Here is a 940114-nt window from a genome sequence, read left to right as displayed (position 1 = left end):
ACAAAAGAAGCTCAGAGACAGAGCCCAGTCCCAGAGTTTAAGCCCCAGGATCACAAAAAGAAAAAAATAAAATATGAGAGGATGTGAGTAGATTACATTTGAATACTATGTCATTTAATATAAAGGACTTATAGTGTCCCCTTTCCGAAACTTGTACGTCTCCTAAAACTAATCCCCTGTTCATGTCAAAGGACCACTATACTTAACTATAGTTTGTTTTGTAATATTAGTATCTGAAGTTTAATTTTTCTGTGATTTCTTTTGGCTTGCTCATAAGTGTGGTTTTCTTGTTTACTTGATTTTAAAATATGTTAACTCACATTTTCTAGATTGTAATTGCTGAGTTTCCCTGAGAGTCCAGATTGAGGCTGTGTTTGGATTTGTTTTTACTTCCTCTAGGCATCCTAAATGCCACTAACCCAATCACTCTAAATTTTTTTGTCTTAGGGCTTTCCAAGACTAAGGAGCTATTGCAAATTCAAATGCTAAACTCTTCAGAGGGGAAGTATGACATTGCAGTTTCAAGGGGAAATTTCCCTTTGTTCTCTTCTGAAGAAGTACCAGTCTTTCTAGGTCTAGTCTTGACTAGAATAGTAATCTCTTAGTTTGTTCTTAAGCTTCTTCCATTGGAATTAGATTTGATGTTTCCAGAATCCTTATTTCCTTGAAAAATTTCCTTTTTTCCCCTGATGGTTCTTTTAGGAGTCTACCAATTTCTAAAAATTTGCCAATCCTGCCAAAATAATATTAATGTGCTTGAACATCTTTGAAGGTGTTTATATATATTTTCCTTAATAAGACTTCTCATTTGCTGCTGTTGCCAGAGGAGTTTTATTGTTTTAATTTATATATTTAGAATTTTGACCCATTGTAAGTTTTCAGCATTTTTCTTTTGTGTGTGTAATCCCATTATCATTTTCCAGACTGTTCTTTCTCAGTTGAATGATTAGTACTCTGTTGAAAGTCAGTTTATTATAAATTAATTAGAGTTAAAGAACTCCAATTATATTGCCTCATTTTCTTTCTTTTACTTTTTTTTTTTGTTGTTGTTGTTTTGGTCATGGACCGACTCAAGGCTAGAACTCTACCACTTTGAGCCACAGTGCCACTTCCAGTTTTTGAGTGATTAATTGGAGGAAAGACTCTCACAGGGACTTTTCTGCCTGGGCTGGCCTCAAACTGAAATCCTCAGATCTCAGCCTCTTGAGTAGCTAGGATTATAGGCATAAAACACTGGCACCTGGCCTAGTGCATCATTTTCTGTCCATTCCTATTTTAGTAACACATCATCTTTGTGCGGGTGCATGTGCATTTGTGTGGTACTGGTGCTTGAATTCAAAGTCCTCATGCTTGCTTGCTCACTCACTCATAGCTGGCATGCTACTGTTTGAGCCAAGCCTCTAACCCAGCTTTTTGATGAATATTCTGGAGACAGAGACTTTTGGCCTTATCTATTGTGGCTGGCTTCCAACTGCAATTCTCTACATGTCAGCCTTATGAGAAGCTACGATTTTTTTTCTTATTGTGAAAATACTGTACAGGGGGGTATGGTTATAGACATGAGCCACTGATGCCTGGCTAATACACTGTCTTGATTGTAGATTTGTAATAAGTATAATAATTGGGAATTGTGGATCTTCTCATTTTGTCTTTCAAGATTACTTGTTAAGTCTGGAACTTGGCATTTTCATAGGAAATTTTAAGAATGATTGGTCAATTTCTTCAAAGATATTTATATTCAAAACCTATCACCTGATGTGGAAGAAATAGCTTTATTGTCAAAGCTCATAGAATTCACAAACTTTATAGACCACGATAATGACAATTTGCCCCTGAAGGTTATCTCACAATACTATAAAATTTGAGAAATTTATGTAATCACTTAATCACAGTAAAAAAGATATTTATAGTCAATATGCAGATTAATTGGGACTTATTGCTGTCTTAACTATTGATTCTCCAATTCATGAAATTAGACATGCTTTTATTTAGGTGGCATTTAATTTCAACAATGTTGAAAATGTTAAACTTATTTCTAAGTACTTTTTTCCTTTTGATGTAATTGTGAATGTAATTTTTCCTTAATATCATTTGCCTCATTCTTTTTGGTATAGTTGTAATTGTATATATGTTTTGACCTATTATAATGTAGTTGACAAATTTGGTACATATTGATGGACATTTGGGTTCTAGTACATTGCTATTTATAGACAAAGTAAGTATATACTTTATATAGCCAGAGTAAGTGTGTGTGTGTGTGTGTGTGTGTGTGTGTGTGTGTGTGTGTGTGTGTGTGTGTGTGTGTGTAAGGTAAATTTCAATAAAGAAATGTGCCGAGCCAGAGTGCTCAAATATTGTAATTATCCATTTAATTGGAAATTATTATATCCTATTTAAAAAATAATTTTACTGTTACTTAAAGGTGTATAGAAAAGTGTTTTAAATGCTCTTTATAGTTATTAATATAAGTAATGATATGCTGGATGAGGCTCAAAGCAGTGCTTTCCAGTATAACTTTCTCTGGTTACAGAAATGTTCTGCTCTGCCCCTTCTGTGCAGTTACCACCAGTGACTCTTGAGCACTTGAATTGAGGAAAAAAAACTAGATTGTTTATTTTACTAATTTTTATGTGGTTATTAGCTTCTACATTGTGTAACACTTTTTATTTATTTCCTGTAAATTACTTCCAGGGGATAGACTGTTGATTTACACTTGAATTTTAGTAATTGTAGATGCCATTAGATTTAGGGTTTGAAATTTTGTTCAAACTGATATATTTTCCATAATTTCCTATGAGAAGCATGAAACAATCAGTGGCTATTGCAGATTTCACCAGTGTATATCTTATTAAATGCTTCATTTTTGGCAGCATTTTGGTAGCCTTCTGTACCCAGCCTTCACATTGCTTACAAGCTTTTAAATAGAAAAGCATATGAGGTTTTTAGTTTTCTAGTTCTTACTTCATACAGTTTTTATCCTAATATAAAAGATACGCTTACCTGGGGTTAAGGTTTTTTTTCTCTGAAATACCTGCTTTATTGTAGCTAGAGAAAAAAACAACAACTTAGGGCTTTGTGAATGCCAAATAAGCATATGCTCTAGCACTGGGCTACCTCCCTATCCCCTGAAGTCTGTATTTGAATGTTATAAAATTACATTGATGTTTATAATAAAGGTCATTGCCTATAGATCAGGAGTCAGGAATCTAGACCCTTGGTGACTTGAATCTTGTATTTTGGCTCTGAACTAGGTTGTACCCTTTGCCCCTTTATTCTTCAGTTTCTTTTGAGAGTCTGACCTGCTTGGAAAGCCTTTAGGCTGATGTGTTGATGGTCTCTGCTTTTATTTGAATTACAGCAGAGACCATCAACATATAGCTAGTATTATTTTTTAATATTATACCTTCTATTAACCAATCTCCCTTGTATTCTGTGCTGCTGAGGCTTCTATTTGCTGCTCAGACTCAGATGAATAAAAGCAGAAGTTATTTTTCTTGTTTTCTTTTGTTCTTTTTTCTTTTTTCAGTACTGGGGTTTGAACTGAGGAACTGTGCATGTGTGGCAGGCTCTCTACCCTTGAACCATGCCCCCAGCCCAAAAGTTACTTTTCTCTTTATCTTCTTTGAGCCCCTCTTTTCTGTTGTCTATTCATGTGAATGGTAGCACCATTTCCCCTTCCCCACATATTGGGGTTTGATCTCAGAACCCTGAACTTCCTAAGCAGGTGTCTATAATTCTCCTAGCCTAGTGTACTATTTCACTAGTAGGAGAGCAGGACACTGGTGGCTTGTGCTTATTATAATCCTAGCTACTCAGGAGGCTGAAATCTCAGGATCCAGATTTAAAGCCAGCCAAGGACAGAGGCACAACCTCAGCCTCTTTGCATTGATTTTTTTTTTTTTTTTTTGGAGGGGGGTGGGCGAGGGCTTGAACTCAAGGCCAGGCACTGTCCCTAAGCTTTTTTGCTCAAGGTTAGTGTTCTATCACTTGAGACACAGTTCCACTTCCAGCTTTTCAATTCTTATTTTTATTTTTGGTTAATTGAAGAGTTTTATGAACTTTCTTGCTTAGGTTAGCTTTAAACCGTGATCCTTAGCTCTCATGTTCTTCAGTAGCTAGGATTACAAGCATGAGCCATCAGCACCTGGCTCCTACTTTTCCATTTTGAGATCATTTTGAAAAAAGGTCTTGCTTCCTATTTGAGTTAAGTGCCTGGATAGAGATTCTTATGTTCATTTGTGTCCCACCATACCTAGGATGACAAATGTACCCTACTATGCTAGTTTCTTCTATTGAAATGATGTCTTAGGGACTTTTCTTCCCTAATTGGCCTGGAAACTGGAGCCTCATGATCTTATCCTTCCATGTAGATAGGATGACAGACATGAGCCACCTGGCTCTACATCTTACCCTTGAGATCATAATTAATTCTACATTATCTATTCACCCATCCATCCAGCTATCTAACGAATTGCTATTGAAGCATCTACTTCCAGGTTGTTTTTTGTTGTTGTTATTGATGATGTTAATTTTTGAGATGGGAAGCTCACATTTATGCCTGGGCTAAAAAAGACCTTTCTGGCCTGACTAGTTTTTTAAACTATGATCCTCTAGGTCTTAGCCTTACAGGCGTGAGTCATCAGCATCCAGGTAACTCAGCATAATGTTTTTAAGAGTCACACATATTGCAATATGTATCAATATTTTATTATTATTTTAAGGATAATACGTTTTATATGGCTGCTTATGTTCTTTCTGTCTTTTGTTTATTATGACTAAAGTGCTACTAAGAAATCTCATGGATAAGATCTAGAAATAGAATTTCTGGGTCATATGGTAGCTCTGTATTTAACTTGTAGAGGAGTTCCAGACTCTTGCAAAATAGCTGCTCAATACTTCATATTCCAACAGCAGTGTATGAGGAGTCCAGTTTCTTCATCCTCCCCAATATTTGTTATTTTCTGGCTTTTTGATTATAGGCAAGTATGAAATGGTATCTCATTTTGGTTTTGATTTCCTTTTCCCTAGTGAGTTGAATCTTTTGTGTTTTGATCATTTATATATCCTGTATATGAAATTTCGGTCACTTACTTTTTTGTTTTGTTTTATAGTTCTAAGGACTGAAACCATTTCCTTGAGCATGATAGGAAAGTGTTCTATCATTGAGCTACATTCCCAGCCTTTTTGTACGTTTTCAATTTTATTTGTCTTTGTATTTTTTTAATTGTACCAAGAATATATATAAAGGATACAAGTCCCTTCTTAGTTTCCTTCTGTTCAGTAGACTTTTTATTTTCTTGATGGTGTTTTTTGAAATATAAAAGTTTTTGCAATGAAGTCCCAATTTATTTTTTATTGTTTATGCTTTTGATATTGTATATAAGAAGCATCCCCTAACTTAAGATCATGAAAATTATTTCATTTTTTTCCTCTGAGAGTTTTTAAGTCCTTCATCCACTTTCAGCTAATATTTATATATGTATGTGAGAAGATGCCTACCTTCATTTTTTGGCAATATTAAGATTTGAACTCTGGGTCTTGTCCCTTGTTAGGACAGGTGCTTTATCATTTGAGTTATGCCACTAGTTCTTTTGATGAGATTTTTCTGTTGGGGCTTTTGTCTTTTCAGGGCCAGACTGCACCATGATTCTCCTACTTACTCCTCCCATGTAGTTGCCTGATTTAATAGTTGAGATATGGAGTCTTGTTAACTTTTTGTTTCACTGTCTTGAAACTTAAATCCCCCCAAGATCTGCCTTCTGAATAGTTGCAGGCATGTGCCACAGTGGCTGGCCCCTGAAATAGCTTTTTGAAGGTTTTCTTTAAGATAATTGGAAGTTAATACCTTTTTGAAATCTGTTGATGTTTGATTCATGATTATGTATATAGTGAGGTAACTTGTTGCTTCTTGACCCTTTAGAGTCTAAAATTCAGTTGAGCTTTTTTTTTTTTTTTTTTTTTTTTGAGTCCGGTTGTGGCCTGAACTCTGGGCCTGGGTGCTGTCCCTCAGCTCTTCAGCTCAAGGCTAGCATTCTACCACTTGAGCCACAGTGTCACTTCCGGCTTTTTTCTTTTTGCTTATGTGATGCTGAGGAATCGAACCCAGGGCCTCATGCATGCAAGGCAAGTGCTCTACCACTGAGCCACCTTCCCAGCCCTCAGTTGAGCTTTAACAAGGCTTTGTAGTACTTTAGAAGAAGCTATCTTCTAACAAAGGAGGAGGCTACAATGCTTGATAAGAAATGTACTCATAGACAGCTCTGGTGGCTCATGCCTGTAATCCTAGCTACTCAGGAGGCTGAGCTCTGAGGATCGAAGTTCAAAGCCAACTCTGGCAGGAAAGTCCGTGAAACTCTTATCTCCAATAAAACACCAGAAAAACAGAAGTGGCTTTGTAGTTCAAGTGGTAGAGCACTAGCCTGGAGCTGAAGAGCTGAGGGACAGCGTTCAGGCCCAGAGTTCAAGCCGCAGGACCGACAAAAACAAAAAACAAAAACAAAAAAAAGAAATGTACTCATTATCTTGCCAATGTAATTGTAACCCCTCTGTACAGTATTTTCACAATAAAAAATAAATAAAAAAGAAGAAGCTATCTTCCAGGAGAGGCTAGCACAGATCTATATGCCTGCCCCTAAGAGAAACTTATGCTTTTCTACATTTTAGGTCATAACAGGATTTGAATGGCTTGAAAAAGAGTCATATCTACAGTTACTTGCTATAAAGAGCATAATGATTTGAGGATTGGTATCAATTGTTATGAAGTAAGTCATTTAAGATATATTAGAAAAAACAATATGCATTCATAGGAATATGATTTTGTGTGAACATGAGGGACTTTGAATATGAGGCCAAATTGCTACCCCATATAGTTCATAATAGCATTTTTCTCCTAAGGCAGTCACATAGATCTGCACCATATTTCCCAGAAGGTCTAAAGTAATACTGTTCAGTAGAAATACAGCTTAAGTCTTCTTAAAAGTAGCCACATTTAAAAAAAGGTAAAAAGAGTTAAAGAGAAATTAAGGTCGGTAATATACTTTAACTCATGTATAAAAACGAACCTGATAAATGCAAGATTATTAATATTTTTACCATTTTTTTGTATTAAGCCTTGGAAATCAAGTATAAAATCAAATATTTTAAATGTAAAACACATGTCTCTTTGAACTTGCCACATTTTATGTGTTCAGTACCTTTCTGTGTCCTATAACCACTGTATTGTTCAGCACAGTACATGTTGTTTAGATAAAGTAGATGTTGAACTATTACATTAACTTAACTATACCTTTCTGTGCATTGTGGTATCCTTACTTAACCTTTTAACTTGGTAGAACTGGTGTGTGTGTGTGTGTGTGTGTGTGTGTGTGTGTGTGTGGTGTGGTGTGTGTGTGTGTGTGTGTGTGTGTGTGTGTGTGTGTGTGTGTGTGTGTGTGTGTCCTGGGACTTGAGCTCTGGACGCTATTCCTTAGCTCCTCAGCTCAAGGCAAGCACTCTACCACTTGAGCCACAGCACCACTTCCGGTTTTCTGATGATTTACTAGGAATGAGAGTCTCACGGACTTTACTGCTAGCTTTGAACTGCAATTCTCAGATCTCAGCGTCCTGAGTAGCTAGGATTACAGGAATGAAACACCAGTGCCTGAAACACTGGCTAAAAGTGACTTTTGAGAAGCTTTCTACTTGCCTGTTCACTGTAGTCCTCACTGGAAGATGCAAAGTATCTAGGAATTTTGTTATATGATGTGGGCAGATCAGTGGTTGGGTAAAAAATAAATGAAAGCCCAAATTATAACGAAGGTACCTGAGTGCCTCAAATTGAGAGAAAATGGACAGTGAAAATTGGTTTGTTGTTCCTATTCACAGATACAAACCATTCATCAAGCTGCTATATAGAAAATACTAGTAGTGGGGGCGGGGGGATGGGAAGGAATGGGAAAGGGAAACAAAGGAGGAGGCAACAATGCTTGATAAGAAATGTACTCATTACCTTCCCCATGTAATTGTAACCCCTCTGTACGGTGTTTTTACAATTTAAAAAAAAGGAAAAAAAAAAAAAAAGAAAATACTAGTAGTGCAGTAATTCCCTAGGAAATAATTTGCATTTTTTGTCTTTTAGATCACAACTTGAGGGGAGGGTGCTACTGACACACAGTAGCTAAAGGCCAAGGATGTATTGGCTAAATGCCAAGTATTCTACAGTACACCAAGTAGTCCCTATAGCAATGAATTACTTGGCTTAAGTGTTAGTAATACCAAGCATTATACTCTAGAGCAACCACCGTCTCCCTCCCCCCCCCCCCCCCCCCCCCCCATTAGCAGGTTTCTATAATGAATGAAGAATGTTTTAAATTTAGATTTTTGTTTTGTTTTGTTTTTTTGTCTTTTGGTCGGTTGTAGGGCTTGAACTCTGGGCTTGGGTGCTGTCCCTCAGCTCTTCAGCTCAAGGCGAGCGCTCTACTGCTTGAGCCACACAGCACCACTTCCAGTTTTCTGGTGGTTTATTGGACTTTCCTGCCTGGGCTGGCTTTGAACCACGATCCTCAGATCTCAGCCTCCTGAGTAGCTGGGATTACAGGCGTGAGCCACTGGCGCCCGGCTGTTGTTGTTTTTTTTAATGGAAAATTTCTGGGTTAGGAAGAAATAGCCAGATTTCAAAGTATCTCTGAGCAAAGTTATTGTGTAGACTTTGGTTACACACATAAAGAATGGTAACGCATGCTTTTCAGACCCATCTCTCTTTACTCAGGGGAAGATTGAGTCGGCAGTTCCTCTCGTGTCTACTCTGCAAAACTCCCTTATAACCTGGCCACTGTTCGACTTCTGTCAGGTCATATCTGTTTAAAGGAAAATGATCATATACCTGCCAGATTGTTGCCCTTCTCGTAATTCCTGTTGGGATTTTTTAATGTCTTATGGAAGTGATGTGTCTTTGTGCTTATTTTACCCTTTTAGTGTGCAGTTATGACTGATGCTATCTCAGAATGCTATCCATATCACACTCTTAATGTCTATTACCTAGGGAGCTGTGACTTTGAGATCAATATAAGTCATTGTTTTACTTCTAACTATTGTTTATTCCTGCTAGAATTTGCCTTTCAGTTTTCATGTTATGGGAATTCGTCCTCTTTTCTTATAGCTTAGTATTTTTGTACCTTTCAACTTTCTCCTCTTTCTTCAATTTTGTCAGTTTGGGTTTCTGATGGCTTGCCACCTACTTTAGCTGCAGTTAACACATACTAAAATCAGCATAATAATGGCTATTGAGAATTTCAAATTTGGTAAGGGTTTTGAGCTCCAATTTAGGGCAGTGGTCAGGGAAGTTCCTCTGGTCCTTCAGAGTAGCCAAGCATGAGCATATATCCCCTCCTCTGCCAGCCAACCTTGTCAGGGTTTTAAGGCTGGTAAGCAAGCTTTGGCTGTGTGCTCTATACTGTGCTGCACTGAAGAGAAGAAAGATGGGCACTCATATTTCCATTGCACAAGAAGCAGTTCTGACTTCAAAGGAAATTTAGATGCTTTTAGAAAATATATCTGAGCAGGCAAAATGTGGCACATGATCTCTATATTGATGCCACTTGGAATCTCCTTGCTTCCTGCAACTACGGAACCCCCCATTTCGTCCTACTAATACTGCCTCCTCAAAACAACCTCATCAGCCCAATGTCCTTGCCCCGTCACAACTTATTTTTTCCTGCTTCACTTTTTACCTATACTGCTGGCGCTGGTGCAGGGAGAGCAGTAGTGGTACCATCAGGAAGTGCTGCTTTTGAGCCAGATGGGCTTCTGGCATCCAAGTTGAGACACTAGGTTTATGTTTTCCCGATGGAGTCATAGTTAGAAATAGTAATTAACTTTTATAGTAAATGCAAGCTTGATTCTATAGCATCCCATTGTCTGAATAGGAACCCATGCAATTGTAGTTAGTATGTATGTGGGTTATTACATACCATGAAATTTGCATCTTTGATCCTCCAAGTGCTTTTTTTCTGATGGCGTAGATTTTTCTGTCCTTTGCAAAGGAGTACACTAAACACCATTTAATCTTTTTTTTTTTTTTTTTTAGGACAGATTGTAATGACCTTTGCAAATCATGTGGAGTGCATAGATTGTATTTGTGTTTGATTGACAGTTGCTTTTGTCCTCAATTTCTTGTTTTGGCAGTGTTCATATTTTCTTTTTTTTTTTTTTTTGGGTCCGGTTGTGGGGCCTGAACTCTGGGCCTGGACACTGTCCCTCAGCTCTTCAGCTCAAGGCTAGCACTCTACCACTTGAGCCACAGCGCCACTTCCGGCTTTTTCTTTTTGCTTATATGGTGCTGAGGAATCGAACCCAGGGCCTCATGCATGCAAGGCAAGCATTCTACCACTGAGCCACCTTCCCAGCCCCAGTGTTCATATTTTCTTAATTTGTGTTTTTGTTTTGTTTTCTTGAAGTGCTGGGAATCAAACCCACTGTTTTGCACATGCTAGGCAAATGCTTTACAACTGAGTTGTATCCCCAGCCTTCAGGCAGTGTTTTTGAAGCAAGGTTGATACATAGCTGAATTATTAAATTAAAATACTACACATTAGGTACAATATATGTTAATCACTTTTTCCGAGTTATTAGAAACCTAATCTCCTACTTTTTGTTTGGGAAGGAAATGCTAATTTTTCAAACAAGAGAAGGCATACCTCTTTATAAGTTGAGGGAAGTTTGGGCTTTTTCTAATTCCTATGGGATGCTTTCTAACTAATAGAGCTGTACATTTTGGCATAGTCTTTCATTTCACTAAAGTCTCATAGTATTGTTAGGGCTTAAGAAATATTGTAGCTCTGAGTGAAAAGATGACTATAAACCTATGCCATAGTTAATAAGACTAGTTTTCCCCCTCTGACTTGTATGATAAAACATGATTTGAATTCAGGTAGAATGGGTGGAATGAGATTAATTAGCATTTGTTGTTTGTGTTTGGTAAATTTAATTTTTTCCCATATTAAAAAACACTCAGATGTGTTTGTAATCCGATATTTATGAGTAAGTAGAAATTTTCTTGCCATTTCAGGCCGGAGCCTCAACAGAAAGCTCCTTTAGTTCCTCCTCCTCCACCACCACCACCGCCACCACCACCTCCGCTGCCAGACCCAACACCCCCAGAGCCAGAGGAGGAGATCCTGGGATCAGATGATGAGGAACAGGAGGACCCTGTGGATTACTGCAAAGGTGATAATCATTGTGTGGCAGTGTGAGATTCCTGTTCTCATGGGGTCACTCAATAATTTTTGTGGAGAATGGACAAGGAGAGCTTATTATTAAATTTAATAATGATTTAATAAATTAAGATAATTAAATTAAAATTTTAATAAATAAAGGGAGTGTTTATTAAATTAGCCTACTTGTTCATTGACTATAAAATGATATCAGAAAATGTAGGAAATGGAAAATTGAGATAGGAAATATGTACACATGTACCTACATACCCTGGATATTTTCAAAACAATTTAATCTGGTATAATTAAAGATAAGGAACATAATAAACCACCTCAGAAGGTTCTAGGAACAAAAAGGTACCAAACTCCAAACCAAGGTGGGATCCTGTTATATCTTGTATTCGACTTTGACCTTTCTGGCAATGGCTAAATTCAATTACATAGTACTAATTGCCTGTGGAAAGAAAGCATCTACATTTGTTTGCAGAGAGACTTTTCCTGGTATTATACTTCATGAAAAAGAAATTTTCTGTGGCTTCTGCTATTGTGTGGCATAGTTACTTGCTTACAGCTGTGATATTACAGAAGTCAGAGATTATTCAAGTGGAATATTCTTGATTCTTTTTTTCTTTTAAAAAATTGTTAATAAAGGTGAGGGGTTACAGTTACTTAAATCAGGTAATGAGTCTTGTATTGATTCTTTAAGACCAAAAAATAGGGGCTGGGAATATGGTTGTATTGATTCTTTAAGACCAAAAAATAGGGGCTGGGAATATGGCTTAGTCATAGAGTGCTTGCCTAGCATGCCTGAAGCCTGGGTTCGATCCTCAGTACCATATAAACAGAAAAAGCCAGAAGTGGTGCTGTGGCTCAAGTGGTAGAGTGCTAGCCTTGAGCAAAAGAAGCTCAGAAACAGTGCCAAGGTCCTGAGTTCAAACCCCAGGACTGGCAAAAAAAAAAAAAAGAAAAAAGAAAAAAAAAAGACCAAAAAAATATATTGTTAAACTCCTGAAGGACAAACATATGTTGTATGATGAATATTGACGATGGTGTAAATTGATGCCACACTTTTAGAGAGTCCAGTCTCTACTGAGAAAGAAAGTCTATACTACTTATACTAAGTCTAGTCTAAGATAAGAGAGAGTTGCTATGTTCATTTGGCTGCCTCTGTTATTCATCCATTTGGATTTTTAATTACCTGGATTTTTGAACTTCTGACTAGTTTATTTGCTACAAAATTTAAAACATATGAATCAGATTTCTTGTAGTATAAAGAGTAGATGGAAGCAAATGCATATATAAATAAACCTTAAAGCAATGATGAATCTTTGGGTCTGAAGTTTCTTGGTAATTTATCACTTACTTATCTAATGCCTATAGCTCTTTCATGTCTTGCTTAAGGAATAATGTAAAATTGATTATCTGCTAAGAAGAAAAGGAAGTTACTTCATTAAGGAAGTGTAAGAACTAAGCTAGTATTCTAACCTAATCTTCCCATAGGTGGAAGTACCTACACAGAATCATTGCCCTCCTTAGAAGAAGAGTAGGTCATCCCATAGCATTTTGCCTAGCTAGGGTTATGAACCTAGTAATTTATGCTCCTTTTTTTTTTTTTTGTCAGTCCTGGGGCTTAAATTCAGGGCCTAAGCACTGTCTCTGAGCTTCTTTTGCTCAAAGCTACCGCTTGAACCACAGCACCACTTCCAGCTTTTTCTGTTTATGTGGTACTTAGGAATTGAACCCAGGACTTCATGCATGCTAGGCAAGCACTCTATGACTAAGCCATATTCCCAGCCCAATTTATGCTTAAAAAAAAAAGTTACAGGGACAGTTTAGAAAGGTAAGATACACATATTCCCCAAGCTCCACTTAATTTGCATTTCTTGGCTTGGAAAGACACATGTTAAATGACAAAATATTTTACTCTTTTGATTTTTGTTGCTGTAACTAGGATATTAGGTTGACATATAGGAAGCACTCTTCAGGAATCCCACCTTCAGCAAATATCCTCCACCACACGGTCTACTCTCCATCTGAATCTCTAGTACATGGGTTAAGAGGTATAGACTGGTTATTTTCATCTGGCATAGATTATGAGCTCTTAGTATGTCAAAATTGTTCTTTTAGGGTGCAGACACAGGTATATATACAAGTTGATCATTCATTTGAGTTTTTGATGATGTTTAAACTGGAAAGCACTAATTAGTCTTAGAGTATAGAAGTAGGTGAGGCTTAAGGATGAGGCTAAAAATGAGTTTTATTTTTCACCTTTTACTCATTCATTTCTAATGATTTGTCTCTAAGATCTTTGTCTTTTCTCATGCTTAGAATATCTGAGGGTTTCTTTATATGATAGTTTAGAATATAGTATTTTTTTTTTTGTTGGTCATGGGGCTTGAACTCAGGGCCTGGGACCTGTCCTTAAGCTTTTTTGCTCAAGGCTAGTACTCTGCCACTTGAGCCACAGCTCTACTTCTGGCTTTTTGGTAGTTAATTGGAGATGATTCTGTTTCTTGCTCAGGCTAGCTTCAAACCTTAAACCTCAGATCTCACCTTCCTAAATAGCATCATATACATGAACCACCAGTTCCCAGCTTGCAACTTAATTTTTTATTTTCATTTTTTGATCTTGCTGATTTCAGTCTTCCAAGTAGCCATAGCTTTCAAAGTGGCACATATGCAGGTCATATTTAGAGTTAGGGAAAAGGAAATATAAAACAAGTTTTGATTGGATATATATGGTCATGTTCTGATAGCTTTAGGCCTTTAATTGACTAAGACTCAGATGCTTGGTTACTATGTATGGGGTCTACTTTGGGAAGAATGAAAGCTGCTTTTGGTTCAATAAGTCAAGTAAATGTCTAGATGAGGTCACTTAAAAACAACCATTAGTCATTTATGATCTGATGTTAGCTACTGTGTCCCTCTTACCCTTTCCCCATTTAAAATATATTCTAAAGCACTTTATGGAATTGAGAAATAATCTTGGTGTGTTGTAGGCTCTAAAATGTAGATTAAGATTTTAGATAATAGTTTGCTTTACAATGTAGCTCTTATTTCTTTTGTGGGGAATCTATCATTTTTGAGAGACTTTAGAAAACGAAATGACTATATCAGTATAATTTAGGAATTTTTTTCTGCAACTATGAAATAGCACTGTAATGACGTGATAGATTATTGATTATAAAAGCAAAAGAAACCTTATATTTATTTAACTTTGTGTTGAATCTGAGCCTAACTTTGTAAAAATATGGAGCTGTTTAATGCACTTTAACCTTTAATTGTTTGTAAATGCCATAGTAGCTTTGTCCAGGATCCTACAGATACCTTTTCCAATTATGTAGTTCTTTTGTGGTATTATTTAATTGTATTCTTTGGGATATACTTAGATTATTAGCTTATTTTTTCTTGTCTGATCACAACAAAAATAGAGGAAAATCTTCTAAGAATATACTTTGTTAAATTTATTACACAAATAGCAACATTCAAACTTGCCCCATTCTCAGAGCTTTTTACAGTCTGATCCCTGTGTAACATTCTTATTTTCTTTCTTAGTATCAAATAACATCATGTATTTTACTGTAAGCATGTTTTCTTTTTTTGGTTCCAGTCTTGGGCCAGAACTCATTGTTTAGACACTGTCCCTGAGCTTTTGTGCTCAAGGATAGCACTCTTATCATTTGAGCGGTAGCTCTACTTCCAGCCTTTTGGTGGTTAATTGGAGATAAAATTTCATTGACTTTTCTGCCCAGGCTGATTTTTGAACTATGATCCTTAGCTCTCAGCTTCCTGGGTAGGTAGCTAGGATTACAGGTGTTGAGCCATCAGTGTGCCTGGCATGAATATGTTTTCTATTATAAAACTGTTTTCATATGCATTTAAAAATTAATACATATAATAGGGCTGGGAAGGTGGCTCAGTGGTAGAGCGCTTGCCTTGCATGCATGAGGCCCTGGGTTTGATTCCTCAGCACCACATAAGCAAAAAGAAAAAAGCCGGAAGTGGCGCTGTGGCTCAAGTGGTAGAGCACTAGCCTTGAGCTGAAGAGCTGAGGGACAGCGCCCAGGCCCAGAGTTCAGTCCCCACAACCGGACCCCCCCCAAAAAAATTAATGCATATAATAGGTAAATAGATAAAGAAGGTGAGGTAAAGGGTAATGCATAAGGGTTTATTAGTGATCTGTACAGTTTAAGAGAATGTTACTAATTTGCTTTTGGGATTCTTAGTAATTAATGAAGAAAGGAAATGTAGATGTTTTGGGACAGTCATGAAAATCTCATTAGTAATTTTTGTAAGACAAAGAAAAAGTTTTTTTTTTTGTTTTGTTTTGGTACCAAAGATAGGTTTATCAAGAATCAAGAACTTCTTAGATTTTACCCTCTTTGCCATGTAGTGTTAATTTGCCACAGTATTCTTTATAGATGTTTGTAGAAGCCATGAGATTCCTGGGTTAGAGAAAAGGACTCTTATTCAGAACACTTCATGCAGCTTGATCTTCATGGTTTTATTAGTACCCTTGCATAATTAATCTAATAAGGATGTTTGTACAGTGGTTTGTGTCACATCTGAAGAACTCTTATAAAACCCTGATTTTTAAAATTAGGACCTACAAGAGAGATACTTCAGGAGCTGCTTGGGAAAGTTTCTTTCTTTTTTTTTTTTTTTCAAAACAGTAGATCATCCTGTCCACCTGAGATTGATGGGCCACCTCCCCCACCCCATGGCCCCCTGAGCCATAGGACTGCTGAAAACCACTGAAAGGCCCCTGGGAGAGGTGCTGCTTTTGTTTGGTGCTGTGGGGGGTGGGAGAGATGAGACTGAGGGACTGCCACCCCACATAGACATGTGTTCCTTGGGGTGGAGGGGCTGAGGAGGGCTTGCCTCCCTCTCCAACCCCAGCCATGCCCCCTCTTCCTTCCTCACCCCTATCCGTTTTGTAAGTCCAGCTCACCTTTGCTTTCAATATGTAACCAAAGGAAAACTCAAAAAACAAACAAACAAACAAAAAACCACAGAGAAAGATCCTGCTTCTTCCCCAGAGAAAGATGTTTCTCCAAGGTTGTTCACTAGAAAAGTCTTTCAAAGATAACGTAGATCAGTGCCTTTGTTCAAAGTATGCACAGAAATAAAATCATATTCTTGCTGCCCAGGTGTGTGTATTTGTGTGTGAGTGTGTGTGTGTGTGTGTGTGTGAGAGAGAGAGAGAGAGAGAGAGAGAGAGAGAGAGAGAGAGAGAGAGAGATATTAAACTGGCTAGAACTTTCTGTACAATGTTGGCTAACAGTCCTGGGATCAGGCACCCTCATCTTATTTCTGCTCATAAGGTAAGAATTGAATTTTTCATCAAGTCTACTGTTATCCATAGGTTTCCCCTGAATGTTCTTCCCTTCCTGTCTTTTTGTTTTTTTTTTTTTTTGAGAACTGTGATCAGCAGTAAGTGTTTGATACCATTATTTTTTCATGTATCTCCTGAGCTGATCATAGGATTTAAAAATATTAATTATGGTGAATTAATAATGATTGGGTTTTGAATATTAAGCCAAGTTCACATTCCTGGAATAAACCTCATTTGATGATGTGTTATCCTGTCTTAGCTGGGATTTCAGGTGTGAGCCACTATGAGTGTGTTAAAAGTTTTGTATTTACATCTTGGTTTGTAGATTTTTTGGTTTTTGTTTTTGTTAAGATGTTGTACGGAGGGGTTACAGTTACATGAGTAAGGCAATGAGTACATTACTTGTCCATTATTGTTACTCCTTCCTGTCGCATCCACCTCGACCAGCAAGGAAGACACGACCCGGGATTCTTCTCAAAGCAGTTTATTCAGGAACCTTGATTATTAGCTTCTCTCTCGCCCCGCACCCGCACTCCGGTTATAAGCCTCCTGGATGGCCAATCCCGAGGTGCCACGTGGCATATACCAATAGGGTCGCAAACACGGAAGCAAGCCAGCAGCCAAGCCATAGCCATATAAGGAGTTGTTTTTCACAGAGAGCACTCGCCATCGGGAAGGCAGAAGGCGGAAGCCAGCGCCATCTTTGGTCGTGGCCGCGCCATGTGGCCGCGCCATCTTTGGTCGGCTCCCGCAGCTCTCCACACTTCCCATTCTTGTTGTCCCACTATCCCTTCCCTCCCCTAGCTCCCACACTCTCCCCCCCCCCACCCCCCTCACTGGCCAAAGTTGTAAAGTTCGTTTCCAATATACTGTCCTGTGGGTATCTTTGTTGCAATGAGTCATCCTGTGTCCTTGTTCCAGTGTTTTGTAATTTCCCTTCCCCTTCCCAGATTAGACATATGTATATACAAGATGCAGGGTATCAAAATCAAGTACAGTGACAACAGGGGATATGCCATAGGGGAAAGAACATACAAAAGAAACAACAACAACAACAAAAAATCACATGATACATTTAAATAAACACAACAATAAATACATTTAAATAAATATAACAATAAGGACATGGTATGTAGTTTTTATGTCTGTCTAATTGGAATGAAGTAATGCTTCTGACTTCATCATAGGATAAGATCACAGAATTTTCCCTTGTGCTTTTTAGGAATAGTTTGTGTAGAATTGATCATATTCCTTTCATAATAATAATGTTTTGGGGGCTACTCTTCAGTACTTGCCCTTTTTCTTTTTTTTAGAGAGGATCTTGGACTTGTGAATTTACTGTCAAGCCTCCTGAGTGCTAGGACTATAGGAATGCATTACCATACAATTTTTTGAAAAGGTTTTGTTTTTTTTCCCTTAAGTGTTGGTGTTGGGGCTTGAACTTGGGGCCTGTTGTTGTCTTTGAGCTGCTGCTACCTTTTTCCCCCCCTCAAGGCTAGCACTTTACCACTTGAACCACAGCTTGCTCTACTTCTAGCCTTTTGGTGATGAATTGAAGGAAGAGTCTCATGGTCTTCCCTGCCTGGGCTGGCTTTGAATCATGATCCTCGATCTTAGCTTCTTGTGTAGGTAGGATTACAGGTGCGAGCCTCTGATGTCTGGCTTGTGAAAAGGATTTTTAACAATATATAATTTTAACAATAAATGGATACATAATTATACAGGTGTGTATTTTAGTTTTGGGGGCTTTTTGTTTGAAAGTATTCATATATAAGTAAAATATGTAGTGATAAGAACTCTCATCAGTTTTTATGTTGGTAATTTGTGTTTCCTTCTTTTTTCTTTTTGTCCTGATTAGCCTGATCAGAAATGTATTATTTTTTATTTTCTCAAAAAAAAACCACCGTTTGGCCGGGTGCTGGTGGCTCACGCCAGTAATCCTAGCTACTCAGGAGGCTAACGATCATGGTTCAAAGCCAGCCCGGGCAGGAAAGTCTGTGAGACTCCTATTTCCAATAAACCACTAGAAAACTGGAAGTGGCACTGTGGCTCAAGCGGTAGAGTGCTGACCTTGAGCTGAAGAGCACAGGGACAGTGCCCAAGCCCAGAGTTCAAGTTCCACGACCGACCACAAAAAAAAAAGTCACCGTTTGAATTGACCATTTTTTGTTGTTGTTGTTTTTATCATTTTTTAATTTTTCAATGATTCCAGTTAATGTCGTTGTTTCTTTCATTAGTGCTCTTTAGGTTACATTTGCTTTTCTTTTTCTAGTTTCTTTAGTTGGAAACTGATTTGAGATATTTTCTCATATAGGTATTCAAAATTTTCCTGTAAGTACTGCTTTAAAAGCATTTCACAGATTGGTAGGACAAATTTTCATTTTCATCTGGTGAAAAATATTCTCTATTTCTTGTTATTTTTTAATTCTGAAAGATATGCCCTGTTTCAAAATTTGGATCTGTTTTGGTTTGTTTTGTGCTTGCTAAGCCGGAACTTTACTACTTGAGCCATGGCCCCAGCTTTTTTTTGCTTTAGTATTCTTCAGATAGGAGTCAGCCTCAGACCGCCTTGCTCCTAATTATGCTTCCATGCATAGCTAAGAGGTGTAGATCACAGTACCTTGCCAAAATTTGGGTTTAACTATTAATGGTTTCTAATTTAATTCTATGTTGTCTAAGAACATTGTTTGTATGACTTGTCTTTTTCTGTTGAAATTTGTTTTTTGTGTATATTTACATGTTATTTTTGGTGAACCATCTGTGTGCACTTAAAAGAGTATTATTGAGTTCAGTGTTCTGAAAATGTCAGTTAGGTTAAATGTGCTCAAATCCTCATATCCATCCTGGATTTTATGCATTAGTTCTGTTAATTTGGGTGATAAGGAATATCATAATCTTCACTAAGATATAATGTATCTGTTACTTTACTGTAGCAAATTTATTTTTACCACCCCTTTCTTTTCTAACTAGTATGTTATGGATGAGTCTCAAATCTTTCCTTAATTCTTTGATAGCTTTCAGTGTTTATGTAAAGAAACCCTACTCTCAGAGTATGAGAGATTAATATCAGTATAAGGAGTATTTACTATATTTTAGCAGTAAATAAAGAGAATTGGCTGAAAAATCCTTCCAAACAATTGTCTACCATGGAGATCTGCCCCCATCCCCCATTAGTTCTAGGGTTTGAACCCTAGTCCTCAAACTAGGTAACTACTGTACCACTTAAACCATGTCCCAGTCCAAGTTCTGAACTTTTGATTTACTCTTACAACAATATCTTTTGCTAGGCAAGGAAGAGAGAGTCATATTTATTTTTTGGCCAAAGAAGGAAAACTTGATTAGTCTTACTTGGAGTCTTGCTACCAGTAGTAGAGCTTTAGTTGTAGTTTTCTTTGGAAGGATAGAAATAGGAGAAACTATGCAGTGAAATTAACAATTGCTTGCCTGTCCATTCTGTTCTCTTTATAGTCCAACCTAAGGGGTGTGTGTGTGTGTGTGTGTGTATGCATATGCATATGGATATGCATGCGCACGCATACTTGCTTCTATGCTGGTTTTGGGATTGAATTTAGGGTCTGAGCTCTGTCCTGAGCTTTTTGTTTAAGATTTGTGCTCTGCCACTTGAACTATATCACCACAGTTTTTCTGACTAGTTAACTGGAAATAAGAGTCTCATGGATGCTGGATGCCAGTGGTTTCACAGCTGTAATCCTAGCTACTCAGGAGACTGAGATCTGAGGATCACAATTCAAAGCCAGCCCAGGCAGGAAAGTCCATGAGATTCTTTTTTTTTTTTTTTTAATATTATTGTGAAAATACTGTCCAGAGGGGTTACAATTACATGAGCAAGGAGTACATTTCTTATCAAGCATTGTTGCCTCCCCTACCAACCCTTCCCGTCTTCACACTCATCCCCCCCTCCCGTCCCCCCTCCGCCTAAATTGTTTTTCCACGTAGCATCTTGTACTTCTCATTGTTGCAATGAGTCAGCCTGTATCCCTATTTAAACAATTTGTTTTTTCCCTTCCGCTCCTCAAATTATACCAACATCAAATACAGTGAAAATAGGGGTTATACCATGGGGGGAGGGACATACCAAGCAACAAAAAAAAAAACACATGGTACCTTATAAATATGTTAGAAACAATAGCAAGAAAGAAAAAAAAACCACTTGTGTCCTTATCTTGGGGTTCATTTTGCTTAACATCATCTTATCTGACCTTTTCTGCTTTTCAGATGTATATTAGTTATTGCAAATAAGGGAAACCATGGGACCTATGTTTCTTTAGGCCTGGCTTACTTCACTTAATATAATTTTTTTCTATTTCCTAACAAATGGGGCAATGTCATTCTTTCTGATGGAGGCATACTACTGTGTATATATACCACATTTTCTTGATCCATTCATTTACTGAGGGGCATCTTGGTTGGTTCCATATCTTAGCTATGGTAAATAATGCTGCAATAAACATAGTTGTGCTAGTAGCTTTAGTATGGTCTTGTTTGTGATCGTTTGGGTAAATGCCCAAAAGTGGGATTGCTGGGTCATAGGGGAGCTCTATGTGGAGTCTTTTGCGGAACCTCCATACTACTTTCCAAAGTGGTTGTTAGCTAGCAAGATCAGTAAAAAGTCCATGAGACTCTTATCTCCAATTAACCACCAGAAAACTGGAAGTGGCTCTGTGGCTTAAGTGATAGAGCACTCACCTTGAGCTGAAGAGCTCAGGGACATCTGGGGTACCATTGTTAATATCTCATCCTCCTATACCATTTCTTTTTTTTTTTTTGGGGGGGGGGTCCAGTTGTGGGGCCTGAACTCTGGGCCTGAGTGCTGTCCCTCAGCTCTTCAGCTCAAGGCTAGCACTCTACTACTTGAGCCACAGCGCCACTTCTGGCGTTTTTCTTTTTGCTTATGTGGTGCTAAGTAATCGAACCCAGGACCTCAGGCATGCAAGGCAAGCACTCTACCACTGAGCCACCTTCCCAGCCCCCTCCTGCATTTCTTGTATGTTTCAAAAGAATGATATCAAATGACTTTCGTAGCTTATTTATTTTATTAAAAATGTGAAGTGAAGCCTGACACTGGTGGCACGTCTGTAATCCTAGCTACTCAGGAGGGCAAGATCTGAATATTACCGTTCAAAGTCATTCCAGGCAGGAAAGTCTCTGAGATGTTATCTCCAATTCACTATCAGAAAACTCAAAGTAGAACTGTGGCTCAACGTGGTAGAGCGCTAGCCTTAAGTAAAAGAGCTCAGGGGCAGTGCACAAGTCTGGGTTCAAGCCCCATGACTGACACCCCCCCCCCCCAAAAAAAAAAGGCAAAATGAAGGCCTTTTCACACCAAATGTCCATGAGTTGTCATTTTGCTCTTTCTTTACAGGATATTCCTATAGTCACTTTCCCATTGATTTCTTCATTTCCAAAGAATGAAGGAGTTTCTGATTGGTGAAAGAGTGATGTAGGCCATGTTGGAGAGTAAATATTATACAATTCCCTATTGGCTGTACATAAACTGCTAGTGTATGAAAAGTTAATTATATATTGTAAACATTAAAACTTGATATGTAAGCACTGTATATTTTTAACCTTTCACTTGGTTAGTTTACTTGTACAGAGCACAAAGATGCATTTTATTATTACTTGGGAAAATACAGTTTGTAAAAGTTAAAAGTTGTAATGTATATGTACATATCTTAGTTTAAAAACAAAACATCAAATTAAGTCATTATTGTGACACATGTTCATAATCTCAGCCCTTGCGAGACTGGAGAAGGAGGATCACATAGTGAGGCCCTGTCTCCCAAAAACAACTCCAACAATATCAATTTACAAAAAGACTTCAAATTATTATACATGCATGGTTTTTTGAACTTTTTAAAGTTAAACAGAAACACAGGAATTCACAGAGTATTTTTCTTTCACTGAAATGTCATGAAAAATGTTATTTTTAAGCATTGTAATTTGATACTGTTATTTAAAGTGTTGTTTAATGACATCAAGAAATATCAGAAAAGACTATCAGATGCTAGTGACCTGTAATCCTAGCTACTTTGGAGGCTGAGAATGATATGTATGATAGTTTGCCCCAGGCAGGGGGGAAAATATTGTAAGAGCCCTTTCTCACCTTGAAGGCTGAGTACAGTAGTGTATAACTGTTTTCCTAGCTCCAACTCATGAAGCCTTCAATAGTGGGATCACAGCCCAGGTGTACTTCTCTGAAGGAAGTGAGACCTATCTCAAAAACAACTTCCTTAGGAAAGGATTGGAGCTATAGCTCAGCAGCAAAGAATAGGCCTAGAAAGTAAAAGGCCCTGAGTAATGTAAAAAAGGAAACAAAAAAAAAGAGGAAGGAAGGAAGAGAGAGAAAGGGAGAAAGAATGAAAGAAAAAGAAAAGAAGAGAACAACTTGCAAAGGAAGAGAAGAAATGACTTTGATTTTGATTTTTTTTTTAAGGTGGCTATCATCCAGTGAAAATTGGAGACCTCTTCAATGGTCGCTATCATGTCATTAGAAAGCTAGGATGGGGGCACTTCTCTACTGTCTGGCTGTGCTGGGATATGCAGTAAGTGTTTCTTTGTTGTTTGTACACATTTCTGGTCTGGTTCAACATCTGTTTTCTAGGACGTTATGGCTGAGGGTTATTCTTACTTCGTTGTGGCATGTGAAGTTCTGCCTATAATAGAAAGGTTGCCCTAAGATTTATCTCCACTAATTTCTTACATTCTTTAAAAAAAAATTACTAACTTCTGAATTTTTTTCCTGAATCTTACTTGCTTTTGAAATTGCTTTTCATTAGGGTCATATTAATTTTCTAGTCCCAGAATAACAGAGAAATAGAAATTAAAAATACATAGCTCTTCCTTTTTTCGTGACATTTTGTGGTATTTTAAGGCCATGGTATTTAATATTAAGCTTCACTGCTGCTCAGTCCAGATATACTTGTACATTGTTTATGTGCATATAAACTAAAAATATGTTGCAAAGAGCACTTTACCTTACTGTATGTGGTAACTTGCATTTTTCTAGTCTACATTAATACGAAAAATAAATATAGAATGGAAAAGGTTAATCCATGCAACTATTATTTAATTGGGGGCCCCCAAATGTGTAAATAATATTTTAAGGAAAAACTTAAAGTTCTTACTTACTGGCTAGATACTATCATAACAGTTACTTCTTCTGCTGATAACATAATTCTACATTTTTTTTTTTTAAAGGGGGAAAAGATTTGTTGCAATGAAGGTTGTAAAAAGTGCCCAACATTATACAGAGACAGCCTTGGATGAAATAAAATTGCTCAAATGTGTAAGTATTGCAAAAATATATATAATGTGAAAAAAGTAAATTACTAATTTCACGAAAGGCTTTTTTATTTTTTGTCGGTCATGTGGCTTGAACTTTGGGCCTGGGCGCTATCAGCTAAAAGGTTCTTTTGATGATGTAAATTAAATTAGAATTTATTTTTTACAAGTTCATTTTATAAGTTTATATGAAAAGTATTTCATGGGTTGTTGTAATTGCAAAGAATCTCCCTTAATTTCCTTTGTTTTTGTTTTTGCATAGGTTCGAGAAAGTGATCCTAGTGATCCAAACAAAGACATGGTGGTCCAGCTCATTGATGACTTCAAGATTTCAGGCATGAATGGAATACGTATCCTTTGCTGCTGGTTGTTTGTTTGTTTGTTTTGTTTGTTTAGTAAGGATTTATTTTTGTATAATAAAGAAGGGAGAAATATAAAAAGGAGAACATTTGCTGCTTCCCATGCAGGAAATTAAGACATGATGGTTGAATTGTACTACAGCATACGTTTTAGTAATGTATATAATCATACCTTTTTAATTATTATTTTTTAGGAACTGTACAAAAGAGTCACACTTCATTAAGTCAGGGTATGAGTACAGTGCATCTTAGGCAATGTCATTTTTTTCTTCACTTTCAGTTCAGTTCAGGCCTGAACTCTGGGCCTGGGTGCTCTTCAACTTAAGGCTAGAGCTCTACCACTTGAGCCACAGTGCCACTTCCTTCTTTTTCTGCTTCTGTGGTGCTGAGGAATTGAACACAGGGCCTCATGCATTCAAGGCAAGCACTCTACCACTGAGCCACCTTCCCAGCCCTCACCATACATTTTTATGAGAAGTGATGTTGGTGTGTGTGCATATGTGCATATCCTAGGGGACTGTTCCTGAGCTGTTGTGCTGAAGGATAATGCTCTACCACTTGAGCCACAGCACCAATTGGAGATAAGAATCTCACAGGACTTTCCTGCCCAGGTTGATTTTGAACAGAGCTCCTCAGATCTTAATATCTTTTTTATTGTTACCTTCAAATTGTTGTACAAGGGGAGGGTTCATTTCACCAATTATGTATGTATATTTACCAGAGTCACATTGTTCTCCCCCTCATTTATCTTGCCCCACCTGTCTCATCAAGCTTCCTAGTTCCATTTTCAAGCATGTACATTGAGTGTTATGACTCTTTCAATCTTCTACCCTCCTCTTCTGACATCCCTCCCCCCAAGTCAAGATATATTTCAAGTTTCTGATATTTTGTTAATGTTTGAAGTGGTTAGTTACACCATGAAATCTCATTCCTGTATATATCATTCTTCAGTCAGTTTGAGTGTGTGTATCATATATTCCTATGGTTTTGTAAGCATTTCGTTCATGTTTATAATTTATAATTATAATTAAATTATAAGTATAAAATAATATAGACAATTATAATATAGTATGTATACTATTTGTATATTGTTATATACAAATACATATTATGTATATTACATATAAGTATGTATAACAATATATAAAATACATATAGTAAATTATAATTTAGGTCTAACAACTACAAGCGAGAGAAAACACATACCCTTTATCTTTGTGAGCCTTGTTCCTCCTAGAGAATGAATACAATTCCATTGAGTGTGTGTGTACACATGCATGTGTGAACACACGCATACATGCACACACGCCCACTTGATTTATTTCTCAGTTGTAGAACATCTGGGCTGTTTCCATAACTTGGATATCCTGAATAGTCCTGCAATTAACATGGATGTATAGGCGTTTTATTGTAGCCTGACTTAAATTCCTTCTTGTAAATGCCCAAAGAATGTTATTCCTGAATCATAGATTGGTTGTTTTCTTTTCTGTTGTGAATAATCTCCATACTACCTCCATAGTGATTGAACTAATTTATATTCCCACCAAAAGTGTATTGATTCCTTTTTCTCCATATTTTCACCATCACTTGTTGGTGTTCTTAATAATGGCCTTTCTGACTGGATTGACATGCAATCTCAATGCTGTTTTGATTTGAATTTCCTTTATGTCCAGGGGATGTTAACATTTCTTCATTGGCCACTTTTACTTCTTCTGAGAATTGTCTGTATTTCCTTTGTGCATTTATGGCTTTGGTTATTGAATCTTTGGAGTTCAGATTTTGAAGCTGCCGGTATATTTCTGGTTATTAGGCCCTTGTTAGAGGTATAGCTGGAGCAGATCTTCTCCCATTCTATAGGCTGTCTTTTTCAGCTTAGTGACTGTATCCTAAAATAGTTTGGAATATACATTAAATAATGCATGATACATAATAAGTGCTTAGTAAAATAGTGTTTAAAAATTTAGGTGAGAGGGGCTGGGAAGGTGGCTCAGTGGTAGAACGCTTGCCTTGCATGCCTGAGGCCCTGGGTTCGATTCCTCAGCACCATATGAGCAAAAAGAAAAAAGCCGGAAGTGGCACTGTGGCTCAAGTGGTAGAGCGCTAGCCTTGAGCTGAAGAGCTGAGGGACAGCGCCCAGGCCCAGAGTTCAGGCCCACGACCGGACCAAAAAAAAAAAAAAGAATTTAGGTGAGAAACAGCAACTTACTGCTTTGATATTTATTAATAGTATTATTATGTAATTTATAAAGAAGGAAATATTTTGCAAGAGACCCTTGTTAGCGGAATAGCTTGAGCAGCTCTTCTCCCATTCTATAGGCTGTCATTTTCAGCTTAGTCACTGTATCCTAAAATAGTTTGCAGTATACATTAAATAATGCATGATACATAATAAGTGTTTAGTAAAATAGTGTTTAAAAATTTAGGTGTGAAACAGCTACTGACTGCTTTGATATTTATTAATAGTATTATTATGTAATTTATAAAGAAGGAAATGTTTTGCAAGAGACACAGTGATGCTGCTTTCCGTAAATGCCTTACTCCAGAAAATATACCCTCAAATGATCCTTAACTACTTCCTAGATGTATGCATGGTCTTTGAAGTGCTTGGCCACCATCTCCTCAAGTGGATCATCAAGTCTAACTACCAAGGCCTCCCAGTTCGTTGTGTGAAGAGTATCATTCGACAGGTGAGGCTTCTGAGAGGGTCCCATACATTCTATCCAATTGGCTAGCTTTCAGCCTGGGCTGTTGTGGCCTTTTTTATATTTCTTTTTTTTTTTTTTCCTTATTTTTTATTTTTATTTTTTCTCCTTATTTTTGCCTGTGCAGTCCAAGGTAGCCTAAAACTCATGATCCTTTTTCCTCAGCCTCCTGAAGAAGGAGGCCTGATTTTCTGCTCTTAATAAAATAATGGATGAGGGCTGGGAAGTTGGCTCAGTGGTAGAGCGCTTGCCTTGCATGCATGAGGCCCTGGGTTCGATCCCTCAGCACCACATAAGCAAAAAGAAAAAAGCTGGAAGTGGCGCTGTGGCTCAAGTGGTAGAGCGCTAGCCTTGAGCTGAAGTGCTGAGGGACAGTGCCCAGGCCCAGAGTTCAGGCTCCACAACCAGACCCCCAAAAAAATGAAATGAAATAAAATAATGGATGAATGACATTTTGGACTCAATCCAGTTTAATTTTTCTATTCTTCACATCTAACTCAAAAAGTTCCATAATGATTTTTTTTCTTTTCTTTTTCTTACATTTATTTTTTTCTCCTGACTTCAAAAGGATGTACCAAAGAGGTTACAATTTAATGTGTCCATCAAGGTGTCTAGTGCACTGTCAGAGTCACCCTTCTATCATTTTTCTCTATCTGTTCCCTCTTCCTAGATTTATTTCACATTTCCCACTTCCTTTCTCATGTATTACATTGAGTATTTTTTGCCATATTTGTCCTATTTCCATTTTTAATTAATCTTCTCTTGCTACCTTTCCCCCCTTATAATCTGGTTTCGCTTTTAGTATTCATTTTCTTAAATTGTTAATTGTATTCCTGTATATACTTTAGTCAACTAAATTTTGTATTTAAGAATATGATTCTATGTGTGATTATATGGGAGGCTGCATCTATGATCTACATAGGAGAGAAAACTCCTTTGTCTTTCTGGGTCTAGCCTTTCTCATTACAATATTTTCCAGATTCATAATTTCATTCTTCCTGATGACTGCATGAAATTCCACTTTGTATGTGTGTATATATGTATATCATATCACATTTTTTGATCCATTCATCCATTGTGGGGTATCTGTGCTGAGTCTATAACTTGGCAATTGTGGACTGTGCTGTGATGAACCTAGGTGTGCTATTGCTTTAGTTGTATCCTGACATGTAGTCTTTCAGATAAATGCCCAAGAGTGTTATTTATTTAATGATAAGCTGTATAAAGTAAGCCATACATGAGTGTCAGGCATACATTGCTTTTGGCATATCAATCTTTTTTAAGGTTTGTGATATGTCATAAGTAGAAATTGTTGTATCTAGCCTACTTAGTATAAAACACTGAACTTAACTTCTACAATAATAATTGTTGTGGTTATTTCCTTTGTTGAGGGGCAGTACTGGGGATTTAACCCAGCCTGTTTTCTAGGCAGGTGCTCTACCATTTGAACCACACTTCCAGCCTTGTATTTATTATTTCTAATTATTCTTGGGTAGAGTGAAAAATCTTAAGATAGCATGAGTTGTTTATAGATTCTTAATTACTAAGGGACTAAATTCTGGGGAATCTAATTTATAACATGGAGATTTTAGTTAACAATACGTGAAATTTTCAAAAAGGAGATCTTACGTGTTTTCACCACACACAAAAAGGTAATGTGACATAATTAATAGGTAAATTTGTTTGTGATCATTAAACAATGTGTACATGTATCAAAACATGACATTACACAGTAAATACATTCAGTAGGTTTTGCTTTGGGTGCCAGTTCTGGGGTTTGAACTTAGGGTCTGGGTGTTTTGTTGTCTCTGAACTTTTTTTGCTCAAGGCCAGCACTCTTCTCCAGTTCTGGCTTTTTGGTGGTTAATCAGAGATAAAAGTTTCATGGACTTTGCTGCCCAAGCTAGCTTTGAACTGTGATCCTCAGATCTCAGTAACTAGGATGATAGTTGTAAACCAGCAGCAGCTGGCCTGCATTCACTTTTTTTTGTTGTTGTTGTTTTGTTTTCAGTTGTAGACCTGGGGCTTGAATTCAGGACCTGGGCATTGTATCTGTGCTTTTTTACTTTAGGCTAGTATTTTACCATGTGAGGCACACCTCCATTTCCTGTTTTATAATTTTTTTGTTTCTGTTTTTTTTTTTATTTATTTCTTTTTTTTTTTTGATGGCTAATTAGAGATAAACATCTCCTTTGAACTACAATCCTCATATCTCAGACTTCTGAGTTGCTAGGATTGCAGTTGAGAGCCATTAGCTTCTGGTGCATTCAGTTTTTATTGTCATCTATACCCGTTATCCCTTGATGTTTGGGAAAAGAGTACTTGGGTCTAGAGAAGGGAAAGACAGTACATATTGGCTTTTTTTTTTTTTTTCTAAATTTTTACTTTATTCAGTTACCTTACCAAAAGAGACCCTCAACTAGGGATTTATTTAGTGAAGATGCTGCAGTAAATATCTGTGGAGTGGAAGTAATGCATAGATGGAAGATATCCTTCTTATTAGCAATGTTTATTAGATTCAGGTTTTTGTTGTTGTTTTGTACAGACTGTTTAAATCTGCTTTCTACTCATTACCCATACTGCCAAAATTAGGAAAGTTGCCACTATGACTTACCCTGAATTACCTGTTACTGTGTAATGGATAATTGCCATGGAACACAATTCTGCAGAATGAGGAATATATCAAGGAGATTGATTGATTTTCTTGAGAAGTGATTAAGAATTTCTCCCCAGTCTCCACAGTCTTAAAGTGCTCTTATATAAATATAAACACTTGTTTGTTTTCTAAAAGTAATGATAAAATTAAATCAACTCTTCTTCAAGGTTTCCTAAATACTATTGCCCATCTTGTGATCAGTTTTTACTTTTTCTCATTTAGCCATAGCAAAAAAAAAAAAAGGCCATCCTGGTGGTTTGAGTAGCTGTAGGGATATTCTGCAGCTCGCCTCTAGGAATTCTGTAGGGCTCAATCTTAGGACTTTGTCTCCTATCTTCTATTTTTTTTTTTTACTTTATAAATCATGAAGTCTATTTTATGTCCACTTTTTCTTTCTTACTGTGGTTTTTGTTTAAATCGTTTTGAGTTTCTCACATAATTTAAATAGAACTTGGCAAGTCCTGGGAAAAATACTGTGTGTATTTAATTAGATTAATTTGTGTATTATGCCAGTTCTGAGGTTTGAACTCAGGGCCACTCAAGTACCACTTGAGCCATGTCTCCAGCCTAGATTTTTGGTGATTGATTAGACTTTTCTTCAAATTACAAATTTCTTCAAATTCTTGAAATTACAACCCTCAGATCTCAGCCATCTAAGTAGGCACTGGCATCTGTCACATTAAAAAATGTTTTTTTTACATTACTGGGACTCAAACTTAGGTTTGTGATTGTGCTAGAGACAATAGGTGTGCTTCCTGCTATTCACCCAGTTTTTCAGTCCTAGCTTTTGCTTTTTATTTTTGCTTCCTTCTTTTGGCATACACCTGGGTGCAGTCCACCTGTTACATGTCCTGGCAGCTAGGATAACAGATGTGCACCATTATGTCTACTTCTTCACTGAGAAAAGGGGTCTATGAATTTCTGACTGGGCTGGCCTTGAACCTCATTCTCTACAGTCTTAGCATCCAAAGTAGCTAAGATTACAGTTGTGGGCCACTAGTCTGGTTTTTGTGGTTATTTTTTTTTTTTTTTTGGAGTCCGGTCGTGGGGTCTGAACTCTGGGCCTGAGCACTGTCCCTCAGCTCTTCAGCTCAAGGCTAGCGCTCTACCACTTGAGCCACAGCGCCACTTCCGGCTTTTTTCTTTTTGCTTATGTGGTGCTGAGGAATCGAACCCAGGGCCTCAGGCATGCAAGGCAAGTGCTCTACCACTGAGCCACCTTCCTAGCCCCTTTGTGGTTAATTTTAAGATAATGTTTCACTTTCTGTCTAGGCACATGCCTGGACTGTGGTCTACCTATTTTTCAGCTTCCTGTAGTTGCTATAATGACAGGCATTCACTACTGTGTCCAGTTTCATTCCATGGAGATGGGAGTCTCACAGACTTTTCTGCCTGGGTTAGCCTGAAACTTGATCCCTCTGATCTCAGCCTTTCACATAGCTTGGGATGATAGGCACCATGCCATTTCATCCAGCTATGGGGTGAGAAACGGTCTTGCAAACTATTCTTCCTGGGCTGAACTTGAACCGCATTTTTCCTATTCTTAGCCTCTTAGGTAGTTAAATTATAGGCATAAGTCACTGGTGTCCTGCAAAGCACAGTTATAGCTCTGGATTTTAAAATTCATCTTTCTCTTGTCATAATTATAAATGAATTTTCATTATCAGATGTGTATTAATTTGTATGTTTTATGTATTATGCCATCTAGTCTTCAGGATGCCACACAGAGGATAAAATTTTCCCCTAAATCTCAGTTACTGTAGTGGTTCTAGAATTTGAATTTAGATGATGCCATTCCAGAATGCATTCTGTTAACTGTGGGGCAGTGTGAAATGTCCTATAGAAAAAGAATTGGAGTTATTTCAAAGCATTTTGTGTATGTGTGAAAAGTGTATTTTTAAGTTTGTGGTAAATGGCTTTTTGATGGCTCAATAATAAAGCAGATAATCTATTTAAAAGTTAATTAGGATTTTTTTTTTGGGTCAGTCATGGGGCCTGAACTCTGGGCCTGGGTGCTGTCCCTCAGCTCTTCAGCTCAAGGCTAGTGCTCTAGCACTTGAGACACAGTGCCACTTCTGGCTTTTTCTGCTTATGTGGTGCTGGGGAATCGAACCCAGGGCTTCATGAATGCAAGGCAAGCACTCTACCACTGAGCTACCTTCCAGCCCATTAATTAGGACTTTATGAAATGGGTAATATTGAAATGTTATGTACTTTGTACTGAGATCTCTAAAACCAGTGTTTTTCCAATCTGCCCTGTATGGTGTAGGCTACCACAGCAAGCTGTCTTGTTTCTTTTCACCATCTGAGTTTGTCTACACTTGGTATTTATTTACCATTGTTACTGTTTCATATATCCTAGTTTTCAGTGAATTCATTATGATTGAACCAATGGACTAGAAGCTTTAATTTTAACTAAGCAGACATTTAAGTACTATTGGGTTTGTTTGGTACATATGTAATTTGGTATTAATTTGAAGTTATCCTCAGAGTGTTGGATCCCTCAGGTCAGAAATCTGGGAAGGAGCTCTCTTTTAAGAGAGATCAGCCTCCTCTTCCAGCACATGCTAGGTAGAGACCAGGTTCAGAGCACAGATGCCTCCATAACTCCTTTCAGCAGTACAGATGCAGGATTTTCTCACCTATTCTTATAAGTTATATGAGCTCTTAAAACACTAGCTTAGTACAATACTTACTGAGGTTTTTTCATTTTCTTCTGTTTTTTTTTTTTCTCAGTCTGAGCATGTCCCTTGTTTTTGTATTTTCAGTATCTCTCCATCCAGTTTAACATAATAGCTTTTTCAGCCAGTTTGTAGAATTTGTCTCATATCTGTTATAATGAAGAAATGAAGATGAGTCAGTGGAAGCCTGAGCTTTATTTTATTTTATTTTTTGTCAGTCATGGGGCTTGAACTCTGGGCCTGGGTGCTGTCCCTCAGCTCTTCAGCTCAATGCTAGTGCTCTACCACTTGAGCCACAGTGCCACTTCCCGTTTTCTGGTGGTTTATTGGAGATAAGAGTTTCACAGACTTTCCTGCCCCCGCTGGCTTTGAACTGGGATCTTTGGATCTCAGCCTTCTGAGTAGTAGGATTACAGGCATGAGCCTGTAAAATATAGGATTATAAGCGTGAGCCACTGGCGCCTGGCTGAGCTTGAGCTTTTGTAGTAGGCACTTTTCTTGGTTTGAGGAAAGCCCCTCTGATGTTACCCTGCATATCCACAAGGAAATAATATCTAAATTAAGGGCCTGTGTGAGGCCAGCCTTCTGCCCTCTGCCTACACATCTAGATGCCTAGTTTGGGTTCCCTCGTTGTTTCATTAGCTCATTACCAACACTGTTGGAGGCAGGCGGAGTCTTCTCCTCTGGTGTCTTATGTTCAGGTTTGGGAAGAAGAAAAATCTCCAAATTGTTACCAGAGTCAGAGCCTAACCTGGAAAATGGTTTTCATTCCGTTATTGTCTATAGTCTACAGTTTGGTGGGGGGGAAAGCTTCACTCTGTGGATAGAGCAAGACTAGGAAGACAGCTTTCTTAGAGGTCGCCACATCACTCTGGATTTACTCCTCCTATTATCAATAATATTTTAGAACTTTGAAGCAACTGATGTTAAGATAGGTAGCAGATGATAGATACCTGGACCAGAAACTTACAGACCTTTTTGACTAGGTATCCTATAGGAGAATTTGAGATTCAGAGACCGGAAAGGACTTTATTTACTAAACCAGAAACTAACTAGGAAGCTTTTAGCTTTCAAGCTTGGACTCTACCTTCACTTCTGCACTTGGGCCACTTAGTTACAGCTGGCTTCTATCTGTTCCTGACCCATGTGATTTGGTTCCTCTGGTGGACGAGGACAACCCTGGATATCTCAGTTGGATGTCTGAGTTCACTCAGCTTTCTTGGAAGCCACGGGGTATTTGTAGCCTCTGCTGCCTCCTACTGCTCACAACAAGTATGTGTTTTTTAGGCAAGCAAGGCAAACATGATGATATGACAAGTGAAGACAGTAAAAGTAAAGACTCATTTTGAGTGTGTGTGTGTGTGTGTGTGTGCATGTGTGCATGCATGCATGCGTGTATCTCTCCTGGAGCTTGAACTTAGGGCCTGGGTGCTGTCCCTGAGCTTTCTTGCTCAAGTCTAGCGCTCTACCACTTGAGCCAGAGTCCCACTTCTGGCCTTTTTGGTAGTTGAGTCTCACAGAATTTCTTGCCCAGACTGACTTTGAACCATGAGCCTCAGATCTCAACCTCCTGAGTAGCTAGGGTTACAGGCATGAGCCACTGATGCCCGGCTAGCAAAGATTCTTTTTAATGCTGTCAGGTCTTGCAAAGGGAGATCTTATCCTTAGCATTAAACTTTATTGTTTTTATTTTTCCATCATTATAGTTATTTTGCATAAACAGTTATAAGATGCCTATCAGCATTGACCTGAGGTGTATTGTTACTGAACTTTATATACTTATCTAGTTGCTTCAGTGCATACCTTCAGTTCTACCCTGTGTTTTGACCTTCCAGTGTGCCAGACCTTGTTTTTATGAGTTTTCCATGTTATTTGGAATTCTTAACTACATAGTAGATCCCCCTGCCCCCTCTTACAGGAATGAAAAGTGAAGTTCAATGAATCTAAGTGCTTTGCCTGGCCTAGTAAATGAAAGTTAAGTAGCAATTTAAGAGTAGCTGGAGTCCCCAGGTTAGGCCTTTCACGTTCCTTGTTAATGCAGTCCCATCCTGCTGGTGCTCACTGCCCTGCTCCACCCTAACAGAACCTGTTTTGCTTTCCTGTCTTTATTTTTTAACTAATTAATTTTTGTTTTGGTGTGTATTGATTGCACCAAGGGGTTTCACTATAGTATTTATACGTGCAAATGTTATTTTGTTCAGAATAACCCTCTTTCCTTGCCCACACAATCTTCTCTTGATCAATAGCTTTCATTAAGTTTCTTGTCTTTATACATAGTTGAAATTTGAAAATTAATTTGAAAATTAATTATTGTCTATAATTCTTTATCTTCCTCTTCTCTTCCCCTCATATTCCTAAATAGTCACACATTTAGAATCAGGTTCTCTATGTCTTTCTGTATATATGTATATTTGTTGTATATATATATATTTATGTATGTACATGCCCATGATATGTTTATTTTTTAGGTTTAGATCCTACATATGAGCAAAAATAGAAGATATTTGGCTTTTTGAGTTTGGATTATCTCAAGATTAAGTTCTCCAATTCTAGTTCATTTTCCTGCTGATGATAATTTCCTTTTTATTTGCTTTGCAGTATTCTACAATGTATATATATTGTGTTGTCTTTATCCACTTATCTGTTGGGCACCTTGACTGATTCCACCATTTGACTGTTATGAATAGCTATGCAGGCATCTTTCTTATATATTGATTTACTCTCCTTTAGATATATACCCAGTAGTGGTATGGTGGGACAGTGAGGTAGGTCTATTTTTAGTTTAAGAATCCTTCATACTGATTTCCATTGTGGTTGCATTGGTTTATATTCCCACCAGCAATGTACGAGAGTTCCTTTTCCTCCTAAAGGTCCAGCATTTGTTGTTTGTTTTCTTGATGGACATGAGTGGAATCTTAGTGTAATTTTGATTTGTATTTCTCTTATGGCTAAAGATGTTGACTATTTTTTCATGAATTATTAACAGTTTATACTTCTTGTGAGAACTGTTCAATTGTTTTTTGCCCGTTTATTTATTTGATTTGTTCTTTTGCCATTTAATACTTTGAGCTCTTTGTATATTCTGGATATTAATCCTTTATCTTTTGAATAGCTGCTAAAGATTTTCTACATTCTGTGGATTGTCTCTTGGTTTTGGTCATTTCTTTTTGGTAATTTCTTTTGCTGTGCAGAAACTGATTAATTTGATTTAATGCCATTTGTCAATTCTTAGTTTCTCTACCATTCTTTACCAGAAAGTACCTATGCCTATAATGTCAAGGTTTTTGCTGTATTTTCTGATAGTAGATTTAAAGTTCCACATTTTGCTTTGCTCTTTGATCCATTTAGAGTTGATTTTTGTGAAAAATGAAAGATAAGAGCCCAGTTTTAGTTTTCCTACCACCATTTATTAAAGAGTCTCTCTTTTCTCCAGTGTATATTTTTGGCTCCTTCATCAAAAATTTGATGGCTGTAACTGTATGCTTTTTATTTCTGAATCCTCTGTGATGTTCCATTGATCTTTGAGATTGTTGTGCCAGTACCAAGCTAATTTTGTCAGTATGACTCTAGTATAATTTGTGATACCTCTAGAGATGTTCTTTTTACTCAGAATTCCTTTTGCTATACAGATTCCTTTATACTTCTATATGAACTTTTGGACTGACTTTTCTATTTCTGTGAAGAATGATATTGGTACATTGGTGGTCATTGCCTTAAATGTGTAGATTGCTTTTGGCATTGTGGCCATTTTCATAATAATGATTCTGCCAATTCATGAGAATGGGATGTCTTGCATTTTTTAATGACTTCTAAAGATTTCTTCCTTCAATTTCTTCACTGTTTTGCAGTTTTCATTGTAGATGTCTTTTACTTCATTGGTTAAATTAATACTTATATTTTGTTTTTGAGGCTGTTGTAAATGGAATTGCTTTCCTGTGTAGAAAGGCTACTGATTTTTGAGTGTTAATTTTATGTCCTACTATGTTTCCAAAGTAGTTTGTCAAATCTAAAGATTTTTTAGAGTAGAGTCTGTAGGATCTTTTAAGTATTGGATCATATCATTTGCAAACAGGCATAATTTGACTTCTTTCTTCTCTATTTGAATCCATTTTATTTCTCCTGCCTTATTGCACTGGCTAGGAATTCTAAGTATTATATTAGTAAGAGTGGGAAGAGCGAATATTCTTGTTCCAAAGTTGAGGGTTTGTGCACTAGTCCTGGGGCTTGAACTCAGGGCCTGAGCACTATCCCTGAGTTTGTTTGTTTGTTTTTTTTTGCTCAAGGTTAGTGTTCTGCCACTTGAGCCATATCTCCACTTCGGTCTTTTTTGGTGGTTAATTGGAGATAACTCTTAAGGAGTTTTCTGTCTGGGCTGGCTTCAAACAGTCATCCCCAGACCTCTGCTTCCAAGTAGTAGAATTACAAGTTGAACCACTGGCACCCAGCTCCAAGTTGAGTTTTAATGGTGCCCTGTGCAACATCCATGTAATGATTTTCTTCTCCCTTCCTTCCTTCCTTCCTTCCTTCCTTCCTTCCTTCCTTCCTTCCTTCCTTCCTTCCTTCCTTCCTTCCTTCCTTCCTTCCTTCTTCTCTTTCTTTCTTTCTTTCTTTCTTTCTTTCTTTCTTTCTTTCTTTCTTTCTTTCTTTCTTTCTTTCTTTCTTTCTTGTTGGAGAGCTTGAACTCTGGGCCTGGGCACTGTTCTGAGCTCTTCAGCTCAAGGCTAGCCCTCTACCATTGAGCCATAGCACCCACTTCCAGCTTTTTCTGTGTATATGGTGCTGAGGAATCGAACCCAGGGCCTCATGCATGCAAGGCAAGCACTCTACCACTGAGCCACCTTCCCAGCCCCATGATTTACTTTTCTTTTTTCTTTTTTTGGTCTGGTCGTGGGCCTGAACTCTAGGCCTGGGCGCTGTCCCTCAGCTCTTCAGCTCAAGGCTAGCACTCTTACCACTTGAGCCACAGCGCCACTTCTGGCTTTTTTCTTTTTGCTTATGTGGTGCTGAGGAATCGAACCCAGGGCCTCAGGCATGCAAGGCAAGCGCTATACCACTGAGCCATCTTCCCAGCCCCATGATTTTCTTTTCTTACTTAATATTTCCTAGTGATAAATTTCTTTCTATGTTCATTTCCAGACATGTGATCAGTGCTTCTTAAGGAAAATTAGCTATCTGAATGTAATAGGCATTATTTTAAGAAATCTGGAGCCTTACTGCTTTTACATACTTTGTTTATTCAATATTTTTTAATTTAATTTTAATTTTTTGTGCCAGTACTAAGGCTTGAACTCAGGGCCTGGGCACTGTGCCTAATCTTTTTTTTTTTTTGCTCAAGGCTAGTACTCTACCACATTAGCCACAACTCCTCTTCCAGCTTTTTTTGGTAGTTCATTGGATATAAAGTCTCACAGGGTTTTCTGCCCACGTTGGCTTCAATCCATGATCTTTTTATCTCAGGCCCCTAAATAGCTAGCAGTACAAGCGTGAACCACTAGTGCCCAGCTTTATTTATTTGGATTCAGTATTTCTTGGTATAGTGAATATTTGGATTTAGTATTTCATGGAATAGTGTTGTCTAGATATTGGGCCTTTTAAAAACTCCAGTAAATCTTTTTCTGCAATATTAAAAATGTCTGCACATTATAATACAGTAGTGAAATAAATGTCTGAACTAAACTAAAACAAACAAGTGTGGCTAACACAGCAGGCTTGCATGATTGAGCCCTGGTGTCCCAGGCTAACCTGAGCAACGAAGTGAGATCCTATCCAAAAAGTAGAGCAAAGACCCCAATTACCAACAACAAGACAACAACAAAAATGAGATAAGACTTCTTACCTACTACTGTAACTGAAATCATTAAAAATTGTTGATCAGGATGAAGAAATTGGAAGAAGCATGTATTGCTGGCAGGAGTGTAAATTACTATAGCCACTGTGGAAAACAGTTTGGCAATATGACCCGACAATTTTCCTCTAACTGTATAACTGGAAAAATAAACATACATGGTCATACAAAATCTTGTGTATGAATGTACATAGAGTATCTTTAAAAGCCAAAAGTGGAAACATTCTAAATGTACTATGAAATGACTGGATTAAAAAAAATGCCCTAAGTTCATTCAGCAGTAAAAGGAAATAAAATACTGATACATAGTATATAAAAGTAAGTCTTGAGCATTATAAGAGACCATTATAAGAGACCAATTATAAGAGACCATTGGGGGTGATGAAAATGTTGTATATTAGATAGGACTTATGATTGCACATCTTTAAAAACATAACTATATCTACCTAAAAGTGTGACTATATGATAATGAGAATTCTTTTCCAGCAAAGTTATTGAGTAATTGCAAGTAGATGTACATTTGTTCCTATGAGCATGAGTGATCTCTAGATGGTACACTGGCTTTTTGGGGGAAGGAAGCTGGATTCCTATATGGGAGCAGGGAGGAAGATTTTTACTAAATACATTTTTATGTCTTATCAAATTTTTACCATGTGATTATTATATTACCTATTTGGCAAATAAAAGTTAAATAATGAAGGTATTAACAGTGCCTCCTCTCTCTTGATTTTCTTATGACCAGGTCCTTCAAGGTTTAGATTATCTACACAGTAAGTGCAAGATCATTCATACTGACATAAAGCCGGAAAACATCTTAATGTGTGTGGATGATGCATATGTGAGAAGAATGGCTGCTGAGGCCACTGAGTGGCAGAAAGCAGGTGCTCCTCCTCCCTCTGGATCTGCAGGTAAGGAAGTTGAGCCTTCATATCCATATGCTTGGGACATTGTAAACTTTCAAATGGGATACTGAACATTGGAGTTGCACATTGGAGGCAATTGAGTCAACATGTGCATACTTGTTAAGAATTTTTTTTTGGTACGAGCTTGATGCTGTGAATTTTTTCTTGAGAAGAGATCTCAATTATATTTCGATATTTAATTTACTTTATTCATTAAAAAACCTATCTAAATTCTTACATAGCTTCTTCTACATATGAGCATTTTCTTCTGTTTCCCACATTTTTACAGAATTTTTTTAGATCTGTAGTTCTCAGGATTTTTTCCTAGCTTCAGGTTTTTGAGAATCCTCCCTTCTCAGCTAATGTAACTATATTAGACTGTGATATAGTACTGGTACTTTAGAATTAGTTAGGAAAGACCTCAATTGGTGGAAAACATAAAGTAGCTTGAATATTAGCATTTACACTTTTACTTCTGAATTTTGCAGAAAATTCAGAAAAGGCTGTGGTAGTGAAGGATTGACGATTTATTCCTATGCTCTTCACATTATGGTCTGGAGTATTGTCATGCAAGCTTATAGACTGATGGATTAAATCTCTTTTGACTGAATGGGACTGCAGAGAAATACCTCATTTCTTTATCTCATTACCATGATCAGGGAGTTGTTTAGATCATGGAAGCAGTCTACCATATCAAACTTTGCCCCACTGGTGGGGTTTTAATATAATGTCTGGAATCATTGCTGCAATTTGTTGTATTGTTTGATTTAGCTTACTTGTATAAAGCTTGCCAAATAGATTCAAACGTGGATGTTTGTCTTCTCATCTAAATTATTATTTCATTTTCAGTAAACCAAATTTGGTTGGAAGACTGACTATATGATTTCTGCACTCTTCCCCTGTTGGTGGAGCTTTGCAAATGACTATTTTTGAAATATATTAGTATCTAACTTTAAATACATATATTCAAAAATTGCTCAGTATGTACAAGATTATGCTGTGCTCATCAGCATTTGTGCTAGGTACAGCGACTCAAGCCTGTAGTTCTAGCTACTTATAGGGAAAGATGAGAGGATCATGGTTTAAGGTCATCCTGGACAAAAAGTAGTTTGTGAGACTCCCATCTCATCTCACTGGGTCCACTGGCAAGTACCTGTCATTGAAGCTGGGAAGGAAAGCACAAATGGAAAGATTACAATTAAGGCTAACCCAAGAATAAATTGAAATCCTGTCTCAAGAACAGCATATGCAGAGTTGGCTAAGGTCATGGCTCAAGTGCTAGAGTGCCCAAGTACTGACTGAAGAAACAAAAAGCCTGTAATCCTAACTCCACTGGAGTCTGAGATCTGAGGCTGAAGGTTCAAAGCCAGTTCAAACAGACAAATCCTCAAGACCATTATCTACAAGTAAACATCAAAAAGCTGGAAGTGGAGACCATAGCTCAAGTGGTAGAACAACAGTCATGAGACACAAAGCCAAGTGAGACTAGGAGGCATATAGTTCAAACCCCGGTAGAAGTTGGATAGCCATTAAAATTCATTTTGAATTCAGATTGCCTATAACTTTATTTTTTCTCTAAGCATCTGTTTTGTTTTATTTTAGTGAGTACGGCTCCACAGCAAAAACCTGTAAGTACTTATTATATATACTTCTATTCAGCATGTCAAAAGAGGCTATTCACTGTTGAGCTTTTCAAATTATAGTGGATGTTCTAGTGTATATTCAAAAGTTACACACATTTATAAAAATGTTTTATATTCTAAATAATGATTTCTACAAAATAGAAACAATCAAAGGTCATGCACAACGAATCTTTCTTATTTTCTGGGGTTCTATTGTCAAAGTATGGTGACTTGTGAGATGATGAGAGGGTTTGAAGGGTGATACTTTCAAAACCACTTTACTTCTGGTTGGCGCGCATATATATATATATATACACAGACACACACTTTTTTTTTCTTTTTTATGTTTTTTATTGTAAAAATAGAGTACAGAGGGGTTACAGTTACATGAGAAAGGTAATGAGTACATACATACTTTTTTTTTGTTATATAGCTTAGTGACTTATAGAGAGTAGGATTGGAGAGAGATCTCAGTGGTAGAGTGCTTGTCTACCATGCAGCCCTGGGTTCAATCGCCAGCACTAAAGGAAAAACAAATATGACAGTATTACGTATTATTATGTGAAAATAGTTCTAATGAAACCAGTCTCTGGAATGGAAATTCCAGTGTTAAAGAGATCTTTGAATATTAGGAATTAGTTTGTGAGCACTAATCCTGTGAAACATTTTAGTCACTCATTGCCAGATGAGCGGCTTAAGTTGGAGGCGGACAGAAAGTGACTTTTTCTTTTATTTGCCCTTTGATATCATATATTCTCATTTCTTTTATCTCATTTGTTGATTGCAGCTCAGTATGAGAGCTAAGCTCAAATGAAGTGCTACTGTTGACAACCTGTTTTGGCAAGCATTTCTTTTATGTCAGTAAGGAAGTTACAATAATACTTTTTCTGTTTAGGCAGCAGCAAGTTAAAATTTCAAGACAAGCTACTTGTTTAAGGACAAGTATTTCCAGATATTCAGTTTCTGATAAAAGCTATATTCCTCTGAATAGAAGGTCATGATAGTAGCTAGAAGTGCTTTCTCTTTTACCATAACCCTAGGAGGATCTTCTGTTTGGCCTTATGAATTTAATTAAATATGGCATGAAAAAGCAGTTTGCTGGTATTGGCTATGCTTCCAGCATTTGCACTGTTACATAGTGCTTTAAAATGAAGCAATCTGACTTTGGAAATTTCTTAACATCTCATAGGTAGGAAAAATATCTAAAAACAAGAAGAAAAAACTGAAAAAGAAACAGAAGAGACAGGCTGAGTTACTGGAAAAACGCCTACAGGAGATAGAGGAATTGGAGCGAGAAGCAGAGAGAAAAATAATAGAAGAAAATATCACTTCCACTTTACCATCCAACGAGCAAGATGATGACTACCACCCAGAGGTGAAACTAAAAGAAGCAGAAACACAGGAGGCAGCTGAGGAGGAGACTGTGAAAGATAATGGTTAGTGGAAGCTGGAGGAGGAGTTGATTGGGTTCCAAGAGCTTCAGGGAACAGGGACCAGCCCAGCCACTATCTATGTTCATTGGCTTTGTGCTGCTGTTTCGGATAATTAAGGATAATTCTCTCTAACTCCTTTTTGGGAAATTTGAGAAACAGCCTATATTTCATGCCAGTGACTTGTATTAACATTTCAAACTGATTTGTGTGTGTGTGTGTGTGTGTGTGTGTGTGTGTGTGTGTGTGTCTGTTGTGCGCACATGCACATGTGTGCATGCATGCCTGCCCACATGCATGCATATACCAGTACTAGGGCTTGAACTCAGAGCCTGGGTACTGTCTCTTAGCTTTCTTACTCAAGGCTAGTGATCACATACTTTCCTGCCCAGACTGGCTTTGAACCTTGATCATCAGATCTCAGCTCCCTGTGAAGGTAGTATTATAGGTGTGAACCCTGGTACCCTGCATTTCAAACTAGCTTTTAAACAGTGGAAAATGTTTGAGAAATAGTGTACCTCTATAATAATGATGGCCCTTCCTTTATTTCATAATTATTTTTTGGCCTAATTGTAATGCACTACAAATCTTTTTCTGAAGATTATGGGAGAACAGGATGAAAGTGAAGTCCAACTTTATAAACTTTTTTCCCCCAACACTGTCTTGTTTTGAGAAGATTAGGCTTATTACTAAATAAATGAATACATTTAGAAAACAGATTTTTTCTCCATATCAATAAGTGTGAATTGTGTGCTATATTTTATTTATATATATATATGTATAAATATAAAGCACATTAAAAAGTATATCTTGGCTAGCATGTTCAGTGCCCCATGTTTAATCCCTGTTATTCACAAACACACACACACACACACACACACAGTTTTTTTTTTTTTTTGGGTCCGGTCGTGGGGTCTGAACTCTTGGGCTTGGGCGCTGTCCCTCAGCTCTTCACCTCAAGGCTAGCGCTCTACCACTTGAGCCATAGCACCACTTCCGGCTTTTTTCTTTTTGCTTATGTGGTGCTGAGGAATCGAACCCAGGGCCTCATGCATGCAAAGCAAGCAGTCTACCACTGAGCCACCTTCCCAGCCCCAGTGTATATTCTTAAAGGAGAAAAATTCCCAGTGCTTCTATTCTCTTGAGTGCTACTATCTTATCTTAATCCATCAACTCTTCAAGGTGAAGTTGAGGACCAGGAAGAGAAAGAAGATGCTGAGAAAGAAAACGTTGAGAAAGATGAAGATGATGTTGAACAGGAACTTGCAAACATAGACCCTACATGGATGGAGTCCCCCAAAACCAATGGCCATATTGAGAATGACCCATTCTTACTGGAACAGCAACTGGAAGATGAAGAGGATGATGAAGATGACTGCCCAAATCCAGAGGAATATAACCTTGATGAGCCAAATGCAGAAAGTGATTACACATATAGCAGTTCCTATGAACAATTCAATGGCGAATTGCCAAATGGACAACATAAGATTCCAGAGTCACAGTTTGAAGAGTTTTCCACATCCTTGTTCTCTGGGCCATTAGAACCTGTGGCGTGCAGCTCTACAATTTCAGAGGGATCACAACTTACTGAGCAAGAGGAAAGCAGTCCATCCCATGACAGGAGCAGGACGGTTTCAGCCTCCAGTACTGGGGATTTGCCAAAAAGTAAGTTCCCTTTCCCATCCACCATCTGCTCTCACCAGCACAGGATCAGGCTTTTGACCAATACTACGGAAAAATTGGCTGAAGGTAGAAAAGCTATGCATGTCTACGTAGGAACCATTTTTATTTTATTTTTGAGTGCAAGTAATGCACTTTAAGTTGTGTGGGTACACTAGGCTTTCTGAATTTTTCTCATTCTGTCAGTGACATCAAACATTTGTAAAAAGCTTCCAGCTCTAGCAACTTTGTAAGCTTCTATAACTTGTAGTTTTTCGTTTGTATTTTATAACCCCTATTATATGATAGAAATTTATTTCATTGCTTGTTGTTGTTTGGTTTTGATTTTTTACTTTGTGCTGGTACTGGGACTTGAACTCAGGGCTTAGATGTTGTTTCTTAGCTTTTTCACTCAAGGCTGACATTCTATCACTTAAACCACATACAGCTCTGTTTCTGGCTTTTTGGTGTTTAATTGGGGAAAAGAGATTCATTGACTGACTTCGAACCTTGATCCTCACAGCTCAACCTCCTGACTAGGATTACAGACATGAGCCCCTGGAGCCTGACTTTTATTTTTTGTTTCTATTCAAGAAAACATCTGCCTGCTCTTTGGCCATATTGAGAAAGAAGGGTCATGATTTTAACTGTCATGCTTTTGATAATTGTCCCTGATTATGGAACCATGTTAGAGAACAAATTATAGTCTAAAGATTATAATTTGAAAAGAGGTGGCATGGATTTAAACATGATGGCAGGCTGTAGTTTGGATCTTTTGTTTTTATCTACCTGAGGCCCTGACTTTACTCTTACTTTGGGAACAGATGCCCAAGGTAATTGCTAATGACTTACTAGGAGGAAACAGCATCACAGTTAGACAGCGAAAAAGCTCAGAAACATCCTCTGTTCTTGTACTGACAAGCACATTTAAGACATGGTAAATTATGTCTTTCCTGTAAATCGACCAAAAAATTCTTCAGCCCCCTTCATTTCAGTAGGCCTTGCAAAGTCAGCTGCCTGTTACTACCTATAACTATTGTCCTAGCATGTATTTTCTTTGCTTGGCAAAACAGGATTAACTTTTAGTCATTCTTTCTCTGGCCACATAGTGAAAGGAAAGTTTCATATAGAATGAAGGTTCCTTTCTTGGAAAGGATAGCCATGACTTTTCCATATTTATTGTTGTTGCAGCTTAATTTTCATGGTGCTTACACATTCATTTAGCAACTACTTATACAGCAGTCATTATTTTGTAGGTGGCATCTAGAGGCCTGGCTTCAAATATAAAATTAAATCCTAGCTCAAAGTTTAATTGCTATATGAGATTTTGCCTTTTTAACATCCCAAAGCTTCTGCTTGTTCTTGTATCAAAGGAAATCAGCGACTATCTCTAGGATTAACAACAATCAATCAAATAATTCAATAATATATAGCAAGCATAAATAAAACTATATAACAATTTTCACATGTGTGTACCTTGGTCTTAATGAGCACTGGCAGGACCACATGTGGGCAGTATCTGAGGCCAGGCAAGGAGTCTGGTTCAGCACAGTCAATTGCCAGTGACTTGTAGATTCTGGTCTCAGGCCTCCCCTAATGCTTGGTCCCACTCTTGTTCACTACATCATTACTCTTTCTGGGAGTGGAATAGGTAGGTAAGTATAGTTTAGGCCTGAAAAGGGAAGGAGGGCAATTCCCCTGACAAAAGAGAAGTAGAAAAAAAATTAAATTGTAGTAAATGAGTGCCTTCATTAGAAATGTAAAAATCCCACTGGATACAGATTATTTAACTCAGAACCTGTTGATTAGATTTAAAGAATACTCAGAATCTCAATGCTCAGGAGTTATAAGCAGGAAGGTTAAGAGTTTGAGGCCAGCCTTGGTTGACCTGGGACTGCAAGACACTCTCTCGGGAAAACAAAACAAAACAAGAGATACCCATGCCCCCCATCCCTGAGCTGTTTACATATTTTGATTGGCAGAAGGCTGTGTTGTTAGCCCTGCCCAAGTTGTTTAAGGGGGTAAGCATCACTAGCAGTTTTAGGTTAGTTAGAAGAGGGTATGATTCACACCTTGGTTCCACTCCACTGTCTGTCCCATGCTTCACCTCAACCTCAGCAATCCTTTGTTCTGCTGCTCTCTGGGGAAGTTTCCTAGTCTTTAGGCTTTTTAAGTGTTAGTGACATCTTGTTCTTAGCCTATTCTGCTGATGTTCCAGTATTTCCCCAACTGACCTGAGCCTGTAGCATAGATGAGCTAATCTCTATTCTTCTACTTGGTAACTATTGAGTCTCAGGAGTGTGTTAAATAGGCCCTGTTGAGGCTACTGAAGATAAAGTAATGTATTTAACATAGTACTTGTAGCCAGCAAGAGCTAACTCTATAGGAACTGCTATCCAGTGAAGCCATGTAGAAAGCCATTCTGTACCTATTGAGAGTCTGTGTGACAAGACATTGTTCAGAGACTGAAGGAGTAAACAAGTCTAGGATACAAGGCATTACTATCTTGGCAGAGGAATGAGAACTTTATCTCTGAAGTCATAAAATAACTTCAAACTTACCATATAGAAAACTGAATACAACTTTCCCTGCCAGCTAGCCAAAAACAGTGGATTTCCTTATTATCTTCCATATTCTCTCTTCTTTCTCTAATAACTAGTATGTAATGCATCCAGTTATAGCTTCTAAATAGGGTTCTCCTTGCCCTAGCCCTAAGTGAGTATGGTCATTGCTTGCCTGCACTAATGCAGAGACTCCTAACTGGTCTTTGTGTTCTCTGTAGCTACAATTTCCATCTCTATCGGCCTTTCGAATTGCTCTCCTAGTTGGCTGTTTGTTTTGTTTGTGTGTGTGTGTGTGTGTGTGTGTGTGTGTGTGTGTTTATAATAATACTAATCAGGTAACTTTTTAAAATAATAATACTAATCAGGTAACTTATTCTTCTGCTCATGATTTTTCAGTTTCCATCATCTTGAGCAGTCTACACAATGGGTGTCTGCATCCATGAGTAAGGCACAGGAAAGGATTGTTAGAACACCTCTATAAAGTATATATCTATAAAGTATATATCTTCCACCTAGACTCAAACTGAACATTTTGCTATGTGTGCTATAGATACTAGGATACTTTATTCCTAAACTACTTGAGTATTTATCTTCTCAGAGATAAATTAGATGTTTTCTGTTATGACAATATTATCCCCACCCCCGCTATTGATCCCAGTCTCTTGCCACACAGTCCTTTTCAGTATCATTGAATTTTAGGGTTGCAGCAGGGCAGGGGTACTTGTTTGAGAGTTATTATTTGATAACCATGGGTAGTTCTCCCCCTACTCTTGATCCCATGAAGGAGGTTGGTGGTTTTATTTTTCTGATGGCTCCCAGGCCAACTTACTGAAAGAGTCAAATGTAACACATTAGAGAATAGCACAAGAAAGATTGGGGCCAGATTTAGATGTCTGAAAAATGAACTTAATGGCAGGTTGAAGAATGTAGGTTTTTTTTTTCCTTTTCCTCCAAGAGTAATCTGAAGCTGTGTGTTGGTGTTTTATGCCTATAATCCTAGCTACTCAGGAGGCTGAGATCTGAGGATCATGGTTTAGAGCCACCCCAGGCAAGAAAGTTTGTGAGATTCTTATCTCCAATTAACCACCAAAAAGCCAGAAAGGGAGCTATGGTGGAGCACAGCTTTTGGGTAAAAAAGTTCAGGGACACTAGGATTAGCACCAAAACCGGGGAGTGGCAACAACAGAAGAAGAGACAGCTTCCTTGTAGGTTGTCAGCTATTACAGCCATAGCACTTGCCTTGGCTTCTCACATATGACAGACACTCTCAGTGAAGCAGAGAGGTATGTATTTTATTTTGGCTGCAGGTCTACATGGAGGAGGAGTAGCAATATCTTTAGTACTTGTCCAAGTTGGCCTACTGATAGATACCGTGTGTGTGTATGTGTGTGTGTGTGTGTGTGCATGCGTGTGCGTGTGTGTGTGCGTGCGTGCGCGCGCACCCAAGCACATGCATGCTCATCCTGGGGCTTGAACTCTGCGCTTGGGCACCATCCAGGCTTGGTCTATACCATTCATGATGTCTTCTTCCTAAATTTTCTTAGAATTTTGAGCCTGATTGTGCCTCAAGACCTTTGCACTTCCTCTCTCCTTTGCCTAGAATTTTTCTCTCCTGTCACCCTTAAATGTCACCGTCACTGCAAAGACCTCTCCTGAACAGTGCCTGCCTTGATATTCATTCTTGTGCTTTGCTTTGTTTTTGTTGGTTACATATAATACCTGATATGATACATGAATTACTCATTCCTTCAAGTTAACTGACGATATATATATTTATTTTTAATTTTTTTTATTTTTTGTCGGTCAGAGGCCTTAAACTCTGGGCTTGAGTGCTGTCCCTCAGCTCTTCAGCTCAAGGTTAGCATTCTACCACTTGAGCTACAGTACCACTTCTGGTTTTCTGGTGGTTTATTGGGGATAAGAGTTTCATGGACTTTCCTGCCTGGGCTGCTCTGAACTGTTATCCTCAGATCTCAGCCTCCTGAGTAGCTAGGATTACAGGCATGAGCCACCTGCGCCTGGCCTGACCATATTTTTAACAAGTACGTGAGTCTCTTAATTATGATTGTATCTATCCCTAGTAAGGCTCAGGTTGGCATTAAATAAGCTACTTCTGTCATTCCTTGGGCTGGTTACTGATGCATACCCAGATAGAGGATGTGCATACTTTCCTTTAAGAGTGTTCTTAAAATTTGGAGTTGATGTTCTGTACACATGTGATGACAGTTGTACCACCATGCTGGAGCAATGCTGACGCACTGTCTTACTAGTTGCTAGAATAGACTGACATGGAAAGAATTACCACAGGTTTGCTAGAGTCCAGTTTATCAAAAAGTGACTCATCTTTTCCCTCTGAATCTTCCTACTAACTTCTCCTCAGTAGAAGCAGATAACAGTTGCAGACTTTTTATTTTAGAAGGGACCACCACCAGGTGGTCAGTTGTGCTAGTGTCCTCAGAAGAAAAAGCTATGACAGGTCACCAAAGGGGTGATTTTATCAGAAGAGATGAGGTGATTCCTAGCAAAGCAGAAAGGGAATGATTGTGCAGCAGGAGTCAGCATGCCTGTGTCCATGAGGATTTGTGTCGGGTTGCAGATAGGTCCTTAGCACAGACACTGATCACACTGAGAAGGAAATCAGAAATACACTCCTTTTCATCTCCTGTTGTGTTCTTAAATAATTAAATTATAGAGAGATTACTTAGTATTATTTAGGGCACATTGTAAGCTGGATAATTAATTTGCAAACTTGAACCAGAGAATAATAGCATCAAAGAGATATTGTTTAGTGAGCATAAATGAGGGATATTACAAATAAACTGTATTCAAATGTGTGGTGTTGGTGTCTCCAAAAGTAGATTTCTTCCAGTGTAATTGGATATATAGATACAAAGAGGTATCTTTAGTTAGGTGGCAATATCTGTAATCTTGAATGTACTCAGGAGGCTGAGATCTGAGGATCATGGTTTGAAGCCAATCGGGGCAAGAAGATCTGTGAGAGTCTTATCTCCAATTAAGCACCAAAAAAAGCTGAAAGTAGAGCTTGTAGCTCAAATGATAGAACACTAACCATGAGCAAAAAAAGCTCAGGGACACGCCCAGGCCCCGAGTTAGAGCCCCAGAACTGGCACCAACAAAACAAACCAAAGCACCAATTAAGAGGAAGTAAGAGATCAAATCATTTCATTCTAAGATTACCTGCCAACTCAGTTACTTGATCTTTCAGAGAATAAATCAATCCTTCCTGCCGTGAATGAGGACTACAGAATGTGTTGTAGTATGCTCCTTGTCCTACATTGTTTGGAGAGGGGAAACTCACCCTTGGCTATCCTCACTGCTCACACACTGGTCCTTCACTGATTCTAGAGGGAAGCTGAGCTGAATGCTGTCCTGACTCTCCTGTTTTGTTTTTTGTTGTTGTTGTTTCTTTGGGAGACAATGGTCCTCCCTCTTCAGATTCTTGCTGGTTCTCCTTCTTGTATCCATTAGATTAGTCCATTAGCATAGTCCTGTTTATGCTAGGTCATTGTTTCAACCCTTTACATATTCTGCTTTCTCTTGGGTCCCTCTGCTACTCTTTCTCATTTTCCGAGTTCCTTTATTTCTTTTATTACTTGGCCATTGGTGGAGGCCCTTGTGAATTAGCACTCCTGTGAAGAAGGATATGGGCATAGAATTGGTGTGGAGAAGAGACCCTCTGTGTCTATATAGTCTACTATATTGACCCACAAGTTAAGGAACAGACCTTATGAGTTCAAATATTGGCTAAAAGTCTCCTCTGGAGACTTAGGAGTATAATAGGTGCTGTAGTCTCTGAGGACTTTGCTACTGTCTGCTCTGTTGTTAGCAAGGCTAGTTTTTCGGCCTGTGTGGAGTTTGCTGAGGAATTGAAATTGCTTGAGCACCATCGTTCCATAGCTCAGTGTACTCTAAGAGCGGTTTAGCTTATACTATCAGTGCTCAGCTTTAGGTGAGCAAACATGTTATCTGAGATACGAGTTTAATGCTTTGTATTAATACCATTTCAAAGTGACTTCTAAAATAAAATCCAATTACATTTCATCCTTACCAGAAATCTTGAGTTTGTTGGCCAGCCGACTCATTTCAGGATTCTTTTTCTTGGGTCTTACCAAGTTATTTTTCTTTGCCATCTGCTCCTGGTTAACAGTACTTAACATACAGCACAGTTGTGCCTTAGCTGAGAAGCTCCCCTGGACCTAGAAAACCCAGGAAACCTGATTTTATGCCTGCTATCCAGATCCCTCAGGTTATCTTGGAACTGACTGTGACCTCAGTAGGTAACAAATTCGTAAGTAACCGCAGAGGTTGTCTTTTTGGCACAGGCCAACTCAGGAGACTGCTGATCCTGGAGTCTTGCCTGCACAAAACTCTGCCTTTAATCTTGGTTTATGAATCAACTCTCATCTAAACTCTTGACACATGTATGTGTTGTAGCTATAGAGGTTGCTTGTGTGTTGAGATGCAGATACCTGTGGCCTGACAGTTTTGCTGGGTCAGGTGAACTACATGCTACTGTGAAACATTTGGTCACCTGCAACAGTATTCTTGTTTGTCCTTGTGTTCCTTTAAAAATCCATTGGTAAGCTCAGTATGATCCATGAGAGAAGGGCACTGTGATCAGATGGAGCAGCCACAAAGACATAGACTGGGAAAACAGCAGTGCTGATTGCCCTGAGATAAAGCAACCAGAGATAGTGAGGAGAAAGGATGAGATAATGTTCATGAAGTCCTCTGGCAGCCCACATTATTCTCTTTTTGTGGAATATTTTTCAGAGGTAAGGACAGAGATTTAATTAGGATTAAAAACAGGATTCTAGGATTTTTTAAAAAGAGAGAGAGAGAGAGAGAGAGACAGACAGACAAACATTATGCTCATACACCTAAACCACTTGTCCCAGTCACTAACTGCTCTTCTATTTGCCCATGCCAGCAAAAACCCGGGCAGCCGACTTGTTGGTGAACCCTCTGGATCCACGCAATGCAGATAAAATTAGAGTAAAAATTGCTGACCTGGGAAATGCTTGTTGGGTGGTAAGTAGTTTTTTCTATTCTTTGGTCATGATTCTTTTTTAATGTCTGTGTTCCTCCATGGTAATATATCTGTTCCTTTCCAGCATAAACACTTCACAGAAGATATCCAGACGCGTCAGTATAGATCCATAGAGGTTTTGATAGGAGCAGGCTACAGTACGCCTGCAGACATTTGGAGTACAGCCTGCATGGTAAGAATAGCTTTTGCCATTTTCTTCTGGGAATTGGCTTTTCCCTTTAATGTGCTTGGTGGGGTAGCATTTCCTGTAGCACTTGGGCTTAGTTTTTCTAAATTCAAGGGTGAGATAAGAGAGGGGAAGATTACAACCATGGCTGTCTTGAAAACTGTAAGAATTCTGCTTAGCTGTGCCCAAGAGTTTGGGCTTGTGAAAGATGGCCTCTTCTTCAGGTCTTGCACAGCCCATTACCCCAAGAATCGGACTCATTTGTGGTGACCCAGTGACTATAAGGAATTGTTTTTGATCCCTGGAAACACTGCTTGTGCAGGCTTCTCCACACAGACTTTTCTGTGACTTAAGTCATGGAAAAAGAACAGTCTTCAAGAAGATTGTCTGAGTCTGGAAGGTTAGAGTCCTTGCCCCAGGTAGTGTCTGCGAGGTTAACCTGAGTTTCTGACTTCCTTATTCCTTGTTGGTGAAAAAGGGAGTTTTTACATGTCAATGTGCAATCACATTTTCTTTCTAAAGAAAAATCTAGAGAGTCTTCTGGCTTAATGTGATATATGTAGTCATTTCTGAGACAACAGTGGTGGCATACACTCCTTTAGATCAAGTCTGTTCCCTAGAGAACTGAGATGCTTTTCTTGGAAGTAAGAGGCAGCCTTTCACCTAGATCCCATGAGTTTAGGTATGTCTACACCAAACCCAGTCCCAGCTGAGCACTGGTGGCTGACGCTTGTAACCCTAGCTACTTAGGAGGCTGAGAGCTGAGGATCATGATTCGAAGTCACCCCAGGCAGAAAAGTCTCTGTGACAGACTTTTATTCCAGTTAACCACTCAAAAACTAGAAGTGGTACTGTTGCTCAAAGTGGTAGAATGCTAGCCTTGAGCAAAAGAGCTCAGTGACAACACCAAGGCCCTAAGTTCAAGCCCATGACTGACAAAAACAAAAAAACCAGTCCCAGCAGTTCATCTTTTGTCATTTGTTCTAAACCTATGGACTGACAAGCACAAATAGTCCCTCACCTATGAGATGATTTCCATTTGTCTCTTGCCCTGTTTCCTGGCCAATGAGCACCTTTCTCTCAATGGCCTTTATCACTACTTTGTTAGGAAATGTGGTGTGTATACATGTGACTTAGTATAGTCTTATTGTATTTGATATATTTTTTCCCCAGTGTCAGAGATTGACCCTCGGACATTGTACATGGTAGGCAAGCACTCTACCAACTTAGCTACCCCACTTGGCTCTCATTATTATTATTTTTTTATTGTGAAAATACCATATAGAGGGGTTACAATTACATGGGCAAGATAATGAGTACATTTCTTATCAAGCATTGTTGCCTCCTCCTTTATTTCCCCTTCTCACCCCTCATCCCCACCAAAGTTGTAAAGTTTGTTTTTTGGCATAATGACTTGTACATCTCATTGTTGCAAATGGGTCCACCTGTATCCCTGTTTATTTAAACAATTTGTTTTTTCCCTTCCCCTCCATAAATTATACCAACATCAAATACAGTGAAAGTGGGGGTTATACTGTGGGGGAGGGACATACAAAGCTACAAAGAAATCAACTCTCATATTATTTTTATCTATATTTTCAGTTATCTAAATGAAAGGACTCCCATGTAAGGTGTAATGCTTGTCTTCTCCTTAAAAAAGCAATGCAGAATAAACAAGGTGCTCTTATTATCTGAAGACTTACTTAATCTTTTAAACTTACTGCAATTTTTATTCTCTAATAGTAAAGTGAAAGCATTGTGTTAAGCAGATAATGCCTTATGATATGAGAAAAGTGTAGATGATTTACATCTTTAAAGTTAACATGACTGAGGTGACAAATATGGCCAAAGAAATTTGAAGCACAGTGCCTTTGTATTTCCTTATTCATCTGATGGATAATACCTATTCATAAGTTTAGAGTTATTAAAATCTTTAATTTTTCAGGTATTATCCAAAACCGTATTCCGGTTCTAGGAAAGTATGGACAAGAAAATAGTTGAAAGAAGTGGCAGACATGGTACTTTGAATTCAGAGACTGCTGTGTGCAGAGGCATTTGCTTTCCATTATGAGGGCAGAGGAAAGCTGGATGCAGCTGTCACCAGTGGCCAAGTCAGTGGGGAGGAAACACTTGAATAGTTTGTCTTTAGGGGGGAGCAAGGCCCATTTCAGGAGGTGGTGAGGCCAAGCTGCCTTTATCCTACTGCACAGAAGAGCCATATGGTAGTGCTGCCCTGAATTAGGCTTAAAGAATTCTTTCAACTCTGAAGTTCTCTGCTTCTAATTTTGGATATTAAGTTTGCTGATATAACCAGAAAAATAGGACAGAATCACACGTATGGGTGATGGTGGAGCTGTCAGTATAATCCTTTGTCACGTTGCCTGTTTTGCCTCTTACTAGACTAGGGTTTGTCCCTGCATACCTTGTCTATTTCTATCCTCTTAAGTTGCTGTTGAAATGAAATATATTTATAAGAAAATATGTCACAGGACCCCAAGGAAAAGCAGGCTTGCTCCTTTCATGTACCCACTTCCTGGGATTGTCCCAGGCCCCTCCCAGGGCAATATGTCAGAGGCTGTTAGAGGGTAGTTTTTTTAAAAATTGCTTTATTGTTGTTTTAGAGGTGATATACAGTGGGATTATCTTTACATACATCAGATAATAAGTATAGTACCTTCCTTTTGCATAGTATCATCTGTACTAGAGGGTAGTTTTTTTTTCTTTCTTTTTTTTTTTTTTTTTGTGGGTCGTGAACTCTCGGCCTAGGCGCTGTCCCTCAGCTCTTCAGCTCAAGGCGAGCGCTCTACCACTTGAGCTACAGAGCTACTTCCGGTTTTCTGGTGGTTTATTGGAGATAGGAGTCTCACGGTCTCTCCTGCCCGGGCTGGCTTTGAACCGCGATCCTCAGATCTCAGCTTCCTGATTAGCTAGGATTACAGGCATGAGCCACCAGCGCCCTGCTAGAGGGTAGTTTTTAAAGGGGGTTCACCTTCATTTTCTGTCCTGAAGGTCAGGGCTAAGAGGTCCCTTTTTCCCCCTTGAGAATATGACAGCGAGGAGGCAGTGTTCACTCACTGATGAAGTTTAGAAGTATCCCAATATTTTGTTATACCCCATGATTTTAAGGGTGTTTTTTTATGGTTTTTTTTTTTTTTTTTTTTTTTTTGGTTGGTCATGGGGCTTGAGCTCAGGGACAGCATTCAGGCTAAGGCTAGTTAGCGTTCTACCACAGTGCCACAGTGCCACTTCCGGTTTTCTGGTGGTTAATTGGAGATAAGAGTCTCTTGGACTTTGCTGCCCTGGTTAGCATTGAATTGCAATCCTCAGATCTCAGCCTCCTGAGTAGCTAGGATTACAGGTGTGAGTTACTGGTGCCTAGCTGATATTAAGTTTAATAAGGCCATACATTAATCTTGCTAGTAAAGCTCATAATCCTACAGTTTTCTAAATGACATCATATCTAACAGAGGTTCCACTGAAAACAAGGTCTAATGGATGGTAGTGGAGGCCTGACTGCTGTCAGGGAGGAAAATGTAGTGTTCTGTAGCTGGAGAAACACAATAAAATGAGGCATAGTAGCCTGGTTATATCACTTGTTTTCTTGAGCTTTGGGGTCCCTTCCATATGTATGACATAAAAATTCCGTGTGGGCAAAGGCATTGCTGCTCTGTATTCTAGTGTCCTAGTTCCTTAATAGCTGACTTTTTATAGACTAGATGGTGAATCTTGGTCTACTGAATTGAAGAGGGCAACTCTGACAAAATTCAGAGTTAGCACTGGCACATCATGGAACAAATATTTATTTAGAACCAGGTATTTTGACATGGGAACACATTCAGGAAAGAGGTACCTGATTTCTCCAGAACCCAAGAACAGAGGTAAGTTTAGGGGAATACTCGCTGAAGTGACTGGACCAAGAACAAAAGGAAGAACCCTAAATTCCCAAGTGTTAAGTAATAAAGGTTATACTGGGAGTAGCTTGCTGAGTCGAAGGCAGTGTTTCAAGTTCTCCCATAGCTGCCAGCATAAAAACATTTTGTGGTACACAGAAACCTATGTTTTCATTGTAATGTTGTTTTTTCCCATTTGTATGTCATGTTCGTTAAGAAAATCTAATCCCTTTAGACAACTTTAGATATTATAAGAGAGCTGCCATTCCCCCACTTGCTCTTTAAAAAAATCACCTTATTGACATTTCTTTAAGTATTTCATTGGAAATACATACACACTAATCAAAATGATAGTCTTTTATAGAACACTTAGCTGACATATTTCAACATTAGACAGTAGAAGTAGATACAACCTGACTAGAGTGTTGTTGAGACTAAATTAAAAGAGTGAGCCCAGGAGAAAGGAGGAGGGTCTAAATAAAGCACAGTGAGTACCGTCCTGGAACTGCCATTCATGGGCTTCTCATCCCTTCGTTCCACGTTTTCCTCCTGGCTTAACAGTTATGCCAGGTAGAAAGACTTTTCTGACTTATGTAATGGAAGTATACCATTTGGATTTGGGGACAAATGGAAAGTTTTCTTTCCCCCATTGAAGATTGGCCTAGCTGTTATGATTGTTTACCCAGTGAGGAGAGGCCTCATGAGGAGACTTCCCAGGCACTCTGGGGGTGCCATCCGGTGTCTACAGCCCTGGGAAGGGTAGTACTCTCCCTGCTGATACTGGCAAGGCCATATCCTGTTTTATCCAAGGGTAGTTCAGGGCAGGATCCCATGTTTATGACCTAGTGCTAATCTCAGTGGCAACTAGCAGCAGCCTTGGCACCCTGATTATCTCCTTCAGCAAGATAGGATTCATGACATCTTCTCTTAAAAAAATAAAAAAGCATATGAGAGAAAAGATGTGGTGCTGATCTAATTGTACCAGTCCTGGTCTGTCAAATACAAGTCCTCTCTTAAGGGGCCTTCCCAACCCAGCACTCACGTCATTGAAAGGAAGGAAGAGAATTGAGTGCATACATGTATACCCTTCAGGGATGGCTCCTCATAAAAGTGCGGAGGGCAGTCCTTTGAGAAAGTAGGGCATTTGGCCTGTCATCTATCCACTAACATCACTGAAGGGAGGAGAGCAACCAGAGTAGCAATAAGTATAAGATAAATTAGAAATGGGATTTAACATATTCTTTGTTTAAACATTAAAAAAAATCCTTGTATTTGATTAGCAGAGCAATAGCAATTGCTATCTTTTGCACATTGCTGCAGAATGCAACTCAGTATTTTGAGCTTTTTCTCAGAGCAGGGATATGAAAAGATTGGGAGAATGAGGGAAAATGTGAAAAGGTGACATCAATCAAGATGCAGTATATTCATAAATAGCTTTGTACAATACAATAAACAGTTCCTTTGTACAACTACTGATGATGATGGTGATGATGATGATATAATAAAGAATGAACATGGTCTTCTCTACTTACTGGTGTGCTAAGGGTTGGCAAGTGGAACTTGGGTGCAGTTGTCCTTGATATCTTCAAGAGGTGCTGCAGGATGGTTTGCTTCATCTGACCCTAGAGCCAGAGGAACAGTGTCTGTTTGGGTCTAAATTTTCTTTTGCTAGAGTCAGAAATGAAGATGAGGATGAAGTAGATGATATGATGCTAAAAATAGTCCTTGATCACTAATAGCCAAAGCCTTTGCTTAAAGAAAGCAGCAATATTGCTGTTGCAGGGGTCAAGTAAGCTGGATGATGAAGGCAGGTCCTGAACTCAGATAGTCCTGGTTAAATCCTGGGTTGAACCCTTATTCTACCACTTACAGAATGTGTTAACATTGAGCCCCTGGCCTGCACATGGTGCTTCTGAGTCAGTGGGTGGCTTTATTCTGCTTCTTGCAAAAGAACACATAGCCCTTACATCTTCCACTAAAAGAGATGTAAAAATATTCCTGCAGCTTCTTTCAAGTTGATGAAAGAAAAAAAATAGGGAACTGAGCTGTTTTAGGGTTTTTTTTTTTTGCTTTGATTAAGAGCCTCATGAAATGTAGGTCTAAGGAGAATATCTATTGGCTTGGGGACTATTTCTGAAGTATTCAGCATGTTGTCCATTGTATCCTAGGCATTTGAGCTGGCAACAGGAGATTATTTGTTTGAACCACATTCTGGGGAAGACTATTCCAGAGATGAAGGTGAGTGTTGCTGCCTACTGAATACTTCAGTCAAAGTCTATTCCTCCTGAAGTTCTAGAGAATTATATATTCAGTATATATGTTATATACTGAAACAGAGCCATGTTTTGGTTTTCCAACACCAATTCAGATGATATCCTCACAGTTTGAAGCCCTTCAGTTTCAGTGAATGGGCAGTGTGTACCAGACATAGGCAGCCCTCAGAAAGCCCTTGGGAGTTCAGGCTACTTCTCCTGCCCTTCAGGACAGACTGAACAAATCCAAGGCCTTTCCATTGTCCTTTTATCCATGGCTCTGCTGCTCACTTTGTTCTGTTTGAGAGCTGAGTTAAAAATCAGGGAATTCTGGCCAGGCACCAGTAAGTAGTTATACCTGTAATCCTAGCTTCTCAGGAGGCTGAGATCTGACGATCATGGTTCAAAGCCACCCCAGGCAAGAATGTCTGTGAGACCCTTATGTCTAGTTAACCACCAGAAAAACAGAAGTAGGGCTGTGGCTCAAGTGGTAGAGTGCTAGCCTTGAGCTGAGGAGCTGAGGGACAGTACCCAGGCCAAGCCACAGGGTTCAAGCTACAGGGCCAACAAAAACAAAAAACAAAACAAAACGCAGGGAATTCTGGCTTAAATTCCTTCTGTAATCTGACCATCTCCATGTTTACTTGCTTGTGATACTTGGGTGGCCTGGGGTGAACTGGCATCAGTCACTGATGGTTCTCTAAATGGTACCTAAGGTGTGCCAGTCTCAAGAACCTCTGCATGGATGTGCTGCAAACACTGTTGATTTGAATCTGTTTCTGATTTTTTTTTACTAATTTCACTTTTTCCCTCTTTTATCCCGTCTTTCCCTTGCCCTTCCCATTCCTGTATCTTTTTATCTTTCCTTCCTAGATCACATAGCCCACATCATAGAGCTGCTAGGCAGTATCCCAAGGCACTTTGCTCTATCTGGAAAATATTCTCGGGAATTCTTCAATCGCAGAGGTAGTACCTTTTCTTTTTGAAAAGCGCCACGATGCAGACAGAAACGGAACAGCAGCTGCTGATGGCAGCATTAATGGTGACAAAGGCATTTCTTCTAAATTCCAAAAGCAGCACAACAGAGTTCCAGTTCTGATTTAAATACTGATGGAAGACCAAGTTTGACCTGCGCTGTGATCACCTTGTGCTTTGGCTCCCCCTTGGTGCCCAGCACACATGGTTACCCTCCAGCTTTGGGTCTTGAAGTCCAGCCACATGAGGAAAGCCTGTGCTATTGATCATTCCAATCGCGCTCAGTTTCTGTCTGCGCGGGCGGTGGTAGTGTCTGCATGCAGTGTACTGATTAAACTGTCGTGTGTTTCTGTTTTGCTGGCAATGTTTCCCAATGCAGATCACATAGCATTGATCATTGAACTGCTGGGGAAAGTCCCTCGAAAATACGCTATGTTGGGGCAATATTCCAAGGAGTTTTTCACCAGAAAAGGTAACGGTATTTATGCAACACTAATTTTCAGCATAACCCTCTCCCCAAAAGGAGAAATTGTGCGTTTATGTTTGAGCAATGGAGAAAGATCTGGATTTTTACAGCTGAGGAATTATGCTGAAGAGAGTTCTCAAGTAATCCTAAACCATCTGGTGTCGTGGAATAAAAATTTTGCTAGAGAACAAACTTCCTAAAATCTTAAAATCCTTTATCTCCTTCACCTTTTTCTTCTCCAACAACCATTCTCTGTGTATTCAGATTTGTGTTTGTTTTTTTTTTTTGAATATGAGGGTTTGAATTCAGAGCATTACACTTGCCAGGCAAAAACTGTACCACATGAGCCCCATACATTAACCCTTTTTTTGCCTTAATTATTTTATGTCCTGCACCCTCTTACCTAGCCCTCCCATGTCTAGAATTGCAGACATGATCTGTGACACTCAGCTTATTTGTTAAGATGGGATCTCCATAACTTTCTTCGTGGGCTAGCCTTGAACCTTGATCCTCCTGATGTTCTGCTCCCAAGTTACTGTAGTTATTACATGCCACCACACATGGCCTCTGGGAATTCTTAAAAGGAATTTTAAAAACAACAAAAACCTGCTAGACTTGTTTCTTTTCATTCCCCATGTGTATGGGCCTTGTGCAGTGGGAATAGGGATCTTCTGTGATCTGCCTGGATCTGTGTATAGTGTGGATTTACACCCTTTTAAATAGTGTATATGTCATGTTCTCATAAGCCACATCTCTTTTCCTTGAGTTACCGGTGATTCATTTTAATGTTGCAGTTCTTACTGGCCTTTCCTTAACATCATTGAACAGCTATTTATTTGGCATTTCCAGTTTAAAAAATATATCCCAAAGCCCTAGAGAATGTTTTTGTTATTATTTTAAAAGAATCTCTCTCAAATACCATATTCTTTTGTGGTGAGCATAATTGTTGCTCTTAATGCTTATCTTTCTAGCTTAGATTTGTTTTTGGTTGCAACATTGTTTAATAATGAACATTTAAGCCAGGTACTGCTTATGGCTCATACCTGTAATCCTAGCTATCAGGAGGCTGAGATCTGAGGATCACAGTTTCAATCAATCTAACCTGAGGAGGCAAAAATCTCAGAAGAGATTTTTGGAAGAGCTTCATGTGAAACAGCTAAGGGATAGTGCCCAGGCACTGAATTAAAGCCCTAATACTGCCACCAAAATAAACAAGCAATTAAACAGTAAATTAATAAAATATATTACAGCATAGTTAAATTTTATTTGAGAAGGACATGGATATGCTAGGTGTGTGTGTGTGTGTTTAGACTAATTATGACTTTGTGATCCTCCTGTATGGACACCTGAGTGCTAGAATTACAGTGGGATGCCCTGACTGGCTAAAAATATTAGAAGTCTCAGATATTCTATTTTCTCTGTCTTAGCCAAATTTCAAGTTACAGTTAGTAACTGTATTTGTATTAGACTGTATTCAATGATATCACTACTGAGATTAAGTATCATATAGTCTTCAAACTTAAGTTTCCTTACCTCTGGAAGTAGAATTATTTCAGGTTTGGGTGCTATTGTAAGAAGGTACAGGAGGATGTCTATGTATGTAGCACACCAGTAGCTATTTCTGCTAAAGGCATAAACAAAAAAGCCATACAGGAACAGTGCTGCAGCCTAGTGTTATTACACTAGCCTAGCATGCACAGGGTCCAGAGTTTAATCTCCAGCTCACCCCCTCATAAAAACAAAACACACACCCATAGACAACACACACAAAAAAACACTAGGTAACAGTAATGAGAGAACAATTACAATTTCCCTGGGAATCTTCTAAAAAATGTTATATGGAAAGTAATTGACCCAGGTGCTGGCAGTTTATTCTTGTAGTCTAGCTACTAAAGAGGCTCAGATCTGAGGACTCAGAAGTTCAAAGCCAGCCCAGGCAGGAAAGTCCATGTATTTATTTCCAGTAACTTATTCCAAAAGCTGGAAGTAGAGGCATATCTCAAATGGTAGAGCACTAGTCTTACATGAAAAATGCCAAGCAAGAAAACAGGCCTGAGTTTCAGCCCAGTACCGGTACCTTCCCCTCCCAGCGGGCCCCCCGCGAAAAAAAAAGTGAACAAGGAAAGTTCATGGGAGTCAACCCAGAACCTGCAGTAGCAGTGGCACTTTTTCCTCACCCATTTGGCACTTAATATGATGCCTGCTGAACCAGGGCTGGGTGAATAGTTGTTTTGTGTTCTGACATGCTGGAGGATGAGGTCCATGCTGCTTCTAATCTTGATCCCCTTGTTCACAAGACAGCCTGTATGCTTGGTTACAAGTTATCGTCACATGTGCTTTAGGGACTGTGTGCTTGGGTTCTTTTTGAGCAACTTGTTGGAAGGTTACCCACAGAGTTAAAATTCATGTTCTGGCATCTCTCTTTTTCCTTTTTTGGGGGGATAGATGGGGAAGAATGGTCTTCTCATGTAGCCCAGGCACACCTCAAGCTCAGAGTCCTCCAGCCTAAATCTCCTGACTCCTGGCATTACAGGTATCTGTCATCATGCACATCTATTGGTGACCTTTTTTTGGGAGGGGGGATAGAAGACGGTAGTAGGGTTTGAACCCAGGACCTCATGCTTGCTAGTCAGGCACTTTACTGTCTATTCATGGCCTCGGCCTAGCCACCTTGGGACTGTTTTAAGATAGGGTCTTCCTTCCTACAGAAGGGTACTTCTGGATTGCAGTCAGGCTGTTTAAGACTCCTGGAATAGCTGGGATAACAGTCACACACCTCATAGTCTAGTTTTTTGTTTGTTTTTCCTTGAGATTGTTTTTCCTTGTTTTTCCTTTTCTGCCTAGGTTGGTTTGCAGCTGTAATCCTCCTAAAAATTAGCTTCCCATGTAGCTGAGATGATAGGCACTGCTATGGTACCTAGCTACTAGTGGAGAAGTGGTCTTTTGTGTATGACTAAACTAGTCACAAGCTGCTATTCTCCTGGTTTCAACTTCTGATAAAGCTAGGATTACAAGCATCAGGCAGTGGTATCTGGTTTGACTTTGTGTATGTGTTTGTGTGTGTATGTATGTATGTATGATGAAGCTTGAACTCAGCCTGTATGCTGTATGCTGTCGCTGACACTCAAGGCTAGTGCTGTATCACTTTGAACCACAGCTCCACTTCTAGTTTTCTGGTGGTGAATTGAAGATAAGTATCATGGACTTTCCTGCGCTGATTGGCTTTGAATTGTGATCCTCAGATCTCAGGCTCTTGAGATTCTGTCAAGCGAAGTTGGGCTTGACATATATTTTTTGTTGTTGTTGGTCATGGGGCTTGAACTTTAGGCCTGGGCACTGCCCTTCATCTCTTCCACCCAAGGCTAGCACTCTACCACTTGAGTCACAGTGCCAGTTTCAGCCTTTTCTGTTTATGTGGTGCTGAGGAATCGAACCCAGGGCCTCATGCATGCAAGGCAAGTACTGTACTGCTAAGCCACCTTCCTAGCGCCTTAACATACTTTTTAATAGCAAACCAAACACTATTTTCATTTGATGTTAGTCTTTTTCTCTTGTCCTTCCTTTGAATGTAAGAGAGATCTATGATAAGGTGAGAAATGCCCTAAGGAGCCAGGTGCTAGTGGCTCATGACTGTAATCCTAGTTACTCAGGAGGTCATGAGACTCTCATCAGAAAGCCAGAAGTGGAGCTCTGTCTCAAGTGATAGAGCACTATCATTATGCACAAAAGCCCAGGCCCTGGGTTTAAGCCCCAGGACCAGAACAAAAAAAACAAAACCCCTCAAGCCAAAGGTGACAAAAAGTTTAGAATTAAGTTCTCCCCCCTCTCTTCTGTCTTTATTTATTTATTTATATTTTTATTGCAAGGGATCTAGGATTTGAACTCAAGGCCTTGAACTTGATCAATTTACTTGCTCAGCTGGTGCTTTAACACTTGAGCCATACTTCCAGCCCAGCTTTTTGCTGGTAATTTTGGAGATAGAATCTTGTAGATCTTTGAGCCTAGACTGACTTGTAATTGCTGTCTTCTAAATATCAGCCTCCTAAGTAGCTAGGATTCCTAGGATGCCCTGTTCTGTTAATTATTTATTCATAATGGTTGTACCAATCAGAAGGAGTTTGAGACTTGATATTGAAGCTTTAGAAATAATAATAAGAGAAATAAGGGCTTGTCATGAAATGAGATTTCAACATGTTGCTGCGGTTGATATAATGGTTTTTTGAAAGTTGTGTTTTGCATGTCCTCCATATAATGTGTATGCATTTTGGAGATAGTGGAATGTGAAAACATTTATTTTTTTCCCAAAATACCATTGTGCTAGAAATGAAAACTGCTATTAATTTAAGTCACTTTGCAAGCCAAGTATGGATCGCAATGATTTACCAGGAACCTTTACTGCTCTTTGTCTGCCTGGGAAGATTTTCACTCCTATCACAGGTCTGAAGTGAAGAATGGGATCCCAGTTAAAACTAAGCATCGAAAGCTGGGTGCCAGTGGCTTACGCCTGTAATTGGCTACTCAGGAAGCTGAGATCTGAGGATCGAGGTTCCAAGCCAGCCCAGGCAGAAAAGTCCATGAAACTCTTATCTTTAATTATCCACCAAAAAGCTGGAAGTGGAGCTACAAGTGGTAGAATACCAGCCTTGAGTGAAAAAAGCTAAGAGACAGTGCCTAGACCTTGAGTTCAAGCCCCAGTACTGGCATGTGTGTGCATGCACGCACACACACACACACACCTAAGCTTCAGATGCACCTAATAATTCAAGAGGTAAGAACCAATACGAATTTGAATAATTTCTTGATCAAGAAGTTAATTGAACTGGATTTTTCATGGAAATAATTACAGAGATATTATTTGAGATTGCATTAAATTTAGGAGTAATTTGAGGACTGGCATCTTTACAAGGTTGGGTCTGGTGATTTAAAAAAAAAAACATGATATTTATCTCCTTTTAAAGCATAAATTAGTTTCTGAGGGGTTTCATTGCAACAGTTACACACATGTATAAATGAATCTCAATCATACCCCATCTATTATGGTCCCTTAACCTCCTACCTTCTTCTTCAAACAATTTCAACAGGTTTCATTGTTTGAATTATATTATTTCATGCAAATGAAACAACTTCAGCTATCTTCAGCCTCATTTGCCTTTCCCCTTGCTAGCCCAACCCCATTCCACTGGTACTCATCTGCCCCCTAACAGAACCTACTGAAATGGACTTTTGAGCAGGAAATATAATTACTATTGTTACCCTACTAAAAATTTGCAGGTTATTCTTTTGAATGTGAGCAGTTACCTCCAAAGACCATAAGCAATCAAGGTAGTGAGATGTGACTCAAAAGAAATCAGCTTCTCTATGGATTATGGCCCTATCCTACCCCAAAGAAGTGAGTGTATTCCCACAGAAATGTCCCAGGTCTGAGGTGATTGTGGGTAAATATAGCCTCAATAGACTCACTCATTCTTTTGACCCATTATTTTAGTAAGAACTGCTGAATTGAGAATGAAAGTATCAAAGGAGAAAGTTCTTAAAGTAGCAAACTTATTCTTGGACCAGCATCAAGTTGTTTTTTCTTTTTTCTTTTTTTGTCAGCTATGGGCTTGAACTCAGGGCCTGGGCACTGTCCTTGAGCTCTTTTGCTCAAGACTAGTGCTTTACCACTTTGAGCCACATTGCCACTTCCAGTTTTTCATTGACTAATTGAAGATAAGAGTCTCATGGACTTTCCTGCCCTGGCTGGCTTTGAACCAAGATCCTCAGATCTTGGCTTCTTTGAGTAGTTAGGATTACAGGCATGAGCCACCAGCTCCTGGTAAGGGCATCAAATTTATGGGAATCCATACATAAAAGATTATGTGCAAAGGTGTAAATGTGAGACTTGAAAATGTCAGTGTGATATGCAAGACACTTCTGTTTAAACAGTATAAAATATACATTTCTTTATGATATAGTATTAGAAATTCTCTGAAGTAGAATAGAGAGGAGACTCTGAGAACTGAGGATGAAAACTTCAAAGGTGAGTTTTAAAAAGAGATACTCCATTCTGTATTTGTAATACTTAATATTTGACCTGAACAGTATTAGAATATTTTAAACCTAGCTCTATATTTGCCTGAAAAACAACAGGTTCCTTAAGACCTGTAAGAAGCAAAGCTCTTTCATGTTTGTGTGGCATACTTACCAGATGGACAGTGCCCTTTTTAGTTTTCCAGGCTTCAAGTTTGTTGTTTGTTTGTACTACTAGAGTTTGAACCAGGTTCCCAGCTTGCTAGGCAGAGAGGTTGCTACTTTAGCCACATTTCTAGACCCTTTTTGCTTTAAGCTAGTTTTCAGGTAGGGTCACTCATTTTTGTCATAGTTGGCTTCGGATGCTGATCCTGTGGCCTCTTGTAAAACCTGGGCTGGCCTGGAATTGCGGTCCTTCCAATCTCTGCCTCCCAAGTAGCTACAATTACATACATATATGGCCTGAGTTAGATTTTATCTGTGATGTAAGGTAAGATTTATACAAACTTTGAACTTAAATACTAGCTATAATGACATTTAGGTATTTGTATAGGAATTTGTTCCCATTTCTTAAATTTTGTCTCTTGATTGGTCTCAGTATTTATTGATAAGTTTCCTTTGTATGTGTATACTACTAAAATTTATCATAATCCTGTGTGCGGTCTGGAACTTCATATGCTTTTTAATTCTGGAATATTATAATTTTGCGGGCAAAATGTTTTTTCCCACAAATTGCTTACCATTTGAGAAGGAGTGTAATTCTTTCCTAGAACGCATACTTGAAATCTGAGACTATCAAATACAGTTATTGTCACAAAGCCTCTGCTTCGAAGAAGGAAGCCTTCATACTTTCTGCTTACTATCATTCTTCCTTGGGCCTCAGAAGCTGGATTCTTTTTTCTTTTCTTTTTCTTTTTTTATTTTTTGGGGGGGTCCGGTCGTGGGGCCTGAACTCTGGGCCTGGGCACTGTCCCTCAGCTCTTAGGCTCAAGGCTAGCACTCTACCACTTGAGCCACAGTGCCACTTCCGGCTTTTTTCTTTTTGCTTATGTGGTGCTGAGGAATCAAAAGCAGGGCCTCAGGCATGCAAGGCAAGCGCTCTACCACTGAGCCACCTTCCCAGCCCCGATCATTTTATTTTAATTGATTAATTAAGTCTACTCTGGGGCTTGACCTCAGTGCGTGGGTGCTGTCTCTTAGCTTTTTCCCTTGAACTTAGTGTGTGGGTGCTGTCTCTTAGCTTTGTCCTTTGAGGCTGCCACTCTACCACTCCTTTGGTGATTAATTGGGAATAAGAGTTTGTCATGGAATTTCCTACCCAGGCTGGCTTTGAACCATGATCCTCATAATCATCCTTCTGAGCAATTAGGATTACAGTCATGAGCCACCAGTGTCTGGCTAAAGATGTAATTTTAAAGGAGAACTTTATTACTTGTTTACAGGACAGTATTTTGTCTTTCTTTATCTAGCGTACAGTCCATATTATCATAGGTTTAAGATGTTTCTTTTTGTATTGTCTAGTTTTTCCATGTATCTACCTAACAGTCCTTTAAGAGAATTCAATATTCTATTATATCGAAGTACTCCTATATATTCAGTATATGGAAGTGTTTAGGATTAATTTCCATTTGTATGTTCTGTTTTATACATCTTTGCCCACAGGTTTTTTTTTCTTTTTTCTTTTGAGTCCGGTCATGGGGCCTGAACTCTGGGCCTGGGTGCTGTCCTTCAGCTCTTCAGCTCAAGGCTAGCGCTCTACCACTTGAGCCACAGCACCACTTCCGGCTTTTTTCTTTTTGCTTATGTGGTGCTGAGGAATCGAACCCAGGGCCTCAGGCATGCAAGGCAAGCGCTCTACCACTGAGCCATCTTCCCAGCCCCAAGGTTTTTTATTTTTTCCTCAGTACTAAGGTTTTTGAACTCCTCGTGTTGAGACTACTAAGCAAGCACTTTAACTATACCTCTGGCCCTTCTTTTGGTTCCAGATTATTTTTCAGATCAAGGTTTCATGCTTTTGCCTAGGACAACCTAGGACCACAATATTCCTGCCTATGCCATCCATGTAGTTGGGATTACAGGTGTGCCACATCATGGCCTAGTTCCTTCTTTTAGAAAGAGTTTTTGCTTTTGTCTGTGCTTCCCCTGAACTTCCCAGTCTTCAATTACAGCTGAAATTACAGGCTTGAGTCACCACAGCTGACCCACGTGACCATTTTTATGTAGGATTACTTGCCCACAAGTCCGTTAGATATTTTGTTGCTCTGTGAAAATACTTTTATCAGTTTAAAGTATTGCTAGTTCTGCATGAATAGTTTTCCATAACTCCAGTGATTGTGTTGTTTTCATCACTTACTATGCAGTAAGAGATAGAGCTTGCTTTTTGGTGGAAGTTGCACTGTTGGTCCTTAGTATCCATAGTTCCAAATCCATGGAGTCAGACAACCACAGAACCCTGGAGGCAGGGGCAGGCACTTGGCTGATAGGTTATTGAATCTGTCAGTCCAGTGCCTGGGACTGGAAATTTCCTGTGGACCTGCCCCCTGTGCTGACCCTGTTTAGGTCTAGACCAGCAGAGGCGCCATTACACTATGTCACATGTGTCTTCATGTTCATGTCCTGTCTCCTGGCTCATCTCCAGTCATCTTGGTGTCCCAATTAAGCTCTCCATTGGAGCTGAATTGGCTTGTTAGTATTGTTTTTGTTCTTTCTTCCCTCTGTAGCTTGATTCCTAGCTGTGTTATGTGTTTTCAGGGGCTGCAGACCTTGGTAACAATGGGCTGCCTGCAGACTGCTAGTGTTGTAATATAGATTCCAGTATTCCATCTTCAAAAAAAGGAATTGTGTATTAAACACATACAGGATTTCCTTGTCATCAGCCCCTAAACAATATAGTTTGCAAAGTATTACAATAACCTACAAAAAATTCAAATAAATGACTCAGGAGGCTGAGTCAGGACAATGGAAAGCTTGGCTACATAGTGAGAGAGAGAGAATGTATGATATGTACAGGTTAGAGAGAAATACTACGTTAGACACTTACGTATCTTTGGCTTTTTGTGGTATGTGTGTGCTCACATGTGTATGTGGCAGGGGAAGAGTGTGTTTTCTGGAACCAATTTCTGTGATACAGAAAGTATGCAAGTAACTGGGATTACATGTATGAGCTACCACTCCTGTCCTTAGTGGTTTTCTTAACCACCATTTTTTTGTCAAATTATTGGGCTCATTTTGAGATATAATAGGATGGTAGGGTTTCTCTCTTTAGGTTGAAATTCGAGAACTAGAGTTTCTGAGTCTGAGGATTAAGTCTTCAGTGATTATACAGATTTTATTCCACAGGCTCTAGTTCCTTTCACAGCTGTCTTCTGCTAAAACTGCAGATGTGTATCCTCATTAAACATAGACCTGACCTCCAGTCTGGAAGCAATGTTAATAATGCTTCTGTTTTTGTGTATTTTAACTCAGGCCCTGGACAGACTATGTGCCTTAGCTTTACTCAAGGCTAGCAACTCTACCACTTGAGCCACAGCTCCACTTCTACCTTTTGGTGGTTAATTGATTGTAAGAGTCTCAGGGACTTTTCTGCCTGGGCTGGCTTTAAACCATGATCCTCAGAGCTCAGTCTTCTGACTACCTAGGATAACAGGCATTGCCTGACAGCAATGCTTAACTCTTATCTCCTGGCCCTACACTGGTCCCTTTTAACAAGAACCTGGTTTCTTTATTCAGAGACTTATGCACAATTGATCATAATTCTGTTCACATACCTGTCTGTAAGAATGGGCAATGTGAGAATATAGGCAAAAGAAGAGCCACTGTGGGGTAGGTGATTTCTTCTTTGTTTTTATAACATTAGGTAATATGCTTATTTTTGTTATAGCCCAGGCTTCACTTTCTAAGAAAACTTGTATGAATATAGCACTGATTCTCCTCTGAGCATATCATGGAAAAATGTTCCTTCATATATTAGGCTATAGCAGGTGAAAGAAAAGAATGATTTCAGCCCCTGCATGAAGTATTTGGGTGCCAAATGCCTGTATCTGCCCTTCTGAGACCTGGCTTCAGGCCCTGCGGTTGCTGGGGGGCATCATTAGTGCCGCATGGTGCTCTCTCTTCAGGCAGAGGCTTCTCTATGGATATGGGTGGGTATTTTGTGAAAAGTTGGAATAGCAGAGAAATGAGTTGTTTGTAATGAAAGTTAATTCTGATCTTTTGGGAGTTTGACTTAAAAATAACTTTTATCCTATTTTGAAAGATGGTTACAGTTCTAAGGCATTTACTGCTTGTTAATCATTGTTATGTCAGTTACCTATAACCAAGTTTTTTTGGATAGTGTTTTTTGTGTTCCAGCTAGCACATTTTGCAAATTATAACTTCAAGCTTTGTAAGGCAGTGTTCTTGGACAGTATTACATTTTATAACAAATGTGAAGATACGAATTGTATCTGGTTGGATTACCATTAGCTGCTGTAGCTATTTAGGCAAATTCATTAACACTCCTGGCTTGGCTTGCTCTACATCAGGCACACCTCTAGTTCTCTTTTGGCTGGTTAATTGATATTTTGTTTCAAGGAATTGTCTGCCTGAGCTGGCTTAGGACCTCATTCCTCAGATCTCAGTCTCCCAAGTCACTATGATTATGTGTGAGCCAGAGGCTCATAGCTATTACTTAGCTTTCTTTGTGTACATCTGGCACTCTACCAGTTGAGCCCTACTTTCCATCCATAATACATTGCTTCTTTAGCTGCCTTAGCCACAATTTTATCAACTCATTAGCCATATGTAGCCATCGGCTGCCATATTGGACAGCAAAAAAAAAAAAAGGTTAGCACTATTCTAATGCTATGATCTTTTCATGATAAAATGCAGAAGTAATGAGTTTAAATGTGTGTCTTACAGATTTTTCTAAGGAAGTTTAAGAAGATCATAAAAGATCTCAAGTTGGAATGAGAATTGCCTTGGCTTTTAGAAATGTGCCCTTAATATGGAAGTGATATGAATGAACCATCAAATCATTTATACTCACTGACATTAATTGACATAATGATTATTGCTTAGAAGAAGTTAGCTAGTTTTCTTTGTTGTTGCCATAAAGTTTTGACCAGGTCGGTTGTCTGCTTCACTGAAAAGAACCTGGCTGGATCAACTGTGGAAAATGTACATTTAGAGCCTTCTTGATACTGGTGTTTTGTTTTTCCTGCAGGAGAACTGCGGCACATCACCAAGCTGAAGCCCTGGAGCCTCTTTGATGTACTTGTGGAAAAGTATGGCTGGCCCCATGAAGATGCTGCACAGTTTACAGATTTCCTGATCCCAATGTTAGAGATGGTTCCAGAAAAACGAGCATCAGCTGGCGAATGCCTTCGACATCCTTGGTTGAATTCTTAGCAAATTCTACAAATATAGCATTCTGAGCTAGCAAATGTTTTCCAGTACATTGGACCTAAACGGTGACTCTCATTCTTTAACAGGATTACAAGCAAGCTGGCTTCACCCTCAGACCTTTATTTTGCTTTGAGGTACTGTTGTTTTGACATTTTGCTTTTTGTGCGCTGTGGTCCTGGGGAAGGTTAGTCTCTTGTCTTCAACTAAGTAGTTTACTGACCATTTTCTTCTGGAAACAATAACATGTCTCTAAGCATTGTTTTTTTGTGTTGTGTGACATTCAAATGTCATTTTTTTTTGAATGAAAAATACTTTCCCCTTTGTGTTTTGGCAGGTTTTGTAACTATTTATGAAGAAATATTTTAGCTGAGTACTATATAATTTACAATCTTAAGAAATTATCAAGTTGGAGCCACGAAATAGCAAGGAAATGTACACTTTTATCTTCTGGCAAAGGGACATCATTCCTGTATTATAGTGTATGTAAATGCACCCTTGTAAATGTTAATTTCCATGAAATATGGGATGGGGACTCAAAGTTCAGAAACGCTACCAAGTCCTGAGCGCTTTATAGCCTAAGTTGCATGTAGCAGACTTTCTGCTGCTCCAAGGAGTTGTACAAACTTTTCATTCCATAACAATCCATTTACATTGGATTTCAAATGAGGTGGCTCTGGATTATAAGATATCATTCCTTATATGGCACATTAAAGGAAGACAAGAGAATGCTTCTCATTCTAAAATATTCATTATAATTTAGTAGTCCCATTAGTATTTTTGCCTATTTTTAGAAGTGATTTTCCTTTAAAATTGTGATGGCCCAGTACCATGTAGTGTTGCTTCCTCCAAGCACTGTAATGTTAAATATGTAGAGTAAATGGGTCAAGAGAAAAGTGTTCAGTGTGTGGGATAAAAATACATATATTTTGGGAGAAGCATGGTTGAGTTTGTGTAAAGTTATGGTTTATACAATTTACAGTGCAGTGGGCCAAAAACTCCTCACAGCTGAAAGGTAATGGTGATCATGTTCATTCCATAGACAGCTTTCTGTGTTGGCTATAGCAAATTTTACTCACTTTTTCAGTCTCTCCTTGAATGAGAAAATGGTTTCCCTTTGCAGGATGCACACAGTTCTTGTTCATGCATTTCCTTAAAATTGTAGAACCCAGGACACAACCCATTAGTAGGCAATACAAGTTTAGAATGTAATATATAGAGGTATACTTAGCCTCATCTAGAAGTCAGTGGATTGAATGTCTTTTTATTTAAAATTTTACATTTATTAAGGTGCCTCATTTTTCTTGACTTTGTCCATTAACATTTATCCATATGCCTTTGCAATAACTAGATTGTGAAAAGCTTAAAAAGTGTTGTAACAATAATCCATTGTTTGGGGTGCTTGCAGTTGTCTCAAAAATTAAAGTGTTTTGGTTTTTTTTTCCAGACATTGCCTTGGTCATTGCCCTGTATTTGAAGTGATACAACCAATGAACATTTGCTATCAGTTTAGTGTCACTAAAACTAAAGGAAATACCAACATTCCTGATGCAGCAAATGTAGTTGTATAACATACATTAATGCCTATGGAGTCATTTATGGTTTTTTTTTTTTAAGGCCAGAGAGATTTAGGAAAGATATGCTACATTATAATTCATTATATGCAATATCAGTGGTCCTTTTTTTATGTTTCATCATGCCACATACTTCTCTGTGAGTTAGCATTGTATCACATATTGCTGTGAGGTAGAATGTACCTTGTGCTCATTTATGAGATGTGCATGAAGTGTTTCTAATGAAATTATAGGTTTCCAGGTAGATTATACAGCAGATGGTGGCTGTAGACCAGTTTTACTATTCATAGTTTCCATAGGAAACATTCTTATAAGAACCACTGAGTAAATTTATGTCTTCCTTATAAGGATTTTTACCAGGGTAATAGTATACTTGAATGAAATTTGCAGGTTTGGGCCATGATGGAAAATAAAGTAAATTGAGTTTTACAAAGATGGTTATCATTATGATATAAATAGCTTAGAAACAGGTCTTCTAGAAGGAATATGCATTTGTAGTAAGTACCATATAGTTTCAGCAGATTTTTGGTGGCTTGTTAAAAAATATATATAATTTAAAGGAGAAAAATTGGTTATGCCAAACTTTATATTTCTCCAGCTCAGCAATTTTAGTTGAATATCCTATCTTTCCCTTTCTGTGATCCATGTGCTTCTTCATGGAAAATTACAAGATTTAGGTCATATATTTGATTGAAACAGATTCAGAAGCCTGATATCTGAAAACTGGCAGATAGAACTGTCCCCCAAACAGAGACAGTGGATATGAAGAGCTTCATAAAAACTACTTGCTCCTTCTTGTACCTGGACCACATAGGACTTAACAGGATAAAGTAAGGAAACTTTTCCCTTGGAGTAGAGAACTTGTTTCTATACATGAAATTATTAAGTTACTCTTTTTCTCTTATTGTTTTATAATGCAAGTTTGGTAGAGGACAGTATTTGAGTAAAAATTAGTTATTTAATATGCATTTTACACAAAAGTTTCTGTATACAATCCTTGTGTAGTATGCCTATTTGAAACTGAGGAATTAAAAAATTTTAAAGTGTAGTCCTTTTAAAGAGAGGAATGTTGATATTTCATATATACTAGTTAACCTTGTTCTATGTTTCGATCAGGGGTTGAATGATGTAAAGCCATTTTTTTCTCAGACAAATACTTCTTTAGTGAATATAGTAAGTAGAATTGTGTTTGATAAGTCTAGGATGGCTTGACTTATGTTCTTTTAAAGAAAACATGAAGCTGATTAGGATTAAACCCTAAATGAGTTGTAATAACATACCATCATTAGCTAATGAAAATGAAAATTAAAATGATAAAACATGACTTAAAATACTACCAAATCTCATTCAGTCATTTTTTAAGTCTTGTTTACTTTTTCCTGATGCACAAGATTTGCATACTGTGCCCAACTTATGTCAAGTATTTGGATGATAAAAAATTATGTTAACAAACAGTGTCACTGCTATTGGATTTGACTATTACTCCTGAGAGATAGATAGAAGGCAAAGGCTGGGAATTTTTATTGTTGTTTTTTTTTTTTAATAGACCTATCATTTTGTATTTCAGCAATAAAATAACTTCCTTGAGAGGTCATCTTTATTTTACTTGAGAGATCTAAGGATGTCTTTTTCCTTTAATTGTATATACTCAAACTAAATTTAAAGAAATAATTTCCCATGACTTAAAAAGTCTCAGTTATATATTAAACATTAAAGTTTTCAGATCAGTTTTGATTTCAGTCATGTTCTAAAATGTACAAATTAAGATATTCCTATGTATTGCAAACTACTTTTTAAACAACTGTTGTAAATTGCAGTTTTGTTACTATCATGTGTTATGCATTAGTGGTTTGGTTTCAATTTATATAATGTATATACTTAAGTAAATTTACATAGCATGACTGTTTTAAGTAATTTCCAGTGGCTTTTGCTCCTGAAAAAAAAACTAAGTAGGAACCATTTTAGAAAGTAATCAATGGTAGCCTCTAGCTACCATTCAACTTGAGGTAGTAGTTGCTAAAGAAAATTGAAGGTTCCTTCTTCACATTATTCCTTAAGTTTTGTAAAAAACATTTAAGCTGTCCCCAATCTTAGAAGTTGTACAGCACAATTTGGTAAAACTGACATAATTGTGATTTATTAACATGAATTAAAATGCCCAACCAGTGCTTCAATGTGACAGTATATTTAAAATAAAAAAGGAAAGTAAAGGCCATATACTGTACTACTTTTCACAAAGATCACACAGTTTTGCAAAAGACTTGTCATATGTACAATGCTATATATCAAATGAAAAAAGCGTAAGCAATTATATACGCAAAAGAAATGCAGTATTTACAGTTTGCCAGGAGACATTAGAAATCATCTATACATTAAATTACATTTTGCTTGCAAATAACTGATAAAAACAAAATGAGCCATGTCCACACCAAACTATAAAAATCTGTATTGCATTTTATACCTAAGATGCACTCACAGAACTGACCCCCCCCCAAAGAAAAGGAAATCCTCATAGTGCTATTATTAGCTGTGTACTTAATGTATAAAATAATACAGAAAACATTCACTAAATGAATTCAACTGCAACAATAAAATTTAAAGATCATGTAGCATCAGATCTACTGCCAGAAAAACAGCTGGAATGTTCACTTACAAAATAAAGATACCTAATACTGGCTTAACAGCACATTTCTTAAGGAATTTTAAAAAGCAAAAATGGGAAAAATACAATGGAAGAGCACTGGTTTTTGTTGTTTTGTTTTTGTTTTTTTATACAAATTTTCATGTACAAGTTTTAAAAAGTACCTTAATAGGTACATATGAAATATACACTTTATCTTACAGAACATTTAAAAAAATGTTATTGGAGTCCATTTTAATGCCACCCTGAACCATGGTAATTGTTCTGAAATGTTGGTGGCACCTGTGCTCTGTGAATTGGAATCTGTCCAGGCACTGGAGATGCCTGCTGAGGTCCTTGCACCCCATGTGGTAGGGCCACAGAGCCAGGATGAGGACAGAACCCTGAAGCAGTAGGTGTTGGAATACTGTTTGGTCCTTGGGGCTGGAGATGAGGACCTGCAACTGGTAATGGACAATGTGGCCCTGTTCCAGACGGCTGGTGCTGGGGTCCCGGTCCCAGAGTGGTGTGATGTGTAGCTTGTGAGGGATACGGTGGTACAGCTGGATGAGCAGTTGAAGGAAAAAGTGGAGGTCCTTGATGAGGTGGGTGGTGTAAGGCTTGACTTGATGTCGTATGATGCCCAGAAGTCAGAACACTGGAAGGTGGAGGTGGAGGTGGAGGTGGGGGTGCTGAATTTACAACATGCTGGTGTTGTGCTTGTAGACCTTGGAGTCCTGTGGTAGGATGGGGTGGTGGATGGTGATGTGGGGCAGGACCAGGAGGTGGAGGGGGTGGTGGTAAATGATGTCCAGCAGTTTGAGAATGAATATGTGAACCAGGGGTGACAGCATGAACTGGCCCTACTACATGTGCTACAGAGTGTTGCTGATGGGAATTTGGCTGTTGTACAAGGTGCGGTCCTGGAGCAGGTGGTGGTGGAGGCGGGGGTGGGACCACAGCAGCAGCAGTTTGATGGTGAATGGTAGGGTTCTGAGAGGGCAAAAAATGCCCCGGAGTAACATGGTGTCCTGGAACTGATTGCTGGCTTGTGCTGCCAGGAAGTGCTTGATTTGGTCCAGATGTAAACACAGTTTGTTGGGAAAGACTACCTTTAAGCTGATTATAATTCTGAAAATTTGCAGAGGGCTGCTGGTTTTGATAATAAGATGAGGAAGAAGGAGGCGGAGGGGGCGGAGGGGGAGGTGCCGCGCTGCTCAGACTCTGTTGGTTAAACTGACTGTATGCTGCTGAAGATTGTCCTGAGGGTGTCTGTGTAAATAATGCTCCGGAAGTTGGCTGCTGAGTATTGGCTTGATGATTCTGTGTTGCTGGATAAAAATTTCTCTGAGGCTCTCGCTGAGGGGTTCCCACTTGAGGTGACTGTGAATGATGAGGCCTGAAGGGAGATCCTAACTGCTGTGAAGGAGGCTTTGGTGAGAGATAACCATGCTGCACAGGTGTGTGAGGCGTGGAGGACTTAGGAGGGTTTTCTATGTGAGGTGACAGAGGACAGTGCAACTTCGTTGGTACAGAAGGCAGCTTTTGGGGAAGTTGCTCAGTTGTACTGCGAGCATGGGGCTGAGGAGGAGGATGGTTCTTTGAAAGTGCTGGGGTGTTATTTGATAGTTGTTTTTGTTGGAGCTCTGTTTTTAGGTGAACATTCTCAGCTTCTGATACAATAACTGTTGTCTCCCAGTGGGGATCTGATTTTGTGAGTGTTTTCCCATGTGGTTGAGCAGGAATTACAGGTCCCGGTGAACCAGGCTGTGAAGAGAAAACAAATTGGATAATAAGCTTAAGAAACACACTATTTGAGATTTATTATTTTTGGTAGTTATGATTTTTAAGTATTAACTTTAAAAGGGACAGGAATAGTATAGGTTTGAGAGAAGTTAATTATTGAGGCTTCAGGCTTTGAAAGGTTATTGAACAAGTTCTGGACCAGTGAGTTTAAACTGAATTCTATAGAAGAAAATTTGAGGAAATAATGGTCTTTAAATTTAATCTGCCTTTTCCTACAAAGTAAAAAGAAATGTCCTGGGGCCTTACTCTAAAAGAACTTTAATAATCTTATCCTTATATTTGGTATAGAGATTTCAGTTACAGAATTGAAAATTTTACTAAAAACGTAACTGAAATTTCTATATCCAATATAAGGATAAATTGACTTTGGGTACACATATTTGCCTCCCTCAAACCAGTTTTTATTTTCCTTGGAAGGGACTCTCTATATATAAAGTATTCGATTGCTTTAAAATATTACATGCCATATCATATCTTCATAGGCCAGAATGGACAGTCCTGTTAAATGAATGTCACTGATGTTTTGTTTTTAGAGAATTGACTGGTTAAGTATTTCATGAAAAGAAGAATGATCTTCTAAAGAGGTGGAACTTTAAATACAGAAGATCACTGAATTTTAGTAAGTTATTTGTGTCACACTTCAGTGTGAGTGGTGACAGAATAAATAAAACTATACACAATTGACAAGAAGTGTCCCGAAATCACAAACTGATACTTGATATGGTAGAAAAATGTGCTTGTCATGTTAACAAAATTATCTTTTCTAAATGACAACATTTAAGAGTCAATGTTATTACCTTGCTCATTTTTGAAGGGCTTTTACAAATAATTTGCGAAGTGTCTGGGGATGGACATTCATTTGTAGCTGTGGGTTCTGGATTTTCAGGATCAGGGTCTATAAAGCAGAAAAAACCTACAGTAAATGTTAAATAACATGACACATACTTTCTTTATTGACATCACAAAGCAATGTATATTCTGTCAAACTTTTCAAAACAAGGACTCGTTTTTTCTGATTTTAAAAAGGTATTTAAAATAACAAGTCATGATAGGTCATCTGCTTACTGACCTTCTATAAGTTCACTGAAAGAAGGTACTAGGCCCTTAGTGTGCAGCTGGGGAATGTGATTTGAATGAGATGAAGGTGAAGACTGAACATGACTCGGTGAACATGAGACACATGGTGATTCTCCCCCTAGAGATGAAGCAAGCAGACCCAAGAGAACATTAGCACTTACAGAGAACAAGAGCGCAATGATTAGCCAGCTCCACTTTTTAACAACAAGCTTACTTACCACAGTCTTTATCTTTTCTATGATCACTGAGAAGTAAAGCTCTCTGATAACTCCTTTCTCTCACTTGTTCCACTGAAGTGGAGGCAGTCCTACAAGATAAAATCCTAAAGTCAAAGAAGCTTCTGCCAGCTAGATTATATTCTTTGTTCTTTGATGAGCAACACATCCTATCAGACCAACGGTTTTCCTCTACTGGGAAAATATTGTGCTTTTGGTGTTAAGCTTTGAAAATAATGAACTTTCTCTTAGTTTGCTAAGTGAAATTTTTATTCATACTAATCTTAAAAATATATTTATTATCTTTAAATAGTTGTATTCAGGAATTTAACAAAGAATTTTATGAATATAGTGTATCTTGATCAATGTCACCTCTTTCAACATTCTCACCCATCCCTTACCCCCCCCCCCCCCCCCCCCCCCCCGTTTATCCCTGTTTATGAGAAGAACTCATACTAAACTACTTTGTCTTCAGACGTTCCTTAGTATTAAGGAGGAGTGAGTTGAAGATAGTGTATTAGGTCACTTCTGGTTACTAAAGTTAACAAAACATGCCCAAGAAAAATTGCTTGAGGGCTGTAACCTCTCAGGGAACACACAGCCTTCTGCTATTTTGCTAATACCCACCATAAGAGCAGCTGCTTCTCTATTCCTATTGAAGAAATACTAGACTGACTTACTTCTTTCAAGACTAACTGGTAGGGCTTCGTAAAGAAATCATAGGAAGTTGCCTGTCATAAATGTCCTTTAGAGAGGAATATTTGCATGAAAAGCATAAAAAAAGGAGTAAACACAGTAGACTTTTAATGCATAAATATATAGCTGACTTAAAACCTTGTTAGCAAAGATCTTTCAAAATTATAAATGTCCTTGAGAGAGGAATTTGCATGAAAAGCATAAAAAAGGAGTAAACAGTAGACTTTTAACAGCATAAACAAACATACATACAAAATTATAATCACAAATCACTATCTGCTTACCCTTGGGAGAGCAACAAACAGGAAGAACAGTTACTAACAAAAGTCTTTTCTTTTGAGTGTAATACTTCAAAAACAGGCTTACCATTGAACTTCTGGTTCATTCTTCTCATTGGCAGAAGCTTCTTTAATAGGACAGTTATTGCTGGTTTCTTCAGTGGTATTATAAATTGCAGCCGGTATTGGTAAAGGCAGGCTAGCAGTGTTTTCTGCCTGCTCCCCATTTTCACTACTGTGGACACAGCCATCACCACTGCTGCTCAGGTTCCCACTTGCATGAGGTGATACACTAACCAGAGGAAAGTTTTCTGACTTAGAGCCACTTTTTCTAGCTTCACGTTGTCTTTTACGGTACTCTAATAGAGACACCTTAAACAAAATAGAAAAAGCAAACCTTTTATTCTTGTCTCAAATGTCAGAATGAATTCATTCTTTTTATCTAAGGAGAATTATATTTATAATAGGAAAATTATATTAAATAATCAGATTTTTAATAAATAATTAACAATTACCAAATGCCTACATGTGCTAGGCATTGTACTTAGATGATTTACATATATTATTTCATTTAATCCTCACAACAACCCTATGAAATAGGTATATTATAATCCCCATTTTACAGATGAGGAAATTGAGTAACTCACTCACTCAAGGTCACACAGCTGGTGAGTGTTGGAGCCGGGATTCGAACCTAGGTCTTACTTGAAAGCCCGTGCTCTTTCCACTATACTACATTGCTTCCCAAAAGTTGCCAACTGGACTCTGTTATAAAAATTAAAAGCACACATCACTAAAATTCTTTGACTTATAAAGCAATAAGCCTATTAACAAATTAAGTAAGTGTTGTAGTTTCTCCCATTCCTGTGAAATAGGCATTCTAATTGTCTCAAGAAGGGAACTTATATATTCACGTATAATATTTATATTAGTATATACTTTCCAAAATAATCTTACATCCATACCCTACATAATATAGGTATTATGATGACAAGAGGCATTTCTTCTATACATGGATGCCTGTTCAATGTAAGAGAAATAAAAATATAAATATTGTTATTCTGGTTTTTTTCTGGTTTAAGAGTCGTTCTTCTGAAAGGTTCATTAAGAATTTTTCAAAATGCATTTAGAACTTTGTCATATCACTAGAATTTTGTACTCTGTTGTAAACATTTTCTAATTAATGAACATTTACAAAATTCAAGTGTACATATAAAATTTTTAGTGTGAACAAATTAAGAATGCCTTATACATAACTACCAATGACACTTAAGAGCAGTATGAAAACAATGACAATTAAAATGACTATAAATTGTTAAAATGTAACCTTTTTCTTCTGTGGTGGATTCTGGGGTGTACAACTCCCGTCGATCAAATTGTCATTAACAGTCCGTCCGAAACCAGAGACAAGCCCATCTTCAGAAGTACAAAACACAGCTGTTTCCATAAACATGCCTCTAGTATCATCCTGCATCAGGCACTTTGACTCACTAATTCGGAAGCCTCCTCCAACTTCCAACTGATGTGAGGGTGTCAAGTCCCTCAAGTTGGAGTTCACTGAGAAGTTAACTCCTGTTCTGTCAGGACTCTTTACCCAGGAAGAATATAATGTCCCCCGTCCAGGGTGAGTAGAGTCCAGTTGGTTGTTAGGCTCAGTCCTGTCATGTGCAGGTGTTTCCATGGTTTTATGTAAGGCAGTTGGCTCGACTGCATCGAGTCCCAGTTGAAGGTCTGACACAGGTTCCTTTTCTGCAGGACACTGCCTGTTGACTTCAGTCCTATTTCTAGGACTGGTATAACCAATAGTCTTTATTTCTTGCAGACCCAGCTCAGTTAAATTGGAATTTCTAAAAGGCCCCAATGTCAGTATTGTTGAAGATCTATCATATCCCTGTTCATAGAATTTAAAAAAAATAACATTTTAGGATTATTTACTTTAAAATCTACCAATAATTTAAGCAAAATTAGGGAAAAATAAGTTTTTTTTTAAAGTAACTTCTTACCTCTTGATTATAAGTGCGTCTCTTTATTTCTGGAGAACTTTCTGGGGAAGAAATATTCTATACAAAAGGAATAATCAGAATTGAACATTAAATTACATTACTAAATCTATTATTTTATAGAAATTAACATTTAAAATAGAAAACTACAGAGACTTTGTTTTTAGATATTGTTAAAATCTGCTTAATTTCCATTCCCCCCAAAAGATACATTTAGTCTGCTGTGTGATGCTTTTATCAGTACAAATAAAAGTGTCTAAATTTATATAGACCTAAGTTCCCAGTATTCTCTTTTAGTTAAGAGGGGGGGAAGGTTAATTAAAAGTAAAAATCTCTTAAACCCTATCTCCTGGGGTTAATTTTTTTTCTTACCTCAAAGTGCATGGTGTTTCCTGGTGTGCCAGGAGTTACTGGGGTAACTGGTGAATATATGGGTTTATAACCATTTCTGTATGTTTCATCATCTGATTTTATCCGCGGAGGAGTGGCAAATGATGGATCCGTAGGAGTGATATCTGCATGAGTTGGTGTAGCATATGGTGAAGGAGTAGGTGTTGAAGTTTCTGAGTAAACAGAATCTAGCAACTGATAAAGTCTTCGTTTTTTTAGTGGTGTGGTTAAATCTGTTGGTGAAATAATAATCTATAAGAAACAAAACTGCTGATGTTGGCTAAAGTCTGTAATACGTTATATTCCAGGAAACATAAAACATCAATAGTAATTATGATGAATTTTACACTAAAACTATATTACAGGGTTTTAGAAAATAGTACTAATACAAAATCACCTTCCTCAAAATTAATCATATAGCTCTGAAATTAATTCCACTGTTAGCAAGCATTGCTTTGCCCAAAGACATACATAAAGAAATATTATAGGTATTAATGTTAGTTTAACATCTGTCCCTTTTTTCATCTGTTTGAAAACAACTAGCACCAAAGCCAAAACTAAACCTTTACAAATTCAATCCTAATCCCAGCACGGTCTTACGGCATGGAGGTTTTGAGTCTGGCTTTAATGAAAAAGTTTGAAGAACTGAAATGAGAAAATGTAACAATATGCTTGTAAATGTATGTACAAAGTAGTAACTATACCATGCCTATTATAAAACTATGATATATCCTGTCACATTGTTAACACTAAAACAATACTGAAAGAAATTCTACCTTGAAGTGAACAGCTATCATTTAGTAGTAGTGGACTTATATTTTCACCATTGACTATAGGACTTCTGGATCTTTCTTGACAGGGTGAATTAAATCTACGTAAAACTGCTGAATTTTCTTCTTCCAAAGCTTGTTTCAGCCATCGCTAAACAAAACAAAAATTTAAACAGGGATCAGTTTGTACCTCTTTATATAACCTATAAAGGCAGTACTGATTCTCAAAGCATTTCATAGTCATGAATAGTAATAAAGAATGAGAATTTGCCTCAGCATAGATTTTTATATGCAAAGAGAAGTTTACCTTTTTGCATGAGCCAGAAATATTTTCAGTGGGTTCTTTTCTTCTCCTTTTTTCTGAAAGGAATGGTGAAGTAAATCTAATATAATGTTTAGGAGTAGAGTATACGTGGGGACTGTATGTGAGACCTGGCAAAGAATTGAGCTGTGTAGCTAACACTTCTGGATCTGTAGTTATGCGTAGAGGCCTTTCTGAAAGGCTTTCTGAAGGTTTTCCTGTCTTCTCATTCTTCTCACTTAACCATTCATTGACCAAGTGCTGGAGAAAAGAAAATATTTGGATCACTATATGTTACTGCACAGAATCTCCTTACGGAATCAAATTAGAAATTCTTATACCATCCAAAAAATTAGGCAGTTTTAAAATCATATTGTCCAAAGAAATCTATGTTATTTTACATTTCCTTACTTATACTATTTTTTCTGAGATTTTTCTATACAATATTTTATAGGAACAAAAGATAGTTACTTTCGTAAAAATTACATTAATAAGACACTAATCCATTTTAACATGGTAAAATCTAGGAGATATCAGTCAGTACCTCAAACCCTGTTAGAATTATTATTGCTCCTACTATATGTATAAAATGTTTAGTTCATTAGAAAAAGTTTAATGTTAGCAGTGCTTTTCTACTGAAAGTGCTCATCCGTCTTCTGGAGATAAGGTCAGTACACACACGCATACACACTCTCACACACAAGAGCCCTGTCAGCACCGACAGTTACACACACACATACACACACACACACACACACACACACAAACCCCCCCTGTCAGCACTAACAACTCCTGATTTAAAGGTTTTGAAATACGTCTTAAACTTAGGATTTGGAAATTTACATTTTTTTTTTTTTTGTCGGTTGTGGGGCTTGAACTCTGGGCCTGGGCGCTGTCCCTCAGCTCTTCAGCTCAAGGCGAGCGCTCTACCACTTGAGCCACAGCGCCACTTCCGGTTTTCTGGTGGTTTATTGGAGATAGGAGTCTCACGGTCTCTCCTGCCCGGGCTGGCTTTGAACCGTGATCCTCAGATCTCAGCCTCCTGAGTAGCTAGGATTACAGGCGTGAGCCACCAGCGCCTGGCTACATTTATTTTTAATTGTTTATTCTTTGATTTACAACTTATGTCTTCACTAGTTGTATGAATGTACTTGGTCCTAACATATAACATTTTCTTTGCTTTTAGCATGTACATGTTTCTCTAGTTACCAAATAATACTAGTAACCTCATATTTTAAATGCAAGTTGTAGAGAAAGTAGTATATATGTGAATAAGTATCTTCACACACAAAATATATATACATAGGCCCATACCATTCTGTCTTTCAGAGGAAACTGCTATAAACATGTTTGCATTTTTTCTTCTACCTTTGGCAGGACAAGCCATGGAATGTAGTGGTGAAGATAGGGAATCTAGAACCAGGCTGCTAGGGGTAGAGTCCTGGTTTTGCTACTTCCATTGTGACCATGAGCAAGTTAAGTCACTTTTCTACTGTCTCACTCTTAATCTACAAATGAAGAATCCTAACGGAAGTCCACTCTACAAATAATGTTGTGAGAATTAGGAGTTAAAAAAAACACATAAAGCTTTGATAATAGTATCTGACATTGAGTAAGTGCTATGCTTTGTTAAACCAAATGTAGCCTTTGGCACTATTTGACAAAACTCTGTATTGTGTTGTTTAAAATCAGAATAGTGTAAGCAAAACCTGCAAGCAAAAGAGTATTTTTAAAGGGAATCAGGTATGATTCTGAGACTGTCAGTTTAAACAAACACATAGTAGTATCACAACAATTGAGTCATTTAATGATTAAAAAGCAAAGTTTATGTAATATTACATATTACATTTCTCATTGACAAAGTTTTGCTTTTTAAAAACTAGAGTGTTTTGTCTTTTCACTTTTCAAACAAAAGTTAATCTTTCTAAGGTGAGCAAAAATAAACTTCATTGTTAAAGCTATTGGTTTGCTTGCATAAGCTACCTGGTATAGTCAGAAGATCACAGACTTTGAATCAAATATTAGAAAGCTCCTAAACCCATGACACTGGCAAAGAAACCAATCTCTGCCACAAAGGTATAATTCTGGGCTTACAGTAGAAATATATTAAACATACTTTCCATGGTATAACAGTCTGGCTATAAAACCTGTATGGAATTCAATAAGAATAAGTACTTTGCTAAAAAAAAATTTGGGAGAAAGGTAATATGTATGATCTACCTTCTCCTCAGATAGCTTAAGGTTCACAACTTGGATCTCTCTAGTCATAGTGCTGTACTTTAATCAGAGTGGAAGTAAAACAGTAGCTTTATAAGACTGCTGTTATTTCTGGGCTAAAAGATCAGGTTGGTTTAATTCAGTGAAGTTTACCATAAACTGCTTCATTAAATATGACAGTAGCTTTCCAAAAGATCCTTATCAATTTCATCTAAAACTAATCTTACACTGTTATAATATTCCATAGAAATCAACAATTTCTTCATATTCAGTTCTTATAAATCTACTTGCACAATGAAATTTGTAAAAAAAATACTAACAATAAAAGAAAGGCTTAGTGGTAAAGTACCTGCGTACTAATCAAAGGGCATTTTTGGATTTGATTCCCTGTACCAGGGAAAAGGGCACGGATTGATATACAGCACATCACAAATCAGTTTCAGAGGAATGTAACTTTTGTACATAAGGTAGGTATAAAGAAATAATAAAATGTAGCCAGGTTCTGGTATCTCATACCTATAATGCTACTCAGGAGGCTGAGACAATGAGTTTTCAATTTAAAGTCAACCTGGGAAGGAAAGTCTGTGAGACTCTTATTAACTCCAATTAACCAGCAATTCAAAGTAGAGCTGTGGCTCAAGTAGTAGAGTGCTAGCCTTGAGCAAAAAATTCAGGGACAGTGCCTAGGCCCTGAGGTCAAGCCCCAAGACTGGCACACAAAAAAAAAAAAATCATGAGTTTGTAATACTGAAATGTTGAATCTTCATAATAAACGAATTTATAGTTTTGAATTTGTCATTCTTAAGTAAAAAAAAAAATCTGCCAACATAAAAATGCCTTTCAGCCAGGCATGGGTGGCTCACGCCTATAATCATTGCTACTCTGAAGGCTGAGATCTGAGGATCGTGGTTCAACGCCAGCCTGGGAAGGAAAGTCCATGAGACTCTTAGCTCCAATTAACCACCAAAACAAGAAGATGGAAGTGGAGCTGTGTCTCAAGCTCAGGGACAGTGTTCAGGCCCTGAGTGTAAGCCCCAAAACAACAACAACAACAACAAAGATTGCTTTTAATTTGGTTGATTATAAAATGTTAGTAGACTGAATAATAATAATAATAATTACTATTATTTGTCAGTCGTGGGGCTTAAACTCTGGCCCTGGGCACTGTTCCTCAGCTCTTAAGCTCAAGGCTAGTGCTCCACCACTTGAGCCACAGCGCCACTTCCAGGTTTTCTGGTGGTTAATTTGTTACGGACTTTCCTTTGCAGGCTGGCTATGAACCTTGGTCCTCAGATCTCAGTCTCCTGAGTGGCTAGGATTACAGGCATGAGCAACTGCCGTCTGGCTTGAATTATTAATTTTTAATTTTTTTTCCCCCGTATGAGGATGAGGCTTGAACTCCAGACTGCTTATGATACTCTACCACTTGAGCCATACCTCCACTTCCAGCTTTCTTATTGATAAACTGGAAAGAATCTTAAGGCTGGTTTTATTTAACCAGGCTGGTTTGGAAAATCGATCCTCAGATCTTATCCTCCTGAATAGCTAGGATAAGATGTTTAATCCATCATGTCCAGCTATACTGAAGTTTTAAAACATCGATTTAATATCACAAAATACTTGTAAATCAGTTCTTAAATTTATTAAGAAGCATACCTTCTTTGTTTTGGGGTACCTAGTAGGACATTTATTAAGTGCTGGAACTTCAGTTTCAGTAATTATTTCTGCTATTGCAGTTTCGGTTTCGGGTTCTATTGCAAGTACAGTATTTTCAATATCATTTTGTTGTGATGTGACTTCAATATCAGGAGAAGATGGCTGGATATCTGAACACATACTGACAGTTCTATGTCTCCGACGCTGCTGTCCAATGTGAGTCCTACTTCGAGAGAAACTTTTTCTCTGTTTAGTTCTATTCACTTTGGCAGGTGTTGGTTTGTTAGCAGTTTCTTCTTTTGCTTGTTCCTAATTCAAAATACAATACAATGGAACTTCTGATATTTATCATATGTCTCTTTTTTTTTTTTTTTTGCCGGTTGTGGGCCTGAACTCTGGGCCTGGGCACTGTCCCTCAGCTCTTCAGCTCAAGGCTAGCACTCTACCACTTGAGACATAGCACCACTTCCGGCTTTTTCTGCTTATGTAGTGCTGAGGAATCAAACCCCAGGGCTCATGTATGCAAGGCAAGCACTCTTATCACTGAACCACCTTCCCAGCCCTCATATGTTTCTTTGAGTAGAACAGTATTAGTCTACTTCAGAAGCAATGACTTAAAGATTTTTGTACGCCACAACTAAGCAAGTATAGTCTTAGGTTTCAAATGTTAAGTTCCCCAGAAGACTGGAAAAATGCTAACGTCAGGCTTCATTAAACATTCTTTATAGCTGCAGTAACTGAACTGTTTAGGGAAATTTTATTTGATAATGTTTAGGGTGAAAATATTTAATTCTAGAAATAAATATAGACCTGAATAATAATAATAATGATAATACCTGAATAACTTCAGCATCACTGACATTTTGTGCCTCTTTACATTCACTTTTAACTTCAGTTTTGGCTGTGCTGATCCTTTCCAAAGCTTGTTCTCTTCTTTTCTCTCTCTTTTCAAGTCTGGCAAAAGCTTGCAAAATTGCTTCCATTTTCCTTTCTTCTCTTGTCTATGAAATTTAAATTTTAAGTTAGACAATATCATTTCTTTCAAGTAAAAGTTCTAAACTCGAAATGTTCATGACAAATTTAAGAAACATTTACTGTGACTTAGCAAACAAGTCTTTGTTGGTAGAAATGGTGGGAAGCAATACTCATTCAACATTGCAAATATCTTGGTAAGACCTGCTATTATACAAGATATATTTCATGAAATAAACACTTGTGTAATTGAGTATTAATGATAAGGCTAAAACCAGACAAAAAAAGCCTAAAAAACTATCTCACTTTTCCAAACTGGAAATTCACCTTTATTAATATAGAAGCCAGCCTTCAAAAAAAAAAATAGATTCAAAATCTGTAAAGTTGAAACGGTAAAATTCAACTTGAAGAATAAATATATTATCACTATATTGTGGTATAAAATCTTGGGTTCAAATCATGCCTCTACCAGTCATATGAGAATTATCTCTGTGACGCTAAGCAAGTTAGCTTTAATTTTCTGCAACTACAAAATGTGGATAACAATACTTACACTTCACTGAATTGTTACTGAATTCAAAGAGAAAGTATATCTGATGTTTTCACATAGTACTTGAAAAATGGTGAGCACTCCATAAGTGTTAATTTTTCTATTTTAGCCCTCTAGCCCTCCATTACAATTCTTTTAAGGTATTTCTCTACCTTCCGCGCTTCCTTTCTTACACTGACACTTCAAGACAGGGACTGAGGGAACAGCAAGAGTTCTTTTGAGCATCAGTTCTCTTGGATAGAGAACATTAAGAGCAAGACTCAGAGCCTTGACCAGAGGGTCTGGCAAATGCTTCAGCTCAACCAGAACCAGGAAGCACGTCCATCAACTGTCCAGTTCTCCAAATGAAAAGAACCAGGTCCTGAGGCTCAGATCCACTGTTCTTTCCTCCTTCATTGTCATCGATGTGGGGAAGAAAGAAAGAAAGATCAGAACTCAAGGTCTGGCTTCCATAATCTCCACATTGGGAGTTTTAGTTTCAGTAGCTATCAGCAGAGATTCAAACACACCTATATTCTTGGAATTACTGATTAATTCTTCTTTCTTTAGTACAAATTAAACAAGGGAACAAAATAAGAGCCAATAAAATTCAGCAAAGATACTTCCAAAGTTTCTCATTTTTACAGAAAAGTGCTATACTGCAAATTTGACAAAATGTTATCCTCACCCTCTTTATTTTACAGGCAAGGAAACTGAGGTCCAAAGAGGTAAAATTACTTGTTCATGGATACACAATCTGCATCTTAGCTCTCCTGATCTGGGGCAGGTAATCAAACCCTGAAAAAGTAGCATAGCAAAAGATGATCTTATTTGTTCACTGAAACTTAAAAATTTAAAGCTGAATCCTTCATTAGATAATTTCATGTCTGATCTATTTTTTGAGTGTCTATATGTATGTGCTGGTCCTGGGGCTTGAACTCAGGATCTAGGTGCTGTCTTTAAGCATTTTTCACAAGGCTGCTGCTCTACTACTTGGGTCATAGCTCCACTTCCGCTTTTCTGTGTGTGGCTACTTGGAGAGAAGAGTCTAATAGACTTTGCTGGCTCAGCTGTATTCAAGCTTCAGTTCTTAGATCTCAGCCTTCTGAGCAACTAGGATTATAAGCCTGAGCCAATGGTGTCTGGTTCTAATCTTTTAAATTACCTTACTTGACCCCCTTTTGTTATATGGCTAGCTCTAAAAACTTTGTCTATGTCAGGGCTTCACTAAACTCAATGTCTCATCTGTTGCACCTGATCGAGGAAGAAGTTATTTACTGTAGGCTTTGTTTAAAACTTGGGGAAGGTGCTGGGAAGGTGGCTCAGTGGTAGAGCGCTTGCCTTGCATGCCTGAGACCCTGGGTTCGATTCCTCAGCACCACATAAGCAAAAAAGAAAAAAGCCGGAAGTGGCGCTGTGGCTCAACTGGTAGAGCGCTAGCCTTGAGCTGAAGAGCTGAGGGACAGTGCCCAGGCCCAGAGTTCAGGCCCCACGACCAGACACCAAAAAAAAACAAACTTGGGGAAGGTGTATTTTCCTAGAAGAAATAAAACTCAGAGCAAGAATCATTTACAACATAGACCAAAACAAAGAAGATATTATCTATATTGTGATTATTTTGAATTTCCATATAAGGAATTCCGTAATAAAGACCAAGAGTAAAGTGTTATATATAGTATACCAACCAGGGAATGGGGAGAACTTCACTGAAAAAATTGATATCTCAGAAAATATCATCTTATAAAGTGTTTCGTAATTTGAATCAAAACTAAGCCTTCAAATTTGTGAATATCTTTCAAGGAAAGTTTTGCCGTTAATAGGATCTAAGAATTTAGGTGGTGAGGACTGATAAACATAAGGCAGGCATCTAGGGACTTCTGGTTTTTTTGTTTTGTTTTGTTTTTTGTTTTTTTTGATCCGTTATGGGGCTTAATCTGGCCCTGGATGCTGTCCCTTCAGCTCAAAGGCTAGCGCTCTACCACTTGAGCCACAGTGCCACTTCCGGTTTTTCTGGTAGTTAATTGGAGATAAGAGTCTCACAGACTTTCCTGCCCTAGCTGGCTTTGACCTTCCATCCTTACATCTCAGCCTCCTGAGTAGCTAGGATTACAGGTGTGAGCCACCAGCGCCCAGCTGATTTGGTTATTTACCTTGCTACCAGATAAGCAGCTGCTCTCTTTCTTTTTCTCTTTCTCTCTTTCCTTTCTTTCTTTCTTTCTAAATAAGTTTTTTAAAAAGGCCATGTGAGGTCTTGGGGAGTGTCCCCTGGGCCTGTAGTAGGTAAAATGCAGGGTGTGAAATCTGGTCACCAGAGAGAAACCACCTTGCAGTCTTCCAATTCTAGAAACAATTCCTAAATTTTCACTTGGGGGATGGGACAAGGACCACAAAACTGCCTTGAAGGTAAAGAGAAGTCAGAGCTAAACTACTTAATTACCCTATCCTACGGTCTTGAAATGGAGAAATTTCCTTACGCTGAGAAACTGGAAGTGATTTATGTCTATAATCGTAGCTATTCAAGAGAATCAGATCTCAGCCTCTTGAGTAGCTAGGGTTATCTTCAAGCCACAGGTTTCCAAGAGCACACTAAAATATACAGCAGTTAGACAACTTTGCATGAGTCATACAGCCTAGCTATTAAGTGGCAGCGCTACTAGGATGTGTTGTGGAGCTATACCATCATGTATTATTCAGGCTTCCCCTCTTTTGTTTTTTTTTTTTCCTTTGACCAGCATTGGTGCTTTAACTCGGCATAGAGGCTGTCCCTTAGCTTTCTGACTCAATAGTGCTCTACCACTTGATCCACAGCTCTACTTCTGGCTTTTTGCTGGTTAATTGGAGATGAGTCTCAAGTGCTTTTCTGGCATCCAACTGGGATCATCAGATCTTAGCCTCCTGAGTAGCTAGGATTAACAGGTGTGAGCCAATGGCACTCAGCCTACTTTGACATTCTTGGTTGCCTGCACACCCTCTTTTGAGAAAGCTTCTCTAAAGCAGTACCCTTGTATTCTTTGTTCATCAGTATACTAAATGGTTCTTACCACTCAGATTTTTATTACATGTAAAATTGGGTATGTATTATAGAATGCATGTGTCATTATGTGAAGATTATCTGAACAGAACACCAGTCCAGTTTTTAATCCAGTACTGCCATATCATTAATTACTTATTAATCAATGGTGAGAAAAGGTGAATTTTTTGATGAACTAAGTTTATGGGGCTACAGCAGGGGAGGGGAGCAGTGAACTCAGGACATACTAAGCAACACACTTAGCCCTTGAGCCATTCCTGAAGTCCTCTTAATTTTTTTCAGATTGAATCTCATATTTTTACCCCTGCAGGCTTTGTACTAGCTCTTTCCATGTATCTCAGATAATAGGTACATGCTACCACACCTAACTATTGCCTGACACAAAGTCTTCCAAACTTTTTTCCTGGGCTAGCCTTGAACCAGTCTTCCTAATTTCCACTTTTTGAGTTGCTGGAATTAGAGAAGTAAGCTACTGTGTCAAGTTGTAGTCTATGGGTTGTTTATTGCAGTAGTAGGGTTTGAATTCACAGACTTGAGGCTTGCTAGACAAGTGCTCCACAACTTGAATCATATCCTAGTCCTTTTCGCTTGTTTGTTTTCCAAGTAAGTTCCAGGCTTTTGTATGTGTATTTGTGTTAGAGAAGCAGACAGTGGTCTGCTTACCTCCATCCTGATCAGCTGTGATTACAAATGTGTGTCACTGTGTCCAGCCTGATTTTTAAAATAATATCTTTCTAACTTTGCCCCCATCAGTCTTGAATGATGATTCTCCTATCTCCACCTCTCAGGTAATTGAGTTCACAGGTATACAAGACCATGCCTAGCAAAACTGGTTACTTTTGTAAGTACCTCTCTGAAGACAGAGACACTGTCCTATCATTCTTATTAAAAAGAATGAAGCCAACAAACAAAACACACAAATCTACCAATACAACTAAAAATAAGCAAAAAACTTATGTAGATAAAAGTCAACAAGATAAAACCAACAAGGACCTACTGTTCAAGCTAAACTACAAAAGGACAAATATATTTGAATTTCCTGCTTTTATCTGGAAAGAAGAGGATATTAATGATTCTTCTTAGGCATATCTGTTAAATATTCATGTGGTTAATATTACCTAGTCTTGTAACAGGAGATAGTTTAAATCAGTTTGGACATGTTTCTCAAGAATAGTGGAGTTTTGTGTAGTTTTAGTCGGATTTTTTTTAAGTTTCTGATTCCAACTAGTGATGTTCATCTGGCCAGAATAGATGGCAAAAACTAAAAAAACTAAAGGCTTACTCATAGAAAAAAAATTTCAAGACAATATATTAATGCTTTGGGAGGGGAAAAAATCATACTAATGCCTTAAGAATCCTAGGATATGGTCTGGGAATGTGGCTTAGCGGTGAAGTGCTTGCCTAGCCTAGCTTGCATGAAGCTCTGGGTTTGATTCCTTAGTACCATATAAACAAAAACAAACAAATCCACCTAGGATGTATGCTTCTGCATTCTGTCTGCTTGATTATATGCAAAAATTTTATAATTCAAACATCAAGTCAAGGGCTGGAAAATGTGCCTTCGTGGTAGAGTGCTTGCCTAACATGCACAAAGTCCTGAGTTGAATTCCTCAGTACCACATACACAGAAAAGGCCAGGATTGGCATTGTGGCTCAAGTGGTAGAGCACTAGCCTTGAGCACAGACAGGGACAGAGCTCAGGCTCGGAGTTCAAGCCCCAGGACTGGCAAAACAACAACAAAAATTCAGGTCAAATGTAACAATATTAAATAGTAAGACTGAAGCCACTTAGCAATATATATTTGTGTGTGAAAATCTTTTAGATTTTTAAAGTTTTATTTCCTATTCTTTCAAAATACAAAATATGTTTACAGTTCTCAAATTTTCTACATTTTATTCCCTACTCAGAACCTTAGTGTCAGATAGTAGTATGAGTATGCTGAAATGGATGTAAAAACTTATTACATATTACATAAGTAGAATCAGAACCAAAATGGAACCACAAGTATGCTTAGAAAATATGAAAATATTTTCTCTATGAGGTTTTAACATCAACAAAAGGGTGTCCAATTTTCTGGGATCTGGACATAAGGGCCTCCATCTTTACCATCTATCGATGCTGAAGAACTTTGGAATTTGGACTAGAGGTATGGCTTAAGTAGGGAGAGCACCTGTGTCTGCCTAGCAAGCATGAGGCCCTGAATTCAAAAGCCCTGTATTGTAAAAAAAAGAAATAAGTAGCCCTAACAAAACTTTTAAATGGAATGCAATCTTAATTTCACAAAGAAGTTCTTTTTTCAAAGCCAGTTGTAAAAGAGGTTCCTCCTCCCAGACATGCGTCCCATTTGAAACCAATGACATACTAAATTGGTGGTCTAAAAGTTCCTACAGGGGTAATTATAAATAAGGTGGAACAAATAGAACATTATTGAAAATCAGTAGTCAAGAAAAGATCATAGGTAATTTGAGAAGAAACAGTAATTTAGGTATAATTCAGTCTTAAAAAGATTGAAGATAATTCTTTTAGATACAGGAACCAACCTCCTCCTCTGTAACAAAAAAAAAAAATCACTGTTCACCTTTATTTGTTATTGTCATCCCTATCCTCTCTCAAAAGACCAGTGTTTCTGAAATCCTGAGGCTAAGAAACAGTCCTATATTCCTTTTACAATTGTGAACACTGGGATGGGAAGGTGGCTCAGTGGTAGAGCGCTTGCCTTGCATGCATGAGGCCCTGGGTTCAATTCCTCAGCACCACATAAGCAAAAAGAAAAAAGCTGGAAGTGGCACTGTGGCTCAAGTGGTAGAGCGCCAGCCTTGAGCTGAAGAGTTGAGGGACAGCGCCCAGGCCCAGAGTTCAGGCCCCATGACCGGACCCAAACAAACAAACAAACAAACAATTGTGAACACTAACAATATTGAAAGGATTACCATCATAGCAGGGATGAAGACTCAAGTTCAGTAAGCCTACAAAGCAAACTTATAAAGATCCCACCCCTAAGTATATGACATATGAAATTACATGGAATACAGCATGCAAACATAGGAAACAAGCATAAAAGCAAAGGGAATGAGGAAAATCTACAGTTTGTAAAGACCTTTTCAAATCTTAGGGGCATACTTAATTGTATCAATGTTAATGGATCCTTTTTATAATTTTTTTTTCTTTTTTGCAGTGCTGGAGATAGAACCCAGCACTGTCTGTATGTGAGGCAATTTCTTTACCAGTGAGAAGGTACTCAGCCATACCACTGATTCTGATGAAATAGCTGTCTAGATTTCACAGACAGAATATTTGCATGTAAATGCAAGGGTTAGAGATCCTAAATTTATTTTTATGAAAACCTTATTTTATGATAACATAGTACTAGCCTACAAATAGGAGCTTCTAAGCCATATAGGTTGTTTTGGTTTTGCTGGAATTATAAGGCTTAATAGTTTTGCTTTTTTCTACACATCAGCTCATGAAAGGAAGGATACATTTAGCTAATGAAAGACATACTGAGCAATAATTGTGGTATTAAAATTTATTAATATATCTCAGCTTCAAAAGTTAATGATTTTTAAATGTTACATATTGTCTACACCAATAACAATTTTAAAAACATTAGTGGAATTTGTTTAAATGGTTAATGACAAAGCAAAGTTAAAATGCTCACTGTCATACTTCCATGTGAAAGCCCATTTAAAGGCAGCCACAATTAACCCTGGGAAGAGCAGCTATCATTAAGCTCAAAGGCTTGGTTGCAAAAAGCAACTACTGGCTTCCCAACTTACCATCTTCCTTTTCCTTTCTGCAATCTGCTCCTCTGATTCCATTTCTACTTCATTACTAACAGGAGTTTTTTCTTCTATATCATCAATAAAATCTGGCTCCTAAAAGATGAAAATTACTTTAGGAACATCAAACTATTAAAACATCCTTTAACCACAAGTAATTCAACATAAATTACTACTTAAAACTGATTTACTAATTAAAAAATTTTCAAAATCGTAATTTAGTCAAATATGCTTTAAAAAGTTCTAGTCCAGGCAGGCACCAGTGGCTCATACCCACAATCCTAGCTACTCAGCAGGCTGAATTCTGAAGATCAAGGTTCAGAGCCAGGTTGGGCCAACAACTCTTCTACCTAGCAAAAAGCCAGCAGTGGAGCTGTGGCTCAAGTGATGAGTGCCAGCTGTGAACAAAAAAGCAAGAGTGTGGGGCCCTGAATTCAAGCCCTAATACTAGCACCAAAACAAAGCCCAATAGTTCTAATTTTAATTAATAAAGATCCATTATTCTTAAATATGTACCATGACCTTATGTTTCTATTTGTCCCACATCAAAACATTCACCGATGGGCTGGGAATGTGGCTTAGTGGTAGAGTGCTCTCCTTGTATACATGAAGCCCTGGGTTTGATTCCTCAGTACCACATAAACACAAAAAGCCAGAAGTGATGCTGTGGCTCAAGTGGAAGAGTGCTAGCTTTAAACAAAAAGAAGCCTAGGGACAGTGGCCAGGTTCTGAGTTCAAGCCCCAAGAATGGCCAAAAAAAAAAAAATTGACTGAACTTGGATATATGAAGTGGTTCAGTTTAAAACTTAGAAAACATTCCTAGAAGATAGGCCCCTTATTTAATGAGCAAATCCTTAATTTCCACATTTTAATGGTATGCCTTCTGTCTGCTTAGAGGGTATATAAAATGTCCTTCTGGAATAGCAGTTTATAGGCCAAACTCCAATACCTTAAGTATTAGCAAATTTTCTTTCAAAAATCTTATTTGCATTGATTGGATTGATATGACTACTTATGTTCAGATATTTAAGCAAAAGAAATTTTTGCTGAGACTTTTAAAAAGATTTACAAATGTTTAAGTGCTTTACAATTACCCAGACTTAGGAAAATCTTTCCTTCGATTCTTCAAGGATTCGTTGGCCAAGCTGTGCCTGCTGAACTTGTATTTAAACCTTAAGGTACTTCATTAAGAATGGGCGTGGGGGGCTGGGAAGGTGGCTCAGTGGTAGAGCGCTTGCCTTGCATGCCTGAGCCCTGGGTTCGATTCCTCAGCATCACATACGCAAAAAGAAAAAAGCCAGAAGTGGCGCTGTGGCTCAAGTGGTAGAGCAATAGCCTTGAGCTGAAGAGCTGAGGGACAGTGCCCAGGCCCAGAGTTCAAGCCCCATGACCGGGCCCCCCCCCCCCCCAAAAAAAAAAAAAAAAAGAATGGAGGTGGGAGCCGGGCGCTGGTGGCTCACGCCTGTAATCCTAGCTACTCAGGAGGCTGAGATCTGAGGATTGCAGTTCAAAGCCAGCCTGGGTAGGAAAGTCCTTGAGACTCTTATCTCCAATAAACCACTCAGAAAACCAGAAGTGGCGCTGTGGCTCAAGTGGTAGAGTGCTTGTCTTGAGCTGAAGAGATAACTCCCAGGCCCAGAGTTCAAGCCCTAAGACCAACAACAACAAAAAAAAGAATGGGGGTGGGGAGTGTTTCTCAAGTGATTAGCATGCTTGTCTGGCCAGTAGAGGACTTGTGTTTAATCTCCACTAATACACCCCAACAATTAAGAGTGGACTAAAATAGTGTTTAAATTTTTACATTAAAAGAGAGGCTAAAATATGACATCAAGAATCAGAATTAATACCTGATTATTTGACACTGATAGTCTCAGTGGAGAAAGCTTTCTCTGTTTCATTTCTGGGCTTTTAATCTTGTTGGTTGTTCCTTCACAGTCCAAAGTAATATTCTGATTTTGTGTATCTTTTTCTTTTGAAATATCTTTCTCTTTTTTTCCTTTTTTTCTTCTTGTCTCATAACCGCTATTGATGTTTTCTGTGGCTTCTGAACTTCGTTTTAGAACAGGGCACTCTGGATTTTCTTTGAGGCATGCACAGTCTACCTTGTATTTACTGGGGATTACAATCAGGTAAAAATTCAATATGTAAAATAAAACCAGGAAATTACTATCTTTTAAGATGCACACAATATTATATGTAATTTCTGATTAAACTAATCCTTAACTTTTTAATCTGCATTCCTGATAATTATCACAAAGCAACAATTATTTTCTCATGAAAGCAATCTATTAGACAGACTTTTTACCACAGACTGGGCCATAGGTATAACATGTTAGAGAAAAAAAATTAAAACATTAAATCTGTTAAGGTAAAATGCTACTACTGTATCTTATACCAAATAAACTTAAGGTAAACAGTATAATTACTTCAAAGTGTAATAAACTTCCTGAATAAAATGCTAGATTTAGCTAGCTGGTGGTTCAAACCTGTAATCCTAGCTACTTAGGAGGCTGAGATCTGAGGATCAGTTTGAAGCTAGCCGGGCAGGATAGCCCATGAGCCTTTTATAATTAACAATCAAAAAGCCAGATTGGAGCTGTGGCTCAAGAGGTAGATTGTAAGAAGGAAAAAAAAACACACACAAAAAAAGTCAGGGACAGTGCCTAGCCCCAGAGTTCAAGCCTCAGAAAACACACACACACACACACACACACACACACACACACACACACACACACACACACACACACACACACACACACACACACACACACACACACACTTTAACAAATACCAAACACACACACACTTTAACAAATACCAAACACACACACACACACACACACACACACACTTTAACAAATACCAAACACACACACTTTAACAAATACCAAACCCTAGTATTATGCTCTTAAAAGATTATTTTAATAAAGTTTTTTTTTCTTCTTTTTTATTCTTGAAGGTGATGTATAGAAGGTAAACAGATTTCTCATCTTCCCACAATAATTAGTATTACTCAGATTCTACAGATGAGATAAAGTTTGGGCCTGTATGACTCTAAAGGTTTGCTTTTAGGATTATAGAATATCAAATACTGATAACAACAATTTGTGTTTATTTAAGAAGTTATCCTTTGCCAGGAAAACTGACAGTTTACACTAAAATGTTAAAAGCATTCTTGTTCTATACTATTTGCATCCTTGAGATAATGAGGTAAAAAGGGATGAAAAAAAAATACCAGTCTAAGGTTAATAGCTAATAACAAATCTAGGATTTGAAACCAGATAAATTAGTCTGTGATCACAGCCAATCAGCAGGCTAAGCTAAGAGGATCAAAAGTTCAACTTCGGCCTTGACCACACAACAAGAACCTGTCTTAAAAACAACATTTTTTTGTTTCTTTTGTAGTACGTTCTTCCCCTTATAGTATAACCCCTGTTGTCACTGTATTTAATGTTGTTGCTCTGCATCTTGTATAGACATTTTTCTAATTTGGGGAGGGAAAGGAAATAACAAAATGCTGAAACAAGGATACAGGAGGACCCATTGAAACAATGAGATGTACAAGACACTGTTGAAAAGGTGGGGGTACTGGGTAAGGGAAAAAAAGGGAGGGGAGCAGTAAAAACTTCTCTACAGTATCTTTACAAAAATATTAAAAAACAACAAAAAGATACATGTTAAACATAAAGCAGGTTACCCCAAAGGTTTACAAAGGAAAAATTTAAATGAGTATGATAAATCTGACTTATAATAATTAAGGTGGAAAGGAATTTCACATTGAGAAAAAATAATTTGAAAAACCCTAAAACTACAGTTAAAAAGTATACCAGACAGGCTGGGAAGGTGGCTCAGTGGTAGAGTGCTTGCCTTGCATGCATGAGGCCCTGGGTTTGATTCCTCAGCACCACATAAGCAGAAAAAAATGGAAGTGGGGCTGAGGCTCAAGTGGTAGAACGCTAGCCTTGAGCTGAAGAGCTGAAGGACAGTGCCCAGGCCCAGAGTTCAGGCCCCAGGACCAACAAAAGAAAAAATATACCAGACAACTTGTTTTTGGGGATTTTTTTTTTGGTTGGTATTAGGGTTTGAACCCTCAGGGCCTGGGCACTGTCTCTCAGCTCTTTTTTTGCTCAAGGCTAGTTAGTGCTCAACCACTCTGAGCCACAGCGCCACTTCTAGTTTTCTGGTGGGTAGCGATGAGTCTCATAGGCTTTCTTACTGGGGCTGGCTTTGAACTGCCACAATCCTCAGATCTCAGCCTCCTGAGTAGCTAGGTTTACAGGTTTGAGCCACTAGTTCCCATCTTGACAAATTTCTTAATGGGGTAGGAATACAGCTCACTGGCAAGAGTGCTTGCCTAGACTGCCCAAGGCCCTGGGTTCAGTACTCAACAGCAACAACAAAAACCTACAAAAATAACATTTTCCTTGTATTAGCATAAATTTGGTAAGTTTTAACAGTATAGGGGTACGTACAACAGTGAACTAATTGCTTGAGAATATATCCTAGTAACCAGATGTTTGGGTGAGTAATTCACCTATATTTCTCAAAAAAATGAGCAATTCTACTCCTACGTCCCTACCCTGGAGAGAATGTGTACACCTGTAGACATAACCCACAAGTCATAACACTAAAGATATATCTATAATGGAATAAATGTCAATAGCAAAGAAAATAAATGAACCAGAGCTCTAACAGTGTAGTCTCAACATGCATAATGAAAAAAATGAGAGAAGCTAGATGTAGAATATTATTAACAACACATTTTTGTGTGTTATTCCTGGGGCTTAAAATTGGGACACTGGGCACTGTCCCTGAGTAAGATTACCACTGAGCCACAGGTGCACTTCCAGCTTATAGGTATTTAACTGTAGTTACAAATTTCATGGACTGTACTGCCCAGGCTGGCTTTGAACTGTGATTCTCAGATCTCAGCATCCTAAACAGTTAGTGTTACAAGCACGCGCCAATGGCACCTGTCTAAATGATTTATAAAAGAAAAAAAAAGTATAAAATTCTAGGTACTATTTATTGACATGAATGTGACAGTAAAATGTTTAATAAATGTACCAAATTAAAGGTAGCAGTACAAAGAAGAGAGAGGTGCACACACCTGGCTACTAAGGCGGCTTCAGTGGATAATGGGTTTTATTGGGAAAAGGCTTGCTGCGTGGTTATCGCTGAACTCTCATTCACATGGCTCTGCCTCCCAAATTGCGGGGTTATGGCCTGAGCCACCCCTCCCCCCAAATCTATTTTTTGGGGCTAGCTCCTTGCACATGCTAGGCAGAGTCTCTATTGCTGAGCTATGTCCTATATTATTTAGGAAACACATGAATTTTGTTTTATATTCTTTTACCAGTCCTGGGGCTTGCACTTAGCACCTGGGCACTGTTCCTGACTTTTTGTGCTCAAAACCTTTTTGTGCTCTACCACTTAAGCCACAGCTCCACTTCCTGCTTTTTAGAGTAGTCAATTCGAGATAAAACTCTCATGGACTTTCCTGCCCAGGCTGGCTTCAAATCATGATCCTCATATCAGCCTCCTGAGTTGCTAGGATTACAGGCATGAACCACCAGTGCCCAGCTGAATAGGATTAAAAAAAAGTTATATAAAGAAGTTTCAATTCAACAAGTCAGATGATGAGTAGAATGCATTTTGAATATTGTCACCCATCATTTTCCCCCAAATGATTTTTCCCAATCCCATCCACATCTTGAAGTTACAATGAATAATTATGTTTTATGTATGTCTTTAATGTGTTAGATATGCAAAGATTTTATATTCAGAATTAACATTTGGCTTTCCAAATATTTCGGAACAATAGTACCTAGAGTTTCTTTGTAGGATCTCCAACAAACCCTTTAATTACATTGCAAAGCAAATTTGGTAGTTTCTTTTGAGAAGCAAAAAAACGATTCACACTTATTAGCCAAATAAATTGTGTAACTAAAGCTCTATCCCCTAAAATATAAGAGGAAAAAATCCCACATGTTTTATGACTCACTCAAACATTTACATTACAATAAAAATGAAATAATAAGCAATAATTACATAATGAAAACTGTTAACCAACATGATTATTTTCAGTTGATTTACCTGACTCATGATAAAGAGCTATAAAAGACAAGGGCTGGGAATGTGGTTCAGTGGTAGAGTGCTTGCCTAGCATGCATGTAGCCCCAGGTTCGATTCCGCAGTACCACATAAACAGAAAAAAGCCTGACGTGGTGCTGTGGCTCAACTGGTAGAGCACTAGACAGTGCCAGGCCCCGAGTTTAAGCCCCATGACAGGCAAAAAAAACAAAAACAAAAAAACCTGACTATCAAAACATTAGAACTGTTTTCATTAGAACTGTTTTCAACAGAGACTAGAAACTTACCAATTCCCATAGTCAAAATCAAATGCAATTGTAATTTCAGTACCCTTTGGAATACTTTGTATGGAATAAATGTAAAGATGTATGGTTCCATCTTCTATTTCATGCCTCACCTGTTAAAAAAAAGCAATTTTACATTTCTATAAATTATATTTTCATAAGTCTCTAATCCTACAGTACTTAGCAAACATACCCTTTGGAAATTATCATTAATGCCAAGCCTTAGGATGCTATATCAGCAGGTATCACCTGTTCACTGCAACACCCACCACTCCAGCCTACCATGTGGCATCCAGAAAAGAAAACCTATTTTATTAGTTTAAAGATGGATATTTTTTCACCTTCTAGCATCTCTAAAATTAGAGTATTACACATGGATAGCATCTTGAGTTTGATGCAGTGCAACAGTAACAGTGTTTGTGGCCACATTATTCAAATATCACTACACTATTATAGTTCTATATAGTACAGTCTTGCAGAAAAACAGGCAAAGTTATAAAGCCATTAAATCCCTGAGAAGACTTAAGTGCCTAAGTCACTAAAAATTTATTGTGTGAATTCAAAACCTTGTATGCTTAGCTGCAACATTATATAAAGTTAAAATATTTGACATGTAAAAAGATGAATACTTTACATTCTACCCAGAATATGATTTTAAAATTTTATTTACAAAAATCTATTTTAGTTTGATAAAAATCATAGCATATAACTGGGCATTGATGGCTCATGCCTATAATCCTGGGTACTCAGGATGTTGAGATACAAAGAATTGTGGTTGTGAGGTTAGCCTAGTCAGAATACTCAACTCGATTTTAAAATAAAGCTAGCAAAAAAGCCAAGCTGGGGTGTGGTTCAAGTAAGTACTAGAGTGCCAGTTGAGAAAGCACAAGGCCCTGAGCTCAAAACCCATAAGAAGGGGGGAAAAACATAGTATATATTTAATCCACAAATACAGTTTTAATATTAATGCTAGAAGGAACTTGATTTCTACAGTATGTTAACTAAGACATCATAGTGTCACCAAAATTTTTACAACAGGAAGATGATGAGCAAAAAAAATGAATCAACAATTGAAAAGCAGATTGATTGTGCCAGTCCTGGGGCTTGAACTCAGGGTCTGGGTGCCATCCCTGAGTATTTTTACTCAATACTAGTGCTCTACCATTTGAGCCACAGGTTCCCTCCCCTCTCCCCCAACATTTTAGTGAGTAATTGGAGGTAAGAGTGTTACAGACCTTCCTGCCTGGGTTGACTTCAAACTGGAATCCTCAGACATCAGCTTTCTAAACAGCTAGGATTACAGGCATGAGCCACTGGCACCAAGCTTATAAAGTGTTTTTAAGCTACCAAATTTATATTTAATGCTCAGATCCTATAACTACTCAGCTCCCCAGTATCCCATTCAAAATATTTCAATAAGCGTACCTCTGCATTTGGTGAACAAGAACGTCTAATGAATCGAGCCTCATTCCCAAAAGTCCTTGCATCAACACACATTTCTAGTCCATGAAATTTAGAGTAGAATAAAACAAAAGGGTATGGTCTACAAACAAAGAAATATAATTTAGTGTAACAATCCCTTTTGTTGTTTTTCTGAGGTAAACGTATAAAAGAAACTTGAGAACGAGAAATTTCTTAAAAATTTAAGTAGTAAGGTGAAAATCTGATATATATATGTATATGTATACATATATTCCAGTTTCAGAAATCTTATGCTACTTCATGCTAGTGAGATTTTTTTTTTAATACCTACCTTATGTAAGTTAAAGACAATATAAGGTACAAATCCCTTAGAGAGCAAGAGAGTAACTCATTACCTTCACAGGAGGATAATTCCATGCTTTCAAAGTGCATGTTCTCTGGTGCATTTAAAACTATTTGTTTTATACCATTTTAGATCAAATTTCTTTCTTTTTTTTTTCGGTCATGGGGATGGAACTCTGGGCCTGGGTACTGTCCCTGAGCTCTTCAGCTCAAGACTAGCGCTCTGCCACTTGAGCCATAGCACCACTTCTGGTTTTCTGGTTGTTTATTGGAGATGAGTCTCACAGACTTCCCTGGCTTTAAAACATGATCCTTAGATCTCAGCCTCCTGAGGAGCTAGGATTAACAGGTGTGAGCCACCGACACCTGGCCTCGAATTTCTTATACAACAGGAAAAGAATTTATATTTTTCATAGCTTAAACACTCAAGTTATAAACAAAGAATGCTGATAATAATTGTAGGACATGCATATATTGGCAACGTTATACCTGTAAAGACAGGGAAATACATTCCTCAGAAAAGTGATAGGTAACAAGAGGATCCTATCAGTTCTTCACAAGCCATAGAAGAGGCCTCCGAACCACTCCAACACCAAAAAGTAGGAGTTGAAAGTGGTGGCAATAATATAAGAACAAAATCAACACTGTCAAAGGTGGAAAGCTTAAAAAAAAGGAGGGAGGGTGGTGGTTGATTGCCTTGTCATGGTCTTCTCAGGTTCTAGCAATGATAAGGAGTCAGCACTAATCCTAGATTGAAAGATCCTTGGTAGTCTTAGGTAATTAAGATTTCCTGACTGACATATGTACCCAAGCTATATTGCTTTTATCTTTAAATGGATTACATTAGGGTTTTCAGCAAGACAAAGAGGTGGGCAAGATACTGAGAAATATGTCTCTGCATTTTGTTTTTGGTATCACAGTCCAAAAGGTATTGTCACTGGTTATCACATTATACTTTTAAATATTGATCACATGGGAAAAACATGATCACAACATCTAGGTAAAATGTATTTTTAAGTTCAATATCTAGCTACAGGAAACAAAAAATTATACCTTTTAAAGAAATATCCATTTGCTTCAAATTGTTCTCGTAGCATAAACTTCCCTCTGTACTCAATGATAAGAGCATCAGGAGGCAAATCTTTGGCAGATTTCAGGATTTTTTTATTCTTTTGTATATGGCTCTAAAATAAAAATAAATGGTAGATTATATTTGCTTTCAGTCTAACTGAAGATACATTATAAAACATTTTGCTTTCAACTATTTTGACAAATGACTCATTTACCTCTACAGGAGGCTTGAAGAGTAAATTGTTAGTAGTATTCAATTCTGATTTATTCATCTCTTTTTTGTCATTTCCATTGCCTAATCTCAGAGCTATTCTTTGTGCCTCCCTCTGAACTCCCTCACTATACTGGTTATTATTTGCCTCTTCATAGCGATCCATCCATGCTTTGATTTTTGTCTCCCATCCAAAATTTGAACCATCAGACGAAGGATCAATTTCTGGAGCTGAACCCTACAATAAAGGGAAAGTAAAGGTTACTATGTTAACTTAAGCACTTATACACATATATAGTCATTCATACAAAAACAATTTTTATCACTATAGTAGTTTAAGGATAGCAATAAAATTACAAATTCTCAAACTTTGGATCAATATCAGGTAATTACTAAAACTGATGTGTTCACATTTCTAGAATACATCTAATTATTATGTGAACTATACATACTGTATAAGTAAATTTATTTGACTTATAAATTTAAAATGAGTTTATTATCAGTATAATTGTAAGATTTATTATAATCAACTATATCATGAATTTCATTATAAATGCTATTTTTAATTTATACAATATGGAACACCTTGATTATGTGCAGACATAAATCTTAATGACAGAATCCATAAGGACCTTTATCTTATTTGACTCAAATTGACTGTCAGTTCACCATATGAATGACCGGAATGAATGACCACCAGTGGGATGCTGGTGGCTCACACTTGTAATTTTGGCTAAGGTATGAGAAGGCCAGCCAGTGCAGAAAAGACCACATGACTACAATGTACAATTAACTTGCAAAAATCCAGGCTGAAGGGTTGGCTCATGTGGTAAGCAAACAAGCTAAGCAAATTAGTGGTGGAGCTCAAATCAAAAAATAAGGTACTGATCTATTCGAAGGGAATAAGCTTATGTACCAATAGATAACTTTGTATGTATATTTCACATTACAATAATGACTAATAAAAAATAGATTTTACAGGATACTAGATTATACTAAGGCTGACCTCTACTAAGAGAATCTGTTAACTTTTTAAATTATTTTAGTAACTCTAAGAAATTTCTCTACTGAACTGGTATGTCTTTTACAGAACGGTATCTCTTGGTCTTTATACAATTTGCTAGAGAATTGCTTATTTGAGATGTAATGTTTTTTACACAAATATCTTTGAAGTTAAAATTTAAGATGTTCAAATTTTTATTTTTTTAAAAATTTTAGATCCCTAGTGAAGCCTTTAGGTAATAAAACGTACTTTCAACTATAAGTAAAAGATGCAACTTTCTCATTCAACCTGGTATTCAAGTGCTTAAATGAGAAGAAAGGGATACTAGAACATTAATAGTTGTAGAGTTCCAACTTGAGCAAAAGAAAAGAAGCTTAGGGACATCACTCAGGTCCTGAGTTCAATCCCCAGGACCAGGGGAGCGGGGGGGGGGGGGGGGGGGCAGAGGGAGGAGTTTTGGGCCTCTTTCCTCCGTTCATGAATTTCATGAATTCAAAGTAACAAAATCTCCAACTTTAACATATAAATAACATTTTATGAAATTTCAAACTTGTCAGTATGGTAAATGATTCCATATATTAACATTTTAAAGGAGAAATTACAAAACTAAGAATAATCAGTATGCTGCAGGTTTGTTTTCTAGAAATGTGAATCAGTATTGTTTTATACTATAGGAATAAAAAAAACACAATCGTTACATCTACTTTAATATTAAACTTGACAATTTAAAAAATCTGTCATCCTTCAACACAATAGTTACCTCTGTGATCTGTTTCAGAAGTGTCAGAGGTGGAGAGCCTTGCTTATCTCAGAAATTATGCAGCTAATTAATGCAAGATACATGTACTTAGTTTATATTTACATGGTAAATCTGTTGTGGATCTTTTTTGTTGTGTTGTATTTTGGTGACGTTTTTGCTATGTATGTAGCCCATGGTGACCTCAAACCTAAATGTTTCTCCTGACTCAAACTTCCAAGTGCAGGGATTACAGATGGAGTGTATTATAGGAGCATACCACAAATCCCTGTAAGAATTCCAGTTTGCAGAAGAGCAAATTAAAATATGATTCTGCACTTATATGTATAGTATACTAATATAAGGTGGTACTACAGAAATTAGTGATAAAAAATTCTAATTAATCTCGATATAAGAAGTATAAGAAGTATAAGATTTCCATTTTAATATGTTTTGGCCTCTCTTCTCTCACCAGTACTAGGGCTTAAACTCGGCTCTCATTTGCTTGGCTTGCTGATTCACAGCTGGCACATTACCACTTGGAACATGCTTCCAACCCAGGTTTTTGATAGAGATGGAGTCTCATGGACTTTTCTGCCTAGACTGGCTTCAAACAGTGACTTTCTGGATATCACTCTTTTGAGTACCTAGGATTACACGTGTAATCCACCGGCATTCAGCTCCCTTAATGTTTTAACAAGGTTGATAAATAAGAATTGTCTATTGATCCAAGTAGAATCCTAACTTCTCATTTCTTTTAAGGATAATAACAATGAAGAGAACATAAAGTAGCCATGTGTGAGTTTCTGAATATAAGTGATTATCAACAATAATGCCTTAAATGTATTCATTTACCTTAACTCTTGATGACTTCCTAGATCCTTCACGAAAGGCCTAAAATAAGCATGGAATTATGAGTTAGTGTTGTTGTTGTTGTTGTTTTAATGGAAATAATTGACAAGAATTATTTGGTTCAGGGTGGCTCTTTACCGAAGTGAAATCATATAAAAGAAAATTGGTAATAACCAATCAAGCAAAAAGTAGGAAAAGGTTGAGGTAAATGAAGGTATCTACTAGAAAATTATTCTTTTGCAAATATAATGCAGACTTTGGAATATCAAGTATTATATGTAAAATATGATGCTAAGTAAAAAACTTCCAATGTTCTAAGTGCTCAATTTATAACCAACTATTGCATATATATAAACTATGTACTGTACAAAAACTTTGTACCCTATCCAATCATGTATTTTACAAAAGGCTAAATTTTGAAAAAAAAAAAATACTAGACTTTTTAAGTTTTCAATGCAAAGAAATGTTTGACATAGGTATGTTCAACATGATCCAAACATAAAACTTACACATATATCAAAATAATACATGAGACATAATATATACAACTTTTGTTCTCATGTATAAAATATAACCACAGAAAAACTGAGAACTGGAAAAGTATTAGAAAAAAGTATTAGAAAAAAGTGGAGAGATGTGGGGTTGTGGGGTATTATTACATTTGAACTTCTAACTGGGTTTAAGTAATAAACACTGAAGGAAACAGCTGTATTTATTCAATTAAATATTTATAGAGACCCCATTAACATGTCAGATCCTGAAAGAGTTAAGACCAAATTCCTATTCCACTTATTACACCCAAAACTATCAACTATATTTAGAGACTAAACATAAACCTGGAGATAACAGAATACATTGAAATATATTTAAGTGCCAAATTGGTGTGCAGATATGTTAGAAGGTAATAAAGCTTTAAAAAGGGGCAATGAACTTTTATGTAAAACACAGGAAACAAGCTAGGTAGAATTCAGAGAATACATATAATCAAATTTTTGAAAAAGTGAAAGAGTATGAATAACCATGTAAGGAAGAAAGAAATAGGAAGAAATTATGCCAACTTAAAAAATATGCTACTTTTACTTACTGAAAAGTGTGATACGATTTTTTTTAAAAAGACTTCATTAGTCTGACTTAAATATTGCATTGATCTTTATTATGAAGAACTAATAGAAGGAAAAGAAAGGATATGAAAATAATAGATAGGAAATCTGATAACCAAATGCAGAGTAGATAAAGGGAAAAGATGAGAAAATACTGTATTTCTACAAAGTGGGGCTAGACCAGTTTTGTAACAGCAAAAAAGAGGAAGAAGTATGAAATTTCAAAGGAAAATCAGTTGAGACAAACTCTGGATATCAAAGACTAAAGATGCCTTAAAGATTTTAGAAAATGTATAATGCTGGTACTGAGACACACATATATATAAAAGAGAGTAAAAGGATGGTCAAGAAAGATTTGAGTCTTGCGTAAACTAGAAACAAAGCAAAATTATATAAGCTGATTCCTTATCGAAAATGCGTGAGTCCAGATGTTTTCCAGACTAACTGGATTTTTTTAAAAGTTTGCTTTAGAATTTTTGCATAAACTGTACCTTGAAATTCAGGGTCCCTATCCTGGATAATCCAAAATCTGAAAGCTTTTGAATACCATTTCTGGAATATTTCAGACTTTCCGAATGGGGATATTCAACCCATAATAGGAGCATAAATATATATGCTGATAATAACATTATGAACTTAAACAACCAGAAATCAATGTCTTTTAATATTTCATTGTCTTAATGTTAATACTTCATGTCAATTATTGCTAAGGTAGCTATAATAAAGGATTTTATGAATATTATAATACAGCCATCTGTCTAGAATATTAATGGCTAACATGCACATTTTCAACAATTAGCCATAAGTTTAGGCTGAATAAAAAGCAAAAGTATAGTATTTCACTATAAACAAAAAAGCAAAGTAGGTAGGTATTGTCTAAGCTTAGTTTCTGGATTTTACTGCCCCTCCTCTAAATTCTCTGAAGTATTAATAATGTCTGACAAAGTCTATTTTCTTTTAAGTACACAACAATATTCTGAAATAATTATGACACAATCAAGACCCAGGGTTTATTCATTTTGAATACCCACAAGTCATTCCAGCCAGAGAAAATGAACAAACTGTTTTATTAAACCAAATGATGTAAAACAGAAATATACAAGATTCAAGTTTCCAGGTAACTTTTATACAATAATTAATTTCAAAACATACACAAAAAGGCAAATCAGTACCTGTACTAACCTGTAAAAAGCACATAACAATTTGTGTAAATTACAATCAAAGATGAGGAAGATAATAAAGCAATATGTGGTTAGCTGCTGGAATAAAAGCTCAAGTGCCATGACAGAATGCAAAGAAAGATCCAGTGGAGAAGAGCAAATTTCTCTGAAGAAATAGTATTTGAGATGTCTTTATATAGTAGTTTAAAAGATAAAAGGAGAAGAGAATCCTTCAAATGGAGAAAGAAACAGCATAAGCAAATATGGCTAGAAAGGAAAGGTAAAACTTGGTAACAATGAATTGTCCAGATTGGGTAAAACTTAAGTAGAAGAGTAACAAAAAAGGATATAGAGATACAAGTGAGGATCACTAGATAGCCAAGCTGATTTTAAATAGGGAGACGAAATTAGAAAATGGAAAATGCATTTTAAGTACATGTATTGTCTACTAAATATCAAGTTTATTTTGAAATCCTGATTTTTATATCTAGGTATAATTTCACTATAATAGCAATATAATCCTTGTGAAGTTTTTTAAATTGTATATAACAAAAAACATTCACTGGCAAATATACTCACACATTGCTTGACAGGGATACATTCTGACAAATGTGTTATTAAACTATTTTGTCCTTATTGCAAACATCATAGAATATACACACATAGACTATATGATAAAGCCTACTGATCTGCCACCTAGGCAGTTAGCTCCTAATGGTATTTGTGTGTCTCAACAAATCTAAACATGGGAAGGACAGAGTAGAAATACTGTGATAGAAAATACCATGATTCCTTATAATCTTATTGTATGTTGCTGAAAATTTTCAAACAATTATAATGACAAGTTACTAACAGTTTGCTGGCAAAGGATTCTAGAGAAATTTAACAAATTTAGGTGAAAAGAACTCTGGTAAGCAATTCAGTAACTAGGAAGTCTTATGCAAATGATGAAATACTGCAGCTACAAGCAATTATATCCTTTATCTACTAGTAAGTTATGAAAATTTTAGAACTATTTTTCTTTCGTAAAACACCAGCTTATTCAATTTTAGTTTAGGTTTTACATTCTATCACTAGACTCAGTAGAATGATGGTTTCAAAGGAATTTGTAGTTTCTTCATTCTACTTCAACTATTATCACACATTAAAATTTTTAAATTTATTTAAATTTTTTTATTGACTTGTTAGATCCTTCCAGTTCTTTAGTTGGTATCGATTAACTGTCACTGTCTTGCCTTATAAAATCCAGCTCATCTGTCTTATCTACTCAACTAATAAAAAGCAAAAACGTACTTTTTTACATTTTGAAAAGTTTTGTTCTTTTTCCCCACTTTTTTTCCTTCTTTTGTCATTAACCTTGGAGACTCTTGAAGCAGTTAAAGTAATTGAAGTTGGAGTATGCTGAAATGCAGTATATAATTCCACAGGAACTTCATCACCACTCTCAGTTGCACTAGTATCACCATCTTCAATATAAAACAAAATTATACATTTACTACTTCCTTTTCAAACAGTAAAGTGAAACAGCATTTCCCATGGCCAACTATTGTTATCTATTATTTCTAAAGAATAAACATTTTTTTCCACTTAGTTTACTCAGAATAAGACATTTAAATGCAAAAGTTATTTCTTAGACATTAAACTACAAAAGTATCCAAGTCTAACTAATACTGTGGGAGAGTGACTATGAGAAATAAGAACTAGCTAGCACTTGCCAGGTGAATTTAAAATTCCCTAAGGAGGATGTAGTCATTCTTAGCAAAATTATACATACACTCTCTGAATAGTCATCCCAATTTGTAAGAATTTAGATAAACATAAAATAGCAAGGTCACTAAAACCTTATGCAACAGGATTTCATTCACAGTACTTTTGAAACAACAAAATGTCCAAAAAGTAAGGATTTACTAAAGTATGATATTAAAAAACACTTGGGTTTTAAGCCAAAGTAAAAATGTCACACAGAATTTAGAAAATGCTGTCCCTAAAAAAAAAAAAAAATCTTATGTACAATAAACTAATGGATTACTATCTTTCTGAAGAGTATGTTTGAGTTGTTTAGAACAGTAAGTTGCTGGGTTGAGAAGGTGGCTCAGTGGTAGATTTCTTGTCTCGCATGCATGAGGCCCTGGGTTCGATTCCTCAGCACCACATAAGCAAAAAGAAAAAAAGCCGAAAGTGGTGCCGTGGGTCAAGTGGTAGAGCGCTAGCTAGCCTTGAGCTGAAGAGCTGAGGGACAGCGCCATGACCGACCCCCCCCCCCAAAAAAGAAAAAAAGAACAGTAAGTTGCTGACAGGCAATGTTGGCAGTATAATCTTAGCTACTTAAGAGGCCAAGATACGAGTGCTGAAGTTCGAAGCTAACCTGGCTAGAAAAGTCTGCTTATATGCAGTTAACTAGCAAAAAAGCTGGAAGTAGAGGTATGGCTCAAGTGGTAAAGTGCCAGCTTTGAGTAAAAAGCCAACTGAGTGTGAGGCACTCAGTTAAAGCCTGAATATTGGCATAAATAAATAGTAAGCTAGCTAAGTGTAGGAAAACTATGGATGACTTTTTTCTCCTGGATTGCAAGAATAATATGAAAAAGTATTTTTATACTATAACCCATGGAACAGAATTTTTAAAATCTATACCTATAATGACAAATTATACCCTCAAGCTTCATCAATAAGGTTAGCTCTTAAAAATATGGACTTACTTCCTCACACTAATTTTAATTTAGTATACGTCTTTTTCACTTACCTGACATATTTTCCCTTTTCCGGCGTTGTAGTAGCACCGCCCTCTCTTTATCCAAACTCCTACGTTAAAATAGTAACATGTTACTTATCAAACCTAGATAAACCAGATATTTTCAATCTGATGAACTTTCTCAGTTATTTAATCAATAACATAATGTATATGCAGAGTCTCTTGAGTTATAGTTTAGGCATGATATAATAATATAGGAGTGGATGCTAGTTAAGTGATACCATTTGTTTCTGTTTTGAAAATAGTTTTTGCCTAGGAAATGAGTACATTATTTTCAAATTCAATATTTAAAACGAATTTGGGAAAAGATATTAACAATGAGTTAAAATAGCAGATTTCTTAAGTAAATAAGATATGAATGAGTCCTCAAAATATTTTGACTGCTTTTTGAGACACAGTCTTGCTATTTAGCCAAGGCTGGCCTTGTGAAGTAAAATATTCCATTAACCTCCCATAACATCTATCCATATGCTATATCATCCATATTCCGTTACATTTCTTCTCAGCTTTTTCCTTACATATGTACTCATTCATCCAGACCAAGAAATACAGATTATTAAATGAGGAAATAAGGCCTCCAAAGTAACACCTTTACAACTCAGTGACAAACATGCTTTGGAGGCTAGTAGGCCATAACAATTATCCAACGATCAGAGATCATACGAGTTATCACAGAATGAAGAGCAGATCTCTCTCAACTACATTTCTAATTATTAGGTCAATTTAAACCAACTGTTACTTAAGTCACTTGAAAAAAGTAACTTTCATAAAGTAAAACCAAAAACAGAAAAATCTCAAATAGAAATTTAACATTAATTTAAACCATTTCCCAATTGAGTTGGCAAAACAAGTCTGCCAAACACTGTATTGTGAAGGTGGGGAAAATAAACAGGCTTCATCAATCTTTTATAAATAACAGACATTTAAAATTGGAATTCAAAATTGTACAGCTCCTACTGAAAAGGAATTGGGAAATAACAAAATTTTACATATACAAGTACTCATCATTTTAAAAAATCACTTCTATTTGCAATAACAAGATAACTCAATGTTCACCCAAAAAGGTCTGGCTGAATAAATCATAACCATTTGAAAATACCTTAAAGTTATAGAGAGAAATTAATCATTTCTCTATCCTGCTATGAAGTCATTTTCAGCATACATTTAAAGAAAAAAATGTAGCAAGAACTATATACAAAATGCTTCTGCTTACCTAAGGAGGATAAAACAAATACATAGGGCATGTATTTGCATATAATAAACCAAGCAACAGGAGGAAACAAAAATTTTTTTTTGGGGGGGAGAGGAGAGGTCAGTCGTGGGGCTTGAACTCAGGCCTGGGCGCTGTACCACCTAAGCCACAGCGCCACTTCCGGTTTTCTAGTAGTTAACTGGAGGTCTTGCTTTGAACCGTGTTCCTCAGATCTCAGCCTCCTGAGTAGCTAGGATTATAGGCATGAGCCAAACGTACCCAGCGGAAAAACAATTTTTTAAATGTTACTTCCAGAGTAAAAGGAAAATGGAAGGTATACTTATTCAGATATACCTTGTTCACTAGTACTTACATAATTATAAAGTAGATAATTATAAAAGTACTGGGGATTGAATTTAAGGCCTTGCAATGCTCAACATTTGAGAAAAGCTCTAATCCATTTTAGTTTTTCAGATACAATCTCTTGCTACCTTTGCCCAGGTTGGTCTAGAATCTTGATGCTCCTAAATCTGCATCCCTTATGACTGGTACACATCACCAAAACTAGCTCCAGCAATTCTTTAAAAACTGGATTACTCATATGTTTTTGGTAAGAATGTAAAACGGCATATCTATTTTGGAAAAAAGGTTGACAACTCTCATAAGACTGAGCTATCACACTTTGAGTAATGAATCCCAGAAGACCAAAAAAAACATTTACAAGAATGTTCATAGCACCTTCCTTTGTAGTAGCTAAAAAAAAAGAAACAAACCAAATATCCTTCCACAGATAAGTAGCTTAAAAAGCCATGGTACATGTGACACTATTCAGCCAAGAACAAAACAGACATCCAACAAATTGTAAGGCACCCAGGGAATATGCTAAGTAAAAATGCCGATCCTAGTAGTTTACTTATTAGATCATATACTACATGATTCTATTTATGTAATGGTTTTAAAATGACAAAATTATATGAGTACCAAAGTGTAGTAAGTACCAAAAATCAGAGAAAAGAGGTAAGAGGGAAATAAAAAAGGCAGCATGACCTAAAGTCTTATCTCATTGCCACTTTCACTACTTTAAGTCCTATTAAAAAATGCATTTGTATTTTATTTTGTAAAGTGTGACTTTTTTTGAACAATACTGTGTTCATACAATTGGACAATTTTCAGCTGATGGAATGAATAAAATGCACACTTTTACTTTAAAAGGCAGCATGAGGGTGTTACTGCATTTATGGAAATGTTCTATACCTTAACTTCTTGACTGTACCAATATGGAAAACTTAATATTATATTAAAAGTTTCATAAGGGGAAGCCAAGGTAGACAAAATCTCTACATTATTATGCAGCTGTATGTGAAACTATATAAAGCTTAACTTAGAAAAATAAAATTAATTTCAGCACCATAAGCATATATCCAGTTTGTGAAATAACCACATTGTGAAATCTCTCAAGGAACTTTTAAGTACAATTAATTGATTCTATATACTATGGACTATCTCTCAAGGGGAAGAAAGTCCTAAACTGCTTTATCTATCATATTAATGTTGGAGAGGTGGGTGGTAGTATTCTGAGATTACTGTATCTCAGATTAAGCACACTAGTAATTTTGAGACATTGTAATTACATCACTCGTCTTGAGAGCTTGAATAAAATGTAGATCCAATATTAAAAATGTACAGATGCAATGCCCGGCCCCAGTGGCTCACACCTGTAATCCTAGCTACTCAGGAGGCTGAGATCTGAGGATCAAGGTTAAAAGCCAGCATGGGCAGGAAAAGTCCATGAGGCTTTTTTTTTTTTTTAAATTTTTTTTTTGGGTCCGGTCATGGGGCATGAACTCTGGGCCTGGGTGCTGCCCTCAGCTCTTCAGCTCAAGGCTAGCACTCTACCACTTGAGCCACAGTGCCACTTCCGGCTTTTTTCTTTTTGCTTATGTTGTGCTAAGGATTCGAACCCAGGGCCTCATGCATGCAAGACAAGTGCTCTACCACTGAGCCACCTTCCCAGCCTCATGAAACTCTTATCTCCAATAATCCACTCAGAAAACCGTAGTGGTGCTGTGGCTCCAGTGGTAGAGCGCCAGCCTTGAGCTGAAGAGCTGAGGGACAACGCCCAGGCCCAGAGTTCCAGGCCCAGACTGACCAAAAAATAATAATAATAAAAAAATATACAGATGCAAAGTAAAACCTTTAATTCCTTAATCTGAAATGCAATTCAGCTATAAACTCAGATATTTTATATTTAAAAGTAATCAGACAAAAATGTAACCTTTAGTAATTATTCAAACAGGTAGAGAGACCTTGAGTACATTATGCTTCTTTTTTGAGAGGGTGGGGGGGGGGGGTCAGTTGCAGGGCTTGAACTCGGGGCCTGGGTACTGTCCCTGAGCTTTTTCCACTCCAGGCTAGTGCTCTACCACTTTGAGCCACAGCACCACTTCTGGTTTTCTGGTGGTTAATTGGAGATAAGTGTCTCACAGACTTTTCTGCCCAGGCTGGTTTTGGACCGTGATCCTCAGATCTCGTCCTCCTGAGTAACTAGGATTATATGCATGAGCCACCAGTGCCCGACTGCTTTTATACTTTTAGGTATGTTACAAACTTCCATGTAGCCTAGCTACCCAGGAAGCAGAGACTGGGAGGATTATGGTTTGAAACCAGCCAGAACAAAATGTAAGACCTGATTTCAACCACTAAAATTCTGGGTGCAGTGGTGCATGCCTGTGATCTCAGCTACGTGGGAAAGATAAATAGAAAAATCTACCCTAAACAAAGAAACTGAGACCCTATTTGAAAAATAACAAAAACAAATGGGCTAAAGCTGTGACTCAAGTGGTGCAGTGCCTGACTAGCTAACACAAGGCCCTCAGTTTAAACCACAGTACCACATAAAGAAAAAAAAAGGTTTTAAACAAAAAATTGAGGTAATAAAAAACTTCATATACTGTAAGAGGAATGACAGACATACTAAATTCTGTATATAGGGGAGAGTTTTAATAACTATTTAACATGGATGGTGTGTTTCAACGAAAAAAAACGATGGCCCAACACTTAGAAAATGCACTTTTAATGGATTACTAATAAAATCCCTAACAAAGTCAGTCATGACACACTGCTAATTAAAAGTCCTTTCTGATTTCACAGATGTCAGAATACAACAATACTAAAAAAATGGAAATGGAAATGTTAACATCTAGAATCATAAATCTCCGTTCATTTTTCCAGTAAAATCACTAGCAATCTTATCAGCTATGGTCAACTTACCTAGGCTGACAACGTTCACATAGATATGTATCAGGAATATGCTGCCTGTCAATCCCCATGCAGTCAATATGTTGCCAAACACTTGAAAAGAAAAAAACAACAGAACATATAAAACGTTAAAACCATCCTTAAATTAAAAATTGGCACTCCATTTAATTATTGCTTAATAAGCTCCTACTTTGAGCTTAGCATTCGAAAATGTGTTATAACATAGGTCCTTAGGAAGATACAATTTTTAGATATACAAACAAGAGGGCAAATATAAAATAAACCTCTAAAACAAAGATCTTAAATGTAAAAGGTAAAGGTGGTATTATTAGAAACCAGAATATATCCATATACATGGAGTTTATGGGAAAAACACTCTGGAGAATAATGGACATAAACAGAACCTCATTTTGTGAAACAGGAAGAAAAGGTTACCATTTCAGGATTTTTCAATTCACAGATATCAGAAGGTGGCCAATGTATACGAAAAGGACTGCTCATTTTGTGAAATCAGGAAGGATAAAGCTGGTTGTTTTCTCTGTGAACATTTGACAATTTTGGGGGCATACAGAATTAACTGAAAACCACTAAGAAAAGCAATGGAAAGACTTATGAGGCTTTTCCTACATTTCAGAGTTTAAAAAGGACAGAACTATAAAAATGGCAGTCATTGAATACAAGAGGCATTCCATGGGAACCAAATTAAACCTAATTACTTTTTTTTTGGTGCCAGTCCTGGGGCTTAAAACTCAGGGCCTATGTACTGTCCCTGAGTTTTTGTATTCAAGGCTAGCACTCTACAACTTGAGCCACAGCTTCTCTTCCAAGTTTTTTTTGGTGGTTAATTGGAGAGAAGAGTTTCACAGACTTTCCTGTCTGGTCTGGTTCAAACCCCAATTCTCAGATCTCAGCCTCATGAATAGTTTAGGGATTATAGGCCTGAGCTACTGGCACCTGGCTAAACCTAATTACTTTTAATGGAACACATGGAAACTTCCAAATTTGTAATTATTACTTTCTCAAGGGGAGGGGAAGGGCAGTACCAGGGTTTGAACTCCAGGCCTCAAATTTCCTTGGCTTATTGTTGAGCTGGTGTTCTACCACTTGAGCCATACCTCCAACCCGGCTTTGTTCTGGTTATTTTGGAGATGGAGTCTTGAAGACTTTTCTTGATTGGCTGCAATCCTCCAGATCTTAGCCTTCTGTGTAGCTAGGATTACATGTGTGAACCACCGGTGCCCAGCTCCTTATTTTTGCATTTTATTGCCCAAATGTCAACTGTCTAAAATTGATACATATGCTTGTTTCCAAAAGTGTTAGCTATTCCTTACATAACTAACCACTTCTAATATAATACTACTAAGGTGCAAATATGCTGTTCTTCACTTCTCAATTGAGAATGCTGGGACAAGAACTCAGAGGATGTGTAAGTATGTAATAGAAAAAACATTTTAAAGTGCAAAAATAAAGAAAGACAGAGAAAACAACACGTATTAGAATAATGTGCAATGTAAGGGGAAATAATGTCATGCAGACAATAGGAGAAAAAATAGAAAATAAATGATCAATTTATAGATGTCGCTATTGGAGGAGTATGCGCAATAGGAAGATTGAAAAAATATAGAGGCAAGGTAAATTAAGGAAGAAGAAAGATTAAGCTTAGCATCATACTAAGGTTGAACAACAGAAATATGGGAGAAGAAGGCAATAGACATTGAGAAAATGCTAACAGGAATAGTCACTGAGAAGCAAATACCTTGAATAACTCAAAGACTACAAATGTTCCTTTAAATCAGAATGGATATAATCATATGGATCTAAAAAATTCCTAAAGACAATTTCGCCATTCTCTAATAGAGACAACTATATATTATATATAAATTCTTATAACTGGATCAAAAGAAAAACATTCCTTATGATTATGCATTTAGTTAAAACATTTGCCAAATGGTACATAATTAATCACATTTGATCAGTTAAAAGAAAGCTCTTATATTTAGACAATTGTCTATAATAAGAAATGACCATTTCTAATGTAAGAAAAATAATGTCACTGAAGTTCTCTTTTAGGTTTTAATTGTACCTCCTGAATACATTTGGAGGTAATTACTCATTGTCATGATATATATCACAGGTATTAAGAATTTATTTTTAAACTTGAACAGTACCACAGTAGATTTATTTTTATACTTACATTCAAATATAGAAGGATGTAAGCCTTACTACTTCAGATAACTTGATGGGCTATGCTATGCCATAAGAACTAGACCCAGGAAATTATGCAAAGCCACCAAACATTTTTGCCTGTGTGCTGCTTACATATTCTAAGCTCCCCACCCTCGGCAAGGGCTTGACTCAGTAACTTTTAAGGTTGAAAACCTAGTGCTCCCTCTCCTCCCCACCCCTCCACAAAATAAACAGATGAAAAGAGAAAAGGAAAGACAGAGAGAGGAGGAGAGAGAGAGGGAGAGGGAGAGAGAGAGAGAGAAAGAACCCCACTTTCTGTCCCAATCACACCTTCTCTAGGGGAGGAGGCCTTTCTTGGTGGTTGAACCAGGGTTGGGGGAGGGGAGACTGTGGTTCTGGTTCTAGAAGACTCCAGAGTGCTGCAAGGTTCAAGTCAAAAGGAGGTAAGAAAGTCAGGTCAAACAAACATCAATCAAATGTTTAATTCCCCCAAACTGGAAATCACAGTTGATTACACCACACAAATAATGCTAAAAGAAATAAAAGGACTCAATTTATATATTTTCTATTACTACATATATATGTGTGTGTGTTTATATATATATATATATATATATATACATATACATATACATATACATATATACATATACATACGTACTTGTATTACTGCTGAACTAAATGCAAAGAGAGATGATTGTACATATAGTTTGGAACTATTACTCACTTCACACTGCAGAGTTCTAATAAACTCTTAGCTTTGTTTAATCGGGTGTTTTTTAAGAAACAGATTACATCAATAGAAGTCCCACTTAAAAAGTAATTAATTCCTTTAAAAATGATGCTATCTTTTTTAAATTATCAAGATTAGAAGCATTAAAAAAATTAATGGTGCAAAGTATTTTACCTGCATTTGTCACAACAGATCATGTATCCATCATCATGTGTAAAACCACATATGCACCTTGTCACATCAGTACCATAACTTCCATCCTCAGATGTGCTGATTGTAGTAGCACTGGAAGTTTCATCAAAATTAGGAGTGGTAAATATGCCTACTTCATTTTTGCTAATAAGAACTGATGGAGGAGGGGAAGCTGGAGGTGTTGGAGGAGGACGAGCACCATAATTATGGTCCTGGATAATGGAACACAAAAACAGTACTATGTTAATTTCTGACATTACCTAAGCATTTTAATAAAATGCACCCTTAATCTCAATATTTAAAACATGATACTAGCCTATTTCTTCTTTAACACCTTTAAAATAATGACTTGACAAAACCATATTATTAAACCAGTATTAAGTGAAAAAATAATTACCGATAAGATAGAGGTGGTCAATGTCAATTCTCCCTTCCCTCCAAATCAGAAACTACCTTTACAGTCTTTACTTAAAAGGTTCACTTTCAAGATAAAATAGGAGGCAAAGTGCTGGTAACTCATTCCTGTAGTCCTAGCTACTTAGGAGGCTGAGATCTGAGGATCTCAGTTCAAAGCCAGCCCAGGCAGAGAAGTCCATGAGACTGTCATCTCCAATTAATTGTGGGAGTTGGGGGGGAAGGGGGCAGGGAGCAAGCCAGAAGTGGAACTCTGGCTCAAGTGGTAGAGGACTAGCTTTGAGCAAAAAAGCTAAGAGACAGCTCCCAAACCACCAATTCAAGCCCCAGTATTGGCACCAAAAAATAAAAAAAGATGATACAGGAGCATGATGTGAAAATAAAAGGTAAAAAACAAAATAAAAATACTCAAGAATATAGTCTAAAAGTTAACAAAAACAACAGAGGATATCATTGTAGGCTATATAATATGAAATCTTTAAAATTAATTTAGACAAGCTTTCATATTCTCAGCTATGAAATGGATGAAAATTATCTCATGAAGTTGTTTTCAAAGATTAAATGAGATACAATATGTGAAGACACTTAAAGCCTGGCATATAGTTAAACACTTAATAAAGAACTATATATTTACTATACATTACTACATAACTGAAAATTAAAGTAGGCAGAACATCCAGTCTTTTTATTGAGGATAAAAAATAGTATAACATCAGTTAGGCACCAGTGGCTCATGCCTGCTTGTAATCCTAGCTACTCAGATGGCTGAGATCTGAGGATCACAGTTTAAAACCAACTCAGTCAGCAAAATCTGTGAGACTCTTATATCCACTACACCGACAAAAAAGTTGGTAGTAGAGCTGTGGCTCAAGTGGCAGAGCGCTAGCCTTGAGCAAAAGAAGGGGACAGCACCCAGGCTCTGAGTTCAAGCCCTATGACCAGCACCCTCCCCCCAAAATTAAATAAATTGCAAAACAGACCTCTGGAGAATGTCTCTTGTAGACTTGTAATCCTTTAACAATATGGTTACTTTAAACTATAAATTATATGCCCAACTGTTAAGATATGAAATAATTGTGCTTTTTAAATATCCAGTTTTAAGCACTATTCCACACATACTTTATTTAAACCGCTAACCTTAAAAAAAATATATATATATATCCTTCCAGAGAAATGTTTGACACTTACCGCATAGGGCAAACCAATGTAACTGTGTGAATGATGTGAGCTGCTGGTATATAATTGGTGGGGATAACTGTTGGATTTCTCAACTACCACAGGGCTAGCTTCTACGGATTCTGGTCTGGGGGGAAAAAGTTCCATCAATGAGAATTCCATTTTAATCATCAGTTATTGCTTTTTAAAATAAATGTTAAATTAAGTACTTATATTAATACATTAACAATAAAAATATGATGTGTATTTATTATAGTAGATTGTGGATAATGAGTATCTTATCTGGATTCTGTGTCATAAAAAAGTTTTTGTTTAATAAGTAAATTGTCTTATTCCTATTCCAAGTTCAAATGTAACCAGTAGACAAATGAAGAAAAGAGGGGAAGAATACAGTCAAAATACAAAGCATATCCTACAAAATTTCTGAGGGAAGGGCTGGGCTGGGAGGGATGGGTGAGAATATTCAAAGGAGTGTCATCAATCACAATGCATTATAAATTGCTTTGCTGAATGGCCAAACCTGTATACAGCTACTTAAAGATAATAAAAGCATTTTAATATAATTTTCCTAGAGACTAACCTTTATATATTATACCCAGTGGTATAGGGTACAAATTTCTAACAAATTCTGAATAGTCTGAAAACTAATACTCACCTAATGTCTATGCTGTGAAATGTTTCTTAGTTTTGAAATTAATACATACTCACGTATAAAATTTAAACACAAGAATACATAAGAAAGCAAAAGATCATCCAACACCAAAACATTCCCACATCAATGCCAGGTTATCCTACTCTAAATTTTATTTGTATGCAAAAAATACACCTTCACAATTTTTAAACCCTGACTATATACCACAATGTATATAAACATTTATCATTTTTGAATGTTTACATGTAACATATTCTTAGTAGTAATTTATTTCACTTTGTAAATGTACTTTAACTTATTTAACAATTTTCCTATTGATAAACTGTTTCACTATTAAAAGTATCCTGTCACTGGATCCCAGTGGCTCATGCCTGTAATCCTAGCTACTCAGGAAGCGGAGATCTGAGATCACAATCCAAAGCCACACCAGGCAGAAAAGTTCATGAGACACATCTCCAATAAACCACCAAAAGTCAGAAGTAGAGCAATGAATCAAGTGGAACAGCACCAGGCTTGAGCAAAAGGGAGCACACAGGCCCTGAGTTCAAGCCCCAGTAGCAGCACAAACAAGTATCACTGTGTGCTTGCCTGTATTTGTGAGGACCGAATTCAACTCCAGCAGAATTTTAAAAGGAAGGGGGGAAAAATCAATCTTTTAAAATTCTTTAAAAATTACATGGGAAGAAGCAGTTTTAGCAATCTACAATGCTATTTTTAGAGCAACACTTATGAATCATGGTCAAAGTAGAAAGATTTATCATGGATTTTCATCAAACTCTGTATGTTACTAAAGAGTATGGGCATAACTTTGATATTCCAGAGTAGCTAATGGTTAGGAGTAAAATCAAATTTTCAGTGCAATATAGTCTCTCTACATATACATATATAGATAAGATTGATACACTTCTAAAATTTCCTGGTTCAAATTTAAGATGCAATACTGATAAATGGGCTATGGGAATATCTATTAAGATCCTCATGCCTAATGTTGTATTTATTAAAAGTAATTTTGAAAAGTAAGTTAACTGTAAGCACCAGTAGCTCATGCCGTAATCCTAGCTACTTAGGAGGTTGAGATCTTTGGATTGTAGTTTGGAGCCAGCTTCGGCAGGAAAGTCAAAGATACGCTTATTTCTAATTAACTACCAAGAAGCTGAAAGTGGAGGTGTCACTCAAGTGGAAGAGCACTAATCTTGAGCAAAAAAGTTATAAGACAGCTCCCTGGTACTGAGTTCAAGCCCCAGTACAGGCACAAAAAAACAAATCTTAACAATTGTTTTTAAAAATTGGCTAACATATTTATATTTTAAGGATTTTCTTAAAAGGCTAAGACAGGAGGACAACGAGCTCAAAATGGCATTTAAAACCAGAAAAAAGGGGCTGGGAAGGCGACTCAGTGGTATCGTGCTTGCCTTGCATGCATGAGGCCCTCGGTTCGATTCCTCAGCACCACATAAGCAGAAAAAGCCAGAAGTGGCTCAAGTGGTAGAGTGCTTGCCTTGAGCTGAAGAGCTCAGGGACAGCGCCCAGGCTGTCACAAGTGATTAAAAAATAAACAAAAAACAAAAAACACCAAAACTAAAAATCAGCTATTTAAAGAGAAGAGGGGCTGAAATTGATTCGAGCAATTCCCACTATTTATAGTGGACTTAATAAATTAAGCCAGGGAAAGAGAAAAGGAAAGGAGGGATAGAGGGAGGGGAGAAAGAGAAAGACGGAGGGAGGAAGGGAGGAAGGAAGGAAAGAAAGAAGGAAGGAAGGAAGAAGGGAAGGAGGGAGGGAGGAAGAGAGAGAGGGAATGAGAGAGGGAGGCAGGGAGCAGGCAGGCAGGCAGGCAGAGGTCAGCCAGTTGAATGTGCTAGAACAAATAACCTTTCTATATTTACATCAAATGCTGAGAAATCTAAATAGAGTAAGACTACTTTGACAATACAGACAAGTATAGTGATGTTCTGTAGACTAACAATGAATATAACTTTGAAATATGCTACCCTAGAATAATAAAAGCAGGCAGGAAATTTGTTGTAAGTGTATGTGATTGCAATTGAATAGATAAACTAAAGGTGAAAAAATGGGATAACGTGAGCCAAAGTAAAGAGCAAAGACTTTGAAAATACATGAAATGGATTAGATCCAGAAGATAATGGGGTCCACATAATAAAACTGATGTTTTTCCACTTTACAAGAGAAAAACAGCATTTGAATACAAGATTTTAGATACTGAAGATATGTCCCTAAATACATGATTTATAACAAGCCCTCAACAGATATTACTTAATGACTGATTTGAAAGGTCTATAGTTGCTACATTAAACAAAGCCATTATCACTGAAATAGTATTATAGGTTGAGGCATCCCTAATCCAAAAATTTTAAATGCTTAAAAATTGAAACTATTTGAGTGTTCTATCAGTGCTCTAAATCCAGGATTTAAAGCACTGTTGTTGGATTAGGGATGCTCAGTTGGAAGTCTGTGAAAATATCCCCTTTAGCCCCTGCAAAATATGAAATCTATAACACTTCTTGTCTCAAGCATTTTGGATAAGAGCTCCTCAACTGTACTTACTCAAGACGATGATATCAAAGAAAAACAGAACTGATTTTTTAAAAAAACTTTTTTTATCAGTCGTGGAGCTTGAACTCAGGGCCTGGGCACTGTCCCTGAGCTCTTTCTCTCAAGGCTAGTGCTGGGAGCCACAGCACCACTTACGGAAGTGGTAAATAATTGGAGATAAGTGGCAGTTAATTGGAGATAAGAATCTCACAGACTTCCCTGACCAGGCTGGCTTTGAACTGTGATCTTCAGATCTCAGTCTCCTGAGTAGCTAGGATTACAGGTATGAGCTACCAGCTCAGAACTGTATTAGCTCAAAACTGGCTTAGAACTGATTATTGAGGGGGGAAAAACATACTTTATCAGTATTCACTTGCTCTAAACAAGCAGCTCGCTGAGCTGAATCCAGGTGCTGCCTGAATCTGTAAGTGAAGTTACTGGAACAAAGTCGTGCTCGTTTACATACTGTCTTTTTTCTAGTTACTTCAGAAGATCTGGGTAGTTACGACAGAAACCCAAGTCTTAAATACTTTCCGGTCCTTTACTGAAAAATTTTGCTGACCCCTAATGTGATTTTAAATGCCAAAACAAACAGGGAAATAGACACTTATTTTCTATAACAAACATACCTTTTATAATCAGAAACTAGATTTTTAAAAACAAGATGCATGGGAGAATAAACTGAGAAAATTATAAAATATCCAGAATTAAATGTTGCATCAACCTAAGTTATAATTTTTAAACTTTACCTTATTAAATACTCATATTTTAAATATCAGAATAGTTTTTCTAACTATCTAATCCTTCATTTGGCTAAATAAAATGGCTTATGATTTTTTTTAATTGAAAAAAAGTAAGGATTCCACGCAACTTGCCTACTACAGTTAATAAAACAGAAAACACTTTTTCTTTTTCCTAACAGCAAAGTGGTTAGTAAGGCCTCAAAATCCTCAGGGGTGTCTATGGAGGAATTAGTGGGATTAGGGGTAAAAATGCTCTGAGCGCCTCACTTTCATGTAATGAAAGCTGTTCTTTCATAGTTTTACACATTTTGTTTCTGCAGACGTATTTGAAAAGCACAGTGAGAAAATGCCTAAAATGAGTAAAAAAAATAAACCAAGAGCATCACACTGCTGTGAAACTTTATAATTTATGGCTTTAATGAGCTGATTTAACTTTTATTATTTAACTTTCATTAATCCTTCATATCTGTGACATGATATTTGGGTCACAACATAAAATTAAACATAAAGTACTTGCCTTGCACAGAAGTGTTCAACAAATTATAATGCATTACTTCTTCCTTTACTAAGTTGAACAATATGACATTACTACTGGCATTTGATCAATTTTCATCTCTTAAAATGGCATTTACAAAGCTTAAATTAAGACAGCAATGTTGCAGAAAAGAATTATCATAGAATAGGAAGACTTGCTTGCAAGGTTGTCTCTGTCTTCTTTTCTTTTGCCAGTTTTTTTGGAATTTGGCTACTAAACAGTTCCTTACACTAAGAAATTTTCCCCAAAGGTAATGGTTACAACTATCTGAATGAACAATATGATTTATGTTGAATGAAAGAGGTAAATGGTACTCACATGCTAGCCTCAATAAAGGCCTTGAGCACCAAATCTCTAAAGAGCACTCTAGGTAGACAGTATTTCATGTTTTTCACAATTCTTTAATAAAGAAAACAGGTGGCTTGTACACAACTCCATGAGAAACCCTGTACCTCTTCTCTTGTGCTGACTTGGTTTTGTATTTTTTGCTGAAGTAAATCTAAGCCATAACTCTAAGGACAACTATAGACTGAGTTCCACACAAATCAAATGTGGGGGTGGTCTTGGAGACAAATTGCACTTCAACCTTGCAAAATAACTATTTTTGTAGCAATTTACACATAGCCCAAGTTGATATGAGAATGTATTATAGAAAATCAGAGGGCAAAGTCAATTTTGAACATTTTTACACATTATCATCATCTGATACCTTCAAGGCTTAAATCCTGAAAGTCTATTTCCTCCTACAGTAAATGTCCCAAACTGCCAATGTGATGACTTCTTTTGAATAGACACAAGCTTTCAAGAATGTAATCTTGTAACATACAGCAGAAGCTTAAAAAGTAACTTGTACTTGTTGGACCTAGTAATTCCAGATCATATGTATTCTGAGTAACATTCAAAATCTTCAAAACATTATGCCAAAATAGCTTCCACTGCAATTTATGGCTAAAATAATTTACATATTTAACAATGGATGATCAAAACTTATTATGATGTATCTTGAGATTCGAATACCAAGAAACCAGAGTTTGAAAAACCTTTTCAAATTTTACAACATATTAGAGGAAAAATTACATGATAGAATACAGTATGATTTCATCTAATGTGCATATGACAAACCATCTCCAGATTATGGATGTTTATTACCTTCAGTTAATATATTTTGGGGAATGTGTATAATGACTATGTTCTACTGATATTTTACGAAGGCTGACAGTGTATAAATGACTCAACTCACATATACTTTTTGGGGGTAGGTCGGGTAGGTCATGGGGTTCAAACTTAGGGCCTTGGGCTCTGTCCCAGAACTTTTGTGCTCAAGGCTAGTGTTTTCCCGCTTGAGCCACAGCTCTACTTCTGGACCTTTGGTGGTTCACTGGAGATGAGGGTATCAAAGACTTTCCTGCCCAGGCTGACTTCAAACAGTGATCCTCATACCTCAGTCTCCTGAGTAGCTAGAATAACAGGTATGAGCCACCCGAGCCCAGCCCACATATACTTTTGGAAGATATATCAAACACTGACATGAAGTAGGTAAAGAAATATGTACATATATCTTCTATATCATGGGGAAAAATCACACTCTAAAGGACTTCTTGGGGTTGAAGAGCTCAGTGGAAGAGCACTTGCCTGCTAAGTGCAAAGCCCTGAGCTCAGTCCTCAGCTCTGGAAAAAAAAACAAAAAAAAAAAAAAGTAAATTCTTAACTCTAAAGTCCATCTGACCAGGAAAAGATAACATTCTTTGTACTGGAGTTACCACCCATAAAAGACATCTGTTCTATAACACATTCACATACCAATTTATATCTATCTATCTATCTATTATATACAGTTATTTCTATAACACACTCATTGAGCATCTTTTTAGCTAGTAAATCTAGAAGTTTCTTTTCACTAACAGGTTCAATAAATACAGTCCATATAATATGCCTACTGTTATTCTCTACCACATTGAGTTTACTGTGTATTCTACTTTTCTTGAAGACAATCTCTATATTTAATATTATATAGCAGAAAAAATGAGCAAGTAGTTTATATCCCGTAACTCTGCTGTGTAGTAAAGGAAATACTTCATTAGCATCAGGAATCACTGGCTTTGTGCTGGGGATTAAACCCAGGGCCTGAGCTACACACTCAAACCACTGTCAGTTTAACAATGCAACCAGTCCAATGTTACTCCCAGAGTTTATACAGAATTTCTATATTTCTGTATAAATATATGATTACTGAAATATGGAGAAATATAATTCTAGGCACTAGGAATACACAAAGCCAGAATGGAGCCCTGGCTCAAGTAGTAGAGTGCTAGCCTTGAGCAAAAATGCTCAAGGACACTGCCCAGGCCCTAGGTTCAAGACCCAAGACAAGCACCAAAAACAAAACAAAAATACCACTGTATTACTGAGACCTTTATACAGTATTGTAATGAAAAAAATTCTCTAAGTGTGAAACAAATGAAAACTCAGCTCAATTTCAAGAGCAGTTCTAAATAACGTTGATAGTACTTTAAGATGGGCTTTTTGAATAGTACAACAAAACCACACTTCAATGATGTACTTCCAAATTAAAATAAGCAAATCAATACTAACTGTAAGAGTTAATATTGATTAAGAGTTATTCTTGATGATTGGTTAAGTGTGAAGAAATCACAACCAAAAAAATTAAGTACTAGTGGAAAATAAAATTTAATAAAGTATTTCATTATTCACAAAATATTTTAATACTTTCAAGTGTCCAAATTCTAACTAAAAATACCCAAACACCCAAAAATTAATAAATTCTGCCAGCAGATGGCTCTAGTGACATTGAAAGAATATCACATACTATAGCAAAGTATACAAGGTAAAAAGAATCTCAGATATTTGCAGTAAGGAAAGCAAGCATATAAATATATTTAAAACTACTTTTTGCAAATGAAGATATCATGTCTAATATAAATAAGTGGCTTAAGAGCTTACTGGTATATTAGTGATAGAATAAAACAAAGAAATTATTTATTTTTATTTAATATTTTATTTAGTACTCTTAGTCAACAGCTATTTAGCAGTCACTGTGTTGCCAGGCATAAAAAATTTGGTGGCAAGCTGGGCGCTGGTGGCTCACGCCTGTAATCCTAGCTACTCAGGAGGCTGAGAGCTGAGGATCGCGGTTCAAAGCCAGCCCGGGCAGGAAAGACCGTGAGACTCCTATCTCCAATAAACCAGCAGAAAACCGGAAGTGGCGCTGTAGCTCAAGTGGTAGAGCGCTCGCCTTGAGCTGAAGAGCTGAGGGACAGCGCCCAGGCCCAGAGTTCAAGCCCCACGACCGACAAAAAAAAAAAAAAAAAAAAAAATTGGTGGCAATAAGTATTAAAAGAAATACATTATTAGTAATCATGTTTTCAGTTTTAGAAAGGGAAAATTCAAGCTTACAAATGATGTGTATTATGCCGCTATTTAGCTACTCTGGTCTACAGTTCTGACTTCCAACTATTACAGATTCCTTAAGAATAGGAATACTTCTTCCTAATGCTAGCCTATAGGAAATCATTTTCCAAGTCTATGTTTATAATAATGACACAAATGAGATGTACAAGATGCTATGTCAAAAAATGAACTTTACAACTTTGGCAGGGGGAGAGGGGGAGGGCAGGGATGGTAGGGGAGAAAAACAAGGGAGGAGGCAACAAGATAAAAAATGTACTCATTACCTTGCTCATGTAATTTTAACCCCTCTGTATGGTATTTTCACAATAAAAAAAAACATTAAAAAATAGTAATGATGCTTTTGAACTGATAGTGTTGGCTACAAAAAAATTATAAACAAGAAGCCTACTTTTTATATTACTTTACATTTATGGACAATGTGGATAATCATAGAAAAACATATAAAAACTTCTTGCCAGGTACAGGTAACTCATGTAATCCTAGCTATTCAGGAAGTGCTAGATAGCCTTGAGCAAAAAAGCTGAGGGTTGTTGGGGGCTGGTGGCTCACATCTGTAATCCTAGCTACTCAGGAGGCTGAGATCTAAGGATCACAGTTTGAAGCCAGCCCAGGAAGAAAACCTTGTGAGATTCTTATCTCCAACTAACCAACAGAAAACCAGAAGTGGTGCTGTGGCTCAAAGTGGTACAGCACTAGCCTTGTATGAAAGAGCTCAGGGACAGCTCCCAGGCCCTGAGTTCAAGCCCCAGGACCTTAAAAAATAAAAATAAAAATAAAAAGCTCAGAGACATCACCCAGTCCTTGAGTTCAAACCCTAGCAACAGCAAACACACACACAAAAAAAATTCTTATCAGTTTACTATATTTACACCTACCTAAATTTTTGCTTTAAATATCACTTTGCTATATTTTAGTGCATTAAAAATCATATCATGAACAAGAAAACAAGTCAGTTTTTATGTTAACCTGCACACTGTGATTATAATTTTGAAACCTAGGGATAATCACTGTAGGAAGATGCTAACTGCCAAGGTTCAATAGTGACTAATGGATATTTTTTTTATGGTATCTTAAGAGACACTTAACTACAAGTAGTTTGTTTCATGGTATTTACTAAAATTTAAGCAGTGGTATTTGTTAATGTTATAAATAGTAAAAGATAGTGTTTTTGTTAAAAAAGATTAAGCTCGTGAAACAAAATTTTATTCTTGTTAAAAAGCATGTTGTGGGGACTGGGAAGTTGGCTCAGTGGTAGAGTGCTTGCTTTGCATGCATGAGGCCCTGGGTTCGATTCCTCAGCAACACATAAGCAGAAAAAAAGGTGGAAGTGGTTCTATGGCTCAAGTGGTAGGGCGCTAGCCTTGAGCTGAAGTGCTGAGGGACTAGCACCAGAGTTCAGGGCCCATGACTGACAAAAAAACCCAAAAACAAATACAAATACACACACACACACACACACACACACACACGCGCGCGCGCGCACGTTGTCAATCCCCACTAATTTACAAGTGTTGTAGAAAATACAATTTTTGGCAAGATAATAGAAAATAAGAAGTAACACGCTCTCCAGGCACCAGTGGCTCACATCTGTAATTCTAACTACTCAGGAGGCTGAGATCTGAGGATCACGGTTTGAAACCAGCCTAGGCAGAAAAGTCTTTGAGACTCTTATCTCCAATAAACTACTTAGAAAAGGCTGGAAGTGGCATTGTAGCTCAAGTGGTAGAGTCTAGACTTCAGCACAAAGAGGCTCAGAGACAATCCTAGGCCCTAAGTTCAAGTCCCAGGATTGGCAAAAAAAATAAAAAAGAGAGAACATACAAAATATCTATCCTGAAGGAAAGGCAAAATGAGGTTAGAATTTTCAAAACTTAGTGAATAGAGGAAAACAAATATTCACAAAGAAAAACAGACTTGATGTAAATAATGACTTTTATTTTAGAGATAAAATAATACAAAAATAAATATTCCTGGGAATGGAAACTCAGACATTAACAAATCTTTTATTATAGATCCTAAACTTTCAACTAGATGAACATTAATTATCTATTCAACTCTATTAAGTATCTTTCTTTCTTTCTTTTTTTTTTTGGGGTCTCGTCGTGGGGCCTGAACTCTGGGACTGAGCACTGTCCCTCAGCTCTTCCGCTCAAGGCTAGCGCTCTACCACTTGAGCCACAGCGCCACTTCCGGCTTTTTTCTTTTTTTTACTTATGTGGTGCTGAGGAATTGAACCCAGGGTCTCATGCATGCAAGACAAGCAGTCTACCACTGAGCCACCTTCCCAGCCCCTCTATTAAGTATCTTTCAAACTTTAAACTATTCACATTTTTAGCAGTACAATCTTCTCTAAAAAGTAAACATAAAGCCTGGCGCCGGTGGCTCACACCTGTAATCCTACCTACTCAGGAGGCTGACATCTGAGGATCACAGTTCAAAGCCAGCCCAGGCAGGAAAGTCCATGAGACTCTTATCTCCAATAAACCACTAGAAAACCAAAGTGGTGCTGTGGCTCAAGCAGTAGAGTATTTGCCTTGAGCTGAAGAGCGCAGGGACAAGCCCAGAGTTCAAGCCCCACAACCGAACAAAAAAAAAAAAAAAAAAGTAAACATATAACTAATAAAATTATACACCTACCACGTGGCTACAATGAAATTTAATTCTTTTTAAAAAGTTGTGAAATAATTATAGATTCATAAGAACTAAACAAAAACATATACAGGAAAGTCCCATGCACCGGTCCCGTCTCTTGCTTTCTGTTTTTTGTGTTTGTTGTTCTGAGATAGGTTCCGACATAGCCCGGGTGGACTTTGAACTCCTGGTTCAAGCAATGTTCCAATCTCAGCTCCTGAGCACTGATTCAGGACTACAGGCATGTATCCCCATACCCAGATACATCTTATACAACTTTAGAATTTTCCCATTACGTATTAGAAATGAAAACAGCATTCTATTTTTAAAAAATTATTAGGAAAATAAAGCCAAAAGCTTATGTTTTTTTAGCAAAGGGGGGAAATGTGACTTAAGCATCTTCTTAAATTTCCTGGTTTTAGATAGAAAAGAACTTAAAAGTTTGAGAATTTTACCACCAAAATTCTAATGGTTCCCTAAAAACAAAAACTGCTGTCATCTATACTTCATGTTCTGAGTGGGGAAAACTATGCCTGAGGGACATATACCTTTTATGAAAGAGAAAAAAATCACTTCCTGAAACATTAGTATTTATTAAAAGATAGTCATTCTCCAATTATGTACAAGTTGAATCTTTTCCCATAATAAAATAGCCTTGCATGTAAGAAGAAATGTAAGAATCCAAATAAGCCAGAGTTTATACTATCAATACTCTACAAAAATGAATCTAGTGAAGAAAATAGGTAGATACTACTAGCTGGGCACAGTGGCTCACACTTGTATTCTTGTCATCTGGAAGAATGAGAGAAATGGATCTTGAATCTAGCTTGGGTTAACAAAGTCAATGACAGGTGAGCATGGGCCACAGAATGAGACTTTGCCTCAAAATACCAAAAGAAAACAGATTGGTACCTACTGTCTTCTTTTAGTAAACTGTTCATTCCTTTTTAACTATCTAATTAATGCAATGCTTTTTGTGAGTCATCTTATAATTTACAAAACAGACATATAAGCAAGGCAAAGATGTATTTCACATTATTTAACAGCTTAAAAAATATAGTCAATAAAGATACAGTTAAATATACTACTTAAGCTGTTCGTGGTGATGAACACCTGTAATCATAGCACTTAAGAAGCTAAGGGAAGAGGATATAGAGTTTGAGACCAGCCTAGGCTTCCAGCAAGACCTTGCCATAAATGTCTATATATGTATTATACATAATACATACAGGCTGTTTAGTACACTACAAGAATACTGAAGAGTATGTCAATGTCTTTTCCAACAGCAGTACCAGGAATTATGAAAACACTCTGGGCCACTACAAATGCCAGCAAAAGGAGGATTAATTACAGCATTTTCTTGTTCTCCATGTAAGTTTCTACAGTTCTAAAATAAACATGTTTTTTCTTTCTTTTAAAATCCCATCAAGTTTAGCTTAAATATAGATGAGAAAAGTCCCATTATGTAAGATACAATTATATACTAAAGCAAAGAACATGTATCTTTTCATCCTTCAGCTTCAATATTCTTCAATTTACAATTTCAAAAAACAATCTTTACAGCAATAACTTAAAGTGGATGGTCATTCAAAAAACAAAAGATTAATAAAGTCGGTCCAAAAAAGTGCATAGTCAAAACATGGGCAAACAGGTAAAAATCTTTCATTGAGTTCACAGAAATGGCTATTACAGTTACTTTGTAGAACTATTCAAAGATAATTTAAAAAACAAATAAATATTAGCTAAGATTAAAATTTTAAATTGCTTCCCAAAATAAACAGGACAGATTATACACTAAACATAACGATCTGCTAGCCACAGTGTCAAACCTATATTTTCAGAATTTAGGAGGCTGAGCCAGGATTAGCTTGAGTTCAAGGCCAGTTTGAACTAAGTGGTAAGTTCCAGACCACCTTGAAACACTCTCTCAAAGAAACACCAAACAAAAGAATTGTGTTATTCTTGATGCTAACAAATAGGAAGTAGAAAAGACAAAAAGAAAATTCATTAGAGGAATCTTTGTCCTTAACTTGTGGTATTTTAGCCAAGAGATAAGAAAAAACATAAATGTAAATTATGCACTGCTTATTTGTGTTAAAATAACTACAGGAGATAATTGCCTTTCTTTTTGTAAAACATCTTTAACTTAAATACTTACTCTGAGCCTGCAGCCATTTCCAAGTATGACGTTTCTGCTGTATCAACCCCCAATGGGATCACTATGCTCATGACGTTCGCCTCTGGTAAATTCGATTACTATGGAGTCCTATGCATTGGTATCCAAAACACTGGAGCATGCCAGCCACAGTGCTCATTGCAAACATCTAAGTGCATCCACAAACCCTGTTTTCAAAAAAGGAAGGGGGATGGGGGGTAGACAGTTAAGAATCATCTTAACTAGCAAGAGTCAACAATCATATAGCAGGAAGTAAAATTAGAGAAGAAAGCATTCTTCATTAAGATCACAATATAAAGGAACTTCTATCTATTTTTCTGGAATTAAGTTGCATGATTACGATCGGAAGAAGTTTATGAGGGTATAGTTCAGTGGCAGAGCAAGTTCTTAGTATACATGAAACCCTGGGTCAAATCATAGAACAAGAAAGGAAAAAAAGAAAAAAAGTTTATGAATCATAACCTACATTAGGGAATGAATCAGGATGCCATGAGGATTATGAACGCATATTGTTTTGTTATATAACCAACAAATATTCATTTAAAAATACTATATCTTGTATTATTAGTATTCACAAATAGATTTTTTCAGTTCAGTGAGTTATCTAACAATAAGCACCACAATAAGCCTTTTACATGAACAGTCCATTTAATCTTCACAATTCCAAGACAGATATCTATTTTACCATGAAAGAATATAAAATGAAAAAACACTAACTTAAATCAAGGTTGTTTAGCTTAAAAAAATGACACTAGGATCAGAACCAATTCTAGACTGTTTTATTTACACATATAAATATACATATACACATATCTAAAAAACTTTTATTTATAATGAAATCAATTGTTTCACAGGGCAGGTCACTTTTCATGATATGTAAATATCTGTCTATGAAGGTGATTCTTTATTTCTCCAGTTGGTATTGATTATCTTGTTAATTCTCCATGAAACAAATGTTTTTTAAAAGCCAACATTAAAAAAAAAAGAAATATCAAGTTTGGTGCTTTTTAAACAAACTTCAATCTTCAACATCAATTTTCCTACCTAAATCCACTCCATAAAATGTGCTATGTGGCAAAGGAGGCATGGCTCAGTTGGTAGAGTGCCAGCCAATGAGTGAAAGCATTAGGTACTGAGTTCAAGTGCCAGTCTTAAACCAAGAAAAAAAAAGGTTATTCGTGTTGTTTATAAAGTATCAAAAGTGAGATAATACAATTTAGGAACAAAATATACATAGACACTTTTATAAACTAGAAAACTACACATTCAATATTATCTCTGTCCCTGTATTGTTGTACCTAAAAAAAAGAATAGCAGTTTTTCTTCAAACAGTAGTTCTTATTTTCTACCTTTAGTTTTGACAATTAAGTTTGAGAATATCCATTCAAGTTAATTCTCATTTTATAGTTCACAGTCTGTGAGTTCATATCTCACAAGAGGGGGAAATAAAGTGTCAAAGTGGCTTCAGCCAGGCACCAGTGGCTCACACCTATAAATCCTAATTTCTCAAGAGGCTGAGATATGAGGACTGTGGTTCAAAACAGGCTCTTGCAGGAAAGACTCCAGGAGACTTTTATCTCCAATTAACTACCAAAGAAGCCAGAAATGGAGTTGTGGCAGAGTGCTGGCCTTGAGCAAAAAAATGCAGACAAGTGTCCAGGCTCTGAGTTAAGCTTCAAGACTGCAGATAGATAGATAGATAGATAGATAGATAGATAGATAGATAGATAGATAGATAGATAGATAGATAGACAGACAGACAGAGAGATGGCTAGATGACTAGATAGATAACAAAGAGCGAAAGAGCAAAATAGCAAGGGAGCAAGAAAGAGCAAGAGAGAAAAGAAACTAGAACAAACCAACTGAAATCATAATAAGGCAATTATAACTAAAAATTTTAAACATTAAACTGGGCACTGGTGGCTCACACCTACAATCCCTAGCTCCTTAGAAGGCTGATATCTGAAGTGCAGAGCCAGACTGGTAAGGAAAGTCTATTACACTCTTATCAATTAACTTCCAGAAAACCAGAAGTGGAGCTGTGGCTCAAGGTGATAGAATGCTAGCCTTGAGCAAAAAGTTCAAGGATAGTGGATAGTGCCCAGGCCCTGAGTTCAAGCCCTATAGCCGGCAAAAGAAAAGAAAAATTAAAACATCAACCTTTACATCTGCCAATGACTAAATGTAAGGTTAGAAAGTTATCAGGTTTCATGTTTATAAAATGGGAATGTATCCTCAGAGGATTTCTACAAAGAAAGTAAAGAATAACAAATGTCAAGCATTTACAAGAATGCATTTATTTAGTAATCAACACCTAAAAAAGATTGTAGGTACCTCATAAAAAAAAAAAAAAAAAAAAACCCTGAAAACCAAAATACAACAAAATATTCAGTTTTCAGATATTTTTTTAGATTGGGAATGTTTAACTTGTAGTCTATGCAAATATTTCACAATCTACAAAAACAAATTTGGTGTATCTCCAGTCCAGATAAGAGACACCAGGTATGTATGTAGTTAGGGATTAAATTATTCCTATTTCATCACAAAACAAGAGGTGTATAGAAAAGATGTTTTCAACTTTAAAAATCTTTTCAGTTATTTCATAAGCATGGTTTTCTATATGCCATGTTTTATACCAGTCTTACAAATTAAAGTGCTCCTGCAAGATAATGAAAGCAGAATGAATAAAAGGAAATGCTACCTTGCCCATTTCAGAGTACTCTGTGAATGCCATATTTATTAACCAACACAAAACTATAAAATTACAAAATTCTGTAGGACAGAATACAAACAATGTGTAAAACTAAGTTTGTGTACTTATAGGTTCATTTATTCTGTACTTCTTTAAAATACTTCAAGACCTGGACCTAATAATAACAGATAATAAATGCAGTTATATGTCTGTGTGATTTTTAAAAAATTTACATATACACATATATATGTATATACATCTAAATATATATACATACACATATGTATATGTGTACGTGTAAATGTATATATCAGCTGGGTCCTGATGACGCATGCCTATAATCTTAACTACTCAAAAGGCTAAGATCCAGAGGACCTGGTTTTAAAGACAACCTGGGCAGAAAAGTCCTTAATACTCTGTCTCCAAAACAGACAGAAAAAAAGCTAGAGGTATAGATCAAGTGGCAAAGCACAAGTCAAACTAGTGCCCTGAGTTCAAACAATTATACCAGCAAAAAATAAAATTAAAAAAAAAATCCTCCCTGTTCATAGCATCTACTTGGCTTTCTCTCTCTCTCTCTCTCTCTCCTTCTTTTTTTCCTTCCTTCCTTCCTTCTCTCCTTCCTTCCCTCTTTCCTTCTTTCCTTCTGTGCCTTTCCCTTTTCCACTCTGCCTAACTAGAACATAACAGTCATGGTGAATGAATTAAACAGCCAAACTGGACCAAACAACAGCTTTGAACTCACTTACCAAATGAACTGCCATTATATATATCAAGTGCTTAAAAAAAAACAACTGTATGATACTTCTAAATCTCTCTAAAAACACAAACTGTTTACAGGATAAAGATACATCAACTTCTGAAACATCTGAAACAGATCTACAGCATAGTAGATCTCAGTAATTTATTCACATAATGTTAAATATGATAAGGTCATATTTATTGGGACCATAAAGTGGTAAATATTTCACCGTTAACATTAGTATAAGTAATTGTAGCTGGGCACTAGTGGCTCAAAAAATCTGGGACAGAAGCTGGGCACTGGTGGGTCATACCTATAATCCTAGCTACTCAGGAGGCTGAGATCTGAGGATCACAGTTTAAAGCCAGCCTGGGCAGGAAAGTCTGTGAGATTCTTATCTCCAATAAACTGCCAGAAAACCCGAAGTGGCACTGTGGCTCAAGTGATAGAGTACTGCCTTAATAAGCTGAAGAGCTCAGGGACAGAGCCCAGGCCCAGAGTTCAAGCCCCTTGACCAATAAAAAAAAAAAAAAGTCTGGGGCAGAAAAGTCCACTAGACTATCTCCAAAATAACCAGCAAGAAAAAGTAGGGCTGGAGGAAGACTCAAGTGGTAGAGTGTTAGGCAAGCAAGTAAAGCAAGACCCTGAGTTCAAACCCTCTACACTGAGGAAAGTCATACTGTTTAAAAATCTGATTTATACTTAATGAAATCATAAGCTCTTTAGAGGAATATGATTATCTCTAAAAATGAGTAAGGCAATACTGTAAGGGGAAGAAAAGTGATTTTACATCATAGACATAAATTAAGGGAAAAATATTCAACACAATCCAAACAACTACCACAAACTTTCACATATGCAAGGCAGAAAAATGGTCATCCAACTGGCAAGTAAGATAAACACAAAATATATTGAGAATAAGTGGCAGCCATTAAAGAAATAAAATAAAAGGAAATACCATGAGATGTCTGGGAAATCTGAGGTCCAAGAAAGAATAAATGTCTTCACAAAACCTGCTATCCAGAATAGACCTAGAAACCAAGTGAACATAGGAGTGTTGAGCTATTTTTAAATGGCATAAAATTGTAGGTACTTCTGACTAACATGGTACCTAAAACCAAAGGAACTCAGAGACAACAAATTCTTAAAAAGGTTATTTTTATACAAATGAATGCAAATACAATCAAAGTTAAAGTTAAATATCATATATCAAACTGAAAAGAAACTGGAATAGAACATTAAAGTCAGATTTAGTAAAGCAAAGGCAACAATACCACAATAAAAAACAAGACAAAAGTCAACACCACCAAAAAAGCAATTAAAGTAGATAATAGTCTATTTAGACAAACTGGAAGGCAGAGGCTGAGGCTGCTTTTATGACCACATTAGAAAGCACACAGGGGGGGATATCGTTGAAAAGATGAACATGACCACAAAATACAGAAAGAAAAATGTTTTCCAAAGTCAAAAATTAAAATGTCCCACCTAACAGACTCGTTGAGCTAAGGATTACTCATCTGTTCCTTGTAAGCACCTTTCACAGTGCTCAATAAATATTAAAATTTTAATGTTTATATTTTGGGTATGTGTCATTAAGAGATCAGGCATATCAATCTAGCCAAATTACTAATGAATCTGAAATAAAACAGAAAAGAAATTGAAAAGGAACACATACCTGAAATTTCTTTTTAAATTTGAAATTAAATTTGTAAGGATTATTTTATTATAGCAAGTTGACTAAATAAAAATACTGGTAAATCAAGATCTAGTTCAAGCTAATACTCTGACTAGGGACCATTAGGCAAGTCATTTGACCACTTTCAGTTTCAACTACAAATGGAGATTGGTTAGGGTGATGATCTCATAGTTATTTATTTTCAATAATGGAGATTGAACTCTGGGCCTCCAGCATGCTAGGCTAGCACTTCCATTTGAGCCATGCCCTTAGCCCTTTTGTTTTTAAACTAGGGAATAACTTTGCCCAGAATGGTCTCCAACTCCAAGTATATATCCCTTCAACTTGGATTACTGACAAGTACCACCATGCCCAGTTTAAATCTTACAAATTATTTTTGCTAACTACAATAATACCATATCAGATTCTAAAAAGTTATCAAACATACTAGAGAATGAGATTTTTTTCAGCTAGGTTAATATTAGTATTAGACAGTGCTCCCCACAATGTTATCTGATTGATACCTAAAGCTTCCAACTAGTAGTTGTATTAATAGCAAATACTGAGTACTTACAATGTTTAGTCATTGCAAGCCTATGATATGGGTATATATATTATACGTATTTTATAGATGTGGTAGAGGTTAAACTTATCTAAAGTTCAAAACTAGCAAATAGTCAGATCAGTATGTAAATCCCAGTGTTATGATTTCAGAGCTTACACATTAGCTTGCCTGAAATTCAAATTTGTCAGATGACTGGTTAAAAAATAGAATTTATATTAAAAAAGAAAAGGGGGGCCGGGCACTGGTGGCTCACGCCTGTAATCCTAGTTACTCAGGAGGCTGAGGTCTGAGGATCTCGGTTCAAAGCCAGCCCGGGCAGGAAAGACCGTGAGACCCCTATCTCCAATAAACCACCAGAAAACTGGAAGTGGCGCTGTAGCTCAAGTGGTAGAGCGCTCGCCTTGAGCTGAAGAGCTGAGGGACAGCACTCAGGCCTAGAGTTCAAGCCCCACGACCGATAAAAAAAAAAAAAAAGAAAAAGAAAAGGGGGTAAGAACTGAAAGCTGCCTCTCTAAAAGAGAATTTATGTAAGTACAAAAATGTCTCACTCTAGAACACACAAACTATGTTTACTGGCACATTAAAGGAAAGAACTGTAATAAACACCACCTTGCTCATCTGCCAATTTAACCCAGTTATTTAACCAAATGTAAAGAAACATGAGCTCATAGTCTAAAACCTGTGTGTAAAATACTTCAGGAAAAGCATAAAGTATATAATTGATGGGTAAAGATGAAATTGTTATAATTTGTTATATTTTCAAAACTATGCACATGCTTCACTAGAGTTAAAGGTAACTAATCAATTCCTTACAGAGAAATTATTTGTTAAAGAATAACAAAACAAGCTGGATGCTGGTGACTCACGCCTATAATCCTAGCTACTCAGGAGGCTGAGAGCTGAGGATTGTGGTTCGGTCAGCCTGGGCAAGAAAGTCCATGAGACTCTTATCTCTAATAAACTACTCAGAAAAACTGGTAGTGGTGCTATAGCTCAAGTGGTAGAGTGCTAGGCTTGAGCACAAAGAGGCTCAGGAACAGTGTCCAAGCCCTGAGTTCAAGCCCCAGGACTGGGAAAAAAAAATAGCAAAGATCAACTGGTTAAATTTCCATATGAATCTCTTTAGTACCATCTGGTGCCAGAGACAAAGAATTTCATTAATTCAACTTCACTATAATACTTCTTTGGCAAATAAAATTCTATTTTAAAAAGTCTGGAACTGAAGGCCTTGGCTCAAGTGACAGAGCACCAACCATAAGCAAAAAAGGAATAGTTAGGAGTGCATATGCGAAGGTATACACATGTACACACATAGTGTTTGTACAGCATTGGTGTCTCACCCTTACAATTCCAGCTACTCAGGAGGCTGAGATCTAGAGGATTGAGATTCAAAGCCATTTGAGGCCAAAAAAAAAAATAAGTCCTCAAGTATCTATCTCTGAAATAATCATCTAAAAGCTGACTCAAGGTATATAGCTTAAGTAGTTGTAGGGCCGAGTTCAAATCCCTCAATATTGCAAAAAGAGCAGCAACAAAAGATTTTTTTGTTATGTAAGAAGTTTAGTGCTACAGTGTTTCATATCTAATTAAATTCCAATCAACTGTTACTATAAATTCAGCATCAAGTAGCAATGCTTAAACACACTCAGCCACTTATTATTAATGGTTCCTTAATCTCTTTATGAGATAGAGCCTGAAATCCTGTCTGATAAGATTAGATATTTTAAAGAAAGAACCAATGGCAACCCTTATATTACCTAGTATAAATCACCATTTCCTATAGTCAGAGAACTTTCCCAAATCAGTCATTATTTTGGTGAACTTCATAATAGCAGTTTACCATATCTTTAGCTCTAGTAAATCAAAGTAACAAGTATGAATAACACATTTTTTCACAATAAAACATGAATACAAAGAGTGAACCATACTATGGACTTTGGTAGATGATACTAATGTGTCAATGTTAACTGACAAATGTACCAACTACACTGATAAAAGATGTTGATGATAGAAGAGGCTGTGCCTATGTTGACAGAACATTTGAGAACTTTCTGCTCAATTTTTCTGTGCACCTAAAATTTGCCTAAAAAGATAGAGCAGGTATAAATATGACATAGTGAACTATTTTTTTTGCTAATATATAATGGAGAGATTCTAGGGAGCTATGATCAATGCCAACTTTGTAACTAGCCTAACTTCTGGTATGCCCCTATATTCCCAAATTCTTCAAATTAGAGCAAGTTTTATTCTATCTGGCTTTTTAATGCAACATCCTAATAATTTTAAATGATATGTTTCATCTTCCAAATGTTGGCAACCACTGAACTACAGTATAAAATCTAATAAAAAAAATGTGATCTTTTATGCAAGTAGCAATTCAGATTAAAGTTTCCAGGTATAAACATAAAATTCCTATTTCCCACACACAAACTTTAAAGAATAAGCTCTGGTCACACTCTAAGAATGTAACTAATTGCAATTTTGTTCACTATATGACCAACTTTAGATCTCAGAATGTGCTGCTCAATATGAAAATACAGAATTTTCAATCATATGAATAATCACCTAAAATTTCTTAAAATGTTACATTTGTGTACAGAAGTATTAAGTGAGTGTTAGAAAGCATAATACGTCACATTATTTAAAGGGTCACTAATTTCTCTTTCTATTAGTTCTAGGATCAAAGCCCAGGACCTCTCTATGATAGGTAAACACTTTGCTGGTCCTCCACTACTATGTGTAATCATGTGTCTCAAAGGAGTTAGAGATCCAAGACAGTAGAAAGGTCAGAAAGGTTAGCAAAGAATGTGAGAAAAAGTATACTCTATTAATTTCAAAGGAAAACTCTGAAGCTCATGTTCTCTGTGTTAACTACTATGAAAATAGCATTAAATAAATAGCAGTATTATAAAGAAGCAAACCACTGATATAAACAACAACCTGGATCAATCGCAATAGAATCATACTGCTTTCCTTTTTTAAAAACCAATCCTAAAGGTTATATACTATGATATTACATTGATTTAACATTCTAAAAACAATAAATTATAGAAATGGGAAATCGATTAGTAGCAAAAGATAAGTGAATACTTATATAATATGGAAATACCAAGAATTGATATTTTCATATTAATAACATTTCAATGTAAATTTGATTATACAAAAAGTTTTTTCTAATTTTTGTTTTTTTACTACTACCATTCTCCTCTGCTTCTCCCCACAATTCTGTAAATTTTCTGAAGTTATTCTCCTTTGTCTTTTTTTTTTTTTTTAGTATTGGGTTTTAACTCAGGATCTTGGGCTCTTTGGCCTAGGTTGCTTGGCTGGTGCTCTATCACTTGAGCTACATGTGAAGAGTTGTTTTATTCTGGTTATTTTGGAGATAAAGTTCATGGACTTTTCTGCTCAGGCTGGCTTAGAACAGAGATCCTCAAAATCTAGCCTTCTCAGTAGCTAAGATTATAGGTATAAGGCCCAGACAACTGGGTCCATTCCACTTTACATTATCTCATTCTCAGTTCTTTTTAATCCTTCTTTCCTCAATTCTAATACTAGTACACAGTAATAACATTTTTGCTGTACAGTTATAATACACCGATTGCATACTTAAATTTAAACCAAATAAACTGACCCTGGAAAAATTAGCAAAAAAATCAGTTATTTCCCTTAAGTATAAGCAAAATAAACCCTAATAGCTACTTTGATACTTTTACATAGAAAACATTTAACTATATATGCCACTAAATGAATTATTTATAAAAATATCAGAGTTCAAATGGTCTTAAAGAAGAGTATAATTTAGGTCTCATAAGGCAGTTAGGGTTATTGGCTCTTGATAAAGTCAATCTATCAGAACCACTTGAAATCTGTCATTTTTATCAACTAGAGTCACTCCCTATAAACACTATTGGACAAACTAGTGTGAGAATCTGAAAGAACATTTCTAGACTTCCAAAATACTAAATGAAAAAGTTACAAAAGATAGTAGGGATTCATTCTCTATTAAACAAATATAATTTTAATTATATAGATTATAAAACCTTTTTATTATGATCAATTAGCAAAATATGAGTTAATTATAAAACATCACTACTATTTCTTACAATAACTAGAATAGTCACATAAAGAAACAATATTCTCTCTTCCTGGCTGCATGTATCTCAACAATTTGTCTCAAAACATCAAACATTAACATGCTTAGAATAAAAGTTAAGTAAATATGATTTTACATACAAAGAGTCTAGAAGATGATGTAACATTTATAAGGGAAAATTATTTTAAAAACCTAAACATTGCCGAGCACCAGTAGTTCATACCTATAATTCTAGCTACTCAGGAGGCTGATAGCTAAGGAAGGAGCTTGGCTATAAGCCAGCCTGGGGAAGAACATCTGTGAGACTCTCATCTCCAATAAATTACCAAAAAAAGCTGGAAATGGAGCTGAAGCTCCAGTGGCAGAGCACTAGTCTTGAGCAAAGAAATTCAGGGTCAGTGCCCAGTCTCTGAGTTCAAGCCCCAAGACTGTCAGAAAAAATAAATATTGTATTTTTAATTTACAATATCAAGCTAAAGTGTATTCTTTTTTTTGGGGGGGGGGGGGGGGAGGTCCAGTCGTGAGCCTGAACTCTGGGCCTGGGCGCTGTCCTTCAGCTCTTCAGCTAGCACTCTACCACTTGTGCCACAATGCCACTTCCGGCTTTTTTTTCTGCTTATGTAGTGCTGAGGAATCAAACGCAGGGCCTCATGCATGCAAGGCAAGCACTCTACCACTGAGCCACCTTCCCAGCTCCTAAAATGTATTCTTTAGGTATGTCTTCTCTGATTAAAATTCTGGATTTTCACCTCTCAATCAAACATGAATAATGTATTATCTACAGATTTTGGTCTTATTTTATTTCAAGGCAAAACACTTAACACACTTGAGTAATGTGCCTCCAGACTTTCCTCTGGATTAATTGTCCCATAATCGTTGGTTATCTTACCCAGGCCTAACTTGAAAATTCTTTAACTGTTTATTGGCCTGTATCCAGTTTTCCAAAGTACTTTAGTTAGTTTTCATTTAAACAACTTTCTCTTTATATCCACTTATTGACTGTATAATAGTTAGTAAAATACTAATTGCAAAACAATGAAAATAGGCAATCTGGGAACAAGCATACAATCCTTATGAACATTCAGCTCAACTGGCAGACACATCACAGAGCAGTTTATATTTATTCAACTTGCTTGGATTTTTAAAAATATTTTGAAAGGAGTATTCATCTTGCAACTTGATTCAATGAAGGTCAAAGAAATTTTCTGCATTGTCTACTTAAAACACTGTAGGCAGGGGCTGGGAAGGTGGCTCAGTGGTAGAGCGCTTGCCTTCATGCATGAGGTCCTGAGTTTGATTCCTCAGCACCACATAAGCAGAAAGAAAAAAAGCCAGAAGTGGCACTGTGGCTCAAGTGGTAGAGTGCTAGCCTTGAGCTGAAGAGCTGAGGGACAGCACCCAGGCCCAGAGTTCAGGCCCCACGACCGGACCCAAAAAAAAAAAAACGCTGTAGGCAAAACAAATTACAAACAGTGATTACCTTAGAGAATCTTTTCTTTTAGAAACAAGTAATGAAACTGTAATAGAACTACAGAGGGGGGAGGAAGTATGTATTCTGGTTCTGAGGACTGAACTCAAAGCCTGTCTCTGAGCTTTTTTGCTAAAGGCTAGTGCTCTACCACTTGAGCCACAATTCCACTTCTGGCTTTTTTTGGGGGGGAGGGGGGTGCGGGAATTGTTCACTGGAAATAATGGTCTCAAGGACTTTCCTGCTGGGGCTGACTTTGAACCTTGATCCTCAGAACTCAGCCTGAGGCACTGGGGCCTGGCTGTTAAGAATTTTGTATCTCTTACTTCACTGAATTCTTAAAACAACTCCATGAGATATGCTCCACTGTCATCTCCATTTTGCAAAAAAAGGTAAATAATTTACCCAAGGCCATATAAGAGTACAACCTGAAACCAACATGGTATATAGTTCGAGAATCTCTACTCTTCTGTCTTGTGCTATATTGCCTTTAAAGAAGTATTGGGCAGTATTTTCACAATAAAAAAATAAAAATAAAAAAAGAGGCATTGGGATTTTTTTTGTTTTGCTGGCTGTAGTTTTACTTTGAAATGTTGTGTACCACGCTGAGAGCCCTGCACACTCCAGGCAAGTGATCTGCCACTCATTGATCTATATCCCTAGCCCTTGGGTTTTGTGACATGGTGCTGCAATGTATGTATCTGGGTTGGCTTTAAACTTGCAATCTTCCTGTCTCCACCTCCCTAATGCTTTATTAAAAGTATGTACCTCCTCCTCCAGCAAGTACTGTTTAATAATTGCATATTATTAGCTGGGCACCAATAGCTCACACCTATAATCCTAGCTATTCAGGAGACTGAGATCTGATGGAGCTTGAGTTGCGGCCAGTCTAAGCAGAAAAGTTCACTAGACTCCATCTACAAAATAATCAGCAAAGAAAGCTGGACTTGAGGTGTGGCACAAGTGTAGAGCACCAGCTGAGCAAGCAAGCCAAGCAATACTGAATTCAAATCTTAGTCTGGAGAAAGGAAAAAAAACAAACAAACGTATGTGTATGTATGTTACTTTTACAATCCTAAAATTTGGAGGGGGTAATTGAGCCTATCCCATTATATTATTCTCCAAATGAAATTTTTCAGTACCTTTCCCACTAAGTATATATTCTTTTATCTTGGCATTCAAGGCTTATACCACACTTGATCCCAACAGCATTGCTGTAATTTCAATCCAAGATCCTTATCTAAATAACACACAAGTCCTAAAAAACATCTTAGAGTGGGATGTACAAAAGCAATGCACCAGTGTGTCACATGGTACTGTATAAAGACCAATAATCCCTTATTCAGCAACTCAACTAATGGCCAGCCTTCTAAAGAGAGATGTCCGGCATCATTTCCCGGAAAAACCATTGAAGACTTAAGTATCAAGGCCCAGATGTTTTTCCCCCAGTTGTGGGCTTAAACTCAGGCTCTGCACACTGTTCCTGAGCTCTTTTTGCTCAAGGCTAGCACTCTATCACTTTGAGCCACAGGGCCACTTTGAGCCTCAGGGCCACTTCAGGTTTTCTGGTGGTTAACTGGAGATAAAGAGTCTCAATGGACTTTTCTGCCTGGGATGGCCCTGAACTGAAAGCCTCAATCTAGCCTCCTGAGTAGCTAGGATTATAGGACTAGCAAACGGAAAAAACACAGATTTCAATCCCTGATACTCTAACTACAAGACCTAGGGGGAAAAATTACATAACCTCTCAATGGCTCACTTTCCTTCTAAAAACAAAGAGCAAAAAGCTGTGGTAACAATTCAGCTGAAACTATTAAAATGCAGTTTCAAATGGCATAAAATGTAGGCCTAGAATGGGAAACAGAAATGTTCACTGTAATAAGCACTCCATGTGATCAATATGTAAGATATCAATGAGAAGTGTTTAACTAAAAGATATTACATATCAATTATCTAGCTTCTCACTCTATATGTGTGTAGGTATGTGTGTATATATATATATATATGTATATCCATTTCACTTATACACATATATAGATAGATCCATTTCATTTCCTATACATAGATCAACAGATTTAGAGAAAGAATAATGCAAATAGTATAAAATGTTACAAATTGATCTGATAAACAGTATATAAGAACTAGTACTCACAAAATTTTTCAGTAACTTTTAACACTATTTTATATAAAGTTAAAGCAAAACATTACCTTTATATTCAACAGATGTTTGCATTTTTAGCAATCTGATATACCAATTATTTTTGTAAGCCCTCCCACCACAGCCCCTAGAGCCACGTCAGGCACTCTAAGTGTCCTCCAGCTGTCCCCCCTCACTCCTACTCCTGGGGTCCCTACAGGGCCGCTCCCCTCCCTGTGCACTTTTGTATTCCTGTGGAGGGAGGGAAGTCTGGGGCTGGCACGGGAAGGGGTGGTCGGGTGGGGTTCACATGATGTTTTAAGGTAAATATGTGTTTTCTGCTTCTGTCCATACAAAGAAACTCTGGTCCACATACCATAAATATCTTTCCCACATTCATCTCCCAGCCAACCTGTCAGTTAAGCAAAGGAATTAACATAGAGAATAGGGAGGAGCTCGCTATCACCTTGTTAATTTCTGTGAGGATCATCTGTATTCAAACAATTTCTGTGAGATTTTCCTGTAGCCTTTTAACAAATCCTTCATTTAAGCTAGCGGTCTATCCCCCACATACAAACAAAACATAAATAAATAAACTATGAGAATAAACTTTCTCAAGGCAGTCTTATTCTCTACATATCCTTGGTGCCAGTAAAGTAGTAACTATTCAGATTCATCTTTTATCTGGTCTTCCACAATATTGTTTTCATGGAGGAATGACAATTTGAAGCTGTGTCAATCCAACCAACTACTCAGCAGCTTCACTTAATAGAGAAGCAAAAAAGCAAATAATTCCAAATGAAAGTTTTATTTTATGAATGAGCATTACTACGTATTTCTACAACCTCAGATTACTATCAATTTAAATTAGTCATGTTAAGATTTTCTTAACGAGGCACTGGTGGCTCACACCTGTAATCCTACGCAGAAGGCTGAGATTTGAGGATCACAATTCAAACCCAGTCAGGACAAGCTGGGCACCGGTTGCTCATACCTGTAATCCTAGCTATTCACGAGGCTGAGATCTGAGGATCGCAGTTCAAAGCCAGCCAGGGCAGGAAAGTCCATGAGACTCTTTTTTTTTGGGTCCGGTTGTGGGGCCTGAACTCTGGGCCTGGGCACTGTCCCTCAGCTCTTCAGCTCAAGGCTAGCGCTCTACCAGTTGAGCCACAGCGCCACTTCCGGCTTTTTTCTTTTTGCTTATGTGGTGCTGAGGAATCGAACTCAGGGCCTCAGGCATGCAAGGCAAGCGCTCTACCACTGAGCCACCTTCCCAGCTCCATGAGACTCTTTATCTCCAATAAACCACCAGGAAGAAAAAAAAAAAAAACGGAAGTGGCACTGTGGCTCAACTGGTAGAGCTGAAAAGCTGAGTGATAGTACCCAGTCTCAGCGTTCAAGCCCCACCACCAACCAAAAGCCAGTCAAGCTAGGACTACTATTGCCAATTAATCACCAGAAAACAAGAAGTGGCAAGTGGCAATGTGGCTCAAAATGGTGGCGCACTAGTCTTGAGCAAAAGAGTGCTCAGGGACAGTGTCCAAGCCTCAAGGGAGTTGAAACACCATGACCAACCAAAAAAAACCAATTCTTCTACTACTATGTAGTCATTAAGAAGAATAAAGTGGAGGACACTGGACATTGATGAAAGTGAACTATACAACTCGTGGGTGGAGATGGGAAGGAGGGAGAAGTAAACGACACTGTTTGAAAAGAAATGTACTGGGAAGGTGGCTCAGTGGTAGAGCGCTGGCCTTGCATGCATGAGGCCCTGGGTTCGATTCCTCAGCACCACATAAGCAAAAACAAAAAAGCCAGAAGTGGCGCTGTGGCTCAAGTGGTAGGGCGCTGGCCTTGAGCTGAAGAGCTGAGGGACAGCACCCAGGCCCAGAGTTCAGGCCCCACGACCGGACTCCCCCCCCCCCAAAAAAAAAGAAATGTACTTACTATCTGACTCATGTAATGCAACACCTCTGTATATCACCTCTATAATAACAATAAATTTTTTAAGCCGGGCGCAGGTGGCTCACGCCTGTAATCCTAGCTACTCAGGAGGCTGAGATCTGAGGATCTGGGTTCAAAGCCAGCCCGGGCAAGAAACTCCGTGAGACTCTTATCTCCAGTAAACCACTAGAAAACTGGAAGTGGCACTGTGGCCTCAAGCGGTAGTGCGCTGGCCTTGAGCTGAAGAGTGCAGGGAGAGCGCCTAGGCCCAGAGTTCAAGCCCCACGACTGACAAAAATAAAATAAAATAAAAAAAATAAAATAAAAATTTTAAGAAAGAATAAAGTGGAAAAATGTATTAATTTGGGGAAAAAAGATTTTCTTCTGACAAGCACCAGAGGCTCATGCCAATAATCCTAGCTATTCAAGAGTCTGAGATCTGAGGATTGCAGTTTGAAGCCATCCCAAGCAGGAAATAAAGTCCATGGGACTCTTATTTCCAATAAACTATCCAAAAAAAGCTGAAAGTCAAGCTTTGGCTCAAGTGGTAGATCACTAACCTTGAGCACAAAAACTCAAGAGACCAGCACCTAGGCCCTGAGGTTAAGTCCCAGGACTTGCATAAAAACAATAAAAATAAAAAATACATTTTTTAGTCTATGAAGAAAACAGCTATTAAAATAATGTATCTTCGTATTTCTCCTTATCTATGAGCCTTTAAAAAAACCAAAGCCTGCTGGGCACCTGTGGCTCACACCTGTAATCCTAGCTACTCAGGAGGCTGAGATCTGAGCATCATGGTTCAAAGTCAGCCTGGGTAGGAAAGTCTGTGAAACTCTTATTTCCAATGAGTCACCAGAAAACTGGAAGTGGCGCTGTGGCTCAAGTGGTAGAGCCCTAGCCTTGAGCTGAAGAGGTCAGGGACAGAGCCGAGGCCCAGAGTTCAAGCCCCACGACCAACAAAAACAAACAAAACCCAAAGCCTAATAATATTCCAAGGGGTAAGTAATATCTGCTTCTCATTTTTTTGCTATAAACCACTGATATTAGGCTTGACTTTGTTCTTAGACTAAGTGAAAAAAATGAAAAAGTTTAAATTCAAATTTAAAATAACTTATCAGGGAAGTGGTGCTGTGGCTCAAGCTGTAGAGTGCTCGCCTTGATCTGAAGAGCGCAGGGACAGTGCCCAGGCCCAGAGTTCAAGCCCCACGACCGACCAAAAAAAAAGAAAGAAAAATAACTTATCAGGATAAAAGCTTTTAGTTCTTAAATAAAAATTGTTTTAAAAATGTCATTCTAAGCCGGGCGCTGGTGGCTCACGCCTGTAATCCTAGCTACTCAGGAGGCTGAGATCTGAGGATCACGGTTCAAAGCCAGCCCGGGCAGGAAAGACCGTGAGACTCCTATCTCCAATAAACCACCAGAAAACCGGAAGTGGCGCTGTAGCTCAAGTGGTAGAGCGCTCGCCTTGAGCTGAAGAGCTGAGGGACAGCGCCCAGGCCCAGAGTTCAAGCCCCACGACCGACAAAAAAAAAATGTCATTCTAGCTACCCATGAAGCAGAGATCTGATTATCAAAGTTTACAGCCAGTCAGAGCAACAAATCTGAGAGACACTTATCTCCATTAGCCTTTAAAAAGTCAAAATTGGAGGCATTGCTCAAGTGGTAGAACACCAACCATGAGTAAAAAAAAGCCAAAAGAGTCTAAGGAGGTACTGAGTTTAAGTACTGCTATATGTACTACAAATCAAAACAACTCAATCCCATTGTTATATAGCTCAAGTTTCTGTCACAGGCTCAGACCTTTAATTCTGAAAGCAAGTTGGCAAAGCTACAGATGTGATTACTCAATATTCTTCCTCAATGATAAATGTCAGAAGCAAAAGTGCTTCTTTCTTTGGATTAACTCTAAATCAAGCAATCTAAGAGTTGGTAATTATCTTCCTTCTACAATTGTAAAAAGTGAGAAAAAAAAAAGCTACATAAATCTTTTTTTTTTTCCTTGCAGTACTAGGGATTGAACTCAAGATTTCATTCTTGCTAGGCAGTTGTTCTACCACTACAGCCATACCTCCAGTCTCTTTTTATCTTGATTACACTTTATAAAAATATTTTATGTTTTTGATACTTGCCCAATATTTTTTTATTAGTTTATGAAAGGTCTTGCTATATAGACCAAGGTAACCTCAATTTGCCAACCTTCTGAGTCTCTTCCCAGTGTTGGGATTACAGGTGACCAAAATATATTTTAAAATAAATGTAACCAATGCTAAGAAAACCGTAGACTAACCTAAGCAATTCTGAAAGTGCTTCCAAGTTCTGTTGATTTTATACATTTTAAACACTAAGATAGTACATATGTATGATCCAGTAGTAACTTTCAAGAAAGCAAATCTCTTCAAATTTATGTAATATACCCTCAAAAATAAAACTGCTATCATGCTCTGATGGCTCAAGCCTTGTAACTTTAGCTACTCAGGCAGCTGAGATTTGAGGACTGTGGTTCAAAGCCAGACTGGGTAGGAAAGCATCTGTGAGACTCTTAGCTCCAATTAATCACTAAAAGGGTGGGAAGTGGAGCTGTGGCTCAAGTGAGTGTCAGGGCACCAGCCTTGAGGGAAAAGCTAAGGAGCAGTCCCCAGGCCCTGAGTTCAAGCACCAATACTGGCACAATATAAAATAAACTACAGGTCTCAAAAAAGAAAAAAAAAAAACCTACATGCTTCTTTTAGAGATTAATTAATGAAATGACTATATTAGTCTTAGAAATTAAAATATCAGTTTAAAGTTATTTCCTCTAAGACCTCTGAGTTATATATTGAGGAAAGAAATTTCTCCTCATTTATCAATTCATTTTTCTTCCTACTTTCTAGTTTTTAAGATTCTAGAAGTGCTAGGGCTCGATATTATACATATTTTTTTACTTTCTCATTTTTAAATACTAGAAGTACTGGGCTCAATATTATATATAGAAAGAGACAGGCAGGGAGGGAGAGAGAGAGAGAGAGAGAGAGAGAATGCTACAGAGAGTTGCTAAGATTCTCTGTGGGAAGCTGTGAGGAAATCAGACAAACCAAAATTGTAGGAGGGCCATCAGTCATACAGAGTTTAAGGGAAAGACAGACCTATAAAGGTTTTAAACTTAAGAGATCATTTACACTGACAACAAAAGCTACATAAAGTCTCTACAAATAAAAATTTACTCCCAAGTTACATCAAGGTTTTCTATAAATCCACTTAGATAAATAAGTAATTCCTCATTTGACTAGTTCTTCCCAAAAGGACAAAATGTTTAAAAACTGCCCTGGAACATGAAGTACAAAAACCTTTTAATAAATTTGTCTCCACAGTCCTAACTTAACACATGTATGGTCAATTGATTTAAAAAAAATTTTTTTAAGGAATGTTAGTTATAAATACCTACTTGAAGTACAACACAGTCTATTTACAAAAATCAAAACATCAAGATAAACAGCTAAATAAAACAAAACCCAAGGCAATGAAGCAAATCAGTATGAAGAAAGAAGACTGGAGACTTTTTTTAACTTGATATTGTCTATGTGAGTCTAATTGCTTTCTGTGTCTAGACCTTATCAAGGTCACTATCAAGAAAACCAGAGGTATAGAGTTTCCTCCTATTGCTACACAAATGAAACCTATAAGAATACAATAATTTTATATACTGGATAGCAAGTTTCAATTACCAACCTCTGAACCACAAATATTAACCACGTATGTAATAAAATAATGCACAGTATTCTATATATGGCAGTGACAGATCAAAATTGTAGAGCATAATGCAAGTAAGTACTGATCTCAAATCCCTATACAATTTCTACTACCCACCAATATTTCATTACATAATAAATTATTTCAAAGATTCTAAGTGAGGCTGCAGATTCAGTCTTCAAGGATGAAACTCACTGCTATGTTTAAAAACAAAAAAACCTGTCACTTATTCCTATACTTATTTTGTAGAACAGAATCTTATTATCAACTTAGTTTAGATATTTACAATATGAAGTAAAACCCTCCCTAAAATGTTCATAATAGAATAAGAGAATAATGAAAGGATACATGGTCTCCAACCTTTATAAATACTACTGGACAGAAAGTCATCTTCCAGTTGCTCCACAATGATCATTAAATGTCATTAATGGCCCACTCACAGCTTACTGGTTAGTTTAGCCCCAAAAGATCAGTCTCCTACTATGCAAATAAATTTTTACCATTCACACTTTCAAAAATACAGTAAAATGACACCTGACACCATTTAATTTTGGTCTCAGTGTATAAGACCCTGAAAATGACACAAAATGTATTCTAGACTCTATTATGGTAATGCTTTTATTTAAGGTCTATTAAAGCAAACTAAATTCTACAATCCCATATTCGGTAAATGGGCATGTTTAGAGGTTGTGGGAGGTGGGAATCAAGAACTAAAGGCTTACTTTTTACTTACATAATGATGATATATGCTATAAGATAAATTTTAAAGGCAGCAAAGTAGAGTATCACTTTACCAAAACCACAATCTCTTGATGATTCTTAAGGAAAGCTTAAATACATGGAAAAACAAAGGTAAAATACAATAGTGGAAAGAGTAGCAGCCAGTGAAGTAACAGGTCTGGCTTGTTTTTACAGTTTCCTAAATTTACTCTCTGAAATAGAATACAAAACCCAAAATGCCCCAAATATTCTAAGAGTTAAATAAGAAATGTTTCACTCTAGATTAACATACCCAATTCTACAACCCTATTCCCCTTACACATATTTACTCTCAGATATTGAAGATGGCTGAATTAAGCACAATATCAACTGTTAGTGGCACTTAAAATTTATTTTATCAAAGAAGAGCATCCATTCTGACCAATGAAATTTCCAAGGCTACTTGGATGTTTTTATTTTTTTTTCAAAAGTGGTCTTGTTTTATTTGCCTCTCAGGACAAACCAATAAAATTAATAAACTAAAACACAATATTTTAATTTGCAATAAAATCAACACATTTTTGAAAATGGCTTGGGAAAGAAGGGGGGGGGAGTCCAGTCCTTTCATGTAAACATAATAAGCCTGTAATATGCTGCAGACAAACGCACTGCATGGGGTGTGGAGGACCCGAGCTGATTAGATTACCACAACATCAGCCTGGGGCCGCCATTTTTAGAATCTGTAAAGGACAAAAGAGGAAAATTACAGTTTTTACTCTCCATCTTAGAAATTAAGAGCTAAATGAGACTATTTTCCAGGTAGGCAGTGATGTCTCCATCGTAGAATTGAATGCACCTCACTTAATTCTCTCCGAGGTCTCCAGAACTCCAAACACCTCACACGTTATTCACATCTCTAAAAGGTGAATTAAAATAGGCAACTCCGGGATTTGCTCTGGGACTAACTCCAGGGGTTTCTCTTGGACTTTAAACCGGAATTATTCATCAGAGAGAGCCCGGCGAGGGCCGACCGAGAGGGAACTAGGACCAGCGGAGGAAGAGAGCCTTCAGCTTGCTTTCTCCCCTCCCCCGTTTAGCACAGGGAACCGTTTGTTTCTCCTCTGTGTCTGCTGTCACGGCGTTGGTGCCAATCCCAATCCTTTGGTCAAAATAAGCTTGTTCTGAAATGAGCCATATTGTGGATTCTGAGGCTCCGGGCACAGCAGAGGACAAGCCGTAATGCAAGCCGAGTGGGGGAGGAGACTGGGAAGGCTGGGCCGGGTACGGGGGTGACCACCTTAGGGGCGGGTTTACCCTCTCTCTCCGGGAGAGGATGAGGAGCGGTCGCGCTCACCCACAAAGACAAGATGCCCAGGGCGTTCTCTGAGCCCCCCTTTTCGCCTCGACGGGACCACGCCGGACCCTGGCAATCCAGAAAGCCCAGAGGGAAGCCGGGGCCTACCCGTCGCTTCTGCACCTGGACCAGACGCAGCCGAGGCGGCGGGGCTGGAGGCGCCCGGGACCCCGGGCCCACCTCAGCACTCTCCGGTCGCCCTCAAGCACCTCAGCGGCCCGGACCTGCGGCCCGGGGGACAGGCCGCCCCTCCCTAACCCCCACTCCCAAGGGGGGTCAACTGCCGGTTCCCCCTTCCACTACCCCAAAACCCGCCATAATGCTCCCTTTCTAGGCACGGGCAGGAGAAAGGATCGATTCGGTTTCTACGAGCTATGTCTTGCCCGGGCGAAGACACCTGAGGGAAACCTCGACCCTCACCCCCGGTTCCCCAAAGGCTGTAGCTGAGGACCCCCCAACACAAGCCCCCACCCCCGAAACGCAGGTCCCCCACCCTGCACACCCCCAGAACTCCCACAGAGACGACAGGCACTGACCTGTGATGTTCACACACCAGACACCCGAACCCCGTAATTTGCTCGACCCCCAAGGAGTGTCTGCACAGCTCCGCGGTCAGGCGACCCCCCGACAGCAGCCACTGCGGACCGAGGACCGGGCTCCACACACCCCCTCCCCAAACAGCAGCGCGCAGCCTCTTCCGAAGGAGCCGAGGAGTAGGGGAGGGGGCACCCGGGCAGTCGGCAGGAACGCAGAGGCGATGGCGAGGCTGCTCCGAGCGTCTATGCCCCCTCAGTGGCCGCTCCCGAACTCAGGCACCGTCTCCGACTCGGCCCCCTGCGCCCGCTCAGTGTCACTGCTTCTCGCTCTGGGAAAATGGCGGCGACGGCGGCGGCGGCCGCGGCGGCGGCGGCGGCGGCGGCGGCGGCGGCGAGTGCACGGGGCCCGCCCGCCCCGCTCCGCAGGGGCAGGGGGGAGGGGACGAAGCCGCCCGCCGCCATTTTGCTTGTGGGCTGCCGCCCGCCGACTCCCTCTCCACCGAGGCGCGCAGAGAACGCTCCGGAGGCTGTGGAAGGCCGGAATCTCCGTCTTTTTTTCCCACAACACAAGCACTCAACAAGTCACCGAAGGTTTTGGGGGAAGGCTGGGGTCGGGAGTCTCGGCGTGCGGGGGCAGGGGGAGGTTGGCTCTTTACCGGTCCTCCCCGGTCTGGAGAGAGGCGAGCTTGGGCCCAAGGCCACTAGTAGGTGGACGGAGGTCAGCAGGGCCCGGGAACGACCGACCCCCCCTTTCCCATGGCCCCCTTCAAGTGAGGCGTCCGTTCCCACCCTCGAGCAGCCTCCGTTCCGGTCGTCCCCGCCCCCGCCCCGTCCCAGGCTGGCCTCCGGCGCGGGGTGAGCCCGGCTAGGGTGTCACTCGACGCCCACTAGGGGCCGAAGGAAGCTCCAGTGCGCAGGCTCCGGGCTCCGGATAAAAGCGGGGCTGGCGCGCTCCCCGCCATCTCGATGGAGGAACGAGAAACGGAAGAAGCCGGGGGAGGGGGGGGAAGCAGCGGAACAACAACAAAAAAAAGCCGCCGCCACCAGGCACCGCCGCCTCCCTGCCACCGTTTATCGGGGTAAAAGCTGCCGTTGCCGTCGCAGGCTCCTAGGCTTGGCCCTGCTGCGGGACAATGCGGGGAGGGGAACGGGAATTCCTTTATGTGATTCCACGAGGGAGGGGGTAGAGAGCCGGTTAGTGCGGAGAGAAAAGGGAGAGGCGAGAGAGTAGGGCAAGGATTTCCACCCCCCCCCCCGAAGAATGACACGGCAGTTACGGCCTTGATATTTTTGGGGTGTGGGGGGGGTGTTATCCCCCGAAATGGCGGTTTCCTTCTTCATGCCCCAGCGCGACCCGGGGGCGCTGGGTAAGCCGAGTGGGGAGAGGCAGAGGCGGCGTCGGCAGCCAATCGGCGCCCGCTGTGTTCCGTCGGGCGCGTTGTGATTGGCTGGTGATGACCTCATGCTGCAGCAGCGGGTGGGGCCCTGGCGTCGGGGGAGGCTGTTGCAAAGGCAGTGAGGGAGAAGTGACGAAGGTGATGGTTGCCGCCGCGGCCGGTCTGGAACTCATGCAGTGGCGAAGGAGATCGCAAAGGCTTCCTCCCTGACCACTTTCTCCTGTCCCTGCGCGAGGTGAGGGCCCCCGGCTCGGCCTCTGCGAGACTTTTTGGGGCGCTGGCGCGGCTGAGGAGACACAATCTCCCCTGTGACTTTTTGTAACTGCGTCAGGGCAAGATGGCGCTGGGTCTCCTTGGGGCGCGGGGGGAGAGGCACGTCCACCGCCGCCGCAGCGCATGTGACCGGCCGCATTCCTGTGGGGTTTGGCTCCGACCCAGGCTGGGGCGGGGGAGGGGACGGGGCCGGGGCGGAGGAGACTGTGGTGCGGTCGGCGTTGGCGGCCCGAAGAGGAAGAGATGACTGTTTGGAAAGCGCTTCCCCTCCCCCGATGGCGGACCGGCCGCGCGGGGGGGGGGGGGGGGGGGGGGAGGGAAGTCCCCGGAGGAACGCTCCTTTTGGGGTGTGACGGCTGTGTGTGGGGGAGAAGAAGATTTGGCGCCCTATTTTCTTATCTGCCCTTTCTCCTCGCGAAGTGTAGTTACGTAAGGCGGCAGGTCCTTCCTCGGGGAAGGGCAGTCATTGGGTGTGAGACCCCGAGGGCCACCGGGCTGCCGGCGGGGCGGGGAGGGGGGGGGGATACAGGCCTGCGTCTCGGACTGTCTCCGGATTCCCAAAGCTTGGGAGCAAGTGTAAAGGTGTGACTAACACTCAAGGACACTATTAATTTCCCAGAAGAAATGAGCAGCCAAGATGTATGTCATCAGAACCCGAGGGCCCTCTTCAGACTTGCTATCCCTTTGGTGCTCTGCGCTTTCTTCCAGTAACTGACCCTTGTCTGTACACCCTGTAAGAATGTGTAATCTTAGCGGTGGGGTTTGCCTTTTTGTTTCCTTTTCTAAAATAGAAGCATCGTTGGTAATACGGAATAAAAGCTTGCTAGTGTTTCAGCCTGTATGAAATTGTAAGGTTTTCTTGTTACCTTTCTGACGCCCTTATGGATGTTTTGAAATAAAAGATGAACTCATGAGCATTTGTGGTAAATATTCATTAAGGTCCCTTGTACATAAAATGTTAAAGACTACCTCTTTTGTACTAGTGTGAAGACTTTACTTTTAGTACTTGTGGGGGGGAGGGATTTATAAAAGGGTCTGTGCAGCTGTGTATCTCAGTTTGGCCTTTGCCACAGGCTCCCTAATGGAATAACAGGCTTGAGCCAGCAACCCTCACTGTCTTCCTTTTTGACAAAACACGTAAGTGCTAGGAGGAAGTCCGTTACTGAGACAAACGGTGACTTTAATATGGGATCAAGGTTGGTAATTTGTTTAGTTTTATTTATGGATTCTTGTTACTTTAAAAACAAAATGTGGTTTTTGCATTCATTTGTGGAGCTTTCCGACTTTTTACTTGTTTTGAACAGTTTCTTTTCTAGATGTTAAATAATGTAAACTGAAAAAACAGTAATTGTAAATAATTAGTGTAAGGATCTAACAACTTGAGGCCTTTTTTTTCCCTTGTTCACACTACCAAAATATGTGTAAGACCGGGGAATCACTTGAAGTTACTTACTCCCTTTCTCTCATTCTTTCTTTCCTCTCTTTCTTGCCTGCCTTTCTTTCTTTCCTCCTTTCCTCTTGCCTTTCCCTCCCTCCCCTCCCTTCCTTTCCTTCTTTCCTCCTTCCTTTCCCTCCCTCCCTCTTCTCTCTCTTTTTTTCTTTCTTTCGCCAGTCTTGGGGCTTGAACTCTGGCTCTGGGTACCGTCCCTGAGCTTATTTTACTCAAGCCTAGGTCACACTATCACTTGAGCCACGGTGCTACTTCCAGCTTTTTCTGTTTATGTGATACTGAGGAGGAATTGAACCCAAGGCTTCATGCATGCTAGGCAAGCATTTTACCACTAAGCCGCTTTCCTAGCCGAGGTTACTTATTTTCTATGTGTAGCACTCTCCTCAGTGTAATTTTTCTTTCAGGACTAAAAAAGCCAGTAGATTACAATTTTCAGAATTTCCATAACTTCATTGTGTCTTAAGAAAAAGGCTATTTTCTAATCTAATTAGAAACATCCTTTAGTTTGTGCTTTTAATAAACAACAAGCTTCCTTGCTACTACTTGCCAACTCTGAAATTTAAAAGCTCTTTGTTTTTCTTGCCTTTTCTATGGCATTTAAATAATGCTTAGGATTATTTTTGTCTTCTTTCATTATATATTCTCCTTGGCCACTATCATTTGTGCCTGTTTTCCCATTAGCTCCAGTTTAACCCTCTTGCCTCAAGTACGGTATTAAGATTTGCAGTGGGGAAGGGGGGATAGGGTATGAGCTTACAAGTTCATAGAAATATCAACCTTTGGTATATGATGGGTAAGAGCTTCCCTCATTCTGTCGAAGGTTGAATAAATATACTCAATCGTTCCTTCTAATATTAAAGGAACCAACTTGCTATGGCCCAAGTTTTGGGTTTTGGTTCCCCTCCCCCCCCCCCCCCTTTGGTAGTACTAATAGTGTTTTTGTTTTTGTTCTGGTCATGGGCCTGGGCCCTGGGGGTCCCTAAGCTTTTTAGATCATAGCTAGTGCTGTATTACTGGAATCACAGATCCACTTTCAGATTTTTGTTTTGGGGCAGTTAATTGAAAATACGAGTTTTACGGGCTTTACTGCCCAGTGCCCAGGCTGACTTGAAACCATGATCTCAGCCTCCCAAATCGCTAGGATTACAGGCGTGGACACTGGTGACCAGCTCCTTGAGTTTAAACTCTGCATCAAATGTAATCAGCAGGTGCTCCCCTACTTGAGCCATGCCTCTGGCAAGTTTTGCTTTAGTTATAATATGGGTAGGGTTGGGTTTAGCTTCTCCTATTTCCTCCCTCATAGGATTACCACAAGCCACCACTCCTGTTGATTGAGAGTTTCTCCCAGCTTTGCCTAGACTCCAGTTCTCCATCTGTAGAATAACTGTTTATAGAAATGAGCCACTGCTGTGCCCTCCAAGTTTGGGCTTTGTCATTTGGTGTTAATTATTTACCATTAGGACTGTAATGTATCAGAATTGTCATTTCAATAACGGCTAATTAACGTATATATTATGAAACTGAAGTAACTACCCACAGGTGGAGTTGAAACATTGATTACCCATTGTCAGCTCCTAGAGTTTTTCTGTTTTTTAATAGTTCTGTATGTGTTTACCATTTCACATTATTTCTGAAGCTCACATTAAAGGTGAGAGAACACTCTGGCTTAACATGTGACTCATTGGATTTTGTTTTTGTATAAAATTTTCCTTTATGTTCCACCTACAACCCTGACATTTAGTGTCTTCTTGTAATTACAGAACAATGAAAAGATTCATTTCTGAGAATGGTTTGAACTGAAGTCATTAGATACACTTTAAGTTTAAATACACATGTCCTGATTAACTTCCTGGAAAATGAATTAGATGTTAGCTCCCTCGACCCCTGCCCTAGCAAAGATGTTTTCAGTGTAACTGCAGTGCATATTTGTAGATAATGCTTTAAAAATAGTATTAAAAGTTTCTGAATGCCTTGAATAGCTGGTTGTTTTTCCAAAAAACATTTTGCAAGTTTCTTGTCCTCTGCTGTTTAATTCAAATTTGAAACAGCTTTCCTCTGGAAATGAGAGGCAATAATATGCTACTTCTGCTTACTCAGGGATACAGAAACTGTTTTCTGCCAAAGACCATTTGGATTTTTATAGAGTCATTTGAGGACTATACAAAATCATTAAAACTGGTGGGGAGCTGACAAGAGGCATTGTGTGACTGTCTTGTCGTGAACTAAAAACGATTTCAAGGGCTAGATTGCACTTGCTTCTAAAAAGAAAGCAAATAGGAAAAGTAGCAAGGCACCTATATAACCCACAGTTATCTGGAGTGACTGAGATGAACTGAGTAATGCTTTAATGTCTATTAAACAATATATATTGAGTTAACCATACATGTAGTGAAGGGGGTTCCTCCGTCTCCAGTATAATTATTAGGCTGGTAGAGTAAGTGGCTCAAGTGGTAGGGCAACTGCCTGGCAAGCACTAGCCTCTGAATTGAATCCTCATTATCACCATTCCAAAAAGAAGCAAGAATTTTTTTTAAGTTCTCCTAGCAAGGCATATTGATTGGATTTTGTTTCAAGTTTAAAACTATATTCTTGTCCCCTACCATTTCTTTGATCCTGGGACAAACTGAAACTGCCCTAATTTCAGTCAGCAGATACCTGCATTCCTGTCATGTAAGATAGGAATAACCTTTATGCCTTTACATTTTTGGATTGGTATGTAAACTACTCCATAATTAGACCTTTTAAGCCTCTAGATGTTTACTTGTTGTTTTCTCACATTCTTTATTCAGTTCAAACTTAGCTTTATTTTTTGCCATTTGCACTTCTATCTACAGCTTACATAACAACATGACAACAGTATGTGTAACATTAAAGAAAGAAAAAAATCACTGGTTAATAAGTAACAGCACAGTAATTAGAAATAAGGTCTTGGAATAGCAACAGGATTGTGTTTGTGTGCACCTGTGCTGATCCTGGGGTTTGAATTCAGAGCCTGGGTGCTGTCCCTGTGCTTTTGTGCTCAAGGCTAGCCCTCTACCACTGAGCCGCAGCTCCACTTCCAGCTTATTGGCGGCTAACTGGAGATAAGTCTCATGGGTGGGACACCAGTGGCTCTCGCCTGTAATCTTAACTACTCAGGAGGCTGGGATCGCGGTTCAAAGCCAGCCCGGGCAGAAGCCAGCCTGGGCTGGAAAGTCCATGAGACTCTTATCTCCAATAAACTACTCAGAAAACCAGAAGTGGTGCAGTGGCTCAATAAAGCACTAGCCTTGAACTGAAGAGCTGAGGGACAACGTTTAGGCCCAGAGTTTAAGCCCCATGACCAACCAAAAAAAAAGTCTCATGGATTGCTGCCCAGGCTGGCTTTGAACTGTGATCCTCAGATCTCAGCCTCCTGAGTATTGAGGGTTACAAGTTGTAAGCCACTAATGCCCAGGTAAGGTGTAGGTGTGTGTGTGTGTGTGTGTACAAGATCATTCTGGATAATTATTGATAGTTTAATCCTAGTGAAGAATTATTGGCAAGTCTTAATTTTAGGCCAAATCAAAAGTCTAACTGCTAATGTATCTCTTCGCCTCCCTTCTTCCCCAAAAAAATGTTGAGTACTCCAAACTGCTGGATTCTGCTGTATGTACACTGTTTCTCAAGTAATAATTTAATCTTTGCCCTACCACTAAAATAAAAGAGGTATTTGAGACATTATAAAATATACATGTTTGTTGCCTGGGTAACTTTCAAGAAAAGTAGCTGAAGCCCCATGACCAACCCCCCAACAAAGGTATTGAGACTTAGTAGTCTTCAGAGATGAAAGTTGAACCAAGTGGATAAAATCTTAATAAGCAGACAAACCTAGCATCTATACCACATTTTATACCAAGGCAGTACTGGGGTTTGAACTCAGGACTTGGCTGAGCAGGCACTTTACCATGTAAGCCACATCTTCAGCACTCCATTTGGTTTTGTAGATAGGTAAATTATATGCTGGCATATACATATTTTTCTGAGTATGGCTAGTGATAGAATGAAAGTAACTTTCCTAAGTGGTAATTGTTACGTTATGTTCTAATGCCCCAAATCTAAATGATCCTGAGTAGAAATTTGAGTGGAGACTTTGAGAGCTTGTTTATTTTGGGTTGCTGTGAGGTTTTTTTAAGGCAGGGTCTTTCTGTGATGTTCTGAGTGGCCTTGAAGTCAATGTCCTAATACTTCCACCTTCACCTCCCAAATACTTTGATTGTAGTATATACAACCAGGCATAACCTTAAGCTTTTTAAAAAATTACCATTCTTACTAAGGTGTATACAGAAGGGTTACAATTTTATAATTCATACATACATTTTTCTCTTGGACATTGTTACCCCTTCTTTCCCCTAGTTTCCCCCTCCTATCCCTGCCCACAGTTGCACAGTTCATTTTCTACATAGTGTATACTGAATGCTATCATTCCATTTGTTTGCCCTTCTTCCCTCCATTCCCTTTTGCATACCCCCCAAAAAAAGCCAAAACTCGGGGGGAAAGGCACACAAACAGCACCACTACTCACAGAAATAACCTATTTGTCTGTTGCTTGGAATTAATTTTGATAAAGTGTATTTTACATGTTCTCTGGGTTCTTGGCCCTACTAGTATCCTCCTTTGGTCTGTTTGTGTGTAAATGCTAGAGTCCACTATAACTTGTCCCATTACATTTTAGATCTAGCTTACAATATGAGAGAAAACATGCACTATTAGTCTCTGAGCTTACTCTTTTTAATGGATAAGTTAAAATCCATTGTGTGTAAATACCACATTTTTTGGATCTACTCATCCACTGGAGGGCATCTGGGCTGTTTCCATAACTTGGCTATTGTAAATAGTACAGCAATGAACATGATGTGCACATGTTTTTATCCTATTGCGACTTGTAAAATTCTGAATAGATGCCCAAAAGTGATATGGCTGGGTCATAGGGAATTCCCATGTTTAGTTTTTTGTTTTTTTTGGGTCTGGTCGTGGGGCCTGGACTCTGGGCCTGGGCGCTGTCCCTGCACTCTCCAGCTCAAGGCAAGCACTCTACCACTTGAGCCACAGCACCACTTCCAGTTTTCTGGTAGTTAATTGGAGATAAAGAGTCTCACAGACTTTCCTGCCCAGGCTGGCTTTGAACCACGATCCTCAGATCTCAGCCTCCTGAGTGGCTAGAATTACAGGCGTAAGCCATTGGCACGCACCAAACCAAAAGTTTTTTAGTTATTTACCTACTCTTATTAAGTAAAATAATGCCATTTCTGAACAAGTGAAAACTTTGCATTGTTTAACGCTCAAAACAGACTGATTCTACCACCAATGACTTCATTACTAAAGGAAAAGCAAAATGATTAGCAAACACATTAAAAAACAACATGGTTATAGCAATGTTAATCTGTGAATTTGGGGAAGTTGCTATAATTTCTTGAACATCTGAATATTTATGTACTATAATTCAGAACTTACCAAACTAGTAGAAATTTATAAACCTCTGAATTTTACATTTAAAGAAAAAACTGAAATCTCAGTCAGGCACGGACAGCTTACACTTACAATCTTAGCAATTCTGGAGGCTCTATTTAAAGCCAGCCTGGGCTGGCCAAAACCATCTTAAGACTCCCATCTTCAAAAATAACCAGCAAAAGGCTGGATTATAATGTGGTTTAAGTGCTATAGTGCCAGCCCCAGCAAAATAAATAATCTGAGCAAGCATGAGGCCCTGAGTTGAAATACCTAGAACAAACAAAAACAAGAAATTCTTTGTACAGTCTATCTGTACCTCTCCAGTATTCACCTCTGTCCAGTGCCTGGCTTCTGTTGTATTTCTGACACACATTACTGTTGTAGATCAGAGAACCTGTTCTTCAAGTTTAAGTCTTATCTCTAGTACTTAGTTTTCTTCAATGTGGTCTGTGAAAGAAGGCTGTACATGTGTGAACTAGCATGGTCATAGACTAGAAAATGATAATAATACAGTAGAAAAATGGCAGAAAAGTAAAACAGGCTAGGTGGGTATCAGCAGGATGGGTGGGTGTGAACCAAGAGAGTGAGAGTGAATATGGATAAAATAGGTAATTGGCATATATGAGAACAGAACAGTGTATCCTATTGAAATTTTTTTGAGGAGATAAGGGTGATAGGGTGAGTTTGATTAGGATATATCATATGCATATATGGAAATATCACAATGAAATCCCCCCACCCAATACAACTGATAAGTTTTGTTTTTTTTTTTTTTAATGAGAACTGCTCATGTAATGGCTCATTCAGACAAAAGCTTGACTGGATAACAAGCATTAAATCAGGTCTTGTTTTCCACTGACAACAGAAATATTTATTCTCAAATTTCTATAATAGTAATTTCATGGTAGTCAAGGCACCTCTTATCGTAAACATTTTTCTAACCACATTTATGTGAGTAGATACTTGTGGCTTTTCCCATGCTCCCATTTTGGTTATCTTATCTTAAAAGGATAAGATGGCACCTCATGTGTTTTTGTTTTGTTTTTTGGCCAGAGCCTCCTGCATTCTAGGCAAGTCTACCATTTAGCTGTATCTCCAACCTAAACTAGGGATTTCAGTAGGAAGCCAAGGGCAATATTTTTGGGTCAACATGCAGCATGTGCAAAGGCATAGAGAAAGTGTTTGAAGTAAACTTGTTTGACTAGGCCTGTTTAACTATGTTTAGACATGAAACTGGAAAGAGGGAGTAAGTTGAGAACAAATTAGAGTCTATAACATTATCACAGTAATGACAGTGCTAAGCTTGAAACCTCCAAATAATGCTTTCCTAATTCAAATTGAAAATAGGACAATCAGCCAGCGCCTGTGACTCACGCCTGTAATCCTAGCTACTCAGGAGGCTCAGATCTGAGTTCAAAGCCAGCCCCGGCAGGAAAGTCCGTGAGACTTACCTCCAATAAAACCACTAGAAAACCGGAAATGGCACTGTGGCTCAAGTGGTAGAGTGCTCACCTTGAGCTGAAGAGCTGAGGGACAGCGCCTAGTCCACAGTTCAAGCCCCACAACTGACCAAAAAAAAAAAAGAGAACAGTCAGTAGAGTCTGTTATATATTGAGTCATAGCTTGTATTCCTAGTCTTCCTGATCTAAGCACCAAATGGAATTCGAGTTGGGAAAATTGTTTTCTTAATATGTTCCTTCACTATATAAAAAAGGAAGGATTATGCTCAAATATCCTGGCATCAGTGCTTCACACCTGTAATCCTAGCTACTCAGGAGGCTGAGATCAGAGGAAGATGATTTAAAGCCAACCAGAGCAGAAAAGTCCATGGCACTCTTTTTTTTTTTTTTTTTCTTTTGCCCGTCCTGGGTGTTGAACTCTGAGCCTGGGTATTGTCCTTGAGCATCTTTTGCTCAGACCAAGCACTCTACCACTTGTGCCACAGCAGCACTTCTGGCTTTATACTGATGCCTCGCTCATGGCACTCTTTTTATCTCCAGTTAACCCAAAAGTTGGAACTAGAGCTGTCATTCAAGTTGTAAATGCTAGCTTTGAGCAGTACCTAGGTCCTAAGTTCAAGATCCAGGATCTGCACCTCCTTTCTTCCCCCAAAAAAGTGAACATTAGCCTGGCACAAGTTTGTAATCCAGCACTAAAGAGACTATTATCAAAAGTTTGAGATCAGCCTCTCAAAAGAAAACTTTGTTTTTAGCTTTGGGATCTTTGGGACTTTGGGGCTTTCCTGTCCCAGATATGTTCACCTCTTGAAAGCTATGTGACCTCCACTATTTCCTTACCTCTTATCATGTGATTTAGTGTCTGACAGAAAGAGTTATTGGGTAATACTATTAGTAGTAGTAAACATATGACTTGGAGAGTTACGGCATTTTTAAATGGGGAGAGTCCAAAGTAACAAAGGCAACCTATGTTTTATAGCAAAAAATGAGAATTTACTATAAAGTTTGCTGCTATAGCAGAAAATTATATCAATTTTCTTAAGCTTTATTCAAGTTTTAAATTTTGGGTTAGCAGTTTTGTTCATGTTTACATCTTTTTGTTTGTATATATGTCAGTACTGGAGCTTGAACTCAGGGCTTTGCACTAGCAAGCACACTTGATCCATACCTCTGCTTCCAGCTTGCTGGTTAATTGGAAATAAGAGGCTCACTGACTTCTCTGCCCAGGCAGGCTTCTTGAACTGCAGTCTTCAGATCGCAGCCTTTTGAATTAGCTAGGATTTCTGGCAGGTGTCACCAGCACTTAGCTATTTGTTTATTTATTATTTGTTAAAGTTTTATTTTTTATTGTTATAAAAGTGATATACAGAAAAGTTATAGACAGTCAGGTAATGAGTACATTTCTTTTTGGACAATATCACCCCTTCCCTTGATCTCCCAGTTTACCCCTTCTGTTCCCACCCACAAGTTGTATAGTTCATTTTCAACATAGTGTCTAGTGTTGCATTTGCTTGCCCTTTGTCCTTCTAGTTCCGTGTTCCCCCTTACCCTCCCAAGGATCAAATTTGATCTTGTTTACTTTTTTATATTAATCTGCTGACTCAGTGAATGGTTCAATTAGTTTTTGCTCTCTGTGTTTTATATATCCAGCTTCTTGAGTTTCTTTCTAGTAATGTGATTCTTACTGTAGAGTAAGCATCTAACTTTTACTTCTCATTCCTTCCCACTTTTTCCAGTCTATACTTAATATTCTCTAAACTCCTTATGCAGTTTCTTTTAATGAATATTGTATAGCCTCCTGCAGATCTGTGTATATCAAAGGGTTCTAAATTCATTGTGCTTGGTATAAGTTTTAGATACAGAAGGAGTTTTCTATTTTGAAGAGAATTTCTTGGGTGGGAGAATGGTGCCATCATTTAGATACAGAAATAATTTTATTTACCCAACCTGAAAAGGTTGAAAGTACTTTTGCTATAATCCTTTAGCATACAATATGAAGTAGCATAGTTAAAATCAAAAGAGGATTCGGGATGAGAAGAGGAAGAGGACACTTCAGTATTGTATTCTAAAATTTCCAGTAAAAAGAATAACATCCAGAGCAGTCATAAAATTTGAAATTTATGACTCAATTACAGTCAGATCAGCTAACTTTTAAAATTTGGGTCTCTAGAATGTCCAGATAAAGATAAATATGTAGGCAGTAGGGAAGAGGTGTCCACATCACAAGCCATCCAGACTTAATGCTATAAATTTGAAAGTAGTTTGATTTCGCCCTTTGCCAAACTCTCTCTCGAACTGATTAGTAATGTAATAACGTAAAGAGAAGTATTGTTTAGAATGTTTTAAGCCATTGGGAAGGAAGGTGCTTATAATAGTAAAGTCGAGTTATGTGAGCAGCTTCTAAATATTAATAGTAGTACTTGGCTAGATAGCTTCCCCCCAAAACAGATTATTCCGTCTTGGGTCTCACAAGAGCCTTTAAAATATATAGAGAGAGAATCATGGATAAACTCTAGGAACTTTATAAATGTTACTTTGGTAAACAGAAAATATTGAACAAAGTGCTTCCTTACAAAGTGCATATATAAGGTTAGGCTCATGTTTGTAATCCTGTCAGTAGGCTGAGATCTGAGGATCGTGGTTTTAAGTCGGCCTAAGGCAGGAAAGTCTGTGAGACTTATTTCCAATTAACCACCAGAAAAGTTGGAAGTTGTGCTGGGAATGTGGCTTAGCGGTACAGTGCTTGCCTGGGTTCAATTCCTCAGTACCATATAAACAGAAAAGGCCAGAAGTGGAGATATGGCTCAAGTGGTAGAGCACTATCCTTGAGCAAAAAAGCTCAGGGACAGCACCCAGGCCTTGAGTTCAAGCCCTAGCACCTGCACCAAAGAAAAAAGGAAGTGAGGGTGGGGAATGTAGCTTAGTGGTAGAGTGCTTACCTAGCATTCCTGAAGCTAGGGTTAAATTCTTCAGTACCATATACACAAAAAGCCAGAAGTGATGCTGTGGCTCAAATGGTAGAGTGCTATCCTTGAGCAAAAGAAGATCAGGAAAGTGCCCAGGCCCTGAGTTCAAGCCCCATGACTGGCCAAAAAAAAAAGTAGAGGATTGACTAAGGAGGTAGCAAACAGTATATTTTGTGATTCTCTCCATATGTACTCCAACTAAATTAAGCTGCCATTTGAGAAACTTACCATAATTTTTTTCAAGTGCTAACTTTTCAGATGTTATAAAATAGTAATAATTTCCATTAAGGTAGAATTATAATATCATACTTTAGGAGCTGTTTGTAAAAAGTTTTACATGTTAAATATATAGTTTTTGTGCTCATGTTGTAATAAACATAAATCAGTTTCTGGGGTTTTGTTGATTTTTAACTGTATAGCTGTTAAAGCTGTTTCCCTGGAGTACCATGTAAGTATACTTTAATCCTTTTAGTAATTGATCAGTAGAAATATTTAGTAGTTTTAAAAGAGAGTTAAGAGAACAAATGGGAAAGAGGAAACAGCTGATGCTATACAAAACAAAAGAAATGCACATATCCAATGTGGAAGAAATAACTATCGCAAAGCTCATTGAACTCATAAATGTTATAGTCCATGACAGACAATTTGCTCCATGAAAGTTAGAATGTGTTTATGACTTTAACTAAGCATCACTATACCACAATACTGGGAAATTTGGGAAATTTGTAACCACTTAATCACAATAAAAAATTTGAGAAAAAAGAAAGTTAAGAAAGACTTAGTGGTGAGGTGTCAGAAAGCTCTGTGGGGAAGACTACATTGAATTAGACACTCAGCTAGCACTATGGCCCTGCATATTTGCATGAAGCTGAACTTTGTTAGCCTTATTCCCATTAAGGACTAGAAATAGGAACAAGCACACAACCAGGAATTAAGAATATTTTAAGGGCTTGATAAAAGAGGGAGAGAGATGAGGAATATGTAACAATTGTCTTAAATATTTCCTATGTGGTCCTATTCAGAAAAGGGTTGTAAAATCTAAAATAAACTTTTGAGTTTAAGATTTCTAGAACTTCGCTAGGTGCCAGTGGCTCACACCTCTACTACTAGCTACTGAGGAGGCTGAGATCTGAGGATTGAGGTTCAAAGCCAGCCCCCACAGGAAAGCCCATGAGACTCTTATCTCCAGTTAATCACCAGAAAACTGTAAGTGGTGCTGTGGCTCATGTGCTAGAGCACTCACCTTGAGCTGAAGAGCTCAGGGACAGCACCCAGGCCCAGAGTTCAAGTCCTATACCCACCTCCGCTCCTCCCCCCCCCCCCCCAAAAAAAGGAAAGATTTCTAAAACTTAGGTAATGCTCAAATGGCAATCAGAGCCAAGTGGTGGTGTCTCACATCTGTTATCCTAGCTACTATTAGTAGGCTGAGATCCCAGGATCACAGTTTGAAGCAAGCCCAGGCAGGAAAGTTCACAAGACTCTTACCTCCAGTTAAGCACCAAGAAAGTTAGAAGTGGAGCTGTGGCACAAATAGAAGAGGGCTAGCCTTGATAAGAAAGCTCAGGCTCTGAGCTCAACTCCTAAAAAAAGGGAAAAAACTCCCAAAACTAAAGCTTCTATCAAAGTATAAGTCAGTAATAGGGAAGAAGACACCCAGGAGCCAAAATACAAATATTCAAAATTGATAATGAAAAAGCAAATCATAGATATCATGTTTAGAGCATGGAGTAATATACCATCATTAAATTTAGGAATGGGATGTACATTAATATTGGAATACTTGCCTTGCCAGTAAGAGGGTTTGATTATACTTGGGTTTGATTCTCGGCACCACAAAAATGACTAAATATTTAAGGTATTATCAAACTATACGCACATCTTAGTGACATACAGGGAGAAATGTAAATTTTTGTTATTGTTGGTCATGAGGCTTGACATTATCCTCTCTAAAAAGTCATATCACAATATTACACTCATTTATGAAGCTGATCAATATTTTAAACTTCTTGGAATACAGATAGTATACTGTAGTATCAATGATAAAGAGAAGCATATTTGAGCAGACATGGGTTTTTAAAGACATTTACAGTGCAGCCCTACCAAGAAAGAGGGAAGAAATAGAATGGTGCTATTTTGAGCGGCTGCACACAGAATTGCAACACAGGTGAGATTTGATGGTCCTTTACTCTATTCCTGTTAAACAGGAGAACTACATGATTGAATGAGAGTTCATATTTTGAAAATACTCATTTCAAAATAAATATTTTGAAAATACTCATTTCCAAGGAGTAGTTGTTAGGTCTAGGAGGGTATTCACCTAGCAACACTAGCAACTTACAAAGTTTCTATCTAAAAAGAAGATGCTTGTCCAAATGGTAGAATTCCATATAAGCTAATACTGCCTCTCAAGTGACCATTTGTTCATGGGCTGCATGTCCTAATACTCCAGGCAATGTGATCTGTCCCTCTACCACTTGAGCCACATCTCCAGTTCTTGTTGATGAAGTTTTGTTTCGTTTGAATGTAGAGGGCTGGGAATTTGTCTAGTGTTAGAATACTTGCCCTGTAGCATTCATTAGGCCATGGGTTTGATTCCTGATGTTGCGGGAGAAAAAAAGAACAAATTATTTTGTACTTTGAACACCTCTATAGTTGGAAAATAGACAATGGAAATAAGGGGAATCCAGACTCAAAAACCAGATTCTTTGTACATGACAAATTAATTTTTATTTCTCTTTTATTTCTATTTTTGGTTGGTTTGGGGCCTGGACTCTGAGTCTGGGTGCTGTCCCTCAGCTCTTCAGCTGTAGATTAGCACCCTACCACTTGAGCCTCAGCCCCACTTCCGGCTTTTTCTGCTTATGTGGTGCTGAGGAATCAAACTGAGGGCCTCATGCATGCAAGGCAAACACTCTACCACTGAGCCACCTTCCCAGCCCCTAAATTAATTTTTATAACCATCCCCATCTAAGGGCTGGAGAAGTACTAAAGCCTCACATGTGGGACCCTGAGTTCAAACCTCACCACCCAAAAGTGACCAGATCCTTGTGACATTTTCATCTAGCCAAATTATCTGCCTTGAACCAAAATATCTGATGGCCAATAGAAGATAGACAACAAAAAGACAACCTGCTTTTTGTTTTCTGAGTAGTCTTTATGACCAGGATGTTAAGTTTAATTGGTTTCATATTATCCCAAGCAAGTTTAAATGACTTTAACGTGAATTGTTTTCTGAAGTGTGAGGGTGTTAAGGATACCCTTCCTGTCATCTCAGCTGACCTCACACCTCCATCTTCCTTCAAGTCTGTAGAACCTTATCTCAGAAACTTGTCAATGTGTTTTGTTTAAATTCCTAAGAATCCTTTGCTAAGTGTGTTCTGCAAGTAATGAAGTTTGGAAATAGTATTTCCACACCCTATTCAGGTTATTTTAGCTTCTAACATTACTTAGGCATCCAGTTCAGATGGCCCCTCAATTGAAAAGCTGCAGTGAAGGATTTTTTTTTAACAAGTTCAGTCCTTTTTAATATATATCTGATCAAGATGTGACAGATTCCACATCCTAGCTTAGAACGTTTATGGGCGTAGCTCTTCCTGTACCTGTGCTGCAAGTGGCATACCATAACCATGGACAGACTCGTGGAATACCCCCAGAAACCGCTCTGCACAGGGAAACATTTGTTGAATGGGTGATGTCTTAACAAACCCGTCCAGACCTTCCCTACACTCTCCCCCCCACACCGTGAGAGAGGGAGCTGTGGTGACGTGGCCGCTGGTGGGGTCGAGTTGAGACCTGGCGCGTGAGTCAGCCCTGCCTGCCGGCACAGTGAAGGGTGTGGCCGGGGCTGCTTTGCCAGTCACCGTCAGCGGCGGGGGAAGAGGGGGAGGGCGCCGGCCAAAAGCCTGCGCCTGCGCGGTTCCTAGGGCCAGCTATGCTGGCGGCCTGGAGTAACCCCATCCGCTCTGGTGGTCAGAGGAAAGTACTCTGGCCAGCTCTGGAGCTTGCCCGGCCCCTCCAGCTCAGCCGCTGTCTTCCGGAAATGCTGGTAGAGTACTGTTCCTCCATTGTCCTCTGGGCCCAGAGGAAATGACCATTTATTTTTCTTTTCCGTTGTTTGTTTGTTTATGTAGCCCAGGCTGGCCTGAAACTCCATCCTCCTGAGTGCTAGGATTACAGACTTGCACTTGCACTACCATTTTGTTAGCCATTTATTTTTCTCCATACTCAGCAAGGTGAGGCAGGAGCAGTAATGACTCTGCTGTAGGTCTGTTTGGCTTTTATATGAATTCCAGCTGCCGATGCTTATTAGCTGTGTACAGGTTGAAGAGGTTACTTAACCTCTCTGAGCCTCTCTTATTAAGTTAAATTGATGTGCCAGATAAAATAATGCTTGCAAAACCCATAGCAGAGTGCCAGGCATGCAGCAGTATCTACTTGGAAAGGTGAAGAGGACTTGGGAAGTGAAGCCCTGCAATACCTTAGTGGGCAAGATGGCCTGGATTGAATCCTCAGTACAACAGGGGCAATTATGGAAGTTCATCCAATATCTCTTTGCTCAAGATAATCAGATTTGTTAGGTACAGATAGTGTTTTTTATTCTCTTAGGTTCATGAGAAAAGACAGGAATGGCCTCTTGTTGTAATCTGGAAACAGGCATCCCACAGTTGTTTAATGTGGTTAACATGTCCCAAGCAACCTGTCAGGTTCTGAGTTCCTAAAAAGGTTTTTGCCCTTATTTAACTTGACTTACTCCTTTTTGCAAGATTTGTACTAAATGAATATACTCGAGTGATGGACAATCAAGAGTTTGGCAGTATCATCATGGTTTTTGTTTCACAGGGAAAACAAAGCAGATGATGAGCCTCTTCCTAAGTACATTTTAAGCTTGCATCACAGAGGCCACACATAATGTTTCCCAATTAATACCTTTTGCTTTTTTTTTTTTTTTTCCTGTCCTGGTGCTTAAACTCTGGGCCTGGGCACTGTCCCTGAGCTAGTTGCTCAAGACTAACACTCTCTCACTTGAGGCACAGCACCACTTCTGGCTTTTTCTGTTTATATGGCACTAAGGAGTCAAACCCAGAACTTCATGCATGCTAGGCAAGCACTCTTATCACTAATCCACATTCCCAGCCCTACCATTTGTTTTTTGACATTGTTTCATCGATAGTCGGATTTAAACCAGGCATATGGATCAGGATTGTTTCAAAAGATCACGAGAGGGTGAATAAATACAGCAGTGGTACTCAGTAGAAACAAAGTTGAAATGAACTATACTACTTGTGGGTGGAGACAGGAGTATAAAATTAGGAGGAAGCAAAGAAAGGAGTGACATTTCCCAAAAAGAAATGTACTCATTACTTGATGTATGAAACAGTAACTCTCTGTATATCACCTTTATAATAACAATGAAAAATATATACAGAAGTGGGGGCACAGAAATTGAGGGATAAAGTGAACAAATGCAGCAGTGGTACTAGACAGTATGTTAAAAATGAACTACAATGTATGCATACATACACATACATGGAGCAAGATAGCAAGGTATTGCTGAACCACATCTATAATCCTAGCTCCTCAGGAGATTGAGGATTGAGGTTTGAAACCAGCCTAGGCAGGAAAGTTGTGCTGTGGCTCAAGTGGTAGAATGCTAACTGTGAGCACAAAAGCTCAGGGACAGTGCCCAGGCCCAGAGTTTAAGCACCAGGACAGGAAAAAAAAAAAGCAAAAGGTATTAATTGGGAAACATTATGTGTGGCCTCTGTGATGCAAGCTTAAAATGTACCCCCCCCCCCCCCCCCCGAATCTGCACCAAAAAAAGGGAGGAAATGCTAGGGTTTTGGTTTGCCAGATTTTGAACTCAAGGCTTTGTTCCTGCTTAGCTGCTGTTCTGTCATTTAAGCCATGCCCCCCAGCCTGGCTTTTTGCTATGATTTTGGAGTTAAAGTCTTCCAGCCTTTTCTGCCTACACTGGTTTCAAACCATAATCCTCTGTATCCCAAGACCCTGAATATCTAGGATTACAGGATTAAGTCACTAGCTAAGTTTTAATGACTAGTAGCTGTCTGGCTTGTTATTTTTTGTAAAGTAATGATGCCAGTGCCTGTAGTCATAACTACTCAGGAGGCTGAGATCTGAGAATTATGGTACAAAGCCAGCCCATGCAGCAAAGTCCATGAAACTCTTTTTTTCAGTTAAACATACACACAAAGATAAATTCCAAACATGACACTTTCTGATCCACTGAACTTTGGACATATTGAGGGATAATTAGAACTTTTCCCATCTGTTGCTCTCACCATATCCTTGGGACTGAGATGGGAGAGGTAGTTCCAAATCCTTGTCTGTATAGACACTATTTTCAGTGTCCTCTGAAACTGGTTGTCCTGTAACTGAGACTGGAAGACACTATCAATAACCACAATTCACACAGGAGTGGAAGTATTAAATTCCTACTGGGTACAAGTGGCTTACATCTATAATCCTAGCTTATTCAGGAGGCTGAGATCTGAGGACCAAAGTATGAAGCCAGCCTAGGCAAGAAAGTCTGAGATTATTATCTCAAAAAAAAAAAAAAAAAGCCAGAAGTGGAGCTGTGGCTAAAATGGTAGCTTGCTAGCTTTGTACATCTCAGGGACACTGCCCAAGTCCTGAGTTTAAGCCCCAGGACTGGCATGAAAAATGAAAACAGATTCCCACACCAGTTAAAAGAGCTGGAAGCTGAAATGAAAGTTTATAATCTGTGGTGATTAGTAAAGAGCCCTTAAGTTGAAGGTAGCATTGATTGGGAGTAAGCATAGGATATAGTTAGACATGTCTATGTAATTTAAAAGTTCCTCAAGTACAGACAAGATTTATGTACTCTTGTTATACTACAATCAAAATATCAAAAGTGAAATGAAGCCGGAAGCCGGGTGCCAGTAGCTCACACCTGTAATCCTAGCTACTCAGGAGGCTGAGATCTGAGATCACGGTTCAAAGCCAGCCCGGGCAGGAAAGTTTGTGAGACTCTTTATCTCCAATTAACCAGCAGAAAACTGGAAGTGGTGCTGTGGCTCAAGCGGTAGAGCGCTCACCTTGAGCTGAAGAGCACAGGGACAGCGCCCAAGCCCAGAGTTCAAGCCCCACGACCGACCAAAAAAAAAAAGTGAAATGAAAACCAGGAATGTAGCTCAGTGCTTTCCTGGCAGCAGGTTTAAAAAAAAAAAAAAAAAAAAAAAGAGTTCAGGCACTGGTGGCTCACACTTGTAATTCTAGCTTCTCTCAGGAGGCCAAGATCTGAGGTTCACAGTTTGAAGCCAGCCTGTGCAGAAAGTCCATGAGACTCAACTCCAATAAACTACTCAGAAAAAGCCAGATGTGGTGCTGTGGTTCCAGCGCACTAGCCTTGAGCCTAAAGAGGCTCAGAGACAGTGCTCAGGCCCTGAGTTTAAGTCCTAGATTCGGCAAATGAAAAGAAGAAAGAAAACTCAATGAAGCAGAAAAATGAATGCCATAGTTTAATAGAATAAAATTTAAAATTAAAAATAATTTTTGCATAGTTGTGTTATGTGCATCAAAATGTTCATGTCCTAAGGCTGCTGGAATAATGAATTTTATATCTTTTTACAATGTTGTCATGATAATGCTTTTGTAATCATGGAAAACAATAAAAGTGACTTTGTAAATCTTTTCTTAGATGTGTGTTAACATCGAAATTGTCATAGAGGAGGAAATAAATGTCAGATTAATATCAAGAAATAGAAACGTTAGTTAGAAATCTGGCGTTACCTTTAGAAGATGTTGCTTCTGGAATTTGCAGTTCAGGGTAAGATCTTGTTCCTTTCCATTTTAAGTTCTTAGAAATGGTTTTCTTTATTTAAAAATAAATGCATGTTTTAACTTTGCTAAAATAAATTTTAACAGATGAAATTGTCTTGGTGCAGTTGTTTTAAAAATTATTTGTGGGGCTGGGAATTTGGTTTAGTAGTAGAGTGCTTACATTGAAGGGATGGTAATACAGCTTTCCAATTGCCATAAAATGTGTCATAGTCTGGGGGAGGGCTTTTTTGGCTCAAATCCGTTATTGATTTTATATTTTGTACCACTATGGGAACTGCATTAGCAAAACAGTTGTCACAGTTTATATATTTAGTTAGTGCCCCCTAGTGCATTATTTTTTAAACTGCAAAAGCAGTGTTAACTAGAAGAAATGTCCATTTTTAGTCTACTTTCCCAGTGTGATTCATTTTATTCTTTTACACCCAAAGAGATTGCCCTTCTCTGTATCTACACATTTTCTAAGCTAAAATATGCACTAGGCTGTGACATTGCTCTAGGCTTTAATTTCCTTATCTATGAAATGAGAATGACAGACCTAAATTACCAGATAGGGTTACTCTGAAAATCTAGTGAGCTTATACATGTAAAGTGCCTGACATGTTAGTAGGAGCTTCGTCCTTTTTTTTTCCTATGCTTGAGAACAAACCTATGGCCTTGGAAATGTTGGTCTACCACTGAGCTACCTCTTCAGCCCCCAGATACTTTTTATAAATAAATAATCCTGTTAGTACAAGATAAAAGACATAATCAGCCTTGGCTCAGGTATCATAATCAGACAATTGTGAAATATGAAGAATATTAAAGAGTAAGGAAAAAACGTTTTTTAAGTAAATATAATTTCCTTCTCTAGTCCCAACTTAAAATTCCTGCTTTTTTTAAAGTCTGGAAGCATGTTAAGTTTATTTGTATCTTCACAGTGCCTAAAATTGTACACTGAACATTTGTTTTAATGTTCAAGGTAAATGTTGATAGAATACAAGATGAAGAAAAATAGAAAGGTAATATTACAAAATTTTGAATATTTAGATTCAGCTTTTTAAAGCCAGAAGCATTTGGCTTTTTGAATATACTGTAAACACGATTTATGTTATCTGCGTGAACGTGTAAAACATAACTGCAGAACCAACAATAATTTCTAGTGTTGTTTAGGCTGTACAACTGGAATTTATTCCTTCTGTCCCTTCTTTTTCTTACTACAGCCTACAACTTTGGAGCTTAGCACTACTATGCCCTAGTTTCACACGAGATCTTCAGAGCTCCGATCTGCTTCTGGATTTTTAAGGCTTCCTTCTTTTCAAAAAAGCCCACCGGGGGCTGGGAAGGTGGCTCAGTGGTAGAGCGCTTGCCTTGTATGCCCGAGGCCCTGGGTTCGATTCTGCAGCACCACATTAGCAAAAAAGGAAAAAAGCTGGAAGTGGCGCTGTGGCTCAAGTAGTAAGAGTGCTAGCCTTGAGCTAAAGAGCTGAGAGACAGTGCCCAGGCCCAGAGTTCAGGCCCCACGACCGGACCCCAAAAAAAAAAAAAAGCCCACCACCTATCATACCCTGCTGCAATGATAATTAGAACTATGGTGGGTCCCATATACGTGGCACCTTAGTTTTCAAAGATTAGTTGGTGGAGTTTCTTGTTTTTTGTTCTAGAAAGCCTTTTTCATTTGTCATCAACTAAGACTCCAAGTTAGGGAAGCAAGTTTTTCTGGCATTAGACTGCAGCTGCTAATATTTACCCCCCAGGGGATAAACAGCAAATCCCAAGTCTTACAGCTGGGAACACTGTGGTCTGGCTGTGCCAGCATACAAGCCTATAAAAGAAAGCAAGACAAAAGCCGAGTGGGTTCACACACTGGCCATCCGGGTTACAGAGGATTGGGTAAAGTTCTCCTGTTGTCAACCCTGCCACAGAACCAAATACTGTCTTGGTGGGCAAAACCACATTCAGCAAAACTTCAATAACCTGGGAAACTTCTCTACCCAAGCACCCTTTCACTAGGCCAAACATGTGATCTCTCTTAATTGCTTTTCTTCTAACCCTCCCTCCCCAGCCCCACCTTTATCCTCTCTGAAGCTTCCTCCTAGTTTATACCTTAACCCCTTTGAAGGATTCTGAAGGTGGAGGCTCAGCTGGTTATAAATCAAAGCAGCAGACTATGTAACATAGAGGTGGAGCCACAAGAGGGTGGAAAGGCAATTTGAAAACAAATGATCCTCTCATCCCAGAGGAAATTTTATTTTAAAGGTTTACCATTTTGGCATGGCACTTATAGAGAGATCAAGCAGGAGCTAGAGTTGCCCAAGAAAGTCATGTTGTTTATTTAACAAGTCTTTTTCTGCGAGGCAATAGCTTTCACATTTTCAAAGCAGGTAAAGCATAGGATCAAGAGTCTACTCTCTATAATTCAGAAATTTCACAAAATGACTTTGTCAGGTCTGAGACATCTGACAGTATCATTTAAGGAACGTTCAGTCTGGTCAGTTTTCAATCCACTGTTATGCTAGTGGGGGGAAATTCAAAGAAGGCATTCTGAGGCAACTTTAATTCACTCTTCAATTGCAGCTGGCATTAAGAGGAATTTTAGTAATTAACATTTTAATATGGGTGTGCCTATGGTTCTGGATATTTACAACTGTTTACAGCAAATAACAAAGCTACTCATTGAAGATGCTGACAGGGCTGGAATGCTGTCAAATGACTCTTCCAGCCTCTGGACCAACTGCTTACTGAGCCCTGGAAACAAAACCACGTTTGGCTTTCACAGGGAGGTTGAAGTTCTGGTACTGCTTTGCAACTTTTCAGATTCTTCACTGTGAAAAGTAGGAAAGGTGATTACATTAAGTACCTTGACCATATAATCAGAATTGTAAGGAAATTCTCAAAGCTATAAAGTCCTCTAGCATTCGATCAGGTTTTTTTTTCCGGTATTATTTTTCATCTTTATGTAGTCCAGACAGATTGCAAACTGCCATGAATAGATTAGAACTCACTTCCTGGGTTAGGATGGCTATAAATTAATCCTTTATGACATTTGGGGTATAAATTATAGGAGGGTCCAGTCACATTGAAAAAGGTTATACTCTAGAATCAGTTGCTGAAATCTGACCAGTAAGCCAAAGAAGGTAAGCATACTTTGTGTTCCTATGAATCTTCCAAAAAGTTGAAAATTCCTATTAAGTTGCTATTCAGCAAATGACCTAAAATCCTCCAGTGGTCACTTGAAGGAGCATATAAGTATCCATGAGAAAGAAAACACCCATGAAAAGAAAATATACATGAAAAAGAAGACCTTAATTCAAGACTTTGGTTACAGTCTGGCAAGAGGTCCTGAGATACAGACACCTAGTACCCCAGATTCCTGATCAACAGAAACTGAAGTAATGATTATTGTTTTAAGCTGTTTCTTTAAAAGTTTCTACTTAATCATCTATTGTGCTAATATCTGGACAATTGCAGTTCTCACTAATTCAGTCAAATTCCTACTTTGTGTCAGATGTGGCGTTAAGGTCTCCACATTGCCCCAGAAGCTGGATAGTAAAAAGGCTCATTTGGACTGTCTTCCTATGTAAAATCTTTCATACCTCGTGCACAAATTTTCAATTGTATCTGTAGGAGGAGGGTGTGGTTCCAGTTGGGCAGAACTGGAAATTTAAGTGCCTAGGCATATATGATCTGAAAATATGAGATGAATTTCCTTTACCATTCCATTATATCACACACCTTGGCTTAAGAAGTCACTTTTAATCACTAAGGTGGAATTGGGTTATTGTCCCTATAAACGAAAGAGCTTAAACCTGGCGCTGGTGCCTGATGCCTATAATCCTAACCACTCAGGAGGCTAAGATCTGAAGACTTCAGTTCCAATCTGGTCCAGGTAAGAAATTCGGGACTCTTATCGCCAATAAACTACTAAAAAAGCAAGAAGTAGAGGAGCTGTGACTCAAGTAGTAGAGCATTATCCTTGGGCAAAAGCAGCTCAGAGACGGCACCCAGGCCCTGAGTTCAAGCTCCAGGACTTGTACATTCTTTCCAAAAAGCACATTTGTTTTCAGCTCAGGAAGATGGAGCACTGTTTTGCTAAATGTTTATATCTGGTAATACTTAGGATATTTCAAAAGCTATAACAAACAGATGCCCAAATACAGCCCTCATTCAACATTATCAAGGCCCCACCCTTAACAGCATGGCTTCCACATCATAGTCCAAGATAGCTGCCTCAGCTCCTATTCTCTAACTTCTGCATTCCAGCAGAAAGGGGGAAGATGAAGACATTCATTTTTGAAGGCAACAGTCTAGATGTCTGTCTACTCTTGTCTCTGGTTACATCTAGCTCCAAGAAAGTCTAAGAAGCCAGGAACTCATATGCTCTGCTAAAAATTCTATTATAGAAGAAAAGGACCTGGAACCATAGTCCCTGTACTCCCAAATACTTAAAGTCTTAGGAGGATCACAGAAGCCCAGGAGTTCAAGACTGACTGTGGAACATAGTCTAACCCTGGCTAAAAAGGGGTGGGGAGGAGGAGCTGATTGGAGAATAGGAGTTTCTGCTCTATGGTTTACCAGCCTAGACATAGCCTGATTAATAAATTGAAGGGCTGAGCTAAAGAGCCATAGAATTCCTTATGTGAAGAAAATGTTCAAAACTAGAAGCTATTTTACCCCCCTCCCCTCTGTTTTTTGATAGCACAGAAATCACTAAAACTTTTAAGAATTAGCATCATGAGTCAGGTACAGATAGCTCACACCTGATCTATCAGGTGAGGATCAAGTGAAGATCGAGGTTCAAAGCCAGCAAGTCAGCCTGGGCAGGAAACTGAAACACTTATCACCAATTAAACACACACACACTTAGAACTGTAGCTTGAAAGACTTAGGACTTTGATGTGATTTGCTAATACAAATGTAATCAACAGCATCTAGTGAAGATTTTCATTACATGATCGTGCTAAGGGGTCTGTATTATTGTATATGTGAAACGGAATGACTAACCTATCAAAAGTGAAGAAAAAAAAGGAGATTTGGATTTTTAGTTCCACCTAACTGATCCTGAGCAAGTAAAACTTTGATTCTTAATGTTTCTATTTCCCTATCTTTAAAATGGAAATCAATTGCTTTTTTGTTGTTGCTGCTGTTTGGGGCTTTTTTTTTTTGACAGTTTCTTGTTGGGTTCCCTAGGCTGACCTAGACCCCTGGGCTCAAGGGTCTTCCCACTCAACCTTAATGCTATGACCATAGGTACCCAGCACCATGCCCACCTTGGAAAAGTTACATTTTATCACTCCAATTGTCATCCCCTATCTTAAGATAGCAGACACCGTGTGTGTGTGTGTGTGTGTGTGTGTGTGTGTGTGTGTGTGTGTGTGTGTGTGTGTAATGAAGGATGATTGTCAAGGAATGGCTTAGTTGTTTATTGCATTCATCAGTTTTTCACACCTGCTTTCATTTCACTTCTTGGCCGGTGTAGAGTGGGGAGGAAATAGGAAACCAGATGGTCAGGGAAGGTCTACCCTAGTTGAGCTGCCAATTTACTTCCTACCTACACTCCCCAACTGGACCCTCCATAACTCTATTACTATTCCACTCAGCATCGTCTGCTTTTATGTCCTCTCTTCTATTTGTCTTCCCTTCTGACAGGAAAGTAGGAAAAGACAAATTTGCAGTAGTTTGTTAAAATCTAGTGTGAGAAGGCAGAGTTCCATTTCTAAATCCAAGAAAAACTTCCTGTTTTGTTAAGATTCTTCTTAGGAGAGGAAATGAGTTCTCTCAAAACCACAATGAATAATTTCACTGTATACTTAGTAAGCTTGAAATCCCAAGAGGAGGTTGGTGAGTAACGAGAAAACATGGGATATCAACCCCCAATTGAGCAAAGCTCCCTCTCCCCTCTAGGCCACTTCCTGAAAAAAAAGCACTGGAGACAGCCTGTCAAGGTAACATTGCTCATCCTTTCTCCAACTGGAATTTCTCTTTTCTCAGTGATAGCCTAGTCTTTGCTGTAGAAACAAAATGAACCTGAGTCCCAGTTTGTCCCAAAGCTTATTTCTTGCTTTCATTACTTAACTTGAATAATACAGATAGGTGGTAGGTTAGGAGGTAGGGACAAGAGAATTCCATTCATAATTGATAAGAAGAGTGTTAGAGCCTTAGACCTCCACCATCCTCACAATAAAAGGAAACTTGTGGAAAGTTTATCCTGCTCTTCTGTGCTTTAGCCTAGAATTGACACTTCTGACTCAGCGATTGGACAGAACAATTGACTGGGAGAGATCAGGAAGCGTAACAATATTTGATGAACAAAAATATACCTCTCATGGTAGCTTTGTAATGCTACATGTATGTGATAATATGTTAGAGCAGCTTAGTCTTCGGTAGATTATTGGTCTTAAGGTTCTTTCTTAACTGTGTTTTTAATGTCAAAACATGCAGGTCTTAGGTGAAAAGTAGCCTACCCTATTTAAGAATGGGTTCTACAGCAGGGTTTTACCCTCTGGAGTTTTTTTCCTTGAAATTTTTGGTTTTAACCTAATTAGGTAGTCCATGGGAGCTAGTAGCTCAGCAAGGCTCTGCTGTATGTTGTTGGGAGATTGATCTTAGCTTGTTAAACCTGGAAACAGACAAATCAGGCAATAGAACCAAAGTGGTGTTTGGGTTGGTTCTGTATTTTCAAATTATGGAATTTTAAACTATTCATCTTTAAATCTATCAAAGTGTCCACATAAAGACTGAAGAATTGACCAGAATTGTACAAAATTATATTATGATTCAAGTCTTCTCTTGGAGTTGATTCATGTTTGACTCTGGGTAAGAATTTCTATGACCAGGGAGGATATTGTGCGTCCATCTCTATCAATTTTTACCCATATACATAAGATGTTCTCATGAATGAACTTGTAGCCCTTGCTAGATAGGGAGGAAAGAGGATCGCTTAAGGTTATACTAACTTTAGAATAAATGATAGCTAGGTCTTACATTTTTCTTCCTCTCGTTTCTTGTCATGGGAACATTTTTATCATTTACCAAAAAGGTCGGTGAGAACAAGAGAAATACAGATGAGTTAAAAGCCGATTTACTTTCACAGTCATTTTGTTTGATTTGGCCTGTTTTAGAGCTGGTTTGGGACATAAGAGGTTCTCCAAGAGGCCCTTTCCAGACCTGATTTCCCCTTGGAATGACACATTATCCTTCCTTCACATGTGGCGATTGTAAATTCCTGTCTGGGGAGCAGCAATTGTTTTGAATTACGGACTATTTGAATAAACCCTTGAATAAACCCGTATGAGATTAGCAAGGCCTTATTGTTCTGCCATCTTTTATTGAAATGGCTATAGTAATCTCTGGTGTCATTATATTCTCCCGCCTAGCATTTGGCCATGCAAAGGAATACTTTATCTGCACTTTAATTGGTTCTTTATAGTTATATGTAATAAAAATTTACTGCCATTTTATCAACAGTGAACAGGAAGTAGTCATACTGTTGAGTTGTTTTTTTTTTTCATTTTACTTTTTTTCTCTTTTGTTGTCGACATGATTCTATGCTTTAGTGGTTTCTCAGACTTGAGGTATCCAAAATAGTATTTGATTGCCACATACATATGGAAGCCTACATACTAAATCCACACTTTAGAAAGTATGAATATGCTATTTATTCAATAGGCTTGCAAGAGGCTGGAATGAAATCAGTAATGATCCTGCTCATTTCACATTCTTGTCATTTGCTTGGCAATGCTATTTTTTAAATATGATAACTCAAACAATTTGCATTTAGTCTTTTTAAAAATTTTTTTTGTTTTGTTTCTGGTGCAATGACAGGTATCTGTAGTTACCATTACATGGAAAGCTAAAGCAGAAGGATTACTTGAGTCCAGAAGTTGTCTCTTAAACATAAAAAAATAAACACTGGTGGTGCTGTGGCTCAAGTTGTAGAGCGCTCGCCCGGAGCGGAAGAGCTGAGGGACAGTGCCCAGGCCCAGAGTTCAAGCCCCATGACCAACCAAAATAAATAAATAAATAAACACTGGACATGCAGGTAACACCTGCACTCAAAAGTCCGGAACAGGAAGATTGTGCAGGCTAGCCTGGGCACACAGAAGATTCAAGGCCAGTCCAAGCTATCTATTGAGTCCCTGCCTCAAGACAAAGCCTGGGGCTCAGTGGTAGAGTGCTTCTTAGCCTGTCCGAAGCCTTTGGTTCCACCCCAGCACCACAAAAATAAATGAAAGTAAATTTTACAAATCTTTTTGTCTTTAGTCATGTACCAACAGAACTTGACCATTAAAAATAAGCCATATTTACCCAGTATTTTCTTCCTAGCAAAAATTATTTCTAACCCAAAATGGAATCTTTTTACAATAACAAATCTTTTTTTTTTTTTGGAGGGGGGGGAGTCTAGTCATGGGGCCTGAACTCTGGGCTGGGTGCTGTCCCTCAACTCTTCAGCTCAAGGCTAGCACGATAGCACTTGAGCCACAGCACCACTTCCAGCTTTTTTTTCTGCTTATGTGGTGCTGAGGAATCAAACCCAGGGCTTCATGCATGCAAGGCAAGCGCTTTACCACTGAGCCACCGTCCCAGCCCACAATAACAAATCTTAAAGGTGGGACTAATGTTCAGATAGGGCTGGGAAGGTGGCTCAGTGGTAGAGCGCTTGCCTTGCATGCCTGAGGCCCTGGGTTCCATTCTCCAGCACCACATAAGCAAAAAGAAAAAAGGCCGGAAGTGGCGCTGTGGCTCAAGTGGTAGAGCAATAGCCTTAAGCTGAAGAGCTAAGGGACAGCGCCCAGGCCCAGAGTTCAGGCCCATGACCAGACCCCAAAAAAACAAACAGAAAAAAAGTTCAGATAAAATTTTTTGACAAGGCTTTATGTAATTTGATAGCTATAGATTGATGTTGATATACTGTTTGTTACCACTAGGTTTAAATTCAGGGCTTCATGCTTGCTAGTGACACTACCACTGAGCCACACTTCCAACCCTGTTTTCTTCTAGCTATTTTTGGGTTAGGGCCTCAGAAACTCTTCTGCCCCTGCAGACTTCCAGCTACAATCCTGCTCACAGTTTCTAAGCCACTGGCACCTGCTGTGCTTATTATTTTTAGATAGGGTTTTACATCTTGCCTTGACATGCACCTGCACTCCAATCTTGTTTATTTTAAGCTTCCCATTGCTGGCATAACAGGCATGTGCCATCACACCCAACTGCTTTCTGTTGAGATGGAATCTCTTGCCTTGGCTTACCTAGAACTGTGATACTCCCAATCTCAGCCTCCTGTTTTGTTATTTTTTTGCACAAGATTTTACTATGTTACTGAGGCTGGCAACACAAGTGCTGGAACTAAAAGCTGTACCACCATGCACAGCTAAATTTTACACACACACACACAAACACATTATTTGTACCAGTCCTGCGGCTTGAACTCAGGGACTGGGTTCCATCTCAGATTTTTTTTGTTGGCAGAGGTGGAATTGTTTAACTCAAGGCATGGGCACTGTCCCTGAGCTTTTTTGCTAACGGCTAGTGCTGTATCACTTTGAGCCATAGTGCCACTTCTGTTTTTCTGGTGGTTAACTGGAGAAAAGAGTCTCAGGGACTTTCCTGCATAGGCTAACTCTGAACCATGATCCTCAGATCTCAGTCTCCTGAGTTGCTAGGATTATAGGTGTGAGCCAGCAGCACCTGGCTTGAGATTTTTTGTTCAAGGCTTCCTCTGGAGCCACAACTCCAGTTCCAGCTTTTTGCTGGTTAATTGTAGGTAATATTCTCATGGAATTTCCTGCCCTGGCTGACTTTGAACTATAATCCTCAGATCTAGCTAGGATTATAGGCATGAGCAACTGCTACTTGGCAGTAATTATATTTTGATTTTCTAAGAGACTAGACTCTTGAAAAAGCTACTGATTCAGAGCATGTGAAACTTACCATGGATCTTTTATAATTGTTTTTATGCCTGTTAATAAAGATCATAAAGATAGAAAGCCAACTTGAAGACAAAATAGAATATTTTGTATTCCATAAATAAGTAATTAACTTAAATCTCTGTTCACTGAATAAAAATATAAATAAATTTTATTTATATAAAACTTTCAGGAAGTGGCGCTGTAGCTCAAGTGGTAGAGCACTTGCCTTGAGCTGAAGAGCTGAAGGATAGCGCCCAAGCCCAGAGTTCAAGCCCCACAACTGACCAAAAAAAAATAAAATCATAGCTAGGTGCTGGTGGCTCATGCCTGTAATCCTAGGATTACTCAAGAGACTGAGATTGAGGTTCAAAGCCAGCTGGGGCAGGAAAGTCTGTGAGACTCTCATTTCCAATAAACCACTTAGAAAATCAGAAGTAGCACTGTGGCTCAAGTGGTAGAGTGCTCACCTTGAGCTGAAGAGCTGAGGGACAGTGCCCAGGCACAGAGTTCAAGCCTCACGACCAAAAACAAAAAAAAACCCCAACAACTTTCAGCCTACATTTTTTAATCTCTCATCCAATAATAATTGCCTAATGGTGCAATGTTTTTATGAAATCCACAGAGATAATCTTAACATTTATCCCCAAGCTCTCTTCTCAGATCTTGAGACTAAGTTGAATTTTTGTGCCAAGAGAGTGTTAAGGTACAGATGAAATCTTATAACTTACCAATAAAGTTGGGTGGAGGTGGGCCTTTTATCGACACTTGACTCACAGGTAATATAGACTGAAAAAGTAATTTATGGAGCGAGAAAGAGCGTACTGAGGACTAAACGCCTCGTGCCTCATTCTTACTTGGCAGGTATTCTACCACTTGAGCCATGCTTCTGTCCCAACATAAAAAGCTGGGGCTGGGAAGTTGGCTCAGTGGTAGAATGCTTGCCTCACATGCATTAGGTCCTGGGTTCGATTCCTCAGCACCACATAAGCAGAAAAAAGCTGGAAGTGGCGCTGTGGCTCAAGTGGTAGGGCACTAGCCTTGACCTGAAGAGCTGAGGAACAGCACCCAGGCCCAGAGTTCAGCCCCCACAACCGACCACAAAAAAAAAAAAAAGCTGGCTATTTTTTAAATTAGTACCTTATTATTATTATTATTTTTTTTTTGGTCCAGTCCAGACTACTGTGCTTTTCTGAGTCATTAAGTATGACAGTCACTGCACTCAGCCACTGTACTTTCCTGGTAGCTAGGATGAAAGACCCACTACTATACCCAGCCATTTTGTGTGTGTGTGTGTGTGTGTGTGTGTGTGTGTGTGTGTGTGTGTGTGTGTGTGTGTGTGTGTGTGTGTGTGTGTGTGTGTATGTGTGTGTGTGTGTGTGTGTGTATGTTTTGGTCCATCCTGGCCTCTAATTGCAACCCCTAATCTTTGCTTCCCAAGTACCTAGGATTATTGGCTTGAACCACTAGACTTAGTTGATATTTTTTAAATCTCATGAAGAAGTAGAAAAATCTTAGAAAAATTTCCATCCATCCCAGCTGTTGTTTTCTCACCATATGAGAATTGTGGTCTCTAAACAAATGAGTAAAGAAAAAAAACTGACAGGAAATTTGAAATACAAACTTCTACAGTTCTGATAACACAATTTATAACAGGCTTCAACTCTTCAGTGTTGGTTGCTTTTTAATTAAAACAACTTTAAAAAAATCCAATTTCATCCCAAAGTTTCTCATATTTGGTAAAGTATTTGGGGAAATTCCACAAAATCAGCAGGCCAAATAATTTTATTTACTCTACCACTCCAGCCTTTTCCATTTCACTTTGCTTCAGCAGTTGTTATAAAACTGAGGTGACAGCTAGAATAAACCTAGGACTTGTTCTTTTCCAAGAACAAACTACATGTTGGTCCTAGGCAGACAATATGTCTTTTTCTTCCAAGTACAGGCCTTTGGCACTGGTAAGAAATGTTCTCCATGTTCCTGTCTGCCTTGTGGTATCCACTGGTACCTCTCAGGACACTAGATTATCATATTGTTGGGAGTTGTGCTTTGGAGCAGGACTGCTGCACTCTGAGTCACTGGTGTCCATGAATGCTGTAGAAAGGACTTGGGCTCGCCCCAGCAGGCCAATAATTTGCTTCTAGACTACAGCGAAGCTCTAAGAACCTGCAAGGTCTCCTTCATGACAGCTTTTTTTCCATTCCTGCTATTCAAACTTCCACCCTGCAGTGATGTAGTTAGTTAATTAGGCTGTTCTTGTGCCTCATTTTGCCTCATCAGAACTTGTCCCCTGCCTTTGGCTGGGGTTCTAGCCTGTCTTGCTCTTCATCAGCTACATTTTCCTGTCTATTCTTCCACACCCTCCTTTGATTAGAGTTCTAAGAGTCGCAAATTCTTCATGACAGTTTCACCGTCTAGATCACCTACCATCACTCATGTTGCTTCCTTTGCTCCCTAAAAATACTAATAATTGTCTGAATTAGATCCTACCATGTCTGATCTATTTAACCCACTTGGGTTACCTTTCTAACCAATCCAGTCTAGCCTGCCAAGTTTGTCTCTTATTTCTAACCCATTATCTGATCCTGTATCCTCCCTCCTGCTAAAATGATGCGAACAGTAAACAATGATTAATCAAGAGGCTTAGCCCATAAGGAATGATCTTGAGTGCTTGATGTATTAAGTTCACTTATTATGACTATAATGCATGGAGAAACTAAGGCTAGGAGAAGGTGAGTGTCATTTGAGCCTAGCTCTATTGCCAAGTAACTGCTTTTAACCCAGGGTTTTCAGTTTGTCTCTATATCATTTGAGGAGAGGACCCCTCTGGGACTGAGCAGAATCTCAGCTATGCTGCTTCCCGCAGGCTTTGGACACTATCCATTAGAAAAGTGATTTCTGCCACCTGACTCTTATTTATGCTTTGATTAATTGGCTTCACTGTTAATATAAATGCCTTACTGACAATGATCAATTATAATGCCTTTTTTTTTTTTTTAATGTGTGACTGTGTGCCAGTACTGGGGCTTAAACTCAATGTCTCACATACTTGATTGTTTTTCTTTGCTCAAGGCTGGCTACCATTTGAGCCACAGTGCCACTTCCTGTTTTTTTCTGGGGATAAAAGCCTCTGGATTTTTCTGCCTAGGTTGACTTCAGATCTCAGTCCTCAAATCTCAGCCTCCTGAGTAGCTAGGATTACAGACATGAGCCACCAGCTCCTGTGCAGTCATCACCCCCTGTCAGTTCTCTGAGGCAAGTGCAGGTTTCCTTGATACCTTTGAAGCCCCAAGTCACAAGGTACTCTACTGATTAAAAAAAAAAAAAGTTCAGTGAGTTAACTGCAGGGTCAGAATGAAGGTTCCAAGCCTGGTGGCTCACACTTGTAATCCTAGCTACTCAGGAAGCTGAGATCTGAGGGTTGCTGTTCAAAGCCAACACAGGCAGGAAAGTCCATGAGACTTTTTTTTTTCAGGGGGGTGGGAGGGTTGGGAGGGGGGGGGGGGACAGTCATGGGGCTTGAAATCAGGGCCTGGGCACTGTCCCTGAGCTTCTTTTGCTCAAGGCTAACACTCTGCGACTTGAGCCACAGCATCACATCCGGCCTTTTCTGTTTATGTGGTACTAAGGAATTGAACTCAGGCTTCATGCATACAAGGCAAGCACCCTACCACTAAGCCACATTCCCAGCCCCATGAGATTCTTACCTCCCATTAACCACCAGAAAACCAGAAGTGATGATGTGTCTCAAAGTGGTAGAGAGCTAGCCTTGAGCAAAAGAGCTCAAGGACAATGTCCTGGCCTGTGTTAAAGCACTGTGATGAACAAAAAGAAGAAGATGGAGACTGAGACAGAGAAGAGGAAGAAGAAGAAGGTTCCAGGGCTCCAAGGACACTTGAGTAAACTGGAAACATTTCATAGCAAGATTTATGAGAGCAAACTAAGTTGCTTTAAGCTTTGACTTCTGCCTCTTTGTTTTGACATAGAGAAGCCAAGAAGGCCTAACTAAATGGACGACAAATGCAGTTTATAAGGAGCAAATTATTCTGGAGGAATTGCTGCTACCACTCATCTTTGGCAAGGACTAGAACCTTCTGAGTCCATTCACCAGAACTAGAAGCCATTACAAATGTATGGGCATAACAGTGGTATCATTTATGTCACGAAACAAAGTGAATGTCACAGTAAGGATAGAAACTACACACAAGAACTGTAGGAAGTAGGTGCCTTATCATGCCCACTTTCCAGACTAGGAAACTGAGAACTAGAGAAGTTAAGTAATTTGCCCGAGATGATGATGCTAGGCAAGGGGGGAGCCATGGTATGGATGGATCTATCTACTTCTGTGATCTGTATCTCTCACGCTTGCACCAGAAGAGGCATTACTGGGAAATGAACAATGGAAATTTATGTTTAGAAAGACATAAGAACCTAAAACTTTGTGAAGGAAGAAGCAAAGACCAGTTATCACAAGCCTCCATTACCCCTAGGTTCAAAACTTTCCTACTAGGTAGAATCTGGGTGGCCTACAGTTAACTTTTCAGAACTCAAGGAAACTGTCATCCAGATCCATGTGGTTTCTAAGCCACTCACAGAGTACTTTTTAGTCACTTTAGTTCCTGACTTTAAAGCTTAGAGAAAATTAGGTACATAGAAATGAGCTTTGGCAAGTTTTAAATCTTATTGCATAACTCCTTGCTTGGGAAAAAATTCTCAAAAATCAACAAAAGGAGGGAAAAAAAACCCAGGATATTGAAATGAAATTTCATTATATGGTTTTTGTTTACTGCCAGACTCCAACTATTTCTGCCAAAAAAAACCCATGTATCTCTTTTCTAAACCTATACAATTATGAATTTGCTGAGAATTTGTTGGGATTTTCAGGGTGAAACCCTAAGTTCCCACCCAGCTCATTTTCAAAAATATTCCAACCATGAAAGGACCTTACACTGAAGCAGCGATCCCTTCCCTTGAGTGATGGGTCCCTTAGAACTGTCCCAGAAACTGTCATTTGCCATGTAGTGTACCATAGCTAGCAAGGATATTGATCTGAAATTTTTGTCTTGTGGGCTAGGGATGCAAAACAATACCAGATCATGAACATATGGGAAGGGTTTGGGATGGAAAGTCAAGCAAATCTTGGCTCAAATACTGGATTTCCCAGTGTTGTACCCATTCTGAGCCTCTCATCTGTCAGATAAGTACTAAAGTACCATTCTGTGGGATTGTTGTGATTAAATGAGATATTATACGTGTATTGCTCAACATAGTGACTGAAAGTAGTAGCTTAAACCCTTTCACTTGGGCCAAGAGTGGATAAACAAAGGATTGTCAGCCAAGAACAGAAGCAAGGAGCAAAAACTGACAGCAACAGAGGAGAGAGCTAGATCTGACTAAGCCCGATACTTTACAGGGCAATGCCAGTGGCCTCCTAGCTGGTGGTATCCTAGCTCCTGGTATCTGGTGAGGAGTGACACTTCAGAGCATTTTCTGACAAGCAGAAGGAAAAGTTGGTTTTCAGTATTCCCTACTTTATGTGAACAGTTTTTCCTTGCAATGTCATAAAAATGTGCATTAACCCTGACAAAGAAAGTAGAGCCTATTCCCCTTAATGATCTGGTAGGGAGGGGAAGGAGAATAAGTCTTGTCATGATCTCAAGTGGGGCTGAAGAAACCAGCACAAGATTATATAACAAGCTGGGCACCAGTGGCTCCTGTAACCCTAGCTACTCAGAAGATGAGATCTGAAGATCACAGTTTGAAGCTAGCTTAGGCAGCAGTGGAACTTATTTGATACTAATGTTGAAAATGAATTATACAGCTTGTAAAAGTGAAGGAAGGAGTGACATTATCCAAAAGGAAATATGCTTTTTACTGGACTTATGTAACTGTAACCCTTCTGCATCTCACCTTTATAACAACAACAACAACAACAATAATAATAATAAAATCTGGCTCAAGTGGTAAAGCAATAGCCTTGAGCAAAAGATCTCAGGGACTCTGTCCAGGTCCTGAGTTCAAGCCCCCAGAACTGGCACACATGAAAAAAAAATTACATAACATATCAAAACAATAAAATACCTATTGCTGTTGTGCTAAAGAACGAATACAGTTGGGTTTTGTTGTTGTTTTTAAAGGTTAGCCTATAGGATTACAGGTGGAAGCCTGTAATCCTAGCTACTGAGGAGACAGATCTGAGCATCACAATTCAAAGCCAGCCTGGGCAGGAAAGTCTGTAAAACTCTTTTCTCCAGTTAACCACCAGAAACCCAGAAGTGGTACTGTAGCTCAAAGTGGTAGAGTGATAGTCTTGAGCGAAAGAGCTCAGGGACAATGCATAGGCTTGAGTTCAAGCTCCATGACCAACAAAAATAAAGAGCAAGTCAAGCTCATGTTTGTAACCCTCATTACTGGACAGTGGTGGAAATTATTTGGAAGGATCACAGATCATGATTACAGGTCAGCCCATGCGCAAAATTTACAAGGCCCCCATTACAATCAATGAAAACCTGAGTACAGTGGCATGCCCCTGTCATTCCAGCTCCATAAGAAGCATAAGTAGGAGCACAACCCAGGCTAGCTGGACCTAAATGTGGGATCCCATTCAAAATTAGTAAAATCATATTAATTTAAAATTAATGATATATGTGGTTCAAGTGGTAGAGTATCTGTCTAGCAAGTTCAAGGCCTTGAACCAGTACCATCAAAAGAAAATTAAAAGTCTGCCTTAAAATTTAGTTGCAAAGCCAGGATAGTTGCACAAAAATGTTTACAATTTCAGAAAGTTGTGCTACGTTCCAAAGTGTGGACATGTGTCAGAGCCTCAGAGGTGAGAACATTCACCACTCTGGCTCAGGTTAGGCTTTGGGTGAATGAGTTCCTTGTTTCATTTGACTTTAGCCTTTGCCTTTTGCTCTCTGCTTTCTCACTTAGCCTCCATGCCATCTCTTACACAACTCTGTTCACAGGGAGTTTCCATCTCTTTCTCCCAAGGACTGAGAAAGCCCCCTTTCTCTTTTCATCTTTTTCCAGACTGACTCTTTTTTTTTTTCTTTTTCCTTTCTGGTGTGGGAAGAGAACCCAGGGCCTTGTGCATGCTAAGCCAGACTGACACTAGTTTCTGATAGGTTTCTCTGTATATTTTATAGTAGTTTATAGTTCCCAATAAGAATGACTGTGTGGGCATTATTTTATTTCAGCCCTGTTGACTGCGGTGAAGTATTGTATGTAAGTATGAGGGCTTTTAAGGATGGATTTGTATTTTTTTTTTTTTAGTAGAGCTTCAAGGCCCAGCTTCCACCACTTAATAAGTTGAATTTGAGCCAGTAATCCTAGCTACTCAGGAGGCTGAGATTTGAAGATTGTGATTCAAAGCCGGCCCAAGCAGGAAAGTCCATCACACACACACACACACACACACACACAACTTAATGTAGAGATGTCTTCAGCTTTCTATCTTTTATAAAGATTAGACATTTGAAATGACCCTCTCTAACCTTGGTGAGTTAGTCTGGGACTAGCTTCCTTGAGGTTTTCTCTGTCAAGACTCAGATGTTGTGGTCAGGACTTTCATGAGGAGGCCATGTTTATCCAAGCCATGATGATGGCTAGACTAGCCATCGAGGGAATGCGAGTCTTCCAACAATTCTTTTCTAGTTGAAAGACATTATGAAGGTTTCTTATACCCCTCTCAGCTCGGCTCTTGTACTCAGTCAATGCACTGAGACCTAGGCCCCTGGGCTTGGATGGCTGTCTTCTGATCTCCTTTTGCTTTCATTCTAATCATAGAGACACTCCTGGGACGTAATACAGCCTGTATTAGGGTTCCTCAGAGAAACAGAATGTTAACCCAATAGCCTCCTTTCTTATAGCTCAGCATGCTCCTTTCCTAGGCAACACTAGCTCCATTTAGTAAAGGGAGTAAATAATCAGCCTCCATCCTTGAGATGGCACTCCTTTGGGCAGCTACAGCCATACAAGCCAGTAAGATCCCCTTAGACTGGCCTTCAAATCTGGGCAACTGCAAGACCCCTTATCTACTACTTGGGCAGCAGCTTTCCATGATGAAACCCCTGGTCCACACATCCACACCAGGATCTCTTCCTCCTAACCTGTCCTAGCCCCTCCTAAACCTTGTAGGTTATATAGATCACCTCACACAATAGCCAGCACTTCTCTCTTTTGAAAAGGGGTCTTGCCAATCCCTTTGCTGGCAAATAAACCCTTCCTTTGTTCATGTCTGCATGGTTTTCTGGCAAAGTAATAAAGTCTAACAGAACCAATAAGATATATAAAAAGCAAATTTTATTTGTTCATTTGTTTTTATGTGTAGTACTTAGGCTTGAGCTCAGGGCCTTGCCCTCTTGCTTGGATTTTTCACTCAAGGCTAGCACTCTACCACTTGAGCCACACCTTCACTTCCAGCTTTTTCCTGGTTAATTGGCAATAAGAGTCTCAGATTTTTTTGCGTGGACTGGCTTTGAACAGAGATCCTCAAATCTGCTTTTCTCACAAATTCCCAGCTGACATCTGTCTCATGGTGAAGCTAGAGAACTCACATGTCCTCACAGTTAGTTCACCAGCAGCTTTCCCCCTTCCAGGACTGGGGAAGGTATTTTCCCAGTCTTTACTAGTATCTTAGTCAACCACCATCTCTCCAGTTCCTAGCACATGTCCCAAACGTCCTGAGTCCATGTGCGTGGTTAAGCTGAGCCATAGTGATGTTAGTCATGTTTATTGTTGATTGAAAACAGGGTAAGCTGTTACCAAGGCCTCACTGTGGTTTTTGACTTAACAATTGCTCATAACTATAACAAGACTATTAAAAAAGACCAAAATAGAAACTGTGTATAAAGTAAGAGTAGACAGGGTGGAAGACCAGACTCTTCCTCTTGGTTAATACATAGTGGTTGTCTCAGCTGGAACAAAGCCATGGACCTGCCCCCCCCCCCCCTCTCCTCCCTCCCGTTGCCTGCTTCGGTTTGGTTTGTGTGTGTGTGTGTGTGTGTGTGTGTGTGTGACAAGGTCTCATCATTTAGCCCAGCCTGGAATGGAATTCACTGTGTAAAGCCCAGTCTGGCCTTGAACTTTATTTCTTTTGCCTTAGCCTCACAAGTGCTTCAATTGTAGGTGTGTGCTACCACACCCAGCTCTCTCTCTCTCTCTCTCTCTCTCTCTCTTTCTCTCTCTCTTTCTCTCTCTCTCTTAAATAACAATTTTATGGAGAGACAATTCACATTCCATTTAGTTAGCCCATTTAAAATATACAATTCAATGGTTTTAGTGCAGTCATAAAATTGCACAAACACCACCATGAATAATTTTAGGACATTTTCCTCCCTCCAAATTCTCCAAGCCCTAGGCAACCGTGAATTTACTTTTTGTTTCTGGGGATTTACCCATTTTAGGCATTTTATGTAAATAAGTTGTTACAGATTTTTATTTAGGTAAACTGAGTTTAGATCTTGTAATGACAGCAAGAAAAATCCAGTGACTCACTTCATGGGGAAAGCTGGCCACATTTTATATCTTCATAGCAACAGCAAAAAGCCATCCGTGTATTAACAAATATAGCAGCTCTGGATTTCCATAAGTACTCAACAGATAGAAGTCTCAGATGCCATGTTAATTTGACTTCTAATCAAAAGAGAGCCTATCACGCCTGTAATCCTAGCTACTCAAGAGACTGAGATCTGAGGATCACGGTTCAAAGCCAGCCCACCAGGAAACTCCATTAGACTCATCTCCACTAAACCACTAGAAAACTGGAAGCAGTACTGTGGCTCAAGCGGTAGAGAGCTTGCTTTGAGCTGAAGAGCTGAGGGACAGAGCCTAGGCCCAGAGTTCAGGCCCTATGACCAACAGGAAAACAAAACAAAATAAAACAAAACAAAAAAAAGAGAGCCTAACAGGACTTTATAAGTCAAGACAAATGCTGTCACATGGAGACCCTGAACAATTAGGTCTGGAAATCCTAGGGGCAAATTTCCTACAGGCTAAAGTACCCTCTCAGGTGTGTTTCTTTGAGGGATTCATTGTCTCACTATTTTCAATTCCCCCCAAGGAGTTTTGCTAAGTATGAAACAATTTCTTTCATGTCCACATCTTGATTAGAGAAGGCACAGACCTTGTAAAATCAAGCATAAATTTTTAGAGGAATCAGGATCAGAGCTTTAACATACCATTAAGAATCCAATTTCTGCTTCCTACAATGTTGTGTGATTTAAAGATGACAAGAAAGTGCTCAAAATTAGAGTACCTACTTTGAAATGGCTAGGAAAACTTATTAGCCTGATTCTCTCTCTCTCTCTCTCTCTCTCTCTCTCTCTCTCTCTCTCTCTCTCTCTCTCTCCCCTCTCCCCCTCCCTCCCTCCCTCCTTCTTTCTCTGGATCTGGGATTATGGCTTTGCTTTCTCAGGATTTGAGAATTATACAGTGTTGCTTAAAAAAAAAAAAGAAAGAAATGTAACACCAGATTGGAAGGATCCTTTGGCAAATGCATGAAGTCAATCAAGGATTTGCATTTGCAACAAGGCTCAAGATAAACTGCAGGGTAGAGATTAGAGGAGGCTGGCTCACTGGGAAAGGTACTGCCTACATCAGTAAACTTGAACCTAAAGGGAAAAAGTGACTGAGTTTATTTATATAAGGGAAATGACTGAAATAAGAAAGGAGGGTGGAGAATATTCACAACAGTGGCTTGTTCCAAGCACTGTTAAGAGGGAAACATCTCTCTGTAAAGTGCTCTATTGATGCCAAAACGTTGTACAAGTAACTGAAGACCTTAGCTACTACCTTGTCTTTTATGGAAATTTATATAGAACTTATTTGTATTATATCCCTTCAGAAAAATGCCCCCTTGCCTTTTTAGGTAGCCCCATATTATAGGAATGACGAAAATAAATCACTTAGTTTAGCTAGCCAGTTAAACAGGTAGACAAACATATATCCTAATAAAGAGGAAAATTAAACTTTAGTAATGACTGCAAATACTGCCTCTTACTGTTACATAACCTCTCACTAGAGGAGGTTATATAACCCCACTACAGGAGGCTGGCTCACTGGAAAAAGTGGTTGCCCTATTGTTCCTCATCTCCCTATTTTGATCTGGGAGCAGGGGGAGAGAACATGTGTTTTCTTTTCCCTGTTGTTCTCCATTGCACTTGGCACAGACAAGCCAGAAGGCACTCAATCGCTGCTGGCTTGTAGGTTGAAGTTGGGAAACTGCATACAAGCAGGCAAAGAGGAGACAAGATGGAAGCAAATACCTACTAAATTTCCAAATCAGCTTGCTATTTATCAAGCACTGTAAGACCCATCCAAGACCCAAAAGTATTTTAGAAATCTCATGTAATATATTGCACATCTTAGTGCACTAAAATAAAATAAATCGAGAAAGCAAAGCCATAATCCAAGATTCTGAGAGAGAGAGAGGGAAGGGTGGGAGAGAGGGAGGGAGGCAGGGAGGGAGAGAGAGAGGAGAGAGAGAGATCAGGCTAATAAGTTTTTCAGCCATTTCAAAGCAGGTACTCTAATTTTGAGCACTTTCTTGTCATCTTTAAATCACACAACATTGTAGGAGAGCAGAAATTGGATTCTTAATGGTATGTTAAAGTTCTGATCCTAATTCTTCTAAAAATTTATGCTTGATTTTATTTATTATTATTTATTATCCTAATAAACTATGTAATTTCTTGAAACAGTTTAGAGAAGTTTCTTTTTCTTGGGTGAATACAAAGGTATCAAATTAGGTTAAATATTGTATTCGTCAGCAGTCTGTCACTATAACAAAATGCCAGCGCCAATTAATTAACTTATGAAAAGAAAATAGTTATGGTTCTGGGAATTCCAATTCATAATCAAGCGGCATTACTGCTGTGGCAAGGTAGCATATCACCAGGAGAACATATGGCAGACCCAATCTATGGGCTTCATCAATTAGGAAACAAAAAGGAAGTGACAAGGTCCACCATCCCTTTAAGGGCCTGCATCTTATAACCTTGACCCCACATGAGGCACCACCTCCTAAAAGTCTGCTGCACCTTCCAACAGACTACCCTGAGACCAACACACAGGCCTTTAGGGGAAACACTCATCAAACCTTAGTGAATACAACCACTGCATGATAACACTCACATATGGAATTTAAAAAATTTCATAGTGGTTTTTAGAGATAGGGGAGAGCAGGGAGGAAGAAGGGATGGGGAGAAGTTGATTAATGGATGCTGAGTTAGAGTTAGATATCAAAAAGATGTTCTGGCGGCTGTTGACTAGGCTGGATACAGATAAAAATTATGTATCATAGACTTCAAAGAGCTAGAAGAGCCAGGTTGCTCACAACGACAGCCTGGGAAGAAAAGTCACTGAGACTATTACCTTCACTAAACCAGCAAAAAGTCAAAAGTTAAGGTGTGGCTCAAATGGTAGAAGGCCAGCTTTAAATAAAAATCTAAAGGACAGAGCCCAGGCCCTAAGTTCAAGACCTGGTACTGGCACTAAATAAATAGATAAATAAATAATAAAATAAATGTTTGAAACATCACATCGTCTTACATTAATAAGTACAGTTTTTATACTTTTATGTTTCAATTAAAAGTAAATTAAAGCCAGGCGCTAGTGGCTCATACCTGTAATCCTAGCTACCTAAGAGGCTAAGAACTGAGGATTGTGGTTCGAAGCCAGCCTGGGCAGAAGAGTCTATGAGACTCTTATTTCTATTAAACTTAAAAAAAGCCAACAGTGGCACTGCAGCTCAAGTGGTTGAGTGCTAGCCTTGAGTACAAAGAGGCTCAGGGACAGTGCCCAGGCCCTGAGTTCAAGCCCCAGGACCAGAAAAAAAAGTAAATTAAAAATTAAAAACAGCATTTTTAAAGTAAAATAAAATTTAAAAAGAGGAATATCTAAATATATGTATCTATGTGTGAATATGACACAATTATGTAAAAATGTTAAACAATTAAGGGCAGGGGATAGAAAAAAAGCAATAGGATTATTCTGATTTAAGTACTTTCTAGGTACATGAGAAAGACTTTCGTGAAACCCCTTGGCACCAATTAATACACACTAAAAAAAAAAAAAAAATGACAGGAGAGAGAAAGCTAGGGCAGGGGGAGGTATTAGCAAGAGGAGAGAGCGTTAATGAGGATGAACACAATCAAAGTACTTTATATGTATGCATGCAAATAGAACAATGAAACCATTGTTGATATTTTTAAGAGAGGAATATAGGGAAGAGTGATAGGGTAAGGGTGATGGAGTACATTATATGAATTAAATGTCACTATATATATAAATACTCATATATATAAATATATATATACTCATTGAAAATCTTTGAGAAAGTAAATTAAACAAACAGAAAAGACCAGTGTTGACAGAGATCCTACTTTTCTTTCTTTTTCACAGACCTCCACTATTCTATTGTGTTGATGTGTTCTATAGCTGGACATTGTGTTGTTTCCAGTCTTACCATTACATAACATGTAATTGTAGCTTTCTTTGCATGAAAGAGAAAATTGGGGGTGAAATTTAATTAAATATGCCAGAGTCCTACATCCATCCCTGTCTCGAAATGGGCTATTTCTGATTTGAGGAGGGGAAGGGAGAGCACAGAAATGGTGGGACAAAGGGTGAACCAATTGAACAGTGAAATCCACTAGACACTGTGCTGAAAATATATACAACTTTGGAGAGAGGAAGGTTGGGAGGGGAAAAGCCGAGAGAGAATGAAGGGGAGGGGGTGACACTGTTCAAAAGGAAATGTACTCATTACCTGACACGTGTAGCTATAACCCCTCTAAATCACCTTTACCATAAAATTTAAAAATAAAAATACAAGACAAGTACAATGAACCAAAAAAGGAGGAGGCTATTTCTGTAGTTTACCCTGATTATTAAGGTATTGCATCTCATTTTGTGTAAGAAATATGGCATGAATAACTCAAGTTCCTATATTCAAAATAACATCTAAGGAATGAAAGCAGAAATCAATGGTTTGGAGATTATTATACAGCAACATACCTCTTTTTCCTTCCCAACAAGACTGGTCAAGGATGAGTGCTTCAGGTTCCACATTCAGTATATCTACCTACTTCAATCTACAGAAGTAGAGAGACCACTTCCTTTTGGGTACCATCTTGCACCTGGCTGTGTGGTTGGAGAGCTATCTGTCCCATGCACTTTGATTTCAATTTTTCTTTTTGTTATTTTGGTGATGTTGGGGATCAAACCTAGGATGCTGTGCATGCTAGGCTGCATCCACAGCTCTCAAGAAATCATAAATATGTATTGTGTGCCAGATACTGCCAGGTGCAACAGACAAAGCAGTGGTTATAAAAGGAAACCTGGGATCTTCTCTCCTAAGCACTGGCAGGGGTTCTAGGACCCCAAGAGCTCACAGACTCAAACATACCATCATCTTTCCAAGGTGAATACTAGACATCTCTTCGCATCATGATAGGGAAAAGCCCAGAGGGCTTAGCCACACTTACAAGGCTTTACTCCCAGGAGCAAACAGGCATAAAACCTAAGTGTCTAGACATTGCATCCACATGAAGCGATTTCTCTGATTCCCGCCTCTCCCACCACTCTCCCCCCCCCCCCCCCCAACGCTTCCTAAGCTTTTCAGCTGAAGGCAATCACTCTATCACTTGAGCCACAAGCCACTTCCAGTTTTCTGTTGATTAATTGGAGTTAAGACTCTCCTGCCTGGGCTGGCTTTGAACTGCAACCCTCAGATCTCAGCCTCCTGAGTAACTAAGATTACAGGTGTGAGCCACCAGTTCCTGGCCTTGTCCATGTCTCTTTAAATCCATCATCTCTCTTTCCTTTTGAATTTATTTTGCTCTGAATTCTCAAGGTTTTTTGTTTTGTTTTGTTATAACAGTACTTGCCATTCATTAAATATTTATTATGTTCCAGACATTGTGCTAAGCCTTTGTTTTAAATCCTTCCTATTATAGGGAGGACTTGCCCTATATTAGTATTATATAATACTTCCACATGGTCAGCGGGAAACCAAGGCTTTGGGAAGTGAAGAAACCTGCTTAGGGTTGCACACCAAATGAGGGCAGATCCAATTAGAGAAATTATACTGAATTGTGTGTGCTTTATAAGCTACAGCTAGAATAGTAATAGTAATGCTAACTTTCATGACCACTTACTATTGAGCCCGGCGCTAAGTGCTTTATGCATATTGATCAGGTTCTCTTTCAGCCCTGAGGTTTTCTTTTTCTGAGTTCTCCCTACTCTTTGACTCACTCCTCCCCAGGAAGAGGGGGCGGTGGTGAGGAGCACGGAAGGAAGTGATCTGGAGTGGGAAATGGGAATATCCGTTCATCCCTTTTCTTCATCCAGTGGCCAGCCAGCCTTTTTGACAGAACACTTGAATCTCTGTTCCCTGTGCTCTGCTGTTTAAGGACAGTTTCCAATTGAGATGATTACCCTGTCTAATTCTGGGGTTCAGTTACCCATAAACATAGACCACTAATTCCAGTGTGAGACCTATTGGTGACACAGTAGATATTTTGGTCCTAGTTGTTTTTGTTTCTTCTTTCTTGCCCCTTAATTATTCAGAATATGAGAGAATGGGCTATCTTCAGTACATTCTCCTGAATCCTAGAGCTATTAACTTTTTTAATCCTAATGAGAATTCCATTAGAAAAGAACTCTTCCTGTCTATCCTGAGCCATCCTCACTTGGTCTTTCTATTGAAGAGGGATAAATAAATATTTACTCTTAGCCCAGGATCTGATGAAATTAAAGCATGTCAAAGTGTTGACAAACAGTTGAACCTATATATACACAGAAGGCCATAGGGGTGGAGGCTCTGGCTTTGACATCCACTGGCAGTAGGACGCTGATCTTTCCAGACTTCCAGTTCCTGTGTCAGTAAAGTGAAGGGTGGGACTGACTGGTCTGTACAGATCTTTCCTGCTCTGATATTATGGCTGTGAACCATTGGTGACTAGCTATTGACTGCTTCCTCCTGGTTTCCTCTATATCACTGAGAACTCTGGATGCTGACTTTTCCCCAGCTTGAGCTAGGCCTTGTCCCTGTAGGGTACAGAAGCTCACTGGGCTCAGTGAGCTGTTTGTTGCTGCTGCTGTGTTGCCCTTGGTTGCCATAGCAACATAGAGCTGCTCCCTCCCCTCCACTCCCCCACTTCTATTTCTGAGAACCAGTGAACCTTGGCCTATCCCAGTCTGTTGGTAGGAAGACCCTCACAGGTCTAAAGGCTTTGCCTGTCCATGCTTTCTCACAAGACTCAGGTGAGGGGGGGAAAGAGCCCACTGACTGTGAGTCAATCTAGGGACTCTGGGTACTGAGGTGAATGCCACCTCATCTCCATCAGGTCAGCATTGGAGGAAAAGAAATCTCAAGAGGCTCAAGCTCAGGACTAAGAGACTGATTGAAGACAGTGAGTTCATAGTGTTTGTGACATGCATTTCTGTGTGCTGATTCAGTTGAGAAAGCCTGTCAGTTGAAAATGGTTAGCTGCATGAAATCTAGTTTAATCACTGTGTTAGATGGTTAACAAAGATCTTGGGACAGGCCTTTGATAAGTTTTATCTGATTTTGAAACTCTGTGGTTTCACACCGGAACACAGCAAAATAGGCAAGAACAAGAAGTGGAAAAAACATCATGACCTAATGGAAACTACCTTTTGTTTACCTGCATCCTTCCAAAACACCAATCAAATTAGCCCAGGTAACTTCCTTCCAGGAACTATCAGAGTTCGTAAATGAACTTGATACTCTACTCATTGGGAAGAACATTCTAAAGACACGCCGGGGATTGTGTGGATATCTCCTCACCTCCCTGGCAAAGCCCACTCTCTTTTGCATGCCTAAAAGAAGAAGCTGCATTGGTATGGGGGGGAAATTTGAGAGAAAATCTTTAAATACCTATAATTATAGTTGTTTGGAGAACAAAGATCAGGAAGATCAATGTTTAAGACCAATCTGGTCAAAATAGTTCAAGAGACTCCATCTTTTTTTTTTTTTTTTTTTATGTTTTTTTTTTTTTTATTTTATTTGAAAACATACTGTACAGAGGGGTTACAATTACATGGGCAGGAAAATGCATACATTTCTTACCAAGCATTGCAGCCTCCTCCTTTGTTTACCCTTCACAAGAGACTCCATCTTAACCAATAAAAACAAACAAAAAAAAAAGCTGGGCTTGGTGGTTTACACATGTATCTCCAAATAGGATAATCACACTCTAAGCCTTTCCAGGACAAACATGTGAGAACCTATCTTAACAGTGCCCAGGCCCTGAGTTCAAGCCCTACAACCACCACCACCACAACAAAATTATCTTAAGCTGGTGGCACACACCTATAATCCTAGCTACCCAGGAAGGCTGAGATCTGAGGATCACAGTTTGGAGACAGCCAAGGCAGGAAAGTTCTTAAGACTCTTATCTCCAATTAACAAACAAAAAGCCAAAAGTAGAGCTGTGGCTCAAATTATAAAGTGGTACCCTTGAGTTAAAAAAGACCTCAGAGATAGCATCCAGGACCTGAGTTCAAGTCCTAGGACTGGCACAGATAAAAAAAAAATTATCTTAAAGCTAAAAGAACTAGATGAATAGTTCCAGAAGTAGAGCACTTGCCTAAACAGTACAAGGAGTTGAATTTAAGCCCCAGTGATGTGCCCCTCACCCAGAAAAAAGATATCAATCTATCCGTCTGTCTGTCTATTTATATAGATGTGTGTGTGTGTGTGTGTGTGTGTGTGTGTGTGTGCGTGTGTGCGTGCGCACGCGTGCGTGTGTGTACATCCATGCAAAAATACTAGGGTTGAATTCAGGTTCTTAGAGGCAACTTTCTACTTGCAAGCTCTGGCAGAACTCTTAGGAACTCCAGAGCCCGTACTTTCAACATCTAGGTCTCAAGAAATAAGGCCTTAGTTATCCAGACCTCACTTTCCTCCTGGCCAGTCATCCTGATGGGCTTTTCCAGCTTAGATTTCTGAGTGTTTGTGGACACCATTTGATAGTAGAACCTGAGGAGGGAAGCTCTGAGGAGGAAGTCCAGAAGCCCCTTGGCCTAGAGAGCAGAATTTAAGGACTCACCAAAACATGCCGTGAACAAAATAAATGATATCTTTTTTCATGGTTGCATTAAAATATTCATCATGGCTACTGAGTCTTTTGGCCCCCTTGTGAACATTGTGCCCTGATGGAATTTTCTCCAGCTTATTCTAGTCTTAGAATTCAAAGAGCAGAATGCATTCATCTCAACTCCCAACTCTTAAGTGTGCAGGCATCAGCTCTGCCAATAACTTGTAAGAACTCTCTGGAAGAAGGTGGGTAGACTGATGTTAGGTCTGGAACATATGTAGCTTTCTTTCAGAAATCCAGGCAATCAAACAGGCAAGGGGCCAAGTCTATTGTTTCAAAGTTTCCATAGGCCTTGGACAGCCCTTGGGTTCTGTGGCTTGGTGATCAGAGGTGTAAAGGTTTCTAAACAATCGAAGGCTTTGATATGGTTGCCAGCACCTACATTTTCCCTTCCTGGAAGGATACCATCAAGGGCCACACCACCTTCCGCTATGGAAGTGAGGAAGTTGCTGATGCTGATGGGGCAGGTTCTCTGAGGCCAAAGGTCAGAAGGGCAAAGGCAGGCTTATCCAGGCTGTCTTTTCCCTTTGGTACACTGACAGTTTCTATGCCTTGTTTTTTGTTGTTGTTGTTTATGCCAATCCTGGAGCTTGAATTCAGGGTCTGGGCTTTGTCTCTGGACTTCTTTTGCTCAAGGCTAGTGTTCTATTACTTGAGCCACAGCTCTACTTCTGGCTTTTTGGTCTCATTGACTTTTCTGTTTGGACTGGCCTCAAACCTAAGATCTTCATATCTCAGCCTCCTGAATAGCTAGGATTACAGGTGTGAGCCACTGGCACCCAGCTGGCAGTTTGTACTCTTGCAACCAATATTCAGTAGTAAACTACTATCTGCAGAGATCATAGCAGAGACACACTAATTTATCCATTCAAACAAAGTTGATAGAGCACTGTGCACAGGACACTGGGACTTGCTCTACCCACTTAATGTGAATGACAGGAGGAAATATGAATTTACTGTGCTAAGGACAGGAGGCAGGATAGCAGAAGGAACCTCATTCAGTTCAGGTCTTCTTTCAAGTTCCAGACCTGCAACTGAGTGAGAGCATGACTCAGTACAGGCTGTCTCCTAGAACTGAGAGAGATGTAGGAAGACATGAAGAGGGCTCTGAAAACACTTCACTATAGGGAGGCAACAGCTGCAATCAGGTTTGATTTGCAAAGTTCTTTTTGTACCACTCCAGGGGACACCATTATTCCAGGACACAATATACTACTCAGAGGGATTGGAGAGGACTGAGAAAGTTCTGTCTTGGTCTAGTGATAATGATTTCTGAGGGTAAAAGAGAGAGAGGGGAGTATGGGGAACTTTTTTTTCTCTTCGTTTCAAAGGTCTCGGTCCATAGTCTCTTGGCTCCATTGTTTTGGGGCCTATACCAAGGCAATAGGCATACTACAGCAGAAAGCATATGGTGGAACAAAACTGCTCACCTCATGATGGCCTGCTGGAAAGCAAAGAGAAAGAGAAAGGAACTGAATTCCCAATGTACATTCCAAGGATATGCCTCCAGTAACCTAACGTCCTCTCACTAGGCTCCACCTGTTAAAGGTTCCACATATTCCAATAGCATTACGGACTTAGGTTCAAGATTTTAGCATATGGCCTTTGGGAAGACCTTTTTTTCCTTTTAAATAGTAGCTATAGCTTTTGTTTTGTGTTGTGATCAGTAGCAATGGGTTTGACAAAAGAAGGCTTTGGTTTCCCTTATTCTTTGCAGACATTGCTTTAGACGTATTTGATGTGGTAGTGATGGACCCCTCATGTCCAGCCTTGGTGCTGAAGTATTCTGAAGTATTGCAGCTCCCTGTGGTATCACAAGAGTGTGGTGCTGAGGAATTGAACCCAGGGCCTCATGCATGCAAGGCAAGCACTCTAGCACTGAGCCACCTTCCCAGCCCCTAATCAGGTTTTAATCGTGTCTTTTAACTAGGTTTTAAGTGTGTCTTGATATAAATGGATTCTTTTTTAAAACTGTATACAAATGACTTTTACTTTCTGGAATAAAATCCAGTAAAATTCAAGATAGAATGAAAGATACTTTCACATGATGTTCATTAACAAATATGTGCCTTGAGGAAAGCAGAGTGTAGAAAGACTATGTACAAGCAAAAAAGCAGAGCTGTGAGGGAGGAGGGTGAATATTCTTAACACCCCTTTTCCCTTTTTTGGTCTCATGCATAAAGATAGTATGTTATTCTGGAAGAAAGTTGGTTCATTTATGTCATTCTCTCCACTGGTGACTATCCTGGTTATACCTTCCTGGAAGGAACCATGTACATGGATTTTTGCATTCATCTTGCTGGACTTTTATAATAAAATAAAATAAATGTTGGGTTTGGTAACTGGTATTTCTTCATGTTTCTTTGACCTTAATCTCAAAACACATGACAAATATATTACCTTTTCTGAGGTTTATAATAGGCTTCTTCATTTTAGGACGAATTAGTCTACAGAAATAAATGAACTTCATAGCTGGGAATGTGGCTTAGTGGTAGAGTGTTTGCCTAGCATGCATGAAGCCCTACGTTTGATTCCTCAATACCACATAAACAGAAAAGGCTGGAAGTGGTGCTGTCGCTCAAGTGGTAGAGTGCTAGTCTTGAGCAAAAGAAGCTCAGGGACAGTGCCCAGGCCCAGAGTTCAAAGTACCCAGGCCCAGAGTTCAAGGTCCAGGACTGGCAAACAAACAACAACAACAATAAAAACTGGAAGTGGCATCATGGCTCAAGTGGGGTCAAGTGCTAGCCTTGAACACATAAAGGCTCAGTGACAACCCTGAGTTCAAGCCCCACAACCAACCAAAAAAGAAAAAAAAAAAGAACTTTATTCTATGGCATTCTTATTAAAGGTTTGCCCAGTCTGGGCTCTGGTGGCTCACGCCTGTAATCCTAGATTACTCAGGAGGCTGAGGTCTAAGGATTGTGGTTCAAAGCCAGCAGGAGAGACTCTGAGAGACTCTTACCTCCGACTGACCACAAAAAGCTGGAAATAGAGCTGTGGCTCAAGTGGTAGAGCACTAGACTGAACAAAAGAGTCCAAGGATAGTGCCCAGGCACTGAATTCAAACCCCAGTACCAGCGCGCGCACGCACACACACACACACACACACACACACACACACACACACACACATTATTCTAGACTAAGATACTAGCCTTCCAAAAATCTCCATTGTAAAGCTGGTAAGGACCCAGATTAATAGTTGTAGGGAGGACATTTAAGATTAAAATCATTACACTACCATCTATATAATTTCTGCCTCACTGGCACCATTCTAATCCAAGATATCTTCATTGCCTACCTCCTGGCAAATTTCTTTGCCTCTGTTTTCACATTCCTTGGATTTCCCTTTTATCTTTCTCTCTGTCTCTGTCTGTCTCTTGCTCTTACTCACACACTCTCTCTTGTGGTACTGAGGTTTGAACTAAGGGCCTCATGCTTGTTAGGCTGGTGTAATTTGCTTGAGCCATAGTTTTAGCTCTGATCTTATGGGTTACTTTTAGGTTAGGGTCTCACAGCTGAGCTGGGATCTTCCTTCTAGGCTTTCTGGGATCACAAGAATAGCATCCCACCTCACTTCTGTCTGTAGAGATGAACTTTACTCTTCAGGCTGGCCTTGAACAGTACTCCTGTTCTCAGCCTCCTAAGTAACAGGCATGAGCCACCTTCCCATAACTGAATTTCTCTCTCTTTTTCTTTTTTTACCACCTGAATGACACAGGCAAGTTTCTAACCCTCTTGGGGGTATGAGTGTTGTCTCTGTACTATAGAAAGAAGAATAGTATCACTTCTCAGGTTGTATCAGGAATTAGGATGACATTGCTTGTGAAAACAGCCCATGCTCTAAAATACATGAATGGATCAAAAAATGAGGAACTTATATACAATGGAATTTTATAGAGCCATTAAAAGAATAATATTGTGTCATTTGCAGGGAAATGGATGGACCTAGAACAAAGCAAGTTAAGTGAAGGAAGCCAAGCTCAGAGAGACAAATGGTGCGTGTTTTCTCTCATGAGCGAAAGCAAGATCTAACATACACTGGGACATAATGACTTATACAGGTCTCCAGGCATTCACAAACAGTGAGACCAAAGAAGGATGCTCTTAGGAGAGGAACAGAAAGGCACAATGCCAATGTGCATCTGATCATACAAAACAGTATTTATCAAAATGAACTCCAGGAAATGGAAATGAGAGGCTTTTTCTATTTTCTTTTCTTTATGTTCTGTTTGTTCATTTATATATCTGTGGAAGTGTAAGGGGAAGCACAGAAATGGAGGGACAAAGGGTGAAAAAAACGCAACAATGGTTCTCATTGGATACTATTTTGAAAGTGAATTACACAACTTGTGGGTGGAGGGTGGGAGGGAAAATCTGCGAGAGAGTGAGGGAAGCGGTGACAGTGTCCAAAAAGAAAGAATTAGAATGACAGTGGAGGGAGGAAATGTGAACAAAGGCAGTCATGATATTCAATATGCAATCTGTGGGCAGGAATGGGAGGGGGAAGCTGGGGGAAAGTGAAAGAAGGAGTAACATTGTTCAAAAAGAAATATACTCATTACCTGACCTATGAAATGATAATCCTTCTGTATAACACCTTATTAATAAAAAATTATATTTTTAGAAAAGAATTTGGATTAAGTGTAATGAGCAGGGCCATATAAACATTTCTAGAATAAAACATGGTGTCATGAGAATTATTTTGAGCTGAAGACATTTGTGTTCCTGAAATCCCTTATCCACATAAACGCTCAGCCTCCCAAAAGGACTCAATTGTTTTTCTCTTAATCTTTTCTGCTGGACAAAGAAGGAAGTTGGCAGCACATTCAAATCAGATATTGACACAGAACTATATATCTCTTATCGAGTCTGAGATCCATTTATGTTCCTAACGAATATTTGTTCTTATATAAATGCCCTTACCCACTTACCTTGTAAGAAATTAGTTATGTTCCCAGAAGTATCCCATTTACTATGAAGGTGGTATATAAGCTCCAAATCCTAACTGCCTCTCTGAGGCACATTTCTTTGAAAACTCTCATGATAAATAATTTTATTTTTTAACTCTTGCTAATTTGCCCTTTGTCAGTTTCATTTGAAGATTCCCTAAAAAAGTACGTAAGCATAGTTGGGCACTGGTAGCTCACACCTGTAATCCTAGCTATTCAGGAGGCTGAGATCTGAGGATCACGGTTCAACTACAGCCTAGGCAGGAAGGTCATGAGACTCTTATCTCCAATTAACTACCTAAAAACAGGAAGTGGAGCTGTGGCTCAAAGTGGTAGTCTTGAGCAAAAAAGTTCAGGGGCAGTGCCCAGGCCCTGAGTTTAAGCCCCACAACTGACAAAAAAAAAAAAAAAAAAAAAAAGGCAGCATATGATACAGGATACAGGTATAGCTGAGTGGTAGAACATTTGCCTGCATGAGACCCTGGCTTCAATCCCTAATATGTGTGTGTGTGTGTGTGTGTGTGTGAGAGAGAGAGAGAGAGAGAGAGAGAGAGAGGAGAGAGAGGTCTTTGTTACTGTACTGAACAACACAGGTTGGCGCAAAAGTTTGGCTTCTCAGAGTGTCTCTATGTCTCTATTAGAATGGTACTTGTTGCACAGTCTGTCAGTCTAGGCATGTGGCTCCCTTTGAACTCTTTGAACCTTTACACTCACTTTAGCTCCTCTTGTCTGTCTACTACCTTCACTATAACTTCTGTTTCCTTTCAGCCTTTCTTTCTTTCTTCTTTCTTTTCTTCCTCCTTTCCTCTCCCCTTCCCCCCTCCTCCCCCCCCCCCCCATCCTTCCTTTCTTCCATCGGTCATGGGGCCTGAACTCAGCCTGGGCGCTGTCCCTCAGCTCTTCAGCTCAAGGCTAGTGCTCTACCACTTGATCCACAGTGCCACTTCCAGGTTTTCCTGCTTATATGGTGCTGAGGAATTGAACCCAGGGCCTCATGCATGTGAGGCAAGCACTCTACCACTGAGCCACCTTCCCAGCCCCATCCTGTCAGACTTTCAGTGGAGTTCGTTGTACCTTAGTTCTCCTATTAATGGGGATCCATTAACCAACGGAGATTTTTACACTTAGCTAACCTAGTTCTACCAAATCACATCTATATGATTTGCATGTCTGTGGGGCCTAGGGATAGGACTTAGGGAAAGGTTACACATTTTGGATAAAGAGTGTTTAGGAAGTCTTTTTGAGTGAAAAGGATTTTCACATTGCTGTCCTCACCCTCCTAGAGGTGGAGGCACCAAAAGCTACAATGGAAGGAGGTGATTGAGGAGCCATTCTCAGATCAAGCTGGTAACTCTCTGGAGCATGAGGGCATCTTCCCATTTCTTTGAAGAATCTGCTTAGGGTGGAGGTGTGGCTCAAGCGGTAGAGCACCAGCTGTGAGTGAAAAACTTTGAGGTCTTGAGTTCCAGCCCCAAATGACCCCCCAAAACAGAACAATACAAAACAGAAAACTAGAGAATCTGCTCAGAGGCACCTAGGCCTGGTGGGTCTGCCTTTCAGTGGGGTTTCCTACCAAATCACTACTGCCCCTACCCCCCCTCATGTGCCAGTAAATTCTGGGGCTTGAACTCAAGGTCTGGGTGCTGTCCCTGAACTTTTGCTCAAGGCTAGTGCTCTATCACTTAGCCACAGCTTCATTTCCAGTTTTGTTTTTTATCTTGGTATTTATATTGGAGATATAAATATATTGTATTTATAATGGAGACTCATGGGCTTTCCTGCCTGGGCTGGCTTTGAACTGTAATCCTTAGATCTCAGCCTCCTGAGTAGCTAGGATTATAAGGTGTGAGCCACCAGCTCTAGACTAAAAACTCTCTTAAAAGAACTTTTCGAAATGTGTCAGGAGGGCCAAATAGGGGCCCACGCCCCTCTCAGTGGCTGACCAGCCACTTCCCCTCAGCCATCCTCAACTGTCAGCATGAGCTATTTGCAGGCTGGGTGTGGCTATTCTCTTCCTTCGTCCAGAGTCTTGCTTTGCTCTCTCAAGGACCTGCAGCCTCCGCCTTGAAATAGGCCTCATTTTAGAAGATCTTGTAGGGCCTCAGGACTCTAGATGCATTCATTTGTTGGCTGCTTTGAAAGTATCACAAACCAAGCAAGTAGTAGGCACCTGTAGTTCCAGCTGCCAGGAAGGCTGAGACAGAGGATCATTTGAGTCTGGGAGCATAGGGTTAGCCTGGGCAATATAGCAAGACCCCCATCTCTTTTAAAAACAAAAAAGCTCTGCACAAGTCTGAATGCTTAGAACAATAGAAAGCTCTTATCTCAGAGTTCCGTATGCTACATATTGGCAGGGTTGACCCCCCCCCCCCCCATTATTTTTTATGCCAATACTGGGGCTTGAACTCAGAGCCTTTTGTTCTCATTTGACTTTTTTCGTGGCTGAGACTATATCACTTAAGCCACATTTCCAATTCTGGCTTAAAAAAATTTTTTTAATCAGTTCTGAAGCTTGAATCAAGGGTCAGGGCACTGTCCCTGAGCCTTTGTGCTCAAGGCTAGTGTTCTACCACTTGAGCCACAGTTCTACTTCCAACTTTCATGGTGATTAATTGGAGATAAAAGTCTGACAGACTTTCCTGCCTGGTCTGGCTTCGAACCTTAGATCTCAGCCTCCCGAGTAGCTAGGATTATAGGTGTGAGCCACCACTGGCTGGTAGGGTTTTTCTGAGTGCTATGAGGGAGAATATGTCCAGGCTTCTCTTATAGCTTTTGGTAGCTTCTTGTACTCATTGATTTGGAGGTGTGTGAGGTGTGTGAGGTGTGTGTGTGTGTGTGTGTGTGTGTGTGTGAATTTCTCTTCCCTTTACACATGTCTGTTTCTATGCCTAAATGTCCCCTTTTTATATAGATGGCAGTCAATATGGATTAGAGCATATTCTAATGAACTCATTGTAACTTGAGTACCTTGCTAAAGACCCTATTTCCAAATAAGGTCACATTTGGAGGTGCTAGGAGTTGGCAAGAGGGCACAATTCAACTATCACAGCAGCCAACAGCAAGTATAGGCTTTAGTTATCCTGGTATAGGTGAGTATCAGAGCTTTACAGTGCCCTGGCTTTCTGTGGGTTTCAGATGGTGCTGCCATAGTAATTACGGAATAATTATCCAGCAGGGCTCATACAAACTCAGAAACTTCCTGGAGTTGCAGGCAGAACGATGCCCAACAAAACTCAGCCTTCGCCCTTCAGAAGCTATAACCCACTAGAAGAGAGAAGTCCTTAACCAGATAACAAAACACAGGTCAATGAAAGGCACAAAGAATTCCTCCATTAGAGAAAGTGAACTGGGTGCTGGTGGCTCCTGCCTGTAATTCTAGCTATTCAGGAAGCTGAGATCTGAGGATCACAGTTTGAAGCCAGCCTGGGCAGGAAAGATCATGAGACTCATCTCCAATTAAGCACCAAAAAGTCAGAAGTGGAGCTATGGTTCAAATCGTAGAGTGCTAGCCTTGAGCTAAGAAAAACTCAGGGACAGTGGCCAGGTCCGGAATTCAAGCCCCAGGATAGGCACACAAAGAAATGTTTATGGTAGCCAAACACTGGTGGCTTATGCCTGTAATCCTAGACACAGAAGGCTGAGATCTGAGGATCATGGTTTAAAGCCAGCCTGGGCAGGGATGTCCATGAGACTCTGATCTCCAATTAACCACCAGAAAACCAGAAGTGGCACTGTGGCTCAAGTGATAGAGCACTTGTCTTGAGCTGAAGAGCTCAGGGACAGCACCTAGGCCCAGGGTTCAAGCCCCATGACCAACCACAAAAAAAAAATGTTTATGGTTAGGAGAAAAGTGATGTATTCATGGAAATTAGCTTTGAACAGTCTCCATTCCCAAGGTAAGGAGGAGGAAAGTGGGCATTCTAGGAAGATTAGATCCTTGTCATCTTTGGGAGATAGGCACAAGCAGCTAGAGTGAGAAGAAGATGGGCAAGTAGGACAAAGTCTGATTGTGGTAGGATTTTCTAACAACATTGGACTTTATTTGATAGGCGAATGGGATTCATTGGGTTTCTTAGCAAGAAGGCAACAGTGGAAGTCAGCTTTGCAAGATGCATTCTGTCTGTGGATCTTGGTGAGAAGGAGGTGAGTTAGAGGGGTAAGTGAAGTCAAACTAAGAGGCAGGGCAGTTTGCAGGGGTGGGGGGGAAGGTCTGAGCCAAGGAATCTATGGAAATGGAAAGGGAAGGATGGGGAGCAGAATTTTTTGGGGGAAAAAAGACCCATAGAACTTAATAGAGCCAATGCCTAGGAGTGAGAGAAAAAGAAAGAGAAGCAAATAAGGCTTCAGATTCTCAAGTCCACGTGCCGTACAAGATGGTGGCCACACTTCAAGATGGAAGTTGGGTGTGGTTTCATACTCTGAGGAGAGAAGTGGGGACAGTAGATCCTCCCTTTTTGCCTGCTTCTCTTTAATTGCCAAAAGCTGGCCTTGCCCCTTCCCTTCTCACTTCCCCTTGCACCTTTTTATTTTCCTCCTCTGTGTCCTGTGTGTGTGTGTGTGTGTGTGTGCGCGCGCCAGTCATGGCATTGAGCAGGGCCTAGGCACTTGAACTGTTCTGCTCAGGACTAGTGTCCTACCACTTGAACCGCAACTCCACTTCCACTTCTACTTGTTGATTAATTGAAGTTAAGAAATTCATGGACTTAACTGTCCAGCTGGCTTGAACCACTAATCTTCAGATCTCTAGCTAGGATTACAGACATGAATCTAGATCTTCATCACTGCAAGACATTCTTGTCTTTGCCTGATGTTGATGCCGAAGTGAGGAAATGAGCAGAGGGAAGAACCTTAAAGCAACACGATTCTCACAGAGACTAAGGAGGAGGAGGGCTGGGGAGGATGTAGTTCAGTTAAGTACTTCCTAAGCATGCTCAAGGTCATTGTAAAAAACAAAACAAAGCAAAACAAAACTAGCTTTTGACAAGTTAATCTCATCCCACACCCAGCTCGGTACCCCCAGGAATTGTCCCTCTGACCCAGGCATGTCATGTCAAATGGGGCAACATCAACAGGTTAGGGTACAGGTCCTGACAAACTTTTTTTCTCTTTATGAATGCTTTTCATTTCCCCGGGTGCAAAGGGTGTGGAGCAGGCCTGCATGGGGTGGGTGGGAGGTGTAGAGTAGGGGGGAGGAGAGGAGAGGATGTGCAAGTATGTTCATCTACTTGCCTTCCCTTCCTTCCCATCCTTGCCCTAGCCCCTCTCACTGTGGAAGTGTTTCCATCCCCTGATAGCCAGTTCCACCACAGTCTTGTCAGGCAGAAAACTAGTGTAAGAGGTGGCCGTAGAGATTCTCAAAGTGTAATGGGGAAGTCAGTTTCCACTACTAAAATGCAACCTGCTGTAAACATGTTCTAGCTAAAGCCACCTGTTTTGCTTCAGCTGTGATCTGTTAGTTCTGAGGGTTAATAGGGGGAAACCCAAATAAGACATGTTGTGGCCCCATAACACATGTTTGTGGACAGGGCTGACACAAGAAAGCAATGGAAATCCCTGCACTCAATGAGTTTAACATTGAAGGGCAGAGAGTAGTTGAAGTGGAGAAAGATTGTGGGGGAGTGAATGAGAAAAATGGGGTTGAGGACAACGAAATAAATTGAGGTACTGTCTCCGCTAGTCTCTGCCACTTCATAAGACAATTTAAATTTGCACACAGCCACCTAAATGTATAACAATAGAAGGCTGGCTTAAAGGAAACCACTACCTGCTATATAAGCCCACCCCTACCCCCCTGTCAGTACTAGGGCTTGAATTCAGTGCCAGGGTGCTCTCCCTTGGTGTTTTTGCTCAAGGCTAGTGCTCTACCACTTGAGCCACAGCTCCACTTTCAGGATTTTGGTGATTCATTGGAGGTAAGAGTCTCATGGACTTTTCTGCCTATTCAGACTATGATCCTTAAACCGCAGCCTTCTGAGTAGCACAGATTACAGGCATGAGCTAGATGACTATGTATGTTTTTTATTAAAAAAAAAAAAAAGCCAGTTACTAGTAGCTCATGCCCGTAATCCTAGCTACTTTGGGGGATGAGATGGTGATTTGAAGGTAGCTAGGGCAGAAAAGTCTGTGAGACTTGCATCTCCAATGAACTAAGTTCCACTACTGAAAGTGGAGCTGTGGCTCAAGTGGTAGACTATTAAGGACAGTGCCTAGGCCTTTAGTTCAAGCACCAGGACAGCAGAAGGAGAAAGAAAGAAAGAAAGGAAGAAAGAAAGAAAGGAAGGGAGAAAGAAAGAAAGAAAGAAGGAAAGAGAGAGAAAGAAGAAGGAAGGAAGGAAGAGAGAGGAGGGAAAGGAAGGAAAAAGAGAGAGAAAGAAAGAAAATAAAGAGGAAGGCATGTCCATATTAAATGTTGAAAGTGATTATGTCCTAATGACCTGTCTTCTATTTTCTGTTTGCCTTATGAATATATGTGATACTACCTGTGAAATTTTAGAAAGGACAAAATGATTCAATAATAATATAAGCCTTTAGAAACATTCCTTTGACATTTAATTGGGGAGTGGAATGAGATGAAGATTATCCTTGACTGCCACAGTCAGCCCTCCCCACTTCTCCCTCCACCCTCCCTATTACTTAGCTGCCTCAAAGCCCTGTCAGCTATTGCCCTAAGCCCCTCAGGGAAGGATGGGGAAGAGGTGATAAGCATGACTGCCTTCATTAGGAGAGGGACCAGGGGGTCCCAGGCAGGCGGAGGGGCTGGCTCTGAAATCCCCAATTAATCAGGTCCTGTAGGAGGTAGGAACTGGCCTTCCTTTCTCTGTCTGTTTTCCAGCTGCCAGCTGCTCCTCTCATGAATAGGTTTTCTTCTGGTTTCAGTCCCATGACTGCTTTCCAAGTGCTATTGTGCCATGGCCAGCTGGTTAGCAGGACTGGTCTTTGGGGCTACAGAGTCTTCAGATCACACAGGGGTTAAGCACCATGAGAAAGGCAAAAGCGACATTAGAAGGTCACGAGGAAATCAGGGGGCAAGGCAAAGATGAAAGAAAGTGGGCCTCTTTGCTTGCATGGCTCTTCCTGAGGGTCGGTGAAGGAGGGGGCCACTGATTGGGACTGGCTGGCAGCAGCCTGGGAGCAGTGAGGAGAATCAGTGTTTCTCCCAGAGCTGGGCAGACTTTGGCTTCTGATTTGAAAGATTAGAGTGGGTCAGCCACTAATGTTTAGCCCTGCGGTGCCCTGCAAGGGGTAATAAACTGAAGACCAGAAACCACTTGAATTCCCAAAGTTTATGTAGCAAGGAGACCCCAGATCCTTTGTGCATTTTTATTTAGTTGTAGGACTGCTTGGCCTCTGAGTTACTATGTCAGAGCATCACTTGCCATCTTTGAATTGGACATTCTTACCTAGGGAAAAAGGGAACTCTGAGGACCCACAGGTACCCCAGGATCCTGGGGCTGCATTTTCTGAATTCTTCTGAAGATAAAGAAATTGTGACATGTCGGTGTTGAAGGTGAGACCCACAAAATACAGAGTAGTCAGTAAGAACTCTGCTCCTTTCTAGCTATATGTGGCCTGGAACACATACTTACTTTCTCAAGTCTCAGTTTCTTCCTAGGCAAAAGGAAGTATTCGTAGTGTATGAGATAATGTATCATCAAGAACTGAGATGCAGTGCTGGGGCATAAACTAGGGGTGAACTTGAAAAGCTAGTCAGGGCAGAGTCAGCTTTCCTATGTTCAGATTCCAAGTCAAGATTGTGCTGGAACAGATTCTGAGGACTATGGTGAGCCAGCCATTAACCCATTAGCTGCTGTATTGTGGGAAGTGTCCTTCCAAAGGGGGTCTGGGTAGGTGAGGGGGCACAGTTTATCAAGGCAAAAATTATGTAAGAAATGTGCTCATTATCTGACTTATGTAACTGTAACCCCTCTGTACATCACCTTTATAATAACAATAAAACAATTATATAAATATATTAATCGAAAAACTTTACAACTTTGGTGGGGGGTGGGGGAGGATCGGATGGGGGGAGGGGGTAGTATGGAAAGGGATGGGAAGAGGAAACAAAGAGGAGGCAACAATACTTGATAAGAAATGTACTGGTTATCTTGCTCATGTAATTGTAACTCCTTGGTACGGTATTCTCACAATAAAAAATATATATTAATCCAATATGGCTTCATTCATTCTGAATATCAAATCAATTTCTAGGTATTAAAGTCATTATAAATGAGTATTAGTAGAGATTAGCTATAGAGCTTCCTTCACACACACGCACACACACACACACACACACACACACACACACACACACACACACACACACACACACACCCTCTTGTTACCTTTTAAAAACAGTAAGCAGGAAGCAAAGGTAAATGGCCAACATGTTTGGGAAATGGATTCCATATATTCGTCTGTGCAGTGCTCTGGGACCCAGGAGTGTGCGCTCGTGCTTTTCAAGTCATGAAACCACTCTCGCACATGGGATCTGGGCCCATATAACAGGGTGAAGAGAATGTTTTCTCCCACCTTTTGCCATAGAGGACTCAGTAAGAAGGCCCCATTTAGGTGTCACAAACTAGCTGACTGAGGTTCTTCTGGTCTTCCCAGGTACAGGTGAGGAAAAGCTCCTTCAGTGTCTGGCCCCTTGACAGGTGTTTGCCAGTCTTGGCATTGGATGATGGTGGGCAGCAGCGGTAGGCTTGAGGCCTTTGACCACTATGGCAGTGTGGCCTGGGATGCCAAAGTATCATAGTTTCTTTGTGCCTCTAACAGGTGACCCATGCGGGGGAGGTGTCCATCCTCATTAGCCACATCAGGTGCTCTGCCGCTGCTGTCACCACCTTCACTGTCACACACCCAGTCAGCCATGCTCAATTGTGAGGTAGCTAATAACTACTATGGTTACTGCTCTGCTCTTCAAGCCATGGTTGGGTATGGCTACCTTGCCGTTGTCTTCTGCTACAGTAAGCATTGATGGGCTGCAATTGGTCCAAGCTCAATGATAATCCCACTGGCAGGATAGGCCCAGGTGGACCACTGGTGTTACTGCCATGGAAGAAGGCTATGGCTGGCTGTTGTTGGCTGGGTGCTGCTCCTGCCCACATAGCCACTACTGCAGAGAACACTTGCTGTCCTCCTGCTGCTCTCCAGGCTACTGCTGTTGCATCTGCTCTTCTTTTCATTGGGTTATCAGCTCAGTGGCTCTCCTAGGGATGAGACTCAAAAGTAGGTAATGCAGATCACTTGAGAGAAGTCTTCATCAGACCTGCAATACCAGGGAACAGCACAGGAAGGTGGCTCTTAGCTGCTCACAAACATCAACTGAACAGCCTGCTTAAAAACAAAGCAAAACAAAACAAAAAACAGCCAGAAGGGTTGTCACAAGACTATCTGCACCAATGATGGCAGTTCCCTCCTAACAACGAAGGACTGTGTTTGTATTCGTCTTGCTGGGCCACCAGAAAGTGTTCCACCACTGACCTGAGTGAAAATGGTCACCCAGAATTTGCTGAAGCTTGTGGTGGGCAAACTCTAGTGAATGTTGTTTGCTAGGGGTGGTGCCATCTAGAGCCAGAGTCGGGCTTTGAGTGATAGCAAGAGAGCAAGCAGTCCACTTGTCAGACAGTGGGGCAGAGGAAATATCTAACAGCTATAAATTAGGATGTTATGTCTCCCTAGCTAGCGATATCTCAGCGCATTTAAAAGAAAAACTAACTTCCAAAAGGATGCTTAGAACAAAGGCTTACCAGTAGCAGTGCTTTAAGAGTATTTAACAATGCTCTAATGATGCTTAACTCTTACACTAGTTTCCTTTCTTTCTCACTCTTCTATCTTTTCTTCTTTTCTCTTCCTCTCTCTTTCTCTCTCTCTTCCTTTCATTCTTCCTTCCCTTTCCTCCCTCCCTCCCTTCCTTCCTTCTTTCTCTCTTTGTACTGAGGCTTGAACTCAAGACCTGGGTGCTGACCCTGAACTTTTTTTTTTTTTAATTCAGATTAGTGCTCTACTATTTGAGCTTCACTTCTGCTTTTTTTTGCTGGTTAATTGGACAGAAGAGTTTCATGAGCTTTCCCACCCAAGATGGTTTTCTACTTCCATCCTCAGATCTTAGCCTTTTAAGTAGCTAGGATTACAGATGTAAGCCACCAGCTTTTTAAAAAAATTGTTAATCTTCTTTGAATTCCTTATTTTGAACATGCAGGGCATAAATCAACACAGCAAATTCTTCCAGGCCTTGCCCCTCTCTTTATCTTCTTTCCTTAGGAGAATTGTTTGCCCAAGGAACTTTATGGCAACTCCTTTCAGGAAGTTCCTGCTTTCTCCATCCTGGATTCAAACCTTCCTATCTTTTGAGAATGAACAGGAAGTTTGTTTCCACCTCCTTTTTTTCTTTCTTTCTTTTTGTCGGGTCGGTTGTGGGGCTTGAACTCAGAGCCTGGGCCTCTTTGTGCTCAAGGCTAGTGCTCTATCACTTGAGCGATAGCTCCACGTCTGGTTTTTGAGTAGTTAATTGGGGATAAGGCTCTTATGGGGAATTTTCTGCCTGGGCTGGCTTTGAACTGTGATACTCAGACTCCTGAGTAGCTAGGATTATAGGTTTGAGCCACTACCACCTGACTACTTTATTTTTTATTAAGGTGACCATGAGTCTTCCAGAAAATGTTCTAGTATTCTCACAAATACCTGCCAGTTTTTACGTGTTGTTAATCAAACACTGCCATGCACAGTGAGAAACCCAAAGCACTTATGACTTTCAACCTATTGAGAGTAGGATGTGTAGATATCTTCTCATTTCCTAAGGTCTCAGTATCTCTTGCTATTCAGGGGCTTAAACTCATCCTTCTTTTATTTTTTTGTTGGTTGTGGGGCTTGAACTCTGGGTCTGGGCGCTGTTTTCTGAGTGGTTTATTGGAGATAAGAGTCTCACAGACTTTCTTGCTGGGGCTGGCTTTGAACCGCGATCCTCAGATCTCAGCCTCCTGAGTAGCTAGGATTATAGTCGTGAGCCACCGGTGCCCAGCTTAAACTCATCCTTCTAAGGGAGCAATTAGTTTCAGGGGAAATTGACTGGTAGAAACACCACGAGGTCTGATCTTACCACGAGGTCTGATCTTATCAACTGCTCATTAATTATTTATGTATGCACTAGGAACTTCTTGGATTGTCTTATTTAGTTCTTACAATGAATTTGAAACATAAGCATTAGCGTCTATGTTTCCTTAGGCAGAAATCAGAGGTTCAGTGATGCTAAGTGACTTGCTCACATTTTCAGAGTTACTTGTGGTGAAGCTAGGATATGAACTTATATTTGTTCCCCAAATTTATTCTTTATTCATAAGCTCTTATTATCTATGTGTTTTTGGTTCCAGCAAAAGAAAATTAGTCAGGAGAAAAACACTGCTATTAAGCTCCGAGTGAGGGGAAGAAAACTAGATATTATGCTTTTGATTTCCCTTAATTCGTATCATGCAAGCCTGTTTGGAAATGGAACCAGACTTAGGGTAATTCTGTTTTTCCCCCCCTTAGGCTGGAACTGTCTTACTACAGCTAGAGACACTTGATGATGGTGCAGCAGCAACACCAGCTGGTTACAAAGGCTTTCTCCACAAGCCCTTCCCACAGCCACTCCTTCCCCACACACTGGCAGAGGAAAGCCTTGACATTCCCCAGCATTAATCCGTGCAGTTCACAAGGACTAAAAGTTTATTCAATAAAGTACACACAGGGGCTGAGGGTGGTGGCATGCCCTTGTAATCCAAGCACTTGGAAGGTGGCAGCTAAAGGAGCCTGGGGATCACCTGGACTACAGAGTAAGACCTTGCCTCAAAAACAAAACAGAAAGGTGCACATGGGATGGAGGCAAAGCAGTTTCCTCCTCTAGCACCCTCTGTGCCAGTGGGTGGGGAAGGTTGGGACAGAAGTTTAATTCTCAGACTATTGCAGAAGATTTTTTGGGGGGTGGGGGTCAGTCATGGGCCTTGAACTCAGGGTGCTGTCCCTGAGCTCTTTTTGCTCAAAGCTAATGCTCTACCACTTTGAGACACAGCACTACTTCCTTTTTTAAAAAATTAAAATTTATTGCCAAGGTAATATACAGAGGGGTTATAGTTACATAAGTAAGGTAATAAGTACATTTCTTGTCAAACTTGTTAATTATGCCTTCCCTGATTTTTCTACTATTTTCCCTTCCCCCACCCCCCAAGTTGTCCAGATCATTTGCAGCATATTGTCTTGTGAATATCGCTGTTGCACTGGTTCTCACCATTCTGTTGTTCCCCTTCCCTTCCCTAACTCAGATACATGTATGTACAATACCAGGGTACCCAACTCAAATACAGTGACAACAAGGGATACACCATAGGGGGAAACATAGGTTCCTTGATTTCCCTTATTTGCAATAAGTAGTACACATCTAGGACAATCTTAGCAGATGAGAATAGCTCAATAGCTATGTACATATGATCATGTAAGTGTAAGGTCTGCTCCTGGATAGCTAGCAGACTCCACCCTCCTCGCAGCAAAGTCTCCACCCAGTACCTGCATTACCTAGGCAACTGGGACACCTGGAAGAGGTCACCTCTGAATTTGATGTGGCCACACCTTTTTCCGCCCATACCCTAGATAAGGCCTAGCCCAGGCCCAGATGCCCTTTCTCTGCTCTTTTCTAGCTCTGATCTTTTCTAGCTCTTTCTCAGCTTTTTCCTTCTCTTCTCTTTCCCAGCTCTCTTCTCTTTCCCAGCTCTCTTCTCTTTCCTAGCTTGCTCTTTCCCACCTCTTTCCCAGATGCTCTCTTTTCTAGTTCTTTTCTCTCTCTTTCCCATTTCTCTCTTTCCCAGCTCTTTCTCTTTCCCAGATCTCCCAGCTCTCTTTCCCAGGCCTTTCCCCACTGCGTGGAGGACCAAGATGGCCTGGTGCCAGCTGGAACGATGAATAAACCTACCCCTTACCTGAATACCACGTGTGTGGTGCTGTTCTTACTCCGCTACCTCTTTTTAAAAACCTAACAATAAGATGATGCTAAGTGAAATGAACTCCAAGACATGGACACAGAGGTTTTTCTTTGTTGTGTTGTTTTCAATGTACTATGTGATTTATTGTTTCTTTTGTATGTTCTTCCCCCTATGGTATATGAATTTTTGAGTATTATTTCTGTGTGACAACATTTGAACACACATGTTCCTGTTAATGCAACAATCTTCCTAATGCATCTATAGAAGGAATAAAAGTGCAGCTGAAATGATAGTGCAGGAAGTTTGTAATAAGGAATGAACAAATATTTACCTCACTATCATCTCATCATCAATGATCCCTGCTTATTTTTCTCGAGTTACTAGAGCAAGAGAGAATTTTTATTTCACTCTGCTTGAAAATACTGAGAAGAGGAATATTTTCAGTTTGAACTCCTTGCTCTATATGCTTTCACAATTTTGAGAATAAGTGTTAATTGTTCCCAGTTTTACTTCTGAGGAAGATGGGTTCAGAGACCATGCTATTTACAAGGGAGGGAGAGGTGGAACCTGGATTTAAACTCTGCTTGACTCCAACTCCCCCCCCCCCCAGCTATTTCTGTTAAACATCTAATAGTCACCTCTCCTCCTCCTCCTCTTCCTCCTCCTCCTCTTGCTGCTACTACTGTTTCTCTCTCTCTCTCTCTCTCTCTCTCTCTCTCCCTCTCTCTGTATGTGTGTGAGTCTGTGAGTCCTAGAACTTGAACTCAGGGCCTGGGAACTGTTACCGGGTTTTTCTGCTCAAGGCTAGCATTCTACCAGTTGAGCCACAGCTCCAGTAATAGTTTTTTTTGATAATTTATTGGAGATAAGAGTCACACATGCCTTCCTGCTCAGGCTGGCTTGGAGCCTCAAGCCTCAGATCTCAGCCTTCTGAGTTGCTAGAATTACAGGCTTGATCCACCAGTACTCTGCTCTAATGCTCATTTTTAAATCAGTACTCTTTCTGTTATTTGTTACCATGTAACAAATGACTCCCATATGCAATAAACATTTACTCTGAGTCAAGAAGTAGCTTTGCTGGAGGTTCTGTTCAAGTCTCTCACATGCTGCTCTTGAGAGTGTCCTCTCAACATGACAGCTGGCTTCTCTTGTGAGCCATAAGAGAGAAAGAGAGAGCTGGGTGCCAGTGGCTCACGCCTGTAATCCTAGCTACTCAGGAGGCTGAGTTCTGAGGATCGCGGTTCAAAGCCAGCCCAGGCAGAAATATCCGTGAGACTCTTATCTCCAATAAACCACTAGAAAACCAGAAGTGGCGCTGTGGCTCAAGTGGTAGAGTGCTTGCCTTGAGCTGAAGAGCTGAGGGACAGTGCCCAAGCCCAGAGTTCAAGCCCCATGACCGACAAAAAAAAGAAAAAAGAAAAGAAAGAGAGGAAAAGAGAAAAAGAAAACTCTGGATAAGTTTTCATACTTTAGAACTAAATACTGGAAGTGACATACTATCGCTTGCCATGCACTGTTGGTCACATAGAGGAGCCCTGGTAGAGTACAGGAGGAGATTTCACAAGGGTGTCAAGACCAGAAGGTGAGGATCTTAGGAGGTCACCTTGGAGGTTGGCTACTTGCAGTTTTTCAGCTGATTGTATTAGGGTCAACCAGAGAAGGTTAGCTTGGTACCTGATCTTCCTATGTATGCTTCCCACAGGATTTATCCAGGTAAGTTGACAGAGGTAGCTGTTTGAATTGGTTGAGATAGGATCTCGCGAACTTTTTATCCAGGATGGCTTTGAATGGTAATTCTCTCTTTTTTTGGGGGGAGGGGGGTCCGGTTGTGGGCCTGAACTCAACTCTGGGCCTGGGCGCTGTCCCTCAGCTCTTCAGCTCAAGGCTAGTGCTCTACCACTTGAGCCACAGTGCCACTTCCGGCTCTTTCTTTTTGCTTATGTGGTGCTGAGGAATCGAACCCAGGGCCTCAGGCATGCAAGGCAAGCACTCTACCACTGAGCCACCTTCCCAGCCCCTGAATGGTGATTCTCTTGATCTCAGCCTTTTGAATAGTTATGATTAAATAAGTGTCATTTTAAGCCACAGTGATTGGGGGTGTGTGTAACTTGTTACATAATAGTTATATTCAGTATCTTCCCTAGTGCAGTGTCTGAAAATAGATGCTCAACAAATCTTGGATTATACTTTTTAAAATGTATGGTTCATGATGAAATGCTTTTGAAAAAAAGTGAGTTAATATGCTTTTCCCCCAAACTACATGTATATTTTCCATGTTATTTGGGAAAAATCACCTTTTTGATCTTGTTTTTTCCTGGCTCTTTATGCACATACAGATACTTACTTACTATAAGTGTAAAGCATGCAAGAACAGGCTTTTAGATTTCTATCTCATGGATTTCCAGCCCATTGATGGAGGCTAGAGCCTCAGCTGTTTCCTGGATTGTGCTTATTTTTGGTTTACTGGTTCATTTAAGCTGTTTCTCAGCATTAATCAATAGGCATCACAGTGTTCACATTCACTCTTTCTGCACACAAATGTAAATTAGAATCAGCTGCATTTCGCTGCTATTCTCATTCCTTTTTTTTTTAGTGTGTGTGTGTGCCAGTCTAGGGGCTTGAACTTAGGGTCTAAGCACTGTCCCTGAGTTTTGTACCACTTGAGCCATAATTCCACTTCTAGCTTTTATTGATAGTTAATTAAATATAAGAGTCTCATGGACTTTCCTGCCTGGGCTGGCTTTGAACCATGATCCTCAGATCTCAGCCTCTTGAAAAGCTAGGATTATAGGCGTGAGCCACTGGTGCCCAGCTTCATCCCTTTTAAGGTTGAATAATATCTCACTGTATGATTATATCTCATCTCATTCATTTTTCTGTCAATGTCATTTTTCTGTCAATTATTTCCATCTTTCAGTTACCATAAGTGGTATTTCTATGAATATCTTTGTATTAAAAAGTATTTGCTCCATTCCTGTTTTTAATTCCTTTAGATTCCATTTAAAAGTGGAATTTCAGTAACTGTAACCCTTCTGTACAGTATTTTTACAATAAAAATATATATTTAAAAAAGTGGAATTGCAGGATCATCTGGTAATTCTAGTGTCCAGAGACCTGACTTTGGTCTTTATTGTGTATGAAGGATCAATTTGCCAGTGGAATGGAACACAGAAATTCCTTTCCCTCTCAGTGTTCCAAGAATTATGCAATTTATGCTGTGATTCACCAATATAACACCACTTTGTATTTCAATTTAACCTTTACTTTGTATTGATCTCTGGGGGTAGTAATAGTATCTCTTAAGTTATTTTATAAAGTAGGTTTCATTGTTATCATAATTTTATAGATTAGGAATTTGAGGCATGAGTATGTTATAAAAATAGCCCAAGGGCACAGAGATTGCAAGTTCAAACAGAGGCTTTGAACACACAGAGTTATCAGACAAGCTCCTGTGTTTTGAACCTTTACACAAGCCTTTCCAGATTGCCCCTGAAATTAATCACCCAGGTTGGACTTATTTGTGTAGGATAAAGAAACTGGATATGTAGGAAAATTATAGTAAAAAACAAATGTCGAAGGAAAAGTCTAATGAAAGAAGCTGACTAGTTTCTGTGGTTTATGACAAGCTCTCTTAGGAGTCCTGGTATGTATTTATATTAAAAGTTTATCACCAGGTTCCAGGTGCTCACATCTGTAATCCTAGCTACCTGGGTGGCAGAGACTGGGACAATTATAGCTTGAGACCTGCCTGGATAGAAAAGTTCACAAAACCAAATCTCAAAAATAAAAGCAAAAAGTAGGGCTGGAGGTGTGTGGTTCAGCAGTAGAGCAAATATGAGGCCCTAAGTTCAAACTTGAGTAATGATCTCCCCCAAAGTACTTTTGCTCTGTTAAGTATATGAAGAAACTAGCCTCTATCTATTTAACGTGGTACAGCATTGCCTTTATGGGTTACCCCGTTGGCCCTATAATAATAAATATAGTGATGAAACTTTTACCCAAAGGAGTCACTAGATGGCAGTACAAATCAAATTTTTAAAAAATCCAATGACTTTAGAAATGTATATAGCAAGTTAAACTTTGGGAAAGCACCTTCATCATTTTTGACATGATCAGGGCAACTGTATTTAATTCAGCGTGGATTTTAATGACCCAGAAGAGTATTCTCAAACTTTGTTAGTTAGAAGACCTGTACTGCATGTTTTTTTTTTTTTTTTTTAATAAGAAAAGCTGACTAAAACATTTTTACAGATTTCTGTTTGAAAGGAAGGTGAAATTTTAAGTAGATGTGCTGATGGAAACTGCATCAGCAACATTATATCTTTATACTTTCAGGATTCTTTCACCAGCTTGGGTTGGCTAAGAATCAGCCTTTAGTTCAAAATTGCTAATATAGCTGCCAGTCTAGTTCTCAGGGGGAACTTTCACTTAATGGCAGAGAAAAACTAGCAATTAAGTAATTTGTGAAATGAGGATTGATTTACAGGTTGTCTTGGCATCTGAATCCTTGGACCTGTTCACTTGTGGTTGAGATAATGGAATAGATCTCAGCCATTAGAAGGGAATTCTCAGCTTTTCCTTTGAGGGGGAGTTGGGGCAACACATTTCCTTATCATCTCAGTTGCCAAGGCTTGACTTTCATGGTATGAATTTTAGTGCTCTAACTGGTGTCCTGACTAGGCAAAGTAACCTGTTCATTTTTTTATTTTTATTATTATTTATTTATTTATTGTCAGTCATGGGGGCTGAACTCTGGGTCTGGGCGCTGTCCCTCAGCTCTTCAGCTCAAGGCTAGCACCCTATCACTTGAGCCACAGTGCCACTTCTGGCTTTTTTCTGCTTATGTGGTGCTGAGGAATTGAACCCAGGGCCTCATGCATGTGAGGCAAGCGCTGTACCACTGAGCCACCTTCCCAGCCCTACCTGTTCACTTTTGAAGAAGTTGTATTTGTGCATCTGGATGATTAATGTTCTCAAAATGGAAAACTTAGAAACTTTTGGCTTTAACTGTCGTCATGAAAGTTACCAGTCTATTCTAAAAGGATCACAGATTATCATCAATGAAATGGAATTCAGTTAACTCTGTCAAGAACCTGAAGTTTCAGGACATCAGTTTTGAGAGGCACATATTGGCTAACTCCTTTATCAACCAAGAACCAAAGTGTACTGAAAGCCATTGTCCATTTCAGGGATATAAAACTGGTTTAATATATGCAAAGCAATTAATATAATTCATCCCACATCAACAAGAGCAAGGATAAGAAACACATGATTATCTCAATAGATGCAGAAAAAGCATTTGACAAGATCCAACACCCCTTTATGATGAAAGCTCTGGAAAAACTAGGAATCCATGGAACATTCCTCAATATAATAAAGGCTGTGTATGACAAACCTACAGCCAGCATTATACTTAATGGAGAAAAGCTAAAGCCATTTCCTCTAAATTCAGGAATGAGACAAGGATGTCCATTCTCTCCCCTTCTCTTCAATTTAGTATTAGAATGCCTAGCTACAGCAACAAGACAAAATGCAAATATAAAGGGGATCCAAATTGCAAAGAGGAAGTAAAACTCTCCTTCTTTGCAGATGACATGGTCTTGTATTTAAAGAACACCATGGACTCCACCCCCAAGTTACTTGAGCTGATCCGAAACTTTGGCAAAGTAGCAGGGCATAAAATTAACCCTCAAAAATCAATGGCTTTTTGGTATGCCAATAACGAGAAGAGTGCGGCTGAAATCAAGAAAGCAACTCCTTTTGTAATAGCCCCACAAAAACTAAAATACCTAGGAGTTAACTAAAGAAGTGAAGGAACTCTATGATAAAACTTTAAAAACCTGAAAAAGAAAATTAAAGCAGAACTGCCACGCTCCTGGATTGGGAGGATTAAAATTACGAAAATGGCAATATTGCCAAAGGCTATCTACAAATTCAATGTGATACCAACTATTGATATACCACCTCATTCTTCAATGAAATAGAATAAGCAATCCAAAAAGTCGTATGGAACAATAAAAGACCCCGAATAGCAAAAGCAATCCTTAGCAGAAAGAACAGTGCTAGAGGAATATCAATATCAAATTTCAAACTCTACTACAAAGCCAAAGTAATCAAAACAGCTTGGTACTGGCACAAGAATAGACCTGAGGACCAATGGAATAGAACTGAAGACCCAGAAATTAACCCCCAGACCTAGAGCCACCTATTCTTCCATAAGGGAGCTAAAAAATAGAATGGAAGAAAGACAGCCTCTTCAGTAAATGGTGCTGGCAAAATGGGTTAAACACCTGTAGAAAACTAAAGCTAGACCCTTATCTATCCCTGCACCAGAATCAACTCCAAATGGATCAAAGACCTCGAAGTTGAAGCAGACACCCTGAAAACTCCTTGGCACAGGCCAAAATTTTCCTAATAAAGACCCAGAAACACAACAAATCAAAGAAAGTTTGGACAAATGGGATTGCATGAAACTGCAGAGTTTCTACATGGCAAAGGACATAGCAAGCAAGATGAATAGAAAACCCACGGATTGGGAGAAGATCTTCACTAGCCATAAAACAGACAAGGGTCTCATAACTAAAATATACTTGGAACTCAAAAAATTAAATCCCCCAACAACAAATCTTCAAAGAAACAACTGCCCAATAAATAAGTGGGCTAAAGACTTAAAGAGAGACTTCTCTGAAGAGGATATAAGAATGGCCAATAGACACATGAAAAAATGCTCAACCTCCCTAGCCATAAAAGGAATGCAAATCAAAACAACATTGAGATTCCACCTCACCTGAGTTAGAATGGCTATAATCAAGAAATTTAATAACAACAGATGCTGGAGGGGTTGTGGCCACAAGGGAACCTACTGCATTGTTGGTAGGAATGTAAACTTGATCAACCACTTCGGAAAGCAGTATGGAGGTTCTTTAGAAGACTCCACATAGAGCTCCCCTATGACCAAGCAATCCCACTTTTAGGCATTTACCCAAATTTTCACAAACAAGAACATACTAAAGCTACCAGTACAACTATGCTTATTGTAGCATTGTTCACCATAGCTAAGATATGGAACCAGCTCAGATGCCCCTCAGTAGATGAATGGATCAAGAAAATGTTATATATATATGCCTCCATCAGAAAGAATGACCACCCCATTTGTTAGGAAATGGAAAGAATTAGAAAAAAATATATTAAGTGAAGTAAGCCAGGCCCAAAGAGACATAGGTTCCATGGTTTCCCTTATTTGCAAAAATTAGTATATGTCTAAGACAAGCAGAAAAGGGTCAAAAGCTATATATACATATGACTAGATAAGATGAAGTTAAGTGAAATAAACCCCAAGATAGGGACACAAGAGGTTTTATCTTTCCTGCTGTTGTTTTTAATGTACTTATAATATACTACGTGATTTTTTTTGTTTCCTTTGTATGTGCTTCCCCCATGGTATAATCCCTGTTTTCACTGTATTTGATTCTGGTGCCCTACATCTAGTATTTTTTTCTAGTACATTTTTCTAATTTGGGGAGGGGAAGGGAAATAACAAAATGCTGAAACAAGGATACAGGTTGGCCAATTGTAACAATGAGATTTACAAGACACTATGTTGAAAATGAACTTTACAACTTCAGGCAGTGGGGAGGCAGGAGTTGGGGAGGTGGGGAGGGAAGGGATAGTAGGGGAAAAACAGAGAAGGGGGTAACAATGCTTGTAGGAAATGTACTCATCACCTTATTCATGTAACTGTAACCCTTCTGTACAGTATCTTTACAATAAAAAGTATATGTTAAGAAAAAGCAAAACAAAAAAATAAAAAAGAAAGCCATTGTCAAGGTTAAGAGGAGAACATCTAGGGTCAAGACCTTATAACCTGTTGGGCACTATCATGTCTCTCAAGCCTCAGACTTGCAATTGTAAAATGGGCACCAAGATATTTCTCAAACTTGTTGGAAGCAAGGGAGGAAATGGATATAAAAGCATTTGAAAGTTACTTGGTGCTAACTGAACATTGACTATTTTTTTTTTGGTCCGGTCGTGGGGCCTGAACTCTGGGCCTGAACGCTGTCCCTCAGCTCTTCAGCTCAAGGCTAGCGCTCTACCACTTGAGCCATAGCACCACTTCTGGCTTTTTTCTTTTTGCTTATGTGATGCTGGGGAATCGAACCCAGGGCCTCAGGCATGCAAGGCAAGCGCTCTACCACTGAGCCACCTTCCCAGCCCCTATCATTTTTTAAAAAAATCACATTATCCCATCTGACTCCCTTATCCTCCACTCTAGTTGCCCCTTTCTCGCTCAGTATTGGTTTTTTTTCTTCTGGTATTGGGGCTTAAGCTCAGGGGCCTCAAGCTCTTTCTGCTTTTTGTCCTTGGCTGGTTCTCTGCCACTTGTGTCATGCTTCCAACTCAGCTTTTTTTCTTGGTTAACTAGAGATTCTCTCCCCATCTGCAGTCTGCTAGAGATCCAATCTCTATCTCTTCATGTATGATAGGCACTCAACCACTGAATTATACCCCCAGCCAAGAACTCTGTACCTCTATACCTAATGCCTAATGATGAATTTTTTTTCTGTGTCTCTTTTCTCTTTTCTCCTTTTCCTCTTTTTCTTCCTTCTCTTCTTTCTCCTTTCTGATAATGTTTCCCTGTGTACTCCAGGCTAGCCTCAAACTTAGGATCTTAAGATTTTCCCCTAGTCTCAGCCTCCTGAGTGGTATTCTCCTGAGCCTGGTTATGAATTGAATTTCAACTTAAATATCACAAAGGAGCATGAGTTTTCACCTCTCAGTTCCCTCCCCCACCCCCCGGGCCCTCTCCTCTTTACTTCTCAGGTACAGGCACAACCATCCTTCTACAGAGCTTCTTCTCCTCTTCCACATTGAATGGATCAAGTTCATATTCCAAAACCACATCTATGTGTAGCAGATGCTATGGTGTTTCATCCACAGCGTTCTTCAGGGCAATAGTGATTGGTAGCCTGTGTCTCATGGCTCTCTGCCCTCTCTGGGAATTACCCTCAGCTGAAAATGACCACCTCACCCAAGAGTCATACCCCACTCCTGGGGGGCAAGCAGAGGAAACACAGCAATTGATTGATGTTGGACTGTACAGGCCTGACCCCCTCACCTGACACAGCACCTCTGTGAAAGGGCACCCCGCTTCAGTGAGGCCTGAGGGGTCAGCCTGGGCCTTCCCTGAGACTGTCTCACGCCCTTTTTCCTTCTGCCTGCCCTCCTCTGTCCTTTCCCTCCCATAGGCGTTGAGCTTGTTTGTCCTGCAAAATACACATTGTGCATCAGCTTTCTGTGGCTGGGACAAATACCTGGGATAATATCAACTTAAAGGAGGAAAGATTTATTGAGATTTATAATTTCAGAGGTTTCCATTCTGTGGTTTTGGTCCTATGACAACACAAAACAATGATGGCAGGAAGCCTATGCTAGAGCAATCTGCTCACTTCCTGGTGGCCTTCCTCTAGGAAAGAGGGACAGGGAGAGCGTGGGAGAGAAGGTGCTAGGATCCCAGTATGCCTTCACAGGCATGTCACTCAGTGATATAACTTCCATCATGTCCCAACTCTTATTAAAGGGTCTACTTACTCCCAATATTGCTACAGGCTGTCCACCAAGCCTTGCAGAAGTGGCTATTGGGGGATATTTAAGACCCAAATCTTAACAGCAGCCCTAATCTTTTTTCAGTGTCAGCTTCCTATGAAATCTAATCTGCAACATAATTCCACATGTATCCACCTCTATCATCTCTATTCTAGTGTAGACCACTCCTTTCTGCAGTAGGCTCCCATCTCCCTGTTGCTTCTCTTCACCCCTACCATCCCTTTTCCTCATCATTGTCACTAATATTCAATTTGTTCAATTTCTTTCTTTTTTTATAATATTCAGTTCAATTTATTCTCTTATTTTATTTGATTAAAATGGAATATACACATTTATCTACATATTATTTATCATCTATCTATCTACCTATCTATCTTCTATGCACACATACACACATAAATGAGGAAGTATGCATAAATGAACCTGTGAATCCTGTGACCCATCCCCCAAATCTCTGGGCGAATTGAAGTAGTTTGCAGGCCTTTCTCCGATTGCCATCCCTCTCTACTTATCTTCAATGAATTCTAAACTCTCCAGAATTATATTGAATTGTGTTTTATCATTTCTGTGCTTTTTTCCTTCACTAAACAATATACAGTTTAGCTCTGCTTGTTTTTGACATTTATAAAAATAGAAACTTATTCTACTCTTTCTAACTTACTTCCCCTGTCCCGTCCCCGACTCACCACTGTATTTCTAGTGTAATCACCCTTGGTGATGCTTGTAATTGCAGTTTAGTCCTTTCCATGCTTGATGGTACTATTAATTTAATGTTTTAAATGTTATTTATTCTTTTGAACTTGGAGTCTGGGCACTGTCCCTGAGCTCTTTTGCTCAAGGCTAGTGCTCCACCACATTGAGCCTGGGCTTCACTTCCACTTTTCAGGTGGTTAATTGGAGGTAAGTCTCACGGACTTTCCTATCCAGGCTGGTTTAGAACCGCAATTCTCAGATTTCAGCTTCTGAGTAGCTAGGATTATAGGTGTGAGCCACCAGTGGCCAGCATTAATTATTTAAAAAATAAATTGTGAACAATCTATATTTTATCTCTTCATTATTGATTTATTGATAAACATGTAGGTTTTCCTTTTTGTATGTGTGTGCTTGTCTTTTGAGATAGGTCTCTAGGCTCACCTTGAATTCAATGTAGCCTGGCTGGCCTTTAACTTGGAATCCTCCTCCCTCAACCTCTTGAGAACTGGGATTACAGACATTTGCTGCCATGTCTGGCTTGGATTTTGCATTTTTTATAAATGTTTTTGGTGCTTATGTGTAAGAATTCCTACAGCATGTATACTGGGAATAAAACTAAGCAATTTACTGTATACGAATGTTAGATTTTATACAATAATTCCCAACCTCTTTGTTTTTCAAAGTGATTGTAACAAATTTTACTCTCTTCACTAATTCTAAATCTGAATGCTGTACAACCTTACCAGGGCTCATAATTGTCAAGTCTTTAGTTTATGATAATCGAATTGCCTCAGTTTATACTTTTTAATAATGAAGTTTAATATGTTTTCATGCTTGTCATTTGTTATTTCCTTTTTTGTTGGTTTCCTATTCAGCCATGGGGCTTGAACTAGGGGCCTGGGCCCTGTCCCTCAGCTCTTCACATCAAGGCTAGCGCTCTACCACTTGAGCCACAGCATCACTACCAGCTTTTCTGTTTATGTGGTACTGAGGAATCGAAACCAGGACCTCATGCAAGCCAGGTAAGCATTCTACCACTGAGCTACCTTCCCAGCCCCTTCTGTTGATATTTTTGTTGTTGAATTTTTCTTCTCTTCCTCTCTTTTGAGTTTTTAGAGAGTCATTTCTTTTTTGTTTGATGGTATTGGGGTTTGCATTCAGGGCCTTACACTTGGTAGTCAGGCACTCTAGCACTTGAGCTATACCGCCAGATCCTTTTTGCTTTGTGTGTGTGTGTGTGTGTGTGTGTGTGTGTGTGTGTGTGTGTGTGTGTGTGTGTACTGGAGCTTGAAGTAAAAGCCTCCTACTCTTGCTTAGCATTTTTGTTCAAGGCTGATGCTCTACCACTTGAGCCACACTTCTGCTTCTGGCAAGTGTCAGACTTTTCTGCCTGGGTTGGCTTCAAATCTCTAATCTCAGCTTCCTGAGTAGCTAGGATTACAGGTGTGGGCCAGCAGTGCTCTCTCTGTAGCCCATGTTGGCCTTGAATTTAGCCGCTATAGTGCTGCGATTATAGATGTGTTTCATCACTCTAAGCTCTATTAGTTTTCAGTCTCACTTTAGTGAATATATAAAAGATTGACTCAAATGTGCCTAAATGTGGCTACAAGAGGCCCTAGAGTTGTAGATCAGTTCTCCACGTGCATGTTTGGCATTAGCTGATTAGTGTCTGCTATTGACAAACTTTTTAGAATGCACTACTCAGATTTTCTGAAGACAATTACTTCAAGTGAACCATCAGCTCACATCACATCACTGGACAAACAGACCCCAAATACATGGAATATGTATGATACCACCAAGCATTCTTTTAAGTAATAAAATCTTGTTTTATTTTTATTTTTATTTTTTTACAGAAATTCAGGTATTCCAACAAATTTCTTTACATTTCCTGGACCTTAAAAAAAATTACACACAACTTTTGACAACACAACAGAACAGAATGAGAAAGGGAGTCACCTTTTAAAAAAAAGATAAAAACATACTTCATATACTTAACATTTAGTGATTTACATGTGTATTATCTATGTACAAATGGTACATCGTCAATGACTCATCTTTATAGCACTGTGGTATGCTAAATTACACTTAGGTATTATGGCAAAAACTTTTTAAACCATTAGCATGTAAATAGGAAGTACTTTACAATTTTTTTGTTATCACCACTATCAGTGATGTAGCATTCCTGATGGACTCTGTAATTTATCTGGATTGGAGAAAGGCAATACCTTCTGCTTTTGTTGTAGATAGACACCTCCCTTTAGTTAAAAAGATGAATTCTTGAAAAGTTGTGTGTAATTAAATTTATTGAGTAGGATGGTCTGAATGCAGTAGGGTAGCTAAAACTTAAAGCAGTAGATAACCACCAGGATGACCAATACTTTAGTTTATTCCCTTAATATAGTTCTTTAGAAAAGCCATATCTGTGAGTTGGGTTTTATTTATTTGAATATTCCTGTAAGGTACTTCTAGCCATCTGAAACATTATTCTGCTTATGATGAAAACATGGCTAGTACTAGAAAATTTTAGCTAAAAAATCAATGTGAGTTGTCAACTCTGAATAACACATGTGTTATTCTCCCTCAGATATTCTGGAAGGTATATGCTAATTTGATTTTACTTCTCAGCTTGTGAGTAGAGGCATTTTATAAAGACCTGTTCTTTTTTTTTTTCTCCTTAGGTATAGAATGTGGCTGGCTTCCACTGAGTATCTCTTTAGTGTGGGATGAAATGTGGGAATGCCCGGGACCAAAGATTGTTGAAGGCAACTTGATAGTTGTAACTACTTCCAAATGCCGGCAAACAAATAAAAATCAGAATTTTCCAAACCAACATTAGTAAACAAAAAGGTAACTTATTTATCCTACCAAGTTTCTTTGACCTGTATAAGTATATAGTCATTTATTTCTAAGGCTATTAAATTACTGTTTATTTTGTTAGTACCACTTACTATCATTTAGAAATAGGTTTATTGGAATAATTAAAAATAATGAATGCCTTTCAGTAAGGGAAATAAAGGGTATGGACTTCTGATGACATGTATGGCAAAGAAATGGGAAAAAAGTGAGGTGTTTTAGCTGTCTATTTATAAAGTATGTTAAATCCCTATGCATATACTAAGGAGAATTAGAAAAAAGTGTTTGATAGCAGCCTATATATTACATGAGAGCATCCAAGGTGAAAATGAGCTTTCTATTTTTTCAGAGTTCCTCGATGCTGTTTCCTGAAAGAGAGGGAAATCTAAATTCGTGGGAGCCTATGATGTAAAGATGTACTTCCTGTAATATACAGCTTGATGGAGTAATAGTATATGTCAGAAACACTTCCTCAGTAATAACTCGTACAGACAGATTAAACCGAACACAGACTTGGTTAAAAAGTTCGAAGCGTTACATCTCTTAATAACTGAGTGGTTGTAACTAATGACACAGTGAAATAAATGAACAATAGAGATGGAGAACCAAAGGTCAGAGGCATTTTCTAAGATGCTTCCTCAATCATGACACTTGATTAGCCTCTTGCCTACTGAGATAGGAATAATCTAGAACGAACTGCCCTTCTCTTTTCTTTTTTATCCTATTGAAAGATTAAAGCTTTTTGTTTTCAGTTTGATTCAAAAAGGGCAGTTTAACAAACCTCCATACTTATGTATGTTACATATGAATTCTAGCATGTTTATATCCCTCTTCCTTAAAATATTTCCTGAATATGCTTTTTCATGAATGTTATCCGATCGTATCCAATGACAGTTTCCAATGAGCTGGTGTTTAATCTCTTTCCAGAAAAATCACTCCCATCTCTGCAGATCTAGATGTAGAAGGTGCTTTGCCGAGTGGATATTTCACTCTTCCATATTCGTCTCTAGACTCTGATCTCTCCCAAGCGTCTTCCTTCTTGATGTTGATGTACAAAAGCTGTTATTCGATTTGTTTAGCTGTTATTTGATTTTTTTTTGTGCTCATTCTAGAGAATATTGGCTTAGCAGAACTGCAGAAAGGGGAGAAAAAAGGGTTGGGGGAAGAGAGAAAAAAAGATGCATTATTTTCTGTCCGAAAGATTTTTTTTTTGTCAATCGTGGGGCTTGAACTCAGGGCCTGGGCACTATTCTTGAACTTTTTTGCTTAAGGCTAGTGCTCTACCACTTTGAGCCACAGCTCCACTTCTGGTTTTCTGGTGGTTAAATGGAGATAGAAGTCTCATGGACTTTCCTGTCCAAGCTGGCTTTGAGTCATGATCCTCAAATCTTAGCCTCCTGAGTAGCTAGGATTACAGGCATGAACCACTGGTGGTGAGTTTTCAGGAAGATTTTTATGCACAATATTAATAATGGAGGAAACAACAAACGATCCAGGTTTGCATTAGATTTGTTACAAAAAAAGGGGCTGAAATGTTTGAGTATTCAGTTCCCAGCAAGAGGTCTTTCCTCAAACTCAAGCATTCCCTTCATCAGGGTCAAGCAAGATTATACAGGCTACTTTGAAGGAGCAAGGAAGAACTAAGAATGGTCTCAAGCCTCATGATCCTGCCTAGCACAGAAGGCATCTCCTTTGAGTATTTCCTTCTCCTTTCCAAGTTTTATTTATTTTATACTCAACATTATAACAGCGATGAGAGAAATGGTTACATGAATCACCCACAAATCTAATCGGCTTGACATACCAAATGTTTTCTCCCCATGTTTCTTTCTATTCTTTATGTAAATGAATACTTATCTTACACAATTGAATCAAAGTATAAATAACATTTTGATGTTTCAAATATTATGTTACACATACACATCATCAGCATCAATTAATAGTGGGCATATAACATTTCATTCTGTTCTTTTTCATTCCATGTGGATAATCCATTTTCAATTACTTCACTATTGTCAGATACATAGAGCTTTCCCTTCCCTCCCTCCCTCCCTTCCTCCCTCCCTCCCTTCCTCCCTTCTTTCCTTCCTTCCTTCCTTCCTTCCTTCCTTCCTTCCTTCCTTCCTTCCTTCCTTCCTTCCTTCCTTCCTCCCTCCCTCCCTTCCCTCATTCCTCCCTCTCTTCCTCTTCCTTTTTCTCCTCTTCCTCCATCTCTTGCTCCTGCTCCTTTTTTCTCTGTCTCTCTCTTCCTTTTTCTCTTGTTTTTTTTTTTTTTAAATTTACTTTATTGTTATTATAGCGATGATGTATAGAGGGGGGATTATATTTACATGTCTGGTAATAAGTATATTTCCTTTCATACAGTATCTCTCTTTTGGTTTTTGATACATTGTCTCACTATGTAGCTCAATCTGGTCTCAAGTTTGTGATCCTTCTGCCTGAGCCTCCCCAGTGCTGCATAGATTTGATGTCTTTGCTATTATAAACAACTAGCATCTTCATATATAAAGACCTATTTGCTCTTTAGGACAAATCTTCAGGGAATAGCGAGTTTCCCTATTCTCCAGTATCCTGCCTGCATCCCTATAATGAGACCACAAGTTGTATGCTCATCCCCATTCTATCACAGACACTGGCATGGTTAACCAGGGTTCAAGGATACCTTATATATGGTAAGGATGGGCAAATGCACCCAGTTGGCCATGGCATGGCAGATTTGGGTTAAAAGGAGACATTCTGCTTGGTTTTGCATCACAGAGCACATTGAATTACTGTAAGACTAGCTTATGGTTTCTGCGTGTGTATTAGAGAAGATTCTGTTATTTTCAATGCTTTCCCTCTTGTTTTCTATTGTACTATAAAAGGTTATTTGCACATTATGTTCTTAATGAACTTGTCTCACTAAAAGAACTCAACAGTTACTTTAATGTACCCAGACTACACAGGGGATAATTTAAATGTGATCATGTCATAATGATGATTAGTCTGTAATGATGCTTTGAGATTCATGCTGGTGGAAGGGCTATGGAAGAGAACGCTTTCTTCAGACAACATTAAAAGCAGTATCAGCAATCCTTGGATTTTTCCACAGTGTAATGGGTCAACCTTGATTGCTCTGCCCTGCTGCCTTCAAGGTCCTTCCATCTGCTGGAACCCAAAATCAGGCTTGTGAATCAACAATCCCACCATTTTAGCATTCCTCACGAGGAATATTTTTCTACTTGGCATCACACAATTGAATGTCTGCCTATTCCAGCAGGATAGTGACAGGTACTAGTTAAGGACAGGAGAAAAGGAGGCATAGAGGGCGTGTCTGTAAGCATAAGAAAGAAGAATATTAAAAAAAAACCCAAGTGAGTGTCAATAAGGGGAAAGGATAGAGTGTGGAAGTACTTGGGGCTGTCTTTTGGTGTGGCAGAAGGGAAAAGGGGGCCAAGAAGGGCATCCCCGCTGTTCTCAAACAAATGCACTTCTACTTGAACCATGCTTCCAGCATAAATGTATTCAGAATTCCACACTAGAAAAGCTTGCTTTGAAGTAAAGCATTTATTGGCACCCGTTAGCCAGAGACTCCCTGTTTCTCCTTTCACTCTAAGCTGCCAGGATTGGCTTGATGACATCATGGGATGAAGGAATAGCACGAAGTAGCAAGGTAGGAAGTGCTTGTGTTTAATGCTGGATACCAAGTAGGGTAAGACCCATCCTCAGTGGGCTGGGCTGGGAGTCTTAGATCAGCCCCCTAAAACAGTGATGCTCACATCTGGGAGGAGAAGGGAGCTTCCTGCAGGGTAGACATCTCATTGTAAAGATCCTGAACTCTCTTGCTGGAACAGAACCTCTGTGGCCAATGTCACAAGGACTGCCTGCTCTCACCTGCCAATCAAATGGACCACAGTCCAGGGCTTGACCTGGGCAGGCCACTTATCAATAACCCATCTTGGATCTGCTCTGGTTTTGGGTCATCTATGGCATCTATTTAGCCAAATCTTTCATTGGATCCCTCATTGCAATCTCATCACTGATGATTAGTCAATCCTTGGAGCTCTCTTCTTTGTGGAACAGCTATATCATAAATAGTACACTATTTATGATATAGCTGAGGCAAATGGAAAAATAACAGCATGAAGCCAGTGAGCAGGGGTTTGACTCAGGTTAAAACAACTGAGATACGTGGGGTTCAGAACCCCTCCCTCTTTATGACCCTGCCCTGAGTGCAGGCTGCTCATCCTGACGACTGGTGGGAACTTTGAGTCTGAGTGACTTAGGCCCCAAGGTATTTTTCTGCCTAGTGCACAACAACACCAGGAAATAAGAGCCTCAGGGCTTATGAGGGTTGCTGCTGCTAGGCTAAAAATAACCTGGATATTGGTTCCAGTTCAGAACACAACACTCTACATAATACTGGGAAGACACTTGGCTGGGGAGTGAAATTAGAATGCCATCATCATTACTTAGATGGCGTGCACAGTGTTAGCTTTTCAAATAGACCCATGAAGAGAGAAGATGGAAGCAAATAAAAGGCAGGATTTTCTTCTCCCCATGTTGCCATCATTCCTTTTGTTTTAAGACTACGAGGCATCAGGATAATCTGCAGAATTTGGTGGAAGCCTCAGTGTGGCTACTCTGTAATCACTGCCTTGTAAAACATTCTGCTCTTTTCAAAACTTTTGCTAACATTTTCCATGCACTATGGATATTGCTCATCAGGGAGGCAATTTAAAAGATGTCACATTTTCCCAGGTTTGAACAGAGAAGAACAGAATAAATAAGTCATTCAGAGCTGCTTTGGATCTTTGTTCAGGCAGGTTTGACCTTGTAACATGTCATGGGCTCTGAGCTGCCCATGTTCCATTTCCAGGGGGCTCTTAGCCAGTCCTTTCTGAAACTGTCATTTAAATCACTGCTCATGAGAGCAGCATTTATAATGGTTGCTTTGTCCAGACTAGCTAAATGCTACTATGTTGAATCTTCTGTGTTTGCTCATGGTGAAAGGTCTCCTGTGGCTTCGTTTCTGCTGATTATTCCTTTCTGGCCTATTTCATTATGGTCTGGAGTCTCACAGTCAAGATAGTTGTACGTGAAGGTTAAGTAGTGGGGTAGAAGGAAAAGTAGATGGGTGGCAGGCACTGTCTGAGTGAGAAGAAGGCTTGGTAGAAGCTGCTAGGTTTTTGGCAGAATGACCAGCGAATCCCTGTTCTGATCACAAATGAGGGAAGGAGTCAAGATCATTTTTTATTGGCTAAATAGGCATAGCCATTTTCTCCCATTTTGAACTTCATCCAACTATAATGGGGACTTTAGATACCCTTCATCACCTAGAAGCAGAATATGTCACCATCTATGACTCTGTGTCCTTAGGTATTCATCATGCTGTAGCATATGACAGAATTTCCTTCTTTTAAAAGGCTACATAAGAGCCCACTGCATGTAACACATTTTGTTCATACAATGAACAAACACATTTTTTCTAGCAATGAAATTTGGGTTGCTTCAGCCTATGGGCTATTGTGAATAATGCTACAGAGGTATGCAGGTATCTTGTGTGTGCGTGTGTGTGTGTGTCTGTGTTTATATGTGTGTGAAAGAGAGAGTGAGAGGAGAGAGGGAGAGAGAAAAAGAGAGAATGTGTATTTACTAGGGCTTAAACTTGCCCTTGAGCTCTGGCTTTCTTTTGCTCACAGAGGTTGCTCAATCACTTGAACTATATCTCTGCTTCCAGCTTTTTGCTGGTTGTTTGGAGATAGAGTCTCTTAGATTTTTTTTACCCCTATTGTCTTTGAACCTTGATCTTCAGAACTCAGTCTCCTGAATACCTAGGATTATATATGTGAGCTTCCAGTGCCCAGATGCTGTGCAAATATTTTTGAGATTCTGTTTTCAATTCTGTTGGATATCTATTTATCTATATTGTTGCATATATGTATATGTCATATGTTAGCCTTTTCCTGTGGTTATTGAATCATTTTGTAATTCCCACCAACAGAAAAAAAAAAGTTCTATTTCAGTAATTTTTGTTACTTTCTGGTTTCTCTAAATGGGTGTAAGGTAATATCTGTGTGTGTGTGTGTGTGTGTGTGTGTGTGTGTGTGTGTGTGTGTGTGTGTGCGTTTTGTGCTAGTCTTGGGGCTTGAACTCAGGGCCTGGTTGCTGTCCTTTAGCTTTTTTACTCAGGGCTGGCACTCTACCACTTGAGTCACAGCTCTTCTTCCTGTTTTTTGGTGGTTAATTGGAGATCCAGAATCTCATGGACTTTCCTGCCTGGCTTAGAACCACAATCCTCAGATCTCAGCCTCCTGAGCAGCTAGGATTTTAGGTATGAGCCACCAGCACCCAACTCTCTTCTTTTTAACTACTTTCCAAGATTCAGGTATATTGTGTGTACTTACCATAAAAGTACAATTCTTTAGAACTATGAACTCATTCTGTCTTCCAGGAAGCAGGGAGACTTGTTTTTCAGTGCAAAGACCTATGGTCTTGAATGAGTCCTTAGTTGACCCAGAGTTCAGTGTCATAAGGCTTTATATCTTTTTATTACCACAAATAGGCTTAGTCTTAATTACTCATATGAGTGTTTGCTGTCATTTCATGACAACAAACAAAGCCCTTCAAGTATGTGCTTCCTTTAGACTAAAGAGAACTGGGCCGAAGAGCATAGAAGGCAATTCAAAATCAAGCCCACTGGACCACACCCCCATCCTCACTTAGAGAAGTAAACAAGAATTAAGGCATACAGTAGCTGTGTAACCCATCATTGACCAGCTGACATTGCCACAAATGATATGGCAGTAATAGGAAGTACAGGTGAGAATTCTTTAGCTCAAAATGTGGAGTGACACTTTTGTTACTAAGTACATTCAGTTGCTTAGCCCAGCCCACAATGCCTGGCTTGGTCTTCTTGAATTGTGCGGACCGCCCCCTGTCCCCATCCCATCTTAGTTCCTACCTCCCACTGTGGTCTGGCCACTCAACCATGTCCTACTCTGGGCCTATGCTCCTTCTTCAAGAAATGCCTTTCTGGTTTCCTAACCAGCATACTTACATTTCACATCTTTCAAATTGCTTCTCCAGGAGCTATTTCCTGCACTGCCCACTTCCCATTCTTAGGTTTCTGCTTTGTCCCAAGTCTTCCTTATCAGTACCTGCCTCTTCTTTTTGGACAGTGAGCTCCCAACACCACAAGTGCTACACTTGATGAGACTGTGTCACCAGTATTCAGAGAGAGGCCAGTACCTGGTACCTGCTCTACAGCCTCAGGCAAGTGTATGGAAAGGAGACTTAGATATCATTGTGGACTGAATGGCGTCCCTCCAGATTCACACAGAAAACTTGACCTCCAAAGTGATCGTACTTAGAGATAGCCTTTAAGAAGGTAATTAAGGTTAATGAGGTCTTAAAGGTAGGCCCTAATCCAGAAGAAATGGTCCTTATGGGAAGAAGAGGACACTTGGGAGTGAGTGCATCAAGAAAAGGCCATGTGAGGACACAGCAAGAGAAAGACACCTGCGAGCCAAAAAAGAGGCCTTAGCAGAGACTAGTCCTGTTGGTTGATCCTGGAATTCCAGCCTCCATAACTGTAAGAAAACATATTTCTGTGTTTAGGCCACTGAGTCTGTGGTCATTTGTTAATGGCAGCTTCCAACATCTTCCCTCAAGCAATTTTCCTCAAGTCACCCAGCTAGTTAAAGAACTGGAATTAGAATCTGATCTAGATTGGTATTTCCTCTCTACTGGCTTTTCAGTTGTGTCTCTTCAGCTCCCTATAAAAGCCTTATAAAGTCAATCTAGGAAGCGCAGCTCTGGATGCTGAAGCAGAAGTGAGGGCAGTTATCTAAGCAAGGACTCATAACTTCACCTTGCCAGGCCTTTCCCTCAGCCTCTGTCCTCATCCAGTTCACATTGCTGTAGCTAAGGGCTATAGGAATCTAGTTTGGGAACTACCACTTTACCCATGCGGCCAGTACAATCACAAATGTTCTCTCACACTGATTTCAAACTTCAGACACCTGTTGGGAGGTGGGAACATCAGCTGCCTTAGTAGAGGACAAGATAAGCTGGCCTGGACATAGAGGCTTAGGGTTACAGAGAAGGAAAACTCACTTCTCTGGAGCTGATTTATCCTGGGGGTGACAGCAGAGTAGTAGAGATTTCAGGGCTAGCAGTGTAGCTCAGTGGTAGAGCACCTGTTACTGCAGAATCATCCAGAAATAGGTGTGTCCCACCACAGGTCTGGGATTCATTTTGTAAATGAGCAACTATTTGGTTTGGTACTAGTGGCTCATGCCTGTAATTGTAGCCACTCACAAGGCTGAGATTTGAGGCTCATGGTACAAAGTTAGCCAGAGCAGATAACGTCTAGAGACTTATCTTCAATTAACCAGAAAAAAAAAGCCAGAAGTAGAGATGTAGCTCAAGCGCTGGAGTACCAATCTTGAATGGATAAAACCAAAGTGATAGGTCCTAAGTTCAAGCCCCAGTACTAGCACAAAACAAAATCAAAACACAAACACCAAAACCAAAAATACACAACTCCATCTTGAGGTATACTAGAGGTTCTGAAAATTTACTTTGGTGACGACTTGGGAAACCCTGACTCAGACACTAGACTTTATAAATGCTATCAGGCTAAGATTACGTTTCTGTAATTGTGCCCACTATACTTTCTTATGTCTCAATCACCTGTATCTTGTGACTTTATGTATATATATATATTTAATACATAGCATATAACTTTATATAAATATTATATATATATGTGTACATACAGGGGGAGATATATTTCTGGGTCTCACCTGAACCTAATGGATCAGTATCAAGTGTAGTGTTCCAGGGTATGTGAACATTTACAATTTTTGGGGGAGGGGTCTGGTTGTGGGGCCTGAACTCTGGGCCTGGGCACTGTCCCTCAGCTCTTCAGCTCAAGGCTAGCGCTCTACCACTTGAGCCACAGCGCCACTTCCGGCTTTTTTCTTTTTGCTTATGTGGTGCTGAGGAATCGAACCCAGGGCCTCAGGCATGCAAGGCAAGTGCTCTCTACCACTGAGCCACCTTCCCAGCCCCGAACATTTACATTTAAAATGGCCAGTCCCTAGACTTTCAAATCAGCTGGAAGTCTAACTCTTAGACAGATTTTTTTTTTTTTTTTTTGGTCCATTGTGAGGCCAGAACTCTGGGCCTGGTGCTTTCCCTCAGCATTTCAGCTCAGGGCTAGCACTCTACCACTTGAGGCACAGTGCCACTTCTGGCTTTTTCTGCTTATGTGGTGCTGAGGAATTGAACCCAGGGCCTTATGCATGCAATGCAAGCACTTTACCCCAGAGCCACCTTCCCAGCCCTAACTCTTAGACAGATTTAGACGTGGCCATGACACTTTACTTATCTTAGCTTTTGTTCTCATCTGTGAAGTGGATCTCGAGCTATAGGATGGCTTTGAGGAATAAGCTTGGCATTTGAAACACTTTTGGGGGAGATGAAGTAAACTAGAATGAAGCAAGGCAGTTTCTCAGACCTTCCTGTGAAGTTTTTTTTTTATTTCATTGAACAATAAAGTAAGAAATCTATGTAGTTTCTTAGTGCTTATTTAGAAGGAAGTCTCTAAAGAGAACTCTTCAGGACTTTACAGGCAAGTACTAGGGATGACATCCAAGCTGGACAAACAGTTCTGCCTAGGGGGAGCCTCTGCTGGAGGTGGAGGGAAGACTCCAGCACATTTAGCTTCAGGGAGGACTGTTTCCTATCTTAAGGATGTGATTATGCTGTGAGTCTATTTATATCCTCAGTGAGGGAATCTCCCTTCAAAGCTGTCCTCCTTATTCCCTATAAAACCTTTGGGATAAATTTCTCTCTGAGGATAAGCACTACCTTACTGGGTACTGATCTTGTGCAAGGCCATGCTAAATATCTTTTATATTTCATGCTGCCCAATTCCTACAAGCGGCAGGCAACATCATTCATTCCATTTTACTTTGATCTTTATGTATTTTTTTGTGGCTCTGGGAATTAAAAATAAGGCCTAAGTTATGCCAGGCAAGAATGCTATATCTCTAGCTCCATTAAGTCCATTTTATCCATGAGAAAACCAATTTGATAATTCTGACTCTAAGAAGCATCATGCATTGATACAGAAAAGATTTGGATCTGATGTTTTCTTTAACAGCTTAATTTGATTCCCTGCCCAGACAAGTTTGGGTCCTGATTTGGTTTTCACCTACACTTTTTCTTTCTCTCTGCATAGCCGAAGAGTGGGTCTCAATACTAGGTTATGAACTTGAAGCTCCATCAATGGTATTTAATAAATGTAAGTAATACTCTGATTATGCTAACAAGGCTGTACACATGAGATTGTTTATTGCCAGAAGTAAAGTTGGAAGTAATATTCCAGATATGAAATTAGTTGTCATGGTACTTTTTATACAGCCACTTAAAATAATCTATGTTAAATGAAGTAAAACAACTTAAAACCTAAGATGATCCCATTTAAAAAAGATACATATATTTATATTTGTACATACACAAAAACATGGAAAGGTCTCCTCTATACTACAATGGTAGTTAAGTTTTAAACAGTAGATTAGGATGCTATTCACTTTTTGAAGAACATTCAGACATCCAGAAAAATGTCTGGTTTTTCTTTCTACAGTGAGAGGATTAAGTATTACTTTTATTACTAGGGAACAATGGCTACTATCATTTTGAGAATCAAATGCCTTGGAAAGAATATTAAATCTTCTACTGTCTTCAGTGTCTTCACGGATTTGTGTTTGCTTCCCTAAAAAAGCAATTAGGGAATGGCCTGAAAACTCAGAACATGCCAAAGGGCAGGCATATGTGTATTTCTAAGCATCCTGTTAGCTGTCTTCAACATGGAAGTACATCACTCAGTGCAGTTTTTTTCTCTTCTCTCTGGTTCTGAGGCTCAAACCCAGGGCCTTATGCATGCTGTGTATGCTCTCTGTCACTGGGCTACACCCTCAATCCCTCAATATGGTGTGTGTGTGTGGGGAAGAGGGTGTGCCAGTTCTGGGGGCATGAACTTAGGGCCTGGGCACTGTTTCTGAGCTTTAGTGCTCAAGAAATGGAGCCACAGCTCCATTTCTGTTTTTTTTTTTTTTTGGTGATAATTGGTGATGAAAGTCTCATGGACTTTCCTGTCTGGGCTAGCTTCAAACCATGATCCTTAGGTCTCAACCTCCTGAGTAGCTAGGATAATAGGTGTGAGCTGCTGACACCCAACTCCTCAATGTATTCTTGCTGAATTCATGAAGACACTGAAAAGAAAATGTTTGATCAATATGCAAAGTCTTGCAAAAGAAGAATGCTTTCCCAAGGACCAAAAGATGCCATAATGATAGAAACTACTAATGTCCAATTTCTTTTTCTTAGGTTCCTGGCAGCAGGATTAATTTGTGTTCAAAGTGATTCTGGGCTCAAGGTAGAGCAGAGTGGGAGTTAAGTCGCTGTGTGAGCTATCCCCCCTGCCATTTCCCATCAACCTGTCTATGCCATCTCTCTTTTCTTCATTATTGTTGCCTTTGGTGGCTGTCACAGGAGGGCTGAGTCATGCTCCCAGGAGCAGCTGACATTTCTCTCTCTCTTTGTCTTTCTCTCTCTCTCATTTATTGTCTCTGTGGCAGAAAATCCTTCTTGCACAGAGAACAGGTTTCTGGTTTTTAGAAAGGATTCCAAGTCTAACCAACCCTTGATTTTATTTGTGACTCAGTGGAATGGCTCTTGGCCAATGTGTAAAAATGCCAATTAAGAGGCCATTCAAATCTGACTGTGAATTTGGCAATTGAATACCTCTGATATGAGAAGACACTAGAGTATGAATAGGCTAGGTACCAAATATGCAGAAGAGCTTGGCAGATTTGTCTGTTCCACTGCTGTAGGTGTGTCAGGAACCATGGGAGAGACAGAAATAATGTACTATGGCAGATATATATGTATATATATATATATACACACACACACACACACACACACACACACACACACACACCTTCAAAGACACCCCCCCGCCTCCCCCCCGCCCGCCCCCCCCCCCAGCTCTACAGGGAGATGCAGGGTGCTGTAGTGCTGTGGGATTGCTGGTGCCAGGGTCCTGCCCTCCTCAGCCAATAAGGCAGAAAAACACAAGCAGCATGCCACAGGCCTGCCCCTTTCATAGCACTTTCCAGGAATAACATTCAATCATTGTATCTCAAAAAGGAAAAAAAAATGAATGAGCAAGGCACAAAGGTGGTTCACACTGTCTGCCTCTGGCTGGCATCAGCTCAGTCCCCAGAAGCCAGGCTGTCAGTTGGAGGCAGTTTTGGAGATCCTGGCCTCCCTGCATTCCTCCCTTCTGTGGTTTCTGGCCTGAAGTCATTTCCTTCTGGTTAGTTTTGTATTACAGATCTGGGCACTGAGGTTTTCACCAGGCAAGAGGTCAGAATCCACAGAGGGGGCAGGACTGAATGTCAGTACTAAAGGGACAAATACAGTCAATTTATCAGCTTAGTTTCAAGCCCACACGTAAACATTAAGCCAGGAGCTCTGGGGCTACACTGGTGCTCTGGGAAGGGATTTGCACTGCCCCCCCCCCCCCCCCCCCCAGCTCTACAGGAAGAGGAGAGGTTGAAGCAAAGATCAGGATACTGAGGCTAATGGCCTGGTGCCTACTCAGAAGGCCTCTGGTCTGTTCTGCAGGAGAGGGATGGAGGAATCTTCCTCTTAGATGTTTCCTTGTTCCACAGACTGGAAGAAGACAGAAGAAAAGAAATATAACTAAGATTGTTCCCTAGGAAAACTGCTGGAGCCGGGCACTGGTGGCTCATGCCTGTAATTCTAGCTACTAAGAAGGCTGAGATCTGAGGATCACAGTTCAAAGCCAGCCTGGGCAGGGGAGTCTATGAGATTCTTATCTCCAATTAACCACCCGAAAACCAGAAGTGGCGCTGTGGCTCAAGTGGTAGATTGCTGGCCTTGAGCTGAAGAGCTGAGGGACAGCACCCAGGCCCAGAGTTCAAGCCCCATGACTGACAAACAAAACAAAACAAAACAACAAACCAAACCAAAACAAAAAAAACAACTCCCCCACCCCCGCCAAAACATATTTTTAAGACAATGCAGTTTATCAGGAAGAGTGTGCTAGCTGGAATTTTAAAATTTCGACTTTATCAAGGTGATACATACATATGATTTAAAAATGTCACACAAGTTGGGTGCAGGGCCTAGAGTCCAAGCTACACAAGAGGCTGAAATTGAGGATCTTGGTTCAAAGACAGTCTGAGCAGAAAAGTTCCTGAGACTAGCAAACAGACAGAAGTAGCGGTGCGGTTCAAGTGTTAGAGGGCCACCCTTGAATGAAGCAAGTTCAAGGCCCTGAATTCAAGCATTGGCAAAAAAGTAAAAATAAAATAACATAAAATAAATTGCATACCACAAGCAATCTTGAGATTGAGTTACCCCACCTTATCCCTTCTCCCATACAGCCCTACTCCTGGACACCATGTCTGTCTTCTATTAATTTCCATTTTATTACATTATTACTTCATTAGTCTAAATATCCCTGTTATTTATTAATTTTATTTATTTATTTATTTATTTTTTTGGTCCGGTTGTGGGCCTGAACTCTGGGCCTGGGTGCTGTCCCTCAGTTCTTCAGCTCAAGGCTAGCGCTCTACCACTTGAGCCACAGCGCCACTTCCGGCTTTTTTCTTTTTGCTTATGTGGTGCTGAGGAATCGAACTCAGGGCCTCAGGCATGCAAGGCAAGCGCTCTACCACGGAGCCACCTTCTCAGCCCCTTAGCATTTTTTTAAATTTATTAATTTTAGACAATATCTGTTAAGTCTCCTCTACAGAAGTGAGGAGTCATTTTGGTTTCTCCTACCTTCTTTCTCCTCTGATTATGAGTTGGTTGCCTTATGAGTCTGAACAACCTTCATACTTTGCTCTTTTTCTTGTTTCCTCTCTGACTTCAGACAGACTCAATGCATCTTTATTTGAAGTTATGTTATTTTGTGACTGTTCCTTCCCTCATTCCCTTTTCACTTCGATATTTGGATGTAAGCTTAACTTGTGGGCTTGGGGATATATAGGTGTTAGAGTTACCTAGAGTTACCTAGCGCATGTGGGCCCTAGGCTTGATCCTTAGCACCATTAAAAAAAAAAGTTTAGCCAGGCACCAGTGGCTCATGCCTATAATTCTAGCTATCAGGAGGCTGAGATCCAAGGATCCTGGTTCAAAGCCAGATGGGGGAGGAGAGTCAGTGAGGCTATTCTCTCCAATTAACCACCAAAAGCCAGTAGTGGAGCTGTGGTTGAAGTGGTAGAGCACTAGTCTTGAACACAAAAGTTCAGGCATTGAGTGCAAGCCCCAGGACTGGCACACACATGTGTGTATACACACACACACACACACACACACACACACACACTTGATTTTTCACAAGTCAATATGGGAGTTTCAACAGCTTAATTAATGAAAACCATTTTGAGAGAAATGGGAGGAATCTTGCTCTTCCTTCTGGAAAACTAGACTTATCCCAAATTATTTACTCATTTCCAATTATCTTTGGAGAAACCTTTTGAAACATTATCAACAAATGATTATCAGAAGTAGTTTAAGACCCTGCTTTCTACATGCCTATCCATGGTCATTCATGCATTACAGATACAATGCTTTCCTTATAATATGATATATACTTACAAGGATATCCTCCTTACTGATGAACCAGGCCTCTTATTTCTGTATCGTTTTGACTTAACAGAGTGTCTCTCATAGAGTAGACCCTGTGCACTGTGGAATATATGTATTCCTCTATTATAAATTTTGACATAACTAGATTGTGTGTTCTTCTAATGGGTGAGGTGTCTTAAAAATATGTCTGAACATGAAAACATGTTGCTGAACATGTTACTCCCATGTCATGTGTGTGTGTGTGTGTGTGTGTGTGTGTGTGTGTGTATGGAGCCTCTTGTTGGGGAAGAATGGATTGAGTGTCTCTATGGAGAGTCTCTCCTGCAGGCATTGTACCTCTTTATTTTTCCCTGAGGACCTTCTCTGACCACCACAGTCCTCCCTGCTTATCCAGGAGCCTCACTCCCAGTTCTCCTAGGTCAATGGCTGATGAGAATTGGTGTATGATTATCATCTCTCTGGGATTAAGTTCCAACCACTCAAGTCATCACTTTTCTTGATAACTGCTTTGGTTTGAATGTGTTCCTCTAATATTCTCATGTTGGAAACTTAAACCCCAAATTGACATGCTAAAAGGTACTTTGAGGTGGAGAGTTCAGGGGGTAATTAGGATTAGGTGAGGTTGTGAAGGGGGGACTCTCATGTTGGCACTAGGGACTTCACAAGGTGATGGAGACCCCAATTCCCATGTTTGTGCTGGATCTATCTTGTGTGATGCCCTCTGGAGTGATAAATGTAATAAGAGTTTCCACTAAATGTTCCTGCCATGTTCTTGGATTTCCCAGTGAGCTAAATAAACATATTCACTTTAAATAAGTGATCTTAGCCAGTTTAGGATTACAGGTGCCTGTAATCCTAGCTAATCAGGAGGCTGAGATTTCAGGATTGTGGTTCAGAACAAGCTGGAGCAGGAAAGTCTATGAGATTCTTATCTCCAATAAACTACTCAGAAAAAGCCAGAAGTGGCGCTGTGGCTCAAGTGATAGAGCATTAACCTTGAGCACAAAGAGGCTCAGGAACAGCACACAGGCCCGGAGTTCAAGCCCCAGGACAGGCACAAAATAAGTGATCTTTTCTCAAGTGTTTTGTTATAACAACAGAAAATATTCTGAGATAATAACACACCTTTATTGGCTTCCCTCTTCCTTCCCATCTTGCTTTGCCCTCTCTCCAATTGTTTTCCAGTATCGCTTCCTGAACAAACCACTTAGAATTATATCATGGCTTAAAGGGCTACTTAGGTGCCAACCCAGTCTCTGACAATATTTTTATAGAGCGAGTTGGACAGCCATCTCCCGTTCATGTCAGTGATTTCCTAAGAAACAGTCATTTGCCTCTTGCTGTGAGGCCAATGCCAATGAATAACTGGTAGAGGTCCATGCCCATTGTTGTCGGTAACATTTATGAGGGAATGGCTGCCAGCAGAGCCAGCCATGGCATTAAACAAGAAAATACTGTGAATCTTTTAAGGTGCAGGAAGAAAGTCACAAACTGAACTGTCCCAAATCCGCAGTTACATGTTGAGAGCAAGTGAACTGCTCTGTGATGCTACCTCTCCTCCCTCAACCCCAGAGTCCCGCAGAGGACCAACAGTTCTAATGTGTTTTCTGAAATGTGCTTAACTTTCAGAGAGAGTAGCTTAGCCCCTGGGAGACTCCATTTAATATAATTTTGCAACAGAAAAGCTTCCTATTGCCTAATCTCATTAGCTCTGTTTTATGTATAGTAAATGGGTAAAAGCTGAGCTTGTGACTCAGTAATTGTGAATGCATAATTTTTTGACCACTTAGAGTGTAGAACAAAGACGAGCTGTTTTTTTTTTCTTTCATGTGTGCAAAGAGGAGGCCCAGAACTCCAGAATGAACCATTTACTGGAATAAAATATTGACATGACTTATCTTTTTTTTTTTTTTTTGGGTCCAGTCGTGAGGCCTGAACTCTGGGCCTGGGTGCTGTCCCTCAGCTCTTCAGCTCAAGGCTAGCGCTCTACCACTTGAGCCACAGCGCCACTTCCGGCTTTTTTCTTTTTGCTTATGTGGTGCTGAGGAATCGAACCCAGGGCCTCATGCATGCAAGGCAAGCGCTCTACCACTGAGCCATCTTCCCAGCCCCCTGACATAACTTATCTTGAAGCAGCTACTACAGAACAGTGTGTAAGGGGAGTGGGGCAGAAGAAAGTAACCAATAGCTTTATTTTTTCCCCTTCTTCTCTCCTAATAAGACTTTAGATGTAATCTTTATGGGTAACATCTGTAAGATATCCTTGCTCTCATGAATACTTTTTCTCAGTCTTGTTCCATTCATTCAGTAAACATTAATTGAGCATTTAAGATAGATCAGGTATTGCTATAGCAGGAGATTCAATAGTGGACAAGAGAATAAATTCTAGCTCTCAAAAAGCTCATATGCAAATGTGCCCTGGGTCATAAATAAATATGCATGTAACACATCATGTAGTTTTACATGCTACAAGAAGACAGCTGTTATTTCAGAGCAGTTGCTTGGGGAAGGTTCCCCTAGATGATATGAAGGAGCAGAGATCAAGGAGACTGTGCTTTCTAGGTGGGGGCATCAGCAAAGGCCAGAGGACCAGTGGGGAAGCCATGGGATCTGGAGATAGGAGACAGAGCTGTAATTGGGTAGGGAAATTTCTATAGGACTCACAGGATATGATAAGGCAGTTTGAATTTACTCTTTATGAAATGGGAAGTCATTAAAGCACGGGGGGAAAAAAGGAAGGGATGAATGATGATTATGGTACAAAAAGGTTCACTATATCTGTGTGGGACCAAGTTATAAGCTCAAAAATGGAGGTATGGAGGACAACTAGGAGGCAATGAAGTGATGTGAATGAGAGGTGATATTGTCAGGCTAGTACTTGTGGAGGTGGTGAGATGGTTGAGATACAAGATGCATATTAAAGGCAGAGCTATTAGGATTTAGTTGGACTGAGTGGGGAGTGTGCTTGTGGTGTGAGAGAGCAGTGAGCGCTTAGGATATCTTCAAAGTTTATGGTCCATTTGGGGGAAAGTGAGATATCTAAGCTTGGAGGGGAAAAAACAGGCCAGCAATAAAACATTCAAGATCAGGAGTCCAGGGCCAGGGATGGTGGCTCACACCTGCAATCCTGGCTATGTGTAAGATATAGTCAGGAGAGTCATGTTCACAGACCACCCTAGGCAAAAAGTGCAAGACACTATCTGAACTATAACCAAGGAAAAATGGGGTGCTGGGGTTGGAGGCAGGAAGATGTGGCTCAGTTGGTAGAGAGTCTGCCTGCCTAACAAGTACAAGTCTCTGAGTTCAAGACCTCATATTGAAAAAAGCTTTCAGGAATTCAAGGGAAATCTGGGCCTGGGGGCCTATATTTGGGAGTCATCAGTTGTGCTTATAGTATTTAAAACCATGAGTATAAGTTGGGCACTGGTGGCTCACACCTGTATTCTTAGCTACTCAGTAGGCTGATTTCTGAGAATCACAATTTGAAGCCAGGCCAGGCAGGAAAGCCCATGAGACTCTTAACTACCAAAGAAACCCCCCAAAACCTCCAATTAACTGCCAAAAAGCTGGAAGTGAAGCTGTAGCTCAAGTGGAAGCATAAAATCTCTTGGATAGTGCTGAGGCCTTGAGTTCAAGTCCCAGTACTGATGCACGCACACACACACACACACACACACACACACACACACACACACACCAGGAGTCTGGGGGAAATTCACTCATTGAGGGCTGTTAGAAAGAGGAGGGGAGAGAAGCCCAAGGACTGAATGGACCCTTGCTAACATTTGAGGGAGCAGTAAAATGGTCTGGGAAGAGCAAAGAGGAGTTCCATCCCTCCTTCATCCACTGGGAAGCACATATTCAAAACCTCCAAAAAAGCAAATAAAATCCCTGTATCATCTGTGACTCCCTGATGCAGCGGGGAAAGGACAGTGTCTGGGCTTTTTTCTCACATACAGGGCTGCATTTACAAAAACCGTGAGCACTGATGTGGCTTACTTCCTTCTTCCTCTTCCCTCTCCCCTCTCCTCTGTCCTCCTCTTTCCTTCTTCAATTCCCCACTCTTCCTCCTTGGCTCTTCATTTGCTTTTTCTCCTTTATACTGATATTCTGTGTGTGTGTGTGTGTGTGTGTGTGTGTGTGTGTGTGTGTGTGTGTGCCAGTCCTAGGGCTTGAACTCAGGGCCTGGGCACTGTATGGAGCTTTTGTGCTCAAGGCTAGCACAATATCACTTGTGCCTATTGTGCCATAACTCCATTTCCAGCTTTTTGTGCTTAACTGGAGATAAGAGTCTCATGGACCTTTCTGCCTGGGCTGGCTTCGAGTAGAGATCCTCAGATCTCAACTTCCTGAGTAGCTAAGATTACAGGTGTGAGCCACCTAGTGCACAGCAAGATCAATATCCTTCCCCTGCCTGGGTCACAAGTGACATAGTTTTTCTTTAAATATCCATCCAACACACTTCACTAATTGGAAATTTCATTAAAGCTGGCAAAATGTCAGAATGCAAATTCTCCTGAAAGAGGAATTTATTTGCTCACAGTTCAGTGTGAATTACTTTAATCAGATAATCAGCTAATTTTCATCCTAATAGTTGGTAGAGATCAGTCTGCACCATATTTTATTAAAAAAGTAAATCTCGCTAAGAATATAGCAGAGATTCTGAAGTGTTATCACCTGTCAGAGACACTCAGAAAACTCACTCAATCTAGATTCCTGCATCCTGTCTGTATAAATTCCAACTTGATAAGTCATGACTCTGATTGCAGGTGACTGGATTGAGGGAAGAGAATTGGATGGAACTTTGGGGACAGTGAGGCAATTCTGAGGAGGTCATACCTGGGAAGTTGCTAAAAAGACTTTTGAGGCAGCAGAGTGTAGGGTGTAGGGGGAAGGAGAGACCAATCCAGAGCAGAAAGCAAGAGAAGGCACTTGAGCCCACTACAACATCAGGCTTCAGAGGCATACTAAGGAACTGAGGGCTTAGCAAGCACTAGGTACGGCATTGGGTAGAGCAAAGTCTAGAACCGATCTAATTAAATGCTTCCCACTTCCTTCTCAGGGAATTCCTTAACTCTGTTTGCACCCTAAGACATCAGATCTGGAGGTAAATCCTCAGCTCAGCTTTTCTGCTGCTCAGGGGAAATTGATAGAACAAGGTGTGCAAACCCAAAGAGAAGGTTGTGATCTACTACCCAGGAAGGGGTAGTCAGGAATGAATTTTAGGACAAAGGGAGGTGCACACTTTCCTCTGGCCCCCTGGTGGCCACCAATCTGCTGTGCACGAAATCCTGGAGAGTATATCCATCTGAAGAAATGAAGTCATTGTGCAGAGGAGGAGATGGGAAAAGATTCTTAAGATATGCTTTCCACCTACTATCTGAACCATTCCAGGAAGTTCCTGGGGGAGCCCCGTCCTTCAGCTTTCACCACAATGACACATTACACACTAATTTCTTCTGTTTTTTTTTTTTTTGGGGGGGGGGTCCGGTCGTGGGGCCTGAACGCTGTCCCTCAGCTCTTCAGCTCAAGGCTAGTGCTCCACCACTTGAGCTACAGTGCCACTTCCAGCTTTTTTCTTTTTGCTTGTGTGGTGCTAGGGAATCGAACCCAGGGCCTCAGGCATGCAAGGCAAGCGCTCCACCACTGAGCCACCTTCCCAGCCCCTACACACTAATTTCTGAACTACAGGCCACAACCTTGTAACCAGAGCCACACATACCTTCCTTCTAACCCCTTAGGTTGGAAAACAGGCTTCATTTTCTTTAACCAGTAAAGGAAAGCTCTGGGGCTTCTGGACTCTACTAAGCCTGCTTCTATTTTTAACCGTCTGCCAATGCACTAGTGAGCTAAAAATAGAATTACTTGTAATACAATTCATCACATATCCAGCTGCCAGGAGGATGCTTAATTTAAGCTTCAGCCAAGATAAAATACCTTCAAGAAACACATCATTTCATGCGACTATTAATGTCAAATTTTAAAGAGTCCTCCAATAATGAGCTCTTTGATATATACCTTGGAAATGAGAGAACATCAATTCAACTGATGTAAAAAGAGACCTTGGCAAAACTATCCTGCCACAGACTTGGCCTTAGTTGGAGAATGCTTTGGGAGCTGTGTTTTTTCACTTCAGATTCCTTTGGACCCTCTTATCTTTAGTACTTTATGGATATAAAGTCTGCCTTTATCTCTGGTCCTTAGTACCTGACCATATTGGCGATCATTCAATATTTGACAATTTAACAATGAACACCAGAAAGTTGAAATACGTTTTATATGTGAGGAGTAGTAGGGCTTGAGGGTGGGGGCAGGTGAGTGGAGAGAGGAATGGTGGTTGAATATAGAGTACTCAGTGTACATAGGTGAAAATAGAACTAAATAATTTGAGGGAAGGGGTGGGATTGGGATAGATGGGAGGAAAATGATAGAAAGGTGATGCTATGCTGACCAACATGTGTTGTACTCCTAAATTGACAGGTTGAATTGAAACCCCTTGCTACAACTATTTAAAGATACTAAAAAATAAATTTAATGAACAAAAATATATTTGAAATAAAGATGGAACCACTAGTTGGCTCTGAATAATCGTCCTGCCTCTTATTGTTTTTGTGGAGTTATTCATTTATTATTATTTTTTTGTTTTTTTATGTTTTGTTGGTTGTGGAGCTTGAACTCAGGGCCTGGGCTCTATCCCTGAGCTCTATTTTGATCAAGGCTAGACTCTACCACTTTAAGCCACAGCACCACTTTTGGTTTTCTTGTGGTTAATTGGAGATAAGAGTCTCATGGACTTCCCTGCCTGGGCTGGCTTTTAACTCCAATTCTCATATCTTAGCCTCCTGAGTAGCTAGGATTACAGGTGTGAGCCACCAGTGCCCAGATTTTATTTATTTCTTATTTATCATTTATTTTAAACGATCCTAAAAGACTTGTTAAAGGCTGAAAAAAATCTCATCTCTCTGTAGCAATTAACATTTTTATCACTATTACACATATGGAAGAATTTGAAGCTCATGCTTTGAGATGATCTGTGAGGACTGTAGGAAGGTAGCATCAGCCAGGTAACATTTCTGCTATGATTTAATTCCCCCCAGTGGGTCTAATGACCAGAACTCAGGATTAAAACATTTTGAAGGAGTCAAGGAGTCAGTGGTGGTAAGAGCTTGGAACCTTGTAGCAAGTCAGAGTTGGGATTGATCTGGAAGCAGGAAAGGCACCATAGTGATTCACACTTGTAATTCTAGCTACGCAGGAGGCTGAGATCACATCCCCTTGGAAGCCAGGAAAGTCTGTGAGATATTTGTCTCCAATTGTTCACGAAGAAGCAAGAAGTGGAGCTGTGGCTCATGTAGTAGAGGGCTAGCGTTGAGTAAAAGGAGCTCAAGGACACTGACCAGGCCCAGAAGTTCAAGCTTCAGGACTGGCCAAAAAGAAAAAAGGGTGTGAGAATTTGAGGGCCTTTCCGAGAAGTACTGGGCAGGATGTGGAGGAAAGACACCCTAAAGACTAAAGACAAATGTTCATTTCACAATTATGCCTGAAGTATACCCTATGGTAGGAAATATTTTCCTTATAAACCGAGGATGATTCACACCCCTCCTCGCCACCCCCAGTTATCTTCTGATAGAGCTAGCAAACTGTTGAACTTTTATGTTGTGGAATTAGGTATGATTTTGTGTGAGTGTTGTGACTTGGAGAGCTTCTTGACATCTGATTCATGGGACAGGAGAAAGAATTATCTCCATGAAAAAAAGCGCTTCTTTTTAGGCCCAAGAATACTGTAAAGAAAAGGACACTAATCTCTCTCATCTCATTTTATATAAGTGAAACATGAATTAAAGGAAATAAATTAGATTGCAATTATGAGCCATGATGAATTGTACTATGAAGAGGAAATGCTCTTCAGTCCTGCTAATTGGCATCACTTGTGATTTGTCCAACTTAATTTCATATCTAGAGTGAAGTTAATATTTTGAACAGTCTAATAATAAAGACTTAGAGAAATGAAGCTAGAGCAGCTGACAACTAAAAATAGATGACATTTCTTGGGAGTCTCACTATATGTCTGAGTTTACTTCATATTCAGCCCAAGATCGTCTTCATGCCAATGCGGGAGGATTACCCACCACCTTCCACGAAGAATCTTCACATGCCTCCTGGACTACCCCCTGTCCCTCAACTCCCCTGGAAACCACAATCACACAAGCACTCCACAATTATACTCCGGGGACAACCAAGAATAGCTTTGTGCAACACAGGCTGCCAGCAGCCTTGCCTCTCACCCAGACATTTCCCCATCTATCAAGATGACGCTTGCTGTGTTCATGCACTCCCTTTGGAAATGTACACAGAAAGAAATAAAATACAAATAAGTATATGAACACATCCATATGCTGTTAAAACTTGGAGTTTTAAACTTACTGTACTGATTTCCATTGTTTTCCTTAGTAGGAGCTCTTGCTACAGCTTTTTTAAAAAATGTTTTCGTATTTTTTGCTATTATGTAATTTATTATAATTATTAGTGATAATAATTGTGAAAATTATGAAATTCAAAGTGCATTTCCTTACATGCTGTGCTTCACTCATAATCCCCTTTTAAATTTAATTTATCAAATTTTTTTATTGTAAAGATACTGTACAGATGGGTTATAGTTACATGAGTAAGGTAATGAGTACATTTCCTATCGAGCATTGTTAGCCCTTCCTTTATTTTTTTCCCCTACCATCCCTTCCCTCCCCACCTCCCCAATTCTACCCAAGTTGTAAAGTTCGTTTTCTACAGTGTCTTGTACATCTCATTGTTACAATGGGTCAACATGTAACCTTTTTTCAGCATAATTTTATTTTTTTTATCTTTTAAACATTTCTTTTATTATTATTTTTGTCCATTTTCGGGCTTAAATGTAGGGCCTGGGTGCTGTTCCTAAGCTCTTTCACTCAAGGCTAACACTATCATTTTGAGCCACAGCTCTACTTCTGGTTTCCTGGTGGTTCACTGGAGATACGAGTCTCATGGACATTCCCATCCGAGCTGGCTTTGAATGGTTATTCTCAGATCTAAGCCTCCTGAGTAGCTAGTATTAGAGGTGTGAAGCACTGGCACCCAGCCCTTAGTATTATTATTTTTAATCTTTAAGTAGTTGTATAAAGGAGTTGCCATTCAACAAAGTAGCATCTATACAATGATCAATCTCACTCTTTATAACATTCTACAGTTTTTCTTTTAAAACACTCTTACTAACACTGTATTTACTCAACACACACTCCTTTTAGGAAGCTGAACTGAAAACCAAATAAGCCTGACAGAAAGGTTTACATACACGCACTCATATACACACTTTGCTTTCTTCTGAAAATCTAAGCAGCCTTACTAGTGCTTCAACCAGCACTAGCTATGAAAGGATTAGAATTCTTGTTGAGTATCTGAGTGGTAAAGGGAAACAGGCTGAGCAGGAGAGGTGGTGAGATTTTTGTTAGAGAAGTCTGTTGATGTAAGAGATGGCTCTCCAAATGGTTTGAAACTATTTCTAACCTGTGTAGCCCTGGGTTAGCTACTTTTCTCTCTGTGCTCTGGGTAAAACCTGTACTTTGCAGTGGGTTTTCTTGTCTGTCTCTTCATGGTGCATGGTAGGTGATTTATGTTGTTGGGATAGCGAGGGAGATGTAACCCTATACCTTTCTTGGCTGGGCAAGAAATAAGCTAAGAAGGACAAAAATGATTCTAGACATGAGAAGGATTAAGAATGATAAAGGCTGGGAGGAAAGAATGGAGATAGGACTTTGAGAAAGAGAATATTGAGGCTAAAATCAAGAATAAAGCTAGTTTAAAAATGGGTTTCAGACTCCTTCTGCTCAGCTTCTGCGTCAGTGGCAGAGGATTCTGTAGCTGCTACAGGCCGGGAAGCATGCCACCGAGATCCGAGGTCCGCAAGTGGAAGAACCGAAGGCTGAAAGGCCAAAGAAGCAGCCCAGGCTGAGATTGAACAGTACCGCCTGCAGAGGGAGAAAGAGTTCAAGGCGAAGGAAGCTGCGGCATTGGGATCCCAGTTGAAGCAGTTGAAGCAGTGAGGTGGAGAAGGAGACCAAGGAAAAAATGACCATCCTCCAGAACTACTTCCTGCAGAACAGGGAGGAAGTTCTAGAAAACCTCTTGGCCTTGGTGTGTGACATCCAGCCAGAAATCCACGAGAATTACGGCATCAATGGATAGGACAAGAGAAGCACTTTTGCATGGGTTGGTGCGGTAGAGGCCCTCACGGACTGTGGAGGGTTAGCAAAGCTCCAGTTCTGTTCTATGAGAAACATTACATTATTTCTGTATGCTGTAGTAGGTCCCTCCACTTTTTGCAGAGTAGCCAGTCTAGCTTCTTTGTTTAAAGTTAATATTTATCCAAAGGTTCATCTTTATACCTCTGGTTTCTTAGGGGTTTAATGAGTATCTGTTGTCTGTTTTCCTATGCCTTTCAGCTGAAGCAATGTGTGAGTATCACCTTTTTCTCTTAGATCTTAATAGGATCAAACAAAAAATTATAACTCTTTGAAGAAAGAAAGGGATTAAGTAATTTTTTCCCCTTAAAGTTCAGGGGCTTTATCTATGAAAAAGTAGTATGTCGTTATTTGTAACTTGTACAAAGCAGCAGCCAGCCTTAAAAGAGTCCATTCTGCCTAAGTGCTAGAACATTGAATACTAATATACTTTTTTGGGGCTGCTGTTGGTTTACCTTAATCAAAATGACTAGATGATAGGACTTAAGAACTTACTACATGTTACTTGGTGTACTGATAATCATTTAAGAGTAAAACCTTGTCATGTAAAAAAATGGGTTTGATTTTCTTTTCTTGGGGGGAACTCCATCTGTCAGGATCAGCCCGGCTCAGCAATTGATGAGAGATGCCTGCTCCATGGCCACTTGTCTTAGCCTACTGCAATGACTGATTCAGTCATGGTGGAAAGGGAAGAAGGAGCAGGACAGAAAGGATGGGAAATTGGCTGACAGTCTAAGAACTGGGTTCAGATCCAGGTTCATCCAATGACTGTGTGTGGCTAGCCAATGAACTGTGTTCTCACCCTTACAATTCAGACAGCACACCCTACTCTGAACCATGTGGTGAGATCCAAGTGGGATAATCAGTGGAGACTCTCTGGCACGTAGCAGGAGCTCAATAAATGCAGGTTCCTTTTTGCTACATCCTGATCACAACTGTTCTGAAGCAGTTCCTGACGGAAGAGACAAGACAAAACACATATTTATAGACAGATTAATTCGTTGTTAGTAAATTAACTGTGCTCCTGTTTGCAACAGGTCAGTATTTTTTTTTTTTTTTTTTTTGTCATAGTGCTTGAATTTAGGGCCTGGGTGCTGTTTTTGTTTTTGTTTTTTTTTTTCCTCAAGATTAATGCTCTACCACTTCAAGCCACAGCATTTGGAGCCACAGCTCCACTTCTGGTTTTCTGGTGGTTAATGGGAGATAATAAGACCATATAAGAGGATGCTAAGTGAAATGAACATCAAAATATGGACACAAGAGCTTTTTCCTTGTTGTGGTGGTTTTTAATGTACCATATGATTTTTTTGTTTCTTTTGTATGTTCTTCCTCCTATGGTATATCCCCTGTTGTCACTGTATTTGAGTTTGATACCCTGTATCTTGTATATACATTTAGATATTTTGGGGAGGGGAAGGGGAATAACAAAATGCTGAAACAAGGACACAGGATGACCCATTGCAACAATGATACTCACAAGACACTAGGTTGGAAATAAACTTTACAACTTTGTTGGGGGAGGAGTAGGGGAGATGGGGGAGGGAAGGGATAGCGGGAGAAAAACAAAGAAGGGGTAACAATGTTTAACAAGAAGTGCAGTCATTATCTTACTCATATGACTGTTCTGCATCTTTACAATAAAATAAAATTTAAAAAAAAATCTCTCATGGACTTTTCTGCCTGGGCTGGCTTTGAATTGTGACCCTCATGTCTTAGCCTCTTGAGTATATAGGATTATAGGTGTGAGCCAGTGCCTGGCTTATATTTGACATTTTAAAAGATTTACTTTAAAAAATGAGTAACAGATACCAAAACACAGCTAGGTAGAAGTAGCAAGTTTTAGTGATTTCCAGCACCCTAGGGTGACAATAGTTCTCAATAATCTATTGTATAACATGAATAGCTAGAAGAGGAGTTCAAAGGCTCTAAACACAAAGGATGATGAAATAGGAATGTGATTCTGAAATATAAATATATATACATATATGTGTATAAATATGCATTTACATTTTACCACCTAAGTGTGTAAAATTACTATGTGTTGATCGAAAAATTAAAAAAAATAGCTACACATCAGTGGCTCATGACTGGAATCTCAGCTACTCAGGAAGCTGAGATCTGAGGATCATGGCTTAAGTCAGTCTAAACAGAAAAGTTTGTGAGGCATTTATCTACACCAAAAAGCCAGAAGTGGAGCTCTAGCTTAAGTGATAGAGTGCCAGCCTTTAGTGAAAGATTAAGGTAGAACATGAGACCCAGAGTTCAATCAAGTCACAGCTTTGGAATTAAAAAAAAAATCTAAAAAATGATTTAAGAAGATGCACACACAGATTACGTATAATTATGACACTGTATCTCATTTTCAGAATTGCAGTAATTAATATGAAAAATGCTGAGTGTGGTGGTAGATGCCTATAATCTCAGCAGGCAGAGACAGGAAGATCTTGAGCTTGCTACACAGTGAGGCCTTATCATTTTTTTTTCTTTTAGAAGGATTAGGATGTAGTGCAGTGGTAGAGCACTTGCCAAGAATGCATAAGGACTTGGGTTTGATTCCCAGCATAAATAAGTAAATAAATAAACACAAGACAGTCAGTTTTGTTTGGCCAGAATTAAATTCAATAGTTAAGTAACTACTGATATGTCTCCAACAGAAAATTGATCTGCACTCCCTCATTTTTTCTGGTGGTGCTCTAGCACTTGAGCCACACCTCCAGCCTTCCTCCCACTAATTTTTCATGGTTCACTTTGGGTTTTGAGATGGTAAGTCCAATGGATGTCAAGGAATGCAACTTTTAAAATATGCTTTGGAATCAATACAACAAAACCACTGCTATTCTCAATGTCTTTTGTGGGTAGAGGTTCAGACAGCATCACTAATTAGATAAAGATTTCTACACAAGTAACAGCATCCTTTCAGCTCTGTGTGCCTGGGGTCTGCACCAGTGATGGCTTAGAGTTATTTATAGACCCGACTCTCAGTTACCAGTGCCTTCCGAGGCATTCTATTCTAGACTGTGTTAAACCATGAGGGTGAATAGTCAAGAAGAGTGGGCTCTTCTCCCATTTCTGACACCAGCAGTGTGAAGTGTGTGGGTGGGTGGTTGACCTCCTGTACTTCCCTATAAAATGAATGTCAATAAGCTGATCTACTTCTCTGTGATTGTAAGGGTGTGTGGAAGGTTTTGGATACAGATCCTTGAAAAACTGACAAATGGTTGTACAGCTTTGAACTTCCCAGAGGTGAAAGGCAGCTGAGCTTTAAGGCCCGGCAAGACCAGCAGCTAGACTAGCCTTGAGGGACTTCATGTTTGAGGTCAGAGAAAGTAGAGCTCAGACTATATCAATGTAGGCTTGATCAAGTGATTGACATCTGAGAATCTCAAATCTGAAAAAGTACCTTGGAGACTGTAACCTCCCCCACCCCCAAGAAGCAGTGAAGATTATGAGACTAGTTTAAAGGTGCTTAGAAGTAGGGAAGCTCTTGATCTGAGTTCTGCAAGGTCCCTGTAGAAGTTCATTTTATAACAATTCAATTGCACACAATTTAGAGGGTCTGGGGTTTTAACTAACTTTGTTTGAAACCTCCAGCCAAATGCAAGGGGATAGTTTTTCTATCTCTGAATTAGTTTATCTCCTTTTATTTCTTGATCTGGAGATGGGAAAGAGGATTCTGCAGCTGCTCTTGCAGATGGAGCTCTAACCTGTTTCCTGAAGGAATGAGGACCTGGTTGCTTTTTTAGCAGCCAGGCAGTAAGTCCAGTCCAGAGTTCCACAAACCCCTGCAGTTCCTTCCTCAACTGTGAGGGGTGCCAGCACCCACTCTAGGCACCAATCAAAAGCCTGCCTGATTCCATATCTTAGCTATGGTAAATAATGCTGCAATAAACATAGTTGTGCTGGTAGCTTTAGTATGGTCTTGTTTGTGATCATTTGGGTAATGCCCAAAAGTGTGATTGCTGGGTCATAGGGGAGCTCTATGTGGAGTCTTTTGAGGAACCTCCATACTGCTTTCCAAAGTGGTTGAACAAGTTTACACTCCCACCAACAATGAAGTAAGGTTCTCTTCTGTCCACATCCCCTCCAGCATCTGTTGTTATTAGAGTTCTTGATTCTAGCCATTCTAACTGTGGAATCTCAATGTTGTTTTGATTTGCATTTCTTTTATGACTAGAGAGGTTGAGCATTTCTTCATGTGTCTATTGGCCATTCTTATTTCCTCTTCAGAGAAGTTTCTCTTTAAGTCTTTAGCCCACTTATTTATTGAGCAGTTGTTTCTTTGAGGATTTGTTGTTGGGGGATTTAATTTTTTTGAGTTCCAAGTATATTTTAGATATGAGACCCTTGTCTGTTGTATGGCTAGTGAAGATCTTCATCCAGTCCATGGGCTTTCTTTTGATCTTTCTAGCTATGTCCTTTGCCATGAAGAAGCTCTGAAGCTTCTTGCAGTCCCATTTGTTCAACTTTTCTTTGATTTGTTGTATTTCTGGGTCTCTATTAAGAAAATTTCAGCTGGTGCCAAGGAGACCTAGGGTTTCTCCTAGGTCCTGGAACCAACCCAGCTGCCCCTCAGTAGCTGAATGGATCAAGAAAATGTGATACACACACACACACACACACACACACACACACACACACACACACACACACACACACACACACACACACACACACACACACCGGAATCCTACATCTCCATCAGAAAGAATGACATCGCCCTATTTGTTAGGAAATGGAACAACTTGGAAAAAATTATTTTAAGTGAAGTAAGCCAGGCCCAAAGAAACATAGGTCCCATGGTTTCCCTTATTTGCAATAACTAGTATATGTCTGGGACAAGTAGAAAAGGGTCAAAAGCTATATACATATGACCAGATAAGATGAAGTTAAGTGAAATAAACCCCAAGATAGGGACACAAGTGGTCTTTTCTTTCTTGCTATTGTTTTTAATGTATTTATAAGGTACCATGTGATTTTTTTTTTTTTGCTTTGTATGTCTCTCCCCCGTGGTATAACCCCTGTTTACACTGTATTTGTTGTTGGTATAATTTGGGGAAGGAAAGGGAAAAAATTGTTTAGGTAGGGATACAAGTTGACCCATTGCAACAATGACATGTACAAGACACTATGTTGAAAAATGAACTTTAAATTTAGGGGTGCGGTGGGGTGTAGTTGTGGAGGTGGGAGGGAAGGGATGGTAGGGGAGAAACAAAGGAGGAGGCAACAATGCTTGATAAAAAATGTACTCATTACCTTGCTCGTGTAACTGTAACCCTTCTGTACAGTATTTTCACAATAAAAAACAAACAAAAAAACAAACAAACAAAAAAAGCCTGCCTGACAGAGACAGTTTGTGGGGAGATTGTCTAAAAAGGAAAGAGTTAGAGTTCTTCTCTGAGCTTCTCCAAGATCCTCTTTTACTCATGTTTGAAAACTGCGTAAGCCCAGGGTTTCTACCATTAATTTAACTTCTCTCAGAATCGCCTTTACTAAGATATGCTTGAGCATGAAGATAGGATTGTCAAGAAACAGCCATGGAAATAACATTTCTCTTTCCCTCCCTTCCTCCCTCTCTTTTTCTTTCCCTCCCTCTCTCCTTCCTTCCTTCTTACTTTTCTTTCTTTCTCTCTTACTTTCTTTCTCTTTCTTTTTTCTTTCCTTCTTTCTTTCCTTTCTTTCCTTCTTTCTTTTCCTTCCTTCCTTCCTTCTTTCTTTCTTTCTTTCTTCCTTCCTTTCTTTCTTTCTTTCTTTCTTTCTTTCTTTCTTTCTTTCTTTCTTTCTTTCTTTCTTTCTTTCTTTCTTTCTTTCTTTCTTTCTTTCTTTCTTTCTTTCTTTCTTTCTTTCTTTCTTTCCTTCCTTCATGGTGGGACTTGAACTCAGGACCTGGGCACTGTCCCTGAGGTCTTTTGCTCAAGGCTAGCACTCTACCACTTTGAGCCACAGCTCCACTTTTAAATTTTTTTTAAATTTATTTTTTGACTAGTTAATTGGAGAAAAGAGTCTTTGGGCAGAAAAGACTTTTCTGCCCAAGCTGACTGCAAAAGATGATCTTCAGATCTTTTAGCCTCCTGAGTAGCTAGGATTTCAGGTGTGAGCCACCAGCATCTGGCAACATTTCTTTTCTTTTCTTTTTTTATCAGTTACAAAAACTGTTTTCAGGGATACTGCCCATTATGCCACTTTAGCATTTTACATGAAAGGAAGTTCCTTCCAGGAGAAATTTATTTTAGTATTCATTTCTAGGAACATATCCTCTTCCTTTTTCCCTGAGAGAATAGAACATTGCTTCTTTTCCAATAATGAGAATTATATTGATGCCAAGAAGCTCAGACCCACATTTACTGTACTGTTACTAGAGTGACTTCTATGATTAGTGTATTTGAAGTATGCTTTATTCTTTGCTTTTGACTTTTCTCTGTTTTATTAACCATTTGTGTATTGTGTGTGTGTGAGTGTGCATGCATGCGCACTAGTCCTGAGGCTTGAAACCAGGGCCTGGGTACTATCCCTGAGCTTCTTTGGCTCAAGGCTAGTGCTCCACCACTTGAGCCACAGCTTTTTCTGAGTAGTTTATTGGAGATAAGAGTCTCATGGAACCAAAATCCTCAGATCTCAGCTTACTGATTAGCTAGGATTACCGACATGAGCCATCAGTGCCAGCTGTATCATTAATTTTATTAAAGATAAATACAGGAATAAACATATACATATATACTAGACATACACACACGCTTTCTTAAGGTCAGATCCTTTCCTTGGAATTACATCTTTCTGTCAGATGGTAGCATATGGATGGTAATAATATTTAAGATGTATGTTTACTCCAATGCTTTATATTTTTTAAATAAGTTTTTTATTGTGAAAATACTGTCCAGAGGGGTTACAATCACATGAGCAAAGTAATGAATACATTTCTCATCAAGCATTGTTACCTCCTTTGTTTTTCCCCTACCCAACACTTTATCTTTAAAATAATCTTTTCTAATGTCTCTCTCTGGGATATGCCTTAAATCTAAATCATATCCTTGAACCCTTTATGGTCTCTCTCAAGTTTAAGTATAATACCACCTTGCCCCATTTTTACAATCAAGGGCATCAAACAGAATAATGAATGTCCTTTGCGTTGAGACTATTGCCTATGAACTCTGGGCTTTGTATGAACTCTGGTTCAGCTTTTGGCTCACAACTGGCACTAACACTTCACCTATGCCTCAACTTCTGGCTTATTGCTGGTTATTTGGAGAAAAGAGTCTTGGATTTGACTGTCCAGGTTGGCTTTGAACCATAATCCTCAGGTCTCTGCCTCTTGAGTAGCTATTAGTGCTGGGCTACAATGAGACTCTGAAAGGGTACAAAATCTAAATTCTGCCCCCACCCCTAATTTACAAATCAGTGTTGTTGGATGATGTAGCAAGGAATAGTGTAGGAAGAGACTAAAAAAATCAAGCATTTTTGCCTGATGCTTTCTGATTGCTTCTCCTGATCTCTCACTACTCTCCTGGCTCACATCCTTCTTCATCTGTCTGTCTGCCCCAGGAGGAGACCATTTGAAACTGGATCACTTGGGCTTTTTTGCCTTCAGGCTTCAGCCAGAAGGAAACCAACAGGAAGATGGAGGAGAGAAAGAGAATGAGGTTAGAGTATTTTTTGTTCCCCAGGGCCACAGGTTAGAGGATGTATCCTTTCACAGGAATCCAGGGCTCCTGTCAGATGGCCTTTCTTCTTTCCAGTTTTTTGTGTTTTATTTTTTTATTTTTTTTTATTGTGAAAATACTGTACAGAGGGGTTACAATTACATGGGTAAGATAATGAGAGTACATTTCTTATCAAGCATTGTAGCCTCCTCCTTTGTTTGCCCTTCCCATCCCATCTTCTGGCCCCCGCCCCCCCCCCCCCCAATCCGGAAGGGAAAAAACAAAAAAACAAATCGTTTAAATAGGGATACAGGTGGACCCAATTGTAACAATGAGATGTGAAAGTTGTTATGTCGAAAAAAAACTTTTTTTGTGTTTTCTTTAGATAACCTCTTCTTCCTCTTTTCTACAGGAAGCCTCTTCATGCATGGTTCTCCTTAGTTGTGTGAATGATGTCAATAGATGTTTCACTGAATTTCCTAGGTTATTCTTTTATTTTTACTTCTGTCGGGGTCTGACAGAGACAGGCACAACCCCTACAATAACTCCATGAGGTAGATATTATTGCTCACTTTACAGATGGTGAAAATGGTTAAATATAAATAGTAAGTAATATGGCTAAGTAACAAACCCAGAACTATCTTAAGCCCCTCTGATCAGTTTTATCCTCTTAGGTAGGTAAAGTTGTTTCTCTGGTTTTTTTTTTTGTATTGGGGATTAAACTGAGGGCCTGTACTTGCTAGGTAGGTGCTCTACCACTTGTGCCACATCTCAAGTGATACTAATTTTGCTCACTTCTTTGCTCACATCCATACTAAAACACAATATAATACAACTAATATAAACTAAAATTATTTGGCTTATGCTATATTGAAATAAAACCATTATTAATAGTGGGGTGTAATGACTGTAAAAGGGGTGCTATTTTAGGGGAGAATCAGTAGGAGAGTGAAAGAAGAAGGTGAGTATGATTGAAGTACATTACAGATGTTGAAAATAACATAATGAAATCCATTTAAAATGGTAAATTTTACGAGGTTACATTGTAAAGAAATACGTATATGTCAAAATGAAATCTCCCTGTACACTATCAAATGCAAGTAGAAAAAAGCCCCATGAGATGTAGGATTTATCTACTATATCCTTCCTATCATTTCCCTTTTCTTTTTATACAGCAACAAATATCTATAAATAGCACCGAATTGCATGTGACAGGGGAAAGTACAAGATTGTCAGAGAAAAGCCTGAGCCAGCATTGCCTTTGGTAATTATGTAGATAACACTGTCCAGAAAAGAATTTAAAATGAAGAAGATTAAATTTTCCTGTCAGCTTCATCTGGATTCTTAGAATACTATATGTGTCTCTGTTGGACCTGGAGACAGAGGAGATTCAGGGTTATTTAAATATTTGATTTAATTTTTCTAGTTCTTAGCAGGAACAAAGTGAAATTCCAGAAGAGAGCATCATTCACTGGCAGAGCTTGGAACATTTCTCAATATTTTACATCCTAGGCATCAATTATACCTCTTAATACTTGTGATACATGTAGCTACCATTTAACGTATTTGGAATGGGCTATATTGCTCACTCAGAGTGAGTAGTCAAAAAATACCTGATGCTTGTATGAAGAGGCAGTCAGAGGAAGGGGTTAATTTTGTGTGTGTGTGTGTGTGTGTGTGTGTGTGTGTGTGTGTGTGTGTGTCCACCCTGGGGCTTGGCCACTGTCCTTGAGCTTTTGTGCCAGTGTTCTACCACTTGAGCCATAGCTCCACTTCTGACATTTTGGTGGTTAATTGGAGATAAGTCTCATGGACTTTCCTGCCTCGGCTGGTTTCAAACCACGATCCTCAGATCTCAGCCTCCTGAGTAGATAGGATTACTAGTTTGAGCAACTGGCACCCATGATCTCCCCCACCCCCAAAGTCCCTACTTTCTCTTTAAAGTAATTTCAGCATTGAGAAGAAAGAACAGAAAGTTGCATAAACCTGTCCTCATACTTACATAGCTTCCTCTACCACCAGCCTTCCTTGCCAGTGCACCAGAGGTGTTATATGTGACAAAGTTCCACTGTCAGCCAGAGCTCACACTCCTAACATTGTCTACTGTATAGGTTTGGGCACATTTATAGCGATGTGTTTCTCATCATTACAGTACAGTAAGGGTTTCACTGCCCTAGAAATGTGTTCTGTCCATTAATCTGATTTATATATTTTCAATGCAGAAAATACAATCACTTTAAAAAGAAGATAAACAAGAAGCACAGAAGTAGAAGGGTGAGGAACAGATCTTGTTTTAGTCAGGGTCTTACTTATATAGTTCAGGATAGCCTTAAACTCACTATGTAGTTCAGACTGGACTTGAACTCATGACCCTCTTGCTTTAGTCTTCTGAGTGCTGGGATTAGGGGCATGTGTCACCATACCTGGCATTAAAAAAATAAAATTTTGGAGAAAAGTTAACAATCAAAAAATAAAATAAATCTTGGTAGTGAATATGTGAGAAAAGAAGGATAGAAATGGAGGGTGCAGGTAATAGCTTGGGGGCACATTTATAGGCAGAAGGAACAGAGCAATGAAAACTCTTTGGTGTGGAGGAAAAAGAAAGTAATTGATGGACTCTAATTTCCAGAGATAGCAGACTATGGAGGAAGAGGAGACTGTGAGATAGAAAAAGAATATGGACAGAAAGGAGACGATTCAAGTTGAAAACAAAAGGGTTTGAAGTGAGAGAAATAAACTTGGAGCTGTTATTGGATAGACTTTGCTTCTGCAGAGGTTTTGGTGGGATACGTAGGTGTGGATGAAAAGGAGGCTTGCAGCCCCTTCTTGAAGGGACATGAAATAGCTGAATAAATGACCAGAGTGTGCTGTGGAGTGTGTTAGAGGCATGAAGGTATGGCAGATACATCACTGTGTTAGGATCTCTGTGTAGCCATGTTCAGCTGCTAGGAAGGAAAGTGGAAAGCAGACAGAGTGTTTGTTGGTGGTAGTTCCTGGACCAAGGGTTTTTCATGGTGGGAAAACGGTTTGGGGTGCTGACAAATTGAGGATCTAAGAGGAAGGGGCCGAGAGGCCTGTCAATTGCAGTTTGCTGTAAGAGCCTAGCCTGTCCCACACACTAGAGACTGCAACTGAGCCCTAGGCTTCCCAAGGAAGCCCTGCAACACCTCAATGTTTGAGGTGCTGAGGGAAACTCCTACAGGTAGATTGATTGTGTGGGAGGAGTCTAGTCTGCACCGCTTCCATCAGGGGAACTCTCAAGGATCCTCAGGATGTCTTTATTTTTTTATCTTTTGGTATTGGTCCTGGGGCTTGAACTCAGGAGGTAGGTGCTGTCACAGAGCTGTTTTTTTGTTTTTGTTTTTAAGGCTAGCACTCTGCTACTTGAGCCACAGTGCTACTTCTGGCTCCTCCTCCCTTTTTCCATGTATATATTTTTATTGTAAAAGTACTGTACAGAGGGGTTACAGTTACATGAGTAGGGTAATGAGTACATTTCCTACTGAGCATTGTTACCGCCTCCTTTGTTTTTCTCCTACATCCCTTCCCTCCACACCTCCCCAATTCCTCCCTCCCCTCCCAAAGTTGTAAAGTTTGTTTTCAACATTCTCTTGCATGTCTCATTGTTACAATGGGTTAACCTATATCCTTATTTTAGCATTTTGTTATTTCCCTTCCCTTCCCCAAATTAGAAAAATGTATATATAAGATACAGGACACAGGAATCAGGTACAGTGAAAACAGGGATTATACTGTGGGGGAAGAACATAAAAAAGAAACAAAAAAATCACATAGTGCATTATAAGTATCTTAACAACAATAGCAAGAAAGAAAAAACCCCTTGTGTCCCTGTCTTGGGGTTCATTTTGCTTAACATCATCTTATATGATCATATGTACATATGACCTCTTTTGCTTGTCCTAAACATGTACTAGTTATTGCAAATAAGGGAAACCACCATGGGACCTATGTTTCTTTGGGCCTGGTTTATTTCACTTAATATAATTTTTTCTAAGTCTTTCCATTTCCTAACAAACGGGGTGATGTCATTCTTTCTGACAGAAGCATAGAATTCCATTGGTATCTCTATCTATCTATCTATATATGGATTTGCATTTCTTTTATGGCTAGAGAAGATAAGCATTTCTTCATGTATCTAATGGCCATTCTTATTTCCTCTTCAGAGAAGTCTCTCTTTAAGTTTAGCCCACTTATTTATTGAGCAGTTGTTTCTTATTGTTGGGGGATTTAATTTTGTGAGTTCTAAGTACTTTTAGATATGAGACCCTTGTCTGTTGTATGGCTAGTGAAGATCTTCTCCCAATCCGTGGGCTTTCTATTGATTTTGATAGCTATGTCCTTTGCCATTGTGTTTCTGGGTCTCTATTAAGAAAATTTCCGAGCTGAGAAGATGGTTCAGTGGTAGAGTGCTTGCCTTGCATGCATGAGGCCCTGGGTTCGATTCTTCAGCACCACATAAGCAGAAAAAAGCCAGAAGTGGCGCAGTGGCTCAAGTGGTAGATTACTAGCCTTGAGCTGAAGAGCTGAGGGACAGTGCCCAGGCCCAGAGTTTAGGCCCCACAACTGGCAAAAAAAAAAAAAAAAAATTAAAAAAAAAGAAAATTTCAGCCTGTGCTAAGGAGCCCTAGAGTTTCTCCTATTCCTTCCTGTAATGTTTTCAGGGTATCTGCTTTTATTTCGAGGCCTTTGATACATTTGGAATTGATTCTGGTGCAGGCTGATAAATACGGATCTAGCTTCAGTTTTCTACAGGTATTTAACCAATTGTGCCAGCACCATTTACTGAAAGGGCTGTCTTTCTTCCATTCTATTTTTTAAGCTCCCTTGTCAAAGATTGGGTGACTATAGATCTGTGGGTTCATTTCTGGGTCTTCAGTCCTATTCCATAGTTCCTCAGGTCTGTTCTTGTGCCAATACCAAGCTGTTTTTATTACTATGGCTTTGTAATAGAGTTTGAAATTTGGAATTGATATCCCTCCAGTGCAGTTCTTTCTGCTAAGAATTGTGTTTGTTATTCGGGGTCTTTTATTGTTCCATCGAGACAAGGATGTACACTCTCTCCACTTCTCTTCAGCTTAGTATGAGAATGGCTAGCTACAGCCATAAGACAAGATGCAAACATAAAGGGGATCCAAATTGGGAAAGATGAAGTAAAACTCTCCCTCTTTGCAGATGACATGATCTTGTATTTAAAGAACTTCCACTCCCAAGTTACTTGAGCTGATCAGAAACGTTGACAAAGTAGCAGAGTATAAAATTAACCCTGAGAAATCATTGGCTTTCCTGTGTGCCAATAACAAGAAGAGTGTGGCTGAAATTAGGAAAGCAACCCCTTTTGTAATAGCTCCACAAAAAATAAAATACCTAGGAGTTAACTAAAGTGGTGAAGGACCTCTATGATGAAAAGTTAAAAACCTGAAAAAGGAAATTAAAACAGAACTAACGAAGTGGAAAAACCTCCCATGCTCCTGGATTGGGAGGATTAACATTGTGATAATGGCAATACTGCCAAAGGCTATAAACGAATTCAGTGCAATACCTATCAATATCCCACCTCATTCTTCAATGAAATAGAAGCAGAAATCTGGCTTTTTTTTTTGGAGTAATTTATTGGAGATAAGAGTCTCACAGACTTTCTTGCCCAGCCTGGCTTTGAACTGCAATCCTCAAATCTCAGCCTCTGTAGTAGCTAAGATTACAGGCATGAACAACTGGCACCTGGCTTGTCAGCATGTCTTTACACAGTTTTCATGCTAACAGGGAGATATCCTGGTTTGGATTCATTAGTGGGCTGTAGTCTGGACACAGCTAGAATTGACCATCTTCATTTTCATTGACTTTGCTGTAGGAGCAGCTGTGGTTAATGATGGCAAACCACATGCCTTAGCTCTAGCCTGCAGAATTTTCAGTGGGACACTTCCTGCTGCTTCCATGTGGGGGTTCACTCTTTGTTTATTAGGAAGATTATATTGAGGGACACATGCATGAAGCCCTGGGTTCAATTCCTCAGTACCATATACACAGAAAAAGCCAGAAGTGATGCTGTGGCTCAAGTGATGGAGTGCTAGCCTTGAACAAAAAGAAGCTCAGGGACACTGCCCAGACTCTGAGTTCAAGTGCCAGGATTGGAAAAAAATAAAATAAAAATTCTAGCATCCATCAAAAAGGAAAAAGACTGATTTTAATGCACTGAAATATGTTTTAAAAATTATAATCCCCCCAATTTATGACAAAGGGAATTTAGTTCCAAAGTCATTAACCTCAGGAGAGGTCTTGCTTGAGTCAGAACAGTTGAACTGGCCAAGTTATTCTGACATCACAATAACATATTGTGGTAGGAAAGGCATACTCCTGGGACTTAAAAAAATTTTTGACAGGCAGGCCAGCAGCTGGCTAAACAGCCTCAAGAATGATAATAGGGAAGTTGGGGGTTCCAAGTTCTACTGGACTGACTAAATGTCTTAGTAATTGGGATCCTGGCATGTATTGTATACTGTTAGTACAGAAATGAGATGCCACTGGAATAGGAATGAGAAAGCTGCACAATGCTCCAAAATATTCACATTCACTAGCATCAGCTCCCAACTCTGCCTTGTTAGGGAAGGGAAGACTATGGTGACCTTTGGGGCAGTGATGAATAAGAGCCTGAGTTTCAGAAGCAGGTGTCTATGAGGGAGCTCCAATTCCATTGCCTATGAGTCAGATAGCCTCACTGAGGTCTGGGGCCCTCTTCTGTAAAGCGGGCCCAGCATACCTGAACCTATCTTATAGATTGTTGCTTGGGTAAATTTCAGTACCATAGGCCAAGTCTCTGGTGTACATCACCAACATAACACCAGCGAGCCAGGATGATTGTTTCCTTTTATTATTATTATAACCTAGTCTTCCTAGAGATTCAATTTTCTGGTGTGTGCCAACATGTACGAAGCACACAAGGATGCATGGGGACCAGCTAATTCGCGGAACCCAGGATACTCATAGGACATCCTCTTGTGACTCAAAGGAGGAATGTTGAAAGAAATTTGCTCTCAATTTCTGGGAATGATAAGTCATACATATTAGTCTTATGCAGGAAATGACTTAAAGATTCTCACATGTTTGAGGGAATGTGTGCATCTATAGATTTTGCAAATATAATTATTAACTGTCTGGAGGTTAGTTGGATTATGCTACGTACTCAAGATTTTCCAGAGTCCCAGTGGCAGCTCTGGGCAGGATGCAGGCAGCAGCATTTAAGCTAGTTCCCTGGGTGATTCTAGTACCAACTTTAGGGAATCCTCAAGACCGCCTAAAAAAATGTAATGGAGACTCATCTAAATAAAAGATTTTTTTTAAAGCCAATGGCTCCTGCCTGTAATCCTAGCTACTGGGGAGGCTAAATTTTGAGGACTGGGTCTGAAGCTAGCCTCCACAGACAAATCCATGAATCTCTTATTTTCAATTAACCAACAAAAAGCAGGGAGTGGAGGATTTGGCTCAAGTGTTAGAGTACCAGTCTTGAGTATAAAAATTAAGCAAGAGCGTGAGGCCTTGAGTTCAAGCCCTAGGATCAACACACACACATACACGAAAAGAAAAAAGATGAAAAAAAACCAACAACTGTGACTCAGACTTGGTATATGATGTTTTCCCTCCTTGATTGGCACTACACTACCCGAGCCATGCCCCAAATCCTGAAAAAGGAATTAAAAAATTATTTTACTTTTGTTGCTCCCCCCATAAGTACAAGACTAACAGGATTGCAATGGCCAATGGTCATTGCTGGAAGAGCTCAGGCAAATTCTGGTGTAGAGTAAGGATGGGTACACTTAAAAGATTCACCATAAAAATCTAGAACTATTTGGATATTGGCCTGTCTGAAACACATCCAAAAGGACTAGTTCCTTTGCATTGTTAAACACAGAGTCTCTGTTTCCTAGTCTGACATTTTAGGAGGACTGTATTTTCTTCTTCAGGATTAGAGGAAGAAATATTTTGCAATGCCATCATAAATAATTCAGAATCCAAGAGAGCTTAATGCAAACCATGAGAATGTACACGAAGAATGCATCTAGGTCAGTGTTAAAATTTTATTGCTCAGAACTAAATGGAAGGCCCGCCGGTCTGCAGGGGAGTTGTGTTATTTTTTTATGACAGGTTTTCTAAGGCTTTAAGCTCTCCCAAAGTCTGGCTTCTTCCTTTAACTTCCACTTGAGGTCATTATTCTGCTCCATGAGGACTGAGCTGCAGCATGGTTCTCTCTCCCCTCCTGACTAAGCTGTCCTAAATGTTGTCTTGAAAGGGTCTTAAGATTCAATTATTAATCAGAACCCATTTAACAGGCAGTTGATGCCAGGAATGAACTTTTTTTTTTTTTTTTTCAATTTGCAAAGCTGGGATAAGCTGATCAAGGAGAATGGTACAATTTCACAGGAAGTACATTAAGCCGCCCACGCTTGCCTAAAGAGCTTACCCAAGCTCAAGAGAGTTCAAGGGAAGGTGTTTGGGTGGATCCATTATTAGTCAATGGAGGGTGATTAAAGGGAATTTATAACCCATAGCAAGCCTCACTTTAAATAAAGTTTTCTTGACCTGAAAGGAAGGGACAAATTGCTTTACTTACTCTCTTTAAAAAAAATTTGTATCCCTTCTCCTTCCCTCCCGATTTCCCTCCTTCCCTCCTTCCTTTCTTCCTTCTTTCCTTTCTTCCTCCTTCCCTCCCTTCCTTCTCATGCCCCTTCTCTTGTCTCCTTTCTTTTAGAGTGAAGAAGCTCTGGATTTTAATTATATTTTACAGTAACTAAAACAGCATCCCTGCCTGGCAAGATGCATGGGGCCTCAGCAGTTACTACTGGAGACTCTGAGCTCGTGTGTGTGTGTGTGTGTGTGTGTGTGTGTGTGTGTGTGTGTGTGTGTGTGTGTATGTGTGTGTGTGTGTTCATGTTTCAAGATTGTGGAAGGAAGAGAAGGAGATGGAGAAAAGCTGGTGAATGGAACAGGAAAATGAAAAATGGGTAAGGGGAAAGATAGAAGACAGGAGAGAAGGGAGGAATGCAGGAATGGGGGGAGGAAAGAAGGAGGGGAGGGAGGAAAAGAAGAGGGAAGGGAAGAAAGCTAGGGAGAAAGTAAGGGAGGGGAGAGAGAAGGGAGAGAGGAAAGGGAAGAGAAGGGAAGGAAGGGAGAAGGAAGTGAAGGGAGGAAGGAGGAAAGGCAGGCAGCTTTCTGCTGGCTCTTCTCACAAGAGTTGAAAAGATCAGAGGCAGCTGCCTGCTGAAGCTACTGTCCCAACAGAGGGGATCCTGTCAGAGCTGATGTTGGTCAAAGTGTGAGCTTTCCAGGTGCCAGTGATAAGGAGTGTCAGCCCTAGGAATCGTGCTCTGTTCCGGGAAGGTTCTGGAAAATGTGATTACATACAATGCACACAAGTCATCTTGCAGCACCTTCCAATAAATCAGTGTTCTCAGAAGATGTGGGTGCCTTAGGAAGTGTGTGTGTGTGTGTGTATGTGTGTGTGTGTGTATGTGTGTGTGTGTGTGTGTGTGTGTGTGTGTGTGTGTGTGTGTGTAGGAGTGTTAGGCGGTGGGGTAAAATGGGGAAGAAGACCAATGACATCTCTTCTGGCTGTCAGTAGACCCAGAGCTGAAACAAGGAAAGTTGGAAGTTGACCTTTCACAAGAATCTTCACACATGTGAACTAATTGATGCAAGGGCTGTAAAAGCCACGTGACTCATGACCTCAATGTTTTTGTAGTACTGGGTTTTGGACTGAGAACTTGCTAGGTAGGCACTCTTTTCCACTTGAGCCATACTTCAGCCCCTTTTTGATTTAGTTCTTTTTCAGATAAGGTCTTGAGGTTTTGTTTGTGACCAGCCTCTCACCATGATCCTTTTCCCTGTAGACTCCACTGGAGCTGAGATTACAGAGTGGGTAGCACATCCTATTTGTTATTTGAAATAGGGGCTCATTAACTTTTTTTTCCCCTGAGATTGACTTTGAACTGTGATCCTCTCAGCTTTTGCCTCCCAAGTAGCTGGGATTACAGTTGTGAGTCGCTACACTCTGACTAACCTCAGATCTTTTTTAAAAAATGTATTTTTTAATATATATTTTACGGTAAAGACTGTACAGAGGGGTTACAGTTACATGAGTAAGGTAATGAGTACATTTCCTATTGATTATTGTAACCCCTCTTTTGTTTTTCCCCTACCATCCCTTTCCTCCCCACCTCCTCAATTCCTCCCTCTCCACTACAAAGTTGTAAAGTTTGGTTTCAACATAGTGTCTTGTATGTCTCATTGTTACAATGGGTTAACCTATATCCTTATTTCAGCATTTTGTTATTTCCCTTCCCCTCCCCAAATTAGAAAAAATGTATATGCAAGATGCAGGGCACTGGAATCTAATACAGTAAAAACATGGGTTATATCATGGGGGAAAAACATACAAAAGAAACAAAAAAAATCACATATTATAAGTACATTAAAAACATAAGCAAGAAAGAGAAAACCTCTTGTGTCCCTATCTTGGGGTTTATTTTGCTTAGCATCACCTTATATCTAACTTCAAATCTTGAAAGTCATTTTCTCCTAGTTGTATGACTATCAACACTCCTCTTGAGTCATACTGGGAAAGCACCACTAAGCATCTGAGAAGGAAGAAGAAAGGGCAATGCGCTACTTAACAGACTCACAGCCCAAAGATAGCTCACTGCTTCTGATAAGCCTGGCCCACCAGCCCAGAGAGCCAGGCTCACAAGGACAAATCACTACACTCAGAAAACTCACAGCCACAGGCCCTCCAGTTCTTTGTGTCAGGAATAAATACACATCTTCTTCACTTCTGGAGTACGAGGTAGACTTGACTGTGGTGGTGTGATTTTCCTTACAGAGACAGCAAAAACTAATTCGTACAAAAGATCCCATGTACAGTTTTGGAGGACCTGGGATACTGAGATCTTCTCATGTCTGGTGAGATACAGGAACAATATTTGTGTCCACCTCAAGAGAAAATGGCAAATCCTGGTAGGGACCAGGATTTGTCAGTATGGAGGCCCACTTAGCTAGAACAACTGGAAGCATAAAAGAAGGCAGCATCTAAGGGAAACCATGGGACCTATGTTTCTTTGGGCCTGGCTTACTTCACTTAATATAATTTTTTCCAAGCCTTTCCATTTCCTAACAAATGGGGCAATGTCATTCTTTCTGATGGAGGCATAGAATTCCATTGTGTATATATACCACATCTTCTTGATCCATTCATCTACTGAGGGGCATCTGGGTTGGTTCCATGTCTTAGCTATGGTAAATAATGCTGCAATAAACATAGTTGTGCTGGTAGCTTTAGTGTGGCCTTGTTTGTGATCATTTGGGTAAATGCCCAAAAGTGGGATTGCTGGGTCGTTGGGGAGCTCTATGTGGAGTCTTTTGAGGAACCTCCATACTGCTTTCCAAAGTGGTTGAACAAGTTTACATTCCCACCAACAATGAAGTAAGGTTCCTTTCTGTCCACATCCCCTCCAGCATCTGTTGTTGTTAGAGTTCTTGATTTTTGCTGTTCTAACTGGAGTGAGGTGATATCTCAATGTTGTTTTGATTTGCATTTCTTTTATGGCTAGGGATGTTGAACATTTCTTCATGTGTCTATTGGCCATCCTTCTTTCTTCTTCAGAGAAGCTTCTCTTTAAGTCTTTCGCCCACTTACTTATTGGGCAGTTGTTTCTTTGAGGATTTGTTGTTGGGTGGTTTAATTTTTTGAGTTCCAAGTATATTTTAGATATGAGACCCTTGTCCGTTGTATGGCTAGTAAAGATCTTCTCCCAGTCCGTGGGCTTTCTATTGATCTTGCTAGCTATGTCATTTGCCCTGCAGAAGCTCTGCAACCTTATACAATCCCATTTGTCCAGCCTTTCTTTGATTTGTTGTGTTTCCGGGTCTCTATTCAGAAAATTTCGGCCTGAGCCAAGGAGACCCAGGGTTTCTCCTATTCCATCCTGTAATGTTTTCAGAGTGTCTGCTTTGAGTTCAAGGTCTTTGATCCATTTGTATGAGTCAAGCGGAAAAAGTCAGATAATGTGATGTTAGGAAAACAAAACCTCAAATATGTATTTTAATGTTTTTGTTTCTTTCATGCATGTGTTTCTAATGCATTTATAAGATTATTTCTTTGTTGCTTTGTATGTCCCTCCCCCACAGTGTAACCCCTGCTTTCACTATATTTGATGTCAGTATAACATGTGGAGGAGACGGGGACAAACAAGTCGTTTAAGGATTCAGGTGGACCTGTTGCAACAATGAGAAGTACAAAATGTCATGTCAAAACCAGCTTTACAATGTCGGTGGGGGGGGGGGGAGGGGGGTATGATTGGGTGGGAGGGAGGGGGGAGGCTGGGAAGGGAGGTGAAGGGTAAACAAAGGAGGAGGATGCAATGCTTGGTAAGAAATGTATGCATTATCCTGCCCATGTAATTGTAACCCCTCTGTACAGTATGTTCTCAAATAAAATAAAATAAAATTTAAAAAAAAAAAAAAAAAAAAAAAAAAAAAAAAAAAAGAAGGCAGCATCAGCCTCACCATGGATAAACCATCTTTGAAATGGCCGCGGGTATATTTGCATGGCCATAGGCCACTGAGCCTCTGCCTGATATTTCCAGTGCTTCCCTCCTTCCATCTGGGAACAATTTCAGGCTGAGGCTTCCAAAGATCATGGACACACAGGGTTCCCACAAGATTTCCTTCTTTCCCCAGACACATGCAGTTCCAAATTTGGTCACTAGAGGTCTCATCAGGACAACAATTATCTTAAGCCTTAAGGAAACAGGATGGGCCTGGAAGAAGCTTGGAAGCTCATCCTCATTCCACCCTCAAGTTGATTTGCTCAAGCGGCTCACTGGCAATGGGGGTGGGGAGAGTGGGGGGTGGTGGAGGGAAGAAGCAGGGGAGAAGCTTATATCCCCAGCTAGACTGCTTAGCACCTTCAGTGGGAGGACTGCCTGGTCTTGCCCGATTGCCCAAGAGTGCCATTCTCCTCCTCAAATAGAGCTCCAGTTGGACTGGTAACATCAGAGCAATACTAATTGTTAAGAAGGGTCGTGGTCCCTTTGTAGTAGGATGAGTTGAACTTTCCTACTGTGTGTGTGTGTATACTGAGGTTTGAACTCAGGGCCTGGGTTCTGTCCCTTAGGTTTTGTTGCTCAAGGCTGATTCTACCACTTAAGCCACAACTCCACTTCCAGCTTTCTGGTGGTTAATTGGAGATAAGAGTTTTTCCTATGTTGGCTGTCTTCAAATTGCAATCCTCAGATTTCAGCCTCCTGAATCCCTAGGAGTACAGGTGTGGCCTTTCCTACTCTTTTGGGATGTAGGCAAATGTCGCTATTTCCTACCAGATATGCTATCTCTAAGGCCCTTCTTGGTCAAAATTCTGCAGCTAAAATTCTATCCAGGTAATACTTTTTGAGGCCAGTTTTTGCAATGTTAAATTTTGCCTAGTAGCATTAGAACCTGAGAATACACATGAAACTATCCACTCCTGGGACATTCTTCATCTCGACACATTCTGTTCTGCTCCTCCCACCCAACTTCAAACCAGAGTCAGATCTGGAAAATAGTGTTTCAGCATTTCTGAAATACTTTGGAACATGCTGCATGTTGACTTGAATTTGATGTATGGGAAAACTCTAATGGACTAAAAAACACCCCCCCCCCCAACCCAAGGATGATTCTTTGTCCTCTGAAAAAAAATTCATCCCCAAAATATTATGCATTTGCCATTGAGAAAAGGAAGTTTTGCTGAACGGACAGTGCACATTTGGTAATTATCTGTGTTTCCATAACTCTGCATAAACAAAGGATGTATCTTCAAACTGTGCTCAACAGGAACATGTGTGAGTTTCTATTCCTGCCTAAATAGCTTCCAGATTATTCTCTTAACTGTTTCAGAGACTTCCTTGGCCTTATTTACTTGGTTATCAACAACACGGATAGAGCCGAGCCTCTAATTCCAGCTCCAATAGCTGGAATATGGGGAGGGAGAGAAGTAGTTATTAGCCAGATGAAACAAACTGAAGAAAGCAGTGTAATTGGAGGTTCAGAGCTGCCATGTGCCAGGTCTACTTGAGTTCTGGTGGGTCTATGCAGGGGAAGACTATTTACTTCTCATCTGTACCTCATTCTGCTTTGCCCTTCATATTTAGTTAGAAGGAGACTCACAGGGCTATCTCCATTTATACAGCCTGACCAGAACACTTCCCAGAGCCTTACAGTGGAAAATTACATATGGCTGGGAGAAAACCACATTAAAAATAACCCAAGGTTAACGAGCAAACTCAACAGCATGTTTTGCTTGAAATCAGCAGTTTGAGAATTCATCTTACAATTGAGGAACTGATTGTCCAGAGAAACATGCTAACTTTCTCTGGTCCGCCCAGTTCTTCCATAGAAGAGCCAGGAATGGGGTCTGGGGTCCTTTCTTGAGATATACATGCCTTGATTCCCTTTAATTTCTAGAAGGCATTCCTGGTGTGTGCAGGGTTGTATATCAGAGAGAAAAGGGCTGGGACACTACATTGTGAGATGCTTCGATACAGGAAGATTTTAATTCAGGCTCTGTCCAATGTGGGCCAACTTATTCTATCTCTAATTACTTTTTGGCTTCAGAATTGGGCAGATCTCAGCCCCATTATGTGAGGTCCTCTCATTTTAAATCATCTATGGCAAGGAACTTGGGAAATCCCCTCCCAACTCCCTTTATTCAACACACACTCAAACCTTCAGTGGAACTGAGGACACAATGTATTGCCAGCCCCTCAAATCACAGCCTGGTGTCAGGAGGCTGGGCAGTAAGACAGGATTATATTTCAAATGTTCCAGATATACTGTTTAGGTACAAATAATTTCCTTCATAATTTACCATAGAGTCACTCAAAGTGAAAATATGGTTTGTGTCAAATCAAATCCTAATGCTAAAGGGAAATTGTGGGGTGTGTGTGTGTGTAATGAACGATCAGTATAGCCTATACCTGGTGTGAAGCTAATTATCCTTTCTCTTTCAGAATATATTCATCTATCTATCTATCTATCTATCTATCTATCTATCTATCTATCTATCTATCTATCTATCTATCTATCTATCTATCTATCTATCTATCTATCTATCTATCTATCTATCTATCTATCTATCTATCTCAGACATACACACAGAAAGGAAAAGCTCAGGTTATAGCTCTGCAATGTGCAGAGTGTTTATATTGACAAAGCCACTCCTATGGAGGATGGCGGGGCAACAATCCATTTCAGACCACGGCCTTGCAGCGGGCTGCACAGCCTGGGGACCGCTCTGCACGGAGAAGCCCGCAGGTCACAGGGAGAAGAGCGTGGACTCCTGCCTGGAACCCTGGGAGCTGACCATCTGAGGGCTCATTGTCAGAGAACAATAACCCAGGACTCCCCTGCTCTCCCGGAGAGCCGCCATCCTGGCAGCTGGTCTGGCTCTTCCCCTTGGGCTGGGGGATTGTGTGCGCAGGGGAGAAGCACAAATAGAAAAATCAGGAACAAAGACACAGCTTCCAAGTGACGGTTCATGCGGGCCCAAGCGCCAAGTGCCCAAAGCTGAAAGCGGGAGCAGAGAAGAGTGGAGAAAAACAACAACAACAACAAAAGCCCCCCAACAACCCAGCAACCCCCAAACATGCGGGATCAGAAGGCGGAAGCGCACACAACACAGCTGAACCCACAATGAGCCATGCTCACACTTACATGGTGTGGTCTCACACTACCTCAGTTTGCTTTAAGCATTTCCATCATCTGAGAGTGTAGGAGGGAAAAACAGAATGGTTAAAGGTAAACCGTAAGTCCGGAGCACACGCTTTGTTATTCATACAGACAGAAACCTAAATGAAACAAAACAAAAAAGCAAACCATGCCTTCCGTGGGTGTCTCCTTCACAGAGCACAGAGGGATGGGCTATCTAGGCTTCAGAGCGCTGGAGGCCCCGTTCACAGCGCCAATCTGGCTTCATACCTTGGTTGAGCCCCTTGTGAGGGGGTAGTACACTTTCTGTGCCTCCATTTTCTAATCTGTACAATGGGTCTGACAGTAGCACTTACCTCACACGTTTGTGGTGATGACATTATGAACTAATAATACACGTGAATTACTTGGAATCGTAATCTCAGCAGTCACTATGGTTATCCCATTGCTATTTTTGTTAATTCTCTCTCTGACTTCCTCAGACACTGTCAGTGGGATCAGAATGATAAAAATAACATAGAAAGCCAAGAACTCAAAGAGAAACTAGTCAATAAGAAAACCAATTCAGGGGGCTGGGAAGGTGGCTCAGTGGTAGAGCGCTTGCCTTGCATGCATGAGGCCCTGGGTTCGATTCCTCAGCACCACTTAAGCAAAAAGAAAAAAGCCGGAAGTGGTGCTGTGGCTCAAGTGGTAGAGCGCTAGCCTTGAGGTGAAGAGCTGAGGGACAGCGCCCAGGCCCAGAGTTCAGGCCCCACGACTGGACCCCCCCCCACAAAAAAAAAAAAAAGAAAAAAAAGAAAACCAATTCAGGAAAGAGACCAAGTTAGACATGTTTGGGCTGAACAATAGTTGCATGAGTCGCTTGAATTCTTTGAGAGGATCATTTCAAACTCTGGACATTCCAAAGCAATTCAGAGTAGCTTCTGAAGAGTGACAAGTAATCCATGGTACGCACGCAGATCAATTAGCACCCTAAAGCCTGGTTTGCACGGAGCAATTCAAGGCTCTGCCAGCATCCTCAAGTGCTGCTGTCTTCTACTTTGCCAATTGTTCCCACCCAGTGCCTCCCAGAGAACTTCTGCAAAGTGCCAGTGGGGGAGGGGCAGAAGGAGGGAGAGGTGAGTACCACTCATCCAGGACAGTCTGCTTTCCTCTATTCTTTTCTAGAACCATCTAATCAGCTTTAGCCTCACCTGTCTGGATATTGCAGTCCAATCAGAAAGAATGGGGGAAATTGGTGGGAATGACTTCTTAGCTTAAGGGAAACTTGCGTGTGAGATGCTCCATAGGTGACTTAGGTGTGAATGTCCCTTTGCTGACCACCCGTTACATCCCCGGACCAGTGCCTTTCCCTTTAAACAGATGTTACTCTCTCACCTGCCAGTGCTGGGCCACCCGTGGGTGGGTCTCTAGGAACAGGTTTTATTTCAAACATGCAGGGGTCTCTAAGTGACAAGCTATTTCTCTTTGATCCAAGGATACTCAATTCCTTCCTCTTCAATGCATCTTAGCTGATTTTACAGTCTGCCATTTCTGTTTCCTATATAGCTTTCTTCTTGTTTTTTTTTTTTCTTTTGACTATTACCTAGTTCATTTATTGATTGGTTTGTTTATTTATTTGGTTGGTACTAGAGTCTGAACTCTGGGCCTTGTGCTTGCTCAGCTTGCTTGATTGCCTGGTGCCACTACCATTGGAACCACACCTTCAGCTTGCCTTTTTGCTGAGTATTTGGGAGTTTCAAAGACTATACTGCCCAGGCTGGCTTCAGACTGATCCTCTGGCTTTCAGCCTCTTGAGTAGCTAGGATTACAGGCATGAGCCACCAGCAGCCTGCTACCTAGTTTACTTTTTATGCATCACTGGCCTGAGGAAGTTTTCAGGAGAGAAGGTCTAGGTGTCTTCATTAACTTTCCTCATGTTTCTCGTCGGTTGCTCAAAGGCATTGAACAATTGTGTTGATTCTTTTTGGGACATGAGAATCTGGAGGAAGCGGCTTGGTGCACTCACCTGTAGTCTCAGCACTTGGGAGGCAGGGGCAGGAGAATGGAGAGTCTGAGGCCAGCTTGGGCTACCTAGTGAGACCTTGTCTCTGAAAACCATGAATAAAAATGTTGGGTGCCAAAAACAATATTTCAGATGAAAAGCAAAGGACCGCACGGGAAGTTTCTGTCTGGTAGACAGTGGGAGGTAAGGCTGAGGAGGAGAATAGGAGAAGTGAGTTAGCAGCGTGGGCAACTCCCACTGGCCAGGGAAGGTGAGGTACAGGCTGCTCTCCAGGGAGAGTGCACAACTCCCTTAGACTCTGGGTATGTGTGAGTGTGTGTGCATGTCTGTGGTCACACTGTTCTGCTCAGGACATTTTAAACATACTCTCATCCTCTGAGTTGAATTGTCCAAGCTTAGTAGCTGCCAGTTGGACTAAAGGCTCCTTAAATCTGGGCCTGGGCTTTTCTTGATCATGCAGCATGCCCCACACTGCAGGAGAGGTGTGGGGCTGCCAGTGAGCACAGCTTCATTTGTCTGGCAGGGAAGCTGGCTTTTAACAGACACAGTTTTCCATCTTTTCAATCATAGGTACTATTTCAAGAACATGGATTACATTTCTCTGGCTCCAGAACACAGAGAGACACCTTGACCTGCTCAACACCCTTTAGAAGAGATGCTATTTATGTCATTAGCACATTGCTTAGGTAAAAGTGCAAATGGAGACAGAGGCAGAGGAGACTTAGAAAAGCAAAGGGATTTTTTTTCAACCAGAAAAAGTAGATCTAATGAATTGATGTTTGCAGAAATGGTGACATTTAAACAGAATTATTAAGTAATTAACCAAATTATAGCTAGGATGGGAAATACAAGATGATTTCAAAGGGAATCATTTCAAATAAGCCATTATCTAGCTTTGCAGTTATTATCTTGCATTATCATCTTGCATTTGGTTCCACATCAAGTGAAGAAGAGGTCATTCTTTTAACAGAAGAAATGGAGGCAAAGATGCAAGCAATGCCCGATCTCCAGGGTGGGGCAGGGCCCATCAGTGAGCTCCTAGCCTGCAGGAAAAGGTCGGGAGGGCTGGAGGCCTCGATGAAGTGGCATCATTATCTTGCACAGGAGGAATTTTAGTAAAGAGTGCAGTGTCAGTAACTTCTGAGGCCCAATATCCTCCCAAGGCAGATCACAGCTACTCCCCAGGTTTAGGTGAAATTATAGTGGGAAGCCTATGGAGGAAAAAGGAGTAAAAGCACAGGCTCCACCATTCAGGGAGTGGTGAAAGCTTGAGTAACCTTGATTCACCTTGGGAATAATGCAGTGTCCTGTGCCCAACTCATCATGATTGTGTGTGATCAGTGCGGATTGTTGGTTAGTTAAGGAACCTGTCAAAGTATACTTTGGGAGATGTGGCAAGTATTCCTGGTAGGGGAAGGGCAGAAAGTTTAGGGAGACAGGAGAGAAGGGCAGGATGAATTCGGGGAGTTCAGGACAGGGAATCTCTCCCTCTGGATATGTGAGGGATGGTGTGAGGGATGGAGAAAAGTCTTCGCTAGAGATCCAATGGTCTTAGGGATGGGGACAGAGGATCTCATCAGCAGAATGTTATTCTTTTAAGGGATAGTAAAATACCCTGTGTATATCCTTTTTGAAATAGTTAAGAGAGGAATGAAGCTTGAACTAGTTCTAATAGTCACTTTAGACATCCCCCTACTTTTATAACTAGCAAAATAGTTGTGAGAGTGAGAGTCACAGATGAGGCAAAGAAGAGATAAAAGTGAAAGATCTGTACACAAAAGATGGGTGGGAAAGGAGAGAAGGAAAGGAGAGAGCTTACGGTCAGCACTACACAGATACCCCACCACCACACACAGCATGTAATCCACAGACACCCCACTACCACACACAGCAGACACCCCACTACCACACACAGCATGTAATCCACAGACACCCCACTACCACACACAGCATGTAATCCACAGACACCCCACTACCACACACAGCATGTAATCCACAGACACCCCATTACCACACACAGCATGTAATCCACAGACACCCCACCACCACACAGAGCATGTAATCCACAGATACCCCATTACCACAAACAGCAGACACTCCACTACCACACACAGCATGTAATCCACAGACACCCCACTACCACACACAGCATGTAATCCACAGATACCCCATTACCACACACACAGCATGTAATCCACAGACACCCCACTACCACACACAGCATGTAATCCACAGACACCCTACTACCACACACAGCATGTAATCCACAGACACCCTACTACCACACACAGCATGTAATCCACAGACACCCCATTACCACACACAGCATGTAATCCACAGACACCCCACTACCACACACAGCAGACACCCCACTACCACACACAGCATGTAATCCACAGACAACCCACTACCACACACAGCATGTAATCCACAGATACCCCACCACCACACACAGCAGACACCCCACTACCACACACAGCATGTAATCCACAGACACCCCATTACCACACACAGCATGTAATCCACAGACACCCCACTACCACACACAGCATGTAATCCACAGACACCCTACTACCACACACAGCATGTAATCCACAGACATCCCATTACCACACACAGCATGTAATCCACAGACACCCCATTACCACACACAGCACGTAATCCACAGACACCCCACTACCACACACAGCAGACACCCCACTACCACACACAGCATGTAATCCACAGACACACCACCACCACACACAGCATGTAATCCACAGACACCCTACTACCACACACAGCATGTAATCCACAGACACCCCATTACCACACACAGCATGTAATCCACAGACACCCCACTACCACACACAGCAGACACCCCACTACCACACACAGCATGTAATCCACAGACACCCCACTACCACACACAGCATGTAATCCATAGACACCCCACCACCACACACAGCATGTAATCCACAGACACCCCACCACCACACACAGCAGACACCCCACTACCACACACAGCATGTAATCCACAGACACCCCACCACCACACACAGCATGTAATCCATAGACACCCCACTACCACACACAGCATGTAATCCACAGACACCCCACCACCACACACAGCATGTAATCCACAGACACCCCACCACCACACACAGCATGTAATCCACAGATACCACATTACCACACACAGCAGACACCCCACCACACACAGCATGTAATCCACAGACACCCCATTACCACACACAGCATGTAATCCACAGACACCCCACTACCACACACAGCATGTAATCCACAGACACCCCACCACCACACACAGCATGTAATCCATATTAGACTTCAAAACCATTCTTTGGTCTCATTCCATTTTTACAATTTCTTTTAAAATTCTCAGCTGCTCGTTTACAAGAAGAGCCACAAACAAGGAGGCAATATCTTTTTTTTTTTTGGGTCCGGTCATAGGGCCTGAACTCTGGGCCTGGGCACTGTCCCTCAGCTCTTCAGCTCAAGGCTAGGGCCCTACCACTTGAGCCACAGCGCCACTTCCGGCTTTTTTTTCTGCTTATGTGGTGCTGAGGAATCGAACCCAGGGCCTCATGCATGCAAGGCAAGCACTCTACCACTGAGCCACCTTCCCAGCCCTGAAGATAGTCTTTATACAGAATGTGAACAGTGGGCTACCGAGGCATATTCTGCCTTAGCTATCAAGTCAGGTCTCAGGCTGAAACTCTTCTTGACCCCTCTGAGCCCAGAGTGTGGTCCTTCAGACTAGAGTGTTCATATCCCAATTAAGGCTGAGACAATGACACGGTTTTGGTCCATCTTCCTGTAAGGGGGGAGGAGGGAGGCCCTTTCTTAGCACCTGCATCTCTCTTTGCTGTGAGCCCTGCATCCTCCCCTCCTCCCCTCCGTCTGCCATCACCACACATGCTGGAGAGCATTGTTCAGAAGATTCACTAAATATTGAAATTACTCTTGCTATCGTGGATCAATGAACAGACTGAGCTTTCATTCATTCAATAACATGATTTATACTACTCAAAAAAATGTAAGGAAAAGACAGTTGTTATGTTTCCATTGGTTTACTCAAAATCCAGGGAAACAGCTGTCTCATTCATTTGAAACTTTAGAAAAACTTCCAAAATGTCCCTCTGAGTATTTCTTTTATATGTGGGTGATTTGCAGGAAGCCCTGGGAGTTTGGGTTCTATAGTTTAATTTCCCACTTCGTAGGAGGTAGTGGATAATAGGTTGGATGCTGAGTGTTGACTGATTTTTCCTTCACAGGCATCGCCTCCCGGGCCTTTGGTGCTCAGTGGTGGAGAGTAGCAATGAAAAGAACAGACATGAAATGAAGTCCTAGTGCAAATGATTTTCAGTTGAGAGGCCCTTCAGGGGAAAAAATACAAGTTGGCATTGTGATTCATTGTTAGAACCCAAAAGATCCAGGATCAGACATGACTTCATCCATGAATTATCCAGTCAACTTGCTTCATTGTATCGGTTAGAAAACAAAAACTGTGATAGGACAAGTAACCCTAGATGCTTCTCATTTTCAGTAGAAGAATAACATTTTAAAGGCAATGAATCTGGATGTGGTGGTTTACATGTATAATCCTCTAGCACCGGGATGGCTAAGACAGGAAGATTACCAGTTCAAGGCAGCCAGAGCTACACAGTAAGACTTTGTCATAAAACAAAAACAAAACCCAATAAGGGCAATGATGCATATTAGATAAACACAGGTTGGTTGAATAGCCCTCACTCAAAGTTCTTGAGTTCAGAAGTGTTTCAGAGTTCAAACTTCTTCTGGATTTTGGAATATTCATATATACATAATGAGATAGGTTGGGTTGGATCTAAGTCTATACATGAAATTCACTTAATTTCATACAAATGATAGCCTGAAGATAATTTTACACAGGTGTTTCAAGTTGCCTGCGTTTTACTTGTGACTTGTCAAGTGAGGAAATCGTCCACTTGTTGGCACATGTTGGCACTTAGGAAGTGACAGATTTTGGAATATTACAAATATGAGATTTTCAGGTTAAAGATGTTCAACCTTGCTCACCAAACTTGGTTTCTAATGTGCTTGGTTTTTTTGTGGGTGTCAGGGAAATATGTCCTCTCTGCAGAGTATGACTGCCTTCTGAGATTAGCAGGGTTTTATCTCTTCATTAGCAAGCTCAAGGCAAAATCAGCATCATGCTTCAACCCTCCAATAAAGGAAAAATCAAATGGCATGTGTAGCCTACCTCTATCTTGCTCATGTCTCTTTAAATTGGAATGAACTATGGGCTCTTAGAATCTTCTAAAGGATTCCTTACACCTGTATTTGAGAAACGTTTACATAAGAAATCTAAAATGTTATTTATCAAACATGACTTTTTAAATTCTCTCTGTCTCTCTCTCATACTGGGGATTGAGTTCAGGGGCCTGAATTATGACTTTCAGTGGATAAGTCTCACTGAAAAGTCACAAGTTTTATTTTGATAATTGGTAATGTGAAAATACAAAACATGAAAATACGAAACATCCTTATTGAATCTAAAGAGTCCTTGAGACATGTCCTTGAAATCAAGTTAGAGAAAGCTTTTCCTAGCTCAGATTTATCTCTGATGTCTTTTCTGGGGTCCATTTATGAATTTCTTTCATAGTTTGGATCTTTTTCCACCTCTACTCTTTCAGTAGCTATCTTTCTTTCAGCAGATGGATTTCCCCCCCTCTTACATTTCATAATACAGCCCGTTGCCATAATGTTGCCACACCCCACCCTTGGGCTTTTGAAATCTCTTGGATCACTTTGTGGTTTTCCTAACCTCTGATTACGGAAAAGCTCAGCATAGTCCTGTTTTTGTATGTGTGTGTGTGTGTGTATGTGTGTGTGTGTGTGTGTGTGTGTGTGTGTGTTTTCAAATGAAAATAATAGAAAAAAAGATTCAGGCTTGAATCTGCGATCCAGGCAGATGGTACATGTCAGTTGCCCTCTGGATTTCAGGAATAAAGTTCTGTCAGCTAAAATGTACTTTACACACCTCACCAGGCCTTGTAGGTTAGTTAGTTCTCCGTTTTACAATCTCACCAATTTAACACTGTCGTCCTGTCCTCCCTCTGGGGTGACAGGTGGCTAAAAACACACTTAGACTTTTCTCTGAGGGGAAATGTCTCTCTCCTTGACAGCCTCCCTTGGTTCTGTGTCATACAGACAACTAGGAATCTGCCCACAGCTGTCCTTGGAAGTGGCCCTTTCACTGCCGACCTGAGTCAGATCTTCCTTTGCTTTAAAGACCCATTCCTTGGGGGGAAATGTGTGCTGGAATTTCCTCTTGGCTTTTGTGGCTTTGTTGTTGCTGTTTTAGGTATAATGTAATTTAAAAACACAGAATGCTAAGCAAAATGAGCTCCAAGACATGGACACAAGGGTTTTGTCTTTGTTGTTGTTTTTTAATGTATTATGTGATTTTTTTTGTTTCTTTTGTATGTTCTTCCCCCTATGGTATATCCTCTGTTGATATTGTATTTTATTTTGGTACTCTGGTATTGTATATACGTTTATTTGAATTAGGGAAGAGAAGGGGAACAACAGAATCATAAGACAAAGGATAAGGGAGGACCAATGCAACAGTGATCTTCACAAGACAATATGTTGGAAATGATCTGTACAACTTGGGGGGTATTAAGGGGAAGGGAAAGTAGGAGAAAATTGAGGAAAAGGGTAACAAGGTTGACAAGAAATGTACTTATTACCTTACTTATGTAACTGAAACCCCTCTGTACATCACCGTGACAATAAAAAAATTCTAAAAAACCCCACACAGAATGACTCTTAGTACTAAATTGTTTGCTGCAGAAAACATGAAAAGAAGCCCAAGCACCAGTGGTTCCGCCTATAATCTTACTTAGGAAGCTGAGATCTGAGGATCACAGTTCGTAAGCCAGCCAAGGCAAGAAAGTCTGTGAGACTCTTATCTGCAATTAGCCACCAAAAAATCTGGAAGTGGGGCTGTGGCTCAAGTGGTAGAGCAATAACATTGGTCAAAAACAAAAACAACTGAGGGACAGTTCCTAGGTTCTGAGTTCAAGCCTGGGACTTGCGCACGTGAGCACGCGTGCGTGCACGCGCGCGCACACACACACACACACACACACACACACACACAATTAAAACCCACGAAAAGATGTTTCTCTGTATCTGCCCTTTCCATAGCTACATGTGACTATTTAAATTGGTTGATATTAAATACAATTAGAAACTTAAATATAGAACATTTGTTGTACTTTAATGAAATTTGAATGTAAGCTGCTTATTATTCCCTGAAGGTTGGAAAAGATCCCTAAACCTTAAACATGTTGCTAGGTTCTGATGGCTCTATAACTCTAGCTACTCAGGAGATGAATATGTGAGACTCTTACCTCCAGTTAACCAGTTTAAAGCTACAAGTGGAAGTATGGCTCAAGTGCTAGAGTGTTATGAAAAAGCTAAGGGAGAATATGTATACCTAATACTAGTTCAAGACCTAGTACTAGCACAAAACAAAACAAAAGAATACAAACAAACAAACCTATAATCTTGCCAGTCAGTTTTACTCAAAACCTATCTGTAAGTTGAGTGTCTGTGGCTCATGCCTATCATCTTTGCTGCTCAGGAGATGAAGACCTAGAAGGTCATTGTTAGAAGCAGCCTGGGAAGAAAAGTCCTTGAGACTTTTTTCTCCAATTTAACAGCAAAAATGCTGGATTGAAGGCATGCTCTAATAGTAGAGTGCCAGCCATGAGCAAACAAACCCAGAGAAGATAGGCCTTGAGTTCAAGCCCCCATATGGACACAAAAGCAAAACAAAATGAAATGTACAGGATAATTATTTAATAAGCAATACAGTTGGAACTCTGGGTGTCTTGTGTTAAAGTCAGCTATATGGAGCCTTATTACTTCATTTAGATTTTAGGTGAACAGATTTTACTTAAACAAAAAGAAGAACCAGTGATTCTTCCCAGTGGAGTTGAGACACCTGGGATTTTTGTTTTAAACTAGACATTCTCCTCTACCCAGCTGGGATTGGAATTCACTGGGGAGGAAGGTATTGCTTAAAGAATTTCCATGGTTTGAAAAAGCTCCTCTCGTGGTTCCTTTGTGTTATTTCCATCTTGGTGGAGAGCCAATAAGATGGTTAATTGTATAATGACCATAAAGGGACATTTATGTAGTTAAAAGACTAAGCCTTTCTATGGATTAAGCTCTGATTACTGGGACTGGTTCTAGGAGCAATTCTGTACCAAGTCTAAGTAGAGTGGATAAGACTTCTGGTTAGCAAGGCTATATGGCCTCTCCAAAGCAGAGTGAGTGTATTGAAGACAAATTAGCATGAAATGTTTATTTATTCAAATACCACTTAGAAGCAGGAGGATCATGAGACCAGCCAGGACTACATGACGAGACCCTGCCTCAAGAAATCCACTTGTTTATCATTAAACAATGTCTGTCAAACACAAGATAGATAATATGGATGTGGCAGCTAAATTCCTATATGGTTTTTTTAGTCAATCCACGTTTAAATTTGGTACTTTGTCTGTCTGTCTCAGGCCGGATGACTTAGTATCTTTAAAGTTCAGTTTATTGCATTAAATTGGGGCAAATGCTAGCCTCTGTTTCACAGAATCATTATGAGGTAGAATGATAAAAGACTCGTAGTAAAAATCAAGTTAAATTTAGTGTCTACAAAACTTTACTGGAGTGACTAGGGGTGTATTTCAGAGCTTATCTATCATGTATGAAATGTGATACACACACACACATATACACAAAACATGTAATGGTGCTGCTTGTCACTGCCGATAGGGCTGCTTCAACTGGTAAGGAAATGGTGCTACAGGAAGCTGAAGGGTACAGAATGATCTCTGGGAGGTTCCATCACCTCCGTGGATCAGATGCACTGCTCTTATTCCTACCATATTATAAATATTGGTCACTAGGAAATCAGGATGATGGTACAGAGATCATCAAGTAGGAGAGCTTAAAATGACCCAAAATAAAGTCATTCAAGTTTCTTTCTTCAGAGATGAGAGTAAGCTGCAAAGTGCAAGTACTTTGTCAGACTTTAAACACAATTAGCTGGTTGCAGAACTGAAACCATAGGCTAGAGTTCCTGAGTTTATTGTATACACATCAACTGTTTCCTAATAGGACTGAAATCCTCACCACCATGGAATATTAGAAGGATGCTTTTCTTACTGTCATTGAGCAATAGGATTATTTCTAAACACATTTTCAGGCTGGGTGACAGTTTTCTTTTGTCCTCTAAGGGGGACTGACATTCTGTCAGACACAGCTCCTACGAGGAAGTCTAGACAGACTAACAAACCATCATAGCCAAGTGTTCTTGGAATCTAAGCTAAACTTTCACTTGGCTCATTGTAGTCAGCAGGAGGTAATCCTTTGACCCTTTCTAGAATAGCAGAGTCACTTAGGGGAACACAGTACATTCCTGAAACACTGGGTGTCAGCATGTGAGACCCAACCTTCATGTTCACCAGTCTTGACACTTGCGTGTTTACTGTGTGGGTAGATGGTTAAATCCTGTTGTCACACTGTGTTTACCCTGTCATTTCCTAAAAGCACTCATTGTGAAAGAATACAAGCTTTGCCTATTAGCAGGTAATGGCCTCCATGGTTTGAGCCATTCTTCTCATGTGTCTGTGTGGGATACTGCTTCTGAAGACAGTAAGTGCTTCAGGATGTGGGGTTGACATGCCCAGTGACACTGTAGGACAGGGACAAGCACCCAGGGAGAGACTCTAAAAACTCAAATCAGGTTGGATGCTGGTGGCTCATGCCTGGAAATGCTACCTTCTCAGGAGGCTGAGATTTGAGGATCGTGGTTCAGGGTCAGCCTAGGCAGGAAAGTCTGTAAGACACATCTCTAATTCATCACCAAAAGCCTGAAGTGGAGCTGTGGCTCAAGTGGTAGAGTGATAGCCTTGAATGAAAAAGGGATAGAGACCAGGCCCTGAGTTCAAGCCCCAAGACTGGCACAGAAACAAAACAACAACAATAATAACAAAACCAACAGGAATCTAATTCTGTCATTCCCGTCACAGCTAGAGAAGCCCAAGTTCCTTTCTCTTGTATTCAGCTTACAATACATGTCCATCCTTGTCCAACTCTCCACCTGGGCTTCACACTAATCTCTCCCAACTCATTACCAGCTCATTCAAAATGGTTTGTTGTTTAGGATCTTTGCACGATCTCTTTCCTTTGTCTGGGTCTGGATATTGCCTGCCTAAAGCAATGTATGTGGCAACAAAGAGAACAAACCTAGAAGTCACTTTTACTGGCAGAACACACAGCAGATATTGGTTAATGAAGCAATACCTCCTGAGTGGTAAGGTTATGCCTGATCCATCCTAAACTCTGTTTGAGGAGGAGCCCATTTAATTTCAATAAATCAATCCAAAAGGCAATATTCTCATTCTTAGTCCAGGTAAGTAAGTTGAGGTCTGAATAGTTAAATGTATCAGTTAAGACAGATGGTAAGTTAAAGGGTCAAGGTCTGAGCCCAGGACCTCTGGCTCCAGAGATTACACAATTAGCCAACTAGAAATTACAATGGAATATATACTAGTGGAGAGAATGTGTGGTAGGAAGTGATTTCCACTTACACCAAATCCAAAGATATTTAAGTTGGGCACCAAAGGAATCAATGGCTGACATGTATAATCTCAGCTACTTGGGGAGCTGAGATCTCAGGATCTCATTTGAAGCCAAATGGAGCAGGAAAACCCATGACTCTTATCTCCAATTAACTATCAAAGAAGCCAGAAGTGGAGCTGTGGCTTAAGTGGTAGAGCACTACCCTTGAGTTAAAAAAAAATCAGGGACAGTACCCAGGCCCTGAGTTCAAGCTCCAGAACCAGCATGCACAAAAAAGATACCCATCTACTCAAGGCTATAATGGCCCTAAGTGACTTGAGAACAGCACTACAGTGCTCTAGTTCTAATAACTAGAACTTGGGCATGTTCCACCCAAGGCATCATGAAGCTGAAGCTGTCCTCTCTGTTGCAAGATGGAGCAGACCATGGCCAAAGGATTGTGCCAACATGACTCATCTGACAAGTCCATAGGATAGTGGAAGCTGGTCAGCTCCCTTTTGGTCATAGGCCTTCCTTTTGTCCTTCTCCCATCTGTGCAAGTGTTTGCCACTTAACAGTGGCAACTGCCACACCTTATCTGGCAGCTAAACTTGCTTTCTTGGTTCCTGCTATTCTAGATAGCATTGATGCCAAATAAGCCTACACAAATACTTCTAGGAAACAAGTGATATATATATATATATATATATATATATATATATATATATATATATATATATATATATATATCTCAATACACACACACACACACACACACACACACACACACACACACACACACACACATATATCAGGGTCTAAAAACTGGGAAACACAAAAGAGAGGTTGGTGATTCAGAAGGAGCTTGAGGCTGGGCTGTGATGGAGTCCAAAGTTGCAGAAGCCCTCTTGAATGAGTCATTTTAGTCATCTGGTTAAAATCAAGAAGACACACTCAACAGAAAGATTCTAAGACAAGATGGTGAGCCAAGGCAGGGAAAGAGCTTTATGAGGTGGATAAAAGAATCCTCTAAGTGAGAAGTAACGGAGTAAAAGTAGTACTTTAGGATTCAATTTGCTAGGTTAAATATGCCTTACAGGAGTCTTGCACTGTGACATATTTTGGACAAAATGACCTTGGTTGTGAAGAAAACTCATCTGGTGTGTGCACTGAAGCTGTATAGGTCAAAGTCATTGAATGTGTATCTAAGAGCATAATTTGGCCATTCATAGTTGCCTACTTTCTTTGTGCTCAGTGGAGGGTATAATGCTATGGGTATCAATATCACCTGATAGAATGATGGACAATAATCCAACATTAGATTTTTCTTTTTACCACAAAGCCAGTGACAACTATGTGGTATTCTTAAACCCTCAGTATTTCAAATATTCAAGTAGGAATTTTCTGCATCAAGCCCTTTCACCAGAGTTGAGAATAATAAAGGACAATACCAATTTCTATGAGTTTCATTCCATTCTAAGCTTTCTCAGTATTCCAGCTTGGTTTTTATCAGTAAAAAATAAAATAGCAAAAGGCAGGGAAATAAAAGGATTAGAAAAATGTACATCCCATGATATCATTAGTCTCCAGATAACAGAATGGCTAATCAGGAGAGGATCTGGAGTATGGCTACAGTATGACAGGTTTTTTCCCAACTTTCTGGAAGGCAGATATGATGAATCCTCCATCGACAGATGAAGACAGTGTGTCCAAAAGATTTCCAATCCAGTCCAATCAATTAACCAAAGTCATCTAACTAGTAAGTGGTCATGGAAGTTTGGTGGAGATTCACATTGAGATCAAGCTGCTTCAAAAGCTATACTGTAGGACTTCACCTGTTGTAAGTATTATGAAGCATCTTCTTTCCTTAATGTATTTAAGTTGTTCTATGGGACATTACTCCATCAAAATCATGTGTGTGTGTGTGTGTGTGTGTGTGTGTGTGTGTGTGTGTGTGTGTGTGTCTTGAATGCAATGCCTGGGTGCTGTTAGCTTTGTTTTTGCTCTGGGTTGGTATTCAACCACTAGAGCTACAGCTCTACTTCTGGCTTTTTGATGGTTACTTGGAGGTAAGAATCTTATTGACTTTCCTGAAAGGGGTGGCTATGAGCCATGATCCTTAGATCTCAGCCTCCCAAGTAGCTAATATTACAGGTGTGAGCCACCTGTGCCTGGCAAGAATGTAGAAATTTTATTGGAGTGTCTGGTGATTTGGTGTATGGAGGATGGATGTTTGATTATAAGTGAGAAAGGGGTGATCAAGGTTACTCTAGAGGAGAGGGGCTGCACCCCACCATGGACAGGAGTTACCTTCTATTTTCTCTCTTGACACAGGATGTAGTTTACACCTAAGTGTACATTCAGCTTCAGGCTCTAAATGGTGTTCTTAGCTTGGATTTCCATTTTTTTTTTTTTTACTTTTTCTTTCAAAATAAACTCAATTTTTCTTAAAAACATACTTTCAAGTACAGAAAAGTTTTGAGTAAACAATGACATTCTTTCCAAGCTCTTTACATAGGGTAGAATTGCTTGGATTAAGGTTTCCAGTAATTGGTGAAATGAAGAATTGCATAGACTGTCTTTTCATCAAAAGTATCTTGGGTTAATTTTAGTATCACATTATGCATGAATAATACTTAAAAAATTTTAAGAATACATGTATAGTTTGATGATATATATGTGTGTGTGCATGCTTGAAATGGATAAGCTATATACCACCTGAGTCATAGAGCTTGAATAATTCTAAGAAAGTAATTCATAAACTAGGCCCTGTGCTCTTTGTGCTCCTAAAATTTGTGTGGATAGTTTATTAGATATATTGCAGTCTCTCTCCCCCTCTCTCCCTCTCTCCTTCTCTCCATCTATCCCTCCCTCCTTCCCTCCCTCCCTCCCTCTCTCTCTTTCTCTCTTTCTCTCCTCCCTCCCCTTCCCCCCTTTTTTTGTTTTAGCTTAGTGGCCACATCAGCAAATGTGGAGGTTGATTTACAGTTTGTACTTGTGCTTTCTGAAATAGAGCGAGAAATTGAAAGGCTTATGTCAAGCCCATTCATTCACAAACACATTCAAGATCAAATTAATTTCAAAGCACTTATGGGCTCTTTAATGTTTCTGAGTTTTGCCTTACAAATCTATAGTGACCTTTATGATATAATATCTACTTCAAAGCTGTTACAAACTTGGAGATAAAAATTTTTACACAAAATTCTGGGACTGAATAGGTCATAGGATAAGAAATGAGGCTGGAGAGATCTCAAACTGCTTAATACATTAAATGCAATCATCTGTAAGACAATTAGCCAAAAAGCACTCAGAGTAACTGAAGGTTGTAGCTGGAAGGGCCTTAGAGATCACCTAGTCCAGCACTCTCATTTTAGAGATGGAAACACTGAGGCTGAGAGCAGTTTAGTGAATGTTATGAGTCACATAGCTAATGAAGGTAAGGCAAGGCCTACGTCCTGAACTATCAGAACTCTTTATTAGGATTTACTCTAAGGTTAAACATCTAGTAATAAAAAAAAACTTTGCAATGACCTTATTTGTTCTCTCACCTCTTCGTTCTTACTTTTGTTCTCCTCTTTCTGGTATTACTGGGGACTGAATTCAGGGCTTTGGGCTTGCTTAGGCAGGTGCTCTACCAATGAGCCACATGGTCAATTCTTATTTGCACTGGTTATTTTGGAGATAGGTTCTTGCTTTATGCTGGATTGGCCTAGATTGTGATCCTTCTATTTGCGTTTCTCCATGTCTCTGGGATAGGAAATGTGTGCTCACACCCAGCCAGTAGTTGAAGTCTTGGGCACTTTTTTTTTTCTTTTGCCCTGGCTAGCCTTGAACCATGGTCTTCTAATTTCTGCTTCCCAACTAGCAACAATTACAGGCTTGGGTCGCTGTGCCAATTATCTGAACTTATTTGTTAGTTTTGGGTCCCACTGATAACATTTTCCGTAGTGTGCAGTGGTGTCATCCCTCTGCCCCAGAACATATACCATCATGCACCACGGCTTCTGTGCAGTGCATGTTGTTACAGACTGTAGCTCCAGTGATGGGTCTGTGATCACTTCCTCATGCAGACTGCATGGTCCTAGAGGTCTGGGACTCTATGTCATTTTTGTTTTGTGCTCTTTACAGGGTGTAGCTCAAAGCCAGTTGATGATAGATCATCATGAGCACATGTTGGTAGACTGAATAGTAAAAATGAAACATTGTCTTTTTTCCTGACCATCATGTTTTAATTCTTCATTATGGTGACCTTCCCGCTCACATCCATTCTCTTTTTACTAACCCTTTGCTGAAGATAATAGTTATTTTGAACCATAGTCCACCTAGGATTTCCCTAGACTTACATGGCTTACTTGGTCTTAGGGTGTTAGAGGGGAGATTGACAACCCTCCACATATGCATGGGGGTGGGCATCTATGTGTGAATTAGAAAACATCACTTCTTTAATCTATGTTGCTTCTCACCGGGGAGGAATTTTAGTTGTCAAGGACCACTGGGCAATGAATGGAGACATTTGGGTTGTTATAGCGAGAATTGCTACTGGTTTCTAGTGCACAGGACAGGAATATTCCCAAACACCATACATTACTTAGGAAAGTCTTCTCCCACTTAAGAATTAGCTGCTCCAAAATGTCAGTCATAGTAGGGCGAGAGGCCTTGCAGCAGAAGAGAAACTCAGATTTAGACTTTAAGCATTCTGCTGATAACTCATAAACACATCATAATAATAAGTTCATACGTCCTGTATCAAAAATCTACTTGGACTTGTATCAAAAATCTACTCAGGGGCTGGGAAGATAGCTAGCTCAGTGGTAGAGCGCTTGCCTTGCATGCATGAGGCCCTGGGTTGGATTCCTCAGCACCACATAAGCAGAAAATAAAAAAACCCATAAGTGGTGCTATGGCTCAAGTGGTAGTGCATTAACCTTGAGCTGAAGAGCTGAGGGACAGTGCCCAGGCCCAGAGTTCAGGCCCCAAGACCAGACCCCCCCCCCAAAAAAAAAAAAATCTACTCACTACTTCTAGATCTTTGTATATAGAAACATCATGACTCACTGCAATGATCAAATAGCTCTGTTTTCCACCTATGAGAGAGATCTTCAGCAAAAATCATTGTGGAACACAGCATGAGCCTGAGATTATTGGAACCAGTCTCCAGGACTAGTTCAGTCTCCAGTCTTCCAGGAAATCCCCTCAAGGGAATAACTGAGCATACTGTGGTTAGGTACTGAGTCACCTAAACCTCCTCCCCTCTCCATTTCTTCCTGCAGGTAACGTTGTCATCAAATTCCAAGTCAAAGCTCTGAGTGCCTTACTAAAAGTCCCATTTCTGGGGCTGGGAAGGTGGCTCAGTGGTAGAGCGCTTGCCTTGCATGCATGAGGCCCTGGGTTCGATTCCTCAGCACCACATAAACAAAAAAAGAAAAAAGCCAGAAGTGGCGCTGTGGCTCAAGAGGTAGAGCACTAGCCTTGAGCTGAAGAGCTAAGGGACAGTGCCCAGGCCCAGAGTTCAGGCCCCACGACCGGGCCCCCCCCCCCAAAAAAAAGTCCCATTTCTCTCCCTGTTGTTGATTATTTTCTTAAATCTATGTAGGCTGCTATTATTTGCTACTCACTAACCCTGACAGCTCAGTAGCTATTTAATACTCCTGGTAAATTTACCAACTTTTGATTACAGTACTTAATCTGTGTTTGCAAAGGATTCACCTATGTTCTTATTTGTGCAGCTTACTGTATTTAAATGAGGTTTCACTTGGACATAGTGATTTCACTCATTTCTCTGTACGTTGATGCTTTCCCAACTCAAGAAGAAGGCTGGACTACTTTGGGCCTTCAAAGATGGTAAGTTGAGGTTAGAGGTCAGTGGAGTGTGACTGTCTTACTAAAGGTCACAGCATATTCCCCAGTCAGCATCCTAGCTCACTCCCATCACTTGGGATACATTTTAAAGGACCCAGACTCTATTGTGTGGAACTTTTGGGCCTACTCAGTTCTACCTCCTGGAACTTGAAGATATGTTTCCCCCCTGTGGAGTGGTAGAGGCAGAAAAATATACTTAAGGGCTCATTTCAACATTGCATTTTCAGCGTCAAGAGAATATTCTGTACCTCAGCCCTCTCTTCAGTGTAAATCTGCATTAAATTGTCTCTTGTCCACAGCTGCAAGTGCTTCTGAATCAGAACTCTTCACTTCCTGCCTCTCCTCCTCCTCAGCACAAACCACCCCACTCCCTGCAGAGGAGGAAGCTTCCAGTGTCTTGTGCCACCCTAGAGTGACCCCCAGAGTCTGCCTGAGAGCAAACTATGAGGCAGCCCACCCAACCTCACTATACCCATGTCCTTGTCACCTGTAGACACTTGCTAAACTCACAGAACTGATTTTTGTCTGGCAGTCATTCCCTGTCATATTTATTTCAAAAATGAACATCACATGATGGTACTTCTTCAAGGCAGAAAATATGCAATAATGCTTATCCTAATAGTGGAGAGACTTCGCAGGTTTCAGACAGAGTTTCTATAGAAAGGCAGACACACAGCAAGCTGTGGAGTTTCCAGGGGAAAAGGAGACCATCCATGTTTAAGAGGGGAGATGCTCAGGGCATCTTTTTAGGCCCCTATTTGGTACCAGATCCTGGAAAATCTGAAAACCAATGTCAGCCTAAACTAATAGAGAAGTTAACTGTATTTGCTTCCCTTGGCACTGGGGCTTATTCCATAGGAGCAGAAGACACCCTCTCCTCTGGATGGTTGCAGTCAGCAGCTTATAGTCTGGGAGTTTCTGTTTCTTTGGTCTTGGGGAGAAGTTTTCTCCTCAAGTCTGTGCTCACAGAGACAACAAGGGTTAGGCTGACTAAGTGTGAGGAAAGATGCTTGTCTGGAGGTGGAGAAAACTCTCCATGATACTGGAAGGGTGTTATATTGCAGATCTATACATGGTGGGTGTCTGAGCCCAGCTTATAAACTGAAGAAAGCTGGGCATGATGCTGGAGGACCCGGGCAAAGATCCCTGGAAATACTAGTTCATCTGCTCATGGATGTTGCCAAAGGCTTCAGTCAGGCCTGTAACCTTTGCCAACATAATCTCAGCTTCTGATTTGACAAGGCGTGGTTGGATGGCTTATGAAAAAGTATCCTGGTCATGCAGCTCACGTTTCTTGGAGTATCTTCCTTTCCCTAATCAAAATCCAAAGAAGCATTTCAGCTGCTTAGAGGCCGAGCAGAAGCACTGACACTTTAATCTAGAGCCATGGTACATTATTAGCACTCTGCTCACCCTTTCATTCATTTGCTTCTCTTGCAGAAGAAGCTGCCTGTACAATTTTTTTCCACTGAGAATGATAAATGGGTTTGGCGTTTCCCACTCTCATTTTTTTGCATGGTCTGTGAATGCACTTTCATTTTCCAATTTTCAGACATAACATGTCCAGATGTGTGTGAGTGAGAAGGTGCAAATGTCCTGATGAGATCAATTTTTTTTTCTGGGAGAAAATTTGGCAATAAGTATGGAGTCCAAATTGAAAAAAAAAATAAGAACTAGAACAGAGACAGAGTATTTTTTTCTCTCATTAAAAATTAGTCACAAGCAGATCATTTTGTCCATTGCGGCGATCCTAGCTTTTCTTTTACCAGTAGTGACAATCTGGGTCTCTCTGTAATATTTAAAACCCATGTGTTTCTGGCAGAGGTACACTGTCTATGTGCTTTCAAGAATACAGGCTTTGGAGATGGATCTGTAAATATGGCCTGGAATTCTTATTAAAGTATGCAAATATCAGTGAGCACCAATATAAAGTGACTGACATCCTGAATGGTTGTGATTACTTTCCAGCAAAGGGTTTCTCTGTGAATAGCATTTCAAGTGATTAATTTGACTCCTGTGACTTGGGGGAGGGGGATGTTAGTGCTGAGGCACATATACTTTATATTTTAACAATGACATAACAGTTTTTTTTTTTGGTGAGGGAGAGAGGGAACTTCCCAGATTTGTTTCTGCAAAGACTTCTTTGCTGGTATACTGAGAGAAGCAAGGGTCAGAGTTTGTGTGTATAATCGCATAGGAGTCTCCTGGGCAAAGCTGAATGTTAAGAGCCTGAGGGAGGTGTTTTTTTTTTTTTTTTTTTCCCAGCTCTAAACAGACAAGAGGACATGGAGATGGATAAAGGCTAGGAGAAGATGTTTACCTGCAACTGAACTGTGCTGAGTCTAGATAAAGTCCGGGTGGTGATAGGCTCATTGGGATGATTGTAAATAGGGACCATCTATTTAGCATTATTATTAGAAAAGCAAGCACATTCCTTATCATTCACGTGATTTACTATTTTCTTAGAAGGATAAAGATGAAAGATATTCAAATTAAGACTTATCTTAAATTAAGCCTGATGTTAAACCCATTTAGTAATGTGAAGAATGGTTTGGGGCTTTGCCTAAGGCTTGAAGTTATGCAAAATATTATGAATACTGATATAGGGGTCATGACACATTTTCTCTCATAGTTCTTCATAACTATGCAGCAGTTTCTTCTGTGTAGTAGATATACAATGAGAGAAAGATTTCTCAAAGTTGGTGATGGTATCACTAGAGATTGTAAAAGAGGCAACAAATAAATAAGCAGTTGAAGATGAATTTCAAAGATCTTGACTTTATGTAAGAGCTCCTTTTTTTTCTCTTTTCTTTTTTAGGATTGGAGTATGTATGTGGTATGAAAGAGAGACAGAGAGAGAAGATAGAATGAGAGGAGAACTAAAAGAAACAAAAACAAACAAACAAACCATAAAACCTCTAAAGGACTCTAAACACTCACACACAGTAAGACCAAAGGGGTATACTCTCAGGAGAAGAACACAAAGGCACAATGCCTATTTGGCTGTAGTCATAAAAAATGATATTCATTGAAATGAACTCCAGGAAATGGAAATAAGTTGTTTTTCTTTTTGTCCTGTTTGTTTATCTGTCTTTGGGAAGGTAAGGGGGAACACAGAAATGGAGGGACAAAGGGTGAACAAATGCATCAGTGGTACTCACTGGACACCATGTTAAAAATGAACTATACAACTTGTAAATGGGATAGGAGAGAAAAACCGAGAGAAAGGGAGAGAAGGGGTGACATTATCCAAGAGGAAATGTACTCATTACCTGACTTATGTAATTGCAACCTCTCTGTACATCACCTTTATTATAATAATAGTTTAAAAAAAGGAAGCCTCTCAAACACAGCAGATGTAAAAAGAATACATTATAGGAAAAGTAAAACGTCTCTCTTTTTCTGGCTTTGGTCCAGTTTTCCCTCTGGATACTTTTGAACATCCAAAGTTTAGGTTATTGATTATATTACTGATAAACTTGAGTCTATAATGATACCTTGGCTTTAGGCTCAAGTATGAAAAAATCTTGTAAAGCGATTACTGGCATGAAAGCAATCAAGATGAGGAAAGATGCACAGATCTTGGTTTGCCCAGGTTAGTTGGTTTATGTAGACATGAAATTCCACAAACAAGATCAGCAGAATTCAAGGACAACTTCATGCCAGCGTTGACAGTGACAGTTCTAGTAGGTTATCTCCAAGGTGGTGAATCTTCCTGCACTTGGTAGAACATGACACAGAAAAGGAAAATGAGCTACCTTGCTTCTCAGAAGACTTGAGACAGGTACATTCCTAAGAGCTTTGAACTGAACTAGGTATCTGTTTGGCTCCATAAGTCCTCCCTCCAGTTCCTCGTTATTTTCCTTGCTCACTCTGTGACCACACAGTCCAATAATCCTTTCTGCAGTGTTGGAAATGCTCTCTAGCTTTTGAAAAATTAAATAAAGCAATTGACATGTAATTATTTGGCACTGCCCAGTATAGTAGCCACTAGTCTCATGTGTCTATTGAGTTCCTGAAATGTAGCTAGTATGACTGCATTGGATGAATTGGATTTTGCTTTAACTAATTTAAATGTAAATAGCCAACTCTAGGTGCTTGGTATTGGGATAACGTTTCAACTGAAGACTTTTATGATGAGGTGTAACTAGGAGGACAGTTGGTGATGTGCACTAAGGTAGGACTGTGTAGAGGAGGGTGTAACAGTGTGACTCAGAAGGTCTGTATGGGATTAGGATGAGTGCCATGACCCTGACTCAAGTAGGAGGCTTTTGTGGTCTGGACCAGAGACCACCAGTCAGAGAGTTCCATGGGATGTGAGGGTCTTGGGACTGTAATGAAGCATGCACATTGTTTTTATCCTCAGGGATATTCCAGTCTAATGACAGAGTTGAACAAGACAGGCAAGAGATTGGGGAAAAAGATGGTTCCTAGAGATTGTATTGTCTAAAAAGATGATGTTTATATGAGAATTCTTCCCATGGAACAAGAATGTCCAGCTCTTATTAAATTAAGTGAAGTAAGCCAAGCCCAAAGAAACATAAGTCCCATGGTTTCCCTTATTTGCAATATCTAGTATATGTATGAGTCAAGCAGAAAAGGTCAGATAAGGTGATGTTAGGAAAATGAACCCTAAGATATGTATTCAAATGTTTTTTTTCTTTCATGCATTTGTTTCTAACTATTTATAAGATTATTTCTTTGTTGCTTGGTATGTCCCTCCCCCACAGTGTAACCCCTGCTTTCACTATATTTGATGTCGGTATAATTTGTGGAGGGAAAGGGGAAAAACAAGTCATTTAAATAAGGATACAGGTGGACCCGTGGCAACAATGAGAAGTACAAGTTGTCATGTCAAAAACAAACTTTACAACTTTGGTGGGGGCGGGGGGGGGGGGGAGGATTAGGTGGGAGGTGTGGGGAGGCTGGGAAGGGATAGGAAGGGGAAACAAAGGAAGAGGCTACAATGCTTGATCAGAAATGTACTCATTATCTTGCCCATCTAATTGTAACCCCTCTGTACAGTATTTTCACAATTAAAAAAAAAAAAGAATGTCCAGCTCTTTTGTGATTCAGGGAGGGGCAGGGTCAAGTCAGCATTTAAGTAAGGTGAACCGGGTAAGAAGGAAAGGCCCTTTGGGGCTGAATGGTTTCAACAGGCTGTTTAGACCTGAATTGTTGCCACATGAAGTGGCCTAGAAATGAAATCACTCAGTTCTAACAGCTTCTCTGTGCCTTTGAAAGCGAGGAGTGGCATTTATTTTATAAGTGAGTTGCCACCCAGACCAGCACAAAAATTTCAGATGAAGCTCAAAAGATTAAACCCAACAATCTTTTTAATGCAATCACTCATAGTAATTGAAAGAAGGATTTGGAAACCATGGTTACCATAGAGGACTAAAATTAAGATCAAAGGTGATGATTTCAGGAAATAGAATGGGTTCAAACTAGAGCTCACATTTATGCTTCCAACAGACTATCTGTGTATCTCTGGCAAATGCCTCCTTTCATGGATCTATCTCAGGAGACAACGTAGTAGTTTCTGTAGCCTTGAAGCTTATGCAGACCTCAAGCCCTGGGTAGCAGGATGGAATCCTGCTAGGCTGAAAGGAAACTAGGTTGTTATAGGCACGAAATTTTCAAATGTGGCTCTCATCCAGGCTGATAATTCTTGTTCTTCTGGGCCCAAGTGTAGGGGGAAGGGAGAGGAGGGGGGAATCTTGGACTTTACTAGCAAACATAATAAAAAAACAAACAATTTCTCCAAAAGGCATAAGGATAAATATTTCCTATAAAAATCTAGTTCTTTTGGGCAGAGAGTTCCATTTTGTATGCATAGCAAGATTCAAGGCTGTTATGTTCTAGAATAGGTGTTAGAAAGAACCCAAGGGATTGATTCTCCTTGTGCAAGGGGGTGCTGTCCTGCTGGAATGCAGTGGTTAGTTACAGAAAAAGGGATCTGGCCACTCCATTTTGATTGAGCTAAGCAGTTCCATGCCTGAGTCCCCTCATTCTTTGAGGGTAGGGAATGGGAGGGGTGTACCACTGAAAGTTCCCACCACCAAAGCCTCTTTTCCCAAAACTGACATGAAGGAGTGCCAGCATTCCTGCATTCCCTGCAAACCTGCCTGAAACCTCCTACAAGGTGATCTCTTATGTATCAGAAGCCAGATACAAAAGAGAGCCCAGGACATGAAACTCTATTGTGGAATGAATGAGAGAGGAGGGTTGAGCTGAATGAAAACATAACACCATCTTAGAGAGAAGTGGCATTTGGTAGGAAAGAGCCTCTGAGCAGAAGCAGGAAAGGTAGAACGAGAGGAGATCTTTGCCTTTGTTGGAGAAATCATTGTAATTACAACTGTAACATCACAGATTTAGTTTCCCCCATATCACTAATCATGTGGTCTCCTTATAAATTTAAAAAGTGTGCATAGTTGTATGTAAAAAGCATTCACAAAAGTGCATAGAATACAAGTATCTAGTCTGTATATAGTTTGACAAACAGTTATAAAGTGAGAAATTGCATAGCCATCAGTCAGGTCAAAAATAGACTGGGTATGGTGGCTGCATGCCTTGTAATTCAAGCACTTGAGAGATGGAGGATAATTGTGAGTTTGAGGCCAGTGTGGGCTATTTACTGAGCCCCTGCCTCAATAAATGAACAAACAGACTAGGACATTGCCAGCATCCTAGAAACCCCAACTTTCTCTTCCAATTGTAGGCTTTCTCTTCCCCTTAGGGTAAATACTTTCTTGACTTTTTTTTTTTTTGGGTCCAGTCATGGGGCCTGAACTCTGGGTCTAGGCACTGTCCCTCAGCTCTTCAGCTCAAGGCAAGTGCTCTACCACTTGAGCCACAGCACCACTTCTGGCTTTTTTCTTTTTGCTTATGTGGTGCTGAGGAATCGAACCCAGGGCCTCATGCATGCAAGGCAAGCGCTCTACCACTGAGCCACCTTCCCAGCCCAACTTTCTTGACTTTGATGACACTCTCTTCCTGTGTTTTCTTGTAAAGTTACTATGTCCATACCCCAACAATATATCAACAATTCAAATGGGGATCACAGAACATTGTTTATTATTAACAGTAGTATTAGTATTTTCATTCTTTTACTTATTATTGCACCCATTCATGTTATTGTGGACATCTGTGTTTTTTTTTTTTTTTTTTTTTTTTTTGCAATTTCCATTTCTGTATAGCACTTGTGCCATGTGGGAATAGGATATATTTTACTCAGTTCTCTGATGAGGCATGGCCACTTGGGTTCTTCAACCTTTTTTTTTTGGGTCCGGTCATGGGGCCTGAACTCTGGGCCTGGGCACTGTCCCTCAGCTCTTCAGCTCAAGGCTAGCGCTCTACCACTTGAGCCACAGCACCACTTCTGGCTTTTTTCCTTTTGCTTATATGGTGCTGAGGAATCGAACCCAGGGCCTCGTGTATGCAAGGCAAGCGCTCTACTACTGAGCCACCTTCCCAGCCCCTTCTTCAACTTTCTTGTTGAGATCATTGTATACTTAGCAGCTGCTGACTGCCAGCAGTTGTCAGTCCAACAAAATAATGGATGGAAATTCAAATGGACACTGTCTAGATTGTAATGATTAGTTAGTGAGAAAGTGTTATTGATCCTTTTCCATGTAAGAGAGCATCTACAACAGACAGTAGGGCTCTGACAGCTAAAACATTGAGAGACCAGTTGTTATGCTGATCACTCTCTGATTTCTTATTGCCATTTTGTCTACCTTTGGGAAGCAATTATTTACATTTTGCTTAACAAATTACTAAGTAGCACTTTTAATATTCCTCATTGGTGGGGCATATTAATTCTGCAAACCCACAAATCTTTCATTTTGGTATGCATTTCCTAAAGTAGCTTTCTTTCATGATGATATAATCAGCTAGGAGGTGACAGCAATGAATATGCTGTGTTATTTCAGGTTTGGCTTTCAACATGAGAATGAACTCATTTTCATTTCGGCTAGCATTGACAGAGATTGATGCATAGCATCAGCAAAGCATCTGTCATAATAATAATGATAATTGTTAATGATGATAACAATGTCAGCAACAATGTGCTGTCATCTGGATATGAAATGATGACATTAATTTGGAAGCAGTATATAATCTTTTCTGAACTTTCATTTTTTTCCCCCCTCAGGACTGGGAATATATGTATACTTATTCATACTTTCTCTTTTTATTAGGCCTCCATTATTAGGATGCAAATGGTCTTAACTAGGTTTCACCCTGACTTCAAGATATAATATTTCTCTTGGACACACCCAGGAGTATTCATGGACCACCTTTTATTATGTAAGACCAATCATTAGCTGGCAGTTCGTTTGGGCATCTATAGTAGCCACAGCTGTAAACTGTACCTTAAATAAACATTATAAAGCAAATGGAAAAAAAAACATTTTCCTTAAAATGTGTTTGTGACTTTAACTAAGTATCACTATCTCACAATACTGTGAAATTTGTGAAATTTATGTAATCACTTAATATCAATAAAAATTATTTTAAAATAAAAAAGTTTTCATAATTGAAAACATTTCAGTTAATAGTTTCTCCTCAAACTTAATCCCTATATTTTCTGTCTACTCGACATCTTCAGTGTCTTCAGCTGCAATACATCCCAAACTAGAATGACTATATGCCTGGATTGCCAGATATGGTCTCTGTTTATGTTGTCTTCATAATACTGAAGCTGCTTTTTTAAAATTTATGAATGTGTTCCAGTTTGGACATAAATGATGGAGTCACCCAAAGAGAACTCATGGTTTTCCTCCACTTCCTCCAATTTACTATTCTACTGATGATTCTTTGCTCATTTACTGGCACCACTGAATTTCTAGTGACTCAACATAGAGCAGAATGACACTCTCTCGCCACACCATGTAGATTTTGTTTCAGACCTCTTTCCTACACAGCTAATCTCTCCAGTATATCTCTCCATTCACCATCCTTTATTTTATTAGTAAGTTTTTTATTGTGAAAATACTGTACAGAGGGGTTATAATTACTTGAGCAACGTAATGAGTACATTTCTTATCAAGCATTGTTGCCTTGCCTCTTCCTTTGTTTTTCCCTTACCATCCCTGCCCTCCCATCTCCACGACTACACTCCTCCCTCCCCCAAAGTTGTAACGTTTGTTTTTTGATAAAATGTCTTGTATATTTCATTGTTGCAATGGGTCCACCTGTATCTCTAAACAATTTGTTTTCTTCCCCTCCCCAAATTATACCAACATCAAATACAGTGAAAACAGGGGTTATACCGTGGGAGAGGGACATACAAAGCAACAAAAAAATCACTTTATAAATATGTTAGAAACAATAGCAAGAAAGAAAAACCACTTGAGTCCTTATCTTGGGGTTCATTTTGCCCAACATCAACTTATCTGACTGTTTCTGCTTATCTCAGACATATACTAGTCATTGCAGATAAGGGAAACCATGGGACCTATGTTTCTTTGGGCTTAGCTTACTTCACTTAATATAATTTTTTCCAAGTCTTTCCATTTTGCACCATCCTTTCTTAGCTGGAAATTTCCATGCAGCCTCTCAACTGGACCTTCTGCATCTAGTATTGCTTCTCTGCAAATGGATTTCTACTTTTCAGATCCATAGTCTGATCAGTCCATCCCTGCTTAAATACTTGGAATGAATTTTTTTTTGCCATTAGATGAAGTCTTCTGCCTCTGATGACTTCATGACACTCCTCATTTTATTATTTCCCCTCCTTTCCTGGGTACCTTAGGAAGCACTGCACCCTTCTCTCTTTGAGTTGCTGCAATATAGTTCCCTTATTCCAGTCTACTCCTTTCAGCTGCTTGCTCTGCCACACTTCAGTTGAATGGATGCTTCATCCAAGAAGTTTTCTGTGAACCATGTAGTATTACCACCAGGTACTTCCTGCATCTTTCACACCAGCATTCATTAAAGCTTGTTCTCATTGCTGTCCTATGCACTCTACATTCTAAGTGGGCCAGAACGATGTCTACTTCCTCCTCATTAAATCGCAGCATCTGACTCAGGGCGCAGCATATTGTTGGTGCTCAGAAAAGACGTATTAGGCAGGGCGCCGGTGGCTCATGCCTGTAATCCTAGCTACTCAGGAGGCTGAGATCTGAGGATCACAGTTCAAAGCCAGCCCAGGCAGAAGGAAAGTCCATGACTCATATATATGTATATATATAATTTTTATTTATTATTATTATTATTATTGGTCAGTTATGGGGCCTGAACCCTAGGCCTGGGCACTGTCTCTCAGCTCTTCAGCTGAAGGCTAATGCTCCACCATTTGAGCCACAGTGCCACTTCTGGCTTTTTCTGCTAATGTGGTGCTGAGGAATTGAACCCAGGGCCTCATGCATGCAAGGCAAGCACTCTACCACTGAGCTACTTTCCCAGCCCCTCCATGAGACTCTTATTTTCCATAAACCACTCAGAAAACTGGAAGTGGCTCAAGTGGTAGAGCGCTAGCCTTGAGCTGAAGAGCTGAGGGACAGCACCCAGTCCCAGAGTTCAAGCCCTACAACTGACAAAAGAATAAAGAAAAACAAAAAAACTTATCAGCGAAATAGCTAACATTCAATCCAGGGTATCTGTGCCATAGAATAATGAACTTCCTTTGTGCTGTTTGGGTCAGACTCTAAGTTTTTCATTCAGAACAGTATGCTGTGAATGTCATTGTTATGTAAGATTAGTAATAAGAAATATTCTGTATCAATAACTCAAAGTTAAAAGTGTCATGCAGAGTGTTGTACTGTAGTGAAAGAGTGAAAATGAATCATAAATTAGTGAACTCAGTTGTCCCTGAGCCTTCAGGTTTTTGTTAATGAAAACCAATTCTGTCTCCAGGCTCAGCTTCTCAAAGGCAAGATGTAGTCACTCAGTACCCACAGTAACATTAACCAATCTGGCGACTAGTGCAAACTAGAAAGCACTTTTCACTCTTTTCAGTACTTGTACTAAGAAAAGACTTTCAAGGCTTGTGTATCTCTTCTGCCTGTCTGAAGACTTGACATTTAAGAAAAGTATTTTAAACTATTTATGCTCCTGGATTGCTTCAGGCCGAAGGATCTGTTCTTTGTACTTGCTAAACTCTTGCCAGAATGTTCTGGAATCAATGAAGATTTTACAAGAGGACAGAAAATGACTGAATGGTGATTAATGAAAAAAATGCCTTGCAGGATGACCCTAACATCAAGAGATGGTTGTAATTTGATGATAACCTCTGCTGATGTTATTGACCTGCTCCTGAGACACACTGCTTTGTTGATATCTAATAAGCACTGCTTGGCATGTGTAGACAAATGATTGTTACTTGGTAGAATTAGCCTTCAATAAAATAAAAAGAGGGAAAATTTATCTTTCAATATCCTGTCATTCAGAGCTTTGGCCTTGAGTTTCCATTTTACCTCATTTCTTCTAGTTATACAGCGTTTTTACCAGCAAGAAGAAAGCAGTCTTTGGAGTCATTCATGTCACAAAATACTTACTGAATACCTACTACACACCAGGCACCATTCCAGATGTTGGGCTCTAAGAGGCCAGTCATAGATAAAAAAATCCCAACTCTTACTTTGTGGCTGGATTGTCTGCCCAATGTCAGTTGGTCAAACCTATCTCCTTAGCTACCTATGAAGTAGATGGTGATTTTTGAATGAGAATACTTCTGCCATGCTAGAAATGGGGTTGATGAGATCAAGTAAGAATCTGACAGTATTTTGACACATGTAGGCGGTCCTTGATGAACAATACTTTCTCAAATAACTTGGGCACTCCAGTTCCTACAAGCAGTTGACAGAGTTTGCTGTTCTGTACTTCATCATCTTCATTAGAGAAAGAGCATGATGAAGGAGAAATACAGGCTGAGAGTCAGAGTGCTGTGACCTAAATCCCAGACATGGTCTTCACGTGAACACATCATGCCATCTCTTCTTCTTAGACTAAGATGAAGTCCAGTGTGCCTAAGGAAGCAGTGTTTCAATTGCCTCACTGCTAATAACTTGTTCCGCTAAATGCATAAAAAGAGCAAGCAGTATAATTTTTGTGATTAAATGCCAGTTGTCCACCAATGTATTTAGCAAGGACAAATAATACCCACCCATCTTGAGACTCGTGAGTGGGTAGGTGGGTGGGTGGATGGAGGAAGTGCAAATATAGATCTTGCTGAGAGGGGTTCTATCCTTTGTGTATCGTGGAGGGGAGCCAGGACATTTAATTCATTCTCTTCTGCTTTTTCTTTTGTTGTTAGTGTTTTTCTTCCTCCTCCTTCTGCCTCCTCAAAATCATCAGCATCAGCATCATCTCTATCCTCATCAACAGCAGCACTACTAACTCTCATTATGAGCTTGTTATGGGCCAGATGTTGGACCAAACAAGCTCTTTCACAACTTGGAGAGGCCTGTGTGTCTCTGGTCAATCAGGCAGTTTGGAAGGGAATTTTGAATCGGAAATAATAATTTGAAAGCTGAGGCTACACTAGTTTTCTAAGGCTGCTTTAACACCGAATCATACACTGAGTGGTTGAAACAATATACACGCATTGTTTCATAGTCCTGGAAGTTAGAAGCCCAGGACTAAAGTGTCAGCAGGGTCAATTCTTTCCAAAGGTTGTGAGGCAGAACCTTTCCATTCCTCTCCCTAGCATCTGGGAGTTTGCTGGAAATTATTGGCATCCCTTGGCTTGTAGAAACATAGTTCTCATCTGTGTGTTCCTTTTCACACAGTGTTCTTCCTGTGCTTGTCTGTCTGTGTCCATATCCTTTCTGCTCATGTTAGATTACAACTCACCCTATTGGCCCCATGCTAACTCTGTAAAGACTTCATATCTAAATCAGGCTGTATTCGGGACCCCAATATATGCATAATTGTAATTTAGTTTTTGCCAGGACTAGAGTTTGAACTCAAGAGCCTTGCATTTGCTTAGCAGTGCTCTACCACTTGAGTCATACCTCCAACCTGGCTTTTGCTGACTCTTTTGGATATGGAGTTTCTTGGACTTTTTTTAAATGTTTGATCTGGCTTCAAACTGAAGTTTGAAGTTCTGGGTCTTAGCTTCCTGAATAGCTAGGATTACAGGTGTGAGCCAATGGCAACTTGACTCATAATCTTTTATTTTTTTTTGAAAGGCTCAATTCAACTCAGAACAAGGTCATAGGAACAAATGAAATTATTAATAAGAACACGTAGAAAGAGGAAAGAATTAAGAAAAAGATTAAGAAATGTCCAAAATAGTGTTTAATGCCCATGCCACATCATGAAGAAAATGAGATGGGGTGGGGTGGGGGGGAAGTCTTGGCAGTTCGAGGAGCAAAAAAGAATGCTTGGCCTATTTCAAGGTTTTGTTGGGTGCATTTTTGTTATCTGATGGCCCAATCCTGTGCGTACTTTCTAAGTTTTTTTTTTTTTTTTTAACATCTGAACAAAAGCAAAAGACTTCCTCACACTAACAAATAATTAACCTTCATTCTGGGAGTGTCAACAGAATTTAATCTATTTGATTCCTTTTTCATATTGAAAACACTCAGATGATGTTATGATCAAAGAATATAATGGACATGCAGCCTAAAAAATGCTAAGGGTTCTTCATTTTCATAGACTGAAAAGAAAATGATCACAGTTACCAAGACATCATGTGCTATATTGCTAGAGAGAATTTGGCTGTTTTTCAGTATCAGGAAATTGTATATGTTTTAAATATAACTTTTGGGGGTCATTGCTATCTTGTCACCAGTTTAGGAATATAAAAAAAAATCAAGGACCATTTGAGGCAGGGCACTAGTGGTTCATTCCTATAATCCTATAAAACTGAGATCCAGAGACTCTCAGTTTGAAGCCAGCTGGAGCAGAAAAGTCTGGGAGACTCCATATCCAAAATAACCAGGAAAAAGTCAGGCTAGCGACATGGTTCAAGTGGTAGAACATGAGTCTAGCAAGCAAGCTTAATGAGCAAGCTTAATGAGTACAAACCCCAGTACCAGTAAACAAACAAATGAAATATGAGTTGAGGATTCTTGGCATAAACTGAAGCAAAAGATTTTCCATAGCTGACTCAACAATTTAAAGAAACAATGCATCTCTTTAAGCAATCTATAAATAACTTACTCCTAAACTAACTGAACTTTAACTATGAATGATATCATGTTTTGTGACTTCTATATATCCAAGTGACCTAAATTTAACTTAGCAAAAATTTAAATTAGTGAGCTTTCCCCCAAATCTTGTTCTCCATCTAAAAACCCATGCGCAATAGCTATGTGACAGGCAGAGCTGTTTCTTTGCCAAGGTCTGCTGTAATTCCTGCATTGTCTGTCTTATGCATTTTAACACATCCTGCAGCAGGCTTTAATTACCCATAAATGCACCACCTGTCTCTTTTTTCGTGCTTCATCACGAAACATATCATGGTTTACTGTGCAGTGTGACTGAAATACTACACTGAATTACAGAGTCACAGAAGCTATAGGAAAGACATGGCTAGGATACAGGGGTAAATTTGGTTCCCTTCGAGTTCTGTGACAGTGATCCACTCTAAATAACTGTGGATTGTATCAGTGAGGAGATGGGTGAGAGAAAAGAGATAGAGAGGGTTTGGGGGTCAGCCTAAAAAGCCTCATAGAAAGAGAACAGAGCGCCCATGTACGTTTATAGCTTTATTAAGAGCTGGGAAAGCGTGGGGCCTGACTGAAGGAAAGGCTTTGTGCTTTGGTGTCTGGAAGCTTTTGTGCAGCCATGTGAAGCCTCCTTCAGTGCAGCTGCAGCTGTGCATCTCTGGAAGGACAGAGGAGGAAGAAGAAGGAACTGTAGAGAGGGGAGAAGGCTGGTATGGGATCATTGAGATCAACCCATTCATGCAACTTCCAGATGGGAGAGGACCTCAAAAGGTGTGACAGGTGATGGCAGGTCTTTTTTATCCTGGGCTGTGTAACCTTGCCATTAATAAGGACAACATTTTCATCCAAGTCATTATCTCTCAAGCAGCAAGTATTTTGATGCTTTCATATCCTTTATGTTCACACCTCCACAATACATGGTCAAGCACACCCCTTTGGGGGTGAACTTAAGGAATGCCAGAAGGGTCTTGAAGTCATCCATGTGAAAATACCACTAATATGCCTTTCCTTGGGTAAGATGTTTTCTCTGAACGACAAATTGAGGAATGAGGGGAATATCTCAAGAGCAGGAGTTCAAGACCTTTCTCAGGGCCCTGAACCCTGACCACTCTGGCAGCTCAAGAATGGCACTAGGTGTTGGATGGTGGTGATTATCAAATCACATCTGGGAGAGATTCCCAATGGGGGAAAGGAGCAGAAAAAGATGTACACTCGATAGGGTACTGTGTAACAACGTGACTATACACCTAGTAGTTTAAGACAGCGTGAATTTGCTATCTTCATTTCTGTAGGTCAGGAGATGGTTGTGGATTTTCTATTGACCATTTTCTCAGTATCTATTGTCCATGTCCTGGCAGAATACAGCAGGATGGGATGAAATTTCATCACATTTATTAAGAAAGGTGAACAGTTTCAAACTTATGTATTATTTGTTCCTGAAAATTTCCACTTAACATTTTTGGACCTCAGTTGATCATGGGTAACTGTATTTTCAGACAGACAAACTTCAGATAAGGAACACTACTATATTCCAAGCTCTCTTGTACTTGGTAGTTGGAAATAATCTTAGAGATCGAGGCTGGCTCTGGCTAGAGTTGCTGGTTTCAGGTGGTTAAAACAATGGGGAGAAGAGGAGAGAAGAAAAGAGAGATTGGAGGAAGAAGAGCTCAAATGAAATTGGAGTAAGCAGAAGACACAGAGATTTCACTATCTCTCTAGAAGGAAGTCCTAGCCTCAGTCACAAACAGCATTTGAGACTTCCCAAAAAGCTCACAAAAAAACCTCAGGGATGCAGCAGTCCTTAAAGTTTATCCTTCCTTTGAAACAAGACACAAATGTACTAGACAACCTGAGATGTAGACTCAGATGTTGATGCAATAGATTTTCATCAGTCTTAGGTTTAAGGACATCTTTGGTTTAGGGACAGTGAATCCTTCTTCAGTTTGTCCTTGGAACTATTTTTAGTTTCAGCAGGGAAGAACAAAGCTTAGGCCCGGTACCTTTCTTGTGCAAAAAGGAAAGTCACCTAGAAGGGCAAAACAGGAATGTCTGCTACCCTCTGGCAAGGGTCAGGGGGAAGAAGGCTGGGGCACAGTTGTCGTGAAGGAAGATGGAAAACAATTCTCAGAGATCAGGAGAGCTGAGCACACGCCTGAGCAGCAACCAAATGATGAAACTGTGGGAAGGCAAAGGTAGGAAGGACATTAATCAAGGTAAAAGCAAAAGGAAAATGAGGTGCTTTGGGACACAATGTATGGGAAGCACCAGCGTGATGAAAACCATCAGAGAGATGTCCACAGCAGCCCTGTCCAGCAGGTTTCCTAAGCAGGGTCTCTGCTTCTAGCTCCTGTGGTGCAGGCAGAGAGGCCATATGCTAGGATTGTTAGTGCCCAGAGTGATCCTGGGAGAGTCCTCCCTTCCCCAACTGTGCCATAAAGTAGAAGGGGGCAGGGTGTGGAGTCTTGGGAAATTTTTTTCTCCTTAGGCTGACCAGGAAAGGACTAGGCAGGGCATGGAAAATGTTGGCGTTTCCCTTTCTACATCCAGCCAGGTCCAGGAGGGTCAACGGTGCCTAGTGGTTCACACCTGTAATTCCAGATTCTCTGGGAGACGAGATCTGAGGATCATGGTTTGAAGTTTGCCTGGACAGGAAAGTCCATGAGACTATTATCTCCATTTAAAAGCAAAAAGCCGGAAGTAGAGTTGTGGCTCAAGAGGAAGGCACAAACCTTGAGTGAAAAAGCTAAGGGACAGCATCTAGGCCCTGATTTCAAGCTGAAGGGAATCTGTTCCTGAGGCAAGGTAGATGTCTATGAGAACATGGATGTGAAAGGCGAATGCTACACACCTTTCCCATCACAGTCTTGGCATCTACCTATTAGACAAGAACCCAAAGCCCAGGTCTGCTGGCTTCTATGCCAGTCCATTTGCACAAGCCAGCACACAACCTTATAATTTTATGCCTTTGTATTTTTACCTCTGAAAGGAAGATAGTAAAAATAGCACTCAAGTAGGGAATTATGATTGCATTAGAGAACAGGGCAGGAAAAAAATCTGAAAATTGAGCATCTTGTCACTAGGCAATCATAACATGTTTTGAAGATTATGACCTAATAAAAATTATCCAAGTATTCTGCTTTGGCAGCACTCAACAGCCAGAAAGGATGTTTTTGAATGCATTAGTTAAAAAAATCTATTGGACAAAAATCATTAATTCTATACTGGGGGAGAGGCCCAAAATGCTTGACATCATTCTTAGGCTTCAGCAAGGAAGGTCACACAATTCATTCCAGTTCACAGTAGCACTATAATATACCCAAGTCAGAGCCAATCCCAAAGCAGATATAAATTGCCTTTTATTTATATTTCTTTTATTTTTTTAACTTGTATTTTGACTCTGCTGGAGTTGAACTCAGAGACTTGAACTTGCTAGGCAGATGCTCTACTACTTGAGTCATACTCCCACCCCTTCTGTAGTTTGTTTTTGGAGAGATCTCATGTTACCATTGCCGGGGCTGGCTTAGAACTCTTGATGGCCCTGCCTCTGTTTCTTAGTAGCTGGGATTACAGGCATGTGTCATCAGGTCTGGATAAGAACATTTTTTTGAAAAGAAAATAGGGATGACTATATGGAACAAGTAGTTATTCTCTTAAAAAACCCTGAATTTTTCTCTTTTATTTCTCTTAAGAATTAGGCTCTCACAATATGGAGCTTCCTCAAAAGACTACACATAGAGCTCCCCTATGACCCAGTAATCCCATTTTTGGGCATTTACCCAAACAATCAAGCAAAGACATACTAAAACTACCAGCACAACTATATTTATCGCAGCATTACTCACCATAGCTAAGATATGGAACCAACCCAGATGCCCCTCAGTAGATGAATGAATGATTGAGATATATATATGCATATATATATATATATATATATATGAATTCTATGCTTCCATCAGAAAGAATGACACCACCCCATTTGTTAGGGAATGGAAAGACTTGGAAAAAAGAATATTAAGTGAAGTAAGCCAGACCCAAAGGAACATAGGTCCCATGGTTTCTCTTATTTGCAATAACTACTATATGTCTAGGATAATCTTACCAGACAAGCAGAAAAGGTCAAGAGCTATGTACATAGGACCATATAAGATGATGCTAAGTGAAATGAACCCCAAGATAGGGACACAAGAGGTTTTATCTTTGTTGCTGCTGTTTTTAATGTACTATGTGTTTTTTTTTTGTTTCCTTTGTATGTTCTTCCCCCATGGTATAACCCCTGTTTTCACTGTGATTCAGGTGCCCTGCAATTTGTATATACATTTTTTCTAATTTGGGAAGGGGAGGGGAAATAACAAAATGCTGAAACAAGGATACAGGTTGACCAATTGTAACAATGAGACCTATGTTGAAAACAAGACACTATGTTGAAAACCAACTTGCGGGGGTGGGGGGGGGTGGGGGGTGGGGGGGGGGAGTTGGGGAAGTGGGGAGGGAAGGGATGGTAGGGGAAAAACAAAGGAGTGGGTAACAGTGCTTGATAGGAAATGTACTCATTATATTACTCATGTAACTGTAACTCTTCTGTACAGTATCTTTACAATAAAAATATATTAAAAATAAAGTAAAAAAGAATTAGCTTTTCAAATATAAAATTTATCTTCTTGGTATTAGAATAATTTATCTCATACCATATTTGTTTACACTTTTTAGAATACTGTCCTTTAGGAAAAAAGGGCAATCAAAATATAGAATTTTATCAACTTAAAAGTGTTTTTTAGACTAGATGCCACAGCAATAAACATTTCATACTTGTATATGCTCACATTAGTGACAACTTTTACATTTTAAGCATTTCTAAACTAAAATATATTTCAACAGGCTTATGCCTATAATCCTAGCTACTCAGGAGGCTGAGATCTGAGGATCACAGTTCAAAGCCAGCCCTGATAAGAAAGTCTGTGGGACTCTTATCTCCAACTAACCACCAGAAAACCAGAAGTGGCATGGTGGATCAAAGTGGTAGAGCAATATCCTTGAGTGAAAAAGCTCAGGGACAGTGGCCTGAGATCAAGCCCCACGACACTCTCTGTCTCTGTCTCTGTCTCTGTCTCTCTCTCTCTCTCTCTCACACACACACACACACAATCATTTGTGTTCTGAGCCAGGTATTGGTGGCTTACTCCTGTAATCCTAGCTACCAAGAACCTGAGATCTGGAGGATAAAAGTTCAAAGACAGTTCAGAAAAGTTTTCAGGATTCCAACTCCAGCAAAACACCAGACTAGAGGTATTGCTCAAGTGGAGAGCACCAGCTGAGCAAGCTGAGTGTGATGAAGGTCTGAATTCAAACCCTGGTTATAAACAAAAACAACTGTGTTCTACTTGAATATTTGGCCCACTGGTAGCATGTGTTGCTTCTGCTCACTACTCATTATCCAAAACAAGTCTCACAGTCCCACTAGATGATTAGGAGCCAGGAGGCATGATGCTATCAAGTGCCAGGAAGGTAGGAAGCCAGAAATGATTGTTGAATAACATTAATGAATATCACAGTTGCCCATACAACACATATGACTGTAATCTTTCTTCTCCCAAGAAGATCTTTGACTTTGGGTAGTTATTAATTTGGGTATTAGTTTAGGTAAAATTGACCCCATTTTTTGTTTCAGGAATGGATTTTGATGCATTTAAGTCAATAAAATTATCAAATTCTGATTGTGCCTCTTAGGAAAACCTCCCTGCATTTTCCAAATTGGGGTGAGAAAACATAGAATCTCAATTGCTTCTGGGAGCCATTTTCCATTTTCTGATCCTGATCAAGAAGAGCACTAGTCACACAATAGAGGAAGGAGGGAGGAAAGGGAAGAAGAGCAAGGAAGGAGAGATGTCTAGATTCCTGACTTGATTGGCTTTTAGATCAGCCAAACCAAAAAAATTGCTCACCTGTGGACACAAGTTCTCCTGCGCAAAAATCCAGTGTCCTTATTGTTTCAGCTACTTTGTACTGAGTTTTCTGTAACTTGCAGCCAAAAGCATCAACACTGGTATTCCCTCTTAAGTAGATTTTCTATTATATCCTTCCTACTTGGTTTGTAGCTTCTGCCTTCAACTTGGCCTCATTTTTCATACTTTACTGGCTGCTTTTTCCTGTCACAGTTCACTTGGAAACAGAATATGGATTTACTTCAAAGGCCTGGTAGCATATGCATTCCTCCTTTTGCTTCATGACCTTCAAATACAGTCTGATAATCATTTACTCTCTGTCAGCATTTTCCAACTACATTTGGCCCACTCCTGGCCCTCCTGGATGCGCAGCCTTTTCTTAATGCTGCTATCAAGGACAATTGTTTCTTAAGGATCCATCTACCAGCTGTCTGTCTGTCTGTTTATCTGTCTGTCTATTGTCTATATAACTACCCCCCACCCCATTTGCCTCTGGAATACATGCCCTTTGTCTTGCAGAATGTTATCTTGCCTATACACTGGGTGAATTTAAAGCAGCCCACACAGTGGCTGCTAAAAAACACAAAAGGTTGGTGGCAGAGATCCTTCAGGGTATAGGCTGCACATACTGTCACAGCTGTGAGTGTCCTGATTTAATGACTTGGTTACTTGAATCCTAACTTGTGGTTGTACTATGGAGGCCTCAGAGAAACTGATTGAAAGCTACCATTGGAACACACATGAACTGAAGGGTGACAGGAGAGCCAATTTTAATGTCACAGTCACAGCCACAGACAGAATTGTGGCACTAATGTGGGCAGGGGTGCACATTTTTAGATCCAGATTTTAATGGGCATATTTTAGGTAAACTCTAATAGGCATGCAGTTAACAAATGTTGTGTCTCCCAGCCTGGCTCATTTACTACCATAAATGTAAGAAGCTATGCCAGGTCAACTTACCTCAGGTAGTTTGGGGGAGTCAGGGACAAGGTAAACTGTGAGTAATCTAGGCAAAAGAGCCATCATTGGAGTTGTGTGGGTCAGAGGGGATGATGCTATCACTGGGACTGGACATGTGGAATTTAAATGACCCTGTTCTAAATCACACCACGGAAGACTTGGGACTTTTAGATCTACTGTCCTTGTATCCAACAGGGATGAGCCTAGAGAGGTTTCTGGCAGGCTCTATGAAAATATTCTGAGACTGACAGTTGCTTTGGGGAATAGAGACAGCATGTGTCTGCTTTTTTTCCCTTCTTTTCTTTCTCCTTTCACTTTCCTTTAGCTCATTTGATCAAGTCACTGCAAAGTTTTTGCTCACACAATTGAGGCTTACGAAGTGTTGGGCAAATCACTGTCTTAATGAACATCATTTAAGGAACAGAGGCAAGGATGAGGAGAGAGAACAGAAGGCTGTTATCTTCTCAGTTTGGCTTCCTCTCATCCAGAAGGCTGACTTTCCGGCAATGGGAAGGAGGATGGGTCAAATTATGGTAATTAGGATCTTCTGTGGCAGCTCATGATTTGCATTTCCTTCATTTCATTGTTTCCCTTCGTGTTTGCTGGAAGACTAAATAATACACTTCTATGTTTATACCAAAGGATTATTCTTGGGATTCAGAAGAGGAATGGTCAGACAGCATGTCTGGTCTGGCTTTTGTCAGAATTGTTTTCAGTGAGAAGAAGGCAGGTGGCTTAGTAAAATCAGGTGACTTGTTTCCAGGGGACTTTAGACACTTTAGGAAAAGATTGCAAAACTTCCAGAACTTCCCTGTGGATCTATTATCCAGGTGCTGTCTACCTCATTTGTACAGTGGATTATTGCCATCATTTATTTTCCTTTTTGCCTCCTATTAAATGTATTTTCTATTCTAAGAGACTCACATGTTAGGAAAAACTCACACAGAGAGGGTACAGCTCACTTTCTTATCAAATAGAGGTCACAATAATTTCTATCACTTCAACAAACACCCTTTAGCCCAGCTCTGGTCTTTGCTTATTCATTGTGAGATGTGACTGGCAATGTCTCACAGATGGTAGAGATGCTGGACTCTCCTGAACTGCCAATCATTGTGCAGGTCACCTTTAACATCACTTTTTTTTATTAGACATTAAAGGGAAAGAACTGCCCTAGACACGGAGCTACAGGATTGGTTTGAAGTTCTTGTAGCCTATTTTAACAGAATTGTAAGTCCCAGCAGCTATTTTTGAGAGAAAAAAACTTATTAGAGAAACACTGGCTCTTGAATTTAATGTAATCGCACACATCACTAGCTGGGTGATGAACATCTGCTTTCCAAGGGGGGCCCACACTGACAGCGCCTTAATTCTACTTCTTTGCTATCAGTGTGAACCCTGTAGTTGCAATTATTCTACATCATTCCTTATGTGACAAATTTACACGGCCTTCAGTTCATTGCTTTTTCTTGAAGGCCTGTGGCAACCAGGCCCATGTTCTGATTAGTATGCAAGTCATCAATAATAAGAATAACACCATGTATCAATGATTGGCACTGAGGGTTGGGGGTCATCTGGCCTACCCTCTCATTTTGTAAAACAATTTAGGATTCCTTAAGTCTGCTGAGTAGAGACTACTTGGCAAGAGAATACATAGAGTATTTTATTTTTATTTTTTTAAACTGGTGGGATAGGGGTTTGGACTCAGAATCTCAATCTGACTAGACAGAGGCGCTACTGTTTGAGCCACATACTCAGTCCTCTTTTGTTTCAGTCATTTTTTAAAGACAGGATCTCATGCTGTTTACCTTTTTGGTATGGAGATGACATTACACAACAACCTTCTTATCTATATATCTTAGGTAGCTGGAAATATAGGCAGATACCATCATACCAGGCCTAATTGTTATACAAGGGTCTTTCTGCCTGAGTTAAACTCAAACTGTTATCCTCCAGATCTCTGTCTCCTGAGTAGTGGAATTTCAGACATAAGCTACACTCTGGCCTCTGAAGGTTTTTTTTTAAATGTAAATGTTTTATCAAAGTAGTATAATGTATGTGCTTAGTGAGTCTATGTGTATTCCTGAAGTAAATTCACAAAGTAGAAACACCTGCCTTACCAGCACCCAGCTCAAGAAACAGAGCCAGTAGCTTTATGCTTCCTTCCCTGCCATGCAAGCCCCTCGCAGGGTCACTAAAGAAGATAGCACCAAAGAGTTAAGGAGTTTCAAAATGAGAATGGCAAGAGACAAATAGAGTTTCCCTCATATTCAAGCTGGCAGCTGTACAATTTTTTGCAGTTAGAGACGTGGCCATTTCATTAGAGCAAACCAAACTCAGCTCTTGCCTGGCCAGGTCCAGCTGATTGCTACTTGGTTGTTCCGATGACAGTTCTAATTCTATAAATGTGAGACCAAAACATTCTTTAGAAAAATTTATTACTGTTGCGTGGCTGCTATTGATTTTTACCCTGACATCTTACTTATTCTTGACAATATTGCTTTTTCACTACTGACATCTTTGTAGATCCGGAGACAGAAGTATCATTGGATTGCTTTCAAAACTTCTCTGCAATGAATAGCCAACATTCTACATCTTATTCCCTATATTGTGATGCTAGCCATCCCGTGTGCTTGCTTTTCATTTTGATTTAAACACTTAGTTTTATATTACATTGCTCACCTCTCTGTTCCCCCTTTCTCCAGGAGATAACATAAATCCACATGCTTTATTTACTGCCTAGTTGTGCAGTAGCTGTGACTGCATCTTACAGGTGCTAGCAAATAGCAGGATCAAGCGCAGACCAATGGTCAAACTAGAGCGTATCTGACAGACGCACATCTTTTGGCCAGACAGCTCTCTGTGCAGTCAACTACTTCCCCAAACAGATTCACCCTCCCCACTAAGGTATTTATTTATTTTTAGAATGTCATTTTTGTCTTAAAACAGAGAAGCAGCAGAAGTAACAGAGACATTATTTACAGCTGCAGAGCTTCTAAACCTTTTCCTCTGCTGTGTGCATCATGGGTTCTCACACATTCTCTGCTCTCTTTGCTGTGCTCAGGGCAATTACCTGCAGTATAGGAATACTTTCACTTCCTTTGTACTTGAGAAAGTGCTATCTATCTATCGGAATGCAAGTGAGGGAGGGTGATGGTATGTGCATATATCATGAGCTCCTCATAACACCAAAAAAAAAAAAAAGGTCAGCTTCACTATTCCAAAACCAGTAGTTTAAGCCATTTGCTCTATACTTCATAGACAGTGATTCCAAGCCTGGTGTGGCCCACGGGGAAGCAGGTACTATCCAAATAGTAGAGGAGTAATAAAATTTTTGAGTGAGAGTTGGAACTACTTTAACAGTCCCCACCTTCCCAGTGTTCCTCAAATTATACAAAAGTTGTTCTTTGGTTTGGTTTGGTTTTTAATGCTGGTACTGGGGCTTTTTGCTTGACTTTTCACTTATGGCTGTCATTGTACTACTTCAGCCATAGATCCATTTACGGCTTTTTGCTAGCTAGCTGAAGATGAGTCTCTTGGATTTATCTGCCTGATATGGCTTTGAACCTGTATCTTCAGATCTCAACTTTCTGAGTAGCTGGAATTACAGGTGTGAGCCACCAGTGCTGGGCTATACTAAAGCAGTTTTAAGAAATGTACTAAAGTTGGGTGCCACTATCTCCTACCTGCAATCCTAGTTACTCATAGGGCTGAGATCTGGAAAATTACGTCTCAAAGCTACTCCAGGCAGAAAAGTCCCTGGGAACTCATCTCCAAAATAAGCAAAAGGCCAGGCTGGAGGTGTGGTTCAAGTAAGAGAGCACTAGCTGAACAAACACAGACAGACCATATTTAAAACTAAGCACTGGCCAAAACCAAACAAGAAAAGACTGCACTTAAGAATCTCACCATCTAGGACTGTAAGCATGGCTTAAGTGGTAGAGCACCTGCCTAGCAAAGAACAAAGCTGAGCTCAAACCCTCCTACTGAAAAAAAAAAAAAAAAAGAAACAGAAGAAGTTCATAGTCTAGTAGTACATAAGAGACTTGTAAAGTCATACCTCACTATAAGAAAGTCAAAATAAGAAGTCTGGTGCCAGTGGCTAAAGCCTGTAATTCTAGCTACTTAGGAGGCTGAGATCTGAGGATTGGGGATTGAAGCAAGCTAAGGCAGTAAAGTCTGTGGGACTCTTAGCTCTAATCAATTACCAAAAACCTGGGATTGGAGCTGTGGCTCTAGGGATAGAATACTAATTTTGAACACAAAAGCTCAGGGGCAGTGCATAGGCCCTGAATTCAAGTCCCAGGACTCTCTCTCTCTCTCTCTCTCTCTCTCTCTCTCTCTCTCTCACACACACACACACACAGACACACACACACACATACACACAACGATGTACTAAGAGCCAGGTGGCTACAGGATTGGATTTACCAGCTGTTAGAACTTCTGACATATCTGAGGATCATCTCCTGTTTTTACTTTCCAAGATGCTGAGCATGAGGAAACAGAATAGATCCTCCAAGTCATTGAATAAAGAAGTGAAACTTCAAGGTAGTGAGTAGAGCTGCTCCAGAGTAATTTCACACCATAATTTCTTTCTTATAGCAGCAGAACTTGAGTCTTGAGGGACTGTAAGAGTCAGCAGTGAAAAGAGAAGTCATGGGTAGTTCCACGTCAAATTCAACTAAAATAAATAACTGTGAAGGGCGCAATTAAGGCATCCATAATTGAGTTGGGGCTCACAGAATTCCAGCAGTGTTTGGATTCAAATGGGAGAGAGGCATGTAGCTTGTAGTCTAGAAAACGGACCAGAAACTAGCTAGTATTGCAGCTAATGAGAAGACTGGAACATACTTTTCCATTCTCCTCAGAACAGCTTCCTGAGCGTCCTTCTTTCCATTGGATGGTTGGAGACAGCCATCCTCCCTGTCTTCATGGGAGGGCATAGGGGGAAAAAAGAGAAAAGAAGTGGGAAAGAAATCAGAGCCAATGCAGGTGGGGGGAAACTCTGTCCTTTTGACTTTGAAAGAAAATAGCTTGGCAGATTCCGGGAGCATTATATGTCAAGAAAGAAAATTCTGAAATTGTCCTGCAGCATCAGCTCTCTTAAGAGCTGCCAGTCAGATACAGTTGTCCCAGTGAATCAAGATATGCCGGTGGATCAACACACAGTCACCTTGGAATCTGAGAATACAGAGGCCCTGAACTGCCAGGGAAACACTGTTTGCAAACAGGGTCTTTGAAAATTTGAACCAATCTTTATTAGTGGCACTGGCCTGAAGAAGCTGAGCTTCCTAACTATGGCAAGGCAACCAGCAATTCCAGCCATGGTTCCAAATATGCAGAGGAATAGGTTGGTGGCAAGGCTCTTGAACTACTGAGACCACACGGTTGGAGGCTAAAAATATCAAGAACTTTGGGATGCTCAAAGCAAATTGGCTTCTGCAGGGGACTAATAATTTCACCCTAAGAATGTAAGGCTGCCAGGAAGCTTTTCTCTATACTTAACTCCATGATTAATTAAACTCGTTTTAATTATGCCAGAATTAGCTCTGTCAATAGAAATGTTGCCCACAGGCTCAGTTCCCAGCCTTTTGAATTTTCCTTTGTACTTTGGTGTTTGTTTTGTGAGCAATCAGAAAGTTTCCTTGAAGCCAAGAAAGTCTGAGCCAATGACCACTCCCACCCCCCCCCCCCCCCCCCCCCCCAGACCAGAGCACACAGTGGTGATTGCTTGGTTGGTTATTGTAGAGAAATCAACTCAGCAAAACAGTTCCAATTATACCACCAAGCGGCCCAAAGGAAAAAGGAGCAGATTATAGAACTAACAGTAGAGTATTAACCAGGAAAATAAGAACAAAGTATAAAATTTGTGGAAGATCTCCCAGAAAATCCATACTGGTCTACCCATGGGTTTTATTTGTGGTAACAACATGGGGAAAGAGCAAATGGCCAATATAACACTGTAGCCATACATTTGAATAGTATTTTACAGGTACAAATTGCTTTTTCTTGTCTTATCTTGTTTGATGTCTTTATATGAACCTGGGAATGAGAAGAATGGATGATACATCCCTGCTCATTTTGTATACCAGGGAAATGAAACTTGACAGCTTATATGATTTATTCCAATTCACAAATGAATAGATGTGTTTTTTTAACAGACAAATATAACTTTCAGTGCACTAGGATTTCTTTCTGAGGATAGATTCTTGAACAAGGGCTTGGAAATCCTAACATAAATCAAATAATAATAAAGGCATCTGTACTATAGTCTTTCTTTAGAGCTTATGGTCAAAGAGAGTAGAATATGATAATGTACATGGGTAGTTTATGATGTTGACAGGAAATGTGACTCTAAACAAGGTCATATAAAACTAGGTGTCAGGATGGAGAAAGGGAAAGAGAGAGAAGGAGAGAGATAAAAAAGGAAAGGAGAGAGGAAGATTCAAAAGAGATATAAGGGTAGCCAGGCAATTCTAGGAAGTTCACCTATAAACTATATTCTGTCTATGGGGGGGAGCAGTGGGCTGCATGGATCTTTATCTAAGGAGCAAAAGGCAATGGTAGAAATGTCTTGATTTCAGTTCCCTATAGGGAGATTTGGGAGTTTGTATGAATTGCCTTGAGCAGTTAGCAGGTCAGGCAATGAGGACCCAGACCATCTCAAGCTTCACAATGGAGCTGGATTTAGAAGCAATTAGGTAGCCAGGCTGCCCATTGTTGAGCCCTAGGAAATTAATATGGGTTGTCTTAATCCAGCAGTGTGCCACCACTGACTTTCTTCTGCTCCTGCAAGGCAGTTAGGAATAGTTACTTAGCAGGGAATCAGAAAATCTAGAAATCCAGAGACAGATGTGTCTCTTGTCTGGCAAACTCTATAGTATATGTTAATTTATGTCTTCATTGTAGAGTGGAAGGGAGTAGGGAGTAAAACTCCTAGAAGAGGTTACAGTTCATAATCACTTGACTATTGACAAGAATCTTCTCCTCCACTGAGATGTACATGGGGAGAATTCTCTTGAAGAACTTCTGAGTTAGTCACAACCACCTGAACACCAGGGCTGGCAATAATCAAGGTTGAAGATTGACATTGAAAGGAAAGATGCAGTTTACAAATAGATGGCTACATTAGGTGAAATTTCTCTGTTTCCTATTATCCTTTTGGTTGGCCAAACCCACTTTAAGGGAGACATAGGTCTAATGCTCAAGTGTTGGTGGTGGTGATAAGTGATTGATTCTTGAAAATAGAAGCCCAAGTTTCTTACTAGTGGTAGACTGAGTAGTGGGACAGTAAGGTAGAGTTTATGTTGTTGTTTTAATTTTGTTTTCTAAAGGATGGCTTCCAATTCAGAGAGCTAAAGGTTGGTTAGAACATGGAAAGTTCCAAAAATCTGATGATGATAGTCCATTGGCATTCTTTCTGTTGGGAATTGAGTCCTTACAATTTATTTATCTTCTGACTTCTGGCACAAATAATAAGCTAAGTTTTCTTTGTGCATTTACCAAGAATACCAAGCACTTACCAAGAAGGGGGAGGAGGGAGAGAGAGGGAAGGAAGGAGGGAGGGAGAGAGAGAATATGAGTTTAAGTAGTTCAAGCTGGTTAAGGGTTGTCTACTTAAGAAAGGTAAGCTATAAGTGAGCAGAAAGTATGTGACCTGAGCTATGAATTTATTTCCACATATATCTTGCTGTGATGTGTTAAATGATATGAATTAATTTACTTCCAATGTTTGGAAACAAATTTTCTGTGTTGGACTCAGAAAAATGGCATTACCTTTTTCTCTTTCACCCCCACTCCCATCCCTGATTCTTCTTCTCTTCCCCTCCCTCCCTCTCTCCCTCTCTCCCTCCATCCCTCTCTCCCTCCCTCCCTTCTTTCTTTCTTTCTGTTTCTCTTTGTTCCTTCCTTCCTTCCCTTTCCTTGCTTCCTTGCTTCCTTGCTTGCTTGCTTCCTTCCTTGCTTGCTTGCTTGCTTGCTTGCTTCCTTCCTTCCTTCCTGTACCAGAGTTTGAACACAGGGGCTCACATTTACTTGGCTTGCTTGCTCAGCTGGTGCTTTCCACTTGAGTGTGGTTTTTTTTGAGTCTCATGTTTTTTTCTATTTGAACTATCTTCCAATCTCAGTCCTCTGAATCTCAACTTCTTGAGTAGCTAGGATTACAAGAATGAGACACAACTGTTCAGCTGATTTCTTAAAGGGATTTTAAAGTATTTTAACCTATCTCCTTTGGTTTACAACTCTTTTTTCCCTGTATCTGCCTGTTCACAACTCTTGAATAGAGGTTTTGTTTTTTGTTTTGGTTTTTGTTTTGGTTGTGGAGATTGAACTCTGGGCCTGGGCGCTGTCCCTCAGCTCTTTAGCTCAAGACTACTACTACTACTACTACTACTACTACTACTACCACTTTAGCTCTACCACTTGAGCCACATCACCACTTCTGGTTTTCTGATGGTTTATTGGAGATAAGAATCTCATGGACTTTCCTGCCTGGGCTGTCTTTGAACCATGATCGTCAGATCTCAGCCTCCTGAGTAGCTAGGATTACAGGTGTGAGCCACTGGTACCCAGCTTTGAATAGAGTTTTGTTGAGGAATAAGAAGAATGTGGAAATACATTCTTGCTCACAAATGGCCATATACTCCAATGGCTGATGCAAACTCTTTAGGACTTGAGTGAGTTTCACAACCATTCACATGAAGAAGGTAGGGAGAAGACAGCTTTATTCTCATTAAGGAATGGAAGTCATGGTACTGAATGGCCCTAGTCAGGAAGGGAGCATAAGACTTTAAACTCCAGGCTCAGTTTATTTGCTCACATATATAATTTAAATTCTTATAGTTCTACTGGATGGAGCCCTACAATAGACTGAGAAGACAGGGTATGAAATGATGTGTGGAGAAAAATGAGCTAAGTTAATGGAGGAGTCAGTGTAGGAGGCTGTAGCTGGTAGGATTTGAGATGGTGAATCAGTGATGTCTTCTGGAGAGCTGCATGGAGCAACACATTAAGATCTCTTGATACACATGTGGTGCCATAGGTGATTGTGTTCTGCTCAGACTATAAATTAGCTGATCTAAATAATGACAGATATTATAGGAGCAGAACCAAAACATCTGCTGAGAATCCTTTTTGTTTTTTAATAAAGAAATTGCATTTCTTTATGGAATCTCATTTCTGCCTGTACCATATGAGTTAGTTTGGTCATTTATGTACACATATAACCTTGTAAAACCTAAACATGTATATCTTAGGTCTAAAATCCACATCTGAGCAGAAAACACGTTATTTGTCTTTCTGAATCTAGCTTACTTAGTTCAATAAGAGTTTTTTTCTTCCAGATCCATCCACTTCCTTGCAAATGACATTATTTTCATTCCTTCTGATGGATGATCAAGATTTGATTGTACATTTATACCAGATGTTCTTGCTCTATTCATTGGCTATAAGGGCATCTGGGCTAAATGTATAAGTTGGATTTTGTGACTAGTGTCTCAATAAATATGGGTGTGCAAGTGTCATTATTATATTCTGATGAACAGAAGGAGGAATGATAGGCAGTCATAGGCTCAATGTGCACATGTGAACATGGAACTAAGAAACTTGGTGAAGCTGTTAGGAGAAGGGATAGGTAGGAGGGGAAGAAATGATAGAATTGGTGGCTGATCAAGATGCATGGTACACATAAATGGACTTGTCAAGTTGTAACCCTCTTGTACAACTATGTGAAGATAACAGTAAATTAAATAGTATATTTCCCCATAAGTAATAGTTTCTATTCTTACTATGATAATATTGCCTTCAGTTTGTATAAGGATCACTATGGATAGAATTTATAAAGTTAACTAGAAAGAATTCAAGAGGAGCCCGTGGCTCACGCCTATAATCCTAGCTACTCAGGAGGCTGAGATCTGAATATCGTGGTTCAAAGCCAGTCTGGGCATGAAAGTCCATGAGACTCTTATCTCCAATAAACCACTAGAAAACCGGAAGTGGTGCTGTGGCTCAAGCAGTAGAGAGCTCACCTTGAGCTGAAGAGCACAGGGACAGCGCCCAGGCCTAGAGTTCAAGCATTACGACTGGCAGCCGCCCTCCCCCCTCCCCCCACCAAAAAAAAAGAGTTCAAGGCTTGGGTATAGAAGTTCATGCTCATAATTCTGGCTACTCAAGAGGTTGAGATTGGTTTGAGGCTGGCCTGGGAAGAAAGGTTTAGGAGACCTCCATCTTAACAATAACAAAAAGCTGGTGTAGTAGCTGTCATTGCATGTCTGTCTTGCTATGTGAGAGGAGTAAATAGTCCAGATGAGCTGAGCAAGAAAAGTGAGAACTAACCTGAAAAATAACTAAAGCAAAAAAAGGCTTAGGCTAAAGTAGTAAAGCATCTATCTAGCAAACACAATTCGAAGTTCAATCTCCAGTACTTCCAAAAAAGGAAGAAGAAAGAATTCTGGGAAGATTACTGACTGTTTATTTCCACCCAAATGGATTTGTTGAAATCCCAAGCCTCAAGGTGGTATTAGGAGGTTGACACTTGGCCAGTGATTTGATCACGAGAATGGAGCCCTTGTGAATGGGATTCATGTCCTGTACAAGAGACTCCAGAGACACTCTCACTCCTTGTGCCATGTAGACTTGCTATGAGAAAACAGTCATCTGTGAATCAGGAGACAGGTCCTCAGAACGTGGCACAGAGTGGCACCATAATTTTAAGATTTCCCAGCCCTCTAGAACTATAGGAAACACATTTTTCTTACTTTTTTTTTTTTTTGTTGGTCGTGGGCCTGAACTCTGGGCCTGGGCTCTGTCCCTCAGCTCTTTAGCTCAAGGCTAGTGCTCTACCACTTGAGCCACAGCACCACTTCTGGCTTTTTCTGCTTATGTGGTGCTGAGGAATCGAACATGCAAGGCAAGCATTCTTCCTCTGAGCCACCTTCCCAGCCCATTTCTGTCATCTATAAGCCATTTTATCTATGGTATTATTTTACAGCAGCTTGAACTAGGACAATAACTATACAAATCTGTTGTTTTCATGTGTGCTGTAGTTTTAGGACATCTGATTGCATGAGCAAACATTAATTTAAGCAGGTGTGTTTCCACAACTCATCCAAATTATAATGAAAACAATTATAAGACTTTTCCTGTATGAGAAGGGCAGACAGCAGAGCTAAAGAACAGAGAGGAAGAGAGCATATGCTGACTAATGGTTTCAGTGCTGATGCTGAGTTGCTCTGAAAGGTTTCCAATGCCACTGTTTATTTTGGAACAGTTCATTTTGGAAATGGGACATTTCCAAATACCTGCTGCAATACCGAGTGATGGAGACACTTCAAAACAACAAAAAATAAAGACAAATAGCTTGCAGTTTGATAAGAGAATTTCAAATTGCAAAGAATCTGAAAATATGAGAAAATATTCTAGAGCTGTCTTGTTGGTTCAGAACATCAGTGAGTATTATGTCACTTTGTTTCTTTAAAAGTCACTTTCCTAAAAATGTAAATGCATTCGTATGACCTGAGTAATTAAATTTAATTGTATGGCTGGGAAATATGATCAGAATTAGATTACACTAACTATATATATATTTATAATGACATTATTAGATAAATAAAACTTATTTTAGTTTAATATGAAACTCAGATAGATATACAGCCTAGGACCTGTCTTAACCTCATAGCACATGAACCTTCTTCTTAATGTGTTTAAGAACTTATTATTTCCATCCTTCCTACTCCTTTATCTAGAGCGATTCTATTGAGACACTACAGATGATAATGAGATCTATTACTGATAATACTTCCTAAATAGTAGATTGGGAAGGTGGATTCTATGACAATAATGATAACCTCCATTTATGAAGCATTGCATTATTCCTGGTATTGAGTTAATCACTTAATATACAGCCTCATCTGAAGCTCAGCAACTCTGTGAAGTAGGTGTTATTCATATCAGACAGATGTGGAAACAGAGCAAACAGCCATCTAGCTACACATGCTTCCAAACCTCTGGCTCCTGACCATTATGCTACTTTGATGCAGTTAACTATCACATTTATACATAGTGCCAATTCACACCTCTACTCCTTACTCTTTTATTTTTCGATCAGTAGCCAGTAGCTGATTGGACCACTGTGCTGAGTTGAGAAAAATTTCCAGATGACACTGTTTCTGTTATAGCTTAATAGCTCCTTGGGAAGTGTTTATGAAATAACAAGGAGGTCAGGTGGTGGTGGACTGTCTGTCCCCCTAGGGAGTCTGACATGGACACAGTGCATATGAAATTACAGGAAATCTATCTTCCATGTGGGAGAGTTGATGTTAGGCAGGAAGGACTGTCAGAACAGGTGAGAGCTAGAGTACAGGGGCTCTTTAAGCCCCACTATATGTGGAACCGACTCAGTGAACCTAAGTGTATATGATGGTGCCAGTAGATAGTTACCCAAAAAAGTCAATCCTTTCAAAAAATGTGGCATGAGCATGCAGAATGAACTTGTCAGAGGAGGAAACAGAGATGAAGGAGAAAGCTACTGTAATTGCCCAATGGAGAAAGAGGTGATGAGTCCCGGCAGAAAGGAGAGAAGTACCAGATTGTACCAGATTCTCAGGACATTTCTAGGCTAAGAGCAACAGGGTTTGAGCACCAGGAAAAGCAGGTTGAGAACAATATGAACTAAGATCTAGTGAGGCACCTCCTTTTACTTCAAAGATATTAAATTTGAAGGACCTATGGAACAGTCAGCAAGTGTCCAGAAAGGAGCTGGAAATTCTGGAGCAGAATTGGATTCTGCAGCAAAATTGGATAGTGCTTGGCGGTCTGGGGATTCACTTACTAAACAGATGGGCAAGTCTAAAATAAGACAGGGTGAATACTAGTCCTGTGTGTGTTAACTAGCTTCTAGGAGTTTGACAACTTTAGATACTTCATATAAATGGATTTATGTGGGTTTTTTGGTGACTTTTCTTTTTACTTAATGTATGTACTCAAAGGTCATCCATGTTGTAGCATGTGACATTATTTTCCTATTCTAAAGGTTGAATAATGTTCTATTGTATGTATACACCACATTCTATGTATACATTCATCTGTCAGTGGACATTTGCTTTTACCTGTTGGCTATTGGGAATAGCACTATATTGGTCACTGGTGTGCTTGGGTCTCTTTGAGATCCTTCTTTTAAGCTTATTTATTTATTTATTTACTTAGTTATTTACTTAGTTAGTTGGTCACTGGGCTTGAACTCAGGTCCTGGGAGAAGTCCCTGAGCTTTGTCACTCAATGCTAGTACTTTATCACTTTGAGCCACAACTCTAGTTCCTGTTTTCTGGTGGTTAATTGGAAATAAGAGTCTCAAACTTTCCATGCAGCTGGGCTGGCTTCCAACTGTGATCTTCAGATCTTAGTCCCTTGAGTAGCTAGGATTACAGGCATGAGCCACCAGTGCCCAGCCTGAATTTTTTCACATATGTATTAAGAAAGGAGACTGTTGAACCACATGGTCATTCTATTTAATTGTTTATGGGGCTGTCATCCTGTTTACCATAGCCCACTTGGATTTTGCTGTCATTATCTAATTCTGCCCAGGAAAAATAGAAATGATAGTTATTTTGCATATTAGATCTATGCTGGCATGCAATATCTTCTAAAGGCAACATTCTGAAGAGGTATTATTACCACATCTTGCAATTGAAGTCCAGAAATGTTAACTAGACAGAGTTATAATCAGGGACCTGATTTTTCAGATGTTGCAATTTATTATGTTTTATTTCTAATCAAGAAGGGGTCTTTTTTCCAAGTTCCCAAGCAATTCATTCAGTGTGGTTTTTTTTAATTGGAGGAGTATTTGTGAATAATAAGGTTATATTTAAAAGCATCACGAGTCAGTAATTATATCACCACTCTTTGATAATTCTAGCCCCAAATTCTTAAATAGTCATGTCTCTCTAAGCAGAAAACAGCAGCAGTTCAATCCTTCATGTCATTAACCACAGTCTGAGTTAGCAAAAGGCTGAGCCTCTTTTCTTCAGCTTGTCTGTATTGTACCCAGTTGCTGTTATTGTGTAGAATTAATGAGTAGTTTGCAAACTAGCATCATTTCTGTGAAAGTTGATGGACATGTAAATTATACCTTACTTAGATTTCACAGTTGTGTGACCCAGATTCTTCTTTTCTGCCAAATTTCTAAAGATTCAGTGGTATTTTAGAAACTCAAGTAAACATAGTTAGTGTATTAAAATACAAGCAATGAGGGAAATTAGTGTGGTTTAACTGTCTTAGGAGTCTACTCAGGTGGTACATATTCAGAGACTTAGGTACAGTCATCAGCACATGTCTTCCATTCTTTTATAATTAGGTATCTTGTACCTACTTAGTGTCGCCTTTCAATTTTGCGTCAATAAAATAAAATAATATTAAAGAAGACCAAAAACCCCTCGCATCCTGATCACAGATGCCAATTATAAATATCCTCAGGGTATTAAATCTCTTGTTAGTGTTTGTTTTGTACCTTTGTCCCAAGTTTTGAATTGAATTTTGGTCTCATAACACCTTATTGAGTGAATACTGCAATATACACTATGTAGATGTTGAAGACATAGCAGAAAATAGAGAAGGAGGGGGGAGAGACCACTGGAGTGAAACAAGCAGCAATTATACTACCCTATAGTAAAAGGATGAGGACTGTGGAAACATACAGGCGAGAGCTCTATTCTTTGGTGAAGACTGAGGTTAGAGAAAGCTACCCAGAAGAAGTGTGATTCATGCTAGTTATTCCCAGACTTTAGAGTGCAGTAGTCTAATAGTAGGGGGATAGTTAAAATAGAGATGTCTAGCCTACTGGTAAAGTTTCTGACTCAGTAAGTGTAGAGTAGAGCCTGAAAGTAGTAACATGTTCCCAATGCTTGTTTTGGAACCATATAAGTAATAACATGGCTCACTTGTTGGAACCATATAAGTAATAACATGGCTCACTTGTTGGAACCATATAAGTAATAACATGGCTCACTTGTTCAAGCCATGATTTGAAAATAAGGGGCCAATGCAGCATGCATATTAAGTGTGCTTGTGTGTGTGTGAATGCATGAGCACACAGACTTGTACTTGTCCCTGGGAGGCAGTAGGGCATGGGAGGTTCTGAGTAGAGGACTATTCCAAAGAGAACAGAATGACAGGACGCCTAACAGCCTGAATGTGAAAGAAAGCATGGTAAGTTCGGTGTGAAGGGGAAACGAGGTAGGTAAGGCGGGGCTATGGAGTCACATCACAAAGGCTCTTGCTATCTGAGCAGTGTTTGGATTGTCCTTAAAAACAATGAGAAGCTTGGTCAGTGGGTTGTAGTATAATATGTACTATAGAGAGTTTTCCCTGGTCTTACTTGGGGATTGTGGGATAGAAGGGGCCACATGGAGCAGTAAGACCGGTTTCAACAGCAGGGCATGCAATCCAAAAGAAAGATGATAGTGGTTGGGCACTGGTGTTTACAACTGTAATCCTAGCTACTCAGGAGGCTAAGATCTGAGTATTGTGGTGTGAAGCCAACCCCAAGCAGGAAAAAATCTGTGAGACTCTTATCTCTAATTAACCACCAGAAAGTGGTAGAGTGCTAGCCTTCAGCAGAAAAGCTCAGGGATGGCACCCAGGCCCTGAGTTCAAGCCCCATGACTGACAAAAAGAAAAAAAAAGAAAAAGAAAAGATAACAGCAACTGTAGAAGGAAGCTATACTGGCTTAACAATGGCTACAAACTCGTGGACCTACTCCCTCCCCTCCATGGAGAATTTCTGTTTCCTCCACTTGAATCTGGATGGGCTTATGGCTAATTGACCAAAGGATATTGCAGAGGTGATGCCAGAACAGATTCCAGGCACCAACCCGAAGATTCTTTCAGCTTCTCTTTTTTACCTCTCAGGTAATTTGTTCTTGGCTCCTGAATTACCTTGTGAGAAGGCTGACAATCTTGCTGGAGAGGCCATGTGGAAACATGGGAGAGAAATGGATTTCTGGCTTTCTGGTCAGCTCTGCCTAGGTGTCAAACATGTGAATGAGACCATTCTAGAGCTACAAGTCATCCCATCCACTAGTTGAATACTATGTATGACCCTAGTTGATTAGTTGATGCCATGTGAAGCAGAAAAATTGTCCTACAGAGTCCTGCCTAATTTCCTGATGATATGTATATGTATAATGTACACACACACACACACTTATTTTTGCCTTGGTTAGCTCTGAATTACACTCCTCATATCTATACCACCATGCCTGACTTATTGTTGAGGTGGGATGTTGCTTATATTTTTGCCTGGGCTGGTATAAAACGGTAATCCTTCTAATGTATCTAGAATGACAGGTGGGTACCACTGTGCTGGGGCTGGCCAGTGTTACATTAAGTTAGAAGTTTGGTAGTAGGTAATGGGAACAAGTTTTAATAATTGAATCAAAGTGAACTTCAACATTTAAGTGGCAGACAGAAAAAGTAAGGCTATATTTGGTGTGTGGAATGAAGTATCGGTACCATTTTTGTGGTACTAGGGATTGAACCCAAGCCTGTGTTTGCTGGGCAGTAGCTTTACCACTTGAAGTATGTCCTCAGTCTAAGTATAAAAATGAAGAATCCAATTCTCTTTTCCAAATGAGCCAGACATTGAGTGTGTGTGTGTGTGTGTGTGTGTATATATCTGTGTGCGTCTGTGTATGACATTCACACACACACACACACACACACACACACACACACACTAGGTGAACATACATAAATGACCCACAGCCAAAGTGTTTTATGTAGGTGACATGCTTAATCCGTGCATCTACTTGATGGTGTAAGTACAATAATTATTCCTATTCTATAGGAAAAGAAACAGACATCATAATAGCTATTAAGTGGCAGAGCCAAGGCTTGCAACCAGGTGGTCAGGATTTGTGCTCCATATCACAAAGACACCAGAAATGATAATTCATGCAATGACACTTGCAGAAGGCTCATGTGCAGGGAACAGAAGATGGAGGAAGAGATCCTAGAGGATACATGTGGCATTTAAACTTGATCAAGAAGAGTAATAATAGCTTGCATTGATTTAATCAGACGTTTTGCAAGTACTCTCCATAAAAGAATTTGAATTGAACCTTCCTGATGTCCTCTGACATTAACTCTGTTCTATCATCCCTATTTTCGAAAAGGGAATGCTGACACTGCAAAAGTTAGCCCACTTCAAATATGACTGAACATTAGAGCTTGAATTTTAATCAAGGCAGCCTGGTGAAGAGCCAGGACCACCCACCTCTGCCTAGGAGCTCCAGGGATAGAGGAGTGTGCAGTGGTGGTGGAAAGGGAAATGGGATCTTGGCAGAGTGGCTGGGTGGCCAAGGAAGAAGGAGGTCATGCAGGATACGGAGTGACTATTAGTGGACTTGGGAAATCCTGTGATCTGTATATATACAGGAGAAGTAGAAAAATGGGGTAAAAGCTCTTTAGGGCTCTTGGGATGTGGGAGGATTCTGCCTTCCATGGCAATATCTGATGGTCAAAGTGCTCTTTGGTGAGTCTGTGGAGAGTTTGAGTTTGTGGTTGGTGTCTTCCTGCCTCCCCTGTTCCCACACCAATCACACATTCCAAACGCCATGCTGCCCAACCATGCCAAGTATCAACTGATTCTGGCTCAATGAAACTAGGGCTGGCCAGGCATCTAAGGCAAGGGAGAAACCATTATCATCCCTGGAGAAAGTTGCAAGAGAATGATCACCTTCATAGTAGAAGTGGGATTTAGATGACTCAAGAAGGTCGAGGACCACTGAGAGCCAATGATAATGACAAATCTCAGTCTCCCTTGATAGTCAGAAAGCATGTGGAGAATATTGTAAATATTTGGGGCTGAGGTTCTCTTGTGTCGTAGGCCTGATAAGCCCACAGACTCTGTCTTTCTTCCTACAAAGCAGTCCTCTCATTCCAGGAAGTTGAGCCCAGGTTGCCACAGAAGGAGTTGGAGTGTATGCAGTTTGGAGAAGAAAGACAGATCAAATACATCCCAGATGTGTCTCATAAACATCAAACCCCACATAGGACAGTAAACAGCTGATGAGGTAATGCTTTGGAAGTGACTTACTTGTATCATAAAGGACCCCCAGGCCCCACTTATTTCCCTCCACTTATTAAGTATTTTTCAAAGAATCTAATTTTTTTCAACATTGCCACTTCAACTCCATCTTCAGGTCAGTCACTCAGATAAGCAAAGAAAGAAAACAATGGGTTTAGTGGATAGCAATTGAGCCAAATACAGGAGAGCCAAGAAGATGGGGAAAAGGTCTGCCCTGCTTTCTTCAGAGTTGTTAAAAAGATAAGCAATTTTTTTGGATCATGTTACCAAGCGGGAGCTAGAGATTTCTGGGAAGGTGGCCTTCGGGGTTTGGATCAATCAGGGAATTTAATCTACAAATAAAAATGAGAAATTAGAACAACCAAAAAGTGTCCTGAAGAAAAACCTCCTGGCTGCTGTTCCCATCAGACTCCACGCTGTGGCACTGTCTGGCTGCTGGGTATCTTGGCAGCATGAGTCATGGCTGATGGGGCCACAGGGAGGCATCTGCCAAATGGTCTCAGGGATAATTAAAGTGCAATTCCCTGCTAACCTCTTGAACCTTGTTTTCTAGGAGCTCTGTGAAAGTGTTCAGGCCTGAGGGCTCATTTCTAAACCTGTCAACCAATATACAGGGACCCATTAAAAACCATGCAGAGGACACTGTCCTTTGAGAAGGATAAGACCACAATATTTTTATATTTTGAGGCAGAAAACAAAGGCAAGAAAAGAAACTTCTTTCTCCCAAGGCCAAATGGTAATCTCCAAAGCCACATAATAGTCTGTGGGGCTACCCTCTAGCTTTTTCTCTCTGTTCCTTGTAGCCCAGATACTTTGAAACTCAAGGAAGCTATGGCACTTAGAGAGCTCTGTGCCCTCTGGATGATACCGAAACACAATGTTTGTTTGGAGTGAGCCAGCCTCAGGAGAGAGTTCACTAAATTGAGCATCATTTCAGTTTTCCAAAAAGAACACGATGATGCTTTTCATAGTTGAGCTTGTTGAAGGGTTTTCAGTCATAAACAGGTACATTTGGTCCCCTTGTTGTAAACGTCTGTCATGGATTGTATAATATAGAATTGATTACCCATCAATATAGCTGCTCTAATGATCCAGTCTGGATCCTCATAGTCCCATAAAAGAGGAAACCAGATACAGCAAACATATGTCAGGAAAGCAAAACATCTACATATCAGGCAGAGTAGGTTGGAGATTAAATTTCTTAGTTTCCCAAGTTATGGTCTTGAGACCAGCAGACTCCTATCAGCTAGGAGCTTGTTAGAAATATGTAATGCTGGGCCTCACTCAGACCTGCAGATTCAGAGCCTCGTGGAGGATGCCCCATGCAGGTGGGTGCCTCCAAGCCTCCAGGTTTCAGACACAGCATATCTTCCACAGTGATTGAGAGGAAGGCACCTGCAATTCTACTGTGATCTTTTTAAATGCCTGTATCTCACATTATAATCCAAAGTACATTTTCCAAATACAGGCTAAAGTATATATCTAAATTCATTTTTTCTTATCAGTGTAGTGTAAATAATTTCAAATGTAGCTTAGACAACTTTGGACTCACATATTGACTTGCTTCCAGAATCTATGATGCTCTTCAGAATAAGCTAGATTAAAACCCATTGGATTTATGAATCTCTTTGGCTTTGGTCTGGTACAAACCAGTTTACCTGTTATACTCAAACCAGGAGATATGGACATAGACTATTTTTTTGGAATTAGGTTCTACATTTTTTTCTAAACACTGCATTTCATGATTCTGATACAAATCCAATGCCTTTTAGAATTACACATGGAAAATCAATATTTAAGAAGAATGTAGGCATGCATTTTTTATGTTTCTATACGCTGAGGAAAAAGATATGAAAGTTCAGAGGATCTAGAAGAAACCCTACAGAATAAGCCTTTTAAAAGATTGCCAGTTGTTGCCTTTATTAAGATTTGCATTTTAGAAGTTAGCTATTACAGTGGATGCTTGCTTTAAGGAAAGCAAAAAAATCTTTGAGGTTTAAAAATCACATTCTTGAGTGTGGCATGAAATGGTTTTTTACTACTGGGGTTTTTTTTTTTGGGTCCGGTTGTGGGGCTTGAACTCTGGGCCTGGGTGCTGTCCCTCAGCTCTTCAGCTCAAGGCTAGCACTCTACCACTTGAGCCACAGCACCACTTCCTGAAATGGTTTTTTAAACTGCAAACAATTTCTAGCACTATATAACATCATAGAGCATTATAATGTGCTATAGCTTTGCTCTACCCAGTCCCTAATTCCAAGCCACCTCGCGGGAAATATGTTTTGTACAACAACGTGTTGGTATTTGGGCACACCTGGAATTTGTGAGAGATGAGGTTCCCTTAACATATCTTTTTTGGGTTAATAGTCTACAAAAATTAGTAGATGTATTTAATTGCATGAATCACACCATGTTATAGTTCTATTTTTCAGCCTTGGTGTGATTCAGCCTCTGATATGTGTGCTGGCCTTGGACAGAGCTCTTGAAATCAAACCTGCCCCAGAAACGCCAGCAGTTTGCTGGGACTATAACTCCAGTGTGGGGGCTCTGTGTCTGCCTCACCTCAAAGAGGAGGGCAAGTGGAAGTTTTATGCCATGGATCTGCTCTTACGGATAAAGATGCTAAGACTCATATATTTTGCTTCCTGAATGAGGCCTTTAATCCAGCATGCTGTTTGTACTGCAAACAGAGATCCTCAGAGTAAACTCCATAAAAGCAACACCATCAGAAAGAACTGAGTATCTAAAAATACTTGAAGAAAATTGGACCCCATCTTGATACCCAGAATATAAATAATCAAAGCTCTCCTTTTCAACAAGTCTACAGTGACAAGCGTTTGTTTAGAGATTTTGCTGGGGTTTAGCCATTGGAAACCCCTGGGGGCTTTATTTGACTCAGTTTGCAAAGGCCCTTTTGTAGCCTCTTCCTAGCAAAGGCATATAGCAGAGTACTTCAAATTAGATGCTCAAGATTGACATCTAATTTGCCTGGGGCAAAATTTTAGTCCTCTGTCTTATTAGCTGAGTTCCTTGGACAAGTAAACTAAATGCTTGTCTGTATATGGGGAACAACAGTAGTATCTAAGTCACAGTTAGGGCCAGGTGCTGTGTCTCCAGGTTCACAGGGTATTCTCCCTATCTAGGTCCTGACCATCTGTCTACACTTCCTCTTTGCAACCTTTTAACTCATTTCAGGCTTGCCAGCTTTATTTCCAGATAAGGATGTATGAAGGGGCTGGATTTCAACATATAGGTGCTTTTTCTTTTACTTTTTTCTTTTTTAAAAAATTATTTTATTGTAATGATGCTGTGTAGAGGGGTTACAGTTACATGAGTAAGGTAGTGAGTACATTTCTTTTTTTTTTTTGGGGGGGGGGGGGTCCGGTCGTGGGGCCTGAACTCTGGGCCTGGGTGCTGTCCCTCAGCTCTTCAGCTCAAGGCTAGCGCTCTACTACTTGAGCCACAGCGCCACTTCTGGCTTTTTTCTTTTTGCTTATGTGGTGCTGAGGAATCGAATCCAGGGCCTCATGCATGCAAGGCAAGCCTCTACCTCTGAGCCACCTTCCCAGCCCATTTCTTCCCAGCCTAGTACATTTCTTGTTGAGCATTGTTACCTGCTCTTTTGTTTTTCTCCTATCTCTTCCCTCCCCCGCGACCCCTCCCCCAAGTTGTAAAGTTCATTTCCAGCATAGTGTCTTGTGAGTCTCATTGTTGCAATGGGTCATCCTGTGTCCTTGTTTCAGCATTTTGTTATTCCCCTTCCCCTCCCCAAATGTATATAAATGTATATACAAGATAAATGTATATACAAGATACAGGGCACCAAAATCAAATACAGTGACCTTCCCCATAGGGGGAAGGACAAAGGTCCTATGGTTTCTCTTATTTGCAATAACTGGTATATGTCTGAGACAAGCAGAAAAGGTCAGATAAGTTGATGTTAGTGAAATGAATCCCAAGATAAGTATTCAAATGTTTTTTTCTTTCTTGAGATTATTTCTAACATATTTATAAGATGATTTCTTTGTTGCTTTGTATGTCCCTCCCCCAAGGTTTAACCCCTGCTTTCATTGTATTTGAAGTTGATATAATTTGTGGAGGGGAAGGGCAAAAACAACCTGTTTAAATAGGGATACAGGTGGACCCATTGCAACAATGAGATGTACAAGTCGTTATGTCGAAACGAACTTTACAACTTTGGTGGTGGTGGGGGGAAGTAGAGAGGATGATTGGGTGGGGGGGTGGGGGAGGCTGGGAAGGGATGGGAAGGGGAAACAAAGGAGGAGGCTACAATGCTTGATAAGAAATGTACTGATTATCTTGTCCATGTAACTGTAACCCCTCTGTATAGTATTTTCATAATAAAAAAACGAAATTTAAAACAATCACATAGTACATTAAAAACAACCAAAACAAAGGAAAATCTCTTTTGTTCATATCTTGGGGTTCATTTGGCTTAGCATCATCTTTTATGGTCATATGTACCTAGGTTTTTTTTCTTTGTTTTTGCTTTTTTAATTTTTTGTCGGTTGTGGAGCCTGAACTCTGGGCCTGGGCACTGTCCTCAGCTCTTCAGCTCAAGGCTAGCACTCTACCACTTGTGCCACAGTGCCACTTCTGACTTTTTCTGCTTATGTGGTACTGAGGAATCGAACCCAAGGCCTCATACATGCAAGGCAAGCACTCTACCACTGAGCCACCTTCCCAGACCTGTTTTTGCTTTTTGTATGTCTGAAGAACAGTTCAAACTACAGAACTAGGGACAAGTCTTAAAATCTTTGGGATGTGACTCCGCTCTACAATTCTCTAAGAGAGATGTACAGTATATATGGTGTTCCTTAAATTTCCCTAATTGAAGGACATATTTGCTTAACTGTAGAAGATCACAAGGGCCTCATGCTGGGATGGTGTCCTCTTGGGGACATCATCATTTCCCCATCACGAACATGGATGCTCATGCTGACTGTAACCAGGAGTCCTGCCTGCATCTCAGCAAAGTTTCCCCCTTCTCCTCGGCTGCCCCCGATTAGTTTGCATGGAAGGTGGGTAAAGTCACTGCAGGGACCTTTCCTTGCCCTGGAAGTTCCTGCATGGGTAAGAACACTCTCAAGGCGGATGACACTGGACAACTGCACTTGCATTCAAGCAGCTATGATCCCACATGGGCTATAAGAGAAAGACCAAGAGGGAGAAAATGACTTACTCATAAAATGCTAATAAAGAAGGTTAAAAGAAAAGCTGGCCTCAGCTTCTCTTTGTGTTGCTGTCAGCCAACACATCTCTTGTGGCAGGCTGACATTCTTGTCAACAACGCTGTTAACAGCACTCCAAATAAGGTAATTACCCAATAAAGTTAATGTTAGTCAAATTGTACCAAAGTTGAATTAAAATATATGTCTGATGCAGCATCAAATCCTGAGCTTTACCCCCACTGAATGTGTCATTTGCCTGCCTGAGAGTGGAAACTGTCCAGAGCAAGGGGGCTGCCATTTATATTCTAGAGATGAATCCAGGCTCTGAAGGAGGAGCTTCAAGGATGTTTTCTTCTTTACCTGAAGCAGCAGGGGAATGAGATTCTTTATCTCCTGTGATGTTTCCATTCACTGTTTAGGGCAGCTGAGCAGTCTAGCACAGCCCACCCTTTTCCAGGAGGGCGAGCAGAGCAGTATGGGGTGGAGAAAGGGCTCTGCTGTGTGGGACCAGTGTCCTTGTAAGAGCAGTGTGAGGAAGCAGTCTGAGCTCACTTTCTGAGCACACCTTTAGGGCTTTGTGGCTTTTAACAAGACAGCTCACACATAGGCCAAAATTAGGCTAAAGCAGAAAGAACATAGAAAGTTACCATCCAGGGTCAAAAGAATTGAGTTCTACTAGTGACTGAGTTGTTAACTAATTGATATATTATTTCCCTTCTTGGCTTTCCTTTTTCTCATCTGTCTAATAAGAGTAACAGAATACGGTCCTTCTCTTCAGTTGAAAGAAGGTGGCTCAGTGGTAGAGTGCTTTCCTTGCATGCATGAGGCCCTAGGTTTGATTCCTCAGCACCACATAAGCAGAAAAATCTGGAAGTGGTGCTGTGGCTCAAGTGGTAGAGTGCTAGCCTTGAGCTGAAGAACTGAGGGACAGCGCCCAGGCCCAGAGTTCAGGCCCCATGACTGACCAAAAAAAAAAAAAAAAAAAATAGAATAAAAAGAATAGATAAAGAAATGCTGTAACTATAAAAGTAGTTATTCATACGGGCAAATGAAACCAAGATTAGTCATCCAACACTAAGAAATACTGCAAACCAATAGAAAATATTAAAAACCATATTATTTTCTATAATCAATATTGAAATAAAATGAAAGGTAAATTCTGGGGTCAAGGTGAAAAAACCCACAGCCTCTCATTTTCTTCAATTATGTAATTAGTCTATTACTTTTAAAACCTATAAACTATGACATACTACCAGAGAAGGCAAACAATATTATCCAGTGAAAAGAGCACTGGACAATGCCGACTCAGACATGTGCAAATCAAGAGACCTGTGCCCCTTTGCTGCCTTTTCCAGAAATGGAGATGGTGATTCTTGTCCTACCCAAATTGCAGGACTGAGTGAAATTAAGTACATATCTGAACAGTTAATGCTATACCTTTGTGAATACCATTATCTTAATTATTGGCCAGGTCTCTATTTTTAAAAATTTATTGTAAAGGTGATGTACAGAGGGGTTAGAGTTACATAAGTCAGGCAATGAGTACATTTCCTTTTGTTTGAACAGTGTCACCCACTCCCTTGTTCTCTCCCAGTTTTTCCTTTCCCGTCTCCCCTCCCAGTTGTGTAGTTCATTTCCAACATAGTGTCTAGCAAATATTATTGATAAATAGGTTCACCCCACTGTTCCACCATTTCTTTGCTTCCCCTTCCCCTTCCCAAATCAGATGGACAAAGGGCTACAAATAAACTCAATAATTACACTTGGATGTGATTAATTAAACAGCACTCTAAACATTCACACCGTGTGACCAAAGGAGGATATTCTTAGGAGAGGATCACAAGAGCTTAATAACTATGTACATATGACCATAGAAAAAGATGCTTACAAATAAAAAGATGCTTATCAAAATGAACCCCAAGAAATGGAAATAAGAAGTTTTTGTATTGTTTGTACTGTTTGTACTGTGTGCAGGTCTCTATTCTTATTCTACTTCATTTCAACAAATACTAATTGAGGATCTGTGGGTAGAGCACGGTAAGTTGCGTAAAGAAGTTTCCTAGGTCATGTGGCTATGTGAAGCAAGAGAAGAAAGAGGTGGCTTCTGATGGGAAGGGCTGGCAAGAGTTCATTATAGAAATGATGAATGAGCTGCCCCTGAAAAGTCTGGATAAGCAAAAGATTGAAAATGTATTGGAAAGTATTTATTTGCTCCATGAATATTTCATTCCATAAATATTTATATTATTATTTACCAATATTATTCCATTATATGCCAAGAACTGTTCTAGGGCGTTGGGGCTCATCAGTGAAGAGAAATAAAACAGTTTTTGCACTTAAGGAGCTTGGGTGCTAGAGATGGAGGGAGCAGGTAAGATGGGAGCAGAGACACAAGTTGCCAGAAAAAACAGATCACTGAGGACAGCAGCATTAACAAAGGATCAGAAGGGATACTGGTAAGCAGCTATGGAAAATAGGCATCATCATCTTTGCTTTTACTTCAGATTTTATGATAGTGACTGCCTAGAATCTGTGTTGAAGAAGATTCTGAGACTTACCTGGATCAGGTGGAAGACTTCTAGGATTGATTAATGATGTCTGTAATGGCTGTGGAATGGGAGATGGAGCATGTATATCAGATATTTGCCATTCCCAGAGAGTGCCTATGTGACTAGATTCTATCTATGCCATTCTGGTGTGTTCTCTTCCAGTCTCTTGAGAATGTTATAAAGCTCAATAGCAAATATTTATAAGTTTAGCGTTTCAGTGTATGTAAAATTATAAGTATATTCTGAGTGCCAATGTTATTGATCTGTTTCTTCAATCTTTTATTGTCACATTGAGACCAGTAGGCAATTAATTCAGCTATTTTAATTATTAATAAGTTTTTTTTATTGTGAAAATACCATACAGTGGGGTTACAATTACATGAGTAAGGTAATGAGTACATTTCGTATCAAGGATTGTTGCCTCCCCCATTGTTTCCCTTACCATCCCTGTCCTCTCATTCACCCCCCCAACCCCCCTCTCTCCTCCTCTCCTCCCCCCAAACCCCCACCACTAAAGTTGTAAAGTTTGTTTTTCAATATAATGTCTTGTACATCTCATTGTTGTAATGGGAGATAGGTTCTCACACTGGCCTCTAACTCACAATCCTTCTTCAGCTTCTTAAGTGCTGAGAGTATAAGAATGTACCATGGTGCCCAGCTTTAGCTATGTTTTGGATAAGATTTATTACAATAAAAATATACAAAGTAAAACCAGAAATAAAGGGAACATGGCACAAAGTCTGCAGGACACCAAACACCAACTTTCAAGAGTTCTGCATTATCAGCTGTGCTTTACAGGCTCTACTTGTTTGCCTTCCTAGATTCCAACCTCAAAACCAGTGTCAGCCTCTTTGACTTACAGAATTGTTCGCTGTCTCTTGTTTGCTATTCCTGTCTCTTGTTTGGATTTAATTACCCTCTCCCCCTTGCCCTAGCAGTTTAGGTTTCTTAAGGAAGCCATGTAGCCCTACTTGCGTATTATCTTCTTTACCTCTTATCTTCTATAGTGTTTTTTGCATTTTTTGTTTGGGCGCTGTCCCATCAGCTCAAGGTGAACACTCTACTACTTGAGCCACAGCATCACTTCCAGTTTTCTGGTGGTTTATTGGAGATAAGAGTCTCACAAACTTTCCTGCCCAGGCTGGCTTTGAACTGCAATCCTCAGATCTCAGCCTCCTGTATAGCTAGGATTATAGGCGTGAGCCACTAGCACCTGGCTCAATAGTGTTTGTGGTTCCAGAACATCTCATTTCAGGTTGACCTCAGTTAGCTGGCTAGGCCTTAAAGGTCAACTGGAATTTGAAAGAAAACTTTCTTTTTTGGTTTTTGGCTTTTGTTTTTTGGTCATGGGGCCTGAACTCTGGGCCTGGGTGCTATCCCTCAGCTCTTCATCTCAAGGCTAGCACACTACCACTTGAGACACAGTGCCACTTCCAGATTTTTCTGCTTATGTGGTGCTGAGGAATCAAACCTAGGGCCTCATGCATGCAAGGCAAGCACTCTACTACTGAGCTACCTTCCCAGCCTGAGAGAAGATTTTTTACTTAGCCCCTGATATATCAAATGAATAAATTTAGAGAATTCATTCTCTGTTTAGATTGCCTTTCTTTGAAGCCATTGTCTTGGAGAAAAATTCTTTGAATGTGAAAAATAGAATATCATCATTTTTCCTTTACATTGAGATACATGGAATAGCTGCTTATTTTTGGGTCTGAAAAGATTAACTGTTCCAAATTTCCTAGTACATCTTCTTTAATTATATCCTTTCTTGAACAATTCCAATCTTGAGTCTTTGGGATTTAGGCTGTTTACAGAGAATGTCTTATTCTTAGAAAAATAAAAGAGAAATAAAAATTATTTTGTTTAAATATTATTTTCTGAGTCAGAAGTGATGGAGTATATATGTGATTTCAGCTACTTGGGAGGCTGAGGTAGTGAAGTAGGGATGTCGGATCTGGCCAGCGCCATCTTGGCTACATGGTGGATGGTAGGGAGTTGAATCTGGTTGGTGCCATCTTGTCTTCATGGTAGGGGCAGGGAAGTCCCACCTCCTGCATGCCTGAATTCCTAGAAACAGGGGTGAGGACTTGGACAATGGGTTACTGGACTTGCCAGTCTTGGGTTGTGAACTCTCAAGCTCCCTGAGACCCTGCTTTCTGACCTGACCTTATTTAGACCTGGACCAGCCTTTCCATTACACCAAGCCTCATGTCCTCACGTTCGTGTTCATGTCTTATGGCTCTCCTCTGGTCAACATGGGGTCCCACTTCAGCTCCCCATTGGAGTTGATCTGGTTTGTTGGTAATGTATTTTTGCTCTTTCTTTCCTTTCTGGCTCTCATGGCTGTTTTCTAAAAGTGTTAAGTGTATTCACTGGGCTGCGGATCTTTGTGACAGGAGTCCATCTGCAGACCACTGACACCCCAATAAAGGCTCCAAATTCTACCTTAGTACCATAAAAACAAACAAACAAACAACAACAAAAACTTTCTGGGACTTAATCTTCCGTGTCCCATTTTAAGGACAGTAAGAATAACCACTCACGGACCTCTCCCTGCCCCAGATTTGAAGAGCATTCTTGGACTCCCTTCAACTTGGCTTTTGTAGGAAACATAAAACCAGAGCATGGTTGGATGGATAGAAAAGTATTTAATAAAAAAAATCCTGAAATGTTTTAAATGATATCCATGTCTCTATTTCTTCCCCAAGTGGCTGAGGACAATTGAGTTTCTCGGTTAACTGTGGACTAGATTCTCTATTTGATGGCTGAGGGGATCTTGCAGGAAGAGTAGGCTTATGTTCAGAAATGTTTTGTCTAGTCTTTCTATGGAATATCACTCATGTAATCCAATGCTTTGTGTGTATGTGGGTATGGAATTACCCGAATGTATGAATTCACATTTGTATGAATGTATGAATTCACATTTGGAGAGAAAACTGTTTTAACTTAATAGAAGATACAAAACATGTCTTATAAAAGGAGGATTCTGGAAATAGTGTTCTGTTTCTATAGAAAAAAATATCAGCCAGGAGCTAGAGGCTCATGCCTGTAATCCTAATTCTCAGGAGGCAAAGATCTGAGGATCAAGGTTTGAAGCCAGCCTAGACAGAAATCTCAAGGACTCCTACTTCCAATTGATCACCAAAAAGCCAGAAGTGGAACTGTGGCTCTAGTTGTAGAGCACTAGATCTGAGCATAACAGCTCAGGGGTAGTGTCTAGGTCCTGAGTTTAAGCCTCAGGACTGGTGTGCGCACACACACGTGCACGCGCGGGCGCACACACACACACACACACACACACACACACACACACACACACACACACACACACCACCAACCAACCCAATCTCTCTGTGCCAGGGCCTTTGCTTACTGGACTTATGATCTCATTGTGTGAAAACTGCTAGTCATAGAAATAATGCAGCCAATAGACGAACAGCAGAGCTTCTGCCAGTGTAGGTGACAAAAGGATACTAAGGGCCCTTACATCTTCCCTGCTTTGCCATTTTGTACCTTTTAGTCATAGATCATACCTCAAAGAAGACTCAAGCCCAACCCTGTGGATTTCACTAATAAAAACAGACGTACTAAGAGTTGTTTTTACTCTGAAGAGATGAGAGTGGGAAGGAGTGTGATGTCACTTCAAATGAGTCCAAAGAGATGTCTTCTCATGTGAACTTTCTCACTGAGCCAAGAAAAGTGTTCCCAGCAACTTGCAAGACTCCCTCAGCCAACTCACCAGGCCATTGCATGTAACAACATGGAAAATAAAGGTCAAAACTAGGAATCAGACCAATTTTAATCAGAGGAAGGTAAGCAGAGGCCATATTCATGCCCTTAATTTCTTTTTTTTTTCCATCAGAAGAATCACAAAGGTGTTTGGATGTTTCGTTCAGTCTTTCATTAGTAATTTCCTTGGAGGTTGGTGGAGAGAAGTGAGCTACTTTTCCTTTGCTGAAAGAGTCATAATCTCAGAGATTAGGGAATAGAAAATAGGTGCCACATGGTGAAAATAGAAGACAGAATCTAGAAGTATTTGTTTTTAGGCACTATTCGGTCACATGTAGATGATGTATAGAAAAGTTACAGATGTAAGGGGAAAAGAAACCGTGAGCCCCGTCTGACAGTGTATTTGTTAAGGTTTTTGATTTGTCTTTCCCTCTTTTTTCTTCTTGTACTGCTGGGATCAAACAAGGCCTTGTGCATGTGAGGCCATCACTGCCACTGGCTGTCCCAGCCTGATGACGAATTGTTAAAAGAGAGAACTGGAAGCCACTCATCTTCTAATTTTTATTTTCAAAGCCAACACTTTATACGTTGGTCACTTTATTTAACCTATGTGTCTTTTCTTTGACAAAATCGTTCTGTATCTCATGAGGAAGTGGTAAGGTTGATTTAATTACTGTTTGTATTTTGAAAGGCTCAAAGGGAAGTACTCAGACATATAAGATAGTATAAAAAAGGAAGCTGAGAACATTTTATAGCAAAGATGAAAAATAGACAGAGTACTTAAAACGCATTTCACAGGAGCCAAATGCAAATTTTACCCAGACCCTATATAAATAACACTCAAAATTTGGAGATATTAAGTGATTCTGTTTAGGTTTTAAAGAAGAAACTCTGAATTTCTCAATAATGACAAGCAATTGCATGGCTTCTTAGGATTATAAGCTTTGATAACTGCAAATAATAATGGCATACAAGCCAAAGCTAAGCTATTTTGGATTTGGTGCTAATCAGGGATGTTCACTAATGCCCCTTTACGTGAGTTTTTTTCCCCCCAAAGTATCATTTTATGTGTTTTCTGTATGATTTTCTGAGACTATTATGGTTATCTAAATGCATTTATTTTTGTTGTTGTTGTTGTTGGTGGTCATGGAGCTTGAACTCTGGGCCTGAGCGCTGTCCCTCAGCAATTCAGCTCAAGACTAGCACTACCACTTGAGTCACACCGCCACCTCTGGCTTTCTGGTTGTTTATTGGAGATAAGAGTCTCATGTGCTTTCCTGCCCGGGCTGGCTTTGAACCACAATCCTCAAATCTCAGCATCCTGATAGCCAGGATTACAGGAGAGAGCCACTGATGCCCGGCTTCTAAATGCACATCTTAAACTTTGCCGCACCCTAGTAGAATGGTAAAGGAGAAAAATAAGGAAGAAAGGAAATTAGGGGGGAAAGAGGCGTAGGAAGTAGGAGAGCGAATGTAAACAGAAAGAAATGTTCCATCTCTTTCACATCTTCTAATGTGCAATTAGAAAGCCAGCATTTTCAAACTGTGTACCAAGGAACCCTGGATGAATTGGCTCATACATGAGGAGGGAGGGAAAAAGAGGATGGAATCTTAGTAGGAGAGACAAGAAGAGCTTTTTGTAGGTGATAATTAATATATTTAGCATTTTAGGTTTAAAGTTAGCATGATTATAAAACATACAGTGTGGGAGGAATCAGTCTAGATAGAAACATATTATATTCTAGAGGATGTAAGGATCTTGTCAACAAAGACCTGCTTGTTCACCTTGGCCTCTGTCAACACATTGGTTCTGTAGTATATTCACACTTTTAAGAGAAGACAGGTTAGTCTTTGACTATCCATTCTTTACTCTTCAGTCTCTCATGTCTCCTATTTTTCTTTTCTCTAGAAATCCAAAATACCAAAACAACTTAGTTTTACTATCCACAGAATTTATGTATGTATGTATGTATGTATGTATGTATGTATGTATGTATGTATGTGTGTGTGTGTGTATGTATGTATTTGCTGGTCTAGGAGCTTAAACTCAGGGCCTGGGCACTGTCTCTGAGCTTCTATTTGCTCAAGGCGAGTGCTCTACCACTTGAGCCACAACACCACTTCCAGCTTTCTCTGAGTAGTTTATTGGAGATAAGAGTCTCACAGACTTTCCTGCCTGCCCAGGCTGGCTTTGAATTATGATCATCAGATCTCAGCCTCTTGAGATTACAGGCTTGAACCACTGGTGTCTAGCTATTTTTTATTTTTGAGTATTTGAGAGAATTATAGTAGATTTCTAAGCTAACTCAAGAACAAAGGATGTTGTTATACAGTAATGATATAACAGAAAAGAGGTTGAAGGAAGTTACAGAGTGGCTTGAGAGTGCTTACTGCTGAATACAGAACAACATATTGGAGTTTTAAACAATTCCCTGGGAATTTTCGGAAGAGCAGTGATTGGATGAGTTTGATAGCAACCATGAAAGAGCTGCCAGAACTTGGTTTTGCCAAGAAGATGGCATGAGATCTAGGCCCTGGATGTCCTTCAGTAAGCTCAAGGTAATCAGCATTTGCAGCTCACATAGATGATTGGGGGGAGACAATGCCTGCTGCAGGCCCTGCTAGGCAAGAATTATAGTAACCCATCTTGTATCATGGCTCTACCCTACTGCCGCAAGGTCATCACAGGAGAAGTAACAGAGCAACTTGCAAAAGCTTGGAAGGGTTTGATTCTTTGCACACTTGATATTGCACTTTGTAATGCTAGCTGCTCAATAACTATTAAAGATGAGGCAGAAAATTCCTTTGTAATTTCTCTTGGGAAATGGCTTTTCTTGTAAAAGTTCAGTTGAAAGGAAAGCATAGTTACTTCCGAAAGTGATGACAAGAAGGCAAGGATGAGTGGTTTATGCTAATGCTGCTCCTGCCCAAGTACTTTGCAAGGATTAAGATTGGGAGGGCAACTAGACAGCTCTTTAAGAATTAGCAAAACTCTATCACAAAGTCCTAGGCCAAATACTGAACCACTAGTATTCTGCAGCCCATGCTGATCTTTAAACTATGAAGGAAGTTATTGGTTCCTATTTCAGATGTGCTTTATCAGCTTTTTATTAACCTGCTAGAGCCATAACCTTTCTTGATACGTTGAAGACAGAATAAATGAAAATCTTGTAGCTAGGGAGGCTCCCTATGCTATTTACTTAGGTGTATTGGCATTCCAGTGTCGAAAAGAATTTTTCCTAACCACTTCAAAGCAATGCTATCTGTTTTCTTCTCCTAGAGCTTGTGATTAGGTATGGACTTGAAGTATCAGTTCTGATATCATAGGAGATTTAGCTCCATTCACATTTTGGCTTCTCCACCCATGCTCCAAATAGTAAGCCCTCTAAGAACCAGAAGATGGACATGTAAACCTCAGCAAAATCTCTAATGAAGTATATGACCTTGAATAAGTCACCTAGAGGATGTAAAATCATATTGTAGACTCTGATGCATTTAACAGACAAAATTATAAACACTAGGAGGGTAGAATGGAACGAGTATTAAATTTGAGTTTGGGTAACTGTAAAAATCTGAAATTGTCTGCTTGACAGTTTGCCTGATTCTAGACAAGTAACATAAATTTTATAACATTCAGTTATCTTACCTGTAAATGTGGATTATTTAGCTACTAAAAAAACTTCATGAGGTTTTTGCAACTGAAATAATGGCCAATTGAAACAGAGTGGGCACTTAGTCCAAAGAAATTGTCTCCTATGGGGCTGAGACTAAAGGATTGTTGTCATTTCTGAGCAAGCATGTGTCAGAGAGAGGAGAATGCAAAGTGCATTGGGTAAAGGACTGATTGGTGGAGAAAGCAAAGACTGCTCTTGAGAAGGAAGAATGAAATGGATTAAAGGGAAATAGCAACACATGCTTGCAAATTGTGAGAGAAACAGTGATCATCAGTTTCTTTAGGAAAGTTCTATTGCTAGGTGCCAACCCCACACAGCCTATTGCAAATGCCTTCTGGATTAGTCAGGGTTCAGTTGCAGATAAGAGAAACCACTCTAACTTGTTTGAGCAGAAAAGGATTTAATGAAGAAATTAGACCCTTACAAAGTTGTTGGAGGGAGAGGAGAAGGCTTGAGGCCAAGTTTTTAGGGAAAATCCCCAAACAACCTACAAAATTGGTCCAGTGAGGGAATTACTGCTTGTCCTGGGAAATGGGATGGAGCAAGAAACTGCTCCATCAACGGCAGGCTTTAGAATTGGATGACTTTTGGCAGCATCCACACCAGGAAGCATCTTGGATTCTCGGGAAGCTAAGAAACAGCCACTGAGCTTTCTGCAACTACTCCCTGCTTCCATATACTCTCACCAAATGGTGGGCCTGGCATTTACCTCTTTTAGCAACTTTGGTTGGTGGAGGCTAGGAGAGGTCAGACTATAGTACAAGGAGTCAGGAAGCAGCCTGAGGTATGCGTTAGACTCAGAGGGGGTCTGCACATTCTGTCATATCCACCTTGCGGACCAAGTTCCACTCAATTCACTGTAATTAAATGGCATTCCTTAACACACCTACCCCACTGACAGGCTCTTGGATAGGTTGCAACATCACCATTTGGTTTCTTGGAATGAGTGTCTACCTCAGAGACTAACAGAGAAATAGAGTCAAGTATGGCCTAGGTTGGGACATCGTGACCTTGACAATCTTTCTTCTTCTCTTTCAACACTTTTTGTGCCAATTACTTGTTGCTAAGCCTAGAGCTTATGATATGGAAATTTCCTATATCAAATAACTGTGTGGTGATTCACACAGAGATCCTTTTTATTGTGGTTGTTTCTTCACACTTCTTCTTATACACTTCAATTCTGAAGAATAGCCTTAGTAAACAGCAGGGTTTGTTTGTTTGTTTGTTTTTAACATGTTATACCCCTCAACCTATCCTATCTTTAGTGCAGATCTCCTGTCTCACTGAAGGCCCAGACTACTTGATTCTGGAGCAGATTAAAGGAACCCCAGGCCAGAATCCAGTGGCTGTTAGGCTTAAAAAGGGGTCTTGAAAAGGGCTAGAACTAGAGTCACTTGTTAGTGAGGGATTTTAGATAATCTATGGAATCTTTCTACACTTCAGATACTTCTTTAAAATGGAATACTAATGTCCATCACATTAGTTTCTAAAAGTTATTAGAGATGAGGCTTTGCCACAAGGTTTTGCAACCATACTTAGCAAGATAGATCAGTCATATTGAATGCAATCTTCTTCAGTGCTGAGTTTCATAGTTTTGGGCCCAACCACATTCCTGAAGCTCCACTTTCAGTAAATGAATTCTATCTAGTTACCTTGGCTTGAACTATGTCTGTTCTGTACTATCCTCTTGTCCTGGCCAGGATCCATAGTTCCCTTCCTTTCCTCCCTTTTCTTCTGTGTTTAGTTCCATGGTTGGTCAATTACTACTCTCAGGCAGATTTCTCAGCTGTTTTCCCACATAGCTAGGGAATAGATGAGATTCTACTGCATATAATATTCTTTCAACAATTGATCACGATGTTTAAATTTCTACTGCTTTCCTGATCTCCCATTTCATATTGGTGCATTATTGTCCAGATGTCTACTGTCTTTCTCTGTGGCAGGGGTCTTTACATTTTCTCCTTGTGACCTGTCTCTTCCATCATCCCTTTCCACTCCACCAACCATAACAAGTCTCTCGACCCTCACATGGTAGTGTTTTCAGATATGAAACAGAATTCTTTATGTCCCTGTTCCTCAAAGCATGATGATTTGATATCCTCAGGAGCTCATTAGACATGTAGAGTGCACTGACGTGGATTCTGCATTTTAGCTAGATCCCCAGAGCGATCCATAGGCACGTGGCAGTTTGAGAAGCACTGCTCTGCAAGCAAGGAAAGGTAGCTCTGCTAGAAAATACTTTGGTGGAGTCTGGCAAAATGTATTAACCTTCCTCTCTGGAGAAGATGGCTGCTACCAAACATGGCTATTGGTACTTGTATCAAAAGGACTGCAATGTGGTATTCAGTGCCTTTTCATCCCCATCATGGGCTTTGAGCGCTGACGATGAAGTCTAAGCTAGTGGCAAGATGAAATTAAATGAAAATTCTGGCAGGCTATGGATTTGAGGACATTCTCTCTAAGGCTATTCTGCCTGCCTCTGAATCACACACAAAAAAGAGATCCTGCATTTATGAATGGCACAATAATGAGGAAGAAATAAGTCCATTTTCAATTTATTCTTTTCCCCCAAACTCCAGCCTTTTCAAACTTTCCTTCCATCAGTTTCTGGAATCAGCATCTGAGCCTGAAGAATATGGTCAGAGAGGAGAGGAGGGAGAATGCTTTGAGTAATGGCAGGTATTTGAGGTAACATGACTGAACTGCTAGCCTTTCCTATTGATTTTATTAAAAAATGCGTTCTTATGGTCGGGTGAACCGGTGGCTCACATCTGTAATTCTAGTTACCCAGGAAACACATCTGAAGATTGAGGTTCAAATCCAACCCAGGCACACAAACCAGAGAGATTCTTATCTTCAATTAACCAGCAAAATGCTAGAAATGGAGCTGTGGCTCAAGTGATAGAGTGCTAACCTTGAGTGAAAAACCTAAGCAAGAACACAGGCCCTGAATTCAAGTGTCAAAAATTGAAAAAAAAGGTTACACGGGCATTATTATTCTCATTTAACCACTTATTTAAATAGATTAAAACTCTGTCTTCTCCCCCCCCCCCCCCATTACAAAGATAAACTGCGGCATCAATCTCACCCCTCCAAATAATCAACCCATATTCATTTATATGAAGAAAGAGGCTCAAAACATTTGTTATGAAAGATAGGTTTGGCTGTGAGTGATGCTGAAGGACCTAGGTTGTCTTTGAAGCTGACTGCTTATACCACTGTGCTTTTGTTTATGTTGACATCACAGGGCAGAAGGATGAAGAGGAGGAGGAGGAGAAGGAGGATTAGAAGAGGAAGAAGAGGAGGAAGAGGAAGAAGAGGAGGAAGAAGAGAAGAGGAAGGAGAAGAGAGAAAGAGGACAGGAGGAGGAGAACAAGAAAGAGAAACACAGCCTGCTCTTTTTAGTTTTGAACACACAGATGTTCCCCACATTGAATGAAGAGGACTCTGCTGTTCTTTGTACCGATATTAGTTTGACCTGATCCTGTCCCAGCAGCACACCTGGGTCCTCTGTCATCTTGTAACTGTGATGAGTTCCCTGATATACTCAAGGCAATCTGTTGTTTTTCTTCACATGTGACAGGGCTTGAGAGTTAGGGTAGAAGGGTAGGCTTAAAGGCATTAAAAATAAATCAGAAGAATGGAAAGTATCTCCCTCTCCAGAATGAAAAGGGCTAGAGGTCAATGGCTAGGAAGATTGAAAGTGTCCCCAAGCCATTTAATAAATCAGGAGGTGGGGGAACTTGAAGTTATGTAGAAAGGTAAATAATTTCTTGCTTCTTGAGCACAGCAGTGCTTGTGTTTAAATGCAATACATTAAATTTCAGATTCAGGATTTTTCTAAACTGTGGTGAATGTACAATGACTATATCTTGACTGGAAAGCATTCCACCAAGAAAAGATTTGTGATGTGGTTACACCTTACTTGTTCAACCACTTTGGAAAGTAGTACGGAGATTCCTCAAAAGACTCCACATAGAGCTCCCCTATGACCCAGCAATCCCACTTTGGGGCATTTACCGAAATGATCACAAACAAGATCATACTAAAGCTACCAGTACAACCATGCTTAATGCAGCATTATTTACCATAGCTAGGATATGGAACCAACCCAGATGCTCCTCAGTAGATGAATGGATCAAGAAAATGTATATATATATATATATATATATGTATATATATATAATATATATATATTCTCTCTCTATATATATTCTCTCTCTCTCTCTCTCTCTATATATATATTCTATGCCTCCATCAGAAAGAATGACATTGCCCCATTTGTTAGGAAATGGAAAGACTTGGAAAAAATTATATTAAGTACAGTAAGCCAGGCCCCCCAAAACATAGGTCCCATGGTTTCCCTTATTTGCAATAACTAGTATATGTCTGAGACAAGCAGAAACGGTCAGATAAGTTGATGTTAGGCTAAATGAACCTCAAGATAAAGACTCAAATGTTTTTTCTTTCTTGCTATTGTTTCTAACATATTTATAAGATATTTCTTTGTTACTTTTTATGCCCCTCCCTCCATGGTATAACCTGTTTTCACTGTATTTGATGTTGGTATACTTTGTGGAGGGGAAGGGAAAAAGCAAATTGTTTAAATAGGGATACAGGTGGACCCATTGCAACAATGAGATGTGCAAGACCTTATGCTGAAAAACGAACTTTACAACTTTGACCAGGGAGTGGAGGTGCGGGGGAGGGGGGAAGGGATGGGAAGGGGAAATAAAGGAGGAGGCAACAATGCTTGATAAGAAATGTACTCATTATCTTGCCCATGTAATTGGAACCCCTCTGTATGGTATTTTCACAATAAAAAAATACTACATGAAACTTTCAAAAGTAGTGATGATATAAAAGTGCATGCAGTCTGGAAAAGACTACACCACGCTTCCATGATAAAAGACATTCACATATGTCATTCTTCTTCCTTGCATGTATTGAGGGAAGAAAGGAATCCTTCCTTATTACAGTAAAGCACTTACACTATGGTTAATTATAAATGAAAAAAGGAAAAGATCCATAATGGCTGGGCTAATCCCAGATCTATTATGTAGCAGCCAGCTTTAGCTGAGTAAGGAAACAACAACAGAAAAAACTTGGCTTTTGGCAACTAAAGACATGAGTGATGTGAGAGGCGGGGACATGATACGCTGGGAAGCACCTGGGCTTTGGAGTCCGGCCTGGGCTGCCTTCCAATTTATCATCGTTTGCTGCATATTTCAAACAAATCCTTGGTTTCCCTAAACCTTAACTTTCTCATCTGGAAAACGAGGGCCATCACCTGTCCTTCTAGGTCTGATGTAAGACAAGTGAGATGATGCCCTCATTCACACACTAGTTACTCAGAATACATCGCTGCTTTTCTTTTCTGCTGAGAAATCTAGGAGGCAAGAGCCATCAATATCTGGAAAATGAAGAGCTCTTTCATGCACTTGTGGACATTACTTCATGAAAACTGGATGACTTGTATTAAAAGGGCTATTGGCTTATTCTGTGTGTGCTGTTCTATATAGCAGCTACTGGCCACATCTGAACTCAATGGAAATAAACTCCAAAATATGCTTTGGATTTTTAAGACAATGTGAAAAAAATTAAATAAGTTTTTAATATTGACTAAATAGCAAAATAAGTTTTTGGATATAATTGGTTATACATTCATTGATTAGAAACTAATTTTATGTTCTTGTAACTTTATTTTTATTTTACTTATATTTTAGGTAGAACTGGGTTTAATTGTTCTAGGCTTTATGCTTGCTAGGTAAGCACTCTACCACTTAAGCCATGCTACTTATCCTATGGCTTTAAGTTTGTTTTTCAGATAGAGTCTTGTGCTTTTGCCCAGCTGGCCTTAGACCATGGGAATACAGGTGTGTACTACCATAAACCATCTTCTTTTAATTTAAAAACATATGGTTACAAGGAAATGTAAACATGCATAAGTGGCTCTCCTGCGTCCTGTTAGATAGCACTGGTCTACATATCCTAGAGATCATTACCATCCAGTGCCAGGACCTAGGGACAATAGAAAGGCCTACAGATAGCAATTGTTAGGGTTTTTTTTTTTTTAAGGTTACAGAATGTATCGTTTCTGTGCAAGTGTTCCTCATGATCATTTTTGCAGCGTTTTGTAGCTGCAAAGGACTCCAGACTCTTTCCATCAGGGATTCTTCACAACAAAGTCTGTAAGGCAGGTCATGAAACTAGGAGCCTTATTAAAGAGACCATCATTGCTCAAAGGCCAATAGATGCTTCCACAGACACATCCGTACGTGGAGGGGAAATTAGATTACAAAAGGGTGAAAATGTCTCTGAAAAGAACCATAAACCACAGGCTAGGGAAGGAGGGAAGGAAATGCAAACACAGAGTAAACCTTGAGCATTTGAGACTTGTTACTACTATCTACTAATAAAATTCACTAAGTGATGAACCTGTTTCCAGCCTGGCATCATGCCCCTCCTCCAACCCATATGGTTTTTCTTACAGGCAGAAGCTAGAGACTTGAGTAACCCCTCCGACATTTAGTAAAGCCAGTTTTTGGGAAATGAGAGCTTTTTAATCATCCCTCTCTCTCTTCTCTTGCCTAACAAAAGGCAAATCAAAGGCAGTTGCCTAAGATGTCAATTTGTCCTTGGCAAAATTAGACTTAAAAAAATTGGCTTTGGAAATCACTTGTCAATCAAGCATATTAGAGAGAGAAACATTTATGGAATTACCTGACTTGAGATGTCTCAAATGGCAATTTCTTATTTTTACTTCTTAAATTATTCAAGACAACATAAACCTGCTGTGATCTTTAAAGAGATTTTTAGGATTGTGGGAACTCGTGCCCGGTGTTTAAACTGTTTAGTCTTATTTTAAGGCTCTAACTTCGTACAGGAGTCTCAGAACATTCTAATAACAGAAAGGAGCTCCTCGGTGAGAGTATGCAGGGCGGATTGCATGCATCTGTCTTATGGCTTGCTCGGGTGATAATATCCTGTGAAAAAGCAACTGTTACATGAGCAACAAACCAGATGGCAAAGACAGATGATTCCAGGCCTGGAAAAGTGCATGAGAAATGCCTTATCACTCTTTCCTTTTAGTCTTTTTTTTTTGGGGTGGTACAGAGTTTGCTGTTAATTAAGTTCAAATAAACAAAGGGCACCTGGTTCAATGCTAGGCACTAGGCCAAGCCCCGTGGGTAAAGAACTGCCAGATATAGGCCTGCTCCAGCTTGTATTGAGATTGAAGTAAATGTCAGTCTCTGCTCCAGAGCTGTGATTGGGACTTCATTGATTTTCATGTGAAGGGCTCATTGCTTTCTTCTTTTTCATTTACAGGGCACTATTTCTAGGTATAGACCTTTGCTATAGCCATGCTACATTAAAAAAACCAACAACCATGTGTAAATTAAATTTTAGCAGCAGAGAGAGCTCGTACATGGTAGAGAAAAAAAGTCATTACAATCTGGAATTGGCATTCAGAGTAATACTTTTTTTTTTTTGCTAGTCCTGGGACTTACACTCAAGGCCTGGGTGCTGTCCCTGAGCTTTTGTGCACAAGGCTAGCTTTCTACTACTTTAGCTACAGTTCCACTTTCAGATTTTTTTGGTAGTTAATTAGAGATAAGATTTTCATTGGCTTCCCTGCTCAGCCTGGCTTTAAACCATGATCCTTAAATCTCAGTGTCCTGAGTAGCTAAGATTATAGGTGTGAGCCACCAGCACCAGATTCAATAATGCTTTTTTTGAATGACTAGATGCTTTTTTTTCTTGTGCTGGTTCTGGGGCTTCAACTCGAGACCTAAGAATTGTCCCTGAGCCTTGTTGCTCAAGCGTAACACTCTACCATTTGAGCCACAACTCCACTTCTAACTTTTTTGGTGATTGATTGGAGATAGAGTCTCATTGACTTTTTGTCCAGGTGGCTTTGAACCATGATCCTCAGATCTCTGCCTCCTGAATAGTTAGGATTACAACTGTGAGCCATGGACACCGGGCTATGGATGCTTCTTTGATTAGCAGAGTGTGGTATTTATAGCTTTTCTACCCTTGGGATAAAGAATTCTTTTTGAAAAAAGAATTGTGAATACTCATTATTTCACTGATACCTGACAATCTTGTATTGTATTGTATTTATATGTATTTATAGTGTATTTATATGAACTGTTGCTGTTGCTATTTATATGAACATCAGCATTAAGCTCTGAGTGAGGCTATGGAAGAATCAGTGTGAGGGCTGGTCAGTTAAAGATTAAGAACAAAGTTTATGGGTACTTGTAACTCTCTCTTGGTCCTTAGATTCTCCACATTTGTTCTGGATTCCAGAAAGTTGCTTGGTTTTCTCTGTCTACCCAAACAGAACAGTGTATCCACTTTCTATTTCCTCAATATCTTCACCCCTATGCCAATTCTTGGCCCCACAGCAAGACTCATTTTTCTTTGAGTAACCGTGCTAATAGCACAGTGAACCCTGGCACTTCTGTCATTACATGTGTGGGTATTTCCGTCTGTGTCCCTCAGAGGATGGTTTAGGAGCAGGATCAGCATAGTGACAAGAAGGAACTAATTTTTGGCATCATCTTAGTCTTTTCTCTACATTTATTCTTTCCCTTTATTTCTCTTCTAGCTATAGAAGATCTTATTTTGTGCCACCAGCTGCTAAGGCACATAAGTTTAGGTGGGAAAACAATCTAATTAGTGGAGATTAGTGTGAAGAGTTTGTAGAGACTGTGGATACACTGTCTCAACACTCAGTGGTTTATGAAGGCAACCATTTACTAGTCCTCACAAGTCTTACTTCCTACCCTTAATTTTGTAAGGTTCCCATTATTCATCTAAATGAGGCTGGGATTGTATTATAATTGTTACTAATATTTAGTAAGTGTTAACTTTATGTTAAGCACTGATCTAAGTGCTTTACTTGGATTATGTCTTTTAAGCCTCACTATTCTCCTCTCCTCCTACTTCACTAAGTACTTTGTTTTAAAACATCCTTCCATGCTGCTCTCTATGGTCATTTAATTTGTTGTCACTTAATTGCTACACCACACTGCATGGTTTCCCACCCCAATTCTTATTCCTGCTTCTGTGATGAATTACTAGAGTTCCTTTTACTTCCTACTATAAATAATGCTTTAATGAGCATCCTCATGCAGTTTATTGTGGTTCTAGTGAGAAACTTCCAGATATAAATTTAGGAAATGTATTAGTAGGTCAGAGGAAATGTTTTATCAGTTAGACTATATTGTTCTTCACAATGGTCTACAATCCACTAGCAGTACAAAAGGCAAGTCATCTACTATCCTTCTAAGTTCTGACAACCTAAGGTATAAATTGATGACTCGTTCTAATTTGCATTTCTGTAATTTTGAGTGATTTGGGACAATTTTATACTGGTTCTGTTTTTGAGAGTTTTCTCTTCTACAAAATTTTCCCCTTCATAATCTGCCCACTTTATAATTTATAAATGGGTTTTCTTTCTCTTTTTTTATTTGGTTATTTATTTTGCCAATCCTGAGGCTTGAACTCAGGGCCTGGGCACTGTCCTTAAGCTTTTTTTGTTCCCAGTTAGCACTCTACTACTTGAGCTACAGCTCTACTTCTGACTTTTTGGTAGTTAATTAGAAATAAAAGTCTCTTGGACTTGCTGTCTGGGCTGGCTTCAAGCTATAATCTTCAGATCTCAGCCTCTTGAGTAGCTAAGATTTCAAACATGAGCCATGGGCTACCAGCTTACTTTTCTTATTGGTTTGGAGGAACCTCTTGCTTATTCTAGGCATTTATTGGTGTGGAACATTCCAAATAGCTTCTCCTAATCTATCATCTGGTCTTTGTTGTTTTTCACCTACAGAAGTCCCATTTTCATGTAACTCAGTTAATACTTTTTTTTTTTTTTGGGTCCGGTCATGGGGCCTGAACTCTGGGCCTGGGCACTGTCCCTCAGCTCTTCAGCTCAAGGCTAGCACTCTACCACTTGAGCCACAGCGCCACTTCCGGCTTTTTTCTTATGTGGTGCTGAGGAATCGAACCCAGGGCCTCAAGCATGCAAGGCAAGTGCTCTACCACTGAGCCACCTTCCCAGCCCCTTAATACATATTTTTGAACTTATGATTTGTGTCTTTGAAGTTTTAAGTCTTTCCTCTCCCAGTTCTCAAGTGAAACAACAACAACAGTTACAACAATGAAACCAAAAGCAATGATGCTTTTGCCTTTAAATGTTGGTTTACATTTCTCTTGCTTTTGCCTTGAGATACAATTGCTAAAATAACCTTATTCTTATAATGATGTGAGTGATATAAACCTTCAAGAGGTTCAATAATGCCTTCAGTAAGTTTCATCAATTGTTTCTAAGAAAAACGTGATCTGAGTTCCAAAGCATCAATTTAGAAGTGAAATTTGGAATATAGCCTAGTTATACATTGATATAGATAAAAAGGAATTCTAAGGAGCTGGAAATGTGGCTTAGTGGTAGAGTGCTTGCCTTGCATGCAGGAAGCCCTAGGTTTGATTCCTCAGTACCACACAAACAGAAAAGGCCAGAAGTAGCTTTGTGGCTCAATTGGTAGAGTGCTAGCCTTGAGCAAAAGAAGCTCAGGGATAGTGCCCAGGTCCTGATTTCAAGTCTCAGCATTGGCCAAAAAAAAAGAAAAGGAACTCTAAAGTGATAGTACCAGTCTGGCTATAGTAATGGGACTCAATACGATTATATTATAGACAATCTTAATTCTATTAAAAATGTTGCTTAAGAATGTGATCCTCAAATCGACTGCATCATATTTACTTAATTACACGTAGCTATTACAAATAAAACTTCATTTATCAAAACTGCTAAGTGATCTGGGCATGGTAGCATACACCTATAATCTACCACTCAGGAAGACAGAGGCAGGTCATGAGTTTGAGGCTAACCTAGGCTACATAGACAATTCCAGGCAGCTTGGGCCACAAAGCAAGTTCTCAGGCAGCCTGGGCTGCATAGCGACACTCTACTTACCAAGAATCCCCTACCTTAAAAAAAGGCAATCCATACAAATCCCACCCCTCCAAATAAACAAACAAACACAGAATGTAAAACACAAAAAATGAATCTTGGTGTAACTTGGATTTTGGCTGATTATGATGTGTCAATATTGGTCTTCAATTGTAACAAATGGGTCACACTAATGAGGATACTAATGGTAGAGGCTGTGTGAAAGTGAGGGAGTTGTGCAAACTCTCTATACTTTCTACTCAGCTTTGCTGAAAACCTAAAACTGTTCTACAGAAAGCAAAGTTCATTATTTACAAGAGTCCAGATCTAGTCCTTAGAACTACTGTAGCCAGAATTTGCATTTCAAAGTAAGCATCCTGGATAAGTATTCTGCTTGTAGAAGTTTAATAAGTATTTCCTGAAAATTATTAACTGAATGCTGAATAATAATGATGGTATAGTTTGCTGTATAGATAGAATTAGGTGGCAAAGAACTGGTTATCTTAGATTGCATCTTGAGAGAGAGTGACACAGGAATAGGTTTTTAGATGGAGAATAGTTCCCTAGGATTTATTTTAACTTCTAATAAAATTTTTATTAGTTATATTTGTTTTTATGTGGCTTTTATTTGCCATGTTTATGGTGACGAAAATAAAGATGTGTTTTGACCAGGAACATGGAGACCTACCAGGCTAGTAGGCACTAAAATTTTTATCACCATGTGGATGAACTAAAGTGATTGCATTCTCTTACATTCAGGGCATTCTTACCTTTACAGCTTCTCTTGCCTGGGCAGACGCTTTTCCTTCCATTACTTCTGAAGGACACCTCTCATGACATTTTTAAGGCTTGGGTTTGTCCCTCATCTGTCTAGCAATATAGCGAAGGAATTCTCAACAGGTGCCAAATGGGGGATATTGTTAGGGGCCCCACCAGGGGAACAAGGAATCTCCGTGGTGACTACCACTGAACTTACAGAAATAGCTATATAGTGGAGTTCTGTTTAGCATAGGCTGTAGAGGAATAAATACTGTAAAGGAATAATCATTTAATCCCTCTTCCCCCAAGAAATGAGCATATGTGAGATTATTTGAGAAAGCAAAAAAAGAACCTAACCAACAAACTTACCAGTATTAACTTAAAAACATTCACAAAGCTACCAGATAAGTCATATTTATGCACATGGAGGAAGCAATCTCCAGATCTTAATGATGTCATTGTTAAGAATGTGGCTGGGTTCATAGAGATTTAGCAGGCCAAGTTAGCTCAAGACATGGGCTTTGTACCAGCCACATTAAGCACTGTTTAACTACAATTAAAACACTAAAAGTAATAGCAGTTGATATGTGTTAGAGCATTGTGACAGTTTACATACAATGTCTCATTTTATTTTCACAAGCTTTTGTGATAAATATATATGTATAAGTATAGATAATATAAATAGAAATATATATAAGTATGTATCTCTATATGTGAGTATATATAGCTACACACACACACACACACACACACATATATCCAAGTATATGTGTGGGTATATGCAAGTATACACACACACACACACACACACACACACACACACACTTCTTTTTTGAGTGCAGGTACTAGGGCTTGAACTCAGGGCCTGGGTCCCTTACAGATGCTGTCCCTTAGCTCTACTATTTGACTCACAGCTCCACTGGCTTTTGTGTGTGTGTGTGTGTGTGTGTGTGTGTGTGTGTGTGTGTGTGTGTGTATGTGGTTAATTGGAGATGGAGGTAAGAATATCATGGACTTTCCTGCTCAGAGTGTCTTGGAATTGTGATTCTCAGAACTCAGCCTATTGAGTAGCTAGGATTATGAATATGAGCCATTGGTGCCTGGTTGAGGCATATTCTTTTAATGCACATATTTGAGAACAGTTAGATATGTCCAAATTCGCAGAGCTAGCTGGTGATACAAATCAGTTCCCCAAGGCTGGCTGAGAGCTCTTTTCCAAAGAGGCAGCAATGAGACTGTATCAGAGGTTAATATTTAGTTAATTATTGAATAACACAACTATATGTCACAGGTCTACTGAGCTCAACAATAATTCATACTGGTGAGATGCTCTCTTTTTTCCCTCTGTGCTTCAGTGGCTTCATCTTTAAAGGAGAAGTGGATGAATCCATTGGTTCTTAGTCCTAAAATCTTCTGAGGAATTTCTACACGTGGATCTACTTCATGCTGGTGTTATGAGAATTCTGGGATGATTTCTGGAAGCTCCTTGGGTCATTGTAAAGAGCCAAAGGTTTCCTATCTCCAAATGCCTTCACTTTTGTCATCAAACTTCAACATCCTTTTAATTTGACCCCCAATAGATAAATGAGAGGAAAATTGGATTTAGCAACCCACATCTTGAAAGGTTTTTAAATTCACAAAGGAAATGAGTTTGAAACTCTCCCAGGTTGACCATCAAGAATACAATTGTTCATGCTTCCAGATTTCCTTGAAAAAGGGAAAAGACCACTTCATCAAGCTACATAGCATCTCTGATTTTCAGCTATGTCCTCGCCCCATTCCCTTCCCCCAGATAGTCAGAGCCTGTCTGGTTCATTTTGTATGTAGGTACCAAAAGGCCAGAAGATAGGAATTTGCTTATGTAACTTCTTCTGGGCTTGTCACTTTCTCTGGAGCAAGAGACAGTTACGTTAGGCTTTTTTTGGAGAAGATTCTCTCTTGCAGTGGCTTGGGGTCAGAGCCTCACTCATCTGGGCTTCTCTCCTGTGACCTACCTACCTAGAAACTCTGTCAGAACATGTATTGGAGTGGCTGACATCTACTTCACAGTTGCTTTGTCCCTGGGCCTGGGATGGATTCTGCCATCCTGGTCTTTTGACAGGGTCTTACTTCGCTTTTGTGGGCTTTGACAGCACATCAACTTACAGACACATGGTAGTTGCCAGAATTCTCCTCTTCCCTCTTGATTATTCCACATACTTCACCAAAGGTGACATGGTCAAGTTACCATAGGAAGAGCTATTTACTCAGGCCAAACTGATTTTTTTGTCCCTGACAAATTTGATGCCCCTTTAAAAAATATGTACAGTAAAGCAGGAAAGAAAACATCAGTGAAATACATAAATAGAGCATCTGCTGAATACTGGCCACTAACTATAAAAGGAGGATCAAGGGTGGTTGTCTAGTCAGTGATGAGCAATTTTTTCCAAGGAAGTTTCTAGAGAGAGATATGTTTAAGTAGGCAGCTTTTCAATTAAAGCTTTAAACAGTAAGACTCCCCACCTCTCCCATCATCCTTATTTGTCTCTGTTCTACAACACATCTATCATATTTTCCATTTCTTCTTAGTGGTGTCGTCCTTTGCTTTATTTAATAGTAATAAACTCTGATGTTTTCCCACAAGCCGATTTTTCAGATGCCTCCCAGCAGATGAAACCTTTTATGTCCAATTGTCCTTGGGAAGCAGTCTCTGCTTATTATAGCATCATTTTTCACTGGTGCTGGAGTAAGTCAACTGTCAGGGAAGGGCATTTACTCATTTTCTACCGAGGCAGCACCAACAAGGTGTCCTCATGGAGCTGTGAATGTTAGGGCAGGCCTGGCCCTCAGAAATATAACTCAGTACCTATGGCTACATGTCCTTCTCAGGGAGACTTAGGACGAACCTTGTCATTCCCTTTCCCTAGGCATGGTATGCATTAGACATACAAAAATGTTTGAGTGCTATAGATTTTCCATTGCTGGGCACACAGCAAGTGTACAGTGCATTTTTGTAACCTCAGAGGTAACTTATCTGAGGTGCCAGACTGTAGTATATTATTCTAATACATTATTTCTGATTTTTTCCAAAATATACACCTCTATCACAGAATTAATTTCCTTTGCAATTAATGAAGCCAAAGGATCAAGTGTCTCCCATACAGAAGACATGCTAAGTGGACACATGAACTATTTACATGATGGTTTTCTTAAACAGATTCAATAACAGGGATGGAAAGCACTTTACTGTGACCTCAGAACTCTAACACTGGAGACACCAGATGAATGAGACATAGTTCTTATTCTCCAGAATTCAGAGTAAATGTGTGTGTGTTTCTGTTTTTTTGTGGGGGGAGTCATCATATTTTGTGAAGTATGGGTAGAAACAACACATATTTCTGCATGTAGCTTCAGCATTTATTTATCAGAATTAGTCTGTCTAGCCCTGTGTCATGCAGGGTCAAGTGAAGTGACAGGTTACATTTCCCTTGTATTCTTTGACCTCACAATGGAAACACTGAGCATGTAGCAAGAGTGTAAATACCTGTTTGGCAAAAAAACCTTTTAGGTATACTAAAAAAAATGTGAGGACTGGTCACTGGTGACTCACACCTGTAATCCTAGCTATTCAGGTGAAGGCCTTGTAGATCAGGGTTCAAAGGCAACCTGGGCAGAAAAGTCTATGAGCCTTCATCTTGAATTAGCCAGTAAAAACGGTGTACTGAAGGTGTGGCTCAAGTGGTAAACTGCCAGCCATGAACAAGCCAGCTGAACAAGCAAGAGAAGCTGGGTCATAATTAAACTCAAGAAGATGAAGGTTTCACTTTGTAATATCCTTCTCTCCATGGGGCATGCAGAAAAGAAACAGAGGTGACAGGATGAGTAAGAGAAGCTGGTGGGTGGGTGGGTAGATAATAAAATAGATCAAACAGCAAGAAAGAAACACACACACACACACACACACACACTTTGGCTATATTTATAATGGGGAAAAAACTTGAAGAGATATAGTTGTAGTCTGAAAAGCTAAATACTGTTGTATATTGAAAGACTAGATATGGATTTGCTCTGAAACTGAAGCAGTTCCTCTGTGTGTGTGTGTGTGTGTGTGTGTGTGTGAGAGAGAGAGAGAGAGAGAGAGAGAGAGAGAGAGAGAGAGAGAGAGAGAGAGAGAATGTTTGTGTCTGTGTGTCTGTCAGTGTATGCTGCTTGAACTCAGGGCCTGGGCACTGTCCATGAGTCTTATTTTAGTCAAAGCTATCCCTCTACCAGTTGGACTACACCTTTACTTGTGACTTTTTTGGTGGTTAATTGGAGATAATAGTCCTATAGACTTTCCTTCTTGGGCTGGCTTTGAACTGTGATTCTCAGATTTCTGCCTCCAGAGTAGCTGGGATTACAGGTGTGAGTCACCAGTGCTCAGCGAAAGAAGTTATATTAATGAATGAATTTGTATTACATAGTGGAATCAAAGCAGAAATTTATAACTAGAAAATGTGTCACTGGTAAATTTTATATACTGAAGTACCTACCCAAGCTTTGTGGAGTTTCCCTGTCTTAGGAAAGAAAAAAAAGTGGCTGTAGATCAGTAATGAAGAGAATTAAACAGAAACAAAAAAACCTTAGAAATAATCAGAACTCATGAACCACTGTTTTCAGTCCTCACAACCATTTTGCATAGAAGGAAAAGGGAGGTGTGGAGGGAAAGTTGATAAGTTTTAACCTAGCTAAAAGATTTTACTTAAAAGTCATGTTGTAAAGTTGATTGGACACTGTTGTTAGGGAAATATCTTAGCTATTATGACTTGGTGTAATAGGTGTATTTTCTTCGACTTCTTTTTTTCTCCATCCCTATCTCCTTTCCTTTCCTTTTCTTCTAGAGGGCTTGATATTTACCTAGAGATCCTTGGCTCTGAAGTCTTCATTTCAGGTTTAAAAAGATCACTGAAATGTCAAACAGTAGAAGAGAATGAATAGCTGAGGTGTGGAGGACAGCCGCTTTAACCCTGTTCTTCCCTCACCCTGAGATCCTAAGCTGCTTCAACGAATCCAGAAGACAGAGAGTAAAATCTCTTCTTTTGGGATACCACTGGAGGTTGGGATCTGGTTAAAGAGGGAGCTTTCTCTTTGAGCAACATCAATTATGATTTCAACATGTGTTTTTTTGAATGGATTACTGCCAAACCCCCAAGTTGTGTTTTATCAAATTACTTATAGGTGTGGAGGGCAAATTGAAGAAGATAATCTCTAGTTACACATCATCAGTCAATACCTATCTTTACAGCTGCTGTGAAGTTCTCTTCCTTTTGTGACTCTTTATCTGTCTTCCCTGTCCCCTCATTTTCACCAGGGCTGGTGCTCTTTCCTGGCTCCTTTCATGGAGAGTGGACCCCAACTACATGATGCCCAGGAAACCAGCACTTGGTGAATGTGTGATTCTAACCATCACCAACACAGTAACTGTTTCTAAGTGAGTCCACAGCTTAATGCAGAAGAGGGAGTAGCAATGGGTGGACATTACAAAGAGGCACATCTCCACTTAACCAAAAGAAACACTTCCCAAGGTTATGATATGTGCAACCATGACATAATCTTATTATGAAATGGAGCATAGAAAACAATTTTTGTTCATCTAATAATTTTTACATCATGTTTTAGCACCTATGTCCTATTATTTATGTACTGAAGATACAGTAGTGAAAAAAGAGGGAAAAAATCCTGCTCTTATCTTCCTTGGGGAAGAAAAGGAAGTAAAATATGTCTGTGTTCCTCAAAGAAAACCGGACGTTTGGGCTAAATGTGAGGGAGGGAGCCAGGAGGGTTGGGGGAGGCAGAGTAAACAGCAAGTGCAAAGGCCCTGCAGAGGGAATGTCCAAGGTATCTCTGAGGGACAGGAAAGCCTGAGTAATGGGGGTAAGAGGGTAGGATCACTAAGTGGCAAAGACTGAGGCAGATTTGCATGTCCTCAAAGACTATAGACAATGACTTGGCTTTTCCTAAGTGAGATCATCTGACACCATTGGAGAGTGTTGGGTTGAGAAATGATGCCATCCTGTTTACCTGTAACAGGATCACACCAGTGGCTCTGCTGACATTAGACTAGGTAGAACCAGTAAACCCATGCTGGCTCTCTGGCAGGGACATCAGGGAAAGAGAAGGATGGCCTGGACCAAGATGATAGCAAGAATAGGGGTGAGTACTGGTAAAAGTCTGGACATATTTTGAAGGTATAGTTGGCAAGAGTTTTTTTTTTTTTTCTGGTTCTAGGTCTTGAACTCTAGGCCTGGGCGCTGTTCCTGAGCTTCATTTTGCTCAAGGCTAGCACTCTACCACTTGAGCCACTGCATCACTTCTGGCTTTTTTAAGTAGTTTATTGGAGAGAAGAGTCTCATGGACTTTCCTGCCTGGGTTGACTTTGAACTGTGATCCTCAGATCTCTGTCTCCTGAGTAGTTAGGATTACAGGTGTGAGCCACTGGTGCCAGGGAAGATTTTAATTTTTTTATAGTTAGATGATAGTTGTGGTAGGAAGAGAAGAAACTGATTAGTTAGTCTGAGAAGTCGGAGAAATAAAGTTGACACGAAGTAAGAGGAAGAGGTTTTGTGAGAAGTATGAGAAGCTCAGTTTTGTCAATGGACTTTTGTGACTGGGCTGGCTTCAAATAGTGAGCCTCAGGTCTCAGCCTCACGTGCAGCTAAGATTATAGGCATGAGCCACTGGTGCTCAGCTATCTGCAGTTTTTGATGCCCATTCTGAAGTTCTTTGAAGACCACCGGACCTTGTTTAACCCAAATCCCAACAGAAAACAGGCAATATTCTATGCCCTTATCAGTTGTAACTCAAAGCACATGAAGATGCTTTCATTTCTTGGGTTTCCTGATCTTATTTCACTGTTTTTTTAAAGTAAAATTTGATAGCTAAAAAAGAACAAGTATTTAAAAGCTATTCTCAAATGAATTAAACTTTTGGTTACATAACCTTATTTAAAAGCTACCAAATGAAAACAAGACTAACCTTTTACACTGGGCTGACTGGTCAGGCTGAGATCAACAGAAGCAGCATCTCTTAAGAAATAATTACATAATGTACAAAACTGAGAGCTTGAGTTTGAGTAAACAATTTGTGTTTGAGTTCAAATCCATTTCTTCTTAGTTGTGAAGATTTAGACAAAATACTGTACTTCTTGCCCCTTAAAATGAGGGTGATGTTAACTATGGTGAGGTGTTGTTTCAAATAGCAAGTAAAAATTTCCTATAGGAAAAGTGCTAGTAATAGGTAAAAACTATATATACACTGTTGGCTATAACTGACTTCCACCCATTTGCTTTTATTTTGGATTCTTCCAACCAATAGAGGAGGTGTCATTTTACAAAGGTTGAAGCTGAATTTCGAAGATGCTCATGGCCTAGTCTAAATCACAGAGTCAATACCTGCTGGTTGTGAGAAGGGAAATGTGTTTTATCTCTGAATTGGGACTCCATCTACCATCTAGGTATCGAAATGGACTCTACGTATTATCAGAACCTACTTAGGTGAGAAGGCCCATTTTTCTAGGGGCTAGAGTTTCTAAACTGGATTCATTGATGTTATGAATGGGCCTGGGAAGCATGGGCAGTGGGGATGTGTAGGCTAGTACAGATCACTGGCAGAAAACAGCCAAGGTATCTTATAACTTCTTCTCTAAGACATTTGTATTTCTTGATTCCTAGTCATCCTTAAAATATTTAGTGTGTTCACTGCTCTGAGGGCAGAAGCTTTTACCTTCCCCAGATCTTCTTTTTAAAGGATACCTCTGAAGGTGTCCTCGAATCAGAATATTTTAGCTAGGAAGAACTTCAGATGCCATTTAGACAAGCCTTGCATTTTATAAACAGAAGCTTAATTCAGGAATGGTTAAGATGTTGGTCTCAGCTGGTGGCAAGGACAGCAATAGCATAGGGCAGCCTGGCTCTGAGTGCATGCTTTCTTTGTACTGTGCAACACTGTTACTCACAATGTGGCCAGGGCCTGATGTGATTCCTTGAAAGTGAAATTCCAAAGAATTTGTCAATTAGTTAAATGAAATAAATTCATTCTAACTTCCCCTATTATAGCGTTCAGACATGCTTAAACCACTTAATAAATAAACGGAGCTTGAGTCACCTCTTGACGGATAATCATGTTTTCTCATTTGCAGTTTAAGTGCTTCAAGACAAAGTGACTTTAAAACTGCTCATGAGAAGACCCAATTATCTGATAAGCAATTCTAAAGACCACACACAAATGTAGAAACAGACTTCTTTATAAATGATGTCTGACAAGGAAAGAGATATTTGTGGCATAGGAATCTGGAAAATGTAATTATTTATCCTTTCACAATTAATGAAAGAAATTGAAATTGAAGCTTTCATTTCAAATCCTTTTTTATCTGGATGAAACTTTAATTTTACATAATTAAATTGACTTCACAGTTCAATGTGTTAAAATATGCAATTAAGCAGCATATCGAGGTTAAATGCCTACTGTTGTTGGCTCATTTAGAAGTCATGCTGAACTGCTAAACAAGAATGAATACTTGCCAGGCGCTTGTGACTCATGCTTGTAGTCTTAGCTACTCAGGAGGCTGAGATTGGAGGACTGAGGTTCAAAGCCTACCCAGGCAGGAACATTTGTGAGACTCATTGCCAATTAACTAGCAAAAGCTGGAAGTGGAGCTGTGGCTCAAGTGTAAGAACCAACTTTGAGTGAAAAAGCTAAGGGATGGCAAGCCCTGAGTTCAAGACTAATACTGGCACCAAAAAAAAAAAAAAAAAAAAAGGAATCCTGGGTATCTTGCCCATTATTTTCAGGCTAGGGAGGCCCACAGATTGCAAGGTGGGCAGTTTTTGCCAGTTCTGAGCAGCCTACTCTGTACAAAGTTAGTTGGATTAAAATAGTTTTTATTTCTATGAAGAAATACTCTAGCATTTTGATAGAGCTCCATAGATAATTTTCTTCACCTCTAATAGAAGTTCTTTTTAAAGATAACATTTGCATCTTCTAAATTATTTTCTCTTTCTTGAAGGTATCTTAAAAGTCTCAATTTTTCCCTTTCACAACATATGCTAAGGAGACTTCTTTGAAAAGGAGAGGCATAAGAAACACTTTAATGGGGGCTGAGGTGAAAGGTCACTGCAGGTGCATCTTAAGAGGTGGCAGCTTGGAGAGGAAGGGACTTTCCCTTATGCACCCCTCCCCCCCATCTCCTTGACTAGCACCACTGTGAGGATCAACTTCTAGCTGTGTAATATCTTCTATTCCCTTTCATCTTGAGACTCTATGAGTGAAGCATACTTCAACAAGTAGCACTGAGCTCTCTCCTTCTCCCTGATATGTTCTAGCATTCTTGTTGCAGAGAGTCTGTCTTATCTATGAGTGGTTGTCAAGAAGGATTTGTAGATCGCAGCAATGTTCTTGCTGTAAAGATACATAGAAACCCCGAATCTCTCAGTGGCTCTTCCACAGGTATATTGCTGAGCTGATGACTGTAGCCAAAGAATACGTGACCATGACATGAGGCTGACCACCAGACAGTATGCCAAATAGGACAGGAATGGAGGACTGATTTAGTCCTTCAAGCCCAGGCTTGAGATCAGACATTGCACCAGAGGCATCATAAGGTTGGTAGATTCTTCTAAAATTCTGAGCTAGGACTGGATTTGCCTCTGTTTTGTTGCATTATCCTGGGACCCAAATAAGGACATCTTGTTTTTTTTAGCAGAAAAAAATAATAGTGAAAAAGTTCAGCTATTAATACCTCAATGCAAACTGTAAAAGTATCCATTTACATGGAATCAATTGACAATATTCAGAATGCACTAGCACTGGAAAGAGGAGGCGGCTATGGTGTGAGCACCTCTGTGTGTGCGTGCGTGTGTGTGTGTGTGTGTGAGAGAGAGAGAGAGATGAAGGCATCCAGTAAAAATTCCCAAGCAATCTTCTTACCTTTGTTTTCTGCCTTCAGTTCCTCTGCCATCAAGCTGTCTTGTCGATTACCAAGCACGAATGCTAGAAACGAGAGGATCAGGGCATCCAAAATTCCAATAATAGCCAGGATATATGCCCAGCGGACTGAACAAGCTCCGAGGGTGTACTTGTCTGTCTTTTCTCCACACATCCGTTTCACTTCATCTGAATCCCAGCCATCGGGGAAAATCATACAGCCAAGCACAAGGCAGGCAGCTTAGAGAGAGGAAGAGAGGAAAACAAGAGGAAAAAAGAAATTAACAGATTTTATTGTAACAAGCACGTCTATTATTCATCAAATAATCGTTTCAAATTATTGATTTGCAGTACAGCAAATCTCACCATGGTTCTACTGTGTGTATCTGTGTGTGTGTGTGTGTGTGTGTGTGTGTGTGTGTGTGTATGTGTGTGTGGGCGCACGTGCAAGCACGTGCATGTGTGCATGTTTTCCCGAGTAATTTAAAGGCAGTCCTGTCTCTACAGTGGAAAGACTCCTGGGAAGGCACTGTAAAATAAGTCCAGACATTCTGCGAGAGAGGTTAAAGTAAATTGATCTATGAGAAAATACTAAGAAATTCAATGTGTGTGTGCATTTGTGGGAAGGATTTCATTGCAACTAGGCCTATGTGGAATTATAACACTGCGGAATGACAATTCAAGGCTGTCTTTGAAGAGCTATGACAGCAGTCAGATAAGGGATTAGGGTAACATGGAAAACAGCAGAGTGAATATTGACTTTCAATCATTGTGAAAAATAATTTTACATTGTGATCCCTGCCCCCGACACAAAGAAGACTTTCTTGAAACTGTCCTAACACATGCAATGCATGGTGATATTTTACATTCTACTCTCCAATCTGTTTCATTTTGAAAAAAAAAGGCTAAAAAACACCCAAGACACATGACACCACAAAGCTTTTATGGAAATGAAGGAATTAAGATTATTTATATTCTATTTCTCACATATCACTATGGTACTCATATGACTATTTTTTTAAATTTTGAAACAAGATCTTGCTATGTAGCCCACTGATCTTGAACTCTTGGTCTTCCTGCCTCAGTCTTCTAAGAGCTGGGATTACACATGTCTACCACCACATTCTGCCTCATATAAACACTTTTGGTAGGGATATATTACTCTGAAAATTATAGAAGATAATTGTTATTGCTGATACTTTTTTATATTTAATTGGATTATTAATGGCAAATGATTATATTTTTAGGGTGTGTAAAACCTTCTGAACAGGTGTGTTTATTAATTTACTAATTTATTCATTCAATGATTGCATATAGTATATCTCCAGTAGAATGCCCGGTAGTGTTCTTAGTGTGATGGTACAGTGCTCAAGAAAAGAGATATTGCCCCATTTGTTAGGAAATGGAAAGACTTGGATCAAGAAAATGTCATATATATACAGAATGGAATTCTATGCCTCCATCAGAAAGAATGACATTGCCCCATTTGTTAGGAAATGGAAAGACTTGGAAAAAATTATATTAAGTGAAGTAAGCCAGGCCCAAAGAAACATAGGTCCCATGGTTTCCCTTATTTGCAATAACTAGTATACATCTAGGACAAGCAGAAAAGGTCAAAAGCTATGTACATATGACCACATAAGATGATGTTAAGGAAAATGAACCGCAAGATAGGGACTCAAGTGGTTTTTTCCTTTCTTGCTATTGTTTTTAACATACTTATAATGTACTATTTTTTTTTTTTTGTTGTTTCTTTGGTATGTTCCGCCCCCACAGTATAACCCCTGTTTTCACTATATTTGATGCCAGTGACCTGCATCTTGTATATACACTTTTCTAATTTGGGGAGGGGAAGGGAAAAACTCTGTTTTAGTGTTATATGTTGATTTACAAATTGGCAATTAAAAACTGTGGATCAGAGCTGGGCACTAGTGGCTCACACCTGTAATTCTAGTGGATCAGGAGGCTGAAATGTGAGAATCGCAGTTCAAAGCCAGCCTAAGCAGGAAAGTCCATGAGACTCTTCTCTCCAATTAACCATCAGAAAACTGGAAATGGAGCTGTGGCTCAATGGTATAGCATTAGCCTTGAGCAAGAGAGCTCAGGGACAGTATCTAAGCCATGAGTTCAAGCCCCATGACCACCACACCAACACCAATACCCCATCCTTATAGCCATATGTCTCTGCTGTGGTGTAACATCTCTACAAATAGTTATCATTAACACTTCTCTACTTTAAGACTTGTCTCTCAAAGAAGACCTTGACTTCTAATGAGATTAAATATTACTATCATTATGCAAAAGCTGTTGAATTGACAAATAACCATGTACTGTAGATATTTAAAAGTTTCACAAGTATTTAAAAATCCCTGTGTATAAAGCTTAAAGCTCTACTTGGTGTGGGTCAAGCTACATCTGACTCCAAGTTCTTGGAGCTCTCTGTTTTCTGTCTCAAATATTTGCTAGGATTGTCCCTAAATTTTCCACTCTTCACTATCTCCTACCACTCAAACAAAGTGCAACACCTTCTGTAGAGCAAACTACCTCAGATTATCCTGGACATAGAACATTGTCCTCTCAACTTTCCTACATGTTGGCTTAGCCCAGCTTTACATACCTGGTGCTTTATATGTTGTTAAAGATTCATAAGTATCTCAGTGAACAGACCCTAAGCTTTCTGGGCCATTGTCTTATCTAAAACATTGTCTTTCACAAAGCAGGTACTAAAATACATTTAAACAAGCAAGTGCATGAATGAATAAATAGTTGTGATAACTGCCACAAGGCTACGAATGGTTCATGGAAGGTCAATACCAGTTTCCCAAGGCACAGATCTAAGTTAAAGAAGGATTCAAATTTAGGTGACACTTAACAGAGACAATCATACTGTTCCTAGATAACAGATGACAAGTACTTGGGATAAATCATCAACAAAGTGAAGTTAGTGATTTGACAACCTTCCCACAGTCTTGTCCTTTCTGTATCTCTCAGCATGCAGTATCCAAATGTACCCTCCATGATATTGTCTGGTGGAAATGATCTGTGTATTTTTTTTAAAAAAAGATGTAGTTTCCATCAACCATGTTTATTTTATTTAGGACAATGCCGAAGACTTTGGAATGCAAATGATATATAGAAAAACACTTCTTAATTACTTGGAATGTTTCTAAAATAGTCTAACTGCTTTTCTTTCCCCCCTTGCATTAAATAGTCTTTATCTGCAAGGCAATCTCTTTCTTGTAGAGAGAAAGGAAAAGAATGCTTTTCCTTTTACAAATGGGAACTTGAGAGAGATCTTACATTTCAGTTTAGCTGAACTTAATAGCAATTACCAAGTGACACAAGCCCAGGCAGACTCCTGGCCATTGGAGGACAGTTCCCTGGCTGGGAGCCTGTGGGGCAGAGGAATCAACAAAGACATCTTTGCTCAAGACCTTTCTGTTTTGAGGGTAGACTGAAACCACTAGGAAGCAGGCATAGCAACATATTGTTCTGTTTTCAAAGTATAAGACTTCCTAAATAAAGTTTATAGTATCAAGATTGTGTGAAAATAGACAAAACAATAGGCAACTTATGGAATGTGTTTTTGCTGAAAGCTGTGAAAACAGAATAAGTGGGAAAAGTGTGTGTGTGTGTGTGTGTGTGTGTGTGTGTGTGTGTGTGTGTGTGTGTGTGTGTGTGTGTAAGCATGCGTGTGTGCCTGGTATTAGGGCTTGAACTCAAGGTCTGAGCATTGTCCCTTAGCTGCTTTGCTCAAGGCTGATGCTCTACCATGTGATCCATACCTCTACTTCTGTTTTGTTTGTACCTAATTGGAGATAAGAGTCTCATGGACTTTCTTGCCCCAAGGCTTCAAAACTCAATCCTCAGATAGATCTCAGCCTTCTGAGTAGCTAGGATTATAGGTGTGAGCCATGGATGCCTGACTTTGAAACACAATTTTTATTTTCAACAGTGTGAGGGAGTTAGGTGTTCAGAGAAATCCTAAAGCCTGACTTAGGTCAGGGTCCTGGGGTCTTGGAGAAAAGTATCTAGTTAGACCCACACAGCCAAGACGCTGCAGGCCTTTCTCAGGCTACAGGGCGATGTATTATAACTGGTTCTGCTCATTGTCAATCTTTTCTTAGCTTGAAGGATCTGATCCCTTTCCAATTTATCTATTTTTATCCTTTTTGACTTGTCTCTTGTGTAGCAGGATGAAAAAGAAAACCTCACAAATGCATTTAAAAGCTTTAATAGATGTCTATTGCATAACAAAAGAGTGGTTGTTTTCTCCTAGTAACATATTATCAAAGCATACAGTGTTTCCCCTCATTGACTCCCCTCCTCCAATGTGAGAATATTTTATTGAAGCCATTAAAATAGTGTAGTCTCTGTTACTGTCTTTGGGATGGATGACTATTATGTTCTGCACTAATGCTTGAGTGCTATACTTAATTCTGGTTTTTGGCATTCTATTAACCAGAATCTCCTTAATCTGCATGGTTTGTTCAGCCACTGGCAAGCACCAGCTGTTTCAGCTCTAATGTGTACCTGCAGGATCCCAGGCTGTCTCAGTCAATAAAAGATGAAACAATATTCCTCTTATCTTTATAATTAATTATTTCCAGTTACTTACAAGTTGATCAACCCTAAGCTGCAACACCATCCTTTCAATAAACAGAGGACAAGGCACCAGGACATTTCATTAATTCACACATGCTATTTCCTCACCACAAGGGACAGTGGAGAATTAGTTCCAATTGAGCTATTATCCCCAAATGGGTTTCTTATTAGACTGTCACCTAGGAAATGACTAACTTCCTTGCAGCTATGTATTCCTTTTTTCTGGCAGCAGGGTTTTTTGGAAGAGTGTCAGAGAACATTCTTGAATGTTAAGGAGGAAATGAGAGTTCACTCGCTGGAGGTAAGCAAAGAGGAATGGGAAAAAGAAACCCATGGCCCCATTACAGGCTGCCATGATATCTTTGAATGTAGAATACAGGACAGGGATGTCCTTGTGAGACTGTCTATTTCCATTCTAAGCACATGCCAAGTGGTTAGGATGCGAGCACCTTCCAAAAGGAAGCTTATCTCAGAGTGGCTTCTTCTGAAATAGCTCACAAATGGCTAATGGTTCCCCAGAGCCACTAATTGCATTGGCATTTTTCTTGCTAAAGAGCTGAATGTAACCTCGACAGAGGAAACATCCTCAGAAAAACCCACACGCCTTTGTAATTGGGTCTTTCTCCAAAGGAAAATAAAGCAAGATGAAAAAAGCAACAGGGGGTCTAGGACTAGAATTAGTTGGGCCTGTTCATATTGCTGGTCTAACTGTCCCAATCAGGGCTTTCTGTGTTGTGGACCTGAGAACTGCTTATTTCTGAACAGGAAGAGAAAGCTTGTGTTCAGTCTTTAAAAAGTCTATGCACTGTTGCACAAAGAGCATGATAAATGGCTTTGGGTTGCTGGAGCAGTCAAGGGAAACTTGGTGTAAAAAAGAAACCCACATTCACTTAACTCTATCAATTATTCAGGCATACAGTAAGCTGAAGACATTGATGCCAGCAGAGGCTTCCAGGCTGGATGGGGGAAACTTTCACATGAGGTTTCTCATTCTAAACATTTGGCAAGAGAGATAGAAGATTTACTCTTATAGCTTCCTTAGCGGCTTATGGTCAATAAACTTGGTCTATAATATTTGTATCTCTGGGAAAGGCCTAACATTTATATTTCAGTTTACTTCTGGAAAATGGGATCACTAGGTAACCCAGGACATAAATACTGTGGTTTTGGTTTCCTACCTTACATTAGTGCTTCTTTGCCTACACCAAGCATGTGTTAACGTCCCTGGTGCAAATCCTGCTTTGCTAGTGCTGTCTGTACTAGTTAGCATTGGCATGTCTATAACAAAATACCTGAGGCAGGCTACTCAGGAAGCTTTCACAGTTTTCAGTGGCTTTGTTAGTTAAGCCTCTGGGGAGGACCTAAGAGTAGATAGCATCATGGAAGGCACATGTGTATAGGCACATCTTAAAAACAGGAAACTAGAAAGAGATTCAGAGGTCAAACTCAGGCTTTCTAACAAGTTGCTTTTGGAGAGTGTACTTGAGGAGACCAGCACTCCCTTTTGCAGGAGCTTTATTAGTGGCCTATGACTCTCCCAGTAGGCTTCACCTCTTATAGATTCTTCCACCTCCTCTTTGGGGCCAAGCCTCCCATGCCTGGAGCCAATCACATGCAAAAACCAAAGCACAGTCATGATGAGAAGATGAGTGTGCCCTATTCTCTGGGTACAGATAGAGAAGTCGTAACAGATGCAAGTGTATACACCCTTCCTTAGCACAAATATGGCATCTTAGCCTGTGCTAGCTCTTCATTATCATTCATTTAGTTCAGAGCTTAGCTGGGGAAATAGAGATTTGGCCCTTATTTACATATGAGTAAATGGAAGCATAGAGAGTCAAAATATCTTGCTCAAGGTCATATAAAGCCCACAAGTATAATTGTTCCCCCAACTCTATTTCCTTTCGAATGGGGTGATATCATTCTTTCTGAGGAAAGCATAGAATTCCATTGTGTGTGTGTGTGTGTGTGTGTGTGTGTGTGTGTGTGTGTATTATATATTCCAGTTTCTTGATCCATTCATCTACTGAGGGGCATCTGGGTTGGTTCCATATCTTAGCTATGGTAAATAATGCTGCAATAAACATGGTTGTGCTGGTAGCTTTAGTATGGCCTTCTTTGCAGTCGTTTGGGTAAATGCCCAGAAGTTGGATTGCTAGGTCACAGGGAAGGTCCATGTTTAGTCTTTTTTTTTTTTTTGGGTCCGGTCGTGGGGCCTGAACTCTGGGTCTGGGTGCTGTCCCTCAGCTCTTCAGCTCAAGGATAGTACTCTACCACTTGAGCCACAGAGCCACTTCTGGCTGTTTTCTTTTTGCTTATGTGGTGCTGAGAAATCGAACCCAGGGCCTCATGCATGCAAGGCAAGTGCTCTACCACTAAGCCACCTTCCCAGCCCCCATGTTTAGTCTTTTGAGGAACTTCCACACTGCTTTCTAGAGTGGTTGAACAAGTGTAGCAGTGTTCCCTTTCAGACATATTCCCTCCAGAATCCATTAGATTTCTTGATAATGGAAATTCTAAGTAGGGTGAGGTGGAATCTCATTGCTGTTTTGATTTGCATTTCTTTTATGGCCAGAGATGTTAAGCATTTCTTCATGTGTCTATTGGCCATTCTTATTTCCTCTTCAAAGAAGTCTCTCTCTAAGTCTTTAGCCCACTTATTAGTGGGGTGGTTGTTTCTTTGAGGATTTGTTTTTGAGGGGCTTAATTTTTTGAGTTCTAAGTATATTTTAGATATGAGGCCCTTGTCTGTTGTATGGCTATTGAAGATCTTCTCCCTATCCATGGTCTATTGATCTTGCTAGCTATGTCCTTTGCCATGCAGAAGCTCTGCAGTTTAATGCAATCCGATTTGTCCAACCTTTCTTTGATTTGTTGTGTTTCTGGGTCTTTATTAAGAAAATTTTGACCTGTGCCAAGGAGCCCTAGTGTTTCTCCTATGTCTTCCTAATGTTTTCAAGGTAACTATTTTTATCTAGAGGTCTTTGATCCATTTGGGATTGATTCTGATGCAGGGTGATGTATAAGGTTCCCATGGTTTCCTTCATTTGTGATAACTAGTATATGCCTAGTCCTAGCAGATGAACAGAATAGCTCAATCGCTATGCACATATGACCATATAAGATGGTGCTAAGTGAAATGAACTCCAAGACATGGAAACAAGAGGTTTTTCTTTGTTATTGTTGTTTTTAATGCACTATGTGATTTCTATTTTCTTTTGTGTTTTTTCTCCTATAATTTATTCCCTGTTGTCATTGTATTTGATTCTGGTACCCTGGATATCGTATATATGTTTTTCTGAAATAAGAAGGGAAGGGGAACAACAAAATGATATGACAAAGGACAAAGGGTGATCCAATGCAACAGCGATACTTATAAGACAATATGTTGGAAATAAACTACAACTTAGGGGGGATAGTGGGGAGGGAAAGTGAGAGAAAAATGAGGGAGGGATAATAAATTCAATAAGAAATGTACTCACTACCTTACATATGTAACTGTAACCCCTCTGTATATCACTTTGTCAGTATAATTAAATTTTAAAAAGAAATGTAAAACAAAGCCTACAAGTAGCAGAAGTAGGACTTGAGCCCATATAATCCACAGATACCCAAGAATGACATGTGTGAAATCACTTTAGGATTGACTTTAGCACTAAGAACATATAAAGTCTTGACAGGGTTTAACATGTTATACAGAATTAGCCATTAAATCTTAGTTACAGAACTGCTAAAATGACACTTAAAATTAGTTTTTCTATGGAAAAATATTTTGTTTACCTTAGTATTCTAGCTAACTGGAATTTCATCTATATGTAATGTCAAGAACATTAGATTAATTATAAACTCAATGGGTAGAATAGGAAATAAAGAGATTTGATTATAGAAATATATGTCTAAACATATAGTTGGTTTTATTCACAATAAAACAAATAACTTTTTGCTTTATTTATTTATTTATTTTTGGCTTGATTCTTAAATTCACTATGTGTTAGCTGAACATTTTAAATACTTAAAATGCTAAATCTTAAATATTTTTAAGATTATGTGTATGCCTTACTAATTTATATATAGGCCACCTGCATGCTGGATAATTTGTTTTAGAGAAAAATAAATATATGAATCCATTAGATTCTAGTTAAATTTTTAATGAAACTATTTCTTTAAGGAACTTCTTGGGTTTGGAAACCCAAACATGCTATTTTAATGAAAATTTCAATAAACAGCTGGTAAAATACTAACACACTAAAATATGTGACTTTTGCAGGAGAGGGTTGACTCAGTCATAGTTTCATGGGCTAAAATCTCTATAGTATTCTAGGGAAATGAGTTTTAAAATACAAATTTTCTTGTGATATTTAAGATACACAAACAATGTTAGAAGATACTCATGTGTAGTAAAATGTTACTTTAGTGGAACACAGGCATGCCTGTTATTTCATGCATGTATTAACCCATTTGTCCCCTTCCCCTCCATGCAAGAGCAGCTATAATCGCTCAGAAGCCAAAGACTCTGAATTCAATGACGATGTCTGACTAAAGTCCTCAGGTTGTACATTACATCTTTTGACTCTTTCATACTCAGTATTTTGTAACCTTTGACCTACATTTTTTTCATTTTCTTCCCAGCCCCAACCCAGGAAGCTTCTGTTTTATTTTCTAACTCTATCTGCATGTGTGGTTTCAAAAAGAATACACATAGAAGAGCATGTGAGTCAGATGTGGCACATACCTATAAATCACAGCATGAGGCTCAGGGACAGCGCCCAGGCCCAGAGTTCAATTCCTGGGACTGTTTAAAAAAAAATCAAAGCACTTGGAAGGCTGAGGCAGGTGAACTCAAGTTTGAGGTCAGCCTGGAATGTATAATAAATAAATAATATATAATATATAAATAAAATAAATAAAAAGAAACCGATGAAAGCAAAAAATAAAAAAGAGACCATATAATATTTTTCTTTCCGTGGTTAGATTATTTTTGCTTAACATCATGTCATCCAAGTCTATTCATACTGAAACAAATGGCAGGATCTCTCTGCCTTTTTAAGACTGAGTAATATTTCATTGTATAATAAATGTTTCTTTATTCACTCACATAGTGATGGACACCTAGAGTATTTCCATATAATGGCTGCTATGAATAGTGCTGTCATGAATATGGTAGTGCAAATATCTTTACACAGTGTTGCTTTCCTCTCCTTTGAGTTTACTCCCAGAAGAGGAATTGCTGGATCATTAGCTGTACTACTCTACATTTCCATCAACAACATACAAGGGTTCTTTTTTCTTCACACCCTCATCAACAATTGTTGTTGTCTCTTATCTGGATTTATTTATTTATTTATTGGTTCTGTTGGAGATTGAACCTAGAGTCTTGTACATGGTAGAAAACTGTTCTGCCATCGAGTTACATTCCCAACATCTCTTCAGATAGGTGTCCTAATAGTCTCATAGTACTTTGATTTGCCTTTCTCTGACTATTCGTGATGTTGGGTATCTTTTTATGTACTTGTTCATCATTCTTGGAAAAATGCCTATTCAAGTACTTTGTCATTTTTTTAATTGGGCTATGTGTTCTTGTTGACTTGTACGAGTTATTTATAAATCTTGGCTAGTAAATATATCTGATCTATCATTTGCCAAAAGTCCCTCAATCTGTAGGTTGTCTTTGCATTTTTTTCATTTGCTGGACAGAAGCTTTTCAGTTTGACATTGTCCTAGTTTCATCTTTGCTTTTGCAGCATCAGCTTTCAGTGTTATATCCAAGAATCATCACCAAGGCCAATAACTAGGAGCTTTCCTCCTATGTTTTCTGCATGTAGGCTTTCTTTCTTTCTTTGGTGCTGGTTTTGGGTCTTCCACTAAGGGCCTGGGTGCTGTCATTAAGCTTTTGCACTCAAGGCTAGACCTCTACCATTTGAGCTACAGCCTCTTGGTGATTAATTGGAGATAAGAGTCCCACAGACTTTCTTGCCTGGACTAGCTTAGATCCACAATCCTCAGATCTCAGCCTCCCAAGTAGTTATATTTACAGGCATGAGCCACTGGCACCTGGCCCTCATTGTAATTTTTATTTGCATTTCTATGAAGATTAGTGTCACAAGAGGTTATTTTCATATACTTGTTAGTCACTTAAAGTGTATCTTCTTTTGAGGAAGTGTATTCAAGTCTTTATCTCATTTAAAAATTAGTCATATTAGTTCAGTTTTGTTTTCTGTTAAGTAGTAGAAGGTCCTTACATAGTTTAGAAATTAACCCAGTATCTAATACTTTGGTTAAAAACATTTTCTCTTGTTCTGTAGGCTGCCTTTTCAGCCTATTTTTTTCTTTGCTGTACAGAATCCTTTTAGTTTGACATAGTCCCAGTTGTCTATTTTGCTTTTGTTGTTGGTGATTTTAGGATCATATCCATAAAATCATTGCCAAGATTAATGCTATATATTTTCCCATTAAATTTTCTTCTAGAAATGTTATGATTTTAGGTCAATCCAGTTTGACTTCATTCTTATATATGGTATTGGATATGGATCAAATGTCATTCTTTCACATGTGCATATTCAGTTTTTCTAGGGTCATCTGTTGAAGAGCCTGTCCTTTGTCCAATGTGTATACTTGGTACTCTTGTGGAAGTTTAGTTGACTCTACATGTGTGAATTTGTTTCTTGGCTCTCTATTCTTTTTCATTGGTGTATGTCTATCTTTTTGCCACTACAATTATTGTGGCTTTGCAATATATATTGAAATCAGGACGTATGACTCATTAGTTTTTCTTTCTCAAGATTAATTTAGCTATGTAAGGTCATTTGTAGTTTCATATGTTGGTTTCTCCCTCAATTTTAATAAAATATTCCATTTGGGTTTTAGTAGGAATTGAATCTGAGGATTGCTTTCAGTCCAGTGGACATTTTCTCAATATTAAGTCTTCAAATTTATGAACATGGAATGTCTTTCCATTTATCCCCAATCGTTAATTTCTTTCATCAGTGTTTTGTGGTTAGTATACACACTACCACTTTGTTAGGGTTATCCCTAAAACAACTTTTTGATGCTATTAGAAACAGGTTTGATTTCTTACTTTCCTTTTCATATAGTTCATTGCTAGTGTGTAGAAACACAAATGATTTTTGTATCTTGATTTTTTTTTGGGGGGGGGGTCCGGTCGTAGGGCCTGAACTCTGCGCGTGGGCGCTGTCCCTCAGCTCTTCAGCTCAAGGCTAACACTCTACCACTTGAGCCACAGAGCCATTTCCGGCTTTTTTCTTATGTGGTGCTGAGGAATCGAACCCAGGGCCTCAAGCATGCAAGGCAAGTGCTCTACCACTGAGCCACCTTCCCAGCCCTGTACCTTGATTTTAATGCTAAAACTTTACTGAATTTGTTAGTTTTAAGAGTTTTTTTTTAAAGTATGATCACATCATCTAAAAAAGTACTTCTTTTTTAGTTAGGTGATTTTCTTTTCTCCTCCTCCTCCTCTTCCTCTTCTTTTTCCTTCTTTATTATTTCCTCTGGCTAAGAGTCCCAGTACACTGGTGAATTCTACTAAACACTTAGAGAAAAATTAATGCCTAGTTCATCTCAAACTAATTCAACCCCTCCACACACAAAAAAGAAAAACAAGTAAGGAAGATTACTTCTAGGCTCATTTTATAAGGTCAGCAGTACTCTCTTATCAAAAGTAGCCCAAGACATCACAAGATATGAAAAATAGAGACTAATACTCATGATTATTATAGATGCAAAAATCCTCAACACAAAACTGACAAATTGAGTACATGAGTTATTGAAAGGACAGCAGCACGCAGAATTTACCTCTGAGATGAAAGGATAACTCAACATAGAAACATGAATTAATATGATACACCATCAATAAACACAATGATGAACAGAATCACATAGTCATTCCAATATGCATAGAAAATGCATTTGACAAAATGGCAAAAACCCTCACCAAATTAGAAACAGAAGGAAATTACCTAAATATAATAAATGTTCCACAGGAAAAGCTCACAGCCAACATGACTTTTTCTTTTTCAATTTAACATGTCAATTTACCAACATTACACTTAATGCTAAAAAGCTAAAAGCTTTCCTTTGAAGATTAGGAACAAAGCAAGGATGTCCATTCCTGCAATTCCAATCCAGCAGCGTATGTAGAAATACTTGGAAGTTCAGTGCTCTTAAACCTTGGAAGCTCAAATATTGTTTAAAGAAAACACACAGGAAAAATTGGTTAATCACTTGTAAAAAACTAAATCTAGATCCTTTTATATCATCCTGCACCAGAATCAAGTCCAAATGGATCAAAGACCTCAGAGTCAAAGCAGACACTCTGAAAACATTACAAGATGGAATAGGAGAAACCCTAGGTCTCCATGGCGCAGGCTGAAATTTTCTTTCTTTTTTTTTTGGGTCCGGTCGTGGGGCCTGAACTCTGGGCCTGGGCGCTGTCCCTCAGCTCTTCAGCTCAAGGCTAGTGCTCTACCACTTGAGCCAAAGCGCCACTTCTGGCTTTTTTCTTTTTGCTTATGTGGTGCTGAGGAATCAAACCCAGGGCCTCGAGCATGCAAGGCAAGCGCTCTACCACTGAGCCACCTTCTCAGCCCCTGAAATTTTCTTAATAGAGACCCAGAATAGGAGAAATGCTAGGTCTCCTTGGCACAGGTCAAAATTTTCTTAATAGAGATCCAGAAACACAACAAATCAAAGAAAGGTTGGACAAATGAGATTGCATAAAATTGCAGAGCTTCTGCATGGCAAAGGACATAGCTAGCAAGATCAATAGAAAGCCCACAGATTGGGAGAAGATCTTCACTAGCCATACAACAGACAAGGGTCTCATATCTAAAATATACCTGGAACTCAAAAATTTAAATCCCCCAACAACAAATCCTCAAAGAAACAACTGCCTAATAAATAAGTGGGATAAAGACTTAAAGAGAAGCTTCTCTGAAGAGGAAAGAATGATGGCCAATAGACACATGAAGAAATGCTCAACCTCCCTAGCCATAAAAGAAATGCAAATCAAAACAACATTGCGATACCACCTCACCCCAGTTAGAATGGCTATAATCAAGAACTCTAATAACAACAGATGCTGGAGGGGATGTGGCTAGAAGGGAACCCTACTGCATTGTTGGTGGGAGTGTAAACTTGTTCAACCACTTTGGAAAGTAGTACAGAGGTTCCTCAAAAGACTCCACATAGAGCTCCCCTATGACCCAGCAATCCCACTTTTGGGTATTTACCCAAATGATCACAAACAAGACCATACTAAAGCTACCAGCACAACTGTGTTTATTGCAGCATTATTTACCATAGCTAAGATGTGGAACCAACCCAGATGCCCCACAGTAGATGAATGGATCAAGAAAATGTCATATATATACAGAATGGAATTCTATGCCTCCATTAGAAAGAATGACATTGCCCCATTTGTTAGGAAATGGAAAGACTTGGAAAAAATTATATTAAGTGAAGTAAGCCAAGCCCAAAGAAACATAGGTCCCATGTTTCTCTTATTTGCAATAACTAGTATATGGCTGAGACAAGCAGAAAAGGTCAGATAAGTTGATGTTAGGCGTAATGAACCCCAAGATAAGGACTCAAATGTTTTTCTTTCTTGCTATTGTGTCTAACATATTTATAAGATTATTTCTTTGTTGCTTTGTATGTCCCTCCCCCACGGTATAACCTCTGTTTTCTCTGTATTTGACGTCAGCATAATTCGTGGAGGGGAAGGGAAAAAACAAATTGTTTAAATAGGGATACAGGTGGACCCATTGCAACAATGAGATGTACAAGACGTTACGTCAAAAAACAAACTTTACAACTTTGGTGCGGGGGAAGATGGGGGGACGTGGTAGGGGAGATGGGAAGGGATGTTAACAAAGGAAGAGGCAACAATGCTTAAGAAATGTACTCATTACCTTGTCTATGTAATTGTAACCCCTCTGTACGGTATTTTCACAATTAAAAAACACACACAGGACCATTAATGACATTAATATTTTATATTAAGAACATTAGCAGTGGTCCAAACTTGAGTAGTGGGGGATTCTTCTTCATAAAGAAAGACACTATATCACACTCACAGAACATAACAGGCACCCACATTATACTTTTTCTCTTTCCTCACAAATGCATTTATGCATCTCTGTTTGTGTATCTATTAGCAATCTTCTTGCAGAAAGTGTGTATGACATTATTCAGCCTACACGTAATCCACACCTAATGCAGTTCAGACACTGAACTACTTTATTTTCCATGTTGAAAGGGATAAACAGCAACGTGTGTTCTGTATAACAAAATCTTGAAGCTATTAAGCCTGTCATTCTCTTCAATGTTATTTTCTCCTTCCAATTCTCTCTTTCCGCCAATGTTTAAGATCAAGGGTATAGGCACCCTGAGAATCTGACTTATTGCAATGAACTATAAAAGAGAAGATAATTGTGGCAAATCGTTTGAGTTTTCACTATCTGTCTGTCTGTCTGTTTATCTATCTATCTACCTACCTACCTATCATATCTAGTTCCTGTTTAGATGTGCCTTAAAACTTTTATGCCATCCATAGTTTTTGCCATGTCTTTGAACTGATTTATGGAGACATTAAAAATGAATAATTTCATTTTTAGGTGGCTCAGTGGTAGAGCGCTTGGCTTGCATGCATGAGGCCCTGGGTTCGATTCCCCAGCACCACATAAGCAAAAAGGAAAAAAGCCGGAAGTGGTGCTGTGGCTCAAGTGGTAGAGCGCTAGGCTTGAGCTGAAGAGCTGAGGGACAGCGTCCAGGCCCAGAGTTCAGGCCCACTACCGGACCCCCCAAAAATGAATAATTTCAGATAGGTTATGCTATGACCAATCTATGGTAAGATCTTCTGATAACTTACATACTTATTGAGAATGCTGCTGCTTTAGAATAGGAAGTGATCCCTGGAGAAAGTGATTTGGAAAAAGGTAATAGAATCAAATAAAGGGTCCTCTAAGAAAAGGGTAAAGGAAGTCAGCATGCGAAACATTCTGTCAAAAGATTTTCACTTCTTTTAACTTCAAATTCTAACAGCAGTAGCCAAAGTTTATAGATAGAAACTGGACCACTATGACATTTGAAGAACAATGCCTGAATCAGAACAATGAATTCCTTTGACTTAAAAAGGATTTGACTCAGTCTGAGGCTGCCAGCTAAATGTCCAGAAGGTGACTCTGCTTTGAACATGGGTTCCAGAGTGGCACCAGACAGGCTGACAGTGGGGCTTTCGATGAGATTTACCTTCTGCTCTTCTTCATGATCTCTCTAGGGGATCTCGGGGAGATCTCGCTTCCACTAGGGGATCTTGGTTTCTGTCATTTAACTATGGGCTCCAGGTTCCTCTGTGGCATTTGAAACTCGATTGTGATTCATCCCTTCATCACTTTTCTAAGCGAAGGAAGTGCAGATAGATTTATATACACTGATGATCTAAAATATTTCAAATTCTGGGATGTTAATTATTGTTGGAGAGCGACATAGGAACATGAGCAGAGCTTAGAATTTTTGAATGAAAATTTGAGAACTTTTAGAGGGTAATGATTAGCTCCAATCTTTCACTTTACTTGGCCACAATCCATGAATAAAAACAAAAAACTTGCATTCTCCAGTCTCTATATTTCCCAAGACCCTTTCCAAAGTATTGTTTACATTTTTCAAAACAGTTGATTAAACATGTTTTTTGTTAGCATGTGTTAAGTTGTAGGAGGGGGAATTCATTGTGACAGTTCTACACTTATGTGTAATGTGTTCCCTCACAACCTTACCCCCCCACTCTTCCTCTCCTCCTTCTCCCGTTCTTAAAACTTCTTCCCTCCCGCTTCTTCCATTTTTAAACTTTCATCCATGCATATAAAATACTTCGGCCATATTCACCTTTGTTTACATTCTCTTTTGGCCTTCTTCCTCTACTAGAACCCATTCCTCAACGGAGCTGGTTTTACTTTCCTGTTATTTATTTTTCAGTGTATATTAATTGTACAAAGAGGGTTCACCATGGTATTTTGTGCATATATTATATTTTCACCAGATGAGCCCCTCTATTGATCTCTTTTTACCTATCCCCCCCAACCCACAAATAAACAGCTTGATAGCTCTCATTGATTTTCCATCTTCATACATAGTTGCAATGTATTTTGATGTTATTCATCCTCCATTCATCTCTTCACCTCTATCCCCTTTCCCTGGCCTTTCTAAACAGTCTCACTGTTTTAATCATGTTGTATCTCTCTTTCTCTCTGTCTTTCTCTCTCTCATATATATATATCTATATATATTTATATATATAGATATATATAGATATATATCTATATATATCTACAAAAGAAATACCTTTTGAGATGAACTGTGGTTTTGTTGATTGTAGAATCAGATACAATCTATAATAAACATTTCCTCAATTGCAATGTATATTAATTTTTGTTTCTGCAGTAACATACCATCACACACTCAGTGGCTAAAAATAACACATACTTATTATCATATTGTTCTGTAAATCAGATTCCTCACATGTGTTTCAGGTGCTAAAGTAAAGTAGCCCCTTTCTAGAGGCTCTCGGGAACAGCTTTCTTTCCTTGTCTTTTCTCATCTCTGGACATGAATGACATTGCCATTGAGATTAGTAGGTTGAGCAAGTGTTGAAAAGAAAAAATACTAAAACTGTTAAAGCTAGTAGGATCTTTGTTCCTTTATTTTCCTTTTTTTTTTAATGGTTCTGGGAATCAAATTTAGTCTTCACACAAACTAAGGAAGTATTCTTAACACTAAGCTACATCCCTAGTTTCTCCTGAAGTATTTTGATAATGCAAAAATAATCACTAAAATTGTGTTCGCTTCGGCAACACATATACTAAAATTGGAACGATACAGAGAAGATTAGCATGGCCCCTGCGCAAGGATGACACGCAAATTCGTGAAGCGTTCCATATTTTTCCTCCATCAGAAAGAATGACATTGCCCCATTTGTTAGGAAATGGAAAAACTTGGAAAAAATTATATTAAGTGAAGTAAGCCAGGCCCAAAGAAAAGTAGGTCCCATGGTTTCCCTTATTTGTAATATCTAGTATATGTATGAGTCAAGCGGAAAAGGTCAGATAATGTGATGTCAGGAAAATGAACCCTTAGATGTGTATTTTAATGTTTTTTTCTTTCATGCATGTGTTTCTAACACATTTATAAGATTATCTCTTTGTTGCTTTGTATGTCCCTCCCCCACAGTATAACCCTTGCTTTCACTATATTTGATGTCAGTATAACTTGTGGAGGAGATGGGGAAAAACCAGTTGTTTAAGGATACAGGTGGACCTGTTGCAACAATGAGAAGTACAAGTTGTCATGTCCAAAATGAACTTTACAACGTTGGTGCGGGGGGGGGGGGGGAGGCTGGGGGGGAGGAAGGAGAAGGATTGGGATTAGGGGGGGAGGGGGGAGGCTGGGAAGGGATGTGAAGGGTAAACAAAGGAGGAGGCTGCAATGCTTGGTAAGAAATGTACACATTATCCTGCCCATGTAACTGTAACTCCTCTGTACAGTATGTTCACAAATAAAATTAAATTAAAAAAATCACTAAAATTTACTGAGAATTTATTATCTATAAGGTACTCTTCAAAGTGTTGTCCATGAGTCAATTCATTTAAATTTCTTTACCATTCTATGAGGTGGGCATTATCATTACTCCATTTCATAGACAAAGAAGCAAAAGCAGAGAGCTTTAAGTGACTTTTACAATGTCAGAGTTAGTGGGGGAAGTGCCAGGACTAAAAATGTGGCTAGTCTGGCTGCTGTTTTATCTTTTGAATATTATTCAACTGTAGAATTTAATTTTTTTACTATTTCAGGATATTACAGAGCTTTCTCCTGGCAGTAAAATTAAACTACCAAGCAAAGAAGGGATTCATCTAAGAACTGGTAAGACTGACATGAGTGATCTGAGACAAAGGACTGGGCTGTGACTTTACTAATTACACAGTGATTATGAGCAAAGCAAGGTAGAAAAAGTGGAACAGTTCAACTCACCCACAAATACTTGTTGTTTTGCAGTACATGGCTAAGAGCATATTACTGAGAAATGGTCTAGTAGTTGAACAATGCTTGCATCCCATAAAGTCTAAGAAATGTACCAACTTGTTTCAAAGTATTGGCATTCTGAATTGTCAAAATGACATCTCTAAAAATAACTGGCAGCAAAATCCCAATATACTAAAATGTAAAAACGCCATTGATTTTCGTTGTTGTTGTTGAACCTTAAAGTAGTATGTTCTCAGTACAGGGAATTCTTGTCAGTGGCTGAAGAGAATCTTAATAGGTTCCATGCTTCTAGTTTCCAAAGTGATTTTACATATCCTTGGCAAATAGCCTCTTCAGTCAGGCAACCATTACTAATATTCTGGGGATACTTGTGATTAAGACAGATCTAATTCCTTCTCTCAAGGGACTTAAGAGACTAAAAGGTACCCAGTTTAATTGTTAATAAGTAAGTTTGTGAACTAAAAGAAGAGATAAAGGCTATTGAGTATACTAGAACGTATTATCTTAAATATTTAACACATGTTGTGGAATCTCAAAATCTACTGAAAGGGAAAATGTAGCCATTTTGGTCCTAGATCATTATTCTTTCAATCATATAGAGCCTAGAGCTGGAAGAGGACTGTGGCAGTATAGGGACAGACAGGAAGGAAAGTAAAACAGTGTGTGTGTGTGTGTGTGTGTGTGTGTGTGTGTGTGTGTGTGTGTGTGTGTGTGTGTGTGTGTATCACAAAAGCTGGAAGAATCATGCTGGCAGGCCTTTCTGTATGGCAGTGAGTGTTCAGTTGTTTCTATTAGCCCTGGAAGCTTGCCCTTGAGGCCAAGAGAAACCACCAGCAGGAACTCAGACTCTTGCTCCTTCCTCTTCCACCCTTTTCTCTGTTGCATTCTAATTCTTGGCCTCTCTGACATGACTTCTGCATTTCTCTCAGCATTTTTGTAATTAAGCACCATTTTATGAGGTTTTTTTTTTGCTTCTCAGCCTTGGTGAGGCTTCACTTATTATAGAAGTATCATGGCTGAATATTTACTCCAGTTCTCCAAATATCACTTTTCTTCTTATGCTTCCCCTTCCAGCACTGAGTAGACAATCACATTAGTTCCTTGCAATTCTGCAGAAAAGTGTAGTCTCTCAAATACAATCAGTGGAGAATGGAGTATGGCCTTCATGACCAGAATGAGACCAGTATAGAGAAAAATCTGAAAAACTACTTGAGAAAACAGAAAAGACATAACTCTACACAGAGCTTCGTATGTGTGTGTGTGTGTGTGTGTGTGTGTGTGTGTGTGTGTGTGTGTGTGTGTGTGTGATAGAGAGAGAGAGAGAGAGAGAGAGAGAGAGAGAGAGAAGGAACACCTTCCTTTGAGTGTCTCTATGAGATCACTGGTGTTGTATTAAGATAATAGAGTCTTCTTAAGATAACCGAGGCTCCCTGGGTTTTAATGGACATATGGCTATCACAGTCTAGTTTCCTCAGGATTCAAATTGCTGTAATATGACTGATTATGATTTGATGGGTAGCCAGTGTCGCCTGGTAGTTTCTTAAAGGCCCCAATTTTGCAGTCAAACTTGATCAGGGAATTTCCAAACATGGTTGAGTGTAGAGGGACTTATATAATTCGTCTTCGACTGGCAGTCTTACATTTGACAAAATATATTTTTCAGTGAACTGGCTGAAACTTAAGACCTGGTTCTTACCTGACTGAACACTACATACCGGGGGAAATGGTGAGCTCTGGAGTGAATTAAGTCTAATGGAGCATGAACCTAGGTCTCCATTTATCAGCTGCCAGGCACATTCATAGATTGGGTTTGACTTGAGGTGGTGCTTCAGCGTGAATGATGATTCAACTGCTCTTCTGGAGAGTGGTTAGCACTAGTCTGGCTGGACAACATAGCTTGTGAATGTCATTCCCTTTCTCTCCTGCACTGTCACAGTTACAACTACAACTATGAGCGCGCGTGTGTGTGTGTGTGTGTGTGTGTGTGTGTGTGTGTGGTCATCCCAGGGCTGGGACTGAAGGCCTGTGTGCTGTCCCTGAGATTCCTTTTTGCACAAAGCTATAGAGCTCTAGCACTTGAGCCACATCTCCACTTCTGGCTTTTTGGTAGTTTATTGGAGATAAGAGGCTCACAGACTTCTCTGCCTGGGTGGCATCAAATCAGCATCCTCAGAGCCAGCCTCTTTTTTTTTTTTTGGTCGGTCCTGGGGGCTGAACGCTGATCCTGGGCGCTGTTCCTGAGCAATTCAGCTCCAGGCTAGCACCTACCCCTTGAGCCACAGCGCCACTTCTGGCTTTTTCTGCTTATGTGGTGGCTGAGGAATGGAACCCAGGGTCTCATGCCTGCAAGGCAAGAGCCATCAACACCCAGCTTTAGAGTGTGTGTGTATGTGTGTGTGTGTGTTAAAGAGATATTGTCAAGAGTGGAATGCAGCTGGGCTGCCTATTCTGGAATGATCTTAGCATCAGTGTTGACCAGTGAAGTGTAATCACAGAAACAAATATCACCCAAACTACTGACCAACGAATATCTTTTTTTCCCATCTAAAGGTTGGTCAAAAAGGAAGCTGTTAGATGCTTTGTCAAATATGCAACCTTACCCTGGAAACTTCCAGTGTATACTTGTATTAACTTCCAGTTAATATCTTCATTAAAAAAAATAAACACCTGGGTACTGGTGGCTCACGCCTGTACTCCTAGCTACTTAAGAGGCTGAGATCCGAGGATCACAGTTTAAAGCCCAGAAAGGAAAGTTCATGAGACTCTTATCTTCAATAAATGAATCAGAAAAAGCTGAAGGGGATGCTATGGCCCAAGTGGTAGTGCTCTAGCCGTTAGTACAAAGAGGCTCAGGAACAGTACACAGGCCCAGAGCTCAAGCTGCAGGATGAGCAAAAAAAAAAAATCCACAAAAAACAAAAACAAAAAACCTAAACAATAACAACAAATCATTTCAATCTAATTAAGTTCTGCTATTCCAGGGAAGGGGAATTGGATGTATATATTTTTTTAAATGTGTTCTTGGATACGATTATTATTGAATTTGAATTTGAGCTCTACTTCAACCTAGGGTAAAAATCTTCATCATAAGCGATGACTGTCTTGTATGTGAGACTTAATGGCCAGGAAATTGAGAGTTATGCTCATTTTACTCATATGTCTAGCTCTGACAACATGCTTGAGAACTCCAGGTAAGAGGATGACCAATACCGTTTAGTCAGTGTCTTCCTCAGAGGTCTGTTTCTGACTGAATGATTCCCATCTGGTTTGCCTGCCAGTGATATTTCTGGCTGGCAGTAGGAAATGTCATGCCATATTTGAGGTGACAAGTACCATGCCTGTCATTGTTTTGGTCTGAGGGTGCTGAGGAGTTACAATAACCATAAAACAGCATCAGACGGTGGGTCCCAAACATAGTCAATTACTTTGCCATCAAAAATTGGATTTGAAGATGGAGGTCTTAGTACATGTGCCCAACTCATTCCTCCAATTTCCTCCTCTGAAAGGACAGCAAACAAGGCTATAGCTGCTAATGAAGCCTAATGGCATGGGCCAACCTGAGAATTCAGGTCTTTGCTCCCTGTGTTTTAGAGAATTGTGAGAAGGACTAGAGGCAAAAGGTCCAAATTTCCTATTCCTAGAGAAAACAGACAAGCAGAAACCTGTCTGTGTGTAACATGCTCCTGGGGGGAGCTTCCAGACTTCACAGGCCTGGAAGAGAGATAATATAGTAGACTGAGTTGCTTCCAGTTCTTGAAGTGGAAGAGAATTACTGCTTGTTCCCCAGGGAAGCTCCTGTTTGGTCTCAGTGTAGGGACTGTCATTGAAATTGCTTATAAATTGATGTATGTGGACATTTTCATGCAGCACATCATGATCTGGAGAACCCAAGTCCTGACTGCATGTGTGCTGAAGGGATCTAGACCGCAGAGTGGCCTGGAATGACAATTCCTTAAGTTAATTGTAGGCATCAGGACCAAAGGAAGAATTCCAAGTGGAACTGGACCCTTGTGGGCTCTTGCTGCTGCTAGAACTGAGGAAAGAAGAAGAGAAGACTTAAACAAAGCATTCATGCACCTCAAAGAAATATAGTTAAAATACACAAAACTTCCTAAAGCTAAGCATTACCTTCAGTTTAAAAAGTCTAAATATGAAGATGATTGCTCTGAGAAGTAACTGTTAGAAGAACCTGGTAAAACAAATGGACAAAATTCCAAGAATGTGAGGGAAAAGTCAAGAAATTTAGAGGTTAGAGACTCAAGTAACTATTAAAGACTCTGGGAAGAAAAAAAGGAATAGGAGGTCAATTTTGTTTGTTTGGGATTTAGATTTCTTTTTTATTATTATGTTTAGATAGTAGTGCAAGAGGTTTCATGATTGATTGGACATGTCCATTTCTTTGTGCAATGTGTCTTGATCAAAGTCACTCCTTCATCATTTCCCCCTTCCATCTAAGCCTTCCCTCAAAAGTCTCATCAAGTTTTCTAGTTCCATTTTCACACATGTACATTGAGTATTAGGACTGTAATCTTCTACTTTTCCTCTCCCCATTGGCTCTGGTCCTGTTTAGTCATCCCTACCCCCAGTTAATATGTGTTTCAGCTTCCTGATGTTTATGTTGTTAAAATGTTTGTTAATTATTCAAAGGCATTACACCATGGAATCTCACTCATGTAGGTACCCTACTTTAGTCAGTTTGATTGGCACTGTGTTTAAGTATATGTTTATATTTTAGGTCAAATATCCACACATGAAAGAAAACATGAGAAGTAACTTCCTTAAAAATAAAATTTATCTGGAGAGAGACTTAAGTTTTTATATTGATAATGGTTTCCATGACTCAAATGGCATTATTGAAAAAAAATTACACATCTGTTTACATTTTGAAGTTTATAAATTCCTTGGATATAAGAGTTATTCCAAATTCCAATATATAAAATAATGACAACAACAATAAAATAGATGAAAGTAGAAGAAATGTGATTAAAAACAAACACCTACTCTTTTAGCCAGGCACTAATGGCTCACACTTGTAATCTAGCGACTCAGGAGGCTGAGATCTAAGGACCATGGTGCAAAGCAAGCCTGGGCTAGAAAAATTGTGAGACTCTTATATCCAATTCAACAACAAAAAGCAGGAAGAAAGCTGTGGCTTAATTGGTAGAACACTAGCCTTGAACAAAAAAAGCACAGGGACAATGTCCAGGACTTGAGTTCAATCACATAAAACAAAAACAAAAACAAACCCCCAAATAAGATTAGCACAACCTTCTCCCACCCCCCACCAAAAAAAATCATAGTATTTTGATGCTAGTGAGGAGAGAAGCAGAACACTATCTACAGACAGCTCAGAGGAGATCTTAGGAATTCTGGCTAAAGTATCATTTACCTGCCAGTGTAAGGAAGATACTTGCAAGTTTCATGCTTGTTTTATTTGTGAGGGAGATTCTAAAAAGTTCTGAGTCATAACAAAAATGAATTGAGAAGGGATTTTAAAATCTAGAAAACCAAAAGTATAAAATTATCAGTCATAAATAATAAATAATTTACAATTTTTGGTTAGTTCTGAAAGGACTCATATGACCAGGGACAGTTGGTGCACATAATTGAAACAAAGCACATGTGAAAAAATGAATAGAATATCTCTGAACTAAAATTTTTAAGTGGTCTAAGAGAAACTTACAAAATTTAGTGGAAATAGGAAGCCAATGGTATACTGGTGACTAAGAACTGGTTCTATGGAAAAAATAAATTTAAAAGGCTTACTTTGTCCTGTATGACAATTACCACCATGTAAACATTTCTATCATGGTCAATTTCAAGCTATCAAGGTGAAAACATAAAGTTCACAAGAGCTAAAAATATAAACTAGCTTTAGCATGTCACTGTAGAGAGTGAAAATAGAGATAAAAGAAATTATAACAGCTTAAAGTTTTTATGTAGGTGGAAGGTGGATGAGTAGACAATTAAAATATCTTGGTGGGAGGACATTGTTAGCTTTTATACATTAGTAGAGAAACATAGGTAATTACCACTGTGGGGCAAAGAGATGAATCTGGAAAGACTTGAAAGCAATTAATTAGAATTTCCAAATTAATAGTCAATTGCAATGACTTCCAAATTAATAGCCAAATCTCTTTTTATAAAAAAAAAGAAAAAAATAAGTGTGCTAAACAATCAATCTAAAAATGTTGAAAAGAATATGCTCATGATAAAAGCCTGAATTTCTCTTAAAGTAGTTGTCATATTGAGCTGGATATGGTAGCTCACAGCTATAATTCTAATTACTCAGGAGGTAGAGACTGTGAGGGTCTACAATGAGTAAAAGCTCACAAGACCTCATCTCAATCAACAGCTGTGCCTTTCATCCCAACGACAGCAGAAAGTGTAAATGGGTGGATCTTGATCCAGACTGGCTCAGAAAGTAATGCAAGAATCTATTAAAAAAACAGAAGCAAAAAGGAATGTGAGCATGGCTCAAGTTGTAAGAGTGCCTTTCAAACAAGTATGAGAACCTGAGTTCAACCCCAAGTACTACAAAATATGTATGTATGTGTGTGTGGACATATATATATATATATATATATATATACATATATATATATATGTATATATATATATATATACACACACACACACATATGCTATATTCAGTTAAATAAGCTCTATATATTAAATAAGTTAGAATTAAAATAGTGATAAAATAAAATTGACAGACAAAGATAAATCTAGTAAATGGGAATAACTGAAGCCTGAGTAATGGAATTCAAAGTTGAAAGCAACACTGGGACAAAGCTCTTTCAGTATTAAAAAAAAAAAGATATCCATTAGATAAATCCCACATACTTTGAGCACCAGATTATGTACAAACACAGCAGACCAAAATATAGGATAAATTTCCTAAAAAGTTTGAGGAGAAATTGCTATAATCACAGTTGAAAATTTTAATAACTTCTTCCAGAACTTGGCAAAATAGTCTATAAATAAGCATGCTAAAGGATTTTGAATAACACAATCAACAAGGTCAAGCCAATTGCATTGATAGAATTTGTATCTTACACACAGAATAGATGATTGAAGTCTGTAGAACACTTACAAACATCAATTTGGTGATAAAGAGCCTCAATAAATTCATCACAGTTGGGAATTTTGAAAGCTACATCTTGATTTGAAAAGACCAGAAACTGACAATAAAAGATGACTAAAAAACAACTTGGAAATTAAATAGATACTTGAAGTTAAAATGAAATAGAAGAAATGGAAATGTTTATTTCATTGTTCTCTTGATATACTAATTATATTGACAATACGAAAGAAAGGATACACTCTCACAGCAAACAGGAGTGTTCGTAGGAAGGGAGGGATGTTACTGGAAGCTAAGAATTTTCAGAAGCAGATATGGTAATGACAAATGGTGAAGCAAGGAAAGTAGAAGAGAACAAACTTAGAATATAGATCCAGGGAGAGGAGAGACCTTTTCTCAGATCACGAAGGAAGATAGGCTGAATTGAAGGTGAGATAAGGAGAAATTAAAACTTACCCAATGTTGTCTTTATGAGACAGCCCATTACCTTCCCAGGTACATGATACCAATATGTCAGGAGTTTATGTTCTGGGCCAAATAATTGGAGTTTTCTCTTAAGAAAGTAAATTCTAGCAAGGTACTGGTGGGATAAGCTTGTAATCTTAGTTACTCAGGAGGTTGAGTTCCAAGGATCATGGTTGGAAGCTAGCCCAGGCAGGAAAGTCCATGAGTTACAAAAAACTTGGAAGTAGAGCTGTGGTAGAGCACTAACCTTGAGCAAAAGAAGATTAGGGACAGTACCCAGTCCAGACCCTGAGTTCAAGCCCACACACACCAACACACACACACACACACACACACAAAATGAAAGAAAAAAAGAGAGAAAGAAGAGTGAATTCTTCAGGAAGAAGTAAGCAAGCAGGAAGAGAACAAGCCTTTAAGAAAAAAGGTTTCCCTGAATTAGTGCATTTGTTTCTTAGCCTAAGGTGCAGTGTACTGCTTTCTCATCTACAGCAAAGATCCTCAGTTCAGAAATGCTATTCAGACATGCATGCACATCAGATTATTTTTGTCTCCTTCTGAATAGTGAAGGTAAAATGAAATATTAGTAGATATTTGAGAAAAGCTTGTAGCACCAGGATGAACAAGAAAAACAAACAGAAAAAATGACATTGAAAGAACCGGAAATAATAAAAGGAACAGAAAAGAATCATGAAACAAAAGAAAACCAACCCTACCTGTCCCCTGAAAGAATTCCAATGAATATTCTACAGTCAAAGATGCCATAAAAAAGAATCAGCACAAAAAAGTTTCCAGAAATATAGAATTTCCAGAAGGTAAAAGAAATTTTTGGGTTGAAAAAACTCATCCATTAGATGCTGGAACAAAATGAGTGAAAATCAACAACAGGTAGACTCCTGAACTAGTAAATGAGTAGAGGATTATTAGTTGACCCCAGGGATCTGAAGATACCCTGCCTGAAGATGGTGAGCTCCCTGGGAGCAATCCCTTAGAGAAAAGACTTCAGATAGCATAATGCTGGAGGCATTGTATAAGAACAGAGCCTCCGGAAGCCAAAGTCTTCCAGCTGACATCAGCCTAAAGCAAGGCTAGCACTAGTGGGTATGAAGATATTCAAGTTCTTTCCTGCAAGGGCTTCTGGGAATAAATAAGTACCAGGAGAAGCCGGGAAAGTGGGGGGAAATGCTCTTCCAGAGTGGTTTATGTGGTAAATAAATAACACTTATCTTTTAAGCCCTTTTAATGTATATAGTTCTATGGCAATAAGCACATGCGCATTGTTGTGTAGTCATCACAACCAGAACTTTATTTTCCCCAACTGGAACTCTCCACCATTTATTTATTAATTTACTTACTTCTTCCCTCTAAGCACTCTCATTTTCCCCAGTCCTTGGTAACCATCCTTTTATTTCCTGTCTCTGAGTTTGACCATGGCCAGGGGCCTTATGTAATAGGAATCATGGTATTTGCTCTTCCATGTCTGGTTTATTTCCCTTAGCATAAAACCTCCGAAGTTATGGTTCATCCCTGTTTAGCCTATTTTCAATGTTTTCTCAGGTTGAATGATATTCCATTGTATGTAAATACTGCATTTTGCTCATCCATTCATCCTTTGATGGACTCTGAGTTGCTTTCACCTTTTGGATATTGAGGATAATGCTGCTAGGAACACCATTGTTCAAGTCTCTGTTTTTCCTTTCTTTGAGCATTTAGCCAGAAGTGAGATTGCTAGATCATGTAGCAACTCTAGATTTAACTTCCTCTTCTTTTTTTTTTTTTTTTTGTTGGTCATGTGGTTTGAACTCTGGGCCTGAATATTATCCCTCAGCTCTTTAGCTCAAGGCTAGCGCTCTACCATTTGAGCCACTGTGCCACTTCTGGTTTTCTGAGTGGATTGTTGGAGATAAGAGTCTCACGGACTTTCCTACCCAGGCTGGCTTTGAACTGCAATCCTGAGATCTCAGCCTTCTGAGTAGCTGGGATTACAGGTGTGCACACAAGTGCCTGACTCTATGTTTAACTGCTTAAGGAACCTCCATGCCATTTTTAATAGAGGTTCCACCATTTTACAATATCACCAGCAATATACAAGAGCCCTACTTTCTGTATATCCTGTGAAAATATATACTTAAAATATAGGGCAAAGGGTGAACCAATTCAGCAGTGATACTCACTAGACACTACTGAAAATAAACTATACAACTTAGTGGCAGAGGTTGGGAGGGGAACAACTGGGAAGAAATGAGGAAGAGGGTGATGCTGTTCAAAAAGAAATGTACTCATTACCTGACTTATGTTACTACTGTAACCCCTCTGTACATCACCTTTACAATAAAATTTTTAAAAAATATATAGTCATCCTACTGAGGGTGTAGTACTATCTTAGCATTGTTTTAATTTACATTTGCCTAATGACTAGTAATGTTGGTCACTTTTTCATATGTTTACTGGCTAACTGTATGTTTTAGGAGAAATGTCTATTCAAATCATTTCTCATTAAAAAAATCAGGTTTTTGTTGTTGTTGAACTATAGATTCAATAACAGACTCTGGATATCAATCCCTTATCAAATATAGTAACAAGAAGTTAAAGTTTCCTCTGTGTTTTCTCATGGCTTGGTAGATCATTTCTTCTGAGTGTTGAATATCAATCCATTGTCTAGATATACCACAGTATATCTATCCATACACTTAATAAAGGGCAACTTGCTTGCTTCTTTTCAGTTTTAGTAATTAGGAAAAAAGCTGCTATACATGCAACCTGCTTTATGCAGGTTGTTGTCGACATTGGGTTGCAACTCTCTTATCAGATAAGCAATTTGCAAACTGGCCTTTTATTTATGATTATTTATTTTTAATACGTTTTTTATTGTGGAAATATTGTACAGAGGGGTTACAGTTACATGAGTAAGATAATGAGTACATCTCTCTCTCTCTTTTTCCTTCTTTTTTTGATCAGTCATGGACCTTGAACTCTGGGCCTGGGTGCTGTCCCTCAGCTCTTCAGCTCAAGGTGAGCGCTCAACCTCTTGAGCCACAGCGCCACTTCCGGTTTTTGGTGGTTTTTTGGACATAAGAGTCTCATAGACTTTCCTGACCGAGCTGGCTTTGAGCCACGATCATCAGATCTCAGCCTCCTGAGTAGCTAGGATTACAGGCTTGAGACACCAACGCCCGGCAGGAGTACATTTCTTATCAAGCATGGTTGCCTTCTCCTTTGTTTTTCCCCTACCATCCCTTCTCTCCCACCTCCACAACTACACTCCCCCCCAGCCCCGCCCGCCCCTCACCTGCCTAAATTGTAAAGTTCGTTTTTCTTTTTTTTTAATTGTGAAAATACCATACAGAGGGGTTCCAATTACATGGGCAAGATAATGAGTACATTTCTTATCAAGCATTGTAGCCTCTTCCTTTGTTTCCCCTTCCCATCCCTTCCCATCCTCCCCCAATCCCCTAGCGCCCCCCCTCCACCCCAAAGTTGTAAAGTTCGTTTTTCGACATAACGACTTGTACATCTCATTGTTGCACTGGGTCCACCTGTATCCCTATTTAAACGATTTGTTTTTTCCCTTCCCCTCCACAAATTATACCAACATCAAATATAGTGAAATCAGGGGTTATACCGTGGGGGAGGGGCATACAAAGCAGCAAAAAATCATATGGTACCTTATAAATACGTTAGAAACAATAGCAAGAAAGAAAAAACACTTGCTTCCCTATCTTGGTGTTCATTTCGCTTAACTTCATCTTAGCTGGTCCTATGTACATAGCTTTTGCCCTTTTCTATTTGTCGCAGACATATATTGGTTATTGCAAATAAGGGAAAAACCATGGGACTTAGGTTTTTTTGGGCTTGGCTTACTTCACTTAATATAATTTTTCTAGGTCTTTCCATTTCCTAACAAATGGGGCAGTGTCATTCTTTCTGATGGAGGCATAGAATTCCATTATGTATATATATGACATTTTCTTGATCCATTCATCTACTGAGGGGCATCCGGGTTGGTTCCATAACTTAGCTATGATAAATAATGCTGCAATAAACACAGTTGTGCTGGTAGCTTTAGTATGGTCTTGTGATCATTTGGGTAAATGCCCAAAAGTGGGATTGCTGGGTCATAGGGGAGCTCTATGTGGAGTCTTTTGAGGAACCTCCATACTACTTTCCAAAGTGGTTGAACAAGTTTACACTCCCACCAACAATGCAGTAGGGTTCCCTTCTAGCCACATCCCCTCCAGCATCTGTTATTATTAGAGTTCTTGATTATAGCCATTCTAACTGGGGTGAGGTGGTATCTCAATGTTGTTTTGATTTGCATTTCTTTTATGGCTAGGGAGGTTGAGCATTTCTTCATGTGTCTATTGGCCATCCTTCTTTCCTCTTCAGAGAAGCTTCTCTTTAAGTCTTTAGCCCACTTATTTATTGGGCAGCTGTTTCTTTGGGGATTTGTTGTTGGGGGATTTAATTTTTTGAGTTCCAGGTATATTTTAGATATGAGACCCTTGTCTGTTGTATGGCTAGTGAAGATCTTCTCCCAATCTGTGGGCTTTCTATTGATCTTGCTAGCTATGTCCTTTGTCATGCAGAAGCTCTGCAATTTTATGCAATCTCATTTGTCCAACCTTTCTTTGATTTGTTGTGTTTCTGGATCTCTATTAAGAAAAATTTGACCTGTGCCAAGGAGACTTAGCATTTTTCCTATTCCTTCCTGTAATGTTTTCAGGGTGTTTGCTTTGACTTCTATGTCTTTGAAGCGTTTGGAGTTGATTCTGGTGCAGGGTGATATATAAGGATCTAGCTTTAGTTTTCTACAGGTGATTAACCAATTTTGCCAGCACTATTTACTGAAGAAGCTGTCTTTCTTCCATTCTATTTTTTTAGCTCCCTTATCGAAGATTAGGTGGCTGTAGGTCTGTGGGTTCATTTCTGGGTTTTCAATTCTATTCCATTGGTCCTCAGGTCTGTTCTTGTGCCACTACCAAGCTGTTTTGATTACTATGGCTTTATAGTAGAGTTTGAAATTTGGTATTGATATTCCTCCAGCACTGTTCTTTCTGTTAAGGATAGTTTTTGCTATTTGGGGTCTTTTATTGTTCCATATGAACTTTTTTTTTGGGGTCTGGTCGTGGGGCCTGAACTCTGGGCCTGGGCGCTGCCCCTCAGCTCTTCAGCTCAAGGCTAGCACTCTACCACTTGAGCCACAGTGCCACTTCCGGCTTTTTTTTTTGTTCCTTATGTGGTGCTGAGGAATCGAACCCAGGGCCTCGTGCATGCAAGGCAAGCACTCTACCACTGAGCCACCTTCCCAGCCTCCATATGAACTTTTGATTGCCTCTTCTATTTCCTTGAAGAATGAGGTTAGCATATTTGATAGGTATCGCATTGAATGTGTAGATAGCCTTGGGAAGTATTGCCATTTTCACGATGTTGATCCTTCCAATCCAGGAGCATGGGAGGTTTTTCCACTTTCTAAGTTCTGTTTTGATTTCCTTTTTCAGGTTTTTAAAGTCTTCATTGTAGAGGTCTTTCACTTCTTTGGTTAAGTTAATTGCTACGTATTTTATTTTTTGTGGGGCTATTACAAAAGGAATTGCTTTCCTGATTTCAGCGGAGCTCTTCTCATTGTTAGCATACAGAAAAACCATTGAATTTTGAAGGTTAACTTTATATCTTGCTACTTTGCCAAAGTTTCGAATCAGCTTGAGTAATTTGGGAGTGGAGTCCATCAGAGTCTTTAAATACAAGATCATGTCATCTGCAAAGAGGGAGAGTTTTACTTCATCTTTCCCTATTTGGATCCCTTTTATTGCTGTAGCTAGGCATTCTAATACTAAACTGAAGAGGAGTGGAGAGAGTAGACATCCTTGTCTCGTTCCTGAGTTTAGAGGAAATGGCTTTAGTTTTTCTCCATTAAGTATAATGCCGGCTGTAGGTTTGTCATATACAGCCTTTATTGTATTGAGGAATATTCCATGAGTTCCTAATTTTTCCAGAGCCTTCATCATAAAGGGGTGTTGGATGTTGTCATATGCTTTTTCTATTGAGATAACCATGTTGTTCTTATCCTTGCTCTTGTTGATGTGATGAATTATATTAATTTATTTGCATATATTGAACCAGCTTTTTTTATTGTGAAAACACCATACAGAGGGGTTACAATTGCATGGACACGATAATGAGTACATTTCTTATCAGGTATTGTTGCCTCCTCCTTTGTTTCCCCTTCCCATCCCTTCCCATCTCTCCCCCAACCCCTGCAGCCAAAGTTGTAAAGTTCGTTTTTCGACATAATGTCTTGTACATCTCATTGTTGCAATGGGTCTGCCTGTATCTCTATTTAAACAATTTTTTTTCCTTTCCCTCCACAAAGTATACCAACATCAAATACACTGAAAACAGGGGTTATACCGTGGGGGAGGGACATACAAAGCAACAAAGAAATCATCTTATAATAGGTTAGAAACAATCACAAGAAAGAAAAAAAAATTTGAATCCTTATCTTGGGATTATTGAACCAGCTTTGCATGCCTGAAATGAATCCTGTTTGATCATGGTGTATGATTTTTTTTGGCTGAATTGTTGAAGTCAATTGGCCAAAATTTTGTTGAGAGTTTTGCATTGATGTTCATCAAAGAAATGGGTCTATAGTTTTGGGATGAGGGTTATGGTGGCTTCACATTAAGAGCTCGGTAGTGAACTTTCTCTTTCAATTTCACTGAAGAGTTGGAGGAGTATTGGTGTGAGTTCTGCTTAAACCAGAATAGCAAAAACAATCTTTAACAGGAAAAACAGTGATAGAGGAATATCAATACCAAACTCCAGAATCTGTTATAAAGCTTTGTAAAGCTCGGTACTGGCACAGGGCTAGGTCTGAGGACAGTAGAATAGAATTGAAGAACCAGAAATGATCCCACAGACTTATGGCCACCTACTCTTCGATAAGGGAGCCAAAATCATCAGATGGAAGAAATACAGCGTTTTCAACAAATGTTGCTGGCAGAATTGGCTATACGTGTGTAGAAAACTGAAGTTAGATCCTTATATATCACCCTACACCAGAATCAATTCCAACTGGATCAAAGACCTCGAGATAAGAGCAGATACCCTGAAAATATTACAGGAAGAAATAGAGGAAACACTAGGCCTCCTTGACACAGGTCGAAACTTCCTAAATAAAGATCTGAAAACACACAAATCAAAGAAAGATTGGATAAATAGGATCAAATTAAACTGCAGAGCTTATGCATGGCAAAGGACACAGCAAGATTAAATAGAAAGCCTACTGATTGGGAGATCTTACTAGTTATACAACAGATTAATTAAAAAAATTAATCTCCCTAATAACAAACCCTCAAAGAAACAACCACCCCATTAAAAAGCAGGCTAAAGAATTAAAAAGAGACATCTCTGAAGAGGAAATAAGAATAGCCAATAGACACATGAAGAAATGTTCAACATCTCTGGCCATAAAAGAAATGCAAATCAAAACTACATTGAGATTCTATCTCATCCCAGTTAGAATGGTCATTATCAAGAAAACAAATAATAGCAGATGCTGGTGGGGATGTGGCCAAAAGGGAAGGCTACTATGCTGTTGGTGGGGATGTAAACTGGTTCAACCACATTAGAATGCAGTATGGAGGTTCCTCAAAAGACTACACATAGAACTCCCCTATGACTCAGCAATTCCACTTTTGGGCATTTACCCAAATGATCACAAACAAGGCCACACTAAAGCTACCAGCACAACTGTGTTAATTGCAGCATTATTTGCCATCACTATGATATGGAATCAACCCAGATGCCTCTCAGGAGATGAATGGATCCAGAAAATGTGGTATATATACACAATGGAATGCTGTGCTTCCATCAGAAAGAATGATATCACTCCCATTCCTAAGGAAATGAAAAAACTTGGAAAAAATCATATTAAGTGAAGTAAGCCAGACCCAAAGAAACATAGGCTCCATGGTTTCCCTCATTTGTAATAATCAGTATATGTCTGGGATAGTCCTAGCAGAGGCTCACAATAGCCCAATAGCTATGTACATATGACCATATAAAATGATACTAATTGAAATGATCTCCATGGTATGGTAACAAGAGGTTTTGTTTTGTGATTGTTTTTTCTTTTCTCTCTTCCTCTCTCTCTTTTTTAGTGTACCGTTTGCAGTTATTTCTGTTGTTTTTCTGTATTTTTCTCCTCTGGTTTATTTCCCATGGTCACCAGTTTTGATTTAGGTACCTTTTGTCTTGTATGTAAGTTTATCCGATTTAGGGAAGAGAAGGGGAGTCACAGAAATGGTGGGACAAAAGGAGGCACTAATGCAGATACTATACTGGAAATGAACTTTACAACTTCAGGGGAGTGGAGGAAGGAAAGTGGGAGAAAATGAGGGAGGGTTTAACACTGTTCAACAAGAAATGTACTCATTACTTGAATTATGTAACTGTAACCCCTCTGTACATCACCTTTACAATACAATAAAATAAATAATAAAATAAAATAAATAATAAAATAAAATAAATAACAAATGATATTTATCAACATTCATATGTTTTTAAGCTTTGAATGGAGACCCAACAGAAACTAAGACAACTTCTAAGATTAATAAACAGAAAGAGAAATGGTAAAAATTGCTTGGTAAATTAATAACTTGATTTTGCCTAATGCAAGATAGGTGACACTGACTGAGATGTATTGTACACATAAATGGACACGTTGAATTGAAAACCTTTTTGTATAACTATTTTATTGTCCTTGCACATTTGAATTTTAGTGTATGAATTTTTGGCTCTTGACTAAAAGCCTTTTGAGTAAAAGGATGGTAGAAAATTGAGAGGCAATATGTAATAAAACCCCAGGAAAACATTGAAGGGACACAGTTCCATATTAAAAGCCTGCAGTGGGCCCCTGCTCTGGCATATCAGAGAGTTATACACAAAGGCTGAGTGATATTGGATGAGGATTTGGGACTTATTTAGGTTAGTTTGTTTTTCCTTGAAGAGATCACGAAGACCATCACACCGGGAATAAGAAGCCCATAATATAACTATGGTAAAGATGAAAATTTAAATTGAAAGTCATAAAAGACAGCACAGAGTTTCAGAGGGAATCAATGTTGCCTTCCCACTAGATCCTGTGGATGCAGATTCATTAACTGAGCGTTCTCAGAGCTTATGGTCCACAAGAGCTGGGTAAAGCACTGACAAAACCGGCTCTTTCCCTCTTATATCTAAGGACATAAATATTGCATCAGCACTAAGGTAAAAATCACAAAGACAAGTTAGGAGAAAATCTTCAAATAAAAACTTTGCTCTGTGGTTTTGTTATACTTTTGTAATTGAATATGGAACAACTCTTTCAATCTGCAAAGCATAGTACTTTTTATTTTTTTGACTTAATGTAACATTTTATTTCTGTTCTATTGGTATTTCTAGGAAAGCTATAAGAGTCCTTTTTGCAGGTAACATCACTGTATATTTTATGTATTTTTAAATCATATGTGATTAATACACTCAGGCAGCATGTTGCCCAATCCTTGTGTCTGGATGCTGGGACATATAAATTATGGGATAGTACTTATCTATCTGTCACTTTAAAATAGATTGCAGGCTCTCACATAAATCCTTATAGCACTCAGGTTGTATAATGAGTCTTTGTTCAGAAATTACCTCTCATTATTTGTGATATTTGGCTTTACATATGGAGAGAGGCTATTTGCTCTCGATAAAATATTTGTATCTCACAAAAATTCAGATGTTGAAATCCTAACTCTCCATGTGATAGTAAGAGGCTAGGTTTAGTAGGTGATTAGGTTATGAGAACACAGTCTTTGAATGGATTTACCACCCTTATAAAAAAGAAGTCTCAGCTGGGTGCTGGTGGCTTATACCTGTAACCCTAGCTACTCAGGAGGCTGAGATCTGAGGATGGAGGTTTAAAGCCAGCCCGATGACCAAAAAAAGAAAAGAAAAGAAAAGAAAAGAAAAGTCTCCAAAGAACTCTCTTGCTCCTTTTTCATACAAGGACGTAATTAGAAAACAGTCATCATAGATGGTTCATAGAACAAGAAGAAAGGAACCCTTCCCAGACATTAACATACTGGTACTTTGATCTTGAACTTCTGTGTGTAGAACTAGGTGAAATAAATTACTGTTGTTTTAAGCAGCCAAAAGACTAAGTGGCTTATAAACAACAGTAAGCCTATGTTTCTTTGGATCTGGCTTACTTCACTTAATATGATTTTTTCCAAGTTTTTCCATTTCCTTAGGAATGGGGTGATGTCATTCTTTCTGATGGAAGCATAGCATTCCATTGTGTATATATACCACAATTTCTGGATCCATTCATCTCCTGAGGGGCATCTGGGTTGATTCCATATCTTAGTGATGGCAAATAATGCTGCAATTAACACAGTTGTGCTGGTAGCTTTAGTGTGGCCTTGTTTGTGATCATTTGGGTAAATGCCCAAAAGTGGAATTGCTGAGTCATAGGGGAGTTCTATGTGTAGTCTTCTGAGGAACCTCCATACTGCATTCTAATGTGGTTGAACCAGTTTACATCCCCACCAACAGCATAGTAGCCTTCCCTTTTGGCCACATTCCCACCAGCATCTGTTATTATATGTTTTCTTGATAATAACTGGGGTGAGATAGAATCTCAATGTAGTTTTGATTTGCATTTCTTTTATGGCCAGAGATGTTGAACATTTCTTCATGTGTTGATTAGTCATTCTTAATTCACAATAAATCAAAGAAAAGCTAGATAAATGGCATTACATTAAACTGCTGGGCTTCTGCATGGCAAAAGACATAGCTAGCAAGATAAATAGAAAGCCCACAGACTGGGAGAAGATTTTCACTAGTTATACAACAGAGAAGGGGCCTTATATCAAATATATATAGAGAGCTCAAAAAATCCCCCCAAAACAAATCCTCAAAGAAACAACCACCCTATTAATAAATAGGCTAAAGAATTAAAAAGAGACTTCTCTGGACAGGAAATAAGAATGGAAGATTGCATACTCTTTCTTAATCCTCAGAATTCAAGTCATCTGGAAAAAGGCATGCCCAATTAGAGAGTGGGGGAGGGGATCAAGGATACAAGCTCAACTCTGCTTTCTCTTTCTGCTACAGCTATTTGCTTATGTGCTAGGTATTCAGTAGTTTCTAGATCTTTTGCTATGGCTTGTTATATATACGGGGTACAGACTATATTTAATAAGTGTATTGCTACTGCCTGTAGGTCCCTTGAGGAGGTGGTGATTTTCCTCTGGACTCTCCATTCCTCCATCCCCTTACTGCAGCAGCATGGAACTCATCCAGCAGAAACAGTTATAATTCTCTAATCAGAGGCACTTAGGCTTTGATTTGCTTAGTTTCAGCAGCCTCATGGCCTTGTTTACAGATCAGGATGTTTGTTTCTACTCATTGACATTTTTTAAACCAACTATTTATTCTTACCAGAAGAGCATCAGGGATCCAAATAACTAGTAGATATGACACATAAAGTTTCCTCTTCTTGATAAGGAACTTGTGTACTTTATTGCTTTACATTTATTTGTATCTCTCTTAGCTCTGGTTAAATAATGATGGTTTTATACTGAATATTGTTAATACAATATGTTTATTCACTTGCTTGATTAAAAACTGAATGATTTATTTCCATTTTCTTTTTTGGGGAAGTAAGGATGGTGTCAGCCATCCTATAACTCTTAATTTTCACTCTACTTGGACACTAGATACAAAACTTAAAAAAAATAGACTTTTAAAAGAAAACCAAACCCTTTTCATATTTCATGTAAATTAATTGCTAATTCACTGTTATAGCCTCTTTGCTGTTAATAACCGATCATTTGGGCACATTCAGGTTAAGACTATCAAACTTGTTTCCAAATCTTCTTTATTGAAATAAACTCATGCTTCTCAACCTTTGTCTTTTTGTTATTTCCCTCTAGGTACATTTTCAGCATATTTATTTATTCCTGTTTTTCCAGGAAATTTTTAATACTAAAATAAACTTCATGTCTATGTAACTGTAGCCTTTAACAAGGGGTTGCAAACCACTGTAAACTAATATGGCCCCATTGAGAATGCATACATAGGATATCAAGGTAATTATTTGATACTAGAGCTTGAAGAATTCTAGAATGCGGCTAGTCTTTGCTGTGTCTGAATAAGAAAAAAGAGGCAAGCATTGATCATATCTCCTTCCACTTTAGACCCTGTCAATAGACCAAGCCACGTCCTAGGTTACACATAACACAAAGTAATTCCTAAGTATCTGGGCAGTTATCGGGAAATCCAAGTCAGAAATTAGATAAGTAAGACACTTAATTGTCTATGTCATTTTTTTTCTCCAATAGAACTTTATTTCTCTCTGATTCTGCTGGATGGTAGAAATTTAATATCGGGCAATTAAAGGTTCTATGTCTTCTTTTCTCTGGAGATTTATTTAAACCTCACACAGGCTTACTGACCCTCTGATGTTCTGAGATTCCTATCAATGCCAATGTTTGTTGAGATGTGCTGACTGGCCCATGTAGCATGCTATTCTACTCTGTTTCAAGCCAATCTGGGAGAATATGAAATAAATATTTGATTTTCAGCAGTTTCCTGGCTTACAGATACTAAAACCCTTGGGATCTTCTGAGTGACAAGAATGTCACTTGGATGCTAATGTGATGACTAGTTAGTTTTAGGATGAGGATGGTCACCAGAAACACAAAGGCATGATTGAGAGTTGAGACCTCCAATGAAGATTGTCAATCCCCAGTGAGCAATGATGTGTAAGCAATGAGACTTGGCACTAGAACACAACAGGACAGGGTTCAGAAGCTTTTCTGGTAGCTGAGCATGTGGAAGTGTCTGAAGGACAGTGAATCAAGAGAAGGCATAAAAGCTCTCTACCCTTCTCTTTATACCTTGCCCTGTGATCTCTTTCAACTACTCACATATTTGTATTCTTTGTAACAAATGGATAAATGTGAGTCCTTTTAGAAGCTCATATTACACATGAGAAGAACAGTATCAAATACTCTTTAACTTGACAAACCCTGTTTTTTGAGGAAATACTAATACTAATACTTCAGCCACAGACAGAAATGCTTAAAAAAGAGAGGCTGAATACAGTGGTGCATGTCTGTAATCCCAGCTACTTGGGAGGCAGAGGAAGGTAGATTATGGTCCAAAGCTCACCCATCATAAGCATCAGACTATATCAGAAAGGCAAACTAAAAGCAAATAGGTCTTGGGTGTGGTTCAAATGGGAGAGCATTTGCCTGGCAAGTGGGATGCTCTGACTGCAATCTCCATCTCTCTCTCTCCCCTGCCCTCTCTCACATACACACACACTGTTCATCACCATAGGATTTAAACAGTTACATAGGGAACAAAATTAGAAACCATATGTTCTTTCAATTAGTAGTGGTTAAATTTTGATAGAGTCACAAAGCAGAATAATAGAGATCTATCTAATTATCTCCAAATGATATAAAGTTGGCAAGTGTTACAAAACTCACAAGTATAATTTCACTTTTGCTTCAAAGACTGCCAAGAAACACACTAATGTTAGCAGATGTGATTTGTGTTTCCTAACTTGCCCATAATAGACATGTATTACCTATATAGTTGGATATAAACAAGCAACATAAAATCAATGTCAAAACACTTGGCACAATCGAATTCTAACTATGGCTCAGCACTTTGAAAGGATAAAAATAAAATTGCAAATACACATCAGAGGAGGGGATGGGGCCACATTTTTCCTAAAGATAATTTTTTTTTCAGTTAGCACAGCCCCTTTCTAGAGACCTGGGAGGCCAGACACTCATTTGGCCAGAGGTTTCCAGGTGACTGTGATTACACGGGTGGCTGAAGGTGCAAGAAGCACATTCTACTGAGCTCTGTCAGGTGCTGTGTCAGGCTCTGTAGCTCTCACATTCTACCTGAAGAAGTAATCGAGGCATGGAGCCACACTTCCCAACGTTCAGCCTGCTTGTGCATTGAAAACATGGGGTGGGCTGGGAGGTTTTCTCAGTTTTGTACTGGCTCAGCCACTTGACCCATGTCTCTTGTTCTTTTTGTTCCGGTTATTTTTTGAGATAGGATTTCACTTTTTGCTACAGGCAGGCCTGGATTTTGATTCTCCTATCCTCTCTGCCTTACCTGGGATGACATATAGATGTAATCATACCCAGCCTTTTCTGTTCAGATGGTGCCTCACAAAAATTTTTTTTTGACTGGACTGGCCTGAACTGCTATCATCCCAATCTCCGCTTTCTAAGCAGCTATGATTGATGACAAGGGCATGCCACCATCACTTGGCTCTTTTCCTTCTTTGCTCTTCTCCTTTCTTCCTTTTTCTTTCTTTCAGAGGAAAGATTTACTTTAGCTCACAATTTCATAGGGTTCAGTCCATGGTTACTTGGCTCCATGTTTGTGGGCAGCATTTCATGGTGGCAGGAAGGTATGTGATAGAATGGAGTTGCATCATGGTAGACAGGAATGGAGAGAGGAAGGAGGGCATAATCTTGAAAGGCATGCCCTCAATGACCTATTCCTCCGTCTCCTAAAGTTTATGCCACTCACCAGAATAGAGCCATTATCTGGGAGCCAAACTTTCAAAATATGAGCCTGTGAGTGACATTTCCTGTTCATACCATATTATTCTGCCTCTGGCCCCTAAAGGCTCATGGCCATCCAAATGCAAAATGCATTTAGGTCATCTCCAAGAGTCCACAAAGTTGTAACAGTTCCAACGTTGTCCCAAAGTCCAAGTTCAAACTCTTATCTGTGGACCCTGTAAAAAATAAACTACCTACTCCCCAGCTAGATGTCACAGAGCAAGCACTTCCATCCCAGAAGGGAGGATGGGAGAAGAGCAGGAAACGTCAGACAAAAGCAAGACTAAAGCAGAGAAAAGCAATAAACACTAAAATACTAAACCCTGTAACTGCAGGTCTGGTGTCTGGGACTTATGGTGTTGTAATGTGAACTCCAGTGGCTTGGGCAGCTCTGCCACTATGGTCTTGCCAGTTGCAGCCCACATGGCCTCTCTCTTGGGCTGGCTCCACTTATTACCAACAGTTTTCCATAGCAGACATTTCACCTTCTGGGTACCTCCAACATCCTGTGGTCTCCATGACAGCATAGGAGGTTCTGTGTTTCTAACAAGCTCCCAGGTAAGGCCTGTACCACTGCCCCACAGATGATACTCTGAGAAACAAAGGCTTACAGAGGGCAGGTCTCTTGCTAACTGGCATACAGGTTGTAAAAATATATGGGCGTGGGTGTTGTTATCTATGTTTTTGCTGGTTGTTAAATAAAGCAAAATGACTTTGGAAAAGAGAAATGTGAAAAAAAAAAACACATCAGCTCCCTCAGGATGCCTATGCAACAGTACTTGCTATAACTGTTAACAACAATGGTTGGCAATTATATGGCTCATTATACTTTTTAGGCTTCTTTGGTAACTACTAATTTGCTAATGCATCGATTTCTCTTCAAGAGAGGTAACAATTACCATCTTTGCATTATGGTCCAGTTAATTGTCCACAGTGTCTCCAAATCTATTTCAATATGCTGATGGCATAATATAGATTTAGCTCAAGGCATCTCACAAGTGGTATGAGAATATTAAACCAGGACCTTGTGTCAGGGATCTGGCCTCTGTGTAGCCATACTATTGTCTTTTTACGGTTTAGGAGAGTTTTGGTTGGATAAATACGTGCAATCTGCAAAACACAGAGCATGTATTGTTACATTTCTCTCCCCTTTTGCTTCAGAATGGAGAGATTAATAAATTTTCTTGGGCTCTTCTTTTACAAAACTCTTCTAGAAATCATCCAATACAGTGACTTTTGATCAAAGATACAGAAAGGTAGAAAAATAGACAATATTACAATTATAGCCTCACAAAACTACAAAAAATGTAGAAAAGGATAAATACCAATTCCTAAATATGGCTTCTAACAGAAGTTTCATGTAGGTTCTAAGCATAGCTTTTCTTTTCCCTTGCCTGGATATAGGAAAATAAACATTAGTCCATCAAGCTAGTAAACAACCTAACGCATTTTATGTATTTATTTTTATTGTTGTAATTTGTATTATCTTTAAGAGCTCAAAAATGGGTTCCAGTTCAACTTGTTAGGGTATGAGTACAACGAATTTTGATTGATATCATCCCTTTCATGTATTGATACATAGTTCTTGATGCAATCTTCAGGAAGTGGAATCAAACTCTTGCCATTATAACAAGGTGGGCTGGAGTGGTGATTCCCAAGGCAGAAGCATGGATTTTTTATAACAGAATCACAGAAAGTATGGACGTTTCAGATTCTCCAGGGGAAATCAACTGCCATGTTAGTGAGCCAGCAGGCCTGTGTTCAACCTGCACACTGAGCATTCCAGTTCCATCCACACCCCCTGAAGAAATGAATTTTTGTGCCAATAGTCAAAATGAATATGAAAGCCGTGCTTACATGCTCAGGGCCAGACTTCAGAGGACTCAGCCATTGCTGATAGACTGTCTGAGGTCTCATGAATGACCTTGAGTCTCAACCACCCAACTAAGCTGCAGAAGGATTCACAACCTTCAGAAATGATGTGGCTGATATATGCTTTAAGCAATAAAGTTCTGAATTTATTTGCCACATAACAACAGATAACTACAACAATGCACAATTTGGAGATAACAATTTGAAGTACATTTTCAGATTTTAATTTAATTTTCTAGGTACCTTCTCAGACTAATGTGAACAAAAAGAAAAAAACCAATTCTGTGACTTTTAAAAAGCAAGAAATAAGCAAAACCTATAGCCACACTAATATTAGTGTTCAAATGCAGAGTTAATTGCAATATAATGAAAGCCTAATTGAAAATTTTATTATGGCTATATAATTATATCTAAATGCTTCTGCCATAACTTCATTATTTTTAATACATTATTCTCCCATTAGAGTATAATAGTTACATTACCTTAAGTGCTATAAAATTTAATAATCCTGGTTAAGAAGAATTAAGAATTGTGCTTTTTTTCTTCTAGTGAAAAAAAGACAGTAGGTTGTTTTGAAGTTTTTAAACACATTGTTTAACCTGGAGAAAGTAGGCTTAGAAAAGTTGTCACTGCATTAATTATATAGGGGAGAATTCCATTGTTACATCTCCATATATATTTACATAATATCTCAGTCAATTTTGTCCCCTCTGTCACACTGCCTTCCCCAATCCCATAAAAAATAGTGTCCTCAACAGGATACTGTTTTCATAGTTGCAAATAAGCTTCATTGACAGTATTCAACCTCCTTTCTCCTCCCTGCCAGTACATCCCTCTGGTTTTAAAGCTTCACCCACCAAACAACGTACCAAGAGAAAGGAGGGATGTTTCTTTTTCTTTTAAGTGGTCCCTATCATATGTAGTTCTAATATTCAGCTCATGGAGACCCAAATGAAGCTACTGAAAAAGCAATGTTTGGGGGCAGAAGGAGCTGTGCTGGAGTTTGAACTCAGCACCTTGCACTTGCAGAAAGTCACCTTACTTCTTGACCCATTGACTCCCACCATTTTAGTTTTTGCTTTATTTTTTAAAAAGAGGCTCTTTTTTTTTTTGCCTAGGCCAGCCTGGATTGCAATCCTTCTATTTATGCTTCCTGCTAAAAGTGGCAGGATAGCCATGTACTACCATGCGCTTCAAAACAAGCATTTGAAAAGAGTGATAGTCATTTACTTGATGCATCAGAATTTTGCCTGTCATATTTAAGTAACATGCGCTTTCTCCAGACTTTTCTCTTACTTGTAAGAGTTCTTTAATTATAAATTTTATGACACCAGCAAATAAATACATTGGGAAAACATATCCACAGTATGGATTAAAAGTTCTATGTGGTTTATCACATTGATAATCTATACCTGAATTACATATGTCTATGATTTTACATCCTAGAGTTTGGATATAAACTAGTGAAGTGTCCTTAGAAAAAGAGAACACTAAAAGCATAAACAACCAGGGGAGCATAAAAGCAATGGGGCAGGTCATGAAGCCCAAAATAGATGTATTTGATTGCACAAAACTTTCTTTGCTGCTCAGTTTCCATTGCTGGTTCCTCCTCCTCATCTGACCTCTCTGTGTGGACAGCTTTTCCACTATCTAGTCATGACTTAGCCAGAGATCATCTCATCTGCTTCCAGGCTTGAACGTGTCTACAAGCTGCTAAGATTCCTGTTGTTTATCTCTAGCCCCGTCCTTGGCCCTCCGCTCCACATTGGCAGAGCTAAACCTGGAAGGGCACCGCAGTGGTAACCTGTCTACACAGGAACTCCTGAGTTTTCCTCACGCATGAATGAAAACCATTGATCTGCCCATCTAGCCGCTCAGGTAAAAAACTCCAGGTGTTGTGTGAGAATCCTCCTTCTCACACCCCACCTCTGAGCCTTTAATAATACCAGTTTACGCTGCCTATAAAAGGTATCTAAAGTTCGATTGTTTCTCCTTACCTTCTGTTAACAACTACCCGGATGGTTGTAATTGCCTCCTGACTGCTTTTTCTGCTCCAGCCTTGGTCCCCTGCACCCATATTTACCCAGCAACCAAAATAATGATCCTTTGAAGCTTTAAGCCACATTGTGTCAGTCTTCTGCTGAAAAATTCTCTTTCAGAGCTAAGGCCAAAGTCTTCAGAGTGGCAAGGAAGGTCCTGCATGATCTGATCCCACTGCTGCCTTTCTCACCTTGCTGTCTACCGTTTTGCGCTTTCCCACTCTGCCAGACTAGCAACTCTGGTGGCTCTTGTTTTGATGAAAGTGCATACACTCTGTGCCCCCAGCCAGGGCATTTGCATCTGCTATTTCTTCTTTTAGAAAACTCTTTTCTTTGATATACTAATAAGCAACATCTCTTCCCTCTGCTCAAATGTCATCTTCTTAGAGAAGTACACAGCCTCTTCCTCCTCTCCTCAGGCTCCCTTCCTGTTCTGTTTAATATTTCTCCCAATTATTTATCATTCTCTGACACATTACATACTTACTTACTTGTAAAAATGTGCTAATTGCCCTTGTTTTTACATCAAAAATGTTTCCCCCATGTAAACAGTCTTCTCTTTACTGCAACATCCCATGAGCTAGTACCTTTTCCTTCAGCAAACTGATGTTTGTTCTGTGAATACTTCTGTACAGCTGTTTTACCTGTGGAGGGCTCAGGTCTTTCATACTTCTTTCTTTTGAGTTTGCAATGTTCCTCTTAAAGATTATAAAAGTTGTTTATATTTTGAATATATTAACTTTATTAGAAAGTTGGATCTAATTGTCTGGCCTTGGTCTTCACGTTGGTGTTATTGGGAGGTGGTACAACTTTAAGAGGTGGAGCCTAGTGGGAGGTCCTTAGGCTACTGAGAATATATCCTGAAGAAGACCTTGACATCTGGACCTCTTTCTTACACACACACTCTCTCTCTGTCTCTCTCTCTCTGCCTCTCTCTGCCTCTTTCTCTGTCTCTGTCTGTCTGTCTGTCTGTCTGTCTGTCTTTGCTCCCCAGCTCTCAGCTCTGCCACACACTTCCACCATGATATGCTGCCTCCAGAGCAACAAGGACTGACTGATGGCGGACTAGAGCTTGCAACATAGTGACCCAAAATAAAGAGTTTTCTCTTTATCAGTTAATTCCCTTAGGTAGTTGGTATAGTGACAGAAAACTATTGCACAGAAACTTTTTACATTTTTTTTCTAGTTTTGGTTTGCATTCAAATTTTATGATAGTTGTCAGGAGTATTCAAATTCTAAAGTTTTTTTTTCCCACCCACTTTCCTCTGATTCTGTGCCCTCCTCCTAGCTTTCCTCTTCTGTGCACATGTATATACCATATGTGGAGTCAAGAACATAGAGTTATCTAAAAACGATGCGACTAATTAACGAGAGGGCCTTTGTTTCTTGAGTCCTGTTACTTTGTCATATCTTGTGTTTTGAATTTAACAACTGCATATCATGGAGATATGTTTTATATTGTCAATTGGGTCAATTAATTTCCTCCCTATAGTTTATCCCTATGATGCTTATGGCTTACAAAGTCCTCTCTCCTTTTGTGACTTAACCAATTCGATATATTTTCCTAAGAGGTGTGTTTAGAATTTTGCACTTCTTAATCAGTTTGGGATCCCTTTTGCTGTATGGTGTGAGAATGGATCACAGTAAGAAAGGAAAGCTGGAGCTTCCAGAACATATGACTGGTGCCCTAGTCTTTGCTGCTGGGCTCTCCTGTGTCTAAGCTGGTCCTGGAAAAGCCTTGGTATGGCAAGAAGGCCCTGCTGAAGAAATGAACGTACACACTGGTTTCTTCTCAGCAGATTATGAATAGTCCTGCAGTGTTCCTCCTCAGCAGCCCAGTTTCTTCCTTGCTTGGATGGGCCGGGCAGCATTCTCTGGTGGACTACACAGAGCGGGTAATAAGAACTGCACAGATACAGTTCCAAACCAAGTGGCTAAAGGCCCTATGCTTTTATTCCACTCCCAGGTCCAATTAAAAGTCTAACTTCGCAAGAAAAATGGTTGTCTTTATGGTTCTCTTTCAGTTCAGAGCTCTAGCCACTAATTGACAATTGCCCTGACTTCAACCCAAAAGACCCATTGTGTTTTATGGGCAATGTTTTCTAGACCCATGTGGCATTCCATCCCTAGCAGGCAATATGTTGTCAACTCTTCTAGACTAGAGTCTCATTGTTCCACACATGCACATCTGTTTCCCTAAACAAAACCAAAACTCTTACCATCCAATCTAACACACACTGCTTTTGGAAACATCAGAATGGATCAAATCTGGCTGCATTAGGGCTCTGATTTCCTGTGGTGCACATGGCAAAGGTGCAAAGATGTTTAGTAACTACCAGCCAGAAGCTTCCAGAAGGGCTCCCTGCGTGTTGCCGTTGATTAGAAAGCTCTCTGAACATGCACCAGCCACTTTAATCAGAAGATTACATAAAATCAATGGCCCACCAGAAAGTGTTAGGTGAAAACACATAGCAGAGATGAAAGCGAATTATTTTATATTTACTATTCCATCTTGGGAATTTCTTGAGAAAAGCCAACAAAGCAATACCCATTTTATGTTTCCCAAGACCTTCATACTACATTTGGCCAATTTACTCTGGACCTATGTATAACCATTTTTCTTATTTTTCTCATGTTAAAAAATACAACTTACTTTGTATTTCAAGGTATTCTCAGCCCTTTAAACTATAAAGCTTGTGTGGAGCATGAGCTATGAACTTGCAGGGCACTCTGGGATGTCATAATGAAATTCATGCATAAATGAACATTAATTAGCCAGGGAGCTATAGCTGCAAAGGGTAAGTATCAAAGGTTAAGTGAAAGGGGGAGATGCTATTTAATTCAGATTAGAAATAAACATTAGTCTTGGGAGAGTCATGTGAGAAATGACCATCTGTTTTCGTGACTGATCGGGTCAAGAAAAAGACAGGCAATTTTGAGTGCAGGAATGGTCCCAGGAGTAGGGCAGCTATAGGAAGGCATTCATATGTACATGTGAAGCCGTCAACAAAATGGTGAAGGGTGAACCAAGATTAAAATGAGGAAGACAGTGGGAACTCTGAGGGATCATGATGAACTATCAAAGGGTCTACAAATAGCAAGGAAGATTAAGTTGTGATTCAAAAATAGAAGTTCAGGATTGGCATACCTAACTATGCTTGAGCAGAGGAAGAGAAGACACTACATGTTAAGTATATCCATAACCTGTTTTTTCCAGTGATGGTGATTGAACCCAAGGCCTTATGCATGCTAGTCAAGAGCTCCATCACTGAACTACATCCCAACCCTGTATCCATGATCTCCTGAAGCCACTTACCTCATGACCTGTTCAAGATGCCAGAAAAGAGTCTGAGCTAGCGTTGCCCTCAAAGAGATGATTCAATTCTCTGAGTCTAGGTTTCATGTTACTTACTCTTTAGCCACTTATTCATTTATCCAAGCATTTAAGCTGAGCATACAACAATGAATGCACTAGGATGTGAACTCTCTGGCCTCAAAAATCTTCTTAGTCCATCCATAACTTATCCAGCAGCCAGATTAGTAAACAAGATGGCTAGTTTATTTCAAAGAGAAGAGAGATTAACCAAATCATTTTATCCTGGGATGATATTAAAAATACCTGACATCTGCATGGTACTGGTGAGTCAGAAGGAATGCAGCTGTTAAAAAAACCCAAACCATTCACTCACCAGATTGGTCCTTCCTGTGCCTATTCCCTAGCTGAATATCATCTCTGCACATGTCTTATTACACAGAAAATTTGATTAAATAACTATCACATCCTCTCACCTGGAAACAAAAACTTTACAACTTTGGTTCGGGTGGGGAGGGAATGGGGGGGCAGGGGAGATGGGAAGGGATGGTAAGGGGAAACAAAGGAGGAGGCAACAATGCTTGATAAGAAATGTAATGTACTCATTACCTTGCTAATGTAATTGTAACCCCTCTGTACGGTATTTTCACAATAATAATAATAATAATAAAGAACAGATTTTAGAAGACCATTCTTCTACTTGCTTTCTTCATCATCTTAATGCTCCCATGGTAAACTCTAAAGGTAAAGGAAGTAGAGGACAATTTGAAATAAGAATTAAGACACATACTAGCAGAGAAAAAAATTCAACTAAATTATAAAATGAGTATAATACTACCTTGCTGGATTGTTTGAAATAAGTTAAATAATGAATAAGAAAGCAGTTATTTCAGTGCATAATTTCTCAAAGGTCCTGAATACATAGGGACTATGTCTTTTTTCCAGATAAGAAAAATCAAAGTTGAAGAGGTTTTTTTTTTTTTTTTCTGGTTCTAAATATTTATTTATTTTTTAACTTTTAATTTTTTTATTGTGAAAATACTGTACAGAGGAGTTACAATTACATGGGCAAGATAATGAGTACGTTTCTTATCAAGCATTATAGCCTCCTCCTTTGTTTCCCCTTCCCATCCCTTCCCATCCTCTCCCACCCCCCCACCCAATCCTCCTCCTCCCTTCCTCCCCACCAAAGTTGTAAAGTTCATTTTTGACATAATGACTTGTACATCTCATTGTTGCAATGGGTCCACCTGTATCCCTATTTAAACAATTTGTTTTTTCCCTTCCCCTCCACAAATTACACCAATATCAAATACAGTGAAAGCAGGGATTATACTGTAGGGGAGGGACATACAAAGCAACAAAGAAATAATCTTATAAATATGTTAGAAACAATTGCATGAAAGAAAAAAAAACATTTGAATACATATCTTAGGGTTCATTTCCCTAACATCAAAAGTTGAGAGGTTTAAGGAGTTTGTTCAAGTTTTCTATACCTAGCAAGATCTTGAAATCACTATGTGATAGTAGAAAAGTCCACATTTCCCCCTTCTGTTTCTTAACATTTTTTTCTGTCACCAAGGCTGGAACTCAGGACCTCTAAATTGCCTGGCTTGGGCTCTACCACTTGAGTCATGCCCCCAGCCTGACCTTTTGCTAGTTGATTGGCGATGCAATCTTAGACTTTTCTGCCTATTGTTGGCTTTAAACTATGACCTTCCAGATCTCAGCTTCCTGTGTAGCTAGGATGAGATGTGTGAATCACTGACACCTGACTCCTTGTATTTAAGTTATAAATTGCAAATATAATGGCATGTTAACCTTAGTTACTATTTACCCTGTTTTGACGGTTCAATGATGCACACTAACTGGATAACAAATATTAGTTATTCCAACAGTCGATCCAATTATGGAGGCTTTACAGGGAGATTGGCTAATCTGACCACAAGTTCATCACTCAGACAACATTGATCCTGCTGAGGCAGATAATCTAAATTACAAGCATAAACACCCAGGAGGATGGAAGCAGCCTCTGGGATGTGAGCCTTGAAAAGTCAAATCTATAAAGTGGTAGCAATGGCCCATAGCATGTGATGTTTAATACAGGCAGGGAGCGTGAAAATGATTTGTGATGACAAGAATGTGGGCACAACTACCATAAAACACTTTTGTGCACTCGTATGTAACAGGTGCTGTGCAAGCCAATTAAGGATTTTCCCTCTATGAAACGGATAATTACAGGAAAAGATCTATGGCGAGGAATTTGCACCTTTAAAAAAGTTTCATCGCAGGCTGAGTCAAGCTTTTAATCAAATTTGTAAAGGTAAAGCAATGTAAAGCAATGGAGTCTGGGATTTTTAATGCCTGAAGGTGAACTCTGTGCAGGAGACAGAAGAGGTGAGCAGCAGGAGAAATCACCATTTTACTCTGAGTCAGGAAGACTTCTCTGCTAGTTCAAAGATTATGAAGACATTTGCAAGGCACTGGCAAAAGACAGAAACAATGCGTATTATTTTTTCCCTTTGCTCACAAGTCCCTTAGAAGGAAGTCACTCTTTCTTCATGCATATGAAACAACTCACTTTTGAGTAGAAATAAAACACATGTAAATTCTCATTGAAAGATCAGATTTTCTTTTAGCTAAGTTATGATCAAGGACTGTATGTGAACTGGGGTGTTGATAACCATAGCTCTTAAGCTATGCACACATCTTGGATCTTGATGTAATTGTTTTGTAGCCATGACTTATACTTACAGAGGAGTCATAAGTGTAGTCATAATGAGTCTTGTGGAGGCTATAGCTTAACAAATTTTTGGATTTTTTTCAATAAAAGCCCTCCCCCCACCCTCTGCCAATACAAAGACTTGAACTTAGGGTCTGTTGCCCTCATTTGGCTTTTTTTTGCTCAAGTCTGGCATTCTACCACTCAAACTACACCTCTGCTCTTACTCCTGGCTTTTTCACTGGTTAAATGGAGATAAAATCTCACAGTCTTTTCTGCCTGAGTTGACTTTGAATTGGTCCTCACATCTCAGCATATTGAGCAGCTAGGATTAGAGGCATGAGCCACCAGCACCCAGCTGAATAACAATCCTTAATGTGTTTGTATTTTTAATACTTAATGGTTTATAAGAATGTGATTTTTAATCACAGAGTGCTAGTTCTTTCTTCTGAAGAAAGAACTTTACTGAAACAGGTCATGGAAATACTACCTGTCAAACATTCTGGTAAAAACTAAACAGAAGAGCCAACAAATAATTGTAGACATACAAACCACTACTTTTCATTAAATGGTACATTTGTAGATAACAATAGTCTTTCAATAAAAACACGACTTATTATTTCCAACATGGAATGAGTTATTGCTTTTAAAAGCTAGTTCCATTAGTAGCAGTTATACATCTGGATGAAGAAATTCATAATCAACAAACTAGCAATTAAGTGCTAAGCAGTATGGTGCTGTTTTAAAGAAATTCAATGTGCATTCCTTTTATAGGAATAATTGCCATGTCTGTGATATGCCAATGACTGAGATGGCTAAATGTCTATCTGTGTTTCTCTTCTATGATGTATAGTTGATTCTGGGAAGAGGTTTTCCAGCCAGAGACTACATTTCCCAGGCACCAATGGGTCTAGGTGAAGCCTTGAGTCAGTGCCCACCAATAAAATGTTATGTGACCCTTTCAGAGAAAGATGACTTGGTAAGGAGTGTGCATTCTCTATTCTCTCTTCTTGTTTTACAAATGGAATTCAGAGATTAGAAAGGCAGGGGTAAGTAAACTATATGTGGATTGAATCTATCCTGCTACTTATTTTTTTTTAAATAAAGTTTTATTGGAACACAGTTCTGCTCAATATTTCTGTGGTATTTTTTCAGGAGGTAACTACAGAGTTGAGAAGTCGCAAGGGACCTATACTTTTAAAGAAAAAAAATTGCCAACTCTTGCCATAGGGACTATAGAGGCATCATAATCCTTATGATGATAAAAGGTGCCTAAGCAAAACATATAGTTGGGGGAGGGAGGGAAGAGAAGAGGGAGAGGAAAGTAGGGAGGGAGGGAGAGAGTGAGAAAGAGAGAGAAAAGAGAGAGATCCCTGTTAAAGGCATCTTAAAGTTTCTCATTTAAGGTTTTATTTCTGCTTTTGCATTGCTTTAGCATTGATTCATAAAGGATTGGAGGATCAAAGTTTTCATAGAAGCTGAAAGAATGTGCAAGTAAAATTAGCATGAGAACAAAACTGGGTAATGCTCTAGGACATTTTAATGTCTTTTTCCATGGCACAGACAACAAGACAGCAGTTATTTCTACTGCAATTTTATCAGGCAAGAGTCATTTTTATAACAATCGGTTTTCTAAATGGCAGTATCTGTCTGCTAATCTACTATAAAAGACAAATGAAACAAAGGACTACACTCCCAGAGAATTTGATCATTTCATGGCACCAAACACTGAAAACACATGAAATAAAGTATTTTAAATAATCTGAAGTTTGGATGGATTATGGGTAAGTCCATGGAACTGAATACATAGATTAGTTCATCAGAACCATAGGTGAGTGACTGACCGCAAGAACTCAACTCCAAAGACCTCTGTTTTACATGAACCTAATTCTAGAATAATGGAATTCTGTGACTGTAAGTAATTTGTATTTTGCTACTACAAGATATCTATGATCTTTAAGTTTTCAGATGTTTTTCTCCATGAAAAAAAATTTGGCTCAAATTCCATTTATTTGTTTGTTTATATAGCGCTAGAAGAATGAGCTTTGATTTGGCACTTTGTGTCTTTTATATACATTTACCTGATTTGGGGAAGAGAAGGGGAGTAGGAAAATGGTGAGACAAAGGACAAAGGGTGAACCAATATAACAGCGATACTCACAAGACACTATGTTGGAAATGAACTGTACAACTTAGGGGGGGGAGTGGGGAGAAGGGAAAGCGGGAGGGGGTTACACTATTTGACAAGAAATGTACTCATTACCTAACATGTAACTATAACCCCTCTGTCCACCACCTTTACAATAAAATTAAATTAAATTTAAAAAGAATGAGGAAGAGATAGTAGGAAAAAAACAAAGGAGGGGATAATCATGCTCAACAAGAAATGTACTCATCACCTTACTCATGTAACTGTAACCCCTCTGTACAGTATCTTTACAATAAAATAAAATCTTAAAAATGAATGAGTTTGAATGTTTTTACTATAAGGCAATGATAAATGTTTGAAGAGGTAGATTTGTTTATTGTGATTCAAACATGACACAATTTGTATCATACGATACTCTACTAATGAATAATTTTTATGTGTTAGTTAAAAGTAAATCTAATTTAAGTTAAATATGAAGCAACAATACCCACATACACACTAACCATGAAGATATGCTATTTCCTAAATTTGCTCTCCACATGGTACTTTGGGAAATTTTGGCATGTACATTAATTCTCTTTGGCTTACTGATGTTGGTAAAGGCTGCTAGCAGGGCATATGGCTCTTTTACAACTCTCTCTCTCTCTGTGTATGTATATGTATATATAGATATATACACATATATATGTGTGTATGTATATATATGTATATGTATATATATATAGATGTGTATATATGTATATGTATGTACATATACATACACACACATTTTGTATGTTTTTTTATTCGTTCCAAGTGGGGTTTTTGACTTTCACTGTCCCACATTCTGGATCACTTCTGATCCCACTATAAGGAGTCCTGGACTTGGCTAATCTGAGAAATCAGGATGAAGACTCCTCACACTGCCACCTTGCCAGGGAGTCTTGTAGAATGGTTATTGCATGACATTTCTACCTATTGTCTATGAAGTCTTCAGTCAGATGGAGCAGCCATGTTCCATTTGCAATCAATAGTCTGGATCAGTGCTCAATGAAGGATAGAGAACCATGACTCCTCCTGAGACTGTGCCATTCCAAGCAGAACTGAGACCTATCTTCAGCCAAATGCCTTCAGATGAAAGCTTACTTTCTCCCAGGTTGAAATGCTAATATCATCTTCCTAAAGATGTTGAGAAGGGAGATGAATCCACACAGAATTTCTTGACTGTGTTGGCTGTTACTTCTGCTGTCTGTGTTTTCTCCTCTAAATGTGTGATAGGGTCTTGTATATTGCATGTGGTTAAAGTGGGTACCTAAAAAACCCCCAAAACTCACAAAGCATTTCAGATTCCAATTCACATGTACCCTAAGCATGTTCAATCAGAAAGGATGAACCAGAAAATGTTCAATTTATTGTATTTAAGGTTATGATGTTATCTACTAAAGCTTAAGTTGGCAGAATAGGCATTCAAACAAACACTGTTTGAAAACAGTGCCAATTCTGGTTGCATTGGAGAGAGATGGCATAAGGAATTGGGTCTTAACTAAACCATGGCAAAGAGGAAAGTATGTTAAGCACAGATGGTTGTGACATTTGAGATAACTGTGACAGTATCATTTCCAAATGTTTACTAGAGTGTTTATGGAAAATTATATTTTTTATTCACACTTAAAAAGTTCATGATCCAATAGCAGCCATACAAAGATTTTTCTGTCTTTAATTATTTAAAGCCAACATTTGGGAAGAACCCTTTTGCAAATTCAGAAGGGATGAATGGAAATACCTCCGGGAGCAAAGATAGTTCCAAAGTCAATAAGTATGCCAATCACCCATTCCATTCATTTGTTTGATCATTATTTGTGTTTATTATCTATTCAAAAAATATTCTATCAAGTACCCATAAAGCCTGAATGTTGCTCTGGGAGCTGAGTGTTGCCTATCACACCTCATGAGTCGCATAGTTATCTCCAAAGCTACACTTCCTAAATTTAACTCTAGACATTCCCATTTGTTAGCTTTGTAACCTTGGGTTATCAAAGAGCATTGTGCTCAGAGCCTTCATGTAAATATGGAAATGAATAGTAGAATCTATGTCATTGGGCCCTCAGCAGGATCAAATGAGTTAATCTCTGAAAAAAAGTCTGTATTACTGAAAGGTATAATGTGAGTACCAATGAAATTCTGCTACAATTATTATCTGCAACCTGATTCATTTTGAGTGGAGTGTATCACTGTAACAGAACTATAAAACACATGCAAAAGCTATGTCCTGCTTCTCAAGTTATGAATCTGTTATGAAGGAAACATACCTTGGCTTTACCAATTACTTTTCTTTGTCCCTGTCTTAAAATAACATAGGCATAGTGCCGGGCGCTGGTGGCTCACGCCTGTAATCCTAGCTACTGAGGAGGCTGAGATCTGAGGATCGCGGTTCAAAGCCAGCCCGGGCAGGAGAGACCGTGAGACTCCTATCTCCAATAAACCACCAGAAAAACGGAAGTGGAGCTGTAGCTCAAGTGGTAGAGCACTTGCCTTGAGCTGAAGAGCTGAGGGACAGCGCCCAGGCCCAGAGTTCAAGCCCCACGACCGACAAAAAAAAAAAAAAATAACATAGGCATATATTTTCCTCTCTTCTCACCCAGGATTTGGGGACAGCAGCATCAGAACGTAGGCAGTTTTGCTTCCTAATTTAACTGTTGATAGTTTGGAGAAACAGCCCAGGCAGGGATAATTTGGTGGCCTCTCTCCAGTAGTGGTCTAAAATGGTAGCCAGTTCACTGGCAACAAGGCTGTGGCTGTTGTAACTATTGGGAAGATGGCTCCAAGAAGGACTAAAAGACTTTGAGAAAGGTGGAACAAGTAGAGCAGCTACTTTCCCACTCCTGAGCTAGGGGATAGTATTTCTGGAGATCAACAGGTTTCTCTGTGTGGCTGACATCCACAATACCACTTGCCATTACCACCTCACGGAAGTGCCAGTTTCCTTTAACCTCATCTTAATTCTCACTGTGGCATGGGTCCAAAAACCGTATAGGACATTACTGTAGTGTATCCCTAAGCCTCCCTAACATCAATGCTCATGCAATCCCATACTGAGACATCCATCACATTAAGAAAGTTAGCTGTGCTACTCATAGACATATGATGTATTCATGATTATTTTACCAGGAAGCTGCAGCAGTGTTTTTTAAGATTCAGATGACCTATGCTTACATTCTGTGTTCTTGTGGGAGAGGGATGTACTGGGTTTGAACTCAGGGCCTTTTGCTTGCTAGATAGGCATCCTACCAATTTAGCTATGCCTCTAGCTGCCACCAACATCTCCTCCTCCACTTCTTCTGCAGTACTGGGGCTTGAACTCAGGGCTTGGACACTGTTCCTTAGCATTTTTACTCACTCTACCACTTGAACCAAAGCTCCATTTCTAGTTTTTTGGTAGTTAACTGGAAATAAGAGTCTCATAACTGCTTGGGCTGGCTTTGAACATTAATCATCAGATCTCAGCCTCCTGAGTAACTAGGATTATAGGCATGAGCCACTGGCACCCAGTTTACAGCACTTTTTGTGTTGATTATTTGGGGATCATGGGTCTTGCTTTATGCTTGAGCTGGCTTAGGCTGCAACCCTCCTGCTGTGCTTCCTTGTATTGCTGGGGATGACAGGCATGCATCATTGTTACCATTGGTTCAGATGGAGTCTTGTGAACTTTATGTTTGGGCTGGCCTCACACTGAGGTCCACTGATTTCTGCCTCCAAAGTAGCTAGGATCATAGGTTGGAGCCACAAGGCCTGGTTGTACCTACATTGTGAAAATGTGTGGCTTCTACTTCTTGGAAAATACCTAGGGTAATAAAAAGAGGTCCAAACAAAATGGTGAATATGGAGTATGAGATGTTGGGAAACTCATTTGACTTCTATGCATCATGTGAATTGAGATAAATATGGAGGCCTGAAGGGCTATGATGTGAAGCCAAATGTGGAAGGTTTTGGAAAAAAATACTATGCAAATGTTGCTATAAACATAACCTTCAAGTCAAAGATGAAAGTCTTCAAGGATGATCTAATTAACATTGACTAGAGAATAACCTATTTTCTCATGCCTTCACATACAGCAGAAAGTGAATAGAAAGTTAACACTGGGTTGTTTGTGTAGCAACTTTCTAACCCACTTTGACACACAGATCATGCACATTCTGCTAAATCTGCATCAAGTTGATAGAAATAGACAACTTGGCTTAGTACAAACAGGCAGCACAGCATGACTAATATTCTCGCCCACACTGGTGAAGGAAAAGAATCCATTACTTGTCCAAGCCAAGATTGACTGGAAAGAGATCTCAGCCTGGAATTGGAGACGGGTAAAACTAGGTGCTGACAAAGCAGATGGTGAACTAGTTACTTGCTGTATATCAGTCACAAACACATGGGTGGGAAATAAAAGGACTAGAAGGGAATCAACTTGAAACATGTCAAAACAAGTAGGAAAAAAATGGCCTTGTGCTCTTCTCTAAGGCAAAGGCCAGCAGACACACTAAGGAGCTTCTTCTGAACTCTCACTTCTTAAGGTCAAAGTATACACAGCTTGGAAATAGGATCTGTGTCTAAACCAGACCAAAGGATGGCAGCTTTCACCCTGATTTCACTGTCTGCTGTTTTGACAAGCAGCAAATGTTTTCCAATATCCAGTTCTATTACTTACTTAAAGCACTCTAGTAGGATATCCAGCTTACTAGATATTATGTGGAATTTTTTATATGGAAAACTAACCTCTTAAGTTTAGGGACTCTAAATCATTCCCATAATCTTTTCTAAGAATTCCATCACCATTGCATTTTTAAATCACCAGAAAACACCCATGAAATGCAACTGACTACACTGTGTTTCAAGCATGCTCTTAGAAGGCAACTAACACCCTGCTATGGCAGCATGGGGTTTTCTAGTGTCAAGGAAAGAACACTGAATGGCTGAAAGGTGAGGGCCAGATCCTGGCTCCACTATCTGGGTACTATCTTTGGGAAGCACTTTCAAAGTTCCAGATACTGGAGGAAGCACTGGGTATAAGAGTTGAAGCTTGCTGTGGAGGAGCCAGTGTTCCCTACAGATAGGTATAGAACCAGCCATCTTTGACAGAACACATGCCAACTATCAGTATAAGCCAAGGGTGCTTTGAGCAAGGGGAGGATGGTATACACTGCTTACCCCAAAAGCTTGCCATGGCTGATGAAAATTCCAAAGGAAAACAGACATGGGAAGGTCATAAGCAAAGGTTCAGAAATCTGTAACTATATGCTGTGCTCAGGAAACCTGGTGGTGTGGAGATGGGGCTTCGCAGAGTTTCAGCAAATTTCTATCTTACATGCCAGCCTTTGGGCTCCAATAAGGACATGTTTGTTGTGAGTACTCTTATCTCATTCAACTTTATGGACTCTACCAAGAGACCACCTTGTGAGAATTATCTAGGGCTACTTATTAGAAGCTCCAGATGCCTGGGTGCAATGTAGACACGTTGAATTTGAATCTGGTAGTGCAACCCAAGAAGACAACTTTTTATTTATTTATTTATTTTTTAATTTAATTTTATTTTATTTGTGAACATACTGTACAGAGGGGTTACAATTACATGGGCAGGATAATGCATACATTTCTTACCAAGCATTGCAGCCTCCTCCTTTGTTTGCCCTTCACATCCCTTCCCAGCCTCCCCCCTCCCCCCCACCCAATCCTTCCCCCCCCCCACACCGACATTGTAAAGCTCGTTTCTGACATGACATTTTGTACTTCTCATTGTTGCAACAGGTCCATCTGAATCCTTAAACGACTTGTTTGTCCCCATCTCCTCCACAAGTTATACTGACATCAAATATAGTGAAAGCGGGGGTTATACTGTGGGGGAGGGACATACAAAGCAACAAAGAAATAATCTTATAAATGCGTTAGAAACACATGCATGAAAGAAACAAAAACATTAAAATACATACTTGAGGGTTCGTTTTCCTAACATCACATTATCTGACCTTTTCCGCTTGACTCATACATATACTAGATATTGCAAATAAGGGAAACCATGGGACCTATGTTTCTTTGGGCCTGGCTTACTTCACTTAATATAATTTTTTCCAAGCCTTTCCATTTCCTAACAAATGGGGAAATGTCATTCTTTCTGATGGAGGCATAGAATTCCATTGTGTATATATACCATATTTTCTTGATCCATTCATCTACTGAGGGGCATCTGGGTTGGTTCCATATCTTAGCTATGGTAAATAATGCTGCAATAAACATAGTTGTGCTGGTAGCTTTAGTGTGGTCTTGTTTGTAAACATTTGGGTAAATGCCCAAAAGTGGGATTGCTGGGTCATAGGGGAGTTCTATGTGAAGTCTTTTGAGGAACCTCCATACTGCTTTCCAAAGTGGTTGAACAAGTTTACATTCCCACCAACAATGAAGTAAGGTTCCTTTCTGTTCACATCCCCTCCAGCATCTGTTGTTGTTAGAGTTCTTGATTTTTGCCGTTCTAACTGGAGTGAGGTGATATCTCAATGTTGTTTTAATTTGCATTTCTTTTATGGCTAGGGATGTTGAACATTTCTTCATGTGTCTATTGGCCATCCTTCTTTCTTCCTCAGAGAAGTTTCTCTTTAAGTCTTTCGCCCACTTATTTATTGGGCAGTTGTTTCTTTGAGGATTTGTTGTTGGGGGGTTTAATTTTTTGAGTTCCAGGTATATTTTAGATATGAGACCCTTGTCCGTTGTATGGTTAGTAAAGATCTTCTCCCAATCTGTGGGCTTTCTATTGATCTTGCTAGCTATGTCATTTGCCCTGCAGAAGAAGCTCTGCAACTTTATGCAATCCCATTTGTCCAACCTTTCTTTGATTTGTTGTGTTTCCGGGTCTCTATTCAGAAAATTTCGGCCTGAGCCAAGGAGACCTAGGGTTTCTCCTATTCCATCCTGTAATGTTTTCAGAGTGTCTGCTTTGACTTCGAGGTCTTTGATCCATTTGGAGTTGATTCTGGTGCAGGGTGATATATAAGGATCTAGCTTTAGTTTTCTACATGTAGTTAACCAATTTTGCCAGCACCATTTACTGAAGAGGCTGTCTTTCTTCCATTGTATTGTTTTAGCTCCCTTATCGAAGATTAGATGGCTATAGGTCTGTAGGTTCATTTCTGGGTTTTCAATTCTATTCCATTGGTCCTGAGCTCTGTTCTTTTGCCAATATGAAGCTGTTTTGATTACTATGGCTTTATAGTAGAGTTTGAAATTTGGTATTGATATTCCTCCAGCAGTGTTCTTTCCGTTGAGGAGCGTTTTTGCTATTCGGGGTCTTTTATTGTTCCATATGAATTTTTGGATTGCCTCTTCTATTTCCTTGAAGAATGAGGGTGGAATTTTGATAGGTATTGCATTGAATTTGTAGATAGCCTTGGGAAGTATTGCCATTTTCACGATGTTAATCTTTCCAATCCAGGAGCATGGGAGGCTTTGCCATTTTTTTAGTTCTGTGTTGATTTCCTTTTTCAAGATTTTAAAGTTTTCATCATAGAGGTCTTTAACTTCTTTAGTTAAGTTAATTCCTAGGTATTTTATTTTTTGTGGGGCTATTACAAATGGAGTTGCTTTCCTAATTTCAGCCACACTTTTCTCATTGTTGGCATACAGAAAAGCCATTGATTTTTGGGGGTTAATTTTATAACCTGCTACTTTGCCAAAGTTTTGAATCTGCTTGAGTAATTTGGGAGTGGAGTCTATGGGATTCTTTAAATACAAGATCATGTCATCTGCAAAGAGGGAGAGTTTTATTTCTTCTTTCCCTATTTGGATCCCCTTTATGTCTGCATCTTGGAAGACAACTTTTTAATAAGTACTCCAGGTACTGCAGATGGAGAACCACTGATGCCATCCACAGAGAGTTTAAGGAATTCAAGATGAACTAAATTGATCTTACAGACTCACTGTGTAGCTAAAGGACTAGGTCAGCATATTTTCATTGTTGGACTGGTATAAAAATACAGAAAGATGTATGTGTATAATATTGTGGAAAGGTATTTCCCCTGAGTATTTCTTTTTGGTCTATCTAAAAATGAACTTTATATTTAAAAGAAGTCAGAACTGAGCTTTTGCAATACATATATATATGCATATATATTTAATGGTGCATAAAGTGTTGTATGAATATTATTTGTCCAAGTCTGCATTAAATACTCAGCAATTCTAAGAGCAAGGCAGCAAGAAATTTGAAAGCTCTCCATAATTTTACTTGGAATCACATATTATTTTCTTCCAACGAACACTTTGTGATTTAATGTTATCACCTCATTTTTTTCTGCCAAAGTTTTAGCATTGAAAATAATTATACTGGTATCTCTGGAAAAAAATCTTTGATTAAGTGAGCTCACATTTTACCATAATTGCTTCCTACTGGCAAGTTAGTAGCTAAATAAAATGAGATATTATTCAATTGTTGGATCAGAGGATTTACTATTACAACAGTTCAAACTTAATGTGATTGTGAACATCTTCAATATAGTGTGAAGACAGCATTTAATGCTGTGTCCTCTGAGCTGGAAAAAGGGAAATGTGTAGTAGGTTGAGAAGGAAACTCCAGAGAAGGAAAATGTAGGTGTAGAGATGGGTGAAAATGAAATGCAAAAAGGGAATGGGAGAGGGAAGTAGGCAGAAATGGAAAGGAGAGGGTTCCGGGAAGATGGCGGAGGAGAAGCTGGAGTCTAAACAAGCTGTCACATAGAAAGCAGTTTTAGAGTTCCAGTGAATAGTCCTAAGCCAGAGAATCACACCAAGTGTGCCATCACAGGCCAGAGAGTCAGGCCAGAGAGGGAAAATCCAGGCAAGGAGACACATCTGAGTTCTTGCCAGCAGCCGTGGCGGCAGCAGCAGCGGTGGTGGTGGCGGCCGCGGCCGTACCTGAGCCACAGAGAGTCCGGGACGAAGGAGCCAGATACAGCGGGCGAGCGGATTCTACTCAACACCAGCAAGAACCGACAAGGAGCGGACATCTTCATCCTGCAGTTCGCAGACCAGAGACGACCCAGGAACCAAGACTCGGCATGAGTAGAAGCCTGACGTCCTCACTCCTTCTCAAGGAGCAGAGGTGGGAAGGCCACCCCTCCCCTCCCCCCCCCCCCCCCCCCAGTACCGGAGATCTCCATGTTGGATACCAATAAAGCTCGGTGGAGCTGCTAGCTCCAACTCAAGCCTTGGAATAAAACGAGTCATTTAGCAGGTCACAAGAACTTAACGGCATGACCTGCCAGACTCAGCTCCACCCAGGGAAAAGTCACCCAGCTCAGGCGCCAGCCCTAGGAGTGGCTTTCTTCACTGGGTAATCAGAGCCAGAGGCTCCCCCCCCCCCCCACCCCAGCAGCCTCGACAATCAATTGAAATTCAGTAAACAGAAACCCTGAGAATGGCTCCAGGCTGGGATCTGTGAGTTTTTCACAAACTAGCCCCCTGGAAAAGCTACTGTTTGTTGAAAGGCCTCAACTCTACCCAGAACCTAGCCTCATCACTGCATCCCCCTCTTTTGTGATTCTCAAAGCAGATCTGCCTCCCATTGAACTAGCCTGGGAGGAGGATCGCAAAATCCTGGGTAAAGCAGAGCATTTTTCTGCCTGTTCAAACAAACTGACTTAAGAAACCAACCAAGCCACAGGACCACAGCAGACCAGAGACTCCAATAAGAGGCTGATTACGGACACAAGGGAGATACAGGATTTTTCCCACTCTTCCCAAAAAAATCAAAGAACTTTTTTTTTCTTCTTCTTTTTTTTTTTTTTTGGTACCTTATATAAAAAATTTTTTTTTCTTTTCTAAAACTTTTTTTAATCTTTAATTTTTGCCTTTTTTGAAAAAAAATTGTTTTCCAGTAACTTTTTTTTCCTCTTATAATTTTTATTTTAGGGATACGTGAGTGTGCGTTTTTCTTTCTTTTTTTGTTTTCTTTCTCTTTTTTTTTCTTTTTTAATTATCTTTTTGTTTTTTGTTTAGCTCTACTGAACTTCTGATCTTTTTTTTCCTTTCTTATCCTTTTCACCTTTTCCTCTCCTTCGTTCTTCTTTATGTGACTTAAATCTGGTCCTGCACATCCTCAGATAAACCCGTACTTGACTATTAGACCCTATCCCCCATTGTGTACACACTTAATCCACAAATTTATTACTCAATTCAAAACGCCTGAGACTTAAATTCCTTAATTACAGTACTACCTCTTTATACCTATATAATATTTTAAGCATTTTTATTTTTAAGTTTTTCACATCTCCTTTATATCCCTCCCCTTCACTCAATATATTCACATTCTTCTCTTAATAGATTGTTTTCGCTTCTGCATAATATTATTAATTTTTACTTTTCTATTTTTTCTGGTCTCTTTTCTTTTTCCTTTCCCTTTCTTCTTTTTTTCTCTCTCTCTATTTTCATCCTATCCAACCTATTTCCTGCTTTGAGATTAGGACTTAGTTAACTCTCCCTGTGCCTCCTCACATCAATCTATTCCTATTTTTTACCCACATATCTCCCTAACCCTAATAATTTCTGGTTTTCCAAATTCTTCCTTGTGGTTCGTAACCCATTAACATATAGTTGTTTGATGTTGAATAGATGTATCTGTTGAACTAGATTGTATCTGTAGACTATTGACTGTGCAAATTCAGACTTTGGTTGATGCTTGCCTTAAGATAGTGTTCTAGCACAAAACTGGTGCTATTTTCATCTCAAATGGGCAGAGTAAGATGGAAAAACACAAGAAAAATGGCAAATCCGGGTATCTCAATTCCCAATCTTGATAATCAGGGGACAGAACAGATAATGAATAATCCAGAGGAGAGTTCCCAAATAGCTCTACAAACACTGCTGGCAAACATGATAAATGAAAAGATTGAAAACATACAAAGGACTCTGTATGACCGTGATAGGGAGAGAGAGGAGGCAATCCAAAAGTTTATACAGGAGTATCATAAGCGTGAGGAAGCTACTCAAAAACTGATACAGGATTTGTGTGAGCAGTTTGAGAATACTCAAAGAGAAAGGCAGGAATGGCATGAGCAGGTTGAGAACATTCAAAGAGAACTACAGGAATCCCATGAACGGGAGGAAGCTAATCAAAGACTAATACAGGAATTGAGAGAGCAGGAAGAGAATACACAAAGATCACTAAAGGCATTCATGGAATCCATTAACAAAGAGCTGAAGGAAGTCAGGGAGACCACAAAGGGAATGCTGAATGGAACCCAACAGAAGGAATGGGAGTCCAAGGAAACCATAACCAATCAACTAAGTGATTTGAGAATAAACACTGAACACCAAATTAAGGAAGTAAAAAAGTTCATAGAAGATCTAAAAAAAAGCTTCAACAAAGAATTTGAAGCCATCAAAGCTGACCAATTAGAAGGAAAAGAAATAAAAAACAAAGTAGAAAGTCTTGATAGCAGGTTAGACCATGCAGAAGATCGAATCTCAGGGATTGAAGACAGCCTAGATATTATAGAGAAAGAACATACAACCATCCAAGACAAGTCCAAGAAATATGATAGATCTACCCAACACTTGGAAGACACCATCAGAAGGCCTAAGCTAAGGATAATGGGTGTAGAGGAGCACCTAGAAACAGAAGTTAATGGTCTAGGAAATTTGTTTAACAGGATCCTAGCAGAGAACTTCCCAAACATACAAAAAGATAGGCCTATTCAGATACAAGAAGCTTTAAGAACCCCAAATAGACCAGACCAGAATAGGACATCCCACTGTCACATTATAATCCACACAGGATCAACTCAGACTAAGGAAAAGATCCTTAAAGCTGTCAAGGAGAAAAGATTAATCACCTATAAAGGGAAACCAATTAGAATCACCTCAGATTTCTCAGCAGAGACAATCAAAGCAAGAAGAGCCTGGAATAATGTATGCCATGCCCTAAAACAAACAACTATCAACCAAGAATACTGTACCCAGCTAAACTCTCCTTCATAACTGAAGGCCAAATAAAAACCTTCCATAACAAAGAAAAATTGAAACAATACATCTCCACCAAACCAGCCCTACAAAAGATTCTTAAAGATGTCCTACACATAGAAAACCAACAAGACCACAATAAAGGTCAAGAAACTGCACCCAAACTGAGAATCCAAGAACCATAGGAAGAACCCAGTTTTCGCAGCCCCCAAGAAGGTGGATAACATGGCAGGAACTCCCAAATACCTCTCAGTCCTATCTCTTAACGTTAACGGACTTAACTCTCCAATTAAGCGACATAGACTGTCTAGTTGGATTAAAAAACAAGACCCTTCTATCTGCTGCCTTCAGGAGTCACATCTTGCCCATAAAAACAAACACATTTTCAATGTTAAAGGCTGGAACAAAATCTACCAAGCAAATGGCCCCCATAAACAGGCGGGAGTTGCAATCCTAATATCAGATAAAATAAACTTCAAATTAAAATTCGTGAGAAGAGATAAAGAGGGTCGCTACATACTAATTAAGGGATCTCTCCTTCAGGAGGATATTACAATTCTAAATATCTATTCGCCAAACAATGGAGCACCCAAATTTATCCAAGAAACACTACTTTCCCTCAAATCCCATATAGACCCAAAGACATTAATTGTTGGAGATTTTAACACACCACTCTCCCCACTAGATAGATCAACTCAGCAAAAACTCAACAGAGAAACCGCAGATCTAAACAGCGGCATAGATCAACTAGATTTAACAGACATCTACCGAACATTTCACCCAGCAGCATCAAAATACATGTTTTTCTCAGCAGCACATGGAACATTTTCTAAAATAGACCACATTTTAGGCTACAAAGCAAACTTGTATAAATTCAGAAACATTGAAGTTATACCTTGCATTCTCTCTGACCACAAGGGAATAAAATTAGAACTCAACACCAAAAGACACCAAAGAAAGTCTGGTATCACATGGAGGCTGAACAACACACTGCTGAATCATGAGTGGGTCATGGAAGAGATTAGAAAGGAAATTCAAATGTTCATGCTATTCAACAAAAATGAACACACAAATTACCAGCTCCTCTGGGACACAGCAAAGGCAGTACTCAGAGGCAAGTTTATAGCTCTGAGCTCCTACATCAACAAATTGGAGAGATCTGAAACCAACAATTTAATGACACATCTAAACCTCCTTGAAAAAGAGCAGCAAGATAAACCCCAATCCAGTAGATGGAAAGAAATAATTAAAATTAAATCAGAATTAAATTAGAATCCAAAAAAACTATAGAAAGAATCAACAAAACAAAGAGTTGGTTCTTTGAAAAAATTAACAAAATTGACAGACCCTTAGCAAATCTTATCAGAAAAAGAAGAGAACACATCCAAATAAATAAACTCAGAGATGAGAATGGAAACATCACCACGGAAACAACCAAGATTCAGAACATTATAAGGGAATACTTCTCAAAACTTTATGCTAATAAGTTTGAGAACTTGACAGAAATGGACCTCTTCCTAGCAAATATTGACTTGCCAAAACTAAACCAAGATGAGTTAAACCATCTTAACAGGCCCATATCAAGCATTGAAATAGAAACAGCAATAAGAGACCTCCAAGGTAAGAAAAGTCCAGGACCAGATGGTTTTACAGCGGAATTTTACAAGGCCTTCAAAGCAGAGCTCACACCAATACTCCTCCAACTCTTCAATGAAATTGAAAGAGAAAGTTCACTACCGAGCACATTCTATGAAGCCATCATAACCCTCATCCCAAAACCAGGCAGGGACACATCAAAGAAAGAGAACTATAGACCCATTTCTTTGATGAACATTGATGCAAAACTTCTCAACAAAATTTTGGCCAATCGACTTCAACAATTCATTCAAAAAATCATACGCCACGATCAAACAGGATTCATTTCAGGGATGCAAAGCTGGTTCAATATACGCAAATCAATTAATATTATTCATCACATCAACAGGAGCAAGAATAAGAACCACATGGTTATCTCAATAGATGCACAAAAAGCGTTTGACAAGATCCAACACCCCTTTATGATGAAGGTTTTGGAAAAATTAGGAATCCATGGAACATTCCTCAATACAATAAAGGCTGTATATGACAAACCTACAGCCAGCATTATACTCAATGGTGAAAAACTAAAGCCATTTCCTCTTAACTCAGGAACAAGACAAGGATGCCCACTCTCTCCACTTCTCTTCAATCTAGTATTAGAATGCCTAGCTACAGCAATAAGACAAGATGCAGACATAAAGGGGATCCAAATAGGGAAAGAAGAAATAAAACTCTCCCTCTTTGCAGATGACATGATCTTGTATTTAAAGAATCCCATAGACTCCACTCCCAAATTACTCAAGCGGATTCAAATCTTTGGCAAAGTAGCAGGTTATAAAATTAACCCCCCAAAATCAATGGCTTTTCTGTATGCCAACAATGAGAAAAGTGTGGCTGAAATTAGGAAAGCAACCCCATTTGTAATAGCCCCACAAAAAATAAAATACCTAGGAATTAACTTAACTAAAGAAGTGAAGGACCTCTATGATGAAAACTTTAAAATCTTGAAAAAGGAAATCAAAACAGAGCTTAGAAAATGGCAAAACCTCTCGTGTTCCTGGATTGGAAAGATTAACATTGTGAAAATGGCAATACTTCCCAAGGCTATCTACAAACTCAACACGATACCTATCAAAATTCCAACCTCATTCTTCAAGGAAATAGAAGAGGCAATCCAAAAATTCATATGGAACAATAAAAGAACCGGAATAGCAAAAACACACCTCAACAGAAAGAACACTGCTGGAAGAATATCAATACCAAATTTCAAACTCTACTATAAAGCTATAGTAATCAAAACAGCTTCGTATTGGCATAAGAACAGACCTCAGGACCAATGGAATAGAATTGAAAACCCAGAAATGAACCTACAGACCTATAGCCATCTAATCTTCGATAAGGGAGCTAAAACAACAGAATGGAAGAAAGACAGCCTCTTCAGTAAATGGTGCTGGCAAAATTGGTTAACTACATGTAGAAAACTAAAGCTAGATCCTTATATATCACCCTGCACCAGAATCAACTCCAAATGCTTCAAAGACCTCGAAGTTAAAGCAGACACTCTGAAAACACTACAGGATGCAATAGGAGAAACCCTAGGTCTCCTTGGCTCAGGCCGAAATTTTCTGAATAGAGACCCGGAAACACAACAAATCAAAGAAAGGTTGGACAAATGGGATTGCAAGAAGTTGCAGAGCTTCTGCATGGCAAAGGACATAGCTAGCAAGATCAATAGAAAGCCCATGGATTGGGAGAAGATCTTCACTAGCCATACAACAGACAAGGATCTCATATCTAAAATATACTTGGAACTCAAAAAATTAAATCCCCAACACGAAATCCTCAAAGAAACAACTGCCCAATAAATAAGTCGGCTAAAGACTTAAAGAGAAACTTCTCTGAAGAAGAAAGAAGGATGGCCAATAGACACATGAAGAAATGCTCAACCTCCCTAGCCATAAAAGAAATGCAAATCAAAACAACATTGAGATACCACCTCACTCCAGTTAGAACGGCAAAAATTAAAAAACTCTGACAACAACAGATGCTGGAGGGGATGTGAACAGAAGGGAACCTTACTTCATTGTTGGTGGGAATGTAAACTTGTTCAACCACTTTGGAAAGTAGTATGGAGGTTCCTCAAAAGACTTCACATAGAACTCCCCTATGACCCAGCAATCCCACTTTTGGGCATTTACCCAAATGTTTACAAACAAGACCACACTAAAGCTACCAGCACAACTATGTTCACTGCAGCATTATTTACCATAGCTTAGATATGGAACCAATCCAGATAGCCCTCAGTAGATGAATGGATCAAGAAAATGTGGTATATATACATAATGGATTCTATGCCTCCATCAGAAAGAATGACATTGCCCCATTTGTTAGGAAATGGAAAGACTTGGAAAAAATTATATTAAGTGAAGTAAGCCAGGCCCAAAGAAACATAGGTCCCATGGTTTTCTTTATTTGCAAAATCTAGTATATGTCTGAGTCAAGCGGAAAAGGTCAGATAATGTGATGTTAGGAAAATGAATCCTTAGATATGTATTTTAATGTTTTTTTCTTTCATGCATTTGTTTCTAATGCATTTATAAGATTATCTCTTTGTTGCTTTGTATGTCCCTCCCCCACACTATAACCCCTGCTTTCACTCTATTTGATGTCGGTATAACTTGTGGAGGAGATGGGGAAAAACAAGTCGTTTAAATAAGGATACAGGTGGACCTGTCGCATCAATGAGAAGTACAAGTTGTTATGTGGAAAACGAGCTTTACAACATTGGTGGGTGGGGGGGAGGGGGGGGCGGAGCGTTGGGTGGGGTGATAGGGGGGAGGCTTGGAAGGGATGTGAAGGGGAAACAAAGGAGGAGGCTGCAATGCTTGATAAGAAATGTACGCATTATCCTGCCCATGTAATTGTAACCCCTCTGTACAGTATGTTCACAAAAAAAAAATAAAATTAAATTAAAAAAAAAGAAATGGAAAGGAGAGAGGGCAGAGGGAGAAAGAGTGAGGGAATAAGGGAGAGAGACAAAAAAAGGGAAAAAGAGAGAACAAGCCAGTTACACTGTAAAAAAATGATGAGATTTAGAGGCTCAGTAGTGTTTGTGTCCAAGCATTTTCAATGTTTGGGAAAAAAAGTAAGCTACATAATCCTCACTTTGTTTTTCAGTGAAATGGAATATTGAGTGCTTCCCAGGGCTGCTACGGGCATTCAATTTATATAATCTATATATACTAGACAATAAAAGAAAGCTAATTGTTAAACGTAAATTCTATATAGCCAACAGAACCTTTTCAAACCTAGATTTTATTTTAATTCCTCGCAATGAATTTCAACTAGTGACTTACTGCCTAAAGAATCAAACTTGAACTTTGCTGTCTCAATGCCATTGGCTACATACCACTTAGAACAGTAGATTTTGTTGATAGGCATACAAGAGGTTTTTTTTTTTTTTTTAAGCAAAGTTCTTTGGGCAGCATTTCATTTTATTATGAATTCCTTAAAGATAAGTTGTACAACCCACTACTGGTTTTAAAGCAAACAAGATTGAAAAGCACATTGGTGACAGAATATTTCTATGCTTAAGAACCACCTGGAGATGTTAGTAATATCAATTAGTATGCATGTAAGAGTGTTTGACATGTATTATGTTTTGTTAGACTGGGCGTTGGTAAAAAAATAAATTAAAAAGGGTATGTGGGGAAACTGAGCAATCAAAATCAGCCAGACTAGGCATGGTGGTACGTACCTGTAATCTGAACACTCTGCAGGCTGAGGAAGCAGAAGAGCAAGACCAGTCTAGACTAAAAAATGAGAACTTGTCTCAAAAAAAAAAAAGCAACCCCAAAGCAAAACAACAACAAATGCATACCCAAACATATTCCTAATAATGCCCTTTAAAAAGGCAAATAAGCCACAATTAATGCCATGAGGTTAATACTTTAATGAATATTTGAGGACAGAGAAGCTTTTCCCTTAGATTCTCCTAAGCAGGACACATCTCTTTTCTTCAATACCTTATGATTTGTATTCTTTTGTGATAACACAGCTATCATTATAATTACAGACCCTTATCGAGTTCTGTGAGTGGTTCCAGTGAATGATCAAATCTGAAGGAGTCCATAATGAGTCTAAATTTGTAGCAGGTTAGTCTGAAACGAACTTGTGACTGGGGTTAGAAATCTTGGGCTAACTTGACAGTCTGGAGGATTGAGCTCTTAAATCAAACGTCAGCTCACTCTGGGTAGGGGCACTTTGTAATATTTGAATAGAGGGAACTTTTGAATGAGACTTAAGAAGAAGAGTAGGGATACAACTGTTTCATGGAAGGTTTTGCAGCAGGAATAGAAACAAAGGTCATTATATGGACATATGCCTGAGTTTTCTAAGTAAATCAGGTACGAAGTAAAAGGCAAAGAAAAGATCAGAGTTCCTTTGAAACTGGGCATTTTTGTTGTGGCGGTTGTTTTGTTTTTGTTTCCAGCAATGGACTTGTGGACAGCCAGAAGTGTAGAAAATGTAAGGAACTTGGGCTCCAAAGGGGCATGATACATATTGTGACACCTCTCTTCTCTTCTCTGCCCGCACCCTTTCTTTCCTTCCCAGCAAGAGCCATTCCAATTCCTATTTCCCCATTCTCTGCCCATACCAGGCATGAATTTACCTGCCTGGTAAACCTGCCATGACACAGAACAGCACATGCAAAATAAATACATAAATGAAGGAACGAATAAATAAATAAATAAATGCAAGCCTCCTCATAGCAGGCTTTCCACCTGCTCACCCTGTTCCCAGCGCACCTATTTTCTCTGGAATTACAGAAGGTACATTTAGTCCATTCATGTTGGATGAAATAACAAAATTAATCAGCAGTAATCCTGTTTATTTTATTTAGGCAGAAAAACAGACATTATTTTTTTGTATAGCTCCATTGATTATATAGAGTTTTAAATCAAATGTCAAAATTCGGAAATACATGACAAGAGAAATAAAACCTCTCTAGTAAAGCAAACCTCTGTGAGTCTTTTTCTATTCTTTTCTTACTGTGGTAATTTGATTGAAAAAAAATGAAATGCTTTTGCTGGAGACAAAAGCACAATCACTAGTTCTAACCTTTATCAATGGGACGCAAAAGCAGAGAGATATTTTGTTTAACACCAGAAACCCATAAATGAAAACCAGAAAGTCATTGGTAACCAAGGAAACTAACCGTGAATGGTTGCAAGTCACTGGAACTCTTTCCTAGTAAGACAAGAAGAAGAAGGAGAACGATAATGCAACACAGGTTAAAATGCCACTGCAAGAAAAGCTACACCTTGATGAAATACTCTGTAACTACATTACTGTCTGCATTTTTCCTAATTTTTGCAAGAACATTATTTGCTGCAAATGATTCAATACAACCAATACTTGTGTTTAACCATGGTCCACAGAAGAATTATGTTTTATAATAAAGCCAACTTGCTATTTCATTTTGTCTGTGACCCTTTATGGATCCCCATTTTTGCCCTAAAGGACTGTTGGCTCCAATGTGCATACCAAATGCAATTTCCTGCTAAAATATTTATTTGCTTTTATGATAACCAACTTATCATTCTTGGAGTGTAGCATTGTCAATTGCATGATTCACGATGTCAACCCAGATATCTGCCTACACGGCCTCGTCCATTTTTAGTCACCAATTAAAAGCATTCACAGAGTGGAAAGATACCGTGGAAGCAGAGGAGATGTTATACAGAATTTTGAGCCAAGACACAGAGAACCCAAAAAAGAGAGAAAATATATGGAATGAAAACCATAAAAGATATTTAACTGAGGGGGAAAAACAGAAGAGAAAACGTAGGAATTGTGTTATGCCACAGCTAGACACCCAGAACTGCATGTGGTGTGGATAAATGAGTGGAATAAGGGTATTGCCCCTAGGGGCAGCCTTCTGGGCCAGCTGAAGGAGGTGGGAAGAAGGCAAGAATGAAAAGAGACACAAGAGTGTCTGGGTAGACAGAATGTTGGATGTGAATGCTTGATGTCGGAATGCACAATTTGTTCTTGAAGTAAGGGAACAAGTGTGCATGTGGTCTATGCATGTGTTTAAAAGGGTTTGTTTAGCTCACACATGAGGTGTAACCAGCAGTATGGGAAGGGGTTCAGTAAAGAGACACATGAGTAAGAGTCTGGAGTTTGTAGGGTTAGAACGGAAAGAGATCGTGGAAAAAAAAAATACCATTCAGCTTTTCATTTTCTGGTAGATGGCTGTCCAAAGCACCTGGATTATATCATTTCTTTTTATATTTTCTGAAGTGATATTCTATGACCTTATAAATATTATTATTATACAACCATTTGCTGGGGGCTTTTTAGATGCCAGATACCTCTTTCAAAAGGTTACAAATAGCATTTCTAATATCTATTCCCCCAGAAGCTAGGTTCAATCATCCTCATCCAACAACTGCCATTCAAAAAAAGTTAGATATCTTGCCCAGGGTCACACGGGTATGAATCTGGGATTCAGATCTAACTCTGATTCCCAAATTAGAACATTCCCATTAGGAGACACTTCTTTTCTTAGAGACATACTTTGGAGGGTACTGGCATCAAAATGTCATTACTTACAGCAGCCCACCCCCCTCTCTTTGGCCCTGAAAACATATCTCAGTATTTAAAAACAAACAAAAGTTTCAGACATTATGATCATCTGAAAGGAGCAAGTGCCCCTGGCCAACCCTCGAGTGTCTGCTAATGATACAGGAAAGCAGAGCCAGCATGATGCCATGAGCAGATATCATGCCAGCTTTCCTGCTTCTGTTCTTAGATAATGCAACTGACCAAGAAACCCATTAATTACATTGCATGTGGAGATGCGACCAAAAGGGACCTGGAGCTGCCTACTTGTAGTTTCTGTTTGGAAGTGAGTCAGGAATTACTTGGCACTGACTGAATGAGCAGGCCTTAGGTGCCATCCTAAGATATTTTTAATGTGGGCATTGTCATGCAGGAAGTTGCTCCCAATTAAGCTTAAGTAGTGGGCAAAAAAAAAGTGCTGTCTCTTGGGAAGCACATCACCTGGCTCTGAATGGAGACTGCTGGCACGCTGCTTGGCAGAATGAATTGAGCCCCTGGTCTTGGGCGAATGCCAAGTAACAAATTAGTTCTGCATCTAGTAGATGAGGCTGTAATTTCTTTTTCTTGGCTGAGAGGGAGGTGGGGGGGTGAACTTTCACAGGTGAACATTCGGAGGAATCTGCACAGGCAGGTGGAATCTCCAAGCATTCTGTGCAAACTATAGGGGTGAGTAGGGTAAACCCCTCACACACAGGTCAGTTTAAAGCAAGCATTTGCAAATAGTGGCTGTTAAGTCCATCCTGTAGTCTGTTTTGGTATGGCCTGCACTCTCAGAATGATTTACCTTTCCCCCACCCTTGGTTCTGAGGCTTGAACTCTGGTCTTGGATGCTGTCCCTGAGCTCCTTTTGCTCAAAGCTAGCACTCTACTACTTGAGCAACAGTACGACTTCTGGCTTTTCTATGATTTAATTGGGGGTAAGAGTCTCACAGAATTTCCTGACTGGACTGGCTTTGAACTGCAATCCTCTGATCTCAGCCACCTGAGTAGCTAGGATTACAGGCATCGGCCATCAGTACCTGGCAATGATTTACAAAGATGCATCAGAAACAAAGGTGCATCAGAACCTTATATAGCTTACAAAGCCTAGAAAATATTTACTATCTGGCCCTTTACAAAGAAATGCTGCTCATTGCCAGTTTTAGAAATTACTTCTGTGAGGCCCGCTGTACCCACTGTTTTACCCTGAGTATCTGATCATTGGTACTTTACTCTGATCTTAATCTTCAATCTTTCTACTCTCCTTGAACCTTAATTCAACTTAAAAATATCCTTACATTTCTATGAGCCTGCCTCTTACGACAAACGCTTCTTGGTCAAATTCAGGCTTGTCCAAGACCTCTTCTTCTCTAGGCCTTAGCCTTGGCACTTAAGAACCATAGACCCTGAGCACAAACAGTTCCATCTTTCCCCCTATGGCTGCACTAACTCTTGAACTCAACACTTTGAAGCTGTGTTCTTGAGACCCTTCAAGATCATATCTGGGAAAGCTTCATGCAGTCATACAAATTGACTGGTCTAGCCCAAACCTGATAATAGAAGTCCTGCTTCTGTGGGAAGATAGGTGCTTGACAGTAGATGGCCAATCCAAGATAGGTGCTTGACAGTAGATGGCCAATCTCTTTGACTAACCCCTCTCCTTGGTTGTTGTAGTTTTACTTGCATTGCTTTGGCTCAGGTCTCTGCTTTTGTCCTTGGAACCTACTTCCTTTCAAAATGTCCCATGAAACCAAGCTTAATTTTCTTCTGAACTTTGTTCCCTATGTTACTACATAGTAACTACTGTTACTAAGTTAAATTTAACTAGGGTCTGACCTTATTTCTCTCTGACATGATTCTTGCAGCTATAGATTCTTAGAGTAGTTATCATTCACCACTTCCAAGCTCTTACCTTGCATCTACCCCTTAATCTCTAGAATCTCTAGAGTGCCATCTTGAGAAGCCTTCTTACCCTTAGTGGTTTCCATTTGACTCTATGCTCACACCTTCTTTTCTAAACTTTAGCGTAAACCAGCTGATGGTAGTGTCCAAGTATGCAGCTGGTTCACCGTCAGCTGGTTTACTCCTCTGATTACTTTGTTCTTTTCTCAACCAACCCTTCAATGTTGCTGCTGCCTGGGGCTATTCCTTATTCTTTGTTTCACTCTTCATACCCTCAGTAATGCCTTCCGCAGCATCTCTTACAGCTCCAGGTTACCAATACAACCTTCCAACTGTCTCTGGATATCCCATCATTTCAAACTCAGCCTGTATCACCCCAAATCCTTCTTGACCCCCAAATCTCCTCCCAGTAATCTAGTGGCCAAGAACATTCAGCCACATACTCAAACTGTCTTCCCCCTCTCCCACATCTTATCATGATAGTATCCTGGTCCATTGGGAGACAGATGTAAGACAATCGATACTTATAGAGTACTTCCTGTGGATCAAACAACCATGCTAGACCCCCACCACCCAGCCCCATGTATGTAACAACACTGGTGGGTCTGACATTATGATCACGTTATCAATCAGTAAGTTGAGTCACAGAAAAACTAGTAGCCTTCCCAAAGTCTCACTTTCTAATGAGAGGCAGAGGCTGAATCCAGAGCCTTGCTCCAATGTGCTTCCTTCCTTGGCAAGGTTGAAGTAGTGTGTATGCTGGAGGCACTTAAGGTAGAAAGCAGAAATGCATCACTACAACCCTTGGCTTGGAGACAGACACAGCAATACTTGACCTGAGTCACTGTTGCCTCTTTTGTACAAGTCTATGAAATAATCATGATGCTGATCTCTGGTATGTAACTCAGTCCTGCCTGCCTGAAACACACAGGAGGCTCCTCACTTCCCTTCTCCTCACACTTGGCAAGTCTGAAGGCATATGTCAGGGTGCACATTTGATCCACTGCCAGCTGCAGAGACACCACAGAACAGGTGCCAAGACCCCAAGGCATAGGGCTGCCCAAATGTGTTTTCTTGAGGACTGTTAATCTTTTCAGCATGTTAGCTTCACACAGCTCAAAAGCCCATTCCACTTAGCTATCCTATGCTTAAAAAAAATCTTCATTTTAGAATACTGGCAATAAGCAGTCCAGACAAACTGTAGTTCAAATTTCTACCAGTTTTTGAGCTTAAGGAGGTTTGGGGTTTTTTTAGCTCATGGAAGAGAAACGGCATCACCAGGGAATGTGCTCCTCCGTGTGCTCCATTGAACTGCAGCCTGGTTCCTACTTGTTCAGAGATCTGATAAACTTCCCTGGGTGGCTTGGCTCAAGTTCACTCATTCTTTACCCCCTGCAGTGTTACACAGTCTGACTTACTCTTGCTGTGACTGCTCCCTCACCCCACTGCCACACTCAGAGGTGACCCTACTGTCACATGAACATAGTTAGACTGTTAGACATCCTTTTTTTGGTACATTTTTATTGTAAAAATGCTGTACAGAGGGGTTACAGTTCCATGAAGACAGACTCATACTGAAGCAAGTCACTCCAGTCTGATTTTTTTTTAAACCAGCTCTCTGACAACATGAATCATTCATTTTACAAGTCTCATTATGATACGCTACAGAAATTTCTAGTCACCTAAAGTGGCTGTCCACTTAAAAGAAAACAAAAAACACCTTATCCCCTTCTCCTGACATTGACTTCTTTTGCACCACCTTACGGTGCCTAGAACAGCATGCGTGCTTTTCACACAGTGGATTGTGTCTGCCCATGAAATTGTGTTCTTGCACAGGATACTCAACAACTTAGAGCATTAACATTCTTCCAGCTAAAACTTCTTCCAGATGTAATGAAAACAATGCTTTCAACAAGCAAGTTACTAGTCAAAGTGGACTAATTTAATTTGGCTTTTGTTTAGTCGTGGTTGGCCTTTTATGAACTCTTTCCCAAATATTCCAGATCTGTTAAGCCTTGAAGCCACTGAAAGAGTTGACCCATGCTAATATGCACTGTCCATTAAGCAGGAGAAAGAAACAAGGAACAAAGCTTTCTGTGGGAGGTGTTTGTCAACATGCCTGCTCCTTGCTTCATGTCCCTGGCTCTCCAGCATCTTCTGAAGCTGCAGGGGAAGTGTGCTCCCATCCCTGAGCACTGTGCTCTCTGTCCCTAGGGAAGCCATACACTCACTTCATGGTGATTAATGGTAGCCCCTCATTACAAACCACATCTACAGTTCATTGCTTCACAGCCCATTAGGCCCCCTTTCTCCACTTATTTGGGCAACTGCACATCTGTATTCTCATTTCCTATCTTTCCTCATGATGTATGTCTTCTCTTGGGACTCACTGTGTGATGAGATTTAAACAAGTCTTGTGATAAAGTTCTCTTACTTGCTCTTGAGAGATAAGTATTTGACCCCAGTTAGGTAGTTAGGGATAGAAGGTAACTGGGACAAACAAAGGCCCACATGGTGAGAAAGGAAGAAAGTACATACATCACCTTTCCAGTTCCTGCTGAGGCAGCAGGTTTCAAGTGCTGGCACATATGGTTAGACAAGATGCAAAAGCAGAAGGCAGCTTTCTCACTTTTGCCCAGATTGGGAAAGGTCCAACCAGACAGAAACTTACATCTAATCGGAAAGGCCTTGGACAGTGAGTGATTACCACTTAGCAAATCAAATCACAGGTACTTCTATTAAATGGAAGGGAACTAGAGACTAAATATCTAGTAAGATCAAACAAACTTTGGATTCCCTTCCCACTTGGTGAATCTGCTAATTCTTTCCTTCTACTTTCTTTACGGTTTTGCTTTTCTTTTCAAATGAACTTACTCTGTTTACCTTAAACACTTTCCTGCCTTGTTATTCTTTAACAAGCAGAAAAAAAGGACCCGAAAAGCCCCTAGACCATATTACTCTGATCAATGGGTTGTCAACAGGGTTTGCTGTAGGCTTCCTAGGAAACTTACTTTCTTGTTTCAAATGCTGCCCATTTCTGTTTCTCCTTCTTCCTAAAGAACTTAAAAAAAGGTGGCAAGAAGGTTAGTAGTCACTAAATGACTTTAAGAAAAAGAAGAGAATCTAGGAGACTTGTCCACTGATTTTGGAAATTATTGAGACAAATCCTAGAAATTTTATGTGGAAAAAAGTAAGACTTCCTTTGCTTTTAAGCCACTCTAGTTGACTGTGCTGCTATTTGTAGGAGAACACATTCCTAACTAATACAATATAATACAAAAATAAATATGAGTTGTGGTAAAACACTGTAAAAGTGTGCTGAGAACTAGAGCATCAAATAGACAAATTATTCAAAACTTCCTGGCTGCCCCGTTCCAGCCCCATTCATTGTATTTCCATGGAGCGGGATGAGTATTTTTCTCAGGCAGAAATCATTAGTTCAAGCTAAATTCAGCTTCCAGACATCTAGAGATATAAAGAGTGGAAAGCTCACAGACCTGCTTTATTTTAGATTATTTCACTTGATGTGCTGTTGGTCGTGAGCCTCCAGAACAAAGTAGGAGGCTTTCTAGAGTTGGCCCTTACAGAATTTCTTCTTTTTGACAACTCAGGTCAACAAACCATGTGCTTCATCTAGTATATTCCCACTAATAAGCCCGGGAAGATTGGTACTTTCCTTAGGCTAAATAAAAAGCACTTAGAGGGTTCCCGAGAAGTTTTACAGGCTGTCCTGAGGTACCCCACTTATTTCTCACACTTTTCAGTGGGCACAGGATATGGGACCATGATTCTGAGACAAGCAATGCCTGTTTATAATGATCACAGTACTCCATGGGCTAAATTGAGATACTCACGTTCAGGGTTCCACAAGTGCCTGCGGGGGAGGGTGGGTGGGTGAGATGGGGGCTGGCATTGTGCTTATTCATCCTTATATTCCAGAACTCAAACAGGCAATTTGGTATTTTGCTGAATACTGAATAAAAGAAACAGTTTCTATTAACAGTGAGTTTCTAATTCAAGTTTCATTGCTGTGCTCTAAGTATATTATGCTTGTGGAAAATCAACTTAGTGACTAATGATTTAGGTTACATAAACATTCAATAGCACAGTCCCCTATAATTATGTTTATGTTTGATTAGGACAACTATAATTCGTGCCTGCCCATTTAATTTGTTTTAGTACAGTGTGCATTACAAGTTAACTTGGAGAGTGTTCCCAGTTAAAAAAATTTCCTTATTGAGTTTAACATCTATTTCCCCCCAAGGAAACTAGATAATGTACCCAGAAAGGTTTCAGATCACTTTTTCCTCCATTCACCAATTCTTATTGGTGAATAAGAAATAAAACTCTGAACCTCAATTCCTCAGAGTATAGACTTACTATTGTCTCTGCTTATAGTGATGTTAATGAGAATTTAAAGACTGTTAGTGGCACATGGGGTGAACTATAAGAAAAAAATAGCTGACTCATTGAGAGTGAATAGCTGATTTATCGACCTACTAACAATACATTTGGGCTTGTGATTGTTGCTGTGCATGACTTACTTAGGCATAATCTCAGGATTATTACTTTTATTTTATGTTACCAGGGAAACAAGCATTAGAGAGACAAAATATCCCATTCTTGCTTAGCAAGAGGCTGTGCCTAGAGTCAAACTCTGGCTTGTTTGAGAATCAAGTCTCCTGTTGCTCCCACTAAGTCATTGCTTGGAGAGCTGTGAAGAAATCTTTCCATTCAGATTAAAATCCTAAGAGATCATGCTCAACCTCCCTAGCCATAAAAGAAATGCAAATCAAAACAACATTGAGATACCACCTCACCCCAGTTAGAATGGCAAAAATCAAGAACTCTAATAACAACAGATGCTGGAGGGGATGTGGACAGAAGGCAACCTTACTTCATTGGTGGGAGTGTAAACTTGTTCAACCACTTTGGAAAGCAGTATGGAGGTTCCTCAAAAGACTCCACATAGAGCTCCCCTATGACCCAGCAGTCCCACTTTTGGGCATTTACCCAAATGCTTACAAACAAGACCACACTAAAGCTACCAGCACAATTATGTTTATTGCAGCATTATTTACCATAGCTAAGATATGGAACCAACCCAGATGGCCCTCAGTAGATGAATGGATCAAGAAAATGTGGTATATATACACAATGGAATTCTATGCCTCCATCAGAAAGAATGACATTGCCCATTTGTTAGGAAATGGAAAGACTTGGAAAAAATTATATTAAGTGAAGTAAGCCAAGCCCAAAGAAACATAGGTCCCATGATTTCCCTTATTTGCAATATCTAGTATATGTATGAGTCAAGGTCAGATAAGGTGATGTTAGGAAAATGAACCCTAAGATATGCATTTTAAATGTTTTTTTTTCTTTCATGCATTTGTTTCTAACGCAATTATAAGATTATTTCTTTGTTGCTTTGTATGTCCCTCCCCCACAGTATAACCCCTGCTTTCACTGTATTTGATGTTGGTATAATTTGTGGAGGGGAAGGGGAAAAACAAGTCGTTTAAATAAGGATACAGGTGGACCTGTCGCATCAATGAGAAGTACAAGTTGTCATGTCAAAAACGAACTTTACCACTTGGGGAGGGGGTCGATTGGGTGGGAGAGGGAGGGAGGATGGGAAGGGATGGGAAGGGTAAACAAAGGAGGAGGCTACAATGCTTGATAAGAAATGTACTCACTATCTTGCCCATGTAATTGTAACCACTCTGTACAGTATTTTCACAATAAAAAAAATCCTAAGAGATCACTATTAAAATCTCCAAGAGATCACTATGGGTGTATTCTGCCTTGAGAACACCTACCCCATAGAGCAGAAGTCTCAGCAGAATTCTCTCACTTCACAACAGGATTTAGACAGGCCCTTAGGAACATTTTGCTGTATTTATTAATGATTTCCTTCTAGAAATAACTTACATTCTCTTTGTCAGAGACACAATTATTATAGAATATTCTTTGGGGGTATAGTATCATCAAGGAATATAAAAAATCTTTTTACTAGGTAATTATATTTCATGTGATAAGGCTTGTTATTACACAATTTAATTTACTACTAAATATAATCATGCAAAGTTTGGTATTCATAATTTGACTTTGCTGAGGGTGATTTATTTTCAGTTAGAAGTTTTTTGAGTTTCATATATTTGAAGCTACCAATATTTGATTTTATTACTTATTGCTTCCATCTCACAACTGAAAAGGCTAGTTTTTTTACTGACATCATAGATGATTTGTTTTATTTCCTTCTAAATTTTCATGACCTCACTCTTTGACTAATTTTTAACTTACCAATACACATATTATGACATTTTAGTTGAATGCAGTTGCTCTAATACCATTAAAAGTCTGGATGCTGGAGACAACATTGCACTGGAGAACTATTAATTCAGAATGGGTTTAAGTTTTCAAAGGAGCCACATGAAGGGAAAAATGATTCCAAACTACAATTAAATGTAGAATTTATGCTATTGGGTCTATTTATGCTTTCTGGGGTCTACTTGCCATTCAGATAAGTATCTGATTCTATTATTTCATATATATATGCACAAGAGTTGGTATGGAACAGGTTTAATTCATAAAACATGTTAACTTTTGTTGAAAAATAAGCATTTTGGAAACGGAGCCTTTGTTATATCTTTGTGACTTCTCAACCATGAAGCTTGCTGACACATTGCTCATGCTATTCAGTACCTGTAGGCTGAAGGATTGCTTCTGTGCTCTTATTTGTTTGTAGAATGCATTAATTATACATCACATCGCCATACATGTGTATGATGTATTTTGATTATCTGGACAAGTAATTCCTCCCCCCCTACCCCAGATTACTTTTTCCTTTCTCATGGGTCCCCTTCCTCTTACTGAATAGTCTCCTTTTTCATGTATATGAAAAAAGCCAAATTTCAGCAGATGAAAGAAAAAAGTGTAGTCCCTTTGTAAGTCTAACTTATTTTAATATGATGATCTCCAGTTCCATTCATTTTCCTTAAAATGAGGTAATTTCATTCTCCTTTATGGCTAAGAATACACTGTGAATATATGCCACTTCTCTGTTGATGTCTGCACCCTTATTTTTTGCTTCCAATGCTAGTTGTATTCACTAAGGTCTGGATCACATACATGCTATCCACCTATGCTCCAGTTTTGTTTGTAATTTTTTTGTCCTCCACTTGCCTTTTTGAAAATAACAATAAGTAGAGGGAATAGTAAACTAATCAAGAGATTGATTTGCTAGGCAAAATTAATCTTTGCCAATCAAAATAAAGCAGTGTAGAAGAAACAAGCGCTGGATAAATACATCATGATAGAACTGTATTGTATCCCCATCAGTAAAGATCCCACTCAGCTGGTAATGAGTACCTGGGGCTGCTCTGCAGACGTGCAGTAAACAAAGTATAGGTTATAGGTCCACAGACAAAGCAACATGGAGAATCTAGGCAATCATGTGTAACATTCAACCGAAAACCTAGATGACTACCTCTTTGGTATGGTTTAGAATATTTTCACAGAGCTGTCAGAGTAGAAGCAGGGTTTGGCAACTACGGAGGAGATGTGAGGTAGGATGATGGAGAAGAAATCAAGCTCAGCCTCAACACTGAATATATTTCAAAATCACACGACAGCTTTTTTTTTTTTCAGGTATCAATTGCTAAAATGTCTTATTCTATTGATTTAGCCTAAAGCTTGGGTGTCCTATAGTTTAAAAAGCTCCTTCAGCTGATGTTTATACACATTCACCTGGGGCTGGTAAACCACTGGGATAGATGATAGATAACCTGGGTAGTAAGGAATGAGAGAGAGGAAGAATGTCCCTAGCCAAAGCAGGTTCTGCGGGGAGGGCAGAGTGTACCTCCAGGCTTCCCTCACAGCTCTTAGCAGGGATCCAGCAGCTTAGGATAAAGCTATCACTCCTGGATGTCGTACCACACTGCTGGATATCAAGAAGTATTTCCACCAAAAAAAAAACCCAAAAAAGCAAAAAAAATTTCAAACTTTGTTATCATGAAATGCTCAGCTTGGCACATGAAGAAAATGTTACTTATCTGGTGTTACTTGTTACTTAAGAACAGACTCTAGATGTTGATTTCCCACGAACAGAGCTGGATGATATCACTTTATTCTTGCTTCTTTTGTGTCAGCTTCCTTGTAATCAACCCATGCTCTTTATGTGTCAGTGTTGCTGGCAATGTGTGAGAAGGAGGTTTCTTGGGGGTTGTTGGGTTGAGAAGAGCTAGTAAAGAACGTCTGCAGCAAAGGCAAGGTGCGCTTGGGCTAATGTTTGAATGAAATGTCTGGGTGTGGGCATGTGGACAAGAAGTTGTAACTACTACCACGATAGTAATCATCTTTAGATAATGGTCTCAGAACCTGTTAGAAAGATTCCAAAACTGTGGTTCTACTTTATAACTACATCAGTGAAATATTTGTCTGGTGGTGAAGGAGAAATTCGATAATTAGTATTTTGACTAATGTGTAAAAATCAATGACAGGCTATTTTGACTACTGTCAATTTAGAAATGAGAAATGTTTTATCAGTCTTCTAAGTATAGGTAACTCAGCAAAGATCTAGTAGATGATATCCACTAGTCCCTGATGTTTATACTTGAACTACACTAGTTTACCAGATCATTAAGAGTTTTCTCAAAGAGTTTCTCATTGATAAGTTCATATTCAATACCATTCCCACTCAGACACTTCAATTCTTTCCACAAAGGATGAGGGATTCCTTTGTGAACTGGCTAGGCACTGCTATTTTCAGAAACTCTATCTTTAGGATAGAACCTCTTGTTAGTTTTTTGTTAAACAACAGGTTTCAACCATACTTGCTAACTAGAATTGTCCAAGGAGATTTTTCAAAGGCCTGGGTATATTCCGGACCAAATATTAATACCTTTAGGAGTGGATTCCAGGCATCGGTAATTTACAAAGCTCCCAGGTGATTCCAAGGTGTGAACAGGGTTAAGATAGACCCTTCATGCATGGCACATTCAATTTATTTGCTGTTGTTTTACTCTGGAGGTTGAAAAATCATGCTAATATTTCAAGAAAATTTTAAAGGAATCTATACAAAAAATTGTCCTGTAGGCATAACAGACTCTGAAATAGCAGTAGCTGTTCAACATCCCATCCAAGGTACATAACACAGATAATAATAGCTTCATCAATGTCTATAACTATTAGGATTTTAATTTTCAATGCATTCCAAGAATATCTGAAACGCAATTCTAGATGGGGGATTCCAAGCCACGTTGTCTTTTTCTTAGTGACTAACACTCAAGTACAGTAGACTGGAGATACTCTACTCACTTCCCCTCGCCCCCAAACAATTCCTTCTGCATGCAGAGGTGGCACCACCCGACCTTTCACTAGGGACTCCCCCTATTCTCTGGAGGATTGAGCAACCAGCACGCAACAGAAGAAACCTGTTTCTTAGATAAAAGTATTGAGAACAACAATACTAATATAATGGATCATATCATTCATCATAAGAATGTGAGACATGTACAATTATTACCTCTATTTTAAAAATGAGAAGCTAGGTGTGATTGCAAACACCTGTAATCCTAGCACTTGGAAGGCTGATCATAAGAGGATCATAATTTCTAGGCCAGCCTGAGCTATACATAGTAAGACTCTCTTTAGGAAAAAAAAAAAAAAAAAAAACAACGAACAGACCCACAAAACCAAAAACAAATTTAAAAAGTTAGAAAACTATAGGTATTTATAAGAATATAGGCTATAGGTATTTATAAGAATACTCAGAGCACCCTCTATTTACCATGTTCATTTCTAAATTTCTATATTGGCCAAGGAGTCAAAAGGAAACAAAACCAGAAGAGCTGTGGAGAGAGCTAGATTAACAAATAGAAGATTTAGCAACAGGAGAGATTTAGAGAGATTCGGTAGTTCAATGCCTCCCCAATGAGAAAATCTTCTCCTCAGATTCTTACAGGTATTCATGCCTCCTCCACAGGATAGATACAAAACTGGTTATTTGAAAAATGACATCGTGAACGAAAGAATAAGCAAGAAGGAAAAAAATATTTGGTTAACTATTGTTGAATTTAAGGCTAAAAAGGGAATAGATTTTGAACTTCACAAAATGGAAGAGAACTGAGAAAAATCATGATGTATTATGAGATTAAAAGCAACTACAGCACAAAAGCAGGTGCTGGGTTATAGTTGGATTATCTTCTGACATCCAGAATGCCAGCTGGCAGAGGGGGGTCCTTCAGCAGCAGACAACCCCTGCCCAGCTGTCTTGTAATCGGATCTGCAGCAGGTTGAAGCTGGATGCTCTCCTCTTTCCTCCTGCCACACTCTGTGTGACTGTGAGGGCCCAGATAATTGGAAGGAATGGGAGCGGACAATGAGAAGTAAATTTTTATTTCTACAGGTAAAGACAAAAAGTTCTCTACCTGTCATAAGTAAGGAGGGCAAAGAAAAGAGAAAACTCACAAGAGGTTTCCTGTTGTACACCTGAGCCATAATGGGCTCTGGAAACTGATATGCCGATAAACAAAAAGTTTGGGTTGGCTAACATTCTTGATTTTCTTTGTTTTCTATCATAGTTACTTCAGGAAAACCAGATTTGTCTAGAGAATAAATAAGTCAAGTTGTGAAATTTGGAAGTGATAGGCCAGTAGAAAAATCCCAAGCCACAGCAATTTAAACACTGCTCTAAGGAAACTGTGAAGACCAACGACTAAACTTTTTATTTTTACTATCTGTTTTGTTCTGTCTGGAAACTAAACTTGGATTACTCTTAATGTTTTCTTCAAAACATTAGCTAACATAATGAAGGCCTAGTGGAAGTTACCTACTGAAGTCATGAGGAAGTCTTTTTAAGCTATGTCTGCAAAAATCCAAGTTCTGATAAAACCGAATCTTCTGAGGATGAGTGGGCAGTCTTAGAAACACTTTATCCTGGAACTTTTTGATCTTACTATTTATTTCTTTACTTCCTACCAAGCACTCTTTGCTTATTTTAAGAAGGAATATGTTGGGCTGGGAAGGTAGCTCAGTGGTAGAGCGCTTGCCTTGCATGCCTGAGGCCCTGGGTTCGATTCCTCAGCACCACATAAGCAAAAAGAAAAAAGCCGGAAGTGGCGCGGTGGCTCAAGTGGTAGAGCACTAGCCTTGAGCTGAAGAGCTGAGGGACAGTGCCCAGGCCCAGAGTTCAGGCCCCACGACCGGACCCCCCCCCCAAAAAAAAGAAGGAATATGTTACTAAGCTATAGGTTGAAGTGCATCATCAAAGAGTGGTTTAAGTAGCAGGTTATAAAATTAACCCCCCAAAATCAATGGCATTTCTGTATGCCAACAATGAGAAAAGTGTGGCTGAAATTAGGAAATAAACTCCATTTGTAATAGCCCCACAAAAAATAAAATACCTAGGAATTAACTTAACTAAAGAAGTGAAGGACCTCTATGATGAAAACTTTAAAATCTTGAAAAAGGAAATCAACACAGAACTAAAAAAATGGCAAAACCTCCCATGCTCCTGGATTGAAAAGATTAACATTGTGAAAATGGCAATACTTCCCAAGGCTATCTACAAATTCAACGCAATACCTATCCAAATTCCAGCCTCATTCTTCAAGGAAATAGAAGAGGCAATCCAAAAATTCATATGGAACAATAAAAGACCCCGAATAGCAAAAACGCTCCTCAACGGAAAGAACACTGCTGGAGGAATATCAATACCAAATTTCAAACTCTACTATAAAGCCATAGTAATCAAAACAGCTTCGTATTGGCATAAGAACAGACCTCAGGACCAATGGAATAGAATTGAAAACCCAGAAATGAACCTACAGACCTATAGCCATCTAATCTTCGATAAGGGAGCTAAAACAATAGAATGGAAGAAAGACAGCCTCTTCAGTAAATGGTGCTGGCAAAATTGGTTAACTACATGTAGAAAACTAAATCTAGATCCTTATATATCACCCTGCACCAGAATCAACTCCAAATGGATCAAAGACCTTGAACTCAAAGCAGACACTCTGAAAACATTACAGGATGGAATAGGAGAAACCCTAGGTCTCCTTGGCTCAGGCCGAAATTTTCTGAATAGAGACCCAGAAACACAACAAATCAAAGAAAGGTTGGACAAATGGGATTGCAAGAAGTTGCAGAGCTTCTGCAGGGCAAATGACATAGCTAGCAAGATCAATAGAAAGCCCACGGATTGGGAGAAGATCTTTACTAACCATACAATGGACAAGGGTCTCATATCTAAAATATACTTGGAACTCAAAAAATTAAACCCCCCAACAACAAATCCTCAAAGAAACAACTGCCCAATAAATAAGTGGGCGAAAGACTTAAAGAGAAACTTCTCTGAAGAAGAAAGAAGGATGGCCAATAGACACATGAAGAAATGTTCAACATCCCTAGCCATAAAAGAAATGCAAATCAAAACAACATTGAGATATCACCTCACTCTAGTTAGAACGGCAAAAATCAAGAACTCTAGCAACAACAGATGCTGGAGGGGATGTGAACAGAAAGGAACCTTACTTCATTGTTGGTGGGAATGTAAACCTGTTCAACCACTTTGGAAAGCAGTATGGAGGTTCCTCAAAAGACTTCACATAGAACTCCCCTATGACCCAGCAATCCTACTTTTGGGCATTTACCCAAATGTTTACAAACAAGACCACACTAAAGCTACCAGCACAACTATGTTTATTGCAGCATTATTTACCATAGCTAAGATATGGAACCAACCCAGATGCCCCTCAGTAGATGAATGGATCAAGAAAATATGGTATATATACACAATGGAATTCTATGCCTCCATCAGAAAGAATGACATTTCCCCATTTGTTAGGAAATGGAAAGGCTTGGAAAAAATTATATTAAGTGAAGTAAGCCAGGCCCAAAGAAACATAGGTCCCATGGTTTCCCTTATTTGCAATATCTAGTATATGTCTGAGTCAAGCGGAAAAGGTCAGATAATGTGATGTTAGGAAAACGAACCCTTAAATATGTATTTTAATGTTTTTTTTTCTTTCATGCATGTGTTTCTAACGCATTTATAAGATTATTTCTTTGTTGCTTTGTATGTCCCTCCCCCACAGTGTAACCCCCGCTTTCACTATATTTGATGTCAGTATAACTTGTGGAGGAGATGGGGACAAACAAATCGTTTAAGGATTCAGGTGGACCTGTTGCAACAATGAGAAGTACAAAATGTCATGTCAAAAACGAGCTTTACAATGTCGGTGTGGGGGGGGGAGGGGGGAAGGATTGGGTGGGGGGGAGGGGGGAGGCTGGGAAGGGAGGTGAAGGGTAAACAAAGGAGGAGGCTGCAATGCTTGGTAAGAAATGTATGCATTATCCTGCCCATGTAATTGTAACCCCTCTGTACAGTATGTTCTCAAATAAAATTAAAAAAAAAAAAAAGAGTGGTTTGCCATGTACAGCTGGGAGTGTGGCTCGAGTGGTTCAGAATCTGCCTAGCATGCACATGACCCTGATTCAATCCCCAGTAAAACACACACACACACACACACACACACACACACACACACACACACACACACACACACACACACACACAGCCACCAGAAAATCCCTTTCAGTTAGTAATATTCCAAAAAAGAAAATTTATCTACATGGATGCTATCCTTTCTCCAGAAAAAAATCCGTTCTGATTCTTAAGTTTATCTCCAATAAAAATGGAAAACCAAAAAGGCTATTTAGTGTGAGATTTGTTACTATATATTTGTTACTTATAAGCAATACCTAGGCTTTTTTTTTGTCGGTCCTGGGGCCTGAACTCTGGGCCTGGGCACTTTCCCTCAGCTCTTCAGCTCAAAGCTAGTGCTTTTTTGTCACAGTGCCACTTATGTGGTGCTGAGGAATTGAACCCAGGGTCTCATGCATGCGGGGCAAGCACTCTACCACCAACTTCCCAGCCCCTAGCTAGGTCTTTTTAAATAACAAAACCAGCTTGTTTTTACATCCTGTCTACAAGTACTGAGCATGTTATGTTCTTTATGCAGCACTAAGCTGCATAAAGAGAGGTAAGAACTTAGCCCTGTTCAAGTGAGAAGACTTCCAGTATTCTAATTTGGTTCTAATTGGTTGATGACCTAAGTCTGCTCTTACCAGCTTCCTTTAGCAAGTGTGTTGCTTATGATGAAAAGACTGCCACATGTAGTTGCACATTAAAACTTTTAGTTTTCTGAATTTTCAAAAATTATTTGGCATCCTACTTGGAAAGAAAATAGGCAGACCAAAAGTACACAGCACCCAAACACACACACACACACACACACACACACACACACACACACACACACACACACACACTTATTTAGTGTTGTATTTTCAACCCAATTGCCTTATTCTTGTTGGTTGGTTGGTTCTTCCAGTTGGTTCTATTCACTGAAGAAAAAAAGTGTCTCTAATATGAAACATCATGAGGGCAAACACACCTCTCATATGATTTGATATGTCTAATGTTTTAAATGATCTATACAGTTCCTTTCTTTTTAAAAAATTTAAGTAGTTGTATCACAAGGTAACCATTCAATATGTCAGTTTTTAAGTACAATGCATCTTGATGACTATCACCCCATTTCCATCTTCCCTCTCACCCCTCCACCACTTTACTAGTTTCATAGGACATGCATTGAACATTTCGACTGCATTCCCCTTCCTTCCCATAGTTTCCATCTTTAGCAATGTTAATCAAGAGTTAGCGGTCAAGTGCCCAAGATAATTGCTCAAACTATATTCATATAGGGAATAAGGCCAAACTTTTCTCTGGAATTCACGTAGACTCCAAAAAATGCACAATTCTCAAGAACTCTAGTTCTCCAGAAAACCCTGTGTTGTTTGTGAATGGCAGCTTTCCAGCTATGCTAGAGAAGAAAGAAGGAAAATCTGTATGACACACAATGGTATTTGGTACTCTAAAGGAACCTTATTGTGCATCAGTCTGATTATACTTTAAGATATTTCCCTAGCACTTTAAAACTATAAAAACAATCACAGATTAATTAAGGAGTTGTAACATATGGAAAATTTAAATATGCTTCCAAATGTAGAATTTAGAGTAATTATTTAATGTCAATGGTTTTACATAGCAGATTCAAATGATCAACCTGCTTAAATCTGGCATACACATAAGGAAATATTGATCATTTATGTTTGTGGCTTTTGGTTTTCTTCCAAAAACCAATACATAGTCTGATTGCATTTGCTTTAAAAATATTCCTATTCCTCAAATACTTTGCTGAAAATGAAAGATACTAACTTCTTTTATTTTAAACAACCAACTATTACTTTAAAATATCTGACACACATAGTTTAAATTCAAATAGCACAAAAATCTTACAATTTTCTTGTATCCTACTTCATCCTACTTCGTCTTTCCTCCTTCCTCAGAGATTAGCAACAAGCATTATATTGTATATACATGCTGCTACTTCTGAATGCATCTACAGTAGACACTGCCTGTTGTAAAAAGCTCTTAACTTCCTTTGTAGAAGGTGAATATGCTTTTCCTCCTCCTAATATAAGTATGATCCAATTTGGCGTTAAGTCCCTACATATTCAATGTTTTCATTATAATGTCTATGTAAAGATTGTTCACTGCTGAATTATAAAGTTGGTATGATTCCGTTTCCTGGTCTTGAATTATATTTCCTTGTTCCTCCAGTTAATTGTCAGTTTGATTTACTTGGTTATTTGGAAGAATATCTAATTTAGTCTTTCCCATAACCTTCATAAGCTCTATAGAATACCTCTCAGTATGTTTTCACATGGTCAAATCTGCTAAGTTATTGGCCCACTTCCCCCTAGAGATTTCTAGAGTCTTCTAGTCTCTTTAGCTGTGTCTTGGCTGACTTGTGCTCTGCTGGGGGCAGAGCTATCCTCCTGCTGGGACTTCCCTTACTCTCTTCATAGAACTTTGGTGAACCGGGCCCCTTTTGTCCTTTTTCTCTTTTATTCACTATCTTTGGTTTTGTAGAACAAATTTTTATTCCCTTCCTGGGAAATGGCACACAGAGGTAAATTCTTTGACTGTATGCATGCCAGGAAAGGAGTTTTTCACCTTATTATCTGCAAGATAGTCCAATGGAGAATAGAATTCTAGGTTAAAGGTCATGTTCTGTCAGTATTTTGAAGGCATTAACCTTTAAGATAACTCAGTTTCCAGCGGTTTTGCTGACAAGTCTAACATGTTTTTTTATGTCTAATATTTTTTTCCACAGGTCTTTTCTTTTATATTTTACCCATCTATTTTCTCCACAAGCTCTTAGACTCCCTCCTCTCTTGGTGTTTTGAAACCGTCACAACGCTATGTGGAGTATACACATTTCTTCATTCATTGTGCTGCATTCTTAGAAGTCTTTTAAAACTGAACATTAATGTCATCCAGTCCCAGAAATTCTTTCATTTTTTTAAAAATTTTATTTCTTATAGTCTTTTAAATGTCCTTTTTGGTAACTCTTGACTATTACTTAGATATTGGGCATTTTTAGTGGATAGTTGGTCCCCCCCCATTTCTGTGCCCTCCCTACACTGTACCATTTATCTTCTTTTTCTTCTTTATTGGGAAGTCTTTTTATTGAGAAAAATATTCAGCTATATAATTTTAAATGTTGATGTATTTTTAATAAGCTTTTTATTGTGAAAATACTGCAGAGAGAGGTTACAGTTACATGAACAAGGTAATGAGTACATTTCTTATCAAGCATTGTTGTCTCCTCCTTTGTTTTCCCCTACCATCCCTTCCCTTCCACCTCCTCAACTACAATCCTCCCCCACCTCCCCAACCTTGCCTAAATTTTAAAGTTCATCTTTCAACATAGCATCTTGTTCATCTCATTGTTGCAATGGGTCCACCTGTATAACTATTTAAACAATTTGTTTTTTCTCTTCCCCTCCCCAAATTATGCCAACATCAAATACAGTGAAGACAGGGGTTATACTGTGGGGGAGGGACATACAAAGCAACAAAAAAATCACATGGTACCTTATAAATACATTCAAAACAATAACAAGAAAGAAAAAAACCACTTGTGTCCCTATCTTGGCGTTCATTTGATGTATTTTAAAATTTATTCTTTCATCAGTTAGATATGTATTTACATATACATACACATACATAGATGTATGTATCTACATATACATAGCCACCTTTTTCTTAGTGGCATTGGGGTTTGACTTTGGGGCCTCCTGCTTATTAGGCACGTGCTCTACCACTTGAGTCATACTTCTGCATGTGTAAATACAAAATCAGATTACTTCAATTTCTTCTCTTAGTTTTTTGAACATTTAAATTATAATCTCTTTGACATTTGATTCTGTTTGGGGTATTATTTGTTTCCTCTGGGCTCTTTCTCCTATTTGTTTTCATTTCTGTACCTCACATTGAAGACTTTCTTTAAATGTCATATAATCCTTTTTTGTTCATGTTCATCTATAGTTAAGAATAAGAAATGGAAAAGATGACTAGAAGTTCTCTGGATAAATTACAGTTGGACTACATTGTAATGTAACTAGATGACCAACTGTCACCTTGGAATTTTTCAGTTTTGTATGTTTTATTGTGGTTCAGTTTTTTTGATGCTTTATAGTTTATAGCACAATAATGTAATCATATTGGAAGAGAAAATTACCAACAGAAGAAAAAAATACTGGGTTTAGTAATAAAAAATATGATTGGGGTTACACCATGGGGAAGGGACATACAAAGCAACAAAAAATCATTTGGTACTTTATAAATACATTAGAAACAATAGCAAGAAAGAAAAAAAACCACTTGTGTCCTTTTCTTGGGGTTCATTTCACTTAACGTCATTTTATCTGACCTTTTCTGCTTGTCTCAGACATATACCATGGGACCTATGTTTCTTTAATTTGGGGAGGTGAAGGGAAAAAATGAAGTGTTTAAATAGGGATACAGGTTGACCCATTGCAACAATGAGATGTATAAGATGCTATATTGAAAAATGAACTTTACAGTTGGGGGGGCAGGAGTGGGGGGAGTGTAGTTGTGGAGATGGGAGGGAAGGGATGGTAGGGGAAAAACAAAGGAGGAGGCAACAATGCTTGATAAGAAATGTACTCATTACCAGGGCTGAGAATGTGGCTTAGTGGTAAAGTGCTTGCCTAGCATGCATGAAGCCCTGAGTTCAATTCCTCAGCACCACATAAACAGAAAAAGCTGGAAATGGCACTGTGGCTCAAGTGATAGAGTGCTAGCCTTGAGCAAAAAGAAGCTCAGGGACAGTGCCCAGGCCCTGAGTTCAAGCCCCACGGCTGGAAAAAAAAATCACCGAAAGAAATGTACTCATTACCTTGCTCATGCAACTGTAACCCCTCTGTACAGTATTTTCACAATAAAAACCTTATTTAAAAATGATTGGTTAATGATTCTTATTTTTATTTTAATCCTCATTAACTATAGGTCACATTTAACTTTTCAAATGCACAATTTATTATATTGTTTAATAGCTCAATGGAAAGCCTTATACCTTTCTAAATGTAACTTAGTACCAATAAGTATACCTTTCCTTCTTCCCCATGACTCCTTCCATGGTGCGGTTCAAGTTCTTTATAAAAGGATCCTACAAAAAAAAAAAAAAAAAAAAAGGATCCTACAGTCTTCTCCTGAGGAGGCAGGCTTCCGGATACTAGTTTGTTAGAGCTGATGAATGACTTAGAAAATCTCACTGTTTACTCTGTAGATTTTAACTTAATGTCCTCATTTTAAATCTAACACTCTTTTCTCTTTGGTGCCTTAAGCCTTTGAATCCTAAATTCACATGTTGTTGCCTGAACATCCAATGTGACTATTTTGGAAAAAAGAGCCTGTAACCAAGGGAATAATTAAGGCCATTTGAGGTTCTAAAAGTAGGGTCCTAATCCAATAGGACTGGTACCTCTATAAGAAAAGCAAAAGCCATCAGTGCTCCATGTCATGTGAGAACACAATGAACGGGGTAAGAAGAGAGCTCTCAGCAACAATGCTGGCACCTATGTTTAGATTTTCAGCCCCCAGAACTGTGAGAATGAATTTCTGTTTAAGCCAACCAGTTTCTGGTATCTGTTACCATGGCTTAATCTAGCTTATACAGATACTGATTATATTTTATGGAAAATGCTACTAGGTATTGGGATTTTACATATCTTGTATAAGATGAAGAAGATACTAGTGGGAAATAAAGATATTCACATACCAGTTTCAGATAATAGTCCTTCACCACTGTGTAGTAGACTCACTGAAATAGGCAGATGAATAGACAGGGGTAGATGACACTACTGAAACAGTCTTTGTATCAAATAATAGATGTGAGATGTCACAGGTTAAGGTTGGAGAAATGGGCTGGAAGAAAGTAGGAAGAAAAGCAGGTACTCCACATTGAAAGAAATTAGTTTAATGTTCACAACTTTAGTAGTTACTTTAGTAGAGGCGAACGTGTACAGATGGCAAACTCTTCTCAAATGAGAATTTCTTTTAGGACAGTTTAAAATGAAATTAAATAGTTTCTACTAATGTCTTTATTGAATCTAAAAGGCCATTGTACTTGTCTAAAAAATGATCCTTCATTGCCATAATAAAACACAAAAGTAGGCATTCCATCTTCAGTCAAGCGGTAAAAGGTGACAGCCCCCAGGTGGTTTTTCATGGAGACTTCATAGAAAGAAAATTATTCCTGGTTCATTACAGCTGTAACATTCAGCCAAACGGATGAAACTGGAGGCATTGTAGGCCACACTGCTCTTCAGGGAGGACCCAAGCAGATTTGGTTAGTCCTAACGTATAGTTAGATGTATGTAGCTTACTAGTAATTTTTCCTGCCACTTGAGTAAAAACAGGCAAATATGCCTGTCATCAAGTACCTTCTCAATTACTGGTTGTGGACAGGAATAAATGTTCTTTCACTAGAAAGCTGTACTTGCTGAATTCAGAATGGAAGACAAATCACTATGTTTTCAAATGTTTAACTGGTATACAGGATGGGCTGATGATTTCCAGAAGGTATCTGACATTGAGAAATTGAATAACATACAGACAATTAAAGTAGAAATAAAGAGTAAAAAGGTTTCAAAAGCCTTTTATGACACTAACAGTCATCTCTAAGACTTCTTTATCATCATCATCATCATCATCATCATCCTTTGTACTTCTTGAAAGAAACCCTACTTATTTTAAAATACTCAAAGCAACACTGAGGCTAACCATACTATTCATAACTTTCATATCTATTCTCTTCTCCTTTAACACCAAAGCAGATACAACAGACAATATACACCCGACTCAATTTAAAAAGCATTATCTGGAAAAATAGAAGGACTGAATCACATTTCTTAGTCATTGTTATATATAGTCATTGTTCACCTTTAAAATGTAATCAGGTCATTTTATAATAGTTACATATTAGAAATTGCTTCACATTGTAGGAATATAAGTCTTTAAGCTAAAAATTCACATAATTGTTTACAAACTACCATTTTTTCCTTTTATTATAATAATGCCTATATCCTGAAGGGCGTACTCACATAGTAGTATTAGTAATGGTCCTATGCAATTTAATTATATACTGAAATTTAATTATTTGGGTCTTTGGGAAAGGGATGATTACAAGTCTTGTTGCTGCCTAAAAATGAAAAAAAAAAAAAAAGATTTTTAAGCCAGGTGCCAGGGCTCATGCCTGTAACTAGCTATGCAGGAGGCTGAGATTTGATGATCATTGTTCAAAGGGAGTGGAGGCAGAAACTTACAGGAGACTCTTATTTCCAGTTAACCACAAAAAGTGGAAGTGGATCTGTATCTTAAGTGACAGAGTGCTAGCTTGAGCAAAAAGAGCTCAGGGACAGTGCCCAAGCCCAAAGTTCAAGCCACAGGATCAGAAAAAGGCCCACCAAAAACAAACAAAAACCCAGCTGATTTTAGAGGTTCCTTCATTATTTTCTTCCTGAAAGACAAGGTGGTCTCTCTAGTTATAAACAGGTTAGAAGATGGGCTCATCTTTAAGGTTTAAGATTTGTCTTCTGCAGTAATGTTGGGATAGACAGGGTTACATTGGCCTGCTTAGATAATTTCCTAAATGACCAGAGAAAGAAAAAACTCAAATTTGTGCTAGCTCTATCCAAGAGAAGTGCCCCATGCCTTGATTTTTCCCAGTACTGCTGAGGTTGAGTATCGTTTTTCTTTTTTATAGTCTTCCTACAATTCCTCTTCTTCTGCCCTCTGTAACATTAGAGAACACATTAAAATTACCTTCCAAGGCAAAACATTAAGAAAACTTGTAACCATGCCTTGTCTATGACTTCTTTTTCTTAGCCTAACACCCTCAGATCCTTTCAATACTCTCAGCCTCCTCTTCATGCTGTTTTGGAAGTGCTGTGGTTCTTCCTTGTCTTTTATTCAAAAGAGGATTCTAGACTCCAGTGCAATATTTAGGACATGGCGAAAACTCTGCTACTGCAATCCAGGCCAATGTGTCTCTTGTTATGAGCACACCATCAGATTCAATTTACTTTTTAAGGAATCACACCAAACTGTAAGCTCGTAGTGTACTTACTGTGCCAACCCCACAGAATAAGTGTATGTGTGGGTTCTTTCAATAACTGCCATTTTGTCATTTTCATGAGCACTGATAAACCTGGTCTTTTTCCATCTTTTGTATCTAGGGATAATCAACAGTCTTACTAAATCTCATTAGCTTAGACTACTAATACTTAGTCATGGGTCATGCTTCTTTAAAGGCCAATCAGGATTTCTGGAGGAGGTGAAGCTGGGTGGGCAGAACCTATCTGAGTAGTTCAAGAAGCATATTCTGAAATGAGAGAGGATATTGGCAATTCCCAGGAAATGAGAAGGCAAGCAGTTCCAGCTATCAATTTATTACCTCAGCTATAAATTCACACTTCATTGCCTATCTGCAAAAGTTTAGCTGGGCTTTTAAAGGATCTCCCATTTAAAGTTCAGCTTTGACAATAAAGACTATTGCTGAGACATTGTGGGAAATGAGGCACTTCATTGTCAATAACTTTTCCTGGAATCTAATGAAAAATTTCTAGCGTGGCACCATATGTCTGCCAGTCCGTGAGTTAAAGTTCTTCACTCTCCTGTGATCTAGATCTGAATTCTAAGAGATTGAATTGCTTTCCCTTGGATTCTCAGAGAGCTAAGGATAGTAGCTGCTTCTTATTTCTGGTACTTTTATTCTCTAGGGATTTTAATCTTTTTGTATCATCTCTAGTCCTTATTATAAATGATAATTCTTTTTCCCCTTATAAGGAATTAAACCTAGGATTTTGTGCATGCTAGGTAAACATTTCACCATTAGATTATAGAATGGGCCCTAATAATAATTCTTTTTTTGTATTCTGAGACAGGATATTGCTACATACAGCCTAGGGTGGTCTATAACTCTCCATCTTCCTGCCTTAACTTCCTGAGTGCTAAGATTACAGCCCTGTGCTACTATAATTGGCTTTAATAATAATTCTTTATGTCAACCCTTTTCCTACTGAAGTCAGTGTGTGGCTTTTCATCTTAGACCTTGAGTAATATATAAGGGCCATGAAAAAGAACCTATTCTATCTTATAAAGATCAAGTTAGTAAGCATAACACTTTGAAAATCAAACTATTGTAGTTGTTTCCTGCCTTGGATTGTCTGTGCTACTACATGTGTCAACCCGTGTCTGATTACCAGGACCTTTAAAATCTCTCTCAATGAACCGTATCACACTATTTTCTTACTTGCTCCTGGTGCTTCTGTGGCCTGAATACATACTTGTGTGCTAGTTAATATTAGCTGTCATCTGGTTTTTAACAGAGAGCTGTGGCTTCTTCATGGTCTCTATCACAATGTTAATACAAGAATATCAGTGACACCAGAACTTTCCTTCTCTGAATATAAAGAGTAGAAGATGAGAGAGGACAAAATGTCAGAAGAAATAAAGGTGAACATGGACACTGTGAAGGAAAGTATGAGTCATCAGCTGGTAACATGTATAAGAGGTGTTGGCTATTTACACATACCCCAAAAGAATAAAACACAAACAAAATGCATTTGACAGAAAGCAAGATAATAGTTTCAGAATAATATTTACAGCATATTCTAAGTTAATGTTTGAAATAGTCACTAGGAAGAGCAGCCATTAATCTTTTGGATTTGAGAAGCTGCTTCATATCTGCCATCAGGAAATCTTTTAAGGCATAGCTTCCAAAATTCAAGGCCTACATATTCCTAAGTACCATCATTAATTAAGGAGAGTACAAGGGTCAGTGCTTACTTTCTTTAAAAAGACAAGTAATCTTTAGTTAAAATTACACAGCAAAATGCTATAAACACAGTACATATAATTTGAATCAGAAAAGTACAAGTCTTGCAGTAGAAATCTCAGTAAAATCTCTTTCTTTCTCAGACACAATCTTGTTACTTATTTGTAATGCTCAGAATATATGGCTACTGTTAATATATTGCTGCAGATAATCTAGCAATTCTACACACACAACATTTCCATGGCAATTTTATCTGACAACTTTAAAAAGGAAGATTTATTAACCAAATGTAATGTTCTGACAACACTGAGTCAATGTAAATATTACTTATGTCACTACGGGTATATCTTCAAGATAGTTAATAGATATAGAAAGATCCTTGTTAACATCATCAGATAAAAAATAATCAATGATCATCTGACCTTTTGTCACTTGTCAAATTCTACAACTCGATTTGTCAGTATCTGGAGATTATGTATGCCAGGGCAATGCTATGCTTTGATTCATGGTACTTAATCTTACCTGAATATGGCAGCGAATTAGGGTAATAACTGCAGTAATAAAGTACTATTATATTTAAGGATTGCCTGGTAAAATACCTACTACACATTACCTCCAATGAGATTAAATATCCATATGCAATGACTAGCCCTGATGTAAAGCAGGAATGGGCCACATGTGTCTGGTTTCAGTGAACATGAGAACAGCTATCACTGCCATGTACTTCAGACTTGTGTTCCCCCCTGCCTGCTTTCTAAGACCTTCTATCCACGGTTACCTGGGGCCATTGTTACCCCAACCTCAGAGGAATTTTACATACTCCATTTTCCTTGGTGCTTCCAGACAAAAAGGGCCATGAAACATCTTTAATAGAGTATAACCAGCTGGTTTGGATAATTCATGGCTACCATTATTCCTTCATTTCTTTTATAGCAAGAGCAACAGTCAATGCAACAGAGTGTCAGATTTTTCAATAGCTCTCTCTCTCTATAGTATCCCCAAATATAGCCAATGTGCTCAAGATTTTACTTTGGGGAAGTATAGGTTGACAGTTTTGCCCACGGGGGACCCAGGTTTCTAGATAGAAAATCACAGAAGTGAAGAATGGAGCAGAGTAAGAATCTTAAAGCATTTCAGCAAGAGAACAACAATATTAAAAAAGATAACGCTGGGGCTGGGAAGGTGGCTCAATTGTAGAGTGCTTGCCTTGCATTCATGAGGCCCTGAGTTCGATTCCTCAGCACCACATAAGCAGATAAAGCCAGAAGTGGTGTTGTGGCTCAAGTGGTAGAGTAGTAGCCTTGAGCTGAAATGCTGAGGGACAGAGCCCAGACCCAGAGTTCAGGTTCCACGACCGACAAAAAAAAGAAAAAGAAAAAGAAACAAAAGAGATAACACCAACCAGAACAATCCAGATTATTTGTAGATCTCACTTTGAGAAAGTGAAAATACACAAAGCAAGTTTTAAAGCCTTCTGGCATTTGCACTTGGAACTGGAGGCAGGAAGGCTGATGCTCAGAGCACCACCATTAAGTGTCTTTGGCATAAGCATCTACTTCTCTGGTAAGCAATCTTGTAAGAAAGCAGGCTCTTGTGTCTAAACTGTTAGGCCCTACAGCTAGTACATACTTATATTAAAATGAAAAAACTTACATGAACTCAGAGATGGGTTCCCCGCAACACTACTGTCTTGTTGGTAGGGAAGAGGCGACTACATACACAGTGCTATTTATTCTTCCTGAGTATATGCAAAGTCTGGCAGCAAAACCTAGTAAGACCTATCAGGCACAGTGGCTGTTGCAGGGCCACCAGAGTAAATAACAGCTGCCTGGATGAAGTGCTATTTGGAAATGTTGAAGAAGTTTCACCATGTAGTGCCATGGGAACATGGCCTCATTATCTTTGTGTGGTAACCTTGATTGCATTTGGTTGGTTAGGTCATATTCAGTGAATGACAGATTAATACAAAATTACTCTCAAAGTTTTAACTTCATCTTTTTTTTTTTTTTTTTGGGTCCGATCATGGGGCCTGAACTCTGGGCCTGGGCACTGTCTCTCAGCTCTTCAGCTCAAGGCTAGTGCTCTACTGCTTGAGCCACAGTGCCACTTCCGGCATTTTTCTTTTTGCTTATGTGGTGCTGAGGAATCAAACCCAGGCCTCATGCATGCAAGGCAAGCGCTCTACCACTGAGCCACCTTCCCAGTCCCCTTAAGTTCATCTTTTATTGATTGCAAGGTGTGTGTGTGTGTGTGTGTGTGTGTGTGTGTGTGTGTGTGTGTGTGTGTGTGTGTGATTTGAAGGCAGAGGTCTGCCAGTGAAAATAAGGATTGATGTTTGTAGTGATTGCTTCACAAATGGCATTACAAATGATGGTGATGTTTGTCTCAAAGGAAGAGTAAAGAGTAAAAGAATAATATGGATGGTCCCATTCTTCCTTTATGGCTAAAATCTAGAGGTTAAAAAAAAATCAAGAGACATATGGGAGACATCCTGAAGATAGAAAATTCCAAGAATTTCTCTCTGCTGCTGTGGTCTCTTTATTACTGCTGTTGAGCTTGAGCTTGTGAATGGGAAGAATTTTGTCTCCAGTACTGTGGAACACATGGCAGTTTACTCATAGAACAAAAAGACAAAACTGTTGTTTAAGCTGCTGTTTTCTGTGATAGGCCCCCAAATGCCAAATGTAATTACAGTCATTGTTCTCAAAAGAATGTCATAATTAGTTCAGGATGAAGGGACTCCTTTTTACACATTCTGCATTGAAGATGAAGTATTCCACATAATTAATGTCTTTTCAATAAATGTAGGACATTCAAAACTATCCAGGCAGGGACTTCATGTAAGGACAATGTTAGTGAAGAGTTCAGCTAAGTGTCCATGATGTGCAGGAATGTTTAAATACATTGGAACTAGGAAGGATCCTCTACAGATAACTTATAAGCTTCATAATATGTAAGGAGATGAAAACAAAATATGTATCATTCTCTATAAGCCATCCCAGTGATTCATACCCATATGACCAGAAAGTTCATTTAAAAATCTGTACAGTGTTTTATTCACTTTTTGCTTTTTAATGATTTCTCTGGAAACAAATACCTCTTACATACGATAAAAAATTTAAACCCTATGTTTCCACTAGGGAAAGATGAAGAACATCTAACCTCAACTTTTAAAGTTAAACACATAGCATTAAGTGGTCCCTGAAAGAAATTTTCCTTCCATCCATCATTTTCTTTCTTCAAAGTAATAATAACTCTAATAAGCCCCTCTCCTTAATATGTAAATAGGAGAAAGCTAAACTGCTTTCAAGAGATGCAAGTGGGGAGGCCTACCTTCCCATCTTGTCCTCTGCTCCTTTCCCCACAAGGACACAGCTGAGATACCCTACCTTACCCGACATACCCTTCAAGACTCTGAGGCTCAGGAAGAATATGAGTTACAAGGCGATGAAGTGACTTATCCCTGAGTAACTGAAATTCTATAGGGGTTCCCAGATCTCAGTAGATCCTTCTTTCTTTATTTATAAAAGCACAGGAAGTAGAGAAAGCCTCTGATTCTCAATATTTACAAATCACATATAGATCTGTATATAGAATATAAGAAAAACTCTTACAGTTCAATAGTAAAGAGCAGATATCACAATTAAAAATGGGCAAAGGATTTGGAAACACATCCAAATTCATGAAAAGACAATCACCATCATTAGCCACCAGGAAAATGCAAATGAAAGCTACAAAAAATCATCTCTAATCTTCCCAGGAAGGTTATAATAAAAAGGTTGGCAATAACAAGTGTTGGTAGGAATGAAGAAACTGGAATCCCCATTCACTGTTAGTGGAAATATAAAATGCTGTAGATGAATGTAAGAGTTACCATAATAAGTATGATTACTTGGAAATTACACTTCTAGATAAATACTCAAGAGAAATAAAAACAAACTTCCACACAAAAACTTGTAAATGAATGTTCACAGCTCCAAAGAAGAAGCAACCTAAATGCTCACTGTTAAGTGGATAAGTAAAGTACTTGATAATAAAAGTAAATGAAATACAGATCTGTGCCATAATATGGGTAACTCTGTATTTATTTTATGTATATTAGAGATAATTGCTATCATTTATCTATCCAATGACTCCTACTAAATACTATTTTAACAGTTTCTTCCATATTAATAATAAAATAAATTACAAAATGAAAATAAATAAAAATATTAACTTTACTTCTCTTAAAAGAAAGTCACTTATCAGAAAGAGAGAAAAAAATAAACCGTGCCATGTAAAAGGAGCCAGTCACTAAAGACCATATATTATATGATCCAATTTATATGAAATATCCAGAATAGACTAATCGAGACACAGAAAGTGTTATAGCTAATGGTTGCTTATGGCTGTGGGGTAGAGAGAAGAGGGTGGAAAATCTGTATGAAGATTTTTTGAAAAGGGAAGGGGCTAATGAAAATATTCCAAATGAAAATCAGCTATGGTAGTGACTCTCCAACCTATGATTGTGCAATGTATAGTCAAGTACATCAAACTAAAAGGGTGAGTTTCATACTATGTGAATTGTATCTCATTTAAGATGTTATTTAAAAGAAAAAGAGCAAAGATAGGAAGGAGTTATTGTCACAGCCATCCCTGGAAACACAAGTACATAAGGATATTTGGGGGGTTGTGTTATGCTAAGTAGAAATAAATAGAATTTAATAAATTACAAGCAAATATGTTCTATCCTTGGGTATTTTTTGTTAAGTGGAAGATTATGTTTTCTGTGTCAGTATGAGTTAGTAAAAAGGTCAGAAAATGGGGCATGCAAGGTCTATTTTTATTTTTACTTTAGTGGGAACGTTGAGATCAAAGTTGCTATAACGTTAGGGTTTTGAACCTTCTACTCATCAGTGGAAAAGTCATTCCCTACTGCCCTTGCTTTTAACATTTTTATGATATAATAAAAGGAATGAAGTTGGGGTGCACATATGGCCAACTCCTTTCCTAGTTCCAGGTACAACTAAAAAGCCAGTGACAGCTCTCTCTGGAGATAGATAATAATTCCCTAGCATGTTATTATCTCCACTGATGGCAAAAGATGAAGTGATCTGTCAACTCCTTTGAGGGAAAGGTGGCAACGTCATGGCTCCAGTGGACATTCTGGTGCCCCTCCTGCTGAGCAGTCTTCAGTGAAAAATGTATGAACAAATGTCTTTGTCATTCATTATAGTACCAGCTGATTTTTTCCCTTGTAAATAATGGAGTGGGCAATATTTCAGTTTGCAAATGTGTTAGCTCTGGGAGGTCCCATATAATAATTGTGCTTTTCAGAATGTGCATGCTGAAAACAGCACAGGTATGCTTGTTTCTGAAGTAGCCAACTCTTGCAGTGAAACTTCTCAGAGATTGTTAGGGTTTTCTGCTAATGGAGTTTTCCATAAAGCCCAAATCACTAATGCAGATAAACCTCAGGACCTACAAAGTTAATTTTTAGGATCATATCTAACTAAATTTTTGAAATGGCAGAAGACAGTTCAAGGGCTGTGGGTAGAGTTGGAGATTTGGTTCCAGAGACCTGGAAATAGGCTCAAAGAATTAGAAGTTGAAAAAAAAAACTCTGTATTTTTCCCGATGGATTGCCTGGGTAGAGATGTGTGCAACAAAAGCTAGTACAAAGTTAACTGTTGTAAGCAGAGGATGGAAGCTTTCGTAAAAGGAGTAAGAGATGTATAACAGAGCTATGAGGATTTAAATAGGACAGGCTTCTCTGTCTCCAGCTTTAGTGGTGGTCTCTTGACACAGTTGCATTAGCACTCCAGCTGTCAATACAGCTGCCAAGAAAGAATGGGGTATTTCATTCAGTCTTCTCTGTACTCATAACCCCCCAAACTGGGCTCCTATGACACTGAAATTACTGCTATTTCAAGACCTTCAATGATGAGTTAGAAGAAATCTCAGGGCCATTATGTACGGAGAAGCAGAAAATCACTAGAGGCAAAAAGTGTGACCCTAAGATGAAAAAGAAATTTATTCGGTTAGAGGTGGCATGTGTAACAAAGGGCCAAGTTGGAAGCTACAGAAGGCATGAAACAGGTTAAAACTGATAGGTACCTGCTAGAATGAAATGGTGTTGATTTATGAAGGTATTCAAAGAGTCATAGACTTTAAATGAAAAAGAATTTGCCACTCCAAGCCTGTCATGCAGTGATAAATGGTTGAAGTGGAAGCAAAGGTTGTACAATTTGACAATGAAGGAAGAGGTAAGAGAGCAGTAAAAATGTGGAGTATGGTCTACACAGGCAGAAGAGTTTCTGCACCATTATTCCATATAAAACTCTCAACACTGTTCAGTCTTAAAGTCTATAGTAAACTTAAAAAAATCTTTAAGTAACTGTCCAAAAGAGTTTCATATAGCATGTCAAATTACGACATCTCGATCAATGTCACCCCTTCCCTCATTCTCCCTCCCCATCTATTTCTATGACAAATCTAAAACACAAGTAGACCTCCAAGTGTTCTCTTAATTGCCCAAGATCAAATTAAATTTTTCCTGCCTCTCTGATATGCTAATCCTGGTTTACTGGCTTGTCAGATCTTCCTCTGACCACATAATCCTTCCTATATCAGAATTCCTGTCTAGCTCCCAATATGTGCCATAAACTCCCCAAGGACCCAAAGCATGCCAATGCTCTTCATCACCCCCTCATCCTCTAGAAGACTGCCTGAATTAGCCAAGAAATATATGTTTTTGGTTAAAGGCATAAATTAATGAACATTAAATGATAAATATATTTTGCTCACTTGAATTTTTGAAAATGAATGCCTTAGTATATTGACTTAATAAATACACAGTATTTTACCAGCTAGAATAAATGTACTATTGTTAACCAGAAAATATCTCGTTCTAATTATTTGTGATAGTAAAAACTTTAATTGCATTACTTAAAATAGATATAGCTGGGAGTTGGTGGCTCACACCTATAAGCCTTGCTACTCAGAGGAGGTTGAGTTCTGAGGGTCATGGTTCAAATCCAGTCCAGGTAGAAGAGTCTGTAAAACTCTTATTGCTAATTAACCAGCAGAAAGCCAGAAAGTGGGTCTGTGGCTTAAGTGTCAGAACCACTTGTCTTAAGTGAGAATGCTAACGAACAGCACTCAGGCCCTGAGTTCAAGTTCTAGTATTCACATGCGCACATGTGCATGTGCACACATGTTCACATACACACAAAGAAATACAATGAACATTGGCAATGAAAATTCTGAAACAAGAAAAAGGATTATAGTTTCAAGCGGATATGTAACATATTGTTGACATTATATTAGAAGTTTGATAATATAGTAAAAAAGATATGTGAAAAACAACAGAAGGGTTAAAGAAAGTGATGGGATTAATGACAGGGTACTTTACACTGTGGCCTAAACATAGTAAAAATGGGAGACATTATCAGTGACCAGTACTGGAGACTTTAAAACTGTTTGTTACTATAAGAAACTGCACGTTATCCTTACTAATGCTGTTTATAGTTAAGCAAATCTATTTGTACCATTCTAAAAAGCCTTCCTCCCTTCCCACTCTCCACAATACAGACACATGTGTCTCATTTCTCAGGGAGAACCTAGGAACAGTGTTAAGCCTGAGCAATTCTCCTGATAAAATCACAACGAATGGTTTTGTTACCTCATGGAGTGAAAAATTATTGGGTGAGGAACAGATAGAGAAGCCAGCAAGGGGCTTGCTCTTCCGCTGCCCCACCTCCAGTGATTGACTGTAGTGCACCAAGGACTCATCATTTTGAACTTGATTAAAATATATGGCAGGATATATGAATCCTAGGCCCAGCTATCCCTTTAAGGGGAGGTGGGAACCTTGGTCGAGCCACATGATCTTTTTGGATGCTAGGGCTTCCTCATTGGGACTCTATTCTGTGAATCCGGTGTTTTATTTATTACTTTTTCTTTTTAGAATTCCAGTATAGGGCTTCTTTCTCTGAAAACGAAAACCGATTTGTAAAGACCCAATACATTTCTTTGGATTGTTGAGGTCTATAACATAGTTCAAGTAAAGTTTGGTGTGTGTGTGTGTGTGTGTGTGTGTGTGTTTGTGTGTGTGTGTGTGTGTGTGTGTTTGTGTGTGTGTGTGTGTGTGTGTTTTGTCAAGAAATGGGAAGGAATTGCTAACATGATCAAACTATGCATGACGCATTAGAAGAAGTAGAAAAGGAGGAAGAGAAAGCAAAGCTTAAGCATTTCTATATTGATTGTAAATAAGGCTTATTTCACATTCAATTCATAATCATTCCTATTTAATGGAAAAGGCAGCTGAGTCATGAAATTTAGGGGAAATATCCATATTTAGAAGCTCCTGTTCTGAAAATATTTCAACTCTCTTACTAGAACTGTTTTTTCTTATCCAAGGCTAGATTTGAGTGATGATTTAAAATGTTTATAGAAATATGAGGACTACTTCTGAGAAAGACTGATCAGTGGAGTGATTGATGAAATTTTCCCTTGTGCAGGGAAATATTTTGAGGAGAAAAATGACATTTGCACAAATGTTTCCAAATAACATTTTAAAGAGATGCCTGCCATTCATTTTCTTTAAGTCAACTTTGTAAATTTGAAGGGGATATACAAGAGGTTTTTTTTTTACATTTATTAGAGCTGATCTAAAGAAAATGTTTTCTACGTCTTGTGTGGAGACTTTTAGTATATTACGTTCATTTGGGCAATCAAAGAGAAACCAGATGAAAGATATACTAGTTGGCAGGATTATGCTCTACCTACTGTTATAAAAACTTACTTACTTGTGATATAAGTGAATAAAATCTTCTTTCCATTCATGCAACAGCCAAATGGATCTTGAAGCATATAACATCAACGAGGGAGGGGATTATGAAGAAAATGAGTTCCTTCAGAATTTTCTCTTCTCTCTACAGAACTGAGAATGCCTTCTATGTGCTTGTTACTCTACACATACTCTGTACTGGTGATACAGTGATTAACAAAATGAGGCCATTATGTCTGCCCAAATGAACACATGTTCCACAGATCAGTAATTGATACTTCTGGCATGCTTAGCAAGAGCTCATAAATTCACAAACAAATAATTACAATTGGAACAACCATTACAAAAGTGTCAGCAGCCATGAAAAGGCTTGATTGAGGGTCATTTGTAAAGGAAAGTAATTCTAAGACTCAAAATAATATTCTCATCCTTAAAATTCTTAAACAGCTGCCCTAAGCTGATCTGTGCAATTCTCACCTGGAGACTGAGCTTTAAGAGCTCAGCATCTTGGCATCATTTGTGAATTATTCTGTGTATGTGTGCATGTGAGCCAATGCTGGGGCTTGAATTTGAGGCCTGATTGCTATCTCTTAGCTTTTTTGCTCAAGACTAGCACTCTACCACTTGGGCTACAGCTCTACTTCTGGCTTTTGTGGTGGTTAACTGGAGATAGGAGTCTCATGGACTTTTCTGCTTGGGCTGGTTTTGAACTGAAATTCTCATATTGCAGCCTTCTGAGTAGCTAAGATTACAGGTGTGAGCCACCAGCACCTGGCTACTGATTCCTTATACATAACTTGGATGTCATCTTTGAAAACACCACCAAAGAGAATGCTTCTGCAATGGAAACCTTTGGTGATCATTTTTACTTCCAGAGAAAATACATGATCATGCTTTTGAAGACACTAAAAACATATCCAGTACACAAGAGTTAGCTCCTAAGTTATTAAGCTTCTTGCATTCAGGAGGGACTTTCATTACAAGTGCTGTGATTGTTAAATACAATTATTTGCATATTTGTTTCCAAATGAATTACTTCAATTCCACCTCTCAGTCATAAACACAAGAGCTGAGTATAGCATGGGAAAAGACTGATATGAAAAATTTCTGAACTAAGCAAGCTATGATTAATGCCGTAGGCTAATTCATAACATATGAATTCTCAAAGATAGTTGTCTGTGTTGGGAGAGACAGAGAATCATGTGGCAATGCAGGTAGAAGAGGAAATGTCAGTGGCTGTAGGCTGGGAAGCATGCCTTTGTGCACTGCCCAACAATTCCACACCTAATTAACTTGCAAAGATCATACGTCACAAAACAGGTGCCTTCGGAGCTTTCCTTGAGAGTTCTTTGTAAGACTTTAAGTTCACAGTTACATTTCTAGAAGCATAGCTAGCCTATCATTAGAAATATGACTAGTACCTAACAGAAAGTGATGATATTCCCTAAATTTTCATTTGATTCTTCTTCATCCCAAATTTTGATTGTTAAGTCCATTTATTCCTTTTTGAGATTTTCAGTATTTTAGTTCTCCCTTCCTTCCTTCCTTCCTTCCTTCCTTCCTTCCTTCCTTCCTTCCTTCCTTCCTTCCTTCCTTCCTTCCTTCCTTCCTTCCTTCCTTCCTCCTTTCTTCCTTTCTCTCTCTCTCTCTTTCTTTCTTTCTTTCCCTCTCTCTTTCTTTCTTTCTTTTCTTTGTTATTTCTTTTTTTCATTCTTTTTTTTCCAGTCTCCGGTCTTGAACTTGGGGCCTGAGCTTCTTTTGATTGAGGCTTTTGGTCACAGGGCCACTTCTGTCTTATTCTGAGTAGTTTATTGGAGATAAGAGCCTCATGGACTTTCTTGCTCAGGCAGGTTTCAAACCATGATCTTCGGATCGCAGCCTCCTGAGTAGGAGGCTGACCAGTAGGCATGAGCCACTGGTTCCACAAGTATTTTAATTTTGTTTACCACTCATCTACTCAGTTATCCCTGACCTCTAGTTCCTGAGGAATAAGGATAATACCTGATTTATCTATGTTATTCCATCCTCACAACAACCTGGGAGGCAGCTATGAACAGTACTGGCTTACAAATTTGGATCCTGTCTAGTGAATGCTTAGTTTATTTTTGAGGCAGCATCTTGTGCTGTATTTGCTCCACTGTTCATATATAAAATAGTTGGGATTATAGGCATTTGATGCCATACTGGCTTCTAAACTGCTTTAAATTACACCATCTTAATACAAATTCGTGTTTGTTTAGATCAATTTAAAAAATCTGGATAATTTAATCAAAGAGGTCTGGTTATTTAGTGAATATTTAAGGTACAGAGATGATTTTTATTTACAACTAAGAAGTTTTAATTTAGTGTACTGAATCTTTAGTCACAGAAAAAAATATGAAAGCCAACTTTAGTCAATGCTAGAATGATGTTCAGCTATACACAGTAATTGAATGATTTTGTTTTTTAGCAATAATAGTGATTAAGGTACAATGCTGATGTCTATTCTTAGTGGTGAGAAAAAGGTATCTTATTTTTGCAAGTTTGGATATTTCATAATTAAAAATTAAGAAAGAAATAATTATTCTTCCCCCTATAAGTCCCGAATGTTTTCACTAAAATGTCTGAGAATGTAATAATTGTGTCTCCCAAGAATACGTGCTTCCTTTTATTCTCACAGAATTGCATTATTTAATTACTGTACTTTTAACCAAAATATTTTTAAACTAATTAGACACTGTTTTATTTTAACCATTTTTCCAGATGCCTTCTTTGCTTACCAGCCAAATTTAGGAGGTGATGGCAAACAAGCCTGGCAGGAACTCTGTGTGTGTGGCTGTTTTATGGGCACTGTGTGATACCCATATTGTCATTTTAGATGTGTTTTACTACTCTCCTGGGATTACACATTCTCTGCATCATTTTCATTCCTAGTGAAGCTTGCCTTTCCCTGTTCTATAAGAGGCCTCTTACAGTGTCAAGTCTCTTTGATACAAAACAGTGCTCCTCTGGAATAGAATTTGATGCAAGATAAAATATATCTGTATATGTATCTCAAGAAGAATTTCATGACAGAAAAGAAAAACAAACCAATCTCTCCTTCCAGGAAATGAGTAGCTGCTTACATTCATATGGATAGATAGGCAAATGGAAGTCTAAGAGTTTAAGATAAAAGCTAATTAGGAGACTAAAAAATAACATGTTAGCTAATTGTAGCTAACATTGTTTTTCTATTGCAAGCATTCCTTGGTGTTTTATGATGTTGCTTAATCTTTTTAACAACCTCGTTGGATGTGCATTACAAATATTTTTTTTTTTTTTCTTGCAAAGGATAGGATGGAAACATAAAGGTCAGTGAACTTGTTCTCATGTAGGCAAAATTTAAGCTTTAAACTCTCTACTTGTCTAACTGCAGCACTGATATAATTTGCTCTTCATTCACACATGCAGGAGACAAGAGTGTGCTGCTAACTGCCAGAGCCTTTGGTCTCAGGCTGGGCATCCTGTTGGTACCAATCTTCTTCAAAGAGTCCTGAAATTTCACTCATGGTGGACTCAGCCGCGTGATGTTGTGTAGGGAGACTATCATAGAGGATGCTCTGCAAAGCCATTGGCGGACATACAAGTGACTCTGATCTGAACACATGGTTCTGCATGTAGCTAAGGTTTCAGCATTGCTTGATGTGTTTCCAGGCAGAAAACTTCTGAGAGCATGGGGATGAGACTACATTTGTGCAGGGCTTTGTGGTTTTTCAAAGCCCTTTATCATGTCGAATCTCTCTTGACCTTCCTCAAAATCCTCTGAGGCTGGCGGGTGCAGAGCTATCATTATCTCCACTCTTTACATTTTTATAGAACCCTAAAGTTCAAAGAGATAAGTGATTTCCAAGCTTACAAAAGATGTAGTATTTCAAAAAGAGTCAGCCCTGAGATTCCCTGGTAGGTTGTTGAAAACAACCAAGCTAGAAGTGGCCAAGAGACAAATGTACAGAAAAATGACCATAGCAATAGTAGCTTCTGATTTCCCTGTTTATTTTACAGATGGTAACACTGACAGAGCAGTGGTTTATATGGCAAGTCTCCGTCAGCTCCCAACTCTAGCATCTAAATGTGGACCCTAACAGCACCTTTATACTTAATGAGAAATGCCTGACTAAGGTAGCTTTTCAAATATTTCTTAAGTTGTTTTCCCCTGCCATCCCCCAGAATCTGTTATTTTTATTTTGACCAGTTTCAAAAAGGACTTACTGGCTCACACCTGTAATCCTAGCTACTCAGGGGGCTGAGATCTAAGGATCAAAATTTAAAGCCAGCCTAGACAGGAAAGTCTGGAAAATTCTTCAATTAATCACCAAAAACCTAGAAGTAGAACTGTGGCTCAAGTGGTAGATCACTAGCAGTAAGCAAAAAAGCTCAGGAATTATGTTCAGGCCCTGAGTTCAAGCCTCAGAACTGATACATACACACAAAGAAAAGACTTCAATTTTCTACTTCTTAATATGAGAACAACTTTCCTTTGTTCTGCAGTTGGATTAACAGTAGCAGACTTTGCTTCATACCAACATAAAGGTATTTTTAAAAGGTTATCTGAAAACTGAATTACTAAAAATGTAACCCAAGGCTCATAAAATAAAGTATGCTTTTTTAGACTCATTATTGATATTTTTGAGTTTATAATTTTGCAGCTGTCTTTATCAAATCAGGGAATATGTTTGAATTTTTGTATGAGTTTGTGAATACGTGTGTACATGCATGTGTGCTTTGTAAGTACATACTAATAAACATTTTTCATTTATTACTTTGTGACCAGCATTCTTAAACTACTAATCTGGACTACCACAGCAGTAAGAGTAAGTAACTAGGGGCTGGGAAGGTGGCTCAGTGGTAGAGCACTTGCCTTGCATGCCTGAGGCCCTGGGTTCGATTCCTCAGCACCACATAAGCAAAAAGAAAAAAGCTGGAAGTGGTGCTGTGGCTCAAGTAGTAGAGCGCTAGCCTTGAGCTGAAGAGTTGAGGGACAGCGCCCAGGCCCAGAGTTCAGGCCCCACGACCGGACCCAAAAAAAAAAAAAGAGTAAGTAAGTATCATTTTGAAAGACCATGCCAAAGTCAGCTAAAATAGTGATTAAAAGAATTAATATGCTTGCCTGTCACTGGAGATCAGAGGAATTGACCATATTCCTCACTTGCTTGTTCTGGTTTTGTTTTACAACTTTGGTGGTAAGGGGGGAGGATCGGATGGGGGGAGGTCTGGAGAGTATGGGAAGGGATGGGAAGGGGAAACAAAGAGGAGGCAACAATGCTTGATAAGAAATGTACTTGTTATCTTGCCCATGTAATTGTAAATCCTCTGTACGGTATTCTCACACACACACACACACACAAAGCCAAAAAAATAAAAAAAATAAAATAAAATAGGTTTTTGTTCTGTAGCCCAGGCTAATCACTGTCTTCCTGAGTTCTGGGATTATAGACATTCACTATCACACTTGACTCATCATTGCTTTGATAGGAGAAAACTTTTTACTTCCTTTTGTTCTAAAAACAAGAAGGCAGCTCTTTTTAAAATCAGATTTTTGAACAGGAGAGGGAGATTAAATGTTTTCCATATGAAATAAGGTGAAACCCATTACTTTGAGAAGTGTTACTCAGAGCTTTTAGGAACCTTGTTTGATAATGTCAAAATTTCCCAGTGATATATATATATATAGGCTATTAAAGTATCACAATATAGATACCTGATATAGTATAGACAGCTGAAAACAACAGAATTGTGTTTGTTAAGCTTTACTTTAGGACTTCGAAGGGTGAAGGATATGGCTGGTAAATCCCAGCGGGAAAATGGCTGTTTTCCTCCAATAAAGTACATTTAATTCTGAGGGTCTGTGGTGACCATTTTGAAACAATTTTCAGGCTCCTTGGAGACTGGCAGTCCTGATAACTTCATTTGCCAGTGGAGACATCCTGAAGCCAGTTCTGCATGGCCTAGCAGCTTCGACAGCTGAATAATTGAGTGGAAAAATCCATTATTGAAGGAATTTGATCTTCCTGCTATTTGCTTTCCTACAAAGTGGAAAAAGTATCATAGTGACAGACAGTTCATTCTGTTTTCCTGGAAGAGCTTAGAGTTTCTGCCAACTTAGGTTGATTCAAATGAGATATTCATGTATTTTCAAGTCATATAAGACTCAAAAGTAAAAGATTTGTATTTTCATGGATAAGTGTATGTTTAAAAATCAACAAGAGGTAATATGACCAACATAGTTACATGCTAATGAATACTTGCTGAAGCAAGGAATAAATGGACTTAGGATGTCAGTCCTTATTAGAGATGCTTATCTTAGATATTTAAGTTTTGGCAAAATGCATCAATGCTAAAAATTATAAAATGTACATTGTTCTGGTGTGACAAAATTTATACAAGAACAAATCCCCTTATATAGAAGATTTGTTTACAACTTTGATACAAGAACAAATTGTATACAAATTTTATACAAGAACAAATCTTGTCATAACCTCAACACTGCAAGGGCTATGAAACTGAAAGACAATGTTCTGTCTTCACGGTGAGATGGGGAGACAAACTTCAGTTTGGGTGTGTGTGTGTGTGTGTGTGCACTGGTACCAAGGCTTGAACTCAGAGCCTTGCATTTTCCCTCATACCTGTTGCTCTAGCACTTAAGCCAGGCCTCTAGTCTGGCATTTTACTGGTTAATTGGAGATAAAAATCTCTCAAACTTTCCTGTCTGGGCTGTCTTAGACCTGTGACCCTTCCATCTCAGCCTCCTAAGTGGCTAGGATTACAGGTGTGAGCCTCCGGTGCCTGGCTTCAGAGTTTAAAATTTAAAACACAAGTTTATAACACACTTACAGGTGTTATAAAAAAAATCCAAGTATTCTGGTAAATGTGTTCATTTCAACCTGCAGTCTTCAGTAAAGTTCGCACAATCTTGAATGTCCCAATCTCCACCAGCCAGATAGCTATCTATCTTTTAAAGTTTTCTTTGTGAAAAACTAGACATAGAATCAGAAACCCTTGAGCTCAAGAATTTTCTTTCTGCTCCAATACAGATTGTGAGTAACAAAACTGAATTTAATGACTGCTGTCAAAGTAGCCATGTCTCTAGGGTAGTTAGGCTAATTTGAAAACATCCCTCTAGGGGCTCATATGCTCTCTTTACTCCTATCACTGATCTTTTAAAGTAGGGTTTGAAGTTTATTTTTTACCTTGATGGAAACACAAACCAGGATCCTATTCACTGCAAGCCCTGGACTGAGCTATTTCTGCAACCGAATTGCAGGAAACACTTCTACTGACATAAAACTCAGAACACTACCAATTCTGTGTCCTTGAGAAGTAAGTATGAGGAACCTTCCCATAGACTCTCTGTCTGTAATTAATACTGAATAAATCTTAGTTACCAGTCATCTTACAAGCAAAAGTTACAAGGCATGGGTCAAATACATGAGCTAAGGAATCCTGAGCCAAGCTTCTTTCTGGAATCCTCTAGTTCCCCTTTCTTCTACTAGCTGCCTGATTCCCTGCTTGTATGGTAAATACTGCCTTCAAAGGATGTGGAAATGAAAAAGGAAGGGTCCTTCACAAACATAAACTGTTTATAAAAATAGTGCAGATGGAATTTGAAGAAGCGAATGGACCTTTTAAATGTCAAGCATCATGTGATTCAGAGGCTTTCTCTCAGGTCCCAGCTGTGCATAAGGAGAATGAGAACACCTAAAGATCTGGGGAGCTTTGGATCAGAGCATGGGGATGGCTATGATGCCAGGACCTGGAAACCACAGACATCTGCAGACTTTAACACACAAAAAGTGGTTAAAGACCAGGCCTAGCAGGTGCTTTGAGTATCTATCAAGCAAAGAGCTAGGATCTGGGCCAGATGAGTTTGTGGTGGAGACCTTTGTAGGCTGAGGAACAGCAGTGGTAGAGGCAAGTGGATGTTTAATCCAAACCCTGACTCCCAGCTCGTCATTCAGGTGGCTCCTCTTGCCATGTAGGCCTTGGATGAAATGGCACTTCTCAGACAGGGCTTCCCTGGCTGCCTTGTCTGGCAGCCACTTGTCCATCTCATTACAGCTGAGCACTTTGCCGTTAGGTAGAATATATGTTTCATGAATATAGCGCCATCACAGATTTTGTATATGGTCACCATCACCTCCAACATACTTAGGTCATGCAGATACTCATCAAATTTTGTGATGAGTTTGTTTTGTCTGATAAAACAGAAATACAGTTAGATCTTAGAGAAAAAGACAACTATGAAGTTGGAGGAGCGTTCTCTATGAAGGGGAAGAACACTTCTCTTTAAGGCTCTTCTTCCCATTCCCACCTTTTCCTCTCAGAGAAGGGCATAAACATTTCACAAAACAGATCTGTGGGGTAAGGCGAGATATTCCAGTGACTGTGAGCTGCCCTCGTAAATGGATTGGAGACAGAAATAAGGCTAAGAACCTCCAGCTTGGTGGAAAGAACATTAGAAATAAGTGAAAAACCGGCTCCACTGTAGGTAAGGAAAGCTATAGGCACTTAACTGATTAGCTCTTCCCTCAAATATGGATAAGAGCCCTTAATTCAGAGACTAATGAGATTAAATGAGATATTACATATGAATATACATAGCACAGTGCTTGTTACCTCCAGTACTGACAGGAATATTCAAGACTTTCATCACCTCTATATATTTCAATTTCCTTTTCTGTAAGAAGAGTGGTCATTCCAACTTTAACTTCAAGAGCAGGACAATGAAGAATGAATTAAAAAAAAGAAAAACCAACTGGGTGCCAATGGCTGACACCTGTAATCCTAGCTACTCAGGAGGCAGAGATCTGAGGATCATAGTTCAAAGCCAGCCCAGGAAAGAAAGCCTGTGAGACTCCTGTCTCCAATTAACTACCAAAAAGCCACAAGAGAAGGTATGGCTCAAGTGGTAGGTGTTATCTTTGAGCAAAAGCTAAGGAAAGTGCCTTGGCCCTGAATTCAAGCCAAATATACTGTAATGAAAACAAAAACAAACAAACAAACAACCCCAAAACATAGCAATCCTCTTACAGGGCTTTCTATTCTTGGCTTTTCCATGAGCTGAGGGATTGACTAACTCAGTCAATGGTACCTCGACAATTTCATCAGTAAGAAGAGGCTTTTCAGCCTCTTCCCTCTGAATATAAAATGAGATTATATTACATTATAAAGCTTCAGGTTTTCTGTCCTCACCATTATTAACTTCAAAATTATGGCCTCAGCAGCCTTGGTGACAGCTCAGCTGAGCAGTGAAGATGCCAGTAGAACTTTCATGACAATAATCTTCCCATCACAGAGTAGAGATTAGCTCAGTGATATGAAGAGTCTGTAGAATGAATGCCAGCCAGTTCCTCTTGCTCCTGACGGTTTCATTCACCAATAGAGCAGAGTTGAGGATCTCAATAAAATGTTTACAGGATGAAAAAGCATACGAAATTAACTCTTCAAAAATAGCTCAGGAGGTATTCAAGAGTGAAGCTGTGTTACAATGATAAAGTCTACTTAGAAATTCTAGTACAACGAATTCAGATATCTTCTTTTTCCCTCATTTCCCAACATGCCTCTGCATCCCAGGTGACAGTGCCAAGGGCTGAACAGCTCCACCTCCAGCTTCTTGGTGATTAAATGGAGATAAGAGTCTCACAGACTTTCCTGCCCAGTTGGCTTTGAACTGCGATCCTCAGATCTTAGCATCTCAGCCTGAGCATGAGCCACGGGTGTGTGGCCATATATGTATGCTTATAAATCACATAAACTAGAGATATAAATCACATAATCTGAGAAATCTATGAACAAGAAGAATCCACTTATTAGGCCACTAATTTTCAATTGTTTATCATGCAGATCAGAGTCAGCCTAAGTTTATTCTTTTATTGTCTGTAAAAGTAACAAACAGACACAATTGGTAGAATAGTTTCCTATTTAGGAAAAGTCCAGTATTCATTTCTTTAGGAGCATTTCTTTGCTTTGTTAAAAGAGATAATCATAGGGTTTGCAGAGGTCAGAACTGTCTCTATAAAAAAATATACTGGTTGAAATGAATACTTCTAATCAGAATTTTAAAAAATACTTTCTAGCTAGGTGCCTATGGCTCATGCTTGTAACCCTTGCTGAGTTCTGAGGATCAAAGTTCAAAGCCTGCCTGGACAAAAACTCCCCATTAGATTCTTATCTCCAATTAACCACCTGAAAATCAGAAGTGGCACTGTAGTTCAATGTGGTAGAGTGCTAGAGCTCAGGAATAGCACCCAGGTCCAGAGTTCAAGCACCATGACAGACCAAAAATATTATATTCAAGAGCTTAGTTAATAAAATATTTCCTCTGAATGAAAGTAAGGAACAATGCTCCACCTCCAGTCCTACTACAAGTCCTACCTACTTGTAGTAGAGTTGGATAAGAACAATCCTTTTCAGTCCTCTTGTGATGACTCTATTACCAGAAGCCTATAAACTAGCTTTAATCAAGAGGGATCAATTTAAAGTTGGGTTTGCTAGTCTTTAACTAATGCATTTAATGGTTCATTTGTATGAAACCTGAAATGTAAATCATGGAAACAAGAAATATTTTGTAGCTTATGCTAAAGTCTGATTTAAATGATTATTCACACACAAAAAAAGAATTACTGACAAGAGTTAAGTAGAGTGGAAAAGACAAAAAGAATGAGTAGTTATTCAAAAAAGAACTTTAAATGGAAATAAATATCTTCACAAACTACATGTACAAACTAAAGAAATATTACACCGGTTGGGCAGAGTGCTGTTGTTTTATCTTATGCATCCATTTATCATATAGCTATGTGACTTAGAAACAGATACAGCATAAATTTATCTGGAGGGCAGATAATTACAGCTGCTTTCAGTGGGAAAAGAATAAAAGAGAGAGTATGAGTTCTCGTAGCTCAACATTTTATCATCTTTCGAGAATGTGTCAGATGTTTGAAATTATGCTGGTGATAAAGCAGATGAACAAGGTAGGGTCACTAACTTGCTCAGTGAGCTCAAGCCACTTGGGGGAAGACAGGCAAGTAAACAGACAGTGGTTTGGAGCTCAGTAGTCACTGCAATAAAAAGTGCAGAGGACTAACCACACATCTTCTGGCAATGGGCATGAGATGTTACTTCTCCAAGACCTGGAGTATAAATCTAGAGTTCTGAGTATTTCAAGATAACTTCTACCCTGGATTAGTGAGCTTATGGCTACAAGTGTAGGTGGGAAGTTGATTAGAGTGCTTCCTTTCACTAGCTTTGCTTTGTTATTCATGTGCACTTAATTTGCGTTGAAGCAAATAAATAAACCTCAACAGACTGATTTTAATTTCCTCAGCATTGATAACATCTAAAAAAGATGCAGGAATTACATTATCATGTCTACTTTACCTTGGATGAAGAGAGCGGAAAAGGAGCTCATTTTGACTTGTAAGCATACGTACCTTATAGAGAGTGACACAAGTGAAGGAAACTATTTCATGAAGATGTCATTGCTCCTGAGAAGAGCTTTTGTGATTTGTCTAAAAAGATGACTTCTACATGCTTAAATAAGTCTTGGGTTCATCTTGGAATTAAAGTTCCCTGTGAAGATCTTCATTGACCCCTCTTGATTTTACACACACCTTGATAAACCATGAAAAGTTATGAGGCAAGAAGACTACATCTCATGTGAGAAGAATTAAAGGAATGATGTGGGATATAGACATGTTCTAGCAGCTGGATAGAAAATTCTTGCCTGGAGCAACAGGGATGTCTAGGAAATAATTTCTCTCACTCATCTGTGGAGCCTTCAGATAAACAACTCTTTTTATGGTTTCAAGGTGTCTATATGCACTTGCAAACGGCAGTGGAAGCAGATTCTGTAAGAGGAAGGGGTACTTGGAGGATGCAGTCTAGTCAAAACCTATCAGAGAGCTGGAGATATAGCCCAGTGGTAGACCCAGTGTAGAAGACCCTTTGGTTAGAGTCCCAGCAGCACAATTAAATACATGGAAGTGAGGGAAGGAAAGAAGAAGGGAAAAAGGAAAAGGAGGAGGAAGGAAGGGAACAAATTATTATAAAAAGTCTTTAATCAGAAGTTCATATTACCTGGAATTTGAGAACTGTGTATGTTGATGTGACTGAATGGTTATGATATGGTTATGACAGGATGCCCTGTCACTTCTTATGATACTATAATATAATATATTCCTCCACAATAATGTTTCTGGCTTTCATTTTTTAAATATTTTATTTATTTTTTCTTAATATATACATATTTTTATTGTAAAGATAATGTATAGAGGGATTACAGTTACAAGAGCAAGGTAATGAGTCCATTTCTTATTGAGCATTGTTATACCTTCCTCTTTGATTTTCCTCTACCATCCCTTCCTCCCCACCTCTCCAACTCCTCCCTCCCCTCCCCTCTCCCCCAGCAAAGTTGTAAAGTTCGTTTTCAACATACTGTCTTGTATATTTAATTACAATAGTTCATCCTGTATTGGCTTTCCTTTTTTCTATACCATTATCTCTGCTTATGTCCTAGTCAGTTTCTATACTGGTTAACTGTGATTAAAGATATGATTTTGATCAACACAAAAGCCTCTAGTCCGGTAAACAACATGGGCTTTCATTTTTTTCAAATAAAAGAAATAATTAGGAAATCTTAGTTGTGCTATATGCTTTCTGGGCAAAGAGCAGAGGGATGTGGAAGCATCGGATTCCACTTTTCCGTGATGTTTTAGCAGAGGCTTGAAGAAATTAAGTAGCATGTGTTCACAGGAATGTCTAAGCACAGAAGACAGCATATGGGACAGTGCCTGCCACACAGTAGGCTTTCCAGAAACATTTGTTCAAATAATGATGTCACAGCATGAGCTACCTGGCTCTCTGCCAAGGTTGCCAAGGTCACCATGGAGCCGTCAAGGTTATGACTACATTGGTTTTGTGTGTCAGGAAGCTCTGTTGTGACCTCTGTGACATCTTCAAAGAGAAGTTACCTGTCATGATGAAGGGCAGCAGGAAAGCAGTTGGAGAATTGCTTCACATTGCCAAGAATCAATTTCTAAGGAATCATGCCACTAGAACAACTCAGCCTCTGGATACTGGCAAATATTTTTGAAAGTGTTCTCTAAAAACAGAGAGCTTATCTTGGGGTTCATTTCACCTAACATCAACTTATCTGACTGTTTCTGCTTGCCTCAGACATATACTAGTTATTGCAAATAAGGAAAACCATGGGACCTATGTTTCTTTGGGCCTGGCTTACTTCACTTAATATAATTTTTTTCCAAGTCTTTCCATTTTCTAACAAATGGGGCAATGTCATTCTTTCTGATAGAGGCACAGAATTCCATTGCGTATATATACCACATTTTCTTGATCCATTCATCTACTGAGGGGCATCTGGGTTGGTTCCATATCTTAGCTATGGTAAATAATGCTACACTAAACATAGTTGTGCTGATAGCTTTAGTATGATCTTGTTTGTGATCATTGGGGTAAATGCCCATGAACCCCAAGATAAGTATTCAAATGGTTTTTCTTTCTTGCTATTGTTTCTAACATATTTATAAGATGATTTCTTTTTTGCTTTGTATGTCCCTCCCCCATGGTATAATCCCTGTTTTCACTGGATTTGATGTTGGTATAATTTGTGGAAGGGAAGGAAAAAAAACAAATTGTTTAAATAGGGATACAAGTGGACCCATTGCAACAATGAGATGTACAAGACGTTATGTCGAAAAACGAACTTTACAACTTTGGATCGGGGGACGAGTGGGGAGAGTGGAGCTGGAAGGGGGTGGGAAGGGGAAGCAAAGGAGGAGGCAACAATGCTTGATAAGAAATGTACTCATTACCTTGGCTCATGTAATTGTAACCTCTCTGTACGGTATTTTCACAATAAAAGACAAAAACAAAAAACAGAGAGCTTCCAGCTGGGTGCTGGTGGCTCATGCCTATAATTCTAGCTACTCAGGATGCTGTGATCTGAAGATCGCAGTTCAAAGCCAGCCTGGGCAAGAAAGTCCATGAGACTTTTATCTCCAATTAACCTCCAGAAAACTGGAAGTGGCACTGTGGCTCAAGTGGTGAAGCACTCCCTTTGAGCTGAAGAGCTCAGGACCAGTACTTAGGCCCAAAGTTCAAGCCCAACAATCAAAATAAAGAACAGAAACAAAAACAGAGAGCTTCCAAGGAGAATTAGCACCACTGGGTAAGAATTTAGTCCTATGGAGTGCAGTTAACAGGTCCACTCATTGTATAGCTCCACAGAAAAAAAATCTTTTTTTTTTTCCTAATTCAAAGCACCAAAAATAATTACAAAATATTTGTCAGAAAACCAAGGACTTTCTGCACTAGCTTGTTAAGCTATAGGGCTTGAAATAGAAAAAAATGTAATAAAGTGACATTTCTTTGGGTTAAATGACTTTGTCATCTTCATGTTACATTTTATGGGTCTTATTTTTCTTCATGTACAAGCAGTGACATATAATACAATCTATTACCAGAGATATACTACTTAGTTATTAAAACAATAATTAATATATTAATTCAATAGTGTATAAAATGAAGTTCTAAGTTCTTGAATATAGGCGTGATAGACCCATAAACCAACCCTTTTTGCAAATTCACATGTAGCAGTCTGAAAAGCAGTCACCTTTTGAACTGGTATGTGACATGCCAACTCACGAACAGACCACTAGGGGTCCTTCTTCTCAATCCTCCCATCTTCCCTTCCTGATGACTCAAAACTGAACTGGTTACTGTCACTAGGCCTAGTGCACCATCTCCTCTCCTTACAACTGGTTTATGAAGACAGTGAATGGAAAACATGAGGATGGCTTTGGGAAGGGTGGGACATGGCTCTTATAGACTCAAATTATGACTCTTCCTGGGTCATGTCTGGCTCCAGAGCAACATTTTAGATGGCTTCAGCAAATACCTTGAGGGCAAGAACTTTTTCTGTTCTGGTTATTTTTGAGATAAGTTTTGTTTTTTTCCTGGGCCAGTGTGGACCATGATCTTCCTATTTATACTTTTGGCCATAACTTGGATAATAGATATATGCTACCATGCCTAGCTTTTACTACTGAGATAGTCTCATAAACGTTTTTTGACCTGGCTTCCCTGGAATTGTGATTCTTTCAATTTCAGTCTTCTGCATAGCTGGAATGATAGGTATACACCAACACACCTATATATATTGGTTGAGATGTACTCTTCCAAACTTTTTTGCCTGGGCTGGCCTAGAACTATAATCCTCTTAATCTCTGCTTTCTAAATAGCTAGGATTATTGGTGTGAGCCACTGTTCCCAGCTCAATCAATTATGTCTTTAGGAAGAAATGTATTTTTACATCATCTCTTCATTTAAAAATATAGAGGGGAATAATAGGTATCCATAGAAATGCCACAAGGAAGAAGAAGCTGGTGCAAGAAAGTATGGGGTAATTTGCAACTGCTGATTCTGGTACCTTAAAATAGAATAAGCAGGTAGAAGAGGAAGTAACACCTGTCTTGCCTAACTTGCTGTCCCAGCTGTCCTTAGTTCCTCCTCTTTTTCTCACTAGAATCACCCAGTTCTCAACTTTTCCTTAAGCTTAACTTCAACACACTTACTATTATTCCCTCTTTCTGAATGAACATAAATATATTATCTATGCATGTTTCACTTCTCCACAGTTCTATGCAGATTTTCATTCTATTCAATTTTCACATTAATTCTCAACTGACTGACCCTCCTTGTCTGTAATTATTACCATGAAAGTTTTGAATATCATTAAACTCCTCTGACCAACCAAACTAACTTTAATATGATTTGATTAATTCAGTCAGCCACGGAGAGACACAGGCTTTAACCTGAAAGAATTTGTGCATTATCAGAACTTTCCAGCAACTAGATTGAAAAGATAAATAAAATCCTTGGGGAACAGATTTTTTTAAGTGCTGGTTGTTTCTCTCTAGGATTTTAAGTAATTTTGTTAAGCTTTCAAAAGTATGTTCTAAATTGTTTCCCTACAATTATAGAGCATTCCTCTACATTCCCCTGAAGTTTTGGCTTAATAAATTCTCATTTCTGTGGAGCAAATGAGAATTTCTCTGGAAATTCTCATTTCTAGAGCTCAGCCAAAGGTTCTTCACTTGGGAAAACACAACTACTAGTGGTAAAAAAAAGTTATCAACTAACAAACTATAGAAAAATGTAGCCTGCTCAAATCTGCACCATTCTGTTGTCTTCAGTGCCTATCAGAGACAAAACCATGTTGAATAGAAGAAGGGAAGGAAGGGAAAAGAAGCTGATAGGAGAGGGAGAAGGAGAGAGAGAGGAAACAGAGTTACTGAGAATGATAAAGTGATTGAGAAAGAGAAAAGACAGAGTTAAGCGAGAGCTAAGAGTTATTAAGAGGCTGTCTAGTGGATGATTCCACTTTGATCATTAGCTGTATCATGTACCAATAAAGTAGTCATGGATAAAAATGATGAAAAGGGATGATGGGAAATGTTGAAGATTTCTATGCAGATCTTTTTTTCTTCTGTTATCTCTATTTTCTTCAAGTTTTACTTTTCCCCCTTTTATTTTTTATTGTAAAGGTAGTGATGTACAGAGAGGTTACAGTTATGTAAGTCAGGCAATGACTTATATAACATATTTTTGAGCAGTGTTACCCCTCCCTCATTTTCTCCCGTTTCCCCACCCGCAGACTCCTCTTCCCCCTAAGTTGTAAAGTTCATTTCTAACATAGTGTCTAGTGAGTATTGCTGTTGCATTGGTTCACCCTTTGGTTTCATCATTTCTGATTCCCCTTACCTTCCCCAAATAAGGTAAGCTTACATACAAGACAAATGCTACCAAAATCAGAAACAGTGACCACAAGGAAGAAACCAGAGGAGAAAAAAAAGAAAAAGAAATAACTACAAACAGTACACTAAAAAGAAAAAGAGAAACAAAACAACCACAAAAACTCTCTTGTTTTCATATGATGGAGATCATTTCAATTAGTATCATTTTATATGGTTATAAGTACATAGCTAATAGGCTTCTGTGATCCTCTGCCAGGACTATCCTAGACATATACTAATTATTACAAATGAGGGAAACTATGGAGCCTATGTTTCTTTGGGTCTGGCTTACTTCACTTAATATCATTTTTTTTCCATATTATGTGCAGATATTGACCAAAGTAGCATTTGGCTTTTGGTAAGCATCAATGTTATCATTTGAAAGGATCAAAGAACTGGATAAAGGATTTTCTTGGGCATCCCCCTGGAAACTTCCTTCCAGGCAAAGTGGTCCCTCCAGGAATCACCAGGTACCACAAAAAGCTGTGTTAGATCCATGGTAGAAGGGTTAGAGAGCAGACAGTGGAGGACAGAAAAGGAAGGCAGCAAAAGGAAGGACCGAGGAGAAGAAAGAGGAAAATATGCCAATCATGGATGAGAGTCAAGAGGCTCAGGTTCTACAGAGGGACTGATGTGGAAGAGATTGGTTCCTTTCCTGTATGTGCAAGAGGTATCTATACAAATACATTTATTTTCCAAATTTAGAACATTTCCAAAAAATGTAGTACAAGTCACCTTTGTTGGTAAATCTACTCAACATTTTCAGTTCCCTTTATTTTTTTGGTGACAGAGCTTGCCAACAGCACTCAGCTCTTACTTTAAGGTTTTTGAGCTCATGGAACTCCTATGTTGATTACAGTTTATTCTTTTTGTTTTGTTTCTCATCACTTTGTTTTTCATTATTTTGAGCTTACTTGCTAAGCAGGCTTCCCATCACTTGAGCCATTCCCTTTGCCCACTTTCCTTTCTGGGCACTCTGTGGACCATTATCTCTAGTGAGTTCTTTTTCACCTTAAGGACTACTTCTAGTGCTTCTTTTATTTTGATGACTTCTGAGCCAACTCTTCCTTTGAAGATGTAATAAAAGCATTTTTCTTAATGAAATGCATTCTTTTTAACTACTCAAGATTTTATACTAAGACCTCAGTGACTTCCTTTATTTTAGTTAATCTTTCAATTTGGTAGATTACACTTAACTCTTTTCCTTAAGAATAACTCAGCAGTTGGTTTACATTTAAATGACATTTTAGTTAGTTGCTAGGGAAAGAAGTAAAATCACACCAAGGCATCACTAATAAAGAAGAAGCAAGTGATTTTTCTTTCTTATTTTTTGCTTGAATGAAGTAAGGGATATAGAGGTTTACCATGCTTTTATTTAGTTAAGATTATCTTAGGTTGGGCGCCGGTGGCTCACGCCTGTAATCCTAGCTACTTATGAGGCTGAGATCTGAGGATCACGGTTCAAAGCCAGCCCTGGCAGGAAAGTCTGTGAGACTCTTATGTCCAATAAACCACTTGAAAACCGGAAGTGGCTCTGTGGCTCAAGCAGTAGAGCACTCGCCTTGAGCTGATGGGACAGCGCCCAAACCCAGAGTTCAAGTCCCACGACCAACAAAAAAGAAAGAAAAAAAAAGGAAAAAAAAGATTATCTTAACAGTATTTTAAAATGACATAGATCCAATTCTAACAGTTTTTTCAACAAATGTTACTAGAAGAAATGGGTATCTATATGGAAGAAGTGAAACTCACTATGTGCAAAAACTAATTTGAGAACAATCATAAACCTAAATGTAAAAGACAAAATCATAACTCACTAGATGAGACCCTGAGGAATAGTTCTGAGTATAGAAAGAGTTCTTAGGACACAGCAAATAACAAACATAAATTAAAAATGGAAAGGAATCTTTAGCAACATAGTAAATTCATGTTATCAAGTTACACAATAGAAGAAAATATTTAAGATATATTTTCACATAGATATGACAATGAACTTGTAATAAAAGTATATTAAAAATCTGCTTGGCAGACAAATAAATGAAAGTAGGCAAAATGTGAGCAAACACTTTATGAAACACATTAGCTTATGTCTGTAATAGTAGCTACTCAGGAAGCTGAAATTAGTTCCAGTCAGCCTAAGTAAAAATATGCATGAGACTCTACCTCAACAGAAAAGTCTGGGCATGGTGGTATATAGTTACCATCCCAGCATAGCAATAAGCATAAATATAAGGATTATGGTTCAGGCTGACACTGGCAAGAAAGCAAGACCCTATCTCAAAAATAACCAGAGAAGGGGCTGTAGGCATGTTCTAACAGTAAAGAACTAGCAAGCATGATGTCCTGAGTTAAAGCCCCAATACAACCACAAAATAAAGCATGTAAAAAAAAGCACTCAGTATCATCAGTCTCTGAAAATCCATACAATGAGATATTGCTATACATTCTCAAAATAAGTAAAATTAAAAGGATAGGGATACAAAATTTCATCAAAAACATGGAACAGCTGGACCTTTCATACATTGCTGATGGGTTCAGCCACTTTGGAAAATGGTTCAACCACTTTGGGAAATATTCTGGCAGTTTCTTCTAAAAACCAAACATATATTTACCTTATGACTTTGTGATTCTATTACCTTACCCACTTGCACAACAATGTACAAATATAGCTTTATTCATAATAGTCACAAACAAGAAATAAATGTCCATTGGCAAGAGAATATACAAATAAACTGGATGCATTCATATACTGGAGCACTACCAAATGATAAAAGGGATTATCAACAATGTGAATGGATCCCAGAAACATGCTTAATGAAAGAAAGAAGGCCTGTACAAAATGGTAATATTCAATTTGTATAAAGTTTTGAACGGGGAAAATTAATCTGTAGTAAAATAAAAAAAGATCAGAAAAGTGATTGCCTGGGGTGGGGATTGGGCTTGGATGGGATTGAGTGGGAAGAGCAGAGGAACTTTCTGAGATGAGGAAAACGTTCTATTTCTTTCTAGAAGTTATATGAATACATGTATTTGTCAAACTCAACAGGTATGTTTCAGATTCATACCCAATACCATACTTAGCTCTAGTTGATGACATGCACATTGAAGTGCTTAGGCATGAAGGCCACGGGCTTTGAAATATATAAAAAATACGATGGGTTGATAGGTGGATCGATGGAAGTCTATGTGATAAAGCATCCATTTGTCAATCCCAGGATCTAGGTGGCAGGTACATAGGTGATTAATGTACAGTCCTCTCAACTTTTCTTGTGTCTGAAATTTTTCATACTAAAATGTTTAGGAAAAGAAAAAGAAGAACATGTACTTCAGCTGACATCTGTGATAGACTATATTCCTGGGTCTTCATAAATAGTCGCCAATAATTTACATACATCAGCACTCCAGTGGGAACTGAGTAGTCAGCTGGAAGAGTTTATTAAGCACAAAAACATTCTTGGAATGTATTTTGACTAAAGATGAGGGACTATTTTAATTTCTGTAATCTCCTGAGTGTCTTCACAAATGCACTGCTGGATTATCTCATCTTCTCAATTTAGGACTGAATATTGAAAGGTATTATATTTATATCACAGAATCTACCATCCATACTTAGCAATTAAATAATCTTATGACATCATTGACTTTTGAGTCTAAGTCTTGCAGTTAACTAGTCATGTGACAACTCTTAAGAATCTTGGGAGCAAACTCCAGCTCTAGATTAGCTTTACTATAAACACTTTGTCATAACTCATTATTGAGTTAGGGGATAGCCTTTCCCTTGAATCTGGTAGGTGTCCAATTAATAACTCATGATATTAAATTGCAGGTAATAAATGAGTCAGACTCAGTTGTATTTTTTCACTAGAGTTCTAATAATGTTTGTGTAGTTTACCTCTGAATGATATCTAAAAAATACAAAAGCGCTCATGTTAATGGCAATAACAATGGCCAATGTTATCTCACTAGCCAATTTATCTCGGTCTTTAGAAAATAAGGAAGAAATAATATGTTCAACGTAAGGTATAAAACATCTGAAATCATTAAGCATTTAACATTTTAAAAGCAATATGGTTTGGGCCACTCGGTTTCTCAAATAATTAACAACAACAACAGTATTTAGTATCTTTAAGCACTTAGACAGATAATGAAGGTGCTTCAGAAAATTGGTGGCCAGGACCTTGAAATCAAGTTAGAATATTAAATTAGATTCTACTTGTATCCAAGTATGGTCTTAGCCTGACCATTCTTGATAACTGAGCTGTATCTTAGCTGATTGTATCTGCTGATGTTTCCATCTACTGATTCTAATTATTTTCAGAACCAAACACTGATGATGATAGAGTGAAAAGGAACAGGTGTATAGTGGTCCCTACTGTCTGATGTGTGTGGTTACTACCAAGCAGCATCTATCATACCTAAGGAGGGTATGTTCTACCACTTCTAAGGACGGGCCCACAGGAAAGCTGAAGCTAGGTTATCAGTGTAACATACAATATATAGTATACAAATAATATTACATTTATTATATATTATATATAAATAATATATACACATATATGTGTATATATATATATATATATATATATTTTTTTTTTTTTTTTCCTGCTAGTCCTGGGCTTGAACTCAGCGCCTGGGCCTTATCACTGAATTTTTTTGCTCAAGGCTAGTGCTTTCCTACTTGAGCCACAGCTCCACTTTTGGTTTTTTGGGGGTAGTTAATTGGAGAAAAGAGTCTCTCTGGTTTTCCTGCCAGGGCTGCCTTTGAACCATGATCCTTAGATCTCAGCCTCCAGAGTAGCTAGGATTACAAGGCTTGAGCCACAAGATAGGATGTAATACAATACAACGTAAGATAAAATCTTTAAAGGCTTTAAAATGTTTCCAGATGCTTCACTTGAGCCTCAGAACACTGCTTAATTGCCCCAGATAGCCTGAAACCTGTAAGTGAAAGTAGGAGCTGCATTCTTAGCTAGAGAGGGGCAGGCAAGGATGTGGAAGCCAAGAGGAATATATTTATTATGAATAGGAAATTCTAGTGTTCAATGGTCTCATGAAGAGGGATGGAAAGTGATAAGAATTCTAACTGCATAATGATAAGGCCGTCAGTGTGGCAGGGGGCTGGCTAGGTGTGAGCCACTTCTGCAGGAAGCCTTTTCAGAAAAAGGCTATAGCACTGTGAATTCTAAAACATAAATCACCTTGACTCTCTTGAAACCTCCTTTTAGGAAAGCTGACTGCTTATAACTTTTTCTTGACACATGGGACCAAGCAACCAATATTAGTGACTTAGACAAACACCTTAAATAATTGTGCTCCACTGGACTTCTTTATCCACCATATCATGTTCCTGACATTCTCTACATGGCATAAGATGATGAAGAGACAGAATTTCCTTGGAGAATTTTTGTTCCTCTGAAGAGAAATGGACTTAGATGTGTTTTCCTCACTTCCCTAGGGTCGAAGGAAAAAAAGGATCTGTACTTCCATGGAAATAACTTTAATATTTATTGAAGTTGTCAGAATGCATTAGGACCCTCAGGAAGAATGGGGATGGGGATGGAGTGCTTTCCTAGAAAACATAAGGTGCCAATGGGGGTGACCACTTACAGAAGGCTCAGTACTCAGTATGCCTCACATTGTGCAGAACAGGCCTCATCTTCTGCTTGGCCATTATAGTTTACAGAAGCCTTAGTTCATGAAACCAGGAACCATGAAACTTCTGGTAAGATTGTGACTATCAGAGGGACACTGGCATAAACCACTTATAGGTTACAAACTTTTAGATGAAATATGAATTCATCCTGTTGAGGAGACACACATACAAATACATTGGTGCACCCTCACACACATCTAGTGTGTAAGTGCTCATGCATACCTATGAACAAGGTATAGAATGTTAAGCTATATCATGATGCTTATATTTATAAACTTAAACACTACCTTAAAAAAGCTTGGGACAAGTTTCAATAGTACTATTTAAAGATAAGGTAGTTGATGACTCAAACGAATTTTGTTTGTGTCCTACCTACCATCCACCAAAGGACTTCATGGAATTGCAGTCTGATCACTGACATCCTGTTCCTGAGTATGCATTACATTATCACATCATTCTCACCTCAGCTGGGCCACATCAGTTACCCATATTACAAAGAAGCCTATAAGGAATCCTATATAGAAGCCTCTCATCAATGAAAGTAGTCTCTTTAGGCTTTGTTATTTTTCAAAATGTGTGTACTATTTGGTTTGTACATTATTATTTTATTGGGTTTTTAGAAGGACCTCCTTATTTAGTTTTCTACCCAGGTTTTTAAAAAAGTATAGTGTTAATTTTCATTTCCACTGTAATGAGAGCCCAGGTTTTTTTTGTTTTGCTTTTATTTTGCAGCTGTTTTTTTGAAATACTTATAATTACACTAATTTACTTTATTTCATGAAGCTTAAAATTATAAGACTGTAAAAACATTCTATGAACTGCTAAGAAAAAAAACTCACCAGTGAGATCTGTTGGCTGTTAAGATGTATACTGATTTCAAACAGATAGAAATTAGCAAGAAAAATGTGTAGTCTTAGAATTGATAAAGCATAGTAACTGTATTAGATTATTTACTGTTCAAATCCTATTCAGAAGGAATGGAATATTCATAGTCAATGATTCACTGAGCCTCCACACTTCACTGTGGTCCTGCTTTGGTTGGTGAGCTATTGATAAGGTCAGCTGACTCCATCTCTGTGCAGTATCCTGAGCTTGCAGAGGTGCATGTTCATATGTACTAGTTCTACTAGCTGTCTTGAAATCTCACAGCAATTACAGACCTTGCAAAGAGTTAATCTTCTAGTAACTTAAATGATAAACTTACAGAAGAAGGCTGCTTACCAACTTGTACTAGTTATTATTTATAAGATGCTAAGTGTGCCCATCAGTTAGCTTTGTGTTTCTAAAGCAAATTGGTCTATCAAAATAAAACAACAGTAATGAGTTTAGCATATTGTATGTAGAAAAGGAAAAAATATCCTTTGCATTTCTTCTTCTAGCTTCTTCATTGGGGCCCACTATAATAAAAGAGGTTAGCAAGAGAAGAAGACACAAATATTATCGTAAGTTTCACACGACACAGGAACTTTCATAGGATTGGTCCCCAGTCTATTGTGCTATGGGATACTAAATATAGGCATTGAACCCCGGCCCCATGTCCATCTGTCTGTCTTGTGTTTTGGCTGTCATACTAAGCTGTATGTGCAGCCCCAGGGGTCATGGCCAAGTAATCACTGATTGAAACTTCTGAAACTATGAGGAAAAAGAATCATTTTCTTCTTTTAAGTTGAACATCTCAGGTATTAATTACAGCAAACAAAAATGTCTAACATGCATACATAAAATGTGTCCAGATTTGAAGGTTTTTATGGTATATTTGAATGGAAATCATAGAAAAAGGCAATCAGATCAAAGGGCATGAACTAAAGGCAGTACCTGGGACACAGTGAGCAAGACTTGTTTGTTCAGATTTCTCCAGCACCCTCCCTCTATGGAGATAAGGTCACTCCTTTCCTCCCAGTATAGGAGGGCGCCTGTCACATAAGGCTCTCTATTGATCTGCTTTAAGGGAAGTTCAGATTTATCTTTTCTGCAGAGGCTAGCTCTCACATCTTTTGCTTAAAATATTCAATGTATCAAGGTGCCATATTTTGGGGGCAGGGAGTCCTGTACACCATCAAAAGCTATTTAAGTAATGTCAACAGCTGGGTTTCAAGCAGAAAAATGTAATTTAATTGGTGTTGTTACATAAGCACACATCTGACCACTGAATTTCCCTGGTGAGACTCTCCCGTAGTTTGCAGATAAGGAAATCTGTTATTTTGTGATATGGTGGCCTATTTTCTATTCTTCTAAATACTGTATAAGGGTATATTCATATGGAAAAATACCTGAATTGCCTATTACTAGTCATAATCTGTTAAGAGTGGAGAATAGATGTTCACTAATGAAACAATATGCTTTCTAAATATGAAAATGAATTTCTCTAACACAGTCAAAGGAAAATATAAACCTTTAATATATTTTTTTGATGATTGGCCATCCAACATGAGCATAGTAACATACCAGGACACACAGCTTATAAGGCAGGAGGGACTAAATAATTCAATTTGCAGTCACTGAACAGAGAGAAAAATACTTAGGAAAGGTAAAAATGTTTGAGAACATTGGCAGAAGATTACATGTAGTCCTATAATGAAATGCAGTGGCTAAAAATTTAAGACTGTAAACATAAAGATGAAAGTATGTGGCAAAAGGAAATGATTCTTTCCTTTACATACTTCAAGATGACTCTCAGCTGAAGACAAGAGCATTCAATTCCAAAAAGAGGCTAACCCCCCCAAAGACACGTACTCTATATCTTACTTATGAAACTGTAACCCCTCTGTAAAATACCTTTACAATAACAATAATTAAAAAAACAAATTGGTATGAATGCAGAGAAAGACATCAACAGGAAATGAACACAAGTTGATTTTATATAGGCAGTACGTGTCACCCAATGCCATGAAGAGATCAGGAAGGGAGAAAATGTGATCTGGGATACAAAAGTAGCAGTTGCATTGTTACATCCTATGATACACTAGAGAAACTGAGGCACGTGGAGATAATGGAACTAGTTGGAGAGCTTCAGTCAGAGGGTGTGCTGACAATAGAAATGATTTCCAGGTTCTGGAGGTATCCTATCTGCTGGAAGCAATTCGTGTTGGTATTCACAGTTCTAACACCAAAATGCAAGAAGTTCTTGAAATCTTAAATTTGTTTCATTGCTGTTTGTAGATTAGAGGCCATACATACTAAATGTGCTTAGGAAAATATTAGTCAAGGGGTCATCTAAACTGTTTAAATCCCCAATTACAGAAGAGATTTCTTTTTTTTAAGTTAATCTTTTCTTTATTGTCAAGGTGATGTACAGAGGAGTTACAGTTATATATGTAAGGTAGTGAGTACATTTATTGTCAAACTTGTTACCCCTCCTCATTTTTCTCCCGCTTTCCTTCCCCCTAGACCCACCCTCCCCAGTTGTACAGTTCATTTCCAACATGGTATTTTGTAAGTATCGCTGTTGCTTTGGTTTGCTCTTTGTCCTTTGTCTCACCATTTTGTTGTTCTCCTCCCTTCCCTAATTCATATTAATGTATATACAATACCCAGGATACCAAAATCAAATACAGTGACAACAGGGGATAAACCATAGGGGGAAAAAAAAAACACAAAAGAATAAAGAAATCACATAGTAAATTAAAAACAACAATGGCAAAGAAAAATCTCTTGTTTCTATATCTTGGAGTTCACTTCACTTAGCATCATTTTATATTGTCATATGTTCATAACTATTGAGCTAGTCTGCTCATTTGCTAGGAATATCCTAGACATATACTAATTATTACAAATGAGGGAAACCATGGGATCTATGCTTCTTTGGGTCTGGCTTACTTCACTTAATATGATTTTTTTCCAAGTCTTTCCATTTGCTTATGAATGGAGTGGTGTCATTCTTTGTAATAGAAGCATAGAATTCCATTGTGTGTATATACCACATTTTCTTGATCCATTCATCTATTGGAGACATCTGGGCTGTTCCATCTCTTAGCTATGGTAAATAATACTGCAATAAACATGGCTGTGCTGGTAGCTTTAGTATGACATTGTTTGTGGTCATTTGGGCAAATGCCCAGAAGTGGGATAAAGGAGCTTTCTAAAACCAGAAATGGATAGTGGTACTGTCATTTCCTTCCCTTGCTTCCTTTACCTGATTCAGGGGAAAACATCCTGCTGTCACCAAACTGAGCTGTGATGACCAGGGCACAGCTCTGTCTCTTTTCCTCTTCTTTGTATATTGCTTGTGTACAGTCAACAGCTGGGCAACTGTTAGGAGCTCATGATTTTGCCCAATGATAGAACCTACAGCCTTTTCCCAACATGTTTACCCAACTAAAGGAGCTATCATCAAATGTATAGTGTTTCCAGAAGAGAGGTCAGCTCATAAATGAAAAAAAAAAAACCCAACAACCAAAAAACCCCCTGTGCTGCTATCCAAGTCACCTGGAGACATTCCTATTAGATGCTGGGGACATTCCTGTTAGAGCTAAAACACTATCTTTGACATCAGACTCTTCTTTTGACATCAGTTAAAAATACAGTAGGCAGCAGAACAATAAAAAAGGCTTAAGCTTTTTATTCCTATCACCGAGAGTTACAAAATCTCGAATGAATTTGGATCTAGAAGTGAGGGACCCAAGAGAAAAGAGAAGGGACCAGAATAAAGAAAAAGACTATAATAAGGACACTCAGCTATTGGCTACACACCACACACACACACACACACACACACACACACACTCAACACCCACCACCACCACCACCATTATCACTACCATCACTGAGCAGGTCTTTGAAACATCACCATAAAAGAAGTCTAACTTCCTAACTTGAGCCAAATTATACTTCCTTGGGACGACATTCCTTTCAGAGAAAAGGGCTACATGTCCCTTTCTCCAGACCCCACCCTCACTGCTACCATTTCGTACTAGGATGGGTACTAAACTAGGACCACCCCCCTGGCCCTTTCTTTATTTGCTAATGCACCAGAATTGACCAAGTGATCAGAGATTTTGAAAGGAATAGGTCTACCAATCCCTTCACTTTTCTTTAGCCAGCTCCCTCTCTCTTTTTCCTTATTGAGAATTGTAGACTCACTTCACACATCACACAACTTATTATTTTGGTTCCCCTACACTTGCCCAAATTAACCTACACCCAACACATCTTCATGTCTTTCTCCAAATTTCAGAGATTAGATGGGTCAGGTCCATCCATGTCCTTGGTCACATATTCTTCACTAAACCTCTAAAACTGTTATTTTATCGGCCTTTTCCGAATGCCTCTCTATCAAATCAGTACCTTTCTTTTCTCTCCATGTGCTTTGCTTCCTTCCTGTTACAATTCATTTGTCTTTTCTCTTTTTGTCAAAACTCTTAAATCACCCTTACCACTTCTTTTCATTCATTCATTCATACAGATTCCACCCACTGCAGTCTGACTGTTGCCTGTCCTCTTCCCCATTTCATCAAAAATGTTTCTGAATTGGATTGCAAAATAATGGAACCCTTCTATATTTATAATCACTTACCTTCCTGTTGAACTGCCGATTAAACAGCGGAACAGTCCAAGGACTGTTAAGGCAGTTAAGAATCTGTGGACAAGAATTCCTGTGACCCACGAGAGGTCAGAGAGGTTAATCTATATCTATATCTATATCTATATCTATATCTATATCTATATACTTTCGCACAGAAGACTGATGGGTGCTGGGATTTGGGGCACTAATCTTTCCCCTTTAAAACCCATATCAGTGTGGTTTTGATTTGTATTTCTTTTATGGCCAGCAACACTGAGCATTTCTTCATGTGTCTATTGGCCATTCTTATTTCCTCTCCAGAGAAGCCTCTTTTTAATTCTTTAGCCCACTTATTAATGAGGTGGATGTTTCTCTGGGGATTTGTTATTGGAGGGTTAATTTTTTGAGCTCTAGGTATATTTTTGATATGAGACCCTTGTCTGTTGTATAGCTAGTGAAGATCTTCTCTCAATCTTGATAGCTATGTACTTTGTCACGAAGAAGCTCCGTAGTTTAATGCAATCCCATTTATCTAGCCAGGTGCTGGTGGCTCACACCTGTAATCCTAGCCATTCAAGAGCTGAGAAATGAGGATCACAGTTCAAAGCCAGCCTGAGCAGGATGGTTTGTGAGAGCCTTAGCGCCAGTTAATCATGAAAAAGCCGCAGGTGGAGCTGTGGATCAAGTGGTAGAGTATGAGCCTCAGGAACAGCAGTCCCCATATAGTTCAAGCCCCGTAATACATAAAAAATACCAGGATGTAGTAATCATAATTTACTTCTGTCTCCAATTAGCCACCAAAAAGCTAGAAGTGGTAGAGCACTAGTCTTGAGTGAAAAGGCTCTGGGACAGTGTCAAAGCCTTGAGTAGACTGACACAAAACCAAAGCAAAGCAAAGAAAGAAAAGAAGCTGCATATGAGGACTTTCTGGGAAAGCTGCCTGCATCTGGGTTCTTGGGGACACTGTTTACTGTTTTCTCACTCCTGCACATTAAAAACAGGCCCACTTATCAATTATGTGTAAGAATTACACATGACCTTTGCAGAAAACTTAATGTGAGAATCACCCAGCTAGTCACTCTCAATTTCTGTTATTTTAAAAAATAATTTTCAAGTTTCTTTTTGATTTTGATCCATTTCAAAGTAACTAGAAGCATTTCAAAGACTTATTGAAAATTCTTAAAGAGCATTCTTAAAAGCAAGGCAAAAGGGAGAATGATACAGTGAAGAGCAATAGTCTGAAAGCCCAGGGTCTTGGAATCTAGCTCTGTTTATTCAGGTCCAATCTCTCTGGGTTTGTCTGATTTGCTAATCTGAGGAAACTAAACCCCCCACTTAAGGCTCCATTCGACCTTGCAGCTTAAAAAATACTTAATTTTCAAAAGAAATCTTCTGTTCTTTGTGATCTGCTGTCATTCTCTGAGACAAATGCATGATTAATTCATTAATCTATTAGACATTTATGGATATATTGAGATAATTATTTATCAAAAGCAGTGACTATTTTCTAGTGAAACTTCTAGATTATATTGTGGTTATACAGCATTCTTCCCTGGCTACTACACAGGGAATGACTTATTTTCCACCTAACATTCTATGGCTGCTCTGCTTTAATCCCAGGCTACTTCTTGTTTTGTTTTGTTTTTTCCTCTAGAACACTAAACATGTGCAAAATATTAGCAATGGAAAAACTTGAAAAGTATTCAAGGTTAGGAAAAAAATTAAACTCTTAAGTAAAATAAGATTTTAATGTCAAAAAGAGCCCTTGTTTGTGGTCATCTGGGTAAATGTCCAGGAGTGGGATTGCTGGGTCATAGGGGAGCTCTATGTTTAGCCTTTTGAGGAACCTTCATACTGCTTTCCAGAGTGGTTGAGCAGTTTACACTACCAACAGTGTAGTAGTGTTCCCTTTTGGACACATTCCCTCCAACATCTGTTGTTATTAGATTTCTTGACAGTGGCCATTCTAACTGGGTTGAGGTGGAATCTCATTGCTGTTTTTATGGCCAGAGATGTTGAGCATTTCTTCATGTGTATATTGGCCATTTTTTTTTTCTTTCTTGCTTTTTTTTTTTTTGTCAGTTGTGGGGCTTGAACTCTGGGCTTGGGCACTGTCCCTATGCTCTTCTGCTCAAAGCAAGTGTGCTCTACCGCTTGAGCCACATCGCCACTTCCAGTTTTCTAGTGGTTTATTGGAGGTAAGAGTCTCACTGACTTTCCTGCCCAGGCTGGCTTTGAACCGAGATCCTCAGATCTCAGCCTCCCAAGTAGGTAGGATTACAGGCGTAAGCCATTGGTGCCAGGCTTATTGGCCATTCTTATTTCCTCTTCAGAGAACTCTCTTTAGCTCTCTTATTAATGGGGTGGTTGTTTCTTTGAGGATTTGTTTTTGAGGGGCTTAATTTTTTGAGTTCTAAGTATATTTTAGATATGAGGTCTGGTCTGTTGTATGGCTAGTGAAGATCTCCCTATCCACGGGCTATTGATCCTGCTATGTCCTTTGCCATGCAGTTTAATGCAGAGCTGCCGTGCACCTCTGCAGTTTAATGTGATCCCATTTATCCAACCTTTCTTTGATTTGTTGTACTTTTGGTTCTTTATCGAAAAAGCTTCGACCTGTGCCAAGGAGCCCTAGTGTTTCCCCTATTCCTACCTGTAATATTTTCAAGGTATCTGATTTTACATTGAGGTCTTTGATCCATTAGGAGTTGATTCTGGTGCAGGGTGACCTATAAGGATCCAACTTCAATTTTCTACACATGTATAGCCAATTCTGCCAGCACCATTTGTTAAGGAGGCTGTCTTTTCTTCCATACAGGTTTTTTTCTCCCTTATCAAAGATTAGGTGGTCATAGGTCTGTGGTTTCATTCCCGGGTCTTCAATTTTAGTCCATTGTCCTCAGTCCTGTTCATGTTCTAGTACAAGCTGTTTTTATAACCATGGCTTTATAATAGAGTTTGAAGTTTGGTATTGATATTCCTCCAGCACTGTTTTTCCTGCTGAGGATTGTTTTTGCTATTTGGGGTCTTCTGTTGTTACATATGAGTTTTTGGATTGCTTCTTCTATTTCATTAAAGAATGAAGTTAGGATATTGATGGGCATTGTATTAAATTTATAGATAGCTTTTGGCAGTACTGTCATTTTCACAGTGTTAATCCTCCCAATCCAGGAACATGGGAGGCTTTTCCTCTTCCCTAAATCTGCTTTAATTTCCTCTCTCAGATTTTAAAAGTTTTCATTATAGAGGCTCTAAACATTTTGGTTAAGTTAATTCCTAGTTTTTTTTTTTTACATTTTTTCTCTTTTTTGTATGATTTTTATTGTAAAAAAAATGCTGTACAAAGTGGTTATAGTTACATGAGCAAGGTAATGAGTATATTTCCTATGGAGCATTGTTGCCTCTTCTTTTGTTTTTCCCCTACCATCCCTTCCCTCTCCACCTCCACAACTACCCACCCCTCACTCCCTTCTTCGACCCTCCCCCCCCCACCAAAGTTGTAAAATTCATTTTCAACATAGTGTCTTGTACATCTCATTGTTACAATGGGTGAACCTGTATCCCTATTTAAGTATTTTGTTTTTTGCCTTCCCCTCTCCAAATTAGAGAAGTGTATACACAAGATGCAGGGCACCAACATCAAATACAGTGAAAACAGGGGTTATACTGTGGAGAAAGAACATACAAAGAAGCAAAAAAAAATCACATGGTACATTATAAATATGTTAGAAACAACAGCAAGCAAGAAAAAAAATTGTGTCCCTATCTTGGGGTTCGTTTCGCTTAGCATCATCTTATATGGTCATATGTACATAGCTTTTGACCTTTTCTGCTTGTCCTAGACATATACTAGTTATTGCAAATAAGGGAAACCATGGGACCTATGTTTCTTTGGGCCTGGCTTACTTAATATATTTTTTTTCCAAGTCTTTCCATTTCCTAACAAATAGGGCAATTTCATATGTATATCTATATCTATATGTATAGATATAGATATAGATATACACCACATTTTCTTGATCCATTCATCTACTGAAGGGCATCTGGGTTAGTTCCATATCTTAGCTATGGTAAATAATGCTATGATAAACATAGTTGTGCTGGTAGCTTTAGTATGGTCTTGCTTGTGATCATTTGGGTAAATGTCCAAAAGTGGGATTGCTGGGTCATAGGGGAGCTCTATGTGGAGTCTTTTGAGGAACATCCATATTGCTTTCCAAAGTGGTTGAACAAGTTTACATTCCCACCAACAATGCACTAGGGTTCCCTTCTGATCACATTCCCTCCAGCATCTGCTGTTATTAGATTTCTTGATTATAGCCATTCTAACTAGAGTGAGATGGAATCTCAATGTTGTTTTGATTTGCATTTCTTTTATGGCTAGAGAGGTTGAGCATTTCTTCATGTGTCTATTGGTCATCCTTCTTTCCTCTTCAGAGAAGTTTCTCTTTAAGTTTTTAACCCACTTATTTATTGGGCAGTTGTTTCTTTGAGAATTTGTTGTTAGGGGATTTAATTTTTTGAGTTCCAGTATATTTTAGATATGAGACCCTTGTCCATTGTATGGCTAGTGAAGATCTCCCAATCTGTGAGCTTTCTATTGATCTTCTAGCTATGTCCTTTGCCATGCAGTAGCTCTGCAGTTTCATACAATCCCATTTGTCCAACTTTTCTTTGATTTGTTGTGTTTCTGGGTCTCTATTTAGAAAATTTTGGCTTGTGCCAAGGAGACCTAGGGTTTCTCCTATTCCATCCTGTAATTTTTTCAGGATGTTTGCTTTGATTTCAAGGTCTTTGATCCACTTGGAGTTGCTTCTGGTGCAGGATGATATATAAGGGTCTAGCTTTACGTGATTAACCAATTTTGCCAGCACCGTTTACCAAAGAGGCTGTCTTTCTTCCATTATATATTTTTAGCTGTCTTATTGTAGATTAAGTGGCTATAAGTCTGGGGTTCATTTCTGGGTTTTCAGTTCTATTGCATATTCCTAGAGTTTAAAATTTTTTTATTTTATAATAAAGTTGCTGTACAGAAGAGTTACAATTACATGAGTAAGGTAATGACTACATTTCTTGTCAAACATTGTTACCCCTCCTTTGTTTTTCTCCTACTATCCCTTCCCCCCCACCTTCTCATTCCTTGTCCCCACCCCCATCGCCCAAATTTGTAAAGTTCATTTCCAACATAATGCCTGGTGCGTATCATTGTTGTAATGGGTCCTCCTGTGTCCTTATTTTTTTGTTTTTTGTTTTGATGCTATTACAAAAGGAGTTGCCACACTAAAGCTACCAGCACAACTATGTTCACTGCAGTATTATTTACCACAGCGAAGTCATGGAATCAACCCAGATGCTCCTCTGTGGATGAATGGATCAAGAATGTTTGTTATATATACATAATAAAATTCTGTGCTTCCACCAGAAAGAATGACATTGCCCCATTAAGTGAAGTAAGCCAGACCCAAAGAAACATAGGCTGCCTTGTTTTCCTCATATGTAATAATTAGTATATATCTACGATAGTTCTAGAAGAAGATCACAATAGCTCACTAGCAATGTATATATGACTTTATAAAATGATGGTAATGAGAACGAACTACAAAATATGGGAAAAAGAGGGGTTTTATTCCATAGTGAACTGTATTCAACTCTTTCTTTAGTGTTTTTTTAATTTTTCTTTTGGCTTACCCCCTCTTGTCACTGTTTTTGATTTCAGTATCCTGTGTATTCTATGTAAATTTATCTGATATGGGGATGGGAAGGAGAAATCACAGAAATGGTGAGACAAAGGACAAAGAGTGAACCAATTCAATAGTGATATGCACACGACAATATGTTAGAATGAACTTTACAACTTAGGAGGAGAAGGGAATTGGGGAGGGGGTGGGATAACAGGAGAAAATGAGGGAGGGGGTAACAATGTTCAACAAGAATTGTACTCATTTCCTTACTTATATAACTGTAACCCCTCTGTACATCACCTTTACAACAAAGAGCCCTTATCATGTATTATTTGAGAATAGTTATGTTGATTTTTATTTATTTAAAAAACTTACAATATGATAGATTTTGATAATACTTATGTTTCCCCACCATAAGATTCTGATCATATTTTTATTTCATTTTCATCTTTGGAGGGCATTCCCTTAGCTCCTCTGCTCTCTTCTGAAGAACCTCATAGAATCAGGACCCCTAAAAATTATTTGCTTTGAGCGGTCTTGGAGATTTAGCATTTATTGAAATTCTTATTTTGAAATGCAAAGTCCTTCGAGCAGTTCTCTAAATAAAAAGATGATGGGTTTTCAGTATAATTTTGTTACATGTATTTATTTCATTTGAATTCTCTAAAATTAATAAGATATTACTGATGCTGTAGGCCTTTTCTTTATCTGGCACAGATTGTTCTTGTGCTTGTTCCTTCTCCTTAATGGGCTGTGCTGATGGACTGGCCTGGCATGTTTCTTTTCAGAGTTGAAGTGCTGGCATTCTGAGTAGACAATTAAGCTATCTCTCTTAGTTGGATTTGCTATAGTTGACAATCACAAGTGGTGAATATAATTAGAAAATTCACTTGATAAGACACTTGGATTGTTGGAAACTTCCATAATTGCTTTATTTTGCAGGGTTGCCTCCCCCCATAGTTACCTTTTTCTTGAGTTCACTTGTACTGCTTGTATACAATCGAGATCTAATTTAGCAGTAAATATTTTCAAGTTGCTGTACAATAATCTTTTATTACCAATGCCAATCATTACACCCTCTTTCAAATCATATTCTTTTTGGACAGATGTCATTCTGACTGACACCAAAATCAGTCTGTCTGTTTTTTAAACAAAGATACAGATGACACTTTAGATGGGAAACTCACAAAGGGAAGAGGAGCATGCAGCATGTGGTTGTGTAAAGCAAAGAACTGTGACCAGCATGAATGATGGTGTTGAGAGAGGAGGGAATGTCCCCCACTAACCACCTCTTATCAGGAAGAGCCACTGAAGCAATAGTACTGCAAGACCAGTATAGTCACAGGCTCCTTCCTGGCCTAACTGACGCTTTTTTGTTGGGAGGCAAGGGCTATTTCAGTGACATATGTGTGAATGTTGCTGTGAAAAAGAGGGAGAAAAGATTTCTGAAGAGAGTGAACACCTAAAATACTGTCATCCTCCTTGATAGTTCCTTTTTATCAGCTTTCTAAATGTATCTTTATATCAATTAAGAGTCTATGACCATGTGTGCACTTATTTATTCCTCTCTTTAAATTACCTGATTTCCTTCTCCAAATGAATTGATTTAAAGGAAACTTCCTTGACATCTTTAAGGGTAAATGATATATCAAGAGAACATAATAACATTAGGAGAACATGAATGTAAATACATCGAGACTAAAGTAATTCTATTTAATTCAAGTTAAATCTTGTGATCGGCTAAAAGCTGTTCCTGGAAAGAGCTAATCATTCTGTGCAAAAGGGAATGGGTTAATGTTAGGTATTTAAGACATATGAGGACCAGTATGTGACAATTCTTTCTTCTCTTAATTAACAGGACTGAAAGAAAATTGAAGAAATACCTTTCTCGTTTAGAATTCAATGATATTCAGTATGTTCTGTAAAATGTCTACTTAGTGGTGAAGTTCCAGACTTAGGAAAACATTGATCTGTTTTAATTCACATGGAAGATTTATCCTTAAAAGCAGAGAACTACTAGGAAATGTGCACAATTAGGAGACTGCTAATTAAGAATAGTATAGAACCATTTTTGCTCCTTTGCAAAATCATTGAGCACATATACAACATAATATGTTGATTATATTTCTCAGGGAAACAGAGAGTGTAGATCTATGATCGTGGCTATAAAAAATGATTATAAATAGTCTTAGTGTTTTAACAGGAAAAAAATCTCTTCCAAAGGCTAGATTTGGCACCTCCATGAAAACTGTAAAACACAAAGGAGAGAGTTTGGTTTAACTAGAAACCATTTGCAGTCTGTGACTGGATAAAATTGAAAAACATTTAACATTTTTTCATGGGCCTTTTATTATAAAGTCTAAAGCAAACATGTCAGGGCATCATGTAAAAAAGAGAAGCATCAAGAAGTATGAATTACTGACATCATAAACCATTTAGGATAAAGTTGTTGAAAAGAAACATAAGAGCTTCTTAATACTGAAGCAATGTAAGATGAGTGTGAAATATAATGAAATTAATGTTTGAATTTAGATGCTACTCTGCCTTATGTTTGGTGAGCTCTCCAAACAGCTCTTTCTTACCAAGGGAATTCTAGTAGAAGGATGTCTGCAAAATGTGAAACTGAATTTTTACAAGATGAGAAGAGTTAATATTCCAGAATGACTATTAGATGAAAAACTGGTGTTAATTAGGTATGGTGTGTGCTTACAGTAATGAGTACATAGCAACACAGCACAGAGCTTATTAGGAGCATGTTGATAGGTGGGAACGAAGGATCAGTGGGGATGGCTTGTGGGACCTTTGTTCTAGGATGAGCAGGTGTAGGTACTAGAAAGAAACTTGCTTCAGATAGAGCATCTGTCCATTATTAAGGAGACTGAATTTGAAGAACAAACTCCATTTTTTAATTATGGCATAATAAAAATGAATATCTACTATCAAGTCTATGTTCTGATTGAATCAGGTCTGATTGGGTAAGCAAGTTGCCCAAGGCAACACTGACATATAAATTATGTACCATGGGCCACCATGAAGTGCATAAGGAGTGAGGATAATCTCTGGGCATGTGGTATGGTGGAGAAGACTGGACAAAATTGGAAGGAGAGGCTTCAATCAATCAGTCAGTCAACATTGATTACCCACTCACTCTGCATTGACAACTGTTACCTACTCTAGAACTTTCCAATGCCTGGTAGAAAAATACCAACACAGAAAAAGAAAGTTTCATAACACAGAAGCAGTCTGATTTATTTTAAGCACTATAAAATATATAATAGCAAATGCATTTGAAGAAATTAGCATTTTCATATAAGACGGGGGCTCCAAAATACAGTGAATCATATGTCGCTGTTATAGAAAATATTTATGCTTTAAATGAGCTTGTGTGAAGATTATCATTGAAGTTCATCAGGGAAATGGGGGAGGACAGTATGGCACAGTAACTGAGGATATGTTGAGTTTTTGGTATCAAAGAGACTTGGCTTTGAATTTTATCTCCACTATGTATCAGCTCAATAACCTGAGACAAGTCAATCACCTTAATTCCTGGTTTCCTATTGTGAACACAGAGGAAACTGTCACATCTACCTTACAGGGCTTGATGTCAGACTTAAATAACATCTATTCCTAAGCTTGTTGTTTGCGAAGAGCTTGTTTTGGTTTAAATATTATTTGTACCAGTCATTTTAATAAATGTCATATTGGTTTGATACTTAAGTTGCATTTTCTTATTAATTCACATAATTTTTTTAAAAAGAGTCCCCTTCCTGGATTTTAATTTAACATTACACTCTTCTACATTGTAAGACCACTATACTAGGCAATTTAACCATGATCTAAGGAATTTATTCACAAGTTTATTGTTTTACAATGCTTTAGGAGATAAATCCTGGCTTCTCTGTTCTTGCGGGGTTGGGGGACATGGCCAGTGTGTTTTGGGGTGAGCTAAACATATGCACCACATCATGAGTGGTAGGAGACAGACAAGTGGGAAACAGGAGAGCTGACAGAAGAGGAGTATACTTGGTATGCAGGGAGCGCAGCCAGATGTTAGGCTCCACCTGAGAGATTCAGTGCAGGTATCTAAGGTTATAGGGTAAGACTATATTGTTTGTCCTGGAATGCTGGCAAGGAAAGTGGATCAAAAGTGAGACATAGTATGACCTTAACTGCTATGTTTGGGGGACTGAAATGTCATTATACACACTGCCCTATGAGCTGTTTTTTGCATACAATGATTGAGAAGAAATCATTAAACACACTGATATAGATCTCTTGTTCACTCTAGAAACTTGGTTTCACAAACATTAGGCCAAAGAATCATCCCAAACTTAGTTCGATATAAAGCAGTCTCTATTTTAGATAGCAAATTCACAGTTGTCCTGGAAGAAGCTCATTTGGGAAAAGAAACCTAGTTTGCTGAATTAGAAGAATCACCGGGGCAGGCACTGAGGGGGTAAAAACTGACCATGAGACCACTGTTGCCAGAGACAAGGCAAAATGGAAGGTCAGGGAGACATTTTAGTTTATTTAAATAGCCAGAACACTTTCTCCTTATAAAGTGCCTTGTGCAAAACAGGTATGATTGAAGTTGAGAGAAAAACAAAAATTTCTCTTTTTGCTTGGATAAATGGAGATGGCATAGAGGAGACTGGATTAATTTTTTACACTATTTCCTCAGACTTTTCATCTTAAAATGTAATTCTTAAAATTATGGAACATGCAATTTCCTCAGTTTCAACACTTGTAAAGAAATGTATGACTTCTGGGGCCATCAAACAACTCCTGGGGACAAGATCAGGTGGACTCTCAGGATCTCTCTCTCCCTCCCTCCCTCCCTCTCTCCCTCCCTCCCTCTCTTACTCTTTCCCTTTCCCCCCCACCTCTCTCTACCTACCTACCTGTCTATCATCTAGTAATATGAGCAGTCTTTAGTTCTTCCTGAAAATTCATCATTTTTCTTCTTAATATTAAAAATAAATCCTAAAATATTCCCATATACATATTCATTATTCACAGCTCAATTTCTAAAAATGAATAAAGTGACTTCTCCTGAGAAGTCAGGATATTTTTGTGTCCAGATGTGGAGACTGAGAAATTGAGGGAGAAGGTGTGTTCTGAGTCACACAACTATTTAGAGTGTCCTTCCTACTTTACCTTTGTTGGGCTCTGTGAGCTGAAAACATCATGTACTCTGGTGAAGGGGTGGCTGTGGGTCTTAGCAGTGCCCTCTGATTGCTAGTTTTGTTTGGGGAACCCAGAGTATCTGTGAAACTAGAAAGACTACTAAAAGGGGGGATTTTTGCAAAAGTCTTCACCTTTTTGTATAAAAGTCATCATATTTTTATCATATTTTTAGCATATGTTAAATTGAGATAAATTTTCAACTAACACATACCCAGGAGTACATTTGCCCTACAACTGATCCTTTGGAGTGAAAGGTTATATGACAAGGTTGTTTGAAATTGTATCTAGTCAGAAAGATAAAGTGTGGAGCCAGTTATGAAAGTGTAGGGAACTTGTTTTTTTTTTTTTAAAGACAGAGAGAATAGCTGTTATCTGCTGAGATGATGTACATGAATTTGTTGAAGAGCTTTCATTTAAGTGCCAAGTTGTAAGTAATCTGTGTTTACAGTTAGTATTTTCTTAGGATATGACTTCAGGAAGCTTTCATTTCTCTTCCTTCATTTCTGTAAATTCTTCTTATCTCTTAATACAACTTCCCTTCACATCCACTGAACAAATCTGTTGTGAATAATCACACAAATAAAAAGTCCAGTTTCATCCTGATTCTTAGATGCAACTTTTCATACTGTGCTGAAATAAATAGCAGTATTTTATTTTATGCAATAGCCAATGAAATGTAATAATTAAAGCACAGATATTTTTTAAAGAGGTGAACTCAAACATATGATTTGCGGGAGGGCTTCAGTGTCTTTCAAAATATTTATGACCTACGACACTAAAAAAATAATCTCCACAGGACTTGATGGTGTCCAATGTATCTGCCATCTCATATATTTGAATGTTCAAGTGATTTCACAGACTTATTTTTACTTTTAAAGTTTAGTGGTCAACTAAAATGGTAACTGAGTAATGTTTTCTATTCATGCTAAATTAAGCCATTTGCATAACTTCTTCCCAGATTAACCACAGGGTTATTCAATTTTCCAGATTCACAAGATTTCATCACTGGAATTCCTTCAGAATTCTCACTAGTGGAAAGTCTTTGTTATTGTGGACAGTGAGCATGGGCAATTCACATTCATATAGTCTCATCTGAGCACCAATGGGATTCCTGGCACATTTTTTTCCCACCAGAGCCAAGGTGAGCTTCACAGAGCAATGCTCAGAGCCATAGAATCCATAGTGGTCTGTTATTTCAAGATAAACACTCCCTCTCATCAGCATTCACTGTGCCTTCTGAAGCTGGTTGGGTGCACATTCATAACTGGTTGCCCAGATCATATGGCATCTTGGCCAAGAGAGCCTGTGAACATGTGACTGTAGGCCTAAATTTACCTGGTTTCTTTCTTTCTCATATTAAAAACTCAATTTTTAGTAGAGCATCAAATTTCATGGTGAATTTCATGATGAATTTCTAGGAGGATTAATGATATATTTAAAATATCTTCATATCCTTTGTAATACCATCTTTAAATCTTACTCATTTCAATAAATATTTGTCGAGTTGAAGAAAACAGTGTTGAAAATCACTAGTCCCTATTGATGGCTGTCTTACCTATTGTAGTGGTGTAATTTTATAACTCAGAATAAGTTTTCTGAAAGGGGTACCATGATATCAAGAATTATGTCTGGAATATGAAAAGCAAAACTGTGCCTCTAACCTGACCCTTGGAACACCAACCAGGAGCATTAGCTCTGATATCAAGATGTTAAGGGAACTGTTTTGTACTTTTTTCCTGGGGCTTGAACTCAGGGCTTGAGTGCTGTCCCTGAGCCTTTTTGCTCAAAGCTACAGCTCCATTTACGTATTTTTTTTAGTGGTTAATTGGAGATAAGAGTCTCATCAAGCTGGGTGTCGGTGGCTCACGCCTGTAATCCTAGCTACTCAAGAATCGAAGATCTGAGGATTGTGGTTCAAAGCCAGCCTAGGTATGAAAGCCCATGAGACTTTTATCTCCAATAAACCCGCTCAGAAAACTGGAAGTGGTGCTGTGGCTCAAGTGGTAGAGAGCTAGCCTGGAGCTGAATTGCTGAGGGACAGCGCCCAGGCCCAGAGTTCAAGCCCCATGATTGGCAGAAAAAAAAAAAAAAAGTCCCGTCGACTTTCTTGCGCAGGATGGCTTTGAATTGTAGTCTTCAGATTGCAGCCTCCTGAGTAGCTAGGATTACAGGTGTGAGCCACTGGTGCCCTTAGATGGAATACTTAATCTCTATTCTTCACTATTTTCTTTTATAAAAGAAGATTGGTCACATTATAGACTTGCTTAGAGGATCAAGTAAGGTATTACACATGAAGTGTCCAGCATAATACCTGGCACATAACAACTATAGCAACAATTTTAGGAAGATCAGTTAATGCAACTGCCTCTGCCTGACCCTTTTTACTAAGACCTTGAGTAATGCCAGTTTTAATGCTTTTGGTTTTTCAGTCATCCTCATCAGTTCAGTCTGCTATTAAAAAATACTATCAAATGGGTGGCTAGTAAAAATCAGAACTTATTTCTCACAGTTCCAGAAGCTGGGGTGATAAAGGCACTAGTCCTTTTGGTGTCTGGTGAGGGCATGCTTCCTGATTTACATGCAACAGTCTTCTTGCTATTATGGGAGCAAGGGAGCTCTCTGGGGTCTCTTTTATAATGGCATTAATCCTATTCGGAAAGTCTCTATTCTGATGATCCAATCACTTTTTGGGATGATTAGTTTTAGGTGTCAATTTGACTGGCTCAAGGGATACTAGATAGCTGATAAAGAATTGTTTCTGGGTGTGTTTTAGAGGGTGTTTTCAGAAGAGTTCTCATGTGAGTTGGTGGATTAAGATCTGCTCAGAGTGTGCTCATTCCCTGTTCCAACAGGCAAAGGACCATGCAGAACAACAATGTTCGACAAGAAATGTATTCATTACCTTACTCATGTAACTGTAATCCCTCTGTAAAGCATCTCTGCAATAAAATAAAATTTAAAAAACAAAGCAAAAAAGCAAAAGGAAAAGTGAATTAACTTCCATTGTCTCCTCTCTCATTTCTCCTCTTCCTCTGTCTCTCTCTTCTGCCCCTCTCTGTCTCTGTTTCTTTCTCTCTCTCACCCCACCCCTCTCATACACACACTCTTTGAGAGCTAGGACACCCTTAATTCTTCTGCCCTTCACATTGGAACTCTCGTCGCTGGTATCTGACTTTTTGCCTTGGGCATGGTCAGCCTACCTGCTTCCTTGGTTGTGGGCCTGTGGATTTGGACTGAGTCAGGCTATTGATTTTCCTGGCTCTCTAGTTTGGAAATAGCCTGCTATGGACTTCTCAGCTTCTGTTATCATGGGAGTCAATGCCTCTAATAAATCCCCTCTTACCTATCTGTCTACCTGATTGATTCTATTCCTCTAGGGAACCCTACAACCACATACAGGGTTTAGAATTTCAACATATGAATATTTGGGCACACACATTCAATCTTCAGCATCAGCTAACTTCATTTACCTTGATTCCATTTTGTAAAAATAATTTTATATTTGAAGCAGATAAAAAATATCCTAAGGATTTTCCAATCAGATTGCTGGAAATTCAGGTGAATTTTCTTGAATGATGTGGAATTTTGTGGCAAGTAAACTTTGTAAATCATCTAAAATGCATAAGAAAATATATATGAATGAAAGTAATGCTTATAATATCCTTTGAATTCCTTTTTCTAGATGAAGGCAAGAACGTTGAATCAACTGAGATTAGGGGGAAAAACATGCCAAAAGATGAAAATAGCAAAATAAACAAACAAAAACAGCCTAGCCTCCAAAAATATTAGGCTATTTGTTAAAACAAAAGCGACCACAATGACTCATTGTAAAACTGACAGACAATAAAATAGCATGTAAAAGTTCAGAAATTTGTTTTAGTGCTGGGTTGTCATCAGCTAATAAAAGCCATATCCTGAAGAGCCCTGAGTATTACCCGGAAAGAGCATTGGGACTGAGAGGTCACATGAGAACACAGGACTAGAGTCAATCAGAAATAATCCACAATGACTGACATTCACACAGGCAACTCCTGATCTTCTAGTCTAGCCAGACACTTGTTGCTGGGAAGGGAAGATTCCTCCAAGCCTAAACTAATTAAGTTCTAGTGTTTAATTCTCAGCATAAAATATCAATCATAGCTGGATGTTTGTTTGTTAGCAGAGAGGACCCGCTTACTTGTGGTGTGTGATATGATCTCAATATTATGGTTTTAATTTGTAAATTGCCTTAAGGCTACTAAGGGGTGTGATGTGAATCAGTGAGGCATAGAGGGAAAAAAGTTCAATTGAAAAGAAAACTGAGAGCTGGGGGAAGAGACACTTGTCCATTTAGCTACTCAGGATGATGAGATCTGAAGGATCAAGGTTCAAGACCAGCAAAAAAATTTATGAGATCCCATCTTGACCAACAAAAGGCTGGGTGTCGTGGCACGTGCTTGTCATCTTAGCTACATGGGAAGTATAAACAGGAGGATCTCAGGCCAGACCAGCCTGGGAAAAAAAACAAGGTCCTATTTGAAAAATAACAATAACAAGAAGGACTGAGGGCATGGCTCATGGTAGAGCTCAGGTACAAGACCCTGAGTTCGAACTCAAATAAGAGAGGCAGGGAGAGAGAAAGGGGGGGGCAAGAAGAGAAAGAGAGAGAGAGAGAGAGAGAGAGAGAGAGAGAGAGAGAGAGAGAGAGAGAGAGAGAGAGAGAGAGAGAACTATCTAGGTAAGTTAAAATCATTTGCATTTATATTACATTTGTATTCTTTGAATTCTCTGGTCTAGAAGCTGACACAATTTTATATACAACTCAGAGTTTTGGTCACACAAATTTCTAGAAGGCCCCACATCATGGCCTCTTCCCATGTCAGGTGATAAAATTACCTTACTTGAACAAGGTTGAAGATGTTGGCTATTTTTATAACTTTTTATCAGAGTATACAGACAGCAGGGGGCACGTTTCTGTGTCTCACTGTAGAGATTCTCTAGGCTGCCTTCTACCCTGAGCTATGAATCTGAAGACCAAACTCTTGCTTCAATTCAAAGAATGGAACTCCAAGAACATAAAATGTTTTATGTGGTCAAAACATGATGCAAAACCATCTATAAAACAAGTCTTGTAAATTCAGGATCCAAACAACATGTTAGAAAGCTTCAGTGTACTAAGCTGGAGGAGCTGAGAGGAACCATAAAACAAAGAAACATACATAAATAACAAAAATCATAATGCAGATGAACAGATAATGAGGCAGCAGTCTAAGTGCTTTATGAATATTAACTTACCAATCTTCTAAGTGACAGGACAAAAATAGTATCCTTATTCACAGATTCATATCCCCATTTACAAAGAGAAAGTAGAAACATGGAGAAGTATGACAAGAAAGCTACATAGCTAATAGAAATCAGAAGGATCTGAATTGATGAGTTTAATTCCTACTTAATAATTCCTGATTAGAGGAGTCCCAATTTAAAAAAGAAGAAAATAGGGAAATAGCAATTTTCTTTACTGGATTCATGACATCACAATTGGCAAACCTGAAAATCTGCTACATCTAAATATATGTCAATTATAAAATCTTCCTATATACACATTTCATAGCAGAGATTAATTACAAAGAATTTGTGCATTTTCTTAGAAATAGCTGAGAAGGGCATTTTTTGCTTTTTTTTTTTTTTGGTTGTTGGTTGTGGGACTTGAACTCTGGGCCTGGGCACTGTCCCCCAGCTCTTCAGCTGAAGGCTAGCACCCTGCCACTTGAGCCACAGTGCCACTTCTGATTTTCTGGTGGTTTATTGGAGATAAGAGTCTTGTTTCTTTTGTATGTTCTTCTACTATGGTATAACCCCTGTGTTCACTGTATTTAATTCTAGTGCTTTGCATCTTGTATATACTTTTTTTCTAATTTAAGGAGGGGAAGGGATATAAGAAAATGCTGAAATAAGGATACAGGATGACCCATTGTAACAATGAGATGTACAAGACACTATATTGAAAATGAACTTTATAACTTCGTGGTGGGGGAGGGAGAAGTTTGAGAGGTGGGGAGGGAAAGGATGGTAGGGGAAAAACAAAGGAGGGGGGAACAATGCTCCGTAGGAAATGGACTCATTACCTCATGTAACTGTAACCCCTCTGTACAATATCTTTACAATAAAAAAATGTATATATATATTTAAAAAGAGTCTCACGGACTTTCTTGCCCCAGCTGGCTTTGAACCGCACTCCTCAGATCTCAGCCTCCTGAGTAGCTAGGATTACAGGCGTGAGTCACCGGTGCCCAGCTCATTTGTTCCTTTTAAGGCTCAGCTTTGAGGTTCCTGTTCTGAAACTCAAAAGCAGTGTGAGTTCTTCCCTATCCTTAGGAAACCTACATTCTCCTCACAGAATCCTCAGGAACAGAAGACTTCAAACTGCTCACTCACACATGGGGTGACACTTTGATCTTCAAAATCCAGGAAGCCCTAATCAATCAGGAAATTTCTTAGTAAGAAAGCAAACCATTCATTAGGGATGTCACTGCTGGGCTCCCCATGGAGCTGTCCGTGGTTCTGATCTCTTTCTGAACTTGACCAATTGGCTGTTTTCCCACTTCCCACCTTACATTGAGGCATTCTTGTTCCCTCCTCGCTGACTGTAATGCTATACTGTGGTCGTGATAATCTGTCAGTGATAGGTGGAATTTTATGTATTAGAAAGCTGAGGCAGATGAGATCAAACAACTTGCCTAAGCATACAGCTAGGTAAGTAGTGAAGTGGGAATTCAAACCCACACCACTCTGATCAAGAGCCAATGGAGTTCAAAGTAGAAGCAGGCACACCTGAAGAGTTTTGATAAAGAAAAGGTAGCTGATAAGCAGAGTACATCATGAAACAAGTAAAGGGCTAACTGGCTAAATAATTGATTTAAAAAATCACTTCTTAGCTGGGTGCTGGTGGCTCACACCTATAATCCTAGCTACTCAGAAGGATGAGATCTGAGGATTGTGGTTTGAAGCTAGTCTGGGAAGAAAAGTCTCCATGAGACTCTTATCTCCAATTAACCACTCAAAAACCAGAAGTGGTGTTGTGGTTTAAGTGATAGAGCACTAGCCTTGAGAGGCTCAAGGATAGTGCCCAGAACCACCCACATCCAACAACAACAACAACAATAACAACAAAAAAATCTCTTCTTAGAAATTTGCATACTTCAAAGGAATCTGCTCTCCAGTTCCTCCTTGGGAGAACCATCAGAAATTCTGATTACTAACAAAACTAATTACTTATTTGTAGCAATACTAGTTATTCAATTTCCCTTTGTTTTTTGCTTTTGATAATCAACAATTCATTTAAGTAGGACTGCCAAGTATAGGTTAAACATTTTTTGCGTGATCCTGTTGCTAGGGCTGGGAGAGCATGCATGGCTTTGGTCTGTCATCAGTACTGAAGCTAGTATTACTATTAATACTACAATAAATTATACAGTGGATTCTATAGAAGTGGAGCTATGGCTCAACTGACAGAGTTCTAGCCTTGAACAAAAATGCTATAGGATAATGCTCCAGCCCTGAGTTTAAGCCTCAGCACCCAGACAACATCTGTCTGTCTGTCTGTCTGTCTGTCTGTCTGTCTGTCTTGATAGTGTGACTGAAACCTGCCTGAGCAAAATAAACCCACAGGATAAAGTATAGCCAAGATAGGGAGACATAAAAGAACGGAGGGCTCATAATCCTAAGATAAACACTACACCCCTGCCCACAAACCAAAACGGACTTGAGAAAGAGAGCCCAAGGGAGAGCTAGCAAGGTAAGATTTGCAGCAATTGGAGACATTCCAACATTATTCAAACAGAAAGAAGTTCTTTTTTTTTCCTTAGAAAAGAAGTAATGCAAATCTATACATTCCCTAAGCTCAAAGAAGTAAAGCCTCTTTTAGACTCATTTTGTTCACAAAATTACCAAAGACCTGCTTTCCTATGGATGAAATGAATAGTTATTTTCTCAAATGTTTCCAAATAGCAATGAGTATGTGTATAAATGTGCATGTGTGTGTGTGTGTGTGCGCACGCGCATGCATGTGTGTGCAAGACCAGAGTGTTAGAGCCACTAACCTCATTCAAGTCTATTAAGAAATACTCCGATTAGTGCTGTCTGTCATGCAGCCTATTGAAAGGTCAAGGTTTATAGCTGAGCTAAATATAACTGGGTGAGGGAGACAGCAAGGACTAGCTCTGGAAATTTTTGAGAGGCTTTCATACTGTTTGGAAGATAAGAACATTTTTAAAAAGAGATTTTGTTCTTATTTTTATGAAGTGTGTGATCGACAAAAAGAGGCACCAAAGGCAATTGTAACTTCTTACACAAATAACTTTAAAGGGAAATCTGGAGTATCTCACTGTTTAAAACAGCCATAAGAATGACGCTGTGTTCCTCTATTCTGTCTTTTCTCTAAAGAACTTAAGTCATTTTCACAGGTTTCAATAGAGCTGACAATTTTATACCATTTTGTGAAAACAGAGGTCAGGATGACCTTCCTAACACTCACAGCTGACCAAGACACTTTTGCTACTGAAAACTCCAGTGACTCATTGTGGTCTTTGGGAGAAAGTCCAAACTCCTTTGCTGGATAATCAAGGCTCTTCTTTTTGTGTCTGATGATAAGTTCTAGCTCCTCTTCCACCACTTTCCTCCCCTTTACTTTGTGTGTCCTCCAAGTGACCTGTGATGTAACTTCATACTTTTGGACACAGTGTCCTCTCCTAATTGACTACAGACACCTCCTCACCTTTGAACTCTCCTCTTTTCTACCCATGTCATCATCAGATAGTCCTGTCCCATCTGCAGTTCCTCTGGCCAGGATAAAAGTAATTACTGTTATGCTTAATTTCAATGTGTCAACTTAGCTGGGCCATGCTGCGGATATTTGATCAGATTTTTTTTTTTTTTTGACTGATTCTGGGAAGGTGTTTTTGGATGAGATTTAAATTGGTAGGCTTCAAGCAAAGCTGGTTTCTCTCCATAATGCAGGTGGGCCTTGTCCAATCATTTGAAAGCATGAAGTGAACAAAGACTGGCCTCCTCTGAGTAAGATAAAATCCTGCCAGCAGGCTACCTTTGGACTCAAATTACAATCCTGGCTCTCCCCTGTGGTTCTAGCAGGCCAGCCCATCCCACAGATTTTGGATTTGCTAGCTTGCATATAACGATGTGAGCCAATTTCTTGAAATAAATAAGTCTTTATATATATACCCTATGGGTTTTATTTCTCTACAGAATACTACAAAATTGCTCTTTCCCTTTGGCCTCTGCTAGCCTTCAATAAGCCTTAGGAAGGGAAGACTTCGGTCACTGATCCAAGTTCCCACCCAGGGCAGTGTCCACCCAATGTAAAAAATTGAATTATACACAGTCAGGCTGCCAGACAAATACAGGAACTCAGAAGTTAAAAGATATTGCCAGAAGATTACTCAAAGTGGTTATGTGTTTTTCTCTCTCATCTCTTCTTTCCCACTATCTACCTATTACATCTTGCAAAATCTTGAGCGCAGAGATTCAAGATGGGATCCCATTGTTCCAACACATACTGGGGAGGGACATTATACGTGCAATTAAATTGTATCATGCCCCATAAAGGGTATACCTTGAAAACAATACTAGGCTGGTGACTACTGTAGTCCTATTTTAATAAAGTATGGTTATTTGTGCTAAGAAATGATATTTACCATGTGCCAACACTGTAGTAGGAGACTCACTTGTACAAGATCCCCATTATCAAGAAGACTCCTCAGCTCTCCCAGACCAATTTTCTCCTAACTTCTTTACACTAAGCTGAACTCAATGACACAAAAGCACATTTAATGTTCCTTCCAGCACTTTCTTTCAAGAGCTCTATTTTGTAGTGTTTGATAATACTCTCTAGAGCCAAAATGTCTAGGTTTAAATCCAAACTCCACCATGGATTAGCTCTAGGCAGCTCTGGGCAGTTTACCTAACTTCTCTGTGCTTGAATATCTCCACTGTGAAATAGGGAGCACCTATCTCAGTACCCTCTTCATAGAATTCTAGTAAGGGCTATATGAGCTATGTCTCTGCCTATCTGTCTGACTGTCTATCATCTCTATTATCTACCATCTGTGTGTCTTTCTATTATCTATCTAATCTACTAGTCTATCTACTGATCTAGTTATCTATCTATCTATCTATCTATCTATCTATCTATCTATCTATCTATCTATCTATCTATCTATCCATCCATATCTAGTAGAAGGATAAAGACTAGAAAGTCTGTGCTATTCATTTCTTTCCTATTTAGAACCTTCAGCAGCCCACTTGGATTCTGGGACTTTCACATTACTTTAAGTATTATTTGCTATGTATTCTCTCCATCAATGTACCAGATTCCCTCACTTCATTTATGGGGTTTCTTAGTTCTCAACTCAGCCTATACTAGCCCCCTTTCTTCACAAGTCCAAATACTGAGTTGTTCAGAGTTGTAATCACACATCCCCAATATTGCTTGGTTGCTTGATTGCATCTTTCTTTCTTCCTTCCTTCCTTCCTTCCTTCCTTCCTTCCTTCCTTCCTTTCTTTCTTTCTTTCTTTCTTTCTTTCTTTCTTTCTTTCTTTCTTTCTTTCTTTCTTTCTTTCTTTCTTTCTTTCTTTCTTTCTGTCTTTCTGTCTTTCTCTTTCTTCCTTTCTCTTTCATTCTCTGTACTTTTTCCTTCCTTCCCTCCTTCCTTCCTTCCTTCCTCTCCTCTCCTCTCCCCTCCCTTCCTTCCTTCCTTCCTTCCTTCCTTCCTTCCTTCCTTCCTTCCTTCCTTCCTTCCTTCCTTCCTTCCTTCCTGTCTGTCTCTGTCTTTCTTTCTCTCTCTCTTTCTTTATTTTTTTGTCAGTTGTGAGGCCTGAGCTCTGGGCCTGGACACTGTCCCTCAGCTCTTCAGCTCAAGGCTAGTGCTCTACCACTTGAGCCACAACGCCACTTCTGACTTTTTCTGCTTATGTGGTGCTGAGGAATCCAACCCAGGGCCTCATGCATGCAAGGCAAGTACTCTACCACTGAGCCACCTTCCTATTCCACCCCCACCCCCCCCCCCCAATATTTCTTGATTCTGAAGTTCTGCTTTAAGGATCCCATAAGGTCTACCCCATTTTATTAGACATATAAAATAAATGTACTGAGCTGTGGTCATATGGGTGCGTGTAACTGGATTAGGAGTTCGTTAAGGCAGGGGCTCCCAGTACTTTTGTTTTGGGAAAGACAGAAAAGACATGTGGTTATACAATCTGTCTTGCTTCTCATCTTGCTATTAAGGCTTTGCACAGTTCTAGCTTGGCTGTATAGGAATTCTTATTGGAGTGCTTAGAGATGGTGTTTTTCTCTAGCGTCTTGTTACAGATGAAATACTACAATTGTATTTGTTTAATCTAAAACATGCCAGTTTTGTGTTTTAAAAAGACAGTTTGTGATATATGCAGATTAGCATCAATCTTTTGTTTTCTGGTGGTTTATTAGAGATAAGAGTCTCACAGACTTTCTTGCCTGGGCTAGCTTTGAACCTCGATCCTCAGATCTCAGCTTTCTGAGTAGCTAAGATTATCGGCATGAGCCACTAGCGCCCAGCTTAGCATCAATTTTTATTTGTACTCTTCATGAGCTACTTTACCTCTCATTTTATTTAACATAGAACTATTTATGTACTATACACAAGAGAACAAGTATTTGAAATACAACAAGAAGTCAAGACTGAAAGGCATATTGCTTTAATCACCTGAAAAAAGCCATATCTTGGTTTGAGACATTTTGCTTCATATTTATTTTTAAGTGTGATTAAAAAATGATCAGGATAAAACAACACTTTAAAATGGGTTGCTCTCTTAATATTGAAACATCAATTAATTATGTATGTTGTTATATTTGCCTGGATGCATTATATATATATATATGTATGTATATATATATATATATGAAAAACCTTATTACGTCACTTCTCCCAGACTTAACTGAGGTTTAACTTACACTTGTTGGCATACTGTGGCAGTGAAGGAATTTTTTTTTTCTAAAATTTGAAACTGTAGCTGGCTGTTACTTTTCATTTGATACATCTGACACACATAGAAGCTGAAAGGGGCTTGTACAAGTATTCCTTCAGAAGGAATGGTCCCTGGAATTTCAAAGGATAGAAATCTCTACTTCATTCTCTCACTTTCCCTCATGTTCTAGGTTGTGAGAAAGGACCACTGGTAGGCAAGATGAGATGCTTGCTGTCTGCAAGTCAGAAACATAACATCTGGACAGCTGGAAACCCCTGATGGCCATTACCCTAGTCCAGATAATTCTTAATTCTGCAGGATACACATGTTAAAGCTGCTTTTAGATTCAAAGACACTGTGAAGATTCACCCCAGAACCACTGTGCTACTGATTATGTCTGCTTTTTATGGTTGACTATTATGTTTCCCAAGCCTGCAATCTGCCTGAAGGCAGACACATACCTGTGTCTGGATATCCCTCAAGTATATCCCTCAATGCAACCACATCTGCTGATAGGTGAACACATTAATTCCACCTGGAAGCAAGGTGATTAATGTGGATTACAAATACTTAAAGCCACCATTTGTTGAGCTTTTGTTAGCGTATATGGCATAAAGCTTAAAATTTTCTCTTTGAACTCCATCAACCACTGTGAGTGACAGATATGGATGATCATTCTAATTCTAGAGAAGAAACAACTTAGGCCACACAGCTTTCAGAGAGGAGGCCAGAATGTGAGCATCTGAACCCAGGTCTCCAATCCAAATCAAGAACTATCATAACTCAGTTGTGCAACTATTTGGAGGACCTCCAAATATTGTAGGTGATGAGAACTCTCCTTATGATTTTTCTGTAGTTACTGTGAGCCTTTGATTCAATGCTGACACTAAGAATATTAGCATAGTTAGTGTACAATGAAAGAAATCTAAATAGTCACATTACAATGAGGGACCCATTTATTAAGAGGAATCCTCACATCAACGATTAGGTTTTTTTTAACTTTGAGTGTCTGTTTTCCACTCTCCCCCTCCCCCAACAAGTTAGGTTTGCTAATTACTGCCTTTTGGACTTTTCATTATAGAATATGTGTATCTGGCAATGTCTTTGTTACATATCAAGAGAATTTCAAGGATAAATTAGCTTACTGATTCAAGGGTGCTAGATTAAATATGTTGTTATGAATTCACGTATTTCCACTAGAACATACAATTAAACACAAACTACAAATGAGGTGCTAAATCAAATTCCATGGTTGTTTCCCTTTGAGATTTCTTTCAAAGTCAGGCTGACAATGTACACCTACAAAAGACCCAGTCAAATTCATTCTTGTCAGAAAGATAGCTAAAAGATTGCTGTCATTACATCACAGGGCTCAATAACTCAGAATCCATTTCTGAAACAAAAATAGAGTTTATTAATATCAGATCAAAATTTGTTTGCCTGTTTTTTAACTCTTTCACTGCGGACTCAAAGTAGCCCACAATCCTTTAAGATAATGAGAGTTAATGTCTGAAGATTTTCATACAGGCTGAGAAAGAAAGGGAAGATGCCTCTCTGTCCTTTCTGAAGAGGGATGCCTGGCTGTTGTATGCTTTACAGCTGCTGGCCCCTATCTTGAAGCAGGCCTAGTGGAGGCAGGAAACTAATCCATGAGGGTTGATGGAAGATTTTTCTTGCTTTTCAACTTTCCAAATAGGTTTGCTGAGGCAGCAAGCTCCAATTACAGGGTGGTAGGGAGGAGCTACTGGTGGAAAGGATGCAAAGGGCTAAATTAAGCCCTGTCTTCAACAAGGAACATCACTAGGGGATGCTTATAGTAAGTGGTAGGGATGTAATGGGTCATATAGTACTCAACTGTTGCCAGACAGGACAAGCTTTCTTTGAGGAGGGCCCTAGGGGTCTTAGAGCTCTCCTTCACATTGTATTATGAGCTGGTAGGCAAATATGCAGGTGAGCTGACTGTGAATAAGATTTGGATAATCTCTGGAGGCCAGTAAATATGTGCAAGAATCCAGGGATGATTTGTGAGATGAGTTTAGCAGGATGAATGCAGGTGTACAGGTCTAGATGGGGCATACAAAGGCAAATAGCAAGAAGCTACACTGAGCTGATACCATTTGGATAGGCTCATTGCTATTCAATCTTCTCTTCTATGGCAAATAAAACCAGCAAAAGATGAGGACAAAAAGGTGGTGATTATGGATAAGGATGTCTTTTACAAGAATGAAAGAAGTGGGAATGATTTTCATATGATTTGGTTTGCTCTAATCAAACTAAAAGAATTGGACAACCTTCAAAGGTAAAAATGATTTGAGAACCTATTAAGGAAGAAAAAAGACACAAAGGCTTGGATTCAGGATGAGACAAGGCAGAATTCATTTTTGGTCTAACTCCCAATGGGCACATTGTCAGGTTTTATCTACTACATCTAATTCAGAAATCTCAAATTTGAGACTTAAATGATGTTATCTATCTAAAAGGCTAAGGCTATTTTTCTGCCTTTATAGAGTCTGCTTTTTCACAGCTCTGTTGTTGCTGAGACATAAGAAGAGAATTTCTCATTTTAAGGAGTTCCACAAATTTATATTCTCCTTTCCCCTACATAATTTCCCACTTTCAATGTAAATGTACTACTTTTCTTCCCAAATCATCTTTGCAGATACACAGAGATGCAGTGTGAAGGACGGTGGAAAAGAAGCTGACCTATGACAAACTATTTCTGTCTTTGTAAGAGACCCCATCACAGATGTTGAATGATTTTTACCTATCATTTCTCAGCTAAAAGTCCTGGTTGTCCTAGAAAGAACTGAGAGAAATGACTTCAGGGCTTGGGGTTAATGGGAAAAGAAAATGCTACATTTCTATGGGAGAAGGCAACAGATGTCCCATCAAAATGCACCTGACCCTATAATGCTCTGATTTTCTGTCTTTGTGAAGCCAAATGATCATTTGTCCTTGTTTGCCTAAATGCCACCTGTCTTATAGTACACGGTTAACTTATATCCCAAGAAAACCCTAGAACCATACACATTTTCCCCAAGCCTATAAGTGTGAGCTTAGTATTTAAGTCACATTCACTCTTTAAAAATAGAAGTTTTAAATTTATTGGAGTAATTCTTGGAGTGGGCTGACACTTTAGTGATTAGTGACATTTTATGGCTATAAACATTTGAATTATAGATGTTGATTTCCATTTGATGTGAATGATACCTAGCTTAGCTAGAGGAGTTAAAATTAGGCATCCATTTTTTATGGGCTAAATGAATTCCAATGCCTCTGATACCATATAATTGTAAAGGGCCCTTACACTGAGAAAAGCAGAAGAAAGAGAAATAACAACCTTTTTATTTTTTTCACCCCAGCACTCACTGTCTACTCATTCTCTTTTTATACCACCTAACTTTCCTATATCTCACATAATGCCTAGGACCTTATGTACCATTATGTGACATTATGTGAATCTATATGTTCTATATTCGTAGAATTATGTCCTATATTCATAGCACTGAAAATCACTGAGTGATTTTTCCAAAACACATCCTGACTCTCTAGTGCTAAGAGATTAACTATATTCCCTGTCTCATCCTTTGCTATACATTTTGTGAATCAAGAATCCCTTACCCCTGTTTCACCACAACCATGAAAAGCCTTCCAATGTGGGGTTGCCAACTCTTTATTTTTCCAGGTCAGAACATTTCAACAATAGCAACTAACAAATCATACTTTTGTTAAAGGAAATCTTAATGTAGTAAAGGACATAATCTCAGCACAAAGGAAAGGAATTTAAATGGAAGGAGTAAGCTTTATTAAAAGACTCATTATCCTTGTTTTATTTATTCCTATAAAAACACTGCAAAGACTTTATTACTAACCAGCACTTGGAAGTCTGATTATATTTCCTGTTCAACAAGTTCTGTCAAGGTTATTTTCTTTTTTGACCTGGACCTCTTGGCCCAGAATACCCTCTTTCCACCAATCTCTACCTAGAAACCTACTCTCACTTCAAAATCAGCATTTAAATTTTTAAGTTCTGTGCTCCAAACGAGAGGCAATCCTTCCTCTACTTCCTATTCTATCTGAGTTGTATTCAGATAGATGAAAACAAACGCTATCTTCTACTTTTGTGGAAATGGGAATTGTAAGGTTTAACAGTTGGAATCAAATAAATGTTTGCTGAGTTGAATGATTGAATTGACTCTGATTTCTGTTTTTTACTCCCTCTCTCTGGAATACTTATTCTGTTAGTTTTCTAATGCTTTCATAGTGAATTACCACAAACTTAGGACTCATTACCTTACAGTTCTATACGTCAAATGTCTGACACAGGCCCCACTAAGCTAAAATCAAAGTATTGGCAAGAACATTTTGCTTTTTAGATTCTCTAGGGGAAAATCTGTTTCTTCGCTTTTCCAGCTTTAGGCCATCTGAATGCCTTGGCTTATGGCCCATTCCCTTCACCTTAAAAGCGAGTGATGTTGGAACTTTAACTATTTTTTAATAGTCATGATTCTCTCTCTCTGGATGTGAACTCAGGAAGGAAAAGTTCTCTGACTTCAAGGACCCACATAAATAGATTGTCTACACTAGAAAACCTAGGATAATCATCTTACTCTCTTAAGGTTCTTGATTTAATCATGCCTACAAAATTACTTTGGCTATGGCAGTTATTATGTAAACAATTCTGAGGATTAGGTTGTGGACATCTTTATGGAACATTGTTCTGCCTAGTACATTCATTCTCACTATTCTTTTTTTAATTAATTAATTTATTTATTGTGAAAATACCGTACAGAGGGGTTACAATTACATGGGCAAGAAAACGAGTACATTACTTATCAAGCATTGTTGCCTCCTCCTTTGTTTCCCTTTCTCATCCCTTCCAGACACCCCCCCCGGCCCCCCTACCTGGTCCTTCCCCCCAAGTTGTAATGTTCGTTTTTTGACATAAAGACTTGTACATCTCATTGTTGCACTGGGGCCACCTGTATCCCTATTTAAACAATTTGTTTTTTCCCTTCCACAAATTGTACCAACATCAAATACAGTGAAAGCAGGGGTTATACTGTGGGGGAGGGACATACAAAGCAACAAAGAAATCATCTTATAAATATGTTAGAAACAATTGCATGAAAGAAAAAAAAAACATTTGAATACTTATCTTGTGGTTCATTTCCCTAACATCAACTTATCTGACTTTTCTGCTTGACTTAGACATATACTAGTTATTGCAAATAAGGGAAACCACGGGACCTATGTTTCTTTGGGCTTGGCTTACTTCACTTAATAGAATTTTTTCCAAGTCTTTCCATTTCCTAACAAATGGGGCAATGTCATTCTTTCTGATGGATATATCACGTTTTCTTGATCCAGTCATCTACTGAGAGGCATCTGGGTTGGTTCCATATCTTAGCTATGGTAAATAATGCTGCAATAAACATAGTTGTGCTGGTAGCTTTAGTATGGTCTTGTTTGTGATCATTTGGGTAAATGCCCAAAAGTGGGATTGCTGGGTCATAGGGGAGCTCTATGTGGAGTCTTTTGAGGAACCTCCGTACTGCTCTCCAAAGTGGTTGAACAAGTTTACATTCCCACCAACAATGTAGTAAGGTTCCCTTCTGTCCACATCCCCTCCAGCATCTGTTGTTATTAGAGTTCTTGATTATAGCCATTCTAACTGGGGTGAGGTGGTATCTCAATGTTGTTTTGATTTGCATTTCTTTTATGGCTAGAGAGGTTGAGCATTTCTTCATGTGTTTGTTGGCCATCCTTCTTTCCTCTTCAGAGAAGTTTCTCTTTAAGTTTTTTAGCCCACTTATTTATTGGGCAGCTGTTTCTTTGAAGATTTGTTGTTGGGGGATTTAATTTTTTGAGTTCCAAGTATATTTTAGATATGAGACCCTTGTCTGTTGTATGGCTAGTGAAGATCTTCTAATCTGTGGGCTTTCTATTGATCTTGCTAGCTATGTCCTTTGTCATGCAGAAGCTCTGCAATTTTATGCAATCTCATTTGTCCAACCTTTCTTTGATTTGTTGTGTTTATGGATCTCTATTAAGAAAATTTTGGCTTGTGCCAAGGAGACCTAGGGTTTCTCCTATTCCATCCTGTAATGTTTTCAGTGTCTGCTTTGACTCCGAGGTCTTTGATCCATTTGGAGTTGATTCTGGTGCAGGGTGATATATAAGGATCTAGCTTTAGTTTTCTACAAGTAGTTAACCAATTTTGCCAGCACCATTTACTGAAGAGGCTGTCTTTCTTCTATTCTATTGTTTTAGCTCCCTTATCGAAGATTAGATGGCTATAGGTCTGTAGGTTCATTTCTGGGTTTTCAATTCTATTCCATTGGTCTTGAGGTCTGTTCTTGTGCCAGTGCCAAGCTGTTTTGATTACTATGGCTTTATAGTAGAGTTTGAAATTTGGTATTGATATTCCTCCAGCACTGTTCTTTCTGTTGAAGATCGTTTTTGCTATTTGGGGTCTTTTATTGTTCCATATGAATTTTTGGATTGCCTCTTCTATTTCCTTGAAGAATGAGGTTGGAATATTGATAGGTATCGCATTGAATTTTTAGATACCCTTGGGAAGTATTGCCATTTTCATGATGTTGATCTTTCCAATCCAGGAGCATGGGATTTTGCCACTTTCTAAGTTCTGTTTTGATTTCCTTTTTCAGGTTTTTAAAGTTTTCATCATAGAGGTCCTTCACTTCTTTGGTTAATTAACTTCTAAGTATTTTATTTTTTGTGAGGCTATTATGAATGGAGTTGCTTTCCTGATTTCAGCCGTGCTCTTCTCATTGTTGGCATACAGAAAAGCCATTGATTTTTGAGGGTTAATTTTATACCCTGCTACTTTGCCAAAGTTTCGAATCAGCTTGAGTAATTTGGGAGTGGAGTCCATCAGATTCTTTAAATACAAGATCATGTCATCTGCAAAGAAGGAGAGTTTTACTTCTTCTTTCCCTTCACTATTCTTTACCAAGATTTAATTTTCACCACCAATATCATCTTTATCATCTGATGCTCAAGATACATAAAAATGATAAAGAAAGTATCTTAAGCTGTTTTTTTTGCAAGTACAGAATCTATTCCGAACACCTGTGTGCTAAGGAAACAAAATGGCTAAACATCTGTCCTATGCATTGGAATGGATAATACTGAAGTGAAAACATTTTACTCTGAGATGATTTCTCAATGATATTTGAAAGTGCACTGATACTTTTCCCAATACACAGTATATATGTGGTCATGTGTTCAAGGACAAACATCTCACCTAAGACATCTGAAAAGCAGGGTGTTCTAATCTAGGTTCTGGTTTTTATAAGTCAGCTTTGCAAAGTTAACACTTATCCTTAAGTGTTGGTATATTTTTAGCACCTTGGGACCATCACAGTCAGCTTCCTGTGCTATGATCTAAGTACACATTCCTCTCAAGTTCCCTGTTGATTGTCACACTGTTCAGAGTTGCAATGTGGAGTAGAGAGGGCTATCTTTGTTAAAATTTTAGCATTCATTATATAGTGGTGACTTATGGTCCAGGCAGCTTCAAGACCTAATTAATATGATCTTGTGATAGTAAGGTCTTTGTGGGAGAATTCATCACTAATTACCACTGAAGTGAAACTTGACATTCATTTTTTTTGGTAAGTAGGGTTCAAAAGAAACCATTTCTTGCAGAAGAAACCTGGTCTTAACTTCTTTTTGCCATGGTCTATAGTCTGTTGACATGGTCAGACAATGCCCCAGGCTTCAGAAAGAAAGCCGAGGAGAAAAGAAATCCAAAGGAAATAGAAAGGAAAGAAATTTAAAAGACTCACCTGTTCATAGGCAGGACTATATGTAAGTTATGCAGATGAATTTCTTAAATTTCTCTTATCCATTTGCACAGGAGACTACTAGGAATGTATCCTCTCCCTGATTTAGATTAGTTATACTGTGCCACTGACAAAAACCCTTCGTCCACACATGGCCATCTGTGATATAGAGTTCACAACCACAAAGCAGGAATCCAACAGTTTTAGCCACATGGGGTAAAGCTGACAGGTGCATCTTGGATTTTCATGAAGTATCTTCTTTATCAATCATCAAGGTAGATGAAGCCAGGCGCCAATGGCTCAAACCTGTAATCCTAGCTACTCAGGAGGCTGAGATCTGAGGATATTGGTTCAAAGCCAGCCCGGGCAGGAAAGTCCATGAAACTCGTATCTCCAATACACCACCAAAAAACTGGAAGTGGAGCTGTAGCTCAAGTGGTAGCGTGCTAGCCTTGAGCTGAAGAGCTGAGGGACAGTGCTCAGGCCCAGAGTTCAAGCCCCACAACCAATAAAAAAATAAAATAAAATAAACAAAGGTAGATGAAACATTGAGAGGGCTGGGTTATCATGGGTCTGACTCAGGCTTAGGGAGCTCACTCTGCTTTATCATGTGTGCTCCAGATATGGGCAATGAATGTAGGAACAAGCCAATAAACAGACAGGTCAAAACCAAGCTTGTCTAGATGGAGCAAGTTTTGTAGAAAAAAAGTTCTTATTTATAAATAGTTTAAAGATTCTACAGATAACCTCGTTTTCTAAAAGTCCTCTGTGGGAAATGGAAGTGCCAGAAGGAGGAGGAAATGTGAAAAGAAGCTGAGAGCTTTTAGAAATAATTACTGTTAACTGGAAATGTCACTCTCCCCCACATCCCCAAGTCTCTTTTTAGATTAGCAAGCAGCAGTGACCAGATGGAGGCTGTGTGTTGAAATGTCTTCCATGATGAGAGCCAACCATTTGCAGAAGTCAAGCTCTTCTTGAACAGATGGCCTGCCAGTTTCTTGGGTTAAAGATCAATCAGGCTTATTAAAGAAGCTGCAAAGGTTCAACAGTTAAATTTCCTTTTTATCTTTACATCCTAAGTGACAGAAGCACTTTCTGCTATTCTGTAAAAGGTTAACTTGGAGTAGGGAGACTAAATAGCCCCAGATACTGATACACAGGGACTAATAGAAAGAATACAGGAGGAGGATGCAATCAATGATCATTGAAGTCTAGGGCTATTGTCTATTATCAACATGATTTGACTTGGTTTTGCATTTTTGTATTATCATACATTAATAGTACATGGTCCTTCACATTTTTTTTTACAAAAGTTCCCTTACAAAGGCATGGGCTTGGATGGAATTAGTAGGGAAGTTTTTGTAAACATGGAATATGCAAGCTTTATTTGTTAGCATTCTGGAAGAAGCAGTTGTAGGCTATAGAAAGGATAGAAATGACAAGTGTAAAGGAGTAAATTAAAATAGAAAAGCTGAGGCTTAGATGCAAGGGAAGATGTGAGGAGCCAGAACATAAAGGTGCAATTCTTATTGCTTGCGTAGATTCAAGTCACAAAAGATTGGACAGAGTTACAACTTTCATTGAAATAGAGAAGATGATTTATTCTCATTTTAGGGGAAGACTTGATGTAATGGTCCAGGAAAAGTGTATTTAGAAAGATTTTTTTTTTTAACAGTTGGCCTGGAGATGAGATGATAGTTGTTAAAGTAGAGGCAAGATAAAATAGAGGCACGTGGTCTGGGTTAAACATTAAAGTACAGAAACATTAAAGTATGCAATTACTGTCTTCTCCCATGCTTCGCCCTTCCATTTTCATTTTTTTTGTCTCCCAACTACATCAAAAGCTTTGCATGTTTCCATTTTGTTTTCTTTGCTGAAACTATAAATCTGTAAAAACTATCAGTCTTCAAAGTTTACTGTACTCCATGCCTTCTTTGGCAAAGGAACTACATAACATTTTATCATGACCTGAGTTAGGGGTTCTCCCTAGAGTGATGGATGATTTGTTATACTTTCTGCACATCTGTGGCCTCAGGTGCAGGCATGGATCCCCAGGTCATAGGAAGACAATGTAGTTACTATGGTCCTATTTCAGTGCTGCAGTAACTAAATAAATAAGCATGACTGGCTCAAAGGACAGCTGAGGTACATGCAAATGCCCCCTGCTTCTTATTCTCTTGTGAGATAACCGTTCTGTGTCTTTCCATAGCTTCTACCCCGTGGATGATAAAGTTAACTTCTAGCACTGCTTATCGTCCTGTTTTTCATATTCATCATTTTCTTTTCCCTACATTTCTTTTCATCTCTTTGGATGCTCACATCCCACCATGTTCTTCAGCTCCATGGCTAACCTGGTCTTTATGCACATCTTCTATTGGCACAGGGCTTTTGTTTGCTTTGAAATTTAGGAGTTGTATAGGCTTGTAATGGTGCTGGGATCAGTGAGTACTTATTTGCTGACCTCCCCAATCCCCCCCTTTTTTTACATATGCCTAGGTTTAGAGCATGTTGGGTACCTGAAGGGGTGTTTGTTAATGGAGGAGGAGAGTGTGTATGAATTATCAAGAATATTTGAATTGAAGTGGGTCCTGAGCTTTTTCACTTGGTTATAGAAACAGTGACTATTCCAGCTTCTACATAGACATGTACAGAATCAAATAAAAGGTTCAGTTTTGAATGCTTTGGAAATTGCATTTTGATACATTTCACTGGATGGTAGCCAAATACAAATTTTTATAATATAAAATCTAGAAAGATAATTTCCACTGCTTGATATAGAAGTATCATTTGGATTTTTGGCAAATTCTCATCAAGTTACATGATGTGAGCAATCCTTTTCCAGAGATGTAAAATAATACAATGTATTCAATTTTCTCCCAGGCTTTTTTTCTTAATGCATCTCAAATAAGTTTATTCACATTCAATCGGGGAAATGCAGATACCTAAAACACCCAAGTGAGGAGAAAGGGCCTTTTAACAGGATAAAAAGTAAAAAGACAGGAAAGGAGCAGAACTTACTGTCTCTACTTGGTAAATCCACTCCCCATATTTTGTGCTTAGGTCTAGTCAAGAGCGGTAGAGGTAACATTAAAGTTGAGACATTTTGTTTTTTGTTTCAGCTCTGGGGGCTGAACTAAGGGCCTGGGCATTGTCTCTCAGCGTTTTCACTCAAGGCTGGTGCTCTACCACTTGTGGCAGTCCCACTTTTTTTTTTGTCAGTCATGGGGCTTGAACTCTGGGCGTAAGCCCTGTCCTGTAGCTCTTCACCTCAAGGTTAGTGCTCTACTACTTGAGCCATAGTGCCACTACCGGTTTTCTGCTGGTTTATTGGAGATAAGCATTTCATGGACTTTCCTGCCCAAGCTGGCTTTGAAGCGTTCTCCTCAGATCTCTGCTTCCTGAGTAGCTAGGATTACAGGTATGAGCCACTGGTGCCTGGCTGCATTTCCACTTTTGATTTTTTGCTGGTTAAGTGGAGATACAAATCTCATGGTTTTATATGCCTGGATGACTTTGAGCTATAGTTCTCAGATCTCATCCTCTTCAGTAACTAAGACTATAGGCATGGGTTGCTGGCACTCAGCACCAAGTCAAAGTTCTGAGTCAAAATTACCTTTTTCAAAGAGCTTTCAAATTTATTATTCAAAGCAAAACTCCCTCCCACCTATAACTTAAGACCTATATAAAGGAATATTATAACTCAGGAAAAGGTGTTATCTTATGGAGGAATATATTTCTAAAGTAGTAGTGTGGAAGGAAAATGCATACTGTTTCATTACTTGATGACTAAGTGAGAACATAAACATGATCTATAAATACTTTAAAGGTGTAAATACTAAGGAGGGTACAGAATTATTCTGTCTAGTACTTTACAGAAATAGCACCATACAGAGAATTAAGAAAAGAAATATACTGAATTATAGTGTAAACCATTACAGAGACATTCTTTAAACTATAACGCCAGGGTCTTACATGACCTCACATCTCTGGTTCTTTGACAATACTTGCTGTCCTCCTAAAGTTGTTTAGTTCATGTTAATGAGCACTGAGTACTACTACAGGCCTTAGGAAACAGGCCTTAGACACCATCCGGCTCTCCGGGAGCAGGAAATGAGGTAGAAGCATGGGTAGAGGCAGGCCATGAGGACACTGGGAAACCTGCTATGGGTGCTGCACATCACAGTATCCGAGGAACTCTGTTTGCTAACTGATGTCATTGTTCCGTGTCGGAGTCACTGAATTGCTGTCTTTGTTGTATCTTGTAAATATTTCATGAATTGTGAATATTTGTTTATGTGTTTTAAGCAAAGGAATGATGAGACTGTTTTAGAATGATCATTCTGGCTGCCAATACAACATGAGACTGGAGACCATTTGGAAACTGTTTAATCTAGGGAAGGCAGAATGAGAGCTTAAAGTATCTCATGACTGTAAAGAGGGAAATGTTTGGGGGATAGAACTGGTGAGAGTGGGAGGGGGAAAGGATAAGGTGATGGGGTAAATATGATCAAAGTACATTATATATGTATGAAAATAGCAAAAGAAAACTTAAAAAAGAAAGCCCTCCTGAGGTACCTCATTCTAGCTATTAGTAGGTGGGACCTCATGTACATAGGAGATCATGGTTCAAGGCCAGTCAGGCAGAAAATTTCATGAGACCCTTGCTCAATCCATAGTTCAGTGCATTGGCACGTGTCTATTATCCCAAGCTATGTGGGAGGCTGAAATTGTGAGAATTGTAGTTTTGTGCCAGCCTAAGAAGAAAAGTTTGCAATACTCCATCTCTATGGAAGGAAAGCTAAATATGGTGTCATGTACCTATGAGCCAAGCTATGATGGGAAGCCCAAAGTAGATGGACAGTTACTAGATTGCACACCTGGGCAGGATGTGAGATCCTATTGTAAAAATAGCCAGTGAAAGACAGGGCAGGAGCTGTGCATCCATTCACAGCCTAGCAAGTGCAAGGATCTGAGTTCAAACCCCAGTGCCACTCAAAATGGGGCAGAGGGAAGAGGAGGGATGTTAAGCAAGAGTAATATAGATAGATGATTTAGATTAAACTATGTTGGGTGCAGATATGTAAACCTCACAAGAAAACTGCTTTGGATAATTCATTTAGGCTAATAAAAAGCTTAAAAACTCAAAAATATAAAAATTATGGTGATACCATAGCTAAGATATGGAACCAACCCAAATGTCCCTCAATAGACGAATGGATCAAGAAAATGTGGTGTATAGATAGGTAGATAGATAGATAGATAGATAGATAGATAGATGGATAGATAGATAGATAAATAGATGAATTCTATGCATCCATCAGAAAGAATGACACCCCATTTGATAGGAAATGGAAAGACTTGGAAAAAATTATATTAAGTGAAGTAAGTCAGACCCAAAGAAACATAGGTCCCATGGTTTCCCTTATTTGTAATAACTAGTTTACATCTAGGATAATCTTACCAGACAATCAGAAAAGGTCAAAAGCTATGTAAATAAGATGATAGGAAATGGACGCATTACCTTTCTCATGGAACTGTAACCCCTCCGTACAGTAGCTTTATAATAAAAATATGTATTAAAAAGATATGGACACAAGAGTTTTTTTCTTTGATTCTGTTGTTTTTAATATATGTGATTTTTTTGTTTCTTTTGTATGTTCTTCCCCCTATGGTATAACCCCTGTTGTCCCTGTATTTGATTCTGGTGCCCTACATCTTGTATATAAATTTTTTAATTTGGGGAGGGGAAGGGAAATAACAAAATGCTGAAACAAGGATATAGGTTGACCCATTATAATAATTAGATGTACAAGACACTATGTTGGCAATGAACTTTACAACTTCAGGTGGGGGGAGGGGTAGAAGGAGCAGTTGGGGTGGCAGGGAAGGAAGGAATAGTGGAGGAAAACAAAGGAGGGGGTAACAATTCTCAGTAGGAAATGTGCTCATTACCTTACTCATGTAACTGTAACCCTCTGTACAGTATCTTTATAATAAAAATATTTTAAAATTATGGTGATATCAGCAGGAGTATAAAGGAGAATGTTGAACAGTTTAGGAAGTAAAAGAAAATGAAGAGTCACACAATGTGAGCATGAGGAGCCCTGCTCATTCTCCATCAGTGTATCATGGGAGGGCAGCCTAGAAAGTTGGAATAGTCAAGGAACTTTTCTTCCAGGGTTTCGTAAGACAATACAGTCAGAGAGATAGGACATGATCAAGTAGGGAGAGCAAAGATGAAGCCCAAGGAGCCAAAAGAGCAACCAGAAAACACCAAGCTGAAAGGTCAGAACCACACAGTCACCACAGAGATGTTGAATAAAAGAACAGCAAGAGCTGGGCGCCAGTGGCTCACACCTGTAATCCTAGCTACACAGGAGGCTGAGATCTGAGGATCGTGGTTCAAAGCCAGCCCCAGCAGGAAAGTCTGTGAGATTCTTATCTCCAATAAACCACTCAGAAAACTGGAAGTGGTGCTGTGGCTCAAGTGGTAGAGCGCTAACCTTAAGCTGAAGAGCTGAGGGACAGTGCTCAGGCCCAGAGTTCAAACCCCATGACCAACAAAAACAAAAAAAGCTACATACAGCAAGAAGGCTACAGGTCTGTAATCCTAGCTACTCAGAATCCTGAGACCTGAGGATTGCAGGCAGAAAAGTCTGGAGGCTTTTATCTCCAATTACACCACCAGAAAACCAGAAGTAGCACTGTGGCTCAAAGTGGTAGTGCTAGCTAGTGAAAAGCTCAAGGCCCTGAGTTCAAGTCTTGAGACTGACTGAAAACCATAAAAAGGCTAGGCGTAATTCTGGAGCATTCCTATTAACTACTGATTCTATGTGGTGAAGATTGTTCAAGATCAAGGAGCAGAGATGGGAGTTGTATCTGCATGGATGGTAAAAGGGATAATAAAGAGCGGTAGAGACAGTGAAATAAAAGTTGAGTCCTTTCCTACACACACATACATACTCACACACACACATACACACACAATGTCCTACAGTCAAAGGTATCTGGGCTATTTCCATAGCTCAGCTATCATGAATAGTGCTACAATACACATGGGTGTGATGGTGAGTCCATTGTATCCCAATTTAAGTTCCTTCAGATACAGACCTAGGGGTGATATTACTGGATTTTATAGTAGTTCTGTTTTTAGGATTTGAGTAGTTTACACTCTCACCAAAAGTGTAAAAGGTTCCATTTCCCCTGAATCTTCACCAACATTCTATTTGTTATTTTGGTTCTTGGTGATGGTCATTCTGACTGGAATATGGTAAAATTTCAATATTGTTTTTTTGCTTTTATAATGGTCCTAGAGCTTGGGCTCAGAGCTTAGGTGCTGTTCCTGAGTTTTCAAGGCTGCAACTCTACAACTTAAGCCACAGCTCCACTTCTAGCTTTTTGGTAGAGTCATCACAAACTTTCCTGTTCTAACTGGCTTCAAATCATGATTCTCAAATCTCAGACTCCTAAGTAACTAGCATTATTAGAATGAGCCACCAACGCCTGGCATCAATGTCATTTTGATTCGTGCTTCTTTTATGACTAAGAATGTTGAGCATTTCTTTGCATATTTTTGGCTGTTTATGCTTTTTGAGAGTTTAGTTTATTTTTCTATTTATGAATTAGGTTGTTGATTCTTTGGGAATTTAGTTTTTTGACATTCCAATATATTTTGGTTTTTAATATCTTGCCAGATGTATAGCTGGTAAAGGTTTTCTCCCATTCTCTAGGTTGTCTCTTTTCTCTTATTAGAGAAGCGTCTGTTCTATCAAAGAAGTTTGCTTTCTTTCTGTTAATCTCCTAAGAAGTTTTTTTTTTTTTTCTGAAAAGTTTCTGCTTTGGCCAGGTGGCTTGAGCCTTAATTGCATTTTAGTTACATCCTTTTCCTGCTACACTTTAATAAAGACATCCTGTTAGAAGCTCCTTAAATTCGAGTTACATATGTTACCTAAGCCACATCTTTTCCTAGATTGTGAACCTGAAGTCAGCCAATTGGAGCAGAGGGGCATGGCCTGCTGGGGTTAAGGATACGCTGCCTGCTCTGTGTGCTTGCTTGCCAGATTTTTTGGCTGAAGGCAGAAGTAAATTTTGCTTTGCTGAGTTCCTTCTGCTTAAATGTTTTTATTCCTATGTGACACAACACCCTGGGCCATTTCTCATATCTAATATTCTAGAGGCTATTTTCTTTGCTTTGCAGCGTTTTAGTTTGATTCAAATCCATTTATTCGTCTTTGCTCTTATTTGCTGAACTACGAGCTTTATTTAGGAAGTTATTATCTATGCCAGTGAGTTTCCAGTGTTCTCTGTTCTACCTTGCAGTAGTTTCAGTTTCAAGTATTACATTAAGATCCTTCATCCACCTTGAATTAGTATTAGTATAGGGTGAGAGATAGGGATCTTGTTTCTGTTTTCTACATGGGGATATTCCACTTTCCCAGTAAGACTTGTTGAACAGCCTATTGTTTCTCCAAAATATGTTTTAGATCTTCTGTCAAAAAACATCGTATGGTTGAAATTGTATGAATTTATTTCTGGGTTCTCTACTGTGTTCCACTGGTCTGTGTGTCTGTTTTTGTTGCCATGGTAGTATAATTTGAAGCCCAGTATTGTCATATTATCTACATTTTTTTTCCTCAAGAGTTCTTAGGAACACTTTGGACTTTTTGTACTTCTATGTGAAATTTTCAAATTCTCTAAAGAATAGCATTGCTTTTTGATAGGGATTTCATTGAATCTGTAGATTGCTTTTGGTTATAATCATTCTCACAGTATTAATTCTGCCAATCCATGAGCTTGGGAGGTCTTTCCATCTACTGGTATTTTCTTCACTTTCTTCTTCAAGGTCTTATAGTTTTCATTTTAGAGGTCTTTCATCTCTAGATTTGACTAATGTTAATGGACAAAAGATAGCTACAGAAATCCTCTAATCCTATGTGTGGATAGAGAGTGATTTGGGAATAGTAAACAGTTATAAGATGTCTTTAGATTTTCTGGGATGTTGATCTTCTCATGCTCCTCTTGACATAAAGCTAAACTGAGTAAGTCTTTTCTTTTACTTTGCACACTGTGACAAATTCACAAATCACTCAATGTGTATGATTTACAAGTCCTTTGATCCAGTGTTCTATTTTTTTCTCCAGTGCTAAAATGAATCAACCAGCCATCTGGCTTTAAGAATGTATGTAAATGTCTATGTTAGAATAATTTATTGTGGCAGTAATTTATAATTTTCATTACATATTGTCTATTTTCTCTTATCCTGCAGAGAAAGTAAAAGATTCCAATAAGATACTTCCCATTTTGGCATTTGTTTCTAGAGGAAAATCTCATAGAAAGTAATGACATAGAAAGAGATGGGGACTTTGCTGGAGAGAGAAAGGGGTTTCCCCAAAATAAAAAAAAGGCAGAAAAGGTAGAGAAGACAGAGAAGTCTATGTGCATCCTTTTAATGGCAATAAGGAGAAAAAGAGAGATTTGTTAAGGTTAAGATCAGATGATCTTATCTGGGGAGGAAAGATATAATTGACTCCTAAGTCTGAGGCCTATGAGTAATCCTGAGGCACCAAGAAGCATGAGAACCTCAGAGAACTAGGCATAGGTTCTTGTGTACCTACGGTTAAACTAGAGCCATCAATTTGTGTACTGACAACACAGGTTGGGATAATGTAGGAATGGATGTCTGATGGTTTGGGGTGAGGAGGTGGGATCTTACTGACTCCCAAAACCTTAGCAAAACTGCCACAGGAAGAGCTCTGCAGAAGGCCTAGGTAATAACTCCCCCAAGTGTGGTATATCACAGAGTCCGAATGAAATTGTTACTGGAGACATAAAGAGAAATGATGCTTCCTGTGCTCCTGAGTTCATAATCCCCTATCCATACCCCAGTATCTACACTCATTTACCAAGTGGATCCTTTTGTTGTTCACAAAGGGACAAAACCAGTGGGAAAATCCTGGGAGACATGGCAACAGACAACAGGTAGGTGTAGGCTGTCTGAGCAGGATCTCAGGTTCCAGGAAGAAGTAAAATGATGGCCTTTGGAAGTTTCTCTCGCTATAAGATTCTCATTTCAAACCCAATGACATAATTACATGAACATTGAATCTGAAAGTTAATCAGAATCCTGTGTATGTTAGTTAATCAGCAGCAGTTCAACCCTCTCATGAAGAAAATGATCAATTCAGACCCAATGGCCCTTTCCAACTCTTATCGTATCTAGTGGTTAACAGATGTTGTGGTTGCTAGCTTGAGATCGCTGTTAAGTCATCCCCACAGTCCCACAGTTCCATGATGGTCTAAATTGACTAAGTGAACTGATCTGTCTGGATATCTCTGGGGAGAGGACAGAGTTGTGGAGGAAAAAGAAAAGAATACTTGCTACTACTAGAAACAGAATTAATGAAAAGACATGCAATAATTATCATAAAAATGGACATCAGTGGCATCATTGGGGATCCTTCCCTTGCTAACTTAGACTTTGTAAATCAGACCTATTCCAGGCTCCAGTCCAAGTTTCAGAATTTTATATACTTTTTAAATACAAGCAACGTTTCTTGTTTCAGACATGAGGTAATTGTAAAGCACTTTCCACTAGAACAACAGAGAGCATTATGCCCATGCTGTGGAGAAAAAGTGTGAATGTAAATCGATATCATGTATCATAAATTACTGTTTATTACTAGACAAGTAAATGAATGCCTCAGAAAATGGACTTGCTTGCCCAACGAAGGATTAAAAAAATGTTTATGGTTGCAATTTAAACCTTTAAAATAAACTCCTTGGAGGTAGAAAGGCGGATTTTAATGCTTCTATTGCTACTCCACAAGACACTGTTAAATCAGTTCTGTTTCTTCAAGCAGCCAGTAATTTATTGCCCAAAATATGTTGTGGTTGTCATCTGTGAATTCAGAGTCACACAACTGTTAAATTTAACGAACTATGGTTAAGAAATGAACGAATAGTTATGAGCGTCACAAATCAAATTCTCAAATCTATACTTGGTTTTTCTTGAATTCTAAATGTGCTGACAACAGGTCGGGCTCCACCCCTCATTGGCTTGTCATGCTCAATTTTACAAGGACAAGCAAACAACCAGGCTTACTTGCTGTCTGCAAATACAGCTGAGGCCAGGCTGTGCTCCAGTAGTCCGGTTTCCAGGAGAGCTCTTCTCAGGCCATTTGCTTGCGACTCTTGGGCATGAGAGCCATGCAGCCTCTGGATCAGTGTACTGGTCTCTATGTAAGCACTAGCACATAGAAGCAACCTCTTATGTAACAATCTATAGAAACTGACTTGCTTTCCTTTTCCATGGGATGTAAAAGGACCTAGCTCTAGAACGAAGGCCTCTGTGCTGATTCAGGTTTGTTTTTTTTTTGTTTTGTTTTTGCAATGGCTCTAAACAAGAATTCTCCAACCCAGTTTTGGTTTTGACATGTGTTCAAGTATTCTGGATACCAAACTGTACCATCATTCTGCCTGACTTTCCATCCTCTGCAGAAAAAGATGAGTGTCAACCTACAGACAGGAGATAGGAACCACCTATTTTCACGGAGAGGGTGCTGGAGCCAGTACCTGATGTTCAGAAGCTGGGTCTTAAATGTTGAGATTTAGTTTTAAAGAAGCGTGAAATAGTATATAACACAGTAGGTACTACCCCACCTCAATCTCATACTTCTGAACAGGACCTAGAGGACAGAAATAAGTATTTGTGGTTGGGACACTGGGGGCCAAAAAAGACGAAGTGTAAAGTTAGAACCTAACTCTAGGGAATAGTATGTGTATACTCTTTGTTTTCCTGTCCTGAAGGCAGTGAGTACTATCTAGGGGGAGCATGTGGCAGATTTCAATGACACACAAATCATTCAAAACTGTATTGTTCAAGCTGGTCACCAGTGGCTTACCCTGTAATTCTAGCTACTCAGGAGGCAGAGATCTGAGGATCATGATTGGAAGCCAGCCCATGCAGTTCGTGAGACTTTGTCTCCAATTAATCACCAAAAGCTGGAAGTGGAGCTATGGTTCAAGAAGTAGACAATGCTCAACTGGAAGTGTACTCATGACCTTACGCATGAAATTATAACCCCTCTGTAGTATCTTCACAATAAAAAATAAATACATATAAAAAAGTAGAGCTCCAGCCTTGAGCAAAAAACAAAAAAGCTCTAGTACCAGCACACACACAAACACATGTGTTTTGTTCAATCTCACTGTTTGCAAAGTTTCTGCAATTTTTTCTGATGTGTCATTATTTCATTATGTTAAGATTCAAGAAATTATTTTTTTTGTGTGTTTGTTAAGACCTATTTTTCGGCATAAAATGCAACCTTTTTGGAGAAAGTTCCAAAGTCTGATGAGAAGACTGCATTCTGAAACTGTTGCATGGAATATTGTATAAATGTCTGTAAAGTCAATTTGATCTATGGCACAGCTTAATTCAACCGTTTCCTGGTTGAATTTTTGTCTGGATGATCTGTCTGTTGATGGATCTGAATTGGATATTGATACACCATTATTTTATCTGTCCCTTATAGCTCAGCATTGTTTGCTTTTATGAACTTGAGTACACCACAATGCTCAGTGCATATATATATATATATATATATATATATATATATATATTCACCATCATTATTATCATCTTGATAGATGTTCCTGTCATTAATATGTAGTGACCTTGTTTATCCCTTCTGACTTTGACTTGAAGTTTGTCTTGTCAGACACAATATAGCTACTCCTGCTTGCTTTTGTCTTTTGTTTAAATTATGACTTTCCCTCCTTTCAGTTTCAGTCTGTGTGTTTCTTTGCCTGAGAAGTGAGCTTCTTTCAGAAAGCAAACAGCTATATCTTTTCTATTTTTTCCAGTGCAGCCAGTCAGTCTAAATCTTTAATCAGAGAATTAAGATCATTTACCTTTGGGGCTGTTATTGAAAGGTAGTATTAACTTCCCATTCTTTATTTTAGTAGATTGCTAGTTTACTGAGTTAATAATATTTAATGTTTAACTTTTACTTCTTATTTATGTATTCTTCTAGTGTGATTTTATTTTTCTCAAGCTCGTAGGCTTATGTACACCTTTATTATTCTTCTGTGTGTAGTCATCTTTTAACAATACTGACTTCATGGTTGTGGTTGTGTCACTAGTCTTGTGTGCTCATCTTATGAATTTGCTAGTTCTTTCCTTGCTGATAGTAAGTCCGCCATTCAGAATGCACTGCAAAATTGTAAACAGGAAATTTTGTGTGTATTCTGGGGCTTAAGCTATGGGCTTGGGCACTGTCCCTGAGCTTTTATGCTCAAGGTTGGTGCCCTACCACTTGAGTTACAGCTCACTTCCAGCTTTTTGGTGGTTAATTGAGATAAAAGTCTCAGTGGACTTTCTTGCTCAGGCTGGCCTAGAATCCTTAGATCTCAAGGTTGGATCTCAATCCTTGGATCTCAACCTCTTGAGTAGCTAGGATTATAGTTGTGAGCCACTGGTGCCTGGTTTGTAGGTATGTTTTAACTGTTTATCTGCCCAAGTTTTAAAAAAAAATGAATGAGAAAGATAAGAAATATCTTTTTATCCTGGAGTCTATAGCTTCTTACCATATATATATATATATATATATATATATATATATATATATATATATGTATATAACTTGAATCCTCTTATTATAACATTGATTATAGTCCAAGAAGTAGCTAAATGATTCTGCTTACCTAACTCCAAAGTCTTATTGCTCATGTATATTTTGTCCAATCATGACAATTCACCAAACTGTTTTGAAATATGTTGATAAAGTTCCTGGTGGTTTCTGTATCCAAAAGCAAAACAGGTATCCCTTTGAAAAAATTAAATCAACAGAATTCCTTCTGTAAAAGCAACTTAATTTCAGCTTCCTCTATTAAAAATGTCTCACTGAATCACATTAATTAAACTTTCTCCCTTCTACAATAATCCTGTGCTGTCTTGAGAAATGAATTACTTTGGAATAGCCATTTTCAAGGGGTGAGGAATGCTAGAGATATTCCTAAAGATAATCATGTACAAACTTTGATTTTGTGAATTACATTTAAGTAAATATGATCATATCATTTGAATATTAAAAGTAGTGTTTGCCTTTATTGTAATTTATAAAATTCTATCCTCAAAGAGGTATGAGGGCACAGTAGTGTATGAGTATTCCTGAAAGTGCTGAGGAAAGATGAATTTTCCCCCACATTCAGACCTATCTCTAAGGGCAAGTGAACTAAACTGCTAGTATAGGACCAGGACTTCCAGTGGAGTGAGCTGTGGGATATTGCAAAACATCTCCTATTCACCCTCCGCTCCCGTCTTTACTCCTGTGCTGCTCAGCTTCCTCCTGTCATGGAACCTACAGCTTTCTACACATCACTCTGACATTCATTCTATATAAGAATAATAACTGACCTACTGTCTAATTTAAGGGATTTTTTTCTCAATCCTGACTTTCCTAATCTGGAGATACTCTTACCAGCAAATTGCTTTAAAATTTTATCCCTTGCCTGTTTGCAGTTCACCAAGTTTACTGGCTGCACCTGGACAAAAATCATCAAGCGCCTCTCCCCAATCATCCTGTTTCTTTTTTGATCATACAATCTATGCCCACACAGAAACCAGGGATTGCACCTTTTGGAAGTGCATCTCACCACAGCCCCTTGCCAAGGCCTCCAGTGGCTTTGGTCACATTAAGAATACAGTCCCAAGCCCTGTGAACTAAAAAAACATGCAGATTCTGACTTGTGCTTATTTCACCAATTTCATCACCACCTATTTACTGTAGTATGAACCTACCATGTGTGTTTGTTCTCTTCCCAAATTGGTGAGTGGTTGGTATTCTCACTTTATTCCAGGATTGTCTCCTCACAATGGCCTTCCCTGATCCTTCCACATACCTTACAGGATTCCTTCTGACCAGCTTTATTTTCCTCCTCATTGTAAGGTCCGCTCCTGGATGGCGAGCAGACTCCACCCTCCTCACAGCAAAGTCTCCACCCAGTACCTGCGTTACCTAGGCAACTGGGACACCTGGAAGAGGTCATATCTGCATCCGCTGAGGTCACATCTGAATTTGATGTGGCCACACCTTTCTCCGCCCTTACCCTAGATAAGGCCTAGCCCAGGCCCAGACGCCCTCTGTCTGCTCTCTCTCTGCTCTCTCTGCTCTTTTCTAGCTCTTTCCTCTCTCTTTCCCAGCTCTCTCTCATTCCCAGGCCTTTCCCAGCCACGTGGAGTGCCAACCTTGCCTGGTCCCAGCAGGTGTACTGAATAAACCTACCCCTCACCTGAATACCACGTGCGTGGTGCTGTTCCTACTCGGCTACCTCTTTTTAAAAACCTAACACTCATTACACTTTATTTTCCTTGCATTTTACTTTCTTTGTTTGACCTTTTGTTTTGTTAGTACCAGAGTTTGAATTCAGGGTCTCCTGCTTGCTTGCCTTGCTTGCTTATTGTTGGCACTCTACCATTTGAGCCATAACCCAGATTTTTGCTGGTTCTTTGGAGACAGTCTTTCAGACATGTTTTGCTTAGGTTGCCTTTTTTTTTTTTTTTTTTACAAGTCTCCATATTTTATTGACTCTATCACATCTCTGAAATAGATGGGCAATTTTATGGTCAAGTACAGTGTTAAATATTTGGGAAAAAAATGCCAATTTTCCCTATTGTTCTTTTTTGTTAATTTTATTTTATTTTATTTGAGAACATACTGTACAGAGGGGTTACAATTACATGGGCAGGATAATGCATACATTTCTTACCAAGCATTGCAGCCTCCTCCTTTGTTTACCCTTCACCTCCCTTCCCAGCCTCCCCCATCCTCCCCACCCAATCCTTCCCCCCCCCACACACCGACATTGTAAAGCTCGTTTTTGACATGACATTTTGTACTTCTCATTGTTGCAACAGGTCCACCTGAATGCTTAGGTTGGCTTTGAACCATAATTTTCTAGATCACAGCTTCCTGAGTAGGATTACAGGCATGAACCACAGCCCCTGGACTGTTTGACATTAGATTGTATAGGCATATGCTTATGTGTCATTTGTCTCGCTACTGTCAAGGGCATCAACTCACAAGACCCAGCTGAGTTCCTGTGTGCCATGAGGGAGTGCGTGGGCATGCATTCCTCTGGAGGAAGGAAGGGGGACGCCCTTTCCTCCATGTGGGTCAAAGGTCTTGCGGTGCCAGACTCAGGGGATGGTTTTCGGGAAGTGGCATTCATGCTCCTCCTAGTTAGTTGTGTAGAATTATTCCTCAAGATTCCTTTTTTTTTTTTTTTTTTAATGGAGCCCCACCTATACCTTGCTTTCTCTTTTATTACCTTGAACGACTCTTTCCGATCACAAATTAAAAGTTGTTAATTGTCTACATTCCCCAAGAAGGTCAACTTTCTGTCCTGTGATTGTCTCATGACTGTCCTGTGACTGTCCCCTGACTACAGACTTACCTTCTCCTATACCCTATATAAGTGTTCCCGGGTCTCGCCGTGTGAACAGCAACACACTACTAGAGTGTAAACACTGTGATTTTGAGGATTCAGAGGATCTGAGGGATTTTGAATAATAATGTATTTGATTTCACATTATCTAGTGCAATTACTGATTGAATGGTTGTTTGCTTTATATTGACAATAATTTCACGGGGTGTGTGTGTGTGTGTGTGCATGCGTGTGTGTATGTATTTAATACTAGGTCCAGAGAATCAAACTTATTTCTGGGATCTTAAAATTGCTCCTTTGCCTTTGATGCTAGCATAGCCAGAAGTCTTAATTACAACCTCAACAAAAGTATAGATAACATTTTCTCAAGTTTGTCAGTATGATTGCTCATCAGTGTTTTGAGGAAAAGCCTATGTAATGTACAGAGGGGTGTGCTCCATCTATTGAGATTGCTGTGGCCCTCTAAAAATTCATTTTCAAGTTGACACTGGTTGCTACCTGCTCATAGAAGTAAGGTGTAAGACACTCAAGTAGCTAATGAATCTTGTCACTTGCATCTATCTAGCAAGTTAGAAATTGCTGTAATATTTCCACACAAAACTCCTCATCTTCTCTCACCACCTCTTACTTTGACAGCGCCATTGCTGCGCCACACAGATGCTTGCGTGCATTTTCATGGAATCACAAGTCTGTAGTGGTGTATTTATTTATTTTGTATGTTTCTTTTTTGTTTGTTTAACTAGTGTTTCTTCACTTTGGAAAACCATCTTTCCCCCACTTCGTGTATGTTTTTCCTAACTACCATTAGAATTTCTCAAGGTAGAAGTTGGAAAACTGAATTTTCAAAGGCACCCAAGATACATCTCAGGCATAGCAAGGGCTGAGAAATACATCAAAGGGATGAGAGCGGGCTCCTGTGGCTCCAATCTAAATCTTCCCTTACACTGATAGCTGGAGGAATCGGCTTTCTTCCTACTGGGGTTGCTAAGCAGAATAGGTATAAATCTGGGTCTCTCAGAAGTGCTCTTTTTCATCAATGAGACTGCCTTCCTGTTTGCAGGACAAAGCCAAGGACAAACAGAGCCAGAAGAAGGAAGATACCTGGAGGCAAGTCCTCTGGACTAGTCCTCAAGGCCTGACTCCAGAAGCTCGCTCTTCTTTCAGTCTTATGGATCGTCTCTGTAGTCTTCAATGCTATCTGAGCCAACACATTTTCCTCTAGCTTAAATGGATCAGCATAAGATTTCTGTCAATCAAAAGCACTCTAGGAGAGCCTTACAATCCTAGAGTAAAATAATGCCCATGACAATAATAAATCCAATGACATGTACAAGTTAGGTCGAAAAACGAACTTTACAACTTTGGCGGGGGATGGGTGGGTGGGATATGGGAAGGGATGGGAAGGGGAAACAAAGGAGGAGGCAACTATGCTTGATAAGAAATGTTCTCATTATCTTGCCCATGTAATTGTAACCCCTCTATATGGTATTTCACAATAAAAAATAAATAAAAATAAATCCAGAAGGCTCTTTAAATATTTCTTCGTATGTGTTGGTTCTGATGTTCTTGGTCTTCAGATGTCTGATGCCAGATGCTATCACGTTTTATTCAGAGCAGAATAATTCCATATAGAAACGGTGAGGTGAGTACTTTCAGAAGGGGAGGAATTGCTTTCCTTGGGGCAATTTGAATTTGGTGGGTTTTGCAGCTAAAACAGTGAGCGGCATATTGAGATTTAAGACGTGTGATACACATTGAGTGGGAAACAAACACACCCACTACTGCTTTAAGGAAACTGTTACTCTAGCAAAAGCTGGAGGAGCTGTTAAGTCAGCATCAACCATCTCAGATTGCCACCAGGATGCATATGGTCCCACATATCCTGCTTCTCTAGAAAGCCAGCCTTACAGCAGAAATACTAGATGTATGTAACTTGTCAGTTGTTCCAACCACTGCAGAAGCCAAACTTGGAAAAATGAATGAAAACCTCCCTGTCCCCTTTAGCAAACTATTTGGTATAGAAAAGAACAGGCAAGTTGAGATTTGTTCAGGGAAAGAAAAAGAAAAACATTTCAGGAGAAGCATGGAAACAGGGATTGCAGGTCAAATACAACTCAGCTTTAAAGCATTTCATGATTATTTATCTTTACTGGAAGTAGCATTGTAATTAGTGTTACAAAGCTGAAGCACAGTTCTTGTGGATAAGATTTTTAACCATGGGTCATTCTACCAAGGATACTTGATTCAGCCTAATCCAATGCAACAAGTGCTTATGACAAGCACTGAGTCAGACTGAGGGGACAGGGAGATTGACATGGGATTTGCTCTCCAGATGTTCCTATCTGGTTGGTATCAGAAGGTCTACATCTGGCACCCACACAACCAGGAGGCTTCTTATGGAGAGTACTGAGGCCACGATCTCTCATTATCTTTGAGGTTACCTGCCTGACTTTCCTTGGCTGTCTTCCTGTGAGTTTGTGTCCTTGTAATGGTGTGGGTCATGCCTCAGCACTACAGTTTTGTGTTTGTTACATTTTCCTGTCTTCCAGCTTGCCATTGAACTCACTCCTTGGCCTACTACATAACTTGCCTTGCCTGGCTCTTATCTCATTCTATCTTCTTCTGTGCTGTACACTTAAGACTCAATTAAATGAAGAGATACATACAATTGTTATCAATTCAACAGCAATATGTTGTTGCAGGATAGAGCAAAGAAGAAAAGCAATTCTATTACATTTGTCAAGATTCTGTTACATTCATTGATGTAAATGGTTCCTAAACCCTTATTGTTGACTAACTGCATTAGAATCATCTGAAGAAAAAAGTTCTGTTTTTCTTTTTTGGCAGTACTAGGGTTTGAACTCAGGGCCTTGCACTTGCCAAGCTGTTCTTCATAAGGGTTCATACTTTTGCCTAGGGTTGGCTGTGGGCCATGGTCCTTCTATCTATGTTTCTAGCACAGTTGGGACCATGTGCCGTCATACCCAGCTTGTTTGTCGAGAGGAGAGTCTTGTTAACATTTTTACCCAGGCTGGCTTTGAACTATTCAGTCTCCTGAATAGTTGGGATTGTAAGTGTGCACCACAAAATCTGGCTTGAAGAAAAAAAATTAAATAGCTAAGTCCTGGTTTGAATCTTAGAAGCTCTTTCTTTAGTGGGTCTGAGATGAGCCCCATGTGTGTGAATGCTTTAAGCTATTCCAGGCCTGTGGCCAGATTGGATGATTACAACTTTAGACCTTCTGTTATTCTAATACCAATCAAAATGAAAGGAGGAATATCCTGTATTTCCTTAGACTTTATTTCAGTAACTACTGAAGAGTGACCATCTGTCTCCCTGTAGGTTAGTGAAGCATCATGTGTATATTACAAGCTTGTACATCTCAGAGAACACAAATAATAAACATTCAAGGGTTTTCATGGAGAAGTTAAAAAAGGCATCAGCCTAGAAGGATAGCAAGGTGGAAAGAATAAAAGGCAATGCCTATGTGTCTCCTGATAGGCTGTGGTTAACAAGTAAAGCTCCCCAGATCAGCATGAATTCGAGGAACTTTCCTCTTGCCTCAAATGCCTCTATTTCTGGTAGAAGATTCTCACTGAACTTCCTTTCTTCCTAGAACAGCACAAATGCTTTCACAGTCACCTGCAAGGACTAGCTTGTTGGAAAGGAAATGTACTAGTATTCTGAAATAAAATTCTTAAATTATCTTTTTGAAATGGGTCCAGTGGACTGAAGATCATCCCATTAAGTGAGATAGGCCAGGGCCAGAAAGACAACCATTGCATGTTTTCACTCATATGTACAATTTAGATCTACTGATGATGATGATGATGATGGTGATGATGATGATGATGATGATGACATGATTGGAAAAGGGGACTATTTGGGGAGAAACCAGTGCAGGGGGAACTGTATACACACATATACACATGAAAATAGAATAATGGTACTCACTGAAAACTCTTTAAAATGTGGAGATTTGGTAAGGGGCTAAATGATAGAGCAGGAGTGAATTTGATATAAGTGTATTATATGTGTATATATAAATATAAGTGTATTATATGTGTATATATAAATATGATCATTTGGACTAATAAAAATAAGAAAAATGTGTCCAGTAGAATTTAATCCCATAGTTACTGGACACTTACTATGATTCATTTAAAAAATCAGGCCAGAAACTGCAGAGCTTCTGCATGGCAAAGGACTTAGCTAGTAAGATCAATAGAAAGCCCACGAATTGGGAGAAGATCTTCACTAGACATACAACGGACAAGGGTCTCATATGTAAAATATACTTAAACTCTGGTGCAGGGTGATATATGGGGATCTAGATTTCTTTCGTTTTCTACAGGTGTTTAACCAATTTTGCCAGCACCATTAACTGAAGAGGCTGTCTTTTTTCCATTCTAGTTTTTGAGCTCCCTTATTGAAGATTAGGTGGCTATAGGTCTTTGGGTTCATTTCTGGGTCTTCAGATTTATTCCACTGGTCCTCAGGTGTGTTCTTGTGCTAGTACTGAGCTGTTTTGATTACGGTGGCTTTGTAGCAGAGTTTGAAATTTGGTATTGATATTCCTTCAACTCCAAATGGATCAAAGACCTTTGAGTCAAAGAAGACACCCTGAAAACATTACAGGAAGAAATAGGAGAAATTCTAGGGCTCCTTGGCACAGGATGAAATTTTCTTAATAAAGATCCAGAAACACAACAAATCAAAGAAAGATTGGACAAATGGAATTGCATGAAACTGCAGAGCTTCTGCATGGCAAGGGACATAGCTAGCAAGATCAATAGAAAGCCCATGGATTGGGAGAAGATCTTCACTAGCCATATAATGGACAAGGGTCTCATACCTAAAATATACTTGGGACTCAAAAATTAAATCCCCCAATAACAAATCCTCAAAGAAACAATTGCTAAATAAATAAGTGGGCTAAAGACTTAAAGAGAAACTTCTCTGAAGAGGAATTAAGAATGACCAATGGACACATGAAGAAATGTTCAACTTCTCTGGCAATAAAAGAAATGTAATCAAAACAACATTGAGATTCCACCTCATCCCAGTTAGAATGGCTATAATGAAGAAATCTAATAAAAACAGATGCTGGAGAGGTTGTGGCCAAAAGGGAACCCTAGTGCATTGTTACTGGGAGTGTAAACTGAGGTTCCTCAAAAGACTCCACATAGGGCTCCCCTATGACCCAGCAATCCCACTTCTAGGCATTTACCCTAACGATTACAAACAAGGGTCTACTAAAGCTACCAGCACAACTATGTTTATCGCAGCATTATTTACCACAGCTAAGATATGGAACCAACCCAGATGCCCCTCAGTAGATGAATGGATCAAGAAAATGTGATACACACACACACACACACACACACACACACACACACACTGGAATTCTATGGCTCCATCAGAAAGAATGATACCTCTCCACTTGTTGGGAAATGGAAAGACTTGAAAAAAATTATATTAAGTGAAGTAAGTCAGGCCCAAAGAAATATAGGTCCCATGGTTTCCTTTATCTGCAATAACCAGTATATGTCTAGGACAAGCAGAAAAGGTCAAAAGCTATGTACATATGACCAGATAAGATGATGTTAAGTGAAATGAGTCCTAAGATAGTGACACAAGTGGGTTTTTCTCTCTTCCTATTGTTTTTAACATATTTATAATGTACTATGTGATTTTTTTTGTTTCTTTTGTATGTTCTTCCTCTTATGGTATAACCCCTGTTTTCACTGTATTTGATGTCGGTGCCCTACATCTTGTATATACATTTTTCTAATTTGGGGAGGGGAAGGGAAATAACAAAATGCTGAAATAAGGATACAGTTTGACCCATTGTAACAATGAGATGTACAAGACACTATGTTGAAAACGAACTTTACAACTTGGGGCAGGGGGTGTTGGGGGGTGAGGGAGGAGTTGAGGAGGTGTGGAGGGAATGGATGGTAGGGAAAAAACAAAGGAGGGGGGTAACAATGCATGATAGGAAAAGTATTCATTACATTACTCATGTAACTGTAACACCTCTATATAGTATTTTTACAATAAAAAAACATATAAAAAATCGGGCCATGCTCACCTTAGAACTTTTATACCATTCTTCTCTTTCAGCTATTATGTATCCTCTATCCCCTACTGTTAGTCAAATGTGATAAATTTTTCATCCTGGATTATCTTTACCATAGTTCTCTCAAAGCAGAAAGTGTAAGAAATTTTAAAAATTATCCTGGTAACATAAGACTATAAAAGGTTTAATATTTTTTCCTCCTGAATGGAGAATGTTCTTCTATTAAAGAACAAAGGAAATCAGAAAAATAATATTATGTAATATTATATTATATATACCAACACAATTATATCACATATTATTATATATAATATAGAATATATCATACATATTCTATATTATATATGATATTTAATGTATTATGTAATTTATAAGGTATCATATAATATATATTTTATATATCATATCATATATTATGATATATAATATTATATATCAAATATATACCAATGTACTTAACATTACAGGTTTCCTTAATAAAACAATAGATTGGTACATGAATAAACACTTAAATTAATTTTTGTGCTTTTTGTTAAGTTTAATATTAATTATTAAGGTTAATCTTAAAGATTTAATTTTTTCATTCATTTTGAAAAGTAGAAATTTGCCTTTCCAAAGCACTTAAGACCCTCTCATTATAATCGTTTACTTTCTCTGGTTCTGATAATTATATCATAGGGGTTTCATCAAGATATTATGAGAGTTTATTATGCCTATTTTTCTCTCATTTAAAGGCACTTATTTAACTAGATATTCAAAGATGATTAGAAAACCAAAACTCATTATTAGTTTCAATACTCATGTGCCAATGAAAATATTTTTAATAATGACTTAAATTTTTGTCAAAATTTGGGAGTTGCAGATATCTGGCTGATTCAACTGATGGATATGTCCTTGGAACAGCATAATGAAGAAGGCAGCCCCTGTGGTCAAAAATCAGTTTGGATAGCCTCGATTTTTCTTAGAAACAGTTTAGTCTCATGTTTCAGGTCTAATGAATGTGTTAATACACATGTTTATGACAGCTACCTCACTCTGGATTTCTAATTCTCCAAAACAGGCAGGACATGGAGTTCTGCCAAGAGTTCAGTACAAGGATGATATAAAGTGCTACAAACCTTTGGTCTCTTTCTGTCTCTCTGTTTCTGTCTGTCTGTCTGTCTGTCTGTCTGTCTGTCTCTCTCTCTCTCCTCTCTCTCTCTCTCTCTCTCTCTCTCTCTCTCTCTCTCTCACACACACACACACACACAATCCTAAGCAAAGTTAGCAAGGCCTTGTCTCCTAAACAAAATAAAAATGAACTCAAGGGCTAGAGGGCATAGCTGGATAATGTCAAGAGCCTTTGGGCCTGCCCGCCTGTCGGCCCGCCTGCCCGCCTACCTGCGTGCATGCCTGCCTGGCATCCTTCCTTCCCTTCCTTCTTCTTTCCTCCCTTTCTCCTTCTTCCTTCCCTCCCTCCCTCTTCCTCTTCTCCACTTCTCTCTTTCTCCTGCCTTTTTATTTTCTTACTGTTGTATACATGGAAGTAAAAAATTGGAAGCTCCTTTTTTTATTGTTCTGTTCTCCCCAGGAGAAAGATAGAAGATTAGTAATTCACCTGAATCAGAAATTGCCCTGAATTCTCCAAGTGGAAGGCTTCCATTTCTATTACAATTATCTTGAGACCACTGACTGGTTATACATTAAGTACTCAGAGTAGCAGTAAGTGAATCACCACACCATAGGTTCCCATATACCTTGCTGACTTCAGGCAGTGGGCACAGTTCCCAGGAACTCATCTGAGAACTCAGATAGAATAGCATCTCCCTACTTTGCTCTTGTGCAACATTTTTGCCACCTAGCAACTTAAATTGTCTGGCTAGGTCTCATGTACCCCATATATGGGTCACTATGGAAATTCATTTACTCTCAAGGGCTAGAAAATGATGTGGGAAACTTGCAAGTAAATTTTTTTAATTAAGATGAAACACATAAAGCATAATTTCTTTTTATTCCAGGCATTCTAGTAATTAACTGAGTTTTATGTCACAACACCAGAAAAAAGGTATTGCTAGCATATTCCTTGTAGAGCTATCCTGTAGGCCTTGGAACCAAGTTCTCTCCTTATTTGCATCTTATGATTCCAGTTCTTTGAACAAGGATACTGATCAGTGATGAATAAAAGCCATGGAATGTGATGAACTCCTTCAGATCTCACTGCCAATTACAACTATAAAGCAACAACAAGTGAAATCTGGCACAAGACTTTATTTTTAGTGCTGAAATATTAAAAACAAAACTAAAAGACTATTGAAGAGTGAAGTATCCCAGAGAATTAATCTTTCATGCAGATTAACCACTTGGGCATTTAGATGGAAAGATGTATTTTTAAATTGCTATTTTGGAAATAAGAATGTTAATAATCAAAAGAGAAAAAAAAATTATTTGCTGTTTTTATGTCAATAATTTTTCCAGTGAACCCAGCCTTCATACATCTCATTTTCTAAGGTGTCCGCTGCCAAGTCTGGGAAGAGCTGGCAGTGCCAATACCGCTTCTTTGCAAAGTAGAAGGAGCAGAAAAACAGTGATGTTGAAGTGGTTGGATTACACATACTTTTCAGCGTCTACTTTCAAGTCACCATTGGTGTGTGTGTGTGTGTGTGTGTGTGTGTGTGCATGTGTATGTGTGTGTATTTGTATGTGTGTACATGTGTTCTCTCATGTGCTGATGATTTTAACAAAAGACTATCCTTTCATGGCATCTAAAAATGAATAGATATAGCCAGGCACTGGGGGCTCATGCATGCAATCCTAGCTATTCAGGAGGCTGAGATCTGAGGATCATGGTCTGAAATCAGCTTGGACAGGAATGAGACTCTAATCTGCACCAAAAAACCTGGAAGTGGAGTTATGGCACAAGTGGTAGAGTTCAAGCTTTGAGCAAAAAAGCTCAGGAACAGCACCAAGGCCCTGAATTCAAGCGAGGGCCAGTGCATGCCTATGTGTGCGCATACATGCATGCACGCATACACACACACACACACACACACACACACACAAGGTAAATAATTGTGTCAGATTTTAGACCTCACTAAGCTTGTTCCAGTGGTTTCCAACTGTGATGTCATAATCAGTTAGCTTAAGAAAGTTTAAATTCCTGATACTTAGATCTGACCCTTACACCACTTAAGTGAGAATTTGAGTGAAGTCACAGATGCTGACATTTTTAAAAAGTATTTCAAGCAGTTCTAATTTTGCAACCAACTTTGGGAAGATCTCTGTTACATAGGCAGACATGCATGTCCTGGGGATACCTAGTGAGTTGTCCAAGATCACATTAACTGGTTTTCACCATAAATAGCCTTCAGCAACTGATTTTAAGACACACTTCATCTGTAGTAATATCTCTAAATATCTCCAGGTTTCTAGAGACTCTTTGGGTCATGTATTTACCTTATCAAGCAACTACCTTGTATCAGGCACTGGTTTGTGCCCAGTGCAGAAAACAGATGAAATTTCTGTCCACAGAAGTCATAGTCTAGTTGGAGAGGCAGACACTAATAAAATGAAGACAAAATAACTATTAAATTATAATTATGTTAAGAACAGGGAAGGAAAAATTCATGGTTGATGAAAAGACATTTCTCTGAGAAAGTAAAGACTCATGAGATCAAATCAAATAGATTAAGAAAAGGAGGAAGGGAGAAAGGAGGGAGGCCAGAAGAGAGAGATTTTCTTCTTCATCTCCCTGGGAGAATGATAAATACCTAAAGCTCTGGGGTAGAAGAAAATGTGGAATGTTGAGAAACTGAAAAACCTGTGTTTGGGAAGTTTTAGAGGAACTAACAATCAATAGTGTTAATCAGTTTCATTCTATCAATCTAATTCTATCTTAAAACTATCATCTAATCTATCTAATTCATCTATCAATCTATTTTCTACCTTAAAACTATCAATCAATAATCAGTCAATCTGTCCTTCTATCTGTGTACCTACCTACCTACCTACTTACCTATGAAAATAGTCCCTTCCCCATGGTATACCCCTGCTTTCACTGTATTTGATGTTGGTATAATTTGTGGAGGGGAAGAGAAAAACAAATTGTTTAACTAGGGATACAGGTGGACCCATTGCAACAATGAGATGTACAAGTCGTTATGTCAAAAACGAACTTTACAACTTTGGTGGGGCAGGTGGGGGGGGGTAAGGAGGGTTGGGTGGGGAGGTGGGGGGAGGATGGGATGGGGAAGCATAAAATAGCATAAAACCCACCAGATACTGTCTGAAGAAAAAGGAAAAGAAAGTAAGGGGGTTAATGAATGTAAGAGGGAGTGAACATGTTCAAAGTACACTGTACACACCCCCATGGCATTATCACAGTGTGACTCCTGGGTACTATTAATATGTGCTAATAAAAGTTAACAATGAGCTGGGGGCCGGTGGCTTATGTCTGTAATCCTAGCTACTCAGGAGGCTGAGATCTGAGGATCCCAGTTCAAAGCTGGATGGGGCAGGAAAGTCCATGAGACTCTTATCTCCAATTAACCGCCAGAAAACTACAAGTGGCGTTGTAGCTCAAGTGGTAGAGCACTCACCTTGAGCTAAAGAGCTCAGGGATAGTACCCAGGCCCAGAGTTCAAGCCCCACAACTGACAAAAAAAAAGTTAAAAAACATTATGTATGTAACCTTATCATAATAGTCACAATGAAATAATTTATACATATCCCTACTTTTACTTCCTTTTCTATTCTCCTCCCCCAAATCACATGATATGAACCCACCAATCAGTCATACAGGCTGTCAGGCCAGTTGGTCAGTGTTTCTCAACTGTCGTTGAACTGCACAATAAATGGCTTGGATACATTCAAGAATGCTGGTGCTCCTTTTGATGTCGGTATAATTTGTGGAGGGGAAGGGGAAAAACAAATCGTTTAAATAGGGATACAGATGGACCCGTTGCAACAATGAGATGTACAAGTCGTTATGTCGAAAACGAACTTTATAACTTTGGGGGGGGAGCGGGGAGCATTGGGGGGGGGGTCGGGGGAAGCATGGGAAGGGATGGGAAGGGGAAACAAAGGAGGAGGCTACAATGCTTGATAAGAAATGTACTCATTATCTTGCCCATGTAATTGTAACCCCTCTGTACAGTATTTTCACAATAAAAAAAAAAAAAAAAGAATGCTGGTGCTCCAGACTAATCAAGACTGACTTAATCTGTATCAGTAGAGGTGGGATCCAGGCATTGGGATTTTTTTAAAGCTCCCCTGATGTATAGCCAAGATTGAGAAGTGCTGTTTTAGGTTGAGTCTTTGATCAGGGAAAATACTAAGAGGGGAGAGAAAAGTTGTGCTTGAAGCTGCCATTTCCCATCTGTAATTACTAACTCCACTTGCTGCATTGGGAGCCACTACTTAACCGGGATTTCCCCTGGGTTATTGCTTCTTCTTAAACAGCTTCATCGGAATTAAAACTGCAGGGAAACTAGATGATCTTCTAAATGAATAGCCAAACTCCTTGTTCCAGGTTTTCCGGCACATTTTTCTCAGTTTTACTTCGTCTCCATTTTACTGGCATTGCCTGTGTGTTTGTGTTTTTATATGAGATCACTGCAGATTCATATGCAGGTGTAAGAAATATCTCAGAGTCTGCTTTCCTCAATGACAGTATTTTGCAAGACTGTAGTAGAATATTATATTCAGGATACTGAATGAAAGGCCACATCATATGATCCTTTAATAGCTTTACCTCTACTGACTCTTCTACCCCCACAACTACTATAATCTCTTTTCTAGTTCTGTAACTTCATTGTTTAACTGATGCTATATAGACAAACACATATAGCATATAACCTGGGCTGGCTCTCTTTTCACTCAGATTAAAAAAAAAATCTATGGAGATTTCCATTAGTGTTCTCATTTTAATTGCTAAGCAGTATTCTGTGGTAAGGATGTATTACACTTCACTCTAACCACTCACTAGTGGGAAAACATATGCGTTTCTTTCTTACTTATGAAGTCACTATGAATACAGCTTCTATCAATTCTTGTGCAGAGATTTTGATTAAACATGGGCTTTCATTTCTCTGGGAGTGCCAGTGTGAAATCTTAAGGTAGTTACATGTTTAGCATTTTGGATAAATTGCCCAACTGCTTTTTCAGAGTGCCTATACCATTTTTCTCTCCCACTACCAATGTAGTGGTGATCCAGTTTCTCCTTGCCTTGCTCTTCTGTGCCATTTACACTGAGTATATCCTCTTCAATGTTACGTCCCTTCATATGTTGGCTATGTTCTTGGATTGTTTGCTTTTTTTTTTTTTTTGTCAGTCATGGGGCTTGAACTCTGGGCCTGGGCGCTATCCCTCAGCTCTTCAGCTCAAGGTGTGCGCTCTACCACTTGAGCCACAGCGCCACTTGAGGTTTTCTGGTGGTTTATTGGAGATAAGAGTCTCACAGACTTTTCCTGCCCTGGCTGGCTTTGAACTGTGATCCTCAGATTTCAGCCTCCTGAGTAGCTAGGATTACAGGTGTGAACCACCGGGGCCTAGCTGTTTGCATTTTTACGATGGAGTCTGGAGAATTCTTTATATATTCCATACCTTAGGCTTTTGTCAAATAGGTGGGTCACAAATATGTTTTCCTGTACTGAAGCTTAAATTTTTGTTCTCTTAATAGAGATTTTTACATCTTGATGAGATCCAATTTTTCAATTTTTCCTTTTATGGATTGTATTTTTTATTTTCATGTCTATATAAGTGCTTTACCTACTCTTAGAGTACAAAGGGTTTCCACTAAATTTTTTCTTAAATGTTTGAATGGTTGTACATTTAAAACTATAATCTATCTCAAGTTAATTTTTGTAATTTTATTTCTGTTAACTTTTGTGAGACTTCAATCAATACCACTTTTGTAGCTGAGTGCCATTGGTGCATGCCTGGAATCCTGGCTTCTCAGGAGGCTAAAATCTAAATGATTTCAATTCAAGGCCATTCTGGACATAAAAGTTTGCTAGATTCAATCTCTAAAAACAGTCAGCAAAAAATTCAGATAAGAGGTATGTCTCAAGTGGTAGTATCAGCCCAGCAAGCACAAGGCCCTGAGTTCAAATCCCAGTACCACCAAAAATCAAATTAAAAAAACTCATCTTTATGCCTATGGATGTCCAATTGCTTATGCACCATTTGTGGCTTAAGCCAATTATTAAAAAGCACTTACAATTTTTTTTGTTTTTTGAATTCTTAATTATGTTTCACTGATTTAGGTTTTTCTCTCTCTGCCAATGTTCCACAATTTTAATTAGTATAACTACAAAATAAATCTTGGATTTGGAGAGATAAAATCCACTCATTTTTTTCTTCTCAAGATTGTTGTAGCTATTACAATATCTTGACTTTCCAATATAATTTGATATCATCTTTATTTCAATTGGTTTTCAACTCATGAAGAAAGTGTGCATTTCCACTTATTTAGTTTTCAGCATTATGTAGTTTTTAGCAACAAGTCCTGAGCATATGCCAGAACAATGAGCTACCTCATATTGTTCTTATATTTTTAGTGAATACACAGTTATAGTTTTTACTTTGATGTCCTCATGTCCATATCTAGCATATAGAAATAAACATTTGCAATTCTGCTAAGAAAACTTTATTAGCCATTCTACTACAAATTCTTTAAGTTTCCCATTATTTGAGAATGTCTTCATTTCTTTTTCATACTTGAAAGATATTTTTACAGGACATAAGATTCTGGGTTGACAGTTCTTTTATTTTAGCACTTAAATAAGTGTTGCAGTTCCTTCTTTTCTTCTCTATAGTTTATGATAAGATCCCACTGCCACTGAAAATTGTTTGCCTCTAGGGAAGGTGCAAGTTTTCTTTGGAGTCTTTAAATAATTCTTTCCCCAACTTTAGTTCCCAAAATTTAATGATGAGGAATCTTGGTGTGATATCATCATCTTGCTTAGCTTCATGAATCAGCAGTTTTATATTCCTTGCTAAATTTAGGAGGTTTTAAATTAATTTTGATTAGTATTGTATTGAATCTGTAGATTTTTCTCAGTAGCCATTTTCACAATATTAATTTTGCTGATCCATAAACATGAAACCTTTCCCTCTTCTAGTGTCTTCAATGTTTTCATTTTCACTTGTAACAGGCTTTCACCTATGCAGTTTGGCTTATTCCTAGGTGTTTGAGGTTATTGTATGGTTATTTTCTTGATTTTTTTCTCAGTCTCTTCATTATGGGTACCTAGAAAAGCTACTGATATTTATATGTTGATTTTGTATTCTGCTACCTTGTCTTATTTAAGAGATTTTAGTTGGAGTCTTTAGGGTCTTAGAAGGACAGGATCATATTTTACTTCTTTCACTATCAAAGTATAAGTTGACTTTTTTCTTTCCTATTTGTATCTCCTTTTACTTCTTCCTCTTGCCTTATTGCTCTGGCTAGGAATTCAAGTACTATATTCAATAAGAGAAGGGAAAGTAGTTATCTTTGCCCTGTTCCTAACTGTAGAGGAAATGGTTCCATTTTCCCCCGCTTAGGAAAATGTTGTCTCTAAGTTCATCATCTATAGCCTTTATAATTTTGAGGTACATTCCTTTTATTCCTAATTTCTTCATGGCTATTACAGAAAAGAGAGGTTGAATTTTATTCATGGCCAAATGCTTGAATAACAGCTCTTTCACTAATGGTCAGTATGACCTTCTATAATTACAGAAGCTCTGAGGGCCTCATTTTCTTTGGTATAAAATTGGGACTGTAATTCCATTCTGTTCCTTTTAAAGTTGGACTGAGGCTCAAATGACATTGTATCTAGAGAGCAGATATTAGAGTTAGGTACTATGATAGACACTGGGTATAAAACAGTGAATATAACAAAACCTCAGGGACTTGACTACAGTCACTGAGACCTTCCTCATGGCAAAGAGAAATAAACAAACAGGCTTGGAGGCCAAGGGCTTTGAGAACTCAGGCAAGGTTTTCCAAGCTTTCTAAGCTACATCTTGAAGAGCAAATGAGAATTCGGTGATGGAACAAATGTATGGATATGCTTGGCACACTTTGAGGCACTAGAAGAAAAGAATTCCATGCTGTTACAGGTATTCAAGGAGATGTACACTGTTTGTAATCAAGTCCATGCTAGGCTTAGTCTCCTTGAAGGGAGGAAGAATGTCCTTTGGTATATTACTTCTAACCTACAACCATAATATTTGGAAATGAAGGAAAGTAACTTTTAAAAGACTTTTTCATTAATCTTCTTCAGAGAGATTAGCTTTTATATTATAATGACATGCCTTGGTAATTTTAACAGTGATTCCATTAATTGCATTTATTCCTGTTTGAATACTTGATTAGATTCTTCTACTAGGATCATTCATTCATCACCTTGATGCTTATCCTTCTTTGTATATGAATACATTTTATATATTTGATTATTAACTGACTGCAATATTGCCAAAGAGCTTTAATTTTTCTCTTTCAGACAAAACATCTCAGTCATCCAGGTCAGATCTTTACCCCATGAACCTTAGAATGGTCAATTCTGTTATCAGGTTTTTTTTTTTTTAATTGAAAATTTACTGACAGCTCACAATTCTCCATCTTTATCAGCCCCAACATTTTATCTTGTGCTTTTTTATTGACTTTGGGCACATCCAGAAGAACACAAGGTTGAACTTTGTAATTATCATCACTTGCTTCTAATTTGCTCTTCTACACTAGCAATGTGAAAGCTTTTCATTTCCATATCTCATTTGAATAAGATAACTTTAAAAATAAATGTTGCCCAGGTAAAATGTTCTCCCCTGGTCATGACTGAATGTAATTGAGGAGTTAGAAGACAAAAATTCGACTTGATATTTGATTTATGCCTCATAGGATAGAAAAGTCATATACATTTTCTTCAATATTTATATTTCTGAATGTTGTTTGAGGGCAAGCACTACGGAATTGTAAACATTGGAGAGCTCTGCTTGGATGCACTATATCCTGCATATATGTAGTGTGTAGATACATGGGTATAGTGGTATACACGTGTACACATCGTTCACATGTATGTGTACTTAGGATAGAGTGACTTTATCATCTTTGAAGGCTAGAAAAGTTTAATAGCCCAGTTATTCCACTGCGTTAGCAAATCAAAGCCTCCAAAGTTTGTGTAGAACTAACGCCTGCTGTACCCTTTCCATTTCTTATTTTGTTGTTGTTACTCCCAAGCAATAAAAATGAAGGAATAGTGAACTAAGTATTTTATCTTTAATTCAGGCAGTAATTTCAATGCTATATATAGGATATGTATACACACACCATATTTTATCAATATGGTATTTATTGCCCTGTTATGTCAACAAATAGGCAAATCAAGGATACAATCTAAAAGAAGAAATGCGTTAGTGAAAATTAGGATAAGCCTTAAGGCCACTGCATTTGTCTTCTACATTCATGATCCAGAGCAGAAATACACTTAGCAGATCTGCGGAGAATTCTCAATTGGGAGGGATAATTATTGCTTTTTTTTTTGGTCTTGAGGCTTGAACTCTGGGCCCGGGCACTATCCTTAAGCATTTCAGCTCAAGGCTAGTACTCTCCCACTTGAGCCACAGTGCCATTTCCAATTTTCTGGTGGTTAATTGTAGATAAGAGTCTAATGGACTTTCCTGCCTGGGCTGGCTTTGAACCATGGTCCTCAGATCTCAACCTCCTTAGTAGTTAGAATTACAGGTGTGAGCCACCAATGCTTGGCCAACTATTGCTTTTAACAATACATATTGAATTCAAAATAGTCTTGACACTTTTGAGAGAAATTTTCCTATCTAAAAAAGCAATTTAATGTTCTTAGGTGAGCATATAAATGAAAGAGAAACCCACTTAGGACTAACAGCAGACATTTAAAACTGAAATAAGTAATAAGAAAAGGTAACCGAAAACAGAAAACATTGAGGAATGTTAAGGTACTAAACATAGTTCACCATATAATTAAACACACAGTTTAATCATATATAGTATCTATTTAATTATATAAATGTATAATATATACAGGATATATTTAATTATATACAGTAATTGGCAAAAAAATACACAGTTGGCAACAACTTTTCAAACAAAAAAAAATCACACAATTGTCTTCAATAGCCAAGGGTTAAGGGCAACTCCTTCCATTGTGGTCTGTCTGATTCACATTTTTTTCTATGATTGTGTTCAGTTTGAACACTGCATTTTCAGTGCTACCTGAAGAAAGCAGAGTGTTCAGAGATGTACAACAAATAAAGATGAAAGGCACAGAAAATAAGTTCGTGAGGAAAGATGAAAGAAATAGGGTCTATTTGTCCTAGAAAGAACAGCAAACAAAAAATGGCTTGATTACTATCTTCAAATACAAGATGGATCATGTAAACATGTTCAGCACTTACTTTCCCATTATCAACCAAATAGAAACAAAACAAGGAATACAAAACATTAGCCTAATGAGAACAAAAGAACACCAATGAATGCTAAAGAAATGTTGGGTTGGCTTAACCCAAAAAATTTAAATATGGAAATGATCAAACTGTAAATTTTCCTCCTATGGAGTTGAAGCTGGAACCCAGGGTCTTCTGTATACCTCACAAGTGCTCTAACACAGAGCTATATACATCTTGTACCCTGAACTAAGCAAACAAAACCATTTGCTTTGTTTCTTAGAAAATAAGCACATAATATAGAGAATCTCAAGAAAATAGGTAAGCAATAAACAAGAACAACAACAAACACAGCTACACAAAAAGTACATACAACTATTTCCACAGAACCAGGGAGTAATAATTTTTTCTTGTCCTTTCTAATACACCCTTATATACACACACGTACACATATGCAGTTATATATGTATGTATATGTGTGTGTGTGTGTGTATGCTTGTGTTGTTATCAAAATGCTCATTTCATTTTAACCTGATCCTCCTGCTTAATTTTATAAGTGAATACCAGGTGCTGCTATTCACATCTGAGGATCATGGTTCAAAGCCACCCTGCGCAAGAAAATACGAGACTCTTATATCCAATTAACCACAAGAAAACTGGAAGTGGAGCTTTGGCCAGAGTGATAAAGTGCTGGCCTTGAGCAGAAAAGTACAAGGACAGTACCCAAGCCCTGAGTTCAAGACTTATGACCACCAACAACAAAAATTATATGTTAACATTTTTTCATAGCTTTATAGTATCCTACCATCCATCTTATAAAATGTAACTTAGTTAACTAGTCCTATACAATGAAATATTTGTTATTTCTAATTTTTCTTTTTATAAATATGTGATGAGAAGTTGTATGATTATATATTTTCAAACATAAAAAATTATATCTTCAAAAGAAAGAAGTGACATCTTTAGAATAAGTTGGTAGAAGCAATTGCTAATCAAAATGTTCATAAAAACTTTAAATTTTAGTAACTTCTAAAAATATTTTACATGACTTTATACTCTGACAGTATAAAAATATTCTCTTTTCTGAAGATTTAGATATTACTAAGAAAAGATATTGGCCTGAAAATTAGACCTTCCACAACCATCCTATAACTCAAATATGAAATAGAGTTATTGAAAAAAAGAAATGTTATTAGACACTCTGAGTTATAGGTTGGAAAAGCACCATGGGCAAGTTACATGAAGGTGCAGTTCACTTTCCCTGTGAAGAACATGGAACAAATGTCTTGGGAAGTGATAAGAATGATGGTAGCTGGTGAAACACATATCCTAACTCTGCCCTGGACACATATTCTAGCTCTGCCCTGGACAAGTCTGATTGTCTATAATCTTACTGTGTTTTCAAAATTGGAACCCAGGGCACTACTAATTGATATGGTTAGAGTCCATGATTCATCCATATAGACATGATTTCTGTGCTCAGCATTTTCCTGCACAGTGTTTTTAAACTCAGTTAAGAAGAGTTGGGCCGGGGCTGAGAAGGTGGCTCAGTGGTTAAAGCGCTTGCCTTGCATGCCTGAGGCCCTGGGTTCGATTCCTCAGCACCACATAAGCAAAACAAAAAAAGCCGGAAGTGGCGCTGTGGCTCAAGTGGTAGAGCGCTAGCCTTGAGCCGAAGAGCTGAGGGACAGCGCCCAGGCCCAGAGTTCAGACCCCATGACCAGACCGGGCCATCAGGAGCTGGTGACTCATACCTGTAATCCTACCTACTCAGGAAGCTGAGATCTGAGGATCACAATTCAAAGCCATTCCAGAAAAGAAAGTCTGTGAGACTCTTATCTCCAATTAACCACCAGAAAACCAGAAGTGAAGCTGTGGCTACAAGAGGTAGAACACTAACTTTGAGCCAAAAGAGCTCAGGGACAGCTTCCAGATCCTGAGTTCAAGGTCCTCAAGTGACAGAAAGAAAAACAGGAGTAATCCCTAAATGATGGTAAACCTAATTGCCTTAAGAACTACAACACTAAGCAATGGTTTCCTTATTCTTAGGCAAGAGAATTTATTTACAAATCTCAAGCCATGACAGACAAAAAAAATTTAACTACTCCATGTGTTGGTAAGTAAGTTTCATTTTGCACCATGATATCAAATGGAGAGTGGTATACAATATATGGTTAGGAGACTGGAACCATAATTTTATGGGCATGAATAATTATGAGTTAAATTTTAATATTCATAAACCGCATTGATGTTATGCAAATATTTGATGACTCATGTCTATTTTCACCAAGTCATTTTTCTTACTGGTATTTGTAGGCAATTGATTTTCATCTCTTTGTCCTAGGCCTTTACAACAAGTGTACTACAATCTGATTATTTTGAGTTTCTTACAGTTAATTTGATTCCTAGCATAGTACAATTGATGTAATTTATTGTTCAGAAATCCAGTTATTACATCCAGAAAAAAAGTAAACAGACAACAATCATCAAATCAACTATAATAGAAGTAATTCAATCATAGGATCTAATATAGCTGCTGGATGCATTTGGTTTTCCATAAGTATTTTCTTTTCCATCTATTTCAAATTGGAACCTCCCACCTTCAATCCTCTTTCATTTCTCTTAACATACTGGATTCCCAGGCTGATCAGGCCGTGTGACCTAGAACCTCAGAAACCAGGATGTGTAGGGTGCACAGGAGTTGCATATAGCTCCCAATCTCCAGAAGAGGTGTGTGGGGTGTGTCAGTATGAGGCATAATTATTATGCTGGGGGACAGTTCTACAGTTTACAATGATAACAACCACATGCAAATGCTGCAGTCAGATAGAGTACCATATTTTATTAATGTCTTGTTTGCTTTTGACTTCAAAACCAAGGTTTGCTTCAGCGTAAATCATATAAGCAACTCTCCAGAGCACTAACTACTCCCCAGCGACTACAAACAGTTCACTGGACTGGTTTTGAAAACTTCCTCTTACTTAAGAGCTTTCCAATTAGTAAAATGACTACTGTTGAAAGGAAAGAAGTGTGAAAGAGGTAGATGAAACTGATTTTATATTGTTAAGTAGTATGCTAAAATATATCTGCAACTAATGGAAGAATAAAACCTGAAACTCCAAAGGATACACTGAAACATGGAGTGTATTCCTTCCTTTACTTTCTTTTCTTTATTTTTTGTAAATTCCTTATTTTGATTAAGTGATTGCATAATTTCACAAATTTCACAGTATTGTGGGATAGTGAATGCTTAGTTAAAGTCACAAACAGATTCTAACTTTCATGGGGCAAATTGTCTATCATGGTCTATAAAATTTATGAGTTCTATGAGCTTTGACAATACAGTTACTTCTTCCACATCAGGTGATATGTGCCTTCCTTTCCTTTTGCATACCATCAGCTGTTCCCTCTTTCCCACTCGTTCCCTCCTTCCCATCACTGCCGTTGAGTTGCTTAGTTGGTTTTGATCAATGTCCAGTGCAGCTGATGGGTCCCACTGTTGAATGTTTTTCCGTTTCCCTCTGGCCTTTCTTTACTTTTACGTTCTTTTAATCAAGAAATATTTATTGAACACTTTTATCAAGCACTTTAATAAACCCTGGGGATACACTCATGATAGAGGTATGGAGGCAAGAGGAAAATTCAGTGTTGCCAGTAGAAATGATGGGTGAACACACCAAGGCAACTGCTACCCCAGTGGACGAGGCTACAGGGAATGGCGAGAGGGTGGGTTTTCAGAGAGCAGCTCACTTAAAGATGACAGGCATTAAAGAGGTGCATAGTGGTGCTCCCAGGAGAAGCTGTGAGGTTTCTTCACACAGAAAGGTTTGCCCACAGGGCACTATTTTCTGCACGGGCCATTTTACGTGTGTGTCTGCACGCGTGTATGTATATGTGAGCACTGGTCCTGGGCTTGAATTCAGGGTCTGGCCCTATCTCTAAGCTTTTTGTATATGTATCATTTGACTTTTTTTTCTTTTGGTGCCAGTTCTGGGGCTTGAATTCCGGACCTGGTGCTATCTGTCAGCTATTTTGCAGAAGGCTAGCACTCTACCACTTCCATTTTCACCTTTTTAAACCCAAACCTAGGAAGGGATATGCTAATATTCAAATTTATGTTTGAGTTCTCCTTCTTTCCTTCCTTCCCCCCCCACCCTATTGGTGCGTGCAGGGCTTCTGTAGGATGGTAACCATAGAAACAGCAGAAGAAGAGAAATGAGATTTCACCCCCAAAATGCATATCATAGACTGTTTACTAAAAGTGGCATGCCTGTGAGCTCTCACAGATGAAGACAAAGACATTTGGTGTGGCTTCTGCCTGCCTTTATTGCTGCTCTAACTTTAATGTATACATCTTCACCTTATGTACCTGTGTGTATTCTTTTTCAATCTACAATGTTTGAAAGGGAATTCTACTTGTCTGAAAATTTCTTTATCAGGTGAATTGGAATTAGCTCCTTATTTTTTTTGTGTGTATGTCTATTTTTGTTGATGTTGATAGTGCTCAAACAAGATCTCCTTCATTAGGGAAATTAGCAATGCTTTATGCTGACAGGTATGTAAGCCAAGTAAATGGGTCACACATACATCCTGGGAAGAATGCTTCTGTTGTTTGCTTTGTCAGTCACATTGCATGGCAATCAATCAGACAATCTACTGATCCACCGTCTCATGCCAGTTCTCAGCCATCCTGCAAATCACCTGTAACAATCAGAGTGTTTAAATGAGCAACAGACTTAGGAATGATGTTTCCACATTCTAAAATGTTTGGTGCTATTTGGGATGGAAATGATGAAGTGAGAACAAAAGATATTGTTCTTCACTTGAGCCTTTAATTTTATATCATAAAAGAAGAAAAAAAAGCCAGGTATGGTGGTACATGATACTACTCTGACGTCGTGGAGGCTTGAGGTAGCAAGAAAGTTACTTTGAGGTTCAGCCTGGGCTATGCAGTGAAATCATCTGAAAAAAAACCAAAAAACCAAAAACAGATCAAGTACGGTGGTTCATGCCTGTAATTCCAGCGACTTGGCAGCCAGAGATTGAGAAGATCATATCGGAGTTCAGCCTGGGAAAATGCTAGAGAAACCCATTTCAACTAATAACTGAGTTGTAGTGATACATGCCTGTCATCCCAGGCATGTGGGGATCATACATGGAAGGGCCACAGTCCAGGCCACCCCGGGCAAAAGATGAAGACTCTTTTTTATTTATTTATTGTGAAAATACCGTACAGAGGGGTTACAATTACATGGACAAGGTAATGAGTATATTTCTTATCAAGCATTGTTGCCTCCTCCTTTGTTTCCCCTTCCCATTCCTTCCCATCTCCCTCCCCCTGCCACTCTCCTCCTCCTACCCCCCTCACCACCCCGCCCCCCCTCCCCCGGCCAAAATTGTAAAGTTAGTTTTTCCACATAACGTCTTGTACATCTCATTGTTGCAATGGGTCCACCTGTATCCCTATTTAGATGGTTTGTTTTTTCCCTTCCCCTCCACAAATTATACCAACATCAAATACAGTGAAAACAGGGGTTATACCGTGGGGGAAGGACATACAAAGCAACAAAGAAATCATCTTATAAATATGTTAGAAACAATCGCAAGACAGAAAAACCATTTGAGTCCTTATCTTGGGGTTCATTTTGCCTAACATCAACTTATCTGACTGTTTCTGTTTGTCTCAGACATATACTAGTTATTGCAAATATGGGAAACCATGGGACCTATGTTTCTTTGGACCTGGCTTACTTCACTTAATATAATTTTTTCCAAGTCTTTCCATTTCCTAACAAATGGGGCAATGTCATTCTTTCTGATGGATGCATAGAATTCCATTGTGTATATATACATTTTCTTAATCCATTCATCTACTGAGGGGAATCAGGGTTGGTTCTGTATGTTAGCTATGGTAAATAATGCTGCGATAAACATAGTTGTGCTGGTAGCTTTAGTATGGTCTTGTTTGTGATCATTTGGGTAAATGCCCAAAAGTGGGATTGCTGGGTCATAGGGGAGCTCTATGTGGAGTCTTTTGAGAAACCTCCATACTACTTTCCAAAGTGGTTGAACAAGTTTACACTCCCACCAACAATGTAGTAAGGTTCCCTTCTGTCCATATCCCCTCCAGCATCTGTTGTTATTAGAGTTCTTGATTATAGACTTTCTAACTGGGGTGAGGTGGTATCTCAATGTTGTTTTGATTTGCATTTCTTTTATGGCTAGGGAGGTTGAGCATTTCTTCATGTGTCTATTGGCCATTCTTCTTTCCTCTTCAGAGAAGTTTCTCTGTAAGTCTTTAGCCCACTTATTTATTGGGCAGTTGTTTCTTTGAGGATTTGTTGTTGGGGGATTTAATTTTTTGAGTTCCAGGTATATTTTAGATATGAGACCCTTGTCCATTGTATGGGTAGTGAAGATCTTCTTCCAATTCGTGGGCTTTCTATTGATCTTGTTAGCTATGTCCTTTGCCATGCAGAAGCTCTGCAATTTCATGCAGTCCCATTTGTCCAACCTTCCTTTGATTTGTTATGTTTCTGGGTCTCTTTTAAGAAAATTTCTGTCTGTGCCAAGTAGACGTAGGGTTTCTCCTATTCCATCCTGTAATGTTTTCAGAGTGAGAAGATTCTTGCTGGGAAAATAATTCAAACAAAAACAAAACAAAAGGGGATCAAGGTTCAAGGAGCAGCGTGCCTGCCTAGCAAGCACAAGGACCCAAGTTCAAGCCCTCCTGCTCACAAATGAATTGAAAATGATGATGATGATGATATAATAATAATATAGTAATAATAATAATGTTAAAGAGGTAAAAATGACATCTATAAAATAATTCCGGAACCTAGAGAGTTTATGAGAGTTCAAACTGAAAGTTTTCTAGGTTTTTACTCTCTCCTTTTCCACAAATCCTTTTGGTCCACAAGCAGTAGGTGCTGCTATATTCTGGGTGGTGGGTGGAGGAGCTGGTAGTAATCATGGTTGGCACTCGGGAATGAGCCTTTCCATTTAACTAAAGCAATACAGACTAATGGTGAAACACAGTTAAGAACCAGACAGACTATTTAAAGTCCATTCTCTACTTCTTGGTTGTGTGCTCTCAGAGTTAGATGATGTATACAGGGTCTGCTGTGTCCAGAGTGCAATATAATGTGCAACACTGCTCTAATAAGAGTGCTGTTGGAAAGGAGAAGGGGTAAGGCTGCGCCACTCTGAGGAGATGTTGGAACCATACAAACAGAGAGGTGAAGTCAAGCACAGTGGTGCCTCCTAGCTATGGAGGAAGGAGCAGAAAATGAAAGGATCATGGTTCCAGACAAGTGCAAGCAACAAACCTCATGAGACTCCATCTTGATGGAAAAACCTGGGCATAGTTGTGTGTGCCTGTAATCCCAGCAACAGTGGGAAGTGGACATGGCTCAGCTGTAGAGCACCTTCTTGGGAACTGTGAGTGCTTGAGTTCACATCCCAATATTAGAACAAAAAATAAAGAAAGAAAAAAGGGAAGGAAGGAAGGTGAGAAAAGGAGGGAGGGAGGGGGCTAGGAAGGGAGAAAAAGAGGAAGGAAGGAGAGAAAGAAGGGGAGGAAAGAAGGAAGGAAGGATATAGTTGAAAGTGCAGTAGCCAATTGTAATCTTGGTTTCTGCTTCCTGTGAAGAATTTTGAAAGAGGAATGGAATAAAACTGTTGCAGGGATGGAAATGAAGACTGGCATGTTCCATTCAAGGGAGAAATGCACAGACTAGAAGAAATGAGCTCCAGATGAACAGGATCACATGCTCCTGTCAGGGTCCTCACAGGTCTGAAACATGCCTGGGAGTCAGAGGAGAGTTAAAGATGCGACACCATTTCAGCCTGGGGGAAGAGCTGCCAGGATGTGAAACTGTGGCCTCTCCTATGGTCCCCCAAATCACATGAGCACCAGAATTCTTTTTTGTCTTTTTTTTTGGTGGTATGAAGACTTGAACTCATGGTTTTGAGCTTGATAAGTAGGCACTCTACTGTTTGGTTACACCTCCAGCTCACAAATGAATTGATGATGATGTTGATGATATAATAATAACTAACTACCAAAAAACCCCAGAAATGAGCTGTGGTTCAAGTGGTAAGAGGGCTACCTTGAGCAAAAGAAAAAGAAATCTCAGAGATAGTGCCCAGGCGTCAAGTTTAAGCCCCGGGACTGGTGTGCCCACGCACCTGCGCGAACCCCCCCCCCCCCCCACCCCCCCCACCCCCCCCCCCCCCCGACACACAGACAGAAAACTTGAAGAGAAAAAATATCTGCCTTGCTATTCTCTGCAGCATGCTACCTAACAAATATATCTAAAGCCATATATGCAATTTAAAATGTTCCAGTCACCACCAAAAAGAGCATAATTGAATTTCACACACATACATACACACACACACACACACACATATATTCATTACACATATATATATTTATATAAACATTCATTTCAACAGGTAATCAGTGTAGAAGTCCTAAGTGCACAGCATCTGGTGTAGCACAGTAGCACACCTCAGTCAAATCCAGCAGTGTTCCATAACCACATATAGCCAGTAGTCCTTTATTGGACAGCACAGGTCTGTGCCGTGATGTAGAGGCTGAAGCTCAGAAGTGATGTTAATAACTCAGGGGAGAGCTTTTGAAGGGCCTAAAGTCCCATCTTGGCAGGAAGACCAAAGAACAAGAGCATTGCAATGATTTTTGCAAAAGCAAAACCAACAGTATCAGAAAATTAATTGCCATTGTGAAGAAGGAGGAGGGAAGGCATGATGACGATTGTACTGACTCGAAGACAGGAAGGAGGGGAAAGGGATCATCACAGGACGGAGAGCAAAGCAGGCGAGGGGAACCTGGGCATTGAAGAAGATGGTGGGTTGCGTTTTGAAGGTGTATGGAAGTCCTTTAGGTGAAAAGTCCAGATCAGAGTTCTAGGCTAGGCGCTGGTGGCTCACGCCTGTAATCCTAGCTACTCAGGAGGCTGAGAGCTGAGGATATTGGTTCGAAGCCAGCCCGGGCAGGAAAGTCCGTGAGACTCTTATCTCTAATAAACCACTCAAAAACCGGAAGTGGCGCTGTGGCTCAAGCGGTAGAGCGCTCGCCTTGAGCTGAAGAGCGCAGGGACAGTGCCCAGGCCCAGAGTTCAAGCCCCACGACTGACAAAAAAGATAAAATAAAATAAAATAAAAAAAGAGTTCTAGAGAGGATGGGCACAGAGACAGCCCTGGAAGTCAACACATGAAAGAGACACTGAATCTCCAATGCTAGGTGACATTGGGAATGGGTTGGCCTTGAGAGGAAAGGCACCGCAGCCAAGGGTCACATCGTCAACTCCTGCATTGCGATACAGGAGTGGTGTGTGACCAAGAAAGGTTGGGGATCAGAGAGATTTTGTTTTTACATTCAGGACAAGAATCTGGTGGAAAGGAGGAATGTATGTCAGGACGGGTGATTGGTAGCAGAAAGCCTCCAAAGAGGCAGGGACAAATGAGATTTAAAAAAACTACAAGGAAAAGATCAGAATGAGCACCTACAGACTCCTATAAGACAGAAAAGGAAGGAGGAAGGGTTGGTTAAAATATACACTTTCTTGATTGGGACGCACGAAGTTCAAGAGCTCCTTGAAAGCAGTAGACATGAAAGTTATAAATGAGTGCACATATAGAATATATTTTCATGGAATTTATATAAAAATCCTGAACCATATGTCTTAGATATTTATTATTACAAAGTATTTATTAAGCTTTTCTGTGCTAAAAGGACAAGGTTCCAAGTTTTTAAAAGAAGGGGAAAAATGATAGCTAGAATATGTCAGACAAAGCCTGAAGACAAGGTTATTTGTCCAGTCATGGCCCACAAGATTCTATTTCCTTCCTGAATTCGGTATGATCTAGACGCTGAACCTAAAAAGCCCACATATGCTCTGAATAGATCCATTTTGGAGACGCCCAATTTGAAACTGTACCATGCTTCCTAAAACTACTCAGTAAGAAATGTGAAGAGAATCTGTCTGCTTTTTGCTTTGCAGGCCCAGAGCTTTAAGAGTGCTGTTATCCTGCTTCTATTATAAGAATTCTGTGCGTGTTTCCGACTAAGTTCTTATAAATAGGAAAAGAGGAATAATTATTTAAAAGAATACCAAAAATAATAAAAATCCAACACACAATAGCATTGTTATTCAAATAATCTTGTAGCTTTTATCTACTGTTGGGAATTTATTTAGAACAGAAAAGCCTTTAACAATTTTAAGAGGAATGAACTCTGGGTAAATCAGCATATGCCAAAGGAAAGAAGCATTCAAATCCGATGAACTTTTCTACCAATATTCCAACAGTGGCACAGGACTAAATATTCATACACATATTGCTTTGGAACAGCAACTTAATTTCTGTGTGACTCCTGAATGAAAATATTTGCGTTAACGAAACTGAGGACTGAAAATTAGGCAAAAGAATACCAATTATAATTGGAAATTTTGCTAGTCATTTTCATTTGGATGGGAAATGTATTTTGTGGATTCTTTTAGATATATGGAATATTTCAATAGAATTACATCAACACAGACTATACTAGAAATCACTTTGAAATGTAGAAAAGGGTGATTCTTCTGTCCTTTTTGTGTTTGTTTATGCTTCTCTCCACCCACTCCTTTGCTTGGTATTACAGTGCGAAGCAGGACTGGAGAATGAGCAGTGGCTGGCCAATCAGCCCTCACCCACTGTGGTCTGATCTACTCCCCAGCAGGCAATCACTTCTGCCTTGATATTTCCCTGCCTACCCTGAAGCTAGATGGGGGCTGTTGTTTTTATGTTCAGCTCCCACCCCCATCAATAATTTGTTATTTTTTACATGAATAAATTTTGCTATTTCACCAAGGGAAAAAGAGTCTGTTCTCTGTTGTAATACTAAACAATGATTCCAGAGAGGAATATGAATGTGGAGCCTTAGTTGGAATATGTTTAGATCTGCCTGGGAGCTGCACATATCTCCTATAGGTATACGTACACCTATCATGCGTACAAACATTTTTGTATACATTACAATTCCCTGAAGATTGATGGCAAGCAATCATTTTCCATTCAATCCCCTCTAATCATCCCTTCTACAGGGGGGAGGACTACCAGAATTCCTTTATCTGATTGCTGATACAAAATTCAGAGCTATGTGGTCAGGAGAGAAATGTGTGTGTGTGTGTGTGTGTGTGTGTGTGTGTGTGTGTGTTCTTTATGACAGACATGGCTGGAGTGAGCTCCATGGCTCCTGTTTTCTGGCCTGCCTGCTGTTCTGTACCTTAGCACTCCAGGGTTAATCACAATCCTTACAGGGACTTTTAAAGCACCAGGCTCTAAACCTAGATGGAAAAAAAAGCAGGAGGAAGAGAAAAATAAAGCTGGTCATGGCTCTTAACTGTAGCTCTATAATGAAGTCTTTCTTTAAATCAGGGTGATACCCAAACAGACACGTGGGAGAGGAGAGAGGAGTGTCTTCCACCGGATAGTATTTAGATAGAAGCAGTGTGGTTCCTATATAATAAATTCTTCTGCACAGAAAAAGAATTATAACAAGAATTTGGCAACACATTTTTATCTTTTTTATTTTAATGTTCCCATACATTGACTAGCCCTTTTGGTAGATTCTCTGGAGAGGAATTGTTGTTTACTAATAGATCTCCTATAAATTAGGAAGAGATTGTACTTTACTGAGAATTATTTGAGAACTGTTTGGGTCTCATATCTAAAAGTTGGCTGTAATATATATATATATATATATATATATATATATATATAATTTGCCTATTGAATACTGACTTTAAACTCAGATCCTTGTGCTTGCAAGCAGGTACTCTACCACAGAAGTCATGCTTCTAGTCCATTCAGTCATTCAGACAGGGTGTTATTATTTTGTCCAAGCTGACCTCAAATCATGATCCTCCTACCTACACCTCCTACCTAGCTGAGAATCCAGGCAAGAACCCTCATGCCTGGCTTGAGTGTTGAGTGTTGAGGGTTACTAACACTAACTGACAAGTCATGTGTCTATCAACTTTGCTCTCTTCACAAGTCTTCTACTTACTTTCAATTTTTAACTACTTTGTACTCATTCTCAGTGATACAGCCTAGATTTTAAAACTGTTGACAGACTTTGCTTCCTGTCTCTAACTCTGTAGGATGCTTTGGACTCTTGATAAACTGTGATCATTACATCTGTAACTCCTTGACACCATCTTCACACCTGACTATACATTCAGTCTGCTGCATTCTGTGTAGATCAGGTGTGTTGCTTGATCATCTGGACTTCCTCTTATGCACTGACTATATGACACCTGTAAAGAGGGTTAGAAAGGTAGAGATAATTCAGGTCCTGAACTGAATTAAATGTGTAGGTTCTGGAAAAAGAGTGAAGGGGGCAGGGAGGAAAGGGGAAAGAGAGTACACAATCACACCCCTAGGTAAGAAAACATACCAGAGTTTTAAGTGCAAGCAGGCCAGGTGAAAAGCAATGTGGCTGCTTCTTGATCATTCATCACAAAGATCTGACTACTCTCCAAGGAGGAGTAAAACAAGGAATTTTTTTTTTTGGGGGGGGGGGTCCAGTCGTCGGGCCTGAACTCTGGGCCTGGGCGCTGTCCCTCAGCTCTTCAGCTCAAGGCTGGCGCTCTACCACTTGAGCCACAGCCCCATTTCCAGCTTTTTTCTTTTTGCTTATGTAGTGCTGAGGAATCGAACCCAGGGCTTCAGGCATGCAATGCAAGCGCTCTACCACTGACCTACCTTCCCAGTCCCAAACAAGGAATTTTGATATGCACATGATTTTATAACTCAGTATTTTCTCTTTTCCTCTTGGAAATCACCCAAAAGTACCTTCAGTTTTTTACAAAATTACAAGATAAACTCTAAAATATTTGTAAGTGCTTCCAGAAGCAATCAGGTTCACTCAGGAGCTGCTGGAGGAAGCTGAAGAGGAACCAGCCAGAGTTCTATGGCAAGAACTTAACTGCAGAAGGTCTCAGGAAGTAGTGACAAAGATGTATTCTCCCAAAAGCTATTCCAAACAATCTGCCTGAAACACTGGAGGTAGAAATGGACTGCTTAATTCAGAGAAGCAGAGAGGAATTAGTCACGTAGTACACGAATAAATAGAGATAAGACATACTTGCAAGAAGCAGTCTGTCAAGAAATTTGAGAGTCTCAGCTCTGAATCATAGCTAACACACTATTACATTTGTCCCTCCCTGCACACAAGCACCAGCAGGTACAGAAAAATGTCAGCAGGAGTGAATAAAAATTGTGAACAAATGCATAAGAAATTATAGAAGACCATAAAAAGAAATGTTTAAGGATTTAGGCCATGATGGAGAGAAAATAAGAAGAGATAAACCTTACAGGATAAAATTCAGAAAGGAAGTTGAGTGAAAAACACATTATAGATATGAAAATGAAACTGCAGCAAACAATACTACCAACAAAAATAACCAATAAGGGACACAGAGCATGAAAATACAAAGGAGAAATGATACACAGAAATATCTTAAAGCATCAGATAATACAGTAAAGCAATACTAGCGTGGAAAACTCATAGATACCTACGGCAACAAATAAGAAAGTTTGGAAAATAAAATATCCCAGTGATAAAGTTAGAAAGAACAATGAAGTAAACTTAAGGAAAGCAAAGGGAAAAAATAAAGGGGCATATCACCAACAGTAAGCATTCAAACAGAGGTAACAAAATCAATAGTTTGGCCTTTCAAAAATAAAATAATAGTATTAAGCAAAGTAAGCCAGACCCAAAGAAGCATGGTCTGCATGTTTTCCCTCATTTGTAATAACTAGAATATGTCTATAAATCTACAAGTTAATCCAATGGATCATAAAGACAAATAATTACACTTGAACATGATTAAACAGCACTCTAAGCACTTGCACAGTAAAAACAGAAGAGAATATTCTTAAGAGAGGATCACAATGGCTCAGTCACTACGCGCATATGACCATGTAAAATGATACTTATCAAAATGAACTGCAAGAAATGGAAACAAGAGTCTTGTTTTGTTTTGCTTTTACTGTACTGTTTGAAGCTATTTCTTTTTTCTTTCTTTTTCCCTTAGGTTTACTCCCTTTTATCACTGTTTTGATTTCTGTACCCTTTACTTGTATGTATGTTTATCTGATTTGGGGAGGGGAAGAGGAATCACAGAAACGATGGGACAAAAGGTGAATCAATTCAGCAGTGATACTCACTAGACACTATGTTGGAAATGAACTATACAACTTGAGGTGGGGGTGGGGAGGAGGGTTGGGAGGAGAAAAAGGAGGAGAGAATGAGGGAGAGGTTAACACTGTTCAGAAAGAAATGTACTCATTACCTGACTTATGTCACTGTAACCCTTCGTACATCAGTTTTATAATAAAATTTAAAATAAATAATTAACTACTAACTGCAATGCACTACACATGCAAATGCATATGTTGAAATTCTTTGCCAAAGTGGTGGAATTTGGAGGCGGGGCTACTGGGAGAAGTGCTTTTATAAAAGAAGCGAAGGAGATCCCCTGTCCAGGGCCAGAAGGCATGCATCATCTACGAATTTGAAAGCTGCCATTCATCTTTGGAATCTGTCACCATCTTGATTTTGGACTTCCTAGACTCCAGAACTGGAAGAAATAAAGTTCTATTATTCGTGAGAACCTCATTTATGGTATTTCTGTTATAGCATCCCTAATGAACTAAAATACTAAACTAATCAATAAGAAGAAAGAAAATGCAAATAAGTTTTTTTTGTTTTTGTTTTTGGGCTGGTCCTGGGGCTTGAATTCAGGAGCTTTTATGCTAAATGCTAGTGCTTTACCAAGTTCTTTTTATGTCATGAGCACAATTTGCATATCAAATGATAATAAAGATGGCAAAGGATGAAGAAGACAATCCCAGAATTATAGATCTATATGACCTGTGGATGCCAGTATAAAACATCTTACTAAAAATACTAGTAAGTGGAATCTGCCAGCACATTAGGAAATAGTGACCAAAGGAGGCTCCAATACTTAAATTAGTATCAAGATAATTCACCATACCAGTAGTTCTACAACAATAAATATATGGGCATCTCTACCATTGACTTTTATTTTAAAGAAATCTCTATAGAATAGGAACTATGCAAAAGCTACTGCGTGAAAGTCAATGTCATGCTCAAGAACTAAGAATATAAGATGTGGGAGCCACAATTTTCACTGGATGTTTTGAAATACTTTGTAAAGTGTAAATCATATGAGTGAATCACCTCTCAAAAATAGTGTGTGTGTGAGAGAAAGAGAGAAAGAGAGTGAGATAGAAAGAGGGGGGGCTTGAACTCAGGGCCTGGGTGCTGTCCCTGAACTTTTTTCTCAAGGCTAATACTCTGCCACTTTGAACCACAGGTCCACTTCTGGAGCTTGGGATGGTTAATTGGAGATAAGAGTCTCAAGGATTTTCCTGCCAGGGCTGGCTTTGAAATGTGATCCTCAGATCTCAAGTCTCCTGAGTAGCTAGGATTACAAGAGTGAGCCACTGGTGCTCAGCATGTTTAAAAAAATAAAATAAACTTTTATGCTGGGTGCTGGTGGCTCACGCCTATAATTCTAGCTACTCAGGAGGCTAAGATCCGAGGATCATGGTTCAAAGCCAGCTGGGGCAGGAAAGTCCGTGAGACTCTTATCTCCAATTAACCACCAGAAAACTTAACTTGGTGCTGTGGCTCAAGGGTAGAGCACTTGCCTTGAGCTAAAGAGCTCAGGGATAGTGCCCAGGCCCAGAGTTCAATCCTCATGACTGAGAAAAAAATAGAAGTCTTTTATTCGTTGCCCTCCTATCCTCAGTCTTCTGGAGAGAACTCCTCCTTACACTGGGGAAGACACCATAGGGCCTTTGCTACATCTGCCTTGAGAGAAAAGGGCCACTCCAAGAAGGTAAGCCCAGAGAAAACAAGAAGCCAAAGCATCAACAGGACACCAATTCTAGAGTTTTCGGCCCCTTCTTCCTCCCTCCCCACCATTCTCTCTCCTCATAATATGGGCCTATGGATCCCGATACTTGGAGAACTAGGGTGAAGGTAGAACTTGTGCTCTACCATTTGAACCATGTACTCACTTCCAGGTTTTTGTTGGTTAATTGGTCTTAGGAGTTTCTCTGACTTTTCTACTTGGGCTGGCTTCAAGCCTTGATCCTCAGATCTCGGATTCATGAGTAGCTAAGATTGTAAATGTGAGCCACTGGCCCCTGGCTGGAGGGTCTTTGTTAACCCAGAAGGACTATACGAGCTTAAAATGATTCCCAAATCAGTAAGTGGGAGGAATGAGAAAAGAATGAAAAATTCAAATTTGTATGTGGCTTGAAAATAGCAAAGGTACTGTACAAAACATACTAAAAATTGCTATACAGGCTAACTCTGCTCATTTACTTGAATCAATATTTTATATAAAGTGACTACATGTCTGAAAATTTAAGAATTTTTACTAGCTATTTGGAAGAAATGTAAGTGTTTCAAAACGACTCGGGAGTCTCATCCACATATTTACTTTCACATCTCCTTTATGATATACCTTCCTCTCTTAAAAAGTGCCTACAGTACAAGTGACTACACAGTCCTAAGTTTCTGTGAATGATCAGTCTTTAAATCCTCTTTGACTATAAAGAAAAGAAAATTGCAACAGAATATAAAATGGTGAATTAGAGTAAGAGTCACAGAGATGTACACTTTTCCTGTTTAATCTCAGCACCCCATAGAACAATTTCTCAGCAATTAACCATCATTACTTGCTGGAGAATTTCTTGCCCCTTACCTTAAGATGAGATGGATTTAGGGAATAAAATTGATATATTTTTAAAAAGTGAGTAATCAGAGTGAGAACAAATGTTCTTTGATCAGTTGATTTTTTATTAATGCTTGTGTGTGTGTGTGTGTGTGTGTGTGTGTGTGCGTGTGTTATTCACACTGAACACATTTTCACAGAATTTGACCTCTCCCATCTACACTGGAGCCATTATCTTAATTCCTCAATCACTTTAAACTCTGCAAAAACCAAGATGGTAAGTGATCCATGTGGTGGCACATGCATCTGCCTCATAAGCACACAAGGTTCATCCAGCATACTTCCCATAATTCCTTTTACAATTCCATATGGCTATATGATAAACACTGTCCTGCCAACTAAAACCCAGATGGAGATTTGGCCTTGTGAGTAATTCTGAACATATCTTCCCACATCTTCTCCCTTCCTTAGACTGGACCAGAGCCAGCCTGTGAACTGCCAATCAAGAGGGAGACCACCTGCAGTGAGCAAATATGACATATGGCACACTGGGCAGCTTGCCAGCTGCCTTTTGGGTGCTAAATCTGTTCAGTGTTCATGAGATGCAAGCAGTTGCTGTTTTGGAGTTTGAGGAGGTGGCAAGGAGAAGGAACAACAAGAAAAGCAAATTTCAGAAAGGCTGTACCTTCTTTTAGCTCCATTTGTGACAAATGACTGACTCACTCTCTATCTACTATGCATGCCAGAGTAGGGAAGAGATCACGAGAAGTAGAAACACAGGACGAATCCTAAAAGACAGACTCAAATTTTTAAAAGAGCCCATCTAACTACACCTCTGATGATGAGACATCTATTCTGAGTACATACGATGGCTAGAAGGAGGCTCCATCTGGGGGGAAAAGTATGATTGATAGTGACCCTCAAAATCCCTTAATCAGGAAGATCTGGCCCCACAAGAGATTTCCAGGTGACTACTGTGTGTTTGATTGAGCTTTCTAGATGGAGAGCCCTGGCCAAGTGATTTTTCCAGGTGACTTACTGAGGAAGAGATAAACTTGGAAGGAATGGAGAACATTGGGAGCTGGCAGGGGAAAAAATTAAGCCAGGATATGGTTTACTGAAATCTGAACTCAGTGTGCCATTGCCTAGGGAACTCTAAAGTGTGAGTAGTGAGCACCATAGACCTTTCATCTTGAGAAAAAAAACAAGATGGATTTTTGTGCCTCTGTATTAATCAGCTGCCAGTCACAAGACACCCTGGAGGGAGATAAAGGGGCAGTCGGTCATGCAAGGGGATTCAGTTTGAACAAGGGTCATTCACTCTCCAGTATAAAGTAGGGATGTGAGCTATTAGCAGTCAACTCTGGGGGAATGGGAGGAGTGGGCAGGGTCCCTTCTCGCAGATGAGCTATGTATGGTGGCATAACCTATATAATAAGGCCTATCACTTATTTCTTGCATCTACTTTTTTTTAAAGAGTTATAAACAATGGTCCTTATGAACACTCGAAGTTCTACAATTTCAACTTCACTTTATGTAGAACAGTACTCTCCTTCTAAACAGTGTCATGAGAATGAATGCTAGATTTCTCACCAGCTCCAAAAACATTATCCTCTTTTCTGATTCCCAGTTTCCAGCTGTAGTCCCTTTCCCTTCTTTACCCATTACACCAAGTATTCTTTATGCCCATGGCTCCTCACTGGTGGCATCTACTGTTATATTATAGAAAGAAGCACATGTGACAAGAATCCAAAGCTTTTCCCTGTTCAAGGGAATTATCTTTTCTGTGCAAATGATCTCTTCATTTGGCCTCTGGGTTCTGAATCGACAATTATATTATAGGTAGGACTAGCTTTCTGTGTGTTAGCCTATGGGTGTAATTTAAAGAGCATTGAAAATAAACTTCGCTTTTGACAGTCCAGTCAGCAATCTGAACTACACTCATTCTTTTTTTTCTTTTCCTACATATTAGTCAGAGCACTGAACACTGATGACAATGTTGCTGTTCTGTAGGGATTTACAGTTTATAGGGAGGTATGTACAACAGGGAGAGCACTCCAGGCATAGAGAGCAGCAGCAGCAGCAGAAGCAAGCAGTATCCAGCAAAACTGCAAATCATTCGTGTGGCCAGAATCCGAGGTGAGAGAAACTGAGAGATGAGGCAGAAAGGACATCAAGGGACCTTGAATAGCATCAAAGTGTTTTATCCTGATGAGACGATACTAAAAGCTTGAGAAGTCATTTGATGAGCTTGGCATTTATAAAGAGCAATATGGTGAATGGCTTTGAGGGCGTGAGATGGAGGCAGGATGATGGGACAGCCTGGCTGAGAGATTACAAGTCCACAAAAGAAAGAGGAGCAGGAGCATGGGCCGTGAAATACAGATGGCTTTCACTTACTAAGGAGCATCTTTCTGGAAGTGAAGAATGTGTATAATAGAATACCCTAGCCTCTAATAGATGAGGACATCTCACTTAGCAAAGCCAAGTGACATGACTGACTAGTGGCAGAAAAAAATAACACCGGAGTTCCATCTCCATGCTTCATCCCAGGGTCCCCTATAAGTCACCCACTGAAAGAACAGTCCTAGTGATTTATTTCATGACTAATTCTCATGCTCTGCTAAATAAATCAGATCTCCCCCTATACACACATTCCTCCATTGGCCATTCTAGCTTAAATGTCAGTTACAAATATCTACTGAAACAATTCTTGGTTTCCCCCATAGGTTGCAAAGAATTTCATCACCATTGGTTTATTCATGTATTGAAAACTTTCTTCATGTAAATTCATGCATTTGGAACAATAGTAGGGTATGTTGCATGATTTGATATTTCTAGATATTTAACTTTGTTTTTGGTGGTATTTGGCTTAAACTCAGGGCTTTGGGCTTGCTAGCCAAACTCTACTCCTTAAGCCATACTTCAAGCATTTTCTTTTATTTCCCATAGTTACTTTTCAAATAGGGTCTTAAAATTTTTACTCTTGACTAGCCTTGGAATTCCATCCTCCTATCTAGGTTACCTGCATGCCAACACACTCAGCTTATTGTTTGAGATGGTGCCTTGCTAATTTTTTCTCTGGGTTATGCTCAAACTGTAATCTTGTTAGTTCCTGCCTCCCAAAAAGCTGGAATCCTAGACACGCATCTCTGTCTGTGCCCAGCCCAGACACATCACTTTCTAACGTAATGATGCAAAGTAGCTGTACAAAGTGAACCCTGGACTTAGCTGTGGGGGCGTACATAACAATAGTGAAGTTGCACATCCTTGAAATAACTCTGGGAATATTCCACTTCAGTTATACAAATAAAGTTTGTTGTCTATTATCCTTTCTATGCCAAATACACTTTCTATTTCATAGAGGGGGCATTTTATCAATGATTTTTCCTTCGTATCTGGGCAGGTACCTACTACTGACTACTCTCAGATATAAAATTTGAGTATTAGTTCACTTTCTGGAAATCTCGGGGTATTCTTTATTGGGCTACATCAGCCATACATCAAGTACTAATCAACTCAGTATTTCATGGAAGTCTAGGGCATGGCATAAAACTAACATGACTAAGAACCTCGGTGAGAACCCTCAGAATAGCCTTTAGAGAGTCAGTTGCCTGAGCAAACAGTAAAACTCCTTAATAAAATTTGTTAGTATTATATGCTAGTGCTTATTAAGAAGAGGTCTGGGCTAAGAGATTCCTTCAGGTACGAACTCCTTCCCCCAAATGTGAGCAAGAGCCAACAGCCACAGCACCACCTCAGCCAACGCCAGTACTCACTTAGAGATGGATTTTTCTCAGGAATGGTTTCACTGAATAGGGGAAATAAATCTCTTATTCTAGTACAAGCATGAGATTCCATCCGTCATTGTGCATAGCTCTCAGAAAAACTACTTGACCAGATTAGTGTCCTTTAAATTGTGTTCCGGGAAATGCGCTATTACCCCATCATCACTCAGGCCTTATTGTCCAAAGGACATTCATTCTTGCTACACTTGGAGGTAGTTTGTTACCATAGTTAAGACTTAATAATCGTGAGTGGCTACAACAGCAACATATCAATGAATGCCTGAGACTTGGTAAGGTTTTTAATTTATCTCAACTTCCTTAAGACAGATGTTTAAGCTGTAGTAGTAGAATGCAGAGAACACTACTTATAATAAGCACTTAGAGAATACCACTATCCTGCTCCTCAGGATTCTCACATCTTGGAAAAGGGGAAATAAAAACAAGTGAAAGGACGGAACACTGGCCAGGGATGGATCAAGATGAGCTGAAGTGCCTTGGTTGATTCCCAACCTCTTCTCCCCTCTGGAAGACTACGCCTAATCAAGATTTTTCTGTGATCAAGTGAGCAGCTAAGTGGTTAGGAGAAAGGGCAGAGGAAAAAGACAGTAGCATTTGCCAAGGGCTCCTCCCCCCCCCTCCCCCCAATCTTGACTCCACCCACGGAGGAATAATGACATCTAGACTCCCTGGTACTTGAAGTCCCAGAAGCCATCACCCTGTCTTCACCCATCTTCCTAATCTGGTAATTTTGTGGAAGTAGAAATGATTTCTTAGCCAACCAGAACTTTATGAAGACACTGGAGACTTAGAAAAGGATTCCTTATGAAACTACCAATCTAATACCAGTCCTTCTGTCTTACGGGGATTTTTAAGATATGACATCTTTATTTTAAAAAAAAAATTGCATTGCTATAAATGGAGTGTAATGGCACAGGCCTATAATTCTAGATACTCAGGAGGTGGAAGTAGGAGGATCGAAAGTCTAAAGCCAGTTGAACAAATGTAGCACGATCCAATCTCAAAACCAAAATTCAAATAAAAGAGGCTATAGTTCAAGTTGTATTGGCCTAGTATGTGTGAGGTCCTAAAGTATGAGAGTACTCCTTTTCATTTTTCCTCTAAGGTATGGGCCACTTCCTCAGCAAGGTCTTCCTTGAGATAAGAGGTTACTTTGTCAACACTCTTGCAGAACAGTTTTATTTTTTGGAATGAATTCATTACTCTTCCTCCTCCACTTCCTCCTCCTCAAACTATCTGTGCTTATTTGATTATTATTTTACCTTCTTCACAATAGGCTACATGAAGGCAGAGAACATGATGCATTTGCTCACCACTTGATGCCCACTGCACAGTGCCCTGGCAGTGGCAATCATTTATTATTATTATTATTATTGTATTATTATTATTGTCTTACTGAAGATGTGACTAAGTAATGAAATGGACTATAAAGCTACATTCTGTGGAGCCTGGCATCACAATGAATGTTCAACACAGATCAACAGAAATTCCTCAAGCAATCCCTGTTTGTCCATTTGTCCTTCCTTCCTTCCTTTGTTCCTTCTTTCGTTCCTTCTTTTGTTCTTTCCTTCCTTCCCTCCTTCCCTTCCTCCTTCACTCCTTGCTTTCTTGCCTTGTGCCAGTCTTGGAGTGTGAACTCCTGGGCATTGTCGTTGAGCAATATTGATAAAGGCTGGTGTTCTACCACTTGAACCAGAGCTCCGCTTCTGGCTTTTTGTTAGTTAATTGGAGATAAGAGTCTCATGGACTTTGCTACCTGGGCTGTCTTTGAACCTTGATCTTCAGAACTCAGCCTCCTGAGGAGCTAGGATTAAAGGTGGGAGCCCTGGTGCTTGTCTTTGCTTTTTTTTGGGGGGGGGGTCCGGTCGTGGGGCCTGAACTCTGGGCCTGGACGCTGTCCCTCAACTCGTCAGCTCAAGGCTAGCGTTCTGCACGTGAGCCACAGCACCACTTCCAGATTTTTTCATTTTGCTTATGTGGTGCTGAGGAATCGAACCCAGGGCCTCATGCATGCAAGGCAAGCATTTTACCACTGAGCCACCTTCCCAGCCCCTGTCTTTGCTTTCTTAAAGCAGTAGATTCATGGATCTCAAGACTTTATTTTGTAAACCTGAAAGTCTGTATCCATGAGTGACAATTCTTCATTTCTCCCTGCATCATTTCCTGACTACCACTCTGGTATTATAAAGCTTTTAGTATAACAAAGATCCAGTGTATCAAGTAATATGCTAAGAAAACGTGATTCAGTTCAAAGAGTAAAACAATGAAGACAGAGGTAAGACATGCTTTGTAAAAAAAAAAAATATTGATGGATTCCTTTGCCAATAACAACCAAATCATTTGAATCTTCATTTTTACCATATTCTCATGAGTATTATTATTCAGAGAATAAAAACTAGGATATAATGTTTATAAATTATTAGAAACAATCATTTTAACACTTGTGTTAAACATTTAATGACAGTAAATTCATAGCTGATATATAATAAAGAATTCCCAAGCCAGGCACAGTGGTTCCCACCTATAATCCTACTTAGAGTTTAAGATTAGGGGATTGGGAAGGTGGCTCAGTGGTAGAGCACTTACCTTGCATGCATGAGGCCCTGGGTTCGATTCCTCAGCACCACATAAGCAAAAAAGAAAAAAGCCGGAAGTGGCGCTGTGGCTCAAGTGGTAGAGTGCTAGCCTTGAGCTGAAAAGCTGAGGGACAGCGCCCAGGCCCAGAGTTCAGGCCCCACAACTGGACCCCCCCCACACACACAAAAAAGATTGGGAGAATCATGGGTCAAAACCAGGCTAGGTTAAAAATGTCTAAGAGGTTCATTTCGCCTAACATCAAGGACTCAGGTGGTTTTTCTTTCCTGCTATCGTTTCTAACATATTTATAAGGTGATTTTTTTGTTGCTTTCTATGTCCCTCCCCCACAGTATACCCCCTGTTTTCACTGTATTTGATGTTGGTATAATTTGGGGAGGGGAAGAAAACAAATTGTTTAATAGGGATACAGGTGGACCCATTGCAACAATAAAATGTACAAGATGCTATGTCAAAAAACGAATTTTACACCTTTGGGGAGGGGGAGAAGGGGAGTGGTGGGGATGGGGAGGATGGGGATGGTAAGGGAAAAACAAAGGAAGAGGCAACAATGCTTGATAAGAAATGTACTCATTACCTTGCTCATGTAATTGTAACCCCTCTGTATGGTATTTTCACAATAAAAAACTTATTAATACTAATAAAAAAAAACTCCAAAAGATATCTAAGAGATCTCTTTCTTTGATGAGTCCCTGCCTGGTTTTGGGATAAGGGTTATGATGGCTTCATAGAAAGAGTTCGGTAGTGAACTTTCTCTTTCAATTTTATTGAAGAGTTGAAGGAATATTGGTGTGAGTTCTGCCTTGAAGGCCTTGTAGAATTCCACTGTAAATGCATCCAGTCCTGGGCTTTCCTTAGAAGGGAGGTGTCTTATTGCTATTTCTATTGTAATGCTTAATATGGGCCTGTTAAGTTGGTTTAACTCACCTTGGTTTAGTTTTGGCATGTCGATATTTGCTAGGAAATCATCCATTTCTTCCAGGTTCTCAAACTTATTAGCATAAAGGTTTGAGAAGTATTCCCTTGTAATGTTCTGTATCTTGGTTGTTTCTGTGGTAAAGTTTCCATTCTCATCTCTGAGTTTGTGTATTTGAGTGTGTTCTCTTCTTTTTCTGATAAGATTTGCTAAGGGTTTATTTGATGAGCATTGATGCAAAACTTCTCAAAAAAATTTTGGCCAATCAACTTCAACAATTCTTCCAAGAAATCATACACCAAGATCGAAAAGGATTCATTTCAGGGATGTAAAGTTGGTTCAATATACACAAATAAATTAATATAATTCATCACATCAGCAAGAGCAAGGATAAGAACCCTACGGTTATCTCAATAGATGCAGAGAAAGCATTTGACAAGATCCAACACCCCTTAATGATGAAGGCTCTGGAAAAACTAGGAATCCATGGAATATTCCTCAATACAATAAACGCGGTATATGACAAACCTATAGCCAGCATTATACTTAATGGTGAAAAACTAAAGCCATTTCCTCTAAACTCAGAAATGAGATAAAGATGTCCACTTTCTGCACTTCTCTTCAATTTAGTATTAGAATGCCTAGCTACAGCAATAAGATAAGATGCAAACGTAAAAGGGATCCAAATAGGGAAAGATTAAGTAAAACTCTCCCTCTTTGCAAATGACATGATTTTGTATTTAAAGAATCCCATGGAGTTCACTCCCAAATTACTCAAGCTGATTCAAAACTTTGGCAAAGTAGCAGGGTATAAAATTAACTTTCAAAAATCAATGGCTTTTCTGTATGCCAACAATGAGAAGAGCACGGCTGAAACAGGAAAGCAACTCCATTCATAATAGCCCCACAAAAAATAAAATACCTAGCAATTAACTTAACCAAAGAAGTGAAAGATGAAAATTAAAAAACCTGAAAAAGGAAATCAAAGCAGAACTTAGAAAGTGGAAAAACCTCCCATGCTCCTGGATTGGAAGGATCAACATCTTGAAAATGGCAATACTTCCCAAGGCTATCTACACATTCAATGCGATACCTATCAATATTCCAACCTTATTCTTCAAGGAAATAAAAGAGGCAATCCAAAAATTCATATAGAACAATAAAAGACCCCAAAAGCAAAAACAAGCCTTAACAGAAAGAACAGTGCTGGAGGAATAACAATACCAAATTTCAAACTCTACTACAAAGCCAAAGTAATCAAAACAGCTTGGTACTGGCACAAGAACAGATCTCAGGACCAATGGAATAGAATTGAAAACTCAAAAATGAACACACAGACCTTTAGTCACCTAATCTTCAAAAAGGGAGCTAAAAAAAATAGAATGGAAGAAAAGACAGCCTCTTCAGTAAATGGTGCTGGCAAAATTGGCTAATTACTTGTAGAAAACTAAAGCTAGATCCTTTTATATCAACTCCAAAAGGATCCAAACCTTGGAGTCAAAGCAGACACCCTGAAAACATTACAGGAAGGAATAGGAGAAACCCTAGGTCTCCTTGGCACAGGCCTAAATTTTCTTTTTTTTTTAATTTAATTTTATTTTATTTTATTTGAAAACATACTGTACAGAGGGGTTACAATTACATGGGCAGGAAAATGCATACATTTCTTACCAAGCATTGCAGCCTCCTCCTTTGTTTACCCTTCACCTCCCTTCCCAGCCTCCCCCCTCCCCCCCACCCAATCATACCCCCCCTCCCTCCCCCCCACCGACATTGTAAAGCTGGTTTTGACATGACATTTTGTACTTCTCATTGTTGCAACAGGTCCACCTGAATCCTTAAACGACTTGTTTGTCCCCGTCTCCTCCACATGTTATACTGACATCAAATATAGTGAAAGCGGGGGTTACACTGTGGGGGAGGGACATACAAAGCAACAAAGAAATAACCTTATAAATGCGTTAGAAACACATGTGTGAAAGAAACAAAAACATTAAAATACATATTTGAGGGTTCGTTTTCCTAACATCACATTCTCTGACTTTTTCTAAATTTTCTTAATAGAGACCCGGAAACACAACAAATCAAAGAAAGGTTGGACAAATGGAATTACATGAAGTTGCAGAGCTTCTGCATGGCAAAGGACATAGCTAGCAAGATCAATAGAAAGCCCATGGATTGGGAGAAGATCTTCACTAGCCATACAATGGACAAGGGTCTCATATTTAAAATATACTGGACCTCAAAAAATTAAATCCCTCAACAACAAATTCTCAAAGAAACAACTGCCTAATAAACAAGTGGGCTAAAGACATGAAGAGAAACTTCTCTGAAGAGGAAATAAGAATGGCCAATAGACGTATGAAGAAATGCTCAACCTCTCTAGCCATAAAATAAGTGCAAATCAAAACAACATTGAGATACCACCTACCCCAGTTAGAATGTCTAGAATCAAGAACTCTAATAACAACAGATGCTGGAGGGGATGTGGACAGAAGGGAACCCTACTGCATTGTTGGTGGTAGTGTAAACTTGTTCAACCACTTAGGAAAGTAGTATGGAGTTTCCTCAAAAGACTCCACATAGAGCTCCCCTATGACCCAGCAATCGCACTTTTGAGCATTTACCCAAATGATCACAAATAAGACCATACTAAAGCTACCAGCACAACTATGTTTATTGCAGCATTATTTACCATAGCTAAGATATGGGACCAACCCAGATGCCCCTCAGTAGATGAATGGATCAAGAAAATGTCTTACACACACACACACACACACACACACACACACACACACACACACTCAGAATGGAATTCTATTCCTCCATCAGAAAGAATGACATTGCCCCAATTGTTAGGAAATAGAAAGACTTGGAAAAAATTATATTAAGTGAAGTAAACCAGGCCCAAAGAAACATAAGTCCTATGGATTCCCTTATTTGCAATAAGCAGTATATGTCTGAGACAAGCAGAAACGGTCAGATAAGGTGATGTTAGGCGACATGAACCCCAAGATAAGGATTCAAATGTTTTTGCTTTCTTGCGATTGTTTCTAACATATTTATAAGGTGATGTTTTTTTGTTGCTCTGTATGTCCTTCCTCCACGGTATAACCCCTGTTTTCACTGTGTTTGATGTTTGCATAATTTGGGAAGGGGAAGGGAATAAACAAGTTGCTTAAATAAGGATACAGGTGAACCCACTGCAGCAATGAAATTGCAACAATGAAATGTACAAGATGCTATGTTGAAAACCAAACTTTACAACTTTGGCAGGGGAGTGGGGGAGTGTAGTTGTGGAGATGGGAGGGCAGGGATGGTATGGGAAAAACAAAGGAGGCGGCAACGATCTTTGTAAGAAGTGTACTCATTACCTTTCTCATGTAATTTTAACCCCTCTATATGGTATTTTCACAATAAAAAACTTATTAATAATAAAAAAGAAATGGAAAGACTTGGAAAAAATTATATTAAATGAAGTAAGCCAGGCGCAAAGGAACATAGGTCTCATGGTTTCCCTTATTTACAATAGCTAGTCTATATCTGAGACAAGCAGAAAAGGTCAGATAAGATGATGTTAAGGGAAATGAACCCCAAGATAGGGACACAAGTGGTTTTTTCTTTCTTGCTATTGTTTCTAACATATTTATAAGGTGAATTTTTTCTTGCTTTGTATGTCCCTCCCCCACAATATAACCCCTGTCTTCACTGTACTTGATGTTGGTATAATTTGGGGAGGGGAAGGGAAAAAACAAATCGTTTAAATAGGGATACAGGTTGACCCATTGCAACAATGAGATGTACAAGATGCTATGTCAAGAAATGAACTTTATGATTTAGGCAGAGAGAGGGGATGTAATTGTGGAGATTGGAGGGAAGGGATGGTAGGGGAAAAACAAAGGGGGAGGCAACAATGCTTGATAGGAAATGTACTCATTACTGGCTCATGTAACTGTAACCCTTCTGTACAGTGTTTTCACAATAAAAAACTTATTTTTTAAAAAAAGAAGGAAAAAAGTCTAAGAGATTTTAACTAATAAAAAACAGTGCCCTAGGGCTGGGAAGGTGGCTTAGTGGTAGAGTGCTTTCCTTGCATGCATGAGACCTTGGGTTCGACTCCTCAGCACCACATGAGCAGAAAAAGGCTGAATTGGTGCTGTGGTTCTAGTGGTAGAGCAGTAGCCTGGAGCTGAAGAGCTGAGGGATAGCACTCAGGCCCAGAGTTCAGGCCCGACCACTGACAAAAACAAACAAACAAAGAAACAAACAAAAAAACAACTGTGCCCTGCTATTCATGCCTGTCATTCCAGCTATGTGAGAAACATAAATGGAAGGATTAGGATGGAGACTAGTTTGGAGAAAAATAACAAGATAAAAAAATGTCTTTAGGTATGGCTGAAATGGTAGATTATCTAGGAAGCACAAGGCTCTAATTTCAAGCCTCTGTACCATTACCACCACCACCACCAAACAACAAAAAGTTCCCAAAAAAGAAAATAACTGAACTGATTTTTATTTGTCTCTTCATCTCAAGAACTCGATGCCTTCCAGGGCTTGAAACAGGAAGGCCGAGGTACCCAGTGCTTCTGCCATCATCCCATACACTCCCAACACACTGCACACTATGTGCTGCATCCATGAGCTGCTCTCTCTCCTGTGGTTTTATTTCAGAATACACTTACTCCACAATCACCCTCCCCCCAAAAAAGGGCCATCCCTCTCTCTGCATTAGGAAATCTAGCCTCTGGACAACACCCACATCTTTCTGTTTTTCAGTATTTGTTTTATTTGGTTGTCTACATACCCATTCTAGAGCTGTAGGGTCCTTGAGGTCAAGGATAATTTCTTAATCTTTTCATTTGCCTTAGGCCCAGCATAGTACTTTCTCATAATAAACACACAAATATTTGTGTGGCTCAATAGAACTGGATCCCAAAATAGACCTTCTTTGAAGTGCTTTAGAAGCAGATCGAATTCTAATTGCTCAGAGATGACTTAGATCTGGGCCTCCAGCAGGCAAAGGAAGAAGGAAACAGCTGGAGTGATTTTCTTATACTGTGGCAAACTCGAGGAGAGGCGGATTTACTCACAGGACTCTGAAGAGCAGCCCACCTGGGTCCCCTGTGGTGGGCATTTTCTGCCCCATGATAGTGTCAGGCTTAAGAACAGAGTATCGAGTGTGTGGTAATCAGTCCACACTGTGCACCTGCAAATAAGCTTTTTTTGTAGAGCACAAGTGTGCATGCATGTTCCTGTACAGTATGAAGGTAGGGACCTCACACAACTTTATTAACACCCATTCTCATGTAGATGTTTGGCTTCTGTGTGTGTTTGTTGTTGTTGTTGTTGCTGTTGTGTGTGTGTGTGTGTGCCAATAGAGGGCTTGAACTCAGGGCCTAGGCACAACTTTTGTGCTAGAGTTCTACTGCTTGAGCCACAGCTCCACTTCTGGCTTTTTGCTGGTTAACTGGAGATAAGAGTATCATTGACTTTCCTGCCTGGGCTGGCTTCAAATGTGATCCTCAGATCTCAGCCTTCTAAGTAGCTAGGATTACAGGCTTATAGGCATATGCCTATAATGATTAATATAAACCAATTGTTATAAGGCCATTTAACTGATCTTTTTTTCTTCTTTCTTTTTGATAATAGGGGGAGTTAGGTACTAAAACAGCAGAGAGAAGACAATCGACAACACCTATCTCCTTTGACTTGGCTAACTCTTCTTGCCATTCAGAATGAAGCAGGCATCAATGTGCATTCTAATCAAACTTCTGAATTCTACCTCGAGCCCTTGTCTAGGAGTTGGGCATTCTCAGAGCGTGGCATCGCAAATGTCATCACCCACATCCCTGTACTGTCCTACAATAGTGCTGTAATTTTGCTCAGAAGGAGTGTTCTCCTAGGCATAGATATTGGTATATAACTCATCTCTCACTTAGGAGGGTAATTTTACTTCATTCATGCTCCGAATGTTAAGAAATATCACCTTTGTCCAACCAACAGAAAAAAAACCAACAACACTACATTGATTCAAGTTGATTCAAGTTTCTTCGATAACCATTTTTTCACATACCTGTAGAAAACCAGAAACAAAATTTTTGGGAACAGTGTTTCACCACAGCTACAGGTGTTTTAGAAAGGGTAATTATTATGAATCCTGGTCATCCCCAAGAAATAAATTTGAGTGGAATGAGCAAGGAAACTGATGAGAAATGCAAAATTTTAGTTAAGTACCTAAGTCACAGACCACCCATTGGATTGGGTTTATTCTAAGCTTTATGAACTAGCTAAACCAGGTAAATGATATTAAGAATCATTTAATAGGCTATATATTTTAGAAGGAAGCTTTCAAAGATGAAAACCAGGAATAAACAAACCTCAGTTGATACCACTGCAGATTAATACCTAGTAGGAAGCAGTCCAAAAAAAAAAAAAATGAGTCCCTAGGCAGCACTTTAAAGCCACACTGTAAGATATGCTGATTTTATGGATCATTTATACAAAATGTGGTAGAGGGTAAAATGGTGCTATCTATTCCTACTTACACAAGATACACTGCCAATGAGATGAGAGGAGGACAAAAGTTTGTACTATTCTCATTTGTGAAGATGCTTTTCTCCTTTTAGAGAATCCCTGTCATACTTTGCAGCAGAAATAAATCAGTGGGCTTGAAGCTCGCTTTATTCATCCAGAAATGAGCTGGATCAAACTATACATATGTTCACAGGGCAAAGGTTAGGTATGAGCTTGTTAAACTGAAGCCCCTATAGAAAGAAAGACACTAGAATAGAGTAAATCAAAGCTCTCTTTCCCAGGAAGCATCTAATTCTGTGCATTATAACTTTCTATTTAACATATTTACAATGTGCTGAACAGATATTTTTTTTCTGGGTTAGAGTTAGGTGAAAATATAATCCACACTGTTAATGTCATAGGAAATTTTAAAAAAAACTGTAGACAGTATGGACATTCTTTGGGTCAGCCTGGATGAAAGACATAGAAAACAATTTGGAGTGAGAAGGGACTGGGAAGAAAGATGAAGGGGGAAAAAAGAGAGAAACCAAATGATTTGATGTCCAAGTTAATGATCTGCTTTATGCAAATCCTTTATTACTGTCAATCCATGTTTCCAATCTGCCTATTCCCAAACAAGGTCCTGCCCAAACATATCTAATTTCTTGATTGGATGAGGAGAAAACAATTCAAGAAAGATTATTAAATTGGATAGGCATCTATATGCAGATTGCCAAATAAGAAAATATGGTCTAGTTGTCATGCACCATAGTCTAACACAGGGACAATAAATGGGTGAATAATAAATTAATAAATTAATAATAAATGGATCAATCCCCAAGGATCAATTTTCTGAACAGAAATAAGTCCATATAACCTGCACATCAGAGAACATCACAGTATTCAGACTTCATTTTACATATCATATCTTCACATCCTTATGGAATGGATGAGGAGGAATTAGTACTCCTACTTTACCACTGAAATAAAATCTGTATTATAAAAGATCCATGTTTCTAATGTCAGTTAAGCCAAACTCCTGCCCTTCTCCAACTCTCTCTTATTCCATATTGGCTCTATCACCAGTTGTGTGAAAATGGTAGGGCAAGGACTGCTCCCTTCCATTAAAAAAATGGACCTTGTTAATACCGCCAGGGAAGAATGAAGTGAAAGCCACTCCTCTTGTCCTTCCATAGAACCCTCTTTAGGACAAAACTTTTGGACTTTACAGACACAAGGGAAAGACTGTAAACCCATTTAAGAGAACATGTTGAGACAAGGGGCAAGAATGTAAAACTACAGAGGAATCAAACGTTAGCATGAGAGTTGATCATTAGAGGATTATTAAAATGAGTTAATTCCAGGCAATGCTGAGCACTTTGGAAGAATATAGACGGTTATGATAGGAAGAAGAATAAAAGGAGTCGGAAATATGGTTGTTGAGAAAGAAGTACAAAGTAGAAATGGAAATTAAAACACAAACTTACAACAGATGCTGATTCTGGGCAAATGTTGTGTTGTTGGAATACATTATGTCCTATAACATGGTTTCATTTGATTCTCATAAAAAATTTCAATTCCAGGTAAAACCCTCTTTAATTCACAGGCAGGGATTATAGAGAGATCAAATGCCCAGTTCCATTTCTCAGTAAAGTGTTGGTCTATAAAACAAACAAACACATAAACAAAACCCAAAACAAAACAAATAAATGCCAGTTTGTCTCAGCTAGGCAGATCTGGAGCAAACAGTGCCACAGCTATGATGAGTAAGGCTGATAGCAAAAATGGAAACTGAAGTCCAAGTGGAAGAATCTGACATGACAGTCCCTCTGCAGCAGTGGAAGAGCAGAGCTTTCCCAGACTACCTAGAGACTTTTTTTATTGTGAAAATACTGTACATAGGGGTTACAATTACATGGGCAAGATAATGAGTACATTTGAGACTTTTAAGAGTAACACAAATACACATGGCTTTCTGGAGCAAGTTAACACAATTTACTTATTTCTCATTTTCAGTGTTGATTGACATCTCCTGCTCTCCTAGAAGGGCAAAGTTTGAAATATTGTTCCTAGAAGAACTCCCCATTTTTTCCCTTATATCAGAGCCACAGCCATATGAACCTATAGCAGGATAGATCAGAGAAAACGAGGCAAGGAAAACAGCAGCTAGGAATTCAGAGATACATAGCTTGATTAAAAGCACACAGACAATATTTTCTCAGCTTTAAGCCTAATAAGCTGCAACATTTAGAAAAAAAATCAAAAAAGAAGAAGAGTACTTCATCTCCTCTGACCTTGCCTACTTAACCAAATAATTAGTGTGCTCTGAAAATGAGCAAAGATGCCTAAAAGAAAGACACTTATCTTGGGGAAGAAACACTTGGGAAAATGGCTGCTTTGATAAAAGAAGTGTTTGCAAAGGGAAATATTTATCTCAAGGATAGATACCTGTCTTGAAGTAAGCATCTGGCAGAATTCATCCTTTCTTTAAAGGGATGCTCAGATATGGAAGTCATAATGATCACAATTCACCAATCTGAAAATCTCTAGACCCAATTAATAAAATAGAATAGCAGAAAGATTGACTAACTAAATATACAAGGTATTCAGAACAAATGTACATAGCCATGCTAAAGCAAACTCGAGACAAACCCAAACCTACTTTTTCACCATAAATGCCAATATGTTATAGCTCTCATTGCATCTGTCATCCTATGTGCCTGCACATCCTATCTTTTAAAAAAAAACACGTCTTTTTATTGTAAAAATACTGTACAGAGGGGTTACAGGTACATGAGCAAGGTAATGAGTGCATTTCCTATCAAACTTTGTTACCTCCTCCTTTGTTTTCCCCCTACCCTCCCATCTCCACAACTACACTCCCCCCTCCTGCCTAAATTGTAAAGTTCATTTTTCAACATAGTATCTTGTACATCTCATTGTTACAATGGGTCAAACTATATCCTTGTTTCAGCATTTTATTTCTCCCTGCCCCAACGCACCCCAAGCTAGAGAAGTGTATATACAAGATGCAGGGCACAAATATCAAATACAGTGAAAACAGAGTTTATACCGTGGGGGAGGAACATACAAAGAAACCAAAAATTCACATGGTAAATTATAAATACATTAGAAACAATAGCAAGAAAGAAAAAAACCACTTGTGTCCCTATCTTGGGGTTCATTTAGCTTAACTTCATCTTATCTGGTCATATGTACATAGCTTTTGACCTTTTCTGCTTTCCCCGGACATATATTATACTAAGTGAAAAATGCCAGGCCCAAAGAAACATAGGTCCCATGCTTTCCCTTATTTGCAATTACTAGTATATGTCTGAGACAAGCAGAAACGGTCAGATAAGTTGATGTTAGGCGACATGAACCCCAAGATAAGGATTCAAATGTTTTTGCTTTCTTGCAATTGTTTCTAACATATTTATAAGATGATTTCTTTGTAGCTTTGTATGTCCCTCCCCCATGGTATAACCCCTGCTTTCACTGTATTGGATGTTGGTATACTTTGTGGAGGGAAAGGGAAAAAAACCACTGCAACAATGAGACGTTATGTCGAAAAACCAACTTTACAACTTTGGTTGGTGGGGGGGGGGGAAGATGGGAAGAGAGGGGAAGGGGAAACAAAGGAGGAGGCCACAATGCTTGATAAGAAATGTACTCATTACCTTGCTCATGTAATTGTAACCCCTCTGAATTTTCACAATTAAAAAAAAGGGGGGACTAGGTGGGGTCAATGGGCTCACGCCTGGCATTCTAGATGCTGTGGAGGCTGCAATCTGAGTGGGCTTGAAGCCAGCCAGGGCAGGAAACTCCATGAGACTCTTATCTATAATTGACCACCATAAAAGCCAGAAGTGATACAAGTTTCAAAGCATTAGCCCTGAGAAAAAAGCAAGGGGGAAAGCTCAAGGGCAGCACTCACGCCCTGAGTTCAAGCAATAGGACTGGCATTAAAAGAAAACTAAACTAGAGAATAAAAGCATAGCTACCAGAGCCTGGATGAGGAGGATAAACAAGTAAAAGGGAAATGTCTATTAAAAGGGATAATAAAGAAGCTAAATATGGTAAAAAAAAAAAAAAAAAAAAAACAACCATCATCTTATATGGTCATATGCACATAGCTTTTGACCTTTTCTGCTTGTCCCAGACATATACTAGTTATTGCAAATAAGGGAAACCATAGGACCTATATTTCTTTGGGGGGGCTGGCTTACTTCACTTAATATAATATTTTCCAGATCTTTCCATTTCCTAACAAATGGGGCAATGCCATTCTTTCTGATGGAGACATAGAATTCCATTGTGTATATATGTGACATTTTCTTGATCCATTCATCTACTGAGGGGCATCTGGGTTGGTTCCATGTTAGCTATGGTCAGTAATGCTGCAATAAACATAGTTGTGCTGGTAGCTTTAGTATGGTCTTGTTTGTGATCAAAAGTGGGCTTGCTGGGTCATAGGGGAGCTCTTTGTGGAGTCTTTTGAAGAACCTCCATACTACTTTCCAAAGTGGCTGAACAAGTTTACACTCCCACCAACAATGCAGTAAGGTTTCCTTCTGTCCACGTCCCCTCCAGCATCTGTTGTTATTAGAGTTCGGGGTGAGGTGGTATCTCAATGTTGTTTTGATGAGCATTTCTTCATATGTCTATTGGCCATCCTTCTTTCCTCTTCAGAGAAGTTTCTCTTTAAGTCTTTAGTCCACTTGTTTATTGGGTAGTTGTTTCTTTGAGGATCTGTTGTTGGGGGATTTAATTTTTTGAGTTCCAAGTATAGATATGAGATATCTGTTGTTTGGCTAGTGAAGATCTTCTCCCAATCTGTGGGCTTTCTATTGATCTTGCTAGCTATGTCCTTTACACATCCCATCATTTGCATTGCTCTACCAATGATGTTCTTGGTCTCTATCTGGATGTGTTCTAAAATTCTTCGCAGCAATGTCCTCAACTTGGTACCTAAAGACCAGGTGGATGCCTCCTTTCCTTAGGAGACCTTCCCTTGGAGCCTCACCAATAATAATTCAGGTCAATAATAATGTTAGTGTTTTGTTGGTTGCACTGTGTACTTTCTCAACATCATCAAAGAGATGTAAATGTTCAGTTATGTATATTATTGGTATTTCTTTTATAAGCTTTTAATACATTTCTGTTCACACAATAAAGATGATTCTTTTTAAAATTTTTTATTTTTTGGTGGTCGTGGGGCTTGAACTCTGGGCCTGGGCACTGTCCCTCAGCTCTTCAGCTCAAGGCTAGCACTCTACCACCTGAGCTACCGCAGCGCCACTTCCAGTTTTCTGTTGGTTTATTGGAGATAAAAGTCATTATGTTGAAAAACGAACTTTACAACTTTGGTGGGGGGGGGGGGGATCGGGTGGGGAGAGGTAGGGCGAGTATGGAAAGGGATAGGAAGGGGAAACAAAGAGGAGACAACAATGCTTGATAAGAAATGTACTCATTATCTTGCCCATGTAATTGTAACTCCTCTGTATGGTATTCTCACAATAAAAAAAAAAAAAAGAGTCTCATGGCCTTTCCTGCCTAGGCTGGCTTTGAACCACAATCCTCAGATCTCAGCCTCCTGACTAGCTAGTATTACAGGTGTGAGCCACTAGCGCCCAGCCCTAAAGATGATTCTTATAAAAATTAAGGTTAATATTGTTTACAAAATGACACACAAAATAGTACATCTTGCTCAGAGACTATGTCCTATTAGTATATCCAGGAACAACAACAAAGAATATCAATATAAAGCCCCATGGCTGCTTGTTTCCTTGCTAATACTCCTTACTAAGATACCTTTCTCCTTTATCAAGTTCCCCTGGCTGTGACTTGAGGGATTTCTGATAGAGCTAAAACAAAATAGAATAGAACTAGATATTTTTAGAAAATAAATTCAAACCTCCAAAACTCAAACCAGTTTGGTCCCTATTCCCTCCTTCCTCATTTACATAAAGTAAATTTACATAAAGTAAATTTTGGAACATCTGTGGTGGCCAATTGTGCCATGAGTATTGATCTACTCAGATTAATATTTCTGCCTAGTCCATCTTGTAATATTGGCTTCCCTGAAGAAGATTCACAATGAAATCGAGTGCCTAGGGCTGTACTTTCATTTTGAGTTTAAATCTGTTACTTCATGTAAAATTCACAGAGTACATTAACACACTGGAATTGATTCACATTATCTGGCAATGAGTGGTACTTAAATGTGGATTTGAATATGTGGCATTAGGAACACATTAGAAAACAGGAACCACTCTAGGTATTCCAAGAAGAAGAAATTTAATAGACGTATTTATTCCATGAATGTTAAAAGTGCTTAGGAAGCCAGAAAACAAGGTAAGTCATGGAAAGCTCAGTAACTGGAAATCACCACAGCCCTGAGCTGAGGAAACAGAAGCATTACCCAGAGGCATAGTGCCAAGCTCCAAGGTTCTGCCTCTGTGTCACAGCCTAGCTGACTGAACTGCAGCCCAGAATTCTGCATTGAAAACTCTCCTGCCTAGACCATCCCCCACCCCTGTGGCCAGGGCTGAAAATGCTGCCAGAGTTTTTCCATTGTTTGAAATCTTTCAGAAACCAGACAACTCCAATCTCCTTACCTCTCCATGCCCCAAAAGTACTTCTCATTAGCAGAACATAATGGAAAGCCAGGTGACAATGGGATGTGAGAAATATAGTTTGAGACCAGAGTGATGGAGGGCAAATTCCATAAACCACACACAGAATGTTAAAAAATAACAACAACAACAAAAAAAAACAAGTAGAGGATGAAAAACCTTTGAACGATGAGTTTGGTAAGAGGTGAGAATAGTTTTAAAATATTTAAAGATAAAATGTACAGCTCCCCTCCTACTTAATCAAATATGTACAGAATGAGACATGTTTTGAAGATATATATTTTGGATAGTTCCATTAATGTGATATGCTTCTTCTTGTTTCAATTTCTTACAGATCACTTTTTAAAAATCCAGTGTCAGTAACCTGTATCTTTATAGTTTCCTCTTTTACACTTCAAATTTATAGGTAAGCTAAAGTTTTACTGGAGGGGAACAGCTAACCACTGTATCTTGAGTTACTTTACTAGTTATCATTTTTGAGCGTGTATAAACATTGGCCTTCATGTTGTATGAATGTAACTTCAAAAGTAAATATAAATTCATATCTGTATCATTTTATTAATAAAGTGCTTAAATTACAAAAGGTACATATTGTTTACATATACAGAGCTATGATATTCAAGTCAGTGAAAACTGACTCTGCTTACATTGACAAACACAGGAAATAAGTGTAATCCTGGTGCTTCAGTGCTCCATGGTGTATGTATACAAATGTGTTAACTGAAATATGACAGATTCTATGGAGAACTCATATAGTATAATTCCTTAGAAAGGTGAAGTCAAAATTCAGTAAAATCCAACACCAGGAAGTGGGAACATGGCAACTCCTTTGTATAACTACTTAATGATAATATTAAAAACAAAATAACCAAATTCAAAGGAAGGAAGAAAAGAGAAAGAGAGAAATTACAGCTCATCAGCTAAATAAACTCCCACTGTGAACACTTAAAATATATAAAATAATTACCACAGGATAATCACATACAGTGATTCATGAAAATGGAGACTGCTCTGACATTTTGAATATTTTTCCTTACAAATAATCTTAAAATGTATATAATTTTATAAGGAATATTCTTTGTCATTGTCTTGGAATGCCAATTCTTAGCACTTTGATTGAAGTAATTTTTAAATATGTAGGATTGAAAGTCTAAAGTCCTCAGTGTGTGTGTAGGTGGTGTGGTTGTGTGCCAGTTCCAGGGATTGAATTCAAGACCTGGCTTCTTAATTAAGGCTAGTGCTCTACCACTGAAGCCACAGCTCAACTTCAACTTTTTTTGCGGGGGTAGTTTTGGAACCTTACAATGGCTAGGCTTGCTTACTTGCTCATAGCTGTTCAACTCAACGTTGAGCCATGCCTTCAGATTGCTTTTTGCTGGTTTGGAGATGGAATAACCTCCCTCTCCCAAATCTCAGTCTCCTGAGTAGCTAATATTATAGGCATGCTCTGACACCCAGCTTAAAATGTCTTTAAATTGGGCATATAAATTGGCCAGAAATTGTATTTCCAAGGAAGAGTCCTTGGGTAATAAGTTGAATAACTGAACTAATGTTTAAGGTACAAGTGTATATCAAGCCCATGAATAACTTAAGTGTCTCCCAATAAAGCAATGGTAACATAAATTTTACCTATAGATTGAGATATAGTATAATAATCAAAACTGCTAAGATAATAGATGCAGGTAGGTAGACAGCAGATACATGTGGAGAAATATCCATGACTTGCATCTCCCCTTCATGTAATTGTCACATAAATCACGTATACCTGTGCATAACGTTCAGCGGACTCTAAAGAAAGAACACCAAAATGTGAAATTTTACTTTCTCTATTTGCACTTGAGTAAATATTACTAGAATTTTTGATAACAAACATTTCTTTTAAATTAAAAGAAGCAAAATATAAGGAGATCGTTTTAAAATTTTTTTTCTCTTTTCATTTTATTTCTTTCATTTAGTGACTTTTTCTTTTTCCTGCGTATGTGGTACTGAGGAATCAAACCCAGGGCTTCATGCATGTTAGGCAAGCACTCTATCACTAAGCCACCTTCCCAGCCCCAGGAGATATTTTTCATGAAATGTGTGGTAGGGTTACTCCTAATATTAACTTTCTTTATGCTTCTATTGTATGATTTGATTTTTGGGGTCCTAGTTGCTTTTAGATAGACTAGAAAGCAAACAGGAAACAAATAACTCATCACCAGCATCATGACATCCTTTTCTACCCAACATCCCTGTGCTTTGCAGGTATGATATGCTTAATCAATTTGTAATTGATTAACTTGCCTTACAGATTTCAAACCCTTCAGTTGTCTACACCTTGAACATGGCAGCCAAATTTACTTTCAACCTTGTCAACTTATCACCATGAAGACATTTTTAAAACAGTAAATGGTGTCAAACTCCCTGTCAGATACTCTTCCTGAGAAAAATAAATCCATTATTACAGGTGTCTTTTATCACCCTGTGAATGGTGTAGTTACTTCCAGTTCCATTTTCAGTTCTCTTTGGTGCTAGCCCCACTTGATTCTTTTTTTTGGGGGGAGGGAGGGAAGGTCTGGTCGTGGGGCCTGAACTCTGGGCCTGGGCACTGTCCCTCAGCTCTTCGGCTCAAGGCTAGCACTCTACCACTTGAGCCACAGCGCCACTTCCAGCTTTTTTTCTTTTTTGCTTATGTGGTGCTGCGGAATCAAACCCAGGGTCTCAGGCATGCAAGGCAAGCACTCTACCACTGAGCCACCTTCCCAGCCCCCCCACTTGATTCTTAAAAGAGGTATGAACTGTTGCTCAGAGCTCTGGTTGGCATATGAGACTTGCACTTTTGAGGACTAACCCCTATGCCAAGGGAAGTGACATACAGTGTTTGTAGACATCTCTGTGCTTTGTCTTTTTAATGAAAGCTTTCAGAAAGGACAAGGTCACTGCAGAAAGGGGAAAGGACACTCCTAGTCAATCATCAAGGCAAACCCAGGGCACATCATTCATTTCTTCTTTCTATTCAAAATTGTAACCTCATTCTTATGACAACTTTTTTAAAGGCTTTATTTATAATTCAGGAGTTAGAATCTTTGAGTACTAAGAATGGCACCTTTGGTGTCAAGCTCCACAAACGAAACAACTTGTTCTCCTCTTTTCTTCTTCTTCCTTTGTTTCTCAGGTCTTCCCAAGATTTCTCTGATGAGTACACAAGTTCTTTGTCCTGAGAGTCCTCAGCAAAACTCTGAAGACCAAAGAGTTTCAGATAGTGGAGGTGGAAACTAAGAAAGCAAATTGCAATATACTATCATGAGTTGGTTTTCTTTTGAACATTTTCTTTAAATATTTGAATTCAAAATATGAAAAATATACTGGGCACCAGTGGCTCACTCCTGTAATCCTAGCTACTCAGGAGGCTGAGATATGAGGATCAGACTCCAAAGCCAGCCTGGGCAGGAAAGTCCATGAGACTCTAATCTCCAATTAACCACCAAAAAAACCCAGAAGTGGCACTGTGGCTCAAGTGATAGAGCACTCACCTAGAGCTAAAGAGCTCAGGGATAGTGCCCGGGCCCAGAGTTCAATCCCCACAACTGATACACACACACACACACACACACACACACACACACAAATATAAAAAGAAAACACAAAGTTGTTTGAGCTGAGGTATGCAGCTGAAGTGTGAGGAAACTGGCCACTTGTGTGTCAGCAAACAAAGAAATTCACTTGTAGAAGTCAAACAAGTGGTTATTCTAGATGGAAAACTTTACTACCATTTCAGCATTTTTAGGGAAAACAGCCTAAGGCAACAGCTGGCGAGAGAAGGCAGAGTTTGGAGCCATACTCACCAGCAAGGATATTCTCCCACTCAGGATTCTGCATTGTTTGAGTCACACATGGATTAGCAAAATGGATTGAAAGAATTATTATGCAGATGGAAAGTGATTGAAACAAACTGTCAGACCTAAGTATTATTTGAGCCACTATTAATTTATATGTAAGAAGCAGTAGAAGTTTTATTCTCTCTCCTGTCCTCAAAGCATTATTAAATGCAACAAGAGCTTGACATGGTTTGTGGTATTCCATTCTGAAGTCCTTATGAGATTCCATTCTAATTTCCCACTTCTGTGCCCCGCAGAGATTTGCTAAATATACTTAGTTTGTCACACCTGTTCTCAATGCATATCATATCATCAGGGGAAGAAACAAGAAACAGCATGACATTTTCCATCAAGGCCCGGAAGTTCTGTGTGGCAAGGCAGCTATTTTTGTCTTTAAGAGGGAAAAAAAATCACTCCAAAGAGCAGATAGCCCATCTTTATCATAATGCATTGCTTGTCAGAAATCCTTGCATGAAGCATCAGCAACAAAACAAATAAGCACAGATTCCTCTCTACTGTCTCAATGAAATTCCATCTTTGAGTGAAGAAGTCTACTTTTGACACTTATTCTTTGGGGAACTATACCAAACAGTGACACTGTAATACAATTCTAAAGGAAAAAAAAAGAATCCTTCTTAAAGATAACAGCATTTTAATTTTAATCCAAAAGTTACCTTTGTTTGTGGGACTGACTCTGTTAGTACTGAATCACTGTCTCACAGGTACACACACACTTTCAGACAACACCAACAGGCACCGCAATGTTTCTTCTCAAATGAGTTCTAAAACTCTGTCATTAAATTATTCTAGTCTTAAAAGATCAGGCAAAAATATTGCCAGGGCTCAAATGCAAAAATCATTTCTTTCTATTCTTTAAAAACAATCAAGCATTTTTATTTCTATCAAAGCAATTCAAGTTAATAGTCAAGGTGCTGTGTCCTGTGATATCTAATGTGGAGAGACTCTTCATAATGGAAATATCCATAAAAACAATCACACAAGCTGATTTTTATGTTAAAATACAGCATTGAACGGTTTATACATAGTTCTGTAATGGTTTTCAAAAAGAGGTTTCAAAATACCCATAAAGGGGATAGGGAATTAGCTGAATGCAGTGGATTGACAGGCTATCAACGAAATAACACACATTTTTTCATGAAAATGGCTAAATCACTATTTACTTGATGAACTGCAATGTAATGGCTCTGAAGGAGCCATTTTGCTGCACTTGCTAAATAATGTGTGTTTACCAAAACTGGGTAATTATAGAGTCATCATATAAAGCACTGTCTGTGCCTGCCAAGGAACGAAATGAACCTGCTACTGGGTGAGGCCTTGAAATTTGGCTACAGTTATTTCAGAAAACTCTGGCATTGTAGACAGGAATGAATAAGTGACAACAGAAGAAAAGCAAGAGAAAGAAAGGGATTTCCCTGCACTTTCCCTAATCACTATTCCTTTAACAAAGAAAAATTGTCTACCAGTGAAATTGGTAATTCTTACAAATATTGATATGGATGATCATGAATCAGTCACATGGATCAAGTCACATAACTTGAGGAAGAAAATATAACCTTGAAATATATCAATTGAGGGTATATGTGTGATTCAAGCAGTAGAGCAGAAAATTTGCCTATCATGTATGAGGCCCTGAGTTCAAACCCCAGTACTGACCAAAAAATGGATGAGGAAGAAAAGGAGGAGGAGGAAGAGAAGGAGGAGGAGGAGGAGAAGGAGGAAGAGGAGGAAAATAGATTTTTTTCATTAAAATGTATTCAGAAATTTAAAAGTAAATTGCAATTCAGTTTGCATAGGAAAACATAGACTCCTACATAGGAGAAGAGAATGCTAATAAGAACATAAAAGACAAAGAGAAAATTGCAAATATTTACTCATTTGTTTAAAAATATTATTGTGAAAATATGAAAATACCATACAGAGGGGTTACAATTACATGGGCAAGGTAATGAGTACATTTCTTATCAAGCATTGTTGCCTCCTCCTTTGTTTCCCCTTCCTATTCCTTCCCATCACCTGACCCCTCGCCCTTCCTGGCCAAAGTTGTACCGTTCGTTTTTCAATATTACAACTTGTACATCTCATTGTTGCAATGGGTCCACCTGTATCCCTATTTAAACGGTTTGTTTTTTCCCTTCCCCTCCACAAATTATACCAACATCAAATACAGTGAAAGCAGGGGTTATACCATGGGGGAGGGACATACAAAGCAAAAAAGAAATCTTCTTATAAATATGTTAGAAACAATCACAAGAAGGAAAAAAAAACATTTGAATACCTATCTTGGGGTTCATTTCACTTAACATCAACTTATCTGACCTTTACTGCTTGTCTCAGACATATACTAGTTATTGCAAATAAGAGAAACCATGGGACCTATGTTTCTTTGGGCCTGGTTTACTTCACTTAATATAATTTTTTCCAAGTCTTTCCATTTCCTAACAAATGGGGCAATGTCATTCTTCCTGATGGAGGCATAGAATTCCATTGTGTATATATGTGACATTTTCTTGATCCATTCATCTACTGAGGGGCATCTGGGTTGGTTCATATCTTAGCTATAGTAAATAATGCTGCAATAAACATAGTTGTGCTGGTAGCTTTAGTATGGTCTTATTTGTGATCATTTGGGCAAATGCCCAAAAGTGGGATTGCTGGGTCATAGGGGAGATCTTTGTGGAGTCTTTTGAGGAACTTCCATACTACTTTCCAAAGAAAGGTTGGACAAATGGGATTGCATGAAATTGCAGAGCTTCCGCATGGCAAAGGACATAGCTAGCAAGACCAATAGAAAGCCCACAGATTGGGAGAAAATCTTCACTAGCCATACAATGGACAAGGGTTTCATATCTAAAAATATACCTGGAACTCAAAAAATTAAATCCCCCAACAACAAATCCTCAAAGAAACAACTGCCCAATAAATAAGTGGGCTAAGGACTTAAAGAGAAATTTCTCTGAAGAGGAAAGAAGGATGGCCAATAGACATATGAAGAAATGCTCAACCTCTCTAGCCATAAATGAAATGCAAATCAAAACAACATTGAGATACCACCTCACCCCAGTTAGAATGGCTATAATCAAGAACTCTAATAACAACAGAGGCTGGAGGGGATGTGTCCAGAAGGGAACCCTACTGCATTGTTGGTGGGAGTGTAAACTTGTTCAACCACTATATTTACTCATTTTTGACTTACATAAAAGAAATTTGCAGTCCATCTCAATGTAAATATACAACACACAAAGTAACATTTTAAAATCATTTTGATACAAGCCAAAAGTTGCCTAAATATCCTAAGATATGAATCATGATGAAGTCTTTCTATGGGAACAACAAGAGATATTTAAAAAAAAAAAAAAGGTAAAAGAAATACTAGCTTATGGTTCCCAGAACAAAGAACAATTTCTGGCACCAGATGCTATTGAACATGTAAGACAAACATTAAGCCTAAGCCTAAGAAAATGCCAGGGTGTCTGAAGATAAAGGCCATTGGTAGTGTCAGTTTAGAAACATAACTCGCTTTTTGATTCGTATGCTGCATAAGATGTACATTGTCTTGGAGATAAGAAACTTAGAACTCTTTGAACCACTCTAGTATAATACTTTGCACTCACAAATGATAACTAAACAACTAGAATACTACTGTGTTTAAATTTTATTTTATATAAAGAGAACCTCAACAACCACTGAGGAAGGATATTTACAACTTTTGCTTTACTTTAATTTATCATTGGAGGGTTCAGAGAAAGAGCCTAGTTTCTTCCTGGTGCCTACCCCAGGCCAATCTCTACCTATAGTCTGAGATCCAAACAAAATATGATTTCTAGTCAGTCACCTAATGAACTACCAAAAGAAAACAAACAAACAAATGAAAAAGAATTGCAAGATCCCCTCTGTACAGTATGTTCACAATAAAAAAAAAAAAAGAATTGCAAGATGTATACAGGGTAGGAGGAAGTTACATTCAAGTACCAAAGCAGAATATCAGCTACAGGTCTCAGTATTGCCTCTAATGTGTCATTGCCTTCCCTTTCTTCCCTTTCATGTTCTTTATGTATTTGTATCCGTTTTTATGAGTTAATCAGAACAAGCAGTGCTGTTTTGTAAATGATAATTTAAAAACTATTAGGTTATAAAATCTTTTTTAAAAAGCCTTAAGATTGAAAAGGTGCTAAGACCTAGATGTATGAGAGCTAAATAAAACTATCTGCCAAGCAGGCTTCCTCAGAGGACTTACAGATAAAGAAAGACCACATACAATTCTGTACCCATTTAGTGGCCCCATCCTCAGTGATTGTTTTTATCTTTTTATCTGTCCCCTTTCTCCTGTAATACATTACCTCCAGTAAAAAGATTATTGCAAACGACTGAAGAGCAAAACAACACAAAACAAAAAACACACATGCTCACAGAGAACTTACTTCTTCATAAGTCAATTTCTACTGAAAATCACTTCTCAAACCCAAAGAAAAAAAGTTTTAGTCCATTTTTAGGGTATTTTCCAGGCCTCGAGGAAAAATTCAGACCAACTGACTTGCAATGCATTTATCAAATATATATCCTGCTGTGTTCAATAATCCTGTGTCCCTCTGAAAAAGCACTTACTAATAAACCTTCCTGGTGATAAGAACCAGGTCTTGTAATATTTTTTGTGGTTAGCTCTTACAGAACATTGAAAACTCTGCTCTGTACATCAAGGTCAAGAGGCTTAGATTAAAGCAAAGGACAGAGAATTGTGTTGCTTTTCTTTCTCCTTTGCTGTCATTAACATGTGGGAGAGATACAAAGAGAGATGGGATCAAAAAGGTTGGTGAAGTTTTTCACTGTTCCAAACCACTTTTTAAAAGGCATAAGAAAGAATGAAACTAACTCCCTAAGTGTTGTTTCTTCAACTTTGCCTGAACACAAGAGTGGCTGTTATAAATTAAAGGAAGTATCCATAGAAAGGAGAAGTATCTGCTCAGATGTTTGACCATTTTGTGTTTCACTTTTTTATACTTTCTGTCACACAGATAGCGTAACTAGACAGAATTAACCATTAGGGAAGGCACTGCTTCTAAGGACTGAGAGCATATAAGTAGACAAGCTGATAAATGTTTATTGAACATTTATGGTGTGTCAGGCACTGTGTTAAGTGGATTTCTTCCTTTTATCTTCACAATAGCTTTATAAATTAGATACTCCTAACATCCCCTTTTAACAATAAAGAAATCAAAGATTAAATCGCTTCCCCAATAACAAATTTAAAAGAAGGAAGCTGTGATTGGACCCAAGAATTCTGTTTCCAGAACTTGTGCTTTTATTATGTTTACACTGTGTCCTTATACACTTAAGCTTGAGAACTTGATTTATTGTCCAATAAAACACCAGCCTGAGTTTTAACAAATAAGATACTTCAATGTTGCTAAGAAGAAATAAACACAGCAGACCTAGGCACTAGAGGCTCATGTCTTGAAACCTAGCTATTCAGGAAGCTGAGATTTGAGAATGGTTGTTCAAAGCCGGCCTGTACAGACAAATCTGAAAGTTTTTTATCTCTAATTAATCAACAAAAAGGGTAAAGAGTCAATCCCCAGCAAAAACATTAAAGGGAGAGCACAAGGCCCCTAAATTAATAATCATCAAAGACAAACAAACCAAGAACTTCCTCTTCTAAACAAAGCTTACTGTCATTTGTAGAGCATATTCAAATGAATATATACCAGAAGTTTACCATAAATATGAAAAATATTCTTTCCAAAAGCTACCAACCTAACTGATATCAAGTTCCAAACAGAGACTATCTAACAGATCTTGCCAGTACATATTTATTGTTTAATAAACTTTGTAAGTAAAACTTGGAAATCATGGTTAAGAATTACAGATGGCCCCGAGCTGGTATCTGTCCCTATACTTTTACACTAAAGCATATCTAAGAGGGAAAACTCATCAAAGAAGTTCAGTGTTAGAGTATTTAACTGCATGAACAATGACAGATTTTTCACCTTCTATAAAACGTCCAAGGGTTATACTAATTTGCAATCAACCACATTACACGATGATGATCAGTTAATTTTGGAAGATGAATTTAGTCTATATCTCAAGACAATTAGTAAGTCCATTAAGATGTGAGATTTTGACAAATTTGATAACATTGTGATTTCTATTTTTTTTTCTATGTGCTTCTCTCTTATCCTTGGCTTCTAAAAAATACACTCATTTGTTTTTTTTTATGATTACTGTACAACTTTTGTGTACTTTCATGAATAATATACAGGAATCATGGGCCACCAACATTTATTTGGTAAACATTATTAGGACAGCCTTAATCATAAATGGGAGCAGGAGTTCCAGAATCCTCTCATCAACCTTTTACCAGGGTGTTAAGAGTTAGGGCTCTGGGATTAGGGATTTTTATAGAAGTATATCTGGTTAATTACACAGAAATGCTTAGGGCTAGCTACATTTCACTTTTGTCTGAAATACTTCATTTTTTCTATCGGTTGACAAAGGGGTCTTTTTAATTCTAGACATTTCTAGCATGTGTCTGATCAATGAGTGCTAGATAAAGCAGGGGGCTGTAGTCATACCAAGAATTATAAAATACTTGATGTCCAATAATAAAAATGATCAGGGCTCACAGGAGAATATAGATCTTAGGGGCCAAACATCTGTACATTAGAAATAATGGTTGTAGACTCCTCATTTATCCTCTGACATCCTGTATCATCCAGGTGTAGATGTCCCCAGTATGCTCAGTGGGTTTGAGGATGAGAATATTAATTAATGTTTTGATGTTCATGTTTGAGGCAGGTTTGGGCTCCATCTTGCTATCATCCATTCTCTCTTTTCAACAGCTGCACAGGACTACAAAATCTCCCCTACCAGCCAGGCTGATCCCTGTCTTCTAAAGTTACTCCAGTCACAATTTCTGAAAGAGAAGTTCCTGACATGATTACCAACTGTCAGTATAAACTATTGGAACTCATCAAAGATAATTCAAGTCAAGGAGAGAATCCAGAACTCAATTTGTAATCATGAGATCATTACTGGGTACCTCCAAAGAAGATCAGCAAAAATGAAGGACCAGGCTGCAAGGTCAAAATACTAGCTGTGATAAGGTTCAGCGAAGGAGAGCAAGGCTAAGAAAGCCCTTCCTAGGTCTTGGTGTATTAGAGCTCAGGAGAGGAAGCAGTAATGTATGGCAGCCTTAGTGCTATATGTTAAAAAAAATTCACTGCTTAAAACACAGTGGTTTGCCAAGGAGACACTTTTAAAAGGCACAATATGTTGCCAGAGAGAGTAAGCTTTGATAAACACAGAATTACATAATGTAACTAAACACTGCCTGGTCAAATGGCACCCAGCCTAAAGAACCATCTGGCTGGAGAAATATTCAGAAAATCATCAACCTAAAAACCCAGATTCTACTCACTAGGCCACAAATGTTGTAGGTTCTAAGATATAAGTTGCCTGGGAAAGACAATGGTTGACAACATTTTGGAAATCTACTCTTTTATAGGTATTTTCTCCTAGATCTTGTATAGGTTTCCTCAGACTCTAGTTTTCCATCCCATTCAATTAGGCATAAAACATGACATTGATTTTATTTATTATAGTCATTATTTTTGTATAGGGATAACAAAAATACTAAAGAGAACACATTTAAACGAGCAAACAAATTGAAAAGAGGTCTCAGAGGATTCATTCCATGGTTACCTGGTCCCAAGTACTTGGACAAAACCTATGGTGGCAGGAGCCGGTGGTTCATAAGTTCTTCACCTCACAGTAAACAGAACGCAGGGAGAGAACAACGAACCAGGGAGCAGTTATAACTTTAAAAGGCACACACCCAGTACCACCTTCCTCCAACTAAATCAAACAACCTCCTCTCAAATCAGCAGTAGTTGGAGACCAAGCAAACAATGCATGAGCCTGAGGGGGACATTGTATATTTGAACCACAATATTCTTCCACTGATCCCAAAGCCTCAAGGCGAATGCATAGTCTACCTCTGTAGCCCTCAAAATCTTAGGTTCCAACACTGTTCAAATATCTAAGTCCAGAGTCTCTACTGAGACTCAAGCAATTCCTTATGGATGAACCACTACAGAATGGGAGAACATTTTTGCCAGCTATACATCAGACAATGGCCTAATATCCAGAACATACATAGAGCTTAAAATATTAAACCGTCAAAAAACCAACAACCCAATTAATAAATGGACTAATGAGCTAAAGGGAGACTTCTTAGAAGAAGTAAAAATGACCAATAGACACATGAAAAAATGCTCTACATCTCTGATCATGAAGAAAAAGCAAATCAAAACAACACTGAGATTCCACCTCACCCCAGTTAGAATGGCCATTATTAAGAAAACGAACAACCAAGAATACTGGTGAGGATATGCCAGAAATGAACCTGAATACACTGTTGATGGGAATGTAAACATATTCAAACACTCTAGAAAGTAGTTTGGGGGTTCCTCAAAAAACTAAACATAGCTGGGCATTGGTGGCTCAAGCCTGTAATTCTAGCTACTCAGGAGGCTGAGATCTGAGGACAGCGGTTCAAAGCCAGCCCAAGCAGGAAAGTCTGTGAGACTTTTATCTCCAATAAGCCATTCAGAAAACTGGAAGTGTCACTGTGGCTCAAGTGGTAGAGCGCTCGCCTTGAGCTGAAGAGCTGAGGGATAGTGCCCAGATCGAGTTCAAGCCCCACAACAAACCAAAACAAACAAACAAACTAACTAAACATAGAACCTTATGACCCAGCAATTCCATTCCTGGGCATTTATCCAAAAGATGAAAAACTAGAATATAGTAAAGCCAACAGCACAAACACATTCATTGCAGCACTAATCACCACAGCCAAGGTGTGGAATCAGCCCAGATGCCCCTCAGTGGACAAACAGATCATGAAAATATGGTATATACACACAATAGAAAGACCTGGAAAAAAGTTGTAAATGAAGTAAGTCAGGCCCAGAGAGAGAAGGTTATTTACCATAGCCAAGATATAGAACCAACCCAAATGCTGTGATAAACAGTCATGCTGGTAGCTTTAGTATGGCCTTGTTTGTGATTTGGGGTAAATGCCCAGAAGTGGGATTGCTAGGTCATGGAGGAGCTCTATGTGGAGTATTTTGAGGAACATTCATACTGCTTTCCAAAGTGGTTGAACAAGTTTACACTCCCACCAACAATGTAGTAGGGTTCTCTTTTGGTCACATCCCCTCCAGCATCTGTTGTTATTAGAGTTCTTGATTATAGCCATTCTAACTGGAGTGAGGTAGAATCTCAATGTTGTTTTGATTTCCATTTCTTTTATGGCTAGAGAAGTTGAGCATTTCTTCATATGTCTATTGGTCATTCTTATTTCTTCTTCAGAGAAGTCTCTCTTTAAGTCTTTAGCACACTTATTAATGGGGTGATTGTTTGAGGATTTGTTTTGGGGAAATTTAAACCATAGTAAACAGAACAACTTGGTATTGGCACAAAAACAGACCTGAGGACCAATGGCATAGAACTAAAGACAAAGAAATGAACCCACAGACCTGTAGCCACCTAATCTTCGATAAGGAGCCAAAAAAATAGAATTGAAGAAAGACAGCCTCTTCAGTAAATGATGCTGGCAAAATTGATTAAACACCTGTAGAAAACTAAAGTTAGATCATTATATATCACTCTGCACCAGAATCAACTCCAAATGGATAAAAGATCTCAAAGTAAAAGCAGACACCCTGAAAACATAGGAGAATAGGAGAAATTCTAGGGTTCCTTGGCACAGGCTGAAATTTTCTTAATAAAGACCCAGAAACACAACAAATCAAAGAAAGGTTGGACAAATGGGATTACATGAAATTGCAGAGCTTCTGCATGGCAAAGGACATAGCTAGCAAGATCAATAGAAAGCCCAGAGATTGGGAGATCTTCACTAACAATACAACAGAAAAGGCCTCATATCTAAAATATACTCAGAACTCAAAAAATTAAATATCCCAAACTCTAAAATTCTATATCCAGTATCCAATATCCAATTTAGCCTTCACCCTCACAGTTTTCATGCACTACCTTTTTGGGGATTTCCAGTAGGAACTAGATAGGCCTAGGCTTTCTAGGCCTTCCTTTGAAATCTTTATGGAAGCATCGATGACCCTCAAATTACTGGATCCTGCATGCCTGCAAAACAGTATCGTATAGATGATGCCAAGGTCTGCCTCTAGGCTAGAGCAGTAATAGAATCTACTTAGACCATAGCTCAAGTGGCCTGAAGATTCCTGGATAGCTGAACAATAGAAGGCTAATTGCGGGGAAACAACCAGACAGCCCTGTGTGGAAAAGTCATGTCCAGAAGCATTTTTTTCTGCAAGGGAAAGTCTTTCAAAGATTTCTACTCCTTCACGAGACTGTCATGTGTACTGGTTGATTCCTAGGTTACTCTCAAGGTACCTTTCCTTTTGTCCCAATGCTATTTCAAAGTCACTAGTCTCTTAAGAAATCTTTCTTTCACCCTAACTTTACATGGGCTTCTTTGACCACACTGCAAGATAAATTGCCTGCCTGTCAGTACAGGGGATTTGAATTCAGAGCCTCATGCTTGCTAGGTAGGCACTGAACCACTTAAGACATGCGCCCAGGCCTTTTATGTTAGTTATTTGTCTAGTAGGGACTTGCATTTATACTCCACCCAGCCTAACTGACTGTCTTCCTATCTATGCTTCTTTTATAGCTGAAATGACAAACACATGCCACCATGCCCAGCTTTTTGATGGTTGATGGGATTTTTACAGACTTTTTGCCTGGGTCATCCTGAAGCAGTAGCAATCTGGCCTTAGTTTCTCAAGTAGCTAGGATTATCGGTATGACTACCTTGTCTGGATACACTGTAAGCTTTTCAAATCTTTCTGCTCTGCTTTTTGCTCCTTATTCTTACTTGTTAAAAGCAGCCAGCAGCAACCACATCACAGTCTGATGCTGGAATACCTCAGGGTTTCCTCCACCAGTCCATTACCTTTAAATTCAGCCTATTCAAAGACAAGGTATGAAAAAAAATACGAACAAATTCTTTACCAGAAAGGGAAATGAATAGCTTCTAGTTCAAGTCCTAAAGTAATAAAGTATCTCTTTTTCCTACCTGGGACTTCATGATCCTGACTTTCCTGTGTATTTTTTGAATATTTTTATTTAAGTAGCTGTACAAAGCAATTGCTTTTTAACAAAGTAGTTAATGGATTCACTGCCTGTTGACCAATGTGGCCCCTTTCAACATTCTCAGCTACCCCTCCCAAACCACCCCTTCCCTCACTTCTCTTAATTTTTAGGTTATGAATTGATTTTTTTGTCACTTACCAAAACTGTATATTCCTTCTGCATATTCGTTCTGCGCTCCTCCCACAATCGCCCATTAAATTCTGCATACAGCATTTTAAGTGCTGTTATGCCTCACTTCCCCAAATTTTTCCAAATTCGTCCCACAAATCAGTTTCAAATGCTTAAGAACTGGATGGTCAGCTCACTCACAATACCAACTGCACTTCTTGTGCACCAATGTTCTGTGACCAAATATATCTGGCTCATGGTCTCCTCAAATGAAACACGTTAAGTATTTGTAGTCTTTTGAAAGTTAATTAAATATCCACAAAGCTGTTTAAGAAACTGAAAAAAAAGAAACAAAAAGACAAGAAAGGAGTCATTTTTTTAAATTGTGAAAATACCGTACAGAGGGATTACAATTACATGGGCAAGGTAATGAGTACATTTCTTATCAAGCATTGTTGCCTCCTCCTTTGTTTCCCCTTCTCAACCTTTCCGATTTTCCCCTCCTTTGCCCCCTCTCTCTTGCCAAAGTTGTAAAGTTTGTTTTTCAACATAACGACTTGTACATCTCATTGTTGCAATGGGTCCACTGTATCCCTATTTAAATGATTTGTTTCTTCCCTTCCCCTCCACAAATTATACCAACATCAAATACAATGAAAGCAGGGTTTATAATGTGGGGGTAAAGGCATCATGTTAAAAATTAGATTAATGTATGTGAGTATTGTAAAGTAGCTTTTCTCCCCTATAATAATACCTACACCTACATTTCGTATTAGGATTATTCTGGCCTCATGAAATTAGGATGTTTCTTCTTCTTCAGTCTTCTTAAAGACTTTGTATAAGATTATTATTGTTATTTTCTTAATTCCTTGATAGAATTCATTTTTGTTTAAAATATTTAATATTGCTGATTTATTTATGTTCATATTTTTGTTAATCTGTCTGATTTCCTCTTGCCTCAGTTTTGCATTTTCTAGAAATTGTCCATTTCATCTAAGTTGTTATATTTTATTGAAAGAGATTTGCTATATTATTCCTTTATTGTTCATTTTAGGTTGTAGGATTTGGATTGAAAGCCCTTTCCTTCCAGATGTTGGCAATCTGTATTTTCTGTCTTTCTTCTTGAACAACCTTGCTAGAAGTTTAATGATGTTGATGATTTAAGAAACTATCCTTCTGTTTTGATAATTTCTCTCTGCTGCTTGGTTCCATTTCATAGATCTCTATTATTAACTTATTATTTCTTTTCTTCTACTTGCTTTTTGGTTACTATTTTTTATCATCCTAAGGTAAAAACTTAAAACACTGATGTTAAGTCTTTCTTCCTTTCTAAAAGGCATATTTTCAGCTATAAATTTCTCTTGCTGACTGCTTTAACTGCATCCCTAAAATATTTTCTAATCTCTCTTATATACACATAGCACCTCAATAAGAAAACTCTTGATAAATTAATTTTGTGCCCTCTTCTATAGAGATGAACCAGGGAATCTATATGCTCACAGCATATGAATTATTTAATGTAAACTGTTTTATGAAAAGTCTGAGCAAATATAACGAATAGCAGAGCAAATTTTAAAGTTGGAAACATTTTGGAAAGCATTTCAAAGTTAAGGTTACAAAGAAAGCACTACCTGTGAAATTCAGTCACTACAGAAAGGTGATACAGCAAACAAGAGAAGGCAAAAAGTACATGTTGTAACAAAATGTCATTGTAAAGTAATAAGAATATATATGTGATCTCTGCCCTCAGTTCTTGGCACAGAACTGCTAAAATGGTTGTAAATTTGAGTGACAGGAGTGCTAGGTATACCTTTTGTTCTAATATTTGGTCTTTGACCCTGGTTCCTGGCACAGAGTTCCTAATCCCTGGGAACTTTCCTGAGTGACAGGAGTGTCTTGTTCTAATGAAGTGACTCATGGACATGGGCTTGTTACCAGAAGGACCAATCTGTGATTCAGAACTTAGAACTTTCAGCATCCTCTTCTATGCTCTAGAGGGGGGGTTAGGCACTGGATACTGAGTTGGCAATCAATCAACCATGCCTTTATCATGAAGCCTCTATAGAGTTTCTTGCTTGTTGAGGATATGGGAGATGTTCAGTGAGTGCTGGTGCTCCACCACCAAGGACATGCAACTTACCTTGCCCTCCTTGGCTACTTATAAGTTATATCTTTTTTTAAAAATAATAGATACATAATTGTATTTTCTGAGTTCTGTGAGCAATGAAGAGACCTAAGAAAGGTCATGAGGCTTGCCCCATTTATAGCATGTTTGAGAACTTACGGATTGCAATTGGGATTTGAAATGGAGCAGTCTTGTGGGGCTGAGTCCTTAACCTGTGGAGTTTGCTATCAGAACTGAATTGAATTATAAAAGACCTACCTGGTATCTGCCAGAGAACTGGATACATGGGGCAAACACACATATTTGGTGTCAAAAGAACTTGGGTTGTGTTGAGCACAGATCAAGGGAAAACAGTTGGTTATTACTGTTTTTAATGTATTCATTTGATACTTTTACTTGAAGTAAAACCTAAACTGGGTGCTGGGGGCTCATACTTGTAACCCTAGGTACTCAGGAAGCTAAGAGTTGAGGACTATGTTCAAAGTCAGCCTAGGCACAAAAATTCTCGAGCATCATATCTCCAGCTAACTAGGAAAATGCCAGAAGTAGAGGTATGGCTCAAGTGGCAGATTGCCAACTTTTAGTGGAAAAAGCTAAGTGAGAACACAAGGCACTGAGTTCAATCTGCAGTAATGTAACAACAATAACAAAATAACACCTGGTAGAATCAATACAATACATTAAATGACTGTTGCAGACCATTAAAAATGGTTTATCTTACTACGTTGTGTCAAAGCAGAACTTAAGAAGGTTTTTAAACTCAAAGAAATTGCACACCTTTTGGCAAAGGACTAGCATTAATAAATTAGCTGAACTCCTCTCTGATGATGTGGCTGATAATTGAAGAAACAGGCCCATTTTCAAAAAAAAATAATCACACTTCACGGTAAAAAGGTCATTTTATCAATGAAAGTAGAAAGCATTTTAAAGACAAACATATGGAATATTTTCTATTTATTCTTCATTGAAATGATGTGGGTCACCTCTAAAAAGTCTCATACCATTTTAAAAACTGTTTCAAAATCTTTCAAAGAATTTTGGTAGGGACCACTTGATAAGAATATAAAAATGCAGCAGCATCCAATTAGTTTGCAAGAACAAATTAATGACATCAGGAGAGATAGAAATCTATGAACTGAATTTCAATAAAATCCTTTGCATAATTAATGCAGGGATAAAAAAACTGAGCACAATTTTAGCAAGTGCAGTTATTGTTGCTGATGCTTCTATGGAAATACCTATCTTTGGAGGTTATATATTTCAGCCATCAAAACCATTAAATACATGCATTTAAAAGATGAATGAGATCTTCAGATTGTTCTATTACAAAGTAAAAAAAAAGCCAAAATCTAAAAAAAAATGCATATTTATTCACATTGTTGTCACTGGTCACAAAAAAAAATCTGATTGGGTGTCCCATTAGAAAGATTTATGAGTAAAAGCTAAAGGTATGGATATGGGTTGAGTCTTGGCTCTGTCATGGCTATCTCTGGGACAGTTAATCTCTATAATTATCAGTTTCTTTCCATAAAATAAAAATATTAAAGAAATGTGTGTTAGAAGATTGTCATAAAATTAAAGTGCATGTAAAGTGTCTAGATAGTTCTGAGCGACAAAAATAATGCACACCACTTACATAACTTAAAAATATTAAAGTAGTCTCATTAAAAAATAAAAGGATAATATATTTTCTTTAATCGTGTCTCCAAATGTTATCCTTGAAACAGGTGGCACTCACAGATCCATTTCAAATACTTAGTGGCTACATGTGGCTAGAAGCTACCATATTGTCCAGCGAAGATACAAAGTACAAATAATAGGTATAGTACTTATAATATTAATTATTTGTATTATCGTAACTATAATTCTCAGATCAGGTAGCCTCATATTCAAAAACATTTAAAAAACTCTCAGATAGGTTATAGTAGTTTTGTCTTTGCCATTTCTCTTTCAGAATCTTGGAAATGGCCTTGTTTCTGCTATTTGAAAGTTAAAAAAAACTAAATTATTAAATTGAATTATTGGTGAGGGAGCCCAGTCTAAACCTAATCAGTAATTTAATAGTTATTCAAAATACGACATAGATGTTGGGAGAAAATGTACATTTAGACAGCAATTTAATAAAAAAGCAACCTTTCTTGAAATGAATTTTCAAACTAGGAGGAAAAGACAAAAGATATTCAATAATCCTAGCCATTGATTGAAGACACTTTCATGCTCTAATAAATTCAGAAATTGTCCTACCATAAAAAGTGTGTCCTAAGTTGAGAGGGATGATAAAAGAAAATAAGACTAGTAATCTAATTTGGAAGAAAAAAATGAATCAGGCTCCACTGGCTCACACGAACTACTAAGAAGGCTGAGACCAAAGGAATCGAGATTCAAAGTCAGACAATCTTCTATACTCCATCTCCAAAATAATAAGCAAAACACGTGGATCAAGTGGTAGAGCATCAGCCTAGAAAGCTGAGAAGCCAGTCAATGCCTTTTAATAAATGAACATTAAAAGAATATTATAGAAAAGAATTAACACCTTTTCAATAAAAATTATTTTTCTTTAATATCTTTGTGCCTCTGATAAGGGAGTGACTAGTTTAACAAAAAAAATTCCAAATGGAAACAAATTCCTTAACAAACACCTATTATACCTAATAAATAATTTTAATGGGTGAATAAACTAATAAAACAATAAAATTAATGATGAAAACATTATTAATATTTATAGGTTTTTCTAAAGAATGTCTATAGAATTGATCAGCTCTTAGAAGCTAACCTTACAGATAGCTCTTAAAGAATGACTCTTTTTTTTTAATGTGATTTAGGAGAGTTAGCCTGAAATTTCACGTCTAATTTTGTCTAATCATTTTCCAAGTCCATTTTCAGAGTAGCTGTCTGATCCTGAGAAGTTTACACTGAATACAGTACAGAACTCTACAAGTTCAATAAAGAACTCTCCATTACGATGGTTATAAAAATGTCATTGTAAAATGGCCCTGGGATACTGACTGTTCTTACACTTCACTTCACTTTTTTTTCATTGAAATAAAATAGCCCACTTATTAATCATGAAGGGATTCTTATACTTTTCTAAATTCTAGTCCTCTTTGAGATGAAAGCTATTCAACTCCTACTGAGAGAATAGAATGTCACACATACCAAAACTTTGCATACAATTTCCATACAATGTTTGCTTTGATCCTCTAGCCCTACATTACTATTATTTCTGACTTAGAAAGATCGCCTAGGGGCAAACATTCCAAAGTTCTAAGTAGTCAAGAAAGCAGTTATACATACATGCAACAGATTTCCCTTTTTTCTGTTCTAGCCCTACTGCAATGATTTCCTCGTTGGTTAGTAAGATGGCGGTGGTCCAATTAGGGACAGTAAGTTTTCTGTAACCATGAATAAATTGGTTCCTTTTATACACCTAGTGACATCCAAGACTAGTACTTACTAATTTTGGGAATATTATAATAGAAAGCTATAATCCTAACCCACTAAGCATTTAAAGGAAAATTGAGTGCTCAGTTATACATGCCTTATATTATTATATTTTTTATGTTTCACCCATTGATTCAATAGTGCGATTGACCAACCCCTATTTTCCAGGCACTGTGCTAGGAATCCATGATGATCAAGAGCCAAGGATTTTCACTATTCATTCAGCAAGGGCAGCACAAGTTAAATAACGAGTACAACAGAGAGAACTGATAAAATGGTGCTAAATTCAAAGAAATCAGAAGAGGAGACCTGTTTTCAAAGAAGGTTTTAGGCAAATAAAAGTCTAGAAGGATAAGGAGGAATGATAGGTATCCCAGACCAGGTGAAACGCAGGGGTAATGACAGAGAGGAAAGAAAAAAAGACAAATGCTGGAGCCTGTGAAACTTTCTGTGCTAGAAGCAGGGATCCAGGTGGAAGATATCATAGGAACAGACTCTGGAAAGATAGACAGAAACCAGATAATTATGGAAGTGTGGGTCTTGCATATATTGGGGTTTTCTTGTTTGTTTTATGCTTTTGTGTTTTCATCCAGAGACTGAGGTAAGGCATGAAGTAAAGGGATTTAATAGACAAGTCAAGGAAGTTGTTCTTAGAGTCCATGGAGCCCTGGGAGGTCCACAAGACCTCTTGAGAATCTGTGAGGTCAAAGTATCTTCATAATAATAGAAAGGCACTGTTTACCTTTTAAACACTCATTCTTGCTAGGTGCTGGTGGCTCATCCCTGTAATTCTATCTGCTCAGGAGGCTGAGATCTGAGGATCTGGTTGATTGAAAGCCAGCCCAGGAAGTCCATGGGACTCTTATCTCTGATAAACTATTTAGAAAAAGCACTGAAGTGGGGCTGTGGCTCAAGTGGTAGAGCACTAGCCTTGAGAAAAAGAAGCTTAGGGACAGAGCCCAGGCCCTGAGTTCAAGCCCTAGGGCTGGTATGCATGCACACACATGCACACCCAGTTAAACACTCATTCTTTTGTAACTCTGCTGTGCAACTACATACAGATAATAAACATATAATTAAATAAAAAAGAATATAGGTACAATTTTTCCAGAGGTCACAGAGCGAGTGACACATCAATAATCTGATGTTTCTTACAATATGTGCTTGTAGTGTTCCTATATTTTAATTTTTGGCAGTTTAAACTTCTTTAATTTTTTTTTATTATCTTTAAGAAGTTACAAAGGAGTTGCCATTTAACCAAGCAGTTTGTGAATACAATCAATGTTAGCCCTCTTACCCTTCTTAATTTTGCAGGATAGACTCTGGATTCTTGACTGCATTCTGCCCCTCTTCTCATCTTCATTTGTCCTCACCCTTTTCCCCTTGACCCCAACATCTATATCTAATTTTTTTCAAAACCTGTTTGGGGCCATCAGTAGAAGTTAAGAAACGTTGCCTGAAATTTTAAAAAATCAAGACCCACAAAATTCATGGCTTTGTTCTAGCTATACTGAATTGAACCATAGAGAAGGAGAAGTAATGATGCAAATGTTAAAGGACAGATATGTGATGTGGATCATCATTTAGCCTGGAAAAGGCTAAAACATTCCCAGAGAGAAAAAGAAAGGGGGTCTAAGATGTGTCAGGGAGGTAGAACATTTACCAACAAAATGTGGTAGCTGGTTAGGTGTGGAGAGGGTGATGGGCAAATCAAGAAGTTTGGTCAGGTTCTTGCTTTGAAAGTTAAGTGGCCTCATGCACAGAGACCTTATAAGAGGAGCTAGTAGAGCAGGAAGACATCAGGTGTAGATTGGTTTTGCCAATCTTTGAGAATACCCAATGGTGGGTTACATATATGAAATGATGGAAATTAAGGTCTTTAAAAAAGATGAGATCATGTCCAGAGGCTATTGGGGGATGGGGGGACAAGAAATCAGGACTTATAAGAGAATAGAAATATTTAAAAGTGTAGGAGCCTTCAAAGAAGAGAAAGAAGCATCTCATAAATGTGCTATGAGAAGAAATTAAGGTCAGAGTGTTTTTGAAAGAAAGTGTGAAACAATGGTGTAACAAATACATCTTCTAGTTCTTGAAAAATGGTGACAAACTCTGGTTGTTGATTTTATCAAAAATGTGAAAGTGTAAAAGCCTGCACTGATAGAAAGAACCAACAAATATAATAACTGAGAAATATCTGGGGAGATCAAAGGCTATCAGAACTGTCAAGGTCAAGTGCATATGCTGGAATGGGCAGCCAGATACAGCAATGGCAGGACAAACCAAGAGAAAGCTTTCACATTTGGCTCTTCTCTCTACTAGATCTGGGAAGATGGCAGAAGGAAGCAGCAATATCCCCATTTCTGTGGTATGCTACCAGGCAGCCTGAAGTGTAGTTGGTAGGGAGCTGAAATATACCTGTAAGGCTGAGTGATTCTTGGGCATTCATTCTCCCACCTCCTCTCCCTTTCAAACTCTTCCAACACTGACAGACACAAACCAGAATGACATGAGAGTGAAATTTAAGACAAAAAGAAGACCCTACAGTCTTCCAGAAAGTAAAAAGGATGCTGCCTTTCACTGCTGTAAAATATCAAGAAAGGTAGCCATTACTAACAGATAACATTGGATTTAGGAAAGATTGAGAGATAAAGAGACACATAATGGGGCTGGGAAGGTGACTCAGTGGTAAAGTGCTTGCCTTGCATGCACGAGGCCCTGGGTTCAATTCCTCAGCACCACATAAGCAGAAAAAACCAGAAGTGGCGCTGTGGTTCAAGTGGTAGAGCACTTGCCTTGAGCTGAAGAGCTGGGGGACAGCGCCCAGGCCCAGAGTTCAGGCCCCATGACTGACAAAAAAAAAGAAAAAGAAAGAGAGACAAACACACATAATAACTATGGAAAAGTCTTTTAAAACAATGAGTATAAGGGAAAAGAGAGAAAATAATAGACAGATGAAGCATTAAGGTTATGGGAAGTCTTTTCAGACAGAAATAAATTGTCTTATTTTTAAATTGTCAATTTTTAAATTGACTTTTTTATCTTCACTAAATAGAATAAGTAGTTTTTGAAATGCATACAGACCAGATGAACAACTTAGGACAAAGGGGAAATAAAGGTAGGAAGACAAAAGTCACTCATTGTACAAAAGCATTACAATGAGATAGAGGAGAAACTGCCTTCCTTCTAGCCAATTCAAAGAGAACTTGCTCAAAAATAATCCCATAGAAATGTGAACTTCAACTAGAACAGCGATCTGAGTTCTTGTAGGATGCTGCAACAGGCTGAATAAGAAGAGCCTTAGTCATTTTTCTAGTCTAATATCCTCATTATCTTCCATAGAGAACAGATGTTTGCTAGATAAAGGATCACTTACTCAAGCATGAGAGTAGACAAGACAAAGACTAAGGATGTTTTCTACACACCAGAGTTTTAAAAGAATGTTTTAAAATTTGAGTTCTATTTCTTTCAATCTTGCTTCAGTGTTTCTTTTTCCCTTCATGTTTTCAATGACTGTCACCTTCATAGTCATGATGTTGAAGCCTTGCCAGAAGCAGTAGCCAGAGAGTCTAATTAGCCATTTTGCCATTTCTCCTTCATTCCCTGAATTTGTCCCTCAGTATCTCAAGTAGGAGAGACGAATTTCCCAGGAGCTGGTCAAACATCAGCAGGCAGACATGTTGCCTTTTCTATCTGATCACATATTTGTCTCCTTGGGTTAGACTTCAAAATCATCTGCATTGAGATGTACAAAACACTATGTTGAAAACGAACTTTACAACTTTGTGTGTGTGTGGGGGGGGGAAGTTGGAGTGGGGGGGAGGGAAGGGATGGTAGGGGGAAAACAAAGGAGGGGGTAACAATGCTCAATATCTTACTCATGTAACTGTAACCCCTCTCTACAGTATCTTTACAATAAAATATGTATTATAAAAACAAAAAAATTTAAAAAAAATCACCTGCATTATTCTTGGTCATATCTTAAATTCTCATATATATATATATATATATATATATATATATATATATATATATAATATTTCACTTGAGTTTCAAAATAATTGGCATGTATTATTGTCCTACCTAAAAAAAGAATGAAATCAGAGTAACTTGCACTGTTATAGCTTGAGTGCCTGTTCTGAGTCTAAATATTTTACAAGAAATAATTAAGGAATGATATACCCAAGTATATCATTTGAAAGGATTTGAAAGGATTGTTGGTCTGCTTTGGTATTTTCTGTGCCGGGCTGGGAAGGTGGCTCAGTGGTAGAGCGCTTGCCTTGCATGCTCGAGGCCCTGCGTTCGATTCCTCAGCACCACATAAGCAAAAAGTAAAAAGCCGGAAGTGGCGCTGTGGCTCAAGTGGTAGAGTGCTAGCCTTGAGCTGAAAAGCTAAGGGACAGCGCCCAGGCCCAGAGTTCAGGCCCCACAACCGGACCAAAAAAAAAAAAAATGGTATTTTCTGTGCCATTTTGTTATTTGTTTATTGGCTTGTTTGTGGTTTAAATGACATCAGGGATGTTTAGCTATAGATTCAAAGCTGGAAAGCAATTCTGTTTTTGTGTCCAGGGAGACTATGAAGGGTAAACAGTTGTTTCAGAGAGATTTGTGTTTTGCTTCAGAAAGCAGAGGGAATGCTGTGGAAACACACAAACAGGTGCTGACTTCTGTTTCTGTAAAACAGTGAAGCCTTGGAGAAAGCGAAGAGTGACCAGGTCCAAGAAGCACTGTACTTATTATCTGACTCATGGAGTTGTACCTTTGTACAAGTCCTTAATAATAACAATAAAAAATAGGGAAACCCTTTTCTACCCTCTCTGAAGAGTGAAACACAAATTTTTGAGTATGTACACCTTCCATATAAAAGGAATCATTGATATTTTAAATAGGTCAATTGTGACCATAGCTAGTTTAGAGGAGGTGCTAATTTTTAAATACTTAAACTCTAGCAACAAATATTAACAAATATTTTATTAACAAATATGTATCTGAATAAAATAAAAAGTGCCTATGACTAAGAGGAACATTAGAAGATGCCACGGTAGTTACAGATTTTTGTCATGTTTTTCAGTGGAATGCTAGACTTACTTTTTGGACAACCAAATCCAAATCTAACCCTGACACCATAGTTTAATTCTCAAAGGCTAGTATATGCATGAAAGAAAAACTTTCAAAGTCATTTCTTTATTGAGTTACTTCAAGTAATAATCTATTAGCCTTTTGGGAAAATCCATGTAGATGTTATATTTAATCCAAACTTTTGAGTGAGAAATTATACTTTATTATTAATTTTTACACAAAGAAAAATGAAAATATAAAAACAATCACAAAATAAAATATTTTCTAGAGTTTCAAAAATATTTCATAGTAACTTTGAACTAGAATAATTCTAATAGTTTCACAAATATAGAACATACATAGCAAGCCAGAAGCTATGACTTAGCTCGAGGTAGACATGTTAGTATGACAGTTCTGTGAACTTAAACATTCTACACTCAACAGTAAGCAGAAAATGTGTCAGGACAGCAACTCCTAAGGTGCTCACTCCCCATAGTTATTATGTATTGGTGGGAGCAGGTGCTTAATTATCAAACCTTCCTTGTAATCTCAGTAATCAAGAAGATAAAGTGGTTCTCTCAACTCTGAAAAGAAAAAAAATAGTAAATGAACAAAAAATGTACTTGTATAATGGGTATGATGAACCAGTTTAATTAATGAAGATTTTAGGATCATGTTTCCTTTCGTGAAGGAAATGTTCCAGAGTAGAAATTCCTCCAGGGGAGAAAATTTTGCATTTTGGGAACATACCACCAGGTTTTACACATATATTTTTTGCACAATTTTGGGCTGCATTAGGAAGCTCTTTGGCAAAAGCTGTAAAATATGAATGTGGTTCTAAATGACTAAATTATATTTCAAAATTAAGTAAGGAAGGCGAAATGTTACATTGACTACATGATGCACTGTGCACATAAGTACTATCTGAGTTATTTGGATATCATTTCCCATCCATTTTAATTAGGCAAGTTCTATCCTGGTACATGCTGTACCCTCTCAGCTTTCATATTTTGAAGAGATGAGACTTCCAGCGTTATTTCTAATTCTAAATGCTCATCACTAGCAAAACCTAGTGCATGTGGTATTCAGAGTCAAGACTGCTTGAATTGAACCATTTGAGTTATTTTGTCCATGACCCTATCTGTAAACATGTTAACTACTTGAAGAATTCAATTATTTGAATTTGAAATATGGTTCTTATTCCACATTAAGCACTGGTATACATATAACTTAAAGTAGGGATGGAACAAAGGGGAAACAAAGGAGGAGGCTACAATGCTTGATAAGAAATGTACTCATTATCTTGCCCATGTAATTGTAACCCCTCTGTACAGTATTTTCACAATAAAAAATAAATAAAAATTTAAAAAAATAGGGATAGAACAAATGCTTTCAACATATAGCAAAGAATAGCCCTAATATAGACCAAAGCAGCCAAGAAACACATCAGGCTATGGAGATACAACACTTAATGATACAATGGTTTTTAAGGTGTTGAGTGTGCATCTATCAAATCCACACAGGAAACCAAGCTACATTTTGAAAACTATTTTCAGACAAAGACCATATCAGGACTACCTTAAGAAATAATCTGACATTGATTTTTATGTAAACAATCATTCACATTCTTTGGGAAATGAAAGTGAAGCTCTATGATTGTTTTACTAGTTAATTTCCTGACCATTGTATTGGACAGTTTAGTGTAGTCTGGATTATTAAAAAGGTCAAATTAGATTTAGTAATCTAATCTTTTTTTTTGGGGGGGGGGTCCGGTGGTGGGGCCTGAACTCTGGGCCTGGGCGCTGTCCCTCAGCTCTTCAGCTCAAGGCTAGCGCTGTACCACTTGAGCCACAGCGCCACTTCTGGCTTTTTTCTTTTTGCTTATGTGGTGCTGAGGAATCGCACCCAGGGCCTCATGCATGCAAAGCATGCACTCTACCACTGAGCCACCTTCCCAGCCCCAGTAATCTAATCTTTAAAGGCAGCTTTATACGTTTGCATAGGTTTTGTTTGAAAACTGGACTAGTCTCCTTGAAACTATGGAGGATATCTTTTGTTCCCTTTCCTTCCTTCCTTCTGCCCAGTTAATTTCCACGCTCATCTCTCCTGGATTTGACAATCTGCTACACCAGACACCTTGGACACTCTGAGATACTATGTCTTGGATCCTTTAGAATTTAGTATACCATTTAGAGCACAATAGGTACAATAGCAATGTTGTTCGTTAATTCCATTGTATTCATTAAACATTTTTAAATGTTTAGTCTATGTCACACGTGGTGCTATAGGTGGGTGGTAGTGAAAGTAAGAATAAATACAATTCATCCTCTTTCAGTGAATTTCATCTAAGTGGAAATTCAATGCTAAGACATACACCTCTAGATATTTTTAACCCTCAATGAAAATGAATGTAGGAAATTAGCTCAAAGAATAAAGTGTATCTTGGGGAAAGAATCCTTCACAGCATATATATGAGGACAAAGATACCCTTTGCACACAGCTCTTTTCAAATTCTTCATCTGCTATTTATTTGAGCTTTTCACAGCATACCACATAGAACTTAAGTTTTCTTTAAGGGGCTTCACTTTATTTTGGAACTCTATTCTGGTACATACTTTAGAACACTAGAATTAAAGTCTCACCTGTAAATCAACCTATGAAATATCGATTCCTCCCCCTTTCCACGCCATACATTAGAGTCAAATGCTTATAAAAGGTATTTATTTTTTGTGTCTATTTTTCAGTACTGAGAATCAAACTTAGATTCTCAGGATTAAGTCCTGCACATTAGGCCAGGTAATCTACCACTGAGATTACACCCTCAGGCTGCAAATTCTTTTTTTTAATTTCTTTTTTTGGGGGTCCGGTCGTGGTGCCTGAACTCTGGGCCTGGGCACTGTCCCTCAGCTCTTCAGCTCAAGGTTAGTGCTCTACCACTTGAGCCACAGCGCCACTTCTGGCTTTTTTCTTTTTGCTTATGTGGTGCTGAGGAATCGAACCCAGGGCCTCAGGCATGCAAGGCAAGCGCTCTACCACTGAGCCACCTTCCCAGCCCTGCAAATTCTTAAATAAAAAAAATTTAAATGACAATGCAGAAAATGTCATGCCAATAAACTAGCAGGTATCCTAATGTCCCTTTATCTCTGGGGAAATGGGAACTTTTTACATTATGCTATGGATACAAAGATACAATTTTGCTAGTGTAAACAGAGGTAATAACTAGTATTAATTAGAACAGTGATTCAAAATTTTAGGAAGCTTCCCTAAAATTTATCTGCTATGCACAATAACTAAAGAATATTCAGACCAATGTAAATGAGAGCTAAGAAAGAGTAACAACCTACCTATTTTGTAAGTAAAAGGTTGATAATGAGAAAATAAAAGAAAAACCTCATTTAGTCCTCTACATAAAGAGCTTCAGAAAAACCATCTAGGAAATAATTTCACTAAATCATCTTCTCCTAGAGTTCAGAGAATCCCTCATATGTTCCCAGCTGACATCAGCCAAATATTAAAATGAGCAATATACCTAATCATTAACAGATATAATAATAGAGCTAAGAGGAAAGCTGAGTCTTTCAGAAAAGTCTTTCAAAGATAGGCTTTTTATTTCTTTTTAGCTCTTATCCCTTTTCCCTCTTAGGTGACAATGTAAGAAATTACCACAATTGTCTCTCTAAATCATCACTCTAATAGTAATACTAACATCAAATATTTGTTGAGCAAGTATTGAGTAATATGCACCCACAGCATGATATTATTATATTGCACATACTACTTCTCTCAATGTAGCAAGAAAATGACCAATTTTTATGATTAAAAGAAAAACAAGCTTAGCAAGGTTAACAATGTCCACATGTTGCACTAAACTCGTTCATGTTTGTGTGTATGTGACATATAAAACATCCCCAGTCAATATTAATAACTGAAAATCCCCCCCCACCTGCCTGCCAGATCCCAATTTCAAGTATCCTTAATCTCTAGCCCCAAATCTGCTTTCTATCTCATCTCCACTACTCAGATTCCAAAAACTGCTTCCCCTTACTGGACCCCAAAAATTATAGTCATTGGGTTGTTTTTCACTGTGCTTCACCTTCGCCTCGTGTTCTCATCCCCTTTCCCTAGCTATAATTTCATGTACTACCTCAGCCTTGTAGTAATTTCCATCACAGCACAATAGACATTTTAGACCAGACAATTCTTTGTGCGGGGGTGGGGAGACGGGGGGGGGGGGGGGGGGGGGGAGTCAAGGGGGGGTATGTGTATGGCAGGTAGTTCAGCAGTACCCTGCACCCATGCCCTCAGAGGAAGTCTCTACAGATGCCAGCAGTCCCTCCTCCCCCTCCAACCAACTGTGATAACCAAAAAGATCTGGTTGGTAGACCTTTTAGACACACAAAAAAAAATTGTGTGAGGACTACAATGTACGTATTCTGTTACACTTCTCTATCTTCCTGTGGTCTATAATCATCTTTGTAAGAGAAAGCGGTGGATGTTTGGAAATGAATTGAAAGGCTGTGGAGTTGTGCAGCACAGTCTATCAGAGGTCCTCTGTGCCTTGGTGGAAGGGTTTTCTTCTTTCTCTGCCTTTATACAGCAGCACTTGTGTGAAGCCCAACAAACAGCCTACTGATTCCCAGGCCAAAGTACCTCCAGCCAAGTGGAGCTCTGCCACCTCCTGCACAGCCAGTGCCCACCAAGAGACAGACAACTCAGTCAGAAAGCCAACTTATCTGTGATAACACTAATGCAACACACACACATTTGGTAAAGGAGCCAGTGTCTTAAGAAATTTAATATGAAAACAGCTGTAAAGCATAGTCTCTACTTTTAAGGGAAAGAAGTGGTTATAGGATCATTTCTGATTTAAAACACTATGTGAGTCCTTTCTTTTCACTTTGTATTTCAGTTTTTATTCTTAGTTTTGTTGGAAGATGGCATATGCGATTACATCTTGCAGCTTCCTTCAAAATAAAGTGAAAGCCCTACTCTGGCCATTTCTTCCACATGCCAATTATTTGCTGCCGTTTCTGATTACTACTAGCTCTTTCTAAGTCAAACATCATGTAGTCTGGGCAGAGTTTTCAGAAGGATCTTGCCCCCTTTTCCATGGCCAGGCCACGTTAGGTTGGCCACATCTTCCATTGTAGCCCATCTAATGACCTCATCATAAATCCCCATCAAAACCCAAGCATCTTGTGCACTGCAGCTTAATTGCTCATAACCTTACAGCCCTGCAGGCCTTTCCATTCCGGTATCCCACCTTGCATCTTTCCCCCATCCAATCCTATGTGATGTTTCTCAGCATCACTCATATATGGTACCCATTTTCTTAGATCTTTTCTTTCTGACTCATAAGTCTTAGATACCACTCCCTAAAAATAAGCTACGCACAGGCAGCCATCTACAATATGCCAAGTTTTCTCCTGCCTTAGAACTTTTCAACTGTTCCACACTCACTTTCACTTTTTTAAGTTTTCCATTCTCACCTGAGTATCTGGCCTTTCCTTTTTATTCTACAGGGGCAGAACTATCTTTGCTCACTAGTCTTTAGACTCTAGTTATAATTAAAAAATGTAAACTCTTTTGAAAAGTATTAGGGATAAATCCTTTTCTAATTCAACACGTTCTTGTGCCCTTTCTTAATTAAGGATGTGATTTTCTCTTTTGCATAGTTAATCTTACTCTGCACTGCTTTGGTCTTGCCGGTCTTATTCAAGCACTATATAACAACTCCAACCTTCTCCATCTAGCGATGGCCTTCAGATGTTGGATCCTTTCTTTGATTCTTTTCAGTGTAAATGATCACAAAGTGTAGTCTATATTTCTGTAGTCCATTTGTCCTGTTTTCTCACCTGCTCAATCTTTAATCTTGTCCAGTGGGTTTGAATCTACTACTCTCCCCACCTCACCTTGAAGAGCCACGAGAAACTGTCTAAAATTGAACTGAAGTCATCTTTCTCCCATTTTTACCTTCTTTTGTCTTTACATTGAATTTAACACTGAACAGCCACCTCTCTTTCGCTAAGCTCCTCTTCTTCTTCAACAGGTCTCTTTACTAACCATGTCTTCACTTACCCTGTCTTTTTGTTAAGTATAAGGATATTATGGCTGTTCTAAATCCCAGTTGTCCCCCTCCATCTTACACAAGGCAAGAAGGCCATGGTGGACATTTCACCCATCTTTATTCCAATAGTCACCACTTAGTTTGGGATATTATTTCTAGAAGAAAATGCCTTCCGTCCTGCGTTACTTCTGTGTGTTTAAGCTTTACTCATCCCAGGGAATTGTGTCCTCCACAAGTCCAAGGCTGAGTAAGGCTGAGTCTGGTTCCTTGGGATCTTCACAGAGTTCAAGCTAATGCTCTCTAATAATGAAGTGCTCCTCCACCTTGCTTTGCCTCTACTGTGTATCATTTTACACTTGAAGTCTGAAGATGGGAATAAAGTTGTCAGGAGTAGACCTGACTGTTTCTAGTCCAGTCCATCACATTTGCAATTCCATCACAACCCATAGAGCAATTTACTACTTTGTGGGCCTCCCTGATCCCTTTTCATCCTCCGTCCCTTTCAGGGCAATGCTCTTGTACACCTTCATCTCAACCTTTCTTCCACCAGACAAAACATACTGCCAAGATTTCAACTTCTTTCTCTACTCAGAGGAACCACAAATGTAAAACTTTAGCTTCATCTTTCCAAGTTCTAAGTCTGAATTCTAACTCTACTTCAAAACCAGTATGTCTAAAGTCAAATATATAATATTCCTCCTTTTTCTACGCACCGTTATGATGTATGTGTGTTAATGATACCAGGATCCTGTAGTCACCCAGATCTGAAACAGGAATGAAACTTTGACTTCTCTATTTCCTTCTCCCCATGTGCCCAATGAATTCCATTGACAGTTCTTGGCAATGGCTTTCAAATTCACGACTGTTCTTCCATATTCTTTAAACTATATTTAAGTGTATTTTTTTTAACTAGGCTTAGCAGTGGTAACTAAGGATATTCCAGTAGCTCTCTTTCCAATAATCCCATACACCAACACCAAATATTCTGCTAAAAGCAGCACTGTGGACCTATCACATTCCTGCTCAGAATACAATGGAATTTAAGAACCATCCATAGATGTCCACCAATATACCTCTTCTTCTAGTTAAGTATCAAACAATAATGATTCTTGTCTCATAGGATTTTTCTAGCATTTAATTAGTGCATGTATACAACAAGATTGGCACAGTGCTGAACACAACAGAAAGATTCTCTATCATGCTATCCACACTTCCTGGAAGGGCTCCCCTCCATCTTTGTTCATTGAGAGCATATCTATTCTTGAAAGCTGATGTGAAAACCCTTCCTTCTATGTTACTTTCTGAAATGACTTCTCCCTTCTCCCAAATACAAAAGGAATCTCTGTATTGTTCTAGGAAGCTTATAGGCTGCCACATCACTACTTGATCTTTGTGGCAGGGATTGGCTATCCTCAGTCTTCATGCTCTTTGACCTAATGAGACATATTCTGGGATCCATGGACAACTATACTCCTCCTGAAAGTATTAGAAGCCATTCTAATATGTCCTTGGATAATTTTTCTTACTTGTATTGGATCTAATTCCTTTTCTTTCAACTAAAAAGTAACATTAAGAAAATAATGTGTTGGTGTTGAGCTAAAGGAGTAACTATAGTGATTGCGTGTGTGTGTGTGTGTGTGTGTGTGTGTGTGTGTGTGTGTGTGTGGTGCATGCTGAGGCTTGAAATCAGGACTGGGTGCTGTCCCTGAGCTTTTGTACTGAAGGGTAGTTCTCTATACTTGAGCCAAAGCTCCATGTCTCGCCTTTTGGTGGGTAATTGGAAATAAGAGTCTCACAAACTTTTCTTCCTGGACTGGCTTCTAATTGTAATCCTCACATCTCAGCCCCCTGAGTAGGATGGTAGGTGAGTCTGTTTAGCTTACTAATCTTTGACAATTATATTCTGTATTTTTACATAATACTTTTAATTTTCAAAAGTTATAGAAAAAAAGAAGGAAAAATTCAATGACACAAAGTCTACCTCCAATATAATACCATAATTTGTTATTACCTTAAAATGAATGTGAAAATTGGTAGTAGGGAGAGGGAAACTCTGGTTCAAGAAAAAAAATTAAAATAACTAGCTCATTCTCAGCAGTAAGAGTGTCAGATACTCAGCCAAGCTCTCAAGGAAAAACTGCATGATTTTTTATTTTGTGATTAGCAATATAAAGAGAATATGCTCAACAAGTACTTGTAGAACAGTTAAATTATCAACACTAGGCTTAAACATTCGTTTTCTTGGAAAAAAATAGAAAAGTTATTTTTTTCCAGGAGCTATTGGTTCATGCTTATAATCCTGACTACACAGGAGACCGAGAGCTGAGGATCTCTCCTCAAAGCCAGTTTGGGCAGACAAATCTCAGAGACTCTTATCTTCAATTAGCCAGGAAAAACCTAGAATTAGACCTATTCCCCAGTTAGTAGAGTGCCAGCTTTGAGGGACAAAGCCAAATCAGAGCACAAGGCAGGATTTCAAGTCCTAGTACCAACAAACACACATGCGCACACACACAAATAAATTCATTCTCCCACTCCTCTATTACAATTTGTTGGCTTCAGTCAGATGGACATTGGATAATGATTTAAAATCAAAACAAAACAAAACTATGTTCCTAAATCCATTTCTATATCTTTGTTTTCCAGCATGATTTCAGTTATATGCTAATCAGAGTTAACATTTACTGGCAGTGCAACTATATGGGCAAATTGTTTTCTTCTCAGGATGACCCATGAATGAATGCTAACTACCAATAAACAGATTGTAAGCAATTCTATTATTCAATATTGGAACCACACTCATTTGGAATAGTGGCTGAAGTTTTTGGATGGCAACATAATTTGTATTTGTCAAAGTTCTTTTTAAATCAGTAAGAGAATTCAACCCTCAAAACTGAAATGTTAAGTCTCCTGGTAGGGAGCATGAAATTGAATGCAATGAGCCTGTTTTGGATCACTGCTTAGCTGTTAAGGTCAATAAGACCTTGTTTGTGCCATCTACAGCTTATGCATAAATCTAACAGTATAAACAGACACTCTAGCCAATTTACATTCTCAACATCAGCTTTGCATTTACAAATTGTTTCTGTCTTCTGAAACAGGAGGGGGAAAAAGAACAATCTAATTGATTGCACATAGTGTTTCCCTAACAATTTTCTTAAAAATATCAGGACAGCTGTGTTTCATTTCAGAGTTCCCTTTCCTCAGCTCTGGGCATAATTACATGTTGCTCAGAATCTAGAGGCTCCTAAGAAGCTCGAGGAAAAAAACCTAACAATGTTCTCCTTTTGTAGGATACTTTAGAAAATCCACTCCGAAATTTCGCTTATAGGGATCCTGAAAAAAAAAATCCATCAGCTGCAGTTTGCTTTTCTTATCCCTAAAATTCAGAGTATTTGTTTAAAAGCAAGAGGGAAATTCTAATTATGAGTATATTTTATATGGGTGAAATATGAAGGCTACTATATCTTTTTAATATAATTTTTAATTATCTTTAAGTCGTTATGCAAATGAGCTTGAATTCAACATATCAGTGTATGAATATAATGCATCTTGATCAATGTCACCTCTCCCATCATTATCCAACCCATATCTTCAAGTTACCCAGTTCTATTTTCATATATGTACATTGAATATTACAACTGTATTTTTTCTCTCCATTTATCTTCTTTCCCTTCGCCTTGAATTCTTTACTCCCACCCTCAAGAACACATTTTAGCTTTCTGGTATTCATTTTGTTAAACTAAGACAATTGTTCAAAGGAGTTACACTATTGTTACACTATGTCCTCTGTATATACCATACTTTAGCAAATTTTTTGTGTATAAATACATGTCATTCTGTATATCTTTTCATCTATGTTTATAATTTACATCTAAATTCCACACATGAGAGAAAACATGACAGAACCTGATTTCAGTTAACATAACTGTTTTCTAGTTCTATGTATTTCCATGCAAATTATTCTTTTTGACGAATGAAATTCCATTACACACACACACACACACACGCACACACGCACATGCATGTGAACACACACAAACGCATACAGAGATCACATTTTCTTGATCAATTTGTGTATTGTAGGGCACCTGGGCTATTTCCATAACTTGGCTATGGTGAATAGCCATGTGAGTATGTAAGTCTCTTTCTTGTACTTGACTTGTAATCTTTTGGATAAATACCCAGGAGTGATATCCCTGGATGGTAGGGTAAAGTTTCTTGAGGATTCTCCAAACTACCTTTAATAGTGGTTGCACGAGTTTAAATTCTCACTAAGAGTGCAGTAATGTTGCTTCCCACCTCTCCATCAGCATTTGTGGTTTTTCACATCCTTGATGATGCCATCACTAGGGTGAGATGGAATCTCATTGTTGTTCTGACTTGCATTTCCTTCATGACCAGATGTTGAGCATTTCTACCTGTGTTTATGAAAGTGACTATTTCTGATGACTAATAATGTTCAGCATAATTTTAATTCTCTAATTACTATTAATACTAACGGTCAATAAGCAAGCTTAAAAGGAAAAAGAAATACCTTTTGGGTAATACAATTCTCTTTCACTGAAATAACAGAAGATATAGTATCACATTTTGGAGAAAGGAAGGAATCAAAATGAAATGTTCTATCTCTACTATAATACTGATTTAAAACCCTGTCTCTTATGATGTATTAGTGAATCTTATATTTTAAATCACTTTTTTCTCCTAAAACTAAATTAGTCTGGTCAGTGGGCTAAATAAAAAGTAGAAATAAGGTTTCTGGCAAAAGATCAACAATAAAAATCCCAGCTGATCTCAATAGGAAGCTTTGCCTACTGTTTTGACACTTGTAAGTAATGACCTTGTAACACAAAAAACAATGTGAGAAGGTACTCTATGAGTAAACTCTATAGCTTTTAATATAGAAGATCAACTGCTTATTTCATATCAAGACAGTGAGAAACAGAGCAGCCAAGGTCCTAATATTCCTTCAAGAGCAAGGGCATACCCTCAGTGACCTCCAATTAGGCCTCCCTTAGTAAAGGTACTACCACCTCCCAACAGCACCATCCCGGGGACAAATCTTTAATACATGGGCTCTTGGAAAACATTCAAGATTTAAACTATATCAGAGTGTTCTGAAGATTAAGTGAGATAATATAAAAAGCATCTGACAGGTAAGACTTAGTGAATGTTGAGGATTTGGAGTGATAGAACCAAATAGAGTCCACTGGGGAGGAAGAAGGCCATCATAGACAAAGTCAGGCAAAATAAACAGGTCACATCTCCATGACAGCTCAATGTTGGTTTCACATAACCAAATTTATTTCAAGAAAGAAGCAAGTCAATTGTGAAACTGAAATCCCTTTGTACAAGTACTTAAAATAAAACTATTTTTAAAGGAAAGAAGCAAATCAGAACTACCTAAGATCTTCCTCTGCTAGTTGATAATGGCCACTGATGTGACAGAAATTTTTATCTGTTTGGGGTAAGGAACCTACAGATGATAACAAAAGGCCAGAGTCTGTCTTTCTTCCCTCTGCCTGACATATTTTCAAGTCAGTACTTGATTCTAGAAAGAGACTAACAGCTGTTAGTTCTTCCTCAAAAGCTCGCATGGAATATAGATATATGCAATAAGTTTACAATCCATCTTCTCCAGTGTGTGTGTGTGTGTGTGTGTGTGTGTGTGTGTGTGTGTGTATAGAAAAGTGGTAGACAAAGAACTTTAGAAAGAAAAAAGATGGATGACCAGTTTAAATGATACCAATGATGGACCTTTTCGGGGGGAAAGTAACAGCATGTTCTAGCAAAACAGAAGAGTTCTTGCATGTAACATTTTTTCCAGTAGGAAGTCTTTAGTCTGTCTAGGATTACTTATGAAAGAATATCAGAAACTATAAATTTGTGTGATATCTTGGGGGACAATGAGGAGGTGGAGAGAGGAAGGGTGAGCAAATGCAGTCATTATATTCAATGTATATCATGTAAAAGTTGAACTATATAACTTGAGGGCAGGAACGGGAGGAAGAAAATGGGGGAGAATCATGGAAGGGGTAACATTAAGATGAATTGTACTTATAACCTGGTTTATGGAATTATAATCTATTTGTACAACTATTTAGTAAATAATAATAATAGTAACAATAACAATAATAATAATAACAAAGCAAACAAAAATAGAACATTGGGAAATGGAATGAAAGTTACAGAAACTATGAACCAAAGTTTATTTTTCCAAAGTTTGTTATCATCTAGTATGGAGAATCAAAGTTATGCAGAAAACTATTAGCCATCAGTCACAGTGACTTTAATAGTCAATCCATGTAAAAAATATGCTTGTAATTAACATTTCTCTGTTGCATTTTAACAAACATAGTGAGTTTCAGGGATATGAGGAGGAAATTGCAACTGATGAGTTTTCAGGATTCCCAGGAGAACAGTTGTGTGTGTATGTGTGTGAATTTTTTAAAGTATCCTATAATAACAAGGACAAGAGGTTCTCTTTCTATGGACACGGTGTGAATTACACACATCCTTTCTATACTTGCTCCATTAGCCTGACCCACAGGAGACATTGATACAATGACAAAAGCTCCGGTGTGCCACACTGGAAGCCATAGGCCACCTATCACTTTGCCTGAACCTTGCAATTACTATGCCATTGACATTATTAGTACTTTCTGAGATTGCAGATTTCTATCATGTGTATGACTTCACTGACTTGTACTTTGTGCAATATGGGCCTACTTTTAATAATGAATGGTTTTAGTTTTGCTTGTTCTCTCTCAGTAACAATTTTCACAAAATAGCAGGCTGATCCCACAGGCAGGCAGAGCAAAAGCTCTGAGTGTTTTTACCACTCTGGTGGTAGGCAAATTCATTGTCTTCACCTCAACCTCTCTACTTATGAATGCAGATGGCCACACTGCCCCAAAGGACTATCGTGAAGATCAAATCAATAGTATGGTGATGTGTGTGTACATGTCTGTATGTGTATATATGTGTATTGATATATACACATATATCCATATATATGCATGTTATACATATAATATTATATATATTATGCCATGTATATATAGCATAATACAGTGCTTAAAAGCATGGTAAACTCTTGCTCAACCACACTCTTGTTAAACTAGGATGAGATTCAAACTGAATGCTCAGATCAGTGACTTTTGTTGTCATGTAAGAGAAGAAAAAGACAGGAACATGAGAAAGTTCTTGCTCTTTCCACCTAAATTTGATGCCAATGTCCTCCCCTGTTCTGTTCTTTTTTAAGTTGGTTACAGAGAGCACACAATCAGAAAGGAGCTTTGCACAAAGAACCACAGTCATACTTGCTGAAATTGATTTGGAAAAACACCCTCTTTCTCCCTGATTTGTATATGATTTTTGGAGTCTGCAAATCCAGTTCTACAGATTGCCACCAATTTAAATAAATGGGTTAAAATTTTTTCAGCAGCTGAATGTAAAGCCAATTCAAAAAGGACTATATTTCTTTGGCTTATTTTCAATGCTACTTTTGTCTGAGCTTCTTTCAGTATGCGTTGTATGTCCTGCTGATATGCTGTTAGTTTTCAAAAATAGAATTAAAACACACATACAACCATTAGAGTTGAAGGAGCAATTTCATTTTCTAAGGACAACTTCTGGTAGCTCTTTCCAGTATTCTGAAACTATTACTTCTCAGTTTTCATGAGGTCTATCCTGGGTGATTTTAGGAGAGAAGTTGGTAGAGTCCTTGAAGGAAATGATACCTATATGTTTCAGAGTTGAGAATAAAACTATACAAAAGCTAACAAACTATTTTCAGCCTCCTACCACTTTTTTGTCAGACATTTATTTCAATAAACTCTTCTTTTTATTCTACTACAAAGAATATAGCTATCCAGAAAATCCTGCATTTCAGAGAAAAGATTTTAAGATACCTTAGCCAGCTGTCTATCATCTTTTTATTCCTTTCACATATAAAGATAAAGCAGCATTATTATTAATAAAAATTAATAGAACCTAGAACTTATCATTACAAATCAGGAGTGTATCATATGAAAAGCCAACTGACCATAGCATGAATGAAAACAGAGTTATAATATATTACATTTTGATTAAATACCCTCATTGAAGTTAATCCCATTTAAATGAATACGTTCACAATGGCTTCATCAATGTGTGTTTTCTGTTCTAGGGTGTTGAAATCAAAGGAGAAGTTCTTTTTATTAAAATAATTTAGGATTGGGTCCTACAACACTCTAACTTTTCTATATAGTTAAAAAACGTATCACATTTCTGAAAATCACAATGAGCCACTCGAGATAGGTCAACATTAGATAGTTTGATTTGTCAGTCCATCTTTCTAAGGTTTATATTTACTGATACCCTTTTTAGTCACTTCCCTGTGAGTTATTAAGACTGCTTGGTGATTATCTTTGTATGATCCATATTAATCAGTGCAATGTTGAGTAGATTATTGCACATATTTTTCTTACTATTGCAAAATAATATACTACTTATGTCCTTCGATGATCTTGTTTGAAATTTTCATGAGAAATGAGACATAACTCATAAAGGGCTAAGTGAGGCATTTTGATTTGTGGGTTATTTTTGTTATTACTAGACACATATATGTAGACCTCAGTTCATTTTCACAATCATTAGTTTATGTTACCCAACTAATGATCATAAGAGTAGCACTATGGGAGAAGTAGGAAGGGTTTTTCAATGGATAAGACAGACACCCAAGGAAGTTATATGTTTTGTTTTTCAGGTCACACAGTTGGCTAGTTAGAAAATATGGAATAGGATCTCCTAGTTTTGGATCAAGTAGTCTTTCTACACATCAGATCAATTCTAATTCCAGAAAATAAAATTTAATCACCTCACTAAAAAATAATAGATACCAGATTCAATTTAACATTATATGTGGCTGGCAATTCCTGCTTGATTCAACCTCTTTCAATGGTACTTTGAGATATACATGCATACACACAAACACACATACACACATACACACACACACGCATGTACGAGCGCGTACACACATGCACGCATGCTTGTAGGCATGCACATACGGCCATATACACTCACAAATGGCTAAATCATTAAATAACAAACCCAAAACTTCAGGGAACAACAATGAAGCAAACTCCAGTGCCAATAGAACTGAACTGAGAGTCTGAGCTGGACTTGCCATATATTTTTTGCATCACAATAACATTAGAAGCTGTTCTCTTCAACCATTCAATTGCCTGTCCCTCTATCTCTAGACCCCCTGAGATAAACTCTGTAATTTCCACTGTACAGACAGAGTAACTGCAGCTCTAAGGTATCCTCAAGGATGCTCAAAATGACACAGGCAAGTGACAGGCAGGACTCCTACTCTTGTTTTGGACAACTATGTCCAAGGTATTTCTACTTCATGACTAAAGATGTGCAAGTTCTAAAACACAGGGTTCCAGAGAGATGGGACTATGCACATACATGGAATGGTCCCCCTCCTAAGCTATCAATTCCTTCAAAGTTACATTTATAAATCGCTCTGAGGAGCTGGGAAGAGGGCTCAATGGTAGAGCGCTTGCCTTGCATGCTCAAGGCCCTGGGTTCGATTCCTCAGCACCACATAAGCAAAAAGAAAAAAGCCAGAAGTGGCGCTGTGGCTCAAGTGGTAGAGCGCTAGCCTTGAGCTGAAGAGCTGAGGGACAGCGCCCGGGCCCAGAGTTCAGGCCCCACGACTGGACCCTAAAAATAAATGAATAAATAAATAAGTAAGTAAAAAATAAAAATAAATCACTCTGATTCTGGGCTATTGTCTTTGGCCATAAGAAGAGATCGGTGGCTGCATCCTGTCTCGGTCACGGGCCTCAGTCAGGCACCAGGGACGTGGCATGAGCCGGCTGTTGTTCAGCAGCCATCATGTCTGCATCCTAATTCACATGCTTTCTGCACACTCACACTTCTTTCTGCATGAGAGGGTAATTTGGTTCAGTGGGAAGATCATGGGCTCTGGAGCCAGAAGACCTGGGTTTGAACTCTTGACTACACACCTACTGATCCTGTTCATCTTCATTTATATTAATTTGCATATTAACAAAATGTTAGACTGGTTAGAGCAACATCATTTTGAGATGATTCTTGAGGACTAAATGACAGACAGTACATCAGTTTTCAGATATCCAGTAGTTAGGTAATACATATTAGATTATCTCTTTGACCCTTTCTTGAACAACCAATGCTAGTGTGAGCTCCAAAACTCTTCTCTTAACATTTTTACTAGACCTGTATTCCACAAGTAAAAATGCTTGCTTTATTTTCTACCAACAAATACACTTTTCTGGCTCAAGTTCATAATATTTAGACCTGGGGTTTTCCCCAGACAAATGGGAATGTATCTTAGCACAGTTGCCGCTCCATTTGCCTGTGTCCTACCTCACTCGGAAGCCTGAAATTGACATGGATTTAAGTGAAGAATGGTTGCATTATTCATGGAAAGTTTTAAATTAGAATGAGTGACTGCAACCTGACAGTATGTTTTCAAAGTTCTGAGATGCCAGCCAGAGGATGATAGAGAGAAAGTAGGTTCTTAGGTGTATTCAGAAATTAGTTATTCTCTATTTGTATTCTGTTACTTATGATTTCCTTTACTTAGGGAAAGTTACTAACCTTTTTAAAATGGAAATAATAAATCCTACATTCAATGGATTTGTAAGGATCAAAGGGAATTATAGGACAAGTCATAAATAACTAATATGTGCTAAATGTACTTCTCCAATGTATCTATGCTTTAAAAGTGCTCTGCTTTGCCCCAAAGTTCAAGAAACAAAATCTCTAATTCAAAAGTTTCAGGAGTTGGACATGGTGGTTCAAATTTATATTCCAAGCAAAGGAGAGACAGAAGCAAGAAATTTGTGAATTTGAGACTAACCTGGGCTACATGGTGAGACCCTGTCTCAAAACAGTAAAATCAGTCAACCAATTGTTTAGTCAACAAAATAAATAAATGTCAGATGTTGATTGGGAGGCAGGACAATTGAATGGTTAAAATCATGGACTTCGGTGGGCTGGGAAGGTGGCTCAGTGGTAGAGCGCTTGCCTTGCATGCATGAGGCCCTGGGTTCGATTCCTCAGCACCACAGAAGCAAAAAGAAAAAAGCTGGAAGTGGCGTTGTGGCTCAAGTGGTAGAGCTCTAGCCTTGAGCTGAAGAGCTGAGGGACAGTGCCCAGGCCCAGAGTTCAGGCCCCACGACCAGACCTCCCCCGCCCCCCAAAAAATCATGGACTTCAGTGTTAAATAGTCTGAATTTGGATCCTTACTCCACAGTCATTTTGTGATGCTGAACAATTTAACCTTCCTCTCTTTGCCTCATTTTATAAAAAGGATGATTATAGCAGCTACTTCATAAGACTGTCGATGTGCTCAAAGATAAAGTTCATATACAACATTCAATAAAATGCACATAGTAATTCCTAAGTTAACTACAATTTTCTCAGTAATATACCTTGATTTTATTTATTCTTTGCCAGTACCAGATAAATTACATTATTAAATATACTGATAAAATCAGCAATGAAAAAATTCTTCTCAATTCTATATTATTAATGAATAAAATGCATGGAGGAGAAATAATAGTTTTTATACCATAAACTACTAATCTGGAGAAAATAGTAAGGCAAATATCACTTTTTACTTCATTACATAATTCTGTAGTACTTCAACAGTTTCTTTAAGCCCAAAAATCTAGTCATAGTGGTCAAAATAATAGACTGATTTTTGGCTCAATATCTCAGAAATAAAATCAGCCTTGAAAAATGACCCAATCAGATTTATTGGAAACACAAAGCAAATCTCTCACACACACACACACATACACACACACACACACACACACACACACACACCACCTCCCTAAAAGCCCCCCAAAATTAAAATAGATAATAACCTGTTAAATAGATTTTGTGTCCCTGATAAGTTAAACGTTAAACATCAGCAATAGAGAAAGGTAAAAGAACAAGTTTGAGGATAAACTATTTTTTATCTAACATATAAATAATTCTATGGTTTGTTTACTTTTGCCTAAATTACATAGATAATAAGCTTTAATTCAAAGTTTATAATCTTTAGAAAGAAGCAAAGGATAGAAGAATAAAATGGTTCAGTAAATTTGTAGCTAGGTTCATAGAAAGATATTTTCTGTTTACCTGAGATTTTCAGGACAGGATCATGGAGTCAACTGCTCTTCCTCCTAAAAAGACTCCTCTTGACAAAGTCATAGGCAGAAGACCAGGGACATAGAACTCCTACTTTGAGCTAGTATAGTTTGTCTTATACTTTAATTGCATAATTCTGATTCCTTTTGTATAGAGAGATGAGATGGTTATGATTTAATGCCACTAGCCAGGGTGAAAAGTCAGTATCCTTGGTTCTCAAGCCAGACTTTACACCCCCAAATACTCTTTTTAAAATACAGGGTGGACTTCTCAAACAAGTTTACTTCAGTAAAAATGGACTTATAATGAAATCATTACTGATCTCTAATGAATCGTATAAGCACTGAAAAAAATCAGTTACTTATTTTGGCTAAAAACCTAACTCCAGAGACATTTAATTAGATGTAATTATATTTTGAACAAGAGGGAACATTTAGTTTGAAAATTTTTAACAATACCTTTGTCACCAAAACCTACTTTAATATGTAGGAAAATCAGAAAATTATTAACCATCTTACTGATCACATAAAATAATTGTTTAAATATTTAACTCCTTGACCAGAATGAAAGATATCCTTGTCTATAGTGGAGTACATTCTATTATCTCCTTAGCAATGGGTCAGCAGACCTGTCTAAAGGTATAGACAATAAATATTTTAGGCTTCCAGCTTATGCAATCTCTGGTACAATTCTACAAATTATGTTGTAGCATAAACAAAACAAAGAAGCATTGTTGTATTCCTATAAAGTTTTATTTGTGGACACTAAAAATAGATCTCATATGGTTTTCAAATGATTGTTTTGATTTTTCCAAACATTAGAAAATATTTTCCTGAGTAGTACCAGCTACTCAGGAAACAGGAAGCAGAATATGGTTTGAGACCAGCCCAAACAAACAAACAAAAAGTGCTAACAAGAACCTATCTAAATAAACTAGCTGGATGTGGTGGCATACAACAGTATTCCCACTTTTGCAAAAGATGTAAATAGGAAGATCACATTTGTGACAAGCCTCAGTGAAAGAACACAAACAAACAAAAAATCCCATCTCAAAAATAGCCTAAAGCACCAGAATCAAATGGTTATATGGGGGAAGAACATACAAAAGAAACAAAAAAAAAATCACGTAGTACATTATAAGTATATTAAAAACAACAGCAACAAAGATAAAATGTCTTGTGTGCCCATTTTGCTTAGCACCATCTCATATGGTCATATGTACACAGCTTTTGGCCTTTTCTGCTTGTCCCAGATATATAATAGTTATTGCAGATAAGGGAAACCATAGGACCTATTTTTCTTTGGGCCTGGCTTACTTTACTTAATATAAGTTTTTCCAAGTCTTTCATTTCCTAACAAGTGGTGCAGTGTCATTCTTTCTGATGGAGGCATAGAATTTCACTACATATATACATATATTGTAGATATATAATAATATCTACATATATTATATATAACATAGATATATAATATAATATAGATAATATAGATAATATCTATTATATAGATATATAATATATATATACATATATCTCACATTTTCTTTATCCATTCATCTATTGAGAGGTATCTGGGTTGGCTCCACCCTCTGTACAGTATCTTTGCAATAAAAACTATATATTTAAAGAAATTTAAAAAAATAAATGAGCAAGATCAACAAAAAAAATAGCCTTAAGTAAAAAAGGCTGGATAGATGTACAGCAAGCTTTGAGTTCAAACCCAGAACTACCTCTAAAAATTGAAAAACATAAAAATCTAAAATCCATTCTTAGAAAATAAGACATACAAAAATAGGTGACATTCCAGACATTCCTTAGTATTTATAATTTGCTGAATGATCCTTCTATGGATCATTCTGTTTTCTAATGAGAGAGGAGGAGAGCCTACTGTTTCTTTAAAAAATTTTATTGTAAAAATACTGCACAGAGGGATTACAGTTATATGAGTAATGTAATGAGTACATTTCCTATCAAGCATTGTTACCTCTTCCTTTGTTTTTCCCCTACTGTCCCTTCCCTCCCCACTTCCCCAACTCCTCTCTCCTCACCTGGAAGCTGTAAAGTTTGTTTTCAACATAGTGTCTTGTACATCTCATTGTTACAATGGGTCAACCTATATCCTTGTTTCAGCATTTTGTTATTTCCCTTCCCCTCCCCAAATTAGAAAAATGTATATACAAGTTGCAGGACACTGGAATAAAATACAGTGAAAACAGGGGTTATACCATGGGGGAATAATATACAAAAGGAGAGACTACTCTTAAAATAACATGATTAGAGAATCTGTACCATCAAAATCCAACCCACTCTAGCCAAATCCAGGAAGTTTGTGTTGTGATTCTCTTCCTTCCTTTTCTTCCAAGATATCTTTATATATGGTATATCAATGAAAATTTAATAATTACCAAAAACCCAAAGTAATGCATTTTTTAAAAACATTAAATACCTCTGTCTTCTTTCTCATTTTTTCCCACTCATACATTGATTCTTGTAAAAAAATTTTGCATGATGTCTGCTGTGGGCCAGGGCCTTGAGACACACTGGGATGCAGAAATGAATAAGGTACAGTGCTTTCCCGGGAAGAGTGAAGGATTTCGCAGGGAAGTCACAGGTACACTTGTGATTCCATAACAGCGGAATGTATTGGCATCCTCAGTCTGCCTCTGGTGAAGCCATTTCCAATGTCTATCTCTTGTCTGTATGGGAAACACTTCTCTGCTATGATATCTAAAATGAGTCTCAAAGAATAAGTGGGAGTTTGCCAGACAAAGGAGAACCAGAACAGCATAAATAAAATCTACTCACAAAATGTCCTCGATTAATAATTCAAACTTTCCTAATTCAAACTTTCTTACAAATTTAAGTTACATTATAAGATTTCCCCTACCTCCTTGAAATGCGACTCTGAGGATGTTAGGGGATTAATCAGGAGACCAATAAGTGAAAATAAAGAGGACTTTCTCGTGTTTTATTTGCTTTGAGGTCCCATGGTTTAATATCTGCAGCAGCCCAACTCCCAGTGGGCATAGTCATCCAGACCTCTCACTAGTTGAAAACTCTCTTCATAACAGTTATCTCTGTTATTTTTATTATACCCATGTGGTATCCGAATAATATTTCCTTTTCCACCTCAGTGTTTTATACCTTTTAAATGGTTGTGACTCCCCTGAGTCAGTTCTATGCAAAGCAAAGCCATTCTTTGCTATTTTCTTGAAATTTGATTCCCTTGTTCCCTTAATAAGTTTAATTATTTGTTTTATCTTCTTTGGATTCTTTTCTTTTCTTTTTTTGGGGGTCCGGTTGTGGGACCTGAACTCTGGGCTTGGGCGCTGGCCCTCAGCTCTTCAGCTCAAGGCTACCGCTCTACCATTTGAACCACAGCGCCACTTCCAGCTTTTTTCTTTTTGCTTATGTGGTGCTGAGGAATCGAACCCAGGGCCTCATGCATGCAAGGCAAGCGCTCTACCACTGAGCCACCTTCCCAGCCCCGGATTCTTTCTTTTTCTGAATCTTAGTCTTTATAAGGCCACAACTGAGCCCCTCAAATATCAATAGCAAGAACAGAGAGAAATCAATTTACTTCCTATGTGTTTTAGAGTAAATCTAGTTTGTCTTACCTTATATTTCCTAAATAATCTCTCTCAAATTAAATTACTTTTTATTTTTTTGGGGGGTCCAGTCATGGGGCCTGAACTCTGGGCCTGGGCACTGTCCCTCCGCTCTTCAGTTCAAGGCTAGCACTCTACCACTTGAGCCACAGCGCCACTTCCAGCTTTTTTCTTTTTTGCTTCTGTGGTGCTGAGGAATCAAACCCAGGCCTCATACATTCAAGGCAATCGCTCTACCACTGAGCCACCTTCTCAGCCCCTCAAATTAAATTTTTGCAAAGTATCTTACACTGGATGTCTTTTTTTTTCCTTAAATAAAATTTGAGCTTAGGATTTCTGGTTTTGTTTCTCAAATTCCTAGTCATCCATAGGTTATGCTCATTTTTTCCTCCTCTATTGGTCTCTGTTTCATCTAGTCAGTAAATACAATTTTTTCTGGTCTAATAAACAGTGCTGAAATTGATTTAGTTGCTTTTATTTAATGAAAACATTGGCTTAAATGGGATGCTAGATTTTTTTTAATTTTCCATTCATTGTTTATGGAACTAATATTAGGCTGTTAAGCTATATTTTTGAGAAAATATACACAATAATGTTTTCTCTCAAGCTTTATTTTTCTTAAGAATCATGTGGATCTTCACAACTAAGTTTGGCCAAATACAAAGAATGGATCTAGAATAGCCATGTTCTACTGTACTTAGAGTTTGTAGCTCAGAATCTTGTTTTCTCCATTTCTTTATTATTTGTATTATTTCCCATTATGCTGTAGAGAATAAGAGCTTGTGTCACTGTGTTTATTAATCTTGATGACCAACTTGATTCAGACTGAGAGAAGCCTAGAAAATTAGTAAAGCATTTCTCTAGGTATGTTTATGAGGGTGTTTCTAAAGACCATTCTAACAAGAGACATAGACAATTGAAAGGTGGTACAGATGTGGAATGGGTGGGCTTGGTGGGAGGGAGTTGCTACGGGCTTGATTTTGAGGGGTATATGTTCATTCTGACCCCTTCCTCTTATTTCTCTGTTTCCTCTTTGCTATGAGGTAAGAAGCTGGTCTCCACCAAGATCTTTCCCAGCCATGTTTCTGCTTTGACATTGGATTAAAAGCAATAGAGGCAGTCATGGAATGAAACCTCTGAAACTATATGAACCCAAATAAACTCTTCCTTTAAATTATTTCTCTCAGGTATTTGCCACAGTGATGAACGGTCTAACAGAACTACTGACCAAGGAAGAGAAGACCTAACAGCCACTCCCAGGACCAGGGCCAATCTCCAGGCCATAGTTAATCTTATGGTTTTCTTTCCAGCTGACAAATAATTAAATTATATGTAAATATATGTAATATATTGCTTTTCTAGGAGTCCAGTGTAGATGTCAAACAAAATCCATAGCATTAGGGTTACTTCCAACAATCAATGAGACACTACCAAGAGTTCACTAAACCTGGACAGATGGCAGCTATCCACTCCAATAAGAGAATTGATGAAAATAATTCTAAAGGATATATAATGAAAAAATCATAACCAGTTTTTATAAAAGGCTTGGAGAAGGGATAGATGAAAAATTACAAGGCAAGCGAAACATACTGATACAATTTTGAAATGCTCATGACCTACACATAAATTACAGAGAGCAGGTCCAATGATGTGGTGTTAAGGGGTGTATGAGCTTGATAATTTGCCATTGTCTTTGGGGTTAAATTTCTAGATAGTTTTCATTTATCATTCATGCAACTTGCTAAAAAATCAGATGAGAATTAAAAGTACTGGGAAAATTTACCAATAAAGAATCTCATTGTAGTCTATGTAGAATACTTGACTCTTTTATCCCTAGTAAAATGGCAACCAAATGACTCATCATTATAGACTACCTTAAGAATATATCTGTAGGTAGTTGAAAGAATTGACCACCGATGTTAAGTCTATCTCCCATTACATGATGGATGGAGTCTACCAAATACAGCTTTAGCGGCAATGTAATTTTTGGCAAACTATTTTCTAACAGTAGCCTAATTTGTAGGTTCAGACCTTTCTGATATCCATCATCACAGAAGAGAATGCATATCATTTTATCTGAACTACATTAAGTCAACCCTTGATGACTGCTAAGAGAGATATACTTGTAAAATTCATGACAGGTCAGGTTCCAATTCTGTTAGAGAGTTTTAGTCCAGCCTCTCAATGTGACGTTTTGGAGCCATTCTGGGGTTACACAATTACCATGGAATACCATGTATTTCCAGGCAATTTACCCTTATCACATCCAGTTAAAGGTTCAAATGTGAAACCAAAAAACCATCTCAGTAATAATAAATTATAAATCAACATCTTAAATGACCCAGTGGAATTTAAATTACACAGAACATCGATATTCTCCATACATTTTAAACAATTTGTATCTATGTCCGTATCCTCTCAGCCTAGAGCACCCAGGCCTTGCCCATCTAAGAACTAATAAGAACAAAGGGGTGGCAGTTTTCAGGCCAGCTGACTGAAACTCCATTGCCCCTCCTTCCAAAAATCTCACAAGAAGTGATATCTTTCTCCAATGCCTTGCTACACAGAGACAGTGGAACCTAATATTTATATTCCAGTGAGTACAAACCTTGTCACCAGGAAGGGAATTGACCATTTTAAAGCATCTGTTATGTGCTAGACCCTATGGCAGTCTCTGGACAAACACAAACACAAAACAAACACAACCTAATTCCTAATTTTAAGAAACTCATAAACTCATATGTTAAATTGAAATCCACTTATACAATTACTTAAAGATAACAGCAGTAATAATAATGATAGTAATAATAAAAAGAGATCTCAAATAACCTCATGATGCCCCTGAGAAGAGCAAAAAATATTTTTCAATAGGAAGACAAGAACAAGAAGGGGAGGAGGAAGAAAAGGAGGAAGTGGTAAAATGAGCAATGGGCCAGGGCAGCTGCTTAAACAGCCCAGCATTGTTAAGCAACAATAGCAAAATTATTATTAATAATAATAATGCAGGGAGACGTAGACTTGGACTTGTTTATAGGTGAGTAATACTGGGTAGTTCCTGTTCGTTGTCTCTGTGTCTCATTTTTCCTTTCTGCAAAATGAAGTGATAAACACAAGATTGATCTGAGAACTAAATGAAGTAGTATTAGAAAACCTTTGTAAACGGTAAAGAAATTAAAAATACTAGTTTCTGCTTTTACTGAGTTTTCCCCAACTTTGTCCTAGTTTCATAATAAAGTGACAAAAAAGTCCACAAATAACACAAAGAAAGTGACCCAGATAGAGTACCAATAATTACTAACTCTGACTGGAATGACTTTTGTATGTATCTGAATTATCTGTGTTTCTCCTTCAGGAACTGATATTTGAAAGCAGGAACTAGTCTTTGATACTTGCCTTTCCTCAGACTTTTCACATGGAAGGTAATTCAGGGTGGCTTCTCGAGCGAAGGGATCTGACATGAGTAAGTAGAAAGCACACTGGGGACTTTTTACCTAACCAGGAGGATTTATTTATTTCAGTAGTTCAGTCTAGACTCCAGCATTACTTAGCAACCAGCACTGATAAAGTCCAGGAAAAGTTTGTATAGTTGTGATTTTTATGTCAAAATAAAGTTGAAGAGAAACTGGAGAACCATGAAACAAAATAGTTAATGAGCTGGTTTCTTATTTTAAAACAGATAAACCTAAAATAAGGGCTGGATGTTTCCACTGTTGTAAGAAATATTGAAGTAACTCTGCCTTAATTCTCATGTAGAAACTCAAGGAGCTGTTGCTCATGATGTTTGCATAACACAGAATGTCCTTTCTAGTTCATTAGCAGATTCCTATTCTTCCAGTTCCACGTCCATAGCCACCTCCTCCCAATTTTTTGTGTGCTAGTGCTGGGGCTTGATTTCTGGGTCCAGGAGCTGTCCCTGAGTTTTTATGCTCAAGATTAGTGCTCTATCATTTGAGCCACAGCTTGACTGGCTTTTTTTGCTAGATAATTGAAGATAGGAGTTTCAATTACTTTCCTGTCTGGGCTGATGTAGAACCCAGATCCTCAGATCTCAGCCTCCTGAGTAGTTAGTATTACAAGCATGAGCCACTGGCACCTGGCATATCCCTTTAAAAAAATTAAACAGTCCTTGGCTGACTCCCATTGTATAGTGCTTCTGTTCTGGTTGTCACCCCTCTCCTCCCTTCCATGTAGCAGATGCTCAGCAAGTATTGGCTAATGATATGGGAAGTTGGAGGAATAAGGAGGTGCCTTCTTCTGACATCCTTAAGTGTGAGTGCTGAAGGAAGGCATAGTGCTGTTGTTGTGGAGAAACTGTGGGTAAGGTGCAAGAGAAAGCTGAAGATTTCTTGACCAAAGTTAGGTTTTTCTTCTTATGGCTCTGCAAGCATGGATTACAAATTCCCAGAAATATCTCAATGACTTCAATTATACTTAGATAGAGTGGTAAAAAGGTAAAAAGTTAGGTGCAATTTAATCGCATTTAATACAAATCGAAAAAATAACAAAATAAACATGTCCATTGAGGAGAATGTAGTAAAGTAAACAAACCCAACTGTAAGTAACAAGATTCTCTGCTTTGAGGGCTATAGCTTATAGTGCTTCTTAAAATAATAAAAAAAAGACATGACATAAAATTATAACTTAAAATTTTACTTTATAGCTTAAAATCATTTTATAGCTTCTAATTTTACATTATAACTTAAAATGGTAAGATATAGCTTATAATTTTACTCATGGAATTTGCATTTTATTAGATAGTTCACTTGTTACTAATTATTTTAAATTAAATCTGTCTTAAGTGCTGGAAGAATGTTTATATACACTAGTTCATATTTTCACATTTTACTTGCAATCTTCTGAAAGTAGAATGATTTTAGGTCTGATTTACTTTGTTTTCTCTAATTTCTAGCTATTCATTGGAATTCTTTAGGTACATTAATTTGATGTATTTAATTCCCAATAAAATACTAGAAATAAAATGTGAAGAATATCTTTGCATATTTTCCATCTTTTTTACCTTTTATGAATTTTGCTCATTGTTAAACTTTTGTATAATATTTCTCAGCAAAATTACAGGGGATTTAATTCAAACCTTGGTGTTTGAGAAAAGCGATATTAGAAAACCTCTGATTTCTCAAAATTAAACTTTGATGGATGGTTAGTATTATAGTTCTGTCATTGCTTCCTTTGACTAACCCAGAATTACAGAATTTTAACCCTAATTTCATAGTCACACTCTTTTCTTTTGTTTAGTTAAGTAAGTCTTTTACCAAGTTTCTTTGGTATCTTACCATAACCACTGATCTTGTGAGCTTCCTTATAGACTGTTTGTCTATGTCAGTGATAGCTGTGGTAGTTGGTACAAACCCCTTCTTGCCCACATGTAGCAATGGGTCTTTGGAACCCATTTCGCACAATATGATCCTAACAGAAAGTGGGCAGCTGATTAGAACTTGGTCAGCTTTCATTCCTGGGAACCCAAAATGAGCCCTAAAGAGAGTGGGCTCCTGTAGTAGGGCTAATCATATAATATACACAATAGGAAGCAATGGAGTCGGCATCCTTTTCACAATGCAGACCAAAGCAAGGAAATCTCTGTAAGAGAGGTAAGAATGAACAAGAAGACTCAAGGATTCCAATATCTTACCTTTGGTCTCATCTGCCTCCTGTCACTGGGGCCAGTGAAACATCCGTGGATGTCTCATTTTGGGCTTAGATTTATTTGCCTATTTTTTCATTTATAACCAAAGAGTCTTCACTAATAAATGCACACTTATGCAAAGTTTGAAGGTGTTAAAAAGTCTAAAGCCAGTGGAACATCATAAACCTTAGGAATAAAAAATGAAGTTATAATTTAATCCATTATGTGAAATCATCTGGTATTGTAGAAAAATCCAGACTGAAAAACATTATTCACAAAGAAGTTCTGAATGTTTGGGACAGAACAGAAATACAAAAGAAAGTAAATATGTCAGTGACAGGCAATTTATTTCTTTCACCTGTTGAACAATTACTCCCACACTTCCTAACTTCTGCTTCTCTTGTCAGTCAGCAGGTCCTCTAATAACCAAGTAGATAAAGAATGTGAGAGTGTCATTAGGTAAGAGTGGAGGAGGAAGTCTAAGAGGAGGTAGCAAAGAAACTGGCTGCCACTTTCAGAAAAAAATATTATTGCTTATAATGATACAAGTGACACTAAGTGGCAGACTGGCTGGAGCACACAAGGAAATTATTCAGTACACCAGACAAATGTGGAAACGACATGAGCAGGCAGGAGAAATCTGGCCCCTGCAGTGGCAACCCAACTGCTAAGCTGACAAGCCACAGGTTAACCTTTCAACTGGCTGTGGACATAAGTACTTAGGGAAAAGTCAGCTTTAATTAAAATTTTTCCATGTTTGTGGATCGTGTTAAAATAACCTGTAGTATTTAGTAAGCTACTCAATACCTGAAAAATAACTATGAAGTTCTTGTAAATCAGAACTTTAGCCTTTTCCCCTTCTCTGACATTCGGGACTGTAGGCATATAGATGGTAAGTAATTGTTATATCAAAACTAGCTCATTGGGTGAGAACGAGTTACAGCATATGGCAGTGTTGATCCTTAAGAAAAGATGGCTAGTAATTATAACTAATTACTCCAAATTGTCTTATAATGTTATTCAGAATAATTAAAAAGGAAGCATTAAATCAATAGTAATGTTAAAATATATATTGAGACTTTCATCCATAATTTCTTTACAAAAATTAACTCTCCTAATGAAAAATTAGGCTATAAAACTCTATCTTAGTGAATATAACACGCTTATAGAGAAATTATTTTCTTGTAAAATAATTACTTCAGGCTGGGCATCAATATAATATCTCACACCTATCATCTTAGTAATTCAGGAGGCTGAGAGCTAAAAGATCATTGTTCAAGGCCAGTTTGGGCAGAAAAGTTTACTCATCTAATAAAATGTTCGTGTCAGTTATTGTACTTTTCAGTTCCAGAATTTTATTCTGTTCCTTTGTCTGTGTGTTTACTGATATCTCCTATCTTGCAAGATATCACTTTAATATTCTCTTTAGTTCTTTAGTCATGATTTCCATGTTTATGTCCTTAAGCATATTTGCAATAGCCAAATTAAAGATTTTGCCTAATAAATCTATCATCATGGCTTCTATAGAACTAGTTTCCATACTTAGCTATTTCTTTGTAGGTTTTTCCCCTCAGAATACGAATTTTAGGTAAAATAATATGGAATTTCGACAGTCAGAACCACACATACAAACAAACACACATGTAAACATCCTTTGTTTTATTCTGCATTGTTAGATTGCACCTATTTTTGTCATTCTCTCCTGTTTGTTAGTGAAATACTTCTATAAACTCAGCATTCAAAGTCATGTGCAACCATGGCCTTCTTTGTTCATGCAGCTAGTGACTGGTCAGACATTGTCTTCACTGCCTTGAAACAAGTCTTGCATTCTTTTCTTAGGAGCTCTATCTGTGTAATGCAGCACATTGCAGTATTCTAGCCTTACTGTCTACTCCTTCCTCCTTGTGCAGGGACTTGAAGGCAGACATACATGAGAAACTGGGACACATTTGTTTTGGTGTTTCCTGGATATGATCACAGGAGCAAGGGCAAATGTACATGACCTTTTAGGTCCCCAGGACCTAAAGTTTTTTAGCCAGGCTCTTGTTTGTCCCAATTGTTATTGTTACTGCAGTCTCAGGCAACTGTAATATTAAACAATTGCCAATGACCGTTGACTACAAACACCCCGGGTACAGTGGTTTCCCTACAGGGTGAGAAAGTCTGGTTAAAGACTGACAGTATTCACAGATGGGGCAATATGAAAAGTTCCAAACCTGTCATGCTCACTCCAGCTGCTGCTGCCTCTCACAATTAGCATGGTATGAGTCAGCTACTATTCAGGACTACCAGAGGACTGTGGAGAGAGCGAGATGGGAATAAGGGCAGGAGAAAATGTCACAAAGCTTAATGACTCTCTGATATTCAGCTTTATTTTTTGAATAAATGCTTATCAGGTTTTTCTATGCCTTTGGTTAATTTTCAAAGCTCTTAAAAGTTATTTTGACAATTTTTTCCAGCGTTCTCATTCCTTTCTTGGAGGAACAATTTTTGCCGGTCTTTATTTTACCATTCTGAAAGTGCTTCCTTCTTTTAGGCTTTTAAAAATAATTAACAACTTGCTCCTGCCAGGCACCATTGTCTCATACCTGTAATCCTGGCTACTTGGGAAGCTGAGATTGGTAAAATCACAGTTCAAGGCCAGCCTAGACAGAAAACTTCATTAGACCTTTTCTTATTGGGAAGCTGAAATGGGTGGTGTGTGTCTAAGCTACTACCAGAAAGAAGCCTAACACAGGCATGGCAGCCAGGCTCATTCACAGACACAAAGTGAGACCCTATCTCAAAAACAAAATGACACAACAAATAACCAACACAAAACAGAGTGGGAGCTGTGGCTCAGTGGTAAGAGTACTTGCATAGCAAGCCTAGGGAACTCCATTCAAATGCAGGTACTGTCAAAAAACAAAACGAAACAAAAAAGCCCACCTTACTTGTATATTAAATTAATAAAATATGACATTTTATTCACTCACCTTCTCTTTAGAAGCACTTATAGTCTGTATACCATTATTATGTAGCTAGAAAATGTAGTTAATTTTTTATCATAGTATTAAAACTAAATTCATTTTCCTGAACAAATGAATGAATGATTGAAAATGGTCACACAAATGAATGAGTTTATATACACATAAATGATCAATGTCCATAGTCTCAAAAAGCTAAGGTGTTACCAGAAGAGGTAGATTGGCTGTCTACCAAGATGTCTTCTAGGGAGGCAATCCTTAAGTTAGTGATTTCACACTGGTGCCAAGTCTGGCCTTCAGTTTTGTGGACTCAGCTTAAAACCCTTCTGTCAGCACATAACTGCCTAACTGGGACCATCTCTAGGACAGCTCCTCATTAACCTAGCTCATACAGATCAGAATGCTAATTTATTAATTTATAATAAGAATGACAAATGCCATGAGAACCACAATCATCACCTCAGCAGGTCTAGTGTACTTTCTCCCTAGAGGTAATCTAGTGAGACAAATCCTTTTGAGAAGTTTGCAGGGCAAACACAGACACAGAATAACATAAACTGTTATGAAATTCAAATGTTTTCTGGTGTTGAGCTAGTAAGACCTGATCTTCTATTAAGATCTTAACTTCTGCCTTGTTGGTGTTGATTTAAGAAACTGGAAATCTGAAGCAATAATTTTATCATGTAAGATCCAAGGCTCTTCTAACCAGGATGAGAAATTAGAATGTGGAAGAGAGGGAAGCTGATGACTACCATAATGAGGAAGCAACTTGACTAGTACAGACATATTTTTAACAAGTTGAGAAGGAAGAGAAGGGAACAGGAATTTGGAAAGTGGCTCTACGTGAGGTACAGGCCTTAGGTCTCCCTTTCAGAAAGCTAGAGGTTCATTATCTATGTACTCAGGCAGACCATTTTCAAATAAAGCACTCCAGCTATAAAAATAAAGGTCACTAATAATCAGAGGTCAAACTTGTCTGGATTAGAGATATCATCAGATTTCTGGCTGCAAAATATGACTAAGATTTAAATTTCCAACTGCTCCTTAACCACTGAAGTCAACATTTGGATGGTTCCTGCCAAAGTTCTCCTTGTAAATAACCTTATTTGTAGGTGCCATTTCTGAAAAGTCTTCTTTTGATATATACATTCTGTAGGGTTTGGTTTTAAACCCTTCAAATCAACTACACAGTTAGCATCTTGGACCCAAGTTCTTAGAGTCATCTCAGAATTGCTACCACCTCTTAACTCCTGTGCTTTTGTATTTATTTTGTCTGGCCGAACAGGTTACATGACAGTTTGTGCACAGTAGTCTGAAATCTCCATTTCACTATTAAATATCTTATTACATATCTCTCAATTTCTGGCCTTAAAACACTTCCTAATGTACTATCACCATCTCTTCTACTACTCCCACCCTCACTACTGGCATTTAATTTCCTCTGTCAGAATTCATTGTCCTCTATTTAGTTTCTTTCTCTATAGTTACAATGATCCAATCATTCAAAATTTCTCTCATTTCTATTTCTTCCAGTTGTACATATTGCAGGTGAAGACGTCAAGTAACTATTATTCAGATGTGCCAAACTTCTAGGCTTCTCACAAGTAATTCCCTTGGTAGCTGAAAGAAGTTCATTGCTAGAGATCTGATGACAGGCTTTACAATAATTCTAGGAAGCATACTAAAAGCAAGTACCACTGACATTCAAGATTCAAAAATAACCTTTAATGAGGTTCATAGGACCTTCTCAACTCCCATCAACAACAAGGTAAAGAACAAAAATGGCAGTACTGCTTTTTTTCTAATTTGTAGCTTAAAATATTAAAAAAAAAACTAGTACAAGCATTTCTTGTCATATTACCTTTAGGCTTTAAAAACTGTAGAAAAGAATAGCAAATTGCAGCAAGACCTTTATGGAGAGCACCTTTTTTTTGTCTAGAAAGCAATGAATTAAAAATGTTGCTCCCTAGGAAGGAAGACCATCTCTTTTATAGGAACACTTTGAAAGAGAAGCCAGGTGTTGTGTACTCAATCAGTAAATGCTAATGAAATGTTAATATCTCTGGGCAAAAACTGTTAAGATGAAGATCTTGAAATGCAAGGCCATCTAAATATCAGGTTAAAGGAAATATGCTCAAAGGGGCCAATTAGCACATACCTTGTTAAAACTTAAGTTTACTGGTGATTAACAAGGCTTGCCTATGTTTAAACAGAGTAGAAAGTCCCTACCTTTGAACTTAAGAGTACTTGAAATCTCCACATCAGAATGAAGGTGTTACATGGGACCTATGTGAGAACTGACACTTATATCATGCATAAATCACTGGAGAAAAATAGAGGATGAAAAGCACAGGTAATAAGCCACTACCAAGAACTTTCACACAGATGGCACCTTTCATGAGGTCTCATTGTTAGTATCATTTATGACTAGGCAGTATGGCATGAAGGTCTTGAGCCTGTGCAAGTCGACCACCTCCATCTGAAGTGTACCTCTGTCAGCTACTAGCACCTTGCTATATCTCATTTTTTTAAAATCTGTGAATGGAAGTAAATGGTGTACTTCGAAGATTTCAGAAGCTCCTTAATTTACCATTAAATCCATCATAATCTGAATATGTCATAATTGGAAGTATATTTCATAGACTGGACTGCTGTATATATGCTCAGTACACTCACATGCAGCTGGGCAAAATCACAGAACACAAACCCTTTTTCAATAGAGTGTTGAATAGCCCATGTGATTTATTAAACACTATACAGAATGGTACTATGTATATAATATTGCACTATTATAGAATAAACAATTTATGAGTTGTATCAGGCATGGATGGCTTATGCCTATAATACTAGCTACTCAGAAGGCTGGAATATGAAAATCAAAGTATGAAACCAGCCTCGGCAGACAGAAATCTAAAGACTCTTACAATCAATTAGTCACAAAAAAGCCAAAAATGGAGGTGTGGTTCAAATGACAGAATGCCAATAAGAAGAAAAGCAAGAGCATAAGGACCTGTTGATCAAGCTCAAGTATCGGCACACACACACACAAACACACACACACACACTAGCAAGCTCATAGACTATCTATACTGTACATAGTAAATTAGTTATTGTATTATGTTTTCAAGTGCCTAGCAGTCTTATACTAATGTGTAGCAGGTATTTTTGTGATAACTTCAATTAAAAAGATTTTAAAAATAGAGTTAGGAAAAAAAATCTGAAGCCAGGTGCCAGAGGCTCATGCCTGTAATCCTACTTGGGAGGCTGAGATCTGAGGATTACAGTTCAAAGCCAGGCAGGAAACTCAAGTGAGTTTCCTCCAATAAACTAGTCAAAAAAGCCCAAAGTGTCCCTGTGACACTTGAGGGCTAGCCTTGAGCACAAAGAGGCTCAGGATCAGAACCTACGCTCTGAGTTCAAGGCCCAGGACTGGCAAACAAACACCTGAGTCCTATGCCCTATGGAGGTGAAATAATTGGCAGAAACAATCACACAACAGATAAGTGCCACTGCCTTGAACAGTAATGGGAAGTGACTGCCTATGAAACCAAAGCAAGCACTTTTCTTACCATCGCAGCATAATAAAATTGGTAATGGAAGCTGAGTGCTGGTGGCTCACATCTGTAATCCTAGCTACTCAGGAGGTTGAGATCTGAGCATCACAGTTCAAAGTCAACCTAGGCAGGACTCTTATCTCCAATTAACCACTGGAAAACTAGAAACAGTGCTGTGGTTCAAAGTGGTAGAGTGGTAGCCTTGAGCAAAAGAGACAGGGACAGTGCTCATGCCCTGGGTTCAAGCCCCAAGACTGCAAAATAGATAGATAGATAGATAGATAGATAGATAGATAGATAGATAGATAGATAGATAGATAGATAGATAGATAATGGAGTTTGAGTGTTCTGTATTTAATATTTTTTGTGAAAATGGGACATAGATAATCATCAGAAATGATATAAAGGGAATAACAATCTACAAGATTTAGCCTAGTAGTACTCACACTTACCTGCACAAGTATGAAACTGACTGGTATTCAGTTAAGCTCAACATCCTTGGGACTCGACCTTAGGCATAGTAGATTCCAAATCTCCCCAAATGATTCTAATGTCTGAGCCTCATACCAGCAGCTCTCCAACATGAACATATCATAATCATCTGAAGTTGTTAAATATGAATTGCTTGGAATGAGTTCCAGAGATACTCATTAGGTAGATATGAAATTATGTTTGAGAATCAGCATTCCTAATAAAATTTCCTGGTGATACCACTGGCCCAGAATGCATACTGTGCAAACCATTACCCCAGACAATCAAGAATTCCCACTGCATCCATATGCCTGCATGGATCTGAGCCACAATGTAGCCAGAGCGTGAGGCAATGGGGACATAACACAGTCCTGCCCACCTCACAGTTTTTCTTAAGGCTAATTCAAATAATAATAATTTATGTAGGGTCACATTCCATGCTAATTTGGGCTTCCTTTCTCTTCCCTGACACATCCACTGTACATAATACATCAGAAATTGCACATGGTCAAACTAATCAATGACAACACCCAGAATAATTAATGATTTTTGTTCTTGAGATTTTCAAAACTGTAGAGCATTTTATGATTTTGTCGATTAAAAACACAGGTGTGTCATCTGTCTACAAAGCTCCATTTGTCTAAAGGTACCCACCACCCTGCCATTACCCATCTTCAACCCTGAATAAGCCTCCCAGGATTGTGACGGTAAAGACAAGAGCCTACCATCTTCTGATCAGCTAGCCCAGCTTTAAAAAGCAGCTCTGTCTCTACTACTGCTTCTTAACTAATTGTCTTCTATCCTGCAGCAAGCTAACAGTCTGTGTGCATTAACAAAAGGACTCAGAACAAAATACAAGACAAAAAGCAATGAATGGGCCAAAGGAGGTTATATTATAAAGAACACATGGAGTCTACAATAAAGAGATTCTAGTTATGGATCTTTATGTTTTGAATTAAATAACATGGCTATATGAAAAAGAAATATTTTTGTGTATGCCAGGCCTCGGCTGGAATTCAGGACCTGGGGGCTACCCTTGAGCTTTTTAAATTTTTTTTTGTTAGCACTCTTCCATTTGAGATCAGAGTCTCAAAGACTTTCTTGCTCAGGCTGGTTTCGAACTGCAATCTTCAGAACTCAGCCTCCAGAATAGCTAGGATTATAGGCATGAGCCACTAGCACCTAGTGAAAAAGAAAAACTTTTAAAAATACAAGGCAGAAACTGCTAGCTGATCAGTAGTAAGAGATCATTTTTACATCAACCTATTAATGTCTACTCAAGTATATAGCACCTTTTTGAACTCTTGTTAATCAATAAAGTTTGTAAACCTTGGCTATTATATTGAACAATTTTACCTATTTTAATTTATAGCCCTAAGTGAATAGGGTCACAAGTGAGAAAAGCAAAGTGAATATTTGGTTTTAATCTTGTCACCATGTTTAATTGCCTTCTATTTTGGACAGTACCTTGTCCTTTCCTTTGCAGTCTATCTTTTGCAGCATGGATTATACTTTAGTTTCTATACTTTTATAAAACACATTTATTAAAGTATAAATTATATTACTTAAAAGTTATCCATTATACATGCTTACCTCCCATTGCTATAAAATTTGGAAGGAATAATTCTACTTCAGTCTATTTATATATACTTCTTAGCTTAAAAAAAGAACACATTGAGCCTATGATACTAATTATCAGCAAAAGGAAACAAACAGTACTTATTAACTCCACCTCTTGAGATTAAAAACATTAGTACACTTACTATTTTTCTTCCTGCCTCTTCTTCCACTTGCCATTTCAAAGAATAATTCAAGATTTGTTTTATATCAAGTTTATTAAAAACCACACCAATGTATATCTTCTCTATTAAAAAGTATTATAGCCAGGCTCTGGTGGCTATAATCCTATAATTCTAACTACTCAGGAGGCTGAGATATGAGGATTGAGTTTCAAAGCTATCCTGGGCAGAGAAGTTTGTGAAATTCTTATCTTCTAAAAACAACCCCAAAAGCCCAAAGTAGAACTTGGCTCAAGTGGTAGAGTGCTAGCTTTGAGCAAAAGAAGCTCAAGGACAGTACCCAGGCCCTAAGTTCAAGCTCTGGGACTGGCATATTAAAAAACAAAAAAAACTTATTACAGTTTTATTCTACTTAGTAAACAAGTTTTCAACAGTTAAGAACTAAATCTAGGAGGTAATAACTTTGACAAGAAATGTACTCACTACCTTCCTTACATAACTGTTACCTCTCTGAGCATCACCTTGACAATAAAATTAAAATAAAAAAGAATTAGATCCACAACTGATTTTAATTTTCACAATGATTCCTTTTATACTCTGAATTTCTCTTTGTCTTCCTTTTTATTTTTTTGTTTTGCTGAGAGAATGTAGTAGGACCTACTGATGATCAAAGGATAGACAATACCAAACGTGTTCAAAGATGCAGTGAAAGTAGAAGTTTCATGCATTGTTTGTAGGTATGTAAAGTGATACAGCCACTTTAAGAAATACTCTGCCAGTTTCTTAAAACTAAACATGCACTTACCATATGTCGAGAAATTCTACTCCTACATATTTACCCAAGAAAAATGAAAACACATGTCAACACAAAGACTTGTACAATGAATGCTCACAGCATCTTTATTCATAATAGCCAAAACCTGGGAATAAAGTAAACACATAGCTACAGGCAAATAAAGACAGTACATCCATCCAATGGGTTACAATTCAGCCATGCAAAGAAATAAACTACTGGTAAACACAGTAAGTCTGAAAAATAAGCCCTACAAAAGAAGCTTGAGATTATGTATTTTAGCTTCCATTTATATGAAATTCTAGAAAAGACATGGTAATTTATGACAAAATGTTGACCAGAAATTGCCTTGGTTGTGGGGTGGGGGGTGTAAATGATGGGGGGAGGATTACCAAGGGTCCAAAGGGAAGTTGTAAGAAGGCTACAACTTGTCCACATCTTGATTGTGATACTGGTCATGCATGAGAAGGTTTGTCAAAAGTCCATCAACTGTGCACTTGAAATAGTGGTGCATTTTTCCTGTACATAAATTACACCTCAATGGAGCTGATTTAAAAAAATAAGCTGAAAGGAAATGTCAGTTGAGATAGTTCCAAATTCTCATTCAGTACGGCAAACATTTTATGTTCACCATGTGGGACTTTTTTTAAAAACAAGAATTAAAGAAACCACAGACAACTAAACTCCAGGTTTCTAATTTAAAAGCAAATAACAACTTAGCTATTATTATTGAAAAGGCATAGGGCAATTTAGGAAGCATTATTCATTTTTACCATATGCAGATTTGTCCTTCCCAGGAGTTATGTGATGCCGAGAAGGTTCTGTGATGGTCTGGGGATGGGGGAAATTAGACAATCACTGTTTTGCCAACTGTCACAGAAAATGGTACAAGCCAACTTAGGTTAATTGGCTCAGTTTTTCACAGGTACAAGTACATTCTTGTCTGTTCTAGACAGTTTTAAGCACTCTGAACAATGAAGTTCCTGTCATTTCTTTGAAAATAGATCCCAAAGGGGGGGGGAGAGATTATAATTAAGAGATACTTTTCCAAGAATTCAATTTGAAATGCTCCTTTCTTGAAACCTTTCTTTTTCTTCCTGTTTATGTGGGCCTTTGTGATATATCTATGCTTGATTTCTGTCCTTTAACTGTAGCAAGTATACTTCCATCCAGGTAACAAGTAAGCAGGTAAAGCCATCAGAACAGGGAAGACTGTTTTGCAAGAATGAGGTATTCTGCAGCTCCTTGATGATCCTTCCTCACCTTTCATTGGAATGGTATAAACCAGGCACTGGTGAGGATGACACGCAAGTCAGCAAATCCTTCCCTTCTATCTTGTGATTAAACAAAGCATAGAACTTTACAAGATGTTCAGAGTGCCTCCAGTCCCCTGCCACCCACAACAAAAGGGAGATTTTCAACCCTACTGCAGTCCTAATGGAGTTACTTGGGAACTGGAAATTGTCCAGATATTTGAGAAAAGCTAGCCAATTTTCGATGTTAGATCTTTGTCCTTACCAAGCAAAATTTCCAACAAGAAAGTTTTCACTGTCTATTATGCATCAAAATTTTAAAGTCATAACTCAGGTATTCTATACACCAATGGCAGTGCTAACTTGCTTTGCAAGACCCAGAACTTTCAAAGAAAGCACTATCTATTGTGAATTTCAGAAGTATAAATATTAATAATGTGATTCACCAATATATTCTGGCAAGGATAAGAAGATGTGTAGCCAAGGCTTTCCCTCCCAGACTGCATTCTGCAGATATTTCAGCAACTTTATTTGCTTCTTGATGTCCACCCAAAGAATATAGTTTGGCCAAAACTCTCAAAGATCAAAATTTCCTTGTCATAATGCTACTTTCACAACCATCTGTTGAGCTTTGGCTTAGTACCATGAACGCTTATGTTCCATGAAAATATCAAGAATAGTATCAAGAGACTAGACAGGAGAAAATAAGCAATGTCACCCTTACCTCTATTGGGGAGATGCATGGCCTTAGCACTCTCAGCGAGCATCTCCCTTCTCTTAAGGTCTTAGCTTTTATAACACATTCCAAAATTTCAGGAAAACTTCCACTTTGGTTATTGAGATTACCACTACCCAAAAACGCATCATTTTGACTTGTGTTTAGTGAGTCTTTCATACTAACGTAAAATTGATGAGGACATGATTTCAATCTTGTTGATCACCATATCCCTCCCCGTCCATCACTTAGGATACAGCACAGCACACAAAAGTGCCAACCAAGTATGCTGAATGATAAGACAAACTGATGAATGATAAGACAAACTGATGAATGAGTGACTTAGTGCTATTCTGGGATCCAGCTACCAATAGTATAGTTTATGTTCTTCCTTATATCTCATCATTTAAATATAATAACTTTTTTTAAAGTTTTGGCTCTAACACATTAATAAGTAGTTCCCAAATTTTAACTAGCGCCGGGGACAACTTGATATGCTAGAAACATGCAGTTTCCTAGCACAAATCCTACAGATTCAGATTAAGTTGTGTAGGGATCTGTATTTTTAGCAAGTATTCCAAGTAATACTGAAACAGTCTAAAAACCAGTGAACTGGAGAAGAATGAAGGCAATGCAGTTTGTAATAGAACATGAAGGCAGGCAGCTATGATGAATAGATAAGGCAATACATCAGGCTAGAAAACTATAATAAGGCCTTCCTTGGGAAATGGATGAAATACTATATTGGAAGTTTTGTTTTTAGAACCCCTTATTTAAGTGCAAGATCAAGGATAGTTGAGATTTCCTTTCCACTGTATGTTTCTAAAAAATTCATTTATTTTTCTTAGGTTAAAATTTGCAAATCTACATGTTGTCAATGTTTCATTTTTCTATAAACCCTTAGCCAATAAGAAATTTAACTGTGTGTAATTTTGAGACTTATTAATTTCACAGTATTTTGATTACTTTTCATTAAGGCTAATTTTCCCATGCTAATTTTTACATGCTAATTTTTAAATTTTAATTTTACCAAACAGATTTAGTTTTAACAACTAGCTTATGAAACAAAGATTTTATTGTGTATAGTATTATTTTCATTATTTCTATAGGTGAAATATATTATGACTGGAACTTCAAGTTTATATATATATAAATATATTACCTGAAGGATATATAGTAGGGCAAATAAATATATGAAGGACAAATGAGGTCAAAACATTCTGCTTCCAAGGCATGGAAAATAATAATTTCATGTGTACTCCATGTCTCGCTATTATGACCTATGGGTACAAAACCACATAAAGCCAAGTTTAAGAAAATTATAGTCTGGCTGGGCACCAGTGGGTCATGCCTATAATCCTAACAACTCAGAAGGCTGAGTCCTGAGGATTGCAGTTCAAAGCCAGCCTGAGCAGGAAAGTCTGTAAGACTCTGATCTCTGATAAATTGTTGTTGTTTTTTTTTTAAGCCAAAGTAAAGCTGTGGCTCAAGTGGTAGAATGCTAACCTTAAGCACAAAATCTCAAGGACAACACCCAGCCCCTGAGTTCACAACGTAGTTCTGAGTCCAAAAAAGAAAAAGAAAAAAAAAGAAAAAGAAAAAGAAAATTATAGTCTGAGAGAGGAACTTACTTTTGTAGAAGGTTCCAAAATTACTTCAGAATAACACTGATCATCCTATTCAATTAAGGCAGGTTTCTCTGTGTTTCTAACACAGAATTATGATGCATTGTAAGTTCTATGGTTTTAATGTACATTTTACTAGGTATCTTCTAGCTATGCCTCATTCTAGCATTTAATGAAAATTGTCTAACCTTCAATCATAGCAGAAATATCTTCCAAACCAACAAGTACTAAATACTAAGGTTTGAACTCAGGGCCCCACATTTATTCATAGGGTGCTCTTCCACTTGAGCCATGGTTCTAGCCTGCTTTGGTGGTTATTTTGAGATGACTTCTCATGAATTTTTCCATCTAGGCTGGCCTCAAATTGCCATCCTCCTGCTTTCAGCTGTCCAAGTTAGGATTGCAGGCACAAGGCACTGGTGATAAGCCAAAAATAACAGATTTTAAAGGTATTCTTATTTTAGTAGGGGGAATGGGTAACGAGTTATAGAACACATAACTATCAACAAATAGAAAATAAAATGAACTAAAAAGCAGTTAGAACATATTTAATATTTTGAACCAAATTTTCCTGTTTGCCCAACTAAAGTTTCATTTCATTTGTTTTACAGTTTTTTCTAAAATATGGCTGCTACTGTGAAAGTAGTATATTTCCCAAATAAAATCCAGGCACTTGTGGTTTGAAAAATTGACCTAAAGCAGAATGTGCCAAATGGATACCCAATTACATTAGCTGTCAGCTGGGAGAAAATAGTCAAATACATAGGAAAAGTATTAACAGAGTTCACCAGAATTATTGTGTTACTTTTTAGAGCTTTTTACTCATGTTAATCTTCTCTATAAATCTCTAGAAGGGGAATTGTGCAATATGGTACTTCACAAATTTATATTTTCTCTAGAAAGATTGCTTTCTTTTTTTTAAAGTGCATCTCAGGAAAACTTGGGGAACACATGTTTAAGCCACAGACATATTCCTTCACTTGGAAGTATGGTGGAAGACAGGCATATTGTGTTATTTGGATTAATTCATGATTCAACTATTTGCTAGAAAATGTATAAAAAACCATAAAAGAACATTTCCAACTGTGTACAGTGATACATGTCTATAATACTAGTATGTTCGAGTCTGAAGTAGGAAAACTGTAAGTTTTAGGTTTCTCTAGGCTACATTGTGAGATCCTGTCTCAATAAATAAATTAATTAATTAATAAAGTACACCAACAAAAATTATGGCTACCTTCATATTTCCCTTTGCCCTAAGTTCTGTAAATAGGTATACTAAAATATTTATAATCACATAGCCTGTAATCCTTCAATATTTGCTAGCTACCATTATATTATCTCACTTGTCCCTCACAATGCTCTAAATATTACAGTTCTGTTTTCTAAAGGAGGAATGAGATACAGTGATATATGATTCAAGATCTTAAAGGAACTGAAAGATGAGTCTCAGTTTGTAAGCACTAGTCTTTTTGTCTTAAAGGGCAGAACATTCTCCACTAAACATTTCCAACTTAGTGTATCAAAAGGCATTCCAAGTTTGCAGACCAGTAGCTTCATCAATACTCATCACAACTAATAGATCCTAGCATATGAATGACATTCTCGATACAGATCACAGTGAATCAAAAACAATGCTAAATACTTAGGAGCAAGAATTAGATTTACTGTTCTTCTTGATCCCTAATCAACATCATGTATTCAGAACTGAGACCTTGAATTGCCATTTCAGAGGCTCTCTGGCTGGAAAAGTATAAGAGTCTAAAATTCAATGGGTACATGAGAAAGTGGCTTTCTTACCACTCTAGGCTGCTACAGGCTGGGTTTCTATGTTGTGGGTGGACATGCAGGCACCTCCAGCTGTAAGATGACAGTTAAGTTTAGACCTGACCACTGACTACATTTCTGCTATTTATTTTTAATTCACACACACAATTATACATATTTATAATGTATGTGTGCTATTTTAAATACCTATTTGTAACATCATCAAATTATGATTGAAGAGACAATGGTTCTTAAAGGACTATTTTTTAACTTTATTTTATTGTAAAGATGCTGTACAGTTACATGAGTAAGGTAATGAGTACATTTCTTGTCAAGCATTGTTACCCCTTCTTCGTTGTTCTCCCATTATCCCTTCCCTTCCCCACCTCCCTCACTGTACCCCCCAAAGTTGTAAAGTTCATTTCCAACATAATGCCTTGTGAGTATCATTATTTCAATGGGTCATCCTGTGTCCTTGTTTCAGTTATGTTATTCCCCTTCTCCCCAAATTAGATAAATGTATATACAAGATGCAGATTATTCTTAAATTGACTGTATATTAAAAGAAATATTCATTAACTGGCCATTAACAATCTACTCACTGAAAAATTTTTCCTCTCTAATGTGCTCAAATTATAACAAGGTAAGTCTGGTCCAAGTGGTTGGTTCAGGTAAATGTCAAAAGAAAGTAAGAGAAATACACACACATATGTATATAAATGTATGTTAGAATATGCAGTATAATATGATTTATATCTAATATATATGTAATATTATACATAAGTATTTGTGGAATGGGTTAACATTCCTAGGCCATCTGTATATCTTAAACAGCTCATTTAATTTTTGCTGAAGAACTATTTGCCTATGAAAAAATATTTATGTAGTAAAATGTCACTTTTGGATTCTAAGCATGAATACCACAGCCTACTGAACTGATTATGTATGTGTGGCCATATTGTGACTCACCTGGAAAAACAAAAAAGAAATGTGCCTAAGTTTCCAGTTGTGGAAAGTCATGATAGCATCACTATTCTGGGATTTTCAAGTTAAGCAATGAAAACGTAAGAGTCAAGTCTGAAATGCAAACAGTGAATGATATTCTGAAGCATAGAGAACCAGACAACTAAAAAATAGGCAAGTCATAGCTAAAATTAAAAAAATCAGAATCATGACATTTCATAACAACTTCCCATTTACACTAAGGGAAAACTATACCCAAATGATTCTTTCTAATGCTAACTAGTTCAATTTGTTGACCTTGAAGGAGAAAAACTATGTGCCCTTGTCAGTGAACTGTTTTAATGCTGTAGGAAGGAGAGAGATGAAAATGGGAGACATTGTTATAAATAAAATTGGGTTGGTTTCTTTTGAAGACTGCTTGGGGGTTTACGTAGATTCTAGAACTTTACAATGCTCCTATACTCTCAAAGTTCTCAAGAATAGCAATAGCCTTTTATCAACTGACAAGACTATTGGACCACAGATGGCCCAACAGATTGCAAATGCTATCTTCTATTACAATGTATGTTGGAGCAGAGTGGCAAAATAGTATGGCAGCTGGGGAAGCAGGTTCTGGAGCATGGATCAAGCGGTAGAGTTCTTGCCTTGTATGTACAAGGCATTGTGCTAGGAAAGAAAAAGGGAAGGGGGAGAAAAGGGAAAGAGGAGAAAAGGAGGGTGAAGGGAGGGAAGGGAACAGTATAAAAGAAAAAGATGACAGTTCTGGAGCCAGATATACAAGTTCAGTTTTCACTGGAAAAATTATGCCATTTTCCATGCCTAAATTTACTCATCTTTGAAAATGGATATGGCAGTCATCTACCTGTGCTATATTAAATATCACATTTGATACTCTTGCTTCTTTATTCTATTCTTGGGGGGGGGTACTAGAGCTTGAACTCAGGGCCTCTTGCCTGCTCAGTGATTTTAACTTTAAGTGTTTTACCACGTAAGCTGTAACTCCAGCCCTGATACTTTGCTGATTTTACTTTGGAGATGGAGTAAAGTTTTTCTGCTTGGCCTGGAACTACAGTTCTTCAGCTTTAACCCTCTGGAGTAGTTAGGATTATAAATATGAGCCAGTGCCTGACTTCACCCTGTTTTTTAATGCTTGGGCTGAGACAAAAGCCACATTACTGTTTTGCCACCCTGCTATCGAACAGACTGCCAGTGGAGATTGCAAGAGAGAATTCTCTTCAAAGACTGAGGACTAGAGAAGAACTTCTTGATCTTCCCATAAGTCATCTGGCCTCTACTTCATCTGTAAGTGAATGGCACTTTGTTACAGTAGCTGCAGCTGATTTCTGTTTGCAGTATTTACATCATTCCCAGACGCTTCACTGCACCTCTGAGCACCAGCTGGGCAGCATCCTGTCTACTGAATATCAGCTTCATCCCAAAGAATCTCTGCTTTCTTATTTCAACCCTTTGTTCTTCCATTCCTAGAAGTGTTAGCTGCTTCCAGCAGTGGCTACCTACCTCTCTGAAATTTTTATGTCCATTCCTGGTCATTTTTTTTTGAGGAGGGGGCGTTCCTCAGTACATGATCGAAATGTACATAAACACAGTTAAAGTACCTTCATATTAAATTCTGTTAAGATAACTGACGAAAGAAATATTTACAAGTTGGGGAAAAATTTGCATTATATATTGGAAAGGACTGGTATTCAAACTATATAAAGAACATCTACAATTCAACAAGATAAATAACTTGAATAGTTACCAAATGAGAAGTATGAATTGCTAATAAATTCATGAATATGCACTCAACATCATTATTCATTTCTATATTAAAACCACAATGAAATATCAGTTCATCCTTACTAGAATGGCAATAATAATAATAATAATTATTATTATTATTATAAAAGACAGGTGATACAAAGCATGGGCAAAAATGTAGAAAAACTGGAACATTCAAACATTGCTGATAGGAATGTAAAATGATATGTGCATGTGGGAAACTAGTCTGATAATTTCTTTAAAAGGTAAGTGTAAACTTATCCTAGAATCAGGTAATTTTTGTCCTAAAAATCCATCCAAAATAAAAAAGGAAACGTAATGTTCATACAATATTGCTAACATCTCAAATTGTAAGTTTTTATATGCTTGTCAATTGAGTATTCATAAACCAATGTGACCCATCTATATGATAAAATAGTGCAATGAAGAAAATTTAAAATACATGTATTTTAAGCAACACTATGTGTAGTGCTCAAAGTATTCTATTAGTGAAAGGCATCAAATGTAAAATACACACTATATGAATGCATTTATATGAATTGTCCAGAAAAGGACATTTCAAACTAATAAAAGCTGATCAGTGGCTCTTACTTGTAATCTTAGCAACTCAGAAAGCTGAGATCTAAGGACTGTGTTCAAAGCCAGCCTGGGCAAGAAAGTCTGCAAGACTCTTGTGTCCAATTAACTGCCTAAAAGCTAGAAAGAGAACTGTGGCTCGAGTGGTAGAGAGCTAGACCTGAGCAGAAAAGCTAAAGGACAGTGCCCAGGCCCTGAGTTCAAGTCCGAGTACCAGCACATGTGCAAACACATATGTGCATGCACGCACATGCACGCGCACACACACATACACATGCACACAAGCATGCAATCAAAAGCATGAACCTATGGGTGGAAGAAGGTAATGATTTCAAATAAGCTCAAGAGAAACTTTCATGGTAATAGACACATCCTATAACTAAATATGATATGATAATTGCATGACTTTCTTTTTTTAATTTTAGTGTAAAGTACAGAGGGGTTATAGTTACATAAGTCAGTTAATGAGTACATTTCTCTTTGGACAGTATTACCACTTCCCTTGTTTCTCCCCGGTTTTTCCCTCCCAATCCCACTGAAAAGTTGTATAGTTAGTTCCTTTTCAGCATAGTGTTGTAGTGAGTATCACTGCTGCATTAGTTCACCCTCTGTCCCGCCATTTCTGTGCTCCCCCTTACCCTCCCTCAAACAGATAAACTTACATAAAAGAAAGCAAGTACAGAAGTTAAGAACAGCAACCAAGGGGGAAAAACACAAAGTAAAATAACAAAAATCCTCGTTTCCATTTCTTGGAGTTCATTTCAATAAACATCATTTTATATGACTATGCACATACTCTTGAGCCTTTGTGATCCTCTCCTTAGAATATCTTCCTTTGGTCTCACTGTATACAACTTAATAAATTTATTAAAATCATTGAATTATATATTTGCAATGTCTAAATTTTATGGTATATAAACAACACCTCAAGAAAGCTATAAGTGAAAATGATGCGGATTCTGTTTCTTGGATAGACACTGACACAACCCTAATAGGGTTACTGTGAATATCAAATAAATTAATCATAATACAGGGGCTGGAGGTATGGCTCAAGCAATAAAGCACTTGACTACCAAGTGCAATTCCCTGAGTTCATACTCAAGTACCACCAATACATATAATGGTTCTTGACATATAATTAATCACTATATGTGTTATTGTTATTATTTCTTTGTCCTATCAGATATTACATATTTTAAGTGTATAATACTTAGCACAACCACTGACCCTTAGTAAGTTATTCATAAAATTTACCACTGGTGCAGGATCATGACCTTGTAAGAGGCTGTTATGACCAAAAGAAAGAATAAAAACTATAGCTCTATGAATTGTCTGTGAACCACGGAACTGCTAGTACTCTTTGAGAATCTTATGCAAAGAAAAGCAGCACACACAAAATGCACACTATGTTGAGGAATCAGATAGACATACTGGAGCTGGAAGTCAGGAGCAGACAAGGAGATGAAAGATTCAGGTAGAAGCAGGGGCAAAGAAATAAACCAAGAAATACTGGTGATCATAGAAGAACAGATTGCAAATCAGAGAATTAAGTCCCTATATCAACGTCAAATTCATCTAGTGGATATTTATCATCTTGCTTTGACAAATATCTTAGGTTTGCTTTCTAAGCTAAAAATCAGTATTAAAACTCCTGTACGGAACCATTCAGATTCTTTTCCTTTATGTCTCACTACTCCTTTTAAATGTAAGAGGTGACATCGATTAAGATGTATTATACTTATAAGATGATTCATTGAATGATAACTCCTTTGTACAACTACTTAAAGATAATAAAATATAATTTAATTCTTTGTTAAGATATGAGATTATATGTTAATATTCTCATCACAATAACAAGAAAGGATGTGTTTTTGTTTGGTTTGGTTTAGTGCTGGTCCTGGGACTTGAACTCAGGGGCTGGGTGCTGTCCCTGAGCTTTCTTGCTCAAGGCTAGCACTCTACTGCTTGAGCTACAGCTCTACTTCCAGCTTTTTTGGTGGTTAATTGGAGATAAGAGTCTCATAGACTTCTTTTGCCCAAGCTGGCTTCAAACTGTGATCCTCAGATCTCAGCCCCCTGAGTAACTAGGATTACGGGCATGAGCTGGTTGGACAGAGTTTTTAACTAAAAAGAGCGTGTTATTCCAATCCAAAATGTCCTGCTGGGTAAATAAAGTTAAAACAAAGACTGCTTAGTAAGGGCTCCTAATTTAGCTCCCCTGAATTCTATATATGCCACTTATCATGTCTAAACCACACAATCAATAGCTCGTGAGCTGACAATTTCACTCAATAATGCAAGAGCACTGCTTGGCTAGTGAGAGGACAGCAGCATTCACAGACAAGAAATAATAAACCAAAAAATTTACAATGGCAAATTTCTAAGTGCCTCTGAGCTAAAGGTTTATAGTTCAAAACTATAAAGGAAAGCAAGCCCAGGGGAAATAGCTACTTCTAGGAAATGAACCAGCACAGAGATGTAATTTTCCCCTTTTGTCCTCAGATGAAATAAGTTTTATTTGAGATATTCTTCTCTTCCTAAATTGTCAGCAATTCCTCAGCAATAACTGCTTTTATCTGTAAATCATGGCAGCTCAAATTTTCATTAGCCTGGGAAGTCTAAACTAAAACTTCACCCAGTTTTCCCAGATATTATGTGAATCACTCCAGACTTTCCAAGTTGTTAAGCACTTCTATTATGCTGATAATTCCCAAATCTAGTATTTTCCATTATGGCCGTCAAAATGATAGCATTATCTTCATTTTTCCTGCTTAGCATGTGATAATCCATATTTCAGGGTCATAAACAGTCCATTTTTTTCATTATCACATATGGTTAAAGTTGAATCCTGTCTTCTTGTGTACATAACGTATTTTTTATTGTGAAAATACCATACAGAGGGGTTACAATTACATGGGCAAGATAATGAGTACATTTCTTTTTTTTTAATTTAATTTTATTTTATTTGAGAACATACTGTACAGAGGGGTTACAATTACATGGGCAGGATAATGCATACATTTCTTACCAAGCATTGCAGCCTCCTCCTTTGTTTACCCTTCACCTCCCTTCCCAGCCTCCCCCCTCCCCCCCACCCAATCTTCCCCCCCTTGAGTACATTTCTTATCAAGTATTGTTGCCTCCTCCTTTGTTTCCCCTTCCCATCCTTTCCCATCCCTCCCACCTCCCCAACCCAATCCCCCCCCCAACAAAAGTTGTAAAGTTCGTTTTTTGACATAACAACTTGTGCATCTCATTGTTGCAATGGGTCCACCTGTATCCCTATTTAAACGATTTGTTTTTTCCAAACAGAAAATAGAACATATTCTATGCTCCTATTTTTTAATGGAGCATAGAAATGTTCTAATTTGGAAATAAGAGAATAAAAATTTATTCACTCAAGTTTCATGTTAACAGAGCATATGATTTCTAATCTAGAAATAGAAGAGCTACACTGATATTTATGACCTTTGGAATTCTACTCCTCAGTGGTTCTCTCTGTAATCAAATGCATCAATTAGATGCATACAGTAAAGGTAGAAACTTCATAGAACCCCCCTCAAAATAATAATGTATCTGTTTCAATTTTCTTATCAGAGTCTCTCTAAGTCTGTTTCAATATAATTAATCCACAAACTTTATAGCAAATTTTAATCTCATCTCAGATAAAAATATATTGGCAGGAAAATTGAGTAACAGGGACCCTTGCAGTACAGATTTCATTATTTCTAGGAAAAAGGTTAATTCAGAACATTCACAAGTAAGCTATGAAGTATTGTTATAAATATGTAATTAATAACTATCCATTCATAGTACCAAGACAGAGATGAAAACAGGAAAACCTCTATATTCAGCAGGCCTGACAGACTGATTTGTTTTTCTTTTGTGGTTATCTCTCAAAATTCAACAATTCAAAAGTCAACTATCATATCTCTAATACAAATTAAACTGGGTCTTTTCTGTTTCATTTCCTCTATATTCTATTTAATCTCTAAGAATACCTTTATATCAGGAATATAGGCAAAGCTATGACCATAAAATGTATTCATACAGGCAAGCAAGAAGATATAATTTTGCATTCGGATGATGGAAAAACGCTTTCCTACAGAAGTAGGAGGCACAGCTGGCTATTCTTTGGGAAATTACCCCTTATTTGTGGAGTCAGTCATAGAGAGAGGAAGGGAAAGCCCTTGATGGAGTGCATGGAAAAAGAAACTAGGTCATCTGCTCTGAATTAGGCAAGACTGCACATGCCAACTTGTCTACAGCCCAATGATCATTTCAGTTTCTTCCTGGCTTCAACTTTTGCAATCATCCTGTATAATATTCATATTCTTGACCATCTACTTGACCATAGTAAGAGCTGAAGAAGCCAAAATAAAGATGACCTTGCACTGTCCCTAAGGAGCTCACAGTTTAGCTCCTCAACAACCTCAAAGAGAGAATGTAATTCTCTCTCCTTTTCAATCACTCACAGGCCTCTACTTCTTGGGCTTCATCATCACTGAATACAGTCTGACCTTCAGTGTCCTCTTAGTGTCTAAATCTTTTTTTCCTTCCATCTTTCTCACAATTGTAGTGAAGTAGTCTTCTCTTCTCCCTTACTGAGACCATAGGGAAATATTAACTCCTTTCTTTTCCTTCTAAGCCAAGTTGCAATAAGAAAGGTAGGTCAAGATCATTCCAACAAACATTTAATCTTCCTCATCATATGCTGGTGGTTCACACTCATCATTCTGGCAACTTGGAACGCTGGGATTGAGAGAACTGGTGTCTGAGGTTAGCCAAATCATACATGTGAAACCTCTGGATGTGGTGGTATGTTCTGGTCATCCTAGCTAACCTAGGAGGGTGAGAGAAGGAGGATCTTGGTTCTAGGATAGCCTGGGAAGAAAAAAAGCCCATAAAACTTAATGTTAACAGAAGAAACTGAGTGTGATGGCAGACTCATATCATTCCAGAAGACTAATATAAGTGGATTGTGATCCAGGTACCCATCAGGGTAGGAATAGAGACCCTAACTAAAAACTAACCAGAGTGAAAAAGGGCTGGAGGGAAGGCTCTGCACCAGACTCTAACATTTGATATACAAACCCTAGTGTTGATAGAAGAAATCTTCCTCACTCCTGATACTGCTGTGTCAAATTATTAAAATGTGCCATGTGAATTATTACACTGTAATTCCTGTTGTTCTACCTCATCTAAGTCTCCTAGGCATTAAAATGCTTGTACTCCCCTCTTAGTAACTGCCTTTCACACATGTTGATTCCAAAGCTTTCCTTCATTCCTCAATGTGCTCATCTGCCCTTCCAGCTGGCACATTCACAGCAGATGACCAAGCTGAAAGAGGTGTTTCATCTTGATGCTACATCCACCTCCTCACAACCTCAAAAAGACCGCAGTCTCTCTTCCCACCATGACCTCTTAGTTTCTGTCTGTCTTGGAAGGAACACATCCTCACCCCCTTAGGATAGGGGCTTCACTCAGTGTCCCCTTTCTCTTGCACTTTCAGTATCTCCCAGAAATGACTCCTCTCAAATTCCAAGTATTCTTCTTCTTATTTTTCAACTTTTTTTTTGTTGGTCGTGGGGCTTGAACTCTGGGCCTGGGTGCTATCCCTCAGCTCTTCAGGTTAGTACTCTACCACTTGAGGCACAGTGCCACTTCTGGCTTTTTCTGCTTATGTGGTGCTGAGGAATCAAACACAGGGCCTCATGGATGCGAGGCAAGCACTCCACCACTGAGCCACCTTCCCAGCCACCAAATTCCAAATATTCTAAAGTCATTTAAAGCCTAAGAAAGAAACTTCTCCAGCCTGCTATCTCTCTGAGCTGAATGGTGTTTTTTAAATTTTCACTATCAGTTTTAGAGTTAGAATTATCTCCAACTTCATCTGACAAATCAAGGAACCAGTTAAATGACTTGTCCATGATTAAACAGTAAGTTCATATTCAAAACCACAATGATGTAGCAGGTTTTCAGGTCATGATCATGATCTTCCTCCTAACAATCTATCTCTTCTCCAGTGCCTAAACCTTCATCATACCACAGTATGATAACTCCCTAGCACTTGCTCTCAAGAGAAAAATAGGAATTAGGAAGAATCTAGACTCTTTAGATTAATAGGGGTAAAGCAGATAAGAAAATCCAATGTCTTCAACCAGCCTTGAAGTCATTTTATCAAAGACATTTTTCTTCCCATAGTACATCTTTGAAAGGTCTGTGTGCACACTAATGGTTAATGTTCCTTTCACATTTAGTCTGGTTGTGTGTTCAGCTCACAAAGAAAATGAGACCCACAACAGGTTACTGAGCCACTTGCTTAAAATGACAACTACTTGTTTAAGTCACCTTCTACCACCATGCTGTAGTATTATCAAACTGTGCCTAGAGTCAATGGCTTGTATTACAGCTGAAACCTTAGAGTAATAACTGTGGCTTTGTCTCCTCTGTTTCTCACACAATCTAGTAAATGGAAAAATCTTAAGATTGGTTTGGGATGGTTGGTTATGGGGTGTGCATTTTTACAGAGCACCAACCTTGTTATTCTCTTTCTAATACTCAAATACAGAAAGCTGTAGCCACAGCACTGGGCTACTCTGAATTTGCATGAGGCGACATGGAAAAGTCAACATTTGAATTAAGTATATTCTAAGCCATGATGATCTGTTAAATAGCTTAAACTTGTGACCCTATTAGCAAGAAAAGGAGAAGGCTTGTGAAAATGAATTAAATCAATCCCATTCTGGAAGACTTTGTTACTCCTCGCCAATATTGAGAGCCCTCCCAGCTTTCTCAATGAAATGTGAACAGAAAAATTGAGTCAGTCTTTGATGAAAGCTTCATCAGCATCTCTTGTCATACAACATAGTGTGACAATGCTCCAGATAATAGGGCCTGGTATAGGGTAGAAGTTCACTCTCAAGGTCACGTACATTCAAGTTTTGCCCTTGCATAGCCCCGAAAGTGAATGCCAAAAGTGCCCTGCTTGCAAGGTGGACCTAGAACCAGTGGACGATGGCTAGATTTCTACATGAGGGTCACACTGACCAAGAACCACTTCATCATGCACATCCCACGTATGGAGAGAAGTTGTTATTAAACCACCAAGATGAGGATTACCTGAACTGCAACCAAAATTCCCAGAGTCCACTAATCTTTCCAATTATTATTAGTAACAGCTTAACATTTTAAAAACAACACAAACCCACATGAAAACTGATGAGGAGTCAACTACATTTTTACATAATTCAGAGGAAACTGCCTGGGCTTTGCTGTTAGACAGACCTATGTCAGTATCCTAGGTCTAATACTCGCAAGCTAAGTAATTTGAACTTGTACTAAAATCGCAGCTTCCTGTCTGTACAAACATACCTTTCTTGATTGTTTCTGGAATTACAAAATTTCTTTGGTAGAATTTCTGAAACATGTATGGCTTCAAATTCTGGACATGGTCACATAGTGAGTCACCAAGTCCAGCTTTCTTACCAAGGCAATCTGAGGCTATTCTACACAGTGCCTCATAGACTCCCCAGCAGATGGAGTCTATTCTGTCCACATGCTACACACAACAGGAACACACACTTTCCTAGCTTTTCCTCTTCACTCTCTTACTCTTCCAGCTCACGACTTCTGTTTCTTAGGAAACATCTCCCAAATAAACTACTTGCATTCAAGTCCTTGTCTAAGCTGGAAACAAGAAAGTTTGGCAGGGCAGAAACCAACCTCTGGGATCATTTTCACATCATTTATGTTTATACTCCCTGATCCTTAGAAAGCATACGTGTTGATCTAGAGGATCCCAAATAAATTTCTGACAAATGATCACATTTATTCTTGTATCTTAGATTGCATGAGGAAAGAAGAAAATAGTTTCTCTCTTCAAGAATAGAAACATTTATGTATTTGAAATCACAATGATTTCTCTCATTATTCCATGATTACCATATTACTAACCTCTTAACACACTGGATCTATAACAAGCATGCCTTTAGTCATCAAATCTAAATTATTTTTTCCTGCAAACCCATTGTTTTGTGAGTCAGAGATCAGAGATGTATTATTAATGATGATGCCTTATACTTGTGTAATGTCTTTCCCCAAGAAGCACAAATGATGCCTATCCATTATCTCATTATTCCTCAGGATAGCTTTTGGGTAGCATAGGACTGGGGGCTATGATTACCTGTGCACCTCTTCCCCTCCAGCTCTAATTATGAGAGGGCAAGTTGAAAAGCAATTTAAAAATTGGCTTCATTGCCAAAATCAACCACGAGTTATCTTCCGGATTTAATTTAGAATGCACCTTTACTTTGTACATATTTTCCAGGCCCTGAAAACAAACGCAGATAAAGTAACAGCAAAAATCAATCCAAATCTATAAATATAATCAATTCACACAGCTTGAAGCCTCCTGAAACAATGCAAACAAAGTTATTCTGTTTTCCCACTAACTTTAAAGGGAGAGGACACCATGATAGCTTAGAGCAGTGATTGGCCAACTTTTCATAAAGAACTAGATAGAAAATATTTTAGACTTTATGGACATACAGTTTCTGTGACAACCATACAGCTCTGCCCTTACAACATGAAAGCAATTATAGATAAAACTTTAGTGAATTGGTATGGGTCTAATAAAACTGTATTTATGGGCATTGCCATTTGAATTTCATATTATTTTCACAGGCCATGAAAGTCTTCTTTTGAATTTTTTACCATTAAAAATGTAAAGTAAAAAAAAATCATTGCAAACTCAGCTTTTGTAGAGTTGTACAAAACCAGGCTACAATTTGGCCTATAGGAAAGCTTGCTGATCCTTGCTGATCCTATGGGATCTGAGTCTTTAGAGCAATGATCTTCCTGATTCTACTCTCCTCTGATATCTTTCTCTAAAATCTTTCTTTGTTTACACCCTGAGCAAGAAGATAAATAAATGTATATAAACACATACATGGGGTAGAGAGAAGCAGGGTGGGGGAACTTAGGAAAAACAAAAAGAGGGGAACCAACTGTCTAGTTATTTCCCCTACAATGGCTAGAAAGCCTGGGATTTTTCATAATGTCTATCCCTTTATACATATTTTAGTGTTGGCTGGTTCATGCTAAGGCAAACGCTGAAAAAGAAGGCTCATCTCCAAGCTCAGTTAGCTCTTCTCTAGCTTCTTACTTCACTTGACTCGTCTGCTCCCTGTGGTCCTCCAATTCTCCTAGATGTACATGGATGCCTTTACCTGATTAATTCATTAAGGTATGCCAGATTCTATGCCAGGCATAGAACAATAAAGCATGGCAAGTACAACTATAGACATACAGACAGGTGCACAGCAGGCACAGGGCAGGAGGCATAGCAAACTGCAGAGCACGATAAGCTACAATGCCAGATTTCAAAGAGAAAATTATGCTTAAATTGTGTTTTAAGAGAGAATGGGAGCTCTTCTGATAAATTGCTTGCTATAGCTAGTTTCCTGGAATCACTAGTCTAGTCCCTTTAAAACTTTAGGTGTCCTATGCCCTGCTTCCTGTGAGTAGCCCTGTGTCTAACCATTCTCAAAGTCCTTGTCAGTTTAAAGCAAAGAAAAATGGCAAGGTTTAAGAATTACCTTGTCCTGGGTTTGAAGCCAACTCTGCCATTATTGGGGAAAGTTGCTCTCTGAGTATCAGTTTTATGATATAATACATACTGCACAAAATTGTTAGATAAAATCAAACCATATATTTGGAGTGTCTAGCAGATTTTATTCACCCAACATTCTTTATTACACTTATGAAGGATTATCTTTAAATAGGTATACTTGAGAGATATGCCAGACGACTCTAATAGAGATCATTTAACCTAACCCTGGACTAGACCACTGGTAGATACCGTTGGGCAGAATTCTTCCTTCCCACACAAATTAAAGTTTCTCATGGGTGTGACCTTATGGGCATACATAAGGGCTCAGCATACATCAAAGGATATCTAAGATAGAAGATTAAGCTCTATCAATTTTGTAAAGAACACCACACCAAATTATACAGAGCTTTTTTCTACATTTAATGGGGCATTTTGGTGGGAATATGCATACTTTAAGAATTAATTTCAATGTGATTACTTCCTATACATTGTGTGTGTCACAATCATCACAATCGAGGTTATAAGCATGCTGTAAATTAGACCCCACAACTGGTCCCTTTTATAAAGAAAACTTTTTACCCTATGGAAAAAATTAAGTTAAATGCGTTTCTTAATGGCTGAAATCTGTTAACAATCACATGTAGGACAAGTTAATCATAAATTTTAAATTTCATTTTAACTTCTAAAATGATATAAATAAAGGACAACTTAGTACTTCCACAACATTCTTTCAGTTGTCTGAATTCATATTTATGCCAGTAAGTAAATGCCTTGACTTTAAAATATTTAATGCGGCTTTTAAAAGAGCTGAAGCTATTCACAAGGAGAAATCTCCAGTATTAAGTGCATTAACCATGCAGTATGCTGTTTACAATTGAGAAAGAGGAGTGTGGGGACACAGGCAGGACACTGAGAGGCTGGCTTCCCCATGCAGCCCTGCCTCAGGCCATCTCTTCCAGGGGGAAGGTCATTTCAGTCCCTGGCTCCAGGGCACTGTCAGAGTTGTTTTCTTGGTGACCTATAAATCTACTTGGGAATACACATATGTCTGTCAGTAGCACCAATTTGAAAAACATTTCTGTGAACTGTCACCATTGCAAGAGGATCATTACACTGACACCTACCATACACAGAGTAAGGGTGTGTGCTATACACAAAGGAAAAGATCCACACATCACCGCTCTCAATAAAGAGCAAGACTGAAAAGAATTTATGAAGAAAAAAGAGCATTCCAGTAAAATATTCCCAGGAACCCAAGTACAATAGATCAGCTAAATCTATTTTCTTTCTGACAAGCCAGAGATTCATGATCAACCTCCCAACTGGCACACTCTAAGCAAAAGCCCCTTAAAGCCAAAGATCTCCATCACCAGTTCTGTGAAAGCTGTTGAATCCTGTCTTCCTTTTATTACTCAGAACGCTGTCAAGCTGTCTAGAGGGAACCTGCCTGTGCCCTCATTTTATAAGCTGGACACTCAGAAGACCAGGCTTGAACAATGTCCATCTCAGCTGTGTAGATAACTGAGCCTGGCTTGTCAAAGTGGCTAAAGTAAAGGTAAACACACAAATTTGCCACTATTTAATTACATACCAACAAACCTGAACTAAAAAGTGTGTTCTAGCCAGGTGCCAGTGTCTCATGCCTGTAATCCTAGCTACTCAGGAGGCCGAGATTTGAGGATCATGGTTCAGAGCCAGCCTCGGCAGGAAAGTCTGTGAGGTACTTATCTCCAATGAACTACCAAAAAAACCTGGAAATGGAACTGTGAATGAAGTAGAACACTGGCCTTGAGCACAAAAGCTAGCCCTAAGTTCAAGCCTCAAGATCAACACACACACACACACACAAACACACACACACACACACACACACACACACACACGAGTGTGTTCTAATTTCAAGCCTGCTGTAGTCAAATCAAATATAATTTGATTTTTATTATGATTATACACATATAGTCTAAAATTACATTTTCATAATTTTAAGTTGTACAATTTGAAGGTATTCATAAAATTCTTGTGCAGCCATTACCACTATCCGATTCCAGAACTTTTTCATCATCCTTAAATGGAAACTTCATATTCATTAAGCAGCCACGTTCCATGGTCTCTGGTCTCCAAGCCCTTGGCAACCACAAATCTCCAGTATATTTGTGTCCTCCAGATATTTCAGATAATGTGGCCCTTTGTGGCTTTGATTGATTCTCCTCTGTCATTGCAGAAGTTGCCTGATCTCATGCATTACCTGCCCTTACTCTCTAACATCTGGGTTGTTGATGGACATATGATGGTCTAATTCATGTGTCAATCTGGATAGGCAATAGCCCTCATTACTCAATCGAACGTTAATCTAGGTGATGCCTTGTGAGTAGTTCACAGATGTGATTAGAGTCCATACTCAGCTATAAAATGTTTTGCTTTTTGTGATTTTCTCTTATCATATGCACCTATGTGTAGGTAGTAGGGGATTTAATTTTGACATTTTCATATATGCAAACCCCCTCTGTCTACCCCTTTCATCCTTCCTATTTTGAAACAATTTCAACAGATTTCATTATTCTGTTTCCTATATACAAACTCCTTTATTCATATTCATCCTTATCCACCTTCTATGTTTGCCTCCCCCACAGAGCTTGATTCAACTGCATTAGGGTTTTCACCATAGTATTTCATTATATGCTAGCACATTGGGCCCTCAATTGCAAAATCTCAAGAGCAAAACAAAAAATCCTCTGAAGATGAAGAGGATGCGTGTGGATAGCAGCTTCAGCTCATGTCCAAAGTTGTGGTCTACTTTTCCTGACAGCTTGTACTATGGATTTCAAACCTGCCTAACTGTCTCCACAATGTTATAAGACTATTCCTTGAAACGTATGTCTTAGTAGATTTTTCCTGATGCTTCCTGTATGGATTTCGATACAGGAAGGAAAAAAAAAACAGCTTTAAATACACAATATCCAAATGTTTCTACTCTACTAAAATTCTCTATCCAAAATTCAGTTTCAGTTTAAAGATGTCATTGAAGATGTTATCCTTAATAATGTTTCAATAATCCCAGTATATGAATAAGCAAATAAATATTAACTGCCAACTCACATTTCCTAACCTGGTAGCTGTCTACCTATACTGTACATGACCTTTCAAGGAAGCAAAGAGCATCCTGCAGTACTGCTACAAGGACGTGCCGGTGTCTTTGCTATTTATCCATTTACTCTCAGTGCAACACTAGGCATCCGGATTGTCAGTACAATGTCACTTGGGACTTCTCATAAAAGAATAGCATGACAACTACTTAAAGTGGAGGATAAGATTTCTTTCCACTTTTAAGTGATACTGTGACACCGTAGGCAAAGCAGATTAGTAATGCTTTTTTCTAGTTTCACCTTGGTTTTGGACAGGTGAAGATGTTTGTTGTAAGCTGTAACATGACCGGTTTATGGTCTCAAGTGTTTAGCTATTAAGCCAGCTTCCTTAGCAGACCAAATCTTTTGTCATTGATGTGTTCTGGCACATTACCTTGATGTTTAAAGAAATTTTTTTGTTGAAATGGCTTGAGTTTCATCAGAGAGGGTCCAATTAGTTTTCCATCCGTTGTAGTTAATGCTGCACGTACTAGTCCTCTAGAAATATGTGTTAGTCTGACACAACTTAATGGAACTCCACAGGGCTTGTTTTCCAAAGAAAAGTGTACCATTTAGAGAAATACAAATAAACTTACCTAGATGCTGTGTTAAAAACATTAAAGCCACTCAGCAGCAGAAAAAAAAGAATAGGCTAGCTTAATTTTGGTTTCCCTTGTCATCTTTGCTTGTGGAAATCCAACTTATTTGCCTCAAAGATGAACCACTACCTAGTGCAATCCCACGTATACAAATTAAATGTGCAGGCTTCCCATTAAACACAGAACACTGTGTTTCTTGTAGACTATTTGACACCTTCTTGCCCTTGATTTTAATCATCTGTGTGTTATTGGTGTCTGCACCTCCCAAACAGATTGTGGGAGGGATATATCACTCATCTTTGGCATCTTATAAGATTAGCAACTTCTCTTCAGAAGACTGCTTGATAAAGTGCATTAAATCCTAGGAGTGTAGGGAGAAATGGTAGGTAGAGTTCACCTTTAATCTTTCTAGGTTAGACCTCGGTCTTTTTCTTTTCTTTCTTTTAAACTCATTTTTTTGCTTCTCCATCACCACTCGCTCTCATTGTTCCCAGATCTGTTCATGCTAAGGGAAAATACTTGGTACTCTTTAAGTTACCACATGGTTAGAATGAATCTAGAAGTGATAGAAAATGGTGTTGGGGTTCAGAACGGCCAGGAAAGGTTAACTCTGGACCAGCATCTCTTATCTTCCTATGTTCTTAATGATTTTTTTTCTATCATTTGTTTCTCAAACTGGTCCTCATCTAACTTTACAATGACATCTTTCTGTGGCCAAAGAGTCAGGGGAAATGTATAGATAAAACCAAAAACTAGAAGAAACAAGGAATGAGATTTTTAAAAAATCTGGTCTCCTTATTGCATAGAATCCAAATTCTTTTTTTTATTGTGAAAATACCATACAGGGGAGTTACAATTACATGGGCAAGATAATGAGTACATTTCTTATCAAGCATTGTTGCCTCCTTTGTTTCCTCTTCTTATCCCTTCCCATCTCTCCTCCCCCCCACCCTAAAATCCAAATTCTATCTCTTTCTTAGTACTTCTCCTAGGCTGATCAAGCCAAGAAATGTGATTGAAATGACAAGAAACACATTTGTTCAGGCCTTTGTTACAGTATGTTTCTTCCACACATAAAAGCTATATCCTAATGCAATCATTTTACTCATGCTACATTTGTATAATAATCTTTCACGCTGTCTTTATTATTAATGCCTACCATACTGAATATCATTATCTCTTAATTTTGGTGTATTTGTGTAATGTTCCATATCCATAATATCCAGATGAAAATGTATCCATCTATATTATATATTTCTTTTTAAAAGGAAAATGTATGATGGCTCTGCTTTTGCAGTAAAATAGACAAATTAATTCTTATGTCAGATTACCAACAAATTGAAATGTATTACTAATTTATCCTGGGTAGATGGATAACAGAGCATATTATGTATAAAGGATCATGAAGAAAGAGGCTTTGCAATTGTTTCAGGCCCAAGAATGTCTCCAGCAGCTTAAAATACACAATACTTATCTCTGAGTATGAGCCTGTTGAGTCCTTTTGGGGGTAGTAATGGAGGGCAACTTTTCTACCAAAACATTTTTATCTTTATAAACTAGATTCCCCTTGCTTAGAAATTATTGTAACTAAGAGGCCACATTTTGTTCATTGTTTTCCCTATTACTTAAGCCATACCTCAAGTCCAGGAAGCATATTTTATCTATACTCTTATAACCATACTTAACTCATAGGTGGTACTTTAAAAAGCATCAAAAGGTCGGGCACCGGTGGCTCACTCCTGTAATCCTAGCTACTCAGGAGGCTGAGATCTGCTCCTGGTTCAAAGCCAGCCCGGGCAGGAAAATCCGTGAGACTCTTCTCTCCAATAAACCACCAGAAAACCAGAAGTGGCTCTGTGGCTCAAGTGGTAGAACGCTTGCCTTGAGCTGAAGTGCTGAGGGACAATGCCCAGGCCCAGAGTTCAAACCCCACGATCAATAACAACAACAACAAAAAGCATCAAAAGATTAATAACTGAGTCCAAATGTGGTTGCTAAAGCCTAAATTAGTTTCAAGCTATTCTGGTGGTTTGCACAGGGTCTGGGAAAAGAGCATTAGTCTAGGCACTGCTCCATCTATCAAATATATATATATATATATATATATATATATATATATATATAAATATATATATATACAGAACTATGCTGGTTCTTGTGTCGCATCTTAACAAAGAAATACATACAACCAAAGAGCTTACTGCAATAAAGTGAAAAAGCCATGCCATTCAAGGTATAGCCAGGGGAATTAGAGATATTGAGGTCAAAGGGAAAGAGAAACTCAAGAACCATATAAGATCAAGGCTTATTACAATAACTATTTATCAACAGAAAAATATATCATTATGTGGCCATGAATGATAAACAAATAGAAATTAGAGGGCAAGCAAGTGTGAGAGAGATTTTGGACTCAATATTGGATAATCAATCACAACCAAAATTTTATGAACAGAATAAAACATTTTCAAACAAAATTTTACTTCTATAAAGAGATCTACTTCACTTTAACTGTTGAAAACCCAATGTCCTAATCAAAACACATTGGCATAAAAACAAACACAAAGATCAATGGAATGTCATTTACAGGCAAGTGATCTTTGATGACAGTACTTTGAATAAGCATCGGAGAAAAGTCAGTCTCTTCAATGAGTGGTGTTAGAAATTGGACATGTACATGCAGAAGAATGAAACTGAAGTCTTATCTCTCAACAGCTACAAAAGTCACTTTGAGATGGATTAAATACCTAAAAATCATAAGATCTATAATTATGAAAATATCTGTAACTATCAGAAAACACAGGGGAAGTGATGCAGGATCTTGGAATGAGCCAGGATTCGTTTAAGACAAGAAATCCCAAACACAAAAACATAAGCAAAAATAGACAAAAAGAATATAAAGCTAAAAATTTTGTACAGCAAGGGAGACAAAGGAGTAAAAAGGCAATCTTCAGAATAGGTAATAAATATTTGCAAACTAGATGCCTGACAAGAGGTTAACTAATACACACACACACACATACGCACACACACACACACACACACGTATATACATTCCAATTTTAAAATGAGCAATAGATCTGATTATACATTTCCCAAGAGAAGACATACAGAGAGCCAATAGGCATAGAAAAACTGTCCAATGTCACTAAAGACCATGAAAATGCAAATCAAAGACCAAAATATGAAATCACCTCACTCCAGTTGGAATGGCTAATACAGAAAATGCTAACGAGAACAAGTTCTCAGCCGAGCGCTGGTGGCTCACACCTGTAATCCTAGCTACTCAAGACGCTGAGATCTGAGGATTGTGGTCCAAAGCAGTCCAGGCACGAAAGTCCGTAAGACTCTTATCTCCAATAAGCCATCAGAAAACCGGAAGTGGTGCTGTGGCTCAAGTGGTAGAGCGCTAGCCTTGAGCTGAAGAGCTGAGGGACAGCACCCAGGCCCAGAGTTCAGGCCCCATGACCGATAAAACAAACAAACAAACAAACAAAAAAACAAAGTTCTGGTGAGAATGTGGAGTAAAGGAAAACTTTGAGAACGTAATTATGTACCTATTATGGAAAACAATATAGAAGTTTCCAAAACTTTAAAATTAGAAATGATGCATGACCCAGCAGTCCCAGGACTGGCTATCTATCTATCTAAATGAAATACAATCAGGACCTCAAAGAGACATTTTCACTCTCATGTTTACTGCAGCCATAAAGTGGAAACCGCATTGCCTATTGGTTGGCGAAAGGATGAAGAAAATGTGGTACATATACTCAGTGGATTATTCTTCAGACACAGACAGATGAAACCATCTTCATTACATGGCATCGAAGTCCATTATGTTAAAGAAATAAACCAGGCATAAAAGGCAAGTACCACATGATCTCACTTACATGGAGAAAATGTTTTCAAAAGTTGATCTTGGGGGTGGGGGGAGTCACCAGCATAATACCTTCCTAGCAAGCATGATCCCTGAGTTCAAGCCCCAGCACTGCCAAAAGAGAAAAGGGATTGATTTCACAAAATGAGAGTGGATGGAGTGGCTAGGGAGAACAGCAGAAGGGGAAAGGAATATATATAGTTGCATAAGAGTTCTGGCCGTCTATGGCACAATGGCATGACCAAAGATAATGATACTGTAATGTTTCAGAAAAGCTACAAGAAAATATTTGAATGACTTTACCATAAAGAAAAAAGAAATGTATTCATTACCTTACTCATGTAACTGTAATGACTCTCTACAGTATCTTTACCACTATCTATCTATCTATCTATCTACCTACCTATCTATATATATATAAGAAATCTTTAAAAAGAAATGAAAAACTTGAGGATATATTCATCCTAACTTGAACATTATACACAATATATATGCATCAAGACATAAATGCATTTTTAATTTCTCCATCTTAAAAAAACACATTAACATCCAATGGATTTTTAAATATATTTTTATGGTAAAGATACTGTACAGAGGGGTTACAGTTACATGAGTAAGGTAATGAGTACATTTCCTGTCGAGCATTGTCACCCCTCCTTTGTTTTTCCTCTACTATCCCTTCCCTCCACACCTCCCCAATTCCCCCTACCCAAAGTTGCAAAGTTCATTTTCAACATGGTGTCTTGTACATCTCATTGTTACAATGGGTCAAACTGTATCCTTATTTCAGCATTTAGTTATTTCCCTTCCCCTCCCCAAATTAGAAAAATGCAAATACAAGATGTAGGGCACCAGAATCAAATACAGTGAAAACAGGGGTTATACTGTAAGGGAAGAACATACAAAAGAAAAATCACATAGTACATTTATAAATACATTAAAAACAACAGCAACAAAGATAAAACCTCTTGTGTCCATATCTTGGGGTTCATTTCGCTTAGCATCACCTTATATTGTCATATGTACATAGCTTTTGACCTTTTCTGCTTGTCCTAGACATATATTAGTTATTGCAAATAAAAGAAACCATGGGCTGGGAAGGTGGTTCAGTGGTAGAGCACTTGCCTTGCATGCTCGAGGCTCTGGGTTCGATTCCTCAGCACCACATAAGCAAAAAGAAAAAAGCTGGAAGTAGTGCTGTGGCTCAAGTGGTAGAGTGCTAGCCTTGAGCTGAAGAGCTGAGGGACAGTGCCCATTCCCAGAGTTCAGGCCCCATGACCGGACCCCCCAAAAAAAAAAAAAGAAACCATGGGACCTATGTTTCTTTGGGCCTGGCTATGTTTCTTTGGGCCTGGCTTACTTCACTTAATATAATTTTTAATACAAACTTTGCTCAGTTTACTTAGGACTTTGAAGCCAGCATAAAATGAAAAAAAGAACACTAAAATCTCACTGATAATTTTAAATGAGTTGAATAAGGTACATTATCAACTTTATATATAAACTATTGAGATGCATTTCATTTATCTTCTTTATGTTTTCAAAATGTGTCCTGTAGAAAGTTTACATTTATATATGTGATGGATATTTTTGTTACACAGTGCTGATCTAGAGAGATAGGCAAATCCCTGGATCATGACTTTCATACCTAAATTATAGTTCAGGTTAGTAATTTAAAAGTTGACAAACATACAAAGAGATGATTTTTTTAAACATTAAATATGTAGAGAAAAGTTAAGTGCTAATGGGTATACATGAGTGTTTCTGCACTGTTGGAGAATGTGTGGGCACTACCCCAGCTAGGTGTGGTTGTGCTTACATTGAGCATGGCAGCAATCTAGGTATCTGTCACTGTGGTAGTGGACAGATAAATGTGGTACATGTAATGCTGGTGTATAGATTAGAGGCACATATAGCCACATAGATGGATGTTCAAAACTTCATGGAGACAAAAAATACAAATAAATGGATAACAAACAGACCTAGAATTTACAGCAGAATACTATTTACTGAAATAAACACAGGAAGACCAAAAGAAGGAATATTTTTTACAAGAATCTAGGCATACAAAAGGGCATACAACAGATTTGTTATAATGGCTTGGCAGTAGGCCAGTAAAATTGGGAAATGAGAAAATAAGAATAAAAGGGACTAACTAGAAAAAAGATTTAAGAGACATGAAATTAACTCTTGCTTTTCCATTTGCCAGATAGATGACTCTGAACAAGTCTCATAATGTCTCTGAAAGTTGGAATATTAAGAAAACTGAAGGTGAGATATATAGGTATATCAACCAGCACTATACTGGTATATTCTGATGTTCCTTAAAATAGCTAACATGTTGCCTCGAAGCAACATGTTTTATAAAGCATTGATGATTGTGACTTATTAACTCCAGGTTAATAGGGCATTGATGAAGAAAATAGGTATAGCTAGCAAAGATTTTAGCTACAAAGAATTACTCTTTAGCCAGATGCCAGTGGCTCACACCTGTATCCTAGCTACTCAAAGAGGGTGAGATCTGGGGATTGTGGTTTGAAGCCAGCCAATGCAAAAATGTCTGTGAAACCAGCCCCGAGTGAAAAAGCTCAGGCCAGCACCCAAGCTCTGAAATCAAGTCCCAGGACAGGCACAATGATAATAATAATTACTATTATTGTTGTTGTTAATATTGTTATTGTTTAATCTTACAGGCGTTATTATCATTGCAAATATTCCTTCCATTCCAGATCTGCTAGGGTGATCCTATGTTCCACTTAAGTGTCCTATGACATCACAGGGCAGTGGAGTACTCCCAAGTCACTACCTATAAATGAAAGTAGCTTTGAAATGTGACTTTGTTCAAAATTAACTGTTGCTGAATCTTTTCTACTTTCGCATAGGCTAGTCCACAGTATACTATTTTAAAATATAAAATGAAAAAAAAAATCTGTTTACATGAACATGTCAGGGATTTAATGTTTCTTTGCAAATCCATTGCAAACAAAAGTCAGTAAATTGCAACCTCATTGTGAGCCACACTTACCTGCAGAGGGAAAATAGCCTTCCTAGGTAGCCATCACAGGCTCCCCACTGAAATCAGGCACTTACCCAGGGCAGTTGGAGACTCGCTCAATCTCACCTGCCAACTTTCTAGTTTTTTCTGGACTGCTTTTAAATGGAGTTAGGAAGCCCTGACTGTTATTGGAACAGTAGCCAAACCTCATGGCTGGATTTAACTGGATCCCATTCATGCCCACTAGATCCAGAATGCTTAACTGGGAACTTGGGGATGAGTCCACAAACATCTGTCCTTAATTGATGGATGAAAAATATGTAGAAAATTGCATCACTGGAGAAACAGGCTTTATTTCTCTCTGACTCAAAGGCCTTTCCTTTAGACTATAAAATGCCTGTAATGAATAGATAAAATCTTCTGGTACCTAGCATAGTGTTTTAAATGCTTTATTTAGGATGAGGAACTCCAGTTTACATGGTGAATTAGGGGGATTAAGAGTAGCAGCAGTGCTCACCAAAGGAGAAATGTACTGTGTATGAGCTGTTCTGGACATAAGGCTGGGCTGGACCTAACAGGATGTCTCCAGTGAGGTAGAAAAGAATGAGTTAAAACTGCACACACTTATGTAAAGCAGAGACAAGAAGATAGAAACTAATGATAATATTAGTATTTATGGAGTTATAACTATGTACTTAGTTTTACTGTAAGAACATCATATGTAAAAGTTTTTGTATGTAAAATGTTTGGAATATTAATATAAATAACACTTCACATGCATTCATTTATTTTTGCCTTATAATTAAGAGCAGGGAGTAGTTATCCCAGGTGTACTAGATCTTAATACAGATTAAAAACCATAGACTGTCATAATTAGGATGTAGACTGCAAATGGAGAAGAGGACAAGAAGTAAGCATGCCATGCAAATACACAGGTATTATCCTAGGAATCAAATCTTTCCTAGTATTTGGTAGATGAAAGATTGGTTGGCTTTATCCTTATCGAATGTTAGTGAATTTGTCCAAGGACTTGAAGTTCTATTTCCAGATTTGGTCCAATTATTAGAAACTAAAAGTTCAATTCATAAGACTGCTTCTCAAATCTAGAAGTACATCTTAGGCAGAGTTATGATTTTTTAATCTTACTTATCTTACTTTTCTTCTAAAAAATAAACTCATCACCTTGGTTTTACATGTAGTAACTTCTAACCGGGCAGGCTTGTCTCTTGTTAGGTGGAGAGGATCGCAGAAGTACAGAAATACTTTGCAAGCAAACAGAATTCTGCAGTCTTTTCAAGTCAAGGTTAGTCATAGTAGATGCTAAGATTTGCTTTGTATTGCTAAGTGTGCAAACTACAAAATCAATAATACAAAAAATGAAGTGGGTTAAACCAAAATAAAATATATTGGAAATGGAAAGGAAATGTGACATTAAACAAAGGTGAAAGTAGAGCTCTTGCCCCGACCAAGAGTAGAGGCCTAAATATGTGAGGTATGACAGTCAGGAGGAAAAGGGATTTCTTTGGACACATGACATTTATATGGTATTGAGCTCACTGACCTCAGCCTCTTATCAGGTTTCCATTGCCTGCAATTCTCCTCTTTCCTCTTTCTGTGTGTCCTCCTTCTCTCAGGTCTCCTCTGAAGTAGCATTTATCACTACCTGATAGATTATGTGATTGGTTACATGATTATTTTTCTATGTCTGTCTTTCTCAGATAAAATGGAAGCTCTGTGAGGGCAGAAAATCCATCTTTTTGGCTCATTATTGTACCAAAAGCGATTAGCACAGTGCCTATCACTCTTCAGTAGATCAATAAGTCTTTGAAATGAAAAGAGAAATTCTCATTCAGTTTCTATCCAACCACCTTGCCCTTTATTCTGCAGATAAGTATCATTTCTTAAGACTCTCCAAACAAGGCTCTTTATTTTTAGTACAAGGGAGAAAAGAAAATTCAGTGTCATCTTTCCAAGACATGACCACCTGAATCTGAGTTTGGTTTGGTCCCAGGAATTTTTCCTGGGAAGATAAAGATGTTCTGCTCTACAATGCCTAATACTAGCCAGATGAACCTAATGATAACTTGAAGTTAACAGAAGCTGTGTTTTTAATTTAATGTAACTAACTAGCCTTATACAGCTAGAAGCTACTGCGTCAGACAGCTGTAAAATCTAGCTGTAAAATCCTGGACAACATGGCTTAATCTCTCTGTCCCTCTATTTCATTATCATGAAATGCAAACAGTAATAATACCATCTCATAAAATTGTTGTGAGGATTAGGTAGAGTTCTAGAACACTAGGTTTAAGATCAAATTATACCAAATGCCAAATGATACTGTTGTTATTAAATCCTTACTCAAACATGATAATAATATCAACCTAACATATAAAATAACATGGGGAAATGCAGTATCCATGGATATGTATAGTTACAAGGAGCAACCCAGTGAAGCAAAGCATGCATGCCCAAGATGCATGGGCTACAACAAATGATTGATTTTACTCACCATTTCCACTGAAGGCATGTCACCTTTCAACAAATCATTATTAAACTAAGCACATTAACTTTTGTCTCACTTTGTGTGGGAGGGGGCACCATTTGATTTGATGAGACATAGCTTCACAAGATTAAGGGCAGAGAAATACTCAGCAGGTGACAGAATGATTTAAACACAATTGATCACAATGCAGGAGTCCTTGAGTTTATTATAGAGGTGAATTCATTCCCCTATACCTTTCCTTTGATTTCAATAATCCACTTTAAAATGGCACCCAAAAGTCCACACATTTTTTTTATTTGTGAGGTTGTTCATGTGTGTGTTTTAACTCACAATAGCCAGAAAAAGTAGATTACACCTGTAATCTCCTCAGTTGAAGTACTGTGAGTTTAAGTTTGATACATATTGTAAAACCCTGTTTTGAAAGAAAAAAATTCTCAGCAGGATACAAAATAAACCCACAAAAATCAGTTGCCTTCCTATACACTGATAACGTACAGGAAGAGAGGGAAATAAAGGGAGCAACCCCATTCACAATAACCTCACAAAAAATAAAATATTTAGGAATTAACCTAACCAAAGATGTAAAAGAACTATTTAATGAGAACTATAAAAAGTTAAAGAAAGAAATTGCAGAAGACACTAGGAAATGGAAAGACCTCCCATGCTCCTGGATAGCCCGACTTAATATAGTAAAGATGGTAATACTTCCAAAACTAATATACAAATTCAATGCAATTCCTATTAAAATCCCAATGATGTACATCACTGAAATACAGAAAACAGTCCAAAAATTTATATGGAACAACAAAAGACCTAGAAGAGCCAAAACAATTCTAGGGGATAAAAACAATATGGGAGGGCTATCCATGCCGAACTTCAAACTCTACTACAGAGCTATAATAACAAAGACAGCATGGTACTGGCACAAAAACAGACCCGAAGACCAATGGAACAGAATAGAAGATCCAGAAATAAATCCACAGGCCTACAGCCAGCTGATATTCGACAAAGGAGCCAAAGACATACAATGGAAGAAACACAGCCTCTTCAACCGCTGGTGCTGGGAAAACTGGGCAGCCACATGCAGAAAACTAAAAGTGGACCCCAGCCTATCACCATGCACCAACATCAACTCAAAATGGATTAAAGACCTTAACATTAAACCTGAATCTCTGAAACTACTGCAGGACAGAGTAGGAGAGACACTTGAACTAATAGGCACAGGAAGGAACTTCCTGAACAGAGTCCCAGGGTCACAACAAGTTGGAGAGAGACTCGACAAATGGGACTACCTTAAAATAAAAAGCTTCTGCACAGCTAAATCTATGGCAACTAAGCTAGAAAGACAACCAACTAATTGGGAAAAAGTATTTACCAGCAATGTATCAGACAAGGGGTTAACATCCTGTATATACAGGGAACTCAAGAAACTAATCCCTCCCAAACCTAACAAACCAATTACTAAATGGGCAAGGGAACTAAAGAGGGACTTCTCAAATGAAGAAATAAAAATGGCAAAGAAACACATGAGGAAATGTTCATCATCCCTGGTGGTGAAGGAAATGCAAATAAAGACAACCCTGAGATACCACCTCACCCCAGTCAGAATGTCCCACATCCACAAATCAGCCAACGACAAATGCTGGAGGGGATGTGGAGAAAGAGGAACCCTATTACACTGCTGGTGGGAATGTACACTTATACAACCACTTTGGAAAGCAGTCTGGAGGGTCCTTAGAAAGCTAAAGATTGACCTCCCTTACGACCCAGTCATACCACTTCTAGGCATCTACCCTGAACAACAGGAACCAATATACAAGGACACGTGCACCTCCATGTTTATTGCAGCACTGTTCGCAATAGCTAGGATATGGAAACCACCTAGATGCCCCACCACAGATGAATGGATCCAAAAAATGTGGTATCTATACACAATGGAATATTATGCAGCCATTAGAAATGACAAAATAATGGCATTTGCAGGGAAATGGATGGAGCTAGAAGGAATCATGTTGAGCGAGGTAAGCCAAGAACGAAGAGACAAACGGTACATGGTCTCCCTGATAAGTGGATGCTAAATCCAAAATGTTAGGTGATACGACAAAACTAACAGGACTTAAGAAACAAAGAATTCCTGCTCATCTGGTTGAACCACTACTAAATATCCCCATGCTGCTGATCACATATATGGTATATAACATGTGAACACCGTTATATATTACAGACTATGGTAGACAATTTGCTCCAGTGAAGTTAGAATGAACTTGTGACTTTGAAATTATGTAATCACTTAATCACAATCAAAAAAAAAAAAAAGAACCTCGGGGAAGGGAGGGAGGGAGGGGATGGTAGGGGGAAAACAATGGAGGGGGAAACAATGTTCAAGAGGAAGTGTACTCATTACCTCACTCATGTAACTGTAACCCTCTGTATAGTATCTTTACAATAAAAAAAAAATAAAAAATAAAAAAAATAAAACATACAAAAAAAAAAGAAAGAAAAAATTTCTCATAACTGTCAAAAAGTAAAACAATTATTTTATAAGAAAAAATGATTGTGGACAGGTGCCAGTGGCTCATGCCTGTAATCCTATTTATCAAGAGGATCGTGACTCTAGGCCAACCTGGACAAAAAGTCCGTTTTAACCAATAGGCAGGCATGGTGGCAATCACCTGTTATCTCAGCTACAGAGGAGGCTGAAATTTGAAAGATTACAGTGTCAGGTCAGCTTCAGCAAAAAGTCTCTGAGATCTCATCCCAATAGAAAAAGCTGGACCTGACGTCACTTCCTTTTTACCCAAGCTATGGCAGGAAGTGAAAATAGGAGGATCATGGACCACACCACATTACAAGCAAAAAACAAGATCCTATCCCAAAAATAACCAGAGCAATAAAGGGTTACCAATATGAATAAACTGGTTAAGTACCAAACTAGCAAATACAAAGACCTGAGTTCAAATTCCAATATTGCAATTTTAAAAGTTATTATGAAATATTTCTATGGTTCCTGATTATTATTACCCTGGGAAGTAACAATCTGATATTGTATTTTAAGGGTGGTGTTTTTGTTTTCTTTTCTCTTTTTAGTCAGTGCTTGGGATTGGACTCAGGGCCTTTGTGCATATTACACAAGCACTCTACCACTTAAGCCATGCTCTCACTCCTTTTTAACCTTTATTTTGTTCTTGAGATAGAATCTTTCAACTACTACCTTTTCTTTGGCTGGCCTTAAAGTTCTGATTCTGTTGCCTCTGCCTCCTATTTTGTATTATCTTTTATTAGTTTCCAGATTAAATGTTTTTTTTTTCTTTTTACATTACTAGGATTTTTTTTCTTTCATTTATAGCCTTTGGTTTTCCATTTGGTTTTTGTTTTGTCTTCCCAAGAATTTGGACCTCAAGCCAAATTAGTAAAGGAGGAGATAAAGGTTATTTGGCTCCTCAGAGCCTGTCTCTGTCCAGCAACCTCTTCTTGAAACCATTACATAAATGTCTGTAAATGGAGCAGGGATTGTGGAAACTACACAACAGTTCTGCTGCTCCTGTCACATGCCTGTCCCATCTGTTTAGTGCCTTGAACTGTACTGCTGTGTCCTTTGTCTTTTTCCTTTGTCCTCTAAGTCTTCCCACCTTACACAGCTCTCAGATTTTATGGTTGCTACCTTGAATACTAAGAACAAAAAGAAACTCTTTTAGGAAAATTATCTGTTAAAAAAAACAGGGTTTGTATTCAAACATGTCAGTGTTTATCTGCTTCCATAATGCTTTTCCTTTTTGTGTCAAGGTCAAAAGTTACAAAGCGTAAGATTTACTTATCTGATTTCAACCAAAAATCTATTTTTCAGTGATAATTTTTTCTGGTCAAGGTAAGCCATTTAGTATGTGTCTCTGACTAGATTCATATAGTAAGAGTCCATTTTATGTTTATCATTTTAGAACTCGAAATAAACTTGTTTTCTTAAATGAAGTTTAAATCAGACAGAAATAAGATCTCCTCAATAAAAAGCCTATGGGTTGGGAGAAGATCTTCACTAGCCATACAAAGGACAAGGGTCTGATATCTAATATATACCTGGAACTCAAAAAATTAAATACCCCAACAACAAATCTTCAAAGAAACAACAGTCCAATAAATAAGTGGGCTAAGACTTAAAGAGAAACTTCTCTGAAGAGGAAAGAAGGATGGCCAATAAACACAAGAAGAAATGATCAACCTCTCTAGCCATAAAAGAAATGCAAATCAAAACAACATTGAGATTCCACCTCACCCCAGTTAGAATGGCATAACAACAGATGCTGGAGGGGATGTGGACAGAAGGGAACCCTACTTCATTGTTGGTGGAAGTGTAAATTTGTTCAACCACTTTGGAAAGTAGTATGGAGGTGCCTCAAAAGATTCCACATAGGGCTGGGAAGGTGGCTCAGTGGTAGAGCACTTGCCTTGCATGCATGAGGGTCTGGGTTCTATTCCTCTCCACCACATAAGCAGAAAAATAAAAGCCAGAAGAGGCACTGTGATTCAAGTGGTAGAGTGCTAGCCTTGAGCTGAAGAGCTAAGGGACAGTGCCCAGGCCCAGAGCTCAGGCCCACAACTGAACCCAAAACAAAGACTCCACATAGAGCTCCCCTATGACCCAGAAATCCCACTTTTGGGCATTTATCCAAATGATCACAAACAAGACCATACTAAAGCTACCAGCACAACTATGTTTACTGCAGCATTATTTACCATAGCTAAGATATGGAACCAACCCAGATGCCCCTCAGTAGATGAATGGATCAAGAAAATGTGGTATATATACACAATGGAACTCTATGCCTCCATCAGAAAGAATGACCTTGCCCCATTGTTTGGAAATGGAAAGACTTAGGAAAAATTATATTAAATGAAGTAAGCCAGGACCAAAGAAACACAGATCCCATGGTTTCCCTTATTTGCAATAACTAGTATATGTCTGAGACAAGCAGAAAATGTCATAAAAGCTAATGTTAGGTAAAATGAACCCCAAGATAAGTATTCAAATGTTTTTTCTTCATGCAATTGTTTCTCACATATTTACAAGATGATTTCTTTGTTGCTTTGTATGTCCCTCCCCCACAATATAACCCCTGCTTTCGCTGTATTTGATGTTGGTATAATTTGTGGAGTGGAAGGGAAAAAACAAATCGTTTAAATAGGGATACAGGTGGCGGGGGGGGGGGGGGGGAGATGGGAAGAGATGGGAAGGGGAAACAAAGGAGGAGGCAACAATGCTTGATAAGAAATGTACTCATTACCTTGTCTGTGTAATTGTAACCCCTCTGTACGGCATTTCACAATTTAAAAAAAAAAAAGATCTCCTAAGTGGAGAAAACAAGTATGTTAACCTTTTCTTTAGAAAGAACTGAGAAACTTTTTTACATTCGTGCAGAGGGTTGGAGTTTTGGGTTATAGAGTAGGAAGACAAACTTTCAACAGCAAGCATCCTTAGCACTAAACCTTACAAGCTACAAACGCTAACCACTAAACTCTCTTTGTGTGTGTTTGTGTGTGTGTGTGTGTGTGTGTGTGTGTGTGTGTGTGTGTGTGTGTGTGTGTGTTTGTATTAGGGCCTGAACTCTGGGCTTGGGCGCTGTCCCTCAGCTCTTCAGCTCAAGGCTAGCACTGTATCACTTGAGCCATACAGCCACTTCTGGCTTCTTTTGCTTATGTGGTGCTAAGGAATCGAAACCAGGGCCTCATGCATGCTAGGGAAGAACTCTACCACTGAGCCATCTTCCCAGCCCCCACTAAACTCTCTATCTATGTATCAATAGTACAGATTCCTAACTCCAAGAGAAGACCTTAGGGTACCTACCCCAAAGAAGTGCTACACTTTCCTCTTTCTCCCCTTACTACCTCCAAATCCTCACAAAAGCCTAGGATAGAAAAGAAAGATCTCACTTCATGAACAAAAAATGGAGCAGCAATGAACTAACAGAGCCCAAATTCAGGATTCCTTTTTCTAGATTAAAAAAGAAATGAAACACTGAAGTCACCTGGAATTTTTATGTTAGAACAATCTATCAGATCCTTTACACTTCTTACTCTGACTTTTGAGATGGGTTATAATTATAATTATAATGATGACAATAATGATGATGATAAGGAGGAGGAGGAGGATGAAGATGACAATGGTGATAGTGATACTGTCTAACACTTTTTAAGGCATTTTGTATAACAGACGCAAGGTAGTAAGGCACTATTTTTATCTGCATTTTGCAGATAAGGCAACAGGCAGAGATAGATGAAAGAACTTGTCTAAGGTCATACAAAGACCTTGTAAATGAAACCACTACCAAAAACCCCAGATATTCTGGAATCAGAACTTATGTACTTATCAAATATGATATGAGTGCCTTCACATTTTTCTTCCTAGTAATGCAAAATTCATTCCAATATTACAAAGAAAACAAATCATGAAGAGACTAAGATTAGGAAGTTGTAAACATATGAGGCAGGAAAAAATGAATGAGCAAATGAGAAAATAACAGAATGACTAAGAAGTCAATTTTAGTATTTCTCTGATTTCATTTGGAATCTTTATATTAAAATTATGAGAAATTTGCTGCATTCTTTGTATGTGTCTTTAGGAATAAAGACTTTTACTTCTTTGCTCCAAATATATAGTTTATCCTAGAAAACAATGATGCTAATTTACTGTGAGAGGTCATTAGTTTCTTCAGAAATTAGAACTAACTTGCACATCTCACTCCACACTTCTCCTATTCTGTCCTGCTTTCAGGAATGGCAGAGATTACTGAGTTGGTACTCTGATGTTTGGAATTCATGAAGCCATCGCACTATTATCCATAGAACTTACATTTTAGGAAACAGTCTGACAAAATGACCTAAAAAAAAAAAAAAGAAAAAGAGCCTTGCAAAATAGAGCTACTAAAACTGCTGGCTTAAATTTTTTCAAAAAATATTAATATGTATGACTGAGTTGATGGTAAAGTATGATAAATCCAGGAAGATAAGAAAAATTCCAGATGCATAATTGAGCCCTAAAACTATCATTGACTTTAGGGGAATCAACTGATTGTTAATGGTCAGAGTTGTACTCTCATTTTTCTCTTGTCATAGAGAATGATATTATTACAATAGCAGGTATTAGAATAAATGTGAAAATACTGGAAGCATAACAAGTAACTTTCTAAAACTAAGTATAATAGTTAATACATATGACTTAAGGAAAACAGAGCATCAAGTATTTGGCATTAAATACACTGAACTCAGTATTAAATATTTCTGATTTATTCCATTATAACATTTGTAAATATTTTTAGAGCTACTTGACATTTCTTTCATGAACTTTTCAGAATTTGATGTTATATTTGAAATGGTCACATGTAATACCTTATCAAAACTTTTAATGATATCCTCTTCAAAAATATCACCAGAGGTAAGAAGCAAGTTAGTTTTTTTAATGAAAATTTTGAGCAGCCAGACAATCAGTTTGGCAACCAAATTAAGAAATTAGGAAAGGTACAAGGAAATAAATCCAAAAGCGAACAGAAGAAAGGAACATATTTAAAAGCAAAACTGTTACTATAGAACAGAAGAATATAACAGAGAAAGACAGCTAAAGTAAACTTGGTTCTTATAAGAAAATGAATAAATCTAATAAATATTTGGCAAAATTGGCCTAAAGAAAATAGGGAATATTATCTTGGGGTTCATTTCACCTAACATCAACTTATCTGACCTTTTCTGCTTGTCTTAGACTTATACTAGTTATTGCAAATAAGGGAAACCATGGGACCTATGTTTCTTTGGGCCTGGCTTACTTCATTTAATATAATTTTTTCCAAGTCTTTCCATTTCCTAACAATGGGGCAACGTCATTCTTTCTGATGGAGGCATAGAATTCCATTGTATATATGTATACCACATTTTCTTGATCCATTCATCTACTGAGGGGCATCTGGGTTGGTTTCATATCTTAGCTATGGTAAATAATGCTGCAATAAACATAGTTGTGCTGGTAGTGTTAGTATGGTCTTGTTTGTGATCCTTTGGGTAAATGCCCAAAAGTGGGATTGCTAGGTCATAGGGAAGCTCTATGTGGAGTCTTTTGAGGAACTTCCATACTACTTTTCAAAGTGGTTGAACAAGTTTACACTCCCACCAACAATGCAGTAAGGTTCCCTTTTGGCCACATCCCCTCCAGCATCTGTTGTTATTAGAGTTCTTGATTATAGCCATTCTAACTGGGGTAAGGTGGTATCTCAATGTTGTTTTGATATGCATTTCTTTTATGGTCAGAGAGGGTGAGCATTTCTTCATGTGTCTATTGGCCATCCTTCTTTCCTCTTCAGAGAAGTTTCTCTGTAAGTCTTTAGCATACTTATTTATTAGGCAGTAGTTTCTTTGAGGATTTGTAGTTGGGGGATTTAATTTTTTGAGTTCCAGATATATTTTAGATATGAGACCCTTGTTCATTGTATAGCTAACATATTTATAATATGATTCCTTTGTTGCTTTGTATGTCCCTCCCCCATGCTATAACCCCTGCTTTCACTGTATTTGATGTTAATATAATTTGTGGAGGGGAAGGGAAAAACAAATTGTTTAAATAGGGATACAGGTGGACCCATTGCAACAATGAGATGTACAAGTCCTTATGTCGAAAACGAACTTTACAACTTTGGCCGGGGGCGGAGGGGGGGCCTGAAGGGGTGGGGGGGATATGAGGAGGGATGAGAAGGGGAAACAAAGGAGGAGGCAACAATGCTTGATAAGAAATGTATTCATGACCTTGCCCATGTAATTGTAACCCCTCTGTACGTTATTTTCACAATAAAAAAAGAAAAAGAAAATAGAGAAAACACAAATTGCTCATTTTAAGAGTATATTGTGAAAAGCTTCATGCCAATAAATTTGAAAATGTACATTAAATTGGTAAGATTTTAGAAAAATGCATGTTTTACCAGATATAAAATTTATAAGCAGAATAAGCCTATAACAATGACAGGAATATAAACAGTACTTTAAACACCATGCTTAGTTTTACAAGAGGACTCTTTAATTATTCAAGGAATAGATCATTCAAATCACACACAATTTCCTTCAAAGAACAGGAAAAGAGAGAGACATCACAACTTTCATAAATCTTACATAACCACAATAGTCAAACTAACTAAAGACAACATGACATGTGGAAAAAAGACCAGCTTCACCCCAAATGATCAAATATTCCAGACCGAGTCTCACAACCTACGGCAAAGCTGGTTTTATTTTTTAAATATATGATTATTTCAACAGTAGAAAAGCCAATATCAGTATCACTCTCTTCAGTGTATGTTAAGCCAGAAAAGAATTTTGATCATTTTAACAGAATTAATTCTTAAATTTCAACATACTTGCACAATATAAAAACTAGTCCGTGGAGGAATATAGGGGGAATTCCTTAACTTGATGAATAATTTTGCTAAACAATAAAAATCTGTAGCATATGTCACAGAAAATGGTGAAATAAAAAGTATTTCCTTTCAAAACAGAAATAGAACCAGGTGTTGCTGGCTCATACCTGTAATCCTAGCTACTCAAGAGGCTGAGATCTGAGGATTGTGGTTCAAAGCCAGCCCCAGCAAGAAAGTCCATGAGACTCTTATCTCTAATTAACCACCAGAAAACAGTAAGTAGTGCAGGAGCTCAAGCTGTAGAGCACTTTTCTTGAGCTGAAAAGCGCAGGGAGAATGCTGAGCCCAGAGTTCAAGCCCCACAACCAACAAAACAAAAAAAAAACAGAAATAAACAAAATTAATATGTTAGGAATTATGGACATCAATTATAAAACAGTAAAGATATTTAAGGTAATAATGCAGAACTCAAGAAAGTAGCTATTGCTTAGTCGGAGGAGACATAATCCAGACAGTGGATAAGAGACATACACATGATCATTAAGGCATATACATACAAACACACATATGTGTAAAATGAATTATTCATAATATGCCTTCAGATGAACTAAAACAATAATTCATTTTGCAAATATTAAAGAAAAAAATGATGTTTTGGCCAAATAATGTAATAACTGCAATAGAAAATTCTAAGACCCTTTCACTTATTATACAACCTCACATTTGATTTGTTACAATCCTATTTCTACACTAATATGGGTAAGACTTTAACATACTTGAGGAATAACTTCCATGGGAGCTGTTCATCTCATCATGAGACTTGGAGAAAAAAAATTATACATGAGATCATTCTATTTCCCGAATAAATCTATCACAATTAAAAAGTTCATGCTTACGGAACACACTCACGATCATCATTAAATTAGTGTTTTAGTCAAAAGTTTTGGTCCAAAGAAGAAAGCAATCAAGCAAGCAAGGATAAAATGGATTCTTTAATAGTTCACAAAGAAAGGGAAAAACCCTTGTCAACCGAAGTCAGCATTGATTGCAGAACTTTGTTTCTTTGTTCTGAGCACATTACATTTAGCTAGAAAAAAAAAATCCCAAGCGGTCCCACAGCAATGCTAGTGTGCCATATTGAGTTTCATTATCGGTATGATTTTAAATTTTCTCTATGACCTGTTCAGGATGCTCTGGTGGCCCTAAGACCACAGTAGAACATTGGGCTAATGAAGGGGAATTCTGGTGAGTAATTAAAAAGAATGCTCTCTAAGTAGGAGCTGTTGATGGCTTGCTACTGCACAAGGAAAAGTGCTTTTTGGTGATTTTCCTCTAAGGAACAATCTGCACTTCAGGTTCCCAAAGAGGTAAAATAGGAATCAGATTGGGTACAGGTCTCATTAGAAAAAAAAAAAAAGAAAAAAGAATGAAATTGAATTTGTATGTTCTTTGAGTGGCATCAGGCAAAAACAAATAAAACAGACACTTAGTCTTTTGTCTAACTTTATTTTGTTTAAGGAAATACAGATTCAAATATACAGGTAGGATCTAGTAGTTAAATTAGGTATCCATCTTTTCATGCTGAATAATAGAACTTTATTTGCCTCAAGCTAAAATCCATGCCCTGAGATACAGAAGGATTACAGTTACAGAAGTCAGGTAATGTGTACCTTTCTTTTTGGAAAATGTCATTCCTTCACTTGCTCTCTCCCAGTTTTTCCCTGGAGGCCATCCCCACTCACAGTTGCAGAGTTCATTTTCAACATAGTGAGTACCATTGCCGCATTTTTTCACCCCTTGTCCCTCCATTTCCCCATTTGCCTTCCCAAAAGAAGATAAATGAACAAGATAAACATAAAAGAAAAACAGCAACAAAGAAAAATCTTCATTTCCATTTCTAGAGTTCATTTCCATAGATATTATTTTATATTATGATGAGATACACATAGGCATTGCACCTTTGTGTTCCTCCCGTAAGAGTATCCTCCTTGGGTCTCACAGTGTGTGAATGTCTAGAGTCCTGTATAATTTATCATGCCCCATTGTATTTTAGACCTAACTTCTGCAATAAGAGAAAACATGTACAGTTTGACTCTCTGAGCTTGTCTTACTTCATTTAACTTGATTTGTTTTAAGTCCATCCATTTCCCTGAAAATAACATAATATTATTCTTTCAAATGGCTGTGTGAAATTCTATTGTATATAAGAACCACATTTTTTTGATCCACTCATCTACTGTAGGTAATCTGGGCTGTTTCCATGACATTATTTTTAAGTTTTCAAATGTTTCTAGGGCTGGGAAGGTGACTCAGTGGTAGAGCGCTTGCCTCACATGCATGAGGCCCTGGGTTTGATTCCTAAACACCACATAAGCAGAAAAAGTCGGAAGTGGCACTGTGGCTCAAGTGGTAGAGCGCTAGCCTTGAGCTAAAGAGCTGAGGGACAGCGCCCAGGCCCAGAGTTCAGGCCCCACGACCGACAAAAAATAAATTAAAATAACTGAAAAATAAAATGTTTCTGAATTGTACCGAAGAAATGGAATGTCTCACACAATTTTTGGGGGGGATGGAAATGGGGGAAATTTAAGCTCACAGCTTCCTGCACTTGATCAACTTTTAGGGCCAACACCCTAACATTTGCTTCTCCCAATCTAGCATTTTGCTAATTGGAGATGTAGTACCAATATTTCTCTTCCCAGGCTGGATTCAAACTGCAATCCTCTAGGTCTCTGCCTCCTGAGGAGCTAGGATTACTGGCATGAGCCCCTAGTGCCTGACACTCCACTTCTTCCTTTCCTCCTCCTCTTCCTCCTCTTCCTCTTCTTCCTCCTCCTCTTCCTCCTCCTCCTCTTCCTCCTCCTCCTCCTCCTTTCTCTTCTCCTCTTCCTCCTCCTCCTCCTTCTTTTTTACTTTACAAAAAATGCTTGACTCTATTGCATACTCTAATCCATACTGCACAGTGTTTAGAATTTCTGAACTTCTTTTCAATTCACCATTGATCTGTCCAAATTATTCCTCTTTGTCCAGCTCCAGGCTAAGAAACAATAACCAAAGTATCCTAATGGGGGAAGACCACGTCAATGAGTTCTCTGAAAAAAAGTAGGCCTTTGGCAGGCACAAACAGCAAAATCTTTAGAGTTCACATGGGTTTTTTGTTTGTTTGGTTTAAAAAAAAAAAGAGGCAAGGAGCTAAAGAAATACCCAGATGAAGTTGGCTTTTCCTTGTAGGTACAATGAACTTTCCTGTTACCACAGATATTCTGGTGAATTCTTTTTCTTATTCTCTCTCAATCTTCAGATTTGATCTTCCACCTTCCAACCTCTAAAAGTAATGTCAATGAGAAAATGACTCAGGACATGCCTCTGTAAAAGGCAAAGTGCTGAGAAGCCTGAGCCGAAAGGGCTGGAGCTCCCTCTAGAGCCCATCCTGACATCAGTGGAGGGGTCTGGTTGGCTCCTGGCCCATTTAATGGTCCAAGTTCATCTCATTGGGAGACCTTTCCAAAAGCAAGCTCTAAAAAGACCAAAGCTAAGCACTACAACCCCATAAGAAAGCTCAGCAATTCTCCCGAGCATCCCCAGAATCGGATCTCGCATGGTATTTACTAAACTCTCTTTATAATATCAAAACTGGAGATTCAGCTACATAAAGATCTTGACAGTACAGACAGCAAGGAATGTTCATTTGCTCATTGCTCAGGCTGGTAGTTTGGATCATAGTCAGGGATGCAAGCACAGAAAACTGATATTCCGATTTTATGATAGCCTGATGACTCTAAACCTAAAATGAAAACATGAACAAGAAGCAATGCTGTTGCCATTGAAGCATATTTCAACAAAGATAGGAAGGTGCAAGGAAATAGTATCTTAAAGAACTAAGCCACATAGCCATTTCCTTCTTTACTTAGGAAAAGTAAAGATTTACAGACTCAGTAATGAGAAATCTAATTTCCAATGTACCATAGCTATGGAAACATGCTGTTTGTAATATGATTCCATGACAAGATGTAATCAGAGATGGAAAATACTCAATTTTCTTTTGATAACTGAAGAGAGTTACTTGGGTGATGCTTGGTAATATTTCTCTATCATTTTTAAGAACTTAATAAAGAATGTTGTTCTTTCTGATGGAAGCATAGAATTCCATTGTGTATACATACCACATTTTATTGATCCCAGGGGCATCTGGGTTGGTTCTGTATCTTAACTATGGTAAGTAATGCTGCAATGAACATGGTTGTGCTGGTAGCTTTAGTGTAGCCTTGTTTGTGATCACTTGGGTAAATGCCCAGGAGTGGGACTGATGAGTCATGTTTAGTCTTTTGAGGAACCTCCATACTGCTTTCCAAAGTGCCAGACCCAAAGAAACATAGGTTCCATGGTTTCCCTCATTTGGGAATAATTAGTATACACCTAGGATAGTCCTAGCAGAGAATTGCAATAGCTCGATAGCTATGTACATATGACTATATAAAACAATGCTAATTGAAATGAACTGCAAGATATGGAAACAATAGGATTTTTTAAGGAACTGTATTGAGTTATTTTTTTCTTTCGTGTTTTCTCCCCTTTGGTTTATCCCTTGTTGACACTTTTTGATTTTTGGTGTCTTATATTTATATTTGTTTGATTTGGAGAATGGAAGAAGAATCGGAAAATAGTGAGACAAAGGGCAAAGGGTTAACCAATACAACAGCAACAAGACACTGTGTTGGAACTTTAAAACTTTGAGGGGAGAGAAAATGGGAGAAAATAAGGAAGGGTTAACATTGTTGGACAAGAAATGTACTCACTACCATAGTTATGTAACTGCAACCCCTCTGAACATCACCTTTACAATAAAATTAAATTAATAATAAAAGAATGTCCAAGTGCTATGGTCTTGAGACAATTTTTTAAAGAAAAATAAAAAGATCTATGCTGTTCAAAATGTAGCTTTCTCATTTTAAGTTGATTCAGCTGAAGTTACAAAAGTTAATTATTATCTCCAAAATACATTCCTATTATGTTGAGCCATACAAATAAAATGGAAAGGGCTAGACCTGTGAATACAAAATTAAACTTTTAATTGAATGTCGTATTCTGTAGTACTCTATAAAATCTAGTCTAGGAATCAAAAACGGCATTTTTGTAACATTGTATAGTTTAGAAAAGGCAGCCACAACCATTATCCTTCTTAATCCTCAGAACAATGTAGATCAGGCACAACCACACAAATTGTGGCATAAATTTTCCTTTGTTAGATTGCACATTGGGAGTTCAATTTTTCTGTCTACTAAGTTTTATGAATACTGACTCCTCTTCCAATCTTGCAGTAGTAGTAACAATAATAAACATAGCTAACATTGTTTGAATGCTAACTTTATGTTAGATTTCATTTTAAGTCAATCTAACTCTGTATACCTAAATGTGGATTTATGATTGTTTCTTATTTTCTTTCTATTTTAATTTCTTTCTATTTCATATTTTAATGTTGTTTTCCAATATTTGCTTTCTCAGTAAATGCATATCAATACGTGGGTAGCAGTTGTTTTTGTTTGTTTGTTCTCTGAGGGATTGAACTTGGCAAACACTAGCTAAGTAATCTACTTGAGCTGTATCTTTAACCATTTTACTTCTACCTTATTTCTCAGATAGAATCTCTCAATTTTTCCTGGCCAGTCTTTGGCTATGATATTTCTATTTCCACCTCAAAGTAGCTGAGATTACAAGCATGCTCGTCTTGCTTTTGAGATGGGGACTTACTAATTTTTATTCAGATTGTTCTAGAATGATAATTCTCTCTCTGCCTCTGGAGTAGCTGGACTTATCACATCCAGTTAGTATTTTTAATGTCTACAATTTGAAATCTATTTTTTGTATTCTCAATAAAACTATTATGCCTTAGAGAAGTAAAGCAAAGAAGCGAAAAGTCAGAAATAGTTAGATGGCTTTACCAACTTAAAGTCACCAAGTCAAAATGCAAATATTGTGGCCATAATTGCAGTTCCCCTTTTTAATGCCAATGTCTTCAGGACTTGCCAAAGTCTTCTAGAAGTCTGTGTGTGTGTGTGTGTGTGTGTGTGTGTGTGTGTGTGTGTGTAACTTAGCAATCCTGTTTACTTACTTCTGTAGCTACCACCTGATAAGCAATGCTTACCAGGAATATTTCTTCATTTTTTGCAGAGCAGAAATGAATGGCTTAGAAGCAGTAATGTGGACATGAACCTGATCCTGCTCAAAGTCACAGGCTAAGAAAACTGAGGGGAGGACTAGAGTTGGGAGGATGGGAGAGAATGATGAAAGGAATGACATTGATCAAGATGCATTATACTCATAAACTGATTTGCTGAATGGTAACTTCTTTGTACAACTAAAGATAATTTTTAAAAAGATTACTGCCGGTAATATCAGCGGCATAATGAAAGGGGCATGAGCTCCTAAGTTAGAGATATGAAAAGGATAGATGAGGGGGCACCTGAAGATATTAGTTTGATGACAGGTAAGTCTCATTAAAACATATACCTGTTTTCCCATAAGTAGCAGCTTCTTTCCTTTTGATACAGAACGGTGCAATGAATATTGAAGACTTTTTTCAAACATATGTACATTATTGTGAGAGGAAAAAGAGAGTGATCAAAAGGCAGTGCACTGAGAATCATCTATACCGTTGCCTCAGATTTGTTATTTTCACAAGATGCTTAATTTCTCTTAGACCCAATGACAATGCATTATAGGGCAAGGAAGCAATCTGGTTGTGTCTTGGTCCATTTATTCTGTGACCTTGATCGATTTTTAAGCCTCAGTTTCTAGTGGGCTTAATGATACTAACATCGAAGGATTGCTGGAGGGTTAAATCTAACACACTGAAGGTTTTTCTAGTGGTAGTGGCTCAATAACTTGTATACTATTTCTTTATCAAGAAAAGAGGATGTTGTGATAAGTGATTTTTAAAATCCCTCCAGCTTCTCATTGGCACTAAGTAAAGTATGTTTGTAAATGGCTTTTAAAAAATCTGTATTGTAGCTCAGAAGCAGACAATATCATTTGTATAGCATAGAGAGCTGACTGAATCACATCTGGAGAAATAATTCTAATTTTTCATCAGTCCACAATTTAACTGAGTTACATTGGTTAAAAAAAAGTCATTGGTGTAGACGAGAAAAGAAAATCAAAAGAAAAATATCTCAAATTGCTTAAGTTAAGGATATTTTATCTAATCTACTTTCTAATACAAAATTACTTGTGAATGGTATAAATCTTTCACAGAGGAGAAAATTATTTCATTTTTTCTAAGTTCACACTAAATCATCTCTTCTCTAGAAGTTTCTTTCAATGTTTTACAACAGCCAAGATTAACCAATGTATTTACTTTATAGCCTGGTACACACACGTGGAAGTATGTGGGTGTTTTAGAAAATGAAACTTTCACAAAACCTGTATCCAGCTTGTGCTCTTATTTTTTATCCTACATTTTAATATGTTTTTATTGTAAAAATACTGTGCAGAAGGGTTACAGTTACATGAATAAGGTAATGAGTACATTTCCTATCAAGCATTATTACCTTCTCCTTTGTTTTTCCCTACCATCCCTTCCCTCCCACCTCCACAACTACACTCCCTCCCCCCCTAATTTGTAAAGTTCGTTTTTCAGCATAGTGTCTTGTGCATCTCATTGTTACAATGGGTCAACCTGTATCCCTATTTAAGCATTTTGTTTTTTTCTTTCCCCTCCCCAAATTTGAGAAGTGTATATACAAGATGCAGGGCACTGACATCAAATATTCTATCCTATCTCAATCCAAGTTCTAAAGAGGTCATTATTTGTTAAACTATACTACCCAAAGTGTCACTGACCATGGCTTTTAAAAGACTACAATATTTCATTCTCAATATTTTTTTCACTTTTTAGTACTGGAATTGGATCTTACAGCCTTAAGCTTATTGGACAGGCCTCTAATACTTGAGCTGAACGCTCCTAGTCATTCTTGTTGGTTGTTTCATTGGCCACAGTCTTGCATTTTTGCCTGGAGGTGGCCTCAACCTATAATTCTACTACCTACACCTCCCATGTAGCTAGGATCCCAGGCACATGTCCCAATGCCAGCCTGTTGGTTGAGATGGAGGAGTAACTAACTTTTTGTTTGGCCTAGCCTTAAACCTCAGTCTTCTAGATCACTACATCCTGAGTAGCTAGGACTATAGGCATGCACCACCATATCTAGTCTCTGAAGGTTTTGACCACTTGTTCCAAGGGATTAGTATTATACCATGTCTAGTCAACTGGTTAAAATACAGATACAGTATTCTCTTAATACAAAGCAATGCACAGATCTACAATATCATTGGTTCTTAATAATCTGTTTTGTTTGTTTGGTTTGTCAGTCATGGGGCTTGACCTCTGGGCATGGGCACCGTCCCTGAGCTCTTCTGCTTAAGGATAATGCTCCACCATTTGTAGCCACAATGCCACTTACGGTTTTCTGGTGCTTAACTGAAGATAATTATGAGTCTCACAGCCTTTCCTCCCAAGGCTGGCTTTGAACTGCAATCCTTATATCTCAGTCTCCTGAGTAGCTAGGATTACAGGTCTGAGAAACCAGTGCCTAGCTGGTTATTAATAATCTGAATCTTAGCTGGGTTCATCTATTGTAACTACACATGTTTCAAATGATTTGGAAATAAATTTATTCAAATGCTCTTCATAAGTTTCCTTATCCTCCCATTTAAGTCATTACAGAGATCAATTGATTCTCGCAATCCGTAATAGGTTTTTCAAAAAGAAATTACAGTAATGCTTTTTATAAATTTTACAATGAATTTTTCTTGTTTTGGCTAGTTTATTTCCATTTACCACACAAGAAATTTGGTCATGTACATCTCCACTACTACTCATGAGTAGCTACTCAAGCTACTCATCTCAAATGAGTAGCTTGATTTTAGAGTCTACAATAATTCTATATATGTGGGGCAGAGCCATATTTCTTTCTTTCTTGGTTAAAGATCACATCCTTAGGATCACTTCTGGATTTTAAGGCATATTCCTAGTCTTTGCTTGTCCTATGCCTCTCGTTATGTTTTCACTACTGATATTAAATTCAACAGGCCTTTGATATGATCAAATTCCACAGGGTATTCAGCCTAGAATTTCATCATCTTCTTTCCATTCATACTTCATTTATTCTTGGTGCCAATCTTCTAATGTTCCTGTCATTCTTTACAGGCTGACCTGTTTTCCTATTTGTCAAATCCTGAGCCTTCTATCAATGATGATATCCATTTCCTGTTTCAATTATTCAAACTTCACTCTTGATCCTCACTGAAAACAACTAAGGACCCTACAGAACATTCCCCATACCCATCCAGAAGTCATCTCCAGAACTTACATAAGTGGTTCTGTGATGCATTTTGTACTATGAGTTCTCTTTAAACTCCCTTCTGACATTGCTTTCTAATAAGACAAAAAAATGTAGGGAACTCTTGGTTAATTTCTGCATATCCTTTTCTGAATTAAGGCCTCTTTTCAGATCTACGGCTATTTTCCATTAATTTCTACTACCTTCCACTATTCTTCCATTGACAAGTCAAAAATCTCAAAATGTTTCTGAAGCTAAATACAAACTACTGAGACTGTCATTTAGGTCCTTTCTTCCTCCTGTACACACACAACCAACCCCCTACCCTGTTGTAGATCATGGTTTCACTGGTATAGGAAAGGCAGCCAGCCACACAGGCAAGGCAATACAATGCCTTGTTTCAGAAAGTTTTGCTTCCTTTTTACATTCTGCCCAATCACAACAGACTACTAATAATATAGCTAACATCTACATGGTCAAAAAGCATCCTTCTTGCAATCTACTCATTTGCTTGTTTTATTCTTACAAAAGAAATGAGAAAGATGCCCAGGATGATAATGTAAATCTTGAATAGTACTAGAATCCTGGGCATGGGGAGTGGGGCATCATAGAACCATAGACATTACTTGAAAGTTTCTTTTAATAATGATATTTATTATATGAATATTTGGGATGCTGGGTGATGGGTTTTGTGTTTTAAAACATTTTATCATCACAGTACTGTTTAATTTATTGAATAATGAAGCAGCCTCTTACTTTCGGTCAGTATTAATATTTTCTTATTATTAAGAATAAAGGTCAGCTCCATGGTCTTTTGCTTATCAACTGAAAATCCTAGTTGATTCATTATGATAAGGAAAATTAATTAAAGCTAGTGCTTATCCCCAAAGTTCAAATATATTATGGAAATTACATTTTAAAACTAGCTTAGTTATCATGCTATTAAGCCCTCAAATCAGAATTCTTCTCAAGTGTTCTTTTCATGCCACTTTATTCCATTTTCTTCTATTCATGATTTATCTTCTCACACCACTGAGGCAATATTACAACTCTAGTTCCATACTTTGTTTCTTTTTGCATTCAAAATTTGGTTCACCTTGAAATGTTTGAGATAGTTAAAGTGTGACATAGTGACCTGGCGGTCTGGACTGTCTTCCCCGGGTCACAGCATGATTCCAAACAAAAGCAACAGCTCTACTCCATAGGTGTTTTCATGTGAAGCTTCTGCTATTCTATACTCATCTTAGATAGGCTTTTCTAGAATATATTTATAGATATACAAGCAGTGTGTTAACATTTCTACTGCAGAAAGGCAATTAAATATGCAACCCTGCATCAAGGGGTGAAAAGCCTTGGTAGTACATCACACCGGTATATGTAGGTTCTGTTATTTTTCATGGATCTTCACATAAAACCTTGCCATTATACAAATTGTTTTGACATTCACATTAATATATTTTCCAACATCTCTCCAGTTGTCATATTCCTTGTCTCACTGCGGATAAGAGAAAGAAAACAGTTTCTAAAATGATGCCAAATACTTTCTTGTAAATTTTGTGTAGTAAATAGCAAGTCCTTTTTAATGTAATAAGTTTTAAATTGACAGATAAAAAGTGTGTGCATTTATTATGTACAATGAAAACAAAACATATTGTTAGAAAATAAAAATTCCCCTCACAAACAGTATATTCCTGAGGAAATGTTTTACAAAGTTCTGGAAGGGGAAGACCTTTCTTTAGGGAAATTCCACACACTGAATTTAGGATGGATTAGCAACTCGTGGAGGTCATAACTCACTGTCTAGCCTAATGTCAAGGCCTTGTGATTCTCTTCAACACAGAGTTTGCACTTGAATAAATGCCTAGCTTGCCTGGCTTCAGAGCTCCACAACCACAGTATGACCCCATCTGAGCAGTTCTGCAGGGCACCCTGAGAGTCCAAGAAGAGCATGCTGCACTTGACATCCAGTAAGAAGAACTAGGACAGCCCAGAAAATAAATTTTATTTTCTGGTATGATTGCTCCTGAGGTTCACTAGGAAATCCTACCCATTGCGTCCCCTATCTTCATGGAAAAACAACAACAACAACAACTCTGTTGATTCTTGACGGGAAAAATGGGAAAACACCAGTTTGAATGATGTGATTTCTTTTTCATATGAATCTAACCAGTAAGGGAAATGTTGCTGAAGCCTAAGCATGACTGATTAGCTCCCAGGGTTATAATAAAGATCATTACCTATACATCTGAGAAGCCTCCTTTTGGGGAAAAGCTCGTCACAAACTAGGCTGTTACATTATAAGCACTGTCACCAAAGAATGCCAATTCAGTCATTGATGCCAAAAGGAATCTGACTTTTTAAATATATAGCATTCCATTCTCACTACTGGATGTAAGAAATTCAAGATCCCTTTTTCCTTCTTCATTCTGCACCATATTATTCATTGTTTTCATTCAGTAACTCAACAAAATCTATTGAATATCTACTATGTGTCAGGCACACACATACAACTAGGAGCCAGGAGATAGTCATGGTAATAAAAAGACAATATCAACCATACCTAGCATCCACATAGTACTTTCTGTCATTAAAATTACACATTAGATCATTTAATTCTTAAATCAATTCCTGAAAGTAGATGCAATTCTATGCCTACTGTTGGATGAACCACTGAGATACATAGAAAGAATAGTTCTCCAGGTCACACAAGTCAGTGTCACATTCAGATTTCAAACTTGCCTCATTTAACTCAAACATACATGCTCTTGACCTTTATTCCAAATAAAGGAAAACAAGGCCTAGGGAACTTGAACTTGTGATGTGCTGGAAAACAAACACATACACAGCCTGTAATTTCAAATGCTGATGAGATCTACTGAAAGCATCAGGGTGCCATGAGAAAGGATGTTACAAAACTGCAAAGGTTCTTCCTGCAGGCTAACAAATACAGTGTTGACCTTTGGTGACTCTCATCGCATCTAAATGGCAGTTGTGAAATTTATGGAAGAAAGGTGAAGCTGAAAAGAAGTTTTAAAAGAAACTAAGGCTTGGATGAACTTACTAAGCAACTTAGCACTTAACCCTTGCAATAGCTTTGCCATCTGGTGGTCCTTCTTTTTGATACACTCAGAAGGAACACACACACACACACTATATTATACGTAACCTGGGGAGCCTACTTTGTTCTTATCTTTCCTGCTAGAGAAGGGGCTCCTTGCCAGCATACTTTTCTGCCACAAAAGCAATTGTGGATACAAAGCTTGTAATAAAAAAAGGAAGGAAGGAAGGAAGGAAGAAAGGAAGGAAAGAAGGAAGGAAGGAAGGAAGGAAGGAAGGAAGGAAGGAAGGAAGGAAGGAAGGAAGGAAGGAAGGAAGGGAGGGAGGGAGGGAGGGAGGGAGGGAAAGAGAAAGAAAGAAGGAAAGGAGAAAGAATAAGAAACAAAGAAAGAGAAAGAGAGAAAGGAGGGAGGGAAGGAAGGAAGGAAGGAAGGAAGGAAGGAAGGAAGGAAGGAAGGAAGGAAGGAAGGAAGGAAGGAAGGAAAGAAGGAAGGAAGGAAGGAAGGAAGGAAGGAAAGAAGGAAGGAAGGAAGGAAGGAAGGAAGGAAGGAAGGAAGGGAGGGAGGGAGGGAGGGAGGGAGGGAGGGAGGGAAAGAGAAAGAAAGAAGGAAAGGAGAAAGAATAAGAAACAAAGAAAGAGAAAGAGAGAAAGGAGGGAGGGAAGGAAGGAAGGAAGGAAGGAAAGAAGGAAGGAAGGAAGGAAGGAGGGAGGGAGGGAGGAAGGGCGGGAGGGAGGAAGGGAGGGAGGAAGGAAGGCAGGCAGGCAGGCGGGCAAGGAGGGAGGGAGGGAGGGAGGAAGAGAGAGAAAAAGAAGGAAAGAGAGAGAAAGAAAGAAGAGAAAGAAAGAAATAGAAGAAAAGAAAAGAAAAGAAAAAAATACTACTTACTCCAGGCTTCTAAGAACAATTCAAGATGTATAACATCATCAGTAATACAAATTATCTTTATGAGTTTTGGCTATTAATAGAATGGAGCAATTCCATAATGAAGTACTATTTGAATGAGAATAAATGAACACAGAAACAGAGAACCAAGTTTCCAGGGCAAATTTCTTTTCCATCTTGATTTTAAGTGGGGAAAAAAAGGTGTACTTCATTGTCTTGCTTGACCAATTGTAGCTCTACCCTTCTCTTCTTGGTAAAGAACTCACACATGGTGGGTGGAGGGAGTTTCTCTTTTCTTCTCAAGAAGTTGTCTGTATGTACATTTGGGAAGTTTTACATTTCTGGCTGTCATTATTTGACACATTATTTTGTCCTCAGTCTTTATATGAGGCCTGGTCCATAAATAGATGATTACATCCGAAGGTAATTTAGCACCTAATTCTGTTTTTCCACCGTATCTCTTACCTGAGGCTTATGACTTGAAGAGGAGCAGGAGAGGGCACTGTGCACATAATTGTGTCAATAATTACATGTACATAACAGTCTAAATACTTGAGCAACATCACTTCCAGGTCCAGTAAATCAGAACCAGTAACTTTCTGGCTCACTGTTCCAAATCATAAAAGGAATAATTGGTAAAATTGTATGGCCACAAGACAGTCTCTTGCTTCATCTTAATGTATCCTTTCATATAAGACTTTTATATTCTACCTGGCTCTGATTTATGATGTTACTATATTAAAATGCTTAGATAATTAAATATACAAGTCAATTATTTGGCTTCCAATCAGGGTCAAAATGTCTTTATAAGAAAATAGTACCTTAGTCTTATCTTTCATAGTAAGCAAACTGTACTTGGAATTAGCCTGGACAGTTAAACTAAGTATGAAAAGCCTAGGTAATATTAAAGAAGATTAAACAGGAAAAATCCAAAGGTTTGACACTTAAAGAACTTTCAGGACATTATGTTAAATTCCTTGTTAGTGTTATCCAATTTTTTAAAAAAGCTAAAAAATGTTAAGTGTGATATTCTTCAGAAAAACTATGTCTCATTTCTTTAAAATCTGTGAATAGAACCGACTTTGATCCTTATTTGACCTTTTAGCAGAATCCATTCTTTATTAATATATCTGGCTTAGTAAAAAAGACAAACTCAAAATAGAATACCAAATACATTGCAAGTAAAGAGTTTTTTTTTAAAGCATGCCACAACTCATTTCTCCAAATGAAGTAAACTTCCTTATCTTCTGTCATCAAGTTATACATGGCAAAGAAATCAGAATAGTGTATGTATGTCAACAGTCCAGAGCATAGATTTCCCTATTTCAGAATAAATGCTTTTTATGTGTCCCACTCCAGAAAGAGAAAAAAAAATGTGATAGTTGCAGTCGGTATTAACTTTGAAGGGGATAATTCTTGCCCAAACATCATTTTCTTTCTTTCTACTTAAAAAACACGGTCTTAGAGTAGGAAACCCCATAAAATAAAATAATTAAGAACGTGTTGTTGAGACATCACCTGCAAATTACTTGCAGACCTTTGGAAAACAATCTAATTTAAACCACCAGTCTAAATAGGTCATTTAACTTAGAAAAATTAAAATTAGCCGAGCGGGGTCAAATCTTTTCCTACAACATCTGCATCCTTTTTGTCCTATTCAAAGTCAAACCAGAGCTAAGTACTAAGAACCATGGCATTTAAATGTATTCAATCCTGCTCTTGCAATGTCCATAAAAGTTAACATTGTGTATAAAAACAAGTCCGGAGGTAGAAGTTGGGGATGAAGAGACAGAGAAGGTGAATTCTTACATTCCTGCAGGATATTGGCATGGGAGAAGGGGCGGGTCTCTACTTATGCTCACTTTCTTGCTTTTTCACAAACACACTTTCACAATTAACGTAAATCAAAACCAATCACTTAATACACTTAATACAAAACAAATACTTCCCTATATATTTAGTGTCTCACAAACTTCTCTTGTATCAAACTAATGATGCAAGATCATGAATTTTCATATTCTTGTCCAGCATCTTAAAGGATTTAATCATTCTACTCACTCTTGGAAATGCAGGAATTAAAGTCTCTACTCCCTAGAAAACATTCCCAGGAATAAGATAAACAACAAAACCTTGAAACTAAGATCGTTAAACGATATTAGTAAAAACAAAAGAGGGGAAAACTTTCTCTGCCAAGACACTGACTCTGCTCTATTAACCAAGCTATCCACAAAATCAAAAGGAGATCCAAGGACTCTAGACTTTAGAAAGATAAAGACAAGCAAGGTGGCTGGAGGAAAGAGAATACCATCCAGGGAGATACAGGAGGAGCTAGCTAGTTTTGTGTCAGGACTCTTCAAAGCCACCAGGAAATGTACTCTCCATCCTTTCTGGTTTAAAAGTAACTTTGATGCTCAAAAAAAAAGGGGGGGGGAGAGAGTACTGTCATACTCTCTATCTGGCAAAATCACCAGGGATGTTAATGAAACTGATCTTTCTCTCCATCCACTTCCCCAACTCCACTTTCCCATGAAGAGAACTGAGAGAGCTCATTTACTCCTTGGATTTAAAGACCTTTGCTCTGACAAGGAGGCACGCTGAAGGCTGGGCTTTGGGGTACTGCTAAGAAACAGACACATACACACACACACACACACACACTATATATATATATATATATATATATATATATATATATATATATATATATATATATATATATATTCCCTTCAAACAGAATTCCCCAAACAGAATTAGGATTTACTCATCTCCAGATGAACGATAAGATATGTACCTTGGCCCAGGACAGAGAAGAAATTGCACGCCGAATCCCCTCCCCATATCTTGCCCCCCCCTCCACACACACACACACACACACACACACACACACACACACACACACACACCATGAAGCAATGACAGAATTAGTCCTCCTAAGGGGCAAAGGGCAGAGGTAGGCTGCTCCTTCCCCCACATGTCTCTGAAGCCTCTCTTCACGCCCCCTCCCCCGTGTCGCTCCCTCCTCAGTCCCTCAACACAGACAGACAGATAGACACACACACACACACACACACACACACACACACACACACACACCCATCTCTCTCAGTGGCCGCTTCCCACACCCCATCTTTAGTTCTGAGCGGGACTCAGCCCAACAACCAACCTCTCTGAGAGCCTCCAGCGCGCCCCGTCGGGGTGGCGGGCTGGGGAACCCCGGGGGGGGGGGGGAGAGGGGTTCCGGGCTTCCAGGGCTCCCACTCCCGCCTCCTCCCACCCACCTTCAGCCCGAGTGGACTAAGTTGCCCGGGACCCTGCTGCGCTCCCGGTCCCTGGCCCAGCGGCCGGGACGCCCAGGGGTCCCCACAGCGCCCGCCCCGGCTCCGCGGAGCTGAGCGCGCACTCACCGGAGGTGAGCTGCATCCAGGCACAGATCTTGTACACGGTGGCCGTGTTGCAGAAGAAGAAGAGGGTGAAACACACGATGCAGGCGATGATGAGCATCATAGAGAGGCCGATGAAGAAGGAGGCGGCTTTGAAGGCGCCCGAGGGCAGCGTGGAGAAGTCCGTGAAGCTGCCCCTGCAGGTCAGCTCCCGGGAGAAGCTGTTGCCGATGCAGTAGTGGAAGAGCCCGAAATAGCCGGCTTGCGGGGTGTCCACGCCGTCGCCGATCCAGTAGGGCTGGATGAAGCACACCACGTTGACGATGGCAAAGCAGATGGTGAAGATGGCCCACAGCACGCCGATGGCCCGCGAGTTCCGCACATAGTTGGTGTGGTACAGCTTGGCAGCCTCCTGAGCCGGGAGCATCGCGGCGGCGGCGGCGGCAGCGGCGGCGGCTCCGGGCATTCTCCCCCTCCTCCCCCTCCTCCTCCTCCTCCTCCCCCTCCTCCTCTTCCTCCTCCTCCTCCCCCTTCCCCTCCTCCGCCTCCGCCTCCCGGTCCTCCGCCTCCCCGCGCGCAGGAGACACCCTCGCCGAGCCGCGCGCGCTGCAACTCCGCCTCAGCCCGGCAGCCCCAGTTCCAGAGTCTGCATCCTCGCTCCCGGAAGGAGGGCGGGAGAGCGCGGAGCACCCCTCCGGCTCGCCTCCCCCCTCCCACCCCCCCCCCAGCCCTCGCTCGCTCTCCCTCCCGCCTGGCCCGAGCTCCAGCCCTGCTCGCCACCCTCCACCCCCTCTCCCCACCTCTGCCTCTGCAGCTGCTGCAGCTGAAGGCGGGCGGCGAAGCCCGCGCGCCCCGGCCACTGCGCTGCCCGCCCCGCGCGACCCCCGGGATGGCCCTGACGCCGAGGGCAGCGGGCGACCACGCGGGCCCCGAGGCCCTAAGGACAGGACAGGAGCACCCACGCAGGAATCCTGGAGGCGCCGCCACCACCCCACCCCGGATCCCGCGTGGTGCCGGGGGCCGCGCTCCACAGGCCGATTCTGGGAGCTTTTCATCACCGCACAGCAACGTGCTTCGCCCCCGGTGCGGGAGGAGAGGGGGATGCGCAGCAGGTACCGGCAGAGAAGCCAAGCCAGAGATATGCCCGGCTTCCCTTCCCCACCCTGACTTCCCTGACACTACCAGAGAAGCGCCCCTGGCTAACTCCTTGGTCGACAGGTGGAGATCGAAGTTGCCGAGCATGGGAGACAATAGTGTACAAGACAAACCTCCAGGGTGGTCTCAAACCTGCTTTACTGAGCTTGTCTGCTCTGCACGTTTTCCCACGCTGCAAACAAATGACACACCGCCGGTGATCACTCACCTTTTCCTCTAATCCGGCCATACTACAGCTTTAGGCCATAAAACCTAGCATAGATGGGCCCTGTGGATGCACGGAAGTGATTGTCACCAAATTGTGTGGCTGGTTTGAACACATCCCACTAGTTTGACCAGTGTTCCCCATTTGTGGCACAACTATTCATTGGCAGCTTCTCTGTGTTAGGGATTCAAAGGGGATGGCAGCAGATGATTGTCTTAATTGTCTAGGTATTTCCATCTCCCCACAACCTAACGCTGCATTTCATGAGAGTTGGTTGCAGTATAATTACCTCTGAATTATCCCCATATGATTCCTTATATTTTCATGTAACATTACTGCTGTGTACCTACACTTGGCGCTGTTTCCTTAGTTTACTTTTCCCATTCCCCCCGCCCCTAACCAGTGTCTTCGATTGCTCTTTTGACAATCTCTAACTTTCAAGATGTGTTTCTCTATTTCCACTGGTCACTGTTTTAGCTCTTTTTGTCTGTGGAATAAAGCAATATGGAACCCCACTGCCCATTCGGTGAAATTGGAATGCTCAATAGCAGGAATAGAGTTTGCTTACAAACCATTTTGAGCTTGGGAACTCTGGATTCACTGAGCAAAAGGAAGAAAACATACAATTTGCTACCCAAGCCTATTTTAATTGGCTATCTGAATGACTATTCAAGACAGAGGGATCATTCCTAAGTGATAGAAATAATTATGGTCATCTGATAACCTGAAGATTTGAGGTTGTATGGGGAGGGAAAACAGGAAGAGAAGGAAAACAGGGAGACAATGGAAGCTGAGATATGGGCGCACAAGAAAATGATGAGGCTGTTTCTACCACTTGGAAAATTTTGCTTTCTCTGTAGGAATTCAGGCATTGCAGAGCAAGGTCCATCCACTGGGCTTTGACAATCATTAGGGGACATAACTAGATGGTAACTTGATAGATGTAAGTTTAAGGAAGCCAGAATTTCTAGCAAGTGTAGTTATAGACTCTCCAAAGGTGCTTAAACTATCAGAAGGATTTAGGGAAGAAGAAGAAGATGGCTTAAATGTGGGCCAGCCCATTATGGCTCTTGTTGGGTTTTGGAAAATACAATTCATGATGATGATGCATCATCCGGGCATTGGTGGCAATGGAGGGTCAGAACTTCTGGTAGGTTTCATTTGTCTTAACTGCCCTAAAGCGGATGGTAAGTCAGAAATTTTTAATAAGGAGGAAAGGTGGGAGTAATCAAATTTATAGAGCCATTTGGCAGTCCTTGTTTCCCAAGAGTGGAGATAGCTTCAAGGCAAGAACTGACAGTAATTTTTAATGACTTTCTCCAGCACTAAAATATCCCAACCCTGATTGTCTAGAGTGGTCTTCCTTTAAAATCAGTGCCTTAAAAAAAGCAAATCTTACTATGCTGGAGAGAGTTGAGGTGGGTGGCTGCTAAGAAAGGGAAGGCTGAGAATCAAAAATCCTAGTTTAGATCTCAATGCTTAAATTGCCTTCATAGGACAAAGAAAAGACTGGCAAATGATTCAGATTCAAAGGTTGTGATTCAACAAGCTTTTCTGTTTGAGTCATGTCCAAGGAAAGCCTTATTCTTATTCTGGTTTGGAACTGCCTCTGGATTAATGCTCAGAATCACTATAACAAAGAGTAAATTCAAGGTATCCACTCTTGTCCATGGCAACTAGGAACAGTCCAGTACTGATGCATTGTAATCGAAAGTGCTCCTTTGGATCCTCTTTTGAGATATGTTGTTTGCTTCTTGAGAACAGCCTAGAGCCCTTAGCTCCACGTGCATCCTGCCCTGCACCACAGATTACCAGCTGAAGTCATCCCTTCAAAGTCTCTAAGAACTAGAGATGAGAAGCAATACCTGCTATTAATGAGTATAAATTGACCTTCAACACTTTGTCAAATAAATCTTGTCCTTAACAACCAGGAATCCCAATGCTAAGACTGTTACCATCCATAATTTAAGACCCTTGGCTTGAAACATGTAGACTTTAAGAGTTTAGGCAGCTGACCATCTGAGCAATGCATTCATCAAATCTGCCTGATCAGGAGAGCTGTTTGGGGAAGGAAGAAATAATAAAACTAGCCTGATTCATGCAAAGAAGTTACTATTGATAGCAAAAGTATTTTCAAACTATAGCATGATTCATATGTGCTAAATAACTAGTAGGTGTCAGTGTCATAAACAGCATTGAATTAGAATCATGGGACACTCAAATCTCAAGCTTCACTGTTGAAAAATACTTTTACTGCCACAAAGGGTCAGTAGTGAGACCTACTCTTTGCACAACTATGTCTCAGTGATTGTTAGGACTATGAAAGAGAAAGCAGCAGAACAGTAATTGGAGTCTGTAACTTGATTTAAAATCAAAGGTCCTGGATAAGGTACATAAAGAATACAAATTAATCCAAGTAGTATGGAGAAGTGCAAAAGCCTTAGACAGCATGAGACTTGACATCCCCACTCATCATTGCCTAACTTAGCAAAGGATCTTGGGGTTCCCATTTCTCTTCTCTAGAATTTGATTAGGAAAACAACAGATCAATTCTTCTAAGATCCCTTTTCCCAGTGAAATTCTGTTCTACAAAGTTTGAAAAAAGTTTACAAAGAGAGATGCAACCTGGTCCTTGAAGAAAAATTAGGCAAGAAGAGGTATCAGCCTGTGGCAAAAATTTTACTTAAAACAGAAAAATCTTCCTGAAATTGCATAGGTATAACTTTGCAAGCAGTGGATGCTTAGAAGTTTCACATGAGTCATTGTGATGCCCTTGAGTAATAGAGACAGGATTTCTAATATGTTACTTAATTGATTTTTAGGACTATTACTGAGGCCACTATTACATCTCACTCCAGAATACAAATATTCCAATAATGAAGCGCTGTTCATTCACTAAGGGTTTCACTTTGCTCATTCCCCTCCCCCCTTTAATTTTCTTTTAGGGTTTCTAGAAATCAGAAACCACCTCTTAGTTAATAAATCACTGAATTAGAAGAAGCAGTCAGATGGGTGAGTGTGTGAACAGTGCAAATCAAGATCAAATTGATCACAGAACTCTTCATTGCACCTTGGTCTATACCATTTTGCAATGAGATGTAGAACCTCAAAAAGGAGAGATATGGGAAATGGGAATATCAGTTTCTCTTTTCCTCCTTGTATTGTATTTATACAAGTACCCTCATTTATAAGATCCCCCCACCTCATTTTCCAGAATCTGGTTAAGAGCAAAAGTTGTTTTCGAATACCTCATAGCTTGTTCTAAAAGAATCACAACCTTGTTCACCTTTGGATTGTCTTGGTGATTTCAAAAGGGCACTATCTGAAACTAGGTAGTAAACTGGAATAAAATACATAATCATCACTTCAAATGTGATTTTTATTCCATCATGGAGTGATAATATAATAAAACTTAAAGTTCAGCATGGTGGTTTTATTCTTATTTAATCAAGAACTAATTAGACTTCCTGGTTAAAAAAATCTATTTAGTATATAAATACAGTTTACAGAACTTCCCCATTCATGGTATACAGTGATTGAAAAAACACAAAATCAGTTTGGACCATCTACCTTTGTCCCTTCAACTTGGAGTTCATATTTGAAAGTACTGCTCAGATTCTCTTTTAAGAGCATCTGTACCCATCAATTGTGCCTCTTCTACTTTACAATCACTCTCCTCTTAAACCTCAAATTCAGCTTTTTTTGAGAATATCCCAAGCCAAGTAATCTATATTTTGGGTCCTATAATCTCAACATCTTTCTAAATGTAAAGAAAATCTACACAGATTTTTTTTTGCTGAGGTAACACAAAAATATTAATTTTCATAATTGGTTACTTCTGCTGGAGAGGCACATTTTTATGACTTTCTTAGTCGACTTTTGATGTAAAAATAACTCAGCCTCTCAGTGACTTACGACCATAATCATTCCCTTCTAATCAACACCTCATAATGTTGCTGTTTGGCTACAACACTGTTGTAGACAGCAGGGCTAAATACAGAGCTCTTCTTTTCATTCTGGAGTTCAAGTTGAAGAGAAGCTCCCATTCAGATTATGTTACTTTATGACAGAGAACACCTATGGAAGAGGCTAAGGTAAACTTTATGTAAAACAGATTTATTGCGGGGCACCGGTGGCTCACTCCTATAATCCTAGCTACTCAGGAGGCTGAGATCTGAGGATGGAGGTTCAAAGCCAGTCTGGGCAGGAAAGTCCATAAGACCCTTATCTCCAATAAAGCACTAGAAAACTGGAAGTGGTGCTGTGGCTCAAGTGGTAGAGCACTGGCCTTGAGCTGAAGAGTGCAAGGATAGTGCCCAAGCCCAGAGTTCAAGCCCGATGACCGACAAAACATAAAACAAAAAAAAAAAACAGATTTATTATATCATATTCAATAAACTAAAACATTTTATATTATGAAGCCAAAAGTCAATGTGATTGAGACATATAATTTTTAACCACTTCTTCTCTTATAAAACTTGAATAACAACTTACTTTCCAAATGTTTCCTAAAAGACTATATGTATGTAACTATTGTTTAAAGGTGATCAACCATTTCATTTTGAATAGCCATATAATCATATTTTTATGTGTGTGCTGGGGCTTGAACTCAAAGCCCAATGTGCTTGCTCAGTTTTTCCTCTCACCGCTGGCACTCTACCACTTGAACCACACCACCAATCCAGTACTTCCTTAAATGATGAAGTCATCATCTTGGTAAATTGAAGGAAAGAGGGAAATAAAATCTGGTCACTGAAAACCATCTGATTCACCCCCAAAGACCATGGCAGCCCTCTGATAAGAAAGACTACTTCTTACACTCCTAAATTTCCTTTTCAGAACGTCAGCTCTGAAAATAGGAGTCTTATACAAATAAAACTTCTAATTACACTAGTTATGTGAAATCTTTTGAGGAATTCTACAAAGATTTCATTTACCACATCTCATTTTTAAAATCTGATGTTTGAGAGAAGGTTAAAAAATACAGACTGCCCACATTTTTTCAGGTTAGTAAATGCATATCTTCAATCATTGAAGTCTTAAAGATACAAGAAATAGATGTAAATAAAATGAATAACCTAAAAGAAATATATACATTCCTAGAAACATACAGCCAATCAAGACTGAATTACAAAGGAATAAAAAGTATGCACATATCTATAAGGGTTAATTACACTTACTCAAACAGTAATTAAAAACCCTCCTAGCAAAGAAAAGTCCAAGACCAGATGGCTTCATGGAGAAGTCTAAAGATTTAAAGAAGAATTAGTGCCAATCTACAATCAAACTCTTCCAAAAGATTGAGGAGGAGGAAACATTTCCAAATTCATTTGATGAGGCCACAATTATTCTTCATGATCTGTGTGTGTGTGTGTGTGTGTGTGTGTGTGTGTGTGTATGGGGGGGGGGGGGCAAGGGAAATCCTGGAGCTTGAACTTAAGGTCTGAGCACTGTCTCTGAGCTTTATTTGCACAAGGCTGATGCTTTACCACTTCAGCCACAGATCCAGTTCTGTCTTTTTGTTGGTTAATTAGAGTGAGAGTCTCATGGACTTTCCTGCCCAGGCTGGCTTTGAACTGTGATTCTCAGATCTCAGCCTCCTGAATAGCTAGGATTACAGGCATGAGCCACAAGTGCCCAGCTCTGCATGGCTTAATATATAGAAAATCCTGAAGATTCCATACAATAGCGCAACCTGTTAAAACCAATACAAAATTTTGATGAAGTTACAGAATACAAATTAAATACACAAAATTATTATACACTAATGATAATCTGAAAAAAATCTTCCACTTAATAACATATCAGAAAGGACAAAAAAATTCTTAGGAATACACTAAATTTCTATACTGTTCCATGCACCCTAGAGATTCTATGTTCTATCTAGCAAAATCTCAATTCTATGTTTTTGCATAGAGGAAAACACTAAAATTTATATGGAATCTGAAGGAATCTGGACCCCCAAGAAAAGGAATAACAAAGTTAGTGGCCTCACACTTACTGGTTTAAAAAATGCCACAAAAAAAACCAGTAATCAAGATGATGTGGTACTGAAATAAAGACAGATATATAACCAATCTTTCTCTAGAATACATCGTCATAAGGATCACTCTAGTCTTCCCACAAAAGTTAAGTGACGGGACCCAAATAGAGCAGAGCCCAATGTTAATTATGAATGTCAAATCTTGAGAGATCTTCCTGGGCTTAAATCTTGGTGTGTTATTTTATAGTTGTGTCTCTTTGGCTAAGGTACTTATGTTCTCAAGTCTCAGCTTCTTTAACTGTGTAATACATACAAAATGCTGCCACATCTTGAGGATTATTGGAAATATTGAAACAGATTATAATCTACTAGGATTTGAGCAGATGTCTGATATAAAATGTGGTTAAAAAATGTTGTCTTTCATTGCCTTCATATGACTCATTGTTTCCCAGGTCTTCTAGATGGCTAATCTCTACATGACCCTCATAAAATGATGGCATATGCAAGATAACTTTGAAAGAAATGAGTTTCTATTTTTTCTACTTTTTTTAATTTTTATTTTTTTATTGTGAAAATACTGTACAGAGGGGTTACAATTACATGGGCAAGATAATGAGTACATTTCTTATCAAGCATTGTAGCCTCCTCCTTTGTTTCCCCTTCCCATCCCTTCCCATTCTCCCCCCTCTACTTATTTTTTAAATCACCCATTCTCCTTTCCATGTCTGATGTTCTCTTCATATGCGTTGTGGTTTTATTATAAATTTATCATCAAAAAGTTAACTTTTTTCAGGTGCTGGTTGCTCACACACTGTATCTAGTAATCCTAGATAATCAGAAGGCTGATATCTGAGAATCACAGTTCCAAGCAGCCCAGGGAAGAAACTCTTATCCAGTTAAATAGCAAAAAACTGGAAGTAGAGCTGTGGTTCAAGTGATAGAGCAAGAACTGTAAGCAAAAAAGCTAAGGGATGATGAATGCCCTGAATCTGAGTTCAAGGCCCAGTACCAGCACAAATAAAAGAAAAACAGCCAACTCTAACTCTCAGTTTACTCTAATAATTTGAAGAACAATAATTCCATTTAGACAATTAAGTAGATAGTATGCTGAATAGTACTATATTGTTTTCTTTTTGTGTTGGTACTGGGCCTTGAACTCAGAGCCAGGGTATCATCCCTTTGCTGCTAATGCTAGAAATCTCATATATTGCTTTGGAGCGTAAAACTGGTAGAACTATTTAGGAGAAATGGAGATATTGGTTTGCCAGCACTTACTACAGCTAAATGCATGCATATGCTATGATCCAGTATTTTCATTCTTACAAACACTAAAAGAAAGCATTGGGTTCTGCATAAAATATACCAAAAGACAGGTAAAATAATGTTTTTTGGTATTATTATATTTTTGTATAAAAATACCATTTTTCAAATGGTATAATAAATTGAAACAACTCAAATGTCTATCAGCAGTATTTTTTTTCAACTACAGTGCAATAGAATACAATAGAATACTCTTTAGCAACAAAAAACCATAATTATACAGACATAGGGAAGTCTCACAATCATATTGTTGATGAAAAGAAACCAAACACAGAAGTAGATACTATAAAATTATTATGATTCCATACTTAAGAAAAAGTGGTGAAGCTAATAATGATAGAAAAGTGGTTTGCACTAAAAGCAACAATGACTAGAAAATTAAAGAAAGATTTGGTTACATTGATAGTATTCTATTTCTGAATTTGAGTAATAGGTACATATGTGCTCGCTTGGCAAAAATCTACCCAGTTTTACATTACTGATTTGTATTTCTATGTATTTGCTAACTTCAATTTAGAGGAAAACTGAGGAAAGCAGCCTGGCTCAGGTCTATGCTCTTAATCCAGCGCTATTAGCTGCAGCTGAAGGCTTTTAGGGTCAAGAAAAATCACTCTTGGTTCTCCATATCCTTCTCTCTTTTACTCCCAAAGATTAGGAACCAAATGAAGCTCCAAGTAAAACCATTCTTTGTAAACAATAAGCCTTACTATAATCCTACTCCCACTCTGCTCCTAACTAATCCCTGCTGTGGGGTTGTCATCTTATATTCTTGTTATTGATTTGAGCTTTTAGCCAACTCTTCCCAAATCTCTCATTTTTTATACGCTTATGTTTTTATACTCTTAGATATGACATAATTATACCTTTTATTTATCTCACACACCAAACGACAGCCAAAATAGAGAGTAAGCTGAGCTTTGGCTCTCACAATTTGCTATTCCTGATTGTGATTTTTTTGTGATTGAGGCCCAGGCCGAAGTATGATAAAGCAGTGAGAGCAATAAAAAGAGGCTGCCGAGTGGAGTTTGGGTAAGGCTTCCAAATACTAACTGAGAAACAAAGCAATAGATCAGAAAAAAAAAAAAAAAAAACAGAAGTACAATAAAATGTCTGAGAATTCCAAGTCTGAGAAATCATAATTTTTTTTTCAAAAATTACTTGAAGGGCTGAGAAGGTGGCTCAGTGGTAGAGCACTTGCCTTGCATGCGTGAGGCCCTGGGTTCGATTCCTCAGCACCACATAAGAAAAAAGAAAAAAGCTGGAAATGTCGCTGTGGCTCAAGTGCTAGAGCGCTAGCCTTGAGCTGAAGAGCTAAGGGACAGTACCCAGGCCCAGAGTTCAGGCCCCACGACCGGACCCAAAAAAAAAAAATTGCTTGAAAACATGAGCAACATGACAACTTCCTTGTACAACTATTTAAAGATCTTTTTTAAATGGACAGTATGTCATATATAATAATAAATTAATATTTGGAGTATTTAATATGTGTTAGGTGTTGCATTAAGGACATTCATATACATGCATTTTAACCCATAGACCTACTCTATAAGAGGTACTATAATTATAGTAATCTTTATTTTATAGATGAGAAAATTGAAGTTTGAAAATACAAAGTAACTCATTCAAGATTTCCCAGAAAATGAGTGTCAGTGCTAGAATTTGAACACAGATAGATATGGTCCAAACTGGGCATGGTGGGAGATACCTGTAATTCCAGAATTTGCAAGGCTGAAGGAAGGAGCTTTGTCAGTTTGAGTCAGCCTGGGGGTTACAAAGTAAGTTCCAGGTCAGCTTGGCTACATGTCAAAACCCTGACTGAGAAACAACAAAAGCAAATAAACAAAAAGTATTAGTGTCCCAAAAGCTACTGTTTTAACCAGTATGTCATATTAACTAATTTTTGTATAGAAAATAAGTGAATGCTGATTAGAAATTGAGGTTGGATTAATGTATATTTCAGTGAAGTATTCAAAAGATGGCAAAAAATTCAGAAGGATAGCACAACACATGCTGTTCAGGTTTGATATGGAGAAAGTATCAGTAAAACCAACCATATGCCATATTATTTTATTTGTATGGATCTGGATACATTGTAAATTCATGAAAGATGTCTCTACCCTCTTAACATTCATCAGCATGTTATTTGTTTAGAAACTCAAGGTTGTTGTATGTGTTAACTGAGACTAATTTATAAACATTATGGGTTTTACACATCATCTGGGACCATTCTTTACTATTTAATGCCAAGAGTAGGAATGAGAAAAAAAGGAGACTTGGAGGCTAGAGGCTCATTTTCCTGTATTACTGTTGTCATGGCAACTCCAGGCTTGTCTCTCATGAGCTGTAACTATCTTTTTTTTTAAATAATAGTTAAGTTTTGCATTTTTGCTTTCTATCACTTTTTGTGTATACTTTCTTAATTTTTTATGACCCATAGCTGGACAGATTACATAGCCTGGATTAATTGGGTTAATTGTTTGGAATCACATACATTGGTTTATATAATTCAGATTCTTAAAGACATGAAAATAATTACTTTTCATTTACGGCGATGTTATGGTTGAACTAATCATAAAATATTACAGGAAAACATCAATAGACCCTTGCATAAATGAGCAGGATTAAGCATTCTTCTTTAGTGAGGTACACTGTGAAGGGCAAGGTTGCCCATTTAAGTAACAAAGTAAACATACTGGAGCAGAGAATGGCTTGAAGGCACTTTGAGTCTGCCAAAGGTATCTCCTTTCTGTTTGTCAGACATGGAAAATTTGGAAATGCCACTGCTGAGGCTTTGTTTCTATGACTCCTGAAAGGTTCCCTTAAATATATTTGGTGAGAAGTATAAGACATATATTTAGAAGTACTTAAACCATAAATAATTATGGTAAGTAAGTGAATTCTGGAGTATCTACCACTCAATCAAGAAATAAAACAGAGGGGCCTGGGAAGGTGGCTCAGTGGTAGAGCGCTTGCCTTGCATGCATGAGGCCCTGGGTTCGATTCCTCAGCACCACATAAGCAAAAAGAAAAAAGCCAGAAGTGGTGCTGTGGCTCAAATGGTAGAGTGCTAGCCTTGAGCTGAAGAGCTGAGGGACAGCGCCCAGGCCCAGAGTTCAGGCCCCACAACCAGAACCCCCCCCCCAAAAGAGAAATATTAAATGTTTAAAAAAAAGAAATAAAACAGGGGGCTGGAAAGGTGGCTCAGTGGTAGAGCGCTTGCCTTGCATGCATGAGGCCCTGGGTTCGATTCCTCAGCACCACATAAGCAAAAAGAAAAGAGCCGGAAGTGGCACTGTGGCTCAAGTGGTAGAGTGCTAGCCTTGAGCTGAAGAGCTGAGGGACAGCGCCCGGTCCCAGAGTTCAGGCCCCACGACCGGACCCCCCCAAAAAAAAAGAAAAAGAAAGAAAACAGCACTGTCAAAAACCCTCCATGTTTGCCATCGCAATTCATAGCACCCCCTCCTTGTTTTCCCACAATAGTACTGAAGACTTTTTTAAATACGTTTTTATTGTAAAAATACTGTACAGAGGGTTTACAGTTACATGAGTAAAGTAATGAATACAGTCTCTATGGAGCATTGTTACCTGCTCCTTTGTTTTTCCCCTACCACTCCTTCCCTCCCAACCTCCCCAACTTCTTCTTTTTCAACATTATATCTTGTACATGTCATTGTTACAATGGGTCAAACTGTATCCCTGTTTTAAGCATTTTAATTTTTCCCTTCGCCTCCCCAAATTAGAAAAGTGTATATACAAGATGCAGGGCACCGACATCAAATACAGTGGCAACAGGGGTTATACCCTGCAGGAGGAATACACAAAGCAAAAATAAAATAAAAACAATAGAAAGAAATAAAAAACTACTTTATGTCCTTATCTTGGGGTTCATTTCACTTAACATCATCTTATATGGTCATATGTACATAGCTTTTAACCTTTTCTGCTTGTCCTAGACATATACTAGTTATTACAAATAAGATAAACCATGGGACCTATGTTTCTATGGGCCTGGCTTACTTCACTTAACATAATTTTTCCAAGTCTTTCCATTTCCTAACAAATGGGGCAGTGGGATTTCTGGGTCATAGGGGAGCTCTATGTGGAGTCTTCTAAGGAACCTCTATACTGCTTTCCAAAGTGGTTGAAGAAGTTTACATTCCCACCAACAATGCAGTAGGGTTCCCTTCTGGCCACAACCCCTCCAGCATCTGTTGTTATTAGATTTCTTGATTATAGCCATTCTAACTGGGATGAGGTGGAATCTCAATGTTGTTTTGATTTGCATTTCTTTTCTGGCTAGAGAGGTTGAGCATTTCTTCATGTGTCTATTGGCCATTCTTATTTCATCTTCAGAGAAGTTTCTCTTTAAGTCTTTAGCCCCCTTATTTATTGGGCAGTTAGTTCTTTGAGGATTTGTTGTTGGGGGGATTTATTTTTTTGAGTTCCAGGTATATTTTAGATATGAGACCCTTGTCCGTTGTATGGCTAGTGAAGATCTCTCAATCCATGGGGTTTCTATTGATCTTGCTATCTATGTCCTTTGCCATATCGAAGCTCTGCAATTTCATACAATCCCATTTGTCCAATCTTTCTTTGATTTCTTGTTTCTGGGTCTCTATTAAGAAAATTTCAGCCTGTGCCAAGGAGCCCTAGAGTTTCTCCTATTCCTTCCTGTAATGTTTTCAGGATGTCTGTTTTTACTTCAAGGTCTTTGATGCATTTGGAGTTGATTCTGGTGTAGGGTGATATATAAGGATATAGCTCTAGTTTTCTACAGGTAATTAACCAATTTTGCTAACAACAATTTTGCCTGAAGAGGCTTTCTTCCATTCTATTTTTGTAGCTCCCTTATCAAAGATTAGGTGGCTATAGGTCTGTGGGTTCATTTCTGGGTCTTCAGTTCTATTCCATTGGTTCTGAGGTCTGTTCTTGTGCCAGTACTATGGTTTTGTAGAAGAATTTGAAGTTTCTTATTGATATTCCTCCAACACTGTTCTTTCTGTTAAGGATGGTTTTTGCTATTTGGGGTCTTTTATTGTCCCATATGAATTTTTGGATTGCCTTTTCTATTTCCTTGAAGAATGAAGTTGGAATATTGATAGGTATCACATTGAATTTGTAGATTTTCTTTGGAAATATTACCATTTTCACAATGTTGATCTTCCCAATCCAGGAGCATGGGAGTTTTTTTTTCCCACTTCCTAAGTTCTGCCTTAATTTCCTTTTTCAGGTTTTTAAAGTTTTCATCCTAGAGGTCTTTCACTTCTTTAGTTAACTCCTAAGTATTTTATTTTTTGTGGGGCTATTAAGAATGGAGTTGCTTTCCTGATTTCAGCTGTACTCTTCTCATTGTTGGCATACAGAAAAGCCATTGATTTTTGAGGGTTAATTTTATATCCTGCTACTTTGCCAAAGTTTGGAACCAGCTTGAATAATTTGAGAGTGGAGTCCATCGGATTCTTTAAATACAAGATCATGTCATCTGCAAAGAGGGAGAATTTTACTTCTTCTTTCCCTATTTGGATCCCCTTTATGTTTGCATCTTGTCTTATTGCTGTAGCTAGGCATTCTAATACTAAATTGAATAGAAGTGGAGAGAGTAGATGTCCTTGTCTCGTTCCTGAGTTTAGAGGAAATGGCTTTAGCACTGAAGATTTTTACAGCATTTTCCTCCTTTATGGTTTTCCTACCTATCAAGTGTTTCTAAACATTACATTTTATCTAGTCTTTTGAAAGTTTAAACAACTGGCATCATGATTTTGGGATTCTTTTAATTCTTACTTCTGTGGTTCAATATTATATCTGCAAAATATCATGGCTGTCATGGGAGTTAGCTCTTGTTAGTTCAGATCATCGATGCATAGCATTCCACTGTACTATTGCTGAAAGTCTGATTCCTCACCATGGTGTTAATTTTCAGGATTTTGAGGGAAAGAAAATTAAGGTTTATTAATTTGCTATGCAAAATGAAGGAAATGGTGAAATTAAAACTCTAAGTCTGCTGTCCTGCTCCTCAAAGAGACTATTTGGCTGTTAATGGCATATTTGAGAGCTTTGCTCTGGGGTCCTTGATGAAAGGCATGCCCCCAGACTAGATGGTGGCCTTGGGCTGGTGGCCTGGTATCTAAATGCTGAAGCTGAATGTCTGAATGTGTGACAGAAGAGAGAGAATGAGAAAGAGAGACATGGAGGGAGACAGAGGGGAAGACATAAAAGAGAATGATAAACAGCGTTGTTTGTGTGAGTTAATCTTCAGTTTCTCAGCATGGTGGAGAGAGAAAAAAAGGGAGGAAGGGATGTATTAGTTTAAATTTCTGTATAAGAAATTTAACAGCAACCTGGCTAGAAATACAGCTGGCTACAAGTGGAAGCTTTTATGAGTCCCCACTATTCTACCATTAATGGACAATTGTACTGCATCTTCTTAATTGACTATATGATTTTCTTCTTCAACTTTATATTTCTATGGGTTATATTTTGATCAATTTTTAATATTTCTGCAACTCATGGTCCTGGATTTGCAAATATTTTCTTATATTGAAATTAGCCTCTGATTTTTCTTTCTCATATTTTCCTTTTGAATTTTTGTATCAGGATTAGGCGAATCTCATCAAAGGAGTTGACAAGTTCCCTTTTTTATTTTCTGCAAGCATTTGTGCCAGGTTAACTAATTTCATCATTGAGATTTTTTTAAATTGTTGAACATTTAGTAGACATGATTTCTGTCCTCCTATCTCTGAGGCTGCTGATCAAAGCTCAACTTCTCTGTTATCTGTCCTAGTATTGGTAAATGTCTCCAAGTGTCATCGGTACTCACTGTCTTTCCTTACCTCTCTGTTACCAGGCTTTCTCTCAGAATTTTTTCCTTGCAGTTGTCTGCTACTTTCTCATTTTTAAAATAATTTTAGCTATTTGTTTTTCTTTTTTATTTTCTTTTATTATCTGTACATAGTCATTCAAAGGGTTTTAATTCTACAAGTCAGTTTATGAGTACAATGCATGAGTAAAATGTCATCTCTTCCTTATTCTCCCTCATCTCTGATACATTGTTTTCTATTTTAAAGTTTTACTTATCTTCAAGTCTGGGAATTTTAACTCTGAACAAGTATTTTAAGGATCTACTATAAAATGCAAGTGGATTTTGCAGGAAAAACTCTTTGAATACTTAACTGATTTCATAATAATCCTAATAAACTTCATAATTGAGCTCAATAGGACTGTTGAGCCAAAGGCAAATGATATAAACCCATGATGTTCTTAAGGCAAAGAGACCAGGAAGGTGACTCTTACCTTGCATGCCACATCAGCTCCAACTTCTGTTGCACAGATATTGCTGCTGTCCAATGACATACTCACATCATCTTTTCAGTTCTGACTCCAGCACATCTTTGGTCTCTAATGCCACCTGCTGTCCCCACTTCTAGCTCCACTTCTGTTCTGGCCCCAGAACCACCAACCAGCACTATCTCCAGCTTTTCTAGGCCTTTAATCCATAGAGTATCACCATTAATTACTCTGTAGAAGCCATGAAATCCTTGAACCTCAGAGATTTCACTTCACGTAAAATAAGACCTTAAAAAGATTCTGGAATTACAGCTTGAAAAATCATCACATGATACCAGGAATATAACAGATCACCCCCAGAAACTTCTCTGTACTTTGAAGGAGGACACAGGCTTCCCTGGTCAGACAAATTTCCTTCAGTTATTGAGGCCACTTCTTCCCTCAGAATTTCTGTTGTGCCACATCACCACTTCTTTACTCTGAAAAGAGTGAGGAACTTTAGCCTCAAGCCTTCTCCAGAAACTCTTCCCATCAGTCTTAAAAGAAAGTACATAATAGATAGGTAAAGAGGGACACAGATGGCACAAATGAACTTTTTTTTGGGGGGGGGGGTCCAGTCATGGGGCCTGAACTCTGGGCCTGGGCGCTGACCCTCAGCTCTTCAGCTCAAGGCTACTGCTCTACCACTTGAGCCACAGCACCACTTCTGGCTTTTTTCTTTTTTTTTTTTTGCTTATATGGTGCTGAGGAATCAACCCAGGGCTTCATGCATGCAAGGCAAGCGCTCTACCACTGAGCCACCTTCCCAGCCCAAGTGAACATTTTTGTACACAGCCCTTGACTATAGTATGAATAAAAACAATTTTTCCCTCTTTGTAACCTATTGAGGGGCAATCCTGTCCATGATGATCCTTCTAGGAGTTTCCATCTTGTTGGGCTATATAAGCTAGTATTTTTGTCTCTGTTGCTCAGGATGTATTAGAGTCTAGGCTATTGCCTGGAATATTTGCATAATTAATAATATCTATAAATGTGTAGTATCTTGCCTTATATTAAAAAACTAGTAGTAAATAGAAAAATATTTTGCAAATTTGCATTAAGAATTTAGATGTTCAAAGAAAAAGAATATTTATATGTTCCAGTGAGAGAGAAACTACCAGTTTGCCAGTTGCTGGTAGCTTAAGCCTGTAATACTAGCTACTCAGGAGGCTGGAATTTGAGGATCACAGTTCAGCTTTGGCAGGAAAGTCAGCGAGACTGTTATCTCCTATTAGCCATCAAAATGCTAGGAGTGAAACTGTGGCTCAGATGGTAGAATACTAGCCTTCAGCAAAAAATGCTCAGGGACAGGTGCACACACAGGCACACACACACACACACACACACACACACACATACACACACACAGAGCCAAATTTGGTAATTTTCAGGCCTAACTCTAGCCCTAGTGTTTTCTATTAGGTGTTAAATTATGGAATTTTACTGGATGATATTAAAAATGGTTTGGTGCTCAATGCAATCATAACAAATCAACTTATAAAAGCAAAAGACGAGTGAATGGACAGTTGCCATTTGAGTAGGCTATTTTAGTTCAGAACCTTTTGTGACATAGCTGTACTTTAACCTTTAAAAAGAGAATGCCTCATTCACTTATCTAATAGAACTTGAAGCTGTCTACCTGAGATCAGGTAGTGGGAGAGTATAAAAGGCCTGAAAAAGACATGATAGATTGTTCTAGCTGCTGAGAATCCCACCAAAGGTTCTTTGTCTAGCACCACTTAATTTGCAATGCCATTTCAGACATCTATGGTGTAAGCTTAGGCATCAGCTGAGGACTTTAACCAGTCCCTATGCTACTCTGCTTCCATTGTAGCCAATCTGGATTGGCTTGCTAGTCTTCCATATGATTGGCATGATTATGTATGCACAGGACAATGTGATATAAACTCAGATAAGTCATGAAAATCAGGCTACAAACCTAGGTGCACAAGAAATATTGCTCTTTCCCCATCTTTCTTAACATTTCATTTTTAATTCTAAGCTTCCATTCTACTATGCTGGCAGGAAACGACAATAGTTACTTTGGAGTCCCCCATTCTCTACTTCCATCCCAAGGACTACTAAGACCTCAGAAGCTGTCACAATGTCATGGGTTTGAGAATTGGGGAGGAGGAAAGTCCAATCATCAGTCATCAGATCATCATCTGGTTTATAAATGTCATGGTCTTCACATATTCTTTCTGATTTATCCTTGCCAGCTCAAGTTCCAAAGATGTTCTATGGCTTCTTTGCCATTTCTTTAAATTTTATTTTATTGTAAATATGCTTACAGAGGGGTTACAGTTACACAAGTAAGGCAATGAGTACATTTCTTTTTGAGCATTGTTAACTCCTCCCTTGTTCTTTCACTATCCCTTCCCTCCCCCACCTCCCTCACTTCTTTGCCATTTATGAATGAGCTCAGGGAATTCAAAGCCTATGTTATACCTAGTACAATGTTTTTTTGTCTCCCAGGTACATTTAGCAATGCCTGGAGACAAGTTTTTATCATTCTCCTAAGGGAAAGTAGGAGGAAACTACTGGAATTTGGTTAGAGGTTAAAAATACTGCTAAGGTCACAATGGAGATAAAAGAAATGAACTCCCTCAAATAAACAAACAAAAATTGCCCATCCAAAATGTTAATAGTGCTAAGGTTGAGAAGCTTTGCCTAAACCAATGAATCTGGCTGCTTATAAGAATGTCATGGAAAGCATTTGGAAATATATATTCCTGAACTCAAGCCCAACTTTTTTAAAATATATTTTTATTTTAAAAATACTGTACAGAGAGGGTACAGTTGCATGAGTAACATAATGAGTACATTTCCTTCAAGCATTGTTTTTGGTGGGGAAGAGGGGTTGGTCATGGAGTTTGAACTCAGGACCTAGGCACTGTCCCTGAGTTCTTTTGCTTAAGGCTAGTGCTATACCACTTTGAGCCACAGCACCACGTCTGATTTTCTAGTGGTTAATTATAGATAAGAGTCTCACAGGGACTTTTCAGCTTGGGCTGGCTTCAAACTGTGATCCTCAGAACTCAGCCTCCTGAGCAGCTAAGGGTTATAGGTTTGAGTCACTAGCGCTCACACTATTTTAAGTCACAGTCTTTGGAAGTAGATAGACTTGGACACACACACACACACACACACACACACACACACACACACACACACACACCTGATGTTGATGTACAGCCATGATGGAGTACCACTACTTGTAGCAGTCTCTCTGGAATCCAGCAATCCCCATTAGCTATCAGGAAATAAAGCACAAATTCCTATTATTCAGAATTTCTGAGCTCTCTCTCTCTCTCTCTCTCTCTCTCTCTCTCTCTCTCTCTCTCTCTCTCTCTCTCTCTCTCTCTCAGCTTAAGAAGACTATTTATCTGAGAGAGCCTCACTTTCTTTCCTGTTTCTTCCAGTTCATTTATTTCCCCTCCTTTAAACATCTTCCAATAGGCATATGCTGTTAGGGATATTAGGTCCTAAGGATTACTTCTGGACTTTATGCTTGTCCTTTACTCTGTCTTAGGCAATGAAGCACAAAATCTACTGCTGAGTTAATAGAAGAAAATGAACAAGAAAATGCTGTGGGCAAATGTATGAGTTAAATTCTCCAAATATTATTCAAGCATAAACTTTGCAGACACTCTACAACTTCTCAAAAATCACCACTGCTATCTTTTAGTGAAGCATCTGAGTAAGTTCCATTTGGTCTCTTAAAAGGGTTCCTTTCTAGATTTAAATGTTTATTGTTTTGTTGAATGTTCCTCTGAGTCTATCATTCCACATTTTTAATTGTTAAATGGAAAAATTCTATTATGACATTCTACCATCAATTCATATAGTCATTGTGGCCAAGCCAAATACTCCATCTTCATTTCTAAAAGTTTCATTTTTTTCTCTACACACTAATCCATTTCTGAATTGTTTAAAAGAGAATAGAATTCCTGTATCACTCAAAAGTGAAATGATAGGACCTCTTTTGACAGCTATCTCTTCACCATCCTTAATTCTAACCAGGTTAGAATTAATCTTTTGATCATTATTCCAATCCCTATAGCTGACACCTAAATTCATGACCCCTATGCGAATAGCCTATGTTACCCTAATACTTTCCATTATTCCTGGCCTAAATCTTTGCTCTGTCGTATTCATTTAATGACAAGGATCTTGATAATATGAAGCTCTGCTTTGAGTAAGTCATTGTCCTTAAAAATTTTCAAAAGTTTTCCCACTGCGAACCAGATCCACTCTAGACTTTTCTCTTTCAAGTCTTTCACAAGTTGAGTCTTTTGTGTTACCCTCTCTAAATCTATGAATCAGCTAGACTGTGTCCTCACCAGCCCTGAGAGCTCTTATGGGAAATGGTTTGCCATGGAGTTGTAGCTGAGACTCCTGCTATTGTGACAGGCTGCCTGCTTCTCTGGATACAGAGATTCGGCAGTCAGCTCTTCAAACAGAGACAAGACGAGGTTTTAGAGAGAGGGGTCTTGAACAATAGTAATAAAACTAATACTTGAGAAGACAAGAGAATAATACAAACTATAAACACATATACATATAGATACATATATATGCATACAGTCTGTTGGATAACAGTGAATTACTACAAATCAACTGCATTGAATGTAGTATCTTTCCCAGGGCAGATTAACATAGCCTATGTACACCAAAAACAGCCACTGACCTAGTGAATGTAATTGTTCTCATCCCTATTTGAAAAGAGGATTGGGAATACTCTACATTAATGTAACTTAGACAACAGTATAACATCTATGTCTTGATTCAGAGCCGGATTAACTCTCTTCTATCATAGTTTAAAGGGCCTAGAATATTTTTTTTGGTGGGGCCTAGAATATTTGATTCTGCAGAAAATCACTTTAGTCTTTTAGGAGATCATACTAATCAGACTAGCTGAGCAAGAAATGGTAAGTATAGCAGCAGTCTTGGAAAGACCCGTATACTCTAGAAAATTAAGAGTTTGATGATGATGTACCAAGGTTTGGGCCTTTACCATCACTAGGGAGTATCTCTGAAGGAACAGTCTAATTCCATCACTCACATGTTCTGAGATGTGGGGCACCAAAGATGGCTCTGAAAGGGAGTTGAGTGGGCAGAGCCCGGTTTGTTTATGTTCAGTGCTTAAACAGCTCCTGGAAGCTTAGGTGCATGATAGGGTGTGACCTTTACAGTGATTGGTTGGTTCCTTTTCCTCCCCATGCCACCCGGTCTCTTTTGCTTTAAAAAGTGCTTGCTCCGTGTTAATAAACAAGTTCCTGCTTGACTTGACTCCCCAATGCCTCTGATTGTCTCCTGGGCTAAGGGAATTCCTATTCTTCAGCCTGTTGAGCCATGACAATCTCAGGGAAAATTCTATTTTATTCTTTATCCATTCTCTTTGTAGAAACCAGTGAAAGCCATGATGATGATACTTCCAACCTGGTCCTCAGTTATTCTGATTCCTGGTTGCTCCACATAAAACTCCTGAAGTTTTATCTCATTCCTCATCTTAGTCATTCTTGGAAACTTAGGTGTTTTGCTCCTATGCATTCTTGTACAGTTGGAATTGGAACTAATCCTTACTTCTCACTGCCTCTTGTAGACTATTTCCTTCCTAATCATTGATATAGCATGAAATGAAAAATGTTTTGTTGTAATAAAAAGCATTGGAAATTAAAATCACCAAGCAGAAATATTCATAGTCTCAGCTCCATTAAACATACACACACAAAGAAAAAAGTTATCTTCCAAGTGGAAATCACCAAAAAATTAGAACATGGTCATGTTTGTAGGAATCTGGGGTAAAGAATCAACATAGAAAAATGTGTGAATTTAAAAATCACCCTGGTTTTTTTCCTAAGATAAGAGGGTTTGTATTTGATACTTAAACTTTTTTCTTCTGACGATTTCAAAATCCTTTCCATTTTGTCCATAGAATTGATCAAATGCTTACAGAGAAAAACATTTATTTTTTTTTCTCTCATGATACAAATATTTGCTTTCCCTTTTTATTATTTTACCTACTGAACTTTGTCTTGGGGATAAAAGTCATATAGAAAACAGAGATGATGCATCTACTTACAGAACTGCAGTTTTTAAGTGTCCAGGTCCAACTAATATCAGGTGATGGAAACTAATAAAAATGTAGTGTCTCTGTGAGCAAGCATGTGGGAGAGTTCTACCTGATGGAAGCAGAAGGTTAAAAAGTGAGCCACCTATAATCCTAGTTACACAGGAGGCTGAGATCTGAGGATCACCATTCAAAGACTGCCCAGGCAGGAAAGTCTCTGAGACTCTTATCTCCAATAAACACATGCACACACACACACACACACACACACACACACACACACACACACACACACACACATACACACACAAGGGGCACTATGACTCAATGGTAGAGCATTAGCCTTGAGTGTAAAAGTTCCGGACAGCACCCAGATCCCAAGTTCAAGCCCAGAGACCAAGATAGATAGATAGATAGATAGATAGATAGATAGATAGATAGATAGATAGATAGATAGATAGATAGATAGATAGATAGATAGATGTAAACCAACTAGAAAAAATATTTCAGACAAAGAAGCTTCTGCTTTCTAAGAAAACCCAAGGTGAAGAAGACTTCAAAACAGAAAGCTTGAATTGTTGATGCCTGTTGTTGGGAGGGTAGTGTTAGCTAGTATGTTAAAACAGGTGAGGCAGGTTTGATTTTAACCTGGATGGCGATCATCATTGATCACTTTTATGTTTTAGAATAATCACTCTGACTACAGTATGGAAAAACTGTGGTAGAGTAGGTGTTGTGTAGTGAGCTTGAAGTGATTGGATCATTCGAGATATACAAACATGTGCATACATATATATGTGTGTGTGTACATATATATGCATGAGCAAATACATATATGTGTATGAGTATGTGTATGTATATATGTATGTATGCATGCATGCATGTATGTATGTGTGTATGTATATATGTGTTTGAGGGATAGTGCTGGGGTTTGAACTCAGGACCTCACACCCTACCACTTGAGCCACAACACCTCCCTCCCCACCCAGTTCATTTTTGCTTTAGTTATTTTTCAGATAAGGCTTGTATTTTTAAAATCTGGACTGGCACAGAATTGCAGTCCTTCTGATCTCTACTTCCTAAGTAGCTGGAATTACAGGTGTGAACTACCATGCTTGGCCTAGATAATTTGGTTTTTAAGATTTTTTTCTAGCACAAATATTTCATGATTTCATTAAAAAATAGAACTTTGATAAGTAATCACTGGGTCATTTGGAACAGCCACAGCTTATAATAATAAATGGTAATAACCTTTTATTACAAACCAGTTGTAGGTGCTGTTTGAAGCACTTTAGCAATGCATTTAAAACTACTACTAACCCTATGATACATATTCTACTTGCATTATCATTGCCCCACCCTACAGAGAAGGTAAATGAGACTCAGTGAGTACAATCACTTGGTAAGTGAGAAATGGATTTGCAGCCGGCAGGTCAAAATCCAGTGCTTAGATTCTTACACTTTGGGATATAAATAGAGTCAGTGCTCTCATTTCCATTATTAAGAAGACTAATGTCCTATAGTTGACAATTCCCAAGTGAATTGAGAAAGGAAGTTCCTCATGACCAGACCTGACAGTCCTGTAATCTATATCCAAATTTAGGAGACACTCCAGGAGAAAAAATAGGAAAACACAAATCCAGATTCCTTCAATAGTTTTGCTCAAAGATCAACATTTCTTAGTCACAAACAGTAAAAATTTCTATACTGAATTATATAAAATTTTGTCTTTTTTAAACAAAAGAAAAAGGTTTATTCCACCACCACCAAATTTAAATTGGTTAACCTTCCTTATTTAGAGTAATAAAATTGGAGGCAATGCAAGCCTATGATCATGTCCTTCACAAACAGAGTGCTTTTTTTTAAGTGTAATTATTCCAGATTTTCAACTGAATGAAAATGCCTTAAGTAAATGAACCAAAAGCACAGCAGATATCAGGTTTCCAATTTGGAAACAGAAAGTGTTGTAGTTCTTATCTAAAATTGCTATTAATGACAGTTTAAGAAACCAGTAGTTCATAGGGATTCTGTCGATGGAAGTGAATGAATTCCCCATTTTTGTGATTTTCTTTTTAGAGAAGAAATGGTCCCTGGAAATTGGGAGCTATTAATGTACTACCAGTTTATAAAAGCCATCTGTATTTAAACCTAGCAGAAATATTTCTAACTATTCATTAGATTAAATTCTTACATATATGTTGTATCTGGAGAAATGTCTACTTGCTTTGGACAGCAAATATCCCTTATTTTCTTAATTACTATGGTAAATATAGTCAAGAGTGTAGGAGTCTATGTGTTCTTTCCTCATTTGCCTTTTACTCCTCCATTCTCCGTTCTCCATTATTTTATCCTACAAAGGAAACAAAGTATTAGGATTTGCACATGCAAAACACAAATAGCCCATCATTTTATCTTTAGGCTTCTTCAGTAATTCATCCATTTATGTGTTTGAAAACATTTGGTTGAGTGTATGTTGTTATATATCACAAAACAAGTTCAGAGAAAATTTTTTACAGATTCTAAGTATTTAAAAAAATTTAAACTTAACTATTGAGGAGATAGAAAAGTTTAACCTGATTTAAACATTATATAGTAGGGTGTGTGTGTGTGTGTGTGTGTGTGTGTGTGTGTGTGTGTGTGTGTGTGTGTGTGTGTACAGCATGTATGTACACACACAGGTACAGCATGAATATAGACATGTAGAGAAACATCGGAGAGTACCCAATTAGCATGCACAATTTAAAATTTTTATTTTATTGTAAAGATGCTGCACAGAGGGGCTACATTTACATGAGCAAGGCAACGAGTACATCACTTGTCAATCATTGTTACCCCTTCCCTCGTTGTTGTCCCACTATCCCTTCCCTCCCCAATCTCTACACTCTCCCCTACCCCACCCCATGCCACGCCCCCCTGCCCAAAGTTGTAAAGTCCATTTTCAATATACTGTCCTTGAGTATCACTGTTGAATGGGTCATCCTGTGTCCTGTTTCTGGGTTTTATTATTCTCCTTCCCCTCCCCAGATTAGACAAATGTATATACAAGATGCAGGGTACCAAAATCAAATACAGTGACAACAGGGGATACGCTATAGAGGGAAGAACATATGAAGGAAACAAAAAAAATCACATAGTACATGTAAGATATAACAACAAAGACAGACCTCTTGTGTCCATATCTTGGAGTTCATTTTGCTTAACATCATCTTATATGGACATGTGTACATAGCTTTTGAGCTTTTAAACTCATATGATAAAGCTATCCTATAGTTGTACTAATTATTGCAAATAAGGGAAACCATGGGACCTACATTTCTTTGGATCTGGCTTACATGATATTTTCCAAGTCTTTCTATTTTCTAACAAATGGGGCAGTATCATTCTTTCTAGAATTCCATTGTGTGTATGTATATATATATATATATATATATATATATATATATATATATGTACATATATATATATATATATATATATATATAACACATTTTCTTGATCTATTCATCTACTGAGGGGCATCTGGGTTGGTTCCATATCTTAGCTATGGTGAATAATGCCGCAATAAACATAGTTGTGCTGGTAGCTTTAGTATACCCTTGTTTGTGATCATTTGGGTAAATGCCTAAAAGTGGGATTGCTGGGTCATAGGGGAGCTCTGTGTGAACTTTTGAGGAACCTCCACACTGCTCTCCAGAGTGGTTGAGCAAATTTATATTCCCACCAACAATGCAGTAGGGTTCCCTTCTGGCCAAAACTCTTCTAGCTTCTGTTGTTATTAGATTTCTTGATTATAGCCATTCTAACTGGGGTGAGGTGGAATCTCAATGTTGTTTTGATTTGCATTTCTTTTATGGCTAGAGAGGTTGAGCATTTCTTCATGTGTATAGTGGACATTCTTATTTCCTCTTCAAATATGTTTCTCTGTAAGTCTTTAGCCCCCTTATTTATTGGGCAGTTGTTTCTTTGAGGATTTGTTGTTGGGGATTTAATTTTTTGAGTTGCAGCTATACTTTATATATGAGGCCCTTGGCTGTTGTAAGACTAGTGAAGATCTTCTTCCAATCAGTGGGGTTTCTATTGATCTTGCTATCTATGTTCTTTGCCATAGAGAAGCTCTGCAATTTCATACAATCCCATTTGTCCAACCTTTCTTTGTTTTCTTGTTTCTGAGTCTCTATTAAAAAATTTTCAGCGCCAGGCGCCAGTGGCTCAAGCATGTAATCCTAGCTACTCAGGAGGCTGAGATTTGAAAATCGCAGTTCAAAGCCAGCCCAGGGCAGGAAGGTCCATGAAATGCTTATCTCCAATAAACCACCAGAAAACTGGCAGTGGCGCTGTAACTCCAGTGGTAGAACGCTTGCCTTGAGCTGAAGAGCTGAGGGACAGCACCCAGGCCCAGAGTTCAAGCCCCACGACCAACAACAACAAAATAACAATAGAATTTCAGCCTGTACCAAGGAGCCCTAGAGTTTTTCTATTCCTTCCTGTAATGTTTTCAGGGTGTCTGCTTTGACATCGAGGTCTTTGATCCATTTGGAGTCAATTCTTGTGTAGGGTGAAATATAAGGATCTAGCTTTAGCTTTCTACTGAAGAGCTTATCATTCTTTCATTCTTCCATTCTTCTTCTTCTTTTTTTTTTGGCTCTTTTATTGGAGATTAGGTAGCTATAGGTCTGTGGGTTCATTTCTGGGTCTTTGGTTCTATTCCATTGGTCTTCAGGTCTTTTTTTGGCATGCACAACTTTTTGAATCTGCTAAAAATAAACAAATTTTACAAGGAAAGAAAGTCATTCCTCATTGCCCCATTTGTTAGGAAATAGAAAAACTTGGTGAAAATTATATTAAGTGAAGTAAGCCAAACCCAAAGAAACATAGGTCCTATGGTTTCACTTATTTGCAATATCTAGTGTATGTATGAGTCAAGCAGAAAAGGTCAGGTAAGGTGATGTTAGGAAAATGAACCCTAAGATATGTATTTAAATGTTTTTTTCTTTCATGCATTTGTTTCTAATGCATTTATAAGATTATTTCTTTGTTGCTTTGTATGTCCCTCCCCCACAGTATAACCCCTGCTTTCACTATATTTGATGTAAGTATAATTTGTGGAGGAGAAGGGGAAAAACAAGTCGTTTAAATAAGGATACAGGCGGACCCGTTGCAACAATGAGAAGTACAAGTTGTCATGTCGAAAACAAACTTTACAACTTTGGTGGGAGGCGGGGAGGGGAGGCTTGGGTGGGGGGAGAGGCTGGGAAGGGATGGGAAGGGTAAACAAAGGAGGAGGCTGCAAGGCTTGATAAGAAATATACTCATGGGCTAGGAAGTTGGCTCAGTGGTACAGTGCTTGCCTCGCATGCCTGAGGCCCTGGGTTTGATTCCTCAGCACCACATAAGCAAAAAGAAAAAAGCCAGAAGTGGCGCTGTGGCTCAAGTGGTAGAGCGCTAGCCTTGAGCTGAAGAGCTGAGGGACAGCGCCCAGGCCCAGAGTTCAGGCCCCATGTCCGGACCCAAAAAAAAAAAAAGAAATGAACTCATTATCTTGCCCATGTAATTGTAACCCCTCTGTACAGTATTTTCACAATAAAAAATTAAAAAAAAAAAAAGAAAGAAAGTCATTCCTCTCCTCAAATACTTGGTAGTTATAGAAGCAGAGTTGAAGTTACCTTATGCAGCTTGGTTTCTCTTCCACAGCCTGATTTCCCAAACAACATTAATCTACCATCTTGTACTTATGAAGGTAATAAATGTAGCATGACACTCTCTGAATTACAATTGTTGTGATTTGAATATGAAATATCCCTCATAGACTCAGTTTGACCCAAAAGCCTGAGCACCTTGATGCTAGTTAAGGAAGTTCTGAAAACTTTAGAAGACAGGGTCTCACAACTAGAAATAAGTCATAGTAGGGGTTGTATGCCTTGAATATAATATCTAGTCTCTTTTTGCTTCCTGTCTACCATAAGGTAAACAACCTCTATCCCACCCTCTACCCCCATAATGCTCAGCCTCAACACAGGTTCAGAATCAGAGAGTCCAGTAAGTATAGATTGAGCCCTCTGAAACCATGAGCCAAAAGAGATACTTCCTCCTTATAAACTTCTGTCAGACATTTGGTCACTGTCATAAAAAGATGTCCTTTGATCCTGTTCACACTTCTCAGTACCCTTTCCTTTTCCCTTGGCCTCTCCAACTGGTCCTGTACTGGACAGACCTTTGCATCCATGGCTCTATTACTGCTACTAGTGTCATCATCATCGTTCTAGGTCCATACCCTACAAATGAATGACAGCATGTGATGTTTGGCTTTTAGAGCTTGGCTTATCTGGCTCAACATGATAATAGCTTTTCCATCCATTTTCCTGCAAAGGATGTAATGTCATTTGGCTTTGGCTGAGGAATATTCCTTGATAAATATGTGCCATATTTTCTTTATTTATTGGTTAGTGGCCACCTCCACATGGTTCACTCCACATGGTTCACTATTGTTAACAGAGCTGCAATAAACAAGGGTTCACAAGTGTCTTTCTTTCTTTCTTTTCTTTTTGCTAGTCCTAGGGCTTGAACTCAGGGCCTGGGCACTGAGCTTCTTGTGCTCAAGGCTAGCATTCTACCACTTGAACCACAGCACCATTTCTGACTTTTTCTATGTATGTGGTATTGAGGAATCAAACACAAAGTTTCATGCATGCTAGGCAAGCACTCTACCACTAAGCCACATTCCCAGCCCACAAATACCTTTCTAGTAAATTGATTTGCTTACTTCCAGACATATGCTCAATTGTATGGCAAGTCATAAGGTAGACTGGGTTTTAGTTTTTAGTAGTCTAAGCTAGAGAAGTAAATTAGGGCACTGTCAACATAAACGTGATATGTGAAGGAAAATAAGCATCTTATGAACACAAACACTGTAAGAAAACTGAGCTCATTTCTTTAGTTACAATTTAGAACTTGGTGAGTTGTTCATGATTAGGCCTACCTTAATGAGAACAAGGAAAGTGATGTTCAGAGAAATCAAATAAATTGTCTGAGATCCTATTTCAAATAAGCAGAAAAATCAATGATCAAACTAATACACCTATCTCAAAACTCACTCAATTTCTACTTTGCTCCATGGGCTGGAAAATTAACCAAGTGAGAGGCCCAAGAATGGAATCTTGGGAAAGAGTGATATGCAAAAGGTGGGTAGAAAAAGAAACATGCCATAAGAGAAGAGGATTAGGGATATTGGTGTTTTGGAGGAAGTGGTAGAGATGAGCTTCAAGTTAGGGGAACTATCAACAGGATCATGAGGTACCTGAATGAATGACAGAGTGTGGTTGCCAGGGATTTATGAATAATCTCAGTAGCTATGATGTTAGATTGCCAGTGCTTGAGACAACACTTACATAAACAGCCAGAGCCAATAAGTGCAGACAACTCCTTCCCAAAGTCTGATTTCAAAGGGAAAGAGGAGAGAAATAGCAGAGGGTGTTGAGGAATCAGATAAGACTTTGTTTATGTATAGGGTCCATTGCTCATGCTTTAGTTTCCTATCTCTCTGGATTCCACAGAAGTTGTAAGAATTCAAGAAATCTTTGTGTTCATGTTCAGATCTGCTAAATGGTCATCATAGTTTTGTCATCATAATGAAGGTGTGATGAATGTGTTGATTTGCATCACTTGATCCTAAAAATATTTGGTCAATTTAATCCTCTAGAGGAAGTCTTCCATTTTCCTTACATAATAAGAAAATATCTATCCCAGCAGTTAATCCTTGTGATCCATTTGCTGAAGATGAGTTCTCATAGTATCTGAATGGCCTTTGTTATTTTTGTCAATAGGTAAAATGGTTACAACATCTAGGCAGACGATTACTTAGAAGTAAGTGTCTCTACCCGAAATTCTTGTTTCTCATCGCCTTTCAGATTGTGAAGATGTCTTTTTATTAGCATGTAGGGACATAAATATTGTCATATGATCTATCAGTAAGTTGCTGGTAAATGAACATTAAAAAACTGAATATATATATATATATATATATATTAGTATGCTAGTAAGCTGACAAATAAAATTCATGCAGAGATTAATCCATTGTTACATTTCTGCTTCTTTCTAGTTTTAGGATTCTATCTAAAAAAGAAAAACTGAGTAAAATTTTCAATCTGTTCAATACACACAGTATTTTCAAAAGTTTTTATTTTAATTCCTGCAGGACACCTATCTAATGTATAAATTAAATTAATACAATATTAGGAATAAGATTGGCTCATGCAGAATGATCAAGCCAACTTGTGATTGCAGAACAAACTCACATCTGGAGAACAGGGAGACATAACCATGCATTTTTTTAAGGATAGTGTTTAAGTTATTTTATATTTTATTTTATCTTCATTCTAAGTAAGGCTGCCTTGAAATTGTATAGTCCAGTCTTTTTCAAATCACATCTCTATATACCTGGATAATGACCCACCTCAATATCCCTTAGTCTTGGTAGCAAGGAACATGAAAATCATGGACTGAAATGGCCAGGTTATTTTCCAAGTTAAATACTGGTAAAGATCAAATTACACACCAGTAAAATCCCAACTATCCTAAACAGAAAGGACATGGTAGACAGCCTAGTGATCAAGCCCTATTTTGAGCCGAGGCAGGAAAATAAGGAGTAAAGAACTGCCTTTAGAAGTCCTGGAAAGCCTTCCTTGCTTTGTCGGGAATTTTTATTGCTGGCATATTTGGAGGCTGTATGCCTAAGGGAGCTGTCCATCAGCAAAGATATAACGCAGTATTCTTGGCTGCATGTGATCAATAAATATCCCTTGGCCCTTCTGTGAATAACAGGGATTGTGACCTCTATGTCACAGAAAATTTCTAATTTGGATAATTACATTCTGCTTCTCTCTGTTGCTCCTGTAGCTTAAATAGAAAATGGAACTCTTCATTTTCATTCGTCAACTGCTGCTTAAGTTGCACTGCTGTGAGGTGTCGCTGTGAGCTGTTAAACATCTGCTGAGCCCTACTTTGGAGGTGGTTGCTTTTTAATTGAATTTTACTTTAATTGACTTGAACATACTATATAAGTAATAAATCTGTTTGCAAAATGCTTTCAAGCCTATTTAGATTAAAAAAGATTCACATAAATATTAAAACACAATTATTACCTTTTGGAAAGATACATCGGGGATACATTTTTCTTAAAAAGTATTTTGTGAAATTGAGACCTAAAGGGATTTTTTTTGAGAATTTACAATAAAAGATACATTAGGGTTTTTCTTTATAAAAGGTAAGAGTTAGTCAATGCGTGGGCTCTAGATTTTGTTTTTATAAGAAGGTGAAAGGCTGATGTGATCTGAAGAGGAACTGGAGCATACATGGGGTATGATAAATTATTCAGGCCCCTAGCCATTCCCACAGAGTGAGACCAAAGGAGGATATTCTTAGGAGAGGATCACAAAAGGGCCATAGCTGTGTTCATCTAACATATGAAATAATATTTATCAAAGTGAACTCCAGGAACTAGAGTTTGTTCATTTATCTGTCTCTGGGAGGGTAAGGGGCAACACCGAGATGGTAGGACAAAGTGTGAACAGATGCAGCGGGGATACTCACTATAAACTATGCTGACAATGAGCTATACAACTTGTGGGTGGGGATGGGAGGGAAAAACTGAGAGAGGGCATGGAAGGGGTAACATTGCCCTAAAAGAAATGTATTCTTAGCCCCTCTGTATACTTTTACAATAGCAATAGTTATGTGGATCTAAACATATAAAGTAATATTTATTATAATGCAGTGGAAACTAGAAGGTTTATTTTCTTTGTTGTTGCTTTGCTTTCTTGTCCTTTTGTCTTGTTCATTCATTCATTTATCTGTTTCTGGGAGGGTAAGGGGGAACACAGAGGTGGTATGACAAAGGGTGAACAAATGTAGCAGTGATGCTCACTGTGATACTCACCTTTACAATAACTGTGATACAATATTGTGATACTCACCTGTACAATAACAATAAAGAAATTTAAGAATAAAGGTGCTAAATAGAATTGAGAATACATTGTGTACACTAAAGTTCAGGCCTATTCTGTCAAGATGAAAACTGAAAGATAAAATGCCAGGATAAGAATGTTGGATGCCTTTCTAATAGGAAATGTTCTATCTAAGTTGACCAGCATACAGTTTGCTGGAAATAAATAAGTAGGAATCATTTCTGAGAACAGCAGGGATATGCAGAATTCTCTGGTGGTATGCCAGGTGCTTATTTGAATTGCTGATGGTCGATGGTGATCATCTTATTTGAATCACTGATGAGGTAGGATCCAATTTTGGTATATCAAGAGTTCAGAAATATAAAGAAGTCCAACCTTGGGGGGGGGTAAGAACTGATATCTCAGATATTAAATATTTGTTATCAAGATCTTTGTTTATCTCTTTTCCTGTCCTTACTACATCTCCCTAATGAATCTCTACTTATCAATACTCAAGCCACACATCAGATGACAATTATGGATTACAAACGAACTAAGAGAAGATGAAAAAGGCTGCTTCAGGGAGAGACAGGTATTCCAAAGAGAAATGTTTTATAGTCTGAGTAGCATTACTCAGCTATTTGGATTCTTTGTTTACAAACAAGAGAAAATATTTAACAGGAAAGGAAAGAACAATGTCAAGTTCACTTGCAAATTTAAATGAGCAAGAATATAGTAATACGAAGATGGTCCGGAGATGTCTGAAGGTCTCAATGTAACAGATGATTTCTTCAAAGGGCTATCATTGGAATGGATCAGTTTCTTTCATGTCCGTGTTCAAGAGTTACGCCCCCAGAAGAGAGTCTTCAATGGTATAGATTGAATCGCCACTGTGAATTAGAAATGATAGAATCACCTCCTCGGCTAAGGGACAACATGACATCTTAATTGTTCTACCCATAAAGTCTATATCTAGTAAAGGTGGAAGAGATAATCTTCCAAAGCAAACTGAGGCATAATTGAGGGAATAAGGTCTGGATGCTAGGCAAGGAAAATGCAATACATTCTACCATGGCCTTCAGAGTGCTGTGCTGATAAGGAAGACAACTTTGAGAGGTCTTTTTATGACCAAAAGGTTAATCTTCACATGGCTTATGTCCAAAGCAAATGTACTTGACTCTGCATTCTGCTGTAGGACTGAATTTGGAATTCAAATCAAACCATATTATGATGGAAGACACATGATGTTACTGGGCTGTTTCAAAGAGAACATCAAAGAAGCTCTTTGTAAATAAATCATGCTGCTACATTTATGTGTTACATAAATCTGGAAGGGCTGTAACCTCTCTTCAATATGCAACTACATTCAGTTACAATTAATGGCAAACGCTGGGTCATTATTTGAATATAGATTTTTTTTCCTTTTCTCTTTTCCTTCCAAGAGGGGAAAAACGTTAATTTCTATGTCTTTGGGAGTTATGGATCAACACAGTCTGTACTGTTCCTAACCTGCATGTTGTTCCATATTTTAACATTCTTATAATGTAAGTTCCCAAGTAAATGCTTTTTTGCTAAGCAAAAATAGTTATTTATTGAGAACACTAGATTATGTTCAAATCAAGAGACCACAAATTATTGAAAGATAAAACACTCCAATGTTGCTGCTTTCTTAAGTGAATAAATTTCAGCTACAACTTACGATATATTTCTTCAGTGAAGATAAGCAGTGTGACATAAGAGCACCAGTCCACAAACTCACACGTTCATCTTATTTCTACTACTACTGCTTCTGGTATTGCTATATCCTGAGTGTGTAAGTCTAGCCAGGGCTAAAAGTGTTCATTTGTGATTAGCTATTCTTTCTCTACAGGACAATGGTATGCCTTAAGGAAATTTGCATTTTGCATAGCTTAATTCATATAAATTGTATGCTTCTTAATTCATGGTCTATCTTTATTTTTTAAAAATTCCAAAATCTTACCTAGTGATGTAATTGCTGCAGTTGCAGCTGTTTTCCAATAAGTTACAACTTTTGAGTGAAGACAAAGTAAATTATTAGATAAAGTCAGCAGTATCCAATCTTGATACTATATTAAAGAGGCTGCACATGAAGCTACTTACCTAGAAGTTTCCATAAAGTTTAAGATGAAAAAATCTCCACATTCCAACTCCTGCACCACTTTTTTTTGTAATAGAGATTTCTCTACTTTTATATCAGGCACTTGTAACTCTCTCAACTAAATCAATAACACTTTCAAGAAGACTAATTTGTAGGCTTCTATGAGTTAAATAAAAAAAGAAAAGTCAGTGAAACTGCTAATAACAGAGCAGCAAGAACAATTCACAAAATATATCACCTTCTTAGTTGGTGGCTATTAATCCCTGTTGGGGAGAAAGAGGTGGCTAAGGGGTCGTAAGGGACCTGAGAAGGCAATTTGCTTTGAGTAAATGGAATTAGATATTTCAGCAAGTCATTCATTCATTCATTTGCATTTGGTGACTAGACAGTCTCCTGATAGAATACCAATTTCGCTCAAACAGGACTGTGTATTTACATAATGGCTCTCATACCTTTTCTGAGTTCAGTTTCCTTGAAAATATGCCAATAAAAATGAGCCAAGGTAAATGTATCTGTGTATGCACTATCTCACTGCAATTCTAGGGAAGACTATATGTCAAAAGTTATTTGTTCAAAAGGTCTGAGGAGAAAATTTTGTGAAAGCCACAGAAAGTATAGGAGCTAGAGTTTATTTCATAATCAAGACTAAATGAACCTATTAAAACTTCCCTGTAATTCTTGTCTTATAAAAGTGTAGTGTACTTCTGTTCGTTAGCCTTCCTTAGATAATATAACGTATTCATAGTTGTTACTCTACATAATTATTCATAGTTATTATGATAGTTATTATTCTATGTAGTTATTACTGTGTATAATAACTATAAATCCTTATTATATATGTAAAGTTTTATATTAATGCATTACATGTCTGCCTTTCCTTTGTATTTGCATCTGAGAGATTTTCTTTCTATTTCACCCTTACTTGCATCACCTTTGAGCATTTTGAAATGTTGAGGGTTAAAATTCAACAATTTTGGATAAAACACTGAATTTTTCACCATTTGAATCAGTATAAGTATAGCCTCACTTTTATAAAAGAAATATTGTTTTTATTCTCCTTAGAAAATCACCAGTGGTTTACCATTACCATAGAGAATTTCAATTGAACATTTTATTCTGGGTTGTGGGTCTTTAGCTTCTAGAAGATAGTCCAGACATTTGGTTGAGAAGGCAAACTTCTAGAGTAAGAAAGAGACAGAAATCAGCATCATTTCTTGGACCCAGAAAAAGTAGACAAGAAAGAATGAATAGTGAAGATCACTGCATAGTAAAGACTAGTCAAGAAGCTAACTTATGAAGTAAGATAAGAACTGAAAAGAAAACACAGACTTGGCAAACACATTGTCACTGATGACCTCAGCAATTTATTTTTGAATTTTATTTATTTATTTATTTGCCAGTCCTGGAGCTTGGGTACTGTCCCTGAGCTTCTTTTGCTCAAGGATAGCACTCTACCACTTCCAGCTTTTTCTGTTTTTGTGGTACTGAAGAATCTAACCCAGGGCTTCGTGCATGTTAGGCAAGCACTCTACCATGAAGCCACATTCCCAGCCTCTATCTTTGCAATATTAGTCTATTGTGAAGAAAGAAGATAAATGATGGAGGGTTGTGGAAAAATGACAACAAAGAAATGAGAAATGTAAAGGATATGTTTTACCAAAATATTAACTTAAAATCTACAGAGGAAAGAAGAGGGGTAATGTTGAATCCTTACCCTTCAAGGTGATGATTGCTTGGAGATGGTGTTTTAGGGAGGTAATTAGGGTTAGATTAGATCATGAGAACAGAGCTGTCATAATACAGGTAGTGGTCTTACAAAAAGAGAAAAAAAGATTTCTGGCTCTCTCTACCATGTGAATCCAACAAGTGCTAAATGACAGATAGGAGCAGAAAGTTTAGGTATGCTACTAAAAGGTAGGGTGACTATAGACAGAAGTTGTATACTGTATATCTGAAAAAGCCAGAAGAAAGCATTTGGATGTTTTTCCCATCAAGAAATGACTGAATGCTAGAAAGCAGAAACTCTGTAAGAACATGCTTGCTCCCCAGAGTTTCCTGGGGAAATTATTTTAGTGGATAACTTTTTTTTTTTGTCGGTTGTGGGGCTTGAACTCTGGGCCTGGGCGTTGTCCCTCAGCTCTTCAGCTCAAGGCGAGCGCTCTACCACTTGAGCTACAGCGTCACTTTGGGAAATTATTTTACTATTTACCTGGATCACTATTTACGTCCCTTGAAATATTTTTTCTTTAAACTCCTTGCTTTGCTACTTGAAAAAAGTGACTGAAGTTTGAGGAGATAGGTATGTGGAACCTGATTACATAGTGTATACACATATTGAAACATCACATGAGTAGCTTGCACAATTTTTATGTCAGTTAAATATCAGTGTAATTTAATTTAAAAAGAAAAAGAAAAAGGTACCTTATCAAGATCCAGTCATGATGGCACCCTGACCTGGGACTTTCAGCCTTAAAAGCTGTGAGAAACATTTCTATTGTTTTCTTCACCCACTATATAGAGTTTTATTACAGCAATCCAACACAACTACCAAACGAGATTATGGACTAAGGAAGGGCTGTTGCTTTTAGTTATTATTTTAAGGTGGGTAAAATTCAGCGTGTTTCAAGACTGAGTAGAAGAAAACCAATGCACTTAAAAATATAGACAAATATAGGTAGAATCATTAATGGAGAAAAGGACCCTCCAAAAAAAAAGCTGTTGAAAGTGAGATCATAACACAGGGATGGATTGTAAATAGGAAAAACACATTCTAGGTGTGAGTGAAGCAGAGTTTCCAAAATTACCACTATGACTGGCTGTGAAAAAGTTGAGTATTTTGCAGGCAGTGTTAGAGGAAAATAAAATGCCAGATTGAAGAAAGATGCCTAATTGGAAGCTATGTTCATTTACTACAAACCCTCAGGAAGTTATTTTCCTCCAAGTGTAGCAGCCTTCACTTATTTCCAGGGATGATGGAGAAAACCCCCTTTTCATTGCAGGCATATCACAAAAGGAGACAGTAGATAAGCAAAACAAATAAATAAATAAAGCTTAACTGTTTCTAGGTGGTGTTGGCAAAAGCTATAGTCAATGGAAATAAGTAAAATATTAATGATGCTGCATAATATTCAGCCAAAACCTGTGCTAAAGAATTTTAATGTAAATCTGAGTGTCAGAAATATTTTCAATAGATAGAATAATTCACCTTTCCTGTGGTTATTTACCCTAATCTAAAATATGAGCCTGTATTTCAGAACCTAAACCTGTTTGGGGTGCTTTTTGAAGCATATTCAATGTGATCTGAGTTCTATTAGTGTCTGCTAATGGCACAATCTAACTATGACTTCTGCTACTGTGTCTCAGAGCATGTCGTGTAATATCTGGAAACACAGAGAAGTTTGTGACTTTTATCAGCATTTGTCCAGGGACTAATAAATGCAAGTATGAAAGCATGACTGTCTTATATATATATTCATTCATATATAACATAAATTGCCTGTTTACTGATAATTATCCAACTACCCTAGTTGCAAAATGAAGAGGTTTCAAAACACTGCCATCTACTGCAATAGCTACAAAATCACATAGGCATTTTATGAACTGTGAATGGAAACACAAGAGACAATGTCTCTGCTGCATCTGCCTCTATCTTCAACAAAGTTGTTGAAGATTTGAAATAATAATAAGTATCATTTGTTTTAAGTCATTAAACCATCACACACACACACACACACACACACACACACACACACACACACACACGTACACACACATTTCTAAGATAGCTTTTTATCACAGTCAGCTTTGTTCAAAGATAAAATTGATAAGTGCTGTGGGTTCTAACGTGGGAAACCTGTATGAGGCTAGTGTGTTTAGTGTACTACTTTTGTTAGTGGTTGTGGATCTTTGCCAAGTTACTAAATAACAGTCACCTTGAACAATGACTCTAAGCTTCCAGTGAAACTGAATAGTAATTTTTTGTCTAGCTTTCAGAGTCCTTGAAATTCTCAGTTCAAGGGAGGTCAAATAATTATATCAATGCCTACAGTTAATTCATCTTTTCTGAAGATTTTTATTATAATAAAGTTGCTTTCAACAGAATAATTTAATTCACTGACTCTTTTTATATCTCAGTGGCGTATACATATTTGGCAGAGAAATTTTATAAAAATATTACCCATATGGCCTCTATCACCGTATCATCATAGAAAAGTAACCTTAACTAAATTGAAGTTAAAATATGCTCATATTGTTAAGTTTCCATTTCCCTATGCTCTCTAAATCGCAATCATTTTAATCTGTTTGCCTCACTAAAGTGGTTGGCCTATTCTTTGGAGATTTTTTTTTCAGTTACTGCCTAGCAATACACACAAAGGAAGCATATCTTATGATTTCCTCTGGTAAGACAAACATAAACAAGCAAGATCACTAGCCTGATGACTGCAGATCAGAAATTCTGAGTCTTTATGTTTGCTCACTATCTTTCATAGGCTTCTATTTATATATGTACCATGAATATCAAGTTCATCTGCTTAGAAACCTCTGAATAAAGCACTCAGAATGAGAAAAGAGAATTGAGAGTAAGCACAATAGATTGGTACCCTTCTATTCTGTTAATCATTAGAATAAGCAAATTTTTAAATCTGTGGTAAAGAATTTGCTGGCACATAAATTCAACATTTTTAATTGGCCTCCAGTTAAATACTCACAATCATTTACTTTTTGGATCCTTCACATGAACTAGAATGCAATAATATATAAGAATAATTACCAATTTATGTTATCTTGGCTGAGATATGGTGTTCAGATAGGTGGCTAAACATTATTCTGAATATTGCTAGCATCTTTTGATCCGATTAATGTTTGCATTAGTGAACTTTGAGTAAAGCAGATTTGGCCTTTATAATGTTCATGGGCTTTGTCGAATCATTGGGAGTCCTAAAAAGAATAAAAGTCTGTCTGACCTACTCTGAGAAGAGGGGGTTCTATAGCAGGCAGGCTTTGGAGTTTTATTGCATTATTGGCTTTTCTTGGGTCTCAGGTCTTCTAACCCCATCTGCAGAGTTTAGGTTTGCTAGACTCCATAATGATGTGTACACACACACACACACACACACACACACACACACACAAACACACCACAACCTAATAGCTTATTTTTTGATGGACCTTGTCTAATATTCCTGGCACTTAATTTTTCAAATTAAAGACACACGTTGCAGCAGGATGCAGTGGCACATACCTGTAATCCTAGCAACTCAGGAGGCTAAGATTGGAGAATCATAGTTCAAAGCCAACCTACACAGACAAACCCAAAAGACTCTTGTCTCCAATTAACCAGCTTTTAAAAAGTCAGAAGTAGATGCATGACTCAAGTGGTAGAATGATAACTCTAAATTTAAAAAAATGGCCTCTATTTCAAGCAATAGAATCACTCTGATTTAATTGTGCTCTTTGTGAGCCTATTAGGCCCTGGTCCAGCAGAGGAATGTGATTTTCTGGGGTAGCCTCATAGTGGGTCATCTTGTTTTTCTACTGATTGAAGAGCTCCTCAGAGGGACATTTGGTAAGCATGAACATCAGTTTTCAGTCAACCAGCCAAGAAAAAAAATACCAATATAATTTCCACAGACATTAAGTCAGTACACTTGTACTGATAAATTTTAAACAATCTAAAATTATATCCCTCTAATCTTTTATTCCTTTTAGAATCTTTTACTACACCTTTACCCTCCCTTTCCTTCTTCCCATTGGCATGTTAATGAACTCATCATTCTTTTGGCATATAAGGTTTCCATTCTAACTTTCTTTCTTTCTTTTTTAGTATTAAGAATTTTTTATTATCAGGATAGTATACAAAGGGGTTACAGTTACATGATTAAGGTAAGTACATTTCCTATCAAGCATTGCTACCCCCCCCCTTTGTTTTTCCCCTACCATCCCTTCCCTCTCTACCTCCCATACTCCCCCCCCCCCCACCCTTGTCTTTGTATTTGTCTGATTCGGTCTCTAGGCTCTAACCCTAAATAAAAGCCTACGAGTAATGGAAGATGGAAGACATGTGGCCAGAGCAACATGGACTTCGGGGCAAGGTAGCTGAGGTTAGGCAGTCACAGGGTCCTTACCTGATTTCAAGCAAGAAGGGCCTTCTCAGCCCCCCTCAAACCTGCTCAGATGCTCCTAATCAGAGGAGCAGATGGTGCTTCTCCTGGAAGGAAGCTAGATGGAAACTGTGGGCTGTGAGAACTCAGTCACTAAACCTCTTCATGAACTCCCATTCCATTTCTTGGGGTTCCTTTTCCCCCTTAACTTTACTATTAACAAGCAGATGCCACTGTGAATAACATCAACTGATAAAATGGGGCCACCAGAGAATCAAATCTTGAGTTCGATCTTCTGATACTGAAGTTATTTTTGCTAAGAGATTCTTACAATGTAATCATAGACATTTTCTGCCATTTGTGAGATGGGAGTTTAGAAAGTTGAGCCTTCTCTTTCTTTAAATTTTCCAGCATAGTTAGAAGTTACTAGTTCATCTTACAGTCCTTAAATTCCTCATAACTTTCATATATTTTCCTACAAGAACAGCCATTTAGTCATCCAAAGCCTTGTCTTCAATAGGTACTTCATTTCAAGTGATAGAGGTGGGGATTGAATTAGCTAGTGTGTGTGTGTGTGTGTGTGTGTGTGTCCTGCTAGAGCATGTTTTCCAGTATTAGTAAAACCATTATAGTTTTTCTCTATTTTCCCAAGAGTTTATGTTTATAACTATTTCACAATTCATTTTTATAGAGGATAGCTAGTGGTAGGGATAAAAAAGTTACTTTGTTGCATAGAAACTGAAGGAGGTATAGATAGAACTTGAGAATAAAGTTCTTTAAGCTTCTAGGGCAATTGCCCCAATTCATACTTTGGAACATCTGTCATAAGGAAAATATTGATCATAGCCCTTATTTAGAGCTGTTACCAAAACTTTGACTTTCTGCAACTATTGCTAACTTCAGCACCAGATACTCAGCTCTTGTAGCCACTGTCTTCTCTCAAAGCCAAATGACTTTTGTGTTAATTTGGATCCCAAGTTGAAGCAGATACAAAGTAGAAATAAACACGAATTTGCTAGATGAAATACGTGTGGTACAGAGGGGTTATAGTTACATAAGTAAGGTAATAAGTACATTTCTTGTCGAATTTGTTACCCCTCCCTCATTTTTCTCCTACTTTTCCTCTCCTCCTCAATACCCCACCCCTACGTTGTACGGGTCATTTCCAACATATTGTCTTGTGAATATTGCTGTTGCATTGGTTCCCCCCTTGTCCTTTGTCTCACCATTCTGTTATTCTCCTTCCCTTCCACGATTCACACAAATGTATATACAATACCAGAGTACCAAATCAAATACAGTGACAACAGAGGATAAACCATAGGGGGAAGAACACACAAAAGAAACAAGAAATCGCTTACTACCTTAAAAACAACAACAACAAATAAAAAGCTCTTGTGTCCATGAAACACAACTTTCCCTAAAATAGGAGTGTTTGACATAGTAGGGCTAACTAACCATCAGACCTAGATAACAGACAAGATAACACTAACAAAAGACTTGTAATTGTTCATAGGTTGCTATTGCATTAACATTTGATGAGTGAAAAGAACCTGTTTTGTGAATGTGTTTCATAAATTGAAGAACAAGGCAGAGGACATTGATTGAGAGAAAGAAAAGAAGAATGACGGTAGAGGTAAAGGATAAAGAAGAGCAAGGACACGCTGATAAGAAAGAAGGATAGTCATATGACATAGGAAAGGGAGAGGAGCTAGGGCAGGGAGAAATGGAGAAAATTCAAATCCAGCACCACAATTTTAGCCATAATAATTTAAGATCAATTTGATAAGTGGTGGTTGGACTTTAATCCAGATCTTTTTTAATGCCTAGGTTTAAGGGCTTTTTTTCATCAAAATTCTCCTTGGAAAATTCAAAAAGACATTAAGAACTTTTTGCAGAGTAAATTGTTCATTTGGTTTGGTAATAGAGAAGTAGAAAATCAAATATAAGTGAGCACAGAGCTCATCTATTAAAATAAGTTTAGTCAACACAAATATACTGATTGGCTCCTTCATTTCTATTTTGCTTTACATTTTTGAGATTTGGTTCCTACATATTTAGCATCATAGAAAGCCTGCTGTTGGTCTGTTTCTTATTATATATTAACATAGAATTAACTTTTGCACATTCTGATAATCTATAGATGGTATCTAAATTGATATCATGCTCTTTTCCTACTATATCTGTAATAATTCTGACAAGACTATGTGATGTAAGGCATACAAAGTGCAACAGGAGGAACTTGTGTTAAGTGAAATGCAAAATCCATTTGAGTCAATTAATTTTTTCTGATGCAAATTCTCTTTTTATTTAAGCTATTACGATTACAGTTTTATAACATGATTTTCAGGCTATAGTGATATTGTTGAGTTAATTCTGAAGAAGCCAATTGAATTTTATATACTATTTATAACAATCAGTAATATTTTATAGCTATATGTTGGTTGTTATGAACATTAATTGCCACTATGAATTTTTCCTGGACTATCACCATTTCTTCTTATTCTTTTTGCTTTACAACAAAGAATCTATAGTAAAATCTACTTATCTATAAAAAGCTATTTTATAGATATTTTAAGTTATTGCAATTCTATATTCTTATTTTTAATGTATGAAAATAGATTTTTTAAGAACTAGAGATTGATTATTCTTCTATTAGTCATATAATTTCATCCAGTACTTATTTATCCATATAGAAGGTACTATTTTCTAGCTGTTCTAAAGGAGGGGAAATTTTTAATTATGATGAATAAAGGAGTTAACACCTAAAAGAAATGAACTAGAAAAGTCTGGCAGGTTATGTATAGTTCAGAGTAAAATAACTGTAAATTTAATAGCTAGACTATCATTTCACATTTAAAAATACACTCCATACCTCTGTTCGTCAAAACATCATTTCAAGAGTACGAATAAAGAGGTAAATAAATGTACCAATCACCAACTACAGGATACAGGCTGCACCTAGATGGGAACCATGACCAACCCTGGACTAAGTGGGGGCACCGAGAGTGAACACATCAACAAAATCACAGACAGAATGCTTAGGGTCAGAGACTGGAGAAGAATACCTACTGCAGTGACAAAGCACAACTCACACACATGCTGCTTCTCAACGAGGAAGAAGCACTTACATTTTATTCCATTTAACTTTGTTTTTATTATTCTTCAATTTTCTATCCTTTTGTTGTTCTCTGGTTATTTTGTCTTCCCTCAGAATAATTATTCTGCATTTTCACACAGTATTATTTCATATGTGCTCATCGCATATGCATCCCTCCTTCTCTCTATCTTTCTCTTTACTTTTTAATTCCCTTACCTCCATTTTTAATATTTAATTCTTATTTCCTTTGCTTTTAATAATTTTTAGTCTCCTAGTGTACCTGTAAAGACCATAGTTTCTCTTATATATAACCTTACTAGAGGTGGAGGTTATGTTTTCCAATGTCCTTTACTTCATTTACGTATCTAAGTTAGTTTTGAACTGGTGATTTTATTGCTGAGCTGTATCCTAATTTAGTGGTGCAGAGGTGAAAAACTACATGTCTACTCTACGAATATCAGTCCCAAAATATTGAGAATCCTTCAATTGGTGAGTAAAACCTCCAGGCAGTGAATATATGGCCTCAGAAGCACAAATCCCCAACAAAGAAACAAAATTAATTTTGGGAAGCAAGGCAACATGACTTCACAAAGTATCAACAATTCCACAATAAAGGGCTCAAATGATAGTAAAACGTATAAAAGACATTGAGATCAGAAGTATGATAATAAGAATGATCAACAAAATTGAAAAGGACATTCATAAACACTTGGTTGAAATCTAAGTGAATATAAATGAACAGCTCAGTGAAATGAAAAATACAAGGCATGATTTGAAAGCCTTGATAATAGTCAGGATCAAATTAAAAATAGAATATCAGGAATTGAAGACAAGGTAGATGAAATCACAACATTCATCTAGAGATAAGGAAAAGTAGTAAGTACAAACATATGGTTCAAGATCCTGTGATATCTGAAACAGACCAATGAGTCATGAATAGAGAAGAAAAGAAATTTAAGCTAAATCATAGAAACTCTATAGTCAATAAAATAATGGCAGAAAATTCCCCCTATTTTGAGAAAGAGGTGGTCTACTAAGCACAGATGCTTCTAGGACATCAAGCAGGCAAAACCTGAAAAGAACCTTCCCCTATGTGATATAAGAGTTAAAATATTAAGTGCACTGATCAAGGAAAGAATATTTTTAAAAACTGCAAGAGAAAAGTGTCAAGTCATCTACAAAGCAAACCCAGCTAGGCGCTGGTGGCTCACGCCTGTAATCCTAGCTACTCAGGAGGCTGAGATCTGAGGACCACTGTTCAAAGTCAGCCAGAGTAAGTCCATAAGACCCTTATCTCTACTTTACCACCAGAAAACTGGAAGTAGAGCTGTGGCTTAAAGTGGTAGAGCACTAGCCTTAAGGTGAAGAGCTCAGGGACAGTGCCTAGGCCCAGAGTTCAAGCCCTGTGACAAAAAAGAAAAAAAGAAAGCAAGCAAGCAAGAAAGAAAGAAAGAACAAGAAAAAGCAAACCCATTAGAATAATAGCAGATTTCTCATCAGAAGCTGGTAACAGCAAGTAGGGCACAGAATAATGTATTTCAAGCGCTGAAAGAAAAGTAACAGCCAATCTGCATTATTGTATTCAGCAAGGCTATCTATCCTCCATACTTGAAGGAATTTTTCTTTTTAATTTTCCATGATAAACAAAACTAAAGGAATTCATGACCACTAAATCAGCAATATAGAATATATTTAAAGAAATATTACACACAAAAGAGAAAATCTGCCAAAAGGAGATAACAAGTGTTAACCTATGTGCATCAAACATTAACACATTCAATTCCATTAAGCAAATATTACAGGATTTAAACCTACAAATAGATCCCAACACAATAATGGTGAGTGATTGAATACCTTACTCACCAATACAAAGGTCATAAGACAGAGAACAAAATCAACAAAGAAACTTGAGAATTAAACAAATGTATAGATACAACACATTTAACTCACATCAACAGAATATCTCACCTAACATCCACAAAATACACATTCTTTTTTTTTAATTTTTTTGGGATCCGGTCATGGGGCCTTAATTCTGGGTCTGGGTGCTGTCCCTCAGCTCTTCAGCTCAAGGCTAGCGCTCTACCACTTGAGCCACAGAGCCACTTCTGGTTTTTTTCTTTTTGCTTATGTGGTGCTGAGGAATCGAACCCAGGGCCTCATGCATGCAAGGCAAGCACTCTACCACTGAGCCACCTTCCCAGCCCCCAGAATACTCATTCTTATCCATATATAAGCCAATATTATCCTAATATCAAGTTCAGATAAGAATTCAACAACAACAAAAAAGAAAACAGAAAACCTAGACCTAGTTATTTGATGAACATACACACAAAAATTCTCAATGAAATATTTGCAAACCAAATACTCAGAACATATACTGAAACAAAAAAATTCTACATGTTGATCAAGGTTTCCTTTCAAGAATGCAAGTGTAATTCAACATAAGCCAATCAGTAAACATAATGTGGCACATAAATAGAGTAAAGGAAGGGAGAAGGACAGGATAACAATTAAAAACCTCCACCATTTGATTCTGTGAATAAGAAGCCAGAGAAGACTGTATGCTGAAGAAAGGAGAAAAAGAGCTTTCAGAACCACAAAAGAGGTGAGATACAGCAAAAGAGCAAAACCACCAGAGATAGATAGAAAAACTTATAAACCTGGTCCTGACTCCTATACAGGAAGAGAGAAACTAGATGAAATCATAAAGTAAGACAAAGGGCTCTAGAGAAAGACATATTTCCAGCTATTAAATAAATCCATAACTTCTGCAAGCTTCAAATCCAGTGAATGAGATTGCTCAGCTATATGGCAATCTGTATAAATAAAATACAGCATGGCAGAGATACTTCACATGAAGGAATGTTCAAATCCTTAGCCATAAGGGAAATACAAATCAAAATAATACTGAGATTACCTCTTACCCAAGCAGAGTGGCTAGAAAATACATAACAATTGGTGGTAAAGATGCAGAGGAAAGGGTTGGTGGGAATGCAAACTAGTATAGTCAGTATTGAAGTCAATATGGAAGATCCTTCAAGAAACAAAAGATAGAACTACTTATGATCCTGCTAATACCATTCTAGATCATATATGCAAAGGAATGTAAGCCAACATACAACACAGATACCTGTATATATATCCATATTTATGGAGTATTTTCCAGCCATAAAGAAGAACAAAACTATCTCATTAACCTTGTATGAGAAACTACTAGATGCAGAAACAACCACCACCCATGTGCTTATAGATGCTATCCATATATTCAAACTGCTTTCCAACAATAGCTACACAGCCCCTCAAGTGACATACAGACTTAAAACATGAATGCTTTTCTCTTGTTTCTTTGCTCTATTTTTCCTTCATTTCTAAAGTTCCTCTAGTAGAATTTAACTTTTATATGGAAAAACTATGTTTAATTTTTTTACAGACACAAAAAAGCATGCCTTTCATGCCTGTCTCCCCTCCCCTTTCTCTCAGCACTAAGGGTTCTTGGGATACCTCAGTGCCTGCTGTGAAGATAGTCATAACTGGAGCACTGTGAGAATCTAAGAGTTTGAAAGTATAGGCAGGGAAGAACCTGCAATCAACTACAGCTTATTCCAAGGCTTTTGATCATGACTCTCCTAGGATGAAAGCTGAAGACCCTCTCCCCAGAAAAATGTACCTCTGCTTTTCATACCAAATTCATGTTATATCTAGAGCCATTTATCCACAGAAACTCAGGTTAAGAGGAACTGACCCCATGAGGAAGCTTCACAGGCAGCATTAGGGAAGACAGACATTTTAAGAGTAGAAATAGAAGGGTCTTTCTTCTTCCATAGTGCTAGTGATTCAGGTGGGTGATCCAGTGGCCCTTTTGTGGGCCTTTTAGAAAACATAAACAATTTTAGGAGAGTTATTAACAGTTTAGTGTAAGAAGATTCAATCAGATTATTTTTCTTCTCATCCAATCAGAAGGATTGGAGGAAGGAGGGTAATAACTATTCTGGAGCCTAGAGAACATTGGGAAATGAGATGGACCCAGGAAATGCACATCTCTGAGCTCTGGAAGGACATAGAGGAGATAAAGGACTGCAGACAAGAAGGAGGAATTTCAGACAATAACTTACCAAGGCCTGAAAAAAGAAACCACATTGTTGTTGTTTTAAAATATCTACTATGTTCCAGGAATAGTCTGCTTATTTTACTATCACATTTAGCTATCCTAGTAAAACATTTCTCTCATTTTACAGATTAAACAAACAACAGCAGCTCAAACCACAAAACTCACCAATACAGAATAACTCATCCAACTCAGCTGCAAAGAGATAGAGAAGGTTTCAAAATTCAATGAGTTCCTGTTCCTACCAAGCCTTTTGCCCCACAGTAAGTTTCTTTGGATTAAAATATAGCCATTCTCTACAAGACTTTCAGTGAAGAAATGCAGGCCAAAGGCTTTCCTTACAAACGTTTTGAAATACCAAATATTTTCTAAATGGAGGCTGCCTGTGTTCTTCTTGGTGGTGATGCTCTTCATTGTGGAGTGGACCTCATCTTACGATGGGGCATTGGTCTTGTGAGCTCTACATTTCAGTGCCTGCTTTTGAGAGAATCCCACTGCAAATCTGCTGCCATTCTCCAAGCAAACACATGCCTGGGTGTTATTTAATTAACCATGGAGCTATGAACATTGTGAAATTCAAGTTTACATATGTTTTCAAACAACATATTTTAAATGAAATTATTTGTAACCAGTCAGGAAAGCTCATTTATGCTGTATACATTGAACTATCATCTATCAAATGTAGAACAAGAATTGCAGCCTTTCTTCAAAGAGATCGTATCTTCTTAAAACCTCGTCAACAAACTTTGAGATATTTTTATTAGTGTGCCCTTGTGGAGTTTAAATATAAAAAAATCTATGTGTTGAGAAGAAAAGTCATGGAAATAGCCTTTCCACCACACAAAACATAAATCATCTCTAGATTTTGCTGCTCATCTGGTGCACTTAAAAATGTTTCTTGGATGAATGCCTGTCATTCAATCAAAAATCCACCTTGTTGTCTGTATGGAGTGCATTATAAGTTGTAGTGAGGGAAAATATACACATGTCTTAAGTAGGCTGCAGTCTAATAGAAGACCTCACAGGCTAAAATAAACAAGAAAGCCCTAGGTCAGGTGGTAGCAACTATTTTCTGCAAATGGCTTGGTATCTACGTTAATTTTAAGCTGTCCAGTCCACATGGTGTCTGTTGTTGCTACTTAACATTTCCATTGTGGCATGAAAGCAGTCATAAATAGTATATAAATAAATGAACAAAGCCATGTGCAAATAATAAATTCACTTCATTTATAAAATGGAAACAGGGTGGGTTTGACCTGCAGGCTACCATTGACTAGCCCCTGCTCCAGGCAAAAGCAATTTTCTATGACATCTATACTCCAGTTGATGGCCAACAGTGATACTGAGGCATCCTTCTCTTCCTCATCATAGGACGTAAGTCCTTCCCAAAGTGATAAGGCCATCTTCCCAAAGGAATAAGCAATAGTTGGGCCAATGATTTCTTGAGTCACTGGATTCCTTTGCCAAAACTTCCACGAAATCACATATAAGCACAAATTTCAAACTTGTAATACTAAATTAAAATTGTAAGTGATTGGTGAGAAAAATGGGAAGGCCTTTGAAAATGGAAAATGGAATAGATCTAGACTCAAAAGTGGGAGAGTTTGAGAGTATGAGTGACAGTCAGCTGGCAGGAAGGACTATGTCTACAGCAAAGGTTAGTTTCCATTGGAGGATAGGATGAATCCTTGGAACTAGAATTTTAACTTGATTTGAAAAATAAGCAGGTGTCCTTTAAGCAAGAGATACCATATGATAAAGTTAAGGAAGGGTGGGAATGGTGGCTTACACCTGTAATCCTTGTTATTCAGAAAGTAGACATTGGGAGGGTTTTGGCTCAGGATCAGTTTGGGCAAAAAATTATCAAGACCTAATCTCAATAAAACCAACAAGTACAGCATCATGAGCCTGTTATTACAGCTACCAGGAGGAGATTGGAAGGCCATTAGTAGGAAAAATCAGTCAAAAACCAGATATAGGCAAAAAAAAGAGCAAGATCTTATTTGAAAAATAACCTAAAGCAAAAAAAGGGTAAAAGTGTGGCCCAGGTTATAATGTGCTTGCTCAACAAGGGCACAAATCTTGAGTCAGAACTCCAATGCCAACAAATAAAAAGTTGAGGCAAGAAAAATGTGGAGTCTGGAAGTCAAAAGCTAACCAGATCAGTAGTCTAGGTATAGTGTGCCTAGATGAGTTATGGATGTGAAACTAAAGAAAAGAGAAAGCCTAATAAAGCTTGGTCAAGCTGCCTAAGATGACAGCATCAGGACAAGCCACGTTAGGTGACACAGTCCCTACTTGGGCATCTTGCTCAGAAACAGGCTAAACATTAGGAGTCTCATGTCAGAAGCAGAGGCAGCTGATGTCATAATGAATCCTAAATCAAGCACACCACATTCACAACGGATGACCTCCAGGTAGTCCAGTATTTGCTTATCTAACAATCCCAAATAGTCCTTGCCAATCAGTTAACACTTAAACTTTGCTTTCCTAATTAATATGGGATATACACAGTTTGTTTTTCTCTTAAGAGACCTGTTCATCCTTCCCTAAACCACATCTCGTAGAGTTTAGTCTTTCTGGGATATTTCCTTGTAGCCACCTGTTTTTCAGACTTTGGCACTTTTTTTGGGGGGGGGTCCAAGTCGTGGGGCCTGAACTCTGGGTCTGGGCGCTGTCCCTCAGCTCTTCATCTCAAGGCTAGCGCTCTACCACTTGAGCCACAGCGCCACTTCCAGCCTTTTTTCTTTTTGCTTATGTGGTGCTGAGGAATCGAACCCATGGCCTCATGCATGCAAGGCAAGCGCTCTACCACTTGAGCCACAGCGCCACTTCCGGCCTTTTTTCTTTTTGCTTATGTGGTGCTGGGGAATCAAACCCATGGCCTCATGCACGCAAGGCAAGCGCTCTACCACCAAGCCACCTTCCCAGCCCCCAGACTTTGGCACTTTAATGTTTTCTTTTCACTTTAATGAGCAAAGCAAATTTCTTCTACAAAATTCTACATTTTTTTCTCTTTATCTTTTTTTAAATTTAATTTTATGTTATTGTAAAGGTGATGTACTGTGGGGTTATGGTTGCATAAGTAATGTAATTAGTACTTGTTGAACAGTGTTACCTCCTCTCTTGTTTTCTCCCACTTTCCCTCTCCACCTGATTCCATTCCCCCCCACACACAAGTTGTTAAGTTCATTTCCAACACTCTTGTGAGTATCAATGTTGCATTGGTTCACCCTTTGTTAAGTTCATTTCCAACACTCTTGTGAGTATCAATGTTGCATTGGTTCACCCTTTGTTAAGTTCATTTCCAACACTCTTGTGAGTATCAATGTTGCATTGGTTCACCCTTTGTTAAGTTCATTTCCAACACTCTTGTGAGTATCAATGGTGCATTGGTTCACCCTTTGTTAAGTTCATTTCCAACACTCTTGTGAGTATCAATGTTGCATTGGTTCACCCTTTGTTTTTTGTCTCACCATTTTGTTATTCCCGTTTCCTTCCCCAAATCAGATAAACGTATATACAAGACACAGGGTACCAAATTCAGTGACATTTGTTTTACATCTAAGGGGTTCTGTCTTGTTTTTGCATCTCTATGTCCACTTTATAACAGTAACCCACTTTCCTTCCCATCTGGTTAAATTAGGCCCAACAAATATTTACTGCTTTACACTGTCCCAGACACTGTCTTAGGTTTTGGAGACACAGTAAGAATAAAGTACTACATTTTTTCTCAGTGAGTTTACTGACAAATGGGTTCATATGCAGTTATAGAGAAAAGGATTTTATCTATAATTTATTAGACATTTGTTAATGATGCATACACCATTGTAGTAAGAGTTCCTTAAGTATTGATAGTAATAATATTTTACACTAGTTTAAGCAAGATTACAAACTCAAAAGTCTTCAGGATTAAGCAGCTTATGCAAATTAATAAAGCCTGACAGATGTTAAACTTGTTAAAGACTGTCACTCATCTGAGGACACCTAAATTTAAAATATGGTTCTATTAAAAGCCATCATGTCTCCAGGCTATGTGATTGAGATCATTGGTTTAGTTGTGAAGTACATTCATATGTACTTTTCACTTGACTGGCACAAACTACAAGGCAGGCTAGATAGCCATTACTATGCTTATTTTACCACCATGTAAACAAGTCATAGCACCCCTCCTGTACACCTGGATAAAGCTGCAATTATTGTTCTAATAAAGTAAGCTAAGTGTCAGAAGATAAACTGGATTTCTAGGGAAGGATCCCTGGAGTTTGACCTTTTAGGATAGAATTATGTAATAATGTGCAATGCTGTCATGGCCTCAGTTATCTAGCACTGTTATCTGCGGCTGAGCCTCTTTGGTTATACCATGCTTAAATAAAGGGCAATAAAAATAGCCTCTTAGGGACACCTGATTTTCACCTATCTTTCGATATTTAGCATGCAGAATTAGGCTCAGTGACCAGTACTTGTCCTTGAGCACCATAGTTGATAACTTTAGTATAAGACTGGACAAAAGGAGACTGTGAAGATTTCCTGCTCCTGTGGTTGGAAGAGGAAGGGCATATAGGCTGGGATGTGTTCAGTCGCCCTTTCTGAACGTTGCTTTTGAAATTCACAACAGTAGCTGGTTCCAAAGGAAAGAAGCACGTAATGTGTGAAAAACTAAAAGTCCTTGCTGCTCCTACAAGGGAAATGGCTAGTCCACATTTTTCTAAGTTCTTTGGGGGGAAAATTTAATTTATTTCTATAAACTCCCAGATGATAGCTTTTGGAATTTCTGCAGTGGGCATTCAATAAATTTGAGTTGAAATAGATTTACTTTTCTGTGTGACCTGAGAGAGGTGTAATGGAAAGAGTAGTGGGGGTATTCTGAGGATCTATTTACCAGTGGTAACAATGCCAGGACAAGTGTGCATGACTGAAATTCTCAGAAACAATGCTAAGCCATGTAGATCTCAATCCAGAAGAGGATCTTATGACTAAAGAACCTTATGAGTGAAACCAACAACTTGAGATGCCTAAGGGAAACACTGCTCCCAATTCTAAAGAAATAACAGTTCTGTGAAGAGGACACTTATCCAAGAAAAATGATAATTATCTATTATCTCAACCTATTATCTAGGTTGAGATCTTCATATCAGAATGTGAGTTGGCATGTAAGATGCATGCCAAATAACGCACTCAGAGAACACTTCAGATTCCTGCTTGTGGAAGGGAGAGGAAAAGAGCAGGATTGGACAAAAGAAGAAGTGGGCTGTGATACAGACTTATCATATGCTTTGGCTGATTCCTAGGGGGAATACTGACGCTAGAACAGACCTCCCAAACTACCTGGTTTGAACAAGGATGTGCAGGTTTGTATAATCTACTTCCATAAATTATAAGATGTCAACTGCCCTAGGAAGTGGAAGCATGATTTTGAGTGAAAACTCTTTGAGAAGCCAAGGAAACCCTTTGATTAAAGGCTAACGATTGTCTACAAACAGCAGTCCCAGAAACTGAAGTAACAAGTGTTTCATAAAAGAGGCAGGTGGCATGCATGCTTCACAGCATCAGATCCAGTGGATGACTTAGGCCACTTGGATGGATTCATTCGTGTGTGTGTGTGTGTGTGTGTGTGTGTGTGTGTGTGTGTGTAAAGAGTGGATATATATATATGAAAAGGATATATATATGAAGAATGGAAATATCCACATATACGCATTTATTATATTTACACACACACACACATACATATATATACACACACATATTCTTCCTATTGGGACCACAGTAGGAAGTTCTTCTAAGTTCTTTGATTCAACAGGTCATTGTAAAGTATTGTCTCGAAACTTATGGGTTAGGTATCTATTTAACAGGATGTTATAGTGTTCTGTCAGGATATTAACTCCTGGGTGGTACAGAATGATGAGAATAATGGGTCTCACATGTCTACTCCCACTCTTCCTCTTCTACAAAGTGAGTCCCTGATCTGAAAAAAAGTTACCTGGGATCCTGTGTCAAAGGACCAAACATCCAGTAAGACTGAGTACTGGTACTTGCTGAGGCCTAGTGGAAAGAAAAGACAAACCTATACTAAAATATAGGTCTATTCTTGCCAGAATGAACTGCAGCTCATCCTGAATAGAAAAAAAAAATCACTATAGTCAACTTACTACCAAATGACCAGTTGCCTTGTCAGGACATGGTAAGGAGACCAATCACCTTTTCAATGTGTTGGATTTTACTGGTTGGAGATTGGAAAATGGCTATATCTAGAGCACATTTGGTAAGTGGGAATCTATGCTGTTGGCCCACTCAGACTCTCTAACTAATGCAACCACTACTCCTCTCATGGTCCTTCCCATCTAATATGTTTGTTTTCTTCTTTTAAAAAATTATCTTTAAGTAGTGTACATCAGGGATCTCCTGGTTTTATTCTTGCTTCCTTCTTTACTCTTTTATCAGGCACTTTCATTAATTCACTTTCCCCTGCTTAATTCTTAAGCAATAATTACATCCAAGGTTCTGTGATCTTTTATCTTTTCTTCTATAAACATTCTTCACAAATGAATTCTTCCATTACCAAGACTTCACCCATTAGTTCTATACATATGTCTCAGATTGAGACTGGCCAGGATCCTGAACTTCCTACTTAAATTTTAGAAAAAAGAACTATTGGGAAATTATGGAAGGTGGAGTCACTCAACTGTAGTTCATTTATTCTATGAATATTCATTGAGTTTCTATTATCCAGCTGAAATTGAGAGAGAATAGAATCCAAAAGACCAGTACACAGGCAAGTGATGGTTAGAAATTCTAAGTTAACTTGATTTTCCTTTTTATCTTTTGGTCAAGCATCCCAGCCCCTCAAGTTGAAAACCTGAAAATCATCAAAGCCTCACCATTGTCATCTTCACTCTCTGACCAAATTGGTGTTTAAGACCTTTTAATTCTACCTGTAATACATCTTTATTTCCACTACCCTAAACTTTCTTTAGTCTTGTGTCAGTACGCCCCAAATAGATGGGATTAGCCTTCTCACTACATTGGAAATGAACTTAACAACTTGGAGAAGAGGGAGTTGGGAGGGAGGGAAAGTTGGAGAAAACAAGGGATGGGGCAACATTGTTGGAAAAGAAATGCACTCATTACCTTATTTAATCAAATGATTAACATCATTTTATATGGTCATATGTACATAGCTATCAAGTTATTGTAATCCTCTGCCAGGACTATCCTAGGTATATACTAATTATTACAAATTAGGGGAACCATGGAGCCTATGTTTCTTTGGGTCTGGCTTACTTCACTTAATTTGATTTTTTTCCAAGTCTTTCCATTTCCCTACAAATGGAAGTGATGTCATTCTTTCTGATAGAAGCATAGAATGCCATTGCATATATATATAAAAACACATTTTGGTGACTCATTCATCTACTGAGGGGCATCTGGTAGATTCCATATCTTAGCTATAGTAAATAATGCTGCAATGAATGTAGTTGTGCTGGTAGCTTTAGTGTGGCCTTGTTTGTGGTCACTTGAGTAAATGCCCAGGAGTGGGATTGCTGAGTCATATGGGAGCTCTATGTTTAGTCTTTTGAGGAACCCTATGGAGATTTTAAGATTTTCTATGAGTCCTATGTCTAACTGTGTCACAGTTAGGCGCAAATCCAGATTTCCCACTCTTCGTTCCATGTTCTTTGGGATTTTTGTTGTTGTTATTGTTGCTGCTGCAAAGGGCAAAAATTTATTTAAAATACTTTAAGCCAAATTTGCAATAACTAGTATATGTCTGAGACAAGCATAAAAGTTCAGGTAAGACGATGTTAGGCTAAATGAACCCCCAAGATAAGGACACAAGTGGTTTTTTCTTTCTTGCTATTGTTTCTAACGTATTTATAACGTGATTTTTTTTTTTGTTGCTTTGTATGTCCCTCCCCCATGGTACAACCCCTGTTTTCACTGTATTTTATGTTGGTATAATCTGGGGAGGGGAAGGGAAAAAACAAATTGTTTAAATCTATCTCTCTAAGTCTCTCCAATATATCCATTCATCACCTAAAACTTAAATTTTGTAACTTAGGTAACTCTAATAGAAAGCAAAGGTTATTCTGATACTCTGAAAATAAGGAAAGAAAATATTGTTACTGATACTGCAGTGAAAGCTTTTACCTGTTCCCTAAGTATAGATCTATTGGTAACAACTTCTCTATCAAAATGGATTTGTTTTGCATTTATACAATTTGAAATAGACATTTTATTTCAGTACTTTGTACATATCTTTCCCTTCTGATATTTACTGATGAGAAGAAAGTCTATTGGCAGTTGCTTTGTGGTTCTCTGCTAGGTATCTGATTTTTCTTGCTTTCTTTTTTAAATCATCTTCTATTTAATATTGGTATTCTGAAGTGTGGTAAGGCAGATAAAAAGTAAATTCTGCGATATTGTATAGCATAGCCAAGAAATAGCCTGTATTGTGAAACATATACAAGCTAGAAGGAAGCTGAGTATCTAATCAAACAGTAACCTGAATGCTCCAATTCTTTCTTTACCCTATAACAGCCATGTAGAATACATAACCAAGTTGAAGTAAAGATTTAGTCTTCTTGGAAACTCCACTGTATATGCCTCTGGGCCAGCAAGAAGTTGCAGCTCTTCCTCAGATGTAGAAGGTAGCTTCTGATCCAGAAAGAAGATGACAGACAGACTACCTCTTTCAGATAATGCAATTGTACTACAATTCTCCCCACTAACCTCTTTTCTCATGTATCTGACACAGGAAGAAAGAGTGCAGTTATTCGTCCCCATTCCTATCCCCTTTATTTTTTGAGATAACATACAGGTAAGTTCAACTAATTAGGGTTTGTCTTTTCCCCTGGGGGGCAAGTCTCTCAGTCCCTTTCCTTGAAGGGAAGAACTCTTAGGGAGCTAGGATCTGTTATTTTGACTCCAAGGGTGACATCTAGAGGCAGAGATGTGTAGCTGTGGTGCTACTTCTAGTATATGAATTTTCCATCCAGCTATCAGTTAAGGTCCTATTTCTGTATAACCCAAGATGTCGCTAGAGTAAGAGGGCCATGGATGCAGACCTCTCCTTCAATCACTAGCCACCCCCCCTTACATTTCAGACTGCATTCCAGTCAGACTTAGTCCTCCATTCTAAAAATCCATCAGCAGGGAATCATGATAACCTGTCATAGGTTAGCCAAATGAAAACAAGTCTTTAAGATTTTCAGCCTACACTTCTGAAAAAATACAGTGTGAATTTAATGAAACAAGAAGACTGTGGGAGCAAGATGGCAAGCATTAAAGTTTAATTTTTGGTTAGGTAAATTAATCAATATGATAATGATAATAGTGATAATAGTTCTAATTAATAGTAGTTGTGTGATTTCTGTTGTCTGGATACTCTTAAGCACATCACATGTATTTATTTATCATTTATTAAAGGAGCAATTTACACATGCTAGTGACTATTTCAATAACTGGATATTCAGTATGGAACAAAATGAACACAAAACTCTTCTATCATGGCATGTTTGCATTCTAACCATAATTGTATACTGAGAAAGTTCAGTGTTTTTGGAGATAATCTCTTCTTAGAGATACAGAGGTATCAACCTTGCTGATACACATAGCATACACATATACTTTACAGATGAGGAAAATAAGGCTTTGAAAATAAACATTCCTACAGTCACAATTACTAAGTGTTGGAGGAAAGAATGTAACTTAGGTCTGTTGAAATGTATGTTGTACTTTAAAAAAAATCTTTTCAATAAAGTTTCATGAAAATTCACTAGTAAAAAATGAATCACCTTTTAAGAAGTATTAAAATAACATGTGAAATAAATTTTCTTTAGACATGTAAAATTAAAAGTTTTGAAAAAGAAGTTATATAAAAATAATTAATCTATGACAGAAAAATAGTTAACTGAATTTCTTTTCAACTTAATATTGATTTAATTTCACTCTAGTATTGAATTTCTTATATTTCATAACATGAATCACTTCTGAATGCGATTTTATTACATTCCATTATTGCTTTATTTTTCTTTTGTGATGTATGATGTAATTGCAAAAATCCAATTCACTGAAATAAATGAAATCAGTTTTAGTAGGGAAGAACTTCAAAATATGTGCTCTAATCAAAGTAAAGTTATATAAGACTTCTTATAAACATGAATAGCTTTCAGGGCATTTTAACCATTGAAAACTGGGTTCCTATAATAAAAACCTAATACAACTACTTTTTGACAATTTGCCCAATATAAGAAACATTTGCAAACAATATGTTTTACAGTAAAATTCTAAAGTAATGTTATAGGAAACACAAGAAACACCACATTTTAGGCCAATATGGAGATGAGAGGGAAGAAACCATGAAAAAGGGATTATTTACCCATTAGCCAATCATCAGTCTGTGATTATGTTAATCACTATTTAGTGAGGTTTCGCATTTATAGTGTTCACCAAGCTCTTGATTACATCTTCACATTCTATCTTTCATATTTCATAAGTATTGTTACAATATGGCTCATGCTAGCATTGCATCCCCATCAATCCAGCAACAAATGCTATGTTAATGAGTAAATCTAAATATTTTAATTAGATTTTAATTTTATTTTAATTTAGCTGCCTCCCCCCTCCACAAAAAGCCCAAGCATATTAAAAGGTTGAGATTTTATATGCTACATAAATATAAATAATCCATGTTTTGGGACCTGGGAGAATTTTGCTGTGAACACTTTAGGAGTTTCATGGCATTGGGGCTCAGACTGGAAAGATAGTTGAGAATGATGTCAGATAGAAGGTTCTAACTAAGAGCAAATAAGTAAATAAAAGACGTAATAAGACAAGTCAAAATATGTGAAACTAAGATTTTAAAAATAACTGGTTGTCACTTTGGAAAGCAGTATGGAGTTTCCTCAAAAGACTCCACATAGAGCTCCCCTATGACCCAGCAATCCCACTTTGGGGCATTTACCCAAATAAGACCTCACTAAAGCTACCAGCACAACTATGTTTAGTACAGCATTATTTACCATAGCTAAGATATGAAACCAACCCAGATGCCCCTCAACAGATGAATGGATCAAGAAAATGTGGTATATATACACAATGGAATTCTATGCCTCCATCAGAAAGAATGACATTGCCCCATTTGTTAAGAAATGGAAAGGCTTGGAAAAAATTATATTAAGTGAAGTAAGCCAGGCCCAAAGAAACAGAGGTCCCATGGTTTCCCTTATTTGCAATATCTAGTATATGTCTGAGTCAAGCAGAAAAAGTCAGATAAGGTGATGTTAGGGAAATGAACCCTAAGATATGTATTCAAATGTTTTTTTCTTTCATGTGATTGTTTCTAACGCATTTATAAGATTATTTCTTTGTTGCTTTGTATGTCCCTCCCCCACAGTATAACCCCTGCTTTCACTGTATTTGATGTCGGTATAATTTGTGGAGGGGAAGGGGAAAAACAAATCGTTTAAATAGGGATACAGGTGGATCCATTGCAACAATGAAATGTACGAGTTGTTATGTCGGAAATGAAATTTACAACTTTGGTGGAGGGGAGGAGGATTGGGTGGGGGGGAAGGGGGAGGATGGGAAAGGATGGGAAGGGGAAACAAAGGAGGAGGCTACAATGCTTGATAAGAAATGTACTCATTATCTTGCCCATGTAATTGTAACCCCTCTGTACAGTATTTTCACAATAAAGAAAATTATAAAAAAAAAATAACTGGTTGAAACTAGGTGCTAGTAGCTACTCAGGAGAATGAGATCTTAGGCTCTCAGTTCAACACTAGTCCATGCAGGCAAATCTCATGAGACTCTTATCTCCAGTTAAGCACCAAAAAAGCTGCAAGTGGAGCTATAGCTCAAGTGGTAGAGTGCTAGCTTTAGACAAAAAAAAACCCTAAAAAACAGCAGCCAGGCCTTGAATTCAAGCCCCTGGACTGGCACCAAAACAGAAAAACAAACAAATAACAGCAATTACAAAACTGGTTGAAGCTGGGCAGCAGTGGCTCACACCTGTAATCCTAGCTACTAGAAGGCTGAGATCTGAAAGAAGGAAGAAAGTGAGGAAGAATAAAAGAAAGAACAAAAGAAAGAAGGAGGAAGAGGGGGAGGAGGAGGAGGAGAAGGAGGAGGAGGAAGAGAAGAGGAGGAAGAGGAGGAGGAGGAGGAGGAGAAGAGGAGGAAGGGAGGGAGGGAGGAAGGAAGGAATGGAAGAAGGGAGGGAAGAATGGAGGAAGGGAGAAAGAGAAAAGAAAGAAAGAAAGAGAGAGAGAGAGAGAGAAAGGAGGATGGAAGGAAGGAATGAAAGAAGGGAGGGAAGAAGGGAGGAAGGGAGGAAAGAAGGAAGGAGGAAGGAAGGAAGATAGGAAGAAGGAAAGAAAGAAAAGAAGAAAGAAAGAAAGAAGACAGAAAGAGAGAAAGAAAGAAAACTGGTTGAAGAAAGAAAGAAAGAAAGAAAGAAAGAAAGAAAGAAAGAAAGAAAGAAAGAAAGAAAGAAAGAAAGAAAGAAAGAAAGAAAGAAAGAAAGAAAGAAAGAAAGAGAAAGAAAGAAAGAGAAAGAAAGAAAAGATAGATAGATAGATAGATAGATAGATAGATAGATAGATAGATAGATAGATAGATAAACTGGTTGAGTTCTACCATCCAGAATATAATAACCTGGCAAGAGTATCACTCCTACTCTAACAGTAAGAAAGTTGGGGAAATATTAAAAATCATAATTATTCATTACAGCATCAGAGAACTGGGGTCACAGGGAAACAAAGTAGTTCAAGATTTTCTGACAGATATGCTCATGCAAGGACACATGGGATGTGATCACTGACTCACAGCAGAACAGAAGAAGACAGAAAGATGAGCGCTATACAAGCAAATTGAAATGCTCAGCTCCTTTAAAACTCATTTATTATAGGGCATCTATGGTTCTTATGTGCCACAGGCACAAAGGGAACTAATAATTATTCATAGCTTGTGTCCATGGGCCTTTATTGGATGTTCACCAAAAATATCTAGGGCAGAATGGGAGAAAGCCTCTCTCAGAGGTACAGGTCTGGAACAAGAAGAACAATCACCTTCCTTTATAAAATGAGTATTCAACAGTGTTAGAATTTAAGAAATAAACAACCTTGACTTAAACCATTGAACTAAAGGCAAAAATCTTGCTATCATTCATTCCTCACTCACTGCAGAAGGAAGCACTAGGGAAATTTTGGAGCTGAAAGTGATGTTTCAATAACAAATCCCAAACCTTACTCAATCCTGACTATATTGATTTAATTCCTTACACTAATAATCTAGAAGAGCCATTTTCAGCCACAAATATTACTTAGTCAAATATCTACTCTTCTATACATGATGCATATAGAATTCAATAAAAACTTATAGACATAGGGTTTTTGTATTAGATTATGTTTTAGCTATGTATCCCAGGCTAGCCTTGAACTCCAGATCCTTTTTGGCTCATCTTCCCCAGTGCTGGTATTATAGTTACGTGCCCTCACACCAGATGAAACATACAATTTCTATAAAGAAAAAAGAAATCACTAGAAAATCTGTGGCCTTCAAAACGGCTAGAGACTTTATATGTTTATCAAAATGGATAGGGTGGGCAAATGTAGTCATAATATTAAATGTACATATGTGAAAGTAGAATGAGGTAACTTGAGGGGATCGGTAGGGATGGGATTGATGGGGAAGATTGATCAAGATCTACTGCACTCATAAACCCAAGACTTACTGACTGAATTGTACAACTACATAAAGACAATAAGAAATACAAATTTTAAAATGGATAGAATTGTACACTGACTAGAGTGAATTTGCATTATTCCTCAATAAACCTAGATTTTATTTATTTTTTGTTTGTCTGTTTATGCAATACCAAAGTATTGAACCAAGGGCCTCATGCATGGTAGGCCAACATTCTACCAGTAAGCTACATTCCAATTCTAAACCTTGATTTTAAAAGAAAGTTGTATTAAGGTTCTCCACCAAAACAGAAAAGGATGCATAGAGATGTAAGTAGAGACTAAGGGGAATTGGCTCTCACAATCATGAAAGCCGTGAGGTCCCATGGTATGCTGTTAAAACCTGGAGACCAGTCGGAGTCTAAAGACCTGAGAACCAGCAGAGCCAAAGCTGCAACTCTTAGTCTAGAGCAGGACGCCTGAGATCCAGGGCAATGGTGTAGTTATTAGGGTCTCAGTCCTTGAGAACCTTGTTTTGTGATGCCCAGGAGCATGGAAACATGGATGTTCCATCCACAGAGAAAAGAAAACATTTGCTTTCTCTGCCTTTTTGTTCTATCCAGTCCATTAATAGATTGGATGATAGCAACCCACATTGGTTATGGTGAATCTTCAACTCCATCTACTGATTCAAATGCTAATTGCTTCTAGAAATACTGTCATCCACACATCCTGGAATAGCATTTTAGTGGCTGGGTACTCATTAACCCAGGTGAAGTAAAGTTGAGAAAAATATGCAATAAACAGAAACGAAGTACCACTGATCCACAGTGAGCCATACATATGCACAGTGAATGTATCAGTTCATCCTGTGGCAGAATCTTGCAAGAAAGTCTCTTAGAGCAGCTCAGGGGGAAATATTCATGGTATTTATTAATGTCGTTCTGTGGATACAAGGGAAGGAAAGGTGTCTGCCTGTCTCTGTACAGTATCATTTCCCACTGAAATAACTTTTGCATCCCAAGGAATTAACCCCCATGGGAAGTTCCCCTCTCATTTCTGGTTTATCCCCTTATATAGTTGCTTAGGATGCTAGATCCTCTTTCTTATGGTTTGGTATTTCATCCAATTGTGCAAGATGTCAGAAGAACAGCTCTTTGGTTGATAATGCCCTGGGATAAGCTAGCTTTGTGGTGATTTCAAAAGGTGAGAACCCAGCACTCTCCTGTACATTTGATTTGGGGACTTGAGGTGGAACTAGGCAGGTTCAAATAGAGTCTAAAGGAATAGATAGGTATATAAGAATAAGTCCCATGGTGGCCATTTTATTCATTCATTCATTTTATTCATGAACAAACAGCCTACTAAAAAGCCTAACTATGAACTGGAGTCAATAAGCAAGGCTGTTGAAGATTTCTGTATTTTCTAAATGTTATTCAGTGGAAAACAACTGGGTTAATTAGCATTGCAGATCATAACACTATCATCATTATGCATAATCTATTATTTCAATTAATTAAATTTGAAGTTTTATTGAAATATAACTGGCATGCAATTAACTGCACATAATAAGCAAAGTGTAGAATTTTGATATATGCATGAATCCATCTCAACAATTAATTGATATACCCATTATATATGTTTCGTAGGGCTGTTGTAATAAGGTACCACAAGTTAGGTGATTTGGAAAAACAGAAATGTATTCTCCAAGAGGGTTGTTTGAAGGCTAGAAGCCTTGTTCAGCAATGGTGATTCCTGAGGGCTCTGATTGGGAATCTTCTCTATACCCAGGCTCAACCTTCTAGTGAGGGACTGCAATCCTTCACATTCCCTGGATTGTAAATATATCCTTCCTGTTCCAACATCTATCTTTATTTGATGTTATTGTTTGGATATGAACAGCCCCAGCCACCAGGCTCATGTGTTAAATGCTTGGTTCCTGGTTGTGGCACTATTTTGGGAAGCGGTGGGCTCTAGCTGGAGGATGTAGGTCACTGGTATATGACTTCGAAAGTTGTATCTTCTTCCATTTTGCTTCCATTCTGCTGTGAGGTGAAGAATCTCTTTTGCAGCAAGTTCCATCTTTATGATGTTCTGTCCTACTACATGGAACCAAACAGCCATGAATGAAAACATCTGAAATTATGAGACAAAGTCAGTTGTTATGTTGTTCCCTCAGGTATTTTGGTCACAGCAAAACAAAGAAATCAATACACTTGGCATTGTGTCTCTGCATTTTCATGCGATCTCTTCATATAAAGATACCACCAATATTGGAACAGTGTTTACAATAATGATGTAATCTTAATTTAAATTTGCAAATACTCCCATTTCCTATCATATCCACCATTCCTTTAAAATAATTTTTTTAATATATAATACTTTCTTTCTCACCTGTTTGGCCTGTTAACCAGCATTCACTTTAATTATGGGCTAGTTTACATTCTTTTTAGCATTTTCTAAAACTGAAAGTGTACAATGTAAGCAGCTATCCCTTAGTATTTGTGAGAGATTGGTTACAGGGTCTTTCTAATAGATACCCAAATCAGAAAATGTTCAAGTCACTTATATAAAAGAATTTACATACACCTTTTTGCATATTTTCAATCATTTCTCTTACCAAATGTAAATGCAGTATAAGAGTTGCAATTTTGTACTGATTAGAGAATAATACAGGAAAAATCTAGATACATTCAGTACATAGTTCTTTCTTTCTCTTCCTTCTTTCCCTCTTCCTCTTTTCTCTCTCTTTCTCTCTCTCCTTCCTTCCAATCTTTTCTTTTCTTTCTTTCCTTTTGTGTGGCTGGAACCAGGGCATGTACTCTACTACTGAGCTATATCTTGAATCCCTGAAAATATTTTTGATCCATGATTGGTTGAATCCAGCTTTATAATCCACAGATCTAGAATAAGAATTCTACTGGTTTTTGGAATGGGGTAAGCGACAAAGGAGTCTTTTACTTAGCATAAATATTTATGATACTCATGCTGATACATAGATTCACTCCTTTTTATTGAACTGTATGATTATATGAATATATTATAATTTGTCTACCCATTTATTTGTTGTTGGAATTTGGTTTGTTTCTACTTTGGGACTTCCAATTAAACTACCACAGATAGTAGTGTTTACATCTGCATGAAGAGTTTTTATTTTTCCTAGACACCTGTGAGTGGAATGGCTGAGTCACATGATAGTTGTCTGCTTAGTTTTAAGAAACTGTCACAAATGTTTTCCCAAAGTAGTTTTATCATTGTTCATCTTTTTCTTTCTTCTTTTTTAGACACTGTTTCACACACAGCCCATGGTGGTCTGGAACTATATTTTACATGCTATTCTTAAACTGATGTTCCTCCTCCCTTCAGCCTCAGAGTGCTGGGATTACAGATGTGTTCAGTATGTGTGGCTGATTCTGCATTCTTACCCACAATGTATTCAAGTTCTTGTTATCTTACAATATTCCATAGGAAGTCAGTTTTTCTAATTTTAAGCCTTTTATTAGATATATAGTGCTATCTTGTTATTTTAGTATACAATTTCCTAATAATTAAGATATTGACTATCTTTCTTGTGTTTGCTGTGAATATATTTTTCTTTATGAAATACTTGAATCTTTATTTTAGCCAATTTCCATTATACTATCCCTCCTCAAAAAATTGCATTGAATCTATTTAACAAGTTAGAGGAATCAAACATATTTAACAAATCTTTTATTTCACAAACAGGGCTAACATGGTATGCATATCTATTTTTAAAACAATTTTTAATTTCTTTCAGCAATAAGTCATAGTTTTCAGGTCTCTTGCAGGTCTTTCTCATCTTTTGTCAATTTTATTCTTAATTATTTTATGATTACGATGCTATTAAAACTGTACTGGTAGTTTAAGTTTCAATCCCACTTGTTTGTTGTATGTAGAGTGTTGATTTTCTATATCTTGAGTCTTGCAGAGTTCACTTACTATTCCAGTAGCTTTTCTTTTTTCAAATAATTTATCAGTTTTTTTCTACATAAACAATTCTCTTTTCCACTAGAAAATTGTCAAACAGCTTCTTTTTTTCTAATCGGTGTGGATTTAATGCTTTTTCCTCCCCTCTTTCCTTTTGCCTTACTGTTGGCAATAAAACCTATATTTGGCAGACACCATGCATATCATCTTTTACTCTTAGGAAAATGGATTACTTATTAGATAAGAAGGCTCACAAGGAATGATTCAAAGTTTCTTCCAAGAAGGCTTCACAGTTAAGAGTCAATGGCCCCAGATCCAGATTTGCAGGACTTCAAGCCTTTTTTAATTTTATTTATTTATTTATTTTTATTTTTTTTATTGTGAAAATACTGTACAGAAGGGTTACAATTACATGGGCAAGATAGTGAATACATTTCTTATCAAGCATTGTAGCCTTCTTTAAAAAGTGCTTATATTAACTTGTTCAACCACTTTGGAAAGCAGTATGGAGGTTCCTCAAAAGACTTCACATAGAGCTCCCCTATGACCCAGCAATCCCACTTTTGGGCATTTACCCTAATGTTTACAAACAAGACCACACTAAAGCTACCAGCACAACTATGTTTATTGCAGCATTATTTACCATAGCTAAGATATGGAACCAACCCAGATGCCCCTCAGTAGATGAATGGATCAAGAAAATGTGGTATATATACACAATGGAATTCTATGCCTCCATCAGAAAGAATGACATTGCCCCATTTGTTAGGAAATGGAAAAACTTGGAAAAATTATATTAAGTGAAGTAAGCCAGGCCCAAAGAAACGTAGGTCCCATGGTTTCCCTTATTTGTAATATCTAGTATATGTATGAGTCAAGCGGAAAAGGTCAGATAATGTGATGTCAGGAAAATGAACCCTTAGATGTGTATTTTAATGTTTTTTTCTTTCATGCATGTGTTTCTAACACATTTATAAGATTATCTCTTTGTTGCTTTGTATGTCCCTCCTCCACAGTATAACCCCTGCTTTCACTATATTTGATGTCAGTATAACTTGTGGAGGAGATGGGGAAAAACCAGTTGTTTAAGGATACAGGTGGACCTGTTGCAACAATGAGAAGTACAAGTTGTCATGTCCAAAACGAGCTTTACAACGTTAGTGGGGGGGGGGGGGGGAGGGAGAAGGATTGGGATTAGGGGGGGAGGGGGGAGGCTGGGAAGGGATGTGAAGGGTAAACAAAGGAGGAGGCTGCAATGCTTGGTAAGAAATGTACGCATTATCCTGCCCATGTAACTGTAACTCCTCTGTACAGTATGTTCACAAATAAAATTAAATTTAAAAAAAGTGCTTATATTCTCTCTCTCTCCTCCTCCCTCTCCCCCCCTCTCTCTCATATATATAATACACATATATGTGTATAGGCATATATTTACATTTGCTCATATTTTAGCCTCTGGCTTCTAGTGGGTGGTCCACGAATGCTTAATGGTAGCACTATTTTTAGTTCCATTGCCCTCAACCAGCACACTACAAACTAAGTAACACTAGAAGCTCTCTTAGGAGTGACAGGCAATTCTCCATCTGGTTTCAAGCTTACAGAGTCCTTCCAAGTTTGGTCAACCCCATGACGACCTCTTTGCAGTCACACCCCACTTCCGGTCAGGGAAGACCCTCATTCTTTGGGAATACTGGTTTTCCACGGTGCCAGCGAGCAGAGCCTTCCTTCCTTTTCCAATCTGGGCTCCCCTGAAGGGGAAAAACTGCAGGCACAGACTCGTGGATCATCAAGAGCCACCCCTTCTCAGTTCGCTCATCCTACCGGGGCCGCTCAGGCTTTGGGGGGGGAAACTCTGCACCCCAACTCTGCTACTCAACAGCGCTGAGGCCCAAATCCCTCACCAAACAGCAGGCTCCGCCCAGCCGCCCGGAACGCCCGAGACCAACGAGACAGCGGCGGGCTTCGGCGTGGGAGATAGAGCGGCCCCGCCCCGCCTGCGCGCTGACGTCACGCCGCCGCCCTCCGGCGTCAGCCCCTCTCGCGTCACGACGGTCCGCTTTCCGGCGGGAGCGCCGGAGCGGGCTGCTGGTGTTGGAGCCTCTCCTTGGTGCCGCGGGCTTGGCGGGTTGCGAACCGCACGGCCCTCTGCGCGGGTCCCCGCCGAGATGCCTCCCCTGGAGAACGTGGTGCTGTGTCGCGAGGCTCAGGTGTCCACCTTGCAGTCCCTGTTCGGAGAGGTATGGCGGTCACGGTGTCTTTTCCACATCTCGGCCGGGTGATCGTTTTTGCCCGGCCTCGCGGCCACCAGGTTCCAGTTCTGGAGTTGTGAGATGTGGACGCGGGGGGGGGGGGGCAGTAGACTGTTTGACACGCTGTGTGCGTCCCCCACATTAATAACTTCTCTCCGTCCGTGTTGTGGAGGCTGCCGAGGACGGCCTACCCCACACCCCTGCCAGGCGCGGTCAGCCCGGAGCTGCTCCAGGTGCTTCGGTCCGCCGTCTCATTGACCGGGATTCGGTAGGACCGGTGGGTGAGCAGCGGGCTCTTCAGAGAGGCAGCTAGTGAAAAAGAGAGAAGTGACCTTCCGAGGCCACCGAGGACCGAAGTGATGCTTCAGGGCTTAAACACCAGGCAGTTTTTCCAGAATTGTGAAAGCCCCGAAAGCATATGATGCCGGATTCTCCTCTTGACTAGCTGGTCCAACGATGCTTGGGAAGAGAGGTTATGTTCTCTGGATGAGCACAGTTAGGGAGCAGCCAGTCCTTCCTATAAGCAGGAGGTGGCACTTACCCAAGAGTTCATTTCTCTCTTATTCTGTAGCGTCATTTGCTTCAGACTCATTAATTAGAGTTAATTAGGTTCGAATATTACTTGTGAGGTGAGCAAATAAGAGCAACCAACTTCCGGTTTGCTTTTTTTTTTTTTTTAAATGTATTTTCCTCTCACTAGAAGTTGCATTTCCAGATCACTTCATATATAGGCAAATCAGGATAAGTGATTTTGTGTTGCTAGTAAAACTTAAAGGGTTTTGACCTTTGCTCCTACTGAAAGTTACATTTAACAAAACAAGTTTTCTGCAAGGTGATGTGTGTGTGTGTGTGTGTGTGTGTGTGTGTGTGTGTGTGTGTGTGTGTGTGTGTGTGTGAAATAGAGCAAACAAAAAATTTGGTTCATACATCTAAGAAGATTCATTTATTCAACAAGTAACTATATACTGAGCCCATTTTCTGTGTCAGGCTAGATCCTAGCATATTAACATTGTTAGAGTGATTTATAAAGGTGAAAAATTAGATAATACTGCAGGAGTTCATTATAATTTTAGATAATAGTAGAAGATGGTAGATTAGTTTCCAAACAGTGAATGTGCACAAGTGTGTAGGATTCCAGTAATGGAGAGATTTAGTGTAACTTTAAAAAACTCTTCAAGAGAATAGTCTTAACATGGATAGCAGGAATACTTACCATCATGCATTTAATTATTGAAACATTTAATTCTTGAAACAGTATTTGAGCCAGTTTATAAGACTGTTTACATAAAGGTGTAAGGATTCATGTACTAAAATATCCGTTTAGTAGATTTTAAGTATAGTTTTAGCAGGTGACCTGTTTTTGCCATAGGAATTTCTATTGAGAAAGCCTTGTCTTGTAAAAGAATAGTTAATGTAGAGACTTGAACCTACTAAATGTTTATGAGTAATATTGCTGTGGTAAATGATAATCATAAAAGACTCAACTTTCTTTTAGAAGTCATGTCATCCATTTTTCTTGTATTTCTTATTTTTCTATTTGTTTATTTTTTGTGCCAGTACTGGGGCTCGATCTCAAGGTCTGAGTGCTGTCCCAGAGCTTTTTTTGCTTAAGGCTAGCAATCCAACACTTGAGCAACAGCTCCAGTTCTGGCTTTTTTGGTAGATAATTGGAGATGAGAGTCTCACAAATTTTCCTGCCCTGGTTAACTTCAAACCATCTTCCTCAGGTCTTAGCCTCTTGAGTAACTAGGATTACAGGTGTAAGCCAGTGGTGCCTGGCTTTTGTATTTATTTATTTTTTTAATAAGTCTTTCTCAGTAGGCTATAAACTCCATTAGAGTAGAGTTATCTTTTACTGATATTTGTGTGTTAAGTTCTCAGCATTTGAGTGTCTCTTAAGTATTTATTGATTAACTGAAATATTTGTAGTACTGAGTAGACGAGGGACCTTTGACAATTTTTGTTTTTCTGTAGGCTGCTGACTTAATGTGCTGCAAAAGCATCTTGGTAATACATATTTTAACTTTTTTTTCCCCAGTATTAGAGATCAAACCTACGACACTGATTGTGCATGGCAAACGCTGTACTACTGATCCAATATGTGAATTTAAATATATGTTATGTAGATTTTAACCAATGTTTGAATTGTTAATACACATACATTTATGCTGGAGTCAACAAGTACATGTAATTGAAAAGTATTTTAAAAGTTTTTCTAAAAACGAGGCCTCATAAGGTCTTAACCCTATGATTATACAGGTTTAGATCAAATATTAAAATGTACATTGAAGTTGTAGCCTGCAAAAGGATTGCATTATTTTTAAAAGATTTAGCTAAAAATGGAATACACATGAAATTATACTGAAAATTTCTTTAAAAATTCATAGAAAGTTGAAGATGCAGCTTGTATATGTAAACCTGTGCAATAATAAAAATTAAAAAATATATAGCAAATAATAAAATATGCCCCATATAATTTTACAGAATCATTCCATTTAAGAAAGAATATTTGCTACTTCATTTGAATTTAAGTTATGTGATATGATGAATAAGAAAAAATTCCTTAGAGATTGGTAATTTCTTTTGTTTATCTATTTTGTATATGCAGACTTATAACTGTCTTTTTTTTCCCTAGAGACATCATTTCAGCTTCCCATCTATTTTTATTTATGGACATACTGCCAGTGGAAAAACTTATGTAACACAAACTTTGTTGAAAACTTTAGAGGTAAGAATAATGTTAAGCTTGATATTAACTGATTTTTATTCATGACTGCTAGAAATGGAAGGCATCTTGAGATTAGTTTGTTTGCTTTTTATAAAACATTTCTGATCAAGTTTTGATATCTTCAGCCATTAACTATTAATTTGATAAATCCTTGATGTTAAAGTTCATTTTCCATTTAAAAAGTTGATACAGATAATTCTAGATTTGCACAAATGCAAAACTGAACACGTTGCCTTTACCTTGTTCTTTGAGTATTTCCTGTCTCTATGTATGACCTCATTATTCAGTTACTCAAATTTGATCCTTCTTAAACCTTTTTTTTTCATCCAGTAAAACAAACCAGTAAACACATTCTATCTCTATCCTTAAAGTCATGACAATCTGCCTTTGACCATAGCCATTGCTGCTTTCTCTTATATATACCACTGTTTTCCAAATATTTCTACAAATCTCCTAATAGCAATCTGTCTATTCTTATTATTGCAACTAATCCATGAAAATCTTAAGATCTTTACGATAGTGGTCAGTGATTTGCTGATACAGCAGGCCTTTTGTGAGCTGAATTCAGTTAATCTTTCATAATATAAGAGTTTAGAGTTTGGTCTGTGGAATATGGCACATTTGTGTTCTTCCGTATTTACTTAGTGCCTTTCCCATCTACAAACTGGGAAAATAATGAGAACCTTTAGGATAATTATGAGAATTAAATATTAATATGTGAAAAATGTTTACTGCAGTACCTGGTATGTAATATTCAGCAAAGGTCATCTGTTATCGAGTGTTGTTATAACCTCTTTCATATACTAAGCTATGGATGGGCTATATCTATCTGAATGAATATGGCTCTCTTCCACAGCAACTGTCTATACACAAACAATGGTCAGCCAGTGAACTTTGGTTTGCTAAACCCAATTCTGTTCTACCTCTGAGGATTCATGTTTAATATGGCATACTGAATAATTTATAGTTCTTGTTCTCTTTCAAATCTTGTTACATGCTGCTTTCTCAGCTTGACATTGCTATTCTATATCCGCTTGCTCTACTTAAGTTATTTTATTGTATAACAAATGCTTGTTTATTTAGTTATTTTATTTATTTTTACCAGATTTCATTTACTTGTTCTCTGAGAAGTGTTTCCTGACTTATGTTAGATGCCCTCTGTTTTGCATCTTCAGCTGTGATCTTGTGTTGGGCTCATCTTTTAGAAGGGTTTACTGAGGTCATCCCCAGCACCAAGCACAGTGTTTGTTTAAAGCTTGCCAGTTCATTTTAAAAACACAGGTGCTTGCTTATTGATGTATGGACATACTCTAGCTACCACAAAGGAGGGAAACCATGTAACCTGTGTTTCTCTGAGTCTGGCTTACTTCATTTAATACAATTTTTTCCAAGTCTTTCTGTTTTCTTATGAACGGTACAATATCATTCTTTATGATGGATGAGTAGAATTCTGCTGTGTATATATACCACACTTTCTTGGTCCATTTGTCCATTGAGGAGCATCTCAGCTGATTCCATGTCTTGGCTGATTCCATATCTTCGCTATTGCAAATAATGCTGCAATAATCATGGTTGTCCAGCCTTGTTTGTGTTCTGTTCTGTTGGATAAATTCCCAGGAGTAGAACTGCTGGGTCATGGGGTAATTCTATGTTTAGTTTTTGGGGACCCTCCATGCCGCTTTCCAGAGTGGTTGAACAAGCTTACATTTTCACCAGTGTGTAATAGATTTTCCTTCTGGGCACATCCTAGCTAGCATTTGTTACTCTTTTGATAATGGCCATTCTAACTAGGGTTATGTGGAATCTCAATATATGGGTGGTATTTAATTAACTGAGGTGTAATAGACTATGGAGAGCTCATATTATGTAATTCTTTGGAAAGCCTTAGTCAAAGCCCAACAAAATAAGAACCGGGAAATGGGTTCTTGCAAGAGGGGAGGTGGGGTCAAGGGGAGATTGGTAGAAAAATGAAGAACTGAGAAAAATAAGGGAAAGGGATAGGTCAAAAGGGGGGTGAGAATGTTGAATGGATGACATAGATCAAGATTCATTGTATGCAAAAACTGCTTTGTTAAACAGCAAAAAAATTCAATGGCAAAAAAATTCAGTATATAACTTAAAAATTAAGTGAGGGAAGAGGTAGGTAGGAAGGGTTGTTGAAAGTGATATTGACCAAGAGGCCCTATATTCATAAATTGCTTGCTGAATGGCAACTCCTTTGTACAACTACTTAAAGATATCAAAAATATTAAAAAAAAAAATAACACAGGGGCTGGGAAGGTGGCTCAGTAGTAGAGCGTTTGCCTTGCATGCTTGAGGCCCTGGGTTCAATTCCTCAGCGTCACATAAGCAGAATAAAAAAAAATGCCGGAAGTGGCTCTGTGGCTCAAGTGGTAGAATGCTAGCCTTGAGCTGAAGAGCTGAGGGACAGTGCCCAGGCCCAGAATTCAGGCCCCACGACCGGGCCCCCCACCCCCCCAAAAACCAACAAAACATAGGTGCTCAGGATTCCATACTTCAGAATTTGAATGTCTTAAGATTTTGGCCCAGTCATTGCTACATAATAAGTGTAATATATGATTAACACTACTTTTGCTATAGATACACAAATAGGCACTTAGAATATGCTGTTATGGAAGGGCGAGACAAGCAGTTATTGAAGTAATCAAGACACTTAGAGACATTATGGAAAGGAGTAAAAGGGTGTTACTGATAAAAAATGTTCACGTAATTATAATGTACCTTTTACATTGGTACTCAGAAAAAGGAAAGCTTTGTTATTAGGTTTAGAATGTCACTAAAAACAGCTGCAGGTTTCATTGTTTGTACCAGATGCCACAAGTTATGAATGATAAAACTGCTTTTGTGGTTCAATTTTTAGAACACACTATGTTTATTTTGTTTCCTTGTGTTTGTGGATTTTTTTTTCATGTTTGTTTTGTTAGTTGTGGGGCCTGAACTGAGGGCCTAGGTGCTGTCCCTCAGCTTTTGTTCTAAAAGGCTAGCGCTCTACCACTTTGAGCCACAGCTCCACTTCTGGTTTTCTGGTGGTTAATTGGAGATAAGAATCAACTCATGGGGCTGGGAAGGTGGCTCAGTGGTAGAGCGCTTGCCTTGCATGCTCGAGGCCCTGGGTTCGATTCCTCAGCACCACATAAGCAAAAAGAAAAAAGCCGGAAGTGGTGCTGTGGCTCAAGTGGTAGAGCGCTAGCCTTGAGCTGAAGAGCTGAGGGACAGCACCCAGGCCCAGAGTTCAGGCCCCACGACCGGACCCCAAAAAAAAAAAAAAAAAAAGAATCAACTCATTACCTTGCTGATGTAACTGTAACCCCTCTGTACAGTATTTTTACAATAAAAAAATGTTTTAAAAAAAAGAAGCACATGAGATAGCTCAAGGCCATCTCCTCACAAATAATCTCTGGCTTCTTGAACCCTTGAGCCACCTGGTGGATTTGGTGGTGGTATGCACTGATTTGCTTTTCCTGTTTTCTTTTGAGTGAAGATATGTGCTTGGATATAGGAATAGGAGCAAGTGCTGCATTTAACATCTGTGACTACTTCCAAGAAAAATACTATATGCATTAGATTTTAATTTGCTGTTCATATACAGAGATCATCTGGAAATTCAATTATAGTTTAAACTTTTAATCTCTTGTACCTACCAATTAAAAAATTTTAAAAAGTATTTGAATCTGTGAATAAACAAGCTGGTTATAGCTTCAATCAATTCAATGGAACCACAGCGAGTGAGAACTAGACATAGGATGCATTTTATGTTATTGTGATCCTAAAGTGTAATGGCAACCAATATTTTGTCTACTGCTACAGATATCCATTAGCCACTGAGAATTTTACAATGATAACAATAAAAGCCACTAAAATTTAAAAAAAAAAAAAAAAAAGGGGGAGTAGTCTCATGGACTTTCCTGCCTGGCTTGGCTTTGAACTGTAATCCCCAGGTGCCAGCCTCATGAGTTGCTAGAATTACAGGTGTGAGACACCAGGACCCAGGTTCATTTTGATAGTTTCAAAATTAAAAACTCATCTTAAAATTCTCATAGAAGGATTATTATTGTTTCTAACTCTTAAAGTTCTCCTGTGTCCAAGAACCATTTGTCATGAAATATATCGACACAGAATTTTATAAGACATTTGACTAAGAATTTTAGCATTCAAATGGACCTGAGTTTCTTTTTTTTTTTTTTTTTTTAATTTAATTTTATTTTATTTGAGACCATACTGTACAGAGGGGTTACAATTACATGGGCAGGATAATGCATACATTTCTTACCAAGCATTGCAGCCTCCTCCTTTGTTTACCCTTCACCTCCCTTCCCAGCCTCCCCCCTCCCCCCCACCCAGTCATACCCCCCCCCCCCCACCGACATTGTAAAGCTGGTTTTGACATGACATTTTGTACTTCTCATTGTTGCAACAGGTCCACCTGAATCCTTAAACGACTTGTTTGTCCCCGTCTCCTCCACATGTTATACTGACATCAAATATAGTGAAAGCGGGGCTTACACTGTGGGGGAGGGACATACAAAATAACAAAGAAATAATCTTATAAATGCGTTAGAAACACATGGATGAAAGAAACAAAAACATTAAAATACATATTTGAGGGTTCGTTTTCCTAACATCACATTCTCTGACTTTTTCCGCTTGACTCATACCTATACTAGATATTGCAAATAAGGGAAACCATGGGACCTATGTTTCTTTGGGCCTGGCTTACTTCACTTAATATAATTTTTTCCAAGCCTTTCATTTCCTAACAAATGGGGAAATGTCATTCTTTCTGATGGAGGCATAGAATTCCATTGTGTATATATACCACATCTTCTTGATCCATTCATCTACCGAGGGGCATCTGGGTTGGTTCCATATCTTAGCTATGGTAAATAATGCTGCAATAAACATAGTTGTGCTGGTAGCTTTAGTGTGGCCTTGTTTGTGATCATTTGGGTAAATGCCCAAAAGTGGGATTGCTGGGTCATTGGGGAGCTCTATGTGGAGTCTTTTGAGGAACCTCCATACTGCTTTCCAAAGTGGTTGAACAAGTTTACATTCCCACCAACAATGAAGTAAGGTTCCTTTCTGTCCACATCCCCTCCAGCATCTGTTGTTGTTAGAGTTCTTGATTTTTGCTGTTCTAACTGGAGTGAGGTGATATCTCAATGTTGTTTTGATTTGCATTTCTTTTATGGCTAGGGATGTTGAACATTTCTTCATGTGTCTATTGGCCATCCTTCTTTCTTCTTCAGAGAAGCTTCTCTTTAGGTCTTTCGCCCACTTACTTATTGGGCAGTTGTTTCTTTGAGGATTTGTTGTTGGGTGGTTTAATTTTTTGAGTTCCAAGTATATTTTAGATATGAGACCCTTATCAGTTGTATGGCTAGTAAAGATCTTCTCCCAGTCCGTGGGCTTTCTATTGATCTTGCTAGCTATGTCATTTGCCCTGCAGAAGCTCTGCAACCTTATGCAATCCCATTTGTCCAACCTTTCTTTGATTTGTTGTGTTTCCGGGTCTCTATTCAGAAAATTTCGGCCTGAGCCAAGGAGACCCAGGGTTTCTCCTATTCCATCCTGTAATGTTTTCAGAGTGTCTGCTTTGAGTTCAAGGTCTTTGATCCATTTGGAGTTGATTCTGGTGCAGGGTGATATATAAGGATCTAACTTTAGTTTTCTACATGTAGTTAACCAGTTTTGCCAGCACCATTTACTGAAGAGGCTGTCTGTCTTCCATTCTATTGTTTTAGCTCCCTTATCGAAGATTAGATGGCTATAGGTCTGTAGGTTCATTTCTGGGTTTTCAATTCTATTCCATTGGTCCTGAGGTCTGTTCTTATGCCAATACCAAGCTGTTTTGATTACTATGGCTTTATAGTAGAGTTTGAAATTTGGTATTGATATTCCTCCAGCAGTGTTCTTTCCGTTGAGGAGCGTTTTTGCTATTCGGGGTCTTTTATTGTTCCATATGAATTTTTGGATTGCGTCTTCTATTTCCTTGAAGAATGAGGGTGGAATTTTGATAGGTATTGCGTTGAATTTGTAGATAGCCTTGGGAAGTATTGCCATTTTCACGATGTTAATCTTTCCAATCCAGGAGCATGGGAGGTTTTGCCATTTTTTAAGTTCTGTGTTGATTTCCTTTTTCAAGATTTTAAAGTTTTCATCATAGAGGTCCTTCACTTCTTTAGTTAAGTTAATTCCTAGGTATTTTATTTTTTGTGGGGCTATTACAAATGGAGTTGCCTTCCTAATTTCAGCCACACTTTTCTCATTGTTGGCATACAGAAAAGCCATTGATTTTGGGGGGTTAATTTTATAACCTGCTACTTTGCCAAAGTTTTGAATCAGCTTGAGTAATTTGGGAGTGGAGTCTATGGGATTCTTTAAATACAAGATCATGTCATCTGCAAAGAGGGAGAGTTTTATTTCTTCTTTCCCTATTTGGATCCCCTTTATGTCTGCATCTTGTCTTATTGCTGTAGCTAGGCATTCTAATACTAGATTGAAGAGAAGTGGAGAGAGTGGGCATCCTTGTCTTGTTCCTGAGTTAAGAGGAAATGGCTTTAGTTTTTCACCATTGAGTATAATGCTGGCTGTAGGTTTGTCATATACAGCCTTTATTGTATTGAGGAATGTTCCATGGATTCCTAATTTTTCCAAAACCTTCATCATAAAGGGGTGTTGGATCTTGTCGAATGCTTTTTCTGCGTCTAGTGAGATAACCATGTGGTTCTTATTCTTGCTCCTGTTGATGTGATGAATAGTATTAATTGATTTGCGTATATTGAACCAGCTTTGCATCCCTGAAATGAATCCTGTTTGATCGTGGTGTATGATTTTTTGGATGAATTGCTGAAGTTGGTTGGCCAAAATTTTGTTGAGAAGTTTTGCATCAATGTTCATCAAAGAAATGGGTCTATAGTTCTCTTTCTTTGATGAGTCCCTGCCTGGTTTTGGGATGAGGGTTATGATGGCTTCATAGAATGTGTTCGGTAGTGAGCTTTCTCTTTCAATTTCATTGAAGAGTTGGAGGAGAATTGGTGTGAGCTCTGCTTTGAAGGCCTTGTAAAATTCCGCTGTAAAACCATCTGGTCCTGGACTTTTCTTAGCTGGGAGGTCTCTTATTGCTGTTTCTATTTCAATGCTTGATATGGGCCTGTTAAGATAGTTTAACTCATCTTGGTTTAGTTTTGGCATGTCAATATTTGCTAGGAAGAGGTCCATTTCTGTCAAGTTCTCAAACTTATTAGCATAAAGTTTTGAGAAGTATTCCCTTATAATGTTCTGAATCTTGCTTGTTTCCGTGGTGATGTTTCCATTCTCATCTCTGAGTTTATTAATTTGGGTGTGTTCTCTTCTTTTTCTGATAAGATTTGCTAAGGGTCTGTCAATTTTGTTAAGTTTTTCGAAGAACCAACTCTTTGTTTTGTTGATTCTTTCTATAGTTTTTTTGGATTCTAATTCATTTAATTCTGATTTAATTTTGATTATTTCTTTCCGTCTACTGGATTGGGGTTTATCTTGCTGCTCTTTTTCAAGGAGGTTTAGATGTGTCATTAAATTGCTAGTTTCTGATCTCTCCAATTTGTTGATGTAGGAGCTCAGAGCTATAAACTTGCTTCTGAGTACTGCCTTTGCTGTGTCCTAGAGGAGCTGGTATTTTGTGTGTTCATTTTTGTTGAATAGCATGAACATTTGAATTTCCTTTCTAATCTCTTCCATGACCCACTCATGATTCAGCAGTGTGTTGTTCAGCCTCCATGTGATACCGGACTTTCTTTGGTGGCTTTTGGTGTTGAGTTCTAATTTTATTCCCTTGTGGTCAGAGAGAATGCAAGGTATAACTTCAATGTTTCTGAATTTAGACAAGTTTGCTTTGTGGCCTAAAATGTGGTCTATTTTAGAAAACGTTCCATGTGCTGCTGAGAAAAACGTGTATTCTGATGCTGCTGGGTGAAATGTTCGGTAAATGTCTGTTAAGTCTAGTTGATCTATGCAGCTGTTTAGATCTGCGGTTTCTCTGTTGAGTTTTTGCCGAGTTGATCTATCTAGTGGGGAAAGTGGTGTGTTAAAATCCCCAACAATTAATGTCTTTGGATCTATATGGGATTTGAGGGAAAGTAGTGTTTCTTTGATAAATTTGGGTGCTCCATTGTTTGGCGAATAGATATTTAGAATTGTAATATGGACCTGAGTTTCTTAAGAGTTCTTAAGAGAATACAAGTTTACTTTGAATCTCTATGGAAACAAATGACAAAGTCAAAGAAATGACTGAAGTGAATTTAATGAGAGACTATTTTAAAAGTTGAAACTTGAGGGAATAGAAAAGGGATAGTGACTCATTAGGGCCTTTATTCTCCCTAGGCCTGAAGGGACCTTGGATAGTAGCTGTTTCCAGAACCCAGCAAGAGATATAGTATTAGAAGAGGGAGTGTCGAGTTGAAATTTGTGTAGCCTTTGGTAAAAGAATAGCCACTGTCAAACTGGTCTACAGTGGTGCTGGTAGGGAATCAAAAGAAAAAATATCATGTTTTTCTTCCTACAACTCTCCTTTTTCTACTATTTCTTTCTTTTTCTCCAACCACAGTCAGATAATGATAGGCTGGTGGTGACATCTGGGACACAGGATGGTTGGAGAATGGTATAGATTTAGAAAGGCAAATGAAGACTACCCAGTACAACCCTAGTGTGTATGTTTTTTATTGACGCTTTTTGTTTTGGGATTTCAGCTTCCACATGTCTTTGTGAATTGTGTTGAATGCTTTACCTTGAGGCTGCTTTTGGAACAAATTTTGAACAAGTTGAGTTACCTTAATGCTTCAGAAGGATGTTCTACTGAAATAATCTGTGAAACCTTTAATGACTTTGTTCGATTATTTAAACAAATAACCACAGTTGAAAGTCTCAAGACCCAAACTGTATATATTGTAAGTAATTCAACTTGATAATATTATCTTTTGTTTGAACATTGATTGTATGTTTGATTAATTCTTGTATATTTGTTTTTGAGACTTGTTTTTATACACTGTTCTGTGGAAAGTGCTTTGGAATACAAAAATCTAATCAAACTCTTTCCTATTTGTAAAGAGAGCTATTTTTAATAGCAAAGTTATAACATATTCACATAAGACTCTATATAGAAAATGTAAGTGAAAACTATGAGATTCATAGTCTGAGGTACATCTAGTACAGCTTTATGAGGTGATAATATTTGAGGTAGACCTGAAAGATCAAATAAGAAAACATTTGAGGAAACTGAAGAGTGATTATTTAAGATGGAGCAGGATTATTTAACCAAAGGCATATTGCTGGGAATAAATTTAGAGAGTAACAAATAGTCTAGTTTTAACGTTTTACAAAGTATGAAGGGAGAAAATGAAGACTAGAGATAAGTTGGGGCCAGATCATGGAAAGTCTTGAAAATATACAAAACACTTCATTTCATTTTCTAGACAATGAAAAGAGATAGTGAGGTTTTCTAAGCAACAAATATCCCTTAGGAAGAATGAAGGCATTTGTCTTTTAAGATTTACAGCATATTAAGTAGGTGATTTGGAAGGAGATGAAAGAAGTAAGTGGAAGAGACAGCAAATGGATAAGTTTGTGGGAAAAGATTAATTGCTTGGTTTTCGATGGGCTAAGTTTGTGAAAATGGATAGCAATTAACCTGACTTTTTAGAAATGTAAATAGTATTTCAAAAGTTAAATCAGAAGCTATAATTTTTCTTTATATGGATAGTTCAAGTTTGAATTTGTACTATATTATATACATATTTTGTAAAGGACTTTGTAATTATTTTGGTGTTGCATCTTTTTTCTTTTTCTTAAGGTTCTAGATAAAGCAGAATATCTAAGAGATATGGAAGCGAATCTTTTGCCTGGATTTCTTAGGTTGCAAGAATTGGTAAGTATGAGGGTGGTTTTCCCTCAAAATAAATGAATTAGATCTATAAAATATGGACAGATGTATTCCCTTATCAGTAGATTTGTTGCCACAACTTTTCATTTTTGCCATACTGATATATGACATCAATAGTATAAATGTAATTTTCATTTTTCCATTGAATAAAGTTCCATTTTTTTGTAGTAAAAACAACTTTTGATAAAATTTACTTTTCAATTATTTCAGCTTTTTATATCTAATTACAAAGTAACTTCTATTAACCAGAGACTAGAGTGAACTCTATAATAATTGTAAAATTTTGTTTTCATGTTAATGACATAAAAAAGATTAAGAAGTAGAGATGTGGCTCAAGTGGTAGAATGGCAGCCTGAAGCAAAAAAGCTAAGGGACAGTGCCCAGGCCCTGAGTTTGAGTCCCCTTACATGTTAAAAAAGGAATATAGATATTCTGGATCATTTTTTTATTTTCTTAATATATATTTTTTATTGTAAAGATACTGTACAGAGGGGTTACAGTTACATTAGTAAGATAATGAGTACATTTCCTATTGAGCGTTGTTATCCCCTCCTTTGTTTTTTTCCCTACCATCCCTTCCTTCCCCACCTCCCCAACTCCTCTGCCTATGGTCATTCAGTATTATAACTCATTCTATATTTACTATTTTAGTTTGTATTTATAGTTCCATTATTGTGTTACTATTTTTTAAACCTCCAAGTATATTTTTAATTAACTTTATAAAGTACTTTTGCATATGTTTTGTGATCAGATAGAGCATACTTTTTTTATCCTATAGAGATATAAATTCAGAGATTCCTAGAAATCAGTGATTTTGTAAGATGCAAAAACATTTGAAAGATCTTTGCCATCATAAATAGGCTGGTTTTTTCCCTTGGGTATTATTCATTTGTTGAACCCAGCTATATTTGTTAACCCAAAGCATACCTTTCTAAGGAATGATAATTGATATATAAGCACAGAAATTAGGAATTAGTAAATAATAGAGCATCATAAAAAACAGGTGTTCTACACATCCGGTCTTTTTTATTCCTCCTCTTTATAACTAATACTTCTAGATCAGCACAGCTTAGTGTGGCAGAGATAAACTTGCCTGGTCATGCAATGTATTGCCACCTAAGTGGTACAATCAACTTTCTCCAAAATTGAAAAAACAAAAACCAAACAGTGCTATATGTGAGATTGGGTCCTATGAATACTTTGGGATCCAAGCAGCTCTTGTACTGCTAACACTCTCCCACTTTGAGCCACAGTTCTACTTCTGAGGTAAGAGTCTCATGGACTTTCCTGCCCATGCTGGGCTTGGGACCACAATCCTCAGATCTTACCTCCTAAAGTAGCTAGGATTACACGTGTCCAGCCTTGTGCTTGCTCTGTAAGCCAAAGACATGTCAAAAGAATATGGAAAATTAATTTTTTTCTGGAGAGTGTGGAAGTGGATACAGGTAAATTCTATCATGCATAAGACATTTATGGCCAGACTATAAAGGAGTAAAAGGCCCATTGAAATTGTTCTTTTAATGTACTTTAAATTGCATGTTTTTACTTACTGGTTTTTTTTTTAAATACTAAGACAGTTGTCTGTATTTTAATATATATTCAGCATCAGCTTTACTCAATAATATATAAACTCAATAAAATAATAGTATGTCATGTCTGCTCTTCTTTAACTCCATATTTTCTTTTTATATTTACTGATGAACAAAGCTAAGCTTTGCATTTTTGCTTATTGTTTGAAAGCTTATGATTTTAAAGAAGTTCCTATAAGAGGATTTGTCTCAACTTTTCAAGCAAATGCATTTTTAATTTCTATAAAATACTTGTGTGATCATCCTAGCATTCTAGCATTCATGGGTAACTGAAATGTTGATTAATCTACAAGTTTTATGGAAATTCTAAGTAATTATGTATGAAAATGTGCAAGTGGTTGAGCTCCTTGATTAGGTTTTCAAAGTACAACTTATTAATATGGAAATAATTTGCTATATATTGGAGCTTTGCTGGATTTACTTGATGAAAAATCTAAATGGAATTATTGCTCTGATTTAAGTTTTTTAAATTCAAGGTTGTTTTTATTTCTTTTTCTTTTACAGACTGATAGAAATGTGACTGTTATCTTTCTCAGTGAAATTATTTGGGAAAAATTTCGTCCAAATACTGGATGCTTTGAGCCATTTGTCTTGTATTTCCCTGATTATAGCATAGGTAAAGTATTCAGTAGTTTTTGTTTTGAAAGTTTGAAAGATTAAGCTGTATTATTGAAATATTTGGATGGGTACAAATCTCAAATAAAATGGTTTAGATTTCTGTAGAAACTGAGAGGCTATTTTTGAACATTGAGAGGTTATTCTCATAAAATTACTGATTTTTTTCAATGACCAGCTCTAATATATTTTTATCACTTTTAGTGGATTAATGTGTGTACTATATATAGTGATTATAGCTGTTACACATGTATGAATCAGCCTAGACTGGTAAAGCTTATTAACATTACATTGAGATCTTTATTACAAACTTGGGCTAAGTACCATTTGGAATGTACCCTCTGATTTTGTGTATTCCGTTTTTTTAAATGATAACTCACTGTACTAACTGCTAGTTTATTGGGGGTTATTTTTAATCTTAAAATTTATAGGTCCTTATCATTTTTGCCTTTGGAAGAACACAGTGATTTCTTGTATTATTGAATAGATTTGCAGATTACTACTGGACAATTATTATGTGAAGATGATACTTCTGATTCAAAGATAACTGTGAAGCATAGATGGTTAGCATACTATGAGTAAAAAGCATCCCATGAGTGATCTTGGACCTTTAAAAACTAAACCAATAAGCTGTAAACATTTATTACCAAACTCAGCACAAATTTTCTGTCTTTCAGAATACCGTAACACTTCCTGTTTTAGCTAATTAAACTTAACAAAGTAAATGGAACCATTATTTTTAGGAGCTTTCCAAGTGTGGAAAATCACAAAATAAGGAAAAAGGGGGAAAAAGGAATAAATTAAAGAATTCTGTTAAAAAATTTGTATGACTACTTCCATCACTGTATTTTTTATATCCTATTTTATTTTATTTTATTTTATTTTTTTATATTTTATGCAGCTTATTTTTTTTTAGTTTTATTTTATTTGTGAACATACTGTACAGAGGGGTTACAATTACATGGGCAGGATAATGTATCCTATTTTATTTTTAAGTATTGAAAAGTTAGGGTTTAGAAAATTATAAAAAAAAGTTGATTTTTTTTACATTGTCTAAAGTATGATATAATTGAAAAATGTTTTAAAAAGATACAAAGTGGCATAGATACTAAAGGGAGTTTAAAGACAAAATTCAATATTATCTTTCTAATGTTAGAGAGTATAGGAAAGTAGAAAATATAGTAAGAACCATATTAAGCCTGATGATTAAATCTTTTTTTTTTTTCTTGGTCCAGTTGTGGGGCCTGAACTCTGGGCCTGGATGCTGTCCCTCAGTTCTTCAGCTCAAAGCTAGTGCTCTACCACTTGAGCCACAGCACCACTTCTGGCTTTTTTCTTTTTGCTTATGTGGTGCTGAGGAATCGAACCCAGGGCCTCAGGCATGCAAGGCAAGCGCTCTACCACTGAGCCACCTTCCCAGCCCCTGATGATTAAATCTTAAGACCTTTTACGTATCATTTTTTAAACTTAAACACTATAATCAGATAAAAAGCTATTCTAGGAAGCAACATTATTGATAAGCTAAACTATAGGATGATTAATGTCATTCTATTATGCTAATGCAATACACATATCATCTTTAGCAATGTATTATCTAATGTTAAGAACGTGTTTCCTTAGTAGTTAGGAGCCAGATTTGGAAGTCTGTGTTTTTATCTTTACTACATACAGACTACTTTCCTTCAGATAGATTATAATATACTTAATTGGGATTTTGATTACTTATTTATCAGTCAGGCTAGGTTAAGTTTTGCTCTGGTAACTATTTGACATTTTTAGTGACGTAGTTTAGTGGCATACAGTTTCTTATCTCATGGCTGGAGTGTGGTTCCATTAGTAGAGGGCAAGTACAAGGCCCTTAGTTCACAAAAAATAAATAAGTAAAAATAATTTCCTACCTTTGTGCTGTTGTTCTGCATATTACTTTTACTTCATTCTTTTATGTTGGCTTTAATGAAATTATAAAGTAAGAAAGAAAATATTTTTATTATGTTTACTTATTATTCTATCACAAATCATACTTTTCTAATCTAGTAAATTTTATTATTTCTGGGCCTGAAGTATTTTTTTAAAAACCTTTGTTATAAAGTACTATAAGATAAAAGTATTATATGCTAGATATTTTAAGTTAACTATGTCCTGTGTATAGGATAAGATAAAAGTATTATATGCTAGATATTTTAAGTTAACTATGTCCTGTGAACAGGGAACCTTCAAAAGATACTGTCTCATGATCATCCTCCAGAGTATTCGGCTGACTTTTATGCCGCCTACATTAATATTCTTCTTGGGGTTTTCTACACTGTCTGTCGGGATTTGAAAGAACTGAGACACCTGGTGAGTGAGCTTTCCGCTTACATGTGCCTTTTAATATTTTTTATGTAGAAATGGAGACAAACAAGGAGCCAAAAATGTATGTATTCTGCAGATTTGGATATGGCCTTTTGAGGCTAATATGTCATTTAACAATTCCATGTCTGAATTAGTATATACTTGGACCTGATGAGAAAATTGCATTTATCTTTGGTGTGGTTTTACTTTCCTTAGCCATGTTGCTTTTTCTTTCTCTTTTCTCTGGTTGCAGAAAATGTAGAACTCTATTAAAACCAAAATGAGTAACAATAACAAGAAGTTATTCAACCTTAAAATTGTTGTACATCTCTGTGTGTGTGTTTGTGTGTGTTTATGTGTTTGTTTTTGTTTTTATTTTTGGTACCAGTCCTGGGGCTTGAATTTGGGGCCTAGATACTGCCCCTTACCTTCTTTTTCTCAAGGATAGTGCTCTACCACTTAACCCACAGCTCTACTTATGGCTATTTTTGGTAGTTTTATTGGAGATAAGAGTCTTATGGACTTTACTGCCTGGGCTGGCTTTGAACCATGATCCTCAGATCTCAGCCCCCTGAGTAGCTAGGATTACAGCTTGAGCCACAGATACCAGACTCTGTGTATTTTATTGTATTTATTTTTTGGTAACATGTTCTTCCAGGTTTCCATGTTCATAGAAATGTTTGGCCTGTAATCTAGATAGACTTGAGTATAAGGTGCTTCAATTCAGATCTTAGAGCTGACTTAGAGCTAGTAGTTGTTGTATGTTAAATGCTCTAAATTTAAAAAAAAGCATCAGAATAGCTGTTTGTATTCCATAAGAAATATGGGAATTGATTGTTTAATTTTTTTTGTCTCTTTTAATTGTGGAGGTGTAAAAGGAAGGTGTCAGGAATATCTTTTCTATTTTCTTTTAAGAAACCTTTTATTGGTAATTAAGATCTTAAAAAAAAAAGCCAGTAAGATGGGAAGGCAATTATTTTTAAAGTAACAAATTATCTCTTAGCCTGTTTTCATTGCTATGCACTTTTCCATCCTTTGCTTTGAAGTAAAGGGATCCAGTGTATATTAGAATATGTGTTTGAGTCAGAATATGGGAAAGATGGTCATTTAAAATTGTGGTCATATTTAGTATGTTTGTGGTAGTTTGGGATTTCAGGGCTTTTCTGACTTACATGTAGATGTCAAGCATCTTCTCATCTGAGATGGAACAAACTAGCTCAGGCTAATCGTTAATAGTCTTCTAGAAGTTGAATGCTTTTGGGATAAGACCACTCATATTTAAGGGGAAATGACAACAGAGGGGACTTACATAAGAAGAAGAAAGGAAAAGGGAAAGGTACCTAGAAGAACCATTACTAGGATTTATATGTGGCTTTGGAATATTTTTATATTTATACATCAGCATATATTGTATTTCTTTTGATGCCTATGAAATTATTGGATTTACCAGTTTAGAGCAACATACTGTTTTTTAATCTATTATTAGCTCACAGTTCTGTACGTTAGAAATCCAGGCTGTTATTGAAACCCCACAACCAAAAAAAGAAAGAAAAAGAAATCTAGGCTCTGTTTTATTCGGTTCTCTACTTAGGATATCATAAGACTGAAAAATACTGGCTAGAATGAATTCTCTTAGTTTGCTAGTTTTTATTTTTGTTTTGTAGTATTAGGGTTTAAACTCAGGGACTTAGACTTCCTTGGCAGGCACTCTAGCACTTGAGCCATGCTTCTAGCCTTGAATGAATTTTTGTTGTTCTGGGGAAAATTCTGCTTCCAGGCTCGTTCAGATTGCTTACAGAATTTAATTAGTGTTGGCTGTAGGAAGATCCCACAGCCTTGTTGGCTGTCTTCTGGGAATCTCTTTCAAGGCCTCCTAGAGGAAGGTTTATTCTTTACCACATAGCCATCTCTATCAACAAGACAGAAGTGTCACATAAAATTCTCCTATAATCTCTTTTATGAAAAACAGCAGAGAAACCATTCTGTTTATGAAGAACTTGTGATCAGATTTGGCTCACCTGATAACCTCCCTATTGTAACTTTCCAATAAATTCCATAATGTTTGTGATGTTAATTTTATCAGCAATTCCTTGACTAGTGTTTGAATATCTGAGAGAAGGTGTAAAGAAACCAAGGGACACTCTTGGTACTAACTTAGAATTGGTGCTAACTTAGAATTCTGACTTATGTATATGTATCAGACTAAATTCTAAGAATTTCAAATGCTGTAATGAAGATATACTGAAAGTTTCAGTGAAGAAGAAATGGTAAGCTTCTTAATTTGTCTTACCTTTGTAACCTACTCAGCATTTTTTTTCTTTTTTTTTTTTTTTGGTTAGTTGTAGGGCTTGAACTCTGGGTCTGGGCACTGTTCCTCAGCTCTTTACCTTAAGGCTAACGCTCTACCACATGAGCCACAGCACTACTTCTGGTTTTCTGGTGGTTAATTGGTGATAAGAGTCTTGGACTTTCCTGCTGGGGATGGCTTTAAACTATGAACCTCAGATCTCAGCCTCCTGAGTAGCTAGGATTACAGGCCTTAGCCACTGGTGCCTGGCTTATCAGCATATTTAACTTATTATTTTACCTCTTAAAATGTCAGATTTTTCTTTAAAAGAAGGGAAATATTCTTGAATGAGGCATTGATAAGATTACTAATTTTTTAAAAATCCACAAAACATAGATCTGCAATCACAATTTCAAGCAGTGGGATCACTATGAACATATGGGCAGATTATACTTTGGTTCTGTTTCCTTAGCTGCCAAATAGATATAATAAAAGTGTAGTTTTCAGGAATAAGGTACTTACAAGTGACCATTTTGAGTTCATGATGATTATGCTTATGTTACTGTTATTAGCATGGATATTTTTGGCGCATTTATTAATTTCTTAATAAAGTTATACCTTTATAATTTTCTCCCTTTTAATTTGTTAAAGAGTTAAAGAGTTAACTCTTAAAGATAAGGAAGAACACATTTGAATGTAGTAAAAGCTGCAAGAAATTTTTTGCATTTGGACAAATATTAACTTATAAAATCCACTTATTACTAAGGATCAGTCTTGTAAGTTTACTTAAATAAAGAAATTGTGTTTGGAAAGTTAATTATATAGTTTTGTGCGTTCAGTATCTTTATGTGGAATCACATTAAGATTAATTTTGTTTTTATAATTTATGAAAGTAAAACTAGATAATAGACTCTTAAAATTATTTTTAAAACTCTTCATAATTATTTAACATATTTTAATATTTCAACCAAAAAGAAAAGCAGTATGTTTTAATTTAGCTGATTATTTACCTGTTAGTTTTAACATTATAATACCTTAGTGTTATGACCAGTGCTTAGATCTGAAAATCTTAGTTGACCAACGTGGAAATGTCTTCCTTAACCTCTTTCTCAGATTAATGTTAGCACTTAGTGTTATCCCCTGAATTGAGATTACATAATTATCTTTTCTGTAGGTCCTGTTACTGGATTATTTCAGAATAGAATAGTTAGGATCAAATTAGTCTTATTTAATGGCATCAGTATTTTTTTTAACCAATTAGCTTAAATTACCTTTTAATAGAATTTGAGCGTTAATTCATGGAAAACTACTAAATAGTTATGGTAAGTTACAGTTTCTGAGACTTTAAAACACACAATTTTTAGAGGATAGTTAAAATATAGCTTCCTGGGTTTCATTCTCAGGGATTTTGATTTAATATGCCTGGGTTGATGCCAAGAACTTGAATTTATAACAGTCTCAGATAGTGCTCCCAATCTAAATAGTGTGTCATACTCAACTAGATGATGTTTAATTTGTGATAATGTCCAAATGTTGTAAAATACCAGGTAATTCTTTGGACTTGATGTATTTTATTAAATGCTTTATAATTCTAGGAGACATCATTATTACCTAAAAGTAATGTTTTGTTGTTTTATATCCAGAGCCTAATATTTAGGCCAATTACACAGTTATACTCTTGGACTATCATTATTGGTATTTGTGCTGCCTTACTGTAGTAATAAGTTGTAACTACATTTTACTTGAGCAACTGAACTTAAAATTACTTGAATTATAATAAGATTCATGCTTTCTCTTTGTTTTTCTATCTTTATTTATAGGCTGCACTTAATTTTCCTAAATATTGTGAGCCTGTAGTTAAAGGAGAAGGTAATTACGGAAATTTAATCATTAATATTTCTTTTCAGAGACTTTTTCTAATGATCTAAGTTACTGAAGTTTTCTCCTGGGTATGTGTAGCAGGTGAACGTGATACTCGCAAACTGTGGAGAAATATTGAACCACATTTGAAGAAAGCCATGCAGACTGTTTATCTCAGGGAAATATCAAGGTAATTGTTCTTTATTTGATATATAAATGATTCTTCTTTATACAAGATGCTTGGAATAACAAATTTTTTTTCAAATTTAAGATTTTTTTTCCAGATTTTGGAATATTATGTAGGCAAAATATTAAAAAATTTTTAAACTGCTTGAACAAGATATCAGAACTTGAGAAGTTTGGGGTCTTAGGCCATACCATCTGTGGTTCTCATCTGTAATCCTTGATACTGAGGAGGTTGAGATCCATAGGATAGAGGTTCATAGCCTATGTAGAAAAGTGCTTAAGACTTTACCTCAAAAAGGAAATCAAGTGAAAGCATGATTCAATTAGTAGAGCACCAACCATCATAAGTAAGCTCAGTAACTATGAGACCTTGAATTAAAACTTTGGTCTGGGGGGAAAATAAGTTTGGGGTTTTTGGACTTACTATTTCTAAGTTTTGGATTGAGGATGCTTTATTTCTATCCCATCTTCTTTTTTGTGGTACTGACATTTGAATTTAGAGCCTTATATTCTCCAGGCAGGCACTCTCCTCCTTGGAGCGTTCCATCCTTACTTATATTTTATTTCAGATGTTTACTAAAGTATGCATGTTTTCCTTTGCCTTTTTCATGTACAGGAAACAGTTATAGAACACTTAAGATTTGGATTATTATTTCAAGAGGTTATATTATTAGGCAATTTGAAATAAGGCTTTTTAAAAAAATCTAGAAAACTATAAGAAAATCAGTCTGTTTTGTTTTCATATTTATACCAGATATTTTAATACTATAAAATTTGGTTATAAATGAAATGTACAAATTACTGTCTCTCATTAGAAGCTTTGCAATTTTTTCTCTTACATTATGCCAAGTAATCGAAAATATGTAAGCCTTAGCTTCCTCTTCTACTAGTCCTTACAATATTTAAATAATATATTAAAAATTATTTCTGAATAGTAAAGTCCTCTTATAAGTGTTAGGTTAAGACTCATTTATAAATATAGAACATTTTATAAATATAGCTTTTCTACATTTCTGATCAGTTTTGTTATTTTTCTCATAATTGCCTTATCCTAGTAATTTATTTCTTTTTAACTAGCATTAGTTAAAAAAGTTAAATTGTAATTAAGGTTCCAAAAATTAAGTAGTTTCAAAATGAATGGAAATATCACAAGCATTCTTTTATTCTTCTTCCCTTTTCATTAATTGGATGAGTGACTTTAGAAATGACAATAGAAAAGCTTATAATCTTTTCTTTTTTTATCGTAAAGGTGATGTACAGAGGGGTTACAGTTATATAAGTAAGGTAATGAGTACATTTCTTTTCAAGCAGTGTTAACCTCTCCCTCATTTTTTCCCGCTTTCCCTACCCCCAGCACCCTTCCTCTCCCAATTTGTAAAGTTCATTTCCAACAGTGTCTAGTGAGTATGGCTGTTGCATTGGTTCACCGTTTGTCCCATTGTTTCTGTGATTCGCCTTCAATTCGCCAAATCAGATAAACTTACATACAAGATACAGGGTACAGAAATCATAAACATTGACCATGGGGAATAAATTCTATTATTCCTCTTCCCTTTTCATTAAATTAATTTAGATGAGAGATTTTAGTAATGACAATAAAAAAAGCTTATTATCTTGTCTTTTAAGGGTAGAAAATGTGTAATTGTTAAAATTATTCTTAAATAACCATGAAAAGACTTCTGATTTCCCTTAGGATAATTATGACTACCATTAATCCTTGCCTGCATTATAGCTTGGAGTTAAAGATGACTGAAAGTTTGGTTTTCACACAAATGGTGAGGCATATAACTGACACAGTAGAGCTAGATTCTGTTCCGTTCTCATGCTTAAGTGACTACTAGTAAAAGAAACGACCATGGGAATAAGGAGTGGGTTGACTAGTAGCTGTGACATACAAAAGGAATCACCTTCAGAAAGAGTCTATTCTTTAGTGAGCAAATCTTAAAAAACAGTTTTAAGCCCCAAAACATAGACCACTGGCTAGTAGAGAATCAAAAGCATGTTCTGAGAGTATAGAGGACCAAAGAAAGAAAGGTAGTTTGGGTAAAGTACTATTTGAAGGGAAACAAAGGAATTGATTTGACAGCCGACACTGGTACTGACAAAGAAAAAATGAGCCAGGTATGTGGTGTACTTGGGAGACTACGGCAGGAAGATAATGCACCTGAGGCCAGCTAGACTACATAGTGAAATCCTGTGCCAAACTAACAACTATGAAAATAAAAAGGAGTAGAAAAACCAAAAAACAAAATCAGAAGATAAGCCAATCAAAACGATAATGGCACTATAATTTACATATTTTATATATAACATTTATTGAATGCTTACCATATACTAGCCATTGTCATATACTAGCCATTGTAATAAACATTAAGATACCAAGATAGCAAAAAAAGGCATAGATGACTTGAAGGAAATGTTGCTACTTTCAGAACAATGAAGTTTCAATACAAATAGCACCCTATTACCTCTGTGAGAGCAGAGATGTTGCCTTTCTTGTTCACTACAACATCAATCTAACATTTAAAGAAATATTACTTATAATGGAAGAAAGCACTTTAGAATTAAATCTATTGAGCCACCCCATAGAATCATAGCATCATTTTAACCTTTCATAGAATCACCTTCCATTACTGAACTAAGTAACTATGAGGCCTTGCAAAATGAAAAGTAGCTAAACTAGAAACAGAAAAAACAAAATATAAATAAAAGACACATCATCCCCGTTTTTTCAAACAGTATCTTCCGATGAAAAAATACATTAGAAAAGAATAGGAGAATGTGAAACAAAAGTTTCTGGGATGTGTGTGTGTGTGTGTGTGTGTGTGTGTATATATATATATAGATAGATAGATATAGATAGATAGATGTATATGTATATATATACACACACACACATATATATGTGTATATACACTTATACACACACACACACACACACACACACATATATCATGGTAACTAGATCATCAGGAGTTTTACTGAATTGTTTGTGGTATTAGTGCTTTTTGTTAGCATTACATTTATAATCAGGATAAACGATTATTAAAAAATTAACATCTAGGTCTTGCTCTATAAGTTTATTGTTGTAAGATACAATAAATGATGTTGTACAGTTATATATTATTTTCCTTGGTTTTAAAATTTGTAAATAAATATAAAAAATTTAATGAAGCAAATTGATTTCATCTCCCTTCCCTCTCTCTCCATCCCTCCCCCCCCCCCCCCCCATTCAGTGTCAGTCCGTAGAATTGAACTCAGGGTCTGGGCTCTGTCTCTATGATTTTTTTGTTTTTTTTTTCTTCTAAAGGCCAACACTCTACCACTTGAGCCACAGTTCCCTTTCCAGTTTTTCAGTAGTTAATTAGAGATAAGAGTTTCATGGGGCCTGCCTGGGCTACCTTCATACAGCTGTCCTCAGATGTCAGCCTCCTGAGGATTAGAGACATGAGTCACTGACACCCAGCTGATTTCATATACTTTTAACATTCATATTCTTATGTATTTTTTTCAGTTCTCAGTGGGAAAAACTACAGAAAGAAGACACCGATCCAGGACAACTAAAAGGTATTAAAGAAAATATCCAAAAAGTTACCAGGATGTTTCTTTCATTACAGATGGTGAAGTTAATACTAAAGAGTACTCATTCAGAAAGTAGGGTTATAAAACACAATGTACTTTTCATGTTGTAATAAATTTTGATTAATGATTTTCCTTCAGTTGAATACTGGTTTCTCTAAATGTTTTTAAAATTTTTTAAATTTTGGCTTGTATCACGTGACAGTTAAGCATCTTAGGTTTCTTTCATGTTTTTATTAAAGCAGTTATGATGCAGTCTTACCTTGATGTATGTTCCAACTTCTCAAATTTTATGGAGTAAAATCCAATTCTAACTTAACCCTGTTTTGGAATACATGATCATGTTTCAAGCATTGTGCCTTCTGCTTTCTTTAACAAAACTGTTACTTTGGATTTATCCTAAGTAGAACTAGTTTTACTCTTAAAAAAATAAAGTCTGGCTGGGTACCAGTGGCTCACGCCTGTAATCCTAGCTAATCAGGAAGCTGAGATCTGCAGATTGCGGTTCAAAGCCAGCCTAGGCAGGAAAGGCTGTGAGACTTTTATCTCCAATAAACTACTCAGAAAACTGGAAATGGTGCTGGAAATGGGCTCAAGTGTTAGAGTGCTAGTCTTGAGCTGAAGTGCTGGGGGACAGCACCCAGGCCCAAAGTTCAAGCCCCATAACCGACCAAAAAAAAGTCTATTTTCACTATATTTGATTCCAGTGCCCTGCATCTTTTATATACATTTTTCTAATTTGAGGAGGGGAAAGGAAATAACAAAATGCTGAAATAAGGATACAGGTTGACCCATTGTAACAATGAGATGTACAAGACACTATGTTGAAAACGAACTTTACAACTTGTTGGGGGGGTGGGAGGGGGCTTGGAGAGGTGGGGCGGGAAAGGATGGTAGGGGAAAAACCAAGGAGGAGGTAACAATGCTCCATAAGAAATGTACTCTTTACCTTACTCATGTAACTGTAACCCCTCTGAACAGTATTTTTACAATAAAAAATATATACGGAAAAAAAAGAAAAGTGTGCAGAAATTGCTTTGCACTAGTTCCTAATGGTGTGATCAGTTTCATTTGTAAAACTGAAAAGAATATTTAACTAAGTTACTACAGAGGTTTAAAGTCTTTAAAGCACCTAGCATTGTCTGACACATTCTGAATATTCAGAAAATATCAGGTTCCTTTTCTTCCCTTAAGAATCATTGCCACTTGACTATGTTATTTATTCAGCAACTCAATATTTCCTGTATACTTGGTATAAAAAGGGGGCATACTAAATAGTTTGTGAGCAAACAGCATAGCTTAGTAAGAGACAGAATTTTTATGTAACTGTTGGCATTAGTTATAGTATTACGTTAGATTAGTTATAATATGTGAGATTCATGTGAAGTACACAGTAGGAATTCATAGTATACTATTTTGGGAAAGTAGAGAGTATTAGGGAATGTTTAACTGAAAGTATAGCCTTGAAGGGAAGAATGGGTAAGGATGTAGAATGCAGAATAGGAGGGCCCAAGCAAAAATAGTAATACGAGCAAAGCATGTCATAAATAATAATGCTTAGCACTGCAATTCATTGTCATCGTGGCATTTTAAGTTGAAATTTTTGACTAGAAAATACATGGAAATGAAAAGATAAATGAGAAGAGATACTGAAAACTTAATGGTAGGACAGAACAGCTTCTTGGAAGGTGAAGATCAGAGAATCACAGTTTGAGTCTAGCCTGGGAAAAAAGTTAGTGAGACTATATCTCAACAAATAAACTGGTGTGATAGTAGGTATCTGTAATCTCAGCTAAATGGGGAACATGGTAGAAGAATTGTATTCAACTGGCTCCAGGCAAAAACCCCACAAGATCCTATACAGAAAATAAAAGGAAAAAGAACTGAAGATGTGGCTCAAGTGGTAGAGTCCCTGCCTAGCTAGTAAAAGACTCTGAGTATAAATCCTAGTCTTGTGCTTCCTCACAGATATGCCCATTGGTAGCTTGATAAATGTCACCATGAAAGTATTTTTTATGTGTAGGTCTGTCAGCATATACACATGTGGAACTCCCATACTACTCTAAATTCATTCTTATTGCTGCTTACCTTGCTTCGTACAACCCAGCAAGAACTGACAAGAGGTTCTTCCTTAAGGTAATAGTAAAATACTGCTTTTCATTTTATTTTGGAAGACTCCAGAATACTCTTGACTTTTTATATCTATAGCTATCACACTGAAGGTTTAATTATTGGAAGATGAAAAAAACATTGTGTCTGTTGAACATGTAAAGACTTTTTCTTGTCATTCCTTAAATAATGCAATGCAAAACTACCTAGCATTTATATTATATTTAGTATTTAATTTAGAGATGATTTAAAGCACACAGTAGGTTGTATACAACTAGTTTATCATGTTACGTAAGGGATTTGAATGTCCTTGGGTTTTGTTCTGGGGATAGGGGCTCTTTTATCCTCCATAAATACTGAGGAATGACTGTTTTAAGTTTCTCAACACCTATAAATTTCTAAGAGTTAGAGCATAGAATGAGATTGCTAAATATGTAATCAGAACTCATTCACTAAAGGTTTTAATATCACAACCCGAAATTGTGTGAAGGTAGGCAGTTTGACAGCCTTTTTGCTCCTCAGGATGTTCTGGTAAGTTATATGTCTTTGCACATGTTCTTTTTCTAGAAAGCCCTTCCTTTCTCCTGACCTGTCTGGTTTCTATTTAAATGTTGCCTTTCCTCCTAAGTAGGCGTTTTGGTTTGTTATTTACTATGTGCAAAGCTATTTGCTTCTTTAGGCTTACAACAGTTTATACTGGATTTTCTTTTTTTGGTCATTTGTGGCACTTGAACTCAGGTCTTGGATACCATCTCTCAGCTCTTTTGCTCAAGGCTAGCATTCTCCCACTATGAACCACAGCTCCACTTCTCATTTTTGAGGGATTAATTGGAGATGACTTTTCTGCCCAGGCTGGATTCAAACTGTGATCCTCAGATCTCCACCTCCTAAGTAGCTAGGATTATATGCATAAGCCTCCAGCGCCTGGCTCACTCTTTCCTTCCTTCCTTCTTTCCTTCCTTCCCTCCTTCCTTCTTCCTTTCTCTGTCTCACCACTGTTCAGTCTCATAAGAGTAGGGTCCACATATGCTCCTTTTACCCTTCCTGTGGAATCCTGATGCATAAGTGCTTTCAGTCAATATTTGTTCTTTAATAAATTAAAAACTCATTCATCTTTGGAAGTTCTGTTTTTATAGCAATAAATATTCATCACTTAATATAATAAATTATTCTAATAAGAATAACTATTTAAAATCATTTTGTGTATTTGCAAAAGTAATCTTGCATCCAGTTCAAATCTAAATCAGCCTAAAGATACTGAAGTCTTTATATAGGGTATTTATATTATAACCTTGTTTAAGTTTATAATATACAAGGTTAAATAAATACAAGGGTTATAAATATAAGGTTATAAGTAAAGTAATTTTGAAAGTCTAGAATATAGAAACTAGTATGTATGACATGTTTTAACAAATTGTCTTTTCCAGTTTTATGTAGTTTTGTATTTTTATAATCTTAAGAATTATTTTTCTTAATTTCAGCATCATGGAAAAATCAAGAAAACCAACTTTCTAAAGAAACATGAAAAGGTATTTATATTATGAATTCTCTTATGGTAGAAACATGAATTTAGGATAGTACAGAAAATGGATATTTGTATAATATAGTTATTCGCATATGAAAACTAAGGTTGATATAATACCACTTACTATTACAATAGCATTTTGTTATATGAGTACAATGATTGAGGCGCATTCATGTTAGCTGGTAATAGATAAAGCTGAGTTAACATGTAATATTAGCTATTCACTTGGCTGAGATCTGAGGATCATCATTTGTTTTGAATCCAGTCCAGGTAGGAAAGTATGTGGTACTTATTTATCGAAGCCAGAAGTGGAGCTGGGCTCAAATTGTAGATGCTATCCTTGAGCAAAAAAAGCTCAAGGACAGACAGTGCCCATTTCTTGAGGTCAAGCTCAGAACTGGCAACCCCCTCTCCTGCCCCCCACAAATAACCTGAATTGATAGTGTTTTTAGTGACTTGGTTGATGAAAAGGAGTACCTGGCTTATTTAATCAAATATAGATGACTTAATATCAAAGTATATTGAATATATTTTTCTCTTTTCTGTTTGAAACACCCACAAAAATCACATTGAACAGTTTTTAAAAGGTCTAGGCATGGTGGTACACATCTCTAATCCTACTACACAGGAGGTGCATTTAGTAGGATCACAGTCCCCTGCTAGTGTTAGGAAAAATGCAGGAGTGAGGGTCAAACCCCAATACTGCCGAAAAGAAAAAAAAAAAAAGAAAAGAAAAGCAAAATTAAGAAAAGGAATCTCATAAAGACTAAGCTGCTAGACACTGATGATTCAACTTGTAATCCTTGCTACTCAAGAGGCTGAGATCTGAGTCACAGTTCAGAGCCAGTCTAGGCAGAAAAGTCTGCTAGACTTCATCTCCAATTAACCAGTAAAAAACGCCAGTCTAGAGGCCTAACAAGGGTAGATCACCAACCTGTGCGCAAATTAGACAAGAGAGTTCAAGCCCAATAAACACAAGCGTGCACACACAGACACAAAGACTAAGTTAATGAGACCACCACTATTTGGAATTTGGAATTGCATAATATATAGATATTTAGGTCCCTAAGCAAAGCTGATGAGACCAAAACAGAAGACTAAAATCAAGCTGATTGGTCTGAAGAATCTGGCAAGGCTCAAGAATGAGTGGCATTTGATGAAAGAAGGTTTAAATTATTGGGATTCCTTTCCATTTGGTACATCAAAACTGCTTCTCTTTGCTGAAGATGGAGAATTTAAACAGAGTTTAAACAGTTTAAGCTATGAGCTGGAGCTATTCTCCACTTTAAAGCACGTTTATGTAGTGGTCAGTAGTGTTCATTTCTAAATTGGTAGCTTATTTTCCCTATGGACTTGGAAGACATTGTTTTATTGCATTTTGCCTTTCATTGTTGCTGCTTAATCTCTTTTTTCTTTTTTGATTGCTATACTCTGTTTGTTTTTGTGGTGGTGGTGGTTGGTGGTAGTGGTGGTGGTGATGGAGCATAAACTCAGGGCATGGGCACTGTCCCTGAGGTTTTTTTGCTCAAGGCTAGTGCTCAACCACTTGAGCCACAGCTCCATTTCTGGATTTTTTTAAGGTAGTTAATTAGAAATAAGAGTCTCATGGATTTTCCTGCCTTGGCTGGCTTTGAACCATAATTCTCAGATTTCAGCCTCCTGAGTAGCTAGGATTACAGGTGTAAGCCATAAGCACCCCACTTCTTAATCTACTTTTTTTTTTTTTAAATTTTATTTTATTTGAGAACATACTGTACAGAGGGGTTACAATTACATGGGCAGGATAATGCATACATTTCTTACCAAGCATTGCAGCCTCCTCCCTTAATCTACTTTTAATTTCTCTTTTTCTTTGTTCTTTTTTTGCATTTTACTGTAATATATCTGGTACTGAATTTCATTTTATTTGGGATTAGTTTTGTTTCTGAATTTGAATAGCATTAACTTCCTTCAGTTCTGATATTACCTCTTCGCCATTCTTTTTAATGTATCTTTCTGAGACAGTGTGTTAGATCTTCTCACCATATCTTTGTCAAAGCCATTCATATTCTACAGTCATTTGATCGCTGGGCCTTAGGTCTCTGGGGTAATTTCTTCAGATTTGTCTTCTAATTTGCGTATTAGAGAAACATAATAACTCTCCCACATTTGGATAGTTAATAGGTAATAGAACCAGCATGAAGTTCTAGAACTGTTTCCAAAGCCTTCCATTATGTTTAAAACCCCTATGCTTGTATTCATATAACAAATGATTAGTAAGGAAAAAGACCAGAGTGCAGTAAAGAAATGGGTGAATGATACCAAAAGGAACTTGAATGTCTTATCAGTTCCATTCACTATGATGCAGATCATAACAGTGAGATGTTCACACTTATTAGACTGAAAAAATGAAAAAAATAAGATTCTTTGTGCTTTTGATACTGTAGAACTTAAGAGCCTACTTACTCTGTAGGTTTGACACTATCCTAATAAAGTTAAGTGTGAGTTAACTTTATAATGGGTCAGGGTAACCTGAGCTATACTGTAGTGAAAATCAAACCCTAAAACTTTCAGTGGCTTACACAATAGATTGTTTATATACTGTTTACAAAATGACTAAATATGAGTTTCATGCCCTAATGGTAAATTTGAGTGACATATGGTAGCTAGCCTCTAGAGGGGAAAAAGGAAGGATCTAGTGATTTGAATGGCCAGGTTTGGAAATGCTACTCATATTGCAGTAGACAAACTCAATTAAATGACTTTTCACTGGAGGAAAGACTTAAGAAATGAGGTATTCTTATGCACATAAAAAGAACAAACAGTTCTGGAAACAAGTATTATTGTCTTTGCCTCATTTTCTAGTCTGTCAGTCCTACTTTATACGAATTATAAGAAGGAATATATAGAATTATTAGCTATAGTTTTACTTTAATAGTGATTATCAATTTTTGTATACTGGAGTTTTGGATCCAGAGCCTTAACATTTGCTAGGCAAGTGTTCTACCACTTGAGCCATGCCTCAGTATTTATGTAATGATTTTGGGGGGGTAGATATATGGTGATATAGCATAAAATCAGATACTAGTAGATGAAAAATTGATTCAAGTTACTTGAATCTTCAAGGATTAACCTCAAAAACACAATGTGAAAGAAAAAGCAGTGCAGTACAGGCTCATGCCTGTAATTTCAACTACTTGAGAGTAGTGATTTGAAGGGTCACATTTCAAAGCCAGCCAGGGCAAAAACTTAGGGAGACCCTATCTCAACAAATAATTTGGGATGGCTTTGCATACCTGTCATCTCAACTTCCTGAAAGGCATAATAGATGGAAGGATCCCCTCGAGGCCAGCTCAGACAAAAAGTATGAGGTCTTGTTGAGAAAGTAACAAAAACAAAATGACAAGCATGAAATCCTGAGTTCAAACTCTAGTACAGCCAGTATATAGGTGTGCATGTCCAAATTGATATAGTTTATAGAGAATTTTAAATCATTCAAACAGTGCTATATCTTGTTTTGTGGACAAAATCACTAACAATAGGGCTGGGAAGGTGGCTCAGTGGTAGAGCGCTTGCCTTGCATGCTCAAGGCCCTGGGTTCGATTCTTCAGCACCACATAAGTAAAAAGAAAAAAGCCGGAAGTGGCGCTATGGCTCAAGTGGTAGAGCGCTAGCCTTGAGCTGAAGAGCTGAGGGACAGCGTCCAAGCCCAGAGTTCAGGCCCCACGACCGGACCCAAAAAAAAAAAATCACTAACAATATAAAAACTGTTATGAGTGTTTAAAACATCTGTTCTAGATATCAAGTCCTTTTAGGGACTGAAAGGGAAAATGAGGAAAAAATTTAGAGTTCCAACTTAATGTAATATGATAAAATTTTTCTTTGTATTACATAATATTAGGACTTGATAAAATTCATTGGTGTGTTATTAATCTGTACCTTTCCAAATATTTTAAGCGTTTAGTGAGACAAGCATGCAAAATTTAAGACCTCAAAAATTATTTCTAAACTATCTTTTAGTACAAATAGTGAAACAAATAATGCATTTTGTGGGCTGGGAAGATGACTCAGTGGTAGAGCACTTGCCTTGCGTGCATGAGGCCCTGGGTTCGATTCCTCAGCACCACATAAGCAAAAAGAAAAAAGCCGGAAGTGGCGCAATGGCTCAAGTGGTAGAGTGCTAGCCTTGAGCTGAAGAACTGAGGGACAGAGCCCAGGCCCAGAGTCAGGCCCCATGCCCGGACCCCCCCACCAAAAAAAAAAATAATAATGCATTTTGTATTTCTGAGCAGTAGTTTTTCTTTACAGTCATTCTTGTAAATATTCTCATGCTTATAAATAGTTTTGCCATTTTATTCATCTTTGCTTAGAATGTTCCTAAGTTGTCCAATTTCTACAAGAGTTAACTGTTAATGGAAAGGAATTTATACTGCAATTTTTTAAATGATGTGATTATATCATATGAGTTTCTATATAATTATGAACATTTTAAATTAATTTGACATCATTTATAGGCTGACAGCTTATTCATACATAAATTATACAATTTATTAGTTTCCTAGCTATGTTTATCATAATTGCTCTTTTTCATTAATGGTGAATAGTTTCTAGGAAGTGATCCTAAGAAGAATGAAAAGGAATTAGTGGATTCTAGTTAAAAAGTTAAGAACTTGGTTTTGGCTGTGCATTATCTTGACAAATCACTTGAAAAAGTCATTTAACATCTAATTTTAATAGCAAAATAGCAGTTTTCAAGATTTTACACCATTAAGAAAGATTGTAGATACTAAGAAAATTTTAAGACATAAAAGACATATTATTTTAAGTTTTAGCTGAAGGACTCCATAGGTTAGATTTGTTAGCATTTCTAGGGTGAACATATGCAAACATAATGCTATTGAGATTTTATGGTTATAGAAAGTGAGTGTTTTGGTGAAAGAATAAAACTCCATTTTTTTGTTTTTTTTGACAGACAAGCAATCATCTCCTTGGACCAAAGTCGTTTCCATTAGACAGATTATTAGCAATATTATATAGTATTGTGGACAGCAGAGTTGCTCCCACAGCAAATATATTTTCTCAGGTAAGCTTAGAATATTAGATTATTATCTATATTTTTTTAATTGTGATTAAGTGATTATATAATTCCCCAAATTTCACAGTATTGTGGGATAGTGATGCTCAGTTAAAATCACAAACACATTCTAACTTTCCTGGAGCAAATTGTCTATCACGGTCTATAACATTTATGAGTTGCGATACACTTATTTCTTCCACATTGGGTGATATGTACATTTCTTTTGTTTTGCATAGCATCAGCTGTTCTCTCTTTCCCATTTGTTCCCTCCCTCCCATCGCTGCCATTAAGTTGCTTAGTTCATTTTGGTCAATGTCCTGTGCAGCTAATGGGTCCCGCTGTTGTATGTTTTTCCCTGATTCCCTCTAGTTCTGTGTCGTCTTCCTGGTTCCCCTCTGGTGTACACATATATACTATACATGTTATTATCTATATCTTAAAATTGGTTGTTTTGATACTATGTTGATTTAATTCCATGTTCAGTTTTGTGTTCAACCTATCTTACCATCTTAAAGTAATTTGTTTTTGGTTCTTCTCTCTTTCTTCAAAAAGGAGAATTTTTAAATTCTCTTGCTGATTAAACAAGTGATTCACTGATTGAATTTATGGACTTTGATGTATAAATAAGCTAGTAAAAACAGCATTTTAAAAATGCATTTGCAAGCTGTGCTCTGGTGGTTCAGGCTGTAATCGTACCTACTCAGAAAGCTGGTATCTGAGCATTGTGGTTTAAAGCTAGTCCAGGCAGAAAATCCATGAGACTCTTAACTCCATTAAACCAGCAAAAAGCTGAGAGTGGAAGTGTGGCTCAAGTGGTGAGCACTAGCAGAAGGCCCTGAATTGAGGCTCCAGCACTGATACTTTTTCTCACACTCACGTATATACACCATTGCTCTATATATTGAATTGAGATTATTAAAGATAATCTTTAATGTGACATTATGTACAGGTTGGCTCTTTTAAAAAATTTGTCTATTTTCCAGAATACTTAATTTTTCAGAGTTTCACTAGGTGGCAGTAGAAGCATAATAGAAAATATGTTTTATGTTTTTAAAGAATGTTGAGTCTTAGTTGACGTTTTTAAGAAAAAAATTATTGAAAGTATAGTTGCAGATTTCTTAAATGGTTCAGAAAGATAATGCTTAGTACATGATGTAAATGGAAGTGAGAACACAACTAGCAATTTGTAGTTACTCAAAGTCAATAGAAATTACAATGATTTTGTTTAGTTTTTTTGTTAAGAAATATGTAAGTAAAAGTTACATTTTAGTTAAATTCATCATGAATAAATTTGTTCTCAGACTGGATGTCAGGTTTAAAATCTATTTTATTGTGGTGGCTTTTAATTAGTTATTGGGAGGTTTCTGATTTTGAGATTTTTCTGGCTATTCTGGATTTTGATTATGATGAACAGTGTCATCAGTTTTTATGGTTTTAGCAATGCCAGTAATGTAATTAAGGGGCCCCCAAGTACATCTTTATCTGCAAAGAGCATAATTCTTTCCATAAATTTTTTCCAGTCTTGGCAGTTGAAATTGTTGATACTTTTTTATCTGTTTTTATTTGCATTTAAAAACTAAAATGAGTTGTACATTTAAAGCACTGCACTAAATGAATTTCCTTATATTCATGTATTAAGTCATTTAGGAACTTGGTTGTTCCCATTTGGAATAGATACAGAGGGGAGAAAAGTTCACAAGAGTGAATACAACAGTGAATATACCATAGGGGGATGAACATACAAAAGAAAATCACACAGTACATAAAAAACAACAACAAAGAAAAATGTCTTATGTCCATATCTTGGGGTTCATATCCCCTGTTGTCACTGTATTTGATTTGGGTACCCTGCATCTTGTATATACATTTATCTAATTTGGGGATGGGAAGGAGAATAACAAAATGCTGAAACAAGGACACAGGATAACACATTGCAATCATGATACTCACAAGACACTATGTTGGAAATGAACTTTACAACTTGAATAGGGAGGAGGGGGAGAGGGAATGGATAGTAGGAAAAAAACAAAAGCGGGGGTAACAATGTTCAACAAGAAATATACTCATGTAACTGTAACCCCTCTGTACAGCATCTTTACAAAAAAAAAAAGTGAATACAAGTAGCCCTAAAGAATTGACCTTCATTTTACTTGGTTATAAAATACTGCACACTCACAGCACAGTATGTTGAAATGAACTTTACAACTTGTGTGAAGAGGAATTTGGAGGGGGAAATGGGAGAAAAAGGAGGGAGTGGGTAACAATGTTCGACAAAAAAATGTACTCACTACCTTATATATGTAACTGTAACTCCTTTGTACATCACTTTGACAATAAAATTAAATTAAAACAATACTGGGATCAAATAGATAGATGGCAAGAATTATACCTAAAAGAACATAATTTCTATCACATGCCTTGAATTTGTTTCTATTTTTCCTTTTTATCTTTTTGTTGGATCTATCAAAATATACTCTTTTTGCATAGGAATCACAATCTGTATTTATCCTATACACTCTTAATTTTTAATAAATAAGAGTATGATCTTTATGCTGGACTCTGGTTGCTTACTCCTGTAATCCTAGCAACTCAGTAGGCTAATATTTGAGAATCCCAGGTCAAAGCTAGCCTAATCAGAAAAGTTCATTAGATTCATCTCCAATTGATCAACAAAGAGCTGAAGTACAGCTGTGGGTCAAGTGGTAGAGTGCCAGTCATGAGCACAAACACGAAGCAACAGCATGAAGCCCGTATCAGCACACATACTCTGTCTCTGTCTCTTCTCTCTGTCTCTGTCTGTCTAAAACACACACACACACACACACACACATGCACGCACGCGCACACACGCGCACACACACACACACAATTGGAAGTGCTTGTTTGATTTGAACACTAGATGGCAGTATAGTTTCATTCTACTTTAAATTAAGTCAGGGGAAAAGGCTTTAACGTGTTAACTTTATCTTTGATAAAGAGTTTTTAGGTTGACAAGTTGGTTTTTGAATGAAAGTAAAAATTATTTGAAGATATTTAATAATATAGTGTGTATACACTTTCATGACAATGTGAATAAAACTGTTAAGGACTTATATTACATACTTTTCCCAGGAAGTAAATTACATCTGAATGAACTGATGATATATTATTTTTCTGTTCATCTAATCTTTGTGCAATTATTTAAGGGTTTATTTTATAGTAATATGTCATTTTTGTAGCTTGATTTACCACTTATGATTATTACATATAATGTAATAAATTAACCAGGTGATGAACACATTCAGGATGACTTGAAGCAAAACCCTATTTTTATTGCATTTGATTTAAATTATTCTTATAATGAAGGTGTAAATTAATAACTTACAGCTTTAAAGCATATTAACATTGTACTTGTGAATAATAATCAAATTTATGATAATATCACATTGTATTTAGTATTCTAAGTTATTGAATTGTTGGAACACTTTTTTATTAAGAATTTTGTCTCAAATAATTGAACAGTAGTAGTACATTTGATATTAAATCTCATTAGTGCTCAGATTTATTGAACTTATGGAAAATATAGTTAAATATTTTTACTTTTGAAATCATTTCCATTGCAATTTTTTACCTTTAAAACATTTTTACAATCATTGTCATAGGTCATTTAAATTTTTTTCACTCAAATACTAATTTACATTCCTAAATATCAGAGGTGACAAAACATTGTTTCTGGTGTTTTATAATTTTCTCTTTTCCTTCTTCTTATGTGGATAGAATGAGTAAATCATTCCACTCACATGAAGTATATATGTAAAGTTTTTAGGTGTTACCTGTACTGTTACTATTAACACTTTGAAAATAATTTTAAGCTAATTTACCATAATTTTGCTTTTAATAGCTTAAAATAAGTTACTTTAACTGTTATAAAATTAATTGTGAATTAGTATCAAGAAAGAGAAGTAAGGAAAGGATTACTTAAGAGATTTATATACCATATTGATAATTGAAATATTTTAGTAATCTGTAATGTCTGAGTAACTTCATATTATAGTTGTAGAGAATTTAACAAGAAATTACAATTGAAATGTCCTTATAAATTTGTTTATTTATATGCTCATGAATAAATAGTACTTTGAGATATATACTAGACTATATTTGCATATATTTGTTTAATTGGTTAGCTTTTCTTTTTGGTCAGGAATCAAGTGAATCTTTGATCAGAGAGGTTGCAGTTGTGTTTGTGTGTGTATACCTGAGTAGAAAGTTTAACAACATACTCAAGTATGTTGTTGGTTTGGGAGCTAAATAGGATATATTTGAAGTACTTTTTCTACATGAATTATTATTAATCAAATAACAGAATGATAATTTAATTATCAGTTTTTAAAAATAAATAATGTACATCTAATTTGCCATAGCTATAGAAAGGTGGTTTTGCTATACTTATTAGAGTTAAGAGTACCACTGCCAATGTGCTCAACCTACACTGGAGCAGTAAATGGAATTCTCAAATCTCCCTCTACCCCTGGTTTGGATGTATTACCCTTCTTCCTTCACACTACCATGCGGTAGGTGCCTATTCAGAAGATTTTAAAAAACAATTTTGGGATGCTTTATAATTGAAAAGAATAAATTTTATCTATGATTTTCACAAGCTGTGCAGTTGTTACAAGGAATACTAATAGTACTTATTAACAAGGGTAGTAAAAAAGAAAAGACTGTTACTCAACTGTCCAAGGCAAAATGTTATTTTTATTCTCATTTGTAAAAGAACAATGTTTTCTTCTGTTCTTTTCTTCCCCAAATCTGGTGCTAAATTTCCTCAGTATAACTACTTTGCCTTTGTGAATGTATCAATCCAGCAGTAGGCATTTTTACTGAGCTCTAGAAAAATGGACCATTGCTTAAGGGGGACATGTAAAATACTGCCTAAGGGATAAAGGAATTGCATAAAATATTTGCTCTCTATTTTTGTATAAAATAATACACTGGTGCTTTATTTTTGTAGGTAGTATTTTACAACCACCCTTCTCAAAGCCTATTATTGCTTCCAATAAATATGTCAAATGTATCTCTGTTATTTACCTTTTTTGGGGAAAATGTATCCAACATCAATAAATCTTATTTGACTTACTATAGTTTTGCCTGAAAACACAAAATTTGTATGAATATATGCTTGCAAATGCATATGTAACGGACAACGGTATTACTATAGTGACTACAGGCAACTCCATTTAGTAGTTAGAGCTTTATGACTAGATTGTTTTAATAAGAAAATAAATTTTAATAAGAACAAGTTAAAAGATAAATGACTTAGAAAAGTCTCCATTATAAAAATATGTGCTACATTTTAAAAAGATGATAAAAGAAATGGTGATTGCTTCAGGCATTTTCCCATGACAGCTTGCCATCGTTAATTGGAGTTCTTTAGAGGAGACAGGCTACACCTGCTCATTTGTAGGAATATTGCACCTACCATTTATGACATACTGCTGCTGGAAAATCCTTGTCCTTCTCCTAAATGAGAAATTAGTGTTCTTGGTACTGAGTTACCTTTAGAACCTTATTGTTCATTTACCATCAAGCATTCAGAATTTTAGTGTAGAAGCTAATTATGACCGTAGAGTTCAGAACTCAGTGTATCTATAAGTATTTTCTCTGTTGCCTGGGCATCAAATTCTGCATATGTTGTTGTTGGTCTTTGAAGTCTATATTTCTGTTTTGATTTTCCATTCAGATTGCTCCAGACTGAGTTTTACCTCAGTGTCCCATCTGTATCATGCTCCATATTATAAACCAAATAATTCCCTAAAATTTTCCATTGGTTTTAGTCTTAGACTTTAAAAGTAATCATTTGTTTATTGGTCCTTTACTAATTGTCATATACAGGTTCTAGAAAAAAGAAGACAGATAATCAGTTTTTAGCTTTTAGTGTAGAAATATCTCTGAATTCTCTTTTTCTGTTTAGTAGGCTAACAAATCCAGGCTGCTTTTCCTCCTTACTGTTGAATGTATTTCTTTCTTTCTACCATTACTGCAACTGCCTCAAATTTATAACTTCTTGTTTTTTAGAGTATTACACTAGCATCTTTTCTGCGAATCTTTCACCACTTTCTATACAGACCTCAGCATAAACCTTAAAAAATAAATTTGTCCTTTTGAAATATATTTTTAATGTTATTTTTTTTTTTTACAGAACCAAGTCTACATTCCATATCCTTCTCATTCTGGTCCATTTCTTCCACTGCCTTCATTTAGCCTACACACTTTTTATAATGAGCCTGTTTTTTTCTTACAGAGCATACTAATTGTTAATTGGTTTGGTATATATACTCTCTTCCTAAACTCTTTTATACAAAAGATCCCCCCCAATACTATTTCATAATGAATAACATGAATGCTTTCCCTCCACTTCTGTTAGTTCCTTTCTTTATAGTCAGATAATTATGTTTACTCCTATCAGTACTATATCACTTATACTGTATCAATATTATGCCATTGTATATGTGTCTCCCATTATCTTGAATTCTCTGAAGATGTAAACTTTTTCATTTTTTTATTGTGAAAATACCGTACAGAGGGGTTGCAATTACATATGCAAGTTAATGAATGCATTTCTTATCAAGCATTGTTGCCTCCTCCTTTGTTTCCCCTTAACCATCCCTTCCCATCTCACCAACACCCCCCCCCCCCCCATGCCAAAGTTAGAAAGTTCATTTTCGACATAACATCTTGTACATCTCATTGGTGCAATGGGTCCGCCTGTATCCCTATTTAAACAATTTGTTTTTTCCCTTCCCCTCCACAAATTATACCAACATCAAATACAGTGAAAACAGGGGTTATACCGTGGAGGAGGGACATACAAAGCAACAAAGAAATATCTTATAAATATGTTAGACACAATAGCAAGAAAGAAAAAACATTTGAGTCCTTAACTTGGGGTTCATTTCGCTTAACATTCTGTATTCTCATGCACAATTACCCGTTGAATTACTGACTCTCTGTTCTTATATTCACTTAGGGTCTTCTTGGCTTTGGTAGCCAGGAAAATCAGCGTTAAAGGCACTGTCTTTAGTTCCCCTATGTATAAAAATGCATGCCAATTTTTATTAATCTGAGAGTATCAGACATTATACCCTTATTTTTTTGAGGGGGATAATAATAAAAATATATTTGCCTATCTCTTCTATGTGCAATATTTACTTCTTGTTCTCATATGTAAAACGTCACTAAACAGTTGATACATGTCATAAACCATCACATCTTTTATCAGCTTGAATATATTATTTGTTGGATTGTATGAAGCTCAGACACTGACATTTCATTTATTAAGACTGTTTATCTAAATAATGTTTTGGTTAAAAGCTTCTCCAAGGGTAATCAGGATAGGATATTTAATAAATCAGTTGATATACATACCAGCCTATGAAAGTATAAAAATAATAAGCATGTTAAAAATTAATTACAGTTGTAAATTGATTTCCTTCTTTTTGGCAGAAAGAACAATTTATTAACCCAGGAACAAGTTCACACTGTTTTTACATCAAGCATTTCCAGCTGAAGCTTGTTAGTGACTGCCTCTCAGATTAAATAGAAAAAAAAAATCTCACTATGGTACATGAACTCCTATTGTTAAGACATAAATAATCAGCTCATCCCCTACATGGATGAGAACAAAGAACATAATAATAGAGCAAAGATTAAGCAAATACTGCATATCCCTATTTGAGATGTAAATCTAAACATTATGTATAAATAGATTATCTTTTTTTTTCTTTGTGAATGTCTCTTGTAATATAGGAGCTGAAGAGAAAAAGTATATATTTTGGTTTTGAGTCAGATTATTTTAAGCTAGGTTAAATCAAAACGCTGCTTATGTATGAAAGTTAGAGAAGTACTATTGTTCTCTGCTAGCAAAATGTATCCAGTTTGCTTATTCTTAAACTGAGGACAGAAATAAACAATTTTAATTTTGAAGAACATCACCAGTGGAAGTATATGAGAAAAACTTACAGGTAAAATAATTGAATTTTAAGTCTAACTTTTAAGAAAAAGACATGAAGCAAAGAATTTGTTACGAATTTTCTGGTATGTAATACAAATCCTGACTTTGAAAAGGAAAACCGGGGCTGAGAGGGTGGCTCAATGGTAGAGTGCTTGCCTTCCATGCATGAGGCCCTGGGTTTGGTTCCTTAGTATCACATGAGCAGAAAAAGTCACAAGTGGTGCTGTGGCTCAAGTGGTAGAGCACTAGCCTTGAGCTAAAGGGTTGAGGGACAGCGCCCAGGCTCAGAATTCAGGCCCCACAACTGAAAAGAAAAAAAGAAAAAACCCACTGCCTAGGATACTTTTCGGTTCATTAAATATCATTTATTTGACTTTGAGCTTAACAAAGTAGACAAGAAAAGCAGCTGTAGAAAGAAGTGTATATTCTGCTAAAACCTTAACATTATTTGCAAAAGAGTATGTCTATGTCTTATAGGTTACAGAAACCCTGAAAGGAAATAATTATATCTCCACACATTCTTGACTTTCTCTGATAATTAAATTGACTTTTCCTGCAGTGATTCCATTCTGCTGTTTCAGAAAACACTTTTTCATTGCTTTTGTTTTCTAAAGATTTTGATGTTTAACCCAACTTTTAGTATATTCATAAAGTTTTATGATTGGTAGCTTTGATTTTTTTCTTTTGTAAATGGTCTTTATTCCACAAATATGGTAGAAACTGCTTTGGAATATCATTTTCAATATTGTCTAATAGTTTCAGATATTTTTTCAAAAAGTAATCTTCCCCATCTTAAATCATCTTTTAAATTACGAATTTTAAAAACAGTAACTGTTATATAAGATACAGTCTGAATATTTCAAATATATGAGTATTTCAACCATGTCTGATAATTTTACTCACAGAATTGTTGCTTGTTGCTTCTCTGGGTGATTCTGTGTTCTTGGGATAGGACATGGGCTCTGTTGAAATGCTGTTTTTTTTTGTTTTGTTTTTTTTATATTGTTCCAGTTTTACTTAAGACTTTTCTTTTGTTACCTCTGCAATGGCTGCTCCTAGATTTCTGTCCTCCAACATATCCAAGTACTCTTCCAGTGTGGAACACTGTCAGAGTTGTCATTTTTACATCTTTCTCTGTGAAGCGTTTCTTAATCTACCCAGCAAAATTCCTTGCATCCTGCAGCTTTCTTTTTGATCAGTTTAAGGATTCAGATAGTATTTCAATCCAGTGCTCTTGCCATAACAGCTCAGTGACTGTCATTATTTACTGACCTCACCAAGGTTTCTTCATCTGGAAAATAATGTTTATTTTTAGTACCTGATTTGGAGGGGATTGTTGTGAGGATTGAAGAAATTAAAATCCCTAGCACAATGTTTGTCATAAAGTCTAGAATAATAAAATGTTATTTCTACACCACTAACTGCCCATGATTGCTAATATTAATTCTCTTTTTTCCCCTCCTTTTTCTATAGAGTATGTCTTCTAGATTGAATCTAGGAATGAGTGAATATTGATTTACATTATTGTAATGTTAAATTATTCTAAGTATTTTGAAAAGTAAGAGAAAAGATACATGCACACAGACTAATGAGGCTTTTTTTCACAATACTAATAGTCTCAGAAAACTGCTTTCTAATACTTATCAACATCCAAAGTAAGGTATTAGTTAGCTAGACATTTTTAGTGTGTTAAATATTCTTAAAATCCAAGTGCTTAATTTAAACTTTGTTATGACAACTTTAAAATGTTTTCAACTAAACTTGTAGCCTGGCATGAGTTTTTTGATTTCTGTTTTTTGTTTTGTTTTGTTTTCTGGAGCTGTCAACACTAAAAAATTGTAAAACATTTTAGTTTGTTTCATATGACTAACTGGGTACTGGTAATGCCAGTCATCCTTTTATGACATGTTTTCTCATCTATTAAATTAGACATTGATTAAAAGTTTCCAGTCCCCATGTGGTAGCATAGAATTTTATTTTCAGATTATCTTCACATTGAAATATTTAACTTATTAATAAATTTTTTGGGGTTTTTTTTTTTTCTTGTCTTTTTTGGTCATGGGGCTTGAACTCTGGGCTTGGACACTGTCCCTGCACTCTTCAGCTCAAGGCAAGTGCCACAGTGCCACTTCCAGTTTTCTAGTGGTTTATTGGAAATAAGAGTCTCACAGACTTTCCTTCCCGGGCTGACTTTGAACTGTGATCCTCAGATCTCAGCCTCCTGAGTAACTAGGATTATAAGCATGAGCAACCAGCTTATTAATAAATTTTAAATGTGGATGGTTTTTGTAGCCCCTAAACAAAAATAGAACTTTTATCATCTTAAAGAACAGAAATAGAAAGTAAGAATTAGTGAAAATAAAACACTCAGGTTGGTATTTTTTATTTGCTATAATTCTCCTATATTACAGAAGACACGCTGCAGTTTTGTGAAAACTTTGTGAGATTGTTTATAGCTCAACAACCTGAAACCAGTGGTACACATCCTCTGCCTTTAAGTGGGGCAGAAAAAAAAAAATTGAGATCTGTAAGTGCTTAAGAATGTATCCAGATGGCAAATCAATACTGAAATAATTAACATTCTCTTATTTTTCCATTTTTGGCCAGGCAGATTAAAAAATTCTTGTTAAGTTTGGGTCTGAAGTATTTTATTCTCACAAGTAGATTTTTTTTATAGCTGCATGGATACTTAAATATTCTTAAAGGTGATCGTTTAAGGATTTTCTCCAAGACTGCTGTATTTTGAGAACTTTACAAGTGTTTTAATTTTTTCATTAACTTTTTTTGAGAAAATTATAGATGCATCTGCAGTTATAAAATATAACAGGCTCTTCCTGTATGTTCTTTATTAGTTTTCCCAGTGCTACTTCACTAATAATCTTTTGTAAGTCTACAGTAAAAGGTCACAACCAAGTTAATGCTATCTATTGATATTATTCAAATTTCCCCACTTATATATGCATTCATTTTTGTTACTTTGGGGTTTGATTTGGTTTGGATTTAAAATATTTATTTTTTGCTCTGGGTCTTACACATGCTGAGTATGCTCACTAACAGCTCTGCAAGGACCCCAAGTCCCTGCAAGTTTTTATTTTTGTATGTCTATATCTTTGGTACATGAAATTTTATCACATGTTGAGGTTTGTGTATCACCATCACAGTCAAATATACAGACTAATCAAATCATCATGAGAATTTCTTTGTTTTCATACTCATTTATAACCATACCACTTTTTTCTTCTTCCCCTACTCCAATCTCTGAAAACAACTCATCTCTACCACTATAATTTTATCATTTCAAAAATTTGTATAAACAGGATCTTATCATATGTAACATATAGGAATAGGCTTTCCTGCTTGCCTGCCTGTCTCCCTTTCTTCCCTCCCTTCCTCCCTCCCTCCCTTCCTCTCTCCCTCCCTCCCTCCCTCCTTTCCTCCCTCTCTATTTCCCTCCATCCCTCCTTTCTTCCTGAACCTCCCTTCCTCTCTCTCTCCTTGCTTTATAGAGATTGAACTAAGAACTAAGAGATTGAACTAAATGCTTTGACTTGAGCCATCGTCTTGCTAATTTTGCCCGAGTTGCTCTAGAATGCCAAATCTTTCTGTCTGTTTCTGGTATTGTTTGGATTATAGGCAAACACTCTTGGCCTTTGTGATTTAACATAGTTCCCTCTGAGATTCATCCAAATTTTGCATGAGGATATCTGATTTCTTTCTAGTTTTTAGCTGTATTTTTTTGTTATTTGTTTTTAGCTGTTATGAAAAAGGTTACTTTGAGCACTGATATACATGTTTTTGTATGAATGTCCAGTTCTCTGTGATAAATGTCTGAGTGAAATTTATGGGTACTGAAACCTTACTTATATTCAAGTCCTTTTGCTTTTCTATCTTTCAAATATTGCATAGAGTAGTAGCTGCTGTTACAATTTTTAATCAAATACAATTTAGAATACTTAGGAGGAGATACTCTACCTTTTCATTATTTTTTTTAATATTTGAGTTTTCTCCTTTATCATTTTCTTTGAAAAACTTCCCTTAGCCATTTTTTAAAGGTATGGCTGCCAATGACAGATTCTTTAGTTTTCTCTTGTTTAATGCTGAGATTCCACCTCACCCCAGCTAGAATGGCTATAATCAAGAAAACTAATAACAACAGATGCTGGAGGGGATGTGGCCAAAAGGGAACCCTTCTGCGTTGTTGATGGGAGTGTAAATTTGTTCAACTACTCTGGTTCCTCAAAAGACTCCACTGATCCATTGTGATGACGAGATGTACAGGACCCAGCAATCCTACTTTTGGGCATTTATCCAAAGGATCACAAAGAAGGTCATACCAAAGCTACCAGCACAACCATGTTTATCACAGTATTATTTACCTTAGCTAAGATATGGAACCAACCCAGAGGCCCCCCAGTAGATGAATGAATAAAGAAAATGTTGTGCATGTGTGTGATACACACACAATGGAATTCTATGCCTCCATCAGAAAAAATGACATTGCCTCTTTTGTTAGGAAATGGAGAGACTTGGGGGAAAAAAATCATATTAAGTGAAGTAAGCCAGGCCCAAAGAAACATAGGTCCAAATCATATTAAGTGAAGTAAGCCAGGCCCAAAGAAACATAGGTCCCATGGTTTCCCTTGTTTACAGTGACTAGTACATGTCTAGGACAAGCAGAGTAGGTCAAAGGCTATGTACATACAACCACATGAGATAATGTTAAGCAAAATGTACCCCAAGACAGAGACACAAGAGGTTATTACTTTTTTCTTGCTTGCTTGCTAATGCTTTTAATGTACTTAAAATAAACTATGTGATTCTTTTGTTTCTATTGTATGTTCTTCCACCATGGTATAACCTCTGTTTTCACTGGATTTGATGCTGGTGCTCTGCACCTTGTATATATATTTTCGTAATTTGGGGAGGGGAAGGGATATTACAGAACTCTTAAATGAGGATGCAGACTGATCCGTTGTGATGACGAGATATACAGGACACTATATTGAAAAGGAACTTTACAATGTCAGGGTGGGGGTGGGGGAGTGGGAGGAGTTGGGGAGGTTGGGGAGGGAAGTGATGATAGGGGGAGAATAAGGGAGATGGTAACAATGCTCACTATGAAATGTATGCATTATCCTACTCATGTAACTGTAACCCCTCTGTACGATAAAAAAAGAATGCTTTTATTTTCAATTCATCTATGAATGACAATTTTGATTTAGAATTGTCTGTCATTTTTTGTTTTGACAGTTTTCTTTTTAGTTCAGGAGGAAAAAGCTTGCCTGGAAACCTTAAGTTGCTAAGTTGCATATTGGAGGTGTAGAGCCTGGTTTACACACACCCAATATTCTTCTTACAGGCCTGGGGATTATAAATTGATGTGGTATTCTTCCCACCTTTCCTAGTTCTCCTTTCCTGGTTACCTCTTACGTTATTTCCAGGGTTTATAGTTGAACTTAGCAAGGGAGAGTCACAAATATAAATCTGTGCCATCCTGTATGGAGTAGAACTTTTTATTTATTGTTTTTTTCTAAAGACCCTTTGTTACAGTTAGCATTTTGTTCATAAAATATGTTCCAGGGTAGTTCAAAGTTCAATTGAATGAGAAGCCTTCTGTAGATTAGAGAGTGCTAAAACTCATTAAATAATATTCAAGTGCAGTATATTTTGCTACTATTATTGAGAGAACGTTTCTCTAAGAAAGATTAAGTCTATCTAAGAAATTAACTCATTGGCTGCAAAAGATTCTAATTATTCTTGCTGAAACTAGAGAATGTAGGTATAAGCCACTTTCTGCATTTGGGAAACTAACAGAAATGTTTCTTGTGTATCTCTTTTCTCTGAGTGACCCATTTGTCACTGAGTCCTTAACAGCCAGGTGGAAAAGACAAGTCTGTCCTCTGTCTTATGTGTGCCAATGCATTCTTAGTGATATGGAGTCTGAGTATCTTCACAGTCTAGAGACTCCTGTCATGTCTACACTGACCATATTGGTCTACTTGGATGGAGACCTGGGCTCATTGTGTATCAGGAGCATAAAGTTGAACAAGGAAGTGTGTATTTTCTGTGATCTTACTCATTTTTGAATGCATAGTACCTAGAGTGAGTTCTAAAGACATTTGTGGACATAAAATTCTAAATGTAAATTTGATAATTTAGGGTTTGGGTAATGGATGGATATTCTTACATTTGTCACATATCAGTAGTTTTTCAAAGATTTTATATATTTTTCAAAGGGTTTTACTTAGTACATTTATGAATTTGTGTAGTTGAGATTCAAGATATTAACCCCCATAACTTTTGATTTATTCTAATTTCACTGCAGCAGCATTTTGTTAAACTGGAAAAGTACTTTTAAAGTATTTAAAATTTTGCACTGCTTTATATAATACATATTTTCCTGAGCTATTTATATGTTGTGTTTTTTGAGTAATTCTCATATGATAAGGCCATAAAATAAAGAGCCCTGAAATGATTTTTTTAATGTGAAAGTCAAGCCTCAATTTTTTTTTTTTAGATTTTATTTTTGTGCTGTAGCTTTTCTATTTTATTTCCCTGCTCCCTCAAAAGAATGCACAACCTTTTGGCTGCTATATCTTGATATGGTATTGTGTCCTTCACACAATTTATAAGATCCATGGAATCCTGATAGAACTCAAAGTTACCTCAAGAAGCTATTCCAACATTTGCCTTTGGACATTTGTTGTGACTAATAAACTAATAAAACTTCTTAATGTGTATAAAGCATTTTAAAATTCTCACTTGGATTAGAATTTGTGCCTTACTATGAAAACCGTAGATAAATACTTCAGTATATAATATAAAGTGTCTTTTTAACATGTGATAATATTTGAACCAGAGAATTAGAAGATATAAGTAATGAAAAGAAAATATACTAAGGATGCTTGCCTCTAATTAGAGTTTAACGTGTGAAATTCAAAAAACTATTACTAACCTATTTTACAAATTAATCTCTTATGGAAGAATAGAATGGGTAGGAGTTAATATAGTTTTCCATACAAGACTATGTTAACTCTTTTTCATACAGGAATATTAAAAAATGTTATTTAAATGAGAACATGCTATGAACAGTTTGAATCAGCTGTAAACTACCCCTAGCTGTTTATCAGGGATTTAAAACATATGCACAGATCTATATATGTAAACTTCAGAGTAATAATATTTTTGCATATATTTTTGTGGATTTATTTAGATTCTTCATAGGTATTTTGCAGGTTTATTTAGATATCATTAGAGAGAAGGTATTTTGTAATCTCATTAACATGGTTCCTCATAAAAATATTCTCTTTGTTTTTAGATTACCTCTCTAGTGACCCTTCAGTTGTTAAGTCTGGTTGGCCATGATGATCAGCTTGATGGACCGAAATACAAATGCACAGTTTCACTAGATTTCATCAGAGCTATTGCAAGGTAAGAGAATAGTTGTTAATGAAAAGTGTCTTAAATGATGTAAATGATATACTAAATACCAAAATTAACATTCTTTCTAATAACATCGTTAGTCACTGAAACAAAAACCATTTAAGTGCCAAGAATGAATAAACTTTCCTGTAGAATGAATCCTTTCATAAACTTACCAGTGATTAAAATTAGGATCAGGAACTAATTCTTCAGATGACAAAAACTAAAGTCTGAAATTTCTTAACAGACTAGAGTAATAGTTTGATCGTATCAAGGTAGGATTTAATAAGATCATTGGCTGGGAAATAAAGTTCATGGTTATTCAGACAAGAGACATGGCATATGTAGCTTAAGTCCTGATGTTTTAGCTGACTGTAGGGCTTAAAAAAATCCTGACATAGGGACTAGGAAGCTGGCTCAGTGGTAGAGTGCTTGCCTTGCATGCATGAGGCTCTGGGTTCCATTCCTCAGCACCACATAAGCAGAAAAAGACAGAAGTAGTGCTGTGGCTCAAGTGGTAGAGTGCTAACCTTGACCTGAAGAGCTGAGGGATAGCTCCCAGGCTGAGATCAGGCCCATGACCGACACCCCCCCCCCCCAAAAAAAAAAAAACAAAAACAAGTCCTGACATAGGTGACTCTGATAGAAATACAGTGCCTTGTTCAGGTGATGTAATAGTTCTATGTTGCCATAGGAACATCAAATCTGGTGTACTGTGCTATGCTTAGAGTTTTAAGAGAATTGACAAGTGGGTACTTGAAGAAGGGATAGGAGAAAGAGGACATGTTAACTGTATGAAGTATATCCCGTGATGATATGTGCAAAATGGATAATTGGAGCAATTTTAGAGCATTAGAAGTTTACAGGAGAGAGTATGTTTGTCCAAATGAGAGGTGTTTCAGCCTTTGGACAAAATACTATATTTCTACCAGTGCTATTGAAAGCCTTACAGTCAGTTTTCAGAGGACATTGATATCATCAATCCTTCAACTGCCAGCCTTCAACTGGAACCCATATTCCATATTCTCTCGTGTGTGTGTGTGTGTGTGTGTGTGTGTGTGTGTGTGTGTGTGTTCCTCTTCTGACCTAAGATAGAGGTGTATGTGTGTGTGTCTGTAGGACAGTTTGTTCCTCTTCTGACCTAAGATAAATTCTTTGTCCTGTGCTCAGAGCATCTGTTGATCTCAGGCTATTTGTCCTTTCAGTGGCACCTAACACTTAACTACTCTCTGAGGGGTCTTTGCTTTTAGAGCCCCTGGTGCCATGATTCTGATTTCTTCTTTATTCTTTGGTTATTTTTGCTAAGGTTTATTTTCCAGCTTATCCTTTCCACATGACCTTTAAATAGAGCTGTTCCTTGAGGCTTGATCCTGGGTTCTTTTTTCTTAACTACATATACGACTTCAACCGTGTGTTTATTAATAACTGCCCTATTATCAAAGGCCAGACCTTGTAAATAATATTTTTACCTATATTGATTGTATCCCAGCTACAACCATATATTTCCAAAACCAAGCTCACCTCTGTTTTTACCCACCAACACAAAGGGAAAGATCCAGCTTTCCTCCAATATTCATGTTTGCATCTGATCATTTCTGCACTCTACTATGTTGCACAGATCTGATGCTTGGGAGTCATCTTGTTATTTCCCACATGCAGATAGGTCATTAGTCCTCCAGTATATTGTAGATTCATTCACTTGCTGTCATTTGTACTTTTGCCACTTTAGTAGCCTCTACTAAACTAGAATGATCTTTAAAAAAAAAATGTCAAGCTCTTATTTAAGTGTGTTTTATATTTCTGATAACTCTTTGGCCTATAAATAATGTGCCTCTTGCTCCTGTCCCCAACACAACTAGCACACACCATTTCTTCTCCATGTATACACTTTAACCATTCTGCCTAGTTCAGTTTTTCATGTTAACCATCTAGCTTTCCATCTTTGCCCTTTCAGCATTGTCCCACTTCTCTCCATCATCTTGTCAACTGCTATGCAGCCTTCAGATTTCAGTTTAAATGTTTCTTACACGATCCTTCTCAAATGCCATGGGCAGGGTAGGCCTGCTTCCTGACACTTATGGCAGAGGGTAAGTGAGAAGACACAGTGCTGCCTGTAATCCTAGCTACTCAGGAGGCTGAGATCTGAGGATCGCAGTTCAAAGCCAGCCCAGGCAGGAAAGTCCATGAGACTCTTACCTCCAGTTAACCACCAGAAAACTGGAAGTGGTACTGTGGCTCAAGTGGTAGAGCGCTAGCCTTGAGCTGAAGAGCTGAGGGACAGCGCCCAGGCCCAGAGTTCAAGCCCCACAGCTGACAAAACAAAAAACAAACACTATGCAGTTACCGAAAATCTCTTAAAGGATAAAGCTCAAATAAATACTTATGCTATATGCTTAAGTGGACAAGGCAGTTATATATAAAGTTGTATACACAAGAAAACTTAAGGGAAGAGAATAATGGTCAGAAGTCAAATGCTGCCAAGAACTTGAGCAGGGTCCTCTTGTTTAATCATAAAGCAGTCATTTGTAATGTTAGCAGGAACACTTCGTAGGATAGAAGCCCAATTTTAAAGATTTGAGCATGTCTAAAAATTGATAGGGAAAACCATCAAAAGAGAGTTAATGGTATAAAACAGAAAGAAATTAAACCATGGGAGTTATTATGTAAGCATGAAATTTAGAACATGAAGTGAAAGAGTCCTGGATGAGATGCATTCTAACATATTTTTTTTTATTGCATCCCTATTTATTGCATTATAACAAGAAGGAAAAAGATTTCAGTGAAACTAAGTTTGAAGTTTTAGTACCAAAAGAGTTCTGATCTGGTGGCTCCTATTTTCCCAGTGAAGGAGGAGGCAAAATCATGACTAATGGCAGAAGTAGTAGCAGTGTGAGAGAAATATGAGATGTTTGAAATAGTCACCACAGGGAATGGAAGAAAATGCTGGGAGGGTTAAAGTTCTTGACCTTGAATTTACAATGGCACCAATCTGTGAGACTTGTGATCTTTTCCTGCAGCATTCCATATGCTAGATACTAGGGCAGAAAAGAATTATAATTGAAATCACATAATACTGGGGTTTTGCCAGATGAGTTCAGATGAATGCTAGCAAGTGAGCACTTGGAGTGTAAACTGGACAGAGAGGGGCTAATAGTTCCGTGTCTGGCACAATTTTAAATACTCAGTATCATGATTTGTGAACTGATTGGCCCAAGATGTTCCAGATAGCTCAAATTGAGCATATTGAGAGTAGAAGGTAGAATGTCTAAATGGATATTTTCTGAGCATAATCATTGGAGATGATGAAGACAAATGTGTGTCGCCAAGCTAGTGCAGGTCTTAGGATGCAAAGGAAGAACAGAACTGAATGTTGAATTTTCAGTGACTAAGAGATGATAACCAGGTGGGTAGATGGTGGTAAGTGGAATGTTCTGGTTCTCAGAAGCACAGACTTTTATTATTATTATTATTATTATTTGTACAATGACATCAACCCCACTGGCAGAACTTGTCTGGGGTAGCACAGTTGACTCACTAAATCTTCCCGTCCCAAGTTTCAGTTAGGCCCAGAAGGAGAAAAGGAAAATTTATTGAAGAAATAGAGAATATAGACAGCTTTGTTGGTTTGAACAAAAAGGCAGCGGGAAGCTGTTTCCTGAAAGGGAATACAGAATGTGAAATAAAGTTTGGAGAAGACAGAGGAACTGAAAACCTTGTACAGTGCTGTTCTTGAAATGTTCTTAATGTGAATGAAAGTTCTAAGTTCATAATTGCTTTTCCTCCATAGTCAATGGGAAGTCAGTACAAGACATTTTACAATTACAGGTTAGTATGATTGTGAGTAGTCAGAAAAAAAAGATTTTTAAGAGAACCTAAAATCAGATAACCCACACAAGTAAAAAGAAATAAAATAGTAACTTGTGAGAGAAAAATAAAATAGTTCAGTGTAGAGCAAAAGAATTGACAGAGTGAAGTAAAAGGATATAAGTAAAATTATACCCTAAAATATATATCATATCATTTACTTGTATTCTAAATTCTTTTTTTTTAGTTATCTTTAAGTAGTTGTACAAAGGAGATGCTATTTAACATATCTTAACCAATGTTACTCCTTTCAGCATTCTTACTTGTATTAGCCTAAATTCTTTTGCCACATCCCAGCTCTGTTTTATATTTTAGATAGGTCTCAGTTTTTTGCCCAGAGCCAAACTCAAACCTGTATCCTCCTACCTATTTTTCCTTTGTAGCTGGGATTGCAGTTATGAGTCAATATGCCTAGCTTGTTTGTTGAAATGTATCTTGCTAACTTTTTTGCCTAGGCTATCCTCAAACTACATTTACCCTCTTCTCTGTTTCCTCAGTAGCTGGGATTACAGGTATTTACCACCATGCCTGACCATATTCTCCTTTCTAGCTGCTTGCTTTAGATAACAACTGATTTGAGTTCTTTGGGAGACAGTATTTGCTCTAAAATCTTAAAATTATATTTATATGAGTCTAATGTGCATCTGAAGCCAGAGAAACCCATAGTGGTAGGTTTCTGGTGGGTCACACCTATATTCTTAGCTGCTTAGTAGCCTGAGACCTAGAGGATTGAGATTGAAAGTCAGCTCACAAAAAAGTCAGCGGGACTCCATTTCCAATTAACCAGCAAGAAACTGGTCTGGAGGCATGGCTCTAGTAGTAGAATGTCAGCTGCAAGCAAAAAAATCCCTGAGGCCCTGAGTTCAAGACTCAGTACTGGCATATGTACATAAATTAGTCAGAGAAAATAGGTGTAAAGTACACAACTTTATTTGTATTTAAAATGGGTTGTTTTTCCTTCAAAAAGTTAACTTTTGAAATATGCTATTTAATTTTTGATGTTGCCCTGGTTATTTTACCAAATTCTGAAATGCAGACTTGTTTAAAAGAATACATATGTATTTGTGGTGGGGGGTCATTTAGCAAGCCACTCATCCATATGGGTGAATGTCAGAAGGAAGTAGACACAGAGTCTAAAAATCTTACTGTGAGTCAGTTTGCTTGACGACTTCCCAGTGACAAAACAGAGAAATGGAGTGGAATCAGGCTTTTATCAATTTGTATGTGTGTGTGTGTGTGTGTGTGTGTGTGTGTGTGTGGTGATTAGTGGTTGAAAGTCCACTTTTGTTATTAAAATTACTGCATGAACTGTGCTTTAGTGTAGTGTATAAAGCAGTATAAGTAGATTATTGAAAATAAATGAGTCCTTTTATAAGTAAATCTGAGAATTGTTATTTGTTTATGCCCTCTTCTAGTACTAGTCTGTTAGACAAACATTTTTCTATAGCTAATTCAACATAATTATAACTGTTCACCTTTCACCCATAATAGTGTAGATACAACATTGTATTGATCATTTTGTATGACTTTATACTACTCTGTAATTGAATCATACCCTATAATGTAGGAATTCTCTAATGTTGCTCTAATGTTGGAATTTAAGTTGTTTTATCTTAGCTTCTTCTGAACTTTTTGTTTTCACTTAGGGCAAAGTGAAAGAAAAAGAAAAGAAAAGAATATTCTATTTTATCTCGTCATTTGATATTTGCAACCTTAAGACCCAAAAGTCATTGTAAGGAAGAAGTGTACCTGGAGAGATATACAAATTCCAGTTGCCCTTTTTTCCCTCAATAATTAAAAGTAGCCTGTTGTTTCTGTTTCCTTTCTAGGTTCTCTTTTTAAAAAAAAAAAGATCCTTTCCACTAATATCATGACTTTTAAAAATTATTTTTATAGGTACCTTGTTATCAGTAAATTTCAGAATTTAAGACTTGAATAAAACAAAAACAAAATAATGTAATTTAGTAACCATACTTATACATGAGGTAAATTTTTTAAATTTAAGTAACTGTCTTTAGTTGTTTTATTCACTGTTCATGCTAATGGGACTGTTTTGGCAGTGGTTTTATGACATTTAGAAAGGTTTAGTATTCTGCAGAGATGACATGGTTGTTGGTAGTTGTTGGTCTACTGTGAGGTAGCACAACAGCCATACCATCTCACTTGAGCTATTTTTAAATGTGTTTTCATAAGCAGTATCTATGGATGATATGTCAGTCATTTGCTTAGAAACTTCTAAAGAAAGTATATTACAGAGTGATAGACAAAAACATTAATTGGTTATGGTTTAATAAATAAGAGCATGCAATTAGAGAATCTTTAAAAGGCTGTTCTACTTGAATGATTAGTTTCGTAGAATTGAATACTTAAAGCTTTAATTTTATACTTATTACTCGATCATTATATCTAATTATTTTGACCATTTATTCAAATAATAAACCTCCAAGTCTGAATATTTATAGTGAAGAGTGAGTTTGGTGAAAAGAAAATAATTATATGTCTCTTTTCCTCAGCTATTTTACTCTGCCTGCCATCAGAGTACAAAAATATACATCTACATCGTCTGTTTATCGTATTCTTGGATCATACAGATTTAGTTACAATACACATGCAGGTCAACCACTGAAAAGAATGAAACTGCAAATGAGGACAGATGAGCTGTACATTTATGTAAAGATAAAACAGGTGTTTTGGAAGAGCAACATTGTTCAGAAGCATAGAAGATTTCAATACTTTTGCATCCCTAATTACTTTATTCCTATTATTAGACAAAAAGAAAATAGCTTTCAAGTGAAATCTGAGCTTCTGTAATGTAGTTGCAACGCAGAATATTGAACGGCTCTAACTTTTTCCTTTGTTTTTTTTAAAGAAAAGTAAACTTTATGCCTGGCAAAACAAAACAAAAAGATTTTATATGCACTCTAATATCTTTAAAAAATAGTGTACATTTTAATAGTATTGTAAGATTATTTAGCTTTAGTTGTTAACTAATTTCGCTGTGCTTTTCAGAATCATACATAAACTGAGCAGTGTGGAGATGAGGATGCTAACGTAGTATCTGTTTTTGTTTATAGGACGGTGAACTTTGACATAATAAAATACTTGTATGATTTCTTGTGAAAACAAGCTTCAAAGCCATATGGACATTGTGACAATGACTAAGCCAAGCTGTGTTCATCCAACTCCTTAGCTGGCCAGGGAGAGGAGTTCTTTGGCTCTCTTGGATTTGTCCAAACAGGTGCTGGCCCAGCATGGAATCTGATGAAAATATTCTGATTGGTCTGGGTAGATGTGAGCAGAAGACTATTTACCAGGGACCCTGGAGTATTTGGAAGCAACGTGTTAATTATAAACAGCAGGGTTTGAGCACAATCTGTTCTACTCTTAATGATGTTATCTTAACACTGAAATTGCCTGAAACCCATTTACTTAGGACTACATTTTGCTCTGTGAACTATCCCCTGCGCTTTGAACGTGCCAGCAGCCCTTGTTTATATGCCCAGTCTTTTCACTTCCTCTCCATAGGAGCCTCTATGGTTGCTTGCCAAAGCAGATTTTCTAAGGCCATTATTTTAAAAGATCATAGTTGCAAAATATAATAAATTTTTTAACCTAAACTTGTATGTTTCACCCTAATTTTCTCAAAAGGTAGATCAGTTGTAGACCAACTTTCCATCTCTAAGCCTATTTGTTAATTTCACATGCTATGTAAGGTCAGTCTGGCCACTCTCTTGTAAATAACTACCTAACCTGGCTTATTTTTTATCAGCATTTGGTTTCCTTTTCTTTTTCTTTCTTATTTTTCTCCCCTGCCCTTCCCTTTTCTCCCTCTCCCTGTTCTTCCCTCCCTTCTTTTCATTTTTTTAAATCATTGATCTTAGTGAGTCCATAATAAAATTCTTTCTTGTTGTATGTTGTGTATCTTGGTTCTCACTTTCTTTTCATCGTTTTAAAGAAGTTTTCTGTTAGTATTTGAATGCTTGAAGTTGAGCAGATTTAAGGTGCTTAGAGTCTTGTTTAATTTTCAGTGGCATTTGATTCCTTCATTTCTTTTGTGAAGAAAAATTCTCCCAGAAAGCATTTCTAGTTAAGAAACCTTTTTACATAGTGATTGTCTGAACTGTTTTTAAAAATACAGGTCTTTTCAGTTTTTCTACTTGCTTTTATTTAGTGCTAATGACTAAGGAGAAGAGGAATAGAGTTTCTTTTTGACTACTTATATAAGACAGCAAAGGAAAACTTCCTAGCACAGAGGACAGCATTACAACTAGTGAGCAATGCTTCCTCACTGTGAGTCTCATTTCCCACAGAAAGTGGTAAGTTTTATGTGTCATAAGATACTTAGGGAAACATGACCAGTACAAAGCCATGTATTGTACCGATTGGAATATTTCTCCACATAGAAATCCATATTGTCAAAGTAGAAATCCCATTTGGGTATCTCGTTCGAGGGAAGAGCATTGCCACCTGGGATGGTTCTTTTCACCTCCTCATATTTTGCTATGCAGATGGGCATCTGCTACATAGGCTGTCAAGGACCAGTCTGAATTTTGAGGGTGAAATTCTGGGTACTAAAGGTAAGGAGATATTGTCAAATAGGGAAATGGGGATAGGACAGGAAGGAGATAAAGTTCCTCCTAATCACTGTTGGTCAGCTGTCCCCTGCCCAGCACATTCTCTATCTGTACCCACACTATACCATATTGCCTGCCCCAGGTACAGCTTTCTTGTATGGTACCTTGTAACTACGTTTTTTCTTACCCTGACTGAACATTGAAAAGTTTGCTCTTTTGTAATTTACTCTCTAATGGCTTGCTAAATGACTCACTAATTTGATTAATTCATTTAAATGAATACTAACAGAGCTTAATGTGTATATTAACATTTTAACAAGGGTCATCTGCAAATGGAATTCTCTAATTGTAAGACATAAACCTCTAATTATAGAAGGAAATCTAATGATGGGAATTATGCTGTCTGATGGGCCAGATCTTTGTTAATATTAGAGGCACTTAAATGCAGCATCTACCTAGACCTCATGGTGATTTGGGCCATAGAAGATGAAAGCTATTAAAACTCAGAATCTTTATTTATATGTAGACTTCTTTCAGTTACCAAAGCCAAGTATACAAAAACTTCACTCCTGCTTCCTTCTTACTTACAAGTCATTTTCAGTCCTGAGACCAGTCTTCATTGATAAGACAGTTCTTTTTCAACAGCTCTGAAAGAGACTTTGATCCACAGAGCTTAATCTCATTGTCTTAAAGTCACAAACAAATGCAGTCTCAATACTAATATAGCAGTTAAGATTTGGGTTCTAGAGCCAGGCTACCTTAGATGAAATATCAGCTGTATCACTACTGGCACTGTGATGATAGACTTGTTATATTACCTCTGTGTGCCTCTCTGTTCTTAATTGTTGCTCTGATTTTGACAAGTATCCCCTTAAGTGTGTTAAAGGCTTGGTCCCCATCTTATGGTACTATTGAAGGTAATGGAACCTTTAAAAGGTGGAGTTTAAGGGGAGGAAGTTAGATCATTGAGTGTGTATCATGAAAGGAATGTTGGAACCTCAACCCCTTTTTCTTCCTGACTGCAATGAGGTAAGCAGATTCTTTTCCTATCCAGTCACTGACTCAGGCTCAAAAACAACAGGTCCAACTGATAGATAATACTCTAAGCCTTGTATTTGCTATTTTGTTGCAGTACTACAAAGCTGGCTGATAAAACCTATACATCACAGAAGAGAATTTACCTCATAGAGTTGTTTACTGTATTAAATAAGTTGATATATCTAAAGCAGCAATTCTCAAGTTGGGGCAATTTTGTCTGCCAGAATGTATTTGGCAATTTTTGGAGACATTGGGGGTCACTACCAAGCAGGGGATGGGAAGGGTTAAGGCCAGAGAAGCTGTTGAATGCATTAAAATACATGTCCCATGATAAAGTTACCCAATTTAAAATGTGTCAGTTGAAACAAGGTTGAGAAACAGTACAGATAAGGTACCTGGCACATAGCAAGTGTTCAGGTAGCTATTGTCATAAAATATGTATTTATGTCTAAGAAAGGAGTACTTTACCTACAGAAATTATTATTACGTATTTGTACAAAGAGTTTACAGTTTTGTAAGTGAAGTTATGAGTATAATGCTTTGTGGTCAGTGTCACCTCTTCTTTCATTTGCCCCTCTTTTCCCTCTCCTATACTCTCAAATTATGTAGCTCAGTTTTTACACAATGATCATTGGCTATAATGACTACATATGCTCACCTTCCATTCCTTCTTTTCTTGCTTGAAATTTAGAAGCAGTCAAATAGTCACAATGCTCTGTGTGTGTGTGTATACACATATATATTATAATTAAAGGGTTGTCCACTATGTTCTAATCCACATTCAGGCTTTATTTACCTTTCAGGATCTTGTGATATAGTGGTGGTACAGTGATTGATTCAGAGAGCAAGTGCCCACCTACTTGCATTGTTTGTCCCCAAGGTGTGATGACTGAACAATTAGTGGTATAGCTCTAACACACTGAGTCAACTAACCAATGATTAATGCAGTTAATATTTTCTAGGGCATGGAAAACTACAACAATCAGAAACCTACTCATTCTTTAGCACTTTCAGTGCTATGAAAAGTAACAACAAACTGAAGAATAATGTACTCCTTAACACAGAGTACTTGGTAAAGCTTAAAAGTAGTAAATGAGATAGAGAAATTTGCATGTGTGCAGTCAGAGCTGAAAGTGCCTTCCATTGCTACCTGAAGTCTCACAATATCATGTATTGTAATTGCTTGCATTTTATGCCTTTAGCCATAAGCAGACACTTGGATTGGAGGTAATTAGACCAGAAGTTGATATTATTCAGCTTCATCTCCTACATTTTGAAAGCTTCATCTACAACGTATGATTGCCTATCACATGTGAATAATTTAGATAATTTTGCATGTAATTTCAGGCTGCTGACACAATTTGCTTTCAAAAATGCTTAGTAGAGCTCAAATCCTTCCTATCAAGATAGCAACATTTCACTCAAATTTGCCGTTAAATGCCTTGAATACACAGTTAATGCTCATTTTCCAGCAGTAACACACATTCATGAGACACAGTATGAGAAGTAGAAATTTGGTAGAGCAGAGAATATTATAATCAATTCATTCAGTTAACTGCATGTTGATGCACAGAAATGATGGGACTTTTAGAAGGTATCCCAACTGGTGAGTAAATAGTTGGACTTTGGCATGTTGAAAGTTGCCGGGGTTGTAAAGCATTAAAGATTTGCTTTGGTTTTGGATAAACCACTGTCCATTTCACTGGTCTTTCAGATGAAGGTCTAATTTAATGGCAGGTTTCATAAAAGCAAGCACTATTCATTCCACACATACTAAGAATCATCTACCTGCCAGCTGTTTTGTTAGGTGCAGTGGATACCACAGTGATCAAAGGAGACAGATTTCTGGCCTTCACAGAAATCTGGTGCTGTTATTGCAAATGTAAGCTTAAGTAATATCAGAAACAGGCCATCATTACTGAGTTAAATGTCTTAGTCATTAAAATTGTAGTAGTGAGGGAAAAACCATCTTGAAGTAAGCTAAAGAAATTATATAGAGGGGGCTGGGAAGGTGGCTCAGTGGTAGAGTGCTTGCCTTGCATGCATGAGGCCCTGGGTTCGATTCCTCAGCACCACATAAGCAGGAAAAAAAAAAAAAAGCCAGAAGTGGCATTGTGGCTCAAGTGGTAGAGCGCTAGCCTTGAGCTGAAGAGCTGAGGGACAGCGCCCAGGCCCAGAGTTCAGGCCCACGACCGGACCTCCCCCCCAAAAAAGAAATTATATAGAAATAATTGTAACTTTCCCCCTCTGCTTCCAAACCATAGGTGCTCTGGCTTCAAGAGCCAATGTGGTTAGAGCACAGAAAGTAAGGGTAGTGGTGGGAACTGGCTTTTGAATGGCCTTGGAGGACATTGAGTAACTTGGTTTTGATTCTGCATGACTTGAGTGCTGAGAGTGCTGAGCAGAAGGATCTTGCCTAGGTTTTGAAATGAGTCATTACTTGTTATTTTGAGAATATCTGTAAGGAATCCAAAAAGGATAGCATGTAGATTAATTGTAAGCTATTAAAATAACGAAGATAAGAAATAATGAAGGCTTAGAAAAGAGTGTTAGCATTGGAGGTGGTGAGAAGTTATCAAGGGTTCTGATATAATTTGAAAGAAATTTGTGCAAGACTTGCTAAGTAATTAGGTGTCAATTGTGAAAGAGGAAAGAAGAACTGCAACATTTTGACCTGATAGCTCAAAGGGCAAAGTTGACCCTAACTAAGATGAGAGCCACTTTAGTGGTTGGTTGGTGGAGAATACAGCTAGGGAACTAGATAGGGACTGAGTAAGTTATTCTTCACCTGTGTGAGGATCTTAAAGCAGAATCTTCTGGAAGTGATTAGGTCATCAAGGTCCTATTCTTAGGAATGGATTAGTGACCTTATTAAAATAAAAGACCAAGGGAGCTGTTCACCCTACTATGCCTTTCTATTTTATATGATCTGAGGACACAGCATTCATCTCTTACCTCTTTGCTCTATGTTTCTTCTACCATGTTAAATCAGAGTTCCTTCTATCTGGAGAATATACAAATGAGTCCCTATCCTGGAATAGAGAGGTTCATCACCAGACCTCCTGGCACCTTGATCTAGGACTTCAGCTTCCAGAACTGTGAGAAACAAATTTATCTGTGATTACTAAGTAGCAGTTCAGAGGGACTAAGAAAGTATGAGTGACAATCTGTGTGTGTGTGTGTGTGTGTGTGTGTGTGTGTGTGTGTGTGTGTGTAAGGGAATAAGAAGGAAAGAAGGGAGGGAAGGAGAAAACAAGGGAAGGGGGGGTATTTCATAGTGAACCTATAGTAGTTTCATAGTGAACCTATAATAGCTTTCATAGTGAACGTATAATAGTTTGAGCTTACAGCATTTTCAGTAGCTAACAACACACACATCAGCATATCAGCTTATATACTCATATTTTATATATTATATATGAGAAAAATAATACATGTAGAAATTTATAGGGCACTATGCTCAATAGCTTCAGGATATACATACTTTTGAATGCACAGACAATATTAGCCAATATGCTGACAAATTCTGGAATATTGCAATCATACAAAAAATACAGAATTAAACTGAAAAATTGAGAAGGAATAATAAAAAATATAACCAGAACATTCACCCACTTCCAGATGTTTGGGCACTAATCAAAACCTTGTAAATTATCTATGGGTCACCATAATGGGTGGAATTGAGGGAGATAAAAAGGGCAACATTGATCAAGATTCATAATACTCATATATGTTGAATTTTTTAAAAAGAAAGGAAAAACTACAATGGAAACTAGAAAATATTTTAACCCTAACTAGTTAAAATGTAAGATAAGATTTAGGGTGGTGGTTGTTGTTTTGACTAAAATAATGCTTAGAGAAAGATTTATATACTTAAGTGCATACAACAAAAAAGATGTCCATGATCTAAGCTTCCATCTTTAAAAGATAGAACAGCAGTTTAGGCCAGATAAATAAAAGACATAGCAGAGAATAGAAATAAATTTTTCAAGTGAAAAATAGATAAAAATTAGCAGAAGCCAAATGAGCTCTTTTGAAAAATTAAGACATTGGTAAAGCCCTAGCACTTACAAAGAAAGAAAAGATACATAGATCAATAATATGAGAAATGAAGAGAGGGATAGCACTATAGACTGCATTAAAAAGACAATAGTGCATCATAAACAACTTAATGCCAATAAAGCTGACAACTCTGGATGAACTGAACAAACTTCTGAAAAATCATGGTCCAAAACTAGAGCAATAAGAAATAAGAAAAAATACATGTATTCCCATATTGGCTGAAGAAATCAACTTCATAAATCTTTCAACAAAGCACATTCTAAGACAGGGCCTTGCCTGTGTATTCCACTAAACAGTGAAGAAAGAAGGAATGCCAGTTTTACACAATCAACTGGGAAAAAAAGTAAGTTATCTTTGTACATCTAGAAAACCTAAAAGATTATACAAGCAATATATTAATGCTAGTACTGTTTCCATGTAGTAGTAATGGGAAAATGAAATAGTGTCATTTACACAGGCATGAAAATGAAGACTTATCAAAAGATGTGTAATGCCTCTAATAAAAAGTACAAAATATTTTTATGGGTTTTTTTTTTGTCAGTCGTGGGACTTGAACTCTGGGCTTGGATGCTGTCCCTGCTTTCTTCAGCTCAAGACGAGCTGTGGCTGTGGCTCTACCGCTTAAGCCACAGCACTACTTCCAGTTTTCTAATAGTTTATTGAAGATAAGTGTCTTATGGACTTTCCTGCCCGGGCTAGCTTTGAGCTGTGATCCTCAGATCTCAGCCTCCTGAGTAGCTAGGATTGTTATAGGCGTGAGCCACCAGCGCCCAGAAAATTATTCTTATGTATTTTTAAGATCTAAATAAGTATTCATGGATGAGAAGACATATATCAATTTTCCTCAATCTGACTTATCTAGTCAATGCTGTACCATTCAAAATTGAAATAGAATTTTTATAGAAATTGAAAAACTGGTTCAAAAGTTTATATGTAGGGCTGGAGATACAGCTCAGTGGTATAATGTTTACCTAGTATAATGTGTAAGACATGGGTTTGAACCCCAGCATTGGAAACACACATACATACACACACACACACACCTAGAGTTGATGAATTTCATTTTTTTTTTTTGAGACGGTGTTTAGCTTTGTAGCCCAGGCTGGTCTGGATTGCGATTTCCCTGTCCTGCCTCAGCCTCCCTCATGCAGGGATTACCAATGTTGATCACACATACCTGGCTTGATAAACATTTTGAAAAAGAAAAAAAAAAAAAATGGGAGAGTAACACTGAGTATTCTCAAAGCTTACTAGAAAGCTACAGTAATTGAGATAGTATTTTACTGATGGAGGCTAGATGATAGATGAGTAGAAAGAGAGAGTCCAAAAACAAAGCTATACATATACAACCCTCAGCTTGATGACAGAAAAACTAATGTAAATCAATAGGGAAAGAATGTTCTTTTACTGAAGAACTTGATCAGATTTTGACCTCTCTCCTACAGAAATTAATAAATTAATAATAAGACTAGAAACTACCTCAGTAGTGGACTATTTTCTAAACATGTATACCAGTTTTGATATGTATTAGACTTTCATGAGAAAAATAGAACAATCAATATTCTAGGAGAAGAGAGGAATAATATTCTTATGACCATAGAGTAGGCAAAAATTTCTTTTCTTGCAAGAAATAACAATAAAGGAAAAGTGATAATTTGAACAAAATTAAAATTTAGGAAATACAATTTATCATAGGTATATTAAAAGTGAAATAGCCTTTCATAACACTGAGAGTGACTTTAGCTTTTCATATGTCTGATAAAATGTCTATAATTCATAATAAAAAATCTAACAACCTAATTTTTTAAATGGCTAAGAACTTTGAGACACTCCACACAAAAGTATGTCTACATGAAAAATTAGCATATGAAAAGATTCCCAGCATTATTATTCATGGAAAGCAAATCAAAACCAAAATGAAATAATACTTCAGAACAGCAAAAATCAGCTCACATACAATGCTGATAGAATATGTCAAAACTATTTTAGGAAACTGCTAAGCATGAGGCCTTGAGTTCACACTGTAGTATTGCAAGTGAATGAATGAATGAATGATTAGAAATGATAAAACAACAATCAATTGCAGTCCCTGGGTTATGCTTAAAAGCCTTTAATGTGTTTGCATACTGAAGGCTGTGGGTAGATGTTGCTCACTCCTATAATCCTACTTACTCAAGAGGTTGAGACCTGGTGGATCATGATTCAAAGCTAACCCAGGCAGAAAAGTCTGAGATCCTATCTCCAATTAAACAGCAATAAATAAATAGTGGAACTAGAAGTATGTCTCAAGTGCTAGAGTGCCAACTATGAACCAGAAAAGCCTGCGTTAAAGTTCTGGTGCCAGCACATACAAACATACAGATGTGTATTCGAATGTTTACAGAAGCTTTGTTCATAATTGTCAAAACAAAACAAATATTAATAAATGGAATCACCTAAAAATAATTTGTTCTGCCAGATTTGGTGGCATATAACTATCATGGAGGTAGAGAGAGGAGTTTCAATAAGAGGACAATCCAGACAAAAAACAAGGAGCCTTTCTAAAAATTAAGCCCGTAATGGTGGTACACACCTACAGTCTCAATAGGTGGACATAGGAGGATCAAGGTCCAAGGTCATTTTGCACAAAGTTAGCTCAGGAACCTATTTGAAATGCAAATTAAAAAGGCAAAAGATGGGGCTGGGAAGGTGGCTCAGTGATAGAACACTTGCCTTGCATGCATGAGGCCCTAGGTTCGATTACTCAGCACCATATAAGAAAAAGAAAAAGCCGGAAGTGGCTCTGTGGCTCAAGTGGTAGAGCACTAGCCTTGAGCTGAAGAGCTGAGGGACAGCGCCCAGGCCCAGAGTTCAGGCCCCACGACCAGACCCAAAAAAAAAAAAAAAAAAGGCAAAAGGTATCACAGCTCAAGTGGTAGAGCACTTATCTAACAAATACAAGATCCTGAGTTCAAACCTCAATACAGATAATAGATAGGTATGTAGGTGAGTAGGTAGGTAGGTTTCAAGAAAATGATGTTCTTACAAGGAAAGCATGATAAAAAGAATATAACTCTCAAAGGCATGTTGAATGAAATAAACCTGACTTAGGAAAATATAATCCTTGATCATCCATAATTGGTTACTTTGATGTGTGGTTATAAGTGGTGGGGGCATTATTGACTGCAAGGGATTATAATAAAGCTTCTGGAGTAATAGAACACTGGTATGTTTACACTGGTGTAAATAGTGTAAATAAAATTCAAATGAGCTTCACATTTGCAATTTCTGAATTCTACTGTAGAAATTCCCCCCTCCCCCAGTTTAAAACCAACCAGCAAATTAAATCTTACAAATAGCAATGATTGCGTGTTGTAGACAGTGCATAAGCTTTCCTATGAGTCTCAGGCTAGCCACACTTTACTTGTGTTGTATTGCAGGTACAGTTTTGGTGAGGCTAGTTCATCAGTGCATTCTCTATACTAAATTTTATCAAAACAGCATACATCCTTGAGAAAAACTCTGGAATCGTAGTTGGTGGGAATGTAGATACCACAAACACCAGTTTAGGATTTCTTCCTTTCCCTCACCAAATGCAGAGTCCACATATCTGCCTTGTACAATGTCCAGAGGGGTCCCAAAGTGTTTGTGGAGAGAGGCAGCCTGTTTCTCATTTGAAACATTGCTCAGAGAGTGAGTACCATCAAGGAAGTTAATGAATAGTGAAGAGGCAGGCAGTACTGACAGGTTTAAGTCAGGCCCTGTGTCTTTCGGCCCCCTTGGAGAAATGCAAGGTCACAGTGAGGGGCTGCAGCTGAAGCTTGTAACCCCACAGTCAATCTCAGCTGAGCATTTTAGTCTTCCAGTAAGTCATGAGCAGCTGGTGGGACGCTGTGGGGTTCAGTTGTCATGGGAATCAGACTTTTAAATGCTGACAGCAAGGGGAAGAAATTGCATTGGGCATAACAAACTGCTTTAAAAATCTATGATTTATGATGCTGAGACAGTGTGATGGACTTATTAAGAACACAGCAAGAGTTGAAGATTATTTCCAGAATACCACAGCCTTATATTTGTAGATTTGAAAACTTCATAAGAATCATTTGATGTCTATATTAAAATAAAATCATCTGATAAAAGCTTCTCTGACACTGTTTGTAAATTAATATATCTGAAAGTATATTGATTAAAATATGTGCATAAAAGACATGTCGTTCAACAGCAACATACTGAATGGTGAGGGAATATTCAGACAAGGCTAAGGTTCAGGTTAAAACTCATAGATGACAGACTTGTAAATATGCTTCTTAGGATAAACAGGGCATTAGCGATTATTGATAATTATTCTGGTTGACAAATGAGGTTCAGTATAAGTAAAAATTAAACTATACATTGACAGGAGAGAATATCTATAAAGGTATAAATTAACCAATATAAGCAAATAACCAAAATGAGCATTCAAAGCATAAGTCATCATGGTGTTTAGCATCTATCATCCCAGCTACTCGGGAGGCAGAAGGGATAGGAGGATCACTATTCAATGCCAGCCTAGGCTAAAGTACAATACCCTATCAAACACAAACTAAAGCAGAAGGGGCTGAAGGCATGACTCAAATGGTAAAAGTGCTTGCCTAACAAGTACTAGGCCCTGAGTTGAAACCCAGTAATGCCAAAGTAATAATAGTATTGAAACAATAATGGCACCCATGGAGTGTTTCTAGGTTTGACAGAATCATTTAAAGGTCATCCAACCACATCCTTGACAAATTCAGACATTTTACTTAAACACAACATCTTTATAACCATGTTCTGCTAAATATATGTTGAATGAAAGAAGCACAGGAAACTGTAAAAACATATGCCAAGTGGTAGGGAACAGGTAACTGACTTTACCATCATTCAGTAGCCACTAGCTATCTAAGAAAGTATCCTTGGCTGAGTCATTAAGGGCAGCTAATTATCCCAGTTGATTGGATTCTTTCAGGAATTTGGGTGACTATATTTCTAGAACATTGTTCTTGATTTTTTTTCTTCAGGATTTTGAAATGATGTTTATGGTTTTTATCTATACCCACAGAGGCCTAAATAAAAATCAGAGTCAGCAGACTAATTTAGAAAATCAGTGATATCTTGTTAGGTGACAAGGACAGAAAACCATCTGACTTTATCAAGTGATTTGGGGCCTCATTATTTCTTATTTTATATTGTTGAAGACTGTTAGGCTTCTCTCTACAGCGCCCTATCATCTGAATATGATTGGTCCTTGGAGGTAGAATCTGGGAGTCATACCAAATTGGGAGTCTTTTGAAAGGCATCAGTTTATGAGTGGCAACAGAAGCTGTGGCCATGGACGACATACTGCAGAGAGGAAAAAAGAAAAGAAGTCCAAGTGGGGTCACAAATGCCAAAGAAGAGAGTTTAAAGCCAGACAGGTGGCCCATCTCTAGAATCCCAGCATTTGGGTGGCTGGATGGTACAATTTTTAATTTGAGGCCAGCTCGGGCATATATTGCAAGATATTGGTCTGTTTATGTGTGTATGTGTCCATGTGTGTGTACAGTGGAAGAGAGTTTCAACTGGGAATATAACCTTTATAAATAAAGACAAAATAGATAAAGCCAAAAATATATTTGTTGAACCTGATCATTAAGTTAGATGACTTGAATATTCCCATTTGAGTTTAAATTGAATAAAATGCAAACTGCAGTTACAAATAAAGGATGAATTCCAGATAAAGGAACACATAGTCAATGTTGGTTTCACAGTCCAAATTCTTATCTCCAAAAGAAAATAATTATGAGCTTAATTGTGTCACCCAAAGAAGCTATACCTTTTACTCCTAACCCTATAATGCTTCAGGCAGGAGGCCCATCTCTATAATCCCAGCAACTTGTTTACAGTTAGATCTACTGCAGTTTAATTCATTAAGATGGGTCCATTATGATGGTGCCTAATGCAACAGGACCAGCATTTCTATTTTTTATTTTTTTATTGTAAAAATACTGTACAGAGGGGTTACAGTTACATGAGTAAGGTAATGAGTCCATTTCCTATTGAGCGTTGTTACCCTCCTTTGTTTTTCCCCTACCATCCCTTTCCTCCCCACCTCCACAGCTCCTTCCCACTCCCAAAGTTGTACAATTCGTTTTCAACATACTGTCTTGTACATCTCTTTGTTACAATGGGTCATCCTGTGTCCTTATTTCAGTATTTTGTTAGTTCTCTTCCCCTCCTCAAATTAGAAAAATGTATATACAACATGCAGGGCACCAGAATGAAATACAATGACAACAGGGGTATACCATAAAGGAAGAACATAAAAAAACAACAGCAAGAAAGATAAAACCTCTTGTGCGCCTATCTTGGGCTTCATTTCATTTAGCATCATCTTATATGGTCATATGTACATAGCTTTTGAACTTTTCTGCTTGTCCTAGACATACCCTAGTTATTGCAGATAAGGGAAACCATGGGAACTATATTTCTTTGGGCCTAGATTCTTCACTTAATATAATTTTTTCAAGTCTTTCCATTTCCTAACAAATGGGGCAGTGTCATTCTGATGAAGGCATAGAATTCCATAGTGTGTGTGTGTGTGTGTGTGTGTGTATGTGTGTCACATTTTCTTGATCCATTCATCTACTGAGGGGTATCTAGTTTGGTTCCATATCTTAGCTATGGTGAATAATGATGCAATAAACATAGTTGTGCTGGTAGCTTTAGTATGACCTTGTTTATGATCATCTGGGTAAATGCCCAGAAGTAGGATTGCTGGGTAATAGGGGAGCTCTATGTGGAGTCTTGGAAAACCTCCATACTGCTTTCCAAAGTGATTGAACAAATTTGTACTCCCCTAACAATGCAGTCGGGTTCCCTTTTGGCCACATCCCCTCTAGCATCAGTTGTTTTTAGAGTTCTTGATTATAGCCATTCTAACTAGGATGAGGTGGAATCTCAATGTTGTTTTGATTTGCATTTCTTTTATGGCCAGAGAAGTTGAGCATTTCTTCATGTGTATTTTGGCCATTCTTATTTCCTCTTCAGATAAGTCTTTCTTTAAGTCACTTATTAATCAGGCAGTTGTTTCTTTGAGGATTTGTTGTTGGGGGATTAATTTTTTTGAGTTCCGGTATATTTTAGATATGAGATCCTTGTCCATTGTATGGCTAGTGAAGATATTCTCCCAATCTGTGGGCTTTCTATTGATCTTACTTGCTCTGTCCTTTGCCAGGCAGAAGCTCTGCAATTTCATGCAATCCCATTTATCCAACCTTTCTTTGATTTGTTGTGTTTCTGGGTCTTTATTAAGAAAATTTCGACCTGTGCCAAGGAGCCCTAGAATTTCTCCTATTTCTGTAATGTTTTCAGGGTGTCTGCTTTGACTTTGAGGTCTTTGATCCATTTGGAATTGATTCTGGTGTAGGGTGATATATAAGGATCTAGCTTTAGTTTTCTACAAGTAGTTAACCAATTTTGCCAGCACCATTTACTGAAGAGGCTGTCTTTCTTCCATTCTATTTTTTTAGCTCCCTTACCAAAGATTAGATGGCTATGGGTCTGTGGGGTCATTTCTGGGTTTTCAATTCTATTCCATTGGTCCTGAGGTCTGTTCTCGTGCCAGTACCAAGCTGTTTTGATTACTATGGCTTTGTAGTAGAGTTTGAAGATTGTTATTGATATTCCTCCAGCAGTGTTCTTTCTGTTAAGGATTATTTTTGCTATTCGGATCTTTTATTGTTCCATATGAATTTTGGGATTACTTCTTCTATTTTGTTGAAGAATGAGGTTGGAAGGAATATTGATAGGTATCGCATTAAATTTGTACATAGCCTTTGGCAGTATTGCCATTTTCACGATGTTGATCCTCTCAATCCAGGAGCATGGGAGGTTTTTCCACTTCCTTAGTTCTGTTTTAATTTATTTTTTCAAGTTTTTAAAGTTTTCATCATAGAGGGCCTTTACTTAAGTTAACTTCTAGGTATTTTATTTTTTATGGGGCTATTACAAAAGGAGTTGCTTTCCTGATTTCAGCCATGCTTTTCTCATTGTTGACATACAGAAAAGCCATTGATTTTTTTGAGGGTTAATTTTATACCCTGCTACTATGCCCAAGTTTCAGATCCAGCTCAAGTAACTTGGGAGTAGAGTCCATGGGGCTCTTTAAACACAAGATCATGTCATCTGCGAAGAGGGAGAGTTTTACTTCATCTTTCCCTATTTGGATCCATCTTGTCTTATTGCTGTAGCTAGGCATTCTAATACTAAATTGAAGAGAAGTGGAGAGAGTAGACATCCTTATCTCATTCCTGAACTTAGAGGAAATGGCTTTAGCTTTTCTCCATTAAATATAATGCTGGCTGTGGGTTTGTCATACACAGCCTTTATTATATTGAAGAGTGTTCCATGGATTCCTAGTTTTTCCAGAGCTTTTGTTGGATCTTATTAAATGCTTTTTCTGCATCTATTGAGATAATCATGTTGTTCTTATCCTTGCTCTTGTTGATGTGGTGAATTATATTGATTGATTTGTATGTAATGAACCAACTTTGCATCCCTAAAATGAATCCTGTTTGATCATGTGATATGATTTTTTGGGATGAATTGTTGAAGTTGATTGGCCAGAATTTTGTTGAGAAGTTTTGCATCAATGTTCATCAAAGGAATGAGTCTATAATACTCTTTCTTTGATGAGTCCCTGTCTGGTTTTGGGATGAGGATTATGATAGCTTCATAGAAAGAGTTTGAGAGTGAACTTTAACTTTCAGTTTCATTGAAGAGTTGGAAGAGTATTGGTGTGAGTTCTGCTTTGAAGACCTTGTAGAATTCCGCTGTAAATCCATCTGGTCCTTGGCTTTACTTGGATGGGAGGTCTCTTATTGCTGTTTCTATTTTGATGCTTGATATGGGTCTGTTAAGTTGGTTTAAATCATCTTGGTTTACTTTGGGCATTTCAATATTTGCTAGAAATTCGTCCATTTCTTCCAGATTCTCAAGCTTATTAGCATAAAGATTTGAGAAGTATTCCCTTATAATGTTCTGAATCTTGGTTGTTTCTGTGGCGATGTTACCATTTTCATCTCTGAGCTTGTTTATTTGGGTGTGTTCTCTTATTTTTCTAATAAGATTTGCTAAAGGTCTGTCAATTTTGTTAATTGTTTTTGAAGAACCAACTCTGTTTTGTTCATTCTTTCTATGTTTTTTTGGACTCGAATTCATTTAATTCTAATTTAATTTTAATTATTTGTTTCCATCTACTGGATTGGGGTTTAGCTTGTTGCTCTTTTTCAAGGAGCTTCAGGTGTCTCATTAAATTGTTGGTTTCAGATCTCTCCAATTTGTTGATGTAGGAACTCAGAGCCATAAACTTGCCTCTGAGTACTGCTTTTGCTATGTCACAGAGGAGCTAGGACCATCTTTTCTATGAGAAGAAATTTGGACACAGACATACACTCAGAGAATGCCATAAGAACAGGAAGACTGTCATCTGCAAGCCAGAGAGGAGCCTGGGACATTGCCTCCTCTCAGAACACCCCAGAGGACTGATGCTGCTGGAAGATGGTAACTTTCCATTGTACCACCCAGTTGGTGGTACTTCGTTAAGCAGCCCTAGGAAATACATACACCACACAAGCTATGCAGAGAAATTCAGGTCTGTGGAATTCAATGTACTTTTATTTTTAGAAAGCTAGAGAAAGGGTAATTGATGACATTAAAGGGATGACATTAACCAAGAGGTTTTTAAACCCTTAGGTGGAAACTTACAGTACAAAATAAAAATGCATTTTTTAACCAAGGCATCTTAGCTACTCAGGAGTCTAAGACCTGAACATTGCAGTTTGAAGCCAACCTGGACAGAAAAGTCTGTGAGACTTATCTCCAACTAAGCAGGAAAAAGCAGCCAGAAGTAGAGCTGTGGCTCAAGTTGTAGAGTACTAGTCTTGAGCAAAAAAGTTCATCAGGGACAGCACCAAGGCCCTGAGTTCAGGCCCCAGGATTAGCACCAAACAAACCAAAATCATTTTATAGCATGGACAAGGTGCATGTGCATCGTTTAAACCATTTTAACTTACCCTTACTACTTTTAATAAATAATAATAAAAACATGAAGTTAATCCCAGATATTAATTACTGTTTCACAGATTGTGAATCATACAAAACCAAAACAAAAGATGAAAATACTGGCTGTAATCAATTCTTTTAGTCAACACACAGTGAAGAAATGTTTCTGGGGTCATCAATGTATTAAATAAAACACAGGCTTTGTCAAATATAGGCTTTCCCTAAAGGATTCCTTCTTCTTTAAGCAAAGTTCTGATACATGTGGTTAATATGCCTTATTCTGTAATGGCCAGTAAGGGTTTTCAAAGTACTTCTTGAGGCTTCTCTGGCCCTCTTAGCCCACAGTGTGACTATAAGATGAAGAGCAGATAGGATGTGTTAGTTTCTCAATGCTGCTGTAACAAATGATCACAAAGTTAATGGCTTAAAGCCACAAATACATTATAGTTCTGGAAGTAAAGTGTTTATAATGAGTTCCACTAGGCTAAAAGCAATGTATCCTTTGGCTAGAGAATTCTCCCTGCAGGCTTTAGGAAGAATCTATTTCCTTACCATTTTCAAGTTCTGGAAACTACCTTACCATGCCACTTTCTGTCAGCAAACCTCCGATCTTGACCTCTTTTGTCATCATTGCTACTTCTCTACCTCTTCTACATTTGTTCCCTATAATAAGATGTGATTACTTTGAGCCCACTTGGATTATCCAGGGCAATCTTCTCATCTTAAGATCCTTAATTTACTCTTATCTTACAAAGGCCCTTTGGAAACATAACACGTTTCAGGATGAGGGTGTGGCTATCTTTGGGGAGGCCATTATAATGGCTCATTTGAGGACTCTTTTGGTCAAAGAGAAAAGTAACCAGATTCAAATACACTGGTGTTCATCAAGGCTCTACCTATGATTTGGGGCCTCTGCACAAGATTCTCAAAGGGATGAGAGCCTGTTTTTTCCCACCCAAGATTTATCTAGTCTGGGAAATGAGACTATTATTCATGCTGCATTATGGCCAAGGAAGGCGCTTGGGGTCCAAAAGGCAGGTATCATCTATAGGGGGAGAAGGGGAACCTCTTTGTGGCTATTTGGGATAAATACTCTGATATTAATACACAGTCCAGAGGTGGGAAGAGAGCTAGAGGGAGATGGTGATGCTGAAAAAGTAGTATGATTTTAGGCCTGTTGGAGACAAGGTACATTTTCTCCTCTGGAAGTCATGGGCCCTTTGCATTCACTTTCCTTGGCTTAGAATATTTTTTCCTGGTGGGCTTATTCTTTTCCTTAAACACCAGAGGGAGGCCTTCCTTGTCTCCTTCCCACACAAGAAACCCACTTCATTCTCTAGCCTTAATATTTATCCCCCACCCTAGTCATTTTCTCCACTCAACTTTTCAGTATCCGATGATTTGCATGTTATCTGTTCCCTTTGCTCACGCCATGGAAGCAGGAATCTTGTCTTATCCACCGTGATTCTCCTCAAACTTGGGGCTCAATAAATGGTTTTTAAAGAAAAGAGACAGATTGGGATCTGAGGATAGCCCTTGGAGAAACAAACAAATGCCCACAAGAACTTATCTGAAAAATAACTGAGGCAAAATTGGTTAGAACTGTGGCTGAAATGGTAGAGCAGCTGCCAACCAACCATGAAGTTGAACTGAATTCCCCCAATACTTTTTTTTTTAATCTTACATTCCTGAATCAGAGTAGGGCATTAAAAGTATATATAATTTGGGTAGGTATTAAGATTTTTTTTCCTATAAAGTTAGGAAAACATTTTCTAGAAATTTGAAGTGTGCTAAATGTTACAACTTCTGCCATTATCAACTTTCTTTTTGTTATCGTAAGCAACCCAATAGTGGGAGTTGCTTGTCCTCCTTGGAATTTATCTCCAGTAATGCCACAAAGAAAGCTTTGGGTTGTGATATGTTGGATCCCAGAAACAGTTTGACAGTTTCCTTACTGCTTATAACCTGCAGTTCCCTACAGAGGCCTCCCCTCCACTGCAGTTTCTGCCAAGTGGTTGTCAGAGCATTAATTAAACTGGAAGAATAAAGGCATTGCATGTCATTTTCTATATCGGATGCCTTCGTGTTATGGATGCATTTCCATGGAGAATCCCTTACAGAAACTGAAAACAAATGTCTAGTAACAAAAGCTCAGTCAGAATATTGTTCAGGGGAGAAATTTCAGTACACCAAAGTGTAAACTCTGTTGCACAAATCATATATTTTAAATGTCTAGAGTAATATGACTTTACTGATTTTTTTATTCTTCAAATTATATTTCTACTTCTTCCCCCAAACATTAAGTTGCCACTGCTTTTTAAAATATATAGATGCAACACTTATTATTACTGTATCCAGATAATAGGCTCAACTGCTCTAAAATAAGAGAAATATATTGCTTACCATACTCATATATATTGATAACACATTATTTATTTTTAGAGGCTCCAAGGTATCACACATACAAACTCTATTAAGCGTACTGCATTTTAAGAAATATGTTTTTAATAACCGTGAGGATAATAAGATACAAAATAAGCCAAGAACAGTGGACTTTCTAACAGAAGAATGGAAGGCTTTGGAAAGAGAAGGCTTAAACTCCACATTCCAAAGGTCAACCCACTGGACTTCGCAGATTCTGGACCTCTGAAGGCCTTCTCCAGAAACACATGGAGGACAGCACAGAGAATGAAGCAAAGGACCAACCTTGCTAAGCTGAAGGGAGGCCTGGAAGGAGGCACCAAGAGTCTAGCAGGGGCAGGAACGAGGAGTGAATTCTGAAGCTGAGTATAGACTGGCACTTTGGGCACTTATTATATTTCTCTGGCTGTCATCACTTGCCATGCTGAAAGAATGGAAATTAAATGTGTTTCCAGTTTTTTTTTGTTTTGTTTTTTTTTTTCCTAGGGAGAAGAAAGCAATTTTTATTTTCTAGGGGACTTTACAGATTTTATTTTTTTTTTTAATTTTATTTTATTTTATTTGAGAACATACTGTACAGAGGGGTTACAATTACATGGGCAGGATAATGCATACATTTCTTACCAAGCATTGCAGCCTCCTCCTTTGTTTACCCTTCACCTCCCTTCCCAGCCTCCCCCCTCCCTCCCAACCAATCATACCCCCCCTCCCCCCCCCACCGACATTGTAAAGCTGGTTTTGACATGACATTTTGTACTTCTCATTGTTGCAACAGGTCCACCTGAATCCTTAAACGACTTGTTTGTCCCCATCTCCTCCACATGTTATACTGACATCAAATATAGTGAAAGCGGGGGTTACACTGTGGGGGAGGGACTCCAGTTTTTTTTTTTATAACAGTTTGGCAGAATAGTTATATTTCATTCAGCCTCCTATATTAAATTCCATGATTAATTTCATTATGATTTTTGTAATTACTATTACAATATATAAAAATCTTGGTTTAATGCAGATCAGAATGTTAAAAAATATTTATTGGGTGTGATGATGCATGCCTGTAATTCCAGCACTGGAGTCTGAGCTTGGACAATCTTGAATTCCAGGCCAGCCTGGATTATCTAATGAGATAAAAAAAAACTGGTTGTACATAAATCTGTCAAAGTGTACACTCTTAGCAGACTGAACACAGAGAATGGAAGTACAGATTGCTCTCAGTTTTATTAGAATCATCTCCAAGTTTTACATCTCCAAAAATATCACATTGGCGGTCAGATTATTTCTAAGGTATCTTCCTATTCTGATTGTGTGATTAAATATTTAATAAACTATTTGGCACTCAATGTTGCACTTAGTAAACAAATTAGCAAAATTGAAGTTTATATTCTACTGAGATGAGACAGTAAAAAATAAACATTTAATTTGTGTACCTCATACAAATTAAAACAGTAAGTCATCATTAGAAATGTGACAACGTAAAGTACCAGAGTGACAGAATTCAGGGAAGTGAGCATGTATACTACTGTATGGTAGTTAGGATAAACTCATTCAGAAGGTGACATTTGAATAAAGTTTGAACATCATGAGAGGTGCCTTTATAGAGGATGACTGCTCAGGCTCAGAGAAGAGCCAATGCAAAGACCTTGGGGAAGCATAGCTGGGAAGATGGAGGCCAGGGAGTAGCATGTAGGCCAGTGAAGGGGAGCTGAATAGTCAAGGGGAGATGAGAAGAGATAGTATCAGAGCCTTGATGTCTTTGGGCCTTATACCATTGTAAGGACTATGGCTTTTACTCCGCATGGAATAGCAAACATGGAATAGAGAGGCTTGGGTAAGGGGAGGCATTCTTATCACTGTGTTTAGAATATAGTGAGAGACCAGTTAAAAGAAAGTAGAATCAACTTTTTGAGTCTTAGATCTTATTTTCTATCATGACAACTTCAGGTAATGCCTATCATGTATGAAGATTACACAGAGGAACCTAAAAATTCAATGAACTGGCACTTCTCATCCTTCCTCTAACTCCAAAAAAAAAAGAAAGCCATGACTCCAGGTACAAAACAGACTCTTAACAGTTTTTATGGCATTAAAAATACCGTCCTCGGGCTGGGAAGGTGGCTCAGTGGTAGAGCGCTTGCCTTGAATGCATGAGGCTCTGGGTTCAATTCCTGAGCATCACATAAACACAAAGAAAAAAGCCGGAAGTGGCGCTGTGGCTCAAGTGGTAGAGCGTTAGCCTTGAGCTGAAGAGCTGAGGGACAGCGCCCAGGCCCAGAGTTCAGGCCCCACGAACAGACCCCCCAAAAAATAAAAAAATATAAATAAAAATAAAAATACTGTCCTCTTATCTACATACACGACAGATCATTCTCACATGCATCCTTTGACATGCTGACTAACAATCTCAGTGTTCTGTCACTACTTAAAATCTTTTAAATAATAAATCTATATCAGTATCTAAATAATATTAAATTCTTAGTCATTTTTTTTTTATCTTTGAGAGGAACTTGGATATTGACTTTTACTTTGCTATCCTGGCTTCAAACTCCACGATCCCAGGAGATACTCTTTATAGAGCTTTAAGAAAACATGAATTAAAGCTTCCTTGAATTAAAACACAAATCAAACCTGCAACTTAGGTCTTTCCAGCCACCCCTGCAGTTATGCAGGGACTGAACTTGATGCCAGAAGATCCTCAAACAAGCCCTACCCAAAGGGCCACTGGAACCAGTAAGCCTTCAATATGGCACTCCAAAAGGTCTGTGTGTCAGACATGTAAACCAGAAAACTGTATTTCTTGTTTTAGCGATGCCCCTTCTGAGGTCAGAGCTCCAAAACACCTCATCACAGGGCCCTGACTTCAGGAAGCTCTTGGATTTTGCTCTGGGGTTTCTTTGGTTTTAAAACAGAACCTCACCAAAAAGTTGTAAAGACACAACTTACAGGGGAGCACCTCCTAAGCATGATCTTCACCAATGACAGGCCTGCATTAGCATCCCAACTGAGGTATTAGTGAACAGACTTCACGTTTACTTGACATAAAGCCAGCTAGTTGATGCCTCAGTTTTTAAATTCAAAGTGTTGGATTCAAAGCTCTTGAATGTTCAACATCTCACTCCTCTGCTTCTTCATATAATCTAACACTTGCCAAATGGTAGTCACATTGTATTCCCCTGAAACTCCCACAATCTCCCTGTGCAAAATCTCATGAAAAGGGAGACCAACATATCTCTTCCAATTTCTATAGTTCAGCAACCTTGGGCATTTATCTTGTCTGGATTGAACTTCAGCCAGTTCTTTTTCAGCCAAGTCTCCAAGTTAGGCAGCCAATAGGTAAGATACAAAAAACCACCTTGTCAGAGTCAGTTGAAAAAGAAATATAGGCTGTGGGTTCTTGGCATAATGCTGAAGCAGGAGGTCCAAGTCCCTTGCTGGTGTTTTAAGTGGTCTCCTATTGACACTCCACAAAGAGCATCCTCCTGGCAGAGTTCACCAGAGCAGCGTCCTCCAGTGGAAGAATAATCACCACAAACCGCTTTGGGGGCCTTTGGTGAAAGGGTGGATTTGCTGGAGCCCAGACAAAACGACATCCACTCCGCTTCAGCACCCCAAAGTGAATAATGTTTGGCAATGTACAAGGAGCACAATAAATATTAAATCAACCATACAATATGATTGACCGGAGGACTCAAAGTGGGACACCAAAAAGAATCAAAATGACTCTGCTTGTCCCTTCTGTTCATCTGCTACCCACAAGTGTGGTTCCTTTTCTCTCTCCATTCCATCTGTCTAGCACTCAGTCAGCAGAAGTGCTTTGAGTCCAGGAACCTTAAGAAAACCTAGTGAGAAGGTGATTGGGCAGAACATGTGGGCAAGCGTAGAGCTCCTGTTTCTTTTCATTCAGAAACAAGGACTAGTATAGAAAAAAGGATGCAGATTTAGGAAAGAGCCTGAAACTTCTGAAGGGAGGGAAAGAGAAAGGAAGGAAGGAAGAAAGAAAGAAAGGAAGGAAGAAAGAAAGAAAGGGAAGGAAGGAAGGAAAGCAAGCAAGAAAGGAAGGAAGGAAGGAAAGAAGGAAGAAAAAGGCGGTGGGGGAGGACAGAGACAGAGACAGAGACAGCAAGGAGGTTAGGAATGGATAAACAAAAAAGGGAAAAATGGAAATGAGCTGAAAGGAAAGAGGGGGGAAGAGGATCCTGGCTACAACTCAACAAGGTTCTCTGGAATAATTTGATTCAAGCAAGTTTATCTTTTTAAAATCCATGGAGAATTTTAATATGTATAACAGGTATTAAAAATAAACATCTAGGATTTTTTTTACTTAACTACTGAACCCCAGTGGGACTGAGCCCCATCTCCACTGCATTCTTTCATAGACACCCTAACAACCTGATCCTATCTGTTCACATGCCTATGTTCTCCTGTGGATTGAGAGATTATCAATGATGGAGACTGACTTGTTCTTTGTATGTAGTCCTTGCTTTTAGCATGAGTCTGGCTTTATGGCCCATACTTAATGGATATATGGAAACTTCCTGTTGTTGTTGTTTGAAATTACTTTGTGGACATACAAGACACATCCTATGCGAAAGCTCTAAAACAAGCAAAATACGTGTAGGACTAAGAATTAGGATTACTTTGGAATAAAAGTGATACATGGGAGGTGGCAGAAGGGAGTCTGAGCAATGATGTTGTTGCTTGATTAGGTGTTCATTTTTCTGTGTTTCTTGGGTAGAAATTATTGAGCTATCCACTTTGGGTTGGTGCTCTTTTGTATATGTATATCATGTATGCCTCAAAATTTTTTACTGAGAGAGAGTGCAAATAGCTACTCCAGAGAACCTATCAGAAGAATTTGAGGCTGATGAGAAATTCTAATTATACACAGAGCTGTTTCTCCTTTCTTTCTTTTACTGAGTATGAATTAGAATTGCTTGCAAATTATGCAACAGCCCTCACCAGCATTCCCCAAACATAATTACTCTGTAGCATATTTTATATCACTCATCAATCATTGATCCTTAACAGGTCAACACATATGTATGTATATGTATGTACAAATTACAATCTAATTAAAGAAATCTACAGTATCATGTTTGGGACTGAGCCAAGACTTTCCTGTTAGTAATTGTTCATGATGTCAGATGCTGAAAAGTGAATTGTGCCTCTGATTAATTGACTTTAATAACAATAATTTTATTTATGTAGAGATCTCTCCAAGGCATTCAGAGAGCTGTAAAGTAACTCATAGTCAATGATTAAAGTATTATACAAGCAATATATAATAAGCTTCCCTTCCCAAAGTAAAACAAAGGAAGAGATGGATGGAGCTGAGCTAAGAAGGTGCAGGAGAGAGGGAAATAGGCTGCAGATTCAGTGTGGGGATGGTGATAAATGCTTCACTGGGGAGAGGAGGGAGTTTCCTGGGACTGGAGAAGGCGTGTAATTTAACAGCGTTGTACTGAATTACTGGTGTATGGGGAGTCGGTCCTTGCCCTGCATAGATGTGTGCACTTCCTCCTTCCAGCACCTGATGTTGGGAACGCAGATAATAATCACATCTTTCCTGCCAGCTATATCCCAGCAATAAGTGGCATTTTTCACAGTGATCCAAACAGCAGAAGTTAAGGAAATACTTATAAATTATTCTTTACTTCTTCACGTTGGCACACGATCTTGGTAATTTTTTTTTAAATTAACTCTTGGTGAAGCTCTTGAAAATACTAAAAGATATGTGAAAGTGATTACGAAGGTGCTTACAAGTGTGAATATTCTGAGAGTACAACAGCAAGAACTGAGAATTCAATGTGACTGGTTGAAGTCTCCTTCTACAGCCCACTCACCACACACCCACTCTCCTCCCTCATGCCCAGCCCCCAGCCAACCCCCTGGCCTTCTGCCCTGCCAGCCAAGCCACAAGTGGCTTTCCTCCTTACTGTGGCTTCCTTGTCTTCTTCTAATTTTTTCTTACCTTTTTAAATTATGGCTGGCAACCATAAACGTTACTTAAGATGTCAATAGTGGAGAAATACGTAAAGAGGTTGAAGAAAATTATCCCTAATCCAACCACCTTAAGGCATTTGAGTTTACTGAAGTATTACACTAATGTGTGTGACTGTGAAGCAAAAATATACACATACCTATGAAAAATGTTTGATGGACACACACAGTGTTTCAATGCTTATTTCTAGATGATGGTATGAGTATTTTTTAGCTTTGTATCTTTATATAAAGTTGAATAAATTGAAATAATTAACAAAATCCATGAGCTGATACGTGGGAAAAGTAAAAGTGACACAGCCTCACTAGTAAAGTCCAGATACATACAATTTAAAGTTCAGATATGATACAACTTAACAGAAAGGCCAAGACTCATTAGGCATGGTGGCATATACTTGTAATCACAGCATTCACTCAGAAGGCTGAGGTACAAAGATCGCAGGTTTGAGGCCAGCCTGGGCTATATACTGATTTCAAGGCCAGCTTGGGGAATATAATGAGACTCTATCTCACACACAAAAAAGACCGAACTGCTAAAGAAAATTTCCTTTCGTCAGAGCAGGGGCAAGAATCACTGGTAAAATAAAACGAAATCTTCATTTTATGTGAGTGAATAAGATATACCCAACGGAATCTTATGCTGTCTGAAATGAAGTAAACATATTTTAAATCCCACTTTGTTATGCATTATCCTATCTTGGTTGGCTATAATCTTGGGCCTTTGTATGACAAGAGCTGAAAAGATGTTCTGGCCGGGGAGAAAGGGGAGCCAGAGTTTACTGGGAATCCTTGGGCAATGAGTGATTGATTAGCGGGTGAGGAGTCAAGAGAGAGCTAGTTGCCTTGGCTTGAATAAAAGAGCTTCCATTCTTCAGAGAGTGTTAGAGAAGGATGGGGAGAGACTGCATGGAAGGCTGCCATGAGTCTAAGAGAAAAGCAACTTTCTGGGAAAGAAAGCAGACATTTAGGGCGAAGAAGGCAACCGTACTCTACCCACTGAGCATAAAATTTGACATTAGGGAGGACAGGAGATGAACAGAACAATTCTAGAGAGAGGGAGGTTGCAAACTGTTAACACTTTGTATGTTTTGCTTTTGTGGAAATATTTCTCCTTCGATATTTGCCTTTGTCCTGATTGCAAATTATATAATTACCAATTTTACAGGTTATTGTATTCAAGATAAAGATTTCTTAAAGCCTTTGTAAGATGCTGCAGGATTGTTGTCTTATCTCTTTGGTATATTTGTATTTGGCTAGAGTAGTTGGTACATGGGACTATATCAGAAGAGAGAAAACTGAAAAGAATGCCAGGTTTAAGGACCACTCATAGTGAGTAGCAACTGAGTGAAAGCTAGGGTTTTCTGGTGACAACCGAGACCTTTTCTTGCCTTACCCTAATGTGAAAAGGCTTTCTCTGAAAGCCTGTGGGCTGGGAACAATTATCTCCCAGAGTTGTGAAATTGGTCAGGAAGATTACCCAGAATATTTACAAAATGAAAGAAATAGAATAGAAAAGGTCATACCAAGTGCATTGTACATAGCGAGGGTAAGTATGGCTTCACAAAACTCCTTCACACACCCGGGGAGAACGCACTTTATTGAGTTTCAAGGTAAACTTATTTTGTAACTATTAGAATTTTTTTAAGTTTCAAAGTTACTGTGATGCAGTAGCTCCCCATTCATACAACCAAATTACAATTTTAAAAATATGGAAGTCTTTTTAAAGAGTCTCCATCACTTTGGAAAAATATACTTCATTGCAAAAATTTTACACAAGGATATTCTGACAAGAAGAATCCATGTTTAAGTCAGACTAACAAAAGATGGCTTCAGAAACAGACTAAACAGACTAAATCTCTTAGTAACACCAGTGTATCTGTATTGGGGAATGTTTGACTTAACATTTTACCTTTTCAGAAAGCTCAAACATGTTAAATACATATATATTAATCTTTTTTATACTTTACAATAATGTAAGGGAAATATGCATGTACAGGAATTCAAAAATAAAAGATTAAAATTCACATTTATTTTGGAAATGTGTGATTTTTCTTAGGTCTACGTTGCTATTTACACTTAATTTATGGATGTATGTTTCTAAATGAGTTTCCTCCTTTGGGTACAGATTCTTTGGCTATAAAAGAAGGTATATAACTCAGAAACAAACCTAGATGAAAGATGTCACTTGAATGTTAAAATTTTCTCCAAAAGCTAGGTGGGGTGGCAGACACCTGTAATTTCAGCTACAGAGGGGAGGAAGAGATCATGAGATTAACATTTCAAGGCCAGCCCAGCCAAAAAGTGGATAAGATCCCCTCTAACAGATAAGTGAGACATAGTGGTTTACAAGGGTAATCTCAGCTACATGGGAGGTGTAAGTAGGAGAGTCTGGGTCTCAGACCAACCTGGACAAAAAACATGAGGCCTTGCTTGAAAAATAACCAAAGCAAGAATGGCTGAAGTAATAAAGTACTTGCCTACCAAGATCATGAGCATGAATTCAAACCTCAGTACTACCCAAAACATAATTTTCCTCACATAATTCACAAAATGTCTACTATAATTCATAGAGATTCTGAAACTAAGAAAAATTCTTATCATATATTTGATCATTATTTCCTCTATTACTGAGTGTTTGTCATAGAGAAAAATTCAGTTAACCTACTTAATCTTGGGTCCTATTGAAATAAATTTGACATAGAAACACACACAAAATTACTAAGAACATTTATACCAAAGTTTGTGTTAGTATGGAGTGAGTGGGTAAGTAATGAGCAGAAAATGCAGAGGGGCACACAAGTGAACATTTGTATTGGTTAGGCATGAGAAACTTGTAAAGGGAGCATTGTGAAATCAATTTCTTTGACAGCAAAGCTAGCTAAACTCCTGGGCAATCAGACTTCTAACAAGGAGCATGTTAAGCGCTTATACCAACAGATTGAAATATGGTTGTAAGTTTTTTGAATTTTCATTCATTAAAAATTCATCTTTTTATCTGTTCCTTACTTTCTCTGTCATGGGACTATGTAGTACTCTTTTTAATAATTAGCAATCAGATTTCTTCAACAGGAAAAGAAATCTCTTGCAGAAGTTTTTCTTTTTTTTTTTTTAACTTGCTGATTAAAGAGCACTAGTTCTGGATAAGAGTGGTGTAGATTACTTTGCAGCACACATCTTTATTCATGAACACTTTGAAATTCAGTTTTGCATGTATTTAACATAATTTTTTCAAAGTGAATGAACTTATTTGAAAATGATAATAGATACCCCACATTGGATCTTTGGAACAATTAAGATAGTTAAAAGTGATTGTTCTTGAAAACCTCCTTGCCTAGAAAATCTTATTGGCTCCCATCTAAAAGTCACTACTTGTATTAAAAAAATATAAACAAGATCTTAGCGTTTTTGCTGAAATTGGCATGTTGAATTTATCATTCGTGTGGAAATGCAGGAGACCCAGAATAACTAAAGGGATTCTGAAAAAGAGGAGCAAAGATGGAGGTCACATACTTTCAGTTTCAAAACTTACTACAATGTTACAGTAATCAACACCAGCATCAGAAACCTAAGACCATAAGAGATAAGGCAAGATAACAGATTAGCTTCCCGCATACAACTCTGTTAAGAAAAGTCAGAATAACAAAAGAGAGACTATATTCCAAAAGAGAGAAAGAAGAGAATAGCGTCAAGAGTCACAAACGATATGAAAAGCACAGCAAACAGAAAGACAACAGAGAAAACAACCTGAGACTCCAACCTTGGCTCCCTGGGGGAAAGACAAGCTGAAGCCACATCTGCCAGGTAAGCCAGAAACACCTGCTGACAATGGACTAACTGACCTAACAACAGACTGAGACCTCACACAATCCCCTCATGGAGATTGGGTACGACGGTGACTCCACCCACATAGCGTGATAGGATTGGAGACCAAAAACATTCCCTCGCCCCCTGGGTACCATCATAAAAGAAAACCTACTGTTTAAGAATGACTGATCTATTTGGGAGGCCTAAAAATAATGATTGTAGCTCTGGGTCCCCAGCACACCCTGCTGAGATATCTGGGTTGACTGTGGACACAAAAGATGTCCACAGAAAAGCAAGTCATCGCAATTTCGGTGATTTCTCAGCAATAAAAGTCTGAAGCCTGGAGGGTGTGGAATGATGTATTTAAAACTTGAATAAGCCGAGCACTGGAGGCTCACGCCTATAATCCTAGCTATTCAGGAGGCTGAGATCTGAGGATCGAGGTTCAAAGCCAGCCCAGGCAAGAAAATCCATGAAACTCTTATTTCCAATAAACCACGCAGAAAGTCGGAAGTGACACTGTGGCTCAAGTGGTAGAGTGCTAACCTTGAGCTGAACTGCTAAGGGAGAGTGCCCAGGCCCAGAGTGCAAGCCCCATGACCGACCAAAAGCAAAACAAAGCAAAACAAAAAACTTGAAAAAAAAGTAACTGCCTACATAGATAACTAAGTGGAGAAATAAAACCCTTCTATAATAAATAAAAATTAAGGTAATTAATGACCACTTACCCAGAACTGTCAAGATTCTTGAAGGAATCCTATACATACCAAGAAAGATAAACACAACCATGAGAATGGGGAAAGAACAAATCTCACAAGATGAGTAAATAAGCAAATGAGATTTAGAAAAGAATCAAACATAAGAATAATACAATGACAGAGGAGGGTGGGGGAGGAAACGCAGGAGAAAAATGACCGAAGGGTTAACAAGTTTGACATGAAATGTACTTATTACCATACATATGTAGCTGTAACCCCTCTGTATATCACCTTGACGATAAAAAAAGGAAAAAAAAACTCTCAGTTCTAATGGTTTCAATTCTATAATAAAATGCCACAGAGTGGTATGTTGGATTAAAAAGAAGGCCCAAACATTCGTTGCCTACAAGAAACACACTTTAAGGCACTGGTGGCTCACGCCTGTAATCCTAACTACTCAGGAGGCTGAGATCTAAGGATCTTGGATCAAACCTGTTAGCCTAACCTCCGTCATCTTAGGGGCACTCTGCTATCTTAGGCCCTGCTATGAAGCATGGGCTTTCCCCGAAATCTGGTGACGCAGGCACTTCCCAGAAATTAGCTGACTTGGACCTTATCAGGTGACACAGGCAGCTGCAACCATAAATCTTAGCCTGCCACAACAAAATCCCCTGCTCTCACGTTCCTCGTATCTCACCCAAACATGATATAAATGGGCTTGTAGTCCCCTCTATCTGCTACTCTCTGCCCAGGAGACAGACATTAAACTTCTTTGTTTGCTACCATGTGTCCCAGTGATTTTCATAGGGAAGCTTTTCAAAACCAGCCCAGGCAGGAAAGTCCTTGATACTCTTATCTCCAATTAACCACAAAAAGGCTAGAAATTGAGCTGTGGCTTAAATAATAGAGCACCAACCTTGAGTGAAAAAGCTAAGGAACAGCACCAGGCTTTGTTCAAGCCCCAATACCAACACACATGCGCGTGCACACACACACAAAGAATAAGGTAAAGAGAAAGAAAGGAAAGAAAGAAAGAAAGGAAGGAAGGAAGGAAGGAAGGAAGGAAGGAAGGAAGGAAGGAAGGAAGGAAGGAAAGAAAGAAAGAAAAGGAGAGAGAGAGAAAGAAGGAAGGAAGGAAGGAAGGAAGGAAGGAAGGAAGGAAGAAAAGAAGAAAAGGATGGAGGAAGGAAGGAAGGAAGAGAGAAGAGATAGAGCAACAAATACACCAAGATTCAGGGATGGAGGGGAGGAACTCTTCTGCTGGTGTGAATGTAAATTAACTCAGACACTATGGAAATAAGTACAGGAGTTCCTCAAAAAAATTAAAAGTAGAACTCCCATACCATTATATGGGAGTGAAGCTGTATCACTTCTAGGTATATAACCAAAACAATCAAAGTCAACTTTACTATAGAGTTACCAATATGCCTATGATTATCAAGGCCAAATTATGGAATCTGCCTTGCTGCTCATCAATGGGTATAGAAAGGTATGGTATATATATACAATGGACTTTTACTTAGCCACTAAGGAAAAAAATATGCCATTTGCTGAAAAATGTATGGATTAAAGATCTCATAAGGGCAACTACCACATGTTCTAGAAGCTAGGGGGTAAATGTAAGTAAAGGGAGGAACCTAAAGGTGTAACTCCCCTGAACAAACAATTTCCAGGAAATGCAAACTTTTTTTGTGTGTGGGGGGGAATGCTGAAGGGAATACAGGAATAAAGAGTGGGTGAGCAAGTGCAGTGATTGTATTCAATATATACTATGTAAAAAATAAACCAGACAATTTCTGGGTAGGAACAGAGAGAGGAAAATGGGGGAAAGCAAATAAAAGTGTGACATTGTCCAAGAAGCATTATGCTCATTATCTGACTTATGGAATTGTAACCCTTTTGTACAACTCATTAATAATAACAATAAAAAATAAGTGAAGAAACAAAGAGAAAGCAAGGAAGAAAGAAAAGAAAAACCTACAGTGAGATACTACTTCTCAAACATTAGGAAAGCTATGATCAAAAAGGTAGACACTAGTATGTTGATGAAGAGGTAGACGAGTTAGGACTCTCATTGCTGGTGGGAAATCTTTTCTGGCACTCTTTCAAAATAGTAAATGGAGAGTTACCATATGCTTCTGAGATTTCACTCCTGCAACAAGAGAGTTGAAAGCATATGTTCAAAGATTTGCACATGAATGTTCATAACAGCATTATTCATAAGAGCCCCAAAGTAGAATCAACCCAAATATCCATTAGTTGATAAACAGACCAACACAGTGTGGTGTAACCATTCATTGGGTTTAGCCATGAAAAGAAACAGAGTGCTAATTCATTCTACAACATGACTGAACCTTAAAGCCCTTAAGTGAAAAAAGCCAGGCAGGAAGACCACCTCCTATATGATTTCCTTTATATGAAATGCTCAGAACAGGCAAATTCACAGGAGAATACAAATGAATGATTTAGGAGAGAGGAAATGGGGACAAGGAATAATTGCTAGTGGGAAACTATATCCTTTGGGTGATGAAAATGGAACTGAGTAGTGGTATGCCAATAGGGTATAATAATACCTTTAAACTCAACATTTAGTAAAAAGAAAGAGAATCCTTATGGTATAGGAATTACATTTCAACAAAGCCAAAAAAGGCCCATTTGGGGAAAATTTAGTTGTGGTCTACATATTAGATAATATTAGGGAATAGATGCTATTTTTTTTTGCAGTGTTGGGATTTGAACTCAGGGCCTCGCAATTATTAAGCAAGCACCTTACCAGCTGAGCAAGTAAAGGAACATTTTTTTAAATGGGGTTATTTGTATACATGTAGAGGTAAAGCAAAGTTAGTAAAATATTAACAATAGGTCAACAACGGTTCCATTTAGGTGATAGGTTCTACCATTTGTTACATAGTGAATACTTTTCTCTTATCTTCCTCATGGATTAGTTGTGAGAATCACTTTTCAAAATGCTGTATGAGTGTTAATGGCTTCTGCTTTGAAATTGCCTTTTAAGAGCATGGAGTGTCTATCACCAATGACTTGTGAGAAATATGAGATCATTACTTTGGGATAAATTGAAATTTTACTGTCATTCCTAGTTTATTTTCAGATGGTGTTTCCCTTTGTAACCCAAGCTGGCCTTAGATTTATGACCTTCCTTCTTCACTTCCCACGTGCTGGGATTAAAGGCCTGTTCATATTGTCTGGATACCTGTATTCTTTTATTTTGTAAAAGTAAGACATAGTCTGCTTTCTTATTTGAATTATTTCTGAAAATTTTCAGGGTCACCTATGAGATTAATAAACACCTATTATTTGTTTTCTAAGCTGCTGGGAAGAGTGCCTCAGGGAAATGTACAGCATGAAGGTCTTCAGAGGAATAGATAGATAGATAGATAGATAGATAGATAGATAGATAGATAGATAGATAGGTAGATAGCAGGTAGCAGTTATATGGACCTCAATTATTCTATTAGGAGAAGGCCATTCTTAAATGACTGAGAAATATATTTCTTTCTCTTTCTCTATGTATATACATTTCTCACTCTTTCTCTATATGTATCATAGCATTAGATCTAAAACTCATCTAAAAATCTATATATAGAGAGATTAATATAGGTGTTCATATAGAGATAATATATAGAGATATAGATATATGTATATTTATATGTAAAGAGAGTGGAAAAGAGAGATCTATCTCTAGCTTGGTTTTTCTCCCTGTATATATATATATATATATATATATATATAGAGAGAGAGAGAGAGAGAGAGAGAGAGAGAAGGAGAGAGAGAGAGAGAGAGAGAGAGAGAGAGAGAGAGAGCTTCATACCTATTAATACTGTTAGTGAGAGTAAAAAAAATACTTGGTCATTGAAGATTGGCCTATGTGTGTTGAGTTATTACTGCAAAAATAAAATATACTACTGGAATGGCCATTCCCTCACTGTCTGACAGTAGCTTGTGGTGGAGGTTATATCTCTCATGCAGGAAGGGATCTTCTGGCCCATTTTGCTTGGATGTAACTTACTTACATCTCTTTGTTTTAATAATCTGTATTAGCAGATTGTTTACATTGTTATTTTTTGTTTTCTATGTCTATGTGGTTTTTCTTTCTGCGTTAGCTAGGATGAGCACATCTAGTTTTTCCAGCTATTTCCATTTCATTTCAGTCATCTTTCATTACCTTCACATAGGACTGTGCTCCAAGCAGCTACTCTATTATGAATCATAACCTAATTAGTTGTTACCAACTACCGTATTACCAAGGTCTCCTTTTCTCCATTTTGTTGACTTGAGGCCCCATGCACTTTTCTTTTAATAATAATTCATTCAATCCCTTCTGTGAAGTGACCACAAAACCCATCTGGTTGCCTTTTAACTCAGATGATTGAGCAGCCCAGGAAGAGCCTGGGAAATCAGAGAGGGTATAAACAATAAGACTTGGACAACTTGAAGTTGTTCTAAACTACTACCTGTCATCTTTCCTTTCAAGATGTATTCTCATTATTCCCTTTCTTTCCCATTCTAAAAGAAAACTCATAAGCACTGTAGCCAAAACTTATTAACATTATGATATAAACAATGGCTGAGATTGAAAGGCTCTTTTCCTTACATTGATTATAATACAATAACCTAAGAAAGTTTAAAATGAAAAAGTGAAATTCAAACCAGGGAATTTTGAAGTCTTTTTCTGGACAGCTTGTTTTCTTTTTGTTTTTTTTGTTTTTCTCATCTCTTAACATCTTTCTATCTAAAGCCAGCACGCTCTCTGGGAGTGTCCAGTCCACATTTCAGGTTGGCAATGATTCTGTTCTCACCTACTTGGTGACGACTTCATACTTATGTGAAATGAGGTGGTAATTTCATTTCCTGTCTTGTCTACACAAGGTTCCCAATGCACAAACTGCATCTAACAGATTTCCACCAATAATTAGCACTTTGTAGGAAATCAAACCCAGGGAAGTAAAAAGCCCGGGGCGGGGGTGAAGGTAGGGATCCTCTCTCCTCTGAGTGTTTACTTCTTTGATTGTTGTTTGTGGTGCTGATCAAATCCTGTGCAACCTAGAGTTCTAGGTAAGCACTCTACCACTGAGCTACACCTCTGGCACCTGCATGTACCAAGGTGACACATTCTTCCACCAGGAAAGCTGACAGGAAGGAGAGGAATGACTTAATGAGAGTTGTGCATTCACCAGAATCTGATTGTCTAATGGTCTTGAGAAAGCAGCTTAAAAGTTTAACATGAATTTAAAGATACTTTTGTAAGGAGAACCAGGCAAGCACAAATGCCTTTCTGATTTACAGCTGCAATAGCAGACTCAACATGCATTTCTGAGGATATGATCATCTTCTGTAAAAATCAACAGCTCTAGTATGGACTCTGTATAGAGCATTTACTGACTTAGTTGATAATAAAGTCATCAGGATATGAACATTTCTTTCTCTGGGAGCAGTAACAGAGAACCACTATATACAGCTCCCTGCCTGAACAAGCCGAAATACCGTTGTCAATCATCCACAAACACTGGGGCCCCTATATAAATGGAATGTGGATCCAGGTAATATTGATATTTAAAGGTAGTATACTGAAATCTTAGGTAAAAAGTGTCAAATATAATAGGTGGTTCTTGGTAGTTTCTATGTGAGATATTGCCATTTTAAAGGAAACCCATACCTCAGAATAGTTACTTAATCATAGTGACATAAGAAGTGCTCATGAAATTTCTTTCAAATCTCTGCTTTGCATGTATATGGTGTTTTACCATATATAAGGCAGCAAAGTGCAGTGATTATGAATAACAATGTTGGTAATGCTGACATTGTGAACTTATTTAAGGTCACACGAGCTCTGTGGCCTTGGATAAGCATCTATGCTTTTCTGTATTTCAGCTTCTTCATCTATAAGATGGGAATAGTAATCATGGTGAGGACTAAATGAGCTAGGTCACATAAAGCATTTAAACAAGTGTCCGACAAAGAATGAAGGCCTACAGATGTTAGTACTAGGCTCTAGTCTCTTTCTCACTTATTATTGCTATTAAACTTTGCAGTGTTAAAATATATTAGTGTGGTTGCCAGTGGTAGACAAAGAGGGCACTTACTTATAGAACCAGAGAAAGGTTGGGCCCTCAAGACCCTGGGAGAGACCCAGGCATCTCTGATTTCAGCCTCTGGCAGCAGGACTCTGATGTCCTCCATTCCCTCATGACATGCTCTTTTCCATTCCTTCCTTCTTCTGAAATCAGTCTAATTTGCCTTGTTGCATATTGCCTCACTGATGAAGGGCTGACTGCTTCTTTACCTGCTCCCAAGTTTGAAATCTTGGAAAGGGATCCTGATTGATGGAAAATAATAAATGGAGGCTAGGAAGAAGTATTTATGAAATGTGTTGATCTATTAGGTAGTCTATGGTGATGGGGGTGGCTGGAGGAAAAATTATTGAAGTTTAAGAGTACTAGGGTTGGTGGGAGTACACTACAGCATGAAAGATATTTGAAATTTTTGTTGTTGGTATAAGTCCTATATCATAAAATTCACCCTCTCTTGTATGTATGTGTGTGTGTGTGTGTATATACATATATATATATTTCAGTGAATGCTAGTATATCCAAAGGTTGGACAGCCATCATTTTTATATACTTCCACAATACTTTTTGTTCTCCCTGAAGAATCTCTTTAACCATTAGCAGTAAATGATCATTCTCTGCTCTAACCAATTTTTCCATATCTATGAATTTGCCTATTACACAAATGGAAACATAAAATATACAGCTTTTTGTGTCTGGCTTCTTTCTCTTACCATAATTTTAAGGTTTATCATGTTAGAGTATGGACTTACTTTACTTGGTATAGCTGAATTGTATTTCGTTGATTGGATATACTGAATTTAGTTTATTCATTGATCAGTGAATGGATATTTGGGTTAATTTCATTTCTGGCTTTTTATTAATAATACAATTGTAAATGATTATATGTAAATTCTCTCTCTCTCTCTCTCTCTCTCTCACACACACACACACACACACACACACACCTATGTTTTCAACTCTTCTAAATATATACCTAAGAGTGGAATTGCTGAGACATCTAGTAATTTTATTTAAATTTGAGGAACTGCAAAACCATTTTGCAAAGCATTTGAACGTTTTACATTCTCACCAGCAAGTTATAAGGGTCCTATTTTCTCCATATCTTTACCAATACTTATAATTGAATCGTTTTTTATTAAGGATACTCTTAATGTGTATGAAGTGATATATCATTGTGGGTTCAACATGCATTTCTTTAAGACTAATGAAGCTGAAAATCTTTTATACATGTTTATCAAACATTTACGTATCTTCACATACTGGGGACATCAACTTCTTCCTAAATGTATTATTTTCAAATGTTTTCTTCCATTCTGTGAGTAGGTTTCTTTTTAATTCTACCATCCTAGGTTACTAAATGATGGCAAGGCAATTTAGGCTGGTCTTGAACTCATGGTCCTACCTTAACCTCCCAACTGCTGGGGCTACAGTATGTACCCCCATACCTGCTTATATTTTTACTTCATCTTTTGAGACACAATATATTTTGTATTTTCATAGCATTCAATCAACTTTTACTTTTTGTGGTTTGTTCTTTTGGTGACATATGTAAAAAATAATTGCTTAATCCTAGGTAATAAAGATTTAGTATGTTTTCTTCCAAGAATTTTATAGTTTTAGCTTTTACATTTATATTCTAAGATCAATTTGTGTTAATTCTTTTATATAGTATGATACTGTCACCTCCTCCACAATAAACTTGATCTACAGTGCCTTCACTAAACACAAATCTCTACTGCTGATGTAATATAGTCCATCCATTTTCCTCTCATGGATTTAATTTCTTACGTTCTGCTTCTGAAATTTAATGCCTCTAGAATATCACAGACACTTTCTTCCACATTTGGTATTATTAGCTTTCTATTATTTTATTGATTTTGTGATTATACCTCTCATATTAGAGCTTTAACCACTTAGGTGATTGTTTTTGAAGACAATATTAGTTAATTACTTTTCAACACACATTCTCTTGTTTTTTTTAGGTGTATAATCTCAGTTTTTCATGGAACATTTGAGGATGGCAGAACAGAAAAGTAGGAATACTTTGATGATATTACAGACTGGCCCTGCATCTAGCCCTGCATGCATCTAGTATTCTCTTCTAGAAGGGATAAGTTTCTGTTTTGTTTTGTTGTTGCTGAGGATATGCATACGTATACCTTAACCTAATGCTGATTAAGGTAATTCAACATAGAAAAACATCCTTACTTTTCTCTATATGGCAATAGCCCATTACCAAATAATTCTTAGGTGACAGTTATTTTTCTGCATACATTCCAACCACATGTACTAAATGATTCCTTGTTTTCAGATTAGCTGTGATACTCCCTCCATGTTGTATCAAATTCGTATATATGCATGGGTCTTTTACAAGAAACCCCCTACTATTCTGCTTTGTGTTAACCCAGCATTCAGATATACATTATTAAATGTGTTTACTCTCTTTGTGAAAATGATTGTTTCATTTTCTTCTCATATAAATATTCGTATGTTTGAGCATTAAAATCTATTTGAACATTAAAGTCTAAAATCTCGTGATACTTAATAATAATTTATTGGATCCTTACATATGCTTATTTTCCCCATCAATAGCTAAAAACAATTAGAAACTATCATTCTTTCCAAAGAAAATATACTATCATTTTCTTCCTTGTTCACATAGCTCCCTTATTCTTAATTATTATGGGTGTAATTTTACTTGTTCACATTGACCAGTGCCTCTTTAACCTTGTTGTTTAATCACCTTCCTCCTCATATTTATTGCATCCCTCTATGTTAATATAGCTTTCTTTGCCATAGTACATACTCTCATTGTTTTGTAGAGGATGTTGGTGTATTAAACATTTTGAGATACTTACACCTGAGATATTTGTGTCTCTTTATTACATTAAGATGATGGATTAGCTGATTACCAATTTCAATGTTGAATATTGTATTCCTTTAGTTCTTATTTTTTTTTTTTTTGGTCAGTCGTGGCTTGAACTCTGGCCATGGGCACTTTCCCTGAGCTCTTCAGCTCAAGGCAAGCACTCTACCACTTGAGCCACAGCACCACTTCCATTTTGTAGTGGTTTATTGGAGATAAGAGACTCCTGGAGTTTCTGCCCAAGCTGGCTTTGAACCATGATCCTCAGATCTCAGCCTCCTGAGCAGCTAGGATTACAGGTATGTGCCACCGGGCCCCGGCTCATTTATTTACACAAAGCAATGTATCTGTCTTCTTCTGTACAGTTTTGCAGTTGAGAAATCTAACTTCCTTTTTCTTTGATGTTTGAAAATTTCAGTATAACTTGGGGTGTGGCTCAAGTGTTACAGCACTTGCCTAGTAAGATCAAAGCCCTGAGTTCAACCCTCAGTACCATCGTTACACTTTAACATGTTTAGGGTACTTTTTTTCCCTGTGTCTTATTCCCCACTATAAATCTTACCACTCTCGAGTCTTGAATGGTTCTTCAGTTTTGGGAGGCTCTTGGTCTTAACTCTTACTCCATGTATCCTTTATTTGTGTTTGGGACTCCCATCAGACAATTCTGATCTGTCTCTTAGATTCTAACTTCTCTTTCATTCTTAGCATCGCTATCTTTTTTTTTTTTTTTTTAGAGCTTTCTAAAAAGATCTCCTTGACTTGATATTCTAGCTCATTTATGTCATTACTTTCCCTTGCAAATGTCCTGCTGCTTCTTTATCAGCAGGAAGGCCACTCTTCCTTTCAAGTGCAAGGTTTCACACTCATACTCCTTTTGTACAACTACTTAAATATAATAAAATAAGCCGGGCTCTGGTGGCTCACGCCTGTAATCCTAGCTACTCAGGAGGCTGAGATCTGAGGATCGTGGTTCAAAGCCAGCCTGGGCAAGAGAGACCATGAGACTCCTATCTCCAATAAACCACCAGAAAACCGGAAGTGGCGCTGTAGCTCAAGTGGTTAAGCGCTCGCCTTGAGCTGAAGAGCTGAGGGACAGCGCCCAGGCCCAGAGTTCAAGCCCCACGACTGACCAAAAAAAAAATATAATAAAATAAGTTAAAAAATCTAGCAAAAAATTATTTTAGTGTAATAGGATAAAATAAGGAGAAATGGAGAAGAGAAAGAAACATTGCTTGCTCTCTGTGTAGGAAATGGGCAGTAAAAAGGCCCAGAAAAAAAAATTTGTGTTTCTAACATGCTTTCATGTATCTTTGAGATTGAATATCTATTTAAAATTTTGTCTGTTTCTTCAGTCCTGCTTTTCTTTTGTAACTTTTTCCATATTTGTCTTGATTTTATAGTGTTTATATTCATGAGATAGCACATTATTTGTCTCTTGGGATTATCAGATAACTTGGTGTTCTGAGAGTCTTCTGATTCTCTCTCAAGAACCACTCTCTACCCCTCCCCACCCTGTTCAGTGCCCCTGGAGGTTGACCTGCACAGAGAGCAGCACTGTGCTCCCTTGCTTTCTGGCTTCCCATTGGTTTAAGCACTGTGGATCTCCAGGTGGAGAATATTAGCAGGAAAGAAAGTGAGGTTAAGACTATTTATTCTCTTCCTAGCCTGTCAGATCTGTCTTGGACCGTAGTCCTCAACAAATGACTTTCTCCTTGGGATTCCACCTTCTCCTTCTCTCTCTAGAGATATTGCATATATTCACATAATTTAAAATAGTCTTGCTATTAAGTTTCCTCAGTTTCCAGTTTCAATATATCACTATATATCACTGGAGAGAGAGGTGTGTGAGTATAAGGATCTCATAAGGCCTCCAAGTGAGTTAGGAGGTGGCGAGTGCTGTACTCAGTGATACTGGGAAGTGCTTCATGATGGAGAAGCCCTTGTGTTGAAATCCAAGATTAAGCCTTCCCTGTATTCCCATCTCCACTCAATGACCCTGCCCAGGAATGACTAGGATGAGCAACATCTTTCAATGTTGCTCATCTGTGGAGTAGTTTGAGGAGCAGTGGGTTCGGGTTCCCAGGTTCCTGACAATTCATCTGTAATTTTACTCTTTGCTCTACCTCTCAGCTTCCAGATCTCCCAGAATACTATCTGTTTACTCCTGTGGTTGTAACAGAGAAGGCAATGATTGTGAAGGAAATTTGGGGAAGATTGAAAAAAAAAACAGAGTTAGAAAATGTCCTGAAATGCCGGGCACCTGGTAGCTCACGCCTGTAATCCTAGCTACTCAGGAGGCTGAAATCTGAGGATCGTGTTTCAAAGCCTGCCCCAGCAGGAAAGTCCATGAAACTCTTATCTCCAATAAACCACCAGAAAATTGAAGTGGTGCTGTAGCTCAAGTGGTAAAGCACTCGCCTTGAGCTGAAGTGCTGAGGGACAGTGCTTAGGCCCAGAGTTCAAGCCCCACAACCAACCAAAAAAAAAAAAAAGAAAGAAAGAAAGAAAAAAAAATGTCCTGTAAGCTCATCTCTATTTTCAGCTCTAGAGCACATTCCATTATCCATCCCAACCACCTACTACTTCTCAAGGAGTTTCTTACACTATCTTTCTTGGCTTAATTTAGGTTTGCTTGGGTAAAGTAGACCAGTGGGAGTTCTTAGATCTGTGATTAAACATGGCTGCACAAATAGATACTTATCTTTTGTCAGCATTGACATTCTGATTTACTTGGACAATAATTGTTTGCCCAGGGAAGCCTTCTAACTGTGATTGATTTATGGGTTGATAATGGACAAGGTCAACTTTCAGAGGTCATCCAATCTATTCCCCTAAGAAAGTCTGCACTCAACACTGTCATGAAGGAACAGATAGGAAGTTTTTGCCCAAGTGCAAGAAGGTCTGTACCTACCAACTATGCTTTTTATACGCACTACTAAATTAAATATGATTATGCTGAAGCATAATCTGCTGAAGCAACCAAGGTTTTCTTTATTATTAGCCACCTGAAACTGTCAATAAATAAACTGTTAAATGCCAGCCCTTTGAGGGATTGATTTAGCTGAAGAGAAAAGAGGAAATATTAATGTAAAAAAGTAAAATAATCAGCTTGAATAAAGTTTCTATCTCTAAGTAGCTCAGTCTTACTAAAAATACAACACAAAGATGATAATTAAGGTACAAAACAATAGGTGATGAGCCAAACAACAGAGCTGGCATTTATGGCATTTGGAGAAATACTCATGATATCCTTATGGACAAGGTCAAGAGCCTATGGAAAAGAGTTGTGAAAAGTTTTTTAAGGCTGGATGGAATCAGCTAGGATATATTGCAATTGTTAATTAGACACAACTCTATTAGTACTGTCTATTTTATATCAACAAGTTAGTATTTTGTTGAGAGAATTCAACCATTGAACAAACAGGAAGGGTCAAATGCAACTGAGTTTTATTTCTTTGAATGCCTACCTATCTTTGAAACAACCACGTGAGAAGGATATTATTATTTTTGACTTGGAGAAAAGTAAATGGAGCACAGGATGGTTAAATGACTTGCTGAAGATTATGCAATTAGTAGGTATTTGTGTTGGAACCCAAAGCCCAAAAGTCAGAGCCTAAGCATATGTTTTTTTTCTGTGTCTGAGGCAGGTACTCCTTTCCTTTGAGATATTAAAAGATGAGAATTGGAGTGAGTCTGTTTATGAAGTAATAGGTATGGATAAGCAACTATGCCTCTGGGAAGAAAGTTTGTTTTTCATTTCTCATGTTTTCTATAAAAGCAATTCTTACAGCAGCTCAAGTTGTAACACAAGCCAATGAAACAGGTGCTCATTAGACCTGCAGGCTGGTAGAACTCTCACTTGGCAATTACTGGATAGGGTGGAGAAGATGAACAACCCTAAGTGTTCACTATAGAAACTTGGGCATCATTTATATTCATGTAGAGTTCATTAGCACAGATTTCTTTAACTGTGTTTTATGAAACAACCACATGCTACTGAGTGGGGAAGGACAAAGTAGAAAGTGATATATTTAAGTGGTAGAGTGCTAGCCTTGAGCAAAAGGAGCTTAAGAACTTAGAAGTTCCCAGGCCCAGGCCTAGCAATGAGAAAAAGAAAGAAAGAAAGAAAATAGTGTATTTAAAAATAAGCTGATGCTGGTGGCTCTCTCCTGTACTCCTAGCTACTCAGGAGGCTGAGATCTGAGGATTGCGGTTCAAAGCAGCCTGGGCAGGAAAATCCATGAGACTCTTACCTCCAATTAGCCACTAGCAAACTGGAAGTGGACTGTGGCTCAAGCACTAGGTTTGAGCTGAAGAGCTGAGGGACAGTGCTCAGGCCCCACGACCGAAAAAAATAAATAAAATAAAATTTTTTAAAAACAAAAGTAAAAGAGAAATCATCCCTTGATACCTGTTTTCTTGGTAGTCTCTGATCTACATAAGCCTAGACTACTTTAGTGCTTTTAGGGAAAGTTAAAAACATATTTGTTTGGAGATGGGACAATACCTGATGGCTGAACTATTAGAGTTTGGCCTTCGTGGCTTTAATGAGCAGATAATGTGGCATACCATGAGATATCCAGGTCCATGCATTCTTCACAGAGACAAATGAAGTTTTACAAACACAGGGAGAGCTATGTATTGGTCTCAAGGATTCGTGAAATCAATGATTTATGTTCATGACTCTTCTTTGTTATATGACTGCTGCCAATAACCTGAGGATAGACATGGGATCAAAGTTCTGAATCCTCCTGGATTAATCATTTTCTTCTTTATCTGCATCAAAGCTCTCTGATTCAGAAAAACTTCCTTTCTCAATAAGACTTACTGTATGTTTAGACTTTAATCAATCTTAGTAAATATTGACTTGGAAGGCCATTGCTTACTTGAGGGAAAAGGGTTATCATATGAACATTTCCCATTTACAAAACTGTTACTCTACTGCTTTCTAAAAAGAAGAGAGATTTATGTCTTTAAATCGTACTAATTTGAAAAAAGAAAGTTTAGCCAACTTTCTTCACCATCTTGCTTTCTTATTTCATATAAACACTTTTATGTGGGTTTATTCTAAGTTTGTGGGGATCACAAAACCTAAGTTGATTTGTGGCTCCAATTTTTTTGACTGACATTGGGCAAAGCACTAATCTTTACAAAAGGAGACAAAGACCTATGTTTCATGGCGGTTTTGAGTGGAAAAAGTTATAATGCAAAGAATTTAGTTCAATGCTGGTACAAAATGCTGAATAAATATTAGCTCTGCTATTACAATATTAAAACACATACAAACATGCAAATTCCAATGTGTTTTCATAATATATGCACTTTACATAATCTATACACTTTAGATAATCCAGATTAAAATAGGCTTATTTATTTTTTTCTCAAAGGATCAATACATCTTTAAAATGACTGAACAGAAATATCATTTATGGAGGGGCAAACACTTTTTTAAATTTAATTTAAATTTATTGTAAAGGTAATGTACAGAGGGGTTACAGTTACACACATAAGGTAATGAGTACATTTCTTGTTGAACATTATTAGCCCCTCCCTCATTTTCTCCCACTTTCCCTCCCCTGACTCCTCTCCCCTTCAGCCCCCCTCCACAAAAGTTGTAAAGTTCATTTCCAACATAGCATCTGGTTGCATTGGTTCACCCTTTGTCCTTTGTCCCACATTTTGTTATTCCCTTCCCTTCCCCAAATCACATAACTGTATATAATAGACACAGGGTACCAAAATAGAAAACAGTGACAACAGGGGATAAGCCAAAGAAAAACCAAGGAAAGAAAAAACAAATAACTTCACACAGTAAATTAAAAAAAAAAGAAAAACCAAACACCTCTTGTTTCCATATCTTGGAGATCATTTCAATTAGCATCATTTTATATGGTGATATGTAGATAACTATTGAGCTAATGTGATCCTAAGACTATTCCCTATTACTAATAGGGAAACCAGGGAGCCAGGGAGCTTTTGTTTCTTTAGATCTGACTTACTTCACTCAATATGATTTTTTCTCTGTCTTTCCATTTCCTTCGAATGAGGAGATGTCATTCTTTCTGATGGAAGAATAGAATTCCATTGTCTATATATTCACATTTTCTTGATCCATTCATCTACTGAGGGGTTGGTTCCATATCTTAGCTATGGTAAATAATGCTGTGATAAACATAGTTGTGCTGGTAGCTTTAGTATAGCATTGTTTGTCATCATTTGGGTAAACGCCCAAAAGTGAGATTGCTGGATCAGAGGGGAGCTCTATGTGTAGTCTTTTTTAAAAAATTAATTTTATTGTAAAGGTGATGTACAGGGGAGTTACGGTTACATAAATAATGAGTACATGTCTTGTCAAACATTGCTAACACTATTTTTTTAAAAAAATTAGGCATGTCCGAGTCTATTCCATTTTGTACCTAAAATAGTAAATGAATATTCACTTTAGAATTCCAATTGTATGTTCACAATGCTAGTAGATAAAATAACTTGTATGTAAATATGTAATAATTTCAATGATAATAGATGCTAATTGGATATCACACATTGTGGGTAGGCACTGATGTGTGTGTGTAAATATGACCATCAGCATTGCAAATAAGAGACCATAGGCTGTGAACTGGTGGTGATAGCCTCATTTTAGCTATAAATAACTATGGGTGTGGACTGAAAAATAATCTTTTGTACTTATATGTGTGTCTATGTGTGTGAAAAATGGATAAGTGAATCTTGTTGAGATTGATTGGGAAAGGGGGGATAGGGAAGAATGATAAAGTAGATCAAGTCAAAATGTATACATAGCTGGGTGCCACTGGCTCTGGCCTGTAATCCTGGCTACTCAGATGGTAGAGATCTGAGGATTGTGGTTCAAAGCCAGCATGAACAAGAAAGTCTGTGAGACTCTTTTCTCCAATTAATCACAGAAAAAGCCAGAAGTGGCGCTATGGCTCAAATGGTAGAATGTTTGCCTTGAGCAAAAGGAGCTTAGGGACAGCACCCAGGCCCAGAGTTCAAGCCTAAGAACTGGCAAAAACAAAGAAAAAACAACAACCTACTGTATACATACATGGACATGTGAAAATAAAACTTTGTCAGCTAATTGATGGTAATATAAGTGTTGTAAGTTGAATAGAGAGGATAAGAAAGAATAACAGGGGTGGGGGGATGGATATGATCAAAATCTATTCTATCCGTGTATGGAAGTGTCACACTGAAAACTGTAAAAGGATTTTTAGTGTGATTCATCAAAAATCTAGAGAAAATTTAGAATTATTTGACAAAAGAAACGACCTAATATCCAAAAACAATAAATCATCATTCCCAAGGCTTTCATTAAGAAAGCTCATTAACTTTAACCATACCAACCTAGATGTTTCCTAGAATTGCTATGAGAGTTAATGCTATGTGGTTCCCTTTTCCAGCTTCAATATTTGAGTCTAGTTTTGTCTTCCTTCTGTGATGGATGGTGGCAAAACTAAGTCATATCAGTTTGTTTTGGCATCAAATATCATGGTCTCTGAGGGATTCATACTGTGTAGTAAGACACTTTTGGTACAAGCCTTTGTACATTAGAATAGTTTTCTGGCTTAAGTTTTTCTGGGGTCCCCATGGATTTTTCTACATTGGAGGAAAAACTTGAGGGGAAGGGGAATGACCAGAAGTTGACTGTTCATCTTTTGGCTTACATTTTCCCTCTCCTCATCTTTGAACGTATGTAATGTGAGAATGAGCATTTGAATAAATGTATATGTGTGTATATGTGTGTGTATCATAACTTTGAAGTGCTTCACACAACTTTTATGATGCAATGAAATACTACCCAAACAGCTAGCCACTTAAGTGGACAGATATTTGGATTTGTGTTTGTTTCCCCTTCCCAACCCTTCCCATACTCCCCCCACCTCACCCCACCCAATCCTCCCCCCAGCCACCAAAGTTGTAAAGTTTGTTTTTCGACATAACGACTTGTACGTCTCATTGTTGCAATGGGTCCACCTGTATCCCTAGTTAAACAATTTGTTTTTGCCCTTCCCCTCCACAAATTATACCAACATCAAATACAGTGAAATCAGGGGTTATACCGTGGGGGAAGGACATACAAAGTAACATAGAAATCATCTTATAAATATGTTAGAAACAATTGCATGAAAGAAAAAAATCATTTGGTTCCTTATCTTGGGGTTGATTTTGCCTAACATCAACTTACCTGACCTTTTCTGCTTGACTCAGACATATACTAGTTATTGCATAGAAGAGCCAGCACAGCTATGTTTATTGCAGCATTATTTACCATAGCTAAGATATGGAACCAACCCAGATGCCCCTCAGTAGATGAATGGATCAAGAAGATGTGGTATATATACACAATGGAATTCTATGCCTCCATCAGAAAGAATGACATTGCCCCATTTGTCAGGAAATGGAAAGGCTTGGAAAAAATTATATTAAGTGAAGTAAGCCAGGCCCAAAGAAACATAGGTCCCATGGTTTCCCTTTATTTGTTCAGGTATCTTGCTGAGTGAAAAATGAAGCAACTGTTCCCCAGTCTTTCTTCCCCAAACTTATACATCCTTCTCTCTGCTGGAAGAACTTGTCTCCTTTTTGACCAAACCCACTTCCTTTGTGGGAAAAGAAAAGGAGTTGCTCTCCTGGACATTGCAAAGACCTGTTAGTAGCTGTGACTTTTCTATGGCCCCCCTGTGGCTCAGTGACTTAGTAACCACTCCAGATGTTCTCATAGAACCGGCCCAATCTCTGTGCAGATGCGGAGATGAAGCAAGAGAAGGTACATTTCTTTCCTGGATGATTCATAGAAGAAAATTTGTGCTGACCAAATCGTATATCTCTTCCAACCACTCCACTAGAAAGTGTGTACTTTCTTCAAATGAAGAGCCACAGAAATTGTCTAAATATGCCATATGTAGGGTTTTTTTTCCTTTCCTGAAGAAAATCCTGTTCAACTTTGTATTTCACCACTCATAAATTATCAAGTTATTTCTCACCTATGGCATAAATATCAGTCTGGTTGGTAAATGCACCCACACCTCAGCTGAGCCTGAGAGAGCTAAATTTAGAAAACATTAAATCAATAAGCATGTGCAAATGGGTAAACAGCGTGATATCCCTTCACTTAATAAGGCCACAGCATTACTGTTAATCACCTGTTTTGCAACTTCTGAAGTTTTTTATTTCTAATTTTATAGTGTTTCCAGAACTTAGGTGATTAAAGTTTCTTCCTCAGAAGATAGGAAAAATGTACCTCCAAACAGAAAATGACAAATTATCTCAGCAAAGTAAAGCCCATGATAAATCCAAAGTGCTACCACCATTGAAAGATGCTGTATGTGTAAGGAAGAAATAACTGCAGTTTAGTTTGTTTTCCTTGTTTCTATTAATGAGAAACCTTAGAACAGACAAGACTGCCAGATGTCTATCCTGAAAATACCAGACCACCCGATGGGAAATGGGAGGAGTTCCACAGGAACAAATGAATAAAAATAGCATTTATTCTCTCTCTCTTGTCATAGGATTCCCCCAAAGCATGTCTACAAAGCTATGAGGGGAGCTTAACAATCCTCTTTCCTTAAAAACAACTTCCTGTATATAGAAGTACCCACCTGAACTATAAGGTCTCCTTTTATATTAAGTACTAAACCTGTGTCATAAAAGGAAAGTTTTGAGTTTTTGCACTGGATTATTTACCATTTCAATAACTTTTTCTAAGAAAATTATACTAAAGAGTCCCACCAGCAGATAAGAGAGATTCATGACCACCATGAATTTGTGGAAACAATGGTCCTGAATTATCCTGTGGCTTGAAGGGAGCTATGCTGGTAGGCACATGGTAGGCCGCTGGACAGCAAGTTGTCAGGGTGGACTGTGGGAGTAAGAAGAGAAAAGGAAAGCAAGACATTGGTTGGAATTGGAAGAGAGGGCAAAAAATACTGCCTAATAAGGATGCTTGGTAGGTTTTGGTATTTTTGCTCCTTCATCTGCCCAGCAGATAGACCAACTCTCCACTGCTACTTTAACTAGATATGGTATGTGTGTGGACTTCCTCTTACTATTATCACAAACACACAGGTTGTTTTCCTACACAGGGGTGAGAACAGGCAAGAACTCATACTAACATGATACACAAGAAAACCCATCTGATACCTTGAAAAATCAGACTAGTCCATTTTTATATAGGAATGGACAGAAATTCCCAGGAATATAAAATGGCAAGTTCAAGATAAGGACATGATCTAATCCCCTAAGAAACATGAGATGATTTAGGAAAGACAAGAGAATTAGAAAAAGGAAAACAATCTGAAATTATATTTTCAAAGAGATTCAAGAACACATTTTAAGGTATTTGGATTTTTTTTTAATTTTTTTAATTTTTTAATTTTTTTTTGTCGGTCATGGGGCTTGAACTCTGGTTCCGGGCACTGTCCCTGAGCTCTTCAGCCCAAGGCTAGTGCTCTACCACTTGAGCCACAGCACCACTTCCAGCTTTTTCTGTTTATGTGGTGCTGAGGAATCGAACCCAGGGCCTCTTGCATGCGAGGCAAGCACTCTACCAGTGAGCCACCTTCCCAGCCCTATTTGGATGTTTTTAAAATTCATGAAATATCTCTGGAAGAATATATAAAACAGCTCATTTGTATGACTGAGAGATAGTGAGAGAAACTATACTTGTTACTATCTGTTTCTCACCTAACTTTTGTTCCAGGAAGAGGATTACTGCTTAATATTTAATTAATAATATATATCAATGAAGAATAACTATAAAGGAGAATATTGGGAGAGGTGACATTGATCAAGATACATTGTACTCCTAAATAGATATGTTGAATAAAGACCCTTGGATACAATTTATTGAGATAAGTTTTTTTAAAGACTAAGCTAGCCCAGCACCAGTGACTCATGCCTGTAAACCTCCTACTCAGGAGGTTGAGATATGAGGATCACGGTTCAAACCTAAGCAAGCAGGAAAATCTGTGAGACTCTTATCTCCAAGTAAAACACCAGAAAACCAGAAGTGATGCTTGGTTCAAGTGGTAGAGCACTTGCCTTGAGCTGAAGAGCTAAGGGACAGTGCCCAGGCCCAGAGTTCAAGATTCATGACAGACAAAAAAAAAAAAAAAAAAGGAGCAGTAAGGGAAAAAAAGAGACAGAAAATTTCAGTAGTGTAAGCTCCATATTTAACGAAGGGGGGAGAGTATGAAGTTATGCTTAAGTATATTCTCCTGTGTTCATGTTCTCACAGACATGCTGAGCTAAGCAATTATTCATGCACCAAACCATCTCCATAAGAGCTAAGGAAATCAAGAAAAAGATCACAGTGCCTGCTTTTAGTCTAATGAAAAGAAAAGTCAAGAAGAAAGCTGGCAAGAAAGTGTTACCCATGTCACTCCTCCCTCAATTCCAAGCAGAAAACATGCACACACACACGCACGCACACACACACACACACACACACACACACACACACACACACACACACACACGCATGAGCCAAAGATATCTTAAGCAAAAATAACAAAGCAGGAGCCATTATACTACCTACCACAGAGCTGTAGTAATCAAAACAGAATGGTAACAGCATAAAAGCATACATGTAGATTAATACAGCAGAGAGCCTGCAGTAAGTCCATGCATCTATAAACAACTGATGTCTAACAAAGGTGTTAAGAACACCATTGGGAGACTAGATAAAAAAAAGTTTCAGGCTGGGAAGATGGCTCAGTGATAAAGTGCTTGCCTTGCATGCATGAGGCCCTGGGTTCGATTCCTCAGCACCACATAAGCAGAAACATCCAGAAGTGGCACTGTGGCTCAAGTGGCAGAGCACTAGCCTTGAGCTGAAGAGTTGAGGGACCGCCCCAAGCCCAGAGTTCAAGCCCCACAATTGGCAATAAATAAATAATAAATAAATAAAAAGTTTCTACATAGCTAAAGACATAGCTACCAAACTAGAAATACAGCCAACCAATTGCAAAAAGATATTTACCAGCAAAAGTGAATGAACCCCAAGATAGGGACACAAGAGGTTTTATCTTTGTTTCTGTTGTTTTTAATGTACTTATAATGTACTATGTGATTATTTTTGTTTCTTCTGTATGTTCTTCCTCTATGGTATAATCCCTGTTTTCACTGTATTTTAATCTAGTGTCCTGCATCTTGTATATACATTTTTCTAATTTGGGGAGGGGAAGGGAAGTAACAAAATGCTGAAATAAGGATACAGGTTGACCCAATATAACAACAATATGTATAAAACAGTATGTTGAAAATGAACTTTACAACTTTGGGGGGGTTGAGAAGAGTTGGAAGGAGTTGGGGAGGTGGGAGGAAAGGGATGGTAGGGGAAAAACAAAGGAGGGACAACAATGCTTAATAGGAAATGGACTCATTACCTTGCTCGTGTAACTGTAACCCCTCTCTATAGTATCTTTACAATAAAAATATTAAAAAAAAAAAAGAACACCATTGAGTACAGACAGTCTTTTTAACAAATGGTACTGGAGAAACTGGATACAGACAAAGGGACTTACACACATCTTACAAGTTACAAAAATCAACTAAAAATGGTTCAAAGATTTAAATGTAAGTGAAACTTCTAGGGAAATGGCTTCAAGACATTGTAATAGACAATTATTTGGAGGGAGGGGAAGATTCTAAAAGCATGGGAGATAAAGTTTTATGTTGACAAATGGAATTGCTTTCAACTAAGAAGATTCTACATAGCAAAGGAAGCAATCAACAGATTGAAGACACAACCTTTAGAAAGGAGAAAATATTTAGAAACTGTACATCTGACAAAGAGCACAGCTAGGATATATGTATGAAATTCCAAATATTAAAGAGAAAAATGAAAGATTAAAGAAGGGCAATTACTCTAGACAGCATTTCTCCAAGGAAGACAAATAAGTAGAAAACACCAGACAAATGCAAATCAAAATCTACAAAATCTACAATCATCTCACCCCAGGGAAAATGGCTACTTTGGAAAAGGCCAAAGATAACAATTGCTGACAAGGTTGTGGGGAAAAAAGAATTCTCCCACGCTATCGGTACAAGTGTAAATTAGTATAATCATTATGAAAAACTCTATGGAGTTTTATAAACTAGACCTGTAATAGGATCCAGCAATCCCACAAATAGGCATATATGCAAAGAAAATGAAATCAGCATGTCAAAGAAATATCTACACTCTCCTGCTCATTGAACCTTATTTGCAATAGTCAAGAAATGCAGTAACTTAAGCATGCCAATCAACTGATGAATGGATAAAGAAAATATGGCACATATACATAATGGAATATTGTTTCCCCATAAAAAGAATGAAGTCTTATCATTATAACATTATATTCAGTGAAATAATTCAAGTACAGATAGACAAACACCACTTATAGAAATGTTGGTGTCCTACATGTATAAATGTTGAGAATAGTATGATTGCAGCCAGTGGTCATGGAGGTTAGGAGAGGATGAGGAATGACTGTCAATCAAAGTATACTAAGTTATAGTTAGATAGGAGCAAGAAGTTCTGGTACGCTATTGCACAGTAGGGTAACTATAGCTAACAATGACATACTACACATTTGAAAAGCTAGAAGAACTTTGAAAGCTTCTACCATAAATAGTAAATATTTGAAAAGATTTATCCTGCTTTAAACATTATGTAATGCATACGTGCATTGAAACATCCCATAGTACCCCATTATATATAACTTTCATGTGCCAGTTAATAAAATAACCAGAAAAAGAAAGCTGAAAAATAAGGGACATAATTAAAGAAATAACTAGAAGAAAATTTCTCTGAGCTAAACAGATATTAATTTGTAGATTAAAATTACATTCTTATATAACTTTCTTTTGTTTTAAAATTTAACTGTATAAACTATCATTGTAAACTGCATAAATGGCAACTTTTGTAATAGGCAATGCAGAAAAGGATATCTGAGAGAAGAATTAAGCTAACATCAATCTGAACTAGATCAGTTGGAAATTAAGATTGCATCCACTCACCAGATTCTAAGAAGGATAAATGGGTAAAAAACATAAATAGGAATATCATTATGGAGTTTCAGAACTCTAACTACAGAGGAAAGATACTAAATACTTCCATGAAAGAAAAAGGTATCCTTTTATAAAGGATGAAAATCAAAGTGTCATGATAGTGCCTTCAAATAATTAAGGAAAATAAACTAGAATTTGGCAAAGCCATATGTGGTCTGGAGAAGCTCAGGAAAGTTGCCTATGGAAAAATGAATGAAAACAGTGTACCCGAAATGTAAAGCCAAGAGGCATAGAAAATCTACACTAACTGTCTTACATTTGCCAATCACATTTTCCTCCTGAGGTGCAGTAGCTCTTTGCTTTGTTTTCAGCAAAGCGTTATTGCAATCTCTTGTGAAGTTTGCTCACCTCTCCCTGATTCTTCCCCTTCTGTCTCTCTTCCCTTTTATCTTCTTCTTCTCTTTTCTCTCTCCTTTAGCTCCTTGGGATGCAGTAAACTAACACTGAGACTCTGAATATGTGACAAATTCCTGTACTTAGGATATCTGGCCCAAATTAGCTCATCCTTCACCTCACAGAAAGTTCTAATTGATAGATAAATCAACTTCTGTGAGGAAGACGAGTTCAGCATTATTTAAACTGGAGAATGGGACTTGGGAGTGTGATAAGAGAAGATTTCTTAATCCCGAATCCCAGATTTGGCCCAAGTTATCCACCTATCAAAGGAAGGACAAGAAAGGATGTGGCATCCACCTGGAAAGATTTTACCACTTAGATTGACCTTGCACTGAAAGGAAACTGCCACATATGCTTTCTGAATTCAGATAAATTTCAGAGGAAAGACTAAAGTACATAGTCACAATCTCTGCTCCTAAAGTTACTTATTGGATTAGACAGTCCTCTTTTCACAAGGATGAAGCAGTGTGAGACAATGCAAGAGTATATCTGAACATACTCTGGATAGAAACCTGTAGTGAGGAAAATGCTGCCATGTAGTCCAACTAGAACTGGGTTAAATGTCTGATTTCCTATTCATATTGTCCACCCTACAAAAAGGCAGGAAGTCCTTCTATCTACCCTAAAACGGCAAGAAAGCTGCTACTGTGGAGAAGAAAGCAGGCACAAAAATTAAGTCAGTCATGGGGAACAAAACATGCTGAAACACCTTTAAAAATACCTATTTCTCTCTCTATAGTAAGTATAGAAAGTTACATATATTTCTGATCTAAACTTCTTATTCATGTCCTTTTCACGAGATGAAGACAATAATCTTATAGGCACCACAATCTTTTATGACCCTTACAATGCTGCAATCAATTCTGGGTCAGCAGATGCAGCTAATAGCCAAGGACTTCTTGCAAATGATTGCTTCATTGTGTTCTACCTATTGTGGTAGATAATGTGACAGATGCCTTCTGGAATCACAATGAGATTTCCCATAGAAGCCATTCTTCATGGGCAGATTGTTCATGAAGGAGGTTTGTTAAAAGCTTGAGTTCCTCTGTCCTTCCTTCCCGGTCACCCACTCTGCACTGCATGGAATGCGGGCAGTTCATATGATGCATCACATGAATCAAAAAGCTCAGGCACAAACTACATGATGATGTTTCTGTTAACAATGACCAAATACATGATGGTGGTCCAAAAAATATATTGTTTGGAGATGTCATAGCCTTCTTAGTTTACACGAATGTATTCCATGATGTTCCCACAAGGATGAAGCCACTTAATTATGCCTTTTAAAAAATGTGTTCTTGTTGTTAACACATGACTAATTTTGGTATTATAGCTCTTTCAGGAAAGGTGACTTGCTATAGGTTGTTGAGGCAAGTAGCCCAGGTTGCTGGGATTAGATACTGTTCTCCTAGCCTGCTAATATGACTGAAATAATGATCACTGGGCAGAAATCTTCATTTTGTATCAATCAATCATTCATTTAGGAAATTAAGCATCCAGGAACCTTGTTACCAGTATCATTTTTCAAAACAATATCATCGTATAAGTACAGAATTCTTTTCCTTCTTTGATGAGAAAAAAAGCCCCTTCTTTCCTGACAAGTCCAATTTGATAGTGAAAATGAGATTTGTCCAAAGTGGTGAGAAATCTTAATGTTATCTGATAATTGTGGCTGCGTTATTCAAAGTAATTAATTGCGATAGACAACCCTGAAATCTCTGGGGGATAACACAATGAAAGTTTATTTCTCACTCTTATCATAGCCTCCGTCTTCTAAGACATCTGGAGCACCCACTCTCCAAGATTGCCTCCCCTAGAGAGCAGAGTGAGGGAGAAGATATACCAGCTCCTGCTTGCCTCAGCCTGGAAAGGGAGGTGTTGAGACACCCTTTGTAATTTAGTCAGATGGCCCTAACCTAACTGGGAGCAGGAACTGGCAATGGGTAAGAAGTGTATAAGCTGATGTTTAGGATAAAATTACCAAGTAGCATTGTGTCCAGCATAATTTTCAAAGTTACTATAGAGAGATCTCATGGCTGTTTGTTAAATACAGTCTTTGGTAGAGCATAGCTCACAGACTATACGTTAAATGCAAAGTGGTTGATTTTAGTGAGACATCTCTGCTACACTCAGACTCTATATTCTAATTCTCCAAATTTATAAACAAAGTAGGTATTGGCGTGCCTAAATTAATCTTCATGTATTATAGAGCATACACGTTTGGTCATTTTCTAAATTTGTTAAAAAGCTTTGATGCACATGATACTTATTTACAACGACTTCTTAAATTTCTGAGACTTGTTAGTGTTCTTGTATCAGTTTCAGTAGACCATTAATAATGTCTCCTAAAAAGTCTCCTACCATATTACTTAAGAAATTGTTTAATATTTCTGAGTTGAGACAGATGGTACAGCTCAGAAATAAAATGATCTGCATGCACCAGAGGTTTGATCTTATATGGGAATCATAAATCTTCAGACAATGAGCATTGGTGCTGGTGAACATATTCCCACATGCTCATCAGATGTGTTCATGATGGTGTAGCCAGAGAACCGAGTGACACTATTATCGTAATTGTGTACTACACAGGCAATCAAATCACAATACACACTCTGTAATTTGCTTTATGATAGAAACAATCCCAACACAAGAATACCAGGAGGTAGCCTGTCACCAGATTGTTCAATTTGTTTTAGTATTAAGGTTGTATTCATTTACTTATCAATATACCTGAAGATGAGTTTGTATTGTTAATTTCCAATTTTTTTCAGAAAGTATCACCTGTCTGTCGTTATTAAAGACTTAGACTTAAAAAAGAGCAGCAATAAATATGCAGGCCTTCAGTGAGACTGTTCTTAATTATTATTTTAGAATTTCTCTAGTTACTTTCATATTAGAGTTCTAGAAACTCACAGGGGCCCAAATCACTAATAGCAAACTATAACTACAAATAAAATAGTATAGGCATATGAGTATATAAATTCAGGTACAAATAACAGCTTTTACTTCATTTTATATATGTTGCAGACAATTGACTACAGTGTTTTGAACTTTAATGGAGAAACGCTGATGGTTTCATAGCCTGGCAGTTGAAATCCTCAACTTTTCTGAAACTCATATAGATGATCTGCAGGTTAAGGAATTGTTTGAGCATCAATTCAAGGCTGTCCTGCTTCATCACTGGGTGTGCTCCCAGCTCTTCTCATGAAGAGAATGAGAATGCTGCTACCTTTGTGAAGGGGTACAAGCATGTGTGAGTATTTAGCAGCAAAGATAAAAGACAGTTGCTTTGGTCCTGAAATTTCTTCCAAAATTAATTGCCATAAATTGATGAGTTAATAGATGTGTAAGCACAAACATTTTTATATTAATTACATGTGTAGATTTCTCTTCTTTTTTTGGGGGGGGGTCCGGTCGTGGGGCCTGAACTCTGGGCCTGGGCACTGTCCCTCAGCTCTTCAGCTCAAGGCTAGCGCTCTACCACTTGAGCCACAGTGCCACTTCCGGCTTTTTTCTTTTTGCTTATGTGGTGCTGAGGAATCGAATTCAGGGCCTCATGCATGCAAGGCAAGCGCGCTACCGCTGAGCCACCTTCCCAACCCTAGATTTTTCCATTAATGTGTATGTATGAAGAATTTCTATGGAGGGAGGTGAATTTAACCTCATGTAAAGGACAAAGTAAATCCTTTTTACATATACAATTTGTTTCTTAGGAAAGCAGACTACAGTTGTTAAATAGTTTGGCTTTTAATCAAACTTCCTGGGTCTAAATTTCATGTCAGAAACCTCTTTGCTATGTAATATTTTGTCTCTGAGAATCAGTTACAGAGTGAGGTAAATAATATTATGTACATCAAAATGTCATTTTGGTGATAATCAGATTGTCTTCATAGAGAATTTAATGTATTTTTCATTGTTTTCTGTATTCACTAATTGGAGATCTACTGAGGTGCTGTCCAAGGTCCCAAGATGAGTTGTGATATAGAGTTCCGATACACAGAACAAATATATATGTCTTGTCCGAGTTCTTATCAAGTAGACGGCCTCCCATTTAGTCAGGCTATATACAAGTGAGCCATCATTTTGACTGAACCAAACAGAAACCACTGACAGACTGTTTCACATACATTTTATAGTGAGATTAAATATCACCAAAAGAACTAGCCATTTAAATAGACAGTTGCCTTGATTTGTTTTATACCCTTGCTCAATGAGGTATCTTAACTTATCAATTAGTATATTTCCTAGTATGCCTTAATTGTAAAATAAAAATTACAAAATTTTATTTCTGATCATGTAGTTTTGTTAAAGGTCAACCAATATATTACTACTAGCCAAGACTATTAGCCTAGGTGTTAGTAATACACAAAAGATCTGCAAGCAGAACTTTTATTATTACAATATACACTATTCTTTATTTGGAGCACTTCTATATTACCACATGAGGCAACTGTACACCATTTTATGTGGTTGGGAATCACAGCAATAATGTAAAATTAATCTATACTATGTAAACTTATCTATACCAGCATCTCACACTCAGGATTTTGCTTGCTAAAAATAAGGCACAGATTTATTCCATTGATGATAGTAAGAGCTGAGGTCACTAAACCAGGAACACTGATCCAAATAAGTTCTTAAAATAGGTAATGGATAAAGAATATGAAGCCAGTGTTGAGTTTAGGAATCAGGTTAGGATGGGTACAGTATATGCTTTACATGCAAAAGGCTCTCAATTTGATCCCAGAAGCACTAAAATATCAGGACAGGACATTGAATACATAGTAAAAAGGAGTGCCAATGGGAGTAAAAGGAAGAAGAGCAACCAGGGAAAACATGATAGGGAGTCTTTGTCCCATGTTTGAAAATTCCTTTTGATGGAATGTACAAGTAGACTAGCTCCATTTAAAGTTCAAGGAATGGAAACAGACACTTTCAATCACCTAGTCTCTTTGTATCTTTACTTTGCATGTCTATTAAATAGAAAAACAACTCATATGATAACACCAAAATAAAATGAGAACAGAATATTTGAAAAATAAAATACAAGTATCTTACATCGTTTGGGACATAGAAGGTAACACATTACTACTTGTTGCTTTGCAGCAGGTACTTGATATTCAACATTGAATCGTAAAGAAACTTTTAGAGCAAACTTTGTCTGAGGTTTTAACCCTAGACTCAATTAAATCAAAAGCTCTAAGGGTAGCTCAACAATATTGTAAAGCTTTGATATTTATAATGTGACGCCAATATTTAAAAAAACAACAAAACGAGATAATTACTACCTTCTCTCCATTTTCATTCTTAGGCAAAATGTTTAAATATGTGTCAAGGGAGATTTATTGCTAGAGTTTTCTTTAATATGAGAGACATCTTACCTATGTTATGTTCATTTCTTAACTTCTTGTGATAAGAATGCAATATCCAACAGGTTGATAATCTGCTATCTATTAAGCTATGCACAATAACCAAGACTTTCTAGGGATTGCATTATGTGTTATGTGACTTCATCTTCTGCTTGTTTGTCTGCCTCTTGCTGTAAGAATGTAAGCTCCAGCCGGGCGCCAGTGGCTCATGCCTGTAATCCTAGCTACTCAGGAGGGTGAGATCTGAGGATCAAGGTTCAAAGCCAGCCCCAGCAGGAAAGTCTGTGAGACTCTTCTCTCCAATAAACCACTAGAAAACCGGAAGTGGCGCAGTGGCTCAAGTGGTAGAGTACTCGCCTTGAGCAGAAGAGCTGAGGGACAGCGCCCAGGCCCAGAGTTAAAGCCCCATGACCAACCAAAAAAAAAAAAAAAAAAAGAATGTAAGCTCCATGAAGACAAGGTACTGAAGGCTTTGCATATACACAAATCCTAGAGCCATGAAATATTCAGAGCACAAATAAGACATTCAGCAACTGTTTGTGCAATGAATAAGTCAACGAATAATTTTGTAATTAAGAAGGTGACCACTTTCAGATTGTAATCTCTCATATTGTCTTTGTCTAAAGGAATGTCACCTAATTAATTCAGTACCTGCATGAAGTCAAATAGAATGAAGTTAATGTGTGTTAACATATTCGATAACCTAAGTGAAACACACAAATTAAAGGGACACGCAAATTTTCAAAATTCACTCAAAAAGAGACAGAAAGTTAGATATATCATGTAACAAGACATTGAGTTAGTCATTTTAAAACTTTGCACAGAAAAATCTTACATAATCCCAAAACATAGGAGAGGACGTGCTTCCTAATGAATGAGGTCAGGCTTATCCCATAGTAAAATTAGATGACCACATGAAAACTATAGACTAATACTTAGGAATATAGATGTAAACATCATCAGCAAAGCAATAACCAGCCAGTTCTCTATATGTTAAAGTATAATTTTCAAGTATATAAACTATAATTTTAAAGTATAATTTTTCCAAGCAAAAACAGTTGGCTTGACATACAAAAAGCAGTCATTATAGCAAATTTTAAAAAAAGAAAAAAACCACATGATCATCCTAAAGGAAGCAAAAAGGCATTTGATAAATTGCGATACCTTTTTACAATAAGAACATACATTATTTGCACATGTTGGAGGTCAGTTGAAATGATCCTTATTTTTGTCTGGCTAGATGCTATTAAAAAAGTACAAGTACATTTTGGGTAATGAAGAATATGCTTTCAAATTCAAAAAATGAGAGGATTTTAAGTCAGAATTAATATTTTATTGGCAGGAAAAGAAAATGATTCAATGATTTTATTAAAAAGCTAAGTGTCATCTCTATTTAATAGCCCTCCCAGAGAAACATTGAAAACTAAGGATTCATGAATCTGACATGGTCCACTCCCCAAATGGAACACATTTCCAGTGATTTGCTGCAGCCATCGAGTCGGAATTGTGCAGCAATATGAACTAAAACATTAAAGCTTAAAAAATATCTCCCCAAGTAAAGGAAGGAAGGATGGGGGAAAAAAGAAAGAGGGAGAGAGAAGGAGGAAAAGCAGAGAAAGAAAAGGAATCCTCTCCTCCCACACTGTAGAATTTGCACAATTTTCATTTTGAAATGATTCAGACATCACAAATATTCAAATGCTTCTAAAATCATAACCATATCTATGTGAATACAAGAGTGATCTATGAAACAAAATAACACTTGTGCCAAAATAATTTAGTAGTGGAGGGGAACAAGTTTCTTTCATTTTTTTTAATCCCCAGAAAAATGCTTTGTTTGGAGCCCATTGCAGAACAAATACATCTTTTGAGTGTCAGATTTCATATGCTTGCATCTTTTCCCAGTCCCTTACCTGTCATTATATGAAACTTTTATGACTAGTTGCAGACAAAAGCCAGAAACACAAAGAGAGTGAAAAAGCAAAGAGTTTTGTAAATAACAGATCAGCAATTTAAGCTCAGCTGGGGAATTAAACTATCTGACCCTAGATTGCTGAAGAAGCTGGATTCAGGTGACATTGAAACTGGTGAGTCAGAAATATGAGCAATAATATCTCTCATGGCCTTCTGTGAATGGTGCTAACTCTGCTTCACTTACTATCTATGGGACAGAAGCTCACATTAATCATGTAATCTACTTTACTGTTTCTTTACCTCTGTAAAATAACTATGATAGAGTTGTATTCATTTATAATATTGCTGTAAAATATTGTTAACTAAAATAATTATAACAGCAAATAACTATAAATCATTAACAGTCTAGAATAAAAAAGGATATATTTCAAGCATAGCAAGAACTTTGATGTCTCTGTAGTAATATCAATATCGTAATTATATCTACAATTAAGGACGATTTTACTATATGCAAGGAAATATTTTAAATACATTGCTTAGTCTAATGCTTATTTAATCATTTTAAAAGTTCCAAGAGTTTCATTTCACCTATAAAATATAAGAAATAATAACTCTGTATCACAGAAATGTTAGAACAATCTCCAATTTAGGGAGAACATAATAGATGCTAGTTGTATTACTGTTTCACATATCTTAAGAACTCAGGAACTTGCTTTTCTCCCAATTTTTAGGTCCTTTGTTTTTTCCACAACATCAATAAGGTTTTAGGTATTCTTTCCAAACGTAAGGTGCATTTAAAGCTACAATGTATATTTTTACTTGGTGCTTTTCCTATTACCCTGTCTTTTCATTTCCTTTTTATTGAGATTTATGCTGTGCTTGCCTTAATAATGAATCCTATTTGAATCATTCATGTTATTGTACAAAGTATTTTACATGTGCTATATCTAGGCAGCAAAGTAGTCCTTAGAGTTGAGTTTTACAGTGAGGTGAGCTTCAGCATAATCTTTTAGCTTCAGTCCTGCATTAGCATTTACTAACTGTGAAATTTGAAGTGATTCACCAGCCATTATCCTCAGTTTTCTTTGTGTAACATAAAACTACTAAAATTTATGTTTAAATGACAACATGGATAGGGTTTCACCTAGTCCCTGGCACAGTAGCAAGTATGCACTGTGACTGTTAGTAAAGATGGCTATTTGGAGTAATAACAGTAGTTGGCTTTCTGGTCTGTATTCCACCTCCTAGAGGTAGCCTGAGTGATTCATCCTCTTCAGGTAACTGGCTTTGAATTCTGTAAGACAGGAGGGAAAGTCTACAGGGAGTTTATGGAAAGACATTGTTCTTGTTCTTAAGAAAAAACTGTAAAAGGAACTATGACTCATAGAAGACAAGAATTATCGTGACATATCCCTCAATTCCATGGGTTAGTAAAAGTTTAATAAATGCTTGAGAAAATTTTAAGCTAAATTTCATTCTTTCAACTTACTAATCTCAAAGGAAAAAAAGATAAGGAATGAGGGTATAGTTGAGTATGAAGGTGTATACCTGTAAACCTAGCACTTGGGAGGTTGAAACTAGAGGACTGAGAGTTTGAGGTCCAGGCTACATAGTAAGTTGAAGGTAATCCAGAGATATGTGATAAGACCTTGCCTAAAAACAAATGAGCAAACCCATATACAAAGCAGAGATCTAGGGGATTATTATAAGATTAAGATGCAGCAAGGCAAGCTAAGTTTTCCTTGTATTGGCTGCATGATTTAGTTAATTGAACTATGCCCTGCCATTTCCTTGGCATCTAGCATTTCTATACTTGTGTGTTGTTAACCAAGTTATCCAACAACACAATACATATGATTGATTAAAAAAATCCCTCCAAATTTGTAAATGAGGCCAGAATGATAGAACTAGAATTAGTCATGGTTGTTTTTTAAATGTATTTTTAATTGAATAAATATTTTCATATACCTTAGTTTGGGATGCCTCAGTACCATAGATTATGAACAACAGAAATATATTTCTCTTGGTCTCATGGCTGAAAGTCTGAGTTCAGGTTGCCAACATGATTGGGGTCTGGTGAGGGCCCACTACTGAGCTGCAGACATCCATCTTCTTATAGTACACTCCCAAAGTGGAAAGAGCCATGAAGCTCCCTATATGAGTCCATGCAACCAGGTAATGAGAGGATGAGAAAGCACTGGTAACCACACCTTCTCCATAAACCAGTGACCAGCAGGCCATTATTTTAACTTAAAAATCAATTATTTCTCAAGTTCTAAAGTACAATGAAAGATTATTGGTGATCATATAGTGTATCAAGTGGAAGGGACTCTAAAACCCCTTTTTTTAGCTTTTGAAAACTTTAAAAAAATTTTATAATATATATGTATTTTATTATAAAGATACTGTACAGAGGTATTACAGTTACATGAGCAAGGTAATGAGTCCATTTCCTATCGAGCATTGTTATCCCCTCCTTTGTTTTTCCCCTCCCATCCCTTCCCTCCCATCTCCCATCTCCTCCTTCCCCCTGCTCCTCCTCCCAAGTTGTACAGTTCAATTTCAACATATTATTACAATGGGTCAACCTATGGCCTTATTTAAGCATTTTGTTATTTCCCTTCCCCTCCCCAAATTAGAAAAATGTATATATAAGATGCAGGGCACTGGAATCAAATACAGTGACTGCAGAAGGTATACTGTGGGCAAAGAACATACAAAAGAAACAAAAAAATCACATAATACATTATAAATACATTACGAACAATAGCAAGAAAGAAAAGACCACTTGTGTCCCTATCTTGGGGTTCATTTCGCTTGACATCATCTTATATGGTCATATGTACATAGCTTTTGACCTTTTCTGCTTGTCCCAGACATATACTAGTTATTGCAAATAAGGGAAACCATAGGACCTATGTTTCTTTGGGGGGGGGGGCTGGCTTACTTCACTTAATATAATATTTTCCAGATCTTTCCATTTCCTAACAAATGGGGCAATGCCATTCTTTCTGATGGAGGCATAGAACTTCATATATATATATCACATTTTCTCGATCCATTCATCTACTGAGGGACATCTGGGTTGGTTCCATATCTTAGCTATGGTCAATAATGCTACAATAAACATAGTTGTGCTGGTTGCTTTAGTACAGCCTTGTTTGTGATCATTTGGATAAATGCCCAAAAGTGGGATTGCTGGGTCATAGGGGAGCTCTATGTGGAGTCTTGAGGAACCTCCATACTACTTTCCAAAGTAATTGAACAAGTTTACACTCCCACCAACAATGCAGTAGGGTTCCCTTTTGGCCACATCCCCTCCAGCATCTGTTGTCATTATATTTCTTGATTATAGCCATTCTAACTGGGGTGAGGTGGAATCTCAATGTTGTTTTGATTTGCATTTCTTTTATGATTAGAGAAGTTGAGCATTTCTTCATTTTTCTATGGGCCATTCTTATTTCCTCTTCAGAGAAGTTTCTCTGTAAGTCTTTAGCCCACTTATTTATTGGGCAGTTGTTTCTTTGAGGATTTGTTGTTGGGGATTGATTCTGGTGCACTGCATCTTGTATATACATTTTTCTAATTTGGGGCGGGAAAAGGAAATAACAAAATGCTTAAATAAGGATACAGGTTGATCCTTTTTAACAATGAGATGTTCAAGACATATGTTGAAAGCAAACTTTACAACTTGGGGTGGAGGGAGGGGGGAAGGAGGGGTTGGGGAGGTGGGGAGGGAAGGGATGGTTAGGGAAAAACAAAGGAGGAGGTAACAATGCTCAATAGGAAATGTACTCATTACCTTATTCATGTAACTGTAACCCCTCTGTATGGTATTTTTACAATAAAAACATATATAAAAACTTAGAATGTTAAAAAGTTCATATTTGTCACTGTGAGCCTGACAAATTCTTGAAACTTCTCTGATATTAATGAGTACAAATTCTTAAGCACATAGAATGAAATACGCCAAAAGTTGAAGAGCTATGTAACTCAGTGAAACATGACTGATGTGTAATGTCACAAAATCAAGAATGGAGAAAATACCATTTTTAAAAACAGACCAGTAAATTTTAATGTGACATAGTATGAAAAGTTCACTAATAAGATTTCAGATCTACCGTGTAACCAGCCTTTAAGACAACTACCTGTTTGAATTTTGCTATCATATCAAAAAGGAATAGCATCAATTATATATATATAAAAAACTTTCTTCCTATTCCAAGTATTATTTGTTTGAGGCCAGATTTTCCTATCTATACTTCATAGCTGCAGAAGCAGATATGAGAATCTGTCCATATTCTACTAAAGGTATCTTTTTAAAAGTAAACTTGCTTTGGAAAATATAGATACTCTAATAACCAGTTTTACTTATGTTAATACATTGGGTTTATTGATTTATAATGAATTATAAGTAAATAATCAAAACAGTCTCAGTTTAAATTTTACTTCTACAAATTGCTAAATATAACGAATAAAACAAAAGTTTTAGAGAATCTTAGATATTTTTCTAAAGTTTTAATGATTTCTAAAATTGAAATGTTTGTGACTCCCTATCTTACAGCTCTAAACTGTGATTTCAAAAGTATGATTCATAAATCACCTGTATTACAATAATTAAAAATAATATTTGATATAGTCACTTTATTCATGATTTCTCTTTGTGTAGTTTCAGTTCTCTGTGGGCAAACATGGCCCAAGAATATTAAAGGGAAAATTCCCAAAATTAATAACATGTAAGTTTTTTGGGGGGATTTAATTTTTTTATTGTGAAAGTTTTTGATCATATATGATCTTAATTTTTTATTAGCATGCATTGTGGTAGTTCAGGGGGTTTCATAGTGAAAATTGAATAGTTCCATAGTAAGCTTTGGGTGTGCAGGAATCTCTCTTGTATGTTTATACTCCTTCAGATCTATGCCCAAGTGATATATTAGGATTTCTTGAGCTCTTTATATTTTGCAGATTCATTCTTTAGCTGATAAATATGTGGCAAAGAACTTTTCTCTCATTCTGTGAGTTTTCTCTTGATCTTGGTAATTGTTTCTTTGATGTGTTTTTAATTTGATGTAGTTTCACAGCTTTTAAGTTTTAAACTGAACACCCCTCTGAGTAGCATGATGAAATCTCCTGCTGATCCCCTTCAGTCCCCTGGGATGTGAATCATTTCTTCATTTAGTGTTTCCACTAGTCACTTTGGAGCTCTCCTGTTAAGTAGATGGGCTGTTGGGACAGCATAGTGTTTGTGTATTGGGTCTAGTACTATCTGTGGCTTCAGACATCCACTGGGGGTTTTGGGACATTTCCCTCAGATAAAAGGAGATTATTCTTTTAAGATATATAAAATGACTGCTGAGCACTGGTGGATCATGCTTATAATCTTAGCTACTGAAGATCTGGGGCTCAAGATTCAGAACCAGCTCCAGGCAAGAATGTCTGTGAGACTCTTATCTTCAGTTAACTACCAAGGAAAGCCAGAAGTGGAGCTGTGGCTCAAGTGGTAGGGTGCTGGCCTTGAACAAAGAAGCTCAGGAACAGCACTTAGGCCCTGAGTCCAACCAAGCCCCAGAACACACACACACACACACACACACACACACACACACACACACAATGTATAAAATGAATGTTTCTGGATCCTTTCCCACATTCCAAAAGCGGACTCTAGTATCATGGAGATGAGAAAAACCTCCAGGGGTACGGTTCAGTGATAGTCCCCTTGCCTAGCATGCACAAGACTGAATTTGATCCCCAGTGACACAAAGAAACACACAAAATTCTTATTTAAAAAAAAAAAAAGAAATGATCTGTCATCGTGAGAAGTGACATGCAAGGATCCTGCATTGGTAGAGTCCTAGACTCCGTGTCCATTGGGTGATTCTGTAAACTTCTAGGAACCCTAGAATAATAAAGTGAACCCATGAACTTTCCACAATAAAGGTTTATTCAGATAAAAGGCTTTAAAAACATCCCATCTGTTGTCATTTTGTAAACTGCATATATTAAGTAAATGATTAAAGTACATGTTGCCAAGTCATAGCCTTAACATTAAGAACTGTTTTTTTTTTTACAAAGTAGTCTTTAAAAGGCCTTTTTAAAATAGTCGCTATTATTTATTCATTCCAGAAAGTCACAGGGGATATTTTTGTCTTTAATGTATATTAACCCCAGTTCTAAATCCAACATGAAATCTCCCGATAACACCCATTACCTAAAAAGAGAGACCAAAAGGAAACATAAAAAAAGACCAGCTTTCAAATAAATAACAGTATGAAACTCAAATACAGAATGAATCTGAGGTGCCCAGGGCCCCTGAAAAATGAAAGCTTTTTAAAATGAGAGATGATCCTCCTGCCTGGGGGTTGCATAAGGAAAGAGTTGTATGATCCCTTTAATGTTCTAACTCCCCAAGTCCAAAGCTCCATTCCCCTAAACTCCCTAAGGCAGGGGATAGCGTGAAGTTCCTACAGCTCACTTGGAAACAGTCCTTCAAGAGCTTTGAAAGTTAACAGAAAAAAGAAAAACGCTTCAACTTAATCTGTTGCTCACACAAATATCCATTCAAACAAGACCGTTTTGCTTCTCTGCCTTTTTTGGGGAATGGTGGGGCTCCCATTCTCAACACTTACTTCTAGTAACAGTTATAAGCATCATACATTTTCCTTGGTGCCCCATTACTGGCACATCATTTTAGAGAAGGAAATTATTCTGTTTGTTTTTTAAAAAATAAAAATATTAGTAGGGACTATTTATTAGAAGTGTGCCAGTCAGATACTTAGTTCAACAATTAGCCCAACCATTCTAGGGGGCAGAGGAAGAGACTGAAACACACGAAGCTTGAGTAACTCCCTGAGCACTACCTAGAAATAGGTGTTTGCATTTGGATTCAGTCTCATTCTATGTCATTCTAGGACTTGAGGGGTCCAGGAGAAGAGAGGAGATAGATCTTTGTAAAACTTGTAAAGGCCAGTGCTAGTGTTCAGTGAATCATCATCTCAATATATGATTAAAAAAAAAGAAACTCTGGTTTTTATTAAAAAGTCACTCACATTTTCCACTCAGTTGTTTTAATGTATTTGTTCATTGGTGGCCCATTTCATTTGTGAAGGGTAGAAAAGCCTACAATTTCAGGACCATAATGACCAAAAGTTTCCCTTTTCCAAATTTCCCCATTGATCAGAGTTTAGGGCAAGATCATGAGTCAGAATTTGGTAGCATGGTTTTTATAGAGATATAGTTGAAATACAATGTTGAACTTTGAGTTCATTGTCTTTATATTCCTCATTCTCCGGCACCATAGTATCTCTTGTTGACAATCTCTAAAAATTATTTTCTTGTATTGTACCTGAGAGGAATGGCAACTTGAAGAAGCATCTGAGAGGATCTTGTTTTTAGAATTCGTGATAAGGATGGTTATTGGAAGCTCTAAAAGACTGATTTTCCCCCCCTATTTCCTTCTACCCTCCAACCTCAAAGCTGAGAATGACACCACAGTTGTTAGCTATCCCCAGCATTCTTTTTGTGAGAAACATCCAGTTCTGCCCCCAGTGGCGTCCTTTCTGGTGTCTTATACTCAATACTGATATTTGTTTTCAGTGTAAAACTTACTTAAGTCATTTGGGAGTTATCTGATCATTGATTTGAACTTACAGAGTGAACGTACTGCAGAAATCTCACTCACAAAGAGTCAGCTTTTTTTTGCTAAAGGGAATGGCACTTAAGGGAAAGAAGCTAGGTGAAAACTTGATATTCTAGAAAGCATATATTCGTTTCTCAGATGCTTTCAAGGACACATTTTTTTATTATGATTAAACTTCACATAGGGAAAAGATGAAATCTTACAAGAATTGTTAGTCTGAATTTATAAGAGCGTTGGGTTATAGAAAATGTTAGGAAAGAAGGGTTTTGGTTTGAAATCAAAGTAATCAGATGTCTGCCTTGTTGACAGTGAGTAGGGGGTCTAAGGACATTTTTAAGAAAATTTGAAATGTAGTTATATATAAATGAGAGGCCTCTAGCCTATGACCCATAATTCTCCATAGAAACATATCTTTGAAATGCAATTACTATCCTTAGTAACAAGGACTAGCAACCTCTGAAGTTTAGTTTCTTTTTTATTTTGTCCTGGTATTGGACCTTGAATTCAGAGCCCCATGTTCTCATTCAGCTTTCCATTTATGGCTGGAGAGATACCAGTTGAGCCACACGTCCTGTTCTGCTTTTCTGTTTGTTAATTAGAGCTTAGACTCAGAGTTTTCTGCCCATTTGGCTTAGAACAGTAATCTCAGATCTCAGCCTCCCGAGTAGCAAGGATTATATGAGATCCACTGGTATATGGCTATTCCTGAAGTTTCATCTTCTATATTTCAGTTGGAAGTTTAGCCATTTTACTGGTGACTTAGAATAGATACATTACCAGAACTCCCTCTCAGATCTTTCTTCCACAGTTTGTGGTCAATGTCAAGTGCTGATTTTGGGTTTATCATTCCTCTCTCCAAGGAGAGACAGTGTGAAGCTGTGAGAAAAGCTTAGGATTTGGAGTAAACAGACTTGGACTAAAATTCTCCAGCCAATTGCTAGTTATATGATCTTAGAAAGTTTAGTCAATATTTTTTATGTTCAGTTTCCTCACACAGAGAAATGGGGGTGATAATGACAATACTTTTTTCTTATGGGATTAAATTAGATAAACATATAAAGGGCCCATCACAATGTCTAGTGCATTTTAGATGACCAGCAAATGAGAGTTTTACTCCCTTCTCCTTCATCAGGTTTCCCATTACTCACGAATTGTGTCCAGCTTCATTATTAGTGCACTGGTCTTATGGTCCTCCTACTTCCCTACCTGCTTCCCAGATAGTCAGGACCTGCTTAGTTTCCTGTCTGTCTGCAGGATCATGCTTATCTGGGAATACCTTCCCTCTCTATCTTGCCCTCCTACTTATCTTAAATTCAGAGTTTATGTCATGTAAGAACTCTTCTGAATTAAATATATTTAGTAATTTTCTATTGAGTATAATGTTAGCTTGGCCATTTGTACAGAATGAATTCATAGAACTTGGAATAAATACATTAAAGTATCTTTTACCTCTTCATCTGTTCTGTAATATACAGTAGGCAATTCGTTGCTAATTCAAATATCAGTTAATACATAAATTGTTCTTGTTAAGTTATTCTGTGAAGTGAAGGGTACACAAAGGCTCTGTAATGAACTACTGAGAAAAAAGGAACAAGTCATTTTGTTCTATGTACTATATTCCAAGTATCTATGATTTTAATTGATTATAGTACCTATTACGGTTTATATGATTAAAGGGCAGTAAATGATGTTTGACTCTTAAAGAAATAGATACCATGTCCCTCACTGACAATGGTAACCAAGTTACCATTGACCCCTAGAGCCTGACTAGGATACAGTACAAAATGGTTTCCCTTAATAGTCTCAGGAAAAAAAAAAACATTTTCTTCCTTTTAAAAAATTTTTAGTGCTAGATAACCTAGGACCTTGAGCATGCTGAATATATACCTTCCATTGCTGAGCTATATTCCCAGCTTCCAACCTTTGCTGTGTGTGTGTGTGTGTGTGTGTGTGTGTGTGTGTGTGTGTGTGTGTGCTTACGCACATGTGCTTTTATTGAACTCAAGTTCTTTTGCTGTTACTTGGCTTTTTTGCTCAAGACTGATGCTCTACTACTTGAGCCTCCACTAATAAGTTGATTTTTCTGCCCAGGCTTGCTTCTTACTGTGATCCTCAGACCTCAGCTTCTTGAATAGTTAGGATGATAGATGTGAGCCACCAGCACTGGGCAGGCCCCCAAAATTTTATTACTAGAAGATCTGCTAATTGACTATCCATTTCTCTCTTCACAGAGAAACTCAAGTTTTATGCAGTTAAACAAAGTGAAGCCTATGTAACTGACCAGAAGGTTACTCTAGCCCTAGGTTAGGTGGGCTCTAACTCGTATATGACAGTCATAATAAACTCACAGGAAATGGAATGTGTCTATTAAGGTTCAAGTTCTTTAGCTTTCTATACAGCTTTCTATTGAAGCTCATGGGCAATGTTTAGGCCTGAAAGAGCACAGAATCTCTGAATTTGGTTGCAGAACTCACATGGTAGAGTGCTTGCCTGGCATCTGAAAGGCCTTAGGTTTAATCCCCAGCATCATACATAATTTTTTAAAATTTCATATTTGATATCTTTTAGTTCATTGTCACTTCTACCCCCCAAACTTGACCTCTTCTTACTTAAAAAATATACTTTCAAGAAGGAGATTGAGGTAGCTCAGGAGTAGAGTGTTAGCCTAGCACACACAAGCAAGGCCTTGTGTTTGTTTGATCTTCAGCACTATAAAAACAAATAAACAAAAAAACTCATAGATAAATTAAACAAATCTTTATATAAATCCAGATCATCAGGATCTATAGGTATGACACCATCATATTTTGGGGATCTTGGTGTTTCTTCATAGAAGAGTTGCCAAGTCTACTAATGCCTTACTCTCCTCTTTGAATTGCCCTCATCCTTGAGAAATTACTGGCTAATAGTACAAAGATTAGTAATCCCCAATCACTTCATTTTGAAAATAAAGAACATTGTAAAGTGAGCTTGAGAGTTATTTCAAGAATGAACTGTTTTATTAAATCACATTTTAGAAAACAAATTAATATGGGCATACTTTGAATCATTTGCATCTCAGATAAAATTGGTCCATAGTTTCCCTGCCTGAGTTCCTGTTTGTGCTTCCAGCAGACCTGATGCCAAATAATACTTCTTGAATTGCTGCCATGTAATGAGAAATGAACACTGGTGGGCTTGAAACACTGAGGATGTCTTCTCACCAAAGGAAGGCCAACAGATCTCTCAATAGGCCATGTGGGCTAGTTGTCCCAGTAGTCTAATTAGGAGAAAAATAGAAAGAGAGTTGAGTCATCAAATTGTATCATGCCAAACTGAAATGAACTTCCTTTTTAGCACTCAATTCCATTTTAATGTGGTAAACAGGACTTACTTTTAGACAACATGATTTTTTGTTGTTAGCTTGTTTTGTAGTTTTACTTATATTTAATCAAAATGTTTGGAGAAAGATGAATATAGGAAAGCCATAAGCATGTACTGTTTGTACCTTATTGATCTATCTGCACATTTAATAGTGTCTCATTTTTATACCAAGAGCAAATTTCATGCCTGTTTGTTTTGGCTTCCTAATCTATAAGGAGAAGATAATTATATTATCTACCTAATTATATTTTGTGAGGATTAGTGGTTTAATGTATGTAACGTACTCAGAAAAATCCCTGAAATTATAATAAGTACTTGAATGAGATCTACTCTATTACTTAAACTTTTATTACTATTAAAAACAAAATAAGCCCACATTCAAGATTCATTGGGATTTTTTTCAGTTAGTAGAATTTGATGTCTTTCTTTTTCTGTCACTGTTAGAAACATTGTTAACATCTATGGGCCTACCAATAGCCATATTATTACAAGAGGACTTTTTGCCCTTATTTTTTGCTCCTTTTGTGTTCCTATGCATATTTTCTTTTCTTCATTCCTCACACCTTTCAATTATGAGATTCTGTAATGCTTTATGTGCCCTTTAAAGCTATCTTAAGTTCATTTTGGAGCAGAAGGTGTGTTAGGTAAAAATCAATAAAAATACATATTCACTCTGGGACTGTGTGAGAGCGGAGCATTTAATAGACAATAAGGCTCTCTGGGACATATTACCACATACAGGAAGGCTGTTAGAACTCATTTCCTGGACTATGAAATATTTTCTCAGGAGTAGGAGTATAATATAATTGACCACAATTATCTTCTGTCCATTTTATGAATGTTGCAAGTGTTTATTCCAGTTCTGTAAAAAAAAAAAAGAAAGAAAAGAAAGAAAGAAAACACACAAAAAAACCCTGATGTAGTATTTTTTTCATGAGTTTCAACAACTCTCTCACAATGATCTCATTTAGGAGACAACATTTGTCTATTTTTTTAATTTAAATATCTAAGTTTTTCATAATTTACTCATCTAGAAAATGAAACATAGGCATTTATTGGAAAATACTAGTATTCAACTTCATAAGAACAGAATATTATTTATGATGACAGTTATATAGTTTTCATTTTTCTGATTTTTTTTTTTGCTCCATTTTCTAGGTCAGATTTCAACCTCAAACATTTTGTACTGAGATAAATGAATACCCTGCAGGAGATTTTTTTGCTTCCTATTAGAATTTGTTAAGTGAGATGAGAAATAACATGATTCATCAGGTGTTGAAATTTGCTACTTATAGTCTTTGGGAAAAATAGCTATTAGGCTATTCATGGCTATTTTGTTTGTAAAGCAATTATCGCTTTGTATTAGTAGTTGAGATGGAAGAGAGAAAGGAAGTGATAACTTCACTTATAAGTGTCATCCAGATACTTAAAGATGATTGTTCTCCAATTAAAATGTTACATTCAACTTCCTCTATTTCTTCCTACCAACTCTATTTATCTGATATATGACTTATTAAGTCAGGATAAAGAGAAAAATGGAAATTCAGAATCTCTAAATAATTTCTCAGTGTTTCTTTGTTTTCTCTTACATCCAACCAATTCAAACATTATAGCATTGACTTATGTAAGTAAAAGTTTAGTTGATGTGATTTCTACTTACTGGATTTGCCCATAGCCTAATTGCAGACAATGTATTCTAGCCATATTACCATCTGTTGCTTTATGTGATTAAAGTCTATATTTTTTTAGCAACATTAAATTAAATAGCTACAAATGCCTTTTTTTAAGGCAATCACCAGCTTTGTTTCCTTAAGACAAATACACAAGAAATAATTGTGACTTTTGGAGGTTGTGGTTCTTTCTGAACTGTGAATATGTCTAATATAAAAATGTTATGTATTAATTAATAATGCCAATAAAGTTATACAATTTGTTTACTAATCTCTTCCTTCACATTTGATGGATTATTATCCTAATATCAAATATGGCCTTACAGTTCCGATAGAATCCTGATAGCAATTTTCAAGTTGAAGAATTGAAGTTCTACAAGTAAATCAGAAATATTTGAAAAGAGTTACACAATGGACTTCTTGCCAAACAATACATAGACTCTCTAATAACTTAAAAACAAGAAGAGTGCCAGTGGCTTATGCCTGTAATTCTAGCCACTTGTGAGTTTCTTATCTCCAATTAATAAGAAAAATGCTATATATAACTAAGTCCACATATAATTTTTTTCTGTTTATGTAGGGTATAAACTTGAAAGTATTTTTTCTATAGACTAGCTTACTATACCTGTATTATATATTATATAAATTCTATTATCCTGTTATTTATCAGGCTCTATATTCTTAAGTTTCTTTCATTCTCTATTCAGTTATTTCCTTGTCTATTCCTATTGCTTTTACTATGGTAACAAGATAATGGGCTTAGTATCTGATAGGGCTAGTACAGTATTAAGATTGTCTCTTTTAGAGTGTAAGATGCTTTCAATTGATTTTTAAAGTACTAAAATGCTACTTAGCACATTCAGATACACACACATATATTTGAATTTGCATGGTAATTTTAGAAGGGTAATTTAAAAAAATGTTAAGTATCTCATATAGGATCAGAATATATCATTTAATGTTTCAGGTCTTGTTTTAGATTCTTCAGTGAACAAGAGAACAGTTTCATTTTTTTTTTTTTTGCTAGTCATGGGGCTTGAACTCGGCCTGGGTGCTGTCCCTCAGCTCTTCAGCTCAAGGCTAGCACTCTACCACTTGAGCCATAGCACCACTTCTGGCTTTTTTCTGCTTATGTGGTGCTGAGGAATCGAATCGAGGGCCTCATGCATGCAAGGCAAGCGCTCTACCACTGAGCCACCTTCCCAGCCCCAACAGTTTCATTTTTAAAACACTTTCTAGCCAGGTGCAGGTGGCTTATATCTATAACCCTAGCTACTCAAGAGACTGAGACCTGAGATTGTGGTTCAAAGCTAGACCAGGCAGAAAAGTCCCCGTGAGACTCTTATCTCCAATTATCCACTCCAAAACCAGAAGTGGTGCTATGGCTCAAGTGGTAGAGTGCTAGCCTTGAGCACGAAACGGCTCAGGGACAGTGCCCAGGCCTTGAGTTCAAGCCCTACAACCACAAAAAAATATTTTATCTACCTATATTTTTTCTAGTATCAGTATGAATGATTTCTCTTTAATTTTTGTTATTATAAAGATGATGCTTTCTTATTTTCTAAATCAGGCTTACTTTTTTCCTCTTCTAAGAACCTGCTTTTGCTTCTGCTTTCTCTCAAATAGCTGCTAATACGAGTTAAAAGGTTGGGACGCAGGCAGCAGAGAGACAGGGCAGAGAAAGGCCTCTTGATGGGATAGCTGCCTCTCAGTTCTGTTCCACTGTTTTGTCCATAATTAGTACTTCAGAGTTTAGATCTTCGTTGCTTTCTAGATAACAAATTGTCAAGGGCATCCTGGCACAGTGCTGGAATGGCAAAGAGATTTCAACTAACATGGCAACTCTAAGAGATTGGAAGCTGTTTCCTGCTTTTCTTTGTTGAGATAGATACTGAGATGTTGCTTTTGACAGCAGACTTAATTATTAGATTTGAGTTCAAGTTTTGGCTGCTGTTTAGTAGCTGTCTCTGACACATTCTAGGCACTCAACCAATAATTATTTGAATGAATGTCTGAGTAATCTTAACTCACGAAGCCCCACCATCTGCATCTATAGAACGAGATGCTAATATTAGCAACCTCATGAGTATGTTGTGAAGGCTGAATAAAATGAATGCCTTTGCATGCAAATGTTTTCTCAGTTACAGAACGCTATGAAAATGTAAAGTTTATAAGCTGAAAAAAAATTGACCATTGAACTGCTAAGTCATCTACTAAACACCATGTTTTTGTGTCCCTAGCTCTCATTTAATAATCGGTCTTTTAATGGCAAGTGGTTTAAGCAAATAAGTTTCAACAGCAATGGACTGCTCATTGAGATTTGAGGTGGCAGCTTTGAGGGTTTGCCCAATAGATGGCAAAATGTATCTTTGGGACTTGCTCAGCTTCATGAACTTCAACTTTGTTTTTTGTTTCTTTTTGTTGTTTTTTTTTTGGGGTGGGGGGGTCTGGTCGTGGGGCCTGAACTCTGTACCTGGGCGCTGTCCCTCAGCTCTTCAGCTCAAAGCTAGCGCTCTACCACTTGAGCCACAGCGCCACTTCCGGCTTTTTTCTTTTTGCTTATGTGGTGCTGAGGAATAGAACCCAGGGCCTCATGCATGCAAGGCAAGCGCTCTACCACTGAGCCACCTTCACAGCATGAACTTCAACTTTGAATAGATTCTTTTCCTAATTTAGTAATTTGGTCAAATACATAACTGACCATAAAGCCACACACAGACCTAATTTAACATATTCCATTCATTTGAGCTCATAAAATTTCATCTGTCAGGATAATACGGAAGATTATTCTGATAATTGAATCTTTGAAATGTAATTTTCTTTTTTCCTAAATTCAAATTTCCTTGTTTGTATTTAATTTGGTCAAGAAAAAAATTAAAAACCTCATCATTTTGACTTCAGGGTCTCCAAAGACTAACAGCAATCGAGTGCCTAAAAATAGTCCAAGTCAACAAATTATGCTTGTTATCATCAATAGTAAATATTGTGTGATGCAATCATTAGCCAAGGTCTCAACTTTTTGCAGGGTATACATTTTTAATATTCCGTCTTACAGAATTGCTCTGACATGTTTATTTTTTTTTAATTTTTTTGGGGGGGAGTTCGGTCGTGGGGCATGAACTCTGGGCGTGGGCGCTGTCCCTCAGTTCTTCAGCTCAAGGCTAGCGAGCTACCACTTGAGCCATAGCACCACTTCCGGATTTTTTTTTTCTGCTTATGCAGTGTTGAGGAATCGAACCCAGGGCCTCATCATGCAAGGCAAGGGCTCTACCACTGAGCCACCTTCCCAGCCCCAGTGATCCAGTAGGTAGATAGATAGACAATAGTCCCAATCAAGAATAGCCATTTATATCACACATTAGAAAGCTCAAAATGTGGTGGAATAATGGTAGCATATATATAGGATTACTAAGTCTAGAAATACAATATACAACATGAGGCAGTAAAAATATACTGAATGCTGTATAAGGTTCATGCTAAGATAGCTCTTAATCACTCCATAAAAACAAGAATGGGGTACTATATGAGATGACATATGTATAAATTTACTTATACAGATTTCAGTAATCTTTTACTATGTATTTTCTTTTTTTTTTTGTCGGTCGTGGGGCTTGAACTCTGGGCCTGGGCGCTGTCCCTCAGCTCTTCAGGTCAAGGCGAGCACTCTACCACTTGAGCTACAGCACCACTTCCGGGTTCCTGGTGGTTTATTGGAGAGAGGAGTCTCATGGTCTCTCCTGCCCGGGCTGGCTTTGAACCGCGATCCTCAGATCTCAGCCTCCTGAGTAGCTAGGATTACAGGCGTGAGCCACCAGCGCCCGGCTTCTTTTACTATGTATTTTCATCCCATGTTTATTGGATAGTAAGAATGAAATTTGTTTTAATAACAATAAAACAAACTTTCAAAAAGATGCTCCAAATAGTAGTTTTTAAGATATCCGACTTTAGGATCAGTTTACCCTTGAGCAGAAGCACTTTTGCACTGAAGGTCATACTGAGGTCAATGTTACTTTTCAATAGTACCACTTTTCACAGGCCTCTCTTAAATTGGCACTTGTCATCTTCCCCTCCTTTTTTTTTTTCCTTTTCCTTTGACCCGGAAATCACAGGTCAGGCTGTTGGTGTCTAAACTTTATCAGATCCCCCTAGAGTTATAGTCACACTCATTCTCAAATTCAGAAAAAAAGACAGCTCAGTGATTAGCAGAATCAGGGAAAGGGGTGTCAGAAAAGCACATGACTGAGTTCCCAGAAAGTGCTGCTTATTGACTTACAAAGTATAGAGATGTAATGTTAGTGAGCAAAGTTCTTGACCTCACAGAACTCAACAGCCTGTTACCCCACTGCGTATCTACAAGGTCAGAGGGTGGGGACCACTTAGAGGGCTGTGACTCACTCACTGAGACATCCTGGTCCCTGGGCTTTCTAACTAGGAAACATGGGTCACCTTACCTTGTTTTGAGTTTCCAAACTGTTCTGTTCTTGGAGAGAAAAAAAAAATCTTTCAGTCATCTTCAGTGACTCTTGAAGAATCATGCCTCATCTGTTGGAAGGGCTTCTGTGAAATAATTCTGACTGGCTAGACTGTATTTTTCTAAAAGGAGATTTAGAAAATCATCCACCCTTTTATTTATTATATCTCCTTTGATGGTCCATCTCAAATGTATGGATATTTACTTCTGGGAGCATGTCAGTGCAGTATTTGAAAATACATTATAAACGAATGAAATGTATTCCCTTTGCCAACATGCCCAGCTTATGGAACCCCTGAAAATGAAGAATTATTCATGCTGAGCAGACAAAACAATTATAAATATATTTGAATTGAATTCTACTTTTACTGAGAATGCAGACAGCTTACATTATTATTTGTGCCTTAAAGTAAAATATAAATTGTTCTAAACAGAAGGAGATTTTTGTGATCATCCATGTTTCAAAAACATCTCAGATAAAGAGTAGGATAAACAAATTAAAAATTTGAGAAACTCACCTTGGAGGCAGTTTTTGTCAACTAAACCAGGATTTTTGTCAGAAAGGAAAAACAGTGCCATAAATCACTTTGTGAGTTGTACTTAAAAGAATTCAATATTAAAAAGCTATTAAAGAGCCAGTAGCTCACATCTGTAATCCTACCTACTCAGGAGGCTGACATCTGAGGGTTGCAGTTTTGAAACCAGTTTGGGAAGGAAAGTTCATAAGGCTTTTATCTTCAATTAAGAAGGGCTCAGCTCAAATGGCTGAATACTAGCACTGAGCGAACATGCTCAAAGACAATACCTAAGTTCTGAAGTTAAGCCCCAGGACTGGCCACTCATTTGGTAAGTTGAAGCCATTAGCAACAGAAGCTGAGGGACAGCACCCAGTCCCAGAGTGCAATACCTCGGACCAGGAAAAAAAATAAAAACTAAAAAAAAAATTTTAAAGCTACTAAGAAAAGCTTGAGAAATATGACATGTTAGAGGTAATAAAATGAATAAGGAAAATGAATTAACGAATAAAAGAATGGGAAAATGTTGCTTTCATTTGTTGCTTGTGTCACATACATGTCTGAAAATTATTAGTGGTGATAATTTTGGCCCTAATTTAGCCAAAATTTATTGTTTGTCATTTTATTGTAGTCAAATTAATATATGTCATACAGTGTTAAGTATTATAATATTTTAAAATACATTATGCTAATAGTTCAGCATATAATTTATAGTTCTTAGATTTACAAATTTTGTTAGGACTAAATTCTTTGATTCTTGAGTTTGTATATTTTCATGAAGCAAAACTCATATGCCTTTTAGGATAATCAGAACCACTGGAGACTAGCAGTGTATGCAAAAGACTGGGTTTTGTTAGAGACAGCTGAATATAATCCAAAAACTGAACGCTATACTCGAATACCATTTGTACCACTCAATTATTTACAAAACCACCTGGATTTGAGCACAGTCGTGGATCTAGGCTCATTTACATATTTTAATACTGAAGCTACAGTATTGGTCTTTTTATAAATACCTTTTAATGTCAAATGTAATTAGCCTATTTCTGTATGAATTATATAAATGATAGCTTGGCTGAGAAAAAGCTTTACCAATTACATTTTTGGCAGGCACTGGCCCTAGTGGCTCAGCAGGCTGAGATCTGAGGATCGTGGTTCAAAGCTAGTCAGGAAAGTCCATGAGATTCATCTCCAGTGAACTTTCAAAAAGTGGAAATTGGTGCTGTGTTCCAAGTGGTAGAGCGCTAGCCTTGGGCAAAAAAGATTAGAGACAGTGCCAAGGCCTTGAGTTTAAGCCCCAAGACTGGTATACACACACACACACACACACACACACACACGGATTACATTTTTGCAATAATGCCTGTGGCATTGGCAGCAAATGTATACATCCATGTCTAGTGACAACTTTTATAACTTTTAAAATTATAACACAAATTTTGTCAATGCTTTTCTCTGATTAAATCCTTTAATGAACAAGGAAGTGCTCATTAATCTATTTGGAAGAAAAGATATATAACATTACAGTATATCATGTTAAGAAGTTTATATTTTTAACATAATTTTTAGATCTTTCATGAGCAATATCCTTATGATAAGCACCAAATGAAATATGGAGAGAAAAATATGCTATTGTTTTCATTATTTGGAAAATAAAATCTCGTAATATCCTAGGCATGAAGTTGCCTATCATTTCACATTTAGTGCTTTGTTTGAAAATAACCCATGACCCATTTGAGATCAAAGTTCACACAACTGGCAAGAAATGGTTGCATTATTGTGGGTCTCTGACATGTAAAGAACACAAAAAAGGAATTCATAAGAGATAAATTGTTTGGAATGAAAAAATCTCCTTTAAGCCTTACAGACTTGCTCAAATTCAAATGAGAGTAATGAATGAGAGAAATAAATTATTAAAGGTAGCCAGTTTTATTCTTTCCCTGCTCCTCCCCCTTCCCCGCAAAGGCTGGGATTCCCAGTTCTTGAATATTTTTATGCCTTTCAGAGTGAGTTTCATGGTCCAAAACCCACACATTCACTAAACATGACACAAGTTTTAGCAATGAAATAGTGCTATATTTCAGCTACGTAATGTGTTAAAGAAGCTTTTATGTCTAGGCTTTAATTTTGTCTATGATTTACCATAGTTGGGAGAAAGAGTGAGGGGAGGGAAATAAACTCAGACTCAGAAAGCAATGTTCTCTGTACCCTGCATATAGCCCAAACCATTTTTATGGACATCTGTGTGCCACATACAGGCCAGGCTGGGAAGGAGGGGATGCTGATGCTTTACCATTCGAATTCAAAAGGAAGGCCTACCCAGGAACAAGAGAAGCAAGGGCACAAATCACACAGGGTCAGGTGGAGTTTTCTTCTTTTAGCACCGCTTTCCAGGGGGAGGAAGTGCTTTTTACAGAGCCCCTGGGAGTGGAGGAAGATATTCACAGGTCTTAGGTTTGTTGATGGGAGTCAGCATGGTCAGGTAGGGACAGTAGTTTTTGGTTTAATTCACTCACTAGAAACTATAGAAAAGTGTGCTGTTTTGTGATTTGAATAAAATTTGCTATGCTAGTGCAAGTAAAACTGTTTCCATGATATAACAGGAAAGCTGAGGAATTGCAACATAGCTTGTGCTATGCTTTGAGTGTTTTTGTTTCCTTCAAGTTTATGTGTCGAACTTGAATCCTCAAAGCAACTATTTTAGGAGGTGGGACCTAATGGAAGGGGGTTAGGGTGTTAATTTATCATTCCCCTTATAAAAAGGGTTAGTGGGAATGGGTTGTTCCCTTTGGCTTTTCTGCTGTGTGAGAAATAACACTCCTTCCAGAGAAGCAGCAGTCAAGACACCATCTGTGTGTGGAGTGTGAGTGTGTGTGTGTGTGTGTGTGTGTCTGTCTGTCTGTCTGTCTGTCTGTCTGTCTGTCTGTCTGTGTCTGTATGTAGTAATAGGGTTTGAATTCAGGGCCTTGCTCACTTGGTTGGTACTGTACAATCTGAGCCATATCTTCAGCCTGCTTTTTTGTTGGATATTTGGACATGGACTCTCATGGACTTTTCAGCCTGAGATGGCTTTGAACTGTGATCCTCCAGATCTCAGCCTTCTGAGTAGTCAGGATTACAGGTGTGAGCAACTAGCACTCAGCTTTTAAGGCACCATCTTGAAAGTGAAGACCACAATGTCACCAAATGCAAGATGTCAGTGACTTAATCTTGGACTTTTCAGCTACCACTACTGTGTCTGGGAGTAAATAATCTTTCGTGAGGGTTTGGCATGCAGTAGGTGAACAATATGTAATGAACCATTGTTCATTAATCCTCCTCAGAACACCACTTATAAGCAAAATTCTGGCCATCTATTTTAACAGATGGGATGTCAATATTTGTAGAAAATCTCCTTAGAAATTTTCATTATTAAAAATAAGAAATTTTCATTAACACTGTGAAAAGGAAAGTGTAGATATCTACAATTTTAATTCAATTTTATTTTAATTTCTATTAAAGAAAACTTATTTTCTGAGTACTACCAATGGTTACTTAATTTCAAGGTAAGGGTTCCCTCATTCTCTCATTCTTTCTTCTTGTGATTAAAAAGTTACCAACAAGGTCCTATGCCCAGAAGTATGAGTTGTAGTTCTTATAAGTTCAGGTATCCAAAGGCATTGATAATCCATGTAATGTTTTCTCAAAAATGAAACATTTATGAATAATTTCCCTATTACATTAGCATGCATGGCTTTGAATCCAATAATATTAAGCAAATCCTTTTTTTAATTTAACTATACTGAAAAGCTTTTCAAGACTTTATGTATATAATATACATTATGTATTATATAATATATAATACTATAATAGATATAACAGTAATAACTGTTACAATAAAATGTTACTAAATAATAATATAATAATAATAAATACAATATTATAATATATAATGATATTCTATGATATATGTTATTATATATTATTGATGTAGAACTTTATCATGGAAGTAGAAAACGGCAGATTCAAACAAGAAACACTTCTAATGCAAGTGAGTTTTAGGGAATGTGAGAATCCTGGCCTGCATTATACAGTGGTCTAGACATTTTTTTAATCATATTACAATGCAGTGAGCTGGGAATGCAGCTCAGTCAGTGGTGAAGGGACAGCTTAGATGTGTAGAGCCTCTA

The 940114-nt window shown here is 38.3% G+C and overlaps 4 protein-coding genes, 1 non-coding gene and 1 pseudogene across 14 annotated transcripts in view; 4 read left to right on the top strand and 2 right to left on the bottom strand.

Moving 5' to 3' along the window:
• Positions 1-74521, top strand: part of Srpk2 (SRSF protein kinase 2) — a 191573-nt gene extending 117052 nt beyond the window's left edge. For 4 of the 8 annotated variants that reach the window (XM_042684502.1, XM_042684504.1, XM_042684507.1 and 1 more), the window contains 14 exons: positions 11045-11202; positions 22982-23090; positions 23746-23833; positions 24092-24179; positions 26769-26875; positions 38815-38980; positions 40577-40602; positions 41786-42032; positions 43209-43691; positions 51201-51301; positions 51385-51492; positions 57545-57614; positions 58502-58594; positions 70282-74521. In XM_042684502.1, coding sequence (XP_042540436.1) covers positions 11045-11202; positions 22982-23090; positions 23746-23833; positions 24092-24179; positions 26769-26875; positions 38815-38980; positions 40577-40602; positions 41786-42032; positions 43209-43691; positions 51201-51301; positions 51385-51492; positions 57545-57614; positions 58502-58594; positions 70282-70466 — 2029 coding nt within the window. In that variant the 3' untranslated portion in view covers positions 70467-74521. Of the gene's footprint in view, positions 1-11044; positions 11203-22981; positions 23091-23745; positions 23834-24091; positions 24180-26768; positions 26876-38814; positions 38981-40576; positions 40603-41785; positions 42033-43208; positions 43692-51200; positions 51302-51384; positions 51493-57544; positions 57615-58501; positions 58595-58982; positions 59076-70281 lie in introns of all 8 variants that reach the window. The other 4 variants (XM_042684501.1, XM_042684503.1, XM_042684506.1 and 1 more) reach the window with 2 other exon arrangements.
• Kmt2e (lysine methyltransferase 2E (inactive)) lies at positions 74204-155230 on the bottom strand. Of its 3 annotated transcripts, XM_042684498.1 has the most exons (27): positions 154904-155225; positions 137662-137734; positions 133252-133436; positions 120563-120677; positions 118943-119172; positions 115861-115941; positions 111390-111448; positions 109943-110115; positions 106393-106431; positions 103803-104036; positions 103570-103700; positions 102178-102295; positions 100756-100865; positions 96220-96484; positions 94370-94468; positions 86897-87061; positions 86061-86369; positions 82194-82448; positions 81893-82037; positions 81099-81349; positions 80730-80786; positions 80054-80617; positions 78815-79098; positions 77756-77844; positions 77530-77655; positions 77258-77355; positions 74204-76421 (listed from the first exon to the last, which is right to left on the bottom strand). In XM_042684498.1, exons 3-27 carry the CDS (start codon positions 133320-133322, stop codon positions 74910-74912), a joined length of 5580 nt encoding a protein of 1859 aa, XP_042540432.1. In that variant the 5' UTR covers positions 133323-133436; positions 137662-137734; positions 154904-155225; the 3' UTR covers positions 74204-74909. The 3 variants fall into 3 exon arrangements, with proteins under 3 accessions (XP_042540432.1, XP_042540433.1, XP_042540434.1); XM_042684499.1 differs by lacking the exon at positions 137662-137734 and having other exon boundaries at positions 154904-155230; XM_042684500.1 differs by lacking the exons at positions 118943-119172; positions 120563-120677; positions 133252-133436; positions 137662-137734; positions 154904-155225 and adding an exon at positions 118366-118450.
• Positions 155231-235859: 80629 nt separating this feature from the next.
• On the bottom strand, positions 235860-735035 carry Lhfpl3 (LHFPL tetraspan subfamily member 3). Its single transcript, XM_042684790.1, has 3 exons — positions 734594-735035; positions 377512-377748; positions 235860-235931 (listed from the first exon to the last, which is right to left on the bottom strand). Exons 1-3 carry the CDS (start codon positions 735033-735035, stop codon positions 235903-235905), a joined length of 708 nt encoding a protein of 235 aa, XP_042540724.1. The 3' UTR covers positions 235860-235902.
• Positions 254232-259693, top strand: LOC122111791 (annotated as a pseudogene).
• On the top strand, positions 394961-395067 carry LOC122111965. The gene has a single exon (XR_006148063.1). It is a non-coding gene; the product is annotated as a U6 spliceosomal RNA (small nuclear RNA).
• A 66653-nt stretch (positions 735036-801688) lies between the features above and the next one.
• Positions 801689-858866, top strand: Orc5 (origin recognition complex subunit 5). Its single transcript, XM_042684766.1, has 14 exons — positions 801689-801867; positions 804515-804607; positions 813352-813549; positions 814452-814526; positions 816635-816746; positions 818952-819082; positions 823184-823232; positions 823323-823413; positions 826924-826976; positions 829012-829124; positions 830579-830626; positions 835574-835684; positions 850987-851099; positions 858029-858866. Exons 1-14 carry the CDS (start codon positions 801796-801798, stop codon positions 858072-858074), a joined length of 1305 nt encoding a protein of 434 aa, XP_042540700.1. The 5' UTR covers positions 801689-801795; the 3' UTR covers positions 858075-858866.
• The last annotated feature ends 81248 nt before the right edge of the window (positions 858867-940114 follow it).

The sequence above is a fragment of the Dipodomys spectabilis genome, unplaced genomic scaffold (genome assembly GCF_019054845.1).
Source record: "Dipodomys spectabilis isolate Male_0828 unplaced genomic scaffold, ASM1905484v1 ptg000089l, whole genome shotgun sequence".
In the NCBI taxonomy this organism is placed as follows: domain Eukaryota; kingdom Metazoa; phylum Chordata; class Mammalia; order Rodentia; family Heteromyidae; genus Dipodomys; species Dipodomys spectabilis.
Note: the sequence above shows the minus strand (reverse complement) of the source record. Positions and strands in the feature narration are given on the sequence as shown.

Bases quoted from the DNA above. Each gene is read 5' to 3' on its own strand.
- Orc5 (XM_042684766.1), top strand. From the start codon at position 801,796: ATGCCTCCCCTGGAGAACGTGGTGCTGTGTCGCGAGGCTCAGGTGTCC. The intron at 804,608-813,351 runs GTAAGAATAATG...TTGGGATTTCAG, and splicing joins CTTTGTTGAAAACTTTAGAG to CTTCCACATGTCTTTGTGAA. The intron at 816,747-818,951 runs GTAAAGTATTCA...TCCTGTGAACAG, and splicing joins TTTCCCTGATTATAGCATAG to GGAACCTTCAAAAGATACTG.
- Kmt2e (XM_042684499.1), bottom strand. From the start codon at position 133,322: ATGAGCATAGTGATCCCATTGGGGGTTGATACAGCAGAAACGTCATAC. The intron at 82,449-86,060 runs GTATGCTTCTTA...TCTTTTCTCCAG, and splicing joins GGTACCCCAAAACAAAGAAG to CACTTGGTCAATGAATGGTT. The intron at 81,350-81,892 runs GTAGAATTTCTT...TTTCACCAACAG, and splicing joins TGATAGCTGTTCACTTCAAG to ATTTAACCACACCACTAAAA.
- Lhfpl3 (XM_042684790.1), bottom strand. From the start codon at position 735,035: ATGCCCGGAGCCGCCGCCGCTGCCGCCGCCGCCGCCGCGATGCTCCCG. The intron at 377,749-734,593 runs GTGAGTGCGCGC...CCTCTCTCTAAG, and splicing joins CTGGATGCAGCTCACCTCCG to CTGCCTGCCTTGTGCTTGGC. The intron at 235,932-377,511 runs GTAAGAAGATTG...CCCTTTCTGCAG, and splicing joins ACTGAAGGCAGAAAACAAAG to TTCTGCTAAGCCAATATTCT.